Source organism: Orcinus orca, chromosome 17 (assembly GCF_937001465.1).
Source record: "Orcinus orca chromosome 17, mOrcOrc1.1, whole genome shotgun sequence".
Classification (NCBI taxonomy): domain Eukaryota; kingdom Metazoa; phylum Chordata; class Mammalia; order Artiodactyla; family Delphinidae; genus Orcinus; species Orcinus orca.
In genome coordinates, this window is record NC_064575.1 from 54,189,407 (window position 1) to 55,342,839 (window position 1,153,433).

General features: G+C 37.7%; 11 protein-coding genes, 3 long non-coding RNA genes and 2 pseudogenes across 36 annotated transcripts; 8 read left to right on the forward strand and 8 right to left on the reverse strand.

Moving 5' to 3' along the window:
- Positions 1–255: 255 nt before the first annotated feature.
- FZD6 (frizzled class receptor 6) lies at positions 256–52,930 on the forward strand. 3 transcript variants are annotated; one of them, XR_007472642.1, is made up of 8 exons: positions 256–415; positions 1,382–1,714; positions 25,121–25,317; positions 27,277–28,294; positions 31,091–31,239; positions 32,425–32,856; positions 43,611–46,530; positions 52,750–52,930. XR_007472642.1 is itself a non-coding variant. In XM_033438154.2 (8 exons), exons 3-8 carry the CDS (start codon positions 1,538–1,540, stop codon positions 37,258–37,260), a joined length of 2,142 nt encoding a protein of 713 aa, XP_033294045.1. In that variant the 5' UTR covers positions 269–415; positions 1,164–1,282; positions 1,382–1,537; the 3' UTR covers positions 37,261–38,604. The 3 variants fall into 3 exon arrangements, 2 of the variants coding, with proteins under 2 accessions (XP_004275368.1, XP_033294045.1); XM_033438154.2 differs by lacking the exons at positions 43,611–46,530; positions 52,750–52,930 and adding exons at positions 1,164–1,282; positions 37,092–38,604 and having other exon boundaries at positions 269–415; XM_004275320.4 differs by lacking the exons at positions 43,611–46,530; positions 52,750–52,930 and adding an exon at positions 37,092–38,604.
- A 9,352-nt stretch (positions 52,931–62,282) lies between these two features.
- CTHRC1 (collagen triple helix repeat containing 1) lies at positions 62,283–74,397 on the forward strand. The gene is made up of 4 exons (XM_004275319.4): positions 62,283–62,632; positions 67,437–67,658; positions 69,617–69,833; positions 73,861–74,397. Exons 1-4 carry the CDS (start codon positions 62,357–62,359, stop codon positions 74,001–74,003), a joined length of 858 nt encoding a protein of 285 aa, XP_004275367.1. The 5' UTR covers positions 62,283–62,356; the 3' UTR covers positions 74,004–74,397.
- A 9,942-nt stretch (positions 74,398–84,339) lies between these two features.
- On the reverse strand, positions 84,340–91,462 carry LOC101269476 (histone-lysine N-methyltransferase SETD2-like). Its single transcript, XM_033438298.2, is given in 4 exon segments — positions 84,340–87,576; positions 87,578–88,970; positions 88,973–90,767; positions 90,769–91,462. Coding segments are annotated over 4 exon segments (6,168 nt in total). The 5' UTR covers positions 91,147–91,462; the 3' UTR covers positions 84,340–84,974.
- Positions 91,463–106,887: 15,425 nt separating this feature from the next.
- Positions 106,888–108,069, forward strand: LOC125961722 (uncharacterized). The gene is made up of 3 exons (XR_007472650.1): positions 106,888–107,274; positions 107,498–107,572; positions 107,976–108,069. It is a non-coding gene; the product is annotated as an uncharacterized LOC125961722 (long non-coding RNA).
- Positions 108,070–110,272: 2,203 nt separating this feature from the next.
- Positions 110,273–159,772, reverse strand: SLC25A32 (solute carrier family 25 member 32). The gene is made up of 7 exons (XM_004275314.3): positions 159,302–159,772; positions 123,770–123,920; positions 121,851–121,936; positions 120,404–120,564; positions 119,916–120,029; positions 119,444–119,589; positions 110,273–111,668 (listed from the first exon to the last, which is right to left on the reverse strand). The coding sequence occupies exons 1-7, from the start codon at positions 159,453–159,455 to the stop codon at positions 111,533–111,535; spliced, it is 948 nt and encodes a 315-aa protein (XP_004275362.1). The 5' UTR covers positions 159,456–159,772; the 3' UTR covers positions 110,273–111,532.
- LOC105748261 (HMG domain-containing protein 4-like) lies at positions 128,466–133,087 on the forward strand. Its single transcript, XM_049700526.1, is given in 4 exon segments — positions 128,466–128,947; positions 129,063–130,301; positions 130,532–130,713; positions 130,716–133,087. Coding segments are annotated over 4 exon segments (2,007 nt in total). The 5' UTR covers positions 128,466–128,675; the 3' UTR covers positions 131,030–133,087.
- A 106-nt stretch (positions 159,773–159,878) lies between the features above and the next one.
- Positions 159,879–184,421, forward strand: DCAF13 (DDB1 and CUL4 associated factor 13). Of its 2 annotated transcripts, XM_004275315.4 has the most exons (11): positions 159,880–160,042; positions 161,773–161,972; positions 162,548–162,655; positions 166,159–166,248; positions 167,810–167,965; positions 171,702–171,779; positions 173,894–173,976; positions 177,001–177,165; positions 180,833–180,968; positions 182,217–182,380; positions 184,241–184,421. In XM_004275315.4, the coding sequence occupies exons 1-11, from the start codon at positions 159,973–159,975 to the stop codon at positions 184,326–184,328; spliced, it is 1,338 nt and encodes a 445-aa protein (XP_004275363.1). In that variant the 5' UTR covers positions 159,880–159,972; the 3' UTR covers positions 184,329–184,421. The 2 variants fall into 2 exon arrangements, with proteins under 2 accessions (XP_033294003.1, XP_004275363.1); XM_033438112.2 differs by lacking the exon at positions 167,810–167,965 and having other exon boundaries at positions 159,879–160,042.
- Positions 184,422–190,202: 5,781 nt separating this feature from the next.
- On the forward strand, positions 190,203–826,134 carry RIMS2 (regulating synaptic membrane exocytosis 2). Of its 15 annotated transcripts, XM_049700520.1 has the most exons (38): positions 190,203–193,863; positions 195,401–195,479; positions 212,235–212,282; positions 217,671–217,739; positions 220,974–221,056; positions 242,140–242,299; positions 243,816–243,920; positions 248,117–248,313; positions 357,704–357,736; positions 358,138–358,224; positions 376,740–376,950; positions 435,899–436,209; positions 531,709–532,634; positions 556,387–556,595; positions 558,082–558,201; positions 560,559–560,658; positions 561,584–561,707; positions 563,268–563,314; positions 566,581–566,693; positions 572,726–572,773; positions 576,465–576,595; positions 581,195–581,366; positions 583,430–583,583; positions 601,523–601,591; positions 603,817–603,973; positions 605,608–605,724; positions 614,325–614,390; positions 630,431–630,610; positions 631,516–631,625; positions 654,101–654,133; positions 671,966–672,066; positions 692,992–693,164; positions 738,097–738,338; positions 817,727–817,868; positions 820,732–820,844; positions 821,142–821,243; positions 822,614–822,753; positions 823,249–826,134. In XM_049700520.1, exons 8-38 carry the CDS (start codon positions 248,138–248,140, stop codon positions 823,465–823,467), a joined length of 4,926 nt encoding a protein of 1,641 aa, XP_049556477.1. In that variant the 5' UTR covers positions 190,203–193,863; positions 195,401–195,479; positions 212,235–212,282; positions 217,671–217,739; positions 220,974–221,056; positions 242,140–242,299; positions 243,816–243,920; positions 248,117–248,137; the 3' UTR covers positions 823,468–826,134. The 15 variants fall into 15 exon arrangements, with proteins under 15 accessions (XP_049556477.1, XP_033294040.1, XP_033294030.1 ...); XM_049700521.1 differs by lacking the exons at positions 190,203–193,863; positions 195,401–195,479; positions 212,235–212,282; ... (7 more) ...; positions 376,740–376,950; positions 435,899–436,209 and adding an exon at positions 470,506–470,909; XM_033438147.2 differs by lacking the exons at positions 190,203–193,863; positions 195,401–195,479; positions 212,235–212,282; ... (9 more) ...; positions 556,387–556,595; positions 572,726–572,773 and adding exons at positions 470,507–470,909; positions 556,198–556,265; positions 632,430–632,462 and having other exon boundaries at positions 654,104–654,133.
- Positions 346,593–349,444, reverse strand: LOC105748262 (actin-related protein 3-like; annotated as a pseudogene).
- LOC125961787 (ragulator complex protein LAMTOR5-like) lies at positions 622,779–623,054 on the reverse strand (annotated as a pseudogene).
- Positions 820,972–859,805, reverse strand: LOC117203479 (uncharacterized). The gene is made up of 6 exons (XR_007472645.1): positions 859,068–859,805; positions 825,860–827,502; positions 823,705–824,064; positions 822,781–822,938; positions 821,516–821,600; positions 820,972–821,236 (listed from the first exon to the last, which is right to left on the reverse strand). It is a non-coding gene; the product is annotated as an uncharacterized LOC117203479 (long non-coding RNA).
- On the forward strand, positions 849,221–855,871 carry LOC125961717 (histone-lysine N-methyltransferase SETD2-like). Its single transcript, XM_049700519.1, is given in 2 exon segments — positions 849,221–854,684; positions 854,687–855,871. Coding segments are annotated over 2 exon segments (6,171 nt in total). The 5' UTR covers positions 849,221–849,235; the 3' UTR covers positions 855,409–855,871.
- A 39,214-nt stretch (positions 859,806–899,019) lies between the features above and the next one.
- On the reverse strand, positions 899,020–947,922 carry LOC125961721 (uncharacterized). The gene is made up of 4 exons (XR_007472649.1): positions 947,527–947,922; positions 906,664–906,829; positions 903,346–903,392; positions 899,020–899,174 (listed from the first exon to the last, which is right to left on the reverse strand). It is a non-coding gene; the product is annotated as an uncharacterized LOC125961721 (long non-coding RNA).
- Positions 923,439–925,751, forward strand: DCSTAMP (dendrocyte expressed seven transmembrane protein). Its single transcript, XM_049700524.1, has one exon. The coding sequence runs from the start codon at positions 923,942–923,944 to the stop codon at positions 925,142–925,144; it is 1,203 nt and encodes a 400-aa protein (XP_049556481.1). The 5' UTR covers positions 923,439–923,941; the 3' UTR covers positions 925,145–925,751.
- Positions 947,923–948,735: 813 nt separating the features above from the next.
- DPYS (dihydropyrimidinase) lies at positions 948,736–1,049,761 on the reverse strand. 4 transcript variants are annotated; one of them, XM_033411256.2, is made up of 10 exons: positions 1,049,449–1,049,761; positions 1,035,512–1,035,670; positions 1,030,342–1,030,521; positions 1,028,892–1,029,081; positions 1,015,931–1,016,087; positions 1,014,540–1,014,681; positions 1,004,902–1,005,044; positions 972,812–973,019; positions 962,938–963,059; positions 961,304–961,555 (listed from the first exon to the last, which is right to left on the reverse strand). In XM_033411256.2, exons 1-9 carry the CDS (start codon positions 1,049,710–1,049,712, stop codon positions 962,943–962,945), a joined length of 1,560 nt encoding a protein of 519 aa, XP_033267147.1. In that variant the 5' UTR covers positions 1,049,713–1,049,761; the 3' UTR covers positions 961,304–961,555; positions 962,938–962,942. The 4 variants fall into 4 exon arrangements, with proteins under 4 accessions (XP_033267158.1, XP_033267147.1, XP_033267160.1 ...); XM_033411267.2 differs by lacking the exons at positions 961,304–961,555; positions 962,938–963,059 and adding an exon at positions 948,736–949,590; XM_033411269.2 differs by lacking the exon at positions 1,035,512–1,035,670.
- Positions 1,049,762–1,064,356: 14,595 nt separating this feature from the next.
- On the reverse strand, positions 1,064,357–1,148,526 carry LRP12 (LDL receptor related protein 12). 3 transcript variants are annotated; one of them, XM_033411236.2, is made up of 7 exons: positions 1,148,396–1,148,526; positions 1,109,230–1,109,286; positions 1,083,703–1,083,838; positions 1,074,944–1,075,146; positions 1,072,339–1,073,443; positions 1,070,928–1,071,060; positions 1,064,357–1,066,659 (listed from the first exon to the last, which is right to left on the reverse strand). In XM_033411236.2, the coding sequence occupies exons 1-7, from the start codon at positions 1,148,472–1,148,474 to the stop codon at positions 1,065,793–1,065,795; spliced, it is 2,580 nt and encodes an 859-aa protein (XP_033267127.1). In that variant the 5' UTR covers positions 1,148,475–1,148,526; the 3' UTR covers positions 1,064,357–1,065,792. The 3 variants fall into 3 exon arrangements, with proteins under 3 accessions (XP_033267127.1, XP_033267128.1, XP_004282976.1); XM_033411237.2 differs by lacking the exon at positions 1,148,396–1,148,526 and adding an exon at positions 1,090,851–1,090,958; XM_004282928.3 differs by lacking the exon at positions 1,109,230–1,109,286 and having other exon boundaries at positions 1,148,396–1,148,525.
- Positions 1,148,527–1,153,433: the final 4,907 nt, after the last annotated feature.

Genomic DNA, 1,153,433 nt, shown 5'->3' on the forward strand with positions numbered 1-1,153,433 from the left:
AAATTCGGAATAAATCGGGTTCTTCTAAAAGAAGCTTTATTTGGGATTCTAGGCTGAACCCCTCTGGACGGCACATAAGAGACGGCAAAGTGAAGGGGGCTCCCCGGCCCAACAGCTGAACCCCGACACCGCGACACCGCTCAACCCGGCCCGGCGGGGCCGGCCCAGAACCAGGCCCGGCCGGCGCAGCGCGGGCGGGGCCCGGGCGGAGAGCCAGACCCGCCGCTGCCGCCGCGAGCCGTGACCTGCCCGCCAGACCTGGCGGCGCAGTCTCGCGGGATTCCTCAGCTCTCGCTCCCGGTGCGGCTCCTGAGGTGGCTAGAGTCCCGGACACTCCCGGGAGCCGTCTCTGGTCTCGGGGGTACGGTGGGCTGGACGGGGACGGGGAGGAAGGTGCCTTCGACCGCCGCCCGAGGTGAGGGTCCTTGAGCCCCGACTGGGCGGGCGGCCGCGGCCGGGCGGGTGCCGGGGTGAGCGGGGGCGAGCCTCGAGGGGTGCGGGGCGGGCGGGGGGCGCGCGCTTGTTGCCGCAGGTGTGGGGAAGGCGGCGGCGGTGGGACGGTCCGCACCGGCCAAAGTTTTCCCGGAAGTTGGGGGAAAGGCGATGCCGGTCCCCGCGGGGCCAGGGGCAGGTGCCCGGCGCTGGGCCCGGGGCAGGTGCCCGGGGGTGGGGAGAGTTGCCCTGCCTGGCGCTGGAAGTCGGGGCATCGGTGTGTGTTGGGGGATGGGATGAGGGCGTGCGATTTTTCGTGGCTCCGGGCCCACAGCCTCCCTCCCACCGAAACTCCGTCGCCGCCGCGGGACAGCTTTGCTCATTTCCCTTTTCCGTGAGATCGCTACTCCCCCCAGCCCTTGAATACTAGTTTCGCTCCTCCGCAGTAGGAATCTTGGAAGTCTCCCTCTACTTGGCATTTTTAAAAACGTAAAAGTATGTCTCCAGAAGAGTGCCACAAAAACTCGCCCTTTAGAGTCTTTAAAGAATTGAAGAACTCATGAGATCTTAAGGAATTTCCCCGGGACTCGGTTTTCTTGTGCGTAATAAGATAGCCAACAGGGGCTTTTAGGTTTTACAATTCTATCAGCCCTTCTTAACTTATTCCTATCCCCACCATTTTCTCCATCTCACTCATCCAGTGCCCCCCTTTTACCCTGTGTTCCGTACAGCGCAAGCCTCCTATCATCCGTTCCCTAGAGATGAGACTTCCTCAGCAGGCGATAGATTCTGTGCCAAGGCAGGTGGAAGAGGATCTCGATGGGACGAAATTTTCCGTCGTTTTTCCGGTGTTAGTTACCTAGGGTGAAAATCTTAACTCTGCACTTTGACGTACGCATTTGAGTCTATGACAAACGTTGCTGATACACCCTTTTGGTTGTTTTTACAGTAATTGACCCAGAACTCATTTTCAGGAAAAAGGGCTTCCTTCAAAATGGTAAAATAATTAAACGAGGAATTTGAGCATTTTATCTTTGGATGGAAATCTGAGAATGAAAAGAGCGATTAATCCAAGCCATGTGGTAAAATTAGGAATTTGAAGAGAATGGAAACGTTTACATTTTTGTGGACATGTATTTTTCTACCCCTCATACGAGGGCACAGTCTTTTCACCTGTGAACCAATTACTGTTCCCAGATGTATGAAAATGGCCTACAACATGACATTTTTCCCTAATCTGATGGGTCATTATGACCAGAGTATTGCGGCTGTGGAAATGGAGGTGAGTAGTTCTTCGTATCTTTATGGAAAAATAGTTTATGCTGTTTTCTGGAATAAACTATAAATAGGACCTCTTTTAAAAAAAAAAAAAACACAGACACAGTAGGGGATTTCTTCAAGTTGTATATAAGTCCTACTTTGAATAAATCCCTTTGAGAATTAAATCTCCCTACTAACTTGCGCTCGTGTACATCTGTGGCCCTGCTTAGTGGATTTGCTTAAGATCGGGTTCATTTTATATGAAGTATAGTTATGAATGATTTTGCAATGTCTTGCACCTGTCAAATATTTTGCTCTCCTGAGTAAATTTTGGTAGTTCCTCTAGAAATGTGAATTCTGAATTTTCCTAATTGATTGAACGTGTAATCTATATTGCCTGGACTAAAAGTGCTTGGATTACATATATTTTCATAAGTAGTTGTTATGTTCACTTGGCCCTGTTTTTCTGAAGCAAATCAATGACTAGAAGATTTTGGGGCTGTAGATAGTGTTTTGCTAAAAAGTGATTTTTTCTTTAAGCATAGTGCTTCAAGTATTCTTTGTAAGATACTGTTTAAAAAAAAAAACAAAAAACAACACACACGTCAGGGGAGGAGCAGAGTGACACTAAAGATTGCCTCAGGTGCCTCAGTTACCTGCCTCTGGTTTAGAGATATGCAGATTGCTAGGGAGGTGTGGGAAGAAAGAGTTACCTGTAGAAACCTGTCCTCTCCTACAGATCTGTTAGGTGGATAACTTTCATGAAGGAAAGAAGACAAATGTTTCTGTAGTTTTTTTCCAGAAAAACTGAGGATAGTAAAGGCTTTTTCCCCTCAGATTGTTCCTTAAAGTTGAAACCCCCGGCAGTTTTAATATAGACACAGCTTTAAAAACTGACCAGACTTGCTTTCGCAGCTTCTAAAGTCTTCCATTGTTGTTTAGTTGAATAGTTGTCCAGTTACCTCATTGTAGACTCATGTCTAAAATAGGAAGGCTTTTGAATACTAAGTAGAAGTACTTTTAAAAGATATTGCAAATTATATTACTATAATCTTTCAATGGTTTTTCAAACCAGTGCAAGGTGTCTTTTTGAACACTGAACAGATGATGTGGTGAGACTTCCATTGGTTAATCAGAACCATTTTGATTGTTTAATCTGATTAAATAAAGTATGTAGTATGAGTAACTTCAAGGAATAATTATAACCTTCATTCACATTCTTTCTGATAAGTGTTTTATAACTCATATCTTACAGAGTTCTTAAAAATTTTTAAAAATCTGGTCTCCTTTTTGTATAGTAGCTACATGCATTTTGAATGCTGACATTGACCTTATAAATTCAGATAATTTAGAATTCCTTATCATAGAGTACCATTATGAAGATAGGGAGAGATGCATCCCTGCTACTAAATACTGTAATTATAAGATGATAAGAACTAGTTTTTGTTCTAGACATGTCTTTTTAAAACCAATTGTTTCTGACCCAAAAAAGGTTATTTTTCATTTACCTAGCTTCTTTCCCAGGTAGTTTTGTGTCTGGACTTGATATCAAGAAGGCATTTTTGTTCTTCCCTCCTTTATTTGATTGCTGACATTACTAATCTCTTCATTATATAATCTACACTTTCTCTTAGCCTTTACTATTAAGTTTTATTCCATAAATCACATTTCAGTTGGTTTAAGGATATAAAAGAAAGCAATCAAGCAGTCATTTAATACCAGCATTAACCTACGTTTACAAAAGAAGAAAGGGAAATGGAAAGGCAAAATAATATCAACCTAAATCAGACTTTAAATCCCTATAAATTATCTTTTTGGTCCAGTGTATTACGCTTTTCCTATTGCCCCGTTCTTATTTTTCCTTAGCCAGTGGCATTCTCTTTTAGTTCCTGTATTGAATGTCCAAAATTCTATAATTCGAGAGTTGTGACTTAAATATCATGCAGAGCTTCTTATCCTCTTTTGTGCCATTGACCCATTCTCAGAATTTTAAAATTTAAATAACATTAGTAGGATTACAGAGGAAACCAATTATATTGAAATGTACATCTATTTATAGCCCAGGTTAGGAAGCTTTGAACCTGTCATTATATAGGTGGAGAAACTGAAGCCCAGAAAAGTTATGATTTGTCCAAGATCTGAGCGCTATAATCTGATGCAATCTTCTCTGTCAACATGGACCATAATGTCATCTTTAACGGTTTTTGTGGGGTGTTTTTTTTATCCTTGACCTTATTAGATAAAAAAGAAAATATTTCCTAGGATTAGAATGTCCTGTGTTAATTTCAATCTTTGCTGCTTCTTCCTAAACTTCATTTTGATAAAAATTAAGCTGGGAGATTTTTTTTTTTAACCTCTTATCAGCTCTACCTTTCTGTTTCTCATCCATGCCTTGAATACAAAGTCTTATCAAAATTTTTAGATCAAAAATAAAATCCTTTGGCTTCAGCCTGTCCCCTCTGGTGGTGCCAAAGTGATTTCAGTAAAATGCAAATCCATGCAGTCCACTCTGGGGTTAAAATCTTCACCATTTCCCTAAAGCTGGAAAAATAAAGACCTGACTAGTGCAGCACCTAAGGTTCTTTATATGAGACCCTGCCTTCCTGTCCGGCTTCCCATCTCGTTGCTTCCCATGTTACACACTCTGCTTCGGCCAAGCTGACCTGTTTGTAGATGTAGAATTCAGATCCATATTACTCCCTCTTACTTTCATACAGTTGCACATATTGTATCCACTGCCTCCTGGGTTCCTTACCTACCCTTCTTCATCTGCTCAATTTCTTTACATCTCAGTTAAAGCAATAACTCTGTGTTTAGCGAAGTATTCCTTTCACCTTTCTCCCAAGCATATTTAATCAGCTTACACTCTACACTCTGATAGTACATAATATACTTAATATACTTACCGTGCTGTATTGCACTTATTTACATGGCTCTCTCCCTAGCTTTTGAGGTTGTTGAGAGTAGGGATGTTTATTCATTTCTATGTCTAATGCCTAGTACAGTGTACAGTGCCTCTGAGCATGGTAGATGTTCAATGAAGGCTAAATAAAGGAAAAGGAGATGTTTCTTATTCTAATAAATCATCAATGAGAATTTTCCCTCCAAATCTTTACCTTCCACCTTTATCTTCTGCAGAGTCTACGTGAAAGGCACTAATATTTTTACTTTTTTTATTTTTTAATTTTTTAACATCTTTATTGGAGTATAATTGCTTTACAATGGTGTGTTAGTTTCTGCTTTATAACAAAGTGAATCAGTTATACATATGTTCCCATATCTCTTCCCTCTTGCGTCTCCCTCCCTCCCGCCCTCCCTATCCCACCCCTCTAGGTGGTCACAAAGCACCGAGCTGATCTCCCTGTGCTATGCGACTGCTTCCCACTAGCTATCTATTTTACGTTTGGTAGTGTATATATGTCCATGCCACTGTCTCACTTTGTCACAGCTTTCCCTTCCCCCTCCTCATATCCTCAAGTCCATTCTCTAGTAGGTCTGTGTCTTTATTCCTGTCTTACCCCTAGGTACTTCATGACATTTTTTTTTCTTAGATTCCATATATATGTGGTAGCATACAGTATGTGTCTTTCTCTTTCTGACTTACTTCACTCTGTATGACAGACTCTAGGTTCATCCACCTCACTACAAATAACTCAATTTCATTTCTTTTTATGACTGAGTAATATTCCATTGTATATATGTGCCACATCTTCTTTATCCATTCATCTGTTGATGGACACTTAGGTTGCTTCCATGTCCTGGCTATTGTAAATAGAGCTGCAATGAAGATTTTGGTACATGACTCTTTTTGAATTATGGTTTTCTCAGGGTATATGCCCAGTAGTGGGATTGCTGGGTCGTATGGTAGTTCTATTTGTAGTTTTTTTAGGAACCTCCATACTGTTCTCCATAGTGGCTGTATCAATTTACATTCCCACCAACAGTGCAAGAGGGTTCCCTTTTCTCCACACCCTCTCCAGCATTTATTGTTTGTAGATTTTTTGATGATGGTGATTCTGACTGATGTGAGATGATGTCTCATTGTAGTTTTGATTTGCATTTCTCTAATGATTAATGATGTTGAGCATTCTTTCATGTGTTTGTTGGCAATCTGTATATCTTCTTTGGAGAAATGTCTGTTTAGGTCTTCTGCCCATTTTTGGATTGGGTTGTTTGTTTAATATTGAGCTGCATGAGCGGCTTGTAAATTTTGGAGATTAATCCTTTGTCAGTTGCTTCATTTGCAAATATTTTCTCCCATTTTGAGGGTTGTCTTTTCGTCTTGTTTATGGTTTCCTTTGCTGTGCAAAAGCTTTGAAGTTTCATTAGGTCCCATTTGTTTATTTTTGTTTTTATTTCCATTTCTCTAGGAGGTGGGTCAAAAAGGATCTTGCTGTGATTTATGTCATAGAGTGTTCTGCCTTTGTTTTCCTCTAAGAGTTTGAGAGTGTCTGGCCTTACATTTAGGTCTTTAATCCATTTTGAGTTTATTTTTGTGCGTGGTGTTAGGGAGTGTTCTAATTTCATACTCTTACATGTACCTGTCCAGTTTTCCCAGCACCACTTATTGAAGAGGCTGTCTTTTCTCCACTGTATATTCTTGCCTCCTTTATCAAAGATAAGGTGACCATATGTGCGTGGGTTTATCTCTGGGCTTTCTATCCTGTTCCATTGATCTATATTTCTGTTTTTGAAAGGCCCTAATATTTTTATGTGGTTTACATATCATCCACCTTTGATCTGCCTGAGCCTAGTTCTAATAAAATACATCAGTTGATATCCTCTATGTTCTTTGCCATTATTAGCGTGACACATGTTTATTTTGAATTTATTCAAAAGATTAGATTTTTTAACCGTTTATATTTATTTATATGGAGTGAAAGAATTATCTTTTGATTGGACCATTGTATTATAAACTATATGTGTCAGATTTCTTTTCAAACATTGTACTTTAGTACTTAATCTATAGTCCAGTCAGATACTAAATTATAACTGAATATACCTCAGCTTTTACTTTTAAAAAGTGTTTTATAGTTTCTCTAAAGAACTGATTGTGTTTTACACTTCCAACCCAACTGCCTTTGGCTCCTGCTGGTCCCGGTTGAATTTCCAGTGTTTACTATGAATTAACGTTAGGATGAGGGGCTGAAGAATTATCTGATGATTATGGCAACCAGTTGTGCCTTCTTAGCTACCAAGAATTTCATGTAAGTCAAGAGATCTATTTCCCTCCTCTTTTATGCCTTAGTTTTCATTATGTGTGATGGTTATCCTGGTTTATAGAATTTATAACATTTGTGGTCATTACTGATCTGTGATTATATGAGATGGTTTAGGGCAGTGATTGTCAAACTTTAGTTCATAGACCAGCAGGTTGTGAGCTTGTTAGAAATGCAAGTTCATGGACCCCATTCCAACCTACTGAATCATGATCTGTGAAAGTAGAGCTCAGGAAACTGATTTAACAAGCTGTCCAGGTGTTTCTTATGAGTGTTAAAATTTGAGACCCAGTGGTTTAGAGCAGGGAATGCAGACATTTTCTGTAAAGGGGTAAATAATAAATATTTTTGGCTTTGCAAGACATTCACTCTCTGTCACAGCTATTCAACTCTTCAATTGTAGCCAATACAAATGAGTGTGGATGTTTCAATAAAACTTTACTTATAAAAACAGATAGTGCATCACTTTTGGCCCACAGGCTGTAGTTTGCTGAACTCTGGTTTAAAGTACTTGAAAATGTTCTTAAGGATTACACACATAAAGCATGTAATAAAAATCATTATTGTGCATTCTTATTAATATGTTACCATATGTGTTATGTGTTATTTTCTTTCCAGATAATTTTAAGTCAAATTTATCACAAACCAAAGGATCTGACTGAGATATCCTGGTCCTTTAGTTTTGTTTCAGAGATTGCTTGAAATAAGGGACTTTGATTTTTTCCTTACTTTATTATCTGAGACTGAAGTCATTTGTATTACTACAAAGAGTTAATTTACAATTCTGAATAGTAACTTGGCTTTGTAATGAAAAGGATGTTGTACAGTCTAACTCTCCCAAGTGGAAAAACAAATGGTTGCTGGTTTTCCATTGTGTTGCTTTTTGTTTCATATCTAGAGCATTGTTTCTCAAATTGTGAGGTTGATGTCCCTTGAGAGACTGATTTCATCCAGAAAGAGCTGAGACTGATCTAGGGAAAATGGAGACCAGAATTTTGTATTTTTCTTTTTGAATTGCCTTCATTAAGGCCTAGGCAAAGCGAAGTCATGTATTGTGTTTGGAACAGCATGTGGTTGTTCTACTTTTGAACAGTCTAAAGGGAAGTGAGCCAAAAAAAAAAAAAAAAAAAAAACTCCTTTCCTTTCTACCTGTTAGTATGCACTAGTAAAATGTCTCTAATCAATTAAAAATAAAGGGATGGAGAAAAACTGTATAAACAAACTTTAAAGAAAAAATCTGTTTCTATTGGTTTTTAAACATATTCATCTGCTTTTAGATGAGTCTAGCGGACCCCTTCCTTTCCTCCTTATTCTCCACTCTTCTACCCCATACAAAAGGAAAGAAAATGTTTAGTGTGACTAACCTCTTTATTTTTCAGGGAAGACTTTCTGAAAATAGGTGTAATTATTCTGAAAGTAAGCTGTTGAGTCATTTAAAATGAAATAAATATAGAAAAGTATTCCAGATCAGTTGTGTGTATAGTGGCTACTGTTGGATTTTTAATGTAGAAACTATGAACTTACCTTCCTTTCTGACATTGTACTGCAGTAGTAGGGAAAGTACCTTGACTAATTCTGAGTCTACAGAATCAGGGTTAGACCTGTATGTGAACAGAGGACAGTATTTCTCCTGGGAGTCTCTGCTGATAGGCACAAAATCCCTAGGGTCATTCCTTGTTATTCCACAGTCTGGGATATTATTAGTTATGTCTTCAGGAGAGCCTGTCCGCAAAGAGACATGGTTCTTTTAGACCATGGGAAGACTGTTGTGTTGTGATTTTTTTCCTTTCCTTGAGAATGTGGCATGTAGATAATGAAGTTGTATTACTCTAGTTTGTATATATGTATGTATTCATTCATTAATGTTTGTTGAATGTGTACCTGAATGTGAATTATAGTTTTTCAAGTTACAAGTTTTCTTCAAGTAAATTAGCTGCCCCTTTCTCTCTTTCTCCTCCTTCTGGGACCCTGATAATGCAAATTGTTAGTATGCTTGATGTTGTCCCAGAGGTCTCTTAAATTAAACCGTCCTCATTTTTTAAAAATTCTTTTTTCTTTTTTCTGTTCAGCTTGGGTGATTTTCACTACTCTGTATTCCAGTTCACTGATCTGATTCTCTGTATTATCTAATCTACTGTTGATTTCTTCTAGTGTATTTTTTATTTCAGTTATTGTATTCTTTAGTTCTGTTTAGTTCTTCTTTATAATTTGGAACTCTTTATTAAATTTCTCACTGTGTTCATCCATTCTTCTCCTGAGTTTGCTGAACATCTTGTGATCATTGTCTTGAACTCTTTATCTGGTAGATTGCTGATTTCCACTTTACTTAGTTCTTCTTTTGAGGTTCTGTCTTGTTCCTTCGTTTGGAACATATTCCTCTGTCTCCTCATTTTGCCAAATTCCTTGTGCTTATTTCTATGTATTGGGTAGGCAAGTTATGTTTCCCAATCTTGGCGAATTGGTCTTATGTAAGAGACGTCCTGTGGGGCCCAGTAGAACACTCCCCTCTGGCCACCAGAGCTGTATGCTCTAGGGGTGCCCACTATGTGGGCTGTGTGGGCCCCTCTGTTGTGACAGGGCTAACAGCTGTGAGCACCCTGGTAGGTGGGGTTGGTCCCCAGCCCTGCTGGCTGCAAGTCCCTGCCTTGTGTGGTGGCTGCCAGAGGTAGTGGTACCCACTTACCACTAATAGGCTAGAGGGAAGACTCCAAAATGGTGCTTGCCAGGACCAGTGTCCTCGTGGTAGAATGAGCTCCCCAAAATGGATGCTGCCAGTGTCTGTTTCCCCAGGGGGAGTCCCGGCCTTCTGCCTCTCTGGGAGCCTTTCTAAGATCAGTAAGAGGGTCTGACCCAGTCAGATTAATGCCTCTGCATTGGGAGTTGGAGTGTGTGAAGTTTTGCATGTGCCCTTTAAGAGTGGAGTGTCTGTTTCCTGCATCTCTCCAGCTCTTCTGTATGCAAGCCCTGCCGGCCTTCAAAGCTAGACATTCTAGGGGCTCATCTTCCCAGCGTGGGACCCCCAGGCTAGGGAGCCTGATGTAGGGCTCAGACCCCTGGCTCCTTGGGGAAAACCTCTGCAATTGTGATTATCCTTACATTTATGGGTTGCCTACCCTGGGGAGTGGGTCTTGACTGTACTGTATTACTACCTCTCCCACCTGTCTCATTGTGGTTCCTTCTTTATATTCTTAGTGGTGGAAAATCTTTTCTGCTAGTCTTCAGGTTGTGTTCATCAATAGTCACTCTGTAAAGCTGTAATTTTGGTGTGCCCGTGGGAGGAGGTGAGCTTAGAGTCTTCCTATTCCACCATCTTGGCCACATTCTCTAAGTTACAAGTTTTAAATTAAATAATTGACTCTTCAGTGGACAGATTATTCTGTAGTACCAACCACTTACTATATATCTTTGTCTAATTTCTAAAGGAAAGGTCTTTTGGAGAAATAGTTTAAAATTTGTAGTGCTCGCTAAGAACTACTTTAAAAATAACAAGTTTTCTGTTGTGGAAATAATGCAAATTTCTGTTTTTTATTCTTGTCTTGTATTCCAGGCCCTGGTTTGCATTTTTTAAAAAGAAGTTGACTTGCCTGAGATTGGTCACATTCATGATAATAAGTGGCAGAGTTTGTACCACTTGATTATACAGTAGTCCATTAACATTCTCAAAGAATTTACTCAACTCTTGTAACCACTTTGACAGTATTTGCTCTGTGAAGTGTAAACATTTAAGGACCCCTTTAGATCTTTAGTGAGTCTGTTGCCTACCTAAGGTGCACCACTTTTTTTTTCAATCATTTTTTTAAACTTCTTCACTTTTTCTCAATTTTCATTACTATCACTAGAGGTTGGCTTTCTTTTTGGTGACATTTTAAAGTAAGAAATAAAGCTCTTACCACTTCTTGAGAGTTACTGTGTGACACCATGAGTAGAAAGCACAAATCCTGAGATCAGAATCAGATGCTTTACGGTCACTTGGCCTTGGTCACTAGTAAAGTGGCTTCTTCCATGTACCAGGGAGATTCTGATTCATGCTTCAGGAAAGTGACAAATGTCTATATAACCTGCATCTTTATTGCTAAGGGAGGCAAGGTGCAGGCAAGATACTGCCACAAGCCCACTCTGCTTAGGCTTAGCTTTATGTATTTCTTAAAATCAAAATATTTTTCTTCTTTTGATCCCTCTCTATTAGCCTTTTAACCCAGAGTTTCTCTTCAGGACCTTATAGCACCAGCAACCCCAGGTCTATACAATGGTCCCTTCCATTATCATGTCATTAGATCATGGGGAGCTAGCTGGTGTGTTTTAAGGACAAGGTGCAGTATGACAGAAGTGGGCATTCTGAGAGTGTGAGTAGTACGCTCATGCTGCTTTCCTGTGTCTTTAAAATCTACTCCCGCCACTTGAAGAGGGAATCATATTGGCTACACCTGATGTCATAAATAGGTGACTGGAAAACACCCAGTTTATGAGAGGTCTTGGGCTGATGATCTCTAGATGTCCCATAATTGTGTCCAATGTCTACCAGGAACCATTAGCAGAATCAAAGTGGAAGGTTCCTTTTATTTATGTAGGGTTAATCTCCTCATTGGTACATACCTATGGCCTCACCAGCTTTATGTCCTAAATATGATGGGCCAGCGTGATGTCCTGTGAAATAGTGATATGGTCAGAGCCTCTGGTCAAATGAAATTGAGGCACAGAGCTGAAGAGCCGATATTACTCTAAGGTGGTGCTTCTCACACTCTGGTGTGCATCAGAATCGTCTGAAGGGCTTGTTAAAACACAGATCGCTGACACCACCTCCAGAATTCCCGAATCAGTAGATCTGGGGTGGGATGGAGAAGTTACTTCTAACAAGTTTCCAGTGGGGCATGCTGTTGCTGCTTCAGGGACCACTCTTTGAGAATGACTGCTCTAAGGCAAGTTGGGGAAGATGTGTTGCTGTCCTTGTTAGGTGAAAGTAAATTCCTTTCGGAGGAAAAAGCATTGGCCAGATAAGAGCTGCATATGTGTTGCCAAGGCTGTACTGATTTGCTATAGTAGAGAGATCACATCTGGAAAAGTACTTTAGCCATTTGATTAAGGTTGCTTAAGACAATGTATTAACAACATATCCAGTTAAAATGGACAGGTGCCACCGATTACTACCCCTGAATCTGTTTTTGATGGTGTCACTCATCTCTGAAAGCCCTGTCTACAGTATTGCTTTTGATTTTCTATCATGGTAGAGGGAGACCTCTAATGTTTTTTGTTTTGCCACCTCGACCATAAAAATGTTTATCCAGGAAGCCAGTATGGTGATTGCGCTATTGTGAAATACAGCTATTTGAAGTAGACACACCTGGGCTTGGGAAATTACACTGGGTTGGGTTTGGGATCTGTTAGTTCTCATCCTCCTCCGGAGTTGCCCCTGTGTAATCTGAAATTGGCCCCCGTACACAGAGGGCAGGGAGAGACTGAAGAAGAGGCAGACCACTCCAGATTGGTAGGTGGCAGATTTAATAAGCAAGAAAACTTACATATGAGGCTTGTCTTGGGTGGCCACAAGAAGAGTAGATCTCCGCACCCACCCGCCAGAATCTTAAAAGTTTATATAGAGGCCTTCACTGGGCTCAGTCACACATACCGTCCAGGTGATCTCAGCACCACTTTACTCTCAAGGCTGAGGCCTTGGGCAGCTTGTAGTGCGGGGAAGGCCAGTGGAACATACCTTCAAAGGACAGGAGAGGGGATGAGGGACTTCCGTTTGCCAGGGTCCAGCTCATGGGTCGTGTCCTCTCGATTATCTCCTCCAACAGGGTCCCACCAAGCCCCTGTAAAAAGCCCAGTCTCTGAAGCTAGCATGTTGAATCTAGAATCAATACACTCCTATCAGTATTAGCACCATCTAAAATTTTGTTCTTTCCTCCATAATCCAGCACCCTCAAACCAATATAAATGTATAGTGTCTTACAAATAATGTATAATCCTTTTTTTCAGATTTAATTTTGACTTGACCCTCCCAGGGCATGATGGGGTAGAACTCTTCTTATAGATTGAGACATTGAAGTGTGGTGGGGATGGGGTATGAGGCTATTTATTTGCTTCTTACAAAGTAAATCTTTCAGATGAGTACCTCAACAGACCAGGGATGAGGGTCTGCTTTGAGGACTGGGGGTTCAGAGTCCTGTGTGGGGACTCTGAACCTTGTCATGTATCCCTGCTTCAGATCTTGACGTTCCACTGCCTTCTTATCACAATATCACTGCATCTCCAATGTGAAAGGGAAGCAAATTTAACTGATATAATTTGGCAACCTGCAGGATCAAACTGTGCCTTTGGTTTTCAACTTCAGCCTTGAGATAGTAAAGTGGTGCTGAGATCACCTGGACAGTATGTGTGACTGAGCCCAGTGAAGGCCTCTATATAAACTTTAAAGATTCTGGCTGGCGGGTACGGAGATCTGCTCATCCCAAGACAAGCCTCGTATTTAAGTTTTCTTGCTTATTAAATCTGCCACCTACCAATCTGGAGTGGTCTGCATCTTTTTAATCTTTCTGTTTCACTCCACACCTTGAGCCAAGAATTCAGGGATGCCAGTATGTCGCTCTCTTCCTAAGCCGAACAGCACCCCTAGAAGCACTCACTTCAGCCCATAGTCCTTGAATACGTGATGGTCTTTATACCTTTCTCTGCTTGTCTGGCAGCAGCCACTCAGCCTTGTCTTCACTGGGCACATAATTCTAAGAAGTTCTTTGAATCTAAGTGATTATAAGGATAATGCAATTAGTTGTTTTTCTGCTATATACCATGGGCTGCCAGATTTCCATCTTTAAATACTGACAGAATGTTTGCTCGCTTTTGGCCCCAGTTAGTCCAGAAAACCAGTTCTAGAATTCTTCCCGTTTCACCAAGGTCACTTACAACTTGTTCTTTATATAATTTTTATGCCAGTTGGTCTTCTTGGTTGCAAACAATAGAAACCAACTTTGACTAACTGAAGCAGAAAATGGGTGGATGTTGGGTAGCTTGTTGGATCAATGGAGAGGCTGGAGAACCAGGGAGAAGCACAGGGAACCAGAACACAGCTAAGATCATACCATAAGATCAGTCTGTCACCAGTGCCAATGCCAGTGGACACTTCCTGAACCATTGTCCCTGGACACTTATTTTGGCACTGTGGGTGTTATTGATCCCACTGCAACTGCCTCAAATAATCTGACTGTTCTTTTATACAAGAATCTCAATACCTGGAGCATCCACGTGGCCAAGCTTAGATTATGTCCCTATGTTTTTGTTGTCAGGTTGCACCCCTGCATCTGTCCTTAAGCTTCTGTAGCATCCCACCTACTTTGGGATTCCCCAAAATAGGACTGCTGGGCAGATGGATATGGAAATGTTCATTGTAAAGCTCAGTGCAAGACAGAGTTAGTTAACTAACAAGGAGAAAATTTCATTGTGGTACCTACAGTTGCTTTGAAATTTATGTCCAGCTCTGCTGTTCAAGTCTTTGTTACCCTCTTCATAAACTTTCTGAGCCATAAAGTGTCCTTAGAGACCATCCAGTAGTTCATCGTGTTCATTTTACTGATGAATGCTCTGAGACTCAAAGACAGAAAATTATCTGCCAGAGGTGACACCAGCAGTTAATGACAGAGCTGGAACCAGAATTACAATGCTGGCATTATTTCCAGCAAAGGATTATATAAAATACTCCATGTATTTTGGTTCTCATTGTCTATATATCATAGTTTGGCTCTGCTCTTTTTCAGAATGGAGGTATAGTTTGCCTTCTTTTTTTTTTTTTTTTTCCGGTATGCGGGCCTCTCACTGTTGTGGCCTCTCCCGTTGCGGAGCACAGGCTCCGGACGTGCAGGCTCAGCGGCCATGGCTTATGGGCCCAGCCGCTCTGCGGCATGTGGGATCTTCCGGGACCGGGGCACGAACCCGTGTCCCCTGCACCGGCAGGCAGACTCTCAACCACTGCGCCACCAGGGAAGCCCTAGTTTGCCTTCTTAATTGCCCTCTTCTTCCTTGTTCTTGCTAGTACTGATAGTAACTACCACAGGATTTCTACCAGGAACTGACCATTTTCTTAAAGTTTCCTACCTTTTATTTCTCTGAGTGTTAAAAGTATAATCAACAGGACTATTTTAATTATTAATGCTAGAATTTCAAAAGCAGCATTGTTTTTTTTATGCTGTGGTTAGTTATTGGGTGAGTTTCTGAGCCTTCTTTGAGAATAAAATTTGAAAAGGAGAAATTCTTGTGTGAGACCATGAAGGCTCTGGGTTACTGAGAGAGTTGAAGAAGGTGTGTCGTTCAGGGAGGAGAGAGGGAACGGACTGAAGAGCCTAGAAAGTTTGAATCATTGCTCAGTTCATGGGTTTACATAGCACTTACCATGCTAAATACTAGTTTAATAATATGATATTCTGAGTATAAGATTAAGGACACAAGGGCTTCCCTGGTGGCGCAATGGTTGAGAGTCCGCCTGCCGATGCAGGGGACACGGGTTCGTGCCCGAGTCCGGGAGAATCCCACATGCCGCGGAGCGGCTGGTCCCTTGAGCCATGGCCGCTGAGCCTGCGCGTCCGGAGCCTGTGCTCCGCAACGGAAGAGACCACAACAGTGAGAGGCCCGCGTACCACAAAAAAAAAAAAAGAAAGAAAGAAAGAAAGAAAGAAAGAAAAAGAGGGGCTTCCCTGGTGGCGCAGTGGTTGAGAGTCCGCCTGCCGATGCAGGGGACACGGTTCGTGCCCCGGTCCGGGAAGATCCCACATGCCGCACAGCGGCTGGGCCCGTGAGCCATGGCCGCTGAGCCTGCGCGTCCGGAGCCTGTGCTCCGCAACGGGAGAGGCCACAGCAGTGAGAGGCCCGCGTACCGCAAAAAAAAAAAAAAAAAAAAAAAGATTAAGGACACAAGAAATGTCACAGTGAGTCAGGTTAGTAGTCTTTCCATCTCAGTCAAGGTTTGGTTTCTGAGAATGATACCTAGGACATTTTGTGGAAGAACATAAAAGATTCCTGTCAAGAATTTTATTTAAACAATTAGGGAAATATGCTCATTCTGTTTTTTCAACCATCTGGGATGAGTTCAATAACAGGCTGACTATCCATTATTTAAAGTGCTATTATTTGTTCTAAAATTATCTGTTCCAGGGAATTCCCTGGTGTCCTGTGGTTAGGACTCCAAGCTTGCACTGCAGGGGGCACGGTTTCGATCCCTGGTCGGGGAACTAAGATACTGCAAGCTGCGTGGCGTGGCCAAAAAAAAATTTTTTTTAGATAGATAGATTGATTGATTTTAAAAATTACGTGTTCCAGAATTACCTGCTTCAGGAGGTACATGTATCATCTGAATATGATAAACATAGTTTGAGGTTTTACTGTCTTTGATTAATGTGTCCTGTGAACATTTGTTGAGTTTTGTTTCATGTTAGAAGATTCTCAGTCCTCTTTTGATATCCTTCTTCCCCTTCATTCTTATTGGCATTCCTGCCTGTCTCATGCTTTGGGGAAGGGTAATTTTCAGGGAGAGTTGGGTGGCAACTTAGTATCAGGGTTACAGAGGACAGATATGGAGTCATTTGGACCCAGGTTCCTGTCCTGATTGCCATTTACTACTTATGTGACCCTATGAAAGGTGCTCAAAGAGCCTCAGTTTCCTCATCTGCAAAGTGGAGACAAGAATATCCCTCTCAGGGACTTCCCTGGTGGCACAGTGGTTAAGAATCCGCCTGCCAATGCAGAGGACGTGGGTTCGATCCCTGGTCCAGGAAGATCCCACATGCCGCAGAGCGACTAAGCCCGTGGGCCACAACTACTGAGCCCATGCGCAGCAACTACTGAAGACTGTGCTCCACAAGAGAAGCCACCGCAATGAGAAGCCCGAGCAAAAACAACATCCCTCTCACAGGATTGTTGTAAAAACAACTGGTATATGAGAAAGCACAGTGCCTAGTTTATGATAGGTGCTGAATAAATCTCATTTATTATTAGTAGCATTAGCTCAGGAATAAGGGCACTTAATTCTAATTTAGGCTAGATTTGGGGATTTCAGTAACAATTTCAATGAGAAATTGGATTTCATTTTCTCACTTGTAATCTGAGAAAATGGATTAGCTCAGTAGTTTTCAAACTGTGATCTCTGGAGGTGCTTTGAGGTCACTGGTGGGGAAGGGGAGTGGTGAGAGGTGTCTCAGAGGGAGGGCTTCCTGTTCAGCAGGAGCAGCTGTGCTTTTATTTATTTAATATATTAAGCTTCTTTGTAACCTCTTAGTTAAAGAAACTAATCCTTGGCAGAATGCACACACACATTTTAAAAACAACAGTCTTAAAAGTCTACTCAGGTTCCTTCCAAATCTAAAAAAAATTTCTTTATGTCTATTAGTTTGCAACAGAGCTTGAACATTAGTGACCCACATTAGATCTGATCTGAAGACATGTTTTGTTTGTCCTGTACATTATTTTAAATGTTCACATTAAAATTTTTTTACATTTGGAGATTTCACGTACAAATCCGGGTTCTGTTTTCTTATGAAAAATTGAAATACCTAACAGCTCTGTGCTCCCACTCTCCAATAACAGTCCACTAGAACTGAGTAGCAGCTGCTCCCCAACTACTCCTGCTGTCTTATACCCTTCTGAATTTATCTGCCTGGCCACTGAAGGTATTTGAGTTTTCAGCATCTGATTTATCCCTGCAGATTGCATGAACAGCAACGTTATTGGATTAACCAGTGTTGGCACTCTAGAAGAATTAAACAGAGGATGTGACTTGCATGTTTGCCCCATAAGAAAATTGTTCTAATATAGCAAAAAGTACATGTGTTACTTTCATTTCGTCTGCCCTGGACAATAATAGTCCTTAAGTGCTGACCATCAATTTATTTATAGCTATTGTAGAATGGCTCTGAGTTAGAAGAATTAAATAGTGTGTTTTAATTATTTCCATCATAAGAGTTGATTACCAGACACTCAAAATTTGTAGGAACTAGGCTTACTTGGAACAGGAAACAAAGAGGTAAATGCTACCAGTTGCCCATGCCTCCCTTTATTCCACCTCAGTCCGAGAGGAGGATACTCACACAAGCTGGGCATCCTCCCCCTCCAGACAGAGAAAATTGAGAAAAGTACCCTACTGTTTGCTCTCCAACAAGCTCTTGTTAGGTGGCAAAGGTTTAGGCCTCAGCACCATTCAGATAAGGGAGATACAGTGTACAACCGTGGCAGCCCTGTCTTTGCTCAGTCACTGCCCCATCAGGGCAGGGTGAATTCTCCGGTGGTCCAAAGTCCTCCACAGCTCTTGTCCTCTAATTGCTGGGTGTGGCTTCTGTATGTGCCCTTTAAATGAGATTTGTTAATTGTAGTATTGTAATCACATCTCATATTTACTTATTAATCTTTTTTTGTCTGCTTGGCCTTTCATTTACTAAGAAATATGAATTGAAATTTCTGATTGTGATCATGGAATTGTCCACTTCTTCTTGTAGATTTTACATTTTACATATTTTATGCTATTTTATTAGGTGTATGCAGTACTCAGCAATGCATTTTAATGTATATCTGTTGCAGTTTATGTAGAATCTGAATGTGTTGTGGCCAGAGATATTTAATTGGTCACAGTGCTGAAAATAGAAGTCCTCATTCTCCTATTTTTCAGAGATGTCTCAGTGTTCATAGCTCACTGATGAGACCCTTCCCCTGTTTTTTTTGTACAGCTATAGATTTTCTTTTTCTTTTTTTGTGGTAAGCGGGCCTCTCACTGCTGTGGCCTCTCCCGTTGCGGAGCACAGCCTCCGGTCACGCAGGCTCAGCGGCCATGGCTCATGGGCCCAGCTGCTCCGCTGCACGTGGGATCTTCCCAGACCGGGGCACGAACCCATGTTCCCTGCATCGGCGGGCGGACTCTCAACCACTGCGCCACCAGGGAAGCCCCTGAATCAGATTTTTTAATCCAATTTTTCGTCTAACTCTACATGTTCTCTTTGGACAATTACATTCAATTATTTCAGTTACTGTTTTTATAATGATGACTTCCACATCTATATCCTTAACCTAAAGTCTCTCGCCTGCAGAGCTCTATTTGTTTAACTTCCTGTTAGTAGACATCCACACTCAAATGTCCCACAGGTACTTCATACTGTCCATCAACAGGTGAATGGATAAACAAATTATGGTATAGCCATACAATAGAGTACCACTCAGCAATTAAAAAGAATGAAGTATTGATACACAGAACAACAGGATGAATCTCAAAATGATGCTGAGTGAAAGAAGCCAGACAAAAAAGAAAATATACTGTATAAATTTATGAAAAATTCTAGAAAACACCACTCTTTAGTGACAGAAAACAGATCAGTGGTTGCCAGGGAAGGTTACAGGTGGGGGAAGAGGGTGTTGATGAGAGGGGAGATAAGAGGAGGGATTACCAAGAGGCAAGAGGAAACTTCTGGTAGTGATGGATGAATTTGTTACCTTGATTATGGTAATGGTTTCAAAACCCATCAATGTGTGGACTTTATACATGTTCAGTTTATCGTACATCGATTGTACCTGAATAAAGCTGGGAAAAAACCCTCATTATTAACGACTTTTAACAGAAAAACAATAATCCCTGTCCACTGTTCTCTATCCCCACCCAGTCCTCCTCCCCAGTGGCAGCCACTTTGAACTCTTTTAGGTGTTCCTCTGCTACATAGGCCATATTCTACCTAATATGCTTAGTGTGTTATTTGGATTCATCAATTTAGAACTTCAGGCAGTAGACTTTTAGTCTTTCCTTCATTATGGTAGTTGATAATATATTTCTCTTACTTTACCACTTTTACTTCTCCTCTCAGCCTCTTAATACAATTTGTTTTCACTGCTGAATCAAGTAGTGTACTTTGATTGCATTTATTTCCATAAAACCTCCCCCCACCCATGTAGTTAATACAGCAATTGCATTTTTCCCCATTTGCTTTGTTTTCTGTGTGCCTATGGTTAATTTTTTTTTAGATATCCCAGCAGACCTGTTAGACATATAGCAGTAATTATCTCAGATGCTCAGAATATCCTATAATCTGTCAGTTCCAATCCCCCACTCCCATCCCCTTGGAGATCTTCCTCCTTCAGCTGTCTGTCCTCCTATCAATATGCTCTGACTTCTTTCTGGTCTAAATGCGTAGCTGTCGTGCTTTGGCTTCCCCTTGCCATGCTTAGTGTTGGATCAACTAATTCCCGAGTCCCATGTCATTTTCCTTCCTAGTTTATTCATGTACTCCTTCAGTTGGTTTTAGGAATACTACATCCTCTAATTGCTTCCTAAAAAAGCATATCTGAAAGTTAAAAATTTCGCTTCCTTACAGGGCCAAAAAGGTCATTATTTTACTGTCACCTAAATGGTTGGTTGGGTATAGCATTCTAGGTTGAAAGTAATATTCCTTCAGAATTTTAGAAATTATTTCTGCATTGCCTTCTAGCATCTGATATTACCAAATAGTCAGAATTTAATTCCTTTGCATGTGACCTGTTTTTTTCTATCTGGAAATATTTATGATCTTTTCTTTATCTTGATACTCTGAAATTTTTGGACATGCCTTGTCATTGTTCATTCATTGATCTAGATAGTTATTGTTTATTCAGTAAGTATTTATAGAGAAATCACTCTACACACACACAGTTCTAGGCACTGTGGATACAGCAGTAAAAAAAAAATAGATAAAATCCCTTCCGTTCCTGGAATTTACATTCTAGTGGTGAAGGCAGAAATTAAGAAATAAACTAGTGAACATATAAACTAGTAACATAATGAAATGTCACGTACTGATAAGGACTATAAAGAAATACAAAATATAATAATGGAACTGAGAATGACAGTATACTTTTTTATGTAGGGTGGGCAGGGAATGCCTCTCTGAGGTAACCGTTGAACAGAGACCCAGTTGAGCAGAGACACAAGCCATGTGACTACCTGGTGGAAGAGTGTTCTAGATGAAGGGAACAGCAAATGCAAATCCTGAAGCAGACATATACATGGAATGTTGAGAGGCAAAAGACCAGTTTGGTGGCAACGGAGTAAGAAAAGGAGTTACAAAATGAAACTGGAGACATAGCTAAGGGCCAGGAAATTTAGGGCCTTATAGGACTTGGTAAGGACTTTGAAATTTTTTCTATTGGGGTCTTTTGAACAAGGACAAACTTGCATTTTAAAGAATCACATCGGTAGGAGTATGGATTGGTACAGAAATTGTAAGATTATCAGGAGTGGTAAGTAGTGAGACCTGTTAGCAGGCTATTTCAATAGTCTAGGTGAAATATATACTGGCTAAGATGTAGTAACTTAATAACAGTGAGAAATGGTCAAATTTGAAATATATTTTGGAAGGAGAGCCAATAGGATTTGCTGATGGATTGGATATGGGATGAGAGAAAGAGAGGAGTAGAGGATGAATGTTTAGATTCTTGGCCTGAGTAACTTGATGAATGGTGGTACCACATTACTGAGATGGGGAGACTAAGGGAGTGTTTGGGGGATAGGGTGTAGTGGGTTTGAGTTGTGTTTTGGACATGGTGGGTTTGAGATAATGTGTTGACAGCCAAGTGGAGTTGTCCAGAAGGCAGATGGTCATTCAAGTCTAGGGTTCACAGGAGAGATGGAGGCCAGAAATAAATTTGTGAATCCTTCATGTATAGTTGGTATTTAATACCATGATTCTGGATTAGTTTCTCCTGAGGAGTGGGTATACATAGGGTAGAGGTCTGAGGAGTGAGCCCTGGAGCTCCTCAATATTGAGACTTGAGAAATGGAAGAAATCAGAAAAGGAACAGACAGTGAGATCCGTAGGAATTCAGGAAAATTCGTATTCTGGAAGCCAATTGAAAAAAGTGTCTCAGGAGGAGGACAGGATCCCACTGTGTCAAATGTTAAAGAGTTGAGTAGGATGAGGACTCAATTGACCATTTGATTTGACAATCTGAAGTTTATTGGTAACTCTGACAAGCTGTTTCATTGAAGTATGGGGACAAAACCTGATTGGAGAGTGGGCTCAAAAGGAAATGGAAGAGCAGAATTGGAGAAAGTGGGTAAAGACAACTGTTTTCAGGGTTTCTTCTATAAAGAGGAAGAGAAAAATGAAGTAATAGCTGGGTGGGGGTGGGAATGTGGAGTCAAGGAAAGATTTTTTTTTTTTAATTTTTGGCTGCGTTGGGTCTTTGTTGCTGCACGCGGGCTTTCTCTAGTTGCGGTGAGCGGGGGCTACTGTTCATTGTGATGCGAGGGCTTCTCATTGCGGTGGCTTCTCTTGTTGTGGAGCACGGGCTCTAGGCTCACGGGCTTCGGTGGTTGTGGCACGCAGGCTCAATAGTTGTGGCTCACAGGCTCTAGAGCGCAGGTTCAGTAGTTGTGGTGCACAGGCTTAGCTGCTCCGCGGCATGTGGGATCTTCCCGGACCAGGGATCGAACCCATGTCCCCTGCCTTGGCAGGCGGATTCTTAACCACTGCGCCACCAGGGAAGCCCAAGGAAAGATTTTTTTTTTTATGGTGAGAGATAATAAGTAAGTTTGTATGATGGGGGAATCACTGTAACACAGAGGGGGAAATTACTGCAAGAATAGGAGACAGGACAGTTACCAGAGCAAAGTCCTTGACTAGACAAGTGGGAAGAGATCCAGTGTACAAATGGAAGACTTGGTTGGTTAGGAGTTCAAGCTGTTCAGCTGTTTAAATAGTGAAGGCAGAGAATGCGGATAAGCTGCAGTTAGGTTTGGTACCTTTTGTGAGAGAATAAGGAAGTTGTCTTCTGGTTATTTCTGATTTCTCAGTGAACTAGGAACAGAATCATCAACTGAGAGGATGGGGTGTGGAACTGGAGGTTTGGAAAAAGAGGAGAATGTGAGAGAGATCTCTGTAAAAGAGAGTTCATTGACTGACATTTTAACCCAGAAATGTTTTAGTAGCAGGATTGCAGTGTGCTGCCAACCTTTTAAGTGTGGAAGCTGGTATCCTTTTGTTCTGAGAAATGTTCTTAATTTCTTCTTTGATTATCACCCCAATTCGCATTTTCCTTGTTTCTTTCTGGAAGTCCTTTAGTCAGGAGTTGGGCACTTGGAGTGATCCTCCTATTGTCCATCTCTTCCTTCAGCTTTATCTTCTAATCCTTCTATAGAGTTTTTAATTTCAGCTATCTTACTATTTTTAAATTTTCCATAGCATCTTATTCTTCTGTAATGGAAGCGATAGCTTCTCACTTAAGCTCTTCAGGGTTTTGTTTGTTTCGTGATTTGTTTTCTTCTGTTCCCTGCATAGTCTCTATTTCCTCCAAATTTCCTTTTATCTGCTTGCTTGTTTTGGTCTCTGTCTTTCATGATGCTTTCTTCAAATGCCTGATGATCCTCGGCTGCCCATTCATGTTTGTGGGGCCCTGAAAAGCTCTGTGTGCATGAATGGGACTGGTCACCAGTGGGCTTCATGGTAAGGTGAGCTTGAGGTTGACTAGCTTTTTCATTGTCAATGTGTAGAGAGAGGTCTTTTCTCCAAGACTGTTGGGTTTTTTCAAAGATTGGGGATGGTAGGTATATGCCTGTTTGCCAACCTTTTGGGAATAGAGCAGGAAAAGATGAGGGCTTCCTGTTTCTGTAGGTAGACTCTTACTCAGTCCCCCTTTCGTCACTGTGGATTGTACTTCTACCCTGCTCTGTGCCTGATACCCAAGTGCAGAACGTCTCTAGTGCTGTCTCTTCTGGAAACAACTCTGGTAGAATGCGGTGGTCATCTGGCTGCCTGGGTGGGGATGGGGGGTGACATAGTGAGGAAGTAATTTTGTAAACATTCCTCCAATTTTAGCCTTTTATGCTACTTGGTGCTTCAAAGAACTGAGACTCTCAGATTCTTTAGGGCAAATCAGCTCATTCTCATGTGAATCCCTCCACTCCAGCTTTGTCCCATTAAGTGACTTATCACTCCTCTAATAGCTTTCTGTTGCTCAAAGTTTAGGGCTTTCTTTTTTGTTGTTTTGTTTCATTTTTGTTTTTTGGAAAACTCAGATATGCTAATGTAGTTTCTCTTGTTCACTTACTAATAGATTAGTACCTTTTGTTTTCTTTATTGTTATGTTACTAAGGAAGCAAGGAGGAGGGAAAGGAGATAAACATATGTGCTCAATCCACCATGTTTTTCCAGAACCTATCCACACTCTCTAAAGGGTAATCACAATAACTAATAATTATTGAGTACTTACCTGTATGCCAGACACTGTTATAAATGCTTTACATTTATTAACTTAGTATTCACAATGATCTTATGAGACAGGTACTGTTATTATTGCCAGTTTACAGATGAAGAAACTAAGGCACAGAGAATTTAAGTAACTTGCCAAAGTTATAAAACTAGTAAATGTGGAGCTAGCATTCAAACTTAGCTGTCAGACTGTAGAGACACCTCCTGCTTACAACTGTCCCATAGTATCCCACTCGTTTTTCTTGTTTTTTTTTTTTTTTTGCGGTACGCGGGCCTCTCACTGTTGTGGCCTCTCCCGTTGCGGAGCACAGGCTCCGGACGCGCAGGCTCAGCGGCCATGGCTCACGGGCCCAGCCGCTCCGCGGCATGTGGGATCTTTCTGGACCGGGGCACGAACCCGCGTTACCTGCATCGGCAGGCGGACTCTCAACCACTGCGCCACCAGGGAAGCCCCCCACTCATTATTTTTAAATCCAAGCAATTTAGCGTGTCATCCGTGCTGTCTATGATCAGGTCCAGAGAACCTCTCCAGTCTCATCTCTCTCTACGCTGTCCTTGACTTCACCTCTTTGACCTTATCTTGTAGTCATACTGGACTTCTTGCCCTGAATACTCCATGTTCTTGTGATCCTCATGCCTTTTTCATGCTGTTCTCTCCACCCCAAACATTCCTTTATTCTCTAGAATGCACAGTAAAGTGTTAAGGTATTTCAGCATATACTTACATATTAAATATTTGTATGATCTGTTTCATCTAGCAATCAACTCATACTTTTGATTTGTTTTGATTTAGCATGTCTTCTTGAAAAATGCATAGTTGAATAAAATAATATTTCACTGTGTATTAAGGGTTCTTATGTCTAACTAAACAAAATTATCTCCTCAAATTTGATTATATTGAGAGTGGGATTTAAAGATTCTTTTGGAGACTAAATGAAAAAGTATATACCAAAAAATTCATTTGTTATATTAAAATGTTTTCTAACCTTATCTCACTGTTTTTCTTAATAGCTTTTTCTTCCTCTTGCAAATCTGGAATGTTCACCAAATGTTGAAACTTTCCTTTGCAAAGCTTTTGTACCAACCTGCACAGAGCAAATTGATGTGGTTCCACCCTGTCGTAAATTTTGTGAGAAAGTGTATTCTGACTGCAAAAAATTAATGGACACTTTTGGGATCCGATGGCCTGAGGAACTTGAATGTGACAGGTAAATTATGTTTTCAGCTGAAAGCTACTGATGATATTTCAATATTGGTATTAATTTTCCAGAATATTAGTGACAGGCTTTCATTATTTAAGTCAGCAGCTGTTTACTGCACACTTAATATATGTTAGGCACTTACTATATATCAACACTGTAAACAGTGGTGAGCAAAACCAGACTTGGTTCTTGTTTTCAGGGAACTCACAGTGGGGTGGGAGGAACAGAGAGTAATCCAATAATCATAAAAATAAATGCAAAATTACAACTGTGTTAATACAACAAATGAGGGTGCATAGTTCTATGAGAATGTGTGATGGTGCCTTTGCCCTAAACTGGGGAGAAATGGGCCTTATTATCAATTCATGGACCTTTTTGCATCTGTCTTGATTGATTACTTTTATCTCCTATTCTCTAGATGTTGGGAGCTTGTAATTTGAAATTTTCTACTAACATAAAGACACCTCATATAATAAATCTGGGAAGGAAGGTGGCTCCCTTTTTGTTCTTTTTCTGTAGACTGAAGAAACTACAGACCCTTGTGGAACTCATACATTTCTGGTAGATACCTAATCACTTTCCAGAACAACTTAGTACATAGTAAAGGTGAAGATGCTCATGCCATACATCTTAGGAGATCCCCTTCTATAGAAACTTTTTCACAAACAAGGAATTGTATGCAAGAATACTTATTGTAACATTATTCATAATTTTTTTAAATGAGAAAAAGTCTGAAAGTCCACTGTAAGAATGATAAGTAAATTGTGATGTATTTACACACTAGAATACTACTATACAGTTTTAAGATGAATGCAGGTGACCCACATCTGTCAATATGGATAAATCTAAAAATTATAGCATAAGTTAAAAAAAGTATGATGTATATAGCACAATGTCATTTATATAAAGTTCAAAACCTATAAAATAATACTATATAACATTGTAGTTGGAAAATAACATAGTAAAATATTTTAAAATGCATGAGGAGAAATAAAAACTGAACTTATAGTAATGAATATTTTGGAAGAGAGAGAAAAGAGAATAGGACCAGAAAAGGGTCCAAACTGTATCTGTAATGTTATATTGCTTTATTTAAAAAGATATAAAACAAAACTGACATACCACCTTTTGAAAAAGCTTGTAGATACATCTGTGTTGTTTTTATGGGCATATGTTTTATTATTTTCTATTTTTATCTAAAGCATATTTCAAACGCTTTCTCCTTAAAAACCTCCACTAATTTCTAAACTATGTAGATCCTCCAAAATAATTCTGGTGTGTGGAGACAATTCAGTGATAAAGTTCTGCACAAAACAGCAATATCCCTTTCTATCTCTCTGGTCTGCCCATAACCAAGGGAGGCAAACAGCCACACTGCAACAAAATGGTGATGTGAGTTAAGCTGGTCCTCGGCCTTCCTCTTCTTGCCCTTCTTTATGAACTTAGATATCACTTGAACTCTGTCCTCTCCATCCGGGAAATGATCTCATTTCAGTCATTTTAGTTGTCATCACCTTACTATGTGGCTGATCTACTTTGCTCATGGATGCTAGAAAATAAAAACTTATTTCCCCAAGACATATTTCAAATGCTTAAACAGACTGGCCAGCATTTTTTTGTCTAAAGAATACCAATCAAGATAAATTCTTTCTTAAGTACTTAGTCTTGAAACCAGAAATTATTTAACAATTATTAATTGATTGTTTTCTGAGTAAGGGAATTTTCATGTTCACTTGCCTGATACTTAATATATTTGTTAGTGTGTTGGGGTCTCATTAACACCTACAAGTTTTTAGTCAACTTCAAAACTTTCTCCCCAGCTCTAAAGCTGTAATCTGTTTAAGCTCATTTGTCTTCCCATCAGTTACGAATGCATAAGGAAATATCTTATAGTTGGAAAGCAGAGTATTAAAATAGTGACTCAAAAATGTCAACTTCATGTATTCTATTTTAAAATCTTTACAGATTACAATACTGTGACGAGTCTGTTCCTGTAACTTTTGATCAACACACAGAGTTTCTCAGTCCTCACAAGAAAACAGAACAAGTCCAAAGAGACATTGGATTTTGGTGTCCAAGGCATCTTAAGACTTCTGGGGGACAAGGCTATAAGTTTCTGGGAATTGACCAATGTGCACCCCCATGCCCCAACATGTATTTTAAAAGTGATGAGCTAGAGTTTGCAAAAAGTTTTATTGGAATAGTTTCAATATTTTGTCTTTGTGCAACTCTGTTTACATTCCTTACTTTTTTAATTGATGTTAGAAGGTTCAGATACCCTGAGAGACCAATTATATATTACTCTGTCTGTTACAGCATTGTATCTCTTATGTACTTCATTGGATTCTTGCTAGGCAATAGCACAGCCTGCAATAAGGCAGATGAGAAACTAGAACTTGGTGACACAGTTGTTCTAGGCTCTCAAAATAAGGCTTGCACCGTTTTGTTTATGTTTTTGTATTTTTTCACAATGGCTGGCACTGTGTGGTGGGTGATTCTTACCATTACTTGGTTCTTAGCTGCTGGGAGAAAATGGAGTTGTGAAGCCATTGAACAGAAAGCAGTGTGGTTTCATGCTGTTGCATGGGGAATACCAGGTTTTCTGACCGTTATGCTTCTTGCTATGAACAAAGTTGAAGGAGACAATATTAGTGGAGTTTGCTTTGTCGGCCTTTATGACCTGGATGCCTCTCGCTACTTTGTACTCTTGCCACTGTGCCTTTGTGTGTTTGTCGGGCTCTCTCTTCTTTTAGCTGGCATTATTTCCTTAAATCATGTTCGACAAGTTATACAACATGATGGCCGGAACCAAGAGAAACTAAAGAAATTTATGATTCGAATTGGAGTCTTCAGTGGCCTGTATCTTGTGCCATTAGTGACACTTCTTGGATGTTACGTCTATGAGCAAGTGAACAGGATAACCTGGGAGATAACTTGGGTCTCTGACCATTGTCGTCAGTACCACATCCCATGTCCTTACCAGGTAAAACCTATCATTTGTGTTATTTCACTATTTAATTTTAACATGGCAAATGTTCCCTGGAAATATCTTTGAATTAGTCATGACCATAAAATTAGATTTCAGGTGAGAAAATCCAATAGACAGAGGGAGTTGTTCCCTACGCCTCAGTTGAAACTAGGGTAAGTGTCCCAAAAGTTCTTTCCTGAAGTTTTAGCTTCAGTTACAATAGTAAAGTGCCTCCTTTAGCTATTCTTTTAAAAATTAAATTGGATTGCAAAGGCAAATGAATAGTACTGCAGAACAGAATCAGAGGAACAGGTCTTGTCATAGGGAGAAAAAGAGAAGTAACTTGCAGGATTTCCCTGGCGGTACAGTGGTTAGGACTTGGTGCTTCCACTGCAGGGGGCCAGGGTTCAATCCCAGACTGGGGAACTAAAATTCTGCAAGCTGAACAGAGCAGCCAAACAAAAGAGAGAGAGAGAGAAGTAGTTGTTTTTAATTCTTCAGTTAGTTGGGGAAAACCTTATTTGGGTTTATAATAAAATGGTATATATCATCTTATACTTTGCTTGTATATGCTTATAAAAACAGAATTTATGCCGAAACCACCCTGTCATTTCTTATGACAAAACGCACAATTAAAATATGTTTCATATGTTTCTGATGCTTCTGGTTGGATTAAAGTGGTGATTTTAAGATTAAAAAAAATAAATATCTGAAAATAGAAAATCTCTTAAAGCATTTTAGTTGAGTTTTTTTAAATAGAAACTTTGTTTTTAATAGATTTTATATATTTTCTTGAATATTTATATATGGTATTAACTAATTATATTGAGTGTGAGCGCTGTCATGTCACCACAGTGTATCAGATCAAGCAATGTGTGGGCTGAATTATTTTACATAATTTATATTCTAGAAAATTACTGCACTGTAACACAGTGAAATCTATTTTACATACTGATATGTGGGGATAATGGTTTTATTTGCCTTACATCCTGTCCATAGTGTGTTATCCATTGTCTGTTTTCACTATATGATTAATAAGCGAGCTCTCTTAAAGTGATACTGCTGTATTAAATGTCTCCTAGATTCCTCAGTATTTTTGGCAAACTAGGGGGGGAAGGCAACTGTTACATACTACTAAAAAGTTTAAGATATATGATTTTTTATTATTTTTTAAAATTTTTTTATTTTTATTTTTGGCTGTGTTGGGTCTTCGTTTCCGTGCGAGGCCTTTCTCTAGTTGTGGCAAGCGGGGGCCACTCTTCATCGCGGTGCGCGGGCCTCTCTTGTTGCAGAGCGCAGGCTCAGTAGTTGTGGCTCACGGGCCTAGTTGCTCCGCGGCATGTGGGATCTTCCCAGACCAGGGCTCGAACCCGTGTCCCCTGCACTGGCAGGCCGATTCTCAACCACTGCACCACCAGGGAAGCCCAAGATACATGATTTTTTAAGATTACGTTTCATGTAAAGAAAGAAACGATATTAGAAGATAAAGTGAGAAAATTCTAATCTTATAGTGGGGAAGGACTTTATGATATAAAATGCAGGAGCTATAAAAGAAAAGATTGCTAAATTTGACTAAGGAAAAAACTTTTTCCAGATTCTGCATGGCAAAAAACCCCACCATAATCAAAGTCAGGAGACCAACTGGGAAAATTTATTCACTCATCACATCACAATTGAAGGGCTAATTTCCTTATTTAAAAAGAGTTCCTATAGATCAATAAGAAAAAAACCAACAACCTGATATAAAAATGAGAAAAGAATGTATAGAGGGGTCACCAAAAAGGAAAATAAAAAAGCTGTTCTTAAACATATGAAAAATGTTATGACAGATGCAAATTAAAGTTATAATAAAATTATATTTCTGCTTATGACAGGTTTTATAACCACTGTATTGATGAAACTGGCAAAATGCACGTTGTAGACTTTGCTGTTCAATTAGTTCAACCTTCTATGGAAAGCATTTTGATAATATCTGGCATTTAAAATGCTCATACTTTTTGATCCTGTCCTTCTGGGAATTTATCAGCAGCTCTGTTCACAAATGTGAGAAATTATATACATACAAAGATAGTCACTGCAACATTATTTGCAATGGCAATAGGTTGGAAGTAACCTGAATATCTATTAGTAGGGATAGCTGAATAATTATAGTTCATCCACACAATGGAACAGCCTTTAAAAAGAATGAAGTGCTCTAGAATGGTCTCCAAGAAATATTACTAAGTGCAAAAATCAAGATATAATGCATAATATATAGTATTTTGATACTTGTAACATTTAAAAGATAATATTTGAAAGTTTATGCTTGAAAGAAAAGTATGATTTAATTTTTACAAAATTTCCACATTTTTACATTTTACTGATACTTATTTTGCTCTAAGTTTTTGTAATAAAACATCAACAATGCATAAAGACTCTAAAATAGTATGTTGTTATAATGAGTTTAAATGTATTTTTTTATAGATTATAGTGAAGGAAAAGATAAATATTGAAAGGCAGATATTTTGGCAATTATAAGAAGCTGCTGTACTTATAGGGGAAAAAAATGCCAGATATCAAGCCAAGATGTAAGAGGTCCTTCCTAAATATATTTAATAAGTATTTTTCCCTTTCTAGCTATATATTTTGATAAAAGTTCTTTGTTCAGAACTTCTATACTACACTTAAAGCACTTTTCATATTATGTTATATCAAACATTTCATAATAAGACAAAATGATTTATACTTTTTGTTCAAGTTTTGCATTGACTATATAGACTTTTCTCCACTTTAAATGTATCACGAAAATTCTTATTCATTACTTTTTTGTAGGCCAAAACAGAAACTCGACCAGAGTTGGCTTTATTTATGATAAAATATCTGATGACATTAATTGTTGGCATCTCTGCTGTCTTCTGGGTTGGAAGCAAAAAGACATGCACAGAATGGGCTGGGTTTTTTAAACGAAGTCGCAAGAAAGAGTAAGAATCTATTGAATTATCTGACATTGTTTTAAAATAAATAGATCAAATACCAAATCATTGTACTGGAGTTTCATTATGTCAACTGTTGTTTCAAGTTGAAATCTTTTTCATGGAGAGATATGCTTTATTTTAGCATTTGTTACGATGGTCTTTGACATGTACTATTCTATTGAAATATGAATGAAAAGTTTGTAAAAAGTGCATTTTCTTTCCATGGCTTATAATATATCTAGTATTATTACTGCTATCATTAAGTTCATTGTTTTGGGTTCAGAATTTTAAATAATTTTATCCTTTTTTATCAATGATGAAAGATGAAATGGGTCAAATATATGTAAGGCAGTCTATAGAGTACGATTCAAATGTGATGTACAATCATTACCTTTAAATTTTATTACACATAATACTGACTTAACATGTCACTTATTTGCCTTGCTTAAGATGGTAAAAGTTTGAGCTTATGGAATATTCTGTAACAATATAGTAGATTTACATTTATGAGTAAATAGTTAATTTTGTTATTTATATATGTTATACATTGTGTACAATCAACAATGTAGTATAGAGTGTTTTAAACTGTTCCCAATTGGTTTGATTAATGAACTCTTTTTGTGGTAAAAATTTCAGAACCTTTTCACAAATAAGTTTTTGAAGTCTGAAGAATTGCATTTAACTGGACTTTAATTTTTTTGAACAATTATTATATCTCTATCCTGTATTTATATACCCACACTAACTTCAGAATAACTTGCTAAAACTTGAATGTTAGAAAGAAAACAATTGCATTTAAACAAAGACCATTAATTATATTCTGTGTTCTTTCTCTCTGGTTTACTTTCATATTTAATATATTTATATATGATACACATACAGATAATCCCCTACTTTATGCTGGTTTGAGTTTTCTTGCCCTCATCTTCTGATTTTGTCTATTTAATTTCTTTCTACTCTTTATGCTGACAAAAGCAACTAACAGTGTATGCACAAAAAGATTTCATTTCATGGCAATCTACTTATATCTCATAGTATTTATAATCCCAGATTTTATAAATAATGTAAATCATATAGATCATAACTTTAATGAATTAGGATTTTTGGCACAAGATATGTGATATGCTTTATGATTTCTGTTATAACACTTAACATTTATCAAGTAAACTCTCTCCTTGGATTTTCTTACAGTCCAATCAGTGAAAGTCGAAGAGTACTACAGGAGTCGTGTGAGTTTTTCTTAAAGCACAATTCTAAAGTTAAACACAAAAAGAAGCACTACAAACCAAGTTCACATAAGCTGAAGGTCATTTCCAAATCCATGGGAACCAGCACAGGAGCTACAGCAAATCATGGCACTTCTGCAGTAGCAATCACTAACCATGATTACTTAGGACAGGAAACTTTGACAGAAATACAAACCTCACCAGAAACATCACCAGTGAGAGAGGTGAGAGCGGATGGAGCGAGCACCTCCAAATTACGAGAACAGGACTGTGAGGAACCTGCCTCCCCAGCAGCATCCAGCTCCAAACTCTGCGGGGAGCAGACCGACGGGAAAGGCCGGGCAGCCAATGTGAATGATAAGAGCAGTGTGTCTGAAAGTGCACGGAGTGAAGGAAGGTGAGCTTGGACTTTGCTATCTTAAACCATGACTCTTTTGAATACTGCATTGCACATTTTTCATTAAAGCATGACATATCTGGAAAGAAAGCATTCTTGAAATGACATGATCATGTCATGTCCACTTCCTTAATCCAAGGAAGTTTGGGTTTTGCCTATAAATGCTATTTCGTAGTTTAATTCTTAGCATTGAGAAGACCCTTTGATGTTTATTGTTCAGATAGAAAAGTAATGTTCATTTCTGTGGTAATTGTTAACAGCTGCTTGTATATTTAGGGAAATGTTTAAGATTCATATAAAATACAGGCCATTAAGTTTCAATTAGTACTACATTATAGTACTGTCTAAAAGGTATTTGTCAGACTTCCCTAGTGGTGCAGTGGTAAAGAATCCGCCTGCCAACACAGGGGACATGGGTTCGAGCCCTGGTCTGGGAAGATCCCACATGCCGCGGAGCAACTAAGCCAGTGCGCAACAACTACTGAGCCGGCGCTCTAGAGCCCGCGAGCCACAACTACTGAGCTCGCGTGCCTAGAGCCCGTGCTTTGCAACAAGAGAAGCCACTGCAATGAGAAGCCCGTGCACCATAACGAAGAGTAGGCCCCACTTGCCACAACTAGAGAAAGCCTGCGCACAGCAATGAAGACCCAACACAGCCAAAAGTAAATGATAAATACATTAAAATAAATATATATATATATATATATATATATAAAAAATAAAGAGAAGCAAGAAGAACTACAGTCCTGCAGCCTGTGGAACAAAACCCACATTCACAGAAAGATAGACAAGATGAAAAGGCAGAGGGCTATGTACCAGATGAAGGAACAAGATAAAACCCCAGAAAAACAACTAAATGAAGTGGAGATAGGCAACCTTCCAGAAAGAGAATTCAGAATAATGATAGTGAAGATGATCCAGGACCTCGGAAAAAGAATGGAGGCAAAGATCAAGAAGATGCAAGAAATGTTTAAAAAAGACCCAGAAGAATTAAAGAACAAACAAACAGAGATGAACAATACAATAACTGAAATGAAAACTACACTAGAAGGAATCAACAGCAGAATAACTGAGGCAGAAGAACGGATAAGTGACCTAGAAGACAGAATGGTGGAATTCACTGCTGTGGAACAGAATAAAGAAAAAAGAATCAAAAGAAATGAAGACATCCTGAGACCTCTGGGACAACATTAAACACAACAACATTCCCATTATAGGGGTCCCAGAAGGAGAAGAGAGAGAGAAAGGACCAGAGAAAATATTTGAAGAGATAATAGTTGAAAATTTCCCTAATATGGGAAAGGAAATAGCCACCCAAGTCCAGGAAGTGCAGCAAGTCCCATACAGGATAAATCCAAGGAGAAACACACCGAGACACGTAATAATCAAATTGGCAAAAATTAAAGACAAAGAAAAATTCTTGAAAGCAGCAAGGGAAAAACGACAAATAACATAGAAGGGAACTCCCATAAGGTTAACAGCTGATTTCTCAGCAGAAACTCTACAAGCCAGAAGGGAGTGGCATGATATACTTAAAGTGATGAAAGGGAAGAGCCTACAACCAAGATTACTCTACCTGGCAAGGATCTCATTCAGATTCGATGGAGAAATCAAAAGCTTTACAGACAAGCAAAAGCCAAGAGAATTCAGCACCACCAAACCAGCTCTACAACAAATGCTAAAGGAACTTCTCTAAGCAGGAAACACAAGAAAAGAAAAGGACCTACAAAAACAAACCCAAAACAATTAAGAAAATGGTTATAGGGACATACACATCGATAATCACCTTAAATGTGAATGGATTAAATGCTCCAACCAAAAGACACAGGCTTGCTGAATGGATACAAAACCAAGACCCATCTGTATGCTGTCTACAAGAGACCCACTTCAGACCTAGGGACACATACAGACTGAAAGTGAGGGGATGGAAAAAGATATTCCATGCACATGGAAATCAAAAGAAACCTGGAGTAGCAATACTCATATCAGATAAAATAGACTTTAAAATAAAGAATGTTACAAGACACAAGGAAGGACACTACATAATGATCAAGGGATCAATCCAAGAAGAAGATGTAACAATTATAAATATATATGCACCCAACATAGGAGCACCTCAATACATAAGGCAACTGCTAACAGCCATAAAAGAGGAAATCGACAGTAACACAATAATACTGGGGGACTTTAACACCTCACTTACACCAATGGACAGATCATCCAAAATGAAAATAAATAAGGAAACAGAAGCTTTAAATGACATAATAGACCAGATAGATATAATTGATATTTATAGGACATTCCATCCAAAAACAGCAGATTACACTTTCTTCTCAAGTGCGCACAGAACATTTTCCAGGATAGATCACCTCTTGGGTCACAAATCAAGCCTCAGTAAATTTAAGAAAATTGAAATCATATCAAGCATCTTTTCTGACCACAACGCTATGAGATTAGAAATGAATTACAGGGAAAAAAACGTAAAAAACACAAAACACATGGAGGCTAAACAATACATTACTAAATAACCAAGAGATCACTGAAGAAATCAAAGAGGAAATCAAAAATACCTAGAGACAAATGACAATGAAAACACAACGATCCGAAACCTGTGGGATGCAGCAAAAGCAGTTCTAAGAGGGAAGTTTATAGCTATACAAGCCTACCTCAAGAAACAAGAAAAATCTCAAATAAACAATCTAACCGTACACCTGAAGGAACTAGAGAAAGAAGAACAAACAAAATCCAAAGTTAGCAGAAGGAAAGAAATCATAAAGATCAGAGCAGAAACAAATGAAATAGAAACAAAGGAAACAATAGCAAAGATCAATAAAACTAAAAGTTGGTCCTTGAGAAGATAAACAAAGTTGACAAACCATTAGCCAGACTCATCAAGAAAAAGAGGGAGAGGACTCAAATCAATAAAATTAGAAATGAAAAAGGAGAAGTTACAACAGACACCCAGAAATACAAAGCATCCTAAGAGACTACTACAAGCAACTCTATGCCAGTAAAACGGACAACCTGGAAGAAATGGACAAATTCTTAGAAAGGTGTAACTTTCCAAGACTGAACCAGGAAGAAATAGAAAATATGAACAGACCAATTACAAGGAATGAAAGTGAAACTGTGATTAAAAATCTTCCAACAAACAAAAGTCCAGGACCAGCTGGCTTCACAGGTGAATTCTTTCAAACATTTAGAGAAGAGCTAACACCCATCCTTCTCAAACTCTTCCAAACAATTGCAGAGGAAGGAACGCTCCCAAACTCATTCTATGAGGCCACCATCACCCTGATACCAAAACCAGACAAAGATACTACAAAAAAAGAAAATTACAGACCAATATCACTGATGAATATAGATGCAAAAATCCTCAACAAAATACTAGCACGCAGAATCCAGCAACACATTAAAAGGATCATACACCATGATGAAGCATGGTTTATCCCAGGGATGCAAGGATTCTTCAACATACACAAATCAATCAATGTGATACACCATATTAACAAACTGAAGAATAAATACCATATGATCACCTCAATAGATGCAGAAAAAAAAAATAAAAGGTATTTGTAATTTTATATGAAGATGATTATAAAATGTTTTTATTTTCTGAACATGAAAGGATATTGACATTATCTTTAATTAATTTTTCCAAATGGTCATAGGTGATCCAAACACAGGTAAATATCGAATTAGCCAAAATATTGACAGCTGACTACTTTAAGGTCTCAAGGTTGTCTTACCTCATCTCCTCCCAAATAGGCCAAATGTACCTCCAACAGCTTTTGCATACTGGATTATGTATGATTAGATACATGCCTTTATCTTTCACTAGATTTGTAAACTCCTCGAAGGCAGAGCTGAGGTCGGACTCATCTTTGTGCTCCCAACCTCTTACACGGTGTCCAATCCATGGTAGGAAATCAATAAAAAATTTGCTAAACTGAAGGCAGGAATCAAGCTGTCTTATTCCCCATGAGACACCATGCTCAGCCCATACATGGGTGGTGCTTGATGAAGTTTCTGAAGTTAGCAAAAATTGTATTTGAAAATAAATTATTTGTACTTTGAGGAGTTAAGAGTATACATAAAGAGTTAATTATTTCTGATAAAAGTGGATACTGCTTGGGAGTAAAACTCATGGAAAGAGAAACAGCAATTATGAGGACAACTGGCATCACATTTGTGCTTTGGTGTGTATGTACATCAGCTTTTGTTCTTTTACCTAGGGTAACTCCAAAGAGTGATGTCACTGAAACTGGCCCAGTGCAGAGCAACAGCTTGCATGTTCCCAGGTCTTCAGAGCCAAGCAGCCTCAAAGGCTGCACATCACTGCTTGTTCACTCAGCGTCAGGAGTTGGAAAAGAGCAGGGCACTGGTGGTCACTCAGATACTTGAAAACCAGATCATCGCGTTACTAAGAAGTGAATTCCTGTTACACTGGAGGTGACAGTACGCTGTCTTATAAGAATCACTGTTATATTCTTCTTCTGCACTTAAAGCTACATTGCCTCCTGTTACACTGGAAACAATAGATTCTGAGAATATGATTCATTTCACATAGAGGTTAATTGACAACAGTATACCCCCAAAACGGAAATGTGCAGGTTAATGATATTTTTTAAGTTGTGTGGGAGGAGGGAGTATTAGAGGAACCTTCCTTTTCTATTTATGAAGATTCTACTCTTGTTGAAAGTATTTTAAGTTGTACTATGCTATTTCACTTTTATGGTATAAAATCAAGATTTTTCTTTGCTGAAGTATTTAAAACTTACCTTTGTATCTTTTTCTTATATATTTGAAAACAAGTTTATATGTTTTGAGCTTTTTTTAGAAATCCTGGAAAGTCTTTTCAAATATTTTTATTACGTTATTCCAGTACCTTATTTTAGCACTGCTTTGGTAGCTTTTACACTGAATTTCTAAGAAAATTGAAAAATAGTGTTCTTTTATAATATAAAAAATAGTTGATACACCAAAAGATATTATAATGGGAATTCAACTAAAAAAATCTATTTACTCTACCTTATCATCTTCAATGTGTGAATTTTATAAAGTCTAGTTGGTTTAGGAATTTCACAGATCTATTATGCAGCTGAAATAAGGTGCTTACTGAGTGTCCACTGTTGATAATATTATGCTGCTGGCTGATCCTTCTGATTTTTTAAAATAAAATGTCCTGAAGGATTAGTAGATGAAATGTTATTCCTTTTAAATTAAGCCAAGTGCAATTGATTTCCTTTTTTAAATATATCATGACCACCCAAGATTATGTTTGTATGACCATTTACAGTTGCTTATACTTTTGTTTTAACTTTTGTTTTTTAACATTTAGAATACTACATACCCTTTGTATTTGTGCAGTATCTTTCTCAGACATCATGTAGAATTCATCTCTGCAGCTAAATAGGATTTTGCTGAACATTCAGAAATGTGCTAGCAGTGTTAGTGCCAAACAAATGGAAAAAATGTAGTCCTGATAAACAGAATAAAATGTATTTCATATAACATACTTTGAAATATTAAAGAATTTTCTTAATTTTGTTTCCAATGACTATTATTCCTTGAACAAGGTTTCCTTATACTTTTGTTTTTTTTCTCTATTTAACATTCTGTTAAAGCTTAAAAAGAAAATTATCATGTACTGTATGAAAAAGGTTGTAAATATTAACTTTTCCACATTTTTTAACTTTGTATACAAAAACTTTGTGTGACCTTTTCAGTAATAAAATTTTCTCTGTATATGAGATTGTGGAGTATTCTGTGGTTATGCACAGTGGTTCTGGCCCAGGAAGTGGTATAATTGTTCAGATCAGTAGCTGCTGCTGCTTCTTTTTTTTTTTTTTTTTTGCGGCATGCAGGCCTCTCACTGTTGTGGCCTCTCCCGTTGCGAAGCACAGGCTCCAGATGCGCAGGCTTAGCGGCCATGGCTCACGGGCCCAGCCGCTCTGCGGCATGTGGGATCTTCCCGGACCGGGGCACGAACCTGTGTCCCCTGCATCAGCAGGCGGACTCTCAACCACTGCGCCACCAGGGAAGCCCTACCAGTAGCTTCTTTTTAACTAGAGAAGGAGAAGACAGTCAGGACTTGTCTTATTTTCTCTATGTCACAGTTTCTTCCCAAAATATAATTATAGAGCTATATTTGTCATAACTTTTTTAAGCCAGTTTTAGACCTGGGATATGGGGTAAAGCAAAGGGAACCCAGGACCTGCTTTCACTCCTGACAGTGGGAAATAAAACAAGATCATCCTGAAAACATTAGAAAAATCTAATAAGATCATGTGAAATTGCCAGGTTAAGATCTGGGAGAAGAGAAATTCATACTGCCAAGCCCAACATTTGGTGCTTCTTTTGCCTAGGGAGCATTTGATGATTTGGAAAAGCTGGCTGAGACATTAACAGTGCTATTAACAGCCTCAAAGTCTGGAGGACAAGGAGAAAGGAGTCAGAATTTTGACCTCCAAGGGATACATCTAGGAGTAAGATGAACTATATGGAAAGCAACCCTACTTTGTTATCTGGGTGGACTAGAAAAATCTCTAACCCTGGAATTAGAATACTGTAGTTCTGGATGACTAGTACCCTCAGGCACCAGGCAGAAACAGATGAAAATCTTCTCTGGAGGAAGAAAATGTCATTTTACATACACTGTGAATACTTTTTCAAATGTAATGTCCATCATATAATCAAACATAGGTATGCAAAAAGACAATACATGAACAAGAATTGGCACAAGCATCAGACAAGAGAAAAAGATCCAGAGATACTCCTAAATTACCAGGCATAGGTTCATTAAACTCATATAACTTAAAAAGATAGCAAAGAAAACAATAATGAGATACCGCTACACACCTATTAGAATGGTTAAAATCCAAGAAACTGACAACATCAATTTCTGCTGAGGTTACAGAGCAACAGGAACGCTCATTCGTTGCTGATGGAAATGCAAAATGGTATAGTCACTTTAAAAACAGTTGGGCGTTTTCTCACACAACTAAATAAGGTCTTACCATATGATCCGGCAATCACACTCCTAGGTGTTTATCCAACTGATTTATAAAGATATGCCACCCTTGAGGTGCAGTATAAGACCCTCCACTCCTTCAGTCTGGACGGCACATAGTGACTTCCTCCCAAAGAATACAGTATGGGTACAGGGTGGGGGAAGAGTATTTGTTACAGCAGAGAAACTTGACAAACACTACCTCCACCAGGTGAAGGTCGATATCAACAGTAGTAAGTCATGTTGAGAGTATGTACCCTTCACACTGTGGACTGAAAATGGCACTTGACCTCTGTGATCTTCCTCCCCAAAATCTATAACTTCATTCTAGTCATGACTTGTCCAGTCACATAAATCTAGGCAGATGGACATTTTACAAAATACTCCTCAAAACCAGTACTCCTCAAAACTATCAAGATCAACAAAGTCTGAGAAACAGTGACAGCCAAGAAGAGCCTAAGGAGACATGATGTAAATGTAACGTATCCTAGAAAAGAAAAAGTACATTAGATAAAAACTAACAAAATCTGAGTAAAGCATGGGCTTTAGTTTTGTCGTTCAATTCAGTGGAATATTCTTGAATTACGTATGTGATAAGTTCCTCCTTCTGCTTGCTCTTTGTCTCTGGAATTCCTTTTCATCAGCTGGATGGATGCTCCAGTTTTCTTATCTTCCCTCTCCTTTTGTTCATCTCTGAATTTTTGTTCTCTTTCTAAGAAAATATCTCAAACTTTTCTAAATTTCTATTGAATTTTTATTTTGGCTATCATTTTTTAATTTCACAGAGCATTTTATCTCTTTTTAAGTAGTATCTTCCTGTTTTTATGACTCTTTTATATATATTGGAAGATATATAATTTACTTTTTAAAGGTCATAGAAAATATATGAATGTTTAATTTTTATTTTGTAACAGATGACTTTATTAAAGTCCCTTAGTCCCTAATAATTTTGTAGTTGATTTTTCCTGGATTTTCTAGGTGGATGATCTTTTCATCTCAAATAATGATAATTTCATTTCTCACCTGTTGAAGCCAGTAATCATTAATAGTGGTAGCAGCAGGCATTCTTGTTTATTTTAATGAAAATGCCTATAGTGCTCCATCATTAGGAACGATGTTTGCATTTGATATAAGGTAGATATTTTTAACAAGTTAATAAAGAATCCTGTTCCATTTGACAATTTTTTTTAATTAGCAGTAGGTGTTGGATTTTATCAAATGCCTTTTTGTTATCAGTATTAGTCAAGGGGGCTAACTGCTCTAGCAAACCTCAAAATTTTAGTAGCTTAAGAAACTGTTACCACTCACACGACAGATGCAGATGTCCTTGAGGTAGCCTTCCAAGTGATTATTCAAGGACCCATCTCTTCCATCTTGTGACGCTGCCATCCGTTAGGGCTTCAGATTCTCTGCACCCAGCCAGCAGGTGGAGGAAGAGAGACAAAGAGTAACCGACTGCACACACACAAAAATATGGGTGGAGCGGAACTGGCTCACATCATTTTCAGCTAACATTCCATTTGACAGAACTCAGGCAAGGATCCATACCTAAGTGCAAGGGAGGCTAAGAAATGTGGTCTAGGTGTATGCCTGGGAGGGCGAAGAAACAGGCTTAATGAGCAACTGGACAGCAATATTTCAATCTACAAATGTGACATAGTCAGTACTTTTCCTAGTATGTATAATGTCATCCTTTCATGCCTTGAATAACTGTAATTGATCATGGTTTATCATTTAATATACTGCTGGATTTGATTTGTTAGTGACTTGTTTAGGATAAAAATTTTCATCTATATCCACCTGTATTCCAAATGATGTCTCAACCATGGCATAATATTTGTAATCAGTAAGCTTGAATTTTTTTAAGTATTCATTTTTAATTACAAACTTCAAAACCATCATCTAATTCAAAAGAAAAGGCAGTTTCTCTTTTTCGTGGAACGAGAGTCTTTGATGCAAAAAGAGCCTGCTATTTCAGAGCTGGTGATATTAATTTTTATAAGAATTTACATAGCATTTTTTAACCAAGAACGTTTTAACCTAAATTACATAATCTGTTTACATTTACAATGACAAGTTTGGCATGAGCAATGTGCAGCTGAACTCAACAGCAGTAAAGATTTGATAAAGCAGCGTTTCACTGCTTTTTATGACAGCCACAAATCCTCAACAGAACTTTATGGAATGCCATCTTTCAAAAAAACTCAGTACCTCATTGGGATCCATCACTGCTGGGCTATTCGTGGTACAGAAGGAAGCTTGCCCTACACTCTCCTTGAAAAACTGGATGGAAAACAGCTTGTGATTGCCACCCATCATCAAAATCACAGTTTTAGTGTTTCCTTACTTCTCGGAACTATACCACTGGTGAGAGTTTCCAGTTAATACTGCTGGAAAGTTTTAACGCTGCCAAGGCAGTTAAACACTGGTACTCTCAGGAAATGAAAGATATAATTTTTTAATAACCACAGGAGCCCTGCTGTTACTTTGCTGCATGGAAAGCATAATCTTTAATACCTCACTGCTCACACCGCAGGTCAAAGACTTAAAATTCCAGATGCTAAAGCTTTTTACAGTGGCCACTGGGATTTATCATGTGCAGAAGAGTCACACTTTCATTAACTCACAATAGCAATGAATCAACAAAGAGAAAAGAGAAGAAAGGATTAAAAGGCTAATCCAAAAGTATCAAAAGACATTGGGACGCAGAGCTAAACAGTAACGAAAGTGGCATAGTAAAGTTTGTTGTGAACATAACGGGAGGAGTGGAAACCAAAGAAAGCAGTATGAAAGAAGGGTGATAAAAGAAAAAGAAGGCGGAACTGGAAGTTGTAAACACTAGTTAGAAATGAAAACAATGAAAAAATGATTGCTAGTTGAATACATTTTAGCAGGCAAATTGGAGGTTTTTATTTTCCATCCCAAGAAGAAAAAAAGGGAAAACCAGGAAAATGTTCTAAGTAGGTTTTCTAATTCTCCACCACAAAAGGAGGGGGTGAGGGTGGGTTAAGCTATTTAAGTTTTCATAGAAACATCTTGGACAAATTTTTTCAGATAAACTATCTTCCAAATGCATGCCATAGTTCATTTTCATTTAAGTGGTCCTATTTTAAATAATTCCTACTTATTTGGTTTCACTTATACTGGGGTTTTCAAAAATTAATTAATTTTATTTATTTTTGGCTGCATTGGGTCTTTGTTGCTGTGCGCGGGCTTTTTCTAGTGGCGAGTGGGGCTACTCTTTGTTTCGGTGCATGTGCTTCTCATTGTGGTGGCTTCTCTTGTTGTGGAGCACGGGCTCTAGGTGCACAGGCTTCAGTAGTTGTGGCACACGGGCTCTGTAGTTGTGGCTCGTGGGCTCTAGAGCGCAGGCTCAGTAGTTGTGGCTCGCGGGCTCTAGAGTGCAGACTCAGTAGTTGTGGCATACAGGCTTAGTTGCTCCACGGCATGTGGGATCCTCCCGGATCAGGGATTGAACCCGTGTCCCCTGTGTTGGCAGGTGGATTCTTAACCACTGCACCACCAGGGAAGTCCCTATACTGGATTTTAACATACCTAAGTGCAAAGTGTTTATTAAACCCTACGTTTAATACCTATGTTTATAAATACACTATTGCATACTATTACATTTAGGATATGTTGAGAAAAGAGGTATGAAATCAATAGAGATTAAGAAAAACTTTTTCCTAAACTCAAAAGGAAATAAAATATCTTAATATCTTCTCCATTTTATCTTCCACAGTGTGAACCAAAGCAAAACTGTCTAGTTGTGAGTTTATTTCCTTGGGGGCCTATTCTAGGAGCTAATTAGTTTCACGGTCAGGAAATATATGAATCTGAATATATAGACTCCAGACTTTATCTGGGAAAAGTCACCAGCAGAGTACAAGCTCCCTAGTGGTTTCAGTCCTTCTGAATGGCCGGTCCAGTGCCCCCATGAAAACTTTCATAAAACAGGAACCTCCAGAGCCTGTAAACCAAGCTGACCACTGGCAAAACCCCTTGCTGGCATTTTCAGCCTCTTAGCTGCCACCTCTGTTAGTTCAGAGTCCAAGTGAAAAAGAATAACACACTGTGTTTCTAGAGCTGACCTAGTTGGCAGGCTGTGTGCAAATAAAAAGTACAGTAAAACAAAACAGGAGGACTGTGTTTCCCCAACTGAGTCATCACTGCCTCTTTGTCACTGTTCTGAGACTCCAGGTAGGGCTTTCCAGGCTGGCCCTGCAGACACTGAGAGATCCAAAGGTTTTCTTTATGAAAGCAAAAACCAAGAGAGGGGCGTGCAGCACATCCAAAACTGGGGTGTTACCGACCAGGGTTCTCAGTGTCCTTAATCAATAGAAATTGCTAAGAGGCCAGATGAGAAATTCAGGCAAGGCTTTACTGAGACTCACGCTGCAGTATGAGCGAGGGAAAACCAGTAACAGGTGCCCTTGCTTGCCCCCCGAGGTGGGGTGGGCTGGTCCCTTAATTGGGGGGGGATGGGGGAAGACTGGCGGGTCAGGCCAGAGGGGCGGCTTAGGTGGTCTGCCCGCCCCTGGGTGGTGCCGTGTGCAGGGATCCTGCGCAGCCCCTGCTTTTGCTCCTGGCACCTCGTGAGTGGAAGCTGGGTTTTGGTCGTTTTGTACCTTACTGTTCATAATTTGCCCTAACTGTGCAGGTATGCAATTATTTTCAGTCCCTTAGAGCAGGGCTCCCCAACCCCCGGGCCGTGGACTGGTACCGGTCTGCAGCCTGTTAGGAACCGGGCCGCACAGCAGGAGGTGAGCGGTGAGTGAGCGAAGCTTCATCCGGGGCTCCCCATCGCTCCCCATCGCTCTCATTACCACCTGAACCATCCCCCACCACTGCCCCTGTGGAAGAATTGTCTTCCGCAAAACTGGTCCCTGGTGCCAAAATTGTTGGGGACCCCTGCCTTCTAGTTTCTTTGTATTCCGTGGCTCAAAGAGACGTTTCTCCAAGTGCAAGCACTTCAGCAAAGGGTCCCAGGTCTTAGCCTGTCTCAGGGACAGGGTGCCTTGGGGACTTTGGAGGCAGGGCAGAGTCTGGATACCCTGGACGCCCTGAAGAGACCAAAGACAGTATAAGATGATGTCCCTTCCATTCAGCAAGCATAGAGCGTGACGGAAGGGGCTGACTTCACACAAGCAAGAGGTAAGAACCTCTAAAGAATTAGCATGAAATCTAAAGGCACTGACATGGAAGCCTTCCAAAATATTGCTCAGCACAAAAAAGCAAGTGACAAAACTATACTTACAGGGTAACAGCACATATGTGAACAACCCCCAGGCTGCAGAATAATGCTGCATGTTTTCTCTAGTTACATAAGCAGGGACTCTGGAAAATGTGGTAACGTGGGTTATCTCTGTGGAGGGGACCAGCATCATAGGTGATGATCAAAGCGGACTTTAGCCTGATCTGTAATGTTTAAATGTTTATAAGGAAGATCTATTAATATATCACATGGTATAATTAAGAATTAATTTTTTAATAGAAGATCTACTAAGCACATGTCTAGCTAATGGCGACACAGTGGGTCCACCCACATCTGGCTTCAAGGGTCCTTGCATCACTGATGTGCACACCTACAGGCCAGGGAGGGGCAGCAGCCCACACCAGTGAGATCTGGAAAGGCCACCAGCTCATCCAGTTCAAACTCCCTTTGCTTTCTCCCTCCTGTGCTTCTCTCTGCCCCTGAAACAACCTTTAGGTGGCAATCAGCATATGGGCTTTGAGAATGTCCCTTCCCCAGACTCTACTCCCATCCCCACAAATAAAGCTTAGGCCTGCTGACTTGATCCAGCACTGGGAGACAGAGGACCAGAGGACCAGCCCCACAGAGTGTGATACGGGGGGGACACGAGGAAAGGAAGAGAGGCTGCAGTAGGCTGAATTCAGCTGAACACACAATGGCAAATCCTTTCTATCCACCACCCCTCCACCCTCCCACCCCCCTACACACAGACCACCACCACAAGTGCTCCAGCAGTAGGTAATTCAACATACAACTTGTTTCTGTGTTCATGAATTTCAGGTTGAGAAGCTGGTCAAAAGTGAATGCTAGAGTCTGGGATCTGAAAGTCAGGGAGAGTCTAAGGCGTTTGTGGCTTTCTGAAGAAGGCAGACCCCTGCTTTTCTCTAGCGACTCCCCCCGTGTAGTCACCCACCCCTTAGAGCCATGCAGTTGGCCCAGGCTCCTGAGTCCTGGGCTGAGCGATTGGGGCCCACGGATCTGAGAAAGAAGTTGGCTGTTTATGGCTGGCTCTGTCCTAGCAGCCTGGCTAGGTCCTCTTGGGACCACCTAGTTTTGCTCAACCGTTCCCAGCTGGCTTAGTAGTTCCAAATTTAGGCTGGACTGTGAAGGGAATAAGTTTCTTGTCTGTACCTTCCTGCTGCCTAAACTGCTAAGGGATTAGGTCTTGATTTTAGCAATTGACATGGTCTTTTCCCTCCAGACCAGGTGAGTCAACTTCTCCTCTTAACATGTTTGCCAGGAGCAAAAATAACCTGCTTAACCACCTGACGCTTAAAACAAAGATTCACTAAATGTGCCAATAGGAGTACTATATATATCAGCCAAAGACAAGGCCCAGCTGTGGGCCATGAGAGCCTCCCACTGCTGGGTCTGCCGTTCAGCTCCAGAAACAAGCCAGGAAGAAAAGGTAAGTTATATTTTGGCAAGATTACGTACACACTGTAAACCTGAACTCAGGAACTCCCAGTAGCTCTTTTGTTTGTATGTTTTGGTTCAGTTTTATGGTTTCTGCAAAACTAGAGGCTGGTGTCCAAGTTGGATTGTGTTCCTCCCAAGAGGCAGGTGCTACAGTCCCTCCTTAGCATTTCCAGGCGGTGGAGGTGAGGTCCCAAAGGCAGCCATTGTCTGGACCCCAGGCTGCAGGCAAACTCCTCCTGGAACGGGACTCCAGATACACCAAGCAGTTAACATTATGTGTCTCATACAAAGAACAGGGGTCCATGACAACAGTACAACTTTGTTTTTTAAAATATTTTGCTAAGACACTTATTCCATATCACTTTGGATTTGGAAACAGCATCATTTCCTGGTTGTAAAAGCTTATTCATGAAGGAAAGCAAAGGGTGCTCTTGGCATTCCAGTTTAAAATGGATAAATATTAAATGTAGGGGGGTGTTTGGGGGGTGATAGGAGTGGGTGTAAGCTTGGGAACCTCTAAGAAAACCCCACATCAAGCCTCCATCATGCACACTCAGGCAAATGAGTCTGTTCTGGAAGCTCCAGTTTTCCCTTGGGTGACCTATTCTGAGGTCTAAACTTTGGAGGGTCAGGAGGCAAGGAGCACACGCGAGCCCACGTGGCTCTCACAATAAGCCACATTCTCCGGTAGGTGTTTAATGTTAACAAAAGTAGGAGTTTTATCTTCATCTGTCTGACTTCTGTATCAATCTCTCAGTTGCTTTCAGATGGAGGTATCATTTATTAGAGACCTCCAAAGACAAAAATTTAGCATGCAGTCTTGAAAATTAAGGCGGTAAAACTAAACGAGGAACCGCTCAGACAAGCCATAGAGATTTTGGTAAATCAAATTGAAAAAGACAGGTTTTGCTTTCTTGAAACCCTGTGTTGCTAATCAGCGTTGGCTAGGTCAAAGTAAAGATTGAAAAAATTCACATACTTCAACAAATGGTGCTGGAACAGCTGGATATCCACATGCAAAAAAAAAAAAAAAAAAAGGAACCTAGACATAGAACTTACGCCCTTCACAAAAATGAAAATGGATCATAGACCTAAATGTAAAACACAAAAAAGTCCTAGAAGATAACATAGGAGAAAACCTAGATACCTAGATGACCTTGAGTTTGGAGATGACTTAGATATAACACTAAAGGCATGATCCATGAAAGAAATAACTAATAAGCTGGATTTCATTAAAATTAAAAATTTCTGCCCCATGAAAGACAGTCAAGAGGATTAGAAGACAAGCCACAGACTAGGAGAAAATATTTGCAAAAGATACATCTGATAAAAGACTGTCATCCAAAATATATAAAGAACCCTTAAAACTCAAAAGAACAAACAACCCAATTTACAAAATGGGCAAAAGACCTTAATAGACACGTCACCAAAGAAGATACACAGATGGGAAATAATCCATTGGATTCCATCAGGAGCAAAGGGGTCTAGGGATGTGAGTGACTGAACGTGTCCTGGCTCCCCACCTACCCCATGCAGCCAGATAAGTTGTAAAAAGGAGAGGAGCTGGGCGGGGGGTGGAATTCCAGAGACCTGAACTGGTTCCTAATTTTCAGACTGGAAACTTTGAAGGTTTCAGAGAAGCAAATCTCCAAAAGGGCACTGCTTAGGCAGAAAAGAGTTCTAAGTGGCTAAGTGAGGGAACTAGGCAGGGAGAGAGCAAAAGTAGCTACCTCCCACCACGTTCCCCTCGGCTTTCATGCCTCGTGGAAGGGATCTAGAAATGTCCAAGTGCTCCCAGTAATAACAACAAATAATATTAACTCTCCTGGGTGCTAGCAATATAATGAGGAACAAGAGACAAGCCCCTGCTTTCATGGGGCTCATATCCCAGGGGGTGTCAGACTATAAGCAAGTAACTGAATAAACCATCAAGGTAAATTCAGATAGGGATAAGCTTTATACTAGAATATTATTCAATGATATTAATTGATGCATCATTTATAACAGAAACTTAAGTGTCTACAAATATGCAACTAGTTATATAATTCATTCCATTGAATGGAATACTGTGAAAATATTATAAAGAACAAGGAGGGGGCTTCCCTGGTGGCGCAGTGGTTGAGAGTCTGCCTGCCAATGCGGGGGACGCGGGTTCGTGCCCCGGTCCGGGAGGATCCCATATGCCGCGGAGTGGCTGGGCTCGTGAGCCATGGCTGCTGAGCCTGCGCGTCTGGAGCCTGTGCTCCGCAACGGGAGAGGCCACAGCAGTGAGAGGCCCGCGTACCGCAAAAAAAAAAAAAAAAAAAAAAGAACAAGGAGGGGGCTTCCCTGGTAGCGCAATGGTTAAGAATCCGCCTGCCAATGCAGGTGACACGGGTTCGAGCCCTCATCCGGGAAGATCCTACATGCTGCGGAACAACTAAGCCCGTGCGCCACAACTACTGAACCTGCACTCTAGAGCCCACGAGCCACAACTACTGAGCCCATGCACCACAACTACTGAAGCCTGCATGCCTAGAGCCCATGCTCTGCAACAAGCGAAGCCACTGCAATGAGAAGCCCACGCACCGCAACGAACAGCAGCCCCCGCTCGCGGCAACTAGAGAAAGACTGGGCGAAGCAACGAAGACCCAACACAGTTTGTTAAAAACAAATTTAAAAAAAACCTATGTTCCGTAATATCCCTTAAAAAAAAAAGAACAAGGAGTAACTCTAAATATTCATAGGAAAAGAAGTCCAGGAAGTAGCACTGGTGAAAAATAAAAGCAGGTTATAGAAAATCTGTTCCAACGTGGGTGTATTTTCCACACCACCAAGCAGTTAATTCAATTCTGACACCGGCTGTCTGGAGACAGAAACAGGTTAAGGCTTCAGTCCCAGAATTCTCCGGCAGACCGGTGGTTAGGACTCCGAGCTTCCACTGACGGGGGCCCAGGTTCGATCCCTGGTCAGGGAACTAAGATATCCCACAAGCTGCATGGTGTGGCCGAAAGAAAGAAAGAAAGAAAGAAAATTATTGCTCACCAGATAAATATTCCTTTTTTTTTTCAATTTTGTAAAAGACACAATATACTTATTTCTATATGCATGAAAATTTCCTACATGATGTAAATTTTCATTTATTCCATGTTTAATATTAATGTATAAAATACATAGTTGATTTTACTTCCTACTGTAACTTGGTTTGGAACTTGACTTTGATGTGTGATCTGTGTCTCTGGATAGAGATCTTAGAAATAGTTGACATGTTTTAGTCCTATACTGAATTCTAAGTTAAATATTTCAAGATGGCTTTGATCAGCCAAGCTGGACGGCTGGTATGCAGACATGAGTAAATCACTAAGAAAAACAGTTAAAACCCTGACTTTGTATATTCAGCTTGGAGACCAGCATATCTGTTGAATGTATTAACAGTGACTCATAACCACATGAGTTAAATATACGAAGGAATTAAATGTTTAGCTCATAGCTCTGGATGTGCTGAGGTCTAGGATTACTGTAACACCAACAGAAAATTGGAATTGAAATAGATATACTGGACTTGACTCCTAACTTCAAGGCCAAGAGTTTGCTAATAATGTATCCTGCTGGGTTGAGACAGTAGGGGAACCTCCCTGTCTCCCTCTGCCTTCTGTTTTCCAGGACTTTGTCAGGCAGGAGGGGAAAAATTCCATTGCAGCAGCCCATGGTATAACTTGGATTCTTGCCCAAAAATCTCAGAACAAAATGAGCCCTGGTGACAAGTTATAAGGAGAGGGAAATCTGTACTTTCTCACCTTCTTAGGGAATCCTCAGGAGTTCCCTGGGGCTTGCATCTGGTCCCCCTCCACCGGTGGAAGCAGCTTGCTGGCACAGTGTCGTCTGCTCTCAGCACATTCCTGGCCTTGGGGGTCATCCCTCTGCAGTGGGAACACCCCAGAGCTCTAGCCCCTGGGGCCAAATCCTGCTCTCTGGAAAGGAGCTGATGCACTCACTCTCCTAAACTGTAAATGCTGATGGGGTATAATCTCTGATAAATGGATAAACAAACCATGGAATTTTGCTCAGTGAAAAGGAGAAACAAACTACTGATTTTGTAATAATAGATGGATCTCAAAAATATTATGCTGAGCAAAGGCAACCAGAGCCATGAGTACACAAAGGGTACATAGTCTGAAGGGGGTGAGTATGAGGCTAGGCCTGCTGAGGGGCCAAGTGTACTACAGGCATTTCTAGCATCTCCCCGTAGAATGTGCGGGGATATGTCCTCTACTCGGGCTTCATCCAAAGTTCTGAGGAAAAGGGAACAGTCATCTTTAGCATCCTGTTATACATACCTGTGTCCTCAACCAGAAGCTGTTGGTTACCAACTCAACATTCATTCCCCCATCTGTTTTCATTACCAACTACCCCAGTTGACTCACGTAGCAATTCTAGTCTACGTGGAGAGTCTTCTTGATTGGCTGAAGTCTATTGTGGTTATCACCTTTCCCTAGTTAAGGATTATTTTAGGGTTGAGTTTGTGACCCCCTTCTGGCCAATGAGATGTAAAAGGGCTGGGGGCTGCTGGAAAAGATTCTCTTCCTCCTAAAAAGGAGACATCATGAGAGATGGTCCTTTTCTTCCTCTCAACATTGTTGCATGCAGCAGGGACACTTGGACTGACTCTCCCCCCGGGGTGGGTGATGATGTGAGGACAAAGCCAAAACCCTAAGAGTGGCAGAACAGAAAAATGGAAAAAATCTGAATCCTTGATCATGTGTTGTCACATGGAACAGCCTTCCCTCTGAACTTCACGTTAATAGAGAAAAGAAATTTCCTTATTGTTTACGCCACACAATTTTCTGTTACCTGCTGCTGAAAGCATCTTAACTGATATAAGAATCAGCTCCTTGGAGGTGATACATAACCCCCAACACAAAGTGTCTATCACAAAAATGATGCTCAATGAATGTTTATTGAAATATTATAAGAATGTATATGTCAGACCTCTGATGATCTCAACTAGAGTTACATCATTCCACCCAATACGACTGAATTCGAGCTTGTTTATACTGCAAAATGAGTTGCAAAGTAAGAGGACATGGTAGGGTTCGTGCAGAGTGGGCACATCTGGGGATCACTGATGGTCAGGAGTCAGCAGGGAAGACAGCAGTAACCAGCTGGCTGAGGAAATGTGGTTTATGCCTTCAGGGACTTCAACCTTCAGTGTGAAATGCTTGAAGATTCTGCTATAAACATGGGGGAATGATGGCAGAGCAGAATAATAACTGGTAAGCTGAAAGCTTTTCCCAATCTGAGGCCTGGTGAGAAAAAATGAAACAGATACAGAACCTTTAGATGACAGGTTTAAAGCTTTTGGCTATGCCCTGAGTTCCTGTACTGTTTTGTACATACTTAGAGAAATGCCACTCCATACAGATCTGCTTTGCACATTCAAAGTGATTTCTGCAAAGGGGGAAATGGCAATTCTAGGAAGACTTTGTTCAAAAAATGACCCAGAGCCATAAATTCATGGGGACCTTATTCAACACGATACTACTCTACACAATCATACCCAATTAAAAAAAAAAACAAAACAACAGACTTTTTTTAGAGCAGTTTTAAGTTCACGGCAAAGTTGAACAGAAGGTATAGAGGTTTCCCATATACCGCCTGCCCAACACAGGCATAGGCTTTCCCATTATCACCATCACTCACCAGATTGGTACATCTGTTACAATAGAAGAACCTACATGGGCACACCATTGTTGCCCAAAATCCACACCTCATATTAGGGTTCACTCCTGGTGTTGTATATTCTATGGGTTTTGACAAATAAATAATGTCGTGTGTCCATCATTATACTATCATACAGAATAATTTCACTGCCCACCAGATCCTCTGTGCCCTGCCTATTCATCCTTCCCTCCTCCTCTGACCCTGCCACTCCTGGAAACCACGGATCTTTTTACTGTTTCCATAGTTTTGCCTTTTCTAGAATGTCATTTACTTGGAGTCACGTACTGAAGAGCATTTTGGCTGCTTCTAAGGTTTGGAAATTATAAATAAAGCTGCTATAAATATCTATGTGCAGGTTTTTGTGTGGACGTAAGTTTTCAACTCATTTAAGCTCATGTAAACACAAAAGAGCATAATTGCTGGCTCATGTGGTAAGAATATGATTAGTTTTGTAAGAAACAACCACATTGTCTTCCAAAGTGACTGTACTGTTTTGCATTCCCATCAGCAATGAATGAGAGTTCCTGTTGCTCCACGTTCGGTGTTGTCAGTGTTCTGGATTTTGACCATTCTAATAGGTATGTAGTGGTACCTTACTGTTGTTTTAATTTGCAATTCTCTGATGACATATGATGTGAATATCTCTTCATACACTCATTTGTTATCTATAAATCTTCTTTACTGAGGTATCTGCTCAGGTCTTTTGCCCATTTTTTGATAGGGGTATTTGTTTTCTCATTGTTGAGCCGAATTTTTAACTTTATTTTGTTGACAGATTTCAAAAGAGATTGATCCTCATCCCATCTGTTTTGGCTACTCTGGAATCACAGGAAGGCAAGGCTAGAATTTCAGTTCAATATAATGCACATTATTTAACATCTATTATGTGTCCCCACACATTGCTTTAAGTATTGTCAAAGACATGTCAGATACAATCCTTGCCATTTTGGAAATCTTTGGGGGAACCAAAAATATGGCTATAAAAAAATTAGACAGCACTGAAGGACATAAAAGGTTAATTGCCATATGTGTGTTATCCTCTCTAAGTACTTACCATGAAAGTTTTTGATCTAATTAAAACTCAAAGTTTCTATCTACATACATTTAAAAGATATTTTATGAAAGGTGATGATCAATTAGGCAGGTGTTTTACTGAGAACTATTAACTTATAAACTTATAAACTGCATATACATATCATTTTTACTGATGCACTGAACTACAGCAAGCAGAGTAGAAGAAGGAATGGAGCAATCATCTTATACCTCTTTCAAATAGATATATTGGTGGAGAACTCTGTAAATGGAGAAAACATCACAAGGACTCATACTTTCTTCTTTGGCGTGGAAATAACGACCACATCAGTGGAAAAAAAGACTGGTGTGGAAACAACCAACTAGTGAGCTAAAGTACAATAGTGATTATTATAATAGAGGCATGATAGCAATCATTAATAGTAATTTGGAAACCAGTGTCTAATAACTGAGTTTCTACCAATGGACCGATCCTTCAGGAACATGGAGACTGTAATGAACCTAGGAAAGAATATGAGCATCAGGGGAGAGCCTAAGTTTCATCTGAGACATTATCAAGAGACAGTAAAATGCCCATGGAAGAATGACTGACCAGAAAACCTTCGCTTGTCAGTGGCATTTCCCAGGCTTACACAGGCTCTTTGGAAAGTGGGGCCCCCCAGATGATCACCCCAGAAGGAAAAGGCACATTCCTTTGCGATTAGAATTACTGTGGAGGGGGGAAGCAAACATTACAGACAAGACACTGAGTAAGCAGAAAAATGTGTGCAAGCTTCTTGGACTTAGCATAAGACACTCATAAAAATGGATCTTCTCAGGAACATTCCATTGCAACCACACTGAGATGGTGCTATTCCCCTAAAATTAGAGCTCGTTCTCTGATTGGCCTTTGTATACTAGGAAAAGTACCAGTACAAGAAGAGAGTAGGTATCATGGGTTAATATCTATGAATGGAACTTGGTGATACATCCTCTGAACTTAAGGGTTTACTTCCTCTGGTGCTTTGCCCTAACTAAGCCTGTCACCCAGGAATCTCCCATTTCCAAAAGATATCCAGAACTGAAATGACTGATGGTTGGTTGGATAAATAAACCAAGGACTTTCCTGAGGTTGACAGGAAGGGGGAAATGGCAAGATTGTCACTTTGAGGGTTTCGGTTTATCTTATCTTGTGGCAGATACACTCAGGTGCCTACCCAATAGTCAACCGGCTATGCCTGCCACTCACCCTTCTTTCTTTTGCTAATAGAACCCAAATGTTGTTCATTGTCCTCCAAGAAGCCATGCTCTGCAGGGGAGGCACAGTCTCTTTTTAGCCCCACAGAGCTAATTTCTCTTGCCAAAGAGATTTGTTTTAGGCAACAAGCATGTGAGACAATCCCGGCCAGTGAGACTGGAAGGAAGTCTACAGGGAGGACTCAGGAAAGAATGCTCTTACCCTTGAAAGGGAACACACAACAGGGTCATTTCATGTTTCTGCCTCTGGAAGAATGCTAGTCTATATTTAGTTATTCAATTAATAAATCTGTATTGCCCAGCATGTGTCCTGAAATCCAAAGTCTATCTGTCCTTGAACTGGAAAGGAATAGCTTTTAAAATGTAGGTGAGTTTCAAAACCGCAGTCTAATAAAGTCCTATACTTTAAAAATAGAGTGGAGGGGCTTCCCTGGTGGCGCAGTGGTTGAGAGTCCGCCTGCTAATGCAGGGGACATGGGTTCGTGCCCCGGTCTGGGAAGATCCCATATGCCGTGGAGCGGCTAGGCCCGTGAGCCGTGGCCACTGAACCTGCCCGTCTGGAGCCTGTGCTCCGCAACGGGAGAGGCCACAACAGTGAGAGGCCCGCATACCGCAAAAAAAAAAAAAATAAAAATAGAGTGGAAAGGTAAAGCAAATAGCAGACCAGAAGAAGTAAGGGCTGGGTCTCTAGCTAGACAGTTCTGAAAGCCTAATTTGGTGGAGAGGTTGGGGGGTAGGGGGATGCTTTGTCCACATGCCTATTTCCAGAGTGTAGTCTTGGTCTTCCAGAATCAACTGAAATTGCCCTATGTGAACCATCCCCAAAGAGGAGGCCTCACAGAGGTACCACTGCACGTACTTTTTTTTTTTTTTTTTTAAACCACTACGAGGCTTGTGGGATCTTAGTTCCTGACCAGCGATTGAACCCGGGCCCTCACCAGTGAAAGCTGGGAGTCCCATCCACTGGACCACCAGGGAATTCCCCCACTGCACGTTCTGACAGCACCTCTGTTCCTGCCTACCCACAGCCAGGACACGGGGATGTCTGTTGCAACGCAAGCAACATCCTCAATGATCACTTCCACTCTTCGCACTTCCTGGAACGTAGCAATGACTCTCAGAGAAGTTTACACCACCCTATTAGTGCAATAGACCAAGGCTCTTCTCTCCCTTTTGTGACAGCCCTTCAGATTTTTTCATCTTGTCTCCTCTTAAGCCACCGTGCTCTGATTTTTTCAACTGTTCCTTCTTTGAGATGGTTTCTAAACCCCCTTACACTCATGCTCATTCTACTTAGAAACATTCCTGTGCTGTATTTGCCCATGTTCCTCTTAAACATGTTGCCTAGAAGAGAATACAGTACTCCAGCAAGTTCTTCGCCATGCAAGACAGTGTATGTCTGTCAATGGATTTGTTTCTTATAGTGGTTATAATGCCACTAAGATTACCTTTGTTTATAGTAGCTACATCATCCTGGCCTTGATAATTGTGAAATACGGAGCCATATAATTATAATCAGAGCAGAAATTCAGGACTTTGCCTTTGTCTACGTGCATGAATATGGGCTGGGGAGGCAAGGGGACTGGGAGGTAGCCCCAGAATCTGACATTCCAAACACAACCTTGACATGTCATCAGACCTTAATAAAGGATTACCAAGAAGCTGAAGCTCCTGGAGACATATCAAGCAGATGCTGAGGATGTGACCCGGCTCTCAGAAGAATTCTACCTAAACGGAAGCGGTAGCAAGGACTAGGACACGAGTACAAATTTCCTGTGATGCTCGAGGGAGCGATCACTTAAAAATTAAGGTCCGTGCCAAAGACTCCAGTTACCTAATGAAGAGATTTCACAATGAAACCCTGAGGAGATCAAGCTCCAGGGTATTTCTTATCACCCCTGGCATGGGAGTCACACACAACTAGTGGCAGCATCTAATCGGTGAATTTAAGATCCAAAGGAAATTTGTATATGGATGGGGTGAGTAGACTTTTATATCTGTTTAATGAATAAGTGAGACTTTTTATTCTCTCTCATTATTCAGTGTCAGGTGACTTTCCTCTGTATAACAATTCTTTGGTTTTCACTTAGCCAGTGGCTAATTCCGCCCTGCTCCCCTCACCCCCAGATCTATCCTCCCTGATCTTTTTCTCAGAAACTGTTGCAAAGCTGATCTTTCCCATCTGGTTTTAGTGCAGACAACTTGAGCTATCTCTTCCAGCTTTGGGTCACCTATAAATTTCAAACATGCTTTCCACAGAATCCATAAATAAATGGGGGGGGGCAATGTCCATAAAAATAGGAATCATTAATCTAGCCAAGAGTTAGAAGGGAAAGTGGTAAGAGGATGTTTCTGATAACACTGATAATTCTGTAATTCTGATGATTCTGATAATACTGCCAAAGTATTATTAATGTTGCCAAAGGGTTATTTTCAAATCATGGTAAGGAACATGGGAAGGGAGTTTGCCTAGACTTAAATTCTACACAGTGGGTAGCAAGTCCTATGACCACTAACTTTTATGCCATAATTGACAATGAATTATTCATTAACTTTTTAAAAAATTAATTAATTAATTAATTAATTTTTGGCTGCGTTGGGTCTGTTGCTGCACACCGGCTTTCTGTAGTTGCGGCGAACGGGGGCTACTCTGTGTTGTGGTGCGCGGGCTTCTCATTGTGGTGGCTTCTCTTGTTGCAGAGCACCGGCTCTAGAGCGCAGGCTCAGTAGTTGTGGCGCACGAGATTAGTTGCTCTGCGGCATGTGGGATTTTCCCGGACCAGGGTTTGAACCCGTGTCCCCTGCATTGGCAGGCGGATTCTTAACCATTGCACCACCACGGAAGTACCCTATTCCATTAACTTTTGTTTTTTCTTTGGACATTTACCCATTTCGTGTTTTGTATCCAAACCTCTTGATCTCTTTCTCTCACCTGTCACCAGTCAATTCCCATTTTGTCACTGTTTAGCATCCTCTATTGGACAGATTTGAGAGTTGTAAAACTGCATTCAGCTTGCTTTGTCATTTGATAAAAACTCTGATAGGTGAGGGAGGAGATTAATATTACTGGCTTATTTCAATTTCCATTGCAATGGTCTGACTTTATATCAACAAAGCAATCATATCAGGGGAGCTGGAGAAAAAAAGTAACCAGAATCCACATTTTAGCTAATGGGGTTGGATATCTGTGGATGGAGACAGGAGACCTGGATGTATTTTGTAAACATAAATATTTTAAGATGTAATTCCAAATATCCTGCTTACTTTGGCTTTCTTTTGTCATAAAACAGACAGTGTTTTGTTCCTGGAAAGAGACACAGGCTGCAAAAACTCATCTGAACTGTCCAGAAACGTCTTTAATCTTGACCATTTTCAAACACAGATGTCCACGGTGAAGAATTTTCTAAGGAATTCTTACAATGCAGAGTCTGTTCAGAGGATGCTGATTTCAAAACCTCTATACACAGGGCATAATGAAGAGGGAAAGAAAGTGCACAGCTTCGGGTAACTTAAGAAAAAGGAAGAAGATTTGACAGGAAATGCAAGACTACCCAAGTAGAAAGCATGTAGCATGATGTGACTCAGAATAAAGGAAATGTAACTCGAAGTGTAACTCTTCTGGTCTAACACAGACCAGGGCTTGCCCTCAAGCACTGCAAAGGATGCCAGTTTCCAGCTGTATACATATGCACAAATAAAACAGGATGCATGTAGAATGTACTTGCCACGATCATGGGCAAGGGACTCTTACTCATCTTTCATCAATGATTTCGGTTCTATAACTTTCCATGAAATTTTATTCTTTTAGGACTATAAAAATTCCAATCACTCGTGAGCTGGTAAGGGAAATGTATATTTAATGTCTATCAGTGCAGGATGTGGGTAGATTAACCATTTAATACCGATTTGAACAGTCTGGTAATCTAGGGATTTAGGAATGTAGGTGAAGCCACTACACTGTTGGATTTTATTGCTGACTGTGTGTGCATGTGTGAACTTGAGCCAGTGGAGGGAGGAATTCAGTCCCCCGTTTCAGGACTTATCAGTGCTGTGTGCCCTCAGTACCGTTCTTTGTGCTTCTCGTGCCCTGCTCTGTATCCCAGGAGGCTGACCTCTGCAGGCTGTTTCCAAGCTTCTGTCTGTTTCCCAGGCTCTTATCATTAATATCACTACTTTTCCTTTCTTCTCCCTCCCTCCCTTCCTTTCTCTTCCTCTAGCTGGGTTTGGTCCATCAGAAATTGGAGGGTGGCAAAAGGGGAGAAGCCAGAGTACTGATCATCTTCCCTCTCTAGTAGTGGCTTCATCTCTTCCTTGGCTCCAGCTTCCAATGGACAGGCCCAGTATGATCCCAGCTTTGACTGGTCATCTATGTCTCTCCAGCTTAGGAGTGGTAGCAGCTTATAGCTATGACCAGTCTGGGGTTGCTTCACTGTCCCCTGCTGAGCTTCTAGCCTTTGTGGTCAACTTCCTACATTAAATTCCTTCTGTTTTAAATACCCGGAGTGGTTTCTGTGTCCTAACTGGATCCTGAATGATACAATTGTTTTGTAGGCTGTCATCTATTAAATCAAGGCTTCCTTTAATTTTATACAGAATCCCCTACTTTTATAATAAAAATAATAATAGCTAATGTATATTGAGCACTTTATAAGTACCAGGTAAAAGTACTGAGTAAGTAACTCAGCAGAGGATAGCTACAGCTTTAGCCTCCAGCTTCTCTTGGCAGCAGCCATGTTATACTCCCTCGGAGGTACCAGCACCAGCTGCCCATGACCTCCTTGGTGGTCCAAATACTATGCACTTGGCGCTCCAGCCAGAAGTCTAAGGACCAACTAGGCACCCTAGAGTCGGGGTTGGGACTTCCTCCAAGCTCTACCTTCTAGGACCTCCCCCAGAGACTCTTCTCTTTTGGATTCCAGCCTTAGGTGTGACTGCTTCCTTCAGTAACTGTCTGATTTACCTCAGCATCCTGGCTTTCCAACATCTGGAAATACAATACAATATCCTGTATTAAATCTCCTCTGGTTGAAATATCTAGCATGGTTTATGTTACTCTGACTAGACCTTGACCAATACAAAAGTCCTTCCACCTTAATTCTAGTAAGTGTCCCACTGATTCTAAACAATTGGCACTTTCAGCCCATTTATTTCTATATGTATCTCAACTATACGAAGTTTAAGAGTTCTTATCATTACTATCACTACTTTTTTAGATAATACGAAAAAATTATCAAATAATTGCACAGATACTGTTTACAAAGATAGAAATGCTGCTGAAGTGAAATTTTGGACTGACAGGCGGTGATTATGTGATACTTTGAAATGTTTATCATCAACTGATGCATCAAAGATACACCTAGGGGGCTTCCCTGGTGGCGCAGTGGTTGAGAATCTGCCTGCCAATGCAGGGGACACGGGTTTGAGCCGTGGTCTGGGATGATCCCACATGCCGCGGAGCAGCTGGGGCCGTGCGCCACAACTATTGAGCCTGCGCTCTAGAGCCCGCGAGCCACAACTACTGAAGCCTGTGCGCCTAAAGCCCGTGCTCTGCAACAAGAGAAGCCACCACAATGAGAAGCCAGCGCACCGCAGCAAAGAGTAGCCCCCGCTCGCCACAACTAGAGAAAGCCCACATGCAGCAACAAAAACCCAATGCAGCCAAAAATGAAATTAAATTAAAAAGTTACTAACTGTATGAAAAAAAATCTATTAAAAAAGGCGTTTTTATGACATAAGAAATGCATTAATAGTTCACTAGTGGGACTTCCCTGGTGGTCCAGTGGTTAAGACTCTGTGTTTCCACTGCAGGGGGCACAGGCTCTATCCCCAGTTGAGGAACCAAGATCCTGCATGCCACGTGAGACAGCCAAAAATTTAAAAAAAAAATTTTTTTTGATTAAAAAAAATAGTTCGATAGGAAAAAAAGTTAAATATTTGAACAGAAAATATGTAGAACATTTGGAAATCTTCAGGAAAGATCACTCTGGAAATAGCACCTAGGACTTTAATCCATAATCCCCAATGTAAACTAAAAATCTATAATGGTAGAATGGGTCTAAGTTTTAAACCAAGAAAACTCAAATTCCAGAGGTAGTAGGAAAAATGACTTTGCAAACCCACAGACGTATAGAAGTAAGCATAGAGAGAGTGAAGTTGATCAAACCCATAGTGGGAGTACTTTTATGATAATTTTAGGATCTGAGAGACAGGGTATATGAAAGCCCTCTGTATGCTGTAAAGCACTTATACATTATTATATATTATCTTTGAAATATAGATAACAGTATCTGGTTTACTTATCTTGCAGTGTAACTTAATTAACTATGTGAATGTGTAGATTAAAAATGCATGGATGTTAACACAGGATTAGCTAATTGCTAATCTCGACCCAAATTCACACAGAAAGGGACCATCTGAAGTCACTGGGTGGTAGTAGCGGCAGCAGTAACAGCAGCAAGAATTGTGGATAGAAGACAGACTCTGGTGGTGCCCTCTTCTCCTCTCCAGCCTGTAGACTGCTGCCACTACACTGGTTTGGCTACGTAAGGGCATCAGCTGGGACCCTGTTCAGCTTTACACAGGGCTGGTTTCATGGGTGAGCAGCCCGTGTGGCTGCACTAAGACAGGTCCCATGCTTGTTGTATTTCTCTGTTAACACTGTCTTGAAATTCCTAATAATTTTTTAACAAAGGACCCTGAATTTTTATGGGCACTGGGCTCCACATATCATGCAGCCAGTCCTGGCTGTAGAACCCATTTGGATGTTTGTTTCTTCTGACAAACAGAAATGGAATTTACCTGAATTTAGGCACTGGCCCAGGAGTGAACATTCCTAGAACTGCCCTTAACTGCTCCCCTGCCAGACTGTTCCTTCTTTTTCATATCCATCTGTTGGGCCCACCATAACTTCCCAGAACCTTGCTGGGTCTGTAAAGAGAACCCTGCTGCGCTGAATTCGACCTCAGCATCATCACCATTCTGTTGGCAACCTCTGTGGTTGCCAAGAGGTTGTGGTGTGGCAAGACTCCTGTCCTGCCTGACTCCAGCTAGTGGTGTATAAAGGAACTCCTGCTCTAGCCTGACCCTAGCTGGTGGGTGGCCTGGGTCTCTGAGGATGCTTTCTTCCAGAATGGACAAAGGAGGACAGAGCGGGTTAGAAAAAGCTAATTATCAATCAGAGGTCAAGAATGACTGCTCAAAAGTGGACTTCTACCACTGAATGCTGCCTAACCACCCGAGCCTCAGTTTCCCCGTCTGTCAATGGGGCAAGCAGAGGAGGTATCAACTTCCACAGTACTGCCAAGAGGACAGAGAGTATGCGTTAAAGACTATGTGGTTCCTGGAGCTTTGTGTTAGCACTCTGTGAAGCAGGTAATTATGTGGGTCACGGGCCCCTGGGAGAACCTGATGCTATCTATGACTCCTTCCCAGCCCTTCCTACGCCCCCCAAAAACGTCATCTCTCAAAATAGCTCGCCCACGGTGCCAGGGTTTGACCCAGGTGTTCCTGGACCCAGGTGAAGGCACGGGCCTCTTCAATGCTCACTTCAACGGTGCCGTCTCCACTCGGTTCTCGAAGCCTCCACCTGTGGTTCACTAAACACGGCCACCCGCATCCGCACCACCCCTCCCAACCCCAACCCCCTCCCCCGCCTCTGCAGGGGGGCTGATCCCAGCTGCCTGCACAGCCCCCGAGGGTCCGAGCGGGCAGAGCGGCCGCAGGAGGGGGCGGGCCCGGCTGTCGGCCCGCCCCGCGTCGGGCTCGGGGTGAGGGCTCCGACCTATGACGGGAGGGAAACTCCTGTGTCCGGGGGGCGGGAGGGAAGCGTGCGGCTGAAAGGCACATTGATGCAGCCGGCGGTGGCCTCGGAGCGCGGCGGGGCCGGACTGGGATCACGTCTCGGCTCTCGGGTCGTCTCCTCCTCCTCCTCCTCCTCGCCTGCTCCGCGCGTCCCGGGGCCGCCGCGCGCCATGCGCCTCCAGGGCCCCGCCACCGGTTCCCCGCAGCGGCTCCTCGGCCTCCTGCTGCTCCTGCTGCTGCAGCTGCAGGCGCCGTCGAGCGCCTCCGAGACCCCCAAGGGGAAGCAAAAGGCTGTGCTCCGGCAGAGGGAGGTGGTGGACCTGGTGAGTCCGGTGGAGGGGACAGAGCCCCGAGCGGGGACGGGGGAGGGGGTGTATGTCTAGCGTGCGCCTGGGGGTCCCGCTTTGCCTGAGTCTCCAGGGAAGGAAGGACCTGGGCTTTGCGGGTAGTGGAGTCCTGGAACTGGCGAGGTAGACCGGTATGAGAGGGCCATCGTGAACCAGAGATGCGCCGCGGGTCGTGTGGGACGCCCCAGAGTACAGGGAGTCGCCCAATAATTTCTGACCTCTGAGCCCCCATCGATTCCCGACCCCCACCCCCCGCAGGGATGGAGAGGGTTAAGGCTGCAGTGAGAGTAGAATGGGGAGCTTGGGTAGGTTAGAACGTGGGCCAGGGAGCTGCCTGGGACACCCTGGGCTATCTGATCTCCTGGGTGGGCCTGGGCCAGGGACTTGCAATGTGTCCTTTGTTGAGGCTGGTGGCCACGTCTGCCAGCGGGAGAGAATAACAATCTTCACCCAACATCCGTCCAACTCTTTGTAACGTGATGACAGTGAGTCATGTTGGGTCATCCTCCTAGGGAGTATGGGCTGCAGTTTACTTTGTTGGACGACCACAGCTGGGCCAGGAATTGTTCAGAGGGTTTACGATCAGAAGGGGAAATGAAGGGGCCCAGCACTAACCTTCCAAGGACCCATTTCATTGTTCTGTTTAGACAGATGGGCAGCCCTTCCAGACACCCTGGGTCTTCAGCCTGTGAGCACCAGGTAGGAGCATCACAGCCGAACTAAGGGGAGAAGACAGTTACCAGGAGAGCAAATAAATAGCCCAAGTGCTTGCTGAAGGGGTAATCTATGGGAAGGCCTGTTTACTTAAAGCTCTTTCCTTCTAAAAGTCAACAAACCCAGTGAAGGGCAGAGTGGGTCTCTACCCTGAAGCAAGAGTGATTCTTTCAAAACCACTATATTCCTTGGTATATGATAAACTTCAATCTTTAAGCAGACAAATGTAGTGTTACAGGCATTCAGGACATAAGAGGGGGCATTTTTTTGATAAAAAACTGTTTCGAATTTGTTAAGCTGCCATTGTAAACTGAGCTAATAAGCCAAGCTCCCTGGAAGCTAGAACTATGCCAGATTCAAACGCTCTGTAAAAAAATTCCTGCCATTCCACACTGCACTTTTTGGTGTGGTGCTATGTAATTTTGCTCCACAAAGCAGACTGTGTGTTCAGGGCTACAGTTCTATTTTTAGTGCCTAAATTGTTTAAAACTGTACCAAATGAATGTGGTTCATGTGCAGTCTGCATTTTATGAATCTGTCGTTATGATACACAAAATACCCCCTTTCCCTATAAAGCTAGCAACTTTTTTTCTTTCCCTCCAAGGATTTACAGTACCTGCGGTTTCCCACAACTCTAGCCCGACTTGGAAAACTTTATTGTGCAGCCTGGCTCAGGTGCATCCTGTAATTGGATTTGGTTTTGCTGGGGGAAAAGAATCCACACAGTCATTAAGGTTTCAACAGATTCTATAAAGCAGCTTCTTTGTACAGGATCTTTCAAAGCCTTCCTTTCAAGCGTGCAACAAGCTCTGCCCCCTGGTGGCCAGTGAAAGAAACAGGGGTTCCTTCCACAGACATTTATGGAACCCCCTACCTGATACTAATCATGTGCTGGGTTAGTGAAAGAAGTGAAAGAAGGCAGATGTAATACCTGTGGAATCGAATTCAGTAAAATTATGTGGTCTCTGAAATGCAGCTTTTAGATAAAAAGGTGAATAAAAATTCTCAACCATGGCACAATTGACTTTTGGGGCCAGATGATTCTCTGTTACGGGGACTGTGCTGTGCATGTGGCATGCTTAGTAGCATCCCTGCCATCTACCCACTAGGTGCCAATAGCAATCTCTCCCTCCCAAGCTGTGACAACCAAAAATGTCTCCAGACATTGCCAGGTATCCTCTGGGGGACAAAATTGTCCCCGTTAAGAACTGCTCATATATAGAGAAATAAAACTTTGCTCTGAGGGGAATAACAGTGAAAAAAATCAAAGAATACCAGAAGTTTTATTGTTTCTCCCTTCCCACTTGAAATCTTTGTGTAAACATTGCCTATATCTGTTAGTGAAAGTAACCTATCTACTAAATGAAAATTAAAGTATATCTACTAAATTTAAATTTAAATCTACCAAGTAAAATTAAAGTATATCTACCAAAATGAAAATTAAGTATAAAATAAAGCCAACTAGAATGTTTTATACTTTAGCGTGTCTTTGAGTACTTTTGCAATTTTGTTAAATACGTTTCTTATTATTTCTCTGGCAGCAAATAAATAGAAGTGTCTTTTTTTTTTTTCTTAAAGTCAGGAAAATAGCACTGGTCAAAGTCATAAAAATCATTTAGCAAAATAAAGATCAAATTGGTGATGTGAGAAGATTGATTGGCAAACATTAGATACATAAGGATCTTTCCTAGGCAGTGTCATTACTGAATTTAATAATATGACCATATCCAATCCTAGATGGTGAAATTAAAAAATAAGCTTTGTTAGAGAAATGCAAATCAAAATTACAATGAGGTATCACCTCACACGGGTCAGAATGGCCATCATCAAAAAATCTACAAACAATAAATGCTGGAGAGGGTGTGGAGAAAAGGGAGCCCTCTTGCACTGCTGGTGGGAATGTAAATTGATACAGCCACTATGGAGAACAGTATGGAGGTTCCTTAAAAAACTAAAAATAGAACTACCATCCGACCCAGCAGTCCCACTACTGGGCATATACCCTGAGAAAACCATAATTCAAAAAGAGTCATGTACCACAATGTTCATTGCAGCTCTATTTACAATAGCCAGGACATGGAAGTAACCTAAGTGTCCAGCAACAGATGAATGGATAAAGAAGATGTGGCACATATATACAATGGAATATTACTCAGCCATAAAAAGAAATGAAATTGAATTATTTGTAGTGATGTGGATGGACCTAGAGTCTGTCATACAGAGTGAAGTAAGTCAGAAAGAGAAAAACAAATAACGGTATGCTAACACATATATATGGAATCTAAAAATTTTAAAAAATGGTTCTGATGAACCTAGGAGCAGGACAAGAATAAAGATGCAGACGTAGAGAATGGACTTGAGGACACGGGGAGGGGGAAGGGTAAGTTGGGACGAAGTGAGAGAGTGACATTGACATATATACACTACCAAATGTAAAATAGATAGCTAGTAGAAGCAGCTGAATAGCATAGGGAGATCAGCTCCGTGCTTTGTGACCACCTAGAGGGGTGGGATAGGGAAGGTGGGAGGGAGATGCAAGAGCGAGGGGATATGGGGATATATGTATACATATAGCTGATTCACTTTGTCATACAGCAGAAACTAACACAACATTGTAAAGCAATTATACTCCAATAAAGATGTTAAAAAAAAAGCTTTGAAGTTATTTTAATATATAAGGAATCTTGATTTTTTTTTTGTTCTCACTGGACAGTATATTTATAGAGAATGATAGTGTTAGATCATTTATACAAATAGGGATTGTTAAAGTAAAAATTTAAATGAATTGGGTGTGCGGTTTGAAGGGTCTAATAATTGACCAATTCAGGGATAGGCACAAGAATTAGGCAGATGGAGATCCAGCTTTACCACCGATGCAACTATATTGCTGTGTGTGGCTTATGGCTATGTGTGTTAGCCAGCAGGTTTGCTAATGCTCTCTTCCCCAGTCCTAGTCCACTCAAGGGAGTGGACACACTTGCTCTGGGCCACTATCTCACATGGTCTTGAGGAAATAATGAGAATAATCATGGCTGACTATACTACGTGCCAGGTACTGCTCTAGTACATGTTATGTATTATCTCACTTAAATCTCCTACAAGGTAAGAATCTTTATTATTTTTCCCCATATTTCAGTTAAGGAAACAGGCATTGAAATGTTGAATAACTTGCTCTGTCTCACATAGCTAATAAGTGGTGGAGCCAGGATTAAAATCCATAGTATATGACTCTAGAATCTATCACTCAACTTCTACGTGATACTACTGCACCACCCCCTCAAGGAAAACAGAGATAATCCTAGCACTTAAGAGTTTGTTAGATTACTGCCACCCTATTAAAGACTAATGGTCACTTGCAATGAGATTATTTATTCCTTCTTGGTGGGGAGGGCTGAGTGGGGTTGGAGGCCAGAAGTGTTCCAACACTTCCTCCACGTGAAAATAGGGAGGAGAAGCAGGTATGCTTATCCAACTTAGAGATATTGCCAGTGTAAGATAACTATTGAGTTAAGATTTCATTTTATAATTATATCTCTGAGAATTTATCTTAGGGAAATAATTGAAAAGAAGAAAAAAGCTATGTGGATAAAGATTTTCTTTACAATAATGTTAACGATAGAAAAAAATAGAAATAACGATCCCCAAATAGTGCAATGTTTGCATAAAATTGTAAAAGTATAATTCTGAAATCCAAGTCTCTTTACAAATGTAGGGTTAGAAGAAAAGAGCAGTATATCAAATTATGTCTACCTTATAATACAGCCATTTAAAAATTATGTATGCTTTTAATGAGCAGTAGAAAAAAGCAGGCAAATGAAATCATTTTCTCTTCTTTGTGTGTGTAAAGTCTGCAAAAAAAAAAGAATAGGAAAGAAATCCCAATATTTTAGAAATGACTTTAAAAATTTGTTCTTTATATATAAAAAATAACTCATCTGGAACATGGGCAAGTGGTATGAAGGGATTCTTGACTCCAAGGCCTCAAAATAAATGCAGTTCTGATCAGACTGAGTCTTTGAATCTTAAGTGAAGGGAGTTTTTCCCCCCGTTCTTTTTTCTGATGCAGTATAATGGCATGTGCTTACAAGGGCCCGCGGGGGTGCCTGGGCGAGATGGGAGCCCTGGGACCAATGGCATCCCTGGCACCCCTGGGGTCCCAGGTCGAGATGGATTCAAAGGAGAAAAGGGGGAATGCCTGAGGGAAGTCTTTGAGGAGCCGTGGACGCCTAACTATAAGCAGTGTTCGTGGAGTTCACTGAATTATGGCATAGACCTTGGAAAAATTGCGGTGAGTAAAGTCTGAATTATTTTAAAGTTGAAGTAAAACTTAAAGGTTTTCACAGTTGAGTGGTAATTTTAAGTGTGCTTTTATTTTATTTTTACTAAAAGACAAAAAATATTAAGGAATGGGTACCGTGTGACTTCTAACTTAGAATTAGTGAAAACATTGATAACATTTCAGAATTAATTTTATAAAGCTATTTCTGAGATAAATATATCACCATATTATTTTAACCCTAACAATACTTAAAATAACTTACTCTTTTTTTCTTTTTTAATGGAAACAAAAAGGGAGAGCATAGGTGTCTGTGTTGGACAAGTAAGCAACTTTCCAATCTTGTCCTAAAGTGATTTTAAATTAGTCTAAGAAATTCTGCTGTGGCTCCAGATATAAAGGTGGAAAGAAATATCCAAGAAATTAACACATGATTGGAATTATCTGGAGGTGGGGAGTCCATTGGTATTTGTCCTTATTCTGGGTAGCAGACCCAGCTTAAAATTGCTAAGCTTAAGCAAAGTAGAACGGACCAGAGATACACTACAATGACCATTTAAAATTATTCTGTAATATTTAGGGAGAAAAATTACTCAAAATAGCCTGTCTGGCAATGCATTTGGATTAATGACTCCGTCACTTTGATTAGTGTTTGCTTCCAAAGTAACTGGCGAGTCCACTGGGATGGCACAGAGTTGAAGCTGGTGCCATTTCAAGCCTCTTTCTTCTTTTGTTGACAAACTCTGTACATGGTTCTGTATCCACAATATATTATTCCTTGATATTAACCACTACTACCACCAGGCAAATAGACGAGATTTTATTTTCATAAAACTCTCAGGTTCTAAGTAGCAATCTGTGTATTATCCCTGCTCCTCTTTCAGCTCTTTAATGTCTGCTCTATTAGCTATAAAAATGTTTGAGACTGTCTTCATTTGATTTCTGTGTGGTCGAATTTCCATATAGCTTCCATAGTTTGGTGACTGTGACCAGTTATATTTTCACATGTGATTTCTTAGAAGGCATTTTGTTAAAATGTTGCCTACTTCTTTAAACACCTGACGTTGATAGACTGGTTGCTTATTTATAGTTCATCAAAATTGCTGGTTGAGTTCTCTCTAAAAACTTGCCCTATGGACTCTGGATTATTAATACAATATGTTTTCAAGTTCCTTTTAGCAGTGGTCAGAATGGGTTTGGGAGCCTTCTACGGGTAAAAGATAGTAGGACCAGGAGCCAATAGACAAACAAATTTTGCAAAGACCTGGGTCTTATCGTTGTGTCATGTAGGTAAGAGGCTAAAAACCCCACCTACGCTTTACTCCTGATACTGTTTTCTGTTGCTTAAAAAGAAACAGGTCAGGGACTTCCCTGGTGGTCCAGTGGTTAAGACTCCGTGCTCCCAATGCAGGGGGCCCGGGCTCGATCTCTGGTCAGGTAGCTAGATCCCGCATGCCACAACTAAAAGATCCCGCACAAGGCAATGAAGATTGCTCATGCCTCAACTAAGACCCAGTGCAGTCAAATAAATAAATAAATATTAAAAAAAAAAAAAAAGTAACAGGTCAAAGTAATATATATGGGCAGTGCTAGGCAGGGATTCTGTGTTGTTTACTGTTGTATCTGTAGTATCCAGAACATAGGAAATAATTTTGGAATAAAAAGAAAAGTAAATACATAGACTGTTTTGGTCTAAAATACTGAAGACTGGCTGTTTTTGGTAAAAACTGAAAGATACCCTCAATGGAGTGAATAATTCTAAGAAAGCCATAATTCTATTTTCTTAGAGTTTCTAATATCAGAGTCTCTTTTCCATCTTGCAGAGAACTGCTTTCCCTCTGTAAAAGCTAAGCTTTTTAAATGCAGTTTGGGAAAAAGGATCATTAAATAAAATGCACAATACAATTTGAAAGCATCTTTTTAATTAAAATGAAAATGCTAATTAAGTCCTATTTCTGTGTTTGTGACAGGAGTGTACATTCACAAAGATGCGTTCGAACAGCGCCCTAAGAGTCTTGTTCAGTGGCTCGCTTCGGTTAAAATGCAGAAGCGCATGCTGTCAGCGTTGGTATTTCACGTTCAATGGAGCTGAATGTTCAGGACCTCTTCCTATTGAAGCCATAATTTATTTGGACCAAGGAAGCCCTGAACTGAATTCGACAATTAATATTCATCGCACTTCTTCTGGTACGTAGAATGGGGACATTACAGAATGTGCCTCAGATCTTTAGAGACCAAAGATTAGTTTTCTGTCCACTATCATGGTAGATCATAGCAAGCTTTCTGTGCATAATTCTCAATCCTGGTTGCACTTCAGAATTTCTTATAGATCTTTTAAAAACTATGTGGATGCCTGGGTCTCATCTCTGATCAACTGAATCAGAATCTTGGGGTAAGACCCCAGCAGCTGTAGTTTTTAAAAGATCATAAGGTTGAAAATCACTGAGTTAGATGAAATGGCGAAATAGCCAATAATGCCGTAGAGCAGTGGTTTTCAACCTTAGCTATACCTTGTGTTCAACTGGGGAACTTTAAAAAAATCACCGTGCCTGGGTAACACTCCTCCATGAAGGCTGACTTAATGGGTCTGGTTGCACCCCAGGCAATGGGACTTCCAAAGTCTCTCCTGGGGCTTCCCTGGTGGCGCAGCGGTTGAGAGTCCGCCTGCCGATGCAGGGGACGCGGGTTCGTGCCCCGGTCCGGGAAGATCCCACATGCCGCGGAGCGGCTGGGCCCGTGAGCCATGGCCGCTGAGCCTGCGTGTCCGGAGCCTGTGCTCCGCAACGGGAGAGGCCACGACAATGAGAGGCCTGCTTACCGCAAAAACAAACGAAGTCTCTCCTGGTTATCTCAATGTTCAGCCAAGCTTGAGAACCACTCGCTTAGATTGATAAGAAGGCTGATTTCTCTGCCTTGTTCTTCAAAAAGGTAGGTACAGTCTGCTGCATTTGTAGAAGAGAACATTTCTATATTGATCCTGCATTCTCTGTTTGCTTCTACCTCCTATAAAAGAAACGACATTCGATTAAACCAGTGGTCACTTAAGCTGTTAAAAAAAAAACACCTTGGACTTCCCTGGTGGTCCAGTGGTTAAAACTCTACGCTCACACTGCAGGGGGCACGGGTTCCATCCCTGGTCAGGGAAGATCCCTCATGCTGTGCGTGGCCAAAAAAACCCAAAACTATTGGGTTTTTTGTTTTGTTTTGTTTTTGTTGAGTTTTTTGGGGTTTGTTTTGCTGTATTTTAAGGTTCATTGAAAGAGTTTAGAAGCTACCAAAAGTAGAAGGGGAAAAAACTACCGATTAATGTCATCACCCAGACACACCACTATGAGTATTTGGCTGCCAGCTGTTTTGCTTTCTTGAGCTGCTGTGTGGCAGGAGCTGGGGGTGCGGCACACCGTAACAACACATGCCGAGAGAATCACAAGGTGTCCATAGCGATAGCTTCATTTCCCTGATTTCTTGAAAGGATTTCTCACGAATCTTGTACTTAAAAATGTCAGAGGGAAGAGAAGAGATCCCCTCACTGCTAACCGGAAGAAATATTTCAGCATTCTTAGGGATCAAGTCAGATACTGATCCCCCAACTTAATAGAGCACATTTATCCCTAAGAAATCAAGGGCATCCCTTCCATTTTCTTCCTCAGATCCCCACAATATCCTCAAGATGTAAAGAAGATACTTTAACCCCTTCTCTCTGCACACAGAGGAGGTCCAGGGAAATAAAGTATCTTACCCTGAACAGTAGGCCCATTGTTCTGGAGAGCAGAAACCAGAGCCCTGCTCTCTTGTCTCCCAGGACAAGGTTTGATCAGATGAAAAAGCCTCTTCACTAAGTTCTGTGCTGTAAATGAAGAGGTGCTTTCCATCTGAGAAGCAGTCACTAAAATTTTTTAAATCTGGGTATAAAATACAAAATTTGACTAGGAAATGATATGTGTTTAAATAGTAGTTGATATAAGCAACTTACTTACTATTGTAGTATCTTTAAATGTGTGTGTTAATATCTTGCTATAATGTAAGCTCTCAGGCCTAGGAACTGTGACCTATACATACATATACTTTGTAAATTATTTAACATAGCATTTCCCAACCATGTTGTGGAAACTTATTTGGTGTGATCAGTTGGGTAGAATGTCAGAAGTAATTTGTTATTCATAACAGTTTTTGTCTTAAGATGAGTTAAAGGTTACCTCTATAATAAATTCCCTTGCACACTGGTACTCTTTCTCGAGGGAAAGGAAAGGGATGCACTTACAGTTTGCACATCAGAGGATGACGTTAAGCCTTGGATATGTCCATGGGAGTTTGACATACATTAGGATGTCGTCTTCTTACCTGGATCTAGGAGGAAAACAGGTTGAGAACCCCTAATCCAACATAGTTTAGGTGTTTAATAAGCTGCAGTACTACCTTATCACAGCGAAAATGTTCATTCATTTAAAAAACATTATTTCATTTGTTAAAGACCATGAAGTGACCACTTGACTCTCCCCGTGTGAGGCTGACACTAAACGCAAACTTGTCTGACCTCCTATGGGATTAAGTGAACAAATTTTTAGACCGTGGATGTCAAGACCTTGGGAGAACATGAGGATTTCTAGGCTTTCTCACCTGGCATGATACTGAGAATTCTAGATTAAATGGGATTGTGGGCACGCACTGCTTAGTTCTCCCAACTTTGAAAGGGGCCTGAACCAGTCACAGGTCCCCGGATTCAGAGGGACTTGCCTTCAATTCACTGATGTCACAGCTGGTGGAAGCAGATTGCTTTAGGCCTGCAACCCCTGGCTCGGTTCAAATGCACTAACCTTAACCAGATAGGAAAACTAACCAGTCACATGTGGTCATCCCTACCCTACTTATATGTAAGAACCGGTTTTCTTAAAGAATGTGCCAATCTGCCAACCTTTTCCCCCTGACACAGACGTCAAAGGGGTTGTACCTTTTGCCTATTAAAATCAACACTAGGGGAATTTTTTTTTAAGATATTAACCATGTATTTCTTCTTTAGGTCTTTTTTAAAAAATTAATTTATTTATTTTTATATTTATTTTCGGCTGTGTTGGGTCTTCATTTCTGTGCGAGGGCTTTCTCTAGTTGAGGCAAGCAGGGGCCACTCTTCATCGCGGTGTGTGGGCCTCTCACTATCGCGGCCTCTCTTGTTGTGGAGCACAGGCTTCAGACACGCAGGCTCAGTAGTTGTGGCGCACGAGACTAGCTGCTCCGCGGCATGTGGGATCCTCCCAGACCAGGGCTCGAACCCGTGTCCCCTGCATTGGCAGGCAGATTCTCAACCACTGCACCACCAGGGAAGCCCCTGGGGGAATTTTTTAATGTTGGAGAAGAGCCTTGATAAGGAATGCAACTTATATATATTAGTATGTGAAAGTCGAGAGGACCTGTGAAAAGGCACGTGTTTATAAAGCATAAAAACACAGAGGAAAAACAGGATTTACTTAGTTTTTTGTTTTTTTCATGATGAGGAAATTCCGGATTGAAGGACTGATACAATGATTATGTTAGAATTACTTTTAATGTTATAAAAGTCCTTTTTTTTCTAGTTGAATACCATCAAGTGTATACAGGTAAGTGTTGGAAAGGGCTTTCTTTAAAAAAGACTTACAGATCACGTCAAAGTCTTGGCTTTTAAAAGTGTAGGCTTCCTGGGCTTCCCTGGTGGCGCAGTGGTTGAGAGTCCCCCTGCCGATGCAGGGGACACGGGTTCGTGGCCTGGTCCGGGAAGATCCCACATGCCGCGGAGCGGCTGGGCCCGTGAGCCATGGCCGCTGGGCCTGCGCATCCGGAGCCTGTGCTCCGCAACGGGAGAGGCCACAACAGTGAGAGGCCTGCGTACCGCAAAAAGAAAAAAACAAAAGTGAGGCTTCCTTTGTTTAGTCAAATAAATTTCTTTTTTTTTTGTTTTAGGTCATCTCTGTAACTAAACAAAGTCTCCCTTTATGATTAAAACCTCTAAGAAAATTCCACGTGAAGCTTATTTCACAGAATGGATATATGTATACATCTTTAAAAAATATTTATGTGCTAAGAAAAAGAGAACTTATCTTTATGAGACCTTTATTAAGTATTAGCATTTTTAATTCCCTGTACATTAAGTAGATTTAACCTAGCTTGCTGAAGTAATACAGTTGAGCTAAAGGTTTTTGCTTTTTGTTCTATAGAGACTTGTAATTCTCACCTTGTTTTGCAGTGGAAGGACTCTGTGAAGGAATTGGTGCCGGACTAGTGGACATTGCTATCTGGGTTGGAACTTGCTCAGATTACCCGAAAGGAGATGCCTCTACGGGGTGGAATTCGGTGTCTCGTATCATTATTGAAGAGCTACCAAAATAAATCCTTTCATTTTTGTTCGCTACCTCTCTTGTATTATACCTTTGAATGGTTCATTTTTGTGACCCCTTATATAATTTTTATGTGTACATCTGAATGAAAAAACAAAATTAAATGTGTTTACAGACCAAAGTGTGATTTCACACTGTTTTTAGATCCAGTATTCATTTTCCTTCCATCAAAACTGGTTTTGGGATTTTGTAGAAGATTAAAATACTTTCTTCATATTCCCATTCCCTGAACCTATAATTTGGAATGTTATTGTGGTCTCCGTTTCTTTCCTGTTCTCTTAGTGTAGCACTTTTTAAAATATAAAAGCTACCACTCTTTGTATAAGTTGTAAATGTTCAGAATTGTTTAATATCTGTGAAATAAAACTTATTTCAAACAACCTTAATATCTTTAGCATAATTGCCACTAAAATCAGGGTTTCTGGTACTTTATATCTGGAGAGTTGAGGATAAACCTGATTTTGTATTTATCCTTTTGACAATCATGTTTTAAATTTAGTACAATAGTCCTGTTCCATATTTTGAGGGATTCAAAGAGAAAGTGATATTTACGTGTCAGGAAATGCACTAGCACTTTAGAAATTTTATCTTAATTTAACAAAGAGTAAAAAGACGGGGACTCTGGTCTCAAATTGCTTACCATTTGGAAGGGAAACTAAGATACAAAAATAACAAATCAAAGATTAATATGTTGATTGTGACAAAAGTTGTTGAAGAGATGGTATAATTCAAAGAAAGACCTATCATTTCTGGCTGAGGTGATCAGAAAGAATTCATGATGAAGTAAGTACAGGTGTTAAGACTGATAAAGTTAAGTAAATCCTGGGCTTGACTTGGAAGTGTCAGTATGAACTCATAAGTTACTTTGTCTTAAGTAAAGCTATAAAACAATTAACAATAGAATCTCCTAGCTTTGTTTACTGAAAAGACCTAGAAATAATGACCAAACTAGTATTGCCCAGATTGTGATCTCTATATACCATTTTCTACTAAAAGGAACTAAGGCTCCTTGAAGAAATGGGTGATTTCAGCTCTGGGGCAGGAAATGTACAAGATGAGCCTGGAACATCTTGGCAACTATGAAAGACAACTCAACAGGATCCAAGAGCCAATGTGGATTGGTTCTCACTGGCAGAGATGATACGATTTAAGCATCAATGAAGATAACAACTGGAATGGTTTGAAACACATCAGATAAGTTTAAATGCATGAGTTCATAATGATATTAAAATAAAATTCATTGGTCAACTTAGAGGATGCCAGGAAATCAACTTGTTACTTCGAAATTTGGGGAAAAAAGCAAAGCATTTGTTCTGCTTTCTCTGCATGAACTGTATTTCTGGGTAACCAACTTGTTGATGAAGGAAAATTTCTCTATAGAATGTGTGTGTGTGTGTGTATTTTATAGCACTATATATTGGTATAGATACCAAATGAAAAAAGTGATAGGATATCCCTCTTTTCAACCCTTCATGATTTCAGGGCTCTAGCAATGATCATCAATGACTGATAACATTCCAGCATGAGAAGAAGACTATGCCCCCGAAGGAAAGCACATTACACTCCCCAAGAAGTTGTTTTGCAAGAAAGAATCAAACCTGGATCTGATTTAGCCTCCAGATACAACCGTTAAATTTTAGGCAATACAGGGGATAGAAGAATATGTTAATTGACATATCAGGATTATAATCAGCAAATCAGGACTATGGGAAACTTGAAAGGCAGCTGGGTTTCTTCAACACATATCCTGCAACAAAAGAGAAAAAGGAAAACATGGATTAAAAGGTTTAATAGATATGAACTCTTTTCAGTGTTTGGACTTTATTTGGGTGCTTGAGGTAGTTCAGGACATTTAAACATTGATAGATATTTGATATAAAATGATTTGGGGGTTTGGTGTGAAGTAGTATTGTGGTTATTTCAAAATAGCATTTATATTTTAGAGATACAGAAATATTCAAGATAAAGTGATATGATGCCTGGAATTTGCTTCAGAATAACCTGGAAAGGAAAAGTGGGTGAGAGGGGGTCTAGATGAAATCATGTTGAAGATAGGTAGAAGTTAACCAAGATGGGTAAAAACTGTGACAAGTGGGGACTGGGATTAAGGACACATTGAGTGGAGACCAGAACGTTAGTTAAGACCTCTTTGAATTGGCACAGACTGTGAAGGTATTTGTGTCCCATGTGAATGCCCACCAAAGGCCATCAGCTGCACAAGAGGCTCTTAATGATGAGGTGGACAAAGTACCTCGCTATGGATGTGAGTCAGCTTCTTTCCCCAGCACTGCAGTGCTAGTTCAATAGACCCCTAAACAAAGAGGCTGAGGTGGCAAGGATGGAGGTTATGTATGGATTCGACAACATGTAATTTCCCTTACTAAGGCTGGCCCGGCCAGTGCTTCTGCTGAGTGCCTAATGGGCCAACAGAGAGTCCAGCCTGGAGTCTCTAATATGGCATCATTCCCAGGGGGACAAGCCAGTCACCTAGTGGCAGGCTGATTACACTGGACTTCTATCATGGAGGGGCAGAGATCTGTTCTCATGGAAATAGACCTATATTCTGGATACAGATTTGTCTTCCCTGCCCTTAATGCTTCTGCTAGCACTACCATTCATGGACTCACAAGAATGCCTTATCCACCACCTTACATTCTAAACAGGATTGTTTCTTTTATATATGTATATATATATTTTTTTATTTATTTGGCTGTGCTGGTTCTTAGTTGCAGCATGTGGGATCTTCATTGCCGCATGCGGGATCTTTAGTTGTGACGTGCAGGATCTAGGTCCCTGACCAGGGATTGAACCCAGGCCCCCCTGCATTGAGATCATGGAGTCTTAACTGCTGGACCACCAGGTAAGTCTCTAAACAGCATTGTTTCTGATCAAGAAACTTCATGTCACAGCGAAGAAGTGCAGCGATAGGGCTTGTCCCATGGAATTAACTCGTCTTTCCACATCCCCCATCACCTGGGAGTGACTGGCCTAAATGAGAGGGGAAATGGTTACTGAGGACTCATTGATGGTACCAGTTGGTAGACAACATCCTGAAAGAATGGGGTTCTGTCTTACAGGTGCAGTATATGCTTTGGATCAGAAAGCATTACATGGTGTTCTCGCTCCTATAGCCAGAATACAAGTGGCAGAAGTGCAAGTGGCTTCTCTCACTATTACATCTTATAACCCATTTGCAGATTTTTGCTTCCTGTCCTGACAACTTTGAGCTCTGCTGGTTTGGATATCTAAGTATCCAATAAGGGAATGCTTCTGCCAGGGGATACAACAATGTTTCCACCGAATTGGAAGATGAGACTATGTGTTTAAAATAACAGAAAGGTCTTTATCCCCTGGTTTCTGTGGGTCAAGGATCTAGGAGCAGGTTAGCTGAGTCCTCTGCTCAGGGTGTCACTGTGCTGAAATCAAAGTGCTGGCTGAGGCTGCAATCTCACCTGGGGCTCAGGGTCCTCTGCACAGGTCATGTGGTCGTTAGCAGAACTCGGTGCCTTGCAGCTGCATGATTAACGTCCCTGTTCTCTTGCTGTCAGCTGGGGATGGCTCTCAGCACCTGGAGGTCGTTCTCAGGGCCTTGCCACGCAGCCCCTCCTATCTCAACATGGCTGTTTTGCTTCCAGACTAGCAAGAGAACTCTTCTGCTTTTTTAGTGTTCTGAAACATGTTTTTATCTTTCATTTAACATTAAGAACATCTTTGTTGTTGTTGTTGTTCTTGTTTTGGTGGGATTTTTTTTGTTTTTGGGGGGTTTTTTTGGCCGCTAGTACAGCATGCAGGATCTTAGTTCCCCGACCAGGGATCGAACCCGTTCCCCTCTGCAGTGGAAGCACAGAGTCTTAACCACTGGATCACCAGGGAAGTCCCAAGAATGTCTTTTCATGTAGACAAATGTATGTTTACCTCATCCTCGTAAACAGCTGCACAGCATTCCATTGTGGTAATAGATCATCATTTATTTAGCTAGACCCTAGTGACTGACTGACTTAACATTGCTTTCTATTCCCGCTGTTTCAAACAATGCTGCAGTGAAATTTCCTTGCACACACGGTATGTCCTGGGGCATTTCTGCAAGAGTGCCTGTCGGGCAAATTATCCCTGGGTCCAAGAGGAAGCATGTTTCAAATTTTGATATATCACTGACTTACCCTCAATTATTATGACAATTTTCACTCCTGCCAATAGTGTTGGAGAATTTCTGTTCTCCCTACCCTAGCCAGCATGGGATCTTATGAAACTTTTTTTTCCTTCCAGTTTCCTTGAGATATAACTGACATACAGCACTGTATAAGTTTAAGGTGCATGGCGTAATGATTGGGCTTAAGTACATCTTGAAATGATTATCACAATAAGTTTAGTGAACCTCCATCATCTCATACAGATACAAAATAAAAGAGAAAAAAATGTTTTTCTCCTTCTGATGAGAACTTAGAACTTAGTTTCTTAACAGCCTTCACAGATAACATACAGCAGTGTCAATTACATTTATCATGTACATTACATCCCTAGTACTTATTTCTGTAACTGGAAGTTTGTACCTTTTGACTATTTTCATCCACTTCCCCCTCCCCTCAGTCCCCACCTCTAGTAACCACAAATCTGATCTCTTTTTCCATAAGTTTGTCTGTTTCTTTTTGAAACCTCATTGACCTACAACACTATGTTAGTTCCTTTTGTGCAATATGGTGATTCGATATTTCTATACATTTCAAAATAATCGCCATGATAAGTCTGGTTGGCAACCAGCTGTTTGTTTTCTGAATCTATGACTCTGTTTCTGTTTTGTTGTGCTTGTTCATTTGTTTTGTTTTTTAGATTCCACATATAAGTGAAACCAAACAATATTTGTCTTTGTAAATATCTTCTTTCATTCAGTAGGTGGCCTTTTTTTTTTTCGTGAATAGATGTTGGATTTTGTCAAAAGATTTTTCTTCATCTATTGAGCTGATCATATGATTTCTATTCTTCAGTTTGTTAATGTGGTGTGTCACACTGATGGGTTGGTAGATATTGAATCTCTTTCATCCCTGGAATAAATCCCACTTGATCATGGTGTATGATCCTCTTAATGTGTTGTTGAATTCAGTTTGCTAATATTTTGTTGAGGATTTTTGCATCTGTGTTCATCAGTGATATTGGCCTGTAATTTTGTTTTCTTGTGTTCTCTTTGTCTAGTTTTGGTATCAGGGTGATGCTGGCCTAGTAGAATAAGTTCTGAAGAGTTCCTTCCTCTGCAATCTTTTGAACTACTTTGAGAAGGGTAGATGTTAACTCTTCTTTAAATGTTTGGTAGAATTCACCTGTGAAGCCATCTGGTCTGGGATTTTTTGTTTGTTGGGAGATTTTTTACTGCAGACTCAATTTCATTCCTGGTCATTCATCTGTTCATATTTTCTACTTCTTCCTGATTCAGTCAGGAGATTGTACCTTTATTGGAATTTGTCCTCTTCTTCTAGTTTGTCCACTTTATTGACATATAGTTGTTCATTATAATCTCTTATGATCCTTTGTACTTCTGTAGTGTTTGTTGTAACTGCCCCTTTTTGTTTATGATTTTATTTTGGGGGGGCCTTCTCTTTTTTTCTTGATGAGTCTGGCTAAAGGTTTATCGATTTTGTTTATCTTTTCAAAGAACCAGGTCTTAATTTCATTGATCTTTTCTATTTTTTTTTTAGTCACTATTTCATTTATTTCTGCTCTGATCTTGATATCTTTCCTTAACTAACTTTGGGTATTGTTTATTGTTCCTTTAGATGTAAGTTTAGATTGTTGATTTGATATTTTTCTTGCTTTCTGAGGTAGACTTGTATCACTATAAAATTCTCTCTTAGAACAGCTTTTGCTGCATTCCATAGATTTTGGATTGTGTTTTCATTTTCATTTGTCTCCAGGTATTTTCTTATTTCCTCTTTGATGTCTTCAATGGCCGATTGGTTGTTTAGTAGCATATTGTTTAGCTTCCACGTGTTTGTGTTTTGGGTAGTTTTTTCCTTGTAGTTGATTTCTAGTCTCATAGCACTGGGTCAGAAAAGATGCTTGCTATGATGTATGGTCAGGCCCTCAAGATGGCTGTTCTCTTGCTCTCTGTACCTCCCCTCATCAACCAGCCCCTGCTTTACTCACATGACTCTCTAATCCTCTTAATTATCGGGCTTAATTAGTAACTGCCTACCTCCTTGCCCCCTGCCGCAGCTGCTGGTTTCCCTGGTAATTGATGAGCTAATCTGGCATCAATTCCCCCTATAAATGGTAGCCGCCTTCTCCCCGGAGTGGTGGAGGGTGCTGCCGTGTCCTGCCTGCTGTCTGCCACGCACCGTGAGGTGTTGCTCCAGGACCTTGCTTCATGTGTAAGTTTCTCTTGTCCAATAAATCCCTGATGTCTCTGTTGCTGTCTCTGGGTGAGAAAACTCCTGGGAGCTGAGATGTCAGGACATAAGGATGGGAAACAGAAAGTTGTGGAGGTGATCGGGAGGAGGCCATCTACTAGCATGTGGGGCCTTGTGGTAGCTGTGTACCATGAGAGATGTCTTTTTCTTCCATTATGTTGATGATATCCTGTTAACCTGTCTTTTCCCAGTTTAAAAGTAGCAGCCCAGTGCTCCTCATTCATCTGACTGCACGGGGGTGGCTGGTGAATAGAGACAAAACTCAAGGACCTGGATTATCTACAAAATACAAGCATACCCCTGACCTACCACCCCTAAACAATTAGAGACACAGGCTTTAGGGATATGAGTTCAGAGACAGACTTGTGAATTAACATAGCCTGTTACCCGGGAGTGTTTTGTTGAGATCTGTGGCAACAGCAACATAATAAGAGTGCCCTTGGGCTTCTGGTCCCAACTATGGAAGGGGGCAGAGCAATGATAGAGTGTGACGGAACAACAGCTATATGCAGTCTAGGATACATCACAACAGGTGGAAGACATTACAAAAAACCTACCCGATTCTTTGAGCATGCAGACAACCACTATTCATTTGTATGCAACATATAGGATCCCCGTGGACATCGATAGTGACCAAGGAATCTACTTTATTGGCCATGAAGTTCAGGAATGGGCCGATACAAAGGACGTACAGGGGCATTTCCACCTGCCTTACAACCCCACTGCTGCCGGGCTATGAAGAGACTACTTAAACAACAGTCGAGGTGGGAAACTCACTCTTAACACGTGGACACATCCCAGGAGCAGTTATCCCAGTGCCGACGCCATGTTAACCCGGAGGTAACTAGTCAACACTGTTCGAGTTCAACTGCTGACCACCCAAGGACTGTTGCCAACTACAGGTCAGAACATCAACTCATTTTTGCCCTTCACAGGATCTATCCCCAGGGGAACATATTATAAATAGCCCTGAGGACTGGCAGGTAAGACTTCAGTGGTTTGGGTTTGCTGTCCCATTGGGAAATAGGATCAGAAAGGGATTTACAGATTTCACCTGTCTTCTCCCCAGCCCCACCTCAGATTACTAAGGTAATTAATCCAGGCCTCTACTGTAGAGAGGCACCATTATACTAACCCTGTGTACTGTTACACCACCTCTCCAGTATTCGGCACTGGCTGTGGAGACTGAGGGTGGGCAGGTGGTATGGTATTGCAGGCCAGGACAAAACGCGTAGACAGGGGTGGCATTACCTCAGAATGATGTTACTGCTTGTATTTTGCTTAATGGTCATGATCTTCCCTATATTGTGCCTGTTAGACATCTTGCAGCTTGCCCTACTCTGAGTGAAGGGAATCTGTTTGTGGACTGGGTGACAATGGTGGCCTCACTGAGAAATGAGTTTGATTGGTGGCTCTACAGCGAAATGCCATTGTCAACCTCTGAGAGTCCATGAAAAATTGACTTGATAAGCTCCTGGTTCCAAAGCCCACCTGTTGGACTGTCTGTATTGCATTTGTGGTGTTTGGTTGCAGTTGTACTTCTACCTACATGTCCTCGGGGATATAGCAGAAGATGTATGGGCCAAGATTATAAAGGTCGTACAGGGTATGTAAGGGTGGAGTGTTTGACCACGCCATTCAAGATGACTGTCCTCTTGCTCTGTATATCCCCTGTTCAGCCAGTACCTGCTTCACGCACATGACTATCCAATCTCCTTAATTATAGGGCTTAATTAGTAACTGCCTATGTGCTTGCTTCCTGCCCCAGCTGCTGGTCTCTCTGGTGATTTATGAGCCAACCTGACCATTAATTCCCCCTATAAATGGTAGCCTCCTCCTCCCCCGGTAGCAAAGACTGCTGGATGTCCTGCTTGCTGTCTGCCACAAACAGTGAGGTGTTGCTCCAGGACCTTGCTTCAGGTGTGTAAGATCCCTTGTCCAATAAGTCACTGATGTCTCTGTTGCTGTCTCTAGGCTCTTTCTTCAGTCTTGAGGCTGGCAACTACAAGCCTTGCAGGCCTGTGGGGTGCAGCCCAACATATGATTTTGATCTTCAGTTTACTGCGACTTGTCTCGTGGCATAGCATGTGATCTATCCTGGAGAATAGAACTTTTGCTTTTAAAAGACTTGCCTGATTAGATAGGTTGGACCCACCCAGGATAATCTCCCGTTGAATTATAGTCAGCTGATTAGGGACCCTAATTTCATCTGCAAAATTCCTTTTGCCATATTGTTGTATAATCATGAAGGTGATATCCAATTGTATTTACAGGTCCCTACAATGCTCAAAGGAAATTACACTGGTGTTTACCCCAGGGAGCAGGAATTGTGGGATCCATCTTAGAATTCTGCCTACCACAGACTGCCCCCTGGCCATGTTACACTCCTTATACCACTGAACCAACAGGTGAAAAAGGTTAATCTACTGGTGTTATGATCTCAGTTACCGCAGGAAATTGGTTGCCTTTATAATGGAAGCAAGGAGGATTTTTACTGGAACCCAGGAGATTTTCTGAGGTTCCCTTCAATACTTCCATGCCAACAGTAAAGATCAATGGAAAGCTACAGGAACTGGAAAAAGGCAGGACAATTGAGGATTCAGACCATTCAGAAGGAAAGGATTGAATCATTCTACCAATAAAGAATCTGGATGGAGCTGTGGGTTCTGGCTGTGGGCAAGGAAAACAGGGAATAAGTGGGTGAAGGTGGAAGCTATAGACGTCAACTCTGATCTCGTGAATAACTACAGAAACCAGGGCTGGTAGCTTTGCATATTTTCTGCTATATGTATGTGTTTATTCTAACTTCTCCTTCCCATTTTAATTTTATATAACACTAGGTGAAGGTCAACTTTACAGTGTAGTCTTTAGTAGGACCTAAGACTGAAATTGAGGCCTAATTAATATAGGCAGCAATGGATTTAGTGACCGTTGGGGTTTGTGTTTTACCTGGGGGAAGGGCAAGAACTTCACTTATCAGAGGGTTAGCTGTTTCTTGCTAAAATGTAGTTTCTTTGCTGGGCAGGCATTGAAATGTGTGTAGAATGGTGCATATGAAAGCTGAGAAGTCAAAGGGGTCAACTGAGCTGCTTATGAACTTATTGCTTCCCAGCTCCAAATTCATTCTCCAATTGCACACCCAGAGTGCTCAGTCCTTTGACTACCTTGTAGCTCCAGCCCAGGAGCCTTGGTGATCACCTTGCTGCGGTCTTAAGAGGCACACCGCGTACTTCTGGCTTCATGCTGTAGCAACCCACAGCCCTCACCACGCACACTCCCAAGCATGACCAGGCCTGACTTTCCTGCCCCCTGCAGGGCTCTTCCTGAGACCTTTCCAAGGTGGGCAATGTCTGCTCTGGCTTGGCACCTGCAGAAACCTCCCAGCTTCCTCAGCAACCTGCTTAGATGCCTTGGCTTGCCTGTGTCCTAGATGATTGTTTCCTGTTTATCAGATGACCCTAAACCAGTTCTGGCACAGGCAACCCAGCAAACTTTCTCACCAGCCAGTGGTTGTCTACAACCGCACCTTCTCCAAAATTCAATTAACTATCAAGTTAAGAAAAAGGGAATTCTGTTGGAGCCAAACTGAGTATTATAACCTGGGAAGCAGATTCTCAGAAAGCACTGAGAACTCTTCCACCTGTTAGAAGTTGAAGGCATAGACTTATCCTTTTTTTTTCTTTAATTGATTCTATTTTTTTACATAAAAAGTTCAGTAAAAATTGGATAAAGTAAAGTGATGTTTTTGTTTTTTTTGTTTTGTTTTGTGGTACGCGGGCCTCTCACTGTTGTGGCCTCTCCCGTCACGGAGCACAGGCTCCGGATGCGCAGGCTCAGCGGCCATGGCTCACAGGCCCAGCCGCTCCGCAGCATGTGGGATCTTCCCGGACCGGGGCACAAACCTGCATCCCCTGCACTGGCAGGTGGACTCTCAACCACTGCGCCAGCAGGGAACCCCAAGTAAAGTGATTTTAAGCAGTAAATCAATCTTATCAACATAGCACAAGGCTGGCCGAAACCACAAGGCAGCCTGCTCTGGAATATTTACATGATAACACCTTAAACCTTGCAGGACAACTTAAACCATCCTTACAAAGTCTTCTGTGATCCTAGCACACAGAGGCTTAAAAGCAAAACAAAAGCCAAAAACCAGGAAAGACAAATTATTTTCAATATATTCACATAGACATTAAAATATAATACAGATCGTCAGGGTAAGGGGTCGTGGGTGGGGATGCGCATGAGTCTGTGTGCTGACAGCACCGCCAAGGAGGAGGCCCAGCCTTGAGAGTGGGGTCAGGCCTGGCCGGGGTCTCAGAAGGGAAGGTCTCAAGGGCCTAAACCCTTGCCTCAGATGGCCTCTACCAACAGCTCACAACCAGGGACCGCTTGTTGTAGATGGAGCTCATTTTTGTGAGCTCATTCTGCAGGTTTGAATTCCCCAGGGTGATGTGTCATCAGTAGCACAGCCCTGACAGTGGGGTGGGGAGAGAGGGCCCACGGGATTTCTTCTCCCCAGAGTCTCTCCTACCAGCTTGCCCGTCCTCCCACCCTGGCCCTGAAGGTCACTCTAATTCAGTGTCCCGTTTGGGTTTGTAAACAGCCCCAAACTTCTGCATGTACTTCTTAATGTACTCCTTGGTTTTGTGTCTCACATCCTCATTGCATTCCAGGTCCTCGGAGTTCTTACAGTACTTCAGCTCCTTATTCATAACGCCGTGAGTCAGCTTGCGAGCTAGGTGTTTGAAATCTTCAGGTGTGGTAATTCTTCCCACTTTGCAGTCAGGTTTCCAGTAAGGGTTCAGGCACTGGACGATGAACTGGGACATCTCTTTTCTGAATACTTGTTTGCTTTTCTTAGCCAGTTCACTGGAGGCGTCTGCTTCTGCTGTCTTAGGCTTTTTTGAGGTCTTCATGGGATTTTCATCATATGTTGGGGTTCCCAGGTCCATCTCAGCTTCATGCTCAAGGCTGGCATCATCTCCTGGGCTTTCCCAAGTAGGAGGATCCCACTGAGTCTGCCTTGTGATCACATGGGAGTAGTAAATCTTCCCTTCTGGGTCTCGGGCTGTCTTCCAGTTGGGAGGTAAGACAATGGTTTTTGGTTTGGGAGGAGATGGGGGTGGTAAGTCCAAGAGGTTATTTGTCACAACCATTTCAGGTGGCTGTAAGGGCTGAGGCTGCCCTGGTGCAACTATTGTAGTCACGGCTGTGGCTGGCTGTACCACCACTCCTTGTGGGTGAGCTGTGAAAATCTGTTGTCGCTGGATGTACTGAAGACTTGGCTGGGCATAACCCTGTACAATTGGTGGAGTTGTCTGTGAATAGGGTGACGTCACACCACAGACAGTTGGAGCAGCCTGTCCTTGATAATATAAGGTTGCTTGAGACTGTGCAGGAGAGTACTGCTGCTGTACACTCACAGACTGTTGGTTTGAATCCCAAACACCATAATTCTGTCCCTGGACTGGGCCTGGGGCTGGCAGTGGCAGGACGGTGACCCTGGAGTCTTGGTGTACCACACCATCACTTTGGGCCACATACTGTGAACTGGAAACTTCCACAGGGGCTGCCACATGTGGCACCATGGGCACAGGTGGAGGGGCAGCAAGGGGTTCTGTAGAATGTCCCACCAAGGGCTGAGAATAATCATAAGGAGAAGGAGAACACACAGGATCCATGCTGGGTGTGGGGAGGAGCACCTTTCCAGCATTAAGATTGCTGGGATCCACATAGGCCTGCATGGGGTAACCTGGTGGGTAGCCAGCAAAGGGGTGATGAGGGGCATGGTAGCCAAGAGAGTCACAGGGCAGTGGAGACGCCATTCCCAGGTTCTGCAGCTGCTGCTGTTGTTTTTGAACCTCCCGCTGAGCTACCTCCTGCTCAAACAACTTTCAACGCTCCTCTGTAGAAAGTTGATTGCGATCTTGAATTCGTACTTTCCTTTTAGAAGTTGGTGTATCATATCTGCCACCTGGCCTTTTTGTTCCCCGCTCATAGGCAGAAGGTGGTGGTGAGAGGGAGCCCCTTCGTTTCCTTTTCTCTTTATTTTGAGTTTGTTTGTCTGGGTCTCTCTCTCTTGACCTGTTAAGAGTCTTTGGGGCAACTGTTTGATCTCTGAAGCCAAAAGCATCCCTTCCTCGTTCGGTTATTGTGCTCTCCTTTTCAGTTTGCCTTTTCTTTGGAATTCGATATACCTAATTTAGGTCTTTCCAACTGTCCAGGAGCTTGGTGGCCAAATCACTTATATCTACTGTTTTATGTGGCTGTTCCTGGCTCCTCTCACTCTCCACATCAGACACACCCTCCTCTTCATCTTGGGATGGTGTTTCCTCAGCAATAGGTTCGTCTGGTTTTGTGCCATTGCTCTCTTTAGGCTCTATTTCAGTGTCAGCCTCTGGTTCAGATGTGGGTAGCTTAATGGCCTCCACAGCAATGTCACTATCAACTTTAGATTCAGGCAGCTGTTGTGTGAGTAGCTGTTGTTCCTCTTCTTCTACAGGGACGTTTTCTAACTGGTCAAGGTCCTCTTTGCCATCCTTGCCTTCTAGCTCGCTGGTAGCTTCAGAGATCACACTGTCCATGCCATTTTCACTTATAATTTTAAGTCTGCGAAACTTTAGCTTCTTGGGGGTGTCTGTGTCAGCTTCTATACTCAGCTTGGTGGAAGGATCAGGTGTGTTGAGTGGTGTGTGAGCACGTGATGTATTCTCGCTAGAATACCCATCTCCTTCGCTCAGCTGAGGGACAGCAGTCTTGATTTGAGACCAACGTTGAATAATAGGAAGCACTTTGCTTTCCTCCAACATATTTTTAGTAGGAATGGGTAGATGTTCCAAAGTCTTTATAATCTCTTCCTGAAGCTTCTGGTTACTTTCCCGGCCATCACGTAGCTCTGCCATCCAGATCCACAACAAAGGCAGCCCATGACGTTCCAGAAAGGACTTCAGGCAAGACTGTGAATGTGTGTTCTGTATGAGCTTGAGACAGGTAAGTTTCTGTTCCAAAGTTTCAATTCTAACCGTTAGCCAGGATAAGCTGAGCACCTGGTTTTTATCAGAGAGACACTCACCATTCTCCATCAGAGCTTCTAGCTCTCCATCCACCGAATCCTTCTTCCGAGATCGTTCTTTCTTCATTTTCCCTCCTGCTGCTCTGATGCTGACTGTTCTCTCCTCCCAGGTGACCCCGGCAATTAGCCGACCCACAGAAACATCTCTGTGCTTCCTTGCCATATCTCTGGAACTGATAGTCAAATGTTAACTCTGAGCCTGAAGGAACCAGTTTGGTGGTAAAAATCCCAACTCTCAGTTGTCCGTTCACAGTCCATTTTTGAGCCTCACAGTTTGGTTCACAGCTGTGATTCATGAACCGGGAGCACTTTCCTTTCTGAGTGGCATCTATTATCTCATCATTCTTCAGGGCCATGAAATAGTAGTGGATGTTTCTGTTTCGTGCATACTCCTTTACCCGGGCCTTAAACTCTTTATGATCAGGTACCTCTCCACAATATTCCAGGACAAAGGTGTTCGAAGGAAGATCTTTAGCAGCTCTCAAGCCCCAGCCTTTCTTTTCTGTGAGTATGACTTCCACATCTGCATGCTGTTTTCTTTGGAACCGTCTATTGGAACAATAATCCCCATTTGGACAACGAGACGAACATTCAATCATGAGGAGACGATTAAGACAATCTTCCCCACATGCTATTTCACCTTGAGCTCTTTCATCTTTAGAAAGAGGTGTACACTCACACTGCATTCGCTTAAAATCCCGATGGGATTTATTCTTCTTTCTTTCTGTTAAATAAACATTTTCTTCAATCAGATCAAAGTAAGAAGGCATCTTCCCTTGTTTGGCACATTCCTTCCACCGCTCTGGGTCCCTGAAGTCCTCCATGACACACGAAGGCCCAACCAATGCTGAGCCTAGAGGCACTGCTGTCTCTCCCTGCTCTACCTCCACTCTAACTTTCTTTCTGTCCTGAAGCTCACCGTCACTTTCAGAATCACTCTCCAATTCCTGTCTCCTTTTTTTAAGAGGCCCTCTATCTTTCCTATCATTTTGTTCTAAGTTTTCCGAAAGATCTTTCTTCTCATTCACAGCTGAAGAGTCCTTAATGGAATTGCTGCTTATTTCAGGTGCTTGCACTGACCCCTTGTCCTTCTGAAGGGACAGAAAAAATTTATTGGACTGGCCTGAAAAGTGAGATCCTCCACGTTGACCCCAATTCTCCTCTTCACGGTCATCTGCTAAGGAATCTGGTACCTGCCCTTGAATTCGATCATACACAACCCCAGTTCCAGGTGGTCTACCTGCTGATCTTGGATCCCAGTAGCTATTGCCTTGCCAGTAATTATGTGTCCCACTATACTGTTCTGCACTTTGCTGATACTTGTGTCCACCACAGGCTCCATAGCTGCTGTCAGGTTGCTGATACGTGGTAGTAGGCTTTTCTTGTTGAGAGAAGTCCCACCCTAGATTTCTGAGCTCTTCCGATGATGAACGGAAACCATCCACTCGGGAGATCTCACAGGAAGAAAAATTTGACTCTGTTTTCCCAGTCTACTATCTGGCCTGTTAGGGAAAGTGGTCTGTTGCCGAGACTTACTTGAGACATCTTCAGAATCATCAGAAGAATAAACTGGCAGCTCTTCTTGCTACCTAGAAGTTATTTTGGCTTTCGCTGCTTCCTCAGAATTTGGATGACCTAGAGGGTCAGATTTTATGTCTGTATGACTTGTACTATCAACCCCATCTCTCTGAGGATGAGCAATTTCAGACAGGTGATTATCTATCTGTTTTCGGCTGGGCTGTGTAAGAGAGATTTCTGAATTCTTCTCTGTTGCTTTGTGAAAGAACTTCTCAGTTTGAGGACAGGCTTTACTTGCTATACTCTCAAATTTTTCCTCATATGAATGCCTCCTTGGCTCCAATCGCTCATCTTCCCAGTGGTCAGAATAGTGTCTGTAACTTTGACTGCTCCGAGAAGAAGAAGGACTTGTTTCTTCCATGGGCAAAGTAGAATTCTTTGGCACAACCACAACAGACTGAAGACGGTTTCTTGGAATACTGCTATCATCAAAATCTGTATCTTCTGAATCACTTTCATCACTTGAACTTTTGGAAGAACCAGAATAATCTTCATGGACAGTGGATACAATCTCTGAGGCATGACCACTACTGTCACATTTTAAGGTATATGTTACACCATCACTGTCCTCCATGATTAAATTCAAATCACAAGAAGAAAATACAACTTCTGAGTCATCAGAAGTATGTGTATGTCCTCTTCCACCTTCTTCACCTAAAGAGATTTCTGGTCTTCCTCTTCTATCAGGCAGTATGGAGTTCCCTTCTTCTTGAGCCTTTTGCACACATTTCCCAGATAGTCCATTATTATGCCTGTTTCCCCAGGAAGCAAATCCTCTTCCTGAATCAGGAAGGCCACCAGCTACTTCTATTATTTCTTTCTCTGCATGCTTTAAAAACTCTGAGCTTTTACTCTTCAGCACAGCATCCCAAACTGGAGATGTATTCTCTCCACATTGCAAGAGAGTTAAACTGTCTATGTTTGTCCCTGCTGGAAGACTCTGAAGAGATGAAGCAATACATGAGCTCCCTGTAGGTGGATATAAATCAACAAAATGATTAACAGAAGCTGAACTAGTACTACCAACACTCTGCTTATATTCTCCACATGCAAATTTTGAGTGCTGATCTGTCAGACTTCCATTATCACATATAACTGTTTTTGATTTCAAATGCACATTCATAAAGCTATTTGAAGAAATCTTCGTTACTAAAGGCTCAGTATTTTCAGCTCCGGAATGACACAAAGAAGGACAGTTGTCGTTTGAAGTACAGTATATATCTGAATCTTTGGTTTTACAGCAAGAAACTCTCACATCAACTGGTTCTTTAACTATTGTTTTGGAATAATCTATAGTCATAACTGGCAAAGATATGAGTTGATCCTGGTGTGGCGACACTGGAGGTTCTGTTTCTCTAAATGGGCTTTCTGACTTACTATGCTGCATGCGAGTATCATCCATGTCTTTTTCTTTACATCTGTTAATGTTTTGAAATCCATTTGATGAAAGCATGCACGTTTTGACCAAAGGGGATACCTCTGATCCAGTCACACTATCATCAGAAGACATCAAAACAGTGTCACGTTTAGAAGTGCAAAATGTTGCCAAATCAGATTCTGCCCCAGGAGATCTGTTTATATTAAATTCGGTGGGACAATAACTTCTTACTTGATCATTCTTCACTTTACATAAAGAGTCTAATTCCTTAATACTATCGTGGCTATCATGTCCTATAAATTCAGACTTAAAAACAGGTGATTCATCTAAGCTTTTTAAAAGTAGGTGAATCATTTAATCGATTTGATGGAGATGGAGACCCAATCTTCTCTCTTTCAGGAACTTCACTAATCACTCTTAATTCACTACCTTTTGAACAAGGAGTCTGTAAACTAAAAGAATGAGGCTGTTTGACTTCCTCATTCAATTCTGTACAACAGAAAGAATTTTTAAATTTATCAGACTTGGGTGCAGGTTTTGAAGGGGCAGATTTATAACGGGAAGCACTCTGACCGTGCTTAGAATATGATGACCCGCGTCGGAATCCCTGGTCATTAGTGGGAGAATAACATCTTTTCATTGCTTCATTTTCTGAAGTCCTTTTGGATTCTCCTTCTAATTTTGAAGAATCCTTTCCTCTTTTTTCCATCTCTAAGTAAGAGGACTCAGTTTTACAGTATCCATCAGTCTTGCCCTGTTATTGGTATATGGCCGAGACTAGCGTGCCCTCTCTCGATAAGGGGAGCTCCTACGGTAACGACCATCATAATGAGAGTCGTCATAATGGGACCGTTCTGACCGAGAATAGGATGAAGTAGTTCTAGAACCTCTGTCAGATTTAAACGAGACCTGCTCCGCCTTCGCGCTCTCTCTGATCTACAGCGAGAAGATATATAACGAGTATCGCTTTCAAGTTTTGAGTAGCTAAAATATTTATCATCTCTCTCTGTTTTAGATCGTGAAGATTTGAGGAGCTCTGCTTAATGTGTAATGCAGATGCACACTGGGCATTAGGGAGGGAGAAGGCCTGAACAGAATTCTGTGTTTAATTTTTTTTGTCCTGCCTTTAAATTTTATTCCATCAGAGGTATGAATGCCAGACGGGGATCCTCTTCTAAGCTTGCCTTTCCTTGGGTACTCTCCCTCTGCCCTAGGGTACTGTTAAGAGTTCTCAACACGCAGTCATCCCTCAGCATGAGCAAGAAATTGGCTCTAAGGCTCCCCCTGCCCCGCCAGTCCCCTGCGATTGCTGAAGTCTCTTACATAAAATGGAGTAGTACAGTCTGCCCTCAGTACCCCGGGGCTCCACATTGGAGGATTCTGCATCCGAGGATTCAATCTACTGCAATTCAATTTACGGTTGGTTGAATCCGGGGTGCAGAACCCGTGGATACAGAGGGGTAATTGTATTTATTTCACTCTATTATAGCTTAACAATTCTGGTTAAATTTACCGTGTTCTGTCTCCTGGTTGGACCTAGATTGGTAGAGGTGTGATGACTTGCTTGAGTTTGGGACAAAGAAGTGAGCATGAGTAGCACTTTCTCCCCTCTCTTTGGAATAAGCTGCTCACAGAAAGCATGCATTGGGCCCCATTTCTCCATAAGTCTTACAAGGGCAGGCGGCAAAATAGTCTGGGTCCAGTGCTGTCTGTGGCTGGATGCGTATGTCTGTATCATTATGGGGCTCAGTGTAAGGAAGCCCTCTTTTACACAGATATAAGGCTGAAATTAGAGAATGAGGGTTATTAGTAATAAAGATAATACATCATGTTCCACATACCTCTTGTCTACTTATGAATTACTTTAGAACCTGGGTGGGGAAGAGGTTAACAAGCTTCACTTAAGGGAAGAAGCTTATTACTATTTCTTTTGACAAGTTGAGTGTGAATTGGTTTTATCACTTTCTAGGCTTGTTCTATTCATAATTAACATATATTGAAACTTACATTAATATAAACAAACAATCCTGCAATATTTGCTGTCAGAAAATAGATAAGGGACGACCTTCAAATCCAACTTTTGTGTAGTTGGGTCTTCAACTATAAGCAGGTTTTAGTTATTTTTCTAAGTCTCTTATGCTTTTCATGGTGAGTTGAATATCTTTATAATATAAAAAAAGTTTCTCTGTAAAACTGAACATTTTAAAGAACCTATACAACATACATAAGGGTCCCAAAATGCTCACTTTTCATAAAAATGACATCTATTTCCACAGTCGAGTTCACCAACATCCTGACAGCTGATGGAAAAGTGACACATAGGCTTTAGGGTCTAGATCACAGATTCTGTCACCTAGGAAGCTTTCAAGTACAGCAACTAATAGAAAAACCCAACTGAGAATGGCTTACATAGAGCGAACCAATTAACTTCCTTTGAAACTGCAGAGATACATGTTGCTAGGAGTGAGACTAGAAGCTCACATAATGTGACTTAGAACCTAGTTTCTTTCAGTTTTTAACTGTCACTTCCCTGGTGTTGACTGTTTTTGGACAAACTCCTCCCTCCCGCCCACCCCCCATTTTATAATCCTAAACTGACTTTGAGGAACTGTAAGAATTACATGAATCCTTTCTGTGAAACAGAGAATCTATATCATATATTCAGCAAAAGTGTCTAAGAGTCACTGATTGGACCAACTTAGGTAATCGTGCCAGTTCCAAAACATTCAGAGATGGCACGTTCAGATTGGCTCTATGAGTCAGGGCCTTTCTCTGGGGCAGGTGAGGCCCATTTTCCATCTAACTCACAATGGTAAGAATGGAGGGATGGGGTAGGTACTGAAAAGAAATTCAGGCTATTACTCCAAGAAGGAAGAAAAATAGATACTGGGCAGCCATATAACAGGTATTCATTATAGGTACTTCCAGAGTCTATTTCCTATTTACTCAAAGAAATTTAAGACTCTAGGTAACCCCGAAATTCACATATTTTCTGCATGTTACCTAACACATTTTTAGAAAATAAAAAGGTAAAATAATGTGAAATGATTTAATTTCTATAAGTGATCTTATAATCAAAGAGACCTTGCTACAAAAGTGAAACTTTATCTAGAGGATTTTATATTCAGTAAAGTGTTCACATTCAAGAGCAAATTCTCATTCTGATGATTCATGAAGTGACTTGTGATATTCCTTCTTCAGTGTGGTGTTTATATAAAGACATGGGTCTCTAAAATTGCCATGGCAAAAAACACATATTGAAGCTTGATAGCCTTCTTTTCACAAAGCATGGTTTCCATCATTGCCTTGGATCACACTGTACCTTATGTTCATTCTCTGGTACAGAGCTCCAGCAGCTTTTTTTCTTTTTCTCTTGCCCTGCATCTTAATCTTCAAGCATTCTCCTACAGTCATGTTCTGGTTTTCCCTTTGTCAGCCTCTGCCTCCTAGACTCCTAGTACTTTTTTCAAGCTAAAGTTCTTTACCTTTATCTGCTGAAATCCAAGAAAGAGCCTGTAGTGAAATGAAGACTTGCAGTTTTCCCCACCTGCTTATTTGCTTGCAATCTGTCTTCAGCCGCTACAATTTGAATCTGCCTCAAGTTATCAGTGGCATTAATCTTCATCCTACCAAAATATTTACATGGTTGATAACCCCTTTTTCTTTGATCCTCTTATCTGACTGGTCTTCCTCTGTCACTCCTAAGACATAGCCGTGTCTTTCTGTTCTATTAATTTCTCTCACTGCTCTTTTATGCATCAAATAGACAGGTTAAGTAAGGCTCTGAAAGTACTCATCTTTCTGGTCTCAACCTTTCAACTTCCTCTTCCATTTCTTGTTCCATTACCACATTGACTATTCACTGCTCAAGACATGTCATCTGTGCTTTTTTCCAAGGTTCCCTTGGAAATATCTTCCTTCAAGGCTCAGCTTAGATATTTTCCCTCCATGAACCCTGCTCTAGTTTCCTCCAAACTTGAACTACCTCCAACTCAGTTAACCAGGTCCATGCTCTATCACCAGCTCTTGACCGAATATTTGCGAAAGCTCTCTAGCTAGTATCCCTGCTTCTTGCCTGTCTTCTACTTGTTTCTCCATACTACCACTAGAACTGTCTCTCATACAATCTGAACCCCTCATCATGGCCTCTAAGATCTTGCTCCTGCTAATGTCTATTGGCCCAGGAACTGTGCTAAGAACTTTACTTGAATTAATCCATTTAATCCTATGAGCTACATACTCTTTTAAATTTTTACATCTTTATTGGAGTATAATTGCTTTACAATGTTGCTTTAGTTTCTGCTGTATAACAAAGTGAATCAGCTATATGTATACATATATCCCCATATCCCTTCCCTCTTAAGCCTCCCTCCCTTCCCTATCCCACCCCTCTAGGTGGTCACAAAGCACCGAGCTGATCTCCCTGTGCTATGCGGCTGCTTCCCACTAGCTATCTATTTTACATTTGGTAGTGTATTTATGTCCATGCCACTCTCTCACTTCGTTCCAGCTTCGCCTTCCCCCTCCCCGTGTCCTCAAGTCCATTCTCAACGTCTGCGTATTAACTCCTGTCCTGCCCCTAGGTTCACCAGAACCTTTATTTATTTTTTTTTAAGATTCCATATATATGTGTTAGCATTCGGTATTTGTCTTTCTCTTTCTGACTTACTTCGCTCTGTATGACAGACTCTAGGTCCATCCACATCACTACAAATAACTCAATTTCGTTTCTTTTTATGGCTGAGTAACATTCCATTGTATATATGTGCCACATCTTCTTTATCCATTCATACGATGATGGATACTTAGGTTGATTCCATGTCCTGGCTATTGTAAATAGAGCTGCAATGAAGATTTTGGTACATGACTCTTTTTGAATTATGGTTTTCTCAGGGTATATGCCCAGTAGTGGGATTGCTGGGTCATATGGTAGTTCTATTTGTAGTTATTTAAAGGAACCTCCATACTGTTCTCTATAGTGGTTGTATCAATTTACATTCCCACCAGCAGTGCAAGAGTGTTCCCTTTTCTCCACACCCTCTCCGGCATTTATTGTTTGTAGGTTTTTTGATGATGGCCGTGGTGACTGGTGTGAGGTGATACCTCATTGTCGTTTTGATTTGCATTTTTCTAATGATTAGTGATGTTGAGCATCCTTTCATGTGTTTGTTGGCAATCTGTATAACTTCTTCGGAGAAATGTGTATTTAGGTCTTGCACCCATTTTTGGGTTGTTTGTTTGTTTTTTTGATATTGAGCTGCATGAGCTCCTTGTGTATTTTGGAGATTAATCCTTTGTCAGCTGCTTCGTTTGCAGATGTTTTCTCCCATTCCGAGAGTTGTCTTTCTGTCTTGTTTACGGTTTCCTTTGCTGTGCAAATGCTTTGAAGTTTCATTAGGTCCCGTTTGTTTATTTTTGTTTTTATTTCCATTACTCTAGGAGGTGGGTCAAAAAGGATCTTGCTGTGATTTATGTCATAGAGTGTTCTGCCTATGTTTTCCTCTAAGAGTTTGATAGATTCTGGCCTTACATTTAGGTCTTTAATGCATTTTTAGTTTATTTTTGTGTATGGTATTAGGGAGTGTTCTAATCTCATACTTTTACATGTACCTGTCCAGTTTTCCCAGCACCACTTATTGAAGAGGCTGTCCTTTCTCCACTGTACATTCAGGCCTCGTTTATCAAAGATAAGTGACCATATGTGCGTGGGTTTATCTCTGGGCTTTCTAACCTGTTCCATTGATCTATCTTTCTGTTTTTGTGCCAGTACCATACTCTCTTGATTACTGTAGCTTTGTAGTATAGTCTGAAGTCAGGGAGCCTGATTCCTCCAGCTCCATTTTTCGTCCTCAAGATTGCTTTGGCTATTCGGGGTCTTTTGTGTTTCCATACAAATTGCGAAATTTTTTGTTCTAGTTCTGTGAAAAATTCCAGTGGTAGTTTGATAGGGATTGCATTGAATCTGTAGATTGCTTTGGGTAGTAGAGTCATTTTCACAATGTTGATTCTTCCAATCCAAGAACATGGTATATCTCTCCATCTATTTGTATCATCTTTAATTTCTTTCAACAGTGTCTTATAATTTCTGCATACAGGTATTTTGTCTCCTCAGGTAGGTTTCTCCCTAGGTATTTTATTCTTTTTGTTGCAATGGTAAATGGGAGTGTTTTCTTGATTTCACTTTCAGATTTTTCATCATTAGTGTATAGGAATACCAGAGATCTCTGTGCATTAATTTTGTGTCTTGCTACTTTACCAAATTCATTGATTAGCTCTAGTAGTTTTCTGGTAGCATCTTTAAGGTTTCTCTATGTATAGTATCATGTCATCCGCAAACAGTGACAGCTTTACTTCTTCTTTTCCGACTTGGATTCCTTTTATTTCCTTTTCTTCTCTGATTGCTGTGGCTAAAACTTCCAAAACTATGTTGAATAAGAGTGGTGAGAGTGGGCAACCTTGTCTTGTTCCTGATCTTAGTGGAAATGCTTTCAGTTTTTCACCATTGAGGATGATGTTGGCTGTGGGTTTGTCATATATGGCCTTTATTATGTTGAGGAAACTTCCCTCTATGCCTACTTTCTGCAGGGTTTTTTATCATAAATGGGTGTTGAATTTTGTCAAAAGCTTTCTCTGCATCTATTGAGATGATCATATGGTTTTTCTCCTTCAATTTGTTAATATGGTGTGTCACGTTGATTGATTTGCATATACTGAAGAATCCTTGCATTCCTGGAATAAACCCCACTTGATCATGGTGTATGATCCTTTTAATGTGCTGTTGGATTCTGTTTGCTAGTACTTTGTTGAGGATTTTTGCATCTATGTTCACCAGTGATATTGGCCTGTAGTTTTCTTTCTTCGTGACATCCTTGTCTGGTTTTGGTATCAGGGTGATGGTGGCCTCGTAGAATGAGTTTGGGAGTGTTCTTCCTTCTGCTATATTTTGGAAGAGTTTGAGAAGGATAGGTGTTCGCTCTTCCCTAAATGTTTGATACATTCACCTGTGAAGCCATCTGGTCCTGGGCTTTTGTTTGTTGGAAGATTTTTAATAACAGTTTCAATTTCATTCCTTGTGATTGGTCTCTTCATATTTTCTATTTCTTCCTGATTCAGTCTTGGCAGGTTGTGCATTTCTAAGAATTTGTCCATTTCTTCCAGATTGTCCATTTTATTGGCAGAGAGTTGATTGTAGTAATCTCTCATGATCTTTTGTATTTCTGCAGTGTCAGTTGTTACTTCTCCTTTTTCATTTCTAAATCTATTGATTTGAGTCTTCTCTCTTTTTTTCTTGATGAGTCTGGCTAATGGCCTTTCAATTTTGTTTATCTTCCCAAAGAACCAGCTATTAGTTTTATTGATCTTTGCTATCGTTTCCTTCATTTCTTTTTCATTTATTTCTGATCTGATCTTTGTGATTTCTTTTCTTCTGCTAACTGTGGGGGTTTTGTTGTTCTTCTTTCTCTAATTGCTTTAGGTGCAAGGTTAGGTTGTTTATTCGAGATGTTTCCTGTTTCTTAAGGTAGGATTGTATTGCTATAAACTTCCCTCTTAGAACTGCTTTTGCTGCATCCCATAGGTTTTGGGTCATCGTGTTTCCATTGTCATTTGTTTCTAGGTATTTTTTGATTTCCTCTCCTTGATTTCTTCAGTGATCACTTTGTTATTAAGTAGTGTATAGTTTAGCCTCCATGTGTTTGTATTTTTTACAGTTCTTTTCCTGTAATTGATATCTAGTCTCATAGTGTTGTGGTCGGAAAAGATATTTGATACGAGTTCAATTTTCTTAAATTTACCAAAGCTTGATTTGTGACCCAAGATAGGATCTATCCTGGAGAATGTTCCATGAGCACTTGAGAAGAATGTGTATTCTCTTGTTTTTGGATGGAATGTCCTATAAATATCAATTAAATCCATCTTGTTTAATGTATCATTTAAAGCTTGTGTTTGCTTATTTATTTTCATTTTGGATGATCTGTCCATTGGTGAAAGTGGGGTGTTAAAATCCCCTAATATGATTGTGTTACTGTCGATTTCCCCTTTTATGGCTGTTAGTATTTGCCTTATGTATTGAGGTGCTCCTATGTTGGGTCCATAAATATTTACAATTGTCATATCTTCTTCTTGGCTCGATCCCTTGATCATTATGTAGTGTCCTTCTTTGTCTCTTGTAATAGTCTTTATTTTGAAGTCTCTTTTGTCTGATATGAGAATTGCTACTCCAGCTTTCTTTTGATTTCCATTTGCATGGAATATCTTTTTCCATCCCCTTACTTTCAGTCTGTATTTGTCCCTAGGTCTGAAGTGGGTCTCTTGTAGACAGCATGTATACAGGTCTTGTTTTTGTATACATTCAGCCAGTCTGTGTCTCTTGGTGGGAGCATTTAATCTATTTACATTTAAGGTAATTATTGATATGTATGTTCCTATTCCCATTTTCTTAATTGTTTTGGGTTTGTTATTGTAGGTCTTTTCCTTCTCTTGTGTTTCTTGCCTAGAGAAGTTCCTTTAGCATTTGTTGTAAAGCTGGTTTGGTGGTGCTGAACTCTCTCAGCTTTTCCTTGTCTGTAAAGGTTTTAATTTCTCCATAAAATCTGCATGAGATACTTGCTGGGTAGAGTAATCTTGGTTGTAGGTTTTTCTCCTTTATCCCTTTAAATGTGTCCTGCCAGTCCCTTCTGGCTTGCAGAGTTTCTGCTGAAAGATCAGTTGTTAACCTTATGGGGATTCCCTTGTGTGTTATTTGTTGTTTTTCCCTTGCTGCTTTTAATATGTTTTTTTTGTATTTAATTTTTGATAGTTTGATTGACATGTGTCTTGGCATGTTTCTCCTTGGATTTATCCTGTATGGGCCTCTCTGTGCTTCCTGGACTTGATTAACTATTTCCTTTGCGATATTAGGGAAGTTTTCAACTATCATGTCTTCAAATATTTTCTCAGTCCCTTTCTTTTTCTCTTCTTCTTCTGGGACCCCTATAATTCGAATGTTGGTGCGTTTAATGTTGTCCCAGAGGTCTCTGAGACTGTCCTCAGTTCTTTTCATTTTCTTTCTTTATTCTGCTCTGCAGTAGTTGTCTCCACTGTTTTACCTTCCAGGTCACTTATCCGTTCTTCTGCCTCAGTTATTCTGCTATTGATCCCTTCTAGAGTATTTTTAATTTCATTTATTGTGGTGTTCACCATTGCTTCTTTCCTCTTTAGTTCTTCTAGGTCCTTGTTAAATGTTTCTTGCATTTTGTCTATTCTATTTCCAAGATTTTGGATCATCTTTACTATCATTATTCTGAATTCTTTTTCAGGTAGACTGCCTGTTTCCTCTTCATTTGTTAGGTCTGCTGGGTTTTTATCTTGCTCCTTCATCTGCTGTGTGTTTTTCTGTCTTCTCATTTTGCTTATCTTACTGTGTTTGGGGTCTCCTTTTTGCAGGCTGCCGGTTTGTAGTTCCCGTTGTTTTTGGTGTCTGTCCCCAGTGGCTAAAGTTGGTTCAGTGGGTTGTGTGGGCTTCCTGGTGGAGGGGACTAGTGCCTGTGTTCTGGTGGATGAGGCTGGATCTTGTCTTTCTGGTGGGCAGGTCCACCTCTGGTGGTGTGTTTTGGGGTGTCTGTGGCCTTATTATGATTTTAGGCAGCCTCTCTGCTAATGGGTGGGGTTGTGTTCCTGTCTTGCTAGTTGTTTGGCATAGGGTGTCCAACAGTGTAGCTTGCTGGTCATTGAGTGAAGCTGGGTGTTGGTGTTGAGATGGAGATCTCTGGGAGATTTTTGCCATTTGATATTACGTGGAGCTGGGAGGTCTCTTGTGGACCAGTGTCCTGAAGTTGGCTCTCCCACGTCAGAGGCACAGCACTGACTCCTGGTTGCAGCGCCAAGAGCCTTTCATCCACACGGCTCAGAATAAAAGGGAGAAAAAGTAGAAAGAAAGAGGATAAAATAAAATAAAATGAAATAAAATAAAGATAAAACAAAATAAAGTTATTAAAATAATTATTAAGAAAAAAATTTTTTTGAGTACAAAAAAAAAAAACGGACGGACAGAACCCTAGGACAAATGGTGGAAGCAATGCTATACAGACAAAGTCTCACACAGAAGCATACACATACACACTCACAAAAGGAAGAAAAGGGGAAAAAATCATAAATCTTCCTCTCAAAGTCCACTTCCTCAATTTGGGATGATTCGTTGTCTATTCATGTATTCCACAGATGCAGGGTACATCAAGTTGATTGTGGAGCTTTAAAATCCGCGGCTCCTGAGGCTGCTGGGAGAGATTTCCCTTTCTCTTCTTTGTTCTCACAGCTCCCGGTGGCTCAGTTTTGGATTTGGCCCCGCCTCTGCGTGTAGGTCACAGGAGGGAGTCTGTTCTTCGCTCAGACAGGACGGGGTTAAAGGAGCCGCTGATTCAGGGGATCTGGCTCACTCAGGCCGGGGGGAGGGAGGGGCATGGATGTGGGGCGAGCCTGAGGCGGCAGAGGCCGGCGTGATGTTGCACCAGCCTGAGGCGCGCCATGCGTTCTCCTGGGTAAGTTGTCCCTGGATCCCGGGACCCTGGCAGTGGCGGGCTGCACAGCCTCCCAGGAGGGGGTATGCAGATAGTGACCTGTGCTTGCACACATACTTCTTGGTGGCAGCAGCAGCAGCCTTAACGTCTCATGCCCGTCTCTGGGGTCCGCGCTTTTAGCCACGGCTGGCGCCAGTCTCTGCAGCTCCTTTAAGCCGCGCTCTTAATCCCCTCTCCTCGCGAACCCGGAAACAAAGAGGGAAGAAAAAGTCTCTTGCCTCTTCGGCAGCTCCAGACGTTTTCCGGGACTCCCTCCCGGCTAGCCGTGGTGCACTAACCCCCTGTAGGCTGTGTTCATGCCGCCAGTCCTCTCTCCGACCAAAGCCCGAGCCTCAGCTCCCAGCCCCGCCCGCCCCGGCGGGTGAGCAGACAAGCCTCTCGGGCTGGTGAGTGCTGGTCGGCACCGATCCTCTGTGAGGGAATCCCTCCGCTTTGCCCTCCGCACCCCTGTTGCTGCGCTCTCCTCCGCGGCTCTGAAGCTTTCCCCCTCCGCCACCCGCAGTCTCCGCCTGCGAAGGGGCTTCCTAGTGTGTGGATACCTTTCCTCCTTCACAGCTCCCTCCCACTGGTGCAGGTCCTGTCCCTATTCTTTTGTCTCTGTTTATTCTTTTTTCTTTTGCCCTACCCAGGTACGTGGGGAGTTTCTTGCCTTTTGGGAGGTCTGAGGTCTTCTACCAGCGTTCAGTAAGTGTTCTGTAGGAGTTGTTCCACGTGTGGATGTATTTATGGTGTATCTGTGGGGAGGAAGGTGATCTCCGCGTCTTACTCTTCCGCCATCTTCCCCTCCCCCCTACTTGTATATTTTGGAGATTAATCCTTTGTCAATTGCCTCATTGACAAATATTTTCTCCCATTCTGAGGGTTGTCTTTTCATCTTGTTTATGGTTTCCTTTGCTGTGCAAAAGCTTTTCATTAGGTCCCATTTGTTTATTTTTGTTTTGATTTCCATTTCTTTAGGAGGTGGGTCAAAAAGGATCTTGCTGTGATTTATGTCATAGAGTGTTCTGCCTATGTTTTCCTCTAAGAGTTCTATAGTGTCTGGCCTGACATTTAGGTCTTTAATTGACCTCCAAAGCCGGAGCCTCAGCTCCCAGCCCCCGCCCACCCCAGCAGGTGAGCAGACAAGAGTCTCAGGCTGGTGAGTGCTGGTTGGCACCGATCCTCTGTGTGGGAATCTCTCCACTTTGCCCTCTGCACCCCTGTTGCTGCGCTCTCCTCTGTGGCTCTGAACCTCCCCACCCCCTGTCCCCGCCAGTAAGGGGCCTTCCTAGTGTGTGGAAACTCTTCCTCCTTCACAGCTCCCTCCCAGAGGTGCAGGACCCATCCCTATTCCTTTGTCTCTCTTTTTTTTTTTTTTTCTTTTTTCTTTTGCCCTACCTATGTACCTGGGGATTTTCTTGCCTTTTTGGAAGTCTGAGGTCTTCTGCCAGCGTTCAGTAGGTGTTCTGTAGGAGTTGTTCCACATGTAGATGTATTTTTGATGTATTCGTGGGGAGGAAGGTGATCTCTACGTCTTACTCCTCTGCCATCTTGAAGGTCTCCCGAGCTACATACTTTTAATATCCTCATTTGCAGTAGATACTGTTGACCACACACCCAAATCCCTTTTACAGGACTGGTGCACCCACAGCCCAGCTGCTGCAGGTGTTGGTTAATAGCTCATACCTCCACCTTACTTGGAGGATTGCCCTTGGAGGAGAGGCACCCGGCCAGCCCTCCATCTCCTCCTTCCCACACCATGGGTAGTCAAGGACTGCCTGATATGGGAACATAATAGCCCAGCCCCTCAACTCTGGGCAGGACAACCTCTGTGGTCCATCCATACTGCAGAGTGCCCTGCTGGGTCAGGCTGAGGCTGAACTTCTGAAAACTCTTTTTCCCCTGCCAAATGCTGTTTTCTTTACTCCCTTATAAATTTCTTCTAAGGGCACTTCCTCAATAAATACTTGCCCAAGAATTCCCATCTCAGGCATGGCTCCAGAGGAACTGATTTTACAGATGATGAAACTTGAGACAGAGAAGGGTAAAGTGATTTGCCTAAGGTCAAACAGAAAATGGGAAAGCTGAAGTTTGAAGCCAAGACAGTCTGGCTCCCAGCCTGCACTCTTCCCCACCAGTGTAATGACTACTTCTCCAACCTCCTTTGTGGCCACCTCCTTTCATAGGTGGCTGGGTTTTTGTTAAATTTGGCTTAAATTTTAAAGAATGAGTTGATACATGGCTTGAACAAAACTTTTACTACTGAAATAAGAGACTGAATAATGAATTATTCACCTTGGAAGAATAAAGGGACATATTGCTCCTTCTGGCCACAAGGCAGTCCTATAGGGGAACCCCACTATGACCATAAAGTAAGTACTGCTCAACCAGGGGGCACAACAGAGGCTGATAACCCTGCCCCCCAACCACCCATGGCGGTTTTAGGCCATCATAGGGAGAAACCAAGCCACATAAAAGAAGTCGAACCCATCCACGGATAACTCCTTGGGAAGCTAGACTCAGAAGCAGCACACATGTGATCCACCACACTGTCCTCAGAAAGTTGTTCAGATCATATCTCATATCTGAATTAGGCTACGAAATTAATACTGGGAAATGGTGCCCGTGCAAACAGCCACCTGTGGGAATACCAGCTGGGTTTATGTATTCTTGCAAGTACTCAGTTGGGCACTAAAGGAAATCGGGCCCTGAAATGGCCAAATTGGGGTCCTTTTGACACTCCAAAATGCTTTTGAGTGTGAAGTTAAAGCCGGCAGTCTTCTGGATCTGTGCCTGCAACGTTTACCGGAAACAACAGTGGTAATATTTTTCTAAAATTAGATTAGCAGGGGAAAATATTTGCAGGGCTAGCTCCATGGATCCTTTGGAGAAACATCCAAGTTGTTAAAATTTTAGAGAGCTCTTATCTTAAGCTGTTGTACCTATTCTAATTGGTATGTAGATGCCCCCAAAGGCTTCAAAATTCCAAAATAGCCTCATTGAAAGATTTGTTGTAGAAGGCTACTGAAAGTAATGATATAAAAGGTACCTAAAACTTTAACAACTGTTTCCCTCTATCCTCCTTTGAGTACTCATTCTAGTAATCTTCTGAATTGCCTTTCCAGTCTGAAGACACTATTAAGTGGTTACCTTTAGAAATGGGACCACATGAGGCTGTAGACAAGCCTCTTCATAGCAAAGGCCAAACTGAGGTTCATAGTTAAACCCAGGGGAGGATCCTCAAAAGTGTTTGTAAGTGGATTCCCAAAATGGGAGGCCACCAGTCTGACTGGTGGAGCCTGATAGGAATTGACGTTTTGGGGAGGGGCACTTCTCCCCTAAGCTAAATGAGGGAAAGTAAAACATTCTAACATAGATGAATGGGTGTGTCAGTCCTTTGGTATCATTGAGGTGGCCACCCAATTCTTTGAGGAAAAAAAACTGTCCTTGTTTTACAAGCCTAGTCTTTACAGGACCAGAGGTGTGCATCCAGAAATAATCCAAAGCCTACCAATCCTTTTACCACTCCCCAAACCTCCCCTATTTATCATAAGAGGCTTGTAAGTGTTGAGGGAAAAAAATTGTTTTCTGGCCTTATGGGAACAAAGTCATCCTAGAAGGAGCTTGCCTTTCTCCTCCTATGCCTTTGAGATGCAAATGTTTTACCTGATTTTTTCAGGAACGCTTATCTCTGCTATGTTTTTAAAATGCAAATTCCAGGAAAGAGGGTAGGTAATTTGGAACTTATCAAGGACAAATAGAAATCTTAAGTGTCTTTTCCATAAATAGTAGTGAAAAGTGTTTAGCCATAGACAGGTGACCTTGATTTGTTCCATCTGCTGGAAACCCAGTGTGTATCCAACCTCTTTTGTAACTGATCGATTTTATATTGTTGTACCTGATTCATGACTGAAATTTTGGGATGGGAGCTATGAGGTCTCTGTTGAGTGTGTGTACGTAGCTATATGTGTGTTGTAGATGTGTGTTGCAGATGTGTGGTATTGCCAAAATTCATTTGTAAAAGAGCTCTACTTAATTGGCTTAAAGGAAATTAAGTGTTTACAAAAATACTTGGAAATATAAAAGAAACTGGCCAGAATGAACTTCAGGTTCATGTGATCTGGAAAATGTTCAGTATTGAATTAATATCTGGTATTAAAGTTAGCCTAAGCTTGTTGGTTTGATTAATACGGACACGTCTTTAGAAAAGATGTTGCAGGAAAGAGTGGGGCACGAAAGGATGGTCATGTCCCAGGTCTTGGGCGAGTCTCTGGAACGGCCACCAAGTGTGGGTTCTTGGCTTCGCTCAGGAAAGAACTCAAGAGCGAGCCATGGTAAACTGAAGGGTTTATTCAGGGAGATACACACTCCATAGACAGTGTGGGCCATCTCAGAAGGCAAGAGGCCATGGGAGAAACACACTCCACAAACAGTGTGGGCATTCTTGGAAGGTGAGAGGTCCCAGGGTATATATAGGGCTGTCAGTTTCTATAGGGGTGGGTAATTTCATAGGCTAATTAATGGGAGGTGTATTCCAGCTATTTTGGGGAAGAGGTGGGGACTTCCAGGAATTGGGCCACTGCCCACTTTTTTGACCTTTTATGTTTGGCCTTGGAACTGTCATGGCACCTGCGGATGTGTCATTTAGCGTGCTGATGTGTCACAGTGAGCGTATACTGAGGCTCAAGTCGACTCGTCTGCCATCTTGGACCTAGTTGGTTCTAACCAGTTTATGATGCATCCTTGGGCTATGTCATTCTTTTAAAGGTTGTGCCCTGCCCCTTTCCTGTCTGAGTCATCAATATTAAATATAATACTTTCACTGTACCTAGGTTTACTAGAAATCAAATAAGACCTTATTACTGTTAAAGTTTGTCAGCAAGAAAAATAATGGTATGAAAACGTTTTAAGTAAATAAAATAGAGGTAAATAAGAGCTTTAGGTAAACTCTTTAGGAATAACTGTTTTAGGAATGTCTACTTTAAGGACAATATCTCCAGATTTTGGTAACCGGAAACAAAACTAAGTTAAACTACGAGAATTTCTTCACTATCTGGGTCATTACAAGTAGGATAAAATACTAGAACATTAATTGCTGGGCAGGCCTAAGTTTACCTACTTTTGTCTTATGAGAAACTGAAGATGTTTATTAGATACATGTCTTGTATCACATTGAAGAAAGAAATTCTATAAGACGGTGTATGTTTCTAGAGGTTATAAAATACGTTCATAATTATCAATCAGGAAATGCTGGTATGACAGTTTATAATTACTTGCTTCTTGGTTTTTGCTAGAGATTAAGATTCTAAGGTTAAGAATTATAAGGGAAACATTTCAGTATGCAAGGAAAGTAGGATGTGTGTTTTCAGCCAAAAAAAGGGGAATGAAAATGTATTTTGTTAAAAAAAGGTCATTTTGTCCTAGAGCTGGTTGTGTCTAAATGGATACATAAAGTTGTCAAATGTTTGTGGAAAGGGAACACTGAGAGTTTTGTACATGATCAGGATTAGCCTAAATTAGATAAGATTGAACTTAATTAAGAAAGTGAATTTTAAAAGTAAAGTGGTACAAAACCTGAATTTGGTTCTCTGAAAGGACAAAGTTTTCTTAAAATACTGAACTGTTTTTGATAATAGATTGTGAGTTTCTTTGTGTTTAAGTGATCTGTATTTGCTAGTGAGATCTTCTATTGTCACTTTAGTTATGTGAATGGGTGTTGTTTCACAGTGACCTGTGATTCTATTTGACCAAGTGTTGTAAAACTTCTTGATATTTTTGACAAACTTCCCAAAGATAAAATCCTAAATGAAGCTCATCTGACCTCTAGCTAATTTTGAAGTTTTCCAAAGGGTCCCTAGAATACCTCAAAATATTTGTTTTCTCTCCATCTCAGAGAGAGGAATATTAAACTACTTAGGCTTCTTTGGTATGTTAAATTACATGGGAAGCATTGTCAAATAGGTGGTGATGAAACTTCTTAGATTGTACCCTATGGGTAAATGTTACCAACATACATATTCTAGAAATTATATGGAACTCCTAAAATTCTGGTAGGTCCTGGTAAAAATTATATCAGTCATAATTTTAGTAATTATCTTAAATTGTTGTGTGTCACAGCAGTAACCAAGTTTTCCAATTGCATTATAATCAGGTCTTTAACCTTGACTTTTTAAGTCTTTTGACGTTTATAGGCAGTTATCATTGTACTCTTTTTGCAAAATGCTTCATCTTCAAGAAGATCCACAGAGAGTACTTTTTGACGTGAACAGATTTCTGATAATTTTCACATCATACTGCTGAACTGGGTAAGAAATTAGAATTCTAATCAACTGGATGGCTTCATGTAACTGTTACCAGAAGATTAAGATCAAGGACTAGTCACACAGGAGTGGGTGAACAGACTGTGGTTATAATTTTTGGTTTTTGTCTGAAATATTACTGGGTTTTAATCTGTTTTCCAGATATAAGGAAACCTTTGAAATATACCTCTGTAAGTAGAACTGAAACCTTATCTTTTCTCTCTACTAGATGCCTCCAGAATTTGGAAACGCTTAGGTTCCCAGCAGCTTTATCAGGCCTGTAAGGAAGGCCACCTCCTAAAAGGTACAGGAAACTCACTGTATTTTGGGGACCTCGAGAAGAGAGGAATTCGCCTAAATCCATCACCCAAATCTATAAATATCACAGGTTGAATGTATGACATACCTTTGGTATGGGTTTCCTAGCCCTGAGGTTTTTAAAGTTCAATCTGAGAATCTTTATGAAAAGTTCCAGCACAGCCAATTTAAAAGTCTATGTGGTCAATTACCCAGACTTATTTTGCAAACAAATAAGTCTTAATTTGGCTATATTTTGTAGAAATGAGGGTACTTTTAGAGAGAAAAAGATTGTTTCAGTGAATACAGAATTCTAGTTTTGTTAATTGATGTCTGTATTTACTGGCGAAGACTCACTTCCCAGATAACTCCTTGTTAATTTAGTCATTAAAAAGACACTGTTTCTGAAGTTTATCACAGTAATCTAACTTTGGAAGAAGATCAAGATGCATCATGACCTGCAACCAGGTTATGCATACTGGAGAAGACATCAGATAAAGGACTCTTTTGGGCCACTTCGGAGGGGACCTTATCAGACCTCTACAACCGAATGAACTGCAACTGCAATTTCTGACACCTGACTTAGACTAAGACCAGCACTACCAGACCAGGATGAGAATATTACATCAGAAGTAGACAGCTGACCCAAGATGCCAGAGCAGGTCGGTATACTGATTACTTTGACAATTGCTCAGACTTTTGCTAATGAACCAAATGTATTTCTTGGGCTCAATCCCATGCAAGTTTCAAAAAAAAAAAATCAATCCAATTGCTGGGTTTGTGGCCAATTACCAGTACTCCCAGGTTGCCTTGGTGCATTTCTCCTCTCCAAAGCTCTAACTGGATGGTTCTTAGACATTTTATTTCAAACGAAACTCTAGCACCATGCAAGCTAACATTGCCACCAATATCACTAACTGATACCCTCTTACCTGGCCAATTAACGGTGCATGTTCTGAACCTGGCCATAATACTCCTTTTTTATTAGATGTTGAATATTGGGTAGCTCCTAACAGGACCCAATGGATTTACTGAACAAGTTTATGACCTTGGCTCTCCCCAGGTTGGTTAAGAAGATAAAAAACTGGTTTCCCTTGGGCTCAAGGTCACCTATGGCTACCGTGGAAACAGCCCCTGTCAATCTGTAATGTGAGTACTCTGGTTACTACCAGTTTTCCAAATGGCATGAACATTTATCCATGATATTTGTTTACTCATCTTATGACCCATGAAGTGTCAGATTTCTGCTCTGAACAATCCTCTTCCTAGTTTAGGGGAAATATTAGGAAAATGGTTTTGTTTAGGAGGATTTTGGCTTAAATCTTTGCTAATGATATTGCTACTACCACCAATTTAGTTTGTGGAACTTATAAGTTGATACTTTCCTGCCTTTCATGCTGTGTCACCTACTCGTACTAAGATAATGTCTAAATGACTTGAAACTATAGATCACATCTGTAGTTCTATATAAAATAATGGACATACCCCACACACATGTGAGGAAAATTGGTTTAAGTCTTACTGGACAACTTAGAATTGAATGTCAGTCCTTGCCAAACATCCTGCTAGTACAACTCCCCCGAAAGGAGAGAATCGGGCCATTAAGACCAGGCATCAAGGGACAGGCAAGCAGCCATCCTGGTTTTGAGGGACCGAATATTTGATCACCTAACACTTTCTACTGAAAGATTATTTCACAATTTCCCCCCATTGATCATTAAAGGTCATATTTTATGGCAAGACAAGAAAAACTTAAACTTTTCTCTGCCCTTTGGTGGCCTCTCTCCCCCCTACTATGCATTGTGTATCTGCATTATGCATCGGCCAAACCTTCCCCATTGGCAGAGATACCTGCTCAACCATAGAGAGCAACACTCTCCTAGCATCAGAAAGACAACTCCTTAAAAGATAGTATTCCTTCTTGATCTTGTAAGGGGCCAAGATGATGCTTAGACTTGGATTGTGTAAACTATCAACAACACGTCATCTAAATGTATAGCCTTCTGTCTCAACAAACTTCTATAACTGTGTCTTTACTTCACTTCTCAGAGCTTTCTGAGATGCTCTTCCTGGGTTGTAATATCCAAATTTGGCTCAAATAACAGTTTCCATTCCTTAGGTTGACTGATTTTTGTCAACATCTCATAGTGGCTTGCTTCCTCCCATATGTCAAAATGTTTCAAATACTACCTCCTCAGAGACCTTTCCTGACCCCAGCTGTCCTACCTAGCATAGCAACACTATTCCCAACTCCTTAGTTTTACTTCTAGCATTTAATATTTGAAATTATATTATGCATATTTATGTTTTGTCACTTCACACTAAAATGAAAATTCCCTGAGGGCAGGAATGTTTTGTAGCTCATTTACTGCCATATCCTCAATGCTTGGTAACATACATGGCACAGCGCAGGAAAGAGTGCTGTAACCGTTGATCGAGTGGAATGAATTCTCTTCTCAGAACTCGTGCAGGGCTTGTAGAAATCTTCTTGCGTGTTCTTAATCTAGAACTGTAGTTATTTAATGCTTATTCATCCCACAAGCCTGTATGCTCTCAGAGGACAGGAATTATGGCTTATTAATTTAGGGGTACACAGGAGGCATTCAAATAATGGCACTACCTCTAAAACTCCAAATATCAACTGCAACTTGTCTTTCCATACAGGGACTATTATCAGGATTTCATGTGAATAATAGTATTATTCAGAAAGAGGAAAATACATCACATTTAATTTATAATGCATTCCTCTGCATGTAACGAGATACAGTAAATACAATTAGGTACTTATCTTTATTTTTAAAACAAAGCCATTTTCAAAATATTTAAAAAAATAGACCTCTTTTCAAAGAACCATCTAAATATGGCTTTGACAGCCACAGTATTTTATTTATAACAAATAGATGGTACTGCAAAAAGCATTCATACATGTTTACGTAAATAAAAATGTTAGTATCATTCTGGCACCTTTTTGGGGCAGGCCTTTATATTTATAGAAAAATTACCGTAACTCAAAAGTAAAATCAATAATGGCCTTTACTGTAATTTGTATTTAAACCTGAATTTGAGCAACCAGTGTAGACTGGTAACTTATTTGGGATCTGGACTCACATATCTGAAATCTGAAGTAGAAAGCTAAAGCTTCTCATTTCCATACAGTTTATCAACAAATGTACCCCAGTCATTCTAGTATCTATATAAGGTGATCTATTAGCAACACCAGTAAAGTGATTTATAGACAAATATGCTAAGGGCTGACACAGCTGGATCCTAGTTCAGATTTTATAAAAAGACACTAAGTACCTATGCCGAAAAATAATGTGATCCAGGATTACATTTTAAATGATGAAAGAGCTTCTGGGAAAAAAAATTAGTGATGGAGTGACAACAGATGTCAGGTACTTCTCAAATTAAGAGAAGTACATAACTGCATTCCAAATGAATTAAAACAAAAGCACATTTACAGTGGATTTTTTTCCCCCACCAAACTTTCCCGTTTCAAAAATGGTCAGGATTTGGGCAACTTCTTTCCCAGCAAACACTCGAAACAGCAATGACATCTTTTAAGAAGCCTTTTTTTTTGCTATTGCACAGAGGTTGATTTTAAAGCCAATACAAATGAGTTCAGAAAAAGGAGCGGTCTTCAAATCCATTCAGCAAATGCTGCAAATCAGCTTCTACGTGGACAATGAAATGGAGAAAATCTGTGAAACTCTCCATTTGGTGTCAGTTTTACTGTCGTGTTGCTGGCAACCATTTCAGGTAGAGGAAGCCAAGTCCCATACGTATGGGGAAAGCAAAAGCAGAAAAACATTGTGAAGGCTTAGCAGTTCTGTGACTTCTAATGATTATAGACCGAATTCAATTATGAGCCATGTTGCTGTGCAGCATTCTTCTGAGTTTCATGTCTCAAATACAAAGGAGCACATGGCTGCCTTGGGCAGATGTACTGGAATTATCTTCTTTTAGTTTACTTTTTCTTTTCTCTAAGGCCAAGTAAAAAATGTGAGATATTTTCATATACCACAAAGGTAATACAGCAGGCTGGAGTCACTCTAATCAAATTGGGGGCAATTCCTTTGTAAAATCCACCGATGCCTTCTTTCCTTTAGAGAGAGAAAAAAAGGATATATACAGATATATACATATATACACATATATACTTAATTTCCTACAGAGCTAGCCTGAAGATAAAATTATAAACATCTTTCAAATGCCCTTAAATGTGTGAACATGTAACAGTATTAGCTGATCTAATGCAGGCATTAAACATCTCAAAACTAATAAAAATGCTAGACAACACTAAACATAGCACACAAAAATAAAACTTTATTTTCTTAATGCCTAGAATTGGAATAAAGCCTTGAAACTTTTCACTTACTTTCTCAATATATATATTTACTAAAGTGAACTGAATTTAAATGTTTAAATACTCTGTTCTGGCCTTTTAGAATTAAAAAGAAACGTGGGGATGTATACCTATAACAATTTAAACATCCCCACACTGAAGACATGCATGTCTTCCATACATGGAAACAAGTGTTTGCGAAAGTTCTGCTACCAGTAGCAGATGTGGGGCCTTTTTTCCTTTTCTTTTTTTAAATTGGAGTATAATTGCTTCACAATGTTGTGTTAGTTTCTGCTATGCAATGAAGTGAATCAGCTATATGCATACATATACCCCTCACTCTTGGACCTCCCACCCCCCCATCCCACCCATCTACGTCAACACAGAGCAAGGAGCTGAGCTCCGTGAGCTATATAGCAGGGTCCCATGAGCTAGCTATTTTACACATGGTAGTGTATTTATGTCAAACCTAATTTCCCAATTCATTCCATCCTCCCCTTCCCCCCGCCAACATGTCCACACGTCCGTTCTCTACATCTGTGTCTCTATTCCTGCCCTGGAAATAGGTTCATCTATGATTCCACATGCACGCATTAATATACGATATCTGTTTTTCTCTGACTTCCTTCACTCCGTATGACAGACTCTAGGTCCATCCACATCTCTACAAATGACCCAATTTTGTTTCTTTTTATGGCTGAGTAATATTCCATAGTATATATGTACCACATCTTCTTTATCCATGCATCTGACCATGGACATTTAGGTTGTTTCCATGAGCTGGCTATTTACAAATAGTGCTACAATGAACACTGGGTTACATGTGCCTTTTTGCATTGTGGTTTTCTCAGGGTATATGCCCAGTAGTAGAATTGCTGGGTCATAGGGTAGTTCTATTTTTAGTTTTTTAAGGAACCTCCAGACTTTTCTTCACAGTGGCTGTATCAATTCACATTCCCACCAACAGTGCAAGCGGGGTCCCTTTTCTCCACACCCTCTCCAGCATTTATTGTTTATAGATTTTTTGATGATGGCCATTCTGACTGGTGTGAGGTGATACCTCACTGTAGTTTTGATTTGCATTTCTCTAATGGTTAATGATGTTGAGTATGCTTTCATGTGTTTGTTGGCAATCTGTATATCTTCTTTGGAGAAATGTCTATTTAGGTCTTCTGCCCATTTTTTGATTGGATTTTTTGTTTTTTTGATATTGAGCTACATGAGCTGTTTGTGTATTTTGGAGACTAATCCTCTGTCAGTTGTTTCGTTGGCAAATATTTTCTCCCATTCTGAGGGTTAGTCTTCGTCTTCTTTATGGTTTCCTTTGCTGTGCAAAAGTTTTAAATTTCATTAGGTCCCATTTGCTTATTTTATTTCTATTTTCATTACTCTAGGTGGTGGGTCATAAAAGATCTTGCTGTGATTTATGTCAAAGAGTGTTTTTCCTATGTTTTCCTCTAAGAGTTCTATAATGTCTGGCCTTACATTTAGGTCTTTAATCCATTTTGAGTTTATTTTTGTGTATGGTATTAAGGAGTGTTCTAATTTCATTCTTCTACATGTAGCTGTCCAGTTTTCCCAGCACCACTTACTGAAGAGGCTGTCTTTTCTCCACTGTATATTCTTGCCTCCTTTGTCATAGATTAGATGACCACAGGTGCGTGGGTTTATCTCTGGGCTTTCTATCCTGTTCCATTGATCTTTCTGTTTTTGTGCCAGTACCATACTGTCTTGATATTGCTCCAGCTCTGTTTTTCTTTCTCAAGATTGCTTTGGCTATTAGGGGACTTTTGTGTTTCTATACAAACTGTAAAACTTTTGGTTCTAATTCTGTGAAAAAAAAAAAAGCCATTGGTAGTTTGATAGGGATTACACTGAATCTGTAGATTGCTTTGGGTAGTATAGTCATTTTCACAATGTTGATTCTTCCAATCCAAGAACATGGTATATCTCCCCATCTGTTTGTATCATCTTTGATTTCTTTCATTAGTGTCTTTTTTTGGTTTGTTTTTAAGACTGTTTGGAATTTATTCTCTTAAATAAGAACGGTAACATTTGTTAAAAAAAATTAAAAGTACAACACCTTACTTTCACAGTAACGGAAAAACAAAGTTACGCAATTAAATAACAACACCACAGGTTAAAAACAGAGGCAAACACAAGGCTTCATGGCAGGAAGCCTGGAGGTGGACAGGCGCACCGTTCTGGCACAGCTCTGGCCTCTGTACCACGCCTGGGGACCCGCCTGCCGCCCTCTACCCCAAGCTTAACGGACCAGGAAAAGTGGGGTGCAGAATCCCTTAATTCACTGGTCAGGCCTTCAAGGCCATGCTGAGGGCCCTTTCTGGAGAGACTAAGGATTCCACTGTCCTACAGACATACTAAACACCAAGAGACACCAGGGAGTTGTGGTAACAGACCTGGGGTGGGGGGAAGGGGTAAACACAGGCCTGAAAGCAAAGCAAACCTGGGGTTCCTGAGCAAGAGCCCTGCTCCCCTGGTTTGTCTAAGTCACCTTTCTGGGGTTGGGAGTATGCACTGCTCACTTTCTGAGACACTTGCCCCTGCGGTCCCCACCTCCCCCAGGGTGCCTGGCTACTCTGTTCTCCCCAAACCCCGACCGGAACACTAAGCCAGGTCAGTGGCACAGTCCCCAGTGTAAGCCAGAACCAAGGAACAAGAAGCTTGGGAAAAACCTTCCCTAGTATTGTTATTATTATTTAGGGCACAATACATAAACGTGTACTTGTATATATGAAACTAAACCAGAGCAAACATATGTGTGTATATATATAAATGTTCACACAACACCATCTACTTTGACTCTTGGGGTAGGGTTGGGGAGGGAAGCTGGATTCGGATTCTCTTTGCTTTTCTAATAGGCTTTCCAGAAATGCCTATAAGAGAAGAGGGCTTGGGAAGCAGTGGGAAGATCTCGTAACTTCCTCCTGATGGCAGGAACCCAGGATCGTACCGCGTGGCTATTCTAGCTGGTGTGGGAAATGCCTGCATTTCCTAATGGCTCATTCAGCATCCAAACTATGGAACCCAAAGGTGACCATGCAGGTGACCACGGGCATGCACCAGCCACAGCGAGGCAGCCTTTTATGCTAAGATCCTCTTTCCACAAGACGACAGACAACGAAGCCTTTCTCCCATCCCATGTCTGTGACCTGTACTGGAAGCGATGCTCTTCTGTTCCCTATGATACCCCAAGCCGGTACACTTCAGTTTTGGTTACCCGCTATGTGAGGTGTAAAGGGGATTCCTCTGGATGAAAAGATCTAAAAACCTTCAACCGAGGGTCTTGTATTCAACGAGAAAACATCCCACTGGGGTTTTTCTTTCTCTGCCTGTTGTTATCCAAATGTTTCCTCAAGTCAGGGAAGGTACGATGAGGCCAGGGTAAGAAAATCTGTGCCAGGTCCACTGACCTGCAGCAGAAATATAAGAAGCTTTTGAAACAAAGCATTTACTGATTTTGAGAACAGAAAAGAGGGTTTCTACATTAAAAGATGCTAAACCAGGCAGCAGCTGGAGGCCAGGTTGCCAGAGACAGATGATGCTGGACTAGATTCTAACTCGCGGGTTGTGTTTGTGTTTTTGGCAACAGCAGTCATTTTGGTGTAAGAGGAGAAGAACATAAGGGAAAAGAGGGAAATGCCCATCAGTGTCTTAGTTTTCCGAGTATAGGTCTTTTTGTCTCCTTAGGTAGGTTAATTCCTAGGTATTTTATTCTTTTTGTTGCAATGGTAAATGCGACTGCTTCCTTAATTTCTCTTTCTGATTTTTCTTTCTTAGTGTATAGGAAATTCAAGAGATTTCTGTGCATTAATTTTGTATCCTGCAACCTTACCAAATTCATTGATTAGTTCTAGTAGTTTTCTGGTGGCATCTTTAGGATTATCTATGTATAGTATCATGTCATCTGCAAACAATGACAATTTCACTTCTTTTCCAATTTGTATTCCTTTTCTTTCTTTTTCTTCTCTGATTCCGTGGCTACGACTTCCAATACTATGTTGAATAATAGTGGTGAGAGTGCACATCCTTGTCCTGTTCCGGAGTGTAGAGGAAATGCTTTGTTTTTCACCATTGAGAATGATGTCTGCTGTGGGTTTGTTGTATATGGCCTTTATTATGTTGAGGTAGGTTCCCTCCATGCCCACTTTCCGGAGAGTTTTTATCATAAATGGGTGTTGAATTTTGTCAGAAGCTTTTTCTGCATCTGTTGAGATGATCATATGGTTTCTACTCTTTAATCTGTTCATATGGTGTATCACAATGACTTGCTGATACTGAAAAATCCTTGTATCCCTGGGGTAAATCCCACTTGATTATGGTGTATGATCCTGTTAATGTACTGTTGGATTTGAATTGCTAGTATTTTGTTGAGGATTTCTGCATCTATGTTCATCAGTGATACTGGTCTGTAATTTTCTTTCTTTGTGACATCTTTGTCTGGTTTTGGGATCAGGGTGATGGTGGACTCATTGAACGAGTTTGGGAGTGTTCCTCCCTCTGCAGTTTTTTGGAAGAGTTTGAGATGGATAGGTGTTAGCTCTTCTCTAAATGTTTGATAGAATTTGCCTGTGAAGCCATCTGGTCCTGGACTTTTGTTTGTTGGAAGATTTTTAATCACAGTTTCAATTTCATTACTTGTGATTGATCTGTTTGTATTTTCTAATTCTTCCTAGTTCAGTCTTGGAAAGTTGTACCTTTCCAAGAATTTGTCCATTTCTTCCAGGTTGTCCATTTTATTGGCATAGAGTTGCTTGTAATAGTTTCTTATGATCCTTTGTATTTCTGTGGTGTCTGTTGTAACTTCTCCTTTTTCATTTCTAATTTTATTGGTTTGAGTCCTCTCCCTTTTTTTCTTGATGAGTCTGGCTAAAGGTTTATCAATTTTGTTTATCTTCTCAAAGAACCAACTTTTAGTGTTATTGATCTTTGCTATGGTTTGCTACATTCCTATTTCATTTGTTTCTGCTCTGATCTTTATGATTTCTTTCCTTCTACTAACTGGGTTTTCTTTGTTCTTCTTTTTCTAGTTGCTTTGGGCATAAGGTTAGATTGAGATTTTTCTTGTTTCTTGATGTGAGACTGAATTGCTATAAACTTCCCTCTTAGAACTGCTTCTGCTGTGTCCCACAGGTTTTGGGTCGTCGTGTTTTCGTTGTCACTTCTTTCTAGGTATTTTTAAATTTACTCTTTGATTTCTTCAGTGGTCTCTTGGTTATTTAGCAGCGCACTGTTTAGCCTCCATGTGTTTGTGTTTTTTACAGTTTTTTTCCTATAATCTAATCTCATAGCGTTGTGGTTGGAAAAGATGCTTGATACAACTTCAATTTTCTTAAATTTTCCGAGGATTGATTTGTGACACGAGATGTGATGTATCCTGGAGTGTGTTTTCGTCCGCTTTCAGATGGAATGTCCTAGAAATATCAATTAAGTCTATCTGGTCTATCCTGTCATTTAAAGCTGTGTTTCCTTATTTATTTTCATTTTGGATGATCTGTCCATTGGTGAAAGTGGGGTGTTAAAGTCCCCTACTATGAATGTGTTACTGTTGATTTCTCATTTTATGGCTGTTAGTATTTGCCTTATGTATTGAGGTGCTCCTATGTTGGGTGCATATATATTTATAATTGTTATATCTTCTTCTTGGATTAATCCCCTGATCATTATGTAGTGCCCTTCCTTATCTCTTATAAGAGTCTTTATTTTAAAGTCTATTTTATCTGAAACTAGTATTGCTACTCCAGTGATTTCCATTTGCATGGAATATTTTTTCCATCCACTCCCTTTCAGTCTGTATGTGTCCCTAGGTCTCAAGTGGGTCTCTTGTAAACAGTATATATATGGGTCTCCTTTTTGTATCCACTCAGCCAGTTTGTGTCTTTTGGTTGGAGCATTTAATTCATTTACATTCAAGGTGATTATCGACATGTATGTTCCTATTACCATTCTCTTAATTGATTTGGGTTTGTTTTTGCGGGTCTGCTTCTTCTTTTGTGTTTCCTGCCTAGAGAAGTTCCTTTAGCATTTGTTGTAAAGCTGGTTTGGTGGTGGTGAATTTTCTTTAGCTTTTGCTTGTCTGTAAAGCTTTTGATTTCTCCATCGAAGCTGAATGAGATCCTTGCTGGGTTGTAGGTTTTTCCCTTTCATCACTTTAAATGTATCCTGCCACTCTCTTCTGGCCTGCAGAACTTCTGCTGAAAAGTCTGCTGATAACCTTACAGGGATTCCCTTCTATGTTATTTGTTGCTTTTCCTCTGCTGCTTTTAATATTTGTTCTTTAATTTCATTTTTGTTAGTTTGATTACTGTGTCTTGGCGTGTTTCTCCCTGGGTTATCCTGCCTGGGACTCTCTGTGCTTCCTGGACTTGGGTGGCTATTTCCTTTCCCACGTTAGGGAAGTTTTCTACTATAATCTCTTCAAATATTTTCTCAGGTCCTTTCTCTCTCCCTTCTCCTTCTGGGACCTCTATAATGCGAATGTTGGTGCATTTAATGTTGTCCCAGAGGTCTCTTAGGTTGTTTTCATTTCTTTTCATTCTTTTTTCTTTATTCTGCTCCTTGGCAGTTATTTCCACCATTCTACCTTCCAGCTCACTTATTTGCTCTTCTGTCTCAGTTGTTCTGCTACTGATTCCTTCTAGTGTATTTTTCATTTCAGTTATTGTGTTGTTCATCACTGTTTGTTTGTCCTTTAGTTCTTCTAGGTCTTTGTTAAACATTTCTTGTACTTTCTCCGTTCTATTTCGGAGATTTTGGATATCTTTACTCTCATTACTCTGAATTCTTTTTCAGGTAGGTCGCCTATTTCCTCTTCATTTATTTGGTCTTGTAGGTTTTTACTTTGCTCCTTCGTTCGTAACATTTTTTTTGTTGTCTTGCCTTTTTTGATGGGTGGGGCCGTGTTCCTGCCTTACTGGTTGTTTGGCCTGAGGTGTCTAGTACTGGAGTTTGCAGGCAGTTGGGTAGAGCTGGGTCTTGGCTCCGAGATCAGGACCTCCGGGAGACCGCACCCTGATTAATATTCCCTGGGGTCTGGTTGCTCGGGGGCTCCTCTCATCCCCTTAGGTGTCTGTGGTCCCCCACCAGTGCCTGGTAGGTGTCCTAGTTGTGAGGAGTCAAGAACTCCGCGTCCTCCTAGTCTGCCATCTTGACCCCGCCCCCCCCGGGGCCTTCTTAATTCTATTAAACTAGGTTTTTTATGACTTCCTATGTTCAATGCCATTCAAATATTCTATAATACCTAAATTTTAATTAATTTGTCAAGGTACTTTCACACATCTCATTTGATTTTTATAAACAACTCTGTCAACCTAGATATTCAAATTTTATAGATGAAGAAGTCGAGGCTCATGGTTTTCTATGGAGTAAATGGGATATGGGGAGGAAGGGTCCATCAGCCATGTTTTCACCACAGACACTGGTCTTTGCTATAAAACTAATGATGTCAACTGGACGGTTTAAGATTTACAAGGTACCTCCTAAGAGCCATTTTGATATACCACATACTCTTACCTCCATGTCTTTGTGATTACATCCAATACACCATTGTAAAACATGTGTTGATCCTGCAGACGAGCTCTTACAACTTGGTATGGGTATGTTGCTGCCACAGCAAATATTTTGGATAGTGCTGCAACTGATATATATTCTACCGTGCTCTAAAATGACAACAGAAAACATTTGTTTTTCTTTAGGTAGGGTTTCTTTAAAAATATAGAAGTAAAATTTACATAGGGAAACCAACACTGAAGTGGATCCACAAGTGAAAAATACTGTTTCCCCTCTTGAAACAAGGTCTTTCAATGGGGTTCTATTTTTTACAGTTGTGTGCCATTATCCTGTAAAGTATTTAACTATAAATTAAATTAGTGGCAGAATCAGTACTTATCATCATAGCAATACTACCAAAGTAAACGTGACAAAATTTCCATCTATTAAATTCCCATAAAAATAAATACCAGTGTTTTTTCAAGTATCACCTTACCAACTGTGCTTCTGGTAATCTATTGGTATGTTGGTTGTATTTCAGTTTCAACAATTCATATGCCATAAACTGAAGGGCACCATGTGATGTTCCAAACAGCCCAGGAATAAACCCCTAGAAAGGAACAAGTGAAGAAAAAAAAAAAAAAAGGCTAAACTAAGCGAGTTTCCAAGGGACCACAGCTTCCGGGGAGGGGAGTAAGGAATGAGTGACCTCAATGTGTGACTTAGAGAAATGGTTACTCAACAAAGTTTTATTTTAGACAGTCCTTCACACACCCACCAGTGTCACGATGATACTTCTTATGGTAATGAGGATAAACAGTTTAAAGTACAATTTCAATACAGATTTCGGTTGTCATTAAATTGTTCCTTGCCTAAGTCTGGTTTCTTTTCAGGACTGAGTACAGGTCATTCCGAACTCAGACAATAGAGCCAAGGGAAATTACAATTGTCAGCTATTAAAATATATTGATAACAATTCATTACCTTATACAATCCACGCACACCTTCATACTTATATATTTTCAAAAGTGTATCAAACATTCCTTTATATTGCCGCTGTGAGGCATTAACAACACCATCGTACTGTAACATAAGGCGAGTTTTTGTTACCCATAATGGGTTGGTAATGCAGAGGGTCATGGCTCCTGAAATCAGATTTAAATAATATTACTCAGCATACAGGTACTTTCTCACTTCTGACAAGCTGAATTAAGAACAGTCCATTTATATAAAGAATGGGGCTGTACCTGCAACAGCAAGGTGTGGTCCCTGAGGCACAGACCTAGGGTTAATGGGTAGACATAGTGTTTGGTGGTCTTAAAAAGTTCCCCATGTGGTTAGTGAGAAATAAATTTAAAAGGTGATGAAAATGTGAAACACTTTCCCTTTGAGGTGTGAGGGTAGCAAAGATGTCCTGGCTCCTAAACAAAGTGGCCTAGTGTGGAGAACAGACCGAGGTCCTGGGAAGCAGATGCTGATAAGGAGATATATATATACTTAGGAGGAGGACACAGTACAACCCAGAGGGGCTGAAGATTAGGGGAAAAGGACCAGCAATCCAGCAGCTCAATCATCTGTGCATGTGCACACGTATACCCACCCCAACTTTATCACCCTCTTCCTCAAACCCACTCAAAGTAGCCACAACACCTCAAAAATTAAATAACTATGTAATATTAAAAGAAATATTTACATTCTTTACAGATAGTGATGATTTTGTTAAAAAAAAATCAAATGGTTAAGTTTCTCATTTGCCAAGTTTCCTAAGTAGTCCTTTATTCAACAAGTATTTATGGAGTCCTATTGTGAGTCAGGTCTCTGCTAGCAGCTAGGTATTCAAAATGAGCAAGATAATTCTTGCCTTAAAAAACAATCAGTAAACATTAAGAAACCAAGGTGGGGAATTCCCTGGCAGTCCAGTGGATTCAGCACTTTCTCTGCTGAGGACCTGGGTTCAATCCCTGGTTGGGAAACTAAGATCCCACAAGCCGTGCAGCACGGCCAAAAAGAAAAAAAAAAACCCACCAAGGTAACAAGGTATCAAAGTAGGAGTTAAAAGACTTAAGAGTCCTACTTTGTTTTTCCTTCTGAATATTACACATACATAAGGCAATTAAACAAGACTATTTAATTGTTTAATTTGAAAACTGAAATCATATTTTAATGGAAGAAACACTATACCAAATCATCTTAAATTAGAGAGTCGTAACCTTTCTAAATATTATACCCTTTGAGACAAGTAAAATTCTTGAAATCTATCCAGAGTAATCCATCAGAATACTTACCTTCTAAGAAATTTCATGTGATAACTGATTAGTATAGTTAGATGAGCATATTTAAACTCAGGTGTTCATAGGAAAAAAAGCAAATAAAGAACAAAAGTGAAAATCAAGTTGGAAGTTGATGTTTTATATTTCACACACTACCTTACCAGCTTCAGCAGCTGAGATGAGATATTCTGTTGCCTCTAACCTTTCTGCTCTTCCTTCTGTCTTATATGATTTGATGGCATTGTAACTAAAAGAATTAAACATGAACAGGTGTATAAATATTTGAATGGGTGACATAAAGCAGTAAATTCTATTTTAAAGTGTGGGTAACTTAAAAATACCTCAAAAGTAGAAGTCAATACGTAATCCAACTACAAAACAAGACCTTTTTCAAATAATGGATTTACTGGAAATGGTTTACTGTAAGACTATACCATCTCTCCCCCCAGATATGTAGGCTGGCAATACATATGTAAAATATTTTCATCACATGTTCAACCATTAATAAAAACAGCAAACAGGAAAACTGGAAGGGGGAGGGTATACTGGTGCAGCACTTGGGCAGACAAAAAAAGGGCAGCTAACTATTACGTTCAGATACTGTGGTTGGCAATTCTGATACATAAAACACTCCACGGATCCCACCTAACAGATTAACAAGGACCATAGTGGCACACAAGAAATCATAACAAAAGATAACACAAACAGTACCATGAGAGATTCAGGAACTATTACTGAGATCAGAGAAGGCTTTGTGTAGGAGGCAACACGGAGCCAGGTATGGAGAGACAGGTGCAGTTTCAATAGGGAAACACAAGCATGAGCAAAAGTTATAGGGGTGGATGGGAAGACAGGGCAAACTGAGCTACACTTGAGTGGCACACTGACATTTACGCTTTACTTGGCAGAAAACAGCCACAAAATGCTTCTGAGTAAGGGAGTTAAATCACCTTTTTTGTCAAACTCCAATTTCCACTTTCCTCCAGGAAGAAGACTTCAACTAAATAAATCTTTCCAAACTTGACCAATCCATTCTATCATAAAACAAGTATACTGTTTTATGATAATTTCAACACATAAACCTTACATGGCTTGCCCTTAGAAACTCTCTTTAAAGAACCCACACAGCTCTGAAATTATTAACATAATAAATTTTATACATACGGTTTCGCCCATCTAGGAATGTCTTACAACTGAAAATAGGAAAAATATTTAAACAATATTAAGGCTGATTTATATTTTGATTTCACTTAGGAAATATTTTAAGGTTGGTTTGTATACTGCCATAAGATTATGAGAGATCAAGTAAAATGTAAGACACAAAAGAGAAGAAGGCAAATATACCGGGTACTGATGTTTTTCTAAAAATGCGCTGTATTAAAACAAAAGCCTCCCCATTCATGGATTCAGTTTCAGATATCAGAGGCAAGCTCAGAGCAGCACGCACTCCTCCACTGCGGTGTGATAATACTTTGTGTCCATGCCCTTGTACACTCAACAACTTGAATATGGCTGCCACAGGTGCTTTCTGTGGCTTCTTCAGTAAGCATCCAATATCAGTGATTACAAACGGTAATGATACCTGACAGTGAAGGAGTGAGGAAATGAATGAGCTACAAAGATGAAGGAGCAGGTCAAATAGGAGGTAAGAAAGAACATGCCTCAGACTCTTTCAGTCATGCACTGGCTTTGGCTTTCTGTTCCCATAGGGCTATCCTGTGATACATGTTCTTATGAGGACTCCAAGATCTGTCCTCTTCTGCTTTTCCAACTTCATTATGAATCAATGTATTTTGGGAAGCCACCTTCCTGAATCCATCTCACAGAAATGGCTTCTGGAAGAGTGTTTCTCCATCTCATCCTTTTACCTTCTTATTAATAACTTTTTTCCAGACTAAATGCCTCTGATAATAGCTTACAGAGAATGAGACTAATATGCCATTCTGCTCTTTCTAGCCCTTCCAATGCAGAGAAACTGATTAAATGACTCACCTTGCTTCACCAACTGATTTTTAAAAAAATCATTAAAAACATAAATTCCTTTTTATTTACTACTGTAAAATCTCCCAGACCTACTCACAAGAAAAAGTAGAGTCCCCAGGATAAGCCTGCACCCCACACATTTGGGGTTACTCCTTGGTAAAGTCCCCGTAGTCCATCAAGTTTCCAAATGGTGGTCAAGCAATGCAAAACTCCTTTATATTTCGGTCTCAGTTCCAATCCATCACTCACTGCAGTAAAGGATACACAGAGTTAGGTGGGAGCAAAGTTCTAGCTCTGAATTATATATAAACATATAGATATCACACAATCAATCACAGAAAGGAGGTAAATTCAAAAGAAAAAAATTTTAGGTAGATAAAATTATTTTCCAGGATTTGATATTTTTAAATTAATAAATTCATATATTTATCTAAGTTTTAAGTGTGTAGTATACCCTCAATAAAAACTTGGATAAAGATGTGAGGAGCGATAAAGCAAATGTAGAGAATGGGATAAACTTTCCTGGAAATTCTCTTGCTACAGTCCCCACCAACACACACACACACACACACACACACAAATCAGAATAGAAAGTAGAAAATCCCATTGTTTTCTTACTCTCAAAAGTTCTAAATTAATAAAACATGATAGGGTAAAACAAAAACTGATACTACACACATTCTGTGTTACTTAAATAAGGAGAATTCAAATCTGTTTTGGAAGTTTAAAAGATAATGCTTATTTTAAATAACTTCTATTTCATGAAAGACTCCACAAGCCAATAAGAGATTGAAAACAATTTGTAGTATAGGGTTAATATATCTAATTTACAAAAAGGATTCACAAATCAATAAGAAAATGACAAACAGCCTCTAAAAAACTTATAGGCAAATTACATAAACTATCAATTCACAGAAAATTACTATGTGTAATTACACATAGTAATTTTCTGTGGATGGAACAGAAATGGAACAGCATGGAGAGCCCAGAAATAAACCCACCCACTTATGGTCAATTAATCTATGACAAAGAAGGTAAGAATATACAATGGAGAAAAGACAGTCCCTTCAGTAAGTGTGCTGGGAAAACCGGACAGCTACATGTAAAAGAATGAAATTAGAACATTCTCTAACACCATATACAAAACTAAACTCAAAATGGATTAAAGAACTAAATGTAATACCAGATACCATAAAACTCCTAAAGGAAAACATAGGCAGAACACTCTTTGACATAAATTGTAGCAACATTTTTTTGAATCTTTCTCCTAAAACAAAGGAAATAAAAGCAAAAACAAACAAATGGGACCTAATTAAACTTAAAAGCTTTTGCACAGCAAAGGAAACCATTGATGAAACGAAAAGACAACCTACCAAATGCGAGAAAATATTTGCAAATGATATGACCGATAAGTGGTTAATATCCAACATGTATAAACAGCTCCTATCACTCAACATCAAAAAAACAAACAACCCATGGCACAGGGGCTGGGTGCTGAAACACGGGCTGCAGCGAACAAACTGGGGGAGAGGACTGGGGTTGGTTGTGAAGAGACTGCCCAAAGGGACTGAAGTGTGGTCTGAGCCACAACAGGGTGTGTGTAGGGTGCAGCCCAGATCTGCCATAAAAGCCCCATTGTTAATACACACACACACACACACACACACACACACACACACACACACACACACACACACACACACACACACACACACAGTGAGGGGTGGGGCCCCGCCATAGCAGCTTCATTCTCAGTGTGCTCACAGCAGGTGTGGCTCCGCTTCTAGGAGCTCTTGGAGTGCGCAAGTGCCCACACGTAGAGATGAGACTAAAATCTGAGCAGATCCCTAGTGCTGGAGACTTCAGAAGCGGGGCTGAAATCTGAGCCATGTCCCAGCAGCTGTGTGGATTTATGCTGCTGGGGCTCTGAAGGTGTAGTGCCTGTGGGACATTGGAGCATATTACTGGCACTGGAGCAGGTCTGGTGTTAGCACTGGTGGGCTTTGTGGGCACCTGCATGCAGAGGTGGGGCTGGGGTCTGGGCTGATTCCATAGCTCCCATGGGCGGATCCCCGTGCTGGACTTCAGTGGCTCTGTGCTGGCGGCTTTGTGAGCACAGCACCTGAGGGACATCCTGGCCAATTGCCTGCATTCCCAAGGCTGAGGGCAGTGCCAACAACACTGTACTTTGCGAGCTCACACAGGTGATACCACAGAGTGCATTTCCTGGTGGACAGCTCCTGAGGAGGAATACTCAGCGCCTCCTATCCCAGCAGGAGCAATCCAGTCCCACCTACCTCACAATGTAGCTTAGAATCAAATATGGGGGCTTCTACTCCAACAACTGGGGAGCAGACCCTGCCCCTGACAGGGCTGTGACAACCACAGAGCAAACATGAGGTCCCGTTCATGATCCAGTGCAGGCTCTGGTTACCGCCACAACAATCACACCCCCTCTCAAGGGGATAACAGCCAGCACACACTGAGAAAAAGCAGCAGCAGGCATCCATACTAAAAACAGCCCTTGCACCAAAAATATTAGACTCACGCAGGCAACACAGGGATGCTCCCACATAAAAACAGCCTTTCAAGACCACAGTAGATAACTGTTTTTCCTAAACTCATAGTCAGAGAAATATAAATAAAATGAAGAAACAGAGAAACCACTCGCAACTAAAACATCAAGAGACTTCCCCTGAAAGAACAAGCAATGAAATAGCCCTTGCCAGTCTACTAGACCCTGAGTTCAAAAAGGAGGTAATAAAAATACTGAAGGAATTAAGAAAGGATACCAACAGAAATGCAGATTACTGTAAAAATGACATAGAAACTATAAAGAGGAGCCAATTAAAATTAGAAAACTCATTTGCCAAGAAGAAAGCTGAACTAAAGGCAATAAATAGCAAACTGAATAATGCAAAAAACAAATAAGTGATCTGGAAGACAGAATAATGAAAATCACCCAATCAGAACAAAAGACAGAAAGACACATGAAAACAATATATGAGACCTATGGGATAACTTAAAGCATGGCAATCTATGCATAATAGGGATCCCAGAAAGAGAAGAAAGAGAAAAGGTGATCAAAAATGTATTTGAAGAAATTATGGCTGAAAACTTCCCAAACCTAAAGAAGGAAATAGATATCCAGGTACAGGAAGCACAGATGGTCCCAAACAAGATGAACCCAAACAGACCTACACCGAGACATATTATAATTAAAACAGCAAAAGTTAAAGATAAAGAGAGAATTCTAGAGGTAGAAAGAGAAAAAAAGTTGATTACAAGGCAACTCCTGTAAGGCTATCAGCTGATTTTTCTACAGAAATGCTGCAGGCCAGAAGGGAATGGCAAGATATATTCAAAGTCTTGAAAGGGAAAAACGTACAACCTAGGATACTCTACCCAGTGGGATTACTGTTTAAAATCGAAGGAAAGATAAACAATTTCCCAGACAAGCAAAAACTAAAAGAATACAGCAATACTAAACCTATGCTAAAAGAAATATTGAAAGGTCTTCTCTAAATAGAAAAAAAGCAAGAATCTAAACGAAAGAGAATCACAATTGGAAAGTAAATCATTTAAATAAGATAAATGTTTTTTGTGAAAGCAATTATAACTATAAACAGATAAACATGAAGATGTAAAAGAGGCCATCAAAATCATAAAATGTGGGGAAGGGGAGTAAGAAAACATAGATTTCATTTTTTTTAAGAATGTGTTTGAACTTATATGACTATGAGTCTAAAGCAGGTATACAGTAATGGGTTAATGTACTTGAAAACCAGGGAAACCACAAATCAAAAACACAACCGATTCACAAAAACCAAAAAGAACTCGTGCATAATTTTTAAAAACCCATCAAACCAAAAAAGTAGAAAGAAAAAGAAACAGAAGAAATACAAAGTCAACTAGAAAACAAGGTTTAAAATTGAAATAAATCCCTATCTATCAATATTTACCTTAAATGTCCATGAACTAAATGCTCAAATCAAACGACAGAGTGGCAGATTGGATTAAAAACAACAAGAACCTCCTCCAATATACTGCCCACTTTAGAGTGAAGGACACACATAGATTGAAAGTGAGGGGATAGGGACTTCCCTGGTGAGGCAGTGGTTAAGAATCCGCCTGTCAAAAAAAAAAAAAGAAAAAAAAGAATCCGCCTGTCAATGCAGGGGACATGGGTTCGATCCCTGGTCCGGGAAGATCCCGCATGTCACGGAGCAACTAAACCTGTGCACCACAACTACTGAGCCCATGCGCCACAACTACTGAAGCCCACGCGCCTAGAGCCCGTGCTCCGCAACAAGAGGAGCCACTGTAATGAGAAGCCCACGCACCACAACAAAGAGTAGCCCCCACCTGCCACAACTAGAGAAAGCCTGCACTCAGCAACAAAGACCTGACACAGCCAAAAAAAAAAAAAAAGAGGGGATAGAAAAAGATATTCATGCAAATGGAAATGACAAGAACAGTGTAGGAATACTCATATCAGACAAAATAGACTTTAAGACAAAGGCCACAAAGAAAGATAAAGAAGAACAGTATATAATGATAAAAGCATCAATACAAGAAGAGGATATTACACTCAATATATATGCAACCAATATGATCACCTAAATACATAAAACAAATACTAACAAAGAGAGAAATTGCTGGGAATACAATAACAGTAGGAAACTTTAACATCCCACTGACGTCAATGAACAAGATCTTCCAAATAGTAAATCAACAAGGCAACAGAGATACTAAATGATACAATAGAACAGGTAGACTTAATTGATATTTTCAGGACATTATATGCAAAAAACCCCAGAATACACATTCTTTTCAAGCATGTGTATTTCAGAATACACATGAAACATTCCTTAGGATACACCACATACGAGGACACAGAACAAGCCTCAACAAATTTAAGAGGATAGAAATTATTTCAAGGTCTGCGCTCTGGGCTCGACTGAGGCTCCCTGGCCGCTTGCGCTTTTTGCTCCTTCTCCAAGATGTTGGCAGTCAGCGCACTGAGGCAGGATCTGGGCGAGCCTCGTGAAGATTGCTTTGATGGTGATCACAGCTTTGAGGACATAGGGCTAGCTGCTGGCCAAAGCCAAGAAGAAAAGAAACGTTCTTACAAAGATTTTTTAAGGGAAGAGGAAGAAATCACTGTTCAGGTAAGGAATTCTTCCAAGAAGAGGTTAAAGGACAGTGAACTTTACTTCTTGGGGATGGACAAGCACAAGAAGAGGAAGCACTCCTCTGATGATTACTACTATGGAGGACAGTGATTCTTGTTCTGAGTGCTGATCAACCAGGGTGAAGGAGGAGAGAGGTGGAGGGCTGGCATTTTGGAAGATTCAGCATAGAAGAACAGTCTTCATTTGTGATACACCAGATATTTTGTCTTTGGAATTGTCACAGAAGAAAAAGTCCCGCCCACAATCTGCTGACACAACTATGGACCTGTTGAAAGGGATCACTTCCCCTCTGGCAAAAGGCACCAAGCCCCCCCAAAAGACAGGAGAAAAGTCCTCCAGTTCTTCAAGCCATTCAGAGAGTAAAAAGGAACACCACAGGAAGAAAGTCAGCAGAAGCAGTGGGGAGCTGTCCCTGGAGGATGGTGGTTCCCACAAATCCAAAAAAATGAAACTGCTCTATGTGAACACTGAGACACAGACCCTTTGGGAGCCTGATGGGTTAAAGATGAAACTTATTCTCTCACCAAAGGAGAAGGGAAGCAGCTCAGTTGATAAGGAGTCTTTTCAGTACCCCTCTCAACAAGCAATTGTGAAAAAATCCTCTAAGACGTCAGCTTGAGATGAGCAAGGTGCTTTACTCCTAGGACACGAATTACGGAGCTTTCTGAAAACAGCCTGGAGGAAGTACAAGTCATTCTCAGATTCACATTCGTCTCCTGGCCCTGAAGGCTATGGGTCTGATGCCTCCCAGTTCCCAGAATCCCACAGTGCTAACCTTGATCTTTCAGGGCTTGAACCTATTCTAGTAGAATCAGGCTCCTCCTCTGGCGGGGAGCTGGAGGCTGGGGAGTTAGTGATTGATGATTCTTACTGGGAAATCAAGAAGAAAAAGAAGTCGAAGAAGAGCAAAAAGAAGGACAAGGAGGGCTTCCCTGGTGGCGCAGTGGTTGAGAGTCCACCTGTTGATGCAGGGGACACGGGTTCCTGTCCCGGTCCGGGAAGATCCCACATGCCGTGGAGCAGCTGGGCCCGTGAGCCAGGGCTGCTGAGCCTGCGCTCCGCAACGGGAGAGGCCACAACAGTGAGAGGGGCCCGCATACCGCAAAAAAAAAAAAAAAAAAAAAAAAAGAAGGACAAGGAGAAGCATAAAGAGAAGCGACACTCCAAGTCCAAGAGAAGGTTGGGACTTCCTGCTGCACCAGCGGGAGAGGTCCCAGCGCCGCCCGGCCCTCCGCCCAGCATCCCGTACACTGGAGCAGCCGCCCCTCCCCCACCGTTTCCTGGCCTCCACACGGATAGGCACAGTGAGAAAAAAAAGAGAGAAGGACAAAGAGAGAGAGAAGAAAAGCCAAAAAAGAACATGTCGGCCTACCAGGTGTTCTTTAAGGAGTATCGTGTAACCTTTGACCATCTAGGCATAGATTTTGGGAAACTGCGTAAAAAACTGGCTGAGGGGCTTCCCTGGTGGCGCAGTGGTTGAGAGTCCGCCTGCCGATGCAGGGGACACGGGTTCGTGCCCCGGTCTGGGAAGATCCCACATGCTGCGGAGCGGCTGGGCCCGTGAGCCATGGCCGCTGAGCCTGCGCGTCCGGAGCCTGTGCTCCGCAACAGGAGAGGCCACAACAGTGAGAGGCCCGCGTACCGCAAAAAAACCCCACAAAAAACCCAAAAAAACTGGCTGAGGTGTGGAAGCAACTGCCAGAAAAGGACAAACTGATTTGGAAGCAAAACCCTCAGCATCTGCAACACAAACAGAACAAAGCAGAAGCTACAACTGTGAAAAGAAAAGCATCCAGCTCAGAAGGTTCCATGAAAGTGAAAGCTTCCTCTGCAGGAGTACTGTCGCCCCGAAGAAATCCGCACCCACCAACATGCTATTATTACCCGCCTCGCCAGACAAAGCCCCCGGGACAGAGCCTGTCGACGTGGCCGCTCATCTCCAGCTGTTGGGAGAGTCCCTGAGCCTCACTGGACACCACCTGCAGGAAACCCAGGGCATGGTGGCTGTGTCTGGCAATCTGTCAGTGCTTCTGGATTCCATCATCTGTGTGCTTGGCCCCTTAGCGTGTGTGACCACACGACTACCTGAGTTGAATGGCTGTCCCAAACAGGTCTTGTCAAACACGCTGGACCACATTGCTTACATCATGCCTGGACCGTGACAGCAGACTCCTGGGACAGAAACCTTATCTTGCCTGTTGCTGGCTTGTGTATATGTGACTGTTGCAGATCCCTTCACTGGCCTCTGGGTGTAGATTTTAAATTTTTATATATATGCATAATGTGTATATATATATATATATGTATAATGTATAATATATACATAGGACTGTAACTACTTTGCTTTTAATAATTTTATGAAATGGCAAAGGTCTAGCCAAGAGGAAACCTTGGTATGAATATGGGCTTGGGATTATTTCTTCTCCTGTGGTGGATGAATCTGCCTTAAAAACCAATGTAACTTGGGGGCTGGAGGCTTGTTCTGGATGTCAAGTGCATCGCTTTAAGGTCAGCCAAAATGTGATTTTTTTCCAAACTCAATTGTACCTCCAGACCCATCACTGACCATTTGCCTTACCTGTCTTACAGTCTGAAATGCAATGGGAAAGATTATGGGAAGACGTTAGTTAACTGAAAGTACAAAGCTTTACAACTTGAAGTGACCTAGGTGGGAGATGATAACATCATTCCCATCTGAAAGTTGTTGCGATGGCTTAAGTGAACTTAGTAGGGGGCTTCATCCCAATTCCTGCTCTACCAGCGTCCATGTCTCAAAACTTATTGTAATCATTGGTACCATTGGCAGCCTCAGTCAGAGCCAAGGAGATTTGTGAGCCCTGGAGAGGGTAAGGCCGTTAATGCCACCAGCTGAATGGACTATATTGTGAGCTGACCCACAGCATTTGGTCTGCAGAGCTAAGAGCTGTTATCTTCCATTGGCAGCGTCAGCTTAGCTCACAGTTCTGCTGCTTAGTTGCTTGGTGGGTGTGGAAGGTGAGCTTTGCCCAGCCTGATTCCTGGGTTCATCTCATTGGCTCCCCTGTTGGGCAGATACACAGTGTTCTGCATTCCACACTTAAGCAAATTGCGAAAAAAGTACTCTATTCTCATGTAGGTTTGTTTATGTGCATGTGTGGATGTGTTTTAATTATGTGTATTTAACTCTTTAAACTCTCTTAGATTTTAATTTATCCTGTAAATTTCTGTATATATAATTTAAAAACAAGAGCCTCCACCAGCAACAGCATGTGGAAGATACAGATTTGTCATTTCTTCCTCCCCTCCTTCCTCTGGTCTCTTCTGCAAACTCCAAATCATCTACACGTTCAGGTACTGTGCCTCGGAAAGGAATCATATTGGGATTCTAGTTCTTTACAACTGAACAGTGTCAAGAAACTAAATAAAAAGGAATGTTACCATTCCCAGCTGCCCTTATTTCCAAAGAACCAGATTTTTGCTTCCCAGTTCCAAAGAAAACAGTTGAGGGCTTCAGGGTTGTTTTTAAATTGGGTTTGAGAGTCCACGTCAAAACCAGACTCTGAGGTGACTGCTTTCTTCCCTTGGCCTGGATGGAGCACCGCAGTATCAAAGTAGATCTTTGAGGAAAGTGCCGCCATCCTGCATCCTATTTAATTCCTTCCTTTCTTCCCACCAGTGTGGTCACAGGGCTGTTTTTCTTAAAGGTATTCTGGCTGCTGAATGCCATTCTCACCTCACAGCAGTTTTGAGATTTAACTGGGGAAACAGAAGGAAACAGGAATGTTTGGGAACCAAAATCACGAAGAGCAGAAATCCTGGTTTGAGTTTGTGTGTTAGCACCTGTCCCACGCCTCCTCTGTACCCATGTCAGTTTCCTGTTTGACATAGAGTATCAAGGAAGGGCCTCAGAGACATGGATTAGTACAGAAAGAAGTCAATCCTACCATTGTCATTTGTACACATTAATAAAGTCCTGATGAGGACCTGATTTTTGTTTGTTTTCCTTTAAAATCCAACCCTATTGTATTTGTATTTAAAATTTGTACACATTTGTATAATCTGTTCCTTGTGGTATTTGGTACTGTTAGAGGAAAACCTTTGGATTCAAACCTTCTTGCAGTTTTTATATCATTGTTTTATTTTGTCTTTTAAATAAATTCTAGCAGTTTGATCCAAATCCCATTACAGTTGTATAAAGAAATAAAATTTTGTACTTACATTATTAAAAATCACATTTTTAATATTTGTAAAGAAAAAAATTATTTCAAGCATCTTTTCTGACCACTATGGTATGAAATTAGAAATCAACCACAGAAAGAGTAATGAGAAGAGAAAAGAAAAAGAAAAAAACCCCACGATTATATAGAGATTATATAGAGATTAAGTAACATGCTACTAAAAAGCCAATGGGTCAACGATGAAATCTAAGAGGAAATTTAAAAATACCTTGACAAAAATGACAATGAAAACACAACCATACAAAATCTATGGGATGCAGCAAAAGCAGTCCTAAGAGAGAAGCTCACAGCAATAGAGGTCGTCCTCAAAAAGCAAGAAAAATCTCAAATCACCTAAAAGAAAAAAGGACAAACAAAACCTAAAGTTGGCAAAAGGAAGGAAATAATAAAGATAAGAGAGGAAATAAATTCAGAGGTTAAAAAAACAATAGAAATAGTCAATAAAACCAAGAGCTGCTTTTTTGAAAGGATAAACAAAATCGACAAACTTCTGGCCAGGCTCACCAAGAAGAAAAGAGAGAGGACACAAATAAACAAATTAAGAAATGAAAGGAGAAATAACCAACACCACAGAAATACGAAAAGGCCATAAGACAATACTATGAACAATTATATGCCAACAAACTGGACAACCTAGAAGGAGTGGACAAGTTTCTAGAAACATACAGCCCACCAAAAACTGAATCAAGAAATAATAAATACTCTGAACAGAATGATCACTAAAAGTGAAATAGAAACTATATAGAAAAAAAACCAACCAAACAAAACCCATAAACCTCCCAGCAAACAGAAGTCCAGGACTGGTGGCTTCACTGGGGAATTCTATCAAACATACTAAGAACTTATACCAATCCCTCTCAAACTCTTCCAAAAGAAAAGATACACTTAATAAACAAAAGTCCAGGACCAGATGGCTTCACAGATGAATACTACCAAACATTTAGAGGAGAGTTAACATCTATCATTCTGAAATTGTTCCAAAAAACTGCAGAGGAAGTAACAGTTTCAAATTCATTAAATGAGGCCATCAACACCCTGATACCAAAAGCAGACAAAAAAAGATCGCTAAAAAGGAAAATGATAGGCGAGTATCACTGATGAACATAGATAGGAAAACCCTCAACAAAATACTAGCAAACCGAATTCAACAATACATTAAAACGATCATACACCATGATCAACTGGGATTTATCCCAGGGATACAAGGATTTTTCAATACCTGCAGATCAATGTGATATACAACATGAATAAATTGAAGAGTAAAAACCAAAAGATCATCTCAATAGATGCAGAAAAAGCTTTTAACAAAATTCAACACCCATTTATGATAAGAAAAAAAAACCTCTCCAGAAGGTGAACATAGAGGGGACATGCCTCAACATAATAAAGGCCATATATGGCAAACCAATAGCTAACATCATAATAGTGAAAAGCTGAAAGCATTTCCTCTAAGATCAGAAACAAGACAAGGATGTCCATTCTCACCACTTTTATCCAACACAGTTTTGGACGTCCCAGCCATGACAATCAGAGAGAAAAAAGAAATAAAAGAAATTCAAACTGGAAAAGAAGAAGTAAAGTTGTCACTGTTTGCAGATGACATAATACTACACATAGAAAATCCTGAAGATGCTGCGAGAAAACTGCTAGAGCTCATCCATGAATATGGTGAAGTTGCTGGATACAAAATTAATATACAGAAATCTGTTGCATTTCTATACACTGATAATGAAATATCAGAAAGAGAAATTAACAAAACAATCCCATTTACCACTGCATCAAAAAGAAAAAAAATACCTACTAATAAACCTACCTAAGGAGGCAAAGGAACTGTTTTTGAAAATTATAAGATGTTGATGAAAGAAACTGAAGATGATACAAACACATGGAAAGATATACCAAGTTCTTCTTGGATTGGAAAAATCAATATTGTCAAAACAACTATATTACCCAAGACAATCTACAGATTCAATACAATCCCTCAAATTACCAATGGCATTTTTCACAGAACTAGAACAAAAATTCTGTAAATTTGTATGGAAACATAAAAGACCCCAAATAGCCAAAACAATTGAGAAAGAAGAACAGAGCTGGAGGAATCACACTTCCTGACTTCAGACTATATTACAAAGCTACGGTAATCAAAACAGTATGGTACTAGTACAAAAACAAACATATAGATCCATGGAACAGGATAGAAAGCCCAGAAATAAACCTACGCACTTATGATCAATTAATTTATGACAAAGGAGGAAAGAACATACGATGGAGAAAAGACAGTCTCTTCAATAAGGAGTGCTGGGAAAATTGGACAGCTACATGTAAAAGAATGAAATTAGAACATTCTCTAACAAAACATACAAAAATAAACTCAAAATGTATTAAAGACCTAAGTGTAAGGCCTCTTACAGGAAAACATGGGCAGAACACTCTTTAAAATAAATCGCAGCAATATTTTTTTGGGTCCATCTCTTAGAGTAATGAAAATAAAGACGAAAATAAACAAATGGGACCTAATTAAACTCAAAAGCTTTTGCACAGCAAAGGAAACCATAAACAAAATGAAAAGACAACCCATAGAATGGGAGAAAATATTTGCAGATGATGCAACCAACAAGGGATTAATTTCCAAAATATACAAACAGCTCATACAGCTTAATATCAAAAGAATAAACAACTCAATCAAAAAATGGGCAGAAGACCTACATAGACATTTTTCCAAAGAAGACATCCAAATAGCCAACAGGCACATGAAAAGATGCTCAACACTCCTAATTATTAGAGAAATGCAAATCAAAACTACGGTGAGGTACCACCTCACACCAGTCAGACTGGCCATCATTAAAAAGTCTACAAATAATAAATGCTAGAGAGGGTGTGGAGAAAAGGGAGCCCTCCTACACTGTGGGAGGAATGTAAATTGGTACAGCCATTACAGAGAGCTGTATGGACGTTCCTTAAAAAAATAAAGTTATCTTATGATACAATCCCACTCCTGGGCATATACCCGGAGAAAGCTCTCATTTGAAAAGATACATGCACCCCAATGGTCATAACAGCACCATTTATAATAGCCAAGACATAGAAGCAACCTAAGTATCCATCAACAGATGAATGGAAGAAGGAGATGTGGTACATATATACAATGGAATATTACTTAGCCATAAAAAAGAATGAAGTATTGCCATCTGCAACAACATGGATGGACCTAGAGATTATCACATTAAGTGAAATAAGTCAGAGAAAGACAAACTTATGATATCACTTATATGTAGCATCCAAAAAAATGCTATCAATGAACTTATGTACAGAACAGAAATAGAATCACAGACATGGAAACAAACTTGAGGCTGCCAGAGGGGATAGTGGGGAGGGCGGTGGGGAGATAAGTTGGGAGTTTGGGATTAATCTATACACACTACTATGCATAAAAGAGATAAACAGCAAGGACCTACTGTATAGCTCAGGTAACTATATTCAGTGTCTTGTAATAATGTGTAGTGGAAAAAAGTATATGAAAAAAATATATGTATCTGAATCATTTTTTTAAATAAATAAAATATTTAGGAATAAACCTGATCAAGGAGATGAAAGACTTATACACTGAGAACTATAAAATATTGATAAAGCAAACTGAAGACGAAAAATGGAAAAATATCCTATGCTCTTGGGTTAGAAGAATCAATACTGTTAAAATGGCCATATCTACAAATTTAATGAGATCCCTATCAAATTACCCATGACATTTTTCACAGAACTAGAAAAAATAACTCTAAAATTTACCTGGAACCACAAAAGAACCAGAATTGTCAAAACAATCCCAAGGAAAAAGAACAAAGCTGGAGGCATAACCCTCTGAGACTTCAGACACTACTACAAAGCTACAGTAATCAAAACAGTGTGGTAGGGGCACAAAAACAGACAGATGGGTCAGCGGAACAGAATACAGAGTCCAGAAATAAACCCACACACCTACAGTCACTTAACCTTTGACAAAGGAGGCAAAAATATACAATGGAGAAAAGACAGTCTCTTCGGCAAGTGGTTTTGGGAAAGCTGGACAGCTGCATGTAAATCAATGAAGTTAAAACACTCACTAACACCATATACAATAATAAGCTGAAACTGGCTTAAAGTCTTAAATATAAAACATGCCACCATAAAACTACTAGAATACAACATAGGCAAAACATTCTCTGACATAAAATCATACCACTGTTTTCTTAGGTCAGTCTCCAAGGCAAAAGAAATAAAAGCAAAAATAAATAAATGGGTCCTAATCAAACTTACATGTTTGCACATCAAAGGAAATGATAAACAAAAAGAAAAGATAATCTATGGACTGGGAGAAAATATTTGCAAATTATGCAGCCAACAAGGGCTCAATTTCCAAAATATACAAAGACCTCATACAGTTCAACAACAAAAAAACCAAACACCCAATTAAAAAAATGGGCAGAAGACCTGAACAGACATTTTTCCAAATTGGAAATGCAGATGGCCAACAGGCACATGAAAAGATGCTCAACATCGCTAATCGTCAGGGAAATGCAAATCAAAGTCACAATGAGCGATTACCTAATACCCATCAGAATGGCAAGCATCAAAAGGAACACAAACAACAAATGTTGGGAAAGTTGTGGAGAGAAAGGAACCCTTTTACACTGTCAATGGGAAAGCAAATTGGTGCAGCCATTGTGGAAAACAGTATGGAGGTTTCTCAAAAAAAATAACAAAACTAAAAACAGAGCTACCATATGACCAAGGAATTCCACTCCTGGGTACATATCCAGGGGAAAAAAAACAAGAACAAAAACACTCACTAACTTGAAAAGATACAGGCACCCCAATGTTCATAGCAACATTATTTGCAATTGCCAAGACATGGAAGCAACCTAAGTGTCAATCAACAGGTGAATGGATAAAGAAGCTGTAATACAATATATCTGCAAAATGGAATACTCAGCTATAAAAAAAATTGAAATTTTGCTATTTGCAGCGACATGGATGGACTTGAAGGGCATCATGCTAAGTGAAATAAGTCAAAGACAAATACTGTATGATATCACTTATATGTGGAATCTAAAAAATACAATGAACTAGTGACTATAATAAAAAAGCAGCAGACTCACAGATATAGAGAACAAACTAGCAGTTACCAGTGAGTAGAGGGAAGGGGGGAGGAGCAATATAAGGGTAGAGGATTAAAATGTACAAACTATCAGGTATAAGTTGTAAGAATATATTGTAGTTTGAGGGGCAGGGCCTTGGGGGTCTCTGGATGGAGTGGGTGGTGGAGGCGGTAGGAAGCAGAGCCCAGAGTGCCAGGAAAAGCTTGGACACTTTTCTACCATGCTGATGGCATTCTAAATATATTTGTCAGTTTTCCCAAATTTTAACTGAAGAAAGCCTTAAGAATTTATGCTTAAGGACTAAAGCGTGACTGTCAATTATCAGGCTTTCAGGATGAATCTGGAAAACCTCAGCAAGCTGGAACTCCTAACACTATTGAGTATTATCAAAGGAGAGCTTGAAGCAGGGGACCTTGTTATAGAAGCTTTAAAGAATTAGCTGAAAGAGTCTTGAGGTCTTCTCTCTGCCATGGGGGCAGGGGCTGAGGGCACAGCCAGCAGGCAGTACACCATGGGCTCTGAGGCAGCCCGCTGAAAGTTAAAGAAATATTAATAGAAGATGGCAGAGTAGGACTTGAGTTCACCTCCTCTCACAAAAACATAAAATTCACGATTAACTGCTGAATATCCATGGACAAAAAAGACTGGAACCTACCAAAAAAGATATTCTACACCCAAAGACAAAGAAACAACTAGACAGTAGGAAGGGTGCATTCACAATACAATCAAATCCCATACCTGCTGGGTGGGTGACCCACAAACTGGAAAATAACTGTATCGCAGAGGTTCTCCCACAGGAATGAAAGTTCTGAGCCCCATGTCAGGTTCCCCAGTTTGGGGGTCAGGCACTGGGAGAGGCCCCCCAGAGCATTTGGCTTTAAAGACCAGCAGGGTTTCATCGCAGGAACTCCACTCTTGAAGAGCACAGAGAAGGTCTCATGCGCACTGGGACCCAGGGAGAAAGAAGTGACTTCACAGAAGCCTGGGCCAGACCTACCTACTGGTCTTGGAAGGTCTCCAGGGGAAGCAGGGGGCAGTTGTGGCTCACTGTGGGGACAAGGACACTGGTGGAGGAGGTACCAGGGAGTACTCACTGACGTGAGCTCTCCTGGAGGCAGCCATCTTGACACCAAGACCTGACCCCACCCAACAACCTGTAGGCTCCTGTGCTGGGATGTCTCATGGCAAACAACCAGCATGGTGGGAACACAGCCCCACCCATCAGCAGACAGGCTGCCTAAAGTCTTCTGGAGCCCACAGGCACCTCTAAACACACCCCTAGAAACAGCCATGCCCACCAGAGGGACAAGACTCAGCTCTACCAACCAGAGGGCAGGCTCCAGTTCCTCCCACCAGGAAGACCGCACAAGCCTCGTAGACCAGCTTCACCCACCAGGGGGCAGACACCAGAAGCAAGAAGAATTATAATCCTGCAGGCTGCAGAACACAGAAAGTTAGACAAAATGAGATGGCAGAGGAATATGTTCCAGACGAAGGAAAAAGACAAAACCCCAGAAGAACAGCTAAGTGAAGTGGAGATAGGCAATCTACCTGAAAAAGAATTAAGAGTTATGATAGTAAAGATGATCCAAGATCTCGGAAAAAGGATGGAGGTACAAACCAAGAAGATACAAGAAATGTTTAACAAAGAACTAGAAGAGAAAAAGAACAGAGTTGAACAATACAATAACTGAATTGAAAAATAAAGTAGAAAGAATCAATAGCAGAATAAATGAGGCAGAAAAATGAATAAGTGACCTGGAAGACAGAATGGTGGAAATCATCGCCACAGAAGAGAATAAAGAAAAAAGAACAAAAAGGTATGAAGACAGTTTAAAAGACCTCTGGGACAACATTAAACACACCAATATTCACATGATAGGGGTCCCAGAAGGCAAAGAGAGAAAGGATCTGAGAAAACATTTGAAGAGATAATAGCTGAAAACTTCCCTAGGGGCTTCCGTGGTGGTGCAGCAGTTGGGAGTCTGCCTGCCAGTGGGGGGGACGCGGTTTTGGGCCCTGGTCTGGGAGGATGCCGTGTGCCGTGGAGCAACTGGGCCCATGCGCCGCTGCTGCTAAGCCTGCGCTCTGAGGCCCGAGAGCCACAACTGCTGAAGCCCACGTGCCGTGACTACTGAGGCCTGCATGCCTTAGAGCCCGTGCTCCGCGGCAGGAGAGGCCGCCACAGTGAGAGCCCCACACACCGCGGCGGGGAGTGGCCCCTGCTTGCCGTGGCTGGTGGGGCCAGCGCAGCCAAAAATAAATAAATAAATAAAACAAAAAACAAAAAACAAAAACAAAAACTTCCCTAATATGGGAAAGGAAACAGTCACCCAATTACAAGAAGCACAGAGAGCGTCACACAGGATAAACCCAAGGAGGAAAACACCAAGACACATTAATCAAATTGACAAAAATTAAAGACAAAGAGGAAATATTAAAAGCAACAAGGGAAAAGCAACAAATAACATACAAGGGAATCCCCATAAGGTTATCGGCGGATTTTTCAGCAAAAACTCTGCAGGCCAGAAGGGAGTGGCACAATATATTTAAAGCAGTGAAAGGGAAAAACCTACAACCAAGAATACTCTGCTCAGCAAGAATCTCGTTCAGATTTGAAGAAGAAATCAAAAGCTTTACAGACAAGCAAAAGCTAAGAGAATTCAGCACCATCAAACCACCTTTGCAACAAATGCTAAAGGACACTGTTGGTGGGAATGTAAATTTATACAGCCACTAATAGAGAACAGTATGGAGGTTCCTTAAAAAACTAAAAATAGAACTACCATACGACCCAGCAATCCCACTACTGGGCATATACCCCGAGAATACCATAATTCAAAAAGTGACATGCACCACAATGTTCACTGCAGCACTATTTACAAAAGCCAGGACATGGAAACAACCTAAATGTCCATGGACAGATGAATGGATAAAGAAGATGTGACACATATATACAATGGAATATTACTCAGCCATAAAAAGAAACGAAATGGAGTTATTTGTACTGAGGTGGATGGACCTAGAGACTGTCATACAGAGTGAAGTAAGTCAGAAAGGGAAAAACAAATACCATATGCTAACACATATATATGGAATCTAAAAAAAAATAAAAGGTTCTAATGAACCTAGGGGCAGGACAGGAATAAAGATGCAGACATAGAGAATGGGATGAAGTGAGAGAGTGGCATGGACATATATACACTACCAAGTGTAAAACAGATAGCTAGTGGGAAGCAGCCGCATAGCACAGGGAGATCAGCTCGGTGCTTTGTGTCCACCTAGAGGGGTGGGATAGGGAGGGTGGGAGGGAGATGCAAGAGGGAGGAGATATGGGGATATATGTATATGTATAGTTGATTCACTTTGTTATACAGCAAAAACTAACACAATATTGTAAAGCAACTACACTCCAATAAAGATGTTAAAAAAAAATGCTAAAGGAACTTGACTAGGCAGAAGAGAAAAGACCACAACTAGAAACAAGAAAATTACGAATGGAAAGCTTACTAGTAGAGGAAAACATACAGTAAAGGTAGGAAATCACCCCCACACAAATATGATATCAAAACCAGCAACTGCGAGGAGAGAACAAATGAACAAATACTGGAAATCCATTTGAAATTAAGATACCAGCAACTTCAAACAATATTGTGTATATAAAGACTGCTATAGCAAAAGCTCATCGTAAGCACAAACCAAAAATCTACAACAGATACTCAAAAAAAGAAAAAGGAATCCAAACACAACACTAAAGATAGTCTTCAAATCACACGAGAAGGGAACAAAAAAGGAAAGGAAGAAAAAAATACCTACAAAAACAAATCCAAAACAATTAGCAAAATGGCAATAAGAACATACATATTGGTAACTACCTTAAATGTAAATGGATTAAATGCTCCAACCAAAAGACAAAGACTGGCTGAATGGATATAAAAAGAAGATCCGTATATATGCTGTCTACAAGAGACCCAATTCAGATCTAGGGACACATACAGAATGAACACGAGAGGATAGAAAAAGGTACTCCATGCAAATGGAAATCAAAAGAAAGCTGGAGTAGCAATACTCACATGAGACAAAATAAACTGTAAAATAAAGACTGTTAGAAGAGACAAAGGACACTACATAATGATCAAAGAATCAAATCAAAGAATCAAATCAAAGAATCAATTCATATATATACACACACACACACACACACACTTATATATACACACACATCCAACATAGGAGCACCTCAACATATAACACAAATGTTAACAACCATAAAAAGAGAAATTGACAGTAACACAATAATAGTGGGGGGTTTTAACACCCCACTAACATCAGTGTACACATCATTTAGACAGAAAATCAATATGGAAACACAGGTTTAAATGACACATTAGGCCAGATGGAGTTACTTGATATTTATAGAGCATTCCATCTGAAAGTAGCAGAATACACATTCTTCTCAAGTGCACATAGAACATTTTCCAGGACTGACCACATGCTGGGCCACAAAGCAAGCCTCAGTAAATTTAAAAAAATTGAAATTTATTGAATTTCACAACATTATGAGATTACAAATCAACTACAAGAAAAAAACGGTAAAAAACCCACAAACACGTGGAGGCTAAACAATATGCTACTAAACAACCACTGGATCACTGAAGAAATCAAAGACGAAATCAAAAAATACCTAGATACAAATGAAAACAAAAACACGATGATCTAAAACCTATAGGATGCAGCAAAAGCACTTCTAAGAAGTTTATAGCAATACAATCTTACCTCAGGAAACAAGAAAACTCCCAAATGAACAACCTAACCTTATACCTAAAGCAAATAGAGAAAAGAACAAACAAAACCCAAAGTTAGCAGAAGGAAAGAAATCATAAAGATCAGAGCAGAAATAAATGAAATAGAGACGAAGAATACAAAAGATCAATGAAACTTAAAGCTGGTTCTTTGAAAATATAAACAAAATTGATAAACCTTTAGCCAGAGTTATCAAGAAAAAAGGGGTGAAGGCTCAAATCAAAATTAGAAATGAAAAAGGAGAAGTTACAACAGACTCCACAGAAATACAAAGGATCATAAGAGACTATTACAAGCAACTATATGCCAATAAAATAGATAACCCAGAAGAAATGGACAAATTCATAGAAAGGTACAATCTCCCAAAACTGAACCAGGAAGAAATAGAAAATATGAACAGACCAATCACAAGTGCTGAAATTGAAACTGTGATTTAAAAACTCCCAACAGGGCTTCCCTGGTGGCACAGTGGATAAGAATTTGCCTGCCAATGCAGGGGACACAGGTTCGATCCCTGGTCTGGGAATATCCCACATGCCGCGGAGCAACTAAGCCCCTGTGTCACAACTACTGAAGCCCGTGTGCCTAGAGCCCATGCTCTGCAACAAGAGAAGCCACCGCAATGAGAAGCCCGAGCACCACAATGAAGAGTAGCCCCTGCTCGCCACAACTAGAGAAAGCCTGCATGCAGCAATGAAGACCCAACACAGCCAAAAATAAATAAATAAATATTTAAAATTTAAAAACAAACAAAAACCTCCCAACAAACAAAATCCAAGACCAGATGGCTTCACAGGTGAATTCTATCAAACAGTTAGAGAAGAGTCAACACCTATCCTTCTGAAACTATTTTTAAAAATTGCAGCAGTAGGAACACTCCCAAACTCATTCTGTGAGGCCACCATCACCCTGATACCAAAACCAAAGATACCACAAAAAAAGAAAATTACAGGCCAATATCACTGATGAACATAGACGCAAAAATCCTCAACAAAATACTAGCAATCTGAGTCCAACAACACATTAAAAGGATCTACACCATGATCAAGTGGGATTTATCCCAGGGATGCAAGGATTTTTCAATATCTGCAAATTAATCAGTGTGATACTCCACATTAACCAACTTAAAAGTAAAAACCATATGATCATCTCAATAAATGCAGAAAAAGCTTTTGATAAAATTCAACACCCAATTATAAAAACTCTCCAGAAAGTGGGCATAGAGGGAACATATCTCAACATAATAAAGGCCATATATGACAATCCCACAGCTAACGTGTGAAAAGTTAAAAGTATTTCCTCTAAGATCATGCACAAGACAAGAATGTCCACTCTTGCCACTTTTATTCAACGTAGTTTTGGAAGTCCTAGCCATGGCAATCAGAGAAGAAAAAGAAATAAAAGGAATCCAAATGGGAAAAGAAGTAAAACTATCACTGTTTGCAGATGCCATGATACTATACATAGAAAATCCTAAAGATGCCACCAGAAAACTACTAGAGCTCATCGATGAATTTGGTAAAGTTGCAGGACACAAAATTAATACACAGAATTCTGTTGCATTTCTTTATGCTAACAATGAAAGATCAGAAATTGAGGAAACAATCCCATTTACCATCACATCAACAAGAATAAAATGTCTAGGAATAAACCTAAGGAGGCAAAAGACCTGTACTCCAAAAACTATTAAGACATTGATGAAACATCAAAGATGACACAAAACAGATGAAAATATATACGATGTTCTTAGATTGGAAGAATTAACATTGTCAAAATAACTATACTGCCCACGGCAATCTACAGATTCAATGCAATCCCTCAAATTACCAATGGCATTTTTGCAGATCTGGAACCAAAAAAAAAAAATCCTAAAATTTGTATGGAAACACAAATTCTTGAGAAAGAAAAACAGAGCTGGAGGCTTCAGGCTCCCTGACTTCAGAGTATACTATAAAGCTACAGTAAACAAAACAGCATGGTATTGGCACAAAGACAGACTTACAGATCAATGGAACAGGATAGAAAGTCCACAAATAAACCGACACACTTATGGTCAATTATGTACGACAAAGGAGGAAAGAAAATACAATGGAGAAAAGACAGTCTCTTCAATAAGTGGCACTGGGAAAACCGGACAGCCACATGTAAAAGAATGAAATTAGAACACTCTCTAACACCATACACAAAACTAAACTCAAAATGGATTAAAGACCTAAATGTAAGAACAGATACTATAAAACTCTTAGAGGGAAACATAGGCAGAACGTTCTTTGACATAAATCGCAGCAATATCTTTTTGGATCAACCTCCCAAAGTAATAAAAATAAAAAGAAAATAAACAAAGAGGACCTTAATACACTTAAAAGCTTTTGTATAGAAATGGAAACCATAAATAAAATGAAAAGATAACCCACAGAATGGGAGAAAATATGTGCAAATGATGCAACCGACAAGGGATTAATCTCCAAAATATACCAGCTCACGCAACTCAATATTAAAAAACAAACAACCCAATCAAAAAAGGGGCAGAAGATCTAAATAGACATTTCTCCAGAGATGACATCCAGATGGCCGACAGGCACATGAAAAGATGCTCAGCATCACTAATTATCAGAGAAATGCAAATCAAAACTACAATGAGGTATCACTTCAAAGCGGTCAGAAAGGCCATCATCAAAAAGTCTACAAACAATAAATGCTGGAAAGGGTATAGAGAAAAGGGAAAACTCCTACACTGTTGGTGGGAATGTAAATTAGTACAGCCACTATGGAGAACATTATCGAGGGTCTGTAAAAAAATAAAAATAGAGCTACCGTATGATCCGGCAATCCCATTCCTGGGCATATATCCGGAGAAAACTCTCATTTGAAAAGATACATGAACCCCAATGTTCACTGCAGCACTATTTACAACAGCCAAGACATGGAAGCAACCTAAATGTCCACTGACAGATGAATGGATAAAGAAGATGTGGTACACACACACACACACACACACACACACACACACACACACACACATATACACAAGGAATACTACTCAGCCATAAAAAAGAATGAAATAATACCATTTGCAGCAATGTGGATGGATCTATCATACTAAGTGAAGTCAGACAGACAAATATCATATGATATCGCTTATATGTGGAATCTAAAAAAATGATACCAATGAACTTATTTACAAAACAGAAATAGACTCAGAGATTTAGAAAACAAACTTATGGTTACCACAGAGGAAAGGTGGGGGACAAGGGATAAATTAGGAGGTTGGGATTAACATATACACACTATTATATATAAAATAATCAACAAGGACCTACTGTATAGCACAGGAAACTCTACTCAATACTCTGTAATAACGTATATGGAAAAAGAATAGATATATGTATATGTATAATGAATCGCTTTGCTGTACACCTGAAACTAACACAACGTTGTAAATCAACTATACGCTAATATAAAATAAAAAAATTTGTAAAAGAAATAGTAATATTAAAAAAATATATTGTACAACATGGGGAATAAAACAAATATTTTATAAGTATAAATGGAGTATAACCTCTAAACACTGTGAATCCCTACACTGTACACTGTAACATGTAATATTGTACATCAACTACTCAATATAAAAAAGAAGCACTGAAAAAGTTTTCAACCTCACCAATAAAATACGAATTAGACAAGGTAGCTTTTTTTTTTTTCCCCTCCAGACGGAAAACAATTTTAAGGTTTGTTAATTCCCAGTGTTGGTGTGGGTATTTGGAAATAGACACTTTCATGGCCTTTCTGAGAGCAGTTTAACACTAATAAAAATTCAAATGCAAATTATTCTTTGACTTAGCAGTTCCATTTCTAAAACTATATCCTATAGAAATATAGCCCCAAATCTACAAAGATACACATAGAACGATGTTCACTGAAGCGTCTTCTGCAACAGCAAAAGTGAGAGTAATTTCAACATCCACCAATAGGGAAATGTTTAAATAAATTATGATACATGTATACTGTGGACTACTCTGAATATTTAGAAAAATTGAGAGCTATGAAACTAATAGATTGAAACACTGCATATGGTTAATAGTAGCTATCTGCAGGGAACGAGACTGGCTGTGAGTGGTTGTAGGGGGAGAATGATAAAGAGAATTCAACAATACAAATTTCATAATGTAAAAAGTAAACAAAGATGACATATACCTTTTGTAATAAAATAAAACAGCAGCCCTAGGGAAATTTTTAAAATTTTTATTTCTGTTATCCTTCACTCAAGAACATTTTCAGACGCTTTATATCTGCAACTGAAAGAGTAATTTTAAAACCTTTTCCATGTAATAAATATTAAACCAGCATACAATCATTAAAAATGGCTTTTTGAAAAGCAAAACGTGTATGCTGCAGAACATTTACAAAATATAGAAGGAATAAAGAAAATAAAATCACTCAATGCCACCACTCCAAGATGACTACCCTTATGGTGGTATATTTCCTCCCTTTCTTTTTTTGTCTGTAGATATAAATGCCAGTTCTCTATCCCTAGACCAGACCTTTTGCTTATCTTCAGATCTACATAGATAAATGCAACTAACAAAAGTTGCAGTTTGAACATATCCAAAATTGAACTAGTATTCCCTATCCCTATTGCAGCTGCTCTTATTCTGCTGATCCATATTGGTCAATAAACAGAACTACCATCTACACAGATGCTCCAGACAGAAACCTGGGGACCATCCATGAACACTCCTCCTTTTACAACCTCTTACCAATTAAGATGTCCTGTTGATTCTGTATCACAAGTCTCTCCTGGACCCATTCACATCTCAGTTCACACTGCCATCACCCTACTTCAGGACACCATTTCTCAACTAGAAACAGAATTTAAATTAGCCTTCTTATATCCAGTTTTGCTGCCCCGCCCCCATTAATTGCACTGTAGGTTAGGTAATCTTTCTAGAAACATGCATTTCAATAAGTCATTTATCCACTTAAAACTATTCTACACCCCAAACAATAAAGAACATATTCCTTAACATAGTACATAAGGCCCTCCATCACTCTTCTGCAACAAGCCCCAGTCTCCTCTTTATTCTCTCCCTGCATTCAGTGATGCTGCCTTACGGAACTTACTGCATAGTGCCTGGCTCATTGAAGTTTACGCTTCAAAATATGTGATGAAAATTGCTAGAATGTTCAACAACTTTCAGCTCTTATACAGTCTCTGACCTTAACACTTTGGCACAGGCTACTCTGTCTGCCATGAACATTCTCTTCTTACCTATTCCTTCACACAGTTAACTTTGATTCCTCTTTCAGGTCTCAGTTTAACAATCATTTCCTTTGGGGATCCTTTCCTACCCTCTAGATGGGGTCAAGTTTCTCTGTTCCCATGGCACACCATACTTTCCCTACCACAATAAAACACTCTTCATTGCAATTATTAGTTTTTTTGTTCAATTATCACGGCTTCTCAGTAGCAAGATGCTCTGTGAGGGCAGAGACTACTACTTCCTCATTGCAATATGCCTACTCCTATCATAGTGCTTGGTACATTGCAGGCTCTCAATATATATGTGTTCAATTAATATAGCCTGAATATCTTCTGTTTCCTTTCCAGATCCAGGGTCCACCTCTCTCAACCACGTTCTGCTCCAGAAGCCTGATCTTGCCTTCTAGCTGAGTTGGGTTAGTGGGGAGCCCTGGCAGATCAAAGGGATGGAAGAGAGCAGATGCAGATATTTATTCTTGCAGGGGTTGCCTTGGGCACGCTGCATTTCTCTACTGAAGGTCACAGCTCCTCTCAAGGTGGCTCTCTCTCAATGACTCTTTCTCCCTGTCCTTTGGCCCTTCAGGTGACAGCAGCCCAAACTGTTTCTAGCCCCAAATACTACATTATTCCTTACGGTTTTCCTATGATCTGCTTACATCTTTGTAAACAATCCTTTTAGGCCCCCCCATGGCCCAGAGCTATACTATTTTGAATGTGCCTTCTGTTTCCTACAGGGAAATGGCATGGAAGAGAATGCCAAATTTATAATCTTAATTATGTTTTTTATAAAATTGGTATATCGTAAAATAAGGTTTCCAGAAGACTCAAAAGAAAAAAAAAACGATTTCAACAATGACATGATGGTTTTGCCTCTCACAGATATACAAACAGCCCTCTAGTTGACATGTGAATTGTGTTTTCCTCTTTGCTATTATTAAAAGGTCTCTAAAGAAAATTCTGTTCAACAATTTTTTTTCTTATATCCTTAGAATGGGAATTAGAAGGGGTCAAAGAGTATAAATTTGTTCAAATACACATAGAAACTGCCCCCCAGAAAGTTTATACAAATTACAGTCCACTAGTCATACTCAGGCATGCCCAGTTCACTGTCCCCTTGCCACTACTTTACTGTGCATACTGCAGCCTGGCAAAGAACCACTGACTGTTTACCAATGCCAGGCAAAGGGGGAAAAATCAATCTCTTTCATCATTAATCTGACAATGTTACACCATGAAATGAGATTAAAGTACACTAGGCTTTGTTAGAAGAACTGGGTTTGATATCTAACTTCCCTAATTAGCTACTTGGTCTTTTCTTCCTGAGCTTTAGTGTCCTCTTTAAGTGGGGATAAATATTACCTACCTTGCAGGTTGTCGTGAGGTTTATAAAAGATAAGTTTAAAAGCAAATAGCAGAGTTACTGGTTCTCAAGAAATGTTTTGCTGTGTTCTTTATAATCTTTCTGATGCTTCCCTTGGATTTTATGGCTCGCATTCTCCTGTATAAATGTCTTCTAAGTAAATTTTCCTTTCAATAATAAGCTCACAACACAAGTTCTCTCTTGAGGTTAAAAAAAAGCAAACAAAAAAAAATACAAATCACAAAACACCATCTTTCCTTTTCACAGATATGAACCAATGATTTCTTTGTTTTAAGAAGTCAACCCTAGAAGTGTAGAGTATGAACTATCTCAGTAATAGGCAACAACATTCTGTACCCTATACTTCCTTAATACTATAATCTTATCTACTTTATCATATAGTTAGGATCAAATCTTTAATTTTGAAAGATGTCTGCTTGTTCACAGATAATTATTTATTTAAAAAAATTAAGAAAATGATTTATTGACTATCACTGCCAGGCAAAGAAGGAATATAAACCTAAGTAGGACACAAACCCTGACCCTGAGGAAGATATAATCTGCAAGGCAAAATGGACAAGCAATCTCATTACAAAGTTATGAGCACCATGGTAAACCTATGAAGTGCTATAGGAATATAGAGGAAACACGATCAACACTTGTGTATGGAGGAACTGGGGGGATGTAGGAGGGTGACAGGGAAAGTGGGAGAGCAGATACTGGGTAGAGCCCTGAAGATTGATTAGAAACTTGTCTTTGGGAAAAGGAGAGAAAGTTTATCTCTAGACAAGTGGAACAGCTGGTACAAATACATGAAGTATCACAGCGCCTGGCACTGCTGGGGAGAATACTGGGGGCATGGTTCAGCTGAAGTAAACAGCTGTTAGAGGGAAAGGCTGGTAAGAAATCAGCCACTAAAGAAGGGTAAGGGCCTGTTTAAGGACTGAATTGTGTCCTTCCTCCAGTTCATATATTGAAGCCCAAACCCCCAATGTAACTGTATTTGGAGATAGGGCCTTTAAGGAGATAATTAAGATTAAATGGGGTCATAAGGGTGGGGCCTAATTCAATAGGACTGGTGGGTCCTTATAAAGAGGAAGACACACTAGGAGTGCATATGCACAGAGAAAAGGTCACGTGAGGACACAGCCAGAAGGAAGTCATTTGTAAGCCAAGGAGAAAGGTCTCACCCAGAAAGAAATCAACCCTGCTGGTCCCTTGATCTTGAACTTCCAGCCCCCAGAACTATGAGAAAATCATTTACTGTTGTTTAAGCCACTCTGTGGTATTTTGTTATGGTAGCCCTAGCAGACTAAGATAGACTTAATTGCAAAGGTTCTTGAAAATCATAAAAGAGAGTCTGCCTATGATCTCAAAGTCCCATATTTCTCAAACTTGGGTTCAAGTGTGCCTAAGATAACCAAATATGTGTTTAGAAAGGAGACCCAGGCACCCTGGGGGGAATGAATTTGAAGGTGGAAAACCTGGAAGCAAGAAAACAAGAGGCCACTGCAAAGTTACTGAGATGAAGAGGATCTGAATTAGGGCCTCTCTAATGTAGAATTAAAATTGCCATGTAAATAAAATACAGTAAATCCCCTACATACGAACAAGGTCCATTCTGAGAGCACATTTGTAAGTCCAATTTGTTCATAAGTCCAACACAGTTAGCCTAGGTACCCAACTACCACAATCGGCTATACAGTACTGTTCTGTAATAGGTTTATAATACTTTTCACACAAATGATACATAAAAAACAAACACAAAAAATAAAGAAAACATTTTTAATCTTACAGTACCTTGAAAAGTACAGTAGTACAGTACAATAGCTGGCCTACAGGGGCTGGCATCGAGTGAACAGGCAAGAAGACTTACTGACTGAAGGAGGGAGAGGAGGTGGGAGATGGTAGAGCTGAAGGATCCTCAGCAATAGGAGACGGAGGGCAGGCTGCAATCTCACTCACGCCTGACGCTGATGGCACAGGTTCTGGTTCCTTGCTGGATTCAATTCTATCTACCTCTTGAAAAAATGATCCAGTGATGTCTGGGTAGTAGCTCTTTTTCCCTTGTCATAGATGACACGGTAGCACTGCATTGCATTCTGAATGCCTGCTGCAACCTTCGTGTACTGTTCTACATTCAGGTCCTGTGCCTCAAAAACGAATAGTGCCTCCTCAAATAAAGAAAAGAAAATCCCCTTGCCATTTCTTGCATCGTGAATCTCTTTGGTTCTTCAGTTACTCTTTCTTCCTCTTGTCTCTTCATCCTTTCTCTGGGCCTCCAATTCCATCAGGTCTTTATTAGTAAGCTCCTCGTTTTACACAGCAAGGAGTTCAGTGAAGTTGTCCTCTTGCAGACCTAGCTCCAGCTTTTCGCTGAGAGTCACTACGTTGCTCTTTGGACTCCATCCACCTTCTCAAACCCATGAAAATCATCAACAAACTGCAGGCAAAGGTTCTTCCAAACCCCATTCATGGTGACAGCCGTAACCTCATGCCAAGAAAAGTCAATGTTTTTTATGGCCTTGTAGATGTTATAGTCCTTCCAAAATTGTTGCAAGGTTGTTCCCAATTCATCACTCGCCTTTACTGCCTAACGAAAAGTGTGATGTAAAAAATATTTTTTGAAAGTCACTATAACTCCCTGGTCCATAGGTTGGATAAGTGATGTACTATTTGGTGGCAGATGGCAGATACTTTGACTTTGGGATGAAAGTTGTCCATGAATGGGGTGTGGCCCGGAGCACTGTCAAGCAGCAAAAGAATGTTGAATGGGAGATCCTTCTCCAAGCAGTATTTCTCTACCTCTGGGATAAAGTGGTGGAAAAACCAGTCCTGGAAAATGGCCTGTGTAACCCAGGCTTTGGGGTTATTCTTCCATACAAGAGAAGCCCTTGGCTATGTTTTTAAGGGTCTTGGGTTCTCTGAATGATAAACTAAGAGAGGCTTCAGCTTCACATCACCGGAAGCATTGCCACCAAACAGAGTCATCCTATCCTTTGGTGCCTTATAGCCTGGCATCAACTTTTCCTCCTTACTGACGTAATGTCAGTCTGGCATCCTCTTCCAGTACAGTCCTGTCTCATCCACATTAAAAACCTGCTCAGGTAAACACATGCCTTCAATAATTTCTCAAAGCGTTTCATGAAATTCCCAGGGAGCTATTGTATCTGCACTCGCTGCCTCACCACTTACTTTTACGTTGTGAAGGTTAGCTCTAGCCTTGAGCCGATGAAACCAGCCATGGTTGGCATTAAAAGATGAGCCCTCTGATTCTCTGCTGTTTCTTCTTCAAGTCTTCATAAAGGCTTTTAATTTTCTCTTGAATCAGCAGTAAGCTGAGTGGGACTCGACGCTGATGCTGATCCTGCATCTACACACTGAGAAGTTTCTCCATCTCCTCCATCACTTGTCCACGCTTCTTTGGTATTATTGTCAACATCATCGGCACAGCAGACTTCACAAGTTCCGTGATCTTGCCCTTGTTCTTTAGAATCATGCCAATGGTTGAACAATTCATGTTATAAGAACGAGCGACGTCTACCATCTTTTTGCCTCGCTCCACTCTCTCAATTATTCACTTCTGTTTCCATCGTTATTACTTGGCGCTTCTTAGCAGTACCAGCTACATCACCACTGCTTTCACACCTGCTTCCGGACATCATGGGCTTGAAATAAAGATACTATACTACTGTACTCTACACAGCACTGTAAAGTACACAAAAGCACAACCACTTGTAGAGGATGCACGCACGTGACGATGTATGCCAGACACGTGAACTTACATGATTGGACATCGAACACACATTCGCATCTTTGAAAGTTCACGACTTGAAGGTTTGTATGTATGGGACTTACTGTACAGTGAATACTTTTGGCCTAAATGGCCTCATAATTGTCTTAAAAACACTTGCCACCGAAGATTTAGTAGGTGCATCTAAATACCTCCTGCATAACTGTTACAATGGCCTACAATAGTACTAAAAGATGTCAACAGACACAATTGGAAGATAGAAAAGTTTGCTGTGCAGGAGGGAGGCAAGATAGGGGACACTAATTTTTACTACCCTATTACAACCTGTTTCATTTGTTGGGTACTAGTTTTACCCCTTCTTTCCTCTGTTACGCTGAAGAGTTGGTAAAACCAATCCCCTCTACCTGTACTCTATGTCAGCATTTTGAAACCTGCAGATGGGTCAAGAAATTGATTGAGGAGATCATTAAAACAAAACAAAAAACCCCCAAACCAAAACAACAAAAAACCCGCACCAACAACAGACTGGAATAGAAGACAATATAAATGACATAACAAGTAGTAAGGATAACTATTACCGTAAGAAACTTGTTTCAGTAATATGTGTACATGTGTGCTCGCACCAGATAGCAAAGATAAAATTTATTTCCTACTGAGGGCTGTGGCCAAAAAAGTTTAAAAGAGACTGCTCTAGATTCTGCTTAGAACCCCTTAGAATTCTCACTCATTAGCTTCCTGTCTCCATCTCCAATCTCTTTCTCACTTTTAGTTTTTTCCCATCAAAATGTAAACACTAAAGTAACTCCTGAGTGTCTCCTCTCAGATCCCAGTGCCTCCATGTCAGTTAAGCTTCTGGAAGAGATAATTACAATCTCAGCATGGACTTTCTCACCTCCATTGTTTCTCAATCCACTGCAAGCTGGTTTGGGCCTCCACCTGCTACTGCAGGTTAAAGACCTCCAAGTGCACTTTGGGATTCCTCTCTATTTAACCCTTGAGCAGCACCTGACATCGTTTACCTCATAAAACACACTTCTTTGGGCTAGTTTCACTCTCTCCTGATTTTCCTCTTACTTCTTTGGCCACTAAATTTCCTTTGCAGCCTCCTTCTCTTCTGCCCATCCTTTAAATGCTGATTTTTTTAGGCAGTTTTTCCACTCAACAGGGGTAGTCTCTCAATCTTTAAGTAGCTTCAATTTCTATCCCTGCGCTATGGTTTCCACATCTCTAGTCCTGATTTCATTCCTAACATCCAGACCTGGCTTCCATTTTTACATGGCATAAAAGATGTGTCAATCCAGAAGCTTAACTTTCTGGAATAATTTTCATTTCAACCTTTAGCATTTTACCCTTTAGTTATACCAAACTACCCACTTATGGTTTCAGTCTAACAGCATATGCTTAGTTATACCAAACTACCCACTGATGGTTTCAGTCTAACAGCATATACTATGAAATCAGACTTCCTGGGTTTGAACCCCAATTCCAACACTTACTGTGTGACCCTGAGTAAGTTACTAGATTACTCTGTGCCTGAGTCTTCTCATCCACAAAATGGGAAAAATAACAGAACCTAACTTTAAAAGTTACAGAGAATTAAGTGAGTTAATACATATAAAGCTCCTAAAAGCATGCCTGGCACATAGCAAACATTCGGTAAGTATTACTTTATTTATGCTACTGGGTCTTGCAATACCACATACATACAAAACTTGACTGTATGCTATTCTTGTTATGGGCTCTACATTTTGGTTCCTTGATTAACCTACAGATTAGGATTTCAGGTTATTTTAGAAAATTACTACTTTTATACCTCACTCACATTCTTTGTTGGGGCTCCCTCTCATCAATCTTGATGACTTAAAGTGTCATCTTGAACACTTTAAGTCTTGAAGTTATAAGGGGCCTCAATAATCACCTCAAGTGACCTTTCCACCCAACACAATAATATTTTCTAACCTCTGTCATCCAACTGCTGAACCACTGCCCATCATTGCCAGTTTCACTTCTGAGCACCAGCACTTTGCCAGGCCAAAATCTGCTTCCCTGTAATTTCCACCCAACCTCTGTCTGACCTTCAGATCACCTTCAATAAGGCAGGTCCCTTTCCCACATGGCAGTTCTTATACCTTAAGTCCCTCCCACCCCCTAAGTTAAACTAGTTCCTCCAGTCATTTCTCGTATGAAATGATTTCTAATCCTTTGACTACTCTGGACACCTCTGAGTTCCAATCTGTACCTGAACTCATTGAAATATTGCAGGTTTGGTTTAACGGTCAAGACTAACACCCCCATCACTAGGTATTATAATTTTATTATAAGGGCTTAATTTTATGAAAGCATAAAAACTCTAGTACTAATGCTGGTGGCCAGGCAACTATTTTGATTTCAGTTATTCATCTTCCTAAGTTTTCTTCTTTCTTATCACCATTTCACAGCCACACTATGGGCTTGTTATTACAAAGTTCTGCTTCAACTCCTAGATCTTTAATTTTGTCCCCCAATCCTATCTCAATCACGTCAGCCCTACTGGCCTCCTAATACTCTCACCATTTCACCAAGACTACCAATATTCTCAGGTACCAAGAATTCCCTTTTCTCAGGCACAGTTTGCTTCACAGCACTGTCTTAAACTCATCAGGCCAACCACACTATTCCTCAATGATCACCTCAACCATCACCTCTTCTGCTCTTACATAAAATGCTGCAGAAGAGAAATACCAAGTCATATAGGCCTGCACCTGCACCCAAGTCCAGAATTCCTGCCTTCATGTTCAAGCCACAGTATACCAGGAATTCCTAGAGGTACTGGGGTAAGTCGTTAAGTGCCAGAGGGTACTTGAGTTAGCCTGCCTGGATTCAAATTCAGATCTATCTTTACAAACTTGTGACTTGGGCAAGTTAGTCAGCTTCGATTATTCTCACCTGTATAACAGGGATAATAAATTCACAGGGTTGTTCAGAGTAGTAAATGATATAATGCAAGTAAGGTTCTTAGTTCATTGCTCTTGCTGCAAGTAAATGCTCAATGAATGTTCCCTGTTGTCATAATTATTATTTGTGTGTGCATGGTAAACTATGAAAATTATATGCCTCTGTGGGTTTTCTTCTAGGGAGAACACTCCATAATTTCCACTGATTTTCAATGGCTTCTTGCCTCCTCTCCAGCTGTCAAAAATTTTAGTCCTTCTCTGGGGAACCTCAAGATCTAACGGAGGGCTTCCCTGGTGGCACAGTGGTTGAGAATCTGCCTGCCAATGCAGGGGACACGGATTCGAGCCCTGGTCTGGGAAGATCCCACATGCCGCGGAGCAACTAGGCCCGTGAGCCACAACTACTGAACCTGTGCTCCACAACAAGAGAGGCCGCGACAGTGAGAGGCCCGCGCACCGCAATTAAGAGTGGCCCCCGCTCGCCGCAAGTAGAGAAAGCCCTCGCACAGAAACGAAGACCCAACACACCCAAAAATAAATAAATAAATAAATTTATAATTTTAAAAAAGGATCTAATGGAACATTTACAGATACACATATATATCCGTGGTCATCACCAATCTACACTTTTCTTTTTTTTTTTTTTTTTTTTTTTTGCGGTACGCGGGCCTCTTACTGTTGTGGCCTCTCCCGTTGCGGAGCACAGGCTCCGGACGCACAGACTCAACGGCCATGGCTCACGGGACCAGCTGCTCCGCGGCATGTGGGATCTTCCCAGACCAGGCACGAACGCGCGTCCCCTGCATCGGCAGGCAGACTCTCAACCACTGCGCCACCAGGGAAGCCCTACACTTTTCTTAACAGTCTATCTCTACTCATGTTTTCGTATTTGGATTTATTCCATTTTGTCCTTAATTTTATGTTGTCTACAATTACTTTTTATTTGACTAAGTCTCAAACCTACCATTAGAATTTAAGTTTCCTGAGGGCAAGAACTTTAGGTGCTTCTGTATCCCATACAGCAGTCTACAAATGTTAAAAGACCAATATACACCAGGTGAACAGAATACAATTACCTAACTCTTTAAGATAATCGACTTCTGATCTAATTCTCATGGTAGAAATTAACTTGTAGTAATGAAATAGAGCAGGACCCTATGGTCCTTTCCCCCCCACATCCTCCGCCTGCCTTTTGCCTGTAGAAAAACTTTGGTCAGTGAATAAGTTTAGGGCTTCCCTGGTGGTGCAGTGGTTGAGAGTCCGCCTGCCGATGCAGGGGACACGGGTTCATGCCCCGGTCCGGGAAGATCCCACATGCCACGTAACAGCTGGGCCCATGAGCCATGGCCGCTGAGCCTGCGCGTCTGGAGCCTGTGCTCCACAACGGGAGAGGCCACAACAGTGAGAGGCCCGCATACCGGAAAACAAACAAACAAACAAACAAAAAAAAGAGTAAGTTTAATTAGAGAACTGAGAAAATACGGAAGCAAAGGAAAACGGTCAAACAGGACCAAATAATAATAATTTACTCATTCAGCAAAGTCAAGGACCTTTAGTTCCTCTTCAAGGGCTGTAGATAATATTCTGAGCCATATACTTTGAGCTGTTTTGTAGATACTGAAATGCTCGCCAGGTGGAAGAAGTTAACTACATGATGACTAGATTAGCCATGACATAAGCTGCCACAATTCCAAGAACTGGCCTCAAAGAAATGGGAACAAACCGACCCTGGAACTGAAGACTAGCTGTACTTAAAACAATAAAGATTATGCTGCACGACCAATTTCAAGATGACTGTCAGAGCTGCCTGTGTTGTTTCTACATGTAGCCCCCTCCCTGCGCCTATAAAAGGTCTTACCGACTGACTGTCCGGGAAGGGGGTGTGGGAATCAGTCTTTGGACACGAGCGGCCCTCCCGCCCCCAGATGCCTGCCTCTTAAATAAAGCAAACTTTCCCTTCCACCAACTTTGCCTCTTTATTGGCTTTTGAATGGCGAGCAGCCGGACCCCACTTTTAGTAATAGTAATAAGAGAACAGAAATGACAGAAAATACTTTCCAAATAAAGTTATCAAAGACCTTCTTTGAAGCTATCTTTTCCAGAATTTAACGTTGAGTTTATCTGTTAAAGTACTTTAATTGCAATATACTTAATTCACTTAACTCAATGAAATTAATTCAATAAAGCCAAATAAAGAATACTATTTGAATTCTAGCTAGTTATTCCTTCACAGGACATTCCTTCACAGGACACTGTAAACACCAAAACCAAACTTTCAAGAGAATTCTATTCCAACCTCATTCCTAACCCTCTGCTAAGGATTACTCCCTACTCCAAGCACTTGCATTTTCCCTCTCAGCCCTGCGGCCAAACACGTGACTATCCTTAGCTTTCAAAGTACAGGTTTCCCTGGCTATGCGAAAGTAAAGCATGAAAGCTTTAATAAGCCAAAACTGCATAAAGCGAAGAAGCAATTACCGTAACACACACCTTGCTAATGGATGCACAACATAAATCCAGATAAAGCACAGATGCTCACAGACACAGTTCAAAGTTATGGCGGCTTGATGCTGTAAAGCGAACTTTCGAAAAGCGGGAGAAACCTGTACCTCCAAGGGTGAATTATTTACACCTGTGAGGGTTAAGCCCTAAAATGTGATAAACCCTTTCTTATTTTATAAATCAGGCTTTGAGTCCCACGTTCTATACCAATGAGAACTTTTCTCAGACTTTTATATCCATATTCCTCATTCCTCAGTATTAGGGAAAGGGGACGACGTTTGCCAGACCACTTTACCAAACTCCCCTCCCTCAAATCTGGCCCCAGGCGAGCCCGGACAAACAGCATCTTCTTCAACGCTCGCCTCACCTGCCTTGTGGAAGAGGCAGGAGAGGCCAATGCCTCCGACTGCGTCTTTTATCACTCAGTTCGGGGTGACAGCAAGGAGAAGCCCAGGGTCTGAGCGGTTTCTTACCGGCGAAGCGGATCTTCACGAGATCCAGCGGGTGCAGCGCGAGGTTGGAAAGGACCCCGCCGGTAACGCCCGCCACCAGATTCTCGTACCGGACGTGGCGGAATACTGTGCTCCACGCCGACGACCCGGACGCCGACTGGCCCTGGCCCGTCATGGGCTCAGGGCCCGGTGATGCCGTGGAAGTGGGACGAGATGCAGTGGCCGCCACCGTGGCGACGGTCGCCACGCTGGAGCAGAAACCGCAGGGCACGAGCCCACTTCTGGAACCCGCGCGCGGAGTCACACGCCTGGGCGCGGGATGAAGCCTAGAGACCCAGGAGCTAGGGGTACAGAAGTGCGCTGCCGCACGCCACGCCTACCCGAAGGAGAGTGAGAAGGGGGCGGGGCGCCTCCGCCAAGTTCCCGCCCCGCCTCGCCCACCTCGGCGGCTGGCTTAGGCCGAAGGGCGTGGATGGGAGAACACCACTGAAACACCGCCCCCAGCCAACCTTTGTCCGCAAAACTACGGAGCACCGCAGGGCCCAGCGAAACCCGGTTTCCGCTCCGTGGAAGTCACGTGACAGGAAGTAGTCTAGAAGAAGCGGAAGTGGTGTGTGTTCGTGGAGGAGGAGGCGGCGGCAACAGCAACTTGAAGGGGAAGGCTCGTGGAGTCGGGAAGAACTAGGAGCAAGATGAAGGTGAAGATGTTGAGCCGGAACCCGGACAGCTATGTCCGCGAAACCAAACTGGACTTACAGAGAGGTGAGACAAGTTAGTCGGGAGTCCACCAGGCTTGGATCTGGCCTCGGTTTCCACCGAATAAAGCTGCAGGGGAGCCTGGTGTTCCACTCTCGTTCTTTTCCTGTTCCTTTTCGCCAGGGCATAAAGCCGTTCTGGTACTGGGTAGCAGAACCCTTGTTTTCAAGTACTTTTTCTAATAACTTTCTCTAGTGGTAAGAGGGAAAGTTAGTTATATGGGGAAATGATTCCACCTCCCCCTTTCCAGCTGCTGCTCCCTGATTGTTCTCAGGTTCCTGTTGAAGAAAAGAGGAACTTGAGTGAGCCAAACTCGTGGATTGAAGGATTTAACAATTGAGCAGACCTTTAAACTTTTCCCGTTGCTCTAACTTTTGGCTAATTTACTCCTTAAAATTACGTCCTTCTGGATGTGGGAAGAGATAAAGGTGAAACGTAAAGCCATCAGTTCTCTCTTAAAAACTTGTGGAGAAGTTTGATGTGGGAATGGCTAAAATGAAATTAATGAGCTTTATTTTTCTGTTACTGGGTGTCTTGTTCCCCCATTAACATGCTGACTGCTTATGAATTATAACTCGTGATACCTAAATGACAAGGGACCATCCATGTATGTATGAACAGACTATTCTAAGCGAAGAGAATAACAGGTGCAATGCCTTAAGGCAGGAATAAACTTAAGGCATAAAAAAAGGCCATGTCTTCGGAGTTTGAGTAAGGGGTTAAGCCGTAGAAGGTGAGGCTGGAACAGTATTTCACTATCATTGAGTCGTGGAGAATATATATATATATATATATAAAATGAGCAATGCTAAGTAAATATATGGTCTCTGCTCACAAAATGTTTACAGGTTAAGTAACAAAACAGTAGTGCTTCTAAAATGCAAATTAGGTTGTGTCATTTGGACTTGACATCATCCCTATTCCTTGAACTTGGTCCCATCTTCCTCTTCAGTTTCACCAGTGATTACTTTTCCCACAACTAGCTTACATTTACTCTTGCCAGTCTGAGTGCATTTCAGTCATTCTCTTTGAGGCATCCTGTGTCACAAGCCCTTACCCAGTTTCTCTCCTAGCTCTGGGAAGTTTTCTCTGAACAATAGTCTTTCCAAACTTATTCCCTGCACATTTCCCCCCATCCTGTACACACTTAAGCACTCTCCTTCTATGTTTCTGTCACATATTTTTATACTAATATCAGAGTTTTTATTACATTGCCTCGTTATTATTGTGACTATCAGTCTTTCCCATCAGACTGAGCTTGCAGAGAGTGGTATAATCGTATTTGGTTCTATATCCTGTATTTAGACATCACCTGGTACCTAGGAGTTGCATTATTAATGTCTGAATGAAGGAATGAGTGAATGACTGGCTGGTCACAGAATCTTGAGGTTAGGAAGTTATTAGTTACCTGATCTTGTTATTAGGGATCTTATTTCTTATAACATCTTCCTATTTCTTTATAGTTTCTGGATGGAAGTGTTAATAGATAACAAAATGGAAAGATTGAAGTATTGGAGCTCTGTGAAACATAAAATAAGGAAGACAATTCCATGATTTTCTGGTAATTTTGGAAAGGTTTTGGACAAAGGGTCTTCAACTTTTGTATTCTCCACAGTGCTAGGCACAGTGTCCCTGATAAACGTTTTTTGAGTAACAAATAGAATGATTAGCTGAGGAAGACCACAGGAAATATTTAATGTGAATTATTTTATTAAGAGGAATCATTCTTATTTCAGTTCCAAGAAACTATGATCCTACCTTACATCCTTTTGAGGTCCCACGAGAATATGTAAGAGCTTTAAATGCCACCAAACTGGAACGGGTTTTTGCGAAACCGTTCCTTGCTTCCCTGGATGGTCACCGAGACGGAGTCAGTTGCTTGGCTAAACATCCGAAGAGTCTGGCTACTGTCCTTTCTGGGGCATGTGATGGAGAGGCAAGTGTCACTCTAAACGTTGATATTTTAAACTAAAAATAGTTATATTACAAACGTTCTTCCTTTAGTTGTGCGTTACTGTGGGTTTTAACTGTTTTGATTTTATTTTTCTATGTTCTGTTTTCTTTTAATTCTCAATAGTAAATTCTATTTGAATTGGTAATTTCAGTAGTTTCTTATCTAAACCTAAGATATTTAAAATGTATAACTTAAGGCTATTTGACAGTAAGTAATAAGGCATGTTTACAGTACAGATATTTAACTGTGAGTTTTTTTCCACAGAGAATGTTATTAACAGTTCAACACTTAATTTCCCCACTCTGGCAAAGAAAGAAAGCTTTGAAACACTTTAAACTAGAATCAACAGAGTATTTAACAGGTTCAGTTTTCTGCTTGTTGATATTCTTATCCATAGACATTGCATTATTTTAATCTAGAGGATTTTGTCTTTAGCTGTCTGGTAGAGTGATTTACAGCCTTTTCAGTGTTGAATTTATTTTTCTTGGAATGTACTCCTGTGCCTGAACGTTTTTAATTTATATGTCACTGAAATTTCCTAGTATGCTTTATCGTAGGTTAGAATTTGGAACTTAACTAAACGAAAATGTATTCGTGTGATACAAGCACATGAAGGTTTTGTACGAGGAATATGTACTCGCTTTTGTGGGACTTCCTTTTTTACTGTAAGTATAATGCAGTTAAATCATTAACTCTTTTCAACATGTATAAACTGATGTAATTGAATATTTTCTGAGTTCATTTTCATGGTCCAAGGCCCTTTCAGAGTTTCACAATGCAAAATAACTTACTAAAACTTGGAAAAGTCCTGGTTTTCTTTATGTAATCCAGCCTTTTCCATACTTTTTATACATAATTACTTAACATATTACTGAACTAATATTCTATAGGACACTCAGAAGTGGGATTAAAACAAGATGAGTAGGGACTTCCCTGGTGGCACACTGGTTAAGAATCCGTCTGCCAATGTAGGGGACACAGGTTTGATCCCTGGTCTGGGAAGATCCCACATGCTGCGGAGCAACTAAACCCGTGCGCCACAGCTACTGAGCCTGCGCTCTGGAGCCCGTGCTCCACCACAGGAGAAGCCACCGCAATGAGAAGCCCATGCACCAAGAGTAGCCCCTGCTCGCCACAACTAGAGAAAGCCTGTGCGCAGCAACGAGGACCCAAGGCAGCCAAAAAAAAAAAAAAAGCCACTTTAAAAAAAGAAAACAAAACAAAATGAGTAATTTATACTCCTTTGTCTGTTATTAATACATCATTGAAGGATTTTTGTGTATGATAAAATACACATAACATAAAATTTACCATTCTAACCATTTTTAAGTGTACATTTCAGTGGCATTAAGTACATTCACATCATTGTACACCATCACCACTATCACCTTCGCAGACTGAAACTCTGTACCCATTAAATACTAACTCCACATCTCCCACGCCTACCTCCCACCCCCGAGCTACCGGTAATCACTGTTGGACTTTGTGTCTCTGTGTGTCTCATTTATTTCACTTAGTATAATGTCCTTAAGGCTCATCCATGTTGTAGCATGTATCAGAATTTCTTTCCTTTTTAAGGCTGAATAATATTCCATTATATGTATATAGCACATTTTGTTTATCCATTCATCCATCAATGGACGTTTGGGTTATTTCCAACTTTTGGCTTTTGTGAATAATGCTATCATATACAAATACGTGTTCAAGTTCATTGAAAGCTTTTTAATAGGGGAATGACAGAATCTATGCTGAGCTTTGAGATTTTGACAGCAGTAAGTGATCAGTTTGGAGGCTGTTTTAATAGTCTGCATAAGCAATAATAGTCCTGGGGAGTGAAAACAGTTGAAAGTAATTGTTAGGTTTAGGAACATTTTTATTTTGGGGATTAGAAACGGTTTTATGGAGGTATAATTGACATATAGTACTGTGTAAGTTTAAGGTGTACAGCAATAATGATTTGACTTACATGCATCATGAAATGATTATCACAGTAAGTTGAGTGAACATCCATCATCTCATATAAATACAAAATTAAAGAAATAGAAAAAGGATTTTTTTTCTTGTGATGAGAACTCTTAGGATTTAGTCTCAACAACTTTCATATATAACATACAGCCATGTTAATTATATTTATCATGTTGTACATTACATCTCTAATATTTATCTTATAAATAAGTTTGTACCTTTCACTGCCTTCATCCAGTTTCCCCCTTCCACCTATGGTAACCACAAATCTCATCTCTTTTTCTATAAGTTTGTTTTTCTGTTTTTGAAGTATAATTGACCTACAGCACTGTTAGTTCTTGGTGTACAATATAGTGATTCAATATTTCTATGCATTTCAAAATGATCACCACAGTAAGTCTAGTTATGATGTCACCATATATATAGATACCCATAGTTATTGACTATATACACTGTACACTTATTTTGCAACTGGAAGTTCATACCTCTTAATCTCTCTCACCTATTTCTCTCATTCCCCCACCCCCTCCCCTCTGGCAACCACCTTTTTGTGCTCTATATTGATAATTCTGTTTCCATTTGTTATGTTTGTTCATTTGTTTTTTAGATTTCACATATAAGTGAAATCATACAGTGTTTATCTTTCTCTGTCTGACTTATTTCACTTAGCATTATACCCTCTAGGTCCATTGATGTTCTTGCAAATCACAAGATTTCATTCTTTTTTTATGGCTGAATTATATTCCATTGTATATATATAATACATTTTCTTTATCCATTCATCTGTTGATGGGCACTTAGGTTGCTTCCCTGTCTTGTATTGTTAATAATGCTGCATTGAGCATAGGGGTGCTTGTATCTTTTCTGATTAGTGTTTTTGTTATCTTCCAATAAATACCTAGGAGTTGAATTGCTGGGTCATACGGTAGTTCTATTTTTAATTTTTTGAGGAATCTCCATGCTGTTTTCCATAGTGGCTACACCAATTTCCATCCCCACCAACAGTGCACAAAGGTTTCCTTTTCTCTGCATCCTCACCAACACTTGTTATTTGTTGGCTTTGATAATAACCATTCTCACAGGTGTAAGGTGATATCTGATTGTGGTTTTGATTTGCATTTGCCTGATGGTTAGTAATGTTGAGCATCTTTTCCTGTGTCTAATTTGCCATCTGTTTGTCTTCTTTAAAAAAAGTCTATACAGAGCCTCTGCCATTTTTTATTTGAGTTGTTTTTTTGATACTGAGTTGTATGAGTTCTTTGTATACTTTGGATATTAACCCGTTATTGGATATATCGTTTGCAAATATCGTTTGCCTTTTCATCTTGTTGATAGTTTTCTTTGCTGTACAAAAGTTTTTTAAGTTTGATGGAGTCCCATTTGTTTCCTTTGCCTGAGGAAACATTTCCAAAAAAAATTAGTAAAATCGATGTTTACCTACTATCTTGAACATATCTGCCACATACCAAAGTCTAATTTACCATAGTTTGTTGCCTTGCTTTCATTTGGGCTAAGGCGCCAACAGTTCTACTCACCATTTCTTTCACCATCTGTGCAACTGTCAGCTTAGTGAAAAGACAAGCAATGCCTTTACTAACACGAAAATAGTCTCAACCTCCTGGACCCCTGAAAAATTCTCAGGGTCCTTCAGAAGTCTACACTTCACAGTTAGACAACCTCTGACTTAATAGTTTCTGGAGTTTTGTGTCATGAAGAGAAGGACTTTACCCATGCCAAGATTTAAAAATGCCTTCTCTCTAGTATTTTTTATGGGTTTTGTTGCATTTTTTACCTTTAAAATTACCTGGAATTTTATTTTTATATAAGATGTCAGATTGGTTCATACTTCTTAAATGACCGATCTGATCTCACAATACCATTTTCTTGTAATTCATTTTTCTCCCTAATTTGAAAAGTCATCTTTATTACAATAATGCAGTTTTTGCCATGTTTATGACCTAACTTTGTTTCTACCCTACTCTTCTTTTGCTCTGCTCATGCTGTTTTAAATTTTATGTACTTCATGTGTTTGTCACAAATCTTTACTATAACAAGGTGGGACATAAATGCATCAATAAATACAGTACTGGAAAGAATATGGTATGTGTTATTTTTTGAACTGAGGTTTATAATTTGATGTATGTGTTGGCAAGTGTACAGTTTATAACTTGTTCATTATCATCATCATCATAAATATTTCTAGGTTGGTGATGACAAAACTGTGAAGCAGTGGAAAATGGATGGACCAAGCTATGGAGAAGAGGAGGAACCATTGCATACAATATTAGGAAAGGTACAAAAATAAATTGACCCATACTTGGGCTATTAGAATTCTTCTCTTTTACCTACAATTATTTCATAATTTTAATTTCAAAAAAGATATAAATAAGAAATCAGACACTTTAGGCTGCAATAATTGACCTGTTCTAAGCAACATTTAATGCAATGAATGTCCTTTGCAGTTCAAGAATTTGAACAGTTCTTCGGTGTTCATTGCAGTAGGGTTCAGTTTCTGTTTTTAGCTAGAAGATGCAGTGAAATATTTCCTATAGCAAGAACATGGGAGGAAATCTGTAAAGATCAGAAAAAAGTGCTTCAACTTCTGATTTATATCATCATGGATCTTTCACAAAGCTCAGAATTTCTTACTTGAAAGAATTCTTTAGGAAATGAATAAATGCAATAGTGTGGTTTTTGTATAAATCTTACTTACATTTCTTAACATTCTGCAAATCAGATGATATAGTTTAGTTATAGCTTAATAATTCAGATAATTTGGCCTACCCATGTTTTTTAATGCTTACATTTTGATACTAAGTGAAATTCTGAAATTAGAATTAATCTTTAAATATCACATCTTTAAAATCTCTTTGTCATTTCAGTATTATATTTAGTATATATTTAGGTTCTGCTTTTCAGGTTTCAAGAAGTTCTAAATGTTCTTTCTTTAGATGAGGGGTCCAGCCCATGATCAGGGCCTTCCTGTGTTCTAATGGTCAATCTAAGTGTTCTTGAAGGGACGTGGAGGTGGGATATTAGTATGAAATGGAAATAATTTGCAGATGGTAAAAAATTAGTAATTCGTAAAACAAAATTGGTTTCATTCTTGTAAAATGTCTTTTCTCTAGGAGTTCCAAAGATTTTTGAAACATTTAGTGTTACCCCTTCTCTGTGGTATTGGGGGTTAATTCTTATTATGGAAAAGTTTGTAGGACTTGCCTTCATGAATAGAAAATAATTCTAAATCTGTGGATGCTGATAAGAGTTCTTAAAAGCTTGAAGTATTGGCTAAATAGTTCCCTTTAATTTGCTTTGCAAACATTTTTTGCCATACAGTACGAAGGTAGACTTTAAGCTGGTCCTGAATAGATGAGTCGCATATTTTTAAGTAAATAATACCAAATTTATGAGATTTTATTGCTTTCAACAGTCTCAGCATCCACGCTCGCCAATTTTATTTCTCCCCATAAATTTTAATGCAGTTGTCTGTATCTGTGTTTCTGTCCTGGGAATCAGTACTTCATATGTTAAATGTGGAATTAAGTTTTTTAGAAATTACCTTTGTGTTTCATTAGTTGGTTCCAAGATCCTTCAATATTACTTCAGTGATATGTATTCAAACTTAATTAAATACATCCCATGTTAACATTTTTCTTTGTTCCCAGAATGTGTGATAAGAAACATCATTTCTTATGGTAGAGTTTTCTCCTTTCAGTGAGGGCTTCAAAGAAACTTCTTTGTGAACTGGGATTTTCTTAAACAAATGAGAGTGTAGAGAAATATATTTAAAATATTCTGTAGATTTGAAGTACTAATGAAAAGACTCATCTATAACAACATCTTTGCTTTAAAAGACAGTATATACAGGAATTGATCATCACTGGAAAGAAGCTGTTTTTGCCACATGTGGACAGCAAGTAGACATTTGGGATGAACAAAGAACCAGTCCTATATGTTCAATGACTTGGGGATTTGACAGTATAAGCAGTGTTAAATTTAACCCAATTGAGGTAATGTTCCTTTTTGAAATATGTTCTGCTTATTGTTTTCTTATTATCTAGTAATTTCAGCTCTGTTTAGGAAACTTTTGAATGTATGATACAAGAATTTTCTGAATTTTAATGGTGTTCTAGCATTTGGTCCATTTTCCAGATTATATCTGAGTTCTTATACCTTTGGTCAGGTCTTGACATGTTTGCCTACAGTTATAGTCCCAGATACTAGTGTTCAGCACTGTTAAGAGGTGGGTGTGTGCATGTGCTCGTGGGGGTAGAATCCACGTACACACTGTCCTGTGAAACTCCAGTTTTATTTGTGCCTTCAACACTCGATGTTCCACAGATTAACATCTTTGTACCTTTAGGAAAATGTTAATTTTTCTTAACTCTCTTGGAGATCAGAAGAAGGAGTGTTGAGCATTGTTTTCTTTAATTATTTGTACATGGCAGGGGCACCAGTGCTTCAAAATAATATGCATGGTTATTTTTGTACTACATGATAATTAGTTACATTTTTCTTTGCTCAGAAGTCTGAACTGTGATTCCTAATTTCTTCCAGGTCTAAGGGAAGAGTTAGAGATTAGCCTACTTTTTTTTTTATAAATTTATTTATTTTATTTTTGGCTGCATTGGGTCTTTGTTGCTGCATGTTGGCTTTCTCTAGTTGCGGCGAGCGGGGGCTACTCTTCGTTGCGGTGTGTGGGCTTCTCATTGTGTTGGCTTCTCTTGTGGAGCACGGGCTCTAGGCGCATGGGCTTCAGTAGTTGTGGCACGTGGGCTCAGTAGTTGTGGCTCGCGGGTTCTAGAACGCAGGCTCAGTAGCTGTGGCACACGGGCTTAGTTGCTCCGTGGCATGTGGGATCTTCCCGGACCAGGGCTCGAACCCTTGTCCCCTGCATTGGCAGGCAGATTCTTAACTACTGCGCCACCAGGGAAGTTCCTACTTATTGTTTATTCAGGTCCGAATTTGGGAAAGGAGGTTTCCCTGAAGGCAAAGCTATCCCCTGGACTCCAGACTTTTCCCTGAGCTTTTCCTGAATACGTAACAATTGATGAACTCATTTTCCAGAAGACTCAGTAAAGATGGCTTTTCCTGCAGAAAGAAAAGGAAATCACTGCATGTGTAAGCTGATTTTAGAAATTATCAGGAGATTATTTTGTTAGATGGTATCAGAGAAAATCCTGATCTTCAAGTTTTACACTGTTAGAGACCCTAACTGATAAAAGGAGGGAAAAAGGTTAAGTCAGAGTAGCAGCGTATTAAGACTGAGGTGCTGCGGTGTGATGTGAACTTGGCTTTGAGGTGCTGCTGAGAAGTCAGTCAGAGGATGCCCTCCTGCCTCCAGCACACACCTGCATATACACTTCTGGGAGAGGCTGCAGGTCTAGAGCAGGGGTTGCCAAGCTATGGTCTATGAGCCCACTGCCTGTTTTTGTTAAAAAAAAAAAAAAAAAAGTTTTACTGAAACACAGCCGTGCTAATGCCCTTTTGCTCATTTATTGTTTGTAACAGCATTTGCACTACAAAGTAAAGAAAGCACTGCAGAAACCATATGGCCCACAAAGCCTAAAATACTTCCTTTCTGGCCCTTTACAGAAAATGTTTGCTGCTCGTTGGTGCAGGGTATCTGTCCCTATTATATCTTCCTCACTCCATCCTCTTTCTACCTTCCCTGTGTTCCCCTTGGTTGTAGAAGTGAGATATGGCATGAAGGGGCAAGCCAGCTTTGCAGAGCCAGCCCAAGGTGACACTAGGCAGAAGCAGGTTACAAACACAAGCAACTTGTGGGAACATTTTATGTCTTACTTGTGGTGGACCTAGTTTGGAACTGTATTTCCTGCCAGCATGCCTTTGCATTGACCTTATGCAAGTCACAGTTTTTCTCTGTATTTGTTTATTTTTAAAATGAGATTAATTATATCTTCCATTGTGCGTCATAGGTTTGTTGTAAGCGTAAAATGTGATAATATATGTGAATATTTTTAAAAGGTGCTCCCCAAATTTAAGATGGTGGTGTTACTGCTATTTAAAAAAAAAAAATAAACAGGAGGAACGGACAGATACTGATTCCTAGTTCTCTAAAGGGTAAATGAGATCTTTTGTTTCTCTGTTTTGGTGAACACCTGTGTCAGAAGAGCTGATGGCCAATTCTAAAATCATAATTAATTATTAGTGATGACCTAGCAACCATGTTTTTCAAATTTGCCTGTATAAAAACTCTATTTGTTCAGCTGTGTGTGAATGCGTGTTTTATTAACCTACGAACTGACTTAGTGGTAAAAGCAAATGGTGTGCATGTCTTTTACCCTGTATTAAACTTAATGGAAAGGGCGTGTTGCTATGAACAAATGGAGTGTATTTGTCTCCTAATCATTAATAATTAATTTTCTGTTACAATATTGAAGCCTAGAATTCTCATAAAGCCAAAAGTTTATGCTGAGCAGTGCTACATTTTACAGTATGAAAGTCAGCTTTCCGTCTAGGTAGAATTTTTTGCTTTGTTCAAATTAAAGTCTTTACTTTTAGAAACAGAACGTGGTCAGACTTTGGAGTGACATAATGAGAAACTAAGAAAGGTTGAGAGGAGTCACTAACTAGGGGAAAGGCTCAGAGAAGAAGTGGTTTAAGAAGGAGGGTTTTGGAAAGAACTGAGAAGAGATCGTGATGGTAGCATTGGCTTTATGAGTTTTATTTGAACTATATACACCCATGTAGTAGGAGCTAGCAGGCCATACAGCTGCTTAGTAAATGACTCTTCTAGTTCCTGTTAATGCTTACAGTAGGAATAATAGAGGCAGAAGCCAAGAGTTGTGTCAGGAACCATGGGTGAGGAGGAATGGTACTACAAAGGGTGGGATTTGGGACTCCACTGGTAGGTAGATGGCTTATTTTCACTTATGCCAAGGATTATGTAAGCACTTAGCACATTTATAACTGACTTACAAATAAATATTTTAAACATCTTGGAACAGTTGGACAAGGGACACACCTAGTTTATACAGAGAGTTAATAAACATGAGGAAATGTTTAACTGCTAATAAAGCAGTAATTTATATAGTAGGCCCTCCATATCCGCGGGTTCTGTGTCTGCGGTTACAGAGGGCAAGGGACTCGTGCATCTGTGGATTTTGGTATCCATGGGTGGTCCTGAAACCAGTCCCCCACAGATGCCAAAGGATGACAGTATATAGGAAATATTGCCATACAGATATTATTTTTAAATGGCACTACCTATTGCTGCCCAGTTGCAGTAAAATTAATATATTTCCACATTGTAATGTATATTGGTACAACTCTTTGGAAAACAATTACTCCTAAATATCAAAAGCGATAAAATTGTTCATACTTTTTGATTGAGTAACGCCACTACTAAAATCTTACTCTTAGAAAAAGAAGAGCTAAATGTATGCAAATGTTTTTTGAAGTGTTATTTATAATACTGAAGAACAGGAAACAGGTCTAAGTTGAAGAATGGATAAGTAAAATATGTTGTTTTAAAATAGAATGCAGAATTATCTGTACAGTATCATCACAGGCATCTAAAGTGGGGATTTAACAATGAAAATACTTGGCTTAGGTTGCTGAGATTATGAGTGATTCATTGTACCCTCTGAAAATGGACTTTAATGTTATAACTTCGTATCTTAAACATAAACATTGAGGGTAATTAAATCATTTGTTCACTGAATGGACATGGTTTGCTGCCAAGCCTAGCTTTTAACTGATGATTGTTATACTTATTTTTAGACATTTCTCTTGGGAAGTTGTGCTTCTGACAGGAATATAGTACTATATGATATGAGGCAAGCTACTCCTCTGAAAAAGGTGAGTTTCAGTTTGTCTTCTGCTTTATACAGTTGTTGATGCATCCCCCTGTAAGTGGAGTGACTGAAAATATGGAGCAAATGTTTTTTCAGAATTAAAAAACTCTTTAATAGAGGTGTCCTTAGAACCCAAAATGATCATAATGGCATTCTCTCAATTTCCTGTTGCTTGTTAGAGACCCTTAAGTTTCCATGAGGTACTGTATCCTAGTCTTTGTGTCTTTCATAATGCCAGCAGATTTTAGGCATCTAGTTTGTATTTACTGAATTGGAAGTTCTTTTTTTTTTTTTTTTTTTTTTTTTGTGGTACGCAGGCCTCTCACTGTTGTGGCCTCTCCCGTTGTGGAGCACAGGCTCCGGATGCGCAGGCTCAGCGGCCATGGCTCACGGGCCCAGCCGCTCCGCGGCATGTGGGATCTTCCCAGACCTGGGCACAAACCCGCGTCCCCTGCATCGGCAGGTGGACTCTCAACCACTGCGCCACCAGGGAAGTCCAAATTGGAAGTTCTTAAAAAAGTATTGCATCCTGTTACATCAGGCCCTGTGATTATCATATGACACATATGGTATTTTATTCCAGAAAGTTTTATAACTAATTCACATAACTACCTTTATTTGTTTAGTTACATGCCAAGGGGGTTGACGTTTTATTTAGACAAGCTCTGTCCTGTTCAAGGTGTCAGATTTCCCAACAGTTCTAAAGCAGTCATTCCAGGACTTAGATATCAAAGTTAATACAACCTTAAGTTGATTCTAGAGAGGGAGAGAAATATTGTTGGTAAAGAGGGGAGTGCCATTATAAGTGAAAAGGTATAAAGTTGATTTCAGGTGCTAGAATTGAGAGAGAGCAAGAAGAGCTAGACCTTGTTCATGTGCCACAAGTCCGATGCCCACACGTAACAGAAATGTTTTAATATTTTTGTTGTTTCCTAACAGGTAATAAATTCAGAAATATTAGGAGTAGAGTATATTCCTTAAAGTTTGAACTAGATAAATAGGATAATCTTTCCAAAGTATACTACCACTCCGATCATTTCACTCATTCATGTGATATGGAGGGAAGATCCTGCATGAACTTTGGTGTTAGACTTTAAGCAGGTAACTTAACCTGTGTTTCTCCTGTGAAATGGTGGTATTAATAGCTACCTTGCAGCCCAATGGTAAGAATAAAACAAGATACTTAAGCATTTAGCAGAATGCTAACATGAAGTACTAGTTTAATAATAGTAATTTCTACCTCCTTCACTCCTCCATTCTCAGTTGTTAATAATAGTGCTTCATTACTTTTAGGTTGAAGAAAAGAACTGTAGCTCTCAAGCGCCTCCAAAATCTGGTCCCAAATTGTATTCCATTTATTTATTTGCTTTAGTCAGTAAGGGTTTGTTACATGTATGTCACGTTGATGGATGCAGACGTGCTATTTTCTGTTATTTCTCTGTTCTACCTACTAGACTATCAATGTTTCTTCTATCTTTTCTCTCCTTAATGTAGCTGTTCTCATTCAGGGGTTGTACCACCCCACCAAGTATATTTTTGGAAGTGTGGGAGCGACATTTAAGAGACTGTTACTCGCATTTAATGGGCCGGCTCCCGAGAGGCTAAATATCCTCCAGTGGACAGTCACACACAACAAAAGATTATCCTGCCCAGAATGTTCCTTTTGAGAAACACGATAATATTTCTGGACCTTCACAGATCAGCTCAAATCATGCTTATCTTTTGAAACCTTTCTTCTCCACTTTAACCCTAAGCTCACCATTAATTTTGCCCCTGATTTGATACTTGATTATTTGCTGCTTCACTGTTTATATTTTAACTCTTCTTAATGTGTATCTCATTTTCCTGACTAAACTATAAGCTTTTTGAGGTCAAGGGACCATTTATTAAGCATTTTTATATTTTTCAGTATTTAGCACTCTGCCTGTGTGTTCAGTAAACAATTATTGATTTTCTTTTTCTATTGCATTGAGCCAAGTACTGTGCACATAATAGGTATTTACTAAAGTACTTGCTTAAATCAATGAGAAAAGAAGGAAGGGAAACGAAGTGGGAATTTATCCATTTTAGAGGGACTTAATTTCATAGTAATGGGTTAGTGTATGCTTCTTTTCCTAGGTCATCTTAGATATGAGAACAAATACAATTTGCTGGAACCCTATGGAAGCATTCATTTTTACTGCAGCAAATGAAGATTACAAGTAAGTTTCCCTCTTTAAAACTTACTTAATTTCTATCAGAAATAACTCAGTTGTATGCCTTACTAATGAAATATGTTTTCCTAGGTAGTATTCCTTCATATACTCTAGAAAATTGCTGTTTGTTTTGCTAAAAAAAAAATATTTCCCAAATTAGAGAAGTGCTTCTTAAAAAGTATTCTCAGTTTTCAAAATGATACAGACCAAGGATGATAAACTGTGATCTGTGGACCAAATCCTGTCTGCTGCCTGTTTCTGTAAAGTTTTATTGGAGTATAGCCACACTTATTTCTGTATGGAATATGGCTGCTTTTGTGCTATAATGCCTGAGTTGAGTAGTTGCGACAGAGACCATATGACCCACAAAGCCAAAAATGTTTATTATTTGGCCCTTTACAGAAAAAATTAGCTGATCCCTGACATAGACCATATAAATAATGGCTGAATCATACATGTTTTAAGAAACTAAAAATATCTGCCTACTAAGTGTGTAGCTCTTCAGGTAGTTGATACTCATGTGGTCATGTTATCAGCTACCACTATTACTTCAGTAAGACAAAAGGAAAAATAAAGTTTCAACCTTTACCTTAATATTTGCAGATATATTATTCTGTGACTTCATGTAAAGGTGACATAGAAGCCTTATGTTCTTGACCTAGATGGAATTTTATTATTTCTTATATACTGCTTTAAAACTTGTTGAAGCATTTGTCATCAGCTAACTTATTTTATCTTTGCAGTATCCCTGTAAGTTGGATAGGACATGTATGTTATTCCCTTTTTACAGATGAGGCTATTGATGTAGGGAATTTAATCTCCTGATGAGGAAAGAGTGTCTTATTCATCTTTTTTTATCCAAGCATTTATTGCAGTGCTATGCATGTGATGGATTTTTAATACATGCTTTTTGGGGAAGGTGGAAGTTTGTCATTAGATTGAACTTTAGATCGTCTGTATTTAAGTTCTTTGTTCTTTCCACTACTCTTATTTATGAAAGCATAAGTTAGCTCAGAAATAGGACTTATTACATGATGTTTTAGTGGTACCAACTGAAAACATCTCTTATGACTTTCCTATACTAAAAAGAAGCGCAGTTGGACTCTCATTAACTAGCAATACCAAACCACATTAATTGAAGCCCTTTTTAGCCTTTTTCTCATGTAGAAATTAAAATAGAATTTACTAAAAAACAAAATTTTCTAAAACAAACCTGGTTGAGAAACACTGCTTTAGATAGGGACTGTAAAGCAGTTGTCAACTCAGAAATTTAACCTCAAAGATCAGTATGACCTTGGCTGACAATCCTGTGGTATGTTTGAAAGTTATGAAAGAGAACAATGACTTGTCTCTTGATGAGAATTTCATGATATTTGGAAATTTGTATCATTAGCATCAGTGACTTTTCATAATAATCGTATTTAAAAGTACTCTTTTTGAAGTGTTAGGTCTTTTTTGTTTTAATTTTTGTTTTGAAATAATTTTAGGCTTACTGAAAAGTTACACAAATAGTACCAGTCAGCCAATTTCCCCAAATGTTAATGTCTTACATCCCCACAGTTCAATTAGCAAAACCAAGAAATTAAGATTGGTACACTACTATAAAGTACAGACTTTATCCCATCACCAGTCTTTCCATTAATGTTCTTTTACTGTTCTAGGATCCAGTGCAGGATCCCACATTGCATTTGATTGCCATGTCTCCTTAGCCTGCTCACTCTGTGACTTTCTCAGTCTTCCCTTTTCTTTCACGACCTTAGTACTTTTGAGAAGGACTTTCTTGTCAATTATATTGTAGACTGCCCTTAATTTGGGCTTAACTGGTGTTTTCTCATTATTTCATTGCGATTATGCATCTTTAGCAAGAATACCACAAAATTGATATGCCCTTCTTGGTGCATCAAATCAGGGGTACATAATGTCAGTGTATCTTATTATATTACTGGTGATGTTAACCTTGATGACTTAGTTAACGTACTGTCTGCCAGTTTTCTCCACTTATAAAGTTACTATTTTTTCCTTTTGTAATTAATACATGTCTTTGGGGAGATACTTTGAAATTATGTGGATATCTTGTTTCTCCTCAAACTTAATCTTCACATCTGGAAGTATTTTGATGTTGGGAACTTGGTCACAGTAATGCTATATTACTACTCTCCGTCATCCATGTTGGCTCATTTGAAGCACTGTTTTTTTTTAGCTGTTGATTAAGAATTTTTAAACCTCGAAAATCATGAAGTCATTGTTTTTGCCAATTGTGCGCAAAGTATAGTTTTCTAATTTTAATATACCCTTTGAAAAGCTGTGCTCACTCTGATATATCACTGATGGAGTATAAACTATTGCAACTTCATTGGAAATGATTTGTCAACTCAAAAGACTTAAAAATGCTCATGTCTTTTCTACTTGTAGGAATCTATTCAGATCTAATTGAATCTGCCCCATTCAATTAAAAATTAAATATGAAAAATTAAAATTTCATTTAAGAATTAATTATAGTAAAATGTTGGAAACTTTATTAATAAATAGATTTATTTAAACAAATAATTATTTTAACTCATTTACATATGAAAACATTAAAATATTCTCAGATTATTTAGATAAATGTTCATAATATGCAACATGAAATATCAGGATATAGAGCTTTATACAGTATTACCTTAATTTTATTAAAAGGTACATAGTTAAATAGTATAGTGAAAAGATGAGAAATAATTACACTGTGCTAACTGACTTTCTGTGGGTGGTGGAATTAAAGGTAAGTTTTGTACTCTTCATTCTTTTGAAGTTTGCATATTTTCTACAATGAGATTTATGTTTATAAGGTTGAAAGTGTGTAAGTGTAATCTTAAGGAATAATAAAAACTGTTGATATTTTCCCCTATCCCTTACCTGCTGTGTAAAGAATTGAGCTATTTATTTAGATGTGCATTATTGAGCCAGCAGTCTTATTTTCACTAGTGTCTCTTAGTACTACATATGCTTTTTTTAATAGAAATTTGTATCAAATAATTAAAAATTCTTTTACAGCTTATATACTTTTGATATGCGTGCACTGGACACTCCTGTAATGATACACATGGATCACGTGTCTGCGGTGCTTGATGTGGATTACTCTCCTACTGGGAAAGACTTTGTGTCTGCTAGTTTTGATAAGTCTATTCGAATCTTTCCTGTGGACAAAAGTAGAAGCAGGTATGTTACTACCGATAAACATTTGTTTTTGTTTGATTTTTTTCCTTGTCTTGATCATTTATCTTTTTTGAAAGGTTATTTGGTTGTGTGTATATGATGGAGCTCACACCCAGGTGTTGTGACTTGGGGTACCAACTTCCACTGCATCACCTATGGGTAAAACATCAGCCTACTGGGCAGTTTCTTCATTGAACAGGATATTATCTTTATATAATTTGTTTATATGAAATCTTAGTGTTTGCCTTAGAGCAAAACCTTTTATTTTAGAATTATTTTTAAGTGTTTTATAGTAATTTTTTAAAATAAAGACTTTATTTTTTTCGAGGAGTTTTAGGTTTATAACAAAATTGAGAGGAAGGTAGAGAGATTTTTCATATATTCCCAGCCCCTACACATGCAGAGCCTATCCCATTATCAGCATTCCTTGTGGGGTGGTACTTTTGTTACCTCACCAGAATGTAAGATGAGCTTACATCATAATCACCCCAAATCCATAGTTTACCTAGGGTTCACTCTTGGTATTATATATTTTATGGGTTTGAATAAATGTATAATGACATGTCCATCATGATACTATCATAGTATTTTCACTGCCCTAAAATATAGTAAACTTAAAATTTTTTTTAATTTGATAATGAAGAACTTAGATAAGTTTTTCCCTAATACAGTTTAAGAGCAGTTAATAACAATAATACCTTACATTTGTTATTTCTTACTTATTTATTTTTTATTTTTATTCATTTTTTTTTTTGCGGTACGTGGGCCTCTCACACAGAGCCTCTTCTTTAGAGTCACACAGCTCTTTTTTTGGTCATAGCCAATCTGCTTGTCTAACTCTTTGGTATTTTTACTTGTGATAGTTGCATCTTTCTCCCCTCTAATTTGAGGAAACCATATTAATTCCTAAACCTTTTTGTATAATCATGAATTGCTAGCAAATAATTGTCAGCATCGTCATGTGTATGATTTAAAAAGTGCTTGAATTGGAATCAAAAGCATAGTGAGTGGGTGTTCTGGTGACTTTGATCTTCATTCCATCATCTCCTGGGGTTGGTTCCTATATGGCTGTTACAACTAACTTGATATTCTCCAAACTGTCATGAATGGTTTGTTGGGAATTGTTCAGTCAGGCCCAAGGCAAGGCTGAGAGTTTCCATTCTTCTCACCTCTCTGGAAAATACTAAGAATCAAGAGAGTGTGGCCCTCCATCATTTTTTGGCACCAGGACCTCCAAAGGTAGTAAGTAGGACAATACTTTTCTAACATGATGTATAAACAGCCATAAAGAACAAAGGAAGAGGATGAGAAATGGGAATGTTTAGGCACCTATGATCCCAAGAGCCCTGCAGCTGAGCTCCAGCTGAATCGTTCTGCAGCCAGTGTGGGCAGTTAAATGCAAGTCTAGTTAAAAGCTCAGATTATTCCAAAACTGTATGAAGTGAGGAGTTCTTATACACCGTTTCCAGGGAATTGCCTCCTGATGTCATTTGGAGACTTTGTAATCACAATTTAATATGTGTTACTTCCTGTTGGGTTTAGTTATAAATGGTATTCCTTCTGACCTTTCTCTGCTTGAAAGCTGCTTCTGGTTTGTTTCTGTGGTCTGCTCTAGTTTCCTATCATTACAAACATCAAATAACACAGGCAGTGCTTTGAATGATACGTTTTTTTGTGGTTACGCGGGCCTCTCACTGTTGTGGCCTCTCCCATTGCGGAGCACAGGCTCCGGATGCGCAGGCTCAGCGGCCATGGCTCACGGGCCCAGCCGCTCCGCGGCATGTGGGATCTTCCCGGACCGGGGCACAAACCCGTGTCCCCTGCATCGGCAGGCGGACTCTCAACCACTGTGCCACCAGGAAAGCCCGATATGTATTTTTAAAATGTTTTCCTTTGAAAGATCTTAAAGTAGTTAAATTGTATTTTAAAAGTAAATTTTGAGTAGGTTTTCAAAAAGTACAGTTAAATGAATATTTGAAGGTAAACTTCTGTTGGGATTTCATTCAGTATTTACTTAGCAAACAAGTAAATTCAGTTGCATTCACACAGAACAATTCATTTATCTTGACTACGTATATAAAGAATTTAAGTTTTTAAATGTATTTATCCCCAAATAGTATAACTTATAATGAACTTTATGTATCTATTTTAAGTACAAGCATAAACATATCTAGAAGTTAAGAACTCTGTGTAGTTTACCATTAAGGAGGATTCTAAGTTGGTTAAGTGACTAACCATTGGATTTGTCTGGTCTAATACATGAACTAATGTAATACATGACTAGGTTATTTTTAATGGTTACCAAAGCCTAATCGAATTTCCTAATATTTAAATTCAATACGTTGCTTTGGGAAAAAAGACATCTTAAATAGGTAGAGGTTATAAGAATTGAGTCTTGTAAAAGCAGAGCATTGAGAGAAGAAAAAGCAGTCAGTGTCTCATCTACTTTTCCTTTTAATAGGATGTTCTTTCTAACCATACTCTCTTTTAGAAATAAATTTCTTATGGTCTAGCTACATGGTCATTCAAGAGCTCAAAATGTATCTGTTAGAAGCAGTGTAATAGACTAGTTTTGTGAGTGTACTTCAGAGATGTTTTTATATATATGAAATCTATTTGATTTCATCATCACATACGGGTTTTCTTTTACTGTGCAGAATTTGCTGAGCGAGTTTCCTTTCTCTCAAGTACTCTGCATTTTGAATCACTTAATCCAGATATGGAAACTTTACTTCTCTAGAACTCTCATCCTTTTATTTTTTCTGACCTTGTCTTTTACTTGCTTTTTAATGCTCTGCTTAACACTTCCTGATATAGTATCTTCTGTGAATTCACTTAGTATGTTTCACAGCCTTCCAAATAGGTATGATATTTGACATCTTCATTTATTAAATGATCCTTATCTCATCACTTCTGTAGCCCTCCATTTCTTTTCACATATGTAAATCATCAGCTCTCACTTCAATTAATTGAGCTTTTTATTTATTTTATTTATTTATTTTTTTTTTGCGGTACGCGGGCCTCTCACTGCTGTGGCCTCTCCCCTTGCGGCGCACAGGCTCCGGACACGCAGGCTCAGCGGCCATGGCTCACGGGCCCAGCCACTCCGCGGCATGTGGGATCCTCCCAGACTGGGGCACGAACCTGTGTCGCCTGCATAGGCAGGCGGACTCTCAACCACTGCGCCACCAGGGAAGCCCAATTGAGCTTTTTAAACAATTTGACCAAAACAGAAATCAGACATTAGGATCAACATATCAGGATGTGCTCTTAGAGTGCCATTGCATTTATTTTTCAATGAAAAGAAACCCCAAAAAAGTGTGGTGGTTGACCTTATTGTTACAAAATTACTCCAGCGTCAACATATTTTATTTGTGTTATATGCCCTCAGTTATTTTGCGATCTTTTCTGGGCATCTAGTTTTGCTTAGTTTGTTTATACTTATTTTTCTTATTGGATTATAACATCTCTGAGGGCAGGAATTTTTAATTCCCCAACACTTAGAATAGAATCTTGTTAGATTGGTCCCATAAAAATACATTTAAATGAATTTTAATTTCTCTTTTATACTCTTTTAGGACTCAAAAATGTTATCCTGATACTTGATAGGCAGTGGTTAAAGAAAATCTGTACCAAAATCCTAAGAGTTTTATTAATTCCTCTTCTATAGGGAAGTCTATCACACAAAGAGAATGCAACATGTTATCTGTGTAAAATGGACTTCTGACAGCAAGTACATTATGTGTGGATCTGATGAAATGAACATTCGTCTATGGAAAGCTAATGCTTCTGAAAAGTTGGGTGTGGTAAGACCCCATTTTCTTTCATTGTCATAAAGCTAGTTTCTAGATTTATTGAATATCATTATATTATAAAGAGAATTTATTTGAAATGCGTTAGTTGTGATAAAAAACAGGGTTGTATTGAGGTTTACTTTTTTCATGTCAAAGGCACCTTCAGAGGCCTTTGGTTTTTGTTTGTTTGTTTGTTTTGTTGTTGGCCACGCCGCATGGCTTCTGGGGTCTTAGTTCCCCAACCAGGGATTGAACCTGGGCCCTTGGTAGTGAAAGCGCTGAGTCCTAACCACTGGACCGCCAGGGAATTTCCCCAGAGGCTTTTGTTAATTAAAATGTTTGATCATATTTGAGCCTTCTTGTTTTTTTGTATTCTCCTTGAGGTGGGGAGAGAAGATGTAGGGACTAGAGGCTTAGAACTTAGAACGCCCATTTCTTCTGTTAAAGGAATAGTAATCAGGCAAGTCAAAGGCTGCAGGTCTCTGTGAGGTATTTTAATATCAAAGAGACAGTGAAACACTTTAAAAAAATACACAACTTCAGACTTTTTAAAAAGACTCAGTGAAAATATAACAAATATTACCATTGGCTAGCTACCTCTGGGTTGTAAGTAATGGTTGATTTTTGTTTGTTCTTAATGTTTTTCTAAATGTCTCATGTTTTCATACAGGGTATTTATAACTGAAACAAATATTAAGTTTAAGAAGGAAAGGTTAAGTGTGGGTTATTTTCTACTTAGCTCTGGAAGGAAAATCAAGATATGATAAGTAGTAATTAAAGATAGTTTTATTTTAGGTTTAATGATTACTAAGTACTACACTATGCCTAGGTTTCAGTTCATCATTAAATGTTCCTCTAAGTCATATCATCCTTAACAGTTGTTAGACGAAGGCTAGTTATTACGGCATCAGATGCTTTCTTTTCTGTTTCAGAAGTTACTTTTACAGAAAAAAATTTTTTTGAGAGATTCATTTAAGTGCTTTTACTATGCCTAGAGTGGTCCACAGAGCCCAGCTCCCTTGGCACTGCTCTTTTTCACTTGGTGGCATCCATCTACATTGTAGGCATGCTGCCTAAAAGGAGATTCAGTGCTCGCAAACCTGGTATCACTAACATAACCTTGTAAAGGGTATAGTTACATTAGCAATTGGTCGCACGTCATGAAAATTTAGTTTTTTGGGGAAACATTGCTCCTAACTTTGTTGTACTGAAGCAAAACAAGCACACCATTCATTAAAATATCAAAATGCATTTTTTCAGCTTACGTCACGAGAAAAAGCAGCCACAGATTATAACCAGAGATTAAAGGAGAAATTTCAACATCATCCTCACATAAAACGTATTTCTCGTCACCGACATCTACCAAAATCTATCTACAGTCAGATTCAGGAGCAGCGCATCATGAAAGAAGCTCGTCGACGAAAGTATGTTTTGGAGCATTTGACTCTCTCTCAGTACCCTTTTCTAACTCCCCGCCTTGCGTCTCACCAAAAACAAACAAAAAAACGTGCCTTTCAAGGGAATAGTTTATGTGTTGTTGTGCATCAGAGGTGTTTTTTTGTTTTTAATTGGGGTATAATTGATTTACAATGTTGTGTTAGTTTCAGGTGTACAGCAAAGTGAATCTGTTATACACACACACACACACATATATATATATATATATATATATACCTCCACTCTTTTTTAGCTTCTTTTTCCATGTAGGCCATTACAGAGTATTGAGTAGAGTTCCCTGTGCTATACAGTAGGTCCTTATTAGTTATTTGTTTTATATAGTAGTGTGTATGTGTCAGTCCCAATCTTCCAGTTTATCCCTACCCCCCATACCCCCCTGGTAACCATAAGTTTATTTTTTACATCTGTAACACTATTTCTGATTTGTAGAAGTTCATTTGTAGCCTTTTCTTAGATTCCACATACAAGCAATATCATGATATTTGTCTTCCTCTGACTTACTTCACTCAGTATGAGAATCTCTAGGTCCATCCATGTTGCTGCATATGCCATTATTTTGTTCTTTTATGGCTGAGCAATATTCCGTTGTATATATGTACCACATCTTTATCCATTCCTCTGTTGATGGACATTTAGGTTGTTTCCATGTCCTGGCTATTGTAAATAGTGCTGCAGTGAACATTGGGGTGCATATATCTTTTTGAATTATGGTTTTCTCAGGGTATATGTCCAGGAGTGGGATTGCTGGTTCATATGGTAGCTCTAGTTTCAGTTTTTTCAAGGAACCTCCATATTGTTCTCCATAGTGGATATACCAGTTTGCATTCCTACCAACAGTGTAGGAGGGTTTTCTTTTCTCCACACCCTCTCCAGCATGCATTGTTTGTAGATTTTTTGATGATGGCCATTCTGACCGTGTGAGGAGGTATCTCATTGTAGTTTTGATTTCCATTTCTCTAATAATTAGTGATGTTGAGCATCTTTTCATGTGCTTTTTAACCATCTGTATGTCCTCTTTGGAGAAATGTCTAGTTAGATCTTCCACCATTTTTTGATTGGGTTGTCAGAGGTGTTTTTGAATACTTCTCTGGGCCTTTTTCCTTTTCCTGATAAAAGGGGGAGCAATAGTCATCTCACATGGTGAGAATTTTCATTAACTCTCTTTGAGCATATGTTTAAAGGGCAGACAATGTCAGTGACTTATATCAAAATAAGAAAATGCTTCTGCTCATACTAAAAAACTATTATAAATGGAGAATATTTGTAAAAAATAATTTCCAACGTAGCTGGAATTAAGAGGTATTTTCCAGCTTAAAGACTGCGAAGAACATTTGTTAGATAAAAATTTGTCTAATATGCTTCATCATAGCATTTGGAATCTAACATTTTGGCTCTAAAGCGTAGCATTCCACCATCACCACCATTTCCCCTGTGGAATATTCTTCTCCATGCAGTCTTTGAATTCATGTGAAGTATTATAGAAATTCTAAGACAGAGTTCTTCTTTTCTTTTAATTAGACTATTCAAATGATTATTTTGTTGTCTTTGGGTAGATGTTGGGGTTGAGTCACTTTTAAATATTTTAACAACTGCAGCAGGTTTTTAAAGTTAGTAAAGGACGCCGATAGAGAAGAAGCTAATAAATAAGTTAACAAAACTTGATTTCTAGCTGCTTTTTACCTAATCTCATTGTGAAAACTTTTTTTTAAAAAAGATGGTTTTCCAGTGAAAGAAAATGCCTTGTGATTTTTCTGAGGAAGTTTTCTTTGGTTAAGATGATTTCTCGTAAACTTGCTTATATTTTGTGTATTTTGTTTTATTTCTAGGGAACTGAATCGTATCAAACATAGCAAGCCTGGATCTGTGCAGAGGGTGTCAGAGAAGAAGAAACGCGTAGTGGCAGTTGTGAAATAATATTTGGTATTCCTACCAATACTGATGTATAAGTGTTTGTTATGTTTTCATTCGTGAACTCTACAAATAAAAGTACTGGCTCTAGTATAACAACGAATGTTATAGTTGTATGTGTAGAGCTTAATCGTTGCACATTTTTGCTATCCTGAAAAATTATTTTTAAATGTGACCTGGTCAATAAGACTATCCAACATTTTATTCCTGATCTTCTTTTTTATTGCATTAAAGAATACAGTATTTACAAACTAACTTATTTTTTGCTGTTAGAAATTGCAGATATACTTTCGCTTTGATTTGTTACTTTAGACACTCTATGTTTGAATTTACATTTAAGACCAAACATCTCTTTTGTTACCTTTTAATACTACTTTAGATAATTATTGCAGTGATTCTTCCTAGGATTTCATAAACACATAGAAGAATTATGTCAGAACTTTTTTCATTAGTATTTATTTTCTGTGCTTTATTTATATTTGGTTTTTTGAGACATTAAAGATATCAGCCTACATTTATATAACTTTTTTTTTAACATCTTTTTTGGATTATAATTGCTTTACAATGATGTGTTAGTTTCTGCTTTATAACAAAGTGAATCAGTTATACATATACATATGTTCCCATATCTCTTCCCTCTTGCGTCTCCCTCCCTCCCACCCTCCCTATCCCACCCCTCCAGGTGGTCAAAAAGCACCGAGCTGATCTCCCTGTGCTATGCGGCTGCTTCCCACTAGCTATCTACCTTACGTTTGGTAGTATATATATGTCCATGCCACTCTCTCACTTTGTCACAGCTTACCCTTCCCCCTCCCCATATCCTCAAGTCCATTATCTAGTAGGTCTGTGTCTTTATTCCCATCTTGCCCCTACGTTCTTCATGACCTTTTTTTTTTTTCTTAGATTCCATATATATGTATTAGCATACAGTATTTGTCTTTCTTTTTCTGACTTACTTCACTCTGTATGACAGACTCCAGGTCCATCCACCTCACTACAAATAACTCAATTTTGTTTCTTTTTATGACTGAGTAATATTCCATTGTATATATGTGCCACATCGTCTTTATCCATTCATCTGTTGCTGGACACTTAGGTTACTTCCATGTCCTGGCTATTGTAAATAGAGCTGCAATGAACATTTTGGTACATGACTCTTTTTGAATTATGGTTTTCTCAGGGTATATGCCCAGTAGTGGGATTGCTGGGTCGTATGGTAGTTCAGTTTTTAGTTTTTTAAGGAACCTCCATACTGTTCTCCATAGTGGCTCTATCAATTTATATTTCCACGAACAGTGCAAGAGTGTTCCCTTTTCTCCACACCCTCTCCAGCATTTATTGTTTCTAGATTTTTTGATGATGGCCATTCTGACTGGTGTGAGATGATATCTCATTGTAGTTTTGATTTGCATTTCTCTAATGATTAGTGATGTTGAGCATCCTTTCATGTGTTTGTTGGCAATCTGTATAACTTCTTCGGAGAAATGTCTGTTTAGGTCTTCTGCACATTTTTGGATTGGGTTGTTTTTTTTTTGATATTTAGCTGCATGAGCTGCTTGTAAATTTTGGAGATTAATCCTTTGTCAGTTGTTTCATTTGCAAATATTTTCTCCCATTCTGAGGGTTGTCTTTTCATCTTATTTATGGTTTCCTTTGCTGTGCAAAAGCTTTTAAGTCAAATTAGGTACCATTTGTTTATTTTTGTTTTCATTTCCATTTCTCTAGGAGGTGGGTCAAAAAGGATCTTGCTGTGATTTATGTCATAAAGTGTTCTGCCTGTGTTTTCCTCTAAGAGTTTGATACTGTCTGGCCTTACATTTAGGTCTTTAATCCATTTTGACTTTATTTTTGTGTATGGTGTTAGGGAGTGTTCTAATCTCATACTTTTACATGTACCTGTCCAGTTTTGCCAGCACCACTTATTGAAGAGGCTGTCTTTTCTCCACTGTATATTCTTACCCCCTTTATCAAAGATAAGGTAACCATATGTGCATGGGTTTATCTCTGGGCTTTCTATCCTGTTCCATTGATCTATCTTTCTGTGTTTGTGCCAGTCCCATACTGTCTTGATTACTGTAGCTTTGTAGTATAGTCTGAAGTCAGGAAGCCTGATTCCTCCAGCTCCATTTTTTGTTCTCAAGATTGCTTTGGCGATTTGGGGTCTTTTGTGTTTCCATACAAATTGTGAAATTTTTTGTTCTAGTTCTGTGAAAAATGCCAGTGGTAGCTTGATAGGGATTGCATTGAATCTGTAGATTGCTTTGGGTAGTAGAGTCATTTTCACAATGTTGATTCTTCCAATCCAAGAACATGGTATATCTCTCCATCTATTTGTATCATCTTTAATTTCTTTCATCAGTGTCTTATAATTTTCTGCATACAGGTCTTTTGTCTCCTTAGGTAGGTTTAATCCTAGATATTTTATTCTTTTTGTTGCAATGGTAAATGGGAGTGTTTTCTTAATTTCACTTTCAGATTTTTCATCATTAGTGTATAGGAATGCCAGAGATTTCTGTGCATTAATTTTGTGTCCTGCTACTTTACCAAATTCATTGATTAGCTCTAGTAGTTTTCTGGTAGCATCTTTAGGATTCTCTATGTATAGTGTCATGTCATCTGCAAACAGTGACAGCTTTACTTCTTCTTTTCCGATTTGGATTCCTTTTATTTCTTTTTCTTCTCTGATTACTGTGGCTAAAACTTCCAAAACTATGTTGAATAAGAGTGGTGAGAGTGGGCAGCCTTGTCTTTTTCCTGATTTTAGTGGAAATGCTTTCAGATTTTCACCATTGAGGACGATGTTGGCTGTTGGTTTGTCATATATGGCCTTTATTATGTTGAGGAAAGTTCCCTCTTTGCCTACTTTCTGCAGGGTTTTTATCATAAATGGGTGTTGAATTTTGTCGAAAGCTTTCTCCATATCTATTGAGATGATCATATGGTTTTTCTCCTTCAGTTGTTAATATGGTGTATCACGTTGACTGATTTGCGTATATTGAAGGATCCTTGCATTCATGGAATAAACCCCACTTGAGCATGGTGTATGATCTTTTTAATGTGCTGTTGGATTCTGTTTGCTAGTATTTTGTTGAGGATTTTTGCATCTGTGATCATCAGTGATATTGGCCTGTAGTTTTCTTTCTTTGTGACATCGTTGTCTGGTTTTCGTATCAGGGTGATGGTGGCCTTGTAGAATGAGTTTGGGAGTGTTCCTCCCTCTGCTATATTTTGGAAGAGTTTGAGAAGGATAAGTGTTAGCTCTTTTCTAAATGTTTGATACATTCACCTGTGAAGCCATCTGGTCCTGGGCTTTTGTTTGTTGGAAGATTTTTTTTTTTTAAATATTTATTTATTTATTATTTATTTTTGGTTGCATTGGGTCTTGTGCTGAGCGTGGGCTTTCTCTAGTTGTGGCGAGCGGGGGCTACTCTTCGTTGCGGTGCGTAGGCCTCTCACTGCGGTGGCTTCTCTTGCTGTGGAGCACGGGCTCTAGGAGCATGGGTTTCAGTTGTTGTGGCACATAGACTCAGTAGTTGTGGCTCGCGGGCCCTAGAGCGCAGGCTCAGAAGTTGTGGCGCACGGGCTTAGTTGCTCCGCGGCATGTGGGATCTTCCCAGACCAGGGCTCGAACCCGTGTTCCCTGCATTGGCAACCACTGCGCCACCAGGGAAGCCCTGTTGGAAGATTTTTAATCACAGTTTCAATTTCATTCCTTGTGATTGGTCTCTTCATATTTTCTATTTCTTCCTGATTCAGTCTTGGCAGGTTGTGCATTTCTAAGAATTTGTCCATTTCTTCCAGGTTGTCCATTTTATTGGCAGAGAGTTGCTTGTAGTAATCTCTCATGATCCTTTGTATCTCTTCAGTGTCAGTTGTTACTTCTCCTTTTTCATTTCTAAATCTATTGCTTTGAGTCTTCTCCCTTTTTTTCTTGATGAGTCTGGCTAATGGTTTATCAATTTTGTTTATCTTCTCAAAGAACCAACTTTTAGTTTTATTGATCTTTGCTATCATTTCCTTCATTTCTTTTTCATTTATTTCTGATCTGATCTTTATGATTTCTTTCCTTCTGCTAACTTTGGGGTTTTTTTGTTCTTCTTTCTCTAATTGCTTTAGGTGCAAGATTAAGTTGTTTATTCGAGATGTTTCCTGTTTCTTAAGGTAGGATTGTATTGCTCTAAGCTTCCCTCTTAGAACTGCTTTTTCTGCATCCCATAGGTTTTGGGTCGTCGTGTCTCCATTGTCATTTGTTTCTAGGTATTTTTTGATTTCCTCTCTTTGATTTCTTCAGTGATCACTTCGTTATTAAGTAGTGTATAGTTTAGCCTCCATGTGTTTGTATTTTTTACAGATGTTTTCCTGTAATTGATATGTAGTCTCATAGCGTTGTGGTCAGAAAAGATACTTGATACAATTTCAATTTTCTTAAATTTACCAAGGCTTGATTTGTGACCCAAGATAGGATCTATCCTGGAGAATGTTCCATGAGCACTTGAGATAAATGTGTATCCTGTTGTTTTTGGATGGAATGTCCTATAAATATCAATTAAGTCCATCTTGTTTAATGTATCATTTAAAGCTTGTGTTTCCTCATTTATTTTCATTTTGGATGATCTGTCCATTGGTGAAAGTGGGGTGTTAAAGTTCCCTACTATGAAAGTGTTTCTCTCAATTTCCCCTTTTATGGCTGTTAGTATTTGCCTTATGTATTGAGGTGCTCCTATGTTGGGTGCATAAATATTTACAATTGTTACATCTTCTTAGATCGATCCCTTGATCGTTATGTAGTGTCCTTCTTTGTCTCTTCTAATAGTCTTTATTTTAAAGTCTATTTTGTCTGATATGAGAATTGCTACTCTAGCTTTCTTTTGATTTCCATTTGCGTGGAATATCTTTTTCCATCCCCTTACTTTCAGTCTGTATGTGTCTCTAGGTCTGAAGTGGGTCTCTTGTAGACAGCATATTTACGGGTCTTGTTTTTGTATCCATTCAGCCTGTCTGTGTCTTTTGGTTGGGAGCGTTTAGTCCATTTACATTTAAGGTAATTATCGATATGTATGTTCCTATTCCCATTTTCTTAATTGTTTTGGGTTTATTGTAGGTCTTTTCCTTCTCTTGTGTTTCTTGCCTAGAGAAGTTCCTTTAGCATTTGTTGTAAAGCTGGTTTGGTGGTGCTGAACTCTCTCAGCTTTTGCTTGTCTGTAAAGGTTTTAATTTCTCCATCAAATCTGAATGAGATCCTTGCTTTGTAGAGTAATCTTGGTTGTAGGTTTTTCTCCTTCATCCCTTTAAATGTGTCCTGCTAGTCCCTTCTGGCTTGCAGAGTTTCTGCTGAAAGATCAGCTGTTAACCTTATGGGGATTCCCTTGTGTGTTATTTGTTGTTTTTCCCTTGCTGCTTTTAATATGTTTTCTTTGTATTTAATTTTTGATAGTTTGATTGACATGTGTCTTGGCATGTTTCTCCTTGGATTTATCCTGTATGGGCCTCTCTGTGCTTCCTGGACTTGCTTAACTATTTCCTTTCCCATATTAGGGAAGTTTTCACCTATAATCTCTTCAAATATTTTCTCAGACCCTTTCTTTTTCTCTTCTTCTTCTGGAACCCCTATAATTCGAATGTTGGTGCGTTTAATGTTGTCCCAGAGGTCTCTGAGACTGTCCTCAGTTCTTTCCATTGTTTTTTCTTTATTCTGCTCTGCAGTAGTTATTTCCAATATTTTATTTTCCAGGTCAGTTATCTGTTCTTCTGCCTCAGTTATTCTGCTATTGATCCCTTCTAGAGAATTTTTAATTTCATTTATTGTGTTATTCATCATTGTTTGTTTGTTCTTTAGTTCTTCTATGTCCTTGTTAAACGTTTCTTGTATTTTGTCTATTCTATTTCCAAGATTTTGGATCATCTTTACTATCATTATTCTGAATTCTTTTTCAGGTAGACTGCCTATTTTCTCTTCATTTATTAGGTCTGGTGGGTTTTTACCTTGCTCCTTCATCTGCTGTGTGTTTTTCTGTCTTCTCATTTTGCTTAACTTACTGTGTTTGGGGTCTCCTTTTCTTGGGCTGCAGGTTCGTAGTTCCTGTTGTTTTTGGTGTCTGTCCCCAGTCACTAAGGTTGGTTCAGTGGGTTGTGTAGGCTTCCTGGTGGAGGAGACTAGTGCCTGTGTTTTAGTGGATGAGGCTGGATCTTGTCTTTCTGGTGGGCAGGTCCACCTCTGGTGGTGTGTTTTGGGGTGTCTGTGGCCTTATTTTGATTTTAGGCAGCCTCTCTGCTAATGAATTGGGTTGTGTTCCTGTCTTGCTGGTTGTTTGGCATAGGGTGTCCAGCACTGTAGTTTGTTGGTCGTTGAGTGAAGCTGGGTCTTGGCTTTGAGATGGAGATCTGTGGGAGATTTTTGCCGTTTGATATTACGTGGAGCTTTGAGGTGTCTTGTGGGCCAGTGTCCTGAAGTTGGCTCTCCCACCTCAGAGGCACAGCACTGACTCCTAGCTGGAGCACCAAGAGCCTTTCATTCACATGGCTTTTGCGCCGCCCTAGTCTAGAAGCTTATATATAACTTTTATAAACAATAATTTATAAAATATGGTCCAGTCAAGATAATAAAACATCCTTTTTCTCAGTATTGTGTCTTTGATCCATTTCTGCTAAATAATTTCACTTTAATCTCACTGAATTGTAAATAGTTCTGTGTACAAAGGTTCGGTTTTTTTTAGTCATCAGTTTAATAAACTGTATTATAAATACATATAAGTCTAATTTTAGGAAATTATAAGTTAAAAAGAAATTAAAAATGCAAAGCAAAAATATGTTGTTTAAGAATTCATATATTTAGGGACATCCCTGGCTGTCCAGTGGTTAAGACTCTTTGCTCCCAATGCAGGGGGCAAGGGTTCAGTCCCTGGTTGGGGAGCTAATATCCTGCATGCTGCATAGCACAGCCCCAAAAAAAACAACATATATTTGTAGTAAAAACATTATAATATGCACAATGATGATAAAAATCAAAATCTGGAGAGTGGGAGAAGGGTACAGTCAGAGTGGGATACACAGGAGATTTCAACTCTTTTGATAAGGTTTGTTTTTATATATATAAATTTATTTATTTTATTTTTGGTTGTTTTGGGTCTTCATGGCTGCACGCGGGCCTTCTCTAGTTGGCGTTGAGCAGGGGCTACTCTTCGTTGCGGTGCACTGGTTTCTCCCTGGGGTGGCTTCTCTTGTTGCAGAGCACAGGCTCTAGGTGCGCGGGCTTCAGTGGTTGTGGCACGTGGGCTCAGTAGTTGTGTCACGCGGGCTCTAGAGCACAGGCTCAGCAGTTGTGGCGCACAGGCTTAGTTGCTCCGCAACATGTGGGATCTTCCCTGGACCAGGGCTTGAACCCGTGTCCCCTACATTGACAGGTGGATTCTTAACCACTGCACCACAAGGGAAGTCCCAATAAGGTTTCTTTTTTAAGCTGTGTGTTCATTCTGTTATTTTTTATGCTTTCTTGGATATCTTAAATATTTCATCATGTTTTTCTCAAGGCTGATAATATCACCCATTTCCCTTTTAATCCTTAGGAGCTATTGTAGGCCTCGAATTACTTGATTGACAAGGTGAACAAAGTTCTCTGGGGCATCTGTACTGCTCTTAGTTTGGGTGTGGTTTCAAAGAAAATAATGCAAATACTGGTCTGTAAATCTGAGCTTCTGTGTCAGTTTGATTCCATCAAGAAGCAGATGCCTATGGAAGACATGTTGCGAGAGATTCATTGGAGGGAAGTGTCTTTGAAGCATAAAGAGGAGGCGCGGGAGGAGGCAGGCGGAGCCTTCCATCTGTACTGTAGGCTTGACTCCTGGGACAGGAGAGCAGGAAGGAAGGAGCACCGGCTAGGAGGAGCCTCAGACTGCAGTGCAGGTCTGAAAAGGCTTGGGTGTCCTTGAGCGCACGCTGCTTGTCAGAAGAGTCCCATGTTGTGCAAGAGTGGGCCAGCGCTGGTACCCTCTCTGCGCTCAGTCAGTGGCAGGGAGCAGCCCTGGGGAAGCCTGGCCTTGCAGCGAATGCGGTGGTGAATCCAGAGCGGTGGTGGCCAGGACCCCTCAGCGGGGACTCAGTCAGCTATGCTTCCTGCAGCCAATTCTCTTGAAGGAATTCTGAACGGAGCATTCCTATAGCTGCACCCCTTGCACCCCACAGACCCACTTCTTGCAGGATTGGGGAGCAACTCCGTGATTTCTAAGTACTTTGCTTAAGGAGGAGTTGAGTTGGATCATCAGTATCTCCTGTCACTGAAGGGCCACATCTAGTATTCATCCTGTCTTCCATCATCCATTTTAAATGTTCCTCATCCACAGCTATCACCTTAGCAGGTTTTGGTGGCTTACCTAATGGTGTGACCTAAACCTTCATTCCTGAGGGGTTCCAACCTTTGCTAATCACACCCTTATCAGGCTGGGGTTGTTACAGATATCCATTTACAACTGCAGTGGAGCGAGGGAATACCAGTAGGCACCAAATGGGTCACCTGTGTTCTGCACATAGTTCTCCCATCCCCCCGACTCCCGCTGAGCAACATCAGTGACCCCTGCCAGAAGGGTGACTGCTCTTCTAGCTTGCTGGTCCCTGGACATAAGAAGTCCAAAGTACCTTGGTGACAGTAATGGCATGTAGTTCAGTAGGACTTTTGCTGTGTACCCTAGTAAGAGTGTACCCCCTTTGGTGACCAATTCTTGCAACCCTGAAGAGCCCAGAGTTTTAGGAATGGTAAGCAGAGTCCTCCAGTGGGTCACTGGAAGTGATGGTAATTGGAGCCATCACTTGTATCCGAGAGATTTGATGCATATACTGCATCCTGAAGCATGGTACCCCATCCTTTCAGCATGTTGCCTCTGAGCTGGTGCTTACGTTGTGTCTTCAGTAGGCCACTCCAGTGATCTGTGAGACTGCAGATTGTGTTTATGTGATATGATCAGTGGGTTCTGTGGTTGGGCCCACTCTCACTCCTTTGCTGAAATAGATCTCCTGGATAAAAACTGTTATGGGGTGGGATTCATGCCTGTGAATTAGGCTTTCTATTAACACCCAAATAGTGGTGCTGGCTGAGACTTTGTAGCTCTGGTATCTGGCGATATCAGAATAGGTATCCCTGTGAAGTTGAATTGCTGGCCTTTCTAGAACCAAAGGATCCAGTGTAGTCTAGATGACACTAAGTGGTCTGTTGTTCTCCTAAAGGTGTAGCACCATATTGGCATAGCATTAGTCTCTGTTGCCGACAGATCGGACAGTCAGAAACACAATAGCTAGATCAGCTTTGGTAAGTGGGAGTTCATCTGTTGGGCTCAATCATAGCCTCTATCTTTGCCACAAGCAATTCTATCCATGTGCCCATTTTGCCTCTTCTAGGGTGGCCAGTGTCAAATGATGGGATCATTTTATCTACTTGGTTGTTGATGAAAGTGCCTCTTCTATGGTGGATGCCCATACCCTCACCAGAGGGCCAGCCACTGACCACTGCCCAGGAATCTCACCTAAGGCCACTTCTACATAAAACTATGAGCAGGTACCTTGCTCCCACATTTTCTTTCACTACTGTCTTTCAAGGCCCACCCCTTTATATGTCTCTAATGCAGCCATGGTCCGTTTGTGTCTCACACGCACAATTTGAGCCAAGCCAACCCACTGGTATTGGGCATCATCCTCCTTCAGCTGGTTGTACCCCACCTCCCCATATGGCCGTAGGTACAAATGGGGAAAACAGCATTAATGCAGCTGTGATTGACGTGTAGGTCTGAGCTACCTGCTCATTCATCTTACTTGTACCCTCTGGTCTTGCTTGGGCTCAATCACATACGTACCACTTTTGTCTTCTGAGGGGCTGCTGCTGAGTTCATACAACTTTATATATCTTGGTGGGTCTGACTAAACTCATAACAGGCAGTTCTGGACACACGGTTACTTGGTGTTCACGGTCAAGCATGCTGTGTCTACCAGAGCTCAGCAACATTTTAGGAGCTATTTCTCAAATGGCTTAATTCGCTGCAGATGACACGGCTTTGCTCTGGAATCCTAGAGTCTTGTGTTGTGATTCTGCTGCTGGGGCTTGTCATAAACTCCACACTGCATCTCTCCCACCAGTGATGCTTCCTATACCGGAAGGTCTGCTGGATCTTATGGCCCAAGTTTCAGGGTTGCTTGCACCACAGCCTCCTGCAGCACTGTTTCCTGCCCTGGGCCCCATGCAAAGCTGGTAGGCTTCCATGTTACCCAACATATGAGCCAGAGCATAAGTACTCCTAGGTGTGGAGTATGTTACCTGCACAACTCAAAGGGGCCTGCCAGGCACAGTGCTTCCTTCCAATGCAATATTTTGGAAGCGATACCATGGCATGCCCCTGATTGCTAGACCTCTAAAAAGTCACTGAAGTGGCAGATCGCTGAACTTTCATAGGATTAATTTTTCACCCTCTTGACTGCATATGTCTTACCGAGGCTTCAAGGGTACTAGTCACTTCTGGCTTGTCCTGTCCAATCAGCAGAATGTCATCAATGTAATGGATACATGTAATGTTCTGTGGGATGTCCAGTCAGTCCAGATCTCTCTGGACTATGAGAGAGTGCAGGAGAGTTAACAGCCCAAGGGCAGAATTAAATGAATAGTATTCATTCCATGTGAATGTGAACTGTTGCTGGTCCTCTTTTTAAATTGAAATAGAAAATGCATTTGCCAGATCAATAACCGCATACCATGTACCTGAGGCCTAGCAACACGTTTGCTCTAGCAACGGTACTATGTCCATCACAGCAGTTGTGAGTGGGCCTGCTTGCATTGACATTACAGTCATTCTCCAGAATCCACCTGATTTGTGCAGGGGTCAGACTGACAAATTAAACAGAGATATGAAAGAAACCACACCTGCTCCTCTTCCTGCCCCCCCGCCCCCATATTTTAAGTCCTTAATGATGGCACTAATCTTCCCTATCCTCCCCACCCCCAGTGCAGTATTGTTTTTTATTTGCTAGATTTACCTTGGTTGGGAGGATGGGGTGAAATTTAAGAAGTTTTTTTACTTGTTTTTCCTTACCCTCTTACCTTACAGGGCAAGGATTCAATGTGGTGTTTACTCCAACTACATCATTCCCATTTATGCATTTGGGAACTGAGGAAACGACAACTGGGTAAGTCTTTGGACTTATAACTTACCCAGTCTATAAGTTAGACTTTAGATAGATCTTCATTTATTAAATGGCCCTCATGAGCTTCCATTCTAACAGGATCATGATGACTCTTTAGGTCTTTGGGAATCAAACTCTGGGTCCAAAAGTCCTTGCAATATCTAGCTATTCCCCCTTTCTCACAGTTCCCTGAGTAAACGGTCATAGGTCCTTTTGAGAAACCACTGTTGCGCATACTTGCTGTGGTTTTGCAAGGTCCTTCCTCCTAGGGACCCAGCCACCTCTCTAGTCAGTGGTTCCAGATATGAAAGCCGGCTCAGGTCTGGTAACTGAGCAAGAGCTTGCGCTTGTTACTGTGACTACACTTGGCCCCCCTACTCCTACAGTCTTGCCTTTTTCTGGTTGTAGGCATCAAGGAGTACCCTCATTGGATGCCCATCTGTTTTGCCTAAAGGACACCATGCTTTGTTTTCACAGTTCCCTGCAGATTAAGACTATTTGGCTGTCCCTCAGCCTTGCTGATCATTACAGCCTCCTGGCTTCTAATGGTGAAGCACCACCCCCTGACCTCTATTACTGGTATATATTTGGGGGCAAAGGTATGGTCACCGTAGATTTTAATGAGCCCAGCTCTGGCCTGCAGAGGAGAGCCAGCAGTGAACATTTTGGTGATGTTAGTGCTCCTCTCACCAGCACATTCTTGTTGACCTTGGTGAATGGTGTGTCTTCTAGGCTTTCCCATGGAACATAATCGGTTTTAGCCTAACATAATAATATATGCATCCAGCATGCCAACTTCCTTCAGCTCTTCATTTCTTTGTTTATAGGCTACCAAAGCAACACAGGTGTTTCCACTTTGCTCAACATTGGCTATCACTTTCTCTAGGCTTCTAAGAGCCACACTTGTTTGCCCCATCTCCTGAGTCCTTGCCAGGGTGGTAAATCCCATGAATTAAGAAAGTGCCCCCAGTTCAATGCATTCTTCCTTTTTCAGTGTTATGTTCCTGCCCCCTTGATCAAGCCCCCTTAGAATCCAATCCCAGCAGCACTCCCCTGGCTCCTGCCAGTGTACACATGGCTCCTTTGATGTGTAAACTCTTTCCTCTCTTGTCAAGGCCAACATATCCCCAGACAAGAAATGCTGGAATTTAACTTTAGTTATTGGGCTGGCAGCATGCAGTGTAGATGGGGAGAGCTCCATACCTGCTGCATTGCAAGGGAGAAGCCTCTGCAGTATCTTCCCATATGGGGAAGTGCTAGCCCTTGGGTGGACCACCTCTCCAAGTTCTAGGGATTCAGGGAGGTTTGCAGTGCCCCAATCCTTGGGACATCCTTAGAGATCTCCCACCCCATATTTCAAAATCCTATGTTTTCTCTACCAGAGCCCTGTCCTCAGCATAACAGACCTACACTGGCTGAGCATTTAAATGTCTCAGGAGCTCTACAACTCTCATTAGCAAATCCTTTGTCTGCTTCTCAGCTTTGTCTGCACTTTTACTGCAGCAGCTGAGGGCCTCTTTGGAAGCTAGCAAAGCCTCTAGTCTCTGGCTCTCACACTTACATTTAATTGTTAATGGCCCTCTTTGTTGCTCTGCAGGGCACCAATGCAATTTAATTACCAGTGACTCTGCAATCCTTACAGGCTTTTTGCCCCTCCTATCTTTCAGATGCTTGAATCATCACACCTGCAATGGTAGTTTCCTTCATCAGGATATTTTTCTAGGTCATCACCACTGAAATCTTCAGCAATTGGGCCAGAGGATAGTTTTTATCAGCCAGGCAGTGAGTGAGCCTATTTCCAAACTCCATCTTACTGGCTATGTGTTTTCTTTAATCACTCTCAGTATCACCTGGGTCTGTTCAGGTTCTCTGAGAAACAGACACCAATCAGGGTTAGACAAGCAAGAGATTTATCGGAGGGAACTGTGTGTGAAGGATAAAGGGGAGGGAACAGGAGTAGGCGGCAAGAGCCTTCCACCTGTGTTGAAGGCTTGACACCTGTGACAGGAGGTGGAAAGAAGGTCTGAGTAGGAAGCGCCTCAGACTGCAATGCAGCTCTAGGAGGCCTTTAGCCAAGCCAATGGGGAGTCCTTGAGACAGAGTTGCCTGTCAGAGAAGCCCTGAGCCCCTTGATGACAGGCCAGCACTAAGACCCCTGCTGTGCTAAGTCACTGGCTGGGAACAGCCCAGGAAAGTGTAGCTCGACAGGAGCCTGGTGGTGGATCCAGAGGCTTTGCAGCTGGGGTTCTTAGGAAACGACGCTCCCCACTGCCAGTTCTCTTGAAGGAGATCTGAGTGGCACATTTCCTGTGGCTGCTACAGCCACCCACTTTCATTCCCATTGTCATTATGATTTCATACCGATTCGTATTGCTGTATAGGAGATCTCAGATCACTGTTTAGTGCACAGTAATTTTTTTACTTATCCTGAAATTAATGTAAGTGAAAGTGCAGTTCATTTGTAAGGTGCTATTTAAATATTTGTCTTAAGTGATACTCACTTAAGTGATATTAATTTAATATTGGTTTTAAGTGAAAGTAACTGTTACATGATTGGGAGTGACCATGGGAGAGAAAGCAGCCAAGCTCAACACTTAGCACTTGGCATATAGTGGGTGCTCAGTAAGTGTTTGTTGACATAAAATAAAACCCAGACTTGGGTCCCTGGCAGAATATTTGCTTATGATTTTAGTTATGTATTTTCATGACTTAGCTCTTTTTCCTTAATGCCTTTGTCCTCCATAAGCCAAGGAATGCAGAATGTCCCTATGTAAGGAGAATGCTGCCTTAAAATATATTTTGTCCTGAAATAGTAAAAAAAAAAAAAAATTGTCCACATGCATGAATAAAAAAATGTGGCTCAATTTTTTGATGGTTCTAATAATAAAAATTAGATTTGATACAACAAAAAGTTGATTAAATTAATTGAACTATGCATTATAGCTGGTTACATTCTTTTTTTTAATCAATGTAAGTTGTGTTTTAACATTTTATTTATTTCTTTATTTTATTTTTTGGCTACACCGTGTGTTAGTTGCGGCACGCAGGATCTTTCGTTGCGGTACATGGGCTTCTCTCTAGTGTGGCGCACAAGCTCAGTAGTTGTGGTGCGCGGGCTTAGTTGCCACGTGGCATGTGGGATCTTAGTTCCCCGACCAGGGATCGAACCCGTGTCCCCTGCATTGGAAGGTGGATTCTTTACCACTGGACCACCAGGGAAGTCCCTGGTTAAACTCATTTTGATGAAAATATTCAAGGTATTTTTTGTCACCCATACCACACCTCAATTTGAATAAATTAATTGAAATAATTGATTAAAATTATTGAAAATATATCCATATACCAAAATTCAATCACATATTTAAAGTTAGGCCAAATAGATGTTTACAGGATACCTTTCTGATGTTATTGTTCTGTTGAAGAGTAATCACAGTAACTGAAACAGGACCCAGCCGTTACTCTTAAGGGACAGGGGATGAGAGTGCATATATCCGGTCATGTAGTTAAAAAACAAAGCCCCAGTTTTCCCTTTTGCTTGATTTCTTTTTAACTGTGCTATATTTTTTCTTAAATTTTACAAAACATAAAGGAGGACCACAGATTTTTTTGCTTATTGAAGGTGATGGGCAAGGGTATTCAGTGATGGAAACCCTAGTACTAGTACAGTGTTCTGGCCTATCCACAAGCCATTTGATCACTTTTGAAAATTTCCATGTTTGCCATCTTTCTTTCTCATGTTTACTTGAGGGCAGTGTAGAGGGAAATGATGGAGGGTGAATGGTCACAGAGCTTACTCTCAAGTATGATGATGGAGTTCTCAACTTGAAGTCAAAGAGAGAGGTCGATAAAATGAATGGACAGAAGCATTTTCTAAAAAACAGTATAAAGTAATTATATATAGTATATATATATTATACTTGGCACATATATTGCAAATGTCTAGGGAGGGGGAAAACTTTATTCCTTTATTCCTCTGGCACTGAAGCTTAAAGTTCAATTTAAAAAACTTTTTTCCTCAAAAATGTTAAAGAAGAGTCTGGATTCACAGCTCCCAGACACCTGGGAGCAAGGCGTTTTACCTTTGGACCTGTGGTTCTCAACTGGGGGCAGTTGTGTTGCCCTGGGGACATCTGACAATGTCTAGAGACATTTTTTATTGTTACAACCAACTGGGTAGGGGTAGAAGTTTGTTGTAATAGGGGCGGGGCAGGTGCCACCGATAGCGGTCCTGCTCAGCCATTGGTTGGCACCGCGGTAGGCCTCTCCCCCTCCCCTTCCTCTGTATAAAAGGAGCCCGAATTCGGACTGAGGCAAGACGGTGTTTTGAAGTCTGCCATTTTTTCCGTCTGCTGGCTTTCCGATTCAAGGCGTTATTCCTTGCCCCCAACAACTCGTCTCCCGATTTATTGGCCTGTAATGTGGTGAGCAGAGCGAGCTTGGGCTGGGTAATACTGTCACTGGCATCTGGTAAGTAGAAGCCAGAGATGGATGCTGCTAACATCCTGCAAGGCACAAGACAGAACCCTCACAAGGAAGAATTATCCGGTCCAAAATGTCAATAGTGCCATCGTCAAGAGAGCCTGTTAGCCAAGCTGCTACCAAAATGCCACCAGGGATCCTTCTTTTTTAAATTAAAATGCAAAACTGCAAATTTTTAACAGTTTATATTTCATTAAGAAAAAAAAAAAAGATTCCAGGCAACAAAGCTGATGATCATCGAGCAATATCTTATCCTTGCAGGTCATAAGAATGAGCCTAACAGGAAAGCGCATCCTTCCCTTACAGCTTCCCCTGAGTAATCAGTTTCAGTCACTGAGGCCAACCTTCAAGTGATTGACAAAGCTGAGTAGAATGGAAGTTTACTCTTTTTTTTCTCTCTCTCTTTCACCACTTGACTCTGATCTTTCTCTCTTGCTGTTTTTCTTGCTGGTGTTTTGGCTCATCTAAAATTTGGTTACACCTGAGCCCAGTGAAGGTCAGTGTGTATACCACCTAAAAAATGCAACACCCACAGTGTGCTGTTTGCTTGGCATCTTGTCGGGGCACTGGCTACTATTGACTTGAAGGGAAGTACCACCTGCTGAGTCACTGGATTGACCTCCTGCTACCACCTGTGGTTTCCATAGTGACCGTCTCAGTGAATTGCTCTCAGCGGAACCTGACTGGTTAAAGACGAGCAATTTCCTGTAATTTGAGCCTTTTACTAATCTTGAAATGGAAACATGCTTTCGACCATTCTGAAGAGTAGATTTTCCAGGCAAAATCTTTTGGAATAAAATGCACAGAGATGTTTGAAGAAGTGAGGTTATTAGGGTAGAACGCTGAGGGAGAAAATAAGAACGGTGGTGATATGAAAGTGTTGCTTAAGGAGATAGAGAAATGTTAGTAAATACAAAGGGTTTCCAGTAGCTCCTCAGGAAAGAAAAGTTGCCCCAAATACCTTGTTATTAAGTCTTGCCACTTAGTCACTGCCAGAACACTTACCTGATAGAACCAGAGGAAGCAGATTGTTATTCAACCTATTTTTTAAAATAATCTCCACTCCTCTTATTTTCAGAAAAAAGAAAGGGAAAAGAACAATCGATTCCCCTCACCTGCCACCCACTTGGCGATGTGAACATAGAACAGTCTTTTTGTCTTTTTCTTCTTTCCTTCCTTCTTCCTCCATTCTCTTTTCCACCTCCTCCCCTTCCTCCTCCTCGTTCTTCATTTGCTTCTATGTTTTACAGTTACAGAGCAGATTAGGGAGAATTTTTCATTCTCCCTGGTATGTAGATGGTGTGACATCTACATCCCAGGGAGACTTAAGGACTAGTTATAGGTAAGGAGGGATAATGAAGAAATCAGGCATCTTAAGTCCTTAGAGAACATTCGTGGTCAGTTTGGATGTTTGAACAATGAATCCAAAATTGGTTGCTGCCCAGTGAACATTGATTATTTATACAGGGCCTTAAAGCCCCATATTAGAAGGTACTAAATAAATATTTGATTATTTGGTGAAAGAAATTTTAAAACATATAATCAGTGTTCTTCAGTTTTTTGGTATTATAACGTTCATAATAGTGCTAATGGTATATACAATTTAAAATAAGCATTACGTTTACTTTGATCCTGTTCCTTAAAGCTGTTGAACAGCTAGGGTTAAATCAGGGCCAAGAACTTGTTTATTGAACGAATGAATGAATGAATGAATGAGCATTCTCTCATTTAGTCAACATTTATTGAGTCCCGACAATGGGAGTGTGTGTTTTTAAGTTAGCCTCATGCTTGGGTCTCTTCATAAGCATTGAAGCTAATGTCCCCAAATGAACTCATTATTTTGCTCCAACTCCCAAGTTTTATCTCCTTTTTAGTTCCCTATTTCTTAATGGCACATCACCCACAGGGATACCCAGACAGAAAGCTAGGTGGAAGGAAGCAGATTTTATTAATAATAATCGTAATAGTAACAATAGCTGCTAATGTTTATGGAATTCTCACAACACTGCAAATGCTTTGCATGTACTTAATTTAAATTCATTTACTTTCCATTCTCCTAAGAACCCCCAAAAGAAGGCTCTTTGTAATCCATATTTAGTCTCTGTACTCTGTGCTCAATGTATGAAAGATTCTGAAAGGAGCACCATCTTTTTTTTTGGCTGCGTTGGGTCTTCGTTGCTGCACGTGGGCTTTCTCTAGTTGTGGTGAGCGAGGGCTACTCTTCAGTTGCGGTGTGTGGGCTTCTCGTTGCAGGGGCTTCTCTTGTTGTGGGAGCATGGGCTCTAGGCGCGGGCTTCAGTAGTTGTGGTGTGTGGGCTCAGTAGTTATGGCTCGTGGGCTCTAGAGCACAGGCTCAGTAGTTGTGGCGCATGGGCTTAGTTGCTCCGCGGCATGTGGGATCTTCCCGGACCAGGGATCGAACCCATGTCCTGCACTGGCAGGCGGATTCTTATCCACTGTGCCACCAGGAAAGCCCAGAAGCACAGTCTTAAAGGAGATGGACTTGTGAAAACAAGACATTGCAGTACATTTTGATGCCTTAGAGGATACTACAGCTTCTCCCAAGAGAAAGGGGCTAGCTTCCTGCTGGGGAGGAAAAGAAGCCTCCAGAGGTGAATGATGACCACCCGAAGCCGCTGGTTCTGGCATGTTGCCTGGGTGAGTAGAAACACAGCAGGACTGTTTTCAAAATAAATCTGTGATCCCTCATTCAGATGTGTCACTATGAATGACAGAAACTGTTACAGCAATGCTTATCAGAAACCTATTACCTAGGTCAAATAATATATAAGGTTTAGGCTAATATTCTCTAGGGAGATAAGAGAGTTGAGGATAGGCATTTCACTAGGCACTAAAGATTAAGGGATCAGAAAGCACAAAAATTATATCGAGGGATCTTAGGGCAAGTGGTAGGTAAATATAAAGGTGGGTGTGAGCAGCAGAGGCGCCGAGCCAGAGTAGGGTGTGCTGCAGGTCCCGGTGGGTGACCCATGGCAAGCTCAGCCACCGGCCGGTGCACACACACGTGCCCATGTGTGCGAAGGAGCAGGGAGAAGGCTGGCCGCAGTGAAAAGGGAAGACGTCTTCCGATCTTTATGCCCATAACTCATCCAAACAAAGGAGGGAGGCAGTTTAACTTTTAGGGCCAGCTTCAAAAATAGGCCTGAATGATTTTGTGGTTCCCTCTGTCCTGCTCCCACTAAATAAACCATCTCGTTATTGCAACTAAACACAAAGATTGAAAATACAGGGATTGGTTAATACATTGATCTTTTTTTGTTCTGTTGTGTATAGATTGAGGGTCATTTTGTTACAAGGAACAGTATTTTCCCCAAGGCAGTTCAAGAAATTTGTGGGGAGGAATCTCACAGAAACCCAAGGACAGGACCCCCAGTACAGCTGAGCCAGATGGCCAGGACTCTGGAGCTGGGTGTTGGAGAGCCACAAGGAAACGAGACTCCTGCATCTGCTCTGCCTGTTCTCTACCAACTGGCGGCTTCTCCTTGCTTGTAATTGCTGCTTTTTTTGTAACTTCAACTCTTCAAGTCCACAGACGGCTGCCCCAGCCTGATTCAGCATGGCTTTCTTGACCCATCAATTGGCTCCTTACCTCTATGTCTTTCAACTTCAATTCCTGAGAGAGGGAAATCCCTTAGTTGGGAATCACTTACTCGGGGGCAGAGTCCTTTGTGGCAGAGTCACGTCAGAGGCCCTGGCCAGCAGATCTGCCCTTGACCACTCGCATAGCATGAGCTAGAGGTGGGACGTGTTCAGAATGAGCTCTGGGGATGCAAGTCCCCCAAATGCTTAGTACGGTTCATTTAACCATCAAAACAAATAGCACTCAGTATTTTGCAATCATATCAGCAATCATATCAAAATAAACCCCATCAGTATTTCGATATGGGCAAGGAGGTGAAGAAAGTAGGAAGGACTTGGGAGTCCACAGTATGGGACAGGTCACTCCTGAGTTGACACAGAAGGGCACAGAGAGAGGAGATTGATGTCAACCTTAACTCACTTTGACTGCCTCTGCTTTCCTAGCTCCTCTACTCCAGGTCTCCTGATGCTCACCCAAAACATATCCCAGTCTTGCCTCTGCTGTATCTAAGTGAGGTAGGAAGTACAAGGGAGGCTTGGAATTCAGTTAGACTCCCTAGACCCTCAATGTCTCCCTGCGTCTGGTTGTAGATCCCAATCCTCCTTTCTCTCTCTGGTCACCCTGAGCCCTGGTGGTGAGTAATGGCACGGAACTCTTAACTACTTCCTACTAAATTGGCCTCCCACGTGGCTGGATCCTGCTGGCCAGGCCCTACTTTCCGGTGTAATGGATGCTTTGGTATGTGTCTTGTCTGGTTCCTACACTGAACCACCACTCAGAAACCCTCCCTCCATGCTCTGACCAACCACTAATAAGCCCCTGAATGCTGCTCGAGCTTGCTAAACCACAGCACCTCTGAGAGCACTGGAGAATTACCAGCATCCACAGCCCCTGTGTTGCCAGGCCAGACCTTATTGTTGCTGCTGAGGTCCCAGCATGCCTTGCACCTGAGAACAAACTTTGCAGACTTCATAATTACCTCAAAGGGAATTTTATCTTCACCTTAGCAGGGATAAAATAGAAACTCTGTACAGAGGTGGTGTTGTCCTGCTAACACGTTCAGGAAGCCTTGCTTTGCATGATTTATGAAGCTTTTTGTTGGCTTTAACACCTTGAACTTCCTCATGAAGAAACGTTTCCCCAAGGATTCCTTAATCAAAACTTTACAATGTTAGACTTGTGAAAAAGTTCCCTTCAACAATTAGAATTTGTAGGGAATTTAAGCCCAAATATTGAGTTTGGCATGATGGTAGTACACATTCCTCAAAGCTATTGTTCTCAATATCCATAATTTTAATTTAAAAATTCATTTGAACTTACTTGTGTTATCACTGTACTGTACATAGAATCCCAAATATAAAAGTTTCAAACTCAAACACAACAACTAACTAGAACAAATATATTTGAGTCTAGTTTCAATTCTTTAAGGAAATAGGTCAGAAATGAATTTATAAAAAGCAGTCTTGTTAATTAGATTCTTGCCAGGTGAAATGCAAAGCTTTGAATAGCATTATCTATTCTGATTTATAATTAATGGACTCAATTTCTATTGTAACGAAGAAATTTCCTATTCATCCATCAGGGACTTTCAAATCACTATCATTCATTTTATGAAGAAAAAATGTGAAATAATCCTAGAGGAAATATATATTTTAAAAATAATTTTACAGGGGCTTCCCTGGTGGCGCAGTGGTTAAGAATCCGCCTGCCAATGCAGGGGCCGTAGGTTCGAGCCCTGGTGCGGGAAGATCCCACATGCTGTGGAGCAACTAAGCCCGTGCACCACAACTACTGAAGCCGGCGCGCTTAGAGCCTGTGCTCCGCAACAAGAGAAGCCACCGCAGTGAGAAGCCCGCGCACCACAAGGAAGAGTAACCCCCGCTTGCTGCAACTAGAGAAAGCCCGCGTGCAGCAACGAAGACCCAACGCAGCCAAAAATAAATTAATTAATAAAAATAATTAAAAAAAATAATTTTACTAGTCATGTTTTACTTAAATTGGAGTAAATAAGGTAGAAGAAATTAATTACTCCAAATCTGTTTATAATAACCATAATAACCAGTTAGGCCTATAGTACATGATTATAGGCAAAACACTATCCTCTCTGAGACTCAGTCATGTCATATGTAAAATGGGTATATAAAATGGATATACCTACACCTTCAGAGAGCTGAGGGTTTCTAATGAGACAGTGCCACAAGTAGACAAATGGCAGTCTTGACAAAGATGTGTGCTTCAAGATCTAAGAATCAAAGTCAAATGTAGACCTGGGTGGTGCTTATTATTTGAGTCAGCCAGTGAAAGTAACCGTTAGGCAGAATTTCTTTGCTGCCCTTGCAAATGCTTTTGAAATCCTTGGCTGAAATTCTACCCTTTCATTAAAAGAACACTTTAGTAAATTATCAGAAGCAGGGTGCAGTGGGCATTTGTCCTCTTTGTGGCTGCCCAGTATCTACTCTGATGGAATCCATTCTGTGTGATTATTGGAAGTGACGGAGCCAGACGTTCCCTTTCCCCATTCCCTTATGGGAAAAGCCAATTAGATGTTTCTGCCCAGCGCTTTGAATCTGGGGCTAGTGAAACTATTACACAGGGACAGTTTTGAATTCACACATGGAGGTGCATCCAGCAGCAGCAGAAGGCAAACATGGCTGTCATGTCCATTGAGACATCACAAACAGACGATTCTTGCAGTGGGAATTTGGCCTGCTCCCTAATTTTCCCTGGCTCCTCTCAAATTTCCAGCCTTGGAGTCTAGCCTTCCTGTCAATCTATGACCTATCCTCTACCTTTCCAACAAATTCCTTTTCTGCTGAAGTTAGCAATAGTCAGTTTCTGTTTTTTTAAGAACAAGCATATAGCTCTGAGCCAATTAATTCATTAGGAAATTACCATTTGGTAGTTACATTAGAAATAACTCTATTAATTTTTCTTAAGTAAATCTTGCCTTTCAGAGAATTAATTTTCTTTAAAAAAAGAAAAACAGTTGAGTGAGAATCCTACAAAGAATGGTAAGCCCTGTATTGATTTGGGTATCTTGCATATGAACTGCCTCTTCTGATTTCAATGGGGACTCTTTTTTGTTCCTGTTGGGAATGTATCTTCCCCTTTCTCTTTCCATTTGTAAGTCTGTCTTGCTTTTCTCAAGACTATTTTTTTGGGACTTTCGTGGTGGTGCAGTGGTTAAGAATCCACCTGCCAATGCAGGAGACCCAGGTTCGAGCCCTGGTCTGGGAAGATCCCACATGCCACGGAGCAACTAAGCCCCTGTGCCACAGCTACTGAGCCTACGTGCCACAGCTACTGAAGCCCACGCGCCTAGAGCCTTTGCTCTGCAACAAGAGAAGCCACTGCAATGAGAAGCCTGCGCACCGCAACAAAGAGTAGCCCCCGCTCGCCACAGCTAGAGAAAGCCTGCGGGCACCAACGAAGACCCAATGCAGCCAAAAAGAAATTAATTAATTTTTTAAAAAAAGACTATTTTTTTCTCATTGTTCAATCCCTGCCCTACTCCACATTCCTGCCACTGATCCACAGATTAGCCCCAGTTGGTCAAGGAAGAGAGATTCCATAGAGAGAGCACAAAGGAAGGGAATCTGCGGCAGCATCTGGGAAGGGGAGAAGGGGCAGGAAGGAAAGCCTATCACATTTCTACTTTAGTAAACTTCACTCTCCTACATTCCCTGGGCAGTTTCTGCTTTCCACTCTTGGGGTAGAGAAATGAGAAAGGGGTAAAGGTAGAAGAGGAAAGAAAACCTTGTTGCCATAACTCCTATCCCCAGCCCCTTATTTCCAACTAGACTGCAAAGACCTTTGTATTGTTTGTTGTTGATTTCTCAGCACATAAACAATCTAACATGCTAGACTGAGCTTGCTGAATAAATGTGATTGATCACTTCAACATGATTTATATAGATTCTTATTCTAGCTATATTAAGGCTTAAAATAAATTTTTATGAACTGGTTTGGGAAGTCATTCATGATTTGTAACTTATTCTATTAGAAATTATATTCCAAGAGTCAAATAGTAGTCTTACAAATAAACTTCTATAAGGCAAGTTCGGGTAGACTAGACACTGCCTTTCCAGTACTAATGTTGCCAGTGATGATTTAGTAGGTAAAGGAGACTTCAGCTCAAAGTTGATTTGTGTTGATGAAGAAAATATTAACAGGATCTTAATATATGAATTGGCTAATAACTTTTCTCCATTTAAAAATTATCTGCTCGGGCTTCCCTGGTGGCACAGTGGTTGAGAGTCCGCCTGCCGATGCAGGGGACACGGGTTCGTGCCCCGGTCCGGGAGGATCCCACGTGCCGTGGAGCGGCTGGGCCCGTGAGCCACGGCCGCTGGGCCTGCGCGTCCGGAGCCTGTGCTCCGCAACGGGAGAGTCCACAACAGTGAGAGGCCCGCGTACCGCAAAAAAAATATATATATATCAGCTCAAATTTTACCTTCATCAGTAAATCTGCACAAGAGAGCTAAAGTGAATTTTAGTAAAATATTTAAGAAGTGGTTTTGAAAGTGGCAAAGAAACCTCAGGAGCCTCCCTCCCCACAACCACCCACATTCCTCTTCCTACTGTCATCCTAGGCATCAATCCCTGCCTTCTCCTCCAGCTACCATACCAGCATCCTACACGCAACCTCCGGCTTCTTCTATCTGCCCTGCAACTTGCTAGCATTGCTCCACTAATTAGTTTGATAATTACCCAGACGCTAGATTTCTACCTTTGGATGTCCCGGGCTCTTCCCTGTCTTTCCATTAGTAATTAAGTCCTAAGTACCTTCTAATTATCTTCGAGTCTTCCCTCTCCTCTCCATCCCTACTGTCAACACCCCACCAATCTAGCCTTCCACCAAACTTCACTCAAAGTACAATTAGGAAGCAAAGTCTTCCTAATAGGTCTTTTTACATAAATTTCTCCCTCTTCTAATTTGTTTTCTACCGTTTGGCCAAAGTAATCTTTTTAAAAAAGCAAATTTCACCATGACTCTCCTGTGTTGAAAAGCTTTTCCATAGCTGACTGTTGCCATTAGAATGAAGTCCAGGGTTCTCAACACGGTCTGCTCTCTCAATTAACATCACACCTCCACCTTGTGCCACACTCCTCCTCCATCTCTGCGTTCACCTAACTGAACTTCTCTCAGTTCTTTGATCACATTGTGCGTTCTCCTGCCTCAAAACTTCCACAGTGTGTTCCTTCTGCCCTCAGGGCTTGTCCCAAATTCTTCAGATTTTCTCAAGCACCATTTCCTCAGAGAAAACTTTCTGGACCCCATAGGGCAGGAAGTTCCCTCATTCCGAAATCTCTGGGCGCGCTTCTCTGAGAGCTCAAAGGGGACACAGACCATGTCTTATCCTCAGCTGTATTCTCAGCTCCCTGACCTGCTTTGTCACATCCCTGAAAAAACCCCTCTTCCCAATATCCTGAGTAGATGTTATTTCTTTCATTCTTTTCTCATTCAGACTCTCTCTAAGCGAAAGGTATCCAACAGTTAACCGACAGGCCTGGCAGTCAATGAGAGAGGTCTCTAATCAACCTATTTCAATAAGTAATTTTAGAGAGAAAGAATAGCACAGTAGTAACATCGTGGTCCCTCAAGTTAGACTGCTTGGGTTCAAATCCTGACTTTGCCAATCACAAGGAGTATAACCCTGGGTAAATTACTCAGCCTCTAGTCCTGACTGAGTTTCTTCATCTGTAAAGTGGTAGGGATGTTGCGAGAATTAAGTGAAATAACATATGTCAAACACTTAGTGCCTGGCATAAAACACATGCTATGCAAGTATTAGCTATTATCACTTCTTAACCATGGACTTTGCACCACATTAGACTAACAAAGTTAGGCCTGCGAGGGGAGGGCTTATGCTGGTCTTGTTTAGTTTGGTTTTCCCAATCACTTGCCCAGTACCTAGCACTAAGCAGTTGTCCACTAAATACTTACAGCATGAAATCAAGTATGACCAAGTGAATGATTATCATTTGTTATACATCATCATAGTGGAGAATAGCAGAGAAGGGATCTAACTTTTACTGAGCAATGTCCCTAAGCCTCCTCTCCATATCTGAAAATGGTGGTAATATCTTCTTCACAGGAATCTTGTGAGATTTCAGTGACAATTGAGTATGTAAAATACTTATTCCAGTGCCCAGCACTCTTAGCTCACCACTTATGGGCTAGCTATTACTATTCTCCAAGTTTGGAAGCTAGTAGGTCTAACTCTTTCTTTCTCTCAGTTCCAATATTAGATTCTCACGTCTGCAACTTTGGCTGTCCTTCTTCATTATGGCATTTGTGACAAGATGATTTTCTGTCTTCTCAGCATCTGATCGTTGTTGTAAAATGTCTATGAAAGGTCAGCAGACTCTTCTGCCTTCAATATTAGCCAACGCTTTCCGTGTCTGGAGCTTACTCCATCCTTATGGGTATTGGGAAGATAAATGGAAATGATTAAGATGTACTTTCCAAAATATAAAACATTGTACTATAAGAGTTTGCCAAAGGGAATTAATATAACCAGATATCTGTAGAAGAACTTTATGAAGACCCTGTGTATCTCTCAACCTTAATATCTAAGATTGTAGATACGATAGTCTGTAAACAGCATGTAAAAGCAAATTTATTAAAGTCTGGGACAACTGCATTACCAAGCTGTACACAGCATGTTCTTTCTTCAGACGCTGAGATAAATGAAAAAAAATGGTTGCCATAGAGATAGTTAAACTATGCCCTTTGGCTAGCAGATTAGAAGTCCATTTCAACCTGGGAGAAGAGAATGTATTTTGCCTTTCCAGTGATATTTACAGATTATTCCTATCACAATTGCAACCAAGTTATTAAAGCTCAAATGCTAAACCTCTAAACATTGCACTTTATGAAGACTTTTGTTCTTTTGCTAAAACTTATTTTTCCATTAATGTGCAAACCTTAAAGCTACTATCTTTTTTTCTCGGAAAATGTATTTTTGAAGTTCTTCCCCCTAAGATGTTATTAAACTCTTCCTTGAAATCTATTCTGCCACACAGTTGGCTTCATTTCCTTTGAAGCTCATATTTTATTTTTGAATCATTTGTCAGAGGCAATATGTAGTATCACAAAGGATGCGCCAGCACAGGAAATGCTTATGAAGAATGGAAAACCCACTTAATAATAACTCATACTAATCAGTTAGCAGAAAGATTTGTGGGTGGTCATATTCAGATCCTTTTGTAGTCATTTAGTCTGTTCTTCAAAATTAAGAAAGTCATTACAAATCCGTAGCTGGGAAAATCTGCCAGCTGACGCAAGCATTTCCTGCAGGGCGGCAGTTTGTCAAGGTTAAGCTTACTTTGCCTGGTTGGGTAAGATAGGTTCTGTGGATAACAAAGAGGAAGCTGGATTTGTTTTGGAAATTGAATGTATTTTATGCCATCATAAATCTGACCACTGTTCCCTAAAATATTGCTGCATAAATCCATTTCTCAGGTGTGATAACTTAAAAGAGATTTGTATTCCCTAGGGAAAAAATAATTTCCCTCCTTTCCTGGCATTGGGTATTCAGTCATAGCCTTCCATTGCCCAGGCCAAGGTTTAGGTAATTTCTTCCTTCGCTTATGCTGGTGGTGACTATTTATAATCTGTGTGTGTGTGTGTGTGTGTGTGTAAGTGTATGTGTTTAATTGGGCATTTAGAGGGAGGAAGAATAGTAGGGACAAAATACTTGGCTAAAATAGCCTGAACTCCAAACCAGGACCCCTTAAATTTCTAAATTTGGGTGAGTAAATGATCATGTGCCTCGTTTCTCATCTTCCCCTCATCCCCAATCTCCACTGTCTTTCTCTTAAATGTAGGAAAACCAAACGAGTCAATATGCATGAAGATATTTTAGGACCTGAAAAGGAAGGCCACAAACCATTTAAAGTAGATCAATTTTCCTTTTTTCTGAAATGAAGTGGAAATAAGCATCTTCACACTTTCTAGATTAAGAGAGTTGGAAAAGGAGTCATACATTGTCCATGTTCTTGTTATTATCCATAAAATCGGTTATTTTACTTCTCCATCTAAGAATCTTTTTAATGTTTGTACAAGGAAAAGTGTGGCAAACGATGAAATAAGACCAGCCTAAACCCATTACCCGCCCTCTTCCCCATTCCCAACCTTCCAATAGGGAGGCTAGAAATGCTAAGTATTCTCTTTCTACCAGGCTTACAGCTAGGTCTGGCCCTGTGACCTGTTCTGGTCAATATGGCATAAGCAGAGATCTACTGTGAGCCTTCCAGGAAAGCTTTTTTTTTTCCTAAAAAGGGGCAGATGTGGCTGATGCCACCTTCTTCCTTCCAGCACTTATCCATCTTTCATTATGTCTTAAATGTGAACGTGATATCTGGTATGGTGGTAGCCATATTGTGACCATGAGTCCAAAGTATGAGGCTAAGTAGGATGGAATAGAAAGATAGAAAAGGCCAGGGTCATTGATGGCATCATTCAGCAGGAAATCTGACCTCCTGTCATCTAATTCTGTGAGACAAATAAATCCCTACTGGTTTAAGCCACTGTTAGTTTGATTTTCTGAATACTTACAGCCGAGAAAACATCTTAACTGATACCAGACTTGGTTTGAGTTTCAGTCTAACCACCCCCCACCCTACTCCAAAGGATAAACGTAACTTTTCATTTTATTTCTTGGCTATTTTAGGTGAGATTGTTCCATCTGTAGTGATCATTATAAGCTTTTTTCAATTCGGTAAGTAAACTCGACTTTTCCAAAGGGTGGAAGAGAGGTGATAGTTTAGTGTTATGGAAACATTTGCACATTATCAAGCTGTGCATGTAACACAGTTCAAGAATCATCCTTAGGGTGGTAATAATTTTTAACCAGTTTGGGAAATGAGGCCAGTTACAGAAAAGAGCAAATTTGAAGTTAATCCCTTTTAATCAGAGGTTCAGGTGGCTCATATCAAAGCATTTCTTTGTGTGTAAGTTAATAAAACTGACTTCCATACAGTAGAAAGCACATCTTCCCTGTAAGGATTCTTCGTTTTTCTACCCCAAATCTGTATCCCCGGGAATAGAACCTGTTCTCCTGGCAGATTCACCTGCTTTTAGTAGAGTGATGTACAACTCTTCTAAAGCACTTCTCCTATTGATTTCCCCTGGTCCTAATTAGTACTCCTCAGAATAGTAGATGTACTTCTATAGTTTCTAAGCTGTCAGCTGCAGTGCCATGTATCTATCAGTTTCATCACCTGACACTATCAAGTTCCCCAGGATCTCCTAGTCACTTCGGATAGCCAGTCGTGTTCAAATTAATGTCACTTGTTCTGAACCAATTCTCCATCAGTTATGGGGAAACAGTGCTAAATAATTTATACTGCTGTTTAACAGATATCAGCTAAACTTTGAGCACACACATTCATAAAAAGGATTCCCCTGAAAAGATAGCCTTTTATGGTTCTTTAGAAAATTATTCCAATTCAATGGGCTGTATACTCCATCAAAAGTCATGGCTATAACAATGGGGCATTCTGTTGATTCTGGCTTCACACTTGCATGTCAGACCATTAAGTAACAATCATCAACTGCTTTTGGTTTTAAACTGAGGTTAAATTCACATAACATAAAATCGACCAGTTTGAAGTGTACGATTCATCGGCATTTAGTATATTCACAATGTTGTGCAACCACCACCTCTATCAAGTTCCAAAACATTTTCATCACCCCAAAAGAAAACCCGTACCCATGAAGCAGTCACTCGCCATTACCTCCCTTCAGTCTGGAGCAAGCACTGATATGCTTTTTGTCTTTGTGGGTTTACCTATTCTGGATATTTAATATAAATGGAATCATTCAATATGTGACCTTTTGTGTCTGGCTTCCTTCAACTAGCATCATGTTTTTGAGGTTTATCTACATCATAGCAGGTATTGGTACTCTATTTCTTTTATGGCTGAATAGTATTTCACTGTATTCATATACTACATTTTGTTTATCCACTTATTCATTGATGAACATTTGGGTTGTTTTCACCTTTGGGCTATTGTGAATAGTACTGCCATAGACATTTATGTGAGAGTGTTTGTTTGAGTACCTGTTTTAAATTCTTTTGGCTACATACATTGAAGTGGATCTGCTAGTCATATGATAATTTTATGTTTAGCTTTTTGAGGAACCACCACATGATTTTCCACAGCAGCTGCACCATTTTAGTTATCCATCAGCAAGGTACAGGAGTTCCAATTTGTTCACATCCTTACCGACGCTTGTTTTCCTTTTTAAAAATTATATCCATCCTACAGACTTCCCTGATGGCACAGTGGTTAAGAATCTGCCTGCCAATGCAGGGGACACGGGTTTGAGCCCGGGTGTGGGAAGATCCCACATGCCGCGGAGCAACTAAGCCCATGTGCCACAACTATGAGCCTGCGTGCCACAACTACTGAAGCCCGCGCGCCCTAGAGCCCATGCTCCCAACAAGGGAAGCCTCCGCAATGAGAAGACCCGCGCACCGCAACGAAGAGTAGCCCCCACTCGCCACAACTAGAGAAAAGCCCGCATGCAGCAGCGAAGACCCAACACAGCCAAAAATAAATAAATAAATTTACTTAAAAAAAAAATTATATCCATCCTAGTGGATGTAAAGTGGCATCTCATTGTGGTTTTGACTTGCATTTCCCTAATGATTAATGAAGTTGAGCATCTTTTCATGTGCTTGTAGGCTATTTGAATGTCTTCTTTGGAGAAAAGTCTATATAGATCTTCCTCGACTTCTGGTGGGGCTATGTCCCAATAAACCCACTGTAAAGTGAAAATATCATAAGTCAAAAATGCATTTAATATACCTAACCTACTGAACATGATTCAGCCTAGCTTACCTTAAACATACTCAGAACAATTACATTGGCTTACAGTTAGGCAAAACCATCTAACACAAAGCCTATCTTATAATAAACTGCTGAATATCTCATGTAACTTATTGAATACTCTACTGAAGATGAAAAACAGAATGGTTGTATGGGTACAGAATGGTTGGAAGTGTATCGATTGTTTACCCTCATGATCTCGTGGCTGAGTGGGAGCTGTACCTCACTGCCAGTGCCCAGCATTGTGAAAGTATCCTACTGCATATTGCTAGCTAGCCCCAGGAAAAGAATAAAATTCAAAGTACGGTTTCTATTGAATGTGTATCATAAAGTTGAAAAATCACCATAAGTTAGGGATCATCTGTACATCTCTTTGCCCATTTTTTAATTGGGCTATTTATTTTTCTGTTATTGAGTTGTAAGAGTTCTTTATATTTTCTGGGTACAAGTCCCCTCTTGGATATGTGATTTGCAAATTTTCTCTCCAGTTATGTGAGTTTTTTCAGTTTTTCACAATGTCCTTTGATGCACAAAAGTTTTAAATTTTTTTTAAAAATAAAATTTATTTATTTATTTATTTTTGGCTGTGTTGGGTCTTCGTTTCTGTGCGAGGGCTTTCTCCAGTTGTGGCAAGCGGGGGCCACCCCTCACCGCGGTGCGCGGGCCTCTCACCGCTGCGGCCTCTCCTGCTGCGGAGCACAGGCTCCAGACGCGCAGGCTCAGTAGTTGTGGCTCACGGGCCCAGCCGCTCCGCGGCACATGAGATCCTCCCAGACCAGGGCTCGAACCCGCATCCCCTGCACTGGCAGGCAGACTCTCAACTACTGTGCCACCAGGGAAGCCCCAAAAGTTTAAATTTTGATGAAGTTCAATTTATTTTTTTCCTCTATTGCTCATGCTTTTGGTGTCATAGCTAAGAAGCCATTGACAAACCCAAGGTCATGAAGATTTACGACTGTGTTTTCTTCTAAGACTTTTATAGCAGTAACTACTTTTGTGAAGTTAGCCCAGCGTGACCACTTAAAAGAAAAGTAAAAATAAAGTTTATGTACTAACCTGCTCCAGACAGAGCTTATTTAGTGATAAAGACTTTGTTTTCAGTACTGTATAATTAGAAGTTGGTTCTGGATTTTGCTACCTAGCTACCTAGACATCACCTTTTTCTCTTAGCATCTAATTAACAGAGTTTGTTAACTGATGAGCTAAGTGGGCAAAAGACAATTTAACAAGAAGGTCAGCATAGCCCATGGAAGACAGGCAGATGGTTTGGTGACAAGAAGCCAGTCTTCTCACCAAATGAAGGCTTCTAGCACAAACCAATCTTTGCTATGTTTCAAAATACTTTACCTACCACATAAACTCATTTCATTTCTTAAAATACTCCATTAGTGAATATCTTTCATTGAATATCAAGGCAGAGCCTCCATTAGTAAGATGTTAGATGTAGCTTTGAGATGAGTAATAGGAACCCCTCAGAATGCTATCCAACGAGCAGAGCCAGCCTTTGGAAAACTGGACCAGAGATTAAGTTTGTCTTTAGTACCCGTTTACCTACTGAGGTTTCAAAGAAAGATAGGCTAGCCTTCTGATCAACCTGGGCCCCAACTATGAATGATTTTCTTAGTAGCGCCTCCACAGATGTTTAGCCTTGCAGGTTGAAAAATTATTTTTTTACTTCTTAAAAAATTGTTCAAGTCTAGGGGCAACTCATTCATTCTAACTTAACTCAGAAGAGGCTGATTTATAAGTTAGGATGCCAATTTCAGAATTTACAGAATTTATGTATATCCAGATGCCAACATTGGCTATTTGCTTCAACTTCTCTCTCTTAGTGGTAAATCCAATTGGAGACAAAATGTTGGTGCTACATTTTGGTAGAAACTCAATAAGGATGTGTGCAGTGGGTCCAAGTAGGCTGGATCTTTACCTGTTCTTCATAGTATGTGGGTACTTGAATATAAATGTTAGTTGATTTTCTCCAAAGAGGGTCTGTCTTTCAACAGGTACACTGTTCATTCCCATCCACAGCTTTTCTTTATGGTGTGTTGTAGCCTGAATAAAAGCATATTCAGTGTATCCAGGAGCAATCAATCACTCCATCTACCTCTCTACATACACTTCCTTCCATACCAGGGGAGAGCTTGCTCTTCTATTAATCTAAAGCCCTCTTACAAATGGCTACCCACCCTGGCTTACACTTTGAGTAATCAGTGGTTTCAATAACTTAAAAATAAGTCCCTGAGCCACCCAAGTAGGAGGGAATTAATGATGCTATATTTTTCCTCCTTTTTCCTCTCAAAAGGGAAGGAACCTGAAGAAAAAGTTCTAAGTGCATTTAGTACTTACTTTCTTACACACCAAACCACAACATTACTGTAGACAAACAATATATTGATATACCTTAGGGTTTCTCATAATGGGATCTGTGTATCATCAGTTGTACAATACACAGGTTGATTTATTCTGTCACACAGATGAAGAACTTTTAAGGTTATACATTTACGTTAATATATGTTAGAAAAAGATGTAACTAGCTTATCAAACTCATGGGGTCATAGATACTATTGTTTAGGATGAAGCTAAAGTGTGAAAAAAATTAATTGTTTTAAAGAATTACATTAAACAGAGTATAAGTGGTATGAGGATATGGCCAAGATATAAAGGTAGTTCCCAAAGACTAAAATTGGGGAAACCCTGAACTTATTTCTTATATTAAGTAACAGTTCTAGCAGCATTTATGTAATCTGTCTTAATAGCTGATTTAATACAGCCAACTAATCAAATGCTATTCCCTATCTTCTACTTTGGTTCTAAATGCTTACCCCTCAATTGCTTGACGTTACAAAGTATCAACTTCATTGGGAAAAAAAATGCTTGCTATAGCAAGCTCCACATGGGACGTCTTCTCCCAATTTTCCTCTTCATGCAGGCGTTTAGATTCAGGTGTTATCTATAAATGCACTCCCTTGTGATTATGCCTCATCCTAACTTTCTCTTATCAGTAGGTCAGCCTTGCCTTTCTCTGAGTCTTTCTTTCTGTTCACCCACTCCTGAGCTGCATCTCTTGTGAAACTTCCATTTAGCAATTTATTTTCCTATCTGGCACTAAATATACATCATTTTCCTCATCCGTGACATTCATATCCGCTCCTCTTCCTAGTTCTCTCTGCCTACTGCAACACTTGGTGAAAATAATAACAACAAAAATAGTTAGATGTAATTACTGGCTATTTTTATAAAATTAAGTGTACCTTGCCCCTGTTCTATTCTAGGTATAGTCTAACTAAATAATTGACATTGGTCCTCTGAAGCCAAAGTGTCCTGCCATCTGGGGATGCTGGGTAAGTCTAATATAAGCTTGCTCTCTTGCCTTCCTTTTCTCAGGTCTGAGGCCGACTTCCAATCCTCCTGTTATGACAGCACAACAAGAATCTGAGGCATTTGACAATATCACTGAGTGGACTAGTTTTTTGAGAAACCCAGTGACTTTCTTAATTGGACTAAGAGACAATGGCTCCATTCGGGACATGTTTTTAAATCACTGAAAGTGAGTCATTTTTGCAGATGCAGTCCTATCCAAATTTTTTAGTTTGAATATCAGAAGCTAACCTTTCCTTGACCTCTTCCCCAAATTTTGGAGCTGTATCCTTTCTGGAGCCTTAATGAATTACTGTAATCTCCCATGTGTTTCCTAACCATCTCTGCATCCAGGTCCTAGGCTATGCCCTATGATAGGGTCTTCCTGTCTTAATCAGGTGCCAAATGTAAAGCAGTCTTGGCTAACAAGATTTTTGATGATTAAACTTGGGACTAAAAAAAAGATAACCCTTCCCCAGTGAATGTGTGGATTTAAGGATATAGTGTTCTTGTTCATATGGAAGCAAGAGTAACTGAAATGTAAATGGGCTTTATGTTTTATCAGGAGGGATAGGATGGGGGTAAGACAGGAATAAAGACACAGACCTACTAGAGAATGGACTTGAGGATATGGGGAGGGGGAAGGGTAAGCTGTGACAAAGCGAGAGAGTGGCATGGACATATATACACTACCAAACGTAAGGTAGATAGCTAGTGGGAAGCAGCCGCATAGCACAGGGAGATCAGCTTGGTGCTTTGTGACCACCTAGAGGGGTGGGATAGGGAGGGTGGGAGGGAGATGCAAGAGGGAAGAGATATGGGAACATATGTATATGTATAATTGATTCACTTTGTTATAAAGCAGAAACTAACACACCATTGTAAAGCAATTATACTCCAATAAAGATGTAAAAAAATATAATTATCCATTTCAAAAAAAAAAAAGAGGGATAGGATGAAGGTTCTGGAAGTCCTGGAGGTAAAACTATGAGAGGAAAAGATGGATAAAACGAAAGGTAGAAGTTACTTAAAGAGACACTTGGGGAAAGTTCCAGAGGCATGAGGAACCAGAGCAGGAAGGATACTAGGAGAGTCCAGTGGGAGAAGTACATTAGCTTTATACAGATAAGTTGTCTAGAAAAGGCTTAGAAGGAGGAAGAAGCAGTTTAAATCACTTCACCTGAATAGGCCTAAGGCTCCTGAGATTAGAAATTTGATAAAGAGGTTTAAGATAGAATCCAAAGAGAACTGTTCAAGCAGTATCCAGAAGTTGCAGAGAGAAAGCTGTTTTCATTTGGGACCAAGGGCAGTGCATCGTGGCTAGAACTGAGCTGAATCACCAACTGACGTGGCAGTGAATTTTGAGTAACAGTCTGTTAAACTTGGGTTTAATGAGTTAAGAAGCATCAAACTGGTTTAAGTAGCCAGACTGTACTCCTATCACTCTGGATAATTTATATCCTGAAATTTTTGCACTGCAGAACAAAGCCATGCTGAAATATAAGTGACTGACTGCTTGAGATGAGATAACAAGACTCAGAAAGGAGGGGAAATTAGAGACAAAAATTAATTAATTAATTAATTAATTAAAAGAAAAGCCACAGTCCATATGACAGGTGATGATGCCAAAACTTACCAGTCAGGGAATTCTAGGAAGATACTCTCTGGGGGTTATTCTGATATATTTTTGTCCCAAGGTATAAAAAAGATTATTTTGGGGTATGAGATCTTTCTAGTTCCCTCCAAATCATGCCGTGTCTAGTCCTGAGAATGAACTGGAATGGGTCAAAATGTACCTTTTTCCCCAGCGCGCACTGAAATCCAATGTGTGACTGCAGCATAGTGAAAAACGTTTTACATACATTTTCCTTCAAATCAGATTTTCCCTATGTCTGAGGTTAAACCAAAGAAACATATGTTCCAATTCTTTATTCTCTTTCTACCACAATTGCTCCATTCTTCCCTACAGGTAGAGGTTCATGTAGCCATTTAGGTTTGGTGAGCAATGATATGTTTTTGATTACTTGTAATTCAAATGACTTTTAAATTATTTTGTTGGTGGTGTGATTAAACTCCAAACACATTTTTCTTAGAGCTCCTCTTCCCCAAAGACCAATTCTGTTTTAGCATAGAGGATTTTTGTAGCCTTGTTTTTAAAACAAAGCTGCTGATTGAGTCCAGTGGTTAACACAAGCAACACAAAATTTTGAGTTTAGAATGTGGAAAAGGTTTGAAAGTTATTAAAAGGAAGTCACTTGAGTGTTAGAAACAGCTCTCTAAGTGAACAAAAGAAAACAGGGCATATGACACTGTGCTATCTCAGAAATGGGAGACCCATACCCGTGTCCAGTGTCAGTAAAAGATGGCATCTGGTTCAGAGACAGCCATCAGCCAGATAAGGCAAACCTGGGGATACTCTCCTGGGCTCTTATTTAGTGCCCTGCCCTCACTCACTGTGGTGGGAGAAAACCCCAAGGGGCAGTCAGACAAGGGAAAAAGAGATGGTCCATATTGCAGGTAATAAGAACTTCGTAAACATACCCTTGGCAGCAGAAGTGCAGGCAGAAATTGACATGTAAGCCTAAGGAAGCAAGTGGAGTGGGTAGGGGTGATGGATAAGGCTGTTTTTGAGAAGGGAACAGCCACATAGAAAAGCTGCTACACTTTGTCTTTCATCTCAACCGTTTCTCGGTCTTTTTAAAAATTATTTTGTTTATTTATTTATTTGGTTGTGTCCGGTCTTAGTTGCTGCTGCAAGTGGGCTCCTTAGTTGCGGCTCTCAGACTCCTTAGTTCCGGCATGTGAACTCTTAGTTGCGGCATGCATGTGGGATCTAGTTTCCTGACCAGGGATGGAACCCGGGCCCCCTGCACTGGGAGCGCAGAGTCTTAACCACTGCGCCACCAGAGAAGTCCCCCCCGTTTCTCAGTCTTGATTTCACACTGCTTCCTCTACATCTTCCCATAATGGTACTAATAACTGCCAAGCCTCATGATAGGAAATTGTTGGAAAAAAGCCACACTATAGTTGATACCTAAAACCTTCCCTCTCCAAGGCAAATTGAGAACTCCTGTACCCCTCCTGCCTCCTCCAATTTCCTTCCCAAACATAAACACATGTGTGCGCATGATATTCAAGCTGTTTGTAGTCCTCTGTGACTTTTTTCCCCCACCATGGTTTCACTGATGTTCATCTGTAAATGTTTCCTGTCCCTATAGAATGGCCCTGTTCAGACACCATGTACTCTCCATTACGCATATATTGATACAGTCAGTGGATATTCATGGAGAAGAACCTGCAGGTGGGTGTGATCTCCCCCTGTGTCTGCAGCTCCCAGGGTTTCTAAACTCTCTCACTAGCCCACACTCAGCCTTTAACAATTCATTAAAAAATTAGTTGTAGCCTTCTTACCTGCTTGTGCTGCACCTGGAGTTTCTCCCTTTTGTGCTCTGCCACGAGTGAGCCTGTGTTCTTGACCTCTCTCTCCTTGGAAGTTTCTGTCTTTCTTTGGATTTCAATGTACTTTTTTTGCCCTGTGATATCAGCTGTTTGATGGGCTTAAGAAAAGGTATGATTATGTTGATTGACCTGCTTTTTCTTTTTATTAAGGTGGAAACAATATTCTTTTCAGCTCTCTCCATCCTAGATAGAAGTGGAATTATGTTTACTTTTAAATATATTTGATTTGGGCTGATGGCAAGATAAGCATGCAGATATTTCTAAGAAGTAGTTACAAATGGGAGACATAAGACATGAAAATTCAGGTGTCACCTATAGATGTGGTCATCAGAACTGATAGAATAGATATTTTTTTTAAATTTATTTATTTTATTTATTCATTTTTGGCTATGTTTGGTCCCCGTTGCTGCACGTGGGCCCTCTCCAGCCGTGGCAAGCGGGGGCTACTCTTCGTTGCAGTGCGTGGGCTTCTCATCGCGGTGGCTTCTCTTGTTGCAGAGCACGGGCTCTAGGCACGTGGGCCTCAGTATCTGTGGCTCACGGGCTCAGTAGTGGTGGCTCGCGGTCTCAGTAGTTGCGGCTTGCAGGCTCAGTAGCTCCGCGGCATGTGGGATCTTCTGGGACCAGGGCTTGAATCTGGGTCCCCTGCATTGGCAGGCGGATTCCCAGCCACTGCACCACCAGGGAAGCCCTAGAATAGATGATATTTTAGGGGAAGAACAAACTGGAAAAAAAAGCTAATGGTTGGAGAGACAGAATGAAATCATTGAACTCACTGTAAAAAGAATAATGTTTTGTATATTTGATGGCAAGTGGATGGTTGAAGACTATACTTTATAGTCTGCCATTCCAGTTTTATATCTGGTTTCCTGCTATCTGAGCCTTTTAGTTAAGCAGAACTGTTCCTAGAAAATCATCTGAAAGTTTTTCCTCTCTTCTTTCACAGCTAGTTAATATTGATACATCCTGGCTTTATCAGCAAAGAAAGAAATCACTAATTCTTTTTTTTCAAATTTCATTAATTATTTAAAATGGTGCTGCTCCAAATAGCTAAAGACTAACAAGAAAAACCAATGGTGATTCATTCATTTCCTCTGCCAGCCCAAGGGCTCATGATGGCAGCAGCATGAGGTTAATTCTGGAATCACAGGCTGCTTGCCTGAGAATTGTTAGTTTTACTGCTCTTCTCTTCTGGGTGGGGAGTTCCCACTGATTGCGTATGCAGAATGGTAGATAAGAATTAGGCTTTCTAATTGGGAGTTAGGTATCTTGAGCAAAATTAGGGATGATGTAGGTAGGGTGGATTAGGTTGAAATGACAAACCCCCAACAAAGCCCTTAAAATATACACACATACTAGATAACAAAGCCAGTATCCACCCTCAAGAACAAGGTAAATCACCAAAAATCTGCAATGTCTTACTAGTTTTCTGGCAATAGCAGCATAGTATGATAATTAAAGTAATTAAGGCTCTGGACTCTGGGTCTAAATACTGGTTGCATCACCCGCTAGCTGTGTAACCTTGAAAAGTTATTTTGACCTCCCCAAGTTTCAGTTTCCTCTCATGTTATATAGGGGTTAATAAGCATAACAAACATGCATCAAATATATGCTATGTACAGTGTCTACTCACTTATTTTTTTATTTTGAGAGTGCATAGAATTCTTTATTTAGACAACAAAGTATATGTAAATATTTATTTTTGATTTAACAAACTGCAAGAAGGGTCAGAACAAAGTATTCTGACTTAAGCTCCAAAAGGGATAAAAAAGACGGAAAAGAGAGGCAAAGATAAATGGGACACAGTGAATAGGTTTAACACATGTAGCTGGAGTCCCAGGAGGTGAGAGAGAAGGGGGGAGAAGTTTATATTGCCAGACCCTTCTCTAAGCACTTTACAGATATAACCAATTTAATCCTCATAAAACCTCTATGAGGTAGGTACTCTTCTGGCCACATTCATTTTACAGAGGAGGAATCTGAGGCACTGATAAGTTAGGTAACTTGCCCAGGGCCACTTAGCTCCTAAGTAATGGAGCTGAGATGTAAACCCAAGCAGCCTGTTTTCACAGCCCACATTCTAAACCAGTCCAAACCTGAGGACATTATATGTATTAACTCATGAAATGCTCACCCAAAAGCCCTATAAGATAAGTACTATCATTATCCTCATTCTCTGGGTGAGAGAGGTTAGGTAATTTGCCCAAGATGACACAGCCAGCTAATTGATGGGGCCAGGATACAATCCCAGGCAAATCTACCTCTAAAGCCCACCATCAAAATCATCATGCAGTATCCCCTCTCAGTAACAGTACCTACATCATAGTGTTCTTGTTCTTGTGAGAATTAAATTAAGTATTTAAAGCACTTAGCCCATTGCCTGGCACACACTCAGATGTTATGCCTACTACTACCACTACTACTACTGTTACTGGTTACCCTCTGATGGCTTGTGGCACAAGGAGCAATTGCAGTGAGGCAGGAATAGCATCAATGTATAAGACCGTACCTGATATGACACCCTTGCTCTCTTGCTTTCTCTTCCTAAGAAGAGGGTCTTTGCTGGAGAATCTTTGTATACCTCTTCATTTACCTCCAAGACCTAACTGCAATATAGCAGGTGACTGGATACCAGAAAAATTTTAGGAAAAGAGAAAGGGTCATAAATCTTTTGCTGGGAGTTTTTAAAATTTGATAGAATTCCAATCTATCTTAACTGACAGCAAGCTAACACAGAATACCACATCCCACTTCCCAAATGATGCCAAGGCATTTATAACAGCAAGAAGTTTTGTATAATCTTTACTCTGTGCCAAGTACTTTTCTAAGTGCATATATGTTAATTTACATATTCCTCAGAAGAGCCTTATGCGGTGAGTGCTATTATTCTGTCCATTTTATAGAAGAGGTTCCCAAGACCATACAGTCGTTAAGTGGTAGAGCTGGAATTTGAACCCAGTTTGGCTCCAGAATCCAGGCTCTTATGTTCCTCTTACATTGGTACTAGATTTAACACTCTTCCCATATTACTGACTACTGACATACCTTATAAAGGAAACAAAAGATTAAATATATAATTTAAAATACAAAGTAGGCATTTTTTATGAAGTTGTTTTTGGGTCCTCCCAAATTAAGGATGCCTCCCATCTCTCTCCATTAAATTGCATTTTGATTCTTTTACCTATAATGCTTTCAACCTTTCACCAAAGGTGAGATTCTTGATTTGTTCTGGATCCATTTGGGTGGGCTTTCTTGGCTATGGAATGGATAGAGGTATCTTCTTTCATCCACAGCCAAGCCTGTGGAGATAATCAGATGGGAGGTGCTGGGATGTTGTCCTCCTCTGCTTTTTTTTTTTTTGGGCTCGCCACTCGGCTTGTGGGATCTTAGTTCCACAGCAGTGAAAGCGCTGAGTCCTAACCACTGGACTGCCAGGGAATTACCACCCCCCTGCCTTTTATTACTTTGCCTAGGGTAGAAATTGTTGGCATATACTAGCAACCAATGACAACCTCATTTCACCTTATTTGGGATCCTAAGAGATCAATTTCTCCTAATTTATTTATGAAGAAATATTTATAATACATATGTATTGTATTTATATAATAACATGATATAAATATCAATACATAATATATAATGCATATATTATTCTATATATATTATGTAGATTGTATATAATATAAAAATATGTGTATATATCTCAAAAGACCAAGCAGGGCTTCCCTGGTGGTGCAGTGGTTAAGAATCCGCCTGCCAATGCAGGGGACATGGGTTCAAGCCCTGGTCCGGGAAGATCCCACACGCCGAGGAGCAACTAAGCCTGTGTGCCACAACTACTAAGCCTGTGCTCTAGAGCCCGCGAACCACAACTACCAAGCCCGCGTGCCACAGCTACTGAAGCCTGCGTGCCTAGAGCCCGTGCTCCGCAACAAGAGAAGCCACCATAATGAGAAGCCCGTGCACCGCAATGAAGAGTAGCCCCTGCTCACCACAACTAGAGAAAGCCCGTGCGCAGCAACGAAGACCCAATGCAGCCAAAAATAAATAAATAATAAATTTATTGAAAGAAAAAAGAAGAAATGAAACCACGATAATGCCAATGAGAAAATGGATACATTTTTGAAAATACTTTTAGAAATGAGAGGGCCTTTAGTATGGTACAAAGTACAGACTACATAGCAAAAGAATGATAATAAAGTTGACAACATAAAAAATTGAAACAGCAATATGAGAAAAATGCACCGTAAAAATATTCAAAAGAAAAAAGGCAAACTGGAAAATATGTTCTCAACACATAAGACAACAAAAGACCAATTTTCCTCATGTGCAATTAAGTTTAGAAATCAGTAAGAAAAAGACAAAGAAGGAGAAGCAAAGACATTTTGCAGTAACTCTTCACAAATGGCCAATAAACGTTTGTCATTCATAATTAAAGAAATAAGTATTAAAATAGCAGGAAGGTATTATTTTTCATCTATTAGACTGACAAAGATTAAAGAGAGTTGTAGTACCCAGTGCTGCTGAGGGTGTAGGGAAACAAGCATTCCTGCACAGTTGGTGGGAGAATAAGTTTGTGCAACCTTTGTTAGAAGACAGCATTGGCAGTTATTTAAAAATGTAACAGGGAATTCCCTGGCCGTCCAGTGGTTAGGACTTGGTGCTTTTACTTCCTGGGGCCTGGGTTTGATCCCTGGTCAGGGAACTGAGATCCTGCAAGCTGAGAGGTGCAGCCAAAGAAAAAAAAAAAAAGTAACATACATCTACCATTTGACCTAGGAATTTTTTTTCTACATACCCTTGCATGAGTACACAAAAATGTGCAAAAAAATGTTAATTGTAGCTTTGTTTGTAATAGCAAGAAAACTGGAAATAACTTTAATGCTCATCAATAGAGGGTTGGTTCAATAAATTATGGAGCTCTGCTATAAATGGAAAACTATGCAAAATATTAAGGATGATGGAATCATACAGTACTAATATGGAAAGGGTTCCAAGGTATATTTTTAATTAAAAATGCAAATTGGTAGAACAGTATGTAAATTATGATCTCATTTGCCTTAAGTACATGCATATGCATAGACATATTCTGAATGATTTTGGCAGAATCCGTTAATACTGGCTACCTCTGTAGAGTGGAACTGGGGATAGTGTGACTGGGGATAAAGAGGAAAACTTTTGAATTTTCTTTTGCCATGAGTATAGTTTATTTTTAAGAAGCTACTTAATATAAATAGTAAAACCGTATACCACACCAATACTGTATACATTTCTAAATTTGTACAAATTCCTAAAAATTTTTCCTAAATCATAATCTTCAAATTTAAATTTCAGTTTTTCTGTGAGTCAAAGCATTAAGAATAAACAAAGGCCCAACTCATTTTATACAACACTGGAGAAAAAGGGAGTTAAAAACATGGCCCCAAGTAGCTTATAACCTTCCTAGTAAAGCTTTAAAGAAAGAAATATTTCTTACTTGCCCTAACTCTAAGGAGAGAATGATTTCAGAAATAGGACGCATCCGTGTTGTTACAGCCAGAGTAACTGAAAAAGGTCTCTTTCTGGCAGTGGGACTTGAACTGAACTTTGAAAATGAGACAATTTAGTGAACAGGGCAGCAGCAAGGTCCTTTCAGCAATACACTGGCACTTGCACAGTCAGTAAAGCAAGAATGGGCTTGGCATTGTGGGAGAAGTGCTTAGATAGATGTCCCTGTCTGAAATGAGTATATGTTTTAGGCGGTATTAGAAATTAAAATTTATACAAGGAGGGTGAATTTGGATGGTGGAGGGCTCTTATTTCTCCAAAAGAGAAGCTTGGCCTTGATACTCTAGGCAATGTAGATTCTTGAGAGGATGAATGGTGACATGATGGAAATAATTATTAGGAATATTAATCTGCTGGCCTTAATACAAGACAGATTGAAGTCTGGTGAAGTGGCAGTTGAGAAGGAAAGAAAAAAGTAAGAGTAGAGAAAATGGTTAAAGTAGAAAGAATTTAGTGACAGTATAGATATAGGGGACTCAGTGGAGGAGTCAAAGGTAGTTCGCATTTCTTCTAGTCTACAAGCCTAGAAAAATTGATTAAAATGCTCTAGGCTCTAGTCTACAAGCCTAGAAAAATTGATTAAAATGTTAATTGGTTTATTGAAGCTAATGAGGACCATATTTCTCCATCCTTTATGTACCTCCTGGGTATAATTTCTTCCCTTCAAATTCAGGAATATATATAGATAAAGATTTTTTTTCCCGCAGCCATTTCTTCTGCCATTTTTTTCTCAGTTATATTTGTAAAGACCCAACTCACAATTCCCCCTGATTTCAATGCTATTTCTCTTTTATTTTAACTCCTCTAAACTTTCCTCTAACTGAATTTTATATCTTCTTTTACTATCTCTCAATATTATTTCAACTCTATTAAATCTCATACTCCCAATTATTACTACATATTTGAAGCCATTAGGGACTTATCTTTGTACCAGCCTAGCACAGCATCAAGTGCAGTAGAAGGTAATCATCAGGCACCATGGGGCTCTATAATTAAATTGATGGTGATGGTACTAGGCAAAGATGTCCCCATGTCTTTAGTCTTGTTTTGCTGAGATTTTCCTCACTATTTTTCTACCTCCTCTTAGGGAAATTACATGAGTTAAGAGTGCTTAACTCATGCTTAAGAATGATCTTATAAACTTTGTAAAAATATGATGTGTCACGATGCTGTGTCACAACGCTTTTCTTGTAAAAGCTGAAACACAAAACCTTCTGAAGTTCTTTCAGTGAAAATTCTGGAAGGAAAATCTCTAGGAGGAGAAGCCAAGCAAATGACCCTAATTATTTCACCTCCATTTTCATCTTCCCTTGGGAAGATTTGTGCTGTCCCAATTTGAATTATGCTGGGTACCAAACTCTGGTCCAAATGTGAACAATATTTCCTTCCTTGGTTCTCCTTAGGACAGAATAAATAAGTGGTCACTTTGAAAACTTCACTAAATATTAAGATAGAACAAAAAATTAAAGGAAATAGCAAAAAAAAAAACCCACCTCAAGCATAAAAGATGTTTTTTTTTTTTTAATTTATTTTTTGTCTGTGTTGGGTCTTCGTTTCTGTGCAAGGGCTTTCTCTAGTTGCGGCAAGCGGGGGCCACTCTTCATCGCGGTGCGCGGGCCTCTCACTGTTGCGGCCTCTCTTGTTGCAGAGCACAGGCTCCCAGACGCGCAGGCTCAGTAGTTGTGGCTCACGGGCCTAGTTGCTCTGTGGCATGTGGGATCTTTCCAGACCAGGGCTCGAACCCGTGTCCCCTGCATTGGCAGGCAGATTCTCAACCACTGTGCCACCAGGGAAGCCCAAAAGATGTGTTTTTGATTATGAAATAATTATAACCATACAGAAACCTTAAAGGATTAGATCAATTTTGCAAGCACAGTTTCCTTGCCTTTCATCTCCCTGCCTCTATATGACAGGGCATCTCAGTACCATCACACGAGAGGTGTTTTCATCACATACTGACTCATTCTTGGACTAAGGTTTAGGAGACTGGCTTAAATGTCTCAGATTAATTGGGGTCTTCTTACGCAGTTCAGGTTTCTAGCCTGAGGTATATACCTTATCCATAGTGGATTATCAGAATTATAATATCTAAATATATTATTATAATATCTAAACCTTTCTGGCTGAGGTTAACAGATTTGCCAACTTCTTGAGCATTCTGTGAGGAAGTGATCTAAAGGGTCATCATCATCATCATCACAAAGTGACTTAAATCATATCCCTATAACACATACACAGTAACAAAAGAATAGTCCTTTCATAGAAACACATGGGAATGAAGAAGGAAAAAACATCAGCAATCCTGTAGCAGAAAATTATGACCTCCTACACTCAGCATTAAAAAAGAGTTTAGGGGGCTTCCCTGGTGGCGCAGTGGTTGAGAGTCCGCCTGCCCATGCAGGGGACACGGATTTGTGCCCGGTCCGGGAAGATCCCACATGCAGCGGAGTGGCTGGGCCTGTGAGCCATGGCCGCTGGGCCTGTGAGCCATGGCCGCTGAGCCTGCGCGTCTGGAGCCTGTGCTCTGCAATGGGAGAGACCACAACGGTGAGAGGCCCGCGTACCACCAAAAAAAAAAAAAAAAAAAGAGTTTAGTCATTTTTCTTCTTTTTCTAAAAAGGTAAAATTAAAAGGTAAATTAAAACTAAAATGAAGATGATCTAGGATTTGAAAATGTGAAGTGATGTTTTATCATTAACCAGATATATTTACTTTTTTTCAATACTTAGGTAAACAATAAAGGCTAAAAGCAAAAGGAAAAAAATAAAGCCTCAGCATTTTAAATGAGGAAAATCACATTCCTATGCTTAGATGTTTTTCTTTCAAGTGTCAGGATTTTAGAGTCAAAATATTTCCTATTAATTGCTGATTTATTAGCAGGGCTTATTGATTTTTAATTAGATTTAATAAATATTCAGTGGTATAGAAAGCACTATGCTAGAGGATAAGTGAATAATAAGAATAAGGCATTACACATACCTTCAGGAGTTCAAAATTCAGTGGGGAAGACAGAACAATTATTGGAACCATTACCTAAAAATGCATTTTTTAAGGTTTGAGAAAGAGAAACTGCAGTAGTTATTTGCATACTTATTGTTTATTGAAACTGTTTTTAGAAATGAGTTTTTTTTTCATAACATGTTAATAATTCTCACCTCTATACTTTGCTGTGTTGTTCTGGTGAATCTGACTTTATATAAAGAGGCTTCATTTGATTTAGCATTATTAGGAGAATATTTAATAGAGAGAAAGAAAGCATTAATGATGTGCTAATGATCTCAATTTCTAAATAAAAGGTTGCCTCACAACTAGACAGCTGGATTTGCTTTCTTCTTTTGAAATGCAATGATTCAAGGAGAATTTTTCTAATTATTTCAGATCAGTCATATTTAAATTAAAAATGTAAATTAAAAGTTAAAATGCCAGCCAGCTGCAAATCTACAAGCAACAGTTGTACTGTGAAGCCTTTATTATTAGAGACATTAGATACACAAATTTCAAGTCATAACATTTCAATATAACATACTGTGTGGTTTCCATTAATAAAATATTTTGTATAGAAATAGCAAAATATTTTTATACAAAGCAGTGGGTCTGTCATCACTTCCATTTGCAAAAGATGAAGACTGTCAATAATTAGTCCTGTTTGCAAGAGCATCTTGGGTTCTAATGGTTAGGGGAGCAATAGAGAGGTCAAGGGAGCAGTTATGAAGTAAATGAACAGAATATGTTTTCCCTGATACCACGTGAGGAGAAACACTTTGCGAGGTCCAAAGGAAATAAGAAACTTGAATTGAGATTATCAAGGCTAAGAAAGCCACTTGTGGAGGCGTAAATATAATTATCAAACAGAGCTATTAGAAAATCATATTGGCCTCAAATCTGAAAGTAGAAATGGGATTCCTATCACTCCCCTAATCCTGTTTTGGGGAGCGACACTTCCTGACTTATTTTACCCAGTGATCCATTACCTAGGTTGTTCCTCTCCCCCAGAATTGTTCTAAGAGATGTGATACTCTTTTCTACCCACCCCACTTCTTTCAACCACTTAGTTCCACTTTCCAAATACATAGCACTGAATCCAACATTCAACTATTTTATCCCTCAGGGAGTGCTCTCTATATGTGCTTAGTGCTGAGTAGGAATATAGTGTCCCTGACTTCAGGAATTTATAATCTACTGAGAGAGGCAAGACATATACATAGTATAAAGCAAGTCAAAGCAGTGTTTATAGAAACTAACATTGTCAAAGAGATAGTCTTTAATTGGGCCTTAGGGATGGTGGAGTGGACATTCTTGGCTCCATAACCAATATTCATTATTTGCTTTCTCACTGTTAACAGCATTCAGACTTTAGCTTGGATAATGTCTTCTACCATAAGCTCAAGTATTTGGAGGGAACCTGATCCCACCTCAAGTTTCAGGGGGATTTGTGGTTGGTTTAATATAATCACTGGCACATTCCATTTCCCCTGGTCACATCATTGTTTGGTTGGGGCTGAGGATGGGGGATGGGAGGAGACTATGACCCAATCAAGGTGAATTTCAGGACTCTTACTTGGAATACTGGGAAGAATTTCTCTCTTCCTCAAACAACAGGGTGCATGAATATGAAGCCTGGAACAACTAGAGCCATTGTTTTCCAGGTAGTAAGTCAGCCAGAGGGTCAAGGAAACATACAGACAAGGGCACTGCCAAGAGAACTGCAGAGAAACAGAGGTGGAGCCACTGGATCCAGCCAATCTAAAACCTGCCTTGGGACTTCCCTGGTGGTCCAGTGGTTAAGGCTCCGTGATCCCAATGCAGGGGGCCTGGGTTTGGTCCCTGGTCAGGGAACTAGATCCTGCATGCTGCAACTAAAGATCCCGCATGCTGCAGCATGCTGCAATGAAGATCCTGCGTGCTGCAACTAAGACCCAGCACAGTCAAATAAATAAATATTAAAAAAATAAAATAAAACCTGCCTTGCCACCAGGCCAAACATTTCCTTATTGTTTAACCTAGTTTAAGGTTTTTGTTTGTCCGTTTTTTTTACATGTAGCTGAAAGCCTTTTGATTTCAAATAAGTAGACAGAAGAGGCTGACGTGTTCCAGGCATAAGTGGCATTGAAGAGATGCAAATAAGTCAGAAAGCCCTTGAAGATAAAGAGTAGACCAACATGTTTGGGAGGGAGGGTCTATAGAATGTAACAGTAAAGACAAGTGTAAAAAAAGTGGTTCAGAGGTAGATGCAGAAAAAGTTAAAACTCTGGCTACAGATTTTGGACTTGTTTTGTAGGCAGGATGAGTTGTTGGATTTTGATTGGGTAATGTAAGAATAATAAACATTTATTGAGCACTTAACAATGTGCCAGGCATATATATGTATTACCTCATTTAATTTTGAGCTCTTTAATGAGGTGCTGTTTCCCTGTTCAACAGATGAGGAACATGCTTTGTAACATGGTTGATAAGTGGCAGAGCTGAGGTTAGAATCCTTGCATTCTGACCTTAGAGCTGGCACTCTGAACTGTTGCTTTACTCTGCCTCCTACATGTCATAGTAAAAGGGCTGTTTTTAAAGGTTGATCTGATAGCAGTGTACTGAATGATTTGGAGGGGAAAAGTAGAAGAGACTGAAGCAAGGGGAAATAGTTCTGGCACAAAATTTTAGAACTGAAGAGAACATAGTGACAACCTTGTCCTGTCCATTTTATCTTTTTAATTTTTGGCCGTACCACACACATGCCATGCAGGATCTTATTTCCTGGACCAGGGATGGAACCTGCACCCACTGCATTGGAAGAGCAGAGTCTTAACCACTGGACCGCCAGGGAAGTCCTAGCCCTATTCATTTTATAGAGGAGTTTGGGGCTCAAAGATTGTGATACCTAAAAGGACATAACTAATTGGTGGTATACAGAGTCCAAGTCCAGTGATCTTTCTCCGACTAGGATATTGCAATTATTTGAGTGGGATGTGATAATAACCTAGGTTAGAGTGGTGGCAATGAGAATAGTTTATGGGATATCTCTGAGATATGATAAAGAGATAATTGATAGTATGCAGGGGCTGATTACATATAAGAAAAAACATAAGGAGTAATTACAGATGTTTTCGACATTCCTGCCACAGAAGATTTGGGGCTGGGGGGTGGGAGTGGGAATAATGATTCCAATGACAGAAAAATAGAAGTTGGAAAAGGAACTTTTTGTTGTTGCTGGGGAAGGGATAGTGGATAAATTCTGTTTTAGGCATATTAAGTTTGAGGTGGTAGTGGAATCCTCAAGTATAAATACTTCATAGACAGCTGAGAATGAAGAAGTGAAATGAGAGACAGTTTTAGATATTAGTTTCATTGAGGTAGACGTTGAAACCAAAATTTTGTCATTAAACATCAAATGAGAGTAAAACAAAGTGTGGGCATTATTATTACTATTATTATTATTTTTAATCTCCTGCATCCACCTAGGGTCCTTTTAGTTACTTGAAAAAAACATTAGGGGAATAAACTTTCAGTTATTTTGATAAAACTTTTGAAATGTTTCTACTGGATTTGAATAAAAATCTTCCAATCAACAGTGGAGAAAGGTAAGCAATAACTTGCTTAAGGTTGTACCTTATCATGGTCATCAATTCAATACGTATTTGTATATTAGAAACTCTATTTATAAGGTAATTAATTCCTATGTGTGTATATTTTAACAGTAGGGTGGCCAAAGTCATTCCACTTTACTTTTGGTACTGCTTGCATTTTATGAAAGATTCTCATCTATAGTTTTAGAGTAAAATCTGAATATATCCCAATTATCCTTATACCATCAATTCTTTTTGAACCTATTTCCCTCACTTTTTGTGGCTGCAGTAAAAAGTAAAATTACCTTCATGCCACCATTTTCTTCCTCGTGCTTTCTCTAATGTGATTTTTATCTGTGAACTTGAAACATCATTTGCTCATTTTCACATTTCACAGTGTTTTATCAAGAAAAAATGGCTTGGAATGTAAGGATTTAAAAAAATAAGTTGATATAAATGAGAACTAAAAAATTATCTTCTTTTTCTGCTGACATTGTAAATATTATGGTTATTTCCCCAACATCTATTTCAGTCTTCCCCTTTTATGTGGTAACCACGTGGTTTGGGTAGGCCAAGCCTCTTGCTACGATGATGGATTCAGGTTAGTCACAGCTAAGTTAGCAGAGCATGGACTGCCCTGGCCCCAGGGATGAATGAGAAGTGCTCTAATCAGTGCACAGTTTAGAACTTCTGTTGAAGGGATATGGGAGCAGACTAGCTTAGGTATGAAGAGGCCCTGATTATTTTTGTCAGCCATATTATGTCAGTGAAAGTAATCATTGTTAAAATAAAGTCAACACCATGTACAGATTTAGAATGAAACTGAGTCCTTAATAAAACATAGCTAGACTGCTAGACCAATCAATTCTGAAACCTTATCCACTTCTGGATTTTCTAGGTAAATGAGCCAATAACTTTCCTTATTTGTCAGTTTGTGTCGAATTTTTCTGTATATATCACTGAAAGCATCCCATGAGGTAAAGCATTCTTTCTCTGTTGGTAAGCTTACTGTTGTTACGGGGAAAAGTCCTGGAATAGACTCTTTCTTTAAACCTCTATACTCAGTTTTTTATTCTTGACTAAACTACTCATGACAATTGCACAAGGCTTTAAAATTGAACCTTATTTACTTATTGCTTACATATGGGGAATAATGTATCTTTTATCAGTCTCACAGACTTACTTAAAAATGAGCTCATTTTCTCAAGGGTGTTATGATCTTGAGACGTCTTCTGGAATTTTCAAACCTTGGTGTTGTTTCTCAAAAGAAAACAATGTTGTTGAGTCTGCCAAGATCTCCTCACCTTCAAACATTCCTGTTTCTTTCTTTCTTTCTTTCTTTTTTAATGTCTTTTCAGATCTTCTGCCCATTTTTATTATTTTTTTCAATTTGAATTTCTTTAAAAAAATTAATTAATTAATATTTTATTTTTGGCTGTGTTGGGTCTTCATTGCTGCACGCAGTCTTTCTCTAGTTGTGGCGAGCAGGGGCTACTCTGTTGTGGTGTGTGGGCTTCTCATTGTGGTGGCTTCTCTTCTCTAGGTGCGTGGGCTTCAGTAGTTGTGGTAGATGGGCTCAGTAGTTGTGGCTCGCGGGCTCTAGAGCACAGGCTCAGTAGTTATGGCACAGGGGCTTTGTTGCTCCGTGGCATGTGGGATCTTCCCAGACCAGGAATCAAACCTGTGTTCCTTGTATTGGCAGGCGGATTCTTAACCATTCTGCCACTAGGGAAGTCCTGTTCCCGTTTCTTAATTCATTGTCACACTTAAAAAAAAAATACTAAACTATCTTACAAATAAACAAAGAATAAAGATAATGGAATGTTTTTCCTAATGTTGACTCCTTGCAATACAGATGCCTAGATGAGCCTCTATTAGTGCTGTCCAATAGATATTTCTTCTGAGATGAAAATGTTCTATATTGATGCTGTGCAAAATGGTAGCCATTAGCCACATACAGTTATTGAGCACTTGAAATGTGACTAGTGTAACTGAAGAATTGAATTTTTAAAAATTTTTTATTGAAATATAGTTGATTTACAACGTTGTGTTAGTTTCAGGTGTACAGCAAAGTGATTCCGTTTTATATATATATATACAGATAGATACAGATATCCTTTTTTTGATTCTTTTTCATTATAGGTTATTACAAGATATTGAGTATAGTTCCCTGTGCTATAGTAGGTCCTTGTTGGTTAGCTATTTTATATATAGTAGTGTGTATATTTTAATCCTAAACTCCTAATTTATCCCTTCCCCCCTTTCCCCTCTGGTAACCATAAGTTTGTTTTCAATGTCAGTAAGTCTGTTTCTGTTTTATAAATAAGTTAATTTGTATTATTCTTTTTAGATTCCACGTGTAAGCAGATATGATATTTGTCTTTCTTTGTCTGACTTACTTCACTTAGTATGATAATCTCTAGGTCCATCCATGTTGCTGCAGATGGCATTATTTCATTCTTTTTTTATGGCCAAATAATATTGCATTGTGTATATATACCACATATTCTTTATCCATTCATCTGTTGATGGACATTTAGGTTGTTTCCATGTCTTGGCTGTTGTAAACAGTGCTGCTGTGAACATTGGGGTGCATGTATCTTTTCGAATTTTAGTTTTCTCCAGATATATATGCCCAGGAGTGGGATCGCTGGATCATATGAAGAACTTATTTTTTCTTTTTTGGTTGTGCCATGTGGCATGCAGGATCTTAGTTCCCCAACCAGGGATTGAACCCATGCCCTCTGCATTGGGAGCATGGAGTCTTAACCACTGGACTTCCAGGGAAGTCCCCAAGAATTGAATTTTTAATGTCACTTAATTTTAAGTAATTTAGTAATAAATTAATATAAATTTAAATTTACTAGCCACCTGTGGCTAGTGTGGCTATGGCTAGTGGCTACCATATCAGACAACACAGCTCTAGATCAACCTTAGACTATTACAGAGTTAAATAGAAAAAAATGGCAGAAGATTGTTGTAGCCAAACAAGTGTAGTTTTTTTGGCTGCGCTGCATGGCTTGTGGGATCTTAGTTCCCTGACCAGGGGTCAAACCCATGCCCCCTGCAATGAAAGCACAGAGTCCTAACCACTGGACTGCCAGGGAATTCCCCAAACAAGTGTACTTTTACAGTCTTTTCTTATCTTTGGGATGAAGTTCAACATTGATTTAATGAGATTTTATTCATTTAAATCAAATTAAGTGATAGAAATTCCCTGGCGGTCCAGTGGTTAGGACTCGGTGCTTTCACTGCCATGGGCTCCGGTTTGATCCCTGGTTGGGAAATTAAGATCCCATAAGCTATGCAGTGCAGCGAAACAAAACAAAACAAACAGACAAAACAAAAACAAAAACAAAAAACCCAAACACCAAATTAAATGAGTTTACTGGATTCTTTTGTGGACTCTTCTCTCTCCCTCACCTGTCCCAGCTGATTGGTCACTAAGTCCTATTCTTCCTACATCTTCAGAATATCTTAAAGATATCACCTCCTTTCCATCTGCATTACCACTGTTCAGGTCCTATCTGACCTTTATTATCTTAACAGCTTCCCAATTTTTCTTTTTACTACCATGCTTGTTTCTCTCCATTTCACTTCTTACCTTTTTATAGAGTAACCTTTCCTAAAAACAATCTCACCATATCACTTCTATTCTTTAGAATACACTTCACACTTAAAATGTGGTCCATGGATCAGCAGTATAGGAGGCATTGCCTGGAGCTCATTGGAAATGCAGAATCTCAGTCTCCAGCCAAACTAACTGAATCAGAATCTGTATTTTAATGAAATATACAAAGGTGATTTTTATGCACATTCAAGTTTGAGAAGCACTGTTATAGGATGAAGTCCAAACTCTTTAACATATCATAGAGGTTCTGGTCTAGCTCAGTTTCTGGCATCATCTCCGGCAGCTGCCCCTTTCCAATCTCTTAAAACCCATATTCAATGTTGTACAAAATAATTTGTAATTCTGAGTATTCACCTTTGTTCCACTTCCTAAAAAACTTTTTTGCCCTGATCTTCAATACCCATTTGAAATTTTTCTTTCTATGGTTTCTCATAAGAGTTAGGTGTATCTTCTTTGTACTCTACAGAATTTTATAGATACCTCTCTTACAACATGTATCAAATGGATTCTAAGTACTTGTGTGTCTCTCATACTACACTGTGAACTTTTTGATGTAGACAGTATTTTTCATATAGTCATGCTGTTCTCAATAGTTCCTGATCCATGCTTGCTGTTTGAATGATATGTTTCAGAAGAGAGTATTAGATAACGGCAGTATTTCATACAATGGCTACATTCAAAAGGTAGAAAGAATCCTTATGGAGGATTTTTATTCAGTTTACAAGAGGAAAACTGAAGCCCCCAAAGTTGAATGACTTTCTCCAAGTTATTGGCATGGTGACATTCTTCTCTGCATATACTAGGCACCCCACAAAGTATCCAGACAATAAATATGATAAACTTATTTTTCTCTCTCTGGTTTTTGGATGAACTAAATTTCCCTTGACTAAGTAAGGTAAAGACTCTAATAAACTTGGATTATTCTCTATCTCTTCTGCTTATCTTTTCCTCACCTTTCCCTTGTGGGAAATGACAAGACTCTTTTCTATCTCCTCTTCTCTTTAGTGTTATATGATGCTAATCAGAAAGATAGTGAAGTAATTAGGGATACAGTACCATCAGTACACAGCTGATAGTAAGCTTTGCATCTCCTTTCATCAGATCTAAGATGCGGTTTCTTGAATTTCACAGTGTCTGGCGGAGTAAAGGACATGGACGAAAGCAGTTGGATCAGGCACCATCTTGATAAGACCAAAGCAATCCTCATAGGTGGAGGGAGACATTTGAAGTATACAGCAGTCAGTTTACATTGCAAAGGATAATCCCACCCCTTGTCTCTGAAAGCCACAGTATTGTGGGAAATCTTGGATTGCAGACTATTCCTACATGATTAGATTTTGGCCAGATTTCTACAGTCCCTTCCTACATGCTATCAAATAAAAACCATTATCTTTTCTTCTAGTTGGGAAGCCTCCTTTGACTTTATCTTCTTGCACTGTATTTCAGCCTATGTTGATGACTTGTATATCAATTATTTATTATGCTTGGCTTACAAATCCTAGGCAGTTTGATTCATTTCGCCATGATTCTTTGTTAAAAGATGGGCTCTGTTTTCCTGGTATTCCTTTTAGCTATTTCTGGATTCCAGCTGGGGTAAAAATCTTGTCCTAGGGGAGAATATAATTTAATTTAATTAGAGTGATTTACTTTTTTTTTTTTTTTTTTTTGGTTTTTTTTTTTTTGGGGGGGTGGGTACGCGGGCCTCTCATTGTTGTGGCCTCTCCCGTTGCGGAGCAACAGGCTCCGGACGCGCAGGCTCAGCGGCCATGGCTCATGGGCCCAGCTGTTCCGTGGCATGTGGGATCTTCCCGGACCGGGGCATGAACCCGTGTCCCCCGCATCGGCAGGCGGACTCTCAACCACTGCGCCACCAGGGAAGCCCTAGAGTGATTTACTTTTTAAAAATTTACTCTTTTGTAATGGAGAACTCACTAACTATATTTCAACCAAATTTATTAAATGTCTACCATATAGGGTGTTAATTACAGGATGGTTATGACATAGACCTTTCCTCTGGGAAATACTGTTTGAACTTTATAGAAATTTCTATACCCATTATGTACACCTGAGCCTAATTCATATTACACTAAGTATAGCATGACTGTAAAATTTGAGGTGCAAACTGGGATACTTTGAAAGGAGTTGCAACTAATAATTACACCTGATCAACAGATTAAACAAGGACTGTCCTGGGCAAACTGGGATAGTGTCAGGCAAACTGGGATAATGTCAGGCAAACTGGAACATTAACAAAACATTTGTTTCTGTTACAGTATTTTTTTTGCATTTTAAGTATTATAGTTATTAGGGAGCAGGTTGGGTTAAATATAACTATTTTATGATGCCTATTACACGCCAGACACTACAGTAAAGTATACTCAGATTTTAGTCATGGAAACAGAATATATATGTATAGCTATATTAAACAATTGTGTATAGTGGCATGAATACTGGATAGAAAGTCAGGATACCTAGATTGAAAATTTGCCTTGAAATTGAATCTCTTCCTTTGGTCGAATCACTAAACCTCTCAGGCTGTCTTCTTACTTATAAAATGGAATGATACTTATTCTTTGTAGGATGGTGTGAGAAGGTGGTAAAAAAATGTGAAAGCAGCTAACATACTATCTATCCGACAAATAATGAATGCTTGACAATGAATGTCGACTTTGTTGATTTTCTTGTTTAATGAAAGGCAGCTAGAGTGGAAGTTAGAGACTCTTATTTTCTTTCCAAAAACTTTTATTACAAAGAATTTTTTACTATCATCTTCCACGGCCAATTTCGCCCCATGCACACCCCGATCCATATTATTTTGAAGCAAACTCAGATATCACATAATTTCATCTATAGGTATTTTAGTATGTATCACTAAGGATTCTTTACTGTTTTAAAACATCATCACAATATCATTATTAACCAAAGAAAGCAACAATAATTCCCCATTATCATCAGGTACCTAGTTACTGTCCAAATTTTCAGTTCTCTTATAAAAGATTTTTTACTCTTTTTTTTTTTAAATCAAGGTCCAAATGAGGTCCACAAATCCTTGCACTTTGTTGATGTCTTTTAAGTTCCATTTAAAATATAGATTCCCCCTCCATCTCTTTTTAATTTTTTTTCCTTGTAATATATTTGCTGAAAAAACTGGGTTTTAGGGAATTCCCTGGTGGTCCAGTTGTTAGGACTCTGCACTTCCGCTGCTGGGGGCCCAGGTTTGATTCCCTGGTCGGGGAACTAGGATCCCGCAGGTCGTGCAGCACGGCCAAAAAAAAAAAACAAAAAAAGAAAGAAAAAAGAAAAAAAACAACAGTTGGAAAAAAACAAAAAAAAAAAAACAAAAAAAAACAACAGTTGGGTTTTGCCCTGTAAAATATTCTATAGAGTGTTCCACAGATTGCAATCCCATAGTGCAGTTTAATCATGTAATAAATTTTATTTGCTATTAATACAAGTCTTGTTCAAGTAAGCTCTGTCATTAACATGCACATTTGTATGGCTTGTATGGTATCTCATATATTGGGTCTACTTGCAATTTTCAAAGATTCCTATGGTGTTCCTACAATGTGCCTGAGTGGGATAGAAGCACTGTGTTTAAGAGAGCAGAGACTAGAATTGAGACACTTCATTGTGAATTCTGGTTCCACCACTCACTAGTTGTCTGAAGTAAGCCTCCCTTTTTAGGTTTCTAAAATGGGGTTAATATCTCAGTGGGTCATTGTTAGGATTAGGTAAGTGAAGCACTTAGCATGCTATCTGACACACAGGATGGCTCTTAAGTGTTATAAATATTTTTTACAATGAGGATAGTAAAATTTGGCCTTGAATTTACAATGAAGTTGGGGAGATGGAACGGATACAAAAATTAAATAAGTATAAATAAATATAGTCAAAGTGGTCATGGAAACTGAGACTTAAAATGGAACTTGATGGAGGAATAGCTCTGAGAAGAGAATTTTATTATACACCTGCTACTCTGCATGATGCTGTAAGCCCAGTTGTTCAGCCCTCACAACCACACTATGAGGGAACATTTCTTACCAGGTCATGCGTGAGAAGTCTGAGGCTCCAGGAGGTCACTATCTTGTTCCAGGTCACCAGTTAGTGGGGGACCATGGTGTAGTTTAATACGTTCCTCTGTTCTCAGTATTTCCTGTAAATTGGTAGTTGGATCTAGAAAATGTTGTAAATTCAGGATTGATTTTTTTTTTTTTTTTTGCCAGACAACTTCACAGGTTGTATAGTTTTTCCATCAGGAAGCACATAATGCCTGGTTGATTATCTTTTATGATGTTAACAGCTGTTGCTATTTAATTGATATTAAATGCCTAGATGTATTTTTTCATAAGGGTTTTATATTTATTTCTGATCTTATAAAATTCATTTGTTTTTTTTACTTCTGAAAATGGTCAGCATTGTAATTAAGATGAAGATATAATTAAGAGAATATTTATATCAGTTACGCCTATATGTCCCAACCTCCAATACTGTCCTATTTCACTTTAAAGATGTGCTCATTGATTGCTAGGAGGGAATAAAAATAGAAATAACTTTATAATGCTATAAGTGAAAGATGATTAGAATATGATTTTCCCAGACCTTTTTAATATAAATGGCTCTATGGGTTTTATGACATAATAATTAAGTAATAACCTCCTATATTGCTAGATACACAAAAAGTAATTAATAAAACTTATCTACACTAACATCCTTGAAATTTTTCATTACTTCTTGGCTTCAAATACCAATAATTAAACTGTACTAATCTGTAGCTTCTTTTCTAGGAACAAACAATGTATTCTTTCTCTGATGCTGTGCTCTTTTGTTAATCACCAATTTAATATTCTTATTTTTATTTAAAATTACAGTATGGTCCTATAGTCACAGTTAAGCACTTTGAGTTACTTTTCCAATAATGCTGATTAATTTTTGATGAACCAGTCATATCCTTCCACCCAGTTCCTTGTCAAGAAATAACATGTTGTCATCTGACAACTGGCAAAGATTAACAGTCAGCTGTGGCCACTGCACTGACTGACTCACCCAGGAATTTAAACCATGACCTTGGCCTCATTATCATGCTGTTATAATCTACTGAGCAAAATAGCCAGAAAAACAAATTCTGAAGACAGGACGTAAAAAATTCTATTTGTATCTCCAAACCTAAACCACTGCACATCTGTGTCCTTTCAGCGATTCTCTTAGCAGGTGTTTTGGAAATGGATGAAGAATTGAAGGCAGGATATTCTCCTGAAAATCAAAGCTGATCATGTCAGTTCTCTGGCTACAGAAACCACCACTGCCTGCCGAATGCCTATAGGACAAGTTCAAATTCTTCAGCAGAGCATATAAGGTTGTAGCATAATCTTGCCACAGCCTATTTTCCTAGCTTTATCTCTTGCTGCAACTCCCTGCTTCCCTCTCTTCATACTCCAGTAACAGTGATTTTTCTCATTGTTTTGTGACTGCTCATGTAATTGTGCATATATTTATCGAGTCTTTGTAATATATGAGACAGTTTGATAGGCCCTAGGGAAACTGGAGTGAAAGTCATATTCCTTGCCCTTAAAGAATTCATGGTCTAGTTGAGGAGGCAGACAGGGAAATAAATGGCTCCAACAGAGTGTGACAAGTGCTATCTGTGAGCAGGGTATGTGCAGTGCTAAGAGATCCTGGAGCAAACAGGAGGAAGGAAGAAAAAAGGGAGGCATGAGCACATGGTGGAGAAGACAAAGAAGTTAACTGACAGAGAGGGAGGTTATGGGAGAGGGGGTAGAAAGGGTGGTCCTAGTTGAGGGAATAGAAAGTCCCAAAGACGAGAAAGTACATATTCAGTAAAGTGCAAGTCAGTTGTCACGGCTGAAGAGGGGTGCATGTTCGTAGGCTGGGTTGGAGATAAGGCTACAGAGGTAGGCAGTAGCTGAATCCTAAAGGAACCTCTGTTTACCTTGACAAAGAGTTTACATCTTACTTCTCTGCACCTGTGTTTCCCTCTTTCGAGGCCGCTTTTTCCTTTTTGCCCACCCAACTTAAACCAGTCATGGCAAATTCTCTCCCCAGAAATTCATTCAACAAGTATTTGTTGGAATACTTACTATATGCCATGTATTGTTCTAGGTGCTTGAGATACATGAGTAAAAATCCTACTCTGTCCCTGTGCTTATATTCTAGTGGGGGAAGTTAAAGGTTAACGATAAACGTAAGAAGCTGGGATATTATTCAACTTAGAGTAAAAGTAAAGTTGGAGAGTGGCAAGTGTTATGGAAAAAAGAAAAAGTAGGGTAAGGTAAAGGAGACTGGAGTGACCGGGGGGCAGGTGGGGCAGGCTAGAGTATTAAATAGGATGGATAACTAAGCAGAAGTATGCGGGAGAAGAGGAGTCAGCCAAGTGGATATCTTGGTGAATAGTGTTTTGGGCAGAAGGAACAGCTAGAGGAAAGCCTACAAGGGAGTAGTAGATGAGGTCAGAGAGGTTATGTGGGACTTGCAGGCCATTTAATGAGTTTAGTTCTGACGCAGTCAAGTGGGGAGCCACCACAGGATTATGATCAGTATAGTGATGTGGTCTGACTAACGTTTTAGGAGGCTTTCTCTTTGTGCTGTGTTGAAAAAAGACTGTAAAGCCACAAGGATAGAAGCAGGGAGATCTACTAGGAGAAAGTGAGATGATTCCAAGCATTGTGAGGCAGCCAGATCTCTTAGCAGAGTACTGACTCCTCAGTAAATTCTAGTGATTATTTCAGTTTATGATTTTAGTTTAGATATGCCTCCTATAAATTATTTAGTAGATTACAAGTAATTAGCCCTTACTCACATGTAAAAATGAAAGTCCACAGGCTTACAGTCTTCACAAACTTATGCTTCTATAGGAACTGAAGAAAGGGCTTACATTTTGGAGTTAGTTTGTGGCCTGTCAAGAAGACCTTGAGAACTCAGTGAAGGATGAAGATGAAGATGGCTAGTTACTTCTAAAGGTAAATAAGAACAATGCACTTTCAACTCAACTTCAAATGTGTTCATATATTTGAGGGACATGCCCAAGTAAAACATAATGCCATACAAGGTATAATGAGATGTGATAAAACATTTTAGGTAAAATACTAAACTGGAACAGAGAAAACAAAACACTTCTAAGATCCATATTGTAGTAAAATCGAGAGATCTTTGGAAGGTATTTCAGTTCTCAGCAGAGCAATCTTACTTTAAATTGGGCCTACTACTTTGAAAAGTAGCCCATTTGAAATTCTATAGGATTCTATCTATATGTTATATAAATACTGTGACAAATTTTTATTTTGAAAAGGTGTATGAGTCAGGATGGAAGATGATTTTAAGATGCTTCCACTGCTAAGGATTCCCTTTTTTAAAAAATTAATTAATTAATTAATTATTTTTGGCTGTGTTGGGTCTTTGTTTCTGTACGTGGGCTTTCTCTAGTTGTGGCAAGTGGGGGCCACTCTTCATCGCGGTGCGCGGGCCTCTCACTGTCGGGGCCTCTCTTGTTGCCGAGCACAAGCTCCAGACGCGCAGGCTCAGTAGTTGTGGCTCACGGGCCTAGTTGCTCCACGGCATGTGGGATCCTCCCAGACCAGGGCTCGAACCCAAGCCCCCGGCATTGGCAGGCAGACTCCCAACCACTGTGCCACCAGGGAAGCCCTAAGGATTCCCTTTAATAGGAAAAACACATGTAGTTGTTTGTAGTAAAGAAATGTAAAAAGGAAACACACTTCTGCTTTATTAAATCCTGTAAGAAGTCAGGTGTCCCAGTGATACCAGCTCATGCACACTGAGTTTTATATGCTAGCACTGTCTCCAGGCAGGTAAGAGGCAGTGTGGGTTCTGAGAGACAGCTGCAGGCACCCAGCGCGCTTTGTGTCTGGTAGAAAACAGTCCCTGGCCCAGGGTGTGACCCTACTGTAAAGGAAGACAAAATCGTCCAATTTGGACAACCTGTTTTAGGCTCACATTTTATGTACTCAAAATAAGTATGCTATTTTAGCCTCAGGGTAGTCTGTTTCTGCTTGGGTTGATAGCTGGCTGGGGAGTGGAGGTGGTGTTACTTCAAACCTGGCTCAGAAACAGTTGAGTAAGGTAGAGTGTTCCACCCATCCTTTTTGTTTTTAGTTCTGTTCTCCTTTCTTTTAAAGGAGCTTTTAGTGTATTTCAGTGGCAGTGAGGGTTTCGAAGGCAAAGGTCACAGCTACATGTATTTACTGGTACCTGTCATTGCATATGAGTGGAAAGGAAAGTGTGGATGTTATTTAAAAACATTTAAATTTTAGGTAAAAAGAAAAATCAGTCTCTCTAGACGTGTTCTCTTTGTTTTCCACTTTCCAGTTTCTCCTCCATTATCTTTTATTGTAATGCACATAGTGTAATTCCCAACCTTTACTATATATCAGTCACTTGGGGAATTTTCAAAATATACCCATGACCAGGGTCCTAACCCCAGAGCCTGATTCATTTGCTCTAGGGTTACACTCAGGTGATATTTGAAAAAAGTGACCCAGGTAATTTTAATGTGCAGCCAGCGTTTAAAACCACTACGATTTCAAACAGGAGTAAAAGTATCTAGGTTCTAGTTGCAGTGCTGCCATTTACTAGCTGGCTGATCTTGGTCTTCTATTTCCCATAGGATAATGAGGTTGGATTAGAGATATATAAAAATTCTCTAACTCTACAACAAAATTACGTAAATTGAGATTCATATGATCTCATCAAACTAGCTCCAAAGAGATGGAAACGGAATTATTTAGAGTGTGAGAGTTTGATTTGAAGTAGGTAATATACATACATACATACATACATACATAAAAGCACTTAAGTAAACTTTTCCTTCTTCCCAATTACAAGGGGTGGGAGAAAAGAAACATAAAACATTAATGTTTATAAATCACAAGAGACTTATAGGGCTGCTGTGTCTATCCCCAGCTCTCTTAAGTTGGGAGCTAGTCAGGTGGTACGTGGGGAACAGAGGGAGGAGAGAGTTTGCTACACACCAAGAAGATACATATAATACAAACCCCAAAGGGCTTAACACAACTCATCAGAGCATAATCTGGTCCGGTACTAAACAGAGCTAGCGTGGAACGTGGGGTAGGGGTGTGTACATATACGTAGACACACACCTGCGCACGCGCGCACACACACCCCAACTCAGTCATGCACAGTGCTTGCCGAGAGCAGGCAGAAGGGCTGATCCCTGGCAACCCGCCCCCAGGCCTCAACCCCACCCCTCTCCACCAGCTCCCTGTCCCGCCCGCACCCAGAGGGTTGTGGGCCGGGCCCAGCCCCACCAATAACGGAAGGCAGCGGCAGCCACGGCCATCCTCCAGGAGCGGGTTTTCTGTCCACTCTCAACCTCTTTCATCTTACCCGTCCCTGTGCTCGGAAAACCGGACTCTGACACTAACCCCATACCCTGGCTTCCCTGCCAGTTTTCTCTAGACTAGGCCCTCCAAATAGGACCAAATAGAACCGAAGCCCTTGGCCCAGCAGCGGCTCATCCTCACCCTCCGGTTGATCCTTAATCCTTTCGCGCTCCCACTCGCAGCCTCTTGTCTCGTCCTCATCCTCACACCTGTCCCAGACAAACCCTATCTTCCCCAATCTCACCTCCCCGCTTCTCCAGGCTCTCCTACGCCCTCGGCTCAGTAGCTCTCCGAGCATTCTTTGCCATGGGGACCCCACGCCACGCTTACACTCTCCCTCCTTCCAGGACCCCTCCCACGACATCTCGAGAGTCCCTCCACGCGCTCACACTCTTTCACCTGCAGCCAGACACCATGCCCACCCCCCGCCCTCCCGTTCCAAAACCCTGGGAGCCCTCACTCCCGATCACACCCTCTCTCCGGACGCGACACGCCCCGCCGCCAGTGCCCACACTCCTAGTCTTCTGCCTCTCCAGCTGACCCACAGGGCGCCCCAACCACCTCGGCTCTCCCTCTTTCCTCTCTCCCGACGCAGGCTCGCACGCTCACATTCGCCACACCCCCGCCCTTGAAACTCCCGCTCCCCGCCTCCGCCCGGCTCACACTCTTAGCCTCACAACATCTCCCCGCCCGGCCCCAGTCCACAGATCGCGTTCGGGAGGGGTGGCCGCCGCCCGCTGGGCGTCCGCGGTGCCCGGGCCTCAGCGGCCGGGAGGTGACGCGGCCCGCGGGAGGAGCCCGGGAGGCGGAGGGGCGGAGGAGGTGCGGCGGCGGCATCGAGCGGCGGAGGCGGCGGCAGCAGCGGCGTAGAGAGCGGGCCCACCGCACCCACTCTACGGACCCTAGGGCGGCGGCGGCGGCGGCTGAGGGACCCTGGGCGGGCGCGTGATGAGGAAAGACCGGCGCCCGACCCTGCTGCGCGTCGGAGCTCGCTTCGATGCGGGCGTTGGCAGCCGCGTAGCCCTGGCCCCGGGACTCTCCGCCGCTAGCCCTTGTCATCTCTTCTCCGCTTTCGCTTACCCGCTCTAGCCCGGAGGGGTCTCTGGCGGCCATCCCCTGCCCCGCGGCCCTCTCCTCGTCGTGGCTAGAGGGGGGTCCTCCCTCCGCGGCGCCGGGAGCCCTGTGACGCGTCAGCCGGCTGTACGGCTCAGCTGCTTCTCTGGGAAATTAGACCCTGCTTCCTCCCTCCCAGCTCTTGCGCCCCTCCGGCTCGCGGGACGCTGCCTCTGGGCGCTCGGAGCGAGTTCCCCGGACTCCCCCGGGGGGCTGGGTCGCGCAGCCTCCTCTTTCTCCTCTCGAGCGGTGCGCGCACCCCCCGCCCCCGCCGCGGCCGTACACACTCGCGCCCCGGCCGGCGCGCCGCCCTCCTGCCCGCTCCCTCCAGTCACCCCACCCTTAGTCGTCCCCGCCACCTTACTCCACCACCCTCCCCTGCCGCTCCGCTCACTCCGCGTCCCGGCCCGGCCTCCCGCTCCTCGCTCCCTCAAACCGCTCACTTGCCAGCCCTTCGCCCCCGTGAAGAAGAAACATTTCTCGGAGCGCACTCATCAGCTCTCCCTTCCCCCGCGCTCGCCCTCCCCTCCCCCGCTCTTTCTATCTTGGAGGAGGGGGGCTGTCGCCTAGGATTGAAGGCCATTGATTTGTATGTATTTGTCCCAGCGCCGGAGGCTGCCCCAGCCGCCCGCGCCGGTGCCGCCGCCGCCGCCGCCTCCAGTGGAGTTGCCTCCCTTCTTCCCTAGGGTGGTTAGACTCCACCAAATATGTCGGCTCCTGTCGGGCCGCGGGGCCGCCCGGCTCCCACCCCGGCGGCCTCTCAGCCGCCTCTGCAGCCCGAGATGCCCGACCTCAGCCACCTCACGGAGGAGGAGAGGAAAATCATCCTGGCGGTCATGGATAGGCAGAAGAAAGAAGAGGAGAAGGAGCAGTCGGTGCTCAAGTAAGGACCTGGCTCCATCTTCCCGCCTCCCTCCCTGCCCTCCGCCCCCTCGGTCGCTGCCCTGCGGCCGCCTGCGCGCCCCGGGTCGCCGCCCTCCCTCTCGCCGGCGGCGCCCGGGCCATGAGGGTTGCGGCTGGTGGCGGCCGCCGGGGCTGCTTTCTGGGTGTCAGAGCGCGGGGGTGTGTGTCGGGGAAGGAGGGCGCCGAGGCCGGCTGAGGTGAGGGTCGCGAGCCTTTGGGCGTTGTAATTTTCCCGGGCGTCCTGCTGGCTTTCCCCGCGGGCCAATTCGGCTCCGTGGCCCCGGAGGGGTTGGGGCTGAACCCAGGCTCCGCGCGTCCCTTCTCCCTTCCCGCCGCCCCCGCGCGGAGGCAGTGACTGGGGCAAGGAATCCAATATGGCCGTGCACAGGTGCTCCCCGGCCGGGACCCCGGCAAAGGCGCGCCGGCCGGGGATGAGGGCGCCGCCGGGGCCGTCTCGTCGCCGCCTCCGCAGGGCGGCTCGGAGAGCAGAGCTGCCCACTGTCGTAGCGGGCAGGAGGGAGGCCGTGCGGGCGAGGGGCCTAAGCTCTGTCGCGTTTCGGGTGGGTGTGCGGCCGCCGCCATCTTCCACCCCCTCCCCCTCGGCGGGTTCTAACACCCTGCACTCTGCTGCTCTTCCTGTTTGCAACTAGTAAATCTGTTTAATCCTGAAGGGACTCTGAAGAGACCCTAGTTCCTCCCATTACTGCGCTTTGGGATGCTTCCTACCTTGTGAAGTTCTACTATTTGTGCTGATAGGCTAGGCAGCCGGGGTCTTGCCGAGGGTGGGACGGTAAAAGCAGCACCCAGTCACCCGCGCAGTTTAGCGGCTGTGTAACTTCAGCACCAGGGAACTGTCCGGACAGATATCTGTAGCTTTGAGACTCCTTTTCTTGTCAGTCTGGCAAAGAGATTTGTTTCTGCACGTTTGCTTTTAAATGTTTTACGGTTATTTGATTTCTCAGTTACTACGTGAAAGAGAGTGCGCAGAAGATGTGTAACCCTTCTGATATTTTTCCAACTCAACTCTTTCATTTTTGCTTGAAATGCATTATTCATTAAGATATTAATTTGTACAGTTTATATGCCGAAGGTGCGACAGTTATTTTCTGTGTTATCAAATATACTTTTCCCATATTCTCCACAGAAACACATAGTTGAAAGTGTAAGAGTTCCTCTAGGAGGGAACTAACACACTGACCTCTGATCATTAACTTTTAAAAACAGGTTGTTGCATTCAGTATTCTTTAGCACTTACAAAGAAACAATTCTGTCTATACATACATATTTGCATATTTTAATGAAAAATATTCCTTTAAATAATATAATAACAAATGTATCAAATATATTTACATGTCCAAGAAAAATACTAGTTCTCAAAAATATTGAAGCACTAAGAGAGCAAATGTGCTCCTAACATATTAACTGAAATAAAGAAGAATTGCTTCTTCGAAACTGATTTCTGGGTTTGAATACTTGTTTGGGAGTGTGATTTATTAGTAGCCTCGAGAAATGAAAAAGGTTAAGAAATTTCAGTAGCTTATTTCAACTAATAATGAATTAAACATTATTTTGAAAAGTTTTTTGAGCATACTTCTAATTTTGCTCAACTTTACTATATATACTAACAATGACAAGCTTTTTGATGACTTAGATTTGATATTTAGATATATGAATCTGTATTTTTCACTATAATTGCTACAAAATAAGTATTTTCAAAATGATGCTCAAATTAAATGTGGTTTTATTTCTTTGACTCACATATTTAGATGTAGAATGTGTTTTTATTTTTTTATGGTATGCTAAATCATGGTACTTACTGGCTAGTTCAGTATAGTTCCAAATCTATTTATTGTTCTAATATATAGAAATTTAAATGAAGTTTTGAGTACTGAATTAAGAATTACTCAAAATGAACTATATGTTATATAGTGTGAAAGGGTTTTCCAGGTAGGTACATGTGAATATATTACATTTCTATGTAAACCTACATACTGTGCAAATCATATAAAGTTTGTGCATTCATATTTGCATAGTTTAGGTAGAAACAAGCATTCTCTACACATATAGTTATACAGTATATGAAATTTCATTGATGAAAAATCTGTTCATATTTATTTAAAATATCTATTTGCATTTTTACCTAACTGAGACTTGGAAGGAGTCATACCTCAAAATGATCTACATGGTTTCGGAATTGTTTCTGTATTCATTTTAACAAGAAGCTATTTGGAAGTTAAAGCATAATATATTTGAAACTTTAATTTTTAATGTTCTTTAAAAATACTTTTGGCTTTTGTAATAAGCTAAGAGTAGGCAAAGAAAATGAGGAAAAGAATAGATAGACTTTATAATAGAATGATAATAGTGAAAGACATTGTTTTGAAGAATTTGACAATTTACTAAGTAATATATTTTCAATGTTGTTTATTAAGTTCAAATGCTATTTATAAGAAAAAAATAATACTAATATTCTTCAATGATTACTATTTCCCATTAAGTTTTAGGGGCCATTTATCTGGTCATGACTACACTTTGTTTCTCTTTAGTGATGTCCATTTAATTGCATGTTAACATTTATTCTGAGAGAAGGTCATGGGCAGAGAGAAATAAACTGAAATTCAAATTCATGTCTGCTGCCTTTTAACAACTATGTTAAAAAATAAGTTTGCTGTGTGAAAAATTGACACTGTTGCATGGAAATATTTTTGCATGATCTGTGAGTTTCAATATTCATGTTAAGTATTCATACAAAGTGGAGTGTGCCTACCCAAGGGCATCATAAGATGATGTATTGGATTACAGGAAGAAAATAATAAAACATATTTACATTTCTATTTGAAAAAGAAATTAAGCTTTACTAATACTTAATATATAGATTGACAGTGTGAAGATGCATATAATTTATAAATAAATATACATATTTTAAGAAGTTCATGCCTGAGATATTTTTAGTGAGAGAGGTGAGCGATCAAAACTGATTGAGACCACTACAGTAATCTCTCTTCTAAGGAGCCTGAATAATTAAAAACTATTTATATTTATTTAATCATTAGCAATTTCTTCAAAGTCTAGCTGAATATCCACATACTCTGGAAGTCTTTGGTCACCATCAAATAATACCATTTTACGTGTGAGTGAGATATTAGGCCTTTGGAAGCATTTTTATATTTCAGTAGATCAATAATTACTTTTTTTATCCTTATGTAAATTCCTTTAACAGTTTTAGTTTGGATAACGCAATCTATCAGTAAAATCTGTAATGTCCTTTTATTGATTAAAGTTTTTAAACCTTGTCTTTCAAGACTAAACTTCTTGAGGGCAAGAATAAAAACTTACCCTTCTTTTCTTCGGAGTTTGTATTTTGCAGCATCCTTAACACCTGCACGTGGTAGGTACCTAGTAAGCAATGTTGATTTAAATTGTAGTAATGTTCATTAACAAGTAGTTTACCAAACTTGTTGGGAAAATGAAATTTTTGGGACAAAAGTACATAATTTATTAAAAGTTTATATTTTTCAGGGAGTTTTTGTTGTTTGTTTTTGGTGTGATATTGTGAAAAAAATGTATGAGGAAAGCAAACCTACTGAAATCAACAGAAAAGTATTCATTCAGTAAATACTTATTGAGTTTCTACTATCTGCATATAATAGTCTTTCAGATGAGGTGTTTTTGCAACAGATTAGAAATTATGTGCTTCTTGACGTGTAAATTATCTTCTCATTCTCAGTTTAGATTTTCTGTTAATGTCAAAGGGATAATTTGCTCCCCCAATAAAAGAAGATGATAAGTAAAAATTTCCATGATAGATCAAGGTAATAATTTAGCTTATATTTAAAACATAGGTAAGCAGTTCTAATTTCTTTTTAATAATTCAATTTTAAAAGTACTTTCCAAAGTCAATTTATAAACTCCTTTATTTAATAGGTAACACATAACATAATGTATAAAATTTCTTAGCTACCTATTTCCCCTAGCCAGAGGCAACTGCTGTTGTCAGCGTATTGTATACTCTTTCAGAAATATTCTATGCATGAGAGTAGATATGTGTGTATATCAAATACTGTGTGTCTGTATATGTAGGTATGTGTGTGCACACACGTATGGGTTTATATTTGTAAACATAAAGAAACACAATGTGTCCTGCAGTTTACTTCTTAGGAGATCAATTCCATACCTGTGAATATATGTGCCTAATTCATTTTAATGGCTGTGTAATATCCCATTTTATGAATGTTCTGTAACTTCTTTAACTAGTTTCATATTCTTAGGTATTTAAGTTGTTTCTAATTATTTTGCCATTAGAAATAACGCTGTGATAAATATCTTTGTACATATGTCATTTCCCACATGTGTGAATATGTCTCTGGAATAAATTCCTAGAAATGGGATTGTTTAGTCAAAAGGTCATAAAATATAACTTTTATATTTTTTATAACTTATATAAAATAAAAATTTTAAATTTTAATAAATATTAAAAATAATAAATATTAAATTTCACAAAGGAAGTATGCATAAGTGACATATAATAGGGAGATTTTCACACATCCTTGTTCACTCAGTATGTGATAGTCCTTGCCAATGTTTTGGTGAAAAATATGCCATTCTAGATTTAATTGCAGTTTTCTTACTATCAGGGAGGTTGAGAACCATTTGTATTTCTTTTTCTGTTTGTCATTTTTAATGATTTGTTGAATCTCTTTATTGTCACCTGTTTTATGACCTTGTTTATACCTTTTTACTAGTCAGGGTTTTTAATAATGTATTTAAATTTATTACTTCTTATTTTATGGCTTTTGGGTTTTGTGATATGCTTAGAATGATCTTCCTCATTCTAATATTTAAAATACTACCATATTTTTTCTTATAGCCTAATGAAATTTTAAGAGTCAGATAAATGATGTAACAATCATGAAGGCTTAAATAAAAATCGTTATTGTACTTGTAAATAACCATGCTCATTGCCAAAACTTGAAACTCTATAGATTTTAAGGATTCAAAATGCATTCTAAAAAATTGATTGGCATTTTATGAGAGAGTACCTAGTAAATTCTTTATGTATATTCTATATTTTAAAGTAACTAGGACAATTAAATAATATCTTGTTGGCAATACATATTGATAAAAAATTGATTGTACAGTGTGATGAAGAGAGAGGTAGTGGAGGCAAGTGTGCTGGGCTAGATGGATTTCGACTTGAAACTTTATTTTACTAATTAATAACTGTAAGTTCTTGCTTACATTATTAAACTCTCTGAGCCTGTGTTTCCTCATCTGTATTATCTGAGTAATAACATCTACCTTGAAGGATTGTTGTAATCAATATAGACTAGTTAAGTGTCCTGGCACAAATAGGTGTGAAATAAATAGTTGTTATTAACTGATTATAGACAGGAGTCTCTAAGCCTTAATATTATAGCATTCCTGGGTGAAATTTGTCCCCCCTCCCCTTTTTTTGAGAGATTCTTTTCCTTGTCTACTGGGAAGTCAAAATATGCCTGGAGGACTTTTAGGTGACTTCATTATTTGTCTAGAAGGCTAAGAATGAGGAGAGGGAAGGTGATGAATTGGAAGCAGTTTCCTCAGCAAAAACCATTAATAAGGAGTCTGCTAACTAAGGTGTAGCAGTGAAAATAATACTGGCACCATGTTATTGGTTATTGCCAAGATACTGATTGTCCTAGGTGAATGTGAGGGAACTAATTTGTGGACATTACATTGTGGTGTTTCTTAGATTTGCCTGGATCAATTTTTCACTCTATTAGTAAATCAAAAATATGCATTTACTTATTTGTCTTATTCATATTATATATGAGGACTCAGAATCTTATCAGGTTAATCTAATTCTGAAGCATGGTTTTTAGAGTTTAGAATGCTCATCTCCTTTCCTTTGCCCCTTAAATACACACAATTTTTGTATGCCTTCCTCTTTCTCATCCTTCTGGACTTAGCTTCAAATTTGTCTCCTTATCTGAGCACTTTCCTGCCCATGCTTAGAAAGCATGGGCAGGAAAGCGCCTTCTTTTATCCTTCATCACATCTTTAATATTTCCCCAATTATTCTTATCAAAATTTACATTGGAATCTTTGTTTATAATCTGTGTACCCTGCTGGATTATAAACTCCCAGAGAACGGGCACCATGTCTGTCTCGTTTATCATTTCAGCCTCAGCTTCTAATCTAACACACTGCCTTACACATTGTAGCACTCAAAAATATTAGTTGGGGGGCTTCCCTGGTGGCGCAGTGGTTGAGAGTCCTCCTACTGATGCAGGGGACACGGGTTCGTGCCCCGGTCCGGGAAGATCCCATATGCCGCGGAGCAGCTGGGCCCGTGAGCCATGGCTACTGAGCCTGCGCGTCTGGAGCCTGTGCTCCGCAACGGGAGAGGCCACAACGGTGAGAGGCCCGCGTACCGCAAAAAAAAAAAAAAAAATTAGTTGGGGGAATGAATGAAACATTGGGAATTAAATGTTCACTTAGAAATTAAATGTTCATTTAGAAATTAAATGTTCATTTAGATAGTGCTTCCTTTCAAGGTAAAATTCAGTAATCTGAAAGAAAAAGGTTTGCTTAGGTAGTAGTACCCTTGTTTTTGAAATGAAACGTTAAGTTTTAAACATACGTCCAGTTTTGCTTATTTTACTGGAAGCAAACTTATGGTATTTTTGTATGATTGCAGCTCATCTTTCTTTTGGACTAAGAGCATATCTGTTCTGACTAGAAACCAGAAGAATATTGTGATACATCATTTTCCATTTAAGGAATATTGCAAATTAAGGAATATTTTACTTTAAAAATGATTACTTTACTTTTAAAGCATTTGCAAATTTCCAGTATGTTTAACAGAGCTGAATGGTAAGGAACATACAGAATGTGTTGGTTAGAAATAATTCATTTCCTCCAGGAGCGGGCAATCCAAGGCCAAGCATAATCATATGAACACATAAAGATGTAAAGTGCCGTGAAAAAACACTGTAAAGTTGTTTTTAGCACATTATAACCATAGCAGAAAATATGTTAGATAATCCAGTGAGTAGTTTGTTGTCTCTTTGGTATTGTTTGAGGGTGTCAGACACTTTATTCTTTTAAAATTTCTAGAAATTTCACTCCTAGATATTAAAGATAGTAGAGACTAGAGATATCAATACTTTTGTATTCTCTAGTCATGTAAGGAAATGCAGACATCTCTGGGTGTTAAAAACACTTTTAACCATTATCAGCTAATCCTTGAGGAACTCACTGTAAGAACCATGATAAACCACAATTAAACTATTGCATAATAAGTGCTAGTAGACCACTGAGCACAGTATATCGTGGCTATATTCATACAAGAGGAGTGCCTGATCCAGTCTTGGGGAGATAGTATCTAGGCTGAGTCTCAAAGGATGAGTAGATGTTAGCTGGGCAGAGGAAGATGTTGCGAACAAAAATACTAAAACTCCCACATCTCTCTCCCCCAAAACTTTACCTTTCATTTGTAAAAGAGAGGCAGGGAATGGTGGAGAAACTCACTTGAAGTGGTTCAGAAGGTCTGGAGCACAGGGTTTAAATGGAGGTGTGTTAGTAGAAGAGACTGGAGAGATGGCAAGGTTCAGAGTTGAAAAGATTTTACATGCTATTCTTTGGATTTGGATTTAATCCTGAAGGCAGTAGGGAGTCCAGGAAGGATTTTAAGCACTGGCGCAATATAATCAGACTTTTGTTGTCAAACTACCTCCCCCTACCAGTTTTACAAGTACAATGGGTTGATGAGAATACGTAATGCTAGAGACAAGGGCAGTAGTTGGGAGACTCTTACAGTAATTTGGGTGATAAATGATGAAGATATGAAATAAGGCAGTCATGGTCGAAGTGGAGAGGCAGGACAGATTTTGAAAAATTTAGGAGCCAAATGGCCACGATTTGACAACTTGTGTGTAAAGGGTGAAGTAAGCTCTTACGATGCCTGACTTGCTCAACTGACTGCTGTATACATAATACCTATTTGTCTTTGTCTGCTTATGTCACTGACTGTCAGCTCTCTGAACTCATCTAGTTTCAGGACCAGTGTTCTCTTGAGAGGGTGGTGGGGAAGTGGCTTCTTTTATTGTTTTAGTTATTTTAAAGAGCTTATAACATGAATATGAGTACTAGAAATGACTACAACTTGGAATGTAGTGGGGGTAGGATGGGAAATAATAGAGCAGTAATAAAAAAGGGAGAAAGGAAAGAAGGCAAAGAAAAAGGGGAGAACAAGGTCAGGACTATTTGAATCCATTCCTAATAGGAAGGAACCCTAATAAATATCTTTGCTTATAATACTTTTTCCTGCTGGATATACTAACGCCGTGTAATCTTTTCCAGGTCTGTCTTCCTTTTATTGAACATTCCTTGCTCCCATTGACAATTTAGTCTCAGTGAATTTCTCACCAACTGGTTTTGTTTAATCCTTTGGGTGTTTAAAACTATTATGCAGTCTTTGTTGTATATGTTAGATTTAATTCGGGCAAACTTCCTTTTTTTGTATATCTTCCTATACCACTTCTGAGGAAATTTTGGAAATGCGGGTGTATTTTAGGAAAATATAGAGAGGAGATTAGCTGTGGAGATGACATGTTGCAGTTGATGACGATTCTTTTCCTCTTTATATGAGCTTACTGAATTATTGCAGAATTTATAAGTTTTGTTGGATTTTGTGATGGGAAGTTCTAGAAATAGGATTAGAGCTAGGATTATAGAAAGGGAAAAGTTGAGAACAGGTTTAGACCCAGGAGTGATATAATATTGTTTCACCTACTCTCTCTCTATAATTGTTACCAAAAAACTGGTGAGCAACTACATAGTATAAATTAAGCTAAGAATGAACAACTTTTATATAGTTTATATATTATAAACATGTATTATATCTATATTATATATACATGTCAAAAAGCTCTAATTTATATTTTCCATACAACATCCTGCAACTAGGCTTCTGGGATGCTAAAACTGGGAAAAAAGTATACACTAAATACTATAGCTAGATAGCAGAATAACCACAATGGTGTTTATTGGTATTTGATGCTTTGGTATTGTTCAGTTGACAGATGGAGATGATGCTCACATCCATCTTGTTTTGTTGGCGTATAAGGTGTCTATTACAATTGTTGTAATGGTTTGCTTCTCAGGCACATACATGAAAAACCTGTTTAATCACATATCACATCACACATAATTCCTTTTGACTGAAAGCTGAAATAATTAATTAATGCTTTTATTGGCACAATATTTTTTTTTGTCGAAAATGAACTTTGTGGTGGAGGTAGCTAGGTGTTCATCAAAGATTTATATTCCTCTTTCATAGAGTTGTTGCTATGCAGTAGCTGTCTAGCCCTGGACTACCTTTTCCGGCTCCTCTTGTGTCTAGGTGGGTGCATGTAATAGAGCTCTGGCTGATGATTATCCTCCCCCTCTGCCCCCCAACCCTGCATTAGATTTTACGTGAATAAGAGATATACTTCTGTGTTAAGTCATTGTGATTTTGGAGGCATATCTTTTACTGTGGCTAATATCACCTAATCTAATACAAATTCTCTTATGATTACTGCCTGTTATTTATTTAATTTTGGAAAAGCTTTAAAGTTCACATCTGCACTGGTCGAATCCAGAAGTACTTCCATGGTACTGAATTTTACCATCACAGGCTGATCTCTCTTCAACGATTGTCTGGTCTAACCTAACCTAAGTCTTAACTCAGTCATTGATTCTTGAATACAGAATTTATCAGGAAGTGTCTTTTCCACCTGTCTGGTGACAATTGGGCTGTGTCCCAACTGAGGATTTGTCGTTGAAGTTTCGGGAAAGTACTTACACTGTATCTTAACAGAGATACTTGCTCTGGAAGCCAACATAGCATATAGACTTAATGATGAGAAAGAAAAATTCACAACGCTAAGGATCCATTTTAGAACAAATTGAAGCTTCATGTTAAAAGTTTTGCAGGTTGAAGGCTAATGGTTAAACTCCATCTCCAAACTCTTAAGGTTAGGAAGATTTACAAAACTGGGAGGTGAATTTTATAAGACCAGAGGGAGATATAGTTGAATGTTGTTGAACTTTACCACTGCATTTTACGTATTTTTCCATTCACTGCTCCAGATCTACTCCATATTTTTTTCCCACTTTGCTTTGTACTATAGGAGACTGACCTCTGTGGATTGCACCAGCAGGCTCCCTTGTTCTCTGACCTCCAGGTGGGTTCTGTTGATGTGAGATGTTGGCAGATTGGATGGAAGAAGAATGAGGTCAGGTTATTTGTTCCCAAGTTTCCTCCATACCAGTCTGGTGGCCCTCTTAGTATAGCTATTTTTCTTCTGGTTCTGGAAATTCCTTCCCACTGTTGCTAGCCCCCATACTGCACTGTCCCTTGTTGGTTTCCTTAAACCCTGCCCACACCTTTGTAAAACAGTCCCTTTATTAAACTCTCTTTAGTTACTCTGTTTGAATATGCCATCTGTTTCCTGCCAGGACCCAGACTGATACACCAGAGTTCAGTAAAAATTTATTGGGATTATGAATGTGAATGGACCGTGACTTTAGGTATTCACAACCCACTTCCTTCTATGTAATCATAGTAATCTTTTTACAAATCCCTCTCTGTGTCATGTTCTTTAGCTCTTTGATTATGCACATCCTCTTACATTACCTGATATGCCATTTTGTGCCTAGCTCCATTGCTGTGAAGAGATACATCTCTCTGATGTATTTCCGCCAGTTGGGTATCTCTCCTTTCAATTTCCATAGCACTTTGTAAATAATTATTTTATAATGTTTCAGATTTTCAATATCAGTTACTAATCTCTATGTTCTTCTTAGTATAACAGGTTTCTTTGATGTCATGGACCAAGTTTTAATCATCTTTTTATGCCCAAGGTAGTACTAGGCACGTAGTTGTGAGTCAATAAACATTTGTTAATAAAAGCTGGAGGTCATGGGAGTCATTCTAATTTCCTCCCTCTTCCTCAGCCCTCAAATATTATCAGTTACCAAATCCTGTCATTATTATCTCCCAAATATCTTTGAAATCTCTTTCTCTCCATCTTCATTGTCACTGCATTGTTTCATGCCTTTACTATATTTTCCTTAATTATTCATTTCTAAACACGGATCTTTTCTTTAGGCTCACTTTCTGTAATCCAACCTCTATAATAGTACAACTCTCTAACATACAAATTTAATGTTCTTAATATTCTTCAGTACCTCCCCATTGCATTTATGATATAGTCCAAACTTCTAGGTATATCATAGAAGTCCCTTTATGATGTTTTATCAACCTTTATATCCTGGCAGTCTTTCATGAGCACTGCCTGTTTTGACTGTATCAAAATATTTGAAGTGAGTTCCCTATTTTTTTTTTTTTTCCATCTTCTGTTGTAGTTTAGCATATACTGTTCTCTATGACTAGAAAGCCCTAGCCACTTTTCTCTGGCTAAGTCCTCCTAGGTCTTAACTGAGATTCATCTCAGGTTTCCAACCTTTTGGAAACTGGGTTAGATGACTCTCGTTTGTGCTCTTACAAACTCTTGTTATATACTTCTATTATATACATTAATACTACATTAATGCTCAATAGCCAACATTTATTGAATTCTTACTGTGCTGTTGCTATGCTCTATTATATATGCATTATCTGATTCAGCCACTACAACAATCTTATGAGATAGTTATTATTTTCCCCAGTTTTACAGATAAAAAAAAATGAAGACTCCAGTTATATGCTCAGAGTTTTCAGTAGGGGGCGAGGATTTAAGCCCAAGCAGTCATATTCCAGAATTTGTACTCCTAATAACCACACCTTATTATGTTATAGTTGTTGACTTCTTCCTATTTTCTGATAGATTGTAGAAAAAGGACAGTGTTCCTAGTGGGTGGTCCATTGTAAGTGGATATAAATTTTTTTTGAATGAATGATTAAATCTGGCACTACCTGACAGAGTGGATAGCTGCTAATATGTCAAGAAATGATTATCTTCAGGATTTAGTGGTCGCATTTGTAAGAAGTTTATTGTTACTTCTCTTGGACATGAGAACTATTGGTTATGGTGCATGGTATTAAACTAACAATCAAGTAGTGGGCAGCAGATGAAAACAGTTGAGAACAAAATACATTTAATAAGTATTATTTTTTACATTTAAAAAACTTTTCATTTAATAAACATTTATTCAAGGATGTGAGAGATTAAGCCACCTTATGCTGGTGCACCAGTAGACACTGTTTTTTTGCTATAGTGTAGAGTATTTTTCTATTTGAAATAGTAGTTAGCATTTTAGAGAATTCCACCAACAAAAAAAATTCTCTGGACAATAATAATGGTGGTATCACAGGGGTAGGAAGCTTTGAGGACAAAACATCTTTGTTAAGACCAGGTTCAATGTCTAGAATATGAGGTGATGAAGTTGATTTCTAGATGATAAAGAATATTAGCATATGGTCAGTGACCAGTCTTCAAATATGTTAACAAGAATAAGGTAACATGGTAACAAACTTGAGCCAAAGAAATGAACCAGAAGGTGTGTGTAATAGCTGCTTCATTTGAGGTAATCTATGGCTAAGATTTCCTTAAAGAGGCTTTACCCTACCTATACCTCATGTTTAATTTCTTAAAAAATTTCCCCCTTACTTTGTAATTATGTTCTTAATGGTAAAATTCCAGTATATTTTTGTTGATATGATAGTGAGAGCTTAGAGTACTCCTAGAGATGTGTTGCTGTGGTACCATTGGTTGTCTTAGCTGAGATCTGAAGAGGAATGTGTAAAATTGAGGGAAGAGAAGTGGAAATTCAAGAGTATGAGACTAGTGTTCACTTTTTATCTTAAGCCTCTTCCATAGAGGGTTTTCTCTGAATTTGAATATATCTCTAGACTTGTAGCAGGAATTGAAGGAGGGAATTAATATTTCTTCAGTGTCTACTATGTACTAGGATCCAGGTTACAAAGCTTATGAGTAACAGAACACAGATCTGTACCTAGATCTTTCTAACTCCAAAACCCAGTCTCTTTCCATCACATTGCTGTTTAGTCTTATGGAAAGTAGTTAAGAGCCTAGTGCTGAAACACTTGGACTCTGGAGTCAGACAAGCTTGGGTTTGAATCCCAGCTCCGTTACTTGGTAGTTGGGCACCTCAGTGTCTTTATCTGTGAAACGGGGATAATAATACCTACTTTATAAGCTGTTATGAGGATTGAGTTTACATTTATAAAGCTCTTAGAAGAGTTCCTAGCTCATAATAAACATCATGTGTGTGTTAAATAAATAAATTAGCTGAAAGAGGAAAGCATTGATAACTGTGGAGAATATCAATCCAGTTTATCTTCAATAAATACTTTTATGAATCCCCAATATTTTAATACCTGTTGAAAAGACATTGCTACTTCCTTTAATAAAGTATGACCTAGATCTTCCAAGGTTATAAGTAGTATCCCTTGTATTAATTAGTTTTCTACTACTAGCAAACTTAGTGGCTTAAAACAATACAAATGTATTATCATACGGTTCTGTTAAGTCAGAAGTCTGACATGGGTCTTACTGGACAAAATCAAAGAACTGGCTGTGTTTCTTTCTGGAAGCTAGCAGGGGGTGTTTCCTTGCTCATTTGGGTTGTTGAAAGAATTCAGTTCCTTGATGTTATAGGACTGAGATCCCCATTTCCTTCTTGGCTGTCAGCTGAATTGTGTTTTGACCTCCTAGAGACCTCTCTCCAGTGTTGCACATAGCTTCCTACATCTCAGAACCATCAGTGGGGCATTCAGTTCTCAAGATGCCATCTCTTTGACCGTTCTTCTGTCACTGCCTCTCTCTCTGTCCACAGCTGGGAAAGATTTTTCTCTTTTAAGGATTCATATGATTAGATTGGGCACACCCAGATATTGCAGAATAATCTTCCCATCTTAATCACATCTCTAAAATCTCTTTTACCATGTAAGGATACATATATTCACGTTCCTGGGATTAGAACGTGAACATCTTTGGGCAACCATTATTTTCCTTACATTCCTGTAGTAAGTGCCACTAGATATTAAGTTTGGATATATGTTTTTATAAAGGAGACATTGAGCTACTCTTATTTTTAAAAATGTATTTTGTATTCAGAGACACAAATTCTAGAATGGTATCTTTGAAATAATATTTTACAATAGGTTTTTTAACCTATTTTTTACCTATTTTACAATAGGTACTTTTCCATAGGTTTATTATACTTTATTGCCCTCAAATTATTGCCAATCTGCTCTTCACTTTTCATTTATTTAAGTTTCCTCTTGAATTAAAATACTGGTCAAATGGGAAGTGGGCTTGGGGGGTTGGGGGCAAGCAGTGAGAATTGTTCTTAGCTCTGCACATAAAGAACACTTAAGTACTCTTCCTGAGTAGTCTTTTCCGTTAATAATTGGATTTATTTTTATAGATTGAGGAATAAATAAATTTATCATATGACTAACATAGTGAAGAGTTACTGAAACCTTTCCAAATGCAACATTTTCATTATCTGATGGCCATTTTAAAAGACTCAGTATAAACTTTATATTATAGTATGAGTAAATAAAGATTGGGATTTAATCTTTTGATGAGAATGTAGTTTCTCTTGGCATGTTTGGTTGAAGAGCCATTTCTTACCCCACAATAAATGTGCTTTCATATATTATTTTTATTTCTTATAATTTTTAGCCAAGAAGTCTGATTTAATGAAAAGATATAGTATGTAGTATGACTTAAATTTTATGTCTGGTTAAAATATAATCTATTTTCACTTTAGTACATAAAATATTAAAAGTAGCTATGAAATAGCTAGAAAAAGAAAATAACCAAGGCTGTCCTTCAAAACTACTAACACAAATTCATGTTTCAGCATTTTTTTTTTAATATATGTTAGTAATTACCATTCTTTTTTTTTGGCTGTGTTCGGTGTTCGTTGCTGCGTGCGGGCTTTCTCTAGTTGTGGCGAACAGGGTCTACTCTGTTGCGGTGCGAGGGCTTCTCATTGTGGTGGCTTCTCTTGTTGCGGAGCACGGGCTCTAGGCACGTGGGCTTCAGTAGTTGCAGCACACATGCTCAGAGGTTGCGTCATGTGGGCCCTAGAATGCATGGGCTTCAGTAGTTGTGACGCACGGGCTCTGTGGTTGCGGCTCATGGGCTGTAGAGTGCAGACTCAGTAGTTGTGGTGCACGGGCTTAGTTGCTCCACAGCATGTAGGATCTTCCTGGACCAGGGATTGAACCCGTGTCCCCTGCATTGGCAGGCAGATTCTTAACCACTGTGCCACCAGGGAAGTCCAGCATATAGTTTTATATGTTGGAGTAGACTAGATAACAGAGTCCAGTCAGGAGACAGAAACTACAATAGTAATTTGAACAGGGAAATTTTAATATAAAGGTTTGTTAACTTGTAGCAGAGAACAGCCACCTCCTTTAGGGCTGAGGCTGAGTACTCAAGGAAGGAACAAACTTGGAAGAGGTCCCTTCCCCCATAACTAAGGCTGAAATTCAGCCCTTTTTGGAGGTCGTGGCAGTGTCCCATTGCGCTGCCACCAGCTGAGGCAAGCAGGCAGGAAATCATCTGTGGGGATGTTGGCTGCTGAGAAGATGGCTGGAGTGCTCAGGAAAGTCCCTCACTGGGGAGGCACCCATGGGTGTCCATGAAACTTGTCGGGATACTGCCTGCTGGGATGCTGCTGAAATTTCTGGAACGATGCCTGTTGGGGTGCTGTTGAAAAGTGCTAGGAGAGTGAGTGCCACTGGGTATCCTGTAAGCTCCTGGCAGCCAAGCATCGCAGGAAACACTACAGAACTCCCAGAACCAAAAAGAAAAGCCCCTTCTTCCTTTTGCTCTGGCTCCCTCTACTGACAAAACTTAACATTGTGCCAAGTGGTAAAGGAGAAATGGTCATAGAGTCCAGATCCAGTATCACCAAGTGGGACAAAGAAGGATGGATTAGGAGCTGAGAGGCAATACATGTATAAATTTACGGTAGGCTATGCTATCCTCAAATATCAGTAGCTTAAAACAATATAGGCTTATTTCTTTTTCATGCTATATGGTTTTTCTGGCTCAATTGGGGTCTTCACTCTATTGTCAACCCTGAGAGCAGATGAAGAGAGAGACTGGTGAATTGCAAGTTGTCTCTTAAAGTTTCCTCTCAGAAATATGTATATAACTTCTGCTCACATTTCATTGGCCATACATAGCAAGTTACATGATCATGCCTAACTCAGTGTAGAAAAGTGTAATCCTACCATGGATAGAAGCAGAATCAGAAATATTTGTTGAAAAATATAACTACCACAGGATTGGTATTAGAAAGTTTGTCAATCCCTAGGATAATTATTTATAATTCTGCCTTTAAAAATTGTTTAATTTGCTTTGTAGTTTTTAGGAATTTTAGTGAAAAATAGTATCAACGTAAAAATTGATGGTGCTCTTAACTTCTGGGTCAATGACCTCAAATCTGACAGTGACCTAACTCATTTGTGTAAAATAGTGAGGGTGAAACATATTTAAGCAGCAGGAAATATATTTTTTGAAGGTTAAGTACAGACTTTAAAATTTTGCATTTAAAATTTTTATATTAACTTATGCTTACATGATATTACATGAAATATGAAATGTGTCTTTTTATGCAGAAAAAGGTTTTTTCATTTATGGTCAGTCTTGGATAAGGAATAAAAAACAAGATTTGGGTATCTGGATTAGAGTCCTGGCACCATCATTTACAAGCTATGTTATCTTGAAGAAGTCACTTCAACTCCCTAAGCTCTGTAAATGGAGATCAAAAACACAGGTCCAAAATTCCTTAACTGAAACTTGTTTTGCCAGCTGTGTTTTATAATGCAGCTATTTTGGATTTTAGAAATGTAAAGGTGCATATGCCACGGAAATGTGTAACTCTTAGCGGGTCAGGACAGCAGCCCCTAAGCGAACACATTTATATTTCTCCAGTGAAACATGAATATTTACAAGTAGGTTAAATAAAGACTATATAAAGCCTCATGCTAATTCATTCAGATCAAGAATTTTGGCACAGACTCACAAAAAAAGCTCTGTTTTCAGAGCTTTTGGATTTTGGAATCATGGGTAAGGAATTAGGGTCTGTAGTATCTTTCTCATAGGGTTAAGGTGACACTGTAAATGAAAGTGCCTGTGAGCTATAAATTGCTATAACATGTTAATTGTCATAATCACAGTGGCCATTGATGTTATAACTGTCACCAGCCATTTAAAATATTCCTATATTGCTAGGTGCCTGAAAGATGGGAGGAAGGGGTGGAGTGGTAGAAGCTAGTTGGCAGGGGTCAGTTGTACAGGACGTTGTATGAAGGACTGGTGTTCAACTGATGTGTACCAGTACAGAGATACTAGTTATTAAAATATTGAATCACTTTAACGCAGATTGGTAACTTTTATTGGAGAATGTTACCTAATGATGTTGTCCAGTGCAATCTGTAGCGGTGAATGACATGTCCTCGTAACATTGCTGGTGTGGATTAATGTGGTCCTTGGAAGGCACGTAGTGACTGGAGCTGGAGCTTTAGTGCCTGCCTAATACTTCAGCATTTCCTGTTGTTGGAGGTAATGGAACAGGCTGCAGTGCAGGTAGTTTCTGTGGCACCATTTTTTGGGGGAATGTCCTGAGGCACAGGGGTTTCGTGGGAAACACTAGCATCCATATGCTATGTGACAGTGACATGCAGGCAGCATGCCCAGTTGCCTTACAGCTGCAGCAAAGTGCTACTGGGTACCAGGGACTAATGACTGTCATTTTAATGAGAAAGATGTTGGGAAAAGCTTGGTATGGTTCTAAATATCAAATCACGGCCCCTTTAAAGAGATTAAATCAACACTTCTAAAACTTAACAAATGATTTGGAAATTATTTAAGTGACTATGTGTATAATTTATGGTACAACTCTTATTACAGTAGTCCCCCTTAATCAGCTGGGGATATGTTCCACAGCCCCCAGGGGATGCTTGAAACTGTGGATAGTACTGAACCCCATATGTGCTGTTTTTTCCTGTATGTAAGTACGTATGATAAAGTTTAATTTATAAATTAGGCAGAGTAAGAGATTAACAATAACTAAAAATAACATAGAACAATTATAACAATATACTGTAATAAAGGTTATGTGAATGTGCTCTCTCAAAATATTGTACAAATTTAATGCTTTTTCCATCTTAACTTATCATTCAAGTGGCCATAACTTTTGAAGTTTGAGGTGTGACAGCAAAACGAGTGCAAATTTCTTTTTCCTTCTTCACAATTTCACAGAGAATTTGATCTTACAGTAAATCTTAGCAACCTCAGCATACAATTTTTTTCTTTCATTATTAAGTTGAGAACTTTCACCTTTTCACTTAAAGGAAACATATTATGGCTTCTCTTTGGCATTTACCAATTGCCAGCGTCGCTAGTCTTGTGCTCTGGGACCATTATTAAGTAAAATAAGGGCTATTTGAACAGAAGCACTGTGATACTGTGAGAGTTGATCTGATAACCAAGAAGGCTACTAGGTGACAAATAGGCAGGATGAGCTGGGAAAGGGATGATTCACATCCTGGGTGGGACAGAGCGGGACAGCTTAAGATTTCATCACACAGTTCAGAATGATGTGCAATTTAAAACTTATGAATTGTTTATTTCTGAAATAAACATTTTCCATTTAATATTTTTTGACTGCTGTTGACTGCGGATCACTGAAGCTGCAGTAAGCAAAACCGCAGATAAGGAGGGACTACTGTACACAGTAAACATCTATAGCTTATTTGGAAAAAAGAAATTTATTTATTTATTTTAAAATTTATTTATAATTTTTAAAAAACTTTATACAATTTTTAAAAGTTAATTTCCATTTATAGTCATTTCAAAATATTGACTGTATTCCCCATGTTGTACAACACATCCTTGATCCTATCTTACACCCAATAGAAATTTACTTTAAATGTTAATTTATATATTTATTTGTATATTAATTTTATATGGTTGTATCAGTTGTTAAATATTTAGAACCATCTATGCTTGTATGCCATGTTAAGAAATTTGAATTTATATCACTGGCATGTTTGATTGCCATGAAAGATTTTGAAATAAGAGCATGTTAGGGCCTGTATATTCATAAATTCCATTGATTTAGTGTCAGAAAATCTAGCTAGTGTGAGAATTCTCACCAGTGTGTTTCCACCAGTATTGCCACTGTCTCGTATTCTGAGATCTTGTGTTTCTATCCTGGATTTGTCCTCTGTATAGTTTCAAAGTACTGTCTTAAAAACCAAATTTAAATCATTCATTCCCTAGCTTAAAGACCTCTTTAGCCTTCCTCTTGCTTTGGATAAAATTCAGACTCCTTACTTTTGTACACAAGTTCCTTCACAGTCTCTCCCCAAACTGTCTTTCCAGCTCATCATCCACCTTTCCCTTTCATAGATCTTTTCTTTTAGGCATAAGATTTTCACTGTTCCTGGAGCACTGAAGTAGGGACCCTCTTATAAGGGGAGCATATATGGAATATATGATTTAGTGAATTAATATATCATATATACTATGTATCTTAAATATTTGAGATTGGGAACAAATCAGTGGTGCTTTCATTTAAAAAGTTATGCTAAAACTATCTTTTTTCTTTTTTTAATTAATTATTTGGCTGCGCTGGGCCTTAGTTGCGGCACGTGGTATCTTTGTTGCTGTGTGCGGGATCTTCACTTGCGGAGTGTGGGATTTTTAGTTGAGGGAAAAAGATGTGAGATCTTTAGTTGCGACACGCGGGATGTTTAGTTGCAGCGTGCGTGATCTTTAGTTGTGGCATGCGGGATCTAGTTCCCTGACCGGGGATTGAACCCAGGTCCCCTGCACTGGGAGCGCAGAGTCTTAGCCGCTGGACCACCAGGGAAGTCCCTAAAACCATCTTTTGAAGAGACTCACATACCACTAAGGACATAAAACTCTCATTACTCATTTTCTTCAACTTCAATAGGAAATCTTATGGAATTGTTTTGGAACACATGCTTCCAATCTGCCACCAGATTTTGCAGCAGGAATTTATATAACCATGCCATAGCTCAAACTGTCGTGAGACAGTTTACCATATGTTTCAATATTTCCAATGTTTTCAAACACTCTCCTCTTTCCCACCCTTTCCAGTTCACATTTCTCAGCTCTGTCCCGGCTTTTACCCTATAGTTCTCATTCATTTCTGTGATTCATGAATAATCTCTGTTATAGCCTTCCAGTTGAGAGTCAGTTCTCTACTGTTTCTCTTTTCCTGGACCCTTTTCTAGGCTATTAACATAAGCAATGCTTTATCCTAAGCTAGCACTCTTGATTCCTGCTCTAGGTTCAGCAGTCTAATCTCAGTCCTTTATGGCTTTGCTACTTGTCTTTTACCTCTGTTTAAAGTAATTAGAGTCAGAAACATTATAATTTAGAGCTGGCTGGTTCCTTTAACAATATAAGATGGAGTTCTAGTAAAAATTTCCCTCTTATGGATCCTGTTTTTGTCTGGTTAGAATTTAGGGGAATTTATATAGTCTAAGTCAATTCAGATAGCTTATATAAGTAGCCGGATTTTTATGATTGCAAATATTGATTTTTATTCTTATTTTCCTCCTTATTCTATATTTCCTTAGCTGGTTTCAAGGAGTTAAAGCAGTGCAGTGTGTAAGCAGCATAACGGGAAGGCTTTGGCATTAGTCAACTCTGGGTCATATCCTAGTTTGCCAGTTACTAGTTGTGTGACCTTGGGCAAGTCACTTAATCTTTTGGATTCTCTGTTCCTTTAACTATAAATTGAGGACAATAACACCTGTTTCATAGGGTTGTGGTGAGATGCAAGTACCTGTGTACCAGGTACACAGAAGGTTTATGATAAACATTAATAGGAAAAAATAAGTGCTATGCATTTTAGGTTACTTTTTCTGCTACCAATCTTGTGCTTGCCATCCCTATATGAAGTTAGATTCATTCGTTTATATGAAGGTCAATCTTGAGATTAGAAGATGAGACTAGAGTGAGAGGAAGTGAGAAGAACCTCGGTGAAATTCATCTGGGTATTTGTCCTTGAACATTTTCTTCACTAAAAGATCCTTTAGATTGAGTGTAGCAGATGGCCCTCTTGAGTCTGAAAGGTGGTTTTTAAAAATTTTTTAAATAAACAACATGCTGAAAATAGTTAATCAGAATCTCAGCTTTGCTCTATTCTTGTCATTAGTAACCTGACAATTGTATCTTAAAGTTTTTTTGTAACTAATTAAAAAGTAAGGGCTTACCTGGTGGTGCAGTGGTTGAGAGTCCACCTGCCGATGCAGGGGACACGGATTTGTGCCCCGGTCCGGGAAGATCCCACATGCCGTGGAGCGGCTGGGCCCGTGAGCCATGGCCGCTGAGCCTGCACGTCCGCAACTGGAGAGGCCACAACAGTGAGAGGCCCGCGTACCGCAAACAAAACAAACAAACAAAAGTATTAGTATTAAAACAGTTGTTTTTTAAAATTCTGCAAATAGCTCATCCAAATGTAAGCCCTGCTATGGACTTAATACGTAGTTTGACAAGTGTGTATTTCAAAGATGTTCATAACTTTTTCAAATTGACCAGATAGTGTACTTCTAAATGTATATTAATTCTTTTTGGGAGAATGGATTCTCCTCCATTCTTGTTTTTAATACCTGCAGAACATTTAATTGCAATTACAGCAAAAAAAGTTCAGCATTCCAGTATTCATTTTTGCTGTATGTTTTGCCTTTTTCTCTGCCCTGGAGTCAAGCCAAATGTGGAACACAGCTTTATTTCCTGGATTTTAAAATTTTACTCATATCAGACAGCCGTGTTCATAGAATTTCTCTGGAGATTTAGGGATAATGATGATAGGGTTTCCACATAGTGGATAATTCAAAGTTGAATTAGACTCTCCCATTCTTAAAATGTCTCTGAGCCTTTTTCTGCCTATTTGGGTTCCAGTTTATGGCATATTGTTAGCCCTTCCTTCTTTTTGCTTTCCCTTTCTTTTCTCCTCCATTTGCTGCCCACTCACCTCCTCCCCACTCTCCAATTTCTATTACTGATAATTTATATATATATCAGGTTAGCTATGTTTTTTTGTTTTTGGTCATGCCACGTTGTTTGTGGGATCTTATTTCCCCACCAGGGATTTAACCTGGGCCCTGGGCCGTGAAAGCACCGAGTCTTAACCACTGGACTGACATGGAATTCCCAGGTTAGCCATGTTTTTTTCTTTCAGTCTATTCCCTTGAAGTTCCCCTTCCACTGTGAAGTAGCTTATCCAGATATTTTCCTATTTTTTCTCTATTCTGTTGCAAACATTTTTCTGTAAATTGCTGTTTAGTTGCTCTTGGTTGTTTTTTTTTTTGCGGTACGGGGGCCTCTCACTGTTGTGGTCTCTCCCGTTGCGGAGCACAGGCTCTGTGCCCATGGCTCACGGGCCCAGCCGCTCCATGGCATGTGGGATCTTCCCGGACCGGGGCACAAACCCGTGTCCCCTGCATCGGCAGGCAGACTCTCAACCACTGCGCCACCAGGGAAGCCCATCTTGGTTGGTTTTTAGGGGATTCCTTCAGACTACATGTTCACTTGGACCTGAATAATACTAAAATGTGGGTAAGAGTTTTACAGCATCTACTTAAGAGAAAGGTTAAGGAACACTAGATGAATTATAATTAAATTTCACCAATATTTTCCTTAGGTTTATATGGAGTAGAGTGATAACCTTGATTAATAAATCCTCTGAGGACATAGCTCTTAGTAAAATAGAAAAAAAATCATTAGTCTTGTGAAACAGGATTGTTGTGATTCTTGTGACCCAAAGACCATGTTTCTAATGACAATGCAGTTTCTATTTATCTGCCCAAGTTTGATGATAAAGAGGACTGGGCCACGGTACGATAGAGAACTTGTTGGAACCTGATCTCGGGTGGCCTTGGCCTGCAGCGGCTTGAAGCAGGATTTCAGTTCCTGGCCAGCGATTGAAGTCAGGCTGAGGCAGTGAGAGAACTGAATCCTACCATTAGACCCCCAGGGGCCAGTGGCCAGTGACAAGGCCCTGGCCCATCAGCTTTGTAGAAATAAATTTCCACAAAGAGATGGAGAGCAGTGAAACAACTAAGGTGTTTATTAGGAGGAAAAAGAATACGTGTGAATAGGCACACATGGGCGGGCTCAGAGAGAGAGCCGTGCCTTTGTGGTAGTTTGAATCACTTATATGGGGCATTTCTTCCAGGTTTCCTTTGGCCAATCATCTTGCTTTGCCTGGTTCTGAGTCTGTATTTGGTTTATCTCAGGGCCCTCCCATGTGTGTGCGCATCTCGTAGCTAAGATGGATTCCAGCGAAGAGGCCTATGGGTAGGTTGACATCACTCCGTTTTTGACCTCCAAAGAGCCTCTCTGCGCTTGTATAGTCGGGAAGGTCTCCTTGACCTCGAGAATGAGAAATATGTGGTCTCTGTCTGTTATCTGGGCAGGGCTCAGCTTGTCTCTTGCTCCTGCTATTTTGGAGAATCTGTCCACAGGGACAAACTCCACATGCTCAGCCTGGGGCCCATCTATCTCCTGCCTCAGAACCTATCTTGCATTCTTCCTAGTTTTCCCATTTGATACATTTTCCCTATTTGCAAATGACTTCTTTGGGCATTTACTGCCATCCTATTGTTTAATCTTCTCAATCTCTACCACTTAGAAAAAGAGTGATCAATCATTTATATTTTCTCAAATGGAAAATAATAAAAAAAGTAAAATTTCCAAGTGGCTAATAATAAAGTTATAACCTTAAGCAGATATGTATTTATAGGTTCAGCCAGTTATTAGTAAGTTATATGTATGAGAAGACAGGGCAAGAATTGTGTATGATGTATCACTGTATTCCTTTTTGAGGTTAGTTAGCATAATGCCTGACACATAGTAGGTGTTCAGTAATAAGTTAATGAAGGAATTAAAGACACCTTGTTTAAAGAGTTTCACGGTACTGATAGAAGATATGAAGGGGTATGGTGACAGGGAACTTTAGAGTAGCATTAGAAATACTCTAAAAGCTGACCCTGAAGGTAAACCTGAATTAATCATTTTGGTATAGCCATTAATGAGGATGTAGGGTGTGTGTGTGTGTGTGTGTGTGTGTATGTGTGTGTGTGTGTGTGTATGTGCGTGTGTGTGTGTGTGTGTGTGTGTGTGTGTGAGAGAGAGAGAGAGAGAGAGAGAGAGAGACAAATGCAGAGACATACACACATGCATAGATACATATGGGGGAAGCACATGAGAAATGGTTTACTCTTCACCATAGAGGAGTAAGTGTGAAGGTCTTGAATCTTCAGTATCCATTTTGTGTTAATGGATTTCCTGCCAAACTGTACAGAGTATTTCTAATACTATAAAATTCCCTGTCACTGTACCCCTTCATTTCCTGCCAAAGTGCCACCTTCAATTTTGGATTGAGCATCAACTTACTTGCCATCTATTATTTGCCTAAAAAAGATATGATTGACTTTGATTCTATCTGCTTTTCTGGATGCCTTAGGAGTAAATGTGAATTAGAAGTAGAATGATCTACTTATAAAATAAAACCCAGTTTAGAATCATCCATATCATTGATTAGATTAATGATTTTCCAGGATTGTAAGTGACTCTAACCAATTGTTAAAACAAATATAAATCCTCTCTGGAGGAAGATAACATCATCCTAGGCCTCAGATAATTTCTATAGTTTTTACATAAAGTGTTTTGCATGCACACCAAAAATAACCAGTCATACAGGAGACAAGATCATATGACTGCAACTAAGAGAAACAAAGACCATAGCAACGGGCTCACAAGGGATTCAAATAATGGAGTTCTCAAGATAGTCAATAGATCAAGTAGACAAAAGATTAATAGTAACATAGAATATGTGAACAAAATGATTAATGTGCTGTACCTTATGACATATTAGAGCACTGCACCCAACAACTGCAGAATACATACTCTTTTCAAATGCACATGGAATACCAAAATTGACTATATGCTGAATCATAAAGCAATTCCCAACAAAAATCAGACAATTGAAATATACAGAGTATGTTCTCTGACCACAGTGCTGGAAATCAATAAAAAATTGATAATTAGAAAATTCGCATGTATTTAGAAATCAAGAAATCCACTTCCAAAAAATCCAAGGATTAAAGAAGAAAGCAAAAGAAACATTTAAAGATATTTTTACATGAATGATATTGAAACCACAACTTGTCAAAATTTGTATGATGCAGTGAGGGTCCTTTGAAGGTAATTAATAGCTTTAAGGGCATATATCATGAAATAAGAATGGGCGAATATTTATGATCTAAGCATTTATCTCAAGAGATTAAGAACAGAATCTCCAGCAAATTAAACCCAAAGAAAGCAGAATGAAGTAGATAATAAAGACAAGAGAGAAATTATTGAAAGGAAAAGCAAACCTAAAAGAGAGAATATCAACAAAGAAAAGGTTAATAAAAGTTAAAAAAAAGTATTACTGATAACACTGTTAAAAAAAAGTAAAGAGAGAAAATATGGAACTAACTAATACCAGGAATGAAAACGAGTACATCACTGTAGACCCTATAGACATTAAGAAAAGTAATTAAAGGCTATTATGATCTATCTTATGATGATACAGTTAAAATTCATCGATATGGACAAATTCCTAGAAAAAGCAACTTACTAAAAGCTTACTAAAATTACTACAAGAAGAAACAGAAAACTTGAACTATCCTATAACTCTTAATGAAATTGAATCTGTAATTTAGGGACTTTCTCACAAGGAAAACTTTAAGACCAGATGGCTTACTAGACATATAAGAAGGAAATAATACTTATCTTAAACTCAGACAATAGGAAAAATGAGAATAATTAAAAATTCATTTTATGAGGTCAGCAAAACTTTGATACCCAAACCTGACATTACTATAAAGGAATAGTACAGGTCAAATTTTTCTCAGGAATGTAGATGTAAAAAGCATAAAAAAATATAAATCTATCAGGAAATAAAAAAGATAATAGAACATGATTAAATTGTGTATATTCTGGGAATGTAAGGTTGAAAATCAATGTGATTCACAACATTAGCAGAATAAAGGAGAAAAAAACTGTGATAATGTCATTAGATGTAGAAGATGTATTTGATAAGATACATTATCCTTTTTTTTTTTTTTTCGGTATGCAGGCCTCTCACTGTTGTGGCCTCTCCCTTTGCGGAGCACAGGCTCCGGACGCACAGGCTCAGCAGCCATGGCTTACGGGCCTAGCCGCTCCATGGCATGTGGGATCTTCCCGGACCGGGGCACAAACCCGTGTCCCCTGCATCGGCAGGCGGACTCTCAACCACTGCACCACCAGGGAAGCCCCACATTATCCATTTTTGATAAAAAGTCAGCAAATTAGGAATTGTTAGGAATATTATTAATCTGATAAAAATATTACAAGACTGTGTAGCAGATACCCTACTTATGTTAATATGTTGGAACATTCTCTTTGAGATAGGCAATGAGAAAAGGATGCCCACTCTCACCATTTCTGTTGAGTCCTAATGAGTACAATAAGGTAAGAAAAAGAAATACATTGTATAGGGATTGGGAAGAAAAAAAAAGCCTTTATTACTTGTAGTTGTTGGTATGGAGAGAATTTTAAAAAAAACAACTAAAAATATACTTTTAGAATTAATAAGGATTTTAGTAAGATTTCTGGATACAAAGTTCATATACAGGAATCAAGTGTATTTCTGTATAAACACAGCACCAGAAAATAAATCTAAAATATAATGATTTACATCAAATAACTAGAAATAAATCCAAGAAAAGATAATGCAAGGCCCTCATGCTGAAAACTATGAAACATTCTTTAGATAAATTCAATAGGATTAAATAATGTTGATTAAGTTGGAAAGCTCAATGTTCTTAAAATGTTAATTCTCCCCCAATTGATCTCAGTGTAATCCCAATGAAAATTACAGCAGTTTATTTTTTAAGTAAACTGATAGGCTAATTCTAAAATTTATGTGGAAATGCAAAGAACCAAGAACAGTCAAAGACACTCTTTTAGAAGAATAAAGTGAAAGCAGTTGCTATACTAGATATTAAGAATGCTTATGCTACCATAATTAAGATTTTGAGTTAATGGTGCAAAGGTTGACAAATACATCAATGTAACAGAATAGAGAATCCAGAAACAAAACCATACATGTGTGGACACTTGGATTTAGAAAGGCACAGCAAAGCAGTGGGGAGAGACTGTCTTTTCAATGAATGGTACAAGGTCAATTGTGATATGCTGGTGGAAAAAATATTTATATTTTCCTCATACCTTACACTATTCCCAGATATCAATACCAGATCTAAAGGTGAAAGCATAAAAATAAAGTTTCTAAAAGATAATTTGGGAAAATAATCTTCATGACTTGGAATGTGAAAAGAATTCTTAATAGGAGAAAACAGTAACGATATAGCAAATGATCAGTAAATTGTATTATATTGATAAGAACTTGTGTTCATCAGAAAATACCTCCTAAAGAGTACAAAGCAAGTCAGAGTGTAAAAGGTATTTGAAAATTTGGGTGAAAATCATAACATGACTGGAAATACAGTCATAGTATCTCTTAAATATAGATATAGTACACATTATGTCAGATATTTTGTCTACTGACCTATTTCTTATATTCATTAGTACAGTTGCTCAGATGTGATCTTATGAAGTTCTTTTTTGCTGGTAAAGGACCTACTTTATTTAAGCATTATATTAAATAACAATATATTTAATTCAAAGGGACTGTGCCTTTTTCTATTTTCTACTTATGACACTATAATAAAATGATCTGTATGTGTCTGTCTCTTCACTAGATCCTGAGCTACTAAAGATATTTGCTCTGTTTTATTTATTACTTAGCTTGAACTCATTATTGTTTGATACATAAATGAATAATACTGATTTAGGTTGGCAATGATAACCACTAGTGGCAAACTATAAACATGATTATTTTAAAGTCACAACTCAGGGCCATTTCTGGTTAGCCAAACTCAATTTACTCACATACTGGAAAGTCAGTTTTTATACCTTTATGTAGAAAATAGTGAAGCGTTCACACAGTCTCCTCTGAGAATTATGATTGTAAATAAAGAATAGAAGTAAGCATTGTGCTAGGAATCAGGTCATCTGGGCTCTAGTCCTACCTCTTCCATCCATTAGTTCTGTGGCCTTTCATACTTTCATTTGTAAATTTAAGAGGCTGGGTTAGATTATCTCTATGATGTTTTCCCCACTTTTAATGTGCTATAATTCTATCAATAGAAAAATATTTAATTTTTTACCCACTTATTGTATTATGAAGCTAATGAATTTTACTTTAGGTTTTTTATGATTATTGAAATATAGAACTTTTAAGAGTTTGAACAGTACATATCCAATTTCTGTTAATTCTTGTAACATTCACTGTTCTATGGTTATGACTTTAAAATTGTATCTGATACAGAAGATACATTTAGTATCAATACTTAATGTTATTTAAAATTATTTAAAAACTCTAAGAAATAAATTGGTCACGCTTTGAACAACAGAACATTTACTATAATGTTGATTGGCTTTATTGGATTCAGGAAACAGCATAGGTTTTGGAAGCAGACAAAGCTGGTATGGAATATTTCTTCTGCCATCTATCAGTTTGGCCTTTAATAAGTTATTTACCCGGAGGGACTGTAATTTAAGGTAATAGTATCTACCCAGGGCTGGGAGAAGTGATGAAACATACGAAGTACCAAATACAGTGGGTAGCCATAGTATTTACAGTTAATGATTATTTATTTTCTCTTCTGTTCTAGTCTCAATGCCCCAGGGGCTCGCTACCTGAGGCTACATAAAGACCAGAGAAATATTTAGAAATGACACACTATGCAATGTTCAATAATTAACTAAGGTTAATTTAGGTATAAATATGTACAGTAAAGTACAATAATATGCAGATATAACTATTGTGTGCTTCTAGTGTTAATTTCCGATTATTCCCCATTAAGTTACGGAGAAATGCTCAGCCAGGTGAGGCTGAAGGAAATTGCTTTGTTATGGTCCCTATCAGATCGTCTTCTTTCATAGTTTGGGTCTTTATTGTCCACAAATATGATCCTCTGTTTCATTCAAATTACATCACAGAATTATGATTCATTATGTCTAAAATGTGGTCCTAAGAGTGAAGGAAAAACTTCCCTAGGACGTTCTGATTTTTAAATCTCTCACTCCATTGATGGGTTTTGGCTAGGGGTTAGCAATTTACTGCCTATGAGCCAAATCTAATTCACTCTCATTTTGTATGACCTGTGAGAATGATTTTTACATTTTTAAGTGTTTAAAAAAATCAAAAGAATATTTTATGACTCCTGAAAACTGTATGGAATTCAAATTCCAGTGTTTATAAATAGAGTTCCTTTGGAACACAATCATGCTCATTTGTTTGTCTTGTTTATGGCTGTTTTGCACTTGTATGTCAAAGTTGAGTAGTTGAGACAGTGACTGTATGTGGCGCTCTCTTCACTTTGCATTCCTGGTTGTTCCATTCCAAATTGCAGTGTTGCAGTTAAAACTCAACAGTATTTTGAGTGCTATGTGTACTGCTGTACTGTAATATTTAGTTCTATTTACTTTTTACTGACCAGTGCATACCCATCATGTCAATACAATAAGAGAAGAAAAAAGTGACTTCAAATGTTGTACTTTTAAAGCATAGTAGAGTGGGTGGATTATTTTGTTATCAAGTTAGTTGACAAAACATTGTGTTTATTATGTGTTGATGCTATAGTTGTGCTAAAAGAATACAGTATATGTAGATATTACGTTACTAAGCACCTATCACAATATTCCCATCTAGGGAGAATTAGAAAATTTAAAAAATGAAGATGAGACTTGAGTCAAAAAGTTTCTGAATGGCTAATTTATTAGCCAGTCCATTTACCATGGTGAGTTAATTAAATCGCATTTGATTGCAGCAACTGAAAAAAATGTACCCAGAGAAAATAAATTTGTTTAAGACTGTTAACGCTTTCAATGAGAACAGATTCTCAAAGAGTTGAGGGCATTAGAAGCAACATCTTATGGTGAATTGATAAACAAGACAAATGATTTTGAGTGCTTTTTCTTGGCTCTTGCCAAGTTGACAGGTTGTTACCGATACTGCTCTGTTTATTTGAAAAGTCAGTACTGTTTGAAGTGACTGAAGAATAAGCCTATATGAACAGTCAATGTGGAACAACAAGAGGCAACAACATTTTCAAAAAATTTGAGAAAACACTAATTCAGTATGACCTGAAGTGAAATCTGCTAAGATGTGTTAAAAATGGTGATGATAAAAATAAGTATAGGTTGAAAAAGGCTAAGTTGGACAGATTTACAAAGACTGTGAAAATATAAGCTGTTTAAAGCCCGTGGTTATTTACTGTGCTATTTATAAGTAGGTACTTTGCAGAAAATATTTGAATCATCATGGATTATTGAAGCAGTAGTGTCAATGGTGAAACTTCATTCCCACTTGAACCATTAGTTCTGTGCATTTTTGTCAGAAATAGAAATTGACTATCATGACTTGCTCTATCACATAGAAGTTTAATGGCTTAGAAGTGCTAAAATTTTATTACCATTTTTTGAGCTTAGGGCTCACATTTGAACTGTTTCTGCATGAGAAAAACACCCTTATCCACTGTTATTGAACACTGAATGGCTCTGGAAATTTGCTTTTGCTGCAGAATTGATAAAGTTTCTGAGTTCAAACTATAATTACAAGGCAGAACTGTGCTTATATGTGGAACGTATACTGTTGTAAAGTCATATCAGTGACAATTAATATTTATCACAAATAATTTCAATTGCTTTATATGCTTCCCATGCTGCCAAAAGTTAAAACAAGTAGGAAGCTCTCCATTCCCACACAAGTTTCCGGTGGATCTATTTTCTCAGCTCAAACTTTGATTCCAACAGCATTTTTCAGACTTTGATGCAAGTGCAAAAAATTTACATATTTAAAGCTTCATTTAACTATGCAATTGAAGAGCTACCACTCAAACTTAATCTGCAATGTAATGATGTGCTAAATGGCAAATATCAAGAGAAGAATCTAATTCAATTCCCTGCATCCTCTTAGTGAAGAATATAGTCAATTGAATCATATTCTCATGGATATGGATATCAGTACTTGATATTTCTTATCTGTGTCAAAAGACGTTTTTAAGATGAAATATGTAAAATTATATTCTAGATCAGCATTAACAGAAGAACATTTGCAATTGATTTGGATGATTTGGAGGACTAACTTTGAATCCCAACTAAGTAAAGTGTTATTCTCCCCACAAAAGAATTCTGTATATTCTCATTAATAGACCTATATTATTGCACTCAGTTGTTTGAATTTTGTCAATAGGAATTCTGTGGAAATGTGTTTATTCTCTTGTTATATTAGTAGTACATATTATCCCCAATTTTGTCCTCTGACCCCAAAGCCTAAAATATTTACTATCTGACCCTTTAAAGAAAAAGTTTGTTGACCTTTGATTTAGGCCAATAAATACTAGTAGATACTAATCTGAAGTCTGTACACTGTGTTGGCTTTCTTCTTTGAGTAATCAAGGGGAATCTTAAGCTTGAAATTTCCAGTTTACTGTTGCCTCTTTCTTGCTAAAAGAAATTTTTTTGAGGAAACTTTGAATATAAATTGTTATTTACAACTTCAGAATATAATTATATATGGTTGGTCTCAACATTATCATGTCCTTTTTTGCATCATTTACAAAGTGTGGACTAACCAGAAACAACTTTAACTGTGGACAGAACTAGAACAACTATCTTCATCATCAGCTCTGAAAGTCAGAGCTCCTTTCTCCCAATGAAATTATATCCTAGCCTTGTCAGAATTAGCTCTAGTAGAGATTAGGCTAGTGGGAGTAGAGTAGGTATGGAGGGTTAGTATAAGTCCTTCTTCCTCCCTTGCTATGCAGCCTATCAGTTCGCCCTTAATTACTTCTAAATAGTCTAGCAATGAGCTATACTGCTAGAAAAGCCTTATCTACACCCATATTCTAAGCTTTGGATTCTGATATTAGAAACTACCAAGAGCCTTGTTCGTAAATGTGATTATTCATTCCATAAATGGCATATCAGCCTCAAATATATCTCCAGGATTTTAATATTATAATGTTTAACCCCATCATTGAGGTGATCACAGCCAAAAGAACTGCTTAGAATACCTGCAGAGCTTTGTCAGAGTTCTATGTTAGCTTTTGACTAGCTTCCAAGAGCCAGTAGTGAACCTTGGCCATATGGTCTGCTTCTGCACTTTTAGTTCTTGTCGAAAGGTGAGGCAAAAAATTGGGTTGATGATAGGCTTAGCAAAGGGTGATGAATTAGGCTTTCAGGTAGCTAAATGTGACAAGATGAGTAGGACTCAACTTTGACAATCTTCTGAATAAGCTTAGAGTGAAGGAGAGAAGGTGAAAAGGCATAAGGAGCAAAGTTAAGGAAGGGACAAAAATTTAGAGTGGCAGACACTGTGCTAGGTGCTCTACATGTATCATTTTATTAAATTACAGCAAAAAATCTGAGAGTGAGGCAATACCATGCTTTTTAAATTTTTATTTATTTATTTTGCGGTACGCGGGCCTCTCACTGTTGTGGCCTCTCCCGTTGCGGAGCACAGGCTCTGGACGCGCAGGCTCAGCGGCCATGGCTCACGGGCCTAGTCGCTCCGTGGCATGTGGGATCTTCCCAGACCGGGGCACGAACCCGTGTCCCGTGCATCGGCAGGCGGACTTTGAACCACTGCGCCACCAGGGAAACCCAACCGTGCTTATTTTATAGATGAAACTCAGAGATGAAGTAATTTAAAATAGTATGTAGTAGATTAGAGCCCAGTCCATCTGTCTTCAGTACTTGACTCCAATGATACAGTTGACACAAGTAGATACTATAGCAGGAGAAATAACCAAACATAAAACAACAGTTTGGGACACCTCTGACCTCAGTTTCATCATATATATATATATTATATATTTTATATATATATATATAATATATATATATTATATATATATTATATATATAATATATATATATTTGTACGGTACGCAGGCCTCCCACTGCTGCGGCCTCTCCCGTTGTGGAGCATAGGCCCTGGACGCGCAGGCTCAGTGGCCACGGCTCACGGGCCCAGCCGCTCTGCGGCATGTGAGATCCTCCCGGACCGGGGCACAAACCCGTGTCCCCAGCATCGGCAGGTGGACTCCCAACCACTGCGCCACCAAGGAAGCCCCATCATATTTTGTTTTATTGGGAAGTCCAATTGTGTTTGATCCAAACTTTTTTCCTGGGGATGGAACTGCAGAGAATATTCTGATCTCTATTTTTGTTGTTAAACTTTAGGAGGAAGCTCTTTTGACTTTGCCTTAGTAGAAACACATAAGGGCACTTCTGTGGGTATGGGATTGAAGACAGATTTTACATAAGAAAAAATTTTTAAGTTTATTCATATATTTTTGTAGATGTGCTACATGTATAGAGGAGGCTTAAAGAGTTTCCATGGACCTATGAAAAAGCAATAAGAATGAATTAATGAGAAAGTATTAATATGGTGTGTAGAAATAGTGAAAAAAATCTCAAGATATACACTGGTCAGACTGACTGAATAATGTCTATTTTTGAATTGTAAAGTTTAGAAAAGATAGAAGAAGGAAAGCCTCAGATGTTGTCAATAGTCTGTAAAACAAAAACAAACTAACAATTGATTAATTCACTGATCTATTCATCTAACTTTTATCTCCAGCATGCAATAGCATCTTTGCTAGGTGCTGGGGAATATAAAAATGAACAAGACATGGTCTTTGTCGTAATCTATCTAAGTCATGGTTTTCTCTTGCATTAAATTAGTTTATAATACTTAACTTTAAAGGATTTTTCTGTGAGTTTTACATAAGAGAATATATTAAAGTTTTTATAAAGCATTTGGCCACATAATAGAGATTCAGTTAATACCATAGTCTAGTAAAGGAGACCAAGAAGTGAACAATGATTGTAATTGTAATTGAGATATGTACAAACGGTATGGGTATAACTTCTCAGAGCAGATGGCAATGAATTCTGAAGAAGGCTGAACACAATTGGGAAACTGAGTTTTGGAAATGAAAACTTATAATAGTTCAAAAGGTGTCTCACAATGTACTTCCTTGGTGGTCCAGTGGGTAAGACTGTGTGCTCCCAATGCAGGGGACCTGGGTTCAATCCCTGTTCGGGGAACTAGATCCTGCATGCATGCTGCAACTAAGAGTTCACATGCTGCAACTAACAGTCTGCACGTCACAACTAAGAGTCCGCATGCTGCAACTAAAAGCCCTCATGCTGCAACTGAAAAAGATCCCGCATGCCACAACAAAAGATCCCGCATACAAAAACTAAAGATCCCACATGCCACAACGAAGATCCCGAGTGCTGCAACTAAGACCCGGTGCAGCCTAAAGAAGTAAATAAATAAATTTTAAGGTGACTCACAAACTGGAGAACACTTATACCACAGAAGTTCACCCACTGGAGTGAAGTTTCTGAGCCCCATGTCAGGCTTCCCAACCTGGGAGTCCGGCAATGGGAGGAGGAAGTCTTAGAGAATCAGATTTTGAGGCTAGCGGGGTTTGACTGCAGGACTTTGACAGGACTGGGGGAAACAGAGACTCCACTCTTGGAGGGCACACACGAAGTAGTGTGCGCATCAGGACCCATGGGAAGGAGCAGTGACCCCATAGGATACTGAACCAAACCTGCCTGCTAGTGTTGGAGGGTCGCCAGGAGAGGCGGGGGGTGGCTCTCTCTCACTGTGAGGACAGGGACACCGGCAGCAGAAGTTCTGGGAAGTACTTCTTGGTGTGAGCTCTCCCAGAGTCCTCCAATAGCCCCACCAAAGAGTGCAGGTAGGCTCCAGTGTTGAGTCGCCTCAGACCAAACAACCAAAAGTGAGGGAACCCAGTCCCACCCATCAGCAGACAAGTGGATTAAAGTTTTACTGAGCTCTGCCCACCAGAGCAACAGCCAGCTCTACCCACAATCAGTCCCTCCCATCAGGAAAATTGCACAAGCCTTTTAGATAGCCTCATCCACCAGAGGGCAGACAGCAGAAGCAAGAACTACAACCCTGCAGCCTGTGGAACAAAAACCACATTCACAGAAAGACAGACAAGATGAAAAGGCAGAGGGCTACGTACCAGATGAAGGAATAAGATAAAACCCCAGAAAAACAGCTAAATGAAGTGGAGATAAGTCATCTTCCAGAAAAAGAATTCAGAGTAATGATAGTGAAGATGATCCAGGACATTGGAAAAAGAATGGAGGCAAAGATCGAGAAGATGCAAGAAATGTTTAACAAAGATCTGGAAGAATTAAAGAACAAACAAACAGAGATGAACAATACAATAACTGAAATGAAAACTACACTAGAAGGAATCAATAGCAGAATAACTGAGGCAGAACGGATAAGTGACCTGGAAGACAGAATGTTGGAATTCACTGCTGCAGAACAGAATAAAGAAAAAAGAATGAAAAGAAATGAAGACAGACTAACAGACCTCTGGGACAACATTAAATGCAACAACATTTGCATTATAGGGGTCTCAGAAGGAGAAGAGAGAGAGAAAGGACCCAAGAAAATATTTGAAGAGATTATAGTCGAAAACTTCCCTAACATGGGAAAGGAAATAGCCACCCAAGTCCAGGAAGCACAGAGAGTTCCATACAGGATAAACCCAAGGAGAAACACGACAAGATACATAGTAATCAAATTAGCAAAAATTAAAGATAAAGAAAAATTATTGAAAGCAGCAAGGGAAAAATGACAAATAACATACAAGGGAACTCCCATAAGGTTAACAGCTGAGTTCTCAGCAGAAACTCTACAAGCCAGAAGGGAGTGGCATGATAAAGTGATGAAAGGGAAGAACCTACAACTAAGATTACTCTAACCAGCAAGTATCTCATGCAGATTCGATGGAGAAATCAAAAGCTTTACAGACAAGCAAAAGCTAAGAGAATTCAGCACCACCAAATCAGCTCTACAACAAAGATAAAGGAACTTCTCTAAGTGGGAAACACAAGAGAAGAAAAGGACCTACAAAAACAAACCCAAAACAATTAAGAACAGGGTCATAGGAACATACATATCGATAATTACCTTAAATGTGAATGGATTAAATGCTCCAACCAAAAGACACAGGCTTGCTGACTGGATACAAAACCAAGACCCATATATAAGTTGTCTACAAGAGACCCACTTCAGACCTAGGGACACATAAAGACTGAAAGTGAGGAGATGGAAAAAGTTATTCCATGCAAATGGAAGTCAAAAGAAAGCTGGAGTGGCAATACTCATATCAGATAAAATAGATCTTAAAGAAAGAATGTTACAAGAGACAAGGAAGGACACTACATAATGATCAAGGGATCAATCCAAGAAGAAGATGTAACAATTATCAATATATATGCACCCAACATAGGAGCGCCTCAATACATAAGGCAACTGCTAACAGCTATAAAAGAGGAAATCGACAGTAACACAATAATAGTGGGGGACTTTAACACCTCACTTACACCAACGGACAGATCATCCAAACAGAAAATTAGTAAGGAAACAGAAGGTTTAAATGACACAATAGACCAGATAGATTTAATTGATATTTATAGGACATTCCATCCAAAAACAGATTACAATTTCTTCTCAAGTGCGCACGGAACATTGTCCAGGATAGATCATATCTTGCATCACAAATCAAGCCTCAGTGAATTTAAGAAAATTGAAATCATATGAAGCACCTTTTCTGACCACAATGCTATGAGATTAGCAATCAGTTATAGGGAAAAAAAATGTAAAAAACAGAAACACATGTAAAAAACAGTAACACAATACGTTACTAAATAACCAAGAGATCACTGAAGAAATCAAAGAGGAAATCAAAAAATACCTAGAGACAAATGACAATGAAAACACGACGATCCAAAACCTATGGGATGCAGAAAAAGCAGTTCTAAGAGGGAAGTTTATAGCTATACAAGCCTCCCTCAAGAAACAAGAAAAATCTCAAGTAAACAATCTAAGCTTACACCTAAAGGAACTAGAGAAAGAAGAACAAACAAAACCCAAAGTTAGCAGAAGGAAAGAAATCATAAAGATCAGAGCAGAAATAAATGAAATAGAAACAAAGAAAACAATAGCAAAGATCAATAAAACTAAAACTTGGTCCTTGAGAAGATAAACAAAGTTGATAAACCATTAGCCAGACTCATCAAGAAAAAGATGGAGAGGACTCAAATCAATAAAATTAGAAATGAAATAGGAGAAGTTACAACAGACACAGCAGAAACACAAAGCATCCTAAGAGACTACTACAAGCAACTCTATGCCAATAAAATGGACAACCTGGAAGAAACACACAAATTCTTAGAAAGGTATAACCTTCCAAGACTGAACCAGGAAGAAATAGAAAATATGAACAGACCAATCACAAGTAATGAAATTGAAACTGTTATTAAAAATCTTCCAACTGGGACTTCCCTGGTGGCACAGTGGTTAAGAATCCACCTGCCAATGCAGGGGACACGGGTTTGAGCCCTGGTCTGGGAAGATCCCGCATGCCGGGGAGCAACTAAGCGTGTGCGCCACAACTACTGAGCTTGTGCTCTAGAGCCCTCGAGCCACAACTACTGAGCCCGTGTGCAATAACTACTGAAGCCTGCGGGCACGTAGAGCCTGTGCTCCACAACAAGAGAAGCCACCACAATGAGAAGCCTGCACACCGCAATGAAGAGTAGCCCCTGCTCACCACAACTAGAGAAAGCCCATGCGCAGCAATGAAGACCCAACACAGTCAAAAATAAATAATAAATAAATACATTTATAAAGAAAGAAAGAAAGAACATGTATATCATCCTAAGAAGGAAGGCTAAAGACAAACCCTTACCGTATACCAAATGCTATCCTAAACGTTTAAAAAAAAAAAATCTTCCAACAAACAAAAGTCCAGTACCAGATGGCTTCACAGGTGAATTCTGTCAAACATTTAGAGAAGAACTAACACCCATCCTTCTCAAACTCTTCCAAAAAATTGCAGAGGAAGGAACACTCCCAAACTCATTCTATGAGACCACCATCACCCTGATACCAAAACCAGACAAAGATACTACAAAAAAAGAAAATTACAGACCAATATCACTGATGAATATAGATGCAAAAATGCTAGCAAACAGAATCCCACAACACATTAAGAGGATCATACACCATGATCAAGTGGGATTTATCCCAGGGATGCAAGGATTCTTCAATATACTCAAATCAATCAATGTGATACACCATATTAATAAATTGAAGAAGAAAAACCATATCATTATCTCAATAGGTGCAGAAAAAGCTTTTGACAGAATTCAACACCCATTTATCATAAAGAATCTCCAGAAAGTGGGCATAGAGGGAACCTACCTCAACATAATAAAGGCCATATACTAGAAACCCACAGCAAACATCATTCTCAATGGTGAAAAACTGAAACCATTTCCTCGAAGATCAGGAACAAGACAAGGATGTCCACTCTCACAACTAGTATACAACATAGTTTTGGACATCCTAGCCGTGGCAATCAGAGAAGAAAAAGGAATAAAAGGAAAACAAATTGGAAAAGAAGAAGTAAAACTGTCACTGTTCGCAGATGACATGATACTATACATAGAGAATCCTAAAGATGCCACCAGAAAACTACTAGAGCTAATCAATGAATTTGGTAAAGTTGCAGGATACAAAATTAATGCACAGAAATCTCTGGCATTCCTATACACTAATGATGGAAAATCTGAAAAAGAAATTAAGGAAATACTCCCACTTACTATTGCAACAAAAAGAATAAAATACCTAGTAATAAACCTACCTAGGGAGACAAAAGACCTGTATGCAGAAAACTGTAAGACACTGATGAAAGAAATTAAAGATGATACCAACAGATGGAGAGAGATACCACGTTCTTGGGTAGGAAAAATCAATATTGTGAAAATGACTGTACTACCCAAAGCAATCTACAGATTCAATGCAATCCCTATAAATTACTATTGACATTTTTTTACAGAACTCGAACAAAAAATCTTAAAATTTGTATGGAGACACAAAATACCCCGAATAGCCAAAGCAATCTTGAGGGGAAAAAAACGGAGCTGGAGGCATCAGGCTCCCTGACTTCAGTCTATACTACAAAGCTACAGTAATCAAGACATTATGGTACTGGCATAAAAAGAGAAATATAGATCAATGGAACAGGATAGAAAGCCCAGAGATAAACCCATGCACCTACGGTCAACTAATCTATGACAAAAGAGGCAAGTATATACAATGGAGAAAAGACAGTCTCTTCAATAAGTGGTGCTGGGAAAACTGGACAGCTACATGTAAAAGAATGAAATTAGAACACTCCCTAACGCCAAACACAAAAATAAACGCAAAATGGAATAGATACCTAAATGTAAGACCGGACACTATCAAACTCTTAGAGGAAAACATAGGAAGAACACTCTTTGATATAAATGACAGCAAGATCTTTTTGTTGTTGTTGTTTTTGTTTTGCGGTACGCGGGCCTCTCACTGTTGTGGCCTTTTCCCGTTGTGGAGCACAGGCTCCGGATGCGCAGGCTCAGCGGCCATGGCTCACGGGCCCAGCCACTCCGCGGCATGTGGGATCTTCCCGGACTGGGGCACGAACCCATGTCCCCTGCATTGGCAGGTGGACTCTCAACCACTGTGCCACCAGGCAAGCCCGAAGATCTTTTTTGATCCACCTCCTAGAGTAATGGAAATAACAAAAATAAACAAATGGGACCTAATGAAACTGCAAAGCTTTTGCACGGCAAAGGAAACCAGAAACAAGATGAGAGGACAATCCTTAGAATGGGAGAAAATTGCAAACGAATCGACGGACAAAGGATTAATCTCCAAAATATATAAACAGCTCATGCAGCTCCATATTAAAAAAACAAACAACCCAATCCAAAAATGGGCAGAAGACCTAAATAGACTTTTCTCCAAAGAAGACATACTGATGGCCAAGAAGCACATGAAAAGCTGCTTAACATCACTAAGTTTTAGAGAAATGCAAATCAAAACTACAATGAGGTATCACCTGACATCAGTCAGAATGGGCATCATCAGAAAATCTACAAACAACAAATGCTGGAGAGGATGTGGAGAAAAGGGAACCCTCCTGCACTGTTGGTGGGAATGTAAATTGATACAGCCACTATGGAGAACAGTATGGAGGTTCCTTAAAAAATAAAAGTAGAAGTACCATATGACCCAGCAATCCCATGACTGGACATATGCACAGAGAAAACCGTAATTTAAAAAGACACATGCACCCCAGTGTTCATTGCAGCACTATTTACAATAGCCAGGTCATGGAAGCAACCTAAATGCCCATCGAGAGATGAATGGATAAAGAAGAAGTGGTACGTATATACAATGGATTATTACTCAGCCATGAAAAAGAACGAAATTGGGTCATTTGTAGAGAAGTGGATGGATCTAGAGACTGTCATACAGAATGAAGTAAGTCAGAAAGAGAAAAACAAATATTATATATTAACACATGTATGTGCAACCTTGAAAAATGGTACAGATGAACCGGTTTGCAGGGCAGAAATTGAGACAGATGTAGAGAACAAACGTATGGACATCAAGGGGAGAAAGTGGTGGTGGTGGTGGTGATGGTGTGATGAATTTGGAGATTGGGATTGTCATGTATATACTGATGTGTATAAAATGCATGACTAATAAGAACCTGCTGTATAAAATATAAATAAAAGAAAAAGAATATTAAAAAAAAATTGAAATTCTTAAGAAAAAAGGAAGAAAAAAAACCAGCAACAGCAACAACAAAAAGTGTCTCACAAAAGTCCTACTTTATTTAGAGGTATTTTTGAGGATGTGACAGTTTTGGTAAGTCCTGATATATATATATATATATATATATATATATATATATATTTTTTTTTTTTGGCGGTACGTGGGCCTCTCACTGTTGTGGCCTCTCCCGTTGCGGAGCACAGGCTCCGGACGCACAGGCTCAGCGGCCACGGCTCACGGGCCTAGCCGCTATAAAATAGGCATGATGGTACTTACTTCGTAAGGTAGTATTTACATGTCTGAAGTGGTAAGCAGTCAGTAAAGGGAAAGTATAATTTTTAATACTGTAGTACTTAGCAGTAGCCTAATAGTCCCTGATTTCTGGTTAATTATAGTTTTTGCCATCATCTTTTTCTTTAACCTTTCAACTAATGGGGAAATGCAAGTGTTAGTCTTCTGTGGCATATTTTTTTCTGTCAAATGGGGATGGGAGCTGTTTAGCTATATGGAAGTAACCCTGTGGCTCTCTGTTTGGCTCTGTGTTATATTTTGGTTATTTGCAAAAAAAGAAAAAAAAAAGGTAACTGTAGAGGTTTATGGCCAATGAGGTCAATTTCTGTTGTATAGAGAACATGTGGAATTAGCCTTATTGTAGTCCCCTAAAGCAGGAAAAATAATATTATTCTTATTTTACAGCTGAGGAAAGTGAGACTTAAGTTAGGTGACATCCAGAGTCATACTGGGAGAGCCAGGACTTGATCTAGGTTTTTTTGAGTTTACATCTGCCTCTCCTTCATGGGAAATTTTATATATTAGCTCAGCCAGCACATGCTATGTCCAGATCAAGTTACCCATAAAACTCAATATTCTGCAAGTTATCTTATTTCTTTTATGTTGTTGACAATCCATTACCTGGCATTTGGACATGTTCTCAGTGTTTCTGTGTTTCCGTCATATACCAGATATATATTTCTACAGGAAAAAAATGTTATTGATAAAAGTTAGGAGAACCAAAAAAACCACAAAAAACAAAAACTTAGCTAACAAATAATGTGACGTGTTTAGCAGGGTTTCCTACTCTCATTCATTGCAACCTTATAGTATTCAGCTATAGTTTAGTTTTTGTTAGTAGACCTAGGGACCTAAAGATACTTCTATGGGAATATGCATTCTAGGTTACAAACAGCCAATTTAAGAAAGATAATTCTGGAGTATAATCTATTTGGAAGTTGGAGACAGTTTGCACAAATAGAGTTTGGATCAGTGGTACCAGAAATGCAAATCAAGATAGAAACCTTACCTTTATAGGATTGGTGAGAATAAAATGAAATAATATTATATATATATTATTATATAAAGTACCTAACATAGTGCTTGCCTCTGTAATTGCTAGTAGATTCTCAAAAAATGATAGCTCCTTTTTCCCTTTCACCCATAATACTGATCCTCAATGATTACCAACAGTACTTAATATAATCTCCATTCTGTCTCTGAACTAGGACAGAACAACCTTATCTTAACACCAGACTGCTAGCCAGTGTCTTGTCAAAGCCTTTCAAGGCTCTTCTTTTTTCTTTTTATTTTTTTTACATCTTTATTGGAGTATAATTGCTTTACAATGGTCTGTTAGTTTCTGCTTTGTAACAAAGTGAATCAGCCATACATATACATATGTACCCATATCTCTTCCCTCTTGCGTCTCCCTCCCTCCCACCCTCCCCATCCCACCCCTCCAGGCGGTCACAAAGCACCAAGCTCTTCTTAACTGCCAGCATCAAATGGTTCATTCACTTTGAATAGACTGTTAACTCCTGAGAGTGTCCTATCCTTATTTTTCTTTCTTGGCATTCTCGGGAAAAATGTCCATGTGTATTCCTTCTGATTTTCTTATTCTTCCCCACCTTCAGGCAAAATGAAAAGAGTAAACATAGTTATATATTGGTGTTAGATGTGATATTTTAAAAATAAACTTATTTATTTATTTATTTTTGGCTGTGTTGAGCCTTCGTTGCTGCATGCGGGCTTTCTCTAGTTGCAGTGAGCAGGGGCCACTCTTCGTTGTGGTGTACGGGCTTCTTATTGCGGCGGCTTCTCTTGTTGCAGAGCACAGGCTCTAGGCACGTGAGCTTAAGTAGTTGTGGAACGCGGGCTTAGTTACTCCTCACCATGTGGGATCTTCCCGGACCAGGGCTCGAACCCGTGTCCCCTGCGTTGGCAGGCAGATTCTCAACCACTGCGCCGCCAGGGAAGCCCAGGAGCACAGTCTTAAAGGAGATGCACTTGTGAAAACAAGACACTGCAATATATTTTGATGCTTGAGAGGATACCGCAGCGGCTCCCAAGAGGAAGGGCCTAGCTTCCTTCTGGGGAGGAAGAAGCCTCCAGAGGTGAATGATGACCACCAGAAGCCGCTGGTTCTGGTGCGTTGCCTGGGTGATAATTTTAAAGCAACATGGTTTACATATCACTTAGCAAGCATTTATCACCTACTATGTTCTAGGCATTGTTCTAGAACTGTGGGACGCAGCAATGAATGAAACCATCAAATAAACCTATCGATAATTTCTACCCCTGTGGACTTTACATTGTATATCAGTGTTATTTCCGTAAGTAATGACAGTAACAATTTTCTGGCTCCATACATTTTTGCTTTTTTCTACACTCTTTCAGGTATAATTCAGGCCTAACAGGCCACAATTTTGAAAGTGTATGTAAGTTAAGCACAACAAAATAGTTTTATATGTATTTGTATGTATATTATATTTAGGTATTGTAGAAGGAGTATTGAAAGTGGGTAATCTGTGCTCTAGTTCTAACTCTCCTCTAACTAAATGTGCAGCTTGGCAGGTTATATAAACTCCTCCAACCATGTGTAAAATTGGAAGGAACTCTAAGTTTCCTTCAGCTCTAAGAAATTTTTGTGATTTTAAAGTTTTAAAAAAGGTATATAAAAAGTAGCTTCTCTATAGAATGTGTTATTATTCTAATGATAGTGTTATCTCAGTGCAGATCCAGAATTCAAACCTTATTCTTTATAAGTTAAAACTGTATCACCTATACCAACTATACTGAATGAGAAGCAAGGAGACTAGGTAAGAAGACTACTGATAAACCAAAATCCTTACCTCTTTGCAGTTTCTATACTTCAGCGTTTCTACTTAAAAATTTCCCATCCTGGTTATGGGTAAGGATTTACCCAAAGATCTGAATATGGAACATTCTCTTTTATGATAAATTTCCAACAACCTCAATATTGGTTAAATAGATATGGTAAAAGCATATAGAACAAAAGATAATTTTTGGTAGAGAAGCACAATTTTAAATGATGCTACACATTCTTTAGCTTTTAGGTTTAAAGAAATCCCTTTCTCTGTTGCTGGCCACTGTTGCATGTTTTCAAGAATAGGTGAGGAGTGTGAATAGGAATTTAAAAAAACAACCCCATATCACCTAGCATAGTGCTAAGTACATGGAAGATATTCGATAAGTGCTTACTGATACTGATTCATTAGATTGTCAAGAACTGTGAAAAGTCTGAGATTTTACTCTACTTACAAGTTAGCCTGCCACAGTTTCATGGATGCTGGTAGAAGATATGAGACTCTGGATCAGAGAGGAAGGACAGTTTATTACTCACAGCAATAGCAGTAGCCAGAGCGTGATCATTTCTGCCAGTCTCTGAACACCTATTCCCACATGGTGACATGAAGAGGGCCAGATAATACCTGCACGTGCAGTGGGTTGAGTTATAGCAGAGGAGCTCTGAGCCTCAGAACCTCAAATCTTTTATAACGTGGAATGAGCATGCTTGCCCTTTGCTCTGGAAGGAGACATCTTTTTCTTCTAAGGCTCTAACCATATCTGCCCTTGCCTTTAGAGGCACATCTTATCTTCCAGGTCTGTTTTCTATACCAGGGGTCCCCAACCCCTTGGACGTGGACTGGTAGCGGTCCACAGCCTGTTATGAACTAGGCAGTACAGCAGGAAGTGAGCTGCGGGCGAGTGAGTGAAGCTTCATCTGCCACTCCCCATCGCTCCCCATTGCTCGCATTACTGCCTGAACCATCCACCCCCCCATTCCCCCCGCCCAGAAGGTTGGAGGCTGCTGTTCTATACAGACATCCTTGAGAAGACACTACAAAAGAATCAGAAGTCAGTGCCTCTGTTCACAAGATAGGCTGAAAAGAGAGACTCATGGAGAATTGTCTCCCAACATAAATTCTTTACTAGAGTTATTGTTATATTAAAGGATGAAAAGGCAAATTTAGATTTCATCTTCTTTATCTCTATTCACTAAAATACTAGAAACTGATAAACATGTGACATTTATTTAAAAATCTTCAGAGAAGAGTACACTCTGAAAGTAGTATTTAAGTAAATTCTTGAATGTTGTTGAATGCACACATCAAACATTTGACTATATTTACATTTTGAATCAAGGGGGATGGAAAGGGAGCTTATATAACAATTCAAGTGCTTTACATATAAAGTAATGAGACTGCATGTCAATGTCCAGGGATTTAGAGAGTGTTCAAAAACACAAGCTGAACATATTGTACAACCATGACATTTAAGATGTTTTAAATTAAAAAAGTTTAATTCAAGACTTTCATTCACTTTTTCAAATACCTTAATGAAATGAAACCCCAGATACTATGTTTATGTTCTTCTGAGGGTCTGTTAATGAATATAGATGTACCCCTTACATTAAGTTGGAATTGGTTAGCCACTTGACTAGTATTGTTTGCAAACAAACCAATAAACAAACAACAACAACATAAAACCCCGCAAACCAAAGACCAATGAAAACGAACCAGCAACCAAAATTACTGCCTGTATCTTTAAATTCTTATATGTGTTTTGGAATTTGTTTGACAAAGTTAAGTTGGTTTTAAAATTTAGCACAGTGACTCAGTTGCAGCTGTTCCAAATAATTGGTCATGAGCTTTTTATACTATCTGGCTTAATTTAACAGAGTACAGCTTCCTGCCATTTTTTCTTCTCTGTGATCCAGAATCTGAAATATACACATCTTAAGGGATTATATCAATTGTTCATATTTAAGAATAACAATCTAGCATTGGCTTTACGAAGAGCAGTTTTTATATACTTTTTATTTTAGATACTTTCATCTGGATAGACAAAATATAATAGGAATTGCAATGTATTTTTAAAATAAGAAACCTGTGCTCATTGTATGAATTTAGAAAACTCAGGCATATAAAGAAGTAATCCTTACACTTAGAGATAGCTACTTAAACATTTGGCATATGACCCAATAACTACGTCTTGACATCTGATTTACTAGTTTTGCAATGATTAAAACTATTTATATATTATTGTGGTGGAAGTCAATACATACATAAACAAATCACCAGTCCTGATTCAGTGAGAACCATTTCCCTTAAAAAAATATATATATATACTTCCTTACTCACATTAGCAACAACAGTACAACCACAGCAACAAAACAAAAAGATGTGCTCCTAATATATCTTAACAATAAACATTAGCTACTTGACAACCATAAAGAGGAGTTAGCACCTACCTGACCGGGTTACTCAAGATCTTTATATAGGCAGGTGTTTTCCCTCGGACTGTTTTCGTGTCCTCAAAGCACAGTTTATACTGTGGCACTGCAATGTTTAAGTCTGTTGCACATTTTTGGTCCTAATTCTCCTGTATAGAAGAGGAACATAACAGTTGTAACACATGCACTGAAGTTTATTTCTCTGTTCAACTCTTAACTCATGTATTTATTTGAAATATGATTATAGGGAAAAATGAGCTGGTTTTTAATAAACATATCAGATCCTATACCTTTGAATGGATATTTATTCCTTTAAAGTAGTCATCTTGGGAGACTATAGGTTTATTCCAACTATTCTGTCATTACTGTTTACATTTCTTAGGGATTAGGCATGGGCATCTTTTGTAAGAGTGAAAGCACGAAAGAGAGAGTAAAAGAACCGAAGGAGCAAGAGCATCAGCAGGAGAGTCCCACTGTTGTGTCCATCTTCATATTTTCAGCCAAACATTTAGAGAAGCCTCGTACTGGGGACTCTGGCTGGATCCTATTTAGACTCTCAACTGAGACTTGATGGACATATGGGCTAAAGACATGTATGTGTATAGAAGTTGATTATCTCTGATTAAGATTTACACCTAGCATCAGAATACATAGCATCGGTGCGTTGATTAGGGACAGAATATCCCAGGTACATTTTCACAAAGCTACCTTCCAGCAGCTCTCTTTAGTTCCAGTGGTTTTTGTTAAGATGTAGAGGTGCTAAAGTGAAGGAGGGAGAGAGAGGAAATCTTGGTTCTGATTTTGTGATATTATTTAGTTTTTCAGCAAATGTTGGCAATGTTAACGGAAAACCCAAACGAACTTTTTGGCCAACCCAATATTTTTGCCTCCTATAGAATTGTATTAATATGATTACTTAAATCTAAAAAATAGAAAATTGAGAAGACTGAAAGATAGAATTTTACTAAGGGTGAAAAAAGGTCAAGACTAGTGCTGTAGTCTTAGAGTGCCAGAAAGCAAGAAGAGGGCTCTCTTTCCCAGTTCTTTCAGGGATACTCCCAAACTTTATCATTCTCTTTGAATTTTCACCTCCTTTCCCATATTCTTCACTCTCAATTGGTGACCTGAATTCCTACTTCATTGGGAAAATGGAGTCCATAACACATGAACTCTCTCATTTTTATACATTCTACTTAATATTTGCTTGTATATATTGATTTACTTGTATTTATATTTTGTGGTGAACATTTGTTGGTTATTTCCCCCAGAATATTTTCCTATTCCTCCTAACAGTATCCGGTCTCCTAGTCTTACAGTTTAGGTGGTAGCTACTCTGGAACAGGATGTAGGGAATGTTCAAGAGCAGTGGTGATCTTGTTCTATATCCTTTCCCATATCCTCATTCTATATGTTGTTTTAATTATTCCTATTTTATACTAACCCTTCATTTTCTTGGCTAAATTCTTAATCGGTTCTCTCTCTCTGCCACTCTCTCTTTCTCCAGCTTTATTGAAATATAATTCATGTATACAAATCACTCTTTCAAAGTGTACAATTTAATATTTTTTAGTATATTCACAGTGTTGAGCCATCACCATGATCTAATTGTAGAACGTTTTTCTCTCCCTAAAAAAATCCCTGTACCCATTAGCACTCATTAACCCCTTTCCCCATCCTAAGCAACCATAACCTACTTTCTATCTGTGTGGATTTGCCTGTTTTGGACATTTTGTATAAATAGGATCATACAATATGTTGTCTTTGTGACTGGTTTCTTTCACTCAGTATAACTTTTTCAAGGGTCATCCATGCTGTAACATGTATCAGTACATCATTTCTTTTTTTTTTCTGATTGGGATAAAATACACATAACAAAATCTATCATTTTAATCATTTTAAAATGTACAATTCAGTGACATGTAGTACATTCACGATGTTGTGTAACTGTCACAACTACCTAGTTCCAGAACATTTTCATCACCTAAAAAAGAAACCCTGTACCTATTAAAGTCACTCCCCATCACCCCCTCCCCCAGCCTCTAATTTGGCAGCCACTAATTTGGCAACCACTAATCTGCTTTTGGATTTGCTTATTCTGGATATTTCATATAAATTAAATCATGTAAGGTGAAGTCTTTTGTGTCTGGTTTCTTATTTTCTTAAATTTATTTTATTGAAGTATAGTTGATTTACAGTGTTGTGTTAATTTCTGCTGTACAGCAAATTGATTCAGTTATATATATATATATACACATTCTTTTTCATATTTCTTCCATTATGGTTTACCATAGGATATTGAATATAGTTCCCTGTATACTGTAGGACGTTGTTGTTTATCCATTCTATGTATAATAGTTTGTATCTGCTAATCCAAAACTCCTAATCCATCCCTTCCCCAACCCCCCTTGACAATCACAAGTCTGTTCTCTATGTCTGTGAGTCTGTTTCTGTTTCATAGATAAATTCATTTGTGTCGTATTTTAGATTCCACATACAAGTAATATCATGGTATTTGTCTTTCTCTTTCTGATTTACTTCACTGCATATGATAATCTCTAGGTCTATCCAAGTTGCTGCAAATGGCATTATTACATTCCTCTTTATGGCTGATTAGTATTCCATTGTATGTATATATACATATACCACATCTTCTTTATCCATTCATCTGTCGATGGACATTTAGGTTGTTTCCATGTCTTGGCTATTGTAAATAGTGTTGCAATGAACATTGGGGTGCATGTATCTTTTTGAATTATGTTTTCCTCTGGGTATATGCCCAGCAGTGGAATTGCAGGATCATGTGGCAACTCTACTTTTAGTTTTTTGAGGAAATTTCATACTGTTTTCCACAGTGGCTGCACCAACTTACATTCCCACCAATAGTTTAGGAGGGTTCCTTTTTCCCCACACCCTCTGCAGAATTTATTATTTATAGACTTTTTAATGATGGCTATTCTGTGTGTGTAAAGTGGTACCTCATTGTAGTTTTGATTTCTACTTCTCAAATAATTAACAATGTTGAGCATCTTTTCATGGGCCTGTTGGCACTCTGTATGTCTTCTCTAGAGAAATGTCTGTTTAGATCTTCTGCCCAGTTTTTCGATTTCTTTTTGTTGTTATTGAGTTGTGTGAGCTGTTTGTATATTTTGGAAATTAAGCTCTTGTTGGTTGCATCATTTGCAAATACTTTCTCCCAGTCCATAGGTTGTCTTCTCATTTTGTTTATTGTTTCCTTTGCTGTACAAAATGTGTCTGGCTTCTTTTATTTAGCATAATGTTTTCAAGGTTCACCCATGTCATAACATTTATTTTATTTCATTATCCTTAAATGACAGGAGAATAGTCCAGTTAATGGATATACTAAATTTTATTTATTCATTAATCAGTTTTTATTATTAACATTAAAAAATTGATGTATAATTGACTTACAGTATTATATATTAATTTCAGGTGTATAACATGGTGATTCAGTATTTTTATACATTACAAAATGATTGCCATGATAAGTCTAGTTGCTATCTGTCACCATACAAAATTATTACAATATTACTGACTATATTGCCTATGCTGTACATTACATCCATGTGGCTTATTTATTTAGTAACTAGAAGTTTGTACCTCTTAATCTCCCTCACCTATTTCATTCATCCCTTCCACCCTCCCTCCCCTCTGGCAACCACAGGTTTGATCTCATTATCTATGAGTCTGTTTCTGTTTTGTTATATTTGTTCTATTGTTTCAATTTTTATTTTCCATGTATAAGCGAAATCATATGGTATTTGTCTTTCTCTGTTGGACTTATTTCACTTAGCAGAATACTCTCTAGGTTCATCCATGTTGGTGCAAATGGCAAGATTTTATTCTTTTTTATGGCAGAGTAATATTCCATTGTATACATATATCACATCTTTATCCATTCATCTATTGATGAGCATTTAGATTGCTTCCATACCTTGGCTCTTGTAAATAATGTTCTAATGAACATAGGGGTGCATATATCTTTCCAAATTGTTTTTCTCTTTGTTTTTTTGGGAAAAATAACCAGAAGTGGAATTGCTAGCTTATATGATAGTTCTATTTTTAATTTTTTTTGAGGAATCTCCATACTGTTTCTGTAGTGGATGCACCTATTTACGTTCCCACCATCAGTTAACTAGGGTTCCCTTTTCTGCACATCCTCAATAACTCTAGTTACTTGTTGTCTTTTTGATAATAGCAATTCTGACAGGTGTGAGTTGATATCTCATTGTGGTTTTGATTTGCATTTCCCTGATGATTAGTGATGTTGAGCATCTTTTCACGTACCTGTTGGCCATCTGTGTGTCTTCTTTGGGAAAATGTCTAGTCACATCCTCTGCTCATTTTTAAATCAGGTTGTATGTTTTTTTGATGTTGAGTTGTATGAATTTTTTGTATATTTTTGATATTAACCCCTTATCTGGTATATTGTTTGCAAATATCTTCTCACATTCACTAGGCTACCTTTTCATTTTGTTGGTAGTTTTCTTTCTTTTTTTTTTAACATCTTTATTGGAGTATAATTGCTTTACAATGGTGTGTTAGTTTCTGCTTTATAACAAAGTGAATCAGTTATACATATACATATGTTCCCATATCTCTTCCCTCTTGCGTCTCCCTCCCTCCAACCCTCCCTATCCCCCCCCCTAGGTGGTCACAAAGCACCGAGCTGATCTCCCTGTGCTATGTGGCTGCTTCCCACTAGCTATCTGTTTTACGTTTGGTAGTGTATATATTTTGTTGGTAGTTTTCTTGGCTCTGCAAAAGCTTTTCAGCTTGATGTAGACCCATTTGTTTATTTTTTCTTTTGTTTAACTTCCTTGAGAAGACATATCCCAAAAAAATTGCTAAGACTGATGTCAAAGAGCATACTGTGTTTTCTTCTAAGAGTGTTATGGTTTCATGTCTTAGATTTAAGTCCATAATCTATATTAAGCTCATTTTTGTACACTGTGTGAAAAAGTACGAAAATACTCCAGTTTCATTCTTTTGCATTTAGCTTCCCAGATTTTCCAACACCATTTATTGAAGAGACTATTTTTTTCCCCATTGTATATTCTTGCCTCATTTGTCATAGATTAGTTGCCCATACAAGTGTGGGTTTATTTTTAGGATCTTTATTCTGCTCCATTGATCTATGTGTCTGTTTTTGTGCCAGTACCATAATGTTTTTTTTCTTTTAGTATTAGTTGTTCTTTTTGTTTGTTTGTGTTTTTATACTGCAGGTTCTTATTAGTCATCAATTTTATACGCATCAGTGTATACATGTCAATCCCAATCGCCCAGTTTAGCACACCACCATCCCCACCCCACTGTGGTTTTCTCCCCTTGGTGTTCATACGTTTGTTCTCTACATCTGTGTCTCAACTTCTGCCCTGCAAACTGGTTCATCTGTACCATTTTTCTAGGTTCCACATACATGCATTAATATACGATATTTATTTTTCTCTTTCTGACTTACTTCACTCTGTATGACAGTCTTTAGATCCATCCATGTCTCAACAAATGACTCAGCTTCTTTCCTTTTTAAGGCTGAGTAATATTCCATTGTATATATGTACCACAACTTCTTTATCCATTCATCTGTCTATGGGCATTTACATGGCTTCCATGACCTGGCTATTGTAAATAGTGCTGCAGTGAACATTGGGGTGCATGTGTCTTTTTGAATTATGGTTTTCTCTGGGTATATGCCCAGTAGTGGGATTGCTGGATCATATGGTAATTCTATTTTTAGTTTTTTAAGGAGCCTCCATACTGTTCTCCATAGTGGCTGTATCAATTTACATTCCCACCAGCAGTGCAAAGTGTTCCCTTTTCTCCACACCCTCTCCAGCATTTATTGTTTCTAGATTTTCTGATGATGCCCATTCTAACTACTTATTGTAGTTTTGATTTGCATTTCTCTAATAATTAGTGATGTTGAGCAACTTTTCATGTGCTTCCTGGCCATCTGTATATCTTCTTTGGAGAAATGTCTGTTTAGGTCTTCTGCCCATTTTTGGATTGGTTGTTTGTTTCTTTAATATTGAGCTGCATGAGCTGTTTATATATTTTGGAGATTAATCCTTTGTCCGTTGATTCATTTGCAAATATTTTCTCCCATTCTGAGGGTTGTCTTTTCGTCTTGTTTATGGTTTCTTTGCTGTGCAAAAGCTTTGAATTTTCATTAGGTCCCATTTGTTTATTTTTGTTTTTATTTCCGTTACTCTAGGAGGTGGATCAAAAAAGATCTTGCTGTGATTTTTGTCAAAGAGTGTTCTTCGTATGTTTTCCTCTAAGAGTTTTATAGTGTCTGCTCTTACATTTAGGTCTCAAACCCATTTTGAGTTTATTTTTGTGTATGGTGTTAGGGAGTGTTCTAATTTCATTCTTTTACATGTAGCTGTCCAGTTTTCCCAGCACCACTTATTGAAGAGACTGTCTTTTCTCCACTGTATATCTTTGCCTCCTTTGTCATAGATTAGTTGACCATAGGTGCGTGGGTTTATCTCTGGGCTTTCTATCTTGTTCCATTGATCTGTGTTTCTGTTTATGTGCCAGTACCATATTGTCTTGATTACTGTAGCTTTGTAGTATAGTCTGAAGTCAGGGAGTCTGATTCCTCCAGCTCGTTTTTTTCCCTCAAGACTGCTTTGGCTACTTGGGGTCTTTTGTGTCTCCATACGAATTTTAAGATGATTTGTTCTAGTTCTGTAAAAAATGCCGTTGGTACTTTGATAGGGATTGCATTGAATCTGTAGATTGCTTTGGGTAGTACAGTCATTTTCACAATATTGATTTTTCCTACCCAAGAACATGGTATATCTCTCCATCTGTTGGTATCATCTTTAATTCCTTTCATTAGTATCTTATTGTTTTCTGCATACAGGTCTTTTGTCTCCCTAGGTAGGTTTATTCCTAGGTATTTTATTCTTTTTGTTGCAGTGGTAAATGGGAGTGTTTCCATAATTTCTCTTTCACATTTTTCATCATTAGTGTATAGGAATGCCAGAGATTTCTGTGCATTAATTTTGTATCCTGCACCTTTACCAAATTCATTGATTAGCTCTAGTAGTTTTCTGGTGGCATTTTTAGGATTCTCAGTATCATGTCATGTGCAAACAGTGACAGTTTTACTTCTTATTTTCCAATTTGTATTCCTTTTATTTAGTTTTCTTCTCTGATTGCCGTGGCTAGGACCTCCAAAACTATTTTGAATAATAGTGGTGAGAGTGGACAACCTTGTCTCGTTCCTGATCTTCGAGGAAATGTTTCAGTTTTTCACCATTGAGAATGATGTTTGCTGTGGGTTTCTAGTATATGGCCTTTATTATGTTGAGGTAGGTTCCCTCTATGCCCACTTTCAGGAGAGTCTTTATGATAAATGGGTGTTGAATTTTGTCAAAAGCTTTTTCTGCATCTGTTGAGATGATGATATGTTTTTTCTTCTTCAATTTGTTAATATGGTGTATCACATTGATTGATTTGCATATATTGAAGAATCCTTGCATCTCTGGGATAAATCCCACTTGATCATAGTGTATGATCCTTTTAATGTGCTGTTGGATTCTGTTTGCTAGTATTTTGTTGAGGATTTCTGCATCTATATTCATCAGTGATATTGGTCTGTAATTTTCTTTTTTTGTAGTATCTTTGTCTGGTTTTGGTATCAGGGTGATGGTGGCCTCGTAGAATGAGTTTGGGAGTGTTCCTCCCTCTGTAATTTTTTGGAAGAGTTTGAGAAGGATGGGTGTTAGCTCTTCTCTAAATGTTTGATAGAATTCACCTGTGAAGCCATCTGGTCCTGGACTTTTGTTTGTTGGAAGATTTTTAGTCTCAGTTTCAATTTCATTCCTTGTGATTGGTCTGCTAATATTTTCTGTTTCTTCCTGGTTCAGTCTTAGAAGGTTATACCTTTGTAAGAATTGGTCCATTTCTGCCAGGTTGTCCATTTTATTGGCATAGAGCTGCTTGTGGTAGTCTCCTAGGATGTTTTTTATTTCTGCGGCGTCTGTTGTAACTTCACCTTTTTCATTTCTAATTTTATTGATTTGAGTCCTCTCCATCTTTTTCTTGATGAGTCTGGTTAATGGTTTATCAACTTTATCTTCTCAAGGACCAAGTTTTAGTTTTATTGATATTTGCTATTGTTTTCTTTGTTTCTATTTCATTTATTTCTGCTCTGATCTTTATGATTTCTTTCCTTCTGCTAACTTTGGGTTTTGTTTGTTCTTCTTTCTCTAGTTCCTTTAGGTGTAAGCTTAGATTGTTTACTTGAGATTTTTCTTGTTTCTTGAGGGAGGCTTGTATAGCTATAAACTTCCCTCTTAGAACTGCTTTTTCTGCATCCCATAGGTTTTGGATCATCGTGTTTTCATTGTCATTTGTCTCTAGGTATTTTTTGATTTCCTCTTTGATTTCTTCAGTGATCTCTTGGTTATTTAATAACATATTGTTTAGCCTCCATGTGTTTGTGTTTCTTACGTTTTTTCCCCTGTAATTCATTTCTAATCTCATAGTGTTGTGGTCAGAAAAGGTGCTTCATATGATTTCAATTTTCTTAAATTTACTGAGGCTTGTGATGCAAGATGTGATCTATCCTGGAGAATGTTCCGTGTACACTTGAGAAGAAAGTGTAACCTGCTGTTTTGGGATGGAATGTCCTATAAATATCAATTAAATCTATCTGGTCTATTGTGTCATTTAAAGCTTCTGTTTCCTTATTTATTTTCATTTTGGATAATCTGTCCGTTGGTGTAAGTGAGGTGTTAAAGTTCCCCACTATTATTTTGTTACTGTCAATTTCCTCTTTTGCAGCTGTTAGCAATTGCCTTATGTATTGAACTGCTCCTATGTTGGGTGCATATATATTGATAATTGTTATATCTTCTTCTTGGATTGATCCCTTGATCATTATGTAGTGTCCTTCCTTGTCTCTTGTAACATTCTTTATTTTAAAGTGTATTATATCTGATATGAGTATAGCTACTCCAGCTTTCTTTTGATTTCCATTTGCATGGAATATCTTTTTCCATCCCCTCACTTTAAGTCTGTATGTGCCCCTAGGTCTGAAGTGGGTCTCTTGTAGACAGCATATATATGGGTCTTGGTTTTGTATCCATTCAGCAAGCCTGTGTCTTTTGGTTGGAGCCTTTAGTCCATTCACGTTTAAGGTAATTATTGATATGTATGTCCCTATGACCCTGTTCTTAATTGTTTTGGGTTTGTTTCTGTAGGTCCTTTTCTTCTCTTGTGTTTCCCACTTAGAGAAGTTCCTTTAGCATTTGTTGTAGAGCTGGTTTGGTGGTACTGAATTCTCTTAGTTTTGCTTGTCTGTAAAGCTTTTGATTTCTCCATCGAATCTGTATGAGATCTTTGCTGGGTAGAGTAAACTTAGTTGTAGGTTCTTCCCTTTCATCACTTTAAGTATATCATGCCACTCCCTTTTGGCTTGTAGAGTTTCTGCTGGGAAATCATCTGTTAACCTTATGGGAGTTCCCTTCTATGTTATTTGTCATTTTTCCCTTGCTGCTTTCAATAATTTTTCTTTGTCTTTATGTTTTGTCAGTTTGATTATTATGTGTCTTGGCGTGTTTCTCCTTGGGTTTATCCTGTATGGGACTTGCTGCGCTTCCTGGACTTGGGTGGCTATTTCCTTTCCCATGTTAGGGAAGTTTTCAACTATTACCTCTTCAAATATTTTCTCTGGTCCTTTCTCTCTCTCTTCTCCTTCTGGGACCCCTATAATGCGAATGTTGTTGCGTTTAATGTTGTCCCAGAGGTCTCTTAGGCTGTCTTCATTTCTTTTCATTCTTTTTCTTATTCTGTTCCGCAGTAGTGAATTCCACCATTCTGTCTTCCAGGTCACCTATCTGTTCTGCCTCAGTTATTCTGCTATTGATTCCCTCTAGTGTAGTTTTTATTCCAGTTTTTCTATTGTTCATCTCTGTTTGTTTGTTCTTTAATTCTTCTAGGTCTTTGTTAAACATTTCTTGCATCTTCTTGATCTTTGCCTCCATTCTTTTTCCAAGGTCCTGGATCATCTTCACTATCATTATTCTGAATTCTTTTTCTGGAAGGTTGCCTATCTCCACTTCATTTAGTTGTTTTTCCTGGGTTTTTATCTTGTTCCTTCATCTGGTATATATCCCTCTGCCTTTTCATCTTGTCTATCTTTCTGTGAATGTGTTTTTTTTTCCCCCAGGCTGCAGGATTGTAGTTCTTCTTGCTTCTGCAGTCTGCCCTCTGGTGGGTGAGGCTATCTAAGAGGCTTTATGGGAGGGACTGTTGGTGGGCAGAGCTGGCTGTTGCTCTGGTGGGCAGAGCTCAGTAAAACTTTAATCCACTTGACTGTTGATGGGTGGGGCTGTGTTCCCTCCCTGTTGGTTGTTTGATCTGAGGCGACCCAACACTGAAGCCTACCTGGGCTCTTTGGTGGGGCTAATGTCGGATTCTGGGAGGGTGCACGCCAAGGAGTACTTCCAGAACTTCTGCTGCCAGTGTCCTTGTCCCCATGGTGAAGCAGAGCCACCCTGTGCCTCTGCAGGAGACCGTCCAACACTAGCAGGTAGGTCTGGTTCAGTCTCTCCCCGGGGTCACTGCTCCTTCCCCTGGGTCCTGATGCGCACACTACTTTGTGTGTTCCCTCCAAGAGTGGAGTCTCTCTTTACCCCAATCCTGTCGAAGTCCTGCAAACAAATCCTGCTGGCCTTCAAAGTCCAATTGTCTGGGGATTCCTTCTCCCATTGCTGCACCCCCTGGTTGTGAAGCCTGATTTGGGGCTCAGAACCTTCACTCCAGTGGGTGGACTTCTGTGGTATAATTGTTCTGTTTGTGAGTTGCCCACCCAGCAGTTATGGGATTTGATTTTATTGTGATTGTGCCCCTCCTACTGTCTCATTGCAGGTTCTCCTTTGTCTTCTGATGTGGGGTATATATTTTGGTGATTTCCAGTGTCTTCTTGTTGATGATTGTTCAGCAGTTAGTTGTGATTCTGGTGCTTTCACACGAGGGAGTGAGCACACGTCCTACTCCACTATCTTGAACCAATCTGTGTTTTATTCTTTTTGATGCAATTGTAAATTGGATTGCTTTCTTAATTTCTCTTTCTGATAGTTTGTTGTTCATGTATAGAAGTGCCACAGATTTCTGTATACTGATTTTGTATTCTGCCACTTTACTGAACTCAATGCTGAGTTTTCATAGTCTTTTGGTGGTGTCTTTAGGATTTTCTATATATGGTATCATGCCATCTGCAAACAGTGACAATTTTATTCCTTCCTTTCTAATTTGGGTTCCTTTTATTTCTTTTTCTCTTCTGACTGCTGTGACTAAGACTTCCAATACTATGTTAAATAAAAGTGATGAGAGGGGGCATCCTTGTCTTGTTCCTAATCTTAGAGTAAAATGCTTTCAGGTTGTTATCATTGAGTATGGTGTGTTGAGGTATGTTCCCTCTATGTCCATTTTGTTGAGAGGTTTTATCATAAATGGGTGCTGAATTTTGTCAAAAGTTATTTCTGCATCTATTCAGATGATCGTGATTTTTATTCTTTTATTCTTTAGTTTGTTAATGTGTTAGGTGTATCACATTGATTGATTTTGCAGACATTGAACCATCATTGCATCCCTGGGATAAATTGCACTTGATCATGATGTATGATCCTCGTATTGTGTTGTTGAATTCAGTTTGCTAGTATGTTGTTAATGATTTTTGCATTTATGTTTATCAGTGATATTGGCCTGTAGTTTTGTTTTCTTGTGGTGTCTTTGTCTGGTTTTCATATCAGGGTGATGCTGGCTTGGTAGAATGGCTTTGGAAGTGTTCCTTCCTCTTTGACTTTTTGGAATAGTTTGAGAAGGATAGGTGTTAACTCTCCTTCAAATGTTTGGTAGAATTCACCCGTGAAGCCGTCTGGTCCTGGGCTTTTGTTTGTTGGAAGTTTTAAAATTACTGATTCAAGTTCATTACTTGTAATTGGTCTCTCTGTTTTCTATTTCTTCTTGATTCAGTCTTGGGTGATTGTATGTTTCCAGAAATTTATCCATTCATTCCAAGTTGTCCAATTCATTGGTGTATAGTTGTTTGTAGTAATCTCTTATGGCCCTTTGCTTTATGATTTTAGGTGTTCCTATGTTGGTTGTGTATATTACAATTATATCTTCTTGTTGGATTTTGTAATGTTTTTCTTTGTCTTTTGTTACATTCTTTGTTTTGGAGTCTATTTTGATATGTATATATATATATATTCCCCTGGTTTTATTTTCATTTCCATTTGCATGGAATAACTTTTTCCATCCCCTCACTTTTAGTCTGTATGTGTCTTTAGATCCGAAGTAAGCATCTTATAGGCAGCAGTTTTCTTTTTTCTTTTTTTGAGTTTGAATTTTTTATTTTTTCAAACAATTATTATTATTATTATTTTACATCTTTATTGGAGTATAATTGCTTTACATTCTTGTGTTAGTTGATACTGTATAGCAAAGTAAATCAGCTATATGTATACATATATCCCCCTATCCCCTCCCTCTTGCACCTCCCTCCCACCCTCATATCCCACCCTTATAGGTGGTCACAGAGCACTGAGCTGATCTCCCTGTGCTATGCAGCTGCTTCCCACTAGCTATCTATTTTACATTTGGTAGTGTATATATGTCAGTGCTACTCTCTCACTTAGTTCCAGCTTCCCTTTCCCCCCTCCCCTGTGTCCTCAAGTCTATTCTCTACATCTTCGTCTTTATTCCTGTCCTGCCCCTAGGTTCATCAGAACCATTTTTTAAAATTTAGACTCCATATATGTGTTAGAATACAGTATTGTTTTTCTCTTTCTGACTTACTTCACTCTGTATGACAGACTTTAGATCCATCCACCTCACTACAAATAACTCAATTTCATTTCTGTTTATGGCTGAGTAATATTCCATTGTATATATGTGCCACATCTTCTTTATCCACTCATCTGTCGATGGACACTTAGGTTGCTTCCATGTCCTGGCTATTGTAAATAGCTCTGCAGTAAACATTGTGGTACATGTCTCTTTTTGAATTTTCGTTTTCTCAAGGTATATGCCTAGTAGTGGAATTGCTGGATCATGTGGTATTTCAATTTTAATTTTTTAAGGAACCTCCATAGTGTTCTCCATGGCGGCTGTATCCATTTACATTCCCACCAATAGTGCAAGAAGGTTCCCTTTTCTCCACACCCTGTCCGGCATTTATTGTTTGTAGATTTTTTGATGATGGCTGTGGTGACTGGTGTGAGGTGATACCTCATTGTCATTTTGATTTGCATTTCTCTAATGATTAGTGATATTGAGCATCCTTTCATGTGTTTGTTGGCAATCTGTATAACTTCTTCGGAGAAATGTGTATTTAGGTCTTTCACCCATTTTTGGGTTGGGTTGTTTGTTTTTTTGATATTGAGCTGCATGAGCTGCTTGTATATTTTGGAGATTAATCCTTTGTCAGTTGTTTCATTTGCAAATGTTTTCTCCCATTCCGAGAGTTGTCTTTCTGTCTTGTTTATGCTTTCCTTTGCTGTGCAAAAGCTTTTAAGTTTCATTAGGTCCCATTTGTATATTTTTGTTTTTATTTCCATTACTCTAGGAGGTGGGTCAAAAAGGATCTTGTTGTGATTTATGTCATAAAGTGTTCTGCCTATATTTTTCTCTAAGAGTTTTATAGTGTCTGGCCTTACATTTAGGTCTTTAATCCATTTTGATTTATTATTTTTGTGTTTGGTGTTAGGAAGTGTTCTAATTTCACTCTTTTGCATGTAGCTGTCCAGTTTTCCCAGCACCACTTATTGAGGAGGCTGTCTTTTCTTCATTGTATATTCTTGTCTCCTTTGTCGAAGATAAGGTGACCATATGTGCATGGGTTTATCTCTGGGCTTTCTCTCCTGTTCCAGTGATCTATACTTATGTTCTTGTTCCAGCACCATACTGTCTTGATTACTGTAGCGTTGTAGTATAGTCTGAAGTTAGGGAGTCTGATTCCTCCCGCTCCGTTTTTCTTTCTCAATTGCTTTGGCTATTCGGGGTCTTTTGTGTTTCCATAGAAATTGTGAAATTTTTTGTTCTAGTTCTGTGAAAAATGCCAGTGGTAGTTTGATAGGAATTGCATTGAATCTGTAGATTGCTTTGGGTAGTAGAGTCATTTTCACGATGTTGATTCTTCCAATCCAAGAACATGGTATATCTCTCCATCTATTTGTATCATCTTTAATTTCTTTCATCAGTGTCTTATAATTTTCTGCATACAGGTCTTTTGTCTCCTTAGGTAGGTTTATTCCTAGATATTCTATTCCTTTGTTGCAATGGTAAATTGGACTGTTTTCTTAATTCCATTTTCAGATTTTTCATCATTAGTGTATAGGAATGCCAGAGATTTCTGTGCATTAATTTTGTATCCTGCTACTTTATCAAATTCATTGATTAGCTCTAGTAGTTTTCTGGTAGCATCTTTAGGATTCTCTATATATAGTATCCTGTCATCTGAAAACAGTGACAGCTTTACTTCTTCTTTTCTAATTTGAATTCCTTTTATTTCTTTTTCTTCTCTGATTGCTGTGGCTAAAACTTCCAAAACTATGTTGAATAAGAGTGGTGAGAGTGGGCAACCTTGTCTTGTTCCTGATCTTAGTGGAAATGGTTTCAGTTTTTCACCATTGAGGATGATGTTGGATGTGGGTTTGTCATATATGGCTTTTATTATGTTGAGGAACGTTCTTTCTATGCCTACCTTCTGGAGGGTTTTTATCATAAATGGGTGTTGAATTTTGTCAAAAGCTTTCTCTGCATCTATTGAGATGACCATATGGTTTTTCTCCTTCAGTTTGTTAATATGGTATATCACGTTGCTTGATTTGTGAATATTGAAGAATCCTTGCATTCCTGGGATAAACCCCACTTGATCATAGTGTATGATCCTTTTAATGTGCTGTTGGATTCTGTTTGCCAGTATGTTGTTGAGGATTTTTGCATCTATATTCATCAGTGTTATTGGTCTGTAATTTTCTTTTTTTTGTAGTATCTTTGTCTGGTTTTGGTATCAGGGTCATGGTGGCCTCATAGCATGAGTTTAGGAGTGTTCCTTCCTCTGCAAATTTTTGGAAGAGTTTGAGAAGGATGGGTGTTAGCTCTTCTCTAAATGTTTGATAGAATTCACCTGTGAAGCCAGCTGGTCCTGGACTTCCGTTTGTTGGAAGATTTTTAATCCCAGTTTCAATATCATTACTTGTGTTTGGTCTGTTCATATTTTCTGTTTCTTCCTGGTTCAGTCTTAGAAAGTTATACCTTTCTAAGAATTTGTCCATTTCTTCCATGTTGTCCATTTTATTGGCATATAGTTGCTTTTAGTAATCTCATGATCCTTTGCATTTCTGCAGTGTCAGTTGCTACTTCTGCTTTTTCATTACTAATTCTATTGATTTGAGTCTTCTTCCTTTTTTTCTTGTTGAGTCTGGCTAATGGTTTATCAATTTTGTTTAACTTCTCAAAGAACCAGCTTTTAGTTTTATTGATCTTTGCTATTGTTTCCTTCATTTCTTTTTCATTTATTTCTGATCTGATATTTATGGTGTCTTTCCTTCTGCTAACTTTGGGTTATTTTTGTTCTTCTTTCTCTAATTCCTTTATGTGTAAGGTTAGGTCGTTTATTTGAGATGTTTCCTGTTTCTTAAGGTAGACTTGTATAGCTATTAACTTCCCTCTTAGAATTGCTTTTGCTGCATCCCATAGGTTTTGGGACGTTGTGTTTTCATTGTCATTTGTTTCTAGGTATTTTTTGATTTCTTCTTTGATTTCTTCAGTCTTCTTTGATTTCTTCAGTCATCTCTTATTAAGTAGTGTGTAGTTTAGCCTCCATGTGTTTTTATTTCTTACAGAATTTTTCCTGTAATTGATATCTAGTTTCATAGTGTTGTGGTCAGAAAAGATACTTGATATGATTTCAATTTTCTTAAATTTGCCAAGGCTTGATTTGTGACCCTAGATATGATCTATCCTGGAGAATGTTTCATGAGTACTTGAGAATGATGTATATTCTGTTGTTTTTGGATGGAATGTTCTATAAATGTCAAGTCCATCTTGTTTAATGTATCATTTTAAGCTTGTGTTTCCTTGTTTATTTTCATTTTGGATGATCTGTCCATTGGTGAAAGTGGGGTGTTAACGTCTCCTACTATGATTGTGTTACTGTCGACTTCCCAATTTGTGGCTGTTAGCATTTGCCTTTAGTATTGAGGTGCTCCTATCATGGGTGCATAAACATCTACAATTATTATATCTTCTTGCTGGATTGATTCCTTGATCATTATGTAGTGTTCCTCTTTGTCTCTTGTCATAGTCTTTATTTTAAAGTCTATTTTTTCTGATATGAGAATTGCTACTCCAGCTTTCTTTTGATTTCCATTTGCATGGAATATCTTTTTCCATCCCTTCACTTTCAGTCTGTATATGTCCCTAGGTGTGAAGTAGATCTCTTGTAGACAGCATATGTATGGGTCTTGTTTTTGTATCTATTCATCCAGTCCGTGTCTTTTGGTTGGAGCATTTAATCCATTTACATTTAAGGTAAGTATCGATATGTATGTTTCTATTACCATTTTCTTAGTTGTTTCGTGTTTGTTATTGTAGGTCTTTTCCTTCTCTTGTGTTTCCTGCCTAGAGAAGTTACTTTAGCATTTGTTATAAAGCTGGTTTGGTGGTGCTGAATTCTCTTAGCTTTCCCTTGTGTATAAAGGTTTTAATTTCTCCGTTGAATCTGAATGAGATCCTTGTTGGGTAGAGTAACCTTGGTTATAGATTTCCCCCTTTCATCACTTTAAATATGTCCTGCCACTTCCTTCTGTCTTGCAGAGTTTCTGCTGAAATATCAGCTGTTACCCTTATGGGAGTTCCCTTGTATGTTATTTGTTGTTTTTCCCTTGCTGTTTTTAATATTTTTTCTTTGTACTTAATTTTTGACAGTTTGATTAATATGTGTCTTTGCATGTTTCTCCTTGGATTTATCCTGTATGGGACTCTCTGCACTTCCTGGACGTGATTGACTATTTCCTTTCCCATATTAGGGAAGTTGTCAACTATAATCTCTTCAAATATTTTCTCAGTCCCTTTCTTTTTCTTTTCTTCTTCTGGGATCCCTATAATTCAAATGTTGGTGCTTTTAATGTTCTCCCAGAAGTCTCTAAGAGCGTCCTCTATTCTTTTCATTCTTTTTTCTTTTTTCTGCTCTTCAGTAGTTATTTCCACTATTTTATCTTCCAGGTCCCTTATCTGTTCTTCTTCCTCAGTTATTCTGGTATTGATCCCTTCTAGAGACTTTTTAATTTCAGTTATTGTTTTGTTCATCATTGTTTGTTTGCTGTTTAGTTCTTCTAGGTCCTTGTTAAACATTTCTTGTATTTTCTCCATTCTATTTCCAAGATTTTGGCATATATTTACTATCATTACTCTGAATTCTTTTTCAGGTAGACTGACTATTTCCTCTTCATTTGTTTGGTCTGGTGGGTTTTTACCTTGCTCCTTCATGTGCTGTGTATTTCCCTGTCTTCTCATTTAGCTTAACTTACTGTGTTTGGGGTCTCCTTTTCACAGGCTGCAGGTTTGTAATTCCCGTTGCTTTTGGTGTTTTCCCCCAGTGGCTAAGGTTGGTTCAATGTTTTGTGTAGGCTTAGTGGTGGAGGGAACTAGTGCCTGTGTTTTGGTGGGTGAGGCTGGATATTGTCTTTGTGGAAGTTAGCAGGACCATGTCTGGTTGTGTGTTTTGGGGTGTCTGTGATCTTATTATGATTTTTGGCAGCCTCTCTGCTAATGGGTGGGGTTGTGTTCCTTTCTTGCTAGTTGTTTGGCATAGGGTGTCAAGCACTGTAGCTTGCTGGTTGTTGAGTGCAGCTGGGTCTTGGCGTTGAGATGGAGATCTCTGGGAGAGCTTTCGCGGTTTGATATTACATGGAGCCGGGAGGTCTCTGGTGGACCAATGTCCTGAGCTTGGCTCTGCTACCTCAGAGACACAGGCCTGACACCCAGCTGGAGCACCAAGACCCTGTCAGGAATACAGCTCAGAAGAAAAGGGAGAAAAAAGAAAGAAAGAAAGAAAAAAGAAAATAAAGTTTTTAAAATTAAAAATAAAAAAATTATTAACAACAGAAAAATGAAAAAGTAATTTAAAAAAGAAAAAAAAAGCAAGAAAGAAAGAAGGGAGCGTCCAAACCAGAACCAAATCTACCAGTGATAACAAACGCTAAGAAGTATACTAAAAAGAAAAAAAAGAAAAAATGGACAGACCGAACCCTAGGACAAATGGTAAAAGCAAAGCTATACAGACAAAATCACACAAAGAAGCATACATATACACACTCACAAAAAGAGAAAAAGAGAAAAAAAATGAGAGCAACCAAATCAATAAACAAATCTACCAGTGATAAACTCTAAATACTAAAGTAAGATAAACATAAAACCATAAAGAAATTAGATGCAGAAAGCAAACCCCAAGTCTACAGTTGCTCCCAAAGTCCACCACCTCAATTTTGGGATGATTCATTGTCTCTTCAGGTATTCCAGAGATACATCAGGTTGTATCTGATACAGGTTGCATCCAGGGTACATCAGGTTGATTGTGGAAGTTTAATCCACTGCTCCTGAGGCTGCTGGGGGAAATTTCCCTTTCTCTTCTTTGTTCGCACAGCTCTTGGGGTTCAGCTTTGGATTTGGCGCCGCCTCTCCATGTAGGTTACCCTCTGGCATCTGTTCTTTGCTCAGACAGGACGGGGTTAAAGGAGCAGCTGATTAGGGGGCTCTGGCTCACTCAGGCCTGGGGGTGGGAGGGCTACGGAATGCGGGGCAAGCCTGTGGTGGCAGAGGCCAGCGTGTCATTGCAATAGACTGAGGTGCGCCGTGTGTTCTCCTGGGGAAGTTGTTCCTGGATCACGGGACCCTGGCAGTGGTGGGCTGCACAGGCTCCCGGGAGGGGAGGTGTGGATAGTGACCTGTGCTTGTACACAGGCTTCTTGTTGGCTGCAGCAGCAGCCTTAGCATTTCATGTCCATGTGTGGTGTCGATGCTGATAGCCACTGCTCGTGCCCATCTCTGGAGCTCATTTAGGCGGTGCTCTGAGTCCTCTCTCCTTGCACACCATGAAACAATGGTCTCTTGCCGTTTAGGCAGTTCCAGCCTTTTTCCCGGACTCTCTACTTGCTAGCTGTGGTGCATTAGCCACCTTCAGGCTGTGTTCACGCACCCAGCCCCAGTCCTCTCCCTGGGATCTGACATCTGGAGCTGGAGCCTCAGCTCCCAGCCCCGCCCTCCCTGGTAGGTGAGCAGACAAACCTCTCAGGCTAGTGAGTGCTGGTCGACCCTGATCCTCTGTGCTAGAATCTCTCTGCTTTGACCTCTGCACCCCTGTTGCTGCGCTCTTCTTGTGATTCTGAAGCTTCTCCCTGCCCACACCCCTGTCTCTGCCAGTGAAGGGGCTTCCTAGTATGTGGAAACTTTTCCTCCTTCACAGCTCCCTCCCACCAGTGCAGGTCCCGTCCCTATTCTTTTGTCTCTGTTTATTCTTTTTTCTTTTGCCCTACCCAGGTACATGGGGAGTTTCTTGCCTTTTGGGAAGTCTGAGGTCTTCTGCCAGCATTCAGTAGGTGTTCTGTAGGAGTTGTTCCACATGTAGATGTATTTTTGATGTATGTGTGGGGAGGAAGGTGATCTCCACGTCTTACTCTTCTGCCATCTTGAAGGTCTCTAAGTCTAATACTTCTTTTGGTAAATTTTTACCTAAATATTTTACTCTTCTTGATGGTATTTTTAAATGCCGTTGTTTTCCTAGTTTCCATTTTTGGAATGTTCATTGCTGGTATAAAGAAATACAATTGATTTTTGCATATTGGTCTTGTATCTTGCAATTAGTTCTAATTTACTCAGTTCTTAATATTCTTTGCAAATGTCATCTCTGGGAAGTTTTCATAGTCCCTTCTGGAGTGAATTAGTCCATAACTCTTCTTTATGTTGCTATTAATCCCTACATGTCCGCTCATTATACAATACACTATAATATTTTGTTATTGTAGCTTTATTTCTAGACCTCTCAGGTAAACCATTAGATTGGCTTTCTGTCCTGCTATTGTAACATACCTGTGTGCCACCGTTAGTGAGAAAGTTTGTCTCAAATATTTCTTACTAACAGTAGTTTGAAATACTGAAATTTGTGAATGCTTTACTTACTACTTAATCATAGCTAATGTTGAAACTCTGTGAATTCTAATTGTAACAACAAAATAAGGTTCATTTTTCTGTCTTTCAATGGCACTTATTCCCTCATCTTATTTATAATACCTATAGAATGGAGTTTTGCGGAAAAAAAGGTCAGCTTTGAAAAAATAGAGTTCAGGATTTAAAAAATTATCAGTCTTATTTCCTTTCTGTCATTGCTTATCTATCCCTGGTAAAATGACAAGTTTTGTTCTTTAAATGAGTTTACTGCATACACATGCATATCAAATGTTTTTATGAAAAAGTCTCTCCTACTCCATTCATTTTCAGATGCTTTACTTCCGTGGACATTTTTTTTCCAGGAAAAAATTTTGACGGGAGTGAAAATGTGTTTAGAGATGGAAAAGTTTAAGAATACTCCAGCAGACTGAGTTTTTTTTTTTTTTTTTTTTTTTTTGCGGTATGCGGTCCTCTCACTGTTGTGGCCTCTCCCGTTGCAGAGCACAGGTTCCAGACGCGCAGGCTCAGCGGCCATGGCTCACCGGCCTAGCCGTTCCACGGCATGTGGGATCTTCCCGGACTGGGGCACGAATCCCTGTCCCCAGCATCGGCAGGCGGACTCTCAACCACTGCGCCACCAGGGAAGCCCCAGACTGAGTGTTTTAAGGGCAAGGAATTGTGTTTTATTTATTGTTAGCACAGTACCTGACACATAATATTTATCAATAAATTCATAGTTAAATCAGTGCTTCTACCTGAAAATCTTATATAGTTTTTTTCAAAAAATAACACATTTAATTGAGTACCTACTAAAGGCCAGATGCTATTGTAGATCCTGGGTTTCAATAGTGATTGGAACTTTCATGGAAGTTATGTTCTGGTAGGAAGAACTTGGATTCAGAATTTTAAGATCAAGTTCATTGTATTTGTTGACAAAACCTATTGCTTTTTCTGTTTTTATGAAGCCAATTACTCAAAATAGGTATTTTGGAGTCATTTTTGACTACTGTCATAGTATCCTAGTGACTCATGTCTACTTCTGATTTTTCCTTTTTTTTCTTTTTTAATCTGTCTGTATCTATTCTCACCCATTTTTTTATCCATCCTTTTCAGTGTTACCTTTAAAGAACATAGATGTGATCACATTATTATAAATTCCACTAAAGCAGCTCTCATGTATATTTATGCTCTGATATAGCTCCTGGCACATAGTAGGTGCTCAGTAAGTATTTACTGAATGAGTAAGTGAATGTCACTTATCTTCTTAAAAACTTCATGGATCCCTATTTTTGACAGAATAAAAGTTAAATTCCTTAACATGACATATGACATCCCTGATAACCTGATCAATTTACCTTTACAATCTTATCTGCATTATTCCCCTTTTCTCACCGTATGCACACCAATTTGCTTGGGGTTTCTTGAAAATACTGTGAGAGGATATTAATGGAAACAGGTTATTAGAAGATTTGGTCAAGATTCTATGGTAACAAGACATTACCACCCGATTGTATTCAGCTCTTTATCATCTGTGTATATGGAGTAAAGCTGCTTTCCTTTTGTGTGTGTGTTTGTATGTGTGTGTATATATATATTGCAGCAACAAATAATTAAACCCAATTATTTGATATGTGTGTTTGTGTATATTTTCATTCATTTGTGACTTCTAGACATAAGATGTTGTAATAGTCAGTACTTTTTTCTTTGAATTAAAAACTTAAGTTAGGGGCTTCCCCGGTGGCGCAGTGGTTGAGAGTCAGCCTGCCGATGCAGGGGACACGGGTTCGTGCCCCAGTCTGGGAAGATCCCACACGCCGCGGAGCGGCTGGGCCTGTGAGCCATGGCCACTGAGCCTGCGCGTCTGGAGCCTGTGCTCCGCAACGGGAGAGGCCACAACAGCGAGAGGCCCGTGTACCGCAAAAAAAAAAAACAAAAAAAAAACCCCAAAAAACTTAAGTTAGCATAAGGAAAAAAAAATATTGCAAGTCCTGTAAGTGATCGGATCTGGGGCTTCAAAGAATGTCTTTAGGACTCTCTTCTCCTCTATTCTCTTGGTTCTGCTTCCTTTTATTTGTTGGCTTCAAAAAATTTTTTTTCTATCTGCTCTGCAACTGACAGTGAGAGACTTCTGGCATATTTAGGCCACATTTTCCAAACTTGGCAATCTTACCATGTGTTTATAACACCAATAACAATAGTAATAGTAATGGTATTAGTAGTTAATAATAAAATGTATTTAATTCTTTTTATATGCCAGTTACTATGCTAAGTTCTTTATGTGTTTTACAGTGTTTATCTTCATCTTAGCTCTGTGAGGAAAGTGTTATTAGTAGCTACATTTTAAAGATTAGGAAATTAAGAGATAGACCATTGTAATCATTCAGCTAGTCAGTGATAGAGCCATGAAATCCAGGCAGACTCTATGTGCTTACCACTATGCTATACTCTCTGCCCCGTATCAGCTCAGGGAAGAACTCATTGTCTTTGCTTTTGTAACATGCCCATTCTCAGCCCAGTTTCTCTGTGTAAAGAAATAATGGTCCCATATTTACTCAGAGCTGAGTTATCTACCTGGCCCCACTGACAGCCTTATTAGAACCCCATAGTGTGGGGTAGGGTCATTCCCTAAGAAAAGTGATCTGGGACACATAAAAAAAACCCACATATGTCCACTAAACGAACATTTTATTTACCATGCTGCTTAGCAACAGAGAGTTCCATATTAAACATTGAATGATCAATTGCAACTGTCAGAGGCCAACAGTATTATCAGTTTTGATTATAAACTTCTTAAATGTGTTGTTTTTTTTTAAGTGAGGCCATTTGATAGTAGTACATTATTTGAGTGGTTAAATTATGAAAATCTTAGACTACTGAAAATTTTAAAACAAATCAGTTTTCACAGTTTCAAAATGCTTTAAAACTATCTGTATTTTACAAGAAATTTGATTTATGATAACCTTAAGTTTTAGATGGAAAAAAGGAAGATGAAGCAGATAAAATGATGACAAAAGATACTTTTCAAAATATTATTTATACTTCTTTAAAAAATATTGAAATCCAGTGTAGGTAAAACAAAGCTTGTTAAAGCAAGTGACTAGAATAACGTGATTCACACAGAATTTGTCTTTTACCTCTACACAGATTTCTTTTAGATACTTATATTATTTTCAACTGGTATGTCAATATTGTGTTTACTTGTTTCAGGTTTCTGCATCTTTCCCATGATTTTCCTCAATTGGCCATTGATTCCAGTAAGCTTTTTTTTTTTTTTCTTATTAAAGTCTTTCCTCTGGCTAGTATATGTAGACTTCATTCTTTTGTGAGGTCAACTGCTCACTTTTATTGTAATCTGTTTGAGACTATTGAAGAGACAGCACTTATTGGATGCTATTCACAGAAAAATTAGAGATTATATTTGTCCTAAGCTTCCCCAGTTTATTAAATATAAAGATATTTGGACCAAAGGTATTTCTAAAAACCACAATAATTCTGGTGTGGAATGCTTTTGTTATTTTTCTTACAGGAGTGAACCTTCAGTCCATAGTTCCTTACACTAGTCTTTCCTTGTACATTTTTCAGTAACCCTTTATCACATAAGAACAGGTATCTCTCAATGTAATGTTGTTCATAGCCTTATCCTGAACTCTTGGCCCAGTTTACTATGATTGACTTGTTCCTATTTCCAGAGATTCATTTTCCTTTTTATTTCTTCACTTTACTCCTCTGATATGTAACTATTGTACTTTGATAACATTGTTAATGTTTGCATTCACTGCAGTTTCATTCTCTCTTTATAAGATGTCTTTGATTACCCTGTAAAAATATGCTTTTTGGTCCTGCCTGGTTCCTGGGACTTCCTAGTACTTGGCCTGGTATGTACACTTGCTTGAGCTTTAGTAATTGGCTAGTTACCAGGAAGCCCTTACTTTGGAAGATAAATGAATTGTTTACCTTAGGGGACTCTTTTATTTATATGCATACTTAGTGTACACTAAATGTATACTTAGTGCCTAGGATCTTCAGAGGATACAAAGGAGATAGGAGATATTTTTAGCCCCTGCTCTGAAGTACCTTTTAATCTAGACTGTTAGCCATATTACATTTAATGTTTATGATAAAATAATCATAATGTCAGCATTGTAGCTTTCTCAGTTTTTTATAAGGAAAAATCCCCAGTAGAGCCATGAGAATGCTTCCTTTTTTACTCTAAAAAGGTTCTAATTTATGTGACATTGGACTCATCCAGAATGTATAAACAACTCACACAAATCAACAAAACAACAAACCACCCAATTCAAATGTGGGTAAGGTACTTATGAAAATAATGGATAAAAGAGGTTATACAAGTGGCTAATAAACTTGTGAAAGGTGTTTAACATCATTAGTCACAATGGAAATACAGATTAAAAGCACAACAAAATCTACTGCGTACCCATCAGAGTGGCTGAAATAATATGACAATACCAAGCGTTGCAAGGATATTGAATAATAGTAATTCAGATACAGTGCTTTTGGAAGTTTAAATGAATTCAAATGCTTTTGAAAAATGAAAAAAAAAACCCCGACTAAAATGGGACATGTGATACTCCATGACCCAGCAGTTTCATTCCCAGGTATATATGGAACAGAAATGAGTGCATGAATACACTAAAAGAGAAGGCAAGAATGTCCATAGCAGCATTATTTGTAATGCTCCTATGTTAGTATCCCATTGTTGCTGTAATAAATTACCACTAACTTAGTGACTTTTTAAAGCAACACAAATTTCTTTTAGAGTTCTTGATGTCAAAAGTTCAGAATGGGTCTCACAGAGCTAAAATCAAAGTGTTGTCAGGTTTCTTCTTTTTGGAGTCTCTAGAGAAGGATCCCTTTGCAGCTTCTACAGGCTGTCCTTATACCTTGGTTTGTAATCCCATATTTCACTGCCTTTTCTCTTTTTGCTCCTGTTGTCGCATTGCCTTCTTCTCTGACTTTCTTGCATCCCTCTTATAAAGATTACATCTGGCCCACACAGATAGTCTAGGATTATGTTCTCATCTAAATATCCTTAACTTAATCATATCAGTTCCTTTTCCCACATAAGATTACATATTCTCAGGGTCTGAAGATTAGGATGTGGACATCTTTGAAGGGTCATTATTTGGCCTACCTCAATCCCCAAACTGGAAACAACTTAAAAGTTCATTGAGAATAGAATGGATAAATGCACAGTGGTGTATTCGTACAATTGAATGCTGAACAGTAATGCAAATGAAAGAACTAATACTAAACCCAGAAATGTGGATAAATCTTTCACAAACATAACGTTTACAAAAGAAGGCAGATACAAAAAGAATATATACTTTGTGATTCTCTTTCTATAAATTTCAAAAACAGGTAGAAAGAACCTATAGCTATTGAAGTCAGCAAAGTGGTTAACTTTGGGAAGTCTTAATGACTGAGAGCACAAAGAGACCTTTTGGAGTGCTGGTAATAATCTAATGATTTTGGTTCTGATTACATAGGTGTAATCAGTTTGTAAAACGTAATTGATATGTACACATATGATTTGTGCACTTTTATATTATACTCCAGTAAAGGAACTCTGAGTAACTATGACTTCAGTTTATAAGTGTTTGATTAGGGGAATTACCAACTCTTTTCCAGTCAAATTTATGGAGTTAAATGCCACTGATGAGGGGGCAAGGGAGTGAGTTATACAGAGTAGAGAAAAGAAATTAGATGAAAATGATGTTCAGGAAGAAAACATAGTTATGATTCAAGTAGAAAAACCAATTTTGGTGCAATAGTGACAGAATAACTAGAGAAGAGCAGTGAAAGAATATCTTAGGTTGAGTTACCGAGGAAGCAGATTCTGAGATAGAGATTTGCCTCCAGAAGTTTATTGGAGAGTGCCCTTGGTAATACCAGGGAGGGAGTGAAGGAAGCAGAACTAAGGAGAAGGAGAATTTGAACTGTGATGCAGTTGTAACAAGGCCCTTAACTGAGTCCGGGGGAGTTCTGGAGGTGGAATGGCCCTTCAGGGTTGCCCTGACTTGAGGCAAAGTTGCCGGGCATTTGCATGTCCTTATCCCTGGGTCATTGGTTGTGAGCTGCCCTTGGGAAGCTAATAAACTTGGATGAGGAAGTTCCCTTCAGCTGAGGGAAGTTTCTGGGGAGGCATTCCATTGTAAGCTATCAGCAGGCAATACTCTTGAAAGCACTGGCATATCACATGACTTTATCCTGAAAGGGTATCTGAACAGTGCACCACAGCATCCACCACAAAAAGGTACAGGTCTGCTTGATTAACAGGCAGTTTGACAGTTCTGGTGAAATACAAGCATTAAAAGAATCATATAACAATAAGAGGGAATAAATTAGGAAAATTATGTAATGGAAATATCAGATCTGGAACTGACTAAATTTCAGAAATCAGGTATAGTGAAGAAGTTGGGTGTATGTTGATATCCTCTATTGCGGTTTGGGAAGGAAAGGGAGAATTAGAATCCTAAAGTTGTGAAAGGAGCACCTAAGTATCTAAAGCAAATATAAATAGACCTGAAGGGAGAAATAGACAGCAATACAACAATGGTAGGGGACTTCAGTTCCCCACTTTCAATAATAAACAAATCATCCAGACAGAAAGTTAATAAGGAAACACTGGACTTAAACTACACATTAGACCAGATGAACCTAACAAACATTTACAGTACATGATCAATACACAAAAATCAGTTGTGTTTCTATACACTAATAATGAACTAGAAAGAGAAATTAAGAAAACAACCTCACTTACAATTGCATCAAAAATAATAAAATACCTAGGATTAAATTTAACCAAACTGGTGAAATATCTGTACACTGAAAACTATAAGACATTGATGAAAGAAATTGAAGGCAACACATATAAATGGGAAGGTAGTCTGTGCTCATGTGTTGGAAACATTAATATTGTTAAATGTCTATACTACCCAGAGTCATCTATAGAGTCACAGCAATCCCTACCAAAATTCCAATGACATTTTTCACAGAAATAGAACAAACAATTCTAAAATTTGTATGGAACCATAAAAATAGCCAAGTAGGGCTTCCCTGGTGGCGCAGTGGTTGAGAGTCCGCCTGCTGATGCAGGGGACACGGGTTTGTGCCCCGGTCCGGGAGGATCCCGCATGCGCGGAGTGGCTGGGCCCATGAGCCGTGGCTGCTGGGCCTGTGCATCCAGAGCCTGTGCTCTGCAACGGAAGAAGCCACAACAGTGAGAGGCCTGCGTACTGCAAAAAAAAAAAAAAAAAAAAAAAAAAGCCAAGTAATTGTGAGAAAGAACAAAATTGGAGGCATCACATTTCCTGATTTCAAACTATATTACAAAGCTATAGTAATCAAAAGACTATGGTATTGGCATAAAAACAGACACATAGATCAGTGGAACAGAAGAGAGAGCCCAGAATAAACCCATGCATAAATATTGTCAATTAACTTATGACAGAGGAGCCAAAAATGTGCAATGGGGAAAGGATAGTCTGTTCAATAAATGGTCTTAGAAAAGCTGGACAGCCATATGCAAAAGAATGAAATTAGTCTTCTCTCATACTGTATACAAAAACCAACTCAAAATGGCTTAAATACTTGAGCATAAGACCTGAAACCATAAAACTCCTAGAAGAAAACATAGGGGGTAAGCTCCTTGACATTGGTCTTGGCAATGATTTTTTTGGATATGACACCAAAAGCACAAGCAACAAATGCAAAAATAAACAAGCTGGCACTGTATCAAACTAAAAAGCTGCACAGCAAAAGAAACAGTCAATAAGAGGAAAAGGCAACCTATGGAATGGAAGAAAATATTTGCACATGATATATTGGATAAGGTATTAATATCCAAAATATTAAAGAACTCATACAAGTCAATAACAAAAGTACAAACAATCCAGTTAAAAAATGGGCAGAGGAATTGAATAGACATTTTTCCAAAGAAGACATACAAATGGCCAACAGATCGATGAAAAGACGCTCAACATCACTAATCATCAGGGAAATACAAATCAAAACCACAATGAGATATTACCTCACATCTGTTAAAATAGCTATCATCAGAAAGACAAGAGGTAACAAGTGTTGGCATGGATGTGTAGAAAAGGGAACCCTTGTGCACTGTTAGTGGGAATGTAACTTGGTACAGCCACTATGGGAAACAGTATGGAGGTTCCTCAAAAAAACTAAAAGTAGAACTACTATATGATTCAGCAATTCTACTTCTGGATAAATAGCCAAAGGACATGAAAACAGGATATCAGATATGTGCACTCCCAATTTTTAAAAAAAATTAATTTTATTGGAGTATAGTTGATTTACAATGTTGTGTTAGTTTCAGGTGTACAGCAAAGTGATTCACTTATACATATACATATATTCATTCTTTTTAAGATTCTTTTCTTATGTAGGTTATCCCAGAATACTGAGTAGAGTTTTCTGTGCTTTACAGTAGGTCCTTGTTGGTTATCTATCTTATATATAGTAGTATGTGTATATTCATCCCAACCTCCTGGTTTATCCCTCCCCCCACAGCATTTCCCCTTTGGTAACCATTAGTTTGTTTTTGATGTCTGTAAATCTGATTCTGTCTTGTAAATAAGTTCATTTGTTTCATTTTAAAAAAAAATTAGATTCCACACATGAGTGATATCATGTGATATTTGTCTTTCTTCGTCTGACTTACTTCATTTAGTATGGTAATCTGTAGGTCCACCCATGTTGCTGCAAACGGGATTTTTTCATTCTTTTTTATGTCTGAGTAATAGTCCATTGTATATATGTACTACATCTTCTTTATCCATTCCTCTGTCGATGGACATTTAGGTTGCTTCCATGTCTTGGCTATAGTAAGTAGTGCTGCAATGAACACTGGGGTCTGCACTCCCTATTTTATTGCACCATTATTCACAACGACCAAGATGTGGAAACATCCTATGTCTCCATCAATGGATGGGTGGATAAAGAGAATGGGATCACACACACACAGACACAGACACACACATACACAGACACAGACACACACACACACACACACACACGCACACAATGGAGTAGGAAATCCTGCCTTTTGTGACAACATGGATGGACCTTGAGGGCATTATGCTAAGTGAGATAAGTCAGACAGATAAGAAAGACAAATATGATATCACTTATATGTGGAATCTAAAAAAGCCAAGCTCAAATAGAATGGTAATTACCTGTGGGTGTGGGTATTGGGGAAGTGTTAAAGGGTACAAACTTACAGCTAGAAGATGAATAAGTTATGGAGAGCTAATGCACAATATAATGATTATGGTCAACAGTATCATATACTTCAAAGTTGCTAAGAGACTGGATCTTAATTTTCTCACCACACATGCGTGTGCACACACACACATAAAAGATAATTATGTGATGTGATAGAGGTGTTAGCTAATGTTAAGGTTGCACTCATATTGCAGTATATAAATGTATAAAATCAACATGTACATCTTAAACTTTCACAATGTTATATGTTAAATATATCTCAATAAAAAACCCAAACCAAAACAAATAAATGAATAAAAATAATGAAATGGTTATTTTTGGTAACCTATCTCCTACTACTAGGTTATTTTATTTTTTTTAGCTTATTTTTAATATTTCTTTCCTACAAACCATGTGGCAGTGAACATGCTTGTACATTCTTGGATTGTAGGGTATTTGCACTTTTGCTCCTTTAAATTTTTCTAAATTGCTCTTTTGAAACTTTTCTTTGATAAAAACTTTTTTTTTGGTAAAAGTTTTTGTAATTTCCTACTTAATAAGTCAATTGATTAGGGACAATTTCTGAATTTTAAAATTGTTGATATTACTAGTGCTATATACATTTTATTTTATATAATATTTAATTATCTAAAATTGGTATTTGTTTTTATTCAGTTAGCTTGTTACTGAAATTTAGCTGTGAATAATTCTTTGCCAATTAATTTAGGTGTTCATCAATTAATATGATAGCTAATATCACATAGGCCTTTTAAAAAATTTGTTTGTGGCACATTTGCCTAATGATGAACTTGATTGAATAGGTTTTGGTGAATTTTACTAGGTGGTGAATTAGTTCTTCTCATAAATGTAAATGTCTGATTCTGATAAATTTAAATTTGACCTCAGTTTGAACGTTCCCTTAATTTGTTACATAATTGCTGATTCTTGTTCTTTTCTAAGAAATAAAAAAAAGCAAAAAGCCAAAAAACAAAACAAAACAAAAAACCTATCCAGTTATTTTTCAAAGACACAGCTTAAATATTGCCAAATGGTGATCACTTTGTAGCAACTGCATCAGTAATTTATTGAATTCTCTTGCAAATAGTTTTTTATTAGTAAAGACTAAGAAAAAGATAAATAAAAAAATTAGTTCCTTGTCATATAAATCTTAAAGTATTTTTCCAGTAAAACAGCATAGGTATTTTTATAACATAATTATATGCATGAAGTATTAAAGAAACTGGGAAACTGGATCTGTAAAGAATGTAAAACAATGTGGCAGAAATTAAATTTGATTCTAAATTCTGGCAGTCAAAAATTATCAAATAGAGGAAGAACATATGTTTATTTAGTCAGTTGAGCATTTCAATTAAAATGGGTCAAAATTACTGACAGGAAAGAGATGCTAATTAATAGAGCATAATAAACCAAGACCGTATTTTTTAACTATACTGAGTTTTAACTGCATATAAAGTTCTAGTTCTCTGATAGCCTGAGAGAACACACATAATAGCACAGTTCCATGCCTTTCTGCTCTCATGCATGAGGCAGCCAAATGCCATCAGCCTTTTTTCCTTTCTGGCATAGCACATTATTTTCTGTTGGCCTTGTTTCCGCTTGTGTGCCTGCTTTTGCTTTCCCTTTTGGCTCTGGCTCCATTTAGCCTCCTGCTTCAGGTTCTACTTTTTTTTTCCTGGCTCTGTTTATCTTCCATTCTCTGCTTCCTTTGTCAGCCCAGTGGGTCCTACACCTCCTGCCTCTCTGCCTACTTAATTTTTATTTCCTTTTCTCCGCTCAGTGCTTATGCCTACCTTATGGCCCTAGTAAACCCTCCTCTTGTGACTTACCCTCCTCTGCACTCCTTTACATGGAGAATTACAATGATTTAAACCTATTGGGGGACCCAACAGCCTAGCATATCTGCATGTATAATAGGTGATTATAAAGGCACCTCGTGTTATTTGGCTATTTTTGAGTCTTAACCTGCTCTCCTAAACTCTAGGAATATTCTGAAGGTCATGAGGAACTCCGAAGATATGGATTTGGCCTGAGGTTATAAGGTATAATCTACATGTAGTTACTGTAGGGGAGTGTTTTTCAAACTGTGGCTCATGAAATCAACTTAGCAGAAGTACAACTAGCAATTAAAAGAAACAGTAAATTGAAAAGAACAGACAATATCATTGTGTATTACACTTAGTATTTTGTCATGGAATTTTATTATATGCACTTATATAAATGTATATACTATGTGTAAAATATATTTCTTACTGTGGGTCACGTTAAAAAATGTTTGAATGTCATTGAGTAGAAAATTTACTTTTGGTCTGGCTGCTTTCAGATGATATTTATTCAAAGAGATCAATCCATATTGAAAGAGTGGGTTTGAACTAGATTTACAGTAGAACCCCTTGAATTCTATCACAAAGCTTTGCATGAGCCCCAGAACAACATTACTGTATCTGAGATGCCTGACTCAGCACTTAATTTGGTGAAGCCACCATGGAAACTGGGATTGCAAAGTAATTCAGCAGCATGTGAAGCTCTGTTGCAGCTCCTTTCATTCTGTGCTACATTTAGAAGTGACCAGGTTAATAAAAGTGGGCTGACAGATGTGCAGATATTGAAGTCCTTATTCATCTTCCTATTCATAGCTTACAAAATTAAATTCATTGAGATAATGAGTTTTTTGTCAGAAAAATATGCAGTAGGGGGATTGTGTACTGTGTTAGCACCAGAAATTTGGCTGACTTAAGTGGTAGCAAATTTCCAACAAGTAAGAACATAGCACAGGGAGATCAGCTCGGTGCTTTGTGACCACCTAGAGGGGTGGGATAGGTAGGGTGGGAGGGAGGGAGATGCAAGAGGGAAGACATATGGGGACATATGTATATGTATAACTGATTCACTTTGTTATAAAGCAGAAACTAACACACCATTGTAAGCAATTATACTCCAATAAAGATGTTAAAAAACAAAAAGAACAAATAGTGTTAGAAGCAAATCCTTATCCCTATGCTCTGTTCTGGTACCAGGACATTATTTATCACTTGCCTGAATGGGGAGTGTTCTTCGAACCTTATGCTATCATGAACATGGTTTTCAGCAGTAAGTCCTATTTTCAAAATATTTCAGACCAAGAGCATCTCTTCCATAGTTTAAGGTACAGAAATCTGAGGTTTCAGCTAAATACTTGCTCAAAAACTTGAGATAGGGACTTCCCTGGTGGCACAAAGGTTAAGAATCCACCTGCCAATGCAGGGGACACGGGTTCGAGCCCTGGTCCGGGAAGATACCACATGCCACGGAGCAACTAAGCCCGTGCACCACAACTACTGAGCCTGCGCTCTGGTGCCTGTGAGCCACAACTACTGAGCCCACGAGCCACAACTACTGAAGCCTGCATGCCTAGAGCCCGTATTCTGCAACAAGAGAAGCTACTGCAATGAGAAGCCCACACACCGCAATGAAGAGTAGACCCCCTGCTTGCCGCAACTAGAGAAAGCCCGAGCACAGTGACGAAGACCCAACGCAACCAAAAACAAAACAGAACAAAAAAAACTTGAGATAGAACTGCTGCTGCTTTTTTTTTTTTTTTTTTAAAGTTCTGGCTTTGCATGGAAGCAACCTAAGTGTCCATCGACAGATGAATGGATAAAGAAGATGTGGCACATATATACAATGGAATATTACTCAGCCATAAAAAGAAATGAAATTGAGTTATTTGTAGTGAGGTGGATGGACCTAGAGTCTATCACACAGAGTGAAGTAAGTCAGAAAGAGAAAAACAAATGCCGTATGCTAACACATATATATGGAATCTAAAAAAAAATGATTCTGAAGAACCTAGGAGCAGGACAGGAATAAAGATGCAGATGTAGAGAATGGACTTGAGGACACAGGGAGGGGGAAGGGTAAACTGGGACGAAGTGAGAGAGTAGCATTGACATATATACACTACCAAATGTAAAATAGATAGCTAGTGGGAAGCAGTGACGCAAGAGGGAGGGGATATGGGGATATATGTATATGTATAGCTGATTCACTTTGTTATACAGCAGCAACTAACACAACAAGGTAAAGCAATTATACTCCAATAAAGATGTTAAAAAAATAAAATAAAATAACAACAACAACAAAAAAGTCCTGGCTTTGACCACTTATAGTTCTATAGTCTGCTTCTATGCAGAAATAGCATGTCCAATGTAGGATCTTTTTTTTTTTTTTTTACAATAAATTACTGTCTTTACCATCTGTGTATCTTCTAGTTAAAATGTATTGCTCTTTCAGTTAACTTGAAGACCTACTCTTAGCCACCATAGCCTTGAATATTTTGTTCTCTCAGTTTTTGCCAAGGGCTAGGGAGAGACAGCTGATATGAAAGAGTTGTCTAAAAAGCATATTAAAAGTTTTCTTCTCCTTCTCCTCCTCTTTATTTTCTCAACAAGTACTACTACTACCAATTGTTGAGCACTTAATATGTGGACTAGGACATTCTATATGTTTCGTCTGTATTTTATTCAAATGTCAAATTGTGAAGTAGATATTATTTTTAATCCCCATTTTTACAAATGAGGAAACTCAGGCTCAGAGAGAGAAGGGAATTGTTCAAAGTATCACAGGTTGCAGTGAAATCAAGATATAAACCTAGTGTGCCTGACTCCAGAGTTTATATTCTTAAAATTATGGTGATTGCAGCCACTCCCTTTTCTTCTCAAGCTTCCACAATTGTTCTCTATGTGAAAGATCAGCAGAAAGCTGTATAAATATCTAAGTATATCTTTGTACTGCCTACAAAGCTGATTCAATATTATGTTTTTGAAAATGGCCCAAGTCCCCCAGAATTAACAGCTGTGTCACTTCTACATGTTTTGGAATAATGTTATTGAGGATGTTGTTTAATATTTTGTTCACTGCTCTTTATATGAAGATGCTTGCGACAAGTTCTTAACAGAGATTGGGAACTTTTGACTTTACTGGAGAACTGGCTTTTTTTTTAGAACTATGTATCTCATTACATTTCTCTTTCATTTCCAATTACTAATTAGCTCTTTTATGTTTTTATCTTTTGTTTTGCTTATATTTTCCTGGATAATAGCTATCGTAACAAAACTCTGGCTTGTTATATCCTAGGTACTGTGCTAAATACTTTTCATGCATTATTTAACTTAATTCTCACAACAACCTCCGGTATTATCCCTGTTTTTAAGATGGTAAGATCCCTGAGTCTTAGAGACGTTAAGTAACTTGCCACAGTGACCTAGAAATAGCAGAGACTGGCTTAGAATTCAGCTCTTTTTGACTCCTAATCCTATGTTTTTGACACAATACTAGAATACTTAACCATGTTTTATTCTTTGCAACCACCTCACAAGGCCAATATTATTTACCTGTATTTCAAAGGTAAAAGAGTTAAAATTTTCCACACAGCTAGAAAGTGTTGGAGCTAGGCTTCTGAGAACTAAGTGACCCCAAATCCTATACTCTTTTCGTTAAATTTATTGTAAACCACTTCGGAGTACTTTTATTTTAAGCCAATTCAATACCTTTTTGAAACAGGTGGAGGCATAAGTAAATTAATACATATAGAGCAGACAAATGAGGTATATATGGAAACACTTTCATGTGTGCCTAAAGAATGCTTGTTTGATTGATTGGAAAAGGTAATATTGGTTTTTTCTTTTGTGAAGTATAGAAGAGCATAAAATGTGGCCATGGGGTACTAGACATTTCACTCTGCCTCCATTAAGGTGCTTTCTCCCTGAGTGTAGGCATCATTAGATTTATTATGATTTTTAAAGTAATAATTTAAAATATTATTGTGGCACGTTGATGGTCCTAATACAGCTGATATTATAAACCTAGGCTTATATCTGTTCTTTAAATTAGCTTACAATGATTTAGAGGTCTAGGGAGCTCTAATCTAATTTTCCACTATTACCCAGATGTCTGTGAATCAGACGTCACTGGTAAAATAAGCTTCAGTCAGGGAGACAACTTACTGCTTAGCTGTATCTATTAGGCTTGGTCATGTAGTAGCCAAGAGTCTTACTGCTTTTTAACCGATGTTAGAATAATAGAATTACAGAAAGAGTGGTTACTAGATGCACTTGCTCATGTGTTATAATTTCTTCATTTCTTTCAATTTACATGAAGCACCGTGGAAATACTCATTTGTGTGTGCGTTCCTCAGTTGGTTAGTATTTAAGAAAAACAGACTTGCCGTGTTGAGTCAGTTCCATCTCTTTTGAGCCTAAAACATTGTTTTTAACAGTGATATCTTTGGATGATTCATTGGAACTCAGACTTATCCTTCGTAATGCTAGTCTCAAAATATATGGGATGTTACCCCACCCAACTCCCCAGTACCCCGTCACTAACATTTCTTAGAAGGCATTCCTTGTTTTTATATTTTCATTGTATTTAGAAGGCGGAGTACCTGTGTTTTGTCTTGACAAACTTATTCTCACTTGAAAACCCAAAATCCGTCTGTAATATGGAGAATCCTGCTAAAAATCATCATGCTGTGACAGGGCAGTCAGTGCCTATTATTTGTTATTTTTAAACCTTCTGATATAAGGCAGTAATACTTCTTCGTGCCTATTCTCAACTTATCTCCTTAAACTTGATTAGAAGTCCCTTGTCCTCTATTTACTATGTTCATTCTTTATTTAGGTTTTAGTTCTATCTCCATTCAGCCTCATTTTTTTCAGACTGAATTTTAAAAATCTGACCTGATTTCAGCCCCATTCCCTCAGAGATATCAATTGATCTTGCCTTGGATCTTTTATAACTACATATAATGTCTTTCTTGGGATAGAATGACTTAAAGAACATAATGTAAAATGTTGGTTTCAGTTTAGAAAAAAAAAGATACCATAATTCCTTTTGTTCGTGTCAAGTGCATTGATGATATTGTATTCTCGTGCTGATTCTGAGTGTAATAGAACACTGAGCTTTTCTGAATGATAGAGACCTTAGATGTGGAGAGATTTAAATTAATCCATCTAGTATTATATTACATATGATAGTTATATGTATATGTAATAATATATCTGGTATTCCAGTTGAGTGATTTTTCTAGATTTTATATTTCCTCAGGCACAGTTGCTACAGATTGCTTTCTTTCCTGTGTATGGGCCGTACTTCTTTGTTTCTTTGCATATCTCCTAGTTTTTTGATGAAAACTGGACATAATATATTGTGATAGTTTTGGAATAAGATTCTTCCCCTTCCCCAGGGTTTGTTTTTGCTGTTTACTGTTGTTTGTTTGATGACTTTTCTGAACTAATTCTGTAAAGTCTGTTTATTTTTGTCATGGATGATCACTGAAATCTCTACTTGATTTAGCTTGGTGGTCAGCTAATGATTGGACAGAGATTTCCTTAAATGCCGGCAACAATTTTTGCCAAGGGTCTCTGTGTGGGTGTTGAGGCATGCCTTCAACATTCAGCCAAGCAGGCTGACAACTCTGCCTTTGTCTTCACTTCCTGCTTGCATTGTCCCAAAAGTCAGCCAGAGGTGAGAGCTTAGAGCCTTCTCCTGTTTTCCTGAGCAGAGGCACAGTCCTATGCACGTGTGTGGCCTTCTAGAATCCCAGGAATATGTTCGAGCTTTCAAAGCCCCTATGAACATGTCATTCCTTTTAAACTTTTTGGTTAGTCTATTTTTTGCTCCAGTTGTTATCCACTGCCTCTAATTGTTTTTGACAAAGTCCTCCAGGGAAAAGGCTTATTTTGTATTGGGCGGGCTCCAAGTCAGGTAAAATAAAGACAGCCTTGCAAATGGGTCTCTTCCAGGGTACCACCAGACAGGTCAAATAACGACACTTCTTTGGGAAGGAGGCTTTGAAGGCCCTCCAACCCTATTCTGCCCCTTCTTCCTGTTTTTTATTTTAGTGTGTATTCAGCCTGTTTAGGTTAAATATGCACATCGTGGCCCACTTTTTTTGGTTATGGTTAAAATGGCAGTTTAGTTTTTGAAACCTTTCCAGTGTTCTTCTGGTTTGCCTTACTTATGTGTTATCCAGAGGCCAGTGTGGAAGCTGGGTGGTATTTCACACTGTAGTTCTCAAACCTTTTGCTGTGTTAATTTTGGTTAGCTTTATGCACTGGCTGCCCATAGATCTGCTGAAGACTTCCTATGCAGATTTAGAAAATCCTTTCCTCTAATCCCTTCCTCTTGATAATCTTCCCTCAACTCTCCGGTTGGGAGGAAATGGTGTTCTGCCTCATGATTACATCATGGAGATGGAGGACAGGGCACTTATCTTCCTGCAGCACCCAGAGTGGGGAGAAAGGGGTGCCATTTCATTATTGCAGGGCAAGGATGCAAGACAGGCTCTGCTCAGAGTCTGTAGCTGGGAGAGGGACCTGTTTCCTTATTACAGGATGAGGATAGAAGACTGGGCTCTTCTTATAGTCCCCACAGCTGGGGAGGGGGTACAGTGGAGATGCTAGACAGGGCTCTTCTCATAATCTCTGCAGTTGTAGGGCTTAGTGGAGAGTGGAGAGAAGTAATCTATCTTTTTTCATGCTGTTTGCCTGGAGTAGGGCAGGTACTGTAAATGTTCTGCTGGACTGCTTTTTTCCTGATCCTTTGGCTAGAGATATCAGGCTTTTCTTGGGACTTTTGTTGTTGTTGTGCCTGCTGGTGTTTCTGGGTTGTGGATCTCTTTAGTGCTTATGTTAGGATATATAGGACATGGGGTGGGGGGGAGAAAAGGCCTCAGGTATCTCATTCCCAGAGGTTTTCCTTGAGTCTCAAGGTTCTTATCCAGTCCACGTTCTTTTCTTTGTCTTCTAGTGTCTTCTGTCCGTTGCTTTTTGAATTTTATTGGGAGTTTAAAGATTGTAATTAGTAAGAGAAATCGGATGGTGTGTGTCTACTCCGTCTTGTCTGGAATTAGGCATAGGTACTTTTCGTTCTCCTAATCTTTTGTTTTCTCACTATATTTGTTTACCCCAGTGCATTTCCATTCCTTATATAATTTGGCAATAATATTACATTAATTACAAAGAAGTTACAGATAATACTGGATTATGAAATTGTTAGATGGGTCTAGTTAATATGTATCCAGGCTCTCTGTAACTTTGGAGAACAAGTAGCCATAAAAAGAGTTGCAAATTAGGTACCCAGTTATATAAAGAAGCAGGTGCATTTAGTTTTTTCAAAGGCACTAGATTAGCATAAATTTGAAGCAACTGAAGTATGCTTTATCTAAACGTAAAGCATAAAAAATGATTACTTTCTACTCTGAATAAAATTATCTCAACTCATTACTATTTTCTATTTTGAATTGTCTATCATTATCTTACAGTGAGAGAACTCAGTTGTTCTCCACTGTAAAATTGAGAACTTTTTATTTTTTTGATGAACTTCTTAATTGTTATAATTTTTAGCTGATGTCCACATTTTTGTGGTTGCAGTCCTTTATTTGCCTTTACTTATGGACTTCTTTGTTATTATTACTATTATTATTGTTATTTTCTTTCTTGGCTTCTGCTAGTGTATTATTTCTTCAATGACTGCCCTATTAAGTTTCTATATAGATCAAAGAAGAATTGGCAGGAGCGAATGATTGTGATCAGTTAGTAATAGAAGAGGGTGACAGCTTAATAATCATGCTTTATTATGAATTGATTATCCTCAATCTATGAATCAAAATTCAAGTATTAAACTTAACAATTATCTTAATAGAAATACCTGAAAGAGACATCCTCATGAAAGTTAATCATAAATTTAAATCTATCCCCTATGTTTCTGATAATGTACCACCTGAAGTATTAAAATATAGGGAAATTCATAATTCACTCATTCATTTAACATTTATTTTACACTTATTATATGACGGACATTGTGTTACGTTTTGGAGTCACAAAAAAGAGTAAGACATGGTCCCTGTTCTTAAGGAGTTCATACTCTATTGAGAAATATAAATATTAAGAAATATGTATGTGTTTGTATATGTTTAAATGTATACATATTTATAAAATAGTATTAATATATAATATATAAAAAAGTATGTACATATATACATACATATATATATGAGTAGAATCATAGTAGAAGGCCAGCAGGTATGCAGTCTATGTATTTTATCAGTGTACAACTATAAATGTTAATGTCAGACCTGTGTACACTCAATAAATATTTGAAATGTTAACTCAATTAACATAGATGATATTTACTCATTTTGCTTTTTCTTAAAAATCATTATACCCATTATTAAAACTGTGATCTTGAAGATATCATTTAAACTATATGATCTTTAGTTATCAATATGTTAAGTTAGGCTTTGTTAGAAATAATTCTGCCTCTGTATGTTGTTGTAAGAAATTAATGCATGGGAGAGCATTTTATAAACTCTAAGATACTATGTTAGTTAATATAAAGAATCCTATACTTGACTTTGTATATGAATACAAAGCCAAACAAAAGCAAAGTGTTCTATTTAAAATCCATTTTCTCATTTCTGCCTTTGCAGTACTCTGACCTAGAATATAGCTCTCAAACTAGAATTTGAGTTCTTTGAGTAGCACCTACTCTAGTTCTAGACAGTAAGTAGTTCTAGGCAGTAAGTAGTTCAAGGCAGTAAGGATAGAGTAGTAACCAAGACAGATAATGACGTATTCTGAGTCTTTATCTGTCTTGGTTACTACTTTATCCTTACTGCCTAGAACTATGCCTGATATAGTAGGTGCTTAAAAAATATTTGTTGATGGACAGCTTTGCTTTGTAGTTAGAAGGTTTCCTTATGCTCTGAAACAAACAAAACCCCTCAGCCCTTTACATACCTATCCCTTCCCCCCCCAAAAAAAACATTGTATATGTTAATAGAAGAATGAACAGGAAAGGTAGCCAGTGGAAGCAGGAAACATTAATTATATAAAAAAGTGTGACAAAACATAAACTCGAGTTCTGTAGGTATTGCATTTGAATCCTGTACTTTCCTTGACCCCTTCACATTCCTCCCCCTAAAAAGGGAACGTTTTTCTGTACACTATTTTATTAATTTTTGTGTGGATATGTAGGTATAAATATGCATTGCTTAAAAATTAGAAAATAAAGATAAGCATAAAGATGAAAACCACTCATAAGACTCATCTTTAAAATGAGGATAATAATAGTACTTCTTTTAGAGTTAAGAGGGTTAAATGAGTTAATGTTAGTAAATTACTTAGAACAATGCCTGGTACGTAGTGAATCACTATGTAGTTGTTCGTGTACTAAAATAGAATAAAATCCCAACAAGTGTATAACTTCCACTATTCAGATTGTGCACATACACATATACGCCAGAGGTTAGATTATTTCTTTAAGAATTTTCACAGTGACAGTAAGGAAAAGAAATTCTGATAATGAACCTCGTTAAACAGCAAAGCAGAAACATGATCTTCCCCTTGTTTTTCTGAGAGTAAATGGTATCAACCAGTATTCAAATATAATTGGATTTCCTTTCTTTTTCTTATTGATTTGTAAGAATTCTTTGAATATTCTAGACATTAATGCCTTTTTAATGTTGCAGATATTTTCTGCCAGTGTGTTACCTTCCTGTTACGGTAGACGTCCCATGATGTCCTTCATTAAACAGACATCTTTAATTTTTATGTAGTCAAATGTATAATTTTTTACTTCATTGTCATATTAAGAAATCTTTATTCACTACAAGATGTTAATAAGATGTTTTCTCTATTTTCTTATTTTAGTTTTAAAGTTTTATCTTTCTCATTTAGTACTTTATAATCAATTTGGAATTTTTTTTTCTTTTAATGGTGTGAAGCAGGGCTTGTCAAACTATAGCCCCCAGTCCAAGTCTGGCTCAAATCTGGCTGAATTTTTGTACAGCCCATGAGTAAAGAATGGTTTTATATTTTTAAATGTTTAAAAAATCAAAGAATAGTAACACTTTGTGATATGTGAAAATTATATGAAATTCAGTTTTTGGTATTTCATAAATAAAGCTTTATTGGAACACAGCCATGTTCTTTCATTTATGTATTGTCTATGGCTGCTTTTCTGCTAAAATGGCAGTGTTGAGTAGTTGCAACAGGGACTGTAAAGCCTGCAAAGCATAAAATATTTACACTCTGGCCCTATAGAATAATTTGCTGACCCCTGGTATAAAGATATACATAATTTCACTTTTCCTCTTATAGTGAGTTTCTATGATATTATCAACCAAGACATTGCATTTTTTTCTTCCATTCATTTGTGATACTGCCTATTTTACGGATTTTGTTTTCTTTAATCACTATGGCTTTGTGTTTTAGCCATTTAAACTGTAGGGGTCCTTAAAAGCGGGTTCCTTTTTATAATCAGCATCAACTTTTTCTTTTCTGGATTTAATTGATCAATATTTTCCTATTTGTGGTCCTTTTCTCTTAGGCATTAAGAACAGTCCCTCTTACACCCTTGTGCTGAAAGTCATCAGATGATGTTTATTTAATGTGATAAATCTGCCTAGAGGTAGAGGTCTGAACTTGGTGACCTCCTTTAGTCCCTTCCTTTTTTTCATTTCTTTTTTTTTTAAACTAAAAAACACTCTGGTTTAATTCTTATGTGTGTAACAAGGAAGTGAGTCAACATTTATTGAGAGTCCATTATGTGCCACGCAATGTACCACATGTTTTTATAATATTCCAAACATATAGAAACGTTTAGAGTAATAAACATGTGCCATGTATTTTCATCCATTATTTTATTTAATTCTAACTACCACTCTATGAGGTAGCTAGCTATTTTAGTTCCCATTTCTACAAGTGGATTATAAAATGGTTAAGTAACTTGCCAGGTAGTGAACATTGGAGCCAATATTCAAACCTCAGTCTGCTTGACCCCAAAGCCCATACTCTTCCATATAAAAACTGAAAAATTAGATTGGAAGATCATGTTATCACCCTCTAATATGTCAGAACAAAGTCCTCATCATCCTCATTGTCTTTGAGAGTATCTTGTGGATAGGGTCAGACACTTAGTGTCTTTCTTTATTCCTTTTAAGTTTTTTTTTTCTGAAAAACCTCATTATTTTAATTGCTCTCATATGTTGTGACAGCAGGTTCCTTTGTCAGCCATATCCTGTTCAGAATAAATAACCTGTGCTATGCCAGCATGATTTATTGCTGCTACTTCCTTTCTTTATGTTTTGAGTAATTTTATCCTAAAAGGATATAAAGTGTTTTAGACATGTGCAAATGCCTGAGTGACTAGAGCAGTTCACCTGGCTGCTTGGCTACCTGCCTGTGGACAGTGCTTCATTTGATAGCAGAGATGGTAGGAGAACAAATTAGGATTTTTAAACAGGACCAGTATACTGAATCCTATCACCTTTTCTCCTCTAACTACCTCCACAGAGAATTTACGGGTTTCAAAGGATCAGAGCACATATACGTACGATGCTTCGAGCAATCTAAGTCACCGTGATGAGGACAGAAAGAGCAGGTTCCCTTGCTGAACAGGTGTTGCTAATTGTAAATCCCTTTTCTTGGGTACTTTGAAAATGGATTTTACATATCTATGTGTAAGATTAATCTTTAAACTGCCTATAAGCATAGGGTACACTGGATGGTTTCTTCTTTTTTAAACCAGGTGATATCTTAAAAATATTATATATATTTTATTATGAGAAAATAGAATTACATTAGAGAAGATTTGGAAAACAGAGGCAGGAATCTACCCACAATCTTGCTACTCTAATAAAAACAGTAATGATATTTTGATGTATTTCGTGCTTGTCTTTAAAAAAATCTTATGCATTAAAAAAACAAAAAACTTAGAGCTAATCTTGCAGATAATATCTTAACGTCTCTTTTGGACCCAAGGCTGTATGATTTATAATGATGATGCCAAGGATTTTCAAAATGTGTATGTTTGTGTCATGGACTCATTTGTTGCCTTGTCCACTCTGAATTATTAATTCTTATAATTTACTATGGAAAAACAATTTTTCATTCTTCATGATTTATTTGGCTTTCTCAGTTATAAAAAGTAATGACCTTATTGTGAGCAATTTTTAGATTTTTGAGAAATGTGTTTTTCTCTATAAATCTCTAAAAATTAATGATAGTTTTTAAAAAATGTTTGATGCTATGGCAAATTACCATGTATTTTGGATTGTTTCTCTATATACAGACACTAAATGTATCATTTGTGTAATCAATTATTTTTGGTTTCCCTGGTAGCACAGTTAATTAAGTAGTACTCATATTTTATTATGTAATTTAGGAAGCTAGAAACTGTAGAGAGCCATTTTCAGTCTTATTTTTGCTACCATATATATATGACCAAAATGTACATAGAGGTCTCAACCATGCATCCACTCCTCCTGATATTTTTGAATGTTTACTGTGTGCCTAGCATTGTTTAAAATTCTTGTCCCAACTATGAATAAGACATAATCTCTGCTTTCAGGGGGCTCACTTACATAAAATTATTAGGACTTTATGTGCTACATTTATTTAAAATAAATGTTTTGGATATATTGGTTTACTATTTTATTGATTTATTTTCAGTACATATACATAATATAATACAATGCAATATAATACAAAAGTTATAAAAATATGTTGTGAAAAGTTTCTTTTCCAAAACTTTTCCCCATTTATCTGTTGTTCTTTGCTAAGGAGAATATATTCATAGAAATGAAATGTAAATAATTTAAAGGCAGGGATACTTGAAAAAGTTTGAATTTAGTTTTGAAAAGGAAATTCAATTTTGAAAAGTGTACTTTCGTTTATTGAGTAACCACTATATGCCAGGCACTTTCCAAATATCTTATTTAATCGATCTAGTCTTGTCGCAATTTTATTAATTACAAATGGAGGTTCAATGAAATAAAGTAAGTTACTCATGATCACATGAATATCAAGTAACATAGCTAAGAAATAGAAACTAGTTCTGTCTAAATTCTCCTGAGCCCATTCTCTTTGTTCATCAGCTATCTTACACAAATTAATGCTTTGGAATTTCAATTGAGTTTACATTAAAATGTTGTTGTTTTTCCCTCAGAAAATGGTTAGGAAATAGATTTTTACACTAAACTGATAATGATAAACTTGAGTAACTAGTGAAAGAAATTTGGGAAAAGATGTATGAAGAAAAGATTATAGTTTTTAAATGATACAGTCAATATTTCATTGCTTGTGTTAACATAAAAGAATAAATAAAAATCATTTTGTCTTGAATTTACATTCCATTATAGATTTACTGTCATCTATATATTTAACTTACAAAAACATTTACGTTTGCATTCCCTGAGTAAATACTGTGTGGCAGTGGGGGAACATCTTTTGGTGTTAGGGGGAGAACAATTTGGCATTGAAAAGTTGTCACATATATAGTCCAGATTAATTATGTAACTTTTGTCCACTAAATTTAATATGGAAAGGACTTCAGCATTCGTTGACCATCACTTCATTGACTAACAGCTTGACAAATGTTCTTTTCCATTATTCATAAGCATAGTGGCTCATTTTTACAGACAAAGGTAGCAATAGCTAAGGTTCTGGAACCATCATTTCTAAAACACTGATTTGTTTGCTGTGAGTAACATGCAAAAAAAATTGGCCCATTTATAGGTGTATACAAATGTTAAAATGTTTGGCATTATATAGGAAGTTACGTGGTTATTAATGGAAATGTTCATATTTTTCCCCTGAATATGTCCAGATATTTTCATAGATCTTGTGGCAGAAAGTGCCTGGCCCATTTTAGGAACTGAAAGAAAGCCAGAGTGACTGAAGTACAGATTAAATGGGGATCATGGAGAGATGTGGGCAGATGGTGTAGCAGCTTTAAGTGCTGATGCAGAGGTAGAGGCAGAGGCAGCAAGAAAGTTTTTGGTCTCTATTCTGTCTTATTTCATTTTGTTTACATTTATATTAGAGAGTAGAAGTCTTTCACTATGTGGTCTCTTTTCTTTGCCCCTTCTCCCTTTTTTGTAATTCTGATATTATAAATATTTGGTGGCTTAAGTTTTATTTTAATATCGTTTCATAATATCCTTAGCCTCCTCTTTCTTTAGACATTGGTTCCCTTCTAAGGTCAGTGATATAGCTGGGCTGCTTCCTTGAATTAGATTTCCCAGAGCAGGATCTTCCAGACTTTATGCTAGAGGACATATGCTTGGCTGCTAGTACCATGTTGTTAAGTTAGAGTCTTAACATTCATTATATAAGATTTTACTTATTTTCTCTGTGTTCAGTATATTGCTTTTGCCCTCATCTCTTCTGGTATCCCCTAGTTAATCCCTCTCTGTTTTACCCTCTCCAGAGAAGATGCTGTTAAGCTTCTGCTGAGGTTGGGGAGAGGCATGGAGTGAGTGCAGGAATTTGGGTCCTAATTTTGTTCTTAAAGAGACTTTCAACTTGATTTTAGTCCCATTTTTACTCTTCACTTCTAGAGATAGCTGGTGTAGCCAATTTTTGTGACTAATGGGGTTCCAGGACGTTAATTTGCTTCTTTGCTTTCTTCACTGCTACTTTAAGATTCGGCTTTGTTGGGCCTGCTGAAGTCAGTTACCACTTGTCTGTCTGCTTTGCAGCTCAGTAAATTTTGCTACCATTGGATCTGTTAGAGTCCAGGGCAGGCTGCCCCAAAATATGCCTCAATGCATATTGATTATTTTGAATTAAAGTGACTTGAGAAACAGCTGGTGAGAAAAAAAATGATGTTTAAAAAAATACTCTGAGCTGCCTCTTTCCCCCTAAAAGCAGGAAATAAACCTCCCATGTGAAGGTATCCTCCCTATACCAGGAGGGTAGAAAGAAAGCATCCTTATCAACAGTTAGGGAATTCAAGGCTAAGAGACCTGTATAAACAAATTTTATTACGTCTTCATGAGCCTGCAACCCCAAGCACAAGTCCTTTTGTTTTATTAAATCTTCGCAAATAATTGTTTCTTTGTCTAAAAATGATAAATACACAGCCTGCTTTCGTTACTTCAGAGGAACCATTTCTATGGGAACTTCATGCATATGAATTAAATAGTTTTTTTTCCTCCTGTTAATCTGTCTTATGTCAATTTAATTATTAGGCCAGCCAAAAGAACTCAAGAGGAGTAGGGGGGAAATTTCCTCTCCTCCCTGACAGATCCTAACCCATTCCATTGATAAACAAACAAAACACTATTAATTGTTTCTTTGGGATAGTTTTTGGGAGAGAATGAAACCAAATGCTTGTGTTCATAACTCCACTCTTGGTTAATCTAATAATTTGAGCATAATAACTCTGGTTTATTAATTATATTCTATCTATCTACCTATTATCATCATTGTCTTTATTCTTCTCTCCCTCCCTCTTTCCTTCTATCTATCTCTCTATCATCTATTTTTGTCTACTTGTTTTAGCAGTTTCTGAGATGGCTGTGTTTACATTTTCAGTTATAATGGCTGATTTTTCTGTTTATTCCTGTAGATTTGTTTATTGCTTGATGTATTTGGGTACATATATGAGTATGATGGATATATTTTATTTTGTTGTTTGTTTTACAGATACAGATAAGTAATTCTTTGTCCCCGTAACTGTTTGGTCAGCTATCAGTCAGGGTCCAGTCAGGAGATACAAAAATTTCAAAAGGGAAGTTTTCATATAACAAGTGAACTATTTATAGGGAATTAAGTGCTAAACAGGGATAAAAGAGAATGCCCTAGGACTGAAGGAGTACTCAAGGAAAGAATAAACTTGGAAGCCAGGGTCCCTCCTCAAGGCTGGATTCAGAACTTGTTGGAGAGGACGGAGTTGTAGCCCATTGGATAGTGGAGAGAGGTTTGTTAGGTTGCCCTGGGCCAGAGCTGGCCACTGTCAGTAGGAAGGATGGTGGGAGGAGAACCACAGTCTGGGGCTGGCAGGTTGAAAGCTTTCCACTTGGGTGCTTGGCAGGATGAGGGTGGTGGGCAGGTTACCAAGGGCCAGCACATTTGTAGGTAGGAAACCCTCAACTGGAGCCTATTGGGAGTGAAACTGCTTGCTGGGGTATTGATGAAGTTCACCAAAAATCTGCTTTGGGGGAGTACTGTTGAACTTTATGGGAAGTGGGCTGGGGTACTGGCTGACATCCTAGAAAGCTGCTAGCAAGTCACCTGTGGAATGTGCTATTGAATTCTATGGGAAACTGGATGAACACCCTCAGAAATCACTGGATATCCACTCTTGGGGGTCTCTGCTGAACTCACCACCGAGAAGCCAGTTGGGATTCCCATGGACCTTATTGGAAAGCTGCCCATGCAGTGCTGCTGACCTCTAGTTTTGTTCTTAGAGTGTTTGCCATTATCTTGAGACCCATAGTCATGCTTACTTACACACCCAAATATAGTGCAGAGCTTTGCTCTTCTTTGAAAGCATGAACAGACAGTACAAAGAAAAGGAAACACATAGTAAAATAAGTGCAAATTAAAATTTCAATAAAATTGATAAAGATTAAAAAGTTGGATACATTGTCTTGTTGAGGCTGTGGGAACGACATTCTCATACACTGTTAGTGGAAATAGAAATTAATACAACTTTAGAGAGGGCAATTTGGAATATTGAACAAAATTTGAAATGTTCCTCAATTCTACCACAAGGAAATTATCCTAAAGTTATACTTGCACATATGCAATGTGACATGTACAAAAATATGTTTATAATAGCAGAAGTTTAGCTATAATCTGGTTAGATAAGTTGTGGCATATCCATAGAAAGTAATAATGAATTCATTAATATAAATGTGATAATTCTATATGCACCAATACAGAAAAAAATCCAAGATATATAAGTAAGATAAAATTAAGGTACAGACCGTTTGTGTAAAAATCATATGTCTATATAATATCTGTCAGAATATATAGAAGAAAATGTTGCTAACAAGAACATGAAGCAGGAGGAAAGCAAACAGAAAGCACACATTGTGAAAAAACAGGAAAGTACACGTTCTTTCTTTTCCAGTCTTGTAGTCTCGCACTAGCACCTCCTAATGGCAGAGCCTACTATACGGCCAGCTGACAAAGCAGAAGTGGGTGGTGGGTGATATCACAGCATCAGAATCAGAGTCAAGTGTAGAGGGTAGGTTTGGAGCTGAGAAATAATAACTCAATAACTGGCACATCTTATCTGTTTCAGAACTCCGATCAGGGCTTCCCTGGTGGCGCGGTGGTTGGGAGTCCGCCTGCCGATGCAGGAGACGCGGGTTCGTGCCCCGGTCTGGGAGGATCCCGCGTGCCGCGGAGCGGCTGGGCCCGTGAGCCATGGCCGCTGGGCCTGCGCGTCCGGGGCCTGTGCTCCGCAACGGGAGAGGCCACAACAGGGAGAGGCCCGCGTACCACAAAAAAAAAAAAAAAAAAAAAAAGAACTCCGATCAGATGATACATGTTTTCTAGTTTGTTGTTCTGCTTTTTAAGTTGTAGGCCACAGTAGATTCAGCCTGCCACAGTCATGATATATTATCCTTTTTATATTTTGCTGGATTCAGTTTGCTGATCGATTAAGGATTTTTGCATCTGTGCTTATAGAGGATGTTAGTCAGTAGTTCTCTTTTCTTGAATTGACTTTTTCTAGTTTTGGTATCAGAGTAATAATGCTGGCTTTACAAAACAAGATGGAAAGTGTTCTCTCTTCTGTTTTTGAAAGATGTGTGATTTTGTGAAAGATCAATATCTGTGAAAGCATTTTTTATTTTTTATTTTTTTTTGGTACGCAGGCCTCTCACTGTTGTGGCCTCTCCCGTTGCGGAGCACAGGCTCCGGATGCGCAGGCTCTGCAGCCATGGCTCACGGGCCCAGCCACTCCGCGGCATGTGGGATCTTCCCAGACCGGGGCACAAACCCATGTCCCCTGCAAAGGCAGGCGGACTCTCAACCACAGCGCCACCAGGGAAGCCCGACTCTAGCTATTTAGTAGTTTAGTAGTAGATTTAGTAGTTTTCTGGTAGTGTTTTTAGGGCTTTCTATGTATAGTATCATGTCATCTGCAAACAGTGACAGTTTAACTTCTTTTCCAATTTGGATTCCTTTTATTCTTTTTCTTCTCTGATTGCCATAGCTAGGACTTCCAAAACTATGTTGAATAAAAGTGGTGACATATGCATGTCTTTAGACTAATATTTTTGACTCTCAACTCAGCACTGCAGGCAGGGTCCATTCTAGCCTCCTCTCTTTGGTTATTTGTCACTTCTTTCTCTGATAGTGAGAAATCTGGGACTCATTATCAGCAATTCATTTACTTACTGTTCAACCCTGGCAAACATGTAGATACTATCAGAATTGCTAACCTGTGCAATGTGAAACAACTTTGCCAATTAGATTGCAGAATTTATATATAGTTCTTTTTTTGTCTTTAGCGTTACAGTTTTCTAAACTGTCCTTTCCTAATGTTACTTAGGACAGCAACTTCCCCCCCAATCCCTGTCAGTGAGGTTATGTTATACATTTTCCATACAGAGATTCATTTGTCACATTCTGCATTCCATCCTAGGATTCTCCTGTCCTTCTGATTGACTTTTTAAAAATTTATATATATTAAGGTTTACTCTTTGTAACTTTTTTTTGTGTTTTTTTTTTTCCTGTGGGTTTCGCAGTCATGTATACAGCAACACAGTATCATACAGAATAGTTTCAACAGTTTCCCTAAAAATTCTTCTGTACCTCTTTGTTGTTAACTCCTCCTGGATCTTAAGGGAAAAGCTTTTAGTTTCTCATCATTCAGTCTGATGTTAGCTGAAGGTTTTTTGGTTATCAAATTGAGGACATTTCCTCAATTCCTTATGTGTTAAGAGTTTTTATCGTGAATGGTTCTTGGATTTTGTCAAATGCGTTTTATGCATCTGTTGATGTAGTCATATGATTTTTCTTCTTTAGCCTGTTGATGTGATAGATTACATGAACTGATTTTCGAATATTGAACCAGTGTACCTGGGATAAACCCAGCCTGGTCATGGTATGCAATTGTTTTTATACATTGTTGGATTCAATTTGCTAATATGTTGTTGAATATATTAGCATTTGATCATGAGAGATGTCATAATTTTCATTTATTTTAATGTCTTTGCCTAGTTTTCATATAAAGGTGATGCTGCTCTAAGAGAATGAGTTTTAAAAGTGTTCCCTTGACTTCCTTTTCTGGGAAATTGTAGAGGATTGGTATCATTTCCTCTTTAAATGTTTGGTAGAATTCACAGATGGAACTGTCTGGAACCTGGTGATTTCTGCTTTGCAAGGTTATTAGCTATCGATTCAATTTCTTTAGTAGATGTAGACCTATTCAGATTATCTGTTTCTCCCTGTGTGAACTTTTGTAGATTGTATCTTCCAAGAAAATGGTCCATTTCATCAAAGTTATTAAATTTCTGGGTATAGAATTCTTCTTAACATTTTTAAAATCATTTTTAATGTCATGGAATCAGTAGTGATGGACTGTCTTTCATTTCTGTTATTAGTAATTTGTGGCTTCTCTCTTTTACTTGACTAATCTAGATAAGGGTTTATCATTTTATTGGTCTTTACAAAGAGGGAGCTTTTGGTTTTATTGATTTTTATCTGTTGATTTCATATTTTAAATTTCACTGATGTCTGCTCTAATTTTTTTTTTGAAGAAAATAGGCTTATTAACTTAAAAGAACTTGAAACAAGTATTCGAAAGAAATTTGTGCCTTTATTAGAATGGTGTTAGGCTTTAAAAATGACCAATTTTGGTAATCAAATGATTCATTTTTTTGAATAAGAAATGACACTAGAACTGCAATACTGGTCCAACAGTCTTATTTTTACTTTTCCTTTAAAGCAAGAAACAGAATGAGAGTTAAACAGAAAGCACTGGCAGGCATCAGTTAATCCAAGATAATAGCTTCTTAGTTCCAAAAGCACTTGCAAAGAAAACCATGGGGGGACACAAGGTATGAAAGCAATTCATAATAACTGGAATCCCTTGAGCGGGTGTCTTCACCAAGTGTCATAGGCTACTTTTTGAATTTGTCCTTTACTTGGTCACTTTTTTCCCTCAAATACTAGTTTGCCTGTGACTTTTCCCTGACAGTGTAAAAAGTATGAAATACAAACAAGCTCTTGCATTGTACACTTAGAAGTGTACAATTCAAGCATTACAGAGCTATCTACATACCCTCAAATCTTGGCTAATTCAATAGTATAGAACCTATCAGGGCACAGAAAGAACTAACACCTGCTTCTTTTTGTTACACATACAATTCAAATATTGAATCTGAAGAAAAACATTTAATCATTTTGTCTCTCCTCTACATTCCCATGTTGATAAACTTACTAAAATATTCCTGTGTAATTTAGTTTGGTCTTATTATTTCAAGTCAGGGTTAAAACCTCAAAACCAGCCATCCAGACAAAAAAGGCAATCAGAAAGATTATTTCTTCCTCACTTCCCTAAACCCAGTGACTGTGAAGTTAATTTTATGACTTAACTCCAAACACTGGATAGTGATGACAAATGCTAGGCCCAATTTCTTCATAATCCTTTTTGGCGTGGCATACATGGTAGAATTCAGGCGTAGAAGCCAGCATGGATCCTCCAAACCACATTGCATGTGACTGCATTTTGGGTGCGATGACTTATACATCAATAGGTTTTTGTGTCAGTCTACCACCACTCAGTTCCTCACTTAATTTCAGCCTGGCATCTCCAGTTCTTTTCAAATCTCTTTGCAAGTGATGTCCAAAGTCCCTGATCCAAAGTCCCTGAACATGGTTGAATATCCAGAGAGGACAATATTCTTGTTGAGAGGATCTATGACATCAGTAGGACAATTGTGATTATTTACTTCACCTACAACTTCTGAGATAGGTTGAGTAAAGCCTGGATTAGCAAACTCTAGATGAAAAAAATGTCATGTCCCAAGAATCTCTCAATAACCAACCCCAATGGAGAATTCTTTCTTTGAGATAACATTGATTCCAGTATACTGTTTAATCCACTTTGCTCCATCTGTGTCATACTTGTTAAATTCTTTGACCAAATCTGGGCAGGCATAACTATAGTGCTCCTTTAACGTTCCCAAGGATTTCTCTGATGGATTCTTACTTTTCCATCTCTCAGCAATTGTTGAATAAAATATGTTATATTACATACATGTAAAATATGTTATATTACATCCTGTGTTATATACACAGCTGTTATATTACAGCTGTGCTTAATACAGCTGCTAATTACATACCCTTCCGCCACAGGGATGACATGGGTGACACTGTCTCCACTGTCTATTACTGTATTGCTCTAATTTTTATTATTTCTTTTCTTCTGCTTGTTTTAGATTTAATTTACTCTTTTCCCTCCCTAGTTTCCTAAGGTGGAAGTTTATTTTATAGATTTTAGATCTTTCTTTTTTCCCTAACATATGCATCCAATGCTAGAAATTTCCATCTAAGCACATATTTAGCTGCATCTTGCAAATTTTGATACATTTTTATTTTCACTTCTTGTGAAATATATTCATAATATTTCAAATTTCTTTTGAGAATTCTTTGACCCTTGTGTTATTTAGAAATGTATTGTTTAATCTCCAGATATTTTTGGATTTCCTACTACTGTTCTGTAATTGATTTCTAGTTTAATTTGACTGTGAACTCAAAGCGTACTTTGTATAATTTGTATTCTTTTAAGTTTGTTGAAGAGTGTATTATGGCTTAGAATGTGGTCTGTCTTGGTGAATATTCCATATGAGTTTGAGAATAATGTGTATTCTGCTATTATTGGATGAAGTACTATAGAATGTCAGTTAGATCTGTTTTATTGATGATGCTATTCAGTTCAGCTATATCGTTGCTGATTTTCTGCCTACTGGATTAGTCAGTTACTGATAGAAGTGTGATGTCTTTAACTGTAATAAAGGATTTGTATATTTCTTGTGCCATTTGTATTTTGACATTTTTTTCCTCTTGTATTTTGATATTCTATTGTTAGGCTCTGCAAATTAAGGATTATTATGTGTTCTTGGGAAACTCACCCCTTTATCATTGTGGAGTGCCCCTCTTTATCTTTGATAATTTTCCTTGCTCTGAAGGTCACTGTCTGAAATTAATGTAGATTCTCCAGCTCTCTTTTTATTAGTGTTAGCATGGTATATCTTTCTTCATGACTTTACTGTGTCTTTCTATTTAAAGTGGTTTCTTGTAGAAAACACATTGTTGGTGCTCTCTCTCTCTTTATTTTTTTGTGTACTTTGACAGTTTCTACCTTTTAATTGGTCAATTTAGATCATTCACATTTAAAATGATGATTGATATAATTGGATTAATAGCTATCACATTTGTAACTGTTCCAATCATTGCCTTTGTTCTTTGTTTACTTTAGAGTTCAGCATTTTATATGATTTGATTCCATTTTCTCTCCTCACTTTGCATATGAATTATACTTCCTTTTTTAAAAATAATGTGTTTTAGTGGTTGCTGAAGAGTTTGCAACTGATTCAATAATTTATAAATAATCCAAGCCTACTTTCAGATAACACTATACCACCTCAGGGGTAGTATAAGTACTTTATAAAAGAGTATTCCTAATTTTCCCCTCTTGTACCTTGAAAGTTGGTGTCATTCATTTCACTTATCCCTAAGCTATAATCATCAAATACAATGTTACTACTATTATTTTGAACAAACTTAGATCAATTAAGAATAAGAAAAAGAAAAGATTTTATTTTGCCCTCACTTATTCCTTCACTAATCTCTTCCTATTTTTTATATAGATGTTTCCAACTTATATCATTTTCTTCTCCCTTTTTTTACACTCTTTGCAAGGCAGGTCTATTGATGACAAATTCCCTGAATTTTTCTTTGTCTGAGTAGGTATATTTCTCCTTCACTATTGAAGTGAATAATTGCACTGGACACAGAATTCTAGGTTGGTGGGGTTTTTTTCTTTCAACAATTCAGATATTTTATTCCACTTTCTTTTTGCTTGCATGGTTTCTGAAGAGAAGTCCACAGTAATTCTTATGTTTGTTTCTCTGTAGGTAAGGTGTTTGTCTTCTTTCTGGCTTCTGTCAGAATTTCCTCTTTGTCTTTGGTTTTCTGCAGTTTGAATAGGATTTGCCTAGGTGTAAAAGATTTTTTTAATATTAATTCTGCTTGGTGTTCCTCATGCTTCCTAGATCTGTGGCTTGGAGTCTGTCATTAATTTTGGAAAATTCTCAGTCATTATTACTTCAAGTTTCTTCTGTTCCTTTCTTTCTTCTCCTTCCAGCATTCCTATTGCATGTATATTATACCTTTTTGTAATTATCCCACAGTTCTTGGTCATTCTGTTCCATCTTTTTCTGTCTTTTCTCTCTGTGCCTTTCAGTTTTAGAAGTTTTTATTGACATATCTTCAAGTTCATCTGTTCTTTCTCAGCTGAGTGTAGTCTACTGATGAGTCCATCACAGGCATTCTTCATTTTTGTTACAGTGTTACTTATCTCTAGAGCTTCCTTTTCATTCTTTCTTAAACAATTTATTTCTCTGCTCACAGTACCCATCTGTTCTTGCATGTTGTACACTTTTTCCATTAGCACCTTTAACATATTAACTGTATTTATTTTGCCCAATTCCAGTTCTCTGCCTCATCTGAGTCTGTTTCTGATATGTGCTTTGTCTCTTCAGACTGTTTTTTCTTGCCTTTAGAATGCCTTGTATTTTTTGTTGAAAGCTAGACAAGGTTTATTGGGTAAAAGGAATGTAGGTAGATAGCCCAGTAGATAGTCCTTTAGTGTGGCAGATTTTATATTTATCTGGCAGTGTTTAGTAATTGGTGTAGCTGTGGTGTCAGAGGCTAAAAATTTCCTCTATTGTCCTTAAATTTTTTCCAATTTTTTTTTTGTGGTAAGATATACAAACATAAAATATTCCATCTTAACCACTTTTAAGTGTATAGTTCAGTTTCACTAAATACATTCATAATGTATTTATGCATTAATGCATTACTACCAACCATCTCAAGAATGCTTTCATGTTGTAAATGTGTCATACACCATGACCAAGTGGGAATTATCCCAGTGATACAAGGATGGCTCAATTATCTGTGAATCATTGTGATCACATAAATCAATGTGATACACCACGTTAACAAATTGAAGAATAAAAATCATATGATAATTTTACTAGATGGAGAAAAAGCTTTCAACAAAATTCAACATCGTTTATGATAAAAACTCTCAACCATGTGGGTATAGAGGGAAGATACTGCAAGATAATAACTGCTATATATGGCAAACCCACAGCTAACACATCATACTCAGTGATGAAAAGTTGAAATCATTTTCCTCTAAAATCAAGAACAAGACAAGGACGCCTACTCTCACTACTTTATTCAACATAGTATTGGAAGTCCTAGCCACCGCAATCAGACAAGAAAAAGAAATAAAAGAAAATCCAGATTGGAAAGGAAGAAGTAAAACTATCACTGTTTGCAAATGACATGATACTATATATAGAAAATCCTAAAGATGTCACCAGAAAGCTATTAGAACTCATCACTGAATTCAGTAAAGTTGCAGGGTATAAAATTAATATATAGAAATCTGTCACGTTTCTATACACTAACAAAGAACTATCAGAAAGAGAAATTAAGAAAACAATCCCATTTACAATTGTATAAAAATGAATAAAATAGCTAGGAATAAGTCTAACCAAGGACATAAAAGACCTGTACTAAGAAAACTATGACATTGATAGAAAAAATTGAAGATGACACAAACAAATGGAAAGACATACTTGCTCATGGATTGGAAGAATATTGTTAAAATGACCATACTACTCAAGGCAATCTACAGATTCAGTACAGTTCTCATCAAAATACTAATGACATTTTTAACAGAACTAGAACAAATAATTCTAATTTTTGTATGGAAACACCAAAAACTCCAAATAGTCAAAACAATGTTGAGAAAGAAGAACAAAGCTGGAGATACCACAGTCCCTGATTTCTTCTAAGAATTTTACAGTTTTAAGTATTAAATTTAGGTCTTTGATTGATTTTGAGTTAATATTTACGTATGATATTAAGCAAGGATCTAACTTCATTCTTTTTCATGTGGATAACCAAATTTTCCAGCACCATTGTTGAAAAGCCTGTCCTTTCCTCATGGAATGGTCTTGGCACACTTGTCAAAATGCAGTTGACTTTATGTATATATGGCATTTATTTCTGGGCTCTCTATTGTATTCCGTTGGTCTATGTCTGTCTTAATGCCAGTACCACACTGATTACTGTAACTTTGTTGTAAGTTTTGGAATCAGGAAGTGTGATTCCTGTAGCTTTGTTCTTACTTTTCAAGATTATTTTGGCTATTTGGGCTCCCTTGAGATTCCATATGAATTAAGGATGACTTTTTGTATTTTGGCAAAAACATCATTGGGATTTTGATAAGGACTGCATTGAATCTATAGATTGCTTTGCGTAGTATTTAGATATTGATCTGTGGTTTTCTTTTCATGTAGCATCTTTGTGTAGCTTTGGTATTATGGTATTGGTGATCTCAAACAATGTGTTAGGGAGTGTTCCTTCCTCTTAAATTTTTGGGAAAGTTAGAGAAGGATTGGTACTAGTTCATTTTTGGTATTAGTTCATGTTTGGTAGAATTCACCAGTGAAGGCATCAGGTCTAGAGCTTTTCTTTGTTGAGATTTTTGATTAATGATTCAATCTTTTTACTAGTTAGAGGCCTATTCAGCTTTTCTATTTCTTTGTGATTTCCTGGTATGTTTTGTGTTTGTAGGAATTTGTTCATTTCATCTAGGCTGTCCAATTTGTTGGCATAAAGTTGTTATAGTACTCTCATATTCCTTTTTATTTCTGTAGAACAGTAGTAGTGTTATCACTTCCATTTATGATTTTAGTAATTTGGTTCTTTTCTCCTTTTTTCTTAGGCCATCTAACAAAATTTTTCGTTTTGTTAATCTTTTCAAAGAACTAACTTTTAGTTTCATTGAGTTTCTCTATTGTATTTTTTCTGTTTCATTTATCTCTGCTGTAATTTTTATTATTTCCTTCCTTCTGGTGGCTTTGGGTTAATTTGTGTTTCTTTTTCTAGTTTCATAAGTGCAAAATTAGGCTTTTGCTTTGAGGTCTTTCTTGTTTTTTAATGTATGGATTGGCCAAAGAGTTTCTTCAGGTTTTTTTTGTATCACCTTACAGAAAACCCCAAATGAACTTTTTGGCCAAGCCAGTAATTGTTTATAGCTATAAATTTCTTGCTTTGCACTGCTTAACCACATCCCATAAATTTTGGTACATTTTTTTGTTTTGTTTTGTTTTCATTTGTCTCTGAGTATTTTCTAATTTCCCTTGTATTTTCTTTTACCCATTGTTTTTAAAGTATATGTTGTTTAATTTCTACAAATTTGTGATTTCTCTAGTTTTCCATTTCTCACATTATCCTGTTGTGTTTGAAGAACATATTAGGGTGGCCAAAAATTTCATTCGGGTTTTTCCATAACATCATATGGAAACACCCGAATGAACCTTTTGGCCACTCCAGTACTTTATGTGATCTCTACATTTTAAAGTCTACTGAGACTTAATTAGTGGCCTGACATATGGTCTCTCCTGGAAGATGTCCCATTTCCACTCAAGAAGAATGTGTTTCCTGTTCTTGTTGGGTATTGTATTCTATATGTTTGTTTGACTTAGTTGGTTTATTGTGTCTTGGTGTGGGTCTCTTTGATTTCATCTTTTGGGGAATTTGTTCATTGTCTTTAATGTTTATATTAATGTATTTAATCAAATTTGAGAAAATTTCAGCCATTATTTCTTCAAATATTCTTTCTCCTCCTCTGGAATTCCCACATCAAACCAATGTCTGCTTAGTGGTGTCCCACAAGTCTCTTAGACTGTCTTTTCTTCAATCTGTTTTCTTTCTGTTCTTCAGATTCAGTACTTTTCATTGTTTCATCTTCAAGTTCACTGATTATTTCTCTTCCCTCCTCAAATCTGCCTCTGCATCCTTCTAGTGAATTTTTCATGTCCGTTTTTGTACTTTTTTGGGAAGGGGGAAATTTGTCTGGTCTAGTAATTGACACAAGGCAGATTAACAGAAAAAAAAATTTGTATGCACAGAGGTCTCATAGAAATGGAACACCTGAAGTGACCAAGGCAGGCTGTTTATAAAAAAAAATTAATTTTAGATAAAGAAACAATCATTTGTGAAGATTTAACAAAGGGGCTTGTACTTGTGGTAACAGACTAATGAAGAAGTCACACAGTTTTTTTATACAGCTTTCTTAGCCTTGAACTTCTTAATTCTGCTGATAAGGATGCTTTCTGTACTTTGGTTATGGGGGGATACTTTCACATTGGAGATTTCTTTCTTGCTTTCAGGGGGAAAGAGAAGGATCAGAGTGTTGTTTTCTTTTAAGTATTGTTTTTTTATTTTCTCACCAACTGATCTCAAGTAACTTTAATTCAAAATAATCTATATGCCCTTGTGGCGTGTCTTGGGGTAGCCTGCTCTCAGTCCCAACAGCTTTCAGTCCAGAATCCTTTTTGGGTTCTTTATAGGTTTTCTGTCTCTTTATTGGTATTTCCATATTGTTCACACGTTGTTTTCTTGACTTTCTCTACATTGTCAGTTCTTTGAGCATTTTGAAGATGATAGTTTTATTTTTTATTTTAAATTTTTTAAAATTAATTTTTATTGGAGTATAGTTGCTTTACAATGTTGTGTTAGTTTCCACTGTACAGCAAAATGAATCAGCTATACATATACATATATCTCCTCTTTTTTGGATTTCCTTCCCATTTAGGTCACTATAGTGCATTAAGTAGAGTTCCTTGTGCTATACAGTATGTTCTCATTAATTACCTATTTTATATATAGTATCAATAGTGTATATGTGTCAATTCCAATCTCCCAATTCCTCCCCCCAACCCCACCAATGTTGTTTTAAAGTCTTTGTCTAATAGATATGCCAGGTGTTTTTCAGGGACAGTTTTTGTTGTTCCTTTTTTTCCTTTGAGTGGCCCATACTTTCTGTTTCTCAGTATGCCTTGTGACTTTTTTGTTGGAAACTGGACATTTGAATCTAAATATGTGGTAACTCTGGAGATCAGATTCTCACCTTTCACTAAGTTTTATTATTTTCTGTTATTGTTTTTATTTTATTTTATTCTTTTTTGTTGTAGGCTGTCTCTGTGCTGAGGATCAGGTTGTGTTATAAACTTAAGGTCTTTTCTGAACCTGTTCCTTTCCCTGGGCAAATATGGTGACTTTCTGTTTTCTCTCATATACGCAGTTGCTTTTAAATGTTTCAGTCTTTAATGTCTGGCTTCTAAAAGGAGAAAAATAGAAAAACAAAGGTTGGGTGGGGGGGAAATGCCCAGGCTCTTTAAAAATATCCTGGAAGTCACCTTAGCCAAAGGGGGAGGGGCTTGTGACAATGGGGGGATTGCAACAACAATGGTCACTTACCTCTTTGTATGGACCTCTGAGATGAGAAGCAGTAATCAGGGATCAGAGCACAAATACGATATTTGGAGGACAGTGTCTTTTTTACCCACTCTTGCTCCTGCAAACTGTGTATAGGTTGCTCCGAGAACAGGTAAACAGCTACCTTCCATGGAGCAGGGTGGTAGGGGATGGGTAGCTGCCACTATGCTAAGAGCTCAAATTGACTGAAATTAACAGCAAGGTACAGTCCAAGCCTTCTTCTGAAGTTGAAAGCCTTCAGTAGACTCCAGATTTCCAAATTAGTTATGTCAGACAGATTGTGTAGGTTGTGGGGGCAGATTTCTGTTGCTTTCTACTTTGTCATCTTCCAAAATCCTCTCTTCTATTGTCTTTATTTTTGTCTTCCTTTTTGTTTTGTGTTTGCCTAGAGACTTCTTACTAAATAGTGTTTAAAGCTTGCAGTTGTTATAGTTGTAATCCTGTTATTATTCAGGAACTCTAATGATTTGGTGGTAAGGTGTTGCTACAGGACAAGCATTCAACAGTCCTATAATTAGGTCTTATTCTTCTAGTGTGCCTGAGTTAGGTATTTGCCTTCCCCCATGTTGAAGGCTGGAGGGAGCTGTAGTTTGGTATTGTCCTTCTCCCACATAAAAGGCTAGAGGGTGATATAATAGGTAATTACCTTCCACAGGCTTGTTTGGTTTTGGTAAAATGCCAGTTGGTTAGGCTCTGGTAAAATATTTTCCCTTGAGTTTAGGATTGTTAAAGAGAGCAGAGGGCTCTGGGAGTATTTCAAAATGGTTTCTTTCCCTTCCTCCTGCTTGATGCAGGAGGAAATTTTTCTTCGATCTTCACAGTGAGCAACTGGTATGGCTTTTGGAGATAAAATTTATGGAAGTGTGGTAGTATGCCCCAAACTGGGACTCCTTGGAATTTTAAACTCTCAATCTAGTCCACAGTGAGCCTCCAGCAATTGGCCAATTATAGTTAAAAGTGTTCCAACAGACAATGGCCCCAGGTGTGGGCTTCTGCTCCTGGGCTTGTACTCTTGGTAAACTGTGATAGTCTGGATCCACTTGTTTGTTTCTCTAGTTTTCATGGCAACAGTTTGCCTGCTCTATGACCTAAATTCTTTGATGACTCTAAGAAGAGCTATTGATTTTCGGTTTGTTCAGCTTTTTTCTTTTAAGGGTGGGAGTGATGATTTCCAAGCGTTTTATGTATCTTATTGGAAACTGGAAGCCCCTCATACACTTTCTGGAATGCAGGAATGTAGGAGTTCATTGTCAATAATGTTAATGTATTGTCAAAAAAATATATAATTACTTTTTAATATTACCAGTTCTTAAATTATTATCTCAACATGAATTTTAATTATGGTCTGATACTTTGAGGTTTGATTTTATCTAACATATTGGACAAAAGAAGAAAATTTTTATACTCTTGATTTAAATACAAGATAAATATTTTTACCACCGTATTTATGACACATATTTTATTTGGGAAGCTGATGTAAATGTTTGTATATTTCACATACAGATATTTTACAAAGCCCAGAAATAATTTCTGAATTGGTAATTTAAATTTTTATGTCTATTAATATTTTCAAGTACAGATTTTGAAATTAGAAACTGATTTATGATTAATATAAATTTGTTTATGGTAAAAACTTTTGTCACTAATTAAGAGCAAATATGATTCCTTGTCGAGAATCACCCAGGACTTCTTTAACAAATATCTTCTCCTCTTTTATGTATTCATTTAAATATTTTTGTTTATCATGCATATTATTTGGTGAAGGATACTCTTGAATTGTTCTCCATTTTGATGAACTGGTATGGTAATTTTTCTTTGTCATTATCTATATGGGTACTGTTTTGTTCTAAAACGTTAAGAGATTTTTATATCTTATTCTCAAAGAAATAACATGATAAGTTTTCTAGGTAGAATCCATTGTCACTATAGTTTGCTTGTATTTGTGTGTTTCTATATTTGGTGCTAAATATAGTATTTTACTATTAATCCATTATATCTCTATTCAAATACTAAATGATGTGGCTTTAGCTCTAGGTCAAAACTATTGTACTTTTTGAAGTTTATGCAGAGAACATGGGATATTCTTTTTTAGTTAATATAGAGAAATATAAATACCAATTATATTCATTGGGACACAAAAATGTATAAGGGTATACGTTTTCATTTATTGCTTATATCATTTAAAATAATAACACACTGAAAAAATCAATTTAATCTAAAGAGAATTTAATTTACAATGTTAATATAATTTCCTAATGAAAGTCCTAGATTTTGGTGACTCATTTTAGTTACCAATTCTTAGTCTTTCTTTGGGAAAGTAAAAGCTAATCAACTGATCACTGAGTCATCAGTTTATCTCTCAGGACCAGTCCCAGGCAAAGTGTGGGAAGCCACATTTCAGAGGCATCACTGTCCTTGTGTTTTATCTTTCTCCACCTTTTAAATATCCAGTGCTATTTCAGTGAAACACCGAGTTGATTATAGGTTAAATGCATTTTTAGTCTGTTATAGTTATATGAATAATTTACTTTAGCTTATGAATATTTTAAATTTAGTATATATAATTATTTTAGTAGCTGTTTTTAGGTATTAGATGCATAATCCCCCAATTCCTTTATCTGTTCCTTTGTGAAGTAAATGAATCCATTTGTAAGGCTTTTAAAATACATTTATAAAACCCTACATTTTATTTAAAATATTTATGCCTTTACTTCAATTTATATTAAGGAAGAAATTTTAAAAATAAAAAGAAAATCTGTTTATCTTCTGTAGGCCAAATATAACTGTGTTTAATATAATACTTTAAAATAATTATTTTAAATGCTTCAATATCAATATTAATGCAAATATGCAGCAAACTTGAGGACCAAATCATGGAATCATTAGGACAGGAGTAGAATTTTAATATCAGCCCTCTATTAAGAACAAATAATTCAACTTTTCCTTTTTGTGTCAAATTAATTCAAATGTATAATTCCAATTTATAGCAAAACATTAAGCTTTTCTATGTAACAAACCTCATTTTTCATTTTTATATGACCACAGATCTGTAGATAGAAATTTCTTCCTAGTATAGTGCACTCAGTTGTGCAAACTTATCTTTTTAGGGTCAAAGAAGAGCACAAACCACAACTGACACAGTAAGTAAATGTATTAAGAGTTCAGTAGGCTTGACTTCTGTACCTTTGCCACATTCTGCTTTCTGCACCTTGGATGGTATTAGCTTACACTAATACTGGATAGGCTGCAGCTAGTGTGTCTTCTGCTTTTTGACTCTCTGGCTTGTAAGAGAGCTGCCTGCAGCTTCTTACTTCATCTACATACTGACTAGATGTAGTTTTTTGCTGCCTGCTTGTGGACTGGTTAAGTATTCAAACTTAATTTCCCTATATTCTGACTGCCTGGATGATAATTGGAGCTCATATTTCCATTGGCTGTAGCTTTTGTGCCTGTGTATTTTTATTAGTATGGATAAGAAAACATTTGACCATTTGTTTTATTCATTTGGTTATTCAGTCACATTATTTGCTTATTTAAACAGGTGGTTTCCCTTTAGTGGGATCACTGAACTGGTAAATAACGTTCTCCAGCCCCAGCAAAAACAACAAAATGAAAAGGAGCCCCAGACGTAAGTAAGCTGATCTGTACAGACTAAATATTATCTCTAATAGCATAACATACTGAAGAGTATGTATTAAAATACTGCCCTTGGAATAACATTCCTCAGAAATGAAAATTGTTAGGTTATGAGTTTGATATTTTCACCTTTGATACTTCATATCCCATGGAAATATTAAAAGAAAACAAGGATAATTTATAGGGTAGTAAGAACGAAGAGGTAATTCTCCCCCCAACTTTAGTATAAATTATATAAACTGTATTTATCCAGTAAAATATCTTTCTCCAATATGCAGTATATTCCAAAGTATATTTCTTTCAAAAATAATTCCAGAAGACATTAAGAGGTATTTACCCCCCAATTCAATCTTTGGTCAAGTAGTTTTGGAAGGGTTCTTTTAAAAAAGGTTAAGAAGGTTTCTTTATTGTTATACTTCTGAGTGTCTAAATGTGCTCCAAGGTATTAGAACATACAATATTAACTAAATTTATGTGACTATTGAATCCTGTTTTCACTGAGTATTTCATTAGGTTATGAAACATAATTTGGGAAATCCAGCAATTTATTATCACATTGGTCTGAAACATTAAAAAATGTCAATTCCATTTATTTCAGTTATTAGTAGATTAAAATACACTCTTTAAGAAGTTGTTCATACTTGTATCTTTTTATCTTTGTGCAAGAAATATTATTTATGTTGTAAAGTGCAAGTTTCTTTGAGAATGTGAGAAAGATTGCATAGATTTAAATTCCACAGTCCCCATGATAACTGCTGTCTTACTCAGAAATGCTCTTACCAGTCAGCCTCTGCACTTCATAAAAGTAGGAATTATGTCTATGGAGTAGATGGTTTGGTTGTATGAATGGGTAGATTGAAAAGTGACATGAGCTCTAGGAGAGAACAAGAATACCTGCCAGGAGCCTTAAGATGAAACATTCAGAAAAACATTCACATTTTGCCTTTAATGAAAATAGAAGATAATGTCTTTTTGTTTTGTTATTATTGAGGGTAATCCCTCATCCATTTTATGTCACCTTGTATGCATTTTATTTTAAATTTGGTCAGTGTTTCATTTTCAACTGAAGTAAAACTGTATTGTGATATGCTTCTCCTACTAGCTGATAATGTATTTCTGCGGTTGGAATTGTTGCTGTATTTAAGCCAGTTGAAGTCAAGACCCGTATTTGTCTTGTCTACATTCTATCCTTGACATGTAGCAGAGTGACTGATCCATGGTAGGAACTCAATAAATGCGTCTTCACAACTGATTTTACATGTTTTACCCTTTTATGATGTTAAGAATACTGTGTCCCAAAGAATAGAAATAAATTCAATAATCTTTCTCTAATCAGCAAAAATTGTATTAAAATTGCACACAATGTCATTGTTTTGCTGATTTTTCTCTAAGGCACTGAAACATAATAAGGTAGTAAAATCAATAGCAAAATATAATTAGATGTGACTTTGTCTCAATTTTAAATGATGTCAGTTATGTATCTTGTTTGTAGGTTTTAGAAAATAATCAAGATTGTTATGTTATTTAGTAGATTACAGTGGACATTAAATAAAATAGATGTTTTGTTAATAACTTTAAAAAGTGATCACTAATTATTGAAACAAAATGACATTTGACTGGGATAAACAAAGATCAAGGCAAATTTGAAAAGCAATAGCTTTATTTCAATAATAAATATAGTTTGCTTTGATTTTCGGCTAGGAAGATTATAGGAGAAAAGACTAGTACTTTCTGATATTTTAAAAATTAATTCCAAATTAATAACTATTATTTCCATTAATGTTTCTTGGACAACTAATTCATTCTGCTTGTTCTGCGATTTATACAATTAAAAAAATCAGAACTAATAAGTTCTCTTAATAGCTACTTTCTTCATCTTACAATCTTATTGTGCTGAAGATTTTCTGATATATAATTTTCTAGGAGCTTTCCTTTTATCTTTCTGATCCACAGGTCAGGGTACTTCTGAATCTTCTCCTTTAATTCATCTTCTCTTTGATCAGAGTCTAGGACTTCTTATTTCTGAATCACCTCATTTGTTTCTCTCTTTGACTACCATTTGAGAAAGATAACATCCTATCTGCTTACTTTCTATTCACTCACCTATTAAATTATTTTGGAGAGTTGAATTCTAGGTATTCATTTTAATTTATAAATGTTAAAAAGTAGGACTTATGCTTTTCGTATTCTGTATGAACGTTTTCACAGTAGAATAACTAAGTAAATATTCTGTCAGATAGTATTTAAAAATCTAATATTTCCTGAACAGTAATTTCATTTTAATGAATTTCTATAAATCCCATGTTGTGATTTTCAGAGCTTTAATAATGTAGGTTCTTTGAGGTCTGTATTTTTGGAATTTGTTTATTTCATAGTTGTTTTTTAATGTAACAGGAATGTAATTTTGAACTTTGAATGTAATGTAATTTTGATTTCGGTAATTCATGTGAAAATATAGGTATAAGTAGAACAAAGTATCCCATTTTGACTTTCCATAAGTACTGAGGCATAGAAAATGGATTGAAACGATTTTCAGTTGTCAGTTCATTCATCTTTGCAGAAATTGATTAATATAAAAATTAAATAATTTTAAATTCTTTTCTTTCTTTCACTATTTTTTCACATTAATATTAAAATGAGGGAAAATTGTCTGTAAAGATAATATAATATAGGTTATATGTAGAGTGTAAATGAGTCTTTGGATAATTAAAATGGGCATACTAGGAAAAAATGATAAATGCTATTTAATGCAACTGTTATTTTAACTTGGTGTTGCCAATATGTAGCATAACATCAAAGGTAAGTTTTTTTTAATACAGATTAATTAAACCAATCAATTGGATTAGTTTGATTTTGAATTTTCATGTAATAACAGTTTTATTCATGTTGTGACATGTTAAATAATAAATGTACTTTTGAGGGCTTCCCTGGTGGCGCAGTGGTTGAGAGTCCACCTGCCGTTGCAGGGGACATGGGTTCGTGCCCCGGTCCGGGAAGATCCCACATGCCGCGGAGTGGCTGGGCCTGTGAGCCATGGCCGCTGAGCCTGCGTGTCCGGAGTCTGTGCTCTGCAACGGGAAAGGCCACAACAGTGAGAGGCCCGCATACCTCCCCCCCACCCCAAAAAAATGTACTTTTGAAATATTAGGAAAATCTAAAATTTGAAATATTGGAATGAGATGGCCACTAATATAGTAATCCTCTTTGATAATGAGGTATTTTAATAGGAAAACGATGCTAAGGGGAAGCGTGTTAGCATAGAGAAATCATGGGTGAAAGTTTTTAGGTAGCAAAGGGTTTGAGAGACACAAGGAAGACTAGTGTGGCTGTAATATAGTGGACAAGAGGGAGTGCGACAGGCAGTGAGGTTCTGAAGGTAGGACTCAGACGGGGCATTGTTTCTCTCGAGAGTGAGAAGGAGTTTGGATCTGAATGTCAGTATAAAGGGAAGATACTGAAAAGTTTTAAACATGGGAGTCACATAATTTAATTTATGTATAAAAATCTGGCTGTTCTGTGAGTAGAGTGAGTGAGGACGGAGGTCTAGAGAGTAATGAGGAGGCTTTTGTGAAGGACTTGACTAGAGATTATGATGACTTGGACCAGGTTGATGATACTGAAGATGGAGGGAAGTGGATTGGGGATATATTTGGAGGTTGAAATGACATGATTTGTTAGTGGAGTAGATTTAGAAGAAGTTAGTAAGGAAGATGAGAGAACCAAAGAGGACTGCCAGAATTCTGATTGGAAGAACTCATTGGGTGGTGATACCATTAACTATGATCAAGAAGGGGAAAGGATGAACAGGTTAGAGGTAGAAACTAAAACTGAAGTTTTAAATTTTTAAAGTTTAAGATGCTAATAAGTTAACCAGCTTTGAAGGAGAGATATGGATTAGCTGCAGATATAACTTTCAGAGTTGTCAGTATAATGCATAAAACTAGAAGAGGAGACAAGATGACGTAGGGAGAGAGTATGTGATGAAGAGCAGATAAGAAGGTCCAAGACTTAGCCCTGAAAATTCTCACACTGTGCATGGTACTAGGCATCCAGAGATAAAAGGACTATGGTTCCTGCTCTCAAATATTTCATATTCAAGAGGGAAAACATGCTGATAAGTAATTAAAAACAATATTGTGGAGACTTCTGGTTTCCTTTTTGACATATAGAGTTTGGAAGCTGTCACTCCCATCCTTACAATGAGAAAAATGCTGAAGAAACTGAAAATCAACAACTCTTCTTAGATCCCAGAAAACTGAGGACACAGGACAAATCAATGCCCTGACAACTGAAAGAAGAGGTGAATAAAGAGAATCACAGCTTCCTGGGAGCAGAAACCACCGGAGCTAGGAGCTGGTAGGAAATTGAGGAAATACTGAAGGCTGAGTGTGGACTAACTTAAGAGTTAAAAATTCTTGGAAATCCACCTTTAGGGGATCCTCCACCCCAGTTTTGTAAGTTTTACCTCCATGAACTCTACCAAGTTCTCAAGGTAAAGATCAGTGAAAAATTCCCTCATACTTTCACCAGGGGGATGGGAAAAGTAACCATTTTGACATACTCCCAGAGATTTTCATTCTCAAAGGAAACTACTTTGCCAGAGCCTAACCAACATGAGAGTAGAGAAATACCCAATTATTGTCCCCCTAACCTTCCTGTCTCTCCAAAACAGGAAAAGAAGCTGAGAAGCACTTGTGACAGTCACAGCCCAGGGGCACTAGCCCATGAAAAGACTAAGACTTATTTATAGGATTATAGAATGCTTCTCTTCCAAGTGTCAGTTTAGGGATCTAGGCTGCTTCCATCTTGTTGGCAAGCCAATTAGAACACATAGCTACCAGGATTGCTGCATCAGAGGAAGAGAGAAAGAATGGAAAACTCACATTTATTCTTTTTTTTTTTTTGAAGAAATAGAGACATTTTTAATTATTGTCAGTGATTACAAAATCTCTCTCTTAATAATTGATAGAACAAGTAGACAGAAAAATCAGTAAGTATACAGAAGACCTGAACAATACTATCAACCAACTGAATGGAATGAATTTTTTGAGAACATTTCTGCTCAACAACAGCAGAATACTCATTCTCTTAAAGTACACACAGAAATTTTACAAAATAGAACATATTCTATGAGCCATAAAACGTCTCAATAAATTTAAAAGAATTCAACCATAAAACTATGTGCTATGACCAAAATTATATTAGTTATTAATAACAGAAAGATATCTTAAAACTCCCCAAATGTTTGGAAACTATTATATAATCCATGGGTCAAAGGAAAAAAAAGGAAATTCGTATATATTTTGAACAGAAATAAATGAAAATACAGCATATTAATATTTGGGAGATGAAGCTGAGGCAATACTTATAGGGAAATTTATATGATGAAAGACTTACACACATTTATTCTTTTTTTTTTTTTTTCGCTATGCGGGCCTCTCACTGTTGTGGCCTCTGCCGTTGCGGAGCACAGGCTCCGGTCGCGCAGGTTCAGCGGCCATGGCTGATGGGCCCAGCCGCTCTGCTGCATGTGGGATCTTCCCGGACCGGGGCACGAACCCGTGTCCTCTGCATCGGCAGGCGGACTCTCAACCACTGTGCCACCAGGGAAGCCCTCACACATTTATTCTTAATTGTGTAAGACAGGAAGTGACATAGGTCACTTTTACTCATAGCTCATTGCCCAGAACTTGTCACAAGGCTCTTAACTAACTGCAAGGAAGTCTAGAAACTCCATGTCCTCATGAAGAGAGGGAACTCTATATAGTGAGCACTAGTAACATCTAGTACAGTTAGTTTACATTTGATTCTTATTTATTGCAATGAGATGGATATTTCAGGATGCCAAAAGATAAAGACACGCCAAAAGAATGCTGTAGTAGCAAAGATAACTCCAGTATTAGTCCCCATTCTTGGTACTGTTGGTTCTTCTGAAACTGCTGTAAGTAATGACTTGAGATCAAGGTCTAATTTTTACAATACTGAAGGGTAAGGTTAATAATATGAAGAAAATTCAAATACAGAAGTATCCTCTCAAAGGAAGGAAATTTGCTGTATGTAGTGTTTCAAGGAATACCAATTCAATTTTGTCAGTGGGATTACAAGGAGATTTCTTTGTATTCTCTTAGGTGGCAGTGAAAGGAGATTAAAAATAGGTTAACAGTGAAAATATTATGAAAGCATACTGAGAAACCCTTAGTTGAACATTAGAGATTACAAAGTACAGTAATAAATAGGATAAAGAGTAAACAAAATAATTTTTAAAGGGAGGAGCGAGATACCAGAAAATCATTCTTCTGTTCTTGGATGGAAGCTGTCTACTTTGGTTTGTCATCTGTTTGATCCAAGAGTCGTTGGTTAGCTCTTTCTCTCCAAAGACCATTTGTTTCTGGGGATTCTTAAGACTCTTTTATTTAAGGTCTCCTGATGGAGCAGATTTCCAACAGTCCATGCAAAATTGTTTGTGTCTTTTTAGTTGTGAAACATAAGTCCAAAGATCAACATTTTGAGGCTTTTGTTGAAGTGCTAATTGTTAACATGACTTATTAACAGTCTTTTCCATCATAATCCTGAGGTAGTTTTTCTGTCCTATCTCTTCCAGAAGACTAAATCTGTAGGTTTCAGGTCATAGAGTGTTCCTTAGAAGGATGTTTTGGAAATCCTGCTTGTACCTGTTGATGTTAAGACTAAGTGTATCACATGATTCCTTTGCTGTGCTTAATCATGTTAACTTGCAATAACGCTGACTCTAGGGTCAGAAGTGAAATACTAAATGCCTGGGCAGCCTATTATTAACTTATAAGGGAAAGCTGATAGATCTCCCCAAAAGTTGATTTTATTGTTTTGAAGGCTAATGACAATGGAAATTGAAGGGTCATTGAGAATATTGTTAATTTTACTTAAAAAATTCCACTTGTTTTTTTTCTACTTTTTCTTAAGCTTGAGGATGATATGGACAAAGATGTTTTCTTGTAAGCTACGTACTTCTTATTGGCGCTTGACTGGTCAAAGCAGTTGATATGGACTTGTGAAATAGTGAAGGCAGTTCCTGCACATAAATATGTTTCCAGGTCCAACATAGATAGTCTTCAACCTGAGTGGTCTAAAATTGACTGCATTTGTCATGTATCTTAGAACCACCTTAAATTCCTTTTGGCTCAAAAAAGGGATCAATAAATAAAGAAAAATTATGATGATAGATTGCTTGTTCAGAAAATGCATTTAGAAAAATTGATAAAAATTACCAAAGTGTTTATTGCCAAGTAAAGTTTTTATTAAAACATATGTAGTGAAAAGTGCACAATTTGAAAAATATACAGCTCATTGAATTCTCAGACAGTGAATATATCTGGAAATCATCACTGAAAGCAAGAAGCAGAACATTACCAGCCCTTCAGGATCTCTTCCTTATGCTTCCTTCCAGGCAGGACTGTCTACCACCCCAGGGGGTGGCTTTTATCTTGAATTTTTTCTAGCACCACATATTATTTTTGCCTACTTATATTTAGACTTCATACAAATAGAATCATATGGTATATTGTGCTATATTATTTTGCTTAATGTGTTTGTGAGATCCACTCATATGATTGCATATAGTTGTATTTCATTCATTCTCATGATTGTATGGTACTCTAGTATCTGAAAATACTACAGTTCATTTATGTTTTACTATTTCTGTACATTGCAGTTGTTTCCAGTTTTTGGCTATGAATAGTGCTGTGATATACATTCTGATGCCATTATTTTTTCTTACTACTTTGGAAAATTTTGTAGTTATTTGTGAAAGTGAAGTACTTCAGCTATTTAAAAATATTTTCAAACGTTAAATCTAGTTACTATGTCAGGGTGTCTATGTCTGTAGTTTCCCATTTATTTATTTGATAATGCTATAGATACCGTTTCTTGAGCATGCCCTACTGTTTGATGTTTTGGTGCCCCTGCATCTGGCCAAGAGAGGGAGAAAAGGCATTCCAGGGAGAGGAACAGGGTGATATGATCAGATTTGGATTTTAGAAAACCAGTAGAGTTGTAATAGTCACTTAGGCAGCTATTTAGAAGTTCAGAGGAGAGACCTGCTCTGTGACTGGGGTGGCCATCTATATGACATATGTTTATTCTTTTTTTTTTTTTGCGGTACACGGGCCTCTCACTGTTGTGGCCTCTCCCGTTGCGGAGCACAGGCTCCAGACGCGCAGGCCCAGCGGCCATGGCTCACGGGCCCAGCCGCTCAGCGGCATGTGGGATCTTCCCGGCCCGGGGCACGAACCTGTGTCCCCTGCATCGGCAGGCGGACTCTCAACCACTGCACCACCAGGGAAGCCCTATTCTTTTTTTAATAAAAGGACATTAGTCCGTTCTGTCAGTGGATTAGTAAAGCAGTGGCTTTTATACTTTTTAAAAAAACTTCCATCCATAAAAAGAAATATATTTTGCACTATAACCCAGTATACACATACCTACATAGAAATATACATATATATGTGTAATAGAAACAAGATATATGAAATCTTACTTGCACTCTTTCCAATGCTATGATCTATTCTATTTCATTAAAAATCATGAGTCTTGGCCTGCTAAATTGATTTTATGTCCTTATATTGGGTTGTACTCTGCAGTTTGAAAAGCACTCTATAATGTGTGTGACTGCATTTAATGATCACATTTTATAACTGCATGCCATGAACTTGTAGAAAGCACAACTTCAAACTCATCATCTAATGAAAGTCAGTGTTATGGAAATCATGAAAGTACACTTGTAAGATGTATGGGAAAACAACAACAGCAACAAAAAGCTATGTGGCTGGGCATAAAATTACCAGGCACAGCAGGAGTACTAGGAGCTAACAGATTGAAAAATTTCTGTTTTCTTAAAGAACTCAGAAGTGAAGAAATTTTACTTTGGAAAACAGTTCAATGAGTTGCTTTGGTGAGGATGGAGAAAATAGACATGAAAAAGTTGGATAAAACAGCTTTTTGAAATAAGAAAGTGGAAAAAGCAATATTTCTAAATTGATAAATTATTGTATATGTCTTTTAAATATTTATTTGTCATAAAAGTTTTAAATTAAATGTGAGTACACCTTTGACTCTTTTATCTGTATCAGGGATCTGCAAAATATGGCCTGTGGGTCAAATCCTGCCTGCTGCCAGTTTTTGTAAATAAACTTTTATTGGAACACAGTCAAGCTCATTTATTTGTTTATCTATGGCTTGTCTCACATCCCTTTGGCAAAACTGAGTAGCTGTGACAGAGACCCTATGATCCACAAGGCTTATAATATTTACTATCTGGACCTTTGCAGAAAAAGTTTGCTTACCTCTGATTTACATCACTGGAAACTTATGTATTTACCTTTATATTTATATTTATAAACTTAAATATGTAAGCTTATATATTTAAGATTGTTTAGACCTTTCATTGTATTTGGAGTTTGGTTCTGACAGTGTTGTTTTGGAGTGGAACAAACAAAAATCCCAATGAAATAGAATGCAGAGTCCATAAATAGACATTTGCACATGTGAGAACTAAGTATATGATAGATTGCTATCACAAATCAGGGGAAGAAAGGATGGTCTTTTTAATGGTGCTGGGAAAATAGAGTCTCTATACGCAAAAGCTTAAAATTAAGTTCTTGCATCACATCACATATAAAAATAAACTTTAGATCGATTAAAAGCCTAAATGTGAGGCAAAATTATAAAGCTATTAGAAGAAACTGTAGAATTTTTTGTGACTGACTCAGGGGTAAGTAAGGATTTTTATTATAGCCAGCCACCAAAACCACGAACCATGCAGGGAGAAACTGATGTATTAGAATGCAACAAAATTAAAGAATTCTGCTGAACAAAGAATAGAATTAGCCATCATTTGTCAGACTAGGACATTTGCTATGCTCAGCTTATAAAGAATTAACATATAGACTTTACAGGGTTCTTCTGCAAATCAGCAAAAACAAGTAAACAACCCCATAACCCCCCCACCCCGCCCCTGCCCCACCAGGAAAACCAATAGAGTTCTGGTAAAGGATGGCAGGAATAGGTAGTTCACAGGTAGGGCAGTTCAACTGGCTGAACTTCATTAGGAGTCAGAAAAATGTGAACTTAAAAAAATAAAACATCAGTTCATATCTACCCAAGCTGCAAAATTTAAAAAATTAAATAATATCATGTATAGGCAAGGGTAAGAGAAAACTGGAGCCTTCATACCCTGCTTGCAGGTGTGCTAACTGGGTTAAGCCATTTGGAGGGAAGTTCAGAAATATTTAGTGAACTTGAGTATGTCTATTATATTTCTGTATACATATCTCAGAGAAAAACATATGTGTTTATAAATATCTCATTACAGAAATATTACAATTTATTGGAAATATACAGTAATGAATTATAAAGGGCCAACTTATTTATTTACTAATTCTTTTTTAAATTGAAGTATAGTTGATTTACAATATCGTGTTAGTTTCAGGTGTACAGCACAGTGATTCAGTTATATATATAAATCTATTCTTTTTCAGAATAAAGTGCCAACTTTTAAAAAATAAAAGGATGAATAAAATGTAAATAGGGAACATTATACAGCCATTAAAATGTGTAAACTTACAGTTGTTGGAGCTTGGATTCTGCAGCAACATTGAATTTGTATCTGGCTTTACTTACTAGCAGTGTGACTGTAAGTAAAAATAGCTTCTCTGTAGAATACAATAATAGTAGAATATTTATAATAGTACCTATCTACCTGATACACAATAAGCACCATATGCATTAGCTATTGTTTATTCTATTTAGATTTTAATATAAAAATGTAAAGACTGGTTCCTGAGGGAAGGGAAGTCACATCGGGGAAGGGAAAATAGTTAATTAAAAAGGGAGCCAAGCATGGATCAGTGCAACCAAGCTCATGATCAACTCTATTTTGGATACCTACGGTTTAAAAACAGAGAAAGAAAGAAAATTTAAAAAAAGGTGTGCATTGTAATCTATCCTAGGAGGAAGCGAGAGCATGTATACAATATAAATGCCCTATAATGGATGCACCATAGTGAGTCTAAAGGGTGAGTGGCTTTAGCTGAAAGAGGGGAAAGAAGCAGTGCAAAAAATGAGGTTGAAGGGGTGAATGTGTGCGAGAACATTCAAGGCTTTGTATGTCTTCATAAGAAGACTTTTCTTCTTCTTAAAAACAATCAGAAGCCATTAGCGTATTTTAAGCAGTGAGATGACAAGATAATTTTTCTGTAGTATGCAGAAGGGGAGAAGTGTGGATGTGAGTAGCCTAGCCAGGAGGCTAGGTGGGCATTGATGGTAACAAGGCCTATGGTATTGACAATGGATTCAGAGACAAGCGGAAGGATTCAAGACATATTTAAGAAGTAAAGTTGAAAGGACTTAGATTAATTATGCATTTGAAGGAGGGAGATATTTCTAGAATAATTCTAGATTTCAGGCCTGCATAATTAAATGGTGGCACAATTCACTGAAATTGTGCACTGGCAGGAACACTGGCAAGGAATTTAGTTTAATAGGAAAATTAGGAGTTCGCTTTGATACGCACTGAATTCCAACTGGCACTGAGACTTCCAAATATTTAGAGATGTCAAGTAGGCAATTGAATATTGAAGCTCAGAGGAGAAGTTTGAGCTGAGGATTTACATTTATAAGTAATTTATATATAGGTGGAAATTGAAGTCTTAGGTGTGGGTATGATTGCCTAAGAAGACATAGAATGAAAAGAGAAGAGGGGCCTGAGTCTTGACCTTCAAAGGAGAGAGAAAATGAAAGGCAGATACAGGAAGAAAACCAGGAGAGTGTAATGAAAGCCCAGTGGGCATGTGAACATAATTTCAAGTATTGTTGAGAACTCAGTAAGATGGAGACTAAAAAATTTGTCCATTAGTTTTAGATACAGGGAGATCCTTGGTAAACTTTGTGAGAATTAAGAAGTAGACTGGAAATTAGATTAGATTGATTGAAGAGTGACTGGGGTGAGGAAGCAGAGATAGAATTTGACATATTTATAAATGGGAAGGGAAGAAATGCTCTTTTTGGCAAGGAATATAATTTAGCTCCCGAATCTGCCTGCACACCACCACTTCTACATATGGTAGTTTCTCATTTTATAGGACTGGAAGGATGAATACACAAAATCTCTGTATAAGTCCTCTCTTATCGCCTCAAGCTGTTATAGTCTAGTCCTATCTGAATTTCGGCTTCTCTCTCTCTTTGCTGCCTACAGCTGGGAAGATTTGATCCCATCCTACAGCCCTAATAATGCTGTAGTCTCTGGGATTACTACAGTTGTTATGTAAAAGAGTTTTAAATAGCTCTAATCTAGCACTTTGGGATACATAATTACTAATTTTTCTGCTAATGTGATTGGCCTTCTCCCTGTTTGTGAAATGGGGTTTCTACTTCCCTTGAGGCACTATTTTGTACAACAATTGACTTAACTAGATTTCTGCTTTTTGTTCCAATGTGACTTGGTAACTTGCCTAATACTCCAGTGCCTCTAGAACTAAAACAAAACATTACTCTAATTTTCTTCTTCTTTCTCTGTTTCCCAGTGGGGTTCAGCCATGTGCTGAAAGATATGCCAGAGATCATAAGTGTGTACACAGGTATACAGTAGAAATGTATAATATACCTCACCTATAGAAAGATAGTTCTTCTAAATGGTTGAGAGAAGCTATGATGCAGAGTTCATTCAGTGGTCCACTTAAAATCATCCTTGCTCTGGTACATGTTTATGAGCTTGGGTTTCCGTAGTGGTGCTTATTTTGTGTTAACAGAGATTCACTTAAACCTGGTGGGAGATCATCAGGGAAAAACAGTATGTTGTCTGAAGTTATAGAAAAAAATTGAGAAAACTGGCACGGCTATTTGAATTTACTAATATTAGGTGTGAAAAAGGAAGTCTGCTTTTGTGGTTAAGTAGGTAAAAGGACTTACATAGATCTATTTTTAATTTACCTACTGACTTTAGGTTAGCACTTTGAAACTAACTTTTTTAAAAGTCAGGCTTATTTGAGGTATAGTTTATTTGCAGTAAAATTCACCTTTAAAACATACACTTCACTGAATTCTGGAAAACATACATAGTTAAATATCTACCACCATAATCAAGACAGACTATTTCCTTCACCTCCAAACGTTCCTTGTGTCCATTTGTAGTTAATCCTCTTGGTCTACTTCAGCTCCTAGCAACCATTGTTCTGATTTCTGTCGTAATAATTTGCCTCTTTTTGAATGTTATATAAATGAAATCATATCATGTAAAAGTGGACAATCTGCGACCCATAGGCCAAATCTGGCCCACTGCCTGTTTTCAGTGTCCATAAATAATATTTTATTGGAACACAGCTATGCTCATTCATTTATATATTGCCATTGGTTGCTTTCTGGTTCATGCTTTTTAGATTTTATTGAAGATATGCTTGTCTAATCTAGCTAAGTAGTCTTTGTTTAACCCAAGGCCTCACTTTTTGTCAATGTTTCCATCTAGAAGTTTTATAGTTACAGTCATTTTATTTAGTTCTGTAATCTATTGTTTACGGTTCTGTAATACATTTAGTTAATTTTTGTATAGGTGTGAGGTATGAGTTGAGGTTCATTTTTTTACACATGGATTTCCAGTTATTTTTTTTACACATGAATTTTCCCTTGCTTTAAAGGGTTATTCTTTATCATTGAATTACCTTGGTATCTTTTTAAAAAAGTAATGACCATTTAAGTGTTGGACTATTCTGGACTCTGTTCGATTCTGTTCTATTGTATGCGTGTTTATCCTTTGCCAATATTTGATTACTTCTGTAACTTTTCTAGTTAAGTCTTAAAATCAGGTAATGTGAGTCCTTCAGTCTTTTTGTTTTTCAAAATATTCTGCCTATTCTGAGAGTTTTGCTTTTCCATACAAATTTTAGATTGAGCTTGTCGATTTGTTTAAAAAATTCTTTCCGAGATTGTGACTGAGATGACATTGAATCAATAGATCAATTTGTAGAGAATTGGTATCTTAACAATATTGAGACTTCTCATTGATGAATACAGTATATTTCTACTATTAATTAGATCTCTCTTTTGATTCTTTTTATTAGTGTTTTATAGTTCTTACCAAAGATAGCCTGCACATATTTTGTTAGATTTATACCTTAGTCTTTTATTTTTTTTTGATGCCATTGCAGATTACTTTTTAAAATTTTGATTTCCAACTGTCTATTGCTAGTATATAAAAATACAATTGTTTTTTTGTATATTGAGCTTGTATCTTGTGAACTTGCTAAACTCATTTATTTATTATAGGAGATTTTTTTATAGTTTCTTTGGGATTTTATACATAGACAATTATGCCATCTGTGCAGTTTAAAAATTTTCCTTTCCAATCTCTATGGCTTTAATTTTTATTGTTTTTTCTGGCTTTGATGCATTAGCTAGGATTTCCAGTCCAGTGTTGGTTAGGAGTAGTGAGAGAGGAGACGTTGCTTTGTTCCTGATTTCAGGGGGAAAAGCACTCAATTTTTCAAATACAATATGATGTTAGCTGTAGAGTCTTTTGTGGATACTGTTATTGCATTAAGGAAGTTTCTGTCTATTCCTAGTTTGCTGATTCAGCTGCTTTCTCAGCATATTTTGACATAATCATATGTTTCTTTCCCCTTAATCTGTTAATGTGGTAAATTATATTGCTTGAATTTAGAATGTGGAACCAACCTTGCATTCCCAGGATAAACATCACCTATTTGTGATGTATTATTCTTTAACATATTTCTGGATTTGGCTCGCTAATGTTGGGTTGAGGATTTTTGCACCTTCTCATGAGGAATATTTGTCTATAATTTTCTTTTCTTATTATATTTTTGTATGGTTTTGGTATCAGAGTAATGTTGGCCTTAGGAAATTAGTTAAATGTTTCTTTCACTTTTACTTTCTGGAAGGGATTATGTAGAATTGGTATTGTTTCTTCCTTAAATATTTTGCAGGATTCATCAATAAAGCCATGGAGAACTGGAGTTTTATTTTTGAAAGGTTTTTAAACTATGAGTTAAATTTCTTTAATAGCTTTAGGACTTGTCAGGCTATCTAGTTCTTCTTGAGTGAGGTGTACTTATTTCTGTCTTTCAAGAAGATGGTCTGTTTCTCATGTAAGTTGTAGAATTTTGGGCATAGAGTTGTTTGTAATATTCTCTTATAATCTTTTACATTTAATTTTGTTTAACTGTGGAGTCTGTAGTGATGTTACCTCTATCATTGTTGTAGGTAATTTGCATCTTCTCTCTTTCTTTCTCTCTCTCTCTTCCTTGATCATTCTGGCTGGAGGTTTATCAATTCTATTGTTTCTATTTTAAAAAGAATCAGTTTTTGGTTTCATTGATTTCTTCTCTAATCTTTTAAAATTTCCTTCCTTCTACTTTCTTTGGGTTTAACTTTCCTTTTTCTTTTTTTGAAACTGATTTGAGACTTTTTTCTTTTTGACATAAGCATTTATTTCTATGTTTAGGTCTGGTTTTCCATAAGATACTTCCAAGGAGTATCATACTCCTGCCTGAAGAACTTACTTCAAATCCCTTGCAGTTAAGGTCTTCCTTTAACATTTCTTTGCCTGAAAAAGCCTTTATTTTGTCTTCATTTTTTTAAGCATAATTTCACTGCATATAGGATCTTGGGTTGATAGGTTTGTTTTTTTTTTTGTTACTTCCTGTCTGTGCTTTATAAAGATGTCATTCCAAAGTCTTCTAACTTGCATGGTTTCTGAAGAATAATCTTCTGTAATTCTTATCATTGGTTCTTTGTTAATAATATGTTATTTTCTCTGGCTGCTTTTATAGTTTTCTCTTTATGTTTGGTTTCTAGCAGTTTGACTATGATGTGTGTAAAAGTGTGTGTGTGTGTGTGTGTGTGTGTGTGTGGTATTTGTTCTACAAAGGATTCTCTGAAGTTCACGTGTTTGTGATTTGCTGCCTTTCATTAGTTTTGAAAAATTCATGGCCGTTATCCCTTCAAGTATTTCCTCTGTTCTGTTTGTTGTGTTTTCTCTTTCTTCATCTTCTGGGACTCCAGTTTTACATGTTAGATCATTTTAGCTCTTGGATGCTCTCTCTTTTTTTTTTTCTTTTTGGCCACAGCACACAGCATGCAGGATCAGATCCCTGACTAGGGATCGAACCCATGCCCCCTGCATGGAAGCATGGAGTCTTAACCACTGGAACACCAGGGAAGTCCCTTGGATGTTCTTTTTTTCCTACACTTTTTTTTTTTTCTGTTTTAATGTGGATAATTTTTATTGACTTATTCTCAAGCTTACTGTTCTTTTCCTTAGTTCTTTCAAGCCTACTCATGAGACCATCAAAGGAATTCTTCATCTTTGAGGACATATTTTTTATTTCTAGTATTTCCATTTGACTCTTACAGTTTCCATCTTTCTGCTTCAGTACCCTATTTGTTCATGTCTGTTGTCCACCTTTTTTCTCTATATCTTTTACCTAAATAATTTTAATCATTTTAAAGTCTGTGTCTGATAATCTTATCATCTTTGTCATCTCTGAATCTAGTTGTAGTGATTATCTCTTGACAACGGGTTGTTTATTCCTTGTGTTTTTTTTCCTGAGTCTCATGCTTTTGAGTTGTATTTATGCCTTAAAGTTGGCATGCCTTTTCTGTCAGACTGTCAGTATTGGGGATTAAATCACCAATCAAGTCAGGGGTTCAGACAGGTTTGGATTTTGCTGTTGCCATCATTATCTTTAGTGTACTACTATCTTCAAATTCCTCTAACGTGAGCCACTGTTGCTTTTTGCTTGGGGTGGATGCAGGAGTACTGTAAGTTTTGTTTTGTTTTTATTGTTTTGCTACCCCTTCAGCCATTCCTATCCACTTATGTCACAGAGGGAGGGGGTCTCTCCCCATGTTCTTGCCCATTCCCCAGAGGTAGACAACTGGTGCGTATTTCTTGATCCTAGGCTTGTGATAGGGGCAGGGTGTTCTGTTGTGTGTGTTCTATCTTCCATCTTTGAACAGGCTTTGTCAACCTAGGCCTCAGGGATGAGGCTTGCTCAAGGTTTTTACTCCCTCCTTCCTGTGGCAGCAAATGTGCCTTATATCTCTGAATGGTTTGGGGCAGGAGTTTCCACCCCTCCCTTAGTGATAAAAGGCCTTTAATTAGTGGATAAGATCTTGGTTGAAGGTGGTTTTTGTCCCTCTTTCATGGGAAGAGGGTTTTTTTTCAAGCTTTTCCGTAGCTGCAATGGATCTTTACCTTTGCCCTGGGGATGACAGAGTTTACTCCCTTTTCCTGTGGCTTATAGCTTTGGCTTTTTTAGGAGAAATAGTCTGGGAAAATGTGCCTGTGTCCTAGCAGCCACTAGTCAGTCACTTCTGTTATACCTGCATATGTGCATCCCCAAAGGATTCTTTTTGTTCTCATGCCCTGCTCTCAATATGCCTGATGAATAACCAGTGGAGGTATGTGGAAGAGTGCTTGGGAGTGAGTGTGAACTTCCCTTGAGTCTGGGCCCCTAGCTATTCCAAACTGTCATGTTAGCCCACACTTGGCCTTTACAATTTGTTAAAGTTTTAATGAATTTCCTCTTACCTAATTGTAAGAGGAAACACCTCTTTCCCCTGTGTTCTGCCAAAAGAGAAACAGTGTGGCCCATTGCTCTTTGGAAGGGCTTGTTGCTCTTTGGAGTTTAGATTATTTGGTTGCCTTATAACCTCAACTCTGTGAAGGGCTCAAAACAAGTTATGATATTTTAGATTATTTAGCCTTTTGTCCTTTCTAGGATGGGAGTGACATTATGTACAGCTTTGTAAATCCTAAACATTAGTTCTGATTAGGAACTTTGATTTATAAATCCAAATTATAGTTCTAAATATTTTAAATTATCCTTTATAAAGACAATGGAAGTGAGAAGTTTTATCACTATTTATTTTTAACTAGAAAAAATAAAGGCCTTACTTTTATTTGTACAGCCTTATTTGGTAGGCTTCTAATATTTCATAGTGTCTTTGCAGCCAACTAATGTCGAGACTATTGAATAGATTTAAACAGTTAGTGAGACCACTCAACCAATGTTTTCCCCTCTGTTTGGATTCTTAAGATCATTCCAATTGAGAGTCTGTCTCAATGATTTGAAGTTCATAGGTTTTGGTTTCACTGTGTAAGTCAAATCAGTCTTTTTGTGAAGCTAAACTGTTGAAAAATAACATTGTAAATATTTTACAGTATATGATTGAAAATATATTGCAAATGGTTGGTAGAAATTTTACAATTACAGTTCAAAGAAGTATCTTAATTGTATTGTTTCTTAAATTAGCATGTATATCAGAAGGCAGAACTACTTACAACACTTTTATGATGTGATGTGCCATAAAAGATGTTATTCTATAAACAGAAAATTAAATTTTTATTCTGTGTTCTCCTATGGGTTTTTTTGGGTATAAAATTGTGTCCACAGACTGTGGTAATTATTTTTTTTTTGAGACATCAGGAAACCAAATTTTTCTTATCTGTGTTCTCTGCAGAAAACTTCATCAGCAGTTTGAAATGTATAAGGAGCAGGTAAAGAAGATGGGAGAAGAATCACAGCAGCAGCAAGAACAGAAAGGTGATGCTCCAACCTGTGGTATCTGCCACAAAACAAAGTTTGCTGATGGATGTGGCCATAACTGTTCATATTGCCAAACAAAGTTCTGTGCTCGTTGTGGAGGTCGAGTGTCATTACGCTCAAACAAGGTACAGAATGAAAATTACACTTCATAATTCTCTTATACTTAAGCTTATCTTGAATAAAATAGACAGCTGAAATTAATACTCAGGTTAATCAATGAATAAGAACCTTCCCTAGTGTCTTCAATTCAGATAAAATAATTAAAAAAATTTTCCTCTGAATTAAAAAGGTATTTGTCTCATTGTTTATGTTCTTTAGCTTATGATTTTGTTTAGAATCATAGGGTCTTAGACTTTCAAAGATGAAGAGAATTTAGAGATCAATTGGCCTAACTCCTTATTTTATAGCTGTAGAAAACTCAGATCCAGAGACACTAAAATTCATCTTAAAGTCACACAACTGATTAATGTTTGGGTTGTGTCACAGCTTTTTCGATTACTTCACATAATTTTATAAACTTGGTAGATCTGCTCTTCCTTTGGCCTCCGTTTTCTTTCTTTTTGAAAGAGGCTCTTTATGGCTTTGAGATTCTGTGTTTCATAATTTTATAGCTTTTGAGGCTACTTTACTCTTTATTTTTGTTTTAACATTAATGAAATAAACATTAGATTATGGATTTAAAGAAGAAATGTTGAGGCTGTGTTTCACACCTGTACTAGATTTTTGTAGTTTATCCATCCACTTTAGGGAATATATTAATGTTTCCCAAAGAATGCTATGTTGAAATTAGTAAAAGCAGTATTTTAAATTGTTGTCTAAGTTCTTTATAATTTGTATTTATCTCCTTCGTAGTATTTTATCACTCAGTTCTTAGATAGCTCAAAAATATGAAGCTGATGTCTTTACATACATTACTTAGACACAATTATGGGAATTTGTTCCCCTTTGTGATTTCATTTCTCCATTGTCTCATTGTTTCCCTTTTCTCATTGTTTTGTTTTGCCCAGAACTAATAACTTTTCTTTATTTGTCCTTATCTTTCTCCCTGGTTTACCTGATTATTTTTCTTTTCCTTGACTAGTTGCATTGGCTAGAAACTCCAGTGTAATTCTGATTGGAAGTGATGAGAGAAGCTATCCCTATTTTGTTCTTATCTTGGAGAGAAAGCATTCAGTCTTTCACTATTAAGTATTATGTTAGCTATCAGCTCTTCATAGATGTTGTCTATTATTAATTTGCTGAGAGTTTTTGTTTGTTTGTTTGTTTACCTCAGGAATAGATGTTGGATTTTGTGAAATACTTTTTCTTCATCCATTGAGATTGATTATATGTTTTTTGTTAATATGGTGAACTACATTGATTGATTTTGAAATGTTAAACCAACTCTGTATTCCTGGAATAAAACCCATTTGGTTATGATGGATTATATCTTTTACATATTAATGGGTTTGATTAGATAAAATTTTGTTTACAATTTTTGCTTCTGTGTTCATGAGGGTTGATATCTGTAGTTTTCTTTTCTTGCAGTGTCTTTCTTTGATTTTGTTATTAGAGTAATGCTGGCTGGATAGAATGAGTTGGGCAGTATTTCCTCCTCTCCAATGTTTTAGTAGAGTTTCTGCAGAATTAGTATAATTTATCCCTTAATGTTTTGAAGCCATCTGGGCATACAGTTTTATTTTGGGGGGAAAGTTTTTAAGTACAGTTTTAATTTCTTTAATAGATATAGAGTTATTCAGGTTATCTATTTTTTTCTTGAATGAGCTTTGGTAATTTGTATCTTTCAAGGAATTTGTTTAGTTTCTCATAAGTTATTGAATTTATTAGCATCTTGTTCACAGTATTCCATTCTCATTCTTTTAATATCTGTATAATCTGTAGTGATGCTAACTCTTTCATTCCTGATATTGGTAATTTACATCTTCTGTCTTTTTCCCTGCTTAGTCTGACAGATATTTATCAATTTTATTGATCTTATCAAAGAACCAGCTTTTTGTTTTATTGATTTTTAAAATTGTTGATTTCATCTTTGATCTTTATTATTTCTTTTTTTTTTGCTAACTGTAATTAATTGTCTCTTCTTTTTCTGGTTTCTTAAGGTGGAAGCTGAGGTCATTGCTTTGAGATGTTCCTTCTTTTCTAATATAGGCATCATGTGCTGTCAATTTCCCCTAAGTACTGCTTCAGTGACATCCCCAAAATTCTGATATGCTGTTTTTCATTTTCATTCAGTTGAAATACTTCCTAATTTTACTTTTCATCTTTGACCAATGAATAACTTAGAAGTATGTTATTTATTTTTTAAATATTGGGGGTGGATTCCAGAGATCTTTCTGTTAATGATTTTTAATTTAATTCGATTGTGGTCCTAGATATACTTTGTATGCCTTGAATCCTTTGAAATGTACTGAAACTTATTTTATTGCCCAGAATATGGTTTATTTTGACAAATGTTCTGTGTGTACTTGAAGAGGGTGTATATTCTGCTATTTTTTGACAGTGTTTTTAAATGTCCAATAGGTCAAGTTGTTTAATAGAGTTGTTCAAGTCTACTATATTCTTGTTGATTTTCTACCTATTTATTCTATCAATTATTGAGAGGGGTATGTAAATATATAACTATACTTGGATTTGTCCATTTCTTTTTACAGTTTTATTGGCTTTTGCTTTATGTATTTTAAAGTTCTATTTTTAGGTGCATAAACATTTAGCAGTATTACATCCTATTAAATAATTGGCCCCTTTATAATTATTAAGTGACTTTATTCCTGGTAATATTCTTCGCTCTGAAATCTGTTTTGTCTAATCTTACTATAATCATTCCAACTTTCTATTGGGTAGTAGTAACGTTGTTTATGTTTCCTGTTCTTTTACTTTAAACTAACTTGTGTCTTCATATTTGAAGTACTTTTCTTATAGGCAGCATATAATTGGGTATTGCTTTGTTAGCCAATCTGACAATCCCTGCTTTTCAATTGGGTGTTTAGATAATTTATATTTAATGTGATTACTGATATGGTTAAGTTTGATTATATCATTTTGCTCTTTTTCTACTTTTACCATCTGATCTTTATTTCTTTTTTAGTCTCCTTTTGGATTAATCAAGTACTTTTTTGATTCAGTTTTATCTGCTTTGTTAGCTCATTAGCTTTGTTGACTCTTTGTTTTGTAGCTTCGTTGGCTCTTTGTTTTATTATTTTATTAATTGCTTAAGGATTTGTAATATACATCTTTAAATGATCACAGTCAACCTGAACTGATATTATACCATTTGGTGTATAGTATAGTATAAGAATTTACAATAGTGTACTTCCATTTCTACCCTTATGGACTTATATTATTGGTATCATATAGCTTACTTTTACCTGTTTTATAAATCCCACAATACACTGTTTGTTTTTGGTTTAAAAGGCTTATGTTTTAAGGAGTTTTAAATGATAAAGAAATATTATGTATTTACTTGTGTTGTTACCATTTCTGGTAGTGTTCATTTCTTTTTGTAGATCTATATTTCTGTCTGGTATCATATTTCATCTGCCTGAAAGATTTCCTTCAATATTTGCTATAGTACGAGTCTGCTAGTGATGAATGCTTTCAACTTTTTATGCTAAAATTTTTGCCCTTGTTTTTTTTAAAAGATATTTTTGCGTGGTATAGAATTCTAGTTTAACAGTTATTTGCTTTCAATATTTTAAATATTTTTGCTTCACTGCCTTCTCCCTTTCACTGTTTCCAATTAGAATTGTAATATCATTCTCATCTTTATCTCTCTGTATATAAAATGTGTCTTTTTTGTCTGATTGCTTTTAAGATATCCTTTTGATCACTGGTTACGTGCAATTTAATTATGATGTTTCTTTGTTAATTTTCTTCATGTTTGTTGTGTTTGTAGTGTTTTTGAGCTTTTTGGATCTATGTGTTTATAGTTTTCATAGGCTGTATAGAATGTTGTCAATTTTTTCTTCATATATTTTTACTGGCCCATCCTCTCTCTCTTCTCCTTCAGGGAGTCCTGTTACCCATACACTAGGCTGCTTGAAGTTGTCCTACAGCTCACTTATGTTCTTTTTTATTAAATCAAATTTTAATTTTCTCCATTTTCATTTTGTTTATGTTTTATTTCTATGCCTCAGGTTTACTAATCTTTTCTTCTACAGTGTCAAATCTGCTGTTAATACCATTCAGTGTATTTTTTCACCTCAGACATTATAGTTTTATGTCTAGAATTTCAATTTTAGACATTTTTATATCTTCCACAGTTTGGTTAACTTTTTGAACGTGTAGAATACACACTCTCTAATAATTGTTTTGAAGTTCTCCTATGCTAATTTTAACATCTTTGTCAGTGTTGGGTTAGTTTTGATTGATTATTCTCATTATGGTATGTGTTTTCCTGACTCTTTACATGCCTAGTATCTTATGTTGAATGTCAGGCATTGAAAATTTTACTTTGTTGGGTGCTATATATTTTTTCATTCCTATAACTCCTTGAGCTTTGTTCTGGAATGCAGTTAAGTTACATGGAAACAATTTAACTTTTGTATCTTGCTTTTGTGATTTGTTAGGTGGATCTGGAACAGTGCTCAGTTTAGCGCTAATTATTCTCTTCTACAGAGGCAAGGCTTTCCTGAGTAGTTTAACCAATACCCCATGATTATGAGTTTTTCTTTTCTAGCTGGTAGGAACATCTACTGTTTTCTCTAATCCTTTCAGATGATTTTTTTTCCCCACTCCTGGGTATTTAATCACATTCATGCTCACTGATCATTACTAAGTTGAACACTTGAAGGGCCTCTCTGTAGATCTCTGGAGTTTTCTTTCTCTGTTCACCTTTCTCTTCACTGATAACTTGTTCAACGAAAGCTAGCTGTGCTGGCCTCCTCAGGCTTAGTTTGTTCTCTTCAACTTAGGATGTCTGCCAAAGTGAGTTTCAGCTGCTCTGTATTACTCTGCTGCCTGGAAAGCCTCTCAAAACAGTAACCTGGGGCAATTTTAGAGCTTATCTTGTTTGTTTCCCATATTTCAGCTGGCCTTTTTTGCCTGATGTCCATTGTCTTGAATACCATTCTTCATACATTTTGCCTATTTTTTGTTTGTTTGCTTGTTTCAGGCAGATGAAGGAATCTAGCCCTTGCTACCCCATTTAGGCCACAAGCAGAAGTCTGTAATGACGTCTGAATATAGTTTGCTTAAAAATATTTTTTCTGGTTTCTAACATATGGTCTCTTTATGCTGAGCAAAGTTCTAGTCAGTAAGTTAAGTACAGTGAAAAACTGGAACACCCCTTGAACATTTTTTGTATTGTAATCAACTATAAAACTCTATATATTGTGGATTAACCTGATGTGGATGATTTATGGAAGAAGAAAGGAAGCAGAGAGAGTAACCCCCACATTTCTCATATTTTTTCTTAGATCTGAGGGAAATGTTAGGGACTAAACATAAAAAATAATTTTCATTCATAATTTACTTGGGAAAGCATTCCTTTTATATGTATATACATATATATATATATATATATATGGCCTATATTCTAAATGAAAAGAATAATGAGTTTAATTTCTCTTTTCAAATTGGATCTTCCTACATATACTCAGTTGCCTTATGTACTAGAAGGCTTTTGCTCACAATAGATACTGAACACATTTTTTTTAAATTTAATTTAATTTTTTTATACAGTAGGTCCTTATTAGTTATCTGTTTTATACATATTAGTGTATATATGTCAATCCCAATCTCCCAGTTCATCCCACCCCCCCACCCCCGCTTTCCCCCCTTGGTGTCCATACATTTGCTGAACACAGTTTTTGATTTATCATAGCTCCAAAGGATTAAGCTCAGTGCATTTTGGTAAGATTATTTTCATGAAGTAGAATAATGACAATATAAATATTTTATAGCTTAAAATTTAATTATAAAGCAATTTAAAAATTATTTTAGTAATCTCCTAAAAGAACAAGATAAAATAATCTTTTGTTTTAATTTTAAGGTCTTTCACGTGCAGCCATCCTTAACAATTAATTAACTCTTCTGAGGTGTATTTAGGATACAGAGAGAATAAATGAAGTGCAGGACTATGGAGTACCAGTATAATAAGATTTTATGAAATACTGCTTTCATTTAGTTTCTTAAGATGATACTCCTTAATAAATTAAAGCTATATATTTAGTTAAATTGAAAAATAATGACTTTCTAAGGGAGATATTATTTTGTAATCATGGAATAGAGACTCTAGTGGTAAAGACATTAAAAATAATTTACAGTCAGGATTATTTTAAGCTTCAAAGTGTGGCAACATTAATTTTTTGTTTCTTTTACTTTTTGGGAAAAATAGATTACCATCTCTCAATGGATAATCTAATTTTGAAAAAATAAAGAATATACTTTTTTTAGAATTATAGTGTTTAATTTGCAAATGTAACAGATATGGATTCTTTCACTATAAATTATCAGATTTGAAGCAGAATGAATGATACCTTTAGTATGGTTGTAAAAGAAAGTGATTCTTAAGAAAGTCCCTTAAAATATATTGATATATGTGTGTTCAGTATATCAGATGGTAAGTCTTTTAAAAAAAAATTCAAGTCACTGTAATTACCGGCAAGTCTGTAGTTAGTGTGCTCGTGTAATATATAATCAGTTCCCATACCCCAAATCAAACATATCATGTATGGATTTTCTGTTAGATTTTTATGAAATCACTGCATTCCAGTATATTGGTAAAAATTTGACATTCTCTAGGAACAGGGTGACTTAAGTTGAGACAACTAGGAGAACCAAGTTTTGTTCCTGCCCTGGTGTTACATGACTCTTGTTGACATATCACTTCATGTATTATTGCTTCTGTTTTAAAATCTGTAAAATGACAGCATCAATTTAAATGATTTCTAAGGTCTCTTCTGGGCTTAACATTTTATGATTTTTAAATTAATACTAGATTATTCATGTAATCCTTGAAAAGGAATATAGTCAGATATTTCTACTGCTTAAAGAATTTATAAAAGGAATTGAGAAGCTTCATTAATTCTGTTATGTCAGTATGTCTAGTATATTGTGTGTTAAGCTTTGGCAGTGGTCTTGAAAGTGTACCCTGATGTGGAAGGAAGGTTTTTTGGAGAGGAGACGGGTGCTAATAACTTCAAGGGCACATATTTCCATATGTATTCTTTCATTTTTTTCTTAAAATTGATCTACCTGAAAACACTTTTCTGTTTTGTAAATTTTTCTTTCCAACTCACTTTTATAAGTGGGTGGCTTCTACTCTTCAAAATAAAAGCATGCTCCTCAACCATACCTAATCTGAATTTTGGTCTTTATATAATATATTGCCTCAGGATGTAAAATTCTCTGGGGCACCAGGCAAAGTGACAAGGAGAGTTGCCGCTGAAGGAGAGTTGTCTTGAAGGAGAGATTCATGAGGGCAAAGCAGTGAGAAGTTTGTAAGAAACATGGAACGAGGCAGCACGTTATTTCATTCAGGCAACAGACTTTTGGCGAGACTCTGGTGCCTCATCTCTCTTTTTCAGAATTGGAATTTTGAGATGATTATCATGGTGACCCATAATAACACATTTATATGAATTTAAAAATGAAGTTGGACTCTTTTTGATATAAAGTCAGATTTGTGTGATGGTTTGGCAATGTGGACTAGTTTGCCAAATAGGTTATAAAGTAGACATTTTCTGTATATTGAATGAGATAAATCTGCAGCTCCAAGCTTTGATAAAAATATAATTAAATCACACCTACAATACACAATATATCTGAAAATGTATCCTTTCCAACTATTTAAACTTAAAATTTAAATGCTATCTTAAAAATGTGCGAGGGGTACCTGGTTTTAGAGATTTGAGAGAAGAGAAAAAATATTTGTAGACTATTGCTATATAACAGGTGCAAGGTATTCTTGGTTATTGGCAGACGTGCTTTTGAGAGTTGTCTTTGGTATCTCTTTGCTCCTAAACTCTTGGTGGAAAGTATACTGCTCAGTACCTAATGTCCTCATCGATAGATAAAGTGAGCTCCTTATCATTAGACAAGATGAGCACCAGGTTAAATAGATTTTACTTAGTATATATGGAGAAGATTAGTAATAGCATCTGAAATGAGTTCTGATCATAATAGGAGACTATATAGAGTTTAATAAATAAAGGAATTCAGGATATCACCAGAACTTTAGGATGGTAAAGCAGGCACTAGATAGCGAAGCACAGTGGAAATAGAATCGCAGGTAATTGTGAGAGGACAGTTAGACATAGTCATGAATTTCTCTTTCCTCACCCAATAAATCTCATCTAATTTATTTTAAAGCATCCCCAACAAAAATATTTAACTTCAAACATAAGCAAAAACAAATGAAGTCCTATCTGAAGCAATTTTTTTTTAAGTTAAAAATAATTCTGGGGCTTCCCTGGTGGCGCAGTGGTTGAGAGTCCACCTGCCGATGCAGGGGACATGGGTTCGTGCCCCGGTCTGGGAAGATCCCACATGCTGCGGAGCAGCTGGGCCCGTGAGCCATGGCCACTGAGCCTGTGCGTCCAGAGCCTGTGCTCCGCAACGGGAGAGGCCACAACAGTGAGAGGCCCGCATACCGCAAAAAAAAAAAAAAAAAAAAAAAAATTCTGATCCATGAAAAGAACATGAGGGGACTCAAGGAAAATTTTGGAGGTGACAGATATGTCTGTTATTTGATTGTGGTGATGGTTTCATGGATATATTCATAAGTTCAAACTCATCAAATTGTATACAAAAATATATGCAGTTTTAATATATCTATATAAATAAATAAATAGTTCAATTAAAAAAAAAGGACATAAGCTTCTTCTTTTTAAGTCTTGTCTTTTAAACTCCCTTTCAATAAATATATTAAAATGCCACTGACTCTCACTTAGGCCAGAACAGACTATGCATTTCCTATTGCTGGAACAACGCCCTGATCTACTTCTGTAATTTTCAGCTTTTTGAATGGCACCACTATATGCTATATCACCTAAACTAGAAGGCCAGGAATCATCTCAGGTTTCTGTCCTTCACCATTCTTTCCCCACAAATTTTGCATTTTATTCTTTCCTCTCTGTCTACATAGACTACTAACTGCTCTCTTATTTGGGCTCTCATCCTCCATCACTTGGACTAATGTTAGTTTCCTAACTGGTCTCTTTGCTCCCATCTGGATTCCTCGGACACATCCTTCACATGCTGCTATGCTGATATCTGTAAAATGCAGATCTGATTATTTTACCTTCTGCTTAAAAGCTATTTAGTGACGCCTCATCTCTTCAGTGAAGTTTCTAATGGCATAAAGAGCCCTCTCCCTATGGTTTATTCCCTGCCTAACTCAAAGAATAAGCTTCACTGCATTCAATATACCCCGACTAAACTACACTGCAGTCCTCCCTTGATGTCCCATGTCCTTTGGGGATTGGTTCCAGGACTGGCCCCCCCACCCCATGCATAGCAAAATACATGGATGCTCAAGTTCCTTATGTAAAATGGCATAGTATTTGCATATATAACCTATGCACATCCTCCCGTATACTTTAAACCATCTCTAGATTGCTTATAATTCCTAATACGATATAAATGCTATATAAATAGTGGTAAATAGAGTGTAAATGTTATGTAAATAGTTACCAGTGTCGCATATTCAAGTTTTGTTTTTTGGAACTATTGACACAAATAAGCAATAAACAGTCTATAATAGGAATAGGAAAGAGTTTTCTTTGAGACACACTGAGGACTATAGCCTAGGAGACACAGATTCAAGAAGGACTTGAATTGTGTTCAGTCAGACTAAAAAATGGGGGAGGCTTATATATGGAAAAACTGCAAAGTTACATAAATCGCTTGTCAAGAATTAGGATTGGATCTGGCAAGAAGTAAGAGTGCTTACTAAGCAAGGATTGATTGGGGTCTGAAATGGTTGCATGGTTACAAGGGGAGACCTTGAGACCATAAGGTTGAAGCTGGTAACTTCTGGAAGATATTGCTTTGAGAATGGCTGGTGGTGTCCTTGAGTTTGATACAATTCAGAAAATTCAGGGTCTCAGTGATGCAGGAACGTATCTGAAACCACATCCACAATAGTCACCCAGCTCTGATTTGAATGCCTGAACCAGTCACTTCGTTTTGATTTTTAATGGCTTTTCTTTAATGGCTAAAGCAGATGTACAATGCATGTTTGACAGGCCGTAAGACAGGCTGTTCTAGTTAGCATAAAGTTCAAGCCAAATCATGTGTAAGCCAGAATGACTTACCCATACCTCAGTATGTGAAAATTTCGTCTATCAGAGCTTTCTGAAATGTTTTTTCCCCAAATATTTTCTATACATGGTTGCTTGAATCCAAGGAAGCAGAAACCATGGATATACTTGTACTTCTCTTAAATTACCACTGTCTTTTATGTCTTTTGCTTTTGCTTACCCTGCTACTGTAATCTGAAATAATCTCTCTGCTTCCCCCCGGACCCCACTCCACCCACGACCCTTACCCACTTCATGAACAATTACTCATCTTTCTGGATTTAAGCATCATCTCCATGATGCTTTCTTTGGGTATCCCTTGTGAATTAACCACTCACTCTTTTGTGCCTCAATGAATTCTACAGACTTCTAATGTATTACTCTTAACATTTTATTATTATTGATTGATTAAATACTTGTTGAGTGAATGAATGGAGGAAAGAAATTGGGTGTACTTATCATGGGCATGTTATTTTGGGATAAGCTTTGTCTTTTGATCCAGCTTCTTGCTGCAGCTCAGCACTGCGATGATGTTTTCTTGAAGATCGTGGTCCAAACTTGTGGATGAATAAAAAGATAAACTTATACTGCCTATACAGCAGTGTGTAATTCTTGCAATTCTTGAAAAAAACAGTCCAGGCTTGAGAGAGAAGATGGAATATTACTGTAGTGGTGTGAAAGAGAGGTGGTTTTGGATTGATTATATAAGGTAGGCAAGAAGAGAGAGACAGGTGATGGTGGTATAACTCTGGAGAATGTACAACATTGATATATAGAGAGGGATATATCATTTTGGCAATACAGATGAGCAAGTAGTAGGAGAAAGACTGAATATCTAGAGAAGGAATCTGAGGGGAGCTGACATTAGTTTCCGAGGTGACTGGGGAACTAATGAAAAGTTGCACAAAGAATAGTTGTTGGCAGATGAAATTGCCGTATTTAGTCTGAAATGGTACTGTGACTATCAAGAGGAAATATCAGAGAGGAAAGAGAACGATAGAGCCAGAGATAGAAGGTAGATTAATACTTAAAGTACATTGATCTTGGGAAGAGGCAATGTGATTGCTTATCAGCAGAAGTGGTAAGACAGTAAGGATGGCCATAGGGAGAGTTGATTATGAGGAAAAAATGCTAAGTATAAAATTCTTTTAGAATATAAAATACAATTTTTAATAACTAAAGGAAATTAATAAATATAATTTGTACCATTAAAATTTTAATAAATGCTTTTGGACGTACTCTAAGTTATTATTAGAGTTTTCATGTCTAGTAATTATGACCTAGAATCATTAATTCATCAATTAAATTATAGAAAAGATACATAAAGCCAACAGAGGACACTGGCATTATATAGAGGCAACACTGTGTGGTGGCTTCAGCTCAAGTTCTGAAGTGAGACTAAGCGTAAATCCCAGCTTTATCATTTACCAGCTATGTGACCTTGTATAAGATGCTTTGTCTCTCTGCCTCAGTTTCTTCATCTATAAGTAATAGAAGTAATAATAGTACATATCTTACAAGGCTATTGTGAGAATAAAATGAATTAATACTTGTGAAGCACTTAAACATGTACCTGGCACACAGTGAGTGCTTTAAAAGTGTTTTGCAATAATTTCTATGCTATTAGATTTCTTCTTACCTAACATATATATCAGGTACCATGCAAGATGCTTTCACATACTCTTATTCAATTAGATAATCATATTTGTAGATTGGATTAGTATATTCCTTACTGTATACCTAAACTGAGTATGTCATTATGAATATGTATGTAAATATATATACCTTATTTTAATCTTTAATCTTTGAATTGACCATTTAGTCTTTTCTTTTTTTAAACACAGACTAAGCGTAAAGCTGAAGTAAATATCCAAATGATTCAACTGAAGATTCACTTTTAACCATTTAAAAATATCCAGGTTTTCCATATGTTTAAAATTAAACTACTCCTCCACAGCAAGTTATTTTTTTATGTTTCACAGGAGATTTTAATCAGTCTTTGTCTTAAGGACCTTGATAATATTTTATATTTATACATTACCTTTGTTTTTCAACCAACTCAATTCCAGTTTGATTACTGATGAGATTAAAATCACTTTTGACAAATACAGTGAAACTTCTGACTTAAATTGTATTACTAAAATCTGATTAGAAGAGATTACTAGTCCTTTCACTTTGAATTTCTTTTCTTTGGAGGCCTGCCAGTTCAAAGAGAAGAACCATTTTGATTATGGGTCATCTTCCTCATTTTTCTTTTTTCCTTTAACAATTTCCTTGGGAGATTTTATTCACTTTCATAGCTTCAGATTCTGTATATATGCTGATGATTTATTGGTATGATTTCACTAGCCGGATTATTCTTTTGAGCTCCAGATCCACCTCTGTAGCTGCCTACTGAAAAATCTCTGCTTGGATATATTAATGGGCACCTCAGATTCACCTTGTCTATACTTGAAGTCATTATTTCCTCCCAAATCTGCTTTTCCATGTGTTTTTTTCTTTCAAGGAATTGTCTTCTTATCCTCCTGGTTGCTTAAACCAGACTCTGGGAGTCCTTCTCTACTTCTTCCTCTTCCTCAATCAAGTCTTAAGGGGCCTTACTTCTTAGTATCTCCTAAACCAGTTTACTTCTCTCCTTTCCTCTTGCTACTACTATAGTTTATACTGCTATCGCATTTGTTTCTTACCCCAAATATTGCAAAAACTTCCTAACTGGTCTCTCTGCTTCCAGACTTATCTTCTTCCAGTCTGTCTGCACATTTTAGCAAAGTAAACACTTTATAAGTAGTAGCAAATAATGTTATGCCTTATTTATAAATCATATGGTAGATTTTGTATTTATTTTTTATCCTTATTGAAAGATAGTAAAGATATAATGGCAGAGTAATATTCATGTGTATATTGTAGCTAAGTTTTTCATGTGTATAACTAAAATTGAACCTGTATTATCTGCTAAGAGGGATTGACTATTAGCAAATTCATTAGTTATGACTTCATTTTTTCCCTTCTTTTTTAAAAAACTTCTGCAATGTGAGTTATTTTGTGAAGTATTGTGCTTCTAAGCTTTTGCCAGATATTAATATAGTTAACCATGGAGACTTTAGTTCAAACATGTCAATTATAATTTAGTCATTTCCAGCTACTTGTGTCCAAATATGCCAAGCATGTTTGTGCTTCTATGCTTCTTGCATATCCCATGTTCTTTGTATAAAATGTTCTCCCTCACTAGTCTTGCCGACATTCTCTTTATTACTTTAAAGGCCTGCTTACATCTCAGAAACTTTCTCTTATTTCTTTTTCCAAGTCTTGCTATCTCCTCAATCATTTGTGTTTCCACAGTGCTTTGTTATTCCCTTGCTTTCAGACATCTCTCTGTTCCACAGTAATTTGTTCATTTCCCTCTCACTACATTTAATTCCTTGATGGCAGAAACTGTCTTACTCATTTTTAATGTTTCATAAATCTAGTGTAGTGCCTGATACATAAATATGAGTGTTCCATAAATGATTTTTGTTGGACTAAATGGTTAGCAATAATTTTCCTTGACTGTGTACAATAGCTTTTATGTGATCTTTTGTAACAAATGAATCAGTCAAGAACACAGTATTGTAAAGGATGCAATCCTATTCCTTTGTACACAGTATCCTATGTTTTAATCAGCTAGAATATCAGATATAGAACTGTGTGTCAGACACTGTATTGAGAGCTTTTCATGTTGTTTAACTCTGAAAAAACCATATAAAGTAAATATTAATTTCCTGTTTTGCAGATAAGGAAGTAAGGGCCTAGAAAGCTTAAGAAAATTGCATAAGATATACAGCTAGAAATGTTTCAGACAGTGATGCCTAAAAACATATGATTTTAATTTGTAACTTATATAAGTTCTTATAATATATCAGGTCATTATTATTACATTATTAATTTACTATTATTATCATTATTTTATATTTAAATAAAGAGGAATGCAACATTTTTAAACTTTACCATATTTAAATATGTTCTCTTGACCAAATCATGTATCTTATTTATTTATTTAATATTCTTTTCCATTATGGTTTATTACAGGATACTGAATATAGTCCCTTGTGCTATATAGTAGGACCTTGTTGTTTATCCATTCTATATATAATAGTTTTCATCTGCTAATACCAAACTCTCACTCCATCCCTCCTTCATCTCCCCCTCCCTTGGCAACCACAAGTCTGTTCTCTATGTCTGTGAGTCAGTTTCTGTTTCGTAGATAAGTTCATTGCTGTCATATTTTAGATTCTACATATAAGTGATACCATATGGTATATATCTTTCTCTTTCTGGCTTACTTCACTTAGTGTGATAATCTCTAGGTCCATCCATGTTGCTGCAAATGGCATTATTTCATGCCTTTTTATGACTGAGTAGTATTCCATCGTATATATGTACCATGTCTTTTTTTTTTTTAATTGGAGTATAGTTGATTTACAATGTTGTGTTAGTTTCAGGTGTACAGCAAAGTGATTCAGTTATACAAAGTGATTCAGTTATACATATACACATATTCTTTATTTTTTAGATTCTTTTCTCAGAAGTCATGTACCTTATGTGTTATTTTATTTTCTATATTTATGATGTTGGGGAACTATGACCCCAAGTTACCAATTGTAATCAATAATATTTTATCTTTAATGACCGTTTCTACTTATTTATTCTTTTAAGTTATAAAGTTTAGAAGACCTAAATTAATGGAACAAAAAAACTTTTAGAAGCAGTATGCATAATTCATATAGAATTACATTTTGTCTGCTTTTGATAGTATATGATGAAATTAAAGATAAACAGTGATACTGTGTTTTATTGTCTTTGTACATAAAAGCTTTATTCCTTAACGTTTTTCAGTTTCTTTCTTTGAGTTAATTGAGTGTTTAATTAGGATTTTATTTGTCGAAAGAGCATTCTCCTTTCTCTGATGTTTGGGTATTTACTTGCTTTTATAGAAATTATTCTGTTTATATATCTTAATATATTCTAGTATATAGCATGTTCTTGCTTGAAATGTATGGAAAAATTTTCCTCTTATAATATTTATATTTCAGTCAAAATGTAATTTAGACTTTTTCAGAAGTTTAATTTCACTATGAAATGAACTCTTAAAAAGTCTTATTCATTTTAAGAATGGGATTAATTATTTCTTTTTTGTTTTGTCTTTTCTGTCCTTTCTAACTTGCTTTCGTGGATATTCACACCAGGAGGACAAAGTGGTTAGAGTCTTTTTTCTGTCTGATATTATTTTTTTTCTTATTGTTATTATTACTAATTTTAATTTTGTAGTTACATTTAATTTATATATACTTTTAAGTGTTTTGTTACAGTTGTAGTGCATGATAATTGCTAAACATTAAGATATATTTTAAGCATGCTATCTGAATTTACTGAAAAACACATTTTATTATAGATGAAATTTTGATTATTTTACTTGATTTTTAAAGAGGCTTGCCTTTTTAAAATTTAATATGTTTTTAAAAGAGATCTTATAACATTCCTCATTGTGATAAGAATTCCTTTAATCTTATTATGTTCCCTAAACTAATCGTTGTACTGGTCAGAGTTTTTAAAATAAGGTTCTGAGTTAGTATAAAGATTCAATTTTTGTAATGAGTCACAATAACATTGAACATGGGTTTTCTGAAGTTTATATTTATAGTTGATTTAAGTATTTAGTATATCTTAATTTTTCTTAACAATATGTTTTAGAGATTGGTAAAATGGTAAAAATGGTAAGAAGATTGGTAAAATCTTATATCCTCATGTTGAATATTAGATATAATTAAAATTTAAATATAGGAATATAAAATTTGACAATACACTAGATTATAATAATTTGCTAATGTCTGCCTTTAGAAGTCTGATTTGAATTTGGATCTGCTCTGGAGCCTGGTGACTTCCTGCGAACAAAGATAAAATCTTTCTATTCTGATTCTTTACGATGAATCAGACTAAAACTTGAGGTCTTTTCAAACTTTCCAAATTCAAACTGGCATAAAACCCAAAGAGAGCATCCTTTAGCTGAGGTCTTCTAAACAGTGCCTTCTTTTTTGTCAGTTGGAGCCTTTTCATTCTCTTCTGTCTTACTTACTAGGTTGGAGATAATGTAGACATTAGCAAATATTAATGTAAGTTTAGAATGAACTCTCTGAGCAGAAGAAAATATACTGTGCCTCATCCTCAACCCAGAGCAGGTCCTCTAGAAGACCTGCCAGCTTTCTACCAGTCAACTTTATTAGCTGACTCTCAAATAGTACAATTTAGGCAATTCAAAGCCTTTTAAAATCTCTGGTGCGATTTTTGTGTCCAGAGTTAACACAGGATATATGATGGTTTGATTATTGTCTGTAGTTTTCACAATGAATTCTGACATCTATCCCAACAATGAGACATAGTGATAGCTAAGCTACAGAAATGACTTCCATGTACTGACACAATTTCATAATGTAACAGTCTATATTTTAAGCCATGGATTGACTAACAGATAATACTAATTTTATGTGGATTTGGAACATTGCGGTTAAAATTTAACAGGACCTTCAATGATACTCTTTCTGTAGCACTGTTCACCAGTGATGAAGATGTTTTATACCTTCACTGTAATACTGTAGGCTCTAGTCACATGCAGCTATTGAACACTTGAAATGTGGCCAGCGTGACTGAGGAATTGAACTTTCAATTTAATTTTAATCAGATTTAAATTGTCATAAGTGACTAGTGGCTAAAGGAAGCCGAAGTCCGGATAGCAAACATTGTATGACTATTCAATCTCTAAGGCAATTCCCTGCACACATAGTAGCAGTATGATGTGTATACTATCAGTGGAGATAAAACTGGACAGAACACAAGAAGGGTACACTGTCAATGCCAACCTCGTATATAGTCAAGAAGGATAATGGACAAGGGACATCCTTTCAAAGGGCAGAACAAGGGAATCTGAATGACAACAGTCAAGGGAGAACCTCCTAGATTGCTAAATCAGGACTTGCCAGATAGAATAACCAAGGAGATTTAGGTGTTGTTTGTGTAGGGATTGCTGTGTGCTATGGACAATTGGCCATGGTATATTTCTCATTCTTCCTGTTTTTGAATTAGAGTTTTTATTGCATTTATATCATGTTGTATTGGGTGTGTTGAGAACAGATAACTTGTGAATTACAGTGATTTACAATATCAGTTGTTTATAATAATCTGCACTTGACCGTGATGGAAAGATTTGTTCTCCTTCACAGACCTTAGATTTAGAGCTAGGTTTTATAACTAAATGAGAGTTGGTAATTATCTCCCTTAGGGAGGGGGAATGTGTTACATGTAAACTATATGTATGGAAATTGTGAGTAGTTGAAAGCAGACTGTTCTAGACCCTGTTCAATCACTATCCTAACAGACATTTTCAACTTCCTTCTCTCTTGAAATCCCCAATAGAGGGACTTGAAAAATACAAAATCGTTTAGCTTTCCTTGCAACTGGGAATGGCTATGTGACATAGTTCTAGCAAATGAGTTGTAAGAAAATTTATGAGGGCTTCTAGGAAGTCATAAAAAAAGTAAAGATATAGGTGGTGCTACTTTTTAATGAAAAAGTGGTGTTCTGAGCTTCACCAGCAACTTGTGAAGATGAGGGAAAAGCCAAGAGTATTTGAGTCATAAGTTATGACATTGTTGAGCGACTGATCCAACACCATCAGACACTTTTCCCGAATGTGAGAAAAATACCCATCCCCAACTTGTTTCCGCCATCAATAGTCAGATTTTCTGTTCCTTATAGCCAAAAACATTTCTAAGGAAACATTACTGGAGATGCAGTATACAGCAGGGAAACCATATGAACATTTAGGGTTGTGCTTCAGAAATACAGAAGTAGAATAAAGAAGTATGTGTTGATCATTGCCCAGATCTATCTACTTTTGCCTCTATAAGTGTTTGAAGAAGCAGGATCACTTAACACATCTGCTCATATATAACACAGAACTTACCTCAGGTTGCAAACAGTAAATTAGTATGAATATTTTGGTCTTAGATATTGAATATTTCATTAATATGAATTTATTCTATTTCATATATAGAATCAAAGTAAAGGGCATTGAATTTTAAAAAATATATAATTTAGATGTTTCTCAGATTTTTTAGGATGTGTGGAAATAAACTTTCATGGTGAATTATTTTCCATAAGTTAGGACATATACCTAACTGTTCATCTTTAAATAAATACTGATCTACTCATGTCTAGTAAGAGCATATAGTGAAATTATAGTTTTGGGAACAAAATGGTGCTCATTTCACTGTCTAGAGACATTATTATCTGTTTATATAGTGACCATTTTAATGAGGATCTTAAATAATTCCTCTTTCTCTTTTTACAAGTTATTAGTTCTAAGATACCAGTATCTCTTGAGACAACATTATTGACAGGTTATTGAGCTTTACTGTAAAAAATAATGTTATTAATTATATTGTTATTGAAATGAAGGGTGTGGAAGGATGATGTATGATCTATAGTATTTCTCACATTTCAGAAGTATAAAGGTTATCTGTTGGGCTGCAGCTGCAACTATGATATTCAGAGCAAGTTGCTCTTTGTTTTTACTGCAACCTGATACTTTTTCTGATTTAAGCACATTATTCAGGCTTCCATACCCTATGTGTTTATGTAGCTGCCCATTGTTATTCTCATATGGAGTTGCAATTTAGCATATACTTAAAAGTACTTTTCAAGTTATAGTACGTTTGATTATTCCATTTCAATCTGGGCAATAGCTAGGGAGCTGCATTCCAGTAAATACTGCCTTAACAGTGGTAGATTAATTTATTTGCTTCTGCATTTCTATTTAATTACAATATAACATGTATATGACCTTAATAAAATTGTTCTAGATATTGAATATAATAGCTCTGTCAGGGCCAACTCTTATAATAAAATTACCGGTCTAAATACTACTACTACTATTCTGCCTCTTTTACTGTTAGCCTGACAAAGACCAGAATTCTTACATGTGTAAGTGAACTATGAAAATCTTAGTCTCTTATAAAAAGGGATTAAAAACTTAACACTGTGAAAAAAAATATCCCACAAGAAAATTACAAAAAACATATGATAAGTTAAAATACTGGTACAGATAACATGCTGAAGTCTTATAGAAGTTGATGTTTCTAATAAGAACTGATCTAAAGTGACACTCAGTTTGGCTCTGATAGAGTTCAGAGGATGTTGGAAGACTACAAAGTATTTACGATTGCAGCATAGATAACTTCTCGAGAGAAGGGATAGATCATACGTTTTGATTATGTATTGTGCTACTTTTCTGTCTCTTGGATAACTTTTGCTCTGATCATGTTATTCCAATCATGTATACCATTCCATCCAATCTATAACTGAAAATGAGACCTATTTCTTTATCCTTTGTGGGAGTCCCATCACTACTAAGTGCTGTGAATGAGAGTTTTTGAGCTCCCGAAATAGAAGAGTGCCAGTGGCTGTATGATGTGATGGATTTGAGAGCTGAGAGTTAAAACTGAGAATTGGTGGTTGAATAAAGAGCCAGGATGACAACCAGGTTTTTTGCATTGAATGAGGATATTTGTGCTGAAGCCAGTAAGTATATAAAGGATGGAGGGCATATTTGAGGCAGGGAGGGAAGGCACAATGAGTTTAATTATGGAGATAGTGAGTTTGAAGAGCTTTTACAAAACCAAGCAAGAGATGTTTATTAATAATGACAGCTAACATTTATTAGACAATCATGTGTAAAGAGTACTATAGTAAACTTTTTAACATGTATGAGTTCATTTAATTCTCATGACAATTTTCATCTAACAGTGAGCTGTAGGAGAAGGCCTAATAGGGGCTGAGGTGCGATGCAACATGGTAAAGAACACAGACTCTAGTCTCAGAATTCCTGAGTTTAAAACCAGGTTCTATCACTTTGCTAACTATAGTATTTGGGCCAATCACTTTATCACTTTAAGCCTCATTTTCCTCATCTCTAAAATGGAGGTAATTTAACAATTAACAGTGCCTAACTCGTAGGGATATTGTGTTTGATCATTATTTTCTTCCCCAAGACTCTGAGGACCCTCTTTCCTAAGTGCAAAAAGGAAAGTAAAACCCACCATCATGTCCCAAAAATAAATAGGAGGATTTATTATATTTTAACAGAAAAGATGAAATAGAACAAATATATGGTATTGGCTTGGTGATTGTCCTGTGATATTCTTAGTCATTGGGTCCAATGGTGATCTACCAGGCCCTGGAGGTATTCTTCCCCTATTGGCTCTGCTTGGTTTCTCCAAGGCTTTGGTTTAATTCATCTGACCAGGACAGAACCAGGAGAAAACTTGTTATGGGCTAGTTCTTAGTATGGAGTTGCTTGTGAGTCCACTTCCCTGGCAGAATAAACTCACTTCTTATTTTCATGATCTTCTCCATTTTCTTCTTCCTTTTTAGCAGTCTCTGCTCTCAAATGCCCCTCCACCTGAATGGCACTTTCAGTCCCTTAATTCTTTCCTCTGGTCCCATCCTATCCTCCATTTCCTATGTCTCTCTAGAATCTGGTTCTTCACCACTGCCATGTTAGAGTATATACAAAATATTTATGCTTATTTTAAAGAAAATTATTTGTATTTGGATAAGTAATATTGGGATATGGTACAAAATTCAAAAGATACAAAAGTATATATAGTGAAAACTAAGTTTCTTTTCCATCCCTGGCCCTCAATTCCCCAGTTTCCCAGTCCCTCAGTTCTTTTCCCCATAGGCAACCAGTTATCATTGTCTTCTGTATATTCTGACAGATATTATATAGACATATGGCTTTTACACAACTGTTCTGCACCTTAATTTTATCTCTTACTTGTACATCTTGGATTTTTTCTATTGGTGTGTATAGAATTATCACATTTATGTAAATGAATTCATTATTACTTTGTATGGCTATCCCACAATTTATTTAACTGGATTATAGCTAATCTTTTGCTATTATAAACATATTTTTGTACATGTCACATTGCATATGTGTAAGTATACCTGTAGGATAAGTTCCTTGAAGTGGAATTGTAGAACATTTTGAATTTTATTCAGTATTCCAAATTGCCCTCTCTAAAGTTGTATTGATTTCTCTTTCCACTAACAGCATATGAGAATGCTCGTTCCCACAACCTTGACAACACAATGTATCCAGCTTTTTAATCTTCACCAATTTTATTGTAATTTTACTTTGCATTTATTTTACTATGAGTGATATGGAGCATCTTTTCATGTTTAGAAGCCATTTGTGTTTTCTTTTCTTTGTACTGTCTGTTCATGCTTTCAAAGAAGAGCAAGGCTCTGCAATGTGTTTAGGTTTTGAAATCATCAAAAGTACCTTTATTATTACTATGTACTCATATTGGATGAAGATGCTTTTTTAAAAAAATTTACTTATTTTATTTATTTATTTTAGGCTGCATTGGGTCTTCATTGCTGGGCGCGGGCTTTTTCTAGTTGCAGAGAGTGGGGGCTACTCTTCGTTGCGGTACGCGGGCTTCTTTGTGGTGGCTTCTCGTTGCAGAGCACAGGCTCTAAGTGCGGGCTTCAGTAGTTATGGCTCACAGGCTCAGTAGTTGTGGCTTGCGGGATCTAGAGCACAGGCTCAGTAGCTGTGGCGCACGGAATTAGTTGCTCCGTGGCATGTGGGATCTTCCCTGACCAGGGCTTGAACCCGTGTCCCCTGCATTGGCAGGCGGATTCTTAACCACTGTGCCACCAGGGAAGCCCAAAGATGCTTTATCAAACACTAGATGTTTCACTATGTTTTTTTGTTTTTTTTTTTGCGGTACGCGGGCCTCTCACTGTTGTGGCCTCTCTCGTTGCGGAGCACAGGCTCCGGACGCGCAGGCTCCGGACGCGCAGGCTCAGCGGCCATGGCTCATGGGCCCAGCCGCTCCGCGGCATGTGGGATCTTCCCGTACCGGGGCACGAACCCGTGTCCCCTGCATCGGCAGGCGGACTCTCAACCCCTGCGCCACCAGGGAAGCCCTGTTTTTAAATATAGGGTTGAAGAACAAAGGGGCTAGAATAAAGTAGAAAAAAATACAGTTCCACTCTGTTTTCAAAAATTTTATGATAATTTTCATGTTTTTTTCCCTCATGACCATTGAGAAACAATTTGTCTAGCAAGCTCATTGCAAAAGTAATTTATGTCTTAAATAAGTGCAATTTATGAACCATTACTGTTAGCCATTTTAACTGTGTTTTATGACTTCCTGCATTTATTTTTTAAATGTTTCAAATATTTTGAAAAACTAAAATATATATAAATGTAGAGATGGGATTTATATTTTTAATGATTAAAGGCAGGTTCTGTAGTACATCTGAAAGCTGTTTTCTTCTTTGATACTAAGTGTCAGGAAACATAAGGGAGATAAAACCCCTGATGGGAGGTAGGTTATAGGAAAATCCCAGTTGAACTGACACATTTGATTTTAGCCTAAGGAGTTCAAATAATGGGTATTTGTAACTAAGGAGGCATTTACTAATAAGTCCCTTTAATAAAAATCCTATTCCTTTAGTAGAGGGAGACTAGTTCTGATTTCATATTTTTCCTTATGATGTAGGGGCTTGCATTTTTCTTATTCTTTACTATTCTTTGCTCATTTGTATTAGTTTTTTGTTTTTGAATGAGTCCTTTTTATGTTAAATAACGTAATTCTTTATGACATATGCTGCAAATATCCCAGTTGTTCCTTTTTCTTTTTCTTTTGTTTGTTTATATGTAAGAATGTTTAATTGCCTTGTAGTCAAGTTTATCTTCTTTTTTTTAAAATATGGATTTTATATCACACATAGTAAAACCTTCTCTATGCCAAGATTCCAAAAACAAATTCTCCCATATTCTATCATGGCTTGTTTTTTGTCAGGGGGAGGTATTCAATTTTTTTAAATATTGAGGACTTCAACTTACTCAGAATTCATTTTGGTGTAGGTTATATGGTATAGATCAACTTTATTTCATATTGTGACCCATTTGTCATAATGTTATTTATTGAGTGATTCATTTTTTATCCCTTAATATACATAGCCACCTTTTTCACATATGAAATTCCCATATGATTATGGTCCGTTTCTAGTCTCTTTAATCTGCACATTGATTTTTCTATTCTTGAGCCAGTACCAAGTACAACATGGTTTAATGACTGTACCTTTTCAATATGTGTTACTAATACCTTGTAGCCCTTGTCCAGTGGCATGTAGGGAGTGGTGGGAGTGGGCCACCCTGGCCACAGGCAGTATGAGGTGGGGGAAGTGTTGTCTGTAGAGAATATTAAAAACAAAATAAGAAAGCTAATAATAATGGGCCTGCTTATTATTATCTCCATATTCAGGCAATTCTAAACCATTTAGTAATAAAATAATCCTTCCCTCTAGGGCAGATTACTTAAAATCCTTAAACCCCTTCCACTGGAGCTAGTTTCTTCACAATACTCTTCTCTTCTTTTCAAAAATTTCTTGGCTATTCTCTATTATTTTTTTCTTTTTAAAGAAAAATGAAGTGTAACTTACAATTAAATGCACAGGATTTAAGTACAGTTTGATGAGTTACGAAAAGTATGTATATTCCTCTGTAACCATTGCCCTCACCAAGATGTATATTATTCCCATCCTCCTAGGAAGTTCACCCCCCTCTCCCAATAGGCAATCACCTTTCTGACTTCTATTACCATAGATAGCTTTGCTTGTTCTTGAACTTAATATAAATAGAATCATATGGTATGTACTCTCTTCTTTCTCTCAATTCAAAGTCGACGCATGTCATTGCCTGTAGCAATAGTTTGTTCCTTTTTATTGTGTGAATTGTGTGGATATACCACAATATGTCTAGCCACTCTCTGGCTGAGGACATGGGGATTGTTTCTCTCCACCTTTTTTGGCTATAATTAATAAAGCTGCTATAAATTTTTGTGTTACGGGTCTTTTTGTGGGCATATATTTTTATTTCTCTTTGATAAACACCTAGAAGTAGAATTGCTGGGACAAGAAGTTAGATGTATATTTAACTTTTATTACAGACAGTTTTCCAGAGTTCTTGTGTAATTTTACACTTCAATCAGCAATATAAGAAAGTTCTAGTTTCTCTACAACCTTGCCAGCATTTGGTGTTGTCAGTCTTTTCATTTAATTTATTCTAGTGAGTATGAAGTGGTTTGGCTCTTATTTCCTTTTCCCTAGTGACTAATGATTTGAGCATCATTAGTGTCTGTTGGCCAGTCATATTACTTGGCTTGTGAAATGTCCGCTTAACTGTTTGCCTGTTTGAAAAGTTCATTTTTTCTATTTATTATAGATTTGCAGGCATTCTCCTTATATATGTTTTGAATACAAGTATCAGATATATGTATTGAGAATGTTTCTACCAGTCCATGGCTTGTCTTTTCATTTCTTAATGGCATATTTTTGAGAATAGAAAATTTTTTATAATTGAAGTATAGTTGATTTACAATGTTGTGTTAGTTTCAGGTGTACAGCAAAGTGATTTCAGTTTTATATACTTTTTCACATTCTTTTCCATTATATGTTATTACAAGATATTGAATATAGTTCCCTGGGCTATATAGTAGGTCCTTGTTGTTTATCTCTTTTATATATAGTAGTGTGTATCTGTTAATCCCAAACTCCTAATTTATCCCCTCCCCCCATTTCCCCTTTGGAAACCATAAGTTTGTTTTCTATGTCTGGGAGTCCATTTCTGTTTTGTAATTAAATTCATTTGTATCATTTTCTAAGATCTCATGTATAAGTGATATATTGTCTTTGTCTGATTTATTTCACTTAGTATAATAATCTCTAGGTCCATCAATGTTGCCTCAAATGACATTATTTCAGAGAATAGAAAATTTTAACTTCTGTGAAGCCCAATTTACTAACCTTTTCTTTCATGGTTAGTGCTTTTTGCGGCCTAAGGTATCTTTGCCTACCCCAAAGTTGCAAAGGTATGCCCTTGGCTATACTTGCTTATTTATTTTTCCTTCTATGTATTAGAATTAATTTGTTTAGTCCTAAATAAATCATATAGGTATTTTTTTTACTGAGACCACATTTAATAATGGAAAAATTAGGAAAGAATTGTCATTTTTATGGTGTTAAGTCTTCATATTCAAAATTAGAATATGATTTTTGATTTATTCATCTTCCCATATATCTCTCAGTAGCATTATTTATATTAATTTTGCATATTTCTCAATAGTTTATTTTAGAATTATAAGTGAAATAGTCCTTTTTTTAAATATTTATCAGAGTATAATTGCTTTACAATGGTGTGTTAGTTTCTGCTTTATAGCAAAGTGAATCAGTTATACATATACATATGTTCCCATATCTCTTCCCTCTTGCGTCTCCCTCCCTCCCACCCTCCCTATCCCACCCCTCCAGGCGGTCACAAAGCACGGAGCTGATCTCCCTGTGCTATGCGGCTGCTTCCCACTAGCTATCTACCTTACGTTTGGTAGTGTATATATGTCCATGCCTCTCTCTCGCTTTGTCACAGCTTACCCTTCCCCACCCCCCCCATATCCTCAAGTCCATTCTCTAGTAGGTCTGTGTCTTTATTCCTGTCTTACCGGGGTAACTAGGTTCTTCATGACATGTTTTTTTCTTAAATTCCATATATATGTGTTAGCATATGGTATTTGTCTTTCTCTTTCTGACTTACTTCACTCTGTATGACAGACTCTAGGTCTATCCACCTCACTACAAATAGCTCAATTTCGTTTCCTTTTATGGCTGAGTAATATTCCATTGTATATATGTGCCATATCTTCTTTATCCATTCATCCGATGATGGAAACTTAGGTTGTTTCCATCTATGGGCTATTGTAAATAGAGCTGCAATGAACATTTTGGTACATGACTCTTTTTGAATTATGGTTTTCTCAGGGTATATGCCCAGTAGTGGGATTGCTGGGTCATATGGTAGTTCTATTTGTAGTTTTATAAGGAACCGCCATACTGTTCTCCACAGTGGCTGTATCAATTTACATTCCCACCAACAGTGCAAGAGGGTTCCCTTTTCTCCACACCCTCTCCAGCATTTATTGTTCCTAGATTTTTTGATGATGGCCATTCTGACTGGTGTGAGATGATATCTCATTGTAGTTTTGATTTGCATTTGTCTAATGATTGATGGAGTTGAGCATTCTTTCATGTGTTTGTTGGCAGTGTATATCTTCTTTGGAGAAATGTCTATTTAGGTCTTCTGCCCATTTTTGGATATTGTTGTTTGTCTTTTTGTTATTGAGCTGCATGAGCTGCTTATAAATTTTGGAGATTAATCCTTTGTCAGTTGCTTTATTTGCAAATATTTTCTCCCATTCTGAGGGCTGTCTTTTGGTCTTGTTTATGGTTTCCTTTGCTGTGCAAAAGCTTTGAAGTTTCATTAGGTCCCATTTGTTTATTTTTGTTTTTATTTCCATTTCTCTAGGAGGTGGGTCAAAAGGGATCTTGCTGTGATTTATGTCACAGATTGTTTTGTCTATGTTTTCCTCTAAGAGTTTGATAGTTTCTGGCCTTACATTTAGGTCTTTAATCCATTTTGAGCTTATTATTGTGTATGGTGTTAGGGAGTGATCTAATCTCATACTTTTACATGTACCTGTCCAGTTTTCCCAGCACCACTTATTGAAGAGGCCGTCCTTTCTCCACTGTACATTCCTGCCTCCTTTATCAAAGATTAGGTGACCATATGTGCGTGTGTTTATCTCTGCGCTATCTATCCTGTTCCTATCTTGTACTTATCTTCCTATCCTGTACCTATCTTTTTGTTTTTGTGCCAGTACCACACTGTCTTGATTACTGTAGCTTTGTAGCATAGTCTGAAGTCAGGGACCCTGATTCCTCCACGTCCGTTTTTCGTTCTCAAGATTGCTTTGGCTGTTCGGGGTCTTTTGTGTTTCCATACAAATTGTGAAATTTTTTGTTCTAGTTCTGTGAAAAATACCAGTGGTAGTTTGATAGGGATTGCACTGAATCTGTAGATTGCTTTGGGTAGTAGAGTCATTTTCACAATGTTGGTTCTTCCAATCCAAGAACATGGTATATCTCTCCATCTATTTGTATTAGCTTTAATTTCTTTAAACAGTGTCTTATAATTTTCTGCATACAGGTTTTTGTCTCCTTAGGTAGGTTTTTTCCTAGATATTTTATTCTTTTTTTTGCAATGGTAAATGGGAGTGTTTTCCTGATTTCACTTTCAGATTTTTCATCATTAGTGTCTAGGAATGCCAGAGATTTCTGTGCATTAATTTTGTATCCTGCTGCTTTACCAAATTCATTGATTAGCTCTAGTAGTTTTCTGGTAGCATCTTTAGGATTCTCTATGTATAGTATCATGTCATCTGCAAACAGTGACAGCTTTAATTCTTCTTTTCCAATTTGGATTCCTTTTATTTCCTTTTCTTCTCTGATTGCTGTGGCTAAAACTTCCAAAACTATGTTGAATAAGAGTGGTGAGAGTGGGCAACCTTGTCTTGTTCCTGATCTTAGTGGAAATGCTTTCAGTTTTTCACCATTGAGGACAATGTTGGCTGTGGGTTTGTCATATACTGCCTTTATTATGTTGAGGAAAGTTCCCTCTGTGCGTACTTTCTGCAGGGTTTTTATCATAAATGGGTGTTGAATTTTGTCAAAAGCTTTCTCTGCATCTATTGAGATGATCATATGGTTTTTCTCCTTCAATTGTTAATATGGTTTATCACATTGATTGATTTGCATATATTATAGAATCCTTGCATTCCTGGAATAAACCCCACTTGATCATGGTGTATGATCCTTTTAATGTGCTGTTGGATTCTGTTTGCTAGTATTTTGTTGAGGATTTTTGCATCTATGTTCATCAGTGATATTGGCCTGTAGTTTTCTTTCTCTGTGACATCCTTGTCTGGTTTTGGTATCAAGGTGATGGTGGCCTTGTAGAATGAGTTTGGGAGTGTTCCTCCCTCTGCTATACTTTGGAAGAGGTTGAGAAGGATAGGTGTTAGCTCTTTTCTAAATGTTTGATTGAATTCGCCCGTGAAGACATCTGGTCCTGGGCTTTTGTTTGTTGGAAGATTTTTAATCACAGTTTCAGTTTCAGTGCTTGTGATTGGTCTGTTCATATTTTCTATTTCTTCCTGATTCAGTCTTGGCAGGTTGTACATTTATAAGAATTTGTCCATTTCTTCCAGGTTGTCCATTTTATTGGCATAGAGTTGATTGTAGTAATCTCTCATGATCTTTTGTATTGCTGCAGTGTCAGTTGTTACTTCTCCTTTTTCATTTCTAATTCTATTGATTTGAGTCCTCCCTTTTTTTCTTAATGAGTCTGGCTAATGGTTTATCAATTTTGTTTTTCTTCTCAAAGAACCAGCTTTTAGTTTTATTGATCTTTGCTATCTTTTCCTTCATTTCTTGTTCATTTATTTCTGATCTGATTTTTATGATTTCTTTCCTTCTGCTAAGTTTGGGGATTTTTTTGTTCTTCTTTCTCTAATTGCTTTCGGTGCAAGGTTAGGTTGTTTATTCGAGATGTTTCCTGTTTCTTAAGGTAGGTTGTATTGCTATAAACTTCCCTCTTAGAACTGCTTTTGCTGCATTCCATAGATTTTGGGTCGTCGTGTCTCCATTGTCATTTGTTTCTAGGTATTTTTTTATTTCCTCTTTGATTTCTTCAGTGATCACTTCGTTATTAAGTAGTGTATTGTTTAGCCTCCATGTGTTTGTATTTTTTACAGATCTCTTCCTGTAATTGATATCTAGTCTCAGCATTTTGGTCGAAAAAGATACTTGACACAATTTCAATTTTCTTAAATTTACCAAGGCTTGATTTGTGACCCAAGATATGATCTATCCTGGAGAATGTTCCATGAGCACTTGAGAAAAATGTGTATTCTGTTGTTTTTGGATGGAATATCCTATAAATATCAATTAAGTCCATTTTGTTTAATGTATCATTTAAAGCTTGTGTTTCCTTATTTATTTTCATTTTGGATGATCTGTCCATTGGTGAAAGTGGGGTGTTAAAGTCTCCTACTATGAATGTGTTACTGTCGATTTCCCCTCTTATGGCTGTTAGTATTTGTCTTATGTATTGAGGTGCTCCTATGTTGGGTGCATAAACATTTACAATTGTTATATCTTCTTCTTGGATCGATCCCTTGATCATTATGTAGTGTCCTTCTTTGTCTCTTCTAATATTCTTTATTTTAAAGTCTATTTTTATGATATGAGAATTGCTACTCCAGCTTTCTTTTGGTTTCCATTTGCATGAAATATCTTTCTCCATCCCCTTACTTTCAGTCTCCATGTCTGAAGTGGGTCTCTTGTAGACAGCAAATATATGGTCTTGTTTTTGTATCCATTCAACTAATCTGTGTCTTTTGGTGGGAGCATTTAATCCATTTACATTTAAGGTAATTATCGATTCGTATGTTCCTATTCCCATTATCTTAATTGTTTTGTGTTTGTTATTGTAGGTCTTTTCCTTCTCTTGTGTTTCTTGCCTAGAGAAGTTCCTTTAGCATTTGTTGTAAAGCTGGTTTGGTGGTGCTGAACTCTCTCAGCTTTTGGTTCTCTGTAAAGGTTTTAATTTCTCCATCAAATCTAAATGAGATCCTTGCTGGATAGAGTAATTTTGGTTGCAGGTTTTTCTCCTTCGTCACTGTAAATATGTCCTGCCAGTCCCTTCTGGCTTGCAGAGTTTCTGCTGAAAGATCAGCTGTTAACCTTGTGAGGATTCCCTTGTGTGTCATTTGTTGTTTTTCCCTTGCTGCTTTTAATATGTTTTCTTTGCATTTAATTTTTGACAGTTTGATTAATATGTGTCTTGGCATATTTCTCCTTGGATTTATCCTGTTTGGGACTCTCTGTGCTTCGTAACTTGATTAACTATTTCCTTTCCCATATTAGGGAAGTTTTCAACTCTAATCTCTTCAAGTATTTTCTCAGTCCCTGTCTTTTTCTCTTCTTCTTCTGGAACCCCTATAATTTGAATGTTGGTGCATTTAATGTTGTCCCAGAGGTCTGTGGGACTGTCCTCAGTTCTTTCCATTGTTTTTTCTTTATTCTGCTCTGCAGTAGTTATTTCCACTATTTTATCTTCCTGGTCACTTATCCGTTCTTCTGCCTCAGTTATTCTGCTATTGATCCCATCTAGAGTATTTTTAATTTCATTTATTGTGTTGTTCATCGTTGTTTGTTTCATCTTTAGTTCTTCTAGGTCCTTGTTAAATGTTTCTTGCATTTTGTCTATTCTATTTCCAAGATTTTGGATCATCTTTACTATCAGTATTCTGAATTCTTTTTCAGGTAGACTGCCTATTTCCTCTTCATTTGTTAGGTCTGCTGGGTTTTTATCTTGCTCCTTCATCTGCTGTGTGTTTTTCTGTCTTCTCATTTTGCTTATCTTACTGTGTTTGGGGTCTCCTTTTTGCAGGCTGCAGGTTCGTAGTTGCCGTTGTTTAGGGTATCTGTCCCCAGTGGCTAAGGTTGGTTCAGTGGGTTGTGTAAGCTTCCTGGTGGAGGGGACTAGTGCCTGTGTTCTGGTGGATGAGGCTGGATCTTGTCTTTCTGGTGGGCAGGTCCACCTCTGGTGGTGTGTTTTGGGGTGTCTGTGGACTTATTATGATTTTAGGCAGCCGCTCTGCTAATAGGTGGGGTTGTGTTCCTGTCTTGCTTGTTGTTTGGCATAGGATGTCCAGCACTGTAGCTGGACCTTGAGTGAAGCTGCGTGCTGGTGTTGAGATGGAGATGTCTGGGAGATATTCGCCGTTTGATATTATGTGGAGCTGGGAGGTCTCTTGTGGACCAGTGTCCTGCAGTTGGCTCTCCCACGTCAGAGGCACAGCACTGACTCCTGGCTGCAGCACCAAGAGCCTTTCATCCACACGGCTCAGAATAAAAGGGAGAAAAAGTAGAAAGAAAGAATTAGTAGAAGTAGAAAGAAAGAAAGAAAGAAGGAAAGAAAGAAAGAAGGGAGAGAGGAAGGAAGGAAGGAAGGAGGGGAGGAAGGAAAAAAAGAAAGAAAGAAGGTAAAATAAAATAAAGTATGATAAAATATAATAAAGTTATTAAAATAAAAAAATAATTATTAAGAGAAAGAAAAAAAATTAAAAAGAAAACAAAACAAAAAAAAATGGACGGATAGAACCCTAGGACAAATGATGGAAGCAAAGCTATACAGAGAAAATCTCACACAGAAGCATACACATACACACTCACAAAAAGAGGAAAAGGGGAAAAAATCATAAATCTTGCTCTCAAAGTCCACTTCCTCAATTTGGGATGATTTGTTGTCTATTCATGTATTTCACAGATGCAGAGTACATCAAGTTGATTGTGGAGCTTTAATCCGCTGATGCTGCTGGGAGAGATTTCCCTTTTTCTTCTTTGTTCTCACAGTTTTGGATTTGGCCCCGCCTCTCTGTGTAGGTCGCTGGAGGGCGTCTCTTCTTCGCTCAGGCAGGACGGGGTTAAAGGAGCCGCTGATTCGGGGGCTCTGGCTCACTCAGGCTGGGGGGAGGGAGGGGCATGGCGTGCGGGGCGAGCCTGCGGCGGCAGAGGCCGGCGTGACGTAGCACTAGCCTGAGGCGCGCTGTGCGTTCGCCCGGGTGAGTTGTTCCTGAATCACGGGACCCTGGCAGTGGCGGGCAGCACAGGCTCCCCGGAAGGGGGTTGCGGATAGTAACCTGTGCTCGCACACAGGCTTCTTGGTGGCGGCAGCGGCAGCCTTAGCGTCTCATGCCGGTTTCTGGGGTCCGCAGTTTTAGCTGAGGCTCACGCCTGTCTTTGGAGCTCCTTTAAGCAGCGCTCCTAATCCCCTCTCCTTGCGCACCAGGAGACAAAGAGGGAAGAAAAAGTCTCTTGCCTCTTCAGCAGGTCCAGAGTTTTTCCCGGACTCCTTCCCGGCTAGCCGTGGCGCACTAACCCCCTGCAGGCTGTGTTCGTGCCGCCAACCCCAGTTCTCTCCCGGTGCTCCGACCGAAGCCGGAGCCTCAGGGCCAGCCCAGCCCACCCCGGCGGGTGAGCAGACAAGCCTCTCGGGCTGGTGAGTGCTGGTCGGCACCGATCCTCTGTGTGGCAATTGCTCCCCGCTTTGCCCTCCGCATCCCTCTTGCTGTGCTCTCCTCCGCGGCTCCGAAGCTTGCCCCCCTCCGCCCCCCGCAGTCTCTACCCGCGAAGGGGCTTCCTAGTGTGTGGATACCTTTCCTCCTTCACAGCTCCCTCCCACTGGTGCCGGTCTCGTCCCTATACATTTGTCTCTGTTTATTCTTTTTTCTTTTGCCCTACCCAGGTACGTGGGGGGTTACTTGCCTTTTGGGAGGTCTGAGGTCTTCTGCCAGCGTTCAATAGGTGTTCTGTAGAAGTTGTTCCACGTGTAGATGTATTTCTGTTGTACCTGTGGGGAGGAAGGTGATCTCCGCGTCTTACTCTTCTGCCATCTTCCCGGAAGCTCTGAAATAGTCCTTTTTTAAACTTATTTTTACATAGGAATATATTGATCTTTGTATGTTCACAGCCACCTTTCTAAATTATATTGTTTATTAGAGTTTTTCAGTTGTTTCTTTTGAGTTTTAACAGTACAAAACCATATGACTTGAAAATAATAATTTACCTCCTCCATTCTCATTTATTTCTTTTTTAGTTGTATTAACCAGAGCCTTCAAAACAATTTGAAATAAAAATATATTCACATATGTAATTAGAGTAATCTGTATAAGTTGTCATTTTGTTGTTTTTTAAAATTTACAATTGTATAATTACTTTCAAGTTCTCCCCCTGCACTCACTGCCCCTGTGCAAACATGTTTTCCATTTCCAGTGCAGAGTCTTTCCAGTTTTGTTTAGAGGTTTCTTGATGTACCAGTTTGGTACTTCATGGTCTTCTAAGGGTTATAAACCATCCAACTCTCTTTCTTGTCTTTTGCTAAGTTTTGGCCAGCTCCAATTCTAAGGACAGTCACTGAGACATGTTTGTTGTAAGAATTTTGGGCCACTTACTGAGGAAGTGGTTCAGATGGGGTGGGGTGTATGGGGATAAAAAGGCAGATTTTTGTTTTTAACCTGATGTAAAATTCATACAAAGGCCAAGGAGGACACTGAAAAGAAATCATAAAATATTTTTCTTATTGATTTTGTCTTTATTTAGGATTTTTTCTTCATCTATTGATATCTTCACATGATTTTTCTCCTTGAATCTGTTATGTGGTAAATTAAAATTCTTGATTTTCATAAGTATCTTTGCATCCTTAGGGTAAAATTCACTTGGTTATGATATAATATTTTAAAAAAATATTTGGATTTTATTTGCTAGTAGTTTGTTAAGGATTTCTCTATTTATGTTCGTGAAGGATATTGGTGTGTAATCTTCTGTTCTTTGTTCTTTTCTGGTTTTGGTTTTAAGATTATGATGATTTCATAAAATGAATGGTTTTATTTCTCCTCTATTTCTCTGAAAGAGTTTGTATTATTTCTTCCTTAAGTGTATGATAGAATTCACCAGTGAGGCTGACTGAGTATAGAGTTCTCTGTGCAGAATTTCTAAAATTATATGTTCGATTTTTTAAAAGACATATAAAGCCATTCAGATTATTTCTTGTATGTTTCTGTTAAGTTTTGTTTTTGAGGGAATTTGTCCATTTTATCTAAGTTGTTGAATTTATTGCCTTTAAGCTGTTTGTTATAACCTCTTGTTAACCATTAATGTTGATATGATCTGTAGAGATGTCCCTTTTTCATGCTTGGTAGTGATAATTGGTGTTTTCTTTCTCTTTCTCTGTTTCTGTCTGTCTCCACAATCAGCCATGTAGTGGTGAATCAATTTTGGTTTTACTTATTTATTTTTTGTGTTGTCTTGTTTACTTTTTATTCAGTTCTTTTCTATTCTTATCTTCATTATTTCCTTTTTTCTACTTGCTTTGGGTTTATTTTGTTTCTTTTTCTAGGATTTTAAAGTAGAATCGTACCTTATTAATTTTATTCTGTTCTTTTCTAACACAGGCATTTAAAACTATAAATTTCTGACTAAGAACTGCTTTAGCACATACATTTTGATATGTGTGCTTACATTTTGTCATCAGGTAAAATATTAAAATTTCTTTCCTTATTGATTTTTTAATTTTTTAATTTGATCTGATTTTTTAATTTGATTTTTAATTTGATCTGATTTTTTAATTTGATCTGATTTAAATCAATCAATTTGATTGATTTTTTAATTTGATTTTTTAATTTGATCTGATTTAATTTATTTTAAAATATGTTGCTTTATTTCCAAGTATTTGGGTACTTTTTAGATATCTTACTGAGTTCTAGTTTTGTGCCATTGCAGTCAGAGAACACCTCTGTGAGGTTCTGATCCTTTAGGATTTACTGAGACAACATGTGTTGTTTCTTGGTGAATGCTCCATGTGTACTGGAGAAGAATGTGATTTCAGAGGACCTCAATCTATGGGCACCTTGTAGCCATTGTTGATCATATAGCTCTCAAGCAGTTAAATTTTTTTTTCCCAAGTTTTATTGTAAAATTTCAGTCCTGGCATCAACTTTCTTGATAATTTCTGGGTTTGTGTGTTCCTGGATCATGCTACAAATTACAAAGCTATGTGAAGTGCAGGACAACTTTTTCAATTCTCAAGGGAGACTTTCTTGTTAGTCCATTGTATAAGCAGAGATATACTTCCTTGTGCAGTAGCTTCCTAATTATTCTCTGCTTCCTTTCTCCAACCCAGTCTCTATACATCTGCTTGGGTGATCTTTTTCAAAAATGCAACCAGATTATGTCATTCTTCTGCTTAAGTGCTTTCTCACACAGCTTCTTTCTGGGGCCTACAGGGAAGGTGATTTGTGATCTGGCTTCTATCTCTTTAACATCATCTCCTACTGTTCTCCTCCTCATTGCATTTTATCCCAGGCATTTCTGTCCCTGAAGCCACAAAGCTCTTTCCTACCTATAGACATTTACATATGTTGTTTCTTCTACATGGAATGCATTTCACCAGCTTTTCACATGGGAGGCTCATCTCATCTTTGGTATCAGTTCACCTGTCATCACTTCAGAGAGGCCTTCTCTGACCTATGCTTTGTAGGGTATTATTCCCATTCAATACCACTTTCTGTCTATCATATCACTCTATTAATTTTCTCCAAAGCACACATGTATAGTTACCTTGTTTATTTTTTTCCTACTTTATTTAATTTACTTATTTATTAATATCTTTATTGGAGTATAATTGCTTTACAATGATGTGTTAGTTTCTGCTTTATAACAAAGTGAATCAGCTATACATATACATATATCCCCTTATCTCCTCCCTCTTGCATCTCCCTCCCATCCTGCCTATCTGACCCCTCTAGGTGGTCACAAAGCAGCGAGCTGATCTCCCTGTGCTATGCGGCTGCTTCCCACTAGCTATCTGTTTTACATTTGGTAGTGTATATATGTCCATGCCACTTTCTCACTTCGTCCCAGCTTACCCTTCCCCCTCCCTGTGTCCTCAAGTCCATTGTCTATGTCTGCGACTTTATTCCTGTCCTGCCCCTAGGTTCTTCAGAACCATTTTTTTTTCTTTTTAGATTCCATATATATGTGTTAGCATACGGTATTTGTTTTTCTCTTTCTGACTTACTTCACTGTGTATGACAGACTCTAGGTCCATCCACCTCACTACAAATAACTCAATTTTGTTTCTTTTTATGGCTGAGCAATATTCCATTGTATATATGTGCCATATCTTCTTTATCCATTCATCTGTCGACGGACACTTAGGTTGCTTCCACATCCTGGCTATTGTAAATAGAGCTGCAATGAACATTGTGAATTATGGTTTTTTTTGAATTATGGTTTTCTCAGGGTATATGCCCAGTAGTGGGATTGCTGGGTCATATGGTAGTTCTATTTGTAGTTTTTTAAGTTACCTTGCTTATATGTTCATTTACTTGTCTGTCTCCCCCACTAGACTGTAAGACCCATGAGAAAAGAACTTGTCTGTTTCTTTATCACTGTGTCTCTAATAAGCAGCATAGGGCTTGGCACATAGTAGGGAGTATTCAATAACTTTGTGAATCTATGAATTATTAAGTGATTGGATGAAAGAGATATTTCCTGATATCTCTTAAATTTTCCCTGCCCTCAACCCAAAATGAGCAGATGAAATAATAAAAAAGACATAAAATTAGATAATTATTTTATTATTTTTAAGAAATAACAGCATCATAAAGCCAATTGAAGTGGAAAGATTTTAAATTTCAATTACTTTGATTTAAGCTCCAGTATTATTTCAAATTTTAAAAAGTGATCAGGCATAACAAGTGAGCCTAGGTGAAACTGGCTGCATCAGTCCTGGTGATTCTTCTTCTGTTAATACCAGTTTTCTAGTTTTTGGTTCAGTCATCATTCCAAGCAATTTTTAAAATCTGTGTTTCAGGGACTGGTAGTCTCTAGGAACAAAATATACTACTTCCCTTAAGTCTAATCATAGATTAGGTCTTTTAAGTGCTATAGTCATGTATGTTAGAGTCTGTTCCACTTTTGAGGGTTGTACTTTTTATATTTCATGGAGGAACTGAACTGAAGCAGTCATAGATGAGAAAGGTATGTTCTGGTCTGCAGCCCTCGAGTACTTCATTGCAAGAGACTCTGGATCCAGACTTCCTGCAAGCCCACCAGAGTGTAATCAACTTGGGAGCTGACCAAATTCGAACTCTAAGAATAGCTCTGCATTAGCTCTAGCCAGCCACAGAGTAACTTAACTGGGCTTTCAGTGAATAGGCAGTGATCCCTCAGGGACTTGTGTCTGCTAGGGAGGATGAGCATTGGTAGCTGGCTTAACATTTTGTCCAGAATTTATTTTTAGGTATTTATCAGAAGAGAATTTGCTGAGTTGTTTGTGTGTGCCTTTTAAAAATGCCAGCACATTATGGCTCTTGGAATTGAGGGTACACTTATTTAGTTGAAGATGGCACCAAGTGAGGCTAGTGTTAACCTAATAGTATACAGAATTTATTGTGATGTTGAAAAAGCAGGGAAGTGGCCAATTAAAAGTTAGATAATGTTCACTAGGAATGCACCAAAAGCCCATACAAGAGCCAGACAGAGTCCAAGAACCACTGATTTGATTAAATATATTTAGTTTGAGGAGAGGACAGGGTCAAGAGGAAGCTGATAATTGCTAATGGGATTTAGCTGTAATGGTCAATAAGACCTTTCATCAATAGGATTTTTTTCCCGGTTCTGTCCCTCTTTTTAACAAAACTTTTTTTTTTTTAATGTAGTAAAATACAAAAACAAAAATTACCATCTTAACCATTTCAAAATGTACAGTTCAGTGGTATTAAACACACTCATAATGTTGTACAACCATAGGCATCGTTCATCTCTATAACTCCTTTTACCTTTTAAAACTGTAATTCTGTATGTATTAAACAATAACTACCCTCCACCCCCCACCCCAGCCCTTGGAAACCACAATTCTACTTTTTGTCTCTGATTTTGACTTCTCTAAGTAACTCACGTAAGTGGAATCATACAGTATTTGTCTTTTTGTGACTGGCTTATTTCACTTAGCATAATGTCATCAAGGTTCATCCATGTTATAGCATATGTCAGAAGTTCCTTCCTTTTTAAGGCTGAATAATATTCACTTGTATGTATATACCACATTTTGACTTATCCACTCATTTGTTAATGGACCCTTGAGTTGTGTCCACATTTTAGCTATTGTGAGTAAGGCTGCTATGAACATGAGTGTACAAATATCTCCTCAAGGCCTTGCTTTCAATTCTTTTGGGTATATACCCAAAAGTGAAATTGCTGGATCATCTGATAATTCTATTTTTAATTTTTGTAGGAAATGTCATACTGTTTTTCACAGTGACTGTACCATTTTACATTTCTACCAACAGTGTACTAAGCTTCCAGTTCCTCCACATCCTTGTCAACACTTGTCATTTTCTGTTTTGTTGATAGTAGCCATCCTAATGAGTGTGAATGGTATCATACAATAGTTATGATTTACATTTCCCTAATGATTAATGAGGCTGAGCATGTTTTCATGTGCTTCTTGGATATTTATATATCTTCTTTGGAGAAATGTCTATTCAAGTCCTTTCCCCATTTTGAATTGGTTTTTTTTGTTGTTATTGTTGTTGAGTTTTAGGAGTTCTCTACATATTCTGGATGTTAATCACTTATCAGATATATGATTTGCAAACATTTTCTCCCATTCTGTGGGCTCCCTTTTTACTCTGTTTTTTGATGGACAAAATTTAAAATTTTAATGAAGTCGCACTTGTGTTTTTTTTCTTTCATAGCTTGTCTTTTGATGTCATATCCAAAAATCATAGTCAAATCCAATGCTGTACAGGTTTGTCCTATGTTATCTTCTAAGAATTTTATAGTTTTAGGTCTAGCATTTAGGTCTTTGATTTTTAGTAAATTTTTGCATGTGGTATTGAGTAAGGATCCAACTTCATTCTTTGCATATGGATATCTAATATTCTCAGAACTATTTGTTGAAAAAACTGTACTTCCCCCATGGAATGGTCTTGGCACCCTTGTCCAGAACCATTTGGCTATATATGTAAAGTATTATTTCTGGGCTCTCTATTCTATTCCATTTGTCCTTGTCTGTCTTTATGCCAGTATTGTACTGTTTGACTACATATTGTGCTTTGTAGTAATTTTTGAAATCAGGAAGTATGAGTCCTCCAATTTAGTTTTTTTTCAAGATTGTTCTGGCTATTTAGGGTCCCTTGAGATTCCGTATAAATTTTAGGAAGGGTTTTTGTATTTCTGCAAAAAATGTCATCAGGATATTGTTAGGAATTGCATTGACTCTGTAGATCTCTTTGGGTAGTATTGGGATTTTTAAAATTAACATCTTTATTGGAGTATAATTGCTTTACAATGTTGTGTTAGTTTCTGCTGTATAACAAAGTGAATCAGCTATATGTATACATATATCCCCATATCCCCTCCCTCTTGTGCCTCGCTCCCACCCTCCCTATCCCACCCCTCTAGGTGGTCACAAAGCACCAAGCTGATCTCCCTGTGTTATGCAGCTGCTTCCCACTAGCTATCTATTTTACATTTGGAAGTATATATATGTCAGTGTTACTCTCTCACTTCGTCCCTGCTTCCCTTCCCTCCCCCTCACCTGTGTCCTCAAGTCCATTCTCTACATCTGCATCTTTATTCCTATCCTGCCCCTAGGTTCATCAGACTTTTTTTTTTTTTAGATTCCGTATATATATGTTAGCATATGGTATTTGTTTTTCTCTTTCTGACTTACTTCACTCTGTATGACAGACTCTAGGTCCATCCACCTCACTAAAATAACTCAATTTCATTTCATTTCTTTTTTATGGCTCAGTAATATTCCATTGTATATATACGCCACATCTTCTTTATCTATTCATCTGTTGATGAACACTTAGGTTGCTTCCATGTCCTGGCTGTTGTAAATAGTGCTGCAATGAACATTGTGGTACATCTCTCTTTTTGAATTATGGTTTTCTCAAGGTATGCCCAGTAGTGGGATTGCTGGGTCATATGGTAATTCTATTTTTAGTTTTTAAAGGAAACTCCATAGTGTTCTCCACAGTGGCTGTATCAATTTACATTCCCACCAACAGTGCAAGAGGGTTCCCTTTACTCCACACCCTCTCTGGTATTAATTGTTTGTAGATTTTTTGAAGATGGCCATCCTGACCCATGTAAGGTGATACCTCATTGTAGTTTTGATTTGCATTTCTCTAATGATTAGTGATGTTGACCATCCTTTCATGTGTTTGTTGGCAATCTATATATCTTCTTTGGAGAAATGTCTATGTAGGTCTTCTGCCCATTTTTAGGTTGGGTGTTTGTTTTTTTGAAATTGAGCTGCATGAGCTGCTTGTGTATTTTGGAGATTAATCCTTTGTCAGTTGCTTCACTGGCAAATATTTTCTCCCATAATGTGGGTTGTCTTTTCATCTTGTTTATGGTTTCCTTTGCCGTGCAAAAGCTTTTAAGTTTCATTAGGTCCCATTTGTTTATTTTTATTTTTATTTCCATTTCTTTAGGAGGTGGGTCAAAAAGGATCTTGTTGTGATTTATGTCATAGAGTGTTCTGCCTATGTTTTCCTCTAAGAGTTTTATAGTGTCTGGCCTTACATTTAGGTCTTTAATCCATTTTGAGTTTATTTTAGTGTATGGTTTTAGAAAGTGTTCTAATTTCATTCTCTTACATGTAGCTGTCCAGTTTTCCCAGCACCACTTATTGAAGAGGCTGTCTTTTCTCCATTGTATGTTATTGCCTCCTTTGTCAAAGACAAGGTGACCATATGTGGGGGTTTATCTTGGGCTTTCTATCCTGTTCCATTGATCTATGTTTTTGTGCCATACTGTCTTGATTGCTATGCCTTTGTTGTATAGTCTGAAGTTCAGGAGCCTGATTCCTCCAGCTCCGTTTTTCTTTTTTTTGTGGTACGCGGGCCTCTCCCTGTTGTAGCCTCTCCCGTTGTGGAGCACAGGCTCTGGACGCGCAGGCTCAGTGGCCATGGCTCACGGGCCCAGCCACTCCGCGGCATGTGGGATCTTCCCAGACCGGGGCATGAACCCGTGTCCCCTGCATCGGCAGGTGGACTCTCAACCATTGCGCCACCAGGGAAGCCCAAGATTTTCTGTTTCTCTGTTATTTCTTTGTTTTGTTAGGTATATTTTTCGGGATTTGTCTATTTTATCTAGGTTGTCCAATTTGTTGACATACAATTATTCATTTTACTCTCTCATAATCATATTTATTTCTGTAGAATCAGTAACGTCCCTTCTTTCATTTATGATTTTAATAATTTGAGTTTTCTCTCTTTTTAAAGAGACACAAATCTCTTTAATGTTTCTGTTCCTTTTTACACATTATTTTCTCTGTCTAGAGTCTCCTTCTCTATTTTGTCCATTTAACAAACTCACACAGATTCTTCCAAATCCAGCCTAGATACTTCTTCTTTCTTAAACCCTAATAGGATTTATCAGTCTTTGCTCAGTATCTTATGTATGTTATTACCATCCTTATCAGGTTGTACTCTAATTTATTCATTTACCTATATATCTCACCTGTTGTTTTCCTGAGGGCAAAGATTGAATTTTGTTAATTTCTTTATCCTAAGCATTTAATACAATTACTAAGAGATAGGCGATACTTACACAGTTGATATTCAAATTATTTTAAAATCAGCAGGTCCTTTGACACAAACCAATCAGAATATATAACTGACTAGTCAGAATAGACAATGGTTATTATTCCATACTTTCATATACTGTCTGGGTATTAGTCCTGGCTGCTTAGTCAGTACCTCTAGAGTGAATGAAATGGGCAAGAGCTTTTTTCCTTTTCCCCCCTTTTTAGGTAGTGATTGTGTATGATTGTTGTCCCTCCCGTATAATTAAAAGATATTCTTACTCTTCCCTAATACTGTTTTAAAATTAATAGAAAGGAAGAAGCTGAGAGAAAGAATTTTCTTTACTTCTATGGAAAACATTTTAATTTCTCAATTTCTTACTTTTCTTTGTATATACTTATTTTTTAATAAATTATTGTGCTCTGTAGGAGCTGTGAGGGAAAGAGGTTTAATGTTTTCATCCTTATTTTAACTCAAATGTAATTAAAGTCATCTCATACAATTAAGAAACAGAATAAATACACAACTGACTCATTATGCCCAATAGATAGCCAACTCTTGAGGTGAAAGCCTGGCCTCACTTGAGCTTGAGACTTTTCTTAGGACTGGGATATGTCAAGAATGAAAGGTGATGTGAGGAAGCTATGTTATTTTCTGGTTTATCCATAAACTTATGACTTCATCTCTGCGTTAAACATTACCACCAAAATTCATTTCATATGGATGCAATTTGATTTTTTATGTCTTTTTATGGCAACAAATTCTTGCTTAGTAGAGGCAATTTAGAATTATTGATAAAAAATGAAAATTTAAGTGTATTCTGTATTACATTAAAAATAGTATTAATACCAAATCTACTTTTTCAAATTGCATACCACATGTACCTCTGAAAAGATAAAAAAGGATAGTCTTGAAAAACTATCTCTAAAGCAAAATTACATATATTGAATCATTTTCGAGTGGTTTTCATTAAAAATGAAAGATGTATTTCCATTCTTAGAGTTCCTAAATACTGTAGCTATTGTAGTCAATACTACCACAGCCTTCTTGTTTATATTAACATGGTTGCTGTACTTGTGTGCCAGTTGATAAGCATTGACAGGTGAGCATCAGAGAAACAAATTTTTTTAATTGAGAACTTTTTGCTATGTATTTAAAATATATTCCATGAATTTTAAATTCCCAAACAGTATGCAGATATTCCTTAATAGAAAGAATAGATTGAATTTTCTTGCATTTAATGATTCCGAAATATGCAATATATCAACAACACTTATTTAGAAGCTACAAATGACCAGATACTGTGCCCAGGGATTATACAACTGGATAAGACACAGTCTTTCTTTTTCATGAGCTCAATTATCTGCATTTTTAAAAAATCTGGAAGACAGAGCCTCAAATGGATTAAGTAATTTGCCCAGAGTTCCCCAACTAAGACAAGTGTCAGATCTAGGATGATTTATCTCAGGAGTTCCCTAATGCTTATCCTTTGATTGGTTTTATCAGAATTATCTTGGGAAGCTTTAAAAAAAATTGCACATTTCCATACACACTGGACTGACCAAATTAGACTAGCTAAGGGTAATCCCCAGGATGTTTATTTTTATGATATTTCTCAGATGATTCTAATGCATAGTCAAGATTAGACAACACTGATTTATCTGACTCTAAAGATCATACTTTTTAAAACTTGAAGCACTGCCTTTCTTTCAGTATTAATACACTCAGAAATCAGTATGTCATGAATCCTAGATTTCCAAAGATAGAATATGTGTGAAGAATAAAATATACAGAGAGCCTGTGGATGAAACCTTTAAGCAAGAAATGATTCATAAATATGAACTTTGTTCCTGGCCTGGAGAGCCTATTTGCTCTTTGTACCTTAACGCAGAATGGCTGGGAAATGATTGAGTTAGATACTGTTTGGTTTTTTTTTTTTTGGTCAAAAATGTCAAGTTTACGGGCTTCCCTGGTGGCGCAGTGGTTGAGAATCTGCCTGCTAATGCTGGGGACATGGGTTCGAGCCCTGGTCTGGGAGGATCCCACATGCCCCGGAGCAACTAGGCCCGTGAGCCACAACTACTGAGCCTGCGTGTCTGGAGCCTGTGGTCCGCAACAAGAGAGGCCGCGATAGTGAGAGGCCCGCACACCACGGTGAAGAGTGGCCCCCGCTTGCCACAACTAGAGAAAGCCCTTGCACACAAACGAAGACCCAGCACAGCCAAAATAAATAAATAAATAAAAATTAAAAAAAAAATGTCAAGTTTACATTCTCTTTACATGTTCAGGAATATGTTTACATGAGCAGTTTACATGTTCAGGAATATGTAGCTTTTCATCTCGTTTCATAATAATCACTACTATTAGGATTGTGGGGTAGTAAAGGGAAGGAGGGGAAGAATATATATTCTTTACATACCAAGTTGGAACTCAAAATGTATTGATATTTTCTTGTAGAAACAATTTTATAAGTGGTGATTAAATAGAATCTTAGTGGGTATTATTGCATAAGCCATGCTGACTTAACCTAGATTCCTGCTGGCTTCTTAGTAGTCAGCTGGTGGGGAAGGGAAGGAAGACCTCAATAGGCAAGGCCTGGGTTATAAGGGCTTGTTGTAGAGGATGGTCACCTACAGTCTACAGGACTCTGCTCAGAAAATATTGTGCATTTTAGCTCAATAGAAGATAACTATGGATTGGAGAACTTGATTAGTCTGAAGTTTGGGAGTGGAGGAGGCTGAATATTATAAGCAGTAGCTGAGACTGTAGTTCAGACATTGAAATGTGTTTATATCAAGTCCCCAACTTAATTTTTTAAAACTTTTTACCTCATCACATATTTTTTAAGATGACATCTAACATTTTCATTGTATGTTTAATTGGTTGCAGAGTATAATTTCTAGCATATTACTAATACTGACACATCATAGTAAAACAGTTATAGCTTCTTTAAAAATATTTTCAAAATCATGTATCAGTTTGACAGCTTCCATTATTCTTAAAAAATCAAACAATGAACAAAGTCATTTGTAACAATTGAAAGTTTTCCTTCCTTGTTTTTCCTTGAAAATGTATTTACATTCCACTTCCCTCACAATATTTTATCCCCATATATTTTTCACTAGAAATCTTTTAAAAAAATCACCTTTTTATACTTTGTTCCAATAAAAACTATATATTAAATTAAATATTTAAAATATTTCAGTGACCATAAGGCTTAAAGTTTTGAAAAATTTCTAATGAATTGAGTTTATGATAATTACCAATAGTAAATATAATAATAAACTGTCATAAAAATTATTTTAAGTTATATGTCAGCTGACCACTTATTTAGTCTATTATTAATTCACAGTTGGTTAAGATAACATTAATATAAAGTTTGATTAAAATTATTAAATAGAAATAAAATTTACTAGAAATTTATTTCTTAATGAAATGGATGGAACTGGTTTTCTTTTAAAATAAATCCATATGTGAATATTACTTATTACAGACTGAGACAGAATGCAGCATCAATTCAATTTTTATTTCTTTTATTTTTATAGATGCAAGTACTGAAGAAATTTGTTCACATTGACGACTAGAGTACATGACAAGAAATTTGTTCACATTAATGTGAATAGAAGTTTAGTTATAATGATTCATTCAATTCTTGGAACTCTTTCCAAATTATGTGACAAAAAATCTAGCTATCTACCATCAAAAGTTATTTTGAGTTATATAAGAGCTGACCATTCATTTAGGTTTTTTCTTCAGTTTGTTCAAAGCAAGGAGTTGAAAACACCAGGCTTGCAAAATGATTTGTTACCCAGTTAGTGATTCAGTCTGTCAGTTTCTGGGAGTTATACCAAAAAGGCTTTACCAAAACTTATTAATGACTATTTATTCTTATTACTTTTTCACTTAGAGGCATCTTGTTTAAACCAGTATACTAAAAATGATTTGGAAAATGTTAATTTTAGTACTTACCAATTACAATTTACAGTAATAAATTTATTTTGCCTTTGCTTTAAATTATTTTTATAAATATCTTAGAACTGCATATTTAGCTTAGTTTATGGAAAATATGTAACATATGAGCTACTAGGTAAAGCTAGTCCTTGTCGTCAAACCAATTAGGCAAATGAAATTTTCTGAAAAATCTCACTTTATTTTTCAATTAAAAAAAGTTAATATTCTTGAATAATTTTAATATGATTTCTTAAATGTGACAAAAACTGTTTATGAGTAGACTACATTTACTTGTGTCACTTGAAAAAAATTGAATGTTATATATTAATATTACAGTAATAATATTTCCCATTTTAATAATAGCATCTGATACTGAAATAGGGACTCAACTTTTGGCGGACAGTTTCTTTATGAATAGAAATGTTCTCAGTGAAGCGTTTAAAGTTACAGGTATTATCCATAATGCTATTTCTTGGGATTACTCACTGAATCACCTCCATTCATGGAGATCCTACGTTGCCAACTAAGCCCCAAACAACCTGAATATTGGTATTCACGGTTTTGAAATCTCATCACTATTTGATTCCTGGGCAAGTTGCTGTGTGTTATAATTTCATCAGTTATGTTGTTTTTAGTAAAACTGGGAATGATTGGAAACATCTATAGATTAATCAGTGTGTAAGTAACATCTTCTGTCTACCACAGTTATTGTCACAATCTGCTTGCTGAAAAATGCCTCCTGAAATTTTATGACCTCTACAAAGTATGGCAGTATCTATAAAGGTTTAATAAAATTGTGCTGATGGACTTACCAGCTATCATCTTTTTAGCTATTCATTTGTGGAGCAGAATAATAACTTTTTTTTTTTTGGTCATATGGGACCTTCTAGTTTTAACTGTGAGCAATATTAATTTGTAAAAGTTTTCCAAAGTCAGTCTTGATTTCTACTTGTAAATTTCTAATACCTTGAGTATTCTTTTTCTAACATTAACAGCTTTCTTTAAGGTTTGAATGTTTTGCAAATAAAGGATGTGTAGCAAGAGAGATGGTTTCATGCTGTTGTTTTACAATAATGTATCAAAAGCAGTCTCTCTTATGGTCTTTCTGGAGCAGTGCATTCTTTCACAGTTTGGAGTCACTTTCCCAGAAGGGGTATATATCCGAGGGCATTTTCTTATATATTCTCATAACTCCCTTCTTAACTCTGAATGGATTTTAACAAATTGCAGGTTATTAAATGGCATTAGTTTATTTTTGGGTAGCATATCACAAACAGGCTTTATAAGGTATGATCTACTTTATTAGCAATTAAAATATTTTTATAAAGAACAGTGGCAATTAAAAATGATAATGTCAGTTGCTTCTTATCCTTAAATTATATTTTTTAGTATTATTGCAATCAGAATTAGATTCTTGCTATGGCTTTTTTCAAAGTTTGTTCAGCCAGTACCGTCGTTGGTCATGGATGTATAACTGTAGCATCCCTCATGTTCTCTGAACACAGAAGAAAATTCTACGCATATATGCAAGTATTGGCATTAGCTGTTGACACAACTCCATTTATATCAATATCTCATCTACAAGTATATTGTTTGTATTATGAATATATGACAGGAAGTAGCCACATATTTCCTTCTTCTCAAGCTATTTGTCAGTTATCTATAATAAATAACTGCTATATTGAGAAACTAAGTTAAGAAAATCATGATTTCATGTATAATAAGACTGCTAGGTGAATTTGCCTCATCTGCAGTTTCTATTCCATTGAGGTGATGCTAGTGTTGATTTGAAAATCTTCTCTTAGAATTGGTAACTCCAGATTATTGTCATGACAAAAAAACACATTACACTAGAGTTTATTTACAACTTATCCAGTTAACAAGGTCATTAACAATATGACACAACTGGAGCCTCATTTCTGTCATCTCCTGTAAACAATAAGGATCTATATTTCAGATTCTTCTGGCTACTTTTATCTTGCAAACATAGACTACTTTATGCTCTAAGGAAGTATGGGAGAAAACGAAGTTTTATTTGGTCAGAGGGATCTAAAACTTCTCCATTAAGTGTAACCTTTGCTGAGGGTTTTTGATATATAATTTTTACCAACTTAAGGAAATGCCCTTTTATTCCTACTTTGATTTTCAAGGTAAAGAGATACTAGTTTTCCTAGGAGTTAATTTAGTATTCCTAGTTTTCTAAGTTACTTTAAACCATAAAATGGTATTGAATTTTATTAAATGCTTTTCTTCATTGATTGAGATAATCATATGATTTTTCTTCTTTAATCTGTTATATTGATTGCTTAACTAGATTTTCTGCTTTTGCACTATCCTTACATTCCTGGGGTTAAATTGTGGTTGATAGTGATATAACATGTTTTTTTGTTTGTTTGTCTGTCTTGGATTTTGTCATTTAAGTTTTAGTTTATGTTTTGACTCTACCTATATGTGAATGAAATTGGTCTGTGCTTTTCTTGTCTTATGTCATAATTAATTTGCTTCATAAAATGAGTTATATGAGTTTTGTTCTTTTTTACATTTAATTTTGTGAAACAATTTATATAGGATATGAATTAATGGTCCTTTAAAAGTGTGGTAGAATTCACCTGTAAACTTGTAGCAATTGCTCTAGGTAACCTTCTGATAAGCCTTCAGCCCACCCCAGATGACACCTACAAATTGTTCCTGAACATACCAGTAGCTTCCTGCATCTCTCTGCCTAAGGGCATTTTATGGCCAAAGGAATAGGCTTAACATGAAGGAGAGGCATAGAAGTGCCAATGAGCTAGTAGATAATACCCAGCCTCCTTGCCTCTTAGTGGGATGATTCTAAGAGGGTTCCATCAAGACTAAGCTCCATTTGCCTCCAGAAATAATGTACTCTTTAATTGAGTACTCTTTAATTGTTTATTGGTTTTTTTCCTTCCATGTTTTACTTCCCCACTCTTTCACTGTACTTCTTGGTATCATTTTTCAAGTAAACAAACTACTTTGCATTCAAATCTTTGGCTCAGGATCTGATTGTGGAGAAACCCAAAACAGGAAAAACCATTTTGGCCTGAGATTTTCTGCAGAAGTATTAAAAATTTTTAAATTGAGCTATAATTCATATAACATAACATTCACCATTTTCCAAGTGGCTTTTAGTATATTCACATGTTGTGCAACTATCACCATTACCTAATTCCAGAACATTTTCATCACCCTGAAAAGAAGCCCTGCGTCCATTAGCAATCACTCCCATCTCACCCAACACCCAGGAAACCGGTAATCTACTTTTTTTCCTCTATAGATTTGCCTATTCTGGACACTGTATATAAATGGATTTATGCAATATGTGGCCTTTTGTGTCTGGCTTCTTTCACTTAGTATGATGCCTTTAAGGTATCTGTGCTGTAGCAAGAATTAGTACTTCATTCCTCTTTATGCTTTAATAATATCCCATGGCATGGATTTATCATATGTTGTACATTTGCTCACCAACTGATGGACATCTAGGTTGTTTATACTTTTGGGGTATTATGAATAATGCTGTTAGGACCATATACTTACAAATTATGTGAATGTATATTTTCAATTATCTTGGGTATTAGTAATGAAATTGCTAGGTCATATGGTAATTCTATTTTTTAAGTTTTAAAGAACTGCCAAACTTTTCCACAGAGACTGTACCATTTTTTATGTGTACCATGAATGTACAAAGGTTACAATATCTCTAGATCTTCACCAGCACTTATTATTTTCTGTTTTAAAAAAACATTGTATCTATCACAGGGTGTGTGAAGTTCTTTTGAGTTCATTTGCTGCCACCACTGTCCACTATAGACATGGCTGAAATCGGATGTGAACCAAGGAGTGCTAAAATAATCTGAAACATGAGACTTAGGATGGACTTCATGCAAAAAAATCTAATGTCCTAGGTCACAAATGGCTGGGGTTTGAATTCTGGCTGTATTACTTATCGGCTGGAAGACCTTTTCTATGTGACTTAACCTTTTCAATCTTCAGTTTCTTCATCCATAACTAAGGTGTAGATTAAATGAGATAACAAATATGCAAGAATTGGACGAGTGTCTAGAACATAGTGAGAACTCAGAAAGTTCTGTCCTTTGTTGTTGTTGTTAGTAGCGTCGCAATGGCAGTGGTAGTGGTTGTGGTGGTGGTGTTATTAGTAGTAGTACCAGGGTTGTGGCTAGAGCCTAGAGTTTGACTCACAGTCCAGTCTGTGCAAAGTGTGGTCTGCAGACCAGGAGAAGGAGCATCACCTGGGATGTTGTTAAAAATTCAGAATCCTTACCTCTCTGCCCCCAGACTTAGGAATCAGAACCTGCATTTTACAATGGCGATTGGAATGCACATTACAGTTTGAGAAGCATGGGTCTAGTACATCATTTTGCTATTCTCAACTTATCCGATGCAGTTCCCACAATTTTGTTTTTAATTTTTGTAACAGCTTTTTTGCAGGACAATTGTTATACAAAAAACTGCACATATTTAATGTATACAATTTGATGGCTTTGAACATATGCATACACCCGTGAAATCATCACCTCGATTGAGGTGATAAACATATCCATCACCTCCAAAACAAATAAACAAACACACACACATAATTAAATGTGATCTCTCCCTCACCCACAATACAAACCCGAGTAGTATTCTGAAATCAGTTGGGTTAGATCAAAAGTAGGACATTGATTAAACAAGTCTGGAAACCTCTGAGGTAAGCTATACATATTTTACTTTCGTTTAAATATTTAAGCAATTTTAATACATGTAAGATAATCTTAAAATACTTCGTGCATTTTCACTTTTGATTAGAAAAAATATATTTCATAATAATACTTGTATTTGGGAAATTCTTAAATGTTATTTTATTTTTTCCTTAAAGACAATTTCATGAGGTCCATGGTATTTGGATTATAGAAATTTGCTAGGCAAACAGATTTTTTTTTTTTTTTTTTTTGCGGTACGCGGGCCTCTCACTGTTGTGGCCTCTCCCGTTGCGGAGCACAGGCTCCGGACGCGCAGGCTCAGCGGCCATGGCTCACGGGCCCAGCCGCTCTGCGGCATGTGGGATCTTCCCGGACCGGGGCACGAATCCGTGTCCCCTGCATCGGCAGGCGGACTCTCAACTACTGCGCCACCAGGGAAGCCCATAGACAAACAGATTTTAAAGAAAGTAATGTATTTACATACTTATTGTTAATATATTAATTTACTCATTCATTGAACATGTCTTGGTGTTGTCTAGGTACTTGGGATATAGCAGTGAACTAAAATAGACAAACACCTCTTATCTTTCTGGGGAGTGTATTCTAATTAGGAGATGCACACAACAAATGAGATAAATAAATATTAGAAGGTTTAAGTGCCCTGGAGAAAATGAAAATCTAGATACTTAATTTTGGGTGATGTTGGAATTTTAATTTGGATGCTCTTGAAAAATGACAGTTGAGCAGCAACTTGAAAAACTTGAAAAAGATGAGGGAGCTAGCATTGCCAATATTTAGGGGAAAAACAGTTTAGACTGAGGTAATAGCGATTACAAAGGTCCTGTGGTAGGGGCATGCTTGACATGTTGGAAGAATAGCAAGGAAGTCAGTGTGGCTGGAGCAGAACAAGTGGGTGAGAATAGTGAGACACAAAGTTAGTGAGATTGCAGAGAACCTTCTGTAAGGACTTTGGCATTTATTCTGAGCAAAATGGGGAGTATGAAAAGATTCTGACCAAAAAAGTGACATGACGTGACTTACATTTTAAAACATTTTGAAGATTTTGTTGTGGGATAGATTAATGAGAGTGAGAAAAGAGTGGCATCTAGGAGAACAGTTATGAGGATATTGCAATAATTTAGGCAGGCAATGGTGGTGACTTAGATTAGGGTGGTTTTGCTGAAGGTGGTGAGATGTCATCTTTGTAGATATATTTTAAAAGTAGAATCAAAACGATTTTCTAGTTGAATGTATGTGGGGTATGAGAGAAAAAGATTATTCCAAGATTTTTGGCCCGAGGCAAAATGAGAGGATGGGGAATTGCCATTAACTGCTATGAGTAAGACTGTGGATGGAGCAGTTTGGGGGTGAAGGTCTGGAATTCAGTTTTGGCTTCGTTAAGTTTGAGATGAATCAAAATACAAATGCACTGAAACTAGATAAAAGTCAGTGCTTTTAATTTTGTGCTGTGATAGAGTTATGATACAGTTTATCTTTCATAGAATAGTAAATCTCCCTTGGGTGGGCCAAGTTTGACTTCCCTTACATTGAACTGTGCTTTGAAGTAGATCAGATGACTGTATGATTAGTGATGTTATTGCCTTTTAGCAGTTACAGGAGCAAGAAGCACAATTTGCAAAAGGAAGTTCATATAGTAGTGCATGGCTTCTGGAAATTTACTTGCAAGGATCTCATATAGTTTTATCCATTAATCTTAAAGTTTTAAAAAACTTTTCTTCTCTGAATTAATGCCTCTTCCTTAAAAATTTCTCTTTCCCAAGAGTGTTCTAGTGATTTCCATGCCACCATGTTTTGTTAGTGATTTGTTACTATTTCCTCTAGTTTTACACCTCTGATTCTTTTCAATTTGGATAAAGCATTATTTTCTAACCTTCATGTAATTATGTTCTGGCCTCTCCCTTTATAAGATGTCCCCTTCAGAAATTATGTCCTGTTCTCCATTTTAAATGAAACCTAGGTGAATATGCTTTATATTTTAAGAAAAATTAAACTTGCTTTCCTCCAATTTAAGCCATAATTTTACTTTAAATTTATTGAAATGATTTTATAGTTCTATAATTTATGAGCATAACTTTTAAGTTATATATGTTGGAAAAGGAATCTGTCAACTGATAGTATGTTTGTACTCTATTGAATTTTTTAGTAAGTTAACATGCAATGGAAAATAATTATTCTAATTCATACCATCACATTTTATAATGTAGAATAATGATACTCTTTCAACTCACTTTTTAATTTTATTAAAGTTACTATATTTTTAACTGAAATTTATTTTTAGGGAAAAAAGTAGGTTAACAATGTAGTGCTAATATGCAAAGAAGCCAGTAGTCCAGATTGAACAAAGTGCTATAGCACAGACTAGTGGGAAAACTTAATAACTGCAGAAATGTTTACTTCCCTTAGAATTGCTGGATATACCTACTGCTTTAAGAATTGTCTTTTCTTTTAAAAACACTTAGAGAAATTTAAATTTAAAATGCAATTCTAATTAAATTAAAATTTAAAAGTCAAGTATTTATTATGAAGGCAGCAGCTACTTATTCTGATAATAATCAATGTACAATTAAATTCTCCTCAATGACTAATTTACTTTGACAATCACTTCCCTAGTTTTTTGGATAAAATTTAATTTAGAACAGGGAGTTTATAAAATGAATCAAGTGCTTTGATGAAAAGAAAAACTAGAAACAGCACTACAAAACATGTACAGCTAATTGGCTACCTTTTATGTAATCTGACTCCTTCACTCACACCTCTCCATAAAAAACAAAACAAAACAAAACCCTGGAAGTAAGCTGTATTGTATTTTAAAAATTATATTTGTATGCAAATTCATTAATTAGTTCTCAGTTAACTAATATATTTATGGTAAATACACATTTCCTTTTAGCGTGATTATAAGTATCAGTAAATGTTTTCACTAGTCCAATTAACCTTAACTGGTTCTCTCTTTTTTATTTTGAAATATTTCAAACATGTCGGGAAGTTTAGAGACTGCCGAGCAGTTATACAAATCTTAACATTTTGCCATCTTTTTAGTATTTTTCTTTGTTTTTTTTAGAGATAGAGCAGTTATCTCGAATACTTATCATTCTACATGTTTTTATTTGTAGTTTAGCTTAATATCTAAACACTGCTAAACCATACATAGTATTATTATACAATGTTTTAAACTTTATATTATGGATCATACTGTATATATTTTTCTGAAACTTGCTTTCTTTAACTCTATATTTTGAGAGTTATCTCAAAATTTAGATTCATCTAAATCTAATTCACTCATTTGACTGCTGAATATAATTCTTTTGCATGAATATGTTAGTTTATTCACTGATTTAGGTTATCTAATATTTTTTCCTAGTAGAGGTGGTGCTCAATGAACATCCCTGTTCATGTCTTCTTGTAATTTCTCTAGGGCAGAAGTAACATTTCTGGATCATAGAGTATATAAGTAGCCATTTTCAGTTTCACTAGATATTGCACAATGGATCTCCAAACTGTTTTGCACTCCTGGGAGGAATGTTTCTGAGTACTGGCTCCTCTTCTTCCTCTGAAATGCTTGGTGTTGTCAGACTTTTAAATGTTGTCAAACTAATGGGAGTGAAATAGTAACTAATTTTTTTAAATTTGTAATTTTTCACTGATAAGATTAAGCTCCTTTTTATTTGTTTATTGGCCAGTTGGGGTTCTCTATGGAATTGTATATTCATTTCTTGACCTATTATTCTGCTGTGATATTTGTCTTTTTCTTATTGAACTATGGAAGTTCCTCATATATTCTGAATGCATATCCTGTATAAACTGTATACATTGCAGTAAAACCTCTCTGATTGTGGTTTCTTCTTTTACTTTATCTTATTATATTACTATTCAAAAATGTTTAAACATTTTAATATAGTAAATTTTAGTTTGTGCTTTTTGTATTTGAGTTAAAAATATTTTGCTTCTTGACATTTGTTCTAAAAGTTTGGAAGTTTTGTCTTTCATGTTTCAGTGTTTAATCCATTTGGAACAGATTTTTGTATATGGTGTGAGGTGTGAATCTATTTTTTCCCCCATTATGGACAACCAGTTGTCTTGGCTATATTAATAGTGTGTCCTTTCTCCACTGATTTGTAATGTGATCACTGGTATATGTGAGAGTCTGTTTCTAGAGCCTCTAGTATGCTCGATGTTCTATTTAGCACTTCTCTACTAATACCACAGTCTTAATTTCTGTCACTTTATAATAAGTAGAGCAAGTCCACCTTAAATTGTTACTTATCTTCAGAATTATCTAGATTTTCTTATCTTTGGCTCTTCCATATTCATTTCAGAATTAGCTTGATAAATTCTATGAAAAACATGGTAGGAGTCTGATTAAAATTGCACTGAACGTTATAGATTTAATTCGGGAGATTGACATCCTGGTGGTATTTGGTCTTCTTATTGCAACAGAGTATATCTTTCCATTTATGTAAGTCTTCTTTTAGACTCTTGTATACTAATTTTCTTTGAAACAGGTATCTTTAAAATTTTTTTATTAAATGTTTATGATTGGTTATTAGTGGTGTACTGAAATGCTGTTTATCTTTGTCCATCTTTGATCTAGGAAACTTATGGAGCTCTCTTATTACTTCTAATATGTTGTCTGTAGATTTTCTTGGATTTTTATGTCATAATCAAATGGTGTTCACAATCATATAGTGTTTAGATAAGGACAGTTTTATTTCATCCTTCTTCTTGTCTCGTGTGTGTGAGATTTACTAATAAGCTAGTGCCTCCAGGACAGTGTTGAATAGAAGTGATGATACTTGGAATCCTTAGCTCATTCCTGACTTTAAGGGAAATGCTCTTACTTTTCATCTTTAAGTATAAAATAGGATATAAGTTTTTGTAGATACCCTTTATCAGGCTTAAGCATTACTTTTCTATTTGCTAGATTTTATTTTCACATGAATGAGTCTTACATTTTATGAATGCTGAATGGTTATTCCGTATCAATATGACCACTTTTTTCTATTTTAATCTATTAATGTGGTGAATTACATTGGTATATTTTCTAATATTAAACTATTCTTGTTATAATCTTCCCTCTGTCATGATAGGTTCTTTTTGTTCTTTATCATATATATTTGCTGTATGAAATTTAACATTTGATGTTAAGATCAATGCATCCATTTTTATTTGTGCTGTTGGCCTATAATTCTACTTTTATATTGTCTGTGGTAGGCTGAAAATGGCCCCTAAAAAAATATCCATGCCCTAATCCCTGAACCTGTGAATAACCTTATATAGCAAAACAAACAAACAAACAAACAATCTGTGCAGATATCATTATGTAAGAATCTTGAGATGGGGAGATTATCTGCCTGGGCCCTTAATATAATCATTTGTATCCTTATAAGAGGGAGATTACACACACAGTGAGGATGTAGCAGAGAGAGATCTGAAGATGCTATCCCTGAAGATTGGATTGACGTGGCCACAAGCCAAAGAATGCTTGTAGCCATCAGAAGCTGACTGCCAGAAGAGGCAAAGAACTGATTTCCCCTAGAGCCTCTTGAATGAGCATGACCCTGTTGATACCTTGATTTTGGCCCATTGATACTGAATTTGAATTCAGACTTTGGTCTTCAGCATTGTGAGAGAATATATTTCTGTTGTTTTAGACCACCAGTTTGTGGTAATTTGTTACAGCAGCCATAGGAAACTAATTACTGCCCTTTTCTGATTTTGCCATTAAAATCTTTCTAGTCTTATAAATTGCATTGGGGACCTTACCTTCCCCCCCCCCTTTCTATAATAGTTTGAAAAAGTTTGGGATTATCTGTTTTTTCAGTGTTTAGTAGGAGTCAAATGTAAAACCATTTAGACAATGCATTGCATTGTGTCTTCGTGGCTGTGCGCGGGCTTCCTCTAGTTGCAGCAAGCTGGGGCTACTCTTTGTTGCGGTGCGCAGGTGTCTCATTGCAGTGCTTCTCTTCTTGCGGAGCGTGGGCTCTAGGCGCACGGGCTTCACTAGTTATGGCACGCAGGCTAAATAGTTGTGGCTCACAGGCTTTGTTGCTCTGCAACATGTGGGATCTTCCTGGACCAGGGCTTGAACCCATGTCCCCTGCATTGGCAGGTGGATTCTTAACCACTGTGCCACCAGGGAAGCCCTGTGGACCAATTTTTTTCAAGTCCTTATTGAATTTGTTACAATATTGCTTCTGTTTTATGTTTTGGTTTTTTGGCTGCGAGGCATGTGGGATCTTAGCTCCTCGACCAGGGATCGAACCCTCACCCCCTGCATTGGAAGGCAAAGTCCTAACCACTGGACCACCAGGGAAGTCCCAAATATTGGCATATTTAGAACTGAAAATAATAATACCTTATAATTTTGAATCCTCTATGTCTTTGTATTCTTGGGGCCTAGATGGTTTTTGATAAATGATGACCAGCCACACTAATAGGCTCTAACCATGGTGATTTACAGGCATGTATATTTCTAAGATATTTTTAACAGCATTCATCATAAGATACATTTGCTGGTTAACTTAATTGGTTAAAGGGTTCCATTAACAAAAGTCCTGCTATTATATTCCCAAATTAGTTAAATTATTTTCCATGGACACAGACTTTACCTCTAATAGATGTTAATTATTTCACAGCCAACTAGTAAAAAGTCATCTCATAGCATGTGTATGTGTTTGTAAGGCATCCTGCAGTATCATCAATTTACAAGGTGCAATGTGTGTAAAGGTTTTCAGCTGAAAGTGTCAGTCCCTGTACTAATTTAAGTGAGTGAATTTAGGCTTCCTAAGCTTTAAAGATTAATAAGCTCTTAATCCAAGAGTAGGAGGAGATAGTAAGAGAAGGGTAATTTGTTAGGATATAAGGATTACTAGAAGCCAGCAGTTTAGGAGGGCACATAGGATCTAGTCTGAAAAAGAGCAACCAATGTGGATAGCTCAGAGAGTATGGGAAGGGTATTAATACACAGAGAGTCAGACATCATCCTTCACACTTACAGTCATTTATCTTATATTAATATCTATTAGGTGTTAACAGATGAGGAAAACTAAGCCCATAATGCTTCCAAGTCTTTTTTTCATTTTGTGCTATATGGAAATGATGCTATTTGTACAATGAGTAATTTGTTTAAAATAAAGCAGAAAAGTTGAAATTCAAATTTAATTTATTTTAACAATATTTTCTGGTTCTATATTTAGTGCGCCTTTCACTTTTAAAAGATATCTGCAATACCTATAATTGCCACAAGATGGCATTGAAAGGCTGAAGATCTTGGTTGAAATTTGATTTTTGAGACGATTGATGAGTTAGATATATTTATATTTTGTATGTATTCAAACCAAAAGAAATTTGGACTATGATGTATTTTTTTAAAATTTGAGATTTTGGTATTTTAATATCAAAAATACTTTCTTATTTACTTTTAAAAATAAGATAGTCACAGAAATTGATGTTATTGCTGACTAATTCTTTTGGAAATGGATGAAACATAAATCTTAGTGTAATAGTATAAAAAATTTTATTATAATACATCCCCCAGAAAGACTTTAAAAGAATTCAAGTTAGCAAACATTTAGAAGGTCTTACTGGTCTTATTATGCAAATAGAAGATACAGACCTTGCCCGCAGTGAGCTTTCAATTTAGTTGGAGAAAAGAGAAATGTATATACAATTTGAAGGGAGAACAAAATAAAAAAATGATCAAGTACAGTGTTGTATGATATAAACTATACAAACAATGTGAACTGGGAATAATGAGAAGTTAAGCAAAAATTTTAAATGGTATTTTACAAAAGCATTCTTGTATCAGTTGAAAATACCATGTTGAAGTTTTCTTTTACTGCGATTATCTATATTATAATTTATTTAAACTGAGGAAATGTTTAGCAATCTGGAGAGCTGTGTAAGATTCAATATTTGACATAAAACATAGAAAACACTTGAAATATTAACTTACCTTTTATTTCATGAATGTATGATTTTTTTTCTAATTGAAAAATATTTTTCAGAAGAAGGCGAAGGTTTTCTGGTCAAACAGATGTTAGTTTTAATATTCTTAGATTTCTGGAGTCTGAAAAACATATCTATTAAAAAATCAAGTGTAGAATGGTGGTTACCAGGGGATGGGGGGAGGGAGAAAAGGGGATTTGCTGTTTAATGGATATAGACTTTGAATTTTGCAAGATGAACATTTTGTAGATCTGTTTCACAGCAATGTGAATATACTTAATACTACTGAACTGTGCACTTAAAAATGGTTAAAATGGTACATTTTATGTTAAGTGTCCTACTAAAGTTATGAGCAATTAATAGGTTTCTATTGAGGATCAGCAATGTTCCTAGCTTTATTTTAGTCATTAGGAGCTACTCATAAGAAATAAAAGCCCCTTCAAGAAACTGTAATATAGTTGATGATAGAAGATTAACCTAATATTAGTAGGTAATCTATTGAAGTCCAACATATACCAGGCATTGTGCCAGACGTTTTATATAAATTATTTCAATCCTCAAAACAATATAGGGGATGAATATTATTATACCTATTTCTCTATTTTATCATTAAAGAAACTAAGTTTTATAGCTATGAAGGTTCAGTACCTTGTTGAAGGTTGCCAAGTTTCCAGTCTTGCAGTTGTTATTTAAACCCAAGTTTTTCTAACCTCAAAATCCATTTTCTTTGTATTATACTATGCCCCTAGTTTAAATACAAAGCAATTAAAGAATATAAATAAACAACTAGTAATTTCACATTCTAGTTTGGTGTTTCTACTGCCAGTAAATATTGTCAGTTTTGTCTGTTGACAAAATTAAGATATGTGATTTAATTAACAATAGCAGTTGATCAGGATTACATTTTAACTTCAGAAAGGATAACCATGTACTTTTTTTGTTAGCTTGAGTTGTTGTCTCTATTTTTATTTGCTTTTAACTTTTGGAAACACTAATTTCTTTTCCCTGTATATTCGTGTGCAGGTTATGTGGGTATGTAATTTGTGCCGAAAACAACAAGAAATCCTCACTAAATCAGGAGCATGGTTTTATAATAGTGGATCTAATACACCACAGCAACCTGATCAAAAGGTTCTCCGAGGACTGCGGAATGAGGAGGCACCTCAGGAGAAGAAAGCAAAACTGCATGAGCAGGCCCCGTTCCAAGGACCCTCAGGTGACTTATCTGTACCTGCAGTGGAGAAAAGTCGATCTCATGGGCTCACAAGACAGGATTCTATTAAAAATGGGTCAGGATTGAAGCACCAAATTGCCAGTGACGTAGCTTCAGACAGGTAAACATTTTGCTTAATCTTTAGGTAAACATTATTTTTAATCTTCATTCCAAACAGAAATAAAAATACATGAAATGTTTAGGCAACAAATGTGTTGTCTAAATATAATGTAAATGTCCATATGTTTTATAGAAATGCTGAAAGTGATGTTCAGGACTTGAGCTATTATAGGTTTGAACAGTCTTAGGTTTGATGTGGGAGTGTCAGGTTTTTCCAGAATAAAGAAGTGAAATGAAACAGGGAACCTAGATAGGTTATGGTCACAGGAAAGACAAACTGGCATAAGAGCAAGGGGAATGAAGAAATTTTTTTTTAAGACACTTCGGAGAGGTTCAACTGATGGGACTAACTGGGAGAGGAATTAAGAGAATGGGGAAGATTAAGGATGCCTCCAAAGGTTCTACCTTGGGTTGACGGATGAAGTGGTCTTCCAAGCAGGTAAATATTGATGAAAGGGTTTCGTGAGTTTGATTTTTCCATGGGCTAACTCTGCTATTTACTCTTTTGGCTCAGTTCTATGGGCTTCTCCATGTTCAAAGGGTTAGACTTTTTAAAACAGTGTTTATGGTTCTTAGAGTTCCTACTTTTGGAAGGGGGAGGATGAAAAGTTTTCTTGGGAAGATTATTTTTCTATACCACGTTCCTCTGTTTAAATTAAAAACAAAATCTGGTTTACACTATGTTTGTTATCTAGAATTGGCAGACACATTTACACGTGAACAAGTAGAAAGTCATGCATTTTGTGGAAAAACAAATCTAAACTGTACTTATAGGATGGTGGGTCCTGAGCGTTATCGAATGCAAGTCTGTGTGCCCGACGCACAGTGAGGCCAAAAAGTACCAAAACGTCAGTTTGGAGCGGAGAAAGGTATATTGTAGGGTCATGCAAGGAGACGGGTGGCTCAGGCCCCCCAAACCCCGAACTCCCCGTAAGCTTTCAGCAAAACCCTTTTATAGGAAATGTGAGGGAGGGGTGTAGTTAGTTGTCAAACTTCCTGGTGTCAGAACCTTTGTTCTTGAGGTCAGGTCATGGTCAGGTAACAATGTTCCTATAAACCTCCACCAAAATGAATGTTCTTCCCGTTCTGACAAGAAAGGGCAAAGTCCCAAGGCTCAAGTTTCTCCCTCCAGGGTCCAGGCCCTGGCTAAGAGGAGGGGGTCCCTGCGCGGGCCGTTACCCTGCCTGGGAGCGTTCATCCAGCACCCAGTCTGGGTCCTCCTGCCAGTGCCCAGGCCTGGCTGAAGAGGCAGATCTCAGCTGGTGGTGCCCTCAGGGCCGGGTTATCAGACCCTGCCCAGCCGTCATCACTGAGGGAGCCAAGTGCCCAGGACCCAGCTGGCTCTCGGGCTTTTCACTTAAACTGGAGCGAATCACTTGTAGCAAATATCTGTCAGGTGAATTCCCAGCTCGCAACAATTGTCCTTCTTTGAGAAGAGCCCCAGCCGTAGAGGTGGACCTGAACTAGTGATGTGCAGTGTTCTTGCAACTTACCCCTGACCTCCGGCCACCTCTTAGGGAGTTAGACAACTGATCTAAGCTGTACCAATTTTCAAAACTTGAATGGACAGACTGAAGCTGATTGAAGCTGTTACCTTAGTGGCAGTGTGCATATAATCCCGGTGCTGAGGCCTCCATTGACTGGGACCCGTGGAGACTGCCGCCGCCATTAGGTCAAGGCCTGGGCCCAGCCAGTGGGCAGCCATGGCAAGGGCTCTGGAACTTTGCAGGGCACAGCCCTCAGCCTGTCCTGGGCCCCCCAGCTCACCCACCAGCGTGGAGGCTGGAGGGCCTCGAGCCCTGGGGAGAAGGCCACGATCCACCGCTCACGGCACTTTCTGCCCGGAGGATCACTGCGAGGCTGACTGCTGGCAGAGCGGGACCTCTAACCGCTGTTCTAAGGCCTCGTGACGGCCACGCGCTGGCCAGGTATTAAGGGTGGAATGCTAAGGGCTGCCTGCCCGCCCCGCCCCGATTACAATTTGAAGGCAAAGAACAAATCTCTCCTTCAAAGTTGACATCAGATTTTGCTCAACACGAGTCCCTTAGTAACAAAAGTTGAGTTAGGTTTTGTGATGTAGACTCTCCTCCAACTTGAGGGCAACTGACCCCCGCCCATTCACACAGCGACAGCCCTTACCTGCCTTTCTTCGGAGCCTGGACTCTGGCTGCTGGCCTGAGGTCCGGCGCTGGGCGGGGTGGTGCTGCCCTCCAGCCACTGTTGGCCACTTGATCAGGCTTCCCTGGCCCAACACCCTGCCAGGTGCTGGGGATGGAAAAGCTCAAGCCCCAAACCCAAACGAGGGGAGCGTTGGCCAAGAACTGGAGGGCTGTGAGCCTTCAGGTACGCGGGGTTGGGAGAGGGGCTCAGCTGAGCCTGAAGAACCTGAGCGAGGCCAGCTACCGACTGGACCGCGCCCCTGCGTCCGTGCCCCACCCCACACCAGCGTCCCAGCCTCTCCTGTGCGCGGCTTGGTGCGAGGCATACCCGCTCCTATTACGTGAGCACTCAGTTATGACAGGTAAGGTAACTGGGAGTCACTTTAGAGGGTGGCTAAAGCCATCGCTCTGGTGTGCTGCTATGTCTTGGGAGAATAATAAAATGATGGCTGTGCCAGATCTTTTGAAAACTAGCAAAAGTGAAACAATGTAATCCTACCTTTGGGCAAAACAGTTGGTGATTTCATGGCTGGTGTGCTATGAACTCGTCTCAGTGCAATATCTCAGGAACCCAGGAATTTTAAGGTTAGAGGACCATCTTAGATTGAGGACCACCTTAAGCACACAAAGATTTGAGAGCGGGTAGTTTATATGGAAGGCAATCCCAGGCACTTACCTGTAGGGAAGTGGGAAATGATCCAGTTAAGAGAAAGAATATTGGATGCATTCAAGAGCAGGTAATTTCAGCAGCTGTGTCTTAATCTTACCGGGACTTTTGGGAGACCCGGTATCACGACCTCAAAGTTATCCCATATAATGGGCAAGGAGGCTGGGGATATTTATCCATAACTTTCCTTTGCCATTGGTCTAGGGCTGTTCCTGGGGTTGTTAACTCTCTAGAACTCATTGCTCAAGCATACTCCTGTGCCAGAGAAAGCACTCAGGCAGAATATTAAAAATACAGTAAGCAAACATTGCTATGTGGGGAACAGTGAAGGATACGGCAACGTGGGTTAAGACAGTAACAGTGTCTGCTACACAAGGACTTTAGAAATCAAGAAAACTTGTAAAATGGCAAGTGAAATGGTCAAGGTATATGAGCTTGGGTGAAAAAAATAGATGATAACAAGTGGAGATAGGATTTTAAATGCATGAATGACAATAAAATGGATAATGGGAACAGACTCCTTCAAAAACTAGATAGCTGCATGAGATAGTTTCCTTTGGACTTTAGAGAGGTAAGTTTGGGAAGAAAAAAGGAAATACTAAAACACTGAATCACATAATCAATTAGTAAGTTTTGGAGTGCATATTGTCAGGAGGTTACGGATGTTAGAAATAAATACAACAAATTTTCGAGTAATTAATTCATCACTGTAGGGAAGCTAGAAGCATATCTCTAATCTTTGAAGAAGGTGGTAATAAGAACAAATATATTTCTTTCAATATTATCTCTTAATGGTTCTTTCAATGACAAACTACTAGCCTGAATAAACAGTAGAATCTGGAAGCAAGGTGTAGTAGTTCCTTTTTTTCTTTTGCCTTGTGCCTTTGACAGCTGTAACTAGTAAATGCACACTTTCATGACTCCTTGCTTTCTGAACCTAATACAAGTCAGACCAATAGCTTCTTTTGTTAATAAGAATTACTTTTAGTCAGGGAAGAAGTTAGAGCTTAATATCAGATTTGGTAGTTATGCCTAGAAAATGTAACTGGTTATAATTGTATAAAGTTTTATTTGGAAAGTACTTTCTCTTCAAGACTAATTTAATTCCCCTTATCATCAGCAAGAAAGAGCCTATGGTTTATTATTTTTTAAATGCAGATTCTATATTAATTTATTAGGCCTGTATCTTTGAACCTTTTGAATTGTTTCCCCTAGAGCAAGGGATCAGCAAACTACATCCCTGGCACCAAATCTGTGCCATCTGTCTTTTGTAAATAAAGTTTTATTGGAACACAGTCACATCTATTAGTTTACTTATTATCTATGGCTGCTTTCAGCTACCATTGTAGTTATAAGAGTTGAGTAGCTGCAAGAGACCATGTTATATGGTCTTCGTAGCCTAAAATATTTACTTTATGACCCTTTACAAAAAAATTTGCCTTTTCTTGCCCAAGAGAGTAAGTAGTTAGTTCTCTTAGTGGTGTTGAAATTTCTCCTTTCTTTGCTCATTTTCTTTTGTTACTATTTAAATTACTTCAGTTAAGCCTTTTTTCTTGTTAGCCTTACCTCCCGCTCCTCTCTCTCTCTTTCTCTCTCTCTGTCTTTGTCTCTCTCTCCCCATGTTTTTCTCCTTTCTTACCACAATGGGTCTTTCAGCAGTATTTGACTTGGACAGTAAAATGGAGCATCTCATAAAAAATATAACTCCAGTTTAAAGTATTATTAGTAATTTGTTCTTCAGTACCATTCAGAAACCAGTGGCCTCAAAAAGAGAAACTTTGCTTTAATTAAATTTAAATCTATGAACCTAGAAGTATGTTTGAGAGAAGAGTGTGTTACATTTCCTTCTTTTTAGGAGCTTTAGTTTAATCTTTAACTATATACTGCAGTGGTTTTGACCTGTTGGATGACTTTTTACTTCTCTCATAGAAGTAAAGCACAGTGCTTTACACATAGACCTTTAGTATTTACTGAGTGAATGAATACCAAGTTGGCTCTAGACCTTAGCTTTGAGTTAATGAGTATTTACTTAATTCATTTATTCATAAAAATGACAAATGTTTATTATCAACTGAGATACAAAATATTGTTAGAGATTTTCAAATATGTTTTTTTTAATTTCAAAATACATATTGAAGTAACCACTTTTTTTGTTATGTGCAGTTTGTTTACCCTCTCCCTTACTATGTGCCCCAGGAGTGCCCAGTGGTTTCTCAGCCTTTAATTTACATCCATATAACCTGACGATCTTATTAAAATATAGATTTGAATTTGATAGGTCTGAGGTAGTACCCGAGAATCTGTGTTTTTAACAAACTGCCGAGTGATGCCAATACTACTTACTAGTGGAGACCAGTAGCAAAGCACAAAGGCATCTAGAGATATATTAGGGAGGGAAACACCAGTGTCCTTTAATAGCTCAGTGGCAGTTGTCCTTTGTAGCTCCGTCACTAAGAGGCATAACACTTAGTGGACCTTTGTGGTTCTTAGAGGCAACATCATTCCACATTTGAGTATACTGTTTTGACACATTTACTGAGTGGGGCACAGGTTGACCACATCCATGTAGGTGTAAGTATCTGACTCCTTTATTATGACATCTTGGGTTGTTGTGCCTGAGCATTTACTTACTTAAATATATTTTATTTTTTATAAATTATTTATTTTTCCTTTTATTATAGAGTTAGGAATATATATATGTCTTAAAAATTATGTGAATTCTTAGGACATTTTTTCCTCTGGATTTCCTTTTCAGAGTAGTAAAGGGGATGTTACAAAGAATTTGTTTTACAAAGAGGCTTTGGCCTGGAAGAGGGCTGTGAACCACTGGGTTAGAGGAACTAAGATGGGATTTAGAGGAGGGTGGGTGAAATAGCCATTTTTAAAACAATATTATTTTGTTAAAAAATTACAGAAAAACCAAAGTAAAACTGTTCTGCAACATTGAGTTGATGTTTTATACATTTGGAATTATTTAAAAGTTGGATGCTCATATTTTCCAAAGTTGAAAATTAATGAAATTTAGGAAACAGCTATTTGTTTTTTTCTTTCATGTAACATTTTACTATTTATTTATTTAGCACTTCCTAGAATGTTGGGAGAAGTTAAAAAGTAAGAAATATTTTGACTAATTTGTATGGTGGAAGAGATACAAAAACTGGAAGTTAGAAGATATAGGTCCTGTTCTAACTTCTTCCCTTTACTGTTAGCATTTGTAGATGTATATCTTTTCTTTGTGTTTACTTTTCGATCTCTGAAATAGGAAAGGTGTTCTCCAAGATCTTGAAAAGACCTCCAGGTCTAAAATTATTTATGTTGTATTTTAAGGTCTTCTGCCATGGTATAAACTTGGAAGCATTCTCTTCCATTTTTTCTTCCTCTCCTATAATTGATAGTCTTGTGTTCTATTAGTAGAGGATTGTATTCATTCATATTAAACTCATTATTATAATTAGTTTATTCAACAAATATTTATTGAATTTCGGTATAGATATTACTTGTTACCACATGGCCAAATAATTTCACCATGATTCATATTTATAATTGAATATATTGGCAATATTAGGTTAAATCTTCACTAAGAACATTTTCACTGTGATCTTATAACTGTATTACTATGTAATATTTCTTATGCTATTTTCCCTACGTCCTTATTCTATTGTGAAACAAAAGTTTAAAAGTGATAGGAAAAAGTAACAGAGTTACCTGCTGTTAATGGACTATGAAGCATTTTTAAGAAGCATCACTACAAAGAAACAATATTTTATAGGCATTACAGATTCTTAAGTATTTATTTCTGCATTTTACTGCTTAAATAATGACACAATGGGGCTTCCCTGGTGGCGCAGTGGTTGGGAGTCCGCCTGCCGATGCAGGGGACGCGGGTTCGTGCCCCGGTCCGGGAGGATCCCGCATGCCGCGGAGTGGCTGGGTCCGTGAGCCATGGCCGCTGAGCCTGCGCGTCGGGAGCCTGTGCTCCGCAGGGGGAGAGGCCACAACGGTGAGAGGCCCGTGTACCGCAAAAAAAAAAAAAAAAAAAAAAAAAAATAATGACACAATGAAAGTACTGAGAGTCTATATTATGATTTTGTCTGGAATTTTAATTAGACAAGAGTGAAAAACAAAAAAGTCATATGACTAAATTACATCTCAGTGCATTTTGTTAGATGGTGAAAAATGCTACCAGGTGTAAGTGATGACAAGAGAGTAATACAATATAAACCGATTATCTTAGATCGAAAGTGTAAAGCTTTAAAGCAAGTTAAAACTTGTATAATGAATAGTTAACAGTTTGGTAATAACCATCATTTCTTTATTCTCTGTTACTGTTGACCTTCCAGGTATCTTTGTGAGCATTTGATTATTTTAAAGTAAAAGTAATAATTAAAATATATGTTCAAGACTTCTGCTATATGTATAGATGGAATAATAGGGCCTCGATTTACCTTTTTGCCCAAAACATCTGTAAAAATAGACAAACTATTTGAAACAATGGTTTTTAAGAAATTGGGCATCAGGCAACAGAGGAGAATAATACCTGAGAAATGGGAAATAAAGCGAGCCTTATGATTGCCTTAGCATACTGCTTTGAGAGTTTCCAGGATGTTGCAAGGGAGAGGAGTATAGGCAGAGCCCAGAGGTCTTCCTGAGTTGAGGAGACAGTTCTGAGGGTATGGGGAGACCAAGGCAGCTGGAGTTTTCTAGAAAGAGTACCAGAGAGGAGAGAGCTGAACAGCAAGATATCCTGGAGATCTACAGATAATTCTTGTGTATTCAGTGGAGGAATGATTGGGACATGCATGTGAAGAAACTACTTGAGGCCAGGGAAAGAATCATCCAAAATGATTAGAGAAACACTGGCCTGCATTCACACAGGACCAAGAATAGTGTCTGTTCCCAGCAGCCAGACTAGAAAACCTCAAGATTCCTGGAACTCTGGGTAGAGTATTTTGGAAAGTCTTGCCTCAGCAGTGGGGAATAATCAATGCTAAACTGGGTACTGCTCTCAGACAGAATAACAAATCATAAAAACAAGACCTGAAAGGATCAGCCTGTTTCCAAGTAACTTAATTGCCTCCCAGAACAAAGTTCAAGAAGATTTATAGGAATACAAAAATATCCAGCACCCAACAAGATAAAAGTCGCAGTGTTTGGCATTCAGTCAAAAATAACCAGGCAAAACAGCCCGAAAGCACAATCAATAGTTAGAAAGTAATCAGACACTGGACACCAATCCAGAAGTGACACAGATATTAGAATGAGCAGGCAAGAACGTTAAAAAAGTTACTATAATTGTATTCCATATAATTTTAAAAGTTAAGTAGAAATATGTAATATTTGAAAATAAATGCTAAAATGATCTAATGCTAAAATGAGATGAGAATTATAATATTGGAAATGAAAAATGCACTTGATGGGGATAATGGAAGTTTAGGTATTGAAGAAGAAAAGATTAGTGGATTTGAAGACAAACCAATAGAAATGATCCAAATTGAAACACAGAATTAAAAAATGAATAAAATAATTTAAAAAGTGAAAGAGAATCATCAACTAAGGGACAATATCAAGCAGTTAATATACATGTCCTTGAAGGGGGAGGAGAGCATGCAGAGTACAAAGAAAAATGTAAAGAAATGATTGTCAGAATTTTTTCAGATTTCATAAAACTACAAATCTTTAGCTCTGAGAAGGTCTACAAACTCCAAATACAAGAAACATGAAGAAAGCTACACTAAGGCATATCATAATCCAGTTTCATAAAATAAGTAATAGAGAAGCAATCTTAAAATCAGTCAGAGAAAAAAGACATGTTTATATGTATAGACATGCTTACAAAGATAAAGATGACAGCAGATTTCTTGTTGGGAACAATGTAAGAGAGATGAGAATGAAACAAATGTCTTTAAAGTACTAAGAGATTTAAAAACAATAAATAAGCCATCAACCAGTATTTTATAGCAGTGAAAATCTTTGAAAAATGAAGGCAAAAATACCTTTTCAGATATACAAATGCTGAAAAAATTCATCACCAGTGTAACTGCATTGTAGGAAATGATGAACAGAGTCCTCTAGGCAGAAGGAAAATTATACCAGATAGATATATGTATCTACACAAGAAATGAAGAACAATGGCAGTGATAAATACATGGGTAAATATATAATCCTTTTTTCTTGTTACTTAAAAATGCTTAGAAGATAATAGAAGACAATGGAGAGTCTGTAATATGTACCCACTCATACTGACAACTAATTTTCAACAAAGGTACAACGGCAATTAAACAGAGAAAGGACAGAAAGGAGAAGAAGACTGAAAGCAGATTGTACTGTAACAATGAATATCCATTTAAAAAATGAAATTTGAAGCTTGCTTTTTTACCATTAAAAAACCCCCAAAATGGATCATAGCTATAAATATAAAAATTAAAAGTATAAAACTTCTAGAAGAAAATATAGAAGAAAATTGTTGTGACCTTGCTTTGGGCTAAAACTATAAAGCTGCTAGGAGGAGCCAGAGGAGACTATCTTCATGACGTAGGCAAGGATTTTGAGATAAACACAAGAAGTGCTAATTATAAAAGGCAAAAAAATGACAAAATAGACATCATCAAAATTAAAACTTTGTTCATCAAAGATACTAAGAAAATGTATAACCAAATTATACTTCAAGAAATTTCAGGAGAAAATATTTGCAATACATGTAGCTTAAAAAGAATATAAAGAGCACTTACATTTAAATAATAGAAATAAAAAATAACCCTAAAAAGTGCAAAAGTATTTTCTCCACAACAGAAATACACAAATGGCTAATAAACAAAGGAAAAATGTCCTATGTCTTTAGTCATTTGGGAGATGCAAAGCATGATAACCATGAGATACTTTGATGCACTCACTTGGAAAATTACAATTAAAAAAAAAACAATGAAAAACCTGATATCACTTAACATCTGTGAAGATTTGGAGCTACTGGATCTCTAATACTTTGCTGGTGAGAGTTTAAAACATGTAAAATGGTACAGGTGTTTTGGAAAAGTGTTTGACAGTTTCTTATAAAATTAAATATACACTTGTCTTGTGCCCCAGTAATTCTATTTTTAGGTATTTACCTAAGAAAAATGGAATCATATGTGTACAAAAATACTTGTGTATTAAGGTTTATCGCAGCTTTGTTCTTAGTAGCCCCCAAATGGAAACTTCCCACATGTCCACCAATCAGGTGAATGGATAAACAAATTTTGGTAAATTCAAATAAAAGTATTGTTCATTAATAAAACTAGAGAACTATTTACATGCACAGAAACACGGATGTCTCAAAACCATTGTGCTGAGTGAGAGAATCTAGACATTAAAGAGTATATAATATACGATTCCACGTATATTAAGGTCAACAAGAGACAAAACAAATCTTCAGTGTAAGAAATCATAACAATGCTTTTGTTGGGGAAACTTCCTGGAGTGATGGAAATGTTCTGTGTCTTGAGAGGGATATGGATTACTAGTTGTATATATTTGTCAATAGCTATTGTAGTGTTGCACTTAAGATTTGTATACTTTTTACTGAATGTAAATTATATTTCAATAAAAAATTAAAAGGGAATTATGTGCATAATTGCTACATTAAATTGTTTAAATTAAAAACTTCCCAATTTTATTGAAATATAATTGATGTGCAACATTGCATTAATTTGTGTGCAATGTGATTTGATATATGTATATACTGCAAAATGATTTCCACAATAAGTTTGGTTAACACCCATCACCTCACTTGGTTATACATTTTTTTTCTTGTGATGAGAACCTTTAAGATCTTCTCTTATGTTTCCTACATTTTAAGATTGCTAGTTTCATTGAAATTTTATTGGTATTAAATACTTAAGATTTGTTGTGAAATTGCATCAGAAGTGGATGATTTTTCTTCATAATCTTTCAACAATGGCTCTTTTTAATAGATTCAGAGATGTCCATATTTATAGAATGCTGATAGTAGACCTAGAATCAAACCAATTATATTTAGAGTTTACTAAGTGTGGATTACATATGATGTACAGACTATGTGGATTGTTTCTATGAGCTGTCCGATGAAACGGTGACATAATTCTTATGAATCTTATTCAAAATGGTTATATGGGGTATGTGGCGAGGGAAAACTAACATGAAGATTAGAGGAGGTAGATAAAGAGATGTAAAGGGAAATAATTTTTAAAAGGAAACAACGTATAGTTAAGAAAGAGATTAGACTATAAATAGCCAAGGAACTAGAAAAGGTAAAATTCCGATGGTTGCCTTAGGAGAAAAAGAATCTTAATAACATGGAAGCCAGTGGCCTTATAACCTTTATTCCTAGATATTCCTTCTATAATTTTTAGAATATCAGATGAAACAACAAGGCAACAAAGATGACTAGATATTGGGTGGCACTTCCAGTAATTTATGCACATTCAATAAATGGTTGGTGCAGATGCTGAATGAGTGCAAACTGTAATACTAATGGCTTTGACGTGACCAGTGTCATTTCTGTAGCATCTTTGTCTTTTATTGGCAGAACGATCAATCAGTAGACATGAAGATATATAATGGCATGTTCTCATATAGCGAACACTGAAGAGATGTCTTTATTTTTAAGAATATGATATGAGTACCTGAAGACAAACTATGACTTATTTTAAAAAGGATGTTTAACATATGAGAATTGGTTTGACTGTGTAGAAGTCAGATAGGCTGTTCACTCGGAATAAGTCATTTTAATAGTTTTAATGTCAATATTTAGGTGAAAGAAGAGAGTATTCCAATTTCCATTGAATTAAGCTTGAACCATTGTCAAGTTTCTTTCATTTAAGTGACCTATAAGTAGAATTGCAATGCATGCCAGTTTGCCCAGGACAGTCCAGTTTACACCTGCTCTCCTGGCAGCCTGCATAGGTTGGCATTTGTCCTGGATTTTTTTATATGAAATATTTTATTAAGCGTTGCATTATAAGCTGGGTTGAGTTTGATAGGTCTCCACCTGGTACTTATAGCTTCTGACATGACTTCATTCTGTGTGGGATTCATGTGCAGTGAACAGAGTTCTCATCTGAAATACAGCCAGCAATAATCTATCTTTTCCCCAACTTTTCGGATACAAGGTAATGAACATTTTTAAGGACAGGACGCACAGTGCTCGCTGACAAAATGAAGTGTGATTGAAAGGTCTCTGGTGGTGGTGTGAGAGGTATTTGACATTGCTGCCCCACTTACCCTTTGGCGTACAGGCCAGCTTTGTCATGGCTCATTCTTTAGCATTTGAGATGCAGGAATCAAGGTTTGTGTGAGACTTTAGAAAATTTAGATAGGTGCGTATGAAATATGTGCAAGAAATAGAGGCTGAACAATCTTGTACAATGTATGGAAAGTAGTCTGGATGTTTTTCCTACAGTGGTATTGTCATTTATTGCATAGTGTAAACATAGAACTATTTATGTATTTTATTATTCGGTAATTTAAAAAACTTTTGCAATAAATATTTCATCAGCAAGGTGCTATAAAATGAAAATGTGTTTTAACTGATTATGTGTAACCTGTACAAAATTTTTGTTTCATTTGCCATCTACTAGGGGGCTCATAGTCACTGAATACGTGAATTCAAAAAAGAAAATAATATCTGGTAAAAAAGCAACATCTATTTCAAAAGTTAGTATAGTTATTTTAAGAAGAACCAAAAATGACAGAATAATACAGATACAGAGGTATATTTTATATGTCATGCTGTGAAGCATGACTTTTCTTTTACATGAAATGACTGTGCTTTAAAATTAATTTTAGTCATTTTGAATTCCAAGTTTCTTTGTGCACTCAAGAAGTAAATTATTGGCTTCATTAACAGAAGAACGCCATTGCACTGGTAAATGTTGACCTTTTAAAAAGCATTTTAAAAGTGGTGGTTAACAACTATAAGACATTGAAAATTTTCTCTACAAAAGTAAGGGAGGAATTGAACAAATTAAACAAATTTCATGATGCAAGAGTCATGTGTATCTTCTTCATCAATGTATTCCTAGCACCTCACATAGAAATTGATACGTAGTGTGCTCAGTGAACAGTTGTTGAAAAACTGAATGAATGGAATAATAAAATAGCTTAAGGAAAAGGGGGGATGAATTATAAGGATATTGGGATGTCTGACAGAAAGAACCCCAGGAAAAGAATGAGGATAGACTTTATGAATAATTAGAGTTATGGATTCAAATACTACAAACTGTATCTCAGCATCTTTTTTTCTATTTCTCAGCCTATCTATTCTATTCTTTGGTCTCTCCAAAATGGTTTTCACTATTCAGCTGTTCTACATGGTGGGAAAGATGACCACCAGTAGAAATTTGTTGAATAAATGAATGAAAGGAGTATTGTAGTAGCCTTCATATTGAAAATCAGTATATTATTGACATATGTATTGTACGTAATGCTTGGGAATTTATATGATAAGTTAACTTAAAGAAAAGCGATATAGACAGATTGATTAGTTAAGAAACAAAACTTTGCTATGAAAATGCAGTTAAAGTCTGAGATAACACATAGTTGAACTAGGATTTATGCTACTTAGGGTTGAGATAGAGCATGAGTATAAACTCTTGCTATTTGAAGCCTATTAAAATGTCCCACCATTTTACTATATAAGAGTATTTTATATAGTGCATTGTGGTGTGACATTCAATATCAAAATTGTTCTTGCCAGTGGACCATAAAAAAATTACCTGGTCTAAAAAAGGATATAAATAGAATTTTATGTTTCATGCCTCTTAAACTGGGTGCAAAGTCAAGAGCAGCAACTTCTGAATTCATTCATAGCCTATAATTTTTTTTTTTTTTTTGCGGTATGCGGGCCTCTCACTGTTGTGGCCTCTCCCGTTGCGGAGCACAGGCTCCGGACACGCAGGCTCCGGACGCACAGGCTCAGCAGGCATGGCTCATGGGCCTAGCCGCTCCGCGGCACGCGGGATCCTCCCGGACCGGGGCACGAACCTGTGTCCCCTGCATCGGCAGGCGGACTCTCAACCACTGCGCCACCAGTGAAGCCCTATAATTTTTAGTAAAATTAGATTAATTTATTTTTTCTTTATCAGCAAGTGTTAGGAGTTATTTTCTCCTAAATGACTTAGTATTATTCTGTATTCTTAGTATTATTCTATAGAGATAGCTTTGATAGCTACTTGAAAAATAACTATGGTAATTTGAAATATGGTTTAAGATCTTATTCCATAATTACTCACATTTTAGATTCGCATCTTCTTTTGAATTCTTGTTTTTGGAGTAAATTTTAAGACTTTCGAGATCATATGGAAGGATTGTCTTATGCTTCAAAGTGTATTTCTTCTTCTGTGTATTATCTCCCTCTTCTATATACCTATCCATACCCTAGCCACTCAGTTTCTTTTTCTTCTACAAACACTGTTACTATTTTTGTTAGTATTTTTATAGTTATTCTTGGCAAATATGAGAATATATTTTTACATATATAAATATTTACATATGTAAATATATAAATATTTTATATATAAAATATATGTACATATGTGTTCCTTTAAAGTGATAGCATATATATAGTATCCTGTTATTTTTTTTTCATTTAATAACATATGTTTACCAGTACATAATGATTGTTCTTCATCATTATTTTTAATGGATGCGTCAAAATTATTTAGTCCCTAATGATTGACACTTAGGTTATTGCCAAATTTTTTTGCTATTACAAACACTGTTGTAATAAATAATCTCACGTATATATGGATACATATATATGTTTATACTAAAATATTTTGTATAAGAGTAAATCTGTAAGATAAACTAAAATTTCCGGAAGTGGAATCACTTGGTCAAAAATTATGTGCAGTTTAATTTTTTTGTTGGCCAAATTGTTTACTATAGAGAATGTACCAATTTATACTTCTATCCACAATTATTAGGAATCCTGTTTTCTAATTCTTTAGCCAATGCAATGTTATAAAACTTTTAATCTTTACCAGTCTGCATTATACTCTTAATCTTGCCTTCTTATATCATAAATAAGTCAAGTTGAGCATTTATGTATATGAACGTATAGATTTCTTTTTTCTCTTTGAACTCTCTCTTCATATATCTTGCCCATTTTTCTATTGAGTTGTTAGTCTTTATCTAAATGGATTTTTAGCATCTCCATTTGTATTATGGAAAATGACCCTTTGTGAAATGGATTGTATATTAATTTTCTAATGCTGTGTAACAAATTACCACAAACCTGGTGGCCTAAAACAACATAAATTTATTATCTCAGTTTCTGTGGGTCAAGATCAGGCTACAGGTTATTCTGGATCCTCGGCTCAGAGTCTCACTAGGCTGAAATCAAGGAGTTGGCTGGGGCTGCGATCTCATCTGATGCTCAGGGTCCTTTTCCAATCTCACTGATCGTTGGCAGAATTCAGTGCCTTGCAGTTGTATGACTGAGGGCCTCAGCTCTTAGAGTCCACCCACAGTTCCCTGCCAAGTGTCCCTCCCCGCAGCATGACGGTTATTCTTTAAAACCAACAAGAGAATCCCTGTGCTGCTCTGAGTCTCTCTGACTTCTCTCTCTGACCTCTATAAACTATCTTTTAACTTACTTGATCAGGCTTACGTTCCATAATTTACCTTTTGATTAATTTAAAGTCAGCGGAGTAGGTATCTTAATTATATCCAAAAATCACCTTACTTTTGTCATATAATGTAACCTGATCATGGAAGTTAAATCCCATCATATCCACAGGTTCTGCCCACACTCCAGGGAAGGGGATAACACAAGGTGTGTACACTGGGTGGTGGGAATCTTGGGGGTTATTTTAGAAGTCTGCTTACCTCAGATTGCAAATACTTTTTCCCAGTTTGTTATTATCTTTTGACTTTGCTTATATTGTTCTTTTTCCAGTGTATAAACATAAGTACACCTTTTACTGTAGTAGAATATTTTTTCTTATACGACTCTCCATATTTTAAAAAAATAGAGATATAATTCATTTGCAAAAAAATTCACCCCTTTAAAGTATAAAATTCAGTGGATTTTATACTTTAAAGGGGTGAATTTGTGCAACCATTACAACTATCTAATTCCAGAACATTTCCATCACCCCCCAAAGAAACTCTATACCCATTAACGGTTACTCCCCATACTCCCCTGCCATCAGCTCCCTGACACCACTGATCTACTTTATATCTCTATGGTTTTGCCTGTTCTGGACATTTCATAAAAATAGAATCATACAATATGTGGCCTTTTGTGTCTGGCTTCTTTCACTTAGCACAGTGTTTTCAAGGTTCATGCATGTTGTAGCATACATCAGTAGTTTGTTCATTTTATGGCTGAGTAATATTTAATTGTACAGATATACCACATTTTGCCTATCCATTCGTCAATTCATGGACATTTGAGTTGTTTCCACTTTTTTTGTCTATTATGAATAATGCTGTTATGCAGGTTTTTGTGTGGACATATGTTTTAGATTCTTCTGTCTTGTCTTTTTGATTATAGTCATCCTACTGAGTGTGAAGTTTTATCTCATTGTGGTTTTTAATTTGCATTTCCCTAATGATTCATGATGTTTATCATCTTTTCTTGTGCTTATTGATCATTTATTTATCTTCAATGGAGAAGTGTCTAATCCTTTGTTGTGACCCTCTTCTCACTAAGATTAAAAAATATTGCTATGATTTCCTCTAATACCATTATGATTTTACTTTTACATTGTAAAAGAGTGAGCTGTCTGAAATTTACTAAAGTATGGTGTGAGATGCAGATCCAACCTTACTTTATTTTGCACATGATTACCCCTTTGGCTACTATATTTATTGAATGGTCAATCTGTTCTTCCCACTGATTTGAGATGCCATTTTATCACATATTGAATTATATGCTAGAGTTATATTTATAGGTGTTCTGTACTGTTCTATTGATCAGTTTGTTCAAAGCATGTATCTAGTTTCAAAAACCATTTTATTCCTTAAACAATCCAAACTATTAGTTGTTGAAAGCAAGAAACTTGGCAACATGAGCTTTAGTAATACCCTTAATTTCATAGTTATTTAACTGTCTTGTGGTGTATATTGGACTATGCAATGAGTGAATTACGAAGCAGTGGGAAAGTCCTGGAGAGCTGAAAGGTTATGTTTTTACCAATGCTTCTTCCAGTTATATAATTTGAATGTGTTAGTGGCCAGAGTAAAAATGAGAAGAGAAATAGCAGTTATGATAGAAATGAAGAATGAAAGTACTTTCCATGTAATATATTGCTGGAAATGCTATTGATAAGCCAAATGACAAGTAAGGGATCATCTCAGCTTTTGAATGATTAAAAATTAACCTGTATTTATAATTTTTGCCACCAGGTGGTGAAAGTACTTCTCAAAAGCAAGACAAGTTAATTCTGTGATTATTCCACCTGAACTAGATACAGAGTCGGTTGTAGACTAATACGTGGATTAAGCTGGCATTTGAGATTGTGAGATACAGTACTTCTTGTGTATCATTGCCTTTCATATTCAAATATGATATTTATCCCCAAAATGTTTATCTCTAGTTCTGAGGTCTTCATGTACCAGCCTTGTATTTTCAACTGCAGGTTGTGCAGTCTTCCCTTTTGTTCCACAAATATGTCAGAATCAAAGTGTTCTGCATCTTGTGTCTCTTTCCTTCCAAAGTAGCAGCTTTCTTGTCATTCTCTAGCCCTGCTGGTTGCACCACCAGTCATCCTGCTGCCCAAGTTAAGATACCTAGGTATTATTTCCTAATCCTCTTCCTCTTGATTTTCATATAAAGTTTTTGGGCAATTCCACTTTTGTTACTGCTCTGTTTAGGCATTAACTGTGTCTTGCTTTCTTTCTGACTTCCTGCTTCTCAGTTTATTTGCTTTTCTACATATTCTACTTTGTTTCCAGAATTGTGCTTTTTAAGTAGAGATATGATGAAGTCATTTATTTGCTCACTTTTGATGTCTTCCCATTTTGTACTTAAAGTTCCAATCCTTAGTTTTCTAAGGGAAATTAACATTTATTGAGTACCTACTCTGTTCTAGGCTCTGTGAAAAAAGTTAAGGCATTGGATTTTAATTTCCATAATGATGTTGTAAGGTGGGATTTAAGAGACTCCTTTTTATACTGCAATGATTTCTCAAGATTCCAAAATTAGAAGTAGAATTTCAATTGAAACATTGGTTTTTCTGACTCAAAACCCTAGCATTCTACTTTTTTGTACGCGGGCCTCTCACTGTTGTGGTTTCACCCATTGCGGAGCACAGGCTCCGGATGCGCAGGCTCAGCAGCCATGGCTCACAGGCCCAGCCGCTCCGCGGCATGCGGGATCTTCCCAGACCGGGGCACGAACCCATGTCCCCTGCATCGGCAGGCGGACTCTCAACCACTGCGCCACCAGGGAAGCCCTCATTCTACTTTTTGAGGCTCACTATCATCTGTCCTTTCTGACCTCATCACTCACTTTTCTCTCCCCTCATCAACCTACAGCTACAGCAGATAACTAATGAATTAAAAAAATGCTTCATTCTTAAAATTATAAGTGTTTGCTCATGCTATTCCTCTTATTTAGAATTCTGTTCTCTCTCTAGATTTACACTAATTCAACAAATATTTATTGAGTGTTGATTGTGTGAGAGACAGATTTCTAGGTGCTGAGGGTATAGCAATGAACAAAATATCTCACAGAGATTGCTGTTCAGTTGGGGAAGACAAAAGAATAGGAAGTAACTAGTATACTGGCTAGCAGTACAGCTTGAGGCCTGTGCATTCGACTTCACGGGCTATGCAGAGAAGAACGCTAGAGGGAGCCATTCACGTAGATGTGAGTGGCACACCCTGTCGCTGGCACCTCCCAGGCCCTGCTACGGAGGAAAATAATACACGGGGGGCGGGGGAGGAGGGATGGGGATTTCTGAGGGGGATGGTTAACAATTTTTAATTAGAGGTGAGGGAAGGCCTTAACATTGAGTTAAGACTTGAGGGAGGTGAAGGAGTAAGTCATGTAGATATCTGGGGGAGGAACACTCCAGGCAGAAAAATTGCAAGGGCCAAGATCCTTAAGTAAGGGTGTGTCTTGGTGTGTCTGCCTAAATCTTACTTTTTCTTCAAAGTCAAGGCCCCGTCTCTACTTACATGAAGCTTTCTTTTATTTTTTTCCCAGTAAGAATTATAGTTTTTGCTTAAACCTTTGTATATATGGTACCTTTATATATGTGTGTGTATACATAGACACACATATATGTATATGTACACACACACACACATATATATATATACATCTATACTTTGTATATTTTAGCACTTACCACTGTCTGACCTTTAGTGTACTTGTTATCAATGTTTTTTTTTCCTCTTTGTTTTGAACAACTTGAGGGCATACTTTCTTTTATATCTTTGCATCCATGCATGTCTAGTTTAGGTTCTAGAAATTGTAGGCACTCATTGAATATCAGTTGAATTGGAATGAAGTGAAATAAATTGAATCATTGAAAAGACAAGCAGATAGCTATCTTTCCCATAACTTTTACCTGTTGCAATTATCCTGTGTTTAAAAACATTAAATTTACTTATGGAATCAAGTACTGCATTTTTCTGTCTCTTAGACTCTTTTTTTTTTTTGGTAATATCTTTGTAAAAATATGTTAACCTGTATAAGAGAACTAACTATTGGTTGTTACATGTAAGATTGATCTCTAGAATTCTGTTGTTTCTTAGATACCTGCAATGATGATGGGGAATTTTAAGTGCTTTAATATATTTTAAAAGAAATTCTATGTCTGTTTGCTTTCACCGGTCACATTCTAACTTCACTTTAAAGAATTTGATTTAATGTATTGCTGTTTTCCATGTTATTCAATATATTTTTGAGTAGGGTGACCTATGTCCCATTTTGTCAGGGCCTATTCTGGCTTATACCTTTTTTCAAGCATAATTATTAAGAGCACCCATTTCACTTTCAAAAGTATCCTTGTGTGGAGGATAAATTACATGATCTCACTATTCTTCTTGGAGGATTTCCAGGTGATATCTAATGAAAACACTGCATAGTACTTAGACTTATGGAAAGTTCCCCATGGAACTATATTGTAACAAATATTACTTCAGGTACTTAGCCTACAATATTTATTGAGTATATACTTTATTTATAACACTAGTTTATACGGAGACAAAGACAGTAAAAGATGCACTGTGCCATAAGAATTTATTATCTAATAAGTAAGTCAGGATTAATGATGTAGTTATATAAACATAACTATTTGAAACTGGTAAAAACATGTAACAAAATATAACTTAGAAATGTATGGAAGTAGTCAGAGAATTAAATGAACAAATCTAAATGATGGAACAAAATAGAGCAGTTTAGGGGAAGTTTTGTAAATTTGTTAGAACTTCAACAGAATTTTAATGAAGGAATTTTAAAGACAGAAGAAGATAACAGCATGATATAAAAATAGTAGGAAAGCAAATTTGTGTAGTGTAGCTATTCCTAGATCATCAGTGTCAGTTCTGCCACTCTTTGTTTTATTTTGGTTCTCAGATGTAGTGAGTTTTGGTAATCCTACAGATCAGTTTATGGCACTTCAGTGATCTGTGTAAGGCTTCTGTTGTGTTTCTTCACCTAAATATGTATCTTTGAATAATAAAAAGTGTTGCATTGTGTATGTATTGTGTTTAAATTACATAAATGATATGGTGCTTTAGATCTTGCATTTTAAAAGATTGATACATGTAAGAATGTTAATTCATTGCTCCAGACAGCTGCATTATCTTCTGTGGTAGACAGAATGGTGGTCTCCGAAGATGTCTAGGTCCTGATCCCTGGGAACCTGTGAATATATTAGTCTGTGTGGCCAAAGGGACTTTGCAGATGTGATTAAGGTTATGGACCTTAAAATGGGGAGATTATCCTGGATTGTCTAGGTGGGTCCAGTCTAATCAGATGGAGAACCTCTCCTGACTAGGTCAAAGAGAAGAGATGGAAGAAGGAGAAGTAGAGATTCAAAACACATACCACTGGTTTTTGGTACCACTTCTGTTTATAACATGTTCCTGAATACAGTTGGGCCATTTTTGAGTTCTCTCTTCTGTCCTGTTAGTCTAATTACCTATCCCGTGACAGTACCACACTCTTTTTCTAAAAACTTTCTTTTGTGTTTTTTACATAGATGATTATGTTACCTGTAAAAAAGATAGCTTTATTTCTTACTTTTCAATTTGTAAGCTGTGTCTTTCCATCTTTTATACTGTTTGGTTAGTGCTTCCACGTCAATGTTAAATAGATGTAGTCAGAATGACATCTTTGTCTTATTCCCAGTGTTAGGGTGAATCCTTTGAGTCTTTCACAATCAAATATGATGTTAATTATAGGTTTTTCATAGATGTTCTTTATGTCCTTCTATACTATTATTAGTTTGCTGAGAATTTTTTTTATTGTGAATGGCTGTGGAATTTTGTCAATTGCTTTTTTTCAGCCTCTATTGAGATGATAATATGATTTTTCTTCTTTGGTTTGTTTGTAGAATGAAATGACACTGATTGTTTTCAAATGTTGTACCAATCTTGTGTTCCTGGGATACTCCTTTTGGTCATGATGGTGTTACTCGATTTATTTATTGGTGGATTTGACTTACTAATATTTTGTTAGAGATTTTTCAGTTTATGTTCATGAAGGATATTGGTGTGTAGTGCCTTTTCCTTGTAATGTCATTGGTTTTGGTATCAAGGGAATGCTGGCCTCAGCAGTTAGGAAGTGGTTTTCTGTCTTCAATTTTCTGCAAATTTGTGTAGAAAGAACTTTGTATAGAGTTTGTGTAGAACTGTCATTATTTCTTCTCTAAATGTTTGGTAGAATTTGTCTCTGATGCCAAGGGCCTGGGGTTTTTGTGTGGCTAGGTTTTTAAAACTATGAATTCAGTTTCTTCAATAGGTATAGAACTGTTCAGATTACTTATTTATTCTTGAGCATATGGGTATTTTTACAGTCTGGTTTTATAAGCCATGGCAGCTGTATTCATTATGGGAATGTCTCACTAATCATTTGAAAATCATTCTATCGTCTTCCTTTTAAAATACTGTAGACAGAATACTGTAGACAGAATAAGACCTTGTGGTAGGATACTTCTTTCCATTTTAACCTTTTCCATGTTCCCTACTGATCTACATCTTAGAACTATATTTATTCCAATTTCAACTCACCTTTATATATGCTGGTATCCTTGGGATAATTTCAGTGACCACTCCTCTGTGTCTCTGGCTGGATTTGGTGACTTTTTACTTTATATGTAATGACATTCAGTCATAATTACTTTGCCTTATAGAAGTTTTGCCTTTTAGTCTACTGTCTACTTGTTTTGTTCTTCTTATTTTAAGTCTAGGGAAGTTGTTACTTTCTTTAGAGTATGACTTGACTATACTGGTCACTTTTGAAGTAGTTGCTTTTCAGTCATACTTGAAATATTATAAGCCAATATCCATTCTCCTAATCAGTGACATTTAATTGACTGAGACTCTACTTATTACTTACTCTTTCTTGAAAGTGTCTATAAATTCATTTTTAACAAGTTTCTTTTTTTTTTTTTTTTTGTGGTACATGGGCCTCTCACTGCTGTAGCCTCTCCCGTTGCGGAGCACAGGCTCCGGACGCGCAGGCTCAGCGGCCATGGCTCACGGGCCCAGCCGCTCCGCGGCATGTGGGATCTTCCCGGACCGGGGCACGAACCCGTGTCTCCTGCATCGGCAGGCGGACTCTCAACCACTGCGCCACCAGGGAAGCCCCTAACAAGTTTCTTTTGAGTGCCTTTTATTCACTTCCAAAATATAGCTCTATATTGGTTTTGATAATGATATCAAGGAAAATGCTTTGTAGTAAAGTTAGAAGGAGAGAATAGCTAGTTAGACATTAAGATGGGGGGTAATTTATTAGGTATTGGTGGTGGTTTTGTTAGCAGCAGCACTTTTTTTTAATCTGTTGCTGAGAAAATGATTGGTTAACACCAAAATGACCATTTTTGAGACTGTTTTTTCATTCCAACAATAATATGTATCTTGAATTACTTGGGTCACTCATGCAGTAAACATATAAAATTTCATAAATTGTAACAATTTTTAAGCTAATATTAGCATAAATGTTCATATAATCCTTTTACACAGATTTTTTTTTTTTTTACAGATATATTGGCAGTAGAAATGTATGTGTGAATCTGCACAGTGAGCTGTGGGAGTATATTGCTTCTAGTTTGGCGCTTATGACAATATTAATGTTATGTACTTACTTCTAGGGGGTTTCACCACCTCTCTCTTTACTCTTTGGCTCTCCTGATATACATCAAGTAAAGCAGTTCTGATGTTGGTCAAGGATGTGATAGATAAGGGCTATGAAATTGGACTGCCATATTGAGGTGGGCAAGGGTGAGTGTTGGTGAGTGTAGAAGTGTTTCTCAGATCTTTTAGTAAAGTGAGTAAAGTGGTAATCAATGAAAGTGCTTTGAGGTAAATGCCTGCTTCCATTTTTTGCACTGTATATTTTCATCTCTTATAGCTGATGTGATAAGACAGGCCTGAGATGAAACAATTGGGAAGTACCCTTTGGAAAAAGGGGAAGAAGAGTGAGACTAAGGAGCCAGCCACTGTAATTGTCTTATCTAGTACTGAAACTTAAGGAGCAAGAATAGTCTTTTCAAGGCTCATATAAAGGCTAGCATATCTCACTAGAGTTAAAAAATAGGGATTTGGAGTCCAAGCTTTAAATAAAAATAAAGATACATTTTCCTATTTGATATCTTTAATTGTTCAGGGATTCAGGCATCTAAATTCATCAATCCATAATAACATGAATAATAGTAGTCAGCATCATGGTGAGGTCTTTGAATTCTTTTGTACTCATTTACACTGAAATATCTGTGCTCATATCCTCTAACTTCTTGCATTTTACTATAGATAAACAATCCCTGTTCCAGTTATGCCTAGAACCTACATGTTTTTATCTACTCAAGAAGATTGCTCCTACAATTCCCTGAAATTGTGAAAGTATGGGATTGGATGGGGAATATTTAAACATTTGTAAAAATAAATGATTATAGTTCAGATTTTCAAGCTAAATATGATATGGAAAGCTAAATAACTTGAGTCATTTCCTCAATTTAAAATTTCATTTTATATTGGGAGCATGACTACTGCTTGTTTCTTTTAAAATAGAAACACTACTTGCAGAAAGTAAGTTTTCATATCTTTTTTTTTTGGCTGCGCCTCACAGCTTGTGGCATCTTAGTTCCTCGACCAAGGATTGAACCTGTGCCCATGGCAGTGAAAGCACAGAGTCTTAACCACTGGACCATCAGGGAATTCCCTTGTTTTCTTATCTTTTATCATGTGTCAAATATAAGAGGCAGCAAATATAAGAGGCAGCTTAGATTAGAGCAATGATTCTCAAACATTTTGGTCTTGAGATCTCTTTACAATCTTAAAAATGATTGAGGACCTCAAAGAGCGTTTGTTTATATGGATTATATTTATTGATGTTTATCATATTAGGAATAAAAACTGAGAAAAAATTAAAATATATCTTTATTAATTAATTTAAAAATAACAGTAAACCCACTGCATATGGAGTAGATAGAATTCTAAGTTGAGCTGTGAAGAGTTTACCCTTCCTTTGGGTACGTATGGACCTTGTGACTTGTTTCTATCTAATAGAGTATGGCAAAAATGATGGGATAGTCACTTCTGTGCTTATATTACATTATGCAAGACTATGTCTTAGACTGAAGTAAGAGATTCTTCTGCTTGCTTTGAAGAAGTAAGCTACCATGTTGTGAAGGAGCTATGAGAGGATCACATGGCAGGCATATGTGGTGGAGTCTCTAGGAGCTGAGAGCATCCCCTGGCTGACAGCCAGCAAGAAAATGGGGCCTCAATCTTAGAGCCACAAGGAACTGAATTCTGCCATCATATGGGCTTGGAAAAGGACCCTGAGCTTCAGAAAGAAATGTGGCCTGGCCAGCCCCTTGATTACACCGTTTAAACCATGCTTGAGTTCCTGACCTATAGAAACTGTAAGATAATAAATACATGTTTTGTTAAGCCACCACCAAGTGTGTGATGATGTGTTCTGCAGTAATATAAAACAAATATTTCAATATTTTAAATGAAAATGTAAATAAAAACTAACATTTCAAGTATTTCAAAAAGAAAAGAAAAATTTAGTGAGAAAATTGGCATTATTTTACATTTTTGCATATCCCTTTAATGTCTGATTTAGTGGAAGACAGCTGGACTCTTTTATCTCCTTGTGTATTTATTATCTTGAGATGTCACACATAAGGTAGCCTCTGGAAAACTCCACTGTACACCCATGAGAAAATGGAAGTCCAAAAGGCAAATAACATTTTAGTACTATTATGAATATAGTTTGACCCTGCAGATTCTCCGAAAGAGTCTTGGGGACCCCACTAAGGTCACTAGACTACACTTTCAAGATTTGCTAGACTGGAGATTAAATTTTTAGTAGTCTCCTGCTTCATCACCAACAGAGTATTTAAATATATACAGACAGGATTATAAAAGATAACCTAAAGTATATGAAACTCTCTGGTTTTGTCCTTGAGTTTGTCTATGCTCTGCTCCTCCTGATAAGTAAGTGCAAAAGATCTTTGCTGACCTTAGTTTCTAGCAGGAGTGGTAGGAATATGTTTAATATATAGTGGATTGGGACAGGGGTTTTTCTTGAAGTGATCCTGGCATCTTTTGACTGTAGCCTCTACCTGCAAAGTTGCTGCAGCCATTGAGAAATTTGGTTTAAAACTCAGGAGCAGTTTTCAAATTGTATTTTTAAATTTGTAAGCAGTTTACAGAAATTCTCATTTTTATTTTTAATTATGTATGTCCATTCTTGTGTGTGTGTGTACAGTATTTAATAATGGTGCTAGTGTGTATTTCTCTTAAGTGTTTTTGTTTTAATTTTGTGTGATCTCTTTTATCCCTAGGAATCCTAAAGAATGAATTAGTCTCATGCATCTCAAGATAGCTCAATACATGATAAATTGCTGTTGTCCTAAGATTTGGGATACAGTTTGCTGTTAGGAATATTAATATAGAATCTTGTGGATTTCTTCTTTAGTAATCTATGGCTACTCTAGTTTTTTCAAGCAAATAATGCAACAAAAATAAATAGTGTAGAGAATCAAAATTTTTATTACCTATAATCAACTATTTCTATGTCCGTGATATATACCTGAGAGAGGCTTATATATGTTATTTGACAGAGTTGGAAGTTCTGAGATATGATTTGGAGCTCTTTGTCTGGAAAGGTCTTTCAAGGTTTGTTTGAAGGTTATTGGTGAAACAGTTCGCACTGTGCTTACCTAATTACACAGTGCTTGAACTGGAAAATTAAACTTAAGGGTGACCTCCCCTCTCTACTGATGCAACCCCCAGCCATTTTTTTCTTTTCAGTTCTTTCTTTTATTACATTTCCACCCGAGCATTCTTTTGTTTGTCTATTCTTATGTGTTAGTTTTGAACTTATTTTTTCTCAGTAGTATTTTCAAATTTGTATTGAGTTTTCCGTTTATCCAATCTTTAAAACTATTTTAGTCTTCCTTTTCTCTGTGTGAGAGTTGATTTGTGTTCATAGAGCAGGATTGACAAATTTTAGTTACATCTCTCAGAAAAAGTTTATATTTTTTCAAACAGCCAAGACTGTAAGACTACAGAATATATGAACTCAAAATTGTTGTGATGTAAAAATAACTTTTTCACTTCAGTGGTATATATCTGAAATTCATTTGTATAAATTATTTGACATGGTTGAAAGTTTTGAGGTTGATTTAATACTTCTGTCTGGAAAGTGGTAAGAAACCCATTTCTTCTGGTTGAGTTTGCTTAATAAGAATTAGAGTCATGTGAATGGGGAGAATTATGAATATTTGATTTTTTCATTGCAGTATTTCCCCCTCCTGCCTAAATATATTTTGATCCAGTGCTTCAGTGCATCTTTGTGTTTTATTCTCTCAAAAAATGTGAGATTTGGGGGTTATGTTTATGTCCAGGACCTACATTGGTCTTTTTATTTATATTTTCACATAATCCTTTCTTTTTTACATTCTGGGAACACTTATAAACTGTAAAAGTAGCTTACATTTTACTTTATTTATTTTAAATTTATTTATTTATTTATTTATGGCTGTGTTGGGTCTTCCTTGCTGCCTGCGGGCTTTCTTTAGTTGAGGTGGGCAAGGGATACGCTTTGTTGTGATGTGCGGGCTTCTCATTGCGGTGGCTTCTCTTGTTGCGGAGCATGGACTCTAGGCGTGCGGGCTTCAGTAGTTGTGGTACGCGGGCTCAGTAGTTGTGGCTCGTGGACTCAAGAGTGCAGGCTCCGTAGTTGTGGTGCACGGGCTTAGCTGCTCCGTGGCATGTGGGTCTTCCCAGAACACGGCTCGAACCTGTGTCCCCTGTCTTGGAAGGCGGATTCTTAACCACTGGACCACCTGGGAAGTCCAATCATACCATTCTTCTTAAAACATTGTCTTTTATTAAGGCTTAGAGACCACCACACTTTCCTGATTTCCTCCTACCTCTGTGGCTTCTCCTCTTCTTTCTTCTTTATGCTTCTTCTTTACCTGATGACAATGTGGAACTTAGTTCCCTGGTATACCGTCTTAGACTTTTTTTTTCCACCTTGAACTTTCGCTCTGGGTGATCTCATCTAATCATTACTAACATGCTGATGCTTCCTGAATTTATATCTTTAGCTGAGAACTCTTTTCTGAACTCCATAGTGACATATCCAATTGCTTACTTATCTGGCTTTCTAGCTATCTTACATGCTCCTTAAATTCAACAACTCATCATCTTTCCCTTCCTTTTCCCTCAATCTGCTCCTCCTTTAGTGTTCTCTTTCTCAGCAAATTTTAAGATTATCTGCTTGATTACTTAAGAAAGAAATCTGAGAGTCATTTTTTATTCCTCTCTTGACCTTCATATACTACCTCCCACCCCTGTGGCAAATCAATCATTGTGTCTTGGTTGATTCAACATCTACCTTTTTAGTCTTTTTTTGTCTCCATTTTACTGTGATCATTTTAATTCAAGCCAACTAATATCTTGGTTTGACTATCGTATCAACTTTCTAATTGATGTCCTTTCATCCACATGTGGTGAGATAATTTTTTGGTGTATTTATGATGTCTCCACTCCTCCCTTTTTTCATGATGTAACGAGTAGGAGGAAATTGCGTGAAAGAAAGGAATTGTGTATATTGTGTATATTCAATATCAATGTCCCATAATAAACCATAATGGAAAAGGATAAACAAAGAAAGCAAGGAAAGAAAGAAGAAAGAAAGAAAGAAAGGGATTGTGGATGGGAACTCTTGGAGGCCACTATTATTGCACAGTATTTCATTTGTTCTCATATTTTGCTAAAACACATTTATAGTTGTGCCAATGATTATCATTTTTCATTTTCATATAATGACAATGTGCAGTCAGTATTTCTTTCTTGAAGAATCTAGGGATACTTGGAATTTACTAGGTAGTAGAGGTGCCTTCTGGAGGCAGTTTGCAAGCTTAAGTTGAGTGCTTGGAGTCCCAAGGCTATAAATATTTCCATACCGTCGTTCCTGGACGGTGGCGCTATTAGAGATGGAGTTGGATCTTATTCATATGGATATTGCTCCCTGAAATTGTAGTGTTGCTTCCAGTCATTCTCTTGATAATTATCAAGGGAATAATTACTTGGAACTAGCAGTCCTAATACTGGAGGGACTTACCAGAATGTATTTTCAGAGGTCTTGGTTCTCTTTCCTCTAACAGATAGAAGAACCTCTAGGTGTCAGAGCATATAATCACTCTGGATATTTTCATTCTAGAGTTTAAATCTAGGATTAGCACTCTACAGCCTGATTCTTGAGTCTGATAGGAAAGGTATTCCTGCTGCCAGCTTGTAGGTGTGGGGACTGCTCTGGTAAGAGCTGCTCTGGACTGTTGAAGCAGCTCAGTAATACTTCTAATAATGCAGCTTGATTCAAAGCACAGTAGGATTAGCCCTCATATATCTGGCCTAGAAAGAGGAGTTGGGGAGATGATAATGATGGTGGGACTTCATACATTTGTGGAGGCTTTCACTGTTTTCCCTTTCCTTTCGGAATTAGATGGTAGAAACTGTGGAGGCTGTTCTGCCTCACTGGTCAAAACTAGGGAGATAGATACAGAGTTCAAGCCCTGGGAAATGCTACAGAATTTTTTTGGTACATCAGAAAATAACTGAGGATCAACACATTTAAAAAAACTTACTGGGCTTCCCTGGTGGCGCAGTGGTTGAGAGTCCGCCTGACGATGCAGGGGACACGGGTTCGTGCCCCGGTCCGGGAAGATCCCACATGCCGCGGAGCGGCTGGCCCGTGAGCCATGGCCGCTGAGCCTGCGCGTCCGGAGCCTGTGCTCCGCAACGGGAGAGGCCACAGCAGTGAGAGGCCCGCGTACCGCAAAATAAAATAAAATAAAAATAAAAATAAAAAAGATTAGAAAACACTGATTTGGGAGACAGAGTGGAAAAGGATAAAGCAATGGAACTGCCATAATTATCAAATTATGGCTTGGGAGGTGAGCAAGATGAACAGCTTCTATTGGCGAGGAGACAGTTTGGAAAACCTCAACACATTTTAACAGCCAGATATCTCCGTGTGAGATATGAAGTAACACCTTCTCCTCTTACAGCAGGCCTGATGTAAAGAAGTTAGTACTAAGTTTTCTCATCTCATTTGGATGTTTCATAGTACTAATTAAATAATTTGACTTATTACAGAATTTTAGGAACTTATCGATAAAGAAGAGAATAGATACCAGTGCTAATGGGTATAGCCAATCATGGGAAAACTAATAATCTAGTATTTGATTTACTTGAGCATTGCTAAGCAAAAGTTTATGGGCTAACATCATATTTAATATATTATGGTTAATGAATGACTTCATTGTAATTGTAGAAGTCTCCACATTACATAGGTTAAATTTTGGCTTTTCTTGTGGGTACTGTACCAAAAACTACAGCATAATGGGAAAAAAATTCTGTGATGTTTTCACCCAGAGATCATCAATATTAACATTTTGGTGTTTATGCTCCTAGTGTTCTCTCAGAATTTGAACATTTTAAAAGTTTTTACTACATACTACTAAATATTTCTCAAAAAGGTTCTATCAGTATACACTGCTGCCAGTAAATATGGTTTAAGAGTGCCCATTCTCTGACCTTCTGGGCAATACTTTGCCAGTTTAATAGGCAAAATAAATTATGTTTTTATTTTTATATGAAATTTGGGGATTACTTTTAGGTTGAACTTTTTAAAGCGTTGATTGACTTTTTTGCTATCATCTTTAATGAAATTGCCTCTGCTGCTCAAAGTTTCTTAACATCTCTTCTTCCTTGGGAACTCTAGTTAGCATTGTCATTTCCATTGAGGAGCTAAAGATTCTAATAGAACAGTCATAGAGAAAACAATTGCCAACAGCTACACCATTTGTGAGAGTTAATGCCTCTCTGCAGGACTAGATGTAAGTATGGAGCTGACCTTACTTGAAGAACATTCTGAATTTATCTCATTTTTGCAGAAAGGTGTAAGCATAAGCATTGCATCCCTTCATTCAGCATCTAACGAACAGGGATATAGAAACTTACCCAAAGAAATTCTATAAATATTTTTTGCATGAATAAATATGATAAGTAAAAGATAACTAACATTATTGTTAGAATCCTGGTTCCAGTAATTTGATTCCTTAGATAGTTCATAGTGAGGTTACTTCCAAGTACTATATACTTTATAGTTTATAAAATACATTTATATACATTACATGTTTTCATATAATAATAACTTTATGAAATAAGTGATGTAGCTTATTTTACATTTGAAGAAACCGTAGCTCGGATATATAAAGTGAACATCCTGAAGTATTAGAGCTAGATGGTATTAGGAGTCAGTACTTAAATCCAGGCCATTTGACCTCAAGTGCCATGTTATTTCTGTCCTTATAGAAGCCGCTGATATTTAAGTTACTTGTGAGCCTTCAGTACGTAGAAAATTTAAAACAAATATTAGCTATAAACATTCTTTATAATATTTAGGATATTTATAACAAATTACAAAGTCCATCCAATGAACAATGTTTTTGGTTGCAAATATTGGTCTTTCTTCTATTTATTAAGCCTTATAACATGATGTGGTAGGCTAAAACAAACAAACAAACAAACACAGAAGCTAAGAACCAAATTAAGCCCTGAGCAGTTTCCTGTCCTACTTATGAGATGTGAATAAAAAATAATTAAGTTTTCCATAAAATTTAGGCTTCTTATTTATTAAGCACCTACTCTATACTAGGCACTGTGGTAAACAAATAAATGTGGGCCTTAATCTCATGGAACTGAGGGTGAAAGACATTAAACATTCTTTTTCAAGTAAATATATAGTTATACTTTTATCAAATGCTATGAAGAAAAAGTATAGGGTACAATGAGAGTGCATAATGGGAGACCTAATCCAGGTCAAAGAAAGTTTTTTTGAGAAAGTGACATTTGAGCCCTTAAGGATGAGTAGGAGAAGGTGAAAGGTGATAATGAGGTGGGAAAGTGGAAGAAATCTCCTCTGAGATATTGAAGGAACTGTGAGTAAGCCAACCAGAAGTGTGTGTTGTACAGTGACAGCTGGAAAATAAGGCTCTGAGGAAGGTCGTTGCTATATTGTTTACTTCAAAGAAACCATTTTGAGGCTCATTCCAGTAGTCTTTCTATCGCTTAGACCATTTTTGAAACTCTTGCTGTGAGCTTGCCTTCAAAGAAACTTTTTTTAACGACAGAGAGTGTTTTGCAGTGTAATCACCTTCTTATTTAATAGAGTTGCTTTAAAATGGCTTTTGATTATTTATAAAAATTGAATCTACCCACAAGGGGGAAAACTATATATATATATATATATATATATATATATATATATATATATATATATGTATATCACAGATGGTATAAACTTTGAAAGTAAGAATTTAAAAATGCATGTTTACACTTATGGAAACTGACCTTTCATAGATGTGAAAATCAACCTTGTAATCAGAGGCTTAAAAATTTGAAGCACATCAGGTTGCTTCTGTTTGAGTTAAATGGAAGAAACCCATTTAAAGTTACTTGTGAGCTGAAAAATTTGAGATGTTTGCTCTAACTGAAATATACTTGACTGGGTCACTGGCAGGTAGGTTTCCTGTTCATCTATGGAGACTGATCTGTTTACAAATAGATGTGCATATATGTCTGTATATGTGTATGTGTGTGCGCCCACGTGTGCACGTATATAGAAGATAGAATGACAGGGAAGGAGCATGTGAAGTGGAGTCTGAAGCAAAGACCTTCATTCAAATACTCTATCTTTTACAAGCTGTGTGATCTTTAATCCCTTAACACCTACGTTTCTTTTCATCTATAAAACAATAGCAACATTATCACTTACTCATAATGTTTTCTAGATATTAAAAAAATTTAGAAGTACTTTATAAGCCAAAAAATACTTTATGACTATTATGTGTATATTTCATAAACAGATTAGTGTGCACCTATAAAAATCTAAAATAATAAACAAAATAGGAACACTCTTAGTTGAGGACAAATCCATAATTGAAGACCTTAGTTTATAAAAGAAGTAAATGATTTGTTTAAAAGTTTATATTATTACATGTTTACTTTGTCATTTAAAAATTTATATTATTGTTTATTTTGTGTTGTTATTTCGTGACATGTTTATTCATGTCAAAAAAGAATTCACGACTTCTAAAAAAACTTCTTAGTGTATTTAAGTGCATATTTATTGATAGTGGTATGTGTGTGAAAGGGGATAGAGGAGGTTAAGGCTAAAAGTTGAGGGAAAAAGGGCTAAAAGGGATGTATCTGTTAAAGAAATGTCATGATTTAGGAACAATTAGAGATCAATAAATATATTAATCATCTCTATAAGTGAGTTGATTTTTAAAATTTGGTTTTAAATTCACCAGAGCATCTGCTGTAGAAAGATGGATGATTCTGGATATAGATTAACCTAAGATTTTATCTAAACCAGAATTACTCATTAAGAATGGATGGTGATCTGGGGTACTCTAAGACCACTGGGGCCGTCAGGAAGTATCCTTCTGAAAAATACTGTGACCACCATTATTGAAATAAATTAATAATAGTTGATAAAGTCTCTCTGGCCTTCGTTGTGTTTTTTTGATTTGTGAGAAAGTTCATATTTTATGTGTGCTGTTTAAGTGAGTTTTAATTGATAAGGTATAATTTTTTTCTACCATTACATAAATATCATGTAGTCACTATGTATGGCCTTTAGAAAGGGCCCAGATTGAACATTGTTTACTTTCCTTTAATTGTTCATTTTCCTTTAAAAATAAATAGATGAAGACTTTTTTGTTTTGTTTTGTTTTGTTTTTTTTGCGGTACGCGGGCCTCTCACTGTTGTGGCCTCTTGCGCTGCGGAGCACAGGCTCCGGACGTGCAGGCCCAGCGGCCATGGCTCACGGGCCCAGCCGCTCCCCGGCATGTGGGATCCTCCCGGACCGGGGCACGAACCCTTGTCCCCTGAATTGGCAGGCGGACTCTCAGCCACTGTGCCACCAGGGAAGCCTGATGAAGACGTTTTAAAATTAAACAAGAATTAAGACAACTAAGTACATGTTTTCCAAATGTCTCTTGAGAATTATGGCATTATAAATGCAGGCAATAAAAGCCCTATTGTCTGTTATATTTTTATTGCTTCATGATATCAAAAGAAGGATATACTACTTTTTTTTTCAAGTATTTTTAAAAAATTTATTTAATTTATTTATTTTTGGCTGTGTTGGGTCTTTGTTGCTGTGTGCGGGCTTTCTCTAGTTGTGGTGAGCGGGGGCTACTCTTCGTTGTGGTGCACGGGCTTCTCATTGCGGTGGCTTCTCTTGTTGCAGAGCATGGGCTCTAGGCACACAGGCTTCAGTAGTTGTGGTTCGGGGGCTCTAGAGCGCAGGCTCAGTAGTTATGGCACACGGGCTTAGTTGCTCTGCAGCATGTGGGATCTTCCCGGACCAGGGCTCGAACCCTTGTCTGCTGCGTTGGCAGGCGGATTCCTAGCCATTGTGCCACCAGGGAAGCCTACTACTTATTTTTTGAGTGTTCTGGTCCTATGCAGCAACCTGTACATTGATGAGACCTATATACTCTGTTGCTGGAGTTATTCATTTTTCAGGGAAAGAGAAAAGGGTTGGGAAATTTATAGTTTCTCTCCCTCTTACCTAGTAGTAACATTGAGAAGATACCTTGCCCCATTTTTATTACTTCTGAGATTTTATTGCTGGTAGCCAGATGTGCTGAAACTCCTGATGACAGCATCTATTCATTGCGTGTTTTTAATAGGCTGAGAGAAATATGAGTAGAGTACATGAAAGCAGCTCAGCTTCGCACTTCAGCTGGGAATGCCCAAAAAGCTTACTGCTGTTTAGAATTCTTGCTACAGTCAGGAGAAAGCCGAAAGCCGCACGGGTACTGAATCTTCTACGACTGAATTAGAAGAATAATGACTGTACAATTAACTATCAACCTCTGCTCATTTAAGCGCAGTTTTTACAGAGCTCAGGAGAAATATGGAACTTGATTGGCATGTTTTTATTTGATGGTGTCTGCAAATAGATGACTTTAAAGACAGGTGGTAAGGAAAAATAAGAGAAGGAAGAAAAAAGGAAGGAAAATGCAATTTGAGACATTGCGCCAGGTCTGCAATTCTGTTTTATCTCATTTTCATGGGGTTTTTTCATCCCCACCAAATATTTTACAAAATGAGCTTTTTGGACAAACACTGAACAATACAAGGTGGGTAAAGCTAAACTATATATTCTTCTAGTATTGATATTTTCAGAATAATAATCTTACATGTCTGTAAAATTGTTCAGTATTGAAATATTAGTAGTATAAGGGTGTTGTCTTTTTAATCATAAGTATAAAATTGTATGTAGTTCTTAATTGATTTTAAGAAGGAAAATAAGCTTACCTCAAAGCACAAAAAGCATCTTAAATTTAACTAGCTTGACCTCTGAAACATAATACAGGCTGTTTCATGATTTCATTTTCTAATAAAATGATTAACTTAAAATGTCTGATAGACATTTTTCCTTTGTGATCACGCCAGTGATTACATTGCATATATAAGGATGGGGATATATAATCATATGTGATTTGTTGGAACATCTGAATTAGCAATCATGCATGCTCTTTATAAAACATGTGGAAGATGTTTTCTAGGTCTAAGACATTTCTCTATGCAGGGTAGATCAATAATCACTTTAAAACAAGCTATATTATGGAACTGCTAATAACGCTTTGTATTAGGTCAGCTAGTTTGGAAGGATGCTTTGTTATAAATTCCTATTGCTTTTTCAACCTGATCTTTTTTTTGGTGTGTGTGTGTGTGTGTGTGTGTGTGTGTGTGTGGTGAAGGTTGTTAAATTATAGACATATGTTTTAGATGGTTTCTCTGGCTTACACTAAAAGAGATAGCCTATTAAAGAATGCTTTTAAAATGCTGTTTTATCACCCAGTTCTCCCCTCATTTAAGTTGTTTGCGTTTTGAGAATTTCTAATGTTATATACCTAGTGTAGAAAAGACCCCATTTAAACTAAATATATGTGGTGAAAGACTGAGAAGGAAATTCTGTGAACATGATAATGCACTGAAACCTTCTGGAAATTGAGGGAGAACTAAGAGTGCATAGAATATTGAATGGTTTTTGCTGGTCTCTTCCTTTTAGGGTCTCTGAACAATGTGAGGCAGCCTATTTTAGAGTTTTAAAAAATACCTATTACACAGTATATGTTTTGATTTAGCAAATGAAAAGGAGGCTTTTAGAATTTGTTGACATTTAAAATGTTTACTGATGATAAATATATCTATGACCTTTTCATGGAATATAGAATAATGTAGCTTTTTTTTTATAAAATTTCACTTCTTTCCCCATACAGTTCTCTTCAATTAACTAATTTGATTGTTTTTTACGTTTAGTTTTTGGACTAATTTAAAATATGTGAGTTATGAAATTCTGTGATATTCTAAAATAGGCTATCTATATTTTAAGATTTTTTTTTTTAGTTTAGTAATACATTGCTTGAGTATCTGTAATGATAAAAATAATCTGTATTGCATTTTACATTTACATAAAAGAGGCAGTATGGCTTTCTTAAAATTTCCATGATCTGAAGCTATCAGACTTTTAGGATTGGTACTCATCCTTTATACATCTATTCCTTGTTTGATTTCTGTTTCTTTTTTTTATGCCAAGAATTTATGTGTTAAAAATATTAATATTTGGGCTGGGTATACATTCACTTTAGAAATGGTGCTATTAACAGCATGGTATGGAATTAGTTTTAAAGTATATGTTAGTAGTTTTAAAATATGAGAATATCTATTTTTTGAGGGAATCGTGTGCATCCCTATTACTATTCTTTTCCTTGGCCTTAAGTTTCTATTATTGTTGGCATGCTTATAATTGCAATGCTCTCATTATTAAAAAACCTGGAATTTTATGTTGCTGCAGTTAAACATTAAATTGTGAAGTTTCTAATGCTTCTGTGAGGCCAGTCTTATTTAACTTTTTTGATTTTTTATCTAAAATTATCTGAAACTACCAGTTAATCAATAAAGATTTATTCTGTTTTAGGAGGAATAAATCCCCTGCCTTTATATATTTTTGACTTCTTAGTCTTCAGAAAACATGAAATTTTTTCACATGTAGCTCTACTGATCTTCATACATGCAAACTACTTGATTTACTTTTAATCAAGCAAAACCAGTTATACAAAGAGTTATTATTTTAGAAGTATCAAAGGTGAAAATAAGTTTATATGAACTTATAATTAATATTGCCACATATTCTAATGTCTTGGTTACTTTGGGTTCAGATCAGATACAGTGGACTTTTAAAATTCTTATTCTGCTTAGACACTGAATCAGAAAAGTAAGATGTCGACTAAAAATATCATTCTTGAAGAAAAAATTATGGAACAAAGATGATATGAGTATGTCATCAGATGATGTGCTCTTACAACAACTTTAAAAATGTTTCTAAATAACAGGTCTTTCAACTTCGTGGACTGGACATAATAAAGGTCTTAAAGTTGAAGCATCAATTCTATAACTGTCACTCTGGAAGAGCAGTGTTGGTTGTTATTACATTAATAATAATTGTTTAATTGGATTGGTTGAAATGGAATATTCAGTCATTGTATTGTGACATTAAGTATGACAGAAGTGACAGAAACATAACATCATAGATATGGACAATTGCATTATATTTTATTCTGAATTGCTTTCTAGGAGAAATTACTAGAATAGTACTATGTGTTAATAGTAGACAATCTATTATCGAAAGGGAACTCTGTCAACTAGTTTTCTTGAGACTTTTTCTAGGTAACTAATCTTGTCCCTAAATTTGCAACTCAACTTTCATCAGATTTTCAGGTGGTAGGGCAGTTTACTTCTATGACATACAAGCAATAAAAGGTTAAAAATGAAAATCTCCCATAATAATTATTCCAAAAGCATTTCCAGGTTCAACTTGTCAAAGAAGCAAAGATTTTCAATACACAATAATATTTATGCATCAAAAGTCACTAAACTGGAGGTAACTATAGATTGTTAAAATATTTTGTTATCTAATGAATAATTGAAATTTATTTATGAGTGAAAAAAATCGAAATATTTTAGATGGGCTTTTTGTTGGAAACCATATATGTTTCAAACTGAAAGTTCTTAGCTGATTCTCTTACCATTGTGGTTCTTGAGTACCATTTTTGTGCATAAAGGAAGTGGAAGGATATTATCTTCTTTTACAGCTAAAATAAAACAACCAAAGGTCCAACAAGAAAAAAAAATTTGTGTTGGCATGCAATGTAAATCCACTTGATAGGTTTTGATAAAATGACACTTTAAATTCTTATTATCAAATTTTCTTACTGTAAGCTCATTTTTCCCCAAATTAAATTATTTAATCAGGATACAAAGATAATTGCTTTTGTTACCAGCAAAAAGTTCTCAAGTACTAAATTCATTATAAAATCTAAATTTTGTGATCTTGTCTTTGGAAGCAAACAAAAATGTTGGGATGCTAGAAGGTATATTTTTAAGTGTTCAGGGCCTTGAGTAATCAATTGCTTTGAACAGTATTCAAATAACGTAATAATGATGACTATCTTTTGTGATAATATTTGTGGAAAAAATGTACTTAACAAGTTTTTCCATTTTCGGATTTTTAGTAACATTTCTTGTATTTTCCTACAAACCTGTAATTATTTCTCTATCGCTAAATGTGTGACAGTGAATTTGCTGTGATTGCTGGCCACACAGGGGCATAACAGGACTGCAATTTATTCAAAATAGATAATAAAATAGAGACAGTCTTTCTCTCCTTTCCATCTACATATAATGAGTTATGCAGGCTTTAATATTTAAAAGTAAGATTTAAAAAACCTACTAGATCAAAGAAGATTTGGATTTGTTGGTGTTTTCAATTACAAGTAAGGTAACCATATTATCTGATTTGCCTGGACTGGTCCCAGTTTATGCCTGCTGTCCCCCACTGATTATTATTAGTACTGCTTTTCTCTCTCAAAAGTGTTGTTATTTGACAATAAATTACAGAGCCACTCTAATTATAAAACTGAAATGTAAAGCTTGAATTCACCTAGTGTAAATGGGCTCTTTTCCTCTGAAACATTCCCACAGTTCTAAAACATTAATATTATTTTAAATAAAATTTGATTTTGCAAAGGAAATAATTATTTCATCTGGTAGTGTTTTTGGTCAGAAATATTTAGTCCTTTACATAGCATTTACTATTGATTTGGTTTATAATGAAGCCATCAATTTATGCTCAGGGTTTTTGGCACAGACACCTGTTATTCATCATGGCACATTAACGACTACTTTGACATTGAAAGAACAGCATGCTTACTTTTTATAGTTCTGGGAGTGCAGTCTGCACAGTGTGCATTGTTTGGAGTTGTTATGATCACAGCACAATCGATTTTTCATTATAGGAACATATTTCATGAACAGTCTGTATTCTGAAAGATAAAGCACCCAAGAGTCTGGTGTGAATGTGCACATGTGCGTGCACATACCTACACACACATATATGTACATGTATAAACCTTGTTAAATATATAATTATTATGATAATAGTTATATTATAGACATAAAGGTTTATTTTAACAATTGTCTCTTTATATTTCTAATCAGAGTGACTTTTGATTCCTAGATGTGTACCATTAATATTTTTACCAGAATGTTTATTGTGAATCTTAACCATATACCACAATTATTAGTATAGATACTTAATCTGATACTGATGTGCAGTCTCTAAGTACTATTTTCTCTATTCAAAGAACTTTTTATAAAGTTACTGCTTTTGTTGATGACTGACATGTAAAAGTTAGCTATACTTTTTTATTATCAGCTTCTATATGATTGTAAGGAATCTGAGAAAACTCAAAGAAGATAATTACTGGTAAACTTATTTTGTTTAATTCTGGCACTATGCACTGAATAGTAAAGTGAATTCACTTCATATATGCTATGAGCTGTCTTCATATCCATTTATGAATTACTGACAAAGATTCATGTACCCAAGCAAAGAATTCCTAGGGCTGATCTAGGAATTTAGGTTCTGAATTTGAGAAGTTTTAAGGATCTCAGAAATGTTTATGAGCACTTTTTTGGGGGCAAAATGAAAAAAGCCATTGCACGTTAAAATTGTGGCATATTAAACTATGAGGGATCTTTATTTTGTCTAGTGTTTTTCAAGCCATGGTTTTTGTTTGTCTTTTGATTTTAGCAGAGAACACTTCCTTTAAAATCTAACTCAATATGTAAAGCAGTTAAAAGTGGAGCAGCTCTGGTTTAGAAAGTGAGACGTGGGACCCAGATTAGGCTATAAGGAACACGATTTTCAGCTGCTTACTTAAACTCAGGACTTCTTAGTTGAGTTCCTTTAAACTTTCCATTTCATTGCATGACCTTTGAAATGTCAGATATAGACGTAAAGGAAAACCTCAAGGAGAGCTGCCATGTTTAGTCAGCAGTTGATTTGTGCCTGACTTTTCTACATATATTGTGGTAGCTTTACATTGTGCAGTGAACACAGGAATTGTGTTCACATCTTGGGTCTGCTACTTGCTGGCTATGTGATATTGGTGAAGTCACTATACTGTGAGCCTCTTGAATTAGGGGCTATATATTTATTAACCTCTGAATTCCCACACTTATATCCCTCATGATTCTTTACACTCAATACTGGCTCCCCTCAGCCTCCAGAACCAAATATTGTTCTGATTTTTTTTTCTTAGTATAGATTGTTTTGTCTCTTCTAGAAGTTCATGTAATTGAAACCATGTAGGTGATACTCTTTTATAAAAGTCTTTTAATCAGCATAATTAAAAAAAATTCATCCATGTTGTTGCATATTGAGTAGTTTTTTCTTTCCCTAGGAGTAGTATTCTATTTTATGAATATTCTACACTCTAATATTAATCTCCTTGTGGACATATATTTTTATTTCTCTTGGATGAATACCTAGAAGAGGAATCCTTTGGTGATAGGATAGGTCTATATTTAGTTTTATAATGCCAGATCATTTTTTAAAAATAATTAAACTCTCACCAAATATGTTTGAGAGTTTTGGTGGTTTCACACACTTTCCAACATTTGATGATATACATCTTTTTAATTTTTTGTCATTCTGGTGAGTTTATAATAGCAACTCCCTTTGATAGTGTTTGCCTAATGACTAACAATGTCAGGCACTTCTTCATATGCTCATTGGCCATTTGTATATCTTCCTTTATGAAGTGTCTGTTCAAAATTTTAGAAAATATCTTCCTTTTTGAAGTGTCTATTCAGTTTTTTAAAATGTAGGTTGTTTTTATTAATGAGTTGCAAAAGTTCTTTATTCTAGATATCAGTCATTTGTCAGATATATGCTCTGTGAATATATCTTGCAGTCTGTTGTTTGCCTGTTTATTTTCTTAGTAATTCCTTTAGATGAGCAGAAGTTTTAATTTTGATAAAATCTAATTTATCAGTGTTTTTCTTTTAGAGTTTTTGTTTTCTGTGTGCTGTCAAACAATTCTTTGCCAATCCCTAAGTCATCAAACTATCCTCCTATATATCTTTCAGAAGATTTATAGAGTTTTCGCTTTTTAATTTAGGTGTACAATGCATCACATTAATTTTTGTGTGTATGGTGTGAAGTAGGGGTCAAGATTCATATTTTTCCTGGTTGATATCCAGTGTTTTACCACCATTTGCTGAAAAGACTTAAAGACTTTCTACTCTCTACTGGATTGCTTTGTCACCTTTGTAGAGGATTAAATAATTGTATAAGTATGATTCAACTTCAGGGCTGTTTTGTTCCATTGATCTATTTGTCTATCTTTCTGCAGTATCCTAATGTCTTACCTTTATAGTAATCTTGAAGTCAGGTAGTGTAAGTTCTCCACCTTTATTCTTTTTCAAGATAAGCTGGATATTCTAGGTCCTTTGCATTTTCATATACATTTTATAATCAATTTGTTAATTTTGATTTAAAAGTTTGCTAGGATTGAGTCTAGGATTGTGTTGTATTTCTGTACATTGATTTAGGGAGAATTAACATCTAAAAACATTGATTTTTCCCTTTGGATATTTCTTCATTTATTTAGGTCTTCTTTAATTTATCTAAGAATAATTTGTAGTTTTAAGGGTAGAGGTCTTGAATGACTTTTTTTCATAAGTATATAAAGTGTTTGATCATACTATAAATGGAATTATTTTAAAAATTTCAGTTTCTAGTTGTTTTCTGCTTTTATGTAAATAATTTATTTTCAATATTAACATTGTATCTTTTGACCTTGCCAAATTTACTTATTAGTTTAATAATTGTTTTACAGATTTGTTATGATACCCTATGTAAACATTCAAGTCATCTGCAAATAGATACAGTTCTACTTTTTTTCCCAGTATTTATGCTTTTTGTTTCTTTTACTTGTCTTATTAGGACAAATAGTACAATGTTAAATACAAGTTGTGCTAGTCCATTAGTTTATTAACAGTTTAAAAAAAGTTACAAATTTTGTAATTTTCCTTTATTATCTTTTTAATGTCTATGAAATTGATAGTGATAACCCTTCTTTTATTTTTGGTATTGGTATTTTGTAATTCATGAAATTCGTCCTTTTGCTTGATCGGTTTAATTTTTATTTTAGCTTTGTTGATTTTCTCTCTTGTTTGTCTACTATTTTGCTGATCAGTGTTTTTATCTTAACTTTCTTTTCATTCTGATTTTCCAATTTTGGTATTTTAGACCATTTAGAAGTCATCCCAGATATTTCATAATTAAAATTTTTTTCTCTCTTTTTCAGATTTTGTAATTTTCAAGATTCTTTCATAATCTCTATCAGATGAAAAGCTCATCTAGTGAATTTTTAATTTCAGAAATTTTATTTTTTGTTCTAAAATTTCCATTTGGTTATTTTTTATAGTCACTGTTTCTCTGTTGAGATTTCCCATCTTTTCACTCATATGAGCACATTATCTTTACTTCCTTTAACATAGTTACTATAGTAGCTTTAACATCCTTTTCTGCTAATTTTAACATCCAGGTTTGCTCTCAGTCTCTGTTTATTGTTTTTTCTCTTGAGTAAGGATCATGATTTTCTATTTCTTAATATATCAAGTAAATTTTATTTATATCTTGGACATGATTAACAATACTTTATAGATAAAGACTCTGAAATCTGCTCTGAGTGCTGATTATTTTTAAAGCAGGAAGTTAATATGGCAGAGATTGAGCTACATACTTTGTTTTCCCCTGAGGTACAACAGCTGAAATTTCGGTTTAATTATTTTAATTTTAACTGAACTGTTTGAATTCTTCCTCTGCATGCATGAGATTTGGGCAGTGTTTATTATACACAGAATTTAATTTTTTCTTTCTTTAGCTTTCTTTTTGTCATTCTGTCCTCATTTTCTACTTGCTATATTTGCTCAAACTCTTTCCTTTGGTTTTTTGAGATAGTAAGACTGAGTTTTCTAATATGGATTTAGCCTTTAGGTATTGATTGGATTTGGCTAAAAGCCATAAAAATGGGAAACTCATCCAGTGTCATTCTCTTTTTCCAAATGTCAATTGCACCCTAGTGTCTGTCTTCTTTTTGTTACTCTCTAGGGCCTTCAAATAACTTTTTGTTCATATTTTGCCCAGAACTTATTATCTTTGGGATGGTTCATTTGATGGGAGCTGTTTGGCCATTATCAAAAGAGGAATCTGTTCTTTAGTATTTTTAATTGCATTTGTTAAACGCTATGCTAGCAGAAATTATATCTGTAGCTACTTTTGTAATCTCATCTTCATTCTCTGTAATTTGTTGTGATTTTTCCAAGTATCATTGGACAGTGACTGATTACGAACCTCATGTTTTAGTTAGATTATCATTGTATCATCAGAATATAGAGAGAATATGTAACTTTTAAATAGTCTTTCTTTTTTGAAATTAATTTTATTTTACTAAAATTTTTTTAATAATTATTTTTTCTTTGAGTATAGTTGATTTACAGTGTTGTGCTAGTTTCTACTGTACAGCAAAGTGAATCAGTTATACATATACATATATCCACTCATTTTTAGATTCTGTTCCCATATGGGTCATTACCAAGTATTGAGTAGAGTTCCCTGGAAATTAATTTTAATAATATATTTTATTTAACTCAGTATATCCAAAGAATTGCCATTTCAACACATAATCAATATAAAATGATAAATGAAATGTTTTAAATTATGCTTTTTTGGTAAAAGGTCTTCAAAATCGGGTATGTATTTCACACTTGCAGAACAACTTGATTTGGACCAGCCATGTTTCAGATGCTTAGCATATATGACTGGTGGCTTAAAGTCTTTCTTTACTACTGTACTTCATCCATATTCTAATGACTATCGCTAGTGGTAAAATATGAGCAATGTATGGATAGGCTTTCTTTATAGAAAGCATAAGATTGATATAACTGATCTAATTATAAGAGAAAATGATCAGATGTAATGAAGACACAAAAGCCATCATATTTCAATGATAATTTCGATAGGGAATTTTTAAAGGAAATTTGATGACGTTTGTGATGACAATGAGTAGGCTAAAGATGAAGCTCCTCTTTGTGAGAGTAGTCACCAGTTGATTCTTCCACTGGTGTCAATCACAATATACAAAATAAAAACTGTGTGCTGAAAATTATTTGTAATCATGGCCCATTTTTTAAATTAATAATTTTTCCAATGCCACAGTGTATTTTTTGCATTGAACATTTTTCTGAACATTACTTCTTTGGGTCTGCTGAGTTATATCTTAATTTTGAAACAAAACTTGGTGAACATAAAAATGGGATACATTACCTTTTCTCAAGAAATGGAAGTTTTTTATAAAACTATTTGCACACAGTGTAAATCTGACGATGAAAATACACTTAGAGCAATGTGTGTTTCAAAGAATATTACCATATTTTCCATGAAGCCCACAGAGCTAGAGAAAATGGTCATTATATCCTTTGTCACTGACATTACAACAAATATATAGATGAGCAATATTAATGAAAAATGGTACCACAATTTGATAATACTGTCCAAAGATTATATGGAATTCATCACCTACATGAGCATATGAATCTTTTAATTCTCTCATTTTAGTTATTTTTATTCATGTTGGCTTATATAAAGAAGGTTCATTACTATATAAAACACTTAATATGGGTATTAGCTCTATATTACCACAAGATTGGTAGGTTAAAACAATACCCTTTTATTATTTGCAGCTCTGTAGGTTGGAAGTCCAGGTGGGCTCTGACTTCTCTATTTAGGGTTTCACAAGGCTGACTGAAGATGTTGGCTAGCCTGGGCTCTTATCTAGAAGATCATGGGAGGAATCTATTTCCAAGTTCATTAAGTTTGTTGGCAGAACCCAGTTCTTTAGTTAACATCCATCACCACGCAGTTGCAATTTTTAAATCTTGTGATGAGAACTTTTCAGATTTACTTTCTTAGCAACTCTCAAATATAAAATACAGTATTGTTAACTATAGTCTCCATGCTGTACATTACATCCCCAGGACTTATTACTGGAAGTTGGTACCTTTTAACTACCTTCCATTCTCTCTCCCGCTCCCCCCCGACCCCAACTGGCACCCACCCATTTCTTCTCAAATCTATGAATTCATTTTTAGATTCCACATATAAGTGAGATCATATAGTATTTATGTTTCTCTGACTTATTTCACTTAGCATAATGCCCTCAAGGTCCATCCATGTTGCAAATGGCAGGATTTCCTTCTTTTATGGCTAAATAATATTCCATTGTGTTTATATAACACCTTTTCCTTATCTATCCATCGATGGACACTTAAGTTGTTTCTATGTTCTGGCTGCTGTAAATAATGCTGCAGTGAACATGGGGGTGCATATATCCTTTCAAGTTAGTGTTTTCATTTACTTTGCATAAGTACTGGAGAGTGGAATTGCTGATTCATATGATAGCTCTATTTTTAATTTTTTGAGGCATCTCTATACTGTTTTCTGCAGTGACTGAAACAAGTGACATTCTTGCTAACAGCACAGAAAGGTTCCTTTTTTTCCACATTTATGCCACCACTTGTTATTTCTTGTCTTTTTGATAATAGCCATTCTAACAGGTGATATCTCTTTGTGGTTTTGATTTGCATTTCCTGATGATGAGCGATGTTGAGCACATTTTCATGGACCTGTTGGTCATTTGCTGTCATCTTTGGAAAATATCTATTCAGATCCTCTGTCCATGTTTTAATTGGATTTTTCCCCATTGAGTTGTTTGAGTTCTTTGTATATTTTGGATATTAACTTCTTTTCAGACATATGATTTGCAAATATTTTCTCCCATTCCACATGTTGCCTTCTCATTTTCTTGATGATTTCCTTTGCTGTACAAAAACCTTTTAGTTTGATGTAGCCCCACTTGTTTACTTTTGCTTTTTTTGCCTTTGCTTTTGTGGTCAAATTCAAAATATCGTTGCCAAAACCGATGTCAAGGAGCTTATCCTCTGTGGTTTTTTTTGGTTTGTTTGTTTTTTTTTTTTTTTGTGGTACACGGGCCTCTCACTGTTGTGGCCTCTCCCATTGCGGAGCACAGGCTCCGGACGCACAGGCTCAGCGGCCATGGCTCACGGGCCCAGCCGCTCCGCGGCATATGGGATCTTCCCGGACCGGGGCACGAACCCGTGTGTCCTGCATCGGCAGGCGGACTCCAAACCGCTGCGCCACCAGGGAAGTCCATCCTCTGTGTTATTTTCCAGAAGTTTTATGGTTTCATATCTTACATGCAAGTCTTTAGTCCATTTGGAGTTGATTTTTGTGTATTGTGTAAGATAGTGGTCCAGTTTCATTCTTTTGTATGTGGCTGTCTAGTCTTCCCAGTGCCATTTATTGAAGAGCCCATCATTTCTCCAATATATATCATGGCTCCTTTGTCATAAATTAATTGACCACATATGTGTGGGTTTGTTTCTGGGCTTTCTGTTCTATTCCTTTGAACTATATGTCTGGTTTACGCCAGTATTCTGTTTTGATTACCATAGCTTTATAATATAGTTTGAAATCAGGAAGTGTGATGCCTCCAGCTTTGTTCTTCTTTCTCAAGATTGCTTTGGCTATTCGGGGTCTTTTGTGGTTCCATACAAATATTAGGATTGTTTCTTCTTGTTCTGTGAGAAATGCCATTGGAATTTTGATAGGAATTGCATTGAATCTGTAGATTGCTTGTATGGACATTTAAAATGTCCATACTAAAATGCAGTATGGACATTTTAGCTATATTAATTCTTCCATCCCATGAGCATGGAATATCTTTCCATTTATTTGTGTATGCTTCAATTTCTTTTTTTTTCTTTCTTCTCTTTTTTTGGCTTCAGTTTTTTCATCAGTGTTTTATAGTTTTCAGTGTACAGGCCTTTCACCTCCTTGATCAAATTTGTTCCTAGGTTTTTTTTTTTTTCATGCAGTTGTAAATGGGATTGTTTTCTTATTTCTTAATTTCTCTTCCTGATAGTTTGTTATTAGTGTATACAAGTGCAATTGATTTTTGTATACTGATTTTCTTTGCTGAAACTTTACTGAATTTGTTTTCTAACAATTTTTTTGGTAGAGCTTCATATATATATATATATATACACACACACACACACATACATACACACACGCACACATATATGATATCATGTCATCTGCAAATAGAGACAGTTTTTCTTCTTTCTGCTTTGGATGCCTTTTCATTCTTTTTCTTGACTAATTACTCTGACTAGGACTTATAGTACTATGTTGAATAAAAGTGGCAAGGAAAAGCACCTTATCTTGTTCTGATCTTAGAGTATAATGTTAGCTGTAGGCTTGTCATATATGGCCTTTATTATGTTGAGGTATGTTTTCTCTGTACCCACTTTGTTGAGAGTTTTTTTCATGAATGGATGTTGTATTTTGTCAGGTGCATTTCCCATGTCTGTTAGAATGATCAAGTAATTTTTTCCCTTCATTTTGTTAATTGCTGTATCATCAATTTTGTTAAATGGCGTATCACTTTGATTGATCATGGTATATGATTCTTTTAATGTATTGTTGAAGTCATATTGCTAATATTTTTGAGGATTTTGCATGTATGTTCATCAGGTGTATGGCCCGTTATTTTCTTTTCTTGTGGCTTCACATTTTCTATATCCTTACTAATTTTTTGTCCGCTTTCCATCATTTACCGAGAAAAGAGTGTTAAAACTTCCAACTATGATTGCATATTTGTCTATTTCTTATAGTAGTATATAATTCTTGCTTCATGTATTTTATTTTTCTGTTATTGAATATAGCAATACTTAGAGTTATTATGCTTTTTTAAAAGAATATATCCTTTATTGCTGTGAAATCTTCCTTTTTAACTCAGGTAATATTTTTTCTTAGATTATATTTTGTCTGATATTATTGAGCTGCATTGACTTTTTTATGGTGAGTGTGTGTGTGGAATATCCTTTCCCATTCTTTTAACCTATTGGCTTCCTATATTGTGTGTGTGTGTGTGTGTGTGTGTGTGTATGTGAGACAGAGAGAGATGGAGACAGAGAGAGAAACAGCATATGAGTGGATCCTGATTTTTCTCCAGTCGCACTTTTTTCATTGGATTGCTTAGTCTATTTACATTTCATATAATTACTAATGTAGTTGGACTTAATCTATCAGCTTGCTGTTTTCTTTGTATTTCTTCTGTTGTTTTTTTTCTCCTTTTTTAAAAATCCTTTTGTTTGATTTATTAATAAGTTTTTGGTATTCCATATTGTCTCCTCTAATATGTTTTTAACTATAACTTTTTAGAAGTGTTGATCTTAGAATTATAATATACGTTCTTAGTTTATAATTCTACCATGAATTACTATTGTAACATTCTTATGCCATATATGAACCTTATAAAAGAATAATTTCATTTTTACCTCCATTGTACTTTTGCTATTGTCATTATATATTTTACTGTACACAAATATTAGAAACTTTACCATACATTACTAATTTTTCATTAAATTATCAACATTTTTTATTTTAAAAAATAATTTTTTTATAATTACCCACATATTTACTGTTTTTGGTCATCTTCATTCTTCTCTCCAGATACGGGCCTCTTTCTGGTATCATTTTTGTTCTACCTGAAGAACTTCTGTTAGTATTTCATGTTGTATGGGTGATCTTCTTTCAGCCTTTTTAGATTTAAAAAAAAATCTTTATTTTTGCCTTCAATTTTTAGAAGGGTGTTTAATTACAGATTAGATACAGATTTAGGTGAATTTTTTCTTTCTCTCTCAAGATATATCATTCTAAACATATGTCATTCTTAGCTTGTCATGTGATGTATCTTGAGGCTTGTCATTCAATTGTCTTTTGGCCTTCATTGTTCATGGAGACAAGTCAGCTGTGATTTCATTATTTTTTTTCCCTATTGGTATTGTGTCCTTTTTCTCTGGTTGCTTTTAAGATAGCACTTTGTCTTTTGTTTTCAACAGTTTGAAGTATTTAGATGTGTTTTTCTTTACATTCTCATTGTGGTTCACTGAGCTGCTTGGATGTATGGAATGATTTCAGTCATCAATTTTTAAAAATGTTGGTCATTATCTCCTTAAATATTTCCTCTACTCCATCTGTTTCCCCTTTCCCTCTATGACTCCAATAATATATGTGTTTTACTGTTTGATACTGTCCTACAGTATCACAGAAGCAAATGGTCACATGCTTTTCTGTTTTCATTTTTTTTCTGTTCCTGTGCTGAGTCTTTATGTTCTAGTAATTTGTTTTGAGTTCATTCTGTGCTGTTTTTATTCCATTCTACTGTTAAGCACGTGTAATGTATTCTGTACTTCTCTTGTTGCATGTTTCAGTCTAGATTTGACACTTGGTTTCTTTGCAAGCTTCTATCAATCTGCTGAAATTCTCTCTCTGTTTCCCTACTGTATTCACCTCTCCATTAAATTCTTTGACATATTCATTGTAGTTATTTTGAGGTCCTTGTCTGTTAATTGCAACATTCTGGCCATGTTTAGGACTCTTTCTGTTGATTTTTTGTTCTCTTGATTATGGATTCATCTTTTTGCCTCCTTGCATGTCTCTTAAAACTTCACTGTATGCTGAACATTGTAAATGATGCATTTTAGAGATTCTACATTATGTTTTCATCTAAAGAATGCTTTTTTTAAAAATCTTGTCAGGGAGTAAAATTAAAGAGGATCACCTTGGTCTTGTCAAAGCTCGGTTTTTGGCTTTGGACAGTACTCATTCCTTCTTTCTTTGTCATGGGGTACTGCTCTTACTTCTAGGGTATGGTTTCTTACTCTTAATACCTGAATTTTCTGGTGTCTCAACTGGATGCCTTGGGTTCATCTCTCAGCCCTTAATAGGTGTGATCTCCCAGGCTCCTGAAAGCCTGCTTAAAGTACAGTTTAGGATTTGGGTAGGAACCTGAGTAAAAACTCTGTTTCTAGAGTTTCTTCTCTTAGCTCTCTTCTCTCTAGTAACCTACATCACGAATTACCACTGCATTAGTAAGCCTGATATCTCTGTTTTTAACACCAGATTGTTTCATATGCTTAGTAAGTACTGTGCTCTATGCCTGGGCTTCAATTCCTCATACTCTAGTTGTGGAATTGTTTCCAGCCAGAAAGCTAGACTGAAGCTTACCTTAAATGGTTTTCCTTTCTTAGAATTTCAATCTGTGTCATGTCCAGTGCCCTAAAGTGATTGTGTAATCTATTCTGCCCAGTTATACAGTTTATGGCAAGAAGGAAAACCTTACACTAGCTACTCAGGAATCTGTTAATTATTTTATAATAATTTAATAAGCACCCATGAACCTTCCATCTCAAACAAGAGCTGGAACCTTGGCAATAATTTAAATCTAACCTTATCTTTATCTCATCCCATTTCCTTGACTCCTTCAGTTTGTGGCAGTTATTATATAGAACCCATGTTCATCATTCCTTAGGTTTCTTTTTAAATAGATTTCATATATATCTATAGATAGATTAATATGTATGTATCCTTAAAAAGCATTAGTGTTTTTTCATTATATAAAGGTATTGTATTTTTTTTCATGTAATTTTACATTGCATCATACTATTATGGGTTGTGGTAGTTCATTTATTTTGACTGCTGTATGATATTTCATAGTGTTACTTTATCACAATTTTTAACTCACTCTTCCACTGATGGGTATTTGGATTGTTTCTAAACTTTGCTATTGTGAAAAACGCTGCTATGAACATATCTTGTAGTACGTGTGTAGGAGTTTCTCTTTATTTTCTTTATATATATATATTACATCTTTATTGAAGTATAATTGCTTTACAATGGTGTGTTAGTTTCTGCTTTATAACAAAGTGAATCAGTTATACATATACATATGTTCCCATATCTCTTCCCTCTTGCGTCTCCCTCCCTCCCACCCTCGCTATCCCACCCATCTAGGTGGTCACAAAGCACCGAACTGATCTACCTGTGCTATGCGGCTGCTTCCCACTAGCTATCTGTTTTACGTTTGGTAGTGTATATATGTCCATGCCTCTCTCTCACTTTGTCACAGCTTACCCTTCACCCTCCCCATATCCTCAAGTCCATTCTCTAGTAGGTCTGTGTCTTTATTCCCGTCTTACCCCTAGGTTCTTCATGACATTTTTTTCCCTTAGATTCCATATATATGTGTTAGCACACGGTATTTGTCTTTCTCTTTCTAACTTACTTCACTCTGTATGACCTATACTTCTAGGTCCATCCACCTCACTACAAATAACTAAATTTCTTTTCTTTTTATGGCTGGGTAATAGTCCATTGTATATATGTGCCACATCTTCTTTATCCATTCATCCGATGATGGACACTTAGGTTGTTTCCATCTCCTGGCTATTGTAAATAGAGAGGCAATGAACATTTTGGTACATGACTGTTTTTGAATTATGGTTTTCTCATGGTATATGCACAGTAGTGGGATTGCTGGGTCATATGGTAGTTCTATTTGTAGTTTTTTAAGGAACCTCCATATTGTTCTCCATAGTAGCTGTACCAATTCACATTACCACCAGCAGTGCAAGAGTGTTCCCTTTTCTCGACATCCTCTCCAGCATTTATTGTTTCTAGACTTTTTGATGATGGCCACTCTGACCGGTGTGAGATGATATCTCACTGTAGTTTTGACTTGCATTTGTCTAATGATTAATGATGTTGAGCATTCTTTCATGTGTTTGTTGGTAATCTGTATATCTTCTTTGGAGAAATGTCTATTTATGTTTTCTGCCCATTTTTGCATTGGGTTGTTTGTTTTTCTGTTATTGAGCTGCATGAGCTGCTTGTAAATTTTGGAGAGTAATCCTTTGTCAGTTGCTTCATTTGCAAATATTTTCTCCCATTCTGAGGATTGTCTTTTGGTCTTGTTTATGGTTTCCTTTGCTGTGCAAAAGCTTTGAAGTTTCATTAGGTTCCATTTGTTTATTTTTGTTTTTATTTCCATCTCTCTAGGAGGTGGGTCAAAAAGGATCTTGCTGTGATTTATGTCATAGAGTGTTCTGCCTATGTTTTCCTCTAAGAGTGTGATAGTTTCTGGCCTTACATTTAGGTCTTTAATCCATTTTGAGCTTATTTTTGTGTATGGTGTTAGGGAGTGTTCTAATCTCATACTTTTACATGTACCTGTACAATTTTCCCAGCACCACTTATTGAAGAGGCTCTCCTTTCTGCACTGTACATTCCTGCCTCCTTTATCAAAGATAAGGTGACCAAATGTGTGTGGGTTTATCTCTGGGCTTTCTATCCTGTTCCATTGATCTATATTTCTGTTTTTGTGCCAGTACCATACTGTCTTGATTACTGTAGCTTTGTAGTATAGTCTGAAGTCAAGGAGCCTGATTCCTCCAGCTCCATTTTTCGTTCTCAAGATTGCTTTGGCTATTCGGGGTCTTTTGTGTTTCCATACAAATTGTGAAATTTTTTGTTCTAGTTCTGTGAAAAATGCCAGGGGTAGTTTGATAGGGATTGCATTGAATCTGTAGATTGGTTTGGGTAGTAGAGTCATTTTCACAATGTTGATTCTTCCATTCCAAGAACATGGTATATCTCTCCATCTATTTGTATCATCTTTAATTTCTTTCATCAGTGTCTTATAATTTTCTGCATACGGGTCTTTTGTCTCCTTAGGTAGGTTTATTCCTAGGTATTTTATTCTTTTTGTTGCAATGGAAAATGGGAGTGTTTTCTTGATTTCACTTTCAGATTTTTCATCATTAGTGTATAGGGTTGCCAGAGATTTCTGTGCATCAATTTTGTATCCTGCTACTTTACGAAATTCTTTGATTAGCTCTAGTAGTTTTTTGGTAGCATCTTTAGGATTCTCTATGTATAGTGTCATGTCATCTGCAAACAGTGACAGTTTTACTTCTTTTCTGATTTGGATTCCTTTTATTTCCTTTTCTTCTCTGATTGCTGTGGCTAATACTTCCAAAACTATGTTGAATAAGAGTGGTGAGAGTGGGCAACCTTGTCTTGTTCCTGATCTTAGTGGAAGTGCTTTCAGTTTTTCACCATTGAGGATGATGTTGGCTGTGGGTTTGTCATATATGGCCTTTATTATGTTGAGGAAAGTTCCCTCTATGCCTACTTTCTGCAGGGTTTTTATCATAAATGGGTATTGAATTTTGTCAAAAACTTTCTCTGCATGTATTGAGATGATCATATGGTTTTTCTCCTTCAATTTGTTAATATGGTGTATCACGTTGATTGGTTTGCGTATATGGAAGAATCATTGCATTCGTCGAATAAACCCCACTTGATCATGGTGTATGATCCTTTTAATGCGCTGTTGGATTCGGTTTGCTAGTATTTTGTTGAGGATTTTTGCATCTATGTTCATCAGTGATATTGGCCTGTAGTTTTCTTTCTTCGTGACATCCTTGTCTGGTTTTGGTATCAGGGTGATGGTGGCCTCGTAGAATGAGTTTGGGAGTGTTCCTCCCTCTGCTATATTTTGGAAGAGTTTGAGAAGGATAGATGTTAGCTGTTCTCTAAATGTTTGATAGAATTCGCCTGTGAAGCCATCTGGTCCTGGGCTTTTGTTTGTTGGAAGATTTTTAATCACAGTTTGAATTTCAGTGCTTGTGATTGGTCTGTTCATATTTTCTATTTCTTCCTGATTCAGTCTTGGCAGGTTGTGCATTTCTAAGAATTTGTCCATTTCTTCCAGGTTGTCCATTTTATTGGCATAGAGTTGCTTGTAGTAATCTCTCATGATGTTTTGTATTTCTGCAGTGTCAGTTGTTACTTCTCCTTTTTCATTTCTAATTCTATTGATTTGAGTCTTCTCCCTTTTTTTCTTGATGAGTCTGGCTAATGGTTTATCAATTTTGTTTATCTTCTCAAAGAACCAGCTTTTAGTTTTATTGATCTTTGCTATCATTTCCTTCATTTCTTTTTCATTTATTTCTGATCTGATTTTTATGATTTCTTTCCTTCTGCTAAGTTTGGGGTTTTTTTTGTTCTTCTTTCTCTAATTGCTTTAGGTGCAAGGTTAGGTTGTTTATTCGAGATGTTTCCTGTTTCTTAAGGTAGGATTGTATTGTTATAAACTTCCCTCTTAGAACTGCTTTTGCTGCATCCCATAGGTTTTGGGTCGTCGTGTCTCCATTGTCATTTGTTTCTAGGTAATTTTTGATTTCCTCTTTGATTTCTTCAGTGATCACTTCGTTATTAAGTAGTGTATTGTTTAGCCTCCATGTGTTTGTATTTTTTACAGATCTTTTCATGTAATTGATACCTAGTCTCATAGCGTTGTTTTTGGAAAAGATACTTGATACAATTTCAATTTTCTTAAATTTACCAAGGCTTGATTTGTGACCCAAGATATGATCTATCCTGGAGAATGTTCCATGAGCATTTGAGAAAAATGTGTATTCTGTTGTTTTTGGATGGAATATCCTATAAATATCAATTAAGTCCATCTTGTTTAATGTATCATTTAAAACTTGTATTTCCTTATTTATTTTCATTTTGGATGATCTGTCCATTGGTGAAAGTGGGGTGTTAAAGTCCCCTACTATGAATGTGTTGCTGTCGATTTCCCCTTTTATGGATGTTAGTATTTCCTTATGTATTGAGGTGCTCCTATGTTGGGTGCATAAATATTTACAATTGTTATATCTTCTTCTTGGATCGATCCCTTGATCATTATGTAGTGTCCTTCTTTGTCTCTTCTAATATTCTTTATTTTAAAGTCTATTTTGTCTGATATGAGAATTGCTACTCCAGCTTTCTTTTGGTTTCCATTTGCATGAGATATTTTTCCATCCCCTTACTTTCAGTCTGTATGTGTCTCTAGGTGTGAAGTGGGTCTCTTGTAGACAGCAAATATATGGGTCTTGTTTTTGTATCCATTCAGCCAGTCTGTGTCTTTTGGTGGGAGCATTTCATCCACTTACATTTAAGGTAATTATTGATATGTATGTTCCTATTCCCATGTTCTTAATTGTTTTGGGTTTGTTATTGTAGGTCTCTTCCTTCTCTTGTGTTTGTTGCCTAGAGAAGTTCCTTTAGCATTTGTTGTAAAGCTGGTTTGGTGGTGCTGAACTCTCTCAGCTTTTGCTTGTCTGTAAAGGTTTTAATTTCTCCATCAAATCTGCATGAGATCCTTGCTGGGTAGAGTAATGTTGGTTGTAGGTTTTTCTCCTTCATCACTTTAAATGTGTCCTGCCAGTCCCTTCTGGCTTGCAGAGTTTCTGCTGAAAGATCAGCTGTTAACCATATGGGGTTTCCCTTGTGTGTTATTTGTTGTTTTTCCCTTGCTGCTTTTAATATGTTTTCTTTGTATTTAATTTTTGACAGTTTGATTAATATGTGTCTTGGCGTATTTCTCCTTGGATTTATCCTGTATGGGCCTCTCTGTTCTTCCTGGACTTGATTAACTATTTCCTTTCCCATATTAGGGAAGTTTTCAACTATAATCTTTTCAAATATTTTCTCAGTCCCTTTCTTTTTCTCTTCTTCTTCTGGACCCCTATAATTCGAATGTTGGTGTGTTTAATGTTGTCCCAGAGGTCTCTGAGACTGTCCTCAGTTCTTTTCATTCTTTTTTCTTTATTCTGCTCTGCAGCAGTTATTTCCACTATTTTATCTTCCAGGTCACTTATCCGTTCTTCTGCCTCAGTTATTCTGCTATTGATCCCTTCTAGAGTATTTTTAATTTCATTTATTGTGTTGTTCATCATTGATTGTTTCATCTTTAGTTCTTCTAGGTCCTTGTTAAATGTTTCTTGCATTTTGTCTATTCTATTTCCAAGATTTTGGATCATCTTTACTATCATTATTCTGAATTCTTTTTCAGGTAGACTGCCTATTTCCCTTCATTTGTTAGGTCTGGTGGGTTTTTATCTTGCTCCTTCATCTGCTGTGTGTTTTTCTGTCTTCTCATTTTGCTTATCTTACTGTGTTTGGGGTCTCCTTTTTGCAGGCTGCAGGTTCGTAGTTCCCGTTGTTTTTGGTGTCTGTCCCCAGTGGCTAAAGTTGTTTCAGTGGGTTGTGTAGGCTTCCTGGTGGAGGGGACTAGTGCCTGTGTCCTGGTGGAAGAGGGTGGATTTTGCCTTTCTGGTGGGCAGGTCCACGTCTGGTGGTGTGTTTTTGGGTGTCTGTGGACTTATTATGATTTTAGGCAGCCTCTCTGCTGATGGGTGGTGTTTTGTTCCTGTCTTGCTAGTTGTTTGGCATGGGGTGTCCAGCACTGTAGCTTGCTGGTCGTTGAGTGAAGCTGGGTGCTGGTGTTGAGATGAAGATCTCTGGGAGATTTTCACCATTTGATATTATGTAGAGCTGGGAGGTCTCTTGTGGACCAGTGTCCTGCAGTTGGCTCTCCCACGTCAGAGGCACAGCACTGACTCCTGGCTGCAGCACCAAGAGCCTTTCATCCACACGGCTCAGAATAAAAGGGAGAAAACGTAGAAAGAAAGGGGGGGGTGGAGAGAGAGAGAGAGAGAGAGAGAGAGAGAGAGAGAGAAACGATAAAATAAAGTAGGAAAAAATAAAGTTATTAAAATAAAAAATAATTATTAAGGAAAAAAATTTTTTTAAGTAAAAAAAAAACACGGATGGATGGGACCCTAGGACAAATGGTGAAAGCAAAGCTATACAGACAAAATCTGACACAGAAGCATACACATACACACTCACAAAAAGAGGAAAAGGGGAAAAAATCATAAATCTTGCTCTCAAAGTCCACCTCCTCAATTTGGGATGATTCGTTGTCTATTCAGGTATTCCACAGATGCAAGGTACAGCAAGTTGATTGTGGACATTTAATCCGCTGCTTCTGAGGCTGCTGGGAGAGATTCCCCTTTCTCTTCTTTGTTTGCACAGCTCCCGGGGGCTCAGCTTTGGATTTGGCCCCGCCTCTGCGTGTAGGTCGCCTGAGGGCGTCTGTTCTTCGCTCAGACAGGACGGGGTTAAAGGAGCCGCTGACTCGGGGGCTCTAGGTCACTCAGGCCAGGGGGGAGGGAGGGGCACGGAGTGCGGGGCGGGCCTGCGTCGGCTCTGCCGTTGCACCAGCCTGAGGCTTGCCGTGCGTTCTCCCGGGGAAGTTGTTCCTGTATCCGGGGACCCTGGCAGTGGCGGGGTGCAGAGGCTCCCGGAAGAGGGGTGTGGAGAGTGACCTGTGCTCGCAAACAGGCTTCTTGGTGGCGGCAGCAGCAGCCTTAGCGTCTCATGCCGGTCTCTGGGGTCCGCGCTTTTAGCCGCGGCTCACGCGCGTCTCTGGAGCTCCTTTAAGCAGCGCTCTTAGTCCCCTCTCCTCGCGCACCAGGAGACAAAGAGGGAAGAAAAAGTCTCTTGCCCCTTCGGCAGGTCCAGACTTTTCCCTGGACTCCCTCCCGGCTAGCCGTGTCGCACTAACCCTTTCAGGCTGTGTTCACGCCGCCAACCCCAGTCCTCTCCCTGCGCTCTGAACCGAAGCCCGAGCCTCAGCTCGCAGCCCCGCCCGCCCCGGTGAGTGAGCAGACAAGCCTCTCGGGCTGGTGAGTGCCGGTAGGCACCGATCCTCTGTGCGGGAATCTCTGTGCTTTGCCCTCTACTCCCCTGTTGCTGTGCTCTCCTCCATGGCTCCGAAGCTTCCCCCTTCTGCCACCCGCAGTCTCCGCCCGCAAAGGGGCTTCCTAGTGTGTGGATACCTTTCCTCCTTCACAGCTCCCTCCCACTGGTGCAGGTCCCGTCCCTATTCTTTTGTCTCTGTTTATTCTTTTTTCTTTTTCCCTACCCAGGTACGTGGGGAGTTTCTTGCCTTTTGGGAGGTCTGAGGTCTTTTGCTAGCGTTCAGTAGGTGTTCTGTAGGAGTTGTTCCACGTGTAGATGTATTTCTGGTGTATCTGTGGGGAGGAAGGTGATCTCCGCGTCTTACTCTTCCGCCATCTTACCCCTCTCCCTCAGGAGTTTCTCTTAGATATATTGCATTTTTATGTTCAACTTTGAGGTAATACCAAAGTGTTTTCTTACAAGTTTTTTAGACAATGATAGTTCAATGCATTCATAAGTGGGAATGAAACAATTCAAGAGTAAAACTTTAATAGAAAAAGTTGAACAATTTTAAACATAGCTATCTCCAGGAGGTGCACTTGTTAATTTGAGGAAAACAGTCATAGAATTAATGTATTTTAAATGAGTGTGCACGTACTAGAAGTTTTCTTCCTCCCCCCGTCCATTTCTTCCTTCCTCCCTCCCTCCCTTCTTCCTTCCCCTTCCTTCTTTCTTTTTTTCTACCAAAGCAAGGTATAAAACTTTCCTACATCAGTAAGAGAAGACCTTTGAAATTGGAAGCAGCAGTGGGTGTAGAGCAGACCTTAAAGAAAAAAAGGTCTAGCATTTTTATGGATAAAGTCTTCAGATTGCTGAGAAAAACTGTGTTGTCAGTAGCATTATTAAATGAGGCTCATCTAGGTCCTTAATGCTGTCGCTTGGGAATTATTTTATTCTCAATTAATTATCACAATTTCCCTCTCCTCTGCACACACCTCTATTGGGAAATGGATTTCTTCTGGATTTTTATCTTATTTTTATCTGAAACAATAAATGCTAAATCTGTAAAACTTGTTTCCACATTTGAAATTGCTGCCTTCTTTCTTATTACCTCTGAAGAATAGGTTTTATTTTAAAACTTCTTTCTCTCCTACCTGATGTTACTTTATGAATTATCTTTTTTTATTTGGATGTTTATTGTCAAACACTGTAAACACTAGACTTGTCAGTTTTCTGTCAGTGTGCATGTCCATTATCAGCAATAAGATGCAAGCAAATGAATCAGAGTAAGATTTTCAGTCCTCACAGCCTGGCAGTGCCCTATCTCATTGTCGCTAGTGCAGAAATGCAGGTGAGCCTTGTTAAGCTAGTCAGCTGGTATCTTCCTCCATCGAATCTTACAGATGGTTCGGATGTTTCTTAGCATCTGTTTAAAATTCTCAAACTGCTTTCACCAAATTTGTTTGAATCCTATTTGTGGTTACACTTGATTATACATCTGTAGACATTTGAGGATTGGCATTAAGAAATAACTTTATGTCTGATACTTATCCGATACTAGCATTACTTCTAGTGCAGCTATAATTGAAGTGAAAAATAAACAAAAACAAAGCTAAAAATGTATGAAATTAGAGTATTCAAAGAAGTAAAGCTTAACTTCATTTTGTGTGGGTTCGTAAAATCTTGCACAAAAAGCAAACTCCCAGTTTTCTGTTGACTTCCTTTATACTTTCAGTGATTTAGTAACAGAATAATGCTTTTTGACTTCACCCATGTCAAATGAAAAAAGAATATAGATGTGGTTTTTGTTTTTGTTTTACAAATAAGAAAAAAGCATAGAAAAACAAATGAAGAAAATATACCAAAATATTAACAGCAAATGCTTTGGGTTTTATAATTTAAAATATAACTAAAAAATAAACAAGATGACAAATTTTACGAAAATTAAATGAGCTAAAATAGGTAAAGCATTTAGAACATGGCCTGGCAAATAATAAACACTAAGTAAATAATAATAGTAATTATTATTATTTTTAAATTTATTTTATTTATTTATTTTTGGCTGCGTTGGGTCTTCATTACTGCGTGTGGGCTTTCTCTAGTTACAGCAAGCAGGGGCTACTCTGTTGTGGTGCGGGGGCTTCTTAGTGTGGTGACTTCTCTTGTTGTAGAGCACGGGCTCTAGGTGCATGGGCTTCAGTAGTTGTGGCGAGCAGGCTCAGTAGTTGTGGCTTGTGGGCTCTAGAGCACAGGCTCAGTAGTTGTGGCACATGGGTTTAGTTGCTCTGCGGCATGTGGGATCTTCCCGGACCAGGGTTCGAACTCGTGTCCCCTGCGTTGGCAGGCGGATTCCTAACCACTGTGCTACCAGGGAAGCCCATGTTAATTATTATTATTAATTATACCTTTTTCTCTATTCAGGATTTCACTCTGAAAGATTCCCTGAAGTCCAATTACTGGGTCAAAAGCTATCAACTTAAGACTCCTCTTACTGCTGAATTGCTTTCCTAAAAGGTTAAGCTAATTACATTTCCAAATGAACATATAAAATTGCTTTTCATAATTGGCTTTGGTTGCTTTTATATTGTCCTACTTTTAATTTCATTAGTTGTTAAATAGATTTTTAAAATACTAAAAAATACCCGTGTACACATCTACATTAGTTTGCTAGGGCTGCCATAACAAAGTACCACAGACTGAGTGGCTTAAAAAACAGACATTTTTTTCTCACAGTCTGGAGGCTAGAAGTCCAAGATCAAGGTGTCTGTAGGTTTGGTTTCTCCTGAGGCCTCCTTCCTGGGCTTGCAGATGGCCACTTTCTTTCTGTGACCTCACATTGTCTTTCCTCTGTGAGCATGCATTCCTGGTGTCTCTTGGTGTGTCCAGATTTCTTTTAAAAAGACTCCAGTCAGATTGGATTAAGACACTGTTCCTAATTCAGACATTTCTACTATGGCATGCACTCATATGCTGCTAGCATGTTGTTATCAGTGGAATAATTCTGGCCAGAAGGAAACATAATGGTTAGTTAAGTAAAAGAGGAATAGGTAGATAATTCCGATCTGAATATACAGACTGCAGAATAAAACAAATGCAAGAAAGAGCAAGAGAGGTCATAGAAAGGAATTCATAGCCTTTGCAAGGATGTTTGATAATCATTTTCCAGGTTTTAACTGGATTGAGACATCCCTGGGCCCCAATATGGTTCCATTATAGCAGGAGTAGTAGAAGGATTTGATCAAATCAAGTGAGATAAATGTTACCTGCCCTTCATCTCAAAGTTTTTATGTTTTTGATGCTTTCTCAGTAGTTTATCATCTACTGATTTGCTTCTTTTCCTGTTTTTCCTAATTTGGTGTCTTATGCACTTTTGGAAATGTTACTTGGCTTTTTTCTTCCACAACCTTTTCTGTGCAGATTCTTTTTTCTCTGCTTTTCTACCTTTGTGGAGATTTGCACAACCTTAGACAAAACTTAGCCATATTCTTTAATTTTAATCTGGAACCTTGACCCTGCTATCGGTATTAACTTTTGCTAAGTCCTTTTCTGGGGCACCAGGTATTCATAATTTTCTCCCTCCAACAAGGTAAAAAGCATCTGTTTCAAACAAAGGCAGCTATCAAGTACTTCATTTTACTAATATTTCTTAAGTACCTACAATTTTCCAAGTGCCCTATAGGCACTGGGGGGGAAGTTGGTGAAAAAGACAGTATCCAAGGCCTCTATCCTTGGAGAACTTATACTGTGACATGTTAACTCATTACAAGGAAAACATATGTTTAAAAGAACCATTCTTATACTAGGCTTTTGGTTCCGCCTTGATTCTGCTCTAACTGAAAAGTCACTTGCAGATGACTGACTCTCTCACTTCCTTTTTTAGTTTGTATGGAATCTGGGGCTTGAGGACTAGAAGTCAGAATATTGGTATTTAATTAATATTAATCTTGAAGTCTACTTTCTTCTTGCTGTCTTGCATGTAAAAAGTCCAGTTCAGTAGAATTTATGCCAAGAGTTAGAAAAAGAAAAAGAGGATATCTTGGTGCAAGTTGTCTAGAAACAGAGCCTGACAGGAATGCAGGTGCATAGACTTTATTGAGTGAGGTTCTTTAAGAAAAAAACTATAAGGGAATGAGTGAAGTGGGACGGGGCAGAACTAGTCAAGGATGTGGTCTCAGGTTAAGTCTAGCCATTGGGGTGGGGGTCTCTTGAGCATGAATCATTCCTCAGAGTTGTTCCTCCTATCTACGTACTCCTCTCTCAGTCCCTCATTGGTTGAGTGCTATCTCTTGGATGAGGGTACCCTCCTGGGTGAGATGGCTGTCATCATTTGGGGGCATTTCTTTGGTGAGCAAGGGTAGCTGTGAGCAGTTAGCTGCCAACACTCAACAGCAGCTGGAAGATGGGTGCACTGACCTGACAAAGGGGATTTGGGCAAGCCACCAACAATGTGTACTTTATTGTATCCCTTTCACCATTTGGAGACAATTGCCTCTGACAATTAAGTTTAGTCCATTCAGGCACAAGTCCTCCAGGATTCTGTATTCACAGTTTCTGTAAAAATTTATAGGAGGGCTCTCTCCTACCACTGCAGTTGACCCTATGGCCATAATTGATACTTATGAACTCCCCTTTTCCCCCCACTTCTTTTGGTCTAAGTGACTTGCCTGCTACATAGACTGACTCTCATAGTACAGTGGTACTTGCTGAGGCATTTTGGGCAGGAAAGGCAAACCCATACCTGAATGCCTGTTTGAATGAATTATAGGCCCTTATAGGGTGTAAAGTGTCCAGTGCGGCCAATTTATTACCAAACGTCCAGTTGTTCTCTTTGAAGAATGGAATCATATTGCAGGCATTCTGTCCTTGACAGGTCAGACATTCCGCAGGTGAAGGAGTTTTATCAATCATGGTAAGAATGGAATATGCTGTTGGGTACATGCATAGCTTACATATCTGCCACCATGGCTTTATTTCACTTATGGAGTTGGGTGGGGTTGGTGAGGACAGAGGCTGGCCAATTCGTTGGTCTACTTGGTTATTTAATGCGTCTTTTGTAGCAGTTTTTCTCTGGTACATGTAATGTGCAGTACAAAGGTCCAGATACCTTTAGCTCACTCTCATAGTTCCATCTACATATCTCTTTATTGGAACTCCTTGTCTCACATCTTTCAGTCTTGCTTCTGTTCTGGCCCCTGATCCATCAGCTAAGCTATTCACCACTATCCATCAGTCCATCTGTTTTCTTCTCATCACACAAAGTGGATAAGCTCTGCCTGTTGAGAGGATTGCCCCTCATCACTGCTCTTCGGGGCAACCTTGAATCTGAGGTCCAGCAGCACTCCATTTTTAGCTTATACTCACGTACAGAGCTGGCCCATTCGTTATCCAAGCTCAGCCTTTTTCTTTCCTCTTCAGCTGATTGTAAGTGGATATAAACTTCAGGGGAAGCATTGACGCTTGGTAGCCTGGGCCACCTGTTTGGGCAACTTGTTCCCTCTGGACCTGCTCAACCCTAATCCGAGATGAATTGCTTTCATTTTTTTATGGGATGCTGCTGAGCCTGTCCGACTTTATGGTTTGCTGGTCTCATGATGGGCTCTTCTGAATGTACGGTCACTTGATACCCCAAGTTCAGATGTTCCATCTCCTCTGGGACCCAGTAGCATGACAGAAGCAGTTTTTTGAGTGGTTCTCTGCTTTGATAGCATGGCCTTGTTCTAGAATCCTGTGTGTTTGTGTTGCAGTTCTCTTATCGGGACTTCCAGAGACTCCACATGGCTTCTTTTTCAGCCACAGATATCTCTAGTACCATGGGTTCTATGGGATTGTATAGCAGCCTGGATCCACTGCAGATCTTTTTTTTTTTGCTCTGGGCCCTACTCACACTAAGTAGCCCTTTTTTTCTCTGCCAGAAAGGGTCAGAGCAGTATTCTCAAGTACAGAAAATGCCACCTTCAAAACTCAAAGGGTTCTAACAAATTTTAGACTTTTTTCTTAGTGTTTGGAGGTCCAAGGTGCAATCAACATTCCTTTATGTTGGAGATGTTCTGGAATGTTCCATACCCTTGAAATCCTAAAAACTTAAACTTTTGAGGTTTCTCTGTCACTTCCTCTTCTGGAATGTATGTACATTACCCTCAGGTTGCTGTTCTGGTCCAGTTAACATGCTGTTATCAAAGTAGTTGGCCAAAGTGATTTCTGTGGAACATGTATTTAGTTAGTAAGTTTCCTTCTGACTATATTATATCAGAGAGAAGGAGAATTAACATAACCTTGGGGTAAGTCTGAATATATACAGTTGTTTGGCCTATGTACATGTAAATTGCATCTAATCCTTCTTTCTGATGGTGGAAAAATAGTTTCACCAAATGAATAACAACACATCACTTATTCAATATTGTGTTCATCAGTTCTGGTAAAGATACCATGGTTGGCACAGCATGGTTGCATCTGGGGCTACTGCTTGGTGATGTTTACAGTAGTATATCATCATCTTCCATGGTCCATTTGGATTAGCAAAGGCCAGACTGGTAAGTTAAATGGGCAGATTACAGGGACCACCAATGAATCACCATTTACATCTTTGAGAGTGGCCCTAGTCACTGACATTTCCCTCAGAATGCAAATTGTTTTTCACTTACTATCTTGACGGTGGTGGTGAGGTTACAGGTGCTCTCCAGGTTAAAAAACCAATCTTATGTTTCTGCCAATTGCTGAGTATATCCATTCTGATGATACATTTGGGAATCAGGTAAATAACCCCTGGCTGGGTCCACTGTGAGGCAGACATGGGCTGGGACTTCATTTATTATCTGACACTACATGCCCCTTCTCTAATTGGTGGGGGGTGGGTTATGATGGTGCTTTAGGTCCCTGGATATTAGTGTCCATGTGGATCATGTATCCACCCCTCAAAAGGTCTGGATATTCCCCTTTCCCATCATCCCCATTGACATTAGGGAGCCCAGTTTTCTAATAGCATCTTCTACTCTTAGCCTGGGCCTGTAGAGGATGGCCACCACTAGCTCATCAGCTATGTTCATGTCCCCCTTACCAGTGTATTTTTGTACCAAGTTGGTAAGTGGAATGTTCTCCAAGTTCTCCTGAGGAATATAGTCAGCCAGTACATTTTCCAGTCTTATATAGCAGAACTATTCCATCATACACACTTCACTAAGTTTTTTGCTCCCTCCCTCAACAATTTTCCAGGGCAGTACTGGCATCTCTATTTCATTTAATGTAAATCATCACTTTTAAGCTTTCAGGAGCAATCTAGTTGCATATTAATACCATCTGCTGTGGCCATTGCCAGAGTTAAAATCCTGTCTTATCTAAATTCTCTTATCTAGCTTTATATTTTACCCTCTTTGACTGTGCACTTCTAGGATTCACTGCCAGTCGTACTCTCCCAGTTCCTATTGGAATGTGTTAGCTAGGTTTGGTTTTGAGGTATAATCTCCTTTTATCCTTAGCAAGGCCAGCACTTTCTCAGTTGGGTTCTGTTAAAATTTGACCCTTTCTGATCACGTGGCAGATCCCGAGGAAGCCAGCACAGTGCTGGAAGGCCCCTACCTCACTTGAGGCTTCTGCATAGTCTTCAATCAAGGGGGTGCTCCATCTTCCAATAAGTGGACGTGGGGAGGGTAGGTCACTTCCATAGGCCTAAAGGATTCAGGGAATCTGAGTTTCAGCGACCTCTTGTGAAACTACTTAGGGAGTCCCATCTCAAGTCTCATGTTCCCATTGCTGCCCTGTCAGGGCCCTCACTTTGACATAGACAATTTGCCTAGGCTGAGAATTTAGACTTTTCTGAAATTCTTGCACTCTTGTAATTAAATTCTGAGCTAGTCTTCAGTTCTGTCTTTCTTCTGGCTTTAATGGAAGAGGACCCTTTAAATGAGGCTGGGGAGGCCCTTTGACTCTCACACTTTGCTTTATATTGGTGACTGGCTGCCCTGAGCTTGTCCTTTTTTATTTTCAATGCATCTGACTGGCATTCAGCACTAGCCATCCAATTTCATTCCTTACAATTACTCTTTCTCTCATACTCCTCAAATGACAGAGATATTGCACGATCCAATGTATCCCTTTCTACCTATAATCCATTCCAATTCACTACAGGTGAAAATCTTTACAACTTCATTACCATTGCATGTCGGGGACCATCAGTATTGCACTTACACCAATAATAGGTTACTCATTTCCCGTTAGCCAGCGAGTGAGCCAAATCCAGAATCTTTCTTAGAGTCTGTCCTAGGTTCACTCCTGGTATTAATTGTCTTAGGTCAAGTTCATTAGAAGCAGAGACTAAGATAGGGATTTCTGTGTGTATGATTTATTAAGGAACTGTTCTTCCAGAAAAACCTTTAAGGAGGTGATAGAAGCAGGCTAGGGAAGGGAAAAGAGCTGAAGAGGGCTGTGGTCTCAGGTAAAGCCTTGTCTTGGCCTAGCCTTCCTTAGCCTGGTTATGTGTATGCATGGGAAGGTGTATGTTTGGGGGCTTGGATCTTGAGTTAATCACAAGACAGTGTTTTCTCCTTTGAGGCAAGAGTAGCAGACTTTGGTATCTCCATCTCAGTAGGGGATTGGCTCTGGACTATACCTGGGGAGGAAATGGCCATGCTGCTTTCCAGAGGAGGTGACTTGTGTTAGTTGAGGAGGGCAGTTTTCTGAAGCGGGGGAGTGCATGTCATTATAGCAGCCAACACAGCAGCTGCGGGGAGGATTCATCAGCCTGGCGAAGGGGAGCTGGGAAGGACACTAACAGTGTCTGCCATAAGGAGAAAGAAAAATTACGTGCACTTCTTGGAATAAAGAGACTTAATGATTGATTTCAGTGTTTTACCCTTTCATATAGAATTGGCTGTTTTGGCTAGAGAAGGAGGAATCTATATATTTCATAGAGTAATTAGTGAGAAAAAGTGTTGAGAGGAAAAATGATCTAAATATGTGTTTACATATAACTTGGGTAAAGAGGATGAATGTAGAAAACCTCAAATATTGAATGGATTTCATACTGCAAAGATAGCAATAGTTTAAAATTGGGAAAATTTTCAATATCTTATCTAATAAGGTATTAACATTGTTTTTCACTCACTTTTCCAGAAATTTTTCTTTGTACTTGAAGATAACATTACTGATGGAATACTCAACTGTTTAAATGTAGTTATTTAATCACAGGATTACATATGAAACATCTCCAAGATGTGCATCTGTAACTTGTTTGCAGAGGAAGAGAATAAAATACTATCCCATTTTAAGAAAACATTTTAATGAAATGGGTATTTAATTTTAAAATGTAATACAGACTTTGTAGTGATAACAAATTGTCAATCAAATTCTCATTCCCTGACACTCGAGGTCCCTAAGTCATTGATGGCTCAGTAACTTCCTCTGGTCCGTGTGCCATTTGGAGTCCTGTTACAGAGACTGCTATCTTGGAGGAAGGATCATCTTCCTGTGTAGCTCCTTGGTGCCTCTTTAGCTCTCCAATGAATGCCAAAGACCAAATGCTCTGGTTTTTGGTGGAGGGTGAAGAAACTGGAGGCACCGTCATTCTGATCTTTTTATCTTTTGTAGCTGCCTATTCTTTCTGCATGACTATGACTTTCTAATTTTACTTTGCACTTGTATTTCCTGTTAACAGCTCTAAGGGAGCAGAGCTAAGAAAGTAGACTTGGGGTTTAGTAGGTAAGTCATGTATTTTTAATGCGAATGATTAAAATATATTGGATCTGCCCTGTTGCACATGATCTTCTTATTTGGAAGTATATTTAGAATCCTGCATTCCTTCTTATCCAGTACCTGCTACTGGATAAGACAGCTAATTCTCGAGTATAAAGTGCATTAACTATATTATTTTCTATATTAAATCTGCCATGTCTTTGAGTGGGGCAAGCTTCTGGTAACTTTTATATAAATGTTAAAGAACATCCTAGGCATTTATTCACTTTGTCAGAGTTTTGGAAAATTAATTTTAAACTCTCATTATACTTTATAGTTTCATATTATAAATTATTTACTGTCATACCTGATGTGAATTTTTACATTCAGGCATGAACGGCATTGCATAGTGAACAACTCTTTTAATATTCATTTAAAGTTTTCTTCTTTATGAAGTAATACGGTAGATCAAAAGGGAAATAAAAAGTTCAGAGTTATAGTCAAATAGTTATATATCATTTTTCTTACTGATATTTTTTAGAGCCAGGAAAATTGTTAAAATGGTTGTGAATTTTCTATTGGTATATTTTTGATAAGAATTATGGGCTAGTTGTTATTATGTTTTGCTAGTTATTTGTAAAGTTGCCCTATAATTTTGATAATTTAATAATATTTGTAATGTCCATAAAATATGAAAAAAGTCTGATAATGTTATAGGGAGGAGTCCTTGAAATGAGTGGAATAAGAAATCTAAGAAAAAGAATGTAAATAAAAAAGTTGTATTCTACATAGGTAGAACAATTAGCTTTCAAATATGTGACTAACAGTTGTGTATATTTTTTTCATTTTCTTCATGCTCAGAAAATAGTTTGACTTCAGTATTCTTACAATTGCTAGCTGCAGGCTGATTGTGTATGTATATGTGTGTATACCTGTGTGTATTATATGTACACACATACACACGTGTCCAGCCCAAAAGCTGAAGATTAAAAAGATGACATAGTTTGGTCTTAAATAAATAAAGCCAAAGAAATTATTTACAGTGATGTCAAAAATGGGACAGAATATATATTATGACTTCATTTTCTGTTTATATTCTTGATTGTACTGTAAGGGTAAATAAAACATGAAAATGTAATTGTACTTTTAGAAAAATCGTTAATTATTTTATGATTTATCACTGTAAAGAGCCAAGAAAAGAGCAGAGACGTGAATTGTAGCTCCCTATCCTCTCCTGTGTAGATGCTGCAGGTGATATTGAGGCAGATGGATATTTAGTCTTCTACTGTAGTTTCTGTATCCTTTCCCTTACTCTAAGATAGGACGGATACTAATGACTTTTTCTCCCCGAAACACTATATTAGAGAATGAAGAGGCTACTTTGATGGTAAAACTATGGTTGCAACTTCCAGCAAGACCAGGATTCTGTTTTCTTCTTATGACACAGCAGCTGGTTTTCATGAGGGGAATCAGCACTAATAGAACTAAGAAACACAGCTAGTGACAAACAGAATATGTATAGTATGGGTGTAGCCTTAGCAATAGACTCATGTAGGGAATTGGAACTAATTTTAGCAGTTTATCAATGAATTAAGTACACCAAAATGTTTTTCTTTATTTGAATTTTGAAGGAAGGTCATAGGTAATATTACAGTAGTAAAATATAAATTTTGCAGTTTACAAAGCATTTTTACATACAAGTTTTAACTGACTAACGTGGCACATAGTAATATAAAACTGCATCTCATCGGTGACTTTTGCATTGGGAGGGCATTCCAAAACATCTGTTATTCAGATGTTGTCATGTCTGCTTCATGATAATTTTCAGTTGTTACTGAGTAATTTGTTAGGAACAAATTCACCTGGCAATTTGAAAAGAGGGATAAAATTGGGCACAAGAAAAGGAGAAAGTTGAAGACCTTTTACAGTTTTCAGGCTATGTCTAAAAACATTCATTTTTAAATAACCAAAACACTGATTCTACTTATGATAAAAACAGCATATATCTAATACTAGCTATGATAGACATTAAGTAAATATTTCCATTAATTGTTTGTTTGATTTACCAGCTTTAACGTAGCCAGGAGAATATTAGTTTATAAATATGCCAACCTCCTACCCATAATAGGAAGTACAGAAACCCTCGAACAAATGAAAATTGCTGCTGACATTATTATTTACGAAGTATTAGTTAATGTTAATTAGATAACTTTCTTTAGATTGTGTTATATATTTAAAAATTTGATATTCATTTTGGTAGTAGTCATTGGATCCTCTGTGCCTTTATTCAATCATAAAGGAAAATGCTCCTTCAATTTTAAATATTAAAGTAAAAAAGTGAACTTTCCAATTTGTTTTAATGTTGGTATATAGAAAAACATTGGATTATCATGTAACATTAAGAGAATTAAATTAGCATGGAGATTAGCTGGGCTAACCTTAACTCAGAACCTAATTACCTAAAGTTATCGTGGTGTATTTCTCCTGAATGGGTAGTAAAAATTATATAACAGTGTAGTTAGTATTATAGGATCATAACTTACAACAATAGAGTATACAGTATTACAGGACTGCAGTAAGGTAGAACTAGAGGGGATCTTCATTTTCTAGTTTGAATCATGCATCTTACAGAGAAGGGAGAGTAGAGGCCCCTTAGATGGATATTTTTGTCATTTATACATGGGTATAAATGGATTCAATCTGAGTGGTTCTTTATAACATACAGTTGAAATAGATAATTGTGGCTTGAAGAAATTTTCAGTGTTGAATAAGCTTAAATTAGTACTAAAAATGCTAGCTTGCGATAACATAAGACACTAAAGTGGGTCTTTTCCTGTTGCTTTGGAATTAGAGACTGAACCTAATGTTGAACAAAAAAGCATTAAATACCCCATCATTAAACAAAAGTCCCGCCAGTTAACTGGGACCCAACACTTCTCTCAGGGTTTTCCAATATTAGATAAACTGGCAGCTACCTTGAGCCATCACCCCCAGGGGAATCTTCACTTTGCATAATAAGAAAGAGACCAGGAAGAGGGAAGTAGGAAGAAAGCAACTCGAATAATGAATCTGGAGCCTAGTTGGGGAGTGCGGTGACCTTCTCCTCCCCTTTCTACCACTTTGGGAAGGAATATACTATCCCTCTCTACCAAAAACCAAGTGAAGGGAATCTCTGAGTTATTTGTAGCGATTAGAGGTTCTAATCAGGAAGGGGATAGATAGCATTCTATTCTCTGGTTAGCTAAGTACTTAGGTAGTTGAGTTATTGATCTATCTAACCTGTGCTTATTTCATCAGAGGAGAAGGGAATTGGAAAGGGAGTGGGAGTAGGGGACATGGTCAGAGAACAGCCTGTATTTCCAAGTGAGGTAGAAGGGAATGTGTAAGAGTATTATTCATGATGGGCAAAGTTATGTAGCAGTAACAAGCAACTCTAAAATATCAATGCTTAACATAGAAAAATGTTTACTTCTTGGTCTTGTGTAGTATGGTATAGTGTGGTACTCTGAATAAGGGTGACTTTCCAGAGGAATTTCTTCACATGTGGTTCAGCCATACCAACTCCGTCATCTTGCAGCTGTACTATCTAGTATCTGGGCAGAAGGAGAGACACTGGAGCATTGGGCATGGGCTTTTTTTTTTTTTTTTTTTACCACCTCAGCCCAGAAATGATACACTTTCCGTCAAAGCTCATTGGACAGGATCAATCACTTGGCCTCTCCCGTTGCAAAAGGGAGATAAGTACGGTCATCTGTGTGCTCAGAAAGGGAGGATACTTTGGTATCACAGGACTCTAGTAGTATCTACGACAGTGAATTTCCTGTAGGTCAGATCAACATCATTGAAGGCGGCTATACTTGAGCTATTCTAGATGTCATTATGGAATGAGAAAGGTAGATTCAACAGAACATAGTTGAATGCACTGATTGGAGAAAAATAATAACATTTTCATATTTATTCCCTGGCAAGCTGAGACAACTCACTAAATTGCACACGTAAAGGAATGGAGTGTCTTAAGACTACAGGTTCTGGAGTAAAACAAACTGGGCTCAAATTCAGGCTCTGTCACTCCCTCATTGTTTTCTTTTACTTAATCTCTCTGAGTTTTACTTATTTGCACAAAGGGTATTATAATAGAACTTTCTTCATAGCGTTGTTTGTTAGAAGTAAATGAGATGGTATAGTGAATTGCTATGCGTAGAATTTAGCAGATAAGTATTCAATAAATGTTAATGGCCATCATTGTTGTTAGGCCTTTGGGAGCTTAAGGAAAGGGTACACTAGGTGTAGAGTAAAAGATGTGAGAGAATATGTTTCACAAATTTAAAAAAATTCAACATTTCTTTTAGGTTCAAGTAAAGATAGAAAATTTGCTTTTTATACTATTTAATCTCTGCATTCCCAGTGAGAAGAAGCATCCAAAAACAATGCCTTTCATCACTGAGTACTTACTGTATGCTAGGCATTGTGTTAAGCACTGAATATATATTATCTCATTTAACTTTTTTAAAAGAGCTAGGTTTAAAACTGACTCTGCCTATTATTTTGTTAAACTGTGATCATATTTCATTTTTTATAAGCAATGAAATGTGAATATAGTATATAGTTCCCTTGTGGAATAAGGCAGAAAAAAATCTAATGAAACATATAACATCCCATGCATCATTATTAATTAGGCATATAGGTTAAACATTTAACTGCAAGTGCTTATTATTTTAAATCAAATCCATTAGTTTTTAGTTTTCATTTTATTTGTTAGTTTTGCCAGCTATTCAATTGGCTTCAAGAGTGACAGTTTCCCTGATACCATGTATCTTTCATGTGTGAGGGGTGTTCACATACAGCATAGAGTTTAATGCAGAAGCCCTAGAGCCTGAAGAGCTAGTGTTGTCCACTAACCAAAGACAACCAGGAACAGATCTCTAGTCAAAGAAAGTTGGGTCTTACTATTTGCTGCACAAGGAAGACCACACACCTTGTGAAATTGTGGGGTATCTTTGCCAGAAGGGGTCAAGGGAAGCTTGTTACAGGATTTGGGTTTGTATTAGGTGGTTTGGGAGAGCATTCAAAGAAATGGGGATCTATGTTGAATTGGATGCTTGTTAGAAAACAGGGGCAGTTTGAATATCTTAATTTTTACTTAGGAGGTGGGAGGAACAGAACAGTGCTAGCACTACTACTGGAGAAGAAGCAGTAGTCACTTTGCAGCTAAGAGAGGGGAATGTTTGCTCATTTTGATTGCACAGTGTCTTTGGTTTTATCTCTGTTCAGATCTGATTGTGGAGTGGTATTGCTTTTGCCTTGTTCCATAATAGTCACAGAAAGCTCTTGTCTGATGGTGATATTCTATGAATTGTTTACATTTACTGGGGGCATACAAGCCTAACCAATAGCAACTAGGCCAGCTACAAGCTGATGGCTGTAAGGGAAACTTTTTCTTTTACTAGTTTCAAATTCTTCCTGTACCATTTTCCAGCTGTGTGATTTTAGGCAAGGTAAATCACTCTGTGCTCCGTTTACACATCAGAAAAATGGGGATGATGATAATGGTACCTTCTTCACAGGATTATCTTGAAAGTGGATACATATAAAATTACCTGGTACACAGTCAGTGCTCAGTTTGGCTAAACAACTACCACTACCACATAATGATAAAATCAATAATTTGATTGATTATAAAATATAATCTACCAAGTAGACAAAAGTGCTCATGTTGGCTAGTTAGGATATCTTCTCCTCTGTTCAGTGATGGAGGAACACTGCCAGATTCTTACTGTGCAATGTCATTTATGAAATACATTTACTCATTGGACAATAGAATATGTATTTTTCCTACAAACTTTTTCCTTTTCTTCTGCTCTAAATCTTATTTATTCAGTCCCTTAAGAAGTAAAATTCATAGACAGCTTTTGTTTCTTTTTTCTTACCTCCTGCATCAAATCTGTCAAAAACTTTCACAGATTTAGCCTCTTAAATATATTTTGTTTCATTCCTCCTTCCACTGCCTTAGTTAAGGACCTCATAATTTCTTACCAGAATCATTGGAATAATCCAATTGATCTCCCTGCCATTAGACTTGCTTCTGTCCCTCGGTTTAACCAGATTATTGCTTGAGTTAACTTGCTAACACAAAACATCTGATGACCTCCCCTTTGCCTACAGGATAAAAGCCTCAAAATGCTTAGCATGGTACACGAACCTTCTAAATCTTCACCCAGCTTTCATTTCTGGCCTCTTGTGCCACTCCTGAGTTTGATTCTGGTTTTCTGTTTCTACTTAACTTTTTTCTGTATTTTACTTTTTGTGCCATTTAAAATTTTTTGTGCCAAGAATTACACATACATAACTCCAATAAATAAAACAATGTAAAGGGATTTTGCATAATGTAAAAATCTAGAATAATGAAAAAAATGAGAATAGTTCTTTATTGTATCTCAAGATGTAGATTCGGTTGTATAATATAGTGCCATCTAGTGGTAACTACTTTCAGTTTTCTCTATATAACTCGGGAACTTTAAATGCTCTTCGACAACCTCTTTCCCTGTCTGTTGTCATTACACTGACCACTGGATCTTTGGACATCATGCTTACTAAGGTTTTTTTAAGCTCGAGCATGTTTTGATTTTATAAATACACTTAAACTCTGTCACAACATGCAATTCAAACAAAAGAGTGTAGGATTGGGAGTGGAATGCCATATTCAAAGAATTGCAGAGATTTTCAGGTATCATTAAATTAAAACCTGAGGAGTTTGTTTTCCTGTTTTTAGTTCTTTTGAAAAGTCAAATTAACTGTATAGTTATCAATGACTGAGAAAGAATTCTTTTATTCTCCCTTCTTCTCTTCCTTTCTCAAACAGTGACTGAACTGCTAAATGTCAGGCTCTCTATTATATATTCTTTGCACTAATGAAGGCTCAGATGAATAGTGGTAGCTCTTTGGCTAACCATTGCACTTTTTTCTAGGTTCTTGTTTAGCTGAGCAGTGGGATATAACTAGTGGTGTGCTGGTAAATATTTGACAATCAGCTTTCCACAGGGAAAAATAAAAACCCCGGTTTGTAGCATTTGCCGATTTTCATGATGTAAATATTGCCAGCATGCGTGATTTTAAGCTGCCATTGTGACTTCACTGAACACAGAGTTGGGAGGGAATGTTTACAGTGGGCTCTTGGCTCCAGTGCACCACTGGATAAGGAATTAAAATCTGCACTATACTATTCTGCCTCTGTCATTTGAAATCATTCTCCCCTTGGCTTATATTCATTAGATAACCTGCACCTATTTTCTGTTCCTAGACCTTTTCACCTATGGTAGCCTCTTACTTACTTGTTTATTTTCCACTGAAATAGAGCCAAGTAGCTAATGACTCCAGATGCCTTACACTTCTTCCTAGAGACAAGTCTCTCTCTGGCCTCAGTTAGCGTTGTGTTTAGCTATACGTAACACAAATATCATAAGTACAATGCTTAAATAAAGGAGTTTATGTTTTTCTCATGTAAAAACAAGACTGGAGATAGACTGCTCAAGGAAATCAACAGAGACCTATACTCTGTTTTTTTCTTTTCTTTCTTTTTGCCCTGCTACCGACAGTGTGTGGCTTTCAAACTTATGATTAAAAGAGGGCTGAGTTATAGGAAGTAGGACAACATTCCAGTCATAAAGGAGGAAGGGCAAAGTATGAAATGTATATGCCAGTTGGGTCTATCTCGTACTTAGGAATAATTAGCTTTGTAGAAGCTGTACTTAGTAAACGTCTATCTAAATATTATTTGCCTGAACTATGTCACATAACCACCCCTAGCCACAAGAGCGCCTGGAAAATAGTTTTTTTAGACTAAGCACATTGTTGATCTGAATAAGATTATGATTCTATTTGTAAGAAAGAAAAGACACAACCAACTGTGTCTGCCACATTCTCTTTTGCCTTTTGTCCTGGTTCACCCCTATGAACTTTATAAAGCTAATTCCCTACTATTGTCTCATCAACTAACAGTTTAAGCAAAGTGTATTTGGAACCCTAAATTATGAAGTCCTATGTTCAGTAGAGCTGCTTTAACTTAACACAGTTCTAGACTTAAATGTTCCAGGGTTTTAGTAGATAGGATACCCTTTTTCCTTATTCCTATGGTTCCTTCTACATGGAGAATGCTGCTCTAGAATACTATTCCTGGCTTCCCTCCACTTGCTATTCTACTTTGCCCTTGGGGATAAGGAATTGATTGAGTGTAAGTAGCACTTTCTGTTTCTTTCCTGCTTCTCTTGGGAACAAGTTGCTCACAGCATGCATTCTCTTCTGTTCCTGCCTTGAGTTTTACAGGGACAGGCTATAAAATAAGTAGTCTTAGGGGTTTCCCTGGTGGCGCAGTTGTTGAGAGTCCTCCTGCCGGTGCAGGGGACACGGGTTTGTGCCCCGGTCCGGGAAGATCCCACATGGTGCAGAGCGCCTGGGCCCGTGAGTCATGGCCGCTGAGCCTGTGCGTCCGGAGCCTGTGCTCTGCAACGGGAGAGGCCACAACAGTGAGAGGCCCGCGTACCGCAAAAAAAAAAAAAAAAAAGTAGCTTGTTACCGTTGCTTGAGACTTGTCCGGGTGTGATTTGTTTTTATTGCTTTTCTGGGCTTAAGTAGAATCAGTCTACTATCATAATTACCAAATGAAATGTAATATTAAACATCCAGTCATGCGATTTTTGATCCCAGGAAAGATTTTGATCTCACTAAATGCCTGTTTTTAGTGTAAAACTACTTTAAAGAAACCACATGACTACAGGGCACATGAGTCCCAATGTGCTGGCTTTTCACAAAGGAAAAACCAATTTTCATAGAAACAGAGTTCATAGAATCATGACAGCTGATGAGAAGTAATATACAGACTTTAGAGTCTGTATTACAGATTGTGTGCCAGACAGGAAGATTTTAGTTGCAAGTAATAGAAAACTCAACTGAGACTGGTTTAGGAAATAAAGGGAATTTATTGGTTTACCTGAATCAAAACTCTGGAGGTACATGTTGCTTCAGGTGAGGATTGATCCTGAATCTCATAGAATGTGACTTAGGATGTAATTTCTTTCTTTCTATTTATTTTTATTTTTGTCTTCTAGTTTTATTGACGTATAACTGACATACAGCACTGTATAAGTTTAAGGTATACAGCATAATGATTTGACTTACATACCTCATGAAATGATTATCACAATAAATTTACTGAACATCCATCAACTCATATAGATACAAAATTAAAGAAATAGAAAAAAATATTTTTCCTGTGATGAGAACTCTTGGGATTTGCTCTCTTAACAACTTTCGTATATAACACACAGCAGTGGTAATTATACTTATCATTTTGTGCATTACATCTCTGGTGCTTATCTTACAACTAGAAGTTTGTAACTTTTTTTAAAGCACATACTCATTTTTTATGATTAGCAATGTTTTTTAAACTACCTACACAAAGCATGAATACATCTACAAATCTCTGATCTTTTCATCTCCTACCAGAAGCAGGTCCAGATTTGTGGGCCCTGAAGCTAACCAAATTTGTGTGACCCTCTTGAAGAAAAGAAATCAAACTCACAAATTCAAAATTAAGTACAAAAGTCAATATGTATTTAGAAAGGGAAAATAAATCACAGAAATCACAAATTTGGAAGTCTGGCAAATATCACACACATCATAAAATCCAGAAAAAATAGCACAATTGCCTGACATATTCTTTAATCATGGAAGTTTGTAATTTTTGACTGCCTTCATCCAATTCCCAATCCCCCATTCCCCACCACAAATCTGATCTCGTTTTCTCTGAGTTTTTTTTTTTTTTGCGGTACTCGGGCCTCTCACTGTTGTGGCCTCTCCCATTGCGGAGCACAGGCTCCGGACGCACAGGCTCAGCGGCCATGGCTCATGGGCTCAGCCACTCCGCGGCATGCGGGATCTTCCCGGACCGGGGCACGAACCCGTGTCCCCTGCATCGGCAGGCGGACTCTCAACCACCGCGCCACCAGGGAAGCCCTGAGTTTGTTTGTTTTTGAAGTATAGTTGGCTTACAACTCTGTTAGTTCTTTCTTTCTATTTTTAATTGTCACTAAGTGGATACTGACTCCATTTTCAGAAGACTCCCCCAACTCATGACCCAAAATTGACTTCAGTAGCTCTGAGAATTATATGACTTCTCAATCATAAAACAGGAAATCTGTGTCACCGCTGACAGGCAAATGTCCTTAAGAATCATTGTGATTGGACCAGCTTAGGTGGGATGATAAAATACATGATTTATCTGGAGGAATTTGTATTACAAAACATGTCTGCATTCAAAAGGAAGTCCTAGCTCCAAGTGTCTAATCTCGTGACTCATCATCCTCATGGGTTTATCCCTCTTTTAATGTGGTGTTTAAAAGAGGACATCACATGTTTCAAATATTATAAAACCACAGAAAAACACTTGAAATTTAACAGATTTCTTTCACAAAGCTCAGCCCCACCAGTGGCTTCCATTGCATTCTGTTTCATCTCCTCTGGGGCCTAGCTCCAGCAAGCATCATACTTTTTTTTCCCTGGCTGTAATGCATCATTGACAGAGGGAATTTGTAGAAGACTGTGGGGGACAAGTTGATAAGAAGCTAAGAGAGCTTTATTGAAGGGAGAATTACTTCAAGGAAAGAGCAGAATTATTAAAAAGAGGATGTTTTATGGAAGTTTGCTGTATTGGGTGCAATACTATCTTCTTCACCTCCTCAGTAAACCTTCCTTAAAATTTCCATCATGTTTTAATATTAAACCCATGTAGATATGTGGGTTTTGGGTAGACTTTCTGAGACTGGGAATGGAGTGAAAAGAATGCTGCCCCAAGATAAAATTATATACTACTTTCAACCACTTTTGAAGGCAATCTGCTAAAGATTCCATTTGATGGTCTTTTACTGGTCTTGAAGAATTAAGGAATCAAGAGTATCTATTTCCAGAGAATATACTGCATATGTAAACAGTAGTGCTGATTGATGCATAATTTGAAGCAATGCAATATTTGATAACCATAACTAAGGAGCTCCAACATATCATGCTAGCATGCAGATGTTAGGTGCTGTTTTCTCTTTTTGAGAAAGAACATTCTGTTAACTGGAAAATAAATCTGGTTTCTTTAATAAATCTAATTGAGTCAGATCTGAGTGTGCAGATCATTTAGAAATATTTTGTGTCAGTTCCTTCAGCTTTGTATCAAGATATATAACATGCTATGTGAGTATTTATTGGTACATTAAAAATACAGGAATAATTCATGAAAAATTCGATTTCCACAAATGTTGGTATAATGAAGTTTCCCACATTTAAATACAATATATTATTATTTTGTTTATTTGTTTTTGTTTTGTCATGGCAGTTACTCCAAACAGTACGGTGTTGATTTGGTTATCTTATCATGAATTCTCTTCCAGGAAAAATCTTGTTCAGAAAATGCTTTCTATGTACCTGCCACATTCTAAAATAAGTTGATTGTGTGGCATTCTCATGCAGATTAGTGGCAGGCTAATTGACAGAACTAGCTCTATTTTCAAATATTCTTTCTTTCTGCTATCAAGAAACAGCTTTTCTTTAACTCCTCACCTCTCCCTACCTCAGCAATGCAGTTTTCTCCACATTTCTGAAAAAGTCACTTGAATTTTTAAATCACTCTTAAAAATCAACAAAATTGGACAAAAAGATTCAATAGCTGGGAAAGTGAAGAGGTCAGTATTCTCAAAACTCATGCATCAGAGGCACATCTTTTGCTTGTTCACCTGAGAGTACTATTTTGAGTAATTTGTCAGTGTGTTTTTCAAGGTAAAATGCAAAAAAGAAAACAAATCTTGTGAGTTTTGGCTAATCCTATTAAGTTTATATTGTAGATATGTTGGGAAAGTTGGGTGGATGACATTTATTTTCATCATAGTGTAAAAAATACCTTGCTTGGGTAGCTTTATTTACTTATTCAATAAATATATATTGAGTACCTACTGTATGCCACGTATTTGGGATAAAGTGACCAAAACAATGATCCCTGCCTGTAAAACTTACACATGAGGAAGCAGACAGAAAACATGACAAATAAAAAATATATCATAGAGAGGGCAGACAGCAGAAGCAAGCAGAACTACAATCCTGCAGAAGAACTACAATCCTGCAGTTCCAATTTTGTGGAACAAAAACCACACTCACAGAAAGATAGACAAGATGAAAAGGCAGAGGGCTATGTACTAGGTGAAATAACAGGATAAAACCCAGAAAAGCAACTAAATGAAGTGGAGATAGGCAACCTTCCAAAAAAAGAATTCAGAATAATGATAGTGAAGACGATACAAGACCTCAGGAAAAGAATGGAGGCAATGATCAAGAAGATGCAAGAATGGACATATATACACTACCAAGTGTAAAGTAGATAGCTAGTGGGAAGCAGCCACATAGCACAGGGAGATCAGCTCAGTGCTTTGTGACCACCTAGAAGGGTGGGATAGGGAGGGTGGGAGGGAGGGAGACACAAGAGGGAAGAGATATGGGAACATATGTATATGTATAACCGATTCACTTTGTTATAAAGCAGAAACTAACACACCATTGTAAGGCAATTATACTCCAATAAAGATGTTAAAAAAATAAGTTTAGGGATGTTAAGTCACAGACATTCCTTTTCAGAGGGAGAACATGGCCTTAGATCTGAACTTATGAGTTGTTGTTCACTATACCTTCAGCCTCCCAAGGATTATAATCATCACATGAGAAAATAGACAATTAAAAATATATATATACAGCTTTTAAGCACAAAATTGAAACAGAGTGGGTATTTTCATTAAAATGTCGACAAATGATTTCTGCTAGAATTGAGTTACCTGTATAGTTCATGCTGTAATACTGCAGAATAATTGAAGCATTACTATTATAATACCATTCATTCCATATAGAATGAGTGCTGACTGAATGCCAAGTCCTATACAAGGTGCTGTGTGCACAGTGGTGATCAGTCTCTGCATTTCAGCGGTAATCTCTGTACTTAGGTTTCAGTGGTTCTAAGCACTAAACATTGATCGTTTACTAGGATACTCACTATAGTGTAAAATGGCAGGCTGAAAACCCAGACCCAGAGCAGACAGAACAACAACAAAAAAAAGATGCAAGAAATGTTTAACAAAGACCTGAAGAGTTAAAGAACAAACAAACAGAGATGAACAATACAATAACTGAAATGAAAAATACACTTGAAGGAATCAATAGCAGAATAACTGAGGCAGAAGAACGGATAAGTGACCTGGAAGACAGAATGGTGGAATTCACTGCTGCAGAACAGAATAAAGAAAAAAGAATGGAAAGAAATTAAGACAGCCTAGGAGACCTCTGGGACAACATTAAATGCAACAACATTCGCATTATAGGGGCCCCAGAAGGAGAAGAGAGAGAGAAAGGACCTGAGAAAATATTTGAAGAGATTATAGTCGTAAACTTCCCTAACATGGGAAAAGGAAATAGCCACCCAGGTCCAGGAAGTGCAGCAAGTCCCAGGCAGGATAAACCCAAGGAGAAACACACCAAGACACAGTAATCAAATTGACAAAATTTAAAGACAAAGAAAAATTATTAAAATCAACAAAGGAAAAATGACAAATAACATACAAGGGAACTCCCATAAGGTTAACAGCTGATTTCTCAGCAGAAACTCTACAAGCCAGAAGTGAATGGCATGATAATATTTAAAGTGATGAAAGGGAAGAACCTACAACCAAGATTACTCTACCCAGCAAGGATCTCATTCAGATTTGATGGAGAAATCAAAAGCTTTACAGACAAGCAAAAGCCAAGAGAATTCAGCACTACCAAACCAGCTCTACAACAAATGCTAAAGGAACTTCTCTAAGTGGGAAACACAAGAGAATAAAAGGATCTACAAAAACAAACCCATAACAATTAAGAAAATGGTAATAAGAACGTATATATCAATAATTACCGTAAACGTGAATGGATTAAATGCTCCAAACAAAAGACACAGTTTTGCTGAATGGATACAAAAACAAGACCCATCTATATGCTGTCTATAAGAGACCCACTTCAGACCTAGGGGCACATACAGACTGAAAGAGAGGGGATGGAAAAAGATATTCCATGCAAATGGAAATCAAAAGAAAGCTGGAGTAGCAATACTCATATCAGATAAAATAGACTTTAAAATAATGTTACAAGAGACAAGGAAGGACACTATATAATGATCAAGGGATCAATCCAAGAAGAAGATATAACAATTATAAATATATATGCAACCTACGTAGGAGCACCTCAATATATAAGACAACTGCTAACAGCTATAAAAGAGGAAATCAACAGTAACACAATATTAGTGGGGGACTTTAACACCTCACTTACACCAATGGACAGATCATCCAAACAGAAAATTAATAAGGAAAAACAAGCTTTAAATGACACAATAGAACAGATAGATTTAATTGATATTTATAGGGCATTCCATCCAAAAACATCAGATTACACTTTCTTCTCAAGTGCACACGGAACATTCTCCAGGATAGATCACATCTTGGGTCACAAATCAAGCCTCAGTAAATTTAAGAAAACTGAAATCATATCAAGCATCTTTTCTGACCACAAGACTATGAGATTAGAAATCAATTACGGGAAAAAAAGTAACAAACACATGGAGGCTAAACAATACGTTACTAAAACCCAAGAGATCACTGAAGAAATCAAAGAGGAAATCAAAAAATACCTAGAGACAAATGGCAATGAAAACACGATAACTCAAAACTTATGGGATGCAACAAAAGCAGTTTTAAGAGGGAAGTTTATAGTAATACAAGCCTACCTCAAGAAACAAGAAAAATCTCAAATAAATAATCTAACTTTACACCTAAAGGAACTAGGGAAAGAAGAACAAACAAAACCCAAAGTTAGCAGAAGGACAGAAATCATAAAGATCAGAGCAGAAATAAATGAAATAGGAACAAAGAAAACAATAGCAAAGATCAATAAAACTAAAAGCTGGTTCTTTGAGAAGATTAACAAAATTGATAAACCATTAGCCAGACTCATCAAGAAAAAGGGGGAGAGGACTCAAATCAATAAAATTAGAAACGAAAAAGGAGAAGTTACAAGAAACACTGCAGAAATATAAAGCATCCTAAGAGACTACTACGAGCAACTGTATGCCAATAAAATGGACAACCTGGAAGAAATGGACAAATTCTTAGAAAGATATAACCTTCCAAGACGGAACCAGGAAGAAATAGAAAATATGAACAGACCAGTCACAAGCAATGAAATTAAAACTGTGATTAAATATCTTCCAACAAACAGAAGTCCAGGACCAGCTGGCTTCACAGGTGAATTCTTTCAAACATTCAGAGAAGAGCTAACGCTCATCCTTCTCAAACTCTTCCAACCAATTGCAGAGGAAGGAACACTCCCAAACTCATTCTATGAGGCCACCATCACCCTGATATTAAAACCAGACAAAGATACTACAAAAAAAGAAAATTACAGACCAGTATCATTGATGAATATAGATGCAAAAATCCTCAATAAACTACTAGCACACAGAATCCAAGAACACATTAAAAGGATCATACACCATTATCAAGTGGGATTTATCCCAGGTATGCAAGTATTCTTCAATATACACAAATCAATCAATGTGATACACCATATTAACAAATTGAAGAAGAAAAACCATATGATCATCTCAGTAGATTCAGAAAAAGGTTTTGACAAAATTCAACACCAATTTATGATAAAAACTCTCCAGAAAGTGGGCATAGAGGGAACCTACCTCAACATAAGAAAGGCCGTATATGACAAAACCATAGCAAACATCATTCTCAGTGTTTTAAAACTGAAAGCATTTCCTCTAAGATCAGGAAAAGGACAAGGGTGTCGACTCTCGCCACTATTATTCAACATAGTTTTGGAAGTCCAAGCCACAGCAATCAGATGAAAAAAAGAAATAAAAGGAATACAAATTGGAAAAGAAGAAGTAAAACTGTCACTGTTTGCAGATGACATGACACTATACATAGAGAATCCTAAAGATGCCATCAGAAAACTACTAGAGCTAATCAATGAATTTGGTAAAGTTGCAGGATACAAAATAAATGCACAGAAATCTCTTGCATTCCTATACACTAATGATGAAAAACCTGAAAGAGAAATTAAGGAAACACTTCCATTTACCATTGCAACAAAAAGAATTACAAAAAGAATTACCTAGGAATAATCCTACCTAGGGAGAGGAAAGACCTGTACTCAGAAAACTGTAATACACTGATGAAAGAAATTAAAATGATACAAACAGATGGAGAGATACACCATGTTCTTGGATTGGAAGAATCACTATTGTGAAAATGACTGTACTACCCAAAGCAATCTGCAGATCCAATGCAATCCCTATCAAACTACCAGTGGCATTTTTCACAGAACCAGAACAAAATCTTAAAATCTGTATGGAGACACAAAAGACCCTGAATAGCTAAAGCAGTCTTGAGGGAAAAAATGGAGCTGGAGGAATCAGACTTCCTGACTTCCGACTATACTACAAAGCTACAGTAGTCAACACAATATGGTACTGGCAGAAAAACAGAAATATAGATCAATGGAACAGCAGAGAAAGCCCAGAGATAAACCCATGCACCTATGGTCAACTTATCTATGACAAAGGAGGCAAGGATATACAATGGAGAAAAGACAGTGTCTGCAATAAGTGGTGCTGGGAAAACTGAACAGCAACATGTAAAAGAATGAAGTTAGAACACTCCCTAACACCATACACAAAAATAAACTCAAAATGGATTAGAGACCTAAATTTAAGACTGGAGACTATAAAACTCTTAGAGGAGAACATAGGAAGAACACTCTTTGAATTAAATCACAGCAAGATCTTTTTGATCCACCTCCTAGAAGAATAGAAATAAAAACAAAAATAAACAAATGGGACCTAATGAAACTTAAAAGCTTTTGCCAAGCAAAGGAAACTACAAACAAGACGAAAAGACAACCTTCAGAATGGGAGAAAATATTTGCAAACGAATCAACGGACAAAGGATTAATCTCCAAAATATATAAACAGCTCATGCAGCTCAATATTAAATAAACAAACAACCCAATCCGAAAATGGGCAGAAGACCTAAATAGACATTTCTCCAAAGATGACATACAGGTGGCCAAGAAGCACATGAAAAGCTGCTCAACATGACTAATTATCAGAGAAATGCAAATCAAAACTACAATGAGGTATCACCTCACACCAGTTAGAATGGGCATCATCAGAAAATCTACAAACAACAAATGCTGGAGAGGGTGTGGAGAAAAGGGAACCCTCTTGCACTGTTGGTGGGAATGTAAACTGATACAGCCAGTATGGAGAACAGTATGGAGGTTCCTTTGAAAACTAAAAATAGAATTATCATATGACCCAGCAATCCCACTACTGGTCATATACCCACAGAAAACCATAATTCAAAAAGTTACATTTACCCCAATGTTCATTGCAACACTATTTACAATAGCCAGGTAATAGAAGCAACCTAAATGCCCATCAACAGACGAATGGATAAAGAAGTTGTGGTACATATATACAGTGGAATATTACTCAGCCATAAAGAGGAATGAAATTGAGTTATTTGTAGTGAGGTGGATGGATCTAGAGACTGTCATACAAAGTGAAGTAAGTGAAAGAGAAAAACAAATATCGTATATTAACACATATATGTGGAACCTATAAAAATTGTACAGATCAACCAGTTTGCAGGGCAGAAATAGAGACACAGATGTAGAGAACAAACGTATGGACACCAAGGGGGGAAAGTGGCAGGGGTGTGGTGGTGGTGTGATGAATTGGGAGATTGGGATTGACATGTATACACTAATATGTATAAAGTGGATAACTAATAAGAACCTGCTGTATAAAAAAATAAGTAAAATAAAATTCAAAATTTCAAAAAAATCCAGGGAATAAAAAGTGGGATAAAAAAATGTATCATAATTAGAAGGTGATAAATGTTATGAAAAAGTTTAAAAAGTAAGGCAGGTTAACGGGATTGGGATTTGGAGGGTGGCGGTGGAGACAGAGATTGAAGTATTCAGTAGGGTGGCCAGGGTAGGCCTCCTTGAGACCACGTTTCACTTTGAGAAAGTGAGATATGAGGGAAGAATTGAGGAAGCTCTCTACTGACTAGCCGACTAGATATCTCTAGAGATATCTGGAGGAACAGCATTCCAGGCAGAGGGAGCTGCCAGAGCAATGGTCTTAAGTGAAAACATGCAGGGAAGCCAGCGTGGCTGGATCTGAGTGAGTAGCTGGTGAGGAGTACAGGGAGCAGTGGGTGCTGGATCCTATAGGCCTTGTAAGCAAAATAGGGGGTTGCTGAAGTGTTTCAAGCGTGTTAATGATATGATCTGACGTACATTATTGCTGCTGTGTTGAGACTGATCTGAAGGGGTATAGAATAGAAGCAGGGAGACCAGTTAGGAAGTTTTTCAGTAATTCACACCAGAAATACTGGTTAAATCAGGCTTGTACTGGTGGAGTTGGTGAGAAGTGTTTGGGTTCTGGATATATTCTGAAGGTAGATGCAGCAGAATTTCCTCATGGATTGGATGAATAACTAGAAGGAAAGAATAACCATTAACTGAGACAGAAAATGCCGCTTCTCCTTAAAACCACTGACCTGTATTTTCTATATTTTAAAACACTGTATGATTCTTTTTCTGAATAAGGAAATAAACCCTTAAGATGAAAATTAATTATATGCATGATTGATTTGCAGATAAACAGCATCTCTTTTTAAATTCGATATACACTTCTAGATATGTTTGTTTCATTTTACAGGAAAATATTTCTCTTCTCTGAATAACTATAGTTGCAGGCCCTAACCAAAAATCTGTTGCCTCTTTGGAGCAAATAGAAATAGGAGGAGACAATGGAACAAGTGTATGAAACCAATAATTGAAGTTCAGTAGAGGGGCAGTAATATTAAAAGAATATAAATTTTTCGGTGGAAAATAGAACAAAATAACTCTAGGGCCTTTCTCTGATGATTATGGAAGTTTAGATAAACTTATTTATTCTTTTTTTCCCTCTTTTATGTCTTCTATGTTGCTCATTGTACTTCTTTGTATTGATTCCAGTGAATCTTTATTGTAGGATTGTTTCTAAGGCTGCCATAGACTTCGATAGAGCACATTAAAGAAGGGAAATAAAATTACTACAGGTTCAAATTACCTTCTAGTATAGAATGGTTCCTAGTCTTTGTGTCTCTTTTTGACATAGCAATTTTGGGAGGGATAGTGGGGAAAGGGGAGTGGCCCAATGTGTTACTATAAGGGAGCATCATTTGTGCACCATTTTCTAGAGATTTGCATGTACTAGGTCTTCATCTTTCAAATATAAGTTGAAAATATTATCATGAATAAAATAAAATTAATTTAAGCTGGTATCTGATTCACAGAATCTTTTTGTTATTTTGTATTTCTGAAGTGGTCAATGGATACTAAAATTGTAATATTCTCATGAAAACTTTTTAAACCCCAAATTGGACCTTCATAAATTTGAATGCATAAGAAGTACTTATCTAGGAAATAATTGAAAAAAAAAAAAAGTCAAAGTAAAGAGTTTGAAAAAGGACAAGATATTGGGTTGGCCAAAAAGTTCGTTCGGGGTTTTCCTAAGATGTTATGGAAAACCCGAAGTTTTTGGCCAACTCAATAACTCTCAAAGGGTGGGGAAGAAGAAATTGGAGCCATAGAACAATCTGTAGAGAGTAAAGAGAAAGCAGCAGTGGTGCTAGAAATGATACGAAAGACAGTCTGAGGTGGACAGTCTGAGAGAAGCTAGAAGCAAGGGTAATGGGAGAGAGGAAGGGCAGCAGAGTGTGCATTACCATTGGGAACACATTGCCAAGAGCTCACTGAAGGGGTAAAAGTGAATGGAAGGAAAAGTAAAGAAGACAGTTCGCTATCATAGCATCACCTGTAATATTGTTTCTGAAATCTTCTGGACTTACCAGCTTGGAAGAATCAAAATACTATGTGGATTTTTTTTTTTTTCAGTTTGAAATGAACTGTGGGGTCTAAGTGGTTGAATTTTATTATTGGTTAATATTTCTATAAAAATGAATTAACTTGCATTTCTAATTTTTATTGCATTTCTGTTTGAATAGTCTAGAAGTCTGTATTAGGAATCTCAGAGGGTAAAAATGACTTTATCTGTCCCTATTCCCCACACCCTGCCTCCCCCTGCCCTCCCCTTGTGCCCAATGTCTCCAAGGTCTACATTTTAGGAGAGAATTCTGTAGATGAATACTGCATAAGTAGTTGAATGGTGCTACAACATATTCCTAAACCCTCATTTAAACTTGAAATTTGGGAGACCAAAACACAGCACACTACTTTCGCATCTCTCCCTACTCTTCAAACACGGACTTTTTCTCAGTTTTATATAAGTTTATTTGGAATCACTTAAACATAATTCTCAGAAGTATAACATTAACATCTAGGTAATTGGCTTTTGGTAGAAAGGAATCCATGGTGTTATCTTTTTTTCCTATTTTTTAGTTTTTTGCATGACTGAATAGAGGCGTTGAAGTAATAAAGTGAGCAAAGCTTGATTTAAACTCAGTGTCTAACCAATTCTTAGCTCATGGAACACATTTTCAATTAAATTTTTACAGAAACTGCTACTTCATGTTTCGTTACGCCTTTAGGGGAGCATTCTCTTTTTAGTAAAGATTAGGAAACTTCTTACTGAATAATTGAAAAGAAATGATAGAGTAGACCTGTTAAACCATCTCCATCTTTTACTATCACTCTACATTTTATAGTGAAAGCAGTGTGGTAGACATCAATAGCAAACACAACAAATCCTTTTATTTTAGAAATACTGTAATTCATATAGGAGAATGTGCTTTACAATTTTTGAATATGTCCGTTTTAAGTATAGTGCCCAGAAATGCCTTGGATGTAGGATGCATCTGGTGTTCAGTATTGTGAGGCTCTAATCAGCTAAGTACCATAATCCTTCTTACAGGGTACATTCTTACTTGACCTGAGCTATATACAGCCACATAGTAACGGCATTAAGGAATAACCTTTTTCTTAACAGTCCCATCACTAGAGGATTTTATGACTCCATCCGTGAATGAGTTTTGTTTTATGTGTAACTTTTTTGGTAATTGAGTTTTGAAATAAAGTGATTGTGAGCAAGTAGAGACTTTCAAATCATCTGATTAAGGATGGCTCCTATGATTTTGCTAGAGCTAGAAGGATTAAATGAAAGCACTGCCCGGCATAGTGCCGATGTATTTTTGTCAACATGATGCTTCATGCTCGACAGATGTGCATTGGTTGAGCGAAAGGTAAAAATATAAAAATGTGTTGAATACTGTGAAATGTAAAAAAAGATTGTTTTTTTTACATGTTTTATGATGAATATAAATTGTTTGATTTGTAAAAATTCCTTTTTGTAGGAATTATAGGAATAGAACCTACATATTTTATGTTTTACAGGATCGTATGCTTCTGTTAAATCCTTGATTTAATGTGTCTCAACAGCTTCAAATTTCAGAATTTGATTGCAATGTTATGTTTAAACTGTATGGCTAGCATTTTGTAATTGAATTAATGAAGTATTTCAATTTATTTAGCAACATCATGCCTTATTAAGCTTTTAAAAAGTTGGAGGTTTTTTCAGATTATTGACTCTTCAAATGTCATTTCTATTCTTTTATATATAAAATGACAATTATTTAATAATCTCTACTAATTAAACAAGAGTAAGAGATTTTCATATAGGTAGTGCTTAATTGTAATAACATAGATTTGAATTTACAGAAATTCGTAATCTTCAAATTCTTCACTCTTCTCTCATTGTCATTATGATTCTTAAAAATTGCATAAGTCTTAAGAGTTAAAAATATATGAATATTAAAACTTAAGTTTCCACGTAACCTTTCACTGTCCTTGTAAATGTTTTCAAATGTTTACTGGATTATATTTTCAGAAACTTGATGATTATTTTATAGTATATATGGTCAGTATTCTAGGTAGTATAATAACACAAACACATAGGATGTTAAAGATTGTAAATATTAAAATAGAAACTAATATTAAAAACATCATGAATTAGTATACAGTATATAAATTGAGACTGCCTTTGGGAAATTGTCAAAAGTGGCTTTAATTGGGAAAGAATCTTTCAATTTGGAGTTTCTCTATCTGTCAATATGATTTTTAGACATGGAATTTTAAAGAGACTAATTGGTAGAGTTTCTTGCTCAACCTATTATGTCTAATCAGACATTTATAATGGAGTGGGTGTGAATATACAGCTAGAATATTTAGAAATAGATTGAATAATTAGTCCATATGACAAAAAACTTATAAGCAGTGAACAAGAAATGCTACTGATTAAAGTAGATTTAGGGGCTTCCCTGGTGGGGCAGTGGTTAAGAATCTGCCTGCCAACGCAGGGGACACGGGTTCGAGCCCTGGTTGGGGAAGACCCCACGTGCGGCGAAGCCACTAAGCCCATGCACCACAACTACTAAGTCTGCGCTCTAGAGCCCGCAAGCCACAACTACTGGAGCCTGTGCACCTAGAGCCTGTGCTCTGCAAGAAGAGAAGCCACCGCAATGAGAAGCCCGCTCACTGCAACTAAAGAAAGCTCGCGGACAGCAACAAAGACCCAACACAGCCAAAAGTAAAAATAATAATAATAGATTTAGGACATTTCTTTATGTGATTTTTCTATAAACTAGTTCCAGTTAAGACCACTATAATATGGTGAAAGAGAAAATAATTGTAGCAACCTAGGTTTTAATAAAGAGAAGTAAGATGAACAGATATTAGGTAAATACAAAGTGAATATAATACTGATATTGTTATATATTAGAACTAGAGATTGATGAATAGGAGTGAAAATTAAGGCACTACATAATGTCACAAATACATTTTATTCTAAAAAAGTCATAATTCTGGATTCTGCCTTTTAATTTCTAAGGGTCTTTGAAGGATTAAGTGAAGTATAACATCTTAGATGAATTGCTACATTCTTCTGAATTAAAATTTATGGGTTAAATACTGTTAAATGCTTTATGATTGTCCAGAGAAGTGTACAGATTATCACTATATTCTTCTTCATATTAAATGTTTTCCATTTGATAATAATAAATGCTAGGGCCTGCTTATAAAGGCCAGTAGGGAAAATAAAGGTTAGAGATATAGTACTTATATTTTCATGGATTTTCTTCAGTTTCTGAAATAATATAGTGTCTAAGATATATAGCAATTTTAAGTTTAAGAAAGTATATATGAAATAATTAATGATATGACTGGTAAAAATTGTTTTGATGAGTATTTGAATATTTTAGAATAACTGATAGCAGATTCATCATTGTTTGGTAAGAGTATTCTTAGAATAAAATCTTGCCTTGCTTCTAACATGGCTTTAATAAATATACTATCAAGTACTCTACCTGAAAGCATAGAGTTAAGTAACAGTGACAATAGTCATCCCAATTTCAGAAATTATGTTAAGGAACAGTGACAATAGTCATCCCAATTTCAGAAATCATGACCAGTGTTCTATTTTTACTTAAATCCAGTACAAATCAGCATCTACAGTCTGATTCACATGCTTCAGGCAAATTTTATAATCTCTAGAACAAAGTGATTGCTGGATTTAATATTGGATTCAGTTTTCCTAAGGTATGATCTTTAAAAAGCACTTAAATAGCTTGCTAAGGTCTAATTAATAATAGAATTTCTTTTAGAATTGAACTGTATAATGAATATTTTTATTTATCAATACAATGGAATATATATTTCCTGTGTTATAAAGTTTCACTATATTCACTTTTACCCTATTTACTTTCAAAAATTTATGTTAATTCCTCAGGAATGAAGTGTTGCTTTTTTTCTCCCCATTTCTGTCCATACCCAGCATGATGTTAAATGTATTACTAGAAATCCCTAATTTACAAAGAGATTTTTTTCTAACTGTTTAGTTCTAAAGGGATTGACACTCAAAATAAATTTTTGCCAAAGAAGTCATTTTATAAACAATAGTCTGAAGTTCAACAAAAGCCAAATTAACATACAATAGAGATAAATTACACTACTAATAATAGTAGTTTCTTCATTGCACTTAAGGCCCTATTACTGCCATGGGAGTAGTAGGGGAAAGAGAAGATCTAGACTATTTTAGCACATCAGTGGGTTTGAGTACAGAAAAAGAGAGCAAGCCATGAAAAGTAGAGATAATCTAAGGGAGAATTAATCGGTCGGTTCTTTAATTCAGAAGATTGAGCACCTACTATCTGCCATCCTCCTTAGACCCAGGTTGCCTGTTCTCTTGAAACTTAACATTTAAGGAGTATTATAGACATTTCTGGATAGAAATGGGTCAGATTACCTAGGGAAGAAGTGCAGTGAGGAAGAAGGCCATCATTAAGTTGACCGTCCTTCAAAATATCCAATTTTTCCCTGAACATTTTCTGTAATTTTTTACTTCACTTTCTTGTATGGCTTTAAGTTCCACATTTTAGAGATTAATTTGTATTAACAATCTTAGGCATGTAAGTATTTTTGATAATATTGTAAAACCAGTGTCCATTCATTCTGATTTAGTCTGCTTGTTTTTCTTTTGACTTTCAACTGAAATAAAATATAATGAAGTATTTACCAAATATGGTAAATTACAGTTTACTCATTTGGGAGCATGAAATCTTTTGAAAGGGAGGAGCATGTGAAAAAGGCTTAGTGGACTGCTTTTAGATGGGTTCTAGAGATGAACTACCCTGGAAAATCCTAGATTCAATAAAATAACAATTAAGAATTCAGTAAATTTATATTTTATAAAACAGCTTTGAGTAAAAAAAAATAATAATAAGGGAAAGAAAAGAAAAGAATAGCAATTTAATGAGAATACCCAAAACTTCTCCAGCAAAGCTGTATGTTTTATATAAATGGGCTACATATCATGTAACTATGCTCTTCAGGTCTTAGTTCAAATGTACTTTTTTAGAAAGAACTTCCTTATTGAAAGTAGCTTCACTCAGTCACTTTTTGTAATTTTACCCTGTTTCAGTTTTCTTCTATAGGACTTATTACTATATGAAATTACCTTAATTTGTTTATATGCTTACTGTCTGTTTTCCCTACTAGAAAGAACTTCTTGAGGGCTGAGACCTTATGTGTCATTTTTCTGTTGCATTTCCAGCAACCAGAATCATACCTGGCCCGTAGTAAGCACTAAATAAATATTCGTTGAGTGACTGAATAAATACTGGAGGTACAAAGGTTTGTTACACATAGCCCTTTCTGGTTCAAAATTTGAAGTCTAGTGGACAGTACAGAACACTAGTTAGGTAATTGTCTGTAGGATGAGTAGTAATATGCTGGGGAAACACAAAGGCACAAAAGTGAGCTCTAGCTGATGAGCTGCTCTTACTGGCCTATTGTAATGAAATAATACTGCTTTCATTTAGCAAATCACATTTTACTTCCTTTTTTATTATGTTTCCAAAATTCATATGCTTATATATAGCTATAAAATTTCCTATTCAGTCCACACTGAATTTTAAGGAAATTAAAATTTATTTTATTAAGCAATCTCTAAATGAAATTAAAAAAATTCTTTTCTTATGTACCATATAAATCTGAGAAACACTAGCCTTACTCTTGAAACAGTATCAATTTGTTTATATTAAATTAAATTTATGAATAACACATTTTTAGAGAAAATATATTTATTAACTTAGATTGAAAAAACTTGTTATATTATTTTAAACATACTGAAATGAATTTGGATTCCTAACATAAATTCTACATCTAATCTAATGGATGTTAGATGGTCAGTTTGAGAAGGAACTAATTTAATTGCTTATTCTTTAGAGTTCCCTAGAGAAATTCTCACTTATCTCAGTTAGTATATATATTTTTAGTATAGTTAGTACTAAGTAGCTAGTTAATGAGATGTGAGTATATTGAAAATTGGCACTAGTCAGTTAATTACATCTTGATAAGAGCATCCTTATTTTTTGCGATGCTTTAAGCTTTCATTTAGGCATATTAACTTGATGAAGTTGTGGTATCAATATTATAAGATCATAATCTCTAAGAAATGAAAGAAGGTTTTAGAATCATTCAGCTTCTTATAAGGGTCATCTCTTAATCATTCCTGTATTCCTAATCTATATTATAGTGTGCGGCATTTAGTTCTTACCTAATACATATTTGTTAAAATAATATTTGAGTTAATGTGTATAATCTATGTCTCTCACTTTAAAGCACAGACTCTCAAAGATTAAATGGCTTTATAGGTTCAAGTAACTGGTTAATAGCAGAAGTAGGACTAAGAAACCCAGATCCCTTAACTCTAGTGTTCTTTTCATGATACATTGCTACCATACTAGAGTATTTTTTCTTTATTCATATGTATAAAAATAATGACAAAAAGTAAAATGAATTATGCATAACAGACACATAAATAGGATATTATGTAGGTTAATACTGTATAATTTATTTTGAGTGCTCTGTTTTGATTGTATATTTTAAACTGTAGGAATCTATGGTATTATGTAACAATTGGAACCTAAAAGATTTGTAATTAAGTCCTAAATGTTTTATATGTAAATGTAAAAAAAAAAGCGCATACACTTGCTTAATCATAAAACATTTAAGGGAACAGGCCAGCTCCTTCATTTACTGCAGTACTTTTCCCTTTATGGCTCTAGGTTAGAGTCAACCCTAGCAATGCACATGTGTGAGATTTGAAAGGTAGAAGAGTTATAGAAACCATAATTGTCAAGCAGAGTTGTTGGCAGGCAGATAGGCAGATGTGAAAGTCTTAGTGGCTCCTAGATGAAACTCCTTTTAATTGACCACCCTAATGCTGTAGGCAGCTGAGGTAATTGGTGGCAAATTCCTCAAGACTTTTTGAATTCACAGCAGTTTCCTAATGACCATTTTGAGAACCCTGTCTTTGGTTCTCCAGGCTAAGAACAGCATTATCTTCTCTGACCTTCATTCCTTAGCAGGTTCAACAGTTGTGTAGTTTTGATTTCTATATTGAAACGCTGACTCCCTGGAAAACCTAGAGTGACTTTTGTTTCTGTTAAGGAACCCTAACTGATGCATTAGCAGACTGCATTCCAGATATGGGGGAAAGGGACTAGGTGATACAAAAGAGGATTGAGAGGAGAATGATGCTGCTGCTGGGTTGGGTCACTCCATGTGTATCCTTTCTCTGCTCTTTCTTTTGGAATCAAGAAAATATTGTCTAAGAAATTCTCAACTGAGCTATCTAATCTTGGTCATCTTTAACTTCATCTGACCCCACTATTTCATTTGTCCTGGCAAAATCTCTGTAACAGTTATTCTAAACCTTTTCTGTCATCTTCAGGATTCCAGTTCCATTGCTTCTCGTGGCTAGTGATTGCCATTATCTGAGTTTGTGCCAGAGAAGAGGACAGCGTGAATATTTTGTTGGCAAAGAGTATGATGTGTGATTGCAAGTTCTACCAGATTGTACTGGTGTTAGAGGGGCAGGTTGAAAACTTAACAAACACTCTTCTTCTGGGTCTGTAAGGACATATTAGGAGTCAGCTGTGAAGACAGAGAAGTGTCGTGGAGCTAGCCTTAATTTAATGAAAATGGAATAAAAATAGCAGATCTTTCTGACTTCTTTTTTAAATGAACAAATCATTATAGTTGGTATTTATTTAAATTGATTATCTCAAGTTAGAGCAGTAAAGATTGGAGATATAATGATAAGATGAAGATTTAGATGAACTGATACTAGGAGTGATCTAGGTAGATGTTGAATGAAAAATGATTTTTAAGAGCCAGCCCTTAGTTTCAGTTGAAAGCATTCAACTCTTGAGCTGGATCAGTTTGGCTTCATCAGGTTTTCAAGTGACTATGAAATCAAGGTGTCAGGAATAGAGAGAAAGGAAGATGGAATTTTTCTAAGCTTCTGAATAACAATTGGGAGATAGCTTCAGTGTATTGAGCCAAGCAAAGAAATTAGAATAAAAGTTCTTTTGCTGCAGTAGAGTATGATGTTGATTATCTAATTTCAGGACCAATGTATATTCCATATGGGCGTGCCAGGCATTTAAGAAGCATATTAAAAGTACCTTTTAAATTTCCTATTTGAACTGAATAAAATGAATATTAGTAAAACTTTTGTTATGGTCTGATTTTTAAATGAAATTTTAAAAAAAGGAGCAAAAGAAGTATTTGAATTTATCCATCAACCTGCCAGTGAATCAGTAAAATGTGAATTGCCTAAATTCTGCTCTTTTCCTCATTCTTTTTCTTTGGTTACTTAGGAAACGAAGTCCATCAGTGTCCAGAGATCAGAATAGAAGATACGACCAAAGGGAAGAAAGAGAAGAATATTCACAGTATGCTACTTCGGACAGCGCGATGCCTAGATCTCCATCAGATTATGCTGATAGGAGGTCTCAACGTGAACCTCAGTTTTATGAAGAGTCTGATCATATAAATTATAGGGACTCCAACAGGAGAAGTCATAGACATTCCAAAGAATATATTGTAGATGATGAGGATGCAGAGAGCAGAGATGAATATGAAAGACAAAGGAGAGAGGAGGAATACCAGGCACGCTATCGAAGTGATCCGAATTTGGCCCGTTATCCAGTAAAGCCACAGCCCTATGAAGAACAAATGCGTATCCATGCTGAAGTGTCACGAGCCAGGCATGAGAGAAGGCACAGTGATGTTTCTTTAGCAAATGCTGAACTGGAAGACTCCAGGATTTCTATGCTAAGGATGGAACGACCATCAAGGCAAAGATCTGTATCTGAACGTAGAGCTGCCATGGAAAATCAGCGATCTTATTCAATGGAAAGAACTCGAGAGGCTCAGGGACCAAGTTCTTATCCACAAAGGACCACAAACCATAGTCCTCCTACCCCCCGGAGGAGTCCAATACCCATTGATAGACCAGACATGAGACGTACTGACTCGCTAAGGAAACAACAGCACTTAGATCCTAGCTCTGCTGTAAGGAAAACAAAACGTGAAAAAATGGAAACAATGTTAAGGAACGATTCTCTCAGTTCTGACCAGTCAGAGTCAGTGAGACCTCCACCACCAAAGCCTCATAAATCAAAGAAAGGAGGTAAAATGCGCCAGGTTTCATTGAGCAGTTCAGAGGAGGAATTAGCTTCTACACCGGAATATACAAGTTGCGATGATGTTGAGATTGAAAGTGAAAGTGTAAGTGAAAAAGGTAAGAACTATATTCTAATCACACATTTTCCTGTAATTCATTAGATAAGGGTTTTCTTTTTAGGTTGTATTTCTGAGTAGACATTTAATTGTTAGACATTTCTACTTTTACTTTTAAGTTCTTTAATGATGCTGGTTATGTGAAGAAAATTTCAAGTTATAAAAAGTGAATATTTTCGGTAATTCATGTAGTAGAAAAGTCTACTGACATTTTTAAGAATTGGTTTTTGCTTTGTTTCTGAAAATGTTCTTGCATCACTTGATGGCATATTTAAAAATACCTATTAGCTGTAGTTGTAAAAATACCATTTTTTGTGTGTTTCCGTTTAAAAGGAGCAATATGTTTACTATAGAACATCTGAAAAATTGCTCAGTGTAAAGAATGAAATACAAGCTATCCACAATCCTTTCCCCCATATATAGCTATTGCTAATATTTTGTTGTATTTTCTTCCCTTTTTCCAATGCATGTGTATTTTACAAATCTACAAAATTGGTATCATACTATATAATTTTGTATTCTGATTTTTTTCAGTTGATATCATACCATTAACTTTTCTCCAAGCCTTTAGATGTTCTTCAGAAATGTTTTAAATGACTGCACTGATGTTCTATCATAAGGCTGTACCACAAACTATTCATCTATCTGGGGTCATTGCAGTTGCTTCCAGTGGCTGGTATAAATAATATTATAATGGCTATCTTTATACATAATTTTTTGCCTGTTTTCTGAGTATTTCACAAATACATATTTGTGCTTTGATTCTTTTAAACTTTTAATTCAGATTACCAACCTGCTCTCCAGAAAGATTATAACACTCCATTCTCCTGTCAGATGTGCTTGAGTTTTCAGTCTTGATAAACCACATTTTTGCCATTTGAATAGACCACAAAAAATAGTATCTGTCGGGCTTCCCTGGTGGCACAGTGGTTGAGAGTCCGCCTGCCGATGCAGGGGACACGGGTTCGTGCCCCGGTCTGGGAAGATCCCACATGCCGCAGAGCGGCTGGGCCCGTGAGCCATGGCCACTGAGCCTACGCATCCGGAGCCTGTGCTCCGCAATGGGAGAGGCCACAACAGTGAGAGGCCTGCGTACCGCAAAAAAAAAAAAATAGTATCTGTCATTTTAATTTGAATTTTATTGTGAAGATGAATGTTTTGTATGTTTATTGGTGTTTGATATATTCTTCTATGAATTGTCTTGTTCATTGCTTTTATTTCTTCTACCCATTGTCCTATTGGGTATTAATTAGTTTTGCTCTTATTGGTTTATAAGATATTTTTGTATGGTTAGAATTTAACCCATTTAACTGTCATCTGTTCCAAATGTATTTCCCATTTTGATGTTTAGCTACTAATTTTCTTTGGTCATTTGGAAATACTGAATTTAGTATAGCTAAGTCTTTGCATATTTGGTGATTTTTTCCCATTCCTTTTAACCCTAGAAACTCTTTATTCATCCCCAAATCAGTTGAATATTTAACTGTATACTTCTCATGTTTTTATTTTTTTTTTTAACTTTATAATATTTCTGTAATTTATTTTGGTGAATACCACAATACACCTGATAGATATCTAAGCATATTAAGAAGCTAAACTAACTCAAAATTAATTTGTAAGTGCATAGCCAGAAGGTAGATTTACAAATAGGCATAAAGGAGAGTTTTTTGTTTCTTGATAAATCGCAACATGTAAAATGTTTAAGATAGTAATTCCTTCTAGTTGCAAAAATATTTCCTTGTTAATTATGGATAAAACACTATGTTAAGCATTTGCCTAAAGAAAAAGGATTGAGAGAGAGTCATGGACATATACACACTAACAAACGTAGTAAGGTAGATAGCTAGTGGGAAGCAGCGGCATGGCACAGGGATATTGGCTCGGTGCTTTGTGACAGCCTGGAGGGGTGGGATAGGGAGGGTGGGAGGGAGGGAGACACAAGAGGGAAGACATATGGGAACATATGTATATGTATAACTGATTCACTTTGTTATAAAGCAGAAACTAACACACCATCGTAAAGCAATTATACCCCAATAAAGATGTTAAAAAAATAAAAAATAAAAAAATAAAAATAAAAAAGAAAAAGGATTGTTTTTAATGGAAAACTTAGTATCCAAGAAACATATCTAGTATATATCAAGGGAAAAATATTTCAGATTTCAGTTTGTGGGATATTTGAGAGGGTGTTTAGCTAGCTGCATGAAAAATTAAAAGCAGAGTTAAATTATAGACTAGTTGTTGAAGTTAGTATGGTAAATAGGAAACGTTAACCTTTAACTTACATTGAAGTCTCTGTTAAATTGAACTAGAATATAGTAGATGATGCCTAGATATTGCTATTTAGAATAGCTTTAAAATTTTAATGATGAAATTGGTTCAATGTATAGAAAAATACAAAGCTTTGTGAAGGACATATTGCTATTAATTGGTAAGAGGCATATCAGAGCAAATACCCTAATGGTGTTACAAATGTTTTACAAACCAATTTTATTTGACTTACAAAAGCATTGAAATAGCATAAAAGTTGGGTCTAAGTCTATTTCAGTATTTTGAGAAGTATACAGTAGATTCATTCATTCTTTATATCATTCAACTAAAAGATATTAAATATCAATAATTATAGTACTAGAGTATGAAACATGAACTATGAAAGCATTTCCTATCACCCTAGAATTGCAGCTTTGTGGAACAGGAGTAAGAACTGTGCTGAAAATTTGACTGCATTTATGCTAGCTGACTCATCCAAGAAAATTGTACGTAGGATGGAATTTTGTTTTTGTTAGCTTGAACTTGGAGCTGTCTGTTTTCCTTTCTAGGATGTATCCATGAGAAGGGCTTCTTGAGGAATTACTTGGGATATGGGGAGATGTGTTTCAAAGCAAAAGGGCAGCTCAAATTATTGCCATCCTTAACCCCATTCTCCCTGGTACTGCTTATCTGCCTCTTTTTGTAGGGCTTAGGTTGGTAAAGATCTCTTTCAGGAGCAAATAAAGTCAGCCTGACACAATAAGCATGGAATCCTAGAGTGCAAGAATGTTGTTAACTCTTTCAACAGAGGATCTAATTAAATATAAGTGAAGGTTTCATTTCATAGGGATCTAAGATGCTCCTGATACTTTTGTCCAAGTCTTGAAATATATAATTACCTTAATTCATGGAATGGATTGTTGAATAAAATAGTAAGATCATGAAAACTGTGAACTTTAATGAATGATCAAGATGATAAGAAAAGTTAGACTGTATGTAAGATGAAGGACATCAAAAAAAGGAAACTAAAAGAGAACAAAAGGATGCTAAAATTCTAGGTTTAGAATAAATGAGTATGAATGGAATACATTTCAGTCTCTTCAAACCAAATGCATTTTAGATATGATTATATATGTAGAACCTAGAAAAATGGTACAGATGAACCGGTTTGCAGGGCAGAAATAGAGACACAGATGTAGAGAACAAACATATGGACACCAAGGGGGGAAAGTGGCGGGGGGGGGGTGGTGGGATGCATTGGGAGATTGGGATTGACATGTATACACTGATGTGTATAAAATGGATAACTAATAAGAACCTGCTTTAAAAAAAACAAATTAAATTTAAAAATTTTTTAAAATAGATATGATTATATCTTACACAGTAGTACACATATTTAAAAGTGTGTGTGTGCATGCGTGAATGTGCACACAATGTTCAAAGAGTCAGCAGTTCAATCAAGTTTAAATTTTTTTCTTACAGATGATTGTAAAAGCCACTTTATATCAGCATATCCTACTCTATACATGTTGAGAATTTTTTAAAGAAAAACTTTATTTCCCATGGGACCATTGCCCTTTGCTTTGTTATTAAGGATACCTAGGTTTTGATTAACCTAGAATTTGGGCCTCATATCCTATTCTTGAGATAGTAGAGGGGGCAAGTCTCCAAATTTTACTGAGGAAACAGGAAATATGTTTCTAATTTTAAACTTTATGTATTTTTTCAAAGAAATAATAAGTGACAATAAATTATATCTTTTTATATATTTGATTCAGCAAATTTAAGGAGCCAGTTCCAGCCACTAAGCTAGGTACTTGGATCCTGTGGTATAAAAGACATATGCCTATTTTTGTTTTGCTTTAATCTGGGAAAGTTTTAAAATTTCACCTTTATTTTTGGAGAATAATTTCTTTGGATATAGGATTCTTGGTTGACAGAGTTTTTCCCCCTCTCTCAGTACTTTGCATATGTCATTGCAGTTTTTTCTGGTGGTAAGAGGCTTACCTTCCGATGGGTCGCTGCTGTGTCTGCATAGTCTAATTGCCAGCTAGAGATTTGGACAGAAATTGTGATCAAATATTCTCAGCTTTTAAGGCTTTCACCCTCTGCTAATCAATCTGTGTGTAGTGTTGGGGACACATTCGGAGTTCAGCTAGTTTTCAAGTCACTTGCTTGGATTTTACATTTTACCGGAGTATCTCAGGATCTACCCTGAACATGGTATAATTTCCTAGTCAGTATGATATGTGTGGAGAGTTTATCAAGTTTTCTTTCTGTGGGTTTCTCATTTCCAGGGCTTCCCTGTCAAATTCTGGCTGGTCTGCTATTCACCGTATGTGCGACTGCAATCTGAGGCTAGCTAAGCTGCTGGTTCTCTCTTTCTTTCCTATTGGGTTTGCTTCTTCTAGCTGACAGAGCCATGGATTTTCACCCCACCCCAAGTCAAGTAGCAAAGCTGCTGGTTTTCCCAGCCAGCCTTGTGCTGCTGAAACTATTGATCCTTTATGTATGTATACCAGAAGGGGGCTGTGGGAGCAGCTCCAGGTAAGAAGGTAACAGACTTCTGTTGTTATTTTCTGAAACTCTAGCATTTTTCTCAATTTTTTAATGTAGCTTTGTTTGATTTCCACAGCCATGCAATTATTGTTCTTGACAATTTCATCCAAGCTTCTACTTGTTTTTTTGTACCAAGAACTAGTTGACACTACAAGCCACTGAGCCAGAAGTTCTTCCTTTATCATGATTTTGTGAGTCTGGAACTCAGGCGGGGTTCAGTTGTGTAATTTTCTTCTTCATAGAGTGTTATGTGGAATATAGTCAAAAATACTGTAATAATTTTGTATGGTGACAGATGGTAATGAGACTTACTGTGTTGATCATTTTGTAATATATAAAAATATTGAATCACTATGTTGTACACCTGAAACTAATACAATATTGCAAGTCAATTATACTTCAATAAAATATAAAATGAAATAAAACAGGGATGTAATGTGTTAAATAAAAAATAAGGATGCAGGATGATGCATCCTTATTTTTTATTTAATCTTTACCCGTTGGGGAGGGTATTTTCAGAGGTTTCCAGTTGGCCCATTACGATAGTTTTTGTTTATTTGTTTGTTTTTTAGGCTGCACCATGCGGCATGCGGGATCTTAGTTCCCCGACCAGGGATCGAACCCATGCTCCCTGCAGTGGAAGTGTGGAGTCCTAACCACTGGACCGCCAGGGTAGTCCCCATTATGATAGTCCTTAATCCCACAGGCCGAGGAATATTAGTTCTTCCAAATGCCAAATCTGTCTGTTTGGGGACTACTGTAATTACCACTGTTAGAACTTGATAAATTAGTAACAACACCTGTGAGGGAATAAGGGCAGAAAGACTTTGAAGAGGAAGTTAAATTGTGAACAGATACCTCAACCAATCCCACAGGAGTTTGAAGCTGGTGTAGATCTTCAGAGATGACCTAACTGAGGCAGGGGCCAGGAGGGCTCCATATGGCTGCCCCCTGGGGAGGGAGCATAACTTCTTGGGTAAAGGACTCAGCTATGAGCACTGAGCATGCAACACTTGGGGGCAGCTTGAGGAATTAGTGCAGTTCTGAGGGGTTCATACGGGTGGTATACAACAACATCCACTAAGATTTTGTTCTGAGTATTGTCCCCTTGTGTTTACAAGAGGGATATAACAATTTTAAGTATCCTGTACTCAAATACCCATTTGAAACTGAGAGAAACTTTTCTAGAAGCCTCTTCTGTATACTTCTTCATGTGTTTTTTGGGCCATAATTGTTACTCATGCCAGTTCCTAACTAATCGCTAGCAATGGAGTTAGAATTATCAAGATTGGCTTAGAGTTCATAGTTCTAAGGGGATAGGAAGTAATTGTTGGGTAGAGAACCAATTATGCCTGCCAAAAGTGTTCATTGTAAGGGTTATAATAGTGCAAAACTGGAGAAGTCTATTTGAAGTTTTGATAATTATGGAGGCTATGGTAGCAAGGAAGATTATCCAGGCTATAATGTAAACTTATTTTAGAAGCTGAATTAAAAGTTATATCTGCTATGTTAAAATGAGATATGCATATGGAACTAGAAAGAAATAAGGATAAATTAGAAGTTTGGGGGGCAACAGTTTGTAAAAAAAATTTTTAAGTAGAATTTCATTAGTATGGCCATAATGTTTATGTAATAAAAATGATAAAAGGAAACTGTTAACTAAGTTGTCTTAACTGTATTCCATCTTTAGTGATCATCCGCCATGCACTCTCAGAGTACGTATCAAAAAATATTGTGAATATAATCTTATGCATTAGGTAGGTCATGCTTAATGCCTAAAAAATGTGAAAAAAACCCTTTATTTACTTTATAACAACATTCATTTCCCCATAACATTTTCCTCACAACACCATCAAATTTTCTAAGGTGTTGACTTTTTTTATGCTTCATCTTTATATTTGCATTAAAATTCAAATAAAATTAAACTAGTCATTCATTTACTATCTCCTTTTGATATGCATACCTTACCCAGATCACATAGCCTCCCAGAATCTTTACAAGCTGGAAATAAGCATTTAACTTGTAACAGTCCTTTCAGGAAGTTTCTCAAGACTAACATTTTAATGGAATCTAATAGGACAATTCATTACTTGAGAAAACTTTTGACAGGCTACTTAAGTGATTACTATATCCAATAGATGCAAAACATTTTTTAAAAATGTTGATATCAAAATATAGCAAGAAGTCTCCTAGTTGATTTATCTTTATCTTCTGTCATATGCAATGCTACTCTGCACAAAAGAGGGATTCCATTATAGTGTAAAATGGCCACTAGCACAAAATAAAAATTTCAAAAGGAAACTTTTCGTCTCCAAAATATCAGTAACATTAATGAATTAAGATCTCTGATTCACATATTCGTTTGCAAATATTATATAAAATAATAAATGCTTTTTAAGGTATGCTGTATAAAATTTTTCCCTTTTCTGCTTATTTATTAAAAACTGAAATGAATGCACTTGTGGTGTTGATATTACCAAACTGCTATATTGGAATACATTTATTTGTAGTGAAAATGTGTACCATCTTTAAATAAGACAACTTTGATTTTGAATTACAGGCCAAGCAAGTATATTCAAATGTAGGTATCAATAGTATATTCTGACCATTGGTTAACTTCTATTGATTGAGAAGTTTGACATTCACTTTGACAGATTTATTTGAATGAAATAGTAAACAAAAATAAACTAAATGCTGGCTAAATAGTCTTCATCTAATTTATTTTGAGACAACTGCAGTTGTTTCTGTGATCCAATTATACTTACCTATATTTGGAAAAATTACTTGTCATTGCACTTTGCTTCTTTTATTACCCTTTTGCTGAGCTGGTTCATATGCCCCCACCATGTGCTCTGTCTCCCTCTCTGTCCTTCCTCTTTTTCTCTGTATCTCTCTGCTTCCCACTGAGGCTTTCCTGTTCCCCATCTCTTTCTCTTTTGCTCCTCTGTTATCTACCCCCACTTCATGCACTTGACACTTTTGTGTGGTGCCTTCAGTCAAGATTTGTTATATTTCAGGTAGTCTCGTAAATTGTGTATCCTTTTCTTTTAATCCAACCCACCGTTATAATATAAATCTATTTTGTTCAAATCACATATCGAGGAACAGATTCTATTAATTAAATACTTCTAACGCTAGAAAATTAGAAGGGCTAGTGTAGGTACTTTTTGTTTAATAGTAGGCTACCTTGAGAACTCACAGAAAAGGAAAATATGTTGTACAACCAAATGCCCATTCCCCTTCATCCCCTCCCCTGCAGATTCCCTTTTGGTAGACTTTATATGAAATTAAGATTGTATTTAAGTGTGAATTTCCCCATGATGCAAGACTTTTAATATCAGCTTGATTACCGCACACAATTTGAATTATATTAACTAGTATTAGAAGTACCTAATGCCACCATTCTATGTTTGAATTTACATGCTATTTATTAATAGTAGCCTTGACTGCTTTAGGTGTTGGAAAGCTTTTAAATTTGTTCAGAAAAAAGTATAACATAGTTATTTAGTTTTATGAATTATAACTGATAGAGCCCATTAAAACTCATTGTCTTATTATGAAAATATATTGATTTAGGAAAGCATGCTTACCATTTGCTAATATTTTTTCCTGATTTTATTCTATTTTGTAGTGGTTTCCAGTAGTTAAAAATTGTATAAACATGATTTTAAAAATATTTGTAAGAGTGAAGACCCAAATCAAATGATTGATATTCAAATTATAAATGCTAAGTAAAGATTAGCAGAAGAGAAATGAAAATTAGAATTAAATAATAATGCAAAAGTCATTAAAGAGAAATAATTGTTAGGTTTCAGATATGATGAGTTTGGTAAGAATCTAGCTTAACTCATGAAACATATGGTGATGTGAAAGAAAGCATATTTCTGCTTAAACTTCCATAAGATACAGATTATAATACCGATATTTTCTCAAACCTCACTCTCAAATTCTGTTTAATCAGTAGGAAAAAAATGTATTTCATGCCTATTGTGTGCCTTATGCTGTGCTAAGTGTTATGTGTAAGATGAGCACAGCGTGATCTCTGCTCGAGAGAGATGCATGTAAGCAAACAAGAGGAATACAATATGTTAGATATGAAGTAATTTAATACGAGACATCGATGTAATTTAGAGAAGGTATCGATAATTCTACCTTGACTTATCAGGAAGGACTTTACAGAGGAGTTGCTATGTGCATTGAGTTTTGAAGGTTGAATAGAATTTTCCAGGAGAACAAAGCAGGTATCGGATGGGGATAGGTGGTCATTCTACACATTGGTGTATAACAATTATGTCAGTAAGAACAGTTTTTATGGAGAACTGACTGTTTGCCAGTCACTGCTTGACATTGGAGGGGGGCAAAGATGAAGAAAGACATTTCCTTTCCTTAAGAAATTAGTAAGCCTTTGAGGAGCTAATGTGGTTGATAGGTTTATTAATTATCCTTTTTTAGAGAGAAGCAATATGGTATATTAGAGCGATGGGTTGAAAATACACACACCAGGTTCTTTTCAAGGCTTTGCCAGTGATCCCATTGTAATCTTAGGAAGGTTATTTAACTTTCTGGTCTTTAATTTCCTCTCAAAAATAAAGAAAATAGACTCAATGTGTTAAAAACTATGCCAAATGGAGCACCAGATTTCTTTTTCTTTGTTTTGAATTTTATTTTATTTATTTTTTATACAGCAGTTTCTTATTAGTTATCTTTTATACATATTAGTGTATACATGTCAATCCCAATCTCCCAATTCATCCACCACCACCACCACCACCACCCACCCCCAGCTTTCCCCCCTTGGTGTCCATACATTTGTTCTCTACATATGTGTCTCTATTTCTGCCCTGCAAACTGGTTCATCTGTACCACTTTTCTAGGTTCCACATATATGCGTTAATATACGATATTTGTTTTTCTCTTTCTGACTTCACTCTGTATGACAGTCTCTAGATCCATCCACCTCACTACAAATAACTCAATTTTGTTCCTTTTTGTGGCTGAGTAATATTCCATTGTATATATTTACCACATCTTCTTTATCCATTCATCTGTCTATGGGCGTTTAGGTTGCTTCCATGACCTGGCTATTGTAAATAGTGCTGCAATGAACATTGGGGTGCATGTGTCTTTTTGAATTATGGTTTTCTCTGGGTGTATGCCCAGTAGTGGGATTGCTGGGTCATATGGTAATTCTATTTTTAGTTTTTTAAGGAATCTCCATACTGTTCTCCATAGTGGCTGTATCAATTTACATTCTCACCAACAGTGCAAGAGGGTTCCCTTTTCTCCACACCCTCTCCAGCATTTGTTGTTTGTAGATTTTCTGATGATGCCCATTCTAACTGGTGTGAGGTGATACCTCATTGTAGTTTTGATTTGCATTTCTCTGATAATTAGTGATGTTGAGCAGCTTTTCATGTGCTTCTTGGGCACCTGTATGTCTTCTTTGGAGAAATGTCTGTTTAGGTCTTCTGCCCATTTCTTGATTGGGTTGTATATTGAGCTGCATTAGCTGTTTATATATTTTGGAGATTAATCCTTTGTCCATTGATTCATTTGCAAATATTTTCTCCCATTCTGACGTTGTCTTTTCATCTTGTTTGTAGTTTCCTTTGCTGTGCAAAGCTTTGAAGTTTCATTAGGTCCCATTTGTTTATTTTTGTTTTTATTTCTATTCCTGTAGGAGGTGGATCAAAAAAAAATCTTGCTGTGATTTATGTCAAAGAGTGTTCTTCCTATGTTTTTCTCTAAGAGTCTGGACTTACGTTTAGGTCTTTAATCCATTTTGAGTTTATTTTTATGTATGGTGTTAGGGAGTGTTCTAATTTCATTCTTTTACAGGTAATTGTCCAGTTTTCTCAGCACCACTTATTGCAGAGACTGTCTTTTCTCCATTGTATATTCTTGCTTCCTTTGTCATAGATTAGTTTTGACCATAGCTGCGTGGGTTTACCTCTGAGCTTTCTATCCTGTTCCATTGTTCTATATTTCTGTTTTTGTGCCAGTACCATATTGTCTTGATTACTGTAGCTTTGTAGTATAGTCTGAAGTCAGGGAGTCTGATTCCTCCAGCTCTGTTTTTTTCCCTCAAGACTGCTTTGGCTATTCAGTGTCTTCTGTGTCTCCGTACAAATTTTAAGATTTTCTGTTCTAGTTCTGTAAAAAATGCCACTGGTAATTTGATAGGGATTGCATTGAATCTGTAGATTGCTTTGGGTAGTATAGACATTTTCACAATATTGATGCTTCCAATCCAACAACATGGTATATCTCTCCATCTGTTTGTATCATCTTTAATTTCTTTCATCAGTGTCTTACAGTTTTCTGAGTACAGGTCTTTTACCTTCTTAGGTAGGTTTATTCCTAGGTATTTTATTCTTTTTATTGCAATGGTGAATGGGATTGTTTCCTTAATTTCTCTTTCTGATCTTTCGTTGTTAGTGTATAGGAATGCAAGAGATTTCTGTGCATTAATTTTGTATCTTGCAATTTTTCCAAATTCATTGATTATCTCTAGTAGTTTTCTGGTGGCATCTTTAGGATTCTCTATGTATAGTATCATGTCATCTGCAAACAGTGACAGTTTAACTTCTTCTTTTCCAATTTATATTCCTTTTATTTCTTTTTCTTCTCTGATTGCTGTGGCTAGGACTTCCAAAACTGTGTTGAATAATAGTGGCAAGAGTGGACATCCTTGTCCTTTTCCTGATCTTAGAGGAAATGCTTTCAGTTTTTCACCATTGAGAATGATGTTTGCTGTGGGTTTGTCATATATGGCCTTTATTATGTTTAGTTAGGTTCCCTATGTGCCCACTTTCTGGAGAGTTTTTATCATAAATGGGTGTTGAATTTTGTCAAAAGCTTTTTCTGAATCTATTGAGATGATCATATGGCTTTTCTTCTTCAATTTGTTAATATGGTGTATCACATTGATTGATTTACGTATATTGAAGAATCTTTGCATCCCTGGGATAAATCCCACTTGATCATGGTGTGTGATCCTTTTAATGTGTTGTTGGATTCTGTTTGCTAGTATTTTGTTGGGGATTTTTGCATCTATATTCATCGGTGATATTGGTCTGTAATTTACAATGGACACCGCAGAAATACAAAGCATCATAAGAGACTACTACAAGCAACTCTGTGCCAATAAAATGGACAACCAGGAAGAAATGGACAAATTCTTAGAAAGGTATAACCTTCCAAGACTGAACCAGGAAGAAATAGAAAATATGAGTAAACCAATCACAAGTAATGAAATTGTGATTAAAAACCTTCCAACAAACAAAAGTCCAGGACCAGATGGCTTCACAGGTGAATTCTATCAAACATTTACAGAAGAGCTAACACCAATCCTTCTCAAACTCTTCCAAACAATTGCAGAGGAAGGAACACTCCCAAACTCATTCTATGAGGCCACCATCACCCTGATACCAAAACCAGAGCATCAGATTTCTGTGGTAATGTTTCAGGAACTGCTGAAGAAGGTCAGAGAGCATGGGTGACTATCAGGGATCTTCCACTTTGTTTCAACCAAATTTTGCTCTTAATCACTTTTATATTAGGGAGTTCTGTTAGGAAAGAGACTCCACTGCATAAAGAAGTGTGAAAATGACGACTTGATATTTTAGTTCATCAACAAATTTATTCAATTAATTTTTGTGTTCCAGGCACTTCTATGTGTGCCAGAGGCTACAACAGTTAAACAAACAAACAAAGAATAGGCAAATTTCCTGAGGTCAAAGAAGTAGTAAGACACCAGATCATGTAGGGCTTTGTAAGTCATTGCAAGAACTTTGGCTTTCATTCTAAATGAGATGAGAAACCAGATGACTTCATCTCATTTACCTTTTGAGGAGTACTCTTAATGCTGTGTTGAAAACAGATTTGAGAGGGGCAAAGATGAATTCAGGGAGAGCAGTTATGTGGCTAATCCAATACCTAATGAGAGACAATGGTTGTTTGTACCAACTTGGTAGTAGTGGAAGTGAAGGGAGGTAGTCAGATTTTGGATATATTTTGGAAGTACAGGCAGCAGAATTTTCTGATGGTTTAGAGATGGGTGTGACAGTAAGAGAGGAGTAAGTTAAGGATTACTGCAAAGATTTTTGCCTAAGCAAATTGAAGCAAAGAGTCGCCATTAATTAACAAGGAAATTGTGGCAGACACAGATTTTTGGGAGAGTGCAGGGAGGATCAGCCATTCAGTTTCGTACATATTGTTCAATTTTCCTATTAGATATCTAGTGGAGGTGGTGAGTAACCTAGCAGATATACTAATCTGGAGCTCACTGGCATGGTTAAGTTTGGATACATACATTTGGAAGTCATCAATATATGTATGATATTTAAAGCCAGGCAGCTGGAAGAGATTACTAGGGGAGTATGTTTCTAGGAAAAAGAAGAGATTGCAGGATTAACCTGGGGAATACTCCCACAATTAGAAGAGGATGAGAAAAAGCCAGCCAAAGAAATTGAGACTAACTGGCCAGTGAAGTAGGGGGAAAACCAGAAGGAAAGTGATATCCCAGAATCCAACTAAAGAAAGGATTTCAAGGGGAGATCAGCTCGGTGCTTTGTGACCACCTAGAGGGGTGGGATAGGCAGGGTGGGAGGGAGACGCAAGATGGAGGGGATATGGGGATATATGTATACATATAGTTGATTCACTTTGTTATACAGCAGGAACTAACACACCATTGTAAAGCACTTATACTCCAATAAAGATGTTAAAAAAAGAAGTATTGATTGTGTCAGTTGTTGCTTAGGAGTCAGATTCGATGTGGATTGATTGATCATTAACCACTAGATTTAGCAATGCAGGAACAGATTGCTCGTGTTGGTCACCTTGACAGGAGCACTTTTAGTGTAGTGGTGGAGTTGGAAGTCTGAAGTGGGCTCAAGAAATAAAGGAAAGGAAGGAATCGGAAATAGTACAGACAGCTCTTTTGGGGAGTTTTGCTGTAGAGAGGAACAACAACAGAAAAGGAATTGATGGCTAGAGAGAGGGATTTTTAAAAGACAGGAGATAAGACAGCATGTCTGTGTTCTCATAGCAGTGATAGCAAGGGGAAATTTGTTGATGCTGGAGAGAGAGAGGACAATTGTTTGAACCTTATCCTTAAGTAATGAAAGATGATAGGATTTAGTGCATTAGTAGGTGGGATGACTTGCTAAAGGGACAGGAGCAGTGTGTTTATAATAATAGGAAGGAAGGCAGAAAATAAGAAAACAGATGCATGTTGTTTGATAAATATGGTTGGTTCTAAACCATATTTAGCGTGGAATGTCTCATCTAATTTTTTTCTTTTTTTCTGGAAATGGAAAAGGTAGCAGGACCATTATCTGAGAATCAGGATCAGGGGAGGAGGTTAAAGTTCTATGGATAGAAAAAATATGAAATTCTTTTCTAGGAGAATGGAGATGATAATGAATTAAGGAAATGTAGTACAATTACCTGGAAGCAATAAGAACTGACCTGGAATTAGTGGTTATAAATTTTCATGGCGACTAGTTAGTGTGGTTTTGTGTTTTTCTCTAGATATGTGTATTTCTTACACATAGATTCACAGCTCCCAAGGTATGTGTCCTGAGAGAGACTGAGGAAGAAACCATGCTGTCCTTTTAAACCTAGCCTCAGAAGACAGAAGTGTTACTTCTACCACACTCTGTTGGTCCTAGATCTTCCTGAGTTCAAGGAGAGGGAATATAGACATTGTCCTCTCAGTAGAGGGATGTCATTGTCACATTTTAAGAAGAACATGTGGAATGGGGTATGTAATGGTGTAGCCACCTTTGGAAAATACAATCCACTCAAGTGTTTATCCCAATTCCTGGCACAGAGTAAGTACTCAATAAGTGTCATTATTATTATTAAATAAAACCTGAAATGAGGCCTCAATTCTGGATAAGTACCTTAGGGTGGTAGTGGTACCATAGCAGGTTATCATGTATAGTTATTCAATCAGTCTTTTATTCACTAATCACACTGTATTAGAAGGGAAAGGATCTTTGCAAAATGGTTCGCTTTGTAAAATGATTGGCTTCAGGTCATAATCCAGTTCATGGCCTGGATTTTGATTCTTGTCTTCTGATTCATAATTCTCTTTGAGTAGCTCTTGGGATTAAGTATAGTATTTCATCAAATCTACACATTTTCCCCACAGTTTTATCATCTCCGAAATTAGGACAGAATTGCAGCATTTTATTTTTTTCCCTTGGTAATACATAAAGCAATCAATGTTGTCTTACATCTGATGAAATTAGTTATGTGAATTGATAATAAAGATCAACAATTCCCAAACATTTTTTACAATATGAAACATAATTCATACTCAGGCCTTAATGCTTTCCTACTGATGGGCAATTTCTAATTTCTTTTGGTAGTTTTACTCCTTTCCTTTCCCTCTTACTTAAGACATTAACTGAGATTTACATTAATATAGATGCAAAGTTGAAATTATTCTAATTTAAGATTTACTCTATTTTAAAAATTGGTTTGTAAACTATGTTACTTTATCAGTAGTAGCATTACTTGTGACACACTTTACAACTGTGTTACAACATAGTGGTTGAGAACTACTGATCCAGATCATGAAACAATATCCAATTACAGATCTAGGAAAAGGTTACTTGTTAATAATCTACTATCTGCCATTTCCCAAATATATTATATATATTCATATTGGCAGCAGTAGTTTGATATATTCTCTTTTCTCTGCCAGGATTGTCCGGTTGTTTTCCTCTAAAAAAGTAAAATCCTCCAATAAGTAAAATCTTACTGCATCTCTCAAGGTACAGTTTAAATATCACCTCTATAGTGAAGCATTTCTTAAGTTTTAAAAAATCTCTCCCCTTTCTGAATAATCAACATTTTTCATGAAATGCCATAGTTTTTTCATACTAAGAAGCAAACTTTTTTCACATTATAACATTTTGAAAATATAAATTCTTTTTGCCATCAAATGCTTGGCATCGTTTAATGGTAGCATTTTTTCCTTTCTAGTGATATATAAAATAATTGTGCATATTTTAATTGATAGCAACTTAGCTGTAATGAAATAGGATAGCATGGATATATATTAAGGTATGTTACACTAAGCTGTGCTGTCGTATATTTTACCTGTCTGTCTACCTTTCTTGAATGTAAGTTTCTTGAGGTCCTATTTGCACCCACAGATCCTAAAACAGTTTCACACTGTGTAATCATTAAAATGAATTCTGATGTGTGTAATCTATACAATCATTTAATCAGTCACTTGTTATTAAAGAAGAATACATTGGTAATACCAAAGGAGCAAGATGTTTAAAAAATAAGCTAATTCTGGAGAATAATTTACCTTCCTATTTCAAATATTGCATTTTAGCTAGCTTTGGTTTTGTTTTGGAACTTGAGAGTTGGTTGAAGCGTATCTGGCCCCTTAGATCTACTGACTTTTATGGTTTGGTCCCTATCTTTAAAATCTGCTGCTTTCAGAGCTGGCAATGTATTAAGAGCACATTACCACAAACTTAGTGGCTTAAAACAACACATTTTACCACCTTACAATTTCTGTTGTTCAGGAGTCTCAGCATGGCTTCACTGAGTATTCTGTTTAGGATCTCAAGCTACAATTAGGTTGTTGCCTGGGCTGTGTTTCTGGAGGCTTGATGGGGGAAGAATCTAATTTCAGGTTCAATCAGATTGTTGACAGAATTCATATCTTTGTGATTGGATGCAACTTGAAGTTCCTAGATGGTGCCCATCGTTCCTGAAGACTGCCTGCTCTTCCTTGCCACGTGGGCTGCTTACTTCATCAAGCAGGCAAAGGAGGCTTAGAGCAAGTTCACTAGCTAGGGTGGATATTTTAACAGTATCATGAGAGTGAGATTCCATCACTATGCCATTCCACCATCTTGATTAGGAGCAAGTCACAGATCCTTTACAAAGGCATAAACACTATGAGGTGGGGATTATGGGCATCATTTTAGACTCAGTTCTCCACACTCACCCCAATAGTTGTCTCTGAAGCAACTCCATGGAACATAGTTTGAAAACCATTGCCTTTGATAATATTCCCAATGTATAACTTTTTTTTTTTAACTTGGGCTATTAGTCTCCCTTAATACTGAATATTTTCCTTGAAGGACTTAAGCCTTATGATCAGTTTTAATGGCTTTCTTAGGGAAAATGACCCTCCAGGAAGGTTTCAGCATTATGTATCAAAATATAGTTCTTGGAACACTTGTCCTATGGGAAAGGTTAGTGTTCCAAATAAGTTTGTGGAAACTGTAGGTTACATAATTCTTGTACAGAAGCATATTGTCATTACTATAGGAAAAATTCTGCACTCAAGAAATCTATTTAATTGCATTTAATCCAGAGTTTTCTAAGCTTATTTGACTAGAGGACCTTTATATCACTCAAGCCTATTAACATTTTGCAGAAGCAGTGTTTCCTGTTGGAAAATGCCAACACAAATAGCCTGACAAGCTGAGGAAGAAAGTAAAATACCAAGAAGAAAAATGAGAGGAAAAATAAAAGGGCCATAGATAAATTTTCCCTATCTATTTAGAATGAAATTATGATTATTTTACTTTAATAATGATGAAGATGGTCATGATACCATCAACATTGGCATGACTCTATAATTTGCCAAACACTTTCATGACCATTATCTTACTTAAGCCTCTCAACAATCTGTGATATCACGATTAATCTCTTTTTATGTAAATGAGGCCTAATGTATTATGTGATTTGCCCAAGTCATAAAATTAGTAACGAGTGGAGCCAATACTTTAACATAGGTTTTGTGGCTTCAGCTATAAAACTCTTTCTGTTGCAACATGCTGTGACTTTATAAACATGATTAAGTTAAAAATAAAGATGTTGAAGAATACCTTTGTATACTATGTGATTTAATTGAAAGCATTTATTAACCTAAACAAATGAAAAACTGTGACATAAAACAGTTTATAAATTCTTGCATTCATTTAATGACTGTAGGGAAAATGTTATAAATAGAATATCTGAACTTTTTTTCCTCTGTACATCAAACACAACATGACACAGACACACGTACTATTGGGTTAGTTTATATTTTGCAGTAGAGATAAGTGAAGGAGAAAATCTTAGCCTAAGAGGTGAATCTTTTCATTATTTAACCAGGTTTTATATTTAAATGTGTTTAATTCAAACTAACAGAATCACTGAATATCAGAGATCGGTAGGATTTAGTGCTCTTTTAATGTAACTTTATTACACTGATTGTTCACTATATCATGCTAACAAGTGGTACTCCAGCTTTTCTTTGAACACTTCCAGTGATGGGATTATCAATACCTATGAAGGCAGCAACATATTATTTTTAACTTTTAATTTCAAAATAATTATAAATTTGCAGGAAATTGCAAAGATAGTACATAGAGATCCCATGTGCCCTTTACCTAGTTTCCCCCAATGGTTACATCTTGTTTAACTATAGAACAATATCAAAACCAGGAAATTGACATTGGAACAATGTGTTTGTTTAGGTTTGTGACATCACATATATGGATTCATATAAGTACCACTGTTACAAAGATACAGAGCTGTACCATCACAGAGATCTTGCTTATGCTGCCACTTTATATTTAGTAACACCTTCGTCCCTCCCCACCCTGTCCCTAACCTCTGCTAACCACTAATTTATTCTCTATTTCTATAATTTTATTATTTATACTATATAAATGAAATCATGTGGTATGTGATATTTTGTTATTTTTCATTCAGCATATTACCCTTGAGGTGCATCTATGTTGTACGTATCAATAGTTTTTTCCTTTTTATTAGTGAGTATTATTCCATGGTATGGATATAACACAGTTTGTTTAGCCATTTGCCTATTAAAGGACATTTTGTTTGTTTCCACTTTTTGGCTGTTACAAATAAAGATATCCTTTTTTGTGAGAATTCTCATCACATAAAGCATTTTGCCTTTTGCCTTAAGTATGATCTTAACTAGGTTTTTGGTTGATGTCCTTTATTTATTTGAGCAAGTTCTCATTCCTTGCCTTCTATGAGTTGTATTTTTTATTTTAAATCATGAATTTTTTCTGCGTCAATGAATAGGATCATGATATTTTTTCTTTTGTAACTTGTGAATGTGATAGCTTACATTGATTTTTTTTTTTTTTTTTTTTGCGGTATGCGGGCCTCTCACTGTTGTGGCCTCTCCCATTGCGGAGCACAGGCTCCGAATGCGCAGGCTCAGCGGCCATGGCTCACGGGCCCAGCCGCTCCGCGGCATGTGGGATCTTCCCGGATCGGGGCACGAACCCGTGTCCGCTGCATTGGCAGGCGGACTCTCAACCACTGCACCACCAGGGAAGCCCTACATTGATTTTTAATGTTCAACCAGCCTTGCATTCTAGCAATAAACCCCATTTGGTCAGAGTGTATACTTCTTTTTATATATTGCTGAATTATATTTGCTAATATTCTGTTAAGGATTTATGTGTCTGTATTTATGAGGGAGTTGGTCTGCATTTTTCTTGTTTGCCATTTTCTTTTTTGTTTTCTGTTCCGTTTTTTATTTTTGCTTTCTTTTTCTTGCCTTTCTATAGGTTATTTGAATTTTTTTAAAACAATTGCATTTTGATTCATCTGTAGTGTTTTTGAGTGTATTTCTTTGCAAAGATTTTTTTCTAGTGGTTGCTCTAAGTACTGTGTATACATATGTATAACTTATCACATCCTGCTGGTGTTGATATTTTACTAGTTAGACAGATGTAGAAACTTACATACTTTAAGTTCTTTTATCTTTCCCTGTTTATAAGGTAATTATCTTAAATATTTCTTCTATGTATGTTGAAAGGCATATCAGACAATGTATACTTTTTGCTTCAAACATCAACATAATTTAGAAAACTGAAGAGGAGGAGGAAAGCCTATTGTATTCACCCATATTTTTACTTACCATGTTCTTTATTCCTTCTTGATATTTTCAGGTTCCTTCTTTTTTTGTTTCAATTCAGGGTTGACATTTCTTTTATTTCAGCAATTGAAAAATATTGTGCCATTTCTTTCTGGCCTCCAAGGTTTCTGATGAGAAATTTTATCACTGTCATTGGAATTGTCTTTCCCCTTTAGATCAGTTGTTGTTTCTTTCTTGCCTCTTTCAAAACAGTTTGTCTTTAGTTTTTAGGTTGATTATGATGTGTCTTGGCACAGATTTCTTTGTGTAATTCTTGTTTGGGGGCTTATGTAGTTTCTTGAATCAGTAGGCTTACATGTTTTGCAAATCTGGGAAATTTTCAGTCATTATTTCTTCAAATACTTTTTCTGACCCCATCTTTCTCCTCTCCTGGAACTACAATGACATGAATCTTCTATTATTTTAATTATATATTATAATCACCAAAGTCCCTGAGGCTCTGTTTATTTTATTATTTATCTATTGTCTCTCTGTTTTTCAGATTGGGTTATTTCTGCTCTATTTTCAAGTACATTGTTGTTCCTCTGTCCTTTCCATTCTGTTCTTGAACCCATCCATTTGCTTTTAAAATTTCAGTCATTTTTCAAAAAGTTCTAAAATTTCCATTTTGTTCTTTTTGTCTTCTATTTCTTGTTCTAGAACTGGAAAGTTCAGCAGTACATTCTTGACTGCTACTAAAGGAAAAACATCTTAGTTCTGCCCTTTGAAGCTATATAAAATAAGAATACTAAGTGATAAGTATTATTATCTAAATATTAGCAGTCCTGATAGTTCAGGACTACTTTCTATATATTTTCTATATGTATTCTATATGTTCTGATTACCTTATTTAATTCTTACAGTAACACTAATATTTACTCATGTAAGAAATGTTTACTGAGGGCTTACCGTATGTGACTTTTTTTGTTTGTTTGATATTTTTGCTTTAGCTTCAAATGGTCAGACAGCTGACTTCTTATTTATGTACAGAGGGAAAAACTACATTTCCGCAATTTTGGTAGTTTGTAGGCATACGGGAGAAGAGAGATTACAAGCTGAAGTCTCACATCTTCACATAAACCAGCCAAAAATTTTTATTTATAGTCTCCATATTATATTTAATCCAATTCAGAGATTTATCAATACTTTGTTGTGGAACAGTGGTGTATTTCGAAAGAGTTACAGGTTTTCTGAAATACAGATATGCTCAGGGTTTTGGGTAGCCATAAAATCTTAATTGTCATTTGTGCAGTGAAAAGGATTGGGAAGCACTTCTCTAGTTAACAGGTTGAAGAATGTATTTTTTTCCCTACAAATTGAACTTTGCATATGTTAATAGCACAGCTTCATCATCCTACACAAATAAACTTCTGTGAATATACTAAAAACTATTGAATTGTACACTTTAAATGGGTGAGTTTTATGGTATGTGAATTATATCTCAATAAAGTTAAAAAAAAAAGAATTGTCTCCTGTTCTTCTCAAACAGTGAGATCATAATCACCTGGTGGGCTTGTTAAACCAAATTTCTAGGCATCACCTACAGAATTCCTGATTAAGTCTAGGTGGTACCCAAGAATCTGCATTTCTAACAAGTTCCCAGGTGCTATTGATTATGCTATTTTAGGGATTTTGTGAACCATTCATCTACACAGAATTTTCCTACTTCCTCATTTTCCTTTGACTCTTCAGTTACTTCAGTCTGATTTTAATTTCATCATTCTACCCAGAGTGCTTTTTCTAACATCCTTCCTGATATTAATGTTGCCAAATCAAATGCATAATTTTCAGTTCCTTATCTTAGGTGATGTGTAGAAATCATTCTGTAGTTGATTTCCCCTCCTGTTTAAGAAATTCTCTTTCTCTTTGGTCTGGAGACCTCCATCTTTCTCCCTCCTTTCTTCTTTTCTATCTCTACATGCTCTCAGTCTCTCTCTCTCATCTCAAATCAAACTCTGTTAGAATTCAATCTGGGTCCTCTTCATATCTTACCTTACTCTTTGTTTGTCCTTCTTAACACTCTTATTTCTACCTCCAAAACATCTCTCAGTTCCCTTTCTTACCATGTCTATTACCATCACCTATGTTCAAGCCATAATCACCTGTTGCATGAGTTATTGCAACTTTTTTTTAAAAAATAGATCTATTTATTTATTTTTGGCTGCATTGGGTCTTTGTTGCTGTTTGTGGGCTTTCTCTAGTTGCAGCAAGCGGGGGCTACTCTTCATTGCGGTGCGTGGGCTTCTCATTGCGGTGGCTTCTCTTGTCGCGGAGCACGGGCTCTAGGTGCGTGGTCTCAGTAGTTGTGGCGCATGGGCTTAGTTGCCTCGCGACACGTGGGATCTTCCCAGACCAGGGCTTGAACCCATGTCCCCTGCATTCGCAGGTGGATTCTTAACCACTGCACCACCAGGGAAGTCCCGCAACTGTCTTTTAACTCATGGTGTCTTCCAACCCAACCTCTCTTTAGTATTTAGATTCATCTTTAAAAAATGTAAATCAGTTCATGTATCTTGCTTAAAATCCTTCAGTGAATGAAATTCATAATGTTTAAGATGGTATAAGAAGCCCTCTCTAAACTGGTCTATGTTGCCTCCCCAGTCTCATTTAGCACCATATTCTCCCTCAGTCTTTTTGGTTCAGACACACTGGTGTTCCATCAGTCTTTTTACAGTACCATCTTGTTACTTCTTCCTGGAATGCTCTTTCCTATGCTTTTCATCTGCCTTTATCGTTACCTGTCCTTTAAGTCACATATTTCAGTTCTCATCTTAAACATCACTTTTCTTAGAGGTGTTTACTGACCCCCAAATCTAAATTAGATGTTATTGTACTCTTTCAGTGTTTTGTACTCTCCTATATGACACTGATGATTTGTGTATTGCATTTATCTCCATTCTGCTGCATGTCTCATTACCCCTTATGCTAGACTTAGCACAATGCATAGCAAATGGAAGGTGTTTACTAAATATTTTTAAATAAATGAAAGTATGAATAGAGCTTAAAAAGACATGTACACATATAGATGAAAAAATTCTTTTTCAAAGGTAAGGCAAATAAGGAGCACATAAGTTTGGGAAATGGATATTCATTCTTAGTTGCCAATTACATAAATTGTCTGAAAAAATTATTTTTAAAGAAAATTTATTTTTTAGGAGAATGCAATTTCTGAAAAAAACCTTGAAAAATTGTTTCAAAGTAATATTAAGTAATTCAAGATATTTAAGGAAAATTTATTTCTACTAATAGAAATTGAGTGAACCTGTTTTGTCCTTTTCATATAATCTTTTGTGTAACCAATTCTTTTTTTTTAATCACTCAAAATTTTTAGGCGGTTTCAGCATTATAAGGAATATCATACTACCTTCCAGAAACAACCTTTAAGTACTTCACTTTTAATTGTAGTGTTTATTAGCAAACCACTGTTTAATTTTTTAAATGTTCCTTAATCTTTGGAGAAAAAACTCATGTCTATATGCCAGCATGAAAAAAATAGCACGAGTAACAGACCTAGCTGAAAGTCTTTTTCTTTTTCAGAATATATAATTTTTTTTGTTTCTATTCCTGTTTATTATTAGCCTTTTCTCTTCCTGCAGCACTTTTGTCCTGTAGGGTCTGTCTAGAGTACATAAACTATATATTCTGTATTCTATAAATTTTAGTCATTTGATATCTTAGCTTTCTCTTGGTAAATATAGTGAGTGCTACAGACAAAGTTCTTAAAACTGGAGAGGATCACACAGTTTAAAATGTTTATTATGTCTTTCTCTGTCCTTTCTTTTGCCGTCTCCTTTACTTCCCTCTTTTGTCTGTCTGACTCTCACAGGAGACATGGATTACAACTGGTTGGACCATACGTCTTGGCATAGCAGTGAGGCATCCCTAATGTCTTTGGTGAGACATGTGGAGCCTTACTTTTTAATTTCCGTTATCATTTCACTTTTCCTTTTTGATTTACACCTTTGCATGTTTTCTTTTTTGTTTTTTTTTTTTTTTTTTTATCCCACACCTGTAGGGGACAGTCAAAAGGGAAAAAGAAAAACTAGTGAGCAGGCAGTTTTGTCGGACTCTAACACCAGGTCTGAGAGAGAAAAGAAAATGATGTACTTTGGTGGCCACTCTTTGGAAGAGGATTTGGAATGGTCTGAGCCTCAGATTAAGGACTCTGGGGTAGATACGTGTAGTAGCACAACCCTTAACGAGGAGCATAGCCATAGTGATAAGGTACTGAGATTGTGGAGCCTGCCTTTTAACCTGCTCATTTGGTCTTCGTTTGCTCTCTGTCACTCATTCAAACAGAACATAATAAAAGGACAGGGCATTTCAAGGGTCAATGTAGCATTTCTTAAGGTGCAGAAAAGAAAAACAAAACCAAAACAAACTAACCAACCAAAATACTTCTTGCTTGCTTTGCTGTTTTTGTTTTTTGACGGCATACCAAAAATAAGTAATTGAAAATAAAAATTAGGAACAAAGGAATGTTTTGTTTATGGTCACATGAAAGAACTTTGTAATGTTATTATATACCACAAATATAAAGAATTTTTTTGGATTGGCTTATTTGATTGCTTGCATATATTTTCCTTGGGATGAAAATTAAATTATCAACAGTTTGAATCCCAGGCAAAAGGGAGATGATTGGGTCTGTTTGCACAGAAAAAGTTGTTTTTCTTTTTTCCCTTTCACTGTCATTTTGCTCTTTTGTTATATTGTCATAGCATTTTAGTGTAGTATTAATTAGTATTAGAACCATTGCCATCTGCTTTGGTATTTATTATTTTGCTTTTACTATAGTGAGACTTTTGAAATCTTTTTACCATATAGATGTGATTTACTGGAACTTGTCTTTTGCCTGCTAAATTTTGCATGAAGATGTGCATGTTACTTTCAGATAACTGTGAAACTGTGATTACACAAATCATTTACTTTGTTATTTGATATATGATTTATAATGGAATGGTATCATGATTTATAAAAGGCTTGGTTCTGCCCTGAGATAAACTACTAATATTTTCAAAGTTGTTTAACAATGGATACCATTGAATTATCAAATAAAATTAATTTGCTAAATAGATCAGAGACCTGAAAGAATCAAGGACCCTCCAAAAAGTGAGAAATATAATCTATCATCACCTTTGAATTAGGCCTGTTTCTCCCATGAACGTTCATTTGGAAAGTTACTGGAGCTTGTGTATTTTTAATAATTTTAATCTAGAAACCTACTTCAAGAAAGCCCTCATCAGAGGTTCAAATTCATGTTTTAATATAGTGTGACCTTTTAACTTTTACTGTAATAAAGTCTTTCAAAGTCTTCCAAAAGTGTTTGAAGATTAAATGCTCATTTTTAAATGAGTTTGATTGCATAGAATTGCAGTCTCTTTTCAGCTTGTGAATTTTTAATCTTCAGTGTGTAGATAATTAGAGTTTGCATGTGTTTTCAAGCTTTCTCAGATTTTGTAGAACTATAGAACTTCAGTATTGTGTCAGAGCACTGTTAGAATTTGCAGTAACTGGATTTTGAAAAAACTTGACATTATTAAAATGAGGTTATAAACATAATCTAGTAAACCCTTTTGATCAATGTTTTGAATAAAAACTGGTTTGTGTAATCATAACACTTTGGAAGTTGGAAGTTTAGAGAGATTGCACACTAAGGGGTCATTTATCATAAAATAACATTAATTTTGTGTTTATTGATGCAATATGTCAGCACCCTGTGACGTGGCAGCCATCTAAAGACGGAGATCGTTTAATTGGTCGCATTTTATTAAATAAGCGTTTAAAAGATGGAAGTGTACCTCGAGATTCAGGAACAATGCTTGGCTTGAAGGTATGTGATGAAATATATGAGATGTTGCTCTATACTCATTTACAGATTAATCAGAAAAGCAAAAGATATAATAACACTATACCAATTTAGTGGGTTTTTTTTCTATTTTCAAGAATTCCTAAATATTTGCACTCATTATCCAAAACCTTTTCATTTTCCAAGTATTATTTAAGAAGTTGCCATTATTCTACAATAATACTTATTTATATAATTTTGGAAAATAGAACTTGAGTTACATACTTGAGTTCTTCAAACTTATTTTACCTATAGTTTGTCCTTTAAGTCTATATATGTGTTTATATTCTTTTAAAATGATAGCTTCGTTCAATTATTAAATGTACAAACTTGGGAAATACATATATGTATTACATATTACATAGGAATGTAATTTTTGTATTAGAGTAGCAAAATGTGTGTGCGTTTGTGTGTATTTGTGTGTGTGTGAGAGAGAGAGAGAATACTGTTTGAAGTCTGGAAACTCAAAAATATGTTAGGAGATTTAATATAAATATTGATTTATATTTTACTGTAAAATACCAGATAATTATTTGGTAAGTACACCAAGGAAAGCTTTGTTTATTTTTTGTGCATCTATAAGGTGAATTAAAAACTGAAATGCGAAGACAGTAAATGTTTTAGAGTTAAGCCATTGCTACAGAAGTAGTTGTGTAGATTCCAGTAAGTGAGATATATTTGAAAACTTTGGTTGTAAATAAAATTGAGCATCACTTATTGGCTGGTTGCCATGCAGTTGGCACTCATCTGAGCACTTTATATCTATCATTTTATTAACACTCACAACAGATAAGAAATAAGCTTAGAGAGGTGTCATAACTTGCCCATGGTCTTAAGGATGGTGATGAAGGTGAGAATTAAATCCAGATCTGCCCAGTATACTGTTAGAGCAGTGTAGTATAGAGGTTGAAAAGTCTTGGCTTGATTTCTAGTTATAGCATTACTAGCTACATGACGTTAGGCAGCTAAACCTCTCAGCCTCAGACTCCTCATCTGTACAATGGAGATAATAATACTTACTGAATTATTATCTAATAAGACTAAATAAAGCAGTATTCAAACATTTAGTACAGTGCCTAGCACTCTCAGATTTCAATAATAATATAATCAGTATAATTATTATTATTAAAGTTTATCAAGCCAAGAAACTTTAAAAATATTAACACAGGGGGCTTCCCTGGTGGCGCAGTGGTTGGGAGTCCGCCTGCCGATGCAGGGGACACGGGTGCGTGCCCCGGTCTGGGAGGATCCCACATGCCGCGGAGCGGCTGTGCCTATGAGCCATGGCCGCTGGGCCTGCGCGTCCGGAGCCTGTGCTCCGCAACGGGAGAGGCCACAACAGTGAGAGGCCCGCGTACCGCAAAAAAACAAAAACAAAGCAAAAAACAAAACGAAACAAAATTAACACAGGGATTTCAGCCCATAATATCTATATATATAATTTTCAGAACCAAACATAGGAATAATGAGTTAATATTGACTGAACTGCACCTGAGTGTAATTCACTGCACCTGGGGACTAAATACGGAATAAGATAAATCAATGATTTTTGAATTCTGTATTGTTCAGTCAATTTAGAAGAGGAAGAAAACTACTCTAGTCAATGAAGTTGGTTACTATTATTTGCTGAAAGTTGATATATTGATTGAATGGCAGTTAATGAGAATCAGAGCATTAATTTTTAAGAGGCCAGTCTTATAGCTACACATATGACTTCACAGCATTATTGCTAACCTTTGTTTTTTCTTTTTCTGAAAGATATGTATTAATAGAAATGTAAAAGCAGAAAAATTGGGATGCAGATGATCTAAAGTTTACATTAATTCTGATGAGATTAAGTATATTTTGTAACTTTGTCAGGAAAAATGCATCATCATGATCATCATGCACGTTATCAATATGTCCAAATCTTACCAACTAATAAAAATTTTAGAAGATATGATAATATAGTAAAAGTAACAAAATATATGACATTTGACATCTATAACTAGAAATGTTAATATAATTATATAGTACTGTAATAAGTTTTTAGAAATGACAAAAGTAAGAATTCTGTAATAAAGGCAAAAATTATAAATTGTTAAGTTGTTTCTAAGGTATGAATCATTTTCAACAAATTGATTAAACAATTGATTAAATTGTTAAACATTTGGAATATGTAGAGTCCACACTTGGGACATGTACTCAGTTCCTATTAGTAACACTATATTATTTAAAAATTATTTTTAGCATATTAAACTATAGTTTCAAAACCTGCAAATTGTCTAGTTATTTTTTACTTGAATCTTCAGCTGTGTTCATCGAACAATATGCTTGTTTTAACATTTTCTTCTTTTAAACAGGTTGTAGGAGGAAAGATGACTGAATCAGGTCGGCTCTGTGCATTTATTACCAAAGTTAAAAAAGGAAGTTTAGCTGATACTGTAGGACATCTTAGACCAGGTAGGTTTCAATCTTTGATTATTTACATTTAAACTGTTAAACTTGAGTAGTTATGAAAAAGTTATCCTCATTTAGAAGTGACTTCACCGATAATAAAAAGTTCATTTAACTTATATTAATCTTTATTCATTAATGGAAAGTTGTAACTACTAGTTCTTGAGTCACATTAGATAAAAATATTTTTATATTTACTGATCTTATTTTTTTGCTGATGGATATTCCTAGTCTGTATCTAGGATTAGATTAACCTAATTTGTTTCCCATAAGCCTTCCTATTTCTTTTGAAGAACTTCCAATGTAATTTAGGAAACAAACTTCATGGATAAATACATATTTCCTGAAATGTGTCACTTCTTATCTCTTTGATAATGGACACTATTGAAGAGATCCTTGAGTGCCTTGGAGAGGATTCAGTAAGATGCATAGTATTAAGCTTTTTACAAAGGAGTCTAGACAAGGTGCTCAGCTGCATGTATATTGAGAATCCTAGAATAAAGAGTTATAAAATTTTCAAAGAGGCAACTTATCTTAATAGTTTCTAGAATTGGAATTTCTATTGAGAAATCACAGAGACAAGAGTGATGTCACCAAGTTGGAGGCATAGGTTGTTCCCAACTTGCTTCCCCTTGCAAGAAACACAACTAACAACTATTCAGGGACAAGACATCATTGAGAAAATTATAGAAATCACAGATACAACTTTTATGTAATCTTTTCCTCTGACCCTTCCTTGTCCTTTTGTGTGAAATACACTAATCATCCTGGTCATCAAATTTTATGCCACTGGAGCTGTTCTCAGTATGTTTCTTATTCCATAAAGGAATTTTGTTCTACAAAATTAATCGCAGTTTGAGACGGCTTTTGTTTCGAGTGCATTTTATGGGATTAGTTTTTCTAAGATTATCATTACTGACACACACTGTAGGTGATGAAGTATTAGAATGGAATGGAAGACTATTGCAAGGAGCCACATTTGAAGAAGTATATAACATCATCCTGGAATCCAAACCTGAGCCACAAGTGGAGCTTGTTGTTTCAAGGCCTATTGGGTGAGTTGGTTTGAATACTTCATACATGTATAAAGTTGACTACTATTAAATAATTTGTAATGTGCAATCCAATAATGTCTGATTGCTTTATAAAACTAAATTATTTTGAGGACAATGCTTTTTTCTCCTTTACTAAAAATACCTCACCAAAAATCATGACATCTTTTTATCTGATCATGCTAGAATATACAGTTAATTACAAAAGAAGAAGGGATATTTAGGTGTATTATTTTTATTATCTTAGTAGCTCAGGAAATGGATAAAAGAATTAGTGGAAGGAGACTGTAGTAACAATTACTTTCAAAAGAAGTTTCATAAGCTATGGTTCTCTACATTGTAAATATGAGAATCAACTATAGTCTATGAATTTTATATATTTTTTCCAAAATGGAGATTTCATATAAAAAAGAGAGGGCTTAAGGACATTCTATTCCTAGATGGTGGCAACTGTTTAAGGAAAAACAACATCTTTAAGGTAACATAAAAAATAAACAAATGTCGGGCTTCCCTGGTGGCGCAGTGGTTGAGAGTCCGCCTGCCAATGCAGGGGACACGGGTTCGTGCCCCAGTCCGGGAAGATCCCACATGCCGCGGAGTGGCTGGGCCCGTGAGCCATGGCCGCTGAGCCTGTGCGTCTGGAGCCTGTGCTCCGCAACGGGAGAGGCCACAAAAGTGAGAGGCCCGCGTACCGCAAAAAAAAAAAAAAAAAAAAGCAAATGTCAATTACTCTTTGACTTTTTAAGTTGCAGATAAATATAATCCTTTGTACTATGTTCCTTTCAAAAGTAATGAATCTGTCACATGAAATTATATCTATTTTTTATTTTGTCTTTTCATAGTTTTGTAATGTGGTAAAACTGTACTGTATCAGCTTAGGGTATTAATCAAATATATTTCTTAGTGTTAAAGGATGCTCTAATCATATTTTTGTTTAATGTCTTAAATATTTTTGATGCAGTTTTCTGAATGAGCTTAACCATTAATATATGTCCCTCCTGGCAAATCTCAAACAAAAATGTACATATTTTGGTGTAAATACAGTTACAAGGTAATTATGTTAAGTCCAATAAGAAACATGTTTGCATTTTTCTCAGTAGAATTATTATGTTTAAAAAATTTCAGTGACAATCTGAATATTTTAACTTTTGTTTTGGTGATATTTTATTTGAATTTCAATGTTCTGATTTGAACAACAGCAGGTAAAAGAGTAGAATATAATTAAAATATATCTATAAAACTTACCCTGTTGAATATAGAAATTTTTTAGAATGGATAATTGTGTAGTGAAGCACATAGGAAATAAAGTATATATTTTTACAAATCTGCTCTAAATGCTTATGAGTTTTAATTCCTTTTAAGTAGTAGGGTTAGCCCAGAACACTTTTATTAGCAAAAAGTACTATGACTTATTTTTTTCCTTATTTATATAGTGCTGCTACAATACACAATTTTGTCCATTTTACATTGTCCTATTATAATGTAGTTTGATAATGATCAAAATAGCAGTTGCTACTATTTGTTGAAACAATTTCTTGTTTTTTTCTTTTTCTGTCATTTCAGAGATATACCTAGAATACCTGATAGCACACACGCACAACTGGAGTCCAGTAAGTTTCATTTATTTTAGAAGAAAATGTTATTAATAAAGTCGTTCATTATCAGGGGTCAAATGAAGTCTTTATTAATACAAAGTAAGAAATATAATAGTGTTGTTATCAAGTATGCAGTCATATAAAGATGGAAAATTTAGTATTATTTCATGTTATTGTGGAAAAAAGTATAAAAGTCTATAATATTTTAAGATGTTTTTTTAAACCACACTGTCTTAACTACTATGTATTTTTAGATAGCCTTATTAAGATATACTACTATAAACTGAATGTATTTAAAGTGCACAGTTAGGTAAGCTTTGATATACATGTGAGTCCATTATCATAATAAAAAATAATGAACATATCATCACTCCCCAAAATTTCACTCCCTCCCCACATTTCACCTAATTTTAAAATTTACTACTTTGTAAACTAATCCTCAGTAAATGAAGGGAATGCTTGGGACAATCTAGTGAATAATTACATATATTCTAATTTATATTTTGAGAAAATGGGGTAATAGTTCTGATTTAACAGAGTGGTAATGGAGCAATATAAGTTAAAATAACATTAAGTATTTAGACACTTTTTATTACTTGTGTTTGAGTACTATTTCAGATACTAAGCAAATGAATTTTTTCTGATGAATTAAGTTTGTTGGTTGATTGAGAGTAAGTCATGTTGTGAAAGAAGAAGGAGGAGGGTCGCACTTTGAAATACATTGATAAGGATAGACATTGAGAAGGAAGGATTGGAGCAAGATTTGAAAGAGTGGCAGTCTGAGGGAAAAGCTCTCCAGGAACAGGGACCAGAGGTTCAATGTCTCTAAGGCAGGAAAGCCTACATTGCATTTAAGAAAAAGCAAAAAAGCTGTTGTGGCTGCAAGAGTGAGCAAGGGGAAGAATGGCAGGAAGGAGGACAGGGAAGTAATGGGAAGCCAAACTGCATAGGTTTTATAAGGCACTGTAAAGACTTTGACTTTTACTCTAAGGGAAATCAAGAGCTACATAGGATGTTTTTGAGGAGAAACTTACGTTTTAAAATCAGGCTACTATGTTGAAAATAGATTAAATGGAGCGAAAGCAGAGAGACCAGTGAGAAGACTATTTCAGTATTTGGTGAGATTATGGTAATTTAGACCATGGTGGGTGCAGTGAAGGTGGTGAGAAGTGGTTGGATTGTCTATACACACAACAATTGAGAATGTACTGTTAAAATAGATGTTATTTTTTTTTACATTGTATTACAATTATGAGTATACATTAAAAAAAAATCTTTACCAGAGAGGTGAAATCCTTTTAGAATGGCATAGCTCTAAACTTTAAAATATGATTGTATGACCTATTTGATTTAGTACTTTGGGCTAGTTGCTAAATCATTTTATCCAAAATAATATCATGATCGCATAAAACTATAAGTACTAACATAATGATAATAATTATTATGTATAATAATATCATCATCATAAGCGCCTGGAACTGTGCTAGATGTTGTACCTACACTATCCCACTTAGTTTTCACAGCAATCTATGAAGTAGGTAAAATTTTCATTCACTTACATTATATCACTCAGATATTGTGTGAGCAATGTGGAATCCTTTATCTTACTATAGCTATTTGAAAAGCCTCTAGGCTACATTTCCAAAATTGTTCCTGTAAGGACAGGGGTCCTTTTTCAAATTAGATTCAATTATTTATGCTTTAAAAGTTGAAGAATAGCTTTCTCCAAGGCCCAATTCTTAACCTTCTGTTTTTAGTTCCTCAGTAAATTTTTCTCTTCATATGGTTTTAATTGCCATATGACTCCTAAGTTTACATTATCAAAATTATCTATCATTGTCCCTTCATCTCTGGATGTTTAAAGAATATGTTCTAAGTGTCTTCCTGTTACTTGAAGCTTAGCATATAGAAAACTTGGCTTATTTCTTAGTATAAAGGCAGCATTCTTTCCAGTTCTAAATACTATTTAAGGTTTCACCATTACTTCTGATCCCAAGGCTTGCAGTTTCCCCTTTCATTTTACACTATACTCTCTCTAGAAGTGAATTTTATCCATTTGGGCCTCCAATTAGGGAGACACTTTACAGTTTAATTTCTAACACTAATTATCTACTCAACATTTGGTCCCATCCACATATCCTGTTACCTGCTTTGCATTTCCCCTCGGACGTCTCTGAGGTGTCACAGGGTCACTGTGACAGGTTCCAAATTAACTTCTCCAGCCATTCCCTAACACACAGGACTTCTCCAGTGTTCTACAGCCCAGGGAATATCAGCACTGTCCTGTGCAGAGGACAAGACAGAAACATAGGGGACTTTCTTGTCTCCATATCTGGTTACAGGACTTGAAATCTTCATGTTTCCCCCCCTTTTTCATTTATCTCTCATATCTAATTAGTTTCTGAGTCCTTATTTTCTAATTTTGTAATATTGCCTCAATTCTTTCTTTCCATTCCATTTTCTAGTCATTCCTGTTATTATTTTATTGAATTCCACTTGTTCTTAACTGTTTTCCATCTCACTCGATTCAGTCTACACTTTAAAAAGATGGTGAAGACATCTTCCTCAAATGCAGTTTTTATTACCTTACTCATAAAAGTTTAGCATGGATATTTTATTAGTGCCAAAATTTGTAGCCCAGAATTCCAGGCATTTAATTCTGTCAGTATCTCATTCGCCCCATTTTTGTTCACTTTCCAATTTGTTCCTTCCCCTCCATACAAATAAATTTGTACATAACTTCTGGGTATTGAAGTTCTGCTTTTTCTGCTCTTCTGTATCTTTTTTTCATAGTCCCTCACTTCCTTTTTGCCCATCTAATTTATTATATTCTTCCAGATATGGTTAAAAATCACTTCCTGAAAACTTTTCACAGTTAGCATTCTAGTATTTATAGTTTTAACATTACAAGTTTAGACCATCTTTGAGTTGCTTTATTGATTTGGGTTTTGGTTTTTCCTCCCTAAGTTTCTATTTAAAATTTTTCCTGGTGTGTTATTGTAAGATATGAGTTTAGTACACACAACAGATGAAGTAACTAAGTTCTGAGGTCTGTCTCTACTATAATTGGCACAGAAAATGGTTTACCCTTGGTCTTGAGAGAATCCCTAAGCTGCACTTATGCTTTAAAAAACCTAAGTATATCTGGAACATTGTGGCTAAGAAAATGATGTATATAATGGCATTTTGTGTGCATTAAAAATAAAAGATACATGGTAAAGATTATTAAATACTAATGAAGAGCCATTGTTATTATTCTTTATGTATAATTACCATTTCAGGTTCTAGCTCATTTGAATCTCAAAAAATGGATCGTCCTTCTATTTCCGTTACGTCTCCCATGAGTCCTGGCATGTTGAGGGATGTTCCACAGTTCTTATCTGGACAACTTTCAGTATGTAATCACTAGATTAATTTCTCTTTTTGGAATATCAAGTAGTGTTTTAACTATATGATGGTATTTTTTTTGTAAACCAAGTTCTGTTTAGAATATAATTGTGCTTTTAACCATCAACTTTCTCATTCTTAGTAATTTTAATTAATCTAAATTTAATTATAATTATCTAGCAGAGTGCTTTCTTTATTAGAGTTAGATTTTCTGGAATTTAATGAGAATTAGAATTTGTGATGCTATCTAAAACATTTTTCACCTTAGTAATATTATTCCAAAATTCAAAGTCATGATTTTTGCTCAACTAAGTAAATAGGGAAATATATAATAGATTACTGAGTATATCAGGTAGATTTCATATTAAGTGATCCCTAATTTGAACATTTTATAATAAAAGTTTAAAATTCAGTTAACCATCATATACCCATATTAGAAGAGCTTTGCAAATTCAGGCTCTCACATTTTATTAATTTCTAAAATTTAAAATATTAAAATTTATCCAGCTATATTTTAGAAACAAACAGGTTAATATTGACACTAATTCTGTTGAGTTACTAAACTTAAAATTTTATAAGTATTAAAAACTACTTAGATTCTCAAAATTCAGACATTGAATTTTGGATAATTGTTAATGTTATAGTTAAAAACTAAACTATTCTTGGGCTTATATTTTAAGAGTAATTTCTAGCTTTTTGTTAAATCAGGTACAAAATTTCTCCTTTTATTTTCTGGAGGAAGGAGAAGTGTTTGATTTTTCTGAAGAATTTTCATTAATTAAATGGAGATACAGGAAGTATAAGCTGAATTAACATAGTAAAAGTCATTAGACACATCTGTTCTGGGACTACTTTGATCACAAAAGTGGTAATAACAGAAGAGCTATGTAAGAAAGAAGATGAGATACTATTAGTAGATTGTAAATGTCTTACTAAAATGAATTTCTTCTCTTTATTATTTTCTTTTCCTTTCTCTTTCATAAACAGAGTGAGCTTTTTCATTTGAGGACAGTGGTGTTTTTTCCATTTTCCACAATAAGTAGCATCTTTTTATTTATTCTCTTACATATATTGACAGCGCAGATGTTGTCATTTATGGTTACGAATATATGTGTATTTTCTTCCACCATTTTAGAAAGTGCTAATAAATGTTAGCTTTTTTATTTTTAATTGTGGCTCCCTTTAAATATTCCGCCTATAAATAATGCTCTGAGTGGCTGATGATGCCAGTATATAAATAAATGTGTGTGTGTGTGTGTGTGTGTGTGTGTGTGTGTGTGTGTGTGTGTGTGTATGTATGTAGTTGGCTTCAGTTGGTGGATGAGGGAGCAGAAGTTAGACTTCCATAATAAGTAAGTACCACTTTGTTGCTTCTTTTGAAATCCCAAGGCTGTATTAGAAATTGGACTAGGAGGGGAGATTGAGGAGGATAGTGCAGGCATTTAGACAGATTTCAGATTCAACTACTTTTCCTCATGGTTCAAAATGAATATGGTAGAAAGGTAAGACTGTTAAATATTGGGGGGAAATATAAACTTAAAAGTATGTGGTATTTGTATTTATAAGTGATGTTGGTTTAAAATCCATATAACTGTAATTTAAAATGAGTACCATTTTATCAATTTTTATGACTCAGAAGGAGTATGTTCCAGCAAGATAATGTTTATAAATATAATACATATATGTTTTGGTAAATCTAGAAAGCACAGATAAATAAATAAAAAATAAAAATCACCTGTAATCTTGCCACTAAAACATAATCATTCACATACATATAAAGTTTTAAACAAAACTGTAATAAATCTGTGTATACTATTTTGAAACTTGCTTTTTCACTAGTAATATATAGTGTACTTTTCCTTTAAACATTTTTCTTTAAAAATTTCTCCTAAAATGATTTTAATAGCTATTTAATACTCCATTTTAACTTAATTTGCTATTATAGGATATCTTGCTTGTTTCTAATTTATAGTATTTTAAATAATGATGCCATGGAAATCCTTGAATATAAATCTTGCATATTTTGTTAGGTCAAAATTCCTTTGTCAGAATAACTTTTCCAGATGTAACAATATGAAAGAAAAAAAAGTTTTAAGATTCTTGAAATCTTTTACCAAAATTTTTCTCCAAAATATTTTTACCAAATTAAGCTACAATTATCAATTCAAGTAATGTATTTTAAGATCTATCCCCATAATCCTAGTAGCTGAGAATACAACAGTGAACAGATAGCCATGGATTTTACCATCATGAAACTTAATTTTATGTTCATTCTTTGCATGCAGCAAGACATAAGCAAGATACCCTTTTGGATATAGTATTTTCCATTTCTGCCAACTGGAGACAATTTTGGTTTGCTCTAATGATGTAGAGGTTGAGAAAATATTTGTCCACAAATATCATCCTTCGAGGAAACTTCTAGGAAGTCACAAGGCAACATTATGATTCCTATATCCTTCTATTCTACCTTTGGGTATTTTTGCTTTTGGTGAGATTTTACCTGGGCCCTTAGCTCACTTACAAAATCATGACGTTACTAATGCCTGACAACAAAGATAATTTGTATATTATGTGAGCTGACCTTCCTAATATATTTATGTCAGTTCATGGACTGATATTTTCTCAAATATATAATATACATATAATGCAAATTGTTATTTAAATTTTCATGCACAAGGCTGTTGATGACTTTAAAAAAATTATTCCATTTATTTCTTTTCCATGCTTGAATTGTGCTGCTACTTGTTATTATTCTAGGGCATAACTATGAAAGCGCCAGTAATGTATTTGGTGAGAAAATTAGTATGAGCTCACGTTTATGACACCTGGACTGTATATTAGCCTTTCAGTGTCAGCACTCCCTTATTTTGATTCTTTTTAAAATTTGTGTTCTAACATAATTTAGCAGTTTTCTTGTTTGGAGGATTACTTTTGTAATTCTCTCAATATTTTAAAATTAATTTACAGCCTTTGACTAATATTTTGATAGAGTGCTAAAATAAGATATAGCCTTTAACTTTTTTCAAAGTGAGGAATGGCTCAGAATTCTTTCTTTCTATAGGAACACATTAATTCTTGTTGACAAACATATTTTATTTTACTTCAGGGTCTGTGGCTGACTTATGGTTGCAATGTTTCCCTAAATTACTTTGTTTTAATATTTTTCTGACTCCACTTTTAGTGATGAGCTTGTAAATATTGTACATATCCATTTTGTATTCCCATTTAAAGGGAATAAGTCACTGAAGAATAGGCATGTGTCCTTTATATCTACTTAGAAACTTGATAGTCTTTTAAAAACTTTCTGTAAATGAAAGGTTTTTCTTTGAGCTTTTATCTTTTATATGTCATTGTTACAACCGTGTTATTTTAGAAGCATTGCATAAAAGGAATGCCCTGAAGTTAGTAGTGCTGTATAAAGTAGGAAGGACATTAAAAATACAAAATAAATTGTGGTGTACAAATTCAAATTCTTCATTGTGTGAGGCTGAATTGTTATAAATATTATCAGATATTTCATGCTTAAAATAAATGAATTAATATTAATTACAAATTGCAGTGAGATACATAATACTTCATTTCTTTATGAAATATCTAGAATCTGAAGAGATAGAAAGCAGCTTAGTAGTTGCCAGAAATTGGGGCAATGGGGAAATGGGGAGTGACTGATTACTTAATAGGTACAGGATATTCTTCTGGTGTGATAAAAAAGTTTTGAAACTAGAGGGAGGTGGTGGTGACACAGCATTGTGGATGCACTAAATGCCACCGAGTTGTACACTTTAAAATGGTTAATTGCGTGTTATTTTAATGTCACCTCAATTTAAAATAAGCTGACAAAACAAATTATGTTTATGTAGCCAAGTTTAATGTATAAGCTTACGGGTGAAGATTAGGTTTAAACTGGCATAGATTTTAGACAATTGATTTCAAAAAATCTGTGAGTTGCTCATTTGAGGTCATTTTAGAAGATGCAAAAAAGTTTACCTTAAAGGATTACTTTATTTCAAAGTACTATTTCTTTCAAAGTAAATCTTTTAGTTATAAAGTAATATTTACTTGCAAAAACCTTTCATTACCTTGATATTTTTGGTCTAAAACAGGTAGGACAGGTGAGAAGGCAAGAAAAATAAGATCTTTTTCTAAATTGAGTGACTTGTTTGTCCTTTTCTTCAGCATGCCTAGTTAATCTCTATGAATTTCATATATCCCTTACCCATTGGCTAGAGAATTATCCATCTAGGGTTATACAGACAGATATCAGTAACACTCCGTATCTAAACATTCCTTTCTTCCTTTGGAAATGTCTCCACACATAAAGGAAGACATCTTAGACTTGAGACCTTCTTGGTTTTTGAAGAGAAAGATGACTCATGATTGAATGATAGTCTGCTTTTAAGGTTTGCTTTCTTTTGGGTTTTAGATTTATGTCTTAAACTATCTTCAGGGTCTGTCTGATGATCGTTGAATTCCACAACAGTCCTCCTAGTACCTATCATCTGTTTCCATGTAGCAGTGGAAAAGTCTGAAGGCTTTTAACTATTTACAGCTGTTAATTAAACAAGAGAGACATCCATGAGAAATGCGAGGAATGGGATGGAATCTTGGTGAAAGAACAAAGATTAAATGCCCTGAAATCCATTCCCAAACACAGAGACTTGCATCTGATTTTGTTCCTCTTTTAGCTGTTAACATGCCTTAATAAAGGCACAACATTCTGATGATTGTGGTATCTTTGGAAACTGTTTCAAAATGAAAACACAATAAGTTAGAAGAAGAAAAAAAAAGAAATCTGATTTTATTCTAAGAATTTGAAATAAAATGATTTAGTCAGAACTGAGCTTTATTTTCTTTCTTTTTAAAAAAATTTTGGCTGCACTGGGTCTCTGTTGCAGCGTGCAGGCTCTGTTGCAGTGCATGGGCTTCTCTAGTTGCAGTGTGCAGGCTTTCTAGTTGCGACGCGTGGGCTCTAGAGCGCGCGGGCTCAGTAGCTGCGGTGCACGGGCTTAGTTGCCCAGCGGCATGTGGAATCTTAGTTCCCGGACCAAGGATCAAACCCGTCCCCTGCATTGGAAGGCAGATTCTTAACCACTGGACCACCAGAGAAGTCCCAGGGTTTTATTTTCTACCTTTACACTATCTTACTTTTTGGTTGGGTGTGAGCAAGTCTATCTAGTCTTTTTAAAATGTCTCTGTTTCCTCATCTGCATATTGGAGATAACAGCAACTACCTCCCAGCATTGTTAGAGGCAATAAACTTGCAGTAACTGTCAGTAAAGGCTTAAAAAAATATGAAGAGCTGTATAAATAAAAAGAAATGTGATATTATTGTCATTAATAAGTATGATTAGCTCTAAACAGTGTTATCGCAGATGGTGCACAATAAATGTCTGAAAATGATGTTTAAATACTAGAGCCTGTTATAGATTCTTAAAGTATGAATCAACTAATTATTCCAGTGTGTTCCAGCACACGTTTTATCTTTCTGTGTTTATTCTTTTAAGAAATGCTAAAGCCAACTTGGCTAATGTTTTTTAGACTTTTGTTAGCCATATTATCCCTTTGGAAAGTTACATGTATGTCCCTTTGGAAACATTACTTCTACAGATGACTTTTCACTAATAATTCTATAATGTATTTTAATCTGACTTCATCTTGGACTATGATTTTTTTTCTATGTTGTGTGTTCAAGGGTGAAACTTGAAATATCTTGACTTTGTATTATGTTTACACTCATTCTTTCAGAAAATATTAGCCCAAATCTGTTATTTTACATTCAGTCTTAATTCCTGTTACGTTGATTACATTTAAAAATCTGATTTAAAACTTCTAAGATTTTATATAGTTTTTATCTATTTAAGCATTTTGGGAAAATTAATTTATTCATTACATTGAACTACTTAATTTAGATATATATTGTCATGGAAAAATGTACTTAAGGGATAGTTGTATGTGTTTTTTACTTTTGGTCTCTTAGTTCCAGCGTGTTGTCCTTTTTGGTTTTGTTTTATTGCTTTTTTCTTTAATTTTGCTTACCAGAGCCAAAGCCTTAGTAGAAGAACAACGCCTTTTGTTCCTAGGGTTCAGGTAAAGGCCTTGTCTGCCTGATAGAAACTAAAGTTGTGTTTTAACCCTTATTTGTATGTTTTTGGAAAATGCGTAGTAGGAAAACTTTTTTTGGTGTGTTGCTCCAAACCATATTATTGACTTTCAAATCATTTTATGAGCCAGCTTGTAAAATTCTGCATGGGGATTAAAATACAATAAAAATTTAAAGAGACAATCTTTGTTAGTGGTTTTATATGATGGACTGAATACTGAAACTCATAGGTTTCTGGTTGGCATTTAATGTAGATTCCACTTACATTGGTAATATTGACAGAAATAGCTGATTTGATACTGTTGATATTTTCCTTTATTACACTAAGGTTGCTGTCTCTTTAAATCATTCATTATATCACTTAACATCTACATTCTCTTGCATTTTCCAAGTAATAACTCCTTGAGGAGATTGGCAAATAAATTTGTACCTTATCTAAAATATGAATTTTTTGCATATTATATATAAGGTTCAACTTTTTGAAAGTATATTATTTTGAAAGAACAAAAATCACAATCCAAATAAAATATGTTGGGTTTATTTTGTTTACATTTTGTAATTGTAATTCCATTTAATTTTACTGTAATACTTGGGTACAAGTTGTTTGCCTCTTTTCATTAGGAAACCCTTATATGGTAAAGTAATGTCAACAAAGTTTTTTTTTTTTAAAGTAGTATAATTCTTGCTTTGCTGCATGGTTTTTTTTGGTTGTTGCTGTTGTTGGTTTTTAATACTAATTTAGTTTAAATTAAAAAAAATTGGAGTTCTAATTAACACTATGTAGTGTAAAATATTTACTTAGACTTATGTTCTGCTTGGGAAATTTAAAAGTGGTTACATGGAAATTGTATTAAAGCAATTAAAATGATATCAAGATTTTTATTAATGAAAATGAGGTAAAATAAGAAGTATATCATATCTAGAATTGTGGAAACACATTTGTTTTATTTTGAAGAATCAACAGATTTATTCTAATCATTCATTTAAAAAACACAGAGAAGATATTTAGGAATGTGATAAAGAATCTAGCAAATAAAATAATTCTTTTTTGATAGTTTAAAGTGGATATCTATTAAAAACTTCAATGCAAGTCCTGTAATATAAAATGAAAATTAAGGCTATTGATCAAATGCCCAGTTTGACAGTTTATTAAAAGGTATAATTTTGATAAAAAACTCAGTAAAATTAAAGTGTGCCTGTTTCATATCTATATTATTTTAATATTTATATATTTGTAAAGTATAATTTAATAAACTAAAGTATTAATATGAAAATATGAAAGCCATATGCCTAATATCTGTTTGTGTGAGAAATGAATATTATTAATAAGTGATCTTTTTGGTTTTCCATGGCATAAGAAAATCTAAAAATAATACTATTTATCAGGCATTTGAAACATATATCTTAAATGTTTACCTGTAATGATTTTAAAGAAGCAAAAATATTGCCAGTGGAAATGACAGCAAAGGTAGTCTCAATCCCTGAAAAAAAAAAACCTCACAGAAATCAATAATTTGCTCCAATAACTATGAGTTTAGTCTAATAATACATTTTTCTTTGTTTTTTAAATGTACTATTTATTGTAAAACAAATTTTTAGCCTTTAAGAAGTTCTTTAATATCATGGAAGATAAAGCCATAAGGTTTTTTATTGATATAGAAAATAAAGAATATTAGAAGTTAATGTGGTTTTGGTCACAAATTTAGAGGAACCATGGTGCTCTCTGACAACACCTGTTTGATCTCATACATGAGACACTCTAGTATTTCTTACTTTTTTTTCCTCTCCTCATATCTTTTAACATAATGGTCTCTTTTTTCCATTTATCCTCATCTGTATCTTTGTTCTACTATTGTCAGGCAAGCAAATATTTGAACTCTTTTTTCTTTTTTTATAGGAATTAAAAAAAATTTTATATTGGAGTATAATTTACAACGTTGTGTTAGTTTCAGGTGTTGAACTTTTTTTCCCATTTAAATGTCAGAGGTTTTTTTTCAGGTTCTTGGTCCCCTAGTCTAAGGCAGTGGTTCTCAAGCTTTAATGGCAATGAGAATCACCTGGAGCACTTGTTAAAATGCAAATTCCCTGGGCCCCATTCTGATTCAGTAAGTGAAAGGTGGGCCACAGGAATTTGTAACTTTCCAGATAATACTGTTGCAGGAGTTTTGTGAACCACAGTTTAAGAAACACTTGTCTAGAGTCTGTACTTACCAACTGGATTCAAAAAACTTTTTGTTACACAGCCTCAGGGTAATACCTGCGTTAAACATAAGGACTTAACATAAAGAGAAGTAATAATCATTTTAAAAATTTAAATGCTTGAGGACTAATTCCATTTGACTGAAAAGAAAAGTGTGTAAATAATTTTATATACTCTTCTGGGCCATTAGTCTTCTGACTTAAAAGTCTTGCTTGGCCTCTCATTCTCTAAGATATGAAGTGAGGGACTCAACAAGGCCATGTTAGAATTGGAACTGAACTACTGATATATCATATATACATATATTTATTTGTATGATTTTTATGTAGATGGTCTATATTTATTTATATATCCTAGAGCCTGGCCCAGAGCTGACTGTCTGCTTTAGAGAAGAGAGGAAGGGACTGACATGAGATATATATTTAAGTTTTTTAAACTACCGCAAACATTGTAAATCCAAGTTAAAAGAAAAAAATCAAACCATTGGATACACACACACACACACACACACACACACACACACACACACACATATACACATATAAAATGAAAAATACATATTACCTAAATAGAACTTTTTCCCAAATTCCAAATTTCCGATTCAATTTCAGTTTCAAGATAGTGGTCAGAGATGTGCTGAATTCTGAACCGAATGTGGATCAGAGCCATAGTCATCATAGATCCTGATATGGTAAAATCAACTAGCTAGGTGTGGGAGTGTGAGGTATGTGTGTGGGAGGTGACAATTATTAAGTCAAATGAATTCAGCAGCTGAATGTGAAGTTCTAATCCTTAATTATGGCATAGGCAAATTATTCTAATTTTCTCATCTCGAATTATAAAATATACGCTTATTATTCTGAGGATAAATACATTTGCTTCACAAACAAAAAAAAAGACTTTATGTCTGCGTAAGAAATTTTAAAAGACGAATTTATTACAGTTTTAAATACAAACTTAAGGAGTAGATTTACTAAAGCTTCTAGTAATTCCCAGTTACTTATAATTTTTGAAAGGTCTTTGCTGTGGTATAACATAAAACATTTGCTTAAAAATTCCCTATGAATGCCATATAAGGAACTTATCTATTCAATTCACTTTGAGCACTTATTCTGAACTCACTATTGTAGGGGAACCAAAATGAACTACCGTGATTCCTGCATAAAGGTAGACACAAAGCAATCCTATATAAAGTCCTTAGTTATGGTAGTGTAATTATTATGTGCATGTTAATAAGCTATCAAATTAGATTATAAAAAGTTCAAGTGATTTATCAATCAAACTAAAATATCTGAAATAATTTCTCTGTTCATTGAAGTTATTATAGCATATCCTTTTACCTTAACTGCAATTTACGAAGTGAAGTTTATATTCTGTGCTAATATTAGTGTAAGAGAATGGGGCAAAGATTGGGAATGTAAACGTTATGTTATATTAGTAAATGTTTAAACTGATAAATGAATATTTTTGCTTTTCAGATAAAACTATGGTTTGACAAGGTTGGTCACCAATTAATAGTTACAATTTTGGGAGCAAAGGATCTCCTTTCCAGGGAAGATGGAAGGCCAAGGAATCCTTATGTTAAAATTTACTTTCTTCCAGACAGAAGGTAGGGATATGAAACAAAAATAAATGTTCTTGAAAATAAATGAGAAATGTTAATAGCAGGAGGTGTTTTGATTCTGTATCATTTATTTTAAAATATCATGCCAGTTAGATACTTATGAAGTTTAATATAAGCATAATGATTCTTAAGAATCAAAATAGTGACAGTAAATACTTCGAGATTGTTTTAAAACCTATGTCAAATGTTTATAATATAGATTATTTTATCAAATATTTATTTTAGATTGTGTGGTTTACTTCTTAAATAATGTATTTTTTTAAATCAAACTCATTAAAATTATGCTCCTTTAAGTCAATACATTTTTAACATAAACTACAGAGGCAGAAAGCCGGAAATGGTACTAAAGGATACTCATCATGTTCCTCTACAATTTTTACCTCCTTTTACTAAGATATTATTTCTCTATATTATGTAAAATTAGTGAATGTGCTTTATATTTCACCACCCATATCACCAAGGAATCTTTACCACTGGGCCTAGAATCAGCTACCTAAAGTGTCCTTTGCTTTGTGTCCATGCTAATCAACATACATGATATTGATCTATCCTGATTTAAATAGAGGAATCAGAATAGGAGAAATAGCTTTTCAAAAATCATATAATCATTCTTAATTTCAGACACATACAAAATAGAAGAGATTATTCAATAAGCATCATAAAAAAAGAAAGAAGTAATGCACCAATTTCCCTTTCCCCAGCTCTTCTGCAACACTGGTTTTCAGGGCTGGGCTCTTCATTTTTCTCAGGTTGGAAGCAGCTGGGCACAGATGTGATCTTAAACATATTTATACACGTTTGGACCCTCTATTACTCAGTTCAAGTTAAAAGTCATCAGTGTTGAGTGCCAAAGTATCATCTGAAGAACAATTTCAACAAAGAAAATAAAGGAAAGGAAGTAGGCAATTAGCAAAGGTCTTATACTTTATTTGATATATATTTTGAAATAAAATTTGTAAAATGAAATAGAAAATATGCAAGGGTGCCATAGCCTCTTAAGCTATTAGAAGCTGTGCCATATAATTTTATCTTACAAAGTTGACTCGAAGGAAGTTGTTCTCTAACAACTTAGGTTGTCTTTTGGAGAGGGATACACTTTGAACTGCAAGGGAAGAAGAGGATATGCAATAACTCAACTCCAGCTTAAACTTCAGTTGGATGACAGATGTCACAGCCATATTACCTACCATCCTGGATGGAGGCCAAGTCACTTGGCTTCTCAGAGCATAGTTTATTAGTCTAAGCATCCTTAGAATGCCATCATAAAAACTCGCAGAGGGCTTCCCTGGTGGCGCAGTGGTTGAGAGTCCGCCTGCCGATGCAGGGGACATGGGTTCGTGCCCCGGTCCGGGAAGATCCCACATGCCGCGGAGCGGCTGGGCCCATGAGCCATGGCCGTTGATCCTGCGCATTCGGAGCCTGTGCTCCGCAACGGGAGAGGCCACAGCACGGAGAGGCCAGCGTACCGCAAAAAAAAAAAAAACTCGCAGAAAGTGCTGTGCTTTTATGCACACACATAACTTAAGTTTCTACTTATTCAGACCTTTGAAGAAAAATGCTTGCTTTTCAAGATGATAAAAGTCTCTCAAATTTTTGTTTTTTGGTTGACTACTTGTGTTTAGTTTTATTTTTTATACCTCCCCTCACTTTCTAAGCAGATAGAGGTCAAATGGAAGGGAAAGTCCCTTCAAAGACTCCTTTATATTCCAGATGTAGGGTTTTTATCTTTTCTCAATAGCAAAGAATGTGAGAAACGTTTGGATATTTTTTTCTCAGTTTATTTCTCAGCTGAGTTTTCTTGACAGTTATCAGGAATTTGAAGAATATTTAGGCAAGTTTGTAACTCACTTTATTGATAGAGTTGTGTCAGGGTTTTATCCTTAACGGAAAAAAGAATTCTCTGGTCAACTCAAACAGCTACATTATCATCTCGACTTTTTTTTTTTTTCTGTTGATACAAGTTTTTACACATGAATAAAGGACTGTTTGTGCTTTTGGTATGAGTTATTTCTTTTTTCTTGACAATTTCTTGTGAGAAAAACTACAGGTCCCAAGAAGCCCATGGATACCAAAATGTGCAATGCTCAAGTTGTTTATATAAAATGACATAGCTCTGCATCTGTGGATACTGAGGGCCAACTGTACTTGCCTAAGTAAACAGAAAAAACAGTTGATGCCTTTTTATTGATAAGAATTCCTGGAGGGACAAGTGAGGCTACATAGAAGGAATTTAGTCTAGAATGTCAGTATGTCAGTTAAGCCATTCAAAACATTTATTTTCTATATAATATGCTAGGTACCCTAAAAAATAGCTAGGTATGCTCTAACACTTTTTTATATCTTTTTTTATATTGGTTGCGAGTCAAAATATATTTTTCCCTTTATTTTGAGTAAAAATATCAAGTCTTTGCATGCTATTAAATCAAATGGAAAACAAAAGTACTGGTAACATGAAAATAAATAGAAAAAACTTTAGTTAGATTTTTTAAAAAATACTTTCTCAACATTTTAATGATGTTGTTAGAGATCAATTATCTATTTTATTATCCTTAGGCTGCTATTTAAAAATATCTCTATAGCATGCTTACTGACCTTAGTTTTTAAATAATTTTAGCAACTTTTCAGTATTTGACTTATACAGAATGATCTTATTTTGAAGGCGTTAGTTATACTTCTTGAAAAGAATAACTCATTTACTTTTTTTGTAATTTGCTGAAGATAAGGTAACTTTCCATGGTTATTTTCATGGATTGGTGCTTCAATACACACAAAATTGCCTTATTAAATTGTAATCATATAAGGTAGGTTAGTGAGGAACTTCAGAGATAATCTAGTCTCCCTCCTATCCAGAATTAGAAATTCCCCCTAAAATAGTCATTCTCTGAGAACTTTTTTCACTCCTTAAGAGGAAGTCAAAGCTTATTCTTCTGTTTCCTTTCACGTTGCAGTATAAACCAATCTTGGATTAGATGGCAAGGTTCCCCCTGAATGCTTTCTTCCTGACCTTGGTGGAAGGAATTTTATCTCTGACAGGGTTTCATAGTTCATTCTTTAATGGATAGAATATAAGTAGATGCTTTATAAATATTTGTTAAAATCTTAGAAGGAGGAAGTGACAAGAGTCATAAGTCATAGTCTTTGTCATTATTTCTCTTATTTAGGTATTTTTATTTGCAGTACCACTTCTTTTTCATAAATTTGAATGGAGATAAAATTTCCTACGTGGGTTTCCAAAGTTATTTTCCTGTGGAGGCCTTAGAAATTAATAAAGATACATTGCTTTAAAATGGCTTTCTGCTACATTAAATATATATGCTTTGGAAACATACATGTTCTTGATTAAGTCAAATCTGTATTAAACATTAAGCTCTGTATTCACCTGGGAGAAGTTGCATACCCTCCTTAATTTGGAGGCACTCTGTCCCTTCTTAGTTCTCCCTGCTTCCTATTTCCCAACACTCTTAGAACTGTGCTGTGTTGAGAGAATTTGTAGAAGTTAATATGGTTCCACTTGGAGTTCAGTGGCACTTCTCACTTCAAATAGGCTCTTCTAATAGCTTAACGTTGCCGTCCTAGATGATTTTCTTCATTCCTATTCAGACACTGATCCTCTCTAATAAGCTAGAGTAGTGATCTCCAAGAAGAACGGATGTACCCAGGAGATGTATGAAACAATTCATTGGAGTTCATAAAGAAATACTTGAATTTTCATTTTCACCTATCTTTAATTCCTATTTTTGTATATTTACCAATGAATACAATATATTAGTACAATATAGTAATACATACATATAATTTATAAAAATATGTGTATACAATGGAATGCATAATCAAAAGCATTCACTTGATAGAAATATGAAGTCAAAAAAATGTATGAAAGCTTCTGAGTTGGAAGTTCTGTCTATCAGGATGGCCAGCTTGCATTTCCAGCCCAGGTTATAGTGGCTGCCTCACACAGAAATAATTTTACTATGTCTTTAAAGACTTGATAAATGTCAAATGAGCAAGTATGTATTAATTATACATAAGTGTGTAACTTGATAAGATGTAATTACAATTGCTTATTAGCTAAACTATATGGATGTAAAGTTGTGAACATCGCAATTCACCAAACTTATTGTACAAGGGACTTCCGTTAGTTTAAGTGAATAGTATATTGGTTACAAATACTAAGTACAGTATTTGCATTTGCATATGTACAAATACTAAAAGTACTACTATATGTAACTAACAGGTTAATTTCCAATTTAAAGGTTTCCAATAGGGCAATGTGTTAAAAAAAATTAGAGTTAAGATTCTTCAGTCTGGTTTTATTTAGAATTTGAGAAAAGTTAAGTTTTTAATTATCTATCATGGAAAATTTTCAGATTTATTGAAATATTTCTATTATTAAGTCATACTTATAAGGTGATATAATTATATACCTTATAAATTTTAATAGTAATTTTAAAGATTACAGTATATTTAAGGTATGATAAATTTGTGGGAAAACTTCTTTCCTGAGAAATTTTAAGTTAATAAATTTTAGGGCAAAAGTTAAAATGAAGATTTATATAAGCTCATATATTCTTATTTTTTTCATAGTGATAAAAACAAAAGAAGAACTAAAACAGTAAAGAAAACATTGGAACCCAAATGGAACCAAACATTCATTTATTCTCCAGTCCACCGAAGAGAATTTCGGGAACGAATGCTGGAGATTACCCTTTGGGATCAAGCTCGAGTTCGAGAAGAAGAAAGTGAATTCTTAGGAGAGGTATCTGGAACTATTTTAAAGCTTAGACTATTCATGTCATCCTGAATACTTTTGTTTATATGACTATCAGTAAAATATTATATTTTGAATAACTGAAACACCTAGACATAATTTAACAGAATGAATTTAGCTGCTGTTTTAAGAAAAAACTTATTGATGCCTCTATAGTACATGTATTTCAGTTTACTGAACCAATTGTACAACTGGTAATTAAATCATTTATTTATAGATCAGTTTTTCAGCCCTGTACTGTATCTGTAATGTGCTAGGGACTGAGGTATCAAAGGTCAATAAGGTATATTACTTTCTTCAAGGAATTTATAATCCACTGGGATACACACAAGTGAGTGAACAACTATAACATAGTATGGCAGATGCTCTTTCAGGGAAGTGCAGTAGGAATACATAATTGCTGTGCAGGGAAGGGGAAGTGGTCCATGGAAGGATCCACAGAGAAACTGGAATTTAGCATAGTCAAGGGAAGTAAAGTTCCTGCAGAGGGAATAACAAAATACTAGAGTTGCAGGGGTCTTGGACAACTGTATTGAAATGGGAAAAGAATGTGGTAAGAAATGAGTCTTGAGAGTTAAACATGACACCTTCATATATCATATTAAGAGTTTGGATATTATCCTGTAGATAATGGGAACAAATGACAGGTTTTAAAGAGACTGGCTTGATTGCATTTGTACTTGAGAAAAATATTTCTAGCTGTAATGTGGAGAATGAATTGGAGAGGGGCGGATGAGAGGCAGTTTTCCAGCTATTAACGTACTAAGAGAACTGCTTTCAGTTTTTTCAGTCTGGTTGGTTTTCCTGAGTAAATTAAATGTAATACCATGGGAAAAGCAACAATCCATAGAAATATTAAACTGAATGTTGTTAGCTAAGGAATCAAAGAGTGGTAAACCAGTTGGAAAGAAGGGTAACATAATGACTAGGAGCAGAGATTAGCGCCAGCTGCCTGGTTCTGCATTCCTGACACTACTACTTCCTGGCCTTAGGTCCTTCAGCAAGTTATTTAATATATTTGTACTTTAGTTTCCTCTTCAATCAAGTGAGAATGATAGTAGTATGCAATTCAGGGTTAGAGTGAGAATTAAATGTGTGTGTGTGTGTGTGTGTGTGTGACCATTTGGAACACAGTGCTTATAATTTTGAAAATGACTAGGGAGAATTTAGGAAGAATGAAGAGTACCTTAGTTGTTTTACATTTTTACCTCCCATAGCTAAATAGTGATTTATCATCATATAGCAGTTCTCATATACTTAAACCAGACACTGTCATATTTGCACATGACTTTAAAAGAAAATAAAAAGAATCATTTATTTCTATGGACTGATTTCCTTTGTAAATTTATTAGATATTCATATTATAACATGGTTCATATTGAAAATCCATTCTTGTTTTTTCCTTTCCTTTCCTGTTTTGAATCCTTAGCAGCATGATATGTTAAACAGAATTTTAAGTAAGACAGCCTTTGACTTATATTACGGCTCTTTCACTAACCAATGATGTGGGCTTAAACAAGTTTTTTAACCTTTTTCAGCCTTGGTATCCTTATTTGTAAAAGTTGAATAATAAGACCAACCTAGTAGTTTTTTCCTGAGAATTAAGATAACATATGACATGGTTCTTAACACACAGTAAGCACTTCTAATTTGTTTTTAATCTCTCCATTTCAGAGTTTGTGAAGGTTAAATTAATGAATGTAAATGAAAATGTTTTTTAAACTGTAAAATGGCATATATATACCAGTTATTATTACAGACTTTTAGTAGTAAGTGCTATTTATGTAATGGCATATTTAACAGCCTCTAGCAGATAGGTGTTCAAGGGTCTACAAAATAAATGTCTTAGAAATTCAAAGCCATTAACTCAATAAGAAGTTATATATACTTATCTCTTATTTAGTTACTGTCAAACATGTGGGCAATTCTGCAGCATAACCTTGCTTTCGACCTAATAGCATTACTATTATAATTATCATTATTATAATGAAACCATTTAAGAGAATTTCTATATTATTGTCATAAGACAGTCCTTTCTCTTGGCTTTGTAGATTTTAATTGAATTAGAAACAGCCTTATTAGATGATGAACCACATTGGTACAAACTTCAGACCCACGATGTTTCTTCATTGCCACTTCCCCACCCTTCTCCATATATGCCACGACGACAACTACATGGAGAGAGCCCAACACGGAGGTTGCAAAGTAAGTTTTCAGTAAAATTTATTGTACCTTTATTGAATTATCTTGAATGATATATATGACATAGAATTTGAAGATACCATTATGGGTATTAACAGTCATCTGTTAGTATTTTCATAGCTTTTATTGAAGCTTTTAAATTGTTTGATACACTCAACTGTATACATGTAGTACTCATCACAGTATGACACACAATGAAGCATAGTTATGTTTTAATTTTACCTCTTAGAATCTAAAATATAGGAATGAGATAGCTAACGTAGTAGAATTTGGTGATGTACCTGTAGATATCTGAAATTATGATTTCCACTGTCATTAAGCCAAGTATTTTATGAATATGTAGGATAACAAGTATAGCATAGTGGTTGAAACCGTGACCATGAACATTACTCAGACAAACTTGAGTGTAAATATTAATCCTCTCACTTAAGAGTTGTATGGGGGCTTCCCTGGTGGCGCAGTGGTTGAGAGTCCGCCTGCTGATTCAGGGGACATGGGTTCGTGCCCCGGTCCGGGAGGATCCCACATGCCACGGAGCAGCTGGGCCCATGAGCCATGGCCGCTGAGCCTGCGCGTCCGGAGCCTGTGCTCTGCAACGGGAGAGGCCACAACAGTGAGAGGCCCGCATACCGCGAAAAAAAAAAAAAAAAAAAAGAGTTGTATGATTTGAGGTAGGTCATCTCTCTCTGTTTCACTTTCCTCATTTAGAAAATGGAAATAATAGTACGTACATCACAGAGTGGTTCTAAGAGTTAATCTCTGGAATGTAAACTGATGTTATTATTGTTGTTGTTGTTGTCATTATTATTATTTTCAGTGTTTGCATTTTACTCTGAATTATGCACAGTCCAAACTATAAAACAGATCAATCCAGAGACTCTTAGAGGAAACTCAGAAATGTTTTCCACATTGAAAAGTGGCATTGTTGGTTTGATGCTGCTACAGCTCAAATTTATTTGTTTTTTTCTGATGAATCTTATTGAAAGGTGAAGGGGGTGCTTTTTGCTTTGGATAGTATTCATGGGATAATTTTATCTTCACGGAGCCATCATGGTTCAGGTTTAGCAACATTTTTGTCAAGTAATGGAGAACTGATTGAGATTAACCAAATTTCAGAAGTGTAAATTTATAAGCATGAATGCCACGTCGTCATGGCACCAATCATGGAAAGGATACTTGGCCATATAACAAATAAGTCTTGTCTAAATGGATCACACCCTTTCTGCTGAATAGAGGGCTAAATTACATATCAGAAGGCTGTTTGTTGAATAGAGAAGTAGAGCAAAGCATTGGTCTTATGGGATAGTTAGTCATAGGAAAGCGTAGAGAATTATCTTCACTTCTTTTGAAAATAATGTCTCTAATGACTGGAACTTTATTTCCATTAGATACAGTCTCTTACCCTGGAGGGCATTAATTTAGCATTAATTTTACAACGCTCACTTTTTTCAGCTTCCTCACGGAGTAAACACCTACCCACCCTTATTTGCAGTTGCCATTACAACATCCTTTGTTGTATCTACATTACCATGAAATTTACGTGGACTAAATTCAGAGTGTCTGCTCTTTCTGGCCACTGTAATCTATTCAGTACATTGTCTCTAAATTACAATGTGGGATGATGGGTTACTACATGAAGTTTACTAGTATAATTCATTTTCTGCTAATTCTTATAGTTTAGGTTTATAGGCTATTATTGCTAGCTACTATTGCCCTTTCTTATAGGATTGGCCTCTTCTCTATTTACTCCAGTTGTTATTGCAATAAGGAGTAGGTTTGATGACTCTCATTATCTGAAACTCTTAAATCTACCGATAATTTTCATTATTTTTTTCTGCCCTAGCTAAGAATACTGTACGTGAGGAACAACAAAAATAGAGTACTTTCTAGTTAGTTGTATAAATCATGGATTTTCGTGCAATTAGTTTAATTTAATCAATTTTTCAGATTTTAATATTTTCCATCCTCACAATGGCTCTTCTGTTACTTAATCATTAATAATGTTAAATTTACCCCTGGGTAATATAATAGCTCCATGTTGTACTCTGTGAGTCTTGCCACTATCAACTAACCTCTAATAAAATTAATTTTCAATATTTGAATATATGACTGAATTTGGTGCTTTACGCCTAAAATGTCATAATTTATTAGCCATATGTAGGCGTAAAGATAGATAAAAATGATATGATAAAAGAAGATTAGGAAATAACACTCAGGAATAGTCAGAAAGTTAAAGACAGTACCATTGGCTAAGTATTGATATATATTGCTCATCAGTGACAAGTTCAAGTTAGGGTATTAATAAGTAACTACATGAATTATTGTAAAGTTTTATTGATGACAAGAACCTCCTTTAGGGTTTTTCCTCCATGGAAAGATCTATATGAAATTTATTTACAAGTATGTTGAAACTGTCAAAGATCATATATAGAACATATATGTATGAACAGTTAACCATCAAAAATGTATAGTAACCCCTTATTTATTCCCTACATTCACATCATGTTTTGGTAATTCAATCTCTGAGGCTTATGAGTAACATTCTGAGTCTATGAACTTATTAAATGTACATGGACATTTACTATTATTCAGAATAAATAAATAGTAATGTTGTTGGTGTTGGGATTCTGTTCTTCCCATGACGATTTCCTATTTTAAATTTGTAGATTCAAATGATTCAAAGCAATACTCATTAAACAGATATTAGTAACTTATTTACTAACATATAAGGAAATATATAAAAACCATTCTAAAAATAATTGTTTCATATTTTGTAGTTAGTTTAAATATTCTGAAAAAAATCTTTTCTAGACGGAGTCCAGACAACTTTGATTATAAACTTTAAATGATTTCCCAAATAAAGATATTGGTAAAAGTATTTGAAATAGATGAACTCTTTTACCAGTATTTCTGCATGTGGAAAAATAAGAAGGTTGTATGTATTAAAAAATCTAGTAATGATCACATGCTCATAGTTCAAAACTTTGAAAGAAATTAGGCTATGAGAAATCAAAATTTTGATGATGAGGAATTAACATTTCCTCCAACAATTTTTCTTCAGGCTGCTCTTGCCCACTCCCTTCACAGACATTGTTGTTTTGACATTACCAAAGGATGGGAAGAGCAGTGCATATTTCAAAGAGTGATTGATTAAGCATTTTTGAAAATGTATGCAAGACTAAAGCTATGAGTTCAAATAATTAAAATGTATCAATAGAGAAGTGAGGTTGGCAAAATATCTCACATATTCACATAATTTTATTTTTGATTCATTGATGAGAAACTTTATTCATTACTTTCCTGAAACTTAAAAAGATTGTTCTGAAAAGTGTATTTTGATATTTACATTTTTATTGTTGTATTCTTTACTGTTATTCAGTTAAAGTTGTATAGTGTCTTTTTTTTTTATTGGAGTATAATTGCTTTACAATGGTGTGTTAGTTTCTGCTTTATAACAAAGTGAATCAGTTATACATATACATATGTTCCCATATCTCTTCCATCTTGCGTCTCCCTCCCTCCCACCCTCCCTATCCCACCCCTCCAGGCTGTCACAAAGCACCGAGCTGATCTCCCTGTTCTATGCAGCTGCTTCCCACTAGCTATCTACCTTACATTTGGTAGTGTATATATGTCCATGCCTCTCTCTCACTTTGTCACAGCTTACCCTTCCCCCTCCCCATATCCTCAAGTCCATTCTCTAGTAGGTCTGTGTCTTTATTCCCGTCTTACCCCTAGGTTCTTAATGACATTTTTTTTTCTTAGATTCCATGTATATGTGTTAGCATACAGTATTTGTTTTTCTCTTTCTGACTTACTTCACTCTGTATGACAGACTCTAGGTCTATCCACCTCATTAAAAATAGCTCAATTTCATTTCTTTTTATGGCTGAGTAATATTCCATTGTATATATGTGCCACATCTTCTTTATCCATTCATCCGATGATGGACACTTAGGTTGTTTCCATCTCCGGGCTATTGTAAATAGAGCTGCAACGAACATTTTGGTACATGACTCTTTTTGAATTACGGTTTTCTCAGGGTATAGTGTATAGTGTCTTAAGGCAAAAATCTTCCTTTACAAATATGTTTATTCCTTGATATTTTTTTATTAACTATTTTTATTAATTATTAATTAAGTTTTACATTATTTTATCTGTTTTTGAAATGCAGTTTATCACTTCAACATGTAAGCAATAAGAAAAAATAATTGTAAAAAATTTTTTACTGAGTCTTTAAAATGTGTGTGTTATCATTTCAACAAGGAAACAATGTAAACAACATTCATTACTTTTACATTCTTCTTTCTTACTAAGTCTTTAAACTGCAACCTGTTTTCATTTCAACAAGGAAAATGCAATCTGTTTTCACTTCAACAAGGAAACACTATACACAAAATACTAATTATTTTTTCCATTCTTTTCTGTTATCAGATCGTTGACATTTTCTATGTTACCATTTCAACATATAAACAGTAGGAACAACCTATTAATTAACTTTATTTTCTCTCAATTAGTCTTTGGAATGCAATGTTTTTTCATGTTGACATGTAAACATATAAACACATAATTATTATAACATTTTCTTACTAAGTCTTTGAAATACAATGCTATCATTTTAACATGTAAGGATATAAAGAATTTAATGTACATTCTTTTATCTTTACTGTCTTTGTTATGCAGTATGTTATCATTTCAACATGTAAACAATACATGTAAATTATCAATTATTCTACATCCTTTGTTTCTTACTAACTCTTGGATACACAGTGTGCATTCAACACCTAGTGTACATCACATTTGAGAGTAGCCAAATTTCTAGAGTTCAGAAGCCACATATGGTTAGTGTGCACCATACTGAGCAGTGCAACTCTAGTGGAAGGGCAGAGGGAGCAAATACATATGAAACAATGTGTACCATGAAGGAAATATACATGGTACCTTAAGCAAAAGCAGCAGCAGAATAAATCTACTTAAATGGGGAAGTAAGAGAAAACCTATCTGAGGAGGTAACGTTTAAGCCATGACCTGAGGCCTGAGCAGCTACTCAACAGCATAAAATGGCCAATATCATTTGAGCAGACTATGTAAGGGGAAAAAGTGAAAAAAATACTGTGTTATGGGGGAATAAATAATTTCCCAAGGCTTCTAAGAAAGAGTAGAGAAACTGATAAATCATAGGAATGTCTACACTCTGAGTGAGATCAGGGACTTTATCTTCCTTAGCACCTGGAAAAGTACCTAAATCATAACAGATACTTGGTGAATGTGTGTGGAATAAGGAATAACTGAGCCAGGGGTCTCAGACCTGGGAAATCAGGCAGCAATATGCTGATGAAGATACCAGTAGGTAGTGGGCATAGTTTGTTTCCTTTTAGTTGCATACGGTTTCTCATAAGCCACCTGAGGTAATCAGAAACACAAGAAGTTTGCAGGTCCCTAGAGGGTAAAATTATTCAACAGCTACCACCTCTAGGAAGAGTTTCAATTGATCTGACTTGTGTCAAGTGCCCATAAATGGATAAGTGAACCAATCAGTGTGGATAAGGAAATGATGTACCATGACTGGGTCAGCTTGCGTCACATACCCAACACTGTGGTTAGTAACCAGAAGATGTAGAGGGCAGTGGGCAAGAGATCCAGCAGACTTTTCAAATTCCTCTATTTCCTTTTTAAAGTTCCTCTTTTAGAGATCAGTTTACATATCCAGTGTTCCTAACCCCAGTTTCCTAGAACAGTAGAACTTTACATATGTGTCTCTACAAACTTGGGTTTCAGGCAAAAAAAAAAAAAGTGAACGCTTTCATGGCCACACATCAGTGTTGAAACACCTCCCTGTACTGTGGAAATCACTCTGAACGAGTGGCCCATTTCATGTGGTTCCGCTGTGCCCCGTGCAGCATCGCCTCCAACTGAGCCTGAACTTCAGCAAGTTTCTGTCGGTTCAAACTGTCATTCCATTCCTTGTAGCAATGGACAGGGACAGGATAAATCACATACTTCAGCTTCATCAAGGATGTCAAGTGCTGCAGAAGGCTCTTGAGCACAGGCATCGTAATGAGATTGAAGGCAAAGCTAAGGACACAGAGGTGGGTACAGTGGCTCAGGGCTGGGAGGACGACAGAGAGAGTAGAATCAGTTATCATACAATTGTTTATCTCCAGATGTTGCAGGGTGCTTGAGACCTTCTCCAGCAGAGTCTGGAAGGGCTCATAAACTTCTGAGAAGATCTGGTTGTTACTGAGACTCAATACCCTGAGGTGGGTGGCCTGAGAGCTCTGGGACAGGACAGTGACATCTCTGTTAGAAAGGCGACAGTAAGGTAGATACAGTGAATCCAACTGAGGTGGCGCAACTCATTGCCTTTAGGATCGTCTTATGCCCACCGGAGAAGGCAGCGTTGAACAGTGGAACAAAGAGGTCTCTTGGGATTTCATCCAGGGCATGGATAGCTGCAGGCTCATTATTCAGCAGACTCTTTGTAGCAAGCTCAAGGAGGGTGACTGTGGTCTTTTGGTCCATCTTCAAAAACCTGATTGGAACAAGAGCTGGAAAAAACTTGAGCTGTCCAAGACCCCAGCAGTAGGAGCAGGTTCCTCCCTCTCCGGAGCTCGCAGCGGACAAGCCTCAGTGTTGCCGGCACTGGCTCCTTGATATCTTATTAACAATTCTCATCACAATTTGAACCATAACGATCCAATCAGAGTTTTCTTTAATTTGATCCTTCATTTTTTTTCTCTCATATTAACCAGATTTATCTCTTTGACATCTCAAATATTAATTCTTTACTTGGAGAAGTATAATATATCACCCCTTTCACTTTTTAAAATAGAAAACATTGTATCTACTATACTTTTATTCACCCTCATGACCACAAGTTTTCAAAGAAAAGTGAATGGAAACAAATCATTGAGATTAAACTAAAATGATACTATTGAAAGGTGTAAGATAAAAGAGACATGATTTCATAATTAAAGTTTCTCAGGATTTCAACTATTTGGGGGGATTTGGGGCCAATATTTCTTTCAGTTCCTCTACCCAGTTGTCTCACCTCTATCCTTCTTGGACGGCAGTTACATGTATAAAGACCTATTGACATTTTTCCACAGGTTATTGAGTCTGTGTTGTTTTTTATTTTAATCATTTTTTCTCTCTTCCTCAGTTTTGATATTTTTATTTACTTGTCTTCAAGTTGACAGTTTCTTCTACAGTGTCCAATTTTCTGCTAAAACCATACTATGAGTTGTCTTATTAAATATACTGTATTTTTCATTTCAAGCTTTATATTTGGTGTTCTTAGAAGTTTCTGTATCCTTCCTGAAATTCCCCTTGTTCTATTGTATGTGTGTATGTGTATACAAACAAATATGTGTAGGTATATGTAGATATATTAAAGAATTTATAGGATTAGATTATATCTACGCATATGTTGATATAAATACATATGTGTATAAATATAATACAATAATAATATATATTTCTATCCATATATATAATCCTGTAAATTCTTTAATATATCTATAGTTTATTTTAAAGTCTGCTAATTCCAACATCTTAGTCTTCTGTGGACTTACTAAAATTTCTCTTTTTTCCTTTGATTAGGGGTCACATTCTGTATGTTTTATATATCTACTAATGTTTTTGTGTACTGGACATTGTGTTTAATACATTTTAGAGACTCTGGATTTTGAAGAATTACTGCATGTCATTTTAGCAGACATGCTAAACCAATGAAAGATGTGTTAAGTTTTTATTTTCATTCTATTTTCATTCTTTGCATAGTTCTAAGGTATAGTCCTTAGTCTAGTTTGTGATTCTTGTGTCTAGTTTTGAACTGTAGGCAAAGTTCAAGATATTGGCCAAAACCTATAATTAATGGGATTTAATCTCCAACCTCTGTATCCTGTACATTAGGAATTTGCTGAAATTTTCTTTCAGCTCTTTTAGTCTTTCAGCTGTGGCTTTCTGCTGAGTTTCTTCTTGTTTTTCTCTCTGCAATTTGTAATTTAGGTAAGGATTTTTGGGACCACTGAGTGTAAATTTTGGGTCTCCTCCTTATCTGGCTCGCCCTTTCCAGGATTTCCCCTACAATTCTATCTGCTCTCACAACTCTGAATTCTGACCTTTGGCTTAGCCTTGTAAGACTGAGGTTTTTTCCTGAGCAGTAATTCCTCTGCAGTGAACCAAATTGGGAAGGCCCTTAGGGGAAAACTGGTTAAATAGGTGCTTTTCTTATTTCAAAGGTCATATTACCAATTTCTGCCTGAATTTGTTTGTTCTCTGGTATCTTTAAACAGTTTTTTTATTAAAATATTTTTCCAGAATTTAGAATTATTACTGGCAGGAGAGTTAGTCCGATATAAGCTATTCTATCATTCTCAGAGGCAGAACTCTACATTTTTAAGTAAACTTTTTACAAAAGTATAGAATTCATATAGAAACATGTATAAATCGTAAATATTCTCATGGGTAAATTTTGACCAAGTAACCATACCATGTAACTAGCACCCACATCAAGAAATAAAACATCACCAGCATCCTTCCAGCCTCTCTCTTGCTCTCTTCCAGTAATTATTCCCCCGTCAAGATAACAAATACCATAGAATATTTTCGCTTATTTTTAACTTCATATAAATGGAATATGCACACATATATGAATTTTGTAGAAATGAGATTACACAATATATTTCTTTTACATGTGACTTTTTTCTTACCACTGTTTTGTAAGATTTATCAGTATTGTTGCATATAATTGAAATTTATTTTCATTGCCATATACAGTTTCTTTCTATAAATATACACCAATATATCCTATTTTTAGGTTGGTTATGAAAGCTATTTGTCTAAGTAATTTCTTATGAATTGATCAGAGGTAATAACTATACAAAGGGGTTGCTTATCTTGGCTTTAAAGTCTGATTTAAAGCCTGATTTTTTTGAATTAAATTATTTAATTAATTTTTAAAAATCTACAGTTGATTGATAGTTTGCTTTCAGATTTTGGCCAGTCCTAAAAGTGCTTATGTTAACATTCTTATACATTCATTTTGGTAATCATATGTGTTCATTTTTGCTATGGATATACCTAGTAATAGAATAGATAGGTAATAAGCCATACATACATTCAATTACAGTAGATATTGTCAAAGTTTTCCCAAACTGTCCAGATTTATACTTCCTACAGCAGTGAATGAGGGTTTGAGTTTCCTTATATCTTACTTTATATTTGGTATTTTTAGTTGTTTTCACCCACCCATTCAGGTGGGTGTGCATTATTACCTCATTGTGGCTTTAATTTACATTTCTCTAATAACCTTTTCTTAGGTTAACTGGCCATTTAGCTATCCCCCTTTATGAAGAGCCTAGTCAAATATCTTGCCCATTTTTCTTTGGGGTTCTTTATTTTTTTATTGATTTATGAGTGTTTTCTAAAGTATAGATTTGAATTAGTTATAGGATATATGTATTGAAAATGTATTCTACTCTATGGCTGGCCTTTCCACTCTTTAATGGGATCTTTTGGTCGATAAAAGTTTTAAATGTTAATGTATTTTAGTTTTCAATTTTTTCTTCAAGGTTAGTGCTCTTTTTGGCATGATCTATATAAAAAAATCTTTTCTTTGAGATCATAATGATATGTTCCTATGTTTTCTTCTAGAATAGTGCTTTGCTCTTTTTATTAAATCTGCAGTTCATCTGGAATTAATTTTTTATTTTGTGTGAGGTAGAGATCAAAACTCATTCTTAATCCCATGGATCGATGCTGGTATACAGATATAAAATTTATTATTTACTATTATTAAGAGACTCCTAATAACTTTTCCATATATTATTTTGAATTTTGATTTAACAATATATGTCATTTGTGAATAACAACAATTTTTTTCTTTCAAATTGTTATAGCTTGCTTTTTTTTTCTTTCTTAATGCCTTGGCTAGGTCGTATAATAAAATACTGTGTGGAAGTGACATTGTTGAGTAAAAGTTGGCATCTATGTTTGGTTCCCCTTTCCTTGGGAAAAGCTTTAAATATTTCCCCATTATATTTTGATATTTTTTGTAAGATTTTTGTGCTACTTTGTGAGATTCAGGAAGTTCTATTTTATTCCTAGTTTGACGAAAATTTTTAATCATGAATGGATTTGAGTTGTGTTAGTATTTTTCTGTACACATGGATATAAACATGATATTTCTCTTTTATTCTACTAATGTAGTAAATTGTATTGATTTTAAATGTTAAAGTTATCTTGCACTCCTTTAATAAGCCCAGCTATCTCATGATGCGTTATCATTTTATGTATCTCTGGATTCAATTTGTTAATATGTGTAGAAATTTTGCAACCTGTATTCATGAGAGATAGAGTGAGGGAGAAGGATTGTCTTTTCTTTTTTTCTTTTTGTAACATCTTATTTGCTTTTGTTATCAGTGTTATGCTGCTGTGCTCATAAAAGTGTTAGGAAATTTTACTTCTTTTTTATTTGATGTCTTTTATTTTCTTGTTTTGTAATATCCTTGTCAAGCTTGACTTCAGTGTTTTTCTGGCCTCATAAAGTGTTTGGAAGTGTATCCTCATTTTCTGTTGTTTGACAGAATATGTACATTATTGGTATTCTTTTTTCTGTACGTGGTTAGAAGTATTCACCATGTATGTTTCCAGGGTTGGCAGTTTCTCTGTGTGTAGGTGTTGAATTCCAGTTCCAATTCCAATTTCTCTACTAGATTTAGAACTATTCAAAATTTTATGTTTTCTTGTGTCAGCTTTGTTAAGTTGGATTTTTCTTAGAATTTGAATATTTCTCCAATTTTTAAAAAAATTATTTGCACTAAATTGTTCATAATAGCATCTTATTATCCATTTAATGTCTATTGAATGTGTAGTCATGTCCTCTTTTCCCTTTTATGGTAATTTGTTCCTTTTCCTTTTTTTGTTCTTGGTCAGACTTGCTGATGAGCTATCGATTTTACTAGTCTTTCAAACAGTGAACTTTTTGTTTTGTTTACTTCTAGCCTGTATGTTTGTTTTCTTTTCCATTAAATTTTCTTCTTATTCTTGTTATTTCTTTCCTTTCTTTAAGTTTAATTTGTTTGTTTCTCCTCATTTCAGAAGGATACATAGATAATTTTTAATGTGGTGTGATAATGTTATTGTACTTTAATTTACCTGTGGACTATTTAGGATTGTATTGTTAAATTTCCAAACTCTAGGGATTCTTAAAATATCGATATTGAGCATAATTGCCCTCTTATCAGAGTACATACTTTAAATAATTGGAATCTATAAAATTAGTTGTTTGCTTTATGGTGCTACATGTAATCAATTTTGGTAAGTGTTCTTGAAAAGAATGTTTATTTTGTCACTATGTGGTTCATGTTCAACATATATCAAGTTTATCAGGTTTATTAACTTTGTTTTTCAAATTTTCTGGGTTGTTTTTTCTGATTTTTCATCTGATTACTCCATCAGTTATTGAGAGAAGTATGTTAAAATCTCCATGTGTGATTGTGGACTTTTCTCCTTTTAAATTTGTCACTGTTTGCTTTATATATTTTGAAGTTATGTTACTAGGTACATACATACAAATCCAGAATTGTTATATATTTTTCCTAATAGACTGATAATTTTGTCATTACATAGTGTCTCTCTATCTAGGAATACTTCTTCCTTAAGACCTGCTTTGTTTGATGTTTGCTGCAGCTGCTTTTTTGTTGTTGCTGTTACTTGTTTTTGTATGGTATATCTTTCTCAATCCTTTTATCTTCCACCTCTTTGTGTCCTTATATTTAAGATTTGTCTATTGAAAACAATGTAGAGTTTCTCTTCTTAAATCCATTCTGATAAGATTTATCTTTTATTGGGATAATTTTACATTTACATTTAATGTAATTTCTTATAAATTTTGCTTAATATTTTACACATCATTTATTTTTGGTTTGTCTTTTTTTCTCCTTTCTTGCTTTCTTTTGAAATCTACATTATTTTAATGACATCAACAAATATTTAGTTGCCTGTTATGTTTATTGTGCTTGATATTGTGATTGGTCCAAAGATTCATTATACTTAGGTAGCAAGCAAAACCCTTATTTACAAACATGTATATGAAATACAATTTAAAAAAATTATATTTAATCTGACTCTTAGGTACCCATTTTCCTAGTCAAATATCTGTCTTACTCCTTCTCCTTACCTATTCCCAACACTCAACAGAGGTTCTAGAAAACCTCTAAAAAAACCCTAGGCTTAGAAAACTCTAAAAAAAGACAACGTTCAGGAAAGACCCACTAATTTTTATTCTTTATTGAGCTTCACTGATATGTCCCAGTGTGCAATGGTTACTTGAAGCCAGGTCTACCCATGGCAATTTTTACTAATGCTGGTTGCTGTGGTACTTAGCATCCCGCCTTCCCAGATGCATCATGTAGCTACTATCCTGGAATCCTAAAATATCACTGGACTCTGGAGAGGTCCTAGAGCCTGGATTCCTATTATTTACAAGGCTCTTTAACCATTGTCTTCTTACAGATTCTGCGAAGTCTTGTCCTTTAGCAGGGTAAAGAATAAGTAGAATTTCAGTAAATAGAGGTGAGAGAAGTAAACAGTAAGTTTGGAAGGGTAAAGACAAATGTCTATCTTGCTTATAAATGAAGATTCATGTATTTTGGAATTGGAGGATGTTAAATGTAGTAGATATTAGGGAAAGCAGCAAACTGCAATGAAAAAAATTAGGGGGAAATGGCTTTCCTGTATTTGTCTATTTATTATTAAAATGTCTGCAATAAAAATGTAAGCTTTAATTAATATCTTGAAATATTTTAACAACTAACCTATTTCCTTACTTGAAAACTTTTTATATATTGTGATTTTTAAAATAGTGAACAGAAATTTTAATTTTAGAAAGATGAAAGAACTATATCCTTGACAGAAAACACTCATATTTACTCTCTAAGGTCATTTTAAAATATTAGGTACTTTACAATATTTGTGGAGAAAGAGCTACAGTTTGAAAATCTTAGTGTCTTTAATTCTATATTGATTATAGTGATGCCCTTTTTACAGTTTTAATAGTATAATCCTTTGATTTGTTTTTTGTAGATGCCCTTTATCAGTTTGAGGAAGTTTCCTTCTCAGTAGTTTGCTGATACATTTTATCATGAATGGGGGTTAAACTTTTTCACATGATTTTTTTACATTTATTAAAATAATTTTAAACTTGCATGTATAAATGAAATAACTTCAATAAGCATTAAATTAGAACTAGAGAGAAAAATCAACAAATGTACCACCATTAAAGAAGAGTCTAATATAATTCTCTCTCAATCACTTATTGGTCAAGCAAACAAAAATTTAGGGATGATAGAATCAAACCACAGAATTAACAAATTTAATCTCATGGTCGAAGAACTCTGAACCTAACATTTGATGAATTCATATTCATCTGTTATATCCATGAAACACTTGTAAGAATTATTAATGTACTATTCAATAACTCATTTTTTGACAAATTTCAAAGAATTGTTATGCTGTAGGCTATTTTCTTCAACTAGAGTGTCACTATGTAAATTTTTTCAAAAAGAGATAAATTATACCCATACATTTGATAAATTTTAAAAATAAACTTGTACTCTAAAGAACATTTTTTTCAAGATCTATTATCTCTGCAACTGTCATGGATTATTCAGTTAATAGTGTCTTAAATTTAATGAAGTATGGTAAATATCTTAAAGACCCAAGAAGAAAATACCTAGAACTGAACTTTAATGAATATACTACATACAAATATTTGTGTAATGCAAAGAGGTACTTGGGGGAGAATGCTTATGTTAACAAAGCATTTGAAGGTTGAAAATTACGACATACTCATTCAGTTTTTTAGGAAAAGAATAATGAAATAAATTAAAAATAGAAGGAAAGAAATCCTAACAATAAGAGCAAAAACCTAAATAAAACAAGAAACAAATTTCTAGTTAAGGATTATGGAGCCCAAAATTTAATCCTTTAAGTGAATTACAAAATAAACCTGTAGTGGGCTTCCCTGGTGGCGCAGTGGTTGAGAGTACGCTTGCTGATGCAGGGGACACGGCTTTGTGCCCGGTCCGGGAAGATCCCACATGCCACGGAGCGGCTAGGCCCGTGAGCCATGGCCGCTGAGCCTGCGCGTCCGGAGCCTGTGCTCCGCAACGGGAGAGGCCACAACAGTGAGAGGTCCGCGTACCAAAAAAAAAAAAAACCAAAAAAAACCTGTAGTGAAGAAATAAAAAGAAGGTACGGTTAGTATTCAAATGGATGTATAATTGATATATCAGAAAATAGATTATAAAATAAAATTTAAACATTGTAGCAAGCACTTTGAAAACTTACACAAAGTGAACAAATTCCTGTAAAATATATAATTTACTAAACCTTGAATTAATAGGTCATTCTACATCTACCAAAAAGTGGAATTAGCAATTTAAAATATACCCACAGGGCTTCCCTGGTGGCGCAGTGGTTGGGAGTCCGCCTGCCGATGCAGGGGACACGGGTTCGTGCCCCGGTCCGGGAAGATCCTGCATGCCGCGGAGCGGCTGGGCCCGTGAGCCATGGCCGCTGGGCCTGCGCGTCCGGAGCCTGTGCTCCGCAGCGGGAGAGGCCACAACAGTGAGAGGCCCGCGTACCACACACAAAAAAATAATAATAAAATAAAATATACCCACAAAGGAAACACCAGACCCTGGTAACTTTATAGATTAATTCTCTCAAAATTTCAAAGAACAGATTTTTTTTTTTAATCTACACAAATTCTCCCAGAGAATAAAAAAGGACTAATTCTCAATATGTAGTTGGGCTAGTGTAACCTTGCTCTAAACCAAAAGGTTAGTACAGGAAGGAAATAGGCCAGAATGAATTGTAAATAAAAATTGAAAATCCTTTATGAAATATCACTGAACTTATAAGAGACTTTCCTCAATCTTACAGAATGTAAATTCAGCAGATATCACTTTAAATGGATAAATATTAGACAAATTCTATTTAAAATCAGAATTTAGAAAGAACTGTAAACTTTCTCTGTTTCTTTCCAGTATTCTATGCTTACTAGCATAGAAAGACAGGAAAAAGAAAGAAAAAAGACATTAGGACTGGGAAGTAAATTGTCTCCATAGAAAAATTCCAATTAAACAATAATAAATTTATTAGAAGTAAAGAAAAAAAGAGACTTTAACAAGATGGTTGATTAACATTATTTTACAATAAAATTGCATTTCTGTTTATGAGCAATTAGGTTAGAAAACATAATTTTAACAGTATTTCTAATAGCAATAGAAATGATAAGATACAAAGGATAAATCCAACAAATGTGGAAAATTTGAGTGACCGAAGTTAAAAATTTCATAGAGAGATCTTAAAGAAAACTTAAATGAAGAGAATGCCATGTTCATGGCTAGTAAAACAATGCTGTAAAATATGCCATTTCCCCCTGAATTGATGTATTGATTCAATGCATTTCAAATCAAAGTCCCTATAGGATGTTTTTGTGCAGTTTGATAACCTGAATCTAAAATTTAAATGGAAGAGCAAAGGAGAAATATCAAATATATGAATAATTAGGTAAACGATTTGCTTTTCAATATATAACATTGTAATAACAAAGACAGTGAGTTACTGGTTTATAGATAGACAGCCTGTACAAGGAAAAAGAAGTAGAGCACCAAACAGATCCTAGCAGATAGAATACATTTATTTATAGCAGAAGTGACATTGCAGATCATTGTGGAAAGATAGAATGATTAAATAAACAATGCTGAGATACGTGTTATCCATATAGAAAGTGAAGTTGCATCCATATCTCATGCCGTACAGAAACTTAGTTCAAGATGGATAGGATATAAATGCACAGAGCAAAATTTTTAAACTTTCAGAAGGAAATAAGGGTATCTCTGTGCTTGTATAAAAGCTCAGGAAATTTCTTAAAGAAATTTTAAAATTTCTTCTCTTTAAAAGAGAAGATTGATCCATTCAGTGACATTAAACTTAATTACTTGATTTCACCAGAATGTGACAAGATCCACATAGAACATAACTGCAATATATTTAACCTCTATAGGATTAATATCAAAATAGGTCAAGACTTCCATCAGGAAAGTAATCAAGATTCTGAAAGGCAGTAGCATTTACAAACCACATATATACCTCACCTCCCACTCTCACCCGCACCCTCACACACAAGAGGGCTCATAAAGGCTGATAAAATGAACTTCATCTTTTGCTGGTGTCATTCTTATTTTACATTAAAGGCAGATCTGATCCTTGATCAATATGAAAAGCACGTAATCTTTATGCTCTGTACTGTACCTGGCACATTAAACTAATCATTGCTTTGTCCTTGATCATTTACAAGGTGAAATCTTGTTACAAGCTGAGCAATTCTTCTTAAGTCTCCTCAATAGCCTCATCTGTGTTATCCCTCCTTTCTCCCAAGTTCATTTAGAATGTATGTCCTAATTCTATAAATCCTTTTGTGAGCATTCTGTTGGGATGTTGTCAGATAATGTAGTTTCCATATTAACTGGTGCTATAAGAGCCTCAGATTCAATTGGGTCCAAAACTTTATGACATATGGATTTGGAAGGAAAATAGTAGTGAGTACACTCAGTGGGACGACATGACCAAAAATGATAGGTATTACCTAATCATTAAAAGGAGAAAAACAAGAACTGCAGTTCCTGGCAAAAAAGAAAGACTCCCTCTCCCAAGAAGGCAGGGATTACAACAAAATATAGAGAGAGTATTTCTAAGGGGAGGTTGCAAATGTTGGAGGGCATTCCTAGAACATTTTAATTATTGCTATTTTATGCAACATGAGCTTTCAGTGTTTTATAAACCTTACAGGAAAGTATTTATTTTCTGATAACAGAGTTTAGTCTATGTAATGAGTAATGAATTATGTAAGTAGATGGACAAAACAAGTTCTCTTTTGAAATAGCAACACTGTCTTCATTTATCATTAAATATTTTCTGATACCAAAGAAGGGAAAAATGCTTTAAATAAAAGTTTCTCTTATGTAAGGTGTGCCTATTCCTGTAGGCACGTAGGTATTTTCTCCATGTAGGAGAAAAGATAGATTAAAAAACAAATTATAACATGTTTATTTATATATGTGATATATGTCATCATTAAGTGTGAGGACAGTCTGCTTTAGCCATCAAAGCTCTACTTAATTCAATTTAATGTTATTTTTGCCATAGCATGATTAACGTTTTAAAGTTTTGTTATAGATTTGTGTTGTAAGGAAAACAGACACAGGGCTCTTGAATTATAGTAATCATTATTGTTCTGTCTTATGTTGTTTCTTAGAAAACATAACACAGTTCACAATGTGTAAGTCAGTTTGTGGATGACCTATTTCTCGTATTTTTCTCAAAGCAACTAAAGTAATAGTAAGGGAAGGACATTTAAGATGTCTTAAATTATGCTTCCTCTCCATGAGTGTGAAAAATAAAGATTAAAGAATTGGGTATATTTAATTCATTAGTCATGCATATTAGAAAAAGACACATGAATGTCTTTGAATATAACATTGTATTTTGAAGTTTACTAGATTTAAATGCCTTTGTCTAAAAGCATCTAAAACTGACCTGATTGAGCTATTTTTGACTCGGCTTTTTGTCCAATAGATTTTATCAATCAGCATCAAATCACTAACATGTATTATTTAATATTTAATATTATTTCAGGCTTTAATCCTTTTAGGAACTTTACCTTATACATTTCAAAAATAATACCCTCACATAATGAAATATATGTAAAAACAGGTGTTTGTAAGGTCAAAATGACTTTTCTTCTCTCTCTCTTTTTTTTATTCTCAAGTATTCCATTCAAAATCCTTTCATTTGTTTTTCAGGTTGGTGAGGGGTTTTTTTCCTTAAATGATCAGCAATTTTAATTATTGCTATTGTTTGCTTCATAGGGTCTAAGAGAATAAGTGATAGTGAAGTCTCTGACTATGACTGCGATGATGGAATTGGTGTAGTATCAGGTAAGAATTTCAGAATTATTTTATAGTGATAATAAGGAAGTGTGACTCATCATTATTTACCAGTAAATATGTAAATAGGTAGATAAATGTAATGAGGTACAAAGGACTTGCCTCTTTATGCCCCCTCCCCCGAAACAGCCTATGGCAGTTTAAACTGAATAATTCTAGTTGCTGGAATACCTGTACCAGTTCTTAGATTGAATATTCTATTGAAAGATGTCTCATAAGTAATACCAATTTTCTATTTTTAAACTACTAAGTAATAAGGATTTCACTATAAATTTGAGAAGTTATATAACTGAAACTTCTTTATACTTCACTAACTGTGAAAAAAATCTTTCTGACATCACTAACATACCCAAGTATGTCAAATATCTGAATCCACTTTTTGAAATTTTTTTCATTGTTGTTATGTGGATTAGTATCAGGTGCAGCTACATTTTGAAATTATGGTATTGTGGTTTAAAATATTGCCTCATTTATGGTTAGAAATTTATCTGATGATTTAATATTTTAGGTAAGTAGCTATTTTTTAATAAATTCTGGCAAAATTTTTATATATATTATACTCAAAATATTATAAAAATGTTTGATTCTCTTCTTCTTGAAGGTTAATTAGCTCAGCAAATTTCATAAGCATAACTAATTTTATCATGAACAAAATATGTTTTATTGTATGTAAGACGTGCTGCAGTTGCATCAGTGACTGATAGTTTTTGTTGGACAGTTTTTGATAGAATATGAGTCAGTTTGCATGCTACCAGTGTACTACTTTTAAAAAACCCAATGACTATCTTTTAGTCTTTATTTTTTGCACTAAGGGTTAACAATATATTAATTCACTAAGACTGCAAAAATATTTTTCATGTTTTATGGTTTGTGAATTAAACCTTAAAAAGTCATATTTCTCATGATCTCTTGCTTGGAGATCGTTAGCAGTTTTTTCCTGCTTGTGTTCTAGTCCTTTAATTGACTGTTCAACTTCTTCTCTTTATTAAATATCTAGCCACATCAGATTTTTTCCACCCAAAATATTTTCCTTCAGGTCATTAAAGCTCTTTATCTTGATGCCATTTTTGGCATATCTCAATTCTTTTATTTTCTACTTCCAGGATAACAAAAAAATGATCATGTTATTATGTTTCCATTCTGTTAAAGGAACTGTATCTTTTGAAAAAAAACTTTTCAGGAATCATTCATTATTTTGGTTAGTACTCTCTGGAAAAATTTTTGTTGTTACAGAATAGTATTTCACAAACCTACACAATTCAAAGTGTTTACCCTGGGTTCATTACTTTTTACTACCATGAAACATCATGGTTTCTTGTCTCAATGTTGTTATTAATTTTTTTACTATATAGTGAATCATTTAATAATCCACTGAGGAAAAAAGACTGCTGTAATATCCTATATGTTGTTATTTTGAAATCCAGTGTAATTTTTGAGACATGGTTTTTTCATCATATACCATATTTTAATAACGCATTTGAAAGATAACATTTCAAAAACTACAGTACCATAGTCCTGATTTTGATGTTTATAAAAAGGATATGGAGATAACTTCAAATGCTTGGAATATATCAGAATTTACATATTTACTTCAAATGGTATTCAGAGTGCTTTCTAATATTGTTTATTTCTTAAAGAAATAACTATAGAGTATAGAAATTAGAAACTTTTTGTCAAGGTAATCATTTTATTTATTTATTTTTTTAAATAGATCTTTATTGGAGTATAATTGCTTCACAATACTGTGTTAGTTTCTGTTGTACAACAAAGTGAATCAGCCATATGCATACATATATCCCCATATCCCCTCCCACTTTTTTTTTTTTTTTTAACATCTTTATTGGAGACTCCCTCCTTTATAATTGTTGAGAATTATTTGAAGCTCTTCTAGGTCAATGAAGAGATGAAAATGTTTTTAGAATAAACTTGAATCTTTTACTGAAGATTATTAACTGTGTAAAAAAGTTTTACTCTACCTAGCATAGGGCCTTGGACATAGTAGCTCTCTAAATATTTGAATATTTGTCTTTCCTTTTCAATTTAAGTGTTTATAAAATATTATTTTATCTTACTGTTATGCTTTATTCATTACGCTTTACATTTAGTATATTCAGAGCTTTTCAACTTCACTAACATTTTATGTTTTTTCAGTGAAATACAAAATATAAGAGATCTTAGTGTATAGATAACTATAATCTTAATATTTCCACCTTTAGATTATCGACACAATGGTCGAGATCTTCAAAGCTCAACATTGTCAGTGCCAGAACAAGTAATGTCATCAAACTATTGTTCACCATCAGGGTCTCCTCACCGAGTGGATGTTATAGGAAGGACTAGATCTTGGTCACCCAGTGTCCCTCCTCCACAGAGGTAAGACAGCATAACATTTTATTTGTAAGATGATATTATAAGCCTATTTATCATAAAATATTATTGGAAATTTTCAAAGATAATAAATTCTTGTAGAAAAAAGTTACTTAGGGAAAAACATACCTGCTATCAATAGCTTATATAATGAGAGTAAGATGAAATATGGGCTACTTTGTAACTTTAGATGACCTATATATAATTTTATAGCTATAGTTATAAAGAAGATCCAACTTCCAGTCTCATATGTATATTGAGCAGATCTAGTTAGACCCAACTAATTATACTCATGAATGATATAGATATTGATAATTTAAGAAATTGGAAAAAAGAACATTTGATGGAGCTATACAATTAAGAACAATCATGAGAAGACTAAAAAGGAATGCATGGGCAGTGGGAAGAATTGCTTGGAAAATCTGCAACTCCAAGTCTTATGCTTAGTGGAAAATTCTGATCAATCCAGTTAAGTACAGAAAGCCTTAATGGAGTAAGAACCATGGAAATAATGTGTTTCCTAACAGGAAATATGTGCATAATTTCACATTTTATATACTTGCAATGTTTAAGGAAATTTGAACTCTTAGAATGACAGCCTTATAACACTTATTTTAAATGAGTAATTGAGTTAGTTTTAGGCATTTAGACTTAGAATTTTAAATTGTAATCTTAATTTTATACATGGTATTGGATTATTTAAGAGAAAAGTTTTATTATATTTATAAATTTAACAACTTATAAGGATATTAAGGACTTTAAAAGTGTTAATTTAGACAATTAATTGAAGAGAAAATCTAATATGTTAAGTTAACAAACATAGTTTAAAATGTTTGAAGATGTTGAATTAACTAAATTTATAAATGGGACTAAAATTATTAAAAGTCTTCTGAAAAGTAATTGTTTAAATGTGGTAGGCCTATCAGTAGAGTAATAAGATTTGTAATCTGAAATTTAAAGTGCAAGAGAGAAAGAGATTTTGAATTTGTAGCTTTAATAAATTAAGTCCTTTCTTGTTAAAAAAAAAAAAAAGAATGCTTGACTTTTACCAGGGAAAAAGTATTTGAACATGCCAATAGAAAATTGGCATGGGTTTTAGATTAGATTCACCTGCACATAATAGAAAGCCCATAATAACAGGAGCTTATGTAAAAGGTTTATTCCATCATGAAAAAGAAGTATATAAGTAGACAATCCAGGCCAAGGATGGCAGCTTAAAAAAATAGTCATTAATCAATTCTAAAGACATCAGTTTAGATTTTAAAAGAAATAGCAATTAATATCCCTAAAATAAGATCCACCAATATATTGTCTATAAGCAACATGCTGAACTCATTTTCACCATACAAATCTATTCCTCCTCCTGTGTTACATAGATCGTTATCACTACTATACACCTGGGAGTCATCCATTCATAGTTTTGATAATCCTTATCTCCATCCCCATTGATATTAGCTTACTTTTATGTTATACCTCTGTTATAGCAGCAATCTCCTATTAGTTAAAACAAAACAAAAACCTTGGACTTGACATTACAGTGATTTTTGTCTTTTTCTACTATCTTTATTAATAAACTTTGTTTCTTAGTATAATATGTGACTATGGTCTATTAAGATATTTAATGGATCTTGCTATTTCAGTCGGAATGTGGAACAGGGACTTCGAGGGACACGCTCTACTATGGGACATTATAATACAATTAGCCGAATGGATAGACATCGTGTCATGGATGACCATTATTCTCCAGATAGAGACAGGTAAATATGATCAAATACTATTAGAGCTTATTATAATTGCTGCCTTCAGGAAGAAGGTATTACCATAAAATATTTTCATCCTGAACTTGGGTATTTCTTACCTTAGTTTCTAAAACCATATGCTTCCTTTACAATACCTACATTGATTCTTGTGATTGCCACATCATTAAAAAAAATTAAAGAAACAAAAATAACCTTTTGTTTGGTAAGAAAAAAAATTCATTTTGCTCTTTCAATTTTGGTACTTTGTTAAATCAAACCAGTTAAGTTAGTGAATTTGCACATGAGGTTATAATGATAATCATGAGGAAAACAAGATGTTTTATTATTTTTACCGTATCATAACCAATTATCATATAGAAAAATACTTTCATGAGACAACACATTTAAAGTCTTTTACATTCATCTGGGAAATAAGTGTGACTTTTTTTATATAAAAGTGTTAAGACAAGTTTGGTTTGTTTAGGAAACAGACGCAAAAACTGATTCACGAAGAGGTTTTTCCTCATGGCTTTCAGTAAACCTTTTAAGCAACTTAAAGAATCATGCTTGTCAGCTGCTGTACTTGAGAGACTTCTCTGAATTTGCTCTATTAAATGTGATATACTTAGAAGTAATATGCTATGTTTCAATACATACGTTAATTACTACTAATTTTTTTAAGTTAAGCAAATTGGTTAACCCTCTAATTCATGGTTTGGTTACATATAAAATAGAAAATGCTATGATATATCCCCAAAACTATTAAAAGGATTTAAGATAAGGATTAGGATAGAAAGCTTAAATTACTATTCAGAGAATATTATGATGAAATAACACAGGAACTCAGAAGTCTCTTTGTATGCATCCTAAACTAATTTTAGTAAAAACACTTGGGGGTTTTCAATCAATTGATATGAAAATTTGCTGTCAATATTTATATATTTAATTGTTTTATCTAAATCTAGGGTTATACTCAGTTCATGCTTATAATTTCATTGTGTTGGAGTACACTTTTCCAAAAGAAAAGATAGGGAATATCTTAGTCTTTAATAGTGTCAAACAAGTGTTGGCTTTTGTGTCTGAGATCTAAGAAGAAATAAGAAATTATTAAATTAATATCTTTCTTAGTGTTGAATGAAAGTTAATGTAATGTTTTATTTCTTTTTCATTTATTTGACTTTTTCATAGTGGTCTGTGTCTTTAGGGGTAATTATAGGCATGCTACCTATAGAAATTGATGCTTATCAAGTACAATAATAGTGAATATGTTAGTGTGATTAAGAAGGAGTCATATTAGGGTGAATAAATGAGTTTTTTGATACCTAACAGAACTTAAGTAATTTTTGGAAATTATTTATGTAATGATTCATAAACTCCTTGTTCATTGAATGTTTGTTAAACAAATGATGAGGGAAAAAAGTCTGAAATGGCTTTAAATCTTCCAAGTTTATATAAAATGGACTTGATATTTTCTCTGAAGATAATACGGTATGGTCTAAATCTTGCAGAGAAGAATAGAATAAAATTAACCTCTAGAATTATACTTACAAACAAAAATAGTCATTATCATATCAAATGCATAATATTTTATCAATATTTTAAGACATATAGCCCTAAGGCTAGTGACCAGAAAAATGCTATTAAATCCTTGGTATTAGTTAATATTTGAATTAGTCATAATTGAAATGTCATATTTTCTTGTTTACTTTATAACTTTATGAATCTTTTAGTTTAGCAAAAATGTTCAAGTAATTCAGAAGTTTTGGGGAAAGATGATCCATGTGGTTTCATTACTTTTGTGTTGTACATTACCAGATCATAATTACTCTTAATTGTGAGCTGTTTCAATTCCTTTTTGAAATAAATAAAATAGAATTTCATTTAAATAGGACTGTAAAACCATTTCTAATATATTAATTTTGAATTATTTTTGTAATCATTATTCATTAACATGAAGAATCAAAAATAAAAATACAGTATTATTCATGTAGGTAGTCTATCATATTATTAAACAATGGGTTCTTAATTTCTGTTTTATCCTAATATTCTAAAAGATTTTCTATAATAGAATGCATGTGAAAGCATTGTAATTTTTATGTACTATTTAGAAGGTAAGAATACTTTAGACCTCTTACAGTGAACTTTCATGAACAGCATTTTATAGAGTCAATCAATAATACTGTTGATTAAAAAGCCTAAAAGAGAATTTCCTTTGAGAGAGTAGGTAAAATTCAGGTATTTTGAGTGGTGCATTAACCTTTCTTGTCAGTAAGAATTGACACACTGACCTTAATAGTATTTCATGGAATGTACTTTTTTCATAGGATTTGGAACCAAATGGCATTGGGTTTGAATTTAAGCTTTTTGCCACTTGCTAGCGGTGTATCTTTGTGAAAACGAATCTCTTTAACACTTGATTTCCTTATCTATAAAATTAGAATATTAGTACCAACTTTATAGGGTTGTTGGGTAGATTAAGTGACATAGTGCCTCCAGTTGCATGGTACTCAAAAAAGGTGGCTTACTCTTAACATTTTAAAAGGATTTTTGGCTTACACATAATTTACATTTTAATGTGCTTATCAATTAAGCAGAGAAATCAGTCAATTCAGATGTTTTTTAAAGACGTTTGTAGAGAATATAGGACATGAGTTGTACCTTGAAAAAATGGGCATGTTTATTCAGGCAAGAACAAAAGCAAAGACACAGAGGCAGAATACACATGTACATCAGAAAGACCCAGTACGAAGGATGCAGGACTTGGAAACATATTGGAAAGTGTGAATGAAGATAATGGCTTTTACATTGGCTATATTGGGTGAGAAATGATGCTATTTGACATTAATTTGTAGTACCTGGTTAAACTTAAGGGTGTAACAATATCCTTTTCTTATAGGTAACATAAAAAAAATTATATATAAAATTTTGATTGGATCTTTGCACATCTCACTTTATTTTCATGAGTCAAATTCCTATTATGTTTTGAAAAGAAAGTAGGTTCATTACAAGTAATTCAGAAACTTGGATACAAGGATATTAACTAAAAATGATTAATTGTAATGGACATCTTTCATCTTCCTTTTCATCGCCCATACTTTTTGTATTATTGTTTCTCTGGTAAATCCTGGTAACTACTACAACAAGGAACATCATTTTTCTGGGGCAAACCATGTGACTTTAGTATTAGAAATATTTCAAGAGCTTATTTGTTTATAGGAGTTAATTTACTATTAGAATAAGTGTGGAGTACTAGATACTATTTCTGTAGCATGTCAGAGATATCTTACAGTACATATTTTTATGTCTATCCTAGAGACCGAAATATATTGGTTGCATTTAATTCCATAGAGTATACTTTTAGCATAAAAAGAAAAAAAACATAACACTGGCAGAAGATATATTACTTCATAAACTTTTTTCTTCTATGCATTCAATGAATGCAGTTATATTCTAAAAAGAAAAATGCCCTGTTATATGGATCTCTGAAATACCTCACACACATGCTATTTCTCTACTCTTTATCAGGCAACCAGCTACCAGAAAGTGCCAAACATACCTATAACTATTTATAGTCTTTTTGTGGTCCTTTCAGTTATAAACTATGAGAGAAATGCATCTCTGAAAGTTTGAAAATATAGAGAAAGTAAATGAAAAGAGAGAATTCATCGTACAAAAACAATACAACTTTTTATTCATTATATTTCAGGAATATATTTTAGCTTATTTAAATCATAGTATATTTTAGGAACTATAAGGTAGCAAAACAGTAACAATATCAGAGACAGAGCAGAAAATTTGGAATTAAGTTGAGATTGTTGGAAACTTAGCTTTCAAAATCTACAGGTTACTTAAGAATAAGATTTTTATCTCCTTTTGCAGTCCTTTTTATGTATCTGCTAGTCCTAAAAGGTAACATTCAGGCTAATGAAATATATAGAAGGATAATTCATTAAAAATATAATTTTGTTTTGTCTTCAAAGATTATATTTCTTAGTAAGAATCAGAATATGTCAGGAAATTGGATCAGTAATCTTGTTCAGTTCTTTGAATAGTGATATTTTTTTCTCATGATTTGAGAATCTGTTACTTCATTTCTTTCTCTTTTTAAAATTTAGTCACTTTTTTAGTTTTCTATTTTATTCTTTTACAGTGAATTACAGCTCTGCTCAATTTTTTAAAAATTTCAAACAAATTGGATTAAATGCATTTTGTAATATAACAACTTTAACTCATTATGTATATTCATGACTATTGCTTAGATTTTATAATATCTGTTAATTTGGGGAGAAAAGTAAGAATGCTTTAATAGAGAAGTATAAATAAAATGTTTTTAAGTTGTACTAATTGGATGCAGCAAAGGACTTCTGTATCTTAAGTGGATTTTAGGGGGCTTACTAAAACAGTATGGTTAATTCGTGTAATATTCATAGATGCGTCTTTATACTTTTCACTCCATCTCAAGGGGGGGATCATGACCAGATTAGGTTAAGAGGTATAACATATCTATAGAAAAGTATATAGTCAGGGTTCTCCAGAGAAACAGAACTAGTAGGTTGGATAGAGAGAGAGGGATTTATTTTGAGGAATTGGCTCACATGAATATGGAGGCTGAAAAATTCTACCATCTGCTGTCTGCAAGGTGGAGACCCATGAAATGGTGGTATAATTCAGACCAAGTCCAAAAGCCAGAGAACCCGAGAGCTGATGGTATAAATCTCAGTCAGAGGGCCAGAGAGTTATGAGATGTCTAGCTCAAAAATGAGGCAGGAAAAAAGGGAAAAATTCCTCCTTCTTCTTACTTTTGTTCTACTCAAGCTCTCACCAGATTGCCTGATGTCCACCCACAATGAAGAGGGAAATCTACTGATTCCACTGATTCAAATGAGAATCTCATCCTGAGACACCTTCACATACATACCCAGAAATAATGTTTAATGTGGACACCCCTTGGCCAATTAAGTTGACACATAAAATTAACCATCACAAAAAGGGAAATAAAACAAACTGTTGCTTGATGAAGGTGATTCCTGTACAATGTTTTCTTTCGTGTTATAGAGACAAAATTAATTATAAACCTCCCCAAGGAAAATATTAGAAATTGGATGATGATATATATGTTCTATGATATGAAAATTTTAACAAGCTTTGAATTTTACACATTTTTGTTACTCTTAAGTAATTTTCAGAGACAGTTGATTCCTTTTTAATGCAATAAATCCCAATATCACTACTGCTGGATTTTCTTTCTCCTCTTTGTAAAGCCAAGAAAGTCTCTTTTTGATACCATTTTCCCTATTTTCTTATACTACATAGGTTTGTAATTTTTTGTTTACAGTTCTAGAATGTTTCTATGATTATGTGAACAACTGCTCTCTTTGGACAGTAGGTTGACCATGAAAACAGTGTAATTGTGTTATACTTTTTAGTTCAACCCAAAATATATTTATTGAGCGGGTCAAGCATTATGCACAAAGATTTAAAATAGGCTTCCTCCTGGTCTAGATAAACAGATGATCCAACTGATTATACTAAGTAATTCATACCAACTAATTATACAATATACCAACTAGTTATAAAATGTAGAAGACTGGGAGGCCTAAGCATAGTAGTGTTGGAACAGATTGGAGAGAAAATTACTTGCTTGTATCTATTGGAAAGACCTTCAAAGAGAAGTTGGACTTTAAAAATGAGAAGAATTTTGAAAGGCAATGAAGTGGAGACAGGGAGTATGATGGGCATTCTTGGATGAGTGATGAGCGTGAACAGAGTCTGGAAGTCAGGAGAGTATGGGATATATTTAGAGAATCTTAGGTAGTCTGTTGTACCTAGATAAAAAGTTGTGGTATGGGAAAAGGGAAGTAATAGGAGAAGATTGAATGTAGCTTACAACTTAGTTGGTGTACCATTTTAAAGAATATATACTTGTTTTTTGATATGGGAAGCCATTGAAGGATTTGGAGCAATGTGCCTACATGATCAGAAACATACTTTGTAAATATACTTCCATAGACAGAGTGGACCAGGAGAGGGTTGGATTCTGAAGGAAAGGAGACCTAATAGGTTATTTCAGTGGACATGGTAAGCCTGATTTAAGGTAGTGGCAGAAGAAAAGGAAAAGAAGGAATAAATATGAGTTATTTAGGCATTAGAATGAGCAATGTTTGTAAATCAGTTGAATGTGGAAAATAAGGAAAATGGAGGAGTTAAATTTTGAGATTTTAAAGCTTGGTTTATTAAGTAAATATTTAAATCCTTAGTTGAAAGTGGAATTAAAAGAAAAGGAATAGCTAAAGTATTATATTAAATTCCAAAGAGGGATTAAAGAGTTATATATGAAACTGGAAGGGCCTTTAGAGATTATAGGGTACTATGTTCTAAAGAGGTACGTGAAGAATTGCTGTTGTAGGTAAGGATGAAGCCAAATGGGTAGGGTCTAGGCTTCTTCCTCCCTCTGTAGCAGTGCCATTTTGATTTTATTGAATTCCTAAATATTGGTTTTACATAAAATTTTGTTTGAAAAACAACTGGTCTTCCGCTCAAAAAGAAAGTTGGAAAACTACTGCTCCAGCCCCCTTATTTCACAAATGTAGCACCAGATGTCCAAATAGGCCAATGTCTTGCTTGTCTCACAATTAACATGTGTTTTTCTAAAATGCCTACATGACACTCAAGCAGCCATGTGGAGATCCCAGGAAGCCCCTGGAAATGTGAAACCCAAAGACAAATCAAGGCTAAACCAAAGTGAGAATTTACACTATAAAAACAAATAATATTATCCAGAAAGAAGGTGTTGGAGTATAAAGAAGGTCGAGGAACAAATCTTGGGAAACCACTGTCTCTGAGGAATAAAAAGAAAGGGAATCAGTAAGTGAAATGGATAAAGAAGCACTTAATAGGCAGAGACTGGACCAATGTGTACATGTTAAGAGCCTGAATTTTGGCTGAAGAAAGCCCTGAGTTTGAAACCAGTCCTGCTACTTACTTTACGGCCGTGCGCAAGCACTCACAGCCTAGTTTCTCTGTCTGTGGGAATACTAGACCCTATCTCAAAGAGTTGTTACGGGAAGCAAATGAGATCTAGACAAAGCTTTAATGGAGTATGTGGCACATAGTTAAGTGTTATATAAACACTATTTTTTTTCATTGAAGTATAGTTGATTTACAATGTCATGCCAGTCTCTGCTGTGCAGCAAAATGACTCAGTTATACACATATAGACATTTTTAAATATTCTTTTCCATTATGGTTTATCACAGGATATTGAATATAGTTCCCTGGACTATACAATAGGGCCTTGTTGGTTATCCATTCTAAATTTCTAATAGCCAGAGAGAATAGTGTTTCAGAAACCAAGAGAGTGTCAAGAAATAGAGGTTGAAAATCATTGTCTAAAACCATAGATAAGTGGAGTGTGATGAAGATCAAGAGGAAATTAAAGGACTTTTTAGAATTTCACAGGTAATATTCACAGCTTCAAGAGAATGATACAGAAATCAAATCACAGTAAGCTTTAAGCATGAGAAGTGAGAAAGTGGTAGCAAGAATTGTAGATATGTCTAAGATGTTTTATGATGAAAAAAAGTCCGAGGAAGGCAAGGTTAGTGAAGTTTTATTTTTAGGATTAAGTGCAGTTGTGGAAGGGAAGGCATGAGACAAAAATGAATGAAGCAAGGTCATGTGGGAAGTAGGATTACAAGTAGAGGAATTGCCTCTTCGTTTGCTGCAAAAGAGGACAAGTGGAGATATAAATATATATGTACTCTATATTTAGAGGTGTTGAGAGAGACCAAGATTGGTTTCCATTTTTTACTGAAACATAATGATCTTCTGCCAAAATTAAGTGTTTTGACATGAAAGACTTAAAACAATAGAAAAATTTTAGATCAGTGCTATAGAAAGAAGAGAATCAGCTACAGAAGGGTAAAAAGGTCAATGTGCTACTTTGATGGCTTATGGTAGTCATGAGGCATGAAGTGTAGCAGAGCCAATAGCATGTAATAAACATATAATAAACATAGTGAATGGAAAATGGATAGCATCTGATACATTTACAAAATAAAATTAGCATTCAATTAAAGGAATTTGAATCAGTTTGCTCCTTTCTAAATGGAATTTTATAAACTCTTTTAGTTACTTTTAATTAGTAATGATTGAAAAAGAAATAGCTACCTTATAAAATCTCCTAAGTGTGATAAGTATTAGAAATTACCTCTTTTATTATTTTCCTCTTAAGCTTTCTGGTTATTTTATTATTTTTCTCTTTCTACCTTTCCTCCTAAAAAATGAGAAAGCATCTGTATTGTATAACATTTTATAGATGGTGCTAAAGATGTTTGAGTGATAATTGATAAGATTTTATTTTGAAATATTATTTGTTTAATCTCAATTTGTTACATTTTCTTGTGTTTTGTTTTAGAATATTTAGCATATTTTAACCTTTAGCACTGCCATATTACAATGGACATTGGGAGGAAGGAGCAAGCTTTCCAGTAACAGTTTTCATTTGCTTTGCTTACTATCTGCTTATCTTTTTTGAATCTCACTTTTAAAAATTAAAATGTACTTTCTCATTTCTTTCCTGAGTCTCATTTATATTCTTGTTTCTACCATGCTTGCAGTCATTTTCTTACTCTACCTCGCTCCAGATACAGTCAGACCATTGAACATCATCACAGGGATGGCAGGTATATTTTTCTTACAATTGAGTCTGTTCGTAGAATTGCATGTGCCTATCTATTGATATGATATAACTCACTTCTATTTTTGTTTTTTATATATACATATATGGTTATTGATGAAACATAGAAGTATTATCCTTATAAAATAGTAGAAAATAAAGCATATATAAACACTTTAATTGTGTTAGGATGTCAATATAGCTTCCCTTAATGGGCTAGGATCATCTCTGATGATTCTAAAAGTTTAACTCACCAGAAATTACATTTGACTCTTATTACATACAAAAGTAGAATAACAGTATTATTAAAAATTAATTGCATTTGACAGCCCACCTTCCTCTGCAGCACTAGTTGATAATTAGATATTTAGGCAGAACTAGTTGATTGGTACATATCTTAACAACCCACTTCCCCCACCTCCCTCTGCAGTCAGTCCTTGAAAGTGCTTAGGTTGGGCTGAGGTTTATGAGGGTAAACTCAGGTTTATGGTTACCATGTCAAAGGTGGCTGTGATCTACTCATTGGTTATGGTAGATGAACCCAGATCCCTGGAGAATACTGAGTCTGTCTACCCAGACCCAGTATTTCTAGTCTACCACCATTCTCCTTGTACTGAAGGGAAATATAAATTACCTGGCATTTAACAGAAAGGAAGATTAGCTTTCTAGTTAATCCTAGAAGGAAATCGAGTGGGGAAAGAAGGTCTGTAAAGCTTGCAGTTTCTCAAGGCTAAACGTAGCTTTAGGGATTTGAGCCAGTTCAGTGACAACATTTTTAGGCCTGGTAGGCAGAGAAAACGGCAATAATAATGTGGTTGTGGATTTAGCTGTATAGATAAGGAATTATGTGCTGTACTCACTCTGACTATGGTTTCAAAGTGATTTGGGTTATGTGTGACCACTTTTATCCTATTAGTTTAGTTAATTAAGAGTTGATAATGAAAGAGCTTAGAAAAAAATAATTGAAACTAATGGGTAAATTCCTAAGGATTGAATTCATTTAGACAAATGTGGAAGGAAACATAGAGATATCATCAATAATAAATTCCTAATAATTCAAATTTTGTGATGTCTTTCAGTAAATGTAATTGAAATTTAGTGCCTTCCAGTTTATTATATGATAGTGGTTATTGCTATATTTTATTTTCTTTTACATTTCTCAGTCTCTTTTTCTGTTATTTTGCTTCAATACTAAATAATTTTTACTTTGTTGTTGTTAATGACTTCTATTTTTATTATTGCTGTATATTACATTCAGACTATCTTTTGGTTGCAATGATCATACATTTATCTTACGGAAATGTGAAAAGCAGTTTTATAATTTATAATTGGGCAAAAAACAGTTTTATAATCCTTATAATTGGGCAAGACCTTTCTTAAGGTGGGTGGCGTGAATGAGACATTACTGATTATAGGCTTATTCTTCTTACACTGGTATCTTTCCAGTTAAATATAAATTAAGATCATGAACCACATTAGTTTTTTATACTCTGTATTTTTCTTAATTATCAATAAGTAGCTTGTCTGCTTCATATCATTTATTCTTTCAGTAACCCAACATAGATAGAACCAGTTCTTTATCAGCTCTAGGTTGGTTATCAATTTCATATACTTACTCAAATTCTCAGTCTCAGCCTAGCTGGCCTATTTTGATAGAGAGATTTCTGAATTGTCTTTTGTGCCATAATTTAGTTTATATTCAGGAAACACAATATCATTGATGTTCATATTAAAGTAATACAAGGTTAGAAAAATCAGTTTTAGAAAACAAGTTATCAAATAACTTACTATAAGATTTGCTGTCACTTAAATGATTCAAATCTGTGAGTCTAGTGTATACCTACTCTGGAAGAGTTGGATAGATTTTGTGAGAATGCAGTCTTTAGTTGCTTTTAAAAATATTATCTTTTATCGTTATTACTTTGACACATACAAAAGAATGTGTGCATGTTTCAAAGCATAGTAATAAAATAAGCATTTATGAATCTACTACCCAAACCAAGAACCAGAATATATGGTTGGTTATACTCCTTGCATCTACCTATAGGCTCCTTGCCTATTGCATTCGTATGCCTCTTCCAAAGAAGTAGTAAATGCTGTACTGAACATTCAGCTTAATATTTCCTTCCTTTGTTTTTTTTTTAAAGTGACTTTGATCATTTATTTCACTCTGCTAACTTTCTGAGTTACTCGGTCCCACTGACTCCCACTTAAATCCACTATGAGATTCTGGGGATTGTTGAAAATATAAAAACTCTTCTAGTCACCTATCCCTTCTTCTTTATTTATTACTGTAACATTCCATGCTTCTTGTTTAACCCCTGAACCTTTGTAGGTAATACAACTGAACACAATCACCCATTTCCCTTACACATTGATATCATCTGTTGACCTCTTGGTTGTGCTATTTTATGCATGTGGCTTTAGTTTTCCTCTTTATCACAATTTCTGCCATGAGCCTGAGTGCTGTTAGCATTCACCTGATTGATCTATTCAGCACCCACTCACTTCCTTGACCATCTCAAATTGGAGGTAGTGAACTTTACCCCCAGTTCTACTTCACTCAGTCACTCCCATGGCCATGCTCTGAATATTATCGTCACTTGAAATTGTTCTACCTTTGAAATCTTTTTAATTTTTTAAAAAAATTTAATATTTTATATAATTTTTAAAGGTTACTTTCCATTTACAATTAATACAAAATACTTCACTCTTGGACAAGAACTACACATGGTTCCTTGTTATTCTTTCATTGAGTTACTTTTAACTCATTGGTTCTTTTATCTCAATAGACAACTCCACTCTCTTTACCCATTTACCTTTCCCAATTAGTCTCCACTTTTCTTTACTTACTTACATATCCAGAGGTTGAATCCATTCTCAGAAATATCCTCAGTTCCCTTGCTACATTGTTCTGCTTTTACCTATTTGACAAAGTCCAAATGTGGATCAATCTCTGTCTCTTGCCACATGGTTTTTTATCTAAATTACCCAAGTTCTCCTAACTGCCTACTTGAGAAAAAATAACTGAACATTTAAAGGAAAAGTGACCTCTTTATTGAGGATTGTGGAAAGAATGAAAAGAAATTGGCACCAACTTTCTAAGTATCCAGTTTCCTGGTCTAGATTTCAAGGTGGCATTAACTATCATGGTCTGGGAATTCCCTTTCTGTGAATAAATATATGTTAATAGTTCCAAGTAGACCATAGTTTGGCTGTATGAAATCTGGAATTTTCTGAATGGAATAAATGTAGTAAACTCAACATGGCATTCTCCAATATGTGAAGAATCAGAACAATTGGTCTCTCTGTTTCATGTTTGTAAAATGAAATATTATGAGTGCTTTCTCTTTGGAACAGATGAAGAGAAGCTTAAATAATGTTTGCTAAACTTCTTTTATATTACTTCAGGAAACAAATATTTAACTAATATTAAGAATCAAAACTTCTTTTTCTTCTGAACAGTTTATGCTGACCAGTGCAAAATTATCTCTGATCATTGTGTATTTTAAAACACATTCAACATTTAAACAAACATATTTAGAATGGATATCAGGTTACCTTTTATTGATTTCCCTTTAAGATATATCCTTTATTTCAATAAATATATCTTTTATATTTTAAAATTTACCCCCAGCCCTACTTTTCCTCCTAGTAATTATCTTTACTTAAAGCTATACATAGCATATTAAGGAATCACTGACATTGCTGGTGGACAACGTGGCAACTCTTACATAAAAATGTGATGGAGGAGATGACAACTAGGCTATATCTTAAAGGAAGAATTAGAATTATTTAGGGGGAGGTAAGGTAGGATGTTGGTGGAATTTTCAAGAAATATATGAGCAAAGTTACTAAAGTAATAAACACCGTGTTTTAGTGCTGTTGGAGCATTAGCCACAAGGCAGGGAATAGCAAGAAATGAATCTGGAATGATAGAGATAGTCCTGATTATGAATAACCTTGTATACTCTCTTAAGGAACTTAGGTCTAAGACTGTATGTGATAGAGGTACTTTGAAGAGTTTTAGTTTGGGGATGGCTATAATACATTTATTCACTCTAGAATAATTACTCTAGAGACTCTGTGGGTGGTTGATTTGAGAGAAAAGGGTATGGAAAAGAAAAGCACATACCGAGGTATTTGCCTTGTTCTAGGACAGCAGAAACTCTTTGAGGGCCTGAACTAAGTAAGGTAGTGGATGGAGAGAGAGAAGATGAGAGTTAATCAATTAAAATCAATAATACTTGGTAAACAATGGGATTTGGATGTTGTGGGGGAACCAAGAGTCAAGAAACGCTCCTAGTCTTACAGCTTGGGTAACTGGGTGCCTGTGGTACCTTAAAAAGATGGGGGGAATTGTTAGGAGAGGGATCAGTTTCGGTGAGAGACAAGTTCAGTTTTGGAATTATTGAGAGGGCTAAGAGGAAACCTCTAGCAAGGAGTAAAATAAATAATTTTCAAGCTTAAAGTAGTTTAGTCTACGTAGAGCAATTTGCGAGTAAATTTACTACTAGTGGGAAGTAGCCACAAAATGAAAGTGAAATCAACCAGAAAGACTACCCATGAAATGAGAGCCAAGGAGTTTTCCTCTGCCATGGGAAACATTATCATTTAAGTGGTAGATGAAGGAAGAGAAATTTCTGAAGGACATAGTGAAGGAAGAATGAGAAAAGTAAGAAGAATAGAGCTAAAAAATTAGAGAGTTTTAAGAAACAATGTCAGCAATAAAAATAATAAACGAAAAATGCCCATTGATTTGTCAAGGGAGAAGTCATTGGTGACTTCCACTGATGATTTTGGAAGGGTGGTGAGGGAAGAAAGGCAGAATTCAGTGGCCTGAGTCATGACTGAGAGATAAGAAAATAAATACACCAAAAGAGTGTGGAGGAGAAGTATTAGATAGGGGTATGTGATACCAGAGTAGGTTTCTTTCTTTTAGAATAAGAAATATACCCTGTGTTGATAGGCTTGGAGGAAAGAATGCTTTAGGAAAAAAAGATAGGTTGAAAACACAGGAAAAAAAGAGGATGACTGGAAGAAAGGTCTTAGAGCAGTAGGTAGGGCTAGCCACACAGGTGGAGTTTGTAAACATAAAGAAGCTCTTATTTACCATTGAGACAGGAGGAAAATAGATGAGAGAGTTGGAACTAAGTAAGTTTTTAAAGGATGTTAAATTGAAGGTAATTTTGTTTGATAACCTCAATTTTGTTTTTGCTGTAATAGAGATTACATGATTGTTTTTGAGACAAATTCCTGAGGATTCCCAGAGGTTGAATACGATGTTTGATTGAAAATGAGAAAGTTTAAATAGTTGTTGGGTAAAAACTGATGGGAACTGATTAAATATAAGTAAAAAGATTTTTGGTGATGCAACCACGGCAAATGTTGGAAACCATGAATTTGTAATGTGCCAACCTGTATGAATGTATGCTTTGCTTAAGCAATACCCAGTTGCCTAGATGTTGAAGAATCAGATTATGGAATTGAACCAATTTTAGGGTTTTGCTGAATGTTTGGAAGATTTGGTATAAAAGGGAATCTGAGTGTTTTTATAGGAGGGGTTCAGATGATCAGTCACAGAGTCTAGGATGAGAAGGATGGAAGAAAAGCAAAGAGGGTGCTATATACTGGCAGGAATTGGTTGGACAAAGGAACAAAAAGTATCAAATGGAGATTAAGTAAGTTGGGAGTGAGATTATAAAACACCTGACAGAAATAATGATTGTCATCAGTTTGAGATATTGGAGTTTAATATTTCTGAGTTTAAATAGTTTCATTGGATTCTAAGATCCACAGTGTTTCCCTAGGAGGGAGCATTGATGCAGGAAAAAAGTGACAATTATTGAAGTTTTGAAGATCCAAGAGTTGTGGTTCAAGATTATTGAACAATTTTCTGCACGTGCATTGAAATCTCCTAGCATTACCATAGGAATTACGGTAAAGAAGACGGCAGACACCCAATTCCTCAAATTATCAATGACTAAGGCATAGTGATTGGAAGTGGGATAGATATTAGCAACCTGAATTAATAATGGATCTTATAGCCAAGGGGCATGCTGAATAGAAATAAGGACATGTACATTACAGTGGGAGAGTAATGGCCAGAGTGTCTCTAGGGAACCAATCTCTCCTAAATCCATGGACTTTGAAATGTGAAAGAATAAGTAGCTTCTGCAGGTGAGAGTTACACTGGAAGGAGAGTCTGCAGCGTTGAGCTAAATGTTATTTAAGGTAGGGATATGCAGAAACCATTCTACAGAATGGTTGATGACGTAAGGAAGTTAGTTAACAGTGGATAAGGATTCTTGAAAATATAGCTAAGAGAATCAGAGAAGATTAAAGTGGTACAGAAGAGAGTACAAGAAATGAAGAATTTAGAGAGAAGATATCAGGGGGCAATTGGGCTTGCCCTTTACTTGATACTAAGAATTACAGAGATAAGATGCTTAAATAGAAGTGATATACCTCAACTATCCTAAATTTATCCTAAGTTGTTTTGGTGCCAGAATTGGAAGTTGTTTTGGTGCCAGAACTGAGTTAGGTTCTGGGAAGGGTCTGACCTGAGGCTAGAGTAGTGCTGAGGGATGCCATAGCGTTTGAAGAGAGGCAGTGAATGGTCTTTTCTTAAGGTATTTGGGGCCATGACTAGGACCCTAATTAGAGAAAGGTTTCTGACAAAACTAGTGGAGCCACAGGAGGATGAGATTCCTGTGTGGAATGTAGAATGTTTTCCTGTAGATGCCCTATCTGAGAAGTATACTGAAAGCCCTTAGTGAATGGGATCAAATCTAAGTAATTCACACTTCCTGAGCTACCCCTCCCCTTTTTGCCTTAATTTCTTTGCATTGTTACAAACCTCCTTTCCTCTTAGAAGCATTTTCTTCTCCATCACAAGTAATCTATTTGTGTTTCTGACTGTACGCTTTCTTAATTTCTCTGGAATTTTCCTCCATTCATTATTTCTTGTTTCCCTTACATTTCAATCTCTCTTACTTTACTAATTTGTTTTTCCTCCAATTGTTGTTACGGAGGACTGTTGAAATCTCCTTGATAATACCTTCTTTCTATTCTGCCACACCTTCAAGCTCCCTTGAGAATGATCAATTTCTCTCTCTTACTTAGGTCATGTTTCTTGACTATGTATTTTTACATATGCTTTCTCCACTCCTTCATCAGCTCCTAAGCATTAACCCTCTACAGTCTGACCTCTGCTTCCAGCACTTTATTTTAAATGATTTGCTCCATGGTTCTTATTTGCTGTATCTTTTTACACATATTTATCCTTGTTATGTCCTTGCGTCTGCCATTATTAACCACTTCTCTTTTTAGCCTCTCTAATGAATAGTGAAATATTAATATAATACAGTGACTTCTCCAACTGTCTGATTATCTGACTGACATCTGTACAAGAATATTCTTGCAACGCTTCACAAATTTAAGTCCAAACCTGAAGTTACTCTCGTTCTTCCCAAGAATTCTTCTATTTCTGTTAATAGATCATCCTTTCATTTTGGAGGCTGGGAATTTCAGGCTCTTTCCTTGTTTTATTCATGTCTTTCATTTAATTCGTATGGTGATTTGCCAAACATTATATAGAGGAAAAAAAAAAACCATCCCTGGTCAAAGAAGTTAACAGGCTTTAGAACCAAGAAAGCACAATTCAAATTCCAGCTCAAAAAATATCTAATTGTGTGACTTTGACCAAGTTTCTGTGAGCCTTAGTTTGCTTATTTCTAAAATGAGAGAGATTGAATTATACAATTTCTGAGATTCCTTCTAACCTTAAAATTCTGTTTGTATAATTCTGTATATTGTATATTTTGTACATTGTGATTTATGTTTGTCATCCATACCTTCTTCTGTTTCCAAACTTTTACTACAAGTCAGCCTTTTCCTACTGTAATTCATTCCATACACTACTGCTGAAGTCATCTTCTTAATTCATTACTTAAAAAGTACCTTTGTTCAGAACTTTTTGGTCACTCTCATTGAAAATTAAACCCTGTCTTAACCTCTTAACTAGATGTTTAAGATCTCTGTAAACTGACTCCAAGCTAATTTTCTAACATTTTACCACATTCTACTTTCTGTTATTTCTAGTAGTTCCATTTGACTCTTTTTCTCCCCTCCAACCAGATTTATTGACCATAACAAAATTCTATATACAAAGTGATCTAGACCTGTTGCTTCAAAACAAGATCTTTTCTTACTAACATTTTGATAGGTCAGTCCATACAATGTCAAAAAGTGCTTACTCTAAAATTAACAGAAAAATGTCCAATGCATATTAAATGAATGACCTAACTATTGAAACTCTAATAACTCTTTAAGATAATTAACATAGGTAGACTGTAGTCCCTATCACAGGCTTCTGGAGAACTGACATGAGACGTCAGAAGGCCATTTTGTGCAATGCCACTGTGACGCCTTTGTGTTTCTGGATCATGATGTTCCCATTGTCTGATTCTAGACACAACACAGGAATATCAGTGGGGTCAGAGGTTAGCTTAGCTGCTTGCTGGGCTAGAACAGATATCACCCAAGCCTGCTCATCTGACCGGGTCCCACGGCAGCCCAGGTTAAGTCCCTGTGAATCTGTGACCAGGGCTCCATCAATGGATGGATTCTTCACTGTGTCCTCCAAGTGCTACTCAGAAGTCGTCTTCATCCCACCCACTGTGTGCCAGGCCCAGGACCGCACAGCACATGGCGTCCTTCTTCACCACTGGCCTCCCATTTGACTCTTTTTTATGGTTGCCGTCTATCTGCTGATATTTCTTCAGCTTTTCATGCAGGAGATATTGTCCATCCTTTCTAAGATAGTCTTTAACATGCGAATCATATAATATTTTAAATTCCGTGCCTGATAGTCCCAACATGTGTCCTAGCTGAGTCTGACTCTGTTGATTGCTTTGTCTCTTGACAGTGGGCCTTATCTTTCTTGCTTTTTGGTGTTTCTAGTAATTTTGACTGTTAGACATCATGTCATCATTAGTGACTGAGGCAGATAGTATTTGTGCCTGAAAATGTGCATACCTTTTGTTCTGTGTGTATGTATGTGTATTTAGGAGGGGATTAATCAGTCCTCTGACTACTACCTCTATGTGATTTGAACTGACATTATGAAGTAACAGCTAGGGGCAGCAGGCAGCAGTGTATATGAGGAGTTTCCACTATCCATGTAAAACTAGCAAACAAAAGAAATGCTAGTGAATTGTTCAAAGTTGACCAATGAAACTTTTGAACATGGCACTCAGATATTCTAGAGTGAGGAATATGCCTAATCACATTTACTCATGTCATACAATAGCAATGCATAATTTGGTTCTTTAGAGATACATCTTTAAGATGTTTGTTATTTTATGGAATCTTTGAGGACCTGGGAAGGGAAAACATACTATCAATGCTTTAGTGAGATAACTTGAATTTCTTACAGTTAACAAAATGGTATTATACTTCAACATCCACTGAAAATGGAAACTATTTAGTAAAATAAGAATTTTATAGATAGGTGATAATTATATCATCTCTCAGGATTTTGAAAAAACATATATATATATATATTTTTTTGCGATACTCGGGCCGCTGACTGTTGTGGCCCCTCCCATTGCGGAGCACAGGCTCCGGACGCGCAGGCTCAGTGGCCATGGCTCACGGGCTCAGCCGCTCCGCGGCATGTGGGATCTTCTCGGACCGGCGCACGAACCCGTGTCCCCTGCATCGGCAGGCGGACTCTCAACCACTGTGCCACCAGGGAAGCCCCCAAAAAACATATTTTAAAGATGTATTAATTTGCTGTAGTTGCTGAGTAAATAATCTTGCTTATTTGTTTTGTTTCTGCTATTTTTGAAGTAAAAATGAAATAACATTGAGAATTATAACTACTATAACTGCTATAACTACTAATAAAATACTCAAAATATCCTCAAGATATTTATATTTTACATGTTTCTGTGTGTGCATGTCTACTAATACAATATATCTTTATTCTGGACAAAATTGGGGTAATCTTTTCTTCTTGCTGTTTCCAACATTGACTATTTTTTAGAAAATACTTCTATAGATAAGGGAACACTTTACTTCTCTTTTTGTTGATAAAATAGGGTTATGAGAAATAGTAACATGTTTTTCTACATTAAAAGTGTTTGGTTTCTCTCATCAATATGTGTATTATTACCATTTTCACATGTTAGATTGTTATTAACTTGGCTGACCCTAGTTATTGCTGTTATTTTTGAATAAAATCATTTACTTTTAACTAACATAAGAATTTAATGTTTAACTGAACAGAAATGTTCTGCAAAAAAAAAAATGCTGTCATGCCCAAGGAAAATTAATCTATCTTCCTCCAAAATAATAAAATATTACTCTTCATATACGTGGTAAATAAGTATTTCTGAATATGTACTTATTACCATGGTATTTTATGTACTTGCAATTCTCTTAACTTTGGAAGCAATGCTAAAATCATTTTGGAAGCAATGCTAAAATAATATAGAGTTTTTAAAAAGTTAAACTGTACCTTGCACAATATGATGAGCATGAAAATTATAGAGTTGAATCATATAATTGCTTTAAATTACTTGATACGTTATACAAATATATAACATTTTATATTAATTACCCTAAAATATCTCATTTTAAAATTCTGTAATATATTTATTTCTTCAATTATGCAGCTAATGCTCAGACAAGCTCTAAACGTTGAAGGTGTTTTATCCAAAGTATAATGCTGCTGCTGTTAATCAGCTTACTATATTATATAATATAGATGTAGGGAAGTCATTTCTTGCCCCAAACATGAGATTATACTTCTTGTCCTTCAGAGATACATTCAAATTTATTTTTAAGATTTCAGCTTTATAAAGAAATAATTTCTTTATAAAAAAGAAAAAATAGTAATTCCTAAGTAGCTTTACTTTTTACAAGTCTATTTTAAAAAAAAACCCTATTACATTTACTTATCTTTACAGTATAAATGCAAAATAAGTCTGTCTGATTTAACATAGACTCTAAAGTCTGAGTTACATTCTAGGACAATTTTCATTGATATCTGAATAATACTTTGAAGCACTGTGATGTTTGTTTTTCATTTTTTTTAGTATTCTTCTATCGTATTTAGAGAGATAGTCTACATTGAGCTTATGTTGATCTGGAGTTGTATCATTGCAATGGTTGTATATAAGTGAAAGAAAATGCTCACTGGCCTATTCTTTTCTGTTACACTGCATAACTCCCATGTACTTTGAGACTAGGAGAAGTAAGTAGCAAAGGTGATGAAATAAGTAGGAAGCTGTGCCAGATACCTGGAAATTAAAAAATCTTTCAAAGGCGACTATACGAGAGGAAAAATGATTGAAAACGTACAACTTCACTTGATCATTATAAAATGATTTTCCCTTAGAAATCCTCATCAAATCTGCATGTACTATCATATGCTTTTAAAGCTGGGTTGTTACAATACTGGGTCTTGTTTCAATAGTGTCAGTCAATATAATTCAAAAAGAGTCATGTACCACAATGTTTATTGCAGCTCTATTTACAATAGCCAGGACATGGAAGCAACCTAAGTGTCCATTGACAGGTGAATGGATAAAGAAGATGTGGCACATATATACAATGGAATATTACTCAGCCATAAAAAGAAACGAAATTGAGTTATTTGTAGTGAGGTGGATGGACCTAGAGTCTGTCATACACAGTGAAGTAAGTCAGAAAGAGAAAAACAAATACCGTATGCTAACACATATATATGGAATCTAAAAAGAAAAAAAAATGGTTCTGAAGAACCTAGGGGCAGGACAGGAATAAAGACACAGACATAGAGAATGAACTTGAGGACATGGGGAGGGGGAAGGGTAAGCTGGGACAAAGTGAGAGAGTGACATGGACATATATACACTACCAAATGTAAAATAGATAGCTAGTGGGAAGCAGCCCCATAGCACAGGGAGATCAGCTCAGTGCTTTGTGACCACCTAGAGGGGTGGGATTCGGAGGGTGGGAGGGAGACGCAAGAGGGAGGAGATATGGAGATATATGTATATGTATAGCTGATTCACTTTGTTATAAAGCAGAAGCTAACACACCATTGTAAAGCAATTATACTCCAGTAAAGATGTCAAAAAAAAAAAAAGATGTTGTGAAGACACAGGGAGAAGACAGCCATGTACCAGCCGAGGAGAGAAGTTTCAGGAGAAACCAATCCTGCCAACTACTTGATCTTGAACTTCCAGGCTCCAGAGCTGTAAGAAAATAAATTCTGTGGTTTAAAAAAATATGAATTAGCTCTATTTGTGGAGTATCCTCTGCAAATGCTTGCAGTTTGGAATAGCAGCCACTAAATAAGCAGAGCTATAATCTGTATCTATCCAGGTAAATGGCACATACAAACTCTGAACTATTATAAACATATCAGAAAATGTAAACTATTTAAGAATAGAATTCTGACAGATATTAAATCACTTTTAAAAGACAACCAAATTATTTACCTAAGAAAGATTTAAATATACAGGTCAGTGTTTCCTAACTTGTATATGGCTTGATTTTGTCAGCCTTGTAAAATCTGTTTACCCTTTTTAGAATAATATTTTGAAATACATAAGGTAAAATAAAGTAAATAAGTAGGATCACAAAGGAAACTATTTACATTGAAATATAGACCCCAAATTCAGAAACCCAGGTAAACACTTAAATATTTTATGCCTTGCAAACGGTTATCTATTATTTCCCATGCCTCAGTTGCTACTATTCAAAATTAATTATTTATAAGTTCTTACCTTAAAATTAAAACTCACTAAGAATTTAGGTGGAAGTTGGCAAGTTTTATATCTCAGTCCCTTAAAGAACCTGCTGTGAAGCTGGGTATTATATATGAGACTTAGGCATTGCTGCTTTCAATTTTCTCAGCAATAATCTTAGTACTCACCTAGTAAGACCTTTTCTTACCCAACTGTGGGAGCAGGAGCCTATCTTGACCTTCTACTGTGTTATCAAAGTTTAAAATATGATAGCTTTCCCCTCCCCTTAACTGTGGTGGAACATTTCAGTAAATTTCTACCTTCTACTGTGGTTCTTGTCATGTTCCACTTATTAAACAATTTTCATTTCACACTATGGAAATCATATAATTCATATTATTGATGAATATGGAAAGAAAATATAAGTAAAATTTAAAACATTGATTATAATCTTCAAACAATGTTTTCACTAAAGAGTTTTTTTAAGGGATATTTCCTAAATAGTGACCTGTTTGCTGTAAAAATAATAGTATCCTTTCAAGGACATAGAACTTAGCAACACATTTGAAATAATTCTCTGGATTCCACTCACGATTATATATTTCAATTATTAAAATACAGTGTCAAAGAAGTGTAAGTGTATATCCTGATATTTCACGTTCCACTCGGAAAAATTACTTGGTGGAATCAGAATAAATCAAATTTTGCATAAACAAGTGAAATATTAGCTTAATTTTCTGTTGGGATAGTCATAGATATTCCAGAAAGTTGTGTTACTACATGTTATGTAATGAAATAAGCTTATTACTAATTTAAGATAATAGGAAATATGAAAATAAATTAAAGATTGGTACTTTCCAAAAATAGGTTTTAAGGAATCTAAGGTATATACATCCCTTTGATTCTGGTTACCTATTGTGCTGAATATATTCAAAGATATGTACACCAACAACATTTAACAAATATTGAGCATATTTCTTTCTTTCTTTTTTTTTTCTTTTTCTTTTTTTTTTTTTTTTTTTTTGCGGTACTCGGGCCTCTCACTGCTGTGGCCTCTCCCGTTGCGGAGCACAGGCTCCAGACGCGCAGGCTCAGCGGCCATGGCTCACGGGCCCAGCCGCTCCACGGCATGTGGGATCTTCCCGGACCAGGGCACGAACCCGTGTCCCCTGCATCGGCAGGCGGACTCTCAACCACTGCGCCACCGGGAAAGCCCTCTTTTTTTTAAAAAATAAATTTATTTATTTATTTATTTTGGGCTGCATTGGGTCTTTGTTGCTGTGCATGGGCTTTCTCTAGTTGCAGTGAGCAGGGGCTACTCTTCATTGCACTGTGTGGACTCTAGGCACGTGGGCTTCAGTAGTTGTGGCACGTGGACTCAATAGTTGTGGCTCGCGAGCTCTAGAGCTCAGGCTCAGTAGTTGTGGTGCATGGGCCTATTTGCTCCGCGGCATGTGGGATCTTCCCGGCCCAGGGATCAAACCTGTATCCCCTACATTGGCAGGCAGATTCTTAACCACTATGCCACGAGGGAAGTCCTGAGCATATTTATTTCTAAAGAGGAGTGTTCTTTCTAAAATAGTTTTTCAGGAACAAAAATAGAATTATGATTTCTTACACTATCAGGTTGCCTTTTCATTTCTCTCTTTGACTAGTAATTGAATATTGTATATGTATTTACATTTAATCTCAGCTTCTTTTCACATATTCTGGATACACTTATAAAAAAAACTAAATTCTTAAGAAATCAATCATATTATAGTACATGGACTTAAAAATAGTTAAAAAATTATTTGTCTTACATGTTACCCTATGAATTGAAAGTGTAAGATAATCACAAGGTAATGTTGTAGAGTAAATCCAGTATCCAGTTCCTAAAGTCATCTAATCTAATGCCTACTGGTCCAATATGCCACGTAATTACTTACATTTGGGAAATTGTGTCATTTCTTTTCTTATTTTTCTTTAATTGCTTGCATTTTTCATTATCAAAAATAAGATTGAGAGAATTTATAGGTAAAGTGGAAGTCCTTAATACATTAATCTTGAGGGAGACTACTGCTTTCTTTACTGTCTATAATATATAAACATTTCCATTGCTGTGGTTACAACTACGTGCGGGGATAATAGTTTCATTTGAAGTATACTTTGGAGTATGTGTTACTTTGGAGTTCTAGAGCCAAAGCTAGTGTTTTTTGGGTTGTTCCATAGATAGTGGGGCTGGTGTTAGGAGACATTTACTGATTACATGTTAGATGTAAAAGCATTATGCTAGACTCCAGAGATACAAAAATTAGTATTGATAGGTTATTCATTTAAGTCTGCTTCTTTCAAGAAGGATTAGGTTTTGATGTTAGAGTTATTTGTGGTCAAATTGTGTGAAATCACATTGTTTCAGAACCATTATTATTTCAGTCAATTAATACCCATCCTGAATTGTGTTGGTTGGCATCGCTAAACTGCACTGAGATAAATGGCATAGATTGGTTGATTAACTCCTTTTCTATACAGTGATTTTTCTTGTGGACCATGTTTTTTTGTTTTTTTTGTTTTTGTTTTTTTTTTGCTGTACGCGGGCCTCTCACTGCTGTGGCCTCTCCCGTTGCGGAGTACAGGCTCCGGACGCGTAGGCTCAGCGGCCATGGCTCACGGGCCCAGCCGCTCCGCGGCACGTGGGATCTTCCCGGACCAGGGCACGAACCCGTGTCCCCTGCATCGGCAGGCGGACTCTCAACCACTGCGCCACCAGGGAAGCCTTGGACCATGTTTAAATATGGCTACAGACTGCAAAGTTGCACAGCTTTCTCGTAACATTTTGATTCTGCTGTTTGAATGTTTAGGTGTATCAATACACGATGATTGTGCTGACAGCCATTTCATATCTTAGTTGGTATACTAATAAACAGGCTTAGGGACTTGAGAATTAGTGCTTTTATGGTTTTCTTTTCTCTTTTGAAAATGTTAGGAAAAGTCAAAGAATTCTTTTCAAACATTAGAATACTTCACATATTTCACATGTTCCATTTAGAGAATTCATTTTGGAAAACAGTTTTGTTTTGATTATAACTGAGCAACTCCTATTGTCTTCACTGGGAATTGCTATTAAAGGCAGATGTTGGTTCCTTAAAAGTTCTTACGAAGTTTAGTGAGAATTTACTCAGAATACGTTGGGGAAGAGAACATTTTTTTTCCATACTCAATAATTTTAAACAATTACCTTTTTCAAAATCAGTTTGATGCATCATAACAAAATAGCAGAAGGGCACTAAAGATCAACTGAGCTGCTTTTTGACTAACGTTTCAGGGATTGTGAAGCAGCAGATAGACAGCCATATCACAGATCCAGATCAACAGAACAACGGCCTCTCCTAGAGCGGACAGCCACCCGCTCCCGATCCACTGAACGTCCTGATACAAACCTCATGAGGTCGATGCCTTCATTAATGACTGGAAGATCTGCCCCTCCTTCACCTGCCTTATCGAGGTGAAAGATAAATCAATCAGACTAACTTCCCCTTTGCCCCACCAGCACACCATTTTACTTTCCCAGCAGCTAAGTGGTCTCTTCTATCATCCTTGGCTGATCACTAATAACAATCGACACTAACCTTTTCAGTGTAAGCACACTATTTATATTCAGCGGATATAATAGTGTGTGACTGCCATTGTAATTTGTTTATTAACTGTCCTGACCTCATTTGTTTTGTGATTTCTCATTTATCAGGAGTCCTGGGTAAATCCCCACATAATGCACCTCATGACTATCATGTTCTCCTCCAGAATGAGAAATTGTTTGTGTCCATTAGACATCACTTTTGGAATAATCATCATAATGACAGTAAATAAAACTAGATTTTTAGTTTCTTTCTATCAATACTAATATCATGTATTAACCAGTATCTTCTTTAGCTGAATTTTGAATTGTTCAGGGTTTTATTTGTAGTCTTGTGAGATAATTTCTAATAAAGGGATATCTAATATAAGCCTGAGCAAAAACCTCTTAGGATCAAGGGACGGAGGTTAGTGTTAAGAATTTGAAATCTGGTAGAAAGAAATGTAAGCATTACCTTTCATTTTTTTGAGCTGCAGAATTCTCTTCTTGCTTTCATATGGATAGAATACTGATCTACATTAACAATTCCATGGATCTTACTGTAGGGTTTTGTGTGCATGTATCTGTGTATGTATGCATATTACATAAAAGTATAAACATCTTTTGCTATTTAGATAATCATTCAAATATCCATATTTTGTCCTACTTTCCTAACCTTTTAATCAGCAGCTAAATCTCTTTAAAATTGCACCATACAGCTGTCATATGAACCAAATGTGTTAAAAGTGTTTTAACTCATTCTATTGAAAAATGAATATTAATGATGTATCTTGTAGGTCTCACCCTCGTACTGGGTCTGTCCAAACAAGCCCATCCAGTACTCCAGTGGCAGGACGAAGGGGCCGTCAACTCCCACAACTTCCACCAAAGGGAACATTGGAGAGAAGTAAGTTTTATTTCTATTTGTGTCATATAGGAAATACCCATGGAAGCTAAGGTGAATCAAGATTCTTTTTTACTACCTTTGTGTTAGCTTTCTTCTTTTGTCAGTGGAATATCTTAGCTGCATTTGCTAGTAGTTATATTTATAAATATATGTTTTGCATTTAAATTTTATAATCTTTGCAGGCAAAAATAACCTATCATTATTGCTCTTGCACATTTTTCAAACTTTAATAAATGCATTTTAAGAAGTAAACTTAATGCTCTTAAATAAGCAGTTGGGTGATGTTTCTTTGCTACAACTAAGTTTATGTAATTGTTGATAGTTGCATAAAGTTTATTAGTAACTAGCCAAATCAATTTTCACACACTGCAAAGGACTGGTTAGCTGATGCACAACAATGGTGATCCTTCTCAAAACTGGAGTACCAGAAAAAGGTAATCATGAATATACAAGAAAGATGCATGTTGTACTGATATCTTTAATACTTTCAAATTTTTGCATATGAAGCACTATTTGCTTACACACAGATGAACGTACTCCCCAGACATCTGTAAATTCTTGGATAAAGGGCCTCTAAAAGCATGGATGATAAAATATAATAATTTTTAATGTCATTTTAAAAAATGGTCCCTTTATTTGGTAATTGGATGTGCTTTACCAAAACAAACAAACCAACAAACACATTTAAGTCACCATTTAACTTTTCTTTAATAGATGATACATTCTGTGCCTTTGGAAATTTCTGTTGTTTTTAACCCCTGTGCTTTGGTTCCCTTTTTTGTTTTATTATTTTGTTTTTCCTAGACAATGGAGTCAAGGAGATAGAACCTTGTGAAGGTCTGTACATAAAGGAGGGTTTGTTTTGTGCTGACAGCCTTTTTAGGGGTTATGTGAGCAAAAATAAACCCAACTGCAATTGATGTCCCTCCACTGTATAGACCTTTATTACAGTAAAATTACTTTGTTTTATGATTCCAGTAAAGTATTTGACTTTTGTCTTACTTGGAAAATATACAAAGGAGTTAAATTTTTTGATTCAATCAAGTAAGAATGCAAAGAATTTAACTTCTTTTAAATCACAAGGTAAAATTTTCTTTTTTAAAAAATTTGCTTTTTAAATAGAATTTGATGTTTTGTGTAAGACTTTAACCAAAGATATCAATTGCAGTCTGTGTTTATGTCATTGAGGATGTACACCTAGTCTAGTTATATTTATCATATGTTTCATTTTGTATTTATGATGATCTTTCAATTATTAAATTTGGCTTTCTAGAAAAGAAAGTTATTGCATTAGATAGTGATTGTGCTTTGTATTTCCTGCATCATTTTTCATGTTGTAGCAAGACTGTTTATAGTGTAACAAAGTTAAATATGTACAGTTGATTGTCAGTGCTACATTATGACTCAAGAGAAAATATTGAATCATGATACATGGCGTGTCATACATTTACCAGGACAGTAAAAATTCCTCTGCTGATTATAGAATTCTGCAATTGACTTTGTAACTTTGAAGAATTGTTAACTGTTTTATTTACTGATGACTCTCCAGCACATAGAATAATGCCTGGCACATTATAGGCCTTCAGTAAAGAGTTGTTGAATGAATGCATGAAATATTTATTTACAAATTGAAAAGCTACTTCAAATAGTGTAAAAAGTACCATTAAAATAATCTTGTATTTCTATATATGTTTATAGTAAAATTCATATTTGTAACACATTTTTAAGTGCATTGCATTTGAGCAGCAGTACTTTTATTGCCTTACATAACTTAGAACAAGTTGTGAACTTGTTAGTTGTAGCTGAATGATTTATCAACTCCTATTTTGTGGTCCTTTTTATTTACTATGTACTGTGAACTATAATTGTAAACAACTCAGTGCTATCGTGACTAATGGTCTGTTATACAGCCTGATAAAAAGATATTAGCATTTCTATAGTTGTCAATTATTTACATAAAAATGGGAGTGTATAATTTTAAAAGTACTTTCCATAAGGAAAGTTCTGTAATACATACAGAATCTTTTGTCTCCTCTCCCCACAATTTTTAAAGATAGAGTTTTGGCATCATTTGTTGGAATATGAAGTCAGAAACATAATTCATGCCATATTTTTTTCTAAATTCAGTTTTAATATCTTCTGTAGCAATAGTCCATTGAGATATTAGTTGTCCCATTCTTTGTAATAATAAATATACCAAAAAAACTGACATTAAAGCTGATATTTTAAAAAAAATGCTGATATTGAAGGTCAGGGAAGTTTTTCATGGGCTTGTCAACAAACATTCTATTTTCTATCTGGTTTTGCCCTATAGAATCTATAAAAACCACAGTTTTCCTATAATGTCTCTAATTGTGACTTTTCCATTTTTATAAATAAAAGAGAGGAGAGTCAAAAACCTCTCTTATTCCTTCCAGTATGAAATAAAAGGATTTGGGGAGGTTTGGTTGTTTTGTTTTGCTTAAAAGTATGAATGATTTTAGCAGTGTTTTCATAAATATTGATAGGAAGACTCCAGCGGATACATGATTGTATCTTTTCTTTAGCTTTAAAGGCAATATATAATATCTCCTTTAGAAGTCTTCAGCTTCTAACTGAAGTTAAAGGTATAACCCAAAATTGACTATGGATTAATGGTCTAAATTGAATTATGTTTGGATTATCTCTTAAAAAGTTTTCAGACTTTATAATTTTGTGACACTGTTTTAGAATCAAAGAAATGACATGTTTATTTTCTGATCCTGTTCAATAGCTGAAAAATGAACAAGTCCTAATTTAATTCCTTTTGACCTGGGATATATTTTAGTCTGTTAATTAATTTAAAACCTTATATATGTTGGTCTTGACAGTGGTACAGTATTAGTCATCTTCTTTTTGTCTGAGAGTCAGAGAAAATCAAAACAATATAATGAAAGTACAATGTACTAAACAACCGTAAGGCATTATTATTTTTAATTTACCCCTAACTTTGATGTGCTGGCATTTTATAAAAATAAAAACGAGTTTATAATATTATTTTTTGTTTCTCTAGAAGAAAAGTTATATAGTATTATTTTTCTAAGAGTATATCAAGTTTATAGATGAAGTATTTTGCCTGTCTTACAGTTATTACATATTACAAATACTCATGGGCCACAATTTCTTTTTTAAATCAAAGTTATCATAAAAGGAGACAGTAAGATAATTTATTAACAGTATACTTATGTGCTTTCATAACATGTCAGAAACTCATTAAAAATAATCTATTTGTCTCCTTATTATCACTCATATCATGAATAATTTGAAATTTGTTGTTTTGTTTTACTTAAGAGTAACAGATGTACATATCTGGTCTTATCTTTTTCTTTACTTTTACTTTTGCATATACAGAAGTTAATGAAGTAACTGAGCATGTGGAAGAGCAGGGGGGAGAAAAGCAGGGTGAAGAGGTCAAGGCAGGTGTGTTTGACTGTGTGTCCAAAATAAATAATCAAATGTTTTAGAAGTATGACTTTTCTATTTCACGTAAGACTTTAGGCTCCAAATTTATAAATACAGAATAAAGAACAGATTGTTCAGTACTAATTTTAAAATAATTACTTAAATTTATTAGTGGAAAGATATTACATGAGCTAGCTAGGTAAATTATCAGGGTATTTAATTTACCCGTTTGAACATTCTCCTTATTGTTTAAATCAAACTGAAGTTATAGACAATGCCTCTCACTAAGATTTATACTTATCCTTTACCCCAGCCTTACATTCAGTTCATATATTTACTCAAAAATGTTTTTTGGGTACCTACTAAAACACTGTATTTCACTGAGTGTAGGTTCATTGAAGTTCTAGTCTCTTCTCTCAACAATTTTGATTTTTTAGAGGTAAATTACAAGTAAATATAGAGCAGAATATAAATTACAAAATTTTAGTTCTTGAAACTTTTAGAAACTATTATAATTTATCCATAAACTTTTTTCTAAATTAAGAACAATTAACTGTAGCTTCATCTTCAACCCAGCTCAGTATTGCGCTATTTATTGACAATCCTAATTTCTCCCCAAAGAGTCCTTCTTCTAAATGGAATGAAGACACTTCATTTTGGTGTTTTTAAGCCCCTATTATGTTTACGTACCATAATTTTTGCCACTTTCTTTGTCAGAATATTTCTGAAAGTATTGTATTCATGAATGGTAGCATGTACTTTATGTGCCTTTTGTTCTCTCCTTTACCATTGTGTGAAAGCAATGTTATTATGTATATTGTGCATAAGATGTATTTTCATGGATGCATTCTTGCAGTAGTGTTTGTGGTTTAAGACAGAAAACCTCTTAAACTGCAATTGCAAATTTTTTAGTAGCTATTTTTAAAGTCATAAAGGTGAAAATCAGAGTACATCTGGTAATGAAAACAAAGGCAAGTTTAGACTCATATTTATATCAATAAGAAAGTATAACTATCTCTGTTCTGAACATATCGTGCACTAACTACTGGAATGTCACACATCTTCCATTTTCTTGAAGTGCTATAGGAATAACATTTTTAGGGAATACTGTAAGAATGAATTTCATTTTAATTTAGCTGTGTGGTTAATGTTTCCCTGCTTGCCTGTTCCTATGTATCTGAAACTAGTCCATACGAATACCAAAAGGCTTTCATACTGTTCACGAATTGGCTTTTGCAGTAAAGTCATTGTTAAGTATATCATTAGTTTGGGGACTTCAGCAGTAATTAATATCACTTTTATTTATTTTTAACTTTATTAAGATAAAGAAGTCCATTTATTGAGCCAGTTTGTCGCCTATGCTTAATTCTCAAAATGAAATTGATAAATTACATTAGTTCTTAGCATAAAACCGTAACTACAATCTTCCTAACTTATTATAAAATGACTCATTATTCCTCATTTTATTTTTGTTTTTATTACTTTTCTTATGGGCTAGGAAGGGTATACTTCGCTCTTCTGTTCATTAATGTGAGGTGTCATGTTAGTGCATGGATTTGTTTCTCTGGTGTGTGATGTCATCTTTTGTGGTGTGCTTGGTTTTTATTTGGGTTGTTAATGACCATAATTATTAATCACTGTTGTCTGTTTTCAATGTTATAAAGACAATGAGGGAGAAACACCAAGCCCACCTAATAATGGGAAAAAAGGCAAGTCTAATACGAAGTTAAGAGTGCCTTTCATATATTAGACACTCTGTTTTGACATTTGTAATGTGCTTTCTTAAATAAGTATAAATACAAGTATAGTCCCAATTTAAGTTATCCAATATTTAAAGTGTATTCTCTTTTTAAAATACATTTCTGAATACAAAATTTATTTCTGAAGTACTTACCTTATTATTGGATCCTGTTACAACCCTATTCTATTGAAATGTATGGCATTAAAAAGTTTTGCTTTTCTGGTCATAAGGAGTAAGATTCTGAGGAAGATAGTTACGGTCATGATATTATGCATTTAGAAAAACACAACATGCATATTTTTCAACCCAGAAATTATTTTAAAATTGAACTATTTAAAAATATTTTAAAGTAGAAATCAACTTAATTATGAGTTCAACAGTATTAAACATTTGTGATATTCGTAGATTTTTCACAGTACTAAAACTAATATTTGCAGTTTTATACATTATTATATTGCCTAGGCAGTTTAAAAAGATGATTGATTTTAATACTTATATTTAGTTTTTCCTATAATTATAAGTGACAATTCTGTCATCCCCCACAACTAAGTTCTGTCAAAAACAGTAGGACTGATTTTAAAGCCAGCTAAAGTTACATTACATAAAATGCCTATTGTATGCATTTTGACCTAACTTTGTTTTCAAAAAGATTAAAGCTCTTTATAAAACAAGAAAAAAACCCAAAAAACAAAAAACAGTAGGACTGTATATGTTTTGCAGTAATTGATAATCAAATGTAGCTACACATGTTGATTTAGAATGTCAGCATTTTAAAATGGTTACATCAAAAAAAATCAGCCTTCTAAAATATCTTCTTATCCTAACAATTTCCCTTGTTATTGAGCCAAATTAAGAAATGCATAGTGTTGTGCTTCAGTAATTTAGTTGAAATGTCCTTTAGTTTTCAATATACTCTTTCTTCCCTGTCTTCATCTTTTATAAATAATGTCTACAATGTCACATTTAAGATTGATTTAGCACTAAAATAATTCTTCTTACTTTGGAGTGTTAATTATTCATTAATACCTCTCCAAGCATAAAATTCTTAAAATATGCTAGGTTATTATGAAAAGGTGAAAATAGTATAGCAAAATAAATAAAATTATATCACGTATTGTAATTAATGAATATTCTCCATAAAAAAACACAAAAATTTAACTGAGCTCCCAATGTCTGTTTACATATTTGTCATTTTTATCTATTTCTTGACCTCCATGAGTGGAGTAGGAAGATTTTGATTAAGGTGACACAATACCATTGCTTTTTTAAAAAGATCAGTTTGATTGTTACATTGAGAATAACCCAAAATAATTAAGATTAGAAACAAGGAGAACTATTAGGAGGCATTCCCAATAACCCAGGAAAGAGGTGATGGTGACTTAGACCAGAATGATAGGAGTAGTTGGATTCTGGATAGATATTAAAGATAGAACCAACAGAATTAACTGACAGGGTAGGAGAGATCCCATGATAAAATCCATGTTTTGGGCCTCAGTAATTGGGAAAATATGGAGTTTCTATTAATAGATTTGGTGGGAATATCAGGTGCGCAGGTTTGGATATAAGTTAGAGATGCTGTTAGACATGTAGGATAGGATGTCAAACAGGCAGTTTGAAATATGTTCTGGATTTCAGGTTAGAGATTTGGACTGTAGTTATAGGTTTAGGATTCATCCTTACAAACAGAGACTTAAAACCATGAGCCCCATTGGTATCACTGAGAGAACAAGCATAGGTAGCTAAAAGAAGAGGTCCAAGGACTATGAACCGAACTATTCTAACATTTAGAAGTTGAAACAATGAAGCAGGAAAGACTGAGGAACATCAAGAGTAGGAGGAGAGGTAGTGGGGAAACCGTGGATTGTAGTGTCTCTGAATAGAAATAAAGAAAGTTGCTTGAAGCAGAAGAGAATTATCAAGACTGTGAAATGATCACTAGATTTAGCAAATAGCAAGTCATTGTGCTAACCTTTATTAAGAGTAGTTTTGGTGGAGTTGTAGGGGGTAAAAGGCCAATTACAGTGGATTTGGAAGAGGAGAGAAATGGAGATGGTATAGGCACCTTTCAAAGAGTTTGGCTGTAAAGGGAAGAAAGGAAATAGAAATCTAGACTAAGAGGATAGGTCAGGGGAACAAGAATACATGAAAGATATATGGGAAACTTTATGTTCGTTCATCCTCTGACTTCTAAATCAAGATCTGCCAATTTGTTCTATAGAGCCATCTGGCCCCAAGCCATCTGCCTATAGTTTGCCAAGACATTTATCAGTGTTCTGTAGCTTTGCTCCTAGATTTAGAATCAAGACTTAGATTTGGAAGGAACCTTATAAATCTTTTAATAAAACAGCTTTTCTTTACTGATAAAGGAGTAGAATTCTAGAGGACAATTAGCTTTCTTCAGTCCACGTAGGAGCAGACCTCTAGTCTTGACTCCCAATCTTGTGCATTTATATACCATGCCTTTTCACATGAATGGCATTCTCCTTGCATGTGTTTCAACCGTTTGTTTTATTTTAGATATTAGTTAACAGTTTAGCTCAATTCAACCGATAGCTGCTATTTTTAGTTTGTTGTACTAGGTAGTCATTGAGGATGCAATGATCAATAAGATATATTTCCTGCTTTGGGGAGCTCCCAAGGGAAAAATAAAACAGTAATAATATAATGATAACAAATGAAACATAGTTGGTAAAATTATTTTATAACATGTCACTTACATACAGTCTCTTAAGATTGTGATACGTATAGAGGAGGTAAGTTTTGAGGTGTTATGGGCATTTTTTCAGCCCCAAATATTTCTCCCACTACTTGTGATAGTACTTAGTATTCTGATATTCTTTAATGGCTTAATTATTTTAATAATATAAAGCGTAGGCTTTCCAGAACACTGAAATGTAAATATTCCTTAGGGACTGACCCGAGTTATTATTACACACAAATTTCATAGGAAGCAAGTTAGAGCCTGTGAATGGAGAAAGTCAGGTGTAGGGAGAGAGATGCTGGAAAATGTGGAAGAGCACTGGGTACCTTGGAAGGGTGATAATGATAAAATCTGCCTTGAACTAGCCCCTGTCTACTCTAAATAACATTCCTTGCTATGTAGATATGCTATAAATTAACTTTCTTAAATAATTTGGTATATTTAAATTGCTTATAACAATACTTGTCACATAATAAGTACTATTATTTCTCGCTATAATTTTGTATTTTCAGCACAGAATCTGAAAACTTTGGATTTAAAGTGAAACTAAACCTGATTATGATCATCACTCTGAACCAATTATTCAATACATATTACTTAGTAGTTTTGAGGAAAATAGTAACCTTGTTGCTATTCTTGATCACATAGCTTGCATAAGAAACAGTACAAGGAGGAAAGAAATCAACTGGATTGCAGCATGAATTGTTGCATATTGCCCAACATTTGTACATTTCAATCCACATGTAAAACTCAACATGCAAATATTTAGCGTAAGTCAAAATTGTTTAAACCATTTGGACTTTTCATAATGTTTAGAGAACTCCATTGGAAGTTAATAAATTGCATCTTAAACTCAGTTCTACTATTGAGCATATGTTCTCTGGCAAAGCTTTTAATTTCCCTGAACCTCAGTTATCTCTTCTGTATAATAAACTATCCTGTAAGGCTTTTTTAACAGAAGCTAAGTGTTTTGGAGATGTGGCTAATAAATTGTAAAGTCTCAAATCGTTTTGTTTTTAATTTATAGCTTATGTTGTTATTGTTGTTTGTTTGGTTTGGTTTTGGAAACTTAACAGGTATAACCTACTATTGTCTGTTAGTGAGCCATTTGCTGTGGGATTATAAACTAAACCCTAATATACTGCCTTCACAAGTCAGGTCCCTAAAGATATACAATGAGATGGAAGGAAAAATATTTTGTTCCTTTGAGTCTCAGTGTATAGTTGCCTACATTATAACCTAAAAATACAGGTTACAAAGGAACCAAAAATAATAAAATAATTTTGACAGTCTTTATAATGGATGCTTGCTTCTGTAAGCATTCAAGGAATTGGATAGCATTTAGGGTAACAGGGTGTGGACAGGTTTTGTTTTGCTGCCTCTCTGTATTCTCATGAATGCTTCTAGAGTGAGGAGAATACCAATACCATGTCTTAATTTCCAAATTTGACATCCAAATTTGATATCTAGATAGGAAAGGATTTTATAGTGGCATTGGTAGATATTTCCTAAGTACAGCATTCCCTGCCAACCTAGATAAATGACAATTTGACAAAAATTAAAATAGGACAGATTCAGGGATACTTTAAAATAGCAAGGAATTTCTCATATATTTTATTCAATTACATCTGTCTTATGGAATAATAACTTGGTGACAATGAACACAATGGTTGAAAGAGAAGAGACTGAGGACATGTGACTATTTAGGTTATTTCAGTAGTCAATCATATGATGGACTCTATCACTTAACTTGTAAACAAGTATTTTCTAATTTCTTTTCCTAATCTTTCCTTTCCTTCCTGGAGACCATTCCTCCTTATTTTTCTTTTCTTCCCCTTTTTCTCATTTTATTTCTTCTAGACTTCCGAAGCCTCAATTGACTAATCAGATTTAGGAGAGAACCCCTTCCACCTCATACATTTCTGCAAACTTCAGCCATTTTTCAAAACATGTCATTGTGGCTTCCTAAGTACAAACCTAAGGCCATCTTCTGTTTGTTGAAAATAACATAATCTTAGGAAGGTGATATGGTACTACAGAAAGAGCACAGGTTTTGGAACCTTGGCTCAGGGCCTGCCTTTTCTAGGGAACAACTTTGTGACTCTAGGCCCTTAACCCAAGTTAGTTCATCTGAGAAAAGGAAATCTTATCATATCTCTTTTGTTCCCAATATGCTTTTTTGAGAATCAAATGAGATAACGCATGTGAAATTGTTTGTGAACCAAGATACCTATTTAGTTCTTATCCTTATTAATCAGCTCTTTGTTTTCTTACCTGTAGAAACCACCTTATAGAAGGTCCTTTCTGTGTTTTATAGGATCAAATATGATGCTGTATGTGAAAGCAGATTGAAACACATAGTATTATACAAGTATAATCTTTTAATATAGGAATTTGTGCTCTTTAAATTGTTGTCTTGATGTAAGATTGGCTACATGGTGTGATGAAAACTAGCTGGAATATAGTTTGTAGAAATGTGGGTTTTTAAAGTATCACTTAACCTCATAGTTAAGTCTTCATGAGTAAATTGTTTCTTCAAATTATCTAATAGTTATTAAGTCAATTTTTAAGCTTCCCTATCTACAAATTAAATTCGCAACTATTTACTTGATGCAGTTATCTCCCTTCTAGGATGTTTTCTGTACTTGAATGGATTTCTAGTTTGCATCTGAGCAATGTGACATATTCTTTCAAAGTCATACTTACAATTAAATTACATTATGCATTTTTCACTTTTACTCTTTGGTAGTAGATGTACAATATCATGGGCTACCACTTTGTACTTAAATTTTAATTTTAAGATCTTTATTATTTAACATTAAGAAGACTTTTATTTTTTAAATTACCGTAATAGTCCTTTAATAGAAAAGACTATCTTTAAGGTGCTGCATACTTAGAGCTTTTTTGCTATTTTTTCTTTAGTGTAACTAAAACACTTTTCAAACAATTTGAGCATTTTCCTGACATAAAACTAGTTTGCTTTTAATTACATTAAATATTTCATTTTAATTATATGACCTATAAATTCAAATAGGGCTAGGTATGAGCTGTTCTTAGCATTGCTTTTTGGGTGATGAATTAATGAGTTGGTAGTCAGTTCTGTTCTTTTTATGACTTTAATTCTGTTTTAAAGTAGACACTTGGGTTTCAACGTGGGATTTGATAATAGACACATTTAGAACTTCTGGAAAATCTTCTAGACTCAGTGTCTTAATTTTACCATCTCTGGTATAGGTTCTCTCCCATAAAACCTGACTAATCAGTGGTAAGAAGCCAGAGCAACTCTAATTTTAGAGCTGGAAATAACCTTAGAAATTTCAAGACCAGCTTTCTTACCTCAAATGTAACAAATTAGAGGCAGAGGGGCTGTGGCATTTATCTAAGGTTATACCGCTAGTTAATGGCAGAAATGTTCCTAAAAGCCTCCTCAGCCCAGTAATTTATCTGTTACCTCCCTTATGTCACTGATAGCCTTGATCTAGGTCTTCTTTCATTGTTATATTGCCTGCTATTTTTAAATGGATGGTTATGAGTTTTTTGTTGTTGTTGTTACTGCCATATAATAGATTTTCTTCAACTAAAATGTTTGTCAATTCAGAGAAAGTGTTTAAAAATTAACCCTGTTATATGTTAAGGTATTTTCCTCCACACTTCAGAAGATGCTTTCTACTGGTATATAGAAAGGCTGAACCATTTTCAAAACAAGCCATTTCTACTTCGATACACTCAATTTTACTTCAGAAGGTAGAGTGTCCTTCTTTTTTGGAACATCACAAACTTTATCAAATGGTGATATGTGAAACAACTTTTTAAATGACAAGTGTATAGGATTTTAGAAAATTTTATTTTAGGAACAACCCTTTATTGCTTGTGAAATCTTAAATATTATATATTGATAGATAACCCAAAGTGCAGGTTATTCAAAATCAAGAAATACTGTATTATAAATGAGTTTATTATTTTCCTCAACATGGGGAAATTAGTCTGTTGTTTTTGTGTTACTACAGGTTAACTTTGGTTAAGGAGCAGATGATTCCTTTGTTCTTTTAGCTAAAGAGGGCTAAACTAGTCTTGGAATTTGCCAGAAGATTTGTATATTCTTTAAAGGTTTTAAGATTTTTCTTTCCACTAGCAGTTGATTCAAATATAGCATCTTTATCCAGATTGTTTACCACTTGGGAAAACTATATTGCATCTTTATCAGATTATTTACCAATTAGGAAATCAGGGGGTCAACTACACACCAAAGTGTAAATTTAACTCCCAAAGCAAGAAGTTTGTTTCCTTGCAGTAACTGATTTATGTTGGACCAGAACAAATGTCCTTTATTAATAACATTTATTTCAGGTATAGGAACTGAAAAACCCTTACACTTAATGCCGTCATTTCTAGCAGTATAAGTAATCAAAGTGGTGTATCCAAAATCATCCATATTTGATGTTGCAGTATAGCATACTTTTTTTCATTTTCGATAGTGATTTTTATCTTCCTATTTATGTTTTGCTTAGCTTAATATTATAAAATAGGTTAGTATTTCACTATTTATGGCCAGAGGTGAATAAGTACCAGAGAATTGTTTATGGCATGGTGAAACTTCCTGGGGATTAAAATGTACATAGATAGTAACTGTCTACTTGACTTACTGCTTTAGAAACGTGAGTAAAAAGAAAAGCAAGTGTACACTTAAGTGTTTATGAATGCTACTATGAGATTAAGATCAAATGGTGACCAGTGAGTCTTTTGATACATGACCTCCAAGAACCTACATGATCTGTACTCCCTCCACTTTCCATTCCATTACCTCTTTAACCTCGTCTTCTATGACTTTCCCTTTTGTTCACTCTGCTCCAGCCACAGAGACCTTCGTGCTTTCCTAGAACATGTCAGACATGCTCCCACCTCAGGACATTTGCATGTGCTGTTCTTCTACCTGTAATGCCCTCCCTAAATAACCATAGGGTAACTCCCTTACTTCCTTAAGTTTTTCACTCAAAACCTTCCTTCTTAATGAGGATTTCCGTGACTAGTCTATTCAAATTTTCATCACACCCTGCACATTTTATTTACTTCTTACCTACTTCATGTTTGTCTTCTTAGTACTTATCAATATCTGTCACAAAATATTTTACTCATTTATCTTGTTTATAATTTATGTCTCCCACTAGAATATAAATTTTATGAAAGCATAGGTTTTTGTCTATTTTTTTTTTTTGCTGTTGTATCCCCAGTGCCTAGATATGCCTGGGTTATAGTAGGTGCTGAATATATATTTGTTGAATGAATGAATATTATATTATGCTACAGATAACTCCAAATGATTTTAGATAAGCCAGGTAACTCATATTCAGTGATACCAAACTGTTAATAGTTTTTATTGAAATAATATCCCATAGCACATACATTTTTCTGTTGTTTAATGAAAGTACCAAATATGGTAGTAAAATAAATAGCCATCTTATCATATACTAAAATGTTACAGATTTTCTCTTGATATATATGAAAATCTCTGCATTTTAGTTCCATATAAACATTTCATTTCACCACATTAAAGTAATGTTTAGCAAAATGTTTATTTCTAAAATAAAATTATTTAATATCAACTAAGAAGAAAACTTTATTTGACAAATCATTTAAATCATCGTTTTCTTCATATCTTCAAAAATTCTTTTATTGCAAATAGATTTTAGAATTTCCTGGAAGCAAACTTAAATGCTTTGGATTTTGAAATCTATAAAACAATTTTAGGTGTCACATTTCTATACTTAAAACATTAACTACGTACTACTGAAAGCTTATGGGAGAATTTAGGGGAAAAATATTAAAAAATAATTAGATCCCTGAAGTAATTTTAGGCTCTTATTACACAAATTATCTAATGTTTCTGACAAACTCTGATTATTTTTTTTGATTTATACTAGAAGTTACATGGGAAGACCAGCAGAAAAATGTGAATGGTACATTAAGTGATGACAAACCATTGCCGCAAAAGAAACACGAATCTGAGCCAGGTTTGTCAGGATTTGGAAAGCCCCTGAAAGCATGAGGCGATAAGCATTGCATTTCATGCTTTTTAAATATGTGTGTGCTTGTTGTACCTCATTTTTCTCACTTTGGTGTGAACTTTAGACTGTGTAGAGTCTGTTTAGATTAAAGTGGTGAAAACTTTATTTCAAGATTTGTTTAGAAAACTAATTACACATATTTTGGGGAAAATAACAATTATTTTATTATTAAGATTATTTCTTTAAGAAAAAAATGACTCACTTAAGCACAAATGATAACTTAACTTATATATTTGGTTATTTTGATCCAAATTAAACTACCCTCATGAGAGGTGCTTACGTCCCTAAAAAAGTACTATAGAAAGCTCAATATAATTTTTTTTAAAGTTTGTCTTCGTAGGCTATTCCTTATTTTTAATTGCAAATGCTATCGAGATATCTTACCAATTGGTAATGATTTATTTACAAATTCTGGAGCTAAAAATATTACAACAAAACCAAGATGGAATGATAGCATAGTATTCTAATTCAATAAAGAGCCTCTTCAAACCATTGATTCTACCAATAAATTGAAATGAAGTGATTTTATTTTCGCTCTCTTTCTTCTCTTTTTTTTGGGGAGATAAGATTAATTAAGCAGAGGACAAAAACTTGAACCAGGAGTAAAAGGAAGAGAAGCAAAATGCAGAGATAACCAATCAACTTAATAATCAGTACTACTTTTAATCAGTAATTGGATGAGAGTACAATGAAAATTTCATTCAAAATTTTAGAATACAGATGGATTTTTTTATAACACTATCATCATTAAATGGCTGAGTCTATAGTAATAGGGTTAATGTATTTTTATGTGGTAACTTGGTTCATGTTAAATCTCTGAAACATGTAGTTTAAAATATGTCAATATATAAATTAAACTGATTTATTAACAAGTATTCATTGCTATCCTGTAGTATGCCAGGCATTATGGTAGGCACTGAGTTACTGCGGTAGATAAGAATGATGCCGCAATTGCCCTCATAGAGCTTACATTCTGGCAAAAATATGTAAGTTAAAAATAATTATAACTAAAGATTTAGTTATTATAATTGTGATAGTGCTATTAAGGATAATAGGATGTTTTGAGAAAAAGTATTATGTTACATAAGTCTGGAGAGCAAGGAAAAATGCCATAGTGCAAATGGCTTAATCTGTGAATTCTCTTTTAGTGAAACAGTTACATACTAAAAATAAGTAAATAAACTGGAATTCACATTGCAAATTTAAATATATTCATGCAGTTGTAAGAAAAATATCTTACCTGTTTTTTCAAATCTTCAATTAAGAATCACTTAGCTTATTTGGAAAATAATAATTAGCTTAATAAAGTAAACAAAGTATAAAATGGGTTTTATGTTATGATTTATACAACAAAAACTATTACTCTCAAAGTGTCTCCTTGCTGTGTTGTGTGATGTAGGTTATCCTTGGTCATAAATTATTATTTATTTGTCTTGTTTGCCATCATTTCTGATTACATGAATATGTTTGTGGCCATATATATCTACGGTAAATAAATTACATTGACTATTAAAGTCATGAAAGAATGCAATATTTGCTAAACATATTTTTAAATCTCACAAAAAAATTTTTTTTAAATTTCCTTTAGATATTATTAATTTGTGTATTCTCATATATTGCATTTTTTTATCACTTAAGCCTTCTAACTGAATATAAACTATGTGCGCAGTAGAGGAAAATTAATGTAATTAGAGTGCCTTAATGTCATGGTTTAAATTGCTTATAGATTTTCAATCTTGGCAGTTATGCATTTTCCTATATACTGGGAAATTCCTGGAAATTCAAATCCTAAATGTCGTGAGTAAGTATGCAATATGCTAAAGCCGTATGCTGTGTTCAATTTTAGTGTTCATAAATATTTTTATTTGTTTGTTTCTAAAAGTGAGGTAGGATATGTTGAGAATATTTTTAATTATTGAGACTTTGGAGTGATAGAATGGGAGGAAAATAGTGGGATATCAGGTGGGGCTAATTGCATTTCAATAACATGTTTATGAGCCTGGGCTTTACAGAAGACATGTTTGGATTCATTCTTTGTTTTATATTTAGATACATCTACCATATTAATAATTTAGTAATTGTAATCAGGGTTTAAAACATAATTTTTATTCACTAAAATCTGAGATCATCTTCCATTAATAGTCAAGGATTCTTCATCAGAGGATTATTGTAGTAAACTTGTGGCATTAGAAAAAGTTTGTAAGGACTCGAACCCAAACCCAAGATGCAAAGTTAGCTATGTATCAATAACATATATCGTTATCTTTTCCTTTTGGTGTTTTATGAAAATCTATGCAAGAACAATACCGGGGAATTTTGCCATTTTAAGGATGTATACTAACAATTAAAGCATCACTTGAAATTTTTATTTTAAATATATGACTATGGAACTGGAGGACTAAATGGCATTATATAGACTAGAAAATGGGTTAACAAATACTTAGATGAACTTTAAGTAATATGCATTAGTATCTGCTTCTTTTAAGAAAAATACATCTCTGAACTAGGCTGTTCTGAGAGAATTATGAGCAAAATGGGTGATTTTTTTTCCAGTATTTCTAACTTAACTGACAGCAATGTAGATGAAAATCCCTGGTAAAGAGAATGATGTTTATCATATTAGTATTTTTTATGTGATCATACAATATAAGAATTCTACAAATGATTTTAAAACCCAGATTTTATGGATGATGTTCAGAGTAAATCACTAAATGTCTTCCTCATTTAGAATGTGGATTAGATTTTGTTTAGGCTGTGAAGTTAACAAAACATTCTTAATGCAAATCAAGGACATATGAGCATGGAAAATCTGTTGTTTATTTTCTCAATGAGCTATCTGATTCTAGATGAGAATACTATGGCCTACAGTAATGCAGTGTTATTAAACATTGAAACCAAAGTTTAATCTGTTGAAATTTATTATTTTCGCTTTGTGAGTTTATCTGTTCTTCTAGTAATTAGGACAGTATCTGGGAAAAGAGCATATTTTTACATAAAATATTTTATCTCATATTTTACATAAACTCAAAAGTAGTGTGGTGAGAAAGCTAACTTCAGTTAGACTAAATGAATGTTTTAGAACTGATATAGTTCCTTAGTTTCTCCAAAATAAAAAAGTCTTGGACTTAAATAGTTCAGAATCTACTTTGAGATGTAATTATAAATGATTTCTGATTATGTTTGATGATTACTTGATACTATTCATAAAAAGATTGCCCACCTTGATTTGTCATTTTCTAAGTAGAAGGTATGCTATATCTAGAAAAATCTAGAATTCACTTAGCTACTTTTTCTCTAAATATCCTGAATCATGACAATGCTACTCACCTTCCTGTATCTTATCTGGAAAATAAATCCTTGTGTTTTTCTGGAAAAGTGAGGGCAATGAAACACTTTGCTGGGTTACTGTATGATTATACAGTATTTTGGAAATTGAAAATATTCAAAGTAACAAGCTGTGTTTTACTACTTGCTTTTGTGTGCCTAAGCCCCTAGTTTTAGCATTGTTATGATTTAATGCATTAACCTTTAATTTTTTCCAACATGGACATTTCCATATTGTATTCTTTATGTATTTGTAACTATGGTGAAGGTAGGGATTTTCTTTTACTTAGTTCAACCTTTGGAATTATGCTTTATAAAATTTATCATCAGGAAAAGTAAATATTCAAAGGTGTATTTTGTGGGTGAATTTTATATTTAAATTTTTTCTTGACTATTTTGGTGTTATGAACTTTTGCTTCCTTTCATTATTGAATAATTTGACACTTTTTTAAAGTAGAAGCAATTTATTTCAGTCTAACTCAATATTCTAATTTAGTCTTCAAATTAGATGCTAGTCTAATTCATCTAATCTGGTAAAAATAATCGAGGTTGTGTTCTTGGTCAATATTAGCAGGTTGGTAATTTCTGATTATTTCTGGATTGTTGTAGAATGAATGTACTTTATTTTTGGCAGAAGAAAGTGATGTAAAACAAGCTAAGTAAATATCTTATAGAACACAAATCAACTGACGGAATTTTGGCATTAAGTACTACTAACACCCTCAGATGTAAATACAGCATTGTTTGTTAACAAGGATGTTCTCCTGGAATAAAGTGAGATTTCATGATTTATGAATTTAGTTGCTCATTTAAAGTTAGTTCAGTTTCCTCTAAACATACAGATAAGTTTATAAGGCCAAGCCTGTACTTGAGTGACTTTCTTTTTTATGATATAGCATCCTATAGTTTGAAAATCAATTATTTTAAACACCCTCAACAAATACTCTAAGTATGTCTTTCTTCTGCATTTAAAATAGCATTACAAAAAGAAAATTGCATTACATGTCAGACTCTAAGGATAGAATCAGAAAAAAAACTGGCACAGCTAGAACTAGGAAACAAAACATTTAAAAAAGAAACATTTTTGTTAGCTTTAAAAATAGCTTAATATTTTAAAAGGTTGTACTTTGCTCATTTCAATAGGTAGGTAGATGCTTTTGTAAATGTTCAATAATTTTATGGTTGGTTGTTGGCAAAATTATGGAAAGTAATAATTAGTTTAGAAAATAAATTCAAATAACTTAGATTGAGGAATTTTTCGACAAGATTTTTGTCACAGTGGAGAAGTTTTAGTTTGAAATCTGTAAACTTTGGTAAATATTTTGTTTTTATGTTCTAGGTCTGTCTTGATCTTTGTATCATTGAGGCGCCTACTAAGTAGATGCTTTTTTAGGCTTTATTTTGAAAGGTATCTTGCCTTCTCTAAAAGGAAACATTCTAAGGCTCCTATGACCTTTAAAAAGCCCTCATAATTACGATTAACTTTTAATTACGTGCAAGTTCTAATATACACTTAAAGTCTTGAGGCTTCTGTTTCTTTGTCTGGAATCTTTCTAAGAGAATACTTCCTTCTATACAATATATATTGATATTTACTCAAGTACAATTAAATCTGATAATAGAACCAATATTGTGTCTGCTGTTAGTCAACAGATTTTCAAATAAATATCATATACCCTTGTTAAAAACTGCATTTATACGTAAACAGGCCTCATGTCTATGCCTTTTTAAATTAAGTTGATTACAGATTATTATTTCTGTTTGAACTTGAGATGTGTTCATTTGAAATATAATGGTAGTTAATACACTATATTGGCAAGGAAAATTTTGGTTTGCACAAAATTTTACATAAAAGCTGCTGTTATATTCATCCTCATAAACTTACTTTTACACCATATAATTTAATGAAAATGAGTATTTTATTATATATCTGTTTATCTTCAGTAGATTTTTATAACTTTAAGGACCAATACAGACAGGTTTATTGTGTGTGTGTGTGTATATATATGTGTATATATATATATATATATACACATATATATATATATATAATTACTACTTTGCTTGATTAAGGACCATTCTTTTTACAGTTTGCACATTGATGGTACTTTAAATTTAAAAATATTTTTCCAAAATAATTACCATAAATTGTATTTATGAGTTGTTCATTATATTTTATTAATGTCTTTTAGTATAGTATATGAATATATTTTATTTCTCTTTTGTTAGCTCATGTGATGTAATGAACCTCCCCCAAATACTGTACACTCTTATTACAGTTTTTATATTTTCTGTATCTGAAACTAAGATCCAGCCATAGTTGTGACAGTAATAGACACCTAAGAGAGGGTATACTTTTACTATCTTTAATCACTCTAACTGGTTATTGGTTAAATGAAGTGTTGGAAAGATTTCTCATTAGAACTGCCATTAACAGCACTGAAAGTAGAATGTTTGACTGTGGCAAAGTCACGATTAAAGGAGAATTAGGGAGATAGGAAGAGTGAAGGGGGTACTCTTACCTCCTTCAAGGTTCACTGAAGTCTGAAATTCATTACAATAATATATATGAAATAAGTTTTTATAGTTTATTGCCATTTAAATAAGACCTAGGTATTTAAAGGATATAGTTTCTCTTTTTAAATGTGACTGGTTTAATACAAATAGTATATATTAAAAACTGTAGCCACGAAGAAGAAAAGAAAGTCAAAAAGTTTAAAAATATATTTGGTATAATTGAAAGTTATACATTGAAATTTTATGATTTAAATTAGTATTCTATCTGCTAATTAAAGTTAAGTGATTTTTTATATAAGATTAATTATGATCTATTTATTAATGGATCATATTCACATAGTGATGGAAAAATGATTTAATGGGCACTTTCAGTTAATAGTGAGATCCTGGTCAAAATCTTTCATTTTCATCCTTTTCTAAAATATAAATTTTGTATTATTTTCTAAAAACAATTAAATTGTTGGTGCTAAGTTACATATTCCTCACAAGAGTAAAAAGTATTGGTGAATTACTTGCATAGTTGTACCATGTACCTCTTTTTAAAAACGTTCTAATTAATACTATGTAATAAAATGTCCAGTTCAGGTATCAACATAAAAAGATTTTTTTCCCTTACTAGACTTTTTATTTCACATGTTTTTATTGGGTCATATAGCATCTAGTAGAAAGAAATTTGACCTGGTAATCAGGAGACCTCTGTTCTATTTCTGGTTCTGCCATTGAACTTGTTTTATGACCTTGGGTAAGTCACTTGAACTCTATGTGCTTCAGTTATTCTCTATAATAAACTAATAAATGGGTTGGAAAGAAATTTGAATGTTTTGAATCCATACAACATGAAAAATATTACCTCAATGCCATTATAAAATAGTCAAGGTACGGGAAAATACTACGTAGTGAAAGGATATTTATTTATGTTGTTTTTATGTTTTCTGCAAAAAAATAAAATGTTTTCTTAGAGGTAGAATATACTTAAGCAGTTATTTCATCCAGTTCGTACCAATTTCAATTTAGCATGTGTGGAAACTTCGTTAGTAGTGTGGTAAATGTGTATATAGGGAAATTTTGCCTATAAAACATAATGCAAAATATGATACAATTCAGCATTAACCTATGATGTTAATATAGCTCAGATTTTTCTATTTTATCTTCTTTGAGAAATGGGTGGACTGGGGATGCAAAAGAAAATATGGCATATAACATGTTAATGTAGGAGTACATTTCAGGAGGATAATACTTTTCTAGTGGTCAATCCTATTGGCAAAGTCTAGTTTGTAATATAATCGTGATGAGATTTACTGTCTAATTTTGAACAGGTCAAAGGTGTGCTCACATAATAATCAAAATGACATTGTTAAATTTCAAAATGGTCATTTTTTTTCAGTTCTCTATAATAGGATTTCTCTTTTCTCTTAGAAAAAAAGTTTTGGGTATCTCAGCCCTTCTTTCCTAGTGGAAAATTTTCATTTTCTCACTATTCAGAGAAAGAGATAAATTTGTTATTGGAAAGATTTCTCTCAAGAGTTATCATTTCAATATATCAATATTCCAAATATATTTTGGTATAACATGTTTTTCTATAAATCATTCAGAAACTATGATACAAGTATTGCAGAAATGAATATGGTGTTTTGAATTAAGAACTTTGTAATACCTAATTTGAAGCTAAGAAGGTAATTAAAATAGGACATTTTGGTTTTGTGTTATATTGTTTATCTGTATCAGTCACACTAATACTAACTCATTAATATCTTTTGGAAAAAAGTTTTCTTAGAATGCTCAGTTGAGCAGACATTTCCTGCTTAATCACTGTATAAAATGTCTTCTGAACTTCTCCACTACCAATGGGTAAAGAAGTGTTTCCAAAATATGTGCTGTATCTGTTATAGTAGATGTTGGACTTGGATGGGCAAATTTAAATGGAAACATCAATGATCTGTTATGTGGTGTCTGTAAGAATTTTCTGAATAAGTAAGCCTCATAAGGGAATATGATCAAAGAAAATTTGTCTAAATTGAAGATTAACTTGAATCTTTAATATTTAACTTAAGCCATATATTTCAGCTACTCTTTTTTATAATGAGTTTTATTATATTTGTTACTCTCTAGAATATTTTTATAATAATATTTTGCTGTACTGAAGTAACTCAATGAATTATTGGCCTAATGGTCATACTTATTTTCATGTATGTACTCATCAATTTAGGAAACTTAAAAGGCACAGAAGTCTGATCAAGCTATTTTTATTGCTCTTTTTAAGATGATTCAATTAAGTTCTTTCCTTTCAATGATAAGTAAAAGTTCTAAAAGCATTTTCACAGATCTTAAATGGACTCAGTAATGTCTTAAACAATATGGTCATACAAGTTATGTTGTTTTTACTAATGGTATCTTTCTTCAGCATCACTGTTCAGGATTGGCTGTCCATAAATAACTGTAAACTTTTGAATCCTCTTTATTTCTACACTAACTTTATTTTTCTGATCCTGCTAACCCATAGTGGCTTAACCAGTTCACCATCAGTTCTTCCATATTTTTTTTCTTTTAATATGGTATGTATATGATTATATCTTCCTTACAACTGTGCACAGGATCTTTTCTCAAAATGATTTGAGGCCCTTTCCTTCAGTGTCACTTTTTACCTTTTGAGTACATCCACTCACATCCATCTCCTTTGTCTATGTCTGTCCATTACACGATGTGATCACAGAAGAAGTGGACTCCACAAGGAGAAGACGTGCAGGTCTGTCTCTTCTACTTCTTTTCTTTGTTATTTTTCATTTATCTAACTTGCCTTAGAAATCTTTTACTTTTTTTACTTATTTTATAATTTTTCATTCTCTTCCTATATTAACAAAATGTTAAATCTGCAGGCATTTTTATTTTAGATAGTTGTATATTCAACTTTTAACAGCAACTGCTCCAATTAGATGGATAAAAATAAAATGATTAATTTTATGTCATAGGTGTATATGCATTTTTTCCATAACTGTATATTTATATATAGTCGGGTAGATTAAATTAATAAATTAATCATAACTTGTACTTCAGTTTATTTTAGGCTTAAAACTTGTTTTCAGCTTTTTAATACATAATTCTAAAAGTATTTTATCTTGAGTTCAGCAATGTGCTAGATTATGGAAAATACTAAAGACCTAATATATGCCCTAAACAAGCTATCAGTATCACAGAGGAGTTAAAGTATGTGGGTAACATGCTGTGTTTATGTGCTAATGTGGATGACTCTAACAATATATTCTACAAAGGTATAAAGTCAAATAAAATTTGCTTCAAATAGATGGCCAGACAAAGCTTCATGAAAGAAGTAACACTTGGACTAAAATTTGAACATTCATTCAACACATTTATTAAGCACATGCTGTGTGGTACTGTTCTAGGTGCTGGAAATAACAGGACACACAAAATGGCCCCCATCCTCATGGGCTTTTTCTAGTGTGAGTTTAACAAGTAAACTCAATAATATTATAGGTGCTATGAGAAATCTATATATACATGATTTATGTATATATAGACTACAATGGAATCACAAAGGATGGGGTTATTATTTCCACCTGAGCAGTATGGATATTAGTTCAAGAAAGACTTCACAGAAGCAATAATCCTTGAGTTGAACGTTAAAAACCAGAAATATGTTGGCCTTGTGTGTAGAGAATATGACAGGCAGAGGAAACAATGTGGTAAAATGGCTTCAAACAAGTTTAGACAAAAGAAGGCAGGGGATCTTTGCTATTGTTTCCTCCATTTCTTTTTCATTTATTTCTGATCTGATTTTTATGATTTCTTTCCTTCTGCTAACTCTGGCACATATATACAATGGAATATTACTCAACCATAAAAAGAAACGAAATTGAGCTATTTGTAATGAGGTGGATAGACCTAGAGTCTGTCATACAGAGTGAAGTAAGTCAGAAAGAGAAAGACAAATACCGTACTAGAGAATGGACTTGAGGATATGGGGAGTGGGAAGGGTAAGCTGTGACAAAGCGAGAGAGAGGCATGGACATATATACACTACCAAACGTAAGGTAGATAGCTAGTGGGAAGCAGCCGAATAGCACAGGGAGATCAGCTCGGTGCTTTGTGACTGCCTGGAGGGGTGGGATAGGGAGGGTGGGAGGGAGGGAGATGCAAGAGGGAAGAGATATGGGAACATATGTATGTTTCTGTATGAAGCAGAAACTAACACACCATTGTAAAGCAATTATACTCCAATAAAGATGTAAAAAAAAAAAAAGAATTTTAAAAATTAAAGCCTAGTTGTTTCTTTTCCAAAAAAAAAAAAGAAGGCAGGGGAGGGTTTCTGAAGATTGTGTAAGTTATTGAGGTGTGTAAAGCAAGAGAGAGACATGATCAGATATTTGTTTCTAGAAAGACTACTTTGGAAACTAGGTGAAAAATGGAGCGGAGCTATATAAGCAGAAAGATCATTTATAAGGATATTGCATAAATCAGTTAAGAGATCATAATGGGCTGAATCAACAGAGGCAGTAGATACATGAGAAGTTATTTAAAGATGTAGAATCTATAAGACAGTTATCGATTGGATATTACTGATGAAAGGAAAAGGAAGAATAAGATAATCTTGCGTGACTGAAATGTTTGGATATATGGTGGTATATTTTATCTTACAGGGAATATGGGTTGAACAAATATTTAAGTGCAAAATAAAGACTTCAGTTTGGGGATGGGTTAGTTTGAGGTTCCTTTGGAACGTTTACGTGTAAATATCTAATAGCATTCATTGGATGTATGGGTCTGGAACTCTGGAGAGAAGTCTGGGCTAAATTATTGCAATCACAGTATTCTTTTTAGCATGAAAATGATTCCCTTTTTTGTTTTGTTTCTTTGTTCTGAATATTGTCCATTGGTATGTATTTCAGAATTTCACTTCAATTCTTATTATATTTGCTTGGCATCTATACCATATTTTGAGTGCTGTGAGCTTTCATTTGCCATTTTGTTCTACTTGCATTATGTTCTAAAAGGTAAAGAGAAGTAACATTCATTGTAGGGGAAGTTTAACATAAGTGTATATGTGTATACATATAAATGCACATATAAACTGTTACCGAAATTTCTCCAAATTTTCAATTATTGATTTACTACCAAACTTCTCATTACATATTCTATTTATTTTATAGATATTCTCTGTTCTTCATTACATCCTATATTTAATGGACTTAATATTATTAACAAAAGTCTAAGACACAGGTACTCAAGATTGCTCAGTCATGGGGAGTTCCCTGGCAGTCCAGTGGTTAGGACTTCGCTCTTTCACTGCCGAGGATGAGGGTTCCATCCCTGGTCAGAGACCTAAGATCCCGCAAGACACACAGCATGGCCAAAAAAACAAACAAAAAAAAAGTACAAGATTGCTCAGTCATGAAAACCGTAACCCTAGTACACTGAAATCTTACCAGAAAATGAAAATCACTCAGTTTATAAGGAGGCACATAATGTCAACTCATGTTCAATACTGTGTTAGATAGCTTAGATGTTATGAGAGACACAGGAGATTCGAGAAATTTTTTATATAAGTTTAAGCTTAACATTTTATTAAGTAATATTGTGATCTTTTAACCAAAAAGGCTCAAATGAAATATGTACATATATATAAAAACATCACATCATATATGAAAGCTACTATTGATAAAGTGTAATACTTAATTCTTTAAAGCCTATAAATACTCAAATATAAGAGAAGAGAGTTAAGAAAGTTCAGGGATCTTGAAATAATAGGAATACCCAAACATGAAATAAACGTGGTTTTGAGCATTTCTTCCTTGTGTGGAGTGGTGTGGAGGAAACTGGAAAGATTATTAGAAGTCAGGAGATCTAGTTTTAGCCCTAATCTTGCTAGTGAACTGTGCATTAAGAACTTAATCCTGATTGTAAAATGTTACTGCTAAATTCTCAAAATATTATTCATGCCCTGTTAATACTATGACATTCAATTTTACCTAGGCCAATTGTCCGGTTTAAGTCTCTTTCATAAGAATATCTGTGTTGGAGGAAGTATTGTTCTGGTAAGAAACAGTCTGAGAAGCAGTATTAGAGCACAGACTATACAGCTAGACTGCCTGGTCAGTCTCACCACTTACTTGCTGTGTGATTCTGAGAAAGTTGCTCTCTCTGCCTCAGATTCCTCACCTGTAAAATGGAGATAATAATATTGGGTTGGCCAAACAGTTCCTTCGGTTTTTAAGTAAAAATAAAAGACACATTTTTCATTTTCACCAAGAACTGTATTGAACAACGTATTCACTGTTTTGTTCCACTACCTTCTGCCATTTTTCAGGCAACTTCATAATTCCATCTTCCCAAAACTTTTTATCTTTTTGAGCAAAGAACTGTTACAGGTGCCTTTTATAGTCTTCCAGGGAATTGACATTTTTTCCATTAAGAGAATTTTGTAAAGACCTAAATAAATGGAAATCTGAAGATGCAATGTCTGGTGAATACAGTGGATGAATCAGAACTTCCCAGCCAAGCTGTAACAGTTATTGCCTGGTCGTCAAAGAAACATGCGGTCTTGCATTATACTGATGGAAGATTATGCATTTTCTGTTGACTAATTCTGGACAGTGCACAAATCGTTTTTGTGTTTCTGTTGTGTTTTTACCTTTCTTGAAATCATAAAGCATAATATGCAGAAAATGTTGCTCTTTTTCTTCCATCTTCAATATTAAAATGGCTACACAAAAATTCACCAATTTTGGTAAGTTTTTTAAAAATGCATGTTGATATGACAGCTGTCACAATAAAATCTAACAAAATTGTTTCGAATGAAGTTAAAGACAACTAAGTGCTACTAGAGCCATCTTAGGGAAATAACCAAACGAACTTTTTGGCCAACTGAATACTGCTACGTCAAACTGCTTTTGTAAGGATGAAATCGTTAATATTTAATATGTGAAGCACCTAAAAACAGTGTCTGGCACATAGTAAGCACTATACAAGTGAAGCTATTATTTTATTATTGTATAAAACATATTAAAAAACAGTTTTTATTTTGAATCCGCTGTATTGAAGCCAATGCATTTTGATGTGTAAGCATTCTTTCAATGATATGATAGAAAGATAAAATTAATTTATTTTGTTTTATGCATTACACATATCTTATACTAGTTTGTGGCTACTAGTTTAGGAGCTAGTTGTCGTACAAAGTTGTGCATCAGGACTGCTACACCAGAAATGAACGATATCATTTCTGAGGCAAGAGAGTTGGATAGAAACAGCAAGAACATTGAACCCATTTAGGTCTGAATTCTAAACCAAGTTTTGTCACCCGCTAGGGACGAGACTTTGGGCAGCTTCCTATTAAATAGAATGAACTGTGGTGAGATTGAGTTAATTATGTTTAATGAAAGCATAAAAGAGCTTTTCTCTGGAGGGAGAAAGCCTTTCTAAGAATAAAAGCAGTGAAGTAAATTTAAAAAGAGAGATCTGACTACAGTGTCTCAGGTATAAACTTCAAAATATCACAATCAGCATAAACAAGTTAAAAGGCAAACAACAAATTGTGAAACATTATTTGCAGCAACTCAGAGTATTAAAAGCCTTAACACCTGAATCACTTTGTTGAACAAATTATATATTCTATAAAACTCTAATAGAAAAATGGGCAAAAGACATATACAGACATTTCACTAAACAAGAAATTCAGTGGTCAGTAAATATATAAAAAATACTTTATTTTTTTCATAACCATATAGGTGACTTTTTTTTTTTTAAAGATACTATGTTTTACCTAGTTAAAAAACAGCATTTTAATGCTGGGGAGAGTATGGTAAAATAGTGGCAGCATAATTTAATATTTCTAAAAAGCAATGTTTTTAATATACACCAAGGGCCTTAAAAATATTTGCAGATTCTGATATGGTGCAAATAGAGATTCAGATAAAAATGTATGTACAAGTTTCACTAAAGCATTATTTGTAGCAACAAAAAGGATGCTACCGTGAATGTTAAGTAATGGAGGAATGGGTAAATAAATTATGATATATATCCAGCCATCTAACTGAATAATTTTATTGACATAGAAATGAGAAACAATTATTTCTATATTTTTTGTAATTTGAAAAAAATTGGAAGTAGTAATACTTGTAAAGAACTTGTCATGGAGTTTTGTCCATACTAGATAATCAAAAAATGGTAGTTCTTTTAAATTATTACTACTAAAACAAATTATACCAAAGGTTATTTTTTTCAGAAAGATATACTTATTTAGCTCTTCACTTATGATTTATGTTTGTTATTAGCAAAATCATGGGTTTTGCAATAGCGTTTTGAATCTAAATTTAATACATCAATAATCTATGTAAACAATGAATGAGTAAGGAGTTCAGATAATATACCCACTTCTAGGATTGTTTAAAAATGGAGAGAAAAATATTTTAATAGAGCTGGGCATTGGACTGTGCTTATTGACCAGTTTGGTTGTCCATCTGTAGCACGAGAAACAAGATAAACTACTTAATTCTAGATATTTTTAAAAAACAAATATGCTTTACTTAAAGGACAGTCAAACAAGTAATGTTTTATCCTCTATTGTCCTATTAAGGAAGCATGAATGTTGATGTAGCAGTAAAGTGTGAGATTTGAAGGCCTCTGATCTTAGGCATCATAATCTCTCCAAGTTCCAGCTTCGTCTTTAGTAAGAGTTGATAATTTGTGTGTGTGTGTGTGTGTGTGTGTGCCTATGCATATACTTTCAATCCTCAGAAGAATAAAAACAAATGACAAGCCAAAATGAAAAAATTTCTATTTCAACAGTAAGCAAATGAATGCCAAAAAAGGAAAAATAAACAAAAAAACTGTGAGCTACCACTTTTCTCATATAGGATTGAAAGATTGTTTTAAAGATTAGATAAATTTTTCATAAAGTGTCTGGCAGGTAGCTAAAAAGTTACTTTTAATACATATGTCATGAATTGTTCGAACTATTCAAATTCCTTCTCAGTGTTTTTTGAACACCAATGTATATATTTTCTACTCAGAATTATAGTTAATTCTAGGTTTGCTGTGTAAATAATGATAGTCTTTATTAAGAGAGGAAGAAAAATCCAAAGCAGAGGTTATTAAGATACCTTTATAAAATACACAATCTGCAAGTTTGACTATGCCAGACACATAATTCTATAGGTATCATAATGGCATATTAAACTATCATATATCACAATTGGCTGAATTAAAAGAGAGGTATTTCTGAAATTCTTATTCCAGTGATACAAAGGTATTTCACAGTCTGAAAATTCATTGTTCAACAAATATCTACTGAATATTTATTATATGTCAGGTGTTATTCTAGGTGCTGGGGATATAACAATGACAACAGCAGACAAGGTCTCTCCCGTTGTGAAAATTATATTTTTGGGAGGGTTAATGGCCACTAAATTCGGTAAGTTTAGATAGTTATAAGTGCTATTAAAAACACTTATGTAACCTACTGCAACTGGAATGAGGAAGAAGTTATTTTAAATGGAGTGATCCAGGAAGTCTTGTCTGAAGAAGTAATATCTGAACTAAACCAGAAGAATAAGAAGAACCCAACTATGTAAAGGAGCCAGGAGATACATATGTAATTAAGATCAATAAACAAAAGGTAAAATAAGGGCATTTAAATTTCAGGAGAAGAATTATTTTTGCTGTAAAATTTTTCTTTTTTTTTTGCGGTACGCGGGCCTCTCAGTGTTGTGGCCTCTCCCGTTGCGGAGCACAGGCTCCGGACGCGCAGGCCTAGCGGCCATGGCTCACGGGCCCAGCCGCTCCGCGGCATGTGGATCTTCCCGGACCGGGGCACGAACCCGTGTTCCCTACATCGGCAGGCGGACTCTCAACCACTGCTCCACCTGGGAAGCCCCAGAGCTATACTTTCTTCATTCATCTGTCTGGAAATCTGAAATATTTAAAACTCATCTGCCACTGACACTTAAATGCCTTTTCAGAAAAATGTTTTACAGTGGGGTTTCCCTGGTGGCTTTTTCATGGTAAAAGCACATCATGATTGTTTTCAGATCACTTTCTTCCTCTTTGCTTGTTTAAAGGTCTACATTTTAATATCTATAAAAATATTGTAATACAAATGGGTTGGCATGAGCAACAAATAGGTTTAATATAAAAAAGGGTAAGTTGGCATGAATATATTGGAGATAATTGCCAAGGGAATGTAAATTAGGTTATAATTTAGCTGAAGAGAAAGATGTGACTTGACAGATGGTGGTTTCTTTTATCAGCCTGCTTGAAGGCTTGAGGCGATGGGGTGTGGGATGTGAGGGTAGGGATGAGGAAGGGAACTAATAATGGGAAAGGCAAAGTTTAACGGAAAATGAAAGACAATAAATAGAAGTATTGCATTAATTAATTACATGATGCAACTGATGGGAAGAACCTAGTCATAGATTATAAGGTCATGCAGAGTGTGAAAGAAGTTGATTGACCAATTCAAAGTAAGGGATGAGAATCAGAAGGAATCTCTGAAAGGAAGATTACAGATTAAAAATGACTATATCACAGGTTAAGATTGGGCTCATAGGGAAATAAGTTGAAGAAACATTACCAAAAAAGAAAATTAGTCAAAGAGGAGATTCAGCTAGAAACGAAAAAGGGAAGTTTTAAAAGGGAGAACATTGGGAAAAAAAAGAATTAAACAAGAGTTGAGAGTGGTGTGTTGACAGAGAGTCATTTCATGACTAAATATTTCAGATTATAAGTTTTGGAGAACAGACCAATGTCAGCCACCTTACAAATTTTCTAATGAGTAAAATTGAAAAAATAATAACTCCTACCACAAACAGCTGTGCTGATTGAGTAACATAATTATAACACATGCAAAGCTCTTAGCACAATTCCTGGCATGTACAGAGTATTACTATCATTGTTAAGAACTTAATTGTGCCAGAACATTAGTATCAAGTTCTAGAATGCAAGATTTTAACTGTGTATTTTTAAAAGCGTTGTTACATTTCATTTGCTATGCCTTGTTCAAATAAAATTTTAGTGTAAAAACATTGAAGAAAAATTAAAAGCTAGATCAAAATCTGATCAGTGGTTATCCGAGCTGGCAGAGAGAGGACTGACAGCAAAGCTACACCAGGGAACACTTTAGGGTGACAGAAATACTCTGTAGCTTGCAGCGAGGCTGCATGACTATATATATTTATCAAATGTCATAGACCTTTTTACCTAAGTAGTGTGAATATTAATTTTTGTAAATTATGCCGTAATAAATCTGACTTTAAAAATTATTGAAAATATACAAAGTTAAAATGAATTTTAATATATTACTCAAACAGTACTAAATATATGCTAATAGAAAAACTTACTTAATCTAACACAACTCAAGCAATTAAGAGCCAAGTCCCACCCCAACACAGAGCATGGTAATGGATAGGGTTGACCTACAGCTTCAGAGAGAAAAGATGACTACAGCGGATGAGCTGGGAAACCAAGAAAGGACTAAAGCTTTGAGTCTAAAGCAGTGGTCAGTTAACCAAGAAAGATCAAGAAGCAAGGCAATTACCAAAGAAATAGATTCTGGATATTTTAGACATTTACTGATAACTAAAGGAAGAGCAGACATGAGAAGTAACTTTAACTTGTTTGGGACAAGCTGAGTTTTAGGTGCTGATGGGGATTTTAGGTGCATTTAGGAGATAACCAGAAATGTGAATCTTAGGGTTAGAGGAAAGGTGAAGGTAGGAACCCTCATCATGGAAGTGACAGTTAAAGCTGTGGATTTAGACAGAATCACTCAGGGATAGAATAAAACTTTAGGAAATGTATGTATTTGAAAGATGGACTGAGAAAGATGAGCCAACACAATGTCTGGTAAAGAGTGAACTAAAGGAGTGGCATTAAAGTGCACGGCCAAACAGTTGAAGGAGAGAATGTCAAGGATAGTGTAGTAATTATATCCAATGCTGCAGTGAGGGCCAGTAGAATGGTTCTGAGGAATGATCACTGGGTTTGGCAAATATGACATTTGGGGGAACCTTTGAGACATAAGTTTCATAATATCAGACTTAACTACAGTACTCAGTGATAAAGTTTTTCTTTGAGTAAAGTCACCGTGAAATAAGAGGGAACCAGCAGTAACCAGATAACATATTGCACTTGACTCAGTATTGGAGATACAGTAAGAGGCTCTCTACATTTGGGTATTCTAACTTTATAGCGCAAATATATAAGGCTCACTTATACAGGCACAAATGCTCACATCATGTAAAAATCCATTGTTTTTATACTAGATACGGTGGGCCCCACTTACCAAACTTGGAATGGTGATGAATAATTGATGACTTGGAAGTTAATTCCACATACTATAGATTTTACTCTTGGGAGACCCAGTGTAAGAACTAGCTCAAACAAGGGGATTGGGAGGGTTTGGGCTTGGAGTAGTTGCAAAACTAGGACTCAGTGATCAAAACCAACTTGAACTTTGCATTTCCTCAATCACAGATTTCAGAAATGCTGTCAACATTTTGGATAATTTTAAGTCACTGTAGTATAAATTATTTTAATCCATAACTGAGTTTCCCACCCTTTGTAAATACTATTTTTAATTCTAGTTTATAAATTGAAAAATTCAGATACGGATCAGTTAAATAACTTACTCCAGTCATTTAAAGCTGGAATTTAAACTGAAGGAATCAGATTTGGTGCCAGAATCCATGCCCTTAACCTCAGGAAATGGGCATTTTATCTGTGACAAGGTGGAGAATGCAAGAGGGGACATTTTACTGCGAACAACATGAAAGAACAATACTAGAGGTCTAGGAAGAGGAGAGCAGGAAGAGAGGAATTCAGAAAGGGAACACTAATGTCAGTGGAGACCACTCAATCCAATTTGCAGTTTTATTTAAGGATCCTCAGTGCAACTGATATTACCATGTGGGTATTTGGAAAGTTGAATGAAATTCATTTCAGTCTCTAACTTAGGTTAGTCTCTCCTGATGCGTCTTCATCTAATCCTCATCCTTCTTTCTCTGAGTGATCTCATCTAAATTTTATTCCTCTTTCTTCTCAGTATTGAACAGGAATGTTTTGTAACATGTCCCTATTCATGAAATATTTAGGATGCATTTCTTTGAATTCTGAGGGAGTTGTATACTGTGTAACATTAGTTGCTCCATATACTGATTCTTGTACCATTGACCAATAGTAATCAATATTAGCATCCTTGGAGAAAGAAATACAGCTTGATGTCCAAGCACAAGTACTATTTGAAAGCCATATATCTAAATCCTTCATTCAAGGGTATATATAGATTTATTATTAATTACCACACTAATATACATAAGAAAAATTATACGGGTCTCTTTTCCAGCATAGGTCTCATCCCAGTTTTTATATGATGGATATTTTTATTTTTTCATGATTTTTAAATTAACTGTCAATATTTCTAAGTATATTTAAATTTCTATTTTTTTCTAAACAAACAAATGTAAAGATGCATTTAAATTTCTTTATTATGCTCCTTTCATATCTTCTGTGCAATCTTTTGATGTGTGTAAAGAGTGGATGTAGTTGAAATATATCTTAAGGATATGTTAATTAGGCCCCAGATGTGGGACACAGTGGTCTGTGATAATTGTGTCATACCAAAACACAGTAGGAGACAAGTCATACTCATGGTAATAATACGTGCTACTCTGTGGATTATCTCTTCCTTAATGTAGATTTTAGCTATCAGGGAAAAGTCAGAACATTCCAAAGTGCTGAACACATATGAGAAATAGTTTATTAACCTGATGAATCTGACTCATGTTTTTATCTTTTATCAATGGTTATTGCATTTTTTTTAGAAGCAATTTTAATGATAATCATTGCATTCCTTCTTTAAGGCCTTTCATTTTAGGATTTAGTTTATCCTCTGAACTAAAGGTTATTTTAAAGATATAGGAATTGTGACTAACAAGTTTAAAATAGTTAAGTTATTAGAAGGTTGCTAAACATTTTCTCCTAAAGATGTCACTGTACACCCTGCAACAAATGTATCAATATGTAGGTGAAACAGTTACACTTTAGCTAGTCTAAAAGATGCTTCTAGATTAGATCACCTTTATGATTTTTTTCCTGGGCAAAGTTCCTGGTTTAATGAGCTTTTCAATTTTCTCTTTCCCTCCCTTCCTCTTTGTTTGCCTTTCTCCTTCCCTCCCTTCCTTCATCCCATTCCTCTCCCTGCCTCTGTACACACACACACACACACACACACACACACACACACACACACACACACACATGCATACACACATTCTATAAAGGAAACTTTAAAGAATGCAATACCAGGGCAAATAGAGCAAGAATTTCTAGTACACTTTACATTATCTATATTGATGAAGTAGGTATTACAATACAAAAGAACAAACAAACATCATTTGCCTTCAGAATTAACTAACCAGAGAGTTGTAGAGCAGAAGGAATCATAATGAGTGTCTGGTCCAAAATTATTCATTTTACAGATGATGAAGTTTATGCTCAGAAGGGTGAAATGAAGTGCTTGCAGTTATAGGGCTCATGAAATTAAGACTCGAGCCCAAGTCTTGACTCTCACCTTCTAAACCAGTGCTGTTTTTAAGATTTTATTCAATCCTGTGTATCATAAATATACTCATTACCCTAAATCTGGGCAATTCCAAAGCCTTATCAACTCTGTGATGATTACCTCCTCTGCACTCTCCATGGACAAAACCCTGATCTTCCACCGTGATCCCAAGTACATCCTGATTTTACATGTTGAAACCTAAAATGGTGCTAAAATCCAAGTCCTCTGAATAATAAAATCTCAGTAAGTCTGTTCACTGAATGTAGATGTCAAAAGTAGACATACTCTGTTTCCTGAGATCAGTAGATCACTCCTTATAACTTATGTCCTAAAGTAGCTTGCATATTAGTTTCTTTTGACTATAGTGAAAGGAGTCTGAAATTTATCTATAACATCTCCTTTGAAGTATTATTTAATGAATATGGCAGAGAGTTAATAGAGAAACAGATACACAGGTAACCTAAGTATCTAAAACAGATCATAAAGGTTTAGAACATAATTCAAAAGACTATAGCGCATAACTATGAACCTCACAGTAGGACACAGTTTATAAGTTTCTAGAACTCTTATGTTTCATTTAATTCCACATTTTACTTAGGCAACTATGAAGTTCAGTTTTCCTGCATTCCTAGGAGCAAATAAGTAAACACATTATAAGAAAAATAAATTATATTTTCTTTCATTCCAAATGTGTTATTTCCTAGTGACAGCAGTAGAAAAATCCTCAAAGTTGATTGATTTTGAAATAATTATTCCTCAAAATTCGTGTATCTTAGTTGCACAGTTAAGACTAAGTTTATTTACACTTTAAAAGAAAATGCTTCTGTTTGCCCTAGTAGTAATACAAAATAATCTGGTGCATAATTTTTAATTTTTTCACAATATTTATTTCCATATTTTTTCTCAGTTTAATGTGTTCCAATATTTGTTATTCCCTGCAATACATCTCTTTTAACAAATAATTTAGCTAACAAAAGTGTACTTTTTATGTGGTTCTAGTATATGATAAAGTTTTTGTCTAAAAATATGAGAAAATTCATTATAGGCAAGTGACTGTGAAGAAATCATTTTAAAGTAACTTCTTTAATTTTTGTTGCATAGTTTCTTAAGTCCTACACTTGTAAAAACTAATATGGAAAATTTAAAAACATGTCAGATCATTTTTTGTATTAACATTCATAAAAATTGGAAAGATCTGCACTTTATTGCATTTGGCAGTATTTCTTATTTTGTACCACTTTTAATCAATATACCCACAGCTTTTATTTAACAAATATTTGTCCCTAAGATAAATTAAATAATGAATGATTGCATATTTGCATCTTAAAAATTATTTAACGTTTATTTCCAAAGCATTCTATCAAATCATTACAAAAATACAAGGTTTTCAAACTGGATAATTTGTCCTTGTTCACATAAACATTATATTTTGTGTGTTTTTAAAATGTTTTTTCTGTATAATGTATAATCATTGTGGATACTTTATAAACTATATATTAACCCAAATAAAAAACCAAAAGCACTTATACTAACTTCTAATAACCAGTGATAACTGATAACTACTCTGGTGTGTAAATCTTAAATGTTTTTCACTCCATGTCTTTGTCTTTTTTGTCAATTTTGTGCATATATGTTTTTATGAATATATATGGTTTTTTAAACTACAAACTATAGTACCATATCCACCATTTAGTGTTTTATAATTACTAATTGCAGTGTCTTTATTTTATATAATTTATATATGTGAATGCACATGCACACTGTTCTCATCATTTTTTGTGAGTGTATAATATTCTGTAGATACACCATAAATGCCGTTAACTAATCCCCTATTTTGGACATTTGGAGTTTCTTTTCCCTGGCGTTTGCAATTATCAAACAATGGTGTAATGAATATGTATGTACATCTTTGCACATTGATTTATTTCTTTAGGAAAGATCCTGGGAAGTGAAATTCCAGGGTCAAAAATATGACCATTGTAAAGCCTTTTAATACACAGTACCAAATATGTTTTATTTTTAAATAATTTTCTTTTAATATTTGTACATCAGTTAGTTTGGAAAACTTTCATATAAATGACCATTAATTTTTTTGTCAACAGCTAGTTTATTACTGTCACTCTGAAAAGTGTTTTTGCAGTTATTAGACTCTTGAAAGAGCAGGTAAAATAAAACCAAAGACAGTATCTTCTTTTTGAATTGTACTGCCCTTGAAAATAATATTATAACAAAGTATTACATATTCTTATCTCGATGCATTTTAACAATTTCTATTCCTATTCCTTTGACTTTTGAAAGACATCAGTAAACTGTTTTATACTCTATCCTACTGAATCTAGAAAATAAACACACAAATAGCTATGCTTTTTCTTGTGTAATTGTTACTTCAAAGTGAGAAAACAGCTGCATACACTGATTATACCTTTTTTTATTATACTTAATTTGGTACATGCCTAACTGGTGACTGTAGCATTTAAAGAGTACATGAATTTGCCCTTTTAAACTTTGTCCATTTGGAATATGTTATTTCTGTCACTGTCATCATTATTGTCCATAATCATCTTTTGTTTTGTTGTTCCTCTTCCACAGTGTTTGTATTTTTTTAGAAGAAAAGTTTGTAAACTAGGATTCAATAGGATAGTTATCAAAAATATTTTTTTCCTTTCTTTGATGATTTGGCAAAATATAATTAATTTTATAAATAGATTTCTAATAGGTAAGTAATATACTTCTTTAGCTTCAATCAGAAAAAGGCCTCAGATAATATTTTGATTTATGTTCAGACTACATTTATGATACCTCTGTATGTATTTTGTGCAAATACATTTTATTTACATTGTCATCAATTATTTAGATAGTTTCAACAAGGAATAGTTTTTGTTGGAAATCTCTCACTTTTAATAAAAATTTGATTAAGACATTGCACAAATGTCTTTAATTCTTAAATTTAACTGGAAAGCAAATTTAACATGTACCTTTACAAGGATAAAATTTAGAAGAAATCCAATTATAAAATGTAAATTTTTAATGATCACTCCACAAATTCTTGATGTATTATTTTGTAAAATTTTTAACAAGGTAATTTGTTTTCTAATCTCAGATTATTTAAAGGCACATCTTAAGTTTTTTGAAGACATATAATAATCAAAGAAAAAAGGAATTACAGATGCGATTATTTTCATCAGATACCCTCATGAAACAGATAGCCACTTAGTGAAATGAAACTTTTTAATCTTAATTAAAGGAAGACTTTTTTGAACCTGAAGCCAAATATTTATATATCGATAGAAGAAAAGGATAGGGTGGAGAAAAGAGAAAAATCATTAAATTAGCCACAAAAATTTGGGATACTAACCAATGCAGTTTCTGGATTTAGATAAGGTTAATAGTCTTAAACTTCCCTGATGTTGTAATCATAGATTCTCTAATTTGTTTTCTGAATTTTGATGTTTTTTCTTTGAGCTTTGCCGTTGGACTTGAGATTTTTCCCTCTTAAGATCCCCAGATTTGAGCATTTTGCTTAAGATCACAAGATGGGGTCACTGAGTCAGCAATCCTACAATATTCTGATCACTGTTTAGCTTCATTATGAATTGCATTATTGCCAGACCTATGTCCCTATTTCAAAGAAGTGTGGTGTGTGAAGCTGCTTTGGGACCCCAAGAGTGTGTGTGTGGACCCCAAGAGTGTGTGTGTTTGTGTGTGTTTGGAAAAGCAAACTTAAAACTATTGCTTGAAGTGCACTACAGAAATCACTGAAGGTGTACTGATGATCTTCGTAGTGTAAATGTAGAAACCTAAGCAACCACTGTCTTACTGTTGGTTAATATGGCCATTTTCAATTGCATCTCTGATTACAAAATCTACCTATAACTTAACTTTTTTTTTTTTTACTTGATTGCCATACCAACACAATAAATATGACTTTTTAACTTTTTGGACACATTAAGTAGTCTTTTTCAGGTTCAAAATAACCACAATTAGTTTATTGGTTTAAAAACAGGTAAACCTCTTAAATGGCTTATGTTATTAAGATATTAATGAAATAAGAAATCATATTTTCTTAGTTTACTTGATTAACAATTTACCTTATACCAAAAAGAATTTGAGACAATTTGAATATTACACATTATTATCTAATAATCAGGAAGAATTTAATGTAGTGTCATAGGAGGTCGATGTCCAGGAAATAGTCTCAACATTAGAAAATGTATATATGTATGTACATATGTATGTGTATATGTCTATATGTATATGTATATTTATTTATGTATATGTAAAATGTGTTTAAATTTTGTCTATTGGTGCTATTTATATTTAAAATACTGTTTTTCTACTATAATATCAAAATTAAACTTTTTAAAAGAAACTTCCCAAACACTTAATTTAGCTAATATTTTTTTCAGCATACATAATTTTTTGAAGCTGGGATGGCTTTTTTGTTCCCTTGCCCTTGGAGAAAATAAACATATTTATCTGAGAATATCTCTTGAGGTACAAACAATTCCAATATTGTATTTTAATAGAGTAATAGACATTTATACTTGACCATATTTCACACTTATATCATGGAATCACTCACTTGATTTTGTGTATCATTCAACTGATATTAACATTTTATTTCTATTCCCCATTTTATAATTTGGCACAGAATCAATTAATCAAATCATTATTAAAATTTGACTCAAACTGTTTAGTTGATTTAAATTTGCTCTTTTACTTAGATGTCATATAATCTAAACTCTTTATACATTCTTTTAGTCAAGATTTTCTTAATCCTTTTTGAAACTTTTTCTTCCCTTTGTATCTTATTTTAATTATCAAATTTTACTTAAAATTTTTTTACTAGCAGTTATGAAATATACAGTGAGGTTTTTCTCAGGATGAGTATTAAAATACCTATTTTTGAATGGGCACACTTTTGTCTATATGTCTTTACTGCAGTTTTAAAGTTATGATCTTAAGCCAGGGGTATGTGTGTGTATGTTTACATTCTTACCTAGACCCAGTGTTTGTGGATTTACATGACGACATTTTATTGTAGAAACCCACTGAACCTACTAAGCTATGATTATTTTTCCCAGTTTGTAGGTTTGTAGCATACAATTGAGATTTTGTTTTTCCATTATGCCTATTAATGAGAAATGGAATTTCTCTATAAAATCTCTTTAATAAAAATCATAAGTATAATTTTAAAGCACTTTTTCATGTTTGCTAAGGTTTTCTTACTGAATTTAATTCTTATTCTTACCAAAGTTCTTAAAGACCCTCTTGATATCTATAGTTGATGTGTTTTGAGGAAGCACCTGTTATAGACAGCATTAATCTCATCTTATAATAGGCTTACTATCTCAGTTTCTCACCTCCTTACATTCTTTTCTTCCCCTAGAATGATTTCAGTAATACTTTGTGCCTTTATAGGCATGGTATGTTTTCAGGAGTATTATTCCAAGTGCCTCTTTCTTCATCCTAGTTCTAGAAAATTCAAGTTCAAAAGATCTTGATAACTGCATCCACACATATGTTGGAGCAACCTGCTTTAATACATGGGATGATTTTAATGATAATTCTAAATGCAATTGTAAAATTGTATTTGAAACCAATGAGACTTAACAACCTCTTTCCAGTAAATAATTCGAACCTTGATGAATTCGTTACAAGCCAAAATTCTTATAATATTACTATTGTCATATTTATGTGCTGTCAAATATATTCTCCTGGACATATATGTACCAGAAGGTGTTTTCTATCTAATGAAGATTTGTTGTCTTCTATTTACATTTGTTTACATTTTATTCAGATTTAAATTATTTCACATATTTAATAATCATGCTTTTATTCACCAACTTGCATACTTAAATAAATCTAAAAAATGACATTTAATTTGTACATACTACCTTGAATGAAAGTAATATATCAGCCTAGCATTTCTTCTTTTATACATCCTGTAAGTTGGGCTCAGAAATAAGAACTGAACATTAATTTTATGGGTTTTTTTCTACTCGATAGGTGCTATGGATATAGAGGAGAGAAATCGCCAAATGAAAATTAACAAATACAAACAGGTAGCCGGATCAGATCCCAGACTGGAACAAGATTACCAATCAAAGGCAAGACATTTTTCTTTTTAAAAGTTGTAAAATAATCAGTTAATCATATGAAACTGTTAGATCCTCAAACTGCTGAATGCAGATTAGTCAGACACAAACATATAATGCAATGGCCCCATGATATTATTAAATGCTAAAATTTATGATGTGTTTGTATACCAACTTTTAGGTATAGACTTGCCTTAATATTTAGAAAAATCATTATATAATATAGGAGATTAAGGAAATGAAACTCATAAATGATCTGAAGAACAAAGCTTTTAGAATTTTTCATTTTATAAAACCTATAAAGGCCCTAACACCCTCAAAAATGTTTAGGAAGAACTTCTATTATCATCTTATGGTTTTCCTACATATAGAATTTTTTTACTTTATAGCGTTTTAATTCAATCTGATTTATTAGTAAGTTATTGGAACAAAATACATACTCATGAGGTGTTATAAAGAATTCAAAAAGTTTTTTAGTGAGAATCTTTTTGAACCACTTTTTGGTAATAAATTGAGGTGTGAAGTCTACCAGTGTAGGAAAAAAAAGTATTATTTCATTGCTCTTGCCCTTCATTGCCTTTATATTTTCAAAACATTTTTAGGCTCATCATATTATTCATTCAAAGACTTTGCTCTGAGGTACCTATTTAAGATTTAACAAAAGAATGAAAATAGCAAAACTTATTCCTAACATTTCATTATTATGTGGTCTAATCATTGCAGTCATGTAATATTTGTGGTCTGTTATCTGTGTATTAGAGAAAAGCAATTTGGATTTTTATACAGTTAGGTCTATTTTATCCTTACCTTCAGTTTCTCTCAATTATAGCCCATTCTTCAGTAAAGATAAGACTTACGAAGTAAAGCACAACTGGCTATGCTGGATGTGCGTATGTGGTAGGTGGCATAGGTTTCAGTTTCTCCATTATACAACCTAGAGGAGGCAGATATTCTTACCTCAGCATCACCTTCCAAGCCACCAATCTCTTCCCCAGAGTGCATGAATGTTGACTGATGTGGTGAATACAGGATTGTTCTGCTGTCCTGGAAATGGCACAGGCCTAATGCCAAGAGAAAGGTAAATTTAAAACAAACAAAAAATAGCCTTGCCTTTACTTAGCAGGTTTTAACTTCTAGAAATTTTATTCTAAAATGAAAATATGACTAACTTCAAATAGGTTCAGTGAATTTCACAGAAAACAGATTTGCAATGATAGTATATTTCAGATACATCTGTAACCTTTTGAGCTTGGTATCAGAAATGATACCTGCGCCTTTCCAGGTACTTTTAAAAATATTTCTGCCTAGGGCTAAATAGGAAGAAAGACCTGATCTTTTGTGGCATCTGCTATGCTCTAATCTCTCATTTATTCATATTATATAATCCAAAGACCAAGGCATGAAGTCCTGATAAAATAGGATATTAAAGCTTCCATAAGCATAAGATAACACATATTTGTTTTGTTTGTTTATATCCCACTATACTTCAGGAAGGAATGTAGATGATTCTTAAAAATACATAAAATACTCTCAATAATATCGTCAGTGAAGAAATGAGTATCAAGGGAAAATGAGGTCAATAAAAAACAAGGTAACGCCAGAAGTAAAGCTTGTGAACAAAATGCATAGTGTGAGATCCTATACACCTGCTACATGTGGGGCTTATATTTTGACTGTGAGCTTCCTCACAAGCAGCAAAGGCAGAAAAGGAAACTGGGTCATTCATATGATTTACATTGTTCATACAATAAAAACAAGTTCCTTAGAAGCAATGCCAATGATTCTTGTTATGGATACCTGGCAGAAATTCATTACAAGGGGATGGACCAAAGGAATACTAAAGAATGCCTGAGGCTTCAAAGTTTTATAACTTTGACACCAATTATTTTAGGTTAGAAAAAATTTAAGTCTTGGCAAAGGACTTATTATGCTAAGCAAATAATTTCCTAGGTATTCTCTAAGGCAGTGGTTTTCAAAGTGTAGACCCAGACCAATAACCTCAACATCACCCAAGGACTTTTGGAAATGCAATTCTCTGACCCCCTCCAGACCTACTTAATCAAAACTCTAGGGGTGATGTTCCTGGATTTAAAAAGCCTCCCAGATGATTGAGATGTGGACTACAGTTTGAGAACCACTGCTCTAAGGTGGGCTGCATGTAAAATTTACTTCCAGGTAACTGAATGAGTTGACTTCCTCCTTTTAGGGTTTTAGCCAGAAGCCAGTGATGGATGATGGATGATGTCATTTAAAAATGAACACTTTCTTCTGAGAATAAGTGATCTGACTCCTTTACAAGGCCTCTCCTAGTATCTAACAAATCCTATGAATGTCAAGTACATAGAATTCTGTTTACTATTGCTGGAGTTGTGCACTCAGCCTAACCAAAAATGCAATCAAGTCATTAAGGTACAACTTTTGAAAAGGATCCAAAGCACGGCTCTATTTTGTTCCACTACAAATTTCCTGATGTGGAACTATCTTTGCTGGGTCATCTATCTGCCTATCATCCCTACCTCGATCTAACTCTCTTATGGATCAAAGAGAAAATTACAGAGGATTCTTTTCAGTCAAGCACATGTATAGATTTAGTTATTATTCATTTCCATACTAACAATTATTTAGATTAAAATTTTCAACTACATCCCCTCTCTTTTTAACTAGGGATATTCACCTTATATTTCCATTCTTTTCTTCCTTGTTTGAGAACAAGTGCCAATTAAATACTTGCTATTGAGCTATGCACTTTAATACATTAACTCTAATTCGTGAAAAGATTATTTAATTGGTAAGGGAACTAAGCCATAGAAAGGTTAAGTAATCTACCCAAGTTCACATTAAATCATGGAAAGTATTATTTGTAGCTAATCTGATTTTCAATTTTGAGATAACTGAGATTAAATCCAAATCCTGTGGAGCATATGCTATACTTATGAGCTATATTCCTGAAATTCTAGTGAAGCTATTAAAAGCTTTCATGGAATATAATTGTTAACGAAATTTTTTTTTAAACTACACATTCCACATTTTAAATGGCATTGCTTCCCTGAATTTTTCAAGCATTCTGCACTGACAGTTGTAAACAATTCTTACTAATTTATAAAATATCTCCTTAGTAATTCACTTTGAAAGTACCTGCAGAGCAATGCCTATTAAGTTACTGTCTTTCTAAACATATTTTAAGTATATGAGGAAATTTGTAAGCAGACAGCCTATATTTAATAAAAGCATCAAAACCACATGCAGACATGATTCCTATTTAACCAGTGGATGATTTCTCAGGGCTTTTCCCCTCAAAACAGAATTTAACTATGTAGCCAATGCACCCTTTCATGCCTATTGCATTGTCTTTATCCCAGTTTACACGTGATTCATCTATTCTACTCTCAATGTAATTTAAGAATCAACTTAAAACCAATGTTCTCTGCTCTTCATTGGTTCAGAAAAACATGATTTGTTTATTACATTTAACAATGTGAATTATAATTCAGCATAGACTAACTACCCTTCTATGAGTTACATAATTACAATAATTAGCAATAATTGATAAACAATGTAGGTATATCTGAAAATTAATATGGAGAATTTGATAATATTTATGTAAGTATATGATGTTTGCTTTTTAAATTAGCCATATTTAATGTTTTTAAATGAACTTGGAGGATATTTTTTAAAAGGGTAGTCCATCAGATTTCAACAGAGAAGCTACACAGTTTATTGATACCGTGTTTATTTGGAAATCAAAGCTTATTTCTCTGTAGAAAAACATGTTCCTTTTTGGTGGTAATGTTCCCACAAAATTATCACAAAAATATTTTACCCCTGTTGTAGCACTTATAATCTTCTGTTTTCTTATTTATCACTCTAGAATTAAGCAAGATAGCCCATAAATTTTGCAGAACTTTTCAAATGTGGACCAGAAGTTCATATTAATCCATTTAACCTGCAATCTAATAGACTGAGTCAGTGTTCTGGGAGTGGAGCACAACACAGCAAAAGAAAGGGGAAAAAAGAGTTTTTCTCCATTCTTTGTACATACCTGATCCTGGGCACTTGTCACCTTTTCTTCCAGGCTTCTTGTCTTGTAAGGATCCATTCACTGATGTCAAAGAGACATATTAGGAAGAAAGCAATCCCACTAAAGTAACTTACATTATAATATGAACTACACAACACAGAGATAGTTTTAAAAAAAAAAAAAGGTCTGTAAATACAAATAAACCTCACATGATGGAACTGTAGGCAGTATCAATATAAAAAAAATTCAGACTTTTAAAGGCAAAGTATTTTTGGCAGGTAGATCACCATTGTAACTAGGCTGTTCCCTTAATTAGAGCTTACTCTCTTCTCAACACTGAGAATACACATTTAAGGCCAGCCTTAAGTGTTTTAAATTGACTTTCAAAACACAAGCAATAGGGACCAGAAGAGGGGAGACAGGCTGGGGCTGGTGAGGAGTGGCATCTATGGGCTGCTTATAAGTTTGGTGTTTGTGAGTCAGGAGTACTTTAAGACTCTAATATCACCAAAATATGGCAGCAGTACTTGAGTACAGTGTAGGAGATGAGAACACAGCCTGGAGACAAGCAAACTCCACCTGGGTGACTTTCGGTAGGTTAACCTCTTACTCTCAGTTTCTTTATTAAAAAGGGCTTTGAGATCTATTTCATATAGCGATGATTAGGAGGAAATGAGATAATGTATATACATGGTTTAGCATTTAGTAAAATGCTTAATAAATGGTGCTGATATTTGTTATTATTTTTTTATAACAACAGCAAATGTGCCATAGGCACCAGAAACGAATACGACAAGGTTGAAAAGAAATGGTAAAGAAATAACTGAGCTGATGAAAAGGATTTTAGTGTAACTCAAATATCATTGAATGTTCCCTTTATTCTCAAATAAAGAGACTGAAGCAGCAGAGATCAAATTTAGGGGGAAAGAATTTATGAATCTTCAAAGAATATGGAGATAAAAAAATAAAAAGAGCCTGGAACATAACATATGGTGAGAATTACAAGCTAAATTACTGAAATTAAGAAATGATGTTATCAAGGTTGACATTCCATGAGCTTGGCTCTTGGCAAGCTGATTAACAGGTAGGCATATGGCTATGATATGGGTATTTAAAAAGAAATACTCTTTAACAGCAGTGACATAAATGGATCTGAAAACTGAAAAACTAAATTTATAAAAAGTGAATTTTAAAATGTACATTAGGTGGCCTTATACAAATCACTAAGATGATACGTGGAAATACATGTATTTATTGAAAGTGAAGAAATGCAAGGTATAATTTTATAACAGTGATTGATATAAAATGCTAGGAGATTTTCTTTTTGGATAAGCAGAAAAGTTGAGTTTCTGGTAGCATATAACACAGCCCAATAATAGTACAGTTGAGCTGGGCCTGGTGCCCGCTGGAGGAAGAGCTGCTCCATCATTGACTCTCAAGCTACCCAGAGAACCTGGTATTCTCATGAAACAGACACCATTGTGCCAGGGTTAGATGGAATCATGTGATACATAGAGCAAGAGAATTCTAATAGGAGTGATCTTAGTAACCCGATCTCTACCCTGCAAGGTCCTCAAGGAGTAGGTTAAGACGTCCTGTGGGAAGTAATGAAGCATCGTTTCTTGGCATAAGCAGTTCAACTGCTTTATGAACAGAAGTAGGATTCAGATTTTCAAAAAAATTCCTGCTAGGCTTAAGTGTAGCCAGATATCCAGCAGAATGGTTTCATTTTTTAAAAATCAGAATTAAGATCACCTCCTCATAGTTTCCATCCCAAACTAGTCAAGAAATCTAATCACTTACTGATGAAGATGCCAGGGAAAATGCCAATGGCTGCACCTGGATTTCTTCACTGAAACCTGCCATTTCTCTAAACGTCTATTATACTTTGTCAATTTTCTCTGTTGTTGTGTTCATTTCTGTATAACCCTGCAATAAGATAGCTTCACGTTCTTTAGCAAAATTAGCAGTGTGCTAATAATAGTACCTACCTCATAGGATAGTTTTCAAGACTAAGTCTATTTATATGTTATGTATAACTCAAACAGAGTTTGGAATATAATAAGGAATAAGTAAATGTGAGCTGTCGTATGATGATGGTGGGGTGGTGATGGTGATGATGATGATGATGATGGTGGGGAAGAAAGAGAAAAAGAGAAATTATTTTCAACAGATACCCTGCTCTTACCAGGTCTATTTCTGTTGCCAGCAACAATCTGCTAGATACAGATTAGTATATCTTTAAGGTAATCCTAAAAAATAGGTGGGTGAAAAGGGAGGAAAAGTGTAAAAACTAATGATAATCTAAAAAGTTAAAAAGTGATTTGGGTTGTCTCATTTTTATCAGGTTAGTCAAATTTTTATCTACCACAAATTATCATTCTTGCCATTTCTACTCTTTAGCCAGCTGGAATGTACTTCAAATTTAACTTAAACATAGAGAGAGAGAAAATTAAATTTACACACAATTTATCTAAATCTATGATATGCACACACACATATCCTAAAGCTCTGAGCCAAAGGAGAATTCCTCTCCTCCATATTTTAGCTGATGGAAGCAACAACTATTTATTTCTTCCTTGTCTCACATGTACAAACATACCTCACTTTATGTAACAGACCCACAGTTACAAACTTAATAATAGATAATTTTAATGGAATTTTAGAAATTCTATAGTTTGTGACTAATCTTTGAATATAAAAGTTTCTAACTTTAGGTTTCTTTTTTCTTAACATTTGCTAGGGCTGTCATAACAAAATGCCACAGATTAGGTTGCTTAAACAACAGAAATTAATTTTCTCACAGTCTGGAGGCTAGAATTCCAAGATCAATTGTTGGCAGGTTTGGTTTCTTCTGAGACCTCTCTCCTTGGCTTGGAGTTGTCCACCCTCTTGCTATGGCCTCAAAGGGTCATCCGTCTGTGTGTGTCTATGTTCCAATTTCCTCTTCTTGTAAGGACACCAGTCATATTAGATTAAGGCCCACCAGTGTGACCTCATTTTACCTTAATTACTTCTTTAAAGGCCTTATCTCCGAAACAGTCACATTCTGAGGTAGTAGAAGTTAGCACTACAACATATGAATTTGGGGGATATACAGTTCAGCTATAACATATCTATACAAAGTAGTTAATGGTCTTTTAGTTTATCACCTTAATGCATTATGAAAGCATATTTGATTGTAATGTAAATATGTATTTTTAGGCGACTAACTATAGCTATTTTGTTTCAAACTTTCTGATTTTTTAAAATTGTGTTTACTTTCTCTATTTCTCCAACTACCTTCTCACATCCTAGGAGATGAAATATTTTTGTGTTTGCAAGTTCATTTTGAAAATTATTTTTCATAGTTATAAAACCACATTTAAATTTAAATATGTTTTTCTTAGCCAGACATTCAAGCATGTGTCTTCTTTCTTTACATTATATTTGTGAATTGCTACCTCATACTGTATAATCACATATCAGGCCAGGAAAACCACATGTCAGGTCAGGAAATATAAAAAAGATATTTTTAATTATGAAGAAGTCATTTGAGATGACTGGGACAGCAACTTACATGTTGTAGAACACTATAAAATTACGGAAGAAATTGTAATTTCTCTCTTTTTAGTAAATATAATGTTGCTGAAAACTAACAAAAGAAAGATCTTTAAATAGCATCTAGCTACTCTCTGGTAACAGGGTCAGTCTATGGACAATAGCTGCTATTGCCAAGAGCATAATTTCTTCCTATATATTTCCTAAGAACACACAAGGGAAACATTTTTCTTTTACGTCCAGCAAAAATAGAAATTTATGCATTCACCTTTGCTTTCATCAAGCCTCCAGGGTTGCTGGTTTGCTGACAACTAGAGCGCCCTTTGGGGGGATACAAGGAATGAATGATATGGGTCACCGAAGGGTGAGAGATCTTGCTTTATAGAATCAAGGAGGATAAGAGGAATAAGGAAGGAAGAAAATGTGATAAATAATGCAGAAACATTCTTTCCAACTCAAATTTCATGTAATTTAAAAGGATTAAGTATAGCCGTATAAAAAATTACAAATATAAGAATATTCAAGACAACAGAGATATGAAAACATATAAACCCTCTGAACCAACCATGACATTATCACTTCCTATAATACATATATTCTGTCTTATGTGGTGCTTATTTGCTTGTTTCTTACCTTTTTATTAAACTTCACACTTCTTGAGAATGGGGATATAGTTTATTCATCTTTGTAGTCTCTCCAGGGGCAAGTGAGGACAAGATATGAACTTCTGGAGAGGGTATGGGTAGGTTATTACCCAAGAGTCTAAAACAAATTTTCTAATGGACATACGATTATTGGTTTCTGTCTAGAGTTAATCATAATAGAAAGAATACTCAGAAAGAATCGGAAGACTTAGGTTCTAATTTTGATTCTGCCATTTATAAGACTTTGGATACATTGCCCAATAGTTCTTCACAACGCAACCTTTTTCTGTGTACAAATTCTGTGTTATTTATAAAGTGCTACCCAAATATATGGTAGTTTGGAGGCCATGTTGAAAAACATCATTATATATTAACACTTGGGTTTTAGGCAGCCTCATCATTAATTAAACAAATCATTTAATCTTGTAGCTTAAAATTAGGTTTGAACTAGATCTTCTGTATTTCATTTCCTTTATCTAGTGTTGCCTCATTATTGCTTCAGTAATCTCTGATCAGTGTCAGGCTCTCTACTCAATGTATTCTCACAAATGATTGAATCTACAGATTTTATAATTAACTTATGGCATAATAATTATGATTTATAGAATAAATGTATGTGTATAATGTTTTTGCTTCATACTTCACATTAAATAATTGATAACTAAGTTTGAATTGAGACTTAAGTCAAAACCTTTAGTCAATTAAGGCAATCAGTCAACTAGGAGGGCAGCATGGAGTCTTCCACATCTATAATTTCAATTTAATTTGGCTAATTATAATTTGAACATATCTACAATTTTATTATGTAATAGTTTTGCTCATGAGCACAAAAACTAGTTGTAACTTTTCTTCAGTTGGAAGGATTACAGATATTATTTATTAGCAAAATTAATTTACTAATATCATCCTAAACATGGAATTTTGATTATTTCTACATCATCAATTTTGAAAATTATAAAATAATACTCCAGACTGGAAATAATATAGCTAACCTTGGAATATATCTCTTATGAGAGAAGGAACTTTTGGCTGGTGATAATTTCAGGAGGTAGAAGTATTGTATGTAAAAGAGTACAGAACTCAGCTTGGCACATGGGAAAGCCCAGTAATGGTAGCTGTTTTTATTATTTATTATAACAAGTGAAGTAGGAGTAACAAAAACTTTACAGTTGAACTCAGTTCTGATAGATGAACCAAAACCCACCATTCAATATAGCTTTCTGACTAACAAAGAAATGGCTATGATTTTATGATTGACCCTTCTTAGGTCATTTTCATGAGTAGGAATACTCACTTCAAGGCTAACAGTCTTCAGGGTCAGTCATGTAAGAACATGTTACTTCTCAAGCCCATTTTCACTCTGCCAAAAAGAAAAATCATTGGAGTTTTAGATGGAATACGAAGGTGTTATTTCAAAATGACATAAAATGTCTTTTTATTCAGGTTAGTTTGTATTATTTTTATTATTTAAATATCTTACTTGTTTAAAATTCATCCACATATAGTTGTAAGTAGTATAGTAGTGTTATTTCCATGCTGGTTTTGTATTCTGATTATACATGTCATTTTATATAGTTTTCAAATTTCAGAAAAGGAAGAAAATCTTTATTTTAAAGAAGAAAACTATATGTGAATATTTTAAAAAGAAATGGCTTAGGTTCTAAATATGCTGCCTAGTATCCCATTAAACATGAATTTATGGTTCACAATTTATTTTGATGAAAAGAAATAGAATGACTTTAATATTGACAAGTTAGTTGTATAAGCTTAGTTAATTCATTTAACTTATTTCCCTCAATTTTCTCATCCATAAAATGAGGAAGGTAGATTACATCCTCTCTGAAGTCACTTTCAACTTTAAAATACTGTGATTTTTTTTGAATGACTCAGTGACGAGTGAATAACTAAAAGTATGTTTCGGTGCCAAATAATTTTCCTGGGCTTTTTTTCTTAAAGGATGGTTATATGAGTCCTCCCTTTTAAATATCTGAACGTATTTTGTTATCTCGGGGAACATTTAGTAATGTTTTCTTTCCTGCTACTCAGAACTGCATACCACAGGTATCTCTGAAGCTGATCAGCTGTAAGTCTGGATTCTGGTTCTGCAACATTAAAAGAAGAAAAATTACCAGATAAACAATCAAATAAATAATAGTAAATTGGAGGACTAAGTGAATGAGGAAGGAATAAAGGAAGAAAGGGATAAAGGCAGGAAGAAATGCAAAAAAGAAAGAGAAGGGAGGGAGGAAAGGAGGAAGCAGGCAGGCATAATCCTTCCAGTCTAACAATTCATAATTGAATTAGGGAAACACATGCACAAAAAGTAGTGCTCGTACAAAGTAGGCCGTGTTAAGTAGTACAATACAAGTAAATCATGCAAAGGAAAAATAAAATGAGAAATATTCATTTGGCTTGAAGAAATCTGGGAATACACTGTAGAATAAGACATAATGTGAAGGACATAACAGGCAGAGGGAGAGCTTAAGCAGAGTTATAAAAGCATATGAGCACAAGCTATGTTTTAAGGAACAGCTAGTAGTTCTTTAGAATAGAAACATTTAACAAATTGGGATACGTATTAAGAGGTAAGAATGGAAAAGTTGTCTGGGACCAGATTGTGGAGGGCTTTAGATCACTCAGTTAAAAATCCAGAACGTTCTTCTTTAAAATCATAAGCTTTGAAGATTTTTTTAAGTCACCAGTATCTACAAATCTGTGCTTTTAGAAGATACTCTAATGGTATACTTCAGATGAATTTGAAAAGGATGTTAAAGACAAGGAGTCCTATTCAGATGCTACTGCTAGAGTCTGAGCAAGACATAATTGTCGTTCCTTGCCATGTTTGACTGTTGACTCCACCCCAAATGGTCTTCATGCAAATCCAACCAATCCTACCCTACCTTCTCACACAAGGAGTAAGGGTAGTGGGCCTCTTCCAGATTTTCAACAGAATGTAATTATATCTGCCCTGTGCTTGAATTTGATCCATCAGGGCAATTCTCAGGCCCTTTTAGTTTCTTCAATAATATGTTGTTTTTCAGGCTGTTATTTAGCTCTGATTCTCTTAGATGCAAGTACCTTGAGTTACTTTATTACTTTCTAAGATATTAATATTTGAAAGGGAACACGACTTCATATCCTCAATCCATTAATTTTTCTTGTATTTTTGCCTGTTATAGATTCCCAGGACCATGATCCTACTGCTATGTTCTCATGTCTTATTTCCGTTACAACTTTTGGGATGCTAGCCTGCTACTTAATATCTATAATATCACCACCCTATGTCCTAATAAAAGATATAAATATTCTCTAAAAAATTACATAATAAGCCACATAATAGTTAAAGATGTTTACAAAGAACTAAATGTCAGGAATTTTATGACTAAGGAGAGTTTATTTATGATATTTCCTAATTCTAGCTGGATCTTACAAGTCTATAATCCGAGGGCTTGGAGAAGCATTTAATCATAATAATGGTATAATTGCTTTAATAGTAACTCCTTTTGTGGAAGAATAATGGACTCATTGGTTTTTCACTAGCAGCAGGCATTCTGTTCTACTCTCTCTGAGCTTGGATGTAAATGAAATGTTACGTATATCAGAATGAGATTGTTATTAATACATTTAAGGGTCTGGGAAGAACAGACTTCTTGATTGAGGCAGAAATTTCAGATGACATTTGTTTGAGATATTACTGAAAAATAAATGGCATAAAAATAAATCTAAGACTCAGTAAAGCTGTGGAAAAAGAAAATTATTTACCTTATGTGGATACATCTAAAATAATAAATGGCTAAGTAGTAATACATATTATCTGTAAATTTAAAAAGTAATAGCTGTCAGATGTTGGGGAAAAGAAAATAATATATAAAATATATGAAAGTTGTTTGTAAACCATTAAAATTATTCACATTTTAGTAATTATTAGTGTTATGGTCATGGATTGTTATGTTCTTTAGTTTAACTTTCCTTGATGCCAAGTATAAGCATAATTATAAAAACCAACCCAGGGGGCTTCCCTGGTTGAGAGTCCGCCTGACGATGCAGGGGACACGGGTTCGTGCCCCGGTCCGGGAAGATCCCACATGCCGCGGAGCGGCTGGGCCCGTGAGCCATGGCCACTGAGCCTACGCGTCCGGAGCCTGTGCTCCGCAACGGGAGAGGCCACAACAGTGAGAAGCCCGTGTACCGAAAAAACAAAAACAAAAAATCAACCCAGGTTAACTGTTTCAAGAATGAAAAAACATGAGTTTCCAAGTCAGGTTTAATGTTATCCTACCCTAAGTAAATAAGCCAATCTGGTGTCAAAGGACAATGCCTTTTTTTTTTTTTTTTTTTTGCGCTACGTGAGCCTCTCACTGTTGTGGCCTCTCCCGCTGCGGAGCACAGGCTCCGGATGCACAGGCTCAGCGGCCATGGCTCACGGGCCCAGCCGCTCCGCGACATGTGGGATCTTCCCGGACCGGGGCACGAACCCGCGTCCCCTGCATCGGCAGGCGGACTCTCAAACACTGCGCCACCAGGGAAGCCCAAGAGTGTACCTTTTTACCATGAGGTCAGAACAGGCACAGAACAGGATGAGTGATATACCATTTGGGTTAGCATTCAGATGTTCATAACAAATAGACAAAGTCATCTGAGTAAATAAGGATTCTTTTTTTTCCATAAACAAGAAATTCAAGCAGCAGTTCAGGGCTGGTACTACTGTTTCAAAAGCCAAGCTCTCTGTTCTTAGAACTTGTCTTTCTGCTCCCTATTCTTACAGGAAGGCATTCATCCCCATTGTCACAAAATGACTACTAACGTAGGCTCATAAGTGAACTCCAATCAGAAAGAAAAGCCAAGAGGGAAAGGCAAAGACCATAACAGCTAAGCCAGCCCACTGTAATCAGAAAAGTAATAGTTCTCTCCAAACTCTGTCCCCTAAGTTCCTGCTTATACCTCAGAGGCCAGACTCAAGTGAAAGGATCACCCTAGCTACAAGGGATCCTAAAAAATGAAGTTCTTTTCTTTTTTTGTTGTTGCTGTTAGACCACCAAAATAAATCTGATTCTTTTAGTAAAGAACAAAGGGGAAGAAAGAATATTGGTAGACATTCAACAGCAAGTGAGACAAATAAGTAGGTATAACAAACTCTATGAATATGAAAGACCAAGGACCCATTCATAAGTCCCAAGTAGCTTATTATCAAGATATTTGTTTGCATAAAATGAGTGATACTTCTTAACTGATTAGAATGGAGAATATTGGAGAGAGAGAAGTCAAAGATAACTCACAAGTTTTCTAGGTTTTAGTTGGTTATTAAGCCTATTAAATAATGGAGGGAATATAAGAGATACAAGAACAGCTGGTTTGGAGTGAAAGAGAATAAATTTGATTTGGACCACATTGAAATCGATGTACCTACAAAACAACATATGGGAGATGTCCTGTTGGATGTCCTGGAAATACAGGTCTGAAGCTTGGGAGAGAAGTGAGGGGGAAAGATAAGGATTTTTTAGTCATTACATGGGTAGATAATGGATTAGATCATTCTGTGGGAATTCGTATAGTGAAAAGAAAAGAAGGCTAAAGATTGAAATTTGGGGAGAATCTAATTTAAAATCAGGTTAGAGAAAGTGACGCTAGCAAAGGAGATTAAGAATAAACAGAGGCCTTCCCTGGTGGCGCAGTGGTTAAGAATCGGCCTGCCAATGCAGGGGACACGGATTCGAGCCCTGGTCTGGGAAGATCCCACAGGCCGCGGAGCAACTAAATCCGTGTGCCACAGCTACTGAGGCTGCGCTCTAGAGCCCACGAGCCACAACTACTGCGCCCGCATGCCACAACTACTGAAGACCATGCGCCTAGAGCCTGTGCTCCGCAATAAGAGAAGCCACCGCGACGAGAAGCCCGAGCACTGCAACGAAGAGTAGCCCCCGCTCACTGCAACTGGAGAAAGCCTGCACATGCAGCAACAAAGACCCAATGCAGCCAAAAATAAATAAATTAAATAAATAAAATTTTAAAAAAGAATAAATAGTTAGAGAGATAGGGGAGAAACCATGAGTGACATTATCTGAGAAGCCATTATGGAAAAGTTTCAGGAAAAGAGAGGACTTCAACAATATTAGATGTAATAGCAAAATCAAGAAAGAAGACACTGCTGGCTGATAAATTAGGACATTTTTGGTATTTGTTTGTTTGTTTTTTGAGGACAGTTCTAGTCAATGATAGATTAGAATGGGGGAAGAGTTAAGGATTCTGAGAAGGAAAATAGTAAATGCATTTGTTAAAGGCAAAAGCACAAGCTCTGCAGCTACCTGAGATTTCTAAACCTGGGATTTCATCGCAGAACTGGCCTTCCCATCTCTGAAAATTGTGAGGAATCAATGGAAGTAAATAAAGGATGAGGTTCCTTGAACAGCTAATTACTAAGAGACACAGAGTTCCCACAGAGCCAAACCTTTGAGAAAGTCATCATTGACTACTAGCATTAATTCCTCCTCTACAAATTCTCCAGGAAACTTACAAATTTCCTTCAGACCAAGGGACAGTGGCTCTTTAGTAAGCCTTTGCCTCCAAGCTAATGGCTACTCTGTCTGCAATTGTGTTTCTTTATCTTAAGCTGTTATTGTTCCATTTTTCACAAGATGAGTAGTTTGCAGGTATGATATCTTGTTGTCCCGTACATCTTTTCTCCTAACAAGTCTTTGTGAGTCCTACAAATAATGCATTTATTTCTAAGCCCCCGCCCCTGGTGGTATGCACCAACTCTGCATTCAGTGACCATCTGGTAACTTGAAATCAGCCACAGTGGGAGTATTTAGCCTTCAGAAATGAGCCGACTCTGTAAATCAGAACTTTTTCCTTTTGAATAGCTGGTTGTTAAATACGTATAAGCACACCACTTCCTATCTATACCCATCACAGAGAATGAAAGGATTAAGTGACTCAACTCTATTCAGCTATCATTACAGTAGTTTATACTCTGATTTGGTACTTCATACTGGAGATAATACCTCAGTATATAGCCCAGATAAAACAACCATTCCACTCATTTCTATTCATTAAACATCCATTGAGTTTCTAGTCAGGCACTACTGATCTAGATAATGAGAATACTAAAATAAATATGACAGTAATTATCCTCAAGGAATTTATAATCTAGCAGGATAGATAGATGGTAGATAAATAGATGATAGATAGATGACAGATGATAGATAGATAAGAGAGAGACAGAGACTGAGACAGAGAGACATGATAAAGGTATAAGAAAGGCATAAATTAGTTTAGGAATACTCAAGGCAGTGATTAATTCTCTTTGAAGGAATTAAAGAGTTTTCTAGCTGGGATTTCATTTGCAGGATACTGTTTACAAAACTAAATCTTAAACTAACCCTCAGTTTTCTGTGGCCTTTTCTCACTGTCTTCTCCCTCCAAAGTAGAGAACTTAACACAAAATACCTTCTTTAGGAGTCCTATCTAAAGAAAATTATCTATTTACAGGCAGATTTTTACACAGTCAGCATTCAAATCAGACAATGATAAGAACTTTGGCTAGGACAGAGAAAAAATCATCTGGAAATAGCTCCTCAAAAAGCAAGTACCTACAGTTGTGCTACTAACAAAACACAGCTTCTACTCTCTTTGAATTATTATATGGAATAAAAATAAGATGATGCAAATGAGAGCATCTTCTTGCTTTTATGATTGTTTCATTTACCACAGTGCCAGGACTCCCTCTGCTCTGTTCTTTTCTCCTCTAGACCCGCCAGACTGATATCAAGAGCCCTGCCCAGAAATTCAGCCCCCCTCTTATCTTCCAAAGATTATGTTTGCCTCAATTTTTTCCTACTTTCGATCTACTCATGTTTTCTCTCTGAATGTGATGTAAATATTCCTCCAAGTACTTCTTGATGGCCTAAATTTTTTTTCTTCAAACGTGAGCTTTCTTGCTTCCCAGTATTTTGCCATAACCAATTCTTGGACTAGAGTTTTAGACAATAAATCGCAGTTTTATGGTGAGATTCAATAAATTGAAGACAAGCAATGCTTAAGGACGTCTCATAGAGGTTCACGTACAAAGCTCAAATGACCTGAGTTGCTGAGATGCTGTAGAGAACTCAAACTAGGAAATTACTTAATCTAAGAACTTGAAATGAGTATATAGGAGAAAATGAAAATTTTATTTTAGAAATCTGAGTTTACTTTTTTCTCAGGAATATTATTATAAAATTTTGATAATAACTTCCCTTGCAGTAGAGCTCTGCTGATGTACTGTTGCTTTCCACTAATGTTAGATAAATAGGGAGAACATTAACTTTTCCAGGCCACTTAAGAACTGTAGGGTCTGGAACATCCCGGAGAACAATAATTTCCCGTAAATTTTTCTGCTTCATGATCTGCTTAATAGTAATGTACAAAACATCAAAATGTTGTCGGGAAAAGCTCCCTCACTGTCGTCCAAGACTTTAATGATCTCCAGTCAGCACAATTTTCAGCTGAGATCCTGTAATCCTATGCAGTAAACCTTCTTTGTTTGTTTCATTAAAGATAATGATGAGCACATCATCCATTGTTCATGTCAGCTGGAAACTAATAGATGCTAATTGTTTAAAGCATTTATTGTATAGTGCCAAAACAATACCAACCATTTCCTAAATAAATGAACTTATTCACATTCGTAACTCATTACCTTGGTATAATAATAATTTAGCTGCTTCTGTCTCACTTAAATAATATAACTTTTGTTTTTCATACTTTAGGAAAAGCAAAAAGAATGAACCATTTTAAAAGTAAACTCCCATAGTAGGTCATTTATAACTTCGATTTGGGTTTTTTGTGAATTATATACTTAAAGATGCTATAATCTAAATGTATCCAAAATACGTTCCTCTGAAGTTTTACTTTTAAAACTTTTTCCCATTATTTCTCACTTTCCAAATTTCTCATTCTGTTAATCATGTGTCTGTTTTTAATGGAAGCCTGAGCTATATCCCAAAGGTAAACATGTTAGAAATAGACAGAAAAATGCATTTGGTACAAGCCTTAGGTAGACAACAAAATCATCATCAAACTAGAGCTTTTAGCTAATTTGTAGTTTTCCTTTATTTAAACTATTCCGTTCGGTGTCTTTTTATTTATGACCCGCTGCTTTCGGTGTTGGAAATGAGCAGCTGCTATGCGCTAAGCACACGATTGGATATTCTGAATATATTATTTCTCTTACTCCTCACAAGAATCCTTAAAATGAAATTTATCCTTATCTTACTGGTACAAAAGCTAAACCTCTGAGTTTAAATTAAATTAAATCTTTGACTCTTAGGTGCTAAGAGACTTACAAAGATAAGGAAGATATTGTTCTGGCTTTTTGGAGCTTTTATTCTAATAGAAGGTTTGAAAACTACCAATAAATATGAATACACTCATACCCACACACAGACACACACACACACACACCTATAACAAGAGGTAGCATGTGATGAATTATATAAAGGCTTAAAACTATAGTATGTGGAATCTTATCTTTCCTTAAATTTTGCATATCCAAAATTTTAGCTCAGCAAACTAGATTATGTGAGAGGTCTTAGCCAAAGATATGTGCAATGTATATATACCATGTGTGTTTAAAAAAAAAAAATTCTTAAGCCTTAGGCTAACCTGTATGTACCTGTGAATCATAGCAACAGGATCAAAAGTCATGATGACCTGAAAAGACAAAGGCTAGAATATGCAAAGTCAGAATACCAACTACTGAAATACAAAAGTCAAAAAGCAGTTAGGATTCAGAAATGAAGGCAAAGAAAATCAGAAAAGAACCAATCAGGAAGACATGGGATACACAGGTACCAGGTGGCTTTGGATATTAGGATAAAGTACCAGAAGCAAATATTAAAAATGAGGCATCTTCTATGTCAGCCAAGAAGTGTCATTTATTTCCTGCTGAGATAAAGCTATTCCTTATCCTGCAGTTGAGAATTAGTAGTTCCCTATGAAGCGATGGAATATGAATGAACCTGTCCAAACGGGCAGGTGAGGCCTGAGAACATACTAGGGGGAAAGTTTGATTTAATATTTTATTTTGCTTTATAAATATATTTTCTGAAATGTGTCTCTTAGATATATATAGAAATAGGTACATTTTATTATAGCTTAGAGCAGTCTTAAAATAATAAATTTACTCTTGGGTATTTTACCTAATATTTCTTTTGGTAAATATATTCCTGGAATTGATCTAAGCCAGTATTCAGCTACTATCTAATCATCATGATCATCATTGTCATCATTTGTCATTTATTAAACACTTCTTATGTGTCCAATATTGCGCTAAGTGCTTTATGTACATTATTTTATTTAATCCTTGCAGCAAACCTAGGAGATGGGTATGATTGTTGTCCACATTTTAACAGATAAAAAACTGGAACTCAGGATCACAAACCTAATAATTTATGTAGCCAAGATTCATACCAATGATTCAGTCTCACTCCAGAGCATGTGCTTTTCATGATTACATTTACCCTTAGTACTTCCTGAAGTTAAAAGTTGTGGCTTTTCATTTGCATTTAGATGATGTAGTAATCCCATGAGCAAAAGCAAAGAAAAAAATGTAATACCAAAACTGCTTTTCTATTCAATGATAAATTATTTTTAAAGGCATAAATAGCAATATGCTTCTCCTTTTTATTATAAATTCTAAGAATGAGTAAGATAAAGTTCTCCCAATGCAGTGTAGTATTGGGAACAATTTAATAATTTTGAAAAATTTCTTGAAACATCCATTTTTCATATATATATGAAATGTTCAAAAATGGAAATTACTTCCATTTGTGTCTCAACTTGACATCAAATTTACTTTTAATAAATATCATGGAAAAAAATACATATATCCAACGTTATCTATGCTAGACAGTATATACTGGCTATATATGTGTATATATTATATATATATATTTTTTAAATATAATGGTTAACATAGATAATATTGGATCCAACCACTGAAATGCTGTTCTAGGCAATGGCTGAAGACATTGTCATTTAAAGTAAATTGTTTTTGATTTTTTTTTTTTTCTTTGCGGTGCGCTGGCCTCTCACTGTTGTGGCCTCTCCCATTGCGGAGCACAGGCTCCGGACGTGCAGGCTCAGCGGCCATGGCTCACGGGCCCAGCCGCTCCGCGGCATGTGGGATCCTCCCGGACCAGGGCACGAACCCGTGTCTCCTGCATCGGCAGGCAGACTCTCAACCACTGCGCCACCAGGGAAGCCCTAACTGTATTTTTTTTTGATAATTTAGAATTCCAACAAAGTCGAAGGTTAGAGTGGATTAAGAAAGGCCATATCTCACCTAATATAAATATATATTTCTAGGTTAAGGATTTGATTATTAAAATTTTGTGTAGCCTTCAAAATAATTCTTATATTTTACATTTAAAGAAAATGACCAGTTATTAACTCAAAAATATACAACAAGATACTGGGGGATCCTGGGGGAAAAAAAAACAGCTCATTTGAATCTGATCTCATGTTTACGCTACACCCTACTGCCATTCAAGTTGTCTTACCAAAATGTTTATATCTAGCTAATATTTTCAGTGAATTGTTGTTCATACAGAACTATTTATTAGGGTAATGATTATTCAAGTCACAGTAAATGGTTTATATAAGATAATCATCTTTCTAATGCTTTATGAAATTTGCCAGTATCTATGATTTAAAAGATCTCCATTGTGAAATTGACGAAGTAAGGACTTTTCACCATTATGTTTAAGAGCATATTTACAAAAAAAAACTAGTCTCTTAACCTAGTAATAGCCATCAGGTAGTAATCATACAGTAATAATACTGGCTGCATTATTTTATATTATACCAGACACCACACATGTATTATTTCTAATTTTCAAAACAGCCCTGCAAGGAAGATATTATTTTCCCTATTATTTTATAAACAGTGTTTTAAAGGTGAAATAATTTGCTCAAGTTTACCCAGCTAGCAAGTTTTCCTTACTCCACATTTTTCAGACTTCAAAACCTATTCTTTTTTACATTCCACATGTCATTAACATAAAGCATTTATGAAGGTTTTCAATTTATCAGAATATTTGAACACCCAGAACACCCTGCACCCTGGCAGATGACCATCTGATTATTTCAGTTCCAGAAAGTTTGAACTATTGTAAATAATAATGATTTTTTCTAGTACTTCTAGGATTCATCAAAATTCCAGCAACCATTCAGAAATTAAACTTGCTCTTTTCTCTTGGCTTTTCTTTAAAAAGTTAGTGTTTTAATAATTAGATTTTATATTATCTCTAGGTTTTCAGTGAAGCATAATGGATTAAAGAGAAAATTGATGCTACTAAAATTGGTTTTTATAAGTTACAATGGCAACTTCATCATACTTTTTTTTCAAATTCAGAAATAAAAAAAATTTTTCTTCCTAATATTAAGCCAAATGTTTATTTCCCAGATTTTACCTAAATGTTCTTCCCTGAGGCCATTCCTGTTGTGAAACTGTTTTAATGGTCTTCATTGGGGTGTGGTAAAAATTCTCTAATTGTCATTGCTAAAAACAAGGGTTTCATATAAACTGAACTTTTCTTTTAGGATAATTGCCATTCACTTTTGTTTTATATGCAACTGAGTGGGATTTTGCAGTATCCTCTGTGGACAATTAAAGTGCTGAAATAGGAGAAGCGAATAATTGCTTTGTGTGGTAATACTGACAACTTCTGCGTATTTGTCAATCTGTGTTAACAGTATCGATCAGGATGGGATCCTCATAGAGGGGCAGATAATATTTCCACTAAATCTTCGGACAGTGATGTAAGTGATATATCTGCGGTTTCAAGGACTAGTAGTGCTTCTCGTTTCAGCAGCACAAGCTACATGTCTGTCCAATCAGAACGGCCAAGAGGAAATAAGAAAATCAGGTGAGTAAGGGGACTTTAAGCAGGAAGTTCCTCTAAATATATTTTAGAAGATCTTTATTTTTCTTTGGATAAATGTAAGATCTTTTACTTCTAAAAGGTTAATATATATCATTAAGACAATAAGAACTTCTGTACAGATTACTTTTAATTATATTTTGGTCTCCATTTCAAACTTCTTGCACAGAGAAGTTTTACAGAACTTATAGCTATCTTCTTACTAGATTATTTGAAATAATATCATTAGGTATTTTTTCATGTTTGTTATTTAAAAAGTAATTCTTTTATTATATCTTTACTGAAATTAAAGTGATGGTTAAGTGAAGACCTGAATTTTTTAATATTCTAAGGAATATGAAAAATCATATTTTAGAGGGGATTTTTCCTAGCTGAATACATTTTAGTAATTCAGAAAACACAAGAACATTACTTTTTTAGTAAGGTGCTCTCCCATCCTCTTGAAACTTTTTATAAATGCATGGAAAAAATTCTCAGTTTCTCAAGAAAATTTATAAATGTAATGTATGTTTTTTAGTGTAATTTTCATTTATCACCCAACCTATAGACTTTATGGACACCTGAGCTAAATTAGTCTTTTTTTACTCCTATTGGATCAAAACAAAACAGTAATGGAGAGACCACAATTTTTTCCATGCAACTTTGTAACAGGACAATATGATTTAAAAACAATTATGATTTAAATGTTGCTTACACAGTGCTTCTCTGGTGTACACTGGAGAAAAAGTTTTCAATGCTTAAAAGATGTCATTTTTATTTATGTTTTAGTAGTTATCGTTACTTTTCTATTTAATTTTATATGCACTTTTTCTTGACTTTTTCTTTCTGTTTTGTGTTTATTTGCATGCCTTCAATTTATTTTGCTTTCAAAAGGCCAAAGGGAATAGAAGAGGGAGGGAAAGAAGGGGATAAGCATGAAGAGATAGTTCATGAGGAAGAAGAGGTAAAGGAAGAAAGAATTAATGAGAATGAGAAAGGGAAAGAGATTACAAAAACATGTAATAAGGAGAAAAACAGAGAATCAGGAGACGAGGAAAAAACACAAGATATACCTGAACAAGGGAAAGAAAAAGAACAGTGGAATAAAGAGGATTTGCAAAAGCAATTCTCGCAAGATGATGACAGGTAAAATTTGCTCATTTTCGTAGACATTTCCCATTAGTAATGTCCTTTCTCCTACTCTTAAAAACTATTTTGCCATTTACATTTGGTTTATTTTCTTGTGTTTTATCTATTTAGCTTCTAATGCAACTAATTAATATTAGCAAATTATTACCTAACAGATTGATTTATTAAACAGTCTTTAATTTGTATACCATAGCTCTGAGAGTCTGATTTAATTGGGTTTTTAAGTTCTTTTTGACTAGGTGGATCAAAGGTAAATTTCCCTTTAGTTTTTTTAGCATGAATTACTGTATATCTTCCTCATTTGTAGGGTCAAACCTTTAAAATGAGGTTCTGAAGGGGCTGAAAAAATGTAGCCTGCACTATAAGAAATACTATATACTAGAACTTTTAAAATGAATGGCAAAATAGGTAGCAAAAAGTAAACTTTATTCTGTCTCTGAATAAAGAAAAAAGCAAGTCCCTTGCCTGTCATAGTTATCTGGTGGGGTCTAGTGCAGTTCTGATTCCTGAGGAAGATTGTGGAGTAGGAACAGTGGTCTTTGATACTCTGAGAAGATAGAGGCCTTAGGGCTTATTAGAAGGCAGACATGTTGACTTAGCCCCCTCTAGAAATTCATTCAGCTAGAGAAACTGCCAGAGAAAGAGCTTTGAACAGGGGAAAAGGGAAGAAACATAATCAGCAAGGCATAACAACAACTATGTTTTCATTTTCATAACACAATGCACTAAGTAAATATGAAACCATCTTTACAGTGCTGTACTGAAAGTCATGTCGGCACAAGTCCGCAGTAGACTCCATCCTTCTGCCTGAGGAGATGAGACCTGTCTAGTTACATTTCTCTGAGACTGAGAATTGCAAATCATGTGCAATTTGGAGGAATTTGGTTTTCTAGTAATCCATCCAGACCTTGATTTTGTGCTAGAATGCACATGGCATAATACTCACCCCGATTGTAAGCCAAATTTTGCTTTATTGTATCTAAATCCAATCTCAGTTTGTGCTTTACCCGGACTTAAAGAGAAAGATAATTGGAATAAATGTTTACCCCCTGGGTATACAATTCAGTGGTCTAATTCTGTGACACTTCACCTTCTGTCTCAGATTGGTATATTTAACTGTATCTGTGATCTATGAAGGTTTCTATGTAACAGACACGAAACCTAAAAGTAAATCTTAAATTAGGCATATTTTGTGATTCCAGTCTAAACTAGTAATTTCAAGTCTATTTCGTTGTTTATCTAACTTTTGATAATTACATTACCTTATTAATGAAGAGCATTTTTCTGGTTTATTTGGCATTGGGTCATTTCATCATTAATTCACAGAGAAAACTTTCCAAGATTTCCTTGGAAAGAGACACAGAGTTTCCTTTCTTCCAAAAGCAGAGCAAAATGTGAGCCTCTAATGTGTTTTCCATTCTATAAACTGTGTAAAGGAGAACACATGAGCCCCTTGGTGTCTGCCTGGAGCCAAAAGCCTATGTTAGCATATCTGGCTTGGTGGGGAAAAGTTTGAAGAAGATTATAACCTTGAGTTCTCGATTTTTTAATATTACTTTCTTCACCATTTTCTTCTTGAAAAGACCACATTATTTTACACAGGAAAGGGAAAGATGGTATATTCCTAGCAATGAGTCATCAAGGCATTGTACTCTGCTTAAGTAACTATAATACTTTCGCAACTGTAAACCTTAGGGGGCCAGGCTGATGTCTCTAGGGAACATATATTCCATATGATGGCAAAAAGTGTCAACTGCAATTATTTGTGAGAAAATGCTGGTGTTGCTAATTAATTATTGCAGCATAGGATCTTGAATTTGCTTTCATTTCTCAGAATAAAATGAACAGTCTTTATTCCAAGAGAAGCTATGTCTGAGTACTGCCAGTAACATTTCGTTTTGGTAGTTGATGAACAGAATCATAGATTGTTTAAATGCCAAAAACAACTTACGTGCTTATACAACATTATTGGAAATAATCTTATTCTATAATGCATCATTGACATTTACTTGTAATCCAAATTTTGTAAAGGAAAAAACTTTTTCTGACTTCAGGGTTTAAGTATCTATAGCAATGCTGGTATACTTAAAATTAACACAGTGACTACAATGAACCAAATCCATTTTAGTTGCTATTTTCATTACAGTAATTGTATCTCATTGTGTGATACAGAATTATGTTGTTTGTGTTATAGTAAGTCTATTAAAGTAAGTCTTCTGAATGTACTAGTAGGAAATGAATAGCAAAAAGTAAATTCAAAAAAGGTCCATTAAATATTTGAATATAATATGTTTTCAAAGTTGATTAATAAATAATACATTCACATTTAGCTATTTATATTTCCACACATGTATATTAGCCTGGTTAAATGCCCCCCTACCATTAATGATTATTTGGTAATCATTTCTAGAAAATCCAAAATTATATTTACCATTTAAAATATTTTTCTCACTCTCTGTACATAGGTATCTGTCTACATTATATCTATCTACATTTGCTGATTACATACCATATATATGTGGTAGGCTGGCCCAGAAAAAAAGTGTTCAGATGTAAGGAGAAATCATTCGTTCAACCAATATTTATTCAGAAAATTTGTCAGGCAATATATACTATGAACTGGGGGATAGAGGTAAAATTAAGCATTTCTAAACTTCTAAGCCTGAGGGTGAAGCAGTTTCTTCGACTTGTGTAGATGGATGTTTAAGGATAGATCCATATCCAGAAAATTTCATCAAGAAACCTAAACTAATTCACAAGGATATTTGATGGAAGAATTTGGCACAAGAAGTGGAGATCTTAAGTAAATCTGCAGTGGAAGATAGAAAAACAAATATTGAACAGTATAGTATTGTCAAAACCAACAACATTTGGTAGCTTTGTGATCAGATTACTCATCCATTCCCCCAGGTTCTGTTCTGGGCATATAAGAAAAAGAAAAAATAATTCAAGAAACTCATTATCTATAAATTTTCATAGATAACCAAATAAGATATACCGAGCCTCAACAGATTGCCTGCTTCTCAGATCCTCTCATATTTTTGTATTACCCAGCTTTCCTTTTAATGGAAATGTTACAGTTTATAATGAATGCACTGCCTAAAAACTTTATGGCTTCATTATTGTAAAACAGGTTCAAGATCTACGCTAAGAGTGAAATATTCACACAAAGATTTGCATTAATGAAGACTACACAGAAAACCTTTTGAGGATTTGTGTGGATCTGATATTTAGCAAATTTTTGTGCTTTACATTCTTACAGAAGAGTCAATTTAAAAATGATTATTTGTAAGGCCAAAATATAAATAAAAAGTTTCAAAAATCAAAAAAAAATTTAGTTCTCAGGCATGTCTATAAACAGTATGGAATTATGTTTTTAAAGAAAACGTTCTTGAGATAGGAAAATGTTTTAAAGGAAAAAGACGGCCTCAGTTCAAATGTTCATGAATAGCTGTTTTTAAGCCATCTAAATTATCTAGCAAAAAGTTCTTATAGTCTTTAAAAGGGCAAGCAGAATAATTGTTAATGAAATATTTATTACTGCTAACTTATAGATCAGAGTTACAGATCAGAGTTAAAATGTGATAATACATTTTCCTGACTATGTAATATAACGACGCGTACCGCATATTTACTCCTATGTTATAGACCTCCTCTGTTTTATGATTGTGCATAAAAAGGGGACTTTTTAAAAAAACACCAAATATCACTCTTAGAATTTTGATCATGTAAGGACCCAGGAATTTGCATTTTAAAAACAACCCCCCCCCCCCAAGTGGTTATGACGCTGTCCTTCCTCTCTTTTGGGTTGCTTATATTTCCTAATGAATACTACGGTCAGCTTGTCAATTTGGGGGGAAAAAGGCAGCTGCGCTTTTTGACTGGGATTGTGTTTAATTAGATCAATTTGGGGATTATTGCCATCTTAAAAAATGTTGTCTTCCAATCCATGAGCACAAGGTGTTCCATTTACTTATGTTTACTTTCTCTGGATGATGTTTCATAGTTTTCAGGGAACATATACTTCTTTTTTTAAAATTTATTCCAAGTATTTTATTTTTGGTGCTATTTTAAGTGGAATTATTTTATTAATTTCATTTTGAGACTGATCATTGCTAGTATATAGAAACACAATTTATTTTTATAAATTGATCTTGAAACCTGCAACTGTGCTGTATTCATTTATTAGCTCTAAAAGTTTTTAGTTAATTCTTTAGGATATTCTATATGAGATCATGTCATCTGTGAAACAAGATTACTTGATTACTTCCTCCTTTCTGATCTGAATGCCTTTTTATTTCTTTGTCTTGCCTAATTGACCTGGCTAAAACCATCACTACAATGTTAAATAGAAATGCTCATGGAAAGTTCTTAAAAGAAACAGCCTAGTAGAATTACTTTGCATTAGGTCTAAAAGCATTTTTGAGGATGTCTCCTGTGCCACTCATCCATTTTAGAATAGTCTATATGAAACTTTCTTTTAAAATTTTGTGAGCAGCTCTCTTAAAGAATAGATGTATCTACTTCACTGAAAACAAAACAATGTAATCCATTGTATGTTCTCTTTATCTAGTCTATCAGGAAGTTCAAGGTCATAGCCAAAAGACGTGATAATTCCATTCAATTTCTTGAACTACATTATATTATAATCATTATATTATATATAATAATTGATATTTTTATTTTTGCCTCTTTTCTGAGGCTTTGCTCCTTTACCTCTATTTTATTACAATTGTGTTATGTAACTTTTTTAAAAAACTGCCTCAAATTGTATATGCTGCTAACTCGGAACAGTTTTCATATAGTATCCTGCCAACCTTTAGAATTCAACACCTTTACGTTCTCTTCTTGAAATGCTCTTTTCTCTGAGCTCTTGTGATTGTACATTCCTTTAGTTCTCTAACCATCTCTCTGATCACCTCTGTCTTCTCTGGGAGCATTCTCTCTGCCCCTTCCATGTTGACATTTTCCAGAATCCCATACTAGGCCTTCTTTTCTTTACGTGTTCTATCTTGATGCTGCCTTCTATTCCGTGGCTTCCAGTAGCATCTGTGTATTGATGGCTTCCAAAACTGTATTTCCAGCCCAGGTTTCTTCCTTAACCATCTGCCAGATCTATCCAGTCCTGTCCTTGCCATCTTCTTGTCTGTCCTGGGGGCGTACCAAACTCAGCATGTAAAATTAAATTCATCATACTGTCACAGAACAGGCAACTACATTTAATAACCCACTCCTCCTTTTGTGCTCTCTTTCTCGGTGGGTGGCACTGGCACCCTCCCATTTGCCCAAACCAGGAACCTAGGCGTCACTCGACTAGTCCTTCTCCACTGAGCATGATTCCCTCCCTCCAATCAAGTCTTATTAATCTTAATGCTTAATTATCTCTGAAGTATTCCATTTCTCCCTAACCCTATATCTACTTCTATAATTTAAGCTATTATCTCTTATGGAGATTAGTTTAGTAGTTTAGTTTCATAGATTAGTTTAGTAGGAAAATCTTGTCTTTTAAAAATAATAGCCCTTAAATCTGAACTCGTTATGCTAATAGCATAAAAACATGAGTAGTCAGTTTTTCTGAAGTTGTTCCTTTGTGAATTGTGTACTTTTAAAAGATGAATTTTATGGGATGTGAATATATCTTTTAAAATGCTCAGAAGTTCTCTGCAAAAAAAAAAAAAAAATCTGTAATTGGTGTTGCTTCTTCAGTAACTATTATGAGTGTAGTGGTGATAAAATGCAGATGATATTTTGTTTAAGGTTAAGTTTGTCAAGCATGTCTTTTTTTTCTATTCCAATACTTCTTAAGAGCCACCTTTCCTTAAAATGTTCATGGGGAAGCAGTGTGTTCAAGAAAGCACCAGGTTTTAGTTAAGATGGTAGTAAAAAGGGTTAGGAATGAGTGGTCAGGGGATAGCTTTGTAACAGCGCCACCTGGCGTTGCTTTGCTGCTGGTGTCACCACATTTTCAGAGCGGTCTTTACAGCTAACTCATAATATTTATACTTCAATACCACATCTCTATTCTTTGATATGAAATCGGAGATCAGTGTTAATTAAAATTTACTCCCACATCTTACATAAATTAATAGACTTATTCAAAGAGTAATTGAAAGAGACCTATTGAATTTAATTGACTTTGTAGTGTAATCGTTATTAGCAATTCTGTTAATTTGTATTTCTGTGGTGACTGGTTATTCTATCCTGTTATCACACAGGAAATCTTATTCAGAGATGCCTACCCAGATTCATTTTTACTGATTAATTAATTGCATTCTGGTTAGAATAGCAATTTAGGATTATATACATTTAAAATGTCCATTAACATTCATTTACATATTAAACTTTTGTTTTCTAGCATTACCACTACTGATTAACCTATAGGTAAATAATGTTTCTATTTACCTATCTGCTATAATGGATACAATTCATTTTTATTTATAACATTGTTAACGTTTATTTCTAACATTTTCCCCACTGGCTGTATGTTAGAGAGTAAAATAAATTTAGTGTGAAAGTAGAGAAATAATTAAATTGGAATGACTTCTACCATACAAAATAATAGCAGTAGAAAAAACTGCTGCAGTAGTTTCCATCATATTCAATATTTATTTTTACAAGCCAAAAAGGACGATTAATTCACAACTGTTATTCTAGACTACATGCAATATTCTGACAGTGACTCCTAATAGAACTACAGGTATCCCTCAGGATGAACAAATTTAACATATAGAAGTTTGATTTTTATAGAAATAATAAAAATAATATCAAGTTTGAAGTCAAAGGATTCCCGCGCATGAGTATTATTGTGTTAGATACCAGTATATCAGTACAGTGCGGTACTGTATGGTGTGGCTTCATTTTCAAATGCTGATTCTCCATATGGAAAGGGGGAGTCTAATCTTAAGTGATCAAAAGTCAAAAAAAGAAAATCCACAAACACCCATCCTGAGACTTTAGAACCGTAATGACATAATTCCAATCTTTAATTTTTAACCTTATCTTGATTTCAGTCTTTCACATTTACTGGCCCTTTTCCTCACAGGCTCTTGCTTTTATTCCTTTGTGTATATGCTCATGTTGCTTCTGGTGTCTAAAGCATAGTTTCTTTCTTTCTCTTTATGAGTAAAGTATCTGCCCATCCTTCAATATTCAAGTCAAATACAAATTCATCCAAGAGACACCTCCTCTGCTCTTCGTCCGTAATTTATCTAATATTCTTTTACAGTAACAGTTTCTCCTGTGGTGCTCATTTTCCTCCCCTGTGATATAGTTAATTATGTATGCATTTAATCTTCCATTGTTGACCATTAGTTAGCCTTTTGAGGATATGTATTTATCATTTTTATCTTTTTGTTGTCTTACCTCTCAATATCTACAATACCTCACACATAGTAGGCACTCAATAAAAGTTTGTGCATGAATGTGTGAATCAGTGAGATCATAATAAAGCAGTGGAAGTTTAGAGGTGTGAAGAGCTTCTGACATAGTGCAGTACCCAACATGCTCATCTCAATCTTCTCTGACAACAATGACCAAGAGGTCACTTTTTTCCCCAATGGAAAGAAACCTATTTATTTCAGAAGTCAGTGGAATTTACTTCAGAGGAGTTTGTTTTATGACACATATGTATTCCAGTCAGAAAAGATTTAGTTGGTTGGTTGGTTTACTGATTTGATATATGATGAATGATAATCATTATTTTATAGATAAAAATCCTGTATAAAGTCTAACAAGAATGGGAGAAAAACAGACAAGAAAAGATAGCAAAGGGTTCATTAGACAGTATTTGAAGATTAGACGAACTCATACCAGTCTAATGTGTCCCAAAAGAACGGTGTAAAATGAATTCTAAAATCCTATTGAAAGGTGCAAAGATGAGAGAAATGACTTCATTTGGGGATGGCAAAAATAAGAAACTTTGTAGATTAGTCTTCTGAGACTTTCTATCAAAATATTTTGAATAGATGATATGTAGCATTTAATACTGAAGTTATCTGAAGACAACTGCATATTTTCAGGACACTAAGTATTAACCAACTTAATTTTACTATTTCTGTTTATCATGGAGCATGAATTACTACCTTCCATGATGCACCTGTCATGTGCAGAGACTTAGCCTTCCAGTCTGGCACGTTGGGGATTGAGCTGGCTTGCTGTGCAAAGTTGTGAATAAGAACTTCATGCCATGTTACACTGACTCATAGTAAGCATAATGTCACTTATCCTCATCCAGAATTTATTTTTAGTATTATAAGTAATACCTAAGTCCTCCGAAAATATACATGAGTGATATATAGCATGACCGCTAAAACTTAGCTCTGGATTCAGACAAAACTGGGTTGAATCCTAGTTCTGCCAGTTCCTAACAATATAAACTTGGGCAAATAAAAAACACTTTCTTCACCTATATATTGGGGGTAATAATAATAATATTCTTGCAGGGTTGCCATTTAATAAGATTATATCCTGAAAGCTTCTAACATCATTCCTGGCACATGACAAGCATTTGATATATAATAGGGGTTGATAAAGAAAGAAAAGGAGAGGAGATGGAAAATACATTTATGAAATTCTCACTTTTTTAAGCTTTTAGATCTGCATATTTCATAGAAACTTTCCTATAACACTTTGCCAGATGACAATTCAGAATAAGACAGATCCTTCATATGTTTTGTACAAGAGAAAATAATTTCTGAAATGCAAAAAAAGATTTTATTATAAGATCATTTTACAAAGTAATAAATATAGTAGAGATTCTGGAAAATTTTTATGGGATGTGTTTCATAGTTTGAAGTGATGGACCTTTAATGGTCTTGGAGTTAAAATGATTTTATTCCTAAATTGCCTTCGTTTATTCAGCCAATATTTTTGAACATCTTCTATATGCCAGATTCTGTGCTAAAATACTGGTTAACAAGACCTAATTCCTTCCCTCAAAGAGCTTAAAGTCCAGAGGGGAGATAGAGAATTTTAATATGTGATTTGATAATGCTTACCTTTAGTAAAACATTTAGAATAAGTGAACTGAGGCAGGAAGAGACAAGTGATTCTTTCAGCATTATCCAGGATAGGAAAACAATGTCAGAAGAAAATCCACAATTTCTTATAAGCCACTAACCATTCAAAGTCTTTCTGAATTAATAGCTTAAGAACATATTTGAAGTTTGTCAAATAGTTGTCTTAGCTCCGATGCAAACCAAGCATAAGGCTTTTAAAAAATCTTTTAAAAAATACAATAATTAAAACATTATATATTATTTTTCACTTGAGTCTCCTAGGTTCTCCTCCTTAGTTGTTTGTTTTTTAATCTTCCTGCTATGTAAATCTGAAAGGGTCTGTCTCTAGCTAAAATCAGTCAGCAATGTACGAATATGAAGTGTGAATACTTAGAAATATAAAAACAAATCTTTTGAATCAATGCTTTCCAAGTGTATTTCCAGAAATTCCCATGAACTGATGATTAAAAATAACTGGTTTTAAGGTCAATAAATTTGTACTACACATGCTGTCCTTATCTTCGAGATTCATAGTATACATCAGCATTCTGAGAAGTTCTGCAAAAAAGTTGTGTTTAAGCCAGCATTCCCCAAACTTTATGATGGACTATTTTAATGTAATGTTTTCAAAATGTATTTGGGAAGTGTGCTTTGATCTCAATGACATGCTTTAATTTTTCATTTCTAACTTTGGCTTTCATTCTCTCCGTGAAATAAATATTTTTATTTTTGCTGAGCTTAAGCATAGAATTATGGTACAAAACTTGGGATTGCCCAGAAGAGATCCTTGGAGCTGCGAAAACTTACTATAAGGATTGATCTTGTCCCTAAAGAAGCAGACAGGTGGGACTAGGAAAAGAATTGTAAAATCAAATAGGAATTAGCAAATCCAACAAAAAGGAGAAGTACTATCCAAGGAATATGGGTAAGATTTATCTTTCAAGTAATGGCAATAAGAGAGGGGATACATAGAAATAGCTTATATATTTCAGCAAATATCATGAACATTGATCATTTTGCTGACTTTTCATGTATATTTTAAAGTTTAATTCACTCTATTGTTTAGGGAATCACTTCAAATAAAGCACTTAAGCGGCAATGTAAAGAGATGGAGTTGATGAGTGGCCCATTTTATATGTTTTTTATCCTTTTCTATACTTGTAATAACACATTTGCTTGGAACCATTATTTTCAGAGAGGAAAGGAGATTACAGGTGTAGAGCTTTATTTATGTCATATATACGCATGTGTGTATATATATGTATGTGGGTGTGTATGTGTGTCTACATGCCATGCTCTAATCTAGCACACACTTAGTAAAAGTCTCCCAATTTCCCTCTATATGAATTACTTCATCTTACTCTAACTTGATGCCTTCTTATTTCTAATTTTCTAGACTCCCAGAGTTGGTTTTACATTGTTATTTAATGGTCATGTAGTGCATGATTCCCATATCCAGTATTTTAGCACGTCATTAAGCTTTAGTATTTCTGCCATTAATTGGTATACATACTCTTCATTAAAAGAATTAAGTCTATACATTATATAGAATAAACAACAACCTTCTCTTTATGTTTAAGGATATATAAAATATTCATCAAGGTCTATCAATATAATAATCAGTAAATACTATAAGGGACATATTTATGTACTCGTTAATTTAATTATAGCTACTTCATTGTGCTAGTATACTTTCAAAGTCTCCACCACTTTATTGTTATATTGTTTTAACAAATAATAATGTTAGTATCATATTTGTAGAGTGCTTTATTGGTTAAAAACTGATTTTATATATCATACATATATCCAAATATGATATATATAAGTATATAATATAGTATATTGATGCATTATATACTTTAATATTATATGTATACATTATTTATATGTTATGTACACATTATTTATATATCATATATACATATGTATATAGGATGAGATTTTAACAGTAAACTTGAGAGGTTGACAGAGAGGTTTTTACTCTTTACATTTTGAGATGAGGATTCTCCTGGTTTAAGGTTCTGATCTGCTCTAATAAAATAAATTTAAAATTTGGGTTCAATCTGTACAAGTGGTTATCACTATAAAAATGAAAGGAAATTTTGATTTAGGCGTGCTGCTCTCAGATATTTAGGCGGTATTGAAATTTTAGCTTCATGGGAGCAGTGTCTCCATCTGTTCTGGCAGTGCTGTATCCCCAGTCCCCAGTCCCTAGTGTAGGCCCTCAACAAATACTTGTTGAAGAATGAATGGATCAACGAATGCCTAATTATTTCAGTATTTTTTAAAAATGTGTTTTTTGTTAAAACAGCTGAAAGGCAATGAATAAGAAAGACAATTCTAAAGAATATTTTAAAATATCAAATAATTAGATAAAATTAAGCGCCTTTTCCCACTATTCCTTTAACCACTATGAAATATTATAATCATCATATTCCTCTGCTTAATTACAATTTTTCTTATTAGTGATTCACAAAGTCTTAATGTAGAGCTTCTCTTTCATAGCTGGACTATAATACACAGAAAGCCACACATCATTATTGGAAGAGACTTTAGAAGTTATCTAGTACTCTGAACTTAGGAAGGAATCCTCCTGTATCCGTGGTTCCCAAACGAAGCTCATAAACATATCACTAGGAGAGCTTTTTAAAAACATAATTCTGTACCCTTGACATGAGCATTCTATTCCAGTATATCTAGATGTGATGACCAGTAACCCTATACAATATCATTAATGGTTGATTATCTAATCTGCCTGAAGAATTCGGAACTATCTAACCTTATAAGGCAGCATTATATTCTTAGACATCTGTAACTACCAGAAAGACTTTCCTTAATTGAGCCAAAACCTACCTGCCTCTAACTTTAAAAAAATGTTCAATGTCTTAATTTGGAGAGTGATTATAAAAGTATTTACTTTATAATTATTCTTTAATCAAACATATGTCTTATGCACTCCTTTGTATTTATATTTCACAACTTTAAGAACATGAAAACAGGATTAGAAGAGGGAGTTGTGTCAGGGATTATCATCTCAGAAATGAACCAAGTTATATTTAATCCACTGGTTTTATATATAGATACACTATATATATATATGAATATATAAATATAATCTAATAATAGAATATATAAATATAATCTACAACCAGTGGGATATATATAACCAGCGTTGTATATAAATATATATGCATATGATAATTCTTCTTTGGTGCAGTTCTTCATGTTTTTTATAAATCTTTTATGCTCCAACCCTAGACTGCTGATCTCAAATTATGTGGGTTTTTTTTTTCAATACAACAAACTATTCCCACTATCAAATTTTATTGAGGGCTACTAAAAGATGTTTAAGCAATTCATTGATTTTTTTTAAAATCCACAGTTTTTAGTCTTTTACCACAGTATAAAATAGGATAATGAAATAATAGGTCCTTTATTTAAAAAAAATAAACTAACCACAAATAAGGGAAATGTCAAATCATGATCTATTTGGTAGATACATTGTTATGCAGCTTGTGTAGTTAAGTTAATAAACCTAAATTTGTCTCTAACAAATACATTGTTCTGATATTAGAATTCCTAGTTTATGTCAAATTTTATTTCTACATGGGAAGTAATTTTCATGTTCTCCAAGTGTGTTTAAAATATTCTTACTGTTGTTTTAAAATTATTATTTACCTTTAAAACAAAAACAGCACATACCTAAGTGAAATTCTGTTTGGGCATTTTAAATGGTTTTTTTTCCCAGGATAAATGTTTGCCATGTTCCATTTATCTCTATTACATTTATATCTGCATTTCACTCACTATGAACAAATTGTTTCTCCATTTGAGGTTATTGCACAATTTAATATTAAATCAATATATCATACATCTTGTATTGAAAGGTTGAAAATAACTTCAAAATATGAAAATTTACCTCTTTAGCACAATTTTAAAACATTAAAAGTTTGTAACAATGATTTTAAAAAAAAAAAACAGGAATGTAAAGATGAAAGAGGACTCACAGGTGTTCATCTCTGATATGAAAGACATTGAAAGAATTAGTTAATATATTTTATTTAAGAAATATATAAATTGTGCTATAAAACGTTTAAACTAGTCTTTTGTGTAAAGTCAAATCTAATCATTACTAGTATTTAAGCCTTTAGAAATCTGCTCATAAATGTTAATATCTAATATTTCTGTTAGTCAAAGTAAGACTCCAGAACCAACTCCTTTACTTTGAAAAATCTGAGAGTTCCATTTTTCTGAAGTGATGGATTAGATATCCATGCCTTAATCATGCCTTAAATCATGTTTTGGAGAATAATAGACTAAAAATTCAATATTCCTACAATGCTTTTATTGTTCAATTTTTTTTCTTTTTTAACTTATTTAAATTTTTCATTTACATAAATTTCTAAGCAAAATATTTAAACCCTGATAGCTTTTTAAGTTTGTATTGAAGGATTGCAATTTTTTTTTTTTTTTTTTTTTTTTTTTTTGTGGTACGCTGGCCTCTCACTGTTGTGGCCTCACCCGTTGCGGAGCACAGGCTTCGGACACGCAGGCTCAGTGGCCATGGCTCACGGGCCCAGCCGCTCCGTGGCATGTGGGATCTTCCCGGACCAGGGCACGAACCCGTGCCCCTTGCATCAGCAGGCGGACTCCCAACCACTGCGCCACCAGGGAAGCCCTTGTGTTCTTTTTGATGATAGCCATTCTAACAGGTGTGAGGAGATATCTCATTGTGGTTTTGATTCACATTTCCCTGACGATTAGCGATGGTGAACATCTTTTCATATGCCTGTTGGGCATCTGCATTTTCTCTTTGTAAAAATGTCTGTTCAGGTCTTCTGCCCATTTTTTAATCAAGGGATTTTTTATGTTGAGTTGTATGAGCTGTTTATGTATATTGGCTATGAATCCCTTATCAGTCGTATCATTTGCAAATATCTTCTCCCATATTCCGTAGGTTGTCTTTTCATTTTGTCAATGGTTTCCTTTTCTGTGCAAAAGCTTTTAAGTTTAGTTAGGTCTCACTTATTTATTTTTGCTTTTAATTGCTTTAGGAGATGGATCCAAAGATATATTGCTACAATTTTTGTCAAAGAGTGTTCTTTGTTTTCCTCTAGGAGTTTTATGGTTTCCAGTCTTACATTTAGGTCTTTAATCCATTTTGAGTTTATTTTTGTATATGGTGTTAGAGAATGTTCTAATTTCATTAGTTTACATGTAGCTGTCCAGTTTTCCCAGCACCACCTATTGAAGAGACTATCTTTTCTCCATTGTACATTCTTGCCTCCTTTGTCACAGATTAATTAACCATAAATGTGTGGGTTTATTTCTGGGCTCTCTATTCAGCCCCATTAATCTATGTGTCTGTTTTTGTGCTGGTACCATTGTGTTGATTACTATAGCTTTTTAGTAATAGCCTGAAGTCAGGGAGCGTGATTTCTCCAGCTCTGTTTTTCTTCTCAAGATTGTTTTGGCTATTTGAGGTCTTTCGTGTTTCCATACAAATTTTAAAATTATTTGCTCTAGTTCTATGAAAAATGCCATTGGTATTTTGATAAGGATTGCATTGAATTTGTAGATTGCCTTGGGTAGTATGGTCATTTTAACAATATTAATTCTTCCAATCCAAGAACATGATATATCTTTTCATCTGTTTGTGTCATCTTCAGTTTCTTTCATCAGTGTCATAGTTTTCCAAGTACAGGTCTTTTACCTCCATAGGTAGATTTATTCCTAGGTATTTTATTCTTTTGATGCAGTGGTAAACAGGATTGTTTTGTTTATTTCTCTTTCTGATAGTTCGTTGTTAGTGTATAGAAATGCAACAGATTTCTGTATATTAATTTTTTATCCTACAACTTTACCAAATTCATTGATGAACTCCAGTAGTTTTCTGGTGGCATTTTTAGGATTTTCTGTGTAAAATATTATGTCATCTGCAAACAGTGACAAGTTTTACGTCTTACTTTCCAATTTAGATTACTTTTATTAGGACAAAATCTTTCACTTTTCCTCCTGACAATGTAGAAACAATTGCTCAGTGTTTCTGGTATTGACAAACTAGAAACAAACTATCTAGAATTGTAATTAGTTACAATTTACTCTCATGCTTTACCAGAAATAGGAAAGTACCATAAAAACTACCTACACCAGGATAACTGCGATTTCTTCTAAAGGCAACCTTCACAGAATTTTCTGCAGACTTATTAAGTGTAATTTCTGTGACTCCTACAGTTATAGTGTTCTAATACTAGTCTGGGGATCTTAAAGTCAAAAGGCTTAACAGGACCAAGTAGGTAATATGCGTGATTAAAATCAGATTTAAGGACGAGGTAGTGTTGGTACTCTGGCCAACTGGAAAGCGCATGCTCCCTTTGAAGGGGGAAATTGCTGCTTGGCTTCAGCCAGTTGTTGGCACACAGGCGTGCAGGCGGTATTGCCAGATCTCATGTTTCAGGAAACCAAGACCCCTAATTCTTACATTAACTTTGTAAACCACTCTTCTGGACAAAGAAGGTGTACATCAGTGGGCCAGATCTGCTGGATGGGCCACGAGTTTGCAGCTGAAATAGTAATTATTGTTAAAATAATGACCATGAGTTACTAAAAGTTCCAAATGGTCAAAAAAGGAATAAATTACATTCTTCATATTGTTCTAAGAAAACTGCTCATGTGTTTTAGAACATTCTTTAGTAATGTATATACAGATTAATCAGAAGATTGCATTTCTAAAATATTCATGTTAATGATTAGATAGGTAAGTTGATAGGTAGGTAAGTAGGTAGAGAGAGAGATGTTATAAACAAATTAAACTCATTTTTCTCTGATAACAAGCAAAATAATAGGATGTTATATGGAATTATTGTGTATAATACTGTAAAGTCCTTAACAGATACAAAAGGAAGTTCTGTAATGGATTTTAAGTGTATAGGAATGGAGCTAATTATAGAAATGCTAAATAAGCATAAATAAATGATGCTGCCCATGTGAAAAACTGTGTTTTCTATATTTTATAATATGACTACCTAGATTAAGGGGAAATTAAATTAAGCTTTATTGAGATTGTTAGAAAATGAAAACAGTTAAATTCTAAAAATTGTTTTAATAAAAGCAGCTCTTTAAAATGCAAAATTCAATAACTATTCTTGATTGATTTAGGGTTCATATGGTATACAATGAGATAAACTGAATTTGATACTTTTAGCTAGTAGTTTTGGAATTTAGGAGATACTATTTAATTTACCATGAAAGAGAATGGTTTCCATTTTGTTTTTAACTCTGATCAAATGTGTGTCTAAAACCAAATAGGCATGGCATATTGCAATGTAGTAATTGTTATTATTTATAAAGATAAATAAGATTCCTTTAAAAAAAAAAGACCAATTTTTCTATTGTTCTAACAAGTATAAACAGTATATCTCTCATAATATACTTCTCAGATTTATTTTTTAAATGATAAAGACCTTTTCTTAATCACTCTAAGTATAATAAAATATTGCATGAATTTGGAGTAATTCAGTAACTGAATAACATCAATAACTGTGCTTTGGTAATCTGCTCACAGCTTTGCCATCTTTTTTTTTTTTTTTTGATCTAGTAACTCAGAAATTTATTTATGCAAGTTTAGTACAGCTTTGTCCAAAATTCATCACACTGTACATGTTAATATTTAAATTATATAAATGATATATATGAGCATACAGTGTGTATATTGGCATATTTTCTTTATTTCATGGATATAATCTAATGCATTCAAACAGGTTTACAGTTTTAGGGTAATGGAACTCTAAATTTTTGTAGGAATATATACCTTTGAAAGAAAACTTGTCTTTGAGAATTTCCAGAGAATGTAACTATGCGCAAAATAATATTTACATTTTCTATTGATTGATTATGCAGAGTATTATCTTCTGCTTTAATCAACAAAACCCAATATCTTAAGATAAGTATTTGGGAAATTTTGTCTTCTCTCTTATACTGAATTCTGAGATCTCTACATAGCCTTATCAAATTTCTGGTTCCACTCAGGCTGCTCAATATCTGTACACATTTAAATATCTAAATGTATAATTTAAGGGAATTCTTAAGTTTTTGAATTGATTTCCTACTGGGACATTTATATTATGATTACGCAGATTGTTTAGAATCATGTGAAGAGCACAGTAGAAATGGATTGCAGTTCTGGACAGAATATGCTATGAACTTCTATTGGCATTGACTACTGAAGATTTCAGTAGAAGAAATGAATTATGAGAAGAAAGTAAAAATACTTCCAGTGACTAAGAAACCTATCCCAATGATAGAGGAGTTTCCTTTTCTTAACTCTATTTTATCTGTTTATTATGATAGATAAGAAATTTTAAAATTTTAGAATTCTTTATGTAATATGAGAGTTACGTGTTACTATGAAGAAAGAACTTTATAAGGAAGAAGTTTATGAGAATGTCATAGGAAAAAACTTGATAAGAAGAGTCACTCTATTTCCAGTTGATAATTATAAATTCCTAGGTTAAAGTTTCATGGTTAATGTACATAAAACATATTTTTAAAAATTATTGTATAGAACCAGAACTTTGTATGTGCTTATAGTATTTTAGGCATGTATATATATATATATATATATATATATAGCAGTTAAAGAAAAATGCTTGGCAAAATATACTTTACCCATAAGTTTGAAGAGTAAAATTTTCAAATAAGTTCAAAATGCCCCAGTGTTCACTTATTCATTAGGGTAAGATTGTCTAAATGTTAATTTTAAAAAAATATTTTTAAATTAAAAAATTATGGTATGTTATTCATTTTTGCTGACTTCTAATTTCCATTTCCCAGTGTTCTCTCTGAAACAAAATTTACAGCACAAATAAAGCGTGTCTGTTCTGGCCGTCAGCTTCTACTTGATTGGTGTCTGAATCAAGTGCTCCCAGGTTGAAGCTGAATAAGGGCAATTTAATCATTCTTGCCTGTCATATTGCTGCAGTCTTACTCAAAATAAAACCAATGGTGACTGAAAAATTGCAGTGACCTAGAGCCCGCAAAAGTGGCACACCCTTATCTTTTGATTGAACAGCAAAAGCAAGTGCATATATGGACAGAAATTTTGATTGAGATTAATATTCTGTCATGTTTAATAAAAGATTATTTTGGAACTCTATTTTTACTTAAGCATAGTAAAGCTCTTGTATTTTTAACAAATGTGGAGCACATTGTGATAAGCAGAGTTAATGTCCAATAATTTTCCTAGCACATTTCCATATGTTGTAGTAGAAACAGCATTCAATTGGATAGATTCTAATTCCATCTGGCTATTGGTACTCGGTGAGACCTGGGGCAAGTATTTTCATTTCTCAGTTTTTGCAGTCATATAGAGAGCCAACCAGGTGATCTTCAAGTCTCTTTCACCTACTGAACTCAGATTTTTATCATAATTTTAACTTTTTTTTTTTTTTTTGCGGTATGCAGGCCTGTCATTGTTGTGGCCTCTCCCGTTGCAGAGCACAGGCTCTGGACGCACAGGCCCAGCGGCCATGGCTCACAGGCCCAGCCGCTCCGCGGCGTGTGGGATCTTCCCAGACCGGGGCACGAACCCGTGTCCCCTGCATCGGCAGGCGGACTCTCAACCACTGCGCCACCAGGGAAGCCCCCATAATTTTAACTTTTAAGTAACAATTAATGTAAGCATTTAACAATCTAAACTCCAAAGAATATGAGCTAGATCATAATTTATAACTTTGAAAAATGAATATTTTTTGCTTTTACCCAACAATATAAAGCATATTTATATTATAATTTGAATGAGCCATTTAATAACTCAATTAGTTATTGATAATTTCTTGAAAAAGTATCTAGTAACTTTTTCATCTGTGTTTTCTTCCCCATTTTATAATTTTGAGATGTGTTTCTAGACTGTGCTGTTCATGAGAGTGAAGACAATGCATTAGTCATTACTGTATCCATCAACCAAAAATAGTAATTCATTCTCATTGAGAACTGTGTATTGCCTTAGATTAAACTTATTAACTAAAAAAGTTAAAGGCTATTCTTATTCACTCTTTTGGTTCATTTTATAACACAGAATGTATAATCAAATTAAGCACTGATTTTTATTTAAAACTTTTTAAACAAGTTTTCTTGGGAAAAACATTGGGATATTAATCTTACAATAGGCAGCAACAGTACTGTAAAACTAAAATACAAAAAGGAGGAGGAGGAAAAAAGGAAAAGACCTAAAAAATATCACATTTTAAAGTGTCCAGACATAATGAATTCCATTGCGTTGTGGGGGAAATATCGCTGCATATAGGTACATGAAGGATCCAGTCCTTTCCCTCTAGTCACCACTGAAATGTAGAAAGAAATGAACATGTAGATTAACTAAGTGGCCCCTCTCCTTAACAGTATTTGACAGGCGAATGGACTAATTAACTTCCTTCTTTCTTGCCTTCTTTCTTCCCACATCCTCTCCTCTCTCTCTTTCCCTCCTTTTGTTTCTCCAGCCATTTTTTCAGTTGCTACATTTTGGCAATTGTGATAATTCCTGGAGAGGTACTGAGATGTATGAAAACAGTTCTTAATTTGAGGAAGTCAAAGCTAGTGGAGGACGTGGACACTTGAATAACTACAACACACTATTATAACTGCTATTATAAAGATATATTCAATAATTGAATATTTCATAGTTACATATATTAAATATTATAAAGTTACACATATTAAATAATCAATGATTCCTCCTTTTCCTTATGTAAGGAAGTATAAAGGGAAGACACACCAGTCAAGTTCTAAAGAGCAAATGCCCATTCCCAGTTTTACCATATTTCAGCATTTGCTTTATTACCTCAGAATATTACTATTCCAATTAATCTGAAAATGGAGTTAGTTTGGTTTTAATAAGGTGCTGGACTGGAGAGATAGCAAGAAGGGCCAAGAAGGGAAAAATCCAAGACTATTACAAAAAATTAGTCAATAGGGTTTGATGATTGATTGGATTACTTCATTCATTTATTCAACAAATATTTATTGAGTGCTTATTAAGTGCCAGGCCCTATATGCTTGGGATACAGTAATGAACTAACAGACAAAATTCCCACCATCATGGAGCTTGTATTCTGATGGAGGAGACTGACAAAGAAGTAAATATACTGGATGTGAGATGATGAGAGGCGAGGAGGACAGTAGTGCGCTAAAGGAGATGGAAACGTTGCCTCAATGCCCAGAGAACAGGGGAAGATCTGAATCCAGAAAGTTAGTGCAGGTTTGAGGATTCTGAGCTTTGTGTGGTGACTGAAATCAACAGGGATGAAGGGAATAGATAGTGAGATTAGTCCTGATAGCAGGGGTGAGGCTGTTTGCTGGAGTTGGGGTTTCTCAGCAGGAGCACACAGAGTTCCAGGGCCCACTTCCCTCAAGCCTGTGGTGTTGGAGGGGTGATCTTACACGTAGCCACTGATGCTTGGTGCTCCCTCTTGTCCTCAATGTAGGGAGCAAAGGGAAAGGGAGAGGTGGAAAACCTCAGTATTCCTATATTTGGTAACTATGACTGTTGAAAGAAAAGTTGGGAAGTTTAAAGGGTTAGTAATTTTGAGCAGATGAAGAGTAAAAGATTTTCAAATTTTTGAATTTTTAAAAGTAAGGCATGAAATTGGCCTGAAGCTAATCGGAGAGTGGATTTGCATCATTTCTGTTTAGATTCACACGTATAATCTGTTAAAAGGAAACAAGAAACCATCCATGTTATTGTTACTGAAATAGATATTATCTTCATGCTTAACTTTAGTTTTTAAAGCTATGGTAATAAAAATAAGTCATTAATTATACCACTTTCAGACTATTTTAACCTGTTTCCTCTGCAGACATTTAAATTTGCTATTACCCTATATACTTCCTGAATAGAGTGCTGACTATCAAAAAATTATTCTTTTCCTTTCAGAATGCCAAGAAACATGAATCTAAAGAAAGTTTCTTGTACTGCGGAATAAAGGAACGAATATATGATTTACCAAATGACACTATATTTTGATATCTTAATTTTCAGTTTGCTAAGGTCTTTGCATTGTTGTCATGTTATTTTTGTATAATGTAATCTCACAAAAAATGTTCAATAAATTAGAGAGTGAAGTGGAATGACATTTTTAAGCAAAGAAAATATTGCATTTGAATATGGGAGTAACTAGATTTTTGCCATCTGAAAAAAATATATTTAATTACCTTTTATAGAATACGTTTATTTTATAACGCTAACCTTCATTCGATTTGTATATTTCTTGATTTTACTTAATCTAGGATCATAGGAAATGAAGAGGCCTTATGATGTTTCTACAACTCTAAAAAGTTTTTATTCCAATTATTATAAGCAATAATTCTGGAAAGTCTGAGTCACAGAAAAATCATTTGTATCCTTCAGTTTAGTATGGAATGCCCCAGATCATTCTACTTAGGCAACGTTTCTCCCATTTAAAAAATAAAAACCTCTAAGAATAAAGTTTTACACTAGTTATAAAAATAGTACTTAAGAATTGAAGAGTATTATTTACACTAAATTTCTTATTATGGGAATGAAAGGAGGACAGTAAGCTGAGGCATAATAGTAGATGATTTTTTTAAAATAATATATTTGATATGCAAACTAGATTTTTCTGTTATTTCTTAAGTACATTCCATGTAGGAATAGGATATAGCCAAATGTAAAACATTGGTAGATTACAAAAAAAAATTGCAAATGATGGTTAACTTGTATTTTTTTAAGCAATTTTAATATATAGGTCTAAGTTTGCTTCATAGTGATTTAAAATTATTTTCAAAGCTCAAAATACAAATGGTCAAATGTTTAAAGCCTTCTGTGGTCAAAAATTATTTCAACTCCAGGAAAATAAGAGACTAGTAAGGTCAAAAATTTAATAAGACACAGAATACATAAAGTAAAATTAGCTAATTTCCAAATAAAATTTTTATATATAAATACATGAAAAAAATCCCAAAGTTGATTTTCTTATGTGTGGAATTATCAACCAAAGTGAACCTGTAAAATCATACCAACTGCTGTACCAAAAATACTATTTTATTTTTCTCAAAATTTAAAATCAACCAGTGTAAAAATATTTAATGATATACAGTCATATCTATACATGAGGGAAAAACAAACACTTTTTATCAAAATCATTCTTAAGTGTATGCGAATTAGAATAACACGAAGAAGCATCTAACATGACTCCAGGTGTATGAAGAACTAATTAAAGATAATGCAGATCATCATTTAGTTAGATGGTTCTAAAAATATGTGTAACTGGGGCTGGAGAAATCCAGTAATATCTGCTTGCTAATAGACTTGGGAATTTAACCATAAGATTCTATCTAAGCTAAAAGGCAAAACTAACTAAGATATTTTAATAAGGTCACTCCTTATTCTCCTACACCAGAGTTTCTTAGTGGTTTTTGTATGGTCACTTGCATTAGAATCACCAGAGAAACTTTAAAATGCAAATTTCTGGCTCTCATGCCAGAAATAGCATATTAGAATCCCCAAGACTAGGCTGCAGACTGTAAGCTTGAAAAGCTCTTTGGGTGATTCTGGCAAACACGAAAACTTAAGAACTACTCTTCTAATTCATCCGGAAACTGTGTACTTCATATACTCTTCCAACTGCACAATATTTATAATTCAAGAACAAAATTTACTGCTTGGCTCATTGCCCAGCTCACTTGAGGAATCTTCAAGTTTCTGGAATTATCCCCAAAAGCTTTGCCGATAGAGAAGCAGATTTGTCCAACCTGCAGTAAGAGAAGCTGAAAAGATTACAGTCAGCATTCTGTGATTTGTCAGTTTGCCCCATGGAGAACAAGGCACACTTTGACTTACTGGTCATGTCTATAAAGGTTTTGCCACTGAATATGAAAAAGAAGAAGTGACAGGAAAAGAGATTGTATTAGAAGATAGCTAGTGGTGAGCAGTTGGAAGAGCAGTGCAGAGGCAGTGGAGGGGGTCAGCAGCAGACACTCAGAGGAGAGCATCGGCAGCAGAGGAAAGACTGAAATCCAAACAATCCATATAATTGAGTTGTGCTCCCCGTGATACAGGACCGTGTTATGAACACATATAAATCAAGACATCTCGACCAATCACCTCTGAGTGATTGACGTTGAAAGGAAAGTAAGCGTCTCTACTTCTGGTCAAGTTGAAAGTCTAAATACTTCTAAATGCCAGTTGATTGAGAGATGTGTATTTTAAGAAGGTGCGCTTCATCACTTCAAGAGAGGCAGCACGAGCTCTAGGGTCATACTGACTTTGTTTGAGCCCTGATTCTACACCTTCCTCAAGTTTTCTTGTCTTTCATTGAGATAAAAATAGTACTTAACATCGTAGATTCTTTAAGAGGTTTAAATTAGTTGATATACATAAAACAGAACAGTGCCTAGCACATAAGTGGTTGCTGTTATCATTATTATTATTCAAACTAAGAGACAAAATTAACGTAACTTGAGTAAAATGACAGCAATCCTAAAGCTCTGGAAGGATGTCGTGGCATTGCAAATAAGGCATCCATTGACACAGGAGTTTCCTGAACAATCTTAGCGAGCTAATAAAATATATAATGACGGCCCGCTTCCACCATGTCACACGTCAGTAAATCGGGTGTCTCCAGTTTGAAAACAAATAAGAATTGACCATCTTTTCTTAAATGTATGTTAATCTGGTGTCAGAAAATTATTATCCTAGACCTTTCAAAAGGTCACATATTTAACCACTTAAAAATGCAAGGTAAATCTTTTCTGTGGGGAAAAGCATTCACAACTCCAGAATATTTGATGAATAAATGAATGGCTGTTGATCTTGAGGGTCTCTTCCAAATTTGTGAGAAATGAAGTTGTAATAGGTTCATCTTTGCTGGTCTTTCTTTGTATTGAAAAGTTTCATCTCCTCACAAGCAAGGTTTAGTGCTCCTGTGCTTGAAATTAGGAAGTAGACTAGTGAAATTTATTTCAGTGCTGTAACACTCGTATTTTCCTAATAAAAACCAACTTGTGGGGAGTTCCCTGGCGGTCCAGTGGTTAGGACTCGGTGCATTCACTGCCGTGGCCCAGGTTCAATCCCTGGTTGGGGAACTAAGATCCTGCAAGCCATGTGGCGCAACCGAAAAAAAAAAAAACATTTCTGTATCCTCCTAACCCCCCAGATCCAGAGACTCCTCCCTCCCTAGTAGGGAGAAATCGGAATTTTGATCAATTTTTTACTATTTTCCTTATGTCTTAACTATGACTGGTAAAAAGCAAGTCCACTCTAACTTTACTTACTGAAAAGTAATAGAAGTATGGAAGTTGAGAAATTACTATCAAAATGCAAAATAAGGGACTTCCCTGGCACGCCAGTGGTTAAGACTTCGCCTTCCAATGCAGGGGGTGCGTGTTTGATCCCTGGTTGGGGAGCTAAGATCCCACATGCCTCGGCACCAAAAAACCAAAACATAAAACAGAAGCGGTATTGTAACAAACTCAATAAAGACTTGAAAAATGGTCCACATCAAAAAAATCTTTAAAAAAAAAGCAAAATAAAAGATTGACCCAACCAAAAAAAGGTAAGCTAATGCATAAATGGAAAATAATGTTGTACTGGTTCTTCTACCTTTTTGCAACTTCAGTGAAACATAATTTCCAAACTCACTTGAGGGTATCAAAGCTCTTCAATGGCTAGATATCAAATAGTGTCAGTGAAGTCAAGTGATGGGTATAAACTGATTTTAGAAAGAACATATGAGGTTTTATTAGTGGGTGCATCAGACGTGCAGTAGAGTACAGTGCTTCAGCAAATGGTCTCTAGAACCAGGTAAACCTGGGTTTAAATCAAAACTACTCGTCAGCTTGTCAGAGTGAACAAGTTACTTCCCAAATAGTCAAGTTTCTTTATCGGCAAAATGGAGATAATTACCCACCTTAAAGTTTGTTATGAATGTGAAATGAGGTAAAATATATGTGGGTGGTTAACACAATGGCTAGCATGCAGTGAGCATTCAATATGTTTGACAACGTTAGAAGCTGTTGTTTTTGAAGCAGTATGAGAAAGATATTTTGAATGCAACTGAAAATCCAAAGCATGTTGATGACATTAGTGAAAATAAGATTTTTTTTAAGGCAAGAAATATCCTTTGATAAAGTTGCTTTGGTCTTTGATTTTATATAGCAACACTTGCCTCCAGAGATAAGGGGTCAAAGAGAAAGTACAAGTTTTCAAGCCTATTTCCATCATGGCCACTGTGAAGCTAGTGCCCATTCAGCCCTAAGTTCCAAATTGTCTGAAACTCAGAATAATAAATGATATTTATAATTATCCTAGTCATCAAGAAAAAGTTAAATGATTTCAGTGGCTTTTGTAAAAGGTAGGAAAATATATAATACCATATATATGTTAAATTTTAGTTCTGTTAACTGTCTAGAACATTCACTTCTTTTAGGCTAATTATTTCCATAAATATGTCTACTCTTGGCTATTCTAAAATATTGCCTCTTAAGGTTGTACTTGCTTTAATTTAAATTACAATTACTTCAGAAGTGACCTAAGGATTTACAAAAATGGAATAAAGTTGAAGTAAAACCATTAATTCAACAAAAATCTTCTGAGTATCTTACTCAATGCCCAATGCTGGTATATATAGTAAATGCTCACTAAATGTTATAAAGAATGGATGAATGAGTAAATGAATGAAAGAGTAATGTGTGTAGGATATAGCATTATTTTAAGAGTGAAGGCTCTGGGACCAGACAGTTGGGTATGAATCCTGGCTCTTCTACGTACTATCTTGTCTGTGCACAGACCTTGGACAAGTTACTTAGCCTCTCAGTGCCCAGTTTTCTCATCAGTAAAATTGTGATGATATTAACGGTTTCCTCACTGGATTGTTTGAGGATTACGTAAATGAAAATTAACAAACCATTTATAACAGTGACACATAGTAAGCACTGGTAATTATTTGCTAAAATAGAATAAAAAAGAAATATTAACTATAATTTTAAAGGTCAAACTTATACATGAAATGCCAACACTTTAAAGTCATGTACTACTAATTTAAAATTTCTAGGAATGAAGACTGGCTTGGTAACTCAATTGTAGCCAACTGATACTGACTCTGCCCATATATCTCGTATGCAGGCCTTTCCTTCACAGGTTGGTGACCTAGGAAAAGGGGGAGGGTGTCTGAATACAGTCTATAGTAACACTCACATGTTGCTACATCAGATCACATCTTAGCCCACCTAGCCCAAGATTCCATAAGCAACAGTAAATATTCTCTCTTACAAATTGAAAAGGTATTTAGCTTAGTTAAAACAGGTGAAACAGGGAGGGTCTTCTGAGTCTGATGAAATGACAGCTCATTGGTTGTACCTGGGAAGATGCCCAGATGTGCCGGTTTTAGGAGTGGGAATGATCTAGCACGAAATTTACATTCTCCCCAGTTACCATCTGATCAGAAGGTCATACAGCTAACCCGGGCAAGAATGTGTTTATCCAGTTTTGAGGAGGGTGTTTAGAAGTTCCTCTGTGCTGGTGAGTTGGATATTTGAGTATCAAACAATTTCCAAGGGCATTTCCAAGGGTAATCGCTTTTTAAAATGTTACCAAAATGCTACATTTTAAATAGTCAAGTAATAGGTCATTTTATCTTCTAATCTTTGAGGAATTAAGATATAAAAATAATCTTTCTCTGACATAACAGAATAAGTGGTACTATTTAGTCAGCTGTGCCCTATTTCATTAAAATTTTTGTTTATTTGATATGCTAGGCTAAATTTAGAGTGGCAAAACATCTTAAAATAGAGTGTTTTCACCTGTTTTAAATAGCATGGCTAAATGTCTTCAATTTGTAAAAGAAAAAAATGTATTTTTTTTTTTATAAAATCTTAGGCTACATGGGCTAAAATGTGATCTGATGTAGCAATTCCTGAATGTTACTCCATTCTAGATCCAAATACAATTTCTTCCTTAAGTTATGTCTTACATCCCTACTTTAAAAAACAACTGAACAACAAAATGATACATTCTAGACTAGGCTGGTTTATGTAGAGACAGAACTGAGACTTAAGAACAAGATTGTATAACAAGTAAATAAAAGTATTTGCCGACATCTCACTGTATGCTTTAACTATCCGCACATCGTTGAAGATGTAAGCTAAATATAATGGAAGATAAAAGGATTAGTTTAAGTGGAAGAAAGAAGGAATCTGCTCCAGATTAGTGAAATGCCTTCAGTATCAGCATAGAAGCAAAAATGAGTGCAGTGTCCGGTAACAGCATGGTCTGCATGGGTTGGAGGACTGTTGTGAAGCGTACAGATGGACAGAGGAGATTAGTAGCATTCTTAATGTATTATCTGCAATTCTTTATTATTTGGTGTCTTTAGCATTTACTTGACACTTACCATGTTTTGCCCAGGGTTATATGTTGTCTTTATGCTTCATTTAGCAAACTGAGTTATAAGTGGTTTTAGAACAAATGCCGTGTCTTATATTTCTTTATAATTGGCATAGTATTGACTCCAGTGTCTTGTACATAGTGTGTATAAAAATAAATTAATTGACATCTATCTATTTCTAAAACATTTATTAGGAAGTTTTGTTTTCTTTATCATCAGCAAATATTTACTGAGCACCAAAATGATTTATGGAACTTACTAGGATTAGGATTTAATTATCCCTACATTAGGATTTAATTATCCCTACATTACTAGGAGCATTCATTCATATAATGAATTTATTGAATTCACTTATTCAATGAATTCTTTCTTTAGATCTATTTCGTGCCAAGTATCAGGTACTGGGCTGCTGAAATACACTGAAAAATGAACTATCTGAGTTCCATTAGAGCAAGCAATTTCAATATAATTTATATAATGGAGATATAATAATACCCTGAGAAAACACTATAATTGGCGTCCGAAAGTCCATGATGTCACATGTAATGTTGGTTCATGAAATGATGTGCACCCTTGACTTTCCAACTTAAGCAACTTGGTGAATAGTTATACTCTTTACTGAAACAGGGAAGACTGAAGGAGAAACATATTTGATAAAAAAGATTAAGTTCAGTTTGGGACACATCAAATTTGTGATATCCTGTGTGACAAGTAGGTGATTGGGTAGATAGTGCTGGAGTTCAGAAAAGTAGCTTAGTTAGCTAACTTAAACTTAGAGATGTTTGGCATATATACATATATATGTTTGTGTATGTATGTGTGTTTATGTATATAGGTGTAAATATTTGTGTATATATATTATTTTTAAGGTAAGATAATTTCTTCTGATAGTTTCATTTTCTCTATGAAGTGTAAGGAAAAGGTTTCTGCTAAGAGCAAAGCAAAAGGGTTTGAGTAGCAGGAAGGAGTGCGGTGGTTATTGTGGAGAGTGGGGAGCAGGTGTGAAGAGTAACCTTTGTGGCTGATGACAGTGAATTATAATGGAACCAGTGTGTCCTACTGAATTTTGTTTTCTCAGCAATGCTCAAGTGTTGAGATGTAGGCATAGAAGAAATACATCGTAGCCTTCATCAAAAGGTTCTGCCGGTTGGATGCCATATAAAGAGGGATACTGAAAAAGTTGAGGGAATTTGCAAAAGAGTGATTGAAATGATAGGCTATAGAGTCTAAGCTAGTTAAATGTAAGTAAAGATGAGGGGGCTGATAATTGGCGAAAAAGTGAAGAAATTAAAGCTCTCGTAATACTGAAAAGTGAGAATACCTGATGAAATGAGCTAGAAAGAAAGGAGATAGAAAAGCCTCATAGCAAATTTCTGAATAAAGTTGGGATATTATTTTCCCCATTTTACATAATAGGGCAGCTGAGACACAAACTACTTTGATTACTCTGTTATAGCGTGAGTAGTACACTACATCTTAAATGTGAGTCTCCTGGTTAAATTCAATTGGCTTCCCAGTAGATAATTATTTTTCTTCCTAGATATGCAAATCATAGATATTCAAGACTAGGAATCCTTGCCCTTAATAGAGTTGAAATACATATGTCTAAATAAGTATCAAAATAGAAAAATAGATTGTTCATTTTAGTGCATGTGTCGGCCTCATCTTTGTAATAACTGTTTGCTGAATATTCTTTTACTGCTTTATATTTTCACTTTCAATGTATTTATTTTACCTTTTGAGTGTCGTATTATAGTTGTTATTTTAGTATTAAGCTTAATATTTTGTCAGTGATAGCATTTGATTGCCTTTATAAGGTTTTTGCACTAGTCCATTTTATTCACAGCACAGCAGTAATTTCACAATTAATATCAAAGGGAAATGATAATTTACATAGGAAACTACACTTCATATCAAATATTTTTGCTGAAATCTATCTATGCCATTTTAAACCAGTTATCTAGAGCTGCAGCATCCAATAAAAATACAATGTGAGCCAAATTTGTAAGTTCAGATATTTGAGTAGACACATTAAAAAAATTAAAACGAGCAGGTGAAATGAATTTAATAATATTTTTTATTTAATCTAAAATATCCAAAATATTCTCATTTCAAATTTTAATTTATATAAAAAGATGAACACATTTTATTCTCTTGGGGGTGTACTAACACTTCAAGGCCTTGTGTATATTACAGTGTATAATATATCTAAACAGTGTGTATATGACACAGCGCGCCTCAGTTTGGAGGAGGCACATTTCAAGTGTTCATAAGCCACATGTTGCTAGTGCCCATAGTACTGGGCAGTGAGATTTAGAGCCTTCAAAAAGTATAATTAAGCAAAGTAATACAAAGTCAAGCTCTGTGTCTATTTCTCTGGACAAAAGCATGGTTTAAGAAATCTTGGTAAGGAAAGATACATATTTGTTAGAAGAAAGAAAAATAGTTCTGTTTTAAATAAATAGACTTTCAAATTGCTACAAATTTCTGGTCCCTTTTAGAACAGCTTTATTGGTAAATCCTCTTTACCATAATTTTTTTCATTAAACTTTTTATATATGCCTACTTGCAAAAATATGTATATATGGCATAATTGTGTTTATTTAGATAAATTTGACTCTAAATGACTAATGATAAATCTTGGGCAATTTAATAGTTTCATAGTGTATTAATCTATAATGTAATCATTCAAAAGTTCTGAGGATTTATAATTTCCATTTATGGAACATAAGAATTTTTAAGTATAAGGATTTAATCCTGTAGAATGTAATAAATGTTACATTTTAAATTTACATTTTTACATTTAAAATTTAGGGTTTCCACTTAATGACAGTTAGCAACATTATTGGTTTCAACATATAAATTCAAAATCCTATTATAAAATAAATATTCAGTGTAACATGAAATATAATATAAACACATCTGTTTTTATATATGTATATATAAATATATATATATACGTATATATATGCTTATAACTGAATACTGTAAGAAATGTCAAGGTGAAAAAAAATACTTTGTATTCTCATTTGTGCGTGCAATTCATTATTCACTCATTCAAACATGAGTTGAAGTGGCAGGTTATGTTCATTAAAGAAAAGAACTTAATACTAGATAAATATCCATGAAAGCAGAAGTAGCCAATAAATAAACTGCAGAAGTATGTTTGAAACACGACATTTACAAATTGCTTAAATTCTATTTATCTTTATTATTTCATTTTGGTGAATAGATATTATCTACGTTATTTTCTAGGCTTTGGCTTCTCAAAGTTCATTTGAAAATGAAAGTGTATTCGTTTCATAAAGTAGCTAAGTACAGTGGAGGTAATAATATCCTTGAATTAATTTTTGTTGTTAGTTTTCAACGCACACTTGAGAAAATAATACTTTAGTGTTTCATTTGAGCACTTTTGCCACAAATGTGCCCAGGTTACAGTGGAGACCCCGGGCATTATTTTAAAACCTGGACTCTAGCAGTGGACAAAAGAGATAAAGTTCTTGCCCCATACAGCTTCAAGTGGAAAGGTATATAATAAAAAGGTGAGAAGACTAAAGTTCAGAACAGGTTAAGAAGTATGCTCAAAGTCATGAACTATTAAATGATAGAAATAGGATAGAAACCCATGTCTGACTGACTGTGAACCTAAACTTACATTTCACCTCTTAATGAAATTGCCACATTTTGTTGCCTTGAATAAATCACTGATATTGTTGAAGTACATATCTACCTAAGAATCAAATATAAAACTTTTCCTTTGAGGGACCATGACCTAAGCTTAAGAGAATCTGAAAAGTAGAAGAACTACCTCCTTACCCCAATATGAAGAATTAGGCCCATTTCAAATCTAATTTGCTTGTCTTTGAAGCATGTTGAACAGTAACTCTCTTAAAATACCTTCATTTTTGGCTAGCAAAATGTAAAACACCTAAAAAATCATTTTGTTGATTACTCCAACCGAAGAAAGTGTATAAAATACTGACACTTAGAGAAGCATAGATTTATTCTTGACATTCACACTGTATATTTTGCTTTGTTTGTTTAATGAGGGCAAAGATGTAATACTTAATACCTCACATTTATATCAGAAATTCTAAATATTAAAGAAAGCATACTTTAGCTCAGAAAAATTTAGTAATGCTTCTTTTTTTTTTACACTGCATGGTTTTACCATGTTATTCTTTGTCTTTCAGTTTTATAATAATTGTAGAAAAACTTCAAAAACCATGCACTAAACTAAAAAATGTCCACCTAACTTCTCTATGTTAGCCCCAATTCCAGTGGATTTTCTAACCTTAAAAGACTAGCATTGTGTGTACCAAGACATGGTTCCAGAACAGAAATTCACAATCTTTGTAGAACTGATTGACTTGGAATCTAAAAGGAAAAAATAAGTTTAGATTTCTAAGAAGCTGAAGGCTTTCCTCTAAATGGTTCCAAGGAAGATTCAGTGTATATGACCAAGGACATCTTGTCATATTACTGTCATTGTAATCAGTGAAGGAGATGATAATCTTTCTGTTCTTGATGATTTCTGAGTGACATGTAAGGCAAGCTTATACTTGGTTAATGATGACTGGAACATTATCTACATGCATAAATACAAGCTAAGCAAATATACTAAATTAAATCATGTATTTGCACATTTTTACATGAGAGAATAATAACATTTTCCTTAGGGTGAACAAAGAGATAATGTCGGGAATTTGAAGACATTCGGTTTATCAACACTGCATTTAATCAAAGAGAAATTACCAGTATTCAGCAATACTGAATACCAGTAACCGTGGTTCTTGACAAGAAGTATTGTTATTTTACTGGGCCCGTGATGGTCGGACAGATATGGCCACAAGAGGAGACACAGAAGGGGCTCAGGAAAACAAAGTTTATAATAAACTTTGTCCCAAGAAACAGGAGGCATGCCACTCCAAGCAGAGCCATGTGGGAAAGCAGCAGGGTAGGTCAGGAGGCAAGAAGGGGCAGGAGTGAGAGAAAAGTCAAGGACAGACCTTTATTGGGGGGGCAAAAAAAGACAAGCTAGGGCAGAGTAAACAGTTGAAGATTAGCTAGTTTGAATAATTTCTGCAGGCTGGGCTTTGGGTTATAGGGGTGGTCTCTAGTTGCTTTGTACCAGGCCCTGGAATGACTTAGGGCAGGGAAATATTGTTTTGGTGTAAATGGGCCAGATAGAAGAGGTTTGTCTCTGGATTTGGCTAATTTGCATATCAAAGGCATGCTCCAGGCTGAGCCCTTCACTGTCTCTAAGAATTGGCTTGCACCTAAAGGGGTGATCTCTCCCCAGCCAGGAAGGTTTTTAAATTGGCAAAACATCATAATATCTTGAAAATAAAAAATATAATCAGTACACATACACGTGCATGCACACGCACGCACACACACGCACACTTTTTTTTAAACGTTTTTATTGGAGTATAATTGCTTTACAATGGTGTGTTACTTTCTGCTTTATAACAAAGGAATCAGTTATACATATACATATATCCCCATATCTCTTCCCTCTTGCATCTCCCTCCCTCCCACCCTCCCTATCCCACCCTTCTAGCTGGTCACAAAGCAAGGAGCTGATCTCCCTGTGCTATGCGAATGCTTCCCACTAGCTATCTATTTTACATTTGGTAGTGTATATATGTCTGTGCCACTCTCTCACTTCGTCCCAGCTTACCCTTCCCCCTCCCCATGTCCTCAAGTCCATTTTCTAGTAGGTCTGTGTCTTTATTCCCGTCTTGCCCCTAGGTTCTTCATGATTTTTTTTTTTTAGATTACTTATATATGTGTTAGCATACGGTATTTGTTTTTCTCTTTCTGACTTAATTTGGTATGACAGACTCTGGGTCCATCCACCTCACTACAAATAACTCAATTTCGTTCCCTTTTATGGCTGAGTAATATTCCATTGTATATATGTGCCACATCTTCTTTATCCATTCATCTGTCGATGGACACTTAGGTTACTTCCATGTCCTGGCTATTGTAAATAGAGCTGCAGTGAACATTGTGGTACATGAGTCTTTTTGAATTATGGTTTTCTCAGGGTATATGCCCAGTAGTGGGATTGCTGGGTGGTATGGTAGTTCTATTTTTAGTTTTTTAAGGAACCTCCATACTGTTCTCCATAATGGCTGTATCAATTTACATTCCCACCAACAGTGTATGAGCGTTCCCTTTTCTCCACACCCTCTCCAGCATTTATTGTTTCTAGATTTTTTGATGATGGCTATTCTGACCGGTGTGAGATGATATCTCATTGTAGTTTTGATTTGCATTTCTCTAATGATTAATGATGTTGAGCATTCTTTCATGTGTTTGTTGGCAATCTGTATATCTTCTTTGGAGAAATGTCTATTTAGGTCTTCTGCCCATTTTTGGATTGGGTTGTTTGTTTTTTTGTTATTGACCTGCATGGGCTGCTTGTAAATTTTGGAGGTTAATCCTTTGTCAGTTGCTTCATTTGCAAGTATTTTCTCCCATTCTGAGGGTTGTCTTTTCGTCTTGTTTATGGTTTCCTTTGCTGTGCAAAAGCTTTGAAGTTTCATTAGGTCCCATTTGTTTATTTTGGTTTTTCTTTCCATTTCTCTAGGAGGTGGGTCAAAAAGGATCTTGCTGTGATTTATGTCATAGAGTGTTCTGCCTATGTTTTCCTTAAGAGTTTGATAGTGTCTGGCCTTACATTTAGGTCTTTAATCCATTTTGAGTTTATTTTTGACACACACACTTTTAGACATTAATTTTTTAATACCCACTAAAATTGAATTAAGAAATACAAAAAATTTTCACTTGGAGCTTTGTTGTTTAGATATTTTTAAATATCTGTAATCATTGGCCTGTCAGTATGTGCTATTGATGAAAGAGCTCCTTCTTGGCTTTTTATCTCTAAGCCCAGAACCCTCATTTTCTCCCGAGCAAGCAAGGACCTGGTAACTGATAACAACACTGTCTCAGAAAGCACAATGTGCTCTTCTTCATTGACAGTTCCACATCCTATGGCCCAGTCTCCTGAGCCCTGCTATCTGTTAAAGAGGACAGATGGTAAAAATGGCTATCTTTTCTGATAACAAAGGCTTTACTATAGCAATAATGCAAAGCTCACTAAAAGAATAATGTGTCAGGTGACATGATGCCACAAATTCTAAGAACTTGGAACAGTGGAAGTTATTTCTGGTTCTCTACAAATTATTTTACCTGACTCCCACACATGCTAAGAAAGATAAAAGGGCAAGAAACAACTTGTTTTTGCTCAGTTATTGTCAGGCAAGTATAAGAAAAATGTAGACAACTTCAATAAAGCAACCTTGTTTCTAAATATAAAGGAATAATGTATGGATAATATATATTTGGCCTCTTGAAAAAAATTCTAGAATGAGTTTTTGGTTTTGTTAATCCTTTGGGACTCCAGAAATTCTGGTAGATCCTTCTATATGAATTTGAAAGATTGATTTTAATTAGATATGGGAGTTTTATAGATAATAATTAAATTTAATCAAGATTTATAAGTTTAAAGTATGTTTGATGCAATGTGATTACAAATGATGCAATGTGATTACACAAAGTAGAGATTTTTTTTTAACTTGGATTTGATTTGTAATCAAGTTTTTGAAAAAAAATCTGAGTATCCACTATTTTTCAAAATATGGAACTAATATACTTTGTACTTTAGAGTCTGAGGAATTAATATCCTTAATCTATAGCCATTTATACATTTTGAAACTCAACATGTAGTGATTTTATTTAGGTTAAAGTTACAGTCCAATAATATTTTCGTATCATAGTTTAGCTTTCAGTGTTATTTTTAGCAGCATAATGTGAATTTTTATGTAGTGTAATCATTTCAATAGTGCAGAATATTCATTATTTGTTAAATACTCTACAAAACTTGGTACTCTGATTATAGAGCTGGATGATTAGCAAGAATAAATCAAGTTCTCAGTTTTTGGGGGTTTTTTTCCCACCAAATTTTAACAATTAGTGTTCCTTTCATATTAGTAAGAATGGAGAAAAGTGTAAACTGATCCTTGAAGTAATAGGCCAGTGAACATACCTTCTGATAATTGGTCATGTACTTTTTCATGTTATTGAAAGTACTATGTAATCATGTGGTAAAATCAGAAAAGCTGACATGAAAATGAATTAGAGGGAAGTCTATTTCTGCCTAAAATATTTACATATAGAAATAGTGAGGTTAGTTGAAAAGTACAGGTGAAACAATAGAAAAATTTAAGGAGATTATACACACATTGAATCGATGGGTTAGAATTATGGAATTCTGGAAACTTGTGAAGGGAGACATGTTATTGCTTAAAATACATATATCAAGGGAAATCGTGGGGAACAATAGGCAAAGCTGAATTAAAAAGAAAAAGAGAGCTTCCATGGTGGCGCAGTGGTTGAGAGTCCGCCTGCCGATGCAGGGGACACGGATTCGTGCCCCGGTCGGGGAAGATCCCACATGCCGCGGAGCGGCTGGGCCCATGAGCCGTGGCCGCTGAGCCTGCGCGTCTGGAGCCTGTGCTCTGCAACGGGAGAAACCTTAAAATTTCAAAGAGATTAATTTTAAAAACCACATTAACAGGGGTATTTTAGTCAAAAAATTTGGAGGTTAAAAGTACTTTAACAATGATCTTTAACCTCATTTGCTAAGTTAGGAAAAGGAGGACCAATGAGTAAAAGAAACTTTTCTGGTAAACCATTACCCGTGTAGTTTTGGATCTAGAAATTGTGATAAGACAGTTTTATTAAACAGATATACAGATGGGTTCCTTCTATTCCCCTTTAATAAAATTCCTCACAGCATAAAAATTTAATGTTTTAAATCAAACTCTTTCACTTGAGTTTTTAAAAAACGTTTTCTCCATCTCGAAGGAATTTCTCTATTTCAATAGGAATTTCTCTATTTCAATAGCTGCTTTCTTAAAGGTAGATTGTGCCCTCTAAACCTCTAAATCCATCGCTTTTCTTAAATGTTCCTGCTAATTAACTCTGCAGCATTTGAAAGGTTCAACTTTCTTGAACCTCGTTCTTCTCTTGTCTTCTGTGGAATTTAACCCTATTCTATTTTTCTTATTTCTGAGAATGCATCTCTATTCACCTCAGTCACTCTTCGTTTTCCTAATCTTAAAATATAAGTATTTCTTGGACTGTCTTCTCAACCTTTTTCATTTCTCTCTCTTTACACTCTTGGCTTGCCTGCTTAGGCCATCCTAGCTTCATCTGTCCTCTCCTGTCAACAAATACTTATTGACTCCATCTGTTGAGTCCTGACTATTCCCTTGAACACTTGGCCTGAGTGTACAGCCTCATCTTACTCAGCCTTTCCATCAGGAAATTCCACTGGTTCCGGTGTTGATCATTTCCTAAATCAGTACCACCTGTGCAAACACTATACTCTCTAAGGATCTCAGTTTTCTTTAAGAGTTGTTGTGAGGATTACATGAGTTAATTCATATAAAGCACTTGAAATAGCCTCTGGAATATGGTAAATGCTTACTAATTTGAACTATGATTATATCTTATTCCCAGGTCCAGATACTAAGCTGTATAGAAGGTTCCTTCCAGATAACTTTTACACTAATCTTTGCTTTCTATTAGTAATAGCAGTACAGTAGCCTAAGTTCTTATTTACTTTCCCAGTATTATTGCTATAAACTCCTAATTGATTTTTCCATAGCCAGTCTCTCCTGACTTTGTTACTCAAGACATATTAAATTGTGCTGCTGTGATAAACAACCTTGAATTCTTAGATACATAATCAACAAAAGTTCATTTCTGTCCATTATAGTCACTCAGGGGCTTAGTCTGATAGAGGCCCTGTCTTTCACAGTCCCAGGGGCAGAGGGAAAGAGAAGTTGGAGTTGAACACCACCGATTAAATGCTTCTCCGCAGAAGTGCTAGGACTCACTTCCACTAACGTTTCATTTGTCTCAACAAGTCAAAAACCCAATCACTGTGTGATAGGCAGAGAGAGAAACATACACTTTTGATCTATAAAGTTTAAAATTTTTCCTTAAAGTAAGTTTCTTCAAACTCATGGCAGGGATGGGATCTGTTATTCAATGATTTGATGGAGAACTTATAAATTCAAGAGATAGTAAAGATAGATAGATAGGTAGGTAGGTAGGTAGATAGATGGATAGATAGATAGGTAGATAGATAGATAGATAGGTAGACCTAAGAGTTTAAATGGATTTATGAATGCTCAATTAATAAAGCAATCTTCCTATTCCTTTAATGATCTAGCCTTTATAAATTTGTCACTGTTTAAAGAAGGTAATTATGTTGTCTCCAAAATGTCCATTAATGATATATTTAGAGGTAAAATATTGGGCTGGATCCCAGGGCTCTTGGTGCAACCAACTATGCAATGTTCTCAGACTTAGGGCCGCTCTGCTATAGTATCTGAATAGGCAGTTAAATAAGGGTAAGCAGTACTGGACATGTATTTATTCCAACACATTCAGGCCTTACCCTGTCTTGACCTCCCCTTATATTAGTATCCTCACCTTCACCCCATTCAGTTAACACTGGTTTTATAAATTTCCTCCAACAGCCAAGCTTCCTTCTACCCCTTGGTGTGTGCAGTTGCCCCCCTTTCAGTTTCGAATACCCTTCTCAGCGTGACTGGCTTCATCATTCAATACTCAGCTCAATTGTCTCCTCTGCCCAGAGGCCTTCCTTGACCACCCCATTTAATGTTGTCCCTCCCCCAACTTCCTGTCCCTTGTTACCACTGTATTCTATCTTATTTTCTTCAGATCACTTATCACTATCTGAAGTTGGCATTTATTTACTTAATTATTTTCTTTCCCTACAACAATAGGAAGGAAAGCTCCATGAAGGCAGGGACATTCTCTTTTTTTCTCTGTTGTATATCTAACTCCAAGAACAGTGCCTGCCACATAGTAGGTACAAAGCAAATATCTTTTAAATGAACGATCAAATCCTGGGAGTTGATCGTTAAAGGGAGCAAACCTGAAAATAAGAAATAACTTTTTTTCTTAAAGAAATCTGTAATATAGTGGCATTTTAGGCATTAGCCAGCTGTTGGGAAAGGAGTTTTGGAGATGACCGGCCTTCTTGGTGCTCCTTAAACTATCCTAAGTGTGTAGTGACCTGCTCTGTAACCAGCAAAGCGCTGCTTCCTATCATGAGACCCAAGACTAAGGAACATTTAAACAGTTTCATTACTAATAACTATAATCAAGGCAGATGTTTTTGACAAAAAATAATTTATTGATTAGCTAAATATTCTTCCCTAACTCTGGACATCAACTTTGTGACATAGACATACATGCACATACCCTCCAACACATTTAGATACTATAATATACATTATAGTATGTTAATAGAATGCATTTATATACAGTACCTGCAGTAATGTTAAAAATACTAAATTTTAAATTCGTGTCATCTCCGGCAATCAAAGAATTAGCATGAGAAACTCAGTTTTTATATACTCTTCAGAGAGAGATGTTTTCTTGAATGTTTAACTTAATTAGGGTTTCTTGACGTTAGAGCTGGTCATTGGAATTTCAGTTATAAGCTAAAGCCACATTCTTATGCAGCTATATTTGCATTTTACATGCTGACATATTTGCCAGTACATTAATTAAAAGGGACTGTGTCATACCATTTTTGTATCCCTATATTTGTGGGGATATATATTCAATAAACATTTGAATAAATGGTTACTACTTTACTAGCTGAAACCTGTAGATGGTCATTTGAGTAAATGAAATATAGCTTATTAAATTGTAATATAGAATCGTAATAATTTCAAACTCCACATTTTAGGAAAGAAATAACATTTAATATAGAGAAAATGTTTAGTGAGGTGAACTTTAGATGGGAGCAGGGTTTGTTACCCTCCCTTCCCCCCTCCCATAAGGAATATGCCAGAATTCAAGGAATCGCACTCGAAATCCAGACCTCCACTCAATGACTGGCAACTGGTGCAATCGAATCTGAGTGATCATAGTGATAGGTATTCAGTGAGCTCTTGGCACCTGCCTCCAGAAACACAGGAATGGGAAGGAAAGGGAATTAAGTCTTTCAAGGTGGCATAATGTTTGGGAACTTGGCCAGTCTCACTGGGTTTTTTCCTCCTCTATCATTATTCCTATTGTCTTCTAACTTTTAAGCCCTCTCTAGCACCACTTACTAGCCTAAGATGTTATAAATAGTCCTACTCAAGTGTCTTTTCTGCACCTGCGCTGCAGTTCTCATACTCCATTGTATGAGCTGCTGGGCCCTCTATACTTTATTCATAAAATTCTGCGTCACTCTAGTCTCTAATTCCTTGGGCAGGTTCTCTCCTAACCACCTTCCCAGCTCTCAATAAGATGAAATATTTTTTCATGACTGTATATTTTATTTACAGTGTTACTCTTATGCTCATACTCTCACAAACTCAGAATTTGTCCTATGTTTGCTGTTTATCTACTAGACTACTCAGTTCTATTCATTCAAACCTATCAAAAATACTTTTGGCCTATAAACTTCATTTAGCTTAATCACATAGCTCCTATAATCCCGTAAATATGCTATTTAAGTCTTTGGAGAATATTTACAAATATTTTACCTGCCTTTCATTACCTTTCTCCCAATGATAGGTGATACTAGATTTGCCCTTTAAAAAATATTTTGGGGTACAACTTTCAACAACTACAATCATGTCATAAAATAAATCACTTGCATTGGCAATTTTACACATTTCAAGAATACTAAATATATAAAGTTCTTCATTATTTTTCTAATGCCAAAAATTAGAAAACATGCATAAAACAATATTTAGAAATGTGGAAACACTGTTTCTTTCTGGAATTGAGCATCCTATATCAATGCCCAGTATTATTGTGTAGTAATCTCTTAGAATTAGCTTGAAAGCCATGGTACACCTTTAGCCCATGGAATGAACTATGCAAATTGAATTATTTGGCCTGTTTTCGTCCTTGATTGCTCTTTTCATTTGTCTGATTGTTTTAATTTTTTTCTTGTTACCAATACCTTTTATGTTCATTTTGGAAAAAACAAAATAGAAAAAAAAAGCATAACTACCAACCAGAGAAAATTAAAACTATTTACTTTTAGCATGCTGTTCACAGTACATCCTTTAGATTTCTTGCTATGACACTTTTTTTCCCAAAGAACATAAACATTCTGAACATATTTTATTTTTCTTTATATTCCCTTAATTCCCCTCTTGTGCAGATAACTAGTAGATCATCTATGAATCCAGGTTTCCTGAACTACCCAGTTTATCAAGAGATGTTCATTTCTTTGTATATGAATTTCTTTTCGTTTGTTTGTTTGTGACAGTGTGTCACTCTGGGATTTGAATTTACCTGTGTCCCCTAGTAGTAGGGTAAATCCCTATTTGGTATGTGTGCCAGCCAAAGCTAAGTTGCAGGTACCTGCTTCCTCTTACCCTTTCTCCCATAGCAAGAACATATTTTACGTCAATAAATATTTATTTACAACAGCATTTTCAAAGGTACATTCTATTTTATTGATGAACATAACTTATTTAAACACCCTCTACTGTTGGACATTTATGGAGTTTTACCATGTGTATGTATGTGTTCTACTATTGTAATTAATTCTGCAGTAAATACCATTCTTGCTAAATCTATGAACGTTGCCGTTTTCCCTTAGGATAAGTCCTAAAAGTAGTATTGATAGGTTAAAGGGTAGGCATGTTTTTTAAATGCTTTTGATACATATTGCCATATTGCCCTTCAGAAATCTGTCATTGGTACTACCACCAGCAGTATTGGAAAGTTACCATATTACCAGACCCTTACAAAATTTCTCTTTTAAAGTAATTGATAATGTAATGAATGGGTCTGTGCTTTCTTAACCACACTAAGCATTCCAAATGATCGCCCATGTTTACAGATTCTTTACTACAAAGTATTCCTTAAATAAAGAGTCACAAAACTATTAAAATGTTGGTTGATAGCTTGTTTGCTTGCAGTATTGTTTGCTTATAGTTCTAGGTGATGTCCAAGTGAGGAAAGTAAAGGAAACCAATAGTGATAGCCTAGCCTCAGTCTCCCTCTCTTCAAAACACAGCACTGGAGAGCAACTACTCGTAAACTCATCCCTGGTGATCTCTAAGCTTCAAGGAGATGAGAAGTAGAACCATTTTACAAAACTTTTAGTAACCTTTTTTGTAGATAATGCATTATCAAAGTTGTTAGGTTGAAGAGAAGTATACTTCTTTAAAACCAAATGGTCATTAAAATACTTATCTATAATCTGATTTATCCATTCAGTTAGTATTTTATTATATCCTGCTTAATTTTGGCCAAGTTCTTTATGCCCTTATATCCAACCATGAGAATTAAAATGCAAAAATCACAAGGTACAATATTTTGAGAGTCTATCTTTGACTTCCTTGGTAGGTAGTAGATTAGGAGGTTCTTTTAGAAAAGTATGTTTGGGGTAAAAATTCCTACATAACAGGAGTACTAGTTATTGAGACTATGGAACATATTATTTTGAAAGTCTTAGTCTCAACTAAACTTTGACTTTCCTAGACTATGCCATGCCTTTTCTGATGATAGCATACCATAAAAGTCATATGTTGCATTTTTATGTTCATTTGCCCAGAATCCATGAAACAAGAGATACTTGGGGAGCAAAATGTTTCGTAGTTAAAAGGGACCTTATAGATATTCCAGTTCAGCATGTTTAATGGATGCTTAATGGGTGATGATGGTGCTGGTGGTGGTGATAATAATAAGGAGAAGGAGGAAGAGAATAATTTTGGGAGCTCTTATGTGTTTCCCATTCTGCTTAGTGCTTTACTTAGGTTTTTTCATTTATTAAATGAGGAAGTTAAGTTCCAGAAAGGGAAACAACTCTCCCAAGATCAGTCAGTAAAGCCAAAGATCAAACCCAGATTTCCTGGCTCCCAGTATAGTCCACTCTCCATTACATAGTGCTGGCTATATGAAAAACCAGTTTAGACATTTGAATCTCAGAAGTTTTAAAATTTATAATTATAAATATCACTTCTATTGATGCTGTTAAGTATTTACATATATAATACATGTTGAAGGGCTTTAACCTTATTTTATCTATTGTCCATATTCCCTAATATTAATTTTTATTTACTGAATTTTTACTTTAGACATATTATCCCTATTCTTTAATATAAGAAAGTACAATAAGATATTCTCTTATAAATGAGGAACCTGAGAGTCAAGTAGAGCAATTAACGTTTCTAAAGGAAGTCAGTTAAGTAGCGGCAAATCTGGGATTTAAGCCCCCATCTGTTGCCTCCAAAACTCTTTCTACTTTACTCTATAGTTGCTTATTGAAGAATAGCAAAATTAAACAAGCTTGGAAATGATTGATTTGGGGCATTGTGGAAGTGTTATACACTGTCTCCTCTCTTTCTCTCTTGTTTATTTATGCCTCATTTCTTCTTAAAACTAATGTGAAGTAATGTGAATAGTACAATTTACTGTCTTTTTTAAAAATTTCATACTGAGGAAACGAACATAGGTTAATAAAGGTAACCTATGTGTTGAGAATTCCCTGGTGGTCCAGTGGTTAGGACTCCATGCTTCCACTGCCGGGGGCCCAGGTTTGATCCCAGGTCCTAACCTTTCAGTAGGTTTTACTCTAGGATAGAGGGGAAAAAATATTTTAAACATTTTAAAATGTTTAAAAGATTATTGCCTTCTGACCATATTGTCTAGAAAACTGGTAATGTTTCTTTCTTTCAAATGAATGCAAGAGGAAAATCTTTTCTTCATTTTTGGAATATAAACTTATATCAGTATATGAAAGTGTAAAGTGAAATAAATTATTTTTAATTCAAAACTAATGAAAACGTCAATCCCTGTTAGAAAATTTAACAGCTATTAGAAAACTCTTATTAATAAAATGAGAAAACTGAAAGAGCCACTCTTGGCAATAGAAGCGGTAATTTTTGCCATTTTTTGTAAAATTTCCCCACTCATCAAATTTCTCTTTGAAAGCTATAGTAAAGCAAATTCGAGAAGAATGCTTTGGAAACTTCTTTCATATGTTATATGGCTGCCTCAAAGTGTATTGCTCTTGCAGGACAGCATATTCTCTTAAATGAGCCCACTGATTTTTCGCAAATATTTTTTTCCTGTGACCACGCAAACCTGTGCCTTCTTTGAAAGCAGAAAGGAAATCATGTCTGATCTTGGATAGTTACGTTAAGGTTGGCCCTGAATAGTAAAACCCATTCAAGACCGTGGTATTTGAAAATTTTTGAGTCCTAAAAATATGTCCCACTAATGATATAATTGAATTATACTCCAGATATTTCATCTAAAATACCTTTTCTGTCTTTTCCTTTTTACTCTTGTCCTCACTTTTAATGATCCATCGGCCTACAGTGTCTTTACATCCAAAATGCAAAGCAGACAAATGGGCATCTCAGGGAAGAACATGACTAAAAGCACCAGCATCAGCGGAGACATGTGCTCGCTGGAGAAGAATGATGGCAGCCAGTCTGACACTGCAGTGGGCGCCTTGGGCACCAGCAACAAAAAGCGGCGCTCTAGCATTGGGGCCAAAATGGTAGCTATTGTTGGTCTCTCCCGGAAAAGCCGCAGTGCTTCTCAGCTCAGCCAAACGGGTAGGCATTTTTATGTTACTCTTTTGACTTCCTAATTGAGTTGTAATTAATTAAAATACATATTCTTTTCTCTTATTTATTCTGTCTCAGTAATGTGTAGATGATGACATGTTCCAGAAGGAAAGGGGCATATTTTAAACTAGTTAACTTTTCCGAAAATATAACAATGACTTTGTTTTTCAGTGATCGGTGAACCTGCTTCTCAGTGAACCTTGGTTACTGTTCTTGAAATGCACTTAACGTCTTTTCTCCTCAGAGAGGAGTTAAGCTGTGGTCCTCCTGATTGTTAGTTGCTGGTCCTCTGTAAAGGTACTCTGATCTGTGAGATATTTACTTTTCTTTAGGTTCCTCAAGTTGGAACCAGCCAAGTTAATTTCCCCTCCCAGCAAGTTACCGTGATGAAGATGACGCCACGTATTTTGTGTGAATAACATACTTCATTTATTGCTGACAGCCTAACTTCTTTTTCAGTTTGTAAGCAGCATTTACCAGTTGTATCAATTTTCTCATGCAGTTTTTATTTCCCTGTTAACACTTCAAGCAGCAATATTCTCCAGCAGCAGGGATGGAGGAATTTTCTGCTGACAGGGAAGATACTCAAAGCTTTGCTACTTTAAAATTCAGTCTCGAATCACATCTGCAAAAATAAATTAGATACCACACTCCTACTCAGAAAAGCTACTGTTAGTAATTAAGAAATTTGTGAGTCAAAGCAATGGCTTTTTCAAATGGGTGTTGATAATTAAGCATTAAGTCCCTGGTATCTTGGAAATAATAGCATATCTTCTACTTAACACACAAACAAAAGCATATAATATGGTGTTTCTTTTACAGCAAATAAATTATAGGCAAATGGATTAAATCTCATTTGTGTCTGAATACTAGGGTTCTGGTACAGAGAAGCCAGGGCTTAAATCTACAGCACAAAAGAATTTAAGGATATGTTAATTCCTGGACCCGGCTAACCTTGGTTTTACAAACTGTAACAGTGATTCTGGAATTTGAGCCTTATATAATAGTATTATTTTGAAATAATTATTTGATGGCATTCCTTATATCCTGGTTGTAACTTACTATATATTTCATGTGATTATGTTAGAGTAATTTTTCACTTGGTGTTTTAAAATGTTACTTTGCATTTTAATATAGAATTAGAAATTTAATTTATGGACATAGAGATCATATTTAAAGGATTTTTTAAATTGCTAGCATTTACACATAATTAACTGTGTTGTGCTAAAATGATAGATGTTGGCCTTTTGAAATTGAGAGGTTTTTTTCTCTCGCAGTTAGAACTTTATTTATTGCATTTTTCTCTTTAAAACTTACAAACATTTGTAAACCCAAAACTGCTCTAAAAAAAGTCTATTAATCTAAAAAATGAAGAACCTAAAATAGGCACTGATAAAACTACAAGTTAGAGAATATGTGGTGTTAAATGAAATAAATAATTCTATTCATTCAGGGGTTTGAGCACTTACTATGTGCCAGGCACATGGAGAACACAGATGAATAAGAAATCATTTATAACCTGAGTTGCTTATACTCTAGTAGAAGATAGATACTTCAACAGATTGCTTCAAGATCCTATGTCAGTGGTAAAACTAGAATTACATAGAAAGTGTGCTGAGTGCTCAGAGGAGGATTGTTTGAATTCCAGGAGTGAATACCTGGAGGAGATGTTGCCTGATCCAAGGCCTGAAAAAAGAGTGGTTGCTAACCAGGTAAAGGCCAATTAGAAAGGTGTTCCAGATAGAAACCGTAATGACAAAGGAATGGAAGTATTACATATACAGGAATGATAGGAAATAGATGTGATTTTAACAAAAAATTTTGGACTGAATGTGGCTAGAGGCAAGGTCGATAGGTCATGGAGAGTCTCATAGATCATATTAATTTGTAGGTGATAGGAAGTTTTAAAGGGTTTTCAGTAGAGAATTGATATGGATAGATTTGCATAATATATATTTTGTAGGCCATTCAGGCAGCCATTTACTTATCTAACAAATATTTTTTGAGCATCTACCATATGCTGTATTTTAAAGAAAACATGGACAAGATGAGATCCTTCTCTTGGAGCTTATATCTAGTGGAGCTGCAATGAAGAAGTAAACCTAAGTCAGCATCTGGTAAAGAGGATTTTAGGATAAATTAGCAGAATAGTACAATATTTCAGATAAGAGATAAGATCCTGAACTAAGTGAGTTGTCAGTTATAATAAAGATAGAGAGTGGTTGATAAATTCAGGGGATTGTTAACAAGCAAAATTAGTAGTCAGTCACCCGATTTATTCATGGGTCGGATGTGGGGAGGTGAAGGAGAGAAGATTCTAAGGTAATCCCCATATTTCTGGCTTAACATCCCTGGATGGATGGTTGTGGTGCTATTAATGGATATTGGAAGTATAAAAGAAGGAATAGGTTGGGAGAAGGAGAGGTGTCAATTTAGGATACTTTGAATCTGAGATATCTATGGAACATCCAAGTAGAAATGTCTAGAACATATTTAAATAAACTCTTCTAAAGCTCGTGTCAGAACCAGAGACATAAATCTGGGAGTTATAACGTTTAGAGGTTGCTTGAAACCATGAACATGAGTGAGACTGCCCAAGAAGAACACTGCAGATAAAAGAGCAGTAGGTGAAGGCAGTGCTCTGTGGAAGATTAACCTTTTAGAATTGGACAGAGGAACAGGAGCCAATGAAGACCAAGAAGAAATTATCATGAAGAAAGGACAAACACTCTGAGAGAGTAGTGTCACAGAAGCTAAGAGTATAGAACGTTTGAAGAAGATGGTCAATATTTCTCAATGATCAATTTCATGTCTTCATAGTTTTGGCATTAATATCCCATATATCTTTCTTTGACAATATTTTTATTTAAAAATAGAGATCTGTTGACCATACACTGATTTGATTTTTATTGTCAAAAACACTGTGATGTTAGCAGATTTAAGAAATGTAGTTTAGTTCTTTGTTATATCATATAGCCCCTTCTTATGTATATAGCATAGCAGAAAATAACGTGTTCCTTTTTGTTGTTGTCTACATTTATATTCAGTAACATTATAATTGTTAAATTTTTTATCATTCTTAAAATGTGCAGTTGCATTCCTACGTACACAACGTATAGCTTCGACCTACATTGACAATAGAATTCAGAATATCTCTCATTTTAAAGCCAGAGATTAACTGTAGAATAGCCAACAGAGATTGTTTTGTAATTACTGGACTCCAAACTTCCAGTGGGTTTCTAAATTCTGTATTTCTGTGTATATGTCTCAAGTAAGGTTTTTATGTTTTCTTTTCTTAAAAATGCAGTAACAAGCTCTAACAGTGTTTAAAACTGAAATCTTCACATTTAATACCTAAACTCTTTGATCATATGATAACATTATCTAAAACAATGAATGGATTTATGATGTTGCATCTTACAATAGATCCTTTGTTTTGATTTTTCTGGCCTTTGCATGGAGATCTGCATGTAATTAATTTATAGTTATTTAATTAATGATATACCATAATATCTTCAACTTCTTAAAATGATACTCATTGTAAAAGTAAATATCATTTTACCAGTATGGATTTCAAGACCAGATAAAGACGGCTTACTTGACTTCTGAAGAGTAGAAAACTCAGCAAAATGGTATCTTTCTAAAGAATGTCAAAATTATTCTGGATTATGATTATGTATGATTATGTAGGATCAGTAATCATACATAAACAATAATTGATGAAGGGGAAACCATTTATAAAGATATGTTGGTTAATACACATAGTAGCTAAGTCATATCTCTCTTCTTTTCCCAGGCTATTTTGTATCCTTCTTTGACTGTTGAGTGGAAACTCACCATTTTTGAAGCTTAAATATATCTTGCTAAACATCACAACCTTGTAGAAAGCACATAGGGTGAATAAGGAGACTTGGATGCTATTGCTTACTCTGGGTTATATAAGATATCAAATATGGCCTCTTAAGAAAACCTGCCCAGGGGCTTCCCTGGTGGCGCAGTGGTTGAGAGTCCGCCTGCCGATGCAGGAGACACGGGCTCGTGCCCCGATCCGGGAGGATCCCACATGCCGCAGAGCGGCTGGGCCCGTGAACCATGGCCACTGAGCCTGCGCGTCCGGAGCCTGTGCTCTGCAACTGGAGAGGCCACAACAGTGAGAGGCCCGCGTACCGCAAAAAAAAAAAAAAAAAAAAACCTGCCCAACATATCTGAGTCATAGAATGTTCATCTGACAGTTGTATTTAACACCTGCTGTCCTAACAGAGTTTTTATAAAGATAATACTTTAAATGTATAAGAAAATGCCTTCAGAACTTAAAAATCATTTTATAGATGTAAGCTATAAATAGCAAATTCAGCCTCATGGGGAATCAGGAATTCTATTTTAGACATGTCAATTTTGAGATGCCCATGAGACGTCTAAGTACCGTCATTATATGGTTAGCTGGATATGCATCCATATTAGGTCAAGGCTAAGCATGTAATTTGGGAGTAATCAGCAGGTAATATTTAAAGCCATGGCACTAGATAATATTACTTTGTGTAACTTGAATCAAGAGGAAAACTAAAGACAGAGCCCTGGTATATGCCAACATTTAGATATCAGGAAGAGAGTCCAATAAGGAAACTTAAGAGAGAGCAGCCATTAAAGAAAATGAAAAAGAAGAATATGGTATCTTGGAAACCAAAGGAAGAAAATATTTTAAGAAAGCTGATCATCTCTGTCAAGTGCTTCTGGTAGTTCAGATAAGATGAAGATTGGGAGTTGACCATTGGATTTCGCAAGATGGAGGAATTTGGTAAACCTTGACAAACCTTGCAATGGTGGACAAAGCCTGATTGGAGCAGGTTAACAAAAATGGGAGGTGAAGTAGAGTCCCTGAGAATAATTTCAAGAATAAAAATTAGAACACTTAATACTTATTGAGCACTTTCATGTGCTAGGCACTGTTTTAAGCACTTTACATGTAAATCATTTAAATCTTACAATGTTATGGAGCAAGAATTAATTACTATTACCCTCATTTTATAGATGAGGGAATCAAAGTAGGCAGAAGGGGAGTAACTTCCCCAAGTTTACTTAACTAGTTAAGGGTCGAAATTGGGATTTAAATCCAGGCAGTATAGATCTGGAGACTTCGTTCTTAATTATTCTGTTATAGTCTAGACCAGCACTGTCCAATAGAACTTTTAGCAGTGTTGGCATTGCTCTATATCTGCATTATCCAATACAATATGGTAGCCAACATGTGGCTACCATACAACCAACATGTGGCTATTGAGCACTTGAAATGTGGCTTGTGTGACTGAGTAACTGAATTTTAAATTTTTTTACATTTTTAATTTATATAATTTTAAGTAGGCACATATGATTAGTGACTACTGTGTGCAAATAAAAACAATTTCTAGGATTTTTTGATAAAAAGGGAAATTAAAAAAATAGGACTATAGCTTGGAAGAAATAGATCAAAGAAGAGTTTTGGTTTTTTAATGAGAGGGGATACTTGTGGGAACAACTGAGTGGGTGAGAGAGCTTCGGATCCAGAGCTTAAGTAGAGATCAGCTGTTATAACCTGTGGCCACTCAGGAATCTCTGCTCTTTTCATCTTGTAGTAATTTCTAAGCTCACCCAGTACTTTATACTTCCTCTAATTATAATACTGAGTAACTGTAATCATTTATGTATTTGTCTATCTCTTGGCTAGACTGTTTTTTCTTATTTTGTACATCCTTCTCAGTGTCTGGTATAGTATCAAATATAGTGATCTCCGATGAAAGGCCCATGTACTCCTTTGGGGTTCATGATGAAGTTCTCTGGAGGATGGAACGAAAATGGTAGAACTTATTTTTCCTTTTAATCTAAAAGACAAAAAAGAAATTAAGCACTACCATATTTAATATATGGCTTCACCCTAGTTTTCTCAGTTGGTCTGGATGTCAGTCAGGTGTTGCATGCCTTTCTGGAGGTGTTAGTTTCCTTAACCACAAGAAAATGGGCAAGAGGCTCACAGAGATTCCTGCAATGAAACTGGATTAAGTGTGATACTAATACTGCAACTACACAAAAATGTAGTCCTGAAACTTCTACCCCTAGTCAGGCTTTTCGTTAGCCACTGATGAAATAAACAAAGTGACACTCTAAGATCTGACAAGAAGTCACTAAAAAATCCTAAGTTCTCAGGAAAATTAATAAAATACAGATTTATATCCACTATTATTAACAATGAACTTTACCCTACATTTATACTTTATATGATCTATGGTGTTTTTGTTATGAAGTTTCTTTTTCAACTATGACATTATTAAAGCTAAGTGTGAGAAAACTGAATTTGGAAGCACACCTTCAAGTTGCTCTATTTAGTAGCTGACATAATACCAGCTGCAATAAAATATAAACCTTGAAAACTTAGTACAAAAGAAGTTCATTCATTGAGCAAATATCAGTCCAATGCAGTTATTCCCAGTGGACCGGTGGCCTGCCCTCTGGTCATTCAGAGTTTGAGGCTCTTTTCATCTCGTGGCTCTACCGTCTTCTAGGGCCTTGGGGCCCTCTGTATTCAGCCAGCACATGGGAAGCTTTTATGGGCAAGATTTGGAAATAATGAAGTCACTTCTGCCTTTATTTCATTGGCTACAACTCAGTCACAAGGCTGATGCTAGAAAATGGGAGGTTGGGAAATGTAGTCTAGGGAGTGCTCAGGAAAAAGAGGAAGCAGTTTTGTAAGCAAACCAATATTTTTAAAAACTATAATGTACATTACTTCAAACATTTTTCTTGAGAGCATAAAGCCTTATTTCACCACTTGAAATAATGATTTGCAAATATTTATTGCATTTTAATCTTTTAAAATATTTGTATGTATTTTATGTTTTCTAAAAGTAAATACATAATTTATAATTTTCTTTTTACTGAAATAGAGGTGGTCTCTCATTGTAGTTCAGATTTGTATTTCCCTAATGATTAGTGATATTGAGCATCTTTTCATGAGCTTATTGGCTGTTTGTGTATCTTCTTTGTAGAAATGTATATTTGAGTCCTTTGCCCATTTTCTTTTTTTTAATTGAAGTATAACTGACATACAACATTATATTAGTTTCAGGTGTACAACATGATGATTCAGTATTTGTATATGTTGTGAGATGATCACTACAATAAGTCTAGTTAACACCTATCACCTTATATAGTTACAGGATTTTTTTTTGGGATGAGAACTTTTAAGATCTAACCTCTTAATAATTTTCAAATATGCAATACAGTATTATTATTACAACATTATTATTAGTCACCACGCTGTACATTACATTCCCATGACTTGTTTATTTTACAACTGGGAGTTTGTACCTTTTGAATCCCTTCACCCATTTTACCAATACCCCCGCCTGGCCTCTAGCAACCACCAATCTGTTCCCTGTATCTATGAGCTTAGTGCTTTCTGTTTTTCTTTAAGATTCCATATGTATGTCAAACAGAATGATATTTGTCTTTCTCTGTCTGACTTACTTTACTTGGCATAAGCCTGAAGGTCCATCCATGTTCTCACAGATGACAAGATTTCATTCTTTTCTATGGTTGAATAGTGTGTGTGTGTGTGTGTGTGTGTGTATCACATTTTCTTTATCCATTCATCCATCAGTTGATACTTAGGTTGTTTCCCTATCTTGGCTATTATAAATAATGCTGCAGTGAACATGGAGTACAAATATCTTTTCAAGTTAGGGTTTTCATTTTCTTCAGATAAACACCCAGAGGTAGAATTGCTGGATTATATGGTAGCTCTACTTTTTAATTTTTTGAGCAACCTCCATACTGTTTTCTTTAGGTGCTGCAGCAATTTACATTCCCACCAGCAGTGTATAAAGGTTTCCTTTCCTCCACATCCTCACCAACACTTGTTATTTCTTGTCTTTTTGATAATAGCCATTCTACCAGGTATGAGGTGATATTCTCATTGTGGGTTTGATTTGCATTTCCCTGACAATTAGTGATGTTGAGCATGTTTTAATGTACCTGTTGGCCATCTGTATGTCCTTTTGAAAAAATGTCTCTTCGGATCCTTTACCCATTTTTAAATTGAATTGTTTGGGTTTTTTACTACTAGTTCTCAGAGTTCTTTATGTATTTTGGATATTAACCCCTTATCAGATATATTATTTGCAAATATTTTCTCCCATTCAGTAGGTTGCTTTTTCATTTTGTTGACGGTTCCTCTGCTGTGCAGAAGCTTTTTAGTTTTATGTAGTCCCACTTGTTTATTTTTGCTTTTATTGCCTTTGCTTTTGGTATCAAGTTCAAAAAATCATTGCTAATATGGATGTCAAGGGGCTTACTGTGTTTTCTTCTAAGAGTTTTATGGTTTCAGGTCTTACCTTCAAGTCTTTAATCCACTTTGAGTTAATTTTTGTGTATGGTGTAAGATGGTGGTCAGTTTCATTCTTTTGCATGTGGCTGTCCAGTTTTCCCAACACTATTTATTGAAGAGACTGTGCTTTCCCCATTGTATATTCTTGGCTCCTTTGTTGTAAATTAATTGACAAAAATGCATGGGTTTGTTCCTTGGCTCTCTATTCTGTGCCATTGATCTATGTGTCTGTCTTTATGCCAGTATTATACTATTTTGATTACTATTGCTTTGTAATATAATTTGAAGTCAGAGAGTGTGATGCCTCCAACTTTGTTCTTCTTTCTCAAGTTTGCTTTGGCTATTTGAAGGGCCTTTTGTGGTTCCGTACAAATTTTAGGATTGTTTATTTCTGTGAAAAATGCCATTGGAATTTTGATAGAGATTACATTGAACCTGTAGATTGCTTTGGGTAGTGTGGACATCTTAACAATATTAATTCTTCCAATCAATGGGCACAGAATATCTTTCCATCTATTTGTGTCTTCCTCAGTTTCTTTCACCAACGTCTAATAGTTTTCAATGCACAGGCCTTTAACCTCTTTTGTTAAATTTATTCCTAGGTAATTTTTTCTTTTTGATGCAATTGTAAATGGGATTGCTTTCTTAATTTTTCCTTCCTGATAGTTCATTATTAGTGTATAGAAACCCAATTTCTAATTGGACTTTATTTTGTTGTTGTTGTTGAGTTGAAAAATATTTTTTATGGCAAAAAAATATAAACCTGTTTTTTAGATTCTTAAGGGTCATCTGTGTATTAATAACATTTTATATGTAACTTATTTGAATTTGTCTGAATCCCATTGGACTTCAAATCCTTGATGGAAAGAACTATATCTCATTCATTTTTATATCTATGGTACCTAAGATGATAGCTGGTATCTACTAAATACTCAATATTTTTTTGAATGAATGAATGAACAATTCAGTGCATCTTTGTTCTAGACAAGAAAAAAAACTATATTCCTCCAGATGTTAAACTGCTACACTGGAGTTTTAAAAGCTATAAATGATCATATAAATATATGTCAAATATTTCTTATTTCTCATCTCATATTCTAGTGTTTTGTTATTATTTTTTATGGAAAGAATAACAGAGCTCTTGAAAGATATTGTTAAGGAAGTATCCACTTACATCTACAAATTATCTTTCATTATCCCTTCTCAAGCCTAAATATTATACTCTTAATCAAATTATTAAAAATTTGCTAATGAATTCTTATGGTATTTTAATAATTTCCCTAAAGCACAGACATTACCATGCATTTATTCATCTCATTAAGTAAACATTTTTATCACTCTTTGCAAGGAAGGCATCTTAGTGGGTGCTATGGAAGACAAAACTTAACAAAATGGAGTCCCCACTCTCTCATAGCTGTTATACTCAATCTTAAAATCTACTAGAAGAAATGAGTTGTAGGCTTGAGTAAATATAAAGCAAATTGGAACATGATGAGGACAAGCGAGAGGTAAAAAGAATATTCTATAAGGGAGTGTAACAGAATGGAGAAAAGAGATTTTAGAGTTTTAGATACTAGAGCCCATCTCTGCTACATGGGCATGTTACTTAACCTCTCTAAACCTCCATTCTCAGCTGTATAAATAATGGAATCTGTCTTCCTACCTCATGAGGTTGTTATGCGCACTTATGAAAGCACGTAAAACGTTGTCCAACAAGTTCTCAATGAATGGTGGCTGCGACTGTTAATATCATTAACAGTTTAACTGTTACTGTTAATAGTATTATTATTATATTATCATTAGTATAGCAGTGGAAATGATTACTTTCAACACTGATGCCAAGGTGACAGTTGATCTGAGCCTTGAATTTTAAATGTTGTTTAAACTTGTGAAGATGCCGGGAATAGGCATGGATATTTCAGACATGGGCAATATTAGACCCAGAGACATGGACATGCAGTTTTTGTATGAGCAGAGCAAAGAGTAGTTGACACTTAATGGGAGATGACACGAGCAATATAGGTTGGGGCAAGATTACAAAAAACTTAATGTCAGGCCAAATAGTTCAGACTGTAGAGTTGGCAGTAGGGAGCTATTGCAGGATTTGGAGCAGGGTCATGACAATCAGAGCTGGAAAGATTTTGTCAATAAAGACTTGAGATCAAAAATAAGAGACAGTTTTATTAGTTTAGAGCAGAGATGATGCAGGCCTAATCAATGGTGTATTAGTTTTCTGTTGCTGCCATAAGAAATTACCAAAAACAAACTTAGTTACCTAAAACAGTGGAAATCTACCACTCTGTCCGAAGTCTAGGTGATCTTGGCTGGTTTCTCTTCTCTGTGTCTTACAAGACCAAAATCAAGGTGTCATCAGTATTGGGCTTTTATTTGAAGGCTCAAGAGAAGACTCTTTCTCTAAGTTCATTCAGGTTGTTGGCAGAATTCTGTTCCTTTCCTTCGTAGGACTAAGGTTTCCATTTTCTTTGACACATGACCCCCTTCATCTTCAAGCCGACAGTGTCACATCGAATCTTTCTTGTGCTTCTAATCTCTCTGAGTACCCATTCGGCTGCACCTCTCTAGCCAGAGGAAGCTCTCTGCTTTTAAGGGCTCATGTAATTAGATTGGGCCCACTCGGATGATCCAGGATATCTCTCTGTTTTAAGCTCCTTAACCTTAATTACATCTGCAAAGTGCCTTTTGCAATATAATGTAACGTATTTATAGATTCCAGAGAATAGTGCATGGACATCTTTAGGGACAATTCTGCCTATCACAAATGATGATAGTGGATAGAGATGGAAAAGTGGGGAGATTCAAGAAATATTGTAGATATATTTTTTAATGTATTATTTACATCCTGTATGCTTCCTGGGAGTCAATGCAAAATGGAAATAAAAGTTAACTTTCACAATTTACACTATCTGACCAAAGAACACATACCAGTCATTAAGATATAAGCTTTTTTTTCTAATATAAAATTAAGAAAATAACTTGTCAGTCATTAAAAAGACATAATTAGCAATAGCATGAGTTTGTTCATTTTAATTTTCACAAACTGAGATATATAATTTATCATCCTCATTTCACATGTTAGAAAACTGAGACTTAGAATTTGTATGGTGGGCAGATATACTCAAAGCTGGTACTCTTTATGCGACCCCACTGCTGCAAACAGAATGTTTTAATAATTAGTTCTTTTCATATCATTAAGAGGAAAAAAACATTCTCTTCAAAATAAAAGTTTATCAGGGAACTACTTTTAATTTAATGTAGGTTTTATTTAATGTAATTGGACATAATTTTAAGATGTAAATAGCCAGAGGATTGGATTGTACATCCTAGTTATCAGTAAAGGCCCAATAAATAACTAAACCATAATGAGTTTAATTGTAAGCTCAGCAGCACATATTAAAGAAAAGAAGTCTTTTAATTTTATTAAAATTAAGTGCTTTAAGGTTTTTGAGCACAGAGTATAAACAGAGCATAAAAATCTGATTTTAAGTTAAAGGCCATTTTTAGTGAAATTCCCATATACTCTGAATAGGTATATGGAGCTACTAGATGCTTTTTATTTGATGAGTCCTTTTTCTCTTACCCACTAGGAAGACTTCCAAAGAGACAGTTGCAGGTGTTTGTTGGAAATGTAATAAAGCCCTAGCTAAGCAGTGTAAAATTCTACTAGGAGTAATCATAATTTGTTTTTTCAACATATGGAAGAAGGTAGGAGTGTTGGCTCATTGCCCCTTGGGCTTTGAAACCTCTTTGGTATCACAGACTTTATAGAATGAAAAACACTAAGGCAGAATCTATCTTTCCTCTCTGATGCTGCTCTAAGTAGACAAATCCTTCTAACTTTTTATTGTATGACTTTTCAAAAAAACTGACATTCCTATTCACTACCTTATAACATCTTAACATATTGTTTTTTTTAATTTATTTATTTATTTATTTATTTTTGGTTGTATTAGGTCTTTGTAGCTGCGCATGGGCTTTCTCTAGTTGCGGCAAACAGGGGCTACTCTTTGTTGTGGTGTACGGGCTTCTCATTGTGGTGGCTTCTCTTTGTTGAGGAGCATGGGCTCTAGGTACGTGGGCTTCAGTAGCCGTGGCACGTGGGCTCAGTAGTTGTGGCTGGCAGGCTCTAGAGCACCGGCTCAGTAGTTGTGGCGCACGGGCTTAGTTGCTCCGCGGCATGTGGGATCTTCCTGGACCAGGGCTCGAACCTGTGTCCACTGCACGGGTTGGCAGGTGGACTCTTAACCACTTCGCCACCAGGGAAGTCCCCATATTGTTATTTAATAAATATTTATTGAAATTCTACTCTGTGGCAGACACCATGGTATATATTAAGTGGGATCCTCTTCATATGGTATTTATGTTCCAGTGGGAAAGACAGGCCTTAACAAATAAATAAAGTAATAATTAGTCAGAATTACAAAGTTTGCCTTGATGGAAATGTACCACGTAGCATGAAAGCGTATCACAGGAGATGCTAACTTAGTCTGGCTCATCTTTACATCCACCCCGGCTCTTGCACATAGTCGGGTTTCAACAAATGCCTATTGAATGATATGCACATCCGTACAGTGCCCTTCTGTCTTTATGTATGGTTTATTCAGCAATCTCCACGTTTATGAATATGGTCCACAAATAATTTCCCTGTGGCATCTGTGTGTGTTTCTGTTAAAAACAGTTGAAAGCCAAATGACCTTTTGAAAAGGGATTTAAATTCAACTGTATAGGATCTGAATGTGTATACTATGTATATTCTGAGGGAGAGAGGCCATAGATACCAATTTAACCTAGATATGTGCTTGGTTGAAACAGTGAGAAAGTGGATCCAGTATAATTCTCTTACACATTAAAGTTTGGTACTGACATGAGAATGTAATTTCTGTACCTTTTAGTCCAAAGAATGGTTTGGTTTGGTTTGGGTTTGGGTTTTTATTTTGTTCTAGTATGTGAGGAATCCATTGCTTTTTACTTGAAGCTTCATGGTGGCTTACAAAATGAGATTGGAACAATAGCTGATAGTGAAGTATGAGATGAGGTGGGGGAATATACTGATGAGGCAATTGATGGTGAGGCAGCATGGAATGCAGAAGTAAGAAAAAATAGAAATGTGTAGAGACAGGGAAATAATTGCAGAAAACCACAGAGAACCTGCAGGGGTATGTGCTCATAACTGAGTCATTTCTAGTTCAGCACCTTTCATCCAAACCCTCCTTTCTAAGGGAAAGATAGTAGCAAAATGTAGGAGAACAATGGCCACCAGCCTCCTCTTGTGTCTTCCTCCTTCCTCTGCCAGAGCTAATTTATCCTGAATTAGAGCTATCTGTGTCAAAGGGAAGATGTGTGACCAGAGGTTTCTTACTTCCTCGCAACCAGGCTGAATTCTTCTTTTAACCAGTCAGTTGTAAAATTATCTTTCAGGAAACGACAATTTATTAGTTCTACTTCAATATGTTAAAATAGATTCCTTTAAAAAATACAAATGAGGGCTTCCCTGGTGGCGCAGTGGTTGAGAGTCCGCCTGCCGATGCAGGGGACATGGGTTTGTGCCCCGGTCCGGGAAGATCCCACGTGCCGTGGAGCAGCTGGGCCCGTGAGCCATGGCCGCTGAGCCTGTGTGTCCGGAGCCTGTGCTCCGCAATGGGAGAGGCCACAAAGTGAGAGGCCCGTGTACCGCAAAAAAAAAAAAAAAAAAATACAAATTCTATTTAAGAATCTGCGTTCATTTGACTTCTTCCATTTTGAAAGTTTTCCCCCCAAAATAAGGACATTAAAAATTATTTTGCACAAATGAAAATACCTGTGTTTTAGAAACAAAATAGTAAATGTACTGAACAATGAGAGAGATGGCATACCATATAACTAAATACCTATAACTGTATGTTTGAAAGTTCATTTCTTATTTCCAACTGAAATGGAAAACTTAAGTTTATTTCCTTCCTCAAGGAAGTATAATATTTCTTCTTCCAAATCATACAGCACATGCACAATTTTAAGCCTACTTAGGGTCCTCTCTTTGAATCATATTCTAGAATTTAATCCAACTTACAATCAAATCGTTTTTTGTTTTATATTTTAAGTGATGAAGACCAAGTGGTTCACATTCTCTGTATAGCTGAATAATATTTCACATATTTAGATCTGAATTAGCCTTCTTATTCTGAGTTACATAATCTCAACTTCAATAAAATTTCCTCACTGACTGCATAATGGACTATTCCTCTTTTTAATCCTTTCAATCATATTCAGTATTCCCTGGATGTGTATTTATTCTGCATTTATCTTAATGAGTAGAAACTTGAACTGGAAAATATTATACAAATGTTTTATAAACATACTGAAATTTTCATGGAATATTTGTGTGTCAGAAAAATCTTATGATGGCGCTTTGCTTCATTTTGAATAAGAGAACTGTATGAGTTCATTTAGTTTTAATCTGTTTTATCTTTTTGGTCTTTTATGGTTGCTAATTCTTTATCTATTCTTGGTGTAATTTGATTTTTGTTCTTGTAAGAGTCCCCATTTAGTTTCATTTTGTTTCCAATGAGATATTTTAATATACTAAGGTCAGTTAAAATTGCATTGCATTTAACTATTGCTTAAAATTTTAAATAGACTATTAAACTAGCACTGAACTTTGACTTTTTAAAAGTATTACACATTTAAAATATTCAGTCAATATGATTAACTGTGTTTCTAATAAAGTAAGAGTGCTGTGCAGGTACTGTGGACTACTAAAAAATTATACAAATTATACAAAAATTCTACAAATCACAGACACATCTTCAAAAAGCTTAAAATCTATTAGGGAAGATGTGTTAGATAGCATTTCAGTAACAGAAAATACTGTAAGATTTCAGAAAGATCACTTCTGACTGGAATGAAATTTTGGATGACTTCTTGGAAGGTTTATGATTTGAGCTAGAATTTGAAGATTAAGTAGCCAGAATTTTAAGATTAATGAAATGATATAGGAGTGCATGTCAAGCATAGAAAACTTTAGTATTATAAGTTTAGGAAAACATAGAGTATGCATCAGAGAAATATCAGTGATCTAATTTGACTCAAGTGTTGGTTTTCAAACTTTTTTCTAAGCAGTTGGAGACCTTTTAATATTTGGAAGAGCCAGACAGTATAATCTGTAAGGGTGTTCAGAGGGGAGTATGGCATGCTCAAGGAACTAAGCTATGTTCAGGGTACCCAAAGCATAGAGTACAAGAGATAGGGTTGAGATGTGAGGATGGAGAGCTGGGCAGAGGACAGGTCATGGAATATCTTAAAAGTCATGTTCAGGAAATTGAATTTTAACCTAAAACTATTGACAGTTTTGCTAAAGGGAGACTAGAGGTAGGGAGAAGCTGCTGGAGAGCTTTGCAGTGATTTTTCAAGGGAGGTAATGGCCTGGACCACCAGGTAATAATGGGGGGAGGGAGGATGTGAATGGGTGTGATTAGAAAGAATTAATAGGAGTAGATGGTAGAGGTGAGGCAGTGAGAGGAATCAAAGCCGATTTCTGAAAGTCTGGCTTGAGCAACTGGGTAGACAGTTGTTTTGCTATTTATTGAGATAGGCAATGAGAACCACTGAGGTTACTTTGATGAATATAAATCTGTATTAGTACTTACTATTTGCCAGGCACTGTGCTAAGAGTTTCATATACACTGTCTTCAATGCATTATCTATTAATTATCTTTAATGTATTACCTAATTTAATCCTGAATAAATATTAGCTTTTAAGATGGAAGAAAGCCAGATCATCAGGGCTTTAAGGAGGAAATGGGTGGTAGAATCTGGAGGTCCCTGCTATAGAGAAGCTCTAGTTCAGGGGCTGGCAACCTATGGATCAAAGGTCAAATTTGGCCATGCTGCTTTTTTCTCGATAAATAATTTTTTCATTTGATAAAGTTTTATTGGAACACAACCAAGTCCATTTATTTACATATTGTCCATGGTTACTTTTGTGCTATAGCAGCTCAGCTGAGTGGTTGCCAGAGAAAATAATGTGATCCAAAAAGCCTGTAGTATTTATCATCTGGCCCTTTACAGGGAAAGTTGGCCAAGCCCTTGTCTAGTTTGTTGCAGGTGGAGATCCAAACATGATTTTTAATCCTCCAAGATGAGAAAAATCTTTTTATGATTGCACTTATAGGGAAGGGATTAATTGAAGATAAGAGAGGAAATGACTAAGTGTAGAAAGAGACTCCCAAACATTTTTATTGGATAATTTTAAAATCTCAAATATAAAAAGACTTTAAATGTCACTTAGTCCAGCCAGCTTTCCACCTCCTGCTTAATTTTTAGTTCTTTCAAACTCCAAAAGGAGTTCTCTACCCTGGCAAAGCTGATCACTCCAGGAGTATCCAGTCAGGAAGTGTTGCTCCCTTGCTGTGAGAGAGTGGGGTTTTCCACTAAAATAACCTCGAAATTTTATCAGTGTCCATACATTTGCCATCTAGCACATTTGTCATACGCTCTGCATAAAATGACAGCTGTCCTGCTTACCACCTCTGCCTTTGGTTCACTGAACAATGCTTCCTCTCACTTTTGATCTTCTCATTTTGTTTTTCGGATTAATATAGCATAAGCATTTAAGATTGTAAAACAAGTATAACAAACTCAATACACGTTAAAAGAAAAAATTCTTTGCAGTGTTCCTTATCATTTCTCCACTTTGTCCAGAATGCTATTGGAAGATCCTTGTTTCTTACCCTGTAACCTAGAATTTTTATCTCTGGATTTTGGCACTCTTTGAGAAAAATGACACGATCATAGCAGTTAAGCCATGCTTCTTCCAGATGTGTGTAGTTTAGCAAGTTCTGTTCTTTGTGGATAATTGTGTAATTAACATTGAATGCTATTTATTTTAATAAACATCAGGTTATGTTACTGAAGTAATAGTCAGTGTGTTTTACTATGAATTTAGTCATGAGCTTCTATATTGTTATGAAACAAAAGTCTGTTTTATACAGAAGAAAAAAGTATAAGCTATTGCTTTCTTAAAATATTTACTGCTGTAGCTTTTGTGACTTTTTGTAATTGAATCTGATTCTAGGACTCTTAAGTTATGCATTATCTGTTATAGATAATGCGTAACATCAAAGGGAACATTTTAGCCATTACTAAAAATGTTTGACAAAAAGGAATCGAATAAGTGAAATTTAAAGCAGGCCCTTGTGAGAGTTGTTAATAGGTTCCTGAAATCTTTTCTTGGGGATGAAGGTTAAATGGCAAGTTGAAAAAATTTGAACTTAAAAAGGCCCATAGGGCTAAAAAAAAAAAAAGTTTAGGAATAATGTTAATATATCATCTTCTTGAGATCTGTTTATTTACCGTCAAATTCATTGAGAAAATGCTTTCCCTCTTAAGCCAAATGAAACAGAGCCAAGAGCCACAGAAAAAGAGTAATGGACATTTACTGGAGCACCAGCTATGTTCTAACTTATTAACTCTTTTGCTCTCCATATTTGCTCTTCAAAGTGGGGATTATAATCCCTACCTTTCATTTTTTATATGAGGAAACTGAAAGAAGCAATAGAAAGAATGATGGTGAGGGTAGCGGGGGAAGGAGAGGAACAGTGCCTTGAGCAAGTCCTATTCAAAATTGTGAAGCAGGAGAATTTTCTCTGATGGTCTCTACTTTCTGTTCTCTTTGAATGGACTCCCTTCCTTTCTATAGCTGATCCCCCTTAAATATTTCCAGACTCTTTCACCTTTTTCTTTTTTCAGGAAATAATTGACTACTCATTACCATTAGGGTATAAAATAATAGTTGGGAATGCTTAAAAGCCCTCTACAAGTATTTGTACATTCAGAATTGGAAAGTCTTAAACCAAAGTACTGAAGCTGTATTGTTGAGATTTCAGGCATCAACAAATGGAGAGAAAAGTTTGGACAGGCAAAGAGTCTCCCTGTATCTCCAAAATCACCCCTATGATGATTATATAATCTTTCTTTTCCATACCCAAGTCCACTTTTGAAGAGCTGCCATTTCTGTTAAGCCAAGTGATGTGTTACCTGCTAAAATATTATGGTTTTAGCATAACGGCTTTTCAGGAACTTGTAAGTTGCACTAACAAGCACAGAGACTTCCCTATTCACATCATTGGAAGTTAAATCCCTCCTAGGTGCAATAAACTTACTATTCCTCAATATGGATTTTGAGGAACAGAGATACAAGGACAAAGAACAAGTAGAGAAAAGTGTACCATCATTAGTCATGTACGGCTTTCACACCTTGGAGTTCTTTCCATAAAGCTTGCAGAAGTACCAACATCTGAAACATCACTGAGCAGACCCAGTAATCTCTATAGATCCAGGTTGTGGCACAGTTTCTAGAGGTGACCAGTCACGAATGTATGTTCTCTTCTTTCACTCTTCTTTCCCCTAAAGAGGAAAAAGAACTGAGCCAAGCTGCATATTCCTCTCTATCTTGGGAAAGGAATAAAGTCCGTAGCTATGTTCCAAAACCGGTTCAGCTTCTCAGGATGGCAAATTCATTCTCTCTCTCCTCTTGTTCTATCTACAGTTCTATCTAAGGCAGGAAATATCTCCATATCAGGAGCCCTTGGCCCTACAGTTTCATATCTGTTACTCTGACCTTCTTACAGCTGTGCTGTCTTGCATTGACCCCCTGGCAACACATGCTCCCTCCCTTCCAGCTTCTTGGCTGGTTCTGATTCATGGCTTTACCTGTATCTCCAGCTCTCCAGCTCTGGCTTCTCTTCCTGTCTTCCATTCTAAACTCATCCAAAGAACTAAGGTAATAGGTGGATTTCTTAAGCATTTTTCTTCTGATTGTAATAGGATGCTGAATCAGGAAAAAATCTAGAAACTTTCTCTGATTGGACTATAACATTGACCACCTACCACCACCGTTAGTACCACCACCACCATCATCATTCTTGCCAGTCTATTCCCTTACACCAGTCCTGGCCTGGCTTCGTAACATAATGGGCATTTAATTCTGGCTTTAATTCTGCTGCTTTAAGCTACTGGTTTATTTATTCTCTCCTCTTTGATGTTAACTTATAGAAACTATTTCCATAGTACAAGTAATAGTATCACCATAGCTGTGGAGAGGAAAGGTGAGGCATAATGAAGAGATGCATACACATTATATGATAGCGTTCTTTTTAAACAAATAAATTTATCAGATATTATTAAATGATAGTCATATTTCTTCCACCAGGTTTTTCAATATTTCTGAACTATATAGAAGTTAGGTGTACTTTTGAACTTATAACGGAAGGGCAGAAAGCACGTGGTTTTACGTATTACTCTTATTTTATCATTAGCAACCTTTACAAATATTTACTTAACTACAAGCAGTATGGTTATTTGACATACGTGAGAAATGTCACAAATTCAACAACTGAGTATATATTGAAATATGAAAGGCCAATATACACGTGTGTAGAACAATTTTATAATATGAGTTAGTCAACTATAATATGTTTAAATATTGGTGAGATTATTTGTGAATGTGAAACTAAAGCAAAAAATGTGACTTTCTTGAGTTCTCATAATAATAATAATATAGCAAAGATCAAAGCTAGTTCTTTGTTTAATAATGTGATTGTGCTGCCTTTGTACTAGGAAAGTTTCTATGTAAATTCATAGCTATTGTCTATATAGTAGCTATTTTCAGAAGGAGTACATCAGGATGGTAAATTTATATAACATATGTACTATCTTTACTTTTTTCAGAACTAAATTTGATATCACAAATTTATGCCCAATTTATAGCTTTTACATGTCAGTCAAGATGAACTGCTTCTGAAAAATTTTCCTGACATATAATAAATGATTATAAAGTTAAAATAACAATGCTTAAAGGAGATTTGTTCAGATTAGTTACACAGGCAAAGAAGGAAGAACCACACATTGAATACATATGTAAGGCTGTAACAGACTGAGGCAAAGTGGTATTTGGTAATAGTGTCTCCACAACGCGTTTCTCTCTGGCTCTTGCTTTCTTGGTTCTAGACTTAAAGGAAGATACTAAAGCTGCAGATAAGGAATAGTAATGATGGACTGGGTCTACCACATGCAAGCAGGCAAGAAACTAAGATGAGCTAGAGTCTGGGAGATTATATTAGTTTTTTGTTGCTACTGTACCAAATTACCATGAATTTAGAGGCTTAAGACAACACAAATTTATTATCTAACACTTTCTTTAGCTAGAAGTCCAGTGTGGCTCAGCTGATTCCCTGCTTAGACTCTCACAAGACCAAAATCAAGGTGTTGGCAGGATTGTGTTCCTTTCTGTTGGCTCTGGGGAATGAATCCTCTTTCAACCTCGTTTCTTTCAAGCTTATTTAGTTGTTGGCAGAATTTCATTCCATGCAGTTGTGGGACCGAAGTTCCCATTTCTTTGCTAGCTGTCAGATGGGGCTCATTCTCAGCTTCTAGAGGCAGCCAGCATTCCTTTGTTGTTGGGTACCTTCTTTCATTGTCAAAGCCAGCAACAGCTGGTCAGGTCCATCTCAGCCTCCCAATCTATTTGACCTCTCCTTCTGCCTCATCTCTCCTTCACTTTCCTCTTATTTTTTTAAACTTTTTTATTTTTTGTATTTTAGTTTATTTTTTTATACACCAGGTTCTTATTAGTTATCTATTTTCTACATATTAGTATATACATGTCAATCCCAATCTGCCAATTCATCCCACCACCACCACCACCACCACCACCCGCCCCGGGCTTTCCCCCCTTGGTGTCCATATGTTTGTTCTCTACATCTGTGTCTCTATTTCTGCCTTGCAAACCAGTTCATCTGTACCATTTTTCTATATTCCACATATATACATTAATATACAGTATCTGTTTTCCTCTTTCTGACTTACTTCACTCTGTCTGACAGTCTCTGGGTCCATCCACATCTCTGCAGATGACCCAATTTCATTCCTTTTTATGGCTGAGTAATATTCCATTGTATGTATCTACCACATCTTCTTTATCCATTTGTCTGTTGATGGGCATTTAGGTTGTTTCCATCACCTGGCTATTGTAAATAGTACTGCCATGAACATTGGGGTGCATGTACCTTTTTGAATTATGGTTTTCTCTGGGTATATGCCCAGTAGTGGGATTGCTGGGTCATATGGTAGTTCTATTTGTAGTTTTTTAAGGAACCTCCATACTGTTCTCCATAGTGGCTGTATCAATTTACATTCCCACCAACAGTGTATGAGGGTTCCCTTTTCTCCACATACTCTCCAGCATTTGTTGTTTGTAGATTTTCTGATGATGCCCATTCTAACCGGTGTGAGGTGATACTTCACTGTAGTTTTGATTTGCATTTCTCTAATAATTAGTGATGTTGAGTACCTTTTCATGTGCTTCTTGGCCACCTGTATGTCTTCTTTGGAGAAATGTCTATTTAGGTCTTCTGCCCATTTTTGGAGTGGGTTGTTTGGTTTTTTAATATTGAGCTGCATGAGTTGTTTATATATTTTGGAGATTAATCTTTTGTCCATTGATTCATTTGCAAATATTTTCTCCCATTCTGAGGGTTGTCTTTTCATCTTGTTTGTAGTTTCCTTTGCTTTGCAAAAGCTTTTGAGTTTCATTTGGTCCCATTTGTTTATTTTTGTTTTTCTTTCCATTACTCTAGGAGGTGGGTCAGAAAAGATCTTGCTGTGATTTATGTCAAAGAGTGTTCTTCCTATGTTTTCGTCTAAGAGTTTTATAATGTCCAGTCTTACATTTAGGTCTCTAATCCATTTTGAGTTTATTTTTGTGTATGGTGTTAGGGAACGGTCTAATTTCATTCTTTTACATGTGGCCTAGCACCACTTATTGAAGAGACTGTCTTTTCTCCATTGTATATCGTTGCCTCCTTTGTCATAGATTAGTTGACTGTAGGTGTGTGGGTTTACCTCTGGGCTTTCTATCCTGTTTCACTGATCTATATTTTTGTTTTTGTGCCAGTACCATATTGTCTTGATTACTGTAGCTCTGTAGTATAGTCTGAAGTCAGGGAGTGTGATTCCTCCAGCTCTGTTTTTTTCCCTCAAGATTGCTTTGGCTATTCGGGGTCTTTTGTGTCTCCATACAAATTTTAAAATTTTTTGTTCTAGTTCTGTGAAAAATGCCATTGGTATTTTGATAGGGATTGCATTGAATCTGTAGATTGCTTTAGGTAGTACAGTCATTTTCACAATATTGATTCTTCCAACCCAAGAACATGGTATATCTCTCCATCTGTTTGTGTCATCTTTGATTTCTTTCATCAATGCCCTATAGTTTTCTGAGTACAACTCTTTTACCTGCTTAGGTAGGTTTATTCCTAGGTATTTTATTCTTTCTGTTTCAGTGGTGAATGGGATTGTTTCCTTCATTTCTCTTCCTGATCTTTCGTTGTTACTGTATAGGAATGCCAGAGATTTCTGTGCATTAATTTTGTATCCTGCAACTCTACCAAATTCATTGATTAGCTCTAGTAGCTTTCTGGTGGCATCTTTAGGATTTTCTATGTATAGTATCATATCATCTGCGAACAGTGACAGTTTTACTTCTTTTCCGATTTGTATTCATTTATTTCTTTTTCTTCTCTGATTGCCATGGCTAAAACTTCCAAAACTATGTTGAATAATAGTGGCAAGAGTGGACACCCTTGTCTTGTTCCTGATCTTAGAGGAAATGCTTTCAGTGTTTCACCATTGAGAATGATGTTTGCTGTGGGTTTGTCAAATATGGCCTTTATTATGTTGAGGTAGTTTTCCTCTATGCCCACTTTCTGGAGTGTTTTTATCATAAATGGGTATTGAATTTTGTCAAAAGCTTTTTCTGCATCTATTGAGATGATCATATGGTTTTTATTCTTTAATTTGTTAATATGGTGTATGTATCACATTGATTGATTTGTGTATATTGAAGAATCCTTGCATCCTGGGATAAATCCCACTTGATCATGGTGTATGATCCTTTTAATGTGTTGTTGGATTCTGTTTGCTAGTAGTTTGTTGAGGATTTTTGCATCTATATTCATCAGTGATATTGGTCTGTAATTTTCATTTTTGTAGTATCTTTGTCTGGTTTTGGTATCAGGGTGATGGTGAACTCGTAGAATGAGTTGGGAGTGTTCCTTCCTGTGCAACTTTTTAGAAGAGTTAGAAGGATGGATGTTAGCTCTTCTCTAAATGTTTGATAGAATACACCTGTGAAGCCATCTGGTCCTGGACTTTTGTTTGTTGGAAGACTTTTAATCACAGTTTCAGTTTCATTACTTGTGATTGGTCTGTTCATGTTTTCTATTTCTTCCTGGTTCAGTCTTGGAAGGTTATACCTTTCTGAGAATTTGTCCATTTCTTCCAAGTTGTCCATTTTATTGGCAAGAGTTGCTTGTAGTAGTCTCTTATGATGCTTTGTGTTTCTGTGGCGTCCGTTGTAACTTCTCCTTTTTCATTTCTAATTTTATTGATTTGAGTCCTCTACCTCTTTTTCTTTTATTTATTTATTTATTTATTTATGGCTGTGTTGGGTCTTCGTTGCTGTGCCCAGGCTTTCTCTAGTTGGGGGCTATTCTTTGTTGTGGTACACAGGCTTCTCATTGCAGTGGCTTCTTATGTGGAGCACTGGTGCTAGGTTCATGGACTTCAGTAGTTGTGGCTTGCAGGCTCTAGAATGCAGTCTCAGTAGTTGCGGCACATGGGCTTAGCTGCTCCGCAGCATGTGGGATCTTCCCAGACCAGGGCTCGAACCCATTTCCCCTGCATTGGCAGGTGGATTCTTAACCACTGCACCAACTGGGAAGTCCTCCCTATTTTTCTTGATGAGTCTGGCTAAAGGTGTATCAATTTTGTTTATCTTCTCAAAGAGCCAGCTTTTAGTTTTATTGATCTTTGCTATTGTTTTCTTTGTTTCTATGTCATTTATTTCTGCTCCGATCTTTATGATTTCTTTCATTCTACTAACTTTGGGCTTTGTTTGTTCTTCTTTCTCTTGTTCCTTTCGGTATAAGGTTAGATTGTTTATTTGAGATTTTTCTTGTTTCTTGAGGTAGGATTGTATTGCTATAAACTTCCCTCTTAGAACTGTTTTTGCTGCATCCCATAGGTTTTGGATCATCGTGTTTTCATTGTCATTTGTCTCTAGGTATTTTTTGATTTCCTCTTTGATTTCTTCCGTGATCTCTTGGTTATTTAGTAACATATTGTTTAGCCTCCATGTGTTTGTGTTTTTTACATTTTTTTCTTGTAATTTATTTCTAATCTCAGCATTGTGGTCGGAAGAATAGCTTGATATGATTTCAGTTTTCTTAAATTTACCAAGCCTTGATTTGTTACCAAAGATATGATGTATCCTAGAGAATGTTCCATGTGCACTTGAGAAGAAAGTGTAATCTGCTCTTTTCAGATGGAGTGTCCTATAAATATCAATTAAATCTAGCTGGTCTATTGTGTCATTTAAAGCTTGTGTTTCCTTATTAATTTTCTGTCTGGATGATCTCTTCATTGATATAAGTGAGGTGTTAAAGTCCCCCACTATTATTGTGTTACTATCAGTTTCCTCTTTTATAGCTTTAGCATTTGCCTTATGTACTGAGGTGCTCCTATGTTGGGTGAATATATATTTATAATTGTTATATCTTCTTCTTGGATTGATCCCTTGATCATTATGTAGTGTCCTTCCTTGTCTCTTGTAACATTCTTATTTTAAAGTTTATTTTATCTGAAATGAGTATTGCTACTCCAACTTTCTTTTGATTTCCATTTGCATGGAATATCTTTTTCCATCCCCTCACTTTCAGTCTGTATGTGTCCCTAGGTCTGAAGTGGGTCTCTTGTAGACAGCATATATATGGGTCTTGTTTTTGTATCCATTCAGCAAGCCTGTGTCTTTTGGTTGGAGCATTTAATCCATTTACATTTAAGGTAATTACCGATATGTATGTTCCTATGACCATTTTCTTAATTGTTTTGGGTTTGTTTTTTTGTTTGTTTGTTTTTTTAACATCTTTATTGGGTTTGTTTTTGTAGATCCTTTTCTTCTCTTGTGTTTCCCTCTTGGAGAAGTTCCTATAGCATTTGTTGTAGAGCTGGTTTGGTGGTGCTGAATTCTCTTAGCTTTGCTTGTCTATAAATCTTTTGATTTCTCCATCGAATCTAAATGAGATCCTTGCCGGGTAGAGTAATCTTGGTTGTAGGTTCTTCCCTTTCATCACTTTAAATATATCGTGCCACTCCCTTTTGGTTTGTAGAGTTTCTGCTGAGAAATCAGCTCTTAACCATATGGGAGTTCCCTTATATGTTATTTGTCATTTTTCCCTTGTTGCTTTTAATAATTTTTCTTTGTCTTTAAGTATTGTCAATTTGATTACTATGTGTCTCATTGTGTTTCTCTTTGGGTTTATCCTGCCTGGACTCTCTGCGCTTCCTGGACTTGGGTGGCTATTTCCTTTCCCATGTTAGGGAAGTTTTCGCTATAATCTCCTCAAATATTTTCTCTGGTCCTTTCTCTCTCTCTTCTCCTTCTGGGGCCCCTATAATGTGAATGTTGTTACATTTAATGTTGTCCCAGAGGTCTCCTAGTCTGTCTTCATTTCTTTTCATTCTTTTTTCTTTTTTCTGTTCCGCAGCAGTGAATTCCACCATTCTGTCTTCCAGGTCACTTATCTGTTCTTCTGCCTCAGTTATTCTGCTATTGATTCCTTCAAGTGTATTTTTCATTTCAGTTATTGTATTGTTCGTCTCTGTTTGTTTGTTCTTTAATTCTTCTAGGTGTTTGTCCTTTAATTCTTCTAGGTCTTTGTTCAACATTGCATGGGTATTTGCCTCCATTCTGTTTCTGAAGTCCTGGCTCATCTTCACTATCATTATTGTGAATTCTTTTTCTGGAAGGTTGCCTATCTCCACTTCATTTAATTGTTTTTCTGGGGTTTTATCTTGTTCCTTCATCTGGTACATAGCCCTCTGCCTTTTCAGTTTGTCTGTCTTCCTGTGAATGTGGTTTTCGTTACACAGGCTATAGGATTGTAGTTCTTCTTGCTTCTGCTGTCTGCCCTCTGGTGGATCCAGTTTCCTCTTTTAATACAACTCTATAAATGACTCTTCTGCCTTCCTCTTCTGCTTTCAAGGCTCACTTAATTACAGTGGGCTCATGTGAATAATCCAGGACAATCTCCTAATTTTAACATCAGCACCTAGATTAGTATTTGATTAAGTAACCACAGGATAGGAATCTTAGTGGGACATCTTTGGAATTCTGCCTACCACAGGACCCTAGAAACAGTAAGCTATATTTTATAAATGAGATTATCTAGTTTCAGTTAAAAATTAACATTTATTTGTTGTTGATATTACAAGCATTTGTGGAGTCATATTTAACTGTTCCAATCATCTCTCTACTATGTCTCAGTGAAATTAAGGAAAAAGTTGGACACTCAACCACACATACTTAAAACAGCGTTGGAGGAGGATCAGTGTGGTGGTGGCAACAGCAGTTAGCAGGAAAACCTCAAAGACTTTCTTGAATAGTAAGAGAAACTGTGCTCAAAATGTGCTTCTCCATGTAGAAATTCTTACAATATTGCTGGCTTGAGAAAACTGGGATTTTATTTTATTAAGGACATGAGTATCTTTGCAGTTGCTAGGGAATAACCATGATAAATCGTAATTATTAGATGTTTACCTGAAGTGATTTTTTTAAATTTAAAATACAGTCTTTAATAGTTTCCTTTTAATTGGTTTATTTGTTGTTTGAATTGAGTTTCTTGACTGTTGGACCATAGTCCTGGTATGACTAGTGGCCTTCAGGTTTTTGCTGACATTTGTGTCATTAGACATAGGAAGACTGGGTATAATAATAAGAATAGCTCAGGTTAATCTATAAAAACCCAAAGTAGATGTCTCCTACTAATTAAGAATCAGAATCTTTTTGGTTATCTTCTTATTTCAAGGACAACAGACATACATTGTAATAGTTCGGTAATAGTGACTATGTATGAAATATCAGTGCAATGGGATAATTGGATTTCTATAATGATAAGCTTCTGGTAATCACTCAGTTCTTCATGCTCATGTTTATTATTTTATTGAATTGGATTCTAAGAAGATCTTTTCTGGATTTGTACTGAAAATTTTGATTTCTCCTATACTCTGACTAGCCTTTATTAATAATAATGCACAGGAGAGTCAGTTTTTGCTTCATAAACTAAAATATGGTATTTTATTCAGAAATTTATGTAACCACTAATTACTTACTACAACAAATTTTCTCCTTTAGAATTTGTATATCTATTTTGTTGTTAAGTAAACTGAGCCACTGAAGTAAGTGGATTGACTAAGGAAAATGTAATAAAATAATAGCACTTTATTTTCAAATTGTAAATCTCCAATGAATATGCATCTACTAAGTGTAATCATCACCTTGTCTGTCCAGGAAAACATGCATCAAAAATATTTGCTTTTCTGTGTTTCTATTTTAAAAAAACAATATTTGCTTTTCTTTTTTAAGAAACGAAATAATACAAACACCTATAATAGAAAATAAAAGTTGCTTCCTCAAAAAAAAAAAAAGTTGCTTCCTCACTTACCCACCTCCTCCCCTCTGATATCACCTCCCAGAGATAACCACTGTTAACATTTTGTTGCAGAAGCTAATCATCCAGACTTTCATCTATGCATCTTTCATATACACTCTCCACATGTTCTATTGCAATTTGCTTTGGGTTTTTCACTTCAAAATGTATTTGGGCATCTTTATATGTCAGTATGTATAGATTTATCTCATCTTTCAGGGAATTCTATTGACTACTCTTTTACCTCATAGATTTAACATAATGCTCTATTGAACGACATTTAGGCTTTTCTATTTAATGCTACAGTGAACATCCTTATACTGATCCTAGTGTATGTCTGACTTATTTGTAGAGTAATTCCTGCAAGTAGAATAGGTAAAAGGGTGTGCTCATTTTAAATTTTGAAAAATATTGCAAATTGCTGTCCAGAAGCATTGTACTATTTACATCCTCTCCAAGAGAATATGAGAGAACTCATTTTTGCCCACTCTTGGCCATACTAGTGTTTATTTTTTCTGTTTTTGCTAGTTTAGCACAAATTTTCATTTAATTCAGTATTTAACAAACAATGCGTTCTTTGATTATTGGTGGGGTAACAAATATTTCAATGTACTTATTGGTTTATTAAACATTTTTATTTCTTTATTCCTGTGAAATACTAGTTCATAGTTTTTCCTAGTTCTGTGCCATCATATTTAGTAAACACTTTTCCTCTCCAATGCTATAAAAATCTTATTATATTTTATTCTCAGATGTGTCTATAAAGTTTTTATGAGTTTAGATCTTTGATGCAGCTGGAATTTCTTTTATAGATGATGAAAATTAGAAATCTAAGTTTATTTTTTCCATATAGATAGCTGGCCCTAGGTAATTAATTGAATAACCCAAACTTTATTTTCATAAAATCCCATCCTTTATATGTATCAAATTGTCCTTATTTTTTATTGTTCCTGGATTATTTTCTATTCTGTTCTATCAAGTTTAGGAGTTAAAGCAGTACCATAATGTTTTAAATACTAATCTATCTTTATAATTCAGTTTACCAACTTGCGGGCAAGACTACCATTATTATTCATCTTCAAAATTCTCTCGTCTAAACTCCCATATTTTCTTTACTTGGTAAACTGTAGAGTTAAAGTTGCATTAAAATTTAGACTAATTTGGGGACAATTGGCATATTTATAATGTTGATTCTTCCTATTTAGACTCATAGTATGTCTTTCCATTGATTCAGACCTTCTTTTAAGTCCTTCAGTAACATTACATAATTTTCATCATATATCTTCTAAACATAACTTGTTAATATTATTCCCAGGTATTTTGTAATGTATACTACTATTGTAAATACCATGTTTTTTTTTTTCTATTACATTTTCTAACTGGTTATTTTTGGTATTCATCTGTTAAAATTATTGATTTAAATAGTGCTTTAAATCTTGTACCACCTAACTGAACTCTGATTAGTTAATACTTTTTTCTCATATACTTAATTCTTAGTTAATATTTAATTCTACTAGTTTTTTCTTTAGATTTCCTAAATACAACCTCAGATCTTCTGAAAATAATTTCCTCTCTTCCTCCAAGTGTACTTTCAAGGTGCATCAGCCCAGGTCTATCACAGATTAGTTGGAGCGTTGACTTGAGATATGTTCAGAAATTATTTTGCATTTGTTCCCTGCTACTCTAGAAAATGGATCAATATGACTCTCTGCTTTTTAAAAAAGGGAGGGAGTAGAAAAAGCAATATTTTTTCCTTCCCAACCCCAAATCTGCATTATATGTCATGTTGTCAAAAAAGAAAGCAAAATTGTTTTCCTTTGTAGTGTATCCTGTGTAGTTCTTTGAAGCATAAACTTTTATCTGTGATTTATTGCTTTTTAAAGTCATTGCACTATTTAATGTATTGATATGACATTGGGCCTTTTGCCAATATAAGATCTATTTCCAGCTATCAGTGTTTTCAAAGGCATGAAAAGTAAATTTTAAAAATGAATTAACAAAGTGACAGGAACAAGGGCAAAAGTAATCAGAAAGAAGCATGCTTAATAAAGGCTTCTATGCCTGTGGCATTCTAACTTTCCTCATTTAAATGTGTTACTCGTTAAAAATGGACAATATCAGGCGTGAAAATGGAAAAGTTTTCACCTAAAGTATCATTTCTTGAAAAGTATACCTCAGAACAATAGGTCTCTGGATGCCAACAGATGTTAAGCAGAAAAATAGGGCTCATGGTCAAATAAGTATAGAAAGTGTGGGTTAAACAGTTTTAACATGTGTTTTCTGTAATTGCAGGACTTCATAATAAAGTCCTTTGCTATGTTTATGTACTTTTTGACTTTTCGAAAGAAAGTTAGAATATGTAACTTCTCTCTGACTCACTTTGACGAACCCTTTGTCTGTGAAGCATATCTTGGAATTAATATCCTTGGAAAACACCTAAACATCCTTAAATTTAAATTGCAGCATATGTTTTTTGGGTTGTTTTTTTTTTGCGGTACGCGGGCCTCTCACTGTTGTGGCCTCTCCCGTTGCGGAGCACAGGCTCCAGACACGCAGGCTCAGCGGCCATGGCTTACGGGCCCAGCCGCTCCGCGGCATGTGGGATCTTCCCGGACCGGGGCACGAACCGGCGTCCCCTGCATCGGCAGGCAGACTCTCAACCACTGCGCCACCAGGGAAGCCCTGCAGCATATGTTTTTAAGGAAACATAGAGTTAGAAGTAGATGACAAACTTTTCTTTGATTATCTAGTTGCATATCTCTAGTTACATTTTACATTAAATGGATTGACTAAGGACTAAAATGGCCTTCTTAGCTGATTTATGTGTCTCTGCCCCATTCTTTCACTGAATCATAAAGAGACCACTCAGAACGAGCAGCACTGGTAATAAGTGAGATGAGAGGTGTAGTGAGAAGAAGAAAGATGCAATGATAGAGAAAAGGAATCAGGTGAAATAAAGGTACAGTGATCTAGCTGGAAATGATTTGGTATAATCTTAAGTGGTACCTTTGGCATTAATGGGACGTGTAGCTTTGAAATACATTGTGGTGATAAAACATACTATGAATATTGTAATTATTTTTAAATGTCCTTAATGTTGTGTATGTAGAATCTGGGGATAACCTTGAGGGACATAGAGTAAGATTTATACCACAAATGATGAAAGCTACAACTACCAAAGGCAACAATTGAGAAATTTTTACAAAAAGGATTATTTATTTATAAAATAGAATTATTAATGTGAATATTAAGGGCAGAGTATATTGGGAAAGTGTCAAATAGGGCTCTGAGATTTAGTTTAGAGAAGTGTGTCCAAAAGAAATAGAATGTCAGCTACATCTATAAATTTACATTTTCTAGTAACACTATTGAAAAAGTAAAAGGAAACAAGTGACATTAATTTTAATATATTTTATTTAGCCCACTATAGTTTCGTTGTATAATCAATAAAAATTGTTAATGAGATATTTTACATTCAATTTTTGGTACCATGTATTTGAAACCTGGTATGCATTTTATATTTATAGCACATCTCAATTCAGACCAGACACATTTCAAGTGCCCATTTGCCATGTGTGGCTTGTGCCTGCTGTCTTGGACAGCGCAGGTTCAGACTCCTCCCCTTTGTAGATGTGCATATTCTTGAGCTTTGGCTTCCTCATCTGTACAATGGAAATAATATCCATTTCAATGGGTTACTATAAGAATCAAATTATAAAATGTATGTGAAGATATTTTGTCAGTTGTTTACTAATATTGATGATTTTTATAGTATGTCATGTTGCAGTTGCAGTTGTTCCAGAGATGCAACTAAAAGCACATTCTTCCTTTAAGCCTCAGAAAAAATGAAATAAATAAAGGTGTTGAAAATGAATCCATGAAAATATAGAAGCAACTACAACTTTCACCCCATATTGAAAGTTGTATTGCTGCTCTGTGTTCTATTCTTTCTGATGGAGTACAGCTAAACAAGATAAACCCTTTCACGTACTAGTCTTCGAAAGAATTAAATTAGGAAAAAGTTGGTTTTCTATGGAAGAATTGGATTTTTTTTCTGTCTAAATATTTAATTCTGTACTCCTTATTACTTTGTCTACCAAGAAGTTCAAAGTTAAATATGAAGTTTAATTATAACAATTAAGTGGGACTTTATAGCAGTATATTTCTACTTATTTACATTTTGCTATTTTTCATTCTTTTTTTCTACTTTATTTTACCATTATTTTTTCCACTTATCCTTCTTAAGTAAACTCGTATATTTTGTAAAACCAGAAATGTAAATAAATACAAATTTTACAGATTTTTAAAGTTAACAGGATAGACATTAATTAGACAATTCTGAATACTAAAATATTATTCACACCAGAATGCAAAAGTTCCAGAATACCATGAAAAAAAAAGAACATTATTTTGAAAATAAACTTTGACTTTTTTATAAGAAGAAAAAGCTAAGTTATCAAAAAATATAGAACTGAAATTTAGGAAATGCTATAGATAATCCTTTAAAAAATTAAATTCTGGACAGTCATCAGAATATAAAAGAATATGATTTTGTTGGAGGTGAGAGCCACTGCTTTTACCATAACACTGTTTTTACATAACCATGTGTAATAGAATTAAATCTATAGTCTATATTTGATAGTCCCATTAATTATATATATTTTTATCATTAGAGGACTTTTGGGGAAAGCAGTAAGTAGTCTAAGTTCTGCAGATATAGATAACTTCTGAATTCTGCGCTAGAGTTAAAAACTATGAAAGCAACATACTTTTGGTAAAACTTCCTATAACGCTCAATAGTAGTCTTACGTTTTGGGGATCTACAAGGAGAAAATTATTGTTTTTTCAGTTAACATTGAAGAATCTTGGTTTTAGTATGGGTTCATCTATAAAGATTATGAAAACATGCATGGAAAGGTTCCTGGAAGGAGGGAAGGAAGGGAGGGAGGGAGGAAGGACGGGGGAAGGGAGGAAGGAAGGAAGGGAGGGAGGAAGGAAGGAAGGGAGGAAGGAAAAAAAGAAGGAAGGAAGGAAGGGAGGAAGGAAGGGAGGAAGGAAAAAAAGAAGGAAGGAAGGAAGGGAGGAAGGAAGGAAGGAAGGAAAGGAGGGAGAAAGGAAAAAGAGAAATAAAGAAACTGTGAGCTGTCTATGTCATAACTTGTACTCTACCTCATTATGTAGAAGACGGTATATAACGTGATTTTTTAAAAACAGGTCATCTATGCACCAGAGACAAAAAAGGTAGCAATTCTATGACATGAACTTTAGACAGACGCTATTTCTGATGCCCTGTATTTATTTTCTCAAGGTTATCATGTCTACACTCTCCTTAGATTGCTCATACTGAATTAGATTATATGCTTCTCAAACACAAAGATTTTATCTTCTTTAGAAACTATTATTCTTAAAGCATCTACATTCAACCTTATGTGTTTTATTTTTTATTTAATTTGAGTTACTAGTCACCCAGCTAGATTAAAAAACTACTAGAGAGAAAACGCCGTTTACTCTAACTCTTTTACCTATCTTGTGATATCTAAACCAGTATTTTTATTGGATAGTGTGACAGGTATGTCTTTCTTGATGGGTCATAAATACTCTTTCTTAGAGTATCAAGATAAAAGCACTCACTGACTATGGTCCTAAGTCTCTATGATTTCTCTTCAGTGTCTAGGTTTGGAACTGTTTCCAAATAGATCAAAGAAGTTTTCAGTGTTCTTGTAGTTGCTATTGAATGACTTTTTATTTTATTTTGGTTAATCCTAAAATATTCAGTAAAAAATTAAGATAAAATAAAGTGATGTACTTCCTAGAAATTGTTAGTAAAACAAAGATTGATTTTGGAAGTAATCAAGAACAAGTCATTTAAGACTCATCTACCTCCTTTGAAAAGTACTGTGTTTAGGAAACCTTTTAGTTTAGATATATGTACATACATACCATGGTAAGAAAGTAAGATTCTAGCAAAAGTTTATAATAGAGAAGAAAAAAAGAAAATTCATGGACTATGGAATAGTTTTTTGCTTCACTTCTGCTGTTTTGCATATACCAATAGTACTAGTTAGCATCTGTTCCGACTGGTAAATTGTAAAATATTTTCAGCATTAACCCTGGTTTGTGTGAAGTATAATTGCCTTAAATATTTATTTTTACACATATGAATAAATGAAGATTTATTTATTTATTTTTATGCATATGAATAAATGAAAATGTGTTTAAATTTCTACAGTTAACATTTACATTTTATCCCAGTAACTTAATTTCAGCTCAGTAACCCCTGAGAATAAAGCATAAGATCTTGCTTAAGCCAGTAATTAATTATATTTCATTGCAAACAAAAATGATTTATTAAACTTTTATGTTTTTCCTTCCTGGTGATAGCAGGTTATACATAAATTTTTAAGTATCCCTGATCTCTGTAACCTTTCAAAGCTGTCATTTTAAGTGTTCTTTTATTTTCTGATTAGAATGAAGTGTCATTCGACATGTCTAAATAATATATAGGTGTTATTTCCAAAAGGCCTAAGGCCATTCATTCTTTTTAGGTTTGCCTGATCAGTGTTATCTGTAGCCCAAATTCACTAATGCAAATAGTAAAATTATATTTAAAGAGAGACTTCAGCTAAGAGATATAAATAGACATTAAAAAGATTCATCATTAAAACTCCAAATATAATCAACATCTAAAGGTTAAACATAAATTCATGGTTTTCTCCCTCACTAAAGATCTCCTTAATTATATTTCTACCACTCTTTACTCTCAGAGCTCTGACTTCTAGCATTGCCAGGGTAGAGAGTGGGGAGGCAGAAAAAGTTGGGGAATTAATAATTCTTTTTGTCTGTAGGGCTGACTACCAATGTTACTACATTCTCAGAACTCCAAGAGCTGAGAATGGCCCTTCATGTTAATAGTTAGGCCTCTGGCCTTCTGTGTTAATGCCTTCCACCAGCTACATCCTTTTGTTCTTTTAGGCCTCACCTGCTCATAGATTGCTGAGCTGCAGTGTAGAAAGCTTCTCCACATAAAGTCAGATAGCTTCCAGCATCTGTATTAGAGAATATTTGATATTCCATCTCCTTGTCCTTTTACTTATTCAAGGACCAACTCAGGATCCAAAAAAAACCAAAGCTCTTCTGGCCTAAAAGAGGCCATACCCCTTGCTTGACTCTAGTAATCAACTGGTTTTTCCAAAGTGCAGGAAAGAATATGATTCAAAGGAAAATAGAGGGAAGAACCTATTTCCGCAGGGAGGTCTGAGAAAAAGAAAGAAAGGATGAGAAGACAGTACTGACAGACTAAGAAGTAGAACAAAGCCACAATTAGTCTTAAGTCTCAAGTTATGTGATTTTAATATGCTTTCTGTTACAAGAAGTCAAATGGTTGCCTTTGGAGCAAAGATAATCCATGCAAAAGTCGTTATATGACTCTTGCTTTTCCTCCATAGATTTCATGAGGCCCACTCCACAGAAATTTAAGTGTGGAAAATATATGTTCTCGTAAATTCCAAAAGAATTCAAAATGTAGGCACATGGTTCTGTGGTTTGTCGTTCCTCTTCACTGTGAGAATTTCTATTCAGTGATTCTAATGTGAACAATATAATGATGATAATCTATAGTGTGTTTAAGAATAAATCTCAAGGAACATAGTGATGTGACAGGCAAATAATTTCCTGCTGCTAGTGAAATATCAATGCAGAGTTAAAATAGCCTTAGAAAATAAATCTGTAGGTGAAACTGAAACATTTCAAAGCAAGAGTCTTTTGTTCTATCACTATGTTTAGATCTACCATAGGAATGTAACTTTATTTTTATTTAGCTATGTACCTACTTGAAAACTAAATCTCTTGCTTTCAACATGAAAAGCGAAACACTGTGTGCTTCTTAAAGTTTTATTTTGAGGCATGAAATCCATTTTGTTTGGCTGAAGGTTTTTCTTTTATTCTTATATTTTTATTGAATTATTTTAAATGATTTTATGAATAATTAAGGAAGTAAAACATAATCATATTTCAAGTATATTATTTACTACTTAGAAATCGTGATATTCTGTAGAGGGTAAGACCAGCCAGACCCTTTAAGTCTTAATTTTGATAAAATTTATCAGGCTTGAATCCAACATGCTTCTCTTAACAGTGAATATCTTCAAACATCACACACTTCTTTGTCATAAATTCTTATTACTAGAGGTTGAAATAATACAAAAGGGGTTTTTAATAACTTTTTTATTGTGAAATAATTATGGAAGTTTCAAAAATAATGCATAGTGTCTCATGTATCCTTCAGCCAGCTTCCCCTGGTGGTAATATCTTCAATAGATATAGTATAATATCAAAACCAGGAAATCTAAATCGGTACAATAATGTTGACTAAACTACAGACATTAGATGTGATAAATGAATGTGAGAGGGAATCTAGAAAGTTTTCCATACTTGAGATATATGATTGATTTAGTAGCTATTGTAGTTTGCTCAGGCTGCTATAACAAAATACCATAGACTGGGTGGCTTAAACAAGAGGACTTTGTTTCTCACAGTTCTGGAGGCTGAGAAGTCCAAGATCAAGGTGCCAGCTAATTTGGTTCTCCAGTGAGGGCTCACTTCCTGGCTTGCAGACAGCTACCTTCTCACTATGTCCTCTAATGCCTGGGAGAGAGAGAGAAAGCAAGCTTTCTGGTGTCTCTTCTTATGAGGGCACTAATTCCATCATGAGGGCCCCACTCTCATCTAAACCTAATTACCTCTCAAAGTCCCCATCTCTAAATACCTTCACATTGGAGGGTTGGTGCTTCAACATATGAATCTAAGAGAGGGACACAATTTAGTCCATAGTGATGGTAGAAGCATTTATCAAAAAATGAATGAAGGCAAGGAGAGAAATACTATTTCCATCTTAGGAATGATGAGTTTTGACATTCCTACGGAAAAAGCTAGGAGGCAGCAGATACACCAATTGGGGGATTGGGTTGGGCTGCATAGACAGAATAGGAAATCTAAGAGTCATCAAAAAATGATAGTTTATAAGATGGGAATTGATGGAGCCTAACACATCTGTTCAATAGGACAGTGCTTACTGGCTGGTAATGAAAGTTACAGAAAGGGGAGTTCAGCTTGTGTACTGTAAGGTTTTATGAAAGAAGTAAGACTTTGAGTTGTTTAAATAGAGAGGGTATATGTCTGTGTGTATATATAAAATCATCAAAGTATATAGTTGATCTATCTAATTTTTTACCTAGAGCTATCCTGAACTAAAAACTCCTCAAGATTCCCAGTATTCACTTCAGGATAATCTTGTATTCAATTCACAAAGAGTAAATAATAAACATATCTAGTGTCCATTATGTGCGAGGCATTATAGAACTCCTAGATGGTCAAATATAAATAAAATTTATATATTTCCTATGCATGAAACACTCAAAATCTATCAAATAAGTCAGATATAATGTGTGCCCCATCTGAGAGGTGTGAAATAATTAACATTTTAGTGGATATTGTGGAGAACTGTGGTATCCAAATGAGCATTTGCAATGTTTGCATGGGAAAAGGCTCACAATGAGTAAATTTTTTTAAAAGGACACAAAATTATAGGGTATGATTCAGTTTTCATTAAATTTAATTACAGATAATAAATACACCAAAATATAGTTTCCTTCATTCAGGTAGTAGAAGTATAAAGTTTATTTTTTTCATTAGACTTTTCAGTATTTTCCAGGTTTTCTACAATAAACCAATCATATTTAAAAATTATACATTCTTGGGCTTCCCTGGTGGTGCAGTGGTTGAGAGTCCGCCTGCCGATGCAGGGGACGCGGGTTCGTGCCCCGGTCTGGGAAGATCCCACATGCCGTGGAGTGTCTGGGCCCGTGAGCCATGGCCGCTGAGCCTGCGCGTCCGTAGCCTGTGCTCCGCAACGGGAGAGGCCACAACAGTGAGAGGCCTGCGTACCGAAAAAAAAAAAAAAATTATACATTCTTTTATATTCTTAAAAGAAATAAAAATAGTTGTATAGCACTGCTAGTGAGCATGACTAGTCTTGAGAATTACAAATATTGACCTTTCCTAAGTATTCCTCTATTGGTTTGCCCATGTTTACAAGTTGCTCAATCTTCCTTAACTTTAATTGCTTTATAAATAAAATTATATTTTTGTGTTTTAAAAAATAAATTGTGAGTCAGCTTCTTAATAGTTATTTTAAGACCAGTAAATAGCCAGAATTTTCCATAAGTTATCCTACAGTATTGCTGTTTCTATGAAAATCAGAGAAAGAAAAGGAAGCCTCCAGTGTGTTTCCAAAAGAAGAAATGAGAAGGAACTGGAAAAGAACATCTTCTATCTCCTTAAGACTTATAAAGCTCTTGGCATAGAGAAACATTCCAGAAGGTACATGCTTAGGTCTCTGATGGAGAACAAATCGTTAGGCTTTTGTCGTGAGGTCACTGGTCCATCTTCCAGACCTGGGGATGGCACAGAACTGTGCACTCCCTTAGGTGCTCCCTTTACCTCTGATACCCTCTTACTGTTGAACTGAACCTATTGTTTCTCTAGAGGTCCAAAAGAATGCAATAGTAGCATTATTTGATATCTAGCATAAACTCTGGAAAGTCCTGGCTAAATGTCAATATGGAAAGCAAGAAATATATGCTCCACATGTATATATATTTCAAATATATATATATATAAAATATATATGCAATTAATGCTGAATAATGGCTGCAAAATTATAATTTGAGGTGGTATATTTTTATTCATTATTAACTTACGAAACAAGCCAATTTTAATATGAATCTCTGAAGACAAATAAAAACTCATTCATCACTTTGCTTCAGAGATCATAGAATGCCAGAACTGGAAGGGACCATCTAATCCAACTACCCATTTGTTGCTTGAATCTTGTCATATCACCTTCCAGGGTCATTGTCCTATGCTAACCACCTCCAGTGACAGGGAACTCACTACTTAAAGATAAGGATACTTACTTCATCTTTCCAAGAGCTTTGATTATGATTTGTATCTAACTTGCTATGACTTCCAATCATTGGTCTAGTTCTACTTGTTGGACTCGTGTAACTCATATGACATTTTTCCATATTTTCAAAGACAGTTCTGATGTCCTGCCTGAGTTTCCTTTTTATTATTTACCCTTTTTGTCTTTACTCTCCAAGTCTCCAAATGCTTTGATTCTACTCTTCCAAATGTGTTCAAGTTTGCCTGTATTTCTCCTTAAGTTTGGCACTGAAAAGTGAGTAAGGTTCTGAGTGTGCAGTGACAACATTGACGCAAAATGGACTGTCACCTCCTTTCCTATAGATTTGAAAGTATTCATCTCTTTTGGCAGCCTAAGAGCACCCTGACTTTTGGGAAAACTAGTTAACAGCACTACCATTTCACAGATAATTTCAAACCATCAAAAATAAGAAAGATGCAGTTAACTGCTGTCAGGTTTTGCGTTGTTGTAGAGGGGTTGCAACTATTTTAAAAGCCTGTGCTTTTAATGTTTTCTCAAACATTTGAGGAATGTTACATTTAATCTTTCTCTTTTCTGTTTGTGAGTGTGTTTAAATCTCCTTCTTTTCTGGGGTGGGAAAGAGTAGGGAAATTTGGTAATACATAGAATCAAGCAAAAATATCCAGTCAGTTCTTAGTGATCATTTCTAAAAACCAGAAGAGACAAAGAGTTCGTTACCTAAAGTGTTCTGCTTTTTTGGAGTCTCTCTATTAGCAGGATCTAATTTTCATTATTGGCTACTAAAAAAAAATTAATCTGTGAAGTGAAATGTAGTCTGTATTCCTGTGGGATTTATGGTGGGCTTCTCAAGACAGTGAGAATCAAGCCTATCATTTCAAGGCTTATTTTTGTAAAGATTGTGCCATGGCTTCTAGGAAATGAATAGGCTCCTGCAAAGAATACAGCTGTTTGTAAATTTCCATTTTTATGAATCAGCACACTCTACCTAATAGGTATTTTGTGGTGAAATAAACTTCTAATTACCTATTATATATATGTGTGTGTGTGTGTGTGTGTGTGTGTGTGTGTGTGTGTGTGTGTGTGTCTCAGGACCCTGGTTTTTCAGATCAGTAAAGATCTGATTTAGTAAAGTGAGGCACTATGCATACTAGAGTGACTTCTGTGCTTTTCCAAGAAATAATTGAGCTCAAGACCAATATAGAAAGAGGTTTGGAAGGAAATGTATTGAAAGTAACACATGATTAAAAGCCAGAAGAGATTATTTAGAAGCTTTAGCAGTTCCAAAGAAACTATTGTCTAAGTGCAAATTATCTTGCATTAATTAGTATTTAACCCTAAAATATTTGACTATTTCTAATCTGTTAATAGTAAGCAATCAAATGGTACAATGCAGACTTGTTAGTTTAGAGCTGATCAGCATAGCCCTATGGCAGAATTCTATTTAAGTAAATTATCTTATGTCCTGAAAAATAAGTTCATTTCCCAAGAAGAGCAGTTATCCTAGAAAAATGTTCATTCCCAGAAGAATTAAGTCTAATGAAAATTTTCACTGTAATGTGTATGAACAAAAAAATGTAGTTCTACTGTAAAAGAGAAGCTAGGATGCTAAAGCAATTAAAAGAGCCTTCGTTTGGGAAGTTTATTCATAGGTAAGAGTTCTTTCAATTGCAGGCAGTAGTGAATGGGCATTTATGAATTCTGGTGGAAAAATCAAGGATCAACAGTATCTGCACTGAAAGGAGAGAGAGGGTCATTTGTTCCATACTGTATATAGCTCTTTGGCAGTACATTATTTGGTTCTAAGTGAAATACGTTGTAAATGCATACTTCGTGAAACTGTAGGTCAAATGCTATTCTGAATCATGTTGTAATGTTACATTACATGCTGAAGGAAAACTCACTGAGAGCTTTTGTGACTCAGAAATTCCAATATAAGAGAGCATAATAATCCTATTTTGATAGGAAAATTATAATATGCACACTTTAAATTTTAAAAGAGAAAAGCATTTCTTGCCATTTGAACAGTAGTATCTCTTTATCTTGCTAACAAAAAAAAGCTGAAGATAAAAATCTTTATTCTCTCCATTTTAAATGTAGAACCTAATACAAAAGGGGTTCAGCCAGTGCCACATGTGAGTATCATTGAAAACAGAATTGCTGCTCTATCTGCTTCACTTGAATGAAACCTAAGAACTTACCTTTCTTGAGATGAAACCTGGAATTTAACACTGAAAAGATCCATGTGAAATTTTTTTTCAAGATCTTAAGTTCAGCTTTTGGTTTTCTTTCTGTTAGCATGGGTCAGCCAATGTAAAATTGTGCATTCATTCATTCCTTCAACAAATATTCCTTGAATACCTACTGTGTGCAAGCATAGTACCAGGTACTGAGGATACAGCAGTGAATGAGACAGACACATGGTACCCATCATCATGTGAATTAAGACCTGGCTGTAGAGACATTTAACCTATAATCACACTGTGGAGTGGTTGAAAGGAGTTAGCACAAGGAAACACTTAGGGAAACAGGGTGAAGAGGGGTCACACAGGTCCACACTGAGAGAAGAGTTTCTCTCTCCATCTCTCTCTTCCTTTCTCTCTGCTTCTGTCTTCTCCCTCTTTACTGAATCCCCTTTAATCCCTATTTTCCTCCCTCCATCTGTTAGATGGTTATTTTAATGTGTTTAATGTGTACCTTCAGTATATCTATGTGCTCTTATAAAATGTGCATTATTGTTTTATGTATACATATATGTGTTTGTGCATTTTAAAGTTACATTCCCTTTTTATTTTTCTCATTGAGCATTTTGTTTTCAGAGCATCTGTGTGTACATTTATTCCTATATTTCTAACTGCTGTGTAGTGTGCTCCATGGTGTGCATTTACCACATTTTTCCTCTCTGTTCTTCCAATGCTGGACATCCAGATAGACTCCAACTCCTGCCACCACAAATAACACTGAGATGAATATCCTCATTTATGTCTCCTTATGAGCCTGGGTGAGAATTTCTTTTACATATATCTATATATACCCAGAACTAGATTTATTGAGTTGTTCAGTGTGTGTTTAATTAATTTGGCCAAGTTCTGTCAGCCTTTCACCAGATCTCCTGCTCTAGTCTACTATCCAAACAGCAGTGCATAAGAGTCTCTATATCCCAACATCCATGCCAGCAATTGGCATTACTTCCTAATTTTTAATATCTAATACAAGTATTTCTGATCATATGAGTGATATTAGCAATGAGTGATTTCTCATTGTTGTATTAACTTGCTTTTCTCTAATAACTAATAAGTTTGAAAATCTTTTTATACCCATCAATCTTTTTGTTTGCTCTTATGTGAATTGCCTGTTTCTAACTTGCTCATTTTTTTTTGGTTGGGACTGCTGTCTTCATCATTTTGGTTTTCAACAGTTTCTGATACTAATTCATTCTTTGGTTTGAGATATTACAGAAAATTTTTCCAAATCTATCATCTGGAAGGTTTCTTTTTCATTATGAACGTGGTGGGGTAAAATCTGGAAGAATCCAGAATCCCTCAAACTAGACTGTTAACCATTAGGTAGTGTAGGCATAGTGCCTAGACCCTGTGAGGATCTTTAAATGGTCTTTCTCACAGTAGCTGCAATATTTTCCAGACTGCTTAGAGTAAATTCCCATAGAAAACATCAATATTACGAGAGTTTTCTTTTTTCAATGTTACCAAAATGCTCCTATATTCCACTTTTGTATTTGATTCTTCGTTGCATATGATTACTCTGTAACCTTCAGATACTGTGACTCCAAAATTCATCTTTTGGAGAGAGCAAGCTTTCTGCCAATAGTTTACCAGAATTATGAGCATTTAAGACTTCAGAGTTTACAAATATTATTGTGCATTATTTATACATTATTGTGCATTATTTATGCATTATTTATATTATTGTGCATTATTTACAAATATTATTGTGCATTATTTATACAAATATTATTGTGCATTATTTATACATACATATACTGTATGATCATATAATTTTTAAAATTTTCATAGTGTTTTGTAGTCAATGATAATTTTTTTCTCAAAAACATCTTAATGTCAAGACTAAATGTAAAAATAAATCAAACAAAGTGTGTTTTGAGCTATTACTACATATAAAATGCTATGTTAGACATAGAGTAAGGACATGAGGGTGAATGGAAATAAATTCAAATAAATAAAATATAACAGTGTTCCTCTTAAAGTTCAGTTGGGCATATTCACTCATTCATTAGCAAAAATCATTTATTGAATGTCTATTACATGGCACAAAAAGTTTCCTGTCATAGGTATTCAATAAGTACTTGAATGAATGAATGAATGAACATAATTATGACATAGCTTTTAATACTGTGTAGTAGAGACAGACTCCAGATACTGTGGAATCTCAGAGAAGGAGCATTTGCTTCCTCAGGAGATTAGAACTTGTTCCCTGGAAGATAGCTGAACATATAAGTAGAAAATGTCTAGGTAAAGAGAAAAGGAGGGAGGAAGGCATTCCAGGTATCCCACCTTCAAATACATGTGGGAGGTAAGTAGTAGCCCGGAAGGTGCATGGCAACTCACACAATCCAGTATTGCTAGAGCCTGGAGTGAGAGGCAGGAAGAAGCAAGAGAGAAAGAAGGATAGTAGGCATGCCTTTTAGGCCAAGAGAAGGAAAACCACTGCAAAATTTTCAAGCAAAGCAATGTGACATGGGCTAACTTGCTATTTAAATAGATCATCTGGGGCTTCCCTGGTGGTGCAGTGGTTGAGAGTCCGCCTGCCGATGCAGGAGACACGGGTTCGTGCCCCGGTCTGGGAAGATCCCACATGCCATGGAGCGGTTGGGCCCGTGAGCCATGGCCGCTGAGCCTGCGCGTCCGGAACCTGTGCTCCGCAACGGGAGAGGCCACAACAGTGAGAGGCCCGCGTACTGCAAAAAAAAAAAAAAAAAAAAGATCATCTGGCTTCATGAAAAATAGATTGAAAAGTACTTGGATTAAAGATAGAACAACAAATTAGGAGTCTTATATAACAGAAGTGAGAGGTTGTGGGGCCTTGAACTTGGGATGAAGAAGAATCAGTTTCATAGATATTTAGAAGGTGTGAATTAGGACTTGATGATTGATCAGATATGGATGGGGGTGTGAAGAAGAGGGAGAAGTCAAAAATGACCCCAGTTTTCTGCCTGAGGGACTGAGTGAATGAATGGTACTGTCACTTGCTAAGAGAGGGAGTACAGAATTAGGAGCAAGTTTGGCAGAGGATGAGGCATTTGGGGATATTTTGAGAGGTTTATATCTCTAGAACTTTCAACTAAAGATGTACAGTAGGCAGTTGAAAAAGAAAAGTTCAGTAATAATGCAGGTAGACTATGATAAGTACCCAAAGAGCGAACGAGATAAAGGGATTTCAGAGTAGGAAGGCATCACTATGGGCCAGGGGATTCAGAGAGCTGGTGGAATGAAACTGAATCTTGAAGGACAGGCACTGTATATAAGCAGGGATGCAGGAGAGCATTCTGACCAGCACACATTCGTGTCTGTAACAGGCTCTGTATTTACAAGGCCCCTGGGACCTTGAATTCATAAGCCTAGGATTGGGAGGAAGGAAAGTTGAACTGGATGGTGATGGAGATGCTATAGAGCAGGACCCTCTTCCTTAGCGTCCTGACTCACAGTCTAAAGTGTGCTGTAAAGAGAGATGTGATGAAACTGGGACCCACTTGATGAAAGGAAGTGGGGAGGGGCGAGGTGACAAGAGAAACTGCCTAGAAATGGCAATATTCGGAGTCAGACTAGAAGCTCTATCAGTGATGCTGAGGGTCTAGAGGCTGAGGGTATGGGGAATCCAATAGCTTCCAGCTCCAGGATAAAGGAAGAGTCAGGGTTGCACTTAGCTCTGGCGCAGCAGACAGGAGGCTTTGGACAAGAAGACGAATTCCCCACCCTAGTAATGGGCTCACATGAACGAAAATAAGAAATGTGAAGCAAAAAGGTGTGTGGGGGGCAGTGGATAGAGGTGCAAAGTTTGATTAAAGCTGTATGTGTTTGAAAAGTAGGAGTGACATTGGAAAGTTCTTTTTGTCTGAAGCCCTGAATTCCAAGATGGGTGGAATAGATTTTGTGCTCTCAACTCGCTGAAGGTTTGTTTGTTATTTTTCTTAGAAAGAGACTTGATAATAAATCTATTCTACGAAAATGTACCTGGCAAAAATGTCCAGGATAGATTAAAAGGGAGGGACTGGAGGCAGGAATGCCAATGAGTGGGTTGTGAAAGAATCCAGACACCAGTAAAGAAGTCTGGGGCCAGGGCGTGGGGACTGGAGGCCGAAAAGAAGAAATATTCATCATATCAGTTTGTAAATCTGGGTTGGTACCAGCATCAGTAGTTATTTTTATCTTAAAACTATGCCAGTGTGCCCTGAAACGAAGTTTTAATCCTAGCATAAGAATTGATCTTTGAAATAATTTCAAGAACATAATTAGATATATTTGCTTTGTCCGTGTGTGTGTGTGCCTGTGTGTGTGTGAATGACATAGGTTTAGGATCATAAATACATACTCAAATTTATGGGAATTTAAAACTGCTAGGTGGATCGGTGCATTCCAACACTAATTTAGGAACAACACTTCAGTTTTCTATATTCTTTCAGAACTATCACAAAATTTTCAAAATATTCACAAAATAAACTTTAACTCACTTCAGTTTGATATGTGTCATTAATGATGTCCAGGAGAAGGAGATGGTCATGAAAGCAAATGAACAATTTGAGGGGTATAAGAATTCAGCATCACAGGTTTAAATGATGATATTGGATTAAGACAAACTAGAAATACAAGGTTTTACATTTCTGTTATATTTAATTAATTAGGTAGAAAATGACACAGTTAATTTTTAATGTATTCAGTGTTTAAAAAATTAGCTTGGCTTCTAGTATTGAACACTTCATATGATGAAAGTAAGAAACATATGTTTACTTTTGATTTGCTTCCTGATAAGTGGAGGTAATAAAAGATGTGTTCAGGGCATCCATTTACTTTGCTGAATTGGGTAAGTTAGAACTGCATTCGGTAGAGCCTTTTAAATATCAAAAAACATGTAATTGTAAGTAATGATTTGGAATGCTAATGAAGAAAAATCAATTTCAGGAGCCACATCCACGACAATAGTAGTCAGATGATTCATTCACATTCACCACAGAAGCTGGCATGAGCAGTTTTCATTTTAACCCTTTTCTTTAACAGAATAATGAAATAAGAATTTGAGTATGCATGTTGGTAACGAACAGCTCCTTTAGCAGAATTTATTTAGGTAAAATAGTGTCCTTAGAAGCAAGTCAGTGAACTAGGCCCCGATCATGGTGGTAGGCTCTGGGAATGCAAATAATATCATCAATAAAGTACAATTTCTGCACTTAAGAAACTTAGTCTTATGTATATAAAAATGTAGTGAAAAGTCTGGGGTTTTTCTGGCACGTGTGTTTTTTTAAGAGACTATGTAAATAATTTACCTTTTTTTAAACTGGAAACATAATATCCACCATTGGCATAGAAACACCAGCTGTTAAAACAGCAAAAGTAATTAGAAAATACCATTTGATTTATGGAAATTCACTTTACAGCTAAACTTTTATGATACAAAAAGACCTGGTTTATTGGGACATCAAAATTGTACAGGGTGTTTAAAAAAATTAGAATAGATCTAAATATGCTAAGTAAACTTCTTAAACTTTTAGGGAAAAAAATGAAAGCTTTTGAAAGCACTGTAAAGAGAAAGATTATAGGGGACTTAATCTATCCCAAAGGATAGGCAGCTAGGGCTGCCATAATAAAATACTACCGACTGCATGGCTTAAACAACAGACATTATTTTCTCGCAGTTCTGGAGGCTGGAAGTCCTTTCTCCTTGACTTGTAGAGGGCACCCTCTTGCTGCCTGTTCACATGGTTTTTTCTTGGTGCACACACATCCCTGGTGTCAGTTTGTGTGCCCAAATTTCTTCTTATGAGAACACCAGTCACATTGGATTAGGTTTGAACGCTTCATACAGCTTCATTTTAACTTAATCACTTCTTTAAATACCTTATCTCCAAATGCAATCACATGCTGACATGCTAGGGGTTGGGACTTCGACACATGAATTTTGAGAGAACACAATTCAGCCATAACACCTGTGAAGTGGCATTATATATAAGAGATACGAATCACGATACATTTTCTTCAATTTACTAGGACCAAGGATGGAATGAAATGTAAAGGGTTGTGTCTCTAAGACTTCCATGACCCTGGAAGTACAGGAGGTTAGGAAGCATCTTTCGAAATATTTAGAAGAGAAGTATAATTGATTGACTTCATGTAAAGTTGTACTTATAGACAGAAATTATACCAGTACATTCTCAAGACATTTTCAGATCTTAAAGTTATTGTCATTCTTCCTAATCCCCCAAATACAAAATGATTTATCAGGCCTAGAAACTACAAAAAATTTGTGGTAGTAACACACAATATAATTATCCAGTTCTTTTACCAGAAACAAATTAATTTTGAGAATAGAAAGTTACATATAATTTTTAATACCACAAAATTTCATTATGTAATATATGTCTATTATTATATTCAAAAAAGAATTACATTAGAAAAGATGTGTGAGAGGGTTTTTTTTAATAGTAAATTTCTTAAACTGTTATCATGTCTCATAAATATATTATGACCCAAATGCAGAAACCTATTTAAATGATCAGGTGGGCTCAGCACTTCCCTGGCAGTCCAGTGGTTAAGACTCTGCACTTCCAATGCACGGGACACGGGTTCGATCCCTGGTCCAGGATCTAAGATACCATGCCACAAGGCGTGGTCAAAAAAAATAATAATAAAATAAATAAAATAAATGATCAGATGGGCTCTAAGTTAAGAGAGCAACTTAGGACCATATAAAACCAATTGAATTTTCAACACAAGTTTTAAAAGTTATTTTTCATGCAACTAGAAGCTATAATTTTAAAAATTACACTATATGAAATGATTGAAAGAATTCATCCACTAGGAACTACTTCTGAAGCATTCAGTTCAAACTTTGCCTTTTTGCTTTGTTGATTTATGTAGAGAATGGCTATAGCTACTTCTCACTGAGTAAGGGAAGAGGCAAAACCAATAGTTTGAATATTTTAAATTGACACTTTCCACATCTTCAAAGTTGTTCTACAGTCAATGTGGCAGGAGTAGTCGATGCAGCAAGACCCTCCGCCTTCCACTCCACCCACGTGAAAATGCTAGATAAAACATAGCAAAATCATTTGGGGACATAAATTTATCCTGAATCCATCTGGCCACTTGAATAAAATAAAATCTGTGAGCAGTTATTCACATATGGACTTACATTAAAATATAAATAAATGTACTGTACAGTATTCCACATTGTGGACCTGTTTATGTACGTATACAATGTTAGGGGAAATTCTGAACTTCTGTAAATGCATGTGACACTTTAATAATCTTTGTGATGTTCACATCATAGTCATGAAGTAATGCAAACTACCTGATAAACTTATGTCCTGAAAGTGGAATGAATCACCTTGAGGTGGCTGCTTTGTCAGGCTTGGTTTAATCAAGAACCTGTCTTGTCCAACGTAATGCTGTTAGGTTAATGTGTAATATTTGTGTGTGGTGTTCTCCCTCTGCCTCAAAGGAGTGTTTCACAGAGGCTGGTGTTAAATTTCTTATATAGTATTAATGAAATTTGAATATGTTAAAAATATATGCACAGATAATTCTTTAACATACGAATGCCTGTCTGAAAAGCGGGCCCCAACCCCTCAACCTCCACCTGTAGAACACCTCTAGAACACCTGATTTTTAAAAGAAATTATTTGGCCTTTGTTCATTTTTAGAGGACAGAGAAAAGCTGTAACAGAGCTGGTTCTCAGGAGAACTGAGCTCAGAGAAAAATCTCAGGAGAGCCTTGTTTATATGTGAGAAAATGTACCAGTTCTTCCCTAAATTTGCCTAGGTATTTTTAAAAATCACTTAGCACTGCCTGAAATTTCACCAATTAGTTAAGGATATTGTTTGAAAATGAAAATATGTCTGAAAGATGAATCCATTTCACCAGTTCATGTTAATCTTAAAACCGGCCTGAAGGTAGCAGTGCTTCAAGAGTAGAAGTCTTAATTGGAAGAGGAGAAATATGGAGCTGATGATTTGGAATTTCTGAGCTTCATGCTCACTGTTAAATGAGATCATTCTCACAACAACCTACAAGGTCATTACTATTATTATGTCCCATTTACAGATGAGAAAACTGAGGCACAGAGTGTTTAAGTAGTTGCCCAAGGTCATACAGCTAGGAAGTGGAAGAGCTAGGATACATATCCAAGCCTGTCTAATTCCAGAGTTCACACCATTAACCACTGTGCAAATAGTTATGTAGATGGGATCAAATAATATAATAATAATATTAAATTATGAAATGTTAACTAATAATAATATACAATACTTGACAGCCTGTATCATGGTTCTGAGGTTCTGAGCCTACCACCACTGTTTTTCATCAAAAGAATGTGATACTTTCTCATCAGTAATAGCAGCTCACTGCATAAATGAGTCACAGGTTCTTCAGGGAAGCAGGTGTTAAGTTTTAAAGCCCTCTTGTAGCAAGTGATTGTTGTGTTAAATAATCTCCAAGTTGAGATACAGCTATGAAGGATTCCTGGCCAGAGATGCAGTACCTTTCATGAGACCTGGAAAAACACGTTTGGTAGGAATTGACTAACCTTTACATAGTTCTCTTTAAACTGCAATATGAGAAGCAAGGAGGAAAGGATCTATTTAAAATTGCAGAATACTTTCTGTAGTGGATATCACTATGGCAAAACAAGAAAAACCACAATGGAGAAAGATGCTCAGTGATTTTTAGAGTAAATAAGAGAAACTGGACACCACACAAGTCTTAATGGGTAATAAGGAAAACCATTTAATATGAAGAAGTAAATATAATCTTAGAGGGAGGTCATGCTGTGTGTTTGTGTTTTATGTAATTGCAGTGATAGCAGGGTAGTAACATGATCCCATATATATTTTTAAAAGATAATTCTGGCTGCTTTATGAATAATATCTTGAGGGTAAGAGTGAAAGTGGCTTGGAATAGGATTAGAGAAATGGATAGATATGAGATCTATTTTAGAAGTAGAATCAATAGAGTCTGATGATGATTGAATGAGAGAGGCATACAGTATGGGAAAATAAGGAATAAAAGAGGTTGTTCAAATTTCTGGTTTGAGCAGCCATTTGGCTGATGATGTCATTTATTAAGAGAGAAGATAAGAAGTAGATTTCTGTGGGAAAGAAATCAAGAGTGTAGTTTGAGAGGTCTGTGAGATATTCTGGTGGTGATGTCAAATAGATGGTTATCAGCTCTGAAACTCAAGAGGTCTGCACTCAATAATAAATTTGAGTGAATTCAAATGGTTTTTAAAACTGGAAATGGAGCTGATCATATAGGGGGAAAGTATAATGAGAGAAGGTGGTCCAGGTTGTGTTAAAGATGTTAAAGGTAGAAATTTGATAGAAGAGATGAAGTCAGCCACAGGGGTTGATGAAGAGATGCCAGAGAAATGGGAGGAAAACTCTAAGAATGTGATCCAATGGAAGTCAAGAGAAGATAATGCTTTCAGACCAGAGAGTGATCAACTCTGTAGAATGCTGCTCAGGGAGCCAGTAAGATGAGGACTTGAAAGTCCCACTGGACGTGACAACATGGTGGTCATTTTGGACCTTCTAAAGAGCAGATTTATTTTCAATTGATTATATTTTTGTTGGTTTATTCTTTCTGAGTCATTTTATGCCTCTACAATTTAATGCCTCTCTGAGTGCGTGTGTAATAACCAAAGTAATTTTTCTTCAGATTTCCCCTTTAGTTCTATTTTCCTGTTGAAAACTGTGCTTTTCCAAACTTGTATTTTAGAAATGTTAGTCCTATAATTTTTAAAATTAATGTCTCATGAACTTGAAAGTGTGGCATTATTATAATCCAAACAGGAATACTTAAGCTGTCTTTGTTTTGCTTTGGTGCTCATATTTTAAATGCTTTTGAGCTGCATACACATGTTCCAGATACATGCTAGTGCATCATTATCTCTTTATTTTTAATTACATAGCATTACTTGATCTGTTTCCTTAGCTTTTCTCTATTTATCAGTTGAAATAGTAATAAATGAGTAAAAGTAATAGATTTAATCGATGGTCAGTTAATTAGTAAATGATACAGTTTACTACTTCTGCTGCTTAGCACTGTGCGTGGACATGGTGGCATTCAGTAAATATTTATTTAATATTGTTCAATAACAAATGTTTGGATGGTCAATTAGTTCTACTAGGCTAACAATCAGTTGTCTTTGTTAAACACTTTCAGTAGATTACCTTTTGATAGGAATATATTCATTGACCCTTTACATATATATTTTTTGTGAACAATTTTTCAATGTGCAGAAATGTAAAAAAGGTTTAAACCCATAGTTTAACTGTCTAGGCTTCATCAGATCCTATCACTAATGGATGTGTAACCTTTTATCTTCCTTATACTTTAGCACGTAAGAAATGGGGAATAGCACTGACAGGTTACATAGAGATGTTTTAGACATGAATGTAGAGATTTTGAAAAAATACTTGAGAGAAAGTCATTGTATAAAACAAAAGTATTATGCATTAGACTGACATAATATCTAAAAACATGGGAAAAACTAAACCACGGGAAATAAATGTCAGAAGCTGAGCGTTTGGAACTGTATGTGGAGTTTTCAGTAGACCAAAGTAATTGTTTTCTGTTTCTTGGACTGTCCCTTAAAATTGGAATAAATTATTTTCAACTGTAGTAGAAGATGTTAGTAAGCTCAAGGAGTGTGTAAGGGCTTGCTCCCTCTAGAATGACTCTGAAAGAATGAATTCTAATAGGTGTTTAACGTGAAACATTAAAATTTTAAGCAGTGGTCCACAAATGCAAGACAAACAATGAATGGAGGCCCGTACAGATAAGAAATTTACAGGAGAAGTTTTTTTTTTGCGGTACGCGGGCCTTTCACTGTTGTGGCCTCTCCCGGTGCGGAGCACAGGTTCCGGACGCGCAGGCTCAGTGGCCATGGCTCATGGGCCCAGCCGCTCCGCGGCATGTGGGATCTTCCCGGACCGGGGCACGAACCCGTGTCCCCTCCATTGGCAGGCGGACTCTTAACCACTGCGCCACCAGGGAAGCCCAGGAAAAGTTTTTATAGAGATTCTTATAATATTGTTGACATAACTGTCAATAATTGTTTCGTTGGCATTATTTTTTTTAAACCGGCACACACACAGAACATTATAGAAAATATAATTTGGAGAATTTTTCTTATAGTTATTGTGATCATTATAGTGAGAAATACATGTTAATAATAGATTCTCATAGAGTTATTTAGTCTCCAGTGCTGTTTTACATTTTTCTTAATGGACTCCACTATGGAAAAAAACTATGATCTTCCTCACAAAAACTTGTATTAAAAGAAGTACTGTAATGTATGGACACAAAGAGGAACTTCAGTTATAGGGGGACATTTCCATCCCATCATCTAGGTCAAAAGTTCAACCACAGAGTGGTGTAAGCAAAGGAGACATGGTGGTTTGGTAAATCCGGGGTAATCACGGGATCCGAGTAATAATGAACGAGGTTGAGAGTAAAGTTGGGATAAGACTGTGGATGGAGGTGGGACTCAGATCTAAGAGTAAGGAGGTGAGTGGAGCTCTAGTTCTGCAAGGATGGGGGCAAACTGTGTCTTACAAGGTTGACAAGGGGCTTGTTCACTCGTGCTATGACTTCTCATTGACTCCTGAACTCTAGTGCTCTCTGACAAGCACCTTCTAAGTGGCTGTAGAAACCAGAAAACGTACCCTTTGTCAGCTGATCTTAGCCTATAATCTGAAGTTGAGAATAAAAATGAATTATTTTAATAAATGAAATTAGAAATAGAACCAAAAATGTTACATTGGTTTAAAATTGCAGTCACCTTGAATTGTGATGAAATATGTAACAATTACATTTTTTAAGGTCACTGTCCTTGAAAAGTCTTTCAGTGTTTATTCAGTTGCAGTACAAGATTTATTAAGATATAAAGTTTGTATTTTTGCCTCACCCAGAGAACCCCTGAAATGCTGCCTTCATAGTGTGAAATACACTATTATTTGAAATGAAATTAATAGTTTATAACAGTGAGTTGTGAAGCAATGACTTTCTTCTAGATGTTAGATCAAATGCCAGATAATCACAAAAAAATAAGTAACAGAACCAAAAATAAAGGAACTCAGAAATTCTACACCACAGTTTTTCTCTGTCCAAATGCTGGTTACACTGCAAATAAACATTTCTGGAAAAGCTTTTTAAATGGTGTGGCCAAATTTAAGTATATATCTATATACAGTTGCATATTTAGTTATTTTTTAGGCTGTGAATCGAGACTTCTGGCTCCTCCCTAAATGTCTTTTCCCAGTTTGGTGTCAAGTATGGGAAAGGAGGCTGGGATTTGAAACACTACTCTGTTAGGCTGAGTTGCAGAAGGAGTTGCCAAGCAGAAGAATCCAAGTTATAAAGCAGTGGTCGGGGAGAAGCATTACAGAATATCCCCATAACTAGAACACAAACTGATTTGCCTTTTTATAATTACTTGCGTTTCTTAGAGATTTTTTGTATGACACCACAAATTTACCTCTTACTGAGACTGTTTTCTCTGGAAAATAAACCTCTGTCTTCTTAGACCTGAGCTTCTCATCTTATTGTGGGAGGATAAATAAAGCATATTAGATGGAACCATTTTGAATTGAATTTTAGGAGGGAAACATGTTTAATCTGTATTGCTGTTTCCTATTATGAAGTTTCATATCAACACGACAGATGAACTGTTACTTTAAAGGCGTCTTTAACACAGAGTACCTTAAGTGGGTGTCAGCTGATAATGAGTTGCTTAGTTTGGTTCCTAAGTCGGCCACTTTGCACACAATCTTAACTGTTTACCAAAGGTACTGAGCTCTGAATAGAACTTCCTTCAGTCAGCAATTCACTTATGCCCAATCTAGGTGATGTTTGACCTGGATCTGTATACCATGAATGTTTTTCCTGGGCTTTTTATTTTTGCAATATACTATTTAAAATCCTGCAATTTTTAACGCTTTGAGAGAATCCTCATTCTTTTTTACTGCCTTTGATTTTTAACAACTTTAAATAACTTTGTTATAAATTTTATGCCTTGATATATAATGAAAAATAATTAAGGTGCCTGCAATTTAAAAGTCAGCCAGACAATTAAGCCAAATTTCTGTGAAAAATGTTGTTTTCTATTTTTATATCAGCATGGTATCAAGCAGTTTAAACAGTGTATAACCATTTATATACAACAAACATATGATTCAGTTAAACTAAATGGTAATCAGAAGTCTTTTATGCTGTGTATGTTGAAGTGAATACATGAAGCTTTAGCCAGTAAAGAAAAAGAAGAAACAGTGACAAGTAGGAATTAGACTTAATTGTAATTAAGAGAATCCCTCTATTTTCCATGCAAACCTAATATTATTCTCATCACACTGTGGTGTAAGGAATAAATGAGTAATGAGTAAATGAGTAGTGAATGAATAAATTAATAATGAATGAATAAAGCAGTTTAAATGAACGCACTTTTTATAACTATTGTATAGTTACTGGCATTGGTACCTGAAATGTATATCTAATTTTTAAACCTTGCTGTGTATTTGGGCAGAATGTTTACACTCACAAAATTGTGATGCTATTGATCTCATAGTGATATGAGAAGTTGCTAGGTGATGTTCATCTAGAATCCCAAGGCATTTATAAATAGAAGAGATGTTTCTTCTTCTCTCTCAAATGTTTGAGAATGTTACTATGAAGACTGTGTAAATTTATCACAAAGCCAGAGCACTGGCTGGAATAGTGGAAGAGAATATTGGAGCCGGAAGTTTCTCAAACTTGGAAACCATCCTTGCCATGATCACTGTCCTAAAGGACTCTGAGAGTTGGGTTTTTTAATTTAATTTTTATTTATTATTATTTATTTTTATTTTATTTTTATTTTATATTGGAGCCTAGTTGATTTACAATGTTGTGTTAGTTTCAGGTGTACAGCAAAGTGATTCAGTTATACATATACATATATATCTATTCTTTTCAAATTCTTGTCCCATATAGGTTATTTCAGAGTATTGACTAGAGTTCGCTGAGCTATACAATAGGTCCTTGTTGACTATCTATTTTATATAATAGTATGTATAGGTTAATCCTAACCTCCTAATTTATCCCTCCACCAACCTTTCCCCTTTGGTAACACTGAATTGGTTTTCTAAGTCCATGAGTCTGTTTCTGTTTTGTAAATAAGTTCATTTGTATCACTTTTTAGATTCCACATATAACTGATATCATATGATATTTATCTTTCTCTGTCTGACTTACTTCACTTAGTGTGATAATCTCTAGGTCCATCCATGCTGCTGCAAATGGCATTATTTCATTCTTTTTTATGGCTGAGCAATATTCCATTGTGTATATGTACCACATCTATCCATTCCTCTGTCAATGGACATTTAGGTCGCTCCTATGTCTTGGCTATTGTAAATAGTGCTGCAATGAACATTGGGGTGCATATATCTTTGAATTATGGTTTTCTCCAAATATATGCCCAGGAGTGGGATTGCTGGGTCATATGGTAGCTCTATTTTTAGTTTTTTAAGGAACCTCTAGACTGTTCTCCGTAGTGGCTGCACCAATTTACATTGCCACTAACAGTGTTGGAGGGTTCCCTTTCTCCACACCCTCTCCAGCATTTATTACTTGTAGACTTTTTGACGATGGCCATTCTGACTGGTGTGAGGTAGTGATACCTCACTGTAGTTTTGATTTGCATTTCTCTAATATTTAGCAATGCTGATCATCTTTTCATGTGCTTTTTGGCCATCTGTATGTCTTCTTTAGAGAAGTGTCTATTTAGATCTTCTGCCTATTTTTTGATTGTGTTGTTTGGTTTTTTGATATTGAACTGCATGAGCTGTTTGTATATTTTGGAGATTAATCCCTTGTTGGTCACATTGTTTGCAAGTATTTTGAGAGTTGGTTTTGAATAAAACAAACCAAAATATATACACAAATATTTCTATTTAGAATAGAATTATTTGCTGTAGGGCGGAATAATCCAAAGTGGCAAAGGTAATTGACATCAATTGTGAAGACTGAGGTAGAGGTGAATTCCTATATTATCAAGAGCAAATGTGTATCAAGAAGAAAGAGGTTAATTCAGTCTGCAGTGTGGCTTTATAGCCTATCCTGAGCAATTCCTATCTCTTTTAGCAACCAGCCATTTCTGGGTTGACTGGATACACTAAATAGTGACAATGGAGTAGCAATAAGAGTCCTTTTTCTATCTCTTTTTTGCATATCCACTTCTAGGCCTTATTATTTGTTTGTTCCAATACTTCCCAAAAGGACTTACTTCGTCTTTCCTTCTCTTTATTAGTAGTAGTTTGCATTCTCATCATCATCACCTACATCATTTCTAGCATAGAAAAGGGCAAGGCTGCCAAAGGCATGAGTATGTTCCCAGCTGAACTAATCCATGGTCTAGACACTACGTAACTACTTCACAAAATAACCTTTTTATGCATTCACATCAGTGACCAAGCCTCTATTTCAAGAATAAACTAATTTAACATACTTTAAAATTTTGGTGATTTACTTTGGCGAGGAAACTATTACAAAAACTGATACATAAATGACATGTAACTTTCTAGCCCTGTTAAGAATTGATGAACTGAAATACATATATGGCTATGTAATATTAATATGTTTTGATTAAAAGGGCAAATATGGATTTAACATTGGTATATAGTTAGAATAAACATTATGGCTTTTAAATATATTTTTTCAATATTTATTTTATTTTGAACCAAATAATTTACTACATAGTTCATATTATATCTATCATCTATGTTTTGCATGTGTTTCATCTGTGCTTATGTATATGGTATGAGACACCTGTGATACAGTGTATAGGGCACTGAACCTGAAATCAGAAAATCACTGGCTCTGCCACTTTCTAATTAAACAAGTCATTTAATATTATTGAGTCTTTATTAGCTCATCTGTAAAGAAGAAATAATGATGACACTCTCAGGATTGATGTAAGAATTAAGTGGCATAATTGGTGTGATATGTTTCATATTCATCAAATAGAATGCTATGATTTTTTTATGCAAGTTATATCAATCTATATATCTTTTCTTCAAAAATATGATTTTCTTGTACAGTAGTGGAATCTTGTTTCAAGGCCAGAATTTGCATTTAGAAAGCGATTAGTATGTATATTTGTGAGTCACTTTTTCTGATTATTTTGGATGAGTAAGAAAGTTATAAATATATTATAAATAATTTGAATACTAGACTATAATTGTTCTGGAATTACACTTTGTTTTATATAATGAAACTATATAGTAGCCCATCATTTGAAAACTACATCCAAAGCCATTTGAATGTACTTTCTGGTATGGAGGAAATGACATTTCCTATCTTTTATCAGTAGTTTCTTTTTTATATAAATTTTTAAATTCCGTTAGGGTTGGTAGTTCCTATATCAGAATGGGATAAGGAATAGTAAATCAACTTTTAAAATATATGTAAACCAGAAATATTATTTATATAATATTTATTATATAGGAAAACAATTGAGCATAGGACAAAAAAAAGTGGAATTTTATGTTTTCTCAGTAAATTCAGTATATTCCACAGGTTATCATTCAAGACTAGAAGTCTCTTGGCCATTACTGTGGTTTGTCTCTCTGATACCTGTGTGCCAATAGTCTTCTTTTTCTTTGAAGCTTTCTTCCCTGAAATAAGGTGATTTTCCTCTTTAGTACTTCCTGTTTCTCTTTGTGTCATTCTTTTATCACTTATCTATAACTCTCAAATCCCAGCTCTAGGAAAAAATATCAAAAAGCTTCCCAGGACAACTTTGTTCTGAAACTGCAAGAGAGAAGTGATGCTCATGAAGAAACAGATGCATCCGGGCTATTCCAGACTAACCTCTTCCTGGTGCATAAAGTCAGGTTATTAACATAGAGAAGGCAGGGCCCAAGCAACTTGAGTGTGACCGCTGATTGAGTTCTCAGATTCCCTGTCCCCATGCAGTCACTAGTAGAAACCCAAGATAATTCCCTTCCTAAGTGACTTTCAACTATCATTATGATGTCCCTGGGTGCCAAAATCAAACTTTTCCACCCTTGACCAATTTATTTTCCTAGGATTTTCCCACTTAGTCCCTCTTCCTTGAAACGTTTCTCTTGATCACAACTTAGTACACACATGTGAACACACACAGACACGCAGGGGTGCATACATATTCATGAAACAATACTGCAATTGATACAATAACTACATGGGCTACACTCTAATATTTTATTTCATTTTATTTTTTAGAATGCTGATCATTCTAATGATAAGTTATTTTCGTGACTCACTAAAAATTTGTGACCCACAGTTATAAAAAATACATCAGATGACTTAGATGACTTACAATAGTCCTTTCAGTTTCCAAAATTCTATGATTCTCTTTATTCTTAGAATGAAAGTTTCATTTAATGAAAACATTTCTATTCTCTGAATAAAAGCAATATGGTATGAAAAATTACTCATAGAGTTCCTGGTTTTATCAGTGTCTATTGAAATGCGGGTATTTTAGGAAGGTGAATAATGAATAGGAAATTGAACTAAGAGAGAATTGTAGGAATATTAATGAGAAACGACAAAAGCCTATCAGAAAAACAGAAGCGAGAAACCTGGATGATCCTAAGTCTAAGCAACCAAAAGCTGTTATTATGTTAGAGCACTCTTATTCGAAAGTTTCCTAATTTTTAGAAAGATTTGGGAGGATTATTACTTGAGTGCGTTGTTTTGTACTTCCTAAATTGTGATGTGCTATGGCCAAAGCTGTTAACATACCTAGAAGGCTCTGTGTGATCTGTCCCCTTCTCTGCCTCTTATCTCTCTGACCTCCTTTCCTTCCTACTCACTCCACTCCAGCTACCCTGGCCTCTTTGCTGTTCCAGGGACACACCAGGACATCATATCTTAGGGCCTTTGCACTGCAGGCTCTCTTTGCCTCAAACTAACTCTCTTCCTCACATATCCGAATGGCTTACTTCCTCAACTTCTTCATACATCTATTCAGATGTTGCCTTGTCAATGATACCTACCCTGACAGCTCTTGTTTAAATCGCAGACTGTCCCATACCCCTTAACTTTATTTTTTGCCATTTTCATTTATCTCCCTTTTAACACTATATAATTTACTGATTTACTGTGTCTTTCTCCCCCTACTAGAATGTAAGTTCCATGAGAGCAGAGATTTTTATCTGCTTTGATCACTATATGTCCTAGGTGTTTACAAAGGTACCTGACATACACTGGGAGCTCAATTACTATTAATTGAATGAATATTTGTATTTCCCAGTACATCAAGCAAAGAACTTGTTCATATATAGTACTCAGTAAATATTTATTGTATGAAAGAACCATTTTAGATTGTATAATTTACATCTTACAGAACACTTTTGAAATCCCCTAAAACACACAGCCAACAATCAAGCTATGACATGGTTAGGACTGGAATCATTGTGCCCTACCTTCCCACCTGCCTAGATAGGGAAATTGAGAGGTCTAGTGACTTGTCTAAAGTTACAAAAAGTAGGACAGTCTTCTGACTTATGCTAAAATAGACTTACGGTTGCTTTATGTTCTGGGATAGAGATTTGCAGTTTGCAGAATGTGATGCTATTTCACTTATAAACTGTTTTGTTTGTGGTATGTCTGTGTTGCTTCCAAATTTATGTTAAGAGGATGTTACCTGTTATTTAGATGCTAAAGCCTTACAGTGTTCATTGTCATTCTTAGCAACAATAGGTAGCAGATTATCTAATCAGGAGGGGAAAAAAAGCATTAAAAATTCACCAGATTAAAGCAAAATTGATAAACATCACAGTACTTTTTTAGTGTTGGTTCTTTTTCAGGCTCTTGATATTTTTTAAATCTTTTTTTACCTTCCGTTGACTTTTTAATCTTTTTAAAAAAGAAGGTAAACGAGAACGCTTTAATTCTAGGTTTTCATGGGACCTGTTAAAAATTGGGGAGGCTTTGTTTTATGATTTGGAGAAAATTATTTCCTATCTATGCTTGAGGAACGTTAACAAATTTTAAGCGAGACTAAGTGACTACCAAAATTTGCCTGAGATAGTTCCCATCTGTGATGCCTAACGTATTGCGTCTCATTAACGACCATTCCCTGGTGTTAATCACGCGAGGAAAGGGAAGAAACGGAAACAGCAGGAGCTCCTCGGGGCTCAGAGTTGCCCAGAGCCTGAGGAGCGCGCTCCGGAGCTGCCAGCCCGCCTCCCCGTCCGGCTGCTGATTGGCGGGGACCTCAGCATCAGCAACATCTCCCTGCGAGGGGAGGGCGGCCAGACCGACTCGCAGCCGCAGCCTCCGGGCACCTCAGCTCCCTCCTGGCGAGACCTCGGACTTCCACAGCGAGCAGCCGCGTCCCCGCTCGCCACCGCCCGGATCCCCACCTCGTACCCCTCCCCAGAAGAGTGGAGGCCCCGGCAGCCAGGAAGGCCACGACTGGTCCGGACCGGGTTAGGGAGGCAGGGGCCAGTACCCCAGGGTCCCGCGGCAGCACCCCGGCCCCCGAAGCGCTGCGGTCGCCGCGCCTCAGCCGCCAAGACGCCTCGTATCTTGTACCGCGGGAAAAGCGGGTCTTCGTCCAAGATGGGCCGGCAGGGCTTGGGGGGCGCCGGCGCCGCGGGGCGCTCCATGCAGCGCTCCCAGAGCCGGAGCAGCCTCTCCGCCTCCTTCGAGGCGCTGGCCGGCTACTTTCCCTGCATGAACTCCCTGGAAGAGGAAGAAGGAGGTGAGCCTGTAGTTATTGTGTCTGTCTGTGTACATCTCGCATCTCGGAAAGTCGGTGGTTGGAGGGTTGACAGGGTTGGAGAACTCCAGGTAGCAGTGTCCCTACCCCCTCGTCTCTGGGGGACTGTGGAGCAGGAGACCCCCCAGAGCGCCAGCTGAGCCTAGGAGAAGTTCTGTTGATTGGTGATTTGGGGAACTCCACAGGCGCTGACTGGGAAGAGGCTTTCCTAATGAAGTTGAGTTAAACAGTGCTTGGCAGTTGGATGAGGATGGAGACAGGTGGGAGGCAAGGCGGCCCCGTTGGGTGCACCCAACTGTTTTGTTTTCGTTTACTCCCGCAGTCTTGGTATTCGCATATGATTTCGAGGACAGAAATAATCAAAACTTAAAGGGAAAAGCAGCAGCAAAACTTTGAAACAGGAATCCCCGCCTGTGAACACTTAAGGTCCAAATGAGGGGAAAGAGTGATACAATGGGCAGGTCAAAGGTTGATAGTACTAAAGGAGGCTGGTTTGTGCTGTGGGCCTTTGGAACTTCGTTGGCAGGCACACTTTGAATCTCACCATTGGTTGTTTGTCTCTGGTGTTTGTTTCATTATAATTAAGCTAATGAGAAAAACGGCAAAGGGGACTCAAACTTTTCACCAAGAGACTTCAGGTCCTTTATAAAGTTTTCAAAACATTACGTTTTCTTTGTGAAGAACTTTCCTATAAGATTTAACAACTAATGCTAAAAACATAATTTGTAAATCAAAGTAAGAATTGACTGCTAAATAATAGCATCCCAACGTTTGAAATGCTGTTTATTAATTTATTGATAAGCTATTTGCAAACTGTGTTCATCTTTGCACGCACATATATCCAGAGTGGGTTGGTTATCATCATCATGTTACCTCTATTATTGTATATATCATTGTATAGAATAGGATTTATTTTGCTTTTATTCTGTGACAATCAATGACCTCTTGCTAGGAAATCTGTAGTGACCCCTGATTTAGAAGAAACTACCTGCTCTGAGAACAGGTAGAAATATTTTTTTCCCCTATTTTTCCCAGTGGAAGGCAGGGAGGAGGAAGATGGCTGATTAATAATATGTCTGAAAAGTGTTCTTTAAGATAATTCACTAGTTAGAGCTATCCAGGTTTCTTCTAGCTTATTGTTGCAATATCAGTTTGCACTAGATCAGTACAGGTTTAATGGTAGGGTACTTCTCTATATAAATGTGACTTTTAATTTTCATACTAATTTTTTGCTGTTCTTGTTTGTACATTTACAGTTTGCTCATTTTCTACTATTAAATGTTTAACATTTCAGGAAATGTAAGCAAGTCAAGATATTAGAAAATCAAATTGGGTAAATGAATGATCATAATTGTAGCTAAAACTTTCAGTATCAGCTATTATCCAGGCACTATTCTAAGAACCTGACATGCACTTAGTCTTTTAGGCCCATAACAACCTTACGAGACAGTGCTTTTATTATCTCCAGTTAACAAGGGAGGAAACTGAGGCAGAGAAATTCAGAAATTTGCTCAAGGTCCCCAAGATAGTAGGTAATAGAGTTAGCATATGAACCCAGGCAGTCAACAACACAATCTGTGCACCCAACCCAAGCTATATTAGTTTATTATTTGCATATACTTGGCCACAGTCACATACCTAGTAAGTGGTGAAACTAGAACTCAAAGCCAGGTGTGCCTAAAAATACATATTTAGATAAAACACATTATTATACACTCATTTCTCAATTTTTAGTTTTTACACCAAGTCTTCAGCCTTGACTTTGCTTCAGTTGAACTACCATCATTCTTTCTTAAGTTGTAGCTAGAGTTAATTGGATTTACAAAATGCCATCCTAAAAGCCTTTTTGAGACAAGAAAAACTTATGTAAATGTGAAATTTTTTCAAAATTTAACGTACATTGACTTAACCTTGGCTCATACAGACTAATCCCAAAGGAAATTCCTACATCTACACATGGGAAATTGGAACAGATTTCTGTCCTATAATATGGTTTCTTGAGTCGCCAAGACAAAATGAAGCCAAAGTAAGTAACTAGAGAGGAGGCATTCCCCATAAAATAGAGGGCTTTCCACTGGGGTGTAGTCATTTTACAGCCAAGAGAAGAAATCCTAACTTTCTTCTTTGATTTTGCTATTATACTCCTACCACCCTTGAAAATCCTGAGATTTTTGAGGGTATTTCAACATACCCTGCAGAGTTATAAAAGTTAGAAATCACTGGCCTGGAGCAGTGCTTCTCTGCAATTATTTTCTCTTGAGACACCCACACAGGACACATAAAGTTCATGTGGATAACATACTCTCATAAGCTTACTCAGGACTATGTTATTATAGTCATAACTGTGAAACCCATCCTAATTTATAAAGAAAACCCATCACAACAGATGATTGTCACACTGGTTGAGAACAGCTTTTCTAAAGAGAGCAGTGGTCTACCAACCAGTGTGATTTGACTGAAGTAACTGATCAGTAAGTCAATCTCATTTTACAGCTTCTCTCTCTCACTCTCACACACTCTCTCTTTTTTTTTTTTTTTTTTTGTCTTTTCAGATACAGTGCAATAGCTAACTAATCTCAAATGTACTCTGCCTTCCAGTTCCATATTCTCATTTTATTCTTGGACAGCACATCCAGGCATTACCATTCTACACAAGAAGTGCTGAGAAATTTATTGAGAGACCATATTCTTTTCACTCATTCATTCATTCAGAAATATTTATTGAGGCTCTGAGATGTGTTAGTCGCTATGCTAGTCCCTGAATTAGCTGAATATGCTCCCTACCTTCTTAGAGCTCACAGTCTAATGGAGATAGATATTAATAGGAATAACTATGTAATTAAAACTGTGACAGGGCTTAGGAGGGTGAAGTACAGAGCGCAATAAGAGATGATACAAAAACCTAATTGAGGAGTTAGAGAAGGGTAGGTACCCTGAGACAGGGAGGGTTAAACAGTGATAGCTCTCATTGCCTCCTGCACACCTTTGAAAGCAATTTGCCCAGAGTCCACGCCAGTAAGTGGGGGAGCTGAGATCAAAACCCATAATCTGGCTCCGAAGTTTAAAATCCCAACTACTCTGTGTATTGTTTCTTCGTTATTATACTGCATTTTCTTATAATATGCTGTGTTTTGCAAATCAAGTACAATAATAATAGTTACCATTTATTGAGCACCTTCTCTGTGCCGTATACCTTTGATTTCATGATGATTCTTCAAGGAGATTATCATTTTTACTTTATATATGTGAAAACTGAGATTTAGAGAAATTAAACAACTTGGCCACAGGTTATAATCTCAGTGGGGCTGACTTAAGCGAGGAGGAAAGGGACATTCGTATAAGCAAAATAAGTTAAGATTGTTGACTGGTCTTTGTAGCATCTCTTTTGTTTGCTTGTAGTTCTTTTTTATTTTACTTTACTTTTTGTTCTTTGTCTCGGGATATATTCCAGATAACTGTTCTCCAAATCTCTGGGTAATTTTTTTTTCAAGTAAAAGTAAGGATAATAGCACCTACATGTTCTTTAACTGTTTATAAATTATGTTTATTTATCATTGAGCCCTCTGAGATAAGTATTAGCTTCACTATATAAAGTACTTGGCCCCAACATTGAATCCACCTCCCTAATATAGAATATTACTGTATGTAGAATTTTTAAACATGACAGATAATTCTGAGAGAGAAGGAACCATTGAAATGGTTACCATTCTTAGCAGGAGGAGCAAGCCTCCCACCGACAGCTCCAAGGGCAAATGGTATGGTCATATAATGTAGGGAAATTGCACATATCCTAATATTTGTAGATCTGGTTTCTCAAGCTATCTTAAAGTGACTTGTGTTTCTGGGCTAGTGATTCTTGTTCAGTAATGTACCTATAATATGTGATGAATTTGATTTGCTTGATTTGATGGCCTTCCTTCTTTGTTTAAAATATGGCTTGGCAATTACACAGAAGAGATCCTATCATCTTAAGGTTATTTAACTGAATAAATTAACTTATTTAATTTCTTTTACATGCCACTATCTTGAAAATTAAGTTACAGGAAAATCATCTAAGAAACAAGAATTGTTTAAAAATCACCAGAAAAACTGAGGAAAGTATCTTTACAGGTGATAGTGAAGCTATGAGGAATTAATATAAAAGGAACTAAACAGACTGTTACCGGAAGACCTAGTTAACTATCCCCCACTCCTTAAGAGGCTACTACGTTATCTTATTCTAATCCTTTTGTAAATAATACACTTAATTCTCTTTTAATTTAATTTTTATTTTTTATTGAAGTATAGTTGATTTACAATGTTGTGTTAATTTCTGCTGTACAGCAAAGTGGTTCAGTTATACATATATACATTCTTTTTTATATTCTTTCCCATTATGGTTTATCACAGGATATTGAATATAGCTCCCTGTGCACTTAATTCTTAATAAACAGTCCCATTTGATTAAAATGGAGCTTAACACTTTGCCCATGCTTCACTGGAATAAAAAATTCTCCATACACTTAAATATAATCCTCCTAAGTACAGACATCATGTCTAGCACAGTAGGTATTCAGTAAGTGTCTATTAATAACAACAGTAAAAGAATAACAGTATATAGTTCTACCATTCTTTTCAAGCTGAATATCAATGTAACTGACTGCTAGCCATCATATTTATACTATTTTAAAATTATAACATGTGATCTAGACTTACTAAAATTCAGTGATCATAGTTTTTGTACATTTTCACAATGCCAATATTGGGGACAGGACATGGATAGTAATAGTCCAAATACGTGTCTTTTCTTAGGGGATATTATTTTTCCTAGATTATGATTGGTTATGTATAATAAATCATTTCTTATACGAGTCCACATCATATTCAACAATAGCAAAATTTTTATATTAGATTCTAGGTCGATAAAGTGAAGCAAAATATTTTGGAATTTGAAAGGATAAATCAAAGAACAGTTCCACTCAGAATGCTTATCAGATATTACATTTTTAATCTAAGATTCAGAATCTTTCACTGCCAAGTGTCCAAATATACCCTTAAACTAATTTAAATTTAATACAAAAGTCAAGTTAAACCCCAATTTGCTATCATCCTTCAGCAGGTTCACTAAATTCAAAAAACTAGAAATGGGGACAAACTTTCCTATGAAGACATCTTGTGTATAATGACATAAAAGAAACCCACTAGTAAGTTTCACTAGCTGTAATGGCAGCTTCCAGTTGCTGCCAAGGACTATGGTTAAGTGCTCTCTGCTGGTCTTCATAGACCATTATTATTGACCAGAAAAGATGGTTCTGTATATTTGTTCTATCTCATGTTGTAATGGTATTTGATTGGAGAGGAGGGGATTTACCTAATGCCATGTATATACAATACTATTTGACCACTTGAAGAAAAGCTAACACAAAAATGATAAGTTCTACTTTTAAAGTATCAGTTCTTTTTTTCTTAAATTAATTAATCTATTTATTTTTGGCTGCATTAGGTCTTCGTTGCTGTGCGCAGGCTTTCTCTAGTTGCGGTGAGCGGGGGCTACTCTGTTGCCGTGCGCGGGCTTCTCGTTGCGGTGGCTTCTCTTGTTGTGGAGCACAGGCTCCAGGCATGCAGGCTTCAGCAGTTGCAGCATGCGAGCTCAGTAGTTGTGACTTACGGGTTCTAGAGCACAGGCTCAGTAGTTGTGGCGCACAGGCTTAGTTGCTCCACAGCATGTGGGATCTTCCCGGACCAAGGCCCAAACCTGTGTCCCCTGCATTGGCAGGCGGATTCTTAACCACTGCACCACCAGGGAAGTCCCTGCAGTATCATTTCTTAAGGTTTACATTTTGCCTAATGAGACTGAAATGAAAGGGTCATTTATTTTAGCTATTCCAGTGATCAGTTGTTCTCTTATTATTCCTGTAAGCCGAGGGCCAGGAAAGTAACATACATCAGTGAAGTAGGCCAGATATAATACAAAAGGGAAAATGCAGGAACTCTGAAAATCTGGAGAAAGCTTGTCCATCCAAAAAGGAATGGTGAATCCTCAGTTCTAGCTAATTGATGCCAAATTGAATATCAGCCCGGGGTTGGCAAATTTATTCTTCTCTTTTCCCTAAGAGAAGCTATAAATCTGAATGTTTACTTAAAGCCTTTAAATTTTAAAATGTTAGTGCCTAAGTGAAAAACTTTAAACACTATTAATTGAACCCACATACCTATTGACCAAGTGTGGCTTAAATGTGTGCCACCAGTTGGCACCTTCTGCCAAGGAAATGGTTCCTTCCCAGATTTTTTCAGTTCTTTTTCTTCCTTCCCATCCTCATTATCACCTTGATGTCATTAGTCCTTGATAATTTAGGACTGAATTAGTCCATCTTTGAAATCATTTTCAGTTGAAGAAAAAGCTAACACAAAAATGATAATATCAGGGCTTCCCAGGTGGCGCAGTGGTTGAGAGTCCGCATGCCGATGCAGGGGACACAGGTTCTTGCCGCGGTCCGGGAAGATCCCACATGCCACGGAGCGGCTGGGCCCGTCAGCCATGGCCGCTGAGCCTGTGCGTCCGGAGCCTATGCTCCGCAATGGGAGAGGCCACAACAGTGAGAGGCCTGCGTACCGCAAAAAAAAAAAAAAAAAAAAAAGATACTATCAGTTCTACTTTTAAAGTATCATTTTTTTAAATTTTATTAATTTTTTTATTTTTGGCTGCGTTCGGTCTTCGTTGCTGTGCACGGGCTTTCTGCAGTTGCGGCGAGCGGGGGCTACTCTTCGTTGCGGTGCATGGGCTTCTTATTGCTGTGGCTTCTCTTGTTGAGGAACATGGGATCTAGGCGTGCGGGCTTCAGTAGTTGCAACACGCAGGCTCAGTAGTTGTGGCTCGTGAGCTCTAGAGCGCAGGCTCCGTAGTTGTACCATATGGGCTTAGTTGCTCCACAGCATGTGGGATCTTCCCAGACCAGGGATCAAACCTGTGTCCCCTGCATTGGCATGCAGATTCTTAACCACTGCGCCACCAGGGAAGTCCCCATCATCTTGATCTTGACATTACTGTCTCTCCAAAAACTTCAGTAGATTCCCATCTCCTACTAAATAAAACCTTTAGCCTAACATTCAAAGTCTTTCACAATCTGGTTCTTACATTCAGTTTAGCTTCCCTACCTTCCAAAGCCCTTTAGGAGCCCAGTGAATCAGTAGAACTAAGCTTTTTTGTGCTTTATCTCTAAATTCAGTAGCTTTAGATTCAAAGTTTGGGGCAGTGGTGTCTGATCAGCAGAACCTCAGCCATTTACTCACGTCGTAATTGCCAGGCAGATTGGAAAAATGACAGCTGACAATTTTAGCTTCTACAGTTAAAGGATGGGTTATTTCTCATACATAGGAAGAGGGTTCAAATGCTGGTGACCCAAAAACCCTAACAAATATCCATCTAATTATATAATTACCATTGCGGGGGGGAAACGTTAAGCTCAGCCTAATTACCTATTTTTAAGTCTTTAAAAATACTGGCTTGCTATTTGGTCTTTGCTCAATAAGGTAAAGTATATGTGGCTCTCTTAATTTTAACTTTTCCTGCAGATTTGGCCACCCAAAATATCTGTGGACATTTTTATTTTGCATATAGAACATAGTCAATCCCTCCCCCAGAAAGACAACCTTAAAATGTCATCCATATACCATGCAGATTGAAATCTAGGATCTTTGAGTGATGTATGGTCCTCTCCTTCATATCCACATGTGGCTTTTCAGGTTATAGTGACCTGTAAACCTAAAGACACAGTATCTGCCTCCAGTACATCCAATTTAAGTGGTAAAGCAGCAGCAGGATAACCAAAATAAAAATTTTCGTCCACAGGAATCTTCCCACTTGGAGGGAATGGCGAAGATTGAGAGTAGAATACATCTCTTGGTTTACTCATCTGGGACTCTGGGTTCTGTTTTCTGGAAAGTGTTTCTTTGTCCTTTATTCTTTATGGCCACAAAGGTTTGCATAGAAGAGGGGGTTTCATAGCTTTCATAGCCCACTTCTTCCTAGTGCAGATTAGGAAAAAAGTAGGAGTTACCTTAGGGGTTGAACAGGCTTTTTTTTTAATTTTTTATTTTTTGGCCATGCTGCACAGCTCCCCAACCAGGGATTGAACCCAGGCCCACAGCAATGAAAGCCTGGAGTTCTAACCACTGGACAGCCAGGGAATTCCTAAACAGGCTTTTGTAAATGGGCTAGTAATTATTTTTTTCTATACAGATCGTTCAAAAATTCAGGAGGCTGTTTGATTCCAGTCAGTTTCAAGTGTGAGTGACTCCAACCAAACACCTCATTGGACAAAGATTTTAAGCCTCGAGATTCTGTTCTTTTAGTTTCCACCCTCTGTGCCCTGCCTACTCCCTTTGTTCTCAGTGGCAACCACCTTGATATCATCTGAAATCTGTGGGTTTGTGTGGGAAGGCAACCCCTTAATCCAGTTTGGCCAGCAGGCTCTCCCCATTTCTATGGCAAGGCCCCACTTTTTTTTTTTTTTTTTTTTTTGCGGTACGCGGGCCTCTCACTTTGTGGCCTCCCCCGTTATGGAGCACAGGCTCCGGACGCGCAGGCTCAGCAGCCATGGCTCACGGGCCCAGCCGCTCCGTGGCATGTGGGATCTTCCCGGACGGGGACACAAACCCGCGTCCCCTGCATCGGCAGGCGGACTCAACCACTGCGCCACCAGGGAAGCCCCTCACTTTTTTATATATAGTTTTCTTCCTGCAAGTTTAGGATAATTTCACATTATTCCAGTCATTTTTCAAAGAAGGTTTTGTATAGCATTTTACAGTTTTCAAAACTTTTTCACAGAGCTTACAGTATCTGGTCCTTATTTATCACTACTCATTAAATACCACTACATTTCATATATTCTATGACATAGGCTAAGTCTGACCTCAAGTTTGCACAAAAGAACTCTGAGCTTTGGAAAGGGAGTTACCTGCCCAGAGTTTGCTAATGATCAAATAAAGACTTGAACTCATATCATCTGATTCTAAAATGGCATGCTCTTCTCACCACAAAAATACTGCCTCAAAATAGCTAACTTGAGAGTTAAGAAGAGGTTCGTGATATTTCATGTCCATTTTTGAGAGAGAAACAGGCACAAATATCAGTGGGCTGATGCGTGACCAAGGACAGATGTCAGTTAAAAAAAAAAAAAAGCCAAAAAGCAGGGGGAACAATTTTCTAAATAATTTCATTTGCCATAATAGCAACGTCAGGTAGTAGGAACAAAAAAGTACCATAAAAAAGACAACCCCCAAAAGAGTACAGTGAGAGCTATAATTTCTTATATTTAAATGTGTTAAGAATACCAAGATGAGGGACTTCCCTGGTGGTCCAGTGGTTAAGACTCCACACTTCCACTGCAGGGGGTGTAGGTTCAATCCCTGGTCGGGGAACTAAGATCCCGCATGCTATGCCGTGTGGCCAAAAATAAATAAAGTCACTAAGTTTGGGGTGGTTTGTTATTAAAAACAAAAAAACACCAAAATGATAAGCCTCAACTTTTATGGAAAAATATTAGAATGGTCTTACTGCAAAAGAGTCATAAGCTTGGTTTTATTTCTTGCTAAAATAAGGATTAATAATTATTAACAATAGTAACAAGTAATAACAACAGAAGCAGAGTGTTCTGATTCTCTGGGGTAGTCTCTTTCTCTTGTAAGGAGCCACCAAATTGTTTTCCAGAGTGGCTGTACCAGTTTGCACTGAATGAGAGTTCCTGTTGCTCCACATCCTCACCGGCATTTGGTGTTGTCAGTGTTCTAAATTTTGACCATTCTCATAGGTGTGTACTGGTATCCCATTGTTTTAATTTGCATTTCCCTGATGACATATGATGTAGAGCACCTTTTCATATGATTATTTGCCACCTATGTACTATCTTATTTGGTGAGGTACCTGTTAGGGTGTTTGGCCCATCTTATAATCAGGTTGTCTGTTTTCTTATTGTTGAGTTTTAAGAGTTCTTTGTATATTTTGGATAACAGTCCATTATTGGATATGTCTTTTGCAAATATTTTCTTCCGGCCTGTGGCTTATCTTCTCATTCTCCTGGCAGGATTTTTTGCAGGGCAGAACTTCTTAATTTTAATGAAGCCCAGCTTATCGATTCTGTATTTCATGGATCATGCTGTTGGTGTTGTATCTAAAAAGTCATCACCATACTCAAGGTCATCTAGATTTTCCAGAAGTGTTATAGTTTTACATTTTACATTTAGGTCTGTGATTCATTTTGAGTTAATTTTTGTGAAGGGTTTAAGGTCTGTATCTAGATTCTTTTTTTTCTTTCTTCTTTTTTTTTTGCATGTGAATATCCAGTTGTTCCAGCACCATTTGTTGAAGAGACTATCTCTGCTCCATTGTATTGCCTTTGCTCCTTTGTCAAATATCAGTTGACTATTTTTATGTGGGTCTATTTCTGGGTTCTATATTTCTGTTCCATTGATCTACTTGTCTATTCTTTCACCAGTACCACTGTCCTGATTACTGTAGCTTTATAGTAACTCTTGAAGTTGGGTAGTATCAATCTTCCAACTTTATTCTTCTCCTTCAATATTGTGTTGGTGATTCTGGGTCTTTTGCCTCTCCATTTAAACTTTATAATCAGTTTGTCAATATCTACAAAATAACTTGCTGGCATTTTGATCGGGATTGCATTGAATCTATAGATCAAGTTGGGAAGACCTGACATATCAACAATATTGAGTCTTCCTATCCATGAATATGGAATAGCTCTCCATTTATTTAGTTCTTCTTTGATTTTATTCATCAGAGTTTTGTAGTTTTCCTCATATAGGTCTTGTACATATTTTGTTAGATTTATACCTAAGTAGTTCATATTTTGGATGCTAATGTAAATGATATTGTGTTTTTAATTTCAAATTCCACCTGTTCATGCTGGCATATAGGAAAGCAATTGACTTTTGTATATTAACCTTCTATTTGGCAACCTTGCTGTAATCATTTACTAGTTCCAGGAGTTTTTATGTCGATTCTTTCAGATTTTCTACATAGACAATCATGCTGCCTGTGAACAATTCCTGTGAACAATTCTTTCTTCTCAATCTCTATACCTTTTATTTCCTTTTATTGTTTTATTGCATTAGCTACATAGACAGTCATGCTGCCTGTGAACAATTCCTGTGAACAATTCTTTCTTCTCAATCTCTATACCTTTTATTTCCTTTTATTGTTTTATTGCATTAGCTAGAACTTTCGGTATGATGTTAAAAGGAGTGGTAAAAAGGAAAGTTCTTGCTTTGTATCTGATCTTGGTGGGAAAGCTTCAAGTTTCTCACTATTAAGTAGGATGTTAGCTGTAAGTTTTTTGTAGATATTCTTTATCAAGTTGAGGAAGCCCTTCTCTATTCCTACTTTACTGAGCGTTTATATGATGAATAGGTGTTGGATTTTGTTGAATGCTTTTTCTGCACCTGTTGATACCATCATGTGATTTTTCTTTTCTAGCCTGTTGATGTGATGCATTACATTAGTTGACTTTTGAAAGTTGAAACAGCATTGCGTAACTGGGATAAATCCCATTTCATCATGGTGTGTAATTCTTTTTATACATTGTTGGATTTGAAGCTTCTACCCTAAAGTTACACAGACCAGTTTTGCTCACATTTCATTGGCCAAGCAAGTTACATGACTGCACTGAACTTCATAAATGAGGGAAATGTGAATATATTTAGACAGCCCTAATGTCTACCATAATTGTGACCTCTACTTGCAGCTCACTTACTACTTCATAATAGCTGTGACAAAGCTGTTGGAATGAATGGATTTGTGTTAAACTCTGAAACAGTTTTGGAAATCAACTGTTAATTTCTATTTATTTTAATTGTAAATGCCAATCCTGGATTAGCCCAAAAGAAATTGTCAGATATTTGTCCGTATTTTGTTTAAACTTTCTGAGATTTGAATTATGTTTATTATAGTAAGAAGCCCCGACAAACATAAGTGCACAAGCTTTTATACACAACTACAGTAATCTACTCATGAGTGTCCCCATATTGAGGTCTTGCAGGACCAAATAGGTAAATAAATCAACCTCTTTATGTCCAGATGTAATATCTGCTGATGGGAAGTCATTTTTCAGAATCTACCAACCTGTCTTCAGCCTGTTTCCATAAATCACTTCCCATATTAACATCAAGAAAATCTTGAGTCTAAAGTGAGTCTGTCTGCAAAAGGGGATGAGACTTTCCAGGTGAGAGCAAGCGGGAATGGGTTCTGTGGACCCAAGATTTGGAAAGAGGTCGCCCTGACATTAAGTTAGGCATTTAATTGTGAGTCTCATCTTGGGGCTTAGGAGAGTTTTCCAATCAGTAGCAGAGAGGACCTTTTTTTTTTTTTAACCTCTTTATTGGAGTATAATTGCTTTACAATGGTGTGTTAGTTTCTGCTTTATAACAAAGTGAATCAGTTATACATACACATATGTTCCCATATCTCTTCCCTCTTGCATCTCCCTCCCTCCCACCCTCCCTATCCCACCCCTCTAGGTGGTCACAAAGCACCGAGCTGATCTCCCTGTGCTATGCAGCTGCTTCCCACTAGCTAGCTATTTTACATTTGGAGGACTTTCTGATTTTTGTTGTCAAGTCACTCAAAGGGTTTCGTGGTTTTCAGCATTGTTACGGGAAACTGACACTTTGGTTGTTTATTTACTCAAGTGGCTTTCTTTGAATTTAGAGGGTGCCAAGCAAATGAGTCATCAGACTAAGTAGAGCAGAATAACAAGGACACCTCCTGTGTTGCTTTATGCTTGTGACCTTTTGTAATTCAAAAGTTGATTTTTACCTACAGGCACCTTCTCCAAATATACTTCGGCTTAAAATACCACACCAGAATGAGTGGTTTAAGAACTCTGCAACAACGTAATCTGGGCCTTAGTTTTGTCGTTTGCTACCTGAGTATCTTTAAACATCTTTATACACACACACATATCATATATAAAAATGTATGATATGTATGTAGTGTATATATGTATATATACTTTTTAAAATATATACTTTTTCTTATCATCGCTGTTGAGTTCTTACAGATAATTTCAGGTGTTCTACTCCTGTGGTCACAACAGGTTATTTTTATAGATCTCCCATTAAAAAAATAATCTAAAGAATTACCTGTTGTTGCTTGATAATTATCACAAATTTTTACCAGCTTAAAACAACACCCATTTATTAGTTCACAGTTCTGTAGGACACATGTCTGGCAGGCCATGACTGGGATCCTGCTTAGGGTATTGCATGGCTGAAATCAGGGTGTAGGCTGGGCTGAGTTCTTGTCCGGAGGCTCTGGGGGAAAGTCAGCTTCCAGGATCATTCAGGCTGTTGGAAGAATCCAGTTTTTTGCTGCCTGTCAGCTAGGCATTGCTGACGGCTGCTCTCAGGTCCTTCCCATATGGTCCCCTCCATCTTCAAGCCAGGAAAGGTACACCAAATCCTTCTTGTGTTTCAGATCTCCCTGATTGACTTTTCTGGAACCAGCCAGAGAAAGCACTCTGCTTTTAAAGTTTTCATGTGGATGTGTTAGGCCCACCGAGATAATCTTTCTATCTTTAGGTCAACTGGTTAGTAACCTTAATTATGTTTGCAAAATCCCTCTTGCCATGTAAAGTAACATAGTCATGGGGGCAATCTTAGAATTCTGCCTACTATACTTTATATAGGCATTCTGTTATATAGATTCAGTTTTTAGGTTGAATAACATGACAGCATTCAAAACATTAAATGTGAATCACCATAATGAATTATATTTAGGTTAAATTACTTTTATTGTGAATGTGATGCAAAGGATTTGTGGTATTGAAAAATACATACTTTAAAATAGATAGCTAGTGGGAAGCAGCCACATAGCATAGGGAGATCAGCTCCGTGCTTTGTGTCCACCTAGAGGGGTGGGGTAGAGAGGGTGGGAGGGAGACACAAGAGGGAGGGGATATGGGGATGTATGTATATGTAGAGCTGATTCACTTTGTTATGAAGCAGAAACTAACACACCATTGTAAAGCAATTGTACTCCAATAAAGATGTTAAAAAAAAAGAAAAATACATACTTTTTAAATAAGTCTATAAATATATCAGATAAAAGTACATTTAAAAGACATATTTTAAAAAGCTATTATAGGGCTTCCCTGGTGGCACAGTGGTTGAGAGTCCGCCTGCCGATGCAGCGGACACGGGTTCGTGCCCCGGCCCGGTAAGATCCCACATGCCGCGGAGCGGCTGGGCCCGTGAGCCATGGCCGCTGAGCCTGCGCGTCCGGAGCCTGTGCTCCACAACGGGAGAGGCCACAACAGTAAGAGGCCCGCGTACCGGAAAAAAAAAAAATCTATTATAAATGCTCAGCATATGCCTAGAATTCTTTGATTCCATCAGATGACAGGGAGTAGCCTTATCTCCTCAATATATGCTATTAATCATGGTCTTGGTCATTCATTAATGACACAAACTCATAGACTTTAGAGCTAAAAGAGATCAGAGATCTTCTGGCACCCTCCCCCTCCTTTGTTCTTTTGTTTGTTTGTTTGTTTGTTTTTGCGGTATGCGGGCCTCTCACAGTTGTGGCCTCTCCCGTTGCGGAGCACAGGCTCCGGACGCGCAGGCTCAGCGGCCATGGCTCACGGGCCCAGCCGCTCCGCGGCACGTGGGATCTTCCCGGACCGGGGCACGAACCCGTGTCCCCTGCATCGGCAGGAGGACTCTCAAGCACTGCGTCACCAGGGAAGCCCCCTCCTTTGTTTTTTTTTTCATAAATGAGGAACCTGAAACTCGGAGAGGGATATGACTCAGAGAAGGCCATAGAGCCAGCTAGTCAGTGATAAAGATTGGCCTAGAATACATGTTTTCTGATTTCCTTTCTGGTAGAAATAACAGTACCATTAATTGAAGATTTTCTGTATAGCAGGCACTATCCTAAGCACTTTAAATGTATTATTTTCCTTAACTGTCACAAAAATTATATCAGGTAGGCATTACTATTATCATTGCCATTTCACAGTTTGAGAAAGCTGAGTCACAGAGAAGGTAACTTGCTTCATGTCACCCAGCGAGTACATGATAGAGTAGGGATTCTAAGAGAAACAGTTGGACAGCAGGGCCTGACCTCTTCACTATTCTCTGCTCTTTCCACCCCACCAGCTGCTTCCAGCAGGGCCTTCCACATGTACTCAGAGTTAGCTTAGTATCATCTCCATGGACAGCTGTCCAAGCTACCCATTGCTTATATTCTGACGACAAAATAGTGAATAGCAGAGAACTTGGGGTCGGGGAACTGTGTATAAACTCTGGTTCTGTCATTTTTTGTTTGGCTTCAGGGAATTGTGTAACCCGCTGGGGCCCTTGGATACTGGATCTGTAAAATGGGGATTAGGAGAGTTGTTCTGTAGAGGACACGTGTAAAAAGCAATCTGTAAACAAAAGGAGTACATGCTCGTTGTATTGTTATTCTTTGCCAAATGGTCACTAGTTCTCATCAGCCTGTAATAGCAGATTTTCAAGTCACTTTTGTTGTGATAAGAGTCAGGCATTAAATGAAAACCAGTAGATTTTTGACACTGCAAAGGCCATGTCCTGAGACCTTTAGGAAGTCATGTTTTCTGTACTTATCCTCATTCTGCATTTTCAAACGTTACTGAAGTTGTATATCTCACTTGGTGGTGGTTTTTCATGCTTCATAGGCACTCTTCACAGGAAGCGAACGGTAAAGCTACACGGAGTGGCCAGGACTCAGCATTGGCCTGGCTCCCTCACACCAGCCCAGCACCTTTCATGATTCTAGTTCACACCTGGACAAAATTTTACTACTTTTTTTTTATTAATTTTTTTTGGAGTATAGTTGATTTACAATGTTGTGTTAGTTTCTGCTGTACAGCAAAGTGAATCAGTTATACATATACATATATCCACTCTTTTTTAGATTTCTTTTCCATATAGATCATTACAGAGTACTGAGTAGAGTACCCTGTGCTATACAGTAGGTTCTTATTAGTTACCCATTTTATACATAGTAGTGTCTATATGTCATTCCCAATCTCCCAATTTATCCCTCCCCCACCCTTTATTCCCTGGTAACCATAAGTTTGTTTTCTACATCAGTGACTCTATTTCTGTTTTGTAACTAAGTTCATTTGTACCATTTTTTTAGATTCCACATATAAGCGATATCATATGATATTTGTTTTTCTCTGTCTGACTTACTTCATTCAGTTTAATGTGGCCATTTGGGGATCACTCTCAAATGAAATCATAGATATTGAATGTATGGCTAGCAAGGTCTACTCTTCATCCCCATCCTTTTTGTTATTGTTGTTGTTATTTCATCCTCTTTAAGTATATGTGTATTTTTCGCTATACTGTTCGAAAGTAAGTTGCAAACAATATAACATTTCATGTCTAAATACTTCAGCGTATGTATCTCCTAATGATAAGGAAATTTTTTATAACATATGCCACTATCTACCTAAGGAAATTAACAATTTTCTTATCCCATCTAATACTCAATTCATATTCATATTCTCCCTACTTGTCCTAACATTGCTTTTAGTGTTTTGCTTTTAGGGTTTCTTTTTTTGTTGTTTTTTTTCTTGAAAAGAAACCAGTCAAAGTATACTTAAAGCATTTAATAGTTACATCCCTGTGATATTTTTAAAGCTGGAACAATTCCCCCACCTTGTTAGTTTGTTTTCATGATATTAACTTTAAGAGACTAGGTCAATTCTCTTGAACAAAATCCCATACTCTGGGTTTGTCTGATTTTGTGTGTATCCTTTATCTTGTTATTCTATCCTCTCTATTTTTGAAACCTTAGAAAAGTTTTAGAAACTTTTTAGAAATGTTTTTAGAAACCAACTTAGAAGTTGGTTGCAAAGACCTGATTAGAAACAGGTTGTGTACTTTTGTCTAGAACAACTTGATAGGTGCTACAGTGATTGCCCCACTATTAGTGCTAAGTTTGCTCACCTGATTAAGATGGCAATAGCCAGGTTTCCCAGTAGTAAAGTACCTGTTTTCCTTTAACAATTAGAACTATTTGTGGGATGATTTTTTTTGGCTCGTATGAATATCCTTTTATCTAATGGCATTAGCATCCGTTGATGTGCCTTATTTGAATCACTTATTCCACTGGAGGTTGCCAATTGGTAATTTTAAAGTTTTCTCACTTTTTACATGTATTAACTAACCATTTCTCTGGAAGGAAGAGCCTTCCGTCATCAATGGGGGATGCTTTAGCTCCTCTCAGTAGTTCATATCAGTACAACATGTTTTACTATCAATTATCTAAAATAGGCTCAGATTAGGGAACTGAGTTGTAGATCAGTGATAACATATTTTATATATACTTTTTAAAGCATTTTGATGTACATTAAAGTTGGAAGTGGAGAAGAGATGAAATTTAAAGCAGTGTTTCAAAATGGTGAGCAGATATTATAAGCGGTTTGATGGAAAGGATTTCCACAAGTCACTGTCAATATCACCAAATATTTATTGATCTAAAATGAAATTATTAATACCAGGCACTAAAAGAGCTTACCATATCCCAGAATACTAATGATATGAATAGTCAATGTGGATAAATATTTAGACCTGACAGGAAGTAAATTAATACAAGTAATTTGAACCATCCCCCTGTTGCTGCAGCTTCAGTCATCTCTCAGCTCCACATTACAACATGCAAGGCCTTTGATAACTGGGACTGTTTCTTGGATCCCCATCTGCCCATTTTTCAACCCCAGCTCACGTCCCAGCTCCCTCTGTGATGCTCCTTCCTCCCTGACCTCTGCAGATGGCACTTCGCACCTCTGTTACCTCTGTGGTACTTGACTCAGTTTCCTGTTTGGTCTTCTAATTGGCTTCCGTAAGCAAACCTCCTATTCAGACTGTTGAAGATCCTTAAGAACATGACTATCCATGACCAAAAATTTAAAAGCTCTTTTTTCACATGGCATTGCTGGGTTTTGCCTTCCTTATGAGAACCTCTCTGAAAGTGACGAACAGATGTGAAAGTGTTACCAGGCGAGGCTATCTCCTTAGTGTAGCTTTCTTTGCTTTCTAATACTGATCACCCTGCAAAAACAGGTTTTTGTGTGCAAGTTAAAGCTAGAATTGAGGATTAGTCACCACCTATTCTTTGGAAATAATGTGAAGGCCTACTTCTTTGACTATGACAAAAAGAAAGAAAAAAGAAAAAGGCGTAAATTAATCTTGATTTAAATATTACAATGAAAACAAAGCTTATTTTACATAGCTTGAACCTTTTTGTTCCTTTTGTTACCAATTTGAACACTGTTTTAAATGAAAATAAAACAATGGTATTTTGTGCTTCTTGAAGACTTTTTAGAAAGTTTTCATCCCTCAACAAGAGGTGATTTGGAATACCTTTTCTCTCTGTCTCCTTCATAAAAGCATTTTGTATTTACGCAGATTCTTCATCTGAGGACCTCAAAGCATTGGCTGCTATTTTTTGTTACCAGATGATGATGACAAAACTATCACCCCTTTTGTTTTCTGTCCGTGCAGAAGCCAGTGGTAAAAAGCTACGGAGCACCGTGCAGAGAAGTACAGAAACAGGCTTGGCTGTGGAAATGAGGAACTGGATGACTCGACAGGCAAGCCGAGAATCTACGGATGGCAGCATGAACAGCTATAGCTCAGAAGGAAAGTGAGTGATGGCTGGCTGGGCCGTGGTCTCCATGCCTTGCTGGAGACCTTCTTCTCTACCTCACTCTCTGCGCTTTCACCAAAGCTAACTCACATGCCCTTTAGCACCATTTTAACTTTCACTGGCTGATTTGCTGTGAAGAAAACTTTTGCTTCCCCGCCACTGAGAAATGTGACATATCTGGCTTTGTATATCAATGGAAATAGGTTTGGGGATAAAGTGTTTCAATTTAAGGGCAAGATGCTAAAATGTGACTGTCACAAATAGAAGTTTGCCCTACCTTGAAATAATACATAAAAGCACAGAACTAATAAGCACTTGTGCCTATGCCACATGTACGGTGCTAATTTTTTAAATCTTTGCTCTAAGAGTTATTACTAAAAAATACAGAATATCGATACATACTTAGTTCCATCCAGTAACAAAGAGTTCAGATAAATGTAACAGCCAAAATGAAATGCCACAAAGTTGGTGAGCCTTTCCTTTATGTAGTTATCATGTAGCTTTCCCTTGACTCCACTGTGTCTGAGATATTTTTAAAGCATTTGTCAAGATTGTACAGCCCTGTCACCAACAAATTAACAATAATTAGCAACTGCAGATCGTAGATGGGTGCGTAATTAGCAACTGCAGATCGTAGATGGGTGCATAAAGGACATTAATAGAGGAAAGTGGGGTTTACTGACCTCATCTGTCATCACCATGGAAGCATCAGGTGCTTAGGCAAACATGTGTCGTCAGTTCACAGATGTGAGGCCATAGGAGCAGCTGGCAGAGTGCTGATGACTTGCCCTAGGGATCATTTGTCTAGCACAATTATATAAATACGAGATATATATGGTTTCCATACATTTATTAAGTAAGGTTATATGGGATATTTATGGAAGCATTAAAAATGTTCGGATTAACTGTATATTTGGGAATTAATTAAGCTTGGGGGACGAAATAGATTTGACGTTAATCAAGGAAGTCTTAAAAGAGATGGAGAATCAAGTAAAAAAGAAATGTGCAGTGAGCACTCATCACTGCAAAGCACTGCGTTAGACACTGTTAGGGATATAAAAATGTTCAAACTATGACCCCTGTGCTCCAGGTGTTTATAGTCTTATTGGAGACATGGGATGAATACTCATAAATTAATTCAACAGATATTTCCATACCTTCTAGTGTTCTAGGCACTTTGCTATGAGTTGGGGATATATGTCATACGAGGAAGCAAAAATCAGTTGGTGGTTAGACCATAGGCTTTAGAATCATATAGGCTTAAATTCTAATCTGTTTTTTGGTGCTATAGAAACTTGGGCAAGTTATGTAATTTTTTTAAGATTCATTTTAATTAATTGATTGAGTTTAACAAGTACTTACAGTATTTCAGGCATGGTTCTAGTGCTGGATATATATCAGTGAACAAATAAGAAAAAAACCCTACCCTCATCAAACTTACAGTCTAACAGATAAGATGGACAATAAACTTGAAAAATTGTTCAAATAAAAGAAAAATTAGGAAAATATATAATATTTAATATATAATAGATTAGGTGGTATAAGTGCTAAGGAGAAAAAGGTGAGAGAAGAGATGGCAGAGGTTAAGGGTAGGGTTTTATGTAGGTTAGACAGGAAAAAGGGCACATTTGATTTAAAATCTGAAGGAAGTTAGTGAACACATGAATGTCTGAAGGAAGAACATTTCAGGCTGAAGCAACGCTGAGGCTGGAGCTCACCTGGCATCAGTAGTGGGAATGGCGGCACCGGGGAATGAGGGCAGGAGTAGTAAGAAACTAGGAATTAAGATATGGGGGGCAGGGGTGGACAGGCTGTATTGTCTTTATACATCATTGCAAGGACTTTGCTTTTACCCAGATCGAGATGAGAAACCAATGGAGGATTGTGAGCAGAGGCCTGACATTATCTGGCTTCAGTTTTAACAGATCACGCTGATTGCTGTGGGAGTGGAGAGAAAGGTGGCAATGGGGAGATCATTCAGAAGGCTGTCGCAGCAATACAGAAAGAGAAAATGATGGCTTGAAGAGAAGAAGTCAAAAGATGGCGCCTCCTATATTTAGTGGCAAAATTAGCAAAGGAGACTGAGGAAGAATAGCCAAAGAGGAAAACCAGGAGGCTAGAGAGTCCAGGAAGCAAAGTGGAGAAAGTATTTCAAGGAAGAGGGAGGGATCAGTTGGGTCAAATGAGGCTAATATGTTCAATTAGACAAGTCTGGAGCATTAACGGTCGGATTTACCACTGTGGCTGTTAGGTAACCTTGATCAGAGAAATTTTGGTGGAGTGGAGAAAAATTGAGGAAGAGAGCAAGGAAAAACGGATTCGATTTTCAAAGGAGAATGAGAGGAAAGAAATTGAAGATGGTACATAGAGACAGCTCTACGAAGTTTCAAGGAGAGAAACGGGGTGGTAGCTGGGGAGGGAAGGAGGTTAGGAAAGGGATTATTTTAAGGTGGAAGAAATAGCAGTGTGTTTGGGTGTTGATGGGAATGATCTGATCTGAAGACTTTCTTCATCGATAAAATGGGTTAAATAATAGAACCTCTGTCATAGTGCAGCTAAGAGATTCAGTGTGCTAATGCCTGTCATGGAATAAGTGCTCAAAGTGTACTGAGTGCTATACATAGAAATCACAGTTCATGCCCTCCAGACAAGGAAAAGAAAGGCACATAAACAGAGGCTTGCAATACAGGACGAGGGCTGCTAGAGGATAAGGAGGGAGAGCCATGGAGGTGCAGTGGGGAGGTTGGGATCCAATTAATGTAGGTGGCAAAATAGTGGTACCAGCTGTTCCTGCCACGGAAAGGGGGCTAGATGGAAACAGGAGTGGAGGGTTTAATCCTGTGTGTTATTTTACTTTTAGTCTGATTTTCCCTGGTGTCCGCTTGGCCTCTGATAGCCAATTCAGTGATTTTCTGGATGGCCTTGGCCCTGCCCAGCTAGTGGGGCGGCAGACTCTGGCCACACCTGCCATGGGTAAGAATTTGTCACGTGATTCATTGTTTTTCTTTTAGATTATTGAAAATCACATTCTTTAATTTCATAGGATCTTTAACAGTATTATCAGGAATGAGTATCTTAGATTTAAACAAAAAACTTTGACTAAATTTTTCCATTTTAATTTGTATGCTTTTTAAAGTAAAGTATCATTGATAAATTTTTAAATATATTTGAATTTAGGAAAAGATGTAGGAAATGATGAAACAATGTTAAACCAAGGTCTTTGGCACAGACATTTCTCTCACTGTTTGTTTCCTCCTCACACGCCATTAGGTGACATTCAGGTAGGCATGATGGACAAAAAGGGACAGCTGGAGGTGGAAATCATTCGGGCCCGTGGCCTTGTTGTAAAACCAGGTTCCAAGACACTGCCAGGTAAGAACAGAAGAGATTCTTCTATTATTGTTCATAATCCACACTTTTCAATTCAGAGACTTTGTTTTTGATTAGATACTGGAAGCTTTGCTCTTAAATGATCAAGGATACTAATAAATGAGACAGTTAAGTGGTAGTTTGTGTGTTTGTCCTGAGTGAGCACCCAGTGAGAGTGGCCAGATGGGGATAAGACAAGTCGTTAAGATAAGCGCATATATGGTAGAAACCACTGCAAAACAAAACCTATCACATTCATTTTGTAGGACACGTACATAAGAAGTTCTTGTTAGCTAGTGTTTTGTGTTATTCTTCAGTTTATCTGGAGCTTCTAAATTCTCCTTAAGAATCCTTAGAGTCCTGGAATTAGAATAAAAATAGTCACAGGTTCCCAAAGTAGCATAAGCCCATATGTGAAGGACATTCTAAGATTCTTACTTCCTGTAATGTATAGAGGGGCACCATTATAAGTTTTTATTGTGATGTCACTTATTTCATACCGAAATGTCATAATCTAAGGTGCTTCGAGCCATGGGGAATGCCACAGATTCCAGATGTCTGATGCAGAGATGTAGAGAACACTGGATCTGATGTATAGAACAATTCTGAAACTTGGTTTCTCACCTCAGCACCTCCACTGACTGAACTGTCATTTTGAATCTCTAGCTTCCCTGTCCCTGCAGAAATTCCAAATTGTAACGTATGTTGTTACCTATTGTACAACCTTGCAGTGGTGATTAAGACGGTTGTGTTCATAAACGTCTTGGCGCTTAGTCAACTGACTCTGCTGGAAAGAATCCTGCAGTTTGTACAAGCACGAAAATGTTTTTATGAAGACTCTGTCAGAAAAACTTGAACCCATGGTATTCATAATTAGTTGCCTCTTCCTGGCTAATTTGAACATATTACATCAAACCCCACCCCTGTTGTGTACCCACACCATCAATAAATAAACCCTTTTGAGTGATCAATGATTTGTGGGGATGGGTGAGTAAAACAATCTAATTTCAAGCACGTTTAATTAGATTTAAGTATTGACACATGAAAAACTGAGCGAGACCTCTTTCTTGAAATTGTTAGGGACTGGAAGCATTTCTCCTTTTTTTTAACGCGGTTGTTCCAATCCATATAACCAGTTGATGGCAAAATAGTAATCAACTCAGATGCTGTGTTAACATTGCCTAAAACTACCTGAATGGCTCATAGTTATCTACTGTTTAGCTAATGATTTTGACGTGATGTGGAAAGGCCAGTGATTTTTGACCGCTGGCTCTTCCAGCCTAAGATTAAGCTGTGGCAGATGTCACATGTAAGCTGTGTGTTCCGTAACCATAGCTCATCACTTAACTCTCCTCTGTGTTTTCTTTCCCAAGCACCATATGTAAAGGTGTATCTATTAGATAATGGAGTCTGCATAGCCAAAAGGAAAACAAAAGTGGCAAGAAAGACGCTGGAACCCCTCTACCAGCAACTATTATCTTTTGAAGAAAGTCCCCAAGGAAAGGTTTTACAGGTACTTACTGAATTATATATTCCTTACCTAAGAAAGTGTCTTCATGGAGTCAAACTTTGTATCCAACATCTTTTCTTATCACATCCTTTTCCATTCCTCACAGCTGAAATTCTTGGGAAACTTCAAAGTAGTGGCCAGTGCTATAAAGCTATACACACTAGGGAACTATCAATATATTCAATATCCTGTAATAAACCATAATGGAAATGAATGTGAGAAAGAAAAAAAAAAGCTATACACACTGTTGTTTCCTTTAAAGTGACTATAGACTTGTAAACCCCCATCACACATGAGCTCCCATCTTCCTTATGGTCTTAACTCTCCTGTAAAGTTTTCCTCACGTACCTTCGGATTCTGCAAAGACAACTATCCCAGTAATTAAATACAACTACATAACTTGATGTTTGATGTCGACACACTAACTGAATGTATTTTAGTTGACAAGCTTTTACATACATGATTATACTGACATTGCTCTTTTAATTTTGTCAACAGATCATAGTCTGGGGAGACTATGGCCGCATGGATCACAAATCCTTTATGGGAGTGGCCCAGATACTTTTAGATGAACTGGAGCTATCCAATATGGTGATTGGCTGGTTCAAACTTTTCCCCACTTCCTCCCTAGTAGATCCAACCTTGGCCCCTCTGACAAGAAGAGCTTCCCAATCATCTCTGGAAAGTTCAACTGGACCTTCTTACTCTCGTTCATAGCAGCTGTAAAACTGTTGTCATAGCAACCAGCGTTACAAAAAAAGAAAAAAACCCCACAGGTCGCAAACCCTGGTAACACTGCATGCTTAATGTTGTGTCTTCTGAGCCTGTTTCTAGGGATACAAAGCGATCCTGTGTTCTCAGAGGAAGTTGCACACATTGTGCCCTAAAGAAGGCCCTCAGGTGAAAGAGCGGAGCTATGACGAACTATCAGGTTTGGAGTTCAATAACACTCACGTTTTGGTCCAATCTGAAGCCATGGATTAATCTCAAAGAATCAGTTTCATGCAACAAAAGCCCTTTTCAATGGCACCTTTATATTTTTATCATTCCTTTTTCTTCATTTCTCTGACCCCAAAGTCCTGTGATGCCACAGAAATGGAGCTATCCAGCCATTAAGCCATGTTACAAGTCAAGGCATGAAGTCCTAGGAAGCATCAGGTGAAAAGCAAGAGACCAAAGATTTGGTCCAGGACGAAAACGTCAGTGATCCTCTGGACGGGGACCGGAGCAGCCAGTCGTGTGACAGCGTGAACAGTGGCAGACTTCAGAGCTCCAGCAGGCATGGTACCCACTAATGCCAAGATGAGTTGGACTCTGAAAAACAAAATTCTGTGGCTCCACTGTACTGAATGAAATTAAACTTTTGTTTGCATGGACACAGATTAGCTGAATACTTAAATTATTTTCTTGGGGCTGCAACTTGCAAAAAATAAAAATAAAAATCAGCCATTTTCAACAATTTATATTATTTTTAAAAATAAATTTCACTAGTGCATGGTTTTAAAAAAGGGAGAGAATGCAACAGGGTGATACAAAGACACACCATGTTTATTCTTTAAAGTAATCATAGTCTGTGTTTTGGCAGACATTACAGAAGAAAATACTTTCTAGAAAATACTTAAAATTCTCTTCATGTGACAAATAAGTATAACATATTCAATTTATTTCCATGTTAAATATACAAATATTAAAGTTCAATATGTGCAAATTGTTCACATCTTTCTTCCTCTATCTCACTTTTCTTCTTCTCTCTCTTTTAAGCTTTTATTTTCTTTCTCCCTACCAGAGTGAACATTATGCTAAAAAATCACAAGTTTTTGACCTGATACTCTCTTATACCCCATGTTTGATTCAGAGCTGTAGATGCTTCTGAATCTCTGAATTTCTCAAGGCGGGGAAAAAACTAAGAGCTTTCTTTATTTCAAGCATGTTGAAAAGGATTTTGCAACATGACTTGGGAGTACATTAGAGCAAGTCAGCATGTATTTGATAAAGAAGATATTTGAACTTTTGCAATTTATTGTACAGTGCATGGTAATTTTATTTTCATCTTCAAAGTTCAGTTTACAGGAAAATCCTAAAATCATGTGGCCATTGTAATGTCTAATTTGTTTTTAGCACCAGCATTATTCATACAGGGGTTAAAGTATTATTTTTAGAAGGTCTTCGGTTTTGTGTTTTGTTTTCTAATTAATTAAAGCATGAAGCAATTCCTTTAGCCAATTTCCATTTACTATGTGAATAGAAACGCTAACAGTTTGGAGCCCTGAAACACAAGACTGTGTATTAATTCATTTATCCGTAGTAAAATTCAATTTTTCACAAATTATATTTCTAAAGAAATATAGCAAACATAAATTTGCAACAGATAATTTTAAAGCTCCAATTTTTAGGTGACTCAAAGAAAGTCAGTCTGCCTATTTACAGTTCTTTGATGCCATCACCAAAAGTCTACACCCGAATCCCCAAAATCAAACCCCTGCCTTTGGTTTTACAGACAGTTATTACCATTGGGTGGTGCTGCAAGGTCAAATTTCTCTTAAGTTCCCCGACTTAGGAGAAAAGTCACCGAGTAATGTAATAAACCACCCATATTTCTTTGTTTCTTTCTGTGCACTTTGATAACACATTCTTATAGATGGATTTTAACTTCTTGCCACAACTTTTGAAATCCACGTACATACCATTTGTTTAAGGCCACGCACAAAAATTGCTCTCTTGTGTTCCTTTTTAAGTTCAGTGTTGACCATTCAAAACTATCATGCTTGATACGGTGCAAAAGTTAAAAATGAGTATCACTAAAAATGCCTTCTCTTTATGTGGTGCAATACGAAATACACCGGGACTGTGTCTTGACATTCTGAGACCTACGATGGACCCAGGTAAAGTTGAAAAGAATGAATAAAACTCTACGGAAATAATTTAGACACTTGTGTACCAGCAACAATTGACTTACTAGACCTATAGTGTCTATACTCTCCCTTAGAATAAACGTTTACCATTTTCCTGATACTAAGACGCAGTCACATAATCTTTTGTGCATATTCCTATATAAATTATTTCTAATTTTAATAAGAAGGACATGACTGTATGGAATATTTGTACATACCTGTCATTATGCAGTATTTATTTTAACGTTGGTGTATTTTTTTTTTTAATTTTCACATGTCTGCACCTCGACTTGTGGTTTAGTCATGTAAATAGCACTATTCCAGTGACCACTGCTGCCCTGTACATAGTATGTTTTAAAAGTAAAGGGAATTCCAGCTGGAAAAAAAAAAGGGCAGATTAGTCCTGTAATGAACACCAACTAATGTAAAACTCAAATTCATTCTCGTGATGGTATTTAACACTTTAAATAAAACATTTTCTTTGCAGATGTTGTATGCATGGCCTTCTGACTTCTTCCCACACATTCCCAAGCCTGCTACAGCTCATTCCCTGAGCCCGCACATGATTTAAAGACAATGAAATCATCTTTTCCGCCTCTCCATAACAGAAGCAAACCGCTAGTCTTAGCAGATAGCCCTCAGTAGAGCACTTTAAAATGCCAAAGGATTTCGGCTCACATCATTAAAACTGGTTGCTTTTAAAAAAGATTATTGCAGAATTGAGGTGCTTTCTGACGAAATGACTCAGCAACTTACAGATTTAAACGAGTGAGATTTCTGAGTCAGTGTGGCCTCCACTGACAGCAGTCAAAGAGAATCACGCACAGGCTCTGCCATTCCCTGGTTGGAGATGGCGAGGGTGACAGTTGGCACTATGCTATGTGTTTCCACTGATGTGTCAGTTCAACTTTGTGGGGGACTGGGGTGGGGTGCATTTTCAGTTGGGGACACACACGTGGTAACCTGACATGGAGCAACTGATATATAACAACCTGTCCAAAGACTGGCTTCTATTGAGTGAGTATGAGTGGAGGAGAGGGTCTCTCCATACCCTTCTAGGGTGGTTCCTCAAACTGCGAGAAGGAACCCCAGCAGAGTTCCAGTGGAAGTCCTCCCCGGCTCTAAATTTAAGAGCGAGTTTGATTAATTAGAAATCCAACTGAAATCCAAACCTAGTTCTCTCTCCATTCCTTGACCCAGCCATTTCTTTCATTTCCAAGGACTCGATTCCAGCCCAGTCCCCCATATCCATCCCATATTTTCACGATTTAATATATACTCTCTGCTCTAGCAAGCTATTTGCTGTTCATACACTCCTAAAAATCTCCTTGCCTTTTTTATATGCCCTCTCCTGAAAAGCCCTTCTACTTTCTCAGAAGTGATCCATGTTAGTCCCTTCCTGCAATTCCTGGCTCAGGACTGAGCTCTCCTGTAGCAGTTCCTGACTAAACCCTAACCACATGGCTGCATCGACGCCAACACCTTCACCTTCCCAGGAACTCCAGACACCGAGGGTCCACAAGCAAAGATGAAGGACATGATGGTCACTATCATGAGGGCTGTGGGAGAACTGGCCAAGAAATCACCAAAGCTGTCTGTACTGACTTAACCTTTAACATTCTTGGCATAAAAATCACATTCTCTGCATGTTTGTCTCCACTCACACAGCTCATGATGCCTCAATATCCTCTAGCATCCATGGACTGAATGAACAGAAGTTCATACATCCACCTTTGGTTTGTGAAATGTGTATTGAGAAGCAGTGTGTAAAAGGGAATAAAAAACAAAAAAAACAACCTATGGCACTCAAATTCTTCATATGACTTAAGTCACTTAGTCTCTCTGGCAATCATTTCTTCACCTGGGAAATAAGGAGTTTGAGTTAAACATTCTTCCATCATTAAATCAACACTTTGACTAACTTATAATCTCCTTCAAGGAAGGAACCATATATGGGTTTTCCCCCCTCTTGTATCCTCAGTGATAAGAACAATGCTGGACACATAGATGTTCCATAAATATCGCCAAATTAATGAATATTTAGTCCTTGCTATTTTGAGACACTATTTCAGGCATTGTAGTGAACAGAAAAAGCATGGCCCTATCCCCATGGGACTTCCATTCTACTAAGGAAGACACACATTGGGTAAAAAATTACAAGTAAGATAACTTTCCAAAGGGGATAAAAGCTATGGGAATATACAGCAGTGTTTTAACCCAGTCAAGAGAGTCGAGGAAGGCTAATATCTATAAAAATGAACAGGAGTTAAATACAAGGTGATGGTGGCAATGGGAGATGGGAGTTAGGTGAAGAATATTCCAGGCAGAGAGAACAGCAGCTGAGAAATTTGAGGGTAGGGAACTGTAACTCTACCACTTAGTGGTGTGTCTAAAGCAAAGATGAGTTCATACGAAGTGTTTATGAGTGAACAAGTGAATAAACAACACAGATTTCTGTAGCCTAAGCTATTTCTGAACCATTGAGGTTTTCCTTGAGAAGATAGTTTTAACTTAAACTTGATGCGAGGACTATGCATAAATAGTCATTGGTGAGGGATAATCCTCTATTATATTTAAGATGGTTCTCAGAATGCTCCTCAGTCCTAATCCCATTCAATTGTTAGATCTTTGAACATAGGAACCATGGTCTACAGCTCTGTACCCAGCATAGCACCTAGCTCAGCACTAAGCACATTACAGTTGCCGAATACACAGACTAACAGTGAATATCCCTTTCAGATATTCTCGGAAAGATTGTGGTTATCAACTTGGAAGATTCCCGAGTCCTAAAATTTATGTTCATAGTTTGTATACGGTGCAGTTAGAAAGACTTTAAACCTGTGGTGTTCTTAATGCCCGAGCACCAGCTTCCTGCCATTTTGCTTTGAGGTAGGGGACTATTTTGTTTAGTACGCTTCCTTTTCTGATCTATCCATAGTGTTCCCAAGAGACCTGCCATTTTCTAACTAGTCCCATTCTTCTGGCTTCAACTGATGGTGGTATAGGGGGTGCAGACTCCTAAAATGGGTCAGTCTGTACCCTGGCCTGTGAAGATGTGTTATTTTTTGCCTTGATACCAAAGAGGCAGTTCATCTCCAGTGACAGAAACTATTAGATGGGGGAAAAAAAAAAAAGGCCAGGAGCTGTCAGTGGCTATGTTTTCTGATATATGATGGAAATTGGATTAAGAAAGAGAAGAAAGTCAGCAAAGCCAAAGTGGAGGCATGAACTGAAGAGAGTCCTGCAGGTTTCACGTTCCTGGTTCCGTTACGACTGAGGATCGGCTGCATCTTTGCTCTTCCAAGAGAGCCCATACATTCAAGCTCTGGTTAGTTGGGTGCCTGCTATATGAAGTCACAAGTCCTAATTAATACATTTGGCCAAGGACAAGGCTGATGGAATCATAGAACCTTGAAGGAGCCTTTGAGGTTACCTAGGACAATCTCATAGCGTTAAGAGAAACCCTAAAAGGTGGCCATCAAACCTCTGCTTGCAAGTGGCTGGAGAGATGAATTCGGGAATATAGCTCGTTCTATGGTCTCTAGCAGACTCTCCTTTCCAGCACCTAACCTAAATCTCCCTTCTGGTATTTTGCACTTCCTGGGCTCAGTGTTACCAAGTCCAAGCTCATACTGCTCACCACACAACAGGCCAAGAAATCAAGAGATGAGTTGTTGGGGCAAGGAATAGCGAAAAGCTGGCAGACCAAGAAGATGGTGAACTTGTGCCCCAAAGAACCATCGTGCCTGAGTTAGAACTCAGGCTTCTTTTATACTAAAAGAGGAGGGAGTAAAGTCAAACATTTCCTGGTTCTGGTCCACCTCCATAGGGGATGTGTTAATTTCTTCCTGCCTGCAGTCATTCACAGGTGGGCCTGGTCAGGGTGTTTCCTGTGAGCTAAACAAAGGTTTATTTTAGCTTAATGCTCATTACCTGGGAGACAGGGTTCCCAGAGATGGGCCACTATGTATAACCTAAGCTTATAGGCAACATACTTATAGTGATTAACTTGTAATAGAATACAAAGGTTCTTTCCTATTACAATTCCTGACTGCCAATGTCCACTCCACCAACTTGTGCGAAAAGGACGAGGACCACTCTGGCTACTTCCGGAGGTGACAAACATTCCTTAGAATATTTAGTCTGTCCTTTTATATATCTACAACTATCTGAACCTGATGAAGCCCGTTAGCACTTTGTTGTCTAATTTGTAATTGAACTTGGGTGTTTTGGTTCCAGTTCTTAGTACATATACTAAATTCCTGTGCTATTTATTTAGACAAAAATAAACAACTTGGTTGACCCTTCTCCAGCTACAATGAAATTCCCATCTACTTCAGTTAGATAGGCAGACCTGTTGGAGGCAAATTCATGAACAGAGATTAGTATAGTGCCCAAAGTTTCAACATCATTGGCAACTGCTAGGTCTTTTAAAGCATCTATACATTCTATCACCTGGGCAGACACCTGGAATGGCCTACCATTCAGTGTTTCAAAGGGACTTAATTTAAGCCTGCTACTGGGAGCCACTGATTCATAGCAGGGCAACTGGCAAGGCCTTATCTCAAGTTAAATTAGTATCCATTTTCTCAGTTTTTCCTATTGTGGTCTCCAGGATGAATGTAATTCCAATGCCTTAATCCAAATCAGGGGATAATTTCCTTAAGGAGGGCCTTAACCAATTAAAAGATACTGATTTTAAAAACTAATAACTTAAAACTGCCACACACAAAACAAATGGTCCACAAAAAATTCTCCTTTTTCTGAAGGTTTTACGATGAATTGTTGTTATTAACTAGTCTTTTACTATGAAACTTAAATGGCCAGTTGAGACCAACTGTTCTGAGACCATCTTTGACCACTGATTAAGACTGGGGTGGCGGATATAATATTCATTTAACCTTCTGAGCTTTCTGGGCAGACTTGGTGACCTTGCCAGCTCCAACTGCCTTTTTGTCCACTGCTTTGATAACACCTATAGCAACCGTCTGTCTCATGTCACCACCAGCAAAGTGGTCCACAGCAGGGTAGTCAGAGAAGGTCTCAACACAGTGGACTTGCCAGGAACCATATCAACATCACAAGAATTTGGGGCCATCTTCCAGCTTTTTCCCAGAATAATGATCAGTCTTCTCCTTCATCCCAGCAAACTTGCAGCTCATTCCCCACTGGCAATTCTACCCAGGGCTCCGGGTGTGGGGAATTAGGCACCAAGTCCAAGGGAGCCCCAGGCCTCTCCATTCATCAGAGTGTTCCTCTCTTTCTACCATGTGAGAGGCTCTCGTCTTACTGTGTTTCTTCTCATGATTCAGCCTAGGGCAATCTGTTTTCCAATGTTCTTCCTCCTTACAGTAAGTACATTGCTCCTTACTGTCGTGGCTTACCTCCCTTCGGGTTACTCGCTTTCCTGGAATCCAATGCCACAGCCAAAACATGGCATTTCGTTTTGCATCATCTTTCTTGTTTCTCCCTGTTGAACACTTTAAAAGCAGCACCCACAGCTGAGTGCCAGGGGTCACGTGACTTAGGAAACAGGGCTGAAATCTCTCCCAGCGACTGCGTGAGCCACAGTTTTACACCTGTGCCACCAGCTTTGTAAATTCAGCGCCTGTGGGACATCCAAACGCACAACGGGTGCTTCTGCCACTGGGACAGGTCTGGCCTTAGCAGCCGTGGGCTGGACTGTGCGGGCACGTGCACATGGGGGCTTGGCCAGGGTCTGGGCTGCCTCCATAGCCTTCCACATTGGGTCCAGGCGCGCAACTGCTGTGGTCCTAAAGCCTGACTTCAGTGGATCTGTGCTGGTGGCCTTGTGAAAACGACGCCTGAGGGACGCTAGGGCCAAGTGCTGGCATTCCCAAGGTTGAGGGTGGGGCCAAGGGCAGTGCAAACAACAATGTACTTGGTGAGCCTGCACAACAGATAAGACGGTGACACAACAGCGCACACTCACTGGTCAACAGCTCCAGCGGAGGAATACCCAGGGGCTCCTTTCCAGTGGGTACACTCCAGTCCTGCCTATCTCATACTGAAGCTCAGAAACACGGCTCAGAAATGGATTGGGGGCTTCTACTCCAACAACTAGGGAGCAGACCCTGCCCCTGACAGGGCAGTGACAGTGACAGGGCAGTGACAACCACAGAGCAAAGAGGAGGCCCCACTCAATATCCAGTGCAGGTTCTGGTCACCAAAATACCAGTCACACCTCCTATTAAGGGGATAATGGCCAGCATACACTGAGGAAAGGGGCAGCAGGCATCCATACTAAAAACAGCCCTCGCACCAAAAAATATTAAACTCACGCAGGCTACACAGGGATGCTCCCACATAAAAATAACCCTCCAAGACCACAGTAGTTAATTATTTCTCCTAAACTCACAGAGTAGGAGAAATATAAGGGGAAAAAATGAAGAAGCAGAGGAACCACTCTCAATTGAAAGATCAAGAGAATTTCCCTGAAGGAACAAACCGTGAAACAAACCTCTTCAGTCTAATAGACACCGAGTTCACAAAGGAGGTAATGAAAATACTGAAGGAATTAAGAAAGGCTATTGACAGAAATGCAGATTACTGTAAAAACAAACAAACAAACTAGAAACAATATAGAGGAGCCAAGAAAAATTAGAAAATTCATTCGCAGAGACAAAAGCTGACCTAAAGGCAATGAATAGCATGATGAATAATGCAGAACGAATAAATGATCTGGAAGACAGAATAATGAAAATCACCCAATTAGAACAGCAGACAGATACCCAAATGAAAAAAAAAAAAAATGAAAGAACACAGGAGACCTATGGGATAATACAAAGCATGCCAATCTATGCATAATAGGAATCCCAGAAGGAGAAGACAAAAGGGGATTGAAAATGTATTTGAAGAAATTATGGCTAAAACATCCCAAACCTAAAGAAGGAAACAGATATCCAGGTACAGGAAGCACAGAGGGTTCCTTTACCTACACCAAGACATAGTATAATTAAGTTGGCAAATATTAAAGAGAGGATTCTAAAGGCAGCAAGAGAAAAACAAAGAGTTAATTACAAGGGAACCCCTATAAGGCAATCAGCTGATCTCTCTATAGAAACGTTGCAGGCCTGAAGGGAGTAGCAAGACATATTCAAAGTCCTGAGGGAAAAATCTGCAACCTAGAATATTCTACCCAGCAAGATCTTCATTTAGAAGGAGACAGAAAGAATTTCTCAGACAAGCAAAAATTAAAAGAATACAGCAATAAAAAACATATCCTAAAGGAAATATTAAAGGTCTTCTCTAAAAAGGAAAGAAGTAAGAATCTATAGGAAACAGAAAATCACAATTGGAAAGTAAATTACTTAAATAAGCCAGTAGAGAGATTTTTTAAAAAATCTGTGAGATGATAACCACAATGAGCAGCAAAAGGATGAACATGAAGATATAAAGGGAACAAAGTCACAAAATATGGGGAAGAAGAGTAAAAAAAAAAAAAAAATTGTAGAATTTTTTTTTTCTATAATGTGTTTGAGGCTATATGACTATCAGTCTAAAGCAAGTAGATAGAGAAAGGGGTTAATATACTTGAGAAAACAAGGCAACCATAAATCAAAAACATATAATAGATTCCAAAAAAACAAAAAGAAGAGAACATAGGCATAATACAAAAGAAAATCATCAAATCACAAAAGGAAAAAAGAAGAAATACAAAATCAATGGGTAAACAAGGTTTAAAATGGCAATAAATACATATCTATCAATAATTACCCTAAATGTTAATAGACTAAATGCTCCAATCCAAAGACACACAGTGACAGATTGGTTAAAAAAACAAGAGCTGACAATATGCTGCTCCAAGAGACCCACTTTAGGGCAAAGGATACGCATCAATTGAAAGTGAGGGGATGGAAAAAGATATTTCATGCAAACAGAAATGAGGAGAAAGCAGGGGTTGCAATACTCACATCAGACAAAATAGACTTTAAAACAAAGGGCATAAAAAAAGATAAAGAAGGACACTATATAATGCTAAAAGGATCAATACAAGAAGAGAATTTTACACTCGTCAACATATATGCACTTAATATAGGAGCACTGAAATACATAAAACAAATACTAACAGACATAAACGGAGAAACTGATGGGAAGACAATAATAGTAGGAGACTTTAACACCCCACTCACATCAATGAACAGATCTTTGAGGCAAAAAATCAGTAAGGCAACAGAGATCCTAAATGATACAATAGAACAGTTAGACTTTATATTTTCAGGACAGTACATCCAAAAAAAACAGAATACACATTCTTTTCAAGTACACATGGAACATTCTCTAGGATTGACCACATACTAGGCCACAAAACAAGCCTCAAAAAAATTAAGAGTGTAGAAATTATTTCAAGCATCTTTTCTAATCACAATGGTATTAAACAAGAAATCAACCACTGAAAAAGAAATGAGAAAAAAACCCCACTCACATGGAGACTAAACAACATGCTACTAAAAATCAAATAGATCAACGATGAAATCAAAGAAGAAATTTTAAAATATCTTGAGGCAAATGACAATGAAAACGCAACCATATAAAATTTATGGGATGCAGCAAAAGCAGTTCTTAGAGGGAAGTTCATAGTGATACAGGCCTTCCTCAAAAAACAAGAAAAATCTCAAATAAATATCTTAACCTACCACCTAATAGAATTACAAAAAGAAGAGCAAACAAACAAAACCTAAAGACAGCTGAAGGAAAGAAATAAATAAAATAGAGATTTTTAAAAAAAATAGAAAAAAAATCAATAAAACCAAGAGCTGGGGAGGAGGAACCGAGATGGCGGAATAGAAGGATGTGCTCTCATGCCCTCTTGCGAGAACACCATAGCCACAACTAGCTGATGGACAATCATCGAAAGGAAGACACTGGAACTCACCAAAAAAGATACCCCACATCCAAAGACAAAGGACAAGCCACAATGAGATGGTACGAGGGGTGCAATCACAGTAAAAATCAAAGCCCATAACTGGTGGGTGGGTGACCCACAGACTGGTGAACACTTATACCACAGAAGTCTACACACTGGAGTGAACGTTCTGAGCCCCAAGTCAGGCTTCCCAACCTGGCGGTGTGGCAATGGGAGGAGGAATTCCTAGAGAATCAAACTTTGAAGCCTAGTGGGAATTGACTGCAGGACTTCGACAGGAGTGGGGGAAACAGAGATTCTACTCTTGGAGGGCACACACAAAGTAGTGTGCGCATCTGGACCCAGGGGAAGGAGCAGTGACCCTGAAAAAGACTGAACCAGACCAACCTGCTAGTGTTGGAGGGTCTCCTGCAGAGGTGGGGGGTGGCTCTGTTTCACCATGTGGAAAAGGACACTGGCAGCAGAAGTTCTGGGACATACTCCTTGACGTGAGCCCTCCAAGAGTCTCTCATTAGCCCCACAAAAGAGCCCAGGTAGGCTCCAGTGTTGGGTTGCCTCAGGCCAAATAACCAACAGGGAGGGAACCCAGCCCCACCCATCAACAGTCAAGTGGATTAAAGATTTACTGAGCTCTGCCCACAAGAGCAACAGTCAGCTCTACCCACCACCAGTCCCTCCCATCAAGCCTCTTAGATAGCCCCACACACCAGAGGGTAGACAGCAGAAGCAAGAAGAACTACAATCCTGCAGACTGTGGAACAAAAACCACATACACAGAAACACAGACAACATGAAAAGGCAGAGGGCTATATACCAGATGAAGGAACAAGATAAAACCCCAGAAAAACAACTAAATGAAGTGGAGATAGGCAACCTTCCAGAAAAAGAATTCAGAATAATGATAGTGAAGATGATCCAGGATCTCGGAAAAACAATGGAGGCAAAGACTGAAAAGATGCAAGAAATGTTAAACAAAAACCTAGAAGAATTAAAGAACAAACAAACAGAGATGAACAATACAATAACTGAAATGAAAAATACAATAGAAGGAATCGATAGCAGAATAACTGAGGCAGAAGAATGGATAAGTGAGCTGGAAGACAGAATGGTGGAATTCACTGCTGTGAAACAGAATAAAGAAAAAAGAATGAAAAGAAATGAAGAGAGCCTAAGAGACTTCTGGGACAACATTAAATGCAACAACATTTGCATTATAGGGGTCCCAGAAGGAGAAGACAGAGAGAAAGGACCAGAGAAAATATTTGAAGAGACTAAAGTTGAAAACTTCCCTAACATGTGAAAGGAAATATCCACCAAAGTCCAGGAAGCGCAGTGAGTCCCATACAGGATAAACCCAAGGAAAAACACACCAAGACACATAGTAATCAAATTGACAAAAATTAAAGACAAAGAAAAATTATTGAAAGCAGCAAGGGAAAAATGACAAATAACATACAAGGGACCTCCCATAAGGTTAACAGCTGATTTCTCAGCAGAAACTCTAAAAGCCAGAAGGAATTGGCATGATATACTTAAAGTGATGAAAGGGAAGAACCTACAACCAAGATGCCTCTTCCTGGCAAGGATCTCATTCAGATTCAATGGAGAAATCAAAAGCTTTACAGACAAGCAAAACCTAAGAGACCTCAGCACCACCAAACCAGCTCTACAAAAAATGTTAAAGGAACTTCTCTAAGTGTGAAACACAGGAAAAGAAAAGGACCTACAAAACCAAACCCAAAACAATTAAGAAAATGGTCATAGGAACATACATATCGATAATTACCTTAAATGTGAATGGATTAAATGCTCGAACCAAAAGACACAAGCTTGCTGAATGGATACAAAAACAAGACCCATATATATGCTGTCTACAAGAGACCCACTTCAGACCTAGGGACACATACAGACTGAAAGTGAGGGGATGGAAAAAGATATTCCATGCAAATGGAAATCAAAAGAAAGCTGGAGTAGCTATACTCATATCAGATAAAATAGACTTTTAAAGAATGTTACAAGAGACAAGGAAGGACACTACATAACGATCAAGGGCTCAATCCAAGAAGATATAACAATTATAAATATATATGCACCCAAGATAGGAGCACCTCAATACATAAGGCAATTGCCAACAGCTATAAAAGAGGAAATTGACAGTAACACAATAATAGTGGAGGACTTTAACACCTCACTTACACCAATGGACAGATCATCCAAAAGGAACATTAATTAGGAAATAGAAGCTTTAAATGACACAATACCAGATAGACTTAATTGATATTTATAGGACATTCCATCCAAAAACAACAGATTACACTTTCTTCTCAAGTGCGCATGGAACATTCTCCAGGATAGATCATATTTTGGGTCACAAATCAAGCCTCAGTAAATTTAAGAAAACTGAAATCATATCAAGCATCTTTTATGACAACAACACTATGAGATTAAAAATGAATTACAGGGGAAAAACGTAAAACACACAAACACATAGAGGCTAAACAATACGTTACTAAATAACCAAGAGATCACTGAAGATATCAAAGAGGAAATTAAAAATACCTAGAGAAAAATGACAATGAAAATACGATGATCCAAAACCTATGGGATGCAGCAAAAGCAGTTCTAAGAGGGAAGTTTAGAGCTATACAGGCCTATCTCAAGAAACAAGAAAAATCGAAAATAAACAATCTAACCTTACACCTTTAGGAACTAGAGAAAGAAGAACAAACAAAACCCAAAGTTAGCAGAAGGGAAGAAATCATAAAGATCAGAGGAGAAATAACTGAAATAGAAAAAAGAAAACAATAACAAAGATCAATAAAACTAAAAGCTGGTTCTTTGAGAAAATAAAAAAAATTGATAAACCATTAGCCAGACTCATCAAGAAAAAGAGGGAGAGGACTAAAATAAATAAGATTAGAAAGGGAAAAGGAGAAGTTACAACAGACACTGCAGAAATACAAAGCATCCTAAGAGATTACTGCAAGCAACTATATGCCAATAAAATGTACAACGTGGGAGAAATGGACAAATTCTTAGAAAGGTATAACCTTCCAAGGCTGAACCAGGAAGAAACAGAAAATATAAACAGACTAATTACAAGCACTGAAATTGAAACTGTGATTAAAAATATTCCAACAAACAAAAGCCCAGGACGACATGGCTTCACAGGCAAATTCTCTCAAACATTTAGAGAAGGGCTAATGCCTATCCTTCTCAAACTCTTCCAAAATATAGTAGAAGGAGGAAAACTCCCAAACTCATTCTACGAGGCCACCATCACCCTGATACCAAAACCAGACAAGGATGTAACAAAGAATGAAAACTACACGCCAAAATCACTGATGAACATAGATGAAAAAATCCTCAACAAAATACTAGCAAACAGAATCCAACAGCACATTAAAATGATCATACACCATGATCAAGTGGGCTTTATTCCTGGAATGCAAGGATTCTTCAACATAAGCAAATCAATCAACGTGATACACCATATTAACATATTGAAGGGGAAAAACCATATGATCATCTCAATAGATGCAGAGAAAGCAACTGACAAAATTCAACACCCATTTATGGGAAAAACGCTTCAGAAAGTAGGCATAGAGGGAACTCTCCTCAACATAATAAAGGCCATATATGACAAACCCACATCCAACATCATCCTCAATGGTGAAAAACTGAAAGCATTTCCACTAAGATCAGGCACAAGACTAGGTTGCCCACTCTCACCACTCTTATTCAACATAGTTTTGGAAGTTTTAGACACAGCAATCAGAGAAGAAGACTAAGTAAAAGTAATCCAAATCGGAAAGGAAGAAAAAGCTGTCACTGTTTGCAGATGACATGATACTATACAGAGAGAATCCTAAAGATGCTACCAGAAAACTACTAGAGCTAATCAATGAATTTGGTAAAGTAGCAGGATACAAATTTAATGCACAGAAATCTCTGGCATTCCTATACACTAATGATGAAAAATCTGAAAGTGAAATCAAGAAAACACTCCCATTTACCACTGAAACAAAAAGCATAAAATATCTAGGAATAAACCTACCTAAGGAGACAAAAGACCTGTATGCAGAAAATTATAAGACACTGATAAAAGGAATTAAAGATGATACAAATAGATGGAGAGATATACCATGTGCTTGGCTTGGAAGAATCAACATTGTGAAAATGACTCTACTACCCAAAGCAATCTACCGATTCAATGCAATCCCTATCAAACTACCACTGGCATTTTTCACAGAACTAGTACAAAAAAATTCACAATTTGTATGGAAACTCAAAAGACCCAAAATAGCCAAAGCAATCTTGAGAATGAAAAACAGAGCTAGAGGAATCAGGCTTCCTGACTTCAGACTATACTACAAAGCTACAGTAATCAAGACAGTATGGTACTGGCACAAAAAAGGAATATACATCACTGGAACAGGAGAGAAAGCCCATAGATAAACCCACGCACATACGTTCACCTTATCTGTGATAAAGGAGGCAGGAATGTACAGTGGTGAAAGGACAGCCTCTTCAGTAAGTGGTGCTGGGAAAACTGGAGCGGTACATATAAAAGCATGAGATAAGAACTCTCCCTAAGACCACATACAAAAATAAGATCAAAATGCATTAAAGACCTAAATCTAAGGCCAGAAACTATCAAACTCTTAGAGGAAAACATAGGCAGAACACTCTATGACATAAATCACAGCAAGATCCTTTTTGACCCACCTCCTAGAAAAATGGAAAGAAAAACAAAAATAAACAAATGGGACCTAATGAAACTTCAAAGCTTTTGCACAGCAAAGGAAACCATAAACAAGACGAAAAGACAACCCTCAGAATGGGAGAAAATATTTGCAAATGAAGCAACTGACAAAGGATTTAATCCCCAAAATTTACAAGCAGCTCAATAACAAAAAAACAAACAATCCAATCCAAAAATGGGCAGAAGACCTAAATAGACATTTCTCCAAAGAAGATATACAGATTGCCAACAAACACACGAAAGAATTCTCAACATCATTAATCATTAGAGAAATGCAAATGTAAACTACAATGAGATGTCATCTCACACCGGTCAGAATGGCCATCCTCAAAAAATCTAGAAACAATAAATGCTGGAGAGGGTGTGGAGAAAAGGGAACACTCTTGCACTGCTGGTGGGAATCTGAATTGGTACAGCCACTATGGAGAACAGTATGGAGGTTCCTTAAAAACTACAGATAAAACTACCATATGACCAGCAATCCCACTACTGGGCATATACCCAGAGAAAACCATAATTCAAAAAGAGTCATGTACCAAAATATTTATTGCAGCTCTATTTACAATAGCCAGGACATGGAAACAACCTAAGTGTCCATCATCGGATGAATGGATAAAGAAGATGTGGCACATATATACAATGGAATATTACTCAGCCATAAAAAGAAATGACATTGACTTATTTGTAGTGAGGTGGATGGACCTAGCATCTGTCATACAGAGTGAAGTAAGTCAGAAAGAGAAAGACAAATACCGTATGCTAACACATATATATGAAATCTAGGGGGAAAAAATGTCATGAAGAACCCAGGGGTAAGATGGGAATAAAGACACGGACCTATTAGAGAATGCACTTCAGGATATGGGAAGTGGGAAAACTAAGCTGTGAAAAAGTGAGAGAGTGGCATGGACATATATACACTACCAAACGTAAAATAGATAGCTAGTGGGAAGCAGCCCCGTAGCACAGGGAGATCAGCTCGGTGCTTTGTGACCACCTGGATGGGTGGGATGGGGGGGGGTGGGAGGGAGGGAGACACAAGAGGGAAGAGATATGGGAACATATGTATATGTATAACTGCTTCACTTTGTTATAAAGCAGAAACTGAAAAACCATTGTAAAGCAATTATACTCCAATAAAGATGTAAAAAGCCAACAAACAAAAAAAAAAACCAAGACCCATATATATGCTGTCTACAAGAGACCCACTTCAGACCTAGGGACACATACAAACTGAAAGTAAGGGGATGGAAAAAGATATTCCATGCAAATGAAAACCAAAAGAAAGCTGGAGTAGCTATTCTCATAACAGACAAAATAGGCTTTAAAATAATGACTATTACAAGAGACAAAAAAGGACACTACGTAGGATTAAGGGATTGATCCAAGAAGATGACATAACAATTGTAAATATTTATGCACCCAACATAGGAGCACCTCAATACATAAGGCAAATACTAACAAGCATAAAAAGGGAAATAGACAGTAACACTTTCATACTAGGGGACTTTAACACCCCACTTTCACCAATGGACAGATCATCCAAAATGAAAATAAATGAGGAAACACAGGCTTTAAATGATACATTAAACAAGATGGACTTAATTGATATTTATAGGACATTCCATCCAAAAACAACAGGATACACATTTTTCTCAAGTGCTCATGGAACATTCTCCAGGATAGATCATATCTTGGGTCACAAATCAAGCTTTGGTAAATTTAAGAAAATTGAAATTGTATCAAGTATCTTTTCTGACCACAACGCTATGAGACTAGATATCAATTACAGGAAAAGATCGGTAAAAAATTCAAACACATGGAGGCTAAACTATACACTACTTAATAACGAAGTGATCACTGAAGAAATCAAAGAGAGGAAATCAAAAAATACCTAGAAACAAATGACAATGGAGACACGACGACCCAAAACCTATGGGATCAGCAAAAGCAGTTCTAAGAGGGAAGTTTATAGCAGTACAATCCTACCTTAAGAAACAGGAAACATTTCGAATAAACAACTTAACCCTGCACCTAAAGCAATTAGAGAAAGATGAACAGAAAAACGCCAAAGTTAGCAGAAGGAAAGAAATCATAAAGATCAGATCAGAAACAAATGAGAAAGAAATGAAGGAAACGATAGCAAAGATCAATAAAACTAAAAGCTGGTTCTTTGAGAAGATAAACAAAATTGAAAAACCGTTAGCCAGACTCATCAAGAAAAATAGAGAGAAGACTCAAATCAATAAAATTAGAAACGAAAAAGGAGAAGTAACAACTGACACTGCAGAAATACAAAAGATCATGAGAGATTACTACAAGCAACTCTGTGCCAATAAAATGGACAGCCTGGAAGAAATGCACAAATTCTTAGAAATGCACAACCTGCCAAGACTGAATCAGGAAGAAATAGAAAATATGAACAGACCAATCACAAACACTGAAATTGAAGCTGTGATTAAAAATCTTCCAACAAACAAAAGCCCAGGACGACATGGCTTCACAGGCAAATTCTCTCAAACATTTAGAGAAGGGCTAATGCCTATCCTTCTCAAACTCTTCCAAAATATAGCAGAGGGAAGAACGCTCCCAAACTCATTCTACGAGGCCACCATCACCCTGATACCAAAACCAGACAAGGATGTCACAAAGAAAGAAAACTACAGGCCAATATCACTGATGAACATAGATGCAAAAATGCTCAACAAAATACTAGCAAACAGAATCCAACAGCACATTAAAAGGATCATACACCATGATCAAGTGGGGTTTATTCCAGGAATGCAAGGACTCTTCAATATAAGCAAATCAATCAATGTGATACACCATATTAACACACTGAAGGGGAAAAACCATATGATCATCTCAATAGATGCAGAGAAAGCAACCGACAAAATTCAACACCCATTTATGAGAAAAACGCTTCAAAAAGTAGGCATAGAGGGAACTCTCCTCAACATAATAAAGGCCATATATGACAAACCCACATCCAACATCGTCCTCAATGGTGAAAAACTGAAAGCATTTCCACTAAGATCAGGCACAAGACTAGGTTGCCCACTCTCACCACTCTTATTCAACATAGTTTTGGAAGTTTTAGACACAGCAATCAGAGAAGAAGACTAAGTAAAAGTAATCCAAATCGGAAAGGAAGAAAAAGCTGTCACTGTTTGCAGATGATATGATACTATACAGAGAGAATCCTAAAGATGCTACCAGAAAACTACTAGAGCTAATCAATGAATTTGGTAAAGTAGCAGGATACAAATTTAATGCACAGAAATCTCTGGCATTCCTATACACTAATGATGAAAAATCTGAAAGTGAAATCAAGAAAACACTCCCATTTACCACTGAAACAAAAAGCATAAAATATCTAGGAATAAACCTACCTAAGGAGACAAAAGACCTGTATGCAGAAAATTATAAGACACTGATAAAAGGAATTAAAGATGATACAAATAGATGGAGAGATATACCATGTGCTTGGCTTGGAAGAATCAACATTGTGAAAATGACTCTACTACCCAAAGCAATCTACCGATTCAATGCAATCCCTATCAAACTACCACTGGCATTTTTCACAGAACTAGTACAAAAAAATTCACAATTTGTATGGAAACTCAAAAGACCCAAAATAGCCAAAGCAATCTTGAGAATGAAAAACAGAGCTGGAGGAATCAGGCTTCCTGACTTCAGACTATACTACAAAGCTACAGTAATCAACACAGTATGGTACTGGCACAAAAAAGGAATATACATCAATGGAACAGGAGAGAAAGCCCAGAGATACACCCATGCACATATGGTCACCTTATCTTTGATAAAGGAGGCAGGAATGTACAGTGGTGAAAGGACAGCCTCTTCAGTAAGTGGTGCTGGGAAAACTGGAGTGGTGCATGTAAAAGTATGAGATTAGAACACTCCTGAAGACCATACACAAAGATTAGATCAAAATGCATTAAAGACCTAAATCTAAGGCCAGAAACTATCAAACTCTTAGAGAAAAACATAGGCAGAACACTCTATGACATAAATCACAGCAAGATCCTTTTTGACCCACCTCCTAGAGAAATGGAAATAAAAACAAAAATAAACAAATGGGACCTAATGAAACTTCAAAGCTTTTGCACAGCAAAGGAAACCATAAACAAGACGAAAAGACAACCCTCAGAATGGGAGAAAATATTTGCAAATGAAGCAACTGACAAAGGATTAATCTCCAAAATTTACAAGCAGCTCATGCAGCTCAATAACAAAAAAAAACAACCCAATCCAAAAATGGGCAGAAGACCTAAACAGACATTTCTCCAAAGAAGATATACAGATTGCCAACAAACACACGAAAGAATGCTCAACATCATCATTAGAGAAATGCAAATGTAAACTACAATGAGGTATCATCTCACATCAGTCAGAATGGCCATCCTCAAAAAATCTAGAAACAATAAATGCTGGAGAGGGTGTGGAGAAAAGGGAACACTCTTGCACTGCTGGTGGGAATGTGAATTGGTACAGCCACTATGGAGAACAGTATGGAGGTTCCTTAAAAACTACAAATAGAACTACCATATGACCCAGCAATCCCACTACTGGGCATATACCCAGAGAAAACCATAATTCAAAAAGAGTCATGTACCAAAATATTCATTGCAGCTCTATTTACAATAGCCAGGACATGGAAACAACCTAAGTGTCCATCATCGGATGAATGGATAAAGAAGATGTGGTACATATATACAGTGGAATATTACTCAGCCATAAAAAGAAACGACATTGAGTTATTTGTAGTGAGGTGGATGGACATAGCGTCTGTCATACAGAGTGAAGTAAGTCAGAAAGAGAAAGACAAATACCGTATGCTAACACATATATATGAAATCGAGGGGAAAAAAATGTCATGAAGAACCTAGGGATAAGACGGGAATAAAGACTTGGACCTATTAGAGAATGGACTTGCGGATATGGGGCGGGGGAAAGCTAAGCTGTGGCAAAGTGAGAGAGTGGCATGGACATATATACACTACCAAACGTAAAATAGATAGCTAGTGGGAAGCAGCCCCATAGCACAGGGAGATCAGCTCGGTGTTTTGTGACCACCTAGAGGGGTGGGATAGGGAGGGTGGGAGGGCGGGAGACGCAAGAGGGAAGAGATATGGAAATATATGTATATGTATAACTGATTCACTTTGTTATAAATCAGAAATTAACACACCATTGTAAAGCAATTATACTCCAATAAAGATGTTAAAATATATATATACAAGCAGCTCATCCAGCTCAATATCAGAAAAACAAACAACCCAATCCAAAAATGGGTGGAAGACTTAAATAGGCATTTCACCAAGGAAGACATACAGATGGCCAACAAACCCATGAAAGGATACTCAACATCACTAATCACTAGAGAAAGGCCAATCGAAACCACAATGAGGTATCACATCACACCAGTCAGAATGGCCCTCATCAAAAAAATCTACAAACAGTAAATGCTGGAGGGGTTGTGGAGAAAAGGGAACCCTCTTGCACTGTTGGTGGCAATGTAAATTGATACAACCACTATGGAGAAGAGTATGGAGGTTCCTTAAAAATCTAAAAATAGAACTATCATACGACCCAGCAATCCCACTACTGGGCATATACCCTAAGGAAACCATAATTCAAAAAGAGTCATGTACCACAATGTTCACTGCCGCACTATTTACTATAGCCAGGACATGGAAGCAACCTAAGTGCCCATCGACAGATGAATGGATAAAGAACATGTAGCACATATATACAATGGAATATTATAGCCATAAAAAGAAACAAAATTGAGTTATTTGTAGTGAGGTGGATGGACCTAGAGTCTGTCATAGAGAGCGAAGTAAGTCAGAAAGAGAAAAGCAAATACCATATGCTAACACATATATATGGAATCTTAAAAAAAAAAAAAGGTTCTGATGAACCTAGGGGCAGGACAGGAGTAAATACGCAGACATAGAGAATGGACTTGAGGACACGGGGAGGGGGAAGGGGAAGCTGGGACGAAGTGAGAGAGTGGCATGGACATAAATACACTACCAAATGTAAAATAGATAGCTAGTGGGATGCAGCTGCGTAGCACAGGGAGATCAGCTCGGTGCTTTGTGACCACCTAGAAGGGTGGGATAGGGAGGGGAGGGAGGCTTAAGAGGGAAGGGATATGGGGATATATGTATACATATAGCTGATTCACTTTGTTATATAGCAGAAACTAAAGCAACATTGTAAAGCAATTATACCCCAATAAAGATGTAAAAATTTAAAAGTGTATGTAGCTCATAGGATTAAATGGATTAATTCAAGTAAAGTTCTTAGCACAGTTCCTGGGCCAATAGACATTAGCAGGAGCCAGATCTTAGAGGCCATGATGAGGGGTTCAGATTGTATGAGAGACAGTTCTAGTGGTAGTATGGAGAAACAAGTAGAAGACAGGCAAGAAGCAGGGATACTAGCTAGAGAGCTTTCGCAAATATTCGGTCAAGAGCTGGTGATAGAGCATGGACCTGGCTAACGGAGTTAGAGGTAGTTCAAGTTTGGAGGAAACTAGAGCAGGGTTCATGGAGGGAAAATATCTAAGCTGAGCCTTGAAGGAAGATATTTCCAAGGGAACCTTGGAAAAAAGCCCAGATGACATGTCTTGAGCAGTGAATAGTCAATGTGGTAATGGAACAAGAAATGGAAGAGGAAGTTGAAAGGTTGAGACCCGAAAGATGAGTACTTTCAGAGCCTTACTTAACCTGTTTATTTGATGCATAAAAGAGCAGTGAGAGAAATTAATAGAATAGAAAGACATGGCTATGTCTTAGGAGTGACAGAGGAAGACCAATCAGACAAGAGGATCAAAGAAAAAGGGGTTATCAACCATGTAAATATTTTGGTAGGATGAAGATTAATGCCACTGATAACTTGAGGCAGATTCAAATTGTAGCGGCTGAAGACAAATTGCAAGCAAATAAGCAGGTGGGGAAAACTGCAAGTCTTCATTTCACTACAGGCTCTTTCTTGGATTTCAGCAGATAAAGGTAAAGAACTTTAGCTTGAAAAAAGTACTAGGAGTCTAGGAGGGAGTGGAAGTGGCGGAGGCTGACAAAGGGAAAACCAGAACATGACTGTAGGAGAATGCCTGAAGATTAAGATGCAGGGCAAGAGAAAAAAACAAAAAGAAAAGCTGCTGGAGCTCTGTACCAGAGAATGAACATAAGGTACAGTGTGATCCAAGGCAATGATGGAAACCATGCTTTGTGAAAAGAAGGCTATCAAGCTTCAATATGTGTTTTTGCCATGGCAATTTTAGAGACCCATGTTTTTATATAAACACCACACCACACTAAAGAAGGAATATCACAAGTGACTTCATGAATCATCAGAATGAGAATTTGCTCTTGAATGTGAACACTTTACTGAACATAAAATCCTCTAGATAAAGTTTCACTTTTGTAGCAAGGTCTCTTTGATTATAAGATCACTTATAGAAATTAAATCGTTTCACATTATTTTACCTTTTTATTTTCTAAAAATGTGTTAGGTAACATGCAGAAAATATGTGAATTTCGGGGTTACCTGAAGTCTTAAATTTGAGTAAATAGGAAATAGACTCTGGAAGTACCTATCATGAATACCTGTTATATGGCTGCCCAGTATCTATTTTTCTTCCTTCTTGGAGTAATAGCCTGAATTTCTTTTCAGTACCTACCCCGTCCCTCCATTCTCACCGTTGTGATTTAGATGGAAAATGGGCCTCACCTGCCCCAGAGAAAGGCCCTGACTCATAGAGCCAATCTGAACGTGCCATCTCTGAATGTTTTGAAACGGGCACGATTACCTAAGTTGGTCCAATCAGTGACTCTTAGACACTTTCGCTGAATATATGATATAGATTCTCTGTTTCACAAAAAGGATTCATGTAATTCTTACAGTTCCTCAAAGTCAGTTTAGGATTATGAAATGGGGGGTGGGCGGGAGGGAGGAGTTTGTCCCAAAACAGTCAACACCAGGGAAGTGACAGTTAAAAACTGAAAGAAACTAGGTTCTAAGTCACATTATGTGAGCTTCTAGTCTCACTCCTAGCAACATGTATCTCTGTAGTTTCAAAGGAAGTTAATTGGTTCGCTCTATGTAAGCCATTCTCAGTTGGGTTTTTCTATTACTTGCTGTACTTGAAAGCTTCCTAGGTGACAGAATCTGTGATCTAGACCCTAAAGCCTATGTGTCACTTTTCCATCAGCTGTCAGGATGTTGGTGAACTCGTCTATGGAAACAGATGTCATTTTTATGAAAAGTGAGCATTTTGGGACCCTTATGTATGTTGTATAGGTTCTTTAAAACGTTTAGTTTTACAGAGAAACTTTTTTTTTATAATAAAGATATTCAACTTACCATGAAAAGCATAAGAGACTTAGAAAAATAACTAAAACCTGCTAATAGTTGAAGGCCCAACTACACAAAAGTTGGATTTGAAGGTTGTCCCTTATCTATTTTCTGACAGCAAATATTGCAGGATTGTTTGTTTATATTAATGTAAGTTTCAATATGTTAATTATGAATAGAACAAGCCTAGAAAGTGATAAAACCAATTCACACTCAACTTGTCAAAAGAAATAGTAATAAGCTTCTTCCCTTAAGTGAAGCTTGTTAACCTCTTCCCCACCCAGGTTCTAAAGTAATTCATAAGTAGACAAGAGGTATGTGGAACATGATGTATTATCTTTATTACTAATAACACTCATTCTCTAATTTCAGCCTTATATCTGTGTAAAAGAGGGCTTCCTTACACTGAGCCCCATAATGATACAGACATACGCATCCAGCCACAGACAGCACTGGACCCAGACTATTTTGCCGCCTGCCCTTGTAAGACTTATGGAGAAATGGGGCCCAATGCATGCTTTCTGTGAGCAGCTTATTCCCAAAGAGAGGGGAGAAAGTGCTACTCATGCTCACTTCTTTGTCCCAAACTCAAGCAAGTCATCACACCTCTACCAATCTAGGTCCAACCAGGAGACAGAACACGGTAAATTTAACCAGAATTGTTAAGCTATAATAGAGTGAAATAAATACAATTACCCCTCTGTATCCACGGGTTCTGCACCCCGGATTCAACCAACCATAAATTGAATTGCAGTAGATTGAATCCTCGGATGCAGAATCCTCCAATGTGGAGCCCCGGGGTACTGAGGGCAGACTGTACTACTCCATTTTATATAAGAGACTTCAGCAATTGCAGGGGACTGGGGGGGCAGGGGGAGCCTTAGGACCAATTCCTTGCTTATGCTGAGGGATGATTGCGTGTTGAGAACTCTTAACAGTACCCTAGGGCAGAGGGAGAGTACCCAAGGAAAGGCAAGCTTGGAAGAGGATCCCCGTCTGGCATTCATACCTCTGATGGAATAAAATTTAAAGGCAGGACAAAAAAAATAAACACAGAATTCTGTTCGGGCCTTCTCCCTCCCTAATGCCCAGTGTGCATCTGCATTACACATTAAGCAGAGCTCCTGAAATCTTCACGATCTAAAACAGAGAGAGATGATAAATATTTTAGCTACTCAAAACTTGAAAGCGATACTCGTTATATATCTTCTCGCTGTAGATCAGAGAAAGAGCGAAGGCGGAACAGGTCTCGTTTTAGATCTGACAGAGATTCTAGAACTAGTTCATCTTATTCTCGGTCATAACGGTCCCATTATGATGACTCTCATGATGATGGTCGTTACATTGGAGTTCTCCTTATCGAGAGAGGGCACGCTAGTCTCGGCCATATACAGATAACAGGGCAACACAAAGTTCTGACTCGGACGGTTAGTGTAAGAAGACATACTCAAGGCGCACCTTTCTCCTCCTACCTCTTACAGAGACCTAAGGACGCCATCCTCCTATTCTAAATCTGATGGAGACTGTAAAACTGAGTCCTCTTACTTAGAGATGGAAAAAAGAGGAAAGGATTCTTCAAAATTAGAAGGAGAATCCAAAAGGACTTCAGAAAATGAAGCAATGAAAAGATGTTATTCTCCCACTAATGACCAGGGATTCCGACGCGGGTCATCATATTCCAAGCACGGTCAGAGTGCTTCCCGTTATAAATCTGCCCCTTCAAAACCTGCACCCAAGTCTGATAAATTTAAAAATTCTTTCTGTTGTACAGAATTGAATGAGGAAGTCAAACAGTCTCATTCTTTTAGTTTACAGACTCCTTGTTCAAAAGGTAGTGAATTAAGAGTGATTAGTGAAGTTCCTGAAAGAGAGAAGATTGGGTCTCCATCTCCATCAAATCGATTAAATGATTCACCTACTTTTAAAAAGCTAGATGAATCACCTGTTTTTAAGTCTGAATTTATAGGACATGATAGCCACGATAGTATTAAGGAATTAGACTCTTTATGTAAAGTGAAGAATGATCAATTAAGAAGTTATTGTCCCACCGAATTTAATATAAACAGATCTCCTGGGGCAGAATCTGATTTGGCAACATTTTGCTCTTCTAAACGTGACACCGTTTTGATGTCTTCTGATGATAGTGTGACTGGATCAGAGGTATCCCCTTTGGTCAAAACGCGCATGCTTTCATCAAATGGATTTCAAAACATTAATAGATGTAAAGAAAAAGACATGGATGATACTCGCATGCAGCATAGTAAGTCAGAAAGCCCATTTAGAGAAACAGAACCTCCAGTGTCGCCACACCAGGATCAACTCATATCTTTGCCAGTTATGACTATAGATTATTCCAAAACAATAGTTAAAGAACCAGTTGATGTGAGAGTTTCTTGCTGTAAAACCAAAGATTCAGATATATACTGTATTTCAAACGACAACCGCCCTTCTTTGTGTCATTCCGGAGCTGAAAATACTGAGCCTTTAGTAACGAAGATTTCTTCAAATAGCTTTATGAATGTGCATTTGAAATCAAAAACAGTTATATGTGATAATGGAAGTCTGACAGATCAGCACTCAAAATTTGCATGTGGAGAATATAAGCAGAGTGTTGGTAGTACTAGTTCAGCTTCTGTTAATCATTTTGTTGATTTATTTCCACCTACAGGGAGCTCATGTATTGCTTCATCTCTTCAGAGCCTTCCAGCAGGGACAAACGTAGACAGTTTAACTCTCTTGCAATGTGGAGAGAATACATCTCCAGTTTTGGATGCTGTGCTGAAGAGTAAAAGCTCAGAGTTTTTAAAGCATGCAGAGAAAGAAATAATAGAAGTAGCTGGTGGCCTTCCTGATTCAGGAAGAGGATTTGCTTCCTGGGGAAACAGGCATAATAATGGACTATCTGGGAAATGTGTGCAAGAGGCTCAAGAAGAAGGGAACTCCATACTGCCTGATAGAAGAGGAAGACCAGAAATCTCTTTAGGTGAAGAAGGTGGAAGAGGACATACACATACTTCTGATGACTCAGAAGTTGTATTTTCTTCTTGTGGTTTGAATTTAATCATGGAGGACAGTGACGGTGTAACATATACCTTAAAATGTGACAGTAGTGGTCATGCCTCAGAGATTGTATCCACTGTCCATGAAGATTATTCTGGTTCTTCCAAAAGTTCAAGTGATGAAAGTGATTCAGAAGATACAGATTCTGATGATAGCAGTATTCCAAGAAACCGTCTTCAGTCTGTTGTGGTTGTGCCAAAGAATTCTACTTTGCCCATGGAAGAAACAAGTCCTTCTTCTTCTCGGAGCAGTCAAAGTTACAGACACTGTTCTGACCACTGGGAAGATGAGCGATTGGAGCCAAGGAGGCATTCATATGAGGAAAAATTTGAGAGTATAGCAAGTAAAGCCTGTCCTCAAACTGAGAAGTTCTTTCACAAAGCAACAGAGAAGAATTCAGAAATCTCTCTTACACAGCCCATCCAAAAACAGATAGATAATCACCTGTCTGAAACTGCTCATCCTCAGAGAGATGGGGTTGATAGTACAAGTCATACAGACATAAAATCTGACCCTCTAGGTCATCCAAATTCTGAGGAAGCAGCGAAAGCCAAAATAACTTCTAGGCAGCAAGAAGAGCTGCCAGTTTATTCTTCTGATGATTCTGAAGATGTCTCAAGTAAGTCTCGGCAACAGACCACTTTCCCTAACAGGCCAGATAGTAGACTGGGAAAAACAGAGTCAAATTTTTCTTCTTGTGAGATCTCCCGAGTGGATGGTTTCCGTTCATCATCGGAAGAGCTCAGAAATCTAGGGTGGGACTTCTCTCAACAAGAAAAGCCTACTACCACATATGAGCAACCTGACAGCAGCTATGGAGACTGTGGTGGACACAAGTATCAGCAAAGTGCAGAACAGTATAGTGGGACACGTAATTCCTGGCAAGGCAATGGCTACTGGGATCCAAGATCAGCAGGTAGACCGCCTGGAACTGGGGTTGTGTATGATCGAATTCAAGGGCAGGTACGAGATTCCTTAACAGATGACCGTGAAGAGGAGGAGAATTGGGATCAACGTGGAGGATCTCACTTTTCAGGCCAGTCCAATAAATTTTTTCTGTCCCTTCAGAAGGACAAGGGGTCAGTGCAAGCACCTGAAATAAGCAGCAATTCCATTAAGGACTCTTTAGCTGTGAATGAGAAGAAAGATCTTTCGAAAAACTTAGAACAAAATGATAGGAAAGATAGAGGGCCTCTTTAAAAAAGGAGACAGGAATTGGAGAGTGATTCTGAAAGTGATGGTGAGCTTCAGGACAGAAAGAAAGTTAGAGGGGAGGTAGAGCAGGGAGAGACAGCAGTGCCTCTAGGCTCGGCATTGGGTGGTCCTTCGTGTGTCATGGAGGACTTCAGGGACCCAGAGCGGTGGAAGGAATGTGCCAAACAAGGGAAGATGCCTTCTTACTTTGATCTGATTGAAGAAAATATTTATTTAACAGAAAGAAAGAAGAATAAATCCCATCGGGATTTTAAGCGAATGCAGTGTGAGTGTACACCTCTTTCTAAAGATGAAAGAGCTCAAGGTGAAATAGCATGTGGGGAAGATTGTCTTAATCGTCTCCTCATGATTGAATGTTCGTCTCGTTCTCCAAATGGGGATTCTTGTTCCAATAGACGGTTTCAAAGAAAACAGCATGCAGATGTGGAAGTCATACTCACAGAAAAGAAAGGCTGGGGCTTGAGAGCTGCTAAAGACCTTCCTTCGAACACCTTTGTCCTGGAATATTGTGGAGAGGTGCTTGATCATAAAGAGTTTAAGGCCCGGGTAAAGGAGTATGCACGAAACAGAAACATCCACTACTATTTCATGGCCCTGAAGAATGATGAGATAATAGATGCCACTCAGAAAGGAAAGTGCTCCCGGTTCATGACTCACAGCTGTGAACCAAACTGTGAGGCTCAAAAATGGACTGTGAACGGACAACTGAGAGTTGGGATTTTTACCACCAAACTGGTTCCTTCAGGCTCAGAGTTAACATTTGACTATCAGTTCCAAAGATATGGCAAGGAAGCACAGAGATGTTTCTGTGGGTCAGCTAATTGCCGGGGTTACCTGGGAGGAGAGAACAGAGTCAGCCTCAGAGCAGCAGGAGGGAAAATGAAGAAAGAACGATCTCGGAAGAAGGATTCGGTGGATGGAGAGCTAGAAGCTCTGATGGAGAATGGTGAGGGTCTCTCTGATAAAAACCAGGTGCTCAGCTTATCCTGGCTAACGGTTAGAATTGAAACTTTGGAACAGAAACTTACCTGTCTCAAGCTCATACAGAACACACATTCACAGTCTTGCCTGAAGTCCTTTCTGGAATATCATGGGCTGCCTTTGTTGTGGATCTGGATGGCAGAGCTACGTGATGGCCGGGAAAGTAACCAGAAGCTTCAGGAAGAGATTATAAAGACTTTGGAACATCTACCCATTCCTACCAAATATATGTTGGAGGAAAGCAAAGTACTTCCTATTATTCAACGTTGGTCTCAAACCAAGACTGCTGTCCCTCAGCTGAGCAAAGGAGATGGGTATTCTAGCGAGAATACATCACGTGCTCACACACCACTCAACACACCTGATCCTTCCACCAAGCTGAGCACAGAAGCTGACACAGACACCCCCAAGAAGCTAAAGTTTCGCGGACTTAAAATTATAAGTGAAAATGGCATGGACAGTGCGATCTCTGATGCTACCAGCGAGCTAGAAGGCAAGGATGGCAAAGAGGACCTTGACCAGTTAGAAAACGTCCCTACAGAAGAAGAGGAACAACAGCTACTCACACAACAGCTGCCTGAATCTAAAGTTGATAGTGACATTGCTGTGGAGGCCATTAAGCTACACACATCTGAACCAGAGGCTGACACTGAAATAGAGCCTAAAGAGAGCAATGGCACAAAACCAGACGAACCTATTGCTGAGGAAACACCATCCCAAGATGAAGAGGAGGGTGTGTCTGATGTGGAGAGTGAGAGGAGCCAGGAACAGCCACATAAAACAGTAGATATAAGTGATTTGGCCACCAAGCTCCTGGACAGTTGGAAAGACCTAAAGGAGGTATATCGAATTCCAAAGAAAAGGCAAACTGAAAAGGAGAGCACAATAACCGAACGAGGAAGGGATGCTGTTGGCTTCAGAGATCAAACAGTTGCCCCAAAGACTCCTAACAGGTCAAGAGAGAGAGACCCAGACAAACAAACTCAAAATAAAGAGAAAAGGAAACGAAGGGGCTCCCTCTCACCACCACCTTCTGCCTATGAGCGGGGAACAAAAAGGCCAGGTGGCAGATATGATACACCAACTTCTAAAAAGAAAGTACGAATTCAAGATCGCAATCAACTTGCTACAGAGGAGCGTCGAAAGTTGTTTGAGCAGGAGGTAGCTCAGCGGGAGGCTCAAAAACAACAGCAGCAGATGCAGAACCTGGGCATGGCATCTCCACTGCCCTGTGGCTCTCTTGGCTACCATGCCCCTCATCACCCCTTTGCTGGCTACCCACCAGGTTACCCCATGCAGGCCTATGTGGATCCCAGCAATCTTAATACTGGAAGGGTGCTCCTCCCCACACCCAGCATGGATCCTGTGTGTTCTCTTTCTCCTTATGATTATTCTCAGCCCTTGGTGGGACATTCTACAGAACCCCTTGCTGCCCCTCCACCTGTGCCCATGGTGCCACATGTGGCAGCCCCTGTGGAAGTTTCCAGTTCACAGTATGTGGCCCAAAGTGATGGTGTGGTACACCAAGACTCCAGGGTCACCGTCCTGCCACTGCCAGCCCCAGGCCCAGGCCAGGGACAGAATTATGGTGTTTGGGATTCAAACCAACCGTCCGTGAGTGTACAGCAGCAGTACTCTCCTGCACAGTCTCAAGCAACCTTATATCATCAAGGACAGGCTGCTCCAACTGTCTATGGTGTGACGTCACCCTATTCACAGACAACTCCACCAACTGTACAGAGTTATGCCAGCCAAGTCTTCAGTACATCCAGGGACAACAGATTCTCACAGCTCACCCACAAGGAGTGGTGGTACAGCCAGCCACAGCCGTGACTACAATAGTTGCACCAGGGCAGCCTCAGCCCTTCCAGCCACCTGAAATGGTTGTGACAAATAACCTCTTGGACTTACCACCCCCATCTCCTCCCAAACCAAAAACCATTGTCTTACCTCCCAACTGGAAGACAGCCCGAGACCCAGAAGGGAAGATTTACTACTCCCACGTGATCACAAGGCAGACTCAGTGGCATCCTCCTACTTGGGAAAGCCCAGGAGAGGATGCCAGCCTTGAACATGAAGCTGAGATGGACCTGGGAACCCCAACATATGATGAAAATCCCATGAAGACCTCAAAAAAGCCTAAGACAGCAGAAGCAGATGCCTCCAGTGAGTTGGTTAAGAAAAGCAAACAAGTATTCAGAAAAGAGATGTCCCAGTTCATCGTCCAGTGCCTGAACCCTTACTGGAAACCTGACTGCAAAGTGGGAAGAATTACAACTGAAGATTTCAAACACCTAGCTCGCAAGCTGACTCACGGCGTTACGAATAAGGAGCTGAAGTACTGTAAGAACCCCGAGGACCTGGAATGCAATGAGAATGTGAGAAACAAAACCAAGGAGTACATTAAGAAGTACATGCAGAAGTTTGGGGCTGTTTACAAACCCAAACGGGACACTGAATTAGAGTGACCTTCAGGGCCAGGGTGGGAGGACGGGCAAGCTGGTAGGAGAGACTCTGGGGAGAAGAAATCCCGTGGGCCCTCTCTCCCCACCCCACTGTCAGGGCTGTGCTACTGATGACACATCACCCTGGGGAATTCAAACCTGCAGAATGAGCTCACAAAAATGAGCTCCATCTACAACAAGCGGTCCCTGGTTGTGAGCTGTTGGTAGAGGCCATCTGAGGCAAGGGTTTAGGCCCTTGAGACCTTCCCTTCTGAGACCCCGGCCAGGCCTGACCCCACTCTCAAGGCTGGGCCTCCTCCTTGGCGGTGCTGTCAGCGCACAGACTCATGCGCATCCCCACCCACGACCCCTTACCCTGACGATCTGTATTATATTTTAATGTCTATGTGAATATATTGAAAATAATTTGTCTTTCCTGGTTTTTGGCTTTTGTTTTGCTTTTAAGCCTCTGTGTGCTAGGATCACAGAAGACTTTGTAAGGATGGTTTAAGTTCTCCTGCAAGGTTTAAGATGTTATCATGTAAATATTCCAGAGCAGGCTGCCTTGTGGTTTCGGCCAGCCTTGTGCTATGTTGATAAGATTGATTTACTGCTTAAAATCACTTTACTTGGGGTTCCCTGGTGGTGCAGTGGTTGAGAGTCCACCTGCCAGTGCAGGGGATGTGGGTTCGTGCCCCGGTCCGGGAAGATCCCACATGCCACGGAGCGGCTGGGCCCGTGAGCCATGGCCGCTGAGCCTGCGAATCCAGAGCCTGTGCTCCACAACGGGAGAGGCCACAACAGTGAGAGGCCCGCGTACCACAAAAAAAAAAAAAAAAAATCACTTTACTTTACCCAATTTTTACTGTATCCAATTTTTACTGAACTTTTTATGTAAAAAATAGAATCAATTAAAGAAAAAAAAGGATAAGTCTATGCCTTCAACTTCTAACAGGTGGAAGAGTTCTCAGTGCTTTCTGAGAATCTGCTTCCCAGGTTCTAATACTCAGTTTGGCTCCAATGGAATTCCCTTTTTCTTAACTTGATAGTTAATTGAATTTTGGAGAAGGTGTGGTTGCAGACAACCACTGGCTGGTGAGAAAGTTTGCTGGGTTGCCTGTGCCAGAACTGGTTTAGGGTCATCTGATAAACAGGAAACAATCACCTAGGACACAGGCAAGCCAAGGCATGTAAGCAGGTTGCTGAGGAAGCTGGGAGGTTTCTGCAGGTGCCAAGCCAGAGTGGACATTGCCCACCTTGGAAAGGTCTCAGGAAGAGCCCTGCAGGGGGCAGGAAAGTCAGGCCTGGTCATGCTTGGGAGTGTGCATGGTGAGGGCTGTCGGCTGCTACAGCATGAAGCCAGAAGCACGCGGTGTGCCTCTTAAGACCGCAGCAAGGTGATCACCAAGGCTCCTGGGCTGGAGCTACAAGGTAGTCAAAGGACTGAGCACTCTGGGTGTGCAATTGGAGAATGAATTTGGAGCTGGGAAGCAATAAGTTCATAAGCAGCTCAGTCGACCCCTTTGACTTCTCAGCTTTCATATGCACCATTCTACACACATTTCAACGCCTGCCCAGCAAAGAAACTACATTTTAGCAAGAAACAGCTAACCCTCTGATAAGTGAAGTTCTTGCCCTTCCCCCTGGTAAAACACAAACCCCAACGGTCACTGAATCCATTGCTGCCTGTATTAATTAGGCCTCAATTTCAGTCTTAGGTCCCACTAAAGACTACACTGTAAAGTTGACCTCCACCTAGTGTTATATAAAATTAAAATGGGAAGGAGAAGTTAGAATACACACATACATATAGCAGAAAATATGCAAAGCTACCAGCCCTGGTTTCTGTAGTTATTCACGAGATCAGAGTTGACGTCTATAGCTTCCACCTTCACCCACTTATTCCCTGTTTTCCTTGCCCACAGCCAGAACCCACAGCTCCATCCAGATTCTTTATTGGTAGAATGATTCAATCCTTTCCTTCTGAATGGTCTGAATCCTCAATTGTCCTGCCTTTTTCCAGTTCCTGTAGCTTTCCATTGATCTTTACTGTTGGCATGGAAGTATTGAAGGGAACCTCAGAAAATCTCCTGGGTTCCAGTAAAAATCCTCCTTGCTTCCATTATAAAGGCAACCAATTTCCTGTGGTAACTGAGATCATAACACCAGTAGATTAACCTTTTTCACCTGTTGGTTCAGTGGTATAAGGAGTGTAACATGGCCAGGGGGCAGTCTGTGGTAGGCAGAATTCTAAGATGGATCCCACAATTCCTGCTCCCTGGGGTAAACACCAGTGTAATTTCCTTTGAGCATTGTAGGGACCTGTAAATACAATTGGATATCACCTTCATGATTATACAACAATATGGCAAAAGGAATTTTGCAGATGAAATTAGGGTCCCTAAACAGCTGACTATAATTCAAACGGAGATTATCCTGGGTAGGTCCAACCTATCTAATCAGGCAAGCCTTTTAAAAGCAAAAGTTCTATTCTCCAGGATAGATCACATGCTAGGCCACAAGACAAGTCGCAGTAAATTGAAGATCAAAATCATATGTTGGGCTGCACCCCACAGGCCTGCAAGGCTTGTAGTTGCCAGCCTCAAGACTGAAGAAAGAGCCTAGAGACAGCAACAGAGACATCAGTGACTTATTGGACAAGGGATCTTACACACCTGAAGCAAGGTCCTGGAGCAACACCTCAGGGTTTGTGGCAGACAGCAAGCAGGACATGGCAGCAGTCTTTGCTACCCGGGGGAGGAGGAGGCTACCATTTATAGGGGGAATTAGCGGTCAGGTTGGCTCATAAATCACCAGAGAGACCAGCAGCTGGGGCAGGAAGCAAGCACATAGGCAGTTACTAATTAAGCCCTATAGTTAAGAAGACTGGATAGTCATGTGAGTGAAGCAGGTACTGGCTGAACAGGGGATATACAGAGCAAGAGGACAGTCATCTTGAATGGGGTGGTCAAACACTCCACCCTCACATACCCTGTACGACCTCTATAATCTTGGCCCATACTTCTTCTGCTATATCCCCGAGGACAGGTAGGTAGAAGTACAACTGCAACCAAACACCACAAATGCAATACAGACAGTCCAACAGGTGGGCTTTGGAACCAGGAGCTTATCAAGTCAATTTTTCATGGACTCTCAGAGGTTGACAATGGCATTTCGCTGTAGAGCCACCAATCAAACTCATTTCTCAGTGAGGCCACCATTGTCACCCAGTCCACAAACAGATTCCCTTCACTCAGAGTAGGGCAAGCTGCAAGATGTCTAACAGGCACAATATAGGGAAGATCATGACCATTAAGCAAAATACAAGCAGTAACATCATTCTGAGATAATGCTACCCCTGTCTACGTGTTTTGTCCTGGCCTGCAATACCATACCACCTGCCCACCCTCAGTCTCCACAGCCAGTGCCGAACACTGGAGAGGTGGTGTAACAGTACACAGGGTTAGTATAATGGTGCCTTTCTACAGTAGAGGTCTGGATTAATTACCTTAGTAATCTGAGGTGGGACAGGTGAAATCTGTAAATCCCTTTCTGATCCTATTCCCCAATGGGACAGCAAACCCAAACCACTGAGGACTTACCTGCCAGTCCTCAGGGCTATTTATAATATGTTCCCCTGGGGATAGATCCTGTGAAGGGCAAAAATGAGTTGCTGTCCTGACCTGTAGTTGGCAACAGTCCTTCGGTGGTCAACAGTTGAACTCGAACAGTGTTGACTAGTTACCTCTGGGTTAACATGGCGTCGGCACTGGGATAACTGCTCCTGGGATGTGTCCACGTGTTAAGAGTGAGTTTCCCACCTCAACTGTTGTTTAAGTAGTCTCTTCATAGCCCGGCAGCAGTGGGGTTGTAAGGCAGGTGGAAATGCCCCTGTATGTCCTTTGTATCGGCCCATTCCTGAACTTCATGGCCAATAAAGTAGATTCCTTGGTCACTATCGATGTCCACAGGGATCCTATATGTTTCATACAAATGAATAGTGGTTGTTTGCATGCTCAAAGAATCGGGTAGGTTTTTTGTAATGTCTTCCACCTGTTGTAATGTATCCTAGACTGCATATAGCTGTTGTTCCGTCACACTCTGTCATTGCTCTGCCCCCTTCCGTAGTTGGGACCAGAAGCCCAAGGGCACTCTTATTATGTTGCTGTTGCCACAGACCTCAACCAAACACTCCCAGGTAACGGGCCATGTTAATTCACAAGTCTGTCTCTGAATTCATATCCCTAAAGCCTGTGTCTCTAATTGTTTAGGGGTGGTAGGTCAGGGGTATGCTTGTATTTTGTAGATAATCCAGGTCCTTGAGTTTTGTCTCTATTCACCAGCCACCCCCGTGCAGTCAGATGAATGAGGAGCACTGGGCTGCTACTTTTAAACTGGGAAAAGACTGAGGTTAACAGGATATCATCAACATAATGGAAGAAAAAGACATCTCTCATGGTACACAGCTACCACAAGGCCCCACATGCTAGTAGACGGCCTCCTCCCGATCACCTCCACAACTTTGTTTCCCGTCCTTATGTCCTGACATCTCAGCTCCCAGGAGTTTTCTCACCCAGAAACAGCAACAGAGACATCAGGGATTTATTGGACAAGAGAAACTTACACATGAAGCAAGGTTCTGGAGCAACACCTCACTGTGCGTGGCAGACAGCAGGCAGGACATGGCAGCAGTCTCCACCACTCCGGGGAGAAGGCGGCTACCATTTATAGGGTGAATTGATGCCAGATTAGCTCATCAATTACCAGGGAAACCAGCAGCTGCGGCAGGGGGCAAGGAGGTAGGCAGTTACTAATTAAGCCCGATAATTAAGAGGATTAGAGAGTCATGTGAGTAAAGCAGGGGCTGGTTGATGAGGGGAGGTACAGAGAGCAAGAGAACAGCCATCTTGAGGGCCTGACCATACATCATAGCAAGCATCTTTTCTGACCCAGTGCTATGAGACTAGAAATCAACTACAAGGAAAAAACTACCCAAAACACAAACACGTGGAAGCTAAACAATATGCTACTAAACAACCAATCGGCCATTGAAGACATCAAAGAGGAAATAAGAAAATACCTGGAGACAAATGAAAATGAAAACACAATCCAAAATCTATGGAATGCAGCAAAAGCTGTTCTAAGAGAGAATTTTATAGTGATACAAGTCTACCTCAGAAAACAAGAAAAATATCAAATCAACAATCTAACCTTACATCTAAAGGAACAACAAACAATACCCAAAGTTAGTTAAGGAAAGATATCAAGATCAGAGCAGAAATAAATGAAATAGTGACTAAAAAAAAAAAAAATAGAAAAGATCAATGAAATTAAGACCTGGTTCTTTGAAAAGATAAACAAAATCGATAAACCTTTAGCCAGACTCATCAAGAAAAAAAGAGAAGGCCCCCCCAAAATAAAATCATAAACAAAAAGGGGCAGTTACAACAAACACTACAGAAGTACAAAGGATCGTAAGAGATTACAATGAACAACTATATGTCAATAAAGTGGACAAACTAGAAGAAGAGGACAAATTCCAATAAAGGTACAATCTCCTGACTGAATCAGGAAGAAGTAGAAAATATGAACAGATGAATGACCAGGAATGAAATTGAGTCTGTAGTAAAAAATCTCCCAACAAACAAAAAATCCCAGACCAGATGGCTTCACAGGTGAATTCTACCAAACATTTAAAGAAGAGTTAACATCTACCCTTCTCAAGCTAGTTCAAAAAACTGCAGAGGAAGGAACTCCTCCGAACTTATTCTACGAGGCCAGCATCACCCTGATACCAAAACTAGACAAACAGAACACAAGAAAACAAAATTACGGCCAATATCACTGATGAACACAGATGAAAAAATCCTCAAAAAATATTAGCAAACTGAATTCAACAACACATTAAGAGGATCATACACCATGATCAAGTGGGATTTATTCCAGGGATGAAAGAGATTCAATATCTACCAACCCATCAGTGTGACACACCACATTAACAAACTGAAGAATAGAAATCATATGATCAGCTCAATAGATGAAGAAAAATCTTTTGACAAAATTCAACATCTATTCACACACACACTAAAAAGGCCACCTACTGAATGAAAGAAGATATTTACAAAGACAAATATTGTGTGGTTTCACTTATATGTGGAATCTAAAAAACAAAACAAATGAACAAGCACAACAAAACAGAAACAGAGTCATAGATTCAGAAAACAAACAGCTGGTTGCCAACCAGACTTATCATGGCGATTATTTTGAAATGTATAGAAATATCGAATCACTATATTGTACAAAAGGAACTAACATAGCGTTGTAGGTCAATGAGGTTTCAAAAAGAAACAGGCAAACTTATGGAAAAAGAGATCAGATTTGTGGTTACTAGAGGTGGGGACTGAGGGGAGGGGGAAGTGGATGAAAATAGTCAAAAGGTACAAACTTCCAGTTATAGAAATAAGTACTAGGGATGTAATGTACATGATAAATGTAATTGACACTGCTGTATGTTATCTGTGAAGGCTGTTAAGAAAGTAAGTTCTAAGTTCTCATCAGAAGGAGAAAAATTTTTTTTCTATTTCTTTTATTTCGTATCTATATGAGATGATGGAGGTTCACTAAACTTATTGTGATAATCATTTCAAGATGTACTTAAGCCCAATCATTATGCCATGCACCTTAAACTTATACAGTGCTGTATGTCAGTTATATCTCAAGGAAACTGGAAGGAAAAAAAAGTTTCATAAGATCCCATGCTGGCTAGGGTAGGGAGAACAGAAATTCTCCAACACTATTGGCAGGAGTGAAAATTGTCATAATAATTGAGGGTAAGTCAGTGATATATCAAAATTTGAAACATGCTTCCTCTTGGACCCAGGGATAATTTGCCCGACAGGCACTCTTGCAGAAATGCCCCAGGTCATACTGTGTGTGCAAGGAAATTTCACTGCAGCATTGTTTGAAACAGCGGGAATAGAAAGCAATGTTAACAGTCAGTCAGTCACGAGGGTCTAGCTAAATAAATGATGATCTATTACTACAATGGAATGCTGTGCAGCTGTTTACGAGGGTGAGGTAAACATACATTTGTCTACATGAAAAGACATTCTTGGGACTTCCCTGGTGATCCAGTGGTTAAGACTCTGTGCTTCCACTGCAGAGGGGAACGGGTTCGATCCCTGGTCGGGGAGCTAAGATCCTGCATGCTGCACTAGTGGCCAAAAAAAAAAGACAAAAAAACAAAAAGAATCCCACAAAACAACAACAACAAAAAAGATGTTCTTAATGTTAAATGAAAGATAAAAACATGTTTCAGAACAATAAAAAAGCAGAAGAGTTCTCTTGCTACTCTGGAAGCAAAACAGCCATGTTTAGATAGGAGGGGCCGCGTAGCAAGGCCCTGAGAACGACCACCAGGTGCTGAGAGCCATCCCCAGCTGACAGCAAGAGAACAGGGACGTTAATCAGGCAGCTGCAAGGCACCGAGTTCTGCTAACGATCACATGACCTGTGCAGAGGACCCTGAGCCCCAGGTGAGATTGCAGCCTCAGCCAGCACTTTGATTTCAGCACGGTGACACCCTGAGCAGAGGAGTCAGCTCACCTGTGCCTAGATCCTTGACCCACAGAAACCAGGGGATAAAGACATTTCTGTTATTTTAAACACATAGTCTCATCTTCCAATTCGGTGGAAACATTGTTGTATCCCCTGGCAGAAGCATTCCCTTATTAGATACTTAGATATCCAAACCAGCAGAGCTCAAAGTTGTCAGGACAAGAAGCAAAAATCTGCAAATGGGTTATAAGATGTAATAGTGAGAGAAGCCACTTGCACTTCTGCCACTTGTATTCTGGCTATAGGAGCGAGAACACCATGTAATGCTTTCTGACCCAGAGCATATACTGCACCTGTAAGACAGAACCCCATTCTTTCAGGATGTTGTCTACCAACGGGTACCATCAATGAGTCCTCAGTAACCATTTCCCCTCTCATTTAGGCCAGTCACTTCCAGGTGATGGAGGATGTGGAAAGACGAGTTAATTCCATGGGACAAGCCCTATCGCTGCACTTCTTCGCTGTGACATGAAGTTTCTTGATCAGAAACAATGCTGTTTAGAGACTTACCTGGTGGTCCAACAGTTAAGACTCCGTGATCCCAATGCAGGGGGACCTGGGTTCAATCCCTGGTCAGGGAACTAGATCCTGCATGTCACAACTAAAGATCCCGCACGCGGCAATGAAGATCCCACATGCTGCAACTAAGAACCAGCACAGCCAAAAAAAAAAAAAAATATATATATATATATATATATACATATATAAAAGAAACAATCCTGTTTAGAATGTAAGGTGGTGGATAAGGCATTCTTGTGAGTCCATGAATGGTAGTGCTAGCAGAAGCATTAAGGGCAGGGAAGAAAAATCTGTATCCAGAATATAGGTCTATTTCCATGAGAACAGATCTCTGCCCCTCCATGATAGAAGTCCAGGGTAATCAGCCTGCCACTAGGTGACTGGCTTGTCCCCCTGGGAATGATGCCATATTAGAGACTCTAGGCTGGACTCTCTGTTGGCCCATTAGGCACTCAGCAGAAGCACTGGCCGGGCCAGCCTTAGTAAGGGAAATGACATGTTGTCGAATCCATACATAACCTCCATCCTTGCCACCTCAGCCTCTTTGTTTAGGGGTCTATTGAACTAGCACTGCAGTGCTGGGGAAAGAAGCTGACTCACATCCATAGCGAGGTACTTTGTCCACCTCATTAAGAGCCTCTTGTGCAGCTGATGGCCTTTGGTGGGCATTCACATGGGACACAAATACCTTCACAGTCTGTGCCAATTCAAAGAGGTCTTAACTAACGTTCTGGTCTCCACTCAACGTGTCCTTAATCCCAGTCCCCATTTGTCACAATTTTTACCCATCTTGGTTAACTTCTACCTATCTTCAACATGATTTCATCTAGACCCCCTCTCACCCACTTTTCCTTCCCAGGTTATTCTGAAGCAAATTCCAGACATCATATCACTTTATCTTGAATATTTCTGTATCTCTAAAATATAAGTGCTATTTTAAAATAACCACAATACTACCTCACATCAAACCCCCAAATCATTTTATATCAAATATCTATCAATGTTTAAACGTCCTGAACTACCTCAAGCACCCAAATAAAGTCCAAACACAGAAAAGAGTTGATATCTATTAAACCTTTTAATCCATGTTTTCCTTTTTCTCTTTTGTTGCAGGATATGTGTTGAAGAAACCCAGCTGTCTTTCAAGTTTCCCATAGTCCTAATTTGCTGATTATAATCCTGATATGTCAATTAACATATTCTTCTATCCGCTGTATTGCCTAAAATTTAACGGTTGTATCTGGAGGCTAAATCAGATCCAGGTCTCTTGTTTTTCTTTTTTTTTTTAAACATTTTTATTAGAGTATAATTGCTTAACAATGGTGTGTTAGTTTCTGCTTTATAACAAAGTGAATCAGTTATACATATACATATGTTCCCATATCTCTTCCCTCTTGCGTCTCCCTCCCTCCGACCCTCCCTATCCCACCCCTCTAGGTGAGGGATCTGATCTCCCTGTGCTATGCGGCTGCTTCCCACTAGCTATCGACCTTACGTTTAGTAGTGTGTATATGTCCATGCCTCTCTCTTGCTTTGTCACAGCTCACCCTTCCCCCTCCCCATATCCTCAAGTCCATTCTCTAGTAGGTCTGTGTCTTTATTCCTGTGTTACCCCTAGGTTCTTCATGACGTTTTTTTCCTTAAATTCCATGTATATGTGTTAGCATATGGTATATGTCTTTCTCTTTCTGACTTACTTCACTCTGTACGGCAGACTCTAGGTCCATCCACCTCACTACAACTAACTTTAATTTCGTTTCTTTTTATGGCTGAGTAATATTCCATTGTATATATGTGCCACATCTTCTTTATCCATTCATCTGATGATGGACACTTAGGTTGTTTCCATCTCCTGGCTATTGTAAATAGAGCTGCAATGAACATTTTGGTACATGACTCCTTTGAATTATGGTTTTCTCAGGGTATATGCCCAGTAGTGGGATTGCTGGGTGGTATGGTAGTTCTATTTGTAGTATTTTAAGGAACCTCCATACTGTTCTCCATAGTGGCTGTACCAATTCACATTCCCACCAGCAGTGCAAGAGTGTTCCCTTTTCTCCACACCCTCTCCAGCATTTATTGTTTCTAGATTTTTTGATGATCACCATTCTGACTGGTGTGAGATGATATCTCATAGTAGTTTTGACTTGCATTTCTCTAATGATTAATGATGTTGAGCATTCTTTCATGTGTTTGTTGGCAATCTGTATATCTTCTTTGGAGAAATGTCTGTTTAGGTCTTCTGCCCATTTTTGGATTGGGTTGTTTGTTTTTTTGTTATCGAGCTGCATGAGCTGCTTGTAAATTTTGGAGATTAATCCTTTGTCAGTTGCTTCATTTGCAAATATTTTCTCCCATTCTGAGGGTTGTCTTTTGGTCTTGTTTATGGTTTCCTTTGCTGTGCAAAAGCTTTGAAGTCTCATTAGGTCCCATTTGTTATTTCCATTTCTCTAGGAGGTGGGTCAAAAAGGACCTTGCTGTGATTTATGTCATAGAGTGTTCTGCCTATGGTTTCCTCTAAGAGTTTGATAGTTTCTGGCCTTACATTTAGGTCTTTAATCCATTTTGAGCTTATTTTTTTGTATGGTGTTAGGGACTGATCTAATCTCATACTTTTACATGTACCTGTCCAGTTTTCCCAGCACCACTTATTGAAGAGGCTGTCCTTTCTCCACTGTATATTCCTGCCTTCTATATCAAAGATAAGGTGACCATATAAGCCTGGGTCTATCTCTGGGCTTTCTATCCTGTTCCATTGATCTATCTTTCTGTTTTTGTACCAGTACCATACGGTCTTGATTACTGTACCTTTGTAGTATAGTCTGAAGTCAGGGAGCCTGATTACTCCAGCTTCATTTTTCATTCTCAAGATTGCTCTGGCTATTCAGGGTCTTTTCTGTTTCCATACAAATTGTGAAATTTTTTGTTCTAGTTCTGTGAAAAATGCCAGTGGTAGTTTGATAGGGATTGCATTGAATCTGTAGATTGCTCTGGGTAGTAGAGTCATTTTCACAATGTTGATTCCTCCAAACTATGAACATGGTGTATCTCTCCATCTATTAGACCAATTAGAGAATGGACTTGAGGATATGGGGAGGGGGAAAGGTAAGCTGTGACAAAGTGAGAGAGTGCCATGGACATATATACAATACCAAACGTAAAATAGATAGCTAGTGGAAAGCAGCCCCATAGCACAGGGAGATCAGCTCGGTGCTTTGTGACCACCTGGATGGGTGGGATAGGGAGGGGGGGAGGGAGGGAGACACCAGAGGGAAGAGATATGGGAACATATGTATATGTATAACTGAATCACTTTGTAATAAAGCAGAAACTAATACACCATTGTAAAGCAATTATACTCCCAATAAAGGTGTAAAAAAAAAAAAACCAAGACCCATATATATGCTGTCTACAAGAGACCCACTTCAGACCTAGGGACACATACAGACTGAAAGTAAGGGGATGGAAAAAGATATTTCATGCAAATGGAAACCAAAAGAAAGCTGGAATAGCAATTCTCTTATCAGACAAAATAGACTTTAAAATAAAGACTATTACAAGAGACAAAAAGGACACTACATAAGGATCAAGGGATTGATCCAAGAAGAAGATATAACAATTGTAAATATTTATGCACCCAACATAGGAGCACCTCAATATATAAGGCAAATACTAACAGACATAAAAGGGGAAATCAACAGTAACACTTCCATAGTAGGGGACTTTAACAACCCACTTTCACCAATGGACAGAACATCCAAAATGAAAATAAACGAGGAAACACAAGCTTTAAATGATACATTAAACAAGATGGACTTAATTGATATTTATAGGACATTCCATCCAAAAACAACAGGATACACATTTTTCTCAAGTGCTCATGGAACATTCTCCAGGATAGATCATATCTTGGGTCACAAATCTAGCCTTGGTAAATTTAAAAAAATTGAAATTGTATTAAGTATCTTTTCTGACCACAATGCTGTGAGACTAGATATCAATTACAGGAAATGATCTGTGAAAAATACAAACACATGGAGGCTAAACTATACACTACTTAAGCGAAGTGTTCACTGAAGAAATCAAAGAGAGAAATCAAAAGATACCTAGAAACAAATGATGATGGAGACATGACGACCCAAAACCTATGGGATGAAGCAAAAGCAGTTCTAAGAGGGAAGTTTATAGCAATACAATCCTACCTTAAGAAACAGGAAACATCTCGAATAAACAACTTAACCTTGCACCTAAAGCAATTAGAGAAAGAAGAACAAAAAAACCCAAAGTTAGCAGAAGGAAAGAAATCATAAAAATCAGGTCAGAAATGAATGAAAAAGAAATGAAGGAAACGATAGCAAAGATCAATAAAACTAAAAGCTGGTTCTTTGAGAAGATAAACAAAATTGATAAACCATTAGCCAGACTCAGCAAGTAAAAAAAGAGAGAAGACTTAAATCAATAGAATTAGAAATGAAAAAGGAGAAGTAACAACTGACACTGCAGAAATACAAAAGGTCATGAGAGATTACTACAAGCAACACTATGCCAATAAAATGGACAACCTGGAAGAAATGGACAAATTCTTAGAAATGCACAACCTGCCAAGACTGAATCAGGAAGAAATAGAAAATATGAACAGACCAATCACAAGCACTGAAATTGAAACTGTGATTCAAAATTTTCCAACAAACAAAAGCCTAGGACCAGATGGCTTCACAGGCGAATTCTATCAAACATTTAGAGAAGAGGGAACACCTATCCTTCTCAAACTCTTCCAAAATATAGCAGAGGGAGGAACACTCCCAAACTCATTCTACGAGGCCACCATCACCCTGATACCAAAACCAGACAAGGATGTCACAAAGAAAGAAAACTACAGGCCAATATCACTGATGAACATAGATGCAAAAATCCTCAACAAAATACTAGCAAACAGAATCCAACAGCACATTAAAAGCATCATACACCATGATCAACTGGGGTTTATTCCAGGAATGCAAGGATTCTTCAACATACGCAAATCAATCAACGTGACACACCATATTAACACATTGAAGTGGAAAAACCATATGATCATCTCAACAGATGCAGAGAAAGCAATCGACAAAACTCAACACCGTTTATGGTTAAAACCCTTCAGAAAGTAGGCATAGAGGGAACTTTCCTCAACATAATAAACGCCATATATGACAAACCCACATCCAACATCATCCTCAATGGTGAAAAACTGAAAGCATTTCCTCTAAGATCAGGAACAAGGCAAGGTTGCCCACACTCACCACTCTTATTCAACATAGTTTGGAAGTTTTACCCACAGCAATCAGAGAAGAAGACTAAGTGAAAGGAATCCAAATCAGAAAAGAAGAAGTAAAGCTGTCACTGCTTTCAGCTGACATGATACTATACATACAGAATGCTAAAGATGCTACCAGAAAACTACTAGAGCTAATCAATGAATTTGGTAAAGTAGCAGGATACAAAACTAATGCACAGAAGTTTCTGGCATTCCTATACACTAATGATGAAAAATCTAAAAGTGAAATCAAGAAAACACTCCCATTTACCATTGCAACAAAATGAATAAAATATCTAGGAATAAACCTACCTAAGGAGACCAAAGACCTGAAGGCAGAAAATTGTAAGACACTGATGAAAGAAATTAAAGATGATACAAATAGATGGAGAGATATACCATGTTCTTGGCTTGGAAGAATCAACATTGTGAAAATGACTCTACTACCCAAAGTAATCTACAGATTCAATGCAATCTCAAGCAAACTACCACTGGCATTTTTCAGAGAACTAGAAGAAAATATTTCACAATTTGTATGGAAACACAAAAGACCCCAAATAGCCAAAGCAATCTTGAGAATGAAAAACAGAGCTGGAGGAATCAGGCTTCCTGACTTCAGACTATACTACAAAGCTACAGTAATCAAGACAGTATGGTACTCACACAAAAACAGAAATATAGATCAATGGAATAGGATAGAAAGCCCAGAGATAAACCCACACACATATGGTCACCTTATCTTTGATAAAGGAGGCAGGAAGGTACAGTGGAGAAAGCACAGCCTCTTCAATAAGTGGTACTGGGAAAACTGGACAGGTACATGTAAAAGTATGAGTTTAGAACAGTCCCTAACACCATACACAAAAATAAGATCAAAATGGATTAAAGACCTAAATGTAAAGCCAGAAACTATCAAACTCATAGCAGAAAACATAGGCAGAATACTCTATGACATAAATCACGGCAAGATACTTTTTGACCCGCCTCCTAGAGAAATGGAAAGAAAAAAGTAAACAAATGAGATGTAATGAAATTTAAAAGCTTTTGCACAGCAAAGGAAACCATAAACAAGACAAAAAGACAACCCTCAGAATGTGAGAAAATATTTGCAAATGAAGCAACTGACAAAGGATTCATCTCCAAAATTTGCAAGCAGCTCATGCAGCTGAACAACAAAAAAACAAACAACCCAATCCAAAAATGGGCAGAAGACCTAATAGACATTTCTCCAAAGAAGATATACAGATTGCCAACAAACACATGAAAGAATGCTCAACATCATTAATCATTAGAGAAATGCAAGTCAAAGCTACAATGAGATATCATCTCACACCGGTCAGAATGGCCATCATCAAAAAATCTAGAAACAATAAATGCTGGAGAGGGTGTGGAGAAAAGGGAACACTCTTGCACTGCTGGTGGGAATGTGAATTGGTACAGCCACTATGGAGAACAGTATGGAGGTTCCTTAAAATACTACAAATAGAACTACCATATGACCCAGCAATCCCACTACTGGGCATATACCCTTAGAAAACCATAATTCAAAAAGAGTCATGTACCAAAATGTTCATTGCAGCTCTATTTACAATAGCCAGGAGATGGAAGCAACCTAAGTGTCCATCATCGGATGAATGGATAAAGAAGATGTGGCACATATATACAATGGAATATTACTCAGCCATAAAAAGAAACGAAATTGAGTTAGTTGTAGTGAGGTGGATGGACCTAGAGTCTGCCGTACAGAGTGAAGTAAGTCAGAAACAGAAAGACAAATACTGTATGCTACCACATATACATGGAATCTAAGAAAAAATAAATTGTCATGAAGTACCTAGGGGTAAGATGGGAATAAAGACACATACCTACTAGAGAATGGACTTAGGATACGGGGAGGGGGAAGGGTACGTTGTGACAAAGTGAGAGAGTGGCATGGACATATATACACTACCAAATGTAAAATAGATAGCCAGTGGGAAGCAGCTGCATAGCACAGGGAGATCAGCTCGGTGCCTTGTGACCCCCTGGAGGGGTGGGATAGGGAGTGTGGGATGGAGGGAGACGTAAGAGGGAAGAGATATGGGAACATGTGTATGTGTATGACTGATTCACTGTGTTGTAGAGCAGAAACTAACACACAATTGTAAAGCAATTATGCGCCAATAAAAATGTTAAAAAAAACATCTTCCAACAAACAAAAGTGCAGGACCAGATGGCTTCACAGGTGAATTCTATCAAACATTTAGAGAAGAACTAACACCTATCCTTCTCAAACTCTTCCAAACAATTGCAGAAGAAGGAACACTCCCAAACTCATTCTATGAGGCCACAATCACCCTGATACCAAAACCAAAGATACTACAATAAACGAAAATTAGAGACCAATATCACTGATCAATATAGATGCAAAAATCCTCAACAATATACTAGCAAACAGAATCCAACAACACATTAAAAGGATCATACCCCACGATCAAGTGGGATTTACCCCAGGGATGCAAGTATTCTTCAATATATGCAAATCAATGTGATACACCGTATTAACAAATTAAAGAGTGAAAACCATATGATCATCTCAATAGATGCAGAAAAAGCTTTTGACAAAATTCAACACCGATTTATGATAAAAACTCTCCAGAAAGGGGGCATAGAGGCAACCTACCTCAACATAATAAAGGCCATATAGGAGAAACCCACAGCCAACATCATTCTCAATGGTGAAAAACTGAAAGCATTTCCTCTAAGATCAGAAAGGAGACAAGGATGTCCACTCTCACCACTATTATTCAACATAGTTTTGGAAGTCCTATCCATGGCAATCAGAGAAGAAAAAGCAATAAAAGAAATACAGATTGGAAAAGAAGAAGTAAAACTGTCACTGTTTGCAGCTGACATGATACTATACATAGAGAATACTAAAAATGCCACCAGAAAACTAGAGCTAATCAATGAATTTGATAAAGTTGCAGGATACAAAATTAATGCACAGAAATCTCTTGCATTCCTATACACTAATGGTGAAAAATCTAGAGAAATTATGGAAACACTCCCATTTACCATTGCAACAATAAGAATAAAATACCTAGGAATAAACCTACCTAGGGAGACAAAAGACCTGTATGTAGAAAACTATAAGACACTGATGAAAGAAATTTAAGATGATACCAACCGATGGAGAGATATACCATGTTCTTGGATTGGAAGAATCAATATTGTGAAAATAACAATAGTACCCAAAGCAATCTACAGATTCAGTGCAATCCCTATCAAATATACCAATGGCATTTTTTTACAGAACTAGAACAAATCAACTTAAAATTTGTATGGAGACACAAAAGACCCCAAATCGCCAAAGTACTCTTGAGGGAAAAAAAAATGGAGCCGGAGGAATCAGACTCCTTGACTTCAGACTATACTACAAAGGTATAGTAATCAAGATGATATGGAACTGGCACAAAAACAGAAACATAGATCAATGCAACAAGATAGAAAGCCTCTAGATAGAAAGCCCAGAGATAAACCCACGCACCCACGGTCAACTAATCTATGACAAAGTAGGCAAAGATATACACTGGAGAAAAGACAGTCTCTTCAATAAGTGCTGCTGGGAAAACTGGACAGCTACATGTAAAAGAATGAAATTAGAACACTCCATAACACCATATACAAAAATAAACTCAAAATGGATTCGAGACCTAAATGTAACACCAGACACTATAAAACTCTTAGAAGGAAACATAGGAAGAACACTCTTTGACATAAATCACAGCAATATCTTTTTTGGTCCACCTGCTAGAGTAATGGAAATAAAACCAAAAATAAACAAATGGGACCTAATGAAACTTCAAAGCTTTTTCACAGCAAAGGAAACCATAAAGAAGACGAAAAGACAACCCTCAGAATGGGAGAAAATGTTTGCAAATGAATCAACGGATAAAGGATTCATCTCCAAAATATGTAAACAGCTCATGCAGCTCAATATTAAAGAAACAAACATCTGAATCCAAAAATGGGCAGAAGACCTGAATAGACATTTCTCCAAGAAGACATACAGATGGCCAGAAGCACATGAAAAGCTGCTCAACATCACTAATTATTAAGAGAAATGCAAATCAAAACTACAATGAGGTATCACCTCACACCAGTTAGAATGGGCATCATCAGAAAATCTACAAACAACAAATGCTTGAGAGGGTGTGGAGAAAAGGGAACCCTCTTGCACTGTTGGTGGGAATGTAAATTGATACAGCCCCTATGGAGAACAGTATGGAGGTTCCTTAAAAAACTAAAAATAGAATTACCATATGATCCAGCAATCCCACCACTCGTCATACACCCAGAGAAAACCATAATTCAAAAAGCACATGCACCCCAATGTTCATGGCAGCACTATTTACAATAGTCAGGTCATGGAAGCAACCTAAATGCCCATCGACAGACGAATGGATAAAGAAGATGTGGTACATATATACAATGGAATATTACTCAGCCAAGAAAGGAACGAAACTGAGTCATTTGTTGAGACATGGATGGATCTAGAGACTGTCATACAGAGTGAAGTAAGTCAGAAAGAGAAAAACAAATATCGTATATTAACGCATGTATGTGGAACCTAGAAAAATGGTACAGATGACTGGTTTGCAGGGCAGAAGTTGAGACACAGATGTAGAGAACAAACGTATGGACACCAAATGGGGAAAACCATGGTGGGGTGGAGATGGTGATGTGCTGAATTGGGCAATTGGGATTGACATGTATACACTGATGTGTATAAAATTGATCACTAATAAGAACCTGCAGTATAAAAAAACAAACAACAACAACAACAACAAAAAAAAACAAGAGCTGGTTCTTTGAAAAGATAAATTAAACTGAGAAACCTCAGGCCTGGTTCACCAAGAAGAAAAGAGAACGCACCCAAATAAACAAAATAAGAAATGAAAAAGGAGAAATATCAACTGATACCACAGAAATACACAAAGCCATAAAAGAATACTATGAACAATTATATGCCAACCAATTCAACAACCTAGAAGAAATGGACAACTTTCTAGAAACATACAGTGCACCAAAACTGAATCAAGAAGAAATAATTTGAACAGACTGATCACTAGAGTGAAATAGAATCTGTAATAAAACAAACAAACAACAACAACAAAAAAACTCCCTACAAAAAATGTCTAGGACCAGATGGCTTCAGAGGCAACTTCTACCAACATACAACGAAGAATTTTACTGATCCTTCTCAAACTCTTCCAAAAGTTTGAAGAGGGAACACTCCCAAAGACGTTCTATGAAGCTGCCATCACGTTGATACCAAAACCAGATAAAGATACCACCAAAAAAGAAAATTATAGGCCAGTATCTTTGATTAATATAGATGCAAAAATTCTTAACAAAATACTAGCAAACCAAGTCCAACATCACACAAAAAACATCATACACCACAACCAATTGGTATTCTTCACAAGGATGGTTCAACGTATGCAAATCAATGTGATACACCATATCAACAAAAGAAAGGAAAAAACTCGCATGATTATCTCGATAGATGCAGAAAAAGCATTTGACAAAATTCAACAGCGATTAATGATAAAAACTCTTACCAAAGTGGGTATAGAGGAAACACATCTCAACATAGTAAAAGCTATTTATGACAACCCACAGCCAATATAATACTCAACAGTGAAAAGCTGAAAGCCTTCCCACTAATATCTGGCACAAGGCAAGGATGCCCACTCTCAATTTCTATTCAACATAGTATTGGAAGTCCTAGCCACAGAAATCAGGCAAGAAAAAGAAATAAAATGTTTCCAAATTGGAAGGGAAGAGGTAAAATTGTCTCTATATGCAGATGACATGATACTGTATACAGAAAATCCTAAAGACTGGCACACAAAAACTACTAGAACTGATAAATGAATTTAGCAAGGTAGCAGAATACAAGGTTAACATACAGAAATTGGTTGCATTTCTTTACTCTAACAATGCAATAGCAGAAAGTAAAAAAAAAAAAAAAAAAAAAAAAAAAAAGTATTTTTTAATAAAGCACCCCAGAAAAAAAAATTAGGAATAAACCTGATCAAGACGGTGAAAGACTTATATGCTGAGAACTACAAAACATTAACTAAAGAAACTAAAGATGATTTAAACAAATGGAAAGATATCCCATGCTCTTGGATTAGAAGAAATAAAATTGTTAAAATGACCATACTACCCAAAGCAATACACAGATTTAATGCAATCCCTATCAAAATACCCATGACATTTTTCACAGAACTAAAACAAATAATCCTAAAATTTATATGGAATCATAAAAGACCCAGAATTGCCAAAGCAATCCTGAGGAAAAAGAACAAAGCAGGAGGCATAGCTCTCCCAGACTTCAGACAATACTACAAAGCTACAGTAATCAAAGCAGTGTGGTATTGGCACACAAAAAAAGACATATGGATCAATGCAACAGAACAGAGAGCCCAGAAATAAACCCACACAACTATGGTCAATTAATATTAGACAAAGGACTCAAGAATATAAAATGGGAAAAGACAGTCTGTTTTGCAAGTGGTGCTGGGGAAGTTGGACAGCTGCATGTAAATCAGTGAAGAACATGCCTTCACACCATGCACAAAAATAAACTCAAAATGGCTAAAAGACTTAAATATAAGACAAGACACCATAAAGCTAGAAGAGATCATAAGGAAAACATTCTCTGACATAAGTCATACTAATTGTTTCTTAGGTCAGTCTCCCAAGGCAATAGAAATAAAAGCAAAAGTAAGCAAATGAGGCCTAATCAAACTTACAAGCTTTTGCACAGCAAAGGAAACCATTTATAAAACTGAAAAGACCTACAGAATGGGAAAAATATTTGTAAATGATGCAACAGACCAGGGCTTAATTTCTAAAATATACAAACATCTCATACAACTCAACAACAAAAAACCAAATAATCCAATAAAAAAAATGGGCAGAAGACTTAAATAGACATTTCTCCAAAGAAGACATACAGATGGCCAATAGGCACATGAAAAGATGCCCAACTAATTATTAAAGAAATGCAAATCAAAACTACAATGAAGGGGACTTCCCTGGTGGTCTAGTGGCTAAGACTCTGCACTCCCAATGCAGGGGGCCTGGGTTTGATCCCTGGTCAGGGAGCTAGATCCCACATGCCACAACTAAAAGATCCCATGTGCCACAACTGAGACCCAGTGCAGCCAAATAAATAAATTAAATAAATATTAAAAAAAAAAAAACTAGGATGAGGTAACACCTCACACTGGTCAGAATGGCCATCATTAAAAAGTCTACAAATAACAAATGCTGGAGAGGGTGTGGAGAAAAGGGAACACTCTGACACATCCTTTATTGATAGCCCCTCAATATATGTGGGAATGTATATATGTGGGAATGTAAATTGATAGAGCCACAATGGAGAATAGTATGAAGGTTCCTTAAAAAACTAAAAAATAAGCTACCATATGATCTAGCAATCCCACTCCTGGGCATATGCTCAGAGAAAATCATAATTTGAAAACATACATGCACCCCAATGTTCATTGCAGCACTGTTTACAATAGCCAAGACATGGAAGCAACCTAAATGTCCATTGACAGAGGAATGGAGAAAGTAGATGTGGTACATATACACAATGGAATACTACTCAGCCGTAAAAAAGAATGAAATAGTGCCCTTTGCAGCAACATGGATGGACCTCGAGATTACCACACTAAGTGAAGTAAGTCAGACAAAGACAAATATTGTATGATTATCACTTATATGTGGAATCTAAAAAAAGATACAGATGAACTTATTTACAAGACAGAAACAGACTCACAGACTTAGAATACAAACTTTTGGTTACTAAAGGGGAAAGGTGGGGGGAAGGATAAATTAGGAATTTGGAATTAACATATTCACATTACTATATATAAAATACATAATCAACAAGGATCTACCATATAGCACAGGGAATTCTACGCAATACTCTGTAATAACCTATATGGGAAAAGAATCTGAAAAATAGATATATGTATAACTGAATCACTTTGCTTTACACCTGAAACTAACACAACATTGTAAATCAAATATACTCCAGTATAAAATAAAAATTAAAAAAAATATATAACAGCAATTACTGCCAAGGTAAAAAAAGAAGGGAAGAAAGAAAAAAAAATCCTACAAAAAGTAGAGCCCAGACTGCTGCAATGAAGAACAAAAATTCTATGAATGGATCAGAAGTTGTAATAGAGGTATAATTTATACTTCTTCACTTTCTTTTCCAAATGCACACATTTTAACTCTTGAAAAAATGTCACTATAGACTTTTTATTGATGTAGATCATTTATTCCAAGCCCTTCAGGTTGCCTCCAAGAAGGTACCAAAATTTGGGCATTTTGGAAATGTGGTAAGACCAGTAGTAAATATATAAACGTGAGTTGATTGCCACAAGTGTTGTGCTACAAGACGAGTTTCTAAATTTTATTAGGTTCCTCCCTGTATTTTTCTTTTATGCATATGTGACAGAGCCTATGAGACAGGCCTTTTCCTAGCAGCAAAGGAGTCTGGAGTGAGTTTATGGAATCCTCTTTGAGCATGCTCACTTGTTAATGTGAGAAGGGTTTCTCTAAAGATGTTGGCTGCAGAGAGAGAGAAAGAATTAGAGGGAGAGAGACAAGCAGAGAGACAGAAAGATCTATAACCTCTCATTTTACAGATGACAAAATGGAGACAAGGACGATCGTTGAAATTCAGGTTTTCTGCTCTGTTAGTGCTCTAGGATCATTGATATTATGATTATCCTTTTTGTTAGTTGTGTATTGGACAGTTCTCATAATATTTCTGTATGAATATGAAAGCAAATGGATCTGGACTTCATAAAATGGGCTAACGTTGACTATTTTCTTTTTAAACATGTTTGCATTGAGAAAATGTATCCTCTAGATGTGAAGAGAGACTTAGAATGAGGAGGTCAGAAATGCAATCTCTTGGGGGAACATCAGTGCACAAAATGCACCATAGGAAACTACTATTCTGATGATGCTTCAGTCAATATGCTGGGGAAGGAGGTCAAAGGGGAAATACTAAATATGCTTTTGTAATTAAGAACATATAAAGATTACTTCAATGTTTTAAAGAATAGTCCATTAGTTAGGAAAAATATTTTCCCCATTTCTACTGGAAAAAAAATTGGAGTTCAAGAAAAGTTCAAATTGTAAAAAGTGAGATATATGACTGATATAAATAGCAATTTTTTAATACAGCACAACTAACTGTATACCAAATAGAAGATATTTTATATCGTATAAATATATATTCATGTCTGTTATTTTTCTATATTTTATTGTTTGCCATCTATATATTGTTATTTTCATAATAGATATAAACATTTTAAAAGTTATTTTGTTATATAAGGGGGCAAAGTTTTTTTTAAAAGAAGTTCATTTATGATTTGACATTGAATGTCAAGGGAAATGCAAGGCATGATACATTGACGCAAAGAGTTGTATTAATCTATTTTTGCCAACGAACTAGTCTGCTTATATGTTATGAACCATAAGAAGTATAGTAACAAATAAAAACAAAAAAGCACAGGGACCTCATAGTTCCCATTCCAAAGTTTCAGCCATGAATCAGGTACAACAATGTAAAACCTACCAGTTACAAAAGAGGTTGGATTCAAACTGGGTTTCTGGCAGATGGGACAAATCAAGGCCACCTGTCTAGATGACTAAACCCTTTTTACTAATATTTATGGAAAAGGCACTTCTACTTCTATTCGTAGCTTTTGGTGATTTTAGGAACCAAGTGGAACCTTTCTCTTCTTCCGGGGAATGTCCCACTCTTGGAGAAGAACAGACAGGTTTATTATTTATTTTTCCTGTTCCTTTCCTACATTTGACATCAGCAAAAGTTTTAAATATCACAACTGATTTGGCTGTAAATGGAGAAACAGTACCGAACAAAACAAAATGAAAAACCCAAAGGACAAACAGAAAATCCTAAATAAACCCTCAAGTTTGGTCTTGGGGTTTTATATATACAAATGACACAGGCGATCATACACAGCGTAATTAACACAGCAAGGATAAGCAGTACATGGTGCACAGAGTCCCAAGATAACCCTGCCTAAACACCTTGTGGAGATCCTAATAGGTACTCTGGCCACACATTTTTACAATAAAATATCATGTTCCTCTCACCCATGTGTTCATAGTTGTAATCAGATCACTTAACCAAAATGTGCCTCAGAGGACTTCAGGGATTGTTGAAACGTTCCCCATTTTTAAAGACAGAAATTCAAGACAAACAAAACACAAACTTCACACACAAATGCCAGCATCCAAACAGACAAATGAATCAGTTCACAAATCGGGGAGAAGTCCAACAACTCTTTCCTCTCTCCAACAGTGTACCCCACTCAAATGCAAAACAAATTGGCTTATTCCAGAGAAAAAGCCCCAAACGGAGAGAAACTAAAGTTCGCAGCTGCACACATTGGAGTGACTTACCCTACTGTATTGAGCTCGCCAGCTCCCGAATGCCGATCCCTTGTTCCAACTGCCAAGCGCTGGGGTAGGCACTGCTACTTCAGAGAATTCTGAAGGGAAGATCCTCAGTACAAGTGGTCCCGGCAGATGCTAAGGCCTTACCTGTAAATTTTCCAACTGGGGCCGGCCATCCAACCTCTGCCTGGCAGGAGGCTGGAGAGAGAAACAGGGCAATGCAGCCCATTCCATAGTCTCTAACAGACTCTCCTTGCTAACGCCTAGCCTAAATCTCCCTTCTGGAGTTTTACATTTCCTAGACTCAGTGTTACCGAGTCCAAGCTCATTCTGCTCATCACACAACAGACCAACTTGTTGGGGAAAGGAATAGCGGCTTTACTCAGAAAGCCAGGGCACTGAGAAGATGGCGAACTCACACCCCAAACAACCATCTTACCTGAGTTAGAACTTCGGCTTCTTTTATACTAAAAGGGGAGGGAGTAAAGTCAAACACTTCCTGGTTCCAGCCCGCCTCCAGAGGGGATGTGTTAATTTCTTCCTGCCCGCAGTCATTCACAGGTGGGCCTGGTCAGGATGTTTCCTAAGAGCTAAACAAAGGTTTTTTAGCTTAATGCTCATTACCTAGGAGGCAGGGTTCCCAGAGATGGGCCGTTTTGTATAATTTAAGCTTATAGGCAACATCCCTTTAGTGATGAACTTGTAATGGAATACAAAAGTTCTCCCCTATTACATTAGCACTACCTTCTAGAACTGTATAAAAAAGGGCTGATCTCTATTCCACATGATAGTCCTTCAAATATTTTGTTAGCTGTTTACTTTCCCCAGCTCTAAGAAAGCAGCAGAGCAAGTTAGCTAAAAGTACCAGTTCTAGATAAGAATACTTGAGTTCAAAAATGTGCTCCTTCATTTACTAGCTGTATAAACTTGAGTGAGCCACTAGCCTCTCTAAGTCGGCTTTATCATCTATGAAATGGGGAAGAGGGATAACAATGGTACCTACCTCCCAAGGTTTTTGAGAGGATTAAGTGAGATAACAGATATTAATTCTAGACATGTAAGTACTCAGTAAGTATTAACCATTGCTGTAGTGATGGTGATTATACTTATTGTAAGAAACGGCACCAAAAACGGAGGAGAGCTTAAACAAGCTTTATTTGGGAACGCTCCCGGGCGAGGTTCACTGGTCCGAGAGAAAGGGGCCAGAGAAGTCGCGCCTGGGTGCGGGCCGCGAACAAAATTATAGGGGTGGACGCAGGGGAGGTGCTTGCTGTGTGAAGCAGCCCTTTTTTGGTAATCTCTCAGGTGTTGTGGCAATGTCAGGTGTCGGTTACATCAGCCTCAGAGCCGTTGGTTCCGCCCCTCGGGGAGCGGGAAGACCGGTCGATTGCATCAGCCTCCTTGGCGGAGGGTTGGGGGGGGGGGTTCGGTCTGGCTCCCTGGGCCCTTCCCCGGACCTGCTGGCCTTACACTTACTACTACCACTATTGACTCTTCTCTCACCCCTGCACTTCTAATCCCTTGAACCATTTGTCATTTACTAGAAACCCGGTCATCTTGCTTGTACTTTAATATCGTCTCCAGAATTAAACAAAGGACCCCAGACGGGTACTGACCCATGAAGAGTACTAGACTACGGCCCCTACTTCTATAAACACAGCCTAAAATTCTGTTGCTTTTTTCTGCAGCCACCTCACGTAGCTCTTTCAGACTGGGCTCAAGGTTAACCAAATCTCCCTGACCCTCCTTCAGTGAACTGCTTCCTCATTCTGTCCTTGTGGAATTTTGTTTCTGGCCAAGCACAGATATAAAAGTTCATTCTTGATAAATTTTTTTCTTATTGGGTTTGTTGAATAGTCCAGCCTGCTAAAATCACTATGACTGTCCTAACTCTAGCATCAACTCTGAATTATTAAGACATCAAATGTATCAGCTTCCATTGCCAGCTCTGGCGTTTCCTGTCTTCATCCATGTCTTTGATAAAATGTTGACTAAAATAGGGTCAAGATCAAAGCTTTGTAATCCTCTACTGGTAATATTGCTGGATATTAATAGTTATTGTCATGTAATACCATTATAGTTTTATAAGATGCCTTTAATATACATAATCTAACTTAATCCTTATGAAGTAAATAGTGTTATTATCTTTATTTTGCACATAAGAAATCTGTAGTTCAGAGAGTTTACATAACGTGAGCAACGTCTCCCATCTGAGAAGTGGTATATCCAGATGCAAACCAGGGTCCTCTGACAACTGAGTTGTTTGATCAATTATGAGACCACTTCACCTTACGTCACCCACCATGCATTTTCCCTCTTTATCCTTAGGCAATCCATAGGACCTTTCTCAAATGACTTACTGAAATACAGATTTACTACCTTTATTATATTTTCCTCCTACTGCAAGGTGCCAACAAAGCATGGGGCGTGGGGGGGGGGAGGGGGAGGTGGGGAGGGAGGAAGCAGTTGCTGGTTATAATCATACCTACTTCTCTGAGTTATTATTTGGATTTGACTAGAACATGGATATGGTCTTGGCATAAAGTGGGTACTCACCAATGGCAGTTCTTTTCCTTATCATGGAAACTCTTCCCCATCATAACACTCTTCCAACAGGTACATGCGTAGGTGCTATTTATCCTCACTTATGGGATAAAGTGAGGATATCCTCCTTTTCTCATCAGAGCTCATCAGTGGAGCCTCTCTGTAATTAGACTTTTCGTTTATATGTTTGCTTCATGTATTTCTGTTTTGTCTGCCTTTCCCTTTTCTCTTGTTGGAATATTAGGATGATTTGTCTTCCCTAGATTTTTGCATGCCTCTTTGGCCATTACCACTCCCGCCAGGGTATCATCCTTACACCCTCTGCATTTTTCAACACGCCAGTAAAAGCTCTAGGACACATGTCTGATGATGACATCTTTCCTCACTGTGATATCTTCTTTCTCTCATCTCTCATCTTTCCTCACTGTGATATCTTCTTTCCTCACTGTGATAAATATAAAATGAAATAGTGACTTACTCCCAAGAGTGTAAATGACTAACTTCTACTTAACAAACCAGTTTGGGGGTTTTTGTTTGTTTGTTTGTTTGTTTTAGAATTACACTCTATTGGCTGGTCCCTGGCTCTGCCACTTAGGGTTCAGCCTTGACAATATCATTTATATTCTGAGTCTCACTACCTACAGCAGCAAAATAGGAATAGTAAAACTATCCAATGCATTGGGTTCTCAGGAGGATTAAATGAGATTATGTGGAATCCACAGCATCATGAAGGTATAAAATAAGTGCTTGCAAATGCCAACTATTATGAGCATAAGCAATTAATTAGAATGTCCTGAAAACGGTTTCATTCTTTGTTGGTCTGTCTCATCGAAGGTACAAGCACTCCTAAGGAAACAAATAGTTTCCTCTGTACATTCAGGGCACCAGCTGCTGGATTTGGAGGTGGGTCTGCTGAGTTCCCTAATAGCAGACCTCGCCTAATCTCCCCTGGAGATGAAGGTACCCCCAATGGATTCAGCAGCCCACAGTCAGAGCTGCACACAAGAAAGACCCCAGTGAGGAATCTCAAGAAGGAAGGCAGCTCAGGGCCTTCTCAGAAGGGAGCAGCTGGGCAGACAGAGCTGAGCAGTTCTCCAAAACCTAGGACTTTAAAAATATCCTGGGAGAGTTCACTCCATATGGGCTGGCTCTGTGTGTCCTGGAGCATTGGAAATGGGAGGGGAAGTCCCGTCTCCTGGAAGATAACACTAGATGGAAGCAGGGCGACCTCAGAATCCTCGTAGGCAGATCCTTGCATTCTGATCATGCAGCTTCTCTGGATGTTTCCTAAGCAAGAAATAGGTCAGGCTCTTTTCTGGGTCTCACCTCCAGAGTCTGGGCTCCCCTCTGTCATAGGTCTCGCTGGTAGGCTGCCAGGGACAACACACTTCTTGGGTTTCCACTCAAGGACAGCAGGGCCCAGCCCTGACAATATGCTGGGGTACACAAACCCTGAACCACTGATGGATGACTCAGGCCCTACCTGGGAAAGATGAACAGCATGGTAACAAGAAACTGTCTGTTAGGCAATCATAAGCTTTTCCGAGCAAATTTCAAGCTCTTGCTGGAGAACTATTGAAAAAATGTGGGGAAAGGTGCATGTTGCCTAGTTCATTCTTGATCTGTGTGCTAACAGCCATGAAGCTTATGTAAGTTGCTTGTAATACAGTAAATGACACTAACCAAACAAAAATCAAAATAGGGCTTCCCTGGTGGCGCAGTGGTTGAGAGTCCGCCTGCCGATGCAGGGGATACGGGTTCGTGCCCCGGTCCGGGAAGATCCCACATGCCGCGGAGTGGCTGGGCCCGTGAGCCATGGCCGCTGGGCCTGCGCGTCCGGAGCCTGTGCAAAAGGGACAAATCTAAACAGCTATTTTTCAGCCTGTTATTCAGCAGGTGTGCATTCATAAGGCCATGCCAGGTGTGTTCAGTCAGGGCCCATTCTAATTGGTTGGCACCCTCTTCTAGTAGGTTGATTCTCCATTCTGATTGGTTGAGGTCTGCCTTGTGTTAGTTATTAAGTATTTGACTCTCACCAAAAATAACCAGTAATGTGGCACCCAAAAGATAAGTTGAACTTATCATACTCTTTCTCTCAAAAGAAAAACATTGAAAGAATTAGCCCTACAACCCAAAATTGTGGATCACAAAAAGCATGATTAAATAGAGGAAGTTAATTGATAGTAGAATTTTTTAAAAAGCTGACATATAAGACTGTAATTGCATCACAATCATGGTGTAGCATTATAGCTTTGCCAGGATGCTTTGACCAGTCTTGAATTCAGAACCATCTGTCAGCTACAGACTGTGTGAGCCTCCACCCTATTTGAGATCTCCTCTTCTTAGATATCCAAGGGGTCTCCTAATCACTTCACCTGATTCCTCACATTAACCTCCCTCCCCCCAATTTAAGCTGCTTTGAATGAGTCTCTATTTAACCTAAGAGACAAGCTAAAACTGTAACATAATGTATAATTCAGAATATTTGTCAAGCCATGACATCAATATTTTATCAAAAATGTTCATACCAATATTTTCATTAAATACACACACACACACACACACACACACACACACACACTCTGTGTCAGTGCAGGAATAGGCCTAATATATTAAGAACAGATGAGCAATCTAAAAGCTAGAGACACGTTTTTTTCCATAAGATGGCTTTAGTAGCACTTAATTGTCTTTAACATCATTCAAACAATTTTGTTAGATTGTATGTGACAGCTGTCATATCCATGTGCATTTTAAAAAAACTTATAAAAATTGGTGAATTTTTGAGTAGCCATTAATATTGAAGATGGGAGAAAAAAAGCAACATTTTTGGCATATTATGCTTTATGATTTTAAAAAAGGTAAAAATGCAACAGAAATGCAAAAAAAATTTGTGCAGTGTATGGAGAAGGTGCTGTGACTGATCGAACGTGTCAAAAGTGGTTTGCGAAGTTTCGTGCTGGAGATTTCTCACTGGACGATGCGGTCGGGTAGACCAGTTGAAGTTGATAGCAATCAAATCAAGACATTAATTGAGAGCAATCAACGTTATACCACGCAGGAGACAGCTGACATACTCAAAATACCCAAATCAAGTGTTGAAAATCATTTGCACCAGCTTGGTTTGTTAATTACTTTGATGTTTGGGTTCCACCTAAGTTAAGTGAAAAACTTTCTTTCCGCATGCAATCTTCTACTTAAACGTAATGAAAATGTTCCATTTTTAAAACAAATTGTGACAGGTGATGAAAAGTGGATAGTGTACAATAATGTGGAACAGAAGAGATCGTGGGGCAAGCGAAATGAACAACCACCTACCACACCAAAGGCCGGTCTTCATCCAAAGAAGGTGATGTTGTGTATATGGTGGAATTGGAAGGGAGTCCTCTATTATGAGCTCCATCTGGAAAACCAAACGATTAATTCCAACAAGTACTGCTCCCAATTAGCCCAATTGAAAGCAGCACTCGACGAAAAGCATCCCGAATTAGTCAACAGAAAACGCATAATATTCCATCAGGATAACGCAAGACCACATGTTTCTTTGATGACCAGGCAAAAACTGTTACAGCTTAGCTGGGAAGTTCTAATTTATCTGCCGTATTCACCAGACATTGCACCTTCAGATTTCCATTTATTTTGGTCTTTACAAAATTCTCTTAATGGAAAAAATGTCAGTTCCCTGGAAGACCGTATAAGGCACCTGGAACAGTTCTTTGCTGAAAAAGATAAAAAGTTTTGGGAAGATGGAATTATGAAGTTGCCTGAAAAATGGCAGAAAGTAGTGGAACAAAACAGTGAATACGTTGTTCAATAAAGTTCTTGGTGAAAATGAAAAATGTGTCTTTGGGTTTTTTTTACTTTAAAAATGAAGGCAATTTTTGGCCCACCCAATAGAATTTACTCAGTTCTCTTGACCTTATGTCTTAACTGATGATATTGAGCGGTGGTTCTCAAACTTCAGTGCCCATCAGAATCACCAAGAGACCTTGTTAAAATGCAAATGTCTAGGCCTTATTGCCAGAGTTTCTGATTTGGTAGGTCTGAGAAAGGGCTCAAGAATTTGCATTTCCAAAAAGGGTCCAGGTGCTACTGGTGCTGCTGGTCTGTGGACTACACTTTTAAGAACTACTGATGTGGAAAGTTCTCAGAGCAAGTTCATGTTTATGTTGGTCTGTATTTATGTTTCTCATCTTTAGAGAGTCATCAGCTCTGTGGTCACTCATTACTTTACAACACTATGTCATCTGTATTCCCAGAGTTAGATGATGAGAAGCTGATATCCAAGATCAAGGAGAAGGTTATAAAGGAGCCATTTCAGTAATAAGGATTTTTCCTGGGAAAAAAAATGATAGCAGGGAGATTTGAGGGTTTCCAGTTACTTCTCCAGTACTTACTGTGCTATAAATAAACAGCCTTAAGTATACAGTTGGGATCTGACAGTATTTCTTTAATAAACTACACTGGGAAAAGCTAATGATGGTGGGCCACAGATGTTTCTAATATTTAGGTGGTCATTATCACCAGCAGTACATCTCTAATTCACATCAAATGAAATTTCACAGCCCAGTGATGGCCCATTTTTTAATAGATGCAAAACCAAAAAACAACAATAACACTAATTATTGCCTAGACTTGATATAGCTCTCCATTTTGTCAAATTGTGAAATTCCCACATGCATTCACTTTGCTTAGTCACACAACTTTTCTGTGAATTGAGTCCACGTCCTGGTGCTTCTTCACTCAACTAATGTTTATGGAAAAACAACAAAAGTTAGGACCTGTGCTCTGTGGGGAAGCCAAAGGTGTTCAGGATATGGTGACTTCAAGGAGAAAAGGTTACTGTGGAGGAGATGAGACTTCTGCAGAAATTACTGTGACAGCAAGAAGTGGAGCAGAGCAAGTAGCTGAGGACTCAGAAGAGAGTGGAGTCACTTTTTGGTTGGAGTGATCAGAGAAGGTTCTATGAAGAAAGTGGTAACTCAGCAGGATTTCAAAGGTGGACTTGGGTTTTGACAGGCATATGGGAAGAAAAGCAAGGACAGGGAATTAATTCTAAGTGCACCAGAGGCAAACTAGCTCAGAGTATATCCCATTTATAGTGAGTTAAGTAGTTCATTGCTCATGTAAGATCCATGCAAAGGAGTAGTGGGAGAGGAGATTAGAGATGAGAAAAAAGGGGGTGTAAATGCTAGGTCAAGGATTGAGAGTTGATTCAGTAGACAAGGGCGGCACATTGACATTTTTGAACAAAGGAATAATATGATCTGGAATTTACCTTTATCACATTCATGAATGGCCAATGACAAAGGAAGAAGAGTTAATGGAAGCAGTGAGATGACTCAAAAGGTGTACTAGTATAGGACTGACCCACGAGTGTACTAATCCAGGCAAGACCCAGGAGGCACCCATGGGAACAAAAAAGTGGGGTATAAATAAAGGAGAGACAAAATATGGTAACCGATTGTATAAAGTTTAGGTTTTGAGAAGAGTGTTGGTACCATTAAACAAAATAGAAAAGTCAGGGGGACTGGTATGTTGCGGAGTTGGGGGAGAAAATGATAAATGTAAGTATAGATATGTTAGGCTTATACTTCTGTAAGTAAAACCAGATGGAAATCTTAAAAGCAGCTGGAGAAGTGGGGACTGAGCTTCAAAAGAAAGTCAGAATAGGCCAGCTTATGCTGCCATAACAAGCAGCACTAAAAATCCTAGTGACTTGAAACAGTCGTGCTTATTTATAACTCACACACCGTGGCCACCGCAATTCCGCAAGGAGACCCTGCTCATCAGGGATGCAGTTTCATGGAGGATCCATTTCAGTGTGTTCTCAGTGATCATGGAGACTGGGCAAGGGGAACATGGACACCCAGGAGCCAGTTAGAAAGCTGAGCAAATTTTAACCTAGTGTTAATTTGTGCTGCTGCTTGTGCACGATAGCAGCAGTAGTATCTCTCTCGGAAATAAACATCCCATATTATGATGTCTATGAATATAGGTTTCCTTTTCTACCCTCCCTCCCTCCTTCCTTCCCTCCTTTCTTTCCTTCTTTCCTTCCCTCCTCTTTCTTTACTTTTTTGGAAATCACTTATTGTATATAAGTTGTAATCCAGACCTCATGTATCAATGGGGAACTTTCAAATACAAATATTACCAATTAAAAAAAAAACAACTGCTGCTGCCCGGAAGTGTCACGTGCCTCTTTTCCCCTCACATTTAATTGGCAAAAGCAGGTCATGTGATCATCCTTGAGATCAGAAGAATGTGGATAAATAATCCTATATGTGCCTAGGGCAAAAGAACTACCATCTGTGCAACTGCTGTTCTGACTCCCATATGCATCATCTAAGACTGAGACCCTTGATGAAGACAGAGCAGTAGATACCGCCTTTGATGTAAAGAGGACAGAGAGTGGAAAGCAAAACTCTAAGGACAGAAACTTGAGGAATACATAGGAAGAACACATACTTACAGAGGCAAAATAAAAACGCATAGAAAAGCAAAGGGCTCAGTTTACTAGGGCCACATTCACGAGAAGCATCTCAGGAAGGTTTCTCACTACCAAATCTGGAGATGAGTCAACAACATCCAAGGCCAAGGAAAGACCACTGAGTCTGACCTTGAAGGAGACATGGCTGACCTCCAAGAGATCTGCTTCATGGAGGCGATGGGGTCAGATATGAAGCCAGACTGAGGAAGGAGTGATCGAAAGTGGAGACAGAACACTGGACTGCTGAAAAAAGGAAGGGAAATAAGATGTCCGCTTGAGGTAGCAGCAAAATCAAAGCTGCTTTGCTAAATGAAATCTGGCAGGTTTTTATGCGTTCATTCAGCACATGTTTATTGAACATTTACTCTTGCCAAACACTGTTTTAGGAGCTGGGGAGTGAGCAAGATAAGCTTTCTGTTCCCATGAAGCTTATCTTCTAGTGGAAGCAGACATACAATAAACAAGTGAGCAAAGGAATCAATGAGTGAAAGAGATCATTTCCAATTATATTTAGTTCTGATAGAACTAAATAAATTATATTTAGTTCTGCCTTCCCTTCCAGAAGGGAGTCACAGGGTGGGTGGGGAGTATGGCCTGAAGGGTATGCCCTAGACTAGTCAGGAAAGGCATCTCAGGAGGGGATAGCATCTCAGGAGGGGATGCTAAAGGATAGTGTCCTTTAGCATGTTGCCTCCTAAAGGACAAGAAACATCAGCTAAGGACAGATTTGGAAACAGTGTTCCACAGCAGGCAGAATCTCTGAAGGAAAGATCAAGTTCTCATAAAAAATGGGGATTAGAAGAAACATTTTAAGGGACTTCCCTGGCGGTCCAATGGTGAAGACGTTGCCTTCCAATGCAGGGGGTGTGGATTCGATCCCCAGTCGGGCAGCTAAGATCCCACATGCCTCCTGGCCAAAAAACCAAAACATAAAACAGAAGCAATATTGTAACAAATTCAATAAAGACTTTAAAAATGGTCCACATCAAAAAAATCTGTTAAAAAAAATTAAAAAAGAAGAAGAAACATTTTAGCTAGCTGGTTGTGTGTGTGTGTTTGCATGTAAATACTTACAGCAAATGAAGGTCTAGAAGAAATTTGCCTCTCAATGCACAGGATTCATTGGTTTAGAAGGACACGCCTTCTCCTTCAGGCAACCTACCACAGAACCTGCTTCAGTTGCTTGGGGAAAATTGCTGCAGGGTAGAGATCTGCTGAGGCAGATTCTTTTGCTTGGTGTATTATATTGTGCAGAACGTTTCTTTTTAAAGCTTTTGAACCAGGCTTCTCATGAAAATGCCTTTTATATTGGTACTTCCATTCTCTCCAGTTTCAGTCTTGCAAATTTTAGTCAAACGTTTGTATAAGGTTGACCTTTCTCACATGTGACTGTGGGTATAGGGAAGGTTTTCCTGGGCCTGCTCATGGATTTTTTAAAAAGAGAAGCTTAAACAAATCTCTGCTGAGCTCTATGACCAGCCCCACTGGTCTTAGGAGGGCAGTCATCATGGCCATTATGATCTGAATTAAACCACCACTGGAAAAAAGTACATATATTTTAAATTGGGGTATGCCAGTGTGGTGGGATGATCTGCTAAAAGATTAATTTGTGTTAACTTTTTTCTGTTTATTCATAATATTTGTTTATTGTCCCCACTGCCCTCCCCTGCTATAACATAAGTTCTACAAGGGCAGGAATATCTGTGTGTTTTGTGCACTGATGTTTCCTCAGTTCCTAGACAGTGCCGGGCACAGGGGAGATACTCAGTAAGTCCTGGGTGAATTCGTGTTTCTTCTTTGTTGTGGGACCCTGGCAGGAAGGAAGGTTTTTCTTGGGCTAGTGCCAGAAGGTAGCCAAGTTCCTGAGTGAGGTGTTCTGTCCACCTCGAAAGCCCTACTCCCAACATGCAGAGAAAAGCCTCTGCTCAGAACAGCAGGCTGGAGATCAAGGGGGACAGAGGTGTGAGGACAGGGTCATGGGGACAGGACCAGACCTTCCCTGAGTCTTTGAGCACCAGGGATAGAGGGTGTCTCTTGCAGATTGCCAAGGAGAAGGAGGCGCCCCTACTGCATTCTGAGGGGAGAGGGCTAGAATGTACTCTTCTGATTTACATAAATTCAAAACTTCCAAAAGATATCTTAAAGGCCAAAATGGGATGAGAGGGTGGGGAACGTGGCCACAGTCCACATGTACTTTTTCCTCACATGCTTTGGGTATGGGGCAGAGTGTAAGGGCTTTCCAGTCATTTTGTCACCCCAGTCTCAAGACCACCCTGGAGGCAGGTATAAGTGCAATCTCCATTTTGTAGGCAAGGGGACTGCAGTTTGGAGGACGGTTGAACCTGGAGCTGGTGGTGGCTAGTGTGGCCTGGAGAGGAAGGGCTAGAGCCACCGTAGTCAAGGACTCACAGAAGGGTCGTGAGCATGATCTCGGAGCTGTGGAGACTCACCCCAGAACAGGGAGGTCACCCCCAGTGATGAGTGTGGAGGCCAGGGGCATGGCTTAGAGACAGGTGGGGCAGGTAAACTTGACTGTGGCCTTGGATCCCCGCTCGGTATTTCACATGGTGGCTTCGTTTTAATATGCCAGCAATTTGGGGAAATCTTGGCCCAGGAGGTTTCAGAAGACAAATTCTGCTTTCAGTACATGCGTTGATGGTGGGAAGTTGGCTTCAAGCAGAGCTCAGCAAGGGCAGCAAAGGTGCGGGTTGGAGAACCCCAGCCCCTGTGTAGCCATGCTGTGTTCACAATCCCGGTTCAGTCCCACATTTCCAGTAGGAGAGAAGGAAAACAGAAGAGGGTAAGTGAATGCCCAAAGCCACTCTGCTAAATCTAATTTAAAACAGAAAAATCACCAATGGTCATTTTGGAAATGAGACCCTTTCCCTGCAGAGCTGGGCGGGGTCAATAGCACCCTTCAAGAGAGAGAAAAGCCCATCATTCCCCGGGCCTTCCGTGAAGCATCCTCTCGCCCGTGGGAGGCCAGGAGTGTGTCTGATTTTCCACCTTTCTGCTCCAACAGGCTGGGCACAGGCTCCTCGTTAGCAGAGAAGGGTGCAGAGGAGCTTGGTCTGCATGAACCTGTATTCTCCTGGCCTAGGTCACAGCCACGTGCCTCCTTCTCCCAGTGTCCTGAGGTCCCAGGAAATGTGCCAGGCAAATTCAGGGGGCTCTGACTTAGGGTGTGGGCTTGGGTCCATTCTTTTTTTTTTTTTTGAAGATGTTGCGGGTAGGAGTTTATTAATTAATTAATTTATTTTTGCTGTGTTGGGTCTTCGTTTCTGTGAGAGGGCTTTCTGTAGTTGTGGCAAGCGGGGGCCACTCTTCATTGCGGTGTGCGGGCCTCTCACTATGGCGGCCTCTCTTGTTGCGGAGCACAGGCTCCAGACGTGCAGGCTCAGTAGCTGTGGCTCACGGGCCCAGTTGCTCCGTGCCATGTGGGATCCTCCCAGACCAGGGCTCGAACCCGTGTGCCCTGCATTAGCAGGCAGATTCTCAACCACTACGCCACCAGGGAAGCCCGGGTCCATTCTTTTGTCTTCAGCTTCTTTTCCTTGTCCTCCTCAGGGCTGACCTGAAGGCTCAGCATCTCCAGGGCCAGCTGTGTCGCTCCTGTTCTTGGGCAGAAAACCCGCTGCTGTTTGGTGACTGACACTAGCACTGGCTGTGGGAGGAGACGTCAGACTCGGGCTTCTGACGAGACGGCCAAGGGTGTTTTGTATCTTCTGCTCTGTGAGCACGGTGTGTACTCACAGCGCTAAAGCCCTGTGTCAGATGGATTCCCGCATGCGACTCACTCTCGGCTGGTCGCTCCTGCAGAGAGGAGCGTCAGTAGGGACGTTGGTCCCAGAGAATCTATTTCCACGGGTTTGAAAAGCTACGGGGCTCTGGGAGCATTTGATGATTGAGAGAGATCAACACCATGTTTGCACCTTTTCGATTCCCCCCTAGACAACCTGAACTAATATGTGAGAACAGAGAAAATTGGTTCCCAGGGAGACAATACTCAGGGTCAGATGACCCTGGCAGCCCCTCCCTCCTCTTTTCTATCTCTCCAGATCCTTAGGGCCAGCACAGTGTCGCCTCTAGGAAACATCCTCTGACCTTTATTAACTATGAAGATTTCTCTCTTCTCTCAGTTCCGATGCTACCTGCTATTTCAATTCCATTCAACCTACGTTTACCAACCTCCTACTTTGTTCCAGGCAAATGAAAACGACAGTGACACCATCCTACCCTCTCGGGGACTTGGAGGGGAGATAGGAATTCATTAGCGCATCATAGTGCATTAATATATACTGCCTTAGAGTGTTTATTCAACTCAGAGGCATGTGTATATATTTATATTACATAGATATAGATATTGATATATAATTGGTTTTCCCATAAGACTAAGCATTTTGAGCATGGGGGATGTATGTTGTATGATCATTCCCAGTGTTCAGGGTATAAAGCAAATGTATAATAATTCCTTTTAAAATTGAAAGGAAATGAATTTGAGGTGGTAGAGCCCTATGGTCAGAGCATCTTCTGGAAGAAAACCAGCAAGTTATTCATGTTTGTTACAACTAAGCATTCATGGTTGGTTTCACTTGCACTTTTTCCGCTTGAAAATAACCCTACCACTTATGCAGTTAGAACAGAACAGAATCCTGCTGCTGATCTCAGGAATACCTTGCAGGCTGATTATTTCCAGGCTTATCTTTTCAAGGCAGCCAAACAGGCCAGTAAGGAGCAATGAGGGATACTCATAAAAGGAAAAAAATTAAGTGGGATTCTTATCCCGTATCATACACAAAAATAGATTCCAGGTAGATTAAAGATCAAGATGTAAAAAGAAAACCTAGATAATTAGAATATCTCTTTGTAATCTTGAGATAAGAAAGCCTTCCTAAACAAGACAAAACAAAACCCCAAAAATTCAGGAGGCATAAAAAAAAAGATTGACAGATTTGAGCTTATAAAATTTAAAACTTCTCTAGTAAAGAAAGAAAAGTCTTTTTTTTTTTTAAGCCACCAAGTTGGAGACTATTATCCGCATAGATGGAGATCAGTAAGAAAGGTGAATTTTTTAAAAAAAGATAATCTAAAAGAAAAAAAGGATTTTAAAATGACATAAACAGAGAATTTATAAAAGTTTACAAATGGCCAATACAGGATACCTTTATTTTTGTCTCTTAAGGTAAGCTATGCTTTTATTGCTGTTAGTCTGTTTTTGTCTCCATCATAGCGAAATTCATTTTGTAATATGATTTCACAAAATACAGGACCATTCTGTTATTAACATCTTTTGGAAAGAAGTAAAGAAGTTTATCTTTTGGAGATATTTTACCTCTTTGCAGTCATCTAGAATCCAGGTTTCCTCTTCATGACCTAGAAAAGAGAGGAAAAGTTCACTGGGGCCTCAGCTTTGAGAAGCCACAAATGGAAAATAAAAGTCCTGGAGCATCATCACCATGGCAGCGCCTCCTATTCATTGCCAGAAGTGAAGCCTCTTTGACTGTCACAGGATCCAGCATTCTCAACAGAGATGAGCTAAATGTGTGCTCCTTAGTGGCTTGGAGTAAACAAAGAGTTTATTTTGGCACCAGTGATGGTTCAGACCTGTCTCATTCAAAGGCAAGCTGACTTCAAATCACACATAAAGATAGGATGCCATTGTATCCCCGGGCATCAGAGGCCTAAACACACTCAGTTTCTCATCGTCTGACCCCATTTCAGGGATAGTCACTTCTATAGCCATGTGTTGCCTTGGTCACCTGGGCACACAGAGCTAAAGAAGAACTAGGAGAAATATATTTATATATCTATGAAAAGGGCTGTCAGGAGAGCTGAGAAGAGAGATTCTGAGAATTGGAAACCGACTTTGAGAGAAACAGGAACAATGGTAACTCAGATAATGAGCTATGAAGGTAAAAGTGCAACTTTGCTGAGTGTGATTGGAAAGAGAACTAAGAAGTGGATCAAGAAGGGTCGGGAATGTTTGTTAGTCATAGGCCTGAGGTTGCTAACATCAGCTTTTTCTAACTCCCTGCCAGGGCTCAAGTGCTGGCAAAGTCAGTAGCACAGGGAAGCTGCCCTGTCATCCTCCCAGCCTTCCTCTTCCCTCCCTTGTGTGGAAACCATGGCATCCAAAAATTATTGCTGGAATGTCTGGAATTCTTATTTTTCTTTCTTTTTTTTTTTTTGCAGTTTGCGGGCCTCTCACTGTTGTGGCCTCTCCCACCACGGAGCACAGGCTCCGGACGCGCAGGCCCAGTGGCCATGGCCCACGGGCCCAGCCGCTCCGCGGCATGTGGGATCCTCACGGACCGGGGCACGAACCCGTGCCCCCTGCATCGGCAGGCGGACTCTCAACCACTGCGCCACCAGGGAAGCCCTGGAATTCTTAATGAAACTTTTCTTATTTACCTTAACAAGGTGTCAGATGCTAAAACAGGTATCCCACTCATGCTCCTACCTCATGAGTGTAAATATATTGGGCAAATCCTTGTCTGTCTTATTTTGCTGTTGCTGCCCTAGTATGAATGAACTCAACCTTCTTTCCTACTCCTTCCATATCTTCTTCAGCATAACAATAACTGCTCAGTTGTTTATATTCATAAACATGTATACATAATATATGTTATATAAATATGTACATGATTATATATGTTAGGGTGTGTTTGGTAATATAAAGTATACACATTATGTGTGGTTTAGAGAGCACTGTGGTGGTGACCTGGTGCAGAACAGCTGCAGGAATCCAGGAAGGTAAGTCAGCACAATACAGAAGCAAGTAAACCCTGGGGGCATTGTGTGCGTCCCACTGGTCTAGAACATTAGTGCCCAGGGGGATGGATTCAAAGCGGGGAGGCAGATCAAAGGCCACCACAAGTATTTATAGGTTTTAAAAAGAGTTACACCCACAGAGGAAAGGGAAATTAGAAACGCAGGAACCATTATGGCACTCAGAGACAAACAACAGGGACAACTGTCTGTCTTGACCTTAGACAAGTAACCCCCTCTCCCAACCCAAGAACTGTCACTTAGGTGACTCTTGGCTGTTGTTCCCGCATTTGGCATAAGCAAACACTAGTCATGCTCTCAACCCAGGCCTTAATTTTCACTGATAGAGTTGCAACAAATATGCATTTACAAAAAAAAAAAAAAATCACAAAAGAGAAAATGAAACAATATTTCATGAATAAGAGTCAGAATAAAAAATAAAGACCAGAACTACAAAGACTTCAGATATTGGGATTATGAAATATAGAATACAACCTGTTTAAAGAAACAAAGTAGGAATTAAAGACACTAGTAAGGAGCAGCAGGTATCAAAGTGATAATGTTCAGATGAAATTTGAAAAATATCCAAGTAGAACTTATAGAAGTAAAGACTATCATAAATGAAATATAAAATACTAATCAATGGGTTAAACAGCAGTTTGGACACAGCTGAAGAGAGAATTGGTGAACTGGAAGATAGGTCTAAATAAATTACATGGAAGAAGAGGTGTCAAAAGAGATAGAAAATATGAAAGAATGGTTAACAAACATTTAAGATACAGTAAAAATGCCAATATACATCTAATGAGAGTTATAGAAGAAGAGGACAAAGAGAACTGGTAAGAAGCAGAATTTTAAAGCAAATGAGACTGCCCCTTACTAATGTAAAATGTTAATAATAGGGGAAATTGGGTGTGGGGTATATGTACTACCTTCTATCTTTACACTATCTTTGTGCTTCTGTAAACCTAAAATTGTTTTAAAATAAAAAGTTGATTAGCATATCTCCTCTCCCAGAGAGAGAGAGAGAGAGAGAGAGAGAGAGAGCGAGAAATTTTCCAAATACTATGAAAGACACAAATCTTCAGTCAGGAAGCCCTATGACTTCCAAGCAGAATAACTAAGAGGAAGGTAGACAAAAGAACGTACTTAGACACATCATAGCAAAACTGCAGAAATCAGAGGCAATGACATCTTTAAGACAGCCAGTGAGAAAGGAAAGATAACCACAAACAAGTGATAATTAGACTGACAGCTGACTTAGCAGCAACAATGGAAGTCAGAAAATTGTAAGACAATATCTTCAGTATGCTCAGATAAGATAGTTGTCAAGCTAGAAAGAAATACTTAGCAGAACTACTTCTCAAGAACAAAGGCAAAATAAAGACATTTTCAGATAAACACTGAGGACGTTGACCTCCAAACGCTTACTAATTGAAATTCTAAAGTCTATACTATAAAGAGAGACAGAAAGAGAGGGAAAAAAAAAAGAATCCTCAATAGGTCTGAGATACAAGAAAGAAGGGTAGGTAAAATTTTTTTTAAATTCTGAATTTGGAAAAAATCTTACAATGATGTTATAAAAAATAATATCTAGATTATGAGGTCAAAAAACAATGCTCCCCTTGAAAACTGTAGGGGAATCCTTACTTGTCTACACGGCTTCTGGTAGTTTGCTGGCAATTTTTGGCATTCCTTGGCTCGTAGATTGCTCCTTCTAGTCCTCCATGTTCACGTCATCTTCCTTCTCTGTGTGTCTCTCTGTGTCCAAATTTCCCCTTTTTATAAGGACATCGGTCACATTTGATTAGGACCCACCCTAATAACCTCATTTTAACTTGATTACCTGTGTAAAGACGCTACGTCCAAATAAGACCACATTCTGGGGTTCTAGAGGATAGGATTTCAAGATATTTGGGGGAGGGAGGGGGAACAAGTCAACCCGTAACACAATCCCAATTCTAACTGGTGGTTTTAAACTCCGGACTTCACCCTTGGTTCTAATTGCTACTGCCTCTTTCTTTTCCACCTCCCATCCTATCAAACCTCCAAAGCCAGTGGTGCCCATGGTTCCATGCTCCTACACTGCTTATTATGGGCTAATTTGTGTCCTCCCTAAATTCATATGTTGAATCCTAACCCTCAGTACTTCTGAGTGTGATTGGAGATAGAGCCTTTAGAGAGGTGATTAAGTTAAAATGAGGCCAATAGGATGGGCTATAATCCAATATGACTGATGTCCTTATAAAATGAGGAAACTTGGACACACAGAGAAACACCAGAGAGATGCACAGAGGAAAGATCTTGTGAGGACACAGTGAGAAGGTGGCCATCTGTGAGCCAAGGACAGAGGTCTCAGAAGAAGCCAAACCTGTTGGCAGCTGACCTTGGACTTCCTTCCTCCAGAACTGAGAAATAAATTTCTGTTGTTTAAGCCACCGAGTCTACGGTATTTTGTTCTGCAGCCTGAGTTGACCAATCCACTGCTCAAAGCCCCTCCTGGCTGCATCTGGCAATGCTCCTGAGCGCTGTCCCCAGGCCTAACTCCCTCCCCCACTCTGTGGGCTCTTCCTTGACTTACATCTCAGTGTGTGAAGTCCATCTTCTCAGCTTAGGTAGGTGGCATGGCCACCCACAGGGTTACGCTCCCAACACTGTCCAGTGTGACCTTTGATGCCACAGCCCCTGTGGCTATGATGAGGGGCGATGGGAGCAGACGGAAGGAGGGATTCCAGCAGCTGCTTTGAGACTATTTATGGGCTCAGAGGATGTGAAAGAGGATCACGTGAACATCAGGCAGCTTGCTGAAGGAGAAGCGTGACTGAAAAGCTCCGTTGAGGCTTGAAACTCTTGTTTATTCCTGTAGGTCCAGCAATGCAGAAGGAAGGAAGCCGGCCCTTCTAGCCTCTTCTACCCCCACGCTGTCATCAGGCTCTGGATTTTTCCTTCCTTGGATTTCTCCTGGAAACAGCTCCCTTTACTTGGTGGATATCCAGATGTTCCCCTACCCCATGGGTCTTTCCTTCCTCTTCTGGTTCTCCACTTGTTTCCTGGCCTCTCCTGCATAACAAGGGTTAACACAGTAAAGAGCCTTGAGTGTTGAACAACTCACTGTTCTGGGCTCCGTGGACACAGCTGTGGTCAAGGTTGACGTCAGGAGTTTACATTCTTGTGCTCTGGAGACCGTAGATAAACAAACAAACAAGAAAACTTTGGGGGAGTCGTGCTGAGAATTAAGATGGGGAGATGAAATGGCAATTGATCAGGGATGGCTTTAGATCAGGTGGTCTTTGGTGCAGCTCTTGGGGTTGGGGAGCCGTTGACAATTTATGATCGACAGTACTCTTACTCGAGCTGTGAAAGCACCAGATACACAACAGAGTTCTGCCCTCTTGGCTCTAAGTTACAAACAAGTAAATGTTTGCTTATCTATACCAGACAGAGCAGGTAACCAGACCTGGTTAGAAAGTGAATAAAAAATGCTCCCAGGTCCCATTTCCTTTGTCTACTTAAAGGGGATTTTTAGCCATCTGGAAGTTTTCTTATCAGACATTTGATAAGGAAAAGGGATGTTTTGAAAGGTTGTTACCCAAGAACACATAAACCAGGAGAAACATATTTAACCTACCCTGGTACCTTCTTGAATTCCCAGACATTGAAAGGACATTTAAAAGTGACTCGGGATCCCAAAGCCAGGCACTGTCCCTTAGGCCCCAGCACTAAGTCCAGGGGAGCCCTTTCAGATCGGTACACTTTTGCCAAGGGTCTGAGGGCAAGGGCATGCAGCATCCCAGGTCTTACAGACATGCCCCGTGGAGCTCTGTGGCAGCACTCTGTGGGAGGGGCGCAGCGGAGGGGGCTGGGGGCCATATGGGGAGCATAGGTGGTGCCAGGAGCAGCTGGAGCCTCAAGGCCTCCCCCCAACCTCACCCGAAAATGGCAGGAGAGAGCACTTGGCTCTTATCGCTGGTGCACCGATGTTCATTCCAGGGCCAACACACTGACCTTCAGCTCAGGAAGTGACTTCTTAGTCAATTGCTTCTTTGGAGGGACCTGCCAGGATTTGAAATGAAGCAGCAGTTCTTGTAACATCCAGTCATAAATCTAAATCTTTTTTTTTTTTTAACTGAAGCAAAATAGTGAGATAACTTGACGTTTTGCATGCTTAAATTTAGAACAGATTATAGCAATTGAATACCCACATCATAAGCTGCTTCATTTGAGCACAACACACGTACCCAGGCTCAGCTTCATGTGATTTGAGTCTCAAGAGTGATTCTTCTTCTGCCAAAGTTTTTAAATCTTAGGCTGACTAGTAACTTTCAGCCCGAGGATGAGGCCACCTGATCTCCAGTCCTGGCCCTCACTTGGTTGAGCAAAGGTGCCTCTCTGGGCCTCAGGAAACCCCTCTCTGTGGTGTGCACACACTGTGCGGTGTGTACACATGGTGTGGTGTGCAATGCCCAGCTCTTATGCCCAAAGGGTATCATCCCAGATGACCACAGATAGTCTTTGGGATGATGTGAGTAGAGAGATCTATGAGATTATATTATGAATCTATGGCTAATAATGGCTATTAATAATAGATGCCACTCACCCAGTACTTCTCACGTGCTGGGCACTGTTGGAAGCACACTTTGTTTGTCTTAATTGCCCTAGTTCTCATTCCTCATTTTACCAATGAGGAAACTGAAGCCCAGAGACGTTAAGTAACTTGCCCAAGCTCAAACAGCTCTAAGCGGGGAGCCAGGATACAAACCCAGGCATGTGAGTGCACCCTGTGCCTTCCAGCCTTTGGGTATCAGCCCTGAGGTCTCCCCACCAGCACTGACATAGAGGGATGAGAATGGCATGGAGCTAGAGAGTGATGCTGACTCAAAGATGGCTCCTCGTGGGAGTGATGTCTCTGGGCCTGTCCCAGAGCTGGGGAGAGAGAGACGTGGAGGCAAGAGGGATGAATAAATACAAAATGGGTGATCCAATTTAGAAAAAAAAAAAAAAAAAAAAAATCATTGCCGCCTGACCATGAGCAAGGTGCAGTGTTTTAAAATTTCCCTTTCAAGATAATTGCTGTAGACCTTAGAAAAATGAATCTAATAGAAGAAAAAAAGAAAGGCAAAGGGAGCCCAGGGATTTGAGTATGAATATGCAGGTTTAAAACATCTTTTCCCCTTGAAATACAACCTCTTACCTTGCTGGAAAGTCCTGTTACTTTAGCTTTGTCTCAACTCTCACTCTAAAGGCTGGCTGGGCTTGTCAGTCAAGACCATCTGTGCTGGAATGAGGTTTCTTCCAAAGACCTGATTATGATTTTCTAGGAGCTACACCTGACCTCATACACTTAAAGAGGAACGTCTTCATTTCTGCTTGCTGTCTCCCTTCCTGCCTACATAGGTGCCTGCCTGATACGCTACAGGCAGGACAGCGGGAGGCGGGTTATTGGGTTTTCGGAGAAACCCTTTCCTTTTCGTAGGACAGAGCTGCAGAACCCGGGAAGTGCAGAGATTCAGCCAGAAGTGTTTGCGGGCTTTGCCTGAGGACAAAACATCCAGGCCAAAGTGCAGCATTTAGTCAAAGCCAGTGGGCCTCGTCTTTCCAACCCTTTCTTTGTTTTTTTCTCCTACTCGAAAGTTGTTAGAATGAATTCACCTTTTGGTGGGTTTCCTTGTGGACATTTGTTTGGACTGACTTGCATTCATACACATGCTTGTCAGTAGTTTCAGCCCTTCTGTGACCTAATCTGGGCCCAACTGATAAATATTACAAGGCGGGTGCTATGAAGGTGAGGATATGGGAGAGAGTGGGCTTCACAGAAAATTATGAGAGCCCCTGACTTTAGAGGCTTCCATTCAAATGAAGCCACCATCTAATGGTTAAATAGATCCATTTAAATAAATGCATAAAGTACAAGAGCGTCATCCCTCTTGTTGGAGCCGGACGATTAAACAAGACTGAATTAAAGATAGTATTATTGATAATAATGGTAAACGACACCATTTATTGAGCATCTATTATGTGCTTGGCAACATTATCATGTGGGAGGTACTAGCTCTATTTGGATGACAGGAAGCAGACCCTGTGAGGTGCCAAGGTCACAGAGCAAGTAGTGGCAGAGACGCAGGTCCGAGTCCACAGTCTGCGCTCATGTGGCCCCAGATGAAGAAAATGAGACACAGATTCTCATGATGTGACTTACTCATGCACGGGTGCAAAACTTGCTAATGAATAAAGCAAAATAATAATAAAATGAGCTGGTCTGAGGACCCGGGATTGTCTGGGTTCAAAACTGAGTTATAAATACAATTCCAATCATGAAACTCTCCGTATGACACTGGATAAGTTACTTAAACTCTCTGAGCCTCTACTTCTTCATCTCCAAAACGGGCTAATAATGCATTGTCATTGTCATGAGGCTTAAATTAGATACACCATGTTATGTGCTGAACTCAGGACTTGGCATATGGTATATAATTGATAATGTTGGTTATTGTGCAGGTCTTCAGGGAGAGCAGGTGACTATTTGTCCAGGGGGCTTTTCTTGACCTTTTACCCTCATGCCTCCACCTCCACTGTTCCCTGCAGGAGTCCTGCAGTGTCAGCCATTATGCTCTTACCCTGCTAACTCCCTTGAGGTCAGAGAAGCAGGTGGCTGGGGATGGAAGGCAGTCAGGACCTTGGCCAACATGCCAGTTGAAGGTCCTGGCCAATGGCCTTGACTTTGCCAGCGCTAACCTTTTTTATACCTGACAAGGCAAACTACCACGTGTCAGGTCAAGACAAGAACAGGGGTGCAAGGAGAGAGCCAGCCCATGAGATAGGAACAGGGGTAGGCCAGAGAGCCCCTGGAGGTCACTTTCAGCCCTATGATTTGATATTGGCATAAAACTGAATGCAATACATTTAACTCTGAGACATTCCCACCTCCCACCTGACCTCGGTCTGGGCAATCTTCCTGTTAGTCAAGAGGACAAGCCATAAATCTCCCTGTGGATGGGAGTGCTGGGCGCACAATAAACTCTGCTGTCTCCCCTGTTTTCCAGAAAGGGTTGATGGATCCTTCCCCTCACATTTATTTCAGCACAGTAGAATTTCAACAAGACAGAAATAGAAGCCAGAAAGTTTGGTCCTGTCAAGAGCTCTTAATATAATTATGAGAGTCAGGCCTCTGCGTGTTCCACCCCCCAGCCCACAAATAATTAGGGTGCGAGAGGCCGGGAACTGAATGGAGGTGGGGGAGGAGTGGGGAGAGACGGCAGGCTGAGGGCGTTGTGACTAGTGTAATGGCTGCTGCTTCTCTGCTGGGATGCCCCAGTCCTGCACACTCCCTGGGAATTCTGCAGCTTCATAAAAGCTCCCCTTAGAGCTGGGATCATCCCAGGCAGCAAGTAGTGGCTCTAATAGTTTCAGCTGATGCGTTATGGCTGTCCCGCCTCAGCTCCCTTTACTGAAGGTTAGTTATATAGAGATATGCCCTCATCACCCCCGACATCCACAGTATATGCAGAAGGTGGCCGTAACACGTAGGCCATGGCACCAGGCTTCGGGTCTGATGGAGACCTCAGAGGCAGGCCCAGCCTGAGCATTCGGGCTACCAACGGGAAAGCAGAGTCCCTCTTCCCTGGAACATTTGCTTTCTGTTTAGTGTTTAATTTTCTCTCTGAAAGGCAATCTATGGAATGGAAAAAAAAAAAAAAAAACCAGTCCCTAAAGTCCATTCGAGCTTTCTCTTCTCCAGGTTAATTTCCATTCTAATGCTTATGTAGCTCCCACCGCAGAGTTAGGCATTTGTTACTCTAATTCTGCTGCTATTCTCCCCAGGGTTTGCTGTTTTGTCAGGGCCTGTGCTGTTCCATTTCAGGGTTTGGAGCAGAATTACCGAGCTCAGTGTCAATGGAGGGGCTCAGGAGGGGCCCAACACCCAGGGAAGGAGCTCTCCATGGATTCTTTCTTCCCAGCCCCGGAGGGAGGCTGTCCTTTAGCTCTGCTGGCTGCCACCTGGCCCCAGAGCATCTATTCTACACTGGTGGTAAGGTGACAGAGCCCTGTGCTCTGTACATGGAACAGACTTGGGTCCCCAGAACCTGCTCCTCCATGATTCTGCCCTTGGCCTCTGTTGACAGCGGTGCTGACGATATCCTTAAGAGACACCTCAGCTTAGTCCTTAAAAGCACTCTCTTGAGTCAAGCTGGATTGCTTTGGTTTGAATCTAAGAACTGCCACTTACCAACTATGTGCCTTTGGACAAGTCCTTTAACTTCTCAGTTTCACCATCTATAAATTGGATACCAACAGTACAGGGCATTAAATGAGTTACCATTGTTGTTAGCATTAAATGAGTTTGTCATAGATATAAATTGCCTGTAAGAGTGTCGGGCACAGAGTCAGGGTCAGCGGGTGGTGGCTATAATCACTATTACTGTTATTAGTCCCTCCTGGGGCTGGCCTGGCAGGAGCTGAGTGCCCAGCAGGATGTGCCCTGCATCTCAGCGGGACAGGGTGTGAAGGGGTGGCCATCCCTGCTGGGTCCACCGGATGCTAACTGCTTGGTACTCACACACTGGATTCTCCTGGATCAATGGGTGCTTCCATCCCTTCACAGGCTCCATGTTCTCTCTCCAACCCACCTGGCCTGGGGACTCCTGGAATGTGACTTCTTTGAGGAGGACAGGCAGGCAGGGAGGAAATCAGGAATTCTGATTCTCATCCTCAGAGGGATTCAGTCCCTAGGCCAAGGCCACTCAACTAGTAAGTGGCATTGCAGGAGCTCACACGCACACTGGCTTGACTCCCAGGGGCGCACTTGCCTACGAGGCCCCTTGGGGTGATGACCCTTTGGCCAGGGGCCGCTCTGTGTCATTCCACGCTGTGGAGTGGTGAGTGGTATGAACGGTTCCAGCAGTGAATCTCTGAAAACAGAAGTGAGGCTGTTTCATTGCCTCCAAAGGCTGGAGACAGGCTCTGGTTCGAGACTCCCCAGGAGGGAGAAGCTGGCCGTCTTTGAAGGCCTCACCGAAAGAAGCGCCCAGCCTCTCCAGACACAGGGTGAGCTGTCACCTTCAGGCCGAGTGGAGGACAGAGCCTGAAATGCCTGGTCACCAGCTCCACCCTTATGGGACCCAAAGCCTCACCAATCTGTGCCCCTGCCTGCTGGCAAGGGCCGCCAGTATCAAACCAGGGCCTGCTCCCTGCTGCCCAAGGGCCCTCCCTTCCGGGCACGTGTGGATGAACCCTCGGCTCCCACCAAATGAGCTTCCGGGCAGGAGGATGGGCAGCTGTCTCTGTCAGCCACCCCCTGCAATTTCCTAACTTGTTTTGTGGCACGCTGCCAGCTGCACAAGTTGGCTGCTACAAAGTGTAGAAATGCCAACTGGAAGTCCACGGGCACATCAGAGCTCCAGGCTGCACTGGGCCTCCAGCAAGCCGGGCAGGGTCCAGCGAACCCCAGGAGTGTGGATCTCCTGAGGGCTGTTCTCGGCCTTGGCGTGGTCAGACCTCCATGTCTGCAACCTGCCCCACCCCCGTCCCCCCACCCGCCCTGCCCAGGGCCTTCCGTGCTGAACTCCCCCTTCAAAGAGGCCAGGCCCTTCGCCTGCCTGTGATTCTCTCCCTGTTCAGGTTCTGGTTATATCACCTGGGGAACGGCTGTTTTAGGCTGTATTTCCCTAGATCAAGAGTATTCCAGCTTTGTTCCCAGCAGGCCAGGCAGCCCCACGGTGATCTAAGGAGCTGCCAGTGTCTTTGGTGCCGGTCACTTCCCAGCCATAACCTCCTCAGGTCCTGGCCTTCCTGTGATCTATATGTACCATTATCAGCAAAGGTCAAGGATCTGGGCCCCTAAGGCATTCCCTTGTCAGTCTAGAGCCTTCACTGCCCCTGTTAAGAGATCCATCTTCCTGAGGCCCCTACAGAAGAGGAGGGGTGAAGTGTCGAGGACAGAGCCTGGCTTTGGGGCCAGATCTGGGCTCCAGGACTGGGATGTTGGGTAGCTCTGGGCAAGGGATAATTCTAGCACTCAGAATGCTCCCCACACAGTAAGGAGAGTGGTAGCTCCACTAACTGTCATTATGTGGGCAGCCCAGGCCACTGTGCACACTCAGTGTTCCTCAGATGCCTGTGAAACGGTTTCCCAGTAAGCCCATGACACCCAGGCTGCTGGTGAGCTTGGGCTCCTGCTGAAAGCAGGCTGCGCTTGTTTGGGAGAAAGGGAAAGGAATGGCCTTGAACCTGGCCGCCTCCGGAAAGAGGTAGCAACAAAATCCAGAGCTTCCCTGAGCAGAAGAGCTAAGCATTGAAGGGCATGTGCAAAAGAAAGTGAAGAGGAGATAGCAAGGGCGCCACACATAACTGGCCTATTTTGCCTTTTCGCACATCCTCAGGCAACTTCCAGATTCTGGAGTTTCCTGCCCAGCCACCCTCCGTAGACCGGGCCCCTCACTTTGCACCTCATTCATATCCCGTTGTTTCATGATCTTGCTCTTTGCAGGGACAGCTGATTCCCAGCGCTGATCCTTGAGACCGCAAATACTTCTCTGTGTTGGGAGGATGGTCGGTAGAAACATGTGGTCTGCTCAAGGCATTCTGGAGGTTCTAAAGATTGGGAGTTCTATGCAAGAATTGGAGGAGGTGGACAGGCAGGACTTCCAGCTAACAAGCCTCCTGGGGCACTCTGGAATCCCACCACAGGCCTCTCTGCTGGCACAGTTGACGACCAGGAAAAAAAGTGAGCAGATGGACAGAGATGTGTGTGACTGAAAGATCAGGCTGTTAGGGCTTCCCTGGTGGCGCAGTGGTTGAGAGTCTGCCTGCCGATACAGAGGACACGGGTTTGTGCCCCGGTCCGGGAAGATCCCACATGCCGCAGAGCAGCTGGGCCCGTGAGCCATGGCCGCTGAGCCTGCGCGTCCGGAGACTGTGCTCCGCAACGGGAGAGGCCACGACAGTAAGAGGCCCGCATACCACCAAAAAAAAAAAAAAAAAAAAAGTTCAGGCTGTTGGATGCATGGATTGGTCCTCTTGGATCTTGGGAGGTGTGCTGACTGGAAGAGAGGTTAGTCCCACAGGAGAGCCCGGCCCACCACATGTCCGTCTGGCTGTGGGGCCCATACTGCCTCCCCCGGAGGCTGCCTGCATACAGAAAGGCAGGGAAGTCTCAAGGAACAAGATGCACGAGCTGGGCAGGCGTGCAGAAGCCAGCAGCACACCTGGGCTCCTTCCTGTCCTGGGGAAGCCTCACAAGGAAATGGCACCCCATACCCCAATTCTGTCCCATGAGAGTATCCCGAATACAATCACAGAAGAGGTATGTTGGTGCATTTTCAAGGCTACAGACATAATTTAGGCAATTTCCCTGATACCTGAACTGCCCCACATGACATTTGATTTAATTCTTCATAACCAGCATCAGTAACTACTGATCTCCAAAGCAATGAATGAAGCTGCCCAAGGTTCTGCCGAAGAAGGTGGGTCCTGCCCCAGCCAGAGGTGTTCTGAGCCGCCAGGTGCCACTTCCCAAGTCCCTCCCATCAGTTATTTCTGGCCTTACCTTATCGATCCTTTTAATAGCAGGCAGTAACAATTTATTAGCACTTTTCCAGAGTCTCTGCCTCCTGGCTAGATCTTTTGCCATCCTGAGAGCTGAAGTAATATTTCTTCTAAATCTAGCTCTCTTCAAGGCGCTACAGGAGGCCAGTCTGAGTGAGTCAGGGATGCTACAGAGAAGGAAGAATTAAGACATTTCCGTTTTCCCACTGCTTATTTATGAACAAATAAATCTGTTGGTTACAACTGAACAACTGTATGGGGCTGGGGGGAGGGGACTACAGAGACCAGATGAAAACAAGCCATCTTTGATTTCCCTTTACAGAATTTAATTTTTTTAATTAAAAAAATTTTAATACAGTTTTAAATGTTACTTTCTACTTACAGTTATTACAGAATATTGGCTATATTCCCAGAGTTGTACAATACATCCTTGAGCCTACCTTACCCTCACTACCCCACCCCGGTTTGTCCCCCGCCCCGGTAATCACTAGCTTGTTCTCTCTGTGAGCTAATTTGATTTTTAAAAGTGGGTTAGGAGGTGAAAGGACAGCGCAGCTTGAGCCCGGTGGGTCGGGGGCTGGACTTCCCGGCAGCCCAGCCTCCCTGCCCTGCTCTTGTGACTCAAACTTTTGGTGCTTCAGTTTCACCCACGACCAAAACGAGGTAAGGAAGAAGCCGCTTCCCTAACTCCTGACCCACTAGTTGATTCCTGACTCCTTCCGGAGAATAAAGAACTGCCGGGAAGGCGCTGGCGGCCCGCGCGCCGGCAGGGGGCGCCCGACTGCGGGAAGGAGGAGAAATTCAGGAGTAACTGGGCCGCGGGTAAGGGGCCTCGGCAGCCCTTCTGGCTTCTCAGTTATCCTCCGGCCCCAGCCAGGAAGCAATCAGGGACTCGGCCTGGGCAGGCGTCTGGGGCCGTATAAACTCAAAGCGTTTATCCTGTTGGTGGCTGAAAGGAAAGAGGCCAAGAAGAGGCCAGGGACTAAGAAAGTCCCACTGCGGGACCAGCGCGGCAGCCTTTCGGGCTAGAGTTGCCTTTGGAACCAGAGTGACTGCTTCCCAGAGGAGGGACTGCTGGCCCAAGGCTGCTTCACCCTCCCCACGAAGGCCCTGCTCTGTTACCCTCCAGTCCTCTGCCCAGCACCTCCCACTTCCCAGAGCCGATCCACACCCCAGGCACCAGCTCCCCGCGCGTGCGCAGTGCCAGCCCTCGCTCCCACTATCCACCTGACTCTAATTTGCCCAGTAACAGACGTCACTGTGCTCAGAGCAAAACAGAGGCTCAGAAAGGGTAAGTGACTTGTCCAAGACCACACAGCTAGTAACTGGCTTCAAATGCAGTCCATCTGCTTTATTGTTTACTTATTTTTCCAATATTAATACTATAGTAAGTTACTGACATATTGTTTTATATATAGAACTTTAATATATTTGTAAAATTATGCAATATATTAAATTATTTTATAGTTAATGACTATTTTTATTATTACTCTTGAGGTTTTATTTATTTTTCGAATAGGCAGTAGTGCATGCAATTCAAAATTCAAAATATACCAGAGGAATGCAGTGAAAAGTCCCCCACCTCAACCTTTGTCTTTCAGCCGCCCAGGTCCCTCCTCTCCTCAGGAGCAACCACAGTTAATCTGTTTCTTGTGTATCTTTTCAGAGACAGTGGAATAGATAAAGATCCAGGGGTCCACTAGCCAAAGAATGTAGGCAGCCTCTAGAAGCTGCAAAAAGCAAGGACACAGATTCTTCTCTGGGACCTCCAGAAGAGAAACAGCCCTACTGACCCCTTGATTTTAATCCCTTAAGACCCATTGCAGACTTCTGACCTCCAGGATAATAAGGGAATAAATCTGTGTTGTTTTAAGCCACTAAGTTTGTGACCATTTGTTACAACATCTATAGAAAACTAATATGAGTTCCCAGTTTATAACTTATCAAATAAATATTAGATTAAATATTTAAATAGGAATACCATACAAACAAGCAAACAAAACTTGTGGGGAGAGTAGATCTTATAATTATGGCTTCAAAGACAGAGTGAAAGCATTTGTAAAAACCTCTATATATTAAAAATAAACCTATAAATGAAATTATCATGCAAGTTACAAACTGGAAAAATATTTGAAATGTATAAAATGAACAGAGAATCATCTTGAATGGTAAAGTTAAGGGTGATTTTCTACAATGAATGTGCTTTCTTTTTTTTTTGTAAAGAAGATACATATTTCCACAGAAAGAAATTGTTACTGTGGCAGTTGTATTAAAAATGAATTAGAGACAAGTATGGGCACTTCACCAAAGAAGCTATAGGGATGGCAAATAAGTGTATGAAAAGATGCTCCACATCATTAGTCACTAGACAAATGCAAATTAAAACTACACTGATACACCACTGCACACCTATTAGAGTGGGTTAAATTAAAAAGACGGACCATATCAAGTGCTAACGAAGACATGAAGCCACTGGAGCTCTCACACTCTGCTGGAGAGGATGTAAAAGGGTGCAACCACATTAGAAAACTTGAAAGATAAGCAGACACCTACCATACGATGCAGCCGTACCACTCCTAGGTATTGTCCCCAAAGAAATGAAAGCATGTGGCCATACAAAGACTTATATGCAAATGTTTATAGCAGTTTTATTTTTAATAGCCCCAAAGTGGAAACAACCTGTCCATCAACAGGTCTCTGGATAAACAAATTGTAGTATATCCATGCAATGGAATGCTACTCAGCAATAAAAAAGAACGAACCATTGATATCTGCAACAACATGGAGAGATGTCAGAATAATTACACTGCATGAAAAAAGACAGACCAAAAAAAAAAAAAAAGACTACATACTGTATGGTTCCATCTATAAAATTCTAGAAAATACAAACTAATCTATAGAGGCAGAAAGCAGACCAGTGGTGGCCTGCGGATAGGGTGGAGTGGGGAGGGGAGAGAGGGAGGGGTCACAGTGGTGCACAGGGAAACTTCAGAAGGGGTGGGTATGTTTACTATCTTGCTTGTGATGATGGCCTCACAGGTGTACACAGACATTGAAACTCATCAAATTAGGTACAGTTTGTTGTATGTCAATTATACCTTAATAAAGTGGTACTTGAAAATGGCTTGATCTTGGAAAGAGATGGAAGACACTTAAATACATAACACTAAGTGAAAGAAGCCAATCTGAAAAGGTTACATACTCTATTATTCCAACTATATGACATTCTGGAAAAGGCAAAACCAATGGAGGCCATAAAAAGATCAGTGGTTGCCAAAGGTTGGTGGGGAGAGAAGGATCGACAGGCAGAGCCCAGAGGATTTTTAAGGCAGTGAAATTATTTTGTCCGACTGAGTGTCCACTATAATGGTGGACACATTTGTCCAAACCCATTGAATTTACAACACCAAGAGTGATTTGTAATATAACCTATGGACCTTGGGTGGTTATGACGTGTCAATGTAGATTCATCAGTGGTGACAAATGTTCCGCTCTGGTGTGGGATGTTGATGGTGAGGGTGGCTTGTGCATGTGTGGGACAGGGTGTACGGGAGAAATCGCTGTACTGGCTGCTCAACTTTGCTGCGAACCTAATACTGCTCTAAAAAGTAATGTTTCAAAAAAAAAAAAAAAAAAGTAATGTTTCGTTTTAAAAACTGGCTTGAACCATTGAATATGTTTTGTCTCTCTTATCAGGGCTCTGGGGGCAGAGGGGGTCAAGGGTTTGTTCAGGTGCTACAGATGCTACTGAGGACACAGATGCTTCCCATCTTTGGGCTGTGTCTCCCCTGTATGGTTCCATCTATAAAATTCTGTTCTCTCTGGTGCTCCCTTCCTCCACCCTCTACCCCAGAGGGTTCAGTGATGCTCACTGGGGTTCCCACAGGCCTTTCTATATAACTTCATTGTCCTTCTGTCTAGACTGCCTTATGCGGGCGCATGTCTTAACGGCCAGACATGAGCTTCTAGAACCACTCCTCTTTCATTAGGGGAGTCCCGGGACCTAGCCCAGTTATGCCTGAAAAAGTGAACTTGAATAGGAAGAAAAGCCGATGGAGCTAGAAGAGGTCCCGGAGAGGACACAAGGCAAAGGTGGGAGGTGGGAGGTGGTAGGCTAGGAGTGGTGTCAGTACAGAAGCGAGTACTAAACACTGGAAGACTTCAGTACTGAAGCAGCAGAAATGATCAAGATCTAGAATGACAAAGGACATCACTTGGATGAGCTCAGAAAAAATAGACCTGGGAATATCGCTCTGAAATTAAAAGGAGAGAGTTTTAGAACAGAGGTGGCACAGCTGGCCTCATGGGACAGAATTCTCTGTTCATTCAACATATGGAACTTATTATCTCGAAGAGGTCGTTCAGGGAAGACTACAACAATTTTTAAGAGGTTAAAAGCTACTAAATGGACAAAGTGACCTCCCTTGTTAATGCCAGACCCCGCAACCTCACAAAACACCCTCTCCCGATCTCAGTTCTCCAGAGGTATCTTTGGGCTGGATGAATCACGTGCGTCTGAAGTGAGCCTCAGATTAGCCATGCTTCATGGCTCATCAGATCGAAAATCACCTCTGTGGGGCAGAGATTCCTGATAGCAGGAGAAAGAACAGGAGATGCTCCTGGCCCCAGGATTGTACAGTCATTGCAGCAGTGACTGACTCTTCCTTGCCGGCCATCCCAGGCAGAATTCCAGAGACGCCCTGGAAGTTCGGGCCCCAGTCTTAGTTGGCTGGCGGCCAGCAGGCCCTAGCATTGGAATCAGGATGGTTCCTGCATATCAGGACCATTGCTGTTCTGAAGCCATGTATCTGCGGCGTACAGACGCTCTCTAAAGAGTCCAGCCCACTAATTGCAGACTCAGAGTCTTTAAGGAACATTTGAGCTGAATCGGGTTGAGATTCTCCGCTGAGCACAGCTTTTCTATTCTCTAAGTTCACCGGAAAGTTCACCGGAAGCACCGGAAAGAAATCTTGCAGCAATAGCTGAATCTCATTCACCTGCATCCCAGCCCCCCAGCCTTAAGCTGCACCCAGCTCTAGGTGTCTCTAAGGTCTAAACCCAATTGGCCATTTCCTCCCACTCCCAGCTTGGGCATTGCCAGGCGGCTCTCCAAACCCCTGGCTGCCCGTGATGGGCCCTGGGGTCTGGGGTCCTCCGCTCATCCCAGTACTTCTTCCAGCAGCTGCTCCCAGATTTGCTCTCCTCGACCCAGCAACCTCTGTCTCCTTCCCTTCTCTTTGAGCAGAAGGCCCCCTCTTCTCTTTCCCCAAGAGGGCTGAGACCATCCTCACCAGCTTTCTTCCTTTTCTCCTCATCTGATCTCCTTTGTGAGCCTGATATGTTAAGTTTTCTCTGTTCTTCCGAAAACCAAAATCACTGCCTCTCTAGGACTTGCCTTCCCCTCTCCGTTTCCGTCCTCAACACAGCTACACAGTAACCTTTGGCTTGCGCCTCGCCTCCTCCTGGTTCCTTCCCCCACCCCTCTACTGAAATGGCTCCTCCCAGAGCACCAGTGACCTCCTGGTCACCAAAGTCTAGGGCCATTTCCAGGACTTTGTTCTTTTTCCTGCCCTCACGGTCACCAGCCTGCTTCCGACTCTCCTTCCCTGACTCTTCCCTGTCTTGGACCCCCAGCATTGCTTCCGATGACCCAATCAGCCAACCGCACTGCACTCTGGACCTTCTTGTTTGAATGAAAACATCTTGCTTCAAGGGCTCTCGTTACCTTCTGGACTAAATCAGCCCCCTGACATGATGGGTTGTCACAGATGTGGCCCCGGCAGGCTTGCCTGCATCACTTGTGACCGCTTTTCCCTAGCCCCTTATACTTCAGTCACATCCAGATTTTTGTAGCCCTCTCATTGGTTTCCATAAGTTTGCAGGTGCTGTTTCCTCTGTCTGGAATACCTCTCTTCCCACCACCACTCGCCTCTCCCCCTCAGTGGAGGAAGCCGTGCTCCTAATGCTTTTCCTGAATGTGTTCTATGCGCTTAGTGACTCGGCAGCAGCCTCAGCCCTTTGAGTGCCAGGAAGGTACCCTGCAGCCCGGTACGCAACAAACAGAGATCCTCAGTCTTCTGCTTCCACACTGGCTCCCTCTGAAAATGCATTCCGTCTCACAGTTTCAGCTTGCAGCTCAATTCAACAGAAATGCTTGGATGCTACCCTGCAAGCACACGTTGGGCTAATTCTCAGCTCTCTGCCTTTATACCTCATGTCCTCTCCTAAGGCCAGACCCATGTTCCTGCCTGTTCGCAAGATGGAAAGTTCTGATCAGCACTGATTGCTTTCCTCTTTCTCCCCCAGCTACCAAATTCTGTCCATTCGCCCTTCACAGCCTAAACAGACAAACAAGCAAAACAAACAAAGCCCTATGCTTTGTCTTTCCTTTCTAGTACTCAATCTGGTTGTGACGGTTCATTTTCTGTGTCAGTTTGGCTAGGCCACAGAACCCATCTGGTCAAACATGAACCTAGACGTTACTCTGAAGATGTGTTTAAGATGAGATGAACATTTAAGTCAGCAGACTTTGAGGAAAGCAGATTATCCTCTCAAATGTGGGTGGGCCCTGTCCAATCAGTTGAAGGCCTTAAGAGAAAAAAGACTGAGGTCCTCCGAGGAAGAGGGAATTCCACCTGCAATCCACCTTTGGACTCCAGCTGCAACATGAACCCTTCCCTGGGTCTCCAGCTGCCGGCCCACCCCGCAGATTTTAGATGAGCTGCCTCTACAATCAATCATGTGAATCGGTTCCTTAAAATAAACCTCTTTCTCTCCACACACACACCCTATTGCTTCTGGTTTTCTGGAGAACCCTGGCTAACACACTGTTCTACCTCCTAACTCGGCTCCCTGTTCCTGCGTTCACTCCCCTCCAGCCCACTCCAATGATGCTCGCTGATTTTTTTTGTAATGTTAATTTGCTCACAAAATTTGCTGGAGCCCTACTGTTTATCAATGAATGGCTGTGTTTCCCAAACATCAGATGTTTGCGTATCTTCACCACATTTGACATGAGTTTTCAGTGTCTCGTCTATACAGTTACTTGTTTTAGATTTCACTTTACACTGACCCTTCTCAGGGATGTTTGCATTTTGGCAGGAATGTGTGAAATTTTTTTTTAACTTTTTATTTTTATTGGAGTACAGCTGATTAACAATATTGTGTTAGTTTCAGGTGTACAACAAAGTGATTCAGTTATACATATTCATGTACCTATTCTTTTTCAAATTCTTTTCCCAATTAGGTTGTTACAGACTATTGAGCAGAGTTCCCTGTGCTATACAGTAGGTCCTCGTTTGTTATCCATTTTAAATATAGCAGTGTGTACATATCAAACCCAAACTCCCTAACTATCCCTCCCCCTTCCCTCCCCCCGGTAACCTTTAGTTCGTTCCCTAAGTCTGTGAGTCAGATTCTGTTTTATAAATACGTTCATTTACGTCATTTTTTTTCAGAATTCCACATATAAGCAATATATTATGATATTTCTCTTTTGTCGTCTGACTTACTTCACTCAGTATGACAATCTCTAGGTCCATCCATGTTGCTGCAAATGGCATTATTCCATTCTTTTTAATGGCGGTGTAATATTCCATTGTATATATGTACCACATCTCTTTATCCATTCATCTGTTGATGGACATTTATGTTGCCTCCACGTCTTGTCTATTGTAAATAGTGCTGTGATGAATATTGGGGTACAAGTATCCTTTCGGGCCACGTTTTTCTCCAGATTTATCCGAGAGTAGGATTGCAGGATCATGTGGCAACTCTATTTTTAGTTTCTTAAGGAACCTCCATACTGTTCTCCATAGTGGCTGCACCAATTTACAGGAATGTGTGAATTTTTAAGATAAAAGCTCTTGCAGTCCCAATCAAAAGGTGAAGAGCAGTTTTGTGGAAGGGTTTTGAGCTTTCCTAATTCCCTGCCACCACGCAAGCTGGTCCTCTTGACTTGAAGCTAAATTTCTAAGATGGAAGGTCCCAGCAAGATTGAGATGCATGGGACTTCCCTGGTGGTCCAGTGGTTAAGACTCCATGCTCCCAATGCAGGGGGCCTGGGTTTGATCTCTGGCTGGGGAACTAGGTTCCCGTATGCTGCAACTAAGAGCCTGCATGCTGCAACTAAAGATTCCATGTGCCACAACAAAGATCCCGTGTGCCACAACTAAGACCCAGTGCAGCCAAATAAATAAATACATATTACAAAAAAAAAAAAAAAAAGAGATTGAGACGCATGACACAGATTACTACGCCTCTCTTGAGTCATCAAGGCAGAGGTGGCTCCTTCATGCCACTGTCTCTTCATCTGAGGTTGGGAGTGGAGACGGTGAACGTTTGGTCCCACCTCTGGGGGTAGGGATGGGGGTGGGGAGTATGAATGAAGGAAGAGGAAGAGGGCGAGAGACCACCCAAGTTTTCGTAACTCACTCTCTGACGTTTGAAAATACCCTATTTCATTATTTTCTAGGATTGATTTCTGCAACATCTATTCTGAGAAAAATATTAGAAAGGAACATGTCGTTTCTTTGTACCAGTTATCCCCTTTGTCAATATTAAACGACTTAGTCACTTCTCTGGGGAATTAAAGAGGTTGATTCATGGCTATGTGACCCTCTTGTCACTTCTGGTTCCTTTTTCCTTGTTCTATATCAACACTCAGAGCCCTAGGGAAGGGCATTTTTGCACTCAGAGAAGAACCTGAGAGGAGCCTGTAAGTAAACTTTCAGAATAATCTTGATTTTGAAATTGCTTTTCTTTAATAAGAAAAAATTAAGTATTAGTAAATTGGAATAAACTGTTGAGACTAGAGGAAACTTTAAACCTCTGCCTCTATCCCCGACAGTTTACCTATGTACAGAAATCTCAGAAAGTCTCTGTTAACATGGGTCTGAGGGATCTGAATCCCTCATCTCAGGGAGGACTGCAGCCTGAGCATCTTCTTAACAGAACAGCTGTGTGGACGTGGGCCATCCCTGGCTTCTGAAGAATTGATCTGTTAGCCAGGCCTCGGGTCACAGAGAGGAGCAGGGCTGGCCCGGAAAGGCTGCCAGGCCTCGCACACAGTGCCATGCTGGGCTGAATTGTTCCGTAGACACTCCTCTGTTTACCCAGTAGCTTTCATTAATCTTTCCTTCCTTGTGTGAAGGTTGCTTTCAGAGAGGAAGGCGTTCACTGGCTTTCCCAAGGCAAGAACGAGGAAAACAAAATTATGAGGAATTCATTTCACCTCTTGGCGCTGCTCGAGCTACTCTGGCAGGCTCAGAGAACACTGCATTCCCGACCAAGTTATAAGTTTGCAAGAGTTTTAAAAAAAGAAAGAAAGAAAAAGAGAAAAGGACAAGAAACACTCCGTCCTCCTTTTGTCCCCCTTACGGGTGCTGGGCTTCTGCAAAATGCCAGTGCCCAGAGTGGGCTCAGCCACTCTCCTTTGCCTTTATTTCAGAGACTGTGGGCTGGCAGGACCCAAGGGAGCTGTGGTCCCCAGAGGTGAAGTGACTTATCCAAGGTCACGTGCAGGCCAGACCACAGGTCTCCTGTCTCCCTGCCCCGTGGTCTTTTTCTATCCCACTCTGCCCTTTCTCCAAATTCCCTTTAAAATGAGATTCCCATCAAGTCCTGAGGTCAATGAGAGGCTGATGTGTTCAGACAAGGTTCCCACAGGGGATTAGCAGAGCCGGTTGGAGGAGCGGAGATAGAACGTCGGCAGTCGGGTTTATTTTTCCCCAGGGTGTCTGCAGACTATACCTGGGCTTGTTGAGCATAAGCCATTGGCTTCTGCATGGGGAGCATGGTCAGAAGGAGCTGGTCTCACTTACTGGAAATCTCAGGATGTCCGACAAGGCGAGTGCTACCCACTTGGGAAAGGAGGGGAGCAATAGGGCCGCACTGAGTTCCTTGTCCTCTGGGTCCTTCCCCAAAGAAGGCTGCACTGGTTTCTCCTGCACTTGTAAAAGCAGTGATCCTGCGGGTTTCTGTCTGCCAGCGCCAGAGCGACACTGGTGATGTGCTTCCTCAATATCCCCTCAATCTTGAAGGCGCCCAGGGTGGGCCACTTTGGAGGCTCTAGTTATTATTGTCACAGCTGCTGACTGGGCCTTGTATCTGAAGCAAGGATGCGTTCTTTGCACCTTGAGAGTTAATCTGTGCTCAAAGGAATCACAGGACAACACAGGAATGTTCATCGCCCTGACTCCCCAACAAAGTGGGCGAACAGGGCTCTGGGGCTGGGGCTGGGGGCTGGGAGCCTGTGTCCTCCGTGCCAGGGCTTTTGCTGCTGCCACTGACGTTTAATACCCCCCGGGGAAAACAATCAAATCCACTGCGTATGCACCTCACAGCCGGCGTTTGCTGGTGTGCGCAGGTTGATGGAGAAGCCTGGCCGCTTCTGTTTCCCATGGCAACAGCTCAGCTCTGCGTGAAAGCAGATGTGTGGGCTCAGACTGGATACACAGACCGCACAGTTCTGCCTGGCTCCGGACTTGGACCAGGAGCTTCTCATCACTGCCCCCGTTCCTTAACTTGTTCCCTCCCACCCAGCCACACAAACATTCCTTTCATCCCGTGAAAGAGATTTGGGTCCTTGGTGATATTCTCCTGTGAACTGCAGCTGTGGTTTCCTGGCCCCGGGTTGTGGCACGAACTAGAGTTTAGGGATAAAGGCAGAAGAGTGGTAATTATTCTTGGGATATTGACGTTGATAAAAGCAAAAAAGCAGGTACACGGTCCTGGGGAGACACTGATGTTGAGATAAACATTATTGATAATGGAGGCACCGTAAAGAGAAACTGCAGGTTAAAGCGATCCGGTGAGCCTTTCAGCTGCCGCTGGAAGAAGCGATGGAGAGAGAGGGAAGGGCTCAATCCAGGAGAGCAAGAGAAGGGAATAAAATAGAGCTAGAGATCTTTGGAGAAAAAATATTCCCAAGGCATAGAGAAAAATCTTTATGCATGAGACTGGACTCTGGCCTACAGCATGATTTTAAAAGGTACCAGGGAATAAAAAGAGGGTAACTCAGATGACTGGAGAAGGAGAAGGAGAAGGAGAAGGAAAGGAGGACGGCCGGGCAGAGAGAAGAGGGGGAAGTCACGTGAGGATTTCCCCAAACACCAAGGGTTGCAAACTGACAACCAGTAGCCAAAATCAGTGTCAGACTATTTAAAAATAATTTGAGCCAACCTTTTTTTTCTTTTTTTTATCAGGAGATGCTACCCAAAGAAAATTAGATTTCTGGCTTTTCTTAAAAAAAAAAAAGTCAGAAAATCTGGCAACACTGGGTCTGTGTACAGCCTCGAAGAAAATCTGCTGGGCTGGAGCTACTGCTCCTGCAACTTCAGCTGGGACATGGGCTCCCAGCCCCCCAGGACCCACTGCCCACACCCTTGCCCCCCAGGAAGTCTCTGTATCTCCTGATTTTCTTCACTCTTTACAGTGCCTGTCTGACCCCTGCAGGCGTGTAAAGGCTCAGTGCTGCCCACACTGCCCTAATTTACCAGCAAAGGGAAAGCCCCGACCCTAACCCCCCAGCTCAGCAGAGAAGGTGGGGACCAACACTGAATGCTGCTCTCATCCCCTGACGCTGGGAGAGACGGTTCACTTGAGAACGAATGCCCTGCAGCCTAGACCTCAGACCAGGACGGGCCTGACACCGATGGAGATCTAGAGTCAGCTCTGGAGGGTTCAGTTAGGCTGTGCTGACAGAGGAGGTGGAGGACGCCCCATGCACATGACAACGCAAGGAGAGTTTATACCTAGAGTGTTGAATGGCATTTCAGGATTCGCACATGATTGGGATCCTGGGAATACATTTCAACCAAATTTAGAAGCTACTCTTTGAGGATCATGGTAAAGAGAGTCTGAGAAACTTGCCTATCCTGAACCCTCAGTGCCACGTAAACACGGGTTAGAATCCTGGCTCTTCTACTTACTCGCTGTGTGACTTTGGGCAAGTTATTGAACCTCTCTGAGCCTCAGTTTCCTCATCTAAAATATATCTATATAATCATACAGAGCTACTGTGAAAATTAGGAATAATGTATTTTGGATGCCGTTAACAGTGGCCAGACGCTTGGTAACAACTTGGTAACTATTATCTATTATTATTACTATTTTGCTTGTCCACTTTTCTAATTATTTATTTTAGGATGCCTGAAGGCAAATTTGGTATGTGGGAAATTTTAACTCCGTTGCTTAGGAACTCTGGTAGGAATTTTAAAACAGCTTTCATGAAAAGTCAGAAATGAGATGTTGATGTGATGGGAAATGTGTCACATTGTGGGAGAAAACTGGGGTCTCCCTCCCACTTCTGCCTCTAGTCCAGGACAGCCTCGGCCAGCCCAGTAGCCTCCTTGGATTTTCGTTTCCTCATCTGTGGCAACCAGCCGGCCAGGTGTTGCTCATCTAGAACTGTGCTGTTCAGTAGATAGACACCAGCCACATGTGACTGTTTAAATTTAAATTAATTAAAACTAAATAAAGTTAAAAATTCAGCTCCTCAGTTGCACCAGCCCTAAGTGCTCAGTTGTCACATCAGGCTAGTGCTGACCATGTTAAACAGCACGGATACAGAACGTTTCCATCACCGCTGAAAGTGCTATCAGACAGTCCTGAATTCTAGAGATTGCTACGCAGTGCCTGGTTCTCAGACGAGCAGCCTCAGTACCACCTGGGACTTGTTAGGAATGCAAACTCTCAGGGGCCAGTCTAGACCTTTGAAACCAAAATCTGCATTTTGACGAGACTCCCCAGTGATAACATACTCAAGTTTAAGAAGCTCTGACCTATAATATTTCTTCCAGCTCTAAAAGTAAAATTTAAGAATCTGGGTATCTGCCTGAAAAAGTCTTTGAGAAAGGAATAAGTAACCAGCTTGTCCAAATCCTGCTTCCCTGATTTTTCTAAAAGGAAAGAACTGGGGCCATCTGAAGAAAGAAAGTTCAGCAGAATGACTGCACCTCTGCAGGAGCAAGAGGATAGAAATCAACAGACATCTAAAGGCAACGCGTCAAATATCAGTGCTGGGAAGGCGGTGCAATCCACCTCCTGCCTCTGAGCCTCTCATCGTTGGGACATTGAAGCCTTGCCTAAAGAGCTTCAGAGAAGGGACATTCTCAATTTGCTGTGGCAGCAAAGAAACAAGAAGAAATGGGTTGCATTTCCTAGGCACCTTATCTCCAGGGCATCTTAACTTGCTTGCCAAAGCTTCCCTCCTTAAACATCACCAGGAAGGAGCTCAGGCAGGTCTTTTATTCAAGTAGGGAAAATGAGGAACAGAGATTGGTGAAGAAATCAAGGCCACATTCAACAGCGACAGGAAATCAAGGCCACATTCAACAGACTGGAACACCAGCCCTAAGCTTGTGGTCCAAACTCGCCTCTGTGGCTTGAGCTATAAGATAGGAGAGAAGGCATTTGGTCCTCTTGCTGCAGAAAGTTTTGATGTCTTTTGGTGACATGCTGTTTTCAGCACCAAAACAAAGGGGAATAATATTAGATCTTTTGCTTGTTAAGAAAACATGTGCCCCTTACAAGACAAAATGGCAGTAATATATCTTATTTAATTGTTATTAGATTTTATTGCCGAAGGCTAAAATTTTAATGTATCCATAAATCTGTTTCTCACTTGCAGAGAAATCTCTTTATAAAGAACACACTGTACAAGGATGAAGGCAAAAGGAGGGAAAAATGAATCTAAAATACGCATTATTAATTTTTTAGAAAGCAAGCAACGTGGTACCTCATAAAGGATATTAGAAAAAAATAAGACAGCTGGGATTTTTGATTTGCTGTAGAGAAAAATCTGCTGATTTGAGAAACATTCTTACAGGGTAAACTATTTTGATGCAAAAAGAAATGAGCAGATAGAAATGGGTTTGTGATCTACAAATCAGCTCTTAAACAGTCACTGGCAGAAAGTGTGATGTGTTTCCAGCAGACACAGTGGGCTAAGCACCCTGTCACATGACCCAGAGCCGTGGAATCTGGGCATGGCTCAGGGGGCAGGGAGACCTGGTCTGAATTCTGCTATGCCACCTACTCCCCGTGTGATCGCTGACACATTTCAGCAAGCACCCTGAGCCCCAGTGTCCACTGTGTGAAAAGCAACCTCCAGAGGCTTTAGGGAGGATGCAGAGAGATGCTATATATATAAAGAGCTCCTAGGACATAATAGACAATTATTATCTATTAGTGTACCAATTACTCAGATAATGGTTTGGGGTCAAATCCAAAGCCATACCGAAGAAAGCAAATGGGGACACACCTAGGAGGAGAGGCAGCACCTCCCAGTTTGCTGTGGTGCTGGCTGTCCTGCCCGGTGTCCGCCTGCTCTCCGCTGACTGATCAAGTCCTCCGACCCAGGCAAGGAAGCAGGGCTGACTCGCACTGGCAAGGCTGGGGACAGTTCAGGAGCACAGGGGCTATCAGTGATTCCTGGGGCTCAGAGAGGCACAGGAGTGGAGTTGGTGCACAGGAGTACTGCCAACCTCCAAATCAACCTCCAGTTCTGAAAGGAAGCAAGCTTGCAGGAAAAAAGAACTCTGTTCTTTTGCTGGTCCCCATTCTAAAGTCCATTTCTTTCAATTTCCTTTCCTCCGGATGGAGTAAAACCACCTTCTTAGGGAGGATCTTGAATCTTCTATAAGGCCAGTCCCACATGGTAATGACCCTTCTTCAACACGACGTCTCCCCGTATCTCTTCTCTGCACTGAACTTTCCCATTCAGATTACGTGCAGCAGCTGCAAGCCCTCTATATTATTGCTGAAGACATTTCCACAGGTTTGTTCCTAACCTGCCTATTTCCCCATCTCATTTCTGTCCTACATTAACCCCATTCCGCCCGAACCCGAAAAGAGAGCCATTTCTTCCCTTCAGCTTGCTCAGTTCATGCCCTCCCGCCAGTGACTGGATACCTTTCTCACATTACCAGTGTAATTCACTGGCTCAAACGGTATTAAGCTACTCCATAAATCCAGCCCCAAAATATTTGATGTGAGAAGGGATTTATTTGAGTGTTTAAAAACTGATCAATGTCTTCGTTAAAATTCCATACATAAGGTATAATGCTCATTAGATATTTTCATGTCAATTAAGATAGCTCAAATTTATTTTGTATCATCCCAAATGAACCCAAGGCTCTCTGAGTGCATCACACGCCTAAATCTGCATGACTGACAGGGCAGTAGCAGCCCCATAGCACCTTCATTTTAGATCCGGGAAAAAAGAAAAGATGATTAACTCGGTGACAGATTATTCTCATTTTCCTTGTAAGATTCTCAGGAGAGAACTGCACTCAGAGGTTAGGAACGAGGGAGGGAAGGCACAATGGTTACAGAGCTGAATACAAGGGCCTCAGTCCAATGCCACGTTTAAGTTTGGATGCCTTTGGTTTGCCTTCTTGTCTGTAAACTTAGAGCACAAGAAAATAGATGACTGTCAGAAAGTGATCTTATATAATGCAGTTCGTTGAAATTTCAGCCTGTCCATCAACCTAAGGTCTGTTTCCGTTAATAAGACCCATGGCACAGGATTGCTGCTTTTATCAGTGAACAACCACTGTGAAAAAAAAGCAACACACAATTCAGGGGCTCAAAGTGAATAAGCGTTTCTTATTGCTCAAGTATCTGTGATCAGCTGGTGGCTGGGGATCGGCTGGTCTAGGATGCCCTATTTCACATATATGGCAGTTGACTAGCTATTGGCTGAGTTGATGGAATAGACTGGTCATGTTCCTCTTGTCATTCAGCAGCCCAACCTGGTATGACAGGATGAATGACCCCACCCCCCCAGCCCCAGCCAAAGATGTCCATGTCCTAATGCCCAGAACCTATGACTATGTTACCTTTCATGGTAAAAGGAACTCTATATATGTGCTTGAGTTAAGGACCTTGAGATGGAGAGATTATCCTGGATTCCTTGGGTGGCCCCAGTATAGTCACAGGGGTCCTTTGAAGAGGGAGGCAGGAGGATCAGAGTCATGAGAGAAGATATAAGGATGGAAGCAGAGGTCAGAAAGAAAAGAAGATGCAACATTGCTCTCTTTGAGATGGAGGAGAGTCCACAAGCCAAGGAATAGAGGTGGCCTTTAGAAGCTGGAAAAGGCAATCAAATGGATTTTCCCCTAGAACCTCCAGCCCTCTGCAGCCCTCTGGACCAGTTTTAGACTTCTGACCTCTAGAATTGTGAGAGAATAAATATGTGTTTCTATAAGCCACTAAGTCTGTGGAAATTTGCTACAGCAGCAATAGAAGCTAAAATACCTGGACTTGTCAACAAGTTAGTAGTAGGGTTCCAAGAGAGGCAGGAGGGAATCATAGACTCGGGATAGGCATACTATTACTTCCGCCACATTCCATTGGCCGATGGTGTCACAAGGCCATCCCAAATTCAAGGGCTGGAGAAATAAACCCCACCATGTGATTCTATTTCTCTCACTTCTTTTTTTTTTTTTTTTTTTTTTTTTTTGCTGTACGCGGGCCTCTCACTGTTGCGGCCTCTCCCGTTGCGGAGCACAGGCTCCGGACGCACAGGCCCAGCGGCCATGGCTCACGGGCCCAGCCACTCCGCGGCATGTGGGATCCTCCCAGACCAGGGCACGAACCCGTGTCTCCTGCATCGGCAGGCGGACTCTCAACCACTGCGCCACCAGGGAAGCCCAGATCTTTTTTTTAAACCGTGTTTTTTTAATTGAAGTATAGTTAATTTACAGTGTTGTGTTAGCTTCAGGTGTATAGCAAAGTGATTCAGTTATGCATAAACATTTGTATATATATTCTTTTTCAGATTCTTTTCCATTATAGGTTATTACAAGACACTGAATATAGTTCCCTGTGCTGTACAGTAGGTCCTTGTTGTTTACCTATTTTATACATAGCAGTTGATCCCAAAGTTTTAACTTAGCTCCCCTGCACCTCCCCATCCCGTTATCCCCTCTGGTAACCGTAAGTCTGCTTTCTATGTCTGTGAATCTACTTCTGTTTTGTAAATAAACTCATTTATATCAAGTTCAGTCTTTTGAACACAAGCTGCCCATTCTCCTTGCTTGGTCCTGCACTGGGCACCTTGCAATAAACTCTGCACTTCCCTTCACCACAATCCAGTGTCAGTGGATTGGCAGCGAGCGGGCCCAAGTTTGGTTTAGTAATAGTGTAGAGACTGAGAAGGGTAAAAAATTACGGCCATTTTTTGCAATCAATCTATCATCGTGCCCTTTACAAAGAGGACATTTAAAAGCAACATCTGACCCTGTTTCTCTTTCATTTCCAGGGACACAGGGAGCATGGGTGTCTGGACCTCAGGCACCAATATCTTCCTCAGTCTTTGGAGGACATATGTGTCTCCAAGGAGGCTTGGATGGATGGACTTCACCCAACATTTGGGCGCTTGTTGTTTTGTTGCTTTCATTTCTGTTGGCCTCCTCTCTGGGGCCTTCTACTGGTTTCTGTCCTCGTCCATAGTCTTCGCCACCTCCTGGATGGTCACGTGTGCTCTGCTGTGCTGCTCCAAGCACGCACGGTGTTTCATTCTGCTCTTCTTCCTCTCGTGTGGCCTGCATGAAGGCAGGAACGCTTTGATCACTGCTGGCACAGGGATGGTCATCTTTGGACACGTGGAAAATATTTTTCACAACTTTAAAGGTCTCCTGGACAGTATGACTTGCAACCTAAGGGCAAAGAGCTTTTCCATCCATTTTCCACTTTTGAAAAAATATATTGAAGCAATTCAGTGGATATATGGCCTTGCCACTCACCTGAGTCTATTTGATGACCTTGTTTCTTGGAACCAAACACTGGAGGTCTCTCTTTTTAGTCCCAGCCAAGCCCTGGAGGCACAGCTCAATGACACTACATACAAAGCCCTGCGTGTCTTGTACCAGGTGGTGACAGCGACAGAGGTGTTGTCTTCCCTGGGGCGGCAGCTAGTTGCCCTCATGGGGCTTCTGCTGGTGCTACTTGGCACTGGCCTCTTCATGAGGCGATTTTTGGGCTCCTGTGGTTGGAAGTTTGAGAACATCTACATCACCAGACAATTTGTTCAGTTTGATGAGAGGGAGAGGCATGAACAGAGGCCCTGCGTCCTCCCGCTGAATAAGCAGGAAAGGAAGAAGTATGTCGTCATCCCATCTTTCTGGCTGACTCCTAAAGACAGGAAAAACCTGGGGCTGTTTTTCCTCCCGGTACTTACCCATCTCTACATCTGGGTGTTGTTTGCAGCCATAGATTATCTGCTATATTGGCTCATTTTCTCCATCAGCAAACATTTCCAAAGCTTGCCAGGGCTTGAGGTTCACTTGAAGCTGCACAGAGAGGTAGGTGCTCACAGGACCGTCTCACTGTGTATCCCAGCTGTTCGCTGTGTGTTTGCAAAAGATCGTGAACTTCCCAAGGCAGGGCAGTGTCTTATTCCCCTCTGGATCCTCAGTGCCTGGCACGGAGCCTGGCGTGTAGGAAGAACACCCAAAACGCTGGTTAGATTGAGTTGAAACCCCAATGTTAGAGTATGAGAACATTCTGAACATTTCTGATCACTGTATTAGTTTCCTGTGGCAGCCGTACCGCAACAGAGGAGACCATGCTTTCTGTTCATCCCATCTTTTCTCTTTTCCATTTTTCCCTGTGGAAATTGATGATTATGTAGACATTTCAGAGGATCTGGATACTGTCAGATACTTGTCTTATTTGTTTTTAAACCTAGCATTCTGCGCTACGTGGAACGTGCACACGTGTGTGTCTGTGTGCATGTGCACACGTAGCGCGTGTAGTTGTATGTGTATACATGTGCACGTGTGCGTGTGTGTGTGAAGGTCATGCATGCTGGGTGGTGTGCACTAGCCTGGGCTGGTGAACACACCATCTACTGTTTCCATATGTCTGATTTTCCCTCCTCTTTATCGAGCTACAATAGATTGTGCCTCTACTGGGGAAATCTCAGAGGGGAAGGGCAGAAAGGGACCTGGAAACCCTCCTTTGAAAGCCCATTTCCTCCTGCTGCATCCACACTCTCCCTCCCCTTTTCTCCTGGCTCAGCAGGCACTGTCTGGCCCCTGCCCCGCCTAATCCTGGGCTGCTTCTCGGAGTTGATTACTCTGAGTCCTCTGTTTCCTCTGAAGTCTTCAGTTAATTATAAGAACCCTGTTGCTCTACATATCTGGAGCAGGGTGGATAATGGAAGCAGTGTTTCAAATGAAAGCCAAACAAGGTTTTCCGCCAGGCTTGATCCGGGGCGGCGGCTAGTAGAAGGGCTTCTCTCCTCCTCTCCCCCATAGTCCATTCCCCTCCTTAGTCCCTTTTTTGATCTTCCCCTCTCAGTTCTTCCCTCTCCTTCATCTTTTTGCTCCTCTCTCATCTATTTCTCTCTGAGCCAAAACCCATGCCTGTTTTGTGAATTCTCACTGTATTAGATAGACGGGGGGAGAAAAGCAAGTCTGCCTTCCAAAAAAGGCCCAGAAGCTTTCCAATGACAATGTCCTGGCAAATACATTTTGGGGTCTTGCTGGGTCCTGGGGATGCAAAGTTGTCTAGACTGTGATGGCTGCCATCGAAGGGCTCACGTCCTGGTGGGGGAGGCCACCACGTACACTCACAATGACAGCAGGGTGGTGGGCGCAGAACAGATGCGAGCACAAGACTGCTGTGGGAGCTTGTCTCAAACTCTCCTGCCAAGCCTGGGAGGCTGTGCCACCAGCAGCTGGCTTCCACGTAACTGGCAGTGCCCTGCCCTTATCCCACGATGACCTTGGAGGTTCCTGGTCTCTCCATTGCAGCAGATTTGCAAAGGAGAAGTCAAGCAACAAAAGAAACATTGGCTCAAGGTATCTCCCACTTTTTTTGTTTTAAACTTTTTTTTTTTTAGAAGATGTTGGGATAGGAGTTTTATGAATTTATTTATGCTGTGTTGGGTCTTCGTTTCTGTGCGAGGGCCTTCTCTAGTTGTGGCAAGTGGGGGCCACTCTTCATCGCGGTGCGCGGGCCTCTCACGATCGCGGCCTCTCTTGTTGCGGAGCACAGGCTCCAGACGCGCAGGCTCAGTAGTTGTGGCTCACGGGCCCAGTTGCTCCGCGGCATGTGGGATCCTCCCAGATCAGGGCTCGAACCCGTGTCCCCTGCATTAGCAGGCAGACTCTCAACCACTGCGCCACCAGGGAAGCCCCTCTCCCACTTTTATACAATTTTAAATAAAGAAGAAAAGTGGGAAATGACGTGAATAGACCTGGCTGGATAGGTGGACGCTGTAAGTAAAAATAGCTACAGTCGGGCTTCCCTGGTGGCGCAGTGGTTGAGAGTCCGCCTGCCGATGCAGGAGACACGGGTTCGTGCCCCTGTCTGGGAGGATCCCACATGCCGCGGAGCAACTGGGCCCGTGAGCCACAACTACTGAGCCTGCGCGTCTGGAGCCTGTGCTCCGCAACAAGAGAGGCCGCGATCGTGAGAGGTCCGTGTACCGCAAAAAAAAAATAATAATAAATAAATAAAGCTACAGTCGCTACTTATTGAGCACCTACTATGTGCCCAGCAATGGTCTGCATTAACTTTTCAGGACTGTCTGATACCAGAGTGAATCTTCCATCCGTTACTCAATACCACCTTGGCAAATTGTTTACTTGAGAGAGGCAAACACATTTTAAAACATTGGGGTACCATTTAGTACATTGCTCGGTATTTTGAGAGTTTGTTACCCTCCACCAAGCCCGTACAAGACTGTTGACAACCTTTCTGAAGCCCTGACTCCCAGCTGCAAAATCCCCGGTTAGATTCCTAGACTAAATAACTTCTTCCCAGACCGGACACCCGCTGCTTTCTTATTGCAGGATTTCTCATCACTTACTCAATCAATGTGTTTGTTTCTTCAACAGTATTGAAAAGAATGCATGCCTCTGCTCTGGGGACTGAAATCTCTCTATTTAATCGTAGGTGAACTGTCTTTTTAATAAGAGAAAAGCAGAGGCAACACAAATGCTTTCTACTGCTTAGCCACAGTGCTGGGGAAATTGCAGATCTGACTTGACATTTGTGTAGAAGTCCCAGGTTTGGGGGTTTCCAGATTTTTCACAGGTATTGGGGTAAATCGAAGGTGCGTGGTGTTCTCTGGGTGTGATTGGGTTCTTTTCAGAAGTCATTTTCCTCCTCTGCGCCCCAGGGCTCTAGGGTGTTGGAGTGATAATAACTTACTAAGTACTCCAGTCTGTAACGTTAATGCTCCATCCCCAAGGTGCTTAATTTACACTGGGAGTCGTTTATTCGTGGGCAGGAGCTGGTCCATTAATTCCTGTTTTACCAAATTGGAAAACAAATCCACCAAGAGACTATATGGCTTTCTCAGGTCAGGGAAAAGTAAGAGCTGAATCAGCACACGCGTCTCCTGCTGCTGGCTTGGCTGGGTGGCTCAATGTCATCTGCCCTCTGGGTCAGTTTGTTGAGGGCAACTGGCTTATTCTCTTGCCTTCAAGCGGGGAGGAATGCACCCCTCCTATCGTCTAAGAGAGATGTGAAAATGTCCTATTTTGAGACCTCTATAAATAGGATTTTAGAGACACTCTGAGTAAATATACTCTTCTTTGTATTCTTGCATCAAGAATAATTCCACCCCCCCACCCCCCTCCCCGCCACCTCAAGCTCTGGAAGGATGACTTAGAACATAATTTAATGCCTCCACATCTTTATGACCTTGTGGTCTGCTGACGAGGCGTTTGTCGAGATGGAGAGGCTATGACTGGGTCTTGAGGGGCTCTGCTACGAAAAAGACTTCTCCCCCAGTTGAGCAAAAACCATCTTTCGTTAGTCCCACATGCTCTGAAGTGTTGAAACGGGTGTTCCATAAAAATAAGTCATGCGGTCAAAATTAATAGGAGAATCGTTGGCTGAATTTAAGCAAATTTCTCTGCTTTCTTCTCAGCACCCTCAACAGTCTCATGGCCATCGTGACTCTCTAAAGAAAGGACAGAGCAAACAAACTTATCTGATATCCTTCTCTCAAGGAAATCTATATTTCCACAATCCCACTTTGGGAAACTCTGCAATGGCTACAACTAAAATTCGTCCCTTCTCCTTTATTCCAGTCATAGCACATAAAAGGAGCTGGGATAGCCCCTTCAGCCAAAGCTCCCTGCATATTTTAAGATAAATGTTACGTGCTACGGGGCAGTATTGAGAAAGACAAGGACAGAGTATGAAAATGGCATGGATCTTGATGATTTTATTCTTTCGTTTTAGAAACAAGAAGCTCAAGACATCATCCATGATTCTTCATTTAATGTATCTCTGTTTGAACCCAGTTGCCTCCCTAAACCAAAGCTACTTCTGTCTGAGACCTGGATTCCTCTCAGTTTTATTCTTGTGATACTAGTGATGCTAGGACTGCTGTCCTCCATCCTGATGCAACTTAAAATCCTGGTGTCAGCATCCTTCTACCCAAGTGTGCAGAGGGAGCGCATCCAATACCTACATGCAAAGCTACTGAAGAAAAGATCAAAGCAGCCAGTGGGAGAAGTAAAAAGGAAACTGAGTCTGTACTTTACAAAGGTAAAGCCAAAATAGGGTTATAACCTGTAATTAGGGAAATTTTGATTTTGAAGGGCAAATGGAATTTTAAAGTACTCTTCAACTTTACATTAGGGCTTATATCCCCGGCAACAGATAGGACACTTTTGGGGTGGGGGTGGGGGTAGGTGAACAGTGACAGGGAACAGATGTACATGACTAAGTCCAGAAGACTCTGCAGCAATGCCGGTCCAGAGAATTCTATCAGATAGCCTTCAAAACACTGATTTCAAGTGAGTACATTCAGTCATATTGTAGAAAAGCTACCGGGAAGGCCCTCTCTAATGGCTGTTAAAGAACAATACCCAGTCAGAGTTACTTTACCGGGATAAATAAATAACAGAAGGGAAGTATCTACTACACCTTGGTAAACTCCAAAGAATTTGCTCATTCTCCAGTATTACAAAATATATATGATGAGGGCTTCCCTGGTGGCGCAGTGGTTGAGAGTCCGCCTGCCGACGCAGGGGACACGGGTTCGTGCCCCGGTCCGGGAAGATCCCACATGCCGCAGAGCAGCTGGGCCCGTGAGCCATGGCCGCTGAGCCTGTGCGTCCGGAGCCTGTGCTCCGCAACGGGAGAGGCCACGACAGTGAGAGGCCCGCGTACCGCAAAAAAAAAAAAAAAAAAAATATATATATATGATGAGATATATATATATATGTATATATTTATACATATATATGATAACATAATGACTTTCATACACATATAAAATGAACACTTGTCAAAGATTTCATTCAACATATTAAAGACAGAACAGTAAGAAACTCCAACCAATTCAAAGAACAATTTAAATCACACATACATACAGGCCATCTTGAATACCAAAATGAATTTGTTTAATAGATACAAAACTGGCTTCTTCCACAAGGGAGGATGGGAGGGTCAATTGTACTCTGCAGGGTGAAATTCATTTGCATGTGCATGGACAAGAATCATCTGCATTGTTGCCATCAGCTATCTACAGCTTACAGAACTGGAAAATAGTTCATGGACAATGAAAGACCGAAATAATCCCTAAGGATAAGCTTTCCCGGCCATTTCAAAGTCTTGTGAAAAGTTTGTGTCAGTGGCATTTGAAATGACCCTAATGCTCATTCATCCAGCTTCGTGTCTTTTCAGATTCATTTCTGGCTTCCAGTCCTGAAAATGATTGGGAAGAAACAAATGGACACTGCCAGTGAAGACAACCCGTGAGAGGCCCCGTGCAGCTCCTCAGCCACACTGTTCCAGCAATTCTCCTTAAGTCTACCGATCGTGACCCTTACTCATGCCCAGCAACAGAGAACTACACTGCATGGTCCTTCAGCGGTCTGAGGTTGCAGGGCCAAACTCCCTTTTTCCATAAGGGCCAAAGGGCTACCAGATAAATTGTTGTGTTGTCTGTCTCGCAAACAAGGCACACGATCTGGACTGTATCTCACTGTAACAGCACTATAACCAGGCCCTTCGAGGAGAGTCTCAGCATAGAGTAGTATTCAAAGAAAAAAACAGAAAAAAATTGGAAAAAATCAAAATCTCTACTGCAGGCTCACAAACAAATATCAAGGAGGGCATACATGTATGATGCGAGCAAAATATCTTTAAATGCTTCTATCCCTTCTCTGCCCTTCTTAATATCCTTCATAGCTATTTCCTACCCACAGCTGTCTGTCCTCCCCCTGCCCCCTTACTCAAGAACTCTTTCCAAAACCCATCTCCAGCAGCTCCTAATTTCTTCTCACCACCTCCTCTGCTCCTATCCTCTACTTTCCTGGATCTCTTTTGTTTTTCCTCTTCTACCAAAGCCTCTAGCCACATTTATTTAGAGAACACATTTATTAAAATCATATGAGAGGCTTCCTACAATGTGCATCTTGGCCCTCTTTTTCACTATAATCAATGTACACTCTGCAGTACAGGGGCCTATTTCCCCTATATTCAAAATACCTAAGAGGGAAAAATACTGATTCTATTATCTCTAAAGTGCCAGAATGGGAAGAAATGAAGAAACATTAAAATTTTAAAACAACTTTTTAGCTTTTCATCTTGAAAATGTTTCAGCCTCACAAAAAAGTTGCAAAATACTAAGTACAGCGTTCCATTTACCCATCACCCCTCATCCCCGAACATTAACATCTTACATTACCACAGCACAATTGTCAAAACCAGGTAAATAACACTGAAAAATGCATACTCTACAAAACTCATTGGATTGTCACCAACTGTCCCACTAATATCCCGCTAATGTCCCAAGGACTAGTGCTTGATCCAATCCAGGCTCATGCATCGCATTTGGCTGTCATGGTTCCTTAGTCTCGTCCAGTCAGGGACAGTTCCTCAGTCTGTCTTTCTTTTTCTTTCATGACCTTGACATTTCTGAGGAGTGCTGCCAGTTATTTTGTAAAATGTCCTTTGCTTTGGGTTTGTCTGATGTTTCCTTATAAGTAAACCCAGGTAATGTATTTTTGGGCAACAATAGTACAGAAGCGCTGGCATGCTCTTCTCAATGCATGAGATCAGCGGTATGTGATGTTAATATGTCTCATTACTGGTGAGGTTACCTTTCTTCACTTAGTTAAGATGGGGTCCGCAGATTCTTCCACTGTTGAAGTTACTATTTTCCTTTTGGAACGAATGAGTATATTGTGGGAAATACCTTCAGACTATGAAAACATCCTGTTTCTCATCATACATTTACCCTCTAATTTTAGCATCCATGGAGGCAAAACTGGGCCAGCCAAATAGTGATTTTCTATTTTAATAATATCTTCTACATTTTAAAATTGAAATTCTACACTCTCCCCAGAATGAAACATTTTTTCGAAGACCATATTTTGTTTTGGGCACCAGAGTAGGCATTTTACACATGATAATCCTGTGAGGTAGGTAGTATTATTTCTATTTTATAGATGGGATAACTCACCCTCAAAGACCCTGACTTAGCTGGCCTGGGCTGGGGCCTGGGCACTGGCATGTTTAAAGCTCTCAGGTGATTCTAATAGTTGGCCAGCACTGAGAACCATCATTCCAGGAAGTTGTACTGAATCGCAGGTCTTTCAACACAGGTCTTCAATGGTGAAATTTCTCTAGCAGAAGGAGCCTACATTAGAAATCTGAGTCAGCATTTCCCAGTGTGTTCCTCAGACCACTAATCCCTTAGTTGTTCCGTAAAAGAGTTATACGATGTCAATAAATCCACACAATCTGCCTTCCAACCTTGAAGATTCATAATGCATGTTGGCATGATTTTAAAACTTTGAGAAACCCTATAATAAAGAAATCTCATTTAATCTGTTTAACCCAAAATTTTCTCAAATTATTAAACCATGGAACAATTTTACCTGTAATAACTGTTAACAGCACATAGGACCAGTTCTACAGCCCTGATACTGATATAGTTGGCATAACTTTCAACCAAAAAAGATCTGAGAAGGTGAAGATGAATTTGAAGTTTTGGCTTTTATTTTTATTTTATTATTATTATTTTTTTGCGGTACATGGGCCTTTCACTGTTGTGGCCTCTCCTGTTGCAGAGCACAGGCTCCGGACACGCAGGCCCAGCAGCCATGGCTCACAGGCCAAGCTGCTCTGCGGCATGTGGGATCTTCCCGGACCGGGGCACGAACCCATGTCCCCTGCATCGGCAGGCGGACTCTCAACCACTGCGCCACCAGGGAAGCCCCAGTTTTGGCTTATTTAAATATTCTGATGATTTTATGCTTTACTGTGTTTTCTAAAGAAAACAAAACTGTGTTTATTAAAATTATATATTAATAAACTAATATAATATGTGATTTTTTTTTACTCATTTTGCATTTATTCCTCCTACAGAGAAGGGATCTGCCCCACATTAACTAGGCAAAGAATCAACTGCTCAAGTTAGAATGCACACTCTCACCACACACAAAAATAAACTCTAAATGGCTTAAAGACTTAAACATAAGATATGACACCATAAAACTCCTAGAAGAGATCATAGGCAAAATATTCTCTGACATAAATTGTACCAATGTTTTCTTAGGTCAGTCTCCCAAAGCAATAGAAATAAAAACAAAAATAAACAAATGGGACCTAATCAAACTTACAAGCTTTTGCACAGCAAAGGAACCCATAAACAAAACAAGAACACAAACTACAGAATGGGAGAAAATATTTGCAAATGACAGGGGCTTGATTTACAAATAGCTCATACAACTCAACAACAAAAACACAAACAACCCAATCCAAAAATGGGCAGAAGACCTAAACAGACATTTCTCCAAAGAAGAAATACGGATAGCCAATAGACACATGAAAAGATGCTCAACATCATTAATTATTAGAGAGATGCAAATCTAAACTACAATGAAGTACCACCTCACACTGGTCAGAATGGCCATCATTAAAAAGTCTACAGATAACAAATGCTGGAGAGGGTGTGGAGAAAATGGAACCCTCCTACACTGTTGGTGGGAATATAAGTCGGTGCAGCTGCTATGGAAAATAGTACAGAAGTTCCTCAGAAAACTAAAAATAGAATTACCATATGATCCAGCAATCCTACTCCTGGGCATATATCCAAACAAAACTATAATTCAGAAAGATACATGCACCCCTGTGTTCATAGTAGCACTATTTACAATAGCCAAGACATGGAAACAACCTAAATGTCCATCAAGAGATGAATGGATAAAAGTGTGGTACATATATACAATGGAATACTACTCAGCCATAAAAAAGAATGAAATAATGCCATTTGCAGCAACATGGATGCAACTAGAGGTTATCATATTAAGTGAAGTAAGTCAGAAAGAGAAAGACAAATACCATTTGATATCACTTATATGTGGAATCTAAATTATGACACAAGTGAACCTACCTATCTATGAAACAGAAACAGACTCACGGACGTAGAGAACAGACTGGTGGCTGCCAAGGGAGAGGCAGTTGGGGGAAGGATGGAGTGAGAGGTTGGGGTTAGCAGATGTAAGCTATTATGTATAGAATGAATAAACAACAAGGTCCTATTGTATAGCCCAGAGAAGTATATTCAATATCCTATGATGAACCATAAAGGAAAGGAATATTTTAAAAAAGAATGTGTATATATATGTATAACTGAAGCACTTTGCTGTGCAGCAGAAATACATTATAAATCAACTATACTTCAATAAAATTTTTTTTTTAAATCAACTGCTCAAGTTTTAGAGAAAATTGGATCCTTTGGCCTTTCGAAATTCTACTAATTAACTAACTTACTTATTTACCTAAAAATATCACCAATATCTACAGCAAACACTTGAACAGGGCACACAGAAGGTGCTGGTGATACCCAGACAGCTCTCCTTGGTCCCTGCCTTTGGGATGCTTCCGATCTAGTCAGGAAGACAGACAGATGCTTAGACAAAAAATAACAATATGTGGTAGCTTTTGGTAAGTGCCAAGGGCACCCGGCAGGCAGTTCCTTTAGGGAATCATGGCCAGTTTCTCTGCCCTCGTCTATTACGAATGCCCAGTTTACCCCTCTTCTCTATGACAAGGGCACTGGAGGGGTTGGGAAAAGGGTCTTAATTTTCTTGAAACCAAACTACCTTTCTGAAGTAGCACAGTCTCTGTTGTTTCTAATGGACCATGACTTTGAACAGTTCTCGCGACTTCTGGAGAGTGACCTGCTGTCTCTATCTGTTAGGCATGCTTGCCCTTACTCTGAAGTGCTTGTCCCTATTGGAAGGACAGACTGGCAAAGAGGTGCTGTCACAAAAGGCAATTTTGATCTTGAAAACAAGATTTAGACTTGTTCATTAGGGCCAATCTAACGTAGGGCATAAAATGCTTATTTAATTGCAGCTTATCCATGTTAGATTTAAACAAATGGTTAGTTAAATTTCTTGAGACATCTATTGTCAAGTGTGCTTTGTTAATCTTGTAGAGGTAGAAAGATATTGCCCCAGGTAATTTAATAGAACTTCCTTTTCATCTCTAATGTTAATGGCTTATAAAAGAGTATCACATTATGGTCTAAGTCACTTTCTCACCTAACGAATCTCAGCTTGGTGGCTGTATTTTGTTATAAGCGTCATTATGATGTCCTCATTGACTCCATATTTGTTGTCAGTTACGTTTCTCTTTGACAGTAAGATACAGTAATTCTAAACACCTTCATAGTAATAGATCTCTTTTACTGTTCTACTCAGGAAGTAAAACCTTGGCCTTCCTCTTAGATCCTATATCTCCTGCTTTAGAACCTAATCAATCCTAATTATAATATGGGATATGTTGACATCTTCACACATCATATATTTTTGTCTTAATTAACCTAAGAGAAAGAAATTAAAAATCTTATTTCGGGCTTCCCTGGTGGCGCAGTGGTTGAGAGTCCGCCTGCCCATGCAGGGGACACGGGTTCGTGCCCCAGTCCGGGAAAATCCCACATGCCGCGGAGCGGCTGGGCCCGTGAGCCATGGCCGCTGAGCCTGCGCGTTCGGAGCCTGTGCTCTGCAACGGGAGAGGCCACAACAGTGAGAGGCCCGTGTACCGCAAAAAAAAAAAAAAAAAAAAAACTTATTTCTTGTTTTTTTTGAATTTTATTTTATTTTTTTATACAGCAGGTTCTTATTAGTCATCAATTTTATATACATCAGTGTATACATGTGAATCCCAATCGCCCAATTCATCACACCACCATCCCCACTCCTCCACGGCTTTCCCCCCTTGGTGTCCATACGTTTGTTCTCTGTATCTGTGTCTCAACTTCTGCCCTGCAAACCGGTTCATCTGTACCATTTTTCTAGGTTCCACATACATGCGTTAATATACGGTATTTGTTCTTCTTTTTCTGACTTACTTCACTCTGTATGGCAGTCTGTAGATCCATCCACATCTCAACAAATGACTCAATTTCGTTCCTTTTTTGGCTGTGTAATATTCCATTGTATATATGTACCACATCTTCTTTATCCATTCGTCTGTAGATGGGCATTTAGGTTGCTTCTGACCTGGCTATTGTAAATAGTGCTGCCGTGAACATTGGGGTGCATGTGTCTTTTTGAATTATGGTTTTCTCTGGGTATATGCCCAGTAGTGGGATTGCTGGATCATACAGTAATTCTATTTTTAGTTTTTTAAGGAACCTTCATACTGTTCTCCATAGGGGCTGTATCAATTTACATTCCCACCAACAGTGCAAGAGGGTTCCCTTTTCTCCACACCCTCTCCAACATTTGTTGTTTGTAGATTTTCTGATGACGCCCATTCTAACCGGTGTGAGGTGACACCTCATTGAAGTTTTGATTTGCATATCTCTAATAATTAGTGATGTTGAGCTGCTTTTCATGTGCTTCTTGGCCATCTGTATGTCTTCTTTGGAGAAATGTCTATTTAGATCTTCTGCCCATTTTTGGATTGGGTTTTTTATTTCTTTAATATTGAGCTGCATGAGCTGTTTATATGTTTTGGAGATTAATCCTTTGTCCATTGATTCATTTGCAAATATTTTCTCCCATTCTGAGGGTTGTCTTTTTGTCTTGTTTATGGTTTCCTTTGCTGTGCAAAAGCTTTGGAGTTTCATTAGGTCCCATTTGTTTATTTTTGTTTTTATTTCCATTACTCTAGGAGGTGGATTCAAAAAGATCTTGCTGTGATTTATGTCAAAGAATGTTCTTCTTATGTTTTCCTCTAAGAGTTTTATAGTGTCCGATGTTACATTTAGGTCTCAAATTCATTTTGAGTTTATTTTTGTGTATGGTGTTAGGGAATGTTCCAATTTCATTCTTTTACATGTAACTATCCAGTTTTCCCAGCAGCACTTATTGAAGAGACTGTCTTTTCTCCATTGTATATCCTTGCCTCCTTTGTCATAGATTAGTTGACCATAGGTGCGTGCGTCTATCTCTGGGCTTTCTATCCTGTTCCATTGATCTATATTTCTCTTTTTGTGCCAGTACCATATTATCTTGATTACTGTAGCTTTGTAGTATAGTCTGAAGTCAGGGAGTCTGATTCCTCCAGCTCTGCATTTTTCCCTCAAGACTGCTTTGGCTATTCGAGGTCTTTTCTGTCTCCATACAAATTTTAAGATTTTTTGTTCTAGTACTGTAAAAACGCCATTGGTAATTTGATAGGGATTGCATTGAATTTGTACATTGCTTTGGGTAGTGTAGTCATTTTCACTATATTGATTCTTCCAATCCAAGAACATGGTATATCTTTCCATCTGTTGGTATCATCTTTAATTTCTTTCATCAGTGTCTTACAGTTTTCTGCATATAGGTCTTTTGTCTCCCTAGGTAGGTTTATTCCTAGGTATTTTATTCTTTTTGTTGCAATGGTAAATGGGAGTGTTTCCTAATTTCTCTTTCAGATTTTTCACCATTAGTGTATAGGAATGCAAGAGATTTCTGTGCATAAATTTTGTATCCTGCAACTTTACCAAATTCATTGATTAGCTCTAGTAGTTTTCTGGTGGCAGTTTTAGGATTCTCTATGTATAGTATCATGTCAACTGCAAACAGTGACAGTTTTACTTCTTCTTTTCCAATCTGTATTCCTTTTATTTCTTTTTCTTCTCTGATTGCTGCGGCTAGGACTTCCAAAACTATGTTGAATAATAGTGGTGAGAGCGGACATCCTTGTCTTGTTCCTGATCTTAGAGGAAATGCTTTCAGTTTTTCACCATTGAGAATGATGTTTGCTGTGGGTTTGTCGTATATGGCCTTTATTATGTTGATGTAGGTTGCCTCTATGCCCCCTTTCTGGAGAGTTTTTATCATAAATCGGTGTTGAATATTGTCAAAAGTTTTTTCTGCATCTATTGAGATGATCATATGGTATTTATTCTTCAATTTGTTAATATGGTGTATCACATTGATTGTTTTGCATATATTAAAGAATCCTTGCATCCCTGGGATAAATCCCACTTGATCGTGGGGTATGATCCTTTTAATTTGTTGTTGGATTCTGTTAGCTAGTATTTTGTTGAGGATTTTTGCATCTATATTCATCAGTGATATTGGTCTGTAATTTTCTTTCTTTGTAGTTCTTTGTCTGGTTTTGGTATCAGGGTGATGGTGGCCTCATAAAATGAGTTAGGGAGTGTTCCTTCCTCTGCAGTTTTTTGGAAGAGTTTGAGAAGGATGGGTGTTAGCTCTTCTCTAAATATTTGACAGAATTTACCTGTGAAGCCATCTGGTCCTGGACTTTTGATTGTTGGAAGATTTTTAATCACAGTTTCCATTTCGTTACTTGTGATTGGTCTGTTCATATTTTCTATTTCTTCCTGGTTCAGTCTTGGAAGGTTATACCTTTTTAAGAATTTGTCCATTTCTTCCAGGTTGTCCATTTTATTGGCATAGAGTTGCTTGTAGTAGTCTCTTAGGATGCTTTGTATTTCTGCGGTGTCTGTTGTAACTTCTCCTTTTTCATTTCTAATTTTACTGATTTGAGTCATCTCCCTCTTTTTCTTGATGAGTCTGGCTAATGGTTTATCAATTTTGTTTATCTTCTCAAAGAACCACCTTTTAGTTTTATTGATCTTTGCTATTGTTTTGTTTCTATTTCATTTATTTCTTCTCTGATCTTTATGATTTCTTTCCTTCTGCTAACTTTGGGTTATTTTTGTTCTTTTTTCTCTAGTTCCTTTAGGTGTAAGGTTAGATTGTTTATTTGAGATTTTTCTTGTTTCTTGAGGTAGGCTTGCATAGCTATAAACTTCCCTCTTAGAACAGCTTTTGCTGCATCCCATAGGTTTTAGATCGTCGTGTTTTCATTGTTATTTGTCTCTAGGTATTTTTGATTTCCTCTTTGATTTCTTCAGTGATGTCTTGCTTATTTAGTAACGTATTGTTTAGCCTCCATGTGTTTGTGTTTTTTACGTTTTTTCCCCTGTAATTCATTTCTAATCTCATAGCATTGTGGTCAGAAAAGATGCTTGATATGATTTCAATTTTCTTAAATTTACTGAGGCTTGATTTGTGACCCAAGATGTGATCTATCCTGGAGAATATTCTATGCGCACTTGAGAAGAATATGTAATCTGCTGTTTTTGGATGGAATGTCCTATAAGTATCAGTTAAATCTATCTGGTCTACTGTGTCATTTAAAGCTTCTGTTTCCTTATTTATTTTCATTTTGGATGATCTGTCCATTGGTGTAAGTGAGGTGTTAAAGTCCCACAGTATTATTGTGTTACTGTCAATTTCCTCTTTTATAGCTGTTAGCAGTTGCCTTATGTATTGAGGTGCTCCTATGTTGGGTGCATATATATTTATAATTGTTATATCTTCTTCTTGGATTGATCCCTTGATCATTATGTAGTGTCCTTCCTTGTCTCTTGTAACATTCTTTATTTTAAAGTCCATTTTATCTGATATGAGTATTGCTACTCCAGCTTTCTTTTGTTTTCCATTTGCATGGAATATCTTTTTCCATCCCCTCACTTTCAGTCTGTATGTGTCCCTAGGTCTGAAGTGGGTCTCTTGTAGACAGCAGATAGATGGGTCTTGTTTTTGTATCCATTCAGCAAGCCTGTGTCTTTTGGCTGGAGTATTTAGTCCATTCACGTTTAAGGTAATTATCGATATGTATGTTCCTATGACCATTTTCTTAATTGTTTGGGGTTTGTTTTTGTAGGTCCTTTTCTTCTCTTGTGTTTCCCACTTAGAGAAGCTCCTTTAGCATTTGTTGTAAAGCAGGTTTGGTGGTGCTGAATTCTCTTAGCTTTTGTTTGTCTGTAAAGCTTTTGATTTCTCCATCGAATCTGAATGAGACACTTGCCAGGTAGAGTAATCTTGGTTGTAGGTTCTTCCCTTTCATCACTTTAAGTATATTATGCCACTCCCTTCAGGCTTTTAGAGTTTCTGCTGAGAAATCAGCTGTTAACCTTATGGGAGTTCCCTTGTATATTATTTGTCATTTTTCCCTTGCTGCTTTCAATAATTTTTCTTTGTGTTTAATTTTTGCTAATTTGATTACTATGTGTCTTGGCATGTTTCTCCTTGGGTTTATCCTGTATACGACTCACTGTGCTTCCTGGACTTGGGTGGCTATTTCCCTTCCCATGTTAGGGAAGTTTTCGACTATAACCTCTTCAAATATTTTCTCTGGTCCTTTCTCTCTGTCTTCTCCTTCTGGGGCCCCTATAATGCGAATGTTGTTGCGTTTAATGTTGTCCCAGAGGTCTCTTAGGCTGTCTTCATTTCTTTGCATTCTCTTTTCTTTATTCTGTTCCACAGCAGTGAATTCCACCATTCTGTCTTCCAGGTCACTTATCCATTCTTCTGCGTCAGTTATTCTGCTATTGATTCCTTCTAGTCTAGTTTTTATTTCAGTTATTGTATTGTTCACCTCTGTTTGTTTGTTCTTTAATTCTTCTAGGTCTTTGTTAAACATTTCTTGCATATTCTCGATCTTTGCCTCCATTCTTTTTCCGAGGTCCTGGATCATCTTCTCCACCATTATTGTGAATTCTTTTTCTGGAAGGTTGCCTATCTCCACTTCATTTAGTTGTTTTTCTGGGGTTTTATCTTGTTCCTTCATCTGGTATGTAGCCCTCTGCCTTTTCATCTTGTCTGTCTTTCTGTGAATGTGGTTTTTGTTCCACAGGCTGCAGGACTGTAGTTCTTCTTGCTTCTTCTCTCTGCCCTCTGGTGGATCAAAATATCTTATTTCTGAGTGAGCAAGAACTAACTTTTTCACCCAAAGTCACTAATACCGACAAAGACCATTGAGGTCAATTATTTTATTATTATTATTATCATTATCATTATTTTTTGCGGTACACGGGCCTCTCACTGCTGTGGCCTCTCCTGCTGTGGAGCCCAGGCTCCGGACGCGCAGGCCCAGCAGCCACTGCCCATGGGCGCAGCCGCTCCGTGGCACGTGGGATCCTCCCGGACCGGGGCACGAACCCGCGTCCCCTGCATCAGCAGGCGGACCCCCAACCACTATGCCACCAGGGAAGCCCTATTATTATTCTTGTATTTAAAACAAAGTAAGGTTTAATGATAGGTTAACTCATTTACTTTAAGGGAGGATACACACTAGATTGAATCTGATGTAAATGATTAGAGTCACCAATCCCTCACACTGCCTCCAAGTAAAAAAATTTAAATGTTCTCAAAAAGATGTTGGGTACTACTTATTTAAAAGAAATCTTTAACATTACCCTAAGACCATAATCATTAAGCCTTATGGTAATGGAAGAGGTGGTGGTATGCATTTATATAAGTATTAATACAAAGTTCATACATCAGAGAATTTATAAGGTCAGGTTTTTTAAATATTGGGTTGGCCAAAAAGTTCGTTCAGTTTTAAGTAAAAATAAAAGACATTTTTCATTTTCACTAAGAACTTTATTGAACAATGTATTCATTAACCAAACGAAATTTTTGGCCAACCCAATATTACTTTCAAGGATGCCCAATATCTTTTTGCATTTACAAAAGTGCTTACATAAATAAAACATTCCAAACTTGTTTTAAATTGTAAGCAAATTTGTTTAAAATTAATTATTGTAGAGATTTATTAATAACTATATTTGGCAAAGTTAGAGAGGGAACCTCAAAAGATGAAAAAGCAGCTTTGAAAAGATTCCCATATAATTATGGTAAATGCATGCAGAGCTTTTGAAATGAGAATTTTGTTCTTTTAAATAAAATGACAAGTTAATTGTTTGTTCTTAATAATATATCATGGGGAACCACTATATCTGTGAAGTTTAGTAAGCAAGAATTGAAGAGATGAATATAAAATATCTATTTGGACAAGCACCGATTCGCAAAGCCAGTCCATGAACTATTGCAGGAGAGCACAAGAAACACAAGGAGGGTAACCCATGATATTTGTAAATTTATTACTCACATACACATTAGAAATCAATGCTGTGCTTGGTAGAGCTTATGCATAGCTCTTTAAGAGTTTTTTTTTTTTTTTTTGGTTAAACAAGTATTGTATTTTAAAATCACAATACAGGAAGAAAAAAGTCAATACAGATTCTGAAAATGAGCTAGACAGCGACTAGAAGGTGGCATGAATGAAAAAGTCAATGATTGCTGGTGAGATTGTGGAAGATTATTTTTCATATTTAGAGTTTTCTAATGTGCCATATTGTGGTATGTGATTAAGAAGCCAGACCTTCAGGCAGCAGCTTTTAAAGTATGCAGGTATATACAACCCTATGGGACTGCAAGTGTATGCCTCGCTGGCCACCATCTCGAGGTGTCCCCTGGGGAAGCAGTCCCCCAAATTGGGACTCCAGAGGAGTGTACAAACTCCTGTCTGTGAGCTATAGCAAGGCAGAGGGAGAGCGCAAAGATGCCTTACACTAGCCTACCTTCCCTGAGAGCACATCCATGTCCATAGAGCCCTATAGGTGGGTCTGCACCTCCAACCGGAGGTCGAGGACCAGCAAAGAGGCTGCACTCGCAGAGAGCCTGGGGAGGGTGCCTCAGACGGCTGTCTGTGCACTGCCCCAGGTGGCAGACCAAGAACCACCTTGCAGATTACCATACTCCCAGCGGACCCAAGGACGGAAGCCCCATTGGCCAGCAGAGCCAGGCAATCAAGGAGTGGCTCCTGGGCGGCAGCCAGACACACATAAAAGCTCCGCTCAGGGGACCCTGGCCCCTGGAGGCTGCGTACGGAGAGCCAAGATGGCAGCCGCCAGCTCCCCCCCGTCCCGCCCCCCCGCCCCCAGAGCGCCAGAAAATGCCTGTCTGATCAGATGCCTGAGCCCAGGCCAACTCCAAGACCAGCACGTGGGCCTCTCCCCCTACAAGTCCTGGCACCCTGCATCCACGCTTTGCCCTGAGCTTTGGGGCTGGTGCATCCCAGTGCGAACCCTTTAAGAGCCCAGTTCCGTAGAGCCTTGTGGGGCTTGTGGACAGAGCCCCCGTTAGTTTTCAAAGCTAGATGTTTTGGAGACCCGTCTCTCAGGTGCAGATCTTAAAAGTGTGAGATGCCCAATGTGGGGTTTAAAGCTTTTGCTCCTCAGTGAGAAGCTGCGGGTTCTCAGGGGTCAAGGGGTCAAAGAGGAGGAGGAAAAGGAGGAGGAAATGGGGTTTCTGGCGAGACTGTATCCCAGCCTCTCCTACCGGCGGCTTCCATGTAGACCTTCTCTCGTTCGCTGGATGCTAGGAGTGCCTCAGCCAGTTTTTAGGTTTTTTTCCAGAGGAAACTGTTCCATGTGTAGTTGTAAACTTGGTGTGTCTGTGGCAGGAGGTGAGTTCAGGGTCCTTTTAGGTCCCCATCTTGAATGGGAAGCTTGTAAATGTCTTTTATTTTTCTTAACAGTCCTGATTGACTTTTTTTTTTTGGGAGTATAGTTGATTTACAATGTTGTATTAGTTTCAGGTGTACAGCAAAGTGATTCAGTTATATATACACATATGTCCCTTCTTTTTCAGATTCTTTTTCCACATAGGTTATTACAGAATATTGAGTAGAGTTCCCTGTGCCATACAGTAGGTCCTTGTTGATTATTTATTTTATAAATATATAAAAAGCTCATTCAGCTCAACATCAAAAAAACAAACAACCCAATCAAAAAATGGACAGAAGATCTAAATAGACATTTCTCCAAAGAAGACATACACATGGCCAAAAAGCACATGAAAAGATGCTCAGCATCACTAATTACCAGAGAAATGAAAATCAAAACTACAGTGAGGTATCACCTCACACTGGTCAGAATGGCCATCATTAAGAAGTCTACATATAATAAATGCTGGAGTGAGTGTGGAGAAAAGGGAACCCTCCTACACTGTTGGTGGGAATGTAAATTGGTACAGCCACTATGGAGAACAGTATGGAGGTTCCTTAAAAAACTAAAAATAGAGCTACCATATGACCCAGCAATCCCACTTCTGGGCATATATCTAGAGAAAACCATAATTCGAAAGAAGAATGCACCCCAATGTTCATTGCAGCACTATTTGCAATAGCCAAGACATGGAAGCAACATAAATGTCCATTGACAAAGGAATGGAGAAAGAAGATGTGGTACATATATACAATGGAATACTACTCAGCCATAAAAAAGAATGAAATAATGCCATTTGCAGTAACATGGATGGACCTAGTGATTATAATATTAAGTGAAGGAAATCAGACAGAGAAAGACAAATATCATACAGTATCGCTTATATGTGGAATCTAAAAACTGGCACAAATGAACTTATTTACAAAACACAAACAGACTCACACACATAGAAAAGAAACTATGGTTACCAAAGGGGAAATGTTGGGGGGGGGGAGGGATAAATTAGGAGTTTGGGATTAACATATACACCCTACTATATATAATTATTTTATTTAATTTATACTATGGTAGAGGAACTGGTTAATAAAATGAATGTGTGTTGAGTGTGGTTATATATGTATATTTAAAAGCCTGTTATATTAGGCTAATGTAAACCCTGTACAGTGGGGAGGAAAGATTTAAATTAATGCGTGTCTGAGACTACCAAACTTTCAGGGTACAAAGTACCTTTTGATTTTAATTGCTAATGGTTGCAGTGACATTTTTAAAAGTTGGAAATGACAGGGAGATGAATAACAGGGTACAGGGGATAATAGACTTTTATGATCTAAATTTTGGGTGTCTATGAACCTCACTTTTTAGTCAAAAAGCAGAAGTTAGTCAGATTTGTATCTGAGGAAATTTTGCAAATGCAAATGAAAAGCAAAAAAAGCAATGAGAGAAATAAAAGCATAACTAAACACAGTAACTACGATTAAGGCAGAAAGTGTCTGCACTGCTTTACTGGACACTGAGGAAATACATAGTGTGGTGTGTGAGATGCCCTCGCCCCCAGCCTCATTCAGCAAAGACAAGGAACAATGTACCCACTGATCACCGAGTGGGACTCAGGAAGAGGACAGGTTAGAGGATGTAAGGGAAGACCAGGAAGGACTGAGACAAAGATACGGACATCCATCCCTTCATGACCTTACAGAGTAGTGGTTCCCAGAGCTGATTAATCATCAGAATTACCTTCCGAGGTTACAAAATAATGTAAAATTATGGATTCCCAACCTAAACTCAGATATACTAACTAGAGAGACCTGGAAGGGTCCTGGGAATCTGTCTTCTAAGGGTCTTCACGGGCAATTCAGATGATGAGGCAAACTGGTAAACACTGCTTTAGAGAAGTGTAGCCAACTTTGGAGAGGAGGAATTGTTGATTAAATAGAAACACATCTATGTGGTATCTATGTAATTAGTTGTGTGGACATACACACAAGACCTCCATTCTACAAGTTGCTGCAGGAGCTATTAAATCCATCAAGTTTAGCCAATAATGCAAAATGCTAATTGTCAAAAAATGTACTATTATGTTCTGCAGTCCAACTCACCCACTTGTATAAATGAGCACCCAGAGGAAAATAAAACCCATGATGGCATCATGAATTAGACAATTGTAACTAGTATTTAACTATTTATCAAATATGATTTGGTATCCAATATTATTTTTTAATTCAACTCTTTCAATTTAAGGGATGATATATCACATTTTAAAAATAGAAGGTAACCTTGACTATGACAGTCACATGGTACAGAAGAAAGAACAGAGAGTTTTAGAATGGGGAAGGCTGGATTCAAACCTTAGTCCTGCTAATTATTAGTGACATGAACTTAGGCAACTCGGCTTTTCTCTCTCTTAGCCTCAGTTTTCTTATTTATAAAATGGGGTTTAAAAGAGCAATCTGATAGCATCTTTTTGAGAATTAAATGGGGTGACACATAAAAAGTCTCCCCCAATGAGACAAATAAATGTTAGCTCTTTCCTTTCTTTTTCTTCTTTCCCATTCTTCCCTGCCCAAGCCCACTTTACTCAACATTGACATTAGGGTCTGATACAAAAAGAATAAAAACAAAAAACAGAATTTCAACTAGGCTTGATATACAATGGAAACTGGCACACTTTTTTTGTGAAGGGACTGATAGTAAGTCTTTCAGGCTTTGCAGTCATGTGGGTCTGGTACAACCCCCTCACCTCTGCCACTGTAGTGAGAAAGCAGCCATAGACAATCAGTAAAGGAATGAGCATGGCTGTGTTTCAATAAAACTTTACTTGCACAAAGAAGCAGCAAACTGGATCTGGCCTACCTGAAATGCAGGAAGACTTTCCAGAAATCCATGAGTTGATGCAGGACATGATGCAATGTCAGAAAAAAAAGGGGCGGGGGATCAAAATCCCTCTTTCTTTTTCAAAGTTAGAAAAAAAAATGGGATCAAAATCCCTCTTTTCCACCAACTAGCTGGATGACTTTGCAAAAGTCACTTCACCTTTCTGAACCGAATTTTCTCGTCTATAAAGATGAAGGAGCAGGGATACGGAATCTCCAAGGAAGTTGCCATCTCTTAAGGTCTATGATTCTTCGGGAGATCACAGTCTCCTTTAGATAATCACCAATAAAGTGCCACCCAAGTTTCAGTATTTGATTTGTTTGTTCTTTCATGGTTGATCAATGAATCATAAAGAACAACAGATGCTCTTGGGTCCTAAGTATGATTCATTTGATGAAAGCGGGAAAAGATAACATTTGGTAAAAATAAATGTTTTCTCCACAGACACAAAGAAGCAATCGGAATAGTTATTATATTCTAAATGTCATATGTAATTTCTTATGGTTGAAAGTCAGGCTGCAATGTCAGTTGCCTGAAGACCTGAAAATTGAAAGTCTTTCTTTTTCAAAGCACACAGTGCACTCACTCTAAATGTGATATATTAATTAGAGAGTGAAAGAAAATTGATCAAAATTCTTTTTCCAAAAGGAAACCATTGTAGTGATTGTACACAAAGAATGAGTGCTATGTCTTGCAAGTCGAAATGCTAATACATACCAGAAAATAAATAATTCGTTGTTTTAAAATATGATACAATGAAAGAAAAAGGTTGAATTAGAAATTATAGGAGCTGACTCCTAATTCTGGCTCTGCTATTAACTAGCTCAGCCAAGGCACTTCTGTCTCTTGAGTCAATTCAGTCCTTAGAAATCATAATAGGTATGATTTATTGAGCCCTTACTAGATACTAGATATTGTTTCTGGTGTATTAGTTCCATTAATCCTCACCAAAATTTCATGAGGGGAGTTCTGACGCTGTTGTTGTTTTGTAGGTGAAGAAACCAAGGCACAGAGAGGCTAAGTAACTTGTCTGCACTGTGTCCTGGAAACAGTATTTGAACATAGTTACCTTCTACCATGCTGCCTCCTACAGCATGGTTTTGACCTATCGTTTCCCAGCTGAGATTTGCATCATAGGTCCTGGGGAGTTAACATTCTTCCCATCGGTCATTCACACTCCCCTCCAATCTGACCCCGCTTCTGCCCCAACCCTCCCTTTAGTCAAAAAGCTCTTCCCACCTGGCTTGGGGAGAGTCGCCTGCATTCCCCCTTCACACCTTTGCTCTCTTGGACCTCCTCATTGCACGCTCCAATCTTCTCTCCCCATTCACTTCCTCCCATTCTTCAAGTCCCGCCTCCTCAGGAAGTGAGTACTGTGGAAAGAGCATGGATGGGAGTTAAGGGAATGGGGCCTTGTCCTGGCTTTGTCACAGACTCTGTGTGGGAACTGGGAAATGTCATTTAATCTCTCTGGGCCTCAATTTCGTGATCGATTGAGTGTTGTACTCCATTTGAAATTTGCAAATGTATCAACTACTATTCTTTTAAGCAGTAAAGCCCCCTTCCTCTAAGTCACCTTTTTTTAAACCTATATATTTTTATTTTGTATTTTTTATTATGGTAAAATATATGTAACATAAAATTTGCCATTTTAACAATTTTTAAATGTACAGTTCAAAGCCTACAATGTATTTTTTAAATAGAAGTATAGTTGATTTTCCATGTTGTGTTAGTTTCAGGTGTACAGCAAAGTGATCCAGCTTTTGTTTTCAGATTATATTTCATTATAGGTTATTACAAGATATTAAATATAATTCCCTGTGCTATGCAGTAAATCCTTGTTGTTTATCTATTTTACGTCTAGTAGTTTGTATCTCTAATTCCTTCTTTATATCACCAGTTCTTAACCCAACAAAGACAGAGGTGCCATGCTTGAAACAGAGGCTGATGACCTGACAGGGTGTGGGGAAGGGAAGGACTGGGAGTTTGGGACTAGCAGAGGCAACTATTATATACAGAATGGATAAACAACAAGGTCCTCCTGTGTAGCTCAGGGAACTATATTCGACATCCTGTGATAAACCATAGTGGAAAAGAATATGAAAAAGAATGTATATATGTGTATAACTAAATCATTTGCTATACAGTAGAAATTAACACAACATTGTAAATCACCTATTCTTCAATAAAATAAATTTTTAAAAAATAAAAGGAAACTTTATAACACCACTGTAAATGGAAAAACAGTATCACCTTCCGTAAATAGAAAGTAACTTATATAAACATCATATATACATTATTTATTATATACCCATAGTTACATATATACATTAATATACACAATATATACATCTTAAACATACATATATAAACTATACATACCACACACACAGACATACACATTGAAAACAAAACAACATTATTACATTAACTCTAGCAAGATACTTGCCTGCTAAAGCCTGCAGCCTACTCTCTCTGTGTTAGCAGCTTGTAGAGCTCACGCCCCACTGAGGGGTGAGGGCCTGGGGTATTTAGACACCAAGTCCTACCAGTCCCTGATTGTGGGCCGCTGCTGCTTCTCGGTGGTATTTATTCCCTGGCACATCTGGCTTTCCTCAGTTATGAAAAAAGCCCCCAGGCAAAGAGATTTCAGAGTCTGGCCACTGGACAGTGGGAACGCACAGAAGTGGTGAGGCCTTGGGGGGGGGCGGGGGGGAGGGGCAGGGCCTCCACACCACCTGTAACAGCTCCGTCTCCCCCCTCAGTAAAGTGAGAAGGCCATGATGGCTGAGCTCTCTGCTGACGTCCAAGGCCTGCCATTGTCATGATGTGGTTCTCGTCCATAATGCATTGACAACCCTTTGCTTTCATTCCTGATTCCTTTTCTCCAATAAAATGCCTGTTCCTGGTGCAGGGATATTTATACAACTAGATAATAGTTTTGCTGAAAAAATCAGCGTAATTCTCCAGGTGATCTACTGAAAAACTGTCATCACTGTACTTTGGAGTCCAAAAAAGTCATGGATCATTAATTCATCTTTAATAAATGAATGATTTCTCTTTGAATATCTGCACCATTCAGCCATGAAATCCTAGATAAGTTCCAGAAAGCTGTGGCCCAGAACACCTTGATACCACTCAGAAGACTATTTTTAAGAATGCCCTATGTGCAGGAGTCTTAACAGGGTTTTTTTCTCCTTCTCAAATGTTCTCTAGCTCGTGTAGATGACATTTATGCAACTCAGAGAAAGGCGTCTCAACAGGATTAGTCAGCAGCCAGTCCTTTGATGCAGCTTCTGTGATCTAGTTAAAAATAGGAAAAGAGGATGTTTTGCATAAGTCATCACCATTGCGCAGTATGGGAGAACTGACCACATTTTTGGTTTCCACATCCTGTTGCTTTATCTAAAAATAGATGAAATGTCTGTCCCTGACTTTTTGGACAAGACCTTAGCTTCTGTGACCTAGGCTCTCTAGTCCTTCTAGCCCCTGGGTTTCTTTGTCAGGTTGTTTTCATCCCTGCCATTAAGAGTCCCAACTCTGGCTTCGGCCTCGGGCTCAGGGCCTCTGCCTTTCCTCCCCTCCCAGGGCTGGCAGACTCCAGGGCCCGCAGGGGCCAGGTAGAGAATATAAGTTAGCGAAGCCGGCCAGGTAGATGGGCACACCAGCCTGTGCCTGCCTGCCTCATCTAAACAGAGGGCAGCTCTTCCTCCTTTCTCCTAGATCCACTGGCTTTTCCCAGAACAGCTAGACAGCCAGAGTTTTAGAGGAGCTCGCTTACTCTTTTTTTTTTTAAGGCCTTTTATTATTTTTTAATTAATTAATTTAAGTTTTTATTAATTTTTATTGGAGTATAGTTGCTTTACAATGTTGTGTTAGTTTCTGCTACACAGCAAAGTGAATCAGCTCTAGGTATACATATATCCCCTCTTTTGTAGATTTCCTTCCCATTTAGGTCACCACAGAGCATTGAGTAGAGTTCCGTGTGCTGTACAGTAGGTTCTCATTAGTTATCTATTTTATACATAGTATTGTATATATATCAATCCCAATCTCCCAGTTCATCCCACCCTCCCTTCCCCCCTTGGTATCCATACGTTTGTTCTCTCCATCTGTGTCTCTGTTTCTGCTTTGCCACTAAGTTCATCTGTACCGTTTTCTAGATTCCACATATATTGCTTACTTTTTAACTGTTAGTAATCGATTAAAAAAATGTTTTTTGGCTGCGCCGGGTAGCTTGTGGGATCTTAGTTCCCAGGCCACAGCGGTGAAAGCACCAAATCCTAACCACTGGACCACCAGGGAATTCCCAGTAATCAATTCAAAAATTAATTTAAAAAAATAGAGTCGAGGTCAATCCATGAGCTGGTGGTTTGCGGCCTCTGCTCATACAATCTTTTTCGGGAACCCTGTTTGTTACCAGCTATAAAGCAGGGTTCTACAAAATCTACATGCTTCCGCCTAAAGCTTCCCACTTTCTTCCAGTCTTCTAATTTGGAAAGAATACAGGACGATGATAGGAGTCCTGGATTCTGACTTGGGCTCTGTCTGTCGCTGGCCGTAGGATTTTGGTTGAGTAGTTTCCCCTCTGTGGGCCTCAGGGTGACCCTTGGAGTCAATGACTTTGAGAGTCCTACGAGCTCTATCAGCTCATGAGGCTGCTATATCCCCAACCTCATCACCCTCTTTCTTGCCCTTCTTAGTCTCAAACATCAATTCCCCATCACAATCAGTGACCCAAATATTTTCCAGATTTTCTCAGCTTAGGAGTCAGTTTTATTTGTAACTCTGCTTCTATCCAGCACCCAACCAATTCCCTTGCTGCACATCTCTTGAATCTCCTTTTTTTTTCCAGTGTTAACTGCCACTATCATTTCCTTACCAAACCATTGCATTTGCTCCCATCCCTACTCCAGCTTCTCCATCAAGCCTCAGCTCTAGAACTCTTTCTCCCAAAACAACAAACAAAAAAATAATCTAAAAAGCAATTTGTGCGGAGCTTTTCCTCGGATGAGAATTTACAATGGTCATTTGTAATCCCCATTACTTATCACATCCAACCCCCAAGTTGCCTGCTGCCCTTGCAGATTAAGGAGTCAACTCAAGCAGTCATGTTTAATTCACTAGCTGGGCATGGAGGGAGGGTGCAAAGCTGTGCATCATGGTCAGGGGTGTGTCTCTCAAGCAGCCTCTTATCAGGATGCTAGGCATTCATACTCCAGGAGGAGCTGTAAATATTTAGGCAGTAGCTCAAATATGATAGTCTAATATATTACGGCTAACAATGATACCAATGTCAGGGGAGGAAAAAATGTCTCTGTTTTTTTCTCATATCCAAGAAACAAACTGGGCAAATTCCCATTTATCCTTGGGGATTTGAACGTTGGAGGCAGGACAAAATTCCCAAGTTTCAAACTTTTTTTTTTTTTTTTTTTTTTTGCGGTACGCGGACCTGTCACTGTTGTGGCCGCTCCTGTTGCGGAGCACAGGCTCCGGACGCGCAGGCTCAGCGGCCATGGCTCACGGGCCTAGCCGCTCCGCGGCATGTGGGATTCTCCCGAACCGGGGCACGAACCCGTGTCCCCTGCATCAGCAGGCGGACTCTCAACCACTGCGCCACCAGGGAAGCCCCTCAAACTTCTTACCTTTATTTAGTTTTCCAGTGGTGAATGTATTGGTTTCCTAGGGTGCTGTAACAAATGACAAATTGGAGGCCTTAAAACAACAGAAATGTATGCGCTCATAGTTCTGGAGCCTGGAAGCTGAATTCAAGGCATTGGCAGGGCCATGCTTCCTCCAAAGTTTCTAGGAGAGAATCTTCCCTTGTCTCTTCTGCCTTCTGGTGGTTATTGAAAATTCTTCACATCCTTTGGCTTATGGCAACACAAGTCCAATTTCTGCCTCTGTCTTCACGTGACCTTCATCCTTCTGTGTCCAATATTCTCTCTTCTTTTAAGAACAGCAGTCGTATTCGGACCAAACCTAATCCAGTATAACCTCATCTTAATTTGACTACATTTGCAAAGACCGTGTCTCCAAATAAGGTCATATTCACGGATAATGGGTATTAGGACTTGAAGGTATTTTTGTGGGGGACACAATTCAACCCAGTACAGTAAACAACCAGCAAAGACTTTCCCCTACAAGAATCACCCCTTGGGGCTTCCCTGGTGGCGCAGTGGTTGAGAGTCCGCCTGCCGATGCAGGGGACACGGGTTCGTGCCCCGGTCCGGGAGGATCCCACATGCCACGGAGTGGCTGGGCCCGTGAGCCATGGCCGCTGAGCCTGCATGTCCGTAGCCCGTGCTCCGCAACGGGAGAGACCACAACAGTGAGAGGCCCGCGTACCGCAAAAAAAAAAAAAAAAAAAAAAAAAAAAATCACCCCTTGTACAGTATGTCTGGTATGCGTAACCAACTCTTCAGAAAATATCTTCTACTGGGTTATAGCATAGCTGCACGGTTAGGATGAACTTTACACATCCTCTGATGCATTCTAACTCTAAATGCAGGTGTGAAAAGGGCAGGAGAAATCAGAATTGATTTTTTTTCCTTTTTTTAAAATTGAAGTATAGTAGATTTACAATGTTGTGTTAGTTTCCGGTACACAGCAAGTGATTCAGTTATATATATATTCTTTTTCAGATTCTCTTCTCGTATTGGCTATTACAAAATATTGAGTGTAGTTCCTTGTGCTATATAGTAGGTCCTTCAGAACTGAATTTCTTTTTCCTCTGCACAGCCAGAGGAAAGTTGTTCTATGGAACTTGGAAGTATATCTTAGCCACAATAAATAAATGTTCTGCTACATAGAGGCTCACTGAGCATTGAGGCAAAGACCTAAATGAAGAATCCCAGCAATACACTGAGCTGAGCCATGAGGGACCTTATAAGTGAGAGACACCAAATGTAGGAATCCATTTGGTGCTTTATGGGAAGGTAAGGAATGCTGAAAGGCCCCAACTGAGGAACAGAATGAGCTGCTGGACCAAGGACAAGCCTATCCACACTGGCTACAAGTGGCAGGTGTGTGGCAGACAGTTCTTCCAGCAGATGTGAAAATCCGCCTTGAAAAGAAAAGACGAGGTGATCCTGAACCGGCATTAGTGGGTCCCATCTGAGTGTTTCTTAAAATAGTTGACAGCTGAGAAAGAGACTAAGGTCAAGACACACTCTGTAAGTTGACCAAGATGGATTCTAAGAACAGATTAGCTAGATCTTTCTTCATTAAAGTGACGAAAACCATGTCGGGAGCCTTAAAACACAAATGGACTGGTCTAATAAAAGTGACACAATAAAATGAAATGAAGTGTGCCCTGTGACTCTTGTGCCTACATTTTCTTGGGATGGTGTTCAGATCTTCTTCAGTACCAAGGGAGAGATTGCTGGTGGTCTGACCATGGCAGTGACCACCAGGGGGCAGAGTCCGCAGATGTAGGTGTAAGTTTGAGAGCCATACATTACTTCAGGAGCCAGATGCTTCTTCTGGAGACTCTGTCCAGGGCTTTAAAATATGCATGGAGAAAAAAGTTTTGAAAAGAGTCAGTGAAAATGGCTGACAAGGGAACTTGTTTCTTGGCAAGGAAGTTGTGGAGAAAATTGATATTTCTAGTTGGAAAATAAATCATGCCATAATGTGTTTAAATGTAATTTTTAAAGTTAATTTTCTGAGAAGACAATGTTCCCTTAATGTAAGACATTCTATATCAGACAGGATATAAACACGGCTGGGAACTGACAGGGTTAGAAATCTGAATAAGATACGGCAATGCCTCGTAATGAGAGGCAGGGTGAGTGTGGCATAATGAAGCAGCAAGTTGCCATGGAAACAAGCCGCTAAGTGGAATGTGGCCACATCGAGCACACCTACCACTAAAGAGAAGGGAAGGAGACACACTGGGTGGCCAAGAGTTCTCAGGAGGGACCGTGAGGGTGGTTCCACATGAACTATCTGGCCCTAGAAAGAAAGCCAAAGGCTGTCAAAAGCCACCAGAGGGAGGAATAAAATTCAAAGCTTATTGGGTATTTTGAACTTGGCCTTATTCTTTTGTCATTCATTTTTTGGTTCATTCCAACGAACACTGATCAAGTGCTTTCTGAACACCAGGCACTGTGCTAGGTAGTGAGGCTACGGAGAGCAATGAGACATAGTTCCAGGTCACAAGCAGCCTGCTGTCCTTGACTGCTCTCTGGATGGGCAAGACCTAAACACTGGCCTCATGTCCTGCTCTTGGGAATCAAGCTTCTCTCTGCCCTGTAGCTCTGGTCCGAATCTAGGGTGTCTGCCAAGTCTCCTTCCTGACGAGGTAGCATCCTTGCCACCCTGCCTAGGATTCCAGCTCCTCCTGAACTGACCTTCTTGGCTTCCAACCCAACCCCACGGCAGGTCCTTACACCTCCTGGCAGCCTTCTCTGCCCAGATATCCGTGCGCTCGTTCTGAACTCCTCCCACTGCCTCCTGCTGAGCTGTTTCAGAACTCGCCTGGAGTGTCCAACTCCTTTCAACATCTTGGTCCTCCCAGCTCAGTGCATCTTCTCCATGGGTTCTTGAATGCAGTCCTAGCCTTCACTTGGCATGCCTGTTCTTGGCTCTAGCTTTTACATGTGACACTCAATAGGGATGGTACAGTGACTCACAGTAAATGCTCACATTATAAGCTCTTCCCCAACCCCATTCCTCTATATATCAGTGAACAAAACCTCCAGCTTCCTCCAGTGGGACCCAGCACACCTCCTCCTTCTCTGTGGCCCCTGTTAAACTTCTTGTTCAGTTCTCAGTTATTTAATCCTTTTCTTGTCACCCTCCCCTTAAAAGCGTCCTTCTGTAATTACAGTGATCTCACCAGGCTATTTTAAAATCTCCCATGGCCTTTAGAATCTCATTCTGAATCTTCTTTTTACTACAAACCAGCTTTCCAGAGTAACTGACTTTTTGAGCCTGGCATTGATATTATCATCATATTATACTCATAACACTCATAATGTTTTATTGTCCACAAACTTCATTCAGTTCAAAGCAGTAAAGTAAGCAGGGCAGGTATTATCATTTCCATTTCATGGATCAAGAAATTGAGGTTCAGGGGCTTCCCTGGTGGCGCAGTGGTTGAGAATCTGCCTGATAATGCAGAGGACACGGGTTCGAGCCCTGGTCTGGGAGGATCCCACATGCCGCGGAGCAACTGGGCCCGTGAGCCACAACTACTAAGCCTGCGCGTCTGGAGCCTGTGCTCCACAACAAGAGAGGCTGCGATAGTGAGAGGCCTGCGCACCGTGATGAAGAGTGGCCTCCGCTTGCCACAACTAGAGAAAGCCCTCGCACAGAAACGAAGACCCAACACAGCAAAAATAAATAAATTAATTAATAAACTCCTACCCCCAAAATAAAAAAGAAATTGAGGTTCAGAGAGGTTAAGTGACTTTCCCCAAGCCACACGTTGAGAAGTGATGAAAACCACCTTCTCATTCCAAACCCCAGGCTCCTTGCCCATGTCATGTGTCCTCTGGTGCATGAAGCATAACTTTTGGGGCTCTGAGTCTTTGCCCACACCTCTCCCATCTTATTCTAAGAATCTTTCCTTCTTAGTGTTATACCATTGTACTCCAAAGAATTTCAGTAAAGAGAAATACCAACTCATGCCTTCAATTTCCCCTCTTTCATTAGCTCCATGGCATAAAGGTAGATTCTAGGATCCTACAACTAAGATTCAGAAACCTTCATTTTTTCCTTCTTTGACTACAGGAAGGAGGAGCGGGGGGGGGGGGGGGGGGAGGGGGAGGAGGAGAAGGAAAAAACAACACAAAAACCACAACAAGAAAATCCTTCTTTCAGGAACTCCCTTGAAATCCCACCACTGCCGGCATAGTTCCACTCCTAAGAATATTAGTAATTTTTTGACTCCTCTCCCCGTAACATTTTTATTATAAGCTCCCTGAGGGCTGTGTCTACATCTTCTTAATGTAAACCTCTCTCTCTCTCAGCAGACCTAGAGCCAGTAAATATTGATTGGAGGGGGCGTGCCATGTTCTTTTAGAAAAGAGAAAGCAAGTCTTGTTACTAGAATTCCCCAGACAAGAGAAGTCTTTAGAGTGAGTTGCATATAAGGTGTAAAGCAACTCTGAGTATTGTAAACCACTTACGAAAAGAATGCAGGCCTTGGGAGGAGGGGGAGTGGAGAATAAATAATTCCCAAATGTCTGCCTGCAGAGGGGTGAAAGCTCAGCCTCTGTGCACCGGTGCCTAAGCGCATCCTAGAGACAGAGTTTTGGGTGAAGTAGAAAAGAACAGCTTTACTTCTTTGGCAGGCAAAAGGGGACATCCCAGGCTCAGGCCTCAAAAACCATGTGTCCCAAACTGGGAGGATTTGGTGAGGAGTTTTTATAGCAATGATTCAGGGGCAGAGCAGCTGCTAAGGATCAGGGCGTGTGCAGGGCCTGCACTCCTTTAATCTGGCCTCAGGTGGTCTCCTCCCTTGTCTCTGCATCCCCTCCCTTCCCTGATTAGCAACTGTTCAAACCTGCCCTTTGGAAGGTCATGGAGGCTGGAGTCTATTCCCTACAAACAAGAAACAGGGGACACTGAAAGGCTTCCGTGTCCAGGAGCCCCACTGGGTCCTGCTCTGTTTCAATAAGGGCCTAAAAAACGGTATATTAATGATCCATTGAGCACATTTATAGAAATCTTAAGAAAGAAAATGCCAAAGGTTCTGTGTTCTTGTGGAGACTACATCCTACTCTAAGGCAAAAAGCAATGCTTGAAAAAGCCCTGATAATACTTCCTTACCCCGACAGCTTGTCACGGAAAACTCTGTTGGCCCCTAGAGCCACAATGGCCAGTCCCCAGTGAACCTCCATTGGCTGATGGCCCTGGCTGAGCCAACCTCTGCTCTGCTGCACTGTTCCTTTTCCTGGAATATACTTCCTCCTCTCCTCTGCCAGGTGTGACTGTCTTCATCGATAGGATTTTAAATCCTTTTCTTTCAGCGAGCCTTTCCAAATTCAGACGCTTTCCTTTAAATCCCCTCGGCCACAGTACATTAATTTCAATTCACCAAGCCCATCGTGAAGGTCTGTCCTGTGTAAATCATTGTGCTGGTGTTGTCTGGGGCACAAGCTGTTAAGAAACTGTCCCTGCCCTCAAGGAACTTACAATCATAATGCAGTTGCAAATATTTTGTATGACAAATATAACATAGTTATTTTATCGTGTTAGATTATTGTATAGGCCGAGTTAAAATGTGGGCAAATATATTTCACAACTGGCCATTTAGATTTTTACAAACTCCCCTGACACGCTACGGATAGCTCCTGAGATAAATGCCGTCCTGACACCTGAACACAAACAATGGTTTGCTGTAGTGTTGATTTTCATTCGTGAATTATTTCTCTCTTCTTCTCCATCACCATAATCTTCTTTGTCTTCTCTTCCCAAGATGAATTCATTGAGCACTTCTTTGTGTTACTCACTGGACTGTTGAGGGACAGTGGCAGCCAAAACTGAGGGGTTTGGTTTGTGTTCTATAAACAGTAGGTGTTTAATAAATGATAGATCCACTGCCTTTATTTCCTTTAACTTGTCCGCAGATATTCTCCAAAAAGAAGGAAAGGGAGAGAGTGGGTTTGACACAAAGAAATCTCATGAATCTATTGGTGCCTTCAGGGGGTTCGATAGTAGGTTAAGTGAGAAAGAAGGCTAAAAAAAGAGTAAAAGCAGGTGTAGGGGAGGGGCCCCGAGGAGAGGATGAATCTGACCTTCCATACCATCTCAGTTAATCCTTTCGCCTCTTCCCTGCCAAGGAAGTATTATGAATTGTTCCCACCTTAGCAAGGGGGAAACAGGCTCAGGAAGGTCAAGCATCTAGATCATCTGGTTCAAATCCAGCTTTGTGACTTTAAAGGCAGTGGCAGGCTGACACTCTTTCCCCCACAAGACGCTGTCTCCTCTCCAGTGGGCAGGCAGAGGGGAGAGAAAACACTGAGAGAAGAGGGTCCCAGGTGTAGCTGGCAGATGCTGACATTGGGACCTGCTGGATCCACAGGCGTCACTTGAGAGCCAGGCTCTGCGCATCCCCCATATTTCTGCTTGTGCCCCTGCTGACTGCTCACATGTGCCAGGACCCAGGGCCACCATGCCCACTGAGCCCTCCCCAGGCCTGTGCTAGTCCCTCACCCTGTCCCTTCTCTCACTCCGCCCTTCCGGTCTTGGCTTCCATGCTCCTCCAGCTGCCAAAGGAGCTGGCATTACCAAGCCTGGTGAGCTTTCCCACAGAAGGAGAAGTCAAGACTTCGGCAGTCTCTGGGCAGCACGCTGTTTATTATTTCATCATGACACTATTAGTAGTAATCCTACCTAGCCCGTGCTGAACACGCAGTATGGGCTTTGTAACCCTCACAGCATCCTTGTGCATTAGGAAGATACTATTATTCTCATCTTATAAATGAAGATGCTGACACTTAGTAAGATCAATTAAACTGCATAATAAAAAGGAGCTCAACTTCATTAGCGCTCAAGAAAATGCAAATTAAAACTCCAATAACTTTGACAAGAATCAAATTAGCAAAGTTAGTAAGTTGGACAATATCTAATGTTGGTGAGAATCTGGAGCAACAGAAACTCTTACACTCTGTTATGGAGGGCGTACGTTTCCACTTTGGAGGAGAATTTGCCAGTATCTAAGGGGAGAATGCGCCCACCTTCGGACCCGTCAGTTCCACCCCCCTTCACTCAAGGCATACATGTTAGGGAAGCACTCAGTGAGCACAAGGAAATAGGTACAAAAACGCTTATGGCAGTGTTGTTTATGATAATGGAAACAACCTAAATGTCTATCAACAGGAACATGGGTAAACAGATTATGGTGCGGTCATACAAGGAAATACCGTATAGCAATAAAAAGGATAACTAGAGCTAGACCTAGCAAAACAAATAACTCCCAAACATGCTGACTGCAAAAAAGCAGAAACCAAAGAATACATACCAACAAACAAAGAAAAAACCAACACATACTATATAATGCTTTTATGAGATTTAACCACTACGAAACAATGCTTAGAGATATGTACACATATAGCAAATATATAAAAGATGCATTGTACATGGGAATAAAACACCAGATTCCAGACACTGGTTACCTTGGGGGAGGAAAGGAAAATGAATAAAGAAGCACACAGGGCTCTTCAGCTGTACTGGTAAAGTTTTCTTTCTTAAACAGGATAATAGGTATATAAGTGTGATTACGTTAACTTTTTTGCTTTTGGTATGTTTTGATAAATTCATAATGTATTTTAATTTTAAGAATTGTTTTTTAATTTTAAGAATTGTTTAAGACCTCACAAATAGGAAATAGAAGTTTAGATCCCACACTTTTTTGCTTCCCAGTACATCATACTGCCCATCAGAGTAAGGAGTGAATATTTACAAAAAAAAAAAAAAAAACAGCTACTAATTCCATCTAGTCTTTGCACAGACCTTGAGAATGCAATTGTTTAGTGACAAAGGGACCCTTACTTTGTATACCAGAGGCAATCCTGAAAAACAAGCTATTAAATATTAATAGCTTGAATCATGTTTTTCCATTGCCTTAGGTCACTTATTTAGAACTATGTTTCTACAAACATTTTCATGACAAAGCCTAAGGAAAGCAACGTAGGGATCCCCACATTCATTTCAAATGATTTTGTTAATGTAGAATCCTGAGGCTATTTCATTCTCCCAAAGAGAGCCACCAAATACTAGACAATGAATCCGTTTCTTCATTTAAAGCCCCTTTACACTAAAATACTCCACAAAATTTATCCTTATTTTGTTGAAAGTTCTCACTTAGTTCATCAGTATCAATTCAGGAACTTAGCAGGAACTCCTTCATGTCCTCTGATAATTATCCATTGAATGCCCATCAGTTGGTGCTCTGGTAGGTGCTGGGGAAATAACAGTGGACCAGACAGCCCTGCCCTGAACGAGCTTTCAGTTTCCTGGAGGAGGCCAACAAGTAAAGCAGGTAGATACAGTACAGTGGGGTGTGGTGCTGTGACGGGGTATATGGTGGCCTTGATATGGAGGAACAGAAAGTGGGACTTAACCCTATGGTGTTGGGTCTGGGGAAGCCTCTGAGTGAGGGTGATATTTAAGCTGAATTCTAAATGATGAGTGAAAATTGGCTTCTAGTTAAAAAAGCAATTTCATTCTTTCTTTTCAGAGGATTCAGTCATCTTATTGTTGAATTTTTTCATCAACCAAAGTGGAGGAGAAAAGTCATATTTTAAGGTATCTCTTACCTGAGAAAAGAGACCTGTGATTCTTCCATAGATGTATTTCATCATCCTTTCTACTGTGTGTTCAAAACGAATCACAACTGAGTAAACTAGATTCCTACCATCCTTTGTCAAAAGTGTGACTACACCCCAGATCTAAGTGAGTAAGTCGGGGCAGATGTGTCTGCAGTGAGAACATAATTGCCCTGATTTTACTGCATGTTTTTAAAATCCCTCTTGGCCTAGTTACCCAGGAGAAGGAATATAAACTCAGCTTCTCTGCACACACAGAAGGATCAGAGCACAGACCAGGAAGCATAGGGGCCGGAAGGTATCACTGCAGCGTCTTTCAGCCACGTTGACTCCATTTAATTCCCTCAAATCCTGCATTCATCAGTGTAATTGGATTATTTGCTTTGGAGTTATTCTAAGGTGAGTATCCAGTTTGATTACATGGGGTTTGCTGAGGGACCGGATTTCCAGGAGTTGCGGAAGCAGATGTCTCTCGGGAAATTTTGAATCAAAACCAACCTCCCAGACTCCCCAGTCCCACTAGTTAAAAGAAGACACACATAACTCAGATAACAGGATATAAAATGAAGATCTAAATGTTTATTAATTACAATAAAGATCTAAATGTTTACAAATTACAATAGAATGTAAAATCACAGAGTTCGCTATTTTTAAACAAATGTAGCCATTAAAGAACTTTAAACAAGAAAGTGATTTTTAAAAATTCAAAGTAAGAAATCTGGTGTAAGCAAGGATGACATTTTAAAGTATCATCAGTGAATTTTCACACAGACTTTCCATCACAGTAATATTCACTTACATCTTCAATCTTACACAGCAACAAAGTCACAGTAAGAAAGACGGCAATTGCTTCTGAAGGGAAATCAAAGAAGCCTAGAGCGATTATTTTTTCAAAAGGATCTTGGGGAGTTGAAATAAGGCCTGCTTCTCCACGGGCTGACAACGTTTAACTGGGATGGGAACAGCAGCATCCTTTTCTCTGATTTTACCTTTGAACAGAATAAAAGGAACCCAGTGTAACATTCTCCCTCACAAAGAGATGCAGAACCCAAGCCTGACCCCCAAGAAATCCTATAATCAAAGTAAACATGAATCCCGCTCCTACAAATGCTGGTAATAGCATGTTACAGCGTTCAATAAAATGTCTTCCTCTTGCTAATCTTCCTCTGGATTTTTAACACAACCTTCCTGGATTGGAAAAATAGTTCCAATAGTCAGGAAATGACAACCAAGCTGCAACTGCTGGCTGTACGGCATTACTAAAAACTTAACAGCATTCAATAATGAAAGAGAACACAGCTGGGAGTACACAGGGCCCCATTATACAAGGCTCAGGGTTTATGTAAGGAAGCATAGGTTATCATAATGTAAAAACCTGCAATGCCTAACTGGGTTTGTATAAAACGAGTCCTTTGACAGACAGCGTCCCTAATTAACACAAACATCTCTCCGTGTCCATCTTGTCAACCTCCTCTGTAATCTTTTGCTGATTGCTACCTGCTGAAACATCTGAAAATGTATCACACATTAAAAAGAAAAAACAAAGCCATAGAGGCTAGTGAAATTGCAAAACTGGCAAAACATGTAGATTTCATGGAGTCAGTGGAAACGATGTTAGAGAAATGTTTAAATCACAGGAAAGCCATGGTGAAATAGGTACCTGGCAGAGCAGGACCAGAAAACAACTGGGGGAAAAAAAAAAAAAACAACCCAGAAAAAGAAAAAGAAAATTGACAAGGATGATGATAATACGTGCTTCAAAAAGAAAGACTTGAATGTCAAAAGAGAAAACAGATGAAGCACTCAAATGTTTTTAAATGACCACATCTATATTATTCTAAAACTGTGTGAAATAAGCTGTCAAATCATTTTCGTGAAAAATTATACCCAAAGCAACAGCATTCATTTTTCATTCCATTCTAAGTTCTAGAATATGGTTGCCTTTACAATACATAGATGCATTTCTTCCAGATAAAGTCCTAATCGGTTTATAAATTTTGACTATAAACTTGCACTCTCGGTTTTAAGTAGTGCCAGCCTTCCTCAATAACAGCCTCTCTCTGTGTTACCAGCCTCTCACTCATATTTGATTCTCTAGGCCTCTGTGCAATGTTTCCTGACGTCTCAGAGAATAAACCTCCAGCTAGCCCAAGGCCTTCTTCAGCCTGGAGGCCTCATCCAAGTGTTCTGCGTCAAGAGGTCTTTTGTCAGCCTGCCCTTTGGCTGAACTGTCCTTGAGTCTTAGGTCACTTTGAAGTCTTTGACCTTGACCGTGGACTCTTTAAACACTAAGGAAGAAAGAGATAATGCTAATTTCATATGCTGTCAGGGAGGGAAACTTTCTCTGCCCACTATCCCTTACTGACAGCACCTGGTTCAGGAGTGGGCCTGTTTCCTGGTCCCATGTGTGGCGTCTTCTTTTGTCCCTCTGGATTTCAGTGTGATGACTTCTCCCTTATAGGGTTCACGCTCCACGGGGGTAGGCGTGCAAGTCTGAAACAGAACATTTCATTTTTCTCTTGTGGCTTATTGACTTCTTGAATCCAAAGCTAAGTTCTGCTCCCTAAGTGAATTGTGAGACCAAAAACGAGCCCTGTGAATTATCATGTGCCTCCCATGCCCCGCCCTTTCACAGAAACTCCCAGCGACCTCGAGTACCCGCATTGCCCCACTCTGTCACTGGGGTTGATCTGCATCAGACAAAGGCCGAGGGAACACTTCCTAACAGTCATTCCTTCCACCGCAACTTTCACTGGGGCCTCTGCCATATCCTCACACATTCTGTTCTATAACCACCTTCCAGGCTTTTCCAACATTCTACCTCTTCTTGTAGTTTCAATTCTAGGTGTCTATATTCCCAGAGTGTTTTGTTGTACGTCTCCTAAGACTTTCAGCTTTTTGTTTCAGATTCTAGCAGTCTGTGTGTGTGTTTCCTCATTTTCCTGATAGTCCCCGCTTCCACAGCCTTCCACAGAATCTCCCATCTGGGACTATACCCCTTTGGTGGCCAACTGTGTAGCAGAACCCTGGATTCAGCTAGAGTTAGTTCAGTGCTTGAGCAGACTTTCGAAATCAGGACTTTCTAAACAAAGGGATTCATGAGAACTAAATCCTACTGTTTGTCAATGTGGACACAAATTCACTGGCAAGCCAAGTAATTGTAAACCACAGTGATTAAGGGCATGGGCTCTGGAACCAGCTTGCCTGGGCATGTTACTTAAAACTGTGCTTCAGCTGTAAACTGGGGATCGTAATAGCTCCTAATTTGTAGGGGGGTTGTGAGGATTAAATATACGTAAAGCATTTAGAATAACGCCTAGCATATAAAAGTTCCTAAAAAATAAATATGTGTGTGTGTACGTTTGTGTACATGTCTTATTTTGACCACCAAAACTAACGTATTGTAGTGATCAACCGTGTGGGCTTTGGAGAAAGGTAGCTCTAAGTTTGAATTCTAGCTTTGCCATTTACTGGCTGTAGGAAACTGGCAAGTTAATAAGCTCCTCTGGGCCTACTCACTCATGTATGAAATGCAAGGAATAAAACGTACCTCACAGGCACATGAGATTTCCCAGATACAAAGCATTTCCTTCATTCATTCAGTAGATATTTACTGAGCACACACAAGCCCCAGATATTTTGCAGAGGATAAAGCAGAGAACAAGACAGAGACCGTGTCCCTACAGCGGAATTTGAAGCACACTGATCACTTAGTGCCTGGGAAGACCCCTGCCCTCTGTGCACAAGTCCAAGCCTCTGTCCACTTTCTGTGTCTGGCTGGATGCTTTGCTGGACTTGCATCTTGGCTCGCTATCGACTCAGTCCTTTCCTTGACCCTGGATCCTGCCATCACCTTGAACACCGACATGGGGTAATGAAGCACCGACTTCCCGTGGCTGCCACCCAGTCCCTGGACATTGGAGTTACCTGGAGCCAATCCACACCTGAAACTTTAATTTAATACCCCACTCTCTGACCACATCCCCCGTTTCAGGTCTTTAGTCTCCATGTTTTTTCTTCTCCTGGTTTACTTTTCAAGCCCAACTGCATGTATGTACTTAAACCTAAGGTGACCATATAATTCATCATCCAAACTGGGACACTTCTGAGCGTGTAAAGGGAAGGATGTTGGTGGAAAGGAGATCCCTAGTTGGGCTCCTCTCCTCTTTGTGTCAGTTATCCTGGCCAGAGCTCAGTTTCCCTCATCCTCTCTTGTTCTGCTTCACCACTGATCTGCTCCCCAGGTTGCACTTCAGGAAATATTCAGGAATATTATATCCTGAATAAATATCTGCACTTTGCACTTTGTCTAAGAATCCCCTTGCGGCCGCTCAGTCACTGTACTAGCAATGCCACGAGGCCCCTCTTAGCCTGGCTGGTCACTCTGGTCGCACTGCCCATCAAATGTCTCTGACCTGACTGGCCAGGTCTCACGTGCACACAGCCTTCCTCTTCATCTGCTGCTGAGGCTCGGGACAGGCAGGGACCGATTTCCCGCCAGGATGGCTATGGGCTGTCAACCACTCCTGCCCACACCGCACCCTCAGACAGACTGGCCCTCTCTGGGGAGGCTTCTGCTGCCCCACACTTCACAGTCTTCCCCTTTATATACAAGTTGACAGGAATCAAAGACAATTTAAGTTCTGGTCTCAAGCCTTGCAGTACTTTCAACCTTTTAATCTTTTCTTATCCTTAGATGTGGTTACATAAGTTCTTTAACGCTAGACCCAGGTCTTGTCCATCTTTGTACTGTCTATTGCCCCTGGCATTGTACTCTATATACATTTTAGAACCTCAATAGATGTTCACTGTGACGAAATGGAAAGGTGATGGCACTTGTTCCGCAGAATGTTAAGCCTTCCCTGCATTATGCCAGAGTTCGGCTGCACATGTTTTCTAAGCAGACTTATGCTGCAGCTCTCAGGAAAAGTAGTCACGTGGCTTCTCTCTAGTGGCAAATGGAAAATCTCCATCTCGACTGTGACGTGCCCAGCCCTGACATGGGCATCAGCATCTGGTACAACCAGTGCATAACGCTCAGAGGTTATCCTAGTGGTTGGGTCCAAAGTGGGCTTCTTTCCCAGGTATCCAGGATGAGTACAGTGATGACAGGGACACCATCCTGAGTCTCCCAACTAAATGCATACCTATTTCTTTTTTTTTTTTTTTACTTATTTATTTATTTTTGGCTACGTTGGGTCTTCGTTGCTGCGTGCGGGCTTCTCTAGCTGCGGCGAGCGGGGGCTGTTCTTCGTTTTGGTGTGCTGGCTTCTCATTGCGGTGGCTTCTCTTGTTGAGGAGCACGGGCTCTAGGTGTGCAGGCTTCAGTAGTTGTGGCACGTGGGCTTCAGTAGTTGTGGCTCATGGGCTCTAGAGTGCAGGCTCAGCAGTTGTGGCGCATGGGCTTAGTTGCTCCGCAGCATGTGGGATCTTCCCGGACCAGGGCTCAAAGCCGTGTCCCCGGCATTGGCAGGTGGATTCCTAACCACTGCGCCACCAGGGAAGTCCCTGTATACCTACTTCTTAGAGGACATTAATGCAGCATAAAGCTCACAGAAAGACCAGGATGAAGTATCAGAGGGTTCTGGGTTGAACAAAGTAAGCAGGTCTCTTCTCTTCTTCGTGTTCTAGTTTTCATCTGATCTCACTGGTCAGCTTCCTCAGGCTCCTTTGCTGGCTCCTCCCCTCAGCCTCTGAAGGTTGGCAGCCCCAGAGCTCTTTCTCAAGTCCCCTCTCTTCTCTGTCTACAGTCTCTCTGGTGGCCTCAGACTTGTGTTTTTAAATAAATGTAGATGCCAGGATTCTTAAATTTTATGTCCAGCCCCAATGCCTCCCAATTTCCAGACTCCTTTATCCAAGTGGCTAACTGACCTCTTCACAGGGAGGTGTAATTAGCATCTCAAACAGAACTAGAACTTAAGCACCACAAACTATAGTTGAAAGAGAAGTAGGATTAAAACTCTTTGAGCCCAGGGACTGCTGTCTTAGTTACACCTGTACCCCCGGCACCTGGAATATGGAATTGTATCTGGTGCTTAACAAACATTTGTTAAATGAAAGATTTCTTGACCGTAGGACTTCTTAGAACTTTTTAGATGATATTGGGCAACAGAATCACCTGAGGGTAGCATTATCTAAGATCACTTGAAAGCTTTTTTAAGGAGCACCTAAAAGAGACTAGGATCCTGAGCGCACACCTTCGGAAGACTGATCTGGGTGGTGACATTTTTTTCCCCCAGTACAGGCTGGCCAAAATTAGATGATCACACCCCACCAGTTCTTCCCATCTTGATGGGTTTACAATCAAATAGAAAGGTTTGAGGGTAAAACACTGTGAGGGGCTATCCTAAGTAATACGGGAAACATGGATGGCACCTCACCCAGCAGCGTGCTGGTGGTCTACTTAGGTAGATGGGAGTTCAATTTGAGTTCATAGTATTTAATGATGATTGTCACTGTGGTGAGTTCATAGACAAAAATGGGAATTATATTGCAATATGAAGTGCTATGACTAAATATTAATTGCAATCACTATACCCGCATGATTGCAGAAATGTTTTTGGTTAGCTGATCAGGGAAAAGAGGAAGCTTAAAATTGATAGAAAATTTACCTGTATTGTCTGCAGAGAGTAAAATGCTAGGATGCTAGATTTTTCTGAGATTTTTAAGACCATAGACAAGAATCCTGAACCCCAAGAAGTTACTAATACAATGTTGATCATGGAGGCTAAGATACTAAAATAGCGATAAAGACAACAGAACTTCCAAATACCAAACAGCAGACACTGACGTAACACCAACAGTCCAAATGAGCAGCGACTCCCTGAGAACGAAATCCATGCCTGGCTGGTGAATTTACAGGTAGGTGTTCAGTACCTGGTGAACTTCAAGGTTCTTAGAGGTCCTCACGGGACTGAGCTCTCCAGGGGACTATGATTCACTAGATTCAACAGAGGTGATCTATAACAATGAAAATCTGCATTTTGATGTTTTACAATCCACCAAATGTTTCCACTTAATCCTCAAAATACCCTGCGAGCTATTTCTCAAGAACAATGTGAGCACATAATTTGGTCATCAATAAGTATTTACTGGATGAACACTGAATGGTTAGATAAAACATGGAAAGAGAGTACTTACCAAGTCCCTGTATACAGTGATGTACCGGTAAATGTTGACAACCCACCTTCCCCTTTTCTCATCACTCCTAAAGCCCTGATTTATAGCACTTGCCTATTTCTGTTGTGTAAATGCTCTCACCATGGCTGATTTCAAGCTACTGACATCACTGAATGAGGAGGCAGGAAGGGATACATACAAGGGTCTCTCATAGCCAAAATGAGCTGGCTCCAACATATGCATGGCCTTTTGCAATTACTAGCAAGCAATCCGAGGAAATCAGAATTACGTGGCAGCTGACGATATGAAAGTATTTTCTCTGGGCCACCACATTGAGAAAGACATTGATAAACTGTTATTTCGGAAATGGAGAACACCCATTTCAAGGACTAGATCAGCCATCCATTTAATTTTATCTTATCTAAAAGGCAAATTACGCTTATGGTTGCAAAGGCACAAGCCAGTTTAAAAGCTTTGGCGCAGTATTCTGAAACCATGCATTACTCCATGAAGCTATCCCTGCTTCTCTAGAAGATGCAATGTGACCCTAATTTTCCAAAATAGATTGGGTTGCTTATTACTGAAAAAAGAGAAAAAGGGATGACTTGAAGAATGTCTGTGCTTCCAAATTTTGGTAAAAATTATAATACTCTAAACACACAAAAATTCTAGGAATAATAAACCATTTGAGTTTAAAAAGGTTTTGTTTTTGTTGTTTTTGGTAAAGAAGGAACAGTATGTAAGTTGATTTTCTTCTTTCAAAATGTACTTGAACACCCAAGTTGCTGTTACAGTGGCCCTCCATGTGCACAGTTGGGTGAATACACGGATAGAGAGGGCCAACAGTATAAGGGACTTGAGCAGCTGTGGATTTTGGTATCTGCAGATACTGAGCACCTAACCCTATGGATACCGAGGGACCATGTACTGTTTTTCCTTCCTCTTATATTTTTCTTTCCTAAATCCCCCAACACGCTTCCTTAAGTGACTTTTTATATTGAATTGAAATATGTATTTTATTATGTAACATATATCAAATAAATTTTGATGTTTCATCTTCTAATTTAAATTTTCCCCCTTAATGATTCCCTGTTTAAATATTAAAATAAAGTAACAATTCCCTGAAGCTGTCAAATTGCATTAAAATGTCATTTCTCTCCTTTGAAATTCCTCACGATATCCGTTAACAGTGATAGCTGCACAGCATGATGCCAAGTTTCACTAAGTAATAAAATCGTGGATAAGAATCAAGTTCACAGACAACCCCACTGTTTGGGATGAGGCAAGAGGCAATCTTCTGTGTAAATTTATTTCGAGTCCTTTCTATGACCTCTGAAACTACAGTCTTTGCTCCTTCCATTTGCAGTTTGTTTATTTATCAAACGTCTACTACATAGGAAGTACTGGGAATAAAAAATAAGTTCCTCGAAGAACTAACGTTCTAGCCAGGAGACCAGCTGAGTTCTGGGACTGACAAACACTGGCGTGTCTCTACAATCTGTGCTTTGGAGTCCAGAGTGGTAAGTGATTATTTTCTTGGGAAGGATAACAGGATAGCAGGAGAAATGGTATGGGCCTTTCCTGCTTGCCTTCAAACTCTTATCCTCACTTACAAAGAAATCTGAATGTTTCAAATGAAAACCAAAGTAAGAGCTCTAATTACCTCATGTGAATTTAAAATCTAGGATTCCTAACAACTCTTTTTCTTAACTTTAACGTAATATTTTTCTTCTATAAAATTATCTTTGCCTGATGGAGGAAAAAAGGTCTGAAACATCTCCACACAGTCCCCAAACCTCATTTTATTCATTTTATTTGATACTTTTTCCACATCAACACTTTTTAAAATAATGCATTCCCCATGATTTGAGTTTCACAATCATTTTCTTCTCCTTTCTTGCTCTACAGAGGTCTCATGTACAGCGGGAATCAGAAAGGCCTTATCACACACCCTGGCTCTTACGTTTACTTACCGCTCAGCCCAGGGAAAGTTACTTAATCTTGCTGAGAGTCAGTTTTCTATTCTGTAAAATGGGGATGATAATATCTCCCACATGGCTTGTTGTGCAGGTTAGGTAAAATAATAAATATAAATTACACCAAATACACTGCCTGGCAGATAGTAAGTGCTCAGAACAATATATTATAATACAACTATTACTTACTGCTATTGTAAAAACAATAATACCTAACTAGAATACCTAAAAAGTTGGTATCAGAAGAAAATATTGAGAAACTAACTCACAAAATTGAGAGTGAACTCCTAAAAAATGATGTTAGCATTAATTTTGCCAATAAAATACCCAACAACGATTTGAAAAGGAGAACTGATGAAGCCAGTCATTCAGTGATCTCGGCATGTTTTCCCTACAAGAGGAAGACTTAGGCAAAGTCAGTCCTTTAAATACAGTCTGTCAGGGGTTCCCAGTTAGTCTAGTGTCCCTGCTGGTGGGCAACTGGTACTGACAGCCAGGAGCAGGCTCGTCCTGGATCCACTTCAAGCGTCACATGATCCATCACCCAGTACTATCTCTTCTAAGTCAACGCTTATCTGTTCATCCCTTGGATTCTACAAGTGTCATGAATGAACTAGCTGCCATCAAGGCCTCTCACTTAGATTTTTTTCCCCAAACCTAGAATAATTTATCTCCCATTAACTCATTTAACTCAATCTTTATGGTTTACGTTATATGGTTTATTGCTTAAGTATATAGCTTTTGTAGTCAGATAACCGGAGTTTACGTTTTGGTCCTGCCATATACTAGCTGTGTGACATGACCAAGTTTCTTAATTTCCTGAAGCTTCAGTTTCCTAATATTTAAAGTGGGGGGGCTTCCCTGGTGGCGCAGTGGTTAAGAATCCGCCTGCCAATGTAGGGAACATGGGTTCGAGCCCTGGTCTGCGAAGATCCCACACGCGAAGCAACGAAGACCCAATACAGCCAAAAGTAAATAAATAAATAAATAAATAAATAAAGTGGGGAAAATAATACTCCCTCGCTCACAGGGTTGTTACAGTGACAGAGCCCCTAGCATTGTGCCTTGCCTTCAGTAAAAGCTCAGTAAATGTTAGTATTGCTGTTATTTACCATGTGATGTTTAGAAATACATGGAAACCTTATAGTCTCTACCTACCTGTCACCTGTCAGTGTCAATATTTACAAATTAACTCCCAGCAAAATAAATTGCAACCTTAAATATTTTGACTGAAGTACAGTATATAAAGAAATGTCATGAAGAACCTAGGGGTAAGACAGGAATAAAGACACAGACCTACTGGAGAACGGATTTGAGGATATGGGGAGGGGGAAGGGTGAGCTGTGACAAAGCGAGAGAGTGGCATGGACATATATACACTACCAAACGTAAGGTAGATAGCTAGTGGGAAGCAGCCGCATAGCACAGGGAGATCAGCTCGGTGCTTTGTGACCAGCTAGAAGGGTGGGATAGGGAGGGTGGGAGGGAGGGAGACGCAAGAGGGAAGAGATATGGGGACATATGTATATGTATAACTGATTCACTTTGTTATAAAGCAGAAACTAACACACGATTGTAAAGCAATTAAACCCCAATAAAGATCTTAAAAAAAAAAAGAATTGTAGCATCCTGAGAATTTAAAGCATTCTAGAGCACTTGTTTACTTAATCAAAGCTTTAGGAAGTGGTTAAAAAAAAAAAAAAGGATGAATCTTATCTAACAAACTCTGAGAATCCACAAGCAAAAAATTTTCACAAGACTTTAGAGGAGAAATCAAAGAGACTACAAGACCCAAACGAAATGAATCGGAAACCAGCCAGAGAACTTTGGAAAAAGAGAAGTATATTTTAAAATGGAAAGAAGACACAGAAGCCTTAGAACTAACCCAAGGGTTACAAATTCTAAGGGCTACACGGCCAAGTTGGGAACATTAATGAGTGAAGCCTGTAGGTGAAAATCAGAAAGGCTGCCTCTGTGGGGCTTGGCCATCCAGCTCCGGCCTGCTCTTACCATGTGGGATTGAGGGTACACGGTGCCCCGCCTCACTCCAAACCCAGCAATTTAGATGGTTTTAGTCTGAAAATTCTGATATATTACTGTGTGTAGTGAAGTGAATTTTTAAAACTGTTTAAAACACTGCATGAGCTAAACAAACATTGGAAAATCCAAGACATATTAAAAGGACAAACACCTCTTTTTTAACAGCTGGATTATAACAAAGACTTGGAGGCCTCTATTATAAATTCGGTCATCAAAGGGGGAAAGCAAAGAGACTGAACTGATGTTTATTGACCTCCTACTAGTGCCTTACGTTTTAAAATCTCATTTGACTCTTGCAATCTGTTGGGGAGAAAACACTGTTGTCATTTTCCAGATGAGGAAACAGACCAAGGATGATAGAGACACTTACTCTTGGCCACACAGCTAGGAAAAGGGAAGCCAAGGTAGAATTCATATTTACCTTGACCTCAAACTCCGCCCTTGCTCTGGTGGTCATTAGAATACACCTTGCAGACCTTCAGCTACAGGGAGCTTGATGTTTCAAGGGACAGTAGTTGAGTTTGAACTCCATCCTTTTGTTCGTCGGAGGACATGCCTCCCACTGCTGTTCTCAGCCAACGACAGCACGCCACGTGGCTAAATGCAGGAGATGGCTCAGGGGCTGCTTGCAGGCCTTGCTCAACCTTTCTTGGTCTGCATAGTAGTCTAGGATGTTTCCACCACTTGTTTTTCTCCCTCTCTCCTTCACTGGGGCCAGGCTTGAATTGCAGGCTGAGGGCTCTCCCAGCCTCTCCCGGGTTCCCACCCATTTTCTCTCCCAGGTGTTTAAAAAACTCACACCTTTATCCATCTGGGTGGCTGCTTCTCAGAGGACCCTGACTAACAGCCATTGTCAAAAGGCCCACAGGGGCCCTACGCTTGCCTGGGAAAACCTGACTTGGTCCATTAGGAAACCCGATAGACACCAATCTTCAAAAGAAACTGCATCCATCCAATAATGACTTTTTTCTTTGAAAGCTGTATTTTTTCATAACCTCTTCTAACACCCCGTGAATATGTTAACCAATTGTATGTGACAACGCCATCACCAGCATCCAGGTGCAAGTGACAATCCAGCCCGTGTTAACAGCCCACTTAGCCCCAACTCACCTGGTCCTGCTGCTTGATCCGTTTGTAAATATATTCAGCAAATGGTTTACGAGGAATAAACTTCCCGTCTCCTGCTGTGACATTGAAAACTCCAGCTTCATACACCACTTTGCCTCTTGAAATAGTCACCAGGGGCACCCCATGGCACACCATGCCCTCGAAGATGTTGAAGTTAACAGCCTGATGATGAGTTTTTGCCGAAATGGTCCTGATGTAAAAACAAAGATGTTCCCGATCATTACCAGCTCATATGACAAATATGAAATATTAAAAGAATGACTTAGAAGAAAATTTAGCAACTCTATTAAGCCATAGCTTTATCACTGGAACAAGTGACTTTAAGAATAGAACATAGCATTAACATTTTATTGCAAAGTAATTACATTTTCTGAGAGAAAAACCCAGTAGGTCACTCTTTGCGGTGATTAATGAGGATGGAGTGAGTGGAAGAAGGGCATTGTCTCTAGTGTTTATAATTTTAAGTTATTTTTATGTATATGTTTAAAGAACAAAATATTAATTGTAAAATATTTCAAACATAGATGAGTATGATGAACACAATGACTCAATACCCCACTCTACAGAATTTTAATGTTTTGCAAACACAGTCGAGGTTTCCTCTATACCTCCCTGTCCCTCAAATTCCATCCCTGTCCCTCCCTTCCCAGAGGCAATCATTAATTGGTATTTATCTTATATGGCCTTTATTATGTTGAAGTAGGTTCCCTCTATGCCCACTTTCTGGAGAGTTTTTTTTATCATAAATAGGTATTGAATTTTGTCGAAAGCTTTTTCTGCTCATCTATTGAGATGATCATATGGTATTTATTCTTCAATTTGTTAATGTGGTGTATTACATTGACTGATTTGCATATATTGAAGAATCCTTGTATCCCTGGGATAAATCCCACTTGATCATGGTGTATGATCCTTTTAATGTGTTGCTGGATTCTGTTTGCTAGTATTTTGTTGAGGATTTTTGCATGTATATTCATCAGTGATATTGGTCTGTAATTTTCTATTTTTGTAGTATCTTTGTCTGGTTTTGGTATCAGGGTGATGGTGGTCTTGTAGAATGAGTTTGGGAGTGTTCTTTCCTCTGCAATTTTTTGGAAGAGTTTGAGAAGGATGGGTGTTAGCTCTTCTCTAAATGTTTGACAGAATTCACCTGTGAAGTCATCTGGTCCTGGACTTTTGTTTGTTGGAAGATTTTTAATTAGTTTCAATTTCGTTACTTGTGATTGGTCTGTTCATATTTTCTATTTCTTCCTGGTTCAGTCTTGGAAGGTTATACCTTTCTAAGAATTTGTCCATTTCTTCCAGGTTGTCCATTTTATTGGCATAGAGTTGCTTGTAGTAGTCTCTTATGACGCTTATCCCACTATCAGGCATATACCCAGAGAAAACCATAATTCAAAAAGACACATGCACCCCAATGTTCACTGCAGCACTATTTACAATAGCCAGGTCATGGAAGCAGCCTAAATGCCCATTGACAGACGATAAAGAAGATGTGTTACATATATACAATGGAATATTACTCAGCCATAAAAAGGAATGAAATTGGGTCATTTGTAGAGACCCTAGAGACTGTTATACAGAGTGAAGTAAGTCAGAAAGAGAAAAACAAATATCATATATTAACGCATATATGTGGAATCTAGAAAAATGGTACAGATGAACCAGTTTGCAAGGCAGAAATAGAGACACAGGTGCAGAGAACAAACGTATGGACATCAAGGGGAGAAAGTGGGGGTGGGAAGGGTGGTGGTGGTGGGATGAATTGGGAGATTGGGATTGACATATATACACTAACATGTATAATAACTAATAAGAACCTGCTGTATAAAAAAATAAATAAAACTTTAAAAAATTCAACATAGAAAAAATTATACCTTGAAAAGGAAAATTATATCTTGAATTTCTTTCCCTTGTCTGTGGCAAAACTGGAAATTTGAGGACAATAAAAATAACAAAATATGTTGAACATAATCTCAGCATATTTTGTCATGCATCTGCATATTCATCAGCATTCTCAGCATTTTATTAATACTTTTCAATCTTACACAATATGACTAATGACTTCTAAGCTGGATATTTGGAAATACTGGGTGTTCGCCTTTCCCTAAATCACATTAAATGGAAAAGGAAAAAGAAAATCTGGCAGCAGTGGATCATACAAGGGTAATCTGAAGTTTCTACAAGTGCTTGCTCTCAGGAATGGATTAAAGAAAAGTGCTTTGCTAAAAACCCCAAGGCTAGGTCAGAGGAATAGCAGCTAAAAGCTCCCCTGCAACCCTAATCTGGAGGGGCGGAGCTGGGAGACTCACAGTGCCACCTCCAGAGGAAATGAACGACACGACGCTGACCTGGTCCTGGGTTCCAGAATCCTGTACCCAATTATCTGTTTGGTTTCCACTCCTTAACACATCCAAACAGAATTCTTGATTTTCCATGATGACTCCAGCCCACACACTGGAGTTTGCTCCTTCCTTGAGTTTATCATCTCAGTAAATGACACCCCCAGCCACCTTTCCTCACTCCTCAAACCATCATCAAGCCTGTTGGTTCTACCTCCAAAAAAAAAATAAATCCCAAACCTGCCCATTTCTCTCCCCCTCCATGGCTCCCACCGAGTCCACGCCACCATCATCTCTCATCTGGACAACCCCCAACACCTCTTACTGGCCTCCATGTTTCCATTCTTACCCTCCTACACTCCTTACCATCCCCCCACAAAGATGCTCAAATCATATTTTAAAAATGAACATCAGATCAGGTCACTTTTCTGCTTGAAACCCTCCAGTCTGTTCCCCAAGACACATATAACTGTAGAAAAGCCCAGATAATAATAATCATGAAAAAGAATCTGCTCCCAATGAGAAATATCAGCATGGAAAAGAAAAAGAAGATGTTCCTGTATGTCAGGTGGATACTTTATGACCTTCTATTTCATCTTTATAACACCTCTTCAAGGTAGAGAGTATTGTCTACACTTGACAAGTAAATAAAGTGAGATTTAGAGAGGTTACATAACTTGTCAAAGGACCTATGACTACTTTGATGAAACGGGAATCTTTTCATATTTTTTAAGTTAACATACAATAAAATTTACATTTTTAGTGTTAGTTCTATGAATGTTGACACCTGGATAGATTTGTTATCCTCACAACATTCAGGACACAAACAGTTCCATCGCCCCCCAAAACTCATACCATCCCTGTGTAGTCGCAACCTCCCCCCACGCATAACTCCTGGAGATCCTTGATCTGTTCTCTATCTCTTGAGCTGTCTCTTTTCAAGAATGTCATGTACATGGAATCACAGAGTATGTAACCTTTTGAAGCTGACTTCTTTCATTTGGCGTAACTATTTTGAGATTTATCCAAGTTGTTGTGTGTATCAATAGTTCATTCCTTTTTAATTGCTGAGTAGTATTCCAACGCATGAATACCCCACAGAGTGTTTATCCATTCACCTACTGAAGGACATTTGGGTTGTTTCCAGTTTTTGATGATTATGAATACAGATATTATAAAGATTCATGTACATGTTAGGTGTGAACGCTTTTCTTAGTGTAAGTTCCCATGAGTGGCATCACTGGGTCCTATGGCCAGTGTATGCTGCACAAAAAGAGCTTCCAGTATCCTTAGGAACCAACTTACTGGTAGAGAGAAACATTTAAAAGGTTAATGAATAGGAGGTAGGTACAAATACAACAACAATAATTTCAAACACTAAGGAGGAGGGAAGAGTACTGATCCAATAGTAAGTAATGTCATTAAAGTAAGAAAATGGTTAAAGGGTTACTAGGTATAGAATGAGTTATGATAAGTTATGAGTTGGTGATGAAAGATACAAACTTAAAGAAAATAAATCTAGGAAACAACATAGAGGAGATTTAGACCTTCAGGCTAGAGTGTCGCTTTATGACCATCACAATCTCTCTGCGATACTTCCATAGTCTGGGCTACTGCTTTCCTGCATATCACAGTTACACTGACAGCAGAAGCTCTTGGGCTTATACTGTACAATGTTATATAAGCATGTCTGGACAGATGGATTAGTAAGGTTGCCATACAGAGAAAGTAAAATGCATAATAATTCATGATGAAATGGTTATATACAAGAATGGGAGGCAAAAAAGGGAAAACCCTAAGACATAAAACTTTATTTTTCCAAGCAGGAAGTTAAGAGTTACAGATGCTGTTAGGAAAATAATCTAACAGAAGAAATAAGTTCTATACACAAAAATTGCCATTACGATATCTAAACTATTGAAAAACTGAAGCATAACAATTTTCCAATGATTACTCAATGGAATATTGGGCTTCTGGGAAAGACTAGAAGTAAGAATACACTGGGGAAGCAAAGAAAATGATAATTATATAATTTAAATGGAAAAAAAGTTACAGAAAGCATGGGAAAATACATATGCATGTGGACAAATGCAAAAGGAAATATACAAATTAAAGTGCTTGTGTGGCCTAGGAAAAAACAAACAAATATGAAAGCAAAAGATCTGTGACAACAAAATATCAAATCAGATTTCTCTGCCGCAGCCAAAACAAAGGTCATTTTTTTGACTTTCTCAGCGTTGGGGTTAGCAAGAGAAAGAAGGCAATTAGGCGACATCTAAGTGATTCTCTATAATAAGGCATTATGTCAATGAGGTCAAATTAACACAAAATGTAAACTCTCGGCATTATCACCAGCAGCAAAAAGAATGTGCTTCCACTTTCACATTGGGAGGTGTCTGACAGGGTGTCATTCCTCACCCAACTTTTTCCTTCCAGCCAGAGCTGCAAGTCTCCAGTTCTTTAGGAACTTCCACACTTCTGAGTCTTCCTTTTCCCTGGGTGCCCGTCTCACTGCTCAGATCTGACCCCTCCCTGCCTCAAGACTCTGCTCAAAAATCCTGGTCCCATGTCAATCATATCTCAATAAAGCTGGAAAAGAAAAGAAGAGAAGAAAATAGAAGAGAAAAGAAAGGAAACAGAAACAAAAGGGAAGGGAAGGGAAGGGAAGGGAAGGGAAGGGAAGGGAAGGGAAGGACCAGCTTCTGGTTCCTAGAAGCTGACCGTGACAACCCATGGCAAAACCTTGCATTTTCCTCTGTGTTGTAGCATTATCTGAATCAACTGTAATGATCTCTTGATAATTACAGTGTTTTGGAAATAACAGAACACTGACTTACATGGAATGTAAACATCCAATCCTAAAGTTCTGTTGGTACTTAGCATTTCTGGTGAACTGTACAAGCTCATTAGTAAGAACTAAATAAAGGAACATTGTTATAATTATCATTCTTAGTTGTATCTTATCCAGTTAGATGAAACATTTGTTTGATAACTAAAAATACTTAGCAATACCAATATTATCAACACGATTAAGTCCGCAGCTAAGTACTATTACACCATGTCCTGGATGGTAATGCTGAAATACGGCTGTGTAAGAGTTTGCCCAAGGTTCATACAGCTTGATACAGCTTGATATTCCAACCTCTGAGAGGTTGGAATCACTGCCACTTTTTGAGCATACTGGTATATCTGTAACCCTGTCATAAGAAGATTAAAAAAATTGTGGTACATTTTCAATATTTGTTTTCAACAAAAAATAGAATGCAATATCATCATAAGGTTTATAAAATTATTACAAAATGTATTTAAATTTTTTTTAAAATTTATTTATTTATTTATTTATGGTGTTGGGTCTTCGTTTCTGTGCGAGGGCTTTCTCTAGTTGTGGCAAGCGGGGGCCACTCTTCATTGCGGTGCGCGGGCCTCTCACTATCGCGGCCTCTCTTGTTGCAGAGCACAAGCGCCAGACACGCAGGCTCAGTAATTGTGGCTCACGGGCCCAGTTAGGGCGCGAACCCACGTCCCCTGCATTGGCAAGCAGACTCCCAACCACTGCGCCACCAGGGAAGCCCACAAAATGTATTTAAAATCTATTCATTACTAGTGTGGTATGGGAGACGTGGTCCATTAGTGGAATGAACACAAGTTCAAAGTCACACAATTGCCTTTCTAAGGACACTTGTTTTTCCTTTGAACATGCTTCCTCCAAGGCAGAGGCCTTCTGTTCTAAGGCAAAAGCCAGAACATGCTTTCCCAGGCCCCTTTGCAGCTGAGGCCCAGTCATGTGACCTGGCCTCCTCCAAAATGGTGCCCCAGCACCATACTTTGCATGGCAAGCTGGTGACTCAGGAAGCAGGTGCTGCAGGATCCATGTTGGTGAAGGGAGAGATGGCTCAACCCTGTTTTTCTGGCCAGTTGTGACAGGGGTTTAGCACTAGGGTCCAAGCCCTGCCTCCGTGAAGCGATTCATGGCAACTGAGCCCAGGGGCAACACTGGGGCTCTCCACTGTCCTATGGTAGGCCTGGGGCATTGGTCCTGGCTACACAGCCTCTCAGCCTGGCCTTCTGGTCCTCCTGGAGATTCTCTGAGCCGCCCGGTTCTTTTAATACATTCTTCTTTCGTTTAAGCACCTAGCGTAGATTTCCCAGTTCTTTTAATACATTCTTCTTCTGTTTAAGCACCTAGCGTAGACTTCTCTTGGTTGCAGCTAAGAACCCTGCCTGATCGTCTTTTTCTTTCAACCATCTTAGAAGAAAGCAGAAACACACGTCTGGGCTCTAACTAAAAGGGATTCAGTCAATGGGCTAACATGTTATCGTCCTAAGGTTCAGCGACACTGTGAGATAAATTGGAGCAGGTGACATGGAGCTTTGCAGTGCGGACGTGATCCTATTCTGAGAAATGCAGTGTAGCAAGCACTGTAGTTCCATCCCCTGGCATACATTCTCCCTTCCTCTGGTTTCAGCATTCCCCCAGTTTTTCTTTAAGAAACATCTCTCCGGGCTTCCCTGGTGGCGCAGTGGTTGAGAGTCTGCCTGCCGATGCAGGGGACACAGGTTCGTGCCCTGGTCTGGGAAGATCCCACGTGCCGCGGAGTGGCTGGGCCCGTGAGCCATGGCCGCTGAGCCTGCGCGTCCAGAGCCTGTGCTCCGCAACGGGAGAGGCCGCAACAGTGAGAGGCCCGCGTACCGCAAAAAAAAAAAAAGAAACATCTCTCCCCCATTGGAGATATCTGGCAAGATGGTTAGGCATGGCGCCCTATTCTTCCCTAGCCAAGAGAGGGGGAACTGCATTGTTTCCCAAGAATTTGAATCTTTGGTAGAATGACAAAAAAAAATTTTTTTTAAGTGATTGGAGGGTGCATCCCTGAACACAGAGCAATTCCTGCTGCAGGCTGTCCAGGGCTGCCTTGGACTCTGTTCTTTCAAAGCCTGGAGCACTGACTATTCTTTTGGTCTGTGAGCACCCCATGGCCTTCCCACAGAGTGTGTTTTTGCTCATCTGCGTGTAAGTTAGTTACTATGGTTTGCAACCAAAGACCCTGACTGATAAAGACCTTGTCCTTTGGAGAGTAATTCCTGTAATGAAGAGCCCATGGATGTCTCTGAGGCACAGTTCAAAAGGTTTGTGACTCAAAAAGAAACCAGAAACTATTTTCCACCAAATCTGTCCACAGAACAGATGCAAATGTGGGGCGGTGCTCTGATTCCACTCATAAGTAAAACCAAAGAGCTGTAAAATTCATCATCAAATATTTTTCAAATTTAACAATATGATAGTCAGGTCAGGAGAGTAGAGAAATACCTTCTCTCTAATTACTGATTGGATGGCTAGGCTGTTGGCCCGTCCTGGTGGTAACAGGAAGGATAGGAATGATTAAAACCTTCCCATCTGATAAGTGAAGCTGGGGTTCCTGGGCCATTAACTCTTCATTAGCAGATTCTCCGTGGTCACCCTGCCCCAAGGGAAAAGCTGCTCTTTGTCAAACTCTGCTTTGAGCCTGTATCAAACGGGCACATCTCTCTGCAGAGGGGTGTCAAGGTTGTCTCACTGAGTCCCAATTATACACATCTCCAAGACTCAAGCCGACAGGAAAGCAGAAGCCTTGAAGATAACATTAAGCTATTTTTCAACTTTGTCTATAACTTTGATACCACTCACATCACAGCTGCAGAAAAACATTCTGTCCCTTTGCAAATAGCTTCCTATCAAAGAGCTGCGTGCTCCTATAGATGAGAAAATCACTGAAGCAAAAAAGCCTGCGGGAGACTGCCCGTGTGCATTCAAAGAGAACACTGGGGAAAGGAAGAGAATTTCTTAAAACAATGTGGGTCTTCCTGACCCCAGAGAAATGACTTGTTTAGGTATTTTGTTATATTTCCTCCAACTCAGCCACTCTGTCCATGGCATGGATGGATCCTTACCAGGTTGCCATGAGAACCAAAAAAGAAAAAAAAGTTTGAAAGAATCATTATCAGGTCTATTAGTGGCTTCTTTAAAAATATACCTCATCTCTCTACATGTGTTATATGACATCTTGTATATTCAACATGAAGGAATAGTAACCACTTAAAGCTTCCCAATAGCACCGTGCAATAGACAAGGATGATGAGACACAAAAAGGTGAATAACTCACCCCATGTTACACAGCTAGTAAGTTCATGCAGCTCAGGGGAGATAAAAGGTTGGGCTCTTAACCACTAGACAGTGTTGCCCCTTGAAAGCTCTATGAGAAGCTACTGGGAAAGCATGTAGTCAGTGAAAACATTCTTCATCCACCAGAAAACAAATGGGAAGCAGCTCGTTCCTTACTTCCTAGTGTTTCTTAGTCTGTTTTCTGTTTAGCGGCAAGGGATTTAGGATGCTATTAAAAATTCCTTAAACTGAAATTGGTCATTCTCCACGTGATCATGATGGAAAATATTTTTTTGACGTGTGTTCCAACTGTCTATTTCAGACTAGTTCTTCTGTGAATTTCTTGGACGTGACAAGTTATATAAATGGGGAGCAAAGCAACCACATCTCTGGAAATGCTAAGCGGTGCTACTTCAAGTACATTCTCATTATTAAGCAAAGTTGCTGCTCACTGCACCCATCAATCTTCCATCCTCTATGCAGACTTCTGCACCGCCTCCCACAGAAGAGAAAATGGGAATTGCTTCAGCCACATTATTAAATCTACATCGGACAATAACTTGGAACTCTATTGGTGCTACATGGACGACAAAACAATACAGACTCATAATAATGCTGCCCAAACATTGGCTTAAAGAAATAAACTGATCAGGCAAGCCGGCTATTTTGTCCTTGGAGTTATGTCATCCAGGTCATGGATGGTGGTGCAGACCATGGTTAGATAAACTGGATTTAGATTCTAGAAAGTTGACCTTGGAAGTAGGTCCCACATCTTTCACCCCTTGTGCCCTGCATAGCACTGAGCAAATAGAAGGCATTTTAGATACATATTTGTTTTATCTAAAAATAAGTTATTAGCAAATTTTGACATTACTACTTAACATAAATATTTCATGTTCTATATACTAGTTTTCAGAAAGTGGGGAATTAAAAATAATTTAGTGTCTTGAAGGAAGAGGAGCTGAGGGCTTCCCTGGTGGCACAGAAGTTGAGAGTCCGCCTGCTGATGCAGGGGACACGGGTTCTTGCCCTGGTCCGGGAAGATCCCACACGCCGCAGAGCGGCTGGGCCCGTGAGCCATGGCCGTTGAGCCTGCGCGTCCGGAGCCTGTGCTCCGCAACGGGAGACGCCACAGCAGTGAGAGGCCCGCGTACCACACACAAAAAAATGAGGAGCTGAATGTGAATCAGCAAAAGCTACCATGACACTAGGATGTATGTCTTATGAATATTAAACAGGTAAGTGCTTATAGGTGAGGTATGAATATCAGCTTTTGGAAGGTGAGGCTGTTGGCCTAACATATTGGTAAGCGTTAGAAATAACTTTCTGGGGTGGGGTGTGGACTTGGTCTTGTAATTACATTGTCACCCTTCCTGGGAGGATGCCTTGGCCTTGGCAAGATGACATTGTTTGACAGACTATCTAGGGGCACAACTTGGGCAGAAAAAGATGTGGGTTTTCTACACAGGAATACACTGGGTAAAATTCACACAATATCCTTCTTGTACACCAGAGTTGGCCAGGTATTTATGATTATGTTCAGCTCTAATACCATATTTTAGGAAGAAAGAAGACTTCCTGGAATATAAAGGGAAGTCAGTGGGGTTCTCAATAAAGGGATGGAAAAGAGAACGCTGGATAACAGAAATGTCTGGGGCACTTCTAAACTTTACTCTTTTTTTTGAAAGGAAAAAGATGACCTATTTTCCCTCCATCCCTGCTGAGGAAAATAAAAAGAGGTAGTAAGCAGAAACGCTGGCAGATGAAATGTAGTTTGACACTGGAAAATAACTTCGTGACAGCTGGGAGTGAGGTGTGTTAGTGAAGAACGAGAGCAAAGTCTGTGGCCAGGAAAGAGATCCGTGGACACAGGCGGCCAATGAACTGTGTGAAATCCACCAGGATGGGCTACAGCACCTCCTCAAAAGTCAGAGAGAATTTCCGGTTCTGCAATCCTAAGAACAGAGCCCTGGCCTCCAGCATTCCCAAGAAAGTGATGAGGCAAACAGAACATCACATGATTCTATTTCCAAGTCACTTCAATTAGGGGCCCAGCAAGTTCCAGGTGTGGTCAATGTCCATTAAGCTATATTCTAGGTTCTTCCATGTGCACTGCCTCACCTAATCTCTCAAGAACTCATTATCTCCATTTAACAGACGAGGAAATGGAGACTGAGAGGGGCTGAGTAAATTGTCCGAGTTACACAGGAAGTACGCGGTTGGGAGGAAATAAACACAGGCAGGCTGACCCCCCATTCCACCCTCCTTCACCATGCTCCACCATCCGTGAGCACCCCCTGCTCCAACGATGAAAGCACTACATTCTTCACTCATTAAAAAGGTTACCAGAACACTTGGAATTGTAATAGTGAGTATCTGCTTTCCATCTGGGCAAGAACTCTGGTGACACCTCATCATCTATTTCCATCCTGGTGCACTGCAGCACTTCATCGACCCTCGGAAAACAGAGCATTTTGGAGGCTCTGCCAGAGTTAGCACAGCCCCAAAAGTCCCAATTAGCGATACGGTTGTCTGGTTCAAACTTGACTGGACCCAAAAGGCAGCTGCTTCGAGGAAGCACTGTCGGGTCACAGAGGCAGGCGCCGGGGTTAAACGGGGTCACTGCAACATCACCTCTGTCTGCCTTGAGTGGGCATGAGGCTCAAAATCCAAGGTGCTGATGCGGAAATGCAGCCGGTGAAACTGACTTGGCTACACCACCGAGCCAGCCTCAGGGCAACTCATCTGTAATGAAGCACGGAAAGGGAGCGACACCCAAGGAGGGCCTGACAAGCTACCTGCCACTGCAGAGAGACGTGCAGAAAGCCGCTGACGTGAGCAACCTGGGGTAGTAACCGCCAACGTTCATGGGGTGCTTACGGCCCTGGGCACTGTGGCAGAGAATCCACGTGTATTAATGCTCTACATACAGCCTGTGGCATGGGCGTTATAATCAGGCCCATGTGACAGATGAGCAAATGGAAGCAAGCCAAGGTTCAGTAACCTGCCCCAGGTTACGCTGTCAGTGAGTGGAGAGGCCAGATTACAAACTCCAGAGACCACACGCTAACCTCTGTGCGGTAGGTATGCCTTCCTTCCCTGCCTTTTTGGGCAGCTGTAACTTTGCAGTGTTTAAGAGGTTAGACACAAGTCAACCAGGCCTGCTCTGAAGCCCAGCTCTGCCCTTTGCAGCTGTGTGATTTGAAGCAAATGAATAACCTCTCTGTACCCATCAGTGTCTTCACCTTAAAGCAGACAACCACACCACCAAACGTAAAATAGACAGCTAGGGGGAAGCAGCCGCATAGCACAGGGAGATCGGCTCGGTGCTTTGTGACTGCCTGGAGGGGTGGGATAGGGAGGGTGGGAGGGAGGGAGACGCAAGAGGGAAGAGATATGGGGATATATGTACAGCTGATTCACTTTGTTATAAAGCAGAAACTAACACACCATTGTAAAGCAATTATACTCCAATAAAGATGTAAAAAAACAAAAAAAACAAAAAGAAACAGACAACCACACTGATAATGACATCTAGGCCTCAGAGGGGGGAAGTGAAGCAGCGACCAATCTGCAGCTCAGATTATCTGTGGGCTCATCTGGTGTGAGAAGCCACCGGGGCTGAGCCTGCTTCTCCTTCCTCTGGATCCTCCATCAGCGGCTCTGACCCCTGCGCCCAGTGTGTGTTTGGCCCCATGACCAAAGTTTGACATCCACGCCACACCAGCAAGGGCAGAGGCAACAAGAACAGGCACTGGTGTCACTCCGTCCTCCCTGTGGGGCCCAGCTTGCGCTTGTGGTTCCACCTTGTCTCTGCACTTCCCGCTTGACCTCCATCTTCCCCTCCCGATGGCCTAACCACTGGACTTCAAGCTCCAGCATCAGATGCAAAGACAGCAGCCTTGCAGACACTGATCAACCAGCTCCTACAGTTGTGAAAGGTCAAATCATATACACATGTATGTATGTGTACATCTATGTATATATACATGTGCACATATATCTACACACACACATATGTATATATGCATGGGTGCATGTGTGTATACATCTGTATCTGTATCTATATCTGTATCTCCAGGTGGTTCCACTTCTCTGTTTGAACCCTGATATATCCTGGATGGGTTGCTTCTGGGATTGTTTCTTGCAGGCATCTCTCTCTCTTTCCTTGTCTCTTGCTTTGACATTTTCACTTGCTTTTCTTACATTTGCTAATAGCACCTCAGTGGCTAAGAGCCATGGCCAAGCCATCTATGATGAACGTGACAATAATAATATTCAGTTGCAGCCTCTATTTCCTGCTTGCTTATTTGCCAAACCCTATGCTAACATCTTTTCACACATTATTTTATTTAATCCTTACAATCCAATGGAAGCAGGGCTTTTTAAATACCTATTTTATAAATGAAGAAATTGAGGCTCAGGGAAGCTGAGTAACTCACCTAAGATCATAAATAAGAGTCTATGGGCCTCAAAAAACCACCATGGGCTTCCCTAGTGGCGCAGCGGTTGAGAGTCCGCCTGCCGATGCAGGGGACACGGGTTCGTGCCCCGGTCAGGGAGGATCCCACATGCTGCGGAGCAGCTGGGCCCGTGAGCCATGGCTGCTGAGCCTGCACGTCTGGAGCCTGTGCTCCGCAACGGGAGAGGCCACAACAGTGAGAGGCCCGCGTACCACAAACAAACAAACAAACAAAAAAACCCACCATGTATTGCCTCCCACTGTAAGTGATCCATCCAGAACACAAGTCTGGAGCAACATGCACATTTATATGAAATTTTACCCCATCTTCTTCCAGAAACACTAAAGCACCTTAAAAGGAAAACATAAGGTGAGGTAGGTTAATTAGTGATAAAAACAGAGCAGAGAAACTCTAGAAAAGAACTTGGTACCAGGCACCTGTGGGTAGCTGAATTTAAGTCTATACAGGAGATTAAACTCATTAGCATAAATTTCTATGCAAAACCTTTCCCGCAAAATAGGCAACCAGAGAATGAATCTATTTTAAGGCATACTGTCATGTTTTCTTTTAGACTTTGTGTACAATTTAATCTCATAATTGCCAGAAACCACAAGTGAGGCATGGAAAGACTAGGAGGCTTGTCATATATTTAGGAATTAGAAATGCTCTTATATGAAACTAGAACAACAACTTGGGTCTTCTATCATACTGCTGAATGCCATGCTTGGGTCACTAAGCTCTTCTTGTCTCTGGTTTATCACTTAAATAAATGAGGTAGAATTACTAATTAGGCTTATAATGTTACCATAAAGAAAGTTAGGTTCTAAGAAATGAGTTTCCTAAGTCCAGAATGATAAGAACACTATTTCACAGCTCTGACCTACCAGCCATACACAACTCTATTTTCTTCCAGCTTGAGGCAAAAAAGCAAATGAAATGAAGTCAACTTGGTGGAACACTGTAGAAAATCTCTATCCATCTATGTGTTTATCTCATATTCCATTCATTTAACATGTATTTATTGATCACTATTCCATGCCACACACTGTTCTAGGCACTGGGGATGCAGCAGTGAATAAAACAGACAAAAATCCCGACGGGAACTGAGCTCACACTCTAGTCAAGCCTATTTCTGAATTTGCAAGGACCTCTTTGTTATAAATATGACTCTAACATACGAACAAGGTCAATTTTTCAATAATAATAACATGCATATAGGTCCTTACAGTTTATGCAAAACACTTTCATGTAACTATAGCATTTATTTCTCAAAAGAACCTGGGGAGTTTGCAAGAAATAAGACAGACCCCTTTAAATGAAGAGACAAATAATAACACGTTACCAAATGAAAAATGAACAAAGGGCATGAACAGATATTTCTTCATAAGGAAAAAAATCCAATGACTAATAAACATGGAAAAATATTCAACTTCCTTAGTGCTCAAATATATGCAATTTGTAGCTGAAAGGTAAAAATTTTTACCTGCGAAAGTAGCAAAACTCAAAGGGGTTAAGAAAAAAAGATTGTACCCAGAGTTGGTGAGGAACCATGAGGATGTAACCACATATGCAGAGAACCCTTAAATGCATATACCCTTTGATATAGTAATTCTGCTCTTAGTAACTCATCCAATAGAAATAATCAAAAATTTGGATTTAAAATAGCAAAAGAAAAAAAATTTTTTAAACTGTGAAGAGTAATCCAAGTTATAACTAAAATAAAGAAATTATATAGAGACCCTTCTCTGGAGACCACTGCCCCACAGGGTCAGACATCCAACACTGATTAATGGCCCTTTACAATGTGACATCTAAGGGGCATCTTACCTAGACTGCAGGTACGACTGCACCCCACTGACACGCCAATCACAAACTAAATGTGAGGAAGTGGATATGCATAAACAGGAGTGAACCTATGATTGACAAAACAAACTGGAATTCTGGAACTACTGTTGATTCATCTAAGCTTTTTTTTTTCTCTATAGGCCCTCAATTTATAAAAGTCATTTACTTTGACACCTCCCTGCTAGGTAGTAAATCTCTCGTGTCTTACCACTTTGTATGTGATAATGATATTAATGTTGCTTAAAGTTTTACTATATGCCACGCACCATGCTGAAGGTATTATCTCCTTCCAACAAGGCCCAGAGCTTGGCACTATGACTAGCATATCTACATTACTGTGCGTCTGAGAGGAGACTGAGAATTGAAAAGGTAACTTGTCCAAGGTCATGCAGCTGGTACTTGAGATTTGAATCTAGTGACCCACTTCTGCTCTGAATCCCATGCCCCTTAACTACTGTGCCACACATCCTGACCTTTTACCTTATATTATAGTTATTTGAAGAGCTTTTTTTTAATTTTATTTAATCTGTCTAATTAGGTCCTAAGTTATATAAGGGGAACACATTTCTCACTCAACTTTGAGTATGATATTTTGCACCCAGTTGGCACTCAATAAATGCTTGGGTCATAAATGAACAAAGCTGCAGTTGTTTTGAAGTCATTTCTGACTCCTTTACCTCATTCAATGTTCAATCTTTCTCCTGGTTGTCAGGAGAATTCTTCCTCCCGGGGGGAAAAAATGTCTTAAATAAAAAATTTTTTCCCCCATTTTCCTTGCCATCATCTTGTTTGAGGCCTTATCTCCTCAAGCCAGACTCCACCAATAGCCTCCTGACCATTCTTCCAGACTCCAACCCATCCTGCCCACTCATAACCCTAAAATACTATTTAATCAAGGTTTCCCAACTGATGAGCCCAGATGCAAGATTGAAACTCTGGGATCCCAGGGTGACCAGGCGTGGGCAGAGCTCATAGGCTAGTCACCTTTGACCAAAAGTATTCTCCCAGGTGACAAGCAGTCCTGGTGTAGGCTGAGGTTGACGATTTGTCTGGACATGAGACTTTCAGTGCTATGGGAAAACTGGGAAGGTTCCAGGCAAACCAGGACAAGTTGGTTTTGCTATATTCTCCTCCCAGTCTCCAAATCCCTTTCTCTTTAGTGCCGTGTACTCTACAAATAACTATTTTCTGCTTATGCCATGTAAAAATAGGGAGGTACAGATTTAGATCAATTCAAATCCTCACACAAAGACATTCAATAGCTCGTGCTGCCTAGGAGAAAATCTTCTGTACTCAGACTACCATTCAAAGCCCTTGGCAGTTTGGCCAGGACTAATCTTGTCTCCAGCTGCCTGCCACCTTGACCCCTCTGCCCAGCCTCCTGGGTCTCCTGATTGCCCACTGAATTATCTTTTCCATTTTCCCTCATTTATCCCTGACTTCTCCATCTGGAGGGCTTTACTGCCCCCTGTCTACTTATCCAGAACCGTCCCCAAGGATTCAGCTAGGTCAAAGCCCTTTCCCAAGCCTAACCCAGTCTTCTGTGAAGGCTTGATGACCTCAACTCAGGACAATTATTTGGACCACTCATTGGTAGGAGTCAAGCACATGAGACCCTCCCCACTTCTTGAACTGATGTGTTGAGCGCTTCTAATTTTCCCCTTCCAAGAGTTATCTTATCCTTTCCCGTGTTTATATCTCGTCTGTCCAACCAGAATGCAGCCTCTTTGATGGCAGGTGTTACATCTTACATTTATGTCCCTCACAGCACTTAGCAACACTATTTCTTATATAGAGTGAGCACGCAATAAATACGTGTTTGTAGGTAACCAGTTAATACTTTCTCCTCCCATCCCCACCATGCGAGGAACTCAGCAACCCTTCCACACAGATAAATGCTCCTATTTTCTGTGTGTGGCTAAACTGCCTTTTTATTTTTCTGCCTCCAGACTCTTAGCTTTCCTTAAATGCCTGGGTAGGAGAATAGAACCAAGAGCAAAGTATAAACACGTCCCTCCTTGGTGATTAAAAAAAAGGAGGGGGGGCAGAATCACATTGGGGTGGGGTGGGAGGAGGGGAGACAGGAAGGAAATATTATATCAGAAATGTAAAGAAACCACCTTTAAGAAATTCTGGAGAGACAGAGAGCATTCCAAATATAGGAAAAGAGATAGAGCAAAGGTAGGGAGAAAAGGGCTTCACAGAAAAGAAAAAAATAAATAAAATGAAGCTGTCTATGTTAGAGTATGGCCAGAGAAACCTACAGAAAGGCCTGGCACAAACGCCAAGCTCTGTGTGAAGGGGCAGCCTGTGTTCCCCCCTCCAGAAGGCCGCCGGGGAGGTCGCTGCCCAGTCCCAATTACAGGACTGAGGGCAGAGGCACACGGAACTGATGGAAAATTTCCTTCAGGCGACATAATCTCGGCATAAAAAGCAATGCTGATCCATTTCCCTTCCAGCCAAAAATAAATCAAGTTAGACAAAGGAAATTAGGCAATAGGTTTAACGCGACTCCAGCTGCAGCTGCAAAATCAGCTTAATGTACCTTCACTCTCCTTCCCCAGCTCTCTGCTTTGCACAGCCCGCTCTTCTGGGAGGGCACCGAGTAGGTGTTCTGCAGGCACAGGACATCTTTTAAATGGAAAATGTCCACTGTCCTCTGGTGTCCAAAGAATCCCCCAGCCAGCAGGATGTGCTGGGAAGTGAGATCCCCGAGTACTGGCAGATTTGCAGGGACCCATATGCCACGTGCGCACTTGTCACCAAGGACAGAGCACGCAGTCTGCTGCCCTGCAGCCCAGCGAGGAAGTCTGACCTTGGATTCAGGGGTGCCCTGCTCAGCACCCCCAGCTCACCACTCTGCATGAACCTATATATATACACATATATAGATGTGTATATATGGACATATAAACTTAATCTCAGTTTATACATGATAAAGTGGGGAAATCAGGACCAACATGTATGTTTACGCAAAATATGTGAGGCTGTAACCAGGGGCCCTGATGAATAGGAAACCGTTATATGTCTGTGTTCGTGTGTCTTTGTTTGATGCTAATATTCTGTATTTCGGGGGTTAGGGATGCAGTTAGAATAACAAAATAGGTGCAAAGCCAGGTCTCCAGGTGGATATTTGCCGTGTAACCTCGGGGGACAGGAAGGGATCATAAGCCCAAGTTGTCTAACCCCACATCCTACCACCCACACCCCATCTCCACATTCCATCCCACTCTGTTAGTGACAGCTGATCCCTGGAATGTCAGACTCGCAGCTCACAAAACAATGACTGCAGCCAAAAAGCAAAAGCCACCACCTCTCCACTAACCCTGCCCCTGCCACCCAAGTAAGGAGTGAGATTAGGCCTCACTTTTGTCTTCAGCTGCCTACTGTGGTCTTTGACACATGGCAGGGGTCCAATATATGGTTCTTAATAACTGAATAAATGAATGTGGGACAAGATAAGAGGTAATTAGGCGACAGGTTTAACGCGACTCCAGAACGGAAAGTTCTGCATTTACTTACAAAGAATTGAGCAATTTTATATCTTTCTACTGGCAAAAATTTGACAGCATTTGATGTAAAACAAATCAGGGACTAGACAGATGTCCTATAGAAACTCTCACACATGTATACAAGGATGTACACACTGTCTGAAACAGTGAAAGACTAGAAACAACCTAAATGTCCACCAGCATTGGAAGATATATAATTCATCATGCTATATTCATAAAATAGAATACGATACAGCAGTAGAAAGGAATGAAACGTCTACACACATTTCGACATAGTTAGGTGCCAATAAACATAATATTGAGAAAGTTGCACAATAATATATATGGTACAATACAATCCATTATACACAAAATACACAAAATATATTTATTGTGTATATATTGTGCTTGGGAATGCATATATATATATATATATATATATATATATATATATATAGTACAAATAGGAAGAAATGCATGGGAGTAATAAACATCAAATCCAGGATCCAAGGTATTTATCGGGGGGAGGGGAGGAGATGGGCTTGGGAAGGTTAATACACAAATGTTAACTGCATTATTCTTTGTGACTTTTGTTTATATTAAATATTGCATCTTTGAAGAATTATGGACACTGTAAATTACTATCTGCTCAAATGGGCTTAAAAGTGTGAAACAAACAAACAAAAACCATTTAGCATAAACCTGCTATTTTAACATAAACACCAGAGAAGGCCCAATATAAGCTTTTATATTATTGACTGAATAAATGTGATAAGATATTAGAACTCCACGCAATTGCTCACATTTCACATTTTTAACCTACAAATGGCAATTTCATAAGGTACATCACAGAAAAAAATGTCATAAGGGAAATGCAAAGTTCTGCATTTAGTTATAAAACCAATCAGCCTCACATGTTCCTGCTCTCGTGGTATTACAAGCAGAATCGGATCCAGTTCTGGGATGTGGACAAGTGTGTGTCAAGAGAAGGGTGAGCAGAAGTGTGGTCAGGACATGGGGATTCTGCTAATCATGGACCTAAGGATCCACTGAGGGATCTGAGGATGCTTATCTGGTGATGGGATAACTTATTGGCGCCAGTGTCTTTCTTTAAATGTTTGATTGAATGAATGAATGAACTATTATCTGAGAATGTAGATACATTCTTCATAGCTTCAGAGGCCAAACATGTTAGCAGCTGGAAGGAGGGGATTTTTAATGCAACCAAAGTAAGAACATCCTAACAATTACAACCATCCCAGGAAGGACTGAGCAGTTTGGTTAGGTAGTAAGTTTCCTAAAACTAGTATTAATCAAGCAGGGCTATAGAGAACTCTGGGGAGTTAATTGGACTTTGAGTTCCAAAGTCTTCTCTCACACTATGAGAACCAGTGCTTCTTAAGCCTGAGTGAGGAACAGAATCCCCTGGGGGGCTTGTGAAAACACAGGTTGCTGGGCTCTACCCTCAGAGTTTCTGAGACAGCAGGCTCCGGGAGGTGCCTGAGAATTAGCATTTCTAATAAATTCCCAGCTGATGCTGATGCTACTGGTCCAGGGACCACACTTTGAGAATCCCCCACCTTTTCTTTTTTTTTGGCCGCACCGTGCAGCATGCGGGACCTTAGTTCCCCGATGAAGGATTGAACCCGTGCCCCCAGCATTGGGAGTGAGGACTCTTAACCACCGGACTGCCAGGGAAGTCCCAAGAAACCCTGTTCTTAAAAAAAGAAAAAAGGTAAATTATCTTACATTAAGGTTTTTTGTTTTGTTTTTTGAGCTTTGTTCAGGCCATTAGAAGAGACTGTGCTTCCCTAAATTACTCACTGCCTCCAAATAGACTTCCAATTGTCATCGTCTTCTAAAGAGAACAATGCATAGTAACTGATGCTTTCTCCAAAGGCCTTTGTAGGAAGCCATGCTCTTTGCTGTGCTTTAAGAATATAAGGACGGGGCTTCCCTGGTGGCGCAGTGGTTGACAGTCCGCCTGCTGATGCAGGGGACGTGGGTTCGTGCCCCGGTCCGGGAGGATCTCACATGCCGCGGAGCGGCTGGGCCCGTGAGCCATGGCCGCTGAGCCTGCGCGTCCGGAGCCTGTGCTCCGCAACGGGAGAGGCCACGACAGTGAGAGGCCCGCGTACCACCAAAAAAAAAAAAAAGAATATAAGGACACTGGGATTCTTTTCAGGTACTGATATTAAATGTCCCCCCATCCATTTTCATTCCATCTTCTGAACGCTCCGTAACCAAGGGCCCACGTTTTTAAGATAACTGGCCAGAATTAGAAATGAGTCTGGGACCAAAACACAGAGTCGTTTAACCCACAAAAGGATCCAATCTGGCTTAAGCCACATTCATGGCCAGGCCAGGTCTGGCAATGTTACCGGCCACTGACTCTGGAACGTATCCTTGTCAAGTACTGCTTTGGGGAAGGAGAAGGAAGAAGTGCCAAGAATTCTTTTTTTTTTTTTTCAACTCAGAGGGAAAAATGTAAAACCTGGATCTTGAACGTGTTTCCGAAGCAGATAAACAAAGCCCAACCAAAATTTTAAAATCGCATTTGTTCACTGGCCCGAGACAATTAATATCTGGTTTAGTCACTCAGTAAATAATTATTGAGCTGCTATATATTCCTGGCACTGTTTTGGTACCTAGGGATACAGCTGTAAATAAGACGGGCAAATGCCAAAGACAGAAAAATTTATAACATATGTCAGGCAGGAAGAAAAATATAGCAGGTTAGAAAAGCCTATGCCTTTCATACAACCACCATCCCTTGGTGCTTATTTGTTACCCAAATCCTAATGCTTAAAATAAACTATGCTTACTCTGGCAAAAGCAAATCGTCAACGATAGAATATGGGTTACTGTGGTCTGTCCCTAAGCCGCCTTTCCTGTATCATTTGAAGAAAATTGCAGCTATTAGTAGTGAAGTCCTTGGAAATCATTTCTAGTTCACTTGAAAGGTTCAGCTGCATAAGAACATGTTTAAATAAACAACCTGGAATAAATAGTGGTTAAAATTTCACCCGTATGTAATCAGCAAGCTAGCTTTTTTCATGCATAGTCCAAAACTTTTTTTTAAAAGCAAATGTCTTCCGAAGGTCACAAAATGGATCTTAGGTGGTTTGTTGAAACTGTTTCACTGCAGATAATTTTTCAAAGGAGTCAGCTCTGGGGGCACATGAGTTCTGATTTAATCAGGTTATCTTAGCCTAAAGAACCCACTAAGCTTTAGGTCATTCTTGCTGCAAGTTGCAGGTGTGTATGAAACACAAGAGATGGAGCTTTCACATGAAATATAATTTTAGTCCTCTTTGGTCTGAAGTAAGTCATTACTGCTTTTGAATCACAATTATAGTTAATAAGAGCTCCCACTTATTTGATCAATTGACCATCTACTGCCACTGACCACCTACTACTACTGAGCACCTACTGCACGCCAGGCACTACTCAACATTAATTACGTACCATGCATTTCAGATATTTTGTTTTTTATTTCATTTATTATACCAAGCATTTTACGTACACTATCTTAAACACAACAATGCTATCAGATAAACGGCAATCATCATCATCATCCCTATTTTACAAATAAACAGGCTGAAATTCAGAAAAATTAAATAACATTCCCAAGGTCGCATCCAGTTAGTATGTGGCAGACAGAGTAGGAATTGAACCCCAAAGCCTTTCTCTTTACGCTCTGGTTCTGCTCCTGCCCCCAGCAGCTGAGAAGGTGGGCTGGATTTTGTGTGGATTAGCAAAAGTCATTTATTCCTCAAGAAACTTTGCTATCATTTGCCAGAAAATTGTCAAAATTACTCTATAAATCTATGGTAACTACTATGTGGCGGGTCCTCGGATAGCTGTGCAAAAGCAGAGCCTTGGTCAACCTTCACCTGACGCCAGGCTGCCCCCATGAACGTCTGCAAGACAACACGGTGAAAAAGCATGGCATAAATCGTCTTCATGTCCAGCCACGCACATGGTACAAGGCCTGGGTCTCTCTCCCCTCCTCCCACGTGATGCGATGGTGTGGGTTTGGGGACCGGGAGAGGAGTGAGTTATAAACAGTCTTAGAAACAGGCATTAAAAGCAGAGTTTTCAGGCTGACCAACATTTACAAGCAGAGACACGGTAGTTGTGTTTATGTGCTGTGTGTGAGTGCGTGCTAGCATGTGTGTGTGCAAACGCTTCTTTTGAGAAGGAAGATGATAGTGTACAAATTAGTTAAATGATACACGATGTGCAACTTCAAGGGAAAATGCTTAGTAGCTTCCGTGAAATAGTCACTGATAACATAGCTGCAATAATCAGCCACAGTCGTCATCACTATTCACCAAAGGGCACCTTACTCCCTATTTCTTCTTTTTCCCCACATCCCACACTCCCCACTAGCCAAGGATGAAAACAGTCATTCTTCTCCTTTTCACACACAAGGCCCTCTCTAGAACTCAGGGGGGCACTTTCATTGAGCTGCAAGTCATTACTCTTCTCTGAATATAGTTAAATTCATTTATCTCTATCTTCAATGAGAAAGGGAAGGAAATTAAGCAGGAAAGACAGCACAATGCCTTCAAGAATGGTGTATTCAAGGTCGAAAGCCTGCCATAATTGAGTTAAAAATAATAAACGAAAATAACTGTGAGGAAAGTATGCCTGCTTTGCAAAATACAGTCCAGCCTAGAAGTCTTCATTAAATGTTCCAGTGCACACAGTGTGTTAGTGTGCTTGAGATTCTGTGAGATACCCTACCGCTCATAAATACTGAAAAGGGACAGTTGCCATGGTAACTAAGTGCTATTTAATGAATGCAGAAGAGCGGAAGCTCATAGGATAGTCTTAAATTGCCAGAACATGAGTTATCGCTGCTGCTATAGGCTTGCAAGTAACTCACATGCCATCTTCTCTAATAAGGTTTTTAACAAGTTGGCCAATTTGACTGGTCTCTGTATTTACCATATGATACCACAAGATTCTGTCTTGACACTACATGAAAATCATAATCCTGATTTCGTCCTCCTGACTCTAAGCTCCAAGATATCCTACAGAAATGGGCCAAACATTTGCATAGGCAATGTGTCCTTAAATTTCAAGCTCTGACCCAAGCAGTGATGTGTTAGGGCACACAGCTCTGTCACAAGCAATAGGCACTGGCTCAAAGGGCCGTCACACTCAATACGGCAGACTCTTTTTACTTCCAAAACAGGTGAATGCTCCACATGCACCAAACACAGTTTGTTTTGATTGTGCAATGACACAGAAGAGCTATTGCAGTTGATTTCTGCAGGAACTTTTTACAGGCTAGTAACGTCTTAGGTAACCTTTCAACAGGGTGTCCAAACCTTCTCTGCAGACGCCCACTCTCAATCCTCTCTCAGCATCCAGCACCACATGTCAGATACCTCACCCTGGAATCATTGGCTTTTTATAAAGAAAAAGAAACATGGCTGCACTGCCTGTCTTTCCCTTGATCTCCTTCAGCAACTTTAATGCAGTCCATTTTTAAGGTTACAGATTGTGTTGCAAGCATACTTCTACATGCCATTAATAAGTAATGAGAATTAAAAAAAAAAAGAAGGGAAAACTTCTGCGTTCCATGAAGCCAAATATCATTAGCAAACTCATCCATCCTCCAGAGGCTGGCTTTTTCTTGCATAACCAGAAGCTTGAATGCCCTGGTTGGGTCCCTTGGCTCAATGTGGGCTGTGGGCGCCCCCTTCAGGCTCTGGGGTGAAATGCACATTGCTGTCATTTGACATACTAACTAGTCAGCAGGGCAATTAATTGCTTTTGCTAAAAACCTTTCAGGAAATTTCGAAGGAAAATTCTGTTCAAACTCTAATGTTGTGGTCAGACAGAAAGCCTTCACATCACCAGCCTTTAGCTAATATTAAAATTAGATAGGTAAAATCAAAAGGAGTATCTTGCAAGAAAAAAAAAACCTACAGATATATTTGTTCATTTGATTAAATGATGCTTCTTCACTAGATGAGCTCTTTAAAATTGCCTGTGTCTGTAACGAACAAGATTAAAACTGGAGATAGGCAGCCCACGACCTCTTCATCCTCCAGTCCCTTTCCACAGCCTGAACCTGTTCTTTCTGCTTGTAATCCCTGGCCTTAACTGCCTCCACCCAGACCCTGCTACCAATGCCTCAGTCTACCTCACCTCCATGTTTAGCCTTGACTCTCAGGGTCAGAAGCCTCATTTCCTCTCCTCTCTAACGTGACCCTAGGTCCTATGCCAATGACTGCACTAGTGCAAGAATGATCTTTCCTCCCTGGGCTTCCGCGGCACCTTGTTTCTGCCTCCCACGTGATATCCTTAACACATTCCTCCTGAGGCTGAGACCCTTTGACTTTATCTCTTATCTCCTCTCCATAGACTGTCAGCTTCCCAAAGGCAGGGCCTGGCTCTTGTACAACCTTGACGCTCATGCCTGGCTCTCAGCGATGCTCCTTGCTGACTGAATGAAAGAACCAGGAAGATAGCTCTCTGTTAACTTCATTTTCTTCTCTTATTTATTACAAGAGCTGCTTAAAAAGCTAATTGCGCCCCAACCTCAAAAATGAAGGGGACACAAGGAAAAGAAGACCCGTGAAGCAGTTCTTTCTTCTTTTCTTAGAGAATCCTTTCTCCTTTATTCATCTTCATTCATTTCAACAATTATCGATAACTTGCAATACGTTAAAAGTGTGAGGAAGGGCTTCCCTGGTGGAGCAGTGGTTGAGAACCTGCCTGCTAATGCAGAGGACACGGCTTCGAGCCCTGGTCTGGGAAGATCCCACATGCCGCGGAGCAACTAGGCCCGTGAGCCACAACTACTGAGCCTGCGCTCCGCAACAAGAAAGGCCGCCACAGTGAGAGGCCCGCGCAACGCGATGAAGAGTGGCCCCCACTTGCCACAACTAGAGAGAGCCCTCACACAGAAACGAAGACGCAACACAGCAAAAATTAATTAATTAATAAAAAACTAAAAAAAAAAGTGAGGAAATGCTATTCTTCTTACTTTTCCTCTCACTATAATTGTTGCTGAATAAAATCTTTCCAATTTTCCTTTATGTCATTTCTTTACTTTTCCTCAGCTTTATTGAACTGTAATTGACATATAGCATTGTGTGAGTTTAACGTGTTGATTTAAAAAAATAATTAATTTATTTATGGCTGTGTTGGATCTTCGTTGCTGCGTGCGGGCTTTTTCTCTAGTTGCAGAGAGCGGGGGCTACTCTTGGTTGCGGTGCGCGGGCTTCTCATTGCGGTGGCTTCTCTTGTTGCGGAGCACGGGCTCTAGGCGTGCAGGCTTCAGTAGATGTGGCGCACGGGCTTAGTTGCTCCGCGGCAAGTGGGATCAAACCCGTGTCCACTGCATTGGCAGGTGGATTCTTAACCACTGTGCCACCAGGGAAGTCCCTAACATGTTGATTTGATACACACTTACATATTGCAAAATGATTACTGCCAAAGCACCTCCATCATGTCACATAATTACCATTTCTTTTTTGTGGTTAGACCATTTAAGATCTACTCTCTTAGCAACTTTCAAGTATATAATAGAGTTTATGCCATGTCTTAATCACATCAATCTTCCATACAGTGTGGAACCTGTATCCTTCTCACTCACCCCTTCAACATTTATTGTGTTTCTACTCTGTGCTGAACTGGGTCAGACTCTGGGGTTGTAGAATCAGTTAAAACATAAAACTAGAGCATAATTCCCCACTCCTTAAGTGTGGGCTGTGCATAGTGACTTCCTTCTAAAAAGTACAATATGGAAAGGGGAAGAAACGACTAATTGTACAGTGGAGAAAACAGACGCAGCTGATCCAGGTCAACAACGACAGTGAGAAGTCACGTTGATAGTAGGTACCCTTGAAATGTTGTGATGAAAATAGTACTTTGCCTCTATGGCCTTCCTCCCCAAACCCGTAACCCCAGGCTAATAACATCAAAAAAAAAAAAAAGGGAAATAGACATTCTGCAAAATACCTGACCAGAATTCCTCAAAACTGTCAAGGTCATCAAAAATAAAGTCAGAAACATACAGAACAGACTTGTGGTTGTCAAGAGGGAGGGATGGAGTGGGAGGCTGGGATTAGCAGATGCCAAGTGTTATATACAGAATGGGTAAACAACGAGGTCCTACTGTGCAGCACAGGCAACTATATTCAGTATCCTGTGATAAACCATAACGGAAAACAATATAAAGAAGAACATATACATATATGTGTGTGTGTGTGTGTGTGTGTATAACTGAATCACTTTGCTGTACAGTAGAAATTAACACAACATTGTACATCAACTGTACTTCAATAAAAATAAGAAAATAAAGTCAGAAAAATTCTCAGAGACCAAAGGAGCCTAAGGAAACATGATGACTAAATGCCATATGGTGTCCTGGATGAGATCCTGGAATGGAAAAAGAATATTAGGCAAAAACTAAGAAAGTCTCAATGTATGAACTCCAGTTAATAATATCATATCAAAACTGGTTCATTCATTGTAGCAAATGTATCAGAGTAATGTAAGATAATCATAACGGCAACCCACTGTGGGGCATTTGGGAGTCTCTGTGCTAACTCTGCAACTTTTCTGTAAATCTAAAACTATTCTGAAACAACACATTTATTTTAAAAAATGGAATTAAAAAAAAAAAAAAGGGCTTCCCTGGCGGCGCAGTGGTTGAGAGTCCGCCTGCTGATCTGGGGACACAGGTTCGTGCCCCAGTCCGGGAAGATCCCACATGCCGCGGAGCGCCTGGGCCTGTGAGCCATGGCCGCGAAGCCTGCGCGTCCAGAGCCTGTGCTCCGCAACGGGAGAGGCCACAACAGTGAGAGGCCCGCGTACCGCAAAAAAAAAAAAAAGTGGAATTAGACTTCAAGAATGTTAACGAGGGAGAAAGACAGTGAATAAAGGCTGTGACGCAGCACGGTCGGTAGGCGTGCGGCATTCCAGAGAACGCAGTCTGCGAGGCGAGGAGAGGCAGACCGTCACGGCCGGTGGGGTAGTGGCTGGAGACAGGGGGAAGCTATGGGTGACTTGCGGACAGTTAGCGAAGGCTTAAAATATTGTCTCGCACCACACAGGTCCTCCTTGAGGTCATCAGCATAAATTTTGGTCAGGAACAGCCAGCTCAGATGAGCAACTTTCTCCTAACAAGCGGGCCAAGAGTAGAGAAGGCTGGTGCTATGATCGACCTGGATAAGGGATCAGCATTCAGTTTCTGTCAAATTCTCTCTTTTGATATGAACTATGATAAATGCACTTTCTCCTTCTTCAAATATGTATTCCTTTTCAAAGGTGAGGGAGAAATGAGAACACTCAAACCATCCGGTCTAATTCCTAGCAAGGTGGAGAGCCATGGGAAGGCCATTCCCTGTGGATCTTCTTTTTAACCCTACACCTGGGTATCTCCAGCGGTACCAGCCTTAGTCTCCTCCGCTGTTGTAAAGTCTGAGGACAACACCAGCTCAGGTGTAAAGCATTGTCTTCCTTAGACAACTGGACAAAGAAAAATGACCTGAACTCAGGGTTGTGAATAATTCACTTCCTTTACTTACCACATATATTGTTGCTTGGAGGATATTTATAGGCTGTGATTATGTCTCTTTGAGTCATGTTTTCAGACTATATAAATTTAGACCACTCTCTCACCAGTGTTAGCTACTGATTTCTATAACATTCTTTGTCCTCCTTTTCCTAGTCAGTTGTTTCAGAATAGCCCTTAATGATCCAGATGTTTAGTTCTTATTCTTTTTTAAGATCTATATATTACCTGCTTAATTTCCTTCATTTCTAGCCTAAGAATAACTAACTTAAGGTCAAGCTAAAAAGCCTCTGTGCTTTTAAGTTTCTATCACTTTCGCTCATCGGTTCTCTAGTATTTCTTATATAATATCTGTCCTTCACTTTGTAACAGTAATGATATCAGAAAATTAAATATTTACATTTTTATATGTGTCTTTTAGGAAAATGATACATATTGGCATGTGATTACTAGTGCTGAGTCTTCTCTATTGATGTCTGCTTATTGTGTATAACTAAGCGCTAAGCTTAGAAAACCAGCACAGCCCAAGAGCCTGATGTGTAGATCCTGTTCCCAGCTCATCAGGGCCAAGCTGGAGAACCCAGGCATGTCATTTAAGGTCTCTGAATGTCCATCCACTCTCTCATCTGTAAGATGAGATATTAATAATTTTTATGCCTACTTCAGAAGGCTTTTGTTACAATCTCATGAGAAATGCAAAAATGTTTTGTAATCTCAGAAATTACTAAGGTTATTTTATATTTATCTAGTTTGGCTGGAGGCAGATGAACCACAGGATTCTATTTCTCTGACTCTCGGAGACTTTTAAAAAAGTGGAGACCTTTTTGTTTTTCTTTTCTTGTTTTAATGTCCTTTTGAAATACGGAGAAATATTATCTTTACTTGGGAGCATGTGTTGAAATGATCTAGCCCTCTTTGGATTTCTTTGACTTATATCTTGCTTCTGCAACCCTTTAAGAATTTTCTCTAAGCCACCGTCAGAATTTTTTGCACTATCCTTCTTCATCTTTTTCAGTGCGAAAACTGCAGAACGTGAGAAATGGGATAGAAGGGGTGGTTAAGAGGAGCCTCCCTAGAATAATGAATCTGGAAGAACACAGGCATACCTCGGAGACAGTGCAGGTTTGGTTCCAGAGCGCTGTAATAAACTGAGTATGACAACAGAGCCAGTCACAAGAATTTTTTGTTTTCCCAGGGCATATAAAACTTATGTTTATACTATACTGTGTCTATTAAGTGTGCAGTAGCATTGTGTCTAAAGAAACAATACACATACCTTAATGAAAATTTTATTTTATTGCTACAAAATGCTAACCATCATCTGAGCCTTCGGCAAAGTCCTAATGTGTTTGCTGGTGGAGGCTCTTGCCTGAATGTTAATGGCTGCTGACTGATCAGAGGGGTGACTGCTGAAGATTGAGGTGCTAGTAGCAATTTCTTAAAATAAGACAACAATAAAGTTTGCCGCATTGATTGACTCTTCCTTTGATGAAAAAATTCTCTGTAGCGTGAAGTACTGTTTGATAGCATTTTACCTACAGCAGAACTTCTTTCAAAAGCGGAGGTAATCCTCTCAAACCCTGCCTCTGTTTTAGCAACTAAGTTTACAGAATATTCTAATTCCTTTTTTGTCATTTCAATACCTTCACAGCACCTTCATCATGAGTAGATTTCATCTCAAGAAACTACTTTCTTTGCTCACACATGAGAAGCAACTTCTCATCCATGAAAGTTTTATTATGAGATTGCAACAATTCATTCACAACCTCAGGCCCCACTTCTATTTCTAGTTCTCTTGCTATTTCCACCACATCTGCAGTTACTTCCTCCACTGAAGTCTTGAACCCCTCAAAGTCATCCATGAGGGTTGGAACCAACTTCTTCCAAACTCCTGTGAATGTTGATATTTTGACCTCTTCCCATGAATCACGAATGTTCTTAATGGCATCTAGAATGGTGAATCCTTTCCAGAAGGTTTTCAACTGACTTTGCCCAGATCCATCAGAGGAATCACTATCTATGGCAGCTATAGCCTTATGAAATGTATTTCTTAAATAATAAGACTTAAAAGTTGCAATTACTCCTGATTCATGAGCTGTAGAATGGGTGTTGGATCTTCAGGCATGAAAACAATATGAATCTTCTTGTGCATCTCCATCAGAGCTCTTGGGTCACCAAGTGCATAGTCACTGAGCAGTCATATTTCAAAAGGAATCTTTTTTTCTGAGAAGTTGCTCTCATCAGTGGGGCTTAAAATATTCAGCAATATCCACAGATGTGCTGTCATCCAGGCTTTGTTGTTCCATTTAGAGAGCACAGTCAGAGCAGATTTAGCGTAATTCTTAAGGGCCCTAGGATTTTCAGAATGGTAAATGAGCATTGGCTTCAATTTCAAGTCATCAGGTGCATTAGCCCCTAACAAGAGAGTCAGCCTGTCCTTTGAAGCTTTGAAGCCAGGCATTGACTTTTCTTCTCTAGCTGTGGAAGTCCTAGATGGCATCTTCTACCGATATAAGGCTATTTCATCTACACTGAAAATCTGTTGTGCAGTGTAGCCACCTTCATTAATGATCTTAGCTAGATCTTCTGGGTCACTTGCTGCGTTACCTTGTGCTTTCATGTTACGGAGATGACTTCTTTCCTGAAACCTCATAAGCCAACCTCTGCTAACTTCAAACTCTTCTTCTGCAGTTTCCTCACCTCTCTCAGCCTTCACAGAATGGAAGAGAGTTAAAGCTCTGGATTAGGCTTTGGTTTAAGGGAATGCTGTGGCTGGTTGGATCCTCTATCCAGACTACTAAAACTTTCTCTGTATCAGCAATAAGGCTGTTTCACTTTCTCATCATTCATTCGTGTGTTCACTGGAGTAGCACCTTTAATTTCCTTCAATAACTTTTCTTTTGCATTCACAACTTGGCTAAGTGTTTGGTGCAAGAGGCCTAACTTTCAGCCTATCTTGGCTTTCAATTTGCCTTAATCATTTCTAGCTTTTGATTTAAAGTGAGAGACATGAAACTGTTCCTTTCGCTTGAACACTTAGAGGCCACTGTAGGGTTATTAACTGGCCGAATTTCAATATTGTTGTGTTTCAGGGAACAGGGAGGCCCAAGAAGAGGGAGAGAGATGGGGGAACAGCCGTTTGGTGGAGTAGTGAGAACACACACAAGTTCACTGTCTTACAGGGGCTCAGTTCATCCCCAAACAATTACAGTAGTAACATCAAAGATCACTGATCACCACAACCAATGTAATAATAATGAAAAAGCTTCAAGTACTGCAAGAATTACCAAAATATGATGCAGAGACACAAACCGAGCAAATGCTATTGGAAAACTGGTGCTGATACACTTGCTCCATGCAGGTTTGCCACAAACCCTCAGTTAGTTAAAAACATGGTATCTGTGACGTGCAATAAGGTATGCCTACATAGACGTCTGTTTACTACAACATAACCCTTAATAGACTTTGAATAAATGCATATTCAGTAAAGGTAGAAGGTCTTATCGTATCCCTGTTTGCACACACACGCGTGCATGCACACACACGCGTGCATGCACACACACACACGCAATGTTAAAGTATGTGGGATTTTCTCCATTACAGCTGCAGAGTTTATGAAAAACAGAAATCAGGATGCAGGCGTTGTCTGTGCCAACATCCTATAAGGAGAAATTAACAAAGCTTCAGCTTCTATTGAATACTTTTCTGAATTGGTGGAATCAGCCAAACCTGCAATACTCACATAGAATTATGGAAATTGGAAACAAAAAGCCGGAGTCTACTGGGAATGACAGGCTCAAGATGAACTCAGCTGGAAAATTTGGCTAACTAAAAGTGACATCCTTTGTGCTGGAATTTTTCTATCTGGAAGCTGTAAAAAGGCTGTAATTATTTCGAGTTTTCAATGCAGCCCTTTTCAAACTAAGCCTTTCCTTTTCTTCATTGCTCTGCACCTTTCCTCCATGTGAACTCAGGCGTTTGCCAAGCACTAAAGTGGGAAATTCATACTGGTTTTATACACACATGCATTTCCAGGGAAGGGGAAGCAACACAACTTTTGCATTCTCTATGCCAAGGAAAACAAAAGAATGTTTGTACATCAAAACCTTTATCTTGTGCATAGGCTCAAAATACCTGAGCCTGGCTAAATAAATCACCTAATAAGAAATGGCTGATTAAGGCCAATGAAAATTTCTTTGCAAGTTAGTGCTTTTTCTCCATGGAGAAGCCAATACAAAAACTTAGACTTACCTTGTGGCTTTTGGGTCCCAAATCACAATGTCAGCATCTGAGCCCACAGCTATTTTTCCTTTTCTTGGATACAGATTAAAGATTTTAGCTGCATTTGTGCTGGTAACTGCCACAAACCAGTTTTCATCCATTTTGCCACTGTGCTGTAAAACAATTCAAGGAAGAAAATACATTTCTTTTTCTGATAAATGATAAAACACTAAAAATCTCCTGTCAATCAAAGTACAAGAATTTTATCTCTTAGAACCAAATAAAATTGCACCTAATTTCTTATATCGTGAACCCAAACACACCTGTGAATACTGATAAATCTTAAACAATCATAATGATAATGATGGGGATGAATGGGGTTATATATGGAAGCCTGAAGGTAAGTTTTCAAAAACCTACCAGCTTAACAAAACAGCCCCATTAATTTTTCCCATTCTTTCCAAAATCACACAGACAAGAGCTAAATATTGGTAACAATATTTCCAATTCTTGTTTAAAGTTTACTACCACCACCTACTACGTTTATAATCTAGGTCTAAGATTTATGAGATGATCATGTAGACATTATGTGGAATATTACAGAGTTAAAATAAGACAGACCTATAATTCAGGTGACTACCCTTTTAGAAATCAACTAAGATTCAATTTTGTTCAATTCTGTGCTACTGAAATTTACATGAACCAACAGGCATGGACTGTCTGCTGTAAGAGATTTTAATATGGACAAACTTCAGTGGGATGTGATCCCTCTAAAATGATTTGTTTTTAAATGTTGAGAATTCATCCCTATGTACATTTACATGGCAAGAGCATCCTTAAGGTTTATTTAATTATCAAAGAGTCCTCATCTCATAAAAACATTAAGAACCATGTCCTGAAAGTAATTTTCCCCTAAATAAACCATCTGAATGTTTCAGAAAATAACATAGGCTCCTGTATATTATGAAGAAGTATCCGATCACTTTAAAGCCATTTATACACTTTATATATTATGAAAATCTGCTGTAATGAAGGTACTCATTGTAATTCACACAAGTTCAAAGTGAAAGGTTGGACTGTTATCAAGAAAGTCTAGGCTTCCAGGAAGATGGCATAAGAGTAAGACGCGGAGATCACCTTCCTCCCCACAGATACACCAGAAATACATCTACACGTGGAACAACTCCTACAGAACACCTACTGAACGCTGGCAGAAGACCTCAGACCTCCCAAAAGGCAAGAACCCCCCCCCCACGTACCTGGGTAGGGCAAAAGAAAAAAGAATAAACAGAGACAAAAGGATAGGGATGGGACCTGCACCAGTGGGAGGGAGCTGTGAAGAAGGAAAGGTTTTCACACACTAGGAAGCCCCTTCATGGGCGGAGACTGCGGGTGGCGGAGGGGGAAAGCTTCGGAAGCTTCGGAGCCGCGGAGGAGAGCGCAGCAACAGGGGTGCGGAGGGCAAAGCAGAGAGATTCCCGCACAGAGGATCGGTGCCGACCGCCACTCACCAGCCCGAGAGGCTTGTCTGCTCACTCACCGGGGCGGGCGGGGCTGCGAACTGAGGCTCGGGCTTCGGTCGCAGGGAGAGGACTAGGGTTGGCGGCGTGAACACAGCCTGCAGGTGGTTAGTGCGCCACGGCTAGCCGGGAGGGAGTCCGGGAAAAGGTCTGGAGCTGCCGAAGAGGCAAGAGACTTTTTCTTCCCTCTTTGTTTCCTGGTGCGCGAGGAGAGGGGATTAAGAGCGCTGCTTAAAGGAGCTCCAGAGACGGGCGCGAGCCGCGGCTAAAAGCGCGGACCCCAGAAACGGGCATGAGATGCTAAGGCTGCTGCTGCCGCCACCAAGAAGCCTGTGTGCGAGCACAGGTCACTATCCACACCAGCCTTCCGGGGAGCCTGTGCAGCCCGCCACTGCCAGGGTCCCGGAATCCAGGGACAACTCTCCCAGGAAAACGCACGGCGCGCCTCACGCCGGTGCAACGTCACGCCGGCGTCTGCCGCCGCAGGCTCGCCCCGCCCTCCGTGCCCCTCCCTCCCCGCCCCCCCACGGCCTGAGTGAGCCAGATCCCACGAATCAGCGGCTCCTTTAACCCCGTCCTGTCTGAGCGAAGAACAGACGCCCTCAGGCGACCTACACGCAGAGGCGGGGCCAAATCCAAAGCTGAGCCCCTGGGAGCTCTGAGAACAAAGAAGTGAAAGGGGAATCTCGCCCAGCAGCCTCAGAAGCAGCGGATTAAAGCTCCACAATCAACTTGATGTACCCTGCATCTGTGGAATACATGAATAGACAAGGAATCATCCCAAATTAAGGAGGTGGACTTTGAGAGCAAGATTTATATTTTCCCCTTTTCCTCTTTTTGTGAGTGTGTATGTGTATACTTCTGTGTGAGATTTTGTCTGTATAGCTTTGCTTCCACCATTTGTCCCAGGGTTCTATCCGTCCGTTTTATTTTTCCTCTTAATAATTATTTTTTATTTTAATAACTTTATTATATTTTATCTTACTTTATTTTATTTTACTTTATCTTCTTTCTTTCTTTTTTCCTTCCTTCCCTCCCTCCCTTCCTTCCTCCCTCCCTCCTTTCTTCCTCCCTCCCTCCTTTCTTCCTTTCTTTCTTTCTTTCTTTCTTTCTTTCTTTCTACTTCTACTAATTCTTTCTTTCTACTTTTTCTCCCTTTTATTCTGAGCTGTGCGGACGAAAGGCTCTTGGTGCTGCAGCCAGGAGTCAGTGCTGTGCCTCTGAGTTGGGAGAGCCAACTTCAGGACACTGGTCCACAAGAGACCTCCCAGCTCCACGTAATATCAAACGGCAAAAATCTCCCAGAGATCTCCATCTCAACACCAGCACCCAGCTTCACTCAACGACCAGCAAGCTACAGTGCTGGACATCCTATGCCAAATAACTAGCAAGACAGGAACACAACCCCACCCATTAGCAGAGAGGCTGCCTAAAACCATAATAAGTCCATAGACACCCCAAAACACACCACCAGACGTGGACCTGCCCACCAGAAAGACAAGATCCAGCCTCATCCACCAGAACACAGGCACTAGTCTCCTCCACCAGGAAGCCTACACAACCCCCTGAACCAACCTTAGCCACTGGGGACAGACACCAAAAACAACGGGAACTACAAACCTGCAGCCTGCAAAAAGGAGACCCCAAACACAGTAAGATAAGCAAAATGAGAAGACAGAAAAACACACAGCAGATGAAGGAGCAAGATAAAAACCCATCAGACCTAACAAATGAAGAGGAAATAGGCAATATTCTGAAAAAGAATTCAGGATAATGATAGTAAAGATGATCCAAAATCTTGGAAATAGAATAGGCAAAATGGAAGAAACATTTAACAAGGACCTAGAAGAACTAAAGATGAAACAAACAACGATGAACAACACAATAAATGAAATTAAAAATACTCTAGATGGGATCAATAGCAGAATAACTGAGGCAGAAGAACGGATAAGTGACCTGGAAGATAAAATATTGGAAATAACTACTGCAGAGCAGAATAAAGAAAAAAGAATGAAAAGAACCGAGGACAGTCTCAGAGACCTCTGGGACAACAATAAACGCACCAACATTCGAATTATAGGGGTTCCAGAAGAAGAAGAGAAAAAGAAAGGGACTGAGAAAATATTTGAAGAGATTATAGTTGAAAACTTCCCTAATATGGGAAAGGAAATAGTTAGTCAAGTCCAGGAAGCACAGAGAGTCCCATACAGGATAAATTCAAGGAGAAATACGCCAAGACACATATTAATCAAACTGTCAAAAATTAAATACAAAGAAAACATATTAAAAGCAGCAAGGGAAAAACAACAAATAACACACAAGGGAATCCCCATAAGCTTAACAGCTGATCTTTCAGCAGAAACTCTAAAAGCCAGAAGGGACTGACAGGACATATTTAAAGTGATGAAGGAGAAAAACCTGCAACCAAGATTACTCTACCCAGCAAGGATCTCATTCAGATTTGATGGAGAAATTAAAACCTTTACAGACAAGCAAAAGCTGAGAGAGTTCAGCACCACCAAACCAACTCTACAACAACTCCTAAAGGAACTTCTCTAGGCAAGAAACACAAGAGAAGGGAGAGACCTACAATAACTAACCCAAAACAATTAAGAAAATGGGAATAGGAACATACATATTGATAATTACCTTAAATGTAAATGGACTAAATGCTCCCACCAAAAGACACAGATTGGCTGAATGGATACAAAAACAAGACCCATATATTTGCTGTCTACAAGAGACCCACTTCAGACCTAGAGACACATACAGACTGAAAGTAAGGGGATGGAAAAAGATATTTCATGCAAATGAAACCAAAAGAAAGCTGGAGTAGCAATTCTCATATCAGACAAAATAGACTTTAAAATAAAGACTATTACAAGAGACAAAGAAGGACACTACATAGTGATCAAGGGATCGATCCAAGAAGAAGATATAACAATTGTAAATATTTATGCACCCAACATAGGAGCACTTCAAAACATAAGGCAAATACTAACAGCCATAAAAGGGGAAATCGACAGTAACACATTCATAGTAGGGGACTTTAACAGCCCACTTTCACCAATGGACAGATCATCCAAAATGAAAATCAATAAGGAAACACAAGCTTTAAATGACACATTAAATAAGATGGACTTAGTTGATATTTATAGGACATTCCATCCAAAAACAACAGAATACACATTTTTCTCAAGTGCTCATGGAACATTCTCCAGGATAGATCATATCTTGGGTCACAAATCAAGCCTTGGTAAATTTAAGAAAATTGAAATTCTATCAAGTATCTTTTCCGACCACGATGCTATGAGATTAGATATCAATTACAGGAAAAGATCTGTAAAAAATACAAACACATGGAAGCTAAACAATACACTACTTAATAACAAAGTGATCACTAAAGAAATCAAAGAGGAAATCAAAAAATACCTAGAAACAAATGACAATGGAGACACGACGACCCAAAATCTATGGGATGCAGCAAAAGCAGTTCTAAGAGGGAAGTTATAGCAATACAATCCTACCTTAAGAAACAGGAAACATCTTGAATAAACAACCTAACCTTGCACCTAAAGCAATTAGAGAAAGAACAAAAACACCCCGAAGTTAGCAGAAGGAAAGAAATCATAAAAATCAGATCAGAAATAAATGAAAAGGAAATGAAGGAAACGATAGCAAAGATCAATAGAACTAAAAGCTGGTTCTTTGAGAAGATAAACAAAATTGATAAACCATTAGCCAGACTCATCAAGAAAAAAAGGGAGAAGACTCAAATCAATAGAATTAGAAATGAAAATGGAGAAGTAACAACTGACACTGCAGAAATACAAAAGATCATGAGAGATTACTACAAGCAACTCTATGCCAATAAAATGGACAACCTGGAAGAAATGGACAAATTCTTAGAAATGTACAACATGCCAAGACTGAATCAGAAAGAAATAGAAAATATGAACAGACCAATCACAAGCACTGAAATTGAAACTGTGATTAAAAATCTTCCAACAAACGAAATCCTAGGACCAGATGGCTTCACAGGCGAATTCTATCAAACATTTAGAGAAGAGCGAACACCTATCCTTCTCAAACTCTTCCAAAATATAGCAGAGGGAGGAACACTCCCAAACTCATTCTACGAGGCCACCATCACCCTGATACCAAAACCAGACAAGGATGTCACAAAGAAAGAAAACTACAGGCCAATATCACTGATGAACATAGATGCAAAAATCCTCAACAAAATACTAGCAAACAGAATCCAACAGCACATTAAAAGGATCATACACCATGATCAACTGGGGTTTATTCCAGGAATGCAAGGATTCTTCAACATACGCAAATCAATCAACGTGATACACCATATTAACAAACTGAAGGAGAAAAACCATATGATCATCTCAACAGATGCAGAGAAAGCTTTTGACAAAATTCAACACCCATTTATGATAAAAACCCTCCAGAAAGTAGGCATAGAGGGAACTTTCCTCAACATAATAAAGGCCATATATGACAAACCCACAGCCAACATCGTCCTCAATGGTGAAAAACTGAAAGCATTTCCACTAAGCTAAGGAACAACACAAGGTTGCCCACTCTCACCACTCTTATTCAACATAGTTTTGGAAGTTTTAGCCACAGCAATCAGAGAAGAAAAGGAAATAAAAGGAATCCAAATCGGAAAAGAAGAAGTAAAGCTGTCACTGTTTGCAGATGACATGTTACTATACATAGAGAATCCTAAAGATGCTACCAGAAAACTACTAGAGCTAATCAATGAATTTGGTAAAGTAGCAGGACACAAAATTAATGCACAGAAATCTCTGGCATTCCTATACACTAATGATGAAAAATCTGAAAGTGAAATCAAGAAAACACTCCCATTTTCCATTGCAGCAAAAAGCATAAAATATCTAGGAATAAACCTACCTAAGGAGACAAAAGACCTGTATGCAGAAAATTGTAAGACACTGATGAAAGAAATTAAAGATGATACAAATAGATGGAGAGATATACCATGTTCTTGGCTTGGAAGAATCAACATTGTGAAAATGACTCTACTATCCAAAGCAATCTACCGATTCAATGCAATCCCTATCAAACTACCACTGGCATTCTTCACAGAGCTAGAACAAAAAATTTCACAATTTGTATGGAAACACAAAAGACCCCGAATAGCCAAAGCAATCTTGAGAACGAAAAACGGAGCTGGAGGAATCAGGCTCCCTGACTTCAGGCTATACTACAAAGCTACAGTAATCAAGACAGTATGGTACTGGAACAAAAACATAAAGATAGATCAATGGAACAGGATAGAAAGCCCAGAGATAAACCCACGCACATATGGTCACCTTATCTTTGATAAAGGAGGCAGGAATGTACAGTGGAGAAAGGACAGCCTCTTCAATAAGTGGTGCTGGGAAAACTGGACAGGTACATGTAAAAGTATGAGATTAGATCACTCCCTAACACCATACACAAAAATAAACTCAAAATTGATTAAAGACCTAAATGTAAGGCCAGAAACTATCAAACTCTTAGAGAAAAACATAGGCAGAACACTCTATGACATAAATCACAGCAAGATCCTTTTTGACCCACCTCCTAGAGAAATGGAAATAAAAACAAAATAAACAAATGGGACCTAAAGAAACGTCAAAGCTTTTGCACAGCAAAGGAAACCATAAACAAGATGAAAAGACAACCCTCAGAATGGGAGAAAATATTTGCAAATGAAGCAACTGACAAAGGATTCATCTCCAAAATTTATAAGCAGCTCATGCAGCTTAGTAACAAAAAAACAAAGAACCCAATCCAAAAATGGGCAGAAGACCTAAATAGACATTTCTCCAAAGAAGATATACAGACTGCCAACAAACACATGAAAGAATGCTCAACATCAGTAATCATTAGAGAAATGCAAATCAAAACTACAATGAGATATCATCTCATACCAGTCAGAATGGCCATCATCAAAAAATCTAGAAACAATAAATGCTGGAGAGGGTGTGGAGAAAAGGGAACACTCTTGCACTGTTGGTGGGAATGTAAATTGATACAGCCACTGTGGAGAACAGTATGGAGGTTCCTTAAAAAACTACAAATAGAACTACCATATGCCCCAGCAATCCCACTACTGGGCATATACCCTGAGAAAACCATAATTCAAAAAGAGTCATGTAGCAAAATGTTCATTGCAGCTCTATTTACAATAGCCAGGAGATGGAAGCAACCTAAGTGTCCATCATTGGATGAATGGATAAAGAAGATGTGGCACATATATACAATGGAATATTACTCAGCCATAAAAAGAAATGAAATTGAGCTATTTGTAATGAGGTGGATAGACCCAGAGTCTGTCATACAGAGTGAAGTAAGTCAGAAAGAGAGACAAATACCGTATGCTAACACATATATATGGAATTTAAGAAAAAAATAATGTCATGAAGAACCTAGGGGTAAGACAGGAATAAAGACACAGACCTACTAGAGAAAGGACTTAAGGATATGGGGAGGGGGAAGGGTAAGCTGTGACAAAGAGAGAGAGAGGCATGGACATATATACACTACCAAACGTAAGGTAGATAGCTAGTGGGAAGCAGCCGCATAGCACAGGGCGATCAGCTCGGTGCTTTGTGACCACCTAGAGGGGTGGGATAGGGAGGGTGGGAGGGAGGGAGACGCAAGAGGGAAGAGATATGGGAACTTATGTATATATATAACTGATTCATTTTGTTGTAAAGCAGAAACTAACACACCATTGTAAAGCAATTATACTCCAATAAAGATGTTTAAAAAAAAGTATAAATAAATAAGACAGAATGAATTTTAACCTCATCTAGTTATGGAAAACATGGAAATAATAACACATGCCTTTTCTAGACCACACTTCCAGATTACAAAGATGAGAAAGGAAAGTTAACTTTGGCAAATAAATACGTTTAGAGTCTCCTAAAAAAAAAAACAAAGTCTAAGCGAAGAGAAAGAAAATAAAAGTCATCTGGGATGTTTAGAATTAGGGTAGAGGTAGCAGGGGGTGGAGAGGACAATTGGTAGAAGATAGGGCTGTAGAGATGTTTTGAAGGTCCTTGCATGTAAATTAACTGTTCAAATGTCATCCAATAAGTAATGCTGAAAATTAAAGGATTTTAGAGAGGAAAGTAGCATGAACAGACCCTGGTGTTTGAAAGGCAACTCTGGTCTTAGAGTATGGGATAGATTGTAGCAAGGCAGAGAGTGGAGGCAGGGGCACCAGCTGTGAGACTACTGCAATGGTCCAAACAAGACATGGGCCTCAAAGTAGAATGGTGGACATGATGGTGGAAATAAGGAGGCATTTTGGAAATAAAATTGACAAGACCTGGTAAAATATTAGAGCTAGAAGTGAGGGGTATGTGTAAGGGATTCTGTGGTGTGAGATGTGATTAATGTGCCATTGAAGGGAGGGGTTCTGAGAGATGGGTGAGAATGGCATGACAATGGGGACCTCAGGTCTTACCAGGCAAGTCTCCACTGCTGATCTTTACAACTACACCTGTCAGCTGGCTGGATAGGCTAACATATGAACATTTAGCCATTTGATTCTTCTTCATCCTCAGGTAGAAATTTTTAAATCATGAAATTAAAAAAAAATCTCTTTCTATATTTTGGATTATTATTTATGTAACCTCATATAGCAGTTTTTAAAACATAATATCCAAAAGTTCTTTAAAAGGGATATCTACATTTTTATATGAAAAGGAGGTATGAACGTAATAAAAATTCTTGATGTCCTTTCAATCATTCCAAGTATTTATATCAGTGACACATGAGGAACTAGGATTCAGAAACATGGAAATCAAGTAGAAGTGCTATTACATTTCAAAGATTTCAAGAATAATCCTCTAGGTACCCAATCTAAATTTATACCCTAATGTCTGCATCATGGTGCAGCAAAGCATCCTCTAAACCATGCAGAGAAGAAAATTGTTTTTCATTATTATTTTGGGGGATGGCATGGTGGTGGTGATACTGTTGTATTCCCAGTTTCCACTCTAGTGAAAACAATCAAAAAACTTCTCTATGAAGGCTTTTGCCACTCTGGTCCTAAAATGGGCCAGATTCTGGCTGAAAAATCAGGCAAAACAGACTGAATCCTGTGAAACTCACCACGCCTTTTTCCCATATTACTAACATCCGGTCCTCAACACCATTCACTCCATTGGGAATCTTAGTAAAATCGTCCTTTCCAAGAGCTTTCTGGCAGGTGTTGAAAGTGCAGTGGTCAGACCCTGTTATGGTTAGATCACCACTGTAAAAGAGAAACACACAAGAGCAATAGGGGTGAGTAGATAGAATATGTCAGGAGGAAGCTACCATAACCTTCCCTGGTCTCTGGACCCCATTCTCAACTGACAGTCAGAAAACTGCAATGGAGAATGGGCAGCTTTTTCAAGTACATATTTCACCCATGCCTGTCTCTATTCCAGGAAACACTTTGGGAGAATAATACTCTTACATGAAGTATGATGAAGGATCGTGCTTGGGTCAGAAAAAGTGGGTTCTAGGCTCCATCACCTACTGGCTATGTGACTATGAGTTTGTCCAGTGCTCAGTTTCTCATCTAGAAATTGGTAATTATATATACTTGATGACAATTATTCAGGGTCACTGGCAATAACATAAGTGAAAATTTCTTGTGAGTACAGAACTACACAAAGGTGAACCAGGGTGATCCACATGAACAGAGGCAGCCCCTGGCCACATGGCAATGTTGTGATGAGCAGAGGTGGGACACTGGCTGAGGATGTTGAGGTCACGAGCAACAGGAATTGTGCTTTGACCTGTGAGTCACCTTGGGGATGTAGAAGGCTGAAGGAGGTAGGAGCCTGAAAGGAAATGGCAAGTGAACTCTTGGACAGTCTGTGGTGAAAAGCTCTTTTGTTAACTTGGATCTGAGTATCCGTGAATGGGGAATGTCTGAATGTCCATGAATGGTGTATTTCTCAAGAATAAATGATCAACATGTCTCCCAAAACAGCATCTGAAAATAGTTTGGATGGCCTTTCATGGGGATAACCTCCTCAGAGGGTGGGATTTTGCCTTTCACCTCTCCAGTGGCTCTGCCCTAGATCATCATCTCTTGTATCTATACAACAAGCACATCTGGTTCCTGGGTTGTTTCAGCATAGAAAAATACTCAAGATTATTCTGTATGATAAAAATAGGGCATATTGAAGAGACCTGGTCCTAGGCAGCAAGAGATAGAAAAGACAACGAAAACATCAGAGCAGAGGAAAATTGCAGTAAAAATGATCCGATTTCTCTGTGGCCAGGAGAGATTTTATACCACATCATAACACAATTAAGCCAATGCTTTTGGGTCTCCAGATGAAGGATTCCCCAGGGCCTGTGAGGTCAAGTAGGACAGAAGACTGGGAGGTCAATGGAAGGTCCAGATGGTAGGACAAGATCTCCTACACTCAAAACACTCAAGATTTGGGACCAGCAAAACATCTTCTTTTGGCAAAATACCTTACAATCATCTACTAAACTATTACTTAGCCAATAGATTCATGAGGAAGTCAGGCGTTGAAGGGTCTGGTCGTAGGGGTGGACCCATAACGTGATGGGCGGCATGGGGCCATTCTCTATTCCAGTAGTGAGTGCCATCTGTGCCGAGACCTGCTGCGATGGCTTCTCCATAGACCACCTTCCCTGGAAAGTTCAAAGGGAAGCGTTCAGCACCTCGATTTGCTCTTAAGAGAGCCATTTGACAAACACATAAATATTAGTCTTCTCTGTCCTACCTAAACTACAATTTACCTCTCTGATCAGGACTGAAAAGTAAAATCTACTGTTTACCGAGCCTTTCCTATGCTCCAGTCAGTGTGCACTGCATGCTGTGGTAGATGATTGTACCCACTCGCTGAAATTAGGCTTGGCCTCATGGCTTCCTTTGGCCAATTATATATGAATAGAAGTAACATGTGCTGCTTCCAAGCAGAACCTGCTAGAGCCACAACGAGTTCTCCCTCTGTCATGAGACCAGTAGAAGCTGCTTCTTCAGGTGTGTCTCAGAATGAAGAGACTATAGAGCAGAGGCAGAGCCAACCGATGATGGATATGAGTATGAATAAGAAATAAATCTCTGCCATTGTAAGCCACTGATATTTTCGGTTAATTTGTCACTGTAGCATAACCTAGCAAAAGCTGGCTGAAATATGTGCCATTCTAATGGAATCTTCTCAAAAACCCTATCTGGGAAAAGCTATTATTATCTCCATTAAAGTATGAGTCCTGAGCAAATATCTAGAGAAAACTATAATTCAGAAAGATACATGCACCCCGATGTTCACTGCAGCACTATTTACAATAGCAACCTAAATGGAAGACATGGAAGCAACCTAAATGTCCATCAACAGGTGAATGGATAAAGAGGATGTGGTACATATATACAATGGAATATTACTCAGCCATAAAAAAGAATGGAATAATGCCATCTGCAGCAACATGGACGGACCTAGAGATTATCATATACTAAGTGAAGTAAGCCAGACAGAGAAAGAGAAATATCATATGATATCACTTATATGTGGAATCTAAAAAACAATGATACAAAAGAACTTATTTACAAAACAGAAACAGACCCACAGACATAGAAAACAAACTTATGGTTACCAAAGGGGAAGGGAGGGAGGGATAAATTAGGAGTTTGGGATTAACAAATACACACTACTATATGTAAAATAGATAAACAACGAGGACCTACTGTATAGCACAGGGAACTATATTTAATATTTTGTAATAATCTGTAAGGGAAAAGAATCTGAAAAAGAATATATATATATATATATATATGTATATATGTGTATAACTGAATCACTTTGCGGTACACCTGAAACTAACACAGCATTATAAATCAACTATATTTCAATAAAATAAATAAATAAAGATAAAACTTTTATAAAAGATGAGGTTAAGGCTTATAGGATTAAGTAACTTTTGTACAGTTAAATTACACGCACTCAGCATAGACGGGGTGGAGAAGGTAGGGTCTGAATCCAGGCATTTTGACTTGAGTGGTCCTAACCTCTACGCTATACTATCCTGATGACAATGATCTTATGGTCATACAGAGTCCAACCACACTATATCTCTGTTGCAAGTAGACTGATCATCTTTGCACACCCTTAAGGTATAAACCTCCTCTATGTTAAATAAAATAACACTCAGATAATAAAACTGTAGCCAGAACTGCATATTTATAAAATCATGCAAATGAGGCCATCAAAAGCACACAGTGTTAGAAAAGTTAATAGCTTGTAGTGAATTTGAATTTAAAATCAGGAGCCTATCTCTGATTAGCATTTGTCAGCATAATAGATTCTTTGGCATCCACCTGCTCATATCCAAGCAGTCATGAAGGAGAGTGCACAGAAAGGAGAAGCTGGCATCCCAATTACTTCACTCTGGTTAACCAGACGCCACAGACTTGAGTTAAAATCCTGATATACAACTGAAATGCACTGATTTCCTCAGAGTTCTGACAGTGGATGGCCACCAGCTGCCTGAGTCATATGGAACTGGAACGTAGCACCCCATTACCTCACAGATCATTTCTCCCCCAAATGAGCCATCTTCCTCCAGTGAGCCTAGGGATTTGAAAAACCCTGAAAGCAAGGCTGCTTGAAGCCTAACCAACTTTGCCTCTTATGTAACCTAGCATCAAACTATTGTTAATAAAAGTTATCCTCCAAGAAGTGAGCCACGGCTAATATCCTTCACTTTCATGATATACACACACTAGATGAATCCCACCCCGTTTCTTACTGTCCTATTCCCAGAAAAAAGGAAATGCCGTTAGTATCTCCTTCTGGTGTACCGAACAAGAAGCAATCACTTTTAACATGAACTAAGAGGTAATGCACTATTTACTGGAGAGATAACAGGACGGGCATGGTATTTCATCTGCAGGTACAAAGAGACCTTCCTATTCCAAGAGAACTTCTTACGGATGCTTGGACGATGAAAAACTCAGATTCTTGATCTGCAATCACTTTACAAGTTGCCAACTCAGGATTTTTCCTGGTACTTCATTACAGAGCAAAGAGTCTTATCACATGTTCTGTTCAATCATTTGGCCCATCAAGGTGGTATGGGAATACAGTTCCAAAATTTCTACAATTTTAATAGCTCTCAGGAAAAATTAAAAGTGTCAGCATCTACCAGGAGTCTGCCAGGACTGTTTTGAAACCAGATGACAGGTAATTTCCTTGGAAGGGTTTAGCACCTTTACAATATGACGTGCCACTTTTTTGGTATATACAACAAGCTCTTCGTTAACAGGGTTATTTTCAACTGTCTCCCCATTAATTTACCTGTAAGTACTTAAAAAAATGAAAAAATAAAAAAGTAAAAATTCCTAACTATTCTTCCCTGTATTTCACAATGGTTCTAAGACATTTTTCAAAGGACTAAACAGCATGCAAACTGTAAAAAGAAAACAAGGGGCCTAGATAATACATAAATTGAAGAATCAAACTAGATTAATTCAGCATAACGGTGGGTTCTGTTAGATTTGGGCCAGAAATAAAGTAGTAATAAACATATCTAATGTATGTATAGCACTCTAGAGTTTGCAAATACAGCTTGAAGGTCATATATCTTACTTGACCTTCATGGCAACCCAAACACTGGTTTGACAGACAAAGAAACTGACACTCAATAAGACTAATTTGTCTATGACACAGGGGTAGTGAGTGGTACATTAGAATTAGAATCCTAGTATACTGGTAACATACCATACATATGCAGTATGTTAGTAGGAAAAGTATCATTTTTCATTTCTTGGTAAAGAGGATGTTATTTTTAAAAGTCAACCATAAGATCTGTGGATGTGGTTAAGCAATTTTCCAATTTCACTTACTGGTTTGATTTACTACATTTAACAGGTTAGTAATGAAAAGTCCTAGATCTGTCCTAGCCTGATACTCTCCTGATTACATTCGAGACCAGACGATTTCAGCAACTCCTGGCAGATAGTACATATCCATCATTAATATCCTCCCACTGTCTCAGCCAGTTTCACATTATGTTGTATCCTGTCTCCCCATACGTGTTCTCTCCTTCTTTCTCCATCATTTAGCTCAAAACCAAAAAAAAACCTTCACTTATGATGCAATCTCCCAGTTAAAGGAGTTCTGCTCTCTGAGAGACTGTTACGATTTCCAAATAGTGAAACATGTCCAACCAACCAAAACTACCCCCAATCCCTGAACAGACAGCCCATTGTTTATTAGATGAAAGTGATAGAGCAGATGTTAACATCTTGTCTGAATTTGGGAGCAGCATTTAATCAAGTCATGAGATCTTTTAGAAAAGGTTGAAAGATGCAGAGAAGCTGGCATAGGTGCCCCGGAGTGGAAGCACCGGCTGCCAAACAGAAGGCCAAACGCTTTTATAAAAATAATTTCTCCCGGCTAGAAGGATAAAGTAGAACCTTCCTGGGCTTCGTCTGGGTTCAAAATATTACACTTACAACGAAAGAAAATAATTGAGAAGGAAAATACGTAGAAGCAGCATAATAAAGTAGGTCACACAGATTCAGGTTCAAATCCCGATTTTGCTTTTAGTTGGTGACCTTGTGCATGATGAGTCATTGCTCTTGGTCTCAGTTTTTCTCATCTATGAAATGGGATCGTAACGTCCCTCTAGTGTGGCAATTTTGTGAGGATCAAACAACTTAACATATACGAAAATATCTAGCATCTTCCTGGGATCCTGGAGTCACTTCATGTTATGAGCTGAATTGTGTCCCTTGTCAAAATTCACATGTTAAAGTCCTAACCCCCAGGATCTCAGAATGTGATTGTATTTGGAGATAGGGCGCTTTAAAGAGGTAATTAGGTTAAAATGAGGTCATTAGAAGTGAGCCCTCATTCAATACGACTGGGGTCCTTAAAAGAGGTAATTAGGTTAAAATAAGGTCATTAGAAGTGAGCCCTCATTCAATACAACTGGGGTCCTTATAAGGAGAGGAAATCTGGACGGACACACACACACACACAGAGGGAAGACAATGTGAAGACACAAGGAGGAGACAGCCCTTCCAAGCCAAGGAGAGAGGTCTGGAGCGCACGCCTCCTTCCTTCAGTGCCCACAGGTAAACCAATGTTGCCAACACTTAGGCCTTGAACTTCTATCCTCCAGGATTGTGAGAAAATTAATTTCCATTGTTTTAAACCACCCAGTCTGTGGTACTTTGTTAGAGCAGCAAACAAATACATTCTACAAATGTTAGTTTCCTTATGGTTACACAGTTCTTCTTCTTCTTTTTTTTTCAATCTTTTAAAATGGGCAGTCTTGAACTGCTTTGCAGTTGGACATAAGGTAAATCATCTTGTTCTAAATTTAAAGGACAAGGGATGTTTGGATGTTCATGCACAAGAAAGAAAAAGGAAACCTGAGATTCAAATCCACCTTAACTCGGGCACACATCAACCCTTTCTTAGGAAAAGTACTGGTTACCAAGCATCAGCTCATCGTACTTGTGTGAGATTTGGTTTTCTCTATTCAGCACCAACAAGCAGGGGGCAGTGTGACCACATGGGCAGAGAGTGGCCTCTGTGTGGCCCTTTCTCCCTGTTAGTCCCCAAATACAAGAGAAATACGCTGGGGGGGCAGGGGGCAGAGTTTAAATAAAATGGAAACTAGGACATCTAAACCTCCCTGTAAGAGAAGTTTATATTTTACAGCAATAAGCCTGGAAAATAAAGCTTTCTACAACATGCAAAACCAAAACCAAAGCAAAGCAAAGCAAACGAAAAACCCCCAACCATCATGTAGCCCAGTTCACTGGAAGCTACCTGAGAACCAAAGTTATCTTAATCATTTTTGCAAATCCAATGCCAAAAGCACAGTGCCAAGCACATATTAGGTGTCCAATAACTTGGTTTTTTATGAAAAGCATAAAGAAAACATGTTATTAATAAGTTCAAGTGACAGTCATATTTATACCCTGAAGACACGAATATGGATGTAAAATAGAATGAGTTTTATTAAGGTAAATTAAAACAAGTTAAACAGGGAACTAAAAAACAGTATTGAAAATTTCAGTCATTAATTGGTAAACAAATTTATGATAACAGATATACACCGAAGAGAGCAGCAAGTAAGCTGCTGGGAGAAACTGCCACCACTCTAAGCAAAGCACCAGAAAAATAATGAATCCACGTGCATGCAAGTTCTACTGGGAGGTGGGAAGGAGAGGTGAACAATATGTCTTTTTAAACACTATTAATTCCATAGGTCAATACACGGCAGAAAAGGAACATCGATACCCAAAGCTATTCAAACCAAAGTAAAAAGTACCTCTGTCACTGAAACAAATGACATATATGGACACATATACTATCTGCACAAAGACTAGAGTACAGTGAGTGAGAGAGGTCTAAGAGTGGTAGGTGGGAACTTCTATATGAGATACAATTTCAGCTGGTTTGTCCAACTTTATACTGGGGGTATGGAGCAAGGGAGGGGGGATTCTGCTTCTGGAAGAAAAGGATAACACTCTAGGGACAGCCTTCTGATTCACTTGCCTCATTTTTGCAAAAGTGGCTTCTCACAGTAAAGATGGGAACTAACCTAGTTACTCAACTTAGATTAACTGAGACTTGAAATAAGCATGAAATTGAAATTCCTTGCAAACGGTCAAAGGCAACTCAGCTCTCCATGGCTTGCACGTGAAAGCTTTCTTCTTTTCCCTGTAACCTGCTTTTCACTTTTTATTGCAGGTGCTGAACGCTAAAAGGAAATATCATGGTAGGGAAACCGCAGGCTTTGAAAGAAAGCTGATGGACTGAACATGCATTCCCGTCTCTGGCTTTCCAGTTCACATCAAACCCCGGTGAAGATGTACAACAGATGAACAAAATCCAAAACGGTGCTGAGAATAAAAGAGGAACCACGGCCGACCAGAGGTTATGACAGATTGTAGGAAGACAGAAAGCAGATGGGATGGCAATGCTTATTAAGGAAAGTAGAGGCAGCTACAGCTTGAACTCAAACGAGCAGAAGGGTCATGACAGACATTCCTCCTGCTGCGGGGAAGGGGATGAGTTGGGGCAGTTAGCCCTCATCCCGCCCTCTGCCTGGGGAATAAAGCTTTCTAAGGTGGTGCTGATGCTACAGAGTGAAGCTCACCTGAAAACCGAAGCTCACCAGTAACCACGCCCCATTTACATTCACAAAGTTCACAGTCTCACTGTTGGTGCTCTCATTTGGGGGCGGGGCCTACTCACCAGCAGAGGGGGATCCACACCAGCTCCCTACTCTAATCACCTGAACTGTCCAGTCATGAATACAGACAGCCCAAGATCACCAGACACTTAAAGAAAAAACAAACAACATAAAAAGAAGGGCCAAGATGTTTAAAAAAAAAACTGAAAAATTGACTCAGCAAGAAACAAGATGATCCAGAAAACAGAATTTAAAAAAAAAAAAATCTCTGTTAGTATTCTAATGAGGTCAAAAAGATCTCATCCATTGAAGGAAAAGTGTTTTCTTGGAAATAAATATATGATTACCAAAATGAAAGTTTATTAGAAGGAAAGAAGAAGTAAACAAAATCCTTTCCTAAAATATAGAGCAAAAATCAGGGTTTTTTAAAGGTGAAAGTAGTTAAAGGACATGGAGGCTTAGTTCAAGAGGTCTTCTAGTGGAGTTCCAAGAGAGGAACAGAGAAAATTAATATGAAGGAAATAATAGAAGAAAAATGTTCAGAATCAAAGATCAGCCTTCAGATTAAACAGACATCTGAACATGAAGGTGAATTTTTAAAATCCTACCGCTAAACATAGTCTTAATATAAATTCTGGAAGTCTAAAATGAAGAGAAAATATAAAAATCTTCCAGATGGTGAAAAGAGTGACAAAAGGACATGAATTTTATTGGCATTTGTCTACGTAACAGTAACACTAGACGCCAGAAGGGAATGAAATGGTGCCCTTATAATTCACAAGGAAATAACTCTGAACCTAGAATTCTATGTCCGTTCAAGTTGCAAACAAGCTTGAGGACAAAGAATCAGAAAATTTACCTTCTAACACTCTTCCTTTAAAACTCACATGAGAGGGACTTCCCTGGTGGCCCAGTGGTTAAGAATCTGCCTTCCAAGGCAGGGGACACAGGGAACTAAGATCCCACATGCTGCGGGGCAACTAAGCCCGAGCACTCTGGAGCCCGTGTGCCACAGCAACTAAGACCTGATGCAGCGAAATAACTAACTAAATAAATATTTTTTTAAAAAATCACACGAGAATCTTCACAGTGATTCAAGAAAAGGGGAGAGATGGGAACCAAGAAACAGTATATCCAACCTAGGATTCTGTGAAAAGAAATCCAAGGATGGCATCTCTACAGCTTGGAAAGTATAAACATAAAGCAGAAAGCCAAAAGATTCTCCTCTTAAAAAAATATCTCTGCAAGAAGGGCTGATTCATTTCAACAGAAGCTGATTCCATTCAATAGAAGGTATGAGGTAGAAGCTAGAAAATCTTCATGATATAGTAAAGGAGGTGTACATGTTTCTTTTCCGAACCTATATTAAAAAGAGCTAATTGGAAAAATTCCAAGCCAAAAAAAAGACAAGACAATAATGGTCTAAATATGTAGCAAACTAAAAAAATAAGGCATGCTGTTAATCTTATGGGAGTGTAGGAAAGGAAACCCACTTCACCTTGACACCTGGCCTCTCCAAGAGTTAAATGACATTAGCTTTCACTCTCAAGTTAGTGATATAAATTCCTCTGAGGTTCTCTTCTCTTGAATTGTTTCTACCAAGAAGAATATATCCACAATCTTACTTTATAAGTTCTAAATTTTAGACCTAACCTATAGACAAAGCTTGGAAGACCTGATTCTAGTCCTAGAGCCAACTGAAAATGCTGTAACTCCTGTCCATGTAAAGATAATAATACAGCTGAAAGAAGTCAGGAGGGGGCAGAGAGGGTGATGCTGGGCCTCTCAATTCCTTTTCAGCCTAGTAGAGAATAAAGAGATACCACACACAAAAAAATAGCCAAAACACATAAATTTAAGTAATATTACCTGAAGTGAACATTTACTACTAACAAAACTCAGGAGGTGAGAGGTAAGATTTATGTAGGCTAGACTGTTCTTTTTTCATCACTCAGAGTCAAGTGATACTGTCAAAAATTTATGTCATTGCTTACAAATTTATGGTTTAGAAATTTGAAGGAAACCACCAAAAAAATAGACATGGTTAAAAATTGCTAGTTCCAAGGACTGAGCTGAGAGAGAGAGAAGATGTTTACTCTTCACTTAATACATTCTTGATCATTTCCATTTCTGGAATGTTTTCTTCTTTTAACAATGATAAAAAAATAACAAAATGATGGCAATATTTTAAATAAATTTGTTAAAAATGTAAGGCCAATAAACAAAACCAATTAAATATAAACTTGGTATCTGCATTTCCCAACTCTGTAAACTGATTTCTTCTGGAACAGAGTGGAGGGTAATAAAAAATATGGGCTTTGGAGTTGGATAGACTTGAATTTCAGGTTTAGGACGTACTAGTAAAGTGATCTTGGGCTTAATTTACCAAACTTTCCCAAGCCTCAATTTCATCAGTCACAAAACAGTGATAAAATTTAGCTTGAAAGATTGTTATGACAATTTAAAAAAATATTGTATATTACAATGCAGTGGTGAGATAATATATAACAAAACTTGAAATGAGATAAAAGATATACTAAAATATGTGCCAAGCACATATTAAGCACTCAACAAAGTTAGTTGTTATAATCATTAACCCTCAGGTCGCTATCTCTGAAGGGTATATAGTTGGCAATTGAACAATAAAATCCAAGGTAATAAGAGCATTGAATTGCTAGGCAACTACAATAGAGACAATTACTAATTGGGTATCTTTTGTGCCTCCTTGGGCAGTGAGTCTCAAATTCAATACGCATAGGAATCACCTGGGGTTCTAGTTATAAGGGGACATTCTGATTCAGTGCATCTGGGATGGGGTCCAAGGACCTGCATTGCTAACGAGCTCTCACGGGATGCAGCACTGTGTTCCAGGGACCACACTCGGAGTGGCAAGGCCCTAGATGATGGAATGGGCTGGCAAAGGTATTTACAGATGTTCATATTACAAATCTATAAGGCTGAATTTTTTCTTCTTTAAACAAGATAACAATGAATCGATGTATCTTGCTCTTTTATGTTCAGAAATTACATTAGATAATAAATGCATACATGGGACTTCCTTGGTGGTGCAATGGTTAAGAATCCACCTGCCAATGCAGGGGACACAGGTTCGATCCCTGGTCCGGGAAGATCCCACATGCCACGGAGCAACTAAGCCTGTGTGCCACAACTATTGAGCCTGTGCTCTAGAGCCCACGAGCCACAACTACTGAAGCCCACACTCTCTAGGGCCTGCATGCCACAGCTGCTGAGCCAGCGTGCTGCAACTACCGAAGCCCCTGTGCCTAGAGCCCGTGTGCCACAATGAGAAGCCACCACAATGAGAAGCCCGCGCACCGCAACGAAGACCCAATGCAGCCTAATTAAATAAATAAATAATAAATTTTAAAAATAACTTTAAAAAAATAAATGCATACAGAGTAATCTTCTGTAAAAGCTCAGTGTGTCCACCAGCTCTTGTCACTCTGTACTCCCCACGGACCTGCCCTTGGATTAGCTGATGCAGTCACCATGTGAATGGACTGACACTGCTTGACCACCTGTGAGAGGTCACATGCCAGCGATGGAACAATCTCTCGTGCTAATTTATTCTGGACCTCTGCTGCCTCTGACGACTGCACATTAGAGTATTTTCACAAGTGTTATTACGGTAAATCTGACTCAACTAGAGCATCTGGGCTGACGTTTTAAGTATTTCATGTTTACAACCTCTTTGCAAAGGGATTTAGCAACGTCCAAAAAGTAGATATGCACTTGCCCTTTGAACCATTTCCAGGTTCTCATTTCTAGGACTCTTCCCTGAGGCTACGCTTTTGTGGGAGACAGAATAATGGCGCCCCAAAGATGTCCCCATAACCTGTGAATATGTTAGCCCTACTTGGCAGAAGGGACTTCACCGATGTGAGTAAATTAAGGATCTTGAGATAGGGAGATTATCCTGAATTAATTAGGTGGGTTCAATGTCATCCAAGGACCCTTAAAGTAGAAGAGAGATCAGGATAATGCAATGTTCTCCATCCACCATTGCTGGCTGTGAAAATGGAGGAAGGGAGACAGGAAGCAAGGAATGTAGGTGGTCTCTAGAAGCCAGAGAAGGCAAGGAAGGGCATACCCCCTAGAGCCTCCAGAAGGAACACAGCTCTGCTAACACCTTGGTTTCAGCCCAGTGTGACCGACTGCAGACTTCCGACCTCCAGAGCTGTAAGATAATAAATTTGTGTTGCTTTAAGCCATTAGGTTTGCTGTAATTTGTTACAGCAGTAATAGGAGACTAATACACCTTCCACAAATATGAAATAGCATAGGCAAAGGACATCACTGTGGTTTTATTTGTAACAGCTAAAGACTGGAAACGACCCAAATATCCATAATTAGAGACTAGTTGAACAAATACAGTGGCATCCTCTGCACCTGTAAACAAGAATGAGGACGCTCTCTATACCTAATATGAGCTGACCTTCAGGACATATTTTCAAGCAGGAAAAAACAAGATACAGCACACTATGGATTTCACCTTTCAAGTAGGAAAGAAAGAGAAATAAGAATATACATATGTTCCTTTTTCATAAAGAGAAACACTACAGGGTAGGCCAGAAATAAATTAATAAAAATAATTACTTATGGGTATGTGATGAAGAAGCTAGGGAAGGAAGCAAGATATCTCTGAGAATATAGCTTTTATTTTTTTTTTTGAGAATATATCTTTTAATATATCACTTTGACTTTTGGGCCAGGTAAGTGTTTTCCATATTCAAAATATAAAATTATATTTAAAAATAATTTAAAATAAAATTAAAATATTCATATTTAATTTTAATAGTTTTCTGCCTACGATTTACATTCTAAAACCTTCCCTAGACTTACTCCGCTGCTAATGGAATTCTATCCCAATGCAAAATAAATACTCAAATCGAGAAACTTTCCTGACAGAACTGGCAAAATCACAGATTGCTGGTGGGTTAAGATTGACCATTTCTGCTGATTTTGCTGTTTGTTAAACCATATTCTGACGTTACGGACCTGACTGACAGGCTATGGGACACGGTACACCACTTGCAAAGCACATAGAGAAAACCAATTTCACAGAGCTAGCAACAGCGCCATCTGGTGGCAAAACCTAAAGCTATAACTTAAAAATTGAAGTACACATTCTTTTTGAAGTGGTGTGCTCTTTTATACTGAAATTATACTATAGGTGGGGAAAAAAAGCAACCAGAAATGGCTGGTAGTAAGACCTTATTAACTCCTCTGTGAAACTGAGGTGACTCAATACACGATACTGATATATTACATTTAAAAATGCATTTAGCTTGCACAAAATCCTTATTGAAACTCAAGCAACAAGAAGCAATTTTGAAAAAAATTATTTTAGTGTCAATTACAGACATGCCAAATCTATTTTCATAGTTTTTAAGATCGATGTTATAAAAATGCAGCCAGTTTCAGGTTAAAAAAACAAACAGCCAGGATGATTTACACAACTACTTCTGATTATCCGGGTTCCTAAAAGTGAGAGATAGAAACGACTACCACATCCCAGGAGGGTCTAAACTACTGAATAAAACACACCTCATTTGTCTTTCATTCTTCCTTTCCCAGTACAGGCTAATGAATAAAATTATTTCCATGTTCAATTCTTATCAAAAATAGGAGATTTTCTCCTTCTTTTAAGATGACTGTTTACACATAAAATTACACTATCGGAGTGAGGCAATTAAGCAATTTGGAGTAAACATAACTTTGCTTTAAAAATCTTAAAATAATTGTCATAAAAACACTATTTGGATAATTGCTTCAATCGCGCCAACAATCACGTTGCTGTGAGATGAATCAATTCGATTCAAAAGAAATTTGTGGAGCACCTACTGTGTGCCCTGCCTGACCCTGATTCAGGTACTGGAAGGGCTAGTGGAGGTGCCTAAGAGCCAGGGAAGCTTCTGTAAAGTTCACTGGAGAGTTGGCAGTTAGTGGTGTGAAGGGCGGGGCTTGCGGCTGAAGAGGGCAGAAACAGACAGACGTGTAAGGCTGCGAGAACACAGAAAGGATGCTAATAAAAAGGGAGGAAGAAACGTTGGGATTGGGATTGACATATATACACCAATATGTATAAAACGTAATAGGAACCTTCTGTATAAAAAAATAAAATTCAAAATAAAAAAGAAAGAAAAGCTGTGGGAATTCATGGGCAACTTTCTGATAACCAAGAGCAGGGGTTGGCGTTATTTTACCTTACACTTTAGCTAACAGTACTAGTTGTAAGCGAGGCTACAGTTCAGGAATTACCATCCCTCCTGGCATCTGCTATCACCCTTGCTGCGGACTTGCTCATCACGTGCACAACGCACAGAGGGCAGTTCACGGCGCCGGCTATGGTGATGGCTCTCAGCGTGGCTTCCGCCTCCACCGCTTCTGGGCGGCCCAGCTCATGGCCCTCAGGACCCGTTATCCCCAAAGCCAACATCTTCTTTGCTCCCTAAAAAAGGCAGCAGGAACATACACACCGGTGAGAAAGGTTTACTAACGACAACTCCTACAATTATGTTGTGAAACGAATGCACTGCCAGGCTTTTATTTTAGATCTATCAGGTATAGGTGTGTGTGAATGTGTGCGTAGACAGTGTGTGTTTTGGGTAAAAATAATCTACTACTCTCAAAGCATATGTTAATTTTTCATATACATATTTCACAATCAAATTATTTTGATTGAAAAGGTGACAAAGATATGAGGTCTGTTCTAATCACAGTCTTTGAAAAGTAGTGTCCATATTTAAGACTTTTTATTGGTTCAGAACAAAATATAATAAAACAAAGTATTCTAGTCCCCCATATTATATCCTTGATGAAGCAACTCATGCGATTATGTAGTTAGTTCTATGTTTTACTGATTCATTCTCTTCATTGCCTTCTTCCCCGATCCACGGAGTGATATTAGACCAGTATTTCCCCTCTCCAAAAGGGTTATTCCTTCCTTACAAAAAAGTCTGGAAGTCAAGACTCAGAGTGTCAAAATGACTCGCCTGGTGTCACACAGCTAGGACGCGGAAGAGTCCAGTTTAAACCTCGTGTGCTTGAGCTTACAGCTCATGCTTTCCTCTTATCAACCCCCCTGCCCACCGCCCTCCCCCCATCCTGGCCACGGGGCCTCCATCTCACTGACTTTAATGGGAACTGAGCCCAGGGAGACAGAAAGATCAGCTAATATAAAGGGTACGAGACAGCTCTTTAAATCTTGCAGATGGTGTACCCTTTGGGCATTAATAACGGAATTAACGTGAGAAATATCATCTAGATTCCTCCACAGCACATTTTAATACCCAGTTTCTGAAAAGAATGGGGCTTTAAACAGCTACCTAATGCACTGCTTTACTCATCAGATTTCACCGATGTCCACACTTTGGCATTTTGAACCAGCAGCTTGAGCTACCTAAAAAAAAAAAAAAAATGCTGGGGCCACAAAGAAAAATATTTGTGTTTTTAGAATAAACCTTGTCTGAGATCTAATAACTGATCTGAAAAAGGGAACTCCTCATTCCAATACATATGCCACCTGCAAAAAACTCAGAGCCGGACAGCAAGTAATTCAAGTCAAGCGTTTCCAAGCCACATAAAATCAGTTTCTGAATTTCCTTTCTTCCAATCCATTAAAGGAATTTACCTACCTGGGGCCAGTCGTCCTCACCCTAAGTTATGGCCATTTTCATTTCTGTGGAAGCTCTGGAAGGCAGTTACTTACCTCTGCAATTAGGTCTCCATTTTCTGCATGAACTTCAGCAATGGCTCCAATTTCCTTGCACCAGGAGAAGACCTTGTACAGCTCCACATCTCTCAGCATGTACAGATCTCTATAGGCCATAAACGTCTTGAAGGAGTTCACACCTTTATCTTGGGTAAGGATTTTCATTTCTTCTTTAACCTAAAATGGCACAAAACCCACAGCAGAATGTCACTCTTTAATTTAAAGATAATATCAGCATTCTCCAAATTCTTGCATTCAGAAGAAAGTGAAGTAAAATAAGGACATCAGTTGGACTCCAGAAAAATGTAATGAAGGTCTTGATCTTTCCCCTAGGTTAGACCTCATTTCATCTGATGAATTGCTGTTGTTACGATACTTTTATTTTTAAACATTATTTATTTATTTTGGCTGCTCTGGGTCTTAGTTGCGGCAGGCGGGATCTTTAGTTGCGGCATGTGGGATCTAGTTCCCTGACCAGGGATCGAACCCAGGCTCCCTGCATTGGGAGCGCAGAGTCTTAGCCATTGGACCACCAGGGAAGTAAGTCCCTACAATACTTTAAATCATGAAACAGTTAATAGTATTTCCCCCAAATACTTCACTGTTATACTTTATGAAATTCTCAGCATCTATCTCCTGATGAGAAGAAATTATTCTAGAACATGAAAACGAAGCCACTGGCAGCAACAGAGGCAATTGTGTCTCTAGAATGAATCAGAGCTAATCTGAAGTAAGGGTTTGGGGTCAAATCTGAAACCTACAGGATGAGTTCAGAGATGCGGGTAGTGGAAGATGCAGACTGAGCCACTGGCAGCTCCTGGGAGTGGAGTGACTCTGGACCTGTCAGAAGCCTCAGGAGCCTTCTGGGTTGCCAACTAAAAGGTTCTCATCACCGATTCCAATGTGTGGAGGTGGGGAGGTTCCCCACCTCACCAAGCGGCTCTCCAGACACCAGCTGGGGGGTATCCTACAATTAAACTCAATTTTCACACTATCTACCTGCACCACAGGTAGACTGCACTGTGTTCCACAAGTTAAGGGTTCAGTGCTATGGGGTGTCCAGGTTGTCACCTACACTTCTGACCAACTGGCTATAAGTGAGAGCTTCCCACAACCCCCTCCTCGGATTCAATTAATTTGCTAAAGCGGTTCACAGAACTCAGAGAAACATTTTACTTACTGGATCACCACCTTATGATAAAAGGATACGATAAAGGATATAGATGAACATCTGGATGGAAGAGGTATGTCCTAGGGCAAGGAATGGGGAAAGGGCACGGGGCTTGAATGCCCTCTCTGAGAGCGCCACTCTCCCCAAATCTCCAATCGGTCAGCATCCTGGAAGCTCTCCAAATCCTATCCTTTTAGGTTGTGGCGGAGGCTCAATTACACAGTCATGATTGATTAAAGCATTGGCCACTGGCGACTGATCCAGCCTCCAGCCCCTCTCCCCTCCCCTCCAGGTCAGCTGGGTGGGACTGAAATTTTCAACCCTCTAATAATACAGTTGACTCCTGGGGCAATCAGTCCCCATCTTTAGGTGGGGTCTAAAAATCACCTCTTTACCATAATAAAAGACACCTTTGTTGCTGTCATCACTTAGGAAATTCCAAGGGTTTTAGGAGCTCTGTGCCAGAAATGGGGACGGAGACCAGATATGCATTTCTTATTATAAATCGCAATGTCACACCAACGGTAAGGGACAAGTTAAGATCAAAACTAGCTTAGTAATTGCCCTTGCAGGTCCAATTCTAGTCTCAACAAAGACTAAAAACTTCAAAGGAAAAGTCAGAACACGATCAAATAAAATTGCTTGAATTTCTACATGTTAAAAAAAAAAAACCACACACACACATACATATATATAACATAAAATATAAAACAAAAATATATGACAAAACATAAAAATATATAACAGACATAGGATTATAGCTCTTAGTTAAGAAAAAATTTAAAAAGAGTTATTGCTGTTTCTACTTGATAAGAAAAACCTTAACATTCTAGGTAAAAAATGTTACAGTTCAAACAGTAAATACAAATGACTAATAAACATGGAAAAAATGTTAACTTTCCTACTGATTAAAAAGTATAAAATAGGGACTTCCCTGGTGGCACAGTGGTTAGGAATCCACCTGCCAATGCGGGGGACATGGGTTCGATCCAGGAAGATCCCACATGCCACGGAGCAACTAGGCCTGTGCGCCACAACTGCTGAGCCTGTGCTCTAGAGCCCACGAGCCACAACTACTGAGCCTGCGAGCCACAACTACTGAAGCCCACGTGCCTAGAGTCTGTGCTCCACAACAGGAGAAGCCACTGCAATGAGAAGCCCACACACAGCAATGAAGAGTAGCCCCCGCTCACCAGAAGTAGAGAAAGCCCGCGTGTAGCAACAAAGACCCGACGCAACCATAAATAAACAAATAAATTTATTTAAAAAAAAGTACAAAATAAAACAACGCAATTTTTCCCTACTGAATCAGCAAAGTTTTAAAAATGACAATATCACATGTTAAGTTACTCACTTCCACCACTATTTATTCCTTTACTAGTTTTCCTTACTTTCCTCCATAGCGCTTTATCACCTGGCATATAATATAGCTACTTGTTGATGGCCTGCCTCCTCCTCTAGAATTTCCACCCCGTAAGAGCAGGGCCTTTGTACAGTTTGTCCATTGCTATATCCTAGAATAGTGCCTGGTCCATAGTGGCCACTCAGTAGCTTTTTGTTGGATGAATAAATGCATGAAAAGGAACGGCAAACACCAAAATGCTGAGAATGGCATCACTGAAATGATGGAATGGGTTCCAAGATCCATTAAGCGACGACAGCAAGGGCAGGACTTGCGATAGTGTGCCTCATTTTTTTAAGCTTCTTTATAAGTTCATATTTTCTACCATGAGTCTATTAGTTTTATAGTCAGAAAAAAATTGCTTTAGACGTTGTTGGAATATTCACACGATGGGGTTCCCAAAGGGAGTTATGATCTGCATTGCTCAGATGAAATACCTATTACTCCCTGAGTGGAAGAGCCTTTCTGAAGGTGGCCTCGTTAAACATCCCTGCCATCCACATCCGTATCCACGGGTAAGTCTCACTAGACTGTATCGCTCTCGCACCATCAGCATCACCTGGGAGCTTGTTAGAAATGCAGAACCTCAGGCCCTGCCCCAGACCTACTGTGATGGGTTGACTGTGTCCCCCCCAGATTCATATGTTGAAGTCCTAACCCCCAGTACCAAATGTGACCTCGCTTGCGTAAAAAATTAATAAATAGAAACCTCAATTAAGCGGATGTCGGGAGACCAGAAGGGGGAGCTCTCACACCTGCATGTCAACACAGGGAAAAAAAAAAAAGACTCCTTTCTTGGCAAGGACTCAGCCAATGAAATGTCACGGACTCTTTGTTTACTACAGCCCCCCCAGCTTCCTTTCCCCCTCGAGGAAAGCCTGCTCCTTCCCTTGCCCTGCGGGGACTTGCACGTGGCTCGCCAAGCTTGCAGACCCTGAACTGCAATTCTCTGCTGATCCCAAATAAACCCATCTTTGCTGGAGAAATACCCAGCAGTCTGTTTGTTTCAGGTCAACATTTGGAAATAGGGGCATTGCAGATGTAATTAAGATGAGGTCAGCAGGGTGGACCATAATCCAATAAGATTGGTGTCTTTGTTAAAAGGGGAAATTTAGACACAGACACACACACACACACACACACACAGAGAACATCATGTAAAGATGATGGCAGAAATTCAGGTGATGCTCCTTCAAATCAAAGAATACCAGAGATTGTCAGGAAACCACCAGAAGCTGGTGAGAGGCCTGAAAGAGATTCTTCCTTACAGCCCTCGGAAGGAATCAACACTGCCAACACCTTGATCTCAGACTTTTAGCCTCCGGAACTGTGAGACAGTACACTTCTGCTGTTTCAGCCACCCAGTTTGTAGTTCTTTGTTGCAGCAGCCCTAGCAAAGTAATACACTTACTGAACATAATCTGTGTTTTAACAATATTCACCAGGTAATCATGTGCATATTAAAGTGTGAGGAACACTGGTAAGGGCAAACATCTTCACCTTTGCTCTATCTTATAAAACAAGAGAGGGAGGAAAGGAGGAAGGGAGAAGGGAAAGGAGGAAGGGAGATAGAGAGGAAGGACAGGACGGAGGGAGGGAAGAAGGAAGGTAGGAAGGTAGGAAGACCCTAAAAGCACGAAAGAGATCAGATGCCTCATTTAGAATGGCGTTTCTGGGGAAAAATTAACTTTTTCTCTGGACTATAAACCTTGCTATTACGTTTGCTGAACTATCTGTTAAAGACTGATTACTTGTTTTATATTAACTTGGTGTCTACAGTCCAAATTTTGGGAGGAAGGAGGGACATAAGTTACATGGTAACTTCAAATAAAGCCATCCCATGAGCCCTTTCTGGCAAAACGAGTTCTGAATTAAGTTCAATGTGGAAAAACATGTTATTGATTTAAACCACAAGTCAAAGTTCCTTCCAAAGTACACACACATGTTTTCACGGGAACAAAAATAAACATATTTTAACATCTCTCAAAACTGTCTTTTCTGTCTGAATCATGTTATCATTTCTGCCATGACCTAAATCACTAGCAGCTACGGAAGGCTGTGTAAGCTGTTTTGAAATGCTTTGACCAGGTGTTGATGTTAGCAGGGCACCAGGTTCGCGCACAGCTAGGAGAAGGCCTTGAACACATTCCCAGTCTGTCCCTTCCTTGGTTTTTTCCCAGATATTAAAAACATTTGTGACTGAAGGTTCGATCTGTGGGAAAACACTGCTTAAAAGTGTCCTGTATTGTTAAGTTGAGAAGTCCAGTACTTAAAAAAAATTACATTTAAAGCATTTACAATTCATGAATTAAGTATTAGGAAAGTCTTTTGTGAATGAGTATAAGGGATTTATCCTACCACTTTCATACGCCTTAATTTTTTTTTTAGTTTTCTAAGTTGATAATACCTCACATGATTTAAAATTCAAACGGTACAAAAGAGTATGCAGTGAAAAGTCTTCCCTCCAACCCTGACTTCCAGGAAGCCACCAACATCACCAGTTTCTTACGTTTTGACATTGCCTGTTCCTTGACCTTTGCACAGAACAAGGACTAAAGGACTAAATGGAAGAAACTGGACCCCCAGTGGTTCACCTGCTCGCTCCACCATGTCACCGCCACATGAAGGCTGTAGTCACAGCAGACTTTGGGATCAGCCCAGCTTCGCCAGGTCTCGAAGGCCTCGATGAGGGAGTGGCCTTTGTGAGGAATGGCAAAATCAATGATCATGGTGGTGCCGCCTGCCAGGGCAGCCTGCAATCACAAAAGAGTTTCAACAGGTTAGCCATCAGTTTTCTAGCTGAGTCATTTATCCCCTTGAACAACAGGCATTCGCAAGCACTTGGGCAAACTTGATGGGTCCGGGAAATTGCACAAAGATGCTGCCTGTTTAAAAGATCTAGAGAGACATGAATAGATGTTCCATAAATTAAAGTCTGAAGTATTAAAAGAGCTGGAATTGCTTCTGCAAAAAGAATGACACGTCTGATGAAATGAAAACGGCTTTGACCAAAGAAAATAGTGAAGGCTGTAAAGTAAAACCAAAATGGAAAAACGGAGAAGATTCAAACATTTTTCTTCTCAAGAAAACATCATTGTACAATCCACTTCATTAGAATCAATCTTGGTGAACTGTATCTCTAACTACACTGTGTTCCACACAGAATCCTGGGAGACTCACGTGATTCCCACCTGACCCTCATTCCCCACAACCAACTGGTGACTCCTTAACCTTTCCTTAATTCTCAGCTGTCCCCTCTAATCCATCTCCAATGCTCTGGTCTTAATGTCACCCCTCAGCTTGATCTTTATGTCCCCAGTTTTGCTCTTACTTCCTCCAATGCAAACCCCTTTTTGCAATTAGGGGGAAATTCCAAAGCACAGACGTGACCCCTTGACTCCAAGACTTAAAACTGAATGCTTCTCACTGCCTCTGGAATAGCATGGAATCTTTTTAACATGATCTACAAGGCCTTGCACCATCTGCCTCGAAGCTTCTATTTCCCCTGGCATATTACACTATGTTACATTACAACTGGATTAAAAACTATTAAGTTATTAAATCATTGACTAATTACTGACTTTGATTTCATTTAAACTAAGATTTAAAGATGGTTAAATGTGTTTTTAACTGCTGTGTTCAGACAATGTAGGTGAAAAAAAAAAAAAACATAGGCAGGGATATAGTAGTGCACTGGTTAAGGGCGCCGACCAAAGAGGCTTATTGGTTCCAGGGCACAGCTCAGATTCAGCACTTGTCAGCTATGGTACTCTGAGCAATTCCTTAACCGCTTCCTTCCCTCCTTCCTCCTTCCCTTCCTTCCTTAATTCGTTCCTTCCTTCTTTCCTTGTACAGTATTGTTCTGTACATTCTGCACATTTGATCTCCAGAACTTATTCATCTTATAACTGGAAGGCTGTGTCCTTTGATCAACAGCTCCCCATTCGCCCCATGCGCCCTGTCCCCAGCCCCTGGCAACCACCATTCTACTCTTGGTTTCTCTGAGTCTGGCTTTTTTAGATTCCACATATAAGTGAGATCATATAATATCTGTGTTTCTCTGTCTGACTTACTTCACTTAGCACAATGTCCTCAAGGTCCATCCACTTTGTCACAAATGGCAGGACTTCCCTCTTTCTGGATAATATTCCAGTGTAGACATACACCATATTTCCTTTATCCACTCATTCACAGATGGACACGTTAACTTATCTATATCTAGACTATTGTGAATAATGCTGCAATGAACGTGCGAGTGTAGACAGCAATTTCTTAACCTCTGTGTGCCTTTGATTCCTAACCTGTAAAGTGAGGACAGTGATTGTACCTGAACCATAGGGCTGTTGGGAGGATTGAATTGGGGTGACGTATATAAAGTGCTTAATACCGTGTCTGACTCATGGTAAGCGCTTCATAGGCTTCAGCCCACAAGGAGTGATGAGCCTTTGCACCCCTGCTTTAGAATCAGGCATTTCCCCGCTTTTCATACATTGACTCATCTCACCACCAGAAACATGGTCATGTTACAACAAAGAAGGGAGTGCCACCAGCTTCCCTCCCAGGTCTGCACCCCTGTCACCCTCCCCCCCACTCACGGCCCCCCAGACATGCCGAGTGCTCCCAAGGTCCCAGCTGCTACATTAGCTCCATTCTATCTCCTTGTTCTTGCTTACTGCAATGGATTTTTATTTTTCCTTAAGTCACTTGGTCCCACTCCAACTCTTTTTGCTCTCAAAAATCTCACTATTTATACAGGATCCTGTACCTTATCTTTAGATAACAATTGCCTTATGCATGGCAAAACAATACATATTTGCATTTCTTAAGAAATCCCTATTGGTATAATGACAATTCCAGAAAAAATTCCTTAGGCTCTATATTTTTATTTGAATGCAGATTAACCTTCTCACTTTCCCCCTTCTAAAATGTCTTCTCACAGGTACCCCTTGAGGCTGAAGGGCATTTTGCTAAGAGTGCTGTTAATTAAAGTGTCGGAAGAAAGTACTTTTTTAGTGTCTACTGAACTAGAAAATCAAGCTTAAAGAGCAATTCTTTCCATATTAAATGTCTATCACATGCAGGATGTGGGGAAACTAAATACAGTGCTGGTAGAAATATAAATAAAATGATGCAGCCACCGTGGAAAATAGTTTGGCAGTTCCTCATAGAGTTACCATATGACCCATCAATTCCACTCCTAAGTATATACTCAAAAGAAATGAAAACATGTCCACACAAAAACGTGTACACAAATATTCAGAGCAGCATTATCCATAATAATCAAAAAGCGGCAACAACCCAAATGCCCATCTACTGATGAATGGATAAACAAAACGTGGTATATTCATACAATGGAGTACTATTTGGCCATACAAAGGAATGAGGTTCTGATGCACTTGCTACAACTTGGATGAACCTTGAAAACACGATGCTAAGTGAAAGAATCCAGTCACCAAAGGTCACATGTCATATGATTCCGTTTATATGAAATGTCCAGAAGAGAGAAATCCATAGAGACAGTAGGTAGAATAGTGGTTGCCTGGAGCCAGGGGGCTTGGGGAAAGTTGGGGTGCTATCTAAAGGGTATGGGCTTCTTTCTGGGGAGATAAAAATGTTCCAAAATTGATTGTGGTGATGGTTGCACAGCTCTGTGAACATACGAAAGAACGTTAAACTGTACACTCTAAATGGCTAACTGGTATTGTATATCAATTACATCTTAATAAAATTATTACCAAAAAACTGTCTACCCAAGTAAGCCATTACAGGGAGTGAGTGGGCTGTTACACACAATGCAATGAAAAGTCTTCCCTCCAATTCTGACTTCCAGGAAGCAACCAACATCACCGGTTTCTTGTGTTTTGACACTGCCCATTTCTTGATCTGCCCATTTCTTGATCTTGTACAGAGCAAGGACTAAGGGACTAAATGGAAGAAACTGGACCCCCCCAGTGGTTCACCTGGTCACTCCACCATGTGACACACTAATAATCAGACACACACAAATAATCAGACCATCTAGAGGCGGAGACAGAAACAGGCACAAACAACTATAATAAAATAATCAGATGGTATTAATAGGTAGCAAGTACACTTCCATAGTAAATGTGATATAGGAATTGCTAAAGGGAAGTTAAAATTGATAAGCTCCCTAGAAGAGGAAAAGACTCCTGGGAATTCAGAGGAAGCTGGGATTTGAATTAGCATTAGGACATAAATGTGCAGTTGCCAATAAGGGTAATAGTATCTAACTTGTAGTGAGTGCTTATTATGTGCCAGGAACTATACTGATGTTCTAAGTGCTTTCACCATCTCATGAGCTCTGCAGCAGGTCGCACTGTTAACTCCTTTTTAGAGTTGAGGAAACTGAGAACAGCACCGTGAAGTAACTCCCCACCTCTCACAGCTAGAGAACAACAAAGGCAAGACTGGACCCAGGTCATTGGGCTCCAGAGCCAGTGCTTTCAGTAACAGTTGACAGCAGGGGGGAAACTCTGAGAAAAGGGTCCGTGAGGAAGCATCAGCAGAAAAGTGGTAAAGGGCAGAATGTACACGCAAAAGAGAAACAGACTCACAGGTAGAGAACACAAACTTGTGGTTATCAAAGGAGAGAAGGAAGATGGGGAGGGACAAATTAGAAGTATGGGATTAAGAGATACAAACAACTATGTATAGAACAGATAAGCAACAAGGATACACTGTACAGCCCAGGGAATTATACCCATTATCTTGTAATAGCCTATAATGGAGTATAATCTGCAAAAACACTGACTCACTGTGCTGTACACCTGAAACCAACGTACTACCGTACACCAACTGTACTTTAAAAACAGATGACTGGGATGTGTGAAGCAATGGTTCCCAGAAGAAGGCAAGGCAGTGGCTGGCTGTCTGCGGGGGTGACGGGAGTCCAGGAGCTGATTTTGACTGCAGTGACTGAGAGGTGGCAGATGAGGGGCCAGAGGAGGGCAGCCGATCTGGTCTTTGGAGGGAGCATGAATTCTGTGGACACCCTGAGCATGAGGTGCTCGGGCACATGTCCACTCTGTGTGTTTACAGACAGAGAAACGCAGCCCTGATGCTGACGAACACTCAAACGCAGGAGAAGGACGTGGCAGTCACCTTGCAGAGGAGGCCAGAGGGGTCCCAAGGTCAGGGGAAATAACCATAGAGAGAGAGAAGCCACGGCGACATGCTCCAGAACATACCAACCCTTAGCAAGAAAACAAAACAGGTCTGAGCCACTGGCTGTTTCTGGGTGGAGTGACTACAGATCCTTTTAATTTTCCTCTAGTTACATTTTCTCTTCGATAGTTGCTACATTTTCTATAACAAAGCCTAACTTTCAAAAGAAGAAAAAATAAAGAGTTTACATATATGTGATACAAATCCAGGTATGCATGTACATGCCATATAAATTAAGTAGCTCAACTTCGATGGGCCTCCTATGAGACTGAAGATGTGATGGTCAAATGGCCACTTTTTTTTTTTTTTTTAACTACAGCAAATTGAAATTCCTGGGGCTATCATTTAAAAGCCCATAAATAAGGATTTATCCCAGATGCTCTGTCTCCCTAATGAACAGAAAAGGAGCAGCCACTCGTCTTCTTTGGTTTCTTCTCGTTCTGTTTCTCCTCCCTAATTTCCTCCTTCTTCTCACCCTCAAAACGGGAACAGATCTAGAAAAACTATAGTGCCTGGGACAGGACAGCCTGGGCCAATCCTAGGCAGTGGATTGATAACGGAACCTGTCTTCTTCCAAACCCCTGGGGCTTTATCCATCCACCTGCCGCAGGGATCCTGGCTGCTACCCTGGGACCTGGCAAACAGGGGCCGGGCACTGTCAGCGCCCCAGCCTCCTTTGAACCTCTTTCTTCCTCCTGCCTCTTTGGTTCTCTCTGGTTACCCAGGGTCCCTTGGCTGCCCAAAGTTATCTCAAACCCCTGACTATTATTTCAAGGTCTGAAATGTTCCCTTCTTTCCACTGGATCCAGGGAGCCACGTGCCAGAGCTGCAGTTCTGTAATCCCAATTAGAGGGGACACCAGGAGGTTTGTGAAGGAGACCTGCCCCTCCCGGGAAGTATCTGCCTCTTGAAAGAAGAGCTTGTTCAAATGCCCAGTCCTGGGTTAAGCATCTTACACACATTAGCTCATTGAATGAAGCCTTGCTATGGTCCCGAGAGGTAGAAATTGCTTTTCTTATTTTACAGTTGAGGATACTGAGGCTCAGAGAGGTCAAATGACTCTCCAGGGTCACACAGCTGGTGAATTCTCACTGGGAACATGGAGGAGGACACAGCTTTGAGCAGGAGCTCTTACATTCAGCCTACTCTGGGCCTCAACCCTAGGCAGGCCATTCCCCCTTATCCGATCTTCCACTTAGTGTGATCTGACTTCCAGCCTGTTGCCCCGGGTCATCAGTGAATCATTACTTGGAGAAAGGCATAGGTTGGTAAAATGAATCAAGCATTTAGGAAACCCAAAGCCATACCAAGACAAAACAAGTCCCATCAAATTATAAATTCACAAATGAGACGCAACTTTATTAAGCTCACGTGATGTTCATCACTGCGACAACTGCCATTGAAATAATGCGCCCCTAAAAGAGTTATTACAAGGAAAGGCCCATATTAGTGCTTCTTGGCCTTCACACACTTGTTAGCCATGGGATAATTAACTTTACCCAGCAAACCAACTCATCCAAACATCTCATTCCTAGCCCACCTTGGATATTTTCAGTATTCATTGAATTGCTTTTAACATCAGATGCTTCTAGATTCACTTCACAAAATGTTCACCAGGGTCAACGTCTGAAGAATGAAGAGAGTTTACGGGAGGGGGAACCAGTAAAGGGTGAAAATTTCTTTCATATTCTTATACAAAACCTAATTGTTTCCTTTGTATTTATTGCTGACTGACTTCTCCTTTATTTGTCAGTCAGCCAAACAAAATGCGTTTGCCTTTTCTAATCTTGGCTCATAAATCAGTTCTTTTGGCTAATTACTTTGGCTGTTCTCCCTTGAAAATCTTCCAATCTGTCTAAAACCTTCTCTTGAGAGGAAAAGAGCATGTGCTGTCTTAGGTGGAAACGTGATAGAACATAAATTGGGATAAACTCTTAACCCAAAAGTGGGGTCATAATATGACAGAACACAAGATTTTATTTAAGACTGTATTAGGTTGTAAATCATTATTGAAAGCATCCCAAAGATTTTCTTTCCTTTTATGGTGTCACTGAATTTTCATTTCTAAGCTCATCCTAGAACAAGTAACTTTGTTTCACTAAAATTTATCAGAGGACCTGCTCGACCCAAATAAAACAAAAAGAAATCCAACAGTACATTTGAGCCTTAGGGAGAAAAACACGTGGCTGAATTTTCAGATTTCTCATAGTCACTAAGACTTATGAAAACAAACTTCATGATCCCAGTTTACGTTCCAACTCTAGAAGCATATCCAGCTTTGTAAAGATGTCCTCCACAGTGCCTCTCCGCACTCCTTGCCTCCCCAAATGTGAAACATTAATCACACCGTCACCCATCCCACTGTGCAAACCAAGACTCAAGAGGCACCCTTGACGTCTACCTGTTCCCTTCCCTACATCCCCAAATCCAATCCATCAGCAACCTATCCCCTCCCCTGCATACTCCATGAGTCTCCATACTTCCTGCATCTGCACTTCCGTTGCCCTGTGCCACCCTCATCTTCTGACTAGACTAGACCAGCTAGTCTGGGCCACTTCCAATCTGTTATTGACTTCCCTCTGCTCTCAGGATGAAGAAAACAATTATTACACAGCCCATAAAGCCCTGCACGATCTGAGTTCCTTTCCACCTCAGAGAGACAAGTCACCCACACTCTTCTCTCCCTGTCCCCTCTCTACCTAGTCCAGTGACTCTTAACCGTGGCCGCACACTGGCATGGTCCAGGGAACTTTTATCTGGCTGTGTGGTTTCTGAAATCCTTCTATGAAAATGTTACTGTAGAATGTAGACTCTGAGCACACTTGAAAGCTGAACGCTCAGTTTTGTCCCAAGCCCATTACCTAATCAGCGTTAACCAGGACTTTTAACAAAACAGAATTACAGTCTATTTCTACATCTATGCCTCCAATAATTTCCTGTTTTTAAGAAAAGACTATGGTTTGTTTTATTTTAAGCTTTTACGTGTGAACAGATCCTCAGGGCTCAGGAACTCATGACTATCACTATAACGTGAAATTCCTCTATTAGATGCAATGAAACATAACAGAAAAATTGCAGTGTCCTCCCTCAACTGTTACGTGACATCTGAATAAATGCACAAGACGGTGTTGAGGAGAAGGCTCTGGGGAGTGGCAGAGGCTCACTTATTGGAAATGCAGCCCAGCGATGCCAGCAGTTAGGAATGGTGACCAAGCACAAGGGAAAACGCCAGGTCAAAACCTGTTTACTCAAAAATAGTCACAAATTGTCCAAGTTAAGTCTACAAGTCCAAAAGTCCACTGTGTATAATTTATTATTAAAGCCAAGATAAATCAGAACCCCATATACCTCCAGTCTGTCTGCCATTGCGAGCAAAGACCACAGTTTGCATCTCTATAACCCCAACCATAATGCCTGGCACGTAGTGGGTTTCCAAGAACGATTTGTTGACTGAATTCATGGAGCATAACTATCAACTTGAAAATTCCTTGGCTTAAGGTTATTCCACATTAGACGGCAGTGACAAGGTCCAGAATGTGCCACTGTGGCATAAAAATCATTTTGAGCTGCAGGCATTTGAGAATAGGCTTTTTTTCCTGAACTCCCTTACCTGCCTAAAAGCAGAGCTTTTCAAAAGAACTGAATTGTCATAAATGCCTCTCCAGGACGATGACTCTTACCACCTGAGACTAGAAGCCTGCACTGCACCTAAATAGACCTCGTCATGAACTATCGTATCTCCAGCTATTCCCCTAAGAACCCACTGGTCTTTCCTAAAAGTCATTTGTTTTTCCATAGGTGCCCTTCTTCCCCTCCCCTTCCCTTGTTAAGGTGATACAGAAGTCCCAAATTCTAACCGCCTCCTTGAAGCACATTTTTCTGTGAACTTGCGCTGAATGTACATGAATTTTAAAAATCTATCTTTTCTCTTGTGAATCTGTCTTTTGTCAGTTTAATTTGTGGGCCCCCAAAAACTAAACATAAGAGGTTAGAGGAAAAATTTTTCTTTCCCGACAGCAACGTCAAGGAAACCTTGAATCCTGACCACCTCTGTCAGACACTGAAGGCATGCAGTCCAGATAAATGAGGGAGAAAACAAGCAGTGGAAGTGGAAAGCATGCAAAACTCAAGTATGAAAACTGAAAGAAGGCAAGTCCCAGATTCTGTAAAATTCAGTGAAAGGATTACTAACACACACTACCTTCAATAAGGCCAAAGCCCTATTTAGTATCAAGTGGTTTCAAATTAATCTTTGAGATGGTTTTATTTTCTTCCTCTGATTAGTGCAAAGAGTAACTTTGTAATCAGTAAATAGCCACTGAAGGAAATCACAGAATTATACACTCTTACAGCTGGAACATGGAACTTATTAACACAAGAATGTTCAAAGCTCAGCCTTACAAGCAATTAAAGAAATGCTTGTTTAAAAACATTAAGAAATTCTATGTTTTTCCTACTAAATTTGCATAGATTTTTAAAAAGTAAATATCCACAATTAGCTAGGACGCAGTGAGATGGGAATTAGGATGTATTGCTGGGAGGGGGGCATAAATTGAAGGGCAATCTGGATGTATGCGTTAGACTCCTTTAGGATGGATCTAACACTCACTGGCCCAGGCATTTCACCCTGAGAAGTGATTTCTACGTCAATCATGAGGAATCTGAGTGATAAATTACGTCACAACATTGTTATGCGCAAGCCAAAAAAGCTGGAAGCCACCAAAATGTCCAACACGAACAAGATGAGAGTGGAGCTGTTAACAGTTGGGGAAACAGAGGATGAAAAATGGGTCGGGCACTTGAAGAGAAGGATAAACTTGGGCACTTGAAGTTTGAGGCGCCTGTGGGACATTCATTGTCAGATGGGCAGAAATGGAAGCCTGACGCAGAAGAGATACAAGACCAGAGAGAAAGATCTGGGACTCAGCCTCGGAGAAGTCAACAGGCCACAGAAATCACGTGCTCTGACAGCAGTGAAGGCCGTGGGTGAAAGGTTTAACGAACAAGGCTGATTCCAAAGTGTATGCACCATTTAGTAGAAGGAAAAATGTTTATACATGCCCCCAAAAAGAAAAATCTGAAAGGAAAATGTTAAAAGCAAAATGTTGAAATTATAGATGATTTAGATATTATTTTTCTTTATACTCTTCTGTATTTTCCTTTTTTTTTAAAAAAAAAAGCAGTGTCTTCCTTCAACTATGTATGATAAGTGAATATAATGCTCCAGCATTTTCCTGAATGATAAATATACGTATTTTTCATTACTTAAAAAAAAAAATTTAATCCGAGATGTTCTAACTATTGCCTTGTTTTACAGATATGGAAATGCTGACAACACCAGTAGAGGAAGTGACTTGCCCAAGGTCATGCAGTCAGCAAGCACAGCTTCTGAAAACCATCCTGGAGCTCCAGCAAGAAACGGAAAAAGGGATTTGGTTTGTAACCAAGCTCTCTGAATCACAGCTCTTCTACCAGGTGAGGAAGCTTTATAAATACAGCCATAAATATGTGCTTAATCATATACCTTCCACTGACTTATTGTAAGTAATCACCTCCATGGCATTTTACCAAAATGTTCCAGAGCAAAGTATAATCTTCTCTCTCGATAATTTTGAGGACTTTTTGTCCTTCACAAAAAAAGTGTTCTGCATTTTCTCAATTAAAAAAAAAAAAAAAAGATCCTTTTGCCAGCTACTGATGCTGTCAGGTTTTTAATGTGAGTCCACCCACTCCAAGCTGTATCTATGTCTGAATACAAATACATATATTTGAAGACTGGCCAAGTTCTTTTAATTCATTCTCTTATCACAGGATGTAGTAAAAGCAAAGTCATATTTCCTTCAAGTTTATCTCATTTTCAATACCCATTTGAATAAAAAAATCCCATTGTCTTTCATGACGGATACTGAATTACTGGAAGACCACTGTACATCTCGTCTAGACCAACAAAATGAAATATGATTTCTTTAAAGCAGAATGCTATTTCCCTTACTTACATCAGATGGAAAGCTTTTACCTGTAATTAATAAATCAATTATAAGCTTTAAACCTACCTCTGACATGAATTAGATTTCCAAAATATGTAACCTTTGGTTGACCTATATTTCTTTTTTAAAACTGGGGTCCATCACAATCTAGTGATCAATACATAGAAGCCCACAAATAGTATCCCTTCTGTTTGTCAGATATTATAAATGATTAGCATTATGCTTGCAGGAAGCACACAGCTGTTGGTCTAACCTTTTGGGGCCCATCTCCTGAAAGCATGATATATCGTTCTTACTTTATAGCTTTCTGTACTTAAGGTACCCATTTCTGTAGCCTTAGGGATGATGTGGCTATAAATGCATGTATAAATGTCTCACAAACCCACACGGTGAGATGTGTATTTATTTTGACAAACTTAACTGCCTACAGTGTTGGGAAGGTAAAGAAGGGCTAGTATATTTCTGAAAGATGACTTTGCTCTGTCTTTGACAAAAGACATCTCACAGTAACACACACCTTACATTCACAGCTTTTTCATCTACCTACTGCCATTCTGACGAATCTAAACATTAGACTTTTTTTCAATCATCATTTCAGAAAGGAAGAGAACCTAGTAGGTAAGAGCTCTAGGGATGGCAGGCAGTCCTGAATTTGAAGAGCCACTCTGCCACTTACCAGGTGTGCGACCTTGGGCAAGTGACTTAAGTTTCAGTTTCTTCAACTGCAAAGAGTAGACAATGGCACCTGGGATTGTTGGAAGACAATGCACAGCTTAGCACAGTGTCTAGTACATAGCACGGACTTGATAAAGTAAATGTTACTTAACAGTATTCATAAGATGCTTTTCAAGTTTGGTGTATAATACGAGGAGCATTTACAAGAGACTTCTGTGTCCCTGTTTCCCCAAACCAGAAACTCCATCAACACTGCCTTGGGAATTATCGTGAACACTCTAGAAAAGAGGACAAAATAACTCCACAATGCCCTTCTTTCAGAACTCAGGCCAATACTTTAATGCTCATGTCTATCTGTATTTACCTGGCTGGTTCCATTTTACGGAGCCTCATCTGTTTGTGGGATGGGGATGTCCTGGGATTCAACCAACCAATTCTGCAGTAGACTTTTGCAACTTTGCCCTTTTGTGAGTACTGTTTAATGTTCCACGTGAATTTAATCTTTGCTAAATCTTTGACCTTATCTCGGACCATATCATTTTCTGCTTGTGATCCTAAGCTCATGAAAAACATGTTTTCCTTTAATGTTTTGACAACCTGTAAGTACAGAAACGCCTAGAGAATCAACTGGTGAGTTCTTTCAGATGGTGAGAACAGACTATACATAATACGCTACAAAAGCCTGCCTTCTAAGTATGGAATCGTAAATCTCTCCACACTGGAATCCCAGAATGGCCAAGAACAGACAGAAAACTAAGAACCCCCTCCCAGGGTCTTGGGGCACGCACAGATAAGCTTGAGAATGAGAAGGAATGTCCTGCCCTGGCAACACTCTAACCCCGCTTCTTGGCTGTTTCTGATCTAGAACCCTGATCAGAGAAAGGGAAATAATGAGGGGGAATAACGCTGGTGGGCCTGGTGACTGATGGTCAGCCATAGCAGCAGGTCCCCACTTGGCAAATGGGGGTGTCAGTGGAATGCCCTGCCATCAGCAATGCACTTAGTGAATGACGGGTCTGTGATAACAGAAAGTGCATGTACTATAACTGAATACAACAGGTTACAAAACCTTTATAATACAGGTACACACATTCATACACACATGCACAATACAACCTCAATTATGTAAAATAAAGCACATGAAAACCATAAAGACAATACACCAAAACACTGGTTGTCACTGACTGGGAGATTCTGGGTAATACTTTTCCTCTTTCTGCTTTCTTATTATTTTCTTCCAATTGTCTATAATCGTGTATAGCTTGGATATCTAAAAAACGTATTTTAAATGTCAACATAAATTCATTGAAATTTAGCAAATTTCACGTTTTAGCAAGAGAGAAAAATGAATACTCTTCACAACAGATAACGATCCTTCCTACAAACGACTTTGACCATTGTCCTGATGGTAAAGGTTGATAATTAGTAACTAGGAGGACGCTTTGCAAATATTGGCGCCAGCAGCCTGCCCCAGACCCCTCTCTCTGGGTCAGATGGTTCTTTTTTGTGTGAAACATTCTGGTCTATCCTAGAGGACTGGGGAACGTGGAGGGAGAGAGGCGTAGGGAGAGTGAAACTGTTAGAAATCGGTTGGGTAACGGATATATCCTCAAAACTGCTCTGAAAGTGTTTGCAGCCTGTACCTGCACTAAACAGACCGATCTGTTTCACACACACCAGGGCGTGGCCCACCAGGAAAAACCCGCGCATCCGTGAGTGACAGCTTAGACCTTAAGGATATCGATACTTCCACTTTGCAAGGAGCCGTTTCTCCCACCACATCCCCAAACGCAAGCCTCAAGGAGGGTGTAGGTTTGGCTCCAGCCAAAGTGCTGCGGGCAGTTTTAACTTTATGTTCCTGTAAGGCTGCCCTGTGCATCTCCTTTGGTTTCGGGAGCTCTGAAGATCCGTTTAAGGTTCTGTTCATAGACTGAGCCTCCAAGCCTTTGTGTCTAGAGAAACCCAAGCCTCCCTCACCTGGGGACCTGTGATCTGATCCTCCTACACCATCAGTAAAGATGCAGGTGCTCAAACAGCAAGAATCAGGGTCTGTGTTTAATGTCCCTGGGGCAAGCACGTCGGAGAAGTGGTGGGGACAGGTCAAGTGTGAGTGCTGGGAGACCATTTCTGCAACAGTTCTCTTGGAAACCCTTGTCCACGTCGTACTTTTTCGGCTGGGGGGTGGAGGCAAAGACTGGACGCGTGGGCTCTTCACTATCACCCTCCGCGCACTGCCAACGTGTGAGTGACGCCAGTAACTTCTAGGTGAGTGGATTTTTCACTCGGTTTGGGCTGGGGATGGATGATGGGGACAAACGGCTGGGAGTGTCGACTTAAAAGAGTCTATCGATTTTATGGAGGCCTTGTGGACTTCCACAGAACACCCAGTGAAAAAGAGAGGTTCTGGGGGAGGGGTGCAGAGAAACGAGGGTGCGGGAATAGGCTGCCATAAACCTGCCAATTACCCAAAGAGAGAAGGGGGCGGCTTTGGCTGATGCCACCGAGGAGGGCCACCTAGAAGAAGGAAGCTCAGCGTGGGCGCCTTGACCCTCCGCGGCTCGCTCACGCCCCCTCAAACCCCCGCGCGGCGCGAGCCCGCCCAGCCAGGCCCCGGGGGCGCAGCCTCAGAGGCGGCCGAGGGCTCGGCGGGCGTCCCGGCGTGCAGGGCGCGGCGAGGCGTGTACCTTGGTGCCCTGGTAGAAGTCGTCCACGGACCGCGAGCCCATGAAGGGGAACTGCATGTGCGTGTGCGTGTCGATGCCGCCGGGCAAGACCAGCTTGCCGGCGGCGTCTAGGACCCGCAGCCCGGCCGGCGCGTCCCCGGGCGGCAGCAGGTCGCGCCCCAGCGCCCGCACCACGCCGTCCTCCACCAGCACGTCGGCCACCTGCGAGGAGTCGTCGTTGACCACGCGCCCCCCGCGTATCAGGAGCCGCGAAGGCGCCGCCATGGCTAGCGTCGCACGCGTGGCGGGCCGCCTTCCTTCCGGGGGCACGGGGAGGGCGCCCGGGGCCGGGCTCCGGGTTTATCAAGGACCCGCTTCGAGGGGGCGGGGGAGGAGAGGCTCCACCCCCGGGGGGCTGGGCCTGCGCGAAAGGCTGGGGCGGACCCCGAGGTCAGCGGGCTTCAGACCTGAAAGTTCTGCCGCCCTGAATCCAGGTGTACGTCCAGACCCTAGGTGTACACCGAGATTTTTCCCTTCCAGTCATTGGAAGGGAAAAGTCTTGGAGGTAGTTTTAAAGACGAGGGACGTTTGTTTTCCTTTCTAAGAAAAGGCACTTTGGGGAAAAAATCTACCTCATTTCTTACCTTTATAAAGAGTGTGTCTGTACCAAAACGCAGAGAGACAGGCAGAGAGAGAGAGGAAGGGAGGGAGACAGACAGACAGACACCACCAGCAACAATGAAAACACCCACGCCCCGAAGAACCACTTGATCTGGATTTCCTTTTAAATATTCTTAACTGTGCGAGGAGCAAAGATAAATGACATTCTCGTCCTCAAGGAGCTAAGAGCCAACAGTGACACACATACATATTTCAATGGATAACAATATATAAACCAGAAAATTCTGCCTTCGAGAGAGGCTAAAGATACGAGTTTAGAAGAAAGGGGGAGTTTATTTCTGCCTTGAAGGAAATCAGATATGGAAGATTCACAAAGAGGTATTTGAACTAGGACAAAGAGGACATGGACATGGAGAGATAAGGGCTGGGAAGAGGGATGATGTTCTGGGCGAGGGAACAGGCTGGATAAAGGCACAGAGAAGGTGATGGCAAGTTGAGTGTGACCTCCACGTGGTTAAGCTGAGGGGATAGGGTTGGACAGTTGTGGACCACCCCTTTCCTCCCAGGGGAGAAGGATGAAGAGTAGACAGAGCAGTGAGAGAGAAGGGAGCTCGGGGAGCCCTGCGTGAGGGACGACAGCAGTGCGGGGTTTCAGGAGCACCAAGATCGAATGCCATAGGAAGGGTGGGGAGTGTGGTGGACGTGTGCTGTTCCATCGTCTATTCTCATCCTCATTCTGCCAACAGTCACTGGAGTTTCTCTGGCAGGAAATCCTCCCCGTGCATTCTCAGAACACTCACCTCGGTGGAACTGATGGGACCTCCGGCTCTGGGACCGATCTGCTTATCTAAGCACTGCCAGTCACAGCAGGAAGTCCTCACGGCCACGGTGATGTGTTCAGGGATGACACGGGTCCCAAGAAGACTAACCGTGCTCAGTGAGAGCTGATGCTAACTTGTGTTAGGTTGAGCAGATGAAGAGCTTTCTCTTTCCTGCTGGACTTGAATCCTGGAGGGAGTAAAAGACAACAAGGGAATAGTCCTGTTAACAGAGCCAACACAGAGAACAGGAAGGAGAGATGGAGAGGGACTGCGTTCTCATGACACCGTTGGTGCTCCTGAAACCAACCATGCCTGATGTCCCCTCTTTCAGACTCTCCAGTGTTTGCTTCAGCTGGTTTACTTTGGTTCTTTTGTCATCTTCAACCGTCAACTGACAGAGGATGGGAAGGTACTTCGAGTTTGGGGAGTAGGTGGTCACATGTGACCTCGGAGAGATGACATTTTTAATAGTGGAATGCAAGGTGTTATTATTATCAAATTTCCTCAAGTCTCAGATCACACAAACCTCAAAATGATTAAAAATTAGGAAACATCAATAAAGTGCCATAGATTTGGCTGTCAAGCCAGGAACAAGAAGCCCAAGAAGGTTATGCAATTATTGTCAAAAGACCATTGCGTAAAGGTGAAAAGAATACTAATACATATGCAACTCCGCCGAGCTCCACACATAACAGCCCTCTAGGAAAGTAAGATTGGGTCTCAGGGTGGCTGTGACATCCTTTCTGAAGCTCAGATGATGATTTCAAAGGTTTTTTTAATCTCAGACACTTTATATCACAAAAAGCCCGGTAACACAATGCAGCGTAAACTCTCCACGTTTAACTCAAACTTGATCAGAAAAGGGGATTTGTAGAATGTCACTGAAGCAGGAGGAAATAGCTCATCGAGATTCACTGACCGCACAGAAGAGAGTGTTGGGTAAGTTTAAGGAGAAAAGCCAGCTTCGCAGAAGGTGTCTTCCCCCTCTCTGGCCACCACTGTCCAGACGCCAGGCATGTCTAGATGCCGGATGTCATCCACCAGCTTGCCGGGTGGGAGGCGAGCAAACGTGCTCAGAGGGGAAGCTTGTCCTCAGAAACCCCTCACCTCCCTTTACTCTGCCCTACTCAGCCACCTCTGTACCTAGACACACGCGCCCTCAGTGGGCGTGAAACAAGTAATCCCAGACACGATGATCTTGGCACTGGAGGCAGGAAGCAAGACTCCTGCTGTTTTGCCTTCTTCTTGCTGGAGAAAGAATCAGTTTGATTGACTAACATACCAAAGTGTGTCTGAGGACCCATTACTCCTTAGAGGACTCTTTTTTTTTTTTTTTTTTTCCCGGTACGAGGGCCTCTCACTACTGTGGCCTCTCCCGTTGCGGAGCACAGGCTCCGGACGCGCAGGCTCAGCAGCCATGGCTCACGGGCCCAGCCGCTCTGCGGCATGTAGGATCTTCCCGGACTGGGGCATGAACCCGTGTCCCCTGCATCGGCAGGCGGGCTCTCAACCACTGAGCCATCAGGGAAGCCCTAGAGGACTCTTTTTAAAGGAGGCCTACAAAGGTTGTGAAAGCTTAACCCACAGAAACATACCTACTTTGAAGTGTAGGTGAGAGCAATTCGAAAGGAAGGCCTTCCCAGCCCTGACTGATGGTGTAAAGGGATAGAAAGGCAGAGCAGAAACGGGTAACTTCCTTCACTGAGCGGCTCAGGGTTTTGGGGAAACAAATCCACCAGGCCCAGGTGTATTTAAGTCCTCCACAGCCCTGGAGTCACTGAGTTTGCTTTCCCTACTCTCCAAACACACCCCTACTCCTACTCTAGGCCCCTGTGGCTATGAGGGGATTTCAGGGTATTGTTTCCCCTGGAGGAAAAGCTGTCCGTGAGGCAGAAAGAGCAGACAACGAGGGTGTGTGAGCCAGAGGGAGCAAGGAGAGAGGCAGGGCCGGGCGTCTCCAATACGCCCCAGCTGGGGGCCGTGGGCAGGCCCAGTCCTCTGGCCCTCGCTGGGATGAGGTTATACCTGAATCAGCAATAGAAGAGGCAGGTAGGCAGCATGGATGGGAATTAGGAGTCTAATCCCGGCTCTGATGCAAAACTTCTGCTGTGAGTCCGGGCAAGGCACTTACTCTTAGGGCCTCTTATCTCAACTGAAAAACGAGGAGCTAAGTTGACAAGAGCTTGTAAGACCCAGCCTTTGCACTTTTAAAAGTCTTGTGATTCTGTGAACAGGGACAAGACGCCCATCCACAGAGTGCCTGGCATAGTCCTAGAGTTAAACTCTTCTCAGGTCTAGATAAGTGGACTGGAGACCAAGAAGGACTTGCCTTCTAGATTTGGGGCTCTTTTATTTCTGGTCCCTCCACTGAGGCAGAGGGGACGTGCTTGGAAAGGGTGGCAAGCACAGAGTGTAAATCCAGATGTAGGTCATTGGGGGATGAAGCTCGGTGGGAACTTTCGTTCATGAGCAGGGACAACATCTTTCTCTCTGGCAGTCGGAAGTGGTCTCTGTAGGACCAGAGAGAGAAGGCTGGCCACTGCACAACTCCAGAGGGCAGTCTTCCCTGAACCTCCCAGGCAGAACGAGGAAATAATAGCCCTGAATAACAATACCAGCAGCAGGAGCTAAGGTTTATTGAGTACTTGAATCAAGTCAGTACTGGGCCAAATGCTTCACATGCCTTACTTTACTTCATCCTCCACAACACCGCTTTGAGCTAAATACTATTTCCCTGTTTAACAGATGAGCCTTTTGAGGTGAAATGACCTGCTCAAGGTCACCTAACAGTAAACGCTGGAGGTAAGCCTTTCACTCTGGAACCTGTAATTTACGCATTATGTGAGTCCAAACTCTAAAGCCAGGTTCAAATCCTGGCTGCATTTGGACCTCAGGTTACGTAAATGGATGAGCATAATCCCAGAATGAGCTCCTACATCCATCACGCTTTATACCTCTAGCACTTCTGACATGGGGCTGCAAAGCTGCTTCAGATTGTTATCTAAATATTGGGGAGCTGGTCTATGTGTTTGCTCAGATAACTAATGTCATGAGGGTTTAAAAAAAGTGCTCCATCCTGTAACAAATTAACAAATTTAGTGAGTCCAGATCTAACATACCAATACTGACCTGCCTTGGGGGAAAACTTTCAGGACATGCCACCTAGATAATCCAGGATGATCTCTTCATAAATCCTTAACTTTGCCACATCTGCAAAGTCCCTTTTGCCATGTAAGGTAACATTCCCAGGTCCCAGGGACTAGAAAGATATCTGGGTATCTTCGGGCCCCGTAACTCAGCCTATGACAGTGCCTATCATTGTCCCCCTTGAACAAAAAGATGCTGCTTTCTCAAGGGATGGCCTAGGAGCACCAGGCTCGGCTCAGAGGTTTCTTCTGCCCTGTCAGCAGCATTAACGTATGCTTCCAGAAACTCTCTTGCCCCTTGACCTCATTCGTACTGTGCCACGGTTTCCAAGTTCTTTTGAACTTTCCTAGCAAAATATATTTCAGCAGTAAAGTAATACTTAAGGAAACAGAGGAAGTGCCCTCTTGATCAGAAAGAAGGTAATAAAGTAAAATTAAAAAGCTTGTACTTTGGAGCCAGATTTGAGCTCTGGTTTTATCACCTATCATCTGTGGATTCTTTGGCTGTGTTGGGTTTTCGTTGCTGTGCGCAGGCTTTCTCTAGTTGCGGTGAGTCGGGGCTACTCTTCGTCGCAGTGCATGGGCTTCTCATTGCGGTGGCTTCTCTTGTTGTGGAGCACGGGCTCTAGGTGTGTGGGCTTCAGTAGTTGCAGCACGCGGGCTCAGAAGTTGCGGCATGCAGGCCCTAGAGCACGCAGGCTTCAGTAGTTGTGGTGCGTGGGCTCAGTAGTTGTGGTGCGTGGGCTTAGTTGCTCTGCAGCATGTGGGATGTTCCTGGCCCAGGGATTGAACCCATGTCCTCTGCATTGGCAGGCGGATTCTTAACCTCTGCGCCACCAGGGAAGTCCACATCTGTGGATTTTTGGTTAAGTTTCTTAATGGTTCTAAGCCTCTTGGTTTTTTTTTTTGGGGGGGTTTGTTGTTTTCTTTTGTCTGTTTTGTTTTGTCGTTCGTTTTTTGAATAGTGGTAGCAACCCATTAAGAGCTGTACACTTTAAATGAGATAATTCATGTAAAGCCCATAGCATAGTGCTTGTTAGATATTATTTTTAGCAAAACCAACTGTTTCATTTCTCTATTCTAGCATTTTCTTCTTATTAATAGTTTCACTTTTTAAAATGTAAGATCCACAAGCTTATGAAATTATTTTACTGATCTTGAGAAGAATTTTTTCCAGCTTTATGGAGATGTAATTGACATATAACACTGTGTAAGTTTAAGGGGTACATGTAACAATTTGATATATGCATATATTGTGAAACGTTTACCACAATAAGGTGAGTTAACACATCCATCACCTCACATAGTTACAACTTTGTGTACTGTGTGTGGTGAGAATATTTAAAATTTACTCTTTCAGCAACTTTCAAGTACGCAACACAGTATTGTTAACTCTAGTCACCAAGCTGTACATTAAGTCCCCAGAACTTATTCATCTTATAATTGGAAGTTTGTACCTTTTGACCACCTTCACTCATTTAGAGCCCTGACCATGACAATCACTAATCTGTTCTCTGTTTCTATGAGTCTGGTTTTGTTAGATTCCACATGTGAGTGAGATCATGTGGTATTTGTCTTTCTCTGACCTATTTCACTATGAGCATAATATCCTCACCGTCCATCCATGCTGTTGCAAATGGCAGGATTTCCTTCTTTTTTTCTGAATAATATTCCATTTGTTGACCTGAAACAAATAGACTGCCAGATATTTCTCCAGCAAAGATGGGTTTATTTGGGATCAGCAAAGGATTGCAGTTTGGGGTCTCCAGCCATGGCAAGCCACAGGGCAAGGGAAGGAGCAGGCTTTAATAGAGGGAAAAAGAAGCTGCGAGGGCTACAGTAAACAGAGTCCATGGCTTTTCATTGGCTGAGTCCTTGCCAGGAATGAGGGGGAGTCATTATTCCTGCGGGGCTCTGCTATGGGTGCAGGAGGTGAGAGCTCCTCCTCTCGTTTCCCAGCTCTATTTGATTGAGGTTTCTGTTTATTAATACACACACACACACACACACACACACACACACTATATATATATATGCCACATTTTTATCCATTCATGTGTTAATGGACACTTTTATGTCTTGGCTATTGGAAACAATGCTGCAATGAACATGAGAGTGCAGAAACCACCATCTCTGAGATTTCATTTTGAGAAAGTTTTATTTTTTTAAGAGTCAAGAGTAAATCATTAAAAAAAATTACTTGGACTTTGCTACGTAGACCAAAGAGGGTTTGAATATGCATTTTATATATTTAAATTCTTAACAAAAAGTAAAGCACATAGGGCTTCCCTGGTGGCGCAGTGGTTGAGAATCTGCCTGCCAATGCAGGGGACACGGGTTCGAGCCCTGGTCTGGGAGGATCCCACATGCCACGGAGCAACTGGGCCCGTGAGCCACAACTACTGAGCCTGTGCGTCTGGAGCCTGTGCTCCGCAACAAGAGAGGCCGCGATAGTGAGAGGCCCGCGCACTGCGATGAAGAGTGGCCCCCGCTTGCCACAACTCGGGAAAGCCCTCACACAGAAACGAAGACCCAACACAGCAAAAATAAATAAATTAATAAACTCCTACCCCCAACATCTTCTTTAAAAAACAAACAACAAAAAAAGTAAAGCACATAGAGCAAAATCCATCTTTTCAAGTGTACACAGTACCATGAATTCTGACAGAAACATGCAGTCATGTGACCACCACCACAATCAAGATAGGAAATATTTCCATCACTCTGAAAAGTTTCCGGGTGCCCCTTTGCAGTCAGTCCTCTTCCCCCAGCCCTGGCCCCTGGCAATCACTGATCTACTTTTGTATTTTGTTGACCTGAGACATGGAAACAAAGTAAGTTGCAGGGTATCTTCTGGAGAGTTCAACTTCGGTTCTACAGCTTAGTAAAACTCTTCCTACGCCCTGCTGTTGATGCTGTCAAGGTCTAAAGCTAAAAAGATTCAGAGGCGGACCTTATTAGGATTTACCTCAACTTTTCCAGGAATCCTGGGAGGTCCTGGGCGTGACCACAGTTGGGGCTGAAGCAGAGACAGCAGGTGCCTGTTCTGGAGCCCTCATGACACTGTTTACAGTTATGTAGACAGGACAGTGTCGAGACCGATGCCCCAGATGTTGGAGGCATCAGTGTAAAAGGAAGACCGTAAGATACAGAGAGACAGTAGTCAAGGTGCTGCCCCTTTTACCTGCACTTGTCCCACCCGGGCCCACACCCTCTGAATTAGAACCTTTCTGTCTCTGCACTGTCTGTGCCATCTCATTTTACACTTTATTTCTCTAATATAACTGGAGGGGACTAGATTTGTATATCTTCCTTCTTTATTAAAACTTTTGTTCATCTTAAACAAATACGTCTTGGGAGAAACTTACTGTTCTGCTTGCTGTGAGAGGTATTTAGTATTAGACAAGGCAAGTACAGTGAAAATGTGATTTAAGGTCAAGGATAATTCCAACTACCCGTCTGTTGTGTAATTGTACTTAAGGGCACTAATCTGTGAGCTTCTGGAAAATGAAAACTGCATGGTATTTATTTTTGTATTCAAAGACCTATCACAGGCCATGGTGACGTCTAAGAAGAGCTCACTGTGTATCTGATGTACTTCATTTCTAATCCTCAGGACAAATCTGTGGGGTAGGTCTTATCCTCTCAAACATCAGCAGAAGCTTCAGGAAGTGCCTTTCTCACTGGAATTGGAAGCAGTATGACTCTTTGCTGTATTATATTTTCACATTGCAAGGATGTGGAGAGATTGAAACCCTCATACATTGCTGGTAGGAATGAAATGGTGCAGTTACAGTGGAAATTGGTTTGGCAGTGCCTCAGAAGTTAACTAGAGTTACCCTATGACCCAGAAATTCTACTCCTAGGTATATACCCAGAAACTTGTACATGAATGTTTGTAGTAGCATTATTCTTAATAGTCAGAAAGTAGAAATAACTCAAACATACATCATTTGATAAATGGGTAAACAAAGTGTGATATATCTAGTACTGTGGTCGGTTCTCAGGAAGTACTCAAAACATGGATGTTTCTTTTCACTCCAAATCTAGGAAAAGGTTACGAAGAATTGCTTTGTGCACTTGGCTAACATCTCTCATGGCAACTCATGAGCTAGAGAAATGGAAGTTATGTTGTATGGTGAAATCTCCATTGAAAACAGCAATGATGTAAGTTCCAACCCAAGGAAAGTCATAAGAACCCAGTGACGTTGAAATTCACACAATGCACAATAACAAAGTCTATATTTAAGGTAAGTAAAGACTAAATCTAAAAGCCAAATTAGTTAAGGAATTTCTATGTTCTTGAAATCAGAGCTCAGCAGATGAGAGAAATATAGATATTCAAGTGAAATTTGATACTGTAGTGAAATTGAGAAAAGTTTTTGAATATTGTTTATGTTACTCTAATTTTTTAATAGAAATAACTTCTCTGTATTTCTTTTATTTATACTCGCTCAACATATGTTACGAAGTCCATAGCGTGTAGCCACATCTTTCTTGGTCTGGGGCGCTATGGAAGTTCACAATTTTGGCCTTTTTATAATAAAATAAAGACGTCTGTGCCAAGATGCCACTCTACCTTGGTTTAGTGAATCTACTTTTCATTGAGATACAGCCATAAGTTGCCCTGTAATCAAGAAAACAGGACAATGATTACTATAAGAAATATGCTCTTAAAGCTCTACTAATATACAAAATGCATAACACTCAGCGGAGGGGAGCTCGGAAAAAAGGTCATTTTTATTTGAAAATGAGTCTGTAATAATCACAATTAAAATTTATTTCAACCTCTTCTTTCTTTCTTTAGTTTAATCCTTACAGTAACCCTTAAGCCTGGATGTTAGCCCATTTTTCAGATGACACAACAAGGCTTAGTGAGATCAAGTGATTTATTGTTATAAAACTCCTAAAGTAGCAGAGCCAGGAGTCAAACTGTGATGTGTCTGACTTCAAAGTCCATGCTTTCCCACCACACTCTGTTATTTCTCCGTAGTAAAGCTTACATGTCCCTTTTTTGGAGGATATTAAGCTTCTTTGGGCTTTAGCCTCCCTCCAGCATGTGGGAAAATCCACTCCAATTGACATCTCGGTATCGTTACTTGAAATCACTCTGTGAATTCTTTTCAAGGTAGTTCATGATCAGTAAACCATATGTGCCCTAGATTAGCATAGGGCAACTTAGTCTTGTCACGTTCTAGCACTGGTTTCTAAATTTTATTAACTCTCAAAACCCTTTGTTCAAATGAAATCTTATAGGAAAGCCCAAGACATAAACCGAGTTGCTGCTGGAAGAGAGAAGGGTGAGCAGTGCATTGATAACCTGACCATCATCAACTGTAGCCACATTCATGGTTTACCGAGCACTCACGCTGCACTTAACTGTCACTATTTTAACTCACTAATCCTCATTAACTCTCATTTAATCCTCCCAACCACTGTTGTTATTCCCAACCTAAGAACCCGCCCATGAGTTAGGCATGTCTTACTCCGTGGGTGACGGAGAAGCCTACCACCCTTGCTTCATGGAACTGGGAAGTTGAGGGTGCCAGGCCAAGTCTGGTGCAGTTGCTCAGAGACATCGGGCTTCTTTTATCCTTTCCTCAAACCCTTAAAATGAGGCTTCTTTCCCTCTGGATGTTGAGGATGCACATTTGCTACAATGGAAGAACTAAGTGATCTAAAAATTACTAGGTTCTAGGAGACCCGTGAAGACTTTTCTCCAGATTCAGTCACTGTGGTAATTTCCTCAGGCCCCAAGCGCAGCACGATCTTGTTTCCTGGGTCTTGGAGCTCCCTTCAGCTCATCACAAGTGGGCTGCTACTGTTTTTTCTCCCCCTTTTCTTGCTCCCCTTTTGGCTTTGAGCTGCCGGTTCACTTCCATGATGATCCAAGGGGAAGTGACCGCATTCAGAAGCACCTGGGAAGCACATCTTCATGATCTTTGGAAACCATGAATCATTTTGGACTTTTCACATACAAGATCTGATTTAATTCAAGCTTCAGAGATGTTCTCTGTTTAACATTCAGACAATGACAATAATAGCAAAGATGTAGTCCTTACAATGAGCCAGGCACTGCTCCCAGAGCTTTACATACATTAATTTAATCTTCCAACAGCCCTATTATCCCCATTTATAGATGAAGAACTTAAGTACAAAGTGATTAAGGGACTTGTTGAAGATTGCATGATAGGAAGAAGCAGGACAGGCAATGTGGCTCCATTGTTTTTATCCACGATGTTGCCTCCAATAAATTAAAAAATATTTTACAGGTGGGCTTCTCTGATGGCACAGTGGTTGAGAGTCCGCCTGTCGATGCAGGGGACACAGGTTCGTGCCCCGGTCCGGGAGGATCCCACATGCCACGGAGCGGCCGGACCCGTGAGCCATGGCCGCTGAGCCTGCGTGTCCGGAGCCTGTGCTCCACAGCGGGAGAGGCCACAACAGTGAGAGGCCCGCGTACCGAAAAAAAAAAAAAAAATTTACAGGTTATGATAACATGTTGAAATAAACTTAGTTGAAAAATAACTGCTAATTGTTAACATTCATCAAATGCCTAAACATGCTTATCTAAATTTGCATCAATGCTATGATTTCTCATTCAAATATGCTACGGCAAATTGTTACACTATTGTATTTCTAATCAACTAAGATATGAACAATTAATGTACGTGACGTGACAGAGGAGCTAATTTGATAACCTTTTAGCAAATGAGCTTCTTACTGGGACTGTAGCACTGTTTTTCTGCTTAAAATATTAATTCTGGCAACTTGGTGTTTCTTATATATCAGGTACTGTCCTGGGGTCGATTACAGATGTCACAAATTCTTTGCTCCATCTACCATGGAGAGTGGAGTCTGTTTCTCTTTCTGTGGAATCTGGGTTGGCCTTAGTGATTCGTTTGACCAACAGAACGTGGCATAAGTGACATTTTGGGCCTTCGGAGACTAGCTCGTAAGAAGCTTCTGCAGAGATGTCTATCAATTTTTAAACAAGGGCCCACTTGAGTAAAATGAGTCCCATCAAGTTGCTGTCATCTTCTGCCTGGAATTCAGCAGGGTGAGAGGGAATGGCCAAGCAGCTTGAATGGAGAGCAGCAGGCAGGTCACCGCTGTCAGCATTACTGGGTCTGTGGTAGGGACTCGATAAACACCTTGTGAATTCAATCTGCTCGTTCTTCCTTTATTCTTTTAACCTGTCGTATGCATTTATTTCCAGCTTAACGGTGGATGCCGGTGGTAAGCAGTAGTGGCAGCCAAAACCCCAACAGCTTGTTGGAAGACTCCCCTCATCACGTGCTTATGTTCTCAGTCCTAGCGAGTGACACGAGCTGAGGCAGGGTTGTTGCCCCCAGAGCTCGTCTGACACAGCCCCTTGGTTCCCCCCACTTCCTTTATACCAACACTGGAGGTCTGACAGACAGACGGATAAGACAAGACAAAGTACAGGAGGGAAGATCTAAATGACACATGATAAATCTGAGTAATATCTATTAAAATCTATATCCTGTAAACAGAGAATATACTTTTTTAAAGTGATCCTGGAAGATTTTAAAATTAAGAAAAGACAATAAACTCCCCACAGTAAATATAATACACATAACATTCTCTGATCCTGATGCTAAAACATAACAACTAATAAAAGAATCGGAAAACAAAACCACTACCCACACCAAACTGCCATTATCTGGGGGAAAAAAAACAGCAAAGAAAAAGGGAAAAAGCCTTCTTTCATACAACTTGTTGGTTAAGGAGGAAATAAAAACTGAAACTTCAGAACACCTAGAATATAATAGTAAGGACAACACTAGTTCACCTAAGTGATTCAGCTTAAGCAGTACTCAAGTCCACACCTTAAATCTCATATTAATAATTAAGAAAAATAAAAATGATTAAACTGAATGCTAACTCACGGAGTTAGAAAAAAACAACAGAATAGACTAAAAAAAGCAAAAAGTAGGAAATTTAAGGAAATCAATTAATTGGAAAACAGAAAAATAACAGAAGAGATGTTCAAAGCATACCACTTGGGGGAAACAAGCAAACAACAACAAAATAGGTCAACCATTAGCTGTCTTAATTAAGAAAACAAGGGGGCAAGCACAATACATAATAAGGGGGAAAGAGCCATAGGCAGAAAAGAGGAGGGTACCTTAGCTCACCTCTAGGCAAATGAACTTGAAAACATGGACAAAATGGATGGTTGATGATCCTAGCTAAGACATAAAAACTACACAGACCAATTACCGTAACAGATACTAAAAGAGCTGTCAAAGAGCTATTGCTGAACATCCACCAACACCAGATAATTTCACTGAAATTTTAAGGAAGAGAAAATTCCAATGCTGTGCAAACTGTTCCAGAACTCAGGAAAAGGAAAAACATTTCCAATTTACCAGCATAAAATTAATAACAAAACTTCTTAAAGATAGCGTGCACGTGAACACACACACACACACACACGACTAACTGCACTGATGAATACAGATACAAATATATTAAATAAAATAGGAAACATAATCTGGAAATATATTAAAAGAATAATACATATGGTCAAGTAGAGTTTATTTCAGGAACGCAAGGATGGTTCAAAATGACAAAATATATTAAAAGGTCAAAGGAGAAAAATTGTATGATCATCTCCATAGAAAATGAAAAGGCATGTGATAAAATTCAACATGCATTCTTGACTAATTTATTTTAAAATAGGGATCAATGGATACTCCTTAACGTGATTAAATGTATAGATCTCAACCCAGTTCATTATAGCCAATATATTTTAACATTATTCTAGAAGTACTAGACAATGCAATCAAGACATAAAGAGGTATGCAAATTGGAAGACATGACTGTATAACTGGAAAACACAAAAGAATTAACTGAAGTACTACTACATACCATAAGAAAATGAGAGTCTGGTAGCTGGGTAGAAAACTAACATAAATAAGTCATTAGCTTTCATATATACTAAAATCAGACTAAATTATAAACAGAAAGGACTTCCTCAATAATGGTAACAAAAATAATAAAATTTCTAAGAACTCTTGAAAAACATGTACAAGATCTCTGTAAAGTAAAATGCAAAGCATCTGTGAAGGAAACAACAAAAAAGACTTGAACAAATTGGCAATCATTTTTGGATAGGGCACCATGGTTTAGATAGAAGCTTTAACATGATAATGATGTCAAATTTCCCCAAGTTGACCTATAAAAGTAAAACTGTCCAAAAAAAAAAAAAAATGTACAATGGATTTGTTTTGTGGAACACAAAGGGTTGATACTAAAGTTCAAATGGAAAAATAAGCAAGAATATTTGAACATTTAAAAATTACTGTTATTAAAACAGTGTAGGACTGGTACAAAATAAGAAAGGCAAGTCAATTGAACAGAATGGAATTAGAGTCTATAAATATATCCACATAATATGAAAATCTGCAATATGATAAAAGGGCCATTTCCAATAGCAAGGAAAGGACAGATTTAATAAACAGCCTTGCAGGAACTAGGTAGTTACCTAGGAAGAAAAACTGGAGCCTTAAATTCAGGATAGATCAAATTTTTAAATGTGAAAAGTCAAATAACAGAAATACCCAACTGTACTTTTAACATTCAACCAGTAGCAGATACACTTTTTCCCTTGAAAAAAAGTGCAGAAAAGGAATGCATAGTATGTTACAATTTGTATTACATCTAATAGCATTTATACATATAGATACATTTATGTATCTATATGGTATTTCTGGAGGGTATACAAGAATTTGGTCTTGGTACCTATTTCTTTGAAAGGGAACTAGAAGATGGCTGTCAGGGATAGGAGAGAGATTTAATTTTTTTACCATTTGAATCAAGAAGATGTATTAGTTAATTAAACAAAGAAATTAAAATATATGCCAGAAAACAAAACCAAAAACCTATACATAATAGTATATAATTAGTAGGATCTAAACAAGGTTAATTTGGTAACCCAAATTCTGCCAGTAAAATATTGTATAGGGGTCTAAAATGTATCTGAAAATAATATAAAAAGAGAACTGATAGAGTTACTGACTCTTATAAGACACATCAATTAAAAGGCAGGTTTTTCAAAGGCAAAATAATGTCCAGGTCCTTAGGGATTTCTTTACCCTTGAGAACTGGTGTAAGCTACTACTTTACTATAAGGGAGTTAAGAAAGACATCCCCTCTTTAATTTTTCTTCTAGACACACTGCATATTTCATGGCCTGAATCTGTATATGCACCAAATGAACAAAAATAAAGAGAAACTTTGATTTCAAGTACCTCAAGGCAATGCAAAAGTACCTCAAGGCAATACAAAAAATACAAAAGTACCTCAAGGCAATACAAAAAAAAGAAGTCATTTTAATTTTTGATACATATTAAAACATTTCAGTCAGTTCTTCCTGACAGCATAACACGACAAATACACAAGACCTCAAACATGCTTTAAAATGACATTCAGCAAAGTATTTAAAATTTAATAAATAGCAATAATCGCACACAAATACATTTTTCATACTCAAACATTAAGCTACTAAACAGACAGCTAAAGAATAAATAAACGGTAACTGACAATAAAAAAATATGCGGGGTTTTGCAATTCACTTTACTTAAAAAAGGGAGGTGATCTGAATGATTTCTTAATTTGCTTTTCAACATGTAGCATGATCCTCCCCTTATGAATAAAATATATTGAAAAAATCACTTTCTTACTATAATGCAGTTTTTAAATACAACAAATAAATATAAAACCAGCAAAGCAACCTCAAGTTGTAATAAAAATGCCCCCTCACGCTCCCCCTGTAAGCTATGGAAATATATAGTCATTATGATAGCAAATAATAGTATTTAAAGTGATAGTGCTTCTGCACTAAACTCATCTGAGACCTTGATATGATTTTAGTGCAAATCCCTAGGGTCCAATACAAGCATAACCCTGTATCAGGGAAAGACATTACCAGTTGGAACTTATCTTGTACAATTTTTGTACATATTTTATAAAGTTCAAGATTTAATGCATAGTAGAATATCTTCATCCGCTTAATTCTGTCCTTAAATAGAGATAAAAAAAGAAATGACTTGGGCTTTTTACCATTTGGTTTGTACCATATTAGAGTATTAAAGTCAACATTAGAAAATTTATAAAAGAGTTTTGTTTTTGCCATTAATTTATCTAACTCTATCTAAATTTCACATCATTGCATGTTAAACATAAGAGAAAAAATTTTAGACAAAGGTTTTTTCCCTTTGACAAGCTCATATTATGAAATCTAATAATGTTTAGACAGATGTTATACAAATAAAAACAGGTGAGAATAAGGACTTTTTCTCTTTTTATATTAACAACCTTAACATCTAGTATATTAAGTTACAAGATGTATTGGCAAAAGCATAAAGGGTTCAATTAAAAGAAGGTATTATTTTGAACAAAGAAACGTTTTAACATAGGATAGATAGAAACTGACAGTCAAATGAGTTTCAGCAGCCGTATCTCTACTGCGAACTACAGTACCGGGATGAAAACAATTAGAAACAAATGGAAGAACATTACTGAACAATCTGAATACATAATGCATTTTTAGCTGCTAAAATAGTAAACTCTAACGTTTATAGAGTTACAGGTGTTTAATTTAACCATGCAGGCTAACATATGATAGTAAGAAATCACCCTGCATCTTTTCTCTTTTTAAATTAAAACTAGTTTAATTGTAAAGTTACAAAACAATGAATGGATATTGCTCCAACTTGTATCCAATCTCCCTGATGGGATTCTTGTACCTAACAAAGTAACAAAGCTTCATCATCACTTGTTTCATTTTTCAGCGTTGCTTCTAAGCAAGAGTCTGGTATCTGGGCAGTGTGGACAATACCGCAGCGCTCACAGGGGCCATCGCGATTACTTGGTCTTACTCCAGGGTCTGCTGCACTATATGGTTGTCTGAACCTTTGCCCTTGATCGGAGGCAAGATCAAGAAGAGGTCTGGAGCAATCATTCACATCAAAGTCTGAAGCTCCTTCAGAAACTGGAATTAGCATTTCGACATCATCATCTTCTTCTCTTCCATTTACCCCATTATCAAGTTGTCTCAAAGGGCTCTGGTTCTGACTTACGGAGCTTGATCGCCCTAATGTAAAACGTACCCAACGTAGCCCCTGAGTCATACGACTTAGCGCACTCGTGAGCTGGTGACGCGCCGGACTCACACTTGGGGGTTCCGCGCTTGTCACATCCCGTCCGGTCTCTGTGTGACCACCTCGGGTATTCTGAGTGGAGGAACTTCCACTTGCTCCCACTGTTGCTTCTACAGCTGTCGTGGGAGGGACTTTTTGAGGCAAAGGAGCTGCAACCCCGCCAGATGCTCCTACCGTATCTCTTCTCTCATTTTCTGTGTCTGTGTCGTCAGATTCCACAGAAAACAAACTTCTGTGAGTATGATTTCTTTCAGGTTCTCTGCTGGTACTCTGACTAGGGGCAACCTCATCCCCATCTGCTGAGACCAGAGCCAATGACCCTGAATGGCGTGATCTTGCAAAATTAAAAATACGATTCCAGATGTTGCTGGATCTGCCTGCCATAGGAAGTCTGATTGAAGTAAATCCGAGCTGAGACCGTACAGCTAGCCTCAGGTTTTCCAAAACAGAAGCCTGCAAAAAAAAAAAAAAAAGAAAGAAAAGATCTTAAGACAGCTAACAACAAGGTATTAAGATGGAAAACACCCTTCTTTCTATTCAGCATGTGTTGTGGATGAAAGTTCTATTACTCATTTTACGGTCTATGGAGGATGAATTAAATTCTCTCATCGATAGAGGTTCACCTCACTCCAGAATCTAACCTATAACTTGAACCACTGTTCACTGTGTTTAAGATTTTCTTGATACTTCATTTTATATATGAACTTTAAAATGATGTTTAATGCCAATTACAACTGCAATTTTGTTTCAAAACTTCACATGGTAATCCAATCCTAGAAATGCACCAAAGATGGAAAATAAAATTATTTGATACTTCTTTAGCTCGGAGGATAGAAGAATCTCTACAATAATTCTCCAAACGACCTAAAGGAGTGTGAAAACCAGGCTGTTTGTTTGGTTTTTTGTTTTAACACAGAACAAGTTAGACTTGATCTACAAGGTTGAAACCTTCCAAAACATGTAAAAATTATATCTCACAGTTTGTTCTCAAGGATTTGTTGAATGAGTGGATATTGAGGATTTATTTACATTGTCATAAACAAAGGAATTACTGTATTTGTAATGCAGCACAGGAAACAAAAAGCCAAAGAAATTAGTTTGTTTATAGCACTATTCAATGGCATCTGAGACATCTGGGTTCCTTCTCAATCTTAAAGATTTAAGTCTTATTTTCTACAGCTTCATGTTAAACATAAATTATAACCTTATTCTTTGAAAATTGGTGATTTTTAATTAGTGCATATGGGAAGTGACCATATTGCCCAACTGAAAGAAAAATCATCTAGATTTTCTTTTTTCTAGGAATGACTATTGGATTTAAAAAAACAAAACAAAACACTACAGTATTTACAAAAACAGTCTTTAAGCTCCACCTAGTGGTTATAAAAAGGAGTAATCAAACTTGGAACAAACACAGCTTTCATCAATCTGGCATTTAGTATTTAAAATACAGTATTTCCAAGAAACAATGGTGAATTGATATACTCCCTTTCAAACGGTGATACAGTTTCCCTCTGCCAAATGAATGGCTCTTGCCTTTCCCCCCACAGAAAAAAAGAAGGGAAGAGAATAAGATGTGATAACATATGTTTTCCATCTCTGTTTATGACTGGTATTGAAGTAAATCTAAGCTGATACCGTACAGCTAGCCTCAGGTTTTCCATATAGATTTGTGATTTCCATATACACCCTTTGAACACAATCCCTGGAATATAATTCACAGAAAGCTAAGAAGCTACTATCACAGGAATATTTCATAGTCTAGCCTTAGTAAATAACAGATTGTCAATAAGAAATCTGAATATCAGCACATAAAATTTACTATATGAATGAGTAAGGTTTTTCACCAATTGGGAATGTAACTATAAACTAACTGAAAAAAAAGTGGCTCACATCCCTTTGAACTCCATAGATTTGGTCCTCCTCATTTGGCATTCACGTTCTAAGGCTTTGTGTGAGCACTGTCATTAAATCCAGAAATGAATACAAGGCTCTTCAGATATCCTCCCCTCTTATGCAGCTGCCACCCACAATGCCTTCAGCACACTTCAAAGCCATCTTTAACAGTACAGTCTGTCAGTGAGATGAAGCTCTCTACTGGCTTCAAAGTCTGTTTAATTAAATGATTGCCAATTTAACATTAGATTCTACAAGGGGATCTCATGATTGTTTTAGGAATAATTTTATATACTTCTTCAGTTTATGAAGCAGAAGAAAAGCATTCTTCAGAAAGGATTGCTATTTTGAATGAGTTGGTAATCAGAAGATTATTTTTCTTTTTTTTTTTTTTTTTTTGCGGTACGCGGACCTCTCACTGTTGTGGCCTCTCCCGTCGCAGAGCACAAGCTCCGGACGCGCAGGCTCAGCGGCCATGGCTCACGGGCCCAGCAGCTCCGCGGCATGTGGGATCTTTCCAGACTGGGGCACGAACCCGTGTCCCCTGCATCGGAAGGCGGACTCTCAACCACTGCGCCACCAGGGAAGCCCTATTTTTCTTTTTAAAAACAAATAAGGAAATTTGATAATTTATTACCAAAAGTTTCAAACATAAGAGTGTAATCTCATTAACTGAATAAAATCTAGTTTCCCATTTACAAACATATTTTATTTTAAAACTTTGTTGAGGCAGAATTCCCTCACAAGGGTAAATTATAACCCTACAAAAATGCTGTACTAGGTAGTAAAGAACTGAAACCTTACCCAAAGTGAGGTCTGACCTTTGCCCTTTACTTCTGGGATGAGACCTCAGACCTTGGAATGTCATCTTTGACAGGAGTGTCATTGCATGGAGACTTGGGCCAGCCAGAGAGTAGCACTGCGTTTTAGGTGGAGGCTCTGAGCCACACCAATGTGATGTAGTGGGAGTGTTGAGTCAGCAGAATCAGTCAACCTCTGGAGAGGCTAGAGACTGGGATCAGCCACGTGTGCAATTAATCATGCCTATGTGATGGAGCTCCAATAAAAACCCTGGACACCGAGTTTGGGTGAGCGTCCCTAGTTGGCAATGTTTTGTGCATATTGTCACACACCCGTGTCGAGAGAATAACACTGTCCTGACTTTATGGAGAGAAGACAATTGGAAGGGTCGTGTTTGGTACCCTCCTGAACCCTGTCCTACGTGTCTCTTCCTTTGGCTGATTTAATCTGGATCCTTTCCCAGCAATAATAGTTACACCAGATTATACTATTAAGTAAAACAGCTTTCAATGAGTTCTCAGTCCTTCCAGTGAATTATCAAACCTGAGGATGGTTTGGGAGCCCCTGAACTTAAAATTGGTTTTAGAAGTGAGGGCTGTCTTGTGTGGACTGTGCTCCCTCTAACTTCACAGTTGGGCTGTCTTGTGTGGCTCCCTCTAACTCCACAGTTGACTAACCTCTTGAAGGTAGCCTCAGGGTATAGAGGTGGGGTGACAGATGGTAGAGTGGGTGGATGGCATTAACCATCCTCTGAATTCCTACCTAAAAAGAACCCTTCCCCATGGCAGGGACAACAATACATAAAAACCACAATGTAGGGTTTTCCTATGTTGCAGACAAAATTCCAACCAGTGGAAGTTCTGAATTACTTACTTAGCAAATTACATCAAATTCTCACAAAGATTTCCTAAAAGACTCGAATAAGATGACCGACTGTAATTGGAAACCTATTTACCAAAAAGGAAATGGTCTTTCATCTTGAACAGAATTAAATTACTGGGAAAACAATGTTCATCAATTTTTCTTAATTCTGATACTGGGAACAATTTTTAGAAATGTTTCTGGATAAATTTACATTCTAAATGTAGAAACCTTAATGCCCTTAAGAACCCTGGCACAATTGTAAGCATTGAAAAAGAAATTTAAAAAGAAATTGCAGGGAACTATATTCGGTATCTTATAATAATCTATTATGGAAAAGAATCTGAAAAAGAATATATATATATATATATATATATATATATATGTATAACTGGATCACTTTACTGTACACTTGAAGTAAAAAATTGCTCACAAAAATTTGAAGAATTCAGAAACATTAATAAAGAATGAGTTACTATTTAAAGAAAATGATATGAATTTTTAAGCACTGTAAAATCCAGCTGTGAAGAAGTTTTCTCTCAAGTCAGGTAGAAATGTTAACTTAATTTCAACAACTTTTATTTTAATCTAGCATGTTACTAATCTATTACTAAGCATATCAACTTTAGTATTTCTTTTTAAATCCTTGAAATAGTTCAAGTAGAAAATAAGTTGTCAAACTTTACTTTTGAATTTTAACACACTAAATTATCCTAAACAGTAAAATGCTTAAGAATCACCTAACCAAATCAGAAGTAAAGAGTGAAAAGTATACTTCTGAATTTGTTAAAATACAATGAAACAGAGTTGACCCTTGAACAACATGGGCTTGAAATGCACGGGACCACTTATACGTGGATTTTTTTCAATAGCAAATTCTATAGTACTACATGATACATGGTTGGTTGGATTTATGGATGTTGAGCCCCAGACACAGAGGTCCGACTATAAAGTTACATGTGAATTTTCACCTGCACAGAGGGTGGGTGTCCCTAGCCCCCTCGTTGTTCAGGGGTCAACTGTATAATTTCAAATCCTCCATATATTTAATTCTTAACGTGACTGCAAAAATTCTGACCCAGTCAAGGATACTTTACCATTATATACAAGTATAGATTTCATTTTAAGAGGTACGGAAAGAGAAATAATAAATTGTAACCTACTTGGTTAGGTGGACAAACAGGAAAATCTTCAACTGGTGGAATTAAACCCTGAGCAATCAACTGTCCATAAGAGGGAGGAGCTTCTCTTCTTAACAATTCTGCTTCCACTCTGGACAACTGTGTTTCAAATGATCTTTGAGAGAAACAGGGGGATGAAAAGGGTTAAAAAAAAAGGCAAGCCAAAACAGTAATTTTAAAATTATCAACAATTAAAACAATTTGAATTTTAATATACTTGTTCATTTGTATAAAGCTTACTTAGCCAGCATTTGATGAGTATCTATACTGCCCTACACTGAGAACACAAAGATGAAGCAGACAGTTTAGCCTCATGCGGTTTTACACTAGGGGCCTGGATCACTAAGTTTTAATAAGTTAGATATCCCCGTAAAAGATAAAAGTACTAGATCTTTAAACCCCTAAGAACATAGGGGCTTGAGACTTTAGGTGAAAGTATTTGAAAATTCTTAGAAGACACTTTATTCAGCAAGTCCAACACATTTACTTTTCAGGTAAGGAAAAGAGTGAAATGAGTCACCAAAACCCTTTCTGGAATAACTTGTTCTTAAACTCAAGGCCTCTGGTCTTCATTGTACTCTTATGTTGCAATGTAGTAAAACATTTTCTGGCCATTTATACTGAACCAAAGGTAAGATGCACTTGGTTATTGTGATACTGTGCATCTATTCTTAGCTGTCTGGTATGTGACTTCTTTGTTGTATCTATCATTTGTAATTCTCCTGGGACTGACGGTCATGGTCTCCACAGGAGCTTTCTAGAAGGCCTCTCTGCCACCAACTTCTCCCAGGTCCAGTCTCTCCTCTACCACACGAAAGACAGCTCTCCCTGAAGGCTACCTCTTTAACGCTGAACCACTTCTTACTTAACTGAGATCCTTCGACTTTTATACCACTTTATTTTATAGCTCTTACAACATTTCTATTTTTTGCCATCTAATTCTACCCACCAATTCCTTCCTTCTAACTGTAAAAACTGCCCATGAGATCACTCCTACTCATTTCTCTATTCACCTGTATAATGCTTTCAACATAGAAGGTTCTCAAATTATCTGGAATTGTTGAATTAATATTTATAAAAACCGAGGTTAAAGAGCAACAACCGAGAATTACAGCTTGCAAAATTCCTGTAAGACAGATTAGCCTGAAAACAGGACCCGATAAGCACAGATTGGCTTTTTTCACCTCATAACTCTTCGTAGTTACTTGTTTTTTAATATTCTTATTAGGCTTTTGAGTCATAGGCTTTTCATAGTCATTTTATAAATCATAAGAAGTATTTAACAATATAACAAAAACATATTGCTAATCTCATTAAGAAATGTGTTGTAAATATTTGGGCCATGCTTTTACTGTAGAGAGCATAAGCAATATAGTTTTGTCTTGATACTGACCTTCGTTCAAACATTCTCAGAGAATAGAGCTTACAAGTACATCCCAAGGCAATGACCAGTAACAGGCCACAGATGAGGCTCCCTATGACGGCTGCAGTTATGACTCGGGTAGGCACGATTACCGGGCAATTCTCCTCATCGCTGCCATCGCCACAGTCGTCCTGAGAGTCACACACCCAGCTTTCAAACACACAACGATTGTTTTTGCAATGAAAATTTCCTGGCTGGCAAAAAAAGCAGTTTTTTTCATCGGACCCATTTGGGCAATGATTCTGGTAGTTGCAGCGATCAGAACGAGGGTAACAGACGCCGTTCCGGGAACATGGGAACTCTTCCTTTTGGCACATGGTACAATTGATTTCATCCCTTCCGTTTGGGCAATGCCAATACCCATCACAGCGCTGCTGCTCCGTATAACACCCCCAGTTCCCTCCGCAGGGTATTTCCCATGGCAAACAGAAGCCATCTACTTGGTAAGTAGCATTAAATCCCCTGGCAGCGTTGACTTTATCGGCACAGAAGTGTACCCTTATCTGTCCAGAAGAAGACACGACAGTGAGAGGCGCATGAGAATCAAAAGCAGTTAACACACGCAAAAGCTTGTGTGGATTCTCCTCTAATCCATCGTATATTTTGACATAATCACCATAACCAGTACCATCAAGTTTAAAGTCAGTGAAACGTAAGATGACTTTACGATGATCACCAGTGTCTATTAACCAGGTGCAATTGCTTCCGGGAGGATAAAAGTCTGGATAATTGGGAGAATTAAAAGTACCATAAAAATATTTTAACCACTGCCCACAGGTTGGCACATCACAGTCTATCTCATCTCCAAGGTCAAGGCAGTCAATGTTCCCATCACATTTTAAAGATTCGGGGAGGCAAGTGTAAACTTTGGTAAACCGAGATAGACACTGGAACTGGTTGTAAGCACAGGGTTGGAAAGAGGCAGATGTTGGAGGATTCACTTCTTTGGCACAGATCTCTTCATCAGAACTATCTCCACATTCGTCCATGTTATTGCATTTCCAGGCTGCTGGTATACACTTTCCATTACCACAACGAAACTGGTCACAAGCACAGTTTGGTTCCTCAGATTTCCCTGGGAGGACATTGGGAGGACGGAGATGGAGAGATAAGGAGGAAAACAACATACTCTTTAAAGGGTATATAACAGCAAGTGGCATTTTTATCGTAAATGTTGATTAGCCCAAATGATAGTTGGGCTTGATCAAAAAATAGGTTAAACTCTAATGGCAAATTAATATTGGCTTACTGATTACTCAACTATTTATTAAACATTTATGATTTGTTCCATGAAGATCTCTACAGCTACAAGAGAAAAGACCAATCCTGTTTTTGCAGAAGCTATTTTACTGCAGAACATTTAGTAAAGTGATGTAAGATACGTAAGTCAGTAGGATGTATTGCCTAAGAATTTCAAATACTCTATTGTATAAACATTTTGCAATGAAGAAAAACTCCTCTATAATAATCACTTTTTCAAATCCAGTTTTAGTATTCTTTTTGAGTTGTTTATATATATATTATATATATATATATACAAACACATACACACAATATTTTGCTATGTGTATCATAGCATATTTTGCAAGCCCATTATTTAGACTCAAATTTTTGCTAAGATTATCATAAGTTAACTTTATTCTATTTCTAACATTTCATGTAACCACAACATGGTACTTCCATTTTATAACTGTTTTAATACAACTGCAAAATATTTTATGAATCTGAGCTAAAGGTATACATTTACTCAACAAAACAGTAAGGGGAAGAAGAGAGAAAAGAATGGAAATGTTTATAGAATTCTGATTATCTTAGTGGACTATCTTAAATATATAACAATGACGTAGGGAAAGAAAACCAAACATTAGATTCCTACAGTCCACGCTGATGATGTCGGCCAATGCTTACCTCTCCATTAACAACTTTTATTTACTGGCAAATAGGTGACAGAAAATGTGCTTCAGAACCTAAGTAAATATTACGAAGACTGTGCTTTTAATAAAAAAGAGAAAAAGCAGCATATGTTGCTAAAGGAGACCACGTCATTTCAGAAAATGTAGAATGATTTTCAGCAAAAATTTACATAACTCTAATGCTCTGAGTTCTTCATATTTGTATGATCTGCTCACTCTTTTTGGATAAAGTTTAAGAACTAGCAAAAGAAGACTTCTGATACTACAAACTACGAAAGTGAAATTGATTATGTCTTTTCTTTGAAGGTGTAAAGACAAGGGTAATGCACACACACAAAAATACATTCTGAAGTAACTTGCAGGATACTGGTAAACACTTGAGGGGAAAAAGTTCCTTTTAAAATAAACGTATTCAAAATATTTAAAAAGAAAACTGACCTTAGTTTGTAAAATTAATCATTTTATTAGGATTATACAAAATGCCTTTTGGAGACCCGGATCTATGGTACCTGAACCTTTAGCCTCTAATTCCTCAATCTCAGCTGCCTTGAGGATTGAGTCACAATTAAATGGACATTGTTTAGAAGGCGAGTCCCAAAGTGACTGAGCAGTAAATACTATAGAATTCTGTTCCATATCCTTCTTCTTATTTAAAAACACACCTGAAAAGTATGCCAGTCTGAAACCCTTCCTAGAGATACTGTCATCGGAATGGAACCTGATCCAGACGTGGTCTTGTGAAGAAATATATGGTGGTGGGATTGTAGAACCACAGGCTCTGTAGCTTTCAATATTCTTGTATGTTTCTATCGTCAACCAGTCCAAACTGCATCTTCTGGACCCTTGAATATCAAAATCCTGAAAACTACAAATAAAAAGTCAGAAAAGGCTACTGAAAAGGAAATTTTGGAAAAAAATTTCATTAATAACACAAAGTAACCGGGGAATTTATTACAAGCCTCCATATATTCAATGATTCTCCTGGATCTTCTAGGCCCACGACTATATCATCAGCAAATAATAATACTGCTTCTGTGTTCCTAACATTTATATCTCTTTCCCAGATTCCAGAACAATACTTCTTCATAAGTAACACGAAATTCCAAAATAACGCTAAAAAACAGGAGACAGTTGGCACCTTTTTTCTTTTTCTTCTCCCTGTGTGTGTTTAGGAAGGACCACTTCTAATTCTTAGCACCCTAAGTTGTTCTCTGTTTGAACTACTCCATAATTCGATGAACTGAAGGACACAGAGGAAGTCTGCCTTCTCTAGATTAGACTGGTTCATCTGCTTGCTTAATGAGTTTATAGCTCCCATTTCAGGAGAGCAAACAGCACAAACCTGAGCCAAGTAAAAAAGTTAAAAATGAACAAACAAAAAACTTCTTCAGTGAAAAGCCCCTGAGTTTGGGAATACTTTTCTACATAAATGGTTTATAACCAAACGTTATCTTGTAGTTCATAAAATACGGGCATGAATAAAGGGCAGAAAAGTCAAATAAGGACCACACACAAAATTAGCCACTGCTATGAAAGAAGAAAAAACAAAACAGCATTTTCTACTAACATGTCTCACCAAAAAGTGAGATTCCTGCCTTACGCCAAGTGATGATAAAGTTAATTATCCAGGGATTATTATACCAGGGTATTTCCTCTTTAAATATTCTGAGTAACTACAACAAAGGCTGACAATTTGACTGCTTCCAGTTTTTCACTATTATGAACAAGGCTGGAATCCTTATACATGTTCTCTCCACACACACATGAGTAAGTATTTCTCTAGGACAAATTTTTCTACAAGTAGAACTGCTAGGTCAAAAGACACAATTCCACTTTAAATTTGATAGCAACACTGAGAAAAATGTTTATACCAACTCAATTCCACCAAGTGTGTATGAAAAAGCACCTTATACCCCACAACTCTGGCAAAATGAAACATTTTACTTCTAAAGATTTGTTGCCAGTTAGGTGGATAAAATAGATTTATCATTGTTCTAGTTTGCATTTCCTTATTTACTGAAATTGAAACACTTTTTCCTATGTTTATTAGCTATTTCTATTTCTGTGAATCACCTTGTTATATCCTTCATACCTTACAATTTGTTCTTATTTAAGAGCTCTTCATATAGTATAAGCATGTATCTATTTGGGGCATGTATGTTACGCAAGATATACGTAGATCCACTCAAACCCTCATTCTCTCCAACAGCTGGTGCTGTCAGTCTTTCTTAATGGTATCTTTTACTGAGGAGTTTTTTTTTTTTTTGAAGTATAGCTGACTTACAATATTATATTAGTTTCAGGTGTACAACACAGTGATTCGATATTTTTACACCTTATACACCATATAAAGTTATTATTACATATTGGCTACATTCCCCTGTGCTGCACATTACATCCTTGTAACTTACTTATTTTATACATAGTAGTCTGTACCTCTTAATACCCCTCACCTATCTTGTCCCTCTCCTTGATGTCTGTATCTGTGAGTCTGTTTCTGTTTTGTTATATTCGTTAATGTATTTTATTTTTCAGATTCCATATAAATTGAAAACATACAGTATTTGCCTTTCTCTGTCTGACTTATTTCACTAAGCGTAATAACGTGTAGGTCCATCCATGTTGTTGCAAATGGCAAAATTTCACTCTTTTATAGTTGAGAAATATTACATTATATCACAGCTTCTTTACCCACTTATCTGTTGATGGATACTAAGGTTGCTTTCATGTCTTGGCTACTATACGTAATGCTGCTATGAACACTGGGATGCATATATCTTTTCAAATTATTTTTTTAAATTTTCTTTGGATATGAAGAGTGGAACTGCTGGATCATCTGGTAATTCTATTTTTAATTTTTTGAGGAACTTGCATACTGTTTTCCATAGTGGCTGTGCTGAACGGGAGAATACATTTGCAAATGATAGGTCCAATAAGGGGTTAATAATCCAAAATATATAAAGAACTCATACAATTCAATATCAAAAAAACAAACATCCCAATTAAAACATGCACAGAGGATCTAACATTCTTCCAAAGAAGACACACAGATGCCAAAAGGCACATGAAAAGATGCTCAGCATTGCTAATCATCAGGGAAATACAACTCAAAACCACAATGAGACATCACCTTACATCTGTCAGAATGGTTATTGTCAAAGCCATGTTGGCAAGGATGTGGAGAAAAGGGAACCTTTGTGCACTGTTGGTGGAGACGTAAACCGGTGTAGCCACTATGGAAAACAGTATGGAGATTCCTCAAAAAATTAAAAATAGGACTACCATATGATCCAGCAATTCCACTCCTAGCTATTTACTGGAAGAAAAAAACACTAATTAGAAAAGATACATGCACCCCAAATTTCACTGCAGCATTATTTACAATAGCCAAAATATGGAAGTAATCAAAGTGTCCTTTAATATACTTTTTTTTTTTTTTCGCTGCACCTTTTGCCTTTGTGGGATCACAGTTCCCTGACCAGGGACTGAAACAGGGCCATGCCAGTGAAAGCCCAGAATCCTAACCACTAGGCCACCAGGGAACTCCCAAATTTTAATCAACGAAGATTCATGAAATCAGGGACCTGATCCAGAACAAAAGAAATAATCAATAAATACCTCTTCACATATACACTACTAGGGGTTTGGTTTGCTAATATTCATTTAGGATGTTTAAAATACATTAAATACATTAAATACATAAAATACATTAAAATACATAAAATACATAAAAATACATTAAAATACAAGTGAAAGTAGTTTTCAGTTTTTCTTTTTTTGTGCTTCAGAATAGTTTATGTAACAAAGACACTGTTTACAAACCTGTGCCCTTGTGCCTCTTCAGAGTACAGATGATTTAGGGTAGAGATTTTCAATTTCTTCATGCTTTTTGGTTTAATCAGCTTTCCTAAACTCATTAAGTCAGTTTTGATAATTTAAGTTTTCTTAGAAATTATCATTTTATCTTGAAAGTAAAATTTATCATTGCAAAGCTTTACATAGTACTTTCATACAACTGGTTAAATTTTCATATCTGTGGTCTTTAAATTTGTTTGGATTTTCTATGTAGGTAAGTGTAGTATTGGCAAATAAGGAAAGTTTCACCTCTTCCTTTTCATTTTTTTATACCACTAACCTCTATTTGTTGGAACGTTGTATTGACTGAGGTTCAAGTACAAGCAGTGAAAGCATGTATCCTTGTCTTGGTCCTTAGTGCTAAAATTAACTTCAATATTAAGTTTGATTTTTAAATTTTTTAAACAGATAACTTATCAGGTTAAGGAAATTGCTTCTCTATTCATTTGGCAGAACTTGCCTGTAAAACTATCTGGGTGTAGAATCTTATTTTGAGTGTTGATTTAATTTCTTTAATAGCTATTGCATTCATTAGTTTTCTAATTCTTCTTGAATCAATTTTGGTAACACACGTAGAAAATGATTCATTTCTTCTAATTGTATAAAAGTATCAGTATAAACCATTCATGATATTCCTTTACAACTTCTAAAGTCTCTATTATTGTATTTATAACTATAGACACTTTTTAAAAAAATTTTTATTTGTACCTTTCCTCTTTTTTCTTCACTCTTGCCTTGAGATCTGTCTTTGTCTATTTTCCTCACTCTTTCAGAAAACCAGTTTTTGGTTATTTTTTCTATTTAATTATTTTCTGATCTTAACTTTATTTTTTCTACTAAAGATTTACCCTGTAGTTTTTCTTCTAAACTCTTGAGAAAATGCTGAGCTTATTTATTTTCCATCTTACTAATTTTTAAATCAATGCATTAAAGCTGTAAAATTTTCTAAGTACTCTTTCAATGTATTCCAACAGTTTTAATATCTAATACTTTCATTATGGCTACTTAAAAATATTTTGAGTTTCATTGTGATTTCCATCTTTAATGCAGAAGTTATTTAGGAATACGTTTCTGAACATATGGGGTTTTTTAAATTGTTGGTTTCTAATTTAACTGCATTATGATCAGAGGAAATCTGAATGATGTATAAGTCTGGAAATACATTCAGAATTCCTTTATTTAATACATAATCAATTTTTAAATAAACGTCACATATGTCTTTGAAAGGAATGTGCATTCTCTATTCACTGAAATAGGTATAAACATTACACACCTATGTAATACATGCGTTACTGAATCAAGTTTGTTAGTTTTATCAAATCTTCTCCATTTTTACTGTTTTCCTGTTTAATGTATTAACTTCAGATTAAAACATATGTTTAGAAACTTCCACTGAATTGTGCACTAGTCAAACCTGGTCAAACTTGGTAACTCCCCCCACAGTCTGCTTTGCTTATGTTTTATGCTGTGTTATTAGGTACACAATGTTGAACCAGGATTTTATCTTCCTAGTGGATTATTCCATTTGTTACTAATACTTTGTGTCTTAAGGTTAATTACGACTGATGTTAACCTTCCTGCACTAGCTCTCTCCTGATATGTACTTCCATAGCTTATCTTTTCCTATCCTCATTTTTTTTTTTTTTTTGCGGTATGCGGGCCTCTCACTGTTGTGGCCTCTCCCGTTGCAGAGCACAGGCTCTGGAAGCGCAGGCTCCGCGGCATGTGGGATCTTCCCGGACCGGGGCACGAACCCGCGTCCCCTGCATCGGCAGGCGGACTCTCAACCACTGTGCCGCCAGGGAAGCCCTCCTATCTTCATGTTTTAGACTTTCTGTTGGTGCTGTTTTAGGTATGTTCTTATTAAGCCCATCGGAGAGGAATCATATCAATCAACCAACCAATAAACCTGATTGGATAGTCTATCTTTTAAAGGTTAAGTGAGTTTTTTTGATTGAATAGCTTTTCTCTTTGGGGTGGGGAGTGGGGTTCTCATTTTCCTCCTTTCCTGTATTCTTCTGTATTAATAGGTTTTTGAAGGTTTTTTAAAAAAGTTTCTTTCCCTCTGCTTTGGTTTAATAAAGCCCAAGTAAGAGTATTCAGTGTTTCTATTCTCTCAAATTCTCAAATTCAGTAGAAAAATTTACAACTTTATTTTCACCCATCTGTAACTGAAATTTAACATTTCCTTCACTTATGAATATGAACAACAAACCATGAATAGTTTTTTTTTTTTTAAATAAATTTATTTATTTATTTTTGGCTGCGTTGGGTCTTTGTTGCTGCATGTGGGCTTTCTCTACTTGCGGTGAGGGGGGGCTACCCTTCATTGTGGTGCGCGGGCTTCTTATTGCAGTGGCTTCTTGTTGCAGAAAATGGGCTCTAGGCATGCGGGCTTCAGTAGTTGTGGCACATGGGCTCAGCAGTTGTGGCTCTCAGGCTCTAGAGCGCAGGCTCAGTAGTTGTGGCGCACGGGCTTAGTTGCTCCGCAGCATGTGGGATCTTCCTGGACCAGGGATCGAACCCGTGTCCCCTGCATTGGCAGGTGGGTTCTTACCACTGCACCACCAGGGAAGTCCCATGAATAGTTTTTATAGTACCTCTCACACTGTCACCAATAGAAATCACAGATAATTTCATCTTATATTTCAGTTTTAATAGAGATCTAGAATAACTATTTACACTCAAAACCACTTTGAAATTATAATTGTTAAAAGCATGGCTTGCTCACTAATACGTTAATAAATAAGCATATATGTACTATCATATTATAAATTTGTAAAAATACCTGATAGCTATACTTCAGGAATAATTGGTTCCCTTTGTAATGCTATGTGTTTTGTTTTATAAATTTGAAAACATTCTGAGAAAGGATCTATAGGTTTCACCAAACTACCAAAGTGTTCATGGCATAAAAAAGGTTAAGAAAAAAACCCCAATATATTAAACTGTACAACACCTGTAGTAAATCTGTTCCAACTTGATTTTGTTGGCTGTTTTGGTTAGTATTAAAGTTTTTCAAACATTCTAGAAATTTGGGTTGCACACTTTTGTGAAAGATTTTTGGTGCTGTTTTTGTTTTGTTTTTAAAATTTTATCTTCTCCTACGTTCCCCCACGGCATGTTTTGTAGCTACCTCCACTTAGGTCTCCATCCCAAAACCAGTCCTAAGATGGTGGTTCAGAGTAGTAGTGTAGACCCGGTTACAGAGTCAGTGGGGACTTAGTTAAATTCCTACTTATTATGGTATGTCTCCTACCTTTCTAAGCTCTCAGCCCCATGAAAGTTCAAGCAGTGGTTAGTAGAAGTTTTTTTCAGCCTCCTTTCTTGAGCAAAATATCCTGACCCTACTCCTTGGCTTCAAGCAGGGAACCAGAATCCAATCCTCTACCTCCTGTGGATAAGGTGGCCTTTGTGGATTTGGGAAGATTTAAAGGGAAGGGATAAAAATGTTTATATATCACCATCTTTAACCAGTTTTATACGGAGAGGTCTAAATATTGTTTGTTCATAGTCGGTAATTTTAGTTTCTCTCTTTTATCTAGATTTTCATTATTTTAAACTCAGGAATGAATCTTGATTTTGTTTTTACCAAAAAGTTTTAAAACATCTGTCTAGTCTAGGTAATCATATACCTTTTCTGTGACTTGTTAATATGGTAAATTAATATTTCCTAATATTGACTCAATTGTGTGTCTAAATGAGCTGAATTTGATTATGGTATAAATTTCTTTTGAACAATATATTTAAGATATTACACCAATGTTCACAAGTGAAACCTGACTTTCTTTGTGTATTATGTGGGTGTGTCATCTTTTTAAAATTTGGTATTACCATGTTAATGGTTTCAATAAGAACTAGGACGATTACTAAAATTACTTTCTGATTTTATGAGGCTAGCTGTGTAAATCCAAATTTGTTAACTCCATCCAGAATTTAGGAACTCTTCCCTTAGATGTGGAGCTCACCTCCAATATTGTTCTGCATTTCACTATTTTGCTTGGTTTTTAGCGTAGCTTTGTGAAATCTCAAGGATCCAACACATGATCAGAACCAGATGGCAGGATTCCATGTCACCTCCTTTGTGCTGGCAAGAATTTCCAAGTTTTACATAACTGAGCTGGTAGGCTGCAAATTTAATTTGGGGTTGGATTTTTAGGTTAAAAGAAAAAAAATCTCCAAAAAGTCTAGTTTTATGTTTAAAAAATATTTGGAATCCCTATGGTAAAATATTACTTTGTAAACACATTTGTGCTTAGTCATGTTATAAGTAACAGAAAATAGGAATATTGTTCAGATTCCAACACTGGTACTGCTGCAGAAGGATAACCTTAATGGTACATCCTACCCATCCATCAAGCAAGGGATCATACTTCTCACAGAGAAGTGTTACAGCTTCCACAGAAGCTCAGCTCCAGTGTTCCAAAAGATGTGGCCTGGGGCAGAGAGGAACCAAAGAAAAACATACCATATGTCCCTGTTTTACGGCTGCCACAGAAAAAAGGGGATAGACTACAGTTGTGTTCCTCAAGAGACTGGTTTTCTCATTAGTTAATGAATATAAAAAAGGAGCATGGAAAGATTCAAAAATAGGCTAAATTTACAATCTCATTTGTAAAAAATTGTGAAACTAAGGGATATGTCTATGATCTGCAAGGTCTCTTCCAAATCTAAAATTCCATGATCTTTACCTATAAAAATGTAATTAATGAAAGAATGTCAAAGATGCCTTTGCACTGTCTGTGACAGGAATGGCATTCTTAACTGTGTCATGGTTCTTTGTTTAGGTACACCATTTTTTTTTCTCCCCTTCAGGCAAATTTTTTTTTTTTCCTAATAGCTTTGATATAATTTCCTTAAGCAAGCAATATCTAGTTCCACTGAATGTTTCCTCCTTAACATCTTACTCCCACAGTTTTTCTCTGCAATTTTAAATGTCTATAAAATAATCTTAATTTTCCTGATTTATATCATACTTATTCTTAGGATCTTAAACTTATGGTTATTTCCCCTAGGAGTATCTTTCATTTTGTATTCTTAACAAATGTTCTATTGTCTCAGTGCTATGAAAGAAAGAGATTTTTCTAGACACAGTATTTATCCATCATCAGCTTATTTCAAGTTTTATACACAGATGTAGCCTACAATCATGTTTTAACTCCTTACGGTAGAGGACTCTACTAACAAGACCAAGATTATGGGTTAGATCTCCAAGTGGATTACTGAGTCCTGTTTATTTGTCTCATGGCCAAAGATTACACTGTTGATCCTAATAAGCTGTTTTGCAAATGTGTACCTTTTGTTAAAAAATTGCCTAGAAGAATACGGATGGCTCAGTGGAAATTCATTACCGCCATTAGAAAATATTCAAAACACATGCCCTAATAAAAGAGGAAGAACGGGTTGCTATTCCTACCCTCAAGATGGTACTGATAAATATAATATACTATATTTTCTGAAAAATCATCTTTTTATATTACTGCATGTTGAGCAATGATACTTGGAAACTGAATTTATACTTTGTAATAAAATATCATACAATAATACAGAAAGGTATCTGAATTACCTTATAGTAATAATTTCCCCTGGGTTTGCCCTTATGAACCAGCTACAGTTGATTTTGGCAGGATATTCAGAAGGCCAGCCTGGGCTCGTGATTATACCACTTGGTACTTGTATTTGCTCTGGAGTTTCTCCACAAGCTGGAAAATAGTCAAAGCAATCTTAGTTAATTATTATACTTTAAAACAAAGCATTAAGTAAATCAGTATTTATTTAAAAAGAAAACTTCAGACATCAAATCATATACAATAAAATATAGTATTGCCGACCTTAAAAAGCTTTTATTATTCTAATGAAATTATTTTATTTTCTTCCCTTTTAGTCAAAGTATCTTATTCTAATTAAATACAACGTTTTAGGGAGGTGTGGAAGTTTTCAAATTGGATCTCTGAATAACATTAAAATTGTTAAGTTGCTAGCGTTAGCCATGGAGATCAGTTGATCCATCTATCTTTTTTCAAAATTCACTTTTAAATTTATTTTATTATAAACCAGCTAAAGTTCAACTTTACTGAACTACCTTTTGGACACTTTAAATTTTAAAAAATCAGATAAATAGTATTCTGAACAAAATAATTAAAGGAAAGCACATATAAACATAACAGTAAGATGCTGGGTTGTTAAGAAGTTAGTGGATGATTGGATAAAGGCAGCAAAACATTACTTCAAAATTACTTCAAAGCAGTTCTTTAATTCATTCCATGAATACTTCAAAACTTTATTACAGGGTCATAAATGATTCCTAAATTATTTTAAAAATAAAGGCTTGAAATAGTCAGTGATTAAAGTAGCATGATGTGGTTAGATACCTAAATATCCTAGAAGAGAGAATAAATTTAAACTACTACCAACACTTTCCCTGTATTATTCTCCTTTCATTATCTTGAACTCTCACAGTTCACATTTTACCAATCCAGAATTCAGCTGATAATCTGACAATTTATTCTCCCTTAATTTGTAAAAGAGTCACTGGTTACAGGAAAATGCAATGAATGTTTAAACCTTCAGGAAAATGTAAAATCTTGGAACCTCTTATCTGATACATTTTTGACAAACTGGATTAGCTTATTTTTAAAGTAAGAGCAGATTAGAAGGAGCAAATTAGAAGTGGGGAGAGCAGCTGCCTAAACGACCACTCTGTGTGTGTGTGTGTGTGTGTGTGTGTGTGTGTGTGCGCGTGTGTGTGCGCGTGTGTGTGTGCGTGTGTGTAATAGAGGTTACAGTCTGCTCAACTTAGGGTAATTATGCTAGGAAGTAATTTTACAAAGTTTGTATCCGTAATGATCAAAATAAAAGCAAGCTATATTGCTCAAAGAGTCAACACTTATTTCTATAGAATAACCCACTCCCTGAAAAACACATGCAATCGAGGTTTTAAACCTCCGCAGGCTCATGCCTAAAATGTGTCTAGTCTGGAATCAGGGTATACCGCCAAAGGGATCTTGATTTTAATCACTTTTCAAACACAGAGATTCATGGCATAAAACACAAGGATATAATATATCAAGAGCCTGGCATACATCTTATTGCCCACACACAAAGCTTCCAATTTTTTTTTGTTAAATTTCATTAAGAGTAAAATTTCCCTTACAAAAAAGTGTAATTTGATACTTTAGAAAAAGACTAAATTTATCCAAATGTGATTCTATTTTGGGCTTATTAACACTGAAGTGCCAGAATTTTGCTTCCAACCTTGTTCTAATGAGTTATTATCACAATAATTAATGAAAAGATGCCTAAATCATTTATAAGACCTTTTTTCTTCCTTTACCTCCTCTTGCCAAAGCATTTTGTAGCAGCATACTGAACAAATTCTTAAGTTCATGAAGATACAAACATACAAATAAACTGGCAAAAACTATTATCGTCTCTCCCCCAGGATGTAAAACACTGTTCATTTTCATTAAAAGATTCATTTACATTAAAGAGAATAATACAATTTTGAGTTAAACTGTTTAACTTACAAGTATAACACTGTAAATGGCATATAAGTACTGAAATACTTATTAGCTGATCTAACAGCAGTGAGACACATCCAAAAACTGGGTGGGAATAATCTATGACAAAGCAAACAACTCTTAACCTTTAAATAAATGGAGATGGAGAGACTAATTATAGGGAAAAACTAGAAATAATTTTATTATGCTTTGCTTAAATTTTTTTTCCCCAAACATCTGAGAAACCCATAGGTGGTGCTCTTATACCAAAGACTAAAGAAATTATGATCTGGTTTGGATGCTCACAAATACTGTTGTGAATATTTTCACACAATTGCCAAAGGATAAGACATACCACTCGTAAAAAAGAGTGGTTATTTTAAGATTCAGTATTTTACATTTCTAATTCACTTAGTACTTTTATAACATTATTTAAAAATATTAATGATTCTCACCAATCAAAAACAAAATTATTTTCTCTTAATGGGTTATGAATACATATTCTGCTTAAATTTTGCAACATGACTGAGTTTGGCATTTTGTTTTAGATCCAGCCAGTGGCTTTTTATCAACATTTTTATACGTACAATATTAATACATTGGGCATGTAGATTAAGATACTCTAGCAGAACCATAACTTATTCCCTTTTATATATGAGAAAGAATAAATCCAAATGCTCAGTGTGATCAACATTAAAAATCATAAAAAAATTTCCCTCTCTTTTGAGCTTAGAGTTTGCCTACATATACTGGTAGATTTGGAATCAGGAGACCTAGATGCCATCTGTTCTATCTGCCACTATTAGCTTTGCCACAGAATAAACGACTAAACCTTTTTAAGACTTGGTTTCCTCATGTGTTAAAATAAGGAGTTGCTGTTTGGATATCTCTAAGGTCTATTTCAGCCCTAAATTATGGCCCCCCTCATCATCATAATATATTTCCACTAGATTTCTGATACTTATCAGGAAGCACTGATACATTTTTTTCGCATTTCATCACTTTGCATTTTCTCTTTGACCCACTGAGATCACACTTCCAATTCTTACCTTTACCCCTTAAGAACTGTGTTAGCAAGCAAAGGCCATCACTGAGCTCACCACCAAATCAAATGTACCCTCACTCCCAATGGTACCTGATCTCTCCAGAGCACCTGGCAGTGAATTTTTTCCTCTTGATACTGTACTACCTTGACTTTGCTGACATCACTCTTCTGGTTCTTCTAACTCAGACTACTCAGTGTTAGTTCTCTAGCACTAGATCCTTCTTCTTCAGAGAGCTCCTGATGTACTGGTGTACATGGTTCATGCCCAAGCCTTCTACTCTTCTCACTCTCTATGGAAGATCTCATTCACTCCTACATTTCCACTATGATCTATAGTTCATGAGTTGAAAAATCTTTAACCCAGAGATTTTGCATAATCAAGGGCCCACTGGACATTCCAACCTCAAATTCAACATGATCAGAACTGTGTGTTTCTCAAATCCTTCTCTTTATTCTATATTCTGAACCGTTATTATCTTAGCCATCATATTTGGCAAAAGGAATAGTCATTTCACCTAATTCAAGTAAAAAGGAAACTTACTTTAAGAATACCACAAGCAATCTCAAGGATTTTTTAAGCACAGGAAATAAAGCTCACAGCAGCTAAAACTAGAAATCTCAAAGTCAGAACCTGAGGCTGCCTTCACCACCTCTTAAATCAAGGCTTGCTTTTTCTCCTATACATCTGCCCCAATCTTCCAACTGGCTTTCTGAGTCCTCTACTCTTCCATTATTTCAGTATCTCATAATGATTTCCCATTCCCAACTTATAATAACACTTCAGCTTAAGTATCTACCATCAACTGTAATTTCACTGTTTTCTTATTTTGTTATATTTATACTATTATTCATTTCATATTATACCCTTTTCCATAAAGGATTTGAGGTGACTTATTATTGCAATCAGTTTTTTTTGTTTTTTTGTGGTACATGGGTCTCTCACTGTTGTGGCCTCTCCCGCTGCAGAGCACAGGCTCCGGACGCGCAGGCTCAGCGGCCACAGCTCACGGGCCTAGCTGCTCCGCGGCATGTGGGATCTTCCTGGACCGGGGCACGAACCCGTGTCCCCTGCATCAGCAGGGGGACTCTCAACCACTGCGCCACCAGGGAAGCCCCGCAATCAGTTTGATAATACTTAAGCATCCACTTCCTCAAAAAACTGCCTACCACATAGAGTGCTGCAAGAATTAAATACAATTATTTTGGTAAAGGAATTAGCACACTGCTTGGATTACAGCAAGTTGTTAATAAATAACGTCACAAGATATGCCAAATCAGATTGGTTGGCAGTAATGCCTGGAATGAGGTACTGAGATGATTGCTAAGGCAGTGTTCAGGCTAAATGGGAAAGAGGGCAGTGATTGTTCATTTAATATGTGCTGGGCACCATTACACTCTTGCAAGAATGGGAAATTATGCCACAATTAACTGGTTATCTGACATGGGTTGGGATACATACTCACAAAACATTGCTTTATGGAATGAATTTCTTTTTGCTCTAAAGAAAATTTTTATTTGGTTCTGCTAGTTTGAACCTCATCTTTCTAGATTTTGACTATACTCCAATTTAGGATGTACCAAACCTGACCTCTCTTACCTCCATTTATTCTAGCCGTATCTTCTCTATTGTTTACACATAGTTATTTTACCAATATCTACTATCTGGTTATTTCTTCAATAGAGTTAGTTTATATGTAATTGGCAAATAGAGGAATCTTGTCAGTATAATGCAAAGTTGTGAAAGATCTTATTCCCAGCATATTAATGATTTGAAGTAACCAGGGGCAGGAGAAAACCCCTACAGAAGCACCTTCCTTTACTGCAAGAAGTGGTTACTTTTACTGGTTTAAAGAATTACTTGACTTTCCTTTATATTAAGCTATCTTGGGAGGCTGCAAGTATAGACGGAGATGTGAACACCTTTCCCCACTATCAAAATAAAATAAAACACCTTAATTGATGAAGGGTATCTCCGAATTATGTTTTTAGTTTTGATTAAACTGGTCTCCACTAGAAGCAAATATCTTCAAGGAGGAAGTATGAACTCCAGAGTACCTGGCTGCAAAGTATGGACTGGGTCTAGGTGTAAACGTCAGAAGATATCTGTGCTGCCATCTGGATCGATATTTTACTTGGTAGGGCTATACTTAAAAAGTTATACAGCTGGAAGCAATCTGTACAAACACTACCTTTCTCATAAGCCCTGTTAGTTTAGTGTTCAATTTTGCAGAATGTGAGATTTTCCAGGAACACACACGTGGCATTATGGCAGGAATGACTGTATTTTAGTCTTTGTTCATTTTGCTTCCTTAATATATCTCTTAATAACCGGTATCAACTTTTTGTTCTCAGAACACAAATATCTACCAAGAAAAAATCTATTTAATTTACTTTAGTCAGTATCTTTCGATACAAACAAATGCTCATGTATTTTGGATGATGATGATGATATGTAACTCTACTTTTGATAAATTTCCCATAACTCCAGAAACGGAAGCTCCCAAATTAAAAGAGTTCTAAACATTCATTCAAAAACCGTAGCAACTTTCAACTTGGATAGAGACTTCTTCACAGGAGAATGCAGTGATTAGGTTATCTGATTAGTCCCCAAAAGGCTATTTCATTTGTAGTGAATCTAGTGTACAGGACATTTGGAATGAAAAATAAAAGAAAATGGCATTATTACAATGCTACTGGTTAAAATGCACTAAAAAGCTAAACTAAATATATACAGTTTTAAATTTACCATGTATGTTCTCAATGAAGGAAAGGAGAATTAACTGAAGAATAAATAGGTAGAGATTCTCTGATGGAGTTCTTAATAAGATTTTGATAATTTCCGGGTTTAAAACACAAAGATCCCACTGTATAGTTTAGAAAATAGGATAAAACTGATTGAGAAACACTCAAGACTTCTTCATGTTTATTCTGATACTTGTTCAATAGTCCCACAGAAAAGCAAATAACTATGGTTTTAAAACTAGATTAGTACATCATACCTATTATCTTTAAAGCAACCATTTAAAAAATATAAACTGGTCCAACAACCTCTACTTTAGAGGCTACATGGGAGAGAAGAGGGTAACTTCAAAGTAACGTCGAATAAACTGCCCTTCAATTTGAGATTTCATGGTTTTTAAAGCTTGAAAAAAAGAGGCACGCAAGGAAATTTATGGTTAGAAATGAGCTACTTTTAAAAGAAAAAGTACAATTTCCTGTTCCACACATGAAGAATTGGGTTTCTTTTCAAAACCGACAAGGGTTGTTGGCACTTTATGACTAAAAGGGACCTGAAATCTTTGTGCCTTTGGTTTTAACAAACCACAAAACTGAAATGTAAGTAAAAATCAGCTATGTTTACTGACCACCTTAAGTACATAAGATACAATACGAAAAGCACAAGAGGGGCTAAGAGGGGCTTCCCTGGTGGCGCAGTGGTTGAGAATCTGCCTGCCGATGCAGGGGACACGGGTTTGTGCCCCGGTCCAGGAAGATCCCACATGCCGCGGAGCGGCTGGGCCCGTGAACCATGGCCGCTGAGCCTGCGTGTCCGGAGCCTGTGCTCCGCAACGGGAGAGGCCATAGCAGTGAGAGGCCTGCGTATCGCAAAAAAAAAAAAAAAAAAAAAAAAAAAGGCACAAAAGAAGAGAATGAAGAAAATTAATGCTCTCATGGACATTGAAGTTTCATAAAAATGATTTATGCTTACTAACTGAATCCAAGAAACATATAAACAGGTATGAGAACATACAAGACAATATGATCCTAAATGATATAATGCATAAAGTAATTTAAAGCAATGCATCATAGGGCATGGGGTATTATTAAACAGAAAAAATAAGTCCTACATTTGGGCCTGCATTATGTAAGTCAAGTTTACTCGACTATTAACATAGTATTTCCTTCATTGAAAAGAAGTAAAAAGAGCACATTCCAAATTAGAAGAATTTAATGACTCAATTCTATAGATACCAGTTAAGGCAAGATAGGCTACTGCTAAAAGAAGTGATATGATACAAATATTCTGTGAAGATTACTTTGCTGTACTGTAACCTGTGGGAAGGGAAACTGGTGAGGCAAAGAGATCAGCTAAGAAGCAAATACAGAAGCTCCACTACTTGTAAAATTTTACTTTATGAAAGTTTCAGTATGAAACAAAAGCACGCTCACCCTGTTCACAAGCGAAGGACAGCATTTATAGTCAACAGTGGTCACTATCATTTGGCCATCTCGTTTTTCAGAGTATAGAGTGTTTTATAAATACTAACTCCATTTTGGCTGTTAAATACAAAAGCAATTCCACATGCTGAAAATACGAATAAGAAGGGTTTGATTCCAATGGAAATAAATGAAATTAATAAAATACCATCTTCAAAATAATAAATTAGTGAGCAAATGGTGACTGTTGGACAGCCATGTGGGATGAGAGTACGAATGAGTCTGAGGGTAATAAGTGAATCGAGCAATAAATGGAAAATGCTGTGCCTATGTAAGCAATAAAAGGCACCGAGACGTGGGAAAATTAAAATGTATAGTTAGATGATTAGTATGGAAAGCAGACACCAATTTAGGAGAAGGGCACCAGTTTGAAAACTTACGGCTAAGTATGGTGCACAGTGCTGAAGATGAGATTTTTGTTGCAAGTCAGAAGCTTATGGTTCACAAGTTCAAGGCCCATGAGTATACTCCAAGTGAGGTGTGTGTGGTCAGGTCTGTGGGTCCCATGGCTGATGATAATGTTATTGCCTATCAGGTACTTCCTTTTCTTGTGTCTTTTCGCATTTAATTCTTACTATTATTAGTCCTATTTAACCAAGGAGGAAAAAATGGAGGCACAGAGAAGTTATGTTTCTAAGGTCAGAAAAGTGTCACAGCTGGGATTGGAACCCAGGCAGTAGGCTTCAGAGCTGCACTCTTAACCACTAAGACACACTACTGCCCACTAGGGAGCTCCCTATGACACCTGGAATAATTATCAGGGGGTGGGCGGAAAGCTGCCTCCACAGAATTTCAACAAAGATAAAAATGGTCTGTTTTGGTAAAAAATGTCTTGGTCCTATATTAATGTGGAGAGAAAAGGTATAGGATCTATGATAACACAGAGAAAGAGGGTATACTTAGATTTAAAGCTTCTAAAGACTGATTCCTATTTGCTACAAATCTATATGGGGACTGCAGGCAGGAGGAAACTGCTTCTTAGTCTCTTTGGAATTAAAAAAATGACTCTGTAAACAGGATTCTAGAACTTTTTAATAATAAAACGTACATATATACATTAACTATAGGTTAGCTGATTAGGGAATGGGGCAGAATAGAAGCAATAAGGGTATGCAGTGAATGCTGAGGGAGCTATTTCAAAGGAAAGCGAAACAGAGAAGTGGAAAGTAGAGAAGGCTGGGTGATTAATGAAAAGTGGTTGTGTTCTTAAAGATACTTAATACTGGACAGATTGGTCAGAGTTTACAAAGCAAGCATACTTAGTATGAAGGCCGTGGGTCACTGACAACACAGGGCAAGTACCAAGTGAGTATCAGAATCTGCAAGATGAATGACATGGAAGTACAAGAGTGGTCCTTTGGCAGGCTGTGCCCCGTATGACACAGCTCAGCCCTCAACTCAACAGGGAACCAAAGAAGTCCTGGCCAGGAAGAAACTTCTTCAGTTTGAAAATCCCCTTCTTGCAACTTGACTGGGTTTTTTTGTTTTTTTTTTTGGCGGTATGCGGGTCTCTCACTGTTGTGGCCTCTCCGTTGCGGAGCACAGGCTCCGGACGCGCAGGCTCAGCGGCCATGGCTCATGGGCCCAGCCGCTCTGCGGCATGTGGGATCTTCCCGGACCCAGGCACGAACCCGCGTCCCCTGCATCGGCAGGCGGACTCTCAACCACTGCACCACCAGGGAAGCCCTTGACTGGGTTTGTGGCTCGTACTTAGCATCTTGATTTCTTTGACTCCTTTAATAGCTGAGCTGTAATGGAAATGTCAGAACAGTCAACACACTAAGGATGGACTGAGCCGGAAGGAGAGAGAGGTTGGACGTGATACTATCCCTGAGAATTACTCCAAATTTCATTCTAATTTTTTCAAGAAGTCAGCAAACTGAACTTTTTAGGGAAATAAGTAGTAGCACTCTAACAGCAATATTTACTAGTCTAAGATGAGAAAGCTTTTAATTATCATTTAAAAGGTAAGAATCAGGGGGCACCTTCAAGATGGCGGAGGAGTAAGACGTGGAGATCACCTTCCTCCCCACAAACACATCAAAACTACACCTACATGTGGAACAACTCCTACTGAAACCTACTGAACACTGACAGAAGACCTCAGACCTCCCAAAAGGCAAGAAACTCCCCACGTACCTGGGTAGGGCAAAAGGGAAAAGGAAAAAGAGAGACAAAAGAACAGGGATGGGACCTGCACCTCTGAGAGGGAGCTGTGAAGGAGGAAAAGTTTCCACACACTAGGAAGCCCCTTCATGGGCAGAGACGGGGGGTGGCGGGGGGGCGTAAACTTTGGAGCCATGGAGGAGAGCACAGCAACAGGGGTGCGGAGGGCAAAGCAGGGAGATTCCCGCACAGAGGATCGGTGCCGACCGGCACTCCCCAGCCCGAGAGGCTTGGCTGCTCACCCACCGGGGCGGGCGGGGGCTGGGAGCTGAGGCTCGGGCTTCGGTTGGATCCCAGGGAGAGGACTGGGGCTGGTGGCGTGAACACTGCCTGAAGGGGGTTACTGCGCCACGGCTAGCCAGGAGGGAGTCCAGGAAAAAGTCTGGACCAGCCTAAGAGGCAAGAGACCATTGTTTTGGGGTGCTCGAGGAGAGGGGATTCAGAGCACCTCCTAAACGAGCTCCAGAGATGGGTGCAAGCCACAGCTATCAGCGTGGACCCCAGAGACAGGCATGAGACGCTAAGGCTGCTGCTGCAGCCACCAAGAAGCCTGTGTGCGAGCACAGGTCACTATCCACACCTCCCCTCCCGGGAGCCTGTGCAGCCCGCCACTGCCAGGGTCCCATGATCCAGGGACAACTTCCCTGGGAGAACTGACCGCACTCAGGCTGTTGCAACGTCACACCGGCCTCTGCCCTGCATTCCATACCCCTTCCTCCCCCGTGGCCTGAGTGAGCCAGAGCCCCCTAATAAGCTGCTCCTGTAACCCCGTCCTGTCTGGGCGGGAACAGATGCCCTCAGGCGACCTACACACAGAGGCGGGTCCAAATCCAAAGCTGAACCCCAGGAGCTGTGCGAGCAAAGAAGAGAAAGGGAAATCTCACCCAGCAGCCTCAGGAGCAGCAGATTAAATCTCCACAATCAACTTGATGTACCCTGCATCTGTGGAATACCTGAATAGACAACGAATCATCCCAAAATTGAGGCAGTGGACTTTGGGAGCAACTGTAGACTTGGGGTTTGCTTTCTGTATCTAATTTGTTTCTGGTTTTATGTCTATCTTAGTTTAGTATTTAGAGCTTATTAGTATTGGTAGATTTGTTTATTGATTTGGTTGCTCTCTTCTTTTAATTTTATATTTATATTTTTTTTCTTCCTTTTTCTCTTTTTGTGAGTGTGTATGTGTATACGTCTTTGTGTGATTTTGTCTGTACAGCTATGCTTTTGCCATTTGTCCTAGGGTACTGACTGTCCGTTTTGGTTTTTTTTTAGTATAGTTTTTAGCATTTGTTATCATTGGTGGATCTGCTTTTTGGTTTGGCTGCTCTCTTCCTTCTCTTTTTTTAATTACTTTCTTCTTTTTACTAATTTTTTTCTATTTTAATAACTGTATTTTATTCTTTCTTTCTTTCTTTTTCTCCCTTTTCTTCTGAGCTGTGTGGCTGACAGGGTCTTGATGCTCTGACCGGGTGTCAGGCCTGAGCCTCTGAGGTGGGAGAGCCGAGTGTTGGACATTGGTCCACCAGAGACCTCCCGGCTCCACACCAAATGGCAAAAGCTCTCCCAGAGATCTGCATCTCAACGCTAAGACCCAGCTCCACTCAACGACCAGCAAGCTACAGTGCTGGACACCCTATGCCAAACAACTAGCAAGACAGGAATACAACCCCACCCTTAGCAGAGAGGCTGCCTAAAATCATAATAAGGTCACAGACACCCGAAAACACACCACCAGACGTGGACCTGCCCACCAGAAAGACAAGATCCAGCCTCATCCACCAGAACACAGGCATCAGTCCCCTCCACCAAGAAGCCTACACAACCCACTGAACCAACCTTACCCACTGGGGGCAGACACCAAAAACAAGGGGAACTACGAACCTGCAGCCTGCAAAAAGGAAACCCCAAACACAGTAAGTTAAGCAAAATGAGAAGACAGAGAAATACGCGGCAGATGAAGGAGCAAGGTAAAAACCAACCAGACCTAACAAATGAAGATGAAACAGGCAGTCTACCTGAAAAAGAATTCAGAGTAATGATAGTAAAGATGATCCAAAATCTTTGAAATAGAATGGAGAAAATACAAGAAACGTTTCACAAGGACCTAGAAGAACTAAAGAGCAAACAAACAATGATGAACAACACAATAAATGAAATTTAAAATTCTCTAGAAGGAATCAATAGCAGAAAAAATGAGACAGAAGAACAGATAAGTGACCTGGAAGATAAAATAGTGGAAATAACTACCACAGAGCAGAATAAAGAAAAAAGAATGAAAAGAATTGAGGACAATCTCAGAGACCTCTGGGACAACATTAAACACACCAACATTCGAATTATAGGGGTCCCAGAAGAAGAGAAAAAAAAAGGGACTGAGAAAATATTTGAAGAGATTATAGTTGAAAACTTCCCTAATATGGGAAAGGAAATAATCAACTCCAGGAAGCACAGAGAGTCCCATACAGGATAAATCCAAGGAGAAACGCCAAGACACATATTAATCAAACTGTCAAAAATTAAATACACAGAAAAAATATTAAAAGCAGCAAGGGAAAGCAACAATTAACATACAAGTGAATCCAGATAAGGTTAACAGCTGATCTTTCAGTAGAAACTCTACAAACCAGAAGGGAGTGGCAGGACATATTTTAAAGTGATGAAAGGGAAAAACCTACAACCAAGATTATTCTACCCAGCAAGGATCTCATTCAGATTTGATGGAGAAATTAAAACCTTTACAGATATGCAAAAGCCAAGATAATTCAGCACCACCAAACCAGCTCTACAACAAATGCTAAAGGAACTTCTCAAGGCAGGAAACACTAGAGAAGGAAAAGACTTACAATAACAAACCCAGAACAATTAAGAAAATGGTAATAGGTACATACATATCGATAACTACCTTTAATGTAAATGGACTAAATGCTCCCACCAAAAGACACAGACTGGCTGAATGGATATAAAAACAAGACCTGTACGTATGCTGTCTACAAGAGACCCACTTCAGACCTAGGGACACATATGGACTGAAAGTGAGGGGATGGAAAAAGATATTCCATGCAAATGGAAATCAAAAGAAAGCAGGAATAGCAATTCTCAATTCTCATATCAGACAAAGCAGACTTTAAAGACTATTACAAGAGACAAAGAAGGACACTACGTAATGATCAAGGGATCAATCCAAGAAGAAGATATAAAAATTGTAAATATTTATGCACCCAACATAGGAGCACCTCAATACATAAGGCAAATGCTAACAGACATAAAAGGGGAAATCGACAGTAACACAATCACAGTAGGGGACTTTAACACCCACTTTCATGGATGGATGATGGACAGATCATCCAAAATGAAAATAAATAAGGAAACACAAGCTTTAAATGATACACTAAACAAGATGGACTTAATTGATATTTATAGGACATTCCATCCAAAAACAACACATTACACTTTCTTCTCAAGCGCTCATGGAACATTCTCCAGGATAGATCATATCTTGGGTCACAAATCAAGCCTTGGTAAATTTAAGAAAACTGAAATTGTATCAAGTATCTTTTCTGACCACAACGCTATGAGACTAGATATCAATTACAGGAAAAGATCTGTAAAAAATACAAACACATGGAGGCTAAACAATACACTACTAAATAACCAAGAGATCACTGAAGAAATCAAAGAGGAAATAAAAAAATACTAGAAACAAATGACAATGAAAACATGACGACCCAAAAAACTATGGGATTGCAGCAAAAGCAGTTCTAAGAGGGAAGTTTATAGCAATACAATCGTACCTCAAGAAACAAGACATATCTCAAATAAACAACCTAATCTTAAACTAAAAGCAATTAGAGAAAGAATTAAAAAAAACCCCAAAGTTAGCAGAAGGAAAGAAATCATAAAGATCTGATCAGAAATAAAAAGAAATGAAGGAAATGAGAGCAAAGATCAATAAAACTAAAAGCTGTTTCTTTGAGAAGATAAACAAAATTGATAAACCATTAGCCAGACTCATCAAGAAAAAAAGGAAGACTCCAATCAATAGAATTAGAAATGAAAAAGGAGAAGTAACAACTTACAATGCAGAAATACAAAGGGTCATAAGACATTACTACAAGCAACTCTATGCCAATAAAATGGTGGACAACCTGGAAGAAATGGACAAATTCTTAGAAAAGCACAACCTTCCAAGAGTGAACCAGGAAGAAACAGAAAATATAAACAGACCAATCACAAGCACTGAAACTGAAACTGTGATTAAAACTCTTCCAACAAACAAAAGCCCAGGAACAGATGGTCTCACAGGCCAATTCTATCAAACATTTAGAGAAGAGCTAACGCCTATCCTTCTCAAACTCTTCCAAAATATAGCAGAGGGGGGAACACTCCCAAACTCGTTCTATGAGGCCACCATCACCCTGATACCAAAACCAGACAAAGATGCCACAAAAAAAAGAAAACTACAGGCCAATATCACTGATAAACATAGATGCAAAAATCCTCAACAAAATACTAGCAAACAGAATTCAACAGCACATTAAATGGATCATATACCATGATCAAGTGGGGTTTATCCCAGGAATGCAAGGATTCTTCAATATATGCAAATCAATGTGATAAACCATATTAACAAATTGAAGTAGAAAAACCATATGATCATCTCAAAAGATGCAGAAAAAGCTTTTGACAATATTCAACACCCATTTATGATAAAAACCCTCCAGAAAGTAGGCACAGAGGGAACTTACCTCAACATAATAAAGGCCATGTATGAGAAACCCACAGCCAACATCATTCTCAATGGTGAAAAACTGAAAGCATTTCCACTAAGACCAGGAAAAAGACAAGGTTGCCCACTCTCACCACTCTTATTCAACATAGTTTTGGAAGTTTTAGCCACAGCAGAGAAGAAAAAGAAATAAAAGGAATCCAAATCGGAAAAGAAGAAGTAAAATTGTCACTGTTTGCAGATGACATGATACTACACATAGAGAATCCTAAAGATGCTACCAGAAAACTACTAGAGCTAATCAATGAATCTGGTAAAGTTTCAGGACACAAAATTAATGCACAGAAATCTCTTGCATTCCTATACACTAATGATGAAAAATCTGAAAGAGAAATTATGGACACACTCCCATTTACCACTGTAACAAAAAGAATAAAATACCTAGGTATAAACCTACCTGAGGAGCCAAAAGACCTGTATGCAGAAAGCTATAAGACACTGATGAAAGAAATTAAAGATGATACAAACAGATGGAGAGATCCACGTTCTTGGATTGGAAAAATCAACACTGTGAAAATCATTATACTACCCAAAACGATCTACAGATTCAATGCAATCCCTATCAAACCACCAATGGCATTTTTCACAGATCTAGAATAAAAAATTTCACATTTTGTATGGAAACACAAAAGACCCCAAATAGCCAAAGCAATCTTGAGAAAGAAAAATGGAGCTGGAGGAATCAGGCTCTCTGACTTCAGACTATACTACAAAGCTACAGTAATTAAGACAATATGGTACTGGCACAAAAACAGAAACACAGATCAATGGAACAGGACAGAAGGCCGAAAGATAAACCCATGCAAATATGGTCACCTTATCTTTGATAAAGGAGGCAGGAATGTACAGTGGAGAAAGGACAGCCTCTTCAATAAGTGGTGCTGGGAAAACTGTACAGCTACATGTAAAAGAATGAAATTAGAACACTCCCTAACACCATACACAAAAATAAACTCAAAATGGATTAAAGACCTAAATGTCAGTCCAGACAGTATAGAACTCTTAGAGGAAAACATACGCAGAACACTATATGACATAAATCACAGCAAGATTCCTTTTGACCCACCTCCTAGAGAAATGGAAATAAAAACAAAAATAAACAAATGGGACCTAATGAAACTTGAAAGCTTTTGCACAGCAAAGGAAAGCATAAACAGTATTTTTTTAAATTATTTATTTTATTTATTTTTATTTTTGGCTGCACGTGGGCTCTCTCTACTTGTGGCGAGCAGGGTTTACTCTTCGTTGAGGTGTGCGGGCTTCTCATGGCAGTGGCTTCTCTTTGTTGCAGAGTACAGGTTCTAGGTGTGCGGGCTTCAGTAGTTGTGGTACACAGGCTCAGTAATTGTGGCTCACAGTCTCTAGAGCGCAGCCTCAGTAGCTGTGGCACCCAGGCTTAGTTGCTCCACAGCATGTGGGATCTTCCCAGACCAGGGCTCAAACCCGTGTCCCCTACATTGGCAGGCGGATTCTTAACCGCTGCACCACCAGGGAAGCGAAAAGAAAACCCTCGGAATGGGAGAAAATATTTGCAAACAAAGCAAGTGACAAAGGATTAATCTCCAAAATATACAAGCAGCTCATGCAGCTCAATATCAAAAAAACAAACAGTCCAATCCAAAAAAGGGCAGAAGACCTAAACAGACATTTCTCCAAAGAAGATATACAGATTGCCAGCAAACACATGAAAGGATGCTCAACATCAGTAATCATTAAAGAAATGCAAATCAAAACCACAATGAGGTATCACCTCACATCAGTCAGAATGGCCATCATCAAGGAAACTACAGAGCTTGCCTGGTGGCGCAGTGGTTGAGAGTCCGCCTGCCGATGCAGGGGACACGGGTTCGTGCCCCGGTCCGGGAAGATCCCATATGCCACGGAGCGGCTGGGCCCGTGAGCCATGGCCACTAAGCCTGCGCGTCCGGAGCCTGTGCTCCGCAACGGGAGAGGCCGCAACAGTGAGAGGCCTGCATACCGCAAAAAAAAAAAAAAAAAAAAAATCTACAAACAATAAATGTTGGAGAGCATGTGGAGAAGAGGGAACCCTCTTGCACTGTTGGTGGGAAGGTAAATTGATACAGTCACTATGAACAGTATGGAGGTTCTTCAGAAAACTAAAAATAGAACTACCATACGACCCAGCAATCCCACTACTGGGTATATATCTTGAGAAAACTATAATTCAAAAAGAGTCATGTACCACAATGTTCATTGCAGCTCTATTTACAATAGCCAGGACATGGAAGCAAGGTAAGTGTCCATCGACAGATGAATGGATAAAGAAGATGTGGCACATATATACAATGGAATATTATTCAGCCATAAAAAGAAACGAAATTGAGTTATTTGTAGTGAGGTGGATGGAATTTGTCATACATAGTGAAGTTAGTCAGAAAGAGAAAAACAAATACCATATGCTAACACATATATATGGAATCTAAAAAAAAAAAGGTTCTGAAGAACCTAGGGGCAGGACAGGAATAAAGATGCAGACATAGAGAATGGACTTCAGGACATGGGGAGGGGGAGGTGTAAACTGGGACGAAGTGAGAGAGTGGCATGGACACATATACACTACCAAACGTAAAATAGATAGCTAGTGGGAAGCAGCCGCATAGCACAGGGAGATCAGCCTGGTGCTTTGTGTCCACCTAGAGGGGTGGGATAGAGACGCAAGAGGGAGGAGATATGGGGATGTATGTATATGTATAGCTGATTCACTTTGTTATACAGCAGAAACTAACACACCATTGTAAAGCAATTATACTCCAATAAAGATGTTAAAAAATTTTTTTAAATTAAAAATAAATTAAAAAATAAATAAAAGTTAAAAATCAGTGCAAGCAGAAAACTTTATATTATCACTCACACTCTGCAGACTCTTTCATTACTTGCAGACTTATTTCCAGAAATCATACATTTCTATGGCAAGCAGGATATCCTATATCCAGGAAATCCTATATCCAGAATGAATATTAAATGGATATTCATTCCTCTGTATTAGTACAGATACTTAAGAATGAACACAGCAATATCTTTATTCCTATTATTTTTAGTGATTTTTTTAAGGACCAAAATATTCACTTGGTCCTCAACTCTATTCAAGGCAGGTAATTCCTTGCTTTCTTAAAGCTCACTAATGTCCAGAACAAACAAATAATAATCAGAGGCTACCTGGCAGTAAAATAATATATATTTTAAAAAGTCAAGATAGGTACAAAATATGGAAAAAGATAGAAGGAAAAATAGAAAAAACAGTTTTAGTTCTAACAGGGTCACAGCACAATATGAGTAAGATCAGAAGAGTACTCTTAGTGGAACTAGCTAACTAGCTTTATCCTAAAATTTCTAAGGGCAAGAATAATTTTGAATTTTGCTAGCAAAGCATAAGATAAAATGAATACAGAAGATTCAACCTTTTCTATCTTTTTTTAAAAGGACATAAAAGGGCAATTTTTTTCCTGGAAGAGCATAAAAACGATTGATATGTTACTTACATTTTCTAAATTTAAGCACTCCAGGTGAACGAAATGCTAAGCAAACTACGACTTCTATCTCCTGAATGGGAAAAACTATTAATTTCTGAAGTTTACTGTGATTCTTGCTGGAAACATAGTAAGGCAGAATCAGCACATGAGCAAAGATAAATTGGCCTTGGAGTTCACAGTTTTCTCAGTCATTTCTATCAGCCTTGATATAGTTTTTGGTATACTCACATCTTCTTCTGAGAGTGTTCCAGTCTTGGTGTCTTCTGTCAAGAGTGATACCCAGAAACAAACCTAATATCAGACTGTGTTAGGGAGGAGTAAAGAACTATGATGGACTTTGTTCTGGATACTGTATCTCTATCACTGCAGCTTAAGATCAAATCACCCCCTAACCTGTATTGGTCTGTTAGTCAACTTGAAAACCAAACTTCAGTTTGCCTACCTGCTAAGTGACTGGCTTTTGCACAATAGATGCATAGTATCTTTAAATCTATGCCTTAGCAAAAGTACAAAAAATTAACATGATCTCACACTGAAGAATTATTCTCAAAGTGAAAAAAGGTTTATTCTCGAAGTTAAAGAATGGAAAAGAAAATGTCAAATGTTTGAATGCAACTTGTTTTTTACCTTCAATGGATCTGGCCCACTCACTTAAGCAGATAAACTTCACTTCTACCATCTAAGCATCGCACACTTCTGTCACATTACAACCTGTTCTGTCTATGGTCCTGGTACATTTAATGTTCTGCTGTTGGGTTTATTTATTGTTTATTATAGTAATAAACAATTATAAGATATAACAATCTTGCTATAAATATGTAATTGTTCAGTAAATATGTGACAACATATGAAATGTTATGGCTATGTAAATGCTTCACATAAAATATATTATTGTATAATAAAATGTTATAAACAATATTTAATTATATAGCATATAATGTTACATATAAAAGTATAATACATAACAAACATTTATAATATATAAACATTATAATACTATATACTATAGTACTATATAATACTACCATTACTTTCTTTTCTAAAAATTACAGGGAATGCTTTACTCCAAAAGCTGAAGTGTCTCAAAAATAAACTCTGAAGGCAGGCAATGCCTTTAAAAGTTAATAGTTCCCTAAACTAATGTGTTGCTGGTTTCTTAAAAAAATGTACTGTCTTGTATTCTCCACTCACTTTCTTCATTTGAAGGACAGTTTCTTGGGTTCACAATAAGTTCTATTTTTATATTCTAAAATCCTAAAAACCCTAAAACATATAAGCTTTCTTTTTTTTCTCTCCATTTGAAACATGGATAAAAGACACTGTATTGGACAAAAGAACTGGTGAAATTCTTTTTCATAAGCGTAGCAAGAGGTCCAGGTATTTAACTGAATAATTGAAAATAACATTAAAATAACAGGAAAGGTACAAAGGGCCACTTGCACCTGCTGCTTTATTCATGCAACTTTTCTATATTAAAAAAAAGCTGTAAACTGCTATCAAATAATTATAGTTTAAGCTTCATTTCCTTTCAGACTTTTTGTTTGGAAGATCTGAAAATTCTAGGATAATAAAAGTATTACCAGACTAGATGTTCTTCCACAGAAAGTTCAAATGACCGTACGATTATTTAACTGTGGTTAAAACAAAAGCCATTTTACTATAGTGCTCCACACTTCCGTAAAATGTTGCTAAACAATCTGTAAGCAAACTACTGCAATTTAGAAAATAATATCTCCTACTTTAAAAGGCCACAACTAAATTATTAGTTTAAAAAGGCTTATAGGACCAGCAGTGTGCTAGGCCTTTGAGTACTAGAATAGGAACTATAAAATGAAAAAACGCAAAAGCAAGAAAGGGTGATTTTGATGAAATAAAAATTCTGACAGAACATAGGAAGAACAACGCCTAACAACTACTATTTTCTATACTCTGTTAATTCAGTTAATACGAACAAGGATTAAGAAAGAAACTTCCCAAGCAGATAACTCTCTTTCTCCACACTCAGAAATTTCAGCCTTTCCTGACAAAAGATTTGAAGTCAAATGTAAAGTAGACTCAAGATCAGGCTAACCTCAGGTAGAGCTTTTAGCTGCGGATGTTATGAGGTACGAACATTTAGCAGCTGTATCACTGGTGAATTGGGAATAATGTGTTGAACTTCACACATAAACACTTTCTAGTCGAGAAAGCACATGCCCCAACACCTGTTCCTACTAGCAACCAGAAAATCTTTTTTAAATTTCAGGGTAGTTTTTGCCTAACCATGAAAGCCAATCCTATTCTTTTATTCTTTGCAATGTCACAACTCCAGGCCATGAATCAAAAAGAGAAATAAACAGTTACATTTCTGAACAGTTTGGGGAAAATAAATGGTTGGGACTTTAATAGAAACATAGTAAGAAAACAGTTAAACCAGAAAAACATGATTATATGCAGTGTAAGTGCTCTCATACCTTGCAGATAGCTGTGTAGATCAATACAATCCTTTTTGAAGGCAATTTGACAAAAGGTTTCTAGAGTCACTACATTATTTATGACGTTTGATACAGTAATTCCAATTCTAGAAATCTATGCTAAAGAAATAATCTCAGAGATTAAAAAAGGGCTATAATCTCAGAAATTAAAAAAGGGCTATATATATATTAATATGTTCCTTGCAACATGATCCAGACTAGGGAGAACCCATTGGAAAAGAATCCATTGATACGTTTAAGAACATTACAATATAGCCACAGGATGGAAATTTTATACAGGCATTAAAATAACTATGTAAAAAATATATTCTATAAAATGTTAAGTAGAAAAGGCAGGAGATAAAATTAGTTACAATCCAAATGCATATACAATTACCTTTAAGGTATGCACAGAAAAAGTACAAATGAAGTAATTATAATATTATTAATTATACTAAGAATGCAGGGTTAATGGGTGATTTTCGTAATCTTTTTGCTCTTTTTCCAATTTTTCTAAACATTTAATGAAACTTGTATAATGCATAAACAGAATCTGTAAAAACAAGTAAAAAACTGATTTGGAAGTAATCAAGAGTAATGAGGAAATAATCAAATTATATCTAGAATTACACTTTTTTTTTTTTTTTTTTTTTTTTTTTTGCGGTACGCGGGCCTCTCACTGCCGTGGCCTCTCCCGTTGCGGAGCACAGGCTCCGGACGCGCAGGCTCAGCGGCCATGGCTCACGGACCCAGCCGCTCCGCGGCATGTGGGATCTTCCCGGACCGAGGCACGAACCCGTGTCCCCTGCATCGGCAGGCGGACTCTCAACCACTGCGCCACCAGGGAAGCCCTAGAATTACACTTTTTTAAAAAAATTGAAGTATAGCTGATTTACAATGTTGTGTTAGTTTCAGGTATCCAGCAAAGTGATTCAGTTATACATGTGTATATATGAATATATCTATTCTTTTTCAGATTCTTTTCCATTATAGGTTATTACATCTAGAATTACTCTGACCCAAATATAGATTATAGAGAAAATTCAATTAAAGTGGATACATATTAAAAATCAAAAATATTTGTTCAATGTCTGATCTAAAAAAATGTTTCATTCTATGTAGCAGATGAGCAATACATTAGCTATTTTACATATTTAGACATTTAACAAGGAACATGAGGCATTTAATTTAGACATTTTTAAAAAGAACATTAAAATAGCCTTCCTATTGTCTCATATATACAATTATATTACTTGCAGTTTCTATGATATAATTTCATAATGATTTTCACATATTATTAGATTTACAAAAATACCATTTGTCTTTTCTCCTTTCCCTATTTTATAAATGAAAGCAGATTTTAATTTCCAAACCACGAAAAGTTCTAAAGAAAAAATATATAAAAAAGAATACTTTATCCAATCATTCTTTTCCATTATACAACCACTAGATGTATACTTTTTGATAATTTACATTGTCTTATGACAATTCCTATAGCATAAGAACCAGCAAAAGGACAAAAACATATCTCTAAGCAAAGATTTGAGGAGGAGGATGAAAATGACTAGAACGTTAGAAATAGAAACATATTACCCTAAGCGTAAGAACCCAAACTATATTATCGAGCAAAAATTGTTAATTCCCATAAAAATTATATGAATAAATAAAACTAAGTACTTAGTACTACTCACAATTAAATAAAGTAAGAAAAATATGAAGTCATTTACTACACACCAGACATTGTAACGAGGCCTTTTAAATAAATTCATGATCCAACTTAACGTGGCCATTATTTACCATACGATTTACTACATTAAGGCCACATTACAGGGGCACTTTTCACATGTCTACTTTCTCCATTAAATGGTAAGTTCCTGTGGCAGTACTATTTTACTTACTGCTAACTCCCACCCTTCTTGGCACAAGGTTCACATCAGGTGTTTAATACATGCTGAATGAATTTAATTTGCTACAGATAGGGTGGCTCTGCCTCCCAAACTGTCCAGGATAGCTCTGGTTTTGCCTGTGGTATCAGCATTACTAAAAACAGTATACCCTTTTGCTTTCAAAATGTCCTGATTTGGACCACAAATTATCTGAAAATACTACTGCATGTAAGTTAAAATTCTTTCTAAAATGTCATTAAAATTTCCAGAATGCAAAGAATGAATGAGCTAAGGCACTGAGCACTGTCAAATAAAGTAGCAGAGGCACTCGTGTTGCTCGCTGGTCTCAAGAGAAAGCAAGTCCTACGTTTAGAGATTCTTCCAAAAGCTAATTTTCCATTTATACCAGCACTGAAAGGACTCTCTCATTTCAACTGGGGATGCAAGGAATTCAGAAGGCTTATACTGTATCAAGCATTGCACCTTCTACAGTTCCACATTGACTAAATAAAGAAAAATTGCAATGAATCTGTATATCCAAAAGCACCTTTTGAGAGAGCATTCATTTATATTTTTAATGGTACGACTGGAATAGACTTCATGTTATTCTTCTCTCTCCACAGAAGAAAGATTTTATAAGACCAACCTTCAGAAAAACAGTAAGGCATAAATAAGGTTTAACTGAGCTCTGAAATTAAGTAATTTATTGACACATAAATACATTTAATTAAAACACTCATTTTGTTACGGGCTGAACTGTGTCAACCCCAATACTCCTATGTTAAAGTCCTAACTGCCAGTACCTCAGAATGTGACTGGATTTGGAGACAGGATCTTTAAAGAGCTAACTAAATTACAGTGAGGTCATATGGGTGAGCCCTAATCCAATATGCCTGGTGTCCTAATGAGGAGAGATCAGGACGCAGATACACACAGAGGGAAGACCATGTGAAGATAACAGGTAGAAGACTGCCATCTACAAGCCAAAGAAAGGTGCCTCAGAAGAAACCAACCCTGCTAACACCCTGATCTTAGACTCCTAGCCTCCAGAACTATGAGAAAATAAACCTGTAAATCCACGTAATTCAGCAAACCAATATTTTCAAATAACTAATTCATATTACGAAATGATGCATGGTGAAAAAAATACCCATTTAAAGGGCAAGAAAGGCCACTGGATTTTTGTAAAACAGAGAACAAAATGTTCACTGATATGGTTTCAGATCCTACTTGCAACTAATCTTTAAGAAACCACCACTTGCTGAGCTTTGGTACAGTATCAAAGAAGAATATTCACAATTATCTGAAAATGGCTATGGAAATACTCCTCTCTTTTCAAATTACACAACCATGTGAGGCTGAATTGTCTTCATATTGTCAAACAAAGCAATATGTTACAAAAGGCTGAGTGTAGAAACAGATGTGAGAATCCAGGTATCTCCTTTTAAGCCAATCTTTAAAAGGTTTGCAAAATTATAAAACAATACCATTCTTCTTATTGATGTTTTTGTTTTGGAAAATACATTTTTAATAAAATTATGTTATTGATGTAAGCATGCAATAGACACTACTTTCATTAGCAAATGAATTAAGAAGTTTTTAAACAACTTCTCAGTTTTAATTTCTAATACAGTAATTATCAGTAGCTATAACCTACATAAACAAAAACTCTTTGAAGTCCTTGTTAGGAGCTGAATTGTGTCCTCCCCACACTCATTTGTTGAAGGCCTAACCCTCAATGTGACTGTATTTGGAAGCTAGGGACTTTAAGGAGGTAACTCATAAGGATGGGGCCCTACTCCTGTAGGACTGGGGTCCTTACAAGAAGAGGAAGAGACACCACAGGCCTCTCTCCCTGAGTGCACATAGAGGAAAGGTCATGTGAGGACACAGCGAGAAGGCACCATCTGCGAGTCAGGAAGAAAGGTCTTCAGACCAGAAACCAATCCCACCAGCGCCTTGACCTTGGAGGTCTAGCCTCTAGAACTGTGAGAAAATAAATATCTATTATTTAAGCCACTCAGACTTTGGTATTTTGTTATGGCAGCCTGAGCAGTCCCTGATATTGTTAAAAGCTTAAAAGGGGTCCTGAGAACAAAAAATCTGAAAATCACTGAATTAGACAGTAACTATTCAGCTGTGTAAATTAAATGTTTCTACACAACTTCTTACTTCATAATTACAACTTGGAAAAGTAATCATAATTTTCATTAGCTATCCAAAGTAGAAAAAGGGAGAAAATTAAGATCAACTCTAAACGAACCTTTTTTAACTTGACGTACACAACTGTATGCCATTTGAAAGCATATGAAAATGGGGAAACACACTGTAAAAGAATTAACGCAGGCTGCAAAAGCGCCTGCTTTTCATTTTCAGGAAACCAGGATCGTCAATCTGTTTGGCCTAGCACAGACTAACTCTTAGAGTACTTGTTAAGTCTATTCACTTTCTGAATATAAAATGAGACATAAAACAAAAGAGAAAAACATTCAGTTTTCCTTCATGAGAAAAAAATAACCAAAAAATTCCAAGAAGACATGAAGAAATCAATCAATAAATTGACAAATATACCAAGTGCAATTATTTTAATCACACAAAACTTATCAAGAATATAGGGAAATAATAAAATAATAGTAAGAAACTCAATTTCCATATAGGCAAAAAATTCAAGATTCTGCTCTCCTAGTAATTGTAGTTGATAATGCAAAATTGGTATCAAAGTTGTGGAAGTCGCCCAAGAATGAAAAAAAAATTTTTTTTTATTGAAGTGTAGTTGATTTAAAATGTTTTGTTAGTTTCAGGTACACAGCAAAGTGATTCAATTATGTGTGTGTGTGTGTGTGTGTGTGTATACATGTATATATATTCTTTTTCAGATTCTTTTCCATTACAGTTTATTACAAGATATTGAATATATTTCCCCATGCTATATAGTAGTTCCTTGTTTTTTATTTTACATATTTAAGAATGAACATTTTAATAGTTATGGGCCCTTAAATCATTATTAAGTTATAAAAGCTTAGATGAGTGGAAAAAATGCATTTACCTCAACAAGTTTCTGAATTTCATGCACACAAATATGTTGTTGGGTTGCTTTTTAATAACATATAAATTGTGCACTCAAGTACTACAGTTTTATGCATAGTAGTATTTTTAATCTAAAAAACCAAGCAAAATGCTTAATTTCTAAGGCTCTAATGCTAGGAATAGCATTCAAAATTACATTTTAATAAATTTCATTTCATATAACTTTGTATGTAAAGAAAACACTAATTCAACTTGAGCTAACTTTTCTCTTGGCTCAGTGTTTGTATGGAAAAATAATTATGCAGTCCGTTTGGAAAAATATAATCAATCCATGGGCATGCAAGTATCAATTTTATCTTATGAGAATTTCTCCATGTTCCAGTTACTTCATTCCTTATTACATGCTGCAAAAAGCAGTAATAATTTTTATAGCCAAATATCACTTCATAAGATACCAGGTGGCTGTCAATATTTACCACAGAAGTCATGCATGAAATTTAAACATTACAAAAAATGACTTACCAGTTGACACTCCTGAAATATGCACATTTTCAGAATGTTCTGCAAGAGCACCATTTCCTAAAATTAAACATAATGAATAAACTAATTTCCAAGATAAAATTAAAAAAAAATTTCAGATTCTCCCTCTAATAGAAAAACAGGTGCATAGAGCTACTTGTAATATCCAGAAATGAAATTAAAGTCTCTTACAATAATCTTCAAAACAGTACTATGCAGCCCAAAATTATAATAGTAGTAGGGAAATCAAAATGTTTTGGAAATCACAGCAATGTAGTGTAATATAAAGGCCAAATATATAGATCTGATTAATACCAGAAAGAATTTTCTATCAAGTTAATAGTGAAAAGATAACTTAGTACTATTACCAGAAAAGAGACAATCACATACTTTTTAAAAACAGCATTCCTCTAAAAGCATGCTTAATTAGCCCAGAATGTGCTTACTGCTGGGGTCACACATGGTGTCCCATGTCCTATGTTCTGCATTACCTTCTAAATCCTTCAACATCTTCTCATCAACAACTCTAACAGTCTTTCGAGTAGGGACATGATTATACCCTATTTTGGTAGCCCCTGATTTTCTACACCTCCTACCACAAAGTTGGGCAAATGGAAGCATTCAAGTAACTTACTGAAATGAGTTACTAAGTGTCACCTAGTAAAATAAAAGTGGTTTTAAAAAGACTCCCATTTAAAGTAGACATTATTTACTCCTTTAAATTAGTAAAGTGTCCCTCAGCTGTTCTTTTTAAAAATTTAATTTAGTTTTATTATAAATTATTTCCATCTACCTCTGTTCTTTTTCTTTCTACAAAGCTGCTCATCTTTACTTCTAAAGTTTTCTCTCTCTCTATGCATTAGGTCAATTTGGCAACAAAACAGTTCAGGAATCCAGCTGACAGAGAAAGAATTCTCCCTGGAGTGGGGCAGGGGAGGAAGCCAGGTGGGAGAAACTTAGATGGCAAAAGCAGAATTCTCTTGATGGTTCAAAGAGTAGAGACAATAGCAAATATTATAATTAATAACTTATCCTTTACAACCATCACACTTCTATGGTTGCTTGATTACTGTATAGCATCCCCCAATGCGCTAAGTTCTAGGACAGCAGAATCTGTGTAAACTTGCCACATCACTGTATGCACGGTTCCTAGAACAGAGCAGGTGCTCAAAGAGCTAACAAATGATGAATAAATGAGGGAGTTCATGATGATTAAATGAAATCATGCCAATTAAGCACTTGATATAGTGCCTGACAGACAGCACTGAAGAGGAATTCATTTTTGTAACTGTGTAAAATATATTTTTACTATTACTAAAGAATAAAATAAGTGATAAAACAACCTTCGTAGTTCAACTACAGCTACAGCCTTCAAAATGAAAAGAAATGTTATGTTTCCCTCCATTAAAAATGATACAGTGGAAATGGTGACAAAGGTGTGTAAGCTATATTTATTACACAAATAAATCTGATTACAGTTATTTATTTAAGTACTGTGCATTAGTACCACAGAAGCCACAACTTATTTTTCCTAACAATGTTAAATGCTACAGACATAGAAATGAAACTACTAGAAAGCTCCCACATTATTTCTTTAATGTGTACAACCTATGAAAATTGGTATCCTAAACATAATGGTATAAGAAACTGATTCAATAAAACAACTAACAAGATTTGCCAAAGGTCAGTATAAGTTGCCTAAACCTTTGCTACTTACAAGTATATCAGTAGTACTGGCATTACTGGGAGCTTATTAGAAATGCAGAGTCTCAGGCCTTAGCCCAGATTATTGAATCAGAATTTACATTTTAACAAGATCATCCCCCACTCCCAGTGATTTGTATGCACATTAACATTTGCGAGCCAATGGCTTAAACCTTCTTACTTCTATAGTAGATACAACTCCAAATTAAAGCTGTGTAATTTGTGACCCTAAGGTTTCCAATATCCTTAAGGCAGCATATTAAATTATCCTCAGGAGAGTTTTAATATTAGATATATTTTATACATTAAATTTTTATTCTAATTCAGTAAACAGAGTAAAGATGGGCAGAAGGGAAACAATAACATAATACAGTATCTAAGACTGTGGATTCTGGACTAGATTGCTAGGATTCTAACACCAGCTTCACTTCTTACTTGCTGTGCAATTTAGGGCAAGTTACATAACCTCTTTGTGTCTTACTTTCATCTCAAAAACAGAGCAGATAATACCTATCTTATAAGCCTTAGTAGAATTCTTTATAATAGAAAAAAATAGAACTTAATCTACATCTCTGTCAGCATGTAAATGAATAAACTAAAAACAGCCTTACAATAAAATATTCAAAAAACTGAATTAAGTAATTCTATATGTACTCACTTGGAAAGATATGCACATTGAGTTAAGTATGTTTCAGAGTAACATTAGCATATGCTCTAACTTTAACTTTTAAGTGATGTCTGTATAGTTACTGTGCACATGTTACATAGGCATATGATATATGTATGTACATGCATTTGCGCACACACACACACACACACACACACAGAAGAGTCTAACAGTGTATACAAACTGAAATGAGAGGAAGTCCTCCTTTGTATACTCCAGCACCGACCGAATTTGCTACAACAGGCACAGAGTTCTTTAAAAGATTTATTCATATTATCAAAAAAAACAGGCGAAGAGACTATAGTTCATTCCCTGTCATTCTAAATAAAGAGGTCTGATAAATACTGTGTGAAATAAAATATTATAATTTCATAAGTATTATTCATGATTTAAAAAACTGAAATAACAGTACTTTAAGACATAAAACACGATACTATTGCTAATTTCCCACACATTTACTCTAATTTAAAAACAATCCGATTTAGAAGTTAAAAAATCAATGATAATTTCTAATAACATCAAATAACTATTCCTTTCTTTGAGATTACATTATTAGATATTTCTTATTCTAAGTATCACATGAAGTAAGTGGGCTACTTAATTCAGGTGTTCTGCCATTTTTACAAAAATGCCACTTACAAAATACAATTATTTCTATGTTATAATCAGAGAGCACCGCCCCAAACTGCTTTGTTGATATAAAGCTCACTATATTTTCCCTAATGTCCCACCCCGAACTCCTGAGAGAAGAAAACCCCACACATATGAGGACGTACACACATCACCTCCTGACTTTAACTACACTGCAGCCATGCTAGACATTCTCATAGAAGTCCCCCTTTAAAGGTGCCATATACTGGAAAAATATAGTCTGATAAAACATTACTTCTGTAACTATGCATTAGCAGCTGACTAGTTAGTACACCAGCTAATTAACTAGCACTCCTAGAAAACAAGAAAAAGTTTCATTATCACCTAAATCAGGAAATAATTTTTTACGACTTAACTCTTTTTTTAGTCCTACTAACCAAATACCAAAGGTAATCAATTGTCCCCATTTATTATTCTTCTTGCCAAGCTGAAACATGGTTTTGTAGTTTTTTTTACTGCAATACAAGAGAGAATCTTCTAAAAGAGATATGTGCTGTTTTAGGAAAAGAGGCCATAGGGTAGTGAGTTTGAGCTCTGGAACCAGACTCTGTGGAATCAAACCTCAGCTCTACTGTTTAGTTAGTCATGAGTCTTAACTGAATGATTTCTCCTAAGATTTAGTTTGCTCACCTGCATAATCAGAATATCAGCATTAACAGGATGTCTAAATCTATGGTCTCTGCATCCCTGTTGCTTTGTATCTTTCTTTGTTTATTGTTGTTCTTTTTATTTAAGAACTAAAGTTCTTAAAGAAGAGCTGATAAATACAGCTAAGATGTGATAGATAAGTGCCAGCCAAATCCTAAGTGCCTCACAAGGCTTTCCTCAGCTCATCCTTAAAACAACAGTTCACTTTACAGGTGAGAAAACCAGCTTATAGCAACGTAGTAAGTTTTTCAAAGAGCTAGTAATTGGATGGATTAAAAATTCAAATTCACTAAAAAATTTGTGTTCCTTACTTTTTTTTAAAAAAGAATTTAGACGTGAATACACTTCTTGCTTGTAAAAGAAACAGTACTTAACTTTCAGAGTTAAAACCCACCTGCCACCAGCTATTCCAATTTGTTATGGGGGAAGACCTGGTTTAAAAGTTAATGAGCAGCAGTTACAAGTAACTTATATGCTCAGCATCCTACAATCTCATTTTCACTGTGCAATAAGAACAGGTATCAAACATCAAAATATGTACACACATATATACACCCCCAACATCGTTCCTATTTTACTTTACTTAAAGAAAAAGTCCAAAATCCTAATAAGGCTTACCAAACTCTCCACCCTTCGAGTCTTCCCAACTACTCCAAAAGCTTCATCTTTTGTGATTCACTTTCCCACTCTATTTTCCTCTCCAGAAATATTAGATTTCTTTCAGAAAAGGGTCAGCTGTCTCTCTTGCCTTTGGACCTTTCTTTAATATATTCTTTATTTAGGAAGGCATCTCCTGATTCCCCCATACTAGGTTACGTCATTCTGTTGTAGGTTCTTAGAGTATCTAATACTATCACTTTTTGAAAATTTATCACACTTCTGTTATCTGTGTAAAGTCTATATTCCCCACCAGATCTTAATCTTGGTGGGGCAAGGTGGGGTGGAGAAGTGTGATGTGGGGCTGGGACATAGCTGGGTTTGTTTTGTTTTGTAACCCAGTGACTAGCAGAGAAGATACTCCATATCTGCTCAAACCCATGAATGAATGGTAGGTTGATACATAAGTAAGAGGCATAGTCCCTGCCACCAAAGAGTTGGTAATCTATTGAGAAAATAATTTAAAACATCTGGAGCAGAAGCAAACAATATAAAACCAAACTAAAATTAGCAAGCTTCTTACTCAAGTAGGAGGCTTTTCTACTAAAAATGAGAATGGAAGATAGGAGTGCCCACCATGGTATTAGCCAGGGCAATTAGATAAGAAAAGACAATTATAGGCATAAGGATTGAAAAAGAAGAGGTAAAAAAAGAAGAGGTAAAACTACATCTATCTGTAGATGATATGATTGTGTATCTATTTAAAAAAACCAAGACAGTCAAAAGAAAAAGTTATAAACAATATGAAAATTAGTAAAGTAGCAGGATATAAAATAAGCATACAAAAAATCAAAAGCCTTTGTAAATACAAACAATGGCCAGTCAGAAGATACAGAAGACACAATTCTTAGTAGCAACAAAAAGATTTTTAAAAGCTCAAACACAGAACTCCTGCTGATGGTCATGAGGGAACAATGGGTAATGGACCAGCTTTCTCCAGGTAGAAAGCTAGTGCAATAAAAGAACTCATTCTGATTTGTTTCCCTTTTCTCAGAGATCACAGTCTTACACTGCCTGTTGTCCCGTGTCTGAAAAAGTTGGAAAAAACATGTTAAAAAAAAAATTCAGACACAGGACAACAGGCAGTCCTAACCAAGAAGAATAGAAAGAAATCCACAGTGGACTTACTGTTGCCATTTTGTTCATTGTTTTCTGGCTTTTTTATAATTCCTTTGTTCCTTTTTTCTTCTCTTGCTCTCTTCGTTTGTGATTTGATGATCTTCTGTGGTGGTCTGATGAGATTTCTTTCTCTCTTTTGTGTATCTACTATAGATTTTTGCTTTGTGGTTCTCATGAGGCTTAAATATCTTATGTTTATAACAGTCTATTTTAAGCTGTTAACATTGAATGCATACTAAAGCTCTACCTTTTTAAGCCCCCCCATTTTATGTTTTTGATGTCACAATTTATATCTTTTCACCCTGAGTATTCGTAACAAATGTAGTCACAGTTACTTTCAATACTTTTATCTTTTAACCTTCATACTAGACTTACAAGTGATTTACTCACCCCCAACACATTAGAGTATTCTGAATTTAACTATACATTTACCTTTTCCAGTGAGATTTATACTTTATGTTTTCTTGTTACTAATTAGCACCCTTTCATTTCAACTTGAAGTCCTTTTAACATTTTTTGTGAGGCGGTATGGTGGTGAACTCCTTCATCTTTTGCTTGTCGGGAAAACTCTTTATCCCTCCTTCAATTCCGAAGGACAATTTTGCTGGGTAAACTATTCTTGGTTGGCAGTTTTTTTCTTTCAGCACTTTGAATGTATCATGCAACTCCCTTTTGGCCTACAAAGTTTCTGCTAAAAAATCTGCTAATAGTCTTATGGGGATTCCCTTGCATGTAACAAGTTTTCTCTGGCCACTTTTAAGATTCTCTCTTTAACTTTTTATAATTTTATTATAATGCATACAGCTGTCCGCTTGATGTTGTCCCATAAGTCCCTTAAACTATCTTCATTCCTTTTCATTCAAATTCCTTTTTTGTGTGTGTTATTCATTAAAGGATGCAAAATGCTGACCACAGGAATTTTAAAAAGTAGTCATTTCTGGTTAGGATGGTTATTGTATTAGATGTTGTTCTAGTATGCAGACCAAATTTTTCTAAATTGTGCAAAGGGTATAAGAGAATTTGTTAGACCCCTGTAGAAGCTACTAAGCATTTGCCTCTGACATTTCTACTATCAATCTGTAAAGGAAATAAGGTTTGCTAACATTGTTCTAACCAAATTCATATGGCTTGTACATTTATTTCCTTTCCTAGGTATTCATAAACCATTTCTTCTCTTTTGTATAATCTTCCCTAGAGCGATTATCACTAATTGCTGGTTTGTGGGATTCTCATCCCTCCTGCCCAGTTTGGAAAATCAAAATTGCATTCCTGTTTCCAGTCATCTGATCTTTCTTTCCTTCTCTCATTCCTTGGAAGTCTTAGCACCTAAGTCAGAACTCTTTAAGTTATTTAGAATACCTGAATGAACTCCTATAATCTTTGCACATATGTCCTTCAAGAAGGTTTTCAGATATAGTTACTCTTACCCTTTCGGTTTGAAGAGCATATTTGACAGAGGGGACATAAACATCACCAGTGTTACACCATCTGCCCAAGCAACAGCCCTATAAACATTTGTTATTCTTTATTTTACAAAGACATGTTTATAAGACCATTTTGTTGCCCTTGGTATTTTTGCTGAACTCAATCTTGCAGTTTCTCTATATTAGTAATACTTATAATTTATTCTTGGTTAAATATCCTTTTTATCTTGGGGATATGTTCTTAATTAGTCTGAAGTCATTGAGGAACCACTAATTTCCTTAGATTTTTTTGCCATTCATTCCTTTTTGGGATTGTTTGTGATTTTAATAACCAGAAGTCATTTTTGAGAACTTAATAACATCCCTGGACTTTCCAGATTTTCATGTTGTGGAGGCATATTAATTTTTTTTTCTAAATTACTTTAGAATCTATAGGGTTTTTTAAATATCTTTATTGGAGTGTAATTGCTTTACAATGGTGTGTTAGTTTCTGCTGTATAACAAAGTGAATCAGCTATATGTATACATCTATCCCCATATCCCCTCCCTCTTGCGCCTCCCTCCCACCCTCCTTATCCCACCCCTCTAGGTGGTCACAAAGCACCAAGCTGATCTCCCTGTGCTATGCAGCTGCTTCCCACTAGCCATCTATTTTACATTTGGTATTGTATATATGTCAATGCTACTCTCTCACTTTGTCCCAGCTTACCCTTCCCCCTCCCCACGTCCTCAAGTCCATTCTCTACATCTGTCTGCACCTTTATTCCTGTCCTGCCCCTAGGCTCATCAGAACCATTAGATTCCATATATATGTGTTAGCATACAGTATTTGTTTTTCTTTCTGACTTACTTCACTCTGTATGACAGACTCTAGGTCCATCCACCTCACTACAAATAACTTTCATTTCTTTTTATGGCTGAGTAACATTCCATTGTATATACGTGCCACATCTTCTTTATCCATTCATTTGTCGATGGACACTTAGGTTGCTTCCATGTCCTGGCTATTGCAAATAGAGCGGCAATGAACACTGTGGTACATGTTTTTTTTTTTGATTATGGTTTTCTCAGGGTATATGCCCAGTAGTGGGATTGCTGCATCATATGGTAGTTCTATTTTGAGTTTTTTAAGGAACCTCCATACTGTTCTCCATAGTGGCTATATCAGCTTACATAGAATCTATAGGTCTTAAGCTCTGATTGTGCCCAATCTCATTTTTTTAAAAGTGATTATAATATAGTTATTTCTACCTGGTCAAATAAGATATAGAGTAGTACACTGTTAGGGACTGAATTGTGTCACCCAAAATTAATATGTTGAAGCCCAAATGCCCAATGTGACTATACTTGGAGATAGGGCCTTCAAGGGGATAATTAACATTAAAGGAAGTCATAAGGGTGAGGACCTAATCCAATAAGACTGGTTTCCTTAAGAAGAGATATCAGATATCTCTCTCTCCATCTGCACATAGAGAATAGGCCATGTGAGGACACAGTGAGAAGGACACTGCAAGCCAGGAAGAGGAACCTCATCAGAAACCAACCCTGACAGCACCCTGACCTTGGACTTCTAGCCTCCAGAACTGCAAAAAATAAATTTATGTTGTTTAAGCCACCCAGTCTGTGGTATTTTGTTATGGCAGCCCAAGCAGACTAATGTACACACTTTCCCCAGGTCATAGCTGAACTAATAAGATATCTGCAAATGCCTTGAGAGTGTATGAAAAATTCAGTACATACTTCTGAAAACAGGCTTCATAGTGTCTAACAAATACCTATAATGAGACGTTTCGTGCAAAGAAAGGTTAAGAAGTCCCTTGGAGACAAGAGTTTATTTTCCTACTTTATTTAATTACTGGTATTCTAAAAGTATTACTTCCACAGCTTTTTAACTGCAGGTATTAATTTTGGATTTAATAGACTTTTATGAACTGGCCTGAACCCACCTGCCACTTAAAATAATAATGATCATTTACAATATTACTTTTTATGGAAATAAACATTCTAATTTTCAAACCACATTCTACTTTTTTTTTTTTTTTTTCCCCTGCGGTACGCGGGCCTCTCACCGCTGTGGCCTCTCCCGTTGCGGAGCACAGGCTCTGGACGCGCAGGCTCAGTGGCCATGGCTCACGGGCCCAGCCACTCCGCGGCATGTGGGATCCTCCCGGACCGGGGCACGAACCCGTGTCCCCTGCATCGGCAGGTGGACTCTCAACCACTGTGCCACCAGGGAAGCCCAAACCACATTCTTAAAAGACATTTGGGAGTTCAATGTTCTTATGTTTAGACTTCCTATATTATGTTAGTAAGATTTTACATTGGAAATGTCTTCAAATAAGGGCATGATGACAATGAACTATTAGTCAAAGTACAAATACTAAACAAACACAAGTTCCCAGTATTCAGAGAATGAATCATATCCCTGAAAGGACATGCAAGACAGTTATGAATCCCACTGGTGAGTATCTCAGTGACAATGTTCATGCAGATGGAAATAATTTTCTTTATTCTAAAACAGTGTGAATCACTGATGTAAGAACCCACAAAACAAACTAGAAAGGGGCTCAGCTAAAGACTATTTGGGTTCAAAGGTTCCTACCTGTGACTTCGGTGGTTCACAAGAGTAAATATGAAGGTTTGAAGGGATTCAGAAATCCAGAAAAAAACAGAATTACATTCCTATATTTCCAGTGAGATTTACTGACATATACCTCACACATAAAACTCACCTTTTAAAGTGTGCAATCCAGTTTTTTAGTATGTTCAGAAAGTTGTGCAACCATTGTCACTATCTCTTGTCTGAATGCTTTCATCACCCGCCCCCAAAAAGTGTACCTATTAGCAGTTATTCCTCTTTTTGTTCTCCTCCAGCCCCTAGCAACAACTAATCTAGTTTCTGTCTCTATGGGGTTTTCCTATTCTGGACATTTCATATAAATGGAATCATACAATATCCGATCTTATGTGTCTGGCTTCTTTCACCTTGCATAATGTTTACATGGTTCATCCATGTTGTACCACGAATCAGTACTTCACTCCTTTTCGTGGACAAATAGTATTCCATTGTATGGATAAACCACCTTTCGTTTATCGATTCATCAGCTGACAGACATCTGGGTTGTTTCTACTTTTTTGTGAATACTGCTGTGAATATCTGTGTATACAAGTTTTTGTGTGGACATATTTTCAATTCTCTTGAGGATACTCATAGAGTGGAATTGCTGGGTCTTTTGATAACGCTATGCTTATCTTTCTGAGCAAATGCCAAACTGTCTTCCAAATGGCTGTACAATTCTACATTCCCAACAGCCATGTGTAAGGGTTCCAATTTCCCCATATCCTCACCAACATGTTACTGTCCACCTTTTTATTACAGCTAGTGGGTGTGAAGTAGTATCTCACTGTGGTTTTATTTACATTCCCCTAACGAGTAACGATGTTGAGGTTCCTTTCGTGTGTTTATTGGGAACTTATGTATATTCTTTGGAGAAATATCTATTCAAATCCTTTGCCCATTTCTTAATTGGTTGAATTGCCTTTTTGTTGTTGTTGAGTTGTGAGTTTTAACATATTGTAAAAACTTATCAGATATATGATTCACAAATATTTTCTCCCATTCTGTAGTTTAATTTTTCACTTCTTGATGTAAAGGTGTTTTCTGATGTTGAAATAAGTGTTTGAGATACAGGTGTTGTTTGATTTTGAGACAATCCAATTAACCTATTTTTGTTGTTGTTGCTTATACTTTGGTGTCATATCTAAGAATCCATTTCCTAATCCAAGGTCACAAAGTTACCTCTATGTTTTCTTCTAAGAGTGTTATAGTTTTAGCACTTACATTTGGTCTCTGGCCATTTTGAGTTAATTGCTGTGTACAGTGTGAGATAAGGGTCAAATTCACTCGTTCACATGTGGATAACCCGTTGTCTCACCATAACTTGATGAAAAGATTATTTTTCCCCACTGAATTATCCTCACACTTTTCTGAAAATCAATTGATCATAAATGTATTATTTCTGGACTTTCAATTCTACACCATTGATCTATAATGTGTATCCTTATGCTAGTACCACACACTCTTGATTACTAGAGCTTAATATCATACTGATATTGATATTGTAGCTTCAGAAATTGGGAAGTATGAGTACTCCAAGTTTGTTCTTCTTTTTTGATATTATTTTGGCTATTCTGAATCACTTCAATTTCTAAACGAATTTTATTTTATTTATCTATTTTTTGGCCATGCCACACGGCTTGCAGGATCTTAGTTCCCCGACCAGGGACTGAACCCAGGCCCTCTGCAGTGAAAGCGCGGAGTCCTAACCATTGGACCACCAGGGAATTCCCTCTAAATGAATTTTAAAATCAGCTTGTCCATTTCTGCAACGACAGCTGAAATTCTGATTTGGATTGTGATGAATCTGTAGATCAACTTGGGGGGTATAAACAATACTAATTCTTAACAATATTAATTCTTCAGATACATAAATATGATGCAATGTCTTTCCATTTATTAGGTATTCTTTAACTTATTCTCACAATATTTTATAGTTTCTGAGTAGTAGTTTCACATTTTGTTATATTTATTCATTTTATTCTTTTTGATGCTATTGTTAACGGAATTGTTTTCTTAACTTGATTTTCAGTTGTTCATTGCTAGTATATAAGAATACATTTTTTCTTGTATTCTGCAACCTTGCTGAATTTATTAGCTCTCATAGGTATTTATGAATTTCTTAGGATTTTTTTATATACATGTCATGTTTATAAACAGAGATAGTTTTACTTCTTCCCTTCTAATTAAGATGCCTTTTTTTCCTTGTCTATTTGCCCTGCCTAGACCCTCCAATACAACGGTGAATAGAAGTAGTGAGAGCAGACGGACATCCTTGTCTTGCTACTGGTCTTAGAGAGAAAGCTTTCAGTCCTTTACCATTAAGTATGTTAGCTGTGGGTTTTTCGCAGGTGCTCTTTATGAGGCTGATGAAGTTCTCTTTTATTTTTTGAGTGTTTTTATTATGAAATGGTATTGGCTATTGTCAAATGTTTGTGTCTACCCTGTGATTTTTGTCCTTTATTCTATCAATATGGCGTATCACACTGACTGTCCTATGTTGAACCTTACATTCCTGGGAAGAATTCCATTTGGTCATAGTTTACAATCCTATTTATATACTGCTGGATTTGGTTCACCAGTATTTTGTTAAGAGGATTTTTGCATCTACATAAGTAAGGGAAGGTGGTCTGCAGTTTTCTTTTTCTGGTATCAGGGTAGTACTGGCCTCAAAGAATGACTTGGGGTGAGTCTGTGAAGTATATATATCCATCCATATATACACACAAATACACACACACACACACACACACACACACTGTGCTGCTACTTATGTATTTTACTCTCATTTAAGGAAATACCAAGTATGTTGTTTTGCTTCTAATTTTCTTCTTGGTTGATTAAATTTCATAGTTTATTACTGAACTGTAGGTTATTAGTTTGCTGATTACATTATAACATTTCTGGAAAGTGACTAGTGACCTGTTTTACTCAAATGATGTATCAGGCACAGTACCTACATGGTCAGCTTAGTACAGGAACAAAGTGTAACAAATAAAGGTGGTTTTCATTTCTTTCTTCCTTGGTTTCCCAACAGGCAAAATCTTTTGCAGTGTATGGGTGGTCTGTGACTGGGGTTGGGAGAGACAGCAGGAGAAGCCAGATGATAAAAAATGTTGGATTTTTTTATATCAACTCTATTTTATTTATTATTATTTTTTTTTTTTGCGGTACGCGGGCCTCTCACTGTTGTTGCCTCTCCCGTTGCGGAGCACAGGCTCCGGATGCGCAGGCCCAGCGGCCATGGCTCACGGGCACAGCCACTCTGCGGCGGCACGTGGGATCTTCCCGGACCGGGGCACGAACCCGTGTCCCCTACATCAGCAGGAGGACTCTCAACCACTGCGCCACCAGGGAAGCCCTCAACTCTATTTTAATAGTTGATGAAGCTGAAGTACAGAGAGAAGGGAAAGGCAGTTACCTTTTTAAAAACTGCCTTTAAAGAAAGGCAGTTACCTTTGTTGATGTATAATTTACATGCAAAAAGTTCACTAATTCCAAAATGTACAGTTTGATGGGTTCTAACAAGCACGTGTGGTACTGCAATCACTACTACAATCAACACATACATTTCCAGCACCCAAACAAGCTCTCTGGGTCCCTTTGCAGTCAATCCCCTTCCCATACTCCTAAAACCAGACAACTAATGGTTATAGGCAGTCATCATTTATCAGCATTAGGCATTACATTGAACCCATGATATACTATTTAATCCTCCTCCTAAAGTCTTAAGAATAGATAGTTATCCCCACAATATGGATGAGGAAACTGACTCAGACCAAGTAAATCATGCAAGCTAGTAAACGGTTAGGGACAGGCTCAAATCCAGATCTACCTAATTCCAATGTTAAAAATTGAGTTTTAATTAAAAGATACGGAATTTCTTGACTTCCCTTGAAAAAAATTTTGTAACTGTCTACAAGTATTTGTCTACGCACATCTACTGAGTTTGCTTCCTTTAGGAGAAGTATGCATATTTTTAGGTGCCCAACAGCCCCATTACCTTCTATGGTCATTTTGGCACTGAGCCAACGCCCTCTTAGCTCATTTCTGCCACTTTCCTGGTCTTTGTCAATACTTGAAATTGTGATCTGTGGTGTACTTTTTGAGTCCAAGTTATATGTGTAGGAAAATATATGAAAGGATACAAAAAACCCTGCTAAAAATGTTTACCCTACTCCCTTAACCCCATCCGCAAGGTAGGAAGAAGGGGAGACAGAAATGATTAGCTTTCATTCTTGATACATTTCTACAGTGTTTGACTTTATTAAAGTATGTATTACTTCTGTAAATTAACTCACGTGGATTGATATTATGAACTAAAATGTTACCTTCTAAAAAAAATTATCACAACATAAAATTCTATAGCTACAGTTTCAAGTTTTTCTTTATAATAATTATAATTAAAAGTGATTACAGATGATATCTTTTTTCTTAATATTATTGACAAAATGGTACAAGAACCATCACTTAATATAAATACTAAAACATTCATTGCCATCTTGTATAGCAGCAGGTCACTTTAAAAAATATTCGTATACATGAGATCCAATGATGAGAAGACCAATTTGTGGCTGCAACTTTCATATTCTTGCTGATGTCACTAATAACACCATGGCGTTTAGGCACCGACTAAAGCACACAAATAGAAACAGTGTTGCTTCTGCAATAATAACAAAGATAAATGATTCTTAATGTATTTGTATTAGACTGCAGGGAAAGAGTTTTTTAAAGGTAAAATTATAAAGAAAGCATAATTTTAAAACCAGTAAACATCGAAATTTTTAAAGTATACTTTTAACAACATTTAAAAGAAATCACTAAACTTAAAATCATCGTCAATACCATTTGTAGACTTATGTTTTTCTTGACATTCACCCTGTTTTCTTTTTTTGCATTAAATGTCCACACTGTTGTGCTTTTCCTACCTTTATTATTTATGAAGGTTGAGATAAGTGATTTGTTTCTACTTCTAGTAATGTCCAGAGAACATGACATTGTGAATGGTTAAGTATTTTGTTGGTAGGGAAGACTGTTCTCAAGTTTATCAGAGGCTCTATCATGGGACCCAAAAACTGTAAGTCTAAAAGCACTTTGGATCCTGCAGTCTCATTAGCCCCTCTCTTTCCTTCCCTTTAAGATCTTTCCTCTCTCTGGTTCCTTTGTTTTCTCTTGACATATTAAGGTCTTTCTCACCCATAAAATAAAATCGTTTTTGCCAGTATACCTCCCTGTTTCTGCTTTCCTATCCTGGTCTTTACTTTCTCAGCCAAAAACTCTTTGAAAGAATCTACACTCACTAATGGAGCTTCCTTACCTATCATTTGCTCCTGAACTTTTACCCCCAGTGCATTTCTGAAACTCATGGGGCAACGATTACCAAAGACCTACCTATCAAACACAGTCCCCCAAAACATCAACTCTGAATCCAGTTTCCTGATATAGGAGAAAATCATGTAACTATGTGGAACTGTGTCATGATAAATTCATGGTTTCATCTTATCTGGATATTTATTACTGGAGTATAACCTTTTAATACAGCCTTATTCAGCTCTAACTCCAACTCCCTCAAAAACTACATTAGTCCTTTGAGCCTCCAAACCACTTCCTTGACCAATACTTAGTAAATTATCTCCCTTGCCAACCACTCAGAGGTCTTCTGGCATATTATCCCCTCCCTTTCTAGAAACTCTTCAGCACATACGCGAGTTTAAAGGTTTGAGTCCTCCACGTTGATATCTCTCAAATTTTTACCCATAATGAGAATCTTTCGCCTGAGGTGCAAATTCTTACTTGACACCCACGTCCCCCAACATTCACTGGGCACTTATCTTGTGCCAGTCACTGTGGTTGGTGCTTTTCATATACTATTTACTGACCTTTACAGCATCACTGTAAAATAGATACTACCGCCACTTTACATGCAGAGAAATTTAGACTCAAAAGAGGTTAAAGTTAAAAGACCTGCTCAAAGCCACACAACTGGTAAGTGGCATTGCCAGGATTTAGGCAAATCTGTCTAGCTCAAAGTTCTTACTCTTAAAATAACAAGAGCAGCAACTAATGAGTTTGGAATATGTGCCAGATGATGGTCTAAGCAATTTCCATGCTTAAGCACATTTAATCTTCATAATCACCCTACGAAGGAGCTGCTATTATTATTTCCATCCTAAAAGTTGTCTTTTAAGTTCCTACTGAACAGGAATTCGGTATTACCTTAACATTACCTAGCTATCTCAAACTCACTACATGTGAGATGGAACTCCTTTTATCTACCCTCAATCTGCTCCTCCTCTGGTATTCCTTACCTGGGTGAATGACACCAACATCTCCCACATGTCCATAGAGAAACCTGGAAGTCATTCTTTACCATCCCCATCTTCCCCTTCGCACTATATAGTCAGTTCTCTTGATTCCTTCCAAACCTGCTATTTCCTTCCTTCATGTCACTGATATTTCAGTTTTACTGCATTAAACGTTAAGTTCCACGAGGACAGAAGTGTAGAATAACGTTTGGTTCACAGCAGACATTTGATAAATATTTGCTGAATGTATGAATGAATAAATGAATTAGCTTGCAAGCTTTGTACCTTTGGTCTTGCAGCTCTCTGATCCATTCTTCATAGCGCTACTAGAGATCTTTGTAACAGGCATATCTGATATGAATCTTCAGCTTATAAATCTGTAACTAGTTCAACTCCTTATATGTATTAAGAGCCTCTGAGACCCACTATAATCTGGCTCTTCTGTATCTCCTCGCCCCTAAATTTAATACTCCTTGTCTGCTTTTACCTCAAACACATATATTCTGGTTTCAACACAGCTAAAGTATATACAGTTTCTGAAACTGTGATGTTTTTGAACATGATGTTGTCTCTGCCTGGAACAGTCTAGCACACTGCCACCAGTTACCCACTGAACTCCTTCAACTCAGCTCAGGAAACAGACCTCCATCCATCTCAGGATGAGTTAGGAGTCCTCCTTGATGGTCCCACAGGACATCACACTGGTACTGAGCTATAAGCATATCATTACCACAGTCCTTATCATCCTGTTTTGGGTTATTAATTTAACTGACCATCTTCCACAGCAAATTTTGAGTGTCCTAAGAGCAAAGAAAGTCTTGCCCCTCCTTTCCTTTTTTCTCTTTTCTTTCTTTTTCACTCTCTTTCTCTCTGCCTTCCTAGTGCCCAGCAACCACATCCCAGTTTCTGACACAGAGTGAAACTTCAGTAACTGTTGAGTTAAAGAATCAAAGTTACCAGATTTTAAGAATAAGCATGGAACATCCTCCATACAATTAGCCATTTGGTTTTCATGTTATAGTTTGCTCAGAGGGTAAGAGGAAAGAAGGAAAAGGATGAAGAAATATAAAGAGGAAGATAGGCATTCTTTCATTAGTGAATGAAGTTAAAAAGCCACGAGGGGAAAGAGAGACTTTAGATCCAACTGTCCACTTGGACAACAGGCTTTAGAGAGCTATTTCTGATCGCTGTCCTTCAAAGCGTAAAATATTGGTAAACGACTATTCAGAGTTCTTGAGTAGCTTCCGTCTTTATACTGTAAGGGACGCTACTCTGCATTAGCTTTAGCAACTTGCTGGTGGACAAGAGAGGACACCAAGCCAAAGGCAAGATGCTTTTACCATTTTTGATCTTCAATGGCTCCTGGGTTCTTAATAGCTTATAGCCCATCAATCTAATAAATATATGTAAAGAATTCCCTTTTCTTTTTCTGAGCAGGTAGCTAGCTTTTCACCTACCTCTACTGAAGCTCATCTCATAACTTACCTGTTCTTTCACAGAATCTTAAAACTGTATCTTGCAGTTTATCCTGTCAACTAAGCATTTTCCTACAGAAGTATCATATATGAAGGATTATCCTTTTCACATATCTTTAAACAATTATTCAATGTAAGTGTACCTATCCTTGCTATATAGGTATGTTTCCTCAAGTGAAAAAAGAGAAAAATATTTATTTACCTGGTGTGTATTTGTTGCTATACTATGAACTTTCAAAAATTTTAATTTACTTCATCATCAGAACAAATATTTGAGGTAGGTATTGTCTCCAGTTTACAGATGAAAAAACTAAACTTTAGAAATAGTAAACTACTTGCCCAAAGTGAAACGTCTAAGAAACAGTATCCAAACTTAGGTCTGTATCATTACACAGATCATGCATTTAATTCCTTCACTGTACTTTCCGAAATATAAATGGGTCATATTTTGAATAATGATTTTATCATTTGCAAAACACCTTCCTAATACGTATCTTTTAATCTTAAAACAATTCCAAGAGTAATTGATATTCCCATATTAAGACCCAGGAAGTTGAGACTCAGCAGTTAAATCGATAGGACTAAATCTCAGTTATTGAGAGTACAGTCAAGAATGGAATACCAGATCTTCTGCTACCAAGGCCAAAAGGTGCAGATCTAACCTTAATAGATGCTCCTCTGTTAATGATGTCTAGATACAGTGGAACAGAAGAAAACCAAGATTTGTACTTAGATTGACAAGGATTCCAAGAGATGAGCGAAGTTTAAAAAGATAGGTCAGTAGTTGTTAAAAGCAACCCAGAAGACCATACTAAAATCTATTATAGATAGTATACGACAGCATGATGACATGGTGGAAAGTATATGAGCCTTGACATCAGAGTCTTGAGTTTGACTCCTGCTTTTGGTATTTACTTACTTTCTTCTTTTCTTTTTGTGAAGCATGTTAAAGTACATGCCACATATCATTTCACCTCTATAAACTTCAATATGCATCTCTAAAAATATAAACATTCTCTTACCAACTACAATGCTCCTATTTTAACAAAATTAATAGTAATTCTTGATATCATTTAATATAGCCAGGTCATAATCAGGTTTCCCTGGTCGTCCCATAAATGACTTTTTACAATTGGCTTATTTGAAGCAGGATACAATGTCTCCACATTTCCTTTGGTGAGAGTATTTAAGTCTCTCTTAACCCACAGTGATACTCCCTTATTTTCCATGCCACTGACTTGTTACAGAAACCAGATCAGCTGTCCTGTAAGAAGCCCATATTCTGTGGTGTCACTTCCTTTTGGTGTCACTTAACTTTGTTCATCTAGCTCAAGGGTCAGCAAACTTTTTCTGTAAAAGGCCAGATAATAAATATTTTAGGCTTTGTGGGCCATATGGTCTCTGTCACAACTACTCAGCTCTGTCACTGTAACGTGAAAGGAGCCATAGACAAGACTTAAATGCAGGGGCTTCCCTGGTGGCGCAATGGTTAAGAATCCGCCTGCCAATGCAGGGGACACGATGCAGAGCCCTGGTCCAGGAAGATCCCACATGCCGCGGAGCAACTAAGCCCGTGCACCACAACTACTGAGCTGCGCTCTAGAGCCTGCATGCCACAACTACTGACGCCTGCAACAAGAGAAGCCACCGCAGTGAGAAGCCCGGGCACCGCAAAGAAGAGTGGCCCCCGCTCACCGCAACTAGAGAAAGCCCGTGCACAGCAACGAAGACCCAAGGCAGCCAAAAATAAATTAATTAAATAAATAAATTTTAAAAAAAGACTTAAATGGGGCTTCCCTGGTGGTGCAGTGGTTGGGAGTCCGCCTGCCGATGCAGGAGACGCGGGTTCGTGCCCCGGTCCGGGAGGATCCCACATGCCGCGGAGCGGCTGTGCCCGTGGGCCATGGCTGCTGGGCCTGCGCGTCCGGAGCCTGTTGCTCCGCAGCGGGAGAGGCCACAACAGTGAGAGGCCCGCGTACCGCAAAAAAACAAAACAAAACAAAACAAAACAAAACAAAAAAAAGACTTAAATGCATCAGAGTGGCTGTGTTTCAATAAAACATTATGAAAAAGACAAAACAAAAAACATGCAGTGGGCTGGATTTGGCTCAAAGGCCATAGTTTGCCAGCTCCTGCTGCAGAAGCTTGATTTCATGCAGGTTCAACATTTTTGGCTGGAATTATTCTTCAGAGCTGGTGCTGCCTGCTTTATATGTATCCCTGCAGGCTCACTATCTGCTTGCCCTACTTTTTATAAGTCTGAGATTAATCAATAGGTCCAGATGGGGCAGTCTGATCCCGTTACTGTAACTTCCCACACAACCATTTGTCTAATAGTTTCACTTATTGATGATCATAGCCTGAATAAATTATCTCATTAGGGGTGGAAAAATAATTTTCTAATCCTGCCATTCTTTATACATTCATTAGCTAAACTTCTGCAAAGAACTCTCCCTCAATAAATGTTATTTACTTACCCTGAAACACAGTTCATACAGAAAAAAGGAAGGATAAATGCTTAATTCTTTCCTTATAATTGTTTATTTTCAGAGTAGGAGTTAATGCCCTAGTTGTTACCACTGCTATTTGGTAACTTGTTGAAGTGATGTGTGTGTGTGTGTGTGTGTGTGTTTCTTATTACAAGTCTGTTGTTATGAACCAAGGAGTTTTCTATATTCAACCAGCTATCTTTATTACTCTTTCTGATACTTAAGTTCTCTCATCTTTGGCCAATGGGAGCCTCTTTATATTGGTCCCTGTGTCCTTTTGGCATGCACCACTAACTAATCTTTGAGAGTTCCTTGCTTTTTGATACAACAGAATGTCCCAGGCTCATCTTTTGGTATTTTCTGCCCCAGACTGAAATCAGTCATTCACCCATGACCCTTGGATCCTTTCAATGAGGAATGGTATTTACGATGACAGAGTTCCAGCTGTGCCTAACGCTATTGTGCTGTTATTACAACATGTCACTGATGAGGGTATAAAAAATGTATAATCTTGGGACTTCCCTGGTGGCGGAGTGGTTAAGAATCCACCTGCCTATGCACGGGACACAGGATCGAGCCCTGGTCCACGAAGATCCCACATGCTGCAGAGCAACTAAGCCCGTGCTCCACAACTACTGAGCTTGAGCTCTAGAGCCTGCGAGCCACAACTACTGAGCCCACGTGCCACAACTACTGAAGCCCATGCACCTCGAGCCCATGCGCCGCAACAAAAGAAGCCACTGCAGTGAGAAGCCAGCACACGGCAACAAAGAGTAGCCCCCGCTCGCCGCAACTAGAGAATGCCCGCGTGCAGTGACGAAGACCCAAAGCAGCCAAAAATTAATTAATTAAAAAAAAATATATATATAGTCTTGAATTCATGGGCAGAAGTAAAGTAGTATACTCTTTCTGGAAAACAAACCCTAACTCTAACTGTGTGACCTTAAGAAATTATTTAAATTCCTCTATGGCTGAGTTTTCCGTAAACTGGAATTAAAACAGCGTCCATCTCACAGTTTTAATATAAAGATTAAATGAATTTACATATATATGGCATTAAAAGCAATGATTAGCATACGGTAAGCACTCGATAACAATCAGGTACTATTTTTATTGAGAGCTTTGAAAATACTCCAATCTCTGACCCAGTAACTCCACTTTTATGACTTAACCATAAGGAAAATAATTTAAAAGTTAAGATAAAAATTAACAAAAGCATGTCAATTACAGTATTTATAAATGTGAACAAAACTGTAAACAGTCACCATTAGGGAAACAGTTTATGAAGAAAAAGTGATATGGAAAAATGCCCAAGATATATGTCAAGTAATACTAATAAACCCATCAGCCAAAGATACCATTTCTACTAGTCAAGTATGAACGCTTATTTCATTGCGCCCTAACCATATTTTGATTTGTATGCCTTTATTGAACATTTTGAACACTTAACAGAACAGTTTGACTTTTACATATTTACTAAATTAGTATGTGGTATCTATTTGCATTTCTTTGTGAAGTTAATTTTTGTTTCTAATTTTATTAGCTATCCAATTACTATTTCTATAAATTATCTTTTGTCTATCTACTGAGAAAGAAAGAAAATTAACATTTTATATAGAAAGTATTTGCATAAGTTATTCAAAATGCTCACAACAAACCTTGAGGGTACACAGCATAAAATCAAATAATCCAGCATCTTGCCATTTAGAAATCTCAATTAATAGCAAACCAAAATTAATTCAGAAAACACTAATGATCTGGCATCTGGCTCATCTATCAGCATCACAAGCAGATGAGTTCTAGTAATGAATTTAAAAAAGCAAATATATCAGGAATTAATCAGTTTGCATATAAGCTGCATTGAGTTTAGGGAAGTCTCAGGGTAAAACTACAAAGCAGCATAGTGTAATGGTTAAGAGCACCAATTCTTTGTGGGTTCAAATACAAGCTCTTCCACTTACTAATTATGTGACCTTTGCTAAAATACTTAACTTCTCTGTGTCTCTGATTCCTTATATGTAAAGTGGAAATAATAATAGTATCTAAGCTGACAGGGTTGCTATGAGAAGTAAATGAGTGTGTGTGTGTATATATACATACACAAACACACAGTGATTAGAACACTGCCTAATACATAGTAACTGCTGTATGTTTGCTATTGTTACAAAAATGAGTTTATAAATTGATCCCTCCTTGTCTCCTACTACTTTGTATAGCACAGTTTACTATTCAAATACTGTATTGTTTTGTGACTATTTCAAAATATTCCTACTTTAATTAGCTATGCACAATTTGGGTGATCAAGGTACGATTCTTTTTAAAGTGCCTCTGATGACACTTCTTTTTAAAGTGCCTCTGATGACACGATTCTTTTTAAAGTGCCTCTGATGCCAGACATAATATCCTAAAAACAAACAAACAAACGATAAAGCAATCTCAAGAAAGAACAACAAAGCTGGAGGCATCATGCACCTTGATTTCAAACTATATTACAAAGCTATAGTAATTAAAACAGTGTGGTATTGGCATAAAAACAGACACATACATCAATGGAACAAAATAGCCAGAAATAAACCCACACATGTACGGTCAATTAATTTACAACAAAGGAGCCAAGAATATACAATGAGAAAAGGATAGTCTCCTCAATAAATGGTGTTTGGAAAACTGAATAGCCACAAGCAAAAAAATGAAAATGGACCTCTATCTTTACACCATACACAAAAATTAACTCAAAATGAATTAAAGACTTGAACATAAGACCTGAAACCATAAAACTCCTAAAAGACAACACAGGCAGTAAGCTCCCTGACACAGGTCTTGGTGACAATTTTTGAATTTGGCAACAAAAACAAAAGCAACAAAAGCAAAAATAAAGAAGCAGGACTATATCAAACTAAAAAGTTTCCATACAGCAAAGGAAATCATCAATAGAATGAAAACGCAGTCTATTGAATGGGAGAAAATATTTGCAAATCATATATTTGATAAGAGGCCAATATCCAAAATATATAAAAAACTCAAACAACTCAATAGCAAAACAAACCAAACACTCAGATTACAAAATGGGCAGAGCATCTGAATAGACATTTTTTCAAAGAAGACATACAGATGGCCAACAGGTACATGACAAGATGCTCAACCTCATTAATCATCAGGGAAATGCAAATTAAAAACCACAATGAGATATCACCTCAAACCTGTCAGAATGGCTCTCATCAAAAAGACTAGAAATAAGTGTTGGTGAGAATGTGGAGAAAGGGAACCCTTGTGTGCTGTTGGTGGGAATGTAAATTGGTGCAGCCACTATGGAAAACAGTATGGAGGTTCCTCAAAAGATTAAAATTAGAACTACCATATGATCTATTCAATTCCACTTCTGGGCATTTATCTGAAGAAAATGAAAACACTAACACTAAAAGATACACTCACTCCCATGTTCACTGCAGCATTTACAATATTCAATGTTCAGATATGGAAACAACTAAATGTCTATCAATGAATAAATGGATAAAGAAATTGTACTATATATATTACATATATATGACAGAATAATATTCAGCCATAAAAAATGAAATCTTGCCTTTTGTGACAACATGGATGGACCTGGGGGCATTATGCTAAGTGAGAGAGGTCAGACAGAGAAAGACAAACACCATATGATATCTCTCATATGTGGAATCTAAATATATATATATGCGTGTGTGTATATATATTTCCAAGCTCACAGATACAGAAAATAAAGCAATCAATATAGATCATATACACCACAACTACAAAGGTTTCTAGTCTCCCACAGCAGTCCTTCTCAAACTTGAATATGAAAGAAATCACCTGGGGATCTTGTTAAAATGGAGAGTCTAATTCAGTATCTGGGGCAGGGTCTGAGAGTCTGCATTTCTAACAAGCTTCTTAGGTAGTACCAATGCAGCTGGTTCAAGAACAGCACTATGAGGGATCATGAATGAGCTTTAAGGAGTTCTGGAATCACACATTATCACATACAACATTTTCTGTGACTGTGCATATGTGGATTAGTTTCTAAGGAAAGGACCTACGTACAGTTCTTACCATATTCTCACGAGCGGGGGAGCAAGTAGGGAAAGGGCAGGTAGAAAGTAAGAGAATTTGTGGGAGAGGTAACAAAGACACAAATCAGTTCCACTGCTAAATGAAAAAAAATTGTCATTATAAAAAGGAAAAAGTATTTGTAAAGGCAACTATTTTACATATGTACAACAATTATAACTTATAAGACTAAGCTGAAGAATGAGACAATTCTATATTATAGACAATTATATTGTAGAAAATTACAACTTAGAAGACCAAATTGAAGAATCTTTAAATTCTAGAATAAAAAGACAAGGATATAAAACTAAGAGAGAAAAAAGATACGGCCAGGATATCTACTATTCACTTAACGGGAGTTTTAAAAGTACAGAACATAGGATAAAAGGCATTTAAAACACATATACGTAGGTATACATACATATACACACATACACACGATATATATATATATACACCTATGTGCATATATTCACACACATATATGTACATGCACATGTATTTTAGAAAAGTATCTTTAGAACATACAACTAGATATGTTCAGATAAAATGCCCACCAAATACCACAGTAACAATGACTGAAGATACATACTAAACACACACTGGTGAAAATGGTAAACTCCAAAGATAAAAAGAAATTCATGATAAGCTTCCAAAGGAACAAAGGAATTACAATCAAAATGGGAACTTAAAGTTACAAGATGATAAAGTAACATACACAGAATTCTGAACAGAAAATATTGGAACCTGGAATTCTATACCCAGCCAAACCATTATTCAAGTGTGATGGCAAAATAAAGAAACAATTTCAACTGTGCACACCTAAGAATACATACAACCACTACATATTTCTTAAGGGGGGGGATAATATACAAGAATGTACTTCAGCAAAATAGAAATATCAATCCAATTAAAGACTTCAAGAAAACTGTCATGGGACAAAGAAAATGATAAGGGAGAGGGAGAATAAAACTTAAGGAATCAAAATAATTGCTGAGAATGAGGATGCAAATTTTACTGTAATTAATTTGGGGAAGTATTTTAACATCTTTTTTGTTTTCTATGTCTGTGTGTATATATGGTCTGTAAATAAGTTCACTTGTATCATTTTTTTAGATTCCACATATAAGTGATATCATATGATATTTGTCTTTCTCTGCCTGATTTGCTTCACTTAGTATGATAATCTCTAGGTCCATCCATGTTGCTGTAAATGGCATTATTTCATTCTTTTTTATGGCCGAGTAATATTCCATTATAAATACACGCGCGCGCACACACACACACACACACACACACACACACACACCCCACATCTTCTTTATCCATTCATCTGTTGATGGACATTTAGGCTGTTTCCATGTCGTGTATATTGTAAATAGTGCTGCTATGAATACTGGGGCGCATGTATCTTTTCAAATTAGAGTTTTTGTCTTTTCTGGAAATATGCCCAGGAGTAGGATTGCTGGATCATATGGTAACTCTGTTTTTAGTTTTTTAAGGACCTCCAGGCTGTCCTCCAGTGGCTGCACCAATTTACATTCCCACCAACAGTGTAGGAGGGTTCCCGTTTCTTCACACCCTGTCCAGCATTTATTGTTTGTAGACTTTTTGATGATGGCCATTCTGAGTGGAGTAAGGTGGCAGATACCTCATTGTAGTTTTGATTTGCATTTCTCTAATAATTAGCAACACTGAGCATCTTTTCATGTGCCTGTTGGCCATCTGTATGTTTTCTTTGGAGAAATGTTTATTTAGGTGCTCTGCCCATATTTTGATTGGGTTGTGGGGTTTTCTTGATACCAAAAATATAATTTATAAAATAAAAAATTGATAAATTGAATTTTATCAATTAAAAAAACTTCTGTTTTGCCAAGGCCACTGTCAAGAGAATAAAAAGACAAGCTATACAGCTGGGTGTGTGTGGGTGTGTTTGTGTGTGTATTGATATCTATATAGATATAAAAACTCTCAAAATTCAACAGTTAAAAAATAAACAACCAAGCCAAAAATGTGCAATGGACTTAAATACTTCATCCAAGGGGATACAAAGATGGCAAAAAAAAGTATATGAAAAGATGTCATCATTAGTCATTTTAAAAAATGCAAATTCACATCAGATGAGATACTGCTATTTACCTAACAGAATGACAAAAACAGAAAATACTGACAACACTAAGTGCTAGCAAGGATGCAGAGCCACTGGAACTTGCACACGTTGCCAGTGAGAATGCAAACTGGTACAGCCACTGTGGAAAATGGTTTGGCAGTTTCTTATAAAGTTAAGCATATGTGTATAACTTATGACCCAGCAACCCTACTCCTAATTATTTATCCTAGAGAAATAAAGCATATCTCCACAAAAACCCATATAGGAATGTTCACAGATAATTAATTAAATAGCCAAAAGGTGTTAACAACTCAAATGTCCTTCACCAGGTGAAGTGACCGACTGTGGTGCATCCATACAAAATGGCATATTGATCAGCAATAATAAACTGTTGTCCTGTGCAACAGTGTGGATGATCGCAAAGACTAAGCTGAGCAAGGGAAGCCAGTCTCAAAAGGTTACACACTGTACACTTCTATTTATTTGAAAAAGACAAAACTATAGTAATGAAAAATAGATGGGTGGTTATCTGAGATTATGGGTGGGGAGAGGATGTGACTATAAAAGATAGCAGGAGTGAGTTTTTTCGGGTGATGTATCCTGATTTGCACGGTAGCTACACAAATCTGTAATGTGTTAACATTCACAGACCTGAACACCAAAGGGAAAAAGAATTAATTCTACTGTATATCTTTAAAAATAAAAATTAAAAGATTAACAAACTAAACAATCATCTTAAAAGCTAGAAAAACAACAAAATAAACAAAAAAAAAGTGCAAAGAAATTAATCAAATAGAAAACAAGAAAATTAGTAGACCATAAAACCAAGAGCTGATTCTTTAAGAAAACCTAAAATACAGAAAACTGTGATAAGTGTGTTCAAGAAAAGAATGACAGACAGGTATTAGGAATGACAAACGTGATATAATCACATGTAGAAAATATTTTTGAGAGCACATTACTTACAACTTTAAAGCAAATGTGGAAATAGAAATGAAATTACAATATTCTAGGAAAATATGACTTAGTATTTTTAACAAAATTGGCTCAAAGAGGTAGAAATTGAAAAGATAAAGTTATTCCCCAAAAGTACCATGCCCTTATAGTTGCAGGGTAGAGTTCTAAAAAACCTATAAAAAACCGTAACTTCTATTATTTTAAATTTTGTTGTGGCAAGCCCCCTACTTAGGTCAGGGAACAAAAGAATAAATTTTTAAAAAATACACAAAATAAAAAGCGGGGATAAATCATGTATCCTAATTCGAATTCTCTGTAACACCCACATACTTCAATCAAATCCAGCACTCAGTTCCTTACTGTAATGCAGTGGAAGAAGTAATGTGGAGTTGAATCCTATTCATACTGAATTTAAGCAATTTTATCTGTGCTCACTCATAGTTTTCATATGGCCCCTAAATACAACCATTTTATCTGGTGCTCAAAAAACTTCTGTACCAACGCTAGAGAGAAAACTGGATGTTTTGTACTTAATGAAAGTATGCTGTTCAGCACTGAATATTGTAAAACATGTATACTGTACTTGAAGATGATTTCAGAGAGTTTTAAAAGAACTATACTTTAGCCTTACTCACTGACATCAGAACCTAAACTGTGTGTAGTGATTCCACTCCAGCTGCACAAATAGGAGGCTCCCCCTCTATCTCCTACCCTCTTTAACAGCGTGAATAGTCTTACGTACAAGTAATCATGTCAGTGGAAACACAAGGTCATACCTTCCATAGTACTGGGGCCATATTTTGGTTAATGCTATGGCTGCTACCTTTTGAGCAAATAAGTGTGGTCTTAAAGTATAATCACCCCCAACAGACTAGAAGTGCCCATCTGGCAGAACACAGTGGTCCTTCCCCTGGACTTGAGCTCAGTCTTCATTTAGCATCTCCATTTTACTCCACAGATGCCTCCTTCAGACAAGAATTCTACTTCTCATACAACCAGTCCATTTCCACTAAGGTATCTTATATGCTTCTTTGGTTATAAGGCCCATTCATAAGAAGGGATTTACTTCTGACAGGCTCATCTGTATTACCTTGCTTAGTGAAACAAAATTTATCCTCACTAGGAATGAAAACATTTCTCCTGTCAGCGGGACAAGGCTGTTTATTTTTGCTTTCTTATTGTAACTGTAGCTATACAGGTCTCCTTCCCTAACCTGAAAAGGCAAAATAATCACAACTGGAACAGTAAATTTTTTTGCACTGTTCTTGACCACTGAAATCAATTTTAAAAGGTGTATGGATTATAAGTGTGTCTAAAAGAACAGATCAACAGATATGAAAATTGGGAAGAGGAGGGAGGAAATCAGGTCACAGGAGAGAGAAAGAAAAGGGGTGCAGGGAGTTAGAAAGCTGGCAGTAACTACAGACTGATTTCATAGATACAAACACAAAGTCTTAAGAAAATTAGTCAATGTATTCCAGCAGATTAAAAGATAATATATCGTGGGCTTCCCTGGTGGCGCAGTGGTTGAGAGTCCGCCTGCCGATGCAGGGGACACTGGTTCGTGCCCTGGTCTGGGAGGATCCCACATGCCGCGGAGCGGCTGGGCCCGTGAGCCATGGCCGCTGAGTCTGTGCGTCCAGAGCCTGTGCTCTGCAATGGGAGAGGCCACAACAGTGAGAGGCCCGCGTACCACAAAAAAAAAAAAAAAAAAAAAAAGAAAAAAAGATAATATATCGTTACCAACTTGTTGTGGTCTATCCCATAAATGCAAAAGTAGTTCAACATAAGGAATCATATGAATGTAATTTACTCCATTCGTGGATAAACGAATTCATTTATTCAACAAATACTGTCTGGCATGATGCTAGGTATGATTCCCTCACATAATTCTGGCCCTCATAGATAACTTACGATCATCTTAGAAATGAACACACTTATGTGTCAAAATTAAATATCTAATCTCAAAAACTTATTTTATACAGGAACTCATGTAATAGCTCCAATTTGATTAAGAATATCAGAAACCTATAGCAAACATCACACTTAAAATTTTGAAAAAAAGGGGATGGGAACCATTAAAACTAAAGGCTTAACAGATATCGACTGCAGAGTATGGACCTTATCTGGATCCTGATCCAAAGAGTTTCTAAAACTTCATGTTTATATGACAGCCAGGGCAATGTGTATATGGCTAGATATGTAATGATAATTAGGAACTGTTAACTTTTTAAGTGTGATAGTGGTATTGGACTTAAGGTTTGTTTTTTGAAGCCTTCACATATTAGAGATACATACTGAAATATTATTAGATTAGGTACTTGGGATTTGTTTCAAAATCATTTGCGTTTAGGGAGTGGGTGGAGGAGTGGATAAAACAAGGCTGGCCATATAATGATCACTTGTTGAAGCTGGATGTTGGGTATATCAGGTTAATTATACTAGTGTCTCTACTTTTGAATATGCTTGAAATTTCCAAAGTACAAAGTTTTAAAATTGTTTTTAATTATCAAACACAATGGCAAAAAATCAAGCAAAAAAGAACAAAAACTAAATGCAAACACTAGAGAGAATCTACGTTATCAGAAAACCTTCTATGGATACTATTATTCAACATTATTCTATTCTTTTTTTTCAAAAGTTATTACTTAAAAACTTTTATTTGAAATATACATACAAAAATGCACTAATTGCAAGTTTATAGTTCCATGAGTTATCACCCCCAAAACCCATATCTGTGTAAACCACCGCTTAGGTCAAGATATAGATTTGACCAGCAGTCCAGAAGCTTCCATGGTACCCATCTCAATCACTACCCCCACCCCCGCCCAACCCCAAGAGGCAACTGCTCTCCTACATTAGTCTAACTTCTAACACTGTACTCATACGGTAGCTATAATTGTGTGCCTAACATTTTTTGATCAACATGTGAAATTTACCCACCCTACCTGCAGCGGTACTTTGGGGTTTTTTTTCCTTATTTTTTTAAAATTTGTTCTTTTCCATTACCTTGTAATGAGAGCACCTTGTTCTCAAAATGTGGTCAGTGGACTCTTGGGAATTCCCAACACCCTTTCAGAGTTTAATAGAATACAGAAAGCTCACTGATTTCAGATTCCACATTGCAACTAAACTTTAAAAAACTACTTGTCAAGTCCTGGTGTAGCATCAAAGAATATTCACATTTATCTGAAAAGGCTACTAAAATTCTTCTCCCTTTACAATTATCTATGTGAAGCCAGATTTCTTTCTTATACTTCAAGCAAAACATGTCACAGCAGACTGACTGCAGAAGCAGACATGAGAAATCAGCTGTCTTCTATTAAGCCAGACATTACAGTGATTTGCAAAAATGTATAGCAACGCCATCCTTCTTACGAAACTTTTTTTTTTGGAAATTTTAGTGGTCATTTTACATATTGTTAAAACGTATGCTACTTAAGGTCACACGTAATGGGGTTGGTTTCTTGTCATTTTAAATGGGTTAATAAATATTTTAACAATCTCTCAACTTTAATTTACCATATTTAAAAACATATATATCTGTCACACAAAAAACATTCTTTGGATCCCCCAAGAACTGTGGAGCCCTGCGTCCCAAAAGTTTGAGAACTGCTGCTGTACGGTTTTCCCTTATGTGAATATACCATATACCATAATTTATTCATCTATTCTATCGCTGATGGATATATGGGCTCTTTCTAATCTGGAATTAAAACAAGCAAGGATGCTATGAATATCCTTGTACGTGTCTTCTGACGCACGTGATGTCCCCACTTCTGTTGAGTTTATACCAGGAGCAGAACTGCTGGATCACAGGGCATGTTTACACTCAGCCTTAATAGATACTGTTTTCAAAGTGGCTATTAAGCATTTGAAATGTGGTTAGTCTAACTGAGATGAGCTGTAAGAATAAAACCTACACTAGAGGGCTTCCCTGGTGGCGCAGTGTTTAGGAATCCACCTGCCAATGCAGGGGACACGGGTTTGAGCCCTGGTCCGGGAAGATCCCACATGCCGCAGAGCAACTAAGCCCGTGAGCCACAACTGCTGAGCCTGCGCTCCAGAGCCTGCGAGCCACAACTCCTGAAGCCTGGGCGCCTAGAGCCCGTGCTCTGCAACAAGAGAAGCCACCACAGTGAGAAGCCCGCGCACCGCAACGAGGAGTAGCCCCCACTCACCGCAACTAGAGAAAGCCCGTGCACAGCAACAAAGACCCAAGGCAGCCAAAAAAAAAAAAAAAAAAAAAAAATTTACACTGGATTTTGAAGACTTAGTATGAAAAACATAATGCAGAATATTTCATTAATAATTTTGTATTGGTTACATGTCAAAATGATAATATCTTAGATATATCAGGTTAAATACATTACTAACATTAATCTCACCTGCTTTTTTAAAATTTTTAATTCGGCTACTACAAAATTTAAAACTATGTATATGACTTACATTTGAGGCTCACAATATGTATCTGGTAGGCAGCGATGCTCCGGGGGGAATATAGAGAGGTAAAACAGGAAAATACCAAGTGTGCATACTAAGAACAGTCTGAGATGCTTAGGAGACAGGCACCTAGTTTTGAAGAACCAGAAAAGACTTCCCAAAGGAGGTAATATGTAAAGGAAAGCTGAAGGATGGCAGGAGTTAGCCTAGTGAAGAAAGTGGTGGAGGAAGGTAAAACCAGGCAGGGAGAACAGTGTGTGCAAAGGCCAGGAGACAAGAGAAACGTGTTCAGTATGGCACAAACACGGTGGAGGGGAAGGGCATGGTGGAGGGAGTGACAAGAGACGAGAAAGGGAAAAACTAGCTACATCGTGAAGGGCCTAGTGATGCTTCTATTTTAAGAATAGGGAAGTATTGGTTTTAAGCAAGAAAGTTACATAATCATATCCTCACTTTAGAAGAGTCACTCTGCTGCTCCTCTGTGTGATGTGAGTGAATAAGGACTAGAGTCAAGTTGGGGCTGTTACAATAACACAAATTAAAAACTAACGAGCCTTTACATGAAGAGAACAGCAGCAGAGAGACGCAAACCTTAGGCAAAATCACTACTCTCAAAGCTTCAGTTTCTTCTAATAATACCTACCTCAGAGTTATTTTGAGGATTTAAGAAAAGCATCTTTTTGTAAAGGAGTTCTGTATTCTAACTCTTGGTAAAAGATTTTAGTATCACTAGAACAGGCAATAATAATTCCAAGAAACTGAATTCTATTTCAGAATATGCCAGATAAAAGATTCATGTCTTCTCCAACTTATTCAAACCTATAAGATACTTTAACAATCAATGAAATTAAGTCAGATAATTACATCTGAACGGTAAATTCCAACTACGACACATCCCACTGTGCTCCATTTAACCTCGATATGAAAAGATTAACACCAAATCCCATCTCTAAAAACTGAAATTCAAGTGAATTAAAGGTAAGTATGAAGTTACTCTCATTCAATGGTAAAAACATGAATGTAAAACGATTTCACTTCTTCACCAAAATGATACTAGCAGGGCAGGGCAGTGAGTTATAAAGTATTTGAGAGAACTAGAAAACTGTTCAGTTGGCTTCATTTACTTTGAAGTTTTGGGACCTTCTAAAGTTATATAGTCTGTAAATAAACTATTCAATCCAGGGAAGAAAGGTAAAAGGTCACTTTATTTTTCCAAAAATGTTTGAAGTTCTCTAATCTGCCAATGCATTCTTTTTTTTTTTTTTTTTTTTTGCTGTACGCGGCTCACGGGCCCAGCTGCTCCGCGGCATGTGGGATCCTCCCAGACCGGGGCATGAACCCGTATCCCCTGCATCGGCAGGCGGACCCTCAACCACTGCGCCACCAGGGAAACCCCGCCAATGCATTCTTGACTCTTCTAAGACATAGAGCAATCTTTAATTGATCACTTAGTAGAAAGCATTTAACTTGGGCAAAAAGTCCTTGAAATCTAACTTTTATTCCACCCTTTCCTTTTTGCCTTAAATACTCTTAAAACACTGTAGAAAGTTTTGTTCTGTACTTATTTCATCCACAAAAATGAACAGTCCTTAGAACTGAGTTCTCCACAGAACCCTTCTTAAGCCTCCCCCCTTGTAACTTAAATCCCCACTCCTTAGTGTCATATGCTATACAACTATTCACACACAATATCCCTTCTTGAACTGAGTATTCTTAACCTTCTCTTTTCTAGATTAAAATAAACAGAAACTTAACTTCCTAAGGGTCTAAACTGATTTACTGAATTATGAAAACAGAAATCACCCGCAACCTCTCAGCCCTTTTCTTCACTCTCACCTGATGATCTCATATCACTTTGAGAATTCTCCATCATCCTACTACAAAACCTACAGACCTAAGTCCACTTGAACTAATATTTTCCTCCTTAACCTCGTGTGACGAGAGAGGAAGCACCCCTTCCTTCCCTATCAAAGGGGCAATTCATACTCTTCTTTCCACCTCCACTGCTGCCACCTCAGTGTCTCTCACCTGCATTACAGCCGAAACCTATCATCCCACCTCTGCTCTTGCCTACTTCTGAACAATCCACACAGGGGCAAAAGCGACTGTTTCAAAACAAAGATCACACTACAGCATTTAAACTGTGTCAACAATTACACTTAAATCCAAACTCTTTACCATAGTTTCCAAAGCCCTGAGTCCCTGCCTAAGATTCTAGCCTCACCTTGTCACTCTTATGACCACTGTGCTCCGGCTACTGATTTTATTTGTTTACCTGCAAAACACCAGCTCTTCCACATCAGCTTTTTCCTAATTCTGGGTCTTTCACATGTTGCTCCCATGTGCAAGGCTCTCTTATCCCAGTCATAACATGGTTAGCTGTTCTTCAGGTCTTTCATTCTCCTCTACAAGGAAGGCTTCCTCTAACTACTCTGTGCCTGGTATTCACTTTGCTATCCTGTTTGTTTTTTGTTAAAGCACTTACTACAAGTTATTCACTAGACTGGAAGTTTCACGAGGGCAGAAACCACCTCCACCAGGCTGTCGTGCCTTACATAGTGCCAGACGTAAGCAAGCGCTCGACAAATATTTGCTAAATGAATGAAAGAGTGAAGAGAGAGACAGGATTAGGTTGTGGTCCTGGCTGTACTACTTCCTAGTGCTTTGATCTTAGATAAGTGACAACTTCTCTGAGCTTCAATTTTTCTCTTCCATAAAAAAAGGAATAAATACCTTGTAGGATTTCTAAATACGACCTAATGAATATTAACAGACTATGAATTAAGACCAACCACAGTATCTGAACTTAATTGAGTAAATGTTAGTTTCCTTCCCTTTCTTCTATAGTTTAGACAGAATTCCCTAAGCTAATTTCATATTGAAACTAGAGATAGATAGACAGACAGACCTATCTATCTATATACACATCTACTGTTGCATCTACTTAAAAGGACTAATGACATGCATCTGAACAGACAAATTGGTAACTTGTATTTGTAGGATCTAATCCAATCCTACACCTTAGAAAATGGAGAATAAGTAGTATACATCTTACTCACCCCTCCCACAAAAGACAGGGTGGAGTGAGGAGAAAATGAAGAGAAACCAAGAAATGGGAGGGAAAGATAACCTGAGAAATTAGAAATCATTAATTCAACCTCAATTCCTAAGTTTAGAACAACCTTCATTTACCTATAAAGACCTGTAGCAGGAACAGGATTAGTACTCATTCCGAAATTCTGAAATAAAACATTTTCTATTTGCTTAAATCTACATACATCTCACCTATATTAAAGGTATTTACCTCCTTTTTACCTTTCATTCTTTAAACTGTAATTTCATTGATAAGATGTAAAAAAAACACAACAAAAACCCTCCAAATACAAAAATGCCTCACATCAGAAAAACAAAAAGTTCTCATTGTTGCCTTAATTTCTTGATAAGCTTTAAATTTTCTAACCACAAAAATTAAGTCCTTTTTTCCCAAACATTTTTTTAAACTGCTGCTCACTTTTCAGCCTGACATCATTTTTATGTTTTCTTCAGAGATTATACTTTCTAGGAACGTTCTAAATCATTTACCATACATCATTCAGATCTCCTCCACATTCTCCCTGGAACACAGGTACCCCTCTGAGAGTGGTCATTTAATACTTTCTGCCTGGTAACCGCCTAGAATTTTGTGGAATGTGCTGCATGCCTTTATATTCTCCCTACGATATGGATATAATTTAGATTCTAAACCCAAGGAAGGGTTTATATTAAGCAATTAATTCAGTTTTACTCAACATATTTTATGTAATCAAGGCTGACTTTTTTAGAAGTAATTGGAATCTGGTTTAGATTTTTTTTCTCATGTTCTAGTTATTTCTACAACCTTTCTAAAATTGGAACTTCTAGCCTATCCTTAAACTGGAAATTTATAAAATCCTGCTGAAAGTTCCATAAAATTCACAGAGAAAGACTCACTCATTAGACATAAGATGCAAGAGTAAAAAGAACATGCTATGCTTCCACAACATCTAGAACAGCAGTGTGTACAGAAAGAATTTTTGACTATAATAAGCTGAAAACCACTTTAAAGATACATTTTTGTCATAAGTTCAGTCAGTACATGTCAGGGAGAGTTCTTACTGCTCCCAAAAGCTCTAGCAGCAAGTAACCGAAGACTTTACCACCTACAACTCTTCAAGGCTGCTGTAAAATGATATACAAATACAACAAACATTTAAAATTACATTTTAAGGCTTCATCTAGGGCAGTGCTTTTACAAACTAACAACTGTATTCTATAAGTGGGTCCAAAATTACTTTATTGAGTCCAAACCAGTACACGAAGAAAGGAAGCAGGAGAGAAGGGAGGTGAAATAGGTTAAAAAACATCAGAGTACATCACAGGTAGTACCAGCAAGGATTATTTCATGAATTTTGTTTTGTTCTGTATACTGGGAGTAATATAAAATGTATTTTAGGTATTTTAATCTTCTAAAAAAGATTTGAGGGCTTCCCTGGTGACGCAGTGGTTGAGAGGCCGGCTGCCGATGCAGGGGACACGGGTTCGTGCCCCGGTCCGGGAAGATCCCACATGCCGCGGAGCGGCTGGGCCCGTGAGCCATGGCCGCTGAGCCTGCGCTTCCGTCCGGAGCCTGTGCTCCGCAACGGGAGAAGCCACAGCAGTGAGAGGCCGGCGTACCGCAAAATAAATAAATCAATAAATAAAAATAAAAAAGATTAGAAAACACTGATTTGGGAGACAAACAGAGTGGAAAAGGATAAAGCAATGGAACTGCCATAATTATCAAATTATGGCTTGGGAGGTGAGCAAGACTAACAGCTTCTACTCACGAGGACATGGTTTGGAAAACCTCCACACATTTTAACAGCCAGATAGCCCGTGTGAGATATGAAGAAGCACCTTCTCCTCTTACAGCAGGCCTAACACATGCCAGCAAGGTCACAGCTGCCCCCACTAACTGTTCTTATCCCTTCAAACTTCCAATGGCAGAGGTCAACCTTTACCTTCTCCTAACTCTCAGGAACATTCGGTGCAGTTAAGCTACAGCAGCTCCTGAAAGATAATTGTTGGTCTTTGAACAACTACTCCTAGAAAACATTAACTGTATTCCATATCATAATCTGGAGTTTCAAATAAGGCTTTGGCATTCAGAAAAGTAACTTGGAAGTAAAACAGTCATACTATTCCACTAAAACAGTCACATTTATTAGTCACACAGTCCACTAAAATGGTCATGTGAAGAAACTAAGCACCAAAATAAAAAGATTACTTTTAAGGTATTTGAAATGTTTCAAAGATTCAAGGCACAACCTGGAGCCATTTAATATTACAGTTTAATAGATAAGAAAGAGTCACTCTGTGAAGGGTTGGTATTGGAACTGCCCAAATATCAGCCAATCAACCTGCATTTTTTTCACTGGGTCTAAGTTAAGGGTTACTCTGAATATTCAGTTGCATTAACAAAGGTTTCTCATTAGTTTTGAAGCCACTTTGAAAAAAACACACATTTTGCTGTATAAGGGACAGTTTCATAAATTACAGTGTATAGTTTTTCTAAAGGCTCAGAACAGGTGATGGGTACTTCTCAGGACGCATCCACTCATCACAACTACTGCATATTCAAGTAAAACAACCCCACTATTGTTATGAAAGCACACACACCCCCGCCACACACACACTATTATTATAGCTGCTTCTTCTCTAATATAAATCCACACAGGACAGAAGAGGACAAAAAGTGCAGCAATAAAGAGAATTTCCCCAAATGCAGAGCGAAGGGTTCCTTTAATCTCTGCTCACAGTTTAGTGTCCCGCCTGGCTCACTACCTCCGTTTTCTTTATACTTTAAAACTTGCTGTGTGGCTTGAGATATCAACCCTTAGCATAATCACTTGCTAGTTTTATAATGTGACCCCACACTGTTGGAAAAAGGAGCTTCAGTCTTTGCCTACTAACAATTCCTCACTAAACACAAATTCCCAAAACATAAATATCTGATAAACATCTACCAGAAAGTCATTTTGTGTACAAGTACAAAAGGATGCACCAGGACAAATTCGGGGGTTCACAGCCTCTTATCCCTAGAGGCAAAAAGAATTTTAGTTCAAACACTAATGACATAGCTCTTAATGAAAGCAGAGCTAAAAGAACCTGTTTATTTATCCAATCTGATCACACATCACTAAGACTCAACTCTGATTATAGTAGAGGACAAAGCTGGACACTCTTAATCACCCTAGATTAAAGATGCCTCTAGCTTTCTGCTCTCTCCTGGGCCATTACACCAAACCTAGAGCAGAGCTACACCCACCTTCAGGCTAGAAGAAACACATAATAGCTTATTGATCTCTGGTGCAGACCCAAACCCACAAGTCACCAAGCAAGTAGGGATCACAGCCACTTGATGCAACTAACAATCAGAAGTCATGCACTGGGTTTTCTGTTCAAATAAGCACACCACTGGCAATTACCACATCAAATGTGGACCAACTCCTCCCAAACAAAAATAAAAATATATTAATCAGGTCAGGGAGCAATACATTCTGAACCACACAGAAAAACTACTATTTCTTGGTTGGCAGTAAATGTCGATCTCAGTTCATTAAATTCTTCATTTCGTGTAATTTCTCAGGTTTTAAAAGTTACCGTGACATTCAATTCCATAGATAAATGCTTTCAAAAGAGATAATACTTGCTCGTAAATTACATGTTGACTGAACTTCATCCCCACCACCATTAGTGGAATTAAGTGTTTGTGGCAAATGACTTAGACTTTTCAGAAGTAAAATTTACCAAAGAATGATAACTTCTAATTATTTTCTTCTGAAGAAATCAAAGCACCACTCCCAAAAGTAAAGGTTAACTGTGTTCTCTGAAACAACTATACAATGTTTTAAACTGATGACTAAAAACAGTCAAGCCAGAAGTGGAACTCAAAGTCTCTCAAGCAATGAATGTTCTTTCCAATTAATTCCGTTTAGCTCTTGTTCTGACCCCTGTGTACTACGTAAAGCTTGGTCCTTACTCATAGCCTCAGCCATCTCTTAACCTCAAAGGAATATATGTAATACAACCCACAGACTGGAATAAAGCAACAGTGACAACATTAGCGGACAATGATGGATGAAATGCCAAACGAACTGGGAGTCAGGGCAGACATGTACGCCCTAAGAGGGAGAGACTGAGGTGGGGCTGGAAACTATTTTCTGGCCTTCTCCCGCGTGCTGCTCCAGAGCAAGGGGCAGGATCCTGCATGCCCGGGATCAGCAGAGCCCCCGAAGTGCAGGGATGGGAAGAAAATAGCGGGCTGCTTTGCCAGGGAGTGGGGAAGGTGAGGGATCGGTGCGGTGTGAATTCCACTGAGGAGTGAACTTCCTGGCCCAGGGTGGGGGCGTTGGGGGTGGCAGGACGGTCCCGGCCAGCGGCGGGGGGGCGACCTCCCTTTCTCCCACAGTCCTACATCTTTGTGTGTGTGTGTTATTCAAGGGGCTACGAGTCCCCGAGGAACCAGCCGGCCACCGTGGCCCTCCAGCCCAGGTCGGGAAGTCCATCCGCCACCCTCTAGCTCCCAGGAGGCTCCCCGGGTCCGGGACGCCCAAACACCCACCAAAACCCCGAGGGTCTGGAGACAGACGAATGGACCAAAGCATCTTCGTGTGTGGACACCCCCTCCGCTACATCCAACCCTCGCCGGGTCTTTGTCCCGCCGGCGGCCGGGGTCTCTGCCGGTTCCTCGGGGAGCCCCCTGTCCTGGAGGCCTCGGGGCCCGGGGTCGCCCCAGCTTTGTTCAGTCAGCGGGGCGCGAGGTCCAGGACACTTACCGTACACCCCGGCGAAGAAAAGCAAGACCAGCGCAGACCTCCACCGCGGAGACTCTTTTGTGCTCCAGCGACGGGCCATAACCACGGCAGATAGAGCAAGCGAGAAGGAGATGGAGGAGGCGGAGGTGGAGGCGGAGGAGGAGCTGGGGCCAGACGCCGCCGCCACCGAGCCCCCGGCTGCTCCCTGCGCTCTCCGCGGCGGCGGGAGGGGGAGGGGCCGCCGTCGCCGCCGCCGCCCGCGCGCGCTCCCTCCCTCTTTCTGCCTCCCTCCGGACCCCCCTCAGCAACTCGCCGGCTCCCAGCCGGGGCGGCGCGAGAGTCCTCCACGGGACGGCTCTCCCGGGAGCCAGGGTAGCCAGCGCCGGTACGAGGTGAGGGGGCGGCGGACGCGCGGCTCCAGCCACGCGCCGCATAGGCTAGTCGGCGCCGCCACCCGCCAGACAGCGCTAGCCGGCACCCGCGCCCATCCGTGCGATCGGCAATCCCCTGGCCCGCCTGCCTTGGTTCCCACCCCGCGCTCCGCTGGACTTTCTAAGTCTCAGGGCCGCTTTCCTCGTGACAGAGGCCGGAGGAGCAAGGCAGTGCCAATAGATGAGCGAGCGAGAGAACGCGGGTCGATGGGTTCCCCCGGGCTGGGGAGTGGGGGCCGGCTTCGGCGCTTCGCTGCAGTCAGCGGTCTCGGGGCTGCCCCTGCGGGTTGTATGAGGACGTGTTGGGTGGCGGAGAGTGGCTGCGCGAGCGAGGAGAGTGGGTGTTCGGAGGCTGGGAACTTGGGAGTTACTCTCCCCTACCCCTTCCTCCCTTCCTCCACTTAACCCGCGCGGAGCTCGGAGTGGGTGGGCGCAGGTTAGTGCCGAGACCCCGGCCGCTGGTCGCTGGGAATGCCTGCTGGGGAGCTGGGGCTGGACGCCCACGCTCAAGGTGCCCGCGATGAGCCGGACAAGGTTGGAGTGCGGAGCACTTCCAGTCTGGCGTGGAGGTGGCTCTGACATCCCCCGGGGGGGCTGGAGACACCTCGGGGGTCGGGAAGTGAGAGAGGGGTTCACTCAGCGACCCGTGATTTCTCTAAACATCTTTCTCCATCCCAAAAAGTGTGATTCCTCCTTCCCTTACCTCTCCGTAGCACTTCCTAAATACAATTGTAGTGACACTGGCACGTCAGATCTTCCGCCTTGTATTTGTAAAGTGTTTGTCGACACGTCTCATCTCCCCTACTAGATTATCATTGACCTTTACATGCACTCTCCGGGCTATTCAAGGAAGACCTACAATGCACTATGCTGTCCAATTGACACAGGTTATCTCTTTTTCATCTCTAACAACCTTGTGAGATAAATATTATTATCCATATTTTATAGATAAGAAAACGAGACAAGTTAAATTACCCAAGATAGTGTAACAAATGAATAGTTTGAAACAATTTTTCTTATTCCAAATTCAAGGCTGTTTCCTCTCTACTCTAGTGTACTCTAGCACAATGCTTAGTGCGTAGTAGGTAAATATTAAAATTTAAGATGAATTTCTTTGAGGGTACATTTAGTCTTTCCGTCTATCCGCTACCAATTTGTCCCCTTTTAGATTTTTCCCCCAGGAAATGGTATTACAAACGGTGAAAAAATTATTAAACAATGCAAAACCCAATAATAACAAATCTTGTATCATTTGGCAAAACAAACAAAATCGAGAGCTCCAAAAATGTTTTGTACCCTCGCTGGAGAAAAAGGAGGAGCTTCAGTGTACTTCATTTAACAATCAACAGTTGTCTGTACTAATTTTAGGATTTGAGATTCTACTTGCTTGATTCTTGAGATCTGTTTCCAGAAATTGCGCTGCCATGACCACTGTGTTTAGAACAGGTCACAAACAAAATGAAGAGAGACTGCACGGCATCTTCCTCTCTCCACTTTTAGTACCAGTCAAGGAACCCCAGTCCCAAGACAAGAGGCACATTGCTGTCCTCTGTCCCTTGACTCTTGTATTCACAACCCTCTCACCCTTGCACTTGCTCATCCACCCAGACCTGTCTTCTGAGACTTACCGAGTTCTCAAACCTTTTGGTCTCAGGGGCCCTTTAAAAACACTTAAAATTTGGTGAGGACTCCAAAGAGCTTTTGTTTATGTGAATCATAGCTACTGATATTTATCATTTAGAAATTAAAACAATTTTAAAATATGTGTAAATTTATTTAAAATAAAAAAATGCATTACAGGTTATCTCTATTTTCCAAAACAAAAAAAAAAACAGTGAAATGTGTGGCATTGTTTTCATCTTTGTAAATCTTAATGTCTGGCTTAATAGAAGACAGTTGGATTCTCATATCTGCTTCTGCATCCAGTCGGTTACAATATGTGGTGTTGGTTGAAGTATATGAAGAAAATCCAGATTCACAAAGATATGTATTGATAATTGGCAAAGAGAGGATGTCATGTACCTCCCCAGGGTCCTCAGATAAAATTTTGAGAGCTGTTCATCTAGGTGTCTATCTTAACACCTTCAAAAATCTAAGTATTTTGTTTCTTGTTGGAAAAAAAACCTGATAAATATTCATTCTAAGGTATTAGAAGCTGAGCACTTCAGTGTTCACCAACCAAGGGTATTTATGTTTCATAAGGGAACATTTTATTTATACAAAATCTAATCCTAATAGAATATCAGACATTGGTAAGCAGCAGGGCACAGATTAGGTATTCAGTATTACCCTTTTTATTACCTAATCTATTGAGCTGAGTACCTAGATGTCTACTCTTAGGCTAATATATCAAATAACTCATATATGAGAAAGCATTTAGAAGTTTATAAAGCTATATAAAGTGGTCAGTGTCTTTAACAGTTCTCTTGCAGTAGGAGTGCTGATTTAACTTGGCCAGCGTTCTGATCTATACCCTATAAATCATAAAGCATTCTCCTGAGGCTCATGTGGTTCTTAATCTCGGGGTCCCTGGATCTACGGATGTGTTTCAAGGATCCTGAAATTGTATGAAATTTTGTGCTCACATATTTTTATAGGCAGAAGATTTGTTATTTTCAGCAGATTCTTGAAGGGCTGTGTCAATCATTTAAAAAGAATGTTTAAGAAAAATTGAATGAGGTAACTACTTGAGTTGCTTCTTAATCCTTTTCCAAATGGTTCTCAAACTCCTCAGGTACATGCATTTGGGAGAGGAGAAGTTCATGGACTATTTCTTTTCCCCTTGACATATTCGGAAAAGAGCCACCCACCCCACCTCCACTTTATGGAGATGTGCCCTTAAATAATCCTTTTGTTTTGATTTTACACTTCTCTTTCCTCCCTATTTGGCTATCACCATATATGATGGTTTAATTTTCACTCTTGTTACTAATAAAAATTCCTTCCTTCCTGGTGTAGACCCTGCTCCATTTAGTAGCCTTTGAGAACCTCGTCCACACCCAGTGAGGTTAGAATGGGAATTTAAGTCTACCACTGAGCATCATCTTTTATTGGAAAGAAAATTGATGGTAGTGGTTTTTCTACTTGGCATGCTGCTAGGCAAAGCTGACTCTTTTAACTCCCCCTCAAAGGAATATTATTTTAAAAAAGAAAAACAAACTTGATAAACACATATAAATAACTAAGAGGGAAAGAAAATTTTTTTTAAAGATTGAAGTTAAATAAATGAGAGATCTTTACAAGCAAATTGTAATTTCCATTGGAGGTGAATAATAGAGGGGAGCAAATGAGATCCATCAATCTAGGCAACTTCTATACCAGTTTCCTAGCACATTTATTGTGGTTATTATTTATTATGTTCTGTGCTCTGACAGCATACCCCAGCATTGTACCAAGTAGTCAAAAACATAATCCTGGCTATAAACTAAATATCCCCAGTCCATACAGATTGACCTTCATGAACTCAACTTCTTAACTGCAAAACCTGATCGTACAGCATGCGTGAATTTACAGGGCTAACAACATCTGTCTCTTGTAGCCATATGAATCAGTTGTACCTACCAAGAAAAAAGGAGGGAAGGGGGAATTAACTACAGACATTGGCTTTTATAAAGAGATACACTGAGTGTTTTGTTGTTTAACTGCTAGGTTTCAAAATGTACATAACTGTGTTTTTTAAGTTCTTCCCATGATTGATTGAGATTATGAACTGGAAATGCTTGTGGGATGGAATGTTATTCTCTACGAGTCCATCAGAAGTGAATTTAGCAACTGTGATGACAACCCAAGGACTCTTACATTGCTAATTTCAGGCATATACAACTTAACTGTTTGTACTCTGCCCAAGTGCAAAAAGGATTTGAGGTGCCCAGTGTTATTTGGCAATATAGTATATTGTAGTTATTAAACGTATAGGCCTTGAGAATTCAACAGAGCGGAGCCTGACCCAGGTGGTTAACCCTGGTCAAGTAACCTAACCTTACGTGCTTCATATTGCCACCAAAAAATGGGAAAATATGGGCGCCTCATTAAATTATCTGCATGCCTTAAATGAGATAATAATAATTGCTGACATATATTGAGTACTTACAGTATGCTACGCCTTTATTTCTCAAACAATCCTATGATGTCGATACAATTATTATCTCCATGTTTCAACTGAACAGACAGAGAAAGGTTCAGTAGGTTTCTCAAGAACACACAAATAGTAAATGGTCAGCATTTAAGCTCAGGCAGTGTGATGCCAAACATGCACTTTTAATCATTCTACCACGTTTCATGTAAATGCCAGGCACTTAGTAGGTGCTCAATAAATGGCAGCTACTGTTATTAAACATATAAATAACATAAGCAAAAGAGTCCTTATTCTCTAATCTCATACAATTTAAAATGCAGTGTAAGTAGTACTTTTCTGTCTTCCTTTTTCCTAGAAGTAGCCGATACTCCCCTGATTTTGGTTTAAGTTAGACATAAGCCTCTTTTAGATTTCTTTTTAAAAAGAAAAGTCAATCTTTAAAGTTTTATTTCCTTGAGTTTTGGAAAACATGAAGCAAGCATCAGATGAAATATAAGTGTGGTTTTTTGCTGCTTGTACTAAAATTTTTTTCAGTGACCTTGTAGTCATTATT

Bases quoted from the DNA above. Each gene is read 5' to 3' on its own strand.
- DCAF13 (XM_004275315.4), top strand. From the start codon at position 159,973: ATGAAGGTGAAGATGTTGAGCCGGAACCCGGACAGCTATGTCCGCGAA. The intron at 162,656-166,158 runs GTAAGTATAATG...AAATATTTCTAG, and splicing joins GTGGGACTTCCTTTTTTACT to GTTGGTGATGACAAAACTGT. The intron at 166,249-167,809 runs GTACAAAAATAA...TTGCTTTAAAAG, and splicing joins TGCATACAATATTAGGAAAG to ACAGTATATACAGGAATTGA.
- LRP12 (XM_033411236.2), bottom strand. From the start codon at position 1,148,474: ATGGCCCGTCGCTGGAGCACAAAAGAGTCTCCGCGGTGGAGGTCTGCG. The intron at 1,071,061-1,072,338 runs GTCAGTATCAAG...TTTCTCTCAAAG, and splicing joins CTGAGAATGTTTGAACGAAG to ATCATTTGAAACACAGTTGT. The intron at 1,066,660-1,070,927 runs GTAGGTTACAAT...TTTTTTTTGCAG, and splicing joins CTGTTTGTCCACCTAACCAA to GCTTCTGTTTTGGAAAACCT.
- FZD6 (XM_004275320.4), top strand. From the start codon at position 1,538: ATGGAAACGTTTACATTTTTGTGGACATGTATTTTTCTACCCCTCATA. The intron at 1,715-25,120 runs GTGAGTAGTTCT...TTTTCTTAATAG, and splicing joins TTGCGGCTGTGGAAATGGAG to CTTTTTCTTCCTCTTGCAAA. The intron at 28,295-31,090 runs GTAAAACCTATC...ACTTTTTTGTAG, and splicing joins ACATCCCATGTCCTTACCAG to GCCAAAACAGAAACTCGACC.
- RIMS2 (XM_049700520.1), top strand. From the start codon at position 248,138: ATGTCGGCTCCTGTCGGGCCGCGGGGCCGCCCGGCTCCCACCCCGGCG. The intron at 556,596-558,081 runs GTACTGAGATTG...GCAATATGTCAG, and splicing joins AGCATAGCCATAGTGATAAG to CACCCTGTGACGTGGCAGCC. The intron at 558,202-560,558 runs GTATGTGATGAA...TCTTTTAAACAG, and splicing joins GAACAATGCTTGGCTTGAAG to GTTGTAGGAGGAAAGATGAC.
- SLC25A32 (XM_004275314.3), bottom strand. From the start codon at position 159,455: ATGACGGGCCAGGGCCAGTCGGCGTCCGGGTCGTCGGCGTGGAGCACA. The intron at 120,565-121,850 runs GTAAGGTAGTGT...ATCTGATTTCAG, and splicing joins CATCTCAGCTGCTGAAGCTG to GAGCCATGACCCTCTGCATT. The intron at 119,590-119,915 runs GTAAGGTGATAC...TTGTCATTTTAG, and splicing joins GATTACCAGAAGCACAGTTG to AGCACGGTAGAATATATATC.
- DPYS (XM_033411256.2), bottom strand. From the start codon at position 1,049,712: ATGGCGGCGCCTTCGCGGCTCCTGATACGCGGGGGGCGCGTGGTCAAC. The intron at 1,029,082-1,030,341 runs GTAAGTAACTGC...TGCCTTTTTTAG, and splicing joins ATGGAGACCTAATTGCAGAG to GGAGCAAAGAAGATGTTGGC. The intron at 973,020-1,004,901 runs GTAAGTCTAAGT...TTTTTACATCAG, and splicing joins TGGGACCCAAAAGCCACAAG to GACCATTTCGGCAAAAACTC.
- CTHRC1 (XM_004275319.4), top strand. From the start codon at position 62,357: ATGCAGCCGGCGGTGGCCTCGGAGCGCGGCGGGGCCGGACTGGGATCA. The intron at 62,633-67,436 runs GTGAGTCCGGTG...TTTCTGATGCAG, and splicing joins AGAGGGAGGTGGTGGACCTG to TATAATGGCATGTGCTTACA. The intron at 69,834-73,860 runs GTACGTAGAATG...CTTGTTTTGCAG, and splicing joins TATTCATCGCACTTCTTCTG to TGGAAGGACTCTGTGAAGGA.
- DCSTAMP (XM_049700524.1), top strand. From the start codon at position 923,942: ATGGGTGTCTGGACCTCAGGCACCAATATCTTCCTCAGTCTTTGGAGG.